At 39.0% G+C, this 1153433-nt stretch overlaps 2 protein-coding genes across 2 annotated transcripts; both read right to left on the minus strand.

Annotated features, from left to right (window-relative positions):
• Positions 1–14102: 14102 nt before the first annotated feature.
• On the minus strand, positions 14103–930257 carry LOC134531584 (uncharacterized). Its single transcript, XM_063367300.1, has 14 exons — positions 930112–930257; positions 752760–752902; positions 676474–676623; positions 652083–652131; positions 629448–629575; positions 582601–582715; positions 504130–504342; positions 461971–462208; positions 376036–376158; positions 308812–309075; positions 203777–203866; positions 172076–172237; positions 118570–118786; positions 14103–18164 (listed from the first exon to the last, which is right to left on the minus strand). Exons 2-14 carry the CDS (start codon positions 752860–752862, stop codon positions 16723–16725), a joined length of 3294 nt encoding a protein of 1097 aa, XP_063223370.1. The 5' UTR covers positions 752863–752902; positions 930112–930257; the 3' UTR covers positions 14103–16722.
• LOC134531583 (uncharacterized) lies at positions 227109–238116 on the minus strand. Its single transcript, XM_063367299.1, has 2 exons — positions 237722–238116; positions 227109–231822 (listed from the first exon to the last, which is right to left on the minus strand). Exon 2 carries the CDS (start codon positions 231776–231778, stop codon positions 229691–229693), a length of 2088 nt encoding a protein of 695 aa, XP_063223369.1. The 5' UTR covers positions 231779–231822; positions 237722–238116; the 3' UTR covers positions 227109–229690.
• Positions 930258–1153433: the final 223176 nt, after the last annotated feature.

Raw genomic sequence — 1153433 nt, forward strand, 5'->3', positions numbered from 1 at the left:
TATTAAGGCCACACTTGGAACACAAATTTATGTAGTAGTGTGGTGTTTTCTTTTTCAAATTCGTGTATGGCGTAGTTTTCACACTTACACGTATTAATTTTACGTACATGTGTCAAAAAATTTATTAGTGCTTTAGTAGTGTTAATCACCAAGGTGGTCGTAGGTTCCACTTTGTCATTTTATACTACTACTAGCTGCAATACCCGGCGTTGCCCGGGCTTATCACAGGGTGAAATCAGATGTAGTTAGTAATTTATTGTCTTCTTAATTTGAATGTCAAGTGTGCAAAATAATTTATATCACTTTCAGATCCCGACAGACGTTGTTCTGCCAGTGTATAGTTATTTACCTGTATATATCGAAAAATTGGTGGTCTGTATTTAGTCTAGAATCTATAAAGCACAATAGAAAAAAGCTGAAAAATAAGAGATTACTAATATTTAAAAGATTCCATTATCTAGCTAATGCTCGGCATGCATTGCAATGCCTCATTCAGTTTTCTTTTGTAACATGTTTGAAGTAGTTACACATATACAAATCATCTAACCATCTCTCTAAATACACATTTATCTCTATCTACATCTATATATATCTATGTATATCTCTATCTCTATTCATCTCTTTATATCTACATATATACATATATAACTCCCACTATCTGTATCTCTATTTAGCTCTTTACATTTATATATATCTTTATCTAACCCATTTCATTCTCTATACTTCGCTCTATCTCAACTTATCTCTCTGTGTCTCTCATTCTCATTCTGTATATATATCACTCTATCTCTGTCTCTCTTTTATATTTAAATAAATTGTTTCATGCGTGCGTACTTAGACAACAAAAACAGACGAAGTGCCGCTATGTAATATGAAATAAACACATTTTTTTTTAAACGATTCGTGCTCCAACTATTGAAAAATAGTTATACCGTCTCAGAAACCTTCACGGGCATCCGCATAACAAATCACCAAAATTTAATCGCAGTCTGATAAATGGTATAGGAACTCATACGGCACAAACAAATAAAAATTAAAGACATGACAAACGCATCAAACGATGGTGCGTTTAAAATTCAAGGCAACTAACTCTATCTATTGACGAAGTTAAGAACAAAACTGTTATGAGCGCCTTTATTTTGCTAGCCGCTGCGAGCTCCACTAAGCGGGCTGGTCTCACCAAGGAGAAAAATATGAATTTGCCAGACCTTACTATGTGTATGATCGTGTGGCAGACATAGAGAAATAACACTCATTCACTATTTTTATGTCTATGACCTATGATTTTTTCTGTTATAAAATGATATCACTTTTTCACTCTCTTAGGGATGGAATTTCATATTAATATGTGGTCTATGTGTTAATCCAGGTAATGAGCTCGCTGTAGGCGGGGAGGGTTGATCAGGTGTTAAATGATCAGCTATCGACCGGGGTTAAAAAATATAAAGTTCTATTAAAAATTAGGTGTTGGTGATAGAAGGGTGAAATTTTAAGGTTGTATGTATTTTTTAAAGTCACATTATAAAAAAAATAAAATTATAATTTGTCCAAAAAATTAAAAACAAAATGTTAGGGGTGGACAACCCTTATCACTTAGGGATATGAAAAATATATAGTAGCCGATTCTCAGACCTACTGAATAGGCATACAAAATTTGATAAAAATCGGTCAAGTCGTGTGCCATAGCACATTTGTAGTAATGCGCATGATCACTTTATCTATTTTATGTATAGTTATTGTTTTTATATTATTTTGTATAGCAAACTGGGAGCCATAATTTTTTTTAATTCTTGAATTTGTAAATCATCTTGTAACCAAAAATTTCAGCATAATTTATATTTATAAAATGACAAGTTTCTGTGTTAAAATTCTTATAAGTTATTAGTTTTACAACAAAAAAATTTTACTTTTGTCCATAATGAATGTTGATTTGGGAAACCGCACTATAATGTAACTCTATTTGTTTTACATGTGCAGTCTTTCATGTCTCAACTCTATGATCTTCTTCAGTTGCACAAAATAATACGTCTTTCTTTTTGAAGCATGTCGGCCATGATGTAACTGTTCCTAGCTTCGGCCGTTTCTTAATCTGTTGACATCAATGTCTTAATTAATTCACCGTACACCGCAAGTGTGTGTGTGCGGAAGGCGTGGGTGGCCATGGGCGCGATTACTTCGTGACACACAACTTCTTCGTCACCTGAGTCATGGTGCTCCTCAGTGCCTGATGCAGCTCGTCTAATCAGGAAAGATCTTCTTTGTTACTTTCTGCATGCAGAAGAGCAACCATGAGCCACCACATATCTAAAGAGAAAATTTTAACCTAGCATTTTCGGCATTGTTTTGGACTAATAAATAATTAATTTTTTTTGACTCAACCTATGTAATTTTTAACCTATGTAATTCTTAACATTTAAATCAATGTGTTTAACTTAAGTATCTAAAGGGGCCCCTTATCTTAACATTTACTTTTACTATCAGTATGACTGTATACTCATCAATTGATATTAACCTTGTTATTGTTATTATTTAAAGTAAAATAATTTAAAGAAAAGAAAATATAAGGAACAGAGAAACGATATTGTTGTATTCATTTAACTAAGACCACTGTTTGTATTAATTTTGACTAGTATATATTTAACTATTTTATCCTGTAATATGGCCTCCCCAGTCGGCTCAAGGTTCTCATGATTTTCTACACGCCTAACAAAGCACCATTGAGCCCGTTCCCCATGCTTTCACTGTTGACCTCTGTGCCTCCTTGGTATTTGGCCAGGTTGAGGTAGAGAGGGCGGCAGAGCTTGGTAGCAGAGCTGGTGGTTCTGGTGTTTTGTTGGTTGTGTTTTCACACGTGTAGATGTTTGTCTTGCATGTGTCCACCCTCAGATGTGCATGGCTTGGTTGTGGCAATAGTTATTTACTGTTGTTTTTATTGTGGTAGTTTTGTTATTTGTTATTTTCATTATGTCCTTTTCAATCATCCCTGAGTTCCTCATAAAGGATGAATTGATCTTTGAGTGTCAATTGCGTGGCATTTCATGTGAAAACGCCACAGTAGCACATTTGCGTAAAACTTTGTGTTCGGCTCTTTAAAACAGCACTCCAGTTAATCATGACCTTTTGATAACAGTGAACCCTAATGAGGAGTATAAAACCTGCACGAGTAAGATACTAGTTTTACAGGAGTTGGTTTCAAACTTAGATGATGAGAATTTTGCAGTAACACTCCCTCGTGTCAGAAATCGTTTGAATCACTTGAGCACACGCATTAAGTGTTTGCTTGAGGTTCACACACCTAAACTGTCTGAGTTACAAGTTGCCTCACTTGAAAATATGATGGAGGAGATTCAGAATTTAGTTGAGACTGTCGGTAACGCTGAATCCCAGTTCTTGTTAGTGCGTGATGTAACACCTATCACATCCTTGACAAATATTTGTGAACAGTTGAGTAGCGTGGCATTGCCCACTTCCACTGTCCCGAATCCACTTATTTCATCAGCTCCTGGTCCGTCCAAGGTAGACTTTGATCCTGTCGGCAAAGTTTGTAGCCCTATGTCCATTCCTAACCTAACCAACCCAGCCTATACCACATCCACTCAGTCTACGAGTCGGAACCCTCATTTTGTATTTAGTACATCAGCAAGCTCGACACATAATCCTACTCCCTCTAGAAATTTTGCGCTGACAAGTGTGTTTGGTAAACTTACTCATCCTCTCGAAACAATGTTGAAAGACTTCCCGGCCACTGATGGGTTGCACATACCTAAATTTTTAAATTTCCTTAAGATTATTGTTAAATTGCGACAAAGCAACACCATCCATGAGTCGCAGATCTTGGAAACTATTTACCCTTTCACTTTTGGGCCTTTAGCCGAAAGGACTCAGCTAGCAATTGCCCAGAACCTTTCTTTCTATGCCTACCATGAGAATATCCTTAGTTTCTTTATTTCCTTCAGGTTGCTTACACAATTGCAATTAAATAATTTCAATCGGAAACCTGATGAACCACTTTCTGTGTATGTAAATGAGGTTAAGGAGGCCGCTGCCATTTTGCGACTCAGTGTAACTGAACAAGAAATTGTTAACACCATCCTAGAGGGGCTTTCCCCTGATGAGAGATCTCGGTTAGTCTTTCTCAGCAAACCCTTCACATTTTCCGAGCTCGACAGAATGTGTATCCATTCGCAAAATGTTAGGTTTGCGGATCATCACCGTAACCTACAGTTTGCCCATCCCACATTTAAGACTCAAAACTATGGTTTTCACAGTTCATGTAACACCACACAGGTTAATCCTAACTTTAGGAAGAGTAGTGTTTACAACCAAACAAAAACTAAGTCAGGCAATCAAGGTCAATTTTGTAATTATTGCAAAAGAAATAACCATGTCATCAGAGACTGCAAGGTTCTGCAACAAAAAAACGCCAGAAGCAGGGATGTAAGGTGAGCGACTTACCCTGCAAGCAAGATCGGAAGCCTAATTCACAGTATAATGCTCACGTTCTTCAGCAGATTAACTCAGCTCTTTGTTTTCAAACATATTTAGGAGTACGAAAACACTTTCCAGATCAAGTTTGTAAGGTTAACTCCCCTAATATTGTGGGAATAAATTCCGTGCCAGTACCTCATATTGTGGTATCGTTTGGTTCCTTTGATACTCCCTCTTTAGTTGATTCGGTTTCTACACGTTCTATCATTTCCTATGAGTTGTTCACCAAATTAAAGGAAGCTAAGGGCATAAAATCAGTTGTAAAAGGCGATTTCAAGTGCTATTCTGCTTTTAATGATATTTTAACCATAGATTGTTGCATCACTATTAAATTAAAAATAGCAAATTTTACTTGTGTTTTCCCTTGCTTGGTATGTAAAAATATAGGTTTAAATTGTATTCTCGGAGCAGACTTTATGATGAAAACCAGACTTATACTTGATGTGCAAGAAAAGTGCATTTTCTTTAAGTTCCTACCTAAACTCAAAATTCGGTTTGCAGACAGTAACCAGCACCTTGATAACCTTGCTGAAATCAATGTACACAACTCTAGTAAAATTGAAAGTGATAATTTGAGCCATCTGTCTGATGAACAGCGTATTGCTATCAGAAAACTATTTGAATCATTTTCTAAAGTTCTAAGCTCCGAATTAGGCCTTACCAACCTCTTGGAATATGAGATTAAGCTAAAAGATAGCAGCTATGTTAAAAATCAACCTTACAGATTGGCACCCATTCAGATGAATCTTTTGCGAAACGAAGTACAGCAACTTTTGGATAAAGGCGTTATTGAGCAGTCTACCTCTCAGTATGCGAGTCCTGCATTTCTGGTTCCTAAATCTAATGGTAAGCAACGAATGGTGGTAGATTTCCGTCGTGTAAATCAAAAGATTGAGATTGAATCAGTTCCTTTGCCCGATCTACATTCAGCTTTTCATTGGTTTGCTAAAGCTAAGTACTTTACCACCATTGATTTAAATTCAGCATATCATCAAATCCCTCTCAAAAAAGAATCTAAGCACATCACTAGTTTTTGTGTACCCTGGAATTTATACCAGTTTACTCGAGTTCCTTTTGGGCTTGCTATTGGAGCTCAAGTCCTCACACGATAACTGGATCAAATTTTTCATGACATTAAATTTAAATTTGTATACAATTATTTGGATGATCTTGTTATATATTCTGAAAATTTTGAGGAACATCTTCAACACTTGAGAGAAGTTTTCTCTCATCTTGAGAAAGCAGGCTTAACCGTTAACCCACAAAAGATTAAAATTGCTGTCCCAGAGATTTCATTCCTGGGTCATAAAATTTCTTCTCAAGGTATTTCCATCGATCCAGAACGAACAAAATCCATTAGAGAGTTTCCTCCAGCCCGCGATGTTAAAGGTATAGCTAGATTTATCGGTATGGTCCAGTTTTTTGGAATATTTATTCCTAACTTGGCCGAGAAGGCCGTTCCTTTGAATCAACTCCGTAAAAAGAATGTGAAATTTGAATGGGGAGAAAAACAACGAAAAGCTTTTGAAATACTAAAGAATGATATAATGAGTCCACCAGTGCTCCGTATGGCAGATTTTTCGAAACCTTTCATTTTGCAAACCAACGCTTCAAGTTCAGCAATAGGGGTGGTTTTAGCACAAGAGTTTGATGGTGCCCGTCATCCGATAGCTTTTGCATCCCGGACTCTGACCAATCAAGAGAAGGTAGCATCTATTTATGAATTGGAATGTCTCGCTGTTGTTTTTGGTATAGATAAGTTCAGGCCTTACTTAGAACATACAGAATTCCTGTTGGAAACAGATAATCAAGCTCTATCATGGCTCTTGGCGCACCCACGACAATTAGGCAAAATCGGTCGTTGGGTCATGAAAATCTCATCTCTAAAATTCAAGGTTCAGCATATAAGAGGAACACAGAATGTAATTGCTGATACACTTTCACGTATGTTTGATTGTTCAGAGCCTAGTAAGGAGGAAGCCACTTGTAATGTTTTGGTCACTGATTTCCCTTTAGCCTTCAAGACTATTCAGGCTCATCAGGAGGAAGATGAGGAATTGTTTTAAATTGTCCAAAATTTGAGTTCAGGTATCCAACAAAAACCATATTTTCTGTCCAAAGGTATCTTGTTTTCCAAAACTCGAAACAATCAGAAACGTATTGTTCTTCCCAAAGTATTGAAACCCCTGGTATTCGAATATTTTCATTCCTGCCTATTGGTGCTCATCTCGGTATATACAAAACTATTGAGGCTATTAAAAGGCATTTTGTTTGGAAAGGGATGTATGCTGAGGTGGCTGATAGAGTCAAATAATGTCATCTTTGTGCACTTAGTAAACCTGCTCAGAATACCCATTTAGGATTTTTGTCTTCTGAAATATCCGACAAACCTATGCAAAAATTATTTGTTGATTTCGTAGGCCCTTTTCCAAGGAGTAAAGATGGAAATAGTATCTTATTAGTTTGTGTGGATGCATTTTCCAAATTTGTTTGGTTGATTCCTTTAAGAAAAGCTGATGCTCCATCCACGATTCGGGCTCTTCAATCCTACATATTCCAAAGTTTTGGGGTTCCTTCATCAATAGTTTCGGATAATGGATCACAATTTACTTCCAAATTATTCAAAATTATGTGCTTCACACATGGTATACGTCATATCACGTTGTCACCATACTATCCTCCACCTTCGCATGCGGAAAGGTTCAATTGTAACCTCCGTTCGGCCTTAATTGCCTTCCATGCGAAAGACCAAGTTAGTTGGGACAAAAATCTGCATTGGCTTCAGATGGCTTTTAATTATTCACGTCATGAGTCACATAAATCTTCGCCTTTCAATTTGATGTTCACCTATGCTCCGAACAATCCCTTGTCTAATCTTTGGTCCTTGGATGACCTGTTACTTAAGGATTCTAAAAACATTAAAGTAATTTGGGCAGCTGCCCTTAAAAAACCTTAAGCACTAACATGAAAGAAGTCGTATTAAATATGATAAGAATCGAGTCAAAACTCCTTTTCGACGAGGTGACCTCGTCTTATGCAAGTCACATCCTACCAGTAAAACAGTGGATAAGAGGATGGCGAAACTGTCTTTTCGCTCGTCAGGCCCTTATCACATCCAACGCTTTCTAACCCCAGTGACAGCTGCCCTAGCTGATCCTGACACGGGTTCTTATGTGACCAGAGCTCACATTTCACACTTAAAAAGGTATCACTCTCCACCTCCAGTTTGAATTGTCCAATGTTGGGATCTGCAGGTCCTTTCGTTTGGTCTTCACTGCAGGTGTTTACTTTTGTCCGATCCTTGACTTAGTTTGATCGTGGCTTGATCACCCACTGATCCTAGTCTTGAAGATTCAGAATTTAATTAACTTTTTTTCAGAATAGGCCTATTCTTTATACATATTACATAAAAGGTAGAAAAACAAAAAAAAAACATGGTAGTAATTTAAGTTTTTATAACATCTATTATTTTACCTTTGTTTATGGTATGTTTTTAAGGGTATGCTCTAGTTTAGATCACATGAGGTGTGGGTAATATCTGTATAATGTTGGGTATTATTAATAATTGGAAATCTTAAAATGTTGTTTTATTTTAGATTTCACTATCCAAAGGTGTTTTCCTGTGTTCTTGTTTTAGTGTCGCTGTGAATCTCCCGTCTCCTGTATTTCCTTGTGGTCGTGTGCCATGTTCGGGGTCTTGTGCCTCCTTGTTTGTGCCTACTCCTTCGCTCTTGGAAGAGTTACGGTAAATCATTTGAATTCTGGTATTCTCTTCGTAAAACAAGATTCGCTCATCTTTTCGGACAATGTTTATTCCATTGTGCTTGACTTCAATTTAGTTCAACTTGAAAATGAAAGTAAACAATTGGATGTTTTCCTGAACAAAGTTATTTCACTGAATAGTGGTCATCACAATGACGAAGCTTGGAATCAGAATTTTGCGTTTGTGGTCAAACAACTACAAGAAAACTTTATTGCATACAAAACTGAGACTATGGCTTTAACTTCACTTTTGCCCCATCGCCCTAGAAGGCAAAAACGTGGTTGGTTTAATTTTGGTGGTTCTATATTGAAGACAGTTTTCGGTACCCTAGATAGTGATGATTTGACTGTCTTGGAGAAAAGACTGAAAGTGGCTAACGAGAATCAAGATGACATTTCTAAGAGAATGTTACATCATATGATTGTGGTCAAGAATTTAGAAGACAGAGTCATAAACAACACTATTCTCATTTAAAATTTGGCGTTACATTATCTAAATAGCCATAATGAATTTTACAAAGCATTAAACAGCTCCATCCATGAAGTCTGGTACAAAATCACATTAATAAGTTGGAGAATTGATCTAAATACCCTTTTGTTTAGGGTTAGTGAGACATTATCTAGTGCTCGGCTGGAAATTTCCGATCGAAGACAAGCTATTGAAAACAGTGTTCATGGACAACTAAGTTCCACTCTTCTAGCACCCACTGTGTTTATTGATCTTTTGTTTAAAATTCAACAGTATATTGCCCTACCCTTGCATATGTTGGCTACAATTTCGCATGATATTCTCTACATGTTTTATGGTTTGAGTAAAGTCCAAGCCATTGTCTATAATGGTTCATTAAATGTCATTGTTAACGTACCTCTAGCAAACAAGGATAGCAGTTTTGAGGCTTATAACATTTTCGCCTTCCCTTTTTTCTCTTCTGAGTTCAAACATTATCTCTTACTCAACGTGCACGATACTTTGTTGGTTAGTCCAGACAGAAAAATATTTGCTCCTGTGTTTTCTTCTTCTCTCTCGGGTTGTAAAAAATACGGTGAAACCTTATGTTCCCCGATCTTTCCGTTTTTTGATGCTCATGTCAGTAATTGTGAGTTTAACCTTTTCCTTGGTAAACCCACTTATGAAATTTGTGATAAAAGCTTTGTTTCACTGGATTTACCTTTCCTCCTAAAAACCAATACACTCTGGTTATTCGCTAGTAATCATTCATTGGATGTTACCTTACTGTGTCGATCAACTGCGGAGTAATTTCCACCTTTAACTATTTCTTTAATGGGTAGTGGATATATAAGTAATGTTTCCCATTGTGACATTGTAAGCCCATTTTTCAAAACTTTCGGGTCAGTCATTTCTACTTTACATTTCAATTTAACTTTACCTTCTATTCACATCCCAAAATTTAATTTTAACCTCAGCAAGCCGTCCTTTGCATCACTCCCTAATTTAACCATCAATGCTTCTTTTATTATGGATATTAATGGTATGTTAAAGTCCCGTCCTAACGGTGCTCCTTTTCATGATGTAGTTAATCTCTTTCGTCCGAAGCAACAACACGTTGAGTCCTACTCTCACTTTAACCTTGCTGCCATATCCATATCCGCCCTGGTCTTAATTTGTATCCTCATTTTGAGCATTATCCTTCACTTGAAGTTGCGCTCCATCTCGAGCACCCCTCCAAATCCTTCACCTCCCATCCCTTCCGGGACAATGTTGTTTCCCTTAGCCTCGTCTTATAATGTGGAATAGTAATTTATATATATATATATAGCTATATATATATAAATATATATATATATATATTTATATATATATATAGCTAAGTGTTTATGTGGGTATTGTTGTAATTGGGATGTTATTTTAGTTTTGGGTCCTATTAACTGTTGCCACTCACCGGCTGTTGCCCTTTGAGGGGAGGAGTGTGTGCCATTGCACATTTGTAGTACGTAATGCGCATGCTCACTTTATCTATTTTATAGTTATTGTTTTTATTTTATTTTGTATAGCAAACTGGGAGCCATAATTTTTTTTTAATCTTGAATTTGTAAATCATCTTGTAACCAACAATTTCAGCATAATTTATATTTATGAAATGACAAGTTTCTGTGTTAAAATTCTTATATTAGTATTACAACAAAAAAATTTTACTTTTGTCCATAATAAATGTTGATTTGGGAAACCGCACTATAATGTAACTCTATTTGTTTTACATGTGCAGTCTTTCATGTCTCAACTCTATGATCTTCTTCAGTTGCACAAAATAATACGTCTTTCTTTTTGAAGCATGTCGGCCATGATGTAACTGTTCCTAGCTTCGACCGTTTCTTAATCTGTTGACATCAATGTCTTAATTAATTCTCCGTACACCGCAAGTGTGTTTGTGCGGAAGGCGTGGGTGGCCATGGGCGCGATTACTTCGTGACACACAACTACTTCGTCACCTGAGTCATGGTGCTCCTCAGTGCCTGATGCAGCTCGTCTAATCAGGAAAGATCTTCTTTGTTACTTTCTGCATGCAGAAGAGCATCCATGAGCCACCACATATCTAAAGAGAAAATTTTAACCTAGCATTTTCGGCATTGTTTTGGACTAATAATTAATTAATTTTTTTTTACTCAACCTATGTAATTTTTAACCTATGTAATCCTTAACATCAAAATCAATGTGTTTAACTTAAGTATCTAAAGGGGCCCCTTATCTTAACATTTACTTTTACTATCAGTATGACTGTATACTCATCAATTGATATTAACCTTGTTATTGTTATTATTTAAAGTAAAATAATTTAAAGAAAAGAAAATATAAGGAACAGAGAAACGATATTGTTGTATTCATTTAACTAAGACCACTGTTTGTATTAATTTTGACTAGTATATATTTAACTATTTTATCCTGTAATATGGCCTCCCCAGTCGGCTCAAGGTTCTCATGATTTTCTACACGCCTAACAAAGCACCATTGAGCCCGTTCCCCATGCTTTCACTGTTGGCCTCTGTGCCTCCTTGGTATTTGGCCAGGTTGAGGTAGAGAGGGCGGCAGAGCCGTTTCCGAGGAGTATGGTAACTAACACTGTGACACGAGAATTTTATATATAAGATATTGGGTTAGTGTGAGGTTGCTTTAAACATAATAAAACAGTGAGTTTACATATAAACAAATGATTTTAACTTGGGTTATCCTGTTATAAAATACATATTCATTTAACATATCCTGTACTAGTATGTCTCTGGATAAATATACAAGAGTTAGGACGGGCACAGAGCATAAACAAATGTCTTTAGAAATGAATTAAGTACAATTTCGCCAGTTGCATTATATTTATAACATACAATTATATTAACAGTGAAATTTACAAAATATCACAAAACGTTTTGAAGTTTGTTAGGGTTCTATACGTCCCACTAGCTAGTTTTGCCAGAGAACACAATCTCTGTTACTTAGGCGTTGGCGTCAATTCTGTTCACAAATATAAGCACATAAAATGGTCGCAGGTACAGACTTACTTCTTCAGAAGCACTTTCTTTATACAATTCTGTAAGAAATTGCCTCAACCAATTTAGTTAGCCATAGTATGTAAAAGTTTTAATCCGCCCTTGTGCGACGGATGCTACGAAATTGCTAAACTAAAACACTGATTAGTTTCTGGCACAAAACTCTTACATGTCCTTCATGTCCTTTTACGATGAAGTCACTTGCTCTCTAAGGGTTATTAATTTAAACTTATCTAAATTAACATTGTTTCAAAATGCTGTCATCTCATTGGCTGGCTGATACGCTGATATTCATGACCTGCCGTAGTAGAACAGAACTCTAACATAAAAATTAAACTGTAATTATTTCAAAAATTATCAAATATCAATTACTCTGTACTTAAGAGTGCCTTGTTGGGATAGTAACATATATAATTCCCTCCCAGAGGGGTCGATACAATTGAACTATTGCAGGACTACGCGTAAGCATAGAGTATGTAGTGTCATATACATGTTTACCATTTGGAACATAATAATATTACAAAAAGTATATAAATAAAGTTAGCTATCAGAATTGAAATAATTAAAAACAGTTTGTACGAAACAACTGTGTCGTTTTGCACAGCGTGTAACACAGCAATTTAGAATAATAAGTGCATACCGTACATATGTATTAATGTATTTATTCTGTAACACGTTTTAATGCAAAACGTCAGCGTAGTTTATATGCACCTGTACAGTCTTCCTCCATCTTTTTCTCTCTCACCTCTTTGGGCCTTTAACTACATTCGGCTACTACTTTTCAGCCATCATTTTTTGACTCTGGCTTCGAATGGACAGACCAACGCATCTTCTATGATCGATTTAACTCCGATTGTCTACATTATGTTATTAGGGAGGTAATTGAGTAATCCTATCACCTCTGCATCATCGTAATGTGTAAGATTTTTTTCTGGATGTCTCTTTCTTCTTCTTGATATTTTTTTCAATATGGCTTAGCATGCAAATGCCCTAAATCGGGCAGTAGGTAAGTGGAACTCAACTGTCTTATTGTTCACAACATAAGTGTTTATTTTTTTTGCTTGACTTCGTATATTTATTACTGCTACCTCTTCAGTTAGGGTCTAGACTCACCACCGATCCTCTTTCACCCTCCGGGATGACGGCCATCTAGTTCGTCAGAACTGCGTGTTTCTTCAGCCTACATGTTTCGCCTTTTCAAGACGACGCTGATGTGTCTGGACTACATTCATATAGGTAGGTATAGCAACTTACCTTCATTTCCTGTCGGCTTAGTGATGCTCGCGGTGACCTGCGAACTATCGGCGCTAGAAGTATGTGTTCCCTTCATTAACATGGTGTCAAATGAGATTTTCGTATAAAATATCATATAAATCCTAATTCCGTCTCAATTTTTGAAATTTTTTCCAGATTTCTACCTATATTTCATTCGTTTGGGTTATTGATAAATGCCTAATCTGTACCAATGCCTTAAATGTTTTCCGAATTTTTTAGTACGTTGTATGTTTCAGGCATATGTTTTACAGTATCGTCTAATCAGGGGTGTGGCCGGGCAATTTGCCGACTCGGCGTCAAAACCCTTTGGTACTTTTTTTTCATTTTAATTTTTATTACTTCGCACACTATTAAACTATTAATCACAGAATTTAAATATGTTTGAACAGTTACAATACATAATTTTTTGAGGTTTTGAATACAATCACAAACCATGCTCTTCAGTAAATATAATTCAAAACTTAATCATTTAAAGCAATTCCTGTTGTTTAAATTTATTAAATAATTTACAGTATACTTTATTATACTGAACTTATTTTAAATACATATATTTAACTGTTTAAATATTATTATTACTGATTTTATATTATAATTATTAGTGGTACAAAAACCTTTTACTATCCATATGCAGGAAATTAATGTGGAGTTTTTAATTACTAAATTTAAGCTGTTCTGATGCTTCGCTGGACAATTCTTTTCCTAGCATTACACTTCACCCGCATCCATTCTATAAAATTAAATTTTTTTTGTTTATGTTTCACTGCTGGAAGTATTTGGGACAATACATTTGTAAGGGATTGTATTGAACACCCGAGGTTTGGAATAATAAATAATTTATTGTGTCACAAAAAATCAACTAAGGAATATAATAAACCTTAATCCGAAATTAAGACTATTTATTATTCAATCGAAGCATTTCTTGTAAAAGCATTCACAGAATATTAAATATTAGAGCAGAGTGAAGAGTAACAAAAAGAAACATACTGTAGATTTGAGGAATACTAGTGTGTCAAAAAATTTACAAAATTTTCATTAATGTTTTAATATAAAAACAAAACAAAGAAGTAATGTTACATGGCACCACCAAAAATAGCTTTATTTAGAATTTAATATACTCTATACTTACATTCACAAAAATACAGCTTATGTATATTATTCTAAAATATATTATTTTCAGGTATCATTTCATATGTACTAACAGTAATATTACTCGCAGTAACATTAATTAACTTCAGCATCAATTTGTGTGCACCTTTTGGTTTGTTTGAGTTATAATGTTTTTACAAATATCTTAAATGTCTATTCTTTAAGGAAAAATACTCAAAAATGCCGAGTAACATTTTATGAAATTAGAAACATTTCTAAGGAACAGAAAAAATTCCACATAATACAAACAGTTTTACAATAACTTTAACTTACATATATGATAATGAGGTAGTGTATTGAATCAGAAAATATTAAAATGATATGGCAAGAATAAAATATGGAAATAGAAAATATTAATTAATTTTAAAGTTTAAATATATAAGCTACATCTCTGAATTACTTTAAATAATATCAATATTTTAGTATCCACAAGCACCTTATTTTTCTAAATCATTATTATTGTTGTTTTAAATATCGTTTTCAAATGTAGGGAGAGCAATTTTAAGAAAAACATTTTGATGTTAAAGTAAGCAATACATACTGGTGTCTATTTATTTTCAATAAAACTGATTTCTCATTCTCAGCTGTAATTTTTCGTACTCTATTTAAATTCCATCAGTAACCTTTAAAATAAAATTAAAATAATATGTTTCAGTGCCAATAATTACATTTTGTATTGTTTTGACGATCTTTTGTTTTTTAAGAAATACACCAATACTAATACCAACACTTACATAAAATGTCACAAAATGTTTATTTTTTAAATAAAAAAATTATACTAATTATTAAGTTATTTCTACAATAAATTTCTTCTTCTCTTTGAACATTAATAATATCTACAATTTTATAAAAATTTTCTCTGGATATATAAACTGAAACAAAGTTTGAATATTTTATTTGTCCTTACATTACATAAAAAATAACATTTTTGCAGCCTAATGCACGGAAATATACGAAATATTCTTTTAAAACGTAATTTTTGATAAAATTATAATAAAATGTGATTTTATTACTTGATATGTAATATATAACTTATTCCAGTAAAGTTATCGAAAAACAAATAAATCAATATGATCCAAACGATAAAAATAAGAAATAAAGTACCCAACTGTGCTTAATGGAAAAAAAATTACCCAAAGTAAAAAACTATGCTTTTATACTATTAATTTATATTTATGTTCTATGTTTACATTCTGATCATTAAAATGAAAAGTATATTCCAGAAATACTTGAGACTCATTAAATTTTTTATTATGATTAGAAACTATTTGTCATAATTTTTAAAAATAATCTGTCACTATGCAGCCAATTTATCACAAGTGATGAAGACAGCCAGATTCCACAAACGCCATCAAATTGATCTAACAGTACGATTAGTTCTGTGGGACAAAAGTAAAAGTGAGAATCTCCAAACATATTTACGTATGGTAGCTTACCTATTGACCTGCAAAGTTAAAAAGTTAATGAATAGACTCCAGAACAAAAAAAAAATATAATAACTGAACAAAACGTTTTTCCTTTTTCTTCGCAATTTGACACTTAAATTCTGTAAAATATGTTTTTATTTATAATTAAGTAGGTAGTAATTATTTCGTTAATAATATTACAGTCAAACTAGCCTAATCATTAGTGAAAAAGTCTAATTTTACTAAGAAACATTAACTTAATACATAATACTGAACTTAGTTTATAAAAAATAAAGTGTTGCAAAAATACCAGTATAGTACATTAATAATTTCTTTTAAATAGTTTGTAAAAGTTAAATGTGTGTTGTATTTATTTTATTCAACAGTGTTATTCACAATTCAGATAATACTTTGAACAATAAACATTTGTAATTTCTACGACTAATGGCAGGACAATGGAACATTTTTTGTGTGGAAGAATGTCCCCCTTGAACTCCAAACTAATTATATGGCATACTGTAAAAACTAAATTTGATTTAAGGAGTAAAATTATAAGACTAGTAACAAATTATGTACAAAATACAGTGGGACCGTATTTTAAAAATAAGTGAGACTGTGATATATTGTTCCAAATAAAGGCTGTCGTGTACACTACATATTGCTATGTAAATCCGCATTTGTTAATGGCTGTAATACAATAAACAAAATTTGAAATGTTAATTTTTCAGCACAGTTTAAATTTAAGTTATATGGCAGAACATTTTGAAATATGTTTTGTTATAACACAAATAGGGAAATATATTTTTAACTGCAGGGTTTACTTTGAGACAAAAAAAATTATTACATGACATAAAACCGTCCAAATTCATTGTCCACATAGATTATATTGAACACGCAACAAGTAGGAAAATAGCATAATTAGTTGAAAATTTTGTACATACAATATACACAAAAGGTTTTTTTGATACTATGATATATTTAAGGAATAATTTTTTACTTGGATTTATTTTAGTCACTTAATTCTTTTATTTGGCTTCAAAAAATGTTAATTTTAAGGAGGGCTATTAAAGTGGCACGATGGGAAAAGACAGCACGGTGTTTGTAGACAACGACAGTGTCACTATTGCAAGGTGTTGGTCGGAACTGATTACTCATGCTCTCGAGTCTTCTTCCGTCGGAGACTCGACGTGAAGGACGCCATCCAGTTGAGGTGGTGAGCTTGTCTCTGGGGCGATGTGCAGCCCGAGTCGTCACTCTCACTTCTGCCCATACGAGCAAGAAGCACAGACTGTTTGCTGCTGCAGCTGCCGCGTCCCTTGTTGATGGCGTACCCAAATGCTCTCTTTGCTTGCAGCATGCTGTCCAAACTACCACTTACCATCGTATCCTCTCTGGTGGCTGCCTCTGTTTTTATTTCACTGCCAGTTTCTTGTGATTGGCCTAGAGATTTATAAATCCTCGTATGCGGGATATTGTTTATTTCTTTGCTACGAAATATGTGTTTTTTCCCATTGGATAGAGATGAGTGGAACTCTTTTCCAAACAACAGTTCTGGTGATGACGAAGGGATGCCACTCTTACTTCCTGTCATAAACAGTCTCCAGCCACGGAGATTCCCATTTTGTCGCTGAGATTTTTTTACTTTGGGTAAGGTCATTGCTTTGCTACCATTGTGAGTTTGGGAGATGGCAGTAGGCGATGAGGTAGACGGAGATTCGTCTGTTATCGAGGATTGTACCTGTAAAGCTTTGCAACCACGTCTGGGAGTCGTAGGCAAGCTTTGTGAAGAAATAAATGTATTTTTCAAAAGCTGACTGTATTTTGACTTTCCATCACCATCACTGTGATTACTCGGACTAAAAGAAATCCGGTCAGTAAAGTTACAAATTCTAGAAAGTAAAGATGATTTTTCATATTGATTATTTCCTGCTTTTCTGATGTCTGATAACATATATCCTGACTTATTTAAACTATCTTCAGGACTTTTCAATTGAATTTTAGAATTAGTTATATTCTCACTACTCTGATCACAAAGTGACCCCGATCGATAGTCAGCACACCCTTTGCATGAGTCCAAACAGCATGAAACAGTCTTGTTAATCTGCTGTATTAGTTCTCTTTTATCTGTTGCTTTGATTTGTTTTGCTTGGTCATGTTTTTCAACAATGATCTGACCTACCGATTGGCAAACTCGGCAAAAGCATTTGTCCCCAAACTTAATGTTTTCTGTGCCACCATTAAATATGTCATTCTGCATGCAGGCTACGTCTTCACAGTGTGCTTCCAGGAGACCTTCATTCTCCCCTTGACTTGAAACAGGTGATGCCGGGGACACGCGGCTGCGTTCCTTGACAGAATCGCCTCTTCTGTGCTCCTTGTCTTTCATGGCCTTTGCCAGGTTATGGAAGTGACCATCCTGAACAAGGGTCTTGTCGCGGCTGCCTTTGCGACTGCCGGGATAACTCTTGCGACCACTGTTGATGCTTCCCTCTGTAGAGATCTTGAACTTGAGTGCCTTCTCGCTCACTTCCACTTCTGTTACCGTCTCTTCATCCTCAAGTTCCTCTGGCAGATCTCCCACACTGGTTGCTAAAACAAGTATAAAACACTGTCAAAATATATGTGTGAACTCAGTTATGCAAACAGTTAGCAAACCTGAGAGTGGACAAGGTGAGTGTGTGTAGAAAGTGCCAAATGATAGTGCTAAAAAACTAGGGTATCAGGAAAAAATCCAACGGCTCGTGCAAATTACAACGTGCTGAAATATTATCTCATTAGGGATTTTGATCAATATTGTGAATATTCATGTGCAATGCAAGAAATAAGTACTTTTTTTCTATAAACTAACAGGAGTATAACTTATCCGGATAGATGCCAGGGTTTCTGGCTGTGGATTGTGGATTGTCGACGCCAACATGGATAGTAATGTCACGACAGTCAAATTGGATGACCTTGATCTTGATCTTTGACCTTTACCTTCAAGGGTTTGCCAAAATGTTCCATAAACTACTCAAAATTTGCCAAAGTTGCCAAAAAATACCCAAAACTGCAAAATTTCCAGTTTTTTGAAGAAAAAAATTAACCGAAAAATACTCAAAAAATTTAAAAATAAATCGTTCCCTTTTTCGAGGAAAAAATTCTTATTTGAAAGAAAAAAATGTCCGTTTCTACTTCTCAAAAATTCAAAAATTTGAAATTCAAAAATCCTCAGAAAGAACCAAATGTACACAAAGTGGCTTAAATTCCCTGACCACAAGCCGCTGTAAGTTGCGAGGTCATGACTTTGACCAAAACCATAAACTTGAAATCTTTAATATTCGAATAACAAATTCCTAAAATATTTCCAAAAAATATAAAACAATTGTTTACTCTAAATGTTTAGTTGCTTAATAGATATTGGTCCTTGATATTATTCGTGGTATGAATGATTTAAGTATAAAATAGGTATTTTAAGTAAAAACATATAATTTTTTTAAATACAAATAATAATATTTTAAATAAAAACTTCTTACATCACACCCGCCAGCTTGAATAATGATGTAACTGTTGTAAATATTGTCACAGTTTGAAAATTTCTTTAATTTTTTTTAAAATTTATTTTACTTTTGTATCCCGTCTGGGTAACGTTCGTTGGTGTACGTGCACATTTCCGGGCTTGGCCTGTTGATTGCGACACACGGGTAGTGAAATATAGGTTGCTGTGATTGTAGTTTGCAGGCACCGCGGGCTTTTGCGAGGCTGCGTGGTTAGCTAATTCTCGCGGGTCGCTGGCCAGGGCCCGCTGAGATGTTGCGACACGCCGTTCCAGAAAATCCGCTGCGCCGCGCCAGTTTTTGTTTGTCGTTCTTGGTCGTTTTCGCTACGTGAGGTTTTCGTGTATTCGTTTTGAGGACACTGTCCTGTATGGTGTCGCAATCTGGCGTCCGAGTTTGGAAGCGTGGCTCGAACAAGGGAGCAGCGCGAGAGAGGAAGGGGAAGGTTCGCGCATGCGCAGATGAGTCGTCTACTTGGCGTGTTTTGTTTTTCTTTGCGGGAGGGGGACAGCCATTTTCCGTGGCTGAATTTTTCCCTGTGATCGTGTTTTCCGTGTGACCTTGTTTGGGAGGTAAAACTTCCTTGCAGCGAGGGGCCGGGGCTTTTTTCGCCTGGGGGACCTCTATGACGGGTGATCCACGTCGGTGCGGGGCTGTGACGCTGTGACGAATCGCGGGTAAGTGACTGGCGAGTGATGGCGAGTGATGGCTCGTGGGACAGAGCTTCAGGCTGGACGGTCTCCATCCAGCACTTAATAAGTTAATGTTAATGAATGTAGAATTTATCAGTATTTAGTTTAATCATGCCTTAGGGAAAGTAGTTCCGCATGCAAGTAGTGGTTTGCGCGTAGACTAATCCTTAGCGGAGCTGCGGCGAAGGGAGGGCGGCCATGTTGCCTATAAATAAATATTAACGTTGAAATAATGGTGGGACAGCCTGCATCACATTAATGTTATTGTTCTTTTATTAATAAATTTTCTCAGAGTTTATTTATTTTGTGAACTTTATGTATGTAGTAAATAATAAATCTGTGTCTGAATTGTTTAATTATGTTTTCTTTCAGTTCGTAAATCTTTCCCTACCCTACCTGTATATGTAGGAGACTAGGTCTCGGGTACCTCATGCTAGTGCTCTACCATTTCTCTTTTTTTTCTCTACCACCAAAGATATAATCATGTTTCAGGTAAGTGATTTGCCGGAGGCAATGGTGAGCCCCGTAACAATATCGTTACGGCCGCCTTCTTGAAAATACGTAATTTTAATAATAGAAATTATAAAAATAAAAAAATAAAATAAATTTAAAAAATATTAATAGGAAATTCCGCCATCTTGAACAAAAACATCACCTTTGCACACTTCGTTTCAATTACCATACCATATTATAGAAACGTTGCACTTTTCGTTACACCTGTCATCTTGGTTGTGTATTATGTCATGGTTGTACGTTATGTTAAGCCCGCCCATCTTGTATTCTAGAATGTTGAAATTTTCGTTACAGATGACATTATGATAATCTTTTTTTAAGTCAGAAAATCGAGAAAAAATAAAATATAAATGTTTTTAAAAAAATTCCGCAATCTTGGAATATGATGTCAAGGATGTCATATTGAATATCTGTAATTATTATAACAAAATATGGAAAAAATAATTTTAAAAATGTAAAAAAAAAAATTTAAAAAAATTTTTAATTAAAAAAGCTCTTACTCATTTAGTGTTTAATTCGTACCTGGCAAAACAAAAACAAAAATGACGACAGAACCTTAATCCACGGAAGCCACCGACAGACTGAACTCACACCACTAATGCCAAGGTCTATATATAGCCAGGTAGTATGACATCCCGTCCGCCATCTTGTTTTCGTAAGCTGGAGGCTTCCATCTTGTTCTAGTCAACTGGAGGCAGCCATGTTGTTTTCGTTGCTGGAGGTCGCTATTTTATTTCATATGCTATAGTGTGCTGCCGACATCTAGATTTGGTCTGCTAGTGCGTGCTAACAAAATATTAGTTTAATTTTCACCCGATATATTGCAGTAATTATTTATTGCCACAGCGCCCGCAATCTTGATTTTTGACGACCATCTTGGAAATCTCTAATTATTTACCTAGAAAATCAGGAATAATTCCAAAATTATCAAACAAATCCCTTATTTAAAAATGATTGATTCAACTGATATCCATCCTAAATTCGATTTTCGACCAGTGATATGAGTAACTAAAACTTAAAATTATATTAAATTAAATTCTGTTTCCTATTATGCTTCGTGGAGTTAATTAATTTTCCTCTCTACGAAAAAATACTATATACATGATACCTGTCCAAAGAATAAAATATGTTGTTGGGTTGCGTAACATGAAAGTCTTTTTTTTTAATACATGAAATACATTATAACCATTTCATGTACAATGCTATACATATAGGCCAAGTGTCTTCGTACCACAAGACCAGGTCATGTACAATGTCAGACGTATAGGCAAGACGTATCTGAATCACAAGCCCTTCTTCTTTGTCGATAGCTAATATTATATATTTCAAGCAGTCAAGAAAAAGACTTTAAACTGTAAGACCTAAAATATCGATAAAATAAATTACAAGCATTTAGACCAAAGGGGCATGTTTTACGTTTACTGAAGGACCAAGAATTCCTGAAAAATGTTTTATCAAGAATAAGAGGTTTTGAACTTGTAAATATTGAGTGCCACTAGAGATTTGACTACAAAAATTACACGAAATGGCACACATTCACAAAAAAACACACAATACGTACAATGGACACACAGTAAACACAGTACACACACTGAACACACAGTACACACATATTGAACAGACAGTACACACACTGGACACACAATGGAAACACAGAACACACAGAACATACAATAGTAATAGAGTACACACACATGACAGGCAATGGACACAATACACAAACTGAACATACATTGGACACTCAGTACTCACACAGGACATACATTGGACACACAGAACGCATATAGTACTGTGTAAACTGAGTGTGTACTGTGTGTGTATTGTGTGTTCCGTTTGTATACTGTGTGTCCAAAGTATGTCCTGCGTTTGCATTATGTATGTTCTGTGAGTACATTGTAAGTACTGTGTGTCCAATGTTTATATTGTTTATTCATTTCGGGTTCTGTATGTGTACTGTGTGGCCATTGCGTGCCCTGTGTGTATAATGTGTGTCCATTGCATGAACTGCGTGATTACTATGTGACCATTGTGTATCCAGTGTGTTCTGTGTATGTACATTAAGGGGGTGCCTCCCATTTTAGGTCAATATTTTATATTTACAGAATTTACAGATAAACTTGTAGACTTTTTCAATTGTTTATCTTGCACGAAATGAAAAATATATACAACGCATACTTTTTGCATAATTAGCGGCCAAATTTACATTTTTAACGTTTTTGGGTTGTACAAATAAGGAGTATTCAATTTTTTGCAGAACTGGAACTTTTTAGGTTTAACTGCAATGCCACTGACTTCTTCCAAAAATGGTTTGAATTTCTTTCAGAAAATATTAATTAATTTTACCTGGCATTTTAAAATTCTCGAATTTATTACGATTTTGACAGCCAAGAAAAATGAAATGAGTTTTTGTGATAGAAATGCAAACCATATCATGAAGTAGCCAGTGACATTGCAGTTAAACCTTAAATGTTTCAGTTCTGCAATAGGTACATTAAATTCTCTTTATTTGTACAACCCAAAAACGTTAAAAATGTAACTTTATCTGCTAATTATGCAAAAAGTATACGCTGTATATATTTTTCATTTCGTGAAAGGTAAACAATAAAAAAAGTCTAAAAGTTGATCAGTGATTAATATAAATATAAAATCATGATCTGAAATGGGAGCCACCTCCTTAAGTCAATTGTGTACTGTGTATTCAATGCATGTCCTGTATGTGAACTGTGTGTCTAATGTGTCCTGTGTGTACTGTGTTTACAATGTGGGTGTAGTATGTGTATTGTGTTTCCATTGCGTATCTTAAGTGTGTACTGTATGTCTATTGTGTGTACTGTGTGTTCAGTGTGTGCATTTGAGTGCACTCTGTGTCCATTGTGCGTATTGTGTGTTTTTTTGTGAATGTGTGTCGTTACGTGTAATTTTTGTAGTCAAATCTCTAGTAGCACTAGGGTTACCAACTATTTCACCCTGACAATAAGGGACACTGAACTCCACCTAATAGAGCGGGGGGTCCGGGGGCCCTCTCCCGGAAAAATTTGAATTTATAGATACAAATTGGTGCTATTTTAGCGGTTTTGTATCTGAAAATAAATTATGCACCTAGTTGAAATATGAAATTTTTTTGTATTGGCCTAATAATTTTTTTGAGTGATGAATTTAATACATAAAGATATTTTTAGTTAACAAAGTATAAAAATTCCAGACAACTCATATGTGATTGAACATTGGTAAACTAACTTCAACTCTCTCCAATGCAAAATGTGATCAGGAAAAAAGTGGGGGAAGGGGAGGTTGCTAAAGCCAATTAGCCCTTCCCCCGCCCCCCCCTAGACTAGAACCACCACTAGGGATACCATAACAAGCAACTTAAAAAAATATATTTTTATAAATGTATGCTAACATATATTTTCTCATTTTTCATTTTACCAAACAAACCCAACTTTAAATTAAATGTCATCACGGGTATAAAGTACACAATATACAACATGCAAGACACAAAAAAAAATGTTTCACAAAAAAACTTCGCAAAACATGCCGTATCAATTTTGTATTAAAATAAAAACTGTTATAACTTAAACCATGCTTCGTATTGTGATAACATAGAGCTAGTTCAGATGCTAAAACAGAATTTTGATCGCTAGTGGCTTGTTTTACGAAATAACTCTTTATCTTAGTTTTTTCACTCGCATTTGCCTGTTGAACCGTGCTTCTATGTAACAATGTTGAAGCATGCTGTTTTACATCGTTTTCGCCGCCGTGTGCTATTGAAAACGGTCTTTTGCAAAACAACATTTGGCTTTGTAACTATTATCACTACATGTTAGCCATTTATAGTTATGTTCCCATCGAACTAAATAAACGCACAGCCGTTTCTTTTTTCGCGGTGGCGAATCGCACATTTTTCCAACTCAACTTTAACCGATTTACTCAACATTAACCGTTTTCAACAACACAATATTAACATAAACATAACAGACTAAGCGCGGACGAGTGATGCCACCTGTCGGCGTCAACATAAACTATTTGGTGGCCAGTGAACTGCGGAGTAAACGGAGCCTCGCAAAATCGCAATACATATAAAAGGTGGTACGGCGCAGGCGGGAAAATACTTTTTTTCAATTTTATGCAGGTTTGTGAATTGAACTTTAAACAAGATACGGGAAATATCACGTCCAATCCTGCCTACATACGGGATAATTCTTGTAGTCACAGAATAAGGGAAATCCCGTACAATACGGGACGGTTGGCAACCCTGAGTAGCACTGAATATTTAAAAGGTCAAAACCTATTATTCTTGATAAAACATTATTCAGGAATTCTTGGTCCTTCAGTAAACGTAAAACATGCCCCTTTGGTCTAAATGCTTGAAATTTATTTTATCGGTTTTTTTAGGTCTGACAGTTCGAAGACTTTTTCTTGACTGCTTGAAATATATTATATTAGCCATCGACAAAGAAGAAGGGCTTGTGATTCAGATACGTCTTGCCTATACGTCTGACATTGTACATGACCTGGTATTGTGGTACGAAGACACTTGGCCTATATGTATAGCATTGTACATGAAATGGTTATAATGTATTTCATGTATTAAAAAAAAGACTTTCATGTTAGGCAACGCAACAACATATTTTATTCTTTGGACAGGTATCATGTATATAGTATTTTTTCGTAGAGAGAAAAATTAATTAACTCCACGAAGCATAATAGGAAACAGAATTTAATTTAATCTAATTTTAAGTTTTAGTTACTCTTATCACTGGTTGAAAATCGAATTTAGGATGGATATCAGTTGAATCAATCATTTTTAAATAAGGGATTTGTTTGATAATTTTGGAATTATTCCTGATTTTCCTGGTAAATAATTAGGGATTTCCAAGATGGTCGTCAAAAATCAAGATTGCGGGCGCTGTGGCAATAAATAATTACTGCAATATATCGGGTGAAAATTAAACTAATATTTTGTTAGCACGCACTAGCAGACCAAATCTAGATGTCGGCAGCACACTTTAGCATATGAAATAAAATAGCGACCTCCAGCAACGAAAACAACATGGCTGCCTCCAGTTGACTAGAACAAGATGGAAGCCTCCAGCTTACGAAAACAAGATGGCGGACGGGATGTCATACTACCTGGCTATATATAGACCTTGGCATTAGTGGTGTGAGTTCGGTCGGTGGTCGTCTCTCGGGGCGTGCGCATCTCTCTCGCGGGCTGTTGGCTGGGAGTTCCCTGCGCCCTATTGGGTAACCGAAGGCTGGCAGTGCGTGTGGGATTTGTGTGCGTGCTAGGGGCGGCCTAGCAGTGCCAACTGCTACCGACCGCGTCCCGCGGGTGGCGGATACGGGCGCCCAGCTCGAGAGTTGCAATCTCGCTGGGGTGGCTGTGAATAACCAATAGCAGTCCGCGGACCAATGGCCGGCCTGTGGAGTCGTTATTACGGCTATCGGGGTGAAAGGTAGCCTGAATGTAGCTCGGCGCGTGGCAGGTAGCAGCTTCGTCGGCGAAGGCACCGCAGGGGAGCTCGATGTGCTGAAAAAATGCGAAGTGTAGACGAACTGCGGGCTGGAACTTGCGGAGCTGTGAACTGCTGCGCGCGCAACGGAATTGAAATGTATCGGAACTTTGAGGGAAGACATCAGGAACCTTCAGCTGGGGCTGCTGTAGCTGTGGCAGCAGTAGCCTCGAGCGGCGCGACCTTAAACCGTTTCGGGGATTTTGGGTGGCGAGGTTGGTTCCCTCCCCCCACCCTGGCTTGAAAAGTACTGCTGTTGACCTGAAGAAGGAAGATGAAGATTGTGCAACGTCAGGCTGCCTTTCGCTCCGTGCGCCCGCAGTTCGAGCCGGTTTACTGGCTCGTCTGCCCACTTCTGTTTTAACTGTGGCTGCCTGGGCAGCTGTGGCTGGGCCGACGAGTGAAGTCGCCCGCCCCTGGGGGCGCATGCGCCCCTGGCTAATAATAACCCAGGAGTTCCCAACCTTTAAATGCGGGCCGCAAGGCCCAAGCACCCAACTCCAGCATGGTTGATTTTTCAGCCCCTCCAACTCTTCTTACCTGGACCCTTCTTCCCTCTTGTCCAGTAGTTACCTGCTTGCTTAATGCATGATAATTGATCCCCGCATGACCCGGCCCAGGGTTTTCCCTGTGTCTATGCAGGTTTTACCTGTGTCACATTAGCTAGCTTTTAAGCTAGGCGACCAATGGGGCGTCAGTCATGGCACCAATTGCAGCCATGGCTGGCCAGTAAACCCCAACACGCACACGATTGCACGCGCCCTTGTCATGCATGGTTCGAAACCCGCATGGTAGAGTGTATAGGCTTCGGCCTGAGACACACCTAGGTCCTCCCCTAACCTGGACCCTCCCCTACACACTTAGAATTAAATTAGGCTAGGAAAAAAAAAATTTGGTGTGAGTTCAGTCTGTCGGTGGCTTCCGGGGATTAAGGATCTGTCGTCATTTTTTGTTTGTTTCACCAGGTTCGAATTGAACACTAAATGAGTAAGAGGTTTTTAATTAAAATTAAACTTTTTTTATCTATTTTCTACATTTTTAAAATTATTTTTTCCATATTTTATTATAATAATTACAGATATTCAATATGGCATCTTTGACATCATATTCCAAGATTGCGGAATTTTTTTATTAAATGTCTATTTTATTTTTTCACGATTTTATAACTTAAAAAATATTATCCTAATGTCATCTGTAACGAAAATTTCAACTTTCTAGAATACAAGATGGCGGGCTTAACGTAAGGTACAATCATGCCATAATACACAACCAAGATAACAGGTGTAACGAAAACTGCATTGTTTCTAAAATATGGGATGGTACTTGAAACGAAATGTGCAACGGTGATGTCTTAGTTCAAGATGGCGGAATTTCTTATTAATATTTTTTTAATTAATTTTATTTAATTTTATTTTTTTTCCTAATTTCTATGATCAAAATTACGGATTTTCAAGAAGGCGGCTGTAATGATATTTACAACGGTTACGTCATTATTCAAATTGGTGGGTTTGACGTGTGCAATTTATATTAATTGTTTAAAGATTGTAATAAAGAATTATTTATGTTTTTTTTTAACTTAAATTACATATTTACTCTCTCCAGGAATCTAACCGACGACCGTAATCGATTATCTTAAAATTTGAAGTAAGAAATTATATTTTTATCATTTTGAATTTTTTTGTAATTATTTGTTTGAAATTTAAAGTTTTGATGCTTATGGTCAATGTCAAGGTCATGCTCTCGGCGGCTTAAGGCGGCTTGTAGTCAGGGAATTTAAGCCACTTTGTAAACTATTTTAAGTCAAAAGACTTTTAAAATAATTTTGAATTTTTTTAATATTGAGGAATACAACAGGAAAATGTTCGTTCAAAGCGAGATTTTTTCTCTCTAAATAGGGCTATTATTCTTTTTTCAAATTTTTTGAGAATTTTTGGTAGTTATTTTCCAAAAACTGCAACAATTGGGCGGATCTTGGCAATTTGTGTGGAAATGTTTGATAATTTGGGTAAATTTTGAATGTCATGTTTAAAGGTCAAATGTCTTTGTCATCCTAGATGCCCACGGTGATGTCACAATCCAAGATGTTTTCGAAAATCCACATTCCACAGCATGAAGGCTGGCGCCAGTCCGGCTACTATGTTCTAATGTTTTAAGTTCCAGTTTTAAATATTAGTAATTGAAGATAGTAGTATATAATAGCCGGAGCTGCGCCTGGCTTCTGGCTGTGGATTGATGATTGTTTACATTGTGACGTCACGGCGGCCATCTTGGATAACCTTGACCTTGACCTTTGACCTTGACCTTGAATTTGATCCTCAAAAATCGCCAAAATCCGCCAAAATTGGGCAAAATTTGCCCAAAATTCCTCAAAATTCGCCAAAATTTCCATTTCTGTGGAAAAAAATTCCGCCAAAAAATCTCAAAAAATTCCACAATTCAAAAATTAGGATTTCGAAAATCCTCTAAAGTCGTTTTGCCCTAGAAAGAACCCAAATTCCTAAAAACGGCTTAAGCATCCTTAACGAAAGCTTCAGTTAAGCCATTTCTAGGAATAAGGATACCATGTCCGTCATATTGGATTGTGACGTCACGGCGGCGGCCATCTCGGACGGTTGTGAACTCGACCTTTGACCTTGACCTTGACCCCGACGCCCATTTTGGATCCGCCATCTTGGATGACGACATTTCGTTTTCTCGATCATTCCGGCATTGTGTTATCCACCATTTTGAATTATGACGTCACCGTTCCAATTTTCGTTACGCCCGACATCTTGAAATTTAGACGCCATCTTGAAAATCTGCAATTTTTATGTTAGAAAATCGTGAAAAATTTTAAAAATCATTAAAAAATTTAAATAATCGAATTTAAAAAAAAACACTGTTGCAGTTATCGTTACGGTCGCCATCTTGGTTTATATAAATGTTGCATATTTCGTTACACCCGCCATCTTGGTTGAGTACCATGTCATTCTTACACTTTACGTTACGACCACCATATTGGATCCTATTAATGTTGCAATTATCGTTATGGTCGCCATCTTGAAATTTAGTCACCATCTTGAAATTTAGACGCCATCTTGGAAATCTGTAATTTTTATGTTAGAAAATCGGGAAAAATTCCAAAATTCATCAAGAAATTAACTTAATAGAATTCCGATTGATTATATCGATTACCGTCCTCGGTTCGAACACAGTGAGGGCAAAAAATAAAAAAAAATCAGATCCTTCCACCACAGAAGCCACCTACAGATTGACCTACCTCCACCAATACCAAGGTATTTACCATCAGCTGGTATGACATCATGTCCGCCATCTTGTCTTCGTCCGCTGGAGTCCACCATCTTGTTTTCGTCTGCTAGAGTGTGCTGACATCATGTTAATATATTGTTCTGTTCTCCATACCTTTAACCTTGTATATTAACATTAAACTTTGACCTTGACCTTGAACTTTGACCTTGACCTTGAACTTTGACCTTGAACTTGAACTTTGACCTTGACCTTTGACCTTGACCTTGAAATTTGACCTTGACCTTGAAATTTGACCTTGACCTTGAAATTTGACCTTGACCTTGAAATTTGACTTTGTCCTTGAAATTTGACTTTGTCCTTGTCGGCAATCATGGATCCGACATTTTATGTTCATTACATGATACCAGGAGCCACCACCTGCCGGAGTACGCCATCTTGTGTGTGTACTTGTATTATAGAGGACATTCCCATCTGGATAGTTTTATTCTAACCCGCTAAAGTGCAGTAATCATTTATTATGGAGGTGCTCCCCGCCATCTTGAAATTCGACCACCATCTTGAAATCATGTAATAATGTAGCTAGAAAAGCGGGAAAAAAATCCAAAATTAATTAAATAAATTTGTAATCCATATAATGATTGATTGGATCGACTAAGGTCCTTGGTTCGATCCCTGGCCGATACAAAACATCTTTAATTTAAAAAAAAATACTAAAAAAGTGTTGGTTTAAGAAAATAAAAACACCACAAGTTCTTTTTAAAAAAATTTTATTACATAAATTCAATAGGAAACGAAACGTATACACACATTACACACAGGAAACGGAACGTACACACAGTACACACAGGAAACGAAACGTACACACAGTACACACAGGAAACGAATCGTATACACACATTACACACAGGAAACGGAACGTACACACAGTACACACAGGAAACGGAACGTACACACAGTACACACAGGAAACGAAACGTATACACACAGTACACACAGGAAACGGAACGTACACACAGTACACACAGGAAACGGAACGTACACACAGTACACACAGGAAACGGAATGTACACACAGTACACACAGGAAACGGAACGTACACACAGGAAACGAAACGTATACACACAGTACACACAGGAAACGGAACGTACACACAGTACACACAGGAAACGGAACGTACACACAGTACACACAGGAAACGAAACGTACACACAGTACACACAGGAAACGAAATGTATACACACATTACACACAGGAAACGGAACGTACACACAGTACACACAGGAAACGAAACGTATACACACATTACACACAGGAAACGGAACGTACACACAGTACACACAGGAAACGAAACGTATACACGCAGTACACACAGGAAACGGAATGATCACACATACAGTAGCGGAAACACACACGCTTAGTTGGAAATCAGAATACAAGAAATAAAACATACTTTAAAACATATAATAATTTATTTATTTTTCAATAGTACACACATGAAAGTTAAACAATTTATTAGTCCATCATTTTTACAAAGTATTGTGGATCTACTGAATGTCGGCTTGGTTGTATTCTCACTTTTCACGGTGTTGTTACTTCCATTAGTTTCAGTCTTCACGAAGCCATCAGCATCCTTAAATTTATGTTCTTCAACATTGTAACCCTTCTTCCTCCTTAATTGGAAGAGGGGTTGCGTCCCCGACTCACTCTGGGCGCGAAGGGAAAAAATAAATATTAAAACCAGGCATAAAAAGCTAAACAAAATAAATTCCCCACACCACTGCCCAGGGGTCAGGCCAAAAAATTTAAAGGATATAATAGCAGAGTAACCATTAAACAAACAAGAGGCAAGACTTTGGACGTATGTTATTAAAAAATAGAAATTTGCAAAAATAATTTTTACTATACATAACCATACAAGCTTAGTTACAAAAGCTGACGTTAATAATGGCAGCATATTATCCCCATTTACGATACTAACAATAACCTTTAAAAAATCGTAAAAATATAAATACTGATAACAACAAGTATAAAAATATATAAGGGCGTGAGGCGTGGCCACTATAAAATATCAAAATTTACTGACTGCCCTAATACCAAAAATCAAACAAGACAATCAATACAAATATATAAAAAATCTACAAAAATAATACTGAAGTACAAACAAATTATTTAAATAAAGTTCTTAAACTCTCAATCAACGGTTTAGTCTTTCTTCAGATGTTCGTTGCTAAAGACTTGCCAAAAAAACAAAGTTAATATCCTAGGCGTGCGCTGGCTACCTGACCTTCCTCACCAACTCCAGAGTCTAATGCCACGCCGGGCCATAGGTACGAATTCACAAAGGCGTGAACGATGACCAAAAAAAAATTATCTTATTTTTTTTAAGGGAAATGTAGCAAAAACTCTTCACGTAACATAACTATGTTACCACCGAAGTTTTTATCATATACTTCAAACAAAGTCTTACTTCTTTATTAACTTGCCAATGATTTCATAAAAACGTAGAATGGCCGCACCAACCAACATCAGGCTGCGCATGTAGTCCAATACCGATCGCATACTTTTAATAATACTGCACAAGCTGATATATTAGCTAAATGCAACTTTAAGTATGCCAATTCCGAAGACAAAGTCTCAAAAACAAATTGCAAAATGTTCGTTTCTTCCAAACTTATACTTTTATTACAACTACAGGCAAACGGGCGACCTTATTAAAAAATCCCACACTGGAACAACGTGTGAAACAAATGGGCCTCTTCACCAAACAGGCTAATAAAAGTTCCGTCCAAATAAAATTTAGTATGGGAAAATACACAGTTCACTAGGTTTGCCAAAAACCAGTGCAGCACCACGAGGGTAAAAATCAAAATCGCGGCCTCTCTTTACCTTGATTTCTTCTGTACCACAGGGCAATCCATTTGCCCTGTCACCCATCGTGGAGCCTCCATCCCAATACTCTTCGTCGCCCGTTGCCGTCCGGCATACCAGTCCGCGCCGTCACATGGCTCTGTCCTCGACGGTCGCTCGGCACACTCTCACCGCGGCCCCAGCTGAATTTTTCTTCCCGGCAAGCCGAATGTCTGACGTCATCAGCCAACCGCCGGGCGCTCACCAAGTGGTATTTACGTGAAACACAATCGATGTTCTTAAACTCATAATCGATAGCTACCAAAAGGCGTATAACTAATTAACCGAAACAAATATAATTTAAAAAAAATTTACAGATAAATTAACATTAATTAAAAAAGGCGTAAAAATACGTGAAATAAAAAACCATATAAAACTAGAGACCAGCAACAAAAATAAATTACAAGTAAAAATGTGGCCCTGCCGGCCACAACATGATCGATCGATCTAATACCATCTCGCTCAGGTCAAGGAAAAATTATTGTTGTATTCTTTAGTCTAGTGGATCCATCGATGTGATCTATGACGTAAGTAGGCTTGGCTTTACATGTTCTACCATGTCTTTTTAATCCCTCAATTCGTGTTAACAACCTGATACACCGATTACAGCTTAACATTTTGCGTAGTGGGTTTTTAACACAATCATTCTTCTCATACCGTTCAGCATTCTTTATCAAGGTAAACACCTTGCTACAGTATCTGCAGTGATGTTGTTTTGATACAGCTACATACATCTAAGGCTCCAAAAGGCTCCAATTGCTCCAACAGCTTTTTGTTTCATCAGCGCCAATGATATTTGGCTAGAATGCTACGAGTCTAAGAGACTATGAGGTCTCAAGGTTACGAGTCTAAAATGATCTAGCTGGTTATGACTTATACATGGCTGCGGCGAGTCTGCATGGCTAAAATACCGCGTGGCTACGTAAAAACATGACTATGAAGCTACAAGGATACAAGTCTACTCGGCTCCAAATAAATGCAAGACGACATGGCTACAAGAAAACTTGGATACAAAGCTTCAATTCTACGAGTCTACAAGACTCCACCAACTACCTTCGAGTGTTTAAAGCTCCAACTGCTCCATCAGCATTATGTTATAAGATTACAAGGCTACTTGCTTACGTAGCTACAATTCTATGAGGTCCCAAGACATCATGACTACACGACTACGAGCCATGAGGTTACGAGACTACACGCCTACGAATCTTAAAGTTTACGAGACTGCAAGGCTACAGAGCTACGAAGCTTCTAGAACACAAGTTTATGTGACTGCGAGGATACAGGACTTCAAGTCTGCATGAGTTCTTGACTACGAAGCTACTCGTCTACAAGGCTCCAATTACCGTATCTTTCTTCGACGGAATTTTCTCTTTTGCTCCAACTGCACCATCAGCTTTATGTTATAAGATTACAAGGCTACTTGCTTACGTAGCTTTAAGTCTACGAGGCTCCAATGCATCTTGACTGCGAGACTACGAGACTATACGATTGCAAATCCTCAAGGTTACGTGATCTCGAGGCTATAGGTCTATGAAGCTTACAGAACGCATGGTTACGAGACTGCCTGACTAATTGGCCGCATGGCTACGAAACTTCATGTCTCTAACTGACTAAAATAGCACCATTCAGTGGTGAGAGTTAATTTATCTCATGCAAAGGTACTTGTTGCAAGTAGTTCCGCTTTTCAACAACAGATATCGCCACATGTTGCTTACAGATAAATAAAATTTCTTTCTTTTATGTAGGATGCAGGATGCTCACTAACGCCCGCAAAAGAAGTACGGCTTCGGAAGTCACCAAGGAGAAGGAAATTCGTCTTGTACGTTAGTGCTTCACAGATGTCTCATGGTATATTACTAGACTGAGTAATAATTTTTTTTATTTCCACCTCATTAAAAAAAATTGCAAGTGACGATTTAGTAGCCGAAAATCACTAATTAAATGTAACTTTGAATAAAATGACATGTCTCATTAAGAGTAAAACTCCTTCATGGAGAGATCGGTTTCTCAGAAATAACCAGAAGCACTTGGAGAAACCACAGGAATGATCGCAAGCACACGGAAAAAACCTTCATAATATTGACAAGAATAATCAGGAGCACACGGAAAAAACCTTCATAATATTGACAAGAATTATCGGTAGCACACGGAGAAAAACAATCATAATATTGACAAGAATTATCGGGAGCACACGGAGAAAAACCATCATTATTTTGATAAGAATAATCAGGAGCACACGGAGAAAAACCATCATTATTTTGATAAGAATAATCAGGAGCACATGGAGAAAAACCATCATAATATTGACAAGTATAATTAGGAGCACACGGAGAAAACCGACATAATATTGACAAGAATTATCGGGCGCACACGGAGAAAACCACCACACATTTTCTTTGATATCATTAAATTAAAAAAAAATTCAAAATAAAAATAAATTAATAAAAAATTTAAAACAAAAAAAAAATCTACAAAAAATACATAAAATTCTGGCTTGTACTAAAACTCTATCTTTGCTCAACAATGATAAGTTTACAAGCTAGCAGAATCTATTTATGTATTTTTTTGTAGATTTTTTTTTGTTTTAAATTTTTTATTAATTTATTTTTATTTTTAATTTTTTTTTAATTTTATGATATCAAAGAAAATGTGTGGTGGTTTTCTCCGTGTGCGCCCGATAATTCTTGTCATTATTATGTCGGTTTTCTCCGTGTGCTCCTAATTATACTTGTCAATATTATGATGGTTTTTCTCCATGTGCTCCTGATTATTCTTATCAAAATAATGATGGTTTTTCTCCGTGTGCTCCTGATTATTCTTATCAAAATAATGATGGTTTTTCTCCGTGTGCTCCCGATAATTCTTGTCAATATTATGATTGTTTTTCTCCGTGTGCTACCGATAATTCTTGTCAATATTATGAAGGTTTTTTCCGTGTGCTCCTGATTATTCTTGTCAATATTATGAAGGTTTTTTCCGTGTGCTTGCGATCATTCCTGTGGTTTCTCCAAGTGCTTCTGGTTATTTCTGAGAAACCGATCTCTCCATGAAGGAGTTTTACTCTTAATGAGACATGTCATTTTATTCAAAGTTACATTTAATTAGTGATTTTCGGCTACTAAATCGTCACTTGCAATTTTTTTTAATGAGGTGGAAATAAAAAAAATTATTACTCAGTCTAGTAATATACCATGAGACATCTGTGAAGCACTAACGTACAAGACGAATTTCCTTCTCCTTGGTGACTTCCGAAGCCGTACTTCTTTTGCGGGCGTTAGTGAGCATCCTGCATCCTACATAAAAGAAAGAAATTTTATTTATCTGTAAGCAACATGTGGCGATATCTGTTGTTGAAAAGCGGAACTACTTGCAACAAGTACCTTTGCATGAGATAAATTAACTCTCACCACTGAATGGTGCTATTTTAGTCAGTTAGAGACATGAAGTTTCGTAGCCATGCGGCCAATTAGTCAGGCAGTCTCGTAACCATGCGTTCTGTAAGCTTCATAGACCTATAGCCTCGAGATCACGTAACCTTGAGGATTTGCAATCGTATAGTCTCGTAGTCTCGCAGTCAAGATGCATTGGAGCCTCGTAGACTTAAAGCTACGTAAGCAAGTAGCCTTGTAATCTTATAACATAAAGCTGATGGTGCAGTTGGAGCAAAAGAGAAAATTCCGTCGAAGAAAGATACGGTAATTGGAGCCTTGTAGACGAGTAGCTTCGTAGTCAAGAACTCATGCAGACTTGAAGTCCTGTATCCTCGCAGTCACATAAACTTGTGTTCTAGAAGCTTCGTAGCTCTGTAGCCTTGCAGTCTCGTAAACTTTAAGATTCGTAGGCGTGTAGTCTCGTAACCTCATGGCTCGTAGTCGTGTAGTCATGATGTCTTGGGACCTCATAGAATTGTAGCTACGTAAGCAAGTAGCCTTGTAATCTTATAACATAATGCTGATGGAGCAGTTGGAGCTTTAAACACTCGAAGGTAGTTGGTGGAGTCTTGTAGACTCGTAGAATTGAAGCTTTGTATCCAAGTTTTCTTGTAGCCATGTCGTCTTGCATTTATTTGGAGCCGAGTAGACTTGTATCCTTGTAGCTTCATAGTCATGTTTTTACGTAGCCACGCGGTATTTTAGCCATGCAGACTCGCCGCAGCCATGTATAAGTCATAACCAGCTAGATCATTTTAGACTCGTAACCTTGAGACCTCATAGTCTCTTAGACTCGTAGCATTCTAGCCAAATATCATTGGCGCTGATGAAACAAAAAGCTGTTGGAGCAATTGGAGCCTTTTGGAGCCTTAGATGTATGTAGCTGTATCAAAACAACATCACTGCAGATACTGTAGCAAGGTGTTTACCTTGATAAAGAATGCTGAACGGTATGAGAAGAATGATTGTGTTAAAAACCCACTACGCAAAATGTTAAGCTGTAATCGGTGTATCAGGTTGTTAACACGAATTGAGGGATTAAAAAGACATGGTAGAACATGTAAAGCCAAGCCTACTTACGTCATAGATCACATCGATGGATCCACTAGACTAAAGAATACAACAATAATTTTCCCTTGACCTGAGCGAGATGGTATTAGATCGATCGATCATGTTGAAGAACATAAATTTAAGGATGCTGATGGCTTCGTGAAGACTGAAACTAATGGAAGTAACAACACCGTGAAAAGTGAGAATACAACCAAGCCGACATTCAGTAGATCCACAATACTTTGTAAAAATGATGGACTAATAAATTGTTTAACTTTCATGTGTGTACTATTGAAAAATAAATAAATTATTATATGTTTTAAAGTATGTTTTATTTCTTGTATTCTGATTTCCAACTAAGCGTGTGTGTTTCCGCTACTGTATGTGTGATCATTCCGTTTCCTGTGTGTACTGCGTGTATACGTTTCGTTTCCTGTGTGTACTGTGTGTACGTTCCGTTTCCTGTGTGTAATGTGTGTATACGTTTCGTTTCCTGTGTGTACTGTGTGTACGTTCCGTTTCCTGTGTGTAATGTGTGTATACATTTCGTTTCCTGTGTGTACTGTGTGTACGTTTCGTTTCCTGTGTGTACTGTGTGTACGTTCCGTTTCCTGTGTGTACTGTGTGTACGTTCCGTTTCCTGTGTGTACTGTGTGTATACGTTTCGTTTCCTGTGTGTACGTTCCGTTTCCTGTGTGTACTGTGTGTACATTCCGTTTCCTGTGTGTACTGTGTGTACGTTCCGTTTCCTGTGTGTACTGTGTGTACGTTCCGTTTCCTGTGTGTACTGTGTGTATACGTTTCGTTTCCTGTGTGTACTGTGTGTACGTTCCGTTTCCTGTGTGTACTGTGTGTACGTTCCGTTTCCTGTGTGTAATGTGTGTATACGATTCGTTTCCTGTGTGTACTGTGTGTACGTTTCGTTTCCTGTGTGTACTGTGTGTACGTTCCGTTTCCTGTGTGTAATGTATGTATACGTTTCGTTTCCTATTGAATTTATGTAATAAAATTTTTTTAAAAAGAACTTGTGGTGTTTTTATTTTCTTAAACCAACACTTTTTTAGTATTTTTTTTTAAATTAAAGATGTTTTGTATCGGCCAGGGATCGAACCAAGGACCTTAGTCGATCCAATCAATCATTATATGGATTACAAATTTATTTAATTAATTTTGGATTTTTTTCCCGCTTTTCTAGCTACATTATTACATGATTTCAAGATGGTGGTCGAATTTCAAGATGGCGGGGAGCACCTCCATAATAAATGATTACTGCACTTTAACGGGTTAGAATAAAACTATCCAGATGGGAATGTCCTCTATAATACAAGTACACACACAAGATGGCGTACTCCGGCAGGTGGTGGCTCCTGGTATCATGTAATGAACATAAAATGTCGGATCCATGATGGCCGACAAGGACAAAGTCAAATTTCAAGGACAAAGTAAAATTTCAAGGTCAAGGTCAAATTTCAAGGTCAAGGTCAAATTTAAAGGTCAAGGTCAAATTTCAAGGTCAAGGTCAAAGGTCAAGGTCAAAGTTCAAGGTCAAGGTCAATGTTCAAGGTCAAGGTCAAAGTTCAAGGTCAAGGTCAAAGTTTAATGTTAATATACAAGGTTGAAGGTATGGAGAACAGAACAATATATTAACATGATGTCAGCACACTCTAGCAGACGAAAACAAGATGGTGGACTCCAGCGGACGAAGACAAGATGGCGGACATGATGTCATACCAGCTGATGGTAAATACCTTGTTATTGGTGGAGGTAGGTCAATCTGTAGGTGGCTTCTGTGGTGGAAGGATCTGATTTTTTTTTTGATTTTTTGCCCTCACCGGGTTCGAACCGAGGACGGTAATCGATATAATCAATCGGAATTCTATTAAGTTAATTTCTTGATGAATTTTGGAATTTTTCCCGATTTTCTAACATAAAAATTACAGATTTCCAAGATGGCGTCTAAATTTCAAGATGGTGACTAAATTTCAAGATGGCGACCATAACGATAATTGCAACATTAATAGGATCCAATATGGTGGTCGTAACGTAAAGTGTAAGAATGACATGGTACTCAACCAAGATGGCGGGTGTAACGAAATATGCAACATTTATATAAACCAAGATGGCGACCGTAACGATAACTGCAACAGTGTTTTTTTTAAATTCGATTATTTAAATTTTTTAATGATTTTTAAAATTTTTCACGATTTTCTAACATAAAAATTGCAGATTTTCAAGATGGCGTCTAAATTTCAAGATGTCGGGCGTAACGAAAATTGGAACGGTGACGTCATAATTCAAAATGGTGGATAACACAATGCCGGAATGATCGAGAAAACGAAATGTCGTTTTCCAAGATGGCGGATCCAAAATGGGCGTCGGGGTCAAGGTCAAGGTCAAAGGTCGAGTTCACAACCGTCCGAGATGGCCGCCGCCGTGACGTCACAATCCAATATGACGGACATGGTATCCTTATTCCTAGAAATGGCTTAACTGAAGCTTTCGTTAAGGATGCTTAAGCCGTTTTTAGGAATTTGGGTTCTTTCTAGGGCAAAACGACTTTAGAGGATTTTCGAAATCCTAATTTTTGAATTGTGGAATTTTTTGAGATTTTTTGGCGGAATTTTTTTCCACAGAAATGGAAATTTTGGCGAATTTTGAGGAATTTTGGGCAAATTTTGCCCAATTTTGGCGGATTTTGGCGATTTTTGAGGATCAAATTCAAGGTCAAGGTCAAAGGTCAAGGTCAAGGTTATCCAAGATGGCCGCCGTGACGTCACAATGTAAACAATCATCAATCCACAGCCAGAAGCCAGGCGCAGCTCCGGCTATTATATACTACTGAAGATGATTATTAATTCGGTTTTTGTATTGAACTATATTAGATAACATTTGAAGTTAATTTGAATAAACTGAATTATTATCAACAAGTAAATTTTATACCAATATAATCCATGTAAGAAAGAAAGAAATTTTTTAAAACATTTAATCTATTACAATCTTTAGTAGCAGCATAGTATCCGTGCCTAAATTATTTACAATTAATTAATTATTGCCAATTGGTGGAAATATTTTCTTTTTATTCTTAAAGAGATATATGGTTTTTAAAATTTGTAAATAAATTAAGGCAGCTCACCAACTAAAAATTCAGCAAACCATCAATGCATAAGCTAAGACTCGATGAAAGTATGACAGAGTTAATATTTAGGGCGCCGACCACCCACTCATAAGGGCTCGTACTGGACCTGAACGATGCTCTTGTTAGAGACAGTTAAAAAAGAATTTTTTTATTTATCGATAAATAATAAGGTATTGTTATAAAATAAAACAAAACCACTGAACTATAAAACAGAGAATTTTATCACCATTAGCAATATACTGACTGTGTGACTACAACCTCATACAAACAAATGGTGGGAAAACATTGCAAACCTAAGTCTTTAAGTTTTATTATAAAACTTTTTCTTTAACTGATGTTACAGCACATATATTAAAAGTGTTGCTTTGGAAACATACGGCATTGTTGATTACACTATATGCCACAAGAAAACCTAAATAACAGACAAGAAATATAAATGTCAAATGGCAATGTAAAAAATTAAAAAAAACATAATACAGACAATTCTGTGGAAGGAATTAATTAAAAAATTTATTAGAGCATGGACCGACACAGCAGGCTTACATCGACGAACAGTAACAACAAAACTGTAAAGTAAGCATAAAAACTTCCTTGGTCAACACAATTACTAACAGAATAACCCAACAATAATATTAAACGGATATAATAGACAACACAACGATAACACAGAGACGCACTGAACCCAAAAAAAAAATTTAAAAAAATGTTGCAAATACAAAGAAGTAAATTACTAGCGTTTACTGATTTCTACTGTCTTCAAAGAAGCCGAAGCGAGCCATTTGCATGCCTTGACATTAGTATTCGAGTCTGTTGTTAAAAACAGTTGATTAACCAGGCATGTCTATTCGGTAGCCAGACACATAAAAGGCGGCCAGACAAATTCAGTTGGTGGTTAGGTACTTTCAGTCCGTGGTCAGGCATGTATTTTAACGGTCAGACACGCCAAGTAGGTGTCATTATGTGCCCATTCGATAGCCAGGAATGTCTATTAAACGTTCAGGTACGTACGTCCATTAAGAGACAAGTCATATCTAGTCGGTAGCCAGACGCATCCAGTAGGTGGTCAAACACAACCAATCAGTAGCCAAAATGTACTTTTTTTTCGTCGATACTCGATGAACATTTTAATCAGTTCACGCAGAAAACCAAACACATAGACCAAGCGTCTCCGAAACACGATCCCAGGTAATTTTGCAAATAGACGACCAGGCACATCCAGTCGGTGGTTAGTCACATTCAGTCTATGGCCAGGCACGTATTTGACGATCAGACACGTTCAGTAGGTGGCAAGACGCGACCAGTTGGTGGTCAGGCATGTATATTCAGTGATCAGACATAAACTATTCAGGTTGTTGGCTAGACACGACCAGTGAGTGGTTAGACACTACCAGATTGAGGCCAGGTTAACACGTTCAGTTAGTGGTCAGGCATATCCAGTCGGTGGCCAGGCACATCCAGTAGTTGTTGGCTAGACACCTCTAGGCTGTGCTAGTTGGTAGTTAAGCCTTTCTATTCAGTAGCCAGACAAATGATCGACGTCCAGGTGCATTCAGTTTGTGGCCCAGCATCTCCGAATAAAGAGGGGTCATTCACCGATATGCGAACAAAATTTAGAACAGGAAATTTTCAGTGTCAGACGTATAGGCTAGACATCTAAGAACCATGAGAACAAACATGTCCTGAGTTCATACCTATCATTCCACAATCAAAAAAGGAAGCAAATTAAATAAAGGAAGCACATATGTACGAAAATTCGATGCGGTATGATACGATCTCGTCACAGGAATACGATCCCGCCAATATACAGTAAGCTCCAATTGAGCAACAGCTCCAAGTGATTCAAAGCTACTAATGCTTTAATTTCTGCAAAAGCTCCAATGCACCAATTGCCCATTAACTACAAGTGCTACAAGTGCTCCAAGAGCTCCAAAGCTCCATTCACTACAACACACAATGTTCACGCAATTAATACGCAATGTACACGCAATACACGCAATGTTCACGCAATGTACAAGCAATTATCACGCAATATACACGCAATGTACACGCAATACCTGAAATGTACACGCAATACACGTAATGTTTATGAAATGTACACGCAATACACGTAATGTTTATGAAATGTACACGCAATACACGCAATCTTCACGCATGACTACGCAATGTTCAAGCAGGTCAAGAATTTAATGAAAAGGAAGCACATTTTTTGTTGGAAATTATACAAAATGGAAGTGCATTTAACGAAATGAAGGTGCATTTTCACGTACATTCAACTCAGTAGGATGCGATCGTCAATTTTAAGATAGGATACAATGCCTCCAATAGTCATGACTCCAGCAATGTTTTGGCTCCAACAATCAATGATGTCAAAAGCATTTGACTCCAAATAGTCTTAGGCCTAGAGCTATTTGACAACAAAACTAGGAGGCTATGAAGATACGAGACTACAGGACTACATGTCTACATGAGTACTTGACTACGAAGCAACAAGTCTACAAGGCTCAAATTGCTGCATCTGTCTTCGGCTGAATGTTCTCTTTGGCACCAACTGCTCCAGCAGCATTATGTTATAAAATAACAAGGCTACTTGGTTACGTAGCTATTGTATACAATGCTCCAAGGCATCATGACTACGCTTCTACGAGCCATGAGGTTACGAGACTACGCGACTACGACTCTACAAGGTTACGAGACTGCGAGGCTACAGGACTACGAAGCTTCCAGAACACAAGGTTACATGCTTGCTAGGCTACAGGACTACGAAGCTTCCAGAATACAAGGTTACTTTGCTACGAGACTACTTGGCTCGAACTGTGTTGGACTCCATTCAGCTGCGAGAGTTAATTAATCTTATGCAAAGGAACTTGTAAGAATTCCCGATTCTTGTAAACAGATGGCGCCACGTGTTGCTTGCAGTTAAATATTTTTTTTTTTTATTTGGGATGCGGGATGCTCACTAACATTCGCAATAGAAGGATGGCTTCGCTAGACACCAAGGAGAAGCAAGTTCGTCTTGCATGTTAGTGCTTCTCAGATGTCTCATGGTATATTATTTCACTGAGTAATAGTTAATTTTTGGATTTACAACTGATAAAAATATTGTAAGAAACATCACAGGGCTTCGTGGCTATGTGACTGCGAGTCTACATGACTACGAAGCTTCTATAACACAGGGCTACGTGGCTACGAGACTGCTCGATTTCGAGAATACATGGCTTCAACTAACTACAATAGCACCATTCAGTGGTGAGAGTTAATTTATCTCATGCAAAATAACTTGTTTAAAGTAGTGTCGACTCTTGTCAACAGATGACACCACATGTTGCTTACAGGTAAATATTAATTATTTATTTTATGTGGGATGCGGGATGCTCACTAACAATCGCAAAAGAAGGAAGGCTTCGCTAGACACCAAGGACAAGGAAGTTCGTCCTTCGTGATAGTGTTTGTTATCAGTATTATCACATATTATTGGACTGAGTAATGATTTTCTTTTTAATTCCAACTGATCAAAATATTATAAGTGCTGATTTAGTAGTAACAAAATTCACTAATTAAATGAAATTCTGAATAAAATGGTATGTCTCACTATGTAAAAAATCCTTCATACAGATATCGATTTCTCAGAAATAACCAGAAACAATTGGAGAACCACAGGAATAATCAGGAGCACACATAGAAATCCATAAAAATATTGACAAGAATATTAGGGAGCATAGGGTGAAAACCATCATACTATTGAAAAGAATAATCAGGAGCACACGGAGAAAACCAACACAAGTTTTCCTCAGTAACAGACAATTACGGATGAAATTTAAAATAAAAAAAAATATTAAGAAATGACAAACAATTCTGGCTTGTACAAGAATTATATCCTTGCTCAACAAAGGAGTAGTTCACAAGCTGTTAGAAGTTTTTTTTTGTAATTTCTTAATAATTTTTGTTTTTATTTAAATCGCATATTTATTTAATGAATTTTAATTTTTTTATCCGAATCTCTAGCTAAATAATTACGAATTTCCAAGATACTTCCCAATTTCAAGATGCTGACGCCTCAGTAATAATTAATGATTACTGTACTCTAGCAGATAAAACTTAAACTAATATGACAGTAGCGCACTCTAGTAGAGACGTAAAAAAATATGTTGGCCACCAGCAGAAGAAAACAAGATGTCGGACGTTACGTCATACCAGCTGACGATATATACCTTGATATTAGTGGTGGGAGGTCAGTGTGCCGGTGGATTCCGTGGAGGAAGGATCTGACGCTTTTATTCATTTTTATTTTTGATCTCACCGGGTTTGAACTGAGGACACCATGACGTATGTTTTTAAAATATTATTTTATTATATTTTGATTTATTAAAATTTTTTATATATTTGTATTTTTTATCCGAATTTATAGCATAAAAATTACAGATTTTCAAGATGGCAGCCGTTATGAAAATTGCAACATTCTAGAATCCAATATGACGGCCGCACCGTTAATTGTAACGATGACGTCATAGTCAGCCAAGATGTCGGGCATAAGGAATCATGCAACATTTCTAGCATTCAAGATGGACTCGTAACGATATGTCCAGCGGTGTTTTTTAAGTAATATTTTATACAAATTTTATTTGTTAAATTTTTTTATGAATCTAAAAAAATGTTCATTAAAATCTGATAATAAATAAAGGTTTTAAAGATGACGCCCGTAATGAAAAGTGCATCGGTTACATCATAATCCTAGATGACGTCAGAGGCTTATCGGAGGCTGTAGACATGGATTCTTAAGCCTCAATAAGGAATATGTGTTCTTTCTTATTCAAAAGTCTTATGAGGTTTCTCGAATTCATAATTTTTACAATTTTTTTGAGGAATAAAACGGGAATTTTTCCCGCGAAATTGGTAAATTTTTAGGAATATTGAGTCATTTTGAGTCATTTTTAAGGAATTTTGTGGAGTTCTGACACCAAAAAATGGCCGCCGTGACATCACAAATCCAATATGGCGGTCAGCACCAAGCACTACAGTCAGAAGCAAGTCGCCGGAGCCCCCAATACACACTACACACAAACTTAACATTTAGCATTTGAAATTAAGAATTCCCCGGACCACCCTTTGATATGGGGGGCAGATTATCCCCTCCCTCTCATCATGGGTTGAGCCCGGACTCCCAGAACTGTGTAAACGCCGATGCGGTACAGTTCGGGCCTACCCAAAAATTAATCTTGGAGCCACCACTGGATTACTAAATACGACATTTCGTTAATTTTCTTTTTCGTAAAACTCTGGTCTCCTTACTGTTAACACAAAAGTGTAAACTGGTTTCCGGATGCTTACATACAAGTCTGATAGCCTCGAACCGATAGCTTTAGTGGATCTATAGCAATTGTATACAAACACGTGTATCTATCTAAAATGGCGTTAATTTTGCTAAGGTAACACATTTGAAAGCACAAACATATTTCCCACAAAAAAAGGACATTAAGTGAGCCGTGGGATCATTTTTGTATAGAAGGTCAGAAAAAGTTGACTTTTCAGATCTGGAAAAACTGTGAACATTAAGGAAATTAGGAATTTCAAGCTTTTAGCAACCCTGTTAAAACTACCCATAATGTTCCAAATTAAAATAAATTTCAATAGATAATTTATTTAATACAATTACATTAAACACAAACAATCAATAATTTAATATCTATAGAAACTTCAATATAAAATTATAATTCATTAAATTATTAAAAATTTAATAAATTAGAATAAAACTTTACCTACCATTAGTTATTTTCATTATTGATAAAAAAATATATTGATTATTTTACTAATTTTAATAATTAGATTTATACGAATTTTTATAATAATATTGAATGCCGAATATGTATTTAATTTAAAATTTATTTATTTGAACTAATTGTTTGTATGTATAAACAATTAACATACCAATAAACTGTAATAAAGTTTGAAAAATAATTAAGTTAAAAATATTAAATAAATATCAGCATTCAATAGTTATAGAAACATGCGTATACAATTAATTATATAATTTACGGAAATAACTAAAATTAATTTTAATAAAAACTTAGAATAAATAAGCTAATAAAATAATGTAAAACTCTATAATATTTTTAATTTACGATTGACGAATATCATTATAGAATGAAATTTCTGTTTCAGTTATTAAGATCCCCAAAAATAAGGCCGAGAGCTGTAAAATTACTATAAGCGTGAAATGATGACGCATCTACAAAAGAAAAAGGTTCTTTCAATAAAACCAATGTCTGAACAAAGTGGGGCTTGGAAGCCATGGAAAGAAAATTAATGCTTGTGTGAGGAATCCAACTATATATGAACGAAATGTAATGGTTTTTTATTACCTTCAAACTCACAATTAACTTCTCGACCATCATCTCAGCCAGTTACTACCCGTACAGATTTTAATCATTTAAATGTCGCAGGGGTTTGCAGTAGTATTGCTGATAATTTTGGTAATAATTTAAACGATTCATCTTCGCCTTCTTGTAACAAACGACAATCAAAACTATAATACTGTACTAAAAGAGGTCAATATGGAAAATTCTCGTGGTCGGTTTAGTCGTCGTAAAGATCGGGAAAAAAATGAAATAGAGCAAAGTTGACGATCTTAAGCACGATAAATAATCAACAGCTGATGCCTCGAATATAAATGTTTTATCCAATCAAGATACTGAACCGGATCAAGAATGCATTTACTTTAGCCAAACATTTTCATGGATTAGAAATTACCTCAATCAAACGGACACGCTATTTATTTAGACTCTTCAGACCAGTTAATAACTAACAATGCCATTAGTGAGTCAGTTGAAACGGACTTGAATCCTTTTTTTTTGTACTACAATAATCGTAAATTTTAACAAGCACACCCGGAGTATAAAGCATATTCTTGGACAGTTCTTTTGGATATCCATGCTCAGTATGTGAAGTTTTGTGGTTCGTAAACGATTTGAAAAATCCACCTGATAATCATAACACTACTCAAACAAAAATAATACCTAATATACCAATGGAAAATTCTTAGCTTTGTAATACACGGGTACAAACTTTAAACAAGAACGATTTTCCTTTAATGTCAACATATAATGGCTTCAAATATTCAAATGTACTTTAACATCTGCCACCTTTAGGTCTAGTTTCTGAGATACTAATTTCGTCACCTATTCCTTTCATTCAAATCAGAAGACTGAGGCATGTGAGTAGTATATAATAGGGGCTCCGAGCGCAGGATGCAGGTTGTGGTGGCGGTGTTTTCCGCCATCTTGGATTGTGTCGTCACGGCGGCCATCTTGAACGAGCGTAACGTGACAATGTGTGTAACGTGACACTTTTTCGTGCGTGCAGCAGGCGTAACGGGACACAGCATAACGGGACACATCGTAACGGGACATAACGCAACGGGACAAGTATATCATGGCGGCCATTTTGGATCCGCCATTTTTATGACGTCATTGTGTTCTCGAAAATTCTGGCGATGTGTTTTCCGCCATTTTGAATCATGACGTCACCGTTGCAATTTTCGTTACGTCCGTCCTCTTGAAAATCTGCAATTTTTATGTTAGAAAATCGGGAAAATTTTTAAAAATCATTAAAAAATTTATTTAATCGAATAAACAATAAAAATCTTAAAAACCACTGTTGCAGTTATCGTTACGGTCGCCATCTTGGATTATATAAATGTTGCATATTTCGTTACACCCGCCATCTTGGTTGAGTACTATACCATCGTTACACTTTATGTTACGACCACCATATTGGATCCTATTAATGTTGCAATTATCGTTATGGTCGCCATCTTAAAATTTAGACGCCATTTTGAAAATCCATAACTTTAATGCTAGAGATTCGGGAAAAAATTTAAAAATCATTAAAAAAAATAATCAACCTAATTAAATAATAAAAAAATCCTTAAAACCACCGTTGCACTTTTCGTGACGACCGCCATCTTGAAATCACCCGCTGGAGATCATCATCTTGTTTTCGTCTGCTAGAGTGTGCTGATACCATGTTAGTATAAGTATCTAGTCACCACACCTTGAACTTTGACCTTGACCTTGACCTTTGAATTTGACCTTGAAATTTGACCTTGACCTTGAAATTTGACTTTGACCTTGAACTTTGACCTTAAACTTTGACCTTGACCTTGAACTTAGACCTTGAACTTAGACCTTGAACTTAGAACTTGAACTTTGACCTTGAACTTGAAATTTGACCTTGAACTTGAAATTTTACCTTGACCTTGAACTTTTCCCTTGACCTTGAACTTTGACCTTGACCTTGGAATTTGATCTTGAACTTTGTCCTTGACCTTGAAATTTGACCTTGAACTTTGACCTTGATCTTGAAATTTGACTTTGACCTTGAAATTTGACCTTGACCTTGAAATTTTACCTTGACCTTGAAATTTGCCCTTGACCTTGAAATTTGACTTTGTCCTTGTCGACCATCACGGACCCGACATTTTACGTTCAGTAGATGCTACCAGGAGCTACCACCTGCTGGAGTATGCCATCTTGTGTGTGTACTCGTATTATAGAGTACATTTCCATCTGGATAATTTTATTCTAACCCGCTACAGTGCAGTAATCATTTATTACTGTGACACACGCCATCTTGAAATTTGGACGCCATCTTGAAAATCCGTAATATTAATGCTAGAGATTCGGGAAAAAGTTCAAAATTCATTAAATAATTCACTCATTAAAGTAATGATTGATTAGATCGATTCCCGTCCTTGGTTAGACCCCTGACCGATACCAAACAACTTAAATTTTAAAAAATACCACAAAAGCGACAGGTTTGAGATAATAAAAACACAGCAAGTTCTTTTAAAAAATACTTTTATTACATACATACTATACTACTACAAGTACATAAAAAACACAGACAAAGTACTAAAGTCTTGTGGATTCCTCGATTCAAACAGTCTTCTTATTGTACGGACTAAGCCATTTACATGACTTTAAATGTCTATCCGATCCGTTCATCACCGCAGCCAGAGACGGACTGAAGTTCATATCACCAGGGTCCCACTTATATATTCTCATTTGCTGGTACAACACACGAGTCAAAACAATAACCATGTTCATTATACTTCTCGGAGCATCTTCTATAATGAAGATGTAAGCTATCAAGACGTGAAATTAATTTTTTGCACAGATTGCACTGAATTTGTATTCTTTTAACATTATTGGAACAACTGCTTCTTTCATGTCTGCGAGCATTTGAGGTAATAGTAAATGATGCGTCAGTCTTTGCACCGACGCAATGTACGCTTTTCATTAACGGAAGAATCCATTGCTGACGATGAAACTTCGGATGATGGTGGTATCACATCTGTTGAAATCTCCTCCAATGTTGACGTCGTCGTTGCCAACGGGATCTGCACCTTCTCCATCGTAGCTGTCGTCAAGGTCCCCGTAGACGATGGTACAACCTCCGAGTTCGTCGTTAAAGACGGTAAAGATGCCATCGAGGTCTCAAGAACAGCTAATTGACACGACTTATGCACCAGAAGAAACAAACTAGGTGATCCTTACACCGCCGACGTCAGTAACAAACTGAGCGTCCTGCTGTCTAGGACTCGCTTATATACATGCACCGTATGGAATAATACGCTAGTCAAATCAAGAACCATTTACAATAATACTAGAGTCAAATCTACAAATTAAAAAAGAGGTTCATTTAATCGAAAAAAAAAATTCGATCTCTCCAATATACGCCAGGCTCCAAGAGCTACAATTCACGTCATCAGATCCATCTACATTTTGCTCCTATGCTTCAATTGACCATTAGCTGCAAGTGCTCCAACAGCTCCATCAGCTCCAACACGTAATGTACGCAATGTACGCACAATACATACAATTTACATGCAATAAATGTAATGATCACACAGTACACACAGGAAACGGAACGTACACAGTACACACAGGAAACGGAACGTACACACAGTACACACAGGAAACGAAACGTACACACAGTACACACAGGAAACGAAACGTACACACAGTACACACAGGAAACGAAACGTACACACAGTACACACAGGAAACGAAACGTACACACAGTACACACAGGAAACGGAACGTATACGCACAATAAATACAATTTACATGCAATAAATGTAATGATCACACAGTACACACAGGAAACGAAACGTACACACAGTACACACAGGAAACGGAACGTACACACAGTACACACAGGAAACGAAACGTACACACAGTACACACAGGAAACGGAACGTACACACAGTACACACAGGAAACAGAACGTACACACAGGAAACGAAACGTACACACAGTACACACAGGAAAGGAAACTTATACACACAGTACACACAGGAATCGGAATGATCACACATACATTAGCGGAAACACACAGGCTTAGTTGCAAATCAGAATACAAGAAATAAAAACATTAAATTTTTACTTTCAATATTTAATTACTTCTCAACATTACACAAATACAAGTAAAAGAAGCCATTATTGTATGTAGCCAGCTTTCCTCAGTTCTTTGAGTATGAAGGATATTTCTTTGATGCACGAATAGTTTCCTGCACAAAGCGAGCCATGTAGAAGTCTTAGCCGGTCAACCAATATGTTTGGATCTTTCAATGATGTGTAATCAATCTCTTCTACCACCATCTTACTTGCTTGTTTATTATAAATACTGTTAATATCACAATCGTCCCAGTGATCATAATAAGCATTATCAGATTTATTTATTATAACACGACGTTTCCATCGTTTCGGTCTCAGGACATCGCCGCATTCTTCGATCTTGTCAGCTCTAGGTGCTTCATCACAGTCTATGCCTTTGTCAACAGCCTCAGAGTCACTGTAACAATCACTGTAGAAGACATCCTCTTCACCCAGATTACCGTATGAATTCGCTATCGATGATGTCGAAGTGTCTTCATCGTCTTCATGCTTCCTTTTTAGGAGTCCATCATTTTTACAAAGAATGGAGGATCTACTGAGTATAGGCTTGAATGTATTCTCACTTTTCACGGTGTTGTTACTGCCATTAGTTTCAGTCTCCCCGAAGCCATTAGCATCCTTCAATTTATGTTCTTCCTCACGATCGGGTGAGCTAATACCATCACGCTCAGGACAAGGAAAATTATTGTCGTAATGCAGATCACTCTTCTTTAGTTTAGTGGATCCATCGGTGTCCTCTATGCCGTAAGTAGTCTTGACTTTACATGTTCTACCATGTCTTTTTAAGCTGTCAATTCGTGTTAAAACCTGCTACAACGATTACAGCTTAACATGTTGCGTAGTGGGTTTCTAGCACAATCATTCTTCTCATGACGTCTAGCATTCCTCCTCATGGCAAAATCCTTGCCACAGTATCTACAGCGGCTTCCTTCCGATTCAGCTGCAGATAACAAACCACGATCCATGGTAGCTTCTGTGACTAATGTTAGATACAAACTGTCAGTTTTCTCAAATTGGAACCATTTCTTAAATAGAGTTTTTGAAATATTTCATCAGCGAGAGTTAAGTTATCTGATGCAAAGCAAATTGATGCAAGTAGTTCTGGCTGTCGTAAACAGATGTCGCCACGTGTTGCTTGCAGGTAAATAATATCTATTTCATTAATGTGGGATGCGGAACGCTCACTATCGATCGCAAAGGGCTTCGATAGTATCCAAGGAGAAAAAAGTTCGTCCTTCCTGCTATTGCTACTCAGATTTCTCACGGTCCGCCATCTTGGATTGCGACGTCACGGCGACCATCTTGGATGGGTGTGACCTTGACCTTTGACCGTAACCGCAGGAATGATCGCAAGCACACGGATTAACCATCAAAATATTGATAAGAATAATCAGGAGCACACGGAGAAAACCATCATAATATTGACAAGAATAATCAGGAGCCCACGGAGAAAACCGCCACAAGTTTTCTTTGATATCATAAAATTACAAAAAAAAAATTAATAAAAATTAAAAATAAAAACAAAAAAAATTCAAACATTCTGGCTTGTACTAGAACTCTATCCTTGCTCAACAATGAGAAGTTCACAATCTAGCAGAATGTTTGAATTTTTTTTGTTTTTATTTTTAATTTTTTATTAATTTTTTTTTGTATTTTTATGATATCAAAGAAAACTTGTGGCGGTTTTCTCCGTGTGCTCCTGAATATTCTTGTCAATATTATGATGGTTTTCTCCGTGTGCTCCTGATTATTCTTATCAATATTTTGATGGTTAATCCGTGTGCTTGCGATCATTCCTGCGGTTACAGTCAAAGGTCAAGGTCACACCCATCCAAGATGGTCGCCGTGACGTCGCAATCCAAGATGGCTGACCGTGAGAAATCTGAGTAGCACTAGCAGGAAGGACGAACTTTTTTCTCCTTGGATACTATCGAAGCCAACCTCCCTTTGCGATCGATAGTGAGCGTTCCGCATCCCACATTAATGAAATAGATATTATTTACCTGCAAGCAACACGTGGCGACATCTGTTTACGACAGCCAGAACTACTTGCATCAATTTGCTTTGCATTAGATAACTTAACTCTCGCTGATGAAATATTTCAAAAACTCTATTTAAGAAATGGTTCCAATTGGAGAAAACTGACAGTTTGTATCTAACATTAGTCACAGAAGCTACCATGGATCGTGGTTTGTTATCTGCAGCTGAATCGGAAGGAAGCCGCTGTAGATACTGTGGCAAGGATTTTGCCATAAGGAGGAATGCTAGACGTCATGAGAAGAATGATTGTGCTAGAAACCCACTACGCAACATGTTAAGCTGTAATCGTTGTAGCAGGTTGTTAACACGAATTGACAGCTTAAAAAGACATGGTAGAACATGTAAAGTCAAGACTACTTACGGCATAGAGGACACCGATGGATCCACTAGACTAAAGAAGAGTGATCTGCATTACGACAATAATTTTCCTTGTCCTGAGCGTGATGGTATTAGCTCACCCGATCGTGAGGAAGAACATAAATTGAAAGATGCTAATGGCTTCGGGGAGACTGAAACTACTGGCAGTAACAACACCGTGAAAAGTGAGAATACATTCAAGCCTATATTCAGTAGATCCTCCATTCTTTGTAAAAATGATGGACTCCGATAAAAGGAAGCATGAAGACAATGAAGACACTTCGACATCATCGATAGCAAATTCATACGGTAATCTGGGTGAAGAGGATGTCTTCTACAGTGATTGTTACAGTGACTCTGAGGCTGTTGACAAAGGCATAGACTGTGATGAAGCACCTAGAGCTGACAAGATCGAAGAATGTGGCGATGTCCTGAGACCGAAACGATGGAAACGTTGTGTTATAATAAATAAATCTGATAATGCTTATTATGATCACTGGGACGATTGTTATATTAACAGTATTTATAATAAACAAGCAAGTAAGATGGTGGTAGAAGAGATTGATTACACATTATGGAAAGATCCAAACATATTGGTTGACCGGCTAAGACTTCTACATGGCTCGCTTTGTGCAGGAAACTATTCGTGCATCAAAGAAATATCCTTCATACTCAAAGAACTGAGGAAAGCTGGCTACATACAATAAGGCTTCTTTTACTTGTATTTGTGTAATGTTTGAAGTAATTAAATATTGAAAGTAAAAATTTAATGTTTTTATTTCTTGTATTCTGATTTCCAACTAAGCCTGTGTGTTTCCGCTAATGTATGTGTGATCATTCCGATTCCTGTGTGTACTGTGTGTATAAGTTTCCTTTCCTGTGTGTCCTGTGTGTACGTTTCGTTTCCTGTGTGTACGTTCTGTTTCCTGTGTGTACTGTGTGTACGTTCCGTTTCCTGTATGTACTGTGTGTACGTTTCGTTTCCTGTGTGTACTGTGTGTACGTTCCGTTTCCTGTGTGTACTGTGTGTACTGTGTGATCATTACATTTATTGCATGTAAATTGTATTTATTGTGCGTATACGTTCCGTTTCCTGTGTGTACTGTGTGTACGTTTCGTTTCCTGTGTGTACTGTGTGTACGTTTCGTTTCCTGTGTGTACTGTGTGTACGTTCCGTTTCCTGTGTGTACTGTGTGTACGTTTCGTTTCCTGTGTGTACTGTGTGTACGTTCCGTTTCCTGTGTGTACTGTGTGTACTGTGTGATCATTACATTTATTGCATGTAAATTGTATTTATTGTGCGTATACGTTCCGTTTCCTGTGTGTACTGTGTGTACGTTTCGTTTCCTGTGTGTACTGTGTGTACGTTTCGTTTCCTGTGTGTACTGTGTGTACGTTTCGTTTCCTGTGTGTACTGTGTGTACGTTTCGTTTCCTGTGTGTACTGTGTGTACGTTCCGTTTCCTGTGTGTACTGTGTACGTTCCGTTTCCTGTGTGTACTGTGTGATCATTACATTTATTGCATGTAAATTGTATGTATTGTGCGTACATTGCGTACATTACGTGTTGGAGCTGATGGAGCTGTTGGAGCACTTGCAGCTAATGGTCAATTGAAGCATAGGAGCAAAATGTAGATGGATCTGATGACGTGAATTGTAGCTCTTGGAGCCTGGCGTATATTGGAGAGATCGAATTTTTTTTTCGATCAAATGAACCCCTTTTTTAATTTGTAGATTTGACTCTAGTATTATTGTAAATGGTTCTTGATTTGACTAGCGTATTATTCCATACGGTGCATGTATATAAGCGAGTCCTAGACAGCAGGACGCTCAGTTTGTTACTGACGTCGGCGGTGTAAGGATCACCTAGTTTGTTTCTTCTGGTGCATAAGTCGTGTCAATTAGCTGTTCTTGAGACCTCGATGGCATCTTTACCGTCTTTAACGACGAACTCGGAGGTTGTACCATCGTCTACGGGGACCTTGACGACAGCTACGATGGAGAAGGTGCAGATCCCGTTGGCAACGACGACGTCAACATTGGAGGAGATTTCAACAGATGTGATACCACCATCATCCGAAGTTTCATCGTCAGCAATGGATTCTTCCGCTAATGAAAAGCGTACATTGCGTCGGTGCAAAGACTGACGCATCATTTACTATTACCTCAAATGCTCGCAGACATGAAAGAAGCAGTTGTTCTAATAATGTTAAAAGAATACAAATTCAGTGCAATCTGTGCAAAAAATTAATTTCACGTCTTGATAGCTTACATCTGCATTATAGAAGATGCTCCGAGAAGTATAATGAACATGGTTATTGTTTTGACTCGTGTGTTGTACCAGCAAATGAGAATATATAAGTGGGACCCTGGTGATATGAACTTCAGTCCGTCTCTGGCTGCGGTGATGAACGGATCGGATAGACATTTAAAGTCATGTAAATGGCTTAGTCCGTACAATAAGAAGACTGTTTGAATCGAGGAATCCACAAGACTTTAGTACTTTGTCTGTGTTTTTTATGTACTTGTAGTAGTATAGTATGTATGTAATAAAAGTATTTTTTAAAAGAACTTGCTGTGTTTTTATTATCTCAAACCTGTCGCTTTTGTGGTATTTTTTAAAATTTAAGTTGTTTGGTATCGGTCAGGGGTCGAACCAAGGACGGGAATCGATCTAATCAATCATTACTTTAATGAGTGAATTATTTAATGAATTTTGAACTTTTTCCCGAATCTCTAGCATTAATATTACGGATTTTCAAGATGGCGTCCAAATTTCAAGATGGCGTGTGTCACAGTAATAAATGATTACTGCACTGTAGCGGGTTAGAATAAAATTATCCAGATGGAAATGTACTCTATAATACGAGTACACACACAAGATGGCATACTCCAGCAGGTGGTAGCTCCTGGTAGCATCTACTGAACGTAAAATGTCGGGTCCGTGATGGTCGACAAGGACAAAGTCAAATTTCAAGGTCAAGGGCAAATTTCAAGGTCAAGGTAAAATTTCAAGGTAAAGGTCAAATTTCAAGGTCAAGGTCAAATTTCAAGATCAAGGTCAAATTTCAAGGTCAAGGTCAAAGTTCAAGGTCAAATTTCAAGGTCAAGGACAAAGTTCAAGGTCAAATTCCAAGGTCAAGGTCAAAGTTCAAGGTCAAGGTAAAATTTCAAGGTCAAGGTCAAATTTCAAGGTCAAGGTCAAAGTTCAAGGTCAAGGTCAAAGTTCAAGCTCAAGGTCAAAGTTCAAGGTAAAAGTTCAAGGTCAAGGTCAAATTTCAAGGTCAAGGTCAAATTTCAAGGTCAAATTCAAAGGTCAAGGTCAAGGTCAAAGCTCAAGGTGTGGTGACTAGATACTTATACTAACATGGTATCAGCACACTCTAGCAGACGAAAACAAGATGATGATCTCCAGCGGGTGATTTCAAGATGGCGGTCGTCACGAAAAGTGCAACGGTGGTTTTAAGGATTTTTTTATTATTTAATTAGGTTGATTAATTTTTTTAATGATTTTTAAATTTTTTCCCGAATCTCTAGCATTAAAGTAATGGATTTTCAAAATGGCGTCTAAATTTTAAGATGGCGACCATAACGATAATTGCAACATTAATAGGATCCAATATGGTGGTCGTAACATAAAGTGTAACGATGGTATAGTACTCAACCAAGATGGCGGGTGTAACGAAATATGCAACATTTATATAATCCAAGATGGCGACCGTAACGATAACTGCAACAGTGGTTTTTAAGATTTTTATTATTTATTCGATTAAATAAATTTTTTAATGATTTTTAAAAATTTTCCCGATTTTCTAACATAAAAATTGCAGATTTTCAAGAGGACGGACGTAACGAAAATTGCAACGGTGACGTCATGATTCAAAATGGCGGAAAACACATCGCCGGAATTTTTGAGAACACTATGACGTCATAAAAATGGCGGATCCAAAATGGCCGCCGTGATATACTTGTCCCGTTACGTTATGTCCCGTTACGCCTGCTGCAAGCACGAAAAAGTGTCACGTTACGCTCGTTCAAGATGGCCGCCGTGACGACACAATCCAAGATGGCGGAAAACACCGCCACCACAACCTGCATCCTGCGCTCGGAGCCCCTATTATATACTACTCATGTGTATGGCCAATACGGTATTTATGGTAAAATAATTAATTATTCCATTGCAGTTAATAACATGGTTAAATCTCTTTCAAGTAATATTGATAAAGGCTACTGTATAAAGGTACATATTAAACGCAAAAGAATTCATTGAACTAGTTGTTTACATTGCATTGTTAAGAAACAAAGACTTAAAAGTTGGCTACAATTATGTATTTCATCTCCGTTGTATGCAAGTTATGATATTAAAGTTGATGATTCTTTCTTTAATAATAATCAATCTTACGATGAAATACAGCCAGATGGTCTCAGTTAAGATATTCCTATAGAAGAAAGCTTTACGACTCAAAAAGTCTTCCAAATAATTATGGAATGAAGGACAATATCTACGTATTGCACGAGGCGAAAATAATGGAAAGCTTCAACTTAACACTATCCAAATCCTACTAATATTATAAAAGCGAAAGTTTGTAAGTATGGATGTTTGTTACTCTTTCACTTAAAAACTACTGAATGAATTTTAATGATACTTTACAATAATATTGCTTATACATCAGAATAACACATAGGCTACATATTAATATGAAATTCCATTTTTAAGGAGTGAAAAAGTTAAAATTTCATTTTATAACAGAACGAATCATAGGTCATATACATACAAATAGTGAGTGAGTGTAATTTCTCTATGTCTACCGCACGATAGTACACATAGTAAGGTCTTGCAAATTAATATTTTTCTCCTTGGTGAGACCAGCCCGCTTAGTGGAGCTCGCAACGGCTAGCAAAATAAAGGTGCTAATAACAGTTTGGTTCTTAACTTCGTCAATAAATAGAGTTATTTGCCTTGAATTTTAAATCCACCTTCGTTCGATGCGTTTGTCATGTCTTTAATTTTCGTTTGTTTGTGCCGTATGCGTTCCTATACCATTTATCAGACTGCGATTAAATTTTGGTGATTTGTTTTGCGGATGCCCGTGAATGTTTCTGAGACGGTATAACTATTTTGCAATAGTTGGAGCAAGAATCGTTTCAAAAAAATGTGTTTATTTCAAATTATATAGAGGCACTTCGTCTGTTTTTGTTGTCTATGTGCGCACGCATGAGAAAATTTATTTAAATATAAAAGAGAGACAATGATAGTGTGATATAAATACAGAATGACAATGAGAGACACAGAGAGATAAGTTGAGATAGAGCGAAGTATAGAGAATGAAATGGGTTAGATAAAGAGATAGATAAATGTCTAGAGCTAAATAGAGATAGAGATAGTGGGGGTTATATATGTATATATGTAGATATAAAGAGATAAATAGAGATAGAGAGATACATAGATATATATAGATGTATTTAGAGAGATGGTTAGATGATTTGTATATGTATAACTACTTTAAACATATTACAAAACAAAACTGAGTGAGGCATTGAAATGCATGCTGAGCATTAGCTATATAATGGAATCATTTCAATATTAGTAATCTCTAATTTTTCAGCTTTTTTCTATAGTGCTTTATAAAGTCTAGATTACATACAGACCACCAATTTTTCGATATATACAGGTAAATAACTATACACTTGCAGAACAACGTCTGTCGGGATCTGAAAGTGATATAAAATATTTTGCACACTTGACATTCAAATTAAGAAGACAATTACTAACTACATCTGATTTCGAAAAAGGTCCCCTTCACCATGTTTTCAGCCCGGGCAAATCCGGGTACTGAAGCTTGTATAAAATAATTTACAAGCGAATATGAATCTCTGTACGCCAGTCAGCGCACATAATATTTTATAGTTTTTTTTTCAAGATGTTTTTTTCCAGTTGGCTAATAATCACGCGTGAATGAGTGTTTATTATTTGATGAACATGCAGAGGAATGTCTCCTACTAATTACAGGGTTAGTTCCGTAAGTTAGAGATGTTAAATAAACTCCTGTCATGATGGCAACTAGTGAACTAAGAACATCTACTCATCGTGCCGTTAAACCTTGTATGTGACGATGTAAATGATGAGGTTGCGAGTTTGGAAATATCTCACAGTTATTTTCATACACGTTGACAAGGATACCAATAATAATAGCAAACAAATAGAAGATGAACAGTACATTCACAATTGTATTGAAACCAATCACGCGTTTTAAAGAGGAATACCAAATTCAACATGGTATTGGATGGATCGAAAAAAAGTTTTTATTTTTCTATGATTAGACAGTTTGGAAAGCCTACTATATTTACAACTGTAGGTGCCAACAAAATTGGATGGAACGATTGACTCCAAACGGTCTACCAATTTAAAAATAATGGCGAAACTATTTCAGAATTTGCTGAACTTTTACACTAATTTGAAAGAAAAAACAACGCTAGTCAAAGAATACGCAGTTACTTATACTAAAAATTTTAATAAATTAGTCACTGTACCTATTGATAAATATTTTACAATCATCAACATTCAGTCATTCTGATAATATTACGTTGTTGTTTATTATTTTTAACGTATTGAGTTCCAGCATCGTGGTAGTTCATATACTCATATACTATTGTGGCTGGCCAATGCTCCATTGGATGCACTTGATAAGAATATGTTGAATGCTATCAAATTAATTTATTACGTAATACTTGTTTCATCTCAAGAAGTATCTGGTAATATTAAATTCGAAAGGCATAAACACTTTTTTACATGCTATAAAATAGTGGCGAATCAACCTCAGCATGGAAGATTTGATGCACAAATTTTATGCCTTTCTGATCTACTACAATATTGATAGCTACGCAGAAAGAGGATATTCATTTCAAGAGCTACGCTAAACTCTTCAAAGATGTTGGAATTAATCTCGAAAATAATCTTTAATCTGATATTGATTCTGTTTATGAAAACTATAATATTAATTCAGATGGCAATTATTATCATATATATAGGATTAAGAAGACACAAGTATTTGTTAAACCCCAACCAAATGAAAAATCGCATAATCCGTTTATATTTAATATTGTTAAATCCAATATGGACATCCAATTCATAACTGAATAATATTCATGTGCTATATCGCAGTGTATGTCAATAAAACTAACTGAGAACTTAGTCATCTTCAGCGATTGATGAATAAAATTTTCAATGAACATCCAGATTTATATGTCGTTAAAATAACGAGAAACATTGGTGCATATATGCTTAACAGTGTCGGGATAACAAGACAAGAGGCGGCTTGCCATCTCTTGCGAGAGCCGTGTCAGATTGTTCGACTGTTGTCGCCACTATTCCAACTGTGTGGCCATTCGATCGCCAAAGGATGAGAAAAACACAAAATGAATTATACTCTATAGGCATCGGGGAATATTCGACTATATTTGGAAAGTAAATTAGTTTGTCAAGTATTAATGCCAACATCAAGATCTGGAAAATATTACACTTGCCCAATAACACAGTTAACACGGATGGTAATTGTATGAAAAGAAAAGTGCCCAGTGTTATTCGACATCAAAATAATAGTATGTAAACGTATGACCTGGCCCTGGCCCTGGCCTCTGGCTGTGCAGCCATGGAACCGACCATGTCTTGGATTGGGCCGTCATGATGGCCATCATCTTGTATGACCTTGACCTTTGACGTTGACCATAACACCGGCGGCCATCGCTTTCATAAGTCCGCCATTTATCTATAACATTCCTCCATTTTGAATTACGCCATTTTGTTTTATAAATCATTATACCATTATGTATTAAAACAACACCATTGCAAATTTCGTTACGACCGCAATCTTGAAAATCCGTAATAATTATCAGAAAAATTTGGAAAACAAATACAATTTTATAACAAAACTAATTAATCAAATTTTAAAAAAATAATTTAAAAAAGTCATAGATTTCGGAGACCTGGTTCGAACCCGGTGAGGGCAAAATAAAAATAGGTGACCGATTGTTCCCCCATGGTGGCTGCTGGCAGACTGACCCTTACCACTAAAACCATTTCATATATGAACTCCCCTCCACCCCCTGAGTAGTATATTATAGTTCTTCCTGGAGCCGATCCGCCAAGTTGGATTATGATGTCAGGGCAGCAGTCTTGGATGACCTTGACCTTTGACCTGGACCTCGGCGGCCATTTTGAACCCGCCATCTTGAATCCGCCATCTCTAACTTTCAGCCATTTTGAATTCTACCATTTGGTCGTCTAGACATTTCAGCCATTTTGAATTATGAAGTCACCGTTGCAATTTACGTTACGACCACCATCTTGAAAACCTTTATTCATTGAAAAATTTTAAGGAAATGATTTAAATTTATAAAAAAATCATTAATAAAATTTTAATAAAACAATTTTTAAAAAACGCACAACATGAAGTCCTCTATTCGAACCCAGTGAGGTAAAAATAAAAAAAAATGGCACCGATCCTTCCTCCACGGAAGTCGCCGGTAGACTGACCTCCTACCACTAATGCCAAGGTATATATCGACAGCTAGTATGACATCATGTCCACTATCTTGTTTTAGTCTGCTGGAAGCCGCCATTTTATTTTCGTCTGTTAGAGCGCACTACCATTATGTAAGTTTGATTTTCTCCACTAGAGTGCAGTTTTCATTTATTATTACTGAGGCGCCCACCATCTTGAAATGTAGGCACCAACTTGTAAATGTGTAATTATTTAGCAAGAAAGTCAGGAAAAATTAAAAAAAAAATCATTTAAAAAAAAATCCTCAAATGATATACTAATTATTCGATCGGTACCTGTTCTTGGTAAGATCCTCGGGAAATACAAAAAAAATTAATATAATGTAAAAAATATATATCAATAAATATATACGAAAGTCTTAAAAGCAGCTTAAGTTCCTCATACAGGATACAAGCCCCCAAAAGCCTATAGGTCTGCTAACTTGGAAATTCGTAATAATTAACTTAGATATTCGGGAAAAAGTTCAAAATTCAATAAAGAAATCACACATTAATATATAGATTGAATTGTTAGATTCCTATCCTTATTTCGATTCTTGACCAATGAAAATATTTTAATTTTGTGTAAAAAATGTTCAAAATCCTAAAAATAGGCTTAAGTTACTCATATACCAACCTCCCATAAGCTGTTATGTCCGCCATCTCGGAAGTGTGTATTTATTATCCTAGAAAATTCGGTGGAATTCCATAATAAATTCATAAAAAATCACTTTTTACAATAATTATCAACGCGATAAATTTCCGTTCATGCTTATCATGCTTTCCTTAAACTGAAACGATGAAAACATTGTGATAAAATAGTCAAAAAATCCCAAAAAAATTCGAAAATTGAGATTTCGAAAAACCTCAGAAGTCATTTTACCTTAGAAAGAACACGTATTCCATACCGAGGCTTAAGCATCCATGTCTACAGCCTCCGATAAGCCTCTGACGTCATCATGAAAAACGATGTCACCGTTGCAATTTCCGTTACGGCCGCCATCTTGGATTATGAGGTCACCGTTGCAATTTCCGTTACAGCCAACATCTTAAAAATATTTTTTTTATTATCCGATTTTAATGGAAAAAATTTCTAAAATTTCTAACAAGTTAAATAAACAAAATTTAATAAAACAATTATTAAAATAAATTAAATGTACATTTACGCCATTGAGCTCGGAGTCCTCGGTTCGAACTCGGTAAAGTAAAAAAAATGACGTCAGGTTCTTCCTGCACGGAAGCCACCGGCAGACTGACTCCCACCAGTAGGGGGAGCACGCCAGTTCTGTTATATTATAAACAAAGGACAGGTGTTTGTCTGAGCACGTGGGGGGGCGTGGCACCACGTGGTCGGGTGGGTTTTCCTGGGAGCCACGTGGAGGGGTCTGCAGGGGGTTGTTGACGTCACGTGGAGGTGTGTGTGTATGTTTCTAATTGAGGAAGGTAGGTAGCGCTAGTGTCGCACGCCGGAATTATTTTTACAAGTATAAACATGTGAGGGCAGGCGGCAGTTGGATTCGAACCTTCGTTTCTGGATCGTTAGACCGTCACGCTAACCACAGGACCACGAGACCATGTTGGAGAAAATAATTTCAGATGAAGTATATATGCTTATAAAATATTTGTTTAAAGAGAAGGTATATTTTTTATAGTGATAAGTGGGAAATAAAAAAAAATATAGTGTCGGCTGCTATGCGGCCGCCATGTTTATTTTTTCATAGTGGTAAGCGGTAAATTTAAACGAGGCGCATCGGCTGCTGTGCGGCCGCAATGTTTATTATTTTTATAGTGCTAGTTGGCAAATTTAAACAGCGGAAAATTTAAAAAAATATATAGTGTCGGCTGCTAGTCGGCCGCCATGTTTATTTTTTTATAGTGGTAAGTGGTACATTTAAATGAGGCACATCGACTGCTATGCGGCCGCCATTTTAATTTTTTTTATAATGCTAGTCGGCAAATTTAAACGGCGGGAAATTTAAAAAAAATATAGTGTCGGCTGCTAGTCAGCCGCCATGTTTATTTGTTTATAGTGGTAAGCTGTAAATTTAAACAAGGCGCATCGGCTGCTATGCGGCCGCCATGTTTATTTTTTATAGTGCTAAGCGGTAAATTTAAACGAGGCACATCGGCTGCTAGTCGACCGCCATGTTTTATTTTTTATAGTGCTAAGAGGGAAATTTAAAAACGGGCCGTCGGCATTGGAAAAAAAATAATTTCGACTGCTAGGAAGTAACCAGAACAGCCAACTTTGAAAAAAAATTAAATAATATTATATGTATGACAATCGATTGCTGAAAGTCGCCATCTTGTAGTAAAGCATACCAGGCCGCCGTCTTGTAGCATAACACACCAGGCCGCCATCTTGTAGCACAGCATACCAGGCTGCCATCTTTTTTTTCTTCCCCATTTATAGTCATTGTTTTTTTCATTTCTCAAGTTTGAATATAATAAAAGTATTATTTCGTCAGCCACTACTCTATGACTATAGTAGTAGTTGTAGTAGTAGATGCCAAATTTTGAAAACACACACTGAAGTGTAGCCATGTTTTCTTATAGTACTAGACCAGTATAGTCATATTATGCTTAATTTGTTGTGTAGCATGTCTGTCTATAATAATAATTAAAATAGCTATAGGCATTACTTATGCTTATAGCATGTTAATAAAAAAATTATGCTTTACGTATTTCAGCGAATTCAAACACCGTGTTTTTTTATGTGTTAAAGACATAATGTTCTCTAGTAGTGTGTATTGTGGATTTGAAATATACAGTAGTTTTAATTACTTAAAAAAATAATATTATTTATAATATATCACCAATTTTATTTTTAAAAAAAGTATTCTTATTACGTCACTTGTCATTTAAAAGAAAATGTATTGTGCATTTATAGGCATTATATATATTTTAAAAAAATAAAAAAAAAATTCCCAAGGGGTTGGAGCCGCAGACGACGGCGCGTACTCCCTCGCAGTTACCACCCCTTTTCCTTCCTCCCCCATTGTCATTTTTTTTAAATAATGACCCAGATACTGGCGCCCGCATAGGGAAGCTGCTCGCAGAGGGATGGGGGCTGCAGCCGTGTCGCGGCTCCAAACCCTTCCTCCCCCATTGTCATTTTTTTAAATAATAACCCTGCCAGATGTCTGCCCGCATAGGTTGAACGCGCCGCCCCAACCCTTGCAAGGGTCTCCAGACAGTTGCGATTAGAGTCTGTTAATGCCGGTTCACTCCATCAGTCTTCCAAATCGCTTCTAGAAATCCATGTTTTTACTGATTCTGGGAATCCCTTCCAGCTGAATAGAAGACGTGTAGGAAGACGCTTGTGGGTTTTATTAATTAAATAAGTGTCTATATACTTCGTCACTTGAATTTCTTGAGAATAAAAACCGCCCTTGATTTCATTTCCATCTAGATCAGACAAGTAGTATGTTCTAGGGTAACTGTTCCATATTTTTATAACCTTAAAAATCTCGTGGGACCAATTTACGGAATAACCTTTTGCAAATAAATCCTTATTTCTAGAGATACGTACATGATCTCCGACACTAGCTTTAAGTCACCTGTGATCTATTTTTTTCACAACATTGTAAACCGTTTTAAGAAGAGAATTATCTTTCACCTCGTTGGGGCTCATACCGATAGTCCTATGAAATCTGCCGTTGTATATTTCCATTACTTTTGGTAAGAGCGGTAGCCATTTATAGTTTCCCTGAGTGCTCATTTCCATAAACAAAAGCGATTTTAAACTTCTAATAAGGCGTTCAACTACCGAGGCCTTCAGCTCGCTGTTGGTTGAATAATGGTTAATTCCGTGTTCTTTCATCAATGTCTGAAATCTTCTGTTATAAAATTCGATACTGCCGTCTGAGTGCACGTGAATGAAACCTCCAGAATCCTTTAGAATACTTTTCATAGCTAAAGCCACAAGCTCCGCAGTTTTTTTTTAGTACCGGAACCGCGTAAGCCCGCTTTGAGTAAACATCAATCACAACCAATATATATCTGAATCCTTTATTCGCACGGTGATAAGGTTACATTTCCACCAAATCGATCTGTAAAAGATCGCCGAGACCATTAGTGATTACACGTCTCCGAGGAAAGACTTCGCGTGCGCTTTTGTGATGTTCAAGCGCAATACCGCGTCTAACAGTCATTTTTTTTTTACTTAATTTTTTTAATGGAGCCAGATTCAATGAGTTCTTCTAGTATGGCCAATACTTTTTTTGAATGGCTCGTGTTACCGGATTGTTGCGATGCAAGTAATAATCTAAGCCGATCACATAATTCATTTACCAAGTTCCAGTAAACATATTCCATTCGACGATTTAAATCTAGTTTTTCAACTAAACCACTGCCTTCATGGGAAGCAATGACAGGACAAATATCCTTAATGAGCCCGAATTTTTCATGATCGGTGTTTTTATATTGTTTGGATGACGCATCATTTCTTTTATAACACGCGCTAGTAGACCACAGCAAGCGTGTGTATTGACGCAATGCAGCTTCTGAATACACCTTAGGTTCTTTCGAAAACAATAGCTCATATAATCCCGGCGAAGGTTGTATTAGTTCATCATCTATGCGAAGTATATTATTAGGTAGGAAAAAAAACTTCCTTATTTCCGAAGAACCAGCGATTGTTGCGTTTGTAAATTCCGTAGGTCGAATCATTTATTTTAGAATTGAATCCTGTTAGGTAGGACCGGGCTTCCTCACCTAACGGCTCACGTGATGCAGCCGAGCGTTTACTGGAATGAACTATCAGTGTTAAATCATCATCTTCTTCACCTTCGCTAGAGAAAGTCTTAATCTCAGGTTTAGCGATAGGTGTAGCGGATTCTTTTTTCACCTTAGCCGATAAATTATCTGCGGCAGCAGAAGAACTCTCGAGACGCGATGTGATCGGTTTGAATACCTGTTCATTAACTGCATAACGCGCCAGGCGCGCGTGTTTGGCTAGCAAATATTTTTCACAAACATTTTGTATGACGTGATGGAGCTTTCTTGCTTCTGAAGCCATGACTGACTCATAAGAGCGTAAATAGAGGCTTTTATACATTAAGGATGCCTTTTAAGCGCATTAGCTGTAGTGGGTATAATGGGAAGCTGAACCGGTACGGTAATACGCGGAAGCGGAGTTGAAGATGGTCTTACACCAGACAAATTCACCGACGGACCTCTTAAAACCGGAAGCGATACAGATGGTGACTGTGCTGGCTGGTTTTCAGGTCTGTCCGCTAGCTTCCTTCCCAATAGGTTAAACAATAGGTCTAGACGATTTCTCATTACATTCAAGCTTTGATTAACGATATGTGGAAACTGAGAACATGAAGTAGCTCCACTAATGAGACTATCAACTTTATCCTCAATACTCGATAGAGACTACTTAATAAATTTAGCATTATCTTCGTGTAGAGAACTCATCAAAGTATTAAATTGAAATTCCATACCGGACACTATTTCCTTACTTACAAGCTTCGGTTGCTCGCCCACGAGTGTTAAAAGCTCTGTAAATGTCGCGCGATCCGTGGAATGAACCTGCCTTATGTATGCAGTCATATTAGATTGTTTTTCGTTTGTAGAGACCAAAGCATTTTTCATTGCTTCAAAGTTTTGTTTGTTTATATATAAATCCTCGTTGTGTTTAGTCAGAAAAATATTCTTTAGCTCACTAAAGTTCCTATTGCAACCGCCACTTGACAGAGCCTTCAACAGCTCTAGAATCTTGGCAAATGACTCGCGCGTATTGCTATCTGCCTTACACAAGTAACTTCCCAACCCCCGTTGCAAGTCATGTGACGAGCTAACGAGATCCTTCACATCCGTAAAAATCACTTTCAGCTCATCACTACTGACAGATACAAGATTTTTCAAATCATGTAAAACTTCCTTCGCGGGTAAATTTCCCCGAATGTTATCGAAAACATCTGTACTCTTCTTTTCAAAGTGATGTAGAGACGTAAGCAAATTGTTATTAAGATCCTGTGCATAGGAGAGGCTGTTTTTTAGTATACCAAAGTCTTTTTCTAAATTATTCGCCATTGTACTAATTGCATGTGCGGTGGCACCGGAAGCTACATCTACGTAATTCTTTGTGGCAGCATCTGCCGCGTCACGTGGATTGGCTACACCGCGCATACGTTTCCCGCCAACCTGACAGTGCCCATCTTCCGTAAGAGTCAGACATGACTGTCGCTGACGTTTATTCCCGCCGATCCCAAATTTGGAGATGCCCAAGTTCATTCTTCACGAAGGTAACACTATGAAGTGATCGAAGCCACAGCGATAATGACCTTTTTGTAGAGGAAAATCCTTACCTATTACTAGGAAACCATAACCATCATTGCTATTCCAACAGCGAGCAAAAACATCTTTAAATTTATTGAATGACATGTCGGTTGTGACATGCTCGTGGTAAACACGTTGAAGATTTAGAAGATTCATTTTAAATAAAATTATCAAATTAGCATTATCCCGAACCAGCAGTTTTCGGGTTTGGCTATACGTTTGAATTAAATAAAAACAATCGCACAAGAAATGTCGCCCCATGCAAAAATACTGTTGAACTATTGCCTGTTTTTCACACGCGATGTCATGGAAAATTATAATCGAATTTGGTAGCACTTTGCTTGGCGGAACTACCTCTTCATTTTCACGAAATTGAAAAAAATTAATACCTTGAACATGAGACAACACCTGCGCCAAACGTTTATATTTTGGTTGTTCTATGCTCTTGCTAAACAAATAAATATTCTCGAAACGCACTCCGTTAGTAAAATACATGTTTTCCCGCTGTTTGAAGGTCCGGCAATTATACATCTTATGGTATTCGGCAACAGTGGTCCGTGGCTTTGTTCTCGTTTGCTTATCAAATCATAGTGAATAATTTCGATCGGAAGACTGTCATGTTGAGGGATTACTTCCATCGTTACAACTGAAGCGTAAAAAGTATAAAACCGTCTTATTTATACCCCCCCAAAGTCATTACGCTGATATGCGTCGTGCTGGAAGGAGGGTGAAGGGTAAAGGTCTTATTAACTCTGCCACAAATAAATTACCTTTCGAGCTACATTTGCCAACTTATCAGTACTGTGAGCCCGGTACAAAACTTGAAAAATGTTTAGCACGCGGAGACCCAGGCAAAAATCAATTGATAGAGCGTGCAAAGAACACGATATTTCATACGCAAAGAGTAATTATTTGGAGAACAGACATCATGCGGACCGTATTTCAGAACTTAAAGCTAAACAAATTGCACAGAACCCTCAAACTAAGCTAGGTGAAAAGGTCGCGGCTTGGAGCGTAAGTAAAATAATGAGTGTTAAGCGTAAACTAGGAGTCGGCATAAGAGTCGCAAAGAAAAAAAATAAGAAAAATAAACGATATAAAAAGGGTGGTGTTATACCATTTCTATTTCCAGCTCTGGCAGCGCTCGGTTCTTTGATCAGAGGCACAGCCGGAATCGCAAAGAGCGTGACAACCGCTAATAATCAGACAAAATTGTTGCAACAAAATGCACAACATCACAGACGTATTCAGGCCTTAACAAATCGAAGTAAAAATGGTGCGGGGCTTTTTTTACGACCATTCAAAGTCAAGGGAGGAGGCGTGGGAGGACGCAGCCGCCGCCGCCGGAAGAAGAAGGGGGGACAGGGAAGGGTGGGATGCTATTAACCCTGCCACAAGACCTCACGCGGGGAAGGGGCGCTCTCGCCGCGGCGACTAAGAAAGCAGTAAAAAAAATGAGGAAAGGGTGATTTTAGCCTTGCCTCACACACCGCTAACTAAAACGGATTTAGAAAATGCGGTATTCAAGTTGAAAATCAAAAATTTCCGAGGAGTTTTCATAAGAGATAACTTACCTTTAAAACCGAAACAGTACGAGTGCGGGATAATTAATCTAGACGTATCGACAGGAGAAGGAACTCACTGGGTTGCATATAAAAAGTCTGGCAGCACTGCGCTGTATTATGACAGCTATGGCGACCTCAGACCGCCTCCGGAAGTAAGAAAGTATCTGAAAGGCACGATGTTAAGTAACAATTACGATAGACAACAGACGATCAAATCGTGGAATTGCGGTCATTTATGTTTAAGATTTCTCGTTTCCGCGTATAAGAAGCAAAAGAAATAATTTCAAACAGCACAGATACACCAGCCGTTGACACGTCCAGTCTATACCAGAGTGAAACATATCTTGGTGATCCATACTGTAGTGCAAGCTAACCTGAAATGTCAATTTCACTAATATTAACGGGAAAAAATTCGGAATTGCGGTCCGTATATATTTTCCACCCCTTGACCTTACGAATGGAGAGTGGCATATTGGGCTAATCGACTTTCAAACATACCATTCCATTCCGAACGTTGACGAAAAAAACAACAAATTCTGTTTTTCGAAAAACAATGGTCCTGTGTCTCAAATTAATCTTCCCGTCGGAAGTTATGAAATTTCAGATTTGGAAAGTAACATCGGAGATCTGTTACCACACGATGCGACATTTATTTTGAGAGGTAACCCTAATACATTGCAATGTAATATGCATTTTAATTACGATATACATTTTACAGGAAGCGATACGATCGGAAAAATGCTCGGTTTTAAACCTAAAATTTACGTGGCAGGTCCAATGTATGAGTCATCACAACCGGTCAATATTTTCCCTGTATCGGTCATACATATAGATACAAATATCGTGGGCTCCAGCTTTTTAAACGGACAACCTAGCTTGAGCATACACGAGTTTTACCCCAGCGTCCCGCCTGGTTATAAGGTCATCGAAGTACCTAAATCTGTCATATATACGTTCCGGTGATCGTTAAACGAATACACGAGTTGTTTGTAAGGATAGTTGAGCAAAACGGGAAGCTCATTGATTTTAGAGGCGTAGAAATAATGTTACATCTGCATTTAAAAAAAATATGGGAGTGAATTCCTTTGGCATTCATAAAGGCTCCGGCGGTTTCGAAGGCAGACCCAGTAGTCAGCGAGACGCCAAGCGGTTAACACGTAAAAATATACGCTTTCTCAAGAAACTATGATTCAAAGTATTCCAAAATGAATTCCAGCATTCTCCAAGTCGACCAGCCAATTCAATTTGAAAATGATATCACGAAAACGGAAATACATAGCTACCGGCCATTCATTTCAGGTCCTTATGATTTAAATTCCGAGATATGTATCGCAATCCAGAATTCTGATATTTATTGTCTGCCGTGCAAAAGCCTGTTAAGAATCCGCGGAAAATTCGTCAAACCGGATGGCCAGGCAGCTACATACGCAAAAATGGTCAGAAATGGAATTTTACACATGTTTAACAGAATTGTGTATGAAGTAAATAATTTACAGATAGATTAATGTCGCGACGTTGGATTAGTGGCTACGATTAAAAACTATCTTTCGCTAATACCCAATGAAAAAGCCGTTTCCAAGATGGCCAGCTGGGGCTTGTCTAAAGACTATAGTGTACCCATTAATGCAAACGGCGAGATTGAAATATGCGTGCCTTTGAGTCATCTCATGGGATTTTTCGAAGATTATAAACACGTTTTAGTTAACGTTCGACAAGAATTAGTGTTACTGGTTTCAAACTCTCAGAACAACGCGGTGTTAGACACGGCAGTGTAACCGTTGCCTGTGAAACTAACACTCACGGGCATCGATTGGCTAATTCCTCATGTAACCGTTTCTACCGCACAGAGGATTCGTTTGCTTAAAATGGTTGAAAAAGGAAAAAACATAGACATTGCTTTCCGATCCTGGAGCCTCGAAACATATCCGGCCCTGCCGCAATCTCAATCGGTACATTGGTCCGTGAAAACATCATTTAATACGGAAAAGCCTAGATATATAATAGTCATATATCAAACGGGTAGGCAAAACAAAGTCGCCGGTGATAAATCAAAGTTTGATCATGTTGACATTAAGAATGTGAATGTGTTTTTTAATTGGGAATCCTATCCGTACACAAACCTGGATAGTAATTTTCGTTATGATAGCTATCTGCTGGTGTATAACATGTACACGGAATTTCAAGACTAATATTATGGCCGTCAATCATCACCACTTCTTGACCCGGAGAAATTTAAAGATATGGCTCCTCTCTTTGTGTTTGATGTGTCTAAACAGAACGATAAGATGATTGGAGGAGTCATGGATCGAGAATAGAAATTACCACAACGAGAAATATCCCCGTTGGCACTCAAGCATTCGCACTAATTCTGCATGATCGATTGGTTTCGTATAACCCGAGAGACAAATCTATTAAAATTCTAATGTAATGTAAGTGATAACGCAGTCTTCCCTGGGACGTCATGCTGTATGCCAACCTCCAGGGATGCTATTCTCAGCACGGTTTCGTCTTAAAAGAGATAAGCCTGGCTAATGACGAAGGGGAGATAATTACGAGAACATTTCAGCCGCCATACTCAGGGAAATACCTTCACAGAAATTACCAGAGAACAAATTCTTGGTTAACTAGACATTTCCACGGCATCCATTGGGATGACGGTCTGTTTCCGTATACTTCGTTGCAAAACATCCTGTCAGGACATATTAGCGGAACCGTAATGGTGGCAGGCGTAGAGCAAAAAAGGTGGCTTGCAAAGTTGTGTAAAAAACATGTTAATATTCAGGATACTCAGACCGAGCTCGGATGTCCGTCACTGAAAGAACTGAATCAAATGTTTATACAAGATAATAGCAGTGCACGGCCCATTACGTCCGACATAACGCCGCGCTGCTTAGGGCTTGGGCGTTGGAGCATTGCCAAGCGACGCCAGACCCTGGTTGCTCCCCCGATGCTATAAATTGAACGCGTCGCTCGTAGGGAGGGGGAGCCTGGTGGGGTTGCCACCCTCGGTGCTATAAATGGAACGTGTCGTTCATAGGGGAGCCTAGTCACCCTCCAAGCCACTCTTCGTGCCAAATGCAGTTCAATCCACAATTTCGTATATGGATGTGTCGCTCGGCTACGGTCGGGTGATATTCGAGACGGTGGACGGTCGGCAGTGGTTGCACGTGTGCACAACGTTGGGACACCTGGTTCGCGACGATGCAGACGAGGAACTGATAGAGCTGCAGCAAAACTGCAGCGTAAGACTCCTTTGGCCGGACACACACCTCCCATGCTCTCCGGAAGCTCTGCTCGTAGAGGTCGCAGATGAGGTGGTGCAGGTGTGGCCCGGCCAGGAGCAAGGTTTTGTTGAGTTCGAGCTGCATCGTCCCAACGGCACGGTGGTTGCCTGGAGTGAATCGTGTGATTCGTTCACACATTCAACATTCCTCGACGGGGGCAACCACTCGTGGAGTGTGCCATGCAACAAGGACGTCTGTGAAATCCCAACACCGGTTGGCTTCGACGACGAGGAGGAGGAGGCGGGCCGCTGTCGCGGCTAGACATCAGCCGCCAGCCGCCAGCCGCCAGCCGCCACCCACCTGCCAGCTGCCACCCGCCCAGTCTTCGCCAGTAACAGCTCCGGTGAGTGACGTCCGCCATGTTTCCACCCGTCTGGGGTCGAGACCCCATCAAGACCAAGAGGGAAAGGTCTAGACACATCCGCGGGCCGTATCCCGCAGGCTTAAGACTAGCTTCCTGTGAACATCTGGACGTTCCCATGCCGCTGTTCGAGGATGTTCGTTATTTAGATACGAACCCAGAACAATTGTCAGATGATGGTTTTAGTGATAATCAAAGTGACCGAAACTTCTATGACATTCCTTTTTCTTTGGCTTCGCGCCGATGGCGAGAAAAAGCGAAGAAACACAGAATAGCGGATCCTAGGTTAACTGACACCTTACCACAGATAATGTACGACTGTCAAGAAACAAGGTATATCTTTACGTGCATTCTAGCCTGCACTGTGTCGAATACCATGTTAGATATTACGACATTGAGAAGGATTGTAAACGTCTGCCTGTATACTTTGAATCGTCTCGCGATAATATCCATTATCGCATGTGTTGGGATAAATCATTACCATATACCACCATGAGACTGTTAACATCGTTTCACTGTGAAGATAAGAACTGTTACATGCACTTATGCTATCCGCTGGCTAAACATCCAACATCCTTTGATGAACTCAGGACCTCTAGAGTTAAAAATGATGAAACTTTCATAGAGTGCTGTACCGGAACCGATCATTGTCGGAAGAAAACGTACGATGTTTTGTTGGGAGACGATGACGACCTGAACACACCGTGTGTAGGACAGCTATGTCCTATTTACCGTGCAAAAGTAATAAAAGAGTCAAACTTTTCAGTGTCTAAATCATTACCTCTTGAGCCATATGTCGGATTCAAGCTATCGACGAAACGTAAACTTTTCTAAAAATAAAAAAAATAAACCATGAACTGTTGTGAGTCAGCGTGTTGTAACACCCTCTGTGAATACATTGCAAGTTTATTTATGTAAGCCATACGTATAATTGCTAAAAGACAATCATATTCTCAGCTCAGTGTGGAGTTAGCCTCGGTCGAGTAAACATGTCGTTTAATCCGGGTAACCATTATGAAAACCTGTCTCGTGGTTTATCTATGGTGGAGTACACAATCTGGAATAATGGCATCCTGAAGAACTATCTGGAGAGTTGTGACGGTCACTTTCACACTGTTCAGATTATAAACCCGGACACTAACGATCTACCCCTGGAAGTTAATCAGTGCAATTCGTACGGACGTTGTGCAGTTAATTACATGCGAAAAGACACGCCATTGCCTTGCAGTGTCGACGAAGTCTACAATCACGCCTTGCAAATGCCAGAACTGCATTCACCCGACTGTGTATCAGCAATCATCGAGCCTGCGAAACCAGCGCGCAAGAAATGTCAGCGGAGAGTGCCCGCAACGTATGCACTGCGCAAGACGCGAACCCGAGTCCTCAGTCATCTGGGACCTGTCAGTCAAGATGGTGATCACAACGTTCAGCAGAACCAACACGAAAGAGACCTAAGCAATGCCAAAATAGCCCTACATACTGTACTCATAGAAATGTATAACAAACTGTAAGTTTTATGACTTGTGTTTTTCAGTTAATACATCGTTTTGTGAAAAAAACCTCTTAATTTAATCATTTGTTGTAATTTAAAACACACATAAGTGTGGTCTAATATCTAATGTTTTATACGTAAGTTTGTTCTCTGATTAAAGAGTCATAATTTTTTTTAAATTTAATACGTGGTTTTTGTGAAAAAACCTTTTAATTTAATTATTTGTTGTAATTCAAAACACACATAAGTGTGGTTTAATATCTAATGTTGTATAAGTATGTTTGGACTCTGATTAAATAGTCATAATTTTTTATGTGTGTAATTTATTTATTGTATGAGGAGTGGTTTGAAGAGTGACTTTTGAATAAAAACTGTAAATGTTATTACTTGTTAGATTATTAGAATACTAGCCTGTTCATTGTGTTACTGGGGTGACTTTCATCTGGGGTGGCTTCCATCTGGATGGAGGGGGGGTAAGTCGTAAAAAAATAACCAGACGCAACGCTCTGCGGCGTGAGGGCTCCCGGAGTAAAAAATAAATAAAAAAATACGCTGGCAGCCATTTTGAAAGATTCATTTGATATATATATGGCACAGACTGTGAGGGAACACAGTCTCTGATCAGTCGCCGCACTGCTGCTGCCGCACTGCTACCTCGACGAGCAGAGCTGCGCCTCCAGTTTTTTCCAGCAAAGGTAAGATAGATAGATACATTTTACTGTAAATTTATTTACTAAGCTGTTTGTAATGTTAGGATGATATTATTATCATTTTGAATGGAAATATTCTTTATTTTCATTTAACATGAAAATAATATTAAACTTAAACTTTCTTCACCTTTTACTACCACACATTGTTTTAGAATTTACCATCTATAATTTATTATCGTTTCCAATTATTTAATACGTAAATGTTTTTAGAAAATATTTCCATCTAGAGATATTCTCAAAAAAAATTTTTTTTTTTTCATATCTTGCAAACGGATGGGAGATTTCGTGTACAATCTAACATTGTTTTCTGAAAGAAAAAAAATATTAATTTTAAAATATTATGTCAAATCCATACTCCATAAATACGTCTACTAAATTTTATTATTTTCTTTTTGTTTTAGCTTTGTGCTCACTGTTGAACGTAATTTCCCTCTCTTTCTTTATTTTCTATCTCTTCTCTCTTACTATGTCTTCCTGTTCTTCTTCCCCCGAGGCAAAGTGACTCCATCTTAATGAAGCTGGGCCTTCTATCCCTGCCTCTCGCGATATTGGGCGGGGGTCAGGGGTGGAGTTGGCACAGGGGCCCAACGTCTTGCCTCGCCTGGAGGGTGTTACCTTGAACACTGCATTTGCTAACAAGATAGTGGACTTTCGAATTGGAAATGATATTGAAAATGTCGATCCGGACTTGGACTGGTTTCTACAGAGATGTAGGGTTCCCTTTCTGGACTTAACTAACGAATTAATTCGCCCCTTTAATGTTTATGTTTCACTCTCGGCTTCATTTGTTAAGGAATCTGCGGAGGGAAACGAGAGTGAAACTTTTCATTTCACAACTCACTCAACGGCGATACTGCACTCTGATGAGGTTGGGGAAATCTACGATTCAACATTCATTCCGGAAATCAATAAACACGTTAGTGATTTCGGTGCGCGTGGCAGTGGATGGGCTCTAAAAATATTGATTAATATGGATGTACATGTTTCAAGCTATAGAGTTTTCACGGTTGGTGCAGTGCACACGAAATTGCCGGCGTTTTTGTCCAATAGGAAAGCTTGTGTTAACATTGAGTGTCCCGAGCAGCACTGTTTCCTGTATGCCGTCATGGCAGGTGTGTCGACGGTGGAAGGCAATATTGCTCGAGCCACTTCGTATCCAAATCCACTTGTGTATTTTAATACGAATGGCTTGACGTTTTCCTCCACTCTGCATCATATTAAAACATTTGAGAGGAACAATGATATTTCCATTAATGTTTACGCTTGCATAGATTCTAAGGGAAATATCGTTGACGAATGTTTTAGTGGCAAATCTGAATCCTCGATCCAGCCTCTTCGCGTATCCTCTGAGCGAAGAGAGAGACATGTAAATATATTGGTGATTCGTTCGAATGGCGCGACAGAGCAACTACATTTTGTTTACATAAAATTCAATGTCCAGATTATTGCATTCACAATTGTCCAAGACGCAACATAAGAAATGTATTTGCGAGCGCTGTCTTCAGTACTTTACACACAGTTTCAGTTAGCTACTCGTAAAATTGTGTTTCCCTATGATTTTGTTAAATCTAGTGAACAATTGCAGACTGCCTCGCTACCCCCTAAGGAAGCATTCCATAACGTAATGAGTGGCACGGATGTGAGTGATCTGGACTATACTCACGCTCAAAATGCTTGGGACGTCTTCCATTGTGCCACATTGAAAGAGTACGCACTTAGTTATCTTGAGGTGGATACTTGTTTGCTGGGCGACATATTCGAGTCGTTTCATTTTGTTTGCTTACAATATTATTCATTAGATCCTGCCCATTACATTACCGCTCCCTCACTCGCATGGGATGCACTTTTATTTAAAACCGGTGCGCGTCTTGAGCTGATAACCGACCCGGATATATACCTCTTCCTAGAGTCAGCCGTTCGTGGAGGTATAAAAAACGTAAGTCAACATCACGCGAAAGCCAATAATGTTCACATGTCCACACACGACCCGAGCCTTCCGTCTTCGTACATCTGCTATTTCGATGTAAACGCTTTGTATGCTCACACAATGTTAGATAAACTTCCTGTGGGCAAATTTGAGTGGGTTCCCAGGGATGAGTATGCGAGTTGGGATTTCAACGCCATTGACATAGATGGTGATACGTCATATTTCACGGAAGTGGATTTGACCTTTCCCGATGATTGTCACGACCGCCTATCAGATCTGCCTCTGGCCCCTGTGAATGGCGTACCGCCAAACGGGTGAATGAGTAAATTATTGTTAACTCTCGCGCCGCGTAAGAATTATGTTGTCCATGCTAAAACACTGCGGCACTACGTTCGGTATGGGGCGGTCATCGGCCAGGTTCACCGTGTGCTGCGGTTTGAACAGGCGGCCTGGAAGAAAGATTACATAACCTTTAATGCTGAGCGTCGTGCCCAGGCTGCGAATTCCTTCGAAAAATCGTTTTTAAAGTTACTATCAAATGCAGTATATGGTAAAAGTATAGAGGATTGTGGAAAACACAGAGACATTCGCATCGCTTCTTGTTACGAAACTATTTATAGGACAGCCGAGCTGATTGGTCGTCCGACATTCAAGGCTCGGCAAATCGTCGATGAAAATCTAGTTCTCATAGAGTTGCAGAAAGGTTCGATAACCTTCGATAAACCTTTGTACACAGGTGTCGCCATTTTAGATTTGTCAAAATTGATTTTATACGACTTTCATTATAACTACATGCAAAAAAAATTCCCTCCACAGTCTCTGCATCTTGTACTCCGACACTGATTCGTTGATTTACCACGTTCAGTGTGATAACGTTTATGATTCAATTCGACCCGACTTAGCTTCACGTTTCGACACATCAAATTATGCGCCAGGTAATGATCAACGCTTCCCCTTAGTCAACAAGGGTGTAACAGGGTTGATGAAAGATGAAACCGCTGGCAAGATCATTACGGAATACGTGGGTCTTCGCCCGAAACTCTACGCATACAAGATGGAGGATGGTTCTTGTATGCATAAAGCGAAAGGAGTTAAGGCCAACGTAATCCGATCACTTGTGTTCCCTCAATACCTGGATTGCTTGCTTAAAAATTCCCGGATTCTAGGCAGTCAATACCATTTCCGTTCGCGAGGCCACACCGTGTTTACGGAGCGAGTGAACAAGGCAGCACTGTCTTCAGGAGATGATAAGCGTTGGCTTTCTGAAGACGGTGTCAGCACATTACCTTGGGGGCATAAAGATCTGTGTCCTAAAACTCATGCCTCGCCCGATCCCTCCTAATAATTGTACATAATTCCATTTTTCCTCTGATTACGTTCACCAGTGAGACAAACACTGCTGATGTAACCTCCGAGCAGTGGTTGCAGGAACACAACAGCGCTCACCACTCCTCCCCTGCTCGGAAGGGCTTCAACTGTATATATATATGTGTGTGTGGGGGTTGAAGGCAAACAACAGCGCTTCTTCCGCCTCCCCCCACACACAAAAGAAAAAAAATAACTTATCCTGAGAGGGGTGTGTTCACCTCCTCCCACCGTGCCGTGCCATGATCCTTTCCATTATGCATGTGGAGAGAAAAACCGTCGGTATGTTAAAGAAAATGTGTAGAGATGTTTGAAAAAAAATATTCCCTGTTACCATGATAGCTTGCATATTATTCATTCTATCCTGATTTAACTTAAAAAAAATACTATTTTGTTTCAAGTTGCAGCGTCACGAATATTCAATCTATCCTGATTAAATGTAAAAAATACTAGTTTGTTTCAAGTTGCAGCGTCACGAATATTCAATCTATCCTGATTAAATGTAAAAAATACTAGTTTGTTTCAAGTTGCAGCGTCACGAATATTCAATCTATCCTGATTAAATGTAAAAAATACTAGTTTGTTTCAAGTTGCAGCATAACGAATATTCAATCTGTCCTGATTTAATGCAAAAAATAAAAGTTTGTTTCAAGTTGCCTCTAAAAGTATACTCAATCTATACTGATTAAATGTAAAAATAAAATATTCCCCTGTTTTTTTTTTTAAATTTATATAAATCGTACTCTTGATAGGATGCCTGAAATTTGTGTGACGTTCTACAGATCTCCCCAACCCCAGACAATGGAACTGATCCCATCAGCATTGGCGGCCTCTTTCTTCGTGGAAGAGATGGAGGAGGGGACGAGTATTACAGCCGACATTGCGGCGGCCTTCTTCGCAGAAGCCCTGCTGGAAGGGCCGTCGTCTCCATCTCCTCCTAGCGGCAAAGTCGTGGCCAAGCTGATGGCTATGGACGCCCAGCGGGGTAGGGGAGGGGATAATAAATAAAAATTTTTTTAACTAAGTAATATTGTGTTGACTACATTATTTCAATATCCATTATGTGTTACTTGTGGCTGGTAACTTAGTATGCAGAAAATTGGTAATACGTGTAAAGAACTATGCGGTCATGGTAGACTGGTGTTAAAGTTTAAAACTTGTTTTGTTTGGAAAAATAAACTTAATATTTAATATAATTTTGTAGCAATGCACTAGTTGTAAAAAAAATGCTGTGAGAAAAAAATATATACATACATTATATTTTAACAGAAACATTACGTAAACGAGACTATGGCAAAATATTATTATTACAAGTTACTTTTACCTGGTATTAATCAAATGGCAGGTACAGGTAACTAACACACCTGGTAGACGTAATATATATTTTTTTAAGTGTTGGGAAAATATATTTTTTAACTTTGGAAGAAATTACATTTGTATACAGTTCTCTGCGGCTGCAGCCCCCACCCCTCTGCAAGCGGCTTCCCTATGCGGGCGCCAGTGTCTGGGTCATTATTTAAAAAAATTACAATGGGGGAGGAAGGAAAAGGGGTGGTAACTGGGAGGGAGTACGCGCCGTCGTCTGCGGCTCCAACCCCTTGGGAAAAATATTTTTATTTTTTTAAAATATATATAATGCCTATAAAGGCACAATACATTTTCTTTTAAATGACAAGTGATGTAATAAGAATACTTTTTTTTAAAAATAAAAATTGGTGATATATTATAAATAATATTATTTTTTTAAGTAATTAATACTACTGTATATTTCATTTCCACAATACACACTACAAGAAAACATTATGTATTTAACACATAAAAAAACACGGTGTTTGAATTCGCTGAAATACTTAAAGTATAATTTTTTTTATTAACACGCTATAAGCATAAGTAATGGCTATAGCTAATTTTATTATTATTATAGACAGACATGCTACACAACAAATTAAGCATAATATGACTATACTGGTCCAGTACTATAAGAAAACATGGCTACACTTCAGTGTGTGTTTTCAAAATTTGGCATCTACTACTACTACTACTACTACTACTATAGTCATAGAGTAGTGGCTGACGAAAAAATACTTTTTTTTATATTCAAACCTGAGAAATGAAAAAACAATGACTATAAATGGGGAAGAAAAAATGATGGTGGCCTGGTATGCTGTGCTACAAGATGGCGGCCTGGTGTGTTATGCTACAAGATGGCGGCCTGGTATGCTGTACTACAAGATGGCGACTTTCAGCAATCGATTGTCATACATATAATATTATTTATTTTTTCAAAGTTGGCTGTTCTGGTTACTTCCTATCAGTCGAAATTATATTTTTTTCCAATGTTGAAATAAACATGGCGGCCAGCCCATTTTTAAATTTCCCGCTTAGCACTATAAAAAATAAAACATGGCGGCCGACTAGCAGCGGATGTGCCTCGTTTAAATTTACCGCTTAGCACTATAAAAAAATAAACATAGCGGCCGCATAGCAGCCGATGCGCCTCGTTTAAATTTACCGCTTACCACTATAAAAAAATAAACATGGTGGCAGACTAGCATCCAACACTATATATTTTTTTAAATTTGCCGACTAGCACTATAAAAAATAAACATAGCGGCCGACTAGCAGCCGACACTATATTTTTTTAAATTTCCCGCCATTTAAATTTGCTGACTAGCATTATAAAAAAAGTAAACTTGGCGGCCGCATAGCAGCCGATGCGCCTCGTTTAAATTTACCTCTTACCACTATAAAAAATAAACATGGCGGCCACATAGCAGCCGACACTATATATTTTTTTAAATTTCCCACTTATCACTATAAAAAATATACCTTCTCTTTAAAAAATTATTTTATAAGCATATATACTACATCTGAAATTATTATCTCTAACATGGTCTCATGGTCCTGTGGTTAGCGTGACGGACTAACAATCCAGAAACGAAGGTTCGAATCCAACCGCCGCCCGCCCTCACATTTTTATACATTTGCTAAAATAATTCCGCCGCACGACCTTCCTTCCTCATTTAGAAACATACACACACCCCCCTCAACGTGACGTCACAACCCCCTGCAGATCCCTCCACGTGGCTCCCGGCAACGCCCACCTGACCACGTGGTGCCACGCCCCCCCCCCCCCCACGTTATCAGACAAACACCTGTCCTTTGTTTATAGTGTAACAGAACCGGCATGCTCCCCCTACTCCCACCACTTAGGCCATGTATATATATCATCAACTAGTATGACGTCATGTCCGCCATCTTGAAAATCAGTGATTAATATCCTATTTTAATAATATTTTAAAAATTATAAAAAATATATAATTAAATTTTGATAAAATATTATTTAAAAACCAACATTAAACATATCATTATGCCCACCATATTAATTCCAAAAAAAAATCATGTTTCGTTATGCTCGCAATCTTGGATGACTATGACATCATCTTTACACTTTACAATACGTCCGCCATATTGGTTTCAATTAATGTTACATATTTTGTTACGACCACCATTTTAAAAAACTGCAATTTTAATTCTAGAAATTCCGAAAAAATATTTAAAAAATATTTTAAAAATTGACCACCTCAAATGTTTAGTTACTTAAACGATTTCGGGCCTCGGTTCGAATCCTGGTGAGAGTAAACGAGTAATTTAATAATCTATGAAAAAATTCTCAATAAAAAGCAATAAAAACACTAAACACCATACCCGACATTTTAAATTATGCCACCACCGTATCAATTATAGTTATGGCCGTCATATTGAAAATATGTATTTATTATTCTATATTAACGAAAAAAGTTTCAATTTCTTTAAAAATAACCATAGTAATATACTGATTGATTAAATCGATTCCCGTCCTTGGTTCAAACCTGGTAAGAGGAAAAAAAAATCCTTCCTCCATGGAAGCCACCTGCAGACAGACCTCCCACCACCAATACCAAGGTATATATCGTCAGCTGGTATGATGTCATGTCCACCATCTTGTCTTCGTCCACTGGAGGCCACAATCTTGTTTTCATCTGCTAGAGTGTGCTGATGCCATGTAAGTATAATTTTTTGTTTACCATACCTTTGGCCTCGACTGTTGGAATTGAATTTGACCTTGTCCTTGAACTTTGACCTTGAACTCGAACATTAACCTTGAACTTTGATCTTGACCATGAACTTTGACCTTGATCTTTGATCTTGACATTGATGACCATCTTAGATCTGCCATATTGTATTCCGTATTCGCTACCAGGAGCGATACTTAACACATATAATCTGCTAGTGAACATTACCACCAACTTGTTTTCGTCTGCTGGAGAATGCCATCTTGTGTGTGTACTTGTCTGTTAGAGTGCATTACCATCATATTAGTTTATGTTTTACCCGCTAGAGTGCAGTTATCATTTATTATTACCGAGGCGCCCGCCATCTTAAAATTCGGGTGCCATCTTGGAATTGTGTTAATACTTAGATTGAAATTCGGGAAAATGTTCAAAATTCATAAAAAAAAACTCATTTAAGTACTGATTGATTCAATCAGTTCCTTTCTTTGGTTCGATCCCTGGGTGATGAAAAAAAAAAAATTTAAAAATACCTCAAAAGTAACAGGTTCGAGAAATAAAACACCACAAGTTCTTTTACAAATATACTATTTATTACCAAATTTATATTCTGCTACAGGAATTCTAGCGAAAGACACAATCTTATAAATATTTAGGACTGCAGAAGTGTAAAATGACTAATTATTAGCTCCAACCGGTTTATACTAGACAGAGACCAGCCAGAACCTTTACTGACATATTTCTCTTCTTCATGACAGAGTTTCTGGATACCGTGTTTAACAGTTTGCTTCACATCGTCAGAACTGTAAATTACTGCAGCCGATGTCTTAAATGCACACTTCTTCACTTTGTCATTGTACGGTTATGGCTTTCCATATATACAGTCCAACCACAAGTTATTTTTTAATGGACCACTTGTTGCTACATCATCAGTAAGTTGATTGATAATGTTCTTCCTGATATCGTCAAGAAAAGTACAAAAGTCCTTCGGCTCACTAAACATATTTAGATTATAGTAGTCTTTCAATGTTCCACGAAATGCAGACTGTGCCATGTAGAAGCCATTATCATTCACTTGTAATCCACCGATCACAGTCTTAGGTTTAGTTTCATGTCCAGACGTCATACCAATCGGTTGCTGCTCATCTGTTTTTTGCCTGTACGATCACGAGTCCCGAATCTAAAGCGAGGAGTCGAAATTTCTGCTGGTAGTTCAACAGTAGGCACACGGACTTCACCTTTACAGTTTTTCGCATGTCGTCACAAATTATCAATTCGAGTAAACCATTCATAGCACTCATCACAGCGAAACTTAATACGAGAAGGATTCTTCGTACAATTACTCTTCTCATGTCTCCGGACATCATGTGCAAATGCAAACGCCTTATCGCAGTAGCCACAAGGATGCCTAGTTGATGAAGACTACCCCGAACCAGAGCAGTTCTATCAATTACCGGTGTACTCTTATTCACATCGATGCATAGTTTTTGTATAGAAACCTCTACTTTCTGCCACGCAACAGGACCTTTGAATGTCTCCGAGTGTTGCTGCAAATTAACATTTCATGTAAATTGCTTGCGACACCTTTTACAGCCAAATATTTTTCAAAAACGTTTCACAGCACATTCTCTCTTCTCGTGCCGTTGAACATTCCTGTTATTTGATATAATCTTGTTGCAGTAACAGCACTGATGTTCGTTAGTTGTTGACGAATCACCATCAATTGAAGTCTCCAGCGAGGGCGAAACATCGTTCGTCGAGGTTTCTGATGCAGCCAGTACTGAAGTCATTAAGCTCTCTTCTGTCGGTGGTACCATGACTGTTGAAGTCTCCTCCACTGTTGGTGTCATCGTTGCCAACGGGATCTGCTCCATCATCGTCGTCGCTGATGTCAGGGTTCCTGTAGATTATGGTTCAACCACTACATGTTCGACGTTAAAGGTGGTAAAGATGTCATCGAGTTCTCAAGAACAGGTAATTACGCGAATTATGCACCAGATGAAACAAACTAGGTGAACCTTACACCATTGACGACAGTTAACTTAACGTTAGGATACAATGCCTCCATCTGTAATTGGCTCCAACAACTAATGACGTCAGAATTATTCAACTTCAAATAGTCTTAGGCCTAAAGCTATTTGAATACAAGGCTACGTGGCTTCGAAGATACATGGCTCCAACTGCTCTAACAGGTTATAACAAATCAAGGCTACTTGGTTACGTAGCTACAAGTCTACGATGCTCCAAGGCATCATCACTACGCGACTACGAGCCATGAGGTTACCAGACTCTGCGACTACAAGTCTACAAGGTTACGTGGCTATAGGACTAAGAAGCTTCCAGAACCCAAGGTTATATGATCGCGAGGTTATAGGACTACGAAGCATCCAGAACGCAAGATTATGTGATCGCGAGGCTACAGGACTACGAAGCATCCAGAACACAAGGCCTCATGGCTACGTGGCTAATTGAATTTAACTGTCGTGAACTTAATTTATCAGCGAGAACTTGTTGCAATTATTGCCTATTCCTGCCAACAGATTGCGCCACATGTGTCGAGGTAATTTTTATTTTATTGCGGATGAGGGATGCACACTAACGATCGCAAAAGAAGGAAGGCTATGCTAGACAACAAGGAGAAGGAAGTTTGTCTTGCATGTTAGTGCTCCTCAGATGTTTCATGGCATACTATTTGAATGAGTAATGGTTGTTTTTTTTTTAAATTTCAAATGATAAAATTATTGTAAGATGTCACACAAGGCTACAAGGCTTCGAGGATACATGGCTCCAACCAGCTACAATAGATCCAGTCAGTGGTAAGAGTTCATTTATCTCATGTAAAATAACATTTTTAAAGTAATTTTGATTCTTGTCAACATATGTCGCCGCGTGTAGCTTACAGGTAAATATTATTTTGTTATTTTATGTGGGATTTGGGATGTTCATAAAAGTCGCAAAAGAAGGATGGCTTTGCTAGACACCACTGAGAAGTAAGTTCGTCCAACCTGTTAGTGTTTCTCCGATGTCTCAGAGTTTAGTATTATTTGACTGAGTAATGATATTTTTTTTTATTCCACCTGATTAAAATATTACAAGTGCTGATTTAGTAGCAGAAATTCCCTAATTAAATGTAACCTTGAATAAATGGACATGACACATCAAGTAAACAATCCTTCATGCAGAAATAGGTTTCTCAGAAATAACCAGAAGCATTTGGAAGAAACCACGAAAATAATCAGGAGCACACGGAGAAAACCATCAAAATATTGACAAGAATAATCGGGAGCGCACATAAAAAACCATCATAATATTGACAAGAATATCCGGGAGCACACGGAGAAAACCATCACACATTTTCTTTGATATTAAATTACAGAAAAAAACTAAAATAAATTAATAAAACATTTAAAATAAAACATTCCAAAAATACAAAAATAGATTCTGCTAGCTTTTGAACTTCTCATTGTTGAGCAAACATAGATTTCTAGTACAAGCCAGAATTTTTTGTATTTTATTGTAATATTTTTATCCATAAGAATCAGATTTAACCTGCTTTGAAGAAGAAAAAAAACAGAGTTGTTGTCAATCTCTCAAGCTAACATATAGATGAAGATTCTGTTTCTCTTTTAGCCAAAGGCATGACCTTCGCAGTCGCACCTAAGGAAATTCCCACAGAATATATCTTCTGTGGAGTAGAAGATGCCATTAGTCGCCTGCCTCCAGCCACAGCTGATGAGATTCGCTCGGAAACAACAAGAGTACTTCGCAATGCCAAGGGAATTGCGACTGTGGTCATGAATACTTCAGATTATGAAGCCAAGATCTATAAACGTCTTGCCGAACCTACAGATGCAGCATTCAAGAAAAATCCTCTAAAACAAATAGAATCAACCACAAAGAAACTGGTTTCCAAATCAAGCTAAGTAGAAAACTGTATAAACATATAATTGTCGAAGATGCCAGAACTCCGACATTCTATGGGCTTTCGAAGATATATAAGAAGGACATTCCTCTTCGCCTAATAGTGAGTGCAATTGGCTCTCCTACCCATGCACTAGCCAGATACTTAAATGGATTAATCCACCCTTTAGTATCCACTCCAGCTTCTTATGTCGGTAATTCCGCACATTTCATTTCTATTCTTAAACAACTTTCTCTTCAAACAAAAGATCTCCTGATCAGCTTTGATGTGGTTTCACTCTTCACTAAAGTGCCTGTCCCTGAAGACATTAAAATTATCCTCAACACCTGGGAGAAGACAATCTGACCAGAGACATAGTGAAGCTCACAGAATACTGTGTTTCTTCTACCTTCTTCTCATTCAAGGGGCAGATCTAAAAGCAACAGGATGGCACTGCCATGGGCTCCCCTCTCTCTCCCCTATTAGTTAACATTTTTATGTCCGAATTTGAGGAGAAAGCAATAAGTACCTGCCAGCTTAAACCCAAGTGATAGTACAGGTATGTTGATGAAACATTTGTTATTTGGAGCCATGTAAAAGATAAGCTACAAGACTTTCTACAACCCCTGAACATCATCCATCCGAACATACAATTCACCATGGAGGTGTAAGTATAAGGGAAATTATCTTTTCTGGATGTCTTGATCACAAGAGGAAAGAATAATCACATCGGCCACCGTGTTTACAGAAAGCCAACCCACACAGACACAGGAAAGTTCACACCACCCTTGTAAGGGTGTATTATGGTGGTGTGCCATTACTATACAGTATCTATTTAAATTTACTATTACATAATTATTATTTATTTATATGATATATACATATATTGAGTTTTATTGCGGGTCTGTCAAATATGTAAATAGTAAAGGTGATTGGTATATATTACTGTTTTGGAATGCCCAATACACAAATCATGTACATAAAATAAGGAACCAAACACATGTTTTAAATTATATTTTGTAGGTATACTAGCAGGAAGTTATGTGGGGTCCAGCTTTTATCAAAAGTCCAGATCTAATCGAATATTATTGTTTATGATAATTATTAAGAAACAATTTGAACTAGAAATATTCTCGTATATCAATGTTGCCTCGACTTCAGTTCGGTAGATTCAGATACTCGTAAAGTCTACAAGACTTCTGGTTTTAACACAAGTTATGGTAAGGAAAAAATATTGAATATTGATGATTCTTTCCATAGCGTCAATTTCTGTGGCCATCCAATATATTCAGTCAAACCGATATTCGGAAATAGTGAAGATAATCAGCTCACCTCAGTTCTAGTTTTATGCACCTCAATTTACTCATAATAAGCATTATATTCTTCACAAATATCATTGCAATCATTTAATTCCATCTTGATGTCTTAATTCAGTATTACATATTCTGAATGACATGATTCCAAACCCTTTTCAACAATTCAAATCATACTGGTCAAGCAAATTTTTCTATGGCCTCAGGTCATAGTTACCATCAAGCTTAAAATAAGGAGAAACACTTATAACTAAATATATACTAAATACAATGGTAATATTAAAACATTTAACATGTGCATTGAGAAAAGAATATGAAATTGCATAGACAACTATGTGAATTAAAGTTAAAATAATAGTCTATGCAGGCTGTTTGTATTACTGCTGCTATGAAATGGTCCCAAAGCTTTATAACTAGGTATCACAATGTCATTGAATTAACTTATTTCAGTCTTTAACACATGTTTACATAGTTTTATACATATAAAATTATTTGTATATTATTTTTGTTTATTCTGAGAGGTCATTACCCGCTCACCCTTAATCTCAGAAGAGAACAGTTATCTCAACTTTGGTAGACAGAGCTCGAGCCGTTTGTGAAGAAGACAATATTAGGGAAGAAATGAAACATCTTACAAGTGCTCTTCAAGCGAATGGTTATTCAAAGTCAGAAATCTGGAAAGCCATGAAACCACCTAAACAGAAAAACAAAGAACATCTTACTAATAAAGCCATCATTCCTATGTCCAAAGAATTTCTGACCAAGTTGCAAGAATTCTTAGGAAGCATGAAATTCATACAGTTCTCAAACTTATAAACAAGATTGAGAGGTCTCTGACATCGTAGAAAGACAAAACCCCTGCTGAAAACCTAGCCGGTGTGTACAAGATTCCATGTTCATGTGGCAAGGTATATATAGGACAAACTGGCAGACGAATAATCACAAGGGTTAAAGAACACATCAGTGACTACAAACATGAAAACGCACGATCACCTATAGCAGAACACTCCATGTAAACCAGGCCCAGCATCCGACAATACAAGAAAAGATACATTCGAGAATTAATATAAATATTAAAACACCCAGCAAACATTAATAGACATGATGGCTACAAATTAAGCAAAATATGGAACCCACACTCTTTAGAAATCCTCAAAACATAGCTCCACATCCAAAATCAGACAGATCGCCCCTGATTGGCAAAACAGCCCAGCCAATCAGAAGAAAGGAAGGTTCTGATTGGCCCACAGCAGCAGCCAATCAGAAAGCACCTTCCCCTCAGGCGAGAGTATATAAAGGTAGGACAACTGGTAAGAACCTCAGTAGGTAACTGCTCCCTGATGATGGCGACTGCAATGTCGACCGAAAAGTCGGTGAATTATTCGCCAAGGACATGGCTACAACCTAGAAGCCAAGCTACTTCAAACCAATGCGGACAGCAATGTCCAATTACCCAATCCCCGCATGGTAGATTCTTTTTTACTCTGTCCAACTCTTCTTCCAGATCCATCCTTATGTTTCTCGTAACCAACCTGCACGCATAATGCAAGATTTTTGCACCCCGCATGAATGAGCCCAGTGTTTTCCCTGTGTCTATGCAGGTTTTACCTGGGCCCAACATATGTAGTTTTAGTCTAGAATATTTAGAATATTCAGTGAAGGGAGTTAGTCATGGTGCCAATCGCAGCCATGGCTGGCTAATCCCCTCCTGCATGATTAACAACTTGCATGATTAGAGTGTATAGGCTTCGGCCTTAGACGCAGAGGTTTCCCTACCCAGAACCCTCCCGCACAATCATAGCTTTAAGTTAGGTTAGAAAAAAAATATTTTCAGTATCCGAAGGTTGAGTCTACACCGCAGGAGGTCGTCCGAGGAGCAGCTCTGCAAGATCCTGCGAGAACTTCGAGAATAGCTGTGGGTAGCACTTCTGAGTGCTACCCAGCGACCTATTTAAAGAAAGGTGCCTGTGTGCCTTGTGTGTACAGGTGATTACAGTTATATCAGCGACGGTAATTGTATTGTGTGACGGCAGACGAGCCTGGCAACACCCGAGGAGCTAGATCCCCTGTAGCCTAGCGTGAACCAGTCTAACTTAGCCCAGGGGGATGGTCAGTAGGTGCAGCCAGGTGAGAGACGACTCAAGTGAAAATGACGGTGAAGTAAGGGAATGCGAATCTCATGGTGGGCCTAGCAACGACGACCAAAGTGGATGGACTCTTGCCACTTCAAAGAGAGTGAAACGCTCGCACACGGAGGTGTCCGGTGCGAGCAGCGACAACAAGGCGGGCCCCACCCCTCCTCCTCAACAGCCACCTGAAAGCCTCACGCTTTAAACCCCTGTTTGTCTTCTTGGACTAGGGGCACCAGTACCCGATGGTGTACTCTGCCCTCAATGGTGCACTCACAGAGAAGTTCACTTGCCAAAACCGTGGCCCCGACGAGGTGCAGGTGAACACGGCCAGCATTCCGGAGTATCACCGGGAAATCACGGCCCTTCAGGCCATTGGAGCGCAGCACTATGTGTTGCTCCAGCGAGATGAAATCCCAAAGAAATTCGTCCTAAGAGATGTACACCACCACACTCCAGCAGGAGTATGTCACGGCAAATCTGCCCATGCAGAACTGTTGGTACCTCGAGAACCGGCAGAAGCGGAAAAAGTGCGATGCACTAGTGATTGAGGTGCCGCAGTCCTGCGACAGCACACTGCGTGAGTTCACTGGCATGTTGATATGTGTCGACGATTACAGGCGTACCTCCGGCCCAAACCAGTGCAGCAACAGCCAGAGTTTTGGCCACCTTGGCTAGGGATGCAAGGCACATCCAGTGTGCAGGTGGTTCAGTGGCCCACTTCGCAGCCCTGATTGCCCACACAGTGGACAATCCGACCACAAAAAGTGTGCCCACTGTAAGTGGCAGCTTTGTGCCAACTACAGAAAGTGCACTGGGTTTAAGAAGGAGAGCCCTGGGCACCTTCCCCCGCACCCCCATGTCCGCAAGGAGCGCGAGCAGCAGTCTCGCCACTACCTGTGCCAAAAAACAAGCTGCTGCTCAGGCCCCACATCAGCGATCAGCACCTCCTGGACACTTTGGCCCACCGAGACCCAACCCCTGGGAACCCTCGAGGTACCCCATGCCCCCGACCAATGGCCAGTACTTGGCCCAACCGGGAGACAGCAGGTTTGCACCCATGCAGCAGCACTATGAGCCCAGCTACAATGAGCTGGACTACCCTGTGCTGGCTAACAACCCATGGCAATGTAGACAGCAGACCCAGCCAGACAGCCCAAAAAGCACAGGACTGGGCACAAAAATAAAAAGGGTGGGCCTGTACAGCCCGCCCAGGAAAAGCTGTCGGAAACCAAGCTTGCCCCAGCTGTCCCGACCAAGCTTGTGCCCCAGCCCACCTCGAGACAGGCAGCGCCAATAGAAGTGGAGACCATGGCTGTTGACGCAGCCCCAGTGTCGCCTACTCTCCCACCCACAGCCACCACCAACACGCAGGTGCCACAGCAGGAGGATGTTCAATCCATTCTCCAAGGCAATAAGGCCATTAGGGCCAATGTACAACTGCAGATGATGGTTATTTGGCTTGATGCAACAAAAACCATGTCCGAAAAAATCCGTGCTACCATGGATTGCATCTGTGTGCTTACCGAAACCATCCATGGAAGCCACTAATTTGGCCCCGAGTTGAAACACAGCCCCGGCCAGTAGTTTTAAGTTACATTACCTCTTTAATCTGGAATGCATGCGGTATAAAAAATAAACTACCGATATCTATAAACCACCTCGATAAAAATAAAATAAAAATAGCTGCGATGAGTGAAATGCACTTAGCCCGACTGACAGATTAACAATTCTAAATTATGTATTTACAGGCGCGACCGCGACGCAGGAGGCGGCGGAGTATCCCTGGCAGTACACAAGAGCATTAGGCACTCCGATTGCCAGCTCCCTGACTTTCAAAATTTAGAAGCAATTGAAATTAATTTAACAATAAACTGCCAACAAATAAAACTAATATCAATGTATATGATCCCAGGAAGGTCCCTCAGTGTGCCAGATATGGATGCCCTTTATGGGGCAGCCCCATGCTTCCTCACTATAGGTGACATGAACGTGAAACAATTAGAGTGGAACTGCAGGTGCACCACAGCGAATGGTAGGCTACTCTATACCCACCATCTAAATAAAAACTATCATGTTCATGCTCCCTCCCAGCCTACACATGACTCAGGTGTGCCGTTTATAATAATTTTTGGGCACATGTTTTGAATTGTAAGTTTAATTTTTAAATTTTAAAGAAGGAAACCAAAAAATAAAGTTGCATTTTTAATTTCATTTAATTTTGTTTCTATACTGTACTCTCCGACGTGATCTTGTGCAACCCAGTGCACCTGCGCTTGTTCACAGGCCCAATTAGATACTTTGGTGACGATTGGTTATCGCAGCATCTCGGGCGCAGTTTGCATCACGTTTTCTCCCTGTAACAGTATGACTTTTCGTGCTAGCGAACGCTACCCCAAGCCCCGCGCTAGCATCTTTTATTTCTCGGAGGCAAGCATAGGTAAGCTGTTTGGCAGCACGTCGAGGAGCATATTACAGTCCTCGGCGACACATCGGGACGGTCCACATGATACTTTTCCCAGGCGACTTAGGAAGTTTTTACCCCCCTTCCCTCATCACCCACCTGTGGCTTCTCGGGAACTTCAACCCGGAGCATCGACCTCCAGTGAACCCGCGCAGAATACATGGTCTCTCCAAGTACATATGCCCTTGTCCGACAGAGCTTTCAGCGAGGCCTAGCGGTGGCTAAAATCCCTAATCTTGCTCTGTCTGCTGGTTGCGAGTGCGCCCAGTAAACTCTATCGGACGTTTCTGTGACCCTCCAGCCAGTTTCTCCTCTTGGCTGTCAGAGCGCACTACTCATTTCTCCCATAAGAGACAGCTTGTCATAATCGACTTTGGAAGCAGTCGCGGTGCGATTGCGACCTTAGTCCGCCCGCGACCCTGGTTAGTGCGCGGCGAGCGCTATTGCAGTCTGCTTCGCCCCTTCGGGCATCTTCGGATAACTTCGGGCCATCACCCCTCCTTGGATGGGTGCAGTAAACTTCTCTAATTAGGCACGCCGATACCATTTTTTAATATTCGGTGGGCAGCATCTGGACAGTAACGACCACGCGTCGCGATTCGCGAGAGTCCACCTCAGTATTATTTCCAAGACTTGACACTACGTCATGTAGTCTCGAACGTCAAGGCATAGATGCCTTATTTTTAAAATTGGCTGCCCGTAATAGTTTTTTTTAAACCTAAATTTTTTTCTTTCTTCTCTCGTCATGGCTAAAGCGGACTTCCGCGTCAGGAGTTGCCAACTCTACTCCTGGAGCCAGCTAATGTGACTTCACTCCACTGTTTTGGGCGGGGTGCAAGAATTAAGGTGCAAGAATTAGAATGGACCTTCACTCCCAAAATGTGCAGTCCATGATTGGGCTTATGCTGTCACAAGTTTTCTCCCCACACCGGTCGACATACCAGTTTCTACATAAATCGAATTCTTCTGGACTTTAATCTACAGAAAAATCAGGTGCCAGGACCGCCAGTTTTCAGGACATAGTATTTGGTTAAATTCATTTCAAAATAAAATTTAAAACAAAATGTGATTGTATTTCTTTATAGTCTACGAGCTCACGTAAAACCAGGGTCAAGTTTAAGAGATATGGTTGTTTTACTTTTATATGTATTTTGTTGCCCCGGGGCTCATTTCTGTTTGTAGTTGATGTATTTTAATACATGTGTACTTAAAGATAAAGATAAAAGAAAAGAAAGAGCTAAGTAAATAATTTTAGTAAAAAAGGGCAGTTATATAAATCAAACCAGCATTCTTGTTATTTCCTTATTACTCATCCTCGATCCACATATCCTCCTAGAGTTTCTAGTAGGTTATAAGTAAATTCTTTTGTACGACATCTGGGCACCTCTGTGATAATAATTGTGGTTTTTGGTTTGTAGGCTGACACTTCCAAGGCTTTATTTTTTACTTATTCATTTTTCTGAGTGTTTATCTGAAGCCCAGCGTACGTTACACAGGCAGACCCAATAACTTCACGATATACTAGATATCGCGCATAACAAGCTCGTCAACGCAGTATTCGAACTCGAGGTTGTACACGACATGTCGTCGAACCATTTCCCTGTTAACTTGATCTTCGACGACGCAACCTTGGAATCAAACCCACCGCGTAAAATTAGAGATTACAAGAACACGGACTGGCAATATTTTAAAAACTATTTAATGGTAAATCTCCCTTACGCGATGTAAATTAGCATTGAGAATAACGAAAACCTAGATTCAGCGATAACAGAACTAACTGAAAAAATCCAGAATGGTATCGGCCAGTCAATACGAGAAAAAGAGGTTAGGTTAGCGCATGACAAACTCCTTAAACATTTGCAGTTTAATTTCACAAAAACATTGACTGCAGCGCGAATATACACTGCGTTGTACACATCAGACGTAACACAGAATAAACAAACTACAAACAGTCATATCCGACGAAATTTCACTCTGGCGAAGGAGCCAGTGGGAAGCTAAAGTCGCAAGACTCAAACTCAGGATGACTGTGCTGAGACAATGACGAAGCGACTTTTGTACAAATCGGGTAAAATCCCGCCCCTCCAAACCAACAATGGCGTAGCTTTTCAGCCCCGCCAAAACGCGCAAGCTTTCGCTGATGTCTTGGAAACAGCCTTTCAAACAAACATGCAGCCTTGTGACAGGTAATTCACAGCGCAAATTTACCTCGAACTTCGTGTAACATTTTGACAAACCACAGCCTCTGAACCATTGCGAACCCAAGCACAGGAAGTCAAGCTTGCTATCAGAAAAATGAAGCCGCGCAAACCCACAGGGAATGACAGCATACAGGCTGTCGTTCACAAACAACTCCCGGACGAGGCCCTAGAATATATAGTTGAATGCATACATGCAATGCTCAGGCTAAATATTTTCCCCTCCCAGAGAAAGGAAACTGAAATTACAGTCTGCCACATGTCGGGTAAAGACAAAACATTACCCCAGAACTACAGACCAATCAGCCTATTAAGTACCTTGTCGAAAGTCGCCGAGAGTATTTTGCTACATCTTAGGCCCTGTCCTATTCAATATATACCTGTATGTCAGTGACATTCCACACCCGCACACCGCCTAGTAAAGCTGGGCTGCTGTGCATACGACATGGTGCTGTACAGCAGGTCTCACAACCTCCAGATAGTCACAAACAGGCTACAAGTCGCACTCACCGAGTTTCAACAGTGGTTCATGACCTGGCGAATCAAAGAAAAGACAACTGTCAGAAGCTATTGTGTTTACTTGCAAAAATCTCACACCCATCGACAACTGGCAACGAATTAGTCTGTTTTGACGAACACATTACCCTCAGAGAAATAGTTAAAAATACCTTGCCATCCATATGTACAGAAAATTGCTTTGGCACCACCATATAGACGCCAAACGAACACAAGCTCGGGTTAGAATGAGCTCCCTATACCCAGTAATGAGCAGGCGACGTGGCAGCACTGTCAAAATATTCTTGCTGCTCTACAAAGCTCTCATCCGCCCTATTATAACTTATGCAGCCCCTGTCCGGACAACAGTAGCCCCTACACACCTCATATAACTACAGCGAATTCAGAACAAGTATATTCGAATCGCTACAGACGCCCCAGTGTACTGCCCTAAAGAAGCATTGCAACATGAAACTGAGTCCGAAACTTTGCAAGACTTCTACATCCGAACTACACAAAACTTTTACTATAAGTGTGTAATTAGTTTAAACACAAATGTTTCCGCGCTCGGGAATTATGATCCCGACGTACAACAAAAATACAAACCCCAAAATCAATCCTCGCGCATCGCCCCCTAACTAGCGACACGCGATTGGCTGAGCTGCCAGCCAATCTCAGCTGCGCTGGGCAATTTTTGTTTCCTAGCCTAAGTTAAACAAGTATGTGTGTGTGCGATGGGGGGGGGGGGGGGTTCCAGGTTAGGGGAGTTCCTAAGTGTGTCTCAGGCCGTGGGTTATTACCCATGCAGAACAAGGGTGCGTGCATCATGTGCTAATTGGGGTTTATTGGCCTGTCACCACCATGGCACCATTTGGTTGCCTAGCCTAAAAGCTAACTGAAGTGACCCAGGTAAAACCTGCATAGACACAGGGAAAACCCTGGGCCAGATAATGGGATTCAATTAAGCCTGCATTAAAGCAAGCAAGAAAACTACTGAACAAGAGGGAAAAAATCCAGGTATAAAGATTTCGGCGGGGCAGAAAGATTCAACCATGTTAGGGTTCAGCATTTGGGCCTTGCGGCCAGCTTTATTTAGTTGGGCACACCAGGGTTGTTTTTACCAGGGGCGCTAGCGCCCCCATGGCTGGGTGATTTCACTCATCAGCCTAGCTCAGCTGCCCAGGCAGCCATCTGTAAAATATAAATGGGCTTCTGTGAATATTCCCTTCCCCTAGTGCCGGAGCCTTGGCTAGGCCTGTGGGACAGCCTCGGTTCTAGCAATATTCACAGCAGTGTACCTTTCAAACAAGGGTGGGGGAGGGTCTAAAACTGCGCTGTCCAAAATCCCCGAGTCAGCTGAAGGTCGCGCCGATTGAGGCTACTACTACCACCTACATTAGCACTATACGAAGGTCCCTGAAGTCTTCCTTCTGAGTTACGAATCTGTTCAGTTCCGTTGTGCGCGCAGCATTCCGCAGCTCCGCCAGTTCCAGCCCGCAGTTCGTCTAAACTTCGCATTTTTAAGCACATCGAGCTCTCTTGCGGTGCCTTAGCCGACGAAGCCGCATCTAGCTGCGCGCCGATCAACATCCAGGCTATGTTTCACCCCGATAGCCATAATAACGACTCCACCATGCCGGCCAGTGGTCCGAGGACTGCTATTGGTTATTAACAGTCACTCTAGCGAGATTGCAACTCTCGGGCTGGAATCCCATATCCGCCACCTGCGGGACGCGGTCGGTATGAGATGGCAGGGCCAAGTCGCCTCCAGGCGGCCACGCTGCCAGCCTTCGGTAACCCAATAGGATGCAGGGCACTCCCGGCCAACAGCCCGCAGGAGAGATGCATGTGCCCCGAGAGACGACCGTCGACCGCGCTGCGCACTGCCGAGGTCGGACCCCCACCATGCCGTTGTGACCATTAGCTTTCTATTGCTGGCAGTTCGTCGTCAATAGTTTTAAGTATTTAGTCTATATTACCGCAAAAATTTCGTGTTAAACATGCGAAAACTTCCACAAAACAACACCTCTCGCGATAAACAGATCTCAAAGCTGATTCAAAATAGTGCGAAGCACACTTGTTATCATCGGCACCCGGGGGTTCTCTGCCTGTTGTGTTAGGGCTGACTCTCATGTCTGATGGGCATGGCTCGCCTGGCAGGCTTCACCTCCAGTGTCATCTGTGTTTCTGAAATGCATGATATTTTGAATCACACGCCGCATACCACACATTTTCCGGGTGAAATCCTGCGCAGAATCGATTATTTAGAGAAAAAAACTTTCACTCTTCCTAATTTAAATTAGGTTGACTGGCAGCCCGGCGGGAAACCACAAAAGTCACTCCCGAAACAACCAGTGCCATCCAAAACCAATGCGGACATAAAGTCCAAGCACCCGAGCCCCGCATGGTAGACTCTTTTCTACTCAGTCCAACTCTTTTTCCAGAACCATCCTTCTGTTTCTCGTAACCAACCTGCTTGGTATTAATGTATTAAATTTTGCATCCTGCATGTAAGTGCCCAGGGTTTTTCCTGTGTCTATGCAGGTTTTACCTGGGCCAAACTTATCTAGTTTTAGTCAAATATAGTCAGTAAGAGGAGTTAGTCATGGCACCAATCGCTGCCATGGCTGGTCAATTCCCCTTATAGCATATTATTCTACTCCTCCTACATGACTAACACTCTGCATGATAAGAGCGCATAGGCTTCGGCCTGAGACGCATTTAGTCTTCCTTCCTTACCTGGACACCTCCCAATCACACTCAGTTTTAAATTAGGTTAGGAAAAATAAAAAATTTCCATTATTTAATATTAGTCTGTTTGTGCCTGATGACAAGAACATATGTTAGTTCCCGAAACGTCGTAACTGTTGTCATTGGAAATCTTCTGTGTTTGTCAGTCCTATCATCATTGTGTTGTACATAGTAGGCCTACTTGTTTATCTTCATCGTTCTGATTATATGTTTGCTTCATTGTCCCGGTTTGTTGTCTGCCTGTGTTTAATCTGTCTCATAGTTGTTAGTCCACTGCGTTCATATGTGTTGTTATATTATTTTTTATGACTACGTTTTTTCAATGGAATGCTTGTGCTGTCTGATAATTAGAGGTGGATTATTTTTTTCCGTGTTGTTGTTGTGGTTGTTGTTGTTGTGTTTTCCAAATACTATTTAGTTTTATCGTTGGTTCCGTTTGTAAGACATCAAATCATTCATTCTTGTTTTGTGTAAAAAAATTTATCTTAATTTTTTTATTTGCGGAATTTTTTCATGACAAACAGTGCAATATTGCAATGGCGAATGACCAAAAAAAAACTGGTATTTAAACAAAATTACCCATTGCATGTATCATTTACAGAACGTATCCTGCGGTGATGTCATTTCCCTGCGATGATATCGTATCCCTGTCCCTTATCCCTGCGACAAAATCGTATCCCTGTGACCAAATCGTATCCTTGCAACGAGATCATATCCCCATGACCAGATCGTATCCCTGTACCGTATCATTTCGATGATATAGTATCACTGCACTATATCCCTCCGATTAGATCGTATCTCTGCAACGATATCGTATCCCTGCGCCATATTTCTGCAACGAGATCGTATCCCTGCTCCATATCCCTGCGACGAGATCGTATTACTGCATTAAATCCCAGCTCCGTATCCCTGTGACGAGATCGTATTTCTGCATCGTATCCCTCCGATTAGATATCTGCGATGGTATTGTATACTTGTGCCGTATCCCTGCGACAAGATCGTATCCCTGTGATGTGAACGAATTACTATGGTGACATTTTATCCCTATGCCGTATCTCTGCGACAATATCGTATCGCTGTGAATTAATCCTATCCCTGTGGCGAGATATTATCCCGGTACCGTACCCCTGCAACGATTTTGTATACCTATAACCAGATTGTATCCCTGTGCCATATCCCAGTGCAATATCCCTTCGATGACATCGTATTCCTGCGATGATATCGTACCCTGTGCCGTATCCCAGCGACGAGATCGTATCCCCGTGACTTATCCCTACGATGAGATCGTATCCCAGTGATGAGATCAAATCCCTGCGATGAGACTGTATATTTGCGATGAGATCGTATCCCTGCAATTAGATCGTATCACTGCGATGAGATCGTATCACTGCGATGAGATCGTATCACTCTGATGAGATCGTATCCCTGTGATGAGATCGTATCATACCAAGTTGAATTTTGGAACAAATGTGTGTCCTTTATGTTAAATGTGCTTCCTTTTTTGAATGGTTTCTCTTTTTGAAGAATGTGCTACACGTTTGGTCTATACGCCTAACATTGTACAAGAGCTGGTTGGAATATTGGAGTATTGAAAATATAGACTTCCATGGTAGGCACAGCGACAACCTATTTATTTCCTCGGACAGGTATTGTGTCTAGAGTCGTTTTTCGTAGAGAGTCGTTAATAAACTCCACGAAAGGTAATGGTTAACCGAATTAAAAATTTATTTAAAACTTTAGTTACTATTAAAACTGGCTGAGAATAAAACCAAGGACGAATATCAATTGAGTCAATCTTACAATTTTAATTTTATTTTTATAATTCATTTTAGAATTTCTGGGTTAATATTACGAATTTTATAGTGGCGGCAAATATGTCATCATCGGCCAACTGGAGGCTCGTAGAATATGTACTGAATATGCTTTTTGTTTTTTTCACCACATTTTATTAATAAATATTTTTTTCAAATTACATTTTGCATCGACCAGGGATTCAACAAAGTACAGGAAACGATTTAAACAATAATTATTTTAATGAGTGATTGTTTTTTTGCTTTATGAAACTTTTTTTTAGAAATTCTAGGTAAATAATTACAGATTTACAATATAGTGCTGAAATGTCAAGATGGCATATACCATGTTAGTTGAGTGTCTCTGAATAAATAATACTACAATTTAGTGGCAAAGAATTAAACTAATATGGTGTGTCCCGCCTCGTCATTCTCACCTGATGACCGAGGGGAACGAGTGGATCTTTTAGTTCCAGAAGGTAAAACAATGATGCGTCTAGGCGTTGGTTTCTTTGTTTTTATTTTACTTTTGGTTATTTGTCTTAATATAGAGTTACAACATGTGATTTAATTAACAGAAAGCATAAACAACATGGAATTGATATTACATTAATACAAGAATGAGTGCAAGCATGGGCCAGCCCTTATTAGAGAATTAACATACTTAATATCGGATTACCTCCATCAAAACATTTATCAATTAGCATAAATTGGTCTGACTTCAAATAACTCGAATACTTAGACCCATTCTAGTGACTTTATAAAATAAAATAAAAATGAACCATTTAAGGTTATGTTTAGGGCGCCAGCAGTTTGTAAGAAACTACAATTAGTTAAATTTTCATATTAATTAAAACAAGTAAACGGGTGTGAATGATATGAATTTAAAAAATATGAATGCTATACGAGCGCGACGCGGATGATCCATGATTCTCAAAGAAAAATTATCTACGATGACTAATACATTACTACTTTAACTAGATTTACGTGGACTGACTAATGCCTAAACACTACTATGTTGGGAAACATCCCTTGTCTAATCTGATCTCATCTTAAGAGAACAACACGGTGAGGCGTCCCGATGATGTCTTGTTCTATGCAGTCAGTCCAGAATCGCGGCGCGCAGTGCAGTAAGTTAGGGACGTCCGAGACTCGAATTAAAAGCTATTTTAAGAGAAGAAAAGTGGGGGGGGGGGGGGCCTTTGGCTCTCGAACCGAAAGGTTCCAAACATTACCGAGGTGTTTGTCGAGGAAGGCATACTTTGATATCTCGAAGTTGGTGGTACTGCCCGATGTCAGCGTGACCTTCTGAGGTGTGGCTGAACTGAGCAGAGATCGGCTCACTAGGCACAGCTGGTAGTAGCATGTAAGCTTATGGGACGGACTAAGCCAGCTCTCTGGTGGCCTGGGAAGAAACTACAGTACTGGTTACTGCGGGAGACGCCAGAGGGCAGGCACTCCGCGGGCGTTCAAACTTTCAGGGGAAGAGTTTCGCACAACTACCGCTATGTGGCATAAGTATGTAGTTCATGTACTATTTTCGTGGCCTTGGCAAGAGGCCGAGCTTGGCCGGGGTTAGTGACCGGTTAAAGACCCATGGAGGTGTTTCCAGGAAAACCTGAAAAGGGGTGAGGGGTTAAAACTGCGCTGTAAGTGGGAAAGGTGGTCTACAAGTACCGCAGGCGTGACTATACTTTGGCGAAGATGATTCGCGATCATGCCAAGCAGTGCTCGCGTCAGGCGAGGTCTAGGAACTTGCCGGTCGTGATAGTGTGCAGATCATAGCAGTTCTCGTCACGGATCGGGGACGAATTACAGGAGATGTCCATGCACCAAGGCGGGACTAATGGGATGGCCCTGCTGGGTCATTGAATATTAGGCACAATCAGATCTAGAGCTGGGAAAACTTGGGGAGATGTGTCTGACAAAGTTTGGATGGGAGTGTACAGGAGGATGAACAAGTTTTAGTTCATACCGCAGAGGAAAGATTGGAGACATTATTTAAGTTGAAAAAAAAATTCAAATTTAAAATTGTGTAAAAAATACTAGTTGGCGGCACAGGTGGCAACAAACTCTGCAGTTGTAATGTGTACTATGTGACACTAGTGACCCTTCTATCGATTACTGAAAACACGTTGGCGACTGTGCTCTCTAATAGGTGATGTGTGTTAACTAGCGCTTCTGATATCATTTATTCAAAAAATAAAAATGACTGCTGTGTCTCAAACTGGTGATAATATTTACAAACACAAAAATAAAGATGATAGAATCCAAGATGGTGGTCTTTAGCAGAACAAATAAACAAAATGTCGGCCATTACATTATCCAAGATGGTGGACTTCAGCAGATGAAAACAAGATGGTGGACATGATGTCAATAGTCTTAAAGTGATTGTGACATCAGATTCACGATGGTGGATATAATATTAGAATTCAAGATTTAACCATAACGAAAATTGCTACATTCGAGGATTGAGATGCTCAATGACAATATGGTGGAATCCATGATGGTAACTTAGGTCAAGGTCAAGGAAAAAGTTCCAGGTTAAGGTCAAAATTCAATGTCAAAGGCAAATTTCAAGAGAAAGGTCAAAGGTCAATGTTAAGATAATAGTAAAATGTCAATGTCAAATGTCAAGGTCAATGTTCAAGGTCATACAAGATGACTTCCGTGACGCCAGGATTTAATAAGGCGGTTGGTAGAATCCAATCTTTACACCTCCTCGGCAAACTCCGGCTATTATATAATACTGAGGCTGTTACAAGATATAATAACAAAATTTTATGTGCTTCGCAAAAATAGACTGTCTAATTGCCACAGACGTATTTGTTGGTTTTACTTCTATGGAACAACAGCTTTCGTACTACAAAAATTACACAAAATGTTACTCGATACTATTTTAAATGAAATATTTTGTGTGCCGGATTTTTTATTATGATTACAACAAACAACGATGTGTCAAATAGGTTATAAAATGTCTCTGCTATAAAAATAGTTGATATTGAACATAATGGTGAAGGATAAATGAGCATTGTATGGCTTGGTTTTCCAGACTCTCTAAAGTTTGGCCAAGAAATAAAGCAAAAACGTTGCTGGATAAGTAGCTTCTAATCAACTTACAAAAACTTCTGTACCAACAGGAAGAAGATCAGTAATTATTTCACTTAATAACAACAAAATATAAATGTTAAGTGATCGCACTAACGTTAAGTTTGTGCTTGTGCAACTACTATTCATGAATTTCGGGGAAGCATATAACCTGAAATCGTTTATGAATATGATAATAAATATATCAGCTGTGTATGTTGCTATGACGCGGGTGACTATTGTCTCCAAGGTTTATATATTACAACAATAAACAATGACAAAACTTTTAATTGTTCAAGTCTTCGTGCTCTATCAATTGATCTCACTGTTTCAATCACAAAACAATCGAATAATTTAATATCGAATGAAAATTGGATACCTACTCAATGTACCCCTAATTTCAATTGTATGATTTAATATAAGCGATTAACTTGTGACATTACCGACACCACTACTTCAAATATCGATATGACTGTGTAACAGTCTGGATTTACAAATTCAGAGTTGTCATCAGTCGATGAGTTTTGTGTAGCTGAATGCAAAATGGAAGACAACAAAAGAACTGATTTGCTAGTGGTTTACATTTAACCAAATTAAAAAAATTCAATGATAATATTTCTTTTTTGAAACAGTTATTATGGCCATACACAACAGCTGGAGTAGAATTTCTTGGCATAGGAGAAGATAAGTAACCAATGGTTCTAAGTGGAGTTTTCAACGTCAAATTTTCCCGATAAGATGCTGGTCCACTTATTGACGTTCTCCAGAAACATATAAATTTAACTATCAATAATGATCCAAAAATTTCAACAACACGGCACGGCACCACCATTAATGATTTATTTAAGCGATATCTTGACGCCATCAGTACAAATGTCTTCATATATTTCAGTTATTATAAGCCACTCGTAACTGATGTTTCAGTTCAATCAACACTGGAAAAAACTATGAATGTGGAAATATTTAAAAATTATATTTATTTGTTTCTATGTTTAAATTATAATTAATATAACTATAAAATAAAATTTAGGAATTATATTTATAAGATATTTATTTATTTAAATATATTAATTATTAAATGATAATTAATGTAGGTTTAGATAATAAGATGAAATTAATGTAACATTCTGTATCAGAATTTAAATAAATGTATTTTTTGGTTTTTAAAATTTAGTTATTTTATTGAATTTAGACTTTACCAACGAAACTTATAATGACACTCCAGTCCTTTTATTGGAGTTATTCTTATCTAGGCGCATTACGAAAAAAAAAAAATGATCAGAGTGAATTTTTACGACACGCGCGCAACATGCAACGATTTTTTCGCAGTGTATTATATAAGTGAAGTTATGTTCCCGGGTGAATAATTTATTTGCATTATACATTGTTACATTAATATTAAAATATAACTGAAATTAATAAATTAGATTAAAATTCAGCATATATATTAATATATTATTAATTATAATTCATCCCGAATATTTATTAAATTTAATAATTAATTGAATAAAGTTATTTATACTAATATTCTATACTGAGTATTTATTTAATTTAATTTTTGTTACTGTATTTTTTCAAATAGTTCTGTGTTTTAAATAAAAATGTAGTGTAACTTCTAATGTGCATACTTAAGTACACGCACACACACATTTGTTTTATTATATGCAGCTTTTTTCTATCTTGGAAATTTTTGTTGCATGCTGTGAGTGCATTGTAAAAATTCATTTTTATTATTTTTTTATAACGCACCAAAAGAAGTGTAATCTTTCTTTACTTATAGAAATACACTTAAAACATTTTAGAAGCATAATATCTATCACTAAAATTCACAATAAATAAATGCATTTTTATGATATGGACCAGTATTCAATATCATTCACTAAAGTATAAAATTTAAAAGCATGTATATAATTTTTACTTGAATGTAGCCTTATTTTAATTCTGTGAAAATTTCGTTGCATTGTGCACGCGCGTCATGAAAATTCACTCCCATAAATTTTTCATAACGCGCATAAAATAGCATGACTTCAAAAAATTATAAATTACGTTTTTCTTGCACTGTCTGGAAGAGTATGGTGTCGTCAGAACCAAATATTGCATGCTGTTTTTTGTCGCTGTGACAGCCTAAAAAAAGGGGGGGGGGGCGGATCTTACTTGCACTAGTTAAACACCGTATATTCTTAAAAAGCAAAGAGATTATGCTGTATGTTACTGCTGGATTATGAAAGTTTTAAAGGTCATTTACTCTAGGAGGTGGGCTCTTATTTGCAGTATGTGTAACAGATGTCGTTAGTTAAATATACTAAATTGCTGCTGAATAGAAAGGTAAAGTAAATTAAGGTAACAGAGTAAGTAAAATCATAACTTTCTTGATTACTTAAATGCGCATGATAATTTTGCAGTGTTATGTGTTGGGTAGAGTCCCCCCCTTAAACTTCCGATTTGCAAGCATTTGGATTACCCTTCATATCTCCGTTGTTATTTATCACAGTCAAATTTTCTATATATCGTTTTATTCCTTATATTATTATCTACAAAAATTTTTTATATAGTTTTGTTCTAAGATTAGCAGTTAACTAGATATTAGCTTAAGAATGTCAATTTTTACAATTTTATGTTAAGTTTGTTAAGAATATTTAAGTTTAAAATTTAATTTGGGACAATTTCACGAAACACTTAAGATAAAAAGTGTAAAATGATTCTTTAGCTTTCCAACGGTATTAATTTTTCATATTTTGGATGACGATAGTAGTATAGGATAGTATTTTCTGGGACAGGCGGCAGGCGGTGGAGCTGTGTGTCCTATCCGCCATCTTGGATTGTGACGTCACGGCGGACATCTTGGAATCAAAATTCCTCAAAATTGACTCAAAATGACTCAAAATTTCCCGTTTTCGAGGGAAAAATTCCCGTTTCGAGGAAAAATTAGTATTTCGAAAAACCACAAATGTATTTTGCCTTAGAAAGAACACAAATTCCTGATATAGGCTTAAGCATCCTTAACTACAGCCTCAGATAAGCCTCTTTTAGGATTATGACGTCACCGTTGCAATTTTCGTTACGCCCACCATCTTGAAAATCCGCAATTTTTATGTTAGAAAATCGGGAAAAATTGTAAAAATCATTAAAAAAATTAAATAATCGAATTAAATAAAAATCTTAAAAACCACTGTTGCAGTTATCGTTACGGTCGCCATCTTGGATTATATAAATGTTGCATATTTCATTACACCCGCCATCTTGGTTGAGTACCATGTCATTCTTACACTTTATGTTACGACCACCATATTGGATCCTATTAATGTTGCAATTATCGTTATGGCCGCCATCTCGAAATTTAGACGCCATTTTGGAAATCCGTAATTTTTATGTTAGAAAATCGGGAAAGATACCAAAATTCATCAAAAAATTAACTTTATAGAATTCTGATTGATTATATCGATTCCCGTCCTTGGTTCAAAACCGGTGAGGGCAAAAAATAAAAAAAACATCAGATCCTTCCTCCACAGAAGCCACCTACAGATTGACATACCACCAATAACAAGGTATTTACCATCAGCTGGTATGACGTCATGTCCGCCATCTTGAAATCACCCGCTGGAGGTCACCATCTTGTTTTCGTCCGCTAGAGTGTGCTGATTCCATGTTGGTATAATTATCTGGTCACCATACCTTTGTCCTCAACTGTTGACATTGAAAATTGACTTTGGCCTTTGACCTTGACCTTAGCCTTTGACCTTGACCTTGAACTTTGACCTTGACCTTGAAATAAGACCTTGACCTTGAAATAAGACCTTGACCTTGAAATTTGACCTTGACCTTGAAATATGACCTTGACCTTGAAATTTGACTTTGTCCTTGAAATTTGACTTTGACCTTGTCGACCATCATGGATCCAACCTTTTATGTTCAGTACATGATACCAGGAGCTACCACCTGCTGGAGTACACCATCTTGTGTGTGTACTTGTATTAAAGAGTACATTTCCATCTGGATAATTTAATTCTAACCCGCTAGAGTGCAGTAATAATTGATTATTACTAAGGTGCCCGCCATCTTGAAATTTGGGCGCCATCTTGGAAATCCATAATTTTCATGCTAGAAATGCGAGAAAAATTTCAAAATTCATTTAAAATTTAACTCATTAATTTACATATTGATTCGCTGGATTCCCGTCCTTGGTTTGATCCCTAGACGATATAAAACATTTAATTTTATATAAAAAATAATAATTTTAATAAATAACTGCTCCTAAAAGAAGCATAGTTTCCAAATCAACCATCATCCTATAAGCCAGTACGACCGTCATCTTGAATATTTGTATTTATTGATCATAAATTTATAAAAAAATCAATCACTAATCTACCTATAGAATCGATACTATGTTCGATCCCTGGGTGATAAAAATCAACTTTAATCAAAAAATTACCACAAAAGCGACAGGTTTGAAAAAATAAAAAATACCACCAGTTCTTTTAAAATCCTTTTTATTACATAAACTCAACACAACTACAAGTAAAAAAAACACAGACAAATTACTAAAGTATTGTGGATTTCTCGATTCAAACAGTCTTCTTATTGTACGGACTAAGCGTTTTACATGACTTTAAATGTCTATCCGATCCGTTCATCACCGCAGCCAGAGACGGACTGAAGTTCATAGCACTTATATATTCTCATTAACCGATACATCACATGAGTCAAAACAATAAACATGTTCATTATACGTCTCGGAGCACTTTTTATAATGACGATGTAAGCTATCGAGACGTGAAATTAATTTATTGCACTTATTGCACTGAAATTGTATTCTCTGAACATTATTAGAACAACCGCTTCTTTCATGTCTGCGAGCATTTGAGGTGATAGTAAATGATGCACCACAGTATTTGCACTGATGCGAAGTACGCTCTTCAATAATTGAATTATTCAATGCTTATAAAACTTCAGCTGATGGTGGAACAGCACATATCGAAGTCTCCTCCAGTGTTGTCAGAGGCGTTGCCAACGGGATCTGCTCCAACATCGTCGGCGCCGACGTCTTGGTTCCCGTAGTCGATGGTACATCATCCATCGAGTACGACGTTAAAGTTGGTAAAGATGCCATCGAAGTCTCAAGAACAGCCAATTACACGTCTTATGCACCAGAAGAAACAAACTAGGTGATCCGTACACCGTCGACGGCAGTAACAAACTGAGCGTCCTGCTGTCTAGGACTCGTTTATATACATTAACCGGTTTGAATAATACGCTAGTCAAATCAAGAACAATTTACTAAAATACTAGAGTCAAAACAACATTAAAAAATAGAAGAACTATCAACAACAAAAAAAAGCACACTTGGAAGCACCTTTAAAAAAGGAAAAACAATAGGAAGCACCGACTACGAAAAGGCAGCACATTTGGAAGCAACGACAACGCAAAGGCAGCACATTTGGCAGCACCGACAACGAAAAGACAGCACATTTGGCAGCACCGACAACGAAAAGGCAGCACATTTGGAAGCACCGACTACGAAAAAGCAGCACATTTGGAAGCACCGACAACGAAATGGCAGCACATTTGGAAGCACCGACTACGAAAAGGCAGCATATTTGACAGCACCGACAACCCAAAGGCAGCACATTTGGAAGCACCGACTACGAAAAGGCAGCACATTTAGAAGCACCGACTACGAAAAGGCAGCACATTTGGAAGCACCGACAACGAAAAGGCAGCACATTTGGAAGCACCGTCAACGAAAAGACAGCACATTTGGCAGCACCGACAACGAAAAGGCAGCACATTTGGCAGCACCGTCAACGAAAAGACAGCACATTTGGAAGCACCGAAAACGAAAAGGCAGCACATTTGGAAGCACCGACAACGAAAAGGCAGCACATTTGGAAGCACCGACAACGAAAAGGCAGCACATTTGGAAGCACCATCATCGAAAAGGCAACACATTTGGAAGCTCCATAAACAAAAAAAAAAAAAGGCAAAAAGGAAGAACAAGTTACGAGATCTATGTCTTAGTTATAAATCAGAATACAAGAAATAAAAACATTAAATTCTTATAATTTAAATTATTTATTTTATTGCTTTACATTATACAAATGCAAGTAAAACAAGCCACTATTGTATGTAGCCAGCATTCCTCAGTTCCTTGAGTATGAAGGATATTTCTTTGATGCACGAATATTTTCCTGCACAAAGCGAACCATGTAGAAGTCTTAGCCGGTCAACTAATATGTTTGGATCTTTCCATGATGTGTGATCATTCTCTTCTACCACCATCTTCCCTGCACCTTTATAATAAATATTATGATCTCTGGTATCTTCCGTTTTACCACCAACCTCAGAGTAACTTTCATGTTTGAGACGGTGATCATCACAAGCTTGATCAGATTTATTTAATATATCACGTTGTCTCCTCCGTTTCGGTCTCAGGACACCGCCACATTCTTCGATCTTGGCAGCTTTAGGTGCTTCATCATAGTCTATGTCTTTGTCAACAGCCTCAGAGTCACTGTAACAATCACCGTAGAAGGAATCGTCTTCACCCAATTTACCGTAATAATTCGATGTTGATGATGTTGAAGTGTCTTCATCGTCTTCATGCTTCCTTTTTAGGAGTCCATCATTTTTACAAAGTAGGAAAGATCTACTTGAATTCGGCTGGAATATATTCTCACTTTTCACGTTAAGGATTCTTCCATTGTCTTCATTCTTCCGTAAATCATCAACCTCCTTCAATTTAAGTTCTTTGTCGAGATCGGAAGAGCCAAGAAAATTATTGTCGTAATGCAGATCACTCTTCCTTAGGCTAGTAGATTCATCGTTGTCCTCTAGCTTGTACGCAGGCTTGGTGCTACAAGTTCTGCCATGTCTTTTTAGGCTCTCTCTCCGCGTAAACGACTTGCTACATCGAACACAACTTATCATATTTCGCAGTGGATTTTTAACACAGTCATTCTTCTCGTGTTGTCTTTTATTCTTTCTCAAGATAAACTCTTTACTGCAAAACTTACACATATGTTCTTTCGATACAGCGTCAGATCCCAAATCGGAATTCATATTAATTACTGAGACTAATGCCAGATACCAATTGAGTGTTTTAAATTAGATCCATTACTTAAATAGAAATTTTTTCATATTTCATCAGCGAGAATTAATATATCTCATGCAAAAGTACTTTTTGCATGTAGTTCTGCTTTTCAACAACAGATGTTGCCACATGTTGCTTGCAGGTAAATAATATTTAGTTATTTTATGCGGGATGCGGGATGCTCACTAACGATCGCAAAAGAAGGATGGCTTCGCTAGACTCCAAGGAAAAGGAAGTTCATCTTGCATGTTGGTGCTCCACAGATATCTCATGGCGTAATATTAATTTGATGAGTAACGATATTTGTTAATTCCACCTGATAAAAAAATTGCAAGTTTTGATTTAGTAGCAGAAATTATCGAATTAAATGTAACTCCAAATAAAATGACATGTCTCATTAGACCAAAAAAAATCCATGCAGAGAGCGGTTTCTCAGAATAGTCAGAAACACTTGAAGAAACCACAGGAATGACTGAAAGAACACGGGAAAAACCATCAAAATATTGACAAGAATAATCAAGAGTACACGGAGAAAACCATCATAATATTGGCAAGAATAATCAGGAGCACACGGAGAAAACCATCATAATATTGACCAGATTAATCAGAAGTACTCGGAGAAAACCACCACACGTTTTCTTTGATATCATAAAATTACAGGAAAAAATATTTAAAAATAAAAATAATTTAATAAAAAAATATAAATAAAAATATAAAATTGCATAAACAGTTTCTGCTAGCTTGTAAACTTATCATTGTTGAGCAAAGATAGAGTTCTTGTACAAGCCAGAAATTTATGCATTTTTTATTTTTATTTTTATTTTTTTATTAATTTAATTTTTATTTTTAAATATTTTTTCCTGTAATTTTATGATATCAAAGAAAACGTGTGGTGGTTTTCTCCGAGTACTTCTGATTAATCTGGTCAATATTATGATGGTTTTCTCCGTGTGCTCCTGATTATTCTTGCCAATATTATGATGGTTTTCTCCGTGTGCTCCTGATTATTCTTGTCAATATTTTGATGGTTTTTCCCGTGTTCTTTCAGTCATTCCTGTGGTTTCTTCAAGTGTTTCTGACTATTCTGAGAAACCGCTCTCTGCATGGATTTTTTTTTGGTCCAATGAGACATGTCATTTTATTTGGAGTTACATTTAATTCGATAATTTCTGCTACTAAATCAAAACTTGCAATATTTTTATCAGGTGGAATTAACAAATATCGTTACTCATCAAATTAATATTACGCCATGAGATATCTGTGGAGCACCAACATACAAGACGAACTTCCTTTTCCTTGGAGTCTAGCGAAGCCATCCTTCTTTTGCGATCGTTAGTGAGCATCCCGCATCCCGCATAAAATAACTAAATATTATTTACCTGCAAGAAACATGTGGCGACATCTGTTGTTGAAAAGCAGAACTACATGCAAAAAGTACTTTTGCATGAGATATATTAATTCTCGCTGATGAAATATGAAAAAATTTCTATTTAAGTAATGGATCTAATTTAAAACACTCAATTGGTATCTGGCATTAGTCTCAGTAATTAATATGAATTCCGATTTGGGATCTGACGCTGTATCGAAAGAACATATGTGTAAGTTTTGCAGTAAAGAGTTTATCTTGAGAAAGAATAAAAGACAACACGAGAAGAATGACTGTGTTAAAAATCCACTGCGAAATATGATAAGTTGTGTTCGATGTAGCAAGTCGTTTACGCGGAGAGAGAGCCTAAACAGACATGGCAGAACTTGTAGCACCAAGCCTGCGTACAAGCTAGAGGACAACGATGAATCTACTAGCCTAAGGAAGAGTGATCTGCATTACGACAATAATTTTCTTGGCTCTTCCGATCTCGACAAAGAACTTAAATTGAAGGAGGTTGATGATTTACGGAAGAATGAAGACAATGGAAGAATCCTTAACGTGAAAAGTGAGAATATATTCCAGCCGAATTCAAGTAGATCTTTCCTACTTTGTAAAAATGATGGACTCCTAAAAAGGAAGCATGAAGACGATGAAGACACTTCAACATCATCAACATCGAATTATTACGGTAAATTGGGTGAAGACGATTCCTTCTACGGTGATTGTTACAGTGACTCTGAGGCTGTTGACAAAGACATAGACTATGATGAAGCACCTAAAGCTGCCAAGATCGAAGAATGTGGCGGTGTCCTGAGACCGAAACGGAGGAGACGTGATATATTAAATAAATCTGATCAAGCTTGTGATGATCACCGTCTCAAACATGAAAGTTACTCTGAGGTTGGTGGTAAAACGGAAGATACCAGAGATCATAATATTTATTATAAAGGTGCAGGGAAGATGGTGGTAGAAGAGAATGATCACACATCATGGAAAGATCCAAACATATTGGTTGACCGGCTAAGACTTCTACATGGTTCGCTTTGTGCAGGAAAATATTCGTGCATCAAAGAAATATCCTTCATACTCAAGGAACTGAGGAATGCTGGCTACATACAATAGTGGCTTGTTTTACTTGCATTTGTATAATGTAAAGCAATAAAATAAATAATTTAAATTATAAGAATTTAATGTTTTTATTTCTTGTATTCTGATTTATAACTAAGACTTAGATCTCGTAACTTGTTCTTCCTTTTTGCCTTTTTTGTTTGTTTATGGAGCTTCCAAATGTGTTGCCTTTTCGATGATGGTGCTTCCAAATGTGCTGCCTTTTCGTTGTCGGTGCTTCCAAATGTGCTGCCTTTTCGTTGTCGGTGCTTCCAAATGTGCTGCCTTTTCGTTTTCGGTGCTTCCAAATGTGCTGTCTTTTCGTTGACGGTGCTGCCAAATGTGCTGCCTTTTCGTTGTCGGTGCTGCCAAATGTGCTGTCTTTTCGTTGACGGTGCTTCCAAATGTGCTGCCTTTTCGTTGTCGGTGCTTCCAAATGTGCTGCCTTTTCGTTGTCGGTGCTTCCAAATGTGCTGCCTTTTCGTAGTCGGTGCTTCCAAATGTGCTGCCTTTGCGTTGTCGGTGCTGTCAAATATGCTGCCTTTTCGTAGTCGGTGCTTCCAAATGTGCTGCCATTTCGTTGTCGGTGCTTCCAAATGTGCTGCTTTTTCGTAGTCGGTGCTTCCAAATGTGCTGCCTTTTCGTTGTCGGTGCTGCCAAATGTGCTGTCTTTTCGTTGTCGGTGCTGCCAAATGTGCTGCCTTTGCGTTGTCGTTGCTTCCAAATGTGCTGCCTTTTCGTAGTCGGTGCTTCCTATTGTTTTTCCTTTTTTAAAGGTGCTTCCAAGTGTGCTTTTTTTTGTTGTTGATAGTTCTTCTATTTTTTAATGTTGTTTTGACTCTAGTATTTTAGTAAATTGTTCTTGATTTGACTAGCGTATTATTCAAACCGGTTAATGTATATAAACGAGTCCTAGACAGCAGGACGCTCAGTTTGTTACTGCCGTCGACGGTGTACGGATCACCTAGTTTGTTTCTTCTGGTGCATAAGACGTGTAATTGGCTGTTCTTGAGACTTCGATGGCATCTTTACCAACTTTAACGTCGTACACGATGGATGATGTACCATCGACTACGGGAACCAAGACGTCGACGCCGACGATGTTGGAGCAGATCCCGTTGGCAACGCCTCTGACAACACTGGAGGAGACTTCGAAATGTGCTGTTCCACCATCAGCTGAAGTTTCATCAGCATTGAATACTTCAATTAATGAAGAGCGTACTTCGCATCAGTGCAAATACTGTGGTGCATAATTTACTATCACCTCAAATGCTCGCAGACATGAAAGAAGCAGTTGTTCTAATAATGTTCAAAGAATACAATTTCAGTGCAATAAGTGCAATAAATTAATTTCATGTGTCGATAGCTTACATCGTCATTATAAAAAATGCTCCGAGACGTATAATGAACATGTTTATTGTTTTGACTCATGTGATGTATCGGTTAATGAGAATATATAAGTGCTATGAACTTCAGTCCGTCTCTGGCTGCGGTGATGAACGGATCGGATAGACATTTAAAGTCATGTAAAACGCTTAGTCCGTACAATAAGAAGACTGTTTGAATCGAGAAATCCACAATACTTTAGTAATTTGTCGGTGTTTTTTTTACTTGTAGTTGTGTTGAGTTTATGTAATAAAAAGGATTTTAAAAGAACTGGTGGTATTTTTTATTTTTTAAAACCTGTCGCTTTTGTGGTAATTTTTTGATTAAAGTTGATTTTTATCACCCAGGGATCCTACCTAGTATCGATTCTATAGGTAGATTAATGATTGATTTTTTTATAAATTTATGGATCAATAAATACAAATATTCAAGATGACGGTCGTACTGGCTTATAGGATGATGGTTGATTTGGAAACTATGCTTCTTTTAGGAGCATTTATTTATTAAAATTATTATTTTTTTATATAAAATTAAATGTTTTGTATCGTCTAGGGATCAAACCAAGGACGGGAATCCTGCGAATCAATATGTAAATTAATGAGTTAATTTTTAAATGAATTTTGAAATTTTTCTCGCATTTCTAGCATAAAAATTACGGATTTCCAAGATGGCGCCCAAATTTCAAGATGGCGGGCACCTTAGTAATAATCAATTATTACTGCACTCTAGCGGGTTAGAATAAAATTATCCAGATGGAAATGTACTCTATAATACAAGTACACACACAAGATGGTGTACTCCAGCAGGTGGTAGTTCCTGGTATCATGTACTGAACATAAAATGTTGGATCCATGATGGTCGACAAGGTCAAAGTCAAATTTCAAGGACAAAGTCAAATTTCAAGGTCAAGGTCAAATTTCAAGGTCATGGTCAAATTTCAAGGTCAAGGTCAAATTTCAAGGTCAAGGTCAAAGTTCAAGGTCAAGGTCAAAGTTCAAGGTCAAGGTCAAAGGCCAAGGTCAATTTTCAATGTCAACAGTTGAGGACAAAGGTATGGTGACCAGATAATTATACCAACATGGTATCAGCACACTCTAGCGGACGAAAACAAGATGGTGACCTCCAGCGGGTGATTTCAATATGGCGGACATGACGTCATACCAGCTGATGGTAAATACCTTGTTATTGGTGGTATGTCAGTCTGTAGGTGGCTTCTGTGGAGGAAGGATCTGATGTTTTTTTTTATTTTTTGCCCTCACCGGTTTTGAACCAAGGACGGGAATCGATATAATCAATCAGAATTCTATAAAGTTAATTTTTTGATGAATTTTGGTATCTTTCCCGATTTTCTAACATAAAAATTACGGATTTCCAAAATGGTGTCTAAATTTCAAGATGGCGACCATAACGATAATTGCAACATTAATAGGATCCAATATGGTGGTCGTAACATAAAGTGTAAGAATGACATGGTACTCAACCAAGATGGCGGGTGTAATGAAATATGCAACATTTATATAATCCAAGATGGCGACCATAACGATAACTGCAACAGTGGTTTTTAAGATTTTTATTTAATTCGATTATTTAATTTTTTTAATGATTTTTACATTTTTTCCCGATTTTCTAACATAAAAATTGCGGATTTTCAAGATGGTGGGCGTAACGAAAATTGCAACGGTGACGTCATAATCCTAAAAGAGGCTTATCTGAGGCTGTAGTTAAGGATGCTTAAGCCTATATCAGGAATTTGTGTTCTTTTTTTAAGGCAAAAGACATTTGTGGTTTTTCGAAATACTAATTTTTCCTCGAAACGGGAATTTTTCCCTCGAAAACGGGAAATTTTCCCTCGAAAACGGGAAATTTTGAGCCATTTTGAGTCAATTTTGAGGAATTTTGATTCCAAGATGTCCGCCGTGACGTCACAATCCAAGATGGCGGATAGGACACACATCTCCACCGCCTGCCGCCTGTCCCAGAAAATACTATCCTATACTACTGACGATAACATGTGTATAACACTAGGTTATGCGAGGAAGGCGCTGCATTTTGTTTTACCCTTGGTGCGTGCTGCAGTGGGTGGCCTCAGGAGGCTAAACAGGCTTACTATCAAGAGCGAGGGAGCTGGCGTGTTGAGTATGTCCCTAACCACCCCCGACCATCAATTTCTTAAGACATGTTTACTGCCTTGAGTAGCCCGTCTTCCAGAGACTAGTTCTTGGAGTGGTTTTGAAGCGTGCGGTAACGTTCTAGCGTGTATGTGCGTGAGTTTCTAAAACTTCCGCTTACTCTACGTCACATAATAACGTGAAGTACTAGAAAGTACGGTGTTAATTTTTGATAACTGAAGAAATTTTGCAACAGCTTCTCGCAAATCTAAGAAGGTAAGAATGTTTTCAATAACAAAAGCTAAGTATTATTGTAATAAAAAAAACCACATCTTCCCGTGGGCTGTTGCTATTTAGTGGTTATAGTGCTGTTCTCCTACCAAGACGATTTGGGGTTGGTTCCCAGATAGGACCACTCATTTTTTTTTTTTCATTTGTACCACTGCATGGTCGGCTGTCGATTTTTTTTTTCCTTCTTCGGAGCCTTGTGCTAACCTCCACCCTAGCACTCCGGTCCTGCTTCATTCGCATATTAGCATCGATTGTAGATGCTTCACGTCTTAAGATCCACCAGGACATCTTATAAAATATATTTATACAGAAGACTATATGTCGGCTTTATTGCAGTTTTCTTACTTTTTAAATTTGTATCATGTAAATGTGATTTATATTGCAACACAAATATCAAACACCGTTAGGCCTATTGATGTGTGTGTCAATACACTGTTTTTGAAGTTCAGGAAATTAATATATCATATAACTTAGATATTTTTACATATTTGTGTGAGAGTTGTAGTAAAATATTTTTAAAAATGTTATTATAAACTGATTCAATTCAATATCGTGACTATTTATAGTAATGTTTTTATGGTTCTTCAGAATACCAAACTTACATTTTAAGTAAATAAGTATACCTACTATTAAAATGCACATTTGTCAATCTATGGTAACTTTTTACTATTCGACAATTGCAAATCTACAACTTTCAAAGTGATGAGTAATTAGGTACGTCTTCGTATGTTTCAGGATTGAATCTACCTACCATGTTATAACAAGAATTCATACTAACCAATATTGAAATGGAACATTGAAGTTTACTTTGTATTCTATGCGGTAAAGATACGGAAGGAGATACTGTTGATGTTACAAAAGGGTTGAAACAATAACAGAAGCAAGCATTCTACGAAAGGATGGGCTCCACGAGAACTTGAAAGGAAAATAAAGTGTTCGAGTACACAAATCGTGTAGGCATAACTATACGAGACCATCAAGTATTAAAGCTGCAACTACATCATCACTAAGTCCTGCTGTATGTATTCCTTCAACATTATCGCCTGTTTTGCGAAGTGTAGGAAATAATTTTGACTACAAAAAAGATTGCATTTTTTGGGGAAGAGGCAATTGTCGATTCTAAGATTGCTTTGTATCGTAGGAAAAGTTCGTATGGTAGCAACATTAGAAATTAAAGATAGTTCGTTGCAGAGATGTGAATATCGGAGCGATGAATGGGGAGATCAAGTGAAAGCACGCATTTTAAATGTAAGTGACCTTGGAGCCCCAGAAGCACGATACCATAAAAACTGTCATGACACTTTTTCAAAGACAAACCCAAGTGAAGGATTTGTAGGCAGACCGATGACGGATAAAGAATATTTTTTAATGTTGTACAGTTACATTGAACAAAGCGATGAATGCCAATATTCAATTCAAGAGTTGCAAGATATAATGGCATGCATTTCAGGGAAGAAAGATACAAATTCCGACAAACACTTGAAAAATCTTCTTCTAGAACACTTTAAAGAACTCATTATGGTATCTAATGTTTCAGGTAGAATGAATATTGTGTGTTTGTCTGATACTGTTCATAAAATTATTGAGACCTGGTACAAAGAAAGAGATAGGAACCTAGAAACGGAAAAACTTAGGGTTGTATTGGCTGCAGCTGACATAATTAAAGTAGATATTCAAAAGAAGACATATGATCATGAAACATATCCAGGTACCAAAGACATTACATGTGGAGGAGAACATTTAATACCAAATATATTAGCAGCTTTCACACAAAGAGTTACGAAAAAGAAAAACGTTTCAAAGTTTGAAATGGTAGACAGAAAATGTGCAGTTATAAACCATGCTATTATATCAGCTGTAAGACCCAGATCATTTTTGTTACCACTTCACATTGGCTTAGCTCTGACACTACATCGTTTATATGGATCTAAGCATCTTATGAACATGTTATCTTCTATGGGTATTTGTGCATCATATTACGAAGCTTCCGTGTACATTACTGCTCTCATAAATTCAGGATTACTAAATGTCAATGAAGATGCTTTCATACAGCATGTTTTTGATAATGCTGATGTCAATGTTCGAACACTGGATGGCATGAACACGTTTCATGCAATGGGCGGGGTCCAAACTATTACACAGATTCTAGTGTTGAAACTCAAGTAAAGGTTGCAAGGAAATCTTCTGGAACATTTAATCCAGAATGCATTACGATACGATCTTACCCAAAGAAAAAAGCCCACAACGGACTTAGTAGCATTACTGTGAAAGACTACAACGAATTAAAAGCTGAGCTGAAAAATTCAGACTTCACAGTAGCAACCATGTTTCCTCTAATCTCTATTTGGCTTTCTGGAATGAATGTCCAACCAAAATTGTATATATAATTTATTTAGAAGAATTAGAAAGAATTACAAGTAACGTTTAAGGCCAGCGGAGCGAGCTTGAATAGGGTGCGGCAGATTGCTTTTACATCCGGGTTGCGAGAGGTGAGTTCTTGCTTTACTTACGGCCCTCTACTTCATGTTATCGCCATCCAAAATATGAAAAATTAATACCGTTGGAAAGCTAAAGAATCATTCTACACTTTTTATTTTAAGTGTTTCGTGAAATTGTCCCAAATTAAAATTTTAAACTTAAATATTCTTAACAGACTTAACATAAAATTGTAAAAATTGACATTCCTCAGCTAATATATAGTTAACTGCTAATCTTAGAACAAAACTATGTAAAACTTTTTTGTAGATAATAATATAAGGAATAAAACGATATATAGAAAATTTGACTGCGATAAATAACAACGGAGATATGAAGGGTAATCCAAATGCTTGCAAATCGGATGTTTAAGGTTTGGAAGGGGGGGAAGCACAGAGGGGAGGGGTGGGAACTTTTGGGAAAATAAACCTCTAGTTAGGTCCTAACAGTTGCGAAAAATCAGCTTGTCTCTAATTTTTCCGACATTTATACATTTTTTCCTTTCATTTCCTGGGCTAGTGTGAGGGACTATTGTAGTCAGCACCAAAGACTGCTTGTGGCCACAGAGTGATGTGAGCTGACGTACCTTGCTCGCACTCCGTGGAGTGGGACCGCAGAGCCAGGGCGGGGAGGCTGTAGCGCGATCGCACGCTGTGCGCGCTGGCCGACTGCGCTATGCTATCAGAACTTCCACTCGAGCAGACTTCAACGACGCTCTTGCGGTGACCCCGCTCGTCCCTTGCCATGTCGTTCAGCCGCCGGTAGAAGTCCAGGGCTTCCCTCACCGGCTGCACTATCAGCACCTGCGCGGCAATCACACTGTCGTCAACATAACTACATTCACAGTTTATCTCAGTGTGCTCTCATTATACCTGAGTCATCAATTCTTCACGGTTTTTTCTCATATAGAATTTGTGATATATTAAAGAGATATCAGTTTGGTTGTGAGTTCCTGTTACCAAAGAAGTACTTATAATATTTTTTTCATCTGAAATTAAAAAAAATCATTACTTAATCGATTACTGTGCTTTAAAACAGACGACAAACACTATCCTTTTAATGTCTAGCGAATCCCTTCTTTTCTTGCAAGCGTGAGAGAACATCCCGCAACCCATATGAAACAGCCACTGCTTTTACAACTTAAATAATAATGAATGTTTGATACTTGTATTATTATTCAAGGCAAATTATGAAAGATGAAATAAGATATTTCTAATTATAAGCACGAACACTCTCTGAGTCATTTCATGATGCGACATCTGTTGGTGAAAGCAGCACTAATTGGAATTTTTTTTCAACTTTTGATAATGGATTAATAAAATTCCCATTGAAGTATTTTATTTAAATATAAACTTTCAGTATGCATCTGACAAAAGTCTCAGAAGCTATTATGGATTCTGAATCGTTGCCTGTAGTGCTATCGAAAGGCCAACATTGTAGTTATTGCAGCAAGGACTTTACCTTGAGAAAAATTCTAAGCATCATAAGAGGACCAAATGTGTTTTGGGTCCTTACACAAAAATTATTTTGTTGCAGTGAGTACCTGTTCCTTTGGTCGATGATATATCTTGAACAAACATTGCAGGAGCTGTAAAAACCACGTGACTTATGATGGCGAGGACGAATTTACAACACCAAGGAAGTGGAATAAAGACTAAATATGAGACGACTACTATGATCTCGAATGATAAGAAAATACTTATGTTATCCAATAACTCGCTAATTTTCTAAAATTGGAAAATAAAACTTTACAAAAATTCTGGCTTGTGTTAGAAGTCATCCTTGATTAACAATGGAGAAGTTCATAAGCTGGCAGAAGCTGTTATCTTTTTCTTTTTTTATATTTATTTTATATATTATTATTATTTTTTTACTTTTTTATATCTAATTAGTAGTGTGTAATAGCCGGAGCTGGCACAGGCGGCAGGCGGTAGTGTCAGGTATCAGTCCACCATATTGGATTGTGACGTCACGGCGGCCATCTTCGATGACCGTAACCTTGACCTTTAAATTTGTCCTTGACCTCCGGCAGACATATTGGATCCGCTATATTGGATCCGACATCTCTAATCGATCGCCCCACTCATTATGATGAAATTTTCGTCACTGTCACCATATTGATTTTTTTCTGTTCCACTGGAAGCCACCATCTTGGATACCGTCGACTATGTTTCTGCTGTTTGTTCCTAGAGAGCGCCAGCTTTGCTCTTGATTTTTTTCTGTTCCACTGGAGGCCACCATCTTGGATACCATCGTCTTTGTTTCTGTTGTTTGTTCCTAGATAGCACAAGCGTCGCTCTTGATTTTTTTCTGATCTGCTGGAGGCCTCCATCTTGGATACCGTCGACTTTGTTTCTGTTGTTTGTTCCTAGAGAGCGCCAGCATCGCTCTGTCACATCACGTAAGATTGATGTTCCATTACCTTCCATAGCTATTATTGTACTTATCGACATATTAAATTTAATTTTTTATGCAAAATACATTAGAAGCGCTGTGATTGGAACCATCGCAGCTCTGATCTTTAGGTTGAAAAACATACGCCTTTAACCGCATGGCCATCGAGTCATTTACCAGACTGAGAATTAAATAAGGTATTATTACGATCGCGCTTGGCTGCAGTGCTTGGCATCGCCGCACTCGTTCGGCCTGTCTGCGCCTCCTTCCACCTGCATCCTCTCCCTGGTATCTCGTGTCATACTGTCTCGCAACATCCTGACCGTCGCAGCGCGCACCTGCCTCAGATCGAGTTACTTAAAAGAGGCCGCACTGTGGAATAAAAGGACTCAGACATGTTTATCGGCGTGTTTTGTGGGAACCCGATGCTAGTTGCGTTTATCGGCGTTCTTTGAGCAGCCGCCGCGTCCTTCGAGGACTCACGACGCGTTTCTGGGCATTTCGACGGCGAAGGTCGCGCGATATCTCGGAGACATGCCCGATTGTTCTGGACGGGAACCCAAGGGCTATATAAGGAGGTTGGGCCGACCTTCGAGAGGAGTTCAGTGGGGAGTTCTCCCGCGGCGGAGTTTCCGGGCGATAGTGCCGCGGGTGCGGCAGAGTGGCGAAGTCCTTGGACGAAGGGTCCAGGGCAGGGAGTGAGTTCAGTGGAGTCGGGAGCTTTCCCGCGGCGGAGTTTCCGGGCGATAGAGTCGCAGGCGCGGCGGAGTCCCGAGTGAAGTTCCGAGTGAGGCGTCGAGTGGAATCTCGGCGAAGGGTGTGACGGCGGCGTCGGAGTGTGGCGACGGAGTCCCGCGGCGGGGACCCACGAGGGGTGCTGCGGCGTGAGTTGCGCCAGAGGTGCGGCCCAGCGAGGTGTGCGGAACGAGTGACCAGGGAATTGACATTTATTTAAGTGTAATTAATTATTTTGAATATTATTTGTAAGTGACAAATAGTGGTAAAAAATAAAACTGTGTTGTGTAATAAAATCTTTAATTGGGCTATCCTTTACGAACCCGCGGTAAATTGTAACATTTTGGTGTCAGAAGTGGGATAGCCCTAATTAATAGATTTAGGATTCAGTTACATTATTAGAATAAAAGTTAAGGATATAGTTTAGTTTACGAGAATATAGTTAGTGTTTAGAACTTTAGTGAATTTGAAATTTTCTAGAGTAAGTTTGAGTATACTGTAGTCAGTGTTAGTTTTGAATGTAATAGAGTTATCGTTAGTTTAATTAGAAGGTTCGGCTAGACCATTTAAAATTAAGAACAGTATTAGAAAAAAATATTTAGGTTGATTAATTAGTAAATGCTTTAGAAAGAGATGGCTGCTGAAGAGTTAAATGTAGAAGATATCAGGAATATAAGGGTTATCCTGGAAGAAATGGTGAATGACATGAGGGCATGGATAACCAGTATGAAAAACTCTGCGAAAGAAGTGAAGAGTGAAATTAATGAGAGTAAGGACCATCATGAAGAAACGAAGAGTGGGTCAAATAATAGCCTAGAGGAAATGAAGAAGGATCAGGATGAAATGAAGAGTGGCCAGGAAGAAATTAAGAATGAAATGAAGACCGAAGTGAAGATAAGCCTAGAAGAGAAGAACAGCCAAGAGAATAATAGCCATGATAAAAACAGTGAAGAGAATACCAGCCAAGAGAAGACCAGCGAAGAGAAGACCAGCGAAGAGAAGACCAGCGAAGAGAAGACCAGCGAAGAGAAGACCAGTGAAGAGAAGACCAGTGAAGAGAAGACCAGTGAAGAGGAGACCAGCCTAGAGGGGAACAGCGAAGAGGAAATTAGCCAGGACATGAAGATGAAAGAAGAACTGAAGAAAAGAACAGAAGTAGTGAAGATGAGTTACAAAGTAAGGAACATTGAAAAAGAAGAAATGAAGATAAACGAAAGAGAGAGGGGAAAATGCCAAAAAAAGCTGAAGAAAAGCCGAGAAGATAGTCAAGAAGAGATAGAGAAGTGCAAAGAAGAAACGAAGAAAGACGAAAGAGAGAGGGGAAAATGCCAAGAAAAGCTGAAGAAAAGCCGAAAAGAGAGTCAAGAAGAGATAGAGAAGTGCAAAGAAGAAACGAAGAAAGACCAAGAAGAGACTCAGAAAGACCAAGAAGAGGTGAAGAAAGATCAAGAACAGGGGAAGAAAGACCGAGAAGAGAAAATGAGAACACAAGGAGTCATGAAGAGGGTACAAGGAGAAACTAAGTGCAGTCCAGGTGAGACACAGAAGAACCAAGAGGGCACGAGTAACCAAGAAGAGACGAAGAAGAGCCGGGAAGAAATGCTGTGCGAACAAGTAGCTGCGAGAGAAGAAATGGAGAGAAAAAGGGAAGAAACAATGAAACTGTTGGAAGGCAATAAGCAATGCACTCAAGAGTATCAGGTCCGTCCAAGGCATCGGTCAGCCCGTCTCGGGCTGCTGGCTGAACGACATGGGGCATCTGCGACGCAGAAGTGTCGCCGGGTGACAAGAGAAGCTACATCTAATGAGAGAGAGGGTTATCTGGTGAGACTGTACAGCCCGCGATGGAGGAAAGGCAGGAGGCCTAAACTTCGAGTAGCATGGGGACCTCCAGGAGGAGATGCATTACCTGTTCGGGACGAAAAGGTTTAAGGAGGGGGCAATGTTACGATCGCGCTTGGCTGCAGTGCTTGGCATCGCCACACTCGTTCGGCCTGTCTGCGCCCCCTTCCACCTGCATCCTCTCCCTGGTATCTCGTGTCATACTGTCTCGCCACATCCTGACCGTCGCAACGCGCACCTGCCTCAGATCGAGTTACTTAAAAGAGGCCACACTGTGGAATAAAAGGACTCAGACATGTTTATCGGCGCGTTTTGTGGGAACCCGATGCTAGTTGCGTTTATCGGCGTTCTTTGAGCAGCCGCCGCGTCCTTCGAGGACTCACGACGCGTTTCTGGGCATTTCGACGGCGAAGGTCGCGCGATATCTCGGAGACATGCCCGATTGTTCTGGACGGGAACCCAAGGGCTATATAAGGAGGTTGGGCCGACCTTCGAGAGGAGTTCAGTGGGGAGTTCTCCCGCGGCGGAGTTTCCGGGCGATAGTGCCGCGGGTGCGGCAGAGTGGCGAAGTCCTTGGACGAAGGTTCCAGGGCAGAGAGTCTGAGTGGGGAGTTCTTCCGCGGCGGAGCTTCCGGGCGATAGTGCCGCGGGTGCGGCAGAGTGGCGAAGTCCTTGGACGAAGGTTCCAGGGCAGGGAGTGAGTGAGTTCAGTGGAGTCGGGAGCCTTCCCGTGGCGGAGTTTCCAGGCGATAGAGTCGCAGGCGCGGCGGAGTCCCGAGTGAAGTTCCGAGTGAGGCGTCGAGTGGGATCTCGGCGAAGGGTGTGACGGCGGCGTCGGAGTGTGGCGACGGAGTCCCACGGCGGAGACCCACGAGGGGTGCTGCGGCGTGAGTTGCGCCAGAGGTGCGGCCCAGCGAGGTGTGCGGAACGAGTGACCAGGGAATTGACATTTATTTAAGTGTAATTAATTATTTTGAAGATTACTTGTAAGTGACAAATAGTGGTAATAAATAAAACTGTGTAGTGTAATAAAATCTTTAATTGGGCTATCCTTTACGAACCCGCGGTAAATCGTAACAGTATATATAAAAATATCATGCATATTCGGACTTGTATTTTTATTTAATTTTAAGTAATAATAGCATTACCTGTTTAAGACAGAACCACAATCTTGTATGAAGACGTAACTGTTGCAATTATCGTTACGGTCGCTATCTTGAAAATCCGTAATTTTTATGTTAGAAAATCGGGAAAATTTTAAAATCATTAAAAAAATATATCATTTAATTGATTAATAACAATTTAATAAAATATAATTAATAAACCACTGTTGCAATTATCGTTATGGTCGCCACCTTGAAATTTGGACGCCATTTTGAAAATCTTTATTTATTATCCGATTTTAATGAAAAAAAGTTCAAAATTCACCAAAAAAATTACTTATTCGAATACTGATTGATTAGATCGATTTACGTCCTTGGTTCGAAACCGCTAAGAGCAAAAAAACATCAGATCCTTCCTCCACAGAAACCACCTACAGACTGACCTACCACTAATACCAAGGTATATATCGTCAGCTGGTATGACGTCATGTCCACCATCTTGTCTTCGTCCGCTGGATACTGTATTCTTGTTTTCGTCTGCTAGAGTGTGCTGGCAGCATGTTAGTATAATTATCTGTTCACCATATCTTTAACCTCGTCTGTTGGCATTGAAATTGGTCATTGAAATTGAACTTTGTCTTTGACCTTGAACATTGACCTTGACCGTGAACTTTGACCTTGACATTGAAATTTGACCTTGACCTTGACCGTGAACTTTGACCTTGACCTTGAAATTTGACCTTGACCTTGATATTTGACTTTGACCTTGATGTCCATCATGGATCCGACATTTTATGTTCAGTACATGCTACCAGGAGCTACCACCTGCTAGTGGTCATTGCCACCATCTTGTTTTCGTCTGCTGGAAGACACCATTTTGTGTGTACTCGTCTTACCATCATGATAGTTGTAATTCAAATCTGCTACAGTGCAGTAATCATTTATTATTACTGAGGTGTTCGCCATATTGAAATTTGGACGCCATCTTGAAATCATGTAATTATTTAGCTATAAATGCGGGAAAAATTCCAAAAGTCTCCGAAAAAATCTATTATGAATTTACAAATTGAATCGATGGATTCCTGTCCACGGTTCGATTCTTGATCAGTATCATTTGTAACTAATTATTAAATAAATTTTAGATTCTGTTTTCCATTACCTTTCGCGGAGTTTATTAATCATTCACTCTACGAAAAACAACTCAAGGCAATATACCTGACCAACGAATTAAATACAGTGCTGATTAGCCTAACATGAAAGTCTAATTTTTCAATAATCTGAATAAGCTATATGCCGTTCATGTACAAAGCCACACATACAGACCAATTGTCTTCAGACCATGAGACCAAGTCATGCAAATATCAGACGTATAGGCTAGTCATTTCAGGACCGCATGACCTTTTTCGTCGTTCGATAATTTAATTCAATTAGTCCATCGTCAAATTTTTATACATGCTAAAGGACCAAGTGACCTTGAAAAATATTTTAGTGACACCAAGAGGTTTTGAACTAGTAAATATTCAGACACTAAATTGTGTACTACGCGCAATCAACAAGCACCGTTAACGAAAAGGCAGCACATTAGAAAGCACTGTCAACAAAAAGGAAGCACTTTTTGGAAGCACCTTCAACGAAAAGGCAACTCATTTGGAAGCACCGACATCGAAAAGGCAGCAACATCAACGAAAAGGCAGCACATTTGTCATTGGCTCCAATATTCATTGGCTTCAATTATCATTGGCTCCGATGTTCATTGGCACCAATATTCATTGGCTCCAATATTCATTGGCTCCAATATTCATGGGTTCCAATATTCATTGGCTCCAATAGTCATTGGCTCCATTAGTCTAGTGACTCCATCAGTCATTGGCTATTACAGTCATTGACTCCAAATGTCTTTTGTCTCATCAGCTCCAAATATATTTGGCTTGAATTCTACGAGTCTAACAGACTATGAGGACACAAGGCTACGATTCTAAAAGGATCTAGCTGGTTACAAGTTATACATGGCTACGAGACAGCATGGCTAAAAGACCGCATGACTACGAAACTACATGTCTTTGAAGCTACAAGAATACAAGTCTATTTGGCTCCAACTACTCCAGCATTATGTTATTAGATTACATGACTACTTGTTTACGTATATACAAGTCTACGAGGCTACTTGGTTACGTAGCTAAAATTCTACGAGGTCCCAAGACATCATGACAACGCGACTACGAGCCATGAGGTTACGAGTCTACGTGATTACGAGTCTTCAAGTTTACGAGACTGCGAGACTACAGAGTGACGAAGCTTCTAGAACACGAGTTTACGTGACTGCGTGGATACAGGACTACAAATATGCATTAGTACTTGACTACGAAGCTACTCGACTACAAGGATCCAATTGCCGCATCTGTCTTCGTCGGAATTTTCTCTTTTGCTCCAACTGCATCATAAGTATTATGTTATAAGATTACAAGGCTACTTGCTTTCGTAGCTTCAAGTCTACGAGGCTCCAATGCATCATGACTACGTGACTACGAGCCATGAGGTTATGAGACTATGCGATTGCGATTCTTCAAGGTTACGTGATCGCGAGGCTATAGGACTATGTAGCATCCAGAACGCATGGTTACGAGACTGTATGACTAATTGGCTGCATGTCTTCGAAACTTCATGACTTTAACTGACTACAAAGGCAACATTCAGTGGTGAGAGTTAATTTATCTCATGCAAAGGTACTTTTGCAAGTAGTTCCGCTTTTAATTAACAGATGAAGCCACGTGTTGCTTGCAGGTAAATAATATTTATTTCTTTGCTGCATGACTAATTGGCCGTGTGGCTACGAAACTTCATGTCTCTAACTGACTACAATATCACCATTACGTGAATACGTATTTTCAAGTTAACGAGACGGCGAGGATACAGAGCTACGAAGCCTATAGAACACAAGTTTACGTGACTGCGAGGATACAGGACTACAAGTCTGCATGAGTACTTGACTACGAAGCTACTCGTCTACAAGGCTCCAATTGCCGCATCTGTCTTCGTCGGAATTTTCTCTTTTGCTCCAACTACTCCAGCAGCATTATGTTATAAGATTACATGACTACTTGTTTATGTAGCTACAAGTCTACGAGACTACTTGGAAACGTAGCTAAAATTCTATGAGGTCCCAAGACATTATGTCTACGCGACTACGAGCCATGAGGTTACGAGACTACGTGACTACGAATCTTCAAGTTTACGAGACTGCGAGGCTACAGAGCTACGAAGCTTCTAGAACACAAGTTTACGTGACTGCGTGGATACAGGACTACAAGTTTGAATGAGTACTTGACTACGTAGCTACTCGTCTACAAGGCTCCAATTGCTGCATCTGTCTTCGGCGGAATTTCCTCTTTTGCTCCAACTGCACAATCAGCATTATGTTATAAGATTACAAGACTACTTGCTTACGTAGCTTCAAGTCTACTCGGCTCCAATGCATCATGACAACGAAACTACGAGCCATGAGGTTACGAGACTATGCGATTGCATGTCTTCATGGTTACGTGATCGCGAGGCTATAGGACTACGAACCTTCAGAACGCATGGTTACGAGACTGCATGACTAATTGGCCGCGTGGCTACGAAACTTCATCTCTCTAACTGACTACAATATCACTATTCAGTGGTGAGTGTTGATTTATCTTATGCAAAGGTACTTGTTGCAAGTAGTTCCGCTTTTCAACAACAGATGACGCCACGTGTTGCTTGCAGGTAAATAATATAGATTTATTTTATGCGGGATGCGGTATGCTCACTATCGATCGCATAAGAAGGATAGCTTCGATAGTCTCCAAGGAGAAGGAAGTTCGTCCTTCCTTTTATTGCTTCTCATATTTATCACGGTTAGCCATCTTGGATTTTGACGTCACGGCGGTCATATTGGATGATTGTGACCTTGACCTTTGACCGAAACCACAGGAATGATCGAAAGCACATGAAAAAACCCATCAAAATATTAGGAAGACTAATTACGAGCACATGGAGAAATCCATCAACAAATTGACATGGATAATCGGGAGCACACGGAGAAAACCGCCACACATTTTCTTTGATATCATAAAATATAAAAAAAATAAAAAAAATAAAAATTAAAAAAATTACAAAAAATACATACAATTTTGGCATGAGAACTTCTCATTAATGAGCAAAGATAGAGTTCTAGTTTAAGCCAGAATTTTATGTATTTTTTGTAACTCTTTTAATTTTAATTTTTAAATTTTTTTTAAATTTTATGTTACCAAAGTAAAAGTGTGGCGGTTTTCTCCGTGTGCTCCCGATTATCCATGTCAATTTTTTGATGGATTTCTCCATGTGCTCGTAATTAGTCTTCCTAATATTTTGATGGGTTTTTTCGTGTGCTTGCGATCATTTCTGTGGTTTCGGTCAAAGGTCAAGGTCACAAATGACCAATGACTGATGGAGCCAAAGACTATTGGAGTCAATGAATAATTGAGCCCATGAATATTGGAGCCAATGAATATTGGAGCCAATGACAAATGTGCTGCCTTTTCGTTGATGGTGCTGCCTATTCGTGGTCGGTGCTTCCAACTGTGCTGCCTTTTCGTTGGCAGTGCTTCCAAATGTGTTGCCTTTTCGTTGACGGTGTTTCCTTTTTGTTGATTGTGCGTAGTACAAATGTAGTGTCTTAATATTTACTAGTTCAAAATATCTTAATGTTACTAAAATATTTTTTAAGGTCACTTTGACCTTTAGTATGTATAAAATTTCACGATGGACTAATTGAATATAATTATCTAATGACGTAGAAGGTTATGCGATCCTGAAATGATTAGTTTATACGTCTGATATTGTTTATGAGCCGGTCTCATGGTCCGGAGACACTTGGTCTATATGTATAGATGGCTTTGTACATGAACGGCTTATAGGTTATTCAGATTATTGAAAAATTAGACATTCATGTTAGGCTAATCGGCACTGTATTTAATTCTTTGGTCAGGTATATTGTCTTGAGATGTTTTTCGTAGAGTGAATTATTAATAAACTCCGCGAAAGGTAATGGAAAACAGAATCTAAAATTTTTTAATAATTAGTTACAATTGTCACTGGTAAAGAATCGAACCGTGAACAGGAATCAATCGATTTAATTTGTAAATTCATAATTGATTTTTTCGGAGACTTTTGGAATTTTTCCCGCATGTCTAGCTAAATAATTACATGATTTCAAGATGGAGTCCAAATTTCAATATGGCGGGCACCTCAGTAATAATAAATGATTACTGTACTGTAGCAGGTTAGAATTACAACTATCATGATGGTAAGACAAGTACACACTAGATGGTGTACTCCAGCAGACGAAGACAAGATGGTGGCAAAGACCACTAGCAGGCGGTAGCTCCTGGTTGCATGTACTGAACATTAAATGTCGATCCATGATGGACTATAAGGTCAAAGTCAAAGATCAAGGTCATGGTCTAATTTCAAGGTCAAGGTCAAATTTCAGGGTCAAATTTCAAGGCCAATGTCAAATTTTGAAGGTCAAGGACAAAATTCAATGTCAAGGTCAAAATTCAAGGTCAAGGCCTCAGTTCAAGGTCAAGGCCAAAGTTCAGGGTCAAGGTCAAATTTCAAGGTCAAAGTCAAAGTTCAAGATCAAGGCCAAAGTTAAAGGTCAATGTCACAGTTCTAGATCAAGGTTAAAGTTCAAGGTCAATTACATAGTTCAATGCCAACAGACGAGGTTAAAGGTATGGTGAACAGAAAATTATACTAACATGCCGCCAGCACACTCTACAGACGAAAACAAGATGATGGTCTCCAGTTGACGAAGACAATATGGCGGACATTACGTCGTACCAGCTGACGATATATCCCTTGGTATTGGTAGTAGGTAAGTCTGTAGGTAGCTTCTGTGGAGGAAGGATTTGATGTTTTTTTTTTAGCTCTTAGCGGTTTCGAACCAAGGACGGAAATTGATTTAATCAATCAGTATTCTAATAACTAAATTTTTTGTTGAATTTTGAACATTTTTTATTACAATCGGATAATAAATAAAGATTTTCAAGATGGTGACCAAATTTCATGTTGGCGACCATAACGATAATTACAACAGTAGTTTTTAAGTTATATTTTATTAAATTTTTAATAATCAATTCGATTAAATAATTTTTTTAATGATTTATAAAAATTTTTCCCGATTTTCTACCATACAAATTACGGATTTTCAAGATGGCGACTGTAACGATAGTTGCAACAGTTACGTCTTCATACAAGATTGTGGTTTTTTTCTCGAACAGGTAGTGCTATTATTACTTAAAATTAAATAAAAATACAAGTCCGAATATGCATGTTATTTTTAAATATAACCTTTTTTAATACTCCGTTTGGTAAATGTCTCGATGGCCGTGCATTTAAAGGCGTATGTTTTCTAACCTAAAGATTAGAGCTGTGATGGTTCCAATCACAGCGCTTCCAATGTATTTTGCATAAAAAATTAAATTTAATATGTCGATAAGGACAATAATAGCTATGGAAGGTAATGGAACATCGACCTTACGTGATGTGACAGCGATGCTGGCGCTCTCTAGGAACAAACAACAGAAACAAAGACGACAGTATCCAAGATGGCGGCCTCCAGCAGAACAGAAAAAAATCAAGAGCGACGCTGGTGCTATCTAGGAACAAACAACAGAAAAAAAGACGACGGTATCCAAGATGGCGGCCTCCAGTGGAACAGAAAAAAATCAAGAGCAAAACTGGCGCTCTCTAGGAACAAACAGCAGAAACAAAGTCGACGGTATCCAAGATGGTGGCCTCTAGTGGAACAGAAAAAAATCAATATGGTGACAGTGACGAAAATTTCATCATTATGAGTGGGGCGCGGGATTAGAGATGTCGGATCCAATATGGCGGATCCAATATGTCTGCCGGGGTCAAGGACAAGTTCAAAGGTAAAGGTCAAAGTCACAGTAATCCAAGATGGCCGCCGTGATCTCCTTGTCCCGTTTAGCTGTGTCCTGTTACGTGGTGTCCTGTTACGCTGTATGCTGTTACGCTCATTCAAGATGGCCGCCGTGACGTTACAATCCAAGATGGTGGACCGATACCTGACACCACCGCCTGCTGCCTGTGCAATTTCCGGCTATTGCACACTACTCTAATTTCTATTTTGTGGTTCACTGATCTTGATTTAGAAAGACTGTGTGTTGGTTTTCTACATGTGCTCCTGAATATTCGTGTCTATCATTTGTTGGTTTTCTCCGTGTGCTCTTGATTTTTCTTGACAATACTTCGCTGATATTCTCTGGTTGTGTCTGGTTTTTCCTGAAGATAGTTCTGTTGGTTTTCTCCGTGTGCTCCTGTTTTTTCTTGGTAACACTTCTGGTGTTCTCTCCGTGAACTTCAGGTTATTTCTAATAAAACACACGCTGCATGTATTTTTCGTAATGAGATAAGCAATTTAATTCAGCGTTTTGCTTACTTAGTTAATTGCTGTTTCCAAATTTGCACTTTATATATATATATATAATCCAAACAAAATTTCAATTTTAGTCGATTACTGTGACTTTAAACAACTGAGAAACACTATCATGCAAGACGAGATTCCTTCTTCTTGATATCTAGCGAAGCCCTCCTTCTCTTGCGATCATGAGATAGCATGACGAATCCCACATAAAAATATTTTATTAACCTGAACAGAAAAAATGGTGATGTCTGTTGGCAAGAATCGGGACTACTTGCAACAAGTTATTTTGCATGATATTAATAAACTCTCGCTGCTGTCAGTTGGAGCCTTGTAGACTCGTAGCCTCATCTCGTAGCCTTGTAACTTCGTAGCCATTGAGCTGGGGATCTTTAAGGTTTCACAATGATATTAGAAATGAACAGAAACAATGTGTGATTCCGACTGAATATAATTACGTCAAATTTATTAAAGGAAAATTTATAACAAGGACTATTAAAAAAAATATTAACATACAATATCAATTACGTACTTAAACAGATCTGAGGTATATTCAGAAAGAAAATTATGGGTCGACCCGAAATTAAATTATAAAAAGGTTTCATTTAAAAAAATACATAAAACAATAAAAAAATACAAATATATTTAAACCATCCCAGTATATATACTTAAGGTCCAGAAATGATGTTTATCTGATGAACTTCGTCTGACGGCATAATTTAAGAAAGTTCAGAAAAGGTTAATAGATACAGAAGCACCGGAAGTCGGGGCTTCGTTACCCGGAGATCCATCGGGAACAAGATGCCAGGGCGCTTGTGTCCTGTTGAGGGAGGGAGATGAAAATGCCAATCCGGCGTCCGGCTCTCGGACCCTGTCTGCAAACAGTCCGAATCAAAACTGATCAGAACTAGAACAAAGACACTATAAACTTGGCAGAGAATGCCCGCAAACGTTAAGGGGAGGTTGGGGAAAGTCGCGGATCGTCACTCACCAGACAGGGAAGTTTTCCGATGCGTCGCCAGCCAGGAACTGTATCCCGCGAATACGTGGCTGAGCGCGGACGTTTCCACCATTTCAAAACAAATAATTTAAAAGAAAACTAACTATTACACTTTGTACTATGCAGACGGACTAAACTACTTAAATCAGATTACAGGGATAGCATCCTTTATTTAATGGACTACATCGTCGGTTGCGGCCGGATGGAAGTCTTTCAGTGTCTCGTCGACTCGCCGATAATCGCAAATGGTCCGTCTGCAGTCGCGACGCGAAGTGTCTCGCAAAGAACCGCGTCTCGTAATTAAAGGTAAATGTTCAACCAAAAGTGGTGGGGGGTGGGGAGGACCGGGACGTCCGGACCGAAAGGTTCCGAAGTTCCCCGAGTGGGCATCATAAAAAACTCTGACTTTGATGTCTCGAAGTTGGTAGCACTGGCCCACTTTAGCGCTACCTGTTGAGGGGTGTCTGAAATAAAAAAGAATCGACTCACCCAAGACGTCTGCTATAACAAGGGGATAAAGGCGCAGTCTGGTGCAGCACTCTGGCGGCCACCAGGGGACAAAAGGGTGGAGTTAGCAAGCTCGCCCACAGGTGTCGCGGGCGTCAGCTCCACGAGCTGGCGTCAAGAGAAGGCGTTACAGTTTCGGCCGCTAGAAGTCGTGAGCGGTCCTGTAGGACAAGGGAGAATGTCCTTGGAGCAGGCCACCGCCTTGGCGGGGATCACATCAGGTCAATGCTCCAGAGCTTAATTCTTATAATCCAGGTGGGGTGTAGGTGAAGTAAGGGGGGGGGGGGGGTGGCAGAAAACGCAACCGGGCTGGGAACGGGCCTCCTAGTCGTGACTTTCGGGGAGTGAACCTAAGACGTGTGCGTAACGGTAAAGGCTACGGTCAGCTCGTCTCTGAGAAATGGTAACAACTCGTCCAGAGCTGTTGTATGCAGTTTTAGTCATGAAGTGAAGTAATGTTACAAACCCGGGACGTGCCTGCAATCGAGGGAAATGTTAAACGGGCTGCCAACGAAGTCTTAGATTTGCAATAGATCAGATATGTCTCTGGGAAAGGTGCTTCAGTCTACTGGCACAAAGTTTAACTAAGGGGAGTACACCAGCCTAACAAATAGTAATTCACCAAAAGTAACCAAATTATAAATAAAAATAAAATTTCCAAAAATTATTTCAAATTATATAAACAATAAAAAAAACGTTCGAAATACCAAATTTCCGGCACACCATGTAACCTCGTAGTCAGTTAGAGCCTTGTAGACTCATAGCCATGTAGCCTGGTAGCCTTGTAGTCATGTAGCTTCGTAGCCAAGTCGCCTTGTAGCCAAATGTCGCTGGTGCAGTTATGTGTAAGACAGTTGGAGCCAAAGACATGAAAAGTTAAAAACAAATAGAGACAAAGAAAGCTGAAGTCAAAGACAGTTGGAGGCATTGTAGCCTAACATAAATTGGCGATCGCATCAGACTGAGTTAAATGTTCGTGAAAATGTACGTGCTTTTTCCTTAAATTTACATAGTCAAGCCTGTATTATCGTATCCTACTTGAGATCGTATCCCTTGGGCGAGAATGTATCCCTGTAACGAAAACGTTTCCCCGCTGATTTGAATGTTCTTGAACGTGTATGTTCTTTTCGTTAAATGTGCTTTCTTTTTGACGTGACAACATCTAATAAATCGATGAACGCCGGCTGCACGCACGGAAAAATGTCCCGTTACACACAATATTCCGTTACGCATTGTACCGTTACACTTATTGCTCCGTTACGCTGTTTCCCATTACGCTTATTGTTCCGTTATGCTATGTTCCGTTACGCTGTCGGCGAGTGCAGTAATAACAGGTTATGTTACAATTGACTAAAAAATTATGGTGAATCATATAATCGATGATATATATTTGATTAAAGTTTATTTATATAAAAACTTGTTCATAAATATATTTAAACTTTATAGCTAAACACCAGTTTTTAAAATTAATTACAAGTCAAAGACAGCTGCTGGTTAGCTACGCACATATACGGTAACCTGTGATGTGGGAGCGCAGCACTGGCGGTTTTCTCACTTTCCTGTGTCCTAGGAACCCACTCAGCAGCTACTATATTGCTGCGAACCTGGAAACTGTGCCGTCTATCACATGAGACCGCACACAATCCTTCCAGCCAGCATCGAGGAGATAGTCTCCTCGTCTGCACGTGCTACACCAAACACGTTACAATTGGCGATGCATCTACTCAGATGTCCAGACGACGTGCGTTTCTTCGTAGTTCAGGCAGTGAACGTGTTCCAACTAGCACCGTGGCAAAGCCAATTCGTAGCCATAGCCACAGACGTCGTCATCCATGTCTCACCGAAGCATCGTTGTCGAAGAAGAAGACCAACCGGAAACCTGTGTTCCTGAGCCTGTGTCCGGCGAACCAGTTGGAACCATAACCGACTAACCAGTTGGAACTGGAGTCGGCGAACCATTACTCGGAGTCGACGAGACAGTTCGTGCAACGTTAAAGACTTTGCTTACGAAAATACTTAATGTCTTAACCTATTATATATTTGTGTAATTGTTCTAAATAAATGTTTAGAACTTTAACTTGTGTTGTTTTATTTATATAATTTTAAGGTTTCTGAATTAAATAAATTTTTAAATTTAAATTTTTAAATAAAGTCAATATTTTGATTTATGGAGTAAACCAGTAAGCCGCGGGTATATAAGTGAGGTCCAGACTCACGACCCTCAGTTCATCTCTGAACATGGTTTAACGCGAATCGCCTTATTTGACTAGTCTGGTGTACAAGTCCGCTTTTCTTGAGAACTCGATGGCTTCTTTAACGTCGATAGGGATGGATGATCTACCATTGACACCGACGACAGCAGAGAGCTCAATGGTAGCGGTGCAGGCAGCTGAGCATATCCCGACGTCGTCGGTACCATCAACTACAGACATTTCGATGCAATCTGTGATACCAACATATACTTGTGCTGTTCCATCGGTTGAAGTTTCACCAGCAACATTGCAGACTTCAGTGGTCGGTGAACTTCATCGCACCACTGCAAATACTGTGGTACGTCATTCACTACCACTTCAAGTACACGCAGACATGAAATTAGCGGATGTCCAAATAATGTACGGCAAAGAGCACTGTTTCAATGCAACAAGTGTAATAAACAATTTGGATGGCATGATAGCTTACATCGATATTATGGTATCTGTACTAGGTCTGATATGTGCATGCAAGAACCTGTTTGCAAATATAGTGGCAGAACCTTTAAGCGAGCACAGAGTGCTAGACGTCATGAAAATTGGGACTGTTCACTAAAAACGTTACGTTCGTCACTGTGCGAACAGTGTGGTGTCATATACCGATGCCCTGATTATTTGGTTGTCCATTCCAAAAATTGTGAAGGTAGAAACTAAAATTTTATTGGTTCCTCAATGCCACATGACTACACTAGGAAGAATTTATTTATCTAGAAATGCTCAATACTTTAGTAATTTGCTTGTTTTAGTACTTGTAGTGTAGAATTTATGTATTAAATTTTATGAACTTGTGATGTTTTATTTCTCGAAACAGTATCTGTTGTGGTATTTTAAATGAAATTACTTTGTTTGCGTTGACCACGGATCAAACCAAGGACAGGAAGCCATCGATTCAATCAGTAAATTAATCAGTGATTTTTTGATGATTTTTGGAATTTTTTCCAAATTTATGGGTTAATTATTACAAATTTTCAAGATTGTGCCGTTAATTAGTAAATTCGACACGATATATTTTAAATTTTTATTATGATTTTAAATTTTTGTGTGGAAATTATATTTGCTCTACTAAAGTGTAATTTTAATTTGTTAGTCTGGTGTACTCCTCTGAGTTAAACTTTGTCTCAGTGCTCTGAAGCCCCTTTCCCATCGGCGTATCGGATATTTTGCTGGCCTAATCTCTGACTGGCAGACAGCTTACCGTTTCCCCCGCCTTCAGTCACGCCTCAAGCCTGTAATATCATTTCTCTTCGTGACCCTAACTGCATAGACAAGCCTGTAGGTTTCAGGCGACCAGTTCTCAGAGACGAGCTGAGATTGGCCTTTTTCTTCACGTATTAGTGTTATGTTCGCCCCTCTGCAGCCACGACGAGGCGTAGATTCTCAGCGCCGTTGCACTTTTACCCTCCCCCCCCCCCTTTCACCGTTCCAAGTAAGACCAATGACCGGTCGTAACCCCCTGGGCACCAGTGACCGTTCCCAAGGTCTCTTCAAAAAAACGTGCGCGCTAAAACTGAGCACAAGTGCTGCCTAGCGACCAAGTCGCGAACTTCTCCGCTAGCCTACCCTCTAAGGCACCAGAGAGCAGCACCTGCTCTCCCTTGAGCTATATGGACGCCAGCGGCGAGTCGATTGTTTTCAACTCAGGCCCCCCCCGACAGAGGTCTCTACTGTCGCCTAGTGATGCCAACTTCAAAACTCCTGCCAGAGTTTTTTTTTCGCCCGCATTCGGGCAAGTTCGGAATCTTTCGGCGGCCCAGACCCCCCCCCCCCCCCACCTGTAAGAGCCGGCGGGCACTTTTAATTACGAGACGCGTTTCTCCGCGGGACACTTCGCGCCGCGACTGCAGACGGACCGTTTGATTATCGGCGAGTCGACAAGACTTTGCAAAACTTCCATCTGGCCGCAAACCGACTATGTAGTCGCCTAATTGAGGGATGCTATCCCTATAATCTTTTTCAAGTAGTTTAGTCCGTCTGCGTAGTATGAAATGTAATAGTTATATTTTTTTTTTAGCTTTTAATTTTTTTTTTGAAATGAAGAAATCATCCGCGTCCTGCCGCGCAATTCGCGAGCTCCAGACCCTGGCTGACTCCACGACTACAGCGTGCTGGGCAACTCCCCTGTTTTGGTGAGTGATAATTCGCGACCCCCCCCCCTTTTTTTTTCCTTAATTTTTTTTTTGGGCATTTTCTGCCCCATAGACTGCCTGTATACAAGTTCTAATCAGTTTTGATTTGGACTGTTGCAGACAGGGTCGATGACGGGGAGAGATTGATTGCTCCCATATCGTGGCCCCACACCCCCCCCCCCCCTTCTGTTCCGTGGGTCACATTAGAAGAATCGTTTCGACTACCCGACGTGATCGTTTGAAGACCCCGGGTGGTAATGTAAATTCAAAATTTCCCCTTCACCTAGCTACGAACTATCTTAAGCGGATGACCAACCCACCAGCGACCAGTGTTTTTCTCCAGGACATGTAGAACGAATAGAACTAATTTTCAATGTAATCATCGGATCCATCCAATTTTGTGTGTGAAACTTATAATGCAAATGTTTATATTTCAAACTAAGAATGTAAATTGTTTTAAATAATCGCGGGCTAGCCCAGTTTCGTTTCTCTTTTTGTTAATCTTTGAAACTTGTTAAAACCTCTTGTGTGTAAAATAATGGAAACAAAATACTTCATCAGGGCAAATAAAACAGGGAAACTATAGATCAAGTGAATCGTGCAGTTTTTATTTATTGATTTTAACGATCCCCCCACTTCCTCCTTGCTTGTTACAGGAAGTTCCTAAATTGTGTTTGTTCCCCACCTCGTGTCGCCTCTGGTAATTCAATTTATTTAACTTTTTTTATCCAGCAAGTTTCCAAGGCTCCTTTTAAAATAATTCAATTTTGAGGCACGAGGGGTGTTACAAGATGGCGGTCAATATGTCACCAACGGCTTAAAGAAGGGTGGTATATGATGAATTTAAGCCTCTTTTAGGACGTTACACCATATTTAATTGAAATTATTATTTTATACAAAAAAATTAAATATTTGCATCAGTTGAGTATTGAACCAAGGACTGAAACGATTAAGTAAATAAACATTTCAAGTGATGCATTTTTAACTATTTTGTTTAATTTTTTGGAACTTTTTTTTAAAATTTAAAGATTTCAAGTTTACGGTCAAGGTCATGGTCGTGGCCTCGGTGGCTTAGGGGAGGCTGTCGTTAGGGATTTCAGCCATCTGGGGGGAATTTTAGTTTGTTGTAAGGCAAAAGTCTTTTAAGGTTTTTCGAAGTCCCAATTTCTTAATTTTTGAGGACTAAAACGAGAAATTTTCCTTAATAACGAGAACTATTCCTCGAAATAGGGAAATTGTTATTTTTTAATTTTTTTTAGAACTTAAGCGGAATTGATTTCTTAAAAATGGAAATTTTGTTGGATTTTTGGCAAATTTTGAAGGACAGGGTCAGAGGTCAAGGCCATCCAAGATGGTCGTCATGACGTTACAATCCAAGATTTTTGTTGGCTCTTATCGGCTCCCGAACCTAGAGCCGGTGCAAGCGTACATACCAAATACTTATACACATACTTATGATTATTAATTAAACATAATTTAAGATATTAGAAAAGATAAACAAACATACCTTCATAAAACTTCTTTAAGTCAACGTTCTCCAAAATATATCCTTTTAAGTTTGAAATGTGGTTAATAGTATTAAAAGAGATATATTATATAATCCATTAAATCAGTATTTGCCAAATAAATTTACACTTAATATAGATATAAGTTCATTGTAATTATTTTAGATTGCATATCTCCGGTGAAAATAAAAATAAAAACTACATTATTTTGGTATTACATCAAATGTAGTAAACATGTTCCTCGTACCTTCTGTCAGAGCAGTGGTTATACTGCGTGGTCAATATGCTGAAAGGCCGTGGTTCAAACTCGGCGGTAGGTTTAATTTAAACTTTTTTTGAAGTTATACTTCTTTAGGCGCGTTATGAAAAAAATTGGTTGTCTGTAAAGTCGGTTTACGGGCGATAGTTTAACGTGACAACGTCATAACAAAACATTGATGAAATTATTGCATACTTTTATGAATAATTTTTTTTATTGAATTATCACTATTTTGTATGGATACAAAGAAGGAGTGAAATTAAATCTACAATTTAATTGATAAATTTACTTTTATTTGCACTCATTAATTCAAATATGTTTATTACATTAACGAAGAGATTATTTTAACTATAACTTTTATACATGTTTGCTGTTTAACTTCAATATCGTCGGGAATGTTTTATGCTTTTTCGCAAATACACATTTAACGATGAAGTTTGTTCGTCGTGAAATTAAACGTAGAATTTAATAAAAATGCCCTTGCAGTTAATAAAATAAGTATTAGTAAGTTTTAGAAAGAATTTCGGCTTTAATCTCCAACCCAGACGCTCGTGGTGCACTGGGGCCGAGATTAAAATTCGTCGAGAATATTTTACGTTTTTATGTTTTCCAGTGCTCAAAATGATACGCAATTGTGGCCCCGGGCACGAAATTTTATTTTTAACTCATTAATAATAAAGCCCCTTGCGATAAACAAAGGAAAATATGTATTAACGAGTGCCTGGATGCCGCGGAAGCGGAAAGATAGCGCGATTCGTTCGGTTCGCGGCCGTCACCGTAGATGACAGCACCGTAGGGGAATAATATTATTTCGTTTTTATAATACGATTTTATAACAAATACGCATCCCAAATACACCAAACGTATTTATAATGTGTTACAATAATTTTTAAAACATTATGCAAAAGATACCAGGTGTAATTTGAATTATTATGTGTAACTGTAAAACACCATTGTTCGTACAAAAAAGTATTTGAAAATTCAACATTACTTTTAAAAAACCGTACCGATTGTGCTTAATATCGGTGAGTAGTATGTAAATGACGGAGCTGGGACATGGCGCTGGCGCGTGGAGCCGGAGCCGGTATCCGCCATCCGCCATCTCTGACGTCACGTCCATCTCTGACGTCACGGAGGCCATCTTGGATGAGTGTAACGGGACACCGCGTAACGGGACACAGCGTAACGGGACATAACGTAACGGGACAAGTAGATCACGGCGGCCATTTTGGATCCGCCATCTTGGATCCACCATTTTGGATGACGTCATTGTGTTCTCGAACATTCCGGCGATGTGTTGCCCGCCATATTGGATGATGACGTCACCGTTGCATTTTCCGTTACGACCGCCAATTTTAACTTTTTTATTTATTATCCGATTTTAATTACTTTTTTTTTAAATTATAAAAAAAAATTAAATAATAAAATTATAATAAAAGATTTTAAAAAATCATACTTTTACGACACGGAGTTCTGAGTCCTCGGTTCGAACCCGACGAGTGCAAAAAAAAAAATGGCGACCGATCCTTGCCCCGTGGTGGATGCTGGGTGACTGACTCCCACCACTTTTTTTCAAAGCATATATATCGTCACCTAGTATGACGTCATGTCCGCCATCTTGTCTTCGATGCTGGAAGCCATCATCACTGTATCGTCGGCTAGAGTGCGCTGACGCCATGTTAGTTTAATTCTTACCCGCTAGAGTGCAGTAATCTTTTATTACTGTGACACCCACAATCTTGAAATTTGGACGCCATCTTGGAAATCCGTAATTATTTAGCTAGGAATTCGGGAAAGATTCCAAAATTCATTAAATAAATCACTCATTAACTTACATATTGATTCGATGGATTCCCGTCTTTGGTTCGATACCCGATCGATGCAATAATGTTTAATTTTATGTAAAAAAAATAATTGCCATAAACCATGTTCAAAATTCATTAAATAAATTTGTAATCTATATACTGATTGAATAGATCGAATAAGGTCCTTGGTTCGATCTCTGACCGATACCAAACAACTTTAATACTTTAAAAAAGTATCACTAAAGTGACAGGTTTGAGAAAATAAAAACACCGCAAGTTCTTTTAAAAAAACTTTTATTACATACATACTACACTACTACAAGTACAATAAAATACACAGACAAATTACTAAAGTCTTGGTTATGATTTATTTCCGCATTTAATCTTGTGCTGTTCAAGACACTGTATGGCTGTGAGTCCTGATTTTCGAGGTCGATTAGCAAAATACTTAAAGCACATCTTACACATATAAATCTTATGTTGATGTTTTGTAACCTGGGGTCTCACAAGTCGGGAGAAGTTTTTGATGTAGCAGTAGTGTGCAGAACCGCTTTCATTTGTCACAAGCAACAAATCGAAATGATTTTTTCTTTCTTGTTTGGTTACCCGAATCGGACACACCTTATTATCCTCATTTAGCGCATACACATTAACAGAGACTTCAGGGTTATTTTTCTCAAAAACTTTTATCTGATGTAATGGTGGCGGATAGCACAGTCCATCGAAGTTGTACTTATTCTCCAAAGCATAATACCTCTTATCAACACGGTTTTGATGACTCCCCTCGACAAATCTTGCCAAAATACTCCATTTAAAACAAAACTGATCCTTCAAGTTTTGGCAATTGACTACTGCTCTTTTGTTGACTATCACCTCAGGTAAGACAATAAATGATGATGTCGGATGGTATGGAAGCATACTATCACTTGATTCGTTTCCTATGCACATAATCTTGTGACTGTCCAGACTGTTACATTGCGAAGAAACCTTATCGCATTTGTCGCACGTATATGTCTCTCGAGAGATTGTCAGAGACCTACTGCAGGTTATTGATGCACCACAATATTTGCATTGATGCGATGTACGCTCTTCATTAATTGATGTCTGGAATGCAGATGATGAAACGTCAGCTGATGGTGGAACTGCACGTATCTTTGTCTCCTCTGCAGCAGGTATCGGGATCTCCACCGCTGTCGCGGTCTCCTCTGCAAATGGTATCGGGATCTCCGTCTCCATCATCGTTGCTACCATCGAGGTCCCCGCTGCTGTCGGTAAACATTCTATTCCGGTCGACATAACTAAATCTCACGACAATTAATGGAGAGAGCACGTCCGTACAGCACCGCGGCCAGAGGTGAAATGCGGGTCCAGTCGTCTGAACCTCGTTTATATACCTGTGGTCTACTGGTATATTACATGAGTCAAAATATTGTCTGTATTAAATTTTTTTTTATTAGATACCTAAAAATTGTAGAAATAAAAAACACATGCGTTCAAGTTTTACACATTTATTTATAAAAAGTACACAAATACATATTAGGTTAAGGAATCAAGCATTTTCACAAGCAAAGTTTTTAATGCCGCACGAACTGACTCGTCGACTCCGGTTCCAACTGGTTCGTTGACTCCGGTTCCAACTGGTTCGCCGGTCATGGTATCAGGAACACAGGTTTCCAGCTGGTCATCTTCTGCAACGTCGACAACTCCGACAAGACATGGACGGTGACGTCTGTGACCACGTCTACGCCTGGGCTTTGGCTCAGTGCTAATTGGGACAGATTCACTGCCTGAACTGCGACGACGAGACACACACCGTTTGGACGTCTGCGTAGAAGCATCACAGGTCGCAACAGGTTGCAACACGTTCATGTTTGGTGTTGCACGTGAAGACGAGGCGACTACCTCAGCGATCCTAGCAGGAAGGATTGTGTGTGGTCTCATGTGATAGACGACACAGTTTCCAGGTTCGCAACAATCTACCAGCTGCTGGGTCGGTTCGTAGGACACAGGAAAGTGCGCAAACCACCAATGCTGAGCGCCTCCATCACAGGTTTCTGTATATGTACGTAGATACCCGGAATCCCAGTAGCTGTACTCGACACTGCTGAAGCTAGGTCTTGCGCTCACGTACACGTTAGCAGGATGAAACGTAAACATCTTCTTGCAGGTCGAACGTCAACTGAAGGCACGTACGTAGGTACGCCATTTATATATGCAGGCTCCTACTAACACTGTGTGTGCCATTTCTGCATTAACTGCGAGTTTGTACAGGCACAGACACGTTCAAACTTGTCACGTGGCTGCATGTCATATATTGCACTAAGCTTGCGCAGGGAAGGACAGCCGTAGTCGGTCTGTATATCTACGATTTCAGCTGCTCCGTCGTCACACAACTTGCTCAGACATTTCTTCTGTTCAGGTCCGGCAACGTAGATTATTTCGTTTTGCAGTAGTAAATCTTGAAGTGTGTTTTTCACTTGGTGGTACGGAATTTTTCCTTCGTCCCACTCCAGACCATGGTAGTATTTACATAGCCATTCGTTCGACCGTTTACTTTTTTCGTCTAGTAGTTTCCACGGATACGGAGGTCGGAAGCTGCGGGTTCGAGTCTTGTCTCCGGAGGTGACGCTAATTTCCTTGAGCACGAATCCAGTTTGACTCTGGAAACCTTGCAGGTTGCAGTACATCGTGTCGCTAGCAATGCTCGGTCGTAACTAAATTACCATCGGAAACGAAACAGTATTTATGTCAGAATTTTCACAAGTTTGTCTCGACAATTGTACGAAGCAAGCCGATCGTGAAGTATCAGACAAAAAGCATAGGTGTTTGGGGGAATATTTCCGCTAGTCGTTATCTCGATCCTACAGTCGATGATGTTTGAATTTATTCGATCATCCTGTTTGGAAACGTCAAACACCATTAACGGAGCCTTGTTCTTGAAACTGTCTGGACTCAGTATCGGTGACGGTCTCCGCCCATAGTGGGCTTGCTGAAACTTGGCGTACATTTGATATGCTAGAACAAATCTTCCACTTTCAAAATCCATGTTCATGTCAACGTACGGATAACCTTCGCTGTTTAAAAATATTTTTACATTGCGTATTTGACAGTTATCGAATACGGAGCGACTTACTCCTGCATTGAGCTGCCTTCCGGTCTGAAGCCCGACGATGATGTATCTTGGTTTTTCCGTAGCGAAGCTGGACTTTACTATCCAATTGATACGCTGACTATGAGGCAAGCCGGGATAAGTTTCCAGGCTCCAGGATCGGAATGGCACATCGAAGTTCTTGCCATTTTCTATGTTCTTCAACATCTTGACTCGTTCAACGGTGCTCACTTGGATGTGGGGCAGCATCCACTCGATAGACTGTAGTGTTAGCGAGACATCTTGAGGGTTTTCTGCAGCGGCGACAATTGCATTAATGTGCGTGTTGGCTAGAAGCAGTACGAGCTCTTGTTTCGAATTAATGATTATATGCTTGTAGTCCTCAGCGAATCCGAGAAGCATGGACAAAGGAACACAAACTTCGAACTTCCCTTCGGCATAAACCGGAAGCTTATATTCATCCTCGAGAGCCCAACCGGCCATCTTTGCAGCAGACAGTTCATTTGGCGTGAGCGATAGGTAATTTTTCATAGCAGATGTTATGCCTACATCTCTCGTCTGGTCTACCTCGACGCCATTGAGTACATATGTAATGCGCTCGATTAGGTGAAGAATACCATTGCAGGATATTGACGTCGTTGTCGGGTGCGTACCATCCGCTTTTGTCAGCGTGCCTCTTATACGTAGAAATGACTGCGAAGGTAAAGTACAAATATCTTGGTGCTGTACAGTAATGTGTACCTCCGATGGTAGTGCGTACGGTCCGAGCAGGAAAGGCTGGTACTCGTGCAATTCCATTTTCGTAATGCTGTCATCAAAAATGACCGGATCTTCCACGTTGAGGATTTCGTCTTCCATATTTATTCGGCACTTGTCCAATACTGAGAAGATACTTTATGTTGTCGGGTGTTAACGCACCGATGTCTGGTAGAGAACTGTTCTTATTCACGGCAATACGATTTCTTTTATAACTGTTCGGTGTTACGAACTTTATGCCCATCGCTTCAAGTGCAGACGTCATGTAATTTCTTCGTCTTGAAAATTCACCAATCATCCTCGCTGGTCAACGATTCGGACGACGACTTCGTGTGCGCACTTCACGACGACTGGAACGTAAATGATACTTTGCGGTACTTCTACCAGTTTATATCCTGGCGGGACCATCGGCAAAAACTCGTGCAGCATGTTGCTTAGTCTTCCGTTGAGGTACGTTCCACTTGCCAAATTACAGTTTATTCTTATGACATTTACAGGCAAAATGTTTACTGCGCGCGTAGATTCGTACGTTCTTCCCGTATCATAAACCTTTGATTGGAATCCGAGCATCGTACCTATGGTGCCAGGTTTCGTAAAGTCGACATTTTCACTGCATGTTAGAATGCTTTTTTGAGTGTTTGGATTTCCACGCAGTTGAAAGTCTACATCCTGTGGTAACATATCCCTGATGTAATTTGCAATGTCATCAATTTCGTAAGAGCCAACAGGTAACCATATTTCATGAGCGGTCCCATCGCTTTTCAGGAAGCAGATCTTGCAATTTTCTTCGTCGATATTAGGTATGGCATTATACGTTTGAAAATCTACGAGACCGATACACTATTCTCCGTCTAAATCCAGAGGCGGGAAATGAACCGCCCGCAGCTCAGATGCGTGACCTGTCAAGGTAAGTGTTATCGACATGACTAATAAATTATCATCACTGCACAACCTTTAAGTAGCAATTTATGTTTGTCAGCTAATTTTGGTTTGTTAAAAAGCGAAGACACAAGTGTCCGCAGTTTGTTTGATTAGTCTTCTGTTCCGTTTCGTAATTGTAAAACAATGTAGTGGACCGGCCCAGGTACTGTCGCAGTTCAGGCGGAGGCCGTAAATTACCGAAACTGTCGTAGTAAGTAGCTTTTTTTCCGGACTTTATGTACGCCACCCAGTGCGTGCCTCGACCCGACGACGTGTCTAAATTAATTATGGCGCGCTCACGTGTCTTTGGCTTGCTGGGCAAAGTATCTCGCATAAACACACCACGGAAATTTGGTATTTTCAGTTTGCGTGCGTACTTTATTAAATCTACGTTGGTGAGCGGTCGTTTCGGTAGGGAACTTAGGATTTTTTCATTCGTTTCTTCCTCATGCCTCGTCCTGTCTTGTGAGGTTGCAAGTAGAGACCTGCGCCGTTTTTTTTACCGATTACAATGGCTTCCATGTTGGCGTTGTGTCGCTGTGCTTCTTTTAACTGCTTGCGCTCATTCTTCGAAGTGTTGACTGCCCGCACTATACCGCTCGTTGCACCGATGAGGCCGCCGAGAGCACCCAATGCTGGCAAAAGCAAAGGCAGAAATCCTCCTATAATCTTCTTGTCGAGAGTCTGTAATTTTTGCTTGGTTTTTTGCACGCCTGCACCGATCTTGCGTTTGGTCTTGCGTGAGTTAGTCTTTGACTTGATGGAGCTGGCTCGACGAGCACCCAGTCCTAATTTCGTCTTTGCCTTCATGATTTTAGATACGCCCCACGCTGCGATTTTCTCTCCTAGTCCCGCGTTCGACGATTTGCTTATATCTTCGGCTTCCTGTGCCAATATCTCGTCGGCCCGGTGTCTGGATTCCAGGTCCTTGCTTAATGAATATGCGATATCGTGCTGCTTGCACTTTTCGTCGAGTGAATTAATGCCCACGTCACCGCGAGCTAACCTTTTCGCTAGTTTAGTGCCGGGGCCGCAGAATCTGTAGCCGGGAATGTGTAGCTCGAATGGTAGGTTGTTTATCAGCGAGTTTACGAGTCCCGCGCCGATGTGATTTTTGTTCTCACCTCTTCGAGTCATTACGCACAACTGACCAGAAAGTATAAATACGCTTCTTTTATACAAATACTTTAGTACAATGCAGGTCGTCAAGCAAGACGTGTGTTTGCCCGTGCGCATTACGCAAGACGATGTATTTAGTTCACGTGAATCACGACATGGCTTACTGTTGCCTTCTGCCGTACGATGCATAATGGCGGGTCCGTCCAACTGCGGTAAAACGTGTGTTTTACTGAGTTTACTGGAGGAACCAAATGGTCTTCGGTTCGAGAACGTCTACTTGTATTCCAAGTCGTTGCAACAGCCAAAGTACCAGCGCCTAGCAACTGTTTTACGATCTGTGGATGGTCTGGAGTATTTTCCGTTTAGCGATAATACCGATGTTGTACCTCCAAGCGAAGCAAAAGCCAATTCCGTGTTTGTTTTCGACGATGTAATGTGCGAGAAACAAGGCATAATACAAGAGTACTTTTCCATGGGCAGACACGCCAAGGTAGACTGCGTTTACCTGTGTCAGACGTACAGTCGTATTCCAAAACATCTCCTATGAGACAACCCAAATGTCATAGTTTTGTTTCGCATGGACGAACTTAATTTACACCACGCTTATGATGATCATGTAAACACCGACATGACATTCCAGGAATTCAAAGACATGTGCTCCTTGTGTTGGAAAGAAGAACATGGATTCCTAGTCATAGTCAAAGACTGGCCTCTATATAAGGGCAGGTACAGACGAGGTTTCGATCAGTTTATCGCCAAACATGAGTCATAGCATTTCGAAATTCGGTCGTAGCAGTCGAGACTTACGTACTGCTCTCAAGTCTCATGACGACGTTATCCGCAAATACATTTCGCTACTGGCTCAAAAAATAGACAGGGTGAAAAAGGAATTACTTGAGTACCTCGTAGCCATAGACCAGCGCGTGGAAGCTTCGGATTCTCACATTCGCGACATGATCGAAGTATCGAATGCACAAAGACGGGACGATCTGAGGACTTTTCAAAGTAGTCTGAAAGCATCACTATCTCAATCGTCAACAAATTCAGATTTGGCCAAACACAAGAAAGAAGTTTCTGCGAACGAATAAAAAAGTATAAAAGGAGGTCTTGCAATAAGTTTTCAGCCAGTACAATGTCGGACCTGGCCAGTGACCTTCATCGAAATATACAGTCTGTTCGCGGAAAATATTTACTTGCTAGACGAACCAGACTTGCACGTGAGATGGAAAATGAGGAGATATTTAAACCAATCACTAGTCACCTCGACGAACTTAAAAACAAGGAAGAACCAGCCTTCATTGTGAAGACAGAAGTTGAAGATGAAATGCCGACTGTAAAGAAGAGAAAGTATGAACCAGATCGAGAAGAAGAGGACTTAACAAGTACAGAGTCCATGCACAAGAAAAAAATACCGAAAAAGGGACATCAAGTTAATGCAATGGTCCGACCATACCTGATATCGTTTACGAGCCGGAATAATGACACGACCTACGGAGTGTACAGAAAACATAATAAATGGTTCCTCGGTGCTAAATAAATAGACTTTCTACCAGGAAATATCGTGCGCGTAGCAGAGTTCAAAACGCGCGGGACTCCGGGTCTGTACGAATTGCTGTTTCGCAGGGAGCCTAAAGGATATTCTCACAACGACTTACAAGAGTACAAAAAACTGCTAGAGCTAACCAATGCACATTTTCGCGATAACGATCCAGATAGTGGTGTATATAAAGACGTAGATCATGAAAAAATCGACATTCTCGCTAATCTCTTCAGTGAACTAACAATACATGGCGAAGGTTTAAAAAAGCTAGAAAGTGGTCAGACATTTGACTATGTATATTGGGACGACCCTAATGAATTAGTTGATCGCCTTAGAATTCTACATGCATCGCTTAGTGTAGGAAACTATTCGCACATCAACGAAATAGTCTCCATACTTGAAGAACTGAAGGAAGCCGGATACATACAATGAGTCGAACCGGAATCGCTCGCGAACTTCATGCTCCTGCTAGACGGAAATACCTTCGTCGCAAAGTCATAGTTCGTGGAATTGATGATTTATTCCAGGCGGACCTTGTTGAGATGATACCGTATTCCCGATTGAATAAAGGTTTCAAGTACATGTTGACAGTCATCGATGTTTATAGCAAGTTCGCTTGGGCTAGACCTGTCAAATCAAAGACTGCAACTGACGTAGCCAAGACCATGAACAATATTTTGCGTGATGGACGTGTACCGTCGCACCTGCAAACGGACCTCGGGAAAGAATTCTACAATGCAACCTTCAAGGCTTTGATGAAGAAGTATGGCATCAAACACTACTCTACATTTAGTAACGTCAAAGCCTCCGTTGTCGAAAGGTTTAACAGAACTTTGCGTTCCAAGATGTGGCGGCAGTTCACGGCTAACGGAAATTACAAGTGGCTTGACATCTTGCCGAAACTAATAAGCGAGTATAATTCCACGGTGCATTCTACCACGAAAATGAAGCCAAAGGACGTAACGAACAATCGCTTGCTTCAAACAGTTTTTCCCAACACGAAGAAGAAATATCCACGAAAGCGTAAAGCTAACGTCGGTGACATTGTGCGAATCTCCAAGCAGAAAGGTATCTTCGAGAAAGGTTTCACTGCGAACTGGAGTCCCGAACTTTTCCGTGTGACACATGTTCGTGAATCAGAGCCTAGGACCTACTACCTCGAAGATTTGGACCACAAACCTATCCATGGCGGCTTCTATGCCGAAGAGATTCAGTCTACGTTGTATCCCGATACGTACTTGGTGGAGAAGATTATAAAACGAAGAAATGGACTGTCCTACGTCAAGTGGTGGGGCTTTCCACCTCGCTTTAATTCGTGGGTGGCAGATGCAGACGTCGAGAAATCCAAAAAACTTTAGTAATTTGTCTGTGTATTTTTTTTGTACTTGTAGTAGTGTAGTATGTATGTAATAAAAGTATTTTTTAAAAGAACTTGCGGTGTTTTTATTTTCTCAAACCTGTCACTTTAGTGGTGCTTTTTTAAGTATTAAAGTTGTTTGGTATCGGTCAGAGATCGAACCAAGGACCTTATTCGATCTATTCAATCAGTATATAGATTACAAATTTATTTAATGAATTTTGAACATGGTTTATGGCAATTATTTTTTTACATAAAATTAAACATTATTGCATCGATCGGGTATCGAACCAAAGACGGGAATCCATCGAATCAATATGTAAGTTAATGAGTGATTTATTTAATGAATTTTGGAATCTTTCCCGAATTCCTAGCTAAATAATTACGGATTTCCAAGATGGCGTCCAAATTTCAAGATGGTGGGTGTCACAGTAATAAATGATTACTGCACTCTAGCGGGTAAGAATTAAACTAACATGGCGTCAGCGCACTCTAGCCGACGATACAGTGATGATGGCTTCCAGCATCGAAGACAAGATGGCGGACATGACGTCATAATAGGTGACGATATATATGCTTTGAAAAAAAGTGGTGGGAGTCATTCTGCCAGCATCCACCACGGGGCAAGGATCGGTCGCCATTTTTTTTTTTGCACTCGTCGGGTTCGAACCGAGGACTCCGAACTCCGTGTCGTAAAAGTATGATTTTTTAAAATCTTTTATTAAAATTTTATTATTTAATTTTTTTTTATAATTTAAAAAAAATGTAATTAAAATTGGATAATAAATAAAAAAGTTAAAATTGGCGGTCGTAACGGAAAATGCAACGGTGACGTCATCATCCAATATGGCGGGCAACACATCGCCGGAATGTTCGAGAACACAATGACGTCATCCAAAATGGTGGATCCAAGATGGCGGATCCAAAATGGCCGCCGTGATCTACTTGTCCCGTTACGTTATGTCCCGTTACGCGGTGTCCCGTTACACTCATCCAAGATGGCCTCCGTGACGTCAGAGATGGACGTGACGTCAGAGATGGCGGATACCGGCTCCGGCTCCACGCGCCAGCGCCATGTCCCAGCTCCGTCATTTACATACTACTTCGGTGGACGATCGTTAAATTACATAATTTTAATAATGCAAACGACGAAAACATTATTGAAAAATCAAATCGATGGTTGTTCCAATCGAGTGGAAGAGAGATGCGGCGCAAGCGTACAATGAGTGTAACGGGACAAATCGTAGTGGCACCTTGTGCGTTACGGGACACTTTTTCGTGCGTGCAGCCAGCGTTCATCTATTTATTAGACGCTGTCACGTCAAAAAATGGAATGAGTTTTTTTTTGTTTGGTTAAAGAATATTGCAATATTTTCTTAGTTCTGAATTTTTACATGGGCATCCTTGTGGGAAAAGAAAGGGGTAAAAATTGTTGTGATTTTATTTAAGTAATATTAAGCAAAACCAGAATCAACGAACAAGTTGGATAGTAAATTTGATATTTGTGTTCATTATTTCAAATAAAGACGTGATTTTATCATATATACTTAAATAATGGGATGTATTTTTAATAGGTTTAGAGATACTAAATAAAAGTATTTGTGTGAACAAAGACATAAACGTAATTGAAATATGTGCATGTTAACCAATTTTTAAATTGTATACATAATTTAATAAGAAGTTTTAAAATCAGATGCTCTATCTATTCTAAAATTAAAAAAAGGCCTTTGCATATCCACTTTAAAAATATCATTATTAAACGTAATTTTTAATGAAATAAATCTAGCTAGCAGCTGACAAATTTATTGTGTCTATTTATTTAGCTGAAATGAATGGAATTAATTACATACATTTCTTTCAATGGTAAGTTTTAGGAATATTCTGAAATTGCACTATCGAAGCCGTGGGTTTTAAGATATTTTTCAATAAAAATATGTTCAACTCCAACTTCAAAGACATATACCACCCATGAGGAGCACTATAGACAGTAAGTCTCACTGAAGTTTTCAACTAATTTTGTCGTTATGAACCTTTAGCCGAAGTTTGTCGGTATAATTCAGACTCATTCTATATTTACCTACTACTCAAGGTGCACGAAAAATAAGAACATTTCAGTAAAAAAAAAAGAGAAAAAGAAATATAAGTGCACTAAGCCAAGAGAGAAACCTACACCCAGTGCAAATCTAAAGTATGTTAATTATTAATCCATTATATTAAAATTACAGATATATGCAAATACAATTTATACATATTAACAAATCTCGGGACTATGCATAAAATAAAATACAATAAATTGTTCCGGAGAAAAATATTATAGTTTTGTGTTTCCTTAAGATACTTTCTATTTGTATTTGTTGTTCGCGTTAGTAGTGTTTTGAGTTATCTAGCTTTGTTGTCAAATTTAAAAATTATTTGATATATATAGCTTGCAGATCGCACATTTTTTTGTAGTTTGTTTGTTCGGCCGCGCGCTGGCGCAGCCACTGGCCGCAGTTACTGGTGCGCGCTGTCGTAACAGGTTACTGGTGCGCGCTGTCGTAACAGGCCGCGCGGTGTGGCCTGCACGTCTAGGTAGAGGGGGGCAGCCCTCTCAGCTGTTCTGGTTAGTTGTTTTGTAAATTTGGCTTCAATAATCAGCGTTTGTTATGGTAGGCGCGGGAATTCAAGCCCAAGGGTTTGTAATCTCGGGGCTCACTCAGGGGGAGGCTATGCCTCTCAGCTGTGTTAACGAGTCGTTTAGTTCGTGGTGCAGTCAGTTTTAGGCTCACTCAGGCGGAGACTATGCCAGTCGTCTGAGGTAACGAGTCGTTTAATTCGTAATGTAGTTTGTGTATAAGCTCACTCTGGCGGAGGCTATGCCTCTCGTCAGTGGTAACGAGTTTTTAGAGTCATAGTTTGAAAATGTAATATTCGTTCGGGTGTTCACAGGCAGGAGAGGCCCCTATGTTAGTTTTAAAGTAAAGGATCAAGAAATATTATGCTTATTTGAAAATGTGGGTATTGAATTATCTTTTCTTAAGTTTAATAATAAATTATGTTTTTTTTGAGGCTATTAAGTTAACACATTAGGAGGAATTAGGGAAGAGTTTGGTAAAGCTCTCTCTCTTTCTCTTTTATGGTCATTCAGTAGTTAAGTACTGAAGAGATTGTTGTATTTTAATCAAGATCTGTAAATGTTATTTTAGACTGATTTTGCTTCTTTAAGTTCAAAATAAAATGTAGTCATTTTAATTTAGTATTAAGTTATTTTTAAACATCTCCTTTAGTTCATCTCTCACCAGACATCCTGTACGGGATGACGAACCTATTCGCTTCGATCCTAGGTACTTAAAGTATTCTATTAAGTTAAGAGGAATTGTGACTAATGCCTTACGCAAAGTAAATGCCAAGCGAGTATGTTCTCTGAGTTACTGTTTTCCCCCCAATGAAGATAAAGAAAATGCGTTATATTTTTCGATGGATTTAATTTAACATTTGAGTTAATAAATTAAAATTTGTGTGAATATTAACTTAACTATGTTTTTTTTTCCTTCGGAGTTTTAACCCCCGTGATAATATATATATATATATATATATATATATGGCTTTAGCTATTTTCTGAAGATAGGTTGTATGTATGTCCCCCGGATATACTTGCTGGATATTTCTGGCAGGGCATGAGCACATGTGTCTGAGACGAATAGCTGGGCGGGTCGCATGGAGCAGTCACCGTCATGACTTCCGTCAACATGAGCAATTCTGCTTGGAGGGAAGAAGTGTGCTTTGGTATGTCGGAGCCCTGGATTCGGAGTGTGGATGCTGATGTGGTCAATTACCGACCATCATTTGACATCACGGTGGCCATCGTAGTGTCACGAGTCTTCTAATTTTATCAAAACTGACAAAATTCCTCAAAATTCCCCCAAAAAAGCTTAAATTCATCTTGGACAAGCTTCTGGTAAGTCTTTAGAGGGGATTTTTGACCTTGACCTTGGCGGCCATCTTGGATTCCAACATTTTGAATTCTGCCATCTAAAATTCTAGAACATTCCGCCATATTGTATTTTGATGTCATGGATGCTATTTTGAATTCTATAATTTTCTTACAATTTGAATTCTGATATATTGGAAGTATTATGTCATGTCCACCTCTTGAAAAAATAGAAAATTTTAAGCTAGAATACCGGTAAATATTTTAATATTTAAAAAATATATGTTTAATTTTAATAAAATAATAAAAAGCACTTACTCTATTGAAATTGAAGACCTAATTCAAAACAGGCGAAGCCAAACGATTAAACAAAGTCATGGGGTCTTTCCTCCACAAAGGCTACGAGCATACTGACACCCAAACAATAATATCAAGCAATATATTACGTATACCAGTATGAATATCATGGCGGTCATCTAGAATCCGCCATATTGTTTTCATTTTATAGAGATAACTACCGACATCTTTTTTTAATTTTTACCCAATAGAGTGAATTTGTATGTATTTAAACAGAGTTATAATCAGTCGCACATAGTAACTACCATCTTGTAGGCAATCTTGTCCGCCATATTGGTCGCCATCTTGAAAATCTGTAATTATTAAGCTAGAAGTTAGAATTCTAAATGCTTCGCTTTGTGCACGAAACTATTCGCACATCAAATAAGTAGCCTTCATACACAAAGAACTGAGCAAAACTGGGTACATACAATGATGACTTGTGTGCCATTGTAATTTGTGGTGGCACGTCCTCAATTTATTTACTTATTATTATTTTCTTTTCTTTTAATGGCGAACTGGTTTCCACACATTTTCATTCTTCAATATTGGTATTTGTTAATTTTAATGTCATTTAAATATTTAAAGTTTTTTTCTGAATAAAGTTCTAATTGATTATAATAATTATAATTATGTGTAATTTAAATGTTTGAACACATCAAGTTTTTTATTGTGTCAATTTATTTTTAAATCTATTATGAATTATGTGTTCACAATTTAATTATTTTAGTAAATATGTGAAGGTATATTTCAGGAATTATAAGTCAATCTTTTTTTGTAATAGAATTTATGCTCCAGTAATAATCGATTCTTATGTGGTTTCAAAAAGTACTCTCTACGAGTACCATGTTCAATGTTCTTCTTCGTCTTGCCGTTACCGAGCACAAACGGCCCTTTCCAGTACCTTGACGCCATGTTTTCTTAAGGCAAAATTCATTCTTGTGGGAGTTTGTGATTTTCAACATGCATTAAGCATCTTTGAACCGCACTATGTGGTAAGTTTTAAAGTATTATTTATTAAGAACGTCTGGTAATGCTTGTAGCGCCGGACCTGTTAATATTCTTTACTTCTTGTGTGTTTGAAGTGCGGTTCATGCTTCAGGCCATGCGGTTTGCTTGATCGACCTTGTGCTGTGGGGTTGAGGCCTGTCCTCATCGGCCCTGAAGCAATGAAGTGACCGCACACACGTATCAAGAAAGCAGGCAGGTTTATTTTTTTTTATTTTTTGGCATGATTTACTAACCTATTTTTACAACATTACCCTAAGTGGAAAATTTTTTGTGGACTTAATCTCATCGGACTTTTCGTCAACCATGGTTTTCTTTTTTTTTTTAATTAAATTTTTTTTGGACCAACGAAACAACGTTTTATCTAATTTATATTTTTTGAAACAACGAAACAGCATAACAACTTGGACTAAATATATGATGATATATTTAAAAACAAAGAAAAAAGTAATAATTAATTTATAAAATGAATCACGTAGTATAAATTAATATATTTTTTAAAAGGTGTGTTTTAATAAGTATGTGTAAAATTTTGCTAACGGGGCCCCAAGTTAAAAGTAAAAAGAATATAAAAAATAAGTGTGTCTAAACAACTACTATGTTAAGATGTTAACAACAACAACAACAACAAAAATGAATGATGAATGATATTCAACTTTTGAGATTATTGAAATAGTCAAGGTGTAACAAAATTTTTTTAAAATAATTATTTAAATAAATTATTTATTTGAAATACCTGTTTTTTAATCATAAATTAATACCCACTTGTATATTGTAAGTGTGCATGACCAGTCAGCCTTATTTACACTCAAACTAACCTCTTACATCAAAACACTTCACGAACCTTGGTCCACGAGCTTTCAGCATCCTCCTACCTCTATTCATAACCTAACTTAAAGTTGTGAAGGGAGGTAGAGAGTGGTGCAGTAATGGTAGCAGAGCATGGATCTGAAGTTGTTTTGATGTGCATTTGTGCATGTGTAGATTTTTTTTTTTGGTCTTGCATGTGCCCCTAACAGCGGTGCTATTCTGGAGGTGACAATAATTTTGGGTTAATTTGTTTTATCTTGTTGTTTGTTTATATTTTGTGTTTTTATCATGCCTTCAACGGTAGTCCCAGAATTCCTTTTAAAGGATAAGTTGAAATTTGAGTGTCAGTTGCGTGGTGTTCAGCACCAAGAAACCACTGCAGCTGTTCTGCGTAAGATACTTTGCACAGCGATTAATAATGATGTACCTATTACTCAAGACAATTTGAAAAGTATTGACCCCAATCATGAATTCAATGTGTGCTCGAGTAAAATTTTAGTTTTACAGGAGATAGTCACTAATTTGACTGATGATGAAAACTTTGCACTTACCTTGCCCAGAGTCAGAAATCGTTTGTCTCATTTAAACAGACATGTTCAATTGCTTTTAGAGGTTCATGCATCTGTGTTGTCCGAGGTCCAAGTTGCCTCCTTGCAAAATGTTGTAATTGAGGTTAAGAGATTATTAGAAATTGCAAACAAGTCAGAAACGGAATTTTCACTCTTGCGAGATCTTACCCCTTCAGCCACTATGGCACAAGTTTGTGACCAATTCGCGGGTTTAGCATTGCCCACTTCCAATAATGAAAACCTTCCTTACAAACCCATCCCAGGGCCTTCCATGTTGAATTTGGATCCTGTTCCAAGTACCACCAATCAGGTTGTGGATTCCACGAACCTAACCAACACTACATCATTACCACCCACGAGTTCTAATTCTCATGTAGTATTTTGTACCGCATCTGGAACATCACAGCCAGTAACAGCACCAAGTACCTTTTCTCTTCCTAGTGTTTTGGCAAGATTACACACCCTCTTGAAAAGATGTTGAAGGAGCTCCCAGTCACAGACGGTCTTAATGTTCCACCCCTGTTAAATTGCGACAGAGTCATCATGTGCACGAAACACAACTTTTGGAGGTAATTTAACTTTTTAGTTTGGGTCCCTTGGCCGAACGAACTCGATCGGCTATTTCTCAAAATCTTTTTTTTGATAGTTACCATGATGACATTCTTACATTTTTTATTCCATCACGATTGCTCACACAACTTCAACAAACACATTTCAGTGGTCTACAGAAGCCTGGTGAAACCCTTTCTGTTTATGTTAATGATGTTAAGGAAGCCGCAGCTATTTATAGTCTAAAAGTAACTGAACAAGAAATAGTAAACAATATCCTTGATGGACTTTCCCCTGAAGAAAGATCACGTTTAGTCTTTTTAAATAAGCCATGTACTTTCGCTGAACTTGACAGGATGTGTATTCACAGAACATAAGATTTGCTGACAGAAACAGAGATATGCAATCTCCCCATTTTTCAGATAACAAACCATCTAGACATTTCACAAGTACCTGCAACACGACACAACCTAACCGATACTACCCTAACAGTAATGTGAATTTACATGACAGAGCTCAGTTGCCAGTAAACTCAAGAGGTTCACCTCAGAACTTGTTTTGCACAAATTGTAAAAGAACAAATCATGTTAGTAACTGTAGATTTTTGCAACAAAAAAACGCATGGAACAGTGATAAAGGTGAGCGGTTCACCCTGCAGATTTGGCCAAGCCAAAAATTCTCAGTATAATGCTTACATTTTTCAGCAGATGAAAGTAACATGTTGTTTTCAAAAGTATTTTGGTACACCAATTAAAAAGAGAAATGTTCCAGATCAGGTTAATCATTATAGTTCACCTAATTTAGTAGGATCTAACGTTGTTCCAGTTCCTCATGTCGGTGTTTCTTTTGGTACGTTTGTAGAACATGCTCTTGTGGATTCAGGTTCCACATGGTATATTATCTCTTATCAATTGTTGAATAAACTTAAAGAAGCTAATCTTGTTAAATCTATTGACAATGGTCAATTTAGGTGTTACACTGCATCTAATGAAATTTTGCCTATCGTTTGTTGTGCTGTCATAAAGTTGAAAATAGCACATTTCACATGGATGTTCCCTTGTTTAGTTTCGAAAAATGTTGGTTTAGACTTCATCCTCGGTGCTGATTTCATGACAAAATCCGGTCTTATTCTTGATATGCAGGAGAAACATATTTTTTCCAAATTTCAACCTAACCTCAAAGTTCCTTTTACAGGTGTATCCCAGTTGGATAATAGCCTTGCCGAAATTAGTGTTGAACAAAGTTCTTATGAAAATTCTGATTCTTTGATTCATCTACCTGAACATCAGCGTAATGCTATCAAAAATTTGTGTGAAAAATTTCCTAAAGTTCTCACCTCTGATTTAGGACTTACAAATCTTCTCGAGTATGAAATTAAACTCCATGACAATGGACACGTTAAAAGTCACCCTTATCGTTTAGCGCCACCCCAGATGAATCTTCTAAGAAAAGAGGTACAACAATTATTAGATAAAGGAGTAATTGAACAATCCACATCTCAGTATGCAAGTCCTGCATTTTTATTACCAAAACCCAATGGTAAACAACGCATGGTAGTTGATTTCCGCCGTGTGAATCAAAAGGTTGAAATCGAATCAGTTCCATTACCAGATTTGCATTCAGCGTTTCACTGGTTTTCCAAGGCCAAATTCTTCACTACTATAGACTTAAACTCAGCTTATCACCAAATACCTCTAAAACATTAATCTAAACCTATTACAAGTTTCTGTGTAGCATGGAACCTATATCAGTTCACTCGTGTGCCCTTTGGTCTTGCAACAGGCGCACAAGTTCTCACGCGTTTACTAGACCAAATTTTTCATGACGTCAAATTCAAGTTCGTATAAAATTATCTAGATGATCTCGTCATATACTCTGAGAATTTTGATGACCATCTCCAACACATAAAGGAAATTCTGTCTCGACTTGAAAAAGCTGGTCTGACTGTTAACCACAGAAAGTTAAGTTTGTGGTACAGGAAAACTCATTTTTAGGACATAAAATTTCTTCATGTGGAATATCCATTCATCCTGAACGAACGAAAGCTATTAGAGAGTTTCCTCCTCCGCGAGATGTAAAAGGTGTTGCACGATTTATTGGTATGATACAATTTTTTGGCAAATTCATTCCTAACCTAGCGGAAAAGGCAATTACACTTAATAAACTACGTAAGAAAAACACTATGTTTGAATGGGGTGATGACCAACAAAAGGCTTTTGAATCATTAAAACAAGACATTATAAGTCCCCCAGTTCTTAGTATGGCGGATTTTTCTAAAACTTTCATTTTACAAACAGATGCATCTGGTTCAGCCATAGGAGCCGTTTTGGTGCAGGAATTTGATGGTGTTAGACAACCCATAGCCTTCGCATCTATAACCCTCACTCAGCAGGAACAGAAATCATCGATTTATGAATTAGAATGTTTGGCAGTAGTTTTCGGTATTGACAAGTTTAGGCCCTATTTAGAACATGCTGAATTTCTATTAGAAACAGATAATCAGGCTTTATCATGGCTTCTAGCACATCCCCGCCAGTTAGGAAAAATTGGTCGTTGGGTAATGAGGATTTCTTCACTAAAATTTAAGGTTCAACATATCCGAGGATCCCAAAATGTTGTTGCCGATGCTCTTTCACGTATGTTTGATAAGACACATCATAATCCCTCATTAGAGGAAAACAAATGTAAAGTTCTTCTAACAGATTTTCTTTTAACATTCAAAAACATCCAATTTCAACAAGAAGAAGATCAAGAATTACAAAAGATTGTTCAGAATTTAAAATCTGGTACACCCCAAAAACCTTATCTTTTAGCTAATGGTATCTTATATTCCAGAATTCGAAATCATCAAAAACATATTGTGTTACCCCAAGTCTTGAAACCTGTTGTTTTCCAGTATTTTCATTCATCACCCATTGGTGCACATTTGGGTACCTATAAAACAATTGAGGCTATCGGAAGAAATTTTGTTTGGAAAGGCATGTATGGTGAAATTGCTGAGACAGTTAAGCAATGCCAACTTTGTGCTCTCAGTAAGCCAGCTCAAAATACACATTTAAGTTTGTTGTCTTCAGAAGTTTCGGATAAACCAATAAAGAAATTATTCATTGATTTTGTGGGACCATTACCAAGAAGTAAAAAGGGAAATAATATGTTGCTAGTTTGTGTAGATGCATTTTCAAAATTTGTTTGGTTGATCCCATTGAAGAAAGCTGATGCACTCTCAACAATATAAGCTCTTCAGACCAATATCTTTCAAAATTTTGGTATACCTGTTTCAATTGTTTCAGACAACGGATCTCAATTCACTTCTAAAGTATTTAAGAATATGTGTTTCACCCATGGTATACGTCACATTTGTCTGTCTCCGTACTATCCTCCACCTTCGCATGCGGAAAGGTTTAATCGGAACCTCCGATCAGCGTTAATCGCTTTTCATGCCGAAGATCAGAATAGTTGGGACAAGCATTTAGTTTGGCTTCAGATGGCTTTCAATTATTCACGCCATGAATCACATAAGTCTACACCGTATAATTTGATGTTAACTTTCACCCCTAATAATCCATTAGCAAATCTTTGGTCTTTAAATGAATTGTTACCAGATGACCCGAAAAACATAAAGGAAGTTCGGGCAGCTGCCCTTAGAAATCTTAAGCGCACTCATGAGAGATATAGAGTCAAATATAACAGAAACAGATTTGATAATCCTTTTCGACGAGGTGATCTCGTCTTGTGCAGAGCACACCCTATCAGTAAGAAAGTAGATAAAAGGATGGCAAAGTTATCGTTTCGCTGGTCAGGTCCTTACCAGATACAGCGTTTTCTAACTCCAGTTACGGCAAGTTTGTGTGATCCAGACACTGGATCCTATGTTACCCGAGCCCACATTTCTCATTTAAAGAAATATCATTCTTCGTCTTCAGTAAGTTAGGGGATTTTGCACCCCAGTTTCATTTGGGCCTTTGGCTCAGTCGATCGTGGCCTGATCACCCACCGATCCTAATCTTTGAGTCCCAAGAAACTTTTAAATAAATGAATATATATCTATATAAGAAAATGAATAAAGTTGAGTAAAGAAAAGTAAAAGTAATGTAATAACATGTATGTGCACATAAAATATAAAAATATAAAAAACCATGGTACCTAGTTTTAAGATGTCGCGACATGTGTTATTGTTGGTGTGTTAGTTTTGGGAAGTAAGTTTCGTTGTAGGGTTTCCTAGTTTGAAGTGTTATGTTCAAGTATTCATGTGTTTGTACGTTTCTATTTTGGATAATTGGTAGAGGAGGATGTTAGAAATTTTTTTTTCTTTGCTAATGAAATTCTATCCGCCCTTGTTCTTTATCTTTTATGTTTTAGTGCATCGGTCTGCTCTCTTGGTCCACTCCGTTGATTGATGTCTGTACGCCATGTTTGGACCACTTGGTATTCTTCTCTGTGTCTTCACCTTAGCTTCAGCTAACATTACGGTAAGGACAACTCATACTGGTGTTCTCTTTGAAAAAGAAGATGATCTTCTGTTTTCAGACAATTTTTATTCTATCGTCTTGAATTTCAATTTGCTTCAGTTGGAGCATGCAAATAAGGAGTTAGAATCAGACTTAAATAATGTAATTCAGGTCAACAATGTCAATCTCAGTGAAAACAGCTCTTGGAATCAAAATTTCGTCTTCGTATTCTTCTTCTTCATCTTCGTCTCCATTCATGAACTCAACGAAAATTTTGTGGCCTACAAATCAGAAACAATTATTCACTCATTCGTCTTCGTATTCTGCTTCTTCGTCTTCGTCGTCGGTTTTATTTCCACTTTAGCTTCGAGATTGGTTTCTCGTAAGTATGTGGTCATCTTACGCTCGTCTAATTGATGTCAATGTGGAAACAGTTTCAACTGGATAAATCTCTGACTGTTGTTTCAACGCTTTTTTTTCTTGACACCAGCAGGAAATTGATCATGTAGCTCTTCAAAAATTCTTAGGAATAAGAAGAGTACTTTTACTCATACATTTCACACAGCAAAACCAAGGTCTACCATCCGCTGGTTGACAAAACATACTCATGGTTATGCGTTTACGCCACTAACTCCGTCATTAGCACTTGTTCGCCATACATGGTGATTTCGTTGGTCTTTTCTGTAAGAAGTTTGGTTCATTAAGTTCAATCTTGTTACCACCTAACACATTCCTTACCTTGTTGGACAATATTCAACATTTAATTTCATTACTGTTATACATGTTAGCACCAGTCACTTTTGAAAACCTTCATATGTTTTATGGTCTTAGCACAGTCCAGGCAGTCATTTATAATTGTTCACTAAAAGTCATTGTCAATGTGCCGTTATCTAATAAGGACAGTACTTTCGAATCATACAAAGTTTTTGCTATTCCTTTCTTCTTCCCTAAATTTCAACATTATATATTACTTAAGATTCACGATGTGTTATTGATTAGTCCTGACAGGAAACTTTTTGCATCTATTAATTCTAACCTATTATCTGGTTGTGTAAAGCACAGTATCACTTTGTGTCCATCCAGTTTTCCTTTCTTTGATTCTCATATAAATAGTTGTGAGTTCAATATTTTTCTTGGAAAACCTTATTTTGAGTTTTGCGATAAATCAGTTGTACCTTTAAATCTACCCTTTTTTCAGAAGACCAACACACTCTGGTTGTTTGCAACGAATTTTTCCATTGATGTTACCTTTTTATGTAAATCTACTAAGGAGACATTTGTATCTTTCACTATTTCAATAACTGGTAGTGGTTACATAAGTAATGCATCTCATTGTGACATTGTTAGTCATTTCTTTAAAACCTTTGGTTCAGTCAGTTCTTCTCTAACTTTTAATATGTCTCTACCCATTGTACATGGACCTAAATTTAATGTCAATTTAAGTCAGCTGACATTTTCCGAGTTACCAAATGTATCTTTTAATTCCTCAATTGTGGAAGATATTTACAAACTTTTGATTCCTCAGCCTAGTGGTGCTCCATTCCACGACATTGTTAAGCTTTAACGTCCTCACCAGTATGTTGAAACTAATTCTCATTTTAATGTCATTGCTTTGATTTTGTCAGTCTTTGTTTTCCTTTGCATTTTTATCCTATTTATTACTCTATGGTTCAAGTTTAAGTCCATCTCGACAACCCCTTCTAATCACTAACCCCCTATTCCTTCTGTAACCATCTTAATACCCGTAGCTTCATCCTCCAATGTGGAGTAGTTGGTAATAATATTTTTTTAATTAATGTGTTATGTATGTAATGTTTTTGTGGTCAGGGATTTAGTTTTATTTTTGTGGGATAAGTGGTGTAGTCTTGTTGTTGCTTCCCGGTAGCGTCTGCTTTGAGGGGGGGAGTATGTGCCATTGTAATGTGTGGTGGCACGTCCTCAAATTATTTACTTATTATTATTTTCTTTTCTTTTAATGGCGAACTGGTTTCCACACATTTTCATTCTTCAATATTGGTATTTGTTAATTTTAATGTCATTTAAATATTTAAAGTTTATTTCTGAATAAAGTTCTAATTGATTATAATAATTATAATTATGTGTAATTTAAATGTTTGAACACATCAAGTTTTTTATTGTGTCAATGTATTTTTAAATCTATTATGAATTATGTGTTCACAATTTAATTATTTTAGTAAATATGTGAAGGTATATTTCAGGAATTATAAGTCAATCTTTTTTTGTAATAGAATTTATGCTCCAGTAATAATCGATTCTTATGTGGTTTCAAAAAGTACTCTCTACGAGTACCATGTTCAATGTTCTTCTTCGTCTTGCCGTTACCGAGCACAAACGGCCCTTTCCAGTACCTTGACGCCATGTTTTCTTAAGGCAAAATTCATTCTTGTGGGAGTTTGTGATTTTCAACATGCATTAAGCATCTTTGAACCGCACTATGTGGTAAGTTTTAAAGTATTATTTATTAAGAACGTCTGGTAATGTTTGTAGCGCTGGGCGTGTTAATATTCTTTACTTCTTGTGTGTTTGAAGTGCGGTCCACGCTTCCGGCCATGCGGTTTGCTTGATCCACCTTGTGCTGTGGGGTTGAGGCCTGTCCTCATCGGCCCTGAAGCAATGAAGTGACCGCACACACGTATCAAGAAAGCCGGCAGGTTTTTTTTTTTTTGGCATGATTTACTAACCTATTTTTACAACGTTACCCTAAGTGGAAAATTTTTTGTGGACTTAATCTCATCGGACTTTTCGTCAACCATGTTTTTCTTTTTTTTTAATTAAATTTTTTTTGGACCAACGAAACAAGGTTTTATCTAATTTATAATTTTTGAAACAACGAAACAGTGTAACAACATGGACTAAAAATATTATGATATATTTATAAACAAAGAAAAATGTAATAATTAATTTATAAAATTAATCATGTAGTAGAAATTAATATTCTTTTTGTTTTTTAAAAGGTGTGTTTTAAGAAGTATGTGTAAAATTTTGCTAACTAGGCCCCAAGTTAAAAGAAAAAAGAATATAAGAAATAAGTATGATCTAAACAACTACTATGTTAAGATGTTAACAACAACAAAAAATGAATGATGAATAATATTCAACTTTTGAGATTATTGAAATAGTCAAGGTGTAACAAAAAAAATTTTAAATAATTATTCAAATAAATTATTTATCTGAAATTCCTTTTTTTAAATCAAAAATTAATACCCAATTGTATATTGTAAGTGTGCATGACCAGTCAGCCTTATTTACACTCAAACTAACCTCTTACATCAAAACACTTCACGAACCTTGGTCCACGAGCTTTCAGCATCCTCCTACCCCTATTCATAACCTAACTTAAAGTTGTGAAGGGAGGTAGAGAGTGGTGCACTTGTTTTACCTGCACTTGTTTAAATTAAAATAAATTATATTTTTAATTTTAAAAGTAACTTTATTTTCACGAAATATGATTTCTAATTAAGCCTTAGTTCTCGCAACTACATCTTCAATGTATACATTACATGTCCATTGCATGACCTGTGTATGCATTGCGTGTTTATTGTGTGTCCTTTGTCCATACTGTGTGTTCCTTGCATATCCAGTGTGTGTGCTGTGTGTTAATTTTTGTGTACTGTGAGTTCATTGTGTGTCCATTGCATGTACTGTGTGTACTGTGTGTTTATTATGTTCCATTGCATTTACTGTGTGTACTGTGTTTCCTGTGTTTACTGTGTGTCTACTCTGTGTCCAGTGTGTACTGTAAGTCTATTGATTTTAATGAGTGTGTACTGTGTGTCCAGTGTGTGTATTGTGTGTCCATAGCATGTACTGTGTGTTCATTGAGAGTGTACTATGTGTTAATTGAGTGTGTTATGTGTGTTCATTATGTGTCCAGTGTGTGTACTGTGTCCATTGTGTGTACTGTGTGTGTACTCTGAGTCCATTGCATGTACTGTGTATGTACTTCGTGTCCAGTGTGTGAACTGTGTGTCCATTGCGTGTACTATGTGTGTACTGTGTGTCCATTGAGTGTGGTTTGTGTGTTAATTACATGTCCAGTGTGTACCATGTGTTCATTGAGTGAGGTTTGTGTGTTCATTACATGTCCAGTGTATGTACTGTGTGTCCATTGTGTGTGCAGTGTGGCCATTGTGTCTACTGAATTTCCAATGCATGTACTGTGTGTAATTTGTGTTCATTGAGTGTAAACTGTGTGTGCATTACATATCCAGCGTTTGTACTGTAGGTTCATTTTGTGTCCAGTATGTTCTTTTCTTTGTTTGATGTGTGTCGTTTCTTTAAATGTGGTTCCTCTTTTTTAAAGTGCTCTCTTTTTTAAATGTTGTTTTTACTTGTGTATGTATAGTAAATGGTTCTTATTTTGACTAGCATATTTTTTGATAAGTCGCGGGAGTAGTATGTAAATGTATATCCTGGCACAAGGTCCAAGGTCGAGGAACCGGGAGCCGAGCCGCCATATTGGATTATGACATCACGGTGGCCATATTGGATGAACTTATCCTTCAAAATTTGCCCAAAATTCGTCAAAATCAACCAAAATTTTCAGTTTTCTTTAAAAAATTTCGCCAAAAAATCTTAAAAAAAATTTAATAATTCAAAAATTATAATTGGAAAAATCTTAAAAGACTTTTTGCCTTAGAAAGAACACAAATTCCTAAAGTGGCTTAAAACACCTAAGAGATAGCTGTTCTAAGCCGCCGAGGTCATGACCTTGAAAATAAGGATGTCACGGCAGCCTTTTTTATTTATGACATCACCGTTGCAATTTCCGTTACAGTTGCTATCTTGAAAATCTTTATTTATTATCCGATTATAATGAAAAAATTTTAAAACTCACAAAAAAAATTATTATTCAAATTTTTTTTAAAACATTATTTAAAAACGCACTTACATCATGGAGCTTGGAGTCCTCGGTTGGAACCCAGTGAGGGTAAAAATAAAATAAAAACATGGACAAATCCTTTCTCCATGGACATCCCACCACTAATGCCAAGGTGTAGCCTATATATATATATAGTACCAGCTAGTATGACGTCATGTCCGCCATCTTGTTGTTGCATGCTGGAGGCCGACATCTTGTTTCGTTTGGTGGAGTATGCTACTATCATATTAGTTAAAGTTTAACCCGCTAGAGTGCAATAATAATTTATTATGGTAGCATCTTCCATCTTTTAAATTAGGGCGCTATCTTGGAATTGTGTAATTATTTGGCTAGAAATTCGGGAAAAATTCCAAAATTCATTAAATAAATTTTCAATCAAGATACTGATATATTCGATCGCTAGCTGTCCTTGGTTCGATCCCTGGACGATGCAAAAACATTTTTAATGTAATAACATTAAATTCAATAAATCATGTTAAAATCATAAAATAAGCTTAAAAATCCTCTTATACCAGCATACTAAAAGCTTTTATGACCACAATCTTGGAAATGTTTATTCATCTACCGATAAACTTCGAAAAATTCTTACATTCATTATGAAAATCACTCATTAATTTACATATTGAATCGATATTTGGTTATATCCTTGATCAATGCAAAAATGTCCTTTTAATTAAAAATACTACAAAAGTGACAGGTTCGAGAAATAAAACACCGAAACTTCTTTTACAAACATAAAATGTATTGAATAATTTCTATTCAACTAAAGGAACACTTGCGTAAGTTAAAACTGTTGTAAATACTTAGTCCTACATCCACATGAAATGACTAATTCTAAGATACAATCGGTTTTTACTAGACAGAGACAAACCAGAACCTTTACTGACATAGTCCTCCTCTTTTTGACAGAGTTTCTGGATACCGTTTACAATTCTTCATTTTTCATCGAACTGATATGGCTTTCTATATATATCTATATTCCAGCCTCAATTTACATTTTAATGGACAGCATGTTGCTGATTCATCAATAAGCTGATTTATAATATTCTACCTGATATCGCCAAGGAAAGTACTAATGTATTTGACTCCATGGCTCGGATTGCTCCAAATGCTTCATCAGATTCAAATTCTCCAACAGCTCCATTTCTCAAATTGCTCTTACAGCTCCATTTCTCCAATTGCTCCAACAGCTCCTAAGCCCCAACAGCTCCAAAGCTCCAAAGCTCCAACAGTTCCATATCTCCATTTACTCCAAAAGCTTCAAAGCTTCAACAGCTCCAAAGCTCCAACAGCTCCAATTTCTCCAATGCTCCATCAGCTCCAAATGCTCCAAATGCTCTACCGGCTCTAAATGCTCCAAAGTTCCAACAGCTCCAAAGCTCTAATTGCTCCAAGAGCTCTAAAGCTCCAATTGCTCTACGAGCTCCAATGTTCCAATTGCTCCAAGTGCTCCAATTTCTTGAAGTGCTTCAACTGCTTTATCTACATTTGGCTCCAACTGATTTCAATTACTTTTTTTGATCGAATTTGTCATGATTACTTGTGTGACTTTATTAGTCTACATTTTGTCTGTAAATGGTGATGATTTTTTCACCTTAATGTTATAAGTTTTATTTATAAATCAGATTGCGAGATGATAGAATACATTTTGAAAAATAAATATTATTTTTTCTTCAATTTAACACACATGCATTTAATTTAAGTCATTATTGTGTGTAGCCAGCTTCCCTCAGTTATTTAAGTATGAATTATATATTTCTTTGATTCTCGAATATTTTCGTGCACAAAGCGAAGCAGGTATAAGTCTTAAGCTTTCAACTAATATTGTAGGATCTTCCCATGAGGTATAATCAATCTCTTCTGCTACATTCATCTTCCTTGCCTGTTTTTAATAAATGTTATGATCTCTTCCGTTTTAACACCAACCACAAGGTCACTTTCGTCATCGAGCCAGTGATCATCACAAGCTTGATCAGGACAATTAATTTTATTACGACGTTTCCATCTTTTTGGTCTCAGGAAACCATTACAGTCTTCGATCATGCCTGCTTTATGTACTTCAGCACAGTCCTCAATCATGTCAGCCTCCAATGTGTCATCACAGTCTTCAATCATGTCAGCTTCAGATGTTTCATCACAGTCTTCAACCTTGTCAACTTCAGGTGGTTCTCTGTTGTTCACATTTGCATGAATGCGACCAGATATTGGTGTAAATATATTTTCATTTCTAATGAGGTTGCTACTTTCTTCGTTAGTTTTAAATTTTAAATTATTATCATGTCTAGAGCAGTATTTTTAGCATTCGCATTTTTACAATCTTCGTAATCATTATAGTCGTCTAATATTTCACCTTCGGTCCTCATCCTCGTTGTTGTATCCCAGTCTTCGTTATCGTAATTTACCTTAGTTGTACAGGTCTTGCAATGTATATTCAAGAAATATCTTCTACCAAATGATTTCTGACACTGACTGCAATTAAATGGTTTTTGGCAAGGACCAAAAATACACTCTCTTGTCTCGTGTCGTCTAGTATTTATTCACAAGGTAAGCACCTTACTGCAATAGCTACAGACAACGAATAAGGATACATGTTATTTTCTGCGACTAATGCCAGATGCGAACTGAGTGTTTTAATTGGGATCAACTACTTAATTAGAATTTTTTTTTAATATTTCATAGCGAGATTTAAATTATTTTATGCAAAGAACTTTTTGGAAGTAGTCCTGATTCCTGCCATCAGATGACGTCTCACGTTGTGTTGAGACAACTATTTATTCCTTTTATGTGGTATGCGGGTAGCTCACTGACGAACGCAAAAGAAGGAAGGCTTCGCTAGACACCAAGCACAAGGAAGTTCGTCCGTCGTGAAAGTGTTTCTCAACCATCTTATCACATATTATTGGCCTGAGTAATGTTACTTTTGTTTGAATTCCACATGTTAAAATTATTGTATGTGCTGATTCAGTAACAGAAATTCACTAATAAAATTCAAATCTGAATATAATGTCATGACTCATTAAGTAAAAAAGGTATTTCTACAGAGATCATTTTCTCACAAATAATCAGGAGCACTCAGAGAAAACCAAGCCAAGTTTTCCTTAATATCAGAAAAATCATATAAAAAGTAAAAATATAAAGGAAAATAAAAAACCAATAAATAAATAAAAAATATTATAAAACAGCTTCTAATAGCTTGTGAACTTCTCATATGTTAAGTAAAGTTAGTACAAGCCAGAATGTTTTGTAATTTTTTTATAGTGGGATTAAGGCTCATTTCAGATGGTGACTTGCTGATAGCTCTCTTGAGTAAATGTAATGACACACATGTTCAACAACTCACCCAGGCGGTTTTTAAATCACTCTATTCTTATTTTTGTGATAGTTACAAGTTTTGTAATCATGTGTCCTGTTCATGTCTTGGAAATTTGTAAATGAGGGTTAATTTTTAGATTTCAGCAGCCCAAAAAGCCCATACTGCTGTATGTTAATTCAGTGGTGTCTTTGGCCGAGAGATTGGAGCTTGGATTAACAAAGAGTGAATTCCTTCAAACTAACTTGGACCATGTTCCACCTTTAGTGATTCAACATATTGTCATGCTCCCTCCTCTTGCGGACTTGGCTGCATTACCTAAATGTAGCGATGATATTGAAAATAAGTTGCTCGCCATTCAGAAATATCATGAGAATTTACTCTCTGTGAACTTCGTCAGTCGCCCCCTCAAAGTACACACGCATGTTCTGGTGTTAATTTGTGAACCCCCAAGCAGGAATCTACCGCATGAGTTTGAATTTGTGATTGCGCACAATTTTAGCGAGCTTTGTGCCGAGGCGTATGAGAATGTTAGTGGCACGGAGCTATCAAATGTGCCCGCCATACGCGTTCAGTTCTGCAAGTGAGCTATCTGCTGCACCTTCGGGCATGCGGTTGTGGAATGTCAAAGCTCCCACATTGATGTTTCACATAGGCAATGCTTTAAGCATTATAATACTAGCCATTACCAGGTAAACAGTCCGAAAAAACAGACAAAGATTGGACGTAGGAGTGGTCACCACAATCGCAAATTCCATAAAGCCTCTTCACATTAATTTTTTGAATTTTGTGCATGTAAGGATTTCTGGCTGTATGTTTTCTGCACTGAATGACAGAGGCACCACTAGGTCACTCATCTGCAAAACCTTGTTTCAGGAATTATTGAATAAATATCCTGTTTGGTCCCGTGCTGTGCTTACTGGTCCTGGCAACAATATTTGTGATGCTAATAATTATGAAGGGCTCAGTCATGCACCACTGTGATATTTCACATGAAAATTCGGGGATTTCCTGAAATTGGATTTTTTTTTAGTGCTGTGGCTTACGCGTAACGTCATTTTGGGCCTTTATTTTTTGAGAAAAACTTGATAAGTGGTGTACATCAGGGCGCAAGAGTTATACATTAGTTTTGCTTCCAGCACCATATTCCGATATCATTACTAAATACTTGGCAAATGTGATTTGTTACCTTACCACTTCTATTATATGTTCTAAGTATCATAATGTGTCGCTGCCCAAACATTAAATTATGTGGTCAGTCATTGATAAGTTGTTACAGGCTGGTGTGGTAATGAAGTCTTATTAGAATACAGTATGCCCACTTTTCTCATTCCGAAAAAGAATGGGTACAAGTTTAGGCTTGTACACAATTTTAATATTCCTAATGATACGATTATAGACGATGTTTCCCTTTGCCCACTGTTGAGAGAGCACTCCAATATTTGGGCAAATCTCAAATTTTTTATGTGATGAATCTCAATTCAGTGCATCATCCATACTGACTCTCAGAATTATGACACATTTTTTCTCACTGGCAGCTTATTCCAGTTTAATCGGAACCTCATGACAGCCACCTTTGCCAGTCAGGCTTTAAGTGGAGTTCTTGACTATGTTCTGAGTGAATGAGTATAAATATTTTATGCACGCATGTACTTTCACCTTAATACGTGTATTTTTTTTGTACAGCTCAGGTAAGGAGGCTGTTTTGACCTGGTACCCAGCCAGACTAATTTCAGATTTATTGTTCTCTGAATTAGTACTTGAACTGTTATCTGAGTTTTATTATTTTAAATAGTGCTCACGATTAGGTTTGCTTTGCTATTTCACTGTCTGCATTTCCGAAAGATTACGGCATACACTCCCATATTGTTTTCTGAGCTACAAGGTGTTTGATGCAGCTTCTCTGGTTCCATGGTAGATCATTTTCGTTAGAAATTAGATTAGTGGCGGTAATTGTAAGTATTTGTTATAGCTTGTCTTAAATGGTTAAGAGGACGCTTGAATAAAAAAAGATTATGGCCTCAGCAATATTTTATTATGTGCTAATTTTCCTCTCTACTATAAAAATAATTAAAGAGTAAGATAGGTTGTAAATGAGAAAAATTCTCTCACAATATGATTATTAGTACGGTTACTGTTTAGGGCTTATGGTATAAACTATACATTCCCATCTAAAATGATTGTGAGGTGACTAAAGAATCAGAATGCTATATTTTAGGACACCTTATGATAAGATATGTAGAGTGAGAATCTAGTGGAAAATATGAAGGGATATCCATTATTATGGAAACCAACAATTTGGACAATATCAGCGCTTATATTTTTGTAGGAAAATCTGCACTTTGTTCCTTTTTCATTAACCCACACCTCTTGGACTACTCTGGAGGGCACAAGAAAAGAAAAGCCTCAGTGGCTGATAGCGAGATGCGCTAGTAGCAAACATGACGGACTGACTGCAATGCCTACCTGGAGCTCGGTGAGCAGCTCTCCCAGCGCCTCGAACAATGGCAGAAGCACGAATCCAATAAAGCTGCATTGCGATGATGGCTTCGTTATTTTTTCCCGGTCCATGAATGGTGTTATTGGCAAACCCTCAAGCTTCTCTGCATCGCTCTGCTTGAAGAACTCCTGCATCAGATTAAGCAACTCAAAAAGTTAAAAAATTTTATAAACTACTATATTGAATACACTAAAAGTAGTTAGGCAATCGGTATTTAGGAATCACCATTGGGCAAAAAGTACAAAACAGCCATTTCATCCAACCTCTCCACTCTTGACAACCCTGTTCCATTAAGAGCTGATAGGTGAACTGTAGGTGCATTCTACGTCTTCGAGAGCATAGCTGCTAAACTTAGGAGGACGTGTTTGTAGGGGTTCTTTAATTGGCTGGAAGCTGAGGAGTGTTGTAATTAATGAGTCGTGTAACAATATGAAAGAAAAAACCTAAGAGCTAAAATTAGGATTCGTGTGTTTGTAGTGCATGTGTCAAAATTTATGTAGCCTTTTTTTGGGATGGGGGAAACAATATATAATCATAAAACAATTTTTATCTTAATTCAAATAAGCAGAATACTTAAAAATAGCCATTGCTGTTATTATATGCAGATAACCTAAATAACCACAGGGAGGGTTTATGGCTAGGTCTAAAATTAAGCAGTAACATAAGACAACAACTAGAGAGCACCAGTGTACCACAAACTCGATTGGAAATAATCGATTAGACCATCATTTGAGCTCAACAAATTATTTATTCAAAGGTGAAACACAGTAACATCATAGAGGATACAGCATTAAATTTAACACTATTAATGGTTGAGAACATAGTAACTTTGATTTTAAAGTTTTTGGGAAAAGAAAATTTATTAGCTAAAACTGACCTGCCCAGAAAATTATATGTCACCAGCAACCTTCTATAAATGTGTAAAATTTGCAATTTAAATAATAATTTTTTTTAATGCGAAAATTGTTTTTAAAAAGCTTAGTTACAAAAATATACAACTATGTCGAAGCAACGTGCTGTAAAATGTCTGGCTCAACTGTCATAGTGAAATATATTTCTGGGTTGAAAAGTTTTCTCTGCAATTTAAAAATGAAATCAAATAAACATGTTTATATAATGGTACTTATATACCTATATATTGCACATATAAAACAAAAACTAATATTTTTCATTTACAGCATATCTTGCATGATTGAAAGGCAATGACAAAACAATAAAAATAGGCTATTTGTAATTACTCTTAAATTTCGTCTATTGGGGGTGGTGGATCTTAAAATACACCATGGATAACTTCCTTAACTGTAAGGTGTCATTGAATTATTCAGGGGCTCGGTAATTTTAACATTGGTAGTGGTTCTCTCTAGAAGCTCGGAGAAAAATAGCATCTACTCCCATTATATAGGGGTACTAACTGTGCCTTTGCACTTTGTAATGTTGCATGTACTTAACCTGTTTTCATAAGTTTTATTTAGAAAACTGGACATAATGTAGACTTAATTTTGTGAAAATAGAAATTAATTAATTTATGTAATTTTTTTTTATCTAATCATATCTTAATGCAAGTTTGTGAAGTTAATTTATAATCTAAAGTGAAGTGCTTCAATATATATAAAAAACATTAATTAAATATGTGTGGACAGTAAAAATTTTTAAACTAATATTTAAATATCTTAAACTTTATCAATTACTTTAGCTGAATTATTGATCATTTTGTCACTAAAACGTTTTTTTTTTTAATTTTGTGTTTACCAAGTTTGACATCTTGTGTCACTATCTATGGTAAAGCTTCTTTAGAGAATACCTTCTTTGTCCTTTCTTCTTCTTTGTCAGTCAGCCATTATGTGAACATCGCAATACTTTGTAACTGATTAAATCCACTGGATTATGCGGTGAATTGATCACCGCTTACCGCTTTTTGGGTGAGTTTTCTTTCTTGATTCCCCCGGAATCATGTTATGTATTTATTTTTGGCAGATGTCTTAAATTAGTTATATTTTTGTAATTTCTTTCAGCGGTCCTTGTGTGGCGTGAGACATCCAGCCCATGCTTGGTTTAGTCCATTAAGTACGGGACGGGAGTGAGCCTTTCTCCTTCTCTATTGGCACCAGGATGCAGCCTATTAATTCAGGAAAGTCACTTCAATAATTATCTTTCGGCTTCAAGAATATTTTGGCATGAATGTTAATTTTATTTTCGACTTCTAAAAATCTATCATTGCGGCGAAAAATTAATCCATAATGACATAATGAGAAAGGACCTTTTCTTATTTTAAATAATCAACTTAAATGACAAAATAAAAATTTACACATAAACTTTTAAATTTTTAATGTTGCTCTTGTTATTTTAATTGCCATTATGATGCAACCAGCCAGGAGTTAGATAATATATATGTTTGAATGTTTATTTTTTCTTGCGGGGCCCCCAAGCTTAGTTATATTTACGAACGATTATTGTCAAATAAGATGCTCATTCATGATATCTGTAAGTTAAGAATGTGCATGATATTATTTAAAATAAAAATGGCCTTAACCGAAGGATATATGCAATTTTTTTTAATAAAATCAGTTCCTTTCAGTAGTATGATAATGTATGTCCAGGCACAGGGTCCAGGGTGAGGAGCCAGACGTGCCGACCACCATATTGGATTGTGACGTCACGGCGGCCATCTTGGATGGTTGTGACCTTGAACTTTGTCCTCGACCTTGAATTTTACCTTCAAAACTTGTCAAAATTTGCCAAAATTGTCCAAAATTTGCCCAAAAATACTCAAAATACGTCAACATTTCCATTTTTTTTTGGAAAAACCCCTGCAAAAAATCTTAAAAATTTTTAAAAATTTCTCTTTCTGAGGGAAAAATTCCCGTTTCGAGGGAAAATTTCCCGTTTTTAGTCCTTAAAAATCCCAGCGGCTAGAAATGTCCATATAGAGGCTAAGCATCCATGTCTACAGCCTCCGATAAGACTCTGACGTCATAATGGAATATGTCATCTTGGATTATGACGTCACCATTGCAATTTCCGTTACGCCCGCCATCATTAAAAATCTTTATTTATTATCCAACCTTTCGTGAGGTTACCGAGGGACTCCCTGGAAGAGGATGGTTGCTCGCATAATTAAAGATGGTCCCAGGGCCCGGCAGGGAGTGGGGCTTAATAGTTTTAACTTTGTTCGACAGGGAGGGCGTTGCGCTGGAGAACAGTGCAACGCGGTCTACAGTAGGTACCACAAGGAGAGGGGGTTAAAGTAAAGTTTAGGAGGTGCCGAGAGGTGGTGCTCCCTGGTGGCAGAAACCAGGAATACAAAAGTCCTAAATCTAGTTTGTGAGGTGTCACACAGGGCAGCGTGACTTATGCTGGCTTTGGGTTAGGAACAGGGGGTTGCTGGCAGCAAAATAGCAGGTGACACTTTGGCGTGGGGAAAGGAGAGGGAAATCATGCTGATGTTATGGCGAGAAAAGATTAGGCGAGCGGGGAGGAGGAGCAAATGCTAGCGTGGCTACAGGTACAGGCTGGTTGCATGGCGCCATGCGTGTCTGGCGTGCCGGGAACAGGAACCCTGATGTAACAAAAGATGGAGCACTTGCACCGGGTGCTTGAGGTCGTACGTGATAAAAGGCAAGGAAAACTGACATGCTTCCAAGAGGCATGAGACGGAGTGATGCGTCTGGTCACAGCGTTAGTCTCGACTGGTTAAAGCTTAAGAAAGAGTAAGAAAATTAAAGATTAGCCTCTTGATGCTCATCAAAAAGATAAATAACTAAAAAAAAAAAATCTGTGCCAAGAAAATCCCAAATTACAGTCCAGATAACTCACAACATTGTCTACTCACATGTCGCTTGAGGTGGTCTTGTGATTGGATTAATTGGGATGACCAATTGCTGACTACATTATCAAACATGATGAGCCATTTGGTAAGTTCACAGTCCTTGGATTGGTGGGGCTATTGTTTGCAGTTAAACCTCTAGAAATGTGATGTGATACCTTATAATCTGTCACCACATGTTCATAGGTAATTACACTTTCATGGTTTTTCAACCCTCCTGACAATGAAACTGCCACTGGATATGTTTTGTGTGATTGAGATTATGGTGGAATCTTGTAAAGATGTTTCCTGGGGTTGCTGGCCTCTTAGGTTCGGGAATAAAGAGATGGATTCATTTGTTGGCTATCCTGTTCATCGGACAGCATAGTTGGCACTTAATATATGGGAAGTATTCGGGTTGACATCTTCTTTGTGATCCATGTGAGAACTCGGAAACTTTGGTTCAAAGTCGGTTTTTTGCTTCAAAGTCTATTCCTACTGCTACAAGAGCCAATATTGGCCCAGTATGATATCTTCTTGGATATCCTCTGCAACTTGACAGAGAATCTGCATTTCTTGTTTGACAATGCGGCCATTTGTGATTTTTGTTTTTGGAATTATATTCTTGCTCGCAAAACATTTTGTGGCTGCTGAGCCAAAAAGGGCGCGAACCTGTCGTGTGTTTAATTGCAGTTAGACTCATGACAGTTTCTGGAAAGAGTTTTTCTGTGTGCTGATACATCCTGGGTAGGAGTATACTCCAGAGAAGCCTGGGGAGTGGGGTTGTTTACAGTGGACTCAGTAGTAGCATTTGTGGGCACATTTTTCACTTTCCATGACTGTTCCTGAACTGGCTATTTCTTTCAGCCAGCTTTCGTAGCAGCATCGGACATTATTGGTAGAGGTTCTGAACAGTACTAAAACTTCAATCAGCTTATGTTTGAAACAGTCACACTTCAATCATAGTTGAAGTTGGACCTATATTAATATTGTTGGGGAGACATAGGTTTTGAGGCAATTTATTTGCAAGGAGGTGGATCGATTGTGGAGTCTGACAGATTCCTTGAATGCAAGTGTCTTTAACATGATTTTAAGATAGGTCATACTATCTCCAGTATGGTACAGAGAACCAGGTCGCCATTTCTTCTTTTGAACTGCTTTCTTTTCTGGAGCAGAAACTTTTAACATCTACTCCTTCTTCATGTTTGGTACCAAATAACTGTGTGAAGAGTTCTGCCATCCTTGATTAGTTACTAAGGCAGTTCAGGAAATCCACTGTAAACTACTTTCAGGTTTCGTAAAGATCTTCATCATGCTCTACCATGTAAGCTGCTTCTCGAAGTAGCCGTTGTCCATACCTGTTCATCTACTCAGTGTGGTTACTCAGGGTATGTTCCCATTGCCGAACTTAATCCTTATAATCATATCCTTAAAGGGCAATAATGCACTTTTAGGTCTGGTACTCTAGGATGTGGAGAGATGTTCTCTACACGATATGCATTATAAATAACATATTGGCAGCTAAGACAGGAGAAGTGGTAGCCCCGATTGTAAGTTTGACAAGGGATGCGGACTACGGCCATCGATGACATTTTGATGGGAAGTAGCAACATATAATATTGGTTTTAGGGCTCTTCACACAATCATCTCTTGGAAAGAGTTGTAGATGTGAATAAATGCCTTAGTTCGGTGACTTGATCTACTTAGCCTAGACAATGCAGGTAAAATTCACTTACACACTACACATATGTAATACTCGGGCCATCCCTAGTGATGGAGCAATGTGCTCCACAGGTCTGGGAAGCCATTCAGTGTTATTTTTGGGTTTCGAAAGGTGTTTTCAGCACTCCTTAAATCGCGAAATGCTCCTGTAGATCTTATTGGAACAGTGATTCGTTTAAAATTTTAATTGGACATAATGTTGGAAGTCAAATTGACGTGTCCCAGGCTGTCGGCCAATCATGAGGTTGACTAATTGAAGGGTGTAAAAAGAGGAATAAAGTAGAGAAACAAGTGTGAGGCCCCAAGGGTCACTACAAAGAGAGAAGGGTTATAAGCCAGTGTCTGTAAGGTCACTATCATGAACTGAAGATGAGTCTGTAGCTGTCCCAAATGATGCTACCAAGAAGTGGGAAAAAGTTGGCTGCAGTCCCAAAAGTCGCTACAAGGGAAAAGATATTGACCATGGTACTGAAGTTCCCTACCAGAGAATGATAATTTGCCGTGATCACATATGGTCACTACCAGGGCAGGAATATAAGCTATAAAGTAGAAACAACACCATTCTTTATTTATATTTATTTCCCAAAATTTCTTCGGGAAGGATAACCTCTGATAAACCTATAATTAGAGTAAAATTTAACAACCAATCTCTCCTATGGTTTGGGATATTCATTACACTATAAATGTGTGTGCAGACAGGGTGTATCAAAATTCATGTTACAACGCTTGAGGGTAGAAAGCTTTTATTATTTGCAACAATTTTTGCCAATAAACATGTTGCCGGAAACACGTAGTTAAGTCCCTGTAGCCCCAGAAAGAGTCAGCGTAGGCAACCCGCTGTAGAGTGCTATGTTGTGGATGTGCGGGCGTTCGAGTAGAGAAATAATCTTTTTAATTGTGGCACAGATTTTAATTTCACTCTGAAATCAATCACGCTTCGGCTTAGTTTCACAACATTGAAATTGTTGCATACATTTTAACAACGTGACAGCCTAAAGCAATGGCTCAAAAACACGCCCACCTTGAGCGACACAGAGGTGGCAACGGCGAATCATGTTTTCATGGATTCGCTGGAGCATGTGTGGAGTCGACCTTATGATTTCGAACGCTTCAGTAATTCGCTGTGTAAGTTCTTCTACCGTTTCTACTGGCGTAGCGTAGATAAGCCCTTTTACGTAACCCCACAGAAAGAAATCTAACGGGGTTAGGTCCGGTGACCTTGGCGGCCATGCGACAGAGCCCGCTCGTCCAATCCATCTGTTTGGAAAGTTTGGTTTAAATACTCTCGCACTTGCAGGGAAAAATGAGGTGGTGCCCCGTCATGTTGGTACCACATCACACATCGGACATGCAATGGAACCTCTTCAAGAAGACCTGGTAGTTCGTTCTGAAGGAAGTGGAGGTATCCAGCGCTGGTAAGTCGTGGCGGAAGAATAAAAGGCCCGATGAGTACGCCGTCAACATCACCGGCCCACACATTAACTGAAAAACGTTCCTGGCGAGCTGTAACACACGTTGCATGCGGATTGACATCATTCAAAACATGAATGTTGTGCGAATTGAGAATAGCATCTTGAGTGTACTTGGCTTCATCGCTGAATAAAACTGCTAACTCGGGGTTCCTCAATACTCTTCGAATGTACCAACGAGAAAAGGTCATGCGAAGAGGATAGTCCGCCGGACCCATGCGTTGCACTTTTTGAAGGTGGTACGGGTACAAGAGTTGCTCATGAAGAACTCGCCAAACAGCCATTTTGTCACTGTCCATATCGGAACCTTCTGCCCTTGTACTTGTATCCGGACTCTCCTCAAATCTCTGAAGTACATCTTCAAAAGTGGGAGTACGAACCTTGCGTGGAGCACCAGCATTTGGTCTTGTGACGGCACATGTACCAGTATCACGCATTCGCTGAGTAAGTCTTGCAAACATGGTGTGAGCTGGAATCCTACGACCCGGATATCGTTCTTCGTACAGACGACGGGCGGCTCGTCCATTTTGTCTGGCTTCCCCGTAAACAAGTAGCACGTCCGTGTACTCACTAAACGTGTACTCCATTGAGCTCCACTAAAACGTCGCCCTTTTCAGAACCACAGCGAAAGAAATGACACCACGAGTTTGATTGTACGACAGAACAGTCAACGACAGACCACCAGTGATATCAAAACACACTGCGACACTGCGATGTCACGCTGCGCAGTGCTATGGCTTGGCACGAATGGAAGAAAAGAGGTGAGGGCGCCACCAACAGAAGTAAAAAGGGGTGGGGGTCCGCATTCGACATCGTACAGTCCTCTCGAGCTCTGCCCGGCGTCGTAAACACGTAATTCACCACAGCATCGTCTGTCTCGCACAAAGCCCAACGGGTTGCCTACGCTGACTCTTTCTGGGGCTACAGGGGCTTAACTACGCGTTTCCGGCAACATGTTTACTGGCAAAAATGGTTGCAAATAATAAGAGCTTACTACGCTCAAGCGTTGTAACATGAATTTTTATACTCATCCTGTATAGTAAATACTGTCACATTTTAGAATTATTCAAGGAAACCTACTTTAAAATTTTAATGTTTCATTGTTCCGACACTGGGTGGTTGCCAAGGTTTCGCAGTGGCACGACGAGATAATTGCGGACACAAGGCTAAAACTAGCGCCTACTTTGCTGGTTCAACAATTCCATATGGTGTTTGGACAGCCGAACGCCTGGCGTGACCATGAGCTGCAGGTTTTTGGGTGGCATCTGTGATATAAGCAGTGCGTGCTGCCTTGAATGTAACTGGCGAGATGGGTCTCACTCAGATAGCCCGAGCACTAGTAACAAAATTTGTGTAAGGTGGGACTGAAAAATTCTGAAAAGTGTGGTAGAAGGTTTTTAAATAGGTGTTAGCCATTGCGCGAGGGTTACTTGGGTTGCAGTGATCCAAGACAACTAGTTCTTGGTTGAGAGGTCCTTTCGAAACACAAATTTAAGTTTGTTAAAGGCCAGAAGAGACTCAAGTTAAAATCTTCAATAGAAGTCAAGGAACACAGTCTCTATATTCATGAATATTGTGAGAAATATACATTTGCAAATGAGGAGTAAAAATAAAATGTCTTGAAGATAATTTTAAGTGTTCTGTCTTAATGAATAGAATTATTGTTGGATATGCTATCTTTTCTTCGAGTATTCTTAAAGTCATATGTAATTGCTAAAGGTTCACTAGAAATCATTCTTACTTTTAATTATTTTAATTTTGTAAATAATTATATTAATCTTAAGAATTTATAAACGGAATTTTTTCTTCTGAAATAGTATTTATTTATTAATTTTAAATTATTGTTAGTATGATGGTTCATAAATCATCCTGTACATGATGGAAACTTACAGATCCTATAATATGCTAATTAAGATTTTTGATAGGATTATTAAAATTCTGTCAGTAGAGTTGTTCTCAAAGGAGAGTTGATTGATATTGGTGTTAGTTCCCCAAGTCGAGTAAAGGGTTGAAGAATATAAATCTGAGTTCTTACCCTATATAAAATGATTGATATGGATTTTTGAAAGTTAACTGTTAATCACCCCACCATTTGTAAAACATGCATGGGTTTACTTTCTCGTTGAATGATAATTAGTATATTATTTTTGTTTACATTAGTTTGTTAACTTTGTGTTTACATGTTTAGATAATCATATGGATTTTATGTCAACTAGTCAATTTGGTATCGTACTGGCTGCGACAGAAAACAAGTATGTTAAATGTCCGCACAAACACATTTGCAGTCTATAAGCGATTTCATTATGTTATAATTGATGTGGTAGATAAGAAAAGCTTTCGAGAAAGACAAGAAAATATTAGGGGTTTGTCAAGGAAAAGAAAAAATATTAAAATATATTTTTATGCTTTCATGAAAAAAAATACCTTATCAAAGTTATTCAATGAATAAAAGCCCAAGAAAAAAATTACACTAACAATTTGATAGAACAAAAACGGAATGATATAAAAATCAATACTGAGAAAATAACAAAAAAATTCAATATTATTTCATTACAGATGAGCTGACGTCAGTCAAAACATGTACTAAAGGTTCTATTATATATGCGAAATGCAAAAATACACAGCGAAACACACGTGGTTACAAGGAAATTCAAACAGGTATAAAATAATTAAATCCAGTATGATGCATACTATCATTAATAAACCACCCAGGATATCGACAAAACTAAAAAAGTCAATATTTTAAAGTGAAACTGTAACAAGTTGTTTCACAACATATTTTAAATCTAGCTTTGGAAAGAATATGGTGAGACGAAAACACGAAAGCTGTGGTAAGACAAACCATATAGGGTTCGAAGTTGCTAAGCAACAAAGCAATTACTTCAGTACTGAATTGAGGATAGCATGGCAAGACCTAGTAGCACACATTTATGCAACTTTAAATACAAAAACCAAGAAAGAGTAAAGCCAGACCAAATTTAAATGAGGGAGACCGAGAATGAAATCATACAAACTTACAAAAATCATTGACGAACTCTACATCTATCGTCTACCACGATCTTCAAAACAAGTCACATATCACGATTGAGTTGCCTTGTCTTACCTCAGAGTATCGCAGCGATGAACGACGACTAAACACGATAAAAACTGAACCAGAAAAGGAATGAGGCCTAGGTCTCAGCCCTGTTTATGCTAGCCATGTGTTAAAGTAACACCTGCGCATATTCTACCCCTACATCTGATAAGGACGGAAGCAAACAAAATAGAGGGCTCATGCAAACAAACGAAATAAAATGAAACGAAATAAAATGAAATGAAATGAAACCAACGAATTAAAAAAAAATGAAATGAAATTAAACAAACAAAATGAAATTAAACGAAATTAAATTAAACTAAATAAAACAACATACACAAAGGACGCCGATACACCACAAAAGAATGAAGCTGTACATTTTCAAATCTTCAAGACACCTAGCACCCGGTGCAACCTCCCCAATCCTTAAGATGTCTCTTGGTAGGATACAATGATGCAGAAGAATGTTCCAAGCAGCCAGTCTAGTGTAAACAAAAATAATATACACGAAGGAGAAGCAAGCAGCAAAGACACTGTTTTCTTCAGTGCTGAATACATAGAATAATAAAAACGTTTTCATTCACACAGTAAAATCTTCATGGACTGGTACAGCTACAGCTCGTGCGGACAGCATAGAAGCATGCCGCAATCAGCAACCAGCACCAATGTAAGTATCAGTTCATCTGACCATCGGTAGTACAGGCGCAGCTTTTAAGCACAATCGCTATGGCACGCACTAAGTCCACATCAAATGCGCCTCTTCTCACGCGGCATAGTATGCGCAGGGAAGGCGCGGTAACACGCCTCGCATGAAGGTGTTGCGGCTGGTCGGCTCGCTGACTCGCCGCTTGGCTCGTGCGTGGTGTTGGTCTGAAAGCTTGCCAGCGGGAGCACAGTAGCACAGGAGCACCCACTAAGGCATAGCAGGAGCCTGCAGTGGTGAAGGCCACTAAGAAGGGCCTCGATGCTGGGGAGCACAGTAAGGTGATAGGCGGCTTGTCCAAAGGTCAGCAGCGGCTCGGCCAGATGTCAATGGCGGTTCCAACACGATCTGCTCGACGAAAACAGCATCAGTAGAAGACTCGGAAGGCACACAAGACTTGTACCCAGTGACTGTGGGTGGGCCCAGCCCGCGTCACCAACAGAAGCAGTTCACAAGGCCGGAGACTGAGCCGACATGGAACAGCACCAGCAGGGATGTCGACGAGGCATCGCAGCAGGCATGATGAACAGACGGACAGCTAAGGGTGGGTGCACCAGTTGTAGCAGGAACTCCCTATGCAGCAGGTCATCTTCAGTGACAGGGAGCATCGGGTCGGAACAGGTGGGAGCACAAAATAAAATTCGACAACTTCAAAACGCGAACAGCAAACAGATACATAAAACATAATAATATACATAATCATGTTAGTATTGTATAAATATATGTCTGAAACAAGGCTTCAGGCTGAGATACAATGTGCCTATGTCCGCCATCTTGGATTGTGAGATCACAGAAGCCATCTTGTATGACCTTGACCTTGGACTTTGTCCTTGGAGGCCATCTTGATTGATGTCATGACCTCCATAGGGGAGACCGGGGCTGGTTGTCACACGGGTTGGTTGTCACAAAGTTCATTTCTCCGCCGCTAGAGCTCACAGGCAGTATGACGCGCTACTGTCGTTCGCCCTCATCCATAGTAGTATGTTGTCGTTATTGGAGCGAAGGTAATACGAGTTTTCTGGCAGTTAAAAGTGATATTTTACAAAGTCGGTCGGTGAGTAAAATTTATCAACCAAGGTTTTTTTTTCCTGTGATTTTGTCTAGTATTTACCTGAAAGGAGATGTATTGTAGTAAACTGGGTGCTGTTTGTTACCGTTTGCGATAAATATGTACAAATTAAGGCCTTTAGTTCAAATCATACACCACTATGAACATAAAATGGCGGAACGGGGCAGGTTGTCTCAAGTAAGAAGGGGCTGGTTGTCACATGTGACAACCAACCCCAATGAAGTTTCGTTTTTTTTTTTACAGATTCCGACACACAAAAAATGGTTCGGAACTTCAAAAAAAAAAACTAAATGTGGGGAAGTTACAGCAAATGTTATGTTGGCGGCAGCGAGATCTGTTTTTTTGAGAACACAAGTCCATCAGACAAGCCGCAAGAGAATTTGACATCAAATACCGTACGCTTGCTAGATATTGCAAAAAAATTACCCCAAGAGAATTAAATGATGACCAGCAAATTTTCCCATTGATTCTTGTCGGATACCAAAGAAATCGTCAGGTATTCAATGAATTTCAGGAAAAGGAGCTTGTATGTTATATACTACAAGCATCTGACATTTACTTTGGCCTATCTCCCAAGGAAGTAAGGAAACTTGCATACCAGGTAGCTTTAGCAAATGGCATAAAAATGCCACAATCTTGGGCTGAAATTAAAATGGCGGGCACTGATTGGTTTTCCAGTTTTTTTACAGCGCCATCCAACAATGTCACTTAGAACACCTGAAGCAACTAGTCTTGCTAGAGCCTCTGGTTTCAATAAAACAAATGTGGAATCATTTTTCTCTAATTTGGGTGGAGTCATGGAACGCCATGATTTCCAAGCTCATGAAATATGGAATATGGACGAGACCGGAGTTACAACAGTGCAAGTCCCCGACAAAGTTGTAGCTCGACTAGGATTTAAACAGATTGGTAGTATTGTTTCTGCTGAAATGGGTAGTATTGTGACAGTCGCATGCGCGGTGTCAGCAATCGGTAACCATATTCCGCCTTTCTTTATCTTTCCTCGGGTTAACTTGTACTCGCACCTACAACTGAAACGGGAAATCAACACAAACAAGGGGTCGTTGCCGTACGACCACGGCAGTGGTGCGCTCGTGCTGCAATAAATAAAGTCAAAAAGTACGAAAAAACAAGCAATCTAATTTATTAATCACAATGCATACAATACATATAATATGCATATAACAATTCGATTCCCGCGGGAATACAGGTTAAAACAATGGTGCAATAAATGGGGCAAGCTGACGACGCGTTTAACGTAGCATTATAATATGGGACGCTAGGCAACAACAAGAAAGAAAGGAAGAGTTTAAAATTACATACAATTACGATTACTGTTACGATGCGACTTGACATTAAGTGTCCAAAGCCATCATGGCATGGCCATATACGGCCGCAGAAAAACACTGTTACATAAGCTACCGGTAGTACTCGGCGTGAACAAAAGAAGCTTAGGCAAAGAATCCAACTAAGCACTGACCTGAAGGGTCCAAGAGAATTTACAAACATTACTAAACATGGCAAAAATGAATAAGTGAACGTGCGGCCACGACGCGCAAGCAAGAACAAGAAATCATACTAATTACTGAAAATTACAGACATTAAGTTTCACAGCCGAGTACATACCAACGCGACGCCAACCCCAAGTGACAGTCCTCGTGTCAAACGACCGGAAGACTGCGGCAAATAGCCCGGGTGCCAGGATTATATAGGCCGGTAACAATACACGGCAGAGTGCGCTGGTGGCGCGGCGGGGAAGGGATGAAGAGGGGGGTAGGAAGGGGAAGTTGGAGAGGAAGGGGAAAGGAGGAGAGAGGAGGGGAAAGGAGGGGAAGGAACGCTAAGCAGTGCTCTAAAGTGTCTCTGCCCAGAGAGCATGTGGATCCACACGATGAAAGTTCATGACGTTGACATCGGAGACTGGAGACTGGAGACTGGAGACAGCATTAAACGGCAAACTTCAGGATCGCCGCGGCGATCAACGAGATGGCTTCGGACGTAGGCACACACTACGCAGGTCATCGGAACAGCGGTAGACAGCAGCCAGCAGCTGATACGGAGTACGGAGTAAGAAGTTCAGATACGAAGTTGATGTTCAGCCCAGAACAAGGGCTCGGAGCAGGGCGCTCCTGCGAGTCGCAACCACCCAGGTGTGGGAGGGGACTCCAGCAGGCAACACCAGGTCACAGTGCCTTAGCAGGCTGCCGAAGGGGTCAGCTACGATGTCCAGAGCCCGTCCAGCAAGGGCCAGGGGCAGCCATCGACTCACGGCGGTGCGGGAAGCACTCAGCCGGAATCAACACGGTCGCTCTCCAAGACCCAGAAGCGGCGAGACAGCATCGTGCATCACACGACGAGGAAGCCGCCAGGAAAGTTCATGGTAGGACGATGGGAAGAAGCACGATGGGCTCTCACAGGCAGGTAACACCAGTAGGGAGAAGGCGACGAACGGAAGATCCCACGGAGACGTCTCTCGGTGAGGTAAAGCTGAAGATCGCTGGCGGAAGTCGGGCACAGCAAGCAAGGGTAACAGGGAAAAATGATGGCACTAAACTAAAAAACTAAAAAAGAAGAAGAAAGGGAGCTGCAACACCACGCACAAATCCAACAAATACAAAACAAATGCTGATACAATTTTCAATTTTCAAACACAAGTTCCTAGGAACACGAACACGTAACAGGCCAATAGGCTAATCTCATAATAGATAATTCTCATAACAATTATAAATATTTGGAACAACAAGGATATAAATATATATATATTACTGTAACTGGATATAATACTGCCAACAACTTACAACAAACCCATATAAAAAAAAATTACTTAATGAAAGGTTTCACCTGGGTTATGTGAGCCTTGCGAAATTTAAATTTGCGCTTACAGCACCTTAACAAAAGGGTATTGGCACCCAAAAACCTGTTGATACAATAAGGTCCCTCATAAGAAGGAAGTAACTTTACATTCAATTGATCAGCCAACTTAGGCAATTTAAATTCTCTACAAAGAACTAAATCCCCTATCTTATAACCATGAGGAGCTCTAGCCTTGTTGTACTTGTCAGAAACGGCCTTACAGGCCTTATGAATGTTACAGGAAACCATGTCAAGTACACGTTCCAATGCCTGGGCGTCCAGGCTGGTGTCCAGGGACGGCAAGCCCCACTGGTTCAGTAAGGGGATGGTAAGCTCATGGCCTAGGAACGGAATTGAAGGTGGAAAACCAGTAGCAGAATGAAGAGCCGAATTAAGTCCGACATTAATGTACTCCAAATCTGAATCCCAAAGAGTCTGATCAGGCCGGTAGAAGGAAATCAGGATGCTTTTAAGAACCTTATTCTGTCGTTCTACCATGTTGCCCTGCGGAAAATAAGCTGAACTATAAATAGGTTTAACAGCCCATTCAAAAAGAAAATTCTTATAGATAGTAGACTGAAAATACAGGGCATTGTCAGAAACAACCATACATGGAGGACCAAACAACTTGAAAACCTGTTCCTTAAGTACCTTAACAATGGTAGCAGCTTTCATGTTTCGAAGAGGTAATAAAATAACAAATTTTGTGAAAATATCCAGAACAACGAGCAAACATACATTACCCTTCTTAGAATGTGTCAGAGGACCAAAAATATCTATATGTAAGACATGCCAGGGCGCAACAGGAGGATCAGCAGCATACAAACCCATCTTAGAATTATGTGGCGGTTTAGAAATCTGGCAGTCGAGACATGATCGAACAAAGATCAGAACATCAGCATGAAGCTCGGGCCAAAACAGGTGCGATGAAATTCTGCGAAAAGTTTTATCTATTCCTAGATGACCACCTAGGAGAGATGCATGAAAATAGGTTAGCACCATAGGCCTCAAGACAGCTGGAACAACAGCCTTTCGGGCTCTGCCAGATTTTCCTGTAAAATACAACATGCCACTCTCCTCAACATAGGGAACAGCCTTCTTGTCATGAATATCTCTAAGTACCTGCTAGCAGAGGGGGTCCTGAGTCTGACATTCCTTAATATTAAAATAGGATTCAGGAAACAATTTAAAGGCAGTAATAAATTTAGTAACGTCAGAAGAGCGGGGTTCCAAAGGCTCGAATTCATCGGTGCAAAACATGCGAGAGAGAGAGTCGGCTATAACATTATCTTTACCTGGAATATGATGGATGACAAACTGAAACCGTGATAACCTCAAAATTCAGTGACCCAGCTTATACCCAGCTGATGAGGATGATTAAACAGCCAACTAAAGGCTCGGTTGTCGGTATATAAATCAAACTCCCGAGCATCCAGATAACTTTCAAATTTTTCTAGGCCGAACAGGCAAGCCAGGGCCTCCTTCTTATAGACACCTAATCGCTGCTCAGACTCTGATAACGAGCGACTAGCATAGGCAATGGGCCTAATCTGGCCCTCCTCCAGGTGTCCTAGGACGGCTCCAAGAGCATTGTGCGAAGCATCAACCTGAACGGCAAACCATTTACTAAAATCGGGTAGAATGAGCACTGGGGGTGAAGCCATACAAGACTTCAGCGCCTGAAAAGATTTCTCTTGTTCAGGGTCCCACTCAAAAACTGTATCCTTCTTACGAAAAACATTTAAAGGAGCAGATAAAGAAGCAAAATTATAAATAAATCTGGAAAAATATCCTAACATACCTAAGAAATGCTGAACTCCCTTTAAATTGACAGGCCTAGGAAACTGGACGATAGGGGCGATCACGTCAGGATCCATCAGGAGGGTACCTTGTGAAATAACATAACCTTAAAATTGAACAGATGTTTTTCCTAATGTAACCTTCTTCGGGTTAACAGTGAGATTGGCCCCTCGTAAACGAGAAAGGACTTCAGTCAGGTGAGTAATGTGATCCTCAAAGGAGTTACTGTAAACAATGATGTCATCGACATAATTAAACACATAATCATACTTAAGATCAGATAGAACATGATCAAGGATCCGGCTCATAGCCTGACTGCCAAAACTAACACTCATAGGCACACGATTAAATTCTAAATGGCCAAAAGGAGTTGAAAATGCTGTATACTTGCAGCAACTAGGATCTAGCAGGCACTGGTGAAAACTTTGATTCAAATCAATAACCGAAAAATATCTAGCCTTACCTAAATGCTGAAGTGCAGACTCAACAGTAGAAAGTGGATAAACATCGTCGTAAGCAATTTTATGGTTCAGAGGAATGTAATTGTGCACCATGCGCCAGCTCGCGCCGTCTTTTTTACGCAACAAAAAAGTAGGAGTGCAATAATCAGATTTAGAAGGAGAAATGACACCAGCGGCCAAGAGCCTATCCACGATGTCGCGCATGGCCTGAAGTTTAGGGGGAGAAACTTTAAGATGTTTAGCGTGAACAGGGACTTCATCCTTTAAATAGAAATTATAGGGCAAAATGTCACAACGTCCTAATTTAGAGGTGATAACATCGGAAAAGGCGTGAACTAGGTCAGCAATAGCCTGTCCTTGCGCAATGCTATCAGCATCGCGGCACTCAAAGATAACGGACTTACTAGGCTGCGAACGTAAGGGAACTTTCACAGAAGGGGCGAAATCAAAACGGAGCTCATGCTGGCCCACATCCAGAACACTGCAAGTCTTGCTCAAAAAATCTAAGCCCAAAATAAAATTAGGTGAAAGACCAGGAACAACAAGAAACTTCCAATTCCAGGAAAAATGTTTAATCTTAAAGTGAATAACCACAAACGTATTTGCGCGAAGGTACTCGCCATTCGCCACGCAAATATTAATCTGGTTTTCAGAAAATACACGAAAAGAAAATTTAGGAAATGTTTAGATTAAGGTCTGGAGAAACGTCTCACTAATAGCCGAGCATGTAGCACCGGTATCAACGAGAGCCGAAAAGAAACGCTCGTGAATACACACGGGCAAGAAATTCAGAGAAACAGAGCTAGAGGCTTTCCTATAGAAGCAACAGAAACGACCTCTCTTCCGTCCTGTCAATGACCGTTTCCCGGAAAATTATTCTGGTAATGACCCAGTCCCCTACAGGAAAAACATTTACGTGCATTAACATCAATGCGTGCCTGATCACAGTCCTGAGTTACATGTCCAAACACGCAGCAATTTGCGCAGCGAGTGCGACTGAATGTTGGAACAACCTTTGTCGGCTGCGTAAAAGTGACAACCCCGCCGTCAGTCAAATGCCGGCCTAGCTGGGAACTGTCAAGAGGCGGGCAGACGGTCGGCCAGGGGGAGGGATTACACAATCCGCGCCGCCGGCGGGGAAGCGAGCATGCGACCCGCTGTCAAATCTACGTGAAGGCGAGCGCCGCGCACGTGAACTGTCATGAAGGCGAGGCACAAAGGAGGAATATTGATGACTATTATTTTCATGCGTGCGTAAAACACGAATGTCAGCATCGTGTGCGTCACTGCCACGAAAATCTGATGTAACCTGTAGGCTATGAAATCCCCTGTCACGAACACGTGACACGGACGCAGACCTAGCAGAAGGCGAGAACTCAGCTTCATATTTAGACACCGCTAATAAAGGCGCCTCTACCTCACTACCCCAGGCACGCAAAGCATCGTAGGTGGTAGGGGGAGCTAACATGCCACAGTGAGTGAGCACATGTGGCGCAAAGTTACCTAAAATAAGCTGTACTAACTCAGGCTCAGAGATGTCAATTTCCAAAACATTGGCATAGGAAACAACCTCATCAATGTAATGAGTCACTGACTCATTAGGACGCTGAAACCTGAAAATCAAATCGCGCTTGCACGCGTCCATGACGCGCGGCGGACACACAGCACGAAGTACCGTCTTAAAAGTATAAAATCGACCTTCTGTACGATAGCCTCTGTTAGCCTAGACACATAAACCCCAGTACACTTACTAAGCAGAGCTTTCATAAAGGCACCAGCTGACACTAAATTCAATTTAGCGAGGCGCTCAGCCTGTAGAAAAAATCTAGAATAGGCCTAGGCTCACTACCATTCAACACAGGAAGGGATTTGAGAACAGAGAAAAATAGTTTTTGAGAAAAGGAATTATCGGGAGCCGGACTTACTTCCAGTGTGGGCTGCGCCGTCGGAACACCAGACGAGACGTCACTGACCTCGCGTATGAATTGAACGAGCCGGGCGCGCATGTCAGCCACGGTGTCGCTCGCTGAGGCAGGCAGCTGGTTCTCCTCGAGATACCGTATCAGCTCGTCGCTGTGAAGCCGGTAGATCCAGCTGACTCCCGAGCCGCTCATGGTCATGAAAGAAAACAAGCAAAAACACAGCAAAACCACTGCCGAAGCAGAGTAGCGCAGAAGTTGTACTCACACCTACAACTGAAACGGGAAATCAACACAAACAAGGGGTCGTTGCCGTACTACCACGGCAGTGGTGCGCTCGTGCTGCAATAAATAAAGTCCAAAAATACTTAATAACAAGCAAACCAATTTATTAATCACAATGCATACAATGCATATAACAATTCGATTCCCGCGGGAATACAGGTTAAAACAATGGTTCAATAAATGGGGCAAGCTGACGACGAGTTTAACGTAGCACAATCATATGGGCCACTAGGCAACAACAAGAAAGAAAGAAAGAGTTTAAAATTACATACAATTATGATTACCGTTACGACGCGGCTTGACAAGAAGTGTCCAAAGCCATCATGGCATGCCCATATACTGCCGCAGAAAAACACTGTTACATAAGCTACCGGTAGTACTCGGCGTGAACAAAAGAAGCTAAGGCAAAGAATCCAATTAAGCACTGACCTGAAGGGTCCAAGAGAATTTACAAACATTACTAAACATGGCAAAAATGAATAAGTGAACGTGCGGCCACGATGCGCAAGCAAGAACAAGAAATCATACTAATTACTGAAAATTACACACATTAAGTTTCACAGCCGAGTACATACCAACGCGACGCCAACCCCAAGTGACAGTCCTCGTGTCAAACGACCGGAAGACTGAAGCAAATAGCCCGGGTGCCGAGATTATATAGGCCGGTAACAATACACGGCAGAGTGCGCTGGTGGCGCGGAGGAGAAGGGATGAAGAGGGGGGTAGGAAGGGGAAGTTGGAGAGGAAGGGGAAAGGAGGAGAGGGGAGGGGAAAGGAGGGGAAGGAATGCTAAGCAGTGCCCGCACTCTTCAAACTACAGAGAACCCTTTGTTACTAATGGTTCCACCGGCTCACGGGGTGCTGCCAATCCTTCAGGTTGGATGCAAGAAGCGCACTTTTTGCAATTTTTGAAGCACTTTCATAACCATACCAAAAGCACTCCTGAGAAGCCAGTTTTTCTTCTCTTAGATAATCTTAACTCTCATCTTAGCATTGAAAGTTTATATTTTGCATTTCAAATGGTATTGTAATGCTTTCTTTCCCGCCGCATTACAGTCACAAATTGCAACCTTTGGACAGGTCAGTTTATGGGCCATTAAAGAAATTCACAAATTCAGCTTGTGATAGTTGAATCATAAATTATGCAGGAAAGACCATGACGATTTATGATATTCGTGGCGTGATAAGCCAGTCCTTTTCACTCGCGGTGACTCCCAGTAACATTTGTGCAGTGTTCAGAATGAGAATTTTCCCCTTCAACCGAGACATATTTACAGAATCTGATTTTGTACCCAGTTTCATCACCGATCGGCCACATCCTAGCAACCAAGTCGCTGATGAAGTCACGCCAACTCCAACAAAAACAAATCGTCAAACCAGCACCAGTGTAGATGTTGAAGAAATACAAGCCAACAAACGAGGAGTACCGCACCAAGATCAGCCTGATCAAATCCCTTCTTGCAGCGGTATGAGCAAGGCGTTAACAATCAGTCCCGAAGTCATTCGGCCATTTCCTAAGACTGGAGCGAGAAAAACAGTCCGCAACAATGCTAGAAAAAGGGAAACGTCGATTTTAACAGACACTCCAGTAAAGAGATTATTAGAAGAAGGTGACATGTGACAAAAGGCCACTATTCAAAGAAAACCAACCTCAAAACGTGACTAAAAAAATACAACTAGCAAGCGGCGTAGGGATACAAGCGAGTGCAGCGAGAGTGTTTTTGCCTAGTCTGCATGGAGCCATTTTCCAAAAGTAAGCTGCATGAAACGTGGGTCCAGTGTGTAGAATGCCAGGGATGGTCTCATGAAAAATGTACCTCGGGAAATCTTGTTTACATATGTCATAACTGTTTTTCTGATGTGTCAAGTGGTGATGATTAGGAGCAGCCTGAAATTTATAAATATACCAAATTTAAATCTTTAAAAATGTTGGAAAATATTTAAAAATACTTTAATTGCAATAAAGTACCCAGTATTGTGTATGATATTCATATTTTGCAGACATTTTATTCAATTTTGTAGTTATTTTTGCTACTGCATAAATAAATATGTTCACAATATATCTGGAATGTGGGAATATTATGTATTTTAGTCAAATAATCAATAATTTATGCTTAATGTTTTAAGATCATTTAATAAACCCTTACCTTTTAATTAAAAAAATTTAAGAACATCATTTGTATGTGTGTTTCTGATTTTTCTTGTATTAAAAAAAGTTGGAACAACCAACCCCGACACTTGAGACAACCATCCCCAGGGCGGGGTTGGAAGTCACACGCCACAATTTTTTATTTAATTAAAAATTCTTAGCCTTAAAAGTTTCAAAGAAAGATGCTGATTTTTCATAAGTTCATATTTTTGTTTTCCTATAAGATCACGTCATTATTACTTACCAAAATGAAATAAAAATTTGAATTGTAAAAAGTGTGACAACCAGCCCCGGTCTCCCCTATTTGATTCCGACATTTTGAATAATGACATCGATCACCCATTATGTTTTCTATGAATTTCTGCCATTTTGAATTAAACATCACAAATTCCAACTTGTTTTCTATAAATTTCCACTACATTGGAATATGATGTCAAATCCACCGTTCTTTTTTTTTTTTTTGGAACTTTTCGCCAGAATTGTAGACGTAACATTCGCCATTTATTTTCTGTAACTTTCAGCCATATTAGATTCCGTAGTCTTTACATGCTATGAGAGTTATTTACTCACACGTTAGTTTACATTCATTTTCAATTAAAACAATGGTCAAATACAGTAACTTGTGCTGTCTCAATTTATTCATCTGCAATTTAGATAATATTTAAAGTTTATTGTGACTTATATTGCGAGAGTTTCTGAGATAAAATCTCAGTTCAGATATGGTTCTGATCGTTTTTAGATACAATTTCCAGCATGAGCATAAAAATAAAAATAAATTCCGATTTTATAAATCTAATCAATCATGAAACGAATAACCACTTTAATTTGTACTAAATCCTTTAGTGAAATAATATGAAAAGTATCTCCTGAAATGTACAGAAACACATACTACACAAAATTATAGGCTGTACTTAACATTGATCCTCTGACCAGAAAATATTTTCTTGTAATTTTACAAAGAGCTAACAAATATAGTTTTAAGTATGTACATTGATAAATCCGTTGAAATGGCATCATAAAAATAATAGAAGTAGTTTCCACGTTAAAAAATTTCAAACATTAATACATAGAAATCAGTTTAATAAAACAACTAAGATTAAATTAATATGTGGGCATACGTTTTAAAACAGGGAAATTATAGTCTTTCAAGAATTTGGAATTCTACGATACAAATAAAATTACTTTTAGTAAAATAATAAATTCATATAAATAAGGAGGTTTTAATTTAATTAACATATAAACATAAACTGTATGTTTAATATCAGAATTCTTTAAAAATTCGTATTTAAAATACGATCATATAACAGTGTGGAAAACAGAAGCACAAATGCATAAACATTGAGTGACATTAGGAAACCACGACCGACGTAATAATCCCTTTTGATGTTTTTCTTTCGTGTTTCTTGAACTTCCTTTATAAAGTTAGGCTCTCCCGTCTTTAGTCCTCGTGAAATTAATGGATCTTCTACCTTTGCATGTAAGCATTCTTCAAAAAATTGCTGTATTTTTGGAAGTATGCATTTCTACCAAATTTCTTTGTCGAACAAAATTCTTTCAGTTTGGAACTAATTTTTAGTATAAACTACAAAGTCACAATATTTTCTATTGCAGACAGCGTTTTCTTCAGAAAAAACTGCACATGTTTTTTCTTCTAGACACATATTTTTCTTTTTTGAAACCTAGTCTTGAATTTATTCTCCCCCGCCAAAAAGCAAGCATTTAAATTCTAGCAAACCATCGTTACCACTAGTCCATCAAGAGATGGTCCGAAAAATAGAATTCATGGATGTAAAAAAAACACAATCTTCGACTTCTGGTTTTTTTTATTTTAGAACAAAAATTCTTTGCCATATTTTTGTTCACTCGTCCAAATTTAACGGCCTTGGAATTTAGCTCTGTGATACAAAATTGTTTTTATGGACAGTGGCAGTATTTGTGTGGTCTTCTTTCAACCACAGAATTGAAATTAGATGCTATAAGTCTGTTAATGCAAGCATCCCTCCATTTAGTTTTCTCGTGTTGACATGTTGTAGTACTTTCCAACTCATAAATATGCAGTAATGTTGCGTCCCCGTTCAGGTTTTCAAGGATTAACTTCATCTTTTAACCAAGTTCTTCTGGTCATAAAATTTCCTCGTCATTTGGACGATACTCCAAAACAGTGCCAGATGTGTTGTTCGGTCGTCTCTTTCTTTGGAGAGCCGACTTTGTACTGAAGACAGCAAACTGAATGTCGTTTCTCTCTTACTTTAATCACAGTTTGGAAGTTATTTCCTGGACTTCGACAAAATTTGTTTTTCCATGGGCTAAAGTGACAACTGGGACAACTGATATGGGCCATTCCAGCTCCCATTCAACATGTGTGATAAGAACCACTTTTGGCAAATTTTATCAGTTTTTCATCTGAAACTTAGCTACCCTTCTCATATATCGCACAGCTAGATTTGTAGTTTTGATCAGAATGAGTTCATCAGCTTTTATTTTGATCACCATGGGATCGAAAGTCTTTTCAATGACTTCCATAATCCTCGACTCTTTCATCAACTGCATACTATTATGATCGTTCATATATTTTTTTATTTTACAGTATTCTTCACGGCAGTTTTTATGACAACCGAATACATGGTTCGGACAATGTTTAATGTCCTGTTTTAGTTGAATAAGAGATGTGACAATGGCAGATATTCAAGCATTTTCGGTGGCTATTCTTGCCCCGGTTTTTAATCTTACTATTTTTGAGTCAAGCCAACATCGCAGAGGAGGATGTTACTGCCCTTGTGTGGTTAAAGAAAACTTGAAATAAAATTTGTTATCAAAGTTAAGGAAAATGCTTTAAGTGGGTTAAACAGTAACAGCGCATACTCAGTGGTACACAACGGAGAAACATTTAAAAAAGAATTAGTTCTCGCAATAGGAACTAGAAAGGTGGATGGTCTATGTCCTTATGAATAAAAAAAATAGGTTTGCTTAAAGCTTCCCCTTTTTATTGTTAGTTAAGATGTTCAATATTTTCTTTTGGTATTCTTAGAAATTAATGTGCCGCCAACTAGTATTTTTGGCACAATTTTAAATTTGAGTTTTTTTAATTAAATAATGTCACCAGTCATTCCTTTACTGCAAGAACTTAAATGTGTTCCTCTTCCTGTACACTCCCATTCAGTCTTTGTCAGACCTGTCTCCCCAATTTTTCCCAGCCCTAGATCCGATTTTTGTCGAGTCCTTTGTTATTTCCGTCTTGGCGCACGGATGTTGCCTGTAATTCGCCTCCGATCCATGACGAGAACTACTATGACTTGCAAGCTCTTAGCGCAGGCCACTTACAAGACCTTGCTTGACGCGAGCACTTCTTGACACGATCGCGAATCATCTTCGCCAAAGTATAGTCATGCCTCCGGGTCCTGTAGAGCATCTTTCCCACTGTCATCAGCAGCCCTACACACCCCACCTCTCCAAGTTTTCCTGAGAACACTGGACCAGAGCGATGACCGGCCACTAACCCCGGCCAGGGTCGGCCTCTGCCCAAGGCCACCACACTAGTCCCAAATGTACATGCTTATGCCACCTAGCGGTAGTTTTGCGAATCACTTCCCCTGGGAGTTTGAGCACCCGTGGAACGCCTGCCCTCTGGAATCTCCCACAGTAACCGGTACCCCGTAGTTCTTCCCCCAGCCACCAGAGCGCTGGCTGAGTCCTCTCCATAAGCTACATGCTACTAGCAGCCGCCTCGTGCGAGACGACCTCTACTTGGTTTAGCCACACCTCAGTAGGTCGCGCTGACATCGGGCAGTACCCGCCTCGGACTCCTTCGAAAATTTTTGGCCTAGAACCGAACCTTCCCCCTCCTTTTCCCTAGGGCCTTAGCGCCCGTTTTAATTAGGAGCGTGTTCCGTCGTCAAGGGACTTTGACATTGGCTACTAACCGCGCTGCAGGTCGGGCAGACCTTCTCGCCATCTATTGTCGTGGCTACGATGGAATCGCCTTCAATTAAAGATGTAGTCTTAGGGGATGTGATCCCAGTTGAACAGTAGCCAGTCAGTCTTGTCATTAGGCAGCAAGTTAGGTATTAGTTAAACTATAACTTCTTCGAATTTTCCTAATTTATGGTTTCTTCCGTGGCCTCCACGTGGTTTTCGGTCCGCGCCTCCTGGTCTTCTGCGCGATGATATCGTGAGTCCTGGAGCCACACCCTGTTTGGTGAGTACTCCAGTCCCCTTCTCCCCAAATTCCCGTTGGTTGGCCTCTTGCGCCAGCTACGTTTGACTTTCTGGAAGCAGGTCTAATTCGTCTGAATTGACTTGTGTTTCAGACGGGGTCCAAGTGTTGGGGGACGAATTAGCTCCCAGCATGTTATTCGGGACCTCGAGCTCCGAGTCCCCTTAAGAAGAGAATTTTTCCCGGCCCAACGTCATACTTTGAAGACCCGGGTGATATTATATCTATATCTCTCCCTTACAATGAACTAAATTTATTAAATGCAAACCAGCGAACAGTGACTTAAAAACTTAATCCACGAGAGTATGTAAAATAATCAGAAACGATAATCAATGTAATCAGTGAAAGAATCTAATATGGTGGAATATTTCAATTTTTGTTCTGTAATGATGTGTAATTAATATAATATAAATTGTCTTAACAATATCGGGCCGGCCCACCGTTAAGTAATCTTGAAATCTTGTCTACACCGTTATTTGTGAGACTTAATTAATCCAAACTATTGACAAACACGTTGAACTTAATTAGGCTGAATAAACTGGGAAACCTATAGACCAACCTACCTATGTGGTGATTTATTTGTTTCATATTCACCTATTTTCTTTTAAAAGATCCACTAGCTCCCAAGTTGCCTGTGTACAGGGTGTTACAAATTGTCTTGTTCACCACCTCGTGCCACCTCTGGTAAATAACTTTATTTTTTCTTATTATTTTTGCCCAGCAGTTTCCAGGTTTTTTTAAATTAATTTAAAATAATTTAATGTTGTGGCACGAGGGGCGTAACATTACGAATCTCGGTCGCCCCAAACTTACGGCACGCAGCGATTCGGGACTGACTGCATCGTACCTACATCATGGGGACGCCTCTCCATTTTTCTTTTGAGATGTGATCAAATTAGACAAGGGATGTTACCACAATGGTAGTGTTTAGGCGTTAGTCAGTCCGTATAGATCTTGCTCGTAAAAGTAGTCATGTATTAGACCTCGTAAATAATTAATTTTTTATTATCATGAAACACCTGTGGCAGGTTTGTGTGCTCAACAACCGGGCAGATCCTGGAAGACATTACCCTGTTTGGTGAGTTTTTACTACCATCACTCCCCGACCATCATCGTGACTAGAAGGCATTTTCTGCCTATTTCACCAACTGTCTGTGAATCAGTCCTGAACATATGTGTTTCGGATCTGTTGACAGACAGGGACCAAGTGCCAGGCACCAAGTACCAGGGTTCAAGTACCGGGTACTTTTCCAAGGACCAGATCAGTCTCCACAGGCCGGATGACTAATGCCCCCTACGTCCTGTCAGCTGTTCCACTTCGCCTAGTAACTTCAAACCGCCAGCCCCATTCTTTCAATATTGTGATCTTAAACCATGTTGTATATGTTTTCTGTTAATCAACTTATATTATATTCTTACATTATATAAAAGAAATTAACCAAAAGTAAAATAAAAACAGAGGAACTAATGCCTGGACAAAATCGTTATTTTGCCTGCTGAAACCAAAAGATCCACGAGTTACCCCCAGTCATCAGGAAAGACTGACAAGGTGTAACATTACAAAATTAAAATGGTAAGAATTAATGTTGGGGGCCAGGGCCGTTAGATGTTACGAATTACAAATGGATTATACATTTTTCAAATTTACCAACAATGTTTTCACAAAAAAAAAAGTTATTAAATTTAAATAAAAAGTTGAAATATTTATTGTTCCAACCAGTGCCGAACTATGTATAGTTTTATTTAACAATATTTAATCGTTGTCTGTTCACAGGCAGTGACTAGAAGTGGGAAGTACTCGCAGCATTCACTCCAGAGGGACAGGCATAAATTTAGTAGACTTCAGGGATGGGCTTGAGCCGGAGAACAACCTGCGCTCTAGCACCATCTCTTCGATTTTTTCTTGCATTAAATGCTAGACCAAATCATGCATCAAATCTTGGACTCAACAGTCTAGGGGTGGAATGAAGAGAATCACTCCCTCGGAAGAGGCTGCACGAATGCTCACGGTAGCCCGGCGCGAGAAATAGTACGAAATTAGCTAACTAGTAAATAAAAAAAAATAAAAATTTTAGGGAACACTCCCAAACTTTAGGGATCACTTCCCTTAATTAAGTCGTAGGCTAAAAGCTTCGGCGAGATGCGACCGCCATGACGACAGGAGGACGAATCTCATGATCTAGAGGGCTGAATGTAGTTAAAAGTGGAGCCAGAGGTCCGGAGGCTTAGGGAGTGGGGAAAACGCCTCTGATTAGCTGGAAATAGCAAGCGGAGGACTCACTCCGACAACCAAAAGAAAAAAAAATGAAGTTGGCTGGTATCCTAAATTTAAGGGGCATCGGAGATTAATCGCGTGGGAACGAGCTGAACTGACTAGGTGCATAGTATGCAGGAGTCCCGCGAAGGGGAACTAGTGTAAGCCTGGTCTTATGGGATCAACTGGTTTGCGCTCTGTAAGGCTACAAATTACTTGGGAGAGGAGAGATGATGGCTACTAGAGTTCGGGGAGCTAAAATTAAGTACTTATTTGTCTTTTTCACCGCGAGATGGTGGAGGCAGGCCTTTCACTAGCGATCGGGGTATCCTCGAGGAGGCGAGGTTAATGACCCAGGTTGTTGCTCTGAGCAGTATTCCTGGAAAAGATGCAGGGGGAAGAGTATGCTAGCTCGTGAGAAATCGTTTATGCCGGGCGCCGATACTTGCCCGAAAGCCCTAGAATGGGGCATGACTGGAGCTGCCAACCTAAGCTGAGCTCTAGGAAGTGGGCTGTCCTGGGAGGATGCTGAGAAAAGCAGTCCCTGTTGCAAAATTCGGATATGGTTACTAGTCGCATTCGTAGCCCGAGGCAGGGAGAAAAATGAGGCTAATTCTAGTATAGGCGGAATCACATCAGGGTAAACATTGAAGCATTGGGAAAAATTGGTGGGACTTTTGTAGGAAAGATTGGAAAAGGATGCACAATGGTCTAACAAAGTTAATGGTAGAGGATTTAGGTAAAAAATAATTTGTGCCAAGTATATCAAATTTATGGCACAAGGTGGAAATAACTTATTTCTGGCCAAGTCACCAGAGAAGCTGTATCGAACACTTCATTCACACAAAATTATATTTTAGCATGAGAATGCCAGAATAATTCAGCATTGTGGATCGTGTCCTTGCCAAAAAAAAAAAAAGAAATTCTTGTGAGACATCGATGAATATAAAAAAATAATTCTGCATGGGAAATGAGAATCCATATGTATGAAAAAAAAAAAAAAACAGAAAATTTAAAATGTCGAAACCAACCCTGTTTGCATAATATTTTACAACAACTTTCACAAATTTACCTCTTACAAAATCATGACTCAACCCTGTAACAAAGTAGACCTTCTATTTATTTAATTACAAATTAATAAAACATTAAATATGGAACCAGCCCAAACCTGTTGCCTAAACGACCATATTGAATTTACAGGGGCAATAAATTACACTGAAATCGATAACAAATAGCTAGTTAAATCTAATCTTACATAACAAGTAGTATTTACTAAAATTAACTTCACCTTACAAACTCTTCGAATACAAAGTTTTAACGACATCAAAAATAGAATAGGTCCATGTTGGTCACAAATTACATAACATCTTAAATGCAATGCTCAACCATAATAAATAAATAAACAACTGAATAACTATCTACAATGCTGCAAATTTGAAATATTTGACACTAATTTATTTTTCACTTAAATTCTCTATTTTAAATTTGGTTGTTTATCCTGATCCAATCTTTCCTACTAGAGTCCAGCGATGTTTTCCAAGCATTGCAACTGATAGCCTAATGTGATTTCCCAGGCTAGTATTAGCCATCATTTGTTTTCCCGCCTCGGGCCGCGAATGCGACCAGTAACAGTGTCCGGCTTCATGACCAAGAGCACTTTCCTAAGCGTCCTCCCAGGGCAGCCCACTTCCCAGAGCTCAGCTTAGGTTAGCAGCTCCAGTCATGCCCCATTCTAATATTTCAGGGCTGTCGGGCACGTATAGGTACTCGCCATAAGAATTATCTCACGAGCCAGCAGAAACCCCTTCCCTCTTTTCTAATAACTCCTGTAAGGGCACCGACTGCGTCATTAACCTCAGCTCCCGGCGAGCCTAAATCAAGGTCTTCTGGCTGGCCGGCGGAAGGCCTGCCTTCAGCATCTCGCTGCGAAAATGACAACCACTTAACTTTAGTTCTGCGACCTCTACCGGCCGCTTTCACTCCTCTCTCTAGTTTACTTTATGCCCGACAGAGCGCGAACCAGCTGGGCCCATAAGTGCCAGGCTTACGCTAGTCCTTCTTGCAGGACTTTAGTGAACAAACCTGAGTCTGTTTCTTCCATGCCCCGATGGAACACGCTGCCTTTTGGAGCGCGAGTGACCTCCGATGGCTCTTAAGTTAGGCCACAAGTCACATTGGTTTATTTTTTCTTTTGGTCGAGGCCACCTCCAGCCAATCAGAGGCCAGTTTCTCTACTTCCTAGGCCTCCGGGCCCTTAACCCAAGTTTTAACTACATGCAGCCCTATGGATTGCTTTATTCATCCTTCTATCATCACCGTGGTCGTATCTCTCCGGTGCTTTGCCCGCGACTGTATTCAGAAGCAGTTTCAACATGACTAACTCGCTGGATGTGATCCCTTGTAGTCTGGGAGTGATCCCCAGTTATTTTTTTATTTTCTAGATTGCTAGTCGTTTTAGTTCAGATTACTAGGTAATCACGTATGTTGACTCGTGCGAGGCTATGAAGTGCAGCTTTGAAGAGAGTGAATTTATTCATTACACCCTCATAATGGTAATTAGAAAATTCTACGCCCTTCTGCCTATAGTTTGCTCCCTACTTATTTTTTGACCTGACTTTTTGATTCATGTCGCTCGTCAAATTAATTTATATTCTTGACCACTTAATACTTTTTATTATTGGGTCCAGTTAGGTCCAAGAGATGGTGCAAGAGTGTAGGTTTTTCTCCTGCTCGAGCCCATCACAAAATTCAACTAAATTTTCATGCGGGCTTCTTACATGGACATTAATTATACACATCTATCTCGCTTCTAGTCGCTACCAGTGAACAGTCAACGATCAGATATTGTTAAATCAGAATATACGAAGTCCTACACTGGTTGGCAACAAATTAGTTAAATTATTTATGTTAGTTTTTGTGAAAGCTTGATTATGTCAAAGAAAAATGTTAATTTTATTTTCCAGCTAAAATTACAAATCTGTTGTATTTGATAAATTTTGATAGCCGGGGCCCCCAGTAGTTCTGATTTGTGTAATTTTGTAATTTCTGAAACTATCAAAGAAAATAATGAAAAACATAATCAACAATGAAAGGGGTAAGCTTTAAACAAATTTCTTTTTTTTATTTAGTCATAAACGATCCTTTTTATACTTCATATTTTGAGAAGAAAGTTCCTTTTTTTTAATGTTTCTCCCTTGTGTACCTCTGAGTATACTGTTGTGTCTTTCGCCCACTTAAAGCAGCTTCCAGTGCTTTTATAACAAAATTAATTTAAGGGTTTCTTTAACTACACAACGGCAGTAACACTGCATGATTGTTTTACCTTTAGAGGGTCCTCCAGCTCTTCAGTTAATCTACACAACAGCTATATCCTACACGAAACAACAACAACAATGTAATTCTGAAAAATAAAAATTAAAACATTATTAAAAGAGATTAAAATGATAAAATCATTTAGTATTTGAATTAAGAGTGTTATAAACAATTTTTTCACCACAGTGTGTTATGATAGTGGCGGACTGCTAAATTATATCTGTAAAATAATAACAAAGTTATGTTTTTTCTTCTTATTCGGATTATGTGAGAGTGCTCTAGTATAATGATTTTTTAAATTTCACTTTTTGATTAAAAAGCAATACACTGTCCCGGTTTTATTCCTATAATAAAAAATTGTAAGCCATACAGACGTTTGTGGAAGCATTTTAATATTTTTTTTTCTATACTGCTAAAAAAAAATATTTTTCAAAAACTTCTCCAGGAAGCGTAATTTAATAATTTATGAAAGAATGGTTTTAAATATAATAATAAACATTTAATTGGTTGGGTTCAGAGTAAAATCTTTGATTTCATGTTCTATTTGAAGGTTTCCTCGGAGATAAAGGCGGTAGACACATACCTGTAAGAGGCGGTCCAGCCATGGCTCAGCCACATTCAAAGGCCGAGCCTCGTTCGAGATGTCTGCGACCTTGATCAGCACCATCAACAGCTGCACACCACCACAAATGTACAGTTTAATTTGCAGGCAAGATGTTCTAAAAATTTTGAAAATTATAATTCATAGATATAAATATTGCATAACATACCCTAGCCTGCAAAATTATGGGTAGAAGGGCACATCAAAACAGCAGAATTATTACTATTGTCCAAGATTATCTAAACTTAATATTATCACACCAGAAACATTAATTGAACTAAATGTATTTAACCTAATATGAAATTTAAGGGATATTTTTCTGTGCCTAGGCTACCTAGTTAGTTCTGCTTTTCTATCTCTATTTTCAGTGTTAATTTTTCCACTTAATTAGGCACATTTAATTGCTTTGAATAGGTGCCTCATTTTTATGAATTTTTCCCAAATATTGCAAAAAAAAATTGTATTAAAACATATTAAAATTTTCCCGATCTCCTTATCAAATTTTCAGCATTCATCAGTATATCGCCCTTCAAAAGATACAATATAATTTCTAGAATATTATTATTCAAAATTAAAAATTCAAGACTATTATACAAAAAAATATTTAATTAAATAAATTCCATAATTAAAAAATAAAATGCAAACAAAATTAATTTAATGAAAGTTATATTATAACCAAACAAATTTATCTTGATTCTTTTGTATGGTATGCATGCCAAACAATAATAATTATGATGCACATGGTCCAAATTATGGATACAAATGGGGTTGGGTAAAATCCTTTATGGTATGCTGTATGTGAGGGGATAGTTTGGTACAAAAAGAGAAGTGAGTTAAAAAAAAAATGGTATGAGGAAGGGACTTCACAGAATAATAATGGTACTTAAGTGATGAAAATAAAATGGTGTAAATAATAGTAGGTTATTGTATCGCCCACCCTTAAGACATTAAATAATTGTCTGCTTTCCCACATCTCCTCCACCACTCACTGGTAGTCAAGTGTCTGCGAAAGTAAACAAGAACGGTCAAGTGATAAATGTTACCATGTGTTTCCTACTTGCTTCTCGATGTCTGATAGTTTCTTTGTGGTGGAAGGTGGCTAGGTAACAAATAATTAATCCATTTATCCCCTTTCCATGAACCATTATTTTTCAACTTACCTCTATGTCAAGTAATCTTGTCATGGTGAAAGAAGACATCTTAAAGCAATAAATAAATACTATGTAACTCAGTCCTGCTGGACTCTTGATATATTGTAGTTTGGTCAAAGTGGAAGAGAACACTAAATTATAAATATACTGTAAATTAAATCTTTATTTATTTGTGTAACCCTAAGTGCAGATTTTGGAGTTACGGCAATGTATAATTATGCATGGTCCTATGTTTCGTTTCATATATAGTTATTTAAAAAAAATTACTTAAAATGAAGGGATATTTTATTTAAATATATAACATCAAATTATCCTTTAATCAATATGGTTATTTTTTAACAAAGCACTTTATACATGAAAATTATTTTTCTTGAAATTGTTAATATTTACAAAGTACTCGTACAAGTATACAGTTGTAATCAATGTCCAAACACCAAAATGTATTTTTATGCATTTGATGTGAGCAACTAACTTTAATTTATTTGTACCTGAAGTACAGGAATGTTCGTATAATGGAAAGTTTACTGTAGTGGCGATAATTACGTTGCTCGACCAAAATGGGAGGGTGCAAGAGTCCAAAAAGGCGAGTTAGTGCTTTGTCATAATGCATACCGATGGTGAGTGCTCGCATTTTTTAGAAGTAGATTTTTCTTTCCCACTGAACAACATCATCGCCTTTCAGATGTTCTTCTTGGACCAGAGAATGATATACCACCCAATGGCACAATGAAAAAGTTCTTGCAAACGCTCATGTTGTGCAAGAGGTATGTATGTTACTACATGCAAAAACAATGTACTCTTGGAGTTAAGGAGCCCTCCGTGACAATATTACTCGCATTGTGCACTTTGATTATATATAATAAATAGCGAAAAAGGTCACATTTTAATTTGAAATATCAAGCTCAGGTGGTGAACTTATTAAAAATAAAGTTGTCAAAAATTTATGAACAGTTCAGACATTGGGAAGTCGTTACAATACCTATGCTCGAAATGTAACATTCATGTGGATACAATGTACATCCTCATCTATGACATGCAGAACTGATAGGTCATCATAAATTCAGGGCTCGGAAAATCATCGATGAAAACCTAGACCTCATCGAACTGTAAATGTTTTTATAACTTTTGACAAGCCTCTTTATATTGGCACAGCAGTTTGAAATTTATTCATTTATTACTTCCACTATTGCAACATGCAGGGTCAAAATTTCCTCTTCTGTCTCAGCACCCCGTCTTTTCTGATGCCAACTCTCTTCTTTAACATATCGAATGTCAAGATTTGCATGATTAAATGTTCCAAGATTTAGTTTATCTGTTTTAGTTTTATGTATTGTGCCGTGTATTAGGGATTTAGGCACGTTTTATTTAAAATTTTGTAATCTTAAATATTTTTTGGAAATATTATTATTTTTTTCTCTCATCTTATTTTCTTTACGGCCAGGCCCTCAGCCTCTGTTCTCAGAGGCGAGCTGATTTTCTTTCCCAGCCTCATGCTGGGCTAGCATTCTGGCTAATATTTCTCCCGCCTCCAGGCACGTCGAGGGCCGGTAACTTTATTTCTTCACGGGACCACTTTTGCCTAGAGCAGCTTGTGAAGCAGTGCTGAGCCCTGCTAACTCTGTCACGAATCGGTATAAGGTTCACTAGCAGCAAGACACGACAGGAGGATCCCGTGGGCCTTGTGTCCCACAGACCATGCGTTTTTTGAAGCCATCCCCCTCCTGCTCACCCACCCTTTCTTCTCAGAAGTGAGGCTAGGAGCGACGACCGCACCGGGACGTTAACCGGAGTCAAGGCCATCTCAGGCTTGACAGCCGCAGTTACGATTCTGGACTTTAACGACACCTAGCGACGGCTGTGGTAACAAACGCCACTTGTGGGCGTCGGCAGCGCCAACACTACAGCGCTCGCGCGGAGGTAACGACAACCTTTTCCCTCCTTATGACTCAGGCCGCTAGGTGGCACCGCTGGTTACTCCATTACCCCCTAGCTTGACACTCTCGTCGGTCACTAGTCAATTTATTAGTACTTCTTCTCGCCACCAAAAGATAGCGCCTCAGTCGCGCAGTCACTCCAGTAAGATCTAATTTTTTTTATGCCGGACACCTTCGGGTGGGCTCGGTAATTTTCGGTTCAGAGCCTACCCCCCCTCCCATTCTCTAGAGATCCCGCGATTATGATATTCTAGTGATATCCCGCTCTGAACTTACTTCGGTGCGCGCCTCCTGACTGACTGGTACCGTTTGTATCTGCGATCTTCGGCGAATCATCGACATCGTATATTATGTAGTCTTCTCAGACTAGAGGGATGGAGTCCCTAGCTAAAATTGTTAACCAGTCAGTAGTTTGGTTGAAAGTAGAGAAACTTAGTATTTTTATATAAATTATTTTTTAATTAATTATGATGACTTCCGTGGCTACCGCGAATCGTGGTTCGAGTTTTCGGGGACGAGATGCCCTCTCCTGAGCGCCAGGACCAACACCCTGTTTTGGTAAGTCTTGACATCATTCCCCCCCTTTAATATCCCTATATTGGCCTTTTGCGCCATTTAAGTATACTGTCTGGAAACAGGTCTAATTCTTTGGAATTTGGACCTCTGTTTCAGACAGGGTTCCAAGTTTGGGGCAGCCAAATTCCTCTGCCAGAACCTCTGGAGTCTGTTCCTGCGCAGAATCCAACATCGTTAGGCCTACTACCTCGATCACCGTATACCTACAGCCCCGGGTGATACCCGCATAATTCTATCTTTTTATTCACGAACTCAGAAATAGTGTAACCCAGTTAAGACAGCGGACAGTAAAAAGCAGTTCGAGGAGAAGAAGTTTATATTATGGTTTTGCAAGGACTTTATGTACAACCTTTAAAGTTACCAATGTTGATTTCATTCATGTTTTTAAGTATTGTTATTTTTGTTAAACATTCAGGGCCGGCCCGATAGTCAATAAGTTCAAAAAATATATAATATAATAAGTGTAATGGTGAGGAATTTCAGTAAGATAACTTATCAATAAACAACCGATGTTACTAAGGAAAATTTAATCTATACAAAAGAAAGAACAATGATTAATAAATTAAGGAAGTCTATAGACGTAACAGTTGTTTTTATTTATTTAAGATATAATAACGATCCTTTTTCTCCCAAGTGTTCGTAGGGAGTCTCTAAATTTTTCTTTGTTTACTCCTAGTGTCGCCTCTGTTGTTGACTTTTATAGTTATTAATTGAGGGCCCCAGTAATCAAAGTTTCCCAATCTTTTTACCTTATTATTTAATTATTCTTAAGACACTTGGGGTATTACAAAATGGTAGCAGAGCATGGTTACGTCTATAGGCATACCTAAGTTGAAAGGTCATACCTAAAATTAAAATTTAAAAAAAAAATTGAATAAAAAATTGTTTTTAAATTTTTTTTTGTCATTTAGAATCTTTTTGTAGTAAGTAATTTGTGAACTGTCCGCTGATACACAAAGTAGCTAAATTGACCTTTGAATTTTAAAATTATCATAAGTTTTGCTGCACTTCAGTCTCTGTGTTTACATTTGAGCGCGCGCTGTGAGCCGCTGGCTGGCTGCCCGCCCACGCAACTCAGCCCGCGCACGTGGCTTATCAACAGAGACGTGTGCGCTGGACAAGATACTCCCTCCCCCCCACACCCCTAGTTAAAGGCGCTGCGCGCCAAGGTCAGTCCTGCCGGCTGACGTGACTTTCATTGTAGGTACCGTGTTGTGCAAGCTAACCTGACAGCTTGTTACACCCGAGTACACTGTTCATTTCCCGACGCGGGTAGTAATAATAATAATAAATTATGAAGGCACAGCATCGAACTATAAACAAGAAAATCTGTAAAAGTTCAATCCTGTGAATCAGGGTAAATCGGGGATAATGAAATATGAAGCTACAGGAATACTCATCACCAAGTATTTTGGACTTTTCCCTAAGCTTTATGAATACAAAATGTTGGTTGGGTACTGTGTATGTAAGGCTAAGCAAGTGCAGGGTAGCGAACTCTGGTCACTCCTATTTGAGCAGTACCTAGGATGTTTACATAGAGGAACTCGGTACTTTTTCCGTTCTAGGGGTTCTTACAGCCCTTGTGTAGTTAAAGAAAACTTTATATATTAATTTAGTTATAAAAGCCCATGGAAGCTGCTTTAAGTAGGCGAAACACAAAACAATATAATAAGAGGTACACAAGGGTGAAACATTCTCACAATGAGAAGTAGAAAGTAGATCTTATTTGAAGTAATAAATAAAATAGAAGTTTGCTTAAGGCTTTCCAATTTTATTGTTTTTTGTTTTTGGTTTTCATTGTTTTCTTTTGATATTTTCAGAAGTTACAAAATTACAAATATCATTATAATTATGATTTTTAATGAGGGCCCCAGCCGTTACAAATTATCAATTACGAAAAGGTTATAACCGATACAAATTTAGCAATCATGTTTCCACAAAAAATATAACATCAATAAATTATAAAATTAACTGTTAGCCCAACCAATGCAGAATTATAAACTATATGACTAAACAATATGTGGTTGTTGACTGTTCACTGGCGGTGACTAGAAGCAGGGAGACGTGTAGAATTCATTCCAGAGGTAAAGGCATCAATGAAGAAGACTTCAAGGATAGGCTTGAGCTGGAGAAATACCTGTGCTTTTGCACCGTATCTTAAACTAATTCTACGACTGTTTCTTGCACCCCACTGGATTAAAAAAAAAGGTATCCAGTAGTCAAGAATAGAAATAAATTGAGAAGTTATGGCAAAAAGTTAAATTTGGAGGCAACTATAGCCAAAAGTACGTTGCTATTTCCACTTATCAGTCTAGGGGTGGCACAAAAAGAATCAATCCCACGGAAGAAGATGCACGATTGTTCGCGGTAGCTCAGTGCAAGACATGGTACGAAATTAACTAGTAGTCTGTACTAATGGCTACTAGCCAATCTGCCGCCCTCTCTACCTCAACCTGGCCAAATACCAAGGAGGTACAGAGGCCAACAGTGAAAGCATGGGGAACGGGCTAAATGGTGCCTTGTTAGGCGTGTAGAAAATCATGAGAACCTTGAGCCGACTGGGGAGGCCATATTACAGGATAAAATAGTTAAATATATATATACTAGTCAAAATTAATACAAACAGTGGTTTTAGTTAAATGAATACAGCAATATCGTTTCTCTGTTCCTTATATTTTCTTTTATTTAAATTCTTTTACTTTAAATAATAACAATAACAAGTTTAATATCAATTTATGAGTATACAGTCATACTTATAGTAAAAGTAAATGTTAAGATAAGGGGCCCCTTTAGATACTTAAGTTAAACACATTGATTTTGAGGTTGAAAATTACATAGGTTGAGTCAAAAAAAATTAATTATTAGTCCAAAACAATGCCGAAAATGCTAAGTTAAAATTTTATCTTTTGATATGTGGTGGCTCATGGTTGCTCTTCTGCATGCAGAAAGTAACAAAGAAGATCTTTCCTGATTAGACGAGCTGCATCAGGCACTGAGGAGCACCATGACTCAGGTGACGAAGTAATCGCGCCCATAGCCACCCACGCCTTCCGCACACACACACTTGCGGTGTACGGAGAATTAATTAAGACATTGATGTCAAGAGATTAAGAAACGGCCGAAGCTAGGAACAGTTACATCATGGCCGACATGCTTCAAAAAGAAAGACGTATTATTTTGTGCAACTGAAGAAGACCATAGAGTTGAGACATGAAAGACTGCAAATGTAAAACAAATAGAGTTACACTATAGTGCGATTTCCCAAATCAACATTAATTATGGGCAAAAGTAAAATTATTTTGTTGTGAAACTAATATAAAATTTTAACACAGAAACTTGTGCTTTATAAATATAAATTATGCTGAAATTGTTGGTTACAAGATGATTTACAAATTCAAGAATAAAAAAAAATTATGGCTCCAAGTTTGCTATACAAAATAAAATAAAAACAATAACTATAAAATAGATAAAGTGAGCATGCGCATTACTACAAATGTGCAATGGCACACACTCCTCCCCTCAAAGGGCAACAGCCGGTGAGTGGAAAAAGTTAATAAGTCCCAAAACTAAAATAACATCCTAATTACAACAATACCCACATAAACACTTAGCTATATATATATATATAAAAAATTACTATTCCACATTAGAAGACGAGGCTAAGGGAAACAACATTGTCCCGGAAGGGATAGGAGGTGAAGGATTTGGGGGGGTGGTCGAGATGGAGCGCAACTTCAAGAAAAGGATAATGCTCAAAATGAGGATACAAATTAAGACCAGGGAGGATATGGATATGGCAGCAAGGTTAAAGTGAGAGTAGGACTCAACGTGTTGTTGCTTCGGACGAAAGAGATTAACTACATCGTGAAAAGGAGCACCGTTAGGACGGGATTTAACATACCATTAATATCCTTAATAAGAGAAGCATTGATGGTTAAATTAGGGAGTGATGCAAAGGACGGCTTGCTGAGGTTAAAATTAAATTTTGGGATGTGAATAGAAGGTAAAGTTAGATTGAAATGTAAAGTAGAAATTACTGACCCGAAAGTTTTGAAAAATGGGCTTACAATGTCACAATGAGAAACATTATTTATATATCCACTACCAATTAAAGAAATAGTTAAAGGTGGAAATGACTCCGCAGTTGATCGACACAGTAAGGTAACATCCAATGAATGATTACTAGCGAATAACCAAAGTGTATTGGTTTTTTGAAGGAAATGTAAATCCAGTGAAACAAAGCTTTTATCACAAATTTCATAAGTGGGTTTACCAAGAAAAAGGTTAAACTCACAATTACTGACATGAGCATCAAAAAACGGAAAGATCGGGGAACATAAGGTTACACCGTATTTTTTACAACCCGAGAGAGAAGAAGAAAACACAGGAGCAAATATTTTTCTGTCTGGACTAACCAACAAAGTATCGTGCACGTTGAGTAAGAGATAATGTTTGAACTCAGAAGAGAAAAAAGGGAAGGCGAAAATGTTATAAGCCTCAAAACTGCTATCCTTGTTTGCTAGAGGTACGTTAACAATGACATTTAATGAATCATTATAGACAATGGCTTGGACTTTACTCAAACCATAAAAAATGTAGAGAATATCATGCGAAATTGTAGCCAACATATGCAAGGGTAGGGCAATATACTGTTGAATTTTAAACAAAAGATCAATAAACACAGTGGGTGCTAGAAGAGTGGAACTTAGTTGTCCATGAACACTGTTTTCAATAGCTTGTCTTCGATCGGAAATTTCCAGCCGAGCACTAGATAATGTCTCACTAACCCTAAACAAAAGGGTATTTAGATCAATTCTCCAACTTATTAATGTGATTTTGTCCCAGACTTCATGGATGGAGCTGTTTAATGCTTTGTAAAATTCATTATGGCTATTTAGATAATGTAACACCAAATTTTTAATGAGAATAGTGTTGTTTATGACTGTATCTTCTAAATTCTTGACCACAATCATATGATGTAACATACTGTTAGAAATGTCATCTTGATTCTCGTTAACCACTTTCAGTCTTTTCTCCAAGACAGTCAAATCATCACTATCTAGGGTACCGAAAACTGTCTTCAATATAGAACCACCGAAATTAAACCAACCACGTTTTTGCCTTCTAGGGCGATGGGGCAGAAGTGAAGTTAAAGCCATAGTCTCAGGTTTGTATGAAATAAAGTTTTCTTGTAGTTGTTTGACCACAAACGCAAAATTCTGATTCCAAGCTTCGTCATCGTGATGACCACTATTCAGTGAAATAACTTTGTACAGAAAAACATCCAATTGTTTACTTTCATTTTCAAGTTGAACTAAATTGAAGTCAAGCACAATAGAATAAACATTGTCCGAAAAGATGAGCGAATCTTGTTTTTCGAAGAGAATACCAGAATTCAAATGATTTACCGTAACTCTTCCAAGAGCGAAGGAGTAGGCACAAACAAGGAGGCACAAGACCCCGAACATGGCACACGACCACAAGGAAATACAGGAGACTGGAGATTCACAGCGACACTAAAACAAGAACACAGGAAAACACCTTTGGATAGTGAAATATAAAATAAAACAACATTTTAAGTTTTCTTATTATTGATAATACCCAACATTATTCAGATATTACCCACACATCATGTGATCTAAACTAGAGCATACCCATAAAAACATACCCTAAACAAAGATAAAATAATAGATGTTATAAAAACTTAAATTACTACCATGGTTTTTTTGTTTCTCTACCTTTTATGTAATATGTATAAAGAATAGGCCTATTCTGAAAAAAAGTTAAATAAATTCTTAATCCTCATGACTAGAATCAGTGGGTGATCAAGCCACGATCAAACTAAGTCAAGGATCGGACCAAAGTAAACACCTGCAGTGAAGACAAAACGAAAGGACCTGCAGATCCCAACATTGGACAATTCAAACTGAAGGTGGAGAGTGATACCTTTTTAAGTGTGAAATGTGAGCTCTGGTCACATAAGAACCCGTGTCAGGATCAGCTAGGGCAGCTGTCACTGGGGTTAAAAAGCGTTGGATGTGATAAGGGCCTGACCAGCGAAAAGAAAGTTTCGCCATCCTCTTATCTACTGCTTTACTGGTAGGATGTGACTTGCATAAGACGAGGTCACCTCGTCGAAGTGATTTTTGCTTCGATTCTTATCATATTTAATACGACTTCTTTCATGTGAGTGCTTAAGGTTTTTAAGGGCAGCTGCCCAAATTACTTTAATGTTTTTAGAATCCTTAGGTAACAGGTCATCCAAGGACCAAAGATTAGACAAGGGATTGTTCGGAGCATAGGTGAACATCAAATTGAAAGGCGAAGATTTATGTGACTCATGACGTGAATAATAAAAAGCCATCTGAAGCCAACGCAGATTTTTGTCCCAACTAACTTTATCTTTCGCATGGATGGCAATTAAGGCCGAACGGAGGTTACGATTGAACCTTTCCGCATGCGAAGGTGGAGGATAGTATGGTGACAATGTGATATGATGTATACCATGTGTGAAGCACATAATTTTGAATAATTTGGAAGTAAATTGTGATCCATTATCCGAAACTATTGATGAAGGAACCCCAAAACTTTGGAATATGTAGGATTGAAGAGCCCGAATCGTGGATGGAGCATCAGCTTTTCTTAAAGGAATCACCCAAACAAATTTGGAAAATGCATCCACACAAACTAATAAGATACTATTTCCATCTTTACTCCTTGGAAAAGGGCCTACGAAATCAACAAATAATTTTTGCATAGGTTTGTCGGATATTTCAGAAGACAAAAAACCTAAATGGGTATTCTGAGCAGGTTTACTAAGTGCACAAAGATGACATTGTTTGACTCTATCAGCCACCTCAGCATACATACCTTTCCAAACAAAATGCCTTTTAATACCCTCAATAGTTTTATATATACCGAGATGAGCACCAATAGGCGAGGAATGAAAATATTCGAATACCAGGGGTTTCAATACTTTGGGAAGAACAATACGTTTCTGATTATTTCGAGTTTTGGAAAACAAGATTCCTTGGACAGAAAATATGGTTTTTGTTGGATACCTGAACTCAAATTTTGGACAATTTTCTGCAATTCCTCATCTTCCTCCTGATGAGCCTGAATAGTCTTGAAGGCTAAAGGGAAATCAGTGACCAAAACATTACAAGTGGCTTCCTCCTTACTAGGCTGTGAACAATCAAACATACGTGAAAGCGTATCAGCAATTACATTCTGTGTTCCTCTTATATGCTGAACCTTGAATTTTAGAGATGAGATTTTCATGACCCAACGACCGATTTTGCCTAATTGTCGTGGGTGCGCCAAGAGCTATGATAGAGCTTGATTATCCGTTTCCAAAAGGAATTCTGTATGTTCTAAGTAAGGCCTGAACTTATCTTTACCAAAAACAACAGCGAGACATTCCAATTCATAAATAGATGCTACCTTCTCTTGATTGGTCAGAGTCCGGGATGCAAAAGCTATGGGATGGTGGGCACCATCAAACTCTTGTGCTAAAACCGCCCCTATTGCTGAACCTGAAGCATCGGTTTGCAAAATGAAAGGTTTCGAAAAATCTGCCATACGGAGTACTGGTGAACTCATTATATCATTCTTTAGTGTTTCAAAAGCTTTTTGTTGTTTTTCTCCCCATTCAAATTTCACATTCTTTTTACGGAGTTGATTCAAAGGAACGGCCTTCTCGGCCAAGTAAGGAATAAATTTTCCAAAAAACTGGACCATACCGATAAATCTAGCTATACCTTTAACATCGCGGGGTGGAGGAAACTCTCTAATTGATTTTGTACGTTCTGGATCGATGGAAATACCTTGAGAAGAAATTTTATGACCAAGGAATGAAATCTCTGGGACAGCAATTTTAATCTTTTGTGGGTTAATGGTTAAGCCTGCTTTCTCAAGACGAGAGAAAACATCTCTCAAGTGTTGAAGATGTTCCTCAAAATTCTCAGAATATATAACAAGATCATCCAAATAATTATATACAAATTTAAATTTAATGTCATGAAAAATTTGATCCAATAATCGTGTGAGGACTTGAGCTCCAGTAGCAAGCCCAAAAGGAACTCGCGTAAACTGGTATAAATTCCAGGGTACACAAAAACTAGTGATTTGTTTAGATTCTTTTTTGAGAGGGATTTGATGGTATGCTGAATTTAAATCAATGGTGGTAAAGTACTTAGCTTTAGCAAACCAATGAAAAGCAGAATGTAGATCGGGCAAAGGAACTGATTCAGTCTCAATCTTTTGATTTACACGACGGAAATCGACCACCATTCGTTGCTTACCATTAGATTTAGGAAATAGAAATGCAGGACTCGCATACTGAGAGGTAGACTGCTCAATAACGCCTTTATCCAAAAGTTGCTGTACTTCGTTTCGCAAAAGATTCATCTGAATGGGTGCCAATCTGTAAGGTTGATTTTTAACATAGCTGCTATCTTTTAGCTTAATCTCATATTCCAAGAGGTTGGTAAGGCCTAATTCGGAGCTTAGAACTTTAGAAAATGATTCACATAGTTTTCTGATAGCAATACGCTGTTCATCAGACAGATGGCTCAAAGTATCACTTTCAATTTTACTAGAGTTGTGTACATTGATTTCAGCAAGGTTATCAAGGTGCTGGTTACTGTCTGCAAACCGAATTTTGAGTTTAGGTAGGAACTTAAAGAAAATACAATTTTCTTGCACATCAAGTATAAGTCCGGTTTTCATCATAAAGAATACAATCCAAACCTATATTATTACATACCAAGCAAGGGAAAACCCAAGTAAAATTTGCTATTTTTAATTTAATAGTGGCGCAACAATCTATGGTTAATATATCATTAGAAGCAGAATAGCACTTGAAATCGCCTTTTACAATTGATTTTATGCCCTTAGCTCCCTTTAATTTGGTGAACAACTCATAGGAAATGATAGAACGTGTAGAACCCGAATCAACTAAAGCGGAAGTATCAAAGGAACCAAACGATACCACAATACGAGGTACTGGGACGAAATTTATTCCCACAATATTAGGGGAGTTAACCTTACAAACTTGATCTGGAAAGTGTTTTCGTACTCCAAAATATGTTTGAAAACAAAGAGCTGAGTTAATCTGCTGAAGAACGTGAGCATTATACTGTGAATTAGGCTTCCGATCTTGCTTGCAGGGTAAGTCGTTCACCTTACATCCCTGCTTCTGGCGTTTTTTTGTTGCAGAACCTTGCAGTCTCTGATGACATGGTTATTTCTTTTGCAATAATTACAAATTTGACCTTGTGCTTGATTGTCTGGCTTAGTTTTTGTTTAGTTGTAAACACTACTCTTCCTAAAGTTAGGATTAACCTGCATGGTGTTACATGAACTGTGAAAACCATAGTTTTGAGTCTTAAAAGTGGGATGGGCAAACTGTAGTTTACGGTGATGATCCGCAAACCTAACATTTTCCGAATGGATACACATTCTGTCGAGCTCGGAAAATGTGGAGGGTTTGCTGAGAAAGACTAACCGAGATCTCTCATCAGGGGAAAGCCCCTCTAGGATGGTGTTAACAATCTCTTGTTCAGTTACACTGAGTCGCAAAATGGCAGCGGACTCCTTTACCTCATTTACATACACAGAAAGTGGTTCATCAGGTTTCTGTAACCGATTGAAATTATTTAATTGCAATTGTGTAAGCAACCTGAAGGGAATAAAAAAACTAAGGATATTCTCATGGTAGGCATCGAAGGAAAGGTTCTAAGCAATTGCCAGCTGAGTCCTTTCGGCTAAAGGCCCAAAAGTGAAAGGGTAAATAGTTTCCAAGATCTGCGACTAATGGATGGTGTTGCTTTGTCGCAATTTAACAATAATCTTAAGGAAATTTAAAAACTTAGGTATGTGCAGACCATCAGTGGCCGGGAAGTCTTTCAACATTGTTTCGAGAGGATGAGTAAGTTTACCAAACACACTTGGCAGCGCAAAATTTCTAGAGGGAGTAGGATCATGTGTCGAGCTTGCTGATGTACTAAATACAACATGAGGGTTCCGACTCGTAGACTGAGTGGATGTGGTATAAGCTGGGTTAGTTAGGTTAGGAATGGACATAGGGCTACAAACGTTGCCGACAGGATCAAAGTCTACCTTGGACGGACCAGGAGCTGATGAAATAAGTGGATTCAGGACAGTGGAAGTGGGCAATGCCACCCTACTCAACTGTTCACAAATATTTGTCATGGATGTGATTGGTGTTACATCACGCAATAATGAGAACTGAGATTCAGCGTTACCGACAGTCTCAACTAAATTCTGAATCTCCTCCATCATATTTTCAAGTGAGGCAACTTGTAACTCAGACAGTTTAGGTGTGTAAACCTCAATCAAACACTTAATGCGTGTACTCAAGTGATTCAAACGATTTCTGACACGAGGGAGTGTTATGGCAAAATTCTCATCATCTAAGTTTGTAACCAACTCCTGTAAAACTAGTATCTTACTCGTGCAGGTTTTATACTCCTCATTAGGGTTCACTGTTATCAAAAGGTCATGATTAACTGGAGTGCTGTTCTGAAGAGCCAAACGCAATGTTTTACGCAAATGTGCCACTGTGGCATTTTCACATGAAATGCCACGAAATTGACACTCAAATATAAATTCATCCTTTATGAGGAACTCAGGGATGATTGAAGAGGACATAATGAAAATAACAATAAACAAAACTACCACAATAAAAACAACAGTAAATAACTATTGCCACAACCAAGCCATGCACATCTGAGGGTGGACACATGCAAGACAAACATCTACACACGTGAACACGACCAACAAAACACCAGAACCACCAGCTCTGCTACCAAGCTCTGCCGCCCTCTCTACCTCAACCTGGCCAAATACCAAGGAGGTACAGAGGCCAACAGTGAAAGCATGGGGAACGGGCTCAATGGTGCCCTGTTAGGCGTGTAGAAAATCATGAGAACCTTGAGCCGACTGGGGAGGCCATACTACAGGATAAAATAGTTAAATATATATACTAGTCAAAATTAATACAAACAGTGGTTTTAGTTAAATGAATACAGCAATATCGTTTCTCTGTTCCTTATATTTTCTTTTCTTTAAATTCTTTTACATTAAATAATAACAATAACAAGGTTAATATCAATTGATGAGTATACAGTCATACTTATAGTAAAAGTAAATGTTAAGATAAGAGGCCCCTTTAGATACTTAAGTTAAACACATTGATTTTGAGGTTGAAAATTACATGGGTTGAGTCAAAAAAAATTAATTATTAGTCCAAAACAATGCCGAAAATGCTAAGTTAAAATTTTATCTTTTGATATGTGGTGGCTCATGGTTGCTCTTCTGCATGCAGAAAGTAACAAAGAAGATCTTTCCTGATTAGACGAGCTGCATCAGGCACTGAGGAGCACCATGAATCAGGTGACGAAGTAATCGCGCCCATGGCCACCCACGCCTTCCGCACACACACACTTGCGGTGTACGGAGAATTAATTAAGACATTGATGTCAAGAGATTAAGAAACGGCCGAAGCTAGGAACAGTTACATCATGGCCGACATGCTTCAAAAAGAAAGACGTATTATTTTGTGCAACTGAAGAAGACCATAGAGTTGAGACATGAAAGACTGCAAATGTAAAACAAATAGAGTTACACTATAGTGCGATTTCCCAAATCAACATTAATTATGGACAAAAGTAAAATTATTTTGTTGTAAAACTAATATAAAATTTTAACACAGAAACTTGTGCTTTATAAATATAAATTATGCTGAAATTGTTTGTTACAAGATGATTTAAAAATTCAAGAATAAAAAAAAATTATGGCTCCCAGTTTGCTATACAAAATAAAATAAAAACAATAACTATAAAATAGATAAAGTGAGCATGCGCATTACTACAAATGTGCAATGGCACACCAAGTAGAATATATATATATATAACTTATGAAACACTCCCGAACTTTAAGGATCATATCCCTTAATGTAGTCGTGGCGAGATAGCCTGCAATAAAGTCGCGGGCGATAAGCTCCTCCGGAGAGATGTGACCGTGGTGACATCAGGAGAACGAATCTCCTAATCTATAGGGCTGCGTGTAGTTAAAGCTTGGGCAAGAGGCCCGGAGGCTTTGGGAGTGAGGAAACTGGCTTCTGATTGGCTGGAAATAGCGCGCGGATCGCTCGCTCTGCAGACCAAAAAAAAAAAAAATACGAAGGTGGCTGGAAACGTAAATTAAGGGGCATCAGTGATCATGCCTGCTGGAGGCAGTGCGCTCCGTTGGTGCGCAGGTGAATCATACTCGTGGTTAGTTCACCAAAGTCCTGCAAGGGAGGCTAGTGTAAGCCTGGTCCTAAGGGGCCAACTGGTGCATGCTCTATCGGGCAAAAAGGGAACTAGGAAGAAGAGAGTTAGCGGCCGCTAGAGTTCGCATAACCAAAATTAAGTGGTGGTAGTTTTCGCCGCGATATGGCGATGTCAGACCTTTTGCTGGCCAGTGAGAAGACCTTGATTTAGTCGCGCCGGGAGCTGAGGTTAATGGCCCTGGTCGATGCCCTGGCTGGAGTTCGTGTACAAGAGGGAAGGGGGATCTGCTGGCTCGTGATAAATGTCTTTGGGTGATCACCGATATTTCACGACAGCACTGGAACATTAGACTGGGGCATGACTGGGGCTGCTAACCTAAGCTGAGCTCTAGGAAGTGAGTTGTCCTAGGAGGATGCTGAGTAAAGCGCTCCCGGTCACGAAGTCGGACACCGTTACTTGTTGCTTTCGTGGCCCGAGGCGGGAAGAAAAATGAGGGATAATACTAGCCTAGGCGAAATCACATTGGGGTATCGGTTGAGGCATTGGGAAAATGTCATGGGACTCTGGTAGGAAATTTTGATCAGGATTAACAATGAGCTAAAAGTTTATCTTAGAGAATTTAGGTGAAAAAAAAAATTGTTGCAAAAATTTCAAATTTTCGGCACAGGGTCATGTTTTCATTATGGACTAGTTATTAAAGGATTTGTTATCAGGAGAAAATAACCAGCGTAATTTAACAGACAACATCGTTACATTCCCCGTGTAATGTCCCCATGCCCAGACTCTCCTGATTAACTTTGCTTTAAATTTAACAATTTTATTTACCCTTCTAAATTTTCAGCTCGATTAATATTGAAGGTCTATATAAACACCCCTTTTATGGCATTTAACTGTGCATTGTGCCTGTGGAAAATTTATATGTACTGGCATGTATAACTTTCTCCTCAGTTAAACCTCCCCCACCACAGACATTACTTAATTGCATTTTTAAACTTCCTTCATCAATAACAACACATTCCCACTTTCATTCATAACTGTTGTAAAAGATTGCTTCAATACCGTGTGTATTACTTTACATTCGCCTACTGAAATTGCCAGTGCCATCTTTGAAATGTCATGTTTTCCCCCTTACCTTACAGTCATAAAATAAATTCGTTGGCCACTCCAGCGATAATATGCTTCTCCAACAATAAACTGCTTTAGGAAAATGCCAGAACTTTTTCACGTCCTCCTCCCTTGGTCAAGCAACTAAATTATTACAGTATACTTTCTGCTCTACAAACATTGCTGTACCTTATGTTCCACTTTATTACATTTTTTGCTGATATTTATTGAATAAAAACACATTGTAATGTTTGATAACTGATTACAACTGCACTCCTGTATAGGCCTATTTCTAAATATAAATATGTGGAAGAAAATCATCTTTATGTAGGGTAGGGTGGGGATATTTGAATCATTCCAACTTTTGACTCAAATTGCAAGACTTCTATTTAATTATTTTTAGCTAGGCTTTGAAATTACAGTGCTTCTATGTGTTCTTAACAAGAAAATACAATATAAGATTTGAAATATGCCCTATAACTTTAAACACACCACAAAACAGATTGCCACGTAAATAATGCACTTTTCTGAAAAGGAGGGGTAAATCGGATCAGGAAGTGGGGCTAATTGGATCAGAACGTTCCCCCTGAAAACTTATATAATATTAAAATATAAATGGTTACAGAAATTTAAAATGAAATTTAAATATTTACACAACTTTCAAAATGGATTTAAACACTCATGATCATACAATTATGAATTTTTTATGTGTACTTTAATCACATTTTCCACACACATTGTTTTTGTCCACTAGCTCCTATGCAGTGTTCATGATACCAAATGTTGCACTCTTGACATTGTACCCATTCTCCCTTGTTCTGAGATTTGGTGTCATAATACCGGACTCCACAGAAACCACATGGTGTGTTTTCTTCGTCTTCTGAAAATGGGACATCACTTGAGTAACTGGAATCATTCCAGATTTTCCTCACATATTTTTTAACTTTTTCTTGGCATGTCGCTGGTGCTTCTGATGTTCGTGATTTTCTTTCATTTATTTTTTCTTCCAACAACAGTTTTCTCTTTGCTCCTTCCTTCCTTTCCTTCATATTTTAGGGTGATGTTAGATGAAGTGAAGTAGGTATTCTTTTTGTTGTTAATTTTTCTCTTCTTTGGCGCCATTTTAACTGGAGATGGCAAAACTTCTGAAAATTTGATTTCAGAGCAAGTCAATTGGTGAGATTGTATGTTTGTACGGGAAGGAATGGGTGTTTCATTTGAAGGGCCTGCTGTTGTGTGGAACGGTCCTGGATTGGAGGATGAAGGAGTTTCATTTTGTTCAATGCCAAAAGTTTCTGAAGGTAGGAACTTGTGGTCGGGTATTCGGTTAGGATTGTAAGGATACAGTCCAGTGTACTCAAATCCTTTAACTGCATAGCCTACAGTGGCAATCTTCCTCCAGGCATTATTAAAAATACCACCAAAAACAAATTTGGTAATCTATGCTGTGGGATTGGTGTGAATGAAGCTTCTTGGTGATAAAATGTCTTCAAAGGCTTGAAGAAAGTTCTGTCGAGTGGTATATGAGTATATGAGTGGTGTGAGGTGGTAGGCAAAGAAGCTGAATTTGATGTTCTGTGCAAAAATTTAGACACCCGATCGAATGGTGGGAGATGTGGCCATCTAGAATAAGCAAACATTTTCCTTTGACACGATTGTTTTCAAAATGTTCAAGCCAGGTGATGAACAGATCCTCATTGATGTACCCTGATTCAGACATAGTAACCTGAGTACCTGGTGGAAAGCCTTTTTTGTATTCTTCACGCATCCTTTGTCCTTTAAAGATTACAAACGGAGGAATGAATGCCCCGCTGGCACTACAGCATGCAACCACAGTAACATTCTCGCCTCTTTCCAAACTTGTCAGTGAAGTTACTTCTCTTTTGCCCTTTTCACTGATTATTTTAGCTGGTTTGTTGTTCATAGGGAAACCACTTTCATCAATATTATAAATTGATTGAGGCTGGGCCTGTAACCCATTACTGGTTTCATTTTCTTTTAACAATTCATAAAAATTGACAACTGCCTGCTTATCCATTCCCATTGCTCGTGCTTTTGATAGACCTTCAGGTTTTCTTAGGACAATGCTATCTTTGTGGCGACTCATGAATCCCATAAACCAGTCTTTACCGGCCATTTTCACTTCGTCACTCCAAGGAACAGTAATGTTATTAATTTTTGAAAATTGGAAAACTGCTTTGCGCACATAGATTGGGGTGAGGCCAAAACCAAGACTACTCAAAGATTTCAATCTCTCTACAAGATCCCTTTCTTGTGTATCTGAAAGAATTGTTGGGTCTGATGTGGATAATTTCTTCGCCCCTGGCAGCTATGTCCTTACCTTGTGCAACTCGTCGCTGAAGTGTGGTGAATGGAACATTGAAATGATCAGATTCTGCACGTAAACTCAGATGTCCTTGCAGTGTGCTTGCTACGGCCTGATTCATATCTTCTTCTTTCCACTTAAAATACACATCATTCGATTTATATTTTCTCACCATCTGAAAAAAATTGGAAAACAAACAATTTTTTCCAGCTTTTGGTAATATTATGTTACAGGTCAGCATACCGTCTTAGAAAAGCAGGTCTGAACACTATTGGCAGTTAGGGTTATTACCATATTACCTTAATAAGGAGGCAAATACGACAGCGTTTGTAGGTAGGGTCAATGCGAGTATCCATACCAGTTCTAGTAAAGCCATGCTTGCAAGTTAAAACTGGAAGAAAAAATTTGCTTCTTTTAAAAGAGTTTTTAATTAATCACTTTAATCTTTGATAAAAGGTCTGAATATTGTTTTTCAAATGCTATTAACAAGTCCAAAAGTATCGCACATTAAATTATAGCATGGTAAAAGCAAACAAAACTAATTAAATGACTTGCACGAACGTATAAACTAAAACCCATTTAAAAATTAAAAACCTTTTCCCCCCAACTTCATTTTTTACAAATAGCTCTGAATTTTGTTGGAATTAATTTAACCTAAATGTGTGTATTGGGATATTACAAACATACAAAAATTTATTCACGTAATCCTAGGGTCAAAACAGCATCATTAAAAACACACAAAACACTGATAGGCACACTTCACTCAGCGCAGTTCGCGATGTAGGTAATGTTTTCGAAGAAATGTATAAAATTTGTAGAGGCACAGTGGCTATCTGTAAACTGCTTAAACTCATTCTTCCAAGAAAGATAACAAAATGCAGCGCAAACTCGATAAAGATGTGCCACGTCCGAACAACGCTGATCCAAATAGCCCCTCTAAAAATGATTTAAATAGCCCCTTGTGATTACTCTTCGAAAAGGGCTAGTAGTTCCTCCAAAAATCAACAGATCGCGCAAGTTGTATCAAGCATGCGTAGAAAGAATGGCGCTGTAACCACTGAAGAGAGAAACTTTGAGGAAATACTTATTTTTATGTCAGGCATTATATTCTGCATACAGAAAATTACATGAGTATAAAACAAGGGAAAGTTCCACTTACCTGTACAGATTCAAATGCAGTTTAGAAGGCTTCTAAATAGAGCAATCAAAATAATTCCTCAGAACATATTTCAACATATTCCTTCTAAAACGCAAGCTCGAATGTGACGTTGCTGGTGCATAAGGATCCAGGCCCAGCAGGCCATAAGCTTATTTTGATCCGAATAGCCCCTTGATTCAAATAATCCCACGCTACCCTATATAATATATTATATATTATATCATTAATGTGCTTTGGAGAAAAACAATCTTTTCATCAAAAGGGACAAAAAAAGTTATTTATTTAATAGAAATACCTTAATTTTCAGGGTTTATAATTATTAATATTGGTTATGAAACCAAACGTAGGGTCATATATCATTAAATGGTGTTGGAACACTAAGATCTACATAGAGGGCTACACACACCTATATATTTATTTTCAACCATATTTATAATTTCAAGTTGTCTTCTACCATGATGAAACTACCAGACATCAAAAGGCAAACATGAAGCATAACAGTAGTATAGGTTGGGCGCTCCTGGCCCTCATTCCTGGTTCAGGTGATAAGGTGCCGACCTTGAAATTGACTGTGATCTTTGACTTTTACCATGAAATTTGACATTGACCTTGGCCATTGACCTGGACCTTGACATTTGACCATGACCTTTATATTTACCTCGACCTTGAACTTGACATGTTACTTCAATCGTCATCTTCAATTCAACCATCCTGACATCAAGCACCCTAAAATCCGAATTTTGCACTTTTCGTTATGGCCGCCATCATTAATTCTATTTTCATGGCTGCCATATTGAATCACAACAAATTTTTCGATTCTGACATCATGTCCGCCATCTGGTTTTATTCTGCTGGAAGCCACCATGATCATGAACTTGTTTTTTTCTGTTCTACAGGAGGCCACCATATTTTCTCGCCACGACGTTGGCATGATTTTCCTCTCCTCTCCTCGAATTCTAGGTTCTCCGCCATGTTGTCGCCAGCACACCCCCTCCCCTTGACCACCTTTCATCCACTAGGGGAACATTAATTATGCTCGGAACTTGACCAAACTTACAGTAGTTGTGTTGGGACTTCCGATCGAGACTCTTTTAAATTCTGGGTGCCTTTACATAAAACAGAGTATCGATACCATAAATACGAAATATATTAACGAAAATTTTGGAATTTTATTCCCGAAATATCCTTTTACGTATCGTGTGGTAGTCTAGAGTTTTATTTTTTCATGTGTCTTCGCCTGTGCTTAATATTTGGTTTTTAGATATTACTTCCATAATTTCTGCGAGGATGTAGCTTTTAGATATCCCTCCCCACCATCAAGTGTGGGTCTCAGTTTGGGGGCGCAGATGACTACTTCTGGTGTTGTCTTTCTGATCCAATCTTTCCGGAGAATTTCCTACTCCCCGGAGCTCGCATGCTTCAATAACGGCCGGTGAAACACGTTGTTTCGTCATCACCAAACGACTTCATCTTCACGGTGGGCGCAACACAAAGAAGCCAAAAATGGATGTAAACCTTCTCAATTTTGCCTACTTAACAAGTTAACTATAGCAATTGAAAAACTAATTTAGGGATCTACAAACCCTTAAACATGTGTCAACTAAAATTTACAGTACGATGTATCAATGGCTTAAATATTCAATGTTCATAGTAGTTTTATAACTTAAACTTTAAATGTAATAATTGCATAATTCTTTTTTTGTAAGATATTTTTATTTTCCTTGTTAAATATATTAATCTTTAAATGTTTTATATGTATCTCTTATCCGAAGCAAAATAAAAATAAATGTTATCAGTAGATAATAAAGACGAAACGAAACACGTTTTTTTTCTTTTAGTTTATTATCTGGTAGTGATAACGACCCATTTTATATTGGAATTACTTTTGTGTCTGTATATAATTTACATTTAAGTGTGTCTCGGTGGTTGACCTCTGGTGATTTCTGACTTACGGATTAATTTAAACCGAGCATGCCTTCCTCAATTTCTATAAATTTTAAGATTTTTATAATTATTGATCATAAACCACTGACAGCACATTATGGCAGCAGTGAATGGTGGGAAACTTTAGGATTAACACAAGCTTGCTTTTGTGAACCTACATTTTCCTATTTAATTTTGTGAATTGTAATTAATTTGTAAAAAATTAAGGCAATTTATAATTTGTCCATTTTTAATTAAATGAGTGTTTTCCCCGTAGAATAAACAATATTTGGCATCGTCTAGGGATCAAACCAAGGATATGTATCGATTATATTTATCAGTAAATTAATGAGTGATTTTAATGGATGATTTTTGGAATTATTTCCGAATTCATATCTAAAAAAAAGATTTTTATGTTGGCGGCTAAGACCCGAAGAGATGGTGAATGCTATGGTATACTACTGCACAGTAGCGGTTAAATATAAACTTATATGTTGTCAACACCTTTTCGTAGATGGCATGTGTACTACATGACACTAGATAGCCTTTTATTAATTACTGAAAGCAAGATAGCAGCGGCGCTTTCTAACAGGCAATGTGAAATAACTAGCGCTCCTAGTAGCATATTGTCACGTCTCACTTTCAGAGGGGGGGTTCAATTCTTCAAAAATGTAGCTCTGAACATAAGAAACTCAAAACATTAACTAGCCATAGAGCATCTCACTGAGGATTGAATCTTAGTAGGTGTATTCTTATACAAGAATAGAAAATCAGGATACTGAGAAAAAAATAAGAGTAACCTAAAAACAATAGAACAATCACATTTATTTATAACAATTAAATAAAGCTGACAAATAATGAGGCACCTTCCATGTCCGCTACCAGCCTTATAGATATTCCGACAGAAAAACAATAAACCATATATAAGATTTTCTTAGTAGTACTAACACATTAACATAATCGTAATAATTTCCTCCAGGCCACCCAGTGATACCAAGCTTCATTAGCTCTTCCACAACTTCATTTTTAAAATTTATTAAGAACATCCACTACCTTGAAACGGATTTTAGAAATTATTTAGTTTAAGTTTATAACGTCATCATTTACATGAAAAGACAAGGATCGTGATGCAAACAAATTACCGAGTTATACTTGAAAATAAAAAGGGAACGGTAGTGCTCAACGTATTATACGTTAAAACCACTAAGTTTCTAAGAACAAATTATTTATAAGAGCAAATAATACACCAAACGAGAATTTTTAAAGTTAACTACGAAGAAACACTGAAGGCTAAGAGTCCGGCATCACTCAGGCGCCATTTCCGATAGCACTCACCTAACCATTACCAAGTCGCCGCGCGGCCGGGCAGCATGACAGCCTTCCACAGGATTACCGCCCCGCGAAAACATTTTACATCTCTTTTAAGCTATTTTCTTGGCCGCAAAACCCCTACGGGGAAAACATCCTGACGGGAAGTTTTCCTGTGTTTTACAAACACGTAAAGTTATTACAACAAGCCGGCCGCGCGGTCGGCCGCGCCAGGTTGCCCACGTAGTCAGAAAACCGGCCGCTAGATTGCGACACTCGCCTGCGCACGGCGACTGCGCACAATCTGCGCTCTCAGCTGGCCTCAAAAAAAACGACAAACAAGTCTGCGCCGCGTTTCTCTGGAACTGCAGCAAACAACGTGTCAGCTGGCCTGGCTGAAACGCGGTCACGCCTGCGTTCCCAGACAAAGACGTGCAAGACTCGCACTCTTCCAGCCCCCCCCCGCAAACCCAAATCCAACAAAGGTGTTACCCCATCTTAGCGTGAGGGAAACCAAGTCCCGAACTAGCGAAAAGAATTTAAAATTGTATTTTCAACAAATAAACTAATTAAATAAATTAATGATAATTTTGAGCTACGCGACATCACCCCGGGCGGCAGGAGCTTGTGCCCCACAAGCTTACAACAATGCTTGGGGAATATTTAAGTTTGCTTCAAAAAAAAAACCAATTGTCCCTATCATTTCTATGTGATCCAGTTACAAATTTAAATTAGTGATTACAGTGGTTGTTGTTTAGGTATAAATACCAACTCTAAGTTCTACTAGCACTTATTGACAATTTCCTCTCGGAGGACAAATGTGTTTTACAAAATTTCACATGTTAGCACTGCTTGGGACAGCAAGCAGCCAGGAGGGATACGGCGAAGAGATGCACCAACTCAGGGCAGAGACAGGAACAGCCAGCGGAACTGTGAGCTGCAGAATCACACCCCACTCCAACTTCTGCCTCTCCCAGCCGGTTCATCCCGACGTCGTTCATCCCAACTGCTCGTCATCCACGGTACACGACACCATTCCTACACAAAATACATGAGCAGCATCAGGAGTCATACAATTACAAACAACTAAAAAAAAACTCTCAAACATCAAAATAATAGTGAACAAATCAAACAATTAAATTATCTTACTTAAGTTAATGACGTATTTTCATGTGTTTATCAAGAAGTATTCATGAGATCAACATAGATCAACACAACTAACCAAGGAGGGTCATACCAGGTATCAACACAAAAATAACTTTTAAAGATTCTTAAAACAAGTAACTATTCAAAAACTAAACTCGTAACTTATCTGCAATATTCAACATCTTGAAGAAAAGCCTACCCCCCACATTTCGTAGAGGAAGGATAAGGTAAGGTACCTAATAGGAAAATTTACAACAAAAACTTGACTGTGTCCACGTGTAGGTTGAAAGTTTATAACTACACTGGCCTTGTCTTGCTATACACTTTGTTTTGAACGTCAGGTCAGTAGTTTCAAACGATGGATAATTCTAGTCTTCTCGATAAATTTGTTGTTTGGGGGGCCACACCCTATCGCGATGCGTAATCACTGTCCTTGGACATGGCCACTCCCAAACCGCTGATACTCCTGGTAATCGTGCATCACCACACGATTCGACGATACGGGCACCAGCCCGCAGCAATGGGTAGAAGCAGGTCCTCTTCTCCCAACTGGCCCACGTGGTATCTGGCTGACCCTTAACGACGCGCCTTCTCCCAACTCGAGAAGGGACAAGAGTTCTGGATGGAGCTGCACCACAGCACTCCTTTCGAAATTGCCCTTAACAAGTCCGCCTCAAAAGTCATTCTCTTCGATTGACGAAAACTATCAATGTCACTTCTTGAATAATAAAAACACAAGGGGGGGGGGGGGGGTTATGGTGGAAAATGGGAATACGGAAAGGATCCCACCCACTTTCTCAATGATTAGTCCTGACGTCATAATTCCCCTTATTGAACCTGGTATTCTCCCTCCATCGTTATTTGGTTCTATAAAAATTATTTATGGGCGCATGCCCCTTCACATAAACATTAATCAAATTCTAATTTTTCTAATCGTAGGTAAAGCTTTACATTGAACAAAATTCATTCACTACTGATCATCACAAATGGAAATGGTTACTTTCAATTCCTCCCCAGTTTCACTGGATAACTTAGCTACACAACCATTATCTCTGGCTAGTATGTCTTTTAATTCTACCTTTCCACTGGTAGAAGGAACAGCATTTTCTACTGTAGTCGAGATTTCTACAGACATACTGAGGGGTTTCCGATTTCTCAGATATTTTAATAACAGAACTAAAAACATTCCAACTATTACCAATATAGTAATTACAGTTACACTTATTTCTATGCCAAGGGTAGTAACATTGTCCAAGGCGGATACTCTTGGTAGCGTTCCAATACCTACTAGATATGGATTTTTAATAATAATAAATAATAATACACTACTTACAATGGAAAGCGCAATACTCTGTAAGTTTTTCATTACAAATCTTGGTACGTTTTCTGGTTCTCTTAAATGAATCGGGTCTAAAGGGGTTTCAAACTTTGTCAAAGAAAAATTTAAATGTGGTATTAGAGTTGGCCAATTTTCATCTAAACAATCCATTAAGGATGGAAAAACTGTATGTGTTGACGTAGGATGAGGGAAAATTTTCAATTTACGTAACTTCGTCCAAGCAGCTGGTATTACATGTACCAATTGAAATTTAGATTTTGTTAACGCATCACATGGATACAACTCGTTAATTTTAAGTTCTTGGTTTAAATACAAACGACAATCACACGGTACTTCTATATCTACAGCTCCGAGGATGTCTCCACTTCCTAAAAATAAAGATTCATTGTTATGTTTCATGCATTGCAAGTCTAATTTTCCTGACGGGTTTGTTAGGAAGTACCGCTCTGGTCCAGCCTGGGTGATCATCAGTTGGTTTCCGGAATGGCATCGAAACGCACATGTGGTACTAAGATTTTCAACGGTAATCCCCTGAAAAAGAGCCTTTGGACACAAAGCACTACCTAGGGTATCTCCGGAGAACCTGGGAACAAAACACAATTTATCTTCAAATGGTCTACAATCTAATAAATTTCTACCCTGAATAGTGATTAGATGGTCTCCATCCACTGCCAGAAAATTCGGAGCATGATCCAAATGACAAGTTGAGTTCTTCCACTGAAATGGGACTGCGACGAACTGAAACAATCTCCAATTGGAATTTAGTTTAACAATTGGTACTTTAATTTGAAGGTATAAATTTTCCTTGTGGACTTGACATTTACAAATGGGTAAATTAAAATATTTCTGAACTTCTGATACACTTATGGACAACGCATAACCATCCCTATTAAGAATTTCATTTAGCATATTTAATTTCTCTTTCAATTGAGCTGGTGTAACTACAATGGCAGGTATTTTATTTGACCGGCACTGGTCCAGAATCTCTAGTCTTGTAAATGTATGCGCTTGTTTGGCTAATTGAGAGGCCAACAGTACCTGAAACTGGAATGAATGTCCTATGTCTTGAACCATTCCTGAAAACTTAGTCACCATAGTCTCTCGGAGGTCTTTTAAGTAATCAGACAAATTTGTGAATTTTGATTGTACTCTTTTTAGAATTCCGGTCATTCCCTCGTTTATAACAAAAATAGTGTTGCTCATATTTGCCAGTGCCTCATGAGTGTTTAAAATTTGTGATTCCATCTTGTTTATGTGTTCTGACATTTGTTGTTCATTTAGGAAAAGATTATTCAATTGACTATTGACGGCAATGTCACAACACCAATGAAAAAACTCTCCAATGAAATTTAACCCTCGTCTTTCCCGAACTTGAGACTGAAAATCCAATACGTCATCCCCTGCTGCTTCGTTTACCTTATTAATTAGCATGTCAGTATAAATTAAGCTATGTTTTAATTCTTTGAAAATAACACACCATTCACTTGAACTATTGGAGGGACAAGAAGTGATTTCTTTGATACTATCCTGAATGTCATCTAATTGCATTGGCCAAGCAACCTTAAAATTTACTGGTACCGATGAAGTGTACAATGTTACCTGAGGTATCGGCTCGAAATGCGCTCCCGCAACCACCCCCACTGCTCCTTCAGGTAGCGGTCGATGTTGTCTGCTGCTTCCCAGCTGCAGGAGCACCAGGACGATGTGTAGCATCCTCATCGTCAGTACGGAAGATGATCACGCCTTAAGACTCTGTAAAAATTCTATACAAAACTAAATATTAGACACGCTCAATTTTTGTTTACAAGTGTTACAAAACTTTCGAATTATTTTTTTTTTCTCTCTCTCTTTGTTTTATTTAGTTATCCACAACCACAATAAAAAAATCTCTATTACATAACTTATCATAACTTATACACTGTAAAAATTTTTCATTCTCTCTACGTTTGTAACTTCGTAAACATCTCTGCCTCGACTCGTCTTCTTTAACCTGTACAGGTTATTAGACAATTTGTCCACCACAACATAAGGACCGAACCATTTATGCAATAGTTTCTCTGACAAACCCTTTTTTCGAACAGGTGTGTACACCATAACCTCCTGTCCTATCTTATAGGTCACCGCTCGTCGTCTGCGGTCATACCTTTTTTTATCGATACCCTGTTGTCTCTTTAAATTCTCTCTGGACTGTCGCAGGATCTCCTTCCAACGAGTACGCAGTCGAAGGCTGTCCTCATCTTCTACAGGCTGACTTAATTGAACATCTGAGGGTAATACAGGTTCTCTACCATACATGAGCACAAATGGGCTAAATTTTAATGTTTCCTGCCTCGCCGTGTTGTATGCCAAAGTGACCAAGGGTACATATTCATCCCAATTACGTTGTGAGGATGCCACATACTGAGATAGCATCATTGCTATTGTTCCATTTAATCTTTCACATAATCCATTTGTGTTTGGCCTGTATCCTGAGGTTTTCAAACTTTGTACATCCATTAACCTAAGTAATTCATTAACGACTTTGGAAGTAAAAACTTTTCCTCTATCTGTCAATATGGAACATGGTACAGAATGGCGACAAATTATGTTTTCTAGTAAAAACTTAGCTACGTCATTGGCGTTACTAGTGGGGGTGGCTTTAGTCTCCGCCCATCGAGTACCGTAATCAATAGCAACAAGAATGTATTTGTTTCCTGACACGGTTTTTGGAAAAGGGCCTAAAATATCGACACCAATACGTTCGAAAGGTTCACAGATAGGTAATGGTTCTAATAACCCTGCTTTCTTTTGAGGAACTCCCTTTTTCCCCTGACATCCCCTACAACTCCTTACATAGGCCTGAATCTCTTTTAGCATATTGGTCCAATAATAACGACGTATAATTTTGTCTGCGGTGCGAACTACTCCTAAGTGACCGCCAAAAGTGGGATTGTCGTGACTTTCCCTCAGAATTTCAGCCTTTAAGCTTTCTGGGACTACTAATAGCTTGTCTCTACCACTTGGGTTAGAGTTATTTTTGTACAAAACACCATTCAGCAAAGAAAAATTTTTCGCTTGTCGGCTTAACTTATTATCGATTCCTGACGGTTGAGTCAACTCAGAAATTAAAGGTCTTAGACTCACATCAGAATATTGCAGCTTAGCTAAATCCACATCATGCATCACAAAAACAGGTAACTCAAGGGATTTTTCTTCGTCAAGGGCTGTCCCTGTGTTGACAGCATTTCTACTCAAACTGTCTACATGTACATGAGTTTTTCCACTACTATAACATACAGTGTACTCATACTCCATCAATTTCAATGCCCACCTGGTTAACCTTCCTGCGCTATGAGCATTAAATTTCAAACGATTCAAATAACATAGGCTATGATGATCGGTTACAATTTTGAATGGCTTCAGGTAAATGTAAGGCCGAAACTGGTCTAAAGCATAAATCAAGGCTAAACATTCAAGGTGAGTTATAGGATATCTAGTCTCAGCTGACGTGAGAGTTCGACTGGCATAGGCAATAGGTTGTAATTTTCCATCAATTCTTTGTAACAATGTGGCTCCTATCCCTAAGGTACTAGCATCTGTATGTATTTCAATGGGCTGGTTTTCCTGGAAGTGAGCTAACACGGGGGAAGAAATCAGCTTTTCTTTCAAAATTTGGAATGCTTGTTCTTGCTTGTCGGTCCAGATAAACTTTTCATTTTTCTTTAGCAATGTCGACAAGGGTTTCGCAATCTGAGAGAAATTTGCTATAAACTTACGATAGAAAGAAGCTAGGCCTAAAAAGCTTCTCACCCCTCGTTGGTCCTTAGGTGTAGGAAATTGTTTCACTGCTACTACTTTATCGGGGTGGGGTCTAATCCCTTCATGGTTAACCAAATGTCCCAACACATCGGTTTCAAAATAACCGAAGGTACATTTTGACGGTTTCAAGGTTAAATTAGCATTTTGCATCCTTTTAAAAACTTGTTCTAATCGGTCAAGATGTTGATTAAACGTACTGCCCACTACTAGAATGTCATCCAAATAGACTAAGCATGAACCCCACTTTAACCCTGCCAAAGTCTTATCCATGTATCTCTGAAAAATTGACGGAGCGGTTTTCAAACCAAAAGGAAGGGTTTCAAAACAAAAAGTACCATCGGTGGTAACAAATGCAGTTTTTTCCTGATCCTGTTCAGCTACTCTCAATTGGTGGTATCCTGAATTCATATCCAAGTGAGTAAAATACTTAGCACCAGTCAAGTGACTTAAGAAATCATCTATTCGAGGAAGGGGGTATTTATTATCCTTAAGAATAGTGTTAAAACGACGGTAGTCCACACACATCCTATAATCGTTGTCTTTTTTTCTAACAAGAACAACTGGTGAACACCAACTCGTGTCACAGGGTCTCACAATCCCATTTTTAATGTGTTCTTGTACTATGTTATGAATAATTTCCCGTTCCCCAGGAGAAACTCGATAAGGTACAGATGATATGGGTGTGCTGTCCCCTGTATCCAGAAAAACTACTTCCTCTTTTGTTCTCCCTATCTGGCTGGGGTCCCAACTGAAAACATTTTGATATTTATACAACAACTCTACCAGTCTGTTTTTTTGTTCCTCTGGTAACTCTGGATTAATGTTTAATTTAGACACATCAAAATCGACATTATTTTTATCTCTAGCTTGTAATACCTTAGTTACTTCTTTGTTCTCGATACTGGGTGTTTCCTCAAACTCATTTAAATATCCTAATTTCATTCCCTTATGAAGAGTAACTGACTGGTTAGTAGTATTAGTAACCCAAATGTGAGTATGCTGTTTTCTGTTTACAATACTCCTAGGTACAAGTACAGAATATCTGTTGTAAATATCCTCCTTAGGCTCTATCAGCACCTCATCAGGTAAATTATTTCCTTCAAAATTAATTTCGATAAGATGATGCATCCTTGGCTCTACTCTAACATGATTGTGAACTGTCACACAACCTAACCTGAAAATATTTTCTGGCTCGATTTGGCTTAACTCCTGTGTTCCATCCTGACCTACATTATGATTAACCCGATTTTGGTTTTGATCTACTTGAATTTTGTCTCTTTTTACTTTGGTTTGGCTTTTAACCTCCCTTATTTCGGTATTTGTGGTATTTACGAAGCAATCAGGACGTGTTATGGTCAATGACATTTTCTGGCCTCCCTTACAAGAAATTTCTGCTCCATATTTGGTTAAAAAATCACATCCTAAAATGATCCCTTTTATTGGGGCTTCCACCAGACCTACCGCATGTGAATAAACATACTGTCCTAATTTAAATCTTAATTTGGCCATCTTATTAAGTTTCTGAACTCTTCCTGAGACTCCTGTAAAACCTCTTGGTTCTGCGGATTTCCAACAACTTTTCGGTACTAATCTATCCTCAATTAGTGATACCGCAGCTCCTGTATCGATAAAAACGGGGATTTCTTTTCCGAACATTTTTGTCTTCTGACTTAAAATACCGTCATTTTGTAAAAGAGACATTTGGTTAACAAGGGACGAGTTGTCACCCCGACCGACTCTCGCCCTATTTAGTTTCCCTGTTGTGACGTTTTGCAATCTCGTATCAAGTGACCTGGTCGTTTGCATTTTAAACAAATCGGCCTACCATCTGAGGTCCACTGTGGTCTGTCAGTTATTTTTGGAAATGAATTACTTGGGGTCTGCCTGAAAAAATTGTTGTTCTGATTTCGATGGTATTGTGTTAGTGTACTGTTATTTTTGTAATTTCCTCCCTGAGTTCTAAACTGTGACTTTGGTTGTGCCTGTAATCTCATGGTATCCAGTTCCCCGCGTAATTGTTTTAATTGTTTATTAAACTCTATCAAACTGTCCTCAATTCTCGTGTTGATAGATGACAATTCTCTTTCTGGTGTTTGAATTTCTTTAAGATTTCTGATAGGTACTTGTTCCTGTTTCGAATTTACCCACTGTGTCCTCTCATGATTTTTAGCGTAATACAGACCTGCCTCAATATTCCTCAAATTACCTAGTAACTGTTCCACAGTATTGTTTGGGAAAAGCATAACTTTCTCTACAATGTCTGGCCTTAACCCACGCAATACATATCTAACCTTACTAGCTTCATTCATCTTAGCATCAAGTCGGTTACAAAGATTCAATATGTCGTACACAAATGACTCGAAGGGTTCATCTACTGCTTGTACTCGCGCCTGCAATCTTAACTCTAAGTCCTCTATGTGACCCACTCTCACAAACGCATCCCTTAATTTATTTGCTAATTCCTCAAATGTAGTTAAATTCTCCAATGTGCTCTCACAGCTGTCATACCATTTTAAAGCAGGCCCTCTCAAAAATGTAGGCAAGTATGACAAACATTTTTGCTCATTCCACCCATTTACCTTGGCTGCTCTGCGAAACTGTTTTAAAAATTCCTCAACCTCCTCACATCTCTTTCCAAAAAAATATCCCGGGTCCACAAAACACCTGCCTGTCTCCATGTTTAAATTCTGATCTTTCAATTCTGGTTTTATGTCGCTTAATTTATCTTTTAATACTTTCAATGATTCATCATCTGACGAAGAACTACTATCACTGTTCTCAGGGTTTTTTACTTTGTCATCCAATATTTCAATTGTGTATTTACTAGCCATCCCTAATAGACTCCACCTTAAATTATTTTCATTAGTCCTTAACTTAAGCATACATTTCACATTTCACCTTAAATTAATTATTGTTAGACAAATACAGCCATCCCTGGTCTCCCACTGGTTTCCTGAAATAACCTAAAATAAATTTTATTATCATTACACAATTAATCCTATAAACACATCAATCTTAATACACCAGCTGCACTGCATGCTCTTCTTCTTCACTAAAATAAATCAAAATGTTAGACCACACCTAACACTCTTATCTTAATTTATTTTTCAGTATCCCAACATTCTTTATACCTACTAACCGGCGATCTCCACCATTTGTCACGTCTCACTTTCAGAGGGGGGGTTCAATTCTTCAAAAATGTAGCTCTGAACATAAGAAACTCAAAACATTAACTAGCCATAGAGCATCTCACTGAGGATTGAATCTTAGTAGGTGTATTCTTATACAAGAATAGAAAATCAGGATACTGAGAAAAAAATAAGAGTAACCTAAAAACAATAGAACAATCACATTTATTTATAACAATTAAATAAAGCTGACAAATAATGAGGCACCTTCCATGTCCGCTACCAGCCTTATAGATATTCCGACAGAAAAACAATAAACCATATATAAGATTTTCTTAGTAGTACTAACACATTAACATAATCGTAATAATTTCCTCCAGGCCACCCAGTGATACCAAGCTTCATTAGCTCTTCCACAACTTCATTTTTAAAATTTATTAAGAACATCCACTACCTTGAAACGGATTTTAGAAATTATTTAGTTTAAGTTTATAACGTCATCATTTACATGAAAAGACAAGGATCGTGATGCAAACAAATTACCGAGTTATACTTGAAAATAAAAAGGGAACGGTAGTGCTCAACGTATTATACGTTAAAACCACTAAGTTTCTAAGAACAAATTATTTATAAGAGCAAATAATACACCAAACGAGAATTTTTAAAGTTAACTACGAAGAAACACTGAAGGCTAAGAGTCCGGCATCACTCAGGCGCCATTTCCGATAGCACTCACCTAACCATTACCAAGTCGCCGCGCGGCCGGGCAGCATGACAGCCTTCCACAGGATTACCGCCCCGCGAAAACATTTTACATCTCTTTTAAGCTATTTTCTTGGCCGCAAAACCCCTACGGGGAAAACATCCTGACGGGAAGTTTTCCTGTGTTTTACAAACACGTAAAGTTATTACAACAAGCCGGCCGCGCGGTCGGCCGCGCCAGGTTGCCCACGTAGTCAGAAAACCGGCCGCTAGATTGCGACACTCGCCTGCGCACGGCGACTGCGCACAATCTGCGCTCTCAGCTGGCCTCAAAAAAAACGACAAACAAGTCTGCGCCGCGTTTCTCTGGAACTGCAGCAAACAACGTGTCAGCTGGCCTGGCTGAAACGCGGTCACGCCTGCGTTCCCAGACAAAGACGTGCAAGACTCGCACTCTTCCAGCCCCCCCCCCGCAAACCCAAATCCAACAAAGGTGTTACCCCATCTTAGCGTGAGGGAAACCAAGTCCCGAACTAGCGAAAAGAATTTAAAATTGTATTTTCAACAAATAAACTAATTAAATAAATTAATGATAATTTTGAGCTACGCGACAATATATTAAAAAAATATGGTGGCAAAGCTCTAATTCTATTATTCCTTAATATTAAAATAATACATGTCTGAATATGTGTGATATTATTTATATATCATAATTAATTCTCGGTCTGGTAAATGTATCGATCGCCGTGCAGTCAAAGGCGTATGTTTGCCAAAACCATGTCCGAGCTGTCATGTTTTGAATCACGTCGATTTCAATGTATTCTGTATAAAAATAATTACATTTATATGTCGATAAGGACCAAAATAACATTGGTAGATAATGGAACATCGACATTACATGCCTGAGACGGAGCGATGCTGACGTTCTTTAGAAACAAACATCAGAAAGATATGTCGGTATCCAATATGGCGGCCTCCAACAGACGAAAACCAGATAGCGGATATGATGTCAGAATCGAGAAAAATGATGATGATATTTGGTCCAATATGGCGGCCATGACATTAAGATTCAAGATGGTGGCCGTTACGAAAATTGCAATGTTCGATGTTTGAGGCACTCGATGTCAGGATGGTCAAAGTCAAGGTCAACGCTACATGTCAATGTCGAGGTCAAATGCAGAGGGCAAAGTGAAAGCTCAAGGTCAAGATCAAATTTAAATCTCAAAGCTCACGGTAATGGCCAAGGTGACCTCTGCATATGAACCAGGAACCAAGGCCAGGAGCCCCCAAACTATACGACTCATATCACATTAATCTTTTCCCCATTTGTACTAAATTTCACACTAAATTTTATCTTTAAGTAAACTTCCACTAAGATGGCACTAGCTGACATAGAGAGGCAAGCAGACAACACATGGAACATTAATCATTTCCCTTTTTTTAGTTACATTATTTAGTATTTACCACTTCCAGATATCATCCACCACAGGGAGACTACCAGGCGTTGTGAGATAGGCAGGAAACACATATTACATTAATAATTTTTCATATTTTTTTTTTGTATTTCACATTTTAATTATTTTATGGTATCTGCCACCATGACGAGTCTTTCAGACATCGAGAGGCAAACCATGCAACACATTATGCATTAATCACTTGTCCCACTTAGTTGACATTCGCAGACACTAAATATCCCAGAGATCAACAGGGGAGGGGTGGGGGAGAACTAATGTTTTTCATGTCTTTAAGGTGTGTGCAACATTAACATACCATAATTTATACTTTTTTATTGTGAACATATATGTTCCGTAATTAATCCGTTCATCCACCTTCAATGTACCATAATTTTTCATCTCGCCTCTTTCTGTGTAACATAATATTCAATTTAATATGTACAGTATACAGTAAATTTTTCCTCGGTCATTTTTGTGCACCATAATTTCACTACACGAGTACCATAATTACAGTACAGTGTATCATTGTAAACATGTACACATTAAATGCAATTTTAAACCCTTAACGTCTCCTTCTCTGGATGCTCGACATCCTTTTACATTTTATTACATTTTAACTAGAATTATAATAAACATTTTAATACATAGAGCTATTGACTCGTTTATTAAAACACTGTTTGTGTTACTGCTACATACATTAGAAGTGTAAATTTGTAAGATAACGGTATTCTAATGTATAAGAATGTGTTTCAGTATGCATGTGAAAATGTATGCTAGTACGCAGGTATGATAGGAAGCAAATATGTGAGTGAACAAGTGTGAGAGTGAGCAAGTATGTAAGTTCACAAGTTATACAATATCCCAAATTTCAATTACTGTATGCAAATAGGTATGCTAAAATGGAAAGACTATTTGCACTATTTTCATTATGCTTTGATTATGTCACCATTTTTACTTATCCAACCAGCTGTAAAGAAAATTCACTTATTAACATGACATAAGTCCAATACGGGCCTCAATACTAGAATATTTGGTCATTTTAAAGAGTTTGTTCTCATTCATTAAAAAAAAATAAAAATCGTAAATGGTATTTCTGTGTACTACTTGTTACAAACATTTTTTTTTTAATTTAGCTTACTCATAGCAGAAAACTATTCACCTAAATTCACAGCAATTTAAATACATATTACCTAAAAAATAAACACCAGTTTACAATACATTTTCAAATATTTGTAGAAGCTTATTTAACATAATCAACTGATCAACACAATTTTACTGGGCCCATAAACTTTCACAATTTAATGGGAATGGGAGAGTCATTTAAAAATAAATATCAAACTTGTTAATGTACCATTTTCTTAAGTTATACTTCTTTAGGAACACTGAGGATAAAATTTTTGCATGCTATAGAAATAGAAATCTGCGTGCTCATCAAAGGAGCGAAGTTTAACATGATGACGTTTATAATACACATGCGTTCACGAGCCGAAGTTGTCCAGATACCGACTGTGTGTGGTGACAAATAAACATTTGTAATAGTGTTACCATCCTGTGATACGATTTTAAAAAAATAATAATCACCAATTACAAATAATTTGTAATCCTGGGATTACATTATTGATAAACCAAATTTCTTAGGCATGTTCTTTTTATATAGTGGACATGCTATTTCTTGTATTTTATGGTCAAGGTCACGGTCAAGTGCCTTGTATTAACAGCTTATGGCGGCTTGCTTTTAGGAGTCTTAAGCCATTTTTAGCAATTTGTGTTCTTTTGTCTTTGTGTCTTTTGAGATTTTTAGTATTCATAACTTTTAAATTTTCGAGTTATAAAACGGGAAAGTTTCCCTTAAACGGAAATTTTCCCCTCGAAATAGAGAAGTATTATATTTTTAAAAAATATTTGAGATTTTTGGCGGAATTTTTTTCTAAAAAACTGGAAAATTGGTGGCTTTGGGCGAATCTGAAGTAAATATTTGCAAATTTTGAAGGTCAAGGTAAAATTACAAAGGTCAAGGTCAAATTGCAAGGTAAAGGTCATCTATGATGGCCACCGTAATGTCAAAATCCAAGATGACAGTCGGCTCCTCTCGGCTCCTTTTGCGAAAAGCCTGGCGCAGAATATACTAGTATACAGTACTTACATCATTTGCAGCTCTTTAGCCATTTTACAAATTTTTATGAAATGACCAAGAACCAAACACGTGAAGGTGGCTGCAATGCGTTTTTAACCTAAGCCATACCTACCCATCCAACAATTAGATTGATTTAGACATGGATAATATCTTTAATTCAGAATTAAAAATATATGTGAGCATTGTGAATTTTGATAGCAAAGTTGTTATTATGTAGCCGTCTTGTTTAATTGTCCCTAAAACATTTTCTATAGGCTCTGGGATAAGTTCCATTCATATTTTAACAGTTTGCGAAAAGCATGAAATTTAAAAGAAAATCAAAAACAGACACAGTTTTAACAAAAAGGGCTGAGAAAATAGCCAAGTGAATTGTTAAGTACCTGGAAAATACGGATCATGACAATAATTAACTTCAAATGATTGGTTGTGATAGAACATTAACAAAAACAGGGTGGGGAAAGATGCTATCCACAGTATATAGGACAAGCATAGTTCTATGGGAAAATCGGCCAACAAATGCCAGATTGCAAGAAATATGAATTTGAAGCAATTATGAATTTTTGGAGCAATTTAATTAGATGAAATCAATGTAAATGTACTGATTGTAGTAAAAACTAAAATCAATATCTCGGTATTGTCGGAGCAGTCCACACAGGACAATGTGCTCCATATCTAGCTGTAAGAGACCCAGGACCGATCAGTCATGTACAAACCAGATCTTAATGTTTTTATTTCCCAAGACTGCTTTACAAACGAACTCAAGATGCTTGTGAACTACATAGTTAAGACAAATGATCCGAGTAAGGTGTACACAGGACTACTGTGACAACTACGATGGGGGGGGGGGGGGGTGCGGGGGGAGAGAGGGGAATGGTAAACCGGGGCCCCCCTGAGGAGGCGAGTCAGTGTTGATGACAGGCCATGTGGGTATTCAAAATATACGCCAGGATGAGACCGCCATTAAGATGTCGTCTGCTGAAGGCCGCCATCTTGTTGACGTCGACCAGAGGCAGGAATAGTGTACAAAAAGCCAGGCGGCGGCTGGGATTTGATCAGGGGGATGCGAGTATGTCGAGGTTGGAAAGCAGAGACTTTAACCACTAGACATGAAGTCAGTTGAGGAGTAAAGAAAGAAATAAGGAATATAAGTTACAGCACTAGCTATGCTAAAGCCACCTGAGTATAGTACAGCTATGTTAAAATTTAAAATACACCACTTTTGTATAGGGAGTGCCACAAAATGCGGTCAGAGAACTAACTATGTTTGAATAAATACCACCATCTTTAATACCACCACTTGTTTATAGGGAGTGCCACAAAATGCCGCCAGAGTACTAGCTATGTTTAAATTTCAAATTCAACTCCCAGGGAGTGCCGTCACCTTTATTTCCATCTCCTGTGTACAGAAAGAGCCACAGTCGCCTCCGAGGGAGCACCACATACCCTCGCCACCATTCTGCTTCCAGAGAGCACCACATACCCTCGCCACCATTCTGCTTCCAGAGAGCACCACATACCCTCGCCACCATTCTGCTTCCAGAGAGCACCACATACCCTCGCCACCATTCTGCTTCCAGAGAGCACCACATACCCTCGCCACCATACTGCTTCCAGGGAGCACCACATACCCTCGCCAACATTCTGCTTCCAGAGAGCACCACATACCCTCGCCACCATTCTGCTTCCAGAGAGCACCACATACCCTCGCCACCATACTGCTTCCAGGGAGCACCACATACCCTCGCCACCATTCTGCTTCCAGAGAGCACCACATACCCTCGCCACCATTCTGCTTCCAGAGAGCACCACATACCCTCGCCACCATTCTGCTTCCAGAGAGCACCACATACCCTCGCCACCATTCTGCTTCCAGGGAGCACCACATACCCTCGCCACCATTGTGCTTCCAGGGAGCACCACATACCCTCGCCACCATACTGCTTCCAGGGAGCACCACATACCCTCGCCACCATACTGCTTCCAGGGAGCACCACATACCCTCGCCACCATTCTGCTTCCAGAGAGCACCACATACCCTCGCCACCATACTGCTTCCAGAGAGCACCACATACCCTCGCCACCATACTGCTTCCAGGGAGCACCACATACCCTCGCCACCATACTGCTTCCAGGGAGCACCACATACCCTCGCCACCATTCTGCTTCCAGAGAGCACCACATACCCTCACCACCATTCTGCTTCCAGAGAGCACCACATACCCTCGCCACCATACTGCTTCCAGGGAGCACCACATACCCTCGCCACCATTCTGCTTCCAGAGAGCACCACATACCCTCGCCACCATTCTGCTTCCAGAGAGCACCACATACCCTCGCCACCATTCTGCTTCCAGAGAGCACCACATACCCTCGCCACCATTCTGCTTCCAGAGAGCACCACATACCCTCGCCACCATTCTGCTTCCAGGGAGCACCACATACCCTCGCCACCATTCTGCTTCCAGGGAGCACCACATACCCTCGCCACCATACTGCTTCCAGGGAGCAATACATACCCTCGCCACCATACTGCTTCCAGGGAGCACCACATACCCTCGCCACCATACTGCTTCCAGGGAGCACCACATACCCTCGCCACCATACTGCTTCCAGGGAGCACCACATACCCTCGCCACCATTCTGCTTCCAGAGAGCACCACATACCCTCGACACCATTCTGCTTCCAGGGAGCACCACATACCCTCGCCACCATACTGCTTCCAGGGAGCACCACATACCCTCGCCATCATACTGCTTCCAGGGAGCACCACATACCCTCGCCACCATACTGCTTCCAGGGAGCACCACATACCCTCGCCACCATTCTGCTTCCAGAGAGCACCACATACCCTCGCCACCATTCTGCTTCCAGGGAGCACCACATACCCTCGCCACCATACTGCTTCCAGGGAGCACCACATACCCTCGCCACCATTATGCTTCCAGGGAGCACCACATACCCTCGCCACCATTCTGCTTCCAGAGAGCACCACATACCCTCGCCACCATTCTGCTTCCAGAGAGCACCACATACCCTCGCCACCATACTGCTTCCAGGGAGCACCACATACCCTCGCCACCATTCTGCTTCCAGAGAGCACCACATACCCTCGCCACCATTCTGCTTCCAGAGAGCACCACATACCCTCGCCACCATTCTGCTTCCAGAGAGCACCACATACCCTCGCCACCATTCTGCTTCCAGAGAGCACCACATACTCTCGCCACCATTCTGCTTCCAGGGAGCACCACATACCCTCGCCACCATACTGCTTCCAGGGAGCACCACATACCCTCGCCATCATACTGCTTCCAGGGAGCACCACATACCCTCGCCACCATACTGCTTCCAGGGAGCACCACATACCCTCGCCACCATTCTGCTTCCAGAGAGCACCACATACCCTCGCCACCATTCTGCTTCCAGGGAGCACCACATACCCTCGCCACCATACTGCTTCCAGGGAGCACCACATACCCTCGCCACCATTCTGCTTCCAGAGAGCACCACATACCCTCGCCACCATTCTGCTTCCAGAGAGCACCACATACCCTCGCCACCATTCTGCTTCCAGGGAGCACCACATACCCTCGCCACCATTCTGCTTCCAGGGAGCACCACATACCCTCGCCACCATTCTGCTTCCAGGGAGCACCACATACCCTCGCCACCATACTGCTTTCAGGGAGCACCACATACCCTCGCCACCATACTGCTTCCAGGGAGCACCACATACCCTCGCCACCATACTGCTTCCAGGGAGCACCACATACCCTCGCCACCATACTGCTTCCAGGGAGCACCACATACCCTCGCCACCATTCTGCTTCCAGAGAGCACCACATACCCTCGCCACCATTCTGCTTCCAGAGAGCACCACATACCCTCGCCACCATACTGCTTCCAGGGAGCACCACATACCCTCGCCACCATTCTGCTTCCAGAGAGCACCACATACCCTCGCCACCATTCTGCTTCCAGAGAGCACCACATACCCTCGCCACCATTCTGCTTCCAGAGAGCACCACATACCCTCGCCACCATTCTGCTTCCAGGGAGCACCACATACCCTCGCCACCATTCTGCTTCCAGAGAGCACCACATACCCTCGCCACCATTCTGCTTCCAGAGAGCACAACATACCCTCGCCACCATACTGCTTCCAGGGAGCACCACATACCCTCGCCACCATTCTGCTTCCAGAGAGCACCACATACCCTCGCCACCATTCTGCTTCCAGAGAGCACCACATACCCTCGCCACCATTCTGCTTCCAGAGAGCACCACATACCCTCGCCACCATTCTGCTTCCAGAGAGCACCACATACCCTCGCCACCATTCTGCTCCCAGGGAGCACCATAACCCACCACGTGCACACAGAGGGTGCCACAGTCTTGCCATCCAGGTGTACCTTCTGCTGGGACTCCATGCAAAGTGTGCATCAGTAATTTTATATTACTAGTTCAGAGAGAAATAAAACGACGAAATATTAAACAGCATTTCTGCCGTCAACCTGTATTGTAGCATATGGTATAAGATGTGTTTAGCTCACTTTAGCGTTCAGTAATAAGAAATAGCATATGTAAAATAAAATGTAGAATATGGTAAAAATATGACTGTAATAAGTAGACCAAATCCAAATACCATCATCTTATAGAACTAGTTCTGAAATAAAAAACGATATCTCTTAAAAAGCATAGTTATGCCATAGTGGCAGATAGTCATTAAAGTTAAGTTATAAAATAAAACATATAATAAAGACATATAGTGTTGTACACAAAAAGCTTATGTATGTTACTATAAAATTTAGTAATAAAAAAGACCATGTATGCATATAAGCATAGTTAAAAATGAAGACAAAATAATGAAATAAGTATAGTTAAAAGTTAATATTCAACTGTAACCCAACAGTATCAGCCATCCAAATAGCGTGAGCACAGTAAAGGCACCCAGCGGCATGTAGTAAGTAAGCAAACATAAAATAAAACATTGGACAACTACAGTAACACCTCGGTAGGCACTCGGTAGACTGTAGGCATGTCGCGCGTCGGCGAAGGTAAAACAGATAGCATGTTTACAACACTCATCGGCGAAAGAGAAACTGTGTTTTTGTCACCAGGCCACCACACTGTTGTGTCAGAGCTAACCCAAGCCACTGTGCCTATTAAATTACCAGCCACAAGTAACGTACAAGCAGAGTGGATAATGAAATAACTTAGACGACACAGTGGGGGGTATAAAGGAATGGAATGTTTATACAATTGTTGTTTTCTCTAAGAACAACATGGAAGGGGAAGCAGGCGGTAGCCCCATAGCTCATCGAGGGTGAATGGCCATCCGCAGGGACACGTCCCGGAGGGCCCCATCACCACCACCACCCTCTCCGGTAGGGCCGCAACAGCCGTGAAAGAAGGCGCATGCGGTGACCATTCAGAGACATCCTCATTGAAGAAACATTACTGTGAAGTTTCAAGTCTGTAAAATATATATACTTGAAAAAAATGCAATAAAAACAAATTAAATACAGAGAGAAGAAAAAAAAAACAATAGTTTAGGTTTGCGATTTAAAGTGATAAAAAGTATTTAAATACTAATTGAACTCTTATGAGGGTACTGATTGCTTCGTTGTTAATATCACACGGGTGTTTTTTACTTGTATGGGAAAATTAAGAATGATAAGGCATCTAGTGCGTGGCAACAATGTTAATAGGCAATAGCGCCTGCGGCATTGTCAACACACACTTCGTACGTGTACTACATGTTGTATCTAACCCTCCCAACGCATTTGATTCTAAATTGGACTTTTAGTAAGGATCCCTAATGTTATTGATAATATAATAGAGCCTATAGCCTTCCTCGATAAATGTACTATCCAACAATGAAATAATTTTCAAATCGGACCAGTGGTTCCTGAGATTAGCGCGTTCAATCAAACAAACAAACTCTTCAGCTTTATAATATTTATATTTATATATATTTATAATATAAGATTTATAATATTAGTATAAACATGGCTAGTACTCTGGCAGCATTTTGTGGCACTCCCTATACACAAGAAGTGGCGTAGCCAGGATTTGTGTATGGGGGTGTTAAGAAGCATGCCCCCTACGTATTAAAGCGGGTTGGGGGGGGGGGGGGGGTCCTCCCCCGGGAAATTTTGGATTTTAAGGTGTAAAATAGTGCTATTTTAGCAGTTTTCGGTACTTAAATTTAAATATTGTAATGGTAAAAATTTTATTAATTTTTAATATGAAATTTGTTTGCGTGATTAATAAGATATTAATTAATGATTTGATGCTAAGGGGGGGGGGGGGTGTTGAACCCCTAAAACCCCCCTGGCTATACGATGCCCAATGAAGGTTACTGCTGTCCCGGGCTTCTAGTGCTGAAACACTGCTGAGTGGGTGTGCCTCGCCAAACGGTTCACCCCTAGCTAGGCACGCGGCTGTTCTCCTCGGTGGGACACAGAACTGGCAACACCGGATGAACACGTGATCCCGCCGGTGCACCCCTTCCACCCTTCAGCCACTCGCTGCCACGGTCATATCTCTGTCTGCGATCTCTCGCTCTCATCTCCACCCCAGCACTACCTGGTGACCATGATTCACAACCGCGACATTGAAGCTTGCCCTTAAAACGAAATGTTTAGCACTATATGAGAGTGTGGTGGACATAGAGAAATAACACACAATTGCTGTTTGTATGTCTATGAGCCTTTGTCCTATAAAAAAACTTTTCATTTGTAAAAACAAATATTTTGTTCATTAATTGAGATAAAAAATATTCTACCCCTCAAGTTGGACTAAGTTACGTATATGTGCAAAATTTCATTAAAATCGGTTAAGTAGTTTCGGAGATTAGCGTGGACGAACATCGTGACACGGGATTTTTATGTATAAAGCTATATCAATAAAAATATACAGCATTTCAGCTACCTATATATTTATATTCAAAATCACAACGACTAAAATTATGTTATTTAAAAAATTCTGCTGTCTGAATATGCTTACTCATATCAGCCTCAAGGGCAATATAATATTTTATAGTTATTAAAAATCAAAATAACTATATAATTATGTAACTAAAGACCAGAATTTTCAAACAGCTTTCAATCGATCTTGAAAGTTCTATTTTAAATGTAGTGCAATCAGTGGCGTAGACAGGATTTGTGTATGGGGGGTGTTAAGAAGCGCCCCCCCCCCCCTGTATTAAAGCGGGGGGTCGGGGGTCCTCACCCGGGAAAATTTGGATTTTAAGGTGTAAAATGGTGCTATTTTAGCAGTTTTAGGTACTTAAATTTAAATATTGTAATGGTAAAATTTTTATTAATTTTAATATGAAATTTGTTTGAGTGATGAATAAGAAATTAATTAAAGATTTGGTGCTAAGGGGGGGGGGGGTTGAACCCCTAACCCTCCCCCCCCCCGGCTACGCCCCTGGCGTCTCCAGTTTGTATATTTTAAAATAAAGTATTAAAAATAAAGAAAGGAATCGAATGTATTTTTCATGCACAGCTGAAGAATATGTTTGATTTTGAAAATATGAACGAAACTTTTGAGAAACATTCTTTTTCTGGGAACAACTGTTCTGTGTAACAAATCCTAATATAAAGTAGGCAGTTGATTGCGTTTGTGATTTAAAACTGTAAAAATCACCGAAATAGTTTTAATTTTTATTTTTAAGATATGTACTTTAAAGCTTTCATATAAACGGTATACGCCAAAATAAACATTTCACAAAAATCATTCTTTAGTTCCCAACCTCCTGGATGGTAAGTTTTTGCTTGTCTAGGTAATAACTAAAATAAAATGATGCTTAAGTTAGGTTAGTTACATAAAATAATCATTAAGTATTAAAATATTCACAGAAAAATGCTGTTTATATATTTGTTTTCCTCAAGATGGGGGTTTCCGCGCGTATAGGTGATCGTTACCAAAATTAAAATTTGGTTAGGTTAGGTCAGCTACATTCAAAATACTCTAAATTTATGAAATCTCAAAAATTTGTGTTTTTGTTTCTTTTTTCTTTATTCCGACCACGAAGTTGTACGAGTCAGCGGCGAACTAGGGATAAGTTTCGGGGATTGATCGGGGTTAAGTGAAAAGTATACTTCCCGCGCGAGTCGGTCTAGAAGGGAAGAAAGCTAGCTAGAATCCACAAAACTCAGTGCAAGGCTTAAATGCTTTCGACGACTCCGGGTCAAACATACATCCATGAGCATTTTAAATATAAAAAAAATAACTGTAAGCGAGTCTATTATTACTCGCCACCACACAAGTGGTGGTATTAAAGATGTGCGGTGTTTATTTAAACATAGTAAGTTCTCTGACCGAATTTTGTGGCGCTACCTATACACAAGTGGTGGATCTAAAGATGGTGGTGTTTATTTATTTATTTTTTTAAATTTAAACATATACTCAGGTGGCTTTAACATAGCTGGTACTGTAACTTATATTCCTATTTATTTATTTACCCCTCAACTGACTTCGTAGTCTAGTGGTTAAAGTCTCTGTTTTCCAACCTCGACATACTCGCATCCCCCTGATCAAATCCCAGCCGCCGCCTGGCTTTTTGTAAACTATTCCTGCATCTGACCAACGTCAACAATATGGCGGCCTTCAGCAGACAACATCTTAATGGTTTGTCTCCTCCTGGCGTCTATTTTGACTACCCATATGCCATGTCAACCACACTGACCCCTACCCCCCTCGCCACCTTAGGTGGGCTCTGTTTACCATTACCTTTACTCCCCCCGCACCCCCCGCACCATAGTTGTCACAGTAGTCCTGTGTACACCCTAATTATACGGTTTGATTCAACATAAAGAGATAACAGTTTGTGAAATTTTGTCTTAAACATATCATTATGGTTGTGCACTCAACGTGAGATTTTCCAGATTACACTAAACGTTCATTGATCTTTGACTGATGTAAACGCGGTCTACCGTCATTCAGAAAACATGTTGCTGGCTATGAAAGTGGATGAAAAATAACTCATACGAGATTTCATTTACAGGACGGCGTTGAAGGCAAGAACTCTGTTTGAACTGTTACGATTCTCTCAACAAATGGGGATACCTCGCTACATAGTATGCTGACAGATTAAACAAACAAATGTTGAATGTTGAAAGGCTTGAAAAAATAGACTATTTCGTCAGTTATGAAAAATGCAAATGTGCCGAAGTTTGATTAAAACATATTCTATGCCATATACAAAATGTTGTTAAATGTGTTAAACTTGTAACTTGTAATGGGAAAAAAATTGTACTAACAATAAAACATTGACTTCTATATTAGAGCAACTTTTCTCTCAAAAATTTACAATGCCAAAATATATTTGAAATTTCTGAATTTAAGATATTATCCTTGACTAAATTAACATATATATCACACCCCAATTGGTTGGATGGTTATGTATGGCGGGGATGGAACACGAATTGTAACTACCTTTACATGTTTAATAATTGGTACATTCATAAAAAATTGTGAAATGGGTAAAGATATGCAAATTTTTTACTTTTATAAAGATTTAATATGTTAAAATTCATTTGCAAATCGTAATTTTTTTTTCGTTCGTAATAAAGCCACAGTGTTTCGGTTTGTAAAAAGTTAAAACCCCCATATTTTTGCAAAATAATTTGTTTGATCTAAATGAAGTCCTTATACACTATTAAGAACCAATAAACGTTTTTAAATTTTTTGAGCGTTAATTTTAATTTTAGTGTGTTTCGTGATTTTTTTAAACTTTGTAAGATTTTTTTTTGTTATTTGTTTATTAATTAGCATGCAGATGCGAAATTTTAGAACATAAGACTTAAACTCGCATTTTTCTTACAAGAAGTTACACTACATCTCGCATGCGAGACCCGCTCCGTGTATATACCATGCTCGAATATACATGCTGTTCCGAGCGCGGAGCGGTTCTCGCAGGCAAGTTATGGTGTTACATATTGTAAGCAAGATGGGAGTTTCAGTTTCGTGTTTCAAGTGGCCATTACTTTGCATATAACTTTTGCCAAAAAAGTAATCAGCCATTGAAATACACAGTCGGTTTAATGGTTTTGAAATTTCAGAAAATCCAGTGGTCACTATAATTATGTTTTCTTCAAAAACGTTATGTCTGGAACTTGTCAAGCAATACCATGCTGCACCCAATGACTGTGAACGTTCATCACTGTAGTTTTTAACCGAATCTAATTTAGTATTGGACAATGTATCTCCAACTTGAATGTAGTATTAACTCTCAATCTCCCAGCACAAAGAAAACAATTTTAACTTCATACTGAATTTGCATTATATGGCCCAGAAGTATCTTCAAAATACGATGTTTGGAGTACAAATACAAGTATGAAATAAAAAAAAGATGTTCACCTAGCAAAAAAAAAAATTAAATTTTTTTTTCATCATTGGAGTAATGTGTAAATCGCGAGTCTGGCGCAAACGTGGAGCATGGAGCAAATAAATGACTGGCCCCATTCTTCAATTTTTTTAGCGAAAATTTCCTAAAAATTCCTTAAAAACGACTTGGATATCCTAAAAATTACTTAATAATTTCCTCTTTAAACAAAAATTACTTTAAAGGAAAATTTATCGTTTATTTCCACAATAACTTCGAAAAAGCCTTAAGAGTGGCTTAAGACTCCTTAAACATTTTTCATTTAAGAAGCTAAACTTGGATCGGTAACTTTTGATCCACATGACGACTAAAATATGACACATCCTGTGTAATATGACACCTAGATTTAATTTTAAAGTCAAAATTCAAAACAGTGATACAACAATTATTTTAAAAGTTAATTTAAAAAAAAACCTTCTTTCGTACATCATCCGGTTAGAGTTCCTTAAGTCCGATCCCGGCAGGAACAATACTAATAAAATATTAATAGAAATTACCAAAAACATTATAAAAGATTCGGAACAATTTACTGAAATTCTAAAATGAAAACTGAATTTACATACGTCATACTTGTCACAGTCCTCGGATCGATTCCAGGTCATTAACATTATTGAAACACGATTCGATGTACATTCTCCATCATCAACACACAATCCAACGCACTATTTGCTACACAATGACACATAGATCTACACACAAACATTCACACTCAAAACATTCAGCAAACACATGCAGTATATATAAAAATAGATTTCATTTAGGAGTGATTAAAGAAACACATTTTATATCAATTTAAAATTATATAATAACATCAAAAATTATTAATAATCTTTAGACAACACTTCAATGTCGTTTAATGCCAACATCTTATTCAAATGTTTTATATAAATATTCTGAAATAGTTGTAAGCTTGAGCATTATCATATCGTTATCATAATAATCATCGATGCTTTCAACATATTTATCTCCAACATACAAACTGACATCTTCATGTAGATTATCGCAGCATTTCGACTTCTTTGGTGTTGGAGCGCCGTCATTGTCATCAAGCATCCTTGCTTAGTACAAACAATATTATTAAAGTTCACAGAAGTCTACTAAAAATCGGCTTAGGTTTATTCTCACTGCTTTTTTCTAGAGATGCTACTATCATATTCTTTGACTTCCTTAAATCTTCAACACCCTTTAAGTTAGATCCTTCGTTGAGATCAGGAGAGATATAGACATAATCACATTTGCGACTAAGAATATCATTTTCATTGTATGGACCACTCTAATTTAATGACTTCATCTCTATCCTCTTTCTCAAGAGTGAGGTTAGCTTTACAAGTCTTGCCGTGTCTTTTTAACTCTCTCTTCAGGTAAGCGACCTGCGACACATGTACCAACTTAGAATTTCGCATAATGGGCTTTTAACATAACCACTATTTTAATGTCTAAGAGATTTGTACCTTTTATCAAAATACTTGTCGCAGTAGGTAAAATGTTGGCCAGTTCCAAATGGATATTTCATTATGGTACCTTCACTTTATTATGCACATTACAAAATGATTGAATAAAGACTTAAGTATTTTTAACTTAATTTTAATTTGTATGCGAGCATGGAAATTTATTCAGCGAGAGATAAAGTTGCATTGAAAAAAACACATTATCCAAGTAGTTCCACTTCTCACCATCACATTTTGTCACATTTTATGTTCTAAAAGCAGTCGATTTTTTTTTATGTGGGATGTGGGATGCTTTCTCACGCTCGCAAGAGAATGAGGGCTTCACTATACGTCAAGCAAAGGGACATTGACTTCATTCAAAAATTAGGGAATAATTTCATGGACTTATGGAATAAGAGCGTGGTTTGTTTATCACCTAATTAACAGGAAATGCAAGTGTTGTTTATTAATTATATAATGAAATGATCATTTTACGTAAATTTTTTATATCATCTTCAAAAAGAAATCTTGAATCAAGAATCTGAAAACAACAGTAAGTTCAATCCAAGTCACACGTAGAAAATATCAAACTATGAAGAACTGTTGGCTCACAAAATACTAGGAGCACATTAAGGAAACCAACCTCAATTTAAACAGAAATTAAAAACTAATTCAGTGAATGATACATATAAAATATTGAAATATATATGTTAGCAGCTAGTATGCTAAATGATGCACGAATATGCATATAATTTATTCATACTATTTATAATTATGTTGTATATCGATAGGTATGCATAATTAGTTATACATCCAAATGCTCATTTACAGAACAAGTGTTTGAACTTCTGTTTAAATAAACATTTGTTTTCTCAGAGTGCTCCTAATTTTTAATGAGTATACAATCTATCATAGTTGAATAGTTGCTAAATTTGACTTTGATGAAACTGACTGTTGTTTTTAGTTTCTTGTTCCAAGTTCTTTGTGACGATATTAAAACAATATTTACATTATTTTGTCATTTTAATTTATAATTAACAAAGAACACTGGTCTTCAATGTTAATTAGTTGTCAAATAAACCAAATTACATTACCTTGGTACTCAGAACACTCGTCCACAATACGTGGAGAGTGTGTCTGTCCTTGTGCAACACGTCTTAAGGACGGGAGGTACCGGGTTCGTTGAGGTGGAGAGTGTTTTCTGCAGAAACATTAAAATATGTGTGGTGGAATACCAAACTGAAGCGACCAAAGATATTTGTACATACATGAACCAAATAAAAACCCACTTGGTAAACCATATCACGCATGAAGTGCAAGAAAATGGCGCAGATTAATTTTATATATGGCTCAAATATAATTACTCCCAGTCAGCCCCGTTAGATAAAGGTGTGTATAGTCGAGAATTCATGATTTCTAATAGACCCATCTATGAAATGAGCGACATCGAAGTAGCTGTAACTGAAAGTATATAAAAAAACATAAAGAAAAGGAAGACTATGTCAGCCACCGATCTAAATGGTTCTTGCCTGCTGTCAGAGGAATTCAAATCAGAATAAACAAGCTGGACTTTTTTGAGTCTCCTCATACATTGATCTGCACGTAACAACTGCTAAGTGACATTTTGCTGCCGCGAACAGAGATGATGATTTAAAGCCGCATTTTAGGTGGAACTTTAACAAATTTTTAGTGGTAATTTTTATACATTGGACAATATTTACTTATCTTTAAACAGGCCACCCACAACGATGTATAAGAACAATATGAAATATGTGTTGGAAAAAAATCTGTTATCAATTCTGTTTAGTAAATGTTTTAATAAGTTTTGATTTGTATTTCATTACTTTGATAATAAATTTTTATCGTTGTAATTTAGTCATATATAGCTTGTTAATATGTATTTATATGAGTTAAGTAACCTTGCATGGAATATTTAATGATAAATGTAATGGTATTGAAAAAAATTATATTTATTAATTTTCTTTTAAAATATTTATATTTCTAAATCATGGTAAAATGCATAAGTTGTATACAAGGTGCAGGCAATCGCATGTCATGGCGTATATAGGCATTGTACAGAGTACGATCATAATAAAAGCACTAACAAGAAAAAAATTATTTTATTTCGCTATCATCTGCTACTTGGTCCTCCTTAAAATTTGTCAGAATTTGTTTTTCTCTGCTCACAGGCTTGCAAATAAATATCAACTATCATGGTAGTATATAAAATTTACTTCGAGGACTGGCTTCTGGCTGTATATTGTAGATTGTACACGCCATCTTGGATTTTGACGTCACAACGGCCATCTTGGACTCAAAATTCCTAAAAAATGATACAAAATGATTCAAAATTCCTAGAAATTTCACTATTACGAGGAAAAAATTCCCGTTGTGAGGAAAAATTTCCAATTTATCCTCAAAATGAAAAAAAAAAAAAAAAAAATAGAATCCGAAAAATCTCAAAAGACTTTGGCCTTAGAATGAACCAAAATTCCTTAAAATGGCTTAGGAGTCCTAAGAGGAAGCCGCCCCTAAGCAGCAAGGTCATGACCTTGAGCTTGAACTAGACCATAAAATTAAAAATATTTAATTTATGAACACAAAAAAAAATCCGAAAAAATAACAAAATTAAAAATAAATCAAAATTTTTTGCTTCTAATATTTATTACTTAACCAATTGCTATACTTGGTTCGACTTCCGGAAAGAGTAAAACACATAATTTATAAATAATATAAATAAAAATTATTAATGAAAATTAAAAAAAAATAATAAAATTTCAACGTCACATCCGCCATTTTTAATTTTGACGTAACTGCTGCAATTATCATTACGAGCACCATATTGATAATTATAAATAATTAACATATAAATTCGCGAAAAATTCCAAAAAAATCATGAAAATAATTAAGGATAACGTTTTAATAAAACTTCCGCCTACTTGAATTAAGACATCACCGTTGCAGTTTTCGTTACGGTCTCTATTTTGGATTCTAGAAATGTCACATGTTTCGTTATGCCCATCATCTTAGATATGTCAGACGTCATCGTTGCACATTTATTTAAAACCGTCATATTGGATTCTAAAACACTGCAATTTTCGTTAGGCCACCATCTGTAAAATCAGTAATTATTATCAGAAAAATTGGAAAAAATGTTAAAATTTATAAAAAAATTAATTTATCAAATTTTAATAACACATTATTTAATAAACGCACTTACGTCATGGATTCCTTGGTTAAAACCTCACGAGGGCAAAATAAATAAACCCGACAGATGTTTCCTCCACGGAAGCCACCAACTGACTGACCTTCCACCAACAATGCCAAGGTATATATATAAATCCAGCTAATATGACATAACGTCCGCCATCTTGTTTTCGTCTGCTGGAGGTCACCATCTTTTCTTCGTCTTCTAAAGTGTGCGACCACTATGTTAGTTTAATTTTTACCAACTACAGTGAAGTAATCATTTATTATTACTGTGGCACCCGCCATCTTACAAATTTGCAATAATTAACAGAAATTCGGGAAAGATTCCAAAAATAATCAAAAATATCACTCACAAAAATAATGATTGTCGGGATTGATTTCATCCTTTGTTTGATTCCGACCAGTGATAAGGGTAACTAAAAATAAAATAAAATTTAAATTTGGTTTCCTATTTCCTTTCGTGGAGTTTATTAATCATTCTCTCCACGAAAAACAACTCTGGACAAGATAACTATCCGACGAAACAAATATGTTGACGCACTGCCTAACATAGCAATATATTTTTTGTGCGATGCATGAAATACATTCCTACAAATTCATGTACAATTTTATACATATAGACCAAAGTGTCTTTAAACCACGAGACCAGGCAGGTCATGTACAATGTCAGACGTAAAGGCTAGACATATCCAAACCTTAAGTCATTTTTTGTCGATTGCTAATAAAACATATCTCAAGCAGTCAAGATAAAATTTTCGAACTGTCACACATAAAAAAGTATCAATAAAATCAATTAAAAGTAATTATACGAAAGGAAATTTTTTTTTCTCTTCCTGAAAATCCAAAAATCCCTGAAAAATCTTTTTTTTTTTTTTTAAAGAAAAAGAGGATTTGAACCAGTAAATATTCAGAGACACTACTGATTTGACTACGCACATTTGACGAAACGACACACATTATACAAAAGAAAATAACAAACAATACATACACTGGACACAGTATGCAATCAGTAAACACACTGAACACACGGTACACACAGTACAACCAATGAACACACAAATTACACATATTGGAAACACAGTACACACACATGACATGTATTGAACAAACACTAAACACACTGGTCACACAGTACACACAAAACACACACTGGACACACAGTACACACAGTACACACACTGGACATACATTATATACTCACTACACACAGTACACAAATTTGACAAACAGTACACACTTAGTACACATCAGTAATCGTAATACACACACGATACAAAAAATTAATACACAGAACACACACAGTAAACACAATGGTTTCACAGTACACATACACAGTACACTCACAGTACACACACTGAACACGCAATGAACATACTGTACATACAATCAGAACACAAAAAACACACATTACACACACAAAATAGGTAATGGACACACAGGACACGCAATGAACAAACAATACACACAGAACACACATTGGACACACATTACACACAGTACACACACCATATACACAATGGAAACACAGGAAATGCAATTTACACACAGAACACATACAGTACACGTAATGGACGCACAGTGCACACAATAGACATGCAATGCGCACGCAATTGACACACAGTACAAACAATGAACACAAACAAAACACGTATTGCACGAAAAGAACACACATTTGGAGAAAAATTGGACAAAAAGGAAGCACTATTAATGAAAAGGACGCACATTTGAACTAAAAAATTCGGCAAAAAGGAAGCAAATTTATTTAAAAGGGACACACCATTGGATAAAAATTCGACAAAACAGGAAGCACATTTAACAAAAAGGACGTACATTTTCATGAACATTAAACTCAGTAGTGTACCGAAAATTTAAATGTTTGGCAGAAATTTATTTCTCAACTAAATTCTCTAACATAAACTTTGTTAGACCATTGTGCATCCTGATCAAATCTTTTCTACTAGAGTCCCGCAACTCTTTCCCAATGCCTTAATCTTTACTATTTTATAATTTCGCCAAGCGAGTTTCAGCCATAATTTTTCTCCCCGCATCGAGCCACGAACACGACCAGAAACTGAGTACGACTTCGTGACAGGAAGTTCTTCTCTCAGCTGCCTCCCAAAGCAGCCCAGTTTCAAGAGTCCAGCTAAGGTTGGCAGCTCCAGTCACGCCCCATTCTAATGTTCCAGTGCCATCGGGCACGTATTGGCGTCTATCGTAAGATATTTCTCACGAGCTAGCATACCCCACCCAGGAACACCGTCCAGAGCAACGACCTGGGCCACGAACCTCGCCTCCTCGAGGACACCTCGCTCGCCGGCGAAAGGACTGCTTCCGCCACCTCGCGGTGAAAAAGACAACTACTTAACTTTAGTTCCCCGAACTCTAGCGACAGTCACCTCCCCTCATACTAGTTCATTTTTAGCCCGACAGAACGCGCAACAGTTGGTCGCATATGGCCCACGCTTACGCGAGTTCCCCCTCGCGGTGTCCTGCGTACAAACGCCGAATCAGTTATGCCTCTTTCCTGACCAATCAGAGGCTAATTCCTCCACTCCCTAAGCCTCTGGGCCTCTGACCCAACTTTTATCTACATTCAGCCCTCTAGATCGAGAGATTCGCACTCCTGTCATCACCGCGGTCGCATCTCTCCAGAGCTGATTACCCGCGACATTAGTCACAAACTATCTCACCCCGACTAAATTAAAGGATGTTATAACTAAAGTTAGGGAGTGTTCCCTATCTTTTTTATTATTTTATAGTTGGCTAGTCGCCATTAGCTCTGACTAGTAGTTAATTTCGTACCATGACTCGCGCCGGGCTACCGCGATCACTCGTGCAGCCGCTCGCGTGGGGTCCATGATTTGATGCAAGATTTGGTCGAACATTTAATCTAATATTTGATGTAAGATTTAATACAAGATTTGATGCAAGATTTGGTCGAACATTTAATCTAATATTTGATGTAAGATTTAATACAAGATTTGATGCAAGATTTAATTCAAGATTTTATGCCAGATTTAATGCAACAATTAATCGAAGATATGGTGCTAGAGCACAGGTTATTCTCCGGCTCAAGCCCATCCCTGAAGTCTACTTAATTTACATTTGTCCCTCTGGAGTGAAAGCTGCGAATATCTACCACTTCTAGTCACTGCTAGTGAACAGTCAACTATTAAATTTTGTGAAATCAAATTTTTATAGTCCCGCACTGGTTGGACTAATTAATATTTCAACTTATTAATTAAATTTGTTATTGTTAATTTTTTTGTGGAAACATTTTATTAAAATTTTAAAATGTATTAACAATTAGTAATAAGTGATAATTTCCAGTGGCCCCTCCCCCTATCATTAATTCTGATCATTGTTGCTTTGTAATTTCTAATAATATCAAAAGAAAATAATGAAAATATTACCCTACGATTGTAACGCCCCTCGTGCCAAAAATTATATTATTTTAAATTAATTAAAAACACCTTGGAAACAGTTGGGCAAAATATTAAGAAAATTTAAAGTTAATTACCAGAGGGGGCACGAGGCGGTGCACAAGACAAAATTTACACTCCCTGCACACTAGTAACTTGGGGAGTTCGTGGATCGATAAAATGAATAAAGTATTTGATAAATAAATACACTACATCGGTAGCTTGGTCTATAGGTTTTCCTGGTTTATTATTAAGAGATTTTGTTTTCGCATTATTTCAACATGACAATAAAGATCTTAGTAAGTAACAAAGTTAAGGGGGCGCCCCGGGATTATTTAAAACAATACACATTACACCTTAACAAACAAATGATTACATTAACAACATTTCAAGTATAGCACCAAAATTTGATTCTCCCAACGATTACATATATATGAGTTTTCTTGATTTTAAATGTCCCTGAAGATTACTTTCTTAAAACCCTGCTCGCTGGTATCTTGTTAATGAATTAAGTTGATTCGATGCAAGTGGAATATATATATATATAGCTTATATCACTCGGGTCTTCCCAGGGTGACGTCGGACCGAGAGGAAAACTCTTCTAAAGGGGGAAATCAGCAGCAGGTCCCGAAGATCATGCGGGGAGCAATTTCCCTCCCCGGAAACTTTGACCCTGTCTGAAACACAGCCCAAATTCAAAACGAATTAGACCTGCGTCCAGACAGTCATATACAGTCTGCGCGAAAGGCCAACAAACGGGAATTTGGGGAAGAAAAAAAAGGCTGGATTACTCACCAAACACGGTGTGAAATCAGGGCTCGCGAGGTGTCTCGCGCCGACATCAGGAAGGCATGTACCAAGAATTCGCGGATGCGCGGAAGAAACTAAAATTTTTAGGAAGGTAAAAAAAATAATAAAATTTAACTATACATGACTTCTTCTAAATACTGCATCTGACTGGCTACTGTACAAATGGGATTCAATCCCTTAAGCAGCTGACTAAATCTTTTATGCAACCGAAAATCGCCATTGCCACGAAAAGCCTCTTAGCACAGAGGATGCCGAGAAGACGTGGTCAGTAGCGATGGCGGTCAAAGCTTCTGATTTAATTCGGGCGCTCAGCCCTAAGAAAAAAGGGGGGAAGGTTCGGCTCAGGGCCGAAAACATGCGGAGGTGCCCGAGGCGGGCGTGACAACAACACCACATGCGCGCTCTCTACCGGCGGTAACAGGAAGCTACAAAGAATCGACTTCAACAGGCCGCGAGAAGGAAGCATAGGGCTTAAGGGTGCCGTGGCGCTGCTCTATAGTGGCATAAAGGGGAACTAACTGAGGCGGTGAGCTGACTTGCCACCGGTGTCATGAGGGTGAGCTCTGCACGCTGGCGACCAGGCTCACGGTTACTTTTTCCTCCGCTAGATGTCGGGGACGTCTCTGTCGGACCAGGAAGAAGGTCCTTGAATTAGGCCATCGTCCCGTCAGGTCACTGCTCCTAGCTTGATTTCTTATAACTAATGTGAGGTGGAGAGAGAGGAAGGGGGGGGGGGGACAGAAAACGCCACTCCGCTGGGAACACAGCTCCACTGGAGCCCCATTCGTGACGAGACTTGCTATTCTCAGCAGGCCTCTACAAAGTAGCAGCTTGCAGCCCAGGAGCTGCTCTATGCAATTTTGGTCTTGAAGAGAAATAATATTACAAACTCGGGACGTGACTGCAGGCGAGAGAAATTTCAACCGGGCTGACCATGTCCACATTAGACAGCAAAATATCAGATTGGCCCCCTGGGAAGGGGCTTCGGTCCACTGGCAGAAAGTTTAAATATGTGGCGTACACTGGCCTAACAAAAGTAAATTACCCCCTTAACAACCAGAAATTAAAAAAATAAGAAATCCCAAAAAATTTAAAATTATGGAAAAATTAAAAAAAGGTGACGAAATGCCCAATTTCTGGCACACGATAAAAAGGGTAATCAACAAGCGATCTAATTTTTTTTATTTATCACTTCAAATACGATCCACCTTTCTGGTTCCTATTGTGAGAACTAAGTATTTTTTAAATGTTTCTCTTTTGTGTACCTCTGAATGTACTGGTGTAACATTTTTGCCCACTTAAAGCAGCGTCCAGAACTTTGATTACAAAATTAATATAAAGTTTTCTTTAACTAGACTAGGGCAGTAACAGTATTATGCTATCGCCAATTTAAGATATTATGCCACTAAAAGTAATTGTCTTTAACAGTCATTGGCTCCAACAATAACTGGTTCGAAAAGACTTTTGCTCCAACATTCTTTTATACCAAAAGGTCTTTTACTGCAACAGTCTTTCGCTCCAAAAGCCAATGGCTGCAAAAGTATTTGGCTCCAAAATGTATTTTGACTCAAACAGTAATGTTCTCTAATAGTATTTCACTCCAGCATCTTAGACATAGCTGCTATTTGGCTACAAGGCTACTTGGTTACCAGTGTACGAAGCTACCAATCTACGAGACGACAGGACTACAAGACTACAAGACTTTAACTGGCTACGATGCTACTAGGGTACAAGTTTGCGGTATTCTGCACCACTACACTTCTTTGACATTGGAAAATGGAAATATATCAAATTAATACCCACTATCACAATATATAACTTTACTGTGTAACCGTGGTTTCAAACTAAATTGCACATAATGAATACATTAAACCAAATAAAATAACAGCAAAGCAATCGCACATATCACAAAATTGCGCGACACAGATGGATCACTAGCCAATCACTACACAAGACTAAGCACTAACGCATAGTTCCTTGAACGAGCAAAAACCCAACAGAAAGTCTAGTGTGCATGCGCCGATATGCCACCAGACCGCAGCACGGCGACGTGGCTCTACGGGCCTACGAGTATTCGAAGCTACGAGACTACATGGCTACAAGTCTACGAGGCTTCGAGACTAAATGGCTAAAAAAATACAAGGCTAAAATATTACTTTATTCTAACTGTTATTGTCACCATTCAGCTGCGAGAGTTATTTTATCTCATGGAAAATAACTTGTAATAAGAAGTCCCGATTCTTGCCAACAAATGTCACCATTGTGCCATAAATTTTCATATTCTCCTGGCTCATCTTAAGACTTAGCATAATTTAAATTAATATTTTAAGTATTTTTTCTGTATCAAAATTTTATCCCAGTATAGTACTCTCCTACTTAAATATGTCTCCGGCTGTTTCATCCACGGGCTCCCACATCACTCAGGTACTGATTAAGCTGGCGCCTGATGTATCCTCTCTCCTCTGCACGTACACGAGTGAAATTTCGCGCCCCTTCAGTTCCCCGTGCACGTCTTGCCACACGCTACCTTAGCTTCCGTCAGCTCTCTTAGGCACACCCATAGCTCAAGCTACAGTTGGCCGAAGACACTTTGGTCAGGTTCGCCGGCACAGGTTACAGTCAGTCCTGACACGCCTCGGAAGTCCTGTAGGCAGCCTTTCCCACTACGCAGAATTACCCCCCCCCCTAATTCCTTTTCCCCTTATCCATTTAAGATCCTTCCATCTGGATAAACTACCTCCCGGTCTCTAAAACAGACTCCAGGCCGGCGAACGGACAGCTTGCACCATCTCCGGGCGGAACGGCGAACTAAATTACCTTCTTTTAGGCGTCGGAGCGAGCGCTCTGGCAGCCGCAAACCAACTTAATCTAAGTTCCTTTCCTCCCCAACAGAGCTTGCAACAGTGGGCTTCATAGGGTACAAACTTTCGCTAGTTCCCCCCCCCCCCCTCGGGACTCTTGCGTACCAACACAGAGTCAGTTCCTGTTGTCCCAACAGAGTGCTCTGCTTTGCACCTCTGGGACCCCTTTAAGTTAAGCAATAACCCCTCTTCATTTCTATTTTTTGGAGGGTGGAGCAAGTACACCGCCGGGCTTATTCTAGCCAATCAGAGGCCATTTCTCCCACCCCCTAATATTCCGGGCCTCTCGCTCGAACTTAACCATATGTCAGCTGGAAGACAGAGATATTCTTCTGTCGGCGGTCACCACGATAGCATCTCGCGCTGGAGCTTCATCGGCCGCGCCTTTAAATATTCAGCCGGCACAACCTAGTTAATAGAGGTGATCTCTTAAGTTCGGGAGTGTTCCCTAACGTTTATTTTTTATTCTTCTGGTTGGCTATTTGCCATTAGTTTACTCAAGTAGCAATTTCGCATAATGTTTCGCGACGGTTCACCAGGAACACCCACGCCACCTCCCCTCGGGGATTGACTTGACTTGACTTCACTTCACTTCACTTCACTTCACTTCACTCCAACCCCAGATCGGTAAGTGGAAAAGTCAATGTCCTGTTTTAATAGTGTTGCCTCCCCGTAATCCTTTTGCCCTAACTTAATTATTTTACTATTCTTGACCACTGGATTCCCTTTTGGTTCCCGTGAGGTTCAAGACTTGGTTCAGGAAGTGTTTCAAGACTCGGGTGAAGTTTCCTTTCAAGACTTAGTCTGCCAAATTTACGCCGATCCTTCGGAGATTGATGCCCAGAACCTGCTAATTATGCTCCGCCCGTGAACAATCCGCTGTGGAACATGTTGAATATGTACTCCAGCACCAATCACAACAATTAATGTAAAATTTATTATGGTTATTTTCATAGTCTCATTTATAAAAACTATCATATAACTGTAATTAATGTCTTTAAATGGCCCGGCCCCCCTCTTTTTTAATATAATTATTATTAATTACAATAATTGTAATTTTGTAATTTGATAGAAAATCAAAAATAAGATAATGCAAATTTTAATTAAAAATAAAAAGGGTAAACTTTATGCAAATATATTTGTTTTTCACTTTAAATACAATCCTCCTTCGTAGTTCCCATTGTGAGAACTAACTAATAATTTTTGTTGCTTCCTTCTGTCCTCTGAGTAAACAGTAGTTAATGTTTCACCCGTTTGATGTAGCTTCCAGAATTTTCGTAACCATGGATAAAGTTTCTTTAACTACACATGGGGCATAGATTGGTAGCAGAGCGTGGTTTTCAATGCATTTAGAATGGTTTGCTTATAATTCTACCCTAGTGTTGAAGTACTTCAAAAAATTAATAATAATTTTAAATCCAGATATTTTTATTCTTTAGTTTTTGTTTGTAAACTGTGATTGGCGGATAGTATTTCCCTTTGTGATACTATATTTAACTTCCATACATAAAAATAAAACATAAAAAGATAAGTTTCTACTTATTAAACAAAATCGTCACTTGGCTTTAATTTTGGCAGATTTTCTTCCTATTTAGTAAGTATTATAAATATTTACACTATCAATTCCCAACAATGAGAGAGTTGACATTTTAAATTCAGAAGACGAACAATATTTTTACTACCCGCTGGCCGCCCCTCTGACTTCAGCGCAGTACAGCCACCCAGCTGTTTGACCACCCCTCTCTTTAACTAGCGTATACAGTCAGACCGCCAGTGTCTACCTTATCATGTAGTAGCCTACCCACCATCCCCCACACCGATTGTCGCTCAGGGACCTCGCAAGGCCGACGCCCTTGTGACATCAAATGACTTTGTCATGGCAGAACCAACCCCCATTTCCCCTCTCACCAAGCGGAGTACGTCCGCCTGCCATGATAACACACGTCGCAGACTCGCTATCTCGGGCACGCGACTCGAGGCCTGCTAAGGGTCTCACTACAATAGATACATCGGCGCAGATAATTACGATCGCGCATCATTACAGGTACCCAATGGTTCCCGACTTTAGCAGAAAATTTTGTTAAGAAAATTTCCCCTTTTCCTATATAAGCTACTATTAAAATGAAAACCTTTTTAACCTTGGTATACCACCCAAACATATCCGCTAATCCCCTTACTTCTGGCAGAGTTCAGTGTAATCAACAAGAGCTTTCTGTTATAAATTAGTGTAAGACTTAAAATAAGTAATTTATTGTATAAGAGTGTCTTTAGGTTTAAGTTTAGGTTAAATATTTGTTATGAGTGGTGTTTCTACACCATAATTTTTTTATATCAAGTTGTACCGAAAATAATGTAAGATGATTACACCAGAGTATCTCTTGAAGGACGAGGCAGCGTATGAGCTAGCCCTCCGGGGGCTATCTTCATTAGGTGATGCCCAATGCTAAGAAAACGACTCAGGGCCGCTTGTAATGATCAAATACAGCCATCAGTGACGAATTTGACACTCGATGCCCTAGACGAATTTAATAAATCGGTTAGCAAGTTCCAAGACATTGCTAGTATACCAATACCTTGGATGCGGAAACAAAAAAAAATAACATACAGCGTGTTCTTACACGACTTTTACATGTCTCCACCAGACTCTCAAATTTAGTGATTTTGTCCCCGGGTAAACTGAATGATGTTTACCGCATGGAAGTAGAGAAGTGTCGGGACCAAATTCCAAGGCTCACCTTTAGGTTAAAAACCAAGCTTCTCTTATTAGAACAGAAATTTCCCGAGCCTGTAAATCCAATATCCAGTCCCCACCTGCAAATGCCTAGACGTAATACAATCAAAGAACCCAATCCGAGGACAAACCCTTCCACGACCCAAGAACAGGCCCACAGGTGCTGCAGCCTATCCCCTCTCTGGCTTCACCCTTACCAGCATCACCACCCGTGCACTCTCCACCCCCACTACCAGTTTCCTTTCCCTCCCTTTTATTCATAAGCCATCCCACTTTCACCACTATCACCTACCCTCCCGGTCGTACGCTGTTCCCTTCCGTAACTGTTATGATGCCTGCATCCCACCCAGTTACCAAGGTAACCTAAAGTTACCCCATTCCAGGCTTTGCCTTTCATCGCTCCCAACAGATGCACCTTCCCCTCTCCACCCCCCCCCCTCGCCCCTTACAATTCCTACCATCAGTTTTCTTCTGCCTTCTATTCGATCCAAACTACCCCTGAACATCGTCCTTCCCCCTTGGCTCTCGGCCCCCAAGTTTCACCCCTACCCCAGCCTTTTCCATGCACCTTGGAAGCCACTATCTCACAATCAGTAATTGTTGCACCCATTCCTAGAGCAGACCAGCAGCTGCCACAGATCAGTCCTTCCACAACCTACCTTTCCTTACCCCCAGTAGCCTCCTTCCCCCGAAACAACCCCCATCCCTAACAGACAGAGAAAATCAATCCCACCCCTGTACAAACACAGGTCAAAACACCCGCAACCTAAGAACACGAATATCAGGTCTATGGTAAAATTGCCCACCCAGTGGTAAGGTTGTTAACAGGCTTTCCAGAAACCAGTGGGTTAGAGCCGACAAAACTAATCGAATTTCTATGTAACCTGCTCAAATTGCACCAAAAGGGAGAATACCAGATAAACAACTGTTTGAGGTAATATTCCCATTGACTCAACCACCACTGAGTGAGCGAACTTCCATGGCTATAGAGAATAATTGTAACTTTGACGAGTATCATGCGGATGTACTGAGTTTTTTTATACCAGCTCGTATGATCACGAACTTGAGATTAGAGTGGTACAATATATTGCAACACAAAAACGAAGCATTACCCCAATACATATCACACATTAGGCTGGCTGCACAAGTCCTTCGTTTAGGAGTTTCAGAATGCGAGATTGTCACTAACATTATTGATGGACTTAATCCAGCGGAGCGTTCACGATCGGTCTTCCAGACTCGACCACAGAATTTTGCCGAGCTAGACCGATGGTGTATTCAGTCAATAAATGTCGAGTATGCCGCCTACCAAAGAAATCGGCAAGTAATTCACACGGAGCCGCAAGGGCCCAGGAACGAAAACATGAATACTAATTTCAAATCCAAACATTCCTCTCACAACAACCAACAGGCTAGATACAACTACCCCCAAATGCAAACCCTATTCTGCAAATTCTGCAAACGACAGGGGGCATGTAGTTGAGGAATGTCGCACAAAAAACAGAACCCAAAACTACCAGAATTCAAAAAAATCAAAAAACCTATAACTTGGTGGCCAGAGAACAATTACTCTGCACTACCTAAGCTATATGGCCAGGAGAATCGCCATTCCAACATGACCTACACTTCAGTGACAGAGAAGCCCCTAAAGGTTAACAAAGATTTTAACTAGCATAAAGGTAATTATTCAGGAACATTCAACCAGAAAAGAGGTAGAACAGGAAAAATTTTCCAAAAAGGAAACAGGGTTTTAAATCAACAAAATTATCAAAATTATCAAAACATTGCTCAACCAAAAAGCACAAAGAGCACTTTCCCTAACCTTACTCAGTGCAAAACTTGTATTTGTCCGAAGGTTCCAGGAAAACATACTTGTCATAACATTTTTGGTAAAATGCCTACTGTGTCTCCTTATGCCAGCACCTTGATTGACACACATAAAATACCTGGATTAATTGACACAGATTCTGTTCGCAGCCTTATTTCAGGAACTTTTTTTCGAAAATTGGAGGAAAACCATTTAATTAAGAAAGTTGAATCAACAAATGTGAGATGTTTTACAGCCTCTGAGCAACGCTTACACGTTAACATCGCTGCGGTAATCAAAGTCAAAATTGTGTTGTTTTCATGGACATTCCCATTCTTAGTGTGTAATGATTTAGCAACAGAACTTAATTTCGGCTTTGATTTTATTGCTAAAACCGGATTTATGATTGACCTATATGCATGAAATAATAAATTTAAATTAATAAAAATTTTGTCATCCCTTTGGTTAGACCAGAATCTGTACTCCAAGGCCACCCCAACAATATAACAAGCGTTGAGCATGCAGGTAATTTAGTTCTGGAACATCTCAGCAATGAAAAGCAATCAGCGATTAAAAATATGTGCGACAAATTTTCAGATGTTCTAACAAAAAATTTAGTATGCACCCACTTAATGGAATACAATATAAACCTTTTAGACCAAACTCCTGTAAGATGCCACCCATATCAGTTGCTTGGTCCCAAAATACAAATAAAGCGTGACCACATTCAGGACCTCTTGGATAAGGGGGTGATCGAGCCCTCGACCTCCAGTTTCTCTTTGCCCACATTTCTGGTACCTAAAGGTCAAGATCACCGTTTGGTGGTCGACTACCGTAAGCTGAATCAGCAAATAAATTTAGAGGCCGTTCCTCTCCCAGACCTCAACACAGTCTACCATTGGTTCAGCAAGGCAAAATATTTCAGAATTTTCGACCTTAATTCAGTCTATCACCAAATTCCACTGACCCAAAATTCCAGACCTATCACTGGTTTTTGTGTCCCCTGAAATCTCTACCAATACACAGTAGTTCCCTTTGGCCTGGCCACCGGAGCACAAGTGCTAACACGGCTGCTTGACCATGTACTAGGGGATTTAAAATTTAAGTTCGTATTCAACTATTTGGATGATGTAGTAGTATATCCTGAATCGTTTGAGGAGCATCTTAACCACCTGACAGAAGTACTGCACATGTTAGGTGGAGCAGGTTTGACAGTAAATACCAAAAAAGTAAGATTTGCAGTTCAGGAAATTTCCTTCTTAGGACATTTAATCTTAAACAAAGGAGTTAAAATAGATCCCAACCGTTCACAGTCCATCATGGATTGTCAACCCCCAAAAGACCACAAGGGAATTCCTCGTTTCATTGGCATGGCCAATTTCTACTCCAAGTATATCCCAAATTTTGCCGAGCATGCAGCCTCATTAAATGTGCTGCGCAAAAATAACATACAATTTCACTGGGGACCGGAACAGGAAAAATCTTTCCAGTTATTGAAACAGGCGATAGCTAGTTCTCCCGTATTGCGAATGGCTGATTTCAGCAAGCCATTCATTCTACAAACAGACGCATCCAGCCTAACCATTGGAGCAGATTTATCGCATGAAATTGATGGTTGCCGACAGCCTATAGCATTCGCATCTCGAACGCTTACAAACCAGGAAAGAATATCATCCTCGGTTTATGAATTGGAGTGTCTTGCAGTTGTCTTTGGCATTGATAAACTTAGACAATTTTTAGAACACCACGAATTTCTTTTGGAAAAAGACAACCAAGCTCTTGCATAGCTATTGGCACATCCGAAACAATTGGGGAAACTCGGATGCTGGATTGCCAAGATTTCATCTATTAAATTCCAAATCCAACACATTCTCAGAACATTGTGGCGGATACACTTTGTCGCATGTTCGAGAAAACCTCTGACGAAATTACCCCAGAGGCCCCTTCAAATAGGTGTCAGGCTCTTCTTACAGACTTTCCCTTGGCTTTTCAAGACATACAGTCTCATCAGCAATAGGACCAATATATTGCCAATATCATTGATCAAGTTAAGGCCGGTACATCCTCAAAATTTTACAAGTTCTCAAAAGGACTTTTGTATCGACGAACACAACAGTCGAAATCTTTCAAAATTGTTCTACCCCAAAATTTAAGGAATATGATTTTCCAGTATTACTATTCTTCACCTCTAGGTGCGCATTTGGGTACATATAAAACAATTCAGAGCATACGCCGACATTTCATTTGGGATGGCATGCATCGTGACATTGCCGAGGGTGTAAAGCTGTGCAAGCTGTGCACACTCAGGAAACCTACCCAAAACACCCAATTTGGATTCCTGTCATCCGAAGTAGCAGACCGACCTATGCAGAAAATGCTCATTGACTTTGTAGGGCCATTCCTACGCTCTAAAAGTGGTCACACCATGCTTCTGGTGTGCATCCATGCATTTTCCAAATTCGTCTGGCTCATTCCTGTAACATGGCTACAACCACCATTACCGCTCTGCGAACCCAGATATTTAAACATGCTGGACTCCCAAGCATAATTGTCTCTGACAATGCCTCTTAATTTACTTCCAAGCTTTTTAAGAATATGTGTTTTTCTCATGGCATCCAACATGTTACCACATCCCCATATTATCCTAAACCATTGCATGCGGAGAGATTCAACAGGAATTTCTGTTCTGATCTTATAGTGTATCATGTGAATGCACAGGACAATTGGGACAGTAACCTAATGTGGTTACAGATGGCATTCAATTATGCCCATCATGAGGGTCATAAAACAAACCCATTCCAACTCATGTTCACTTACCAGCCAAACACTTCCCTTTCCAATCTGTGGTCCTTAATGGAACTTTTGCCCGATGATGCAGCCGACATCCGAGAGATTTGGTATTGAGTTTACAAGAATCTTAATCTAGCACACGAGTTAAACCAATACAAGTACAATAAGAAACATTCCCCTAATCCATACTTAGTAGGAGATGTAGTGATGTGCTGGGCACATCCTCAGAGCAAAGCCATTGACAAGAAGTCGGCCAAGCTCATGTATCGCTTGACTGGTCCTCTACAGATCCAGCGCTTTCTGACACCTGTAACAGTGCCACTAGTAGACCCAAGTTCGGGGCACTATGTGACTAGGGCTCACATCTCCCACTTGGAAAGGGCACACCCTAAAATGAAATAGGTATGTTATTGTGTTTTCCCTGCTCCTACCATAAGAGTTTCCACTAAATATAGCAAGCCATTCTACATATCTACAGGATGTACAAAAAATCCCTAGTTCCTAGTTTGTAAGTACACCAAAAACCATGGTACTAGTTTTAAGTTGACGTCAAGATGTATTAGTTTTAAGCGGCCCACCTTTAGTTATAATTTGTGTATCATGAGTTGAAACTCACCTAAGTTAGGTCAAAGGTTACTTATCTATTAACAGCGTAACAAAGAATCCTATGTGTTTGTATGTATGATGATTAACCTGGGCTTCGCCTTTGAGCGGGGGAGTATGAGCCTAAATTTTCATATACTCCTGGGTCATGTTTAGACTTAGCATAATTAAAATAAATATTTTAAGTATTTTTCTGTAGCCTTTTACAGCCTATCAAAAATTTTTCCCAGTATTGTACTCTCCTACTTAATTTTGTCTCCGGCTATTTCATCCACGGGCTCCCACATCACTCAGGTCCTGATTAAGCAGGCGCCTGATGTATCCTCTCTCCTCTGCACGTACACGAGTGAAATTTCGCGCCCCTTCAGTTCCCCGTGCACGTCTTGCCACACGCTACCTTAGCTTCTGTCAGCTTTCTTAGGCACACCCGTAGCTCAAGCTACAGTTGGCCGAAGACACTTTGGTCAGGTTCGCTGGCACAGGTTACGGTCGGTCCTGACACGCCTTGGGAGTCCTGTAGGCAGCCTTTCCCACAACGCAGCATTACCCCACCTCTTACTTTTCCCCTCTATGCATTCAAGATCCTTCCATCTGGATAAACTACCTCCCGGTCTCTATAACAGACTCCAGGCCGGCGAACGGACAGCTTGCGCCATCTCTGGGCGGAACGGCGAACTAAATTACCTTCTTTTAGGCGTCGGAGGACGCGATCCTACTTAATCTAAGTTCCTTACCTCCCTGACAGAGCTCGCACCAAGAGGGCTCCATAGGGTACACGCTTCCCCTAGTTACCCCCCGCGGGACTCTCGCGTCAGTTCCTGTTGTCCCCAACAGAGTGCTCTGCTTTGCACATCTGAGGCCCCTTTAAGTTAGGAAATTACCCCTCTTAATATATATTTTTTGGAGGGCGGAGCAAATACTCCGCCGGGCTTATTCTAGCCAATCAGACGCCATTTCTCCCACTCCCTAAGACTCCGGGCCTCTCGCTCGAACTTAACCACATGTCAGCTGGAAGACAGAGATATTCTTCTGTCGGCGTTCACCGCGATAGCATCTCGAGCCTGAGCTTCATCGGCCGCGCCTTTAAATATTCAGCCGCCGCAACCTAGTTAAGAGATGTGATCTCTTAAGTTCGGGAGTGTTCCCTAGCGTTTATATTTTTTATTGTTCTGGTTGGCTATTTGCCATTAGTTTACTCAAGTAGCAATTTCGCATAATGTTTCGCGACGGTTCACCAGGAACACCCACGCCACCTCCCCTCGGGGATTGACTTGACTTGACTTCACTTCACTTCACTTCACTTCACTCCAACCCCAGATCGGTAAGTGGAAAAGTCAATGTCCTGTTTTAATAGTGTTGCCTCCCCGTAATCCTTTTGCCCTAACTTAATTATTTTACTATTCTTGACCACTGGATTCCCTTTTGGTTCCCGTGAGGTTCAAGACTTGGTTCAGGAAGTGTTTCAAGACTCGGGTGAAGTTTCCTTTCAAGACTTAGTCTGCCAAATTTACGCCGATCCTTCGGAGATTGATGCCCAGAACCTGCTAATTATGCTCCGCCCGTGAACAATCCGCTGTGGAACATGTTGAATATGTACTCCAGCACCAATCACAACAATTAATGTAAAATTTATTATGGTTATTTTCATAGTCTCATTTATAAAAAGTATCATATAACTGTAATTAATGTCTTTAAATGGCCCGGCCCCCCTCTTTTTTAATATAATTATTATTAATTACAATAATTGTAATTTTGTAATTTGATAGAAAATCAAAAATAAGATAATGCAAATTTTAATTAAAAATAAAAAGGGTAAACTTTATGCAAATATATTTGTTTTTCACTTTAAATACGATCCTCCTTCCTAGTTCCCATTGTGAGAACTAACTTTAAAATTTTTTGTTGATCCCTTTTGTCGTCTGAGTATACAATAGTTACTGTTTCACCCACTTGATGCAGCTTCCAGAATTTTCGTAACCATGGATAAAGTTTCTTTAACTACACAAGGGGCACACCATGTTATGTGTTGAGGTAAAAATTATTAATTTGGTTTATGTGGGATACGGGATGCTCTCTATATATCGCACGAGAAGGAAGGCTTCGCTAGAAATCAATGAGAAGGATGTTCGTCTTGCATGAAAACGCTTCTCAGCTATCTCAAGTCATATTTTTTTGACCGATTAATGGATGTTCTTTGTTTGAATTCCATCTGATAAAATATTTTTTTTTGTAATAATTTGGTAGCAGAAATTCACAATTTAAATTTTATTCCGAGTAAAATTGCGTGACTCATTATGTAAAAAAAAAACATTGTGCAGAGATCGATTTCTCAGAAATAATCCCTACTCGGAAAATATCAGCAGATGTTTCGACAGTTATAATCAGCACACGAAGAATAATATCAAAATATTGACAGGAATAATCAGGAGCACACAGGGAAAACTTACGTGCGTATTCCCTAATTTATATCATCAATTCACATAAAAAATTAGAATAAATTACTAAATAACAAAAATAATAACAATACTAATAAAAAAATTTAAAAATCCAGAAATTTATAAAAAAATTCAAAAACAGCTTTTGCAACCTTGAGAAATACTTGTTTGTTACACAAGTACAGAGTTATAGAATAAACCCGATATTTTTTGGAATATTTTACAAATTTTTGATTATTATTTAATTACTTTCAATATTAAATTTACAATTCGGTAATTTTTTATTTAATAAATGTTTGTTTATGTGATTTTTCGATAATAAGGAAAACTAGCGTTAGTTTTCTCCGTTATTTTGGACTAGCTGCAATACCCGGTGTTGCCCAGGCTGAACACAGGGTGAAGGGGACCTTTTTCGAAATCAGATGTAGTTAGTAATTGTCTTCTTAATTTGAATGTCAAGTGTGAAAATTAATTTATATCACTTTCAGATCCAGACAGACGTTGTTCTGCCAGTTTATAGTTATTTACCTAGTCTGTATGTAATTTAGACTTTATAAAGCAATATAGAAAAAAGCTGAAAAATAAAAGATTACTAATATTGAAAAGATTCCATTATCTAGCTAATGCTCGGCCTGCATTGCAATGCCTCATTCAGTTTTGTTTTGTAACATGTTTGAAGTAGTTCCACATATAAAAATCATCGATCCATCTCTTTATATATATTTATCTCTATCTACATATATATAAATCTATTTTTCTCTCTATCTATTTATCTCTTTATATATACATATATACTTCCCACTATCTCTATATCATATATATATAAGTCACTATATAGCTCTATACATCTTTATCTAACCCATTTCATTCTCAATACCTCGCTCTATCTCAAATTATATCTCCGCCTCTCTCTCTCTCTCTATATATATATATATATATATATATATAAAACCTTATCTCTGTCTCTCTTTTATATTTAAATAAATTGTGTCATCAAAGTGCCGCTATATAAAATGAAATAAACACATTTTTTGACACGATTCGTGCTCCAACTATTGAAAAATAGTTATACCGTCTCAGTAACCTTCAGGGGAATGCGTATAACAAATCACCAAAATTTCATCGCAATCGGATGAATGGTATAGGAACGCATACGGAACAAACAAACGAAAATTTAAGACATGACAAACGCATCAAACGATGGTGCGTTTAAAATTCAAGGCAACTCTATCTATTGACGAAGTTAATAACAAAACTGTTATTAGCGCCTTTATTTTGCTAGCCGCTGCGAGCTCCACTAAGCGGACTAGTCTCACCAAGGAGAAAAATATTAATTTGCCAGACTTTACTATTGTATGATCGTGTGTCAGACATAGAGAAATGACACTCACTCACTATTTGTATGTCTATGACCTATGATTTTTTCTGTTATAAAATGAAATTATCACTTTTTCACTCCCTTAGGGATGGAATTTCATATTAATATGGGGTCTATGTGTTAATCCAGGTTATAAGTTAGCTGTAGGCCAAATTTCATTCAAATCCATTAAGTAGTTTTTACGTGAAAGAGTAACAAACATCCATCCATCCATACTTACAAACTTTCGCGTTTATAAAATTAGTAGAATGAGATAAATTATCTCTCGCAACTGAATCAAGTAGTCTCGTAGCCTCGTATACTTTTAGCCATGTAGTACATAGCCTAATAGAATTGTTGCCATGTACCTTGTCCCGTAGCCTTGTAGACTTGAATCCTTGTAGACTTGTAACCTCGTAGAATTGTAGCCTAGTAGTCTTGCAGCCTTGTAGTCTTGTAGCAGTGGCGTAGCGACAGCGGAGCGAGTTTAAGCAGTCGCTTCAGGGCGGAATTTTATTTAGGGGGGGGGGGGGGGGCGGAACTTCTTAGAGAAAATAATATATTATTACAAATATAGGATATATATAACTAAAGTTGGTTCTTCTTCAATCAGGTTTCTCTTTTATAAACTAAATATTATAAATTAAATAATTGTTGTAAAGTATAATATTTGTAGCTGTATCCCCACCAAAACATTTGTCAAGGTTTGTATGTAGACTGCGCACTAGACTTTCTGTTGGATTTTCACTGGTTCAACGAACTATACGTTAGTGCTCAGTCTTGTATATTGAATGTCTAGTGAGTCACCAGTGTCGCGCAATGTTTTGAATTTTGCGATTGCTTTGCTTTTATTTTATTTGGTTTAATGTATACAGTACGTACAATTTAGTTTTAAACCACGGTTACACGGTAAAGTTATATATTGTGATAGTGGGTAATAATTCGATATATTTCCATTTTCCAATGTCAAAGAAGTGTAATGGTGCAGAATACCGCAAACGAAGGAAAGAGAAAAAAAAGTGCAGATCTAATTGGACTGACAAAAACAAGAAATTTATCGTGTTATTTTTCGAAAACAAGTTAGGCGTTAAATAAACAACATTTTTCTGGAGATAATTAAGTAACACAGAATGAAACATCTGCTATTTCACCCGTTCCCAATGTTCCCAGCACCAGCTCAGAGTGCGAGTCTGTGGTTGTTCAAGGGCCCGGTGCACAGTTGAGATGGCAAATGAAAAGGTAGAGTGTGAACAGATTGGTGAAAAACGGGAGGGCAAAGAGATTATTTTATGTGATAGAGGAAACTTTGAAGAACCCCTCACATCTGAAAAAATAGGTTAATAATATATTTAGGTCCATGCCAGTCGAAAGGTCCATTCTCGTAAGACCAAGACGGTAGAAATAAAAATAGGGGGTTTGATGAGAATGGTATGTTCAGAAAAAAAACAACCAATTAAAAGTAAAACGCAGATGGCTATGCTATTCAAAAGTCCTAAATGTTTGCTACTGTCAACCTTGCTGGCTTTTCATGTCTTGTAGTGAAGTAGGGTTAACCAATGGTACGTCTGATTGGGCACATTTAAAACGAAATATAAAAAACCATTAACAATCACACGGTCACGCAATTTGAAGTGAAATATACTTTCGCTGGCAAATGGGTCTGACGGTGGACTGTGAAAATCTAGAAGATATTAAAAAAGGTACTGATTATTGGAGGAAAGAGCTAAAACACGTTGTAGACGCAACTATAACTTTAGCTACAAATAACTTGCCACTGAGGGAGCATAGAGTGTCAGTTAACGATACTGTATAAAACGGAAATTTCCTTGGAATAATTCACATGTTGGCAAGATATGACCAAGTCCTAGCAGACTTAATAAAAACAACTCAAACGTAGTGTCAACTACATCAGTCCTCAAATTCAAAATGAATTGATCAGTATCATTGCCAATGAAATAAGATAACAAAATAAGGACGAAATTCAGGAAAGCCCCTTTGAAGCTTTAATTTTTACACAACTCAAGACATTGCAAAAATTTACCAGTTAAGGATAGTGTTTCGCTATGTGACAATCAAAACTGACGATGAAGAAAAGCCAATAAATTTGGTAATAGAATTAGCTTATTGTGAATTTACTGAGGTAGAAAGCCAAAAATCCGAATATTTGAAAAAAAAACATGTACTAAGCATAATTGAAGAATTCTCGGATGTTTCTAAAGTTCGAGGTCAAGGATACAACGGAGCCGAAAATTTGAGCGGGGTTTATTCAGGCCTCAAGCGAGAACCAAAGAAAAAAATCCGTCAGCAAAATACGTGCATTGATGTGCTCATGCACTTAACCTGGTAATTAATAATTGCGTTACAACTATTCCTGAGATCATAAATTGTTTCAACGATGTTCAAAATCTCTATGTATTTTTCAAAGTCATATCAAGATGGACATTGTTGATAAAATCAGTGATGTTCGAAAATAAACGAAAAATATGTGCCCAACTACATGGTCTTCGAGAAATCAAGCCATCGACGCTCTTCGTAGTGGTTATTTTGATATTATGAAAATACTAATTTTATTGAGCTTGGATGGTAAAGAACAAGAAGAGGTGACCAAGCGAGGTCACTTTAAAAATATTTTGAACAATTTCCTACAGTAATTTTGATTTTGATATAAACTGTTGTACTAGAATCAATTGACATTATCTCCAAACAACTACAAAGTGTTGAGAAGATATAGAATAAGCAAGAAAGATACTATCAAATCTGAAAACAAATATCAGTAATCTCAGAAAAGGTGGCAAACCGTAAAAAAATGATGCAACTGAGCTTTGCTTAAAATGGAATGTTCCGCCCCACGTTCCCGTCTCAAGAATAAGAAGGAAGAAAATAATGTTTTCAAGATTAAGTATTATTAACCGAAGCTTGGACATTATAATTACCCAGGTTACAGAGCGTTTTATCGCGGTCAGTGAAATCTGTTCAACTCGAGGCCCTAGTTTTGAAAGAACTCAAATGATGAACAAATATTAGAATCTTGTAAAGTTTTAGTACAAAACTACCCAGATGATCTGTCTTACATCCTAGGCCCACAGGCTGTTAGATTTAAAACTTGTTTTTTAAGTCACATTTAAGAAATAAAGTGTTAGGGACCTAGCGGATACTATAATAGTGCGTGGACAAGTTAGTTCTGGCTTTCCTGATTTGGTCAATGCGTGCTTAATTTTTTTTACAATACCTGTTACAACTGCAAGTGCCTAGAAGTCATTTTCAAAATTAAAAATCATCAAGAACTATCTAAGAAGCACAATGTCGCAAGAGCGGTTAAGCTCCTTATCAACGATCTCTATTGAACATGCTAAAGCCAGAATCATTTACTTATATTATGCCATAACAAAATTTGCAAGTGTCAAGTCACGAAAGAAACTTCACTAAAAACCCTTTAAATGGCGACTACTTAACCAAGACTCATATAAAGAATTTTTTATTGTTTCTAGTGTAAAAATATTATTATTGACTTTCGGATTCTCTCTTTAACAATGTAAAATCCTTTGATATTTTGTATTCATTATGTGGGAAATTTTAATTATCTTACTTTGATTTCGTAATTAAATGCAACGTGAAATACTGTGTATACTTAATAAACTACGATTTAAAAAGAAGAATAGCTTAATATATAATATTATACCTTCATATAAAAGCAGATTCCCTTTTGTAGCACAGTATTCTTTATGTAATTTGACGACAGTTAAACAAAAACGAATTCAAATATAGTAGCCGGCACGAATTTTTAAGCTTGGTCCTGAGCAACTAATAGGGTATTAATCATTTTACAAACATTTCCCTAAACGGATGTCAAATCTGTCGATAATCATTCAATTTCAATAATTTTACTATTTCCTTTAAAAGAAGTAAATAAAGATAAATAAGCAATAAATTCAGTTAAAAAAGTGCCAAGCTTCAGAATTCGTGTCGGATACTATACCTATAATACCTTGTATACTATTTACTAATGATCAACGATAAAAACACAATATAGTGACTACAATACTGTAAACAAATGTATGGGGCTATAGGAGTCAATGTGCTTTGCCCTAGAGTGATGTTCGACGGTTTTGGTTGTGTTGGAGGGGGGGGGGGGGGGGCGCCCCCTTGAGCCATTTCTACTCCAGGGCGCTCCAAACAAGAGGTGAGTTGTTACAGCATTTTTCGGTATCAGTTCCAACCAGTTACTGATACAGTAATGTACTGGTTACAAGTAGCTGATACTTCTGTATCAGCTAGAGCAGTAGAGGTCCCAGGAAGCAACAAGGTATCAGCATTCTCGTTACAGGTTACACATCCTCCATCCCGTCATCACCAACGTAAAAAGATATCAGTTGTCTCTTTCCACGTTCTTCGTAAAAACGTATCAGTTTTCTCATTCTACATTCTTCGTAGTCGTAAAAAGGTATCAGTTTTCTCATTCTAAATTCTTCGTAGTCGAAAAAAGGTATCGGTGTTCTCTTTCCACGCCTTTCGAAATCGGAGTCTTCAATCTTTGCAAGGAGCACGCACTGCGCACTGAGCGTACTTTGATGAGAAGCCTAAGATGTACATCAAGCTCTGTCCCTGCCCGAACACGCCCGAATATTCACCTTCGGCCAACCTCGGGATTTGTTTTATTTTTGCGCAGGAAAAATGAATTCAAATATTAAAATTGGTCGGTTAGGTTAGCTACATTAAAACACTTTAGAACACTATGGATGGTTAGTTAGGTTAGTATAGCTAGTAGTAGTAGTAGTAGTAGTAGTAGTAGTTTTATTGTCCAAGTCGACTACAAAAATATACAATTATATTGTACATGTAATATAGGATTCGTCAAGAATATTAAACATTATGAATACACATTTAAGTAAAATCATATACACATAAACAAAAATAATAGTAGAAAAATAATGTACATCATATAATAATAATAATACATTATTAGCATAGTTTTCCTTCCATAAAATCATTAATAGAATAAAAACTGAATTACAACAGAAAAATTTTCCAGCTACATTAAAATAAACAGAGAAATATATATATATAAATAAACCCGAGCCGAAGGTGAATATTCGGGCGTGTTCGGGCAGGGACAGAACTTGATGTGCAACTTAGACTGCCTCCTCCCCTACATTCTTTCCCTTCATCCCTTATTCGTCGTGCCGCTCCCTCCCCTTTCACAAGCTCCGCCCAAGTGACCGTCATCTGCGATCGGGTTCTGCGCACATTGGCGGTGGTGATGTTCTAGGTGAATTATAAAATGATACTTAAGTACTTGATACTAGAATAGTGTACTCGTTGGCAGTACTTGATACAGACATGCATGGGCGTAGATCCCGGGGGGGCCAGGGGGGCCCGGGCCCCCCCTGGAATTAATGGGCCCCTCCTTGGGGGGGCCCACTTCGTGATTTTAAAGTTAATGTTGTACACAACATATATATATATATATATATCAGATTATTATTTACAACGACGACAGACACTTTGACATGCTTTACATTCCTACCTTCGAGTTCCGTAGTTATTTTCCCTTACCCCTTCTGCGAAAGCCATGGTATGGATGAGTTTTCCAGTGAGAACTTTGAAACCCTTAATTCCTAGAAACCGTTCATTCCAAAGGACGAAGCTAGGGAAGGGTTCCGTTAATTTCCTCCCCATTGTTACCCACACTACCTTGTCCTCTGAAATGACAGTATTATAAGTTTCAGGTAGTCTGTTTTTAAAGTGGTTTTGCTCTCGTGTGCGCCAGTCTTCTGCTTTCTTGGCAAACATCAACATGGATAAGTTCGTGACGCGGAAGAAACGGAAAACAGAATCTGATTCTCACCTGGTAAGCTTGATTGTTTTATAAGTAGTGACTATTATTTAGGTAATATATTTTTATTTAAGTGATTATGTAACGTTATTTTTTCCAGTAAATAAACAACTTAATACTTTAACAGTAATTATAGCAGAATTTAGTTTATTTACGAACTGAACTTATATACCATTTTCTGGAATTTTTTAGCTCATCTCCATTATGTAAGGCTAGCTGCTCTGTACGTTACATGTGAATATATAGGGAATATTTTTTTTTCCTCGTCAATATGGAATTTAAAATCACTCCCATTTTATTATCAAACGATAATTTCACAATTCATGGCCCATAATCACTTTATAACATTTGTTATTTGATCAACACTGCACGAGTAAACAGAAGTAAGAGTGAGAAAGAAGTATTTAAACGTTACACATCCGTATTTAAGTTATTATGGAAGCAAACGCGTCTCTTTAAAAACTAATCAAGCGGCATATTTTAACTAAACAATTCACTGCCAAAATACTGATTATACTAAATATAAGCCGAGAAATGTATGTGGTTCAATTAGCTGTAGGATAAATTTCATAGTTCTATCTCCGAGATTTTTCATTTGTGTCATTAAGTCTTTTTTCTTTTTTACCTGGTTGATGCATTTACTAAATAAAATAGTATTTAAGGGTTTTAATATGATTCGATCGTTCATTTGATGTTGATCCGTTTATTAGCTTTGGCATTTTGGGTTTTTGGGGCGCATAAAAAACTGTGAACAAAGAATTTTACGAACAGCATTTGAATCGCAGTAATTATGTGATTTGGCATAAAAAAAACCCGACAAAGTGCAGGTCGAACTCGCGCACGAAGGGTTCCGTACCATTATCTATAAAAACGGCAAAAAAAAATCATGTCTGTTGTATGGGAGCCCCACTTAAATATTTATTTAATTCTGTTTTAGTATTTCTTGTTCAACAGAAACAACGGCAACATAAATACATCATTTGTGAAATTTTCTTCTGTTTTCACGTTTGTTGTATGAGCCCCCCTTAAATATTTGTTTTATTTTAATTTAATCATTTATTTTTAAATTGAAATTAGAATAAACACTTTTGGAAAATGGTAATGTATGGGTGGGGTGTTATCTATTTGCATTACATTCACGTATATTATTTTTATAGATTTTTTCATGGATATTTTATGTATTTAGGTTATCAAATTATTCAAACATGTTTGAGAGATCACTTTTTATAATCATTAATTAATAATTACTAAAACATATGTTGCTCTGCTTTATTGTTAATATCACTTACGTAAAAATAAAGTGTATAACATACGAGCTTATCATCCAGAGAAGACTTGTTTCGGTTGACCTCTAGCGCAAAATTCTTAAACCACAGAATTCACGGGCCCCCCCTGGAAATCCTACAGATTTGCGCCCATGCAGACATGTATCAGTTACAAAGTAGCAGATTGATACTCTGAAACCCACCTCTATTCCAAACCTTGCTACGCCACTGTCTTGTAGACTTGTAGTCTCGTAGTTTCGTAGACTCGTAGACTCGTAGCCTCGTATAATTGTAGCCTCGTACACTTGTAACCGAATAGCCTTATAGCCAAATAGCAGCTAGGTCTAAGACAGCTGTAGCCAATACTATTAGAGCAAATGACTGAGTCAAAATACATTTTGGAGCCAAATGCTTTTGGAGCAATTGACTTTTGGAGAGAAAGATTGTTGGAGTCAAAAATGCTTTGGTCTAAAAGACTTTTGGAGTCGAAGGTTTTTGGAGCCAATGACTGTTGGATAAAAAATAATTTTGGAGCCAAATACTTTTGGAGCCATACAAATTTTGGAGCAAAAGATTGCTGGAGCCAATGTATGTTGGAGCCAGATGAATTTTTGGAGCCAATAACTTTTGGATTCAAAGACTTTTTGGAGCGTACGAATGTTGGAGCCAAAGGCTGTTGGAGCCAACTTAAATTGGCAATCGCATTCTACTGAGTTGAATGCTCTTAAAAGTGTACGTTCTTTTCGTTAAATGTGCTTCCTGTTTGTCTAATTATCATCCAGATGTGCATAGTTTTTCGTTTAATGAGCTTCTTTGATCGAATTTTTTCGTTTAAATGTACTCCCTTTTCGTTACAAGTGCTTCCTTGTTGTCGAATTTTCGTCTAAATATGAGTTCTTTTCGTCATATGCGTGTCCTGTGTGTGTATTTGTGTGTTGTGTGTGTATTGTGTGTACTTTGTGTCCATTGCTTGTCCAGTGTGTGTTGTGCGTCTATGGCGTGCCCTGTGTGCGTACCGTGTGTCTATTACGTGTGCTGTTTGTACTGTGTGTCTATTGTGTGCCTGGTTTGTGTACTATGTGTAACGTGTGTTCAGTGTGTGTACTGTGTATCCATTGTATTCCCGGTGTGTGAACTGTGTGTGTTCAATGTAGGTACTGTGTGTCCAATATCTGTCAAGTGTGTATTGTTTGTTCATTGAGTGTCCAGTGTGGTCATTGTGCGTTCAGTGTGTGTACTGTGAGTGTACTGTGTGAGTTTACTGTGAATCCATTGTGTGTTCAGTGCGTATACTGTGTGTTCACTGTGAATCCATTGTGTGTGCTGTGTGTACAGTTTGTATACAGTATGTTCAGTGTGTGTACTATGAGTTCAGTGTGTGTACTGAATGTCCAGATTGTATATAGTATGTTCAGTGTGTGTAGTGAGTATGTACAGTGTGTCCAGTGTGTGTATTGTGTGTTCTTTTATTTTGTTAAATGCGTGTTGTTTCGTTAAATGTGTGTAGTCAAATTTGTAGTAGCTTTGAATATTTACTGGTTAAAATCCTCTTGGTTTTGATTGAACATTATTCAGGGATCTTGGTTCTTCAGTAAGAGCAAAACATGTTCCTTTGGTAAAATTGCATTAAATTGATTTAATCGATTTTTTAGGTGTTTCAGTTTGAAGACTTTATCTTTACTGTTTTAAATATGTTATATTAGCTATCATCGAAGAAGGTCTTGTGGTTCAGAGAGGTCTGGCAAATAGGGGAACTTACCCTAGTGCCAGACACCTAACGCTAAAATGTGATGTCTTGAAAACCTGTTGACGAATAATACACATTTATATCGTAGGAAATAATAGGGTACATGAGTTATAATATTACACCAAAATAACCTGATTTAAATTATTATTTATTGTTCAATTTTAAGATGACAAATACCTTGCTAATAAAGATATTTAAAAAACATATACCCAGTACCGGACACCTTATTCTTAACATAATAACACTAACAAAAACAACATACATCATACATCATACATCGACATCTAATACATAACTTTAAGTAATTGTATTTCTTCAGAGAGATTATTTTTGTAACTGTTGGCAATGTTCACACAAAGTATTTGGTCTCTGTCAGCACATGCAACATGAGCCCAATCTTCGCAGGTGCAACATTGAACCCAGTCCTCTTCAAAATACTCTCCACAAAGAACACACATATTCTTTTGTACCCATCTTCACTTGCTTTCTTTTCCTAGTCTTCACTGTATAACTTAAGTCTCTTTTTGGGTAAGTATTTTCTGAGCTAGACTCCTCTTTAGACTTTATGTTGGCCTCTTTTTTTGTTCAATATTTGTCCTGCCCCATTTTTCACTTTCTTCTGATTTTGTTCTTCTTTCATTTTTTTTGTCGCTTAATTTCTTCTTTGTCTTACAACAATTTTTATTGGATATAGAAGTCAAATTATTACTTTTTTTCTCCTCTTATTTTCCTGGAAATGATATTTCTCTTCGTATCACTAGTAACCAGGGAGATCTTCTCAACGACACTGCGGAAGACCTTGGAAATGGAGGGAACAGACATGTCAACAAAAGGTGTGTACCATTGTGGTATGGTCACTTGCATGTTGAAATTTGCAGGCGTTGCAGCACTTGTGTATGCTATAGGCTGACCAGATTCATAACACTGGCTTAATCTTGTTTATGGTTCTGTACTCGTCCTACACTGATGTTCGTAGCTGGAAGAAAATCCATCTCAGTGAAAATATTTTTATATAGTGGGTAGATCCCTGTACATTTGAAACCTGAATTTTCTAGATCCATTCTGCATATTTTTTAAAAAGCATTTCCTACCAATCCACAAATATCTTGTTCAGTTATTTTTAACCCTTGACTCCCATACTTCGGCATCCACTTCTCACATGCTACATTAAATGCATTTTTTAAAGGTTTCATGACTACTCTATCCAATGGCTGGAGCTTGTGTGTGGTATATGAGGGGGTAAACTCAACATGTGCATACTATGTTCCTTGGTATACATAATGACTTGCAGATTTTTATGAGCACTATAACCGGCCAATACTAACAGAACTGGACTATGTTATGATGGATAGACGTTTTCAACAAAATACTTCAACCATTTCAGAAATCTTGATACTGAGATCCAACCGCTTTCTTGAGCTTCAAAGGTGCTTCCGTCTTGTGCATATTTTGTCAAAAATGCGTTCATTCGAATCTTGGGAACCACAAAAGAGGGCGATAAACAGATCCCCTGCAGCATTAATGCAAAGCATCACAGTTATGTTCCTCCCATGTTCACCCGATTGCTAACTTGTTTTTTTTTTCTCTTAAGAGACCAAAATTTCAATGCGTTATAATGTATAATACTGACACCAGTTTTGTCGCTGTTAACAATTCTGATTGAAGGAAAATAATACATTCTTGTCAGCTCCTCTAACTCGGAAAGAATATTGTTCACCTGATACTTGTTAAAACAATGAGCTCTCTGTAGGCTTGCGGATTGAGCACTGCGTAGAGAAAATTCTTGATGGCTTTTTATGAATCCACAATAAAATTGGTTTCCTGCAATCTTTTTTCTTTTTGTTGACCTGATGTGGCGATTTCAGGTGCTCAGCTAGATCGTATGCCAAGGTAAACAGTTATTTTTTTATTTTCTGTAAAGAAACAATATTGTCTAAGTGTTTTAGGTGTTCAACGAGATACCTAACTTTCTTAACTGTCATTAAATGTCTTTGGAAATCTACCCATTGAAGGCGAGAAGTTAACTAACTTGTTTAATTACACACAAGCTCACAGAAAGTGCTTTTAGGTTCCAAAAAAAATGTCCAGCTCCTTCTCTAACACTCACATTTTCCGCCAAAACACCATCTAAAGCTGTTTTCATTTTATCTTCATCCTATTTTTTTTTTGCTACAGCCATCGATTCAAAATATCCCTGAAAACAAATAACGCTTATTAAATGTATATATCTTAGATATAACACATAAAATGTTTTTCACGATATTTTATTTCTGTCCGGTACTGGGGCCACGCGATGGTTTACAAAACATTGCAAACGACTACAACCTAAACAAAATTATTTCAATGTAAATACAGCACTTTAATCTCTGAGCATGTGGAATCTTAAGTAAAATATAATAAACCCACTTAACTCACCTTAAGGAGGTAAAAGATTAGTTCAAAAATTAACAGTGTAGCTCGAAAAACATGGACTGCGCACTTTCCAACGAATAATTCAACTACGGCAAGGACTACAACCAAGTGGCGCGATCGACATTATTCCTTTGTGTAACTCTACCTGCCTGTGACTGTCAAGTGCTGCTATCTAGCGGTGAAACTTCTAACCCTCTACTGTCCGGTACTAGGAATTGTCCGGTACTGGGGCAAGTTCCCCTAGGTCTATATGTATAGAAGTGTATATAACTATTTGGGATGTATTTCATGTAGGTATCGAACAAAAATAGATTTCCGTTTTAGGCAGCGCGTCAACATATTTATATTGTCGAACAGGTATCTTGTGCAGATTTTTTTTTTTCGTGAGTGAACGATTAATAACTCCTCGAAAGGTAATGGGAAACAAAATTTAAAATTTATTTTAAGCTTTAGTTGCTCTTATTACTCGCCGAGAGTAAAATTACAGACGGAAATAAATGGTGACAATCATTATTTGATCAGTGATATTTTTGATGATTATTTAAATTTTTTCCAAATTTCTAGGTAAATTATTACAAATATTCAAGATGGCGGTCGTAACGATAATTGCAGCGATTACGTCAAAATTCAAGTTGATGGGTGTGACGTAAGAATTTTTAATATTTTATTTATAAATTACATGTTTTATTCTCGCCGGGAATCGAACCAAGGATTTAAATCTATTAAATAACTAAATATTCGAATTAAGCAATTTATATATATATATTTCTTTTTCATTTTTTTTTTGGAATTTTTTGGGATTAAATACAAGAATTTGAATTTTATTGTCAAGGTCAAGGTTAAGGTCAGGAATTTGGCGGCTTAGGGGTGGCATCCTCGTAGGACTCTTAAGCAGTTTTTTTTAGGAATTTTGATTCTTTCTAAGGCAAAAAACTTTTGAGGTTTTTCGGATGCCAATTTTTTTTTTTTAATTTTTGAGGAATCAAATGGCAAATTTCCCCAAAAACGTGAATTTTTTCTCACGAAATGGGGAATTTATAGGAACTTTGTGTCATTTTGTGTCATTTTTGAGGAATTTTGAGTGCAAGATTTCCTCCGTGACGTCAAAATCCCAGATGGCGTCGACAATCCACAGCCAGAAGCCATTATTCGGAGTATAATACTTACTTAAATCGCTAGATATAGCTACTAGTAAAACACAGCTATTATCAAGATAAATGCTATATACTACATATCATGATAATAACTGTGTTTTTTTTTAGTACCTGTTTATAGCAATTTAAGTTTGCTATGTTTTGATTGCCGCATGTAAATGTGGCTGCTCCTAGCAAGTAGTTGGTACTGTCACTGCCTTCTGTCATCACGGGGGACAGTGACAGCTTCAAGTAGGCCATATTGGTATAATATGTGGAGGTTGTGCCGGAAATTAGTTTTTTCGGCACGGTTTTTTATCTTTTATTATAGCTTTTAATTTATTTTTGGAAATTTTGTTTTTCAAATTGATTGGTTACATAAGGGTGTAGTTTTTTTTAAGTCGACTGTACCGCGACTCGCCCCTGGTCGACCTCAGTGCGTGCAAACTCCGACAGAGGGAAGTCTATTACGATAGTTCACTTCGGGCCGGACGACGAGAGTTGCCGAAGGTTTCCGACGCCCCTCCACCCTCTAGGACGAAGTCCTTGTTTAAATTAGCGACGCGGCGAAGATGTGAGGGGACTCTTGCTCTGCACTCTGGAACGACCGCGCCGGTAGTCCGCTGATCGCGTTTCGGGCTCCGTCCAGTTAAATCAAAGCTGACGCCGAGCAACAGTACTAAGATGTAGTCTGATCAGAAAGGGGATGTTTCCCTATTTACCTTTTGGTTTTTTTTATTTTAGTCATCTCAGCATAGCCTCTACGTAGTAATCCAAGTTTCTCCGCGAACCTATTCCTTGTCTGGTGCCGCATATTTTTTTTTTTAACCGCGACGACGGCCGCGCATCGCCCTCCATCTTCCTACCAGGCAACATGGCTGTGCCTAACAACTACTACCCTGTTTGGTAAGTTCACTCTTCGGTACTTCGAACTTTGTCTCTCTTGCGGTCGTTTTCTGACCCGACCTTGTTCTGTCTGTGGTGCAGATCTAATTTTTTTTTGGTTTGGTCTGTCCACAGACAGGGCCCTAGTCCCCCCCCCCCCCCCAAAGAGAAAGAAACCTTCATGGGGAACTAAGCAAGCCCGGCGACCTCCAATTTTGAATTGGTGGTTTCGCCAGTGGAAGCCCTCACTCCCGGCCTTTTCGCCATCAGCTACGAACCGCCAGAAAATCTTCAGTTCGTGAGAGCGAGTGCCAGTGAAAGTTTCTTTTGTTAATTTCCAAATGTAATTTCAGATATCAGATTCGAACCAGTTTAACAGTTTTGGTCACTTCAGCCATCTCGAAATTGTATATGTGAAATTTTTATAATTAACCAATGATAAGCTAATATGGTGATTACAGATTATTGTAAAATGTTAAAACTTTACGGTTTCTTTAAGAATGATGGGTTGGAAAAATAATTTTCTATTCGCGGCCCGGGTCGGCAAATGATTAGGTAAACTGAGCTCTCTTTAATAATGGTTAAATGATAGAAGTGTTTTCTCTTTATAGCTTGTAACAGAAAATCTTGAAAACAAACCTTGATCTTAAATAAAAGGATGCCTATAAACGTAACTGTTTGTTTTTATTACTTAAGGCAATAACGATCCACACTATGCTCCCAGGTCTTGATAGGGAGTTTACAAATTTTCGTTGGACCCAACCCGTGTCCCCCTCTGATGTTTACATTTTGTTCTTAATTTTTCTTTTCTGCCCGCCACTTCCAAGGCCTGTTTTGTCGACATCTTGTCAATATTAATAACAAGGACACGAGGGGCGTTTCAAGGTGTGAGCTTACAACGGGTCTATTGCGATAAGACTTTCGTATATAAAATCAACCGAAATTTCTGCTCTAGAAACATATATGTAAGGCGGCTGTGGTTATAAATAGTTACTTAAAATTGTTCTTAATATATTTTTATGTATGCTTAGTAATGGTTTATCGCTCCTGGGGTACTTAAAAAAAATTAATTGTAATATTGTCACAGTTCAAAATTTTCCAGAGTTTTTGAAATCAAATTTGGGGACTTTACTGATGGGACTCTGGGCTGGCTGCACTGTTCACTCGTCGGCCCAAGTGGCGTGACCATGTAATTGGGGAACGGGGCTGGCGTGGCGCTCTGCTGTCTTGCAGATTGTAGTTTGTCCGGCTGCGCGCTGGCGCATCCACTGGCCGCGGTCACTGGGTGGGTGTAGCAACACGCCGCGCGGTGCGGCCGCACGTCTGGGTGGAAGGGGTATCCTGCTCAGCTGTTCTACTTAGTTTTTGTAATTTTTTCAATAACCATGGATTGTTCGGGTAGGCGCAGTGGTGCGCGGAGATCTAAGCGAGAGTTAGAGAGAGATCGGGGCTCACTCTGGCGGAGGCTACGACTCTCATCAGTGGTAACGAGTACCTTAGTTTGTGATGTAGTCAGGATAGGCTCACTGGTCGGGATACTGCCCGACTTGGTAGCGAGTCAGTAGAGTCCTAATTAACAAAATATATAAAGATTGTTCGGGTTTTCAAGGGCAGGAGAGGCCCCTTTGTTAGTTTTAAAGTGATGGATCAAGAAATTTTCAGCTTATTTGAAAATATGAGTTCAGAACTATATATTTTTTATTGCTGTAATAATAAATTATGGTTTTATATGTTCTTAAGTTAATGCATTAGAAAGGGTTATGGAAGTGTTTGGTGAAGCTTTCTCTCTTGTATGGTCGTTTAGTAATTATTGCGTGAGTCATAAATGAGAGATAGTTGTTATAAATTTAAATTGTAATCTATAACATTATCCGTAACGACTTCCTGTTTCTAAAACTGTTTTTGCTCATTGTAAGTTTAAAAACAAAATACAAGTCATTTTCAAATTGCTGTTAAGTTGTTTTTAATAATCCCCTTAAATTCATATCTCACCAGACATTCCGTATGGGATGACGGACGTTTTGATCCTATAATTAAAAATATTTTATCAAGTTAAGTGGTATTGTAAGAATATACCTCTTGTTAGCCTAAGCGAGTATGTCCTTTGAGTTTCATTTTCCCCCCCAATGAAGTTCAAGAAAACTCATTGTAACTTTCGATTATTGATTTCTTTTATTTCATTTATTGGATTTTATTTGAAATTTAAATCACCGAATGACTACATTTGATTGTTTATTTTCTGCTGTAGTAAAGTAAAAATATGCAATAAAGATAAATTAATGAAGTTTTTTTTTATTATCTTCCGTAGAGTATGAGTGATATACTGAGTGTGTAACATTACCTGAAATTGGACCTAGGACCATTACTTGCATGATGCAATTTTAATCTAAATTCCTTAAAATTGGCCAAATATTTTCCATATTTTGTCAAAATCAGCCAACAAGGTAATTTTTTTTCCTAAAATTCTTAGTAAAATTTGAAAAATAAAAAATTTCTCTGCTTTGAGGGAAAAATTCCAGTTTTGAGTGAAATATCCCGTTTTAATCCTCAGAATGAAAACTGCTTAAAAATTAATAAAAGCTACTTGAGAGTCCTAAAAAAGAGCCGCCAAAGCCACCAAAGCCGCTAAGGTTATGACGTTGACAACTAGGATGCCATGGACGCCATCTTTAATTATGACGTAATCATTGTATTTATCATTACGCTCACCATCTTTAAAATCCGTATTTTTAACGCTTTAATATCGGGAAAATATAAAAATTAATAAAAAATTAAAACAAAAATAATTTTCAAAATCCGCCATCTTGTATTATAATAACAAGGTGGGTATCTTGTAAATCTGTAATTATTATCAGAAAAGTATGGAAAATATTTTAGAATTTGTAAAAAAAATAATAAAGTGTTAATAAAATATTATTTAAAAAGCACTAACGTAATGGAATCCTCTGTTCGAAACCGGTGAGAGCAAGCCACTGAATCCACCGACAGACTGACCTCCCACCACTAATGCCAAGGTAGATATATCGCCAGCTAGTATGATTTCACGTCCACCATCTTGTTTTCGTCTGCTGGATACCGCCATCTTGTTGTCGTCTGCTGGAGGTCGCAGTCTTGTTTTTGTATGCTGGATTTCACCATCTTGTTTCCGTCGGCTAGAATATGCTACCACCATGTTAGATTAATGTTTACCTGCTAGAGTGCAGTAATAATTTATTATTGTGACGCCTGCCATCTTGGAAATTCATAATTATTTAGATAGAAATTCGGGAAAAATTCTAAAACTCTTTATAAAAAAAACTCATTAATATACTGATCGTTTCAGACAGTTACTGTCCTTCTTCGAGACTTGACCGATACAAAAAAATAATTTTATGGAAAAAAAATATTAATTAAAATAAATATGGTGTAAAGTCCTAAAAAAGGCTTAAATTCCTCTACTGCCAGCCTCTAGTAAGCCGATGATGACATATTGACCACCATATTAAAAATTCGTAATAATAAACCTAGAAATTCGTGAAAAATTCCAAATTCATTAACAAAATAAATTTATTATTTTATTATTGAATTGATTGATAAGTGTGCTTGCTTTAATCCTTGGTCAATGAAATAGTTGATTTTATTAAAATTACATAAAAAAAATCATTTTCAAGAAATAAAACAACAAAATTGCAAACAAATATTTATTACATAATTTCTACTCTACACAGGAAAACTGGCTAAAGTTAGATATCTAAGAATAATTTAGTTTTGCATCATCTAAAACTCTTAGCTCCAATCGATTTACCGAAGACAGAGCCCAGCCAGAACCTTTTCCTACATAGCCATTTTCGTCCTGACAGAGTTTCTCGATAATGTGTTCCACAGACTGCTTCACATCGTCGGAATGGTAAATGTGAGTATTCACTGCCTATTTTAGGACTTTTTACCATAATTATTTAAATTAATATTTTTGAAGCTATACTTCTTTAGGCGCGTAATGAAAAAATGATGAGAGTGAAATTTTAAGATGCGCGCGCATCACTGTAACACAAAATTAACAGGTTGAAGCTGCCAGCTAAACTGCGAAAAAATCTACCAACAAAATATAAATAGAACCTCTATTAGTCGCGCATGTTGGCACGCTCGTCACCTCTGATCACTGTTTTCATATTTATAATATTTATATACATGTTTCTAATTTCTACATTCACAACACGTGTTTTAGTTTCATACAAGTGTGAATTATATATGTGCTAATAAAATATTCAGTAGTGATTTAAATTGAATATTTTGATTAATATTATTTACTATTCGTAAATATTAGTAAAAAAAATTGTGCTTATATAATTTTTAAAGTGCTCCAATATAATTGAGGTTAACTATCCGTATGTATTTTTTATTTATATAAATTAAAATATTATTATTTAATATAATGAATACTAAATATTATTAAATTATTAATGTTTAAATTTATTGTTTTTTTTAATTTTACGAAATAAAGAAAGAAATAAAAAAAACATTAAAAAAATTTTTGATAAAAATTAAATTCGAAAAAAATTAAATATTAATTTTTAAAATTTATTATTAAATTGAATAAATAATAAATATTTATAAAAACCAATAAAAAAATTAATGAAAATTTTTTGATAAAAATAAAAAGTGAATATTAAATTAAGAAAATAATAAATATTTAAAAATAAATAAACTTAATTTAAATTTATGAATTTATTATTAAATTTATTTCTTTTCTTTTAAAATATTAAATAATCAGTAATAAATATTTAAAATTAAGAATCTTATTATATTTAGTACAAATTATGTCATATGTATTTATTATTCTCTAAATTTTATTTATTTAACTATTCAAATTTAAACCAAACTTTATTGACTGTGTTGACTATCTATTTCCAGTCCTTTTATTATTTTATTGTAATTAATTATTTGCATGCAATTAAAAACTATTTTTAATGATGCCAAAGAAGTATAACTTCTCACCCGCGTACATAAATACACGCACCCATGTTTTCCCCCTAAAACTATATTTTTGTATCGTTCAAGTCTCGAAGAAGGACAGTAACTGATCGAATCAATCAGTGTATTAATAAGTGTTTTTTTGGGGGGGCTGAAATGTATCTAATCGGAATGGTTACCATTGAGGATTTACTGGCAAATATCGTATAATTGCAAATCCTGAAAAGTATCCACTGTATGAATGGTTACCATTCCGGCTTTTACTGCAAATGTGCTGCTAGAAAAAATCCGGAAAAGTGTCCGCAGTGTGAATGGTTACCATTCCGGATTGGATAGTTTTCCGTGTCCGTCTGCAAAATACGGAAAAGTATCCGCTGTCCAGTTTTGTGTGCGCAGATATAAAAGTAGCTCCTAAAATCCTGAATGGTTACCATTCCGGTTTTCCTTGCCAATGCACTTAATTTAAAAATACTGAAAAGTTCCCGCAGTGTGAATGGTTACCATTCCGGGTTTATTTGACAATGCACTTACTTTAAAAATCCTGAAAAATGCCCGCAGCCTGAATGGTTACCATTCCCGTTTTCGCCGCTGTTGCACATCTCATAATAATCCTGAAAACTATCCATTCGGAAAAGTATCCGCTAAGGGCGTGCAGTTGACTCATTTACCCGTTGCTAGATGGCAGCACTGTTATCTGTACACGAGAGATGGCGTGCATAAAACATTTGTATATGAATTTATGATGAATTATAATATATTTTCTTTTAGAAAGATTTACTACCCATATCTGTGTTGCGAATAACTGGATAATGTCAACTGAAAATAAATTTTAGTGTGAACAATATGTTTTGTAAAATATCTCTGAAAATGTATTTTGATTAACGGGACTGGACTTGTCTTTATCCTAAAAACACGCAATTAAAAACATTGTATGTATTTTAAATTTAATTTTTTATATTTCAGAAATATTATGCCTTCTGCCAAATTATACTTGAGTGTTCATGAATACAAAAATATCTACACTAATTGAGTTCTTAAAATCAATTTTGTTTGGGCAAAGGCAGAATGTTATTGATAATATTTCGGTCATCAATCATGGTCTATATAACCGGGTCATTTCATCCCGCTATTTTGTGGTTATTGGTCAATTGCGTATGACGTACTTGCCAGACCACATTACCGCGGGAATTCAAAATTTACACGTGACTAAAAGGTCCGTGCTCAAATTTTCGTACTTCTTGTGTAATGTTGGCAGACATGTATGTGCGTCCTGCTTTTATTGGAATACTTTCAAAAGCACTGCGTAATTTAATGCTAATCTGTTAATTTTTTTAATTGCCTTCGAAATAAATAATTACCATTGCTGAAAAATCATATTCTGTGTTATATTTTAGCCACAAGATGCTACAGTGTCAATAAGCAATAGCCTTTTGTAGTAGTAAACAAAGCTGCTCTGTGTATCAATGAGATTTTTTTAGCATACCAGTTTGTATGATTGCAATTATTCTTGAAGATTAGTTGAGCAATAATTGGCTCTGTAAATCTTAAATATCATGGTTCTGTGCGGAAAAATTATCACACTTTTGGCTGGACTTCAGTATAAGCATTAGCTTTTGTTCAGATATGCACATTTCCTATAGCCGAGTAGCTTGTTTATTACGTTTTTCAAGTGAAAATGTAATTTGACATATCTAATAACCTAGTAATTATGTATGAATTAAATGATTAAATATATGCTGTAATTCTGCAGAGTTACGACTTCTAAAAAATTGGTTGTCTGTAAAGCCGGTTTACGGACGAAAGTTTAACGTGACGTCATAACAAAACATTGATTAAATGATTGCATACTTTTATGAATAAAATTGAATCATTTTAATTTTGATAATTTAAGAATAAATACTTGAAATTATACTAGTAATTAGATATTTAAAATGCAAGAATAATTAAACTTTATTGCCGAAATTGTTGTTGTAATAAGCAATGAAAACCACATTAACTTCTCACTTTACTTTATAAACAGTCGACGAAACAGTTCACGTGTACATGACTTGTAATTAATTTTAAAAACTGGCGTTTAGCTATAAAGTTTAAATATAATTATGAACAAGTTTTCATATAAATAAACTGTAGTAAAATATCTATCATCAATTATATGAATCACCATAATTCTTTAGTCAATTGTAACATAACCTATTATTACTGCACTCGCCGACAGATGCTACTTTTTTTAATAATAAAAGAATAAATACTTGAAATTATACTAGTAATCAGATTTTTAAAATGCAAGAATAATTAACCTTTATTGCCGAAATTGTTGGTGAAATAATCAATAAAAACCATATTAACTTTTCGTTTAAATATAATTATGAACAAGTTTTCATATAAATAAACTGTAATCAAATATCTAACATAACCTATTATTACTGCACTCACCGACAGATGCTACTTGAAAAGAAAGGAGTTCCAGCTGCGTTTCGGTGTAGGACAGACGTGTCCCGGAGCTGCTCTACCAGATCTTCAGTTGTGGCATTGTTGTTGTAATAAGCAATGAAATCCAGAGATTAAAATCCGTCGAGAATATTTATGTTTTTATTACTTCCAGTGCTCAAAATGATATGCAATTGTGGCCCCGGCCACGAAATTTTATTTATAATTCATTAATAATAACGCCCATCGCGATAAAAAAGGAAAATATGTATTAAGGAGTGCCTGGTTCCCGCGATAGCGGATAGATATCGCGATTCATTCGGTTCGCGTCCGTCACCGTAGATGACAGCACGGTGGGGGAATAATATTATTTCGTTTTTATAACTCGATTTTATAACAAATACGCATCCCAAATACACCAAACTTATTTATAATGTGTTACAATATTTTTAAAACATTGTGCAAAAGATCCCGGGTGTGTTTTGAATTATTATGTGTAACGGTAAAACACCATTGTTCGTTAAAAACGTATTTAAATATTCAACATTTTTTAAAATAACCGTACCGATTGTGCTGAAAATCGGTGGACGATCGTTAAATTACATAATATTAATAATTCAAATGACGAAAACTTGATTGAAAAGTCAAATCGTTGGTTGCTCCAATCGAGTGGAAGAGAGATGCCACGCATGCGTACAATGAGCATAACAGGACACATCCGTAGTGGGACATCCGTAGTGGGACAATGTGCGTTACGGGACACTTTTTCGTGCGTGCAGCCGGCGTCCATCGATTTATTAGACGTTGTCATGTCAAAAAGAGTGATTAAATGACGCCACATGTGTTTCAAGATAATTCCCGCTGGGAATATAATAGTTTGGCGGACTATTATTAAGTGATTTTACTACGAATTATACGTTTTTCCGAAGGGAAAAACGTGAGTTACCACAACTATTGAAGGCAAGTTGCGGGACGCATTTTACCGTGAGTTACAACGATAATATAACTGGCAACTTTCTACTATCAACCAGGTATGACTGTCGTGGTTAATCACTAGGGACGCCAACGTATTTTTGCAGTAATCGTAACGCCGAGACAGTAAACTTGACTATCCGACGGTAAATAAGTGATGTGCATTGAATAAACATTAACTTTAATAATTCTTTTTTCTACAACACAAACAGTCTTATTCACACAGGTCCAGAGGTCCAGAGTGCTAGGATCTCATGCTTGAGCTAACCGGAATATTTATAATTAACAATTAGAATCTGAAATATTTAAATAAATTAAATAACTAATTTAAATTTTTTTGGGTTTTCTGAAATATCTGGACTTTCTACAAACTGTTCTATAGATTGTGATCAACATTAGTTAGTTAAAATTTGAGCTTAATTTATTCCTATTTATTAACTGGAGAATGATTGTACTTTTGATTCGTTTAATCAATAAAGTAAATCTTTCATATTTATTAGTGAATTAACATTTGTTGTATGTCATTTCTATGGTTTTCCCAGCTCAGTATTATAGTTGAACAAGCGCCCAGGGTATTTAATTACTTATTTATGTTCAGTCCTTTTAATTTTCTTTTTTTAAGTACGTTTGTGTACAGAAATGTGTACGAAATACACGTTTTCTTTACGAGACCATTCTACCTATTGTCAACAACTTGTGTACTTCAGACAAGAAAGAGTATGTAGACCTACTTTCAAGACATCACGCGTATTATAATTAAAGTTTCGGAGTCCTCAACCAGTCAAAAACTGTGTTTTCAGACAGCCCTATTTCAAAATATAACAATATTGTCATGCATTGAACTTTTATACATATTAAGAGAAGGCTATGCCTTAACCACAGAATAAACAGTAACAGAAGCGACAAAGTGGGTTTACCCGCGTACTCGCTCATCGTTTGTTTACTTTTCGGTCGCCATCTTTTCGGGGCGCGTTTAGCCAATGCTGGGATAGCAGTTTAGTCGGATTTGAATTAAGTACTGTATTAGTTAGTGATTGCGAGTGAATTCTGGCATTGTAAATTATTTAATTATGTAGGCTTCACATTTGCGTAGATTGATAACATTATGCAAGGTTTATTTTTGTTTTGTATTGACGTCTAATATTTTTGTACAAACGTGTACACACAGAATATCTGACAAGATGGACAAAATAAACTAAACAAAATGACAATGATATGTTGTCCTCCCATTAAGAGCTAAAATTTACAGACAAGAAAGTTTCTTCAGTTAGTGTCAATAAGAAAATGGTTAAGTAAACTTAAATGTTAAATTAATTTGTGTTATGAGATTCTACTTATTTAACAAGCCAAAAAAAAGTAGGTAGCTATTTAGGCCTTCATTAGAAATACCTAGATATGATGTGCATTTACAAAGTTTATTATAAGTATGTAAATACATATTTTATACGTCTTATCTACATAACGTAGGGGCCAATTAAAAGCAATGACTTAAGGAAATTCACTCTCAACAATATTACATTAGGCCTACAGGAAAATAAATCACACGTATATTAAGTGTGGCATTTGTAATATAAATGGCATATTAAATTATAGACAAAAATCACTCTACATTTTGATTACTGTAGTCTTAGGTGCATTGTGGCAATAAATAAATAAATAAATAAAGGCATCGAGACACGTTGCATGGCAGTAAGCACAGAGTTACACAAATATCACGCATTCTTTCCAGCAAACGAGATGGACAAGACGCCTACTAGCTTTCAATCATTATTTAATAACATGTCGACGTGTTACACCAAAAATTATGCATTCTTTCTTAAATAAATTTGTTCGGCACTTACTGCACAATTCCCTGAATCACGGAACACAAGGCTAGAATGCGCACGAACTAGATTATTTATTCCAATACAAAAGAATAATGTTGATTGGAATCACGCATGAATACTCTAAATACTATTAATTCAAACATATTGGTGAAATTGCGACGAATTATTGTATTTACTACCACACAAACTGTTCATTAAATCATACGCCCCTTACTTTCAATGGGAAAACATTGTTTATTTACATTCGTGTACGCCCCGAGAGCAACTGGCCAATCAGATTGCTGGTATGCACTAACCAAGGATAAAACCACATTTTGTCGCTTCTGTTACCAATTGTTTATTCTGTGCCTTAACATCGCCATTCCAAAGACAAATAAATAAATATTTTATTATTTGGTTGCTACTGAAAGTCACATATTAGGCAAGAACAACACATCGAAAAAACACTAAGTTCAGAGCCTTGCGTGTTGAGGCGAAGGTACACTTGGTGCGTATAACCGTGTTGCCTTATCGCTCCCTCGTCCCAATACCTCACACGCAAAAAATAACCACATTAACCTCAATTGTGCCGTTTTTTCTCAAAGTAAATAATTTACATTCAGCATTTCTTACACATTACTATCATTAACAGTGGGTCTATAATAATGATACTATAATTAGGCGCTTAGAATTACTTAACTTTGAAGCACAAACGGTCATACCGTTCACTTTATTGCAAAAAAAACTGGAGTGCGATTAACTTTTGGGTCACTCCCGACTTTTCTTTTTAGCAAAAGTAGTATAGGCTGCAGTTAACTAGTGAATAGATTCGGTTCTTCCATTCCGCCATCCCTTCATTACTACATCAGGTGTCACGATACTGCTGTGGCCGTAAATGCCTCGTAGATAAGCATACATGTTAAAATTCGAAACACTTGGCGTAGCCCGACTCGTTCTTAGGCGTGTTCATCAATGACACAGACACGTAAAAGCTCCGACACGGAACACGTAAGCGGAGCAAACTAGACGGCTGGGACAAAAATTTGTTTTACAACACAAAAGTAATGAATGGCAACCTTTGAAAAACCAAAGATAATTGTTTTGAAAACAACGAAAATCCTACGTTTTATAAAATATTCAACGTGCTTCTGATATTTGTTTATTGTTTTATAATTATAAATAATATTTAATTAATATGTTAATGCTTTTACGATTACAAAATACATCAAAAACCATGCATATTACTTTATGTTTTTAATGTGTATATCAAATACTATAACTCTTTGTTTACCTTATTAATATTTAAAAAAAAGATAAAATGCCGAAAACTTATTTTGTTCAGTTGTTTATCTCCACCGTTTTCTTCTAAACCAAAATGTTGTCAAAATACTTGCTTCCTATTGGCTATATACGGATTCACGGGCACGCAATAGTTGGGAGTTGACGAGCTTTCTTCCGCGAATCCGTATGTTTCCGTGACCGGATACGTCCAACTGTGGAATGAACACAGACTACTTTACGTTTCGGCTTACGTGATCCGTGTTCCGCATCCGTGGAATTGTAGAACGGGCCTTGCAGAGACCGAGATAGATAACGGCAGCCATAACAAAGAAGTCACCCTAACAGATGATTAAAAATGTACAATATACCATTATATTATTAACTAAGCCATTTTTAAGCTATAGGCTAATCACTTTAAATCGATATAATACTATTACATACCCAGTTACTTCACGTGTTAAGTAATTCACATTGTGATTGATTGAAGTTTTATGTTATTGTGATTTTGGTATACGAGGATGTGTTAATGATAAATAAGAACATTGTAGATTGAGTCTTAGCTGGTCTGCAAACACTAAACAGTCATTTTGTGCTAGCCAGCAAGTTCACCCCACCTTGTTTTCACTCCCCCCTCCCAATCCCCTTATTCGCCAACACTTAAAACACGAGGCTGGCAGCGAATTAGTGCAACAATTACGTGACTCATCCCCATCCAGGTATCTCCGAAATGCAAACAATGTTCGTGTGAAATCACAGGTCTGTGTGAGATGCTGACTTCTTGTTTATTTAAGACCCATAGAAGAGGGGGGTGGAGGTAGGAAGAGAAAAAGTCATGCAACGGTTTTGATACTTCAATGGATTATGGATTTATAAAAGCAAATAAATTACATTTGATTATAAATTCATATGCAACTGACTTGTGCAAGCGATCTCTCATGTACAGTTAACACTGCTGCCATCTAGCGACGGGTAAATAAGTCAACTGCACGCCATCACAGGATAGTTTTCAGGATTATTAAGAGATGTGCACCAGTGGCGAAAACGGGAATTTGTTCACCCCACATAATTTTAAAAAAAAAATGGGCTTGTTGTATTGTCAAAGAACTTGTATGGATAAAAGAACAACAAGCCCCTAACAAGGCGCGACAGCTTAATCTGAACATTAAATGTAATCTTTAATTCCATTGATCGGAATAAGTGAGAAACCGATGATATTTCGGCATTTTGCAAGTGGAAATGCCATTGAATAAGAAGAGTTGATTGGTGGTTGAGGTTGTTGGTGAGGGGCGCGACTGGCCTTCGGTTGGCTGCTACAAATAACTGAGGCGTGGTTTAAATTCGTATGGTCGAACGTCGCTGGCAACTCCTTCCAAGAGCCGGAAATGACAATTCGCAAGGTGGGGTCTAGGCAACTAGTCGCACTGTAGAAACTGGTAATATAGTAAGGCTGGTAGAGGTAACAGCGACGTTGCCATAATCCCTGGGTGGACATATTGGCGAAAGGAAACATGTCTAATCCAACCAAAAGTTACAGATTTATTTCAGGTCATTTTAAATTTCCAAATGTTTTTAAGGGAACGACACCAACAAACTGTCTATATTAATTTACCATACGCCTAAAATATTATGAACTATCCAGTTTTCAAAACGCGTTCATATTTTTATCGTTTACGTGGCATTATTATATTCAACTTTCGTGAAAGAATTTTAACTGTTCCGTTGTGTGCCACAAACTTTGAACTCTTTTCTGTAACTTACCGGTAAACAAAAAAAAATCAAGCAAGTGGATTGATTGTGAAAACACGCTGAAATATAGTAATAACGAAATTAGAAGACATCCGCCAAAGGTTTGAGAATATTTTATTAAACGTTAAGAAATTAGTGTTATAAGATAAAACAAAGATTAAAAAACCCACTGATATATTGTTTATTTTCACATTACTTCTTGAAAATGAAATTTATACAAAGATCTAATTACAATATTAAACTGTTCATTATGTTTATTATGACAAGTAACCATCCCCTGTATCCCCACATTCACCTATTAAAGCAAACATAAGTTAAGTGAAACGTCAGTTAAGTTACCAATTTCGTTGTGATCATTTGTAGAAGTATTCAAAAATTTTTTAATTTTAATGAAATAAGTAATTGATCATACTAATAAGATGGTACATTTTAAAAGTTTGCAAAGGAATACATACACAAGAAGGATAAAAAAAGTAATATTATATTGTTGTAGTTTTCCGAAAACATATTTACGAAAATAAACACCAGATGAGGTGAAAGTTGGGCGCGGGTGTATCGAAAATTAAAAGAATAATAATTTTTTAACTAATCCTGAAGACTTATTTGACCTACCAATATCAGGCAATAAGTATTAGTAATTAAGGCTACTTTCCAAGACTTTATACACATAAATCTGATGACAATTAATTTGGAAGCAGTGCTAACGTCAAAAGCAGATTAAAATATGTAGTGCTATTGAATTTTTTTCATTACGCAACGTGAAAATATAAACTAAAAAAAAATAACTACGTCCAGTGACATATTTGTTAGATTTGCTGTTAAAGTTCTTTTTGTTTTTTAAACTATAATTTATTTCTTGATGACAGGTATCCTATGTCATTTTCTGCACCTCTGACAACGGTAAGAAAAATTGATGTTTATCGGTTGAGTAGTTAAGGCGTAAAAGCATAACAAACAAACAAACTCACATTTGCATTTATAGTATTAGTGGGCTAGTAGGATTCTCAGTGTTAATGGCAAGCTTTAAACCCAGATTCCACAGCACAGACAACCTTGGTGACAAGACTGCAGATTAACTCATTCCAGATCCAGGTTCAGACCGGTTCCAAGTGTTACAATGTAGGAAGTAATGGTTTTAACGAAAAATATTGTTTGTCTGTAAAGTCGATTTACGGACGATAGTTTGACGTAACGTCATAAAAAAACATTTATGAAATGATTGCATACTTTTATGAATAAAATTGAATCATGTTTATTGAATTATCACTATTTTGTATGGATACAAAGGAGTGAGATGAAATCTACAATTTAATTGATAAATTTACTTTTATGTGCACTCATTAATTCAAATATGTTTATCACTTTAACGAACAAATTATTTTAACTATAACTTTTATACATATTTGCTATTTAACTTCTTCCAATCTGTGTTATTCTGTTAAGGATAGGACGATGATAGGAATAGTAGGAAACAAATGGGAGTGTTTCAAGTTTAATGTGCCTCGAAAAAGTCAAATCAATGGTTGTTCCAATCGAGTGGAAGAGAGATAGATGCTGCGCAAGCGTACAATGAGCGTAACGGGACAATGTGCGTAACGGGACAATGAGCATAACGGGAGAATGAGTCATACTTTTTCGTGCGTGCAGCCGGCGTTCTTCGATTTATAAGACGTCACGTCAAAAATATATTTGTGTTGATGAGCAAGTTGTTATTGAATTCTTTCTGTTACCTAGCCTTCAAATGAAATTTTTAAAAATTCGTTGTGAAGTAAACAATAGTTTACATGCTCAGATTTGTGTGTGCTATCACTGTTATTACATGGATGACCGAAATATTGGCTGTATCCGAATACCTACGGATGCGTCCATTAAGTTCTCGTCCCTACATCCCTAAACAAATGCACCCACAATTTAAAGGTATATTCTAAAGTATGTACGATATCCGAATAGTTATACAGCTAGCACTGCCAGTTGGTTTGCCATTGTACTAATGTGGATTGGCCTTTTATATTCATGACATATAAAGGTGGGTAGGTAAAACGTAAATGAACATTTAAAATTTCTAAACAATTTCAGATGATTTAAATTATTGTTGGGAATTAAAATATATAGATGAAAATTTGAATCGGGCACTTGCTGTTCCTACAAATAAAATTTATTTACTTATTATGTGAATTATGTAACATATAATTATAGTATAAGTATTTGTAAGTACCATAGTTACATTTTACGTGATTAACTTCAAGTTAAAAATCCATTTTTTAACTATCTCGTATGACACTTTCGTTTTCAAAGGGTTATGGTCACAATAACAAAGCTAAGGGATGTATGGACATATCAGTGGAAGTGAGAGTCGCGTCCCTTTAAAATCTCGAACTAGTGGACGCATGATAGGATGCATCGACATCCCTAGTGAGAATTCGGATACAACTCAAAGATGGCCGCGTCCATTACGATGCAATATCTATGGATCCCTTAGCTAAGGGATCCATTAGGCCACTATTCGGATACAGCTATTATCACGTATGTACTTTCTGCCTTTGCCCAAACAAAATTGATTTTAAGAACTCCATTAGTGTAGATATTTTTGTATTCATGAACACTCAAGTATAATTTGGCAGCAGGCATAATATTTCTGAAATATTAAAAATTAAATTTAAAATACGTACAATGTTTTTAATTGCGTGTTTTTAGGATAAAGACAAGTCCAGTCCCGTAAATCAAAAGACATTTCCAGAGATATTTTACAATACATATTGTTTACACTAAAATTTATTTTCAGTTGACATTATCCAGTTATTCGCAACACAGATATGGGTAGTAAATCTTTCTAAAAGAAAATATATTATAATTCATCATAAATTTCTATACAAATGTTTTATGCACGCCATCTCTCGTGTACAGATAACACTGCTGCCATCTAGCAACGGGTAAATGAGTCAACTGCACGCCCTTAGCAGATACTTTTCCGAATGGATAGTTTTCAGGATTATTATGAGATGTGCAACAGCGGCGAAAACGGGAATGGTAACCATTCAGGCTGCGGGCATTTTTCAGGATTTTTAAAGTAAGTCATTGTCAAATAAACCCGGAATGGTAACCATTCACACTGCGGGAATTTTTCAGTATTTTTAAATTAAGTGCATTGGCAAGCAAAACCGGAATGGTAACCATTCAGAATTTTAGGAGTTACTTTTATATCTGCGCACACAAAACTGGACAGCGGATACTTTTCCGTATTTTGCAGACGAACACGGAAAACTATCCAATCCGGAATGGTAACCATTCACACTGCGGACACTTTTCCAGATTTTTTCTAGCAGCACATTTGCAGTAAAAGCCGGAATGGTAACCATTCATACAGTGGATACTTTTCAGGATTTGCAATTATACAATATTTGCCAGTAAATCATGAATGGTAACCATTCCGCATTGCTCTGGGCACATGAGGATGTATAATTTACGGAATGGTAACCATTCCGATTGGATACTTTTCAGTCACCCCCTGTTATATATCTGCGGACACAAAACTGGAATGGTTACCATTCTGACAGCGGATACTTTTCCGTATTTTGCAGACGAACACGGAAAACTATCCAATCCGGAATGGTAACCATTCACACTGAAGACACTTTTTCTGATTTTTTCTAGCAGCACATTTGCACTAAAAGCCGGAATGGTAACCATTCATACAGTGGATACTTTTCAGGATTTGCAATTATACGATATTTGCCAGAAAATCCTGAATAGTAACCATTCCGGATTGCTCTGGGCACATGAGGATGTATAATTTACGGAATGGTAACCATTCCGATTGGATAATTTTCAGTCGCCTCGTTTTTTTTTAAGAATTTTAGATTTTTTCCCGAATTTCTAGCTAAATAATTATGAATTTCCAAGATGGCAGGCGTCACAGTAAACAAATGATTACTGCACTCTATCAGGTAAAAATTAAACAAACATGGCGGTAGTATACTCTATCCGACGAAAACAAGTCGGCGACCATAAGCAGACGACAACAAGATGGCGGACGTGACATCATAAGTGGTGAGAGATCAATCTGACGGTGGCTTCCGTGGAGGAAGCGTCTGTTGTCTTTTTTTTTTTGTTTTCAATCACCAGGTTAGAAACAAGGATTCCATTATGTATGTTTTTATAAAATAATATTTTATTAAAGTTTGATTAATTAATTTTTATAAATTCGAAAATATTTTCCAATTATTTTCTGATAATAATCACGGATTTACAAAATGGCGGAATGTATTGTTACGATTTACTGCGGGTTCGTAAAGGATAGCCCAATTAAAGATTTTTATCACACAGTTTTATTTATTGCCACTATTGACATTACTAGTTAATAATCTAAAAATGCCAATTAATCAATTGTACTTAAAAAAAATGTTGCTTCCTCCAGTCACTCGTTTCTTACAATCCACACACCTCGCTGGGCCTTACCTCTGGCGTAACTCTCACCGCAGCACCCCTCGTGGTCCTCCGTCGCAGAACTCCGTCGCCACACTCCGTCGCCGCCGTCGCACTTCCCCTTCGCCGAGATCCCACTCGACGCCTCGCTCGCAACTTCGCTCGGATCTCCGCCGCGCCCTCGACACTATCGCCCGGAACTGAACTCTTCGCCCTGGAACCTTCGTCCAGGGACTTCGCCGCTCTATCGCCCGGAAACTCCGCCGCGGGAAAACTCCCGACTTCACTCTGAACTTCAACTCACTTCCTCGAGGTCGACGTCCTCGTTCTATCTACTAGCGGTAATTTCCAGAACTTGCGAAAGTGGCCGGGGCCAGTCGCGTTATTCCGTGCCGTCCCGACGGCAGAAATCTCTCGAAACACGTGTCGGCGGCTCGCGTAACTCCACAGCTGTCAGGTTACAGTTACGTGTCAAAGGCAGGGCGCCGCGCGGGGATTGTGGGTGGGTGCGGGGGGGGGGGGAAAGAGACAATCCTTGTTATCTTCCAGGCACGCGCAGTGCATATCATGTTGTGGCAGCCGCCAGCCAACTCTGCACCTGCACGTGTCCCGGCCTTGCTCTCGTTCGTAACAGTATTTTATTTTTATTTTATTTTTTATTTTTTCCCTATTTCTTAGCATAAAAAAAACGTATTTTCAAGATGGCGGCCGTAATGATAATTGCAACGGTTACATCATATTTCAAGATCCATGGCATTCTAATTGTCAAGGTGATAATCTTAGCAGCTTTTGGCAGCTCTCTTTTTAGACTCTTATGCCTCTTTTAGGAATTTTCAAACCGTTGGCATTTTTGAGGACTAAAACGGGAAATTTTCTCTCAAAATGGGAATTTTTTCTTAAATAAAGAAAGTTTTTGATGTTTACAATTTGTTGAGAATTTTATTCTTTAAAACGGGAATTTTTGGCGAATTTGACAAATTTTGGGAAATTTGAGCGAATTTTAAAGAATGTTTAGCAAATTTTGGACAATTTGAATGTCGAGGGCAAATTCATCTAAGATGGCCTCCGTGACGTCACAATCCAAGATGGCGGTCGGGCAATCACAATTCACAGCCTGAAGCCTGGCGCCGGAGGTCTAAATTGTACTTCTGGGGTGTTATTTTCAAAGGATTTTTCATTTATAGCCCAGTACCGAACCTGCCACCTGAGCTAGGTAATGTGACGAATATGGCCACGTCTTGCTTATCATGAATATTCTAGAAACTCTACGGAAAACTGATTAAAATATATTCGAAATATATTGGCTGCATGGTGTATGCAATGTTCTAAGGGACTATTTGAACAATTTTTAAATCTACAAAAGTCTTAAATTTATACTCATAAACGTAATTGGTGGCAATAAATTACAAAATAACTATAGATTTTTAAAGGAAAATATGTCCGGAAGAGCAAACTACAAAGCTACAGCAGGCGCCTTTGGTAAATGCTAAAATACTGTTTAATTCCAGCATTGTTATTAAAGTATATGTATAAAATTTAATGTAATATGTCTTGCCGAACGTAAAACAATTGCGTGTGAAGGACTTTAAATATAAATATAAAATCTAACATAAGTTATGCTGCGTATAATATTAACATTTACTTTAGAGAAAAAAAAAACTTTTTCATAGTGAGGCACTGGAAAAATTGGAACATATCTGAAGGTTTCTCAAGTTAATAAAATAAGAAACTCTTAAAACTACAAGTGTTTTTTAAACCTTATTAAACATTTTCCTTGAAGGTAAAAGCCATAAATAAGAACACAGATTAAACAAAAAAAATGTTAGTGCACAAACACGTTTTTTTGACACGAATAATTGGTTTGCACTTATTTGAAACCAGTTTCATGAATAACAGCAAGTAATATGATTATTATAGTTGAACTTTTAAGCTTTTGAAATACTATTTTATGAAGCAGCTTGTAAAATTTGCACAAATATTTCAAGTATAGAGACACATTAACATAACCCACATAACATGCAAGCTTGTCTTTAACTTGTAAATTATGCTTATCGTGCAGAGCCCGACACATCAAACTTGATTGAAACTTATGTTGACCATTAAAACTGAGACTTGCTTTTTGCATGTTGGATCACAGATTGAATTTGGCTTGCTCTCTGCCCCTAGAAAATGTGGCTAGCTTGCTGTTAGCTTGTTGGACGCTTGACATTACAAGCTCGATTATGTCTTGAATCAAGATTTTTTTTTGCTTTCTACATAGTTTAACAATTTCGATACACAACGCTGCAATTTTTCAAATGATTCGTATTTAATTATAAATATTATTCAATTAAAAGTAGCCTTACAATTCTTCACCACAATTCATATATATATATATATTTTTTTTTTTTTTTGAAAGACGCCTACTATTAATTCGTAAGGCGAAACTGCTTTGCGCAGTTTTATGTATGCCACTCAAATTGGCCGTATTCAGTGCTACACTCTGAAGGAACTAAAACCGCGAACATGTGAGCAACACATCAATTAATCAAAATTAGTAGTTACGTCTGTATCAATGGTTACTAAACTTTGGTTATGAAAATACTAATGTAAATTAATAACGTTTAGTTGTAAAGGAATGACATTAGAAAAACTAATCACGGCAATGGTTTTAGCTCGAAAAAGACCCTCACCCATGCTTCATTCGCCAAACAAGAAGATGGCAGGGGGAAGAGACACATCTTACCCCCGCACGCTAAAGTCATTGATCTAGAGTAGAGAATCTACCAGCCCTACAGTTGTGTTATGGTAGTGGTAGTGGTTGTGTACCAGGTTGATGTGGGCCTTGTTGCAGTAGTCAAACTCGGGCGTGACGTCTTGGAACTGAGCCAGGATCTCATTGTGGCGAGCCATGTCTGTGGCCAGGATGCACCTGATGATGCCCTCCCGCACATGGCGGTACGCGTCGCCGTGCAGCGACTCCAAGATGTTCATCTGCGGCTGCTCCAGGATGCGGAATGCGACTGAGCAGTGGTGGTTCTCCAGCGGCGAGATGTCGTTGTACCGCAGAGCGAGCTCTGTCCTCGCGTTTATCTGCAACATCGCCCATGAATTTACAGTTTTTCCTCGCATTTATCTGCATCGTTACCAATCTGTCATCCTTTTAAACTGAAAAATCACACATGAACATCACAGACTATCGTCGTAAATTACTCCAGCACATCACAAAATGACTATTTGATTTCGATTTGCAAACTCCACAAATGAACAAGTAAAGCACATTATGTAAAAATAAACTATGTCACAATAATTTGCAAATGGATATTGAGGCTACAAATTATTTGCTTCTCGCAAAGGGAGGCAATAATTGTCAAGTCATAGCTTCACATTTTAAATGAAAAATGATAATAATAAGAGGAAATAACTTAATCTTAATTTTCTAATGCATATTTCATATGGTATATAGATTGTTTCGTTTTAAAAAATTAAGAAGAAAATTTTTTAATTACTAAGAATGAGAGAGGAAATCAAAAACAAATTTTAGTTAAATTACTTGATATTTTTTTAATATTACATATATTTTAAGAAGCAGAAAAAAATAGTTTGATAAAAAAGATTTAGAAGAAAGTGAACTGTAAAAAAAAAGAAAAAAAAATTTCAAAGATTACCAAGGGTTAATTTGCATCAGAAAATCGCTTTCTTTTGTGGTGCTGTCCGAAATTATTCCGGAATTTCGGTCATCATCTGGAAAATATTTTCTTATTACTAATTATATAATAATCAAATAACTAAAATAATTAAACAAGCCAGTTTTTCAAAAAGCCTATGGTGGTTATGGACATATAATATGTGGTGATTTGGTGTCATTCATCCCATGCCCAGTGACTTTATGGGCGAGGTTCATTAGGCCCTGGTCAGATTTAACGACAGGGGCCTGAATTTGTAAATGTGAGCGTAAATTTTCACTAGGCTAGTAAAGAAATTTCCAGATTAATCGACCACGAATAAAGCTACTCGCCAGGCCAGCTATAAATTGGGGCCGGCGTCAGGGGTGAATCCAGAAATTATTTGGGTGGGGAACCAGTAGACTAGACCTAGTATAGTACCTGGGCTGGTATTAGGTCAGTATTGGGTCAGAAGTTGTATTATCCCGTGCATATTTTACCATTCAGGGGGAGGAGAATATAACCTCCTGCCCCCCTCCCCGGCACGTTGCTCTTCACTCGGCGACCAACAACAAGTCCGGGTGTGGCCTTTTGCGGTCCGCGAGCCACCTAGATCAGAAGCACCGAAACGATACCCCGTCAGACATCTGCCTGACGTCACTACCGGAAGTTGCGTTATGCCTTCCTGTAGTCGCGAGGATGGACAGTGAGTGAAAGAGATGCAAGAGAGAGAGAGAGAGAGTAATGGAGGACTCGTGCAAGTTACTCGCTTGCCAGGCGCGACCGACCTCGGGAGGTGAATAGACAGAAGTGGGACGTCTGGCGCGTCGTTTTCGCCCCGAACAACCGGCATCGGCGGAACCCGACAACTATGCTCGCTCGGCATTCCGCCTTCGACGACAGGTCTACAGCTGCTTGTCACTGGAAGAGGAGTCGGTAGAGTATCTACATAGAGGGAAGGCGAGGAAATACTAGGAATTTTCGAGAGTCCGCTACACTAGTGAAGCTGCCAGAGGTCCAGATGGGAGACGAGGGAATAAGAAGCAACTTCAGAATACCACTGTTCGAATGGAGCTGCCAGAGGCGCAGTTGGGAGACGAGGGAGTACAAGCCACTTGGAGAGTCCGCTGCATAATGGAGTGGTCGGAGTCGCGAATGGGAGGCGAGTTCCGAGCCGACTGGAGGCCGAGAGCGAGTCGGGACTTGGTTTCAAGCAGGCACGAGCGGACGGAACTGGTTTGCCAGAAAAGATAATATGAAAACGCACATGAAGACATGCAAAGGCCCTGCGGCACGTCAGAAAATAAAGCATTCGGCGCAAAAACGTTGCATCGATTTGCATAAGAGTATTGCTTGAAATGGTACAACTGCAGTAACATAAGCATCTGGTTCGGGTTCGTCTTCATCAACTAGGTATCATTGCGGATACTGCGATATGACGTTTGCATTTGCTCATGATGTACGAAGACATGAGAGGTGTAAATGTACGAAGAATCCTTCTCGCATGAAGTTACCTGCAGAAATTTCGACTCCTCGCTTTATATTTAAGACTCGTGAGAGTACAGGCAAAAACAGATCTGCAGCAACCGGTTGCTATGGCGTCTGGACATGAAAATAAACTTAAGACTCTATTCGGTGCATTACAGGTGAACGATAATATCTTCTACTTGCCGCAGTCTGCATTTTCTGGAACATTGAAAGACTACTATTATCTAGATACGCTTAGTGAGTCAAAGGACATTTGTACTTTTGTTGACGATATCAGGCAGAACAAAATCATTCAACTTAATGATGACGTAGCAACAAACGGTCCATTTAAATATAACCTGTGGTTGGACTGTATATATGGAAAGCCATATCCATTCGATGACAAAGTGAAGAAGTGTGCATTCAAGACATCGTCTGCAGTAATTTACAGTTCTGACTATGTGATGCAAACTGTTAAACACGGTGTCCAGTAACTCTGTCAAGAAAAGGACGACTATGTCAGTAAAGGTTCTGGCTGGTCTCTGTCTAGTATAAACCGATTGGATATAAGAATTAGTCATTTTATGCCTAAGCAGGCCAAAATGTTTATAAGATTGCTGGCCTTTGCAAGTGTACCTGTAGTAGAAAATAAATTATGTAATGAATATTACATTTATAGAAGACCTCGTGGTGTTTTATTCATAAAACCTGTCACTTTTGTGGTATTTTTAATAAAAGTTTTTTTTGCATAGTCCATTGATCGCAAAAAGGACAGTAACTGATCGAATCAATCAGTAAATTGATTGCAAATTTTTTTGGTGAATTTTGGAAATTTTCCCCAAATTTCTAGCTGGATTATTACACAATTCCAAGATAGCACCCCAATGTTAAGGTGGCGGTTGCCTCAGTAATAATAATAAATGATTACTGCACTCTATCGTGTTAAACTTTAACTAGCATGGTGGTAGTGCGTTCTAGTAGCTGAAAACAAGATGGTGGCCTCCAGTAGACGAAAACCAGATGGCGGTCAATATGTTATACTAGCTGATGATATGTACCTTGGCATTAATGGTGGGACATTAGACGGCTACCGTGGAAGAATGATCTGTCTAAGATTTTTTATTTTTGCTCTTACTGGGTTTTAAGCGAGGACTTCAAGGCAAAATTGCATTTTTAAAATATTATTTTATTTATATTTGATTAAAAAATGTTATTACAAATTTTGAAATTTTTCCTAAATTTATATAAAATTTATGATTTTTCAAGATGGCGGCTGTAACGAAAAGTGCAACGATCTAGAATCCAATATGGCAACCGTTACGAAAAGTGTAACGATGACAACATACTCAATCATGATGGTGGGCATAATGAATTAAAACACATTTCTAGAATCCAATATGGCGGCCTTAACGATATATGGAACGGGTTTTTAAAGATTTGTATTAATATTTAATTAAATAATTTTTTATCAATTTTTAAATTTTACCTGATTTAATAGCAATAAAATTACGGATTTTCGAGATGGCGGACATGATGTCATACTAGCTGACGATATATGTATATATACTTTGATATAAGTGGTGTGAGGTCTGTCTGCCTGCGGCTTCCGTGGAAGAAGGATCAGTTGCCATTTTTTATATTTTTCTTTTCATTGTGTTTGAACGAGGACTCCGAACTCCATGACGTGTGTTTTTTAAATCATGTTTTTATTAAATTTGTAATGAATTAATTTTTTTATTATTTTTTCATTAAAATCGCATAATAAAGATTTTCAAAATGTTGGCCGTAACAGAAATTGTAACGGTGACGTCATAATTCAAAATGGTTGCCATGGCATCCAAATTTTCAAAGTCATGACCTTGGCGGCTTAGAGCGGTTTGCTCTTAGGACGTTTAAGCCGTTTTTAGGGTTTGTGTTCTTTTTAAGGCAAAAACACCCTTGAGGTTTTTTATTCCTAATTTTTGAATTATGAATTTTTTTAATATTTTTTTTGGCGGAATTTTTTTCCAAAAACTGGAAATTTTGGCAAATTTATAGGTCAAGGTCAAGGTCAAAGTTCAAGGTTACGGTTATATATGATGTAGTGACGTCACAATCCAAGATGGCGGACCGGCTCCCGGCTCCACAGCCTGAAGCCTGTCGCCGGAGCCCACAAAACATACTACTATTCTTTTTATTTGTACCGAAATTAAAACTAAATGCTATAAATATGCTAGAAAAGTATTAAAAATAAATTTAATAATAATCTTATTTCAAAATTTGAAAAAAAATATATTCTCTGCCCCTTTCATTTGTGCAATATATTATAAAATATACTCTAAAACTGCTTAATTTTTTTTTCAAATAAAATAATTATATAATAATCGCATAGGTTGGCTTAAAATAAGTCCCTTTACCAATACATACATCATAAACTATGCTAAATTAAATATTAAAAATTTAATTTACTGTTGTGGTTATTGTAATTTAAAAAAGGTATATTTTTGAACTTAAGCTCTTCTACACACGACACTTATCCTCATATGCTAAAAACACATTAAATATATTCAAATTAATTATATTATCGCGATTTATAATGTGGGGAGAACTAGGTTCGTAAGCCCAATTATATTTCTTTACAGTTTGGTTAGTTACTCATAATTATTTTTTCTTAAAAATTTCCGATAACCAATCACTGGCACTTATAAATGTTTATTCGCAAGTCATCCAATGTCTGTAAAGTTCTACAGTTCGCACTCCTCGCTGGAGCTAGGCTAACAGTGGTTCTCCCCTTACCTCGCGCCTGTCCACACACACAGTCTCGCGCCACTCAGTCGCACTCTCTCGCCCTCTTCGTCGATGTCGCACTTCCCTTCACTCGCGGAGCTCGTCGCGGAACTCGTCGCGGGAATCGGGGCGCACGCGCGGCACACGTTGCGGGACTCTGTCGTGGGACTGCTGTGGAGGCTGGCGTGGCTGCTTGAGTACCTCAGGGAAACCCTTCTCTTAAAACAGACGACAGTGGCCGTGAAGAGTCGCGTCATCCCGGGGGCCGACCCGACGTCCAAAATCTCGAGAAAGGCCGTGTTCATTAATGCCACTCCGCGCGGCGGCCCGGGCCCAAGACCGCTCAGCGATATATAACAGCGCCGAGGAAGATCGCCGCAGGGATGGGGGAGGGGGTATCGACGACCCTTGTAATCCGGCCAAGCGCGCGTGGCATGCCTTACTCAGTACACCGCACGTGACATAGTGTTTGGCGTTAGTGGTCGTGCGGGGCCGCCTGCCAGCTCCGAACCTGGCATCGTGATCTCGTCTCTCGCATTCGCAACAATATTTATAAACTTAACATAGTTACGTCTTTTAACATAGGACTTTTTTTTATCTCTATAGTATAGCGTAGGCATAATGTTCGCAAGAATAACATTTAAATTATTTCAAATACTCTGACATAAAAGTCTTACAGACCGACGATTCGTTAAGAAGATAGTATTATCTCACAAATAATCATTACAATCTTAATATACATGTTTAGAAGGCACCATCTTGGACGCGTCACGAATAGTTCAATACTTTACTACACGAGAGTGTTATTATCGTGTGCGACAGTGTATGAAACATCCACTAAGAAAACTAGTGGCAGTTGTTTGATGTGTAACATATTTGGTCTCGGTATGCGGTATTTGGTAGAAGTAATGGAAGTGGAATAAAACGGAAATGTGTAACCACAGTGCTGCCATATGTGGTGAAAGGCGCGTCCAAAGTCAACGAACACAAAGGAAAACTTAATGGTATTATCTGTTTAATGAATACATACAGGATGGGCAGGCGGTATTGAGATAAAATTCTTGTCAAAAATCAGGTCCTTAGACAGGTATTTTTTTATTTTTTTTAAGACAATTTTTGCTTTTATTATAGCTTTTTCATTATAAAGCTTATAATTTTGGTCTACAAATGGAATGATTCGATAGTCGACTTAGCTATTCCGGTAACGATTGCTAGCGGCGGGTGCGGAAACTACATCTGTTTTGCATATATAAATTTATTTAAAAATACAATTTGCGTAAATATCGGTTAGTTTATTTTAAGAAATTATACGTTTAATATCGTGTACCAGTTTCGTGTTTCTAACCCCTACTATAAGTAGAAAAGCAAAAAAAAATATTTAAAATAGCAAAAATCTGAAATATTATAAAAGGTAAGAAATGTAATATTCTATTTGTAACAAATTATAGTGTGTGGACATATATTTAACTCAATATATATTCTTGAACAATTATCTGTTAAAGTTCAATACTATGGAAGTAAGTGGTCCGAGTCTTAACGATAGGGATTTTCTGGTATATTTATCTCTTGTGATCATTATACAATATATGGGAATTATCTACATTATTTATAGGTATTAATTAAATTATTTATATATTTCAACGTAGAGATGTTTCTGTATGATGCTATGCAAATTATGATGTTTAGGATCACTGTAGTTAGTAGTTATTTGTAATTATATTTTTCCTATAGGTAGATTGTTACGATTTACCGCGGGTTCGTAAAGGATAGCCCAATTAAAGATTTTTATCACACACAGTTTTATTTAATGCCACTAATTATGTCTCTTACAAAAATTCTTCTAAAATGGCAAATAATAAATAACACTTAAAGAAATATCTATTCCCCAGTCACTCGTTCCACACACCTCGCTGGGCCGCACCTCTGACTCAACTCTCGCCTCAGCACCCCTCGTGGGTCTCCGCCGCGGGACACCGTCGCCACACTCCACCGCCGCCGACGCACTTCCCCTTCGCCGAGATCCCACTCGACGCCTCGCTCGCAACTTCGCTCGGGACTCCGCCGCGCCCGCGACTCTATCGCCCGGAAACTCCGACGCGGGAAGACTCCCTACTCCACTGAACTCACTCACTCCCTGCCCTGGAGCCTTCGTCCAAAGGACTTCGCCACTCTGACGCACCCGTGGCACCATCGCCCGGAAACTCCGCCGCGGGAGAACTTCCAAATGAACACTCCGAACTGACTGACTCTGCCCTGACGTCCTCGGGCCTATATATAGGCCCCAGCGCAATTCCAGAACTCACAAGAGCGGCCGGGGCCTGACGCGTCACTCCGAGCCGTCCCGACGGCAGAAATCTCTCGAAAACACGTGTCGGTGGCTCGCGCAACTCCCAGCTGTCCGGTGTGTCAGTTACGTGTCAAAGGCATGGCGCCGCGCGGGGAGTGCGGAGGGCTGGAGGGAGATAAAGCGGCGACCCAGGTGCGCACGGCACATCTCATGTTACGGCGTGCACCTGCACGTGATGCGGCCTTGATAACGTTCGTAACAATATTGTTACGAACGTTAGCATGGCCACGTAGCGCGCAGGTGCAGAGCTAGCTGGGCTGCATCACATGCCGCCTTAACATAATATGTGCTGTGCGCACCTGGGTCGCCGCTTTATCTTCCTCCAGCGCTCCGCTCCCGCCGCGTGGCACTGTTAGTTTGACATCCGAAACCTTCCAGCTGCGGAGTTACGCGAGCCGTCGACACGTGTTTTCGAGAGATTTCTGCCGTCGGGACGGCTCGCGATGACGCGACTGGCCCCGGCCGCTCTCGTGAGTTCTGGAATTGCGCCGGGGCCTATATATATGCCCGAGGACGTCAGGGCAGGGGAGTCAGTTCGGAGTGTTTAGTCGGGAATTCTCCCGCGGCGGAGTTTCCGGGCGATAGTGCCGCGGGTGCGGCAGAGTGGCGAAGTCCTTGAACGAAGGTTCAAGGGCAGGGAGTGAGTGAGTTCAGTGTAGTCGGGAGTCTTCCCGCGGTGGAGTTTCCGGGCGATAGAGTCGCGGGCGCGGCGGAGTCCCGAGCGAAGTTGCGAGCGAGGCGTCGAGTGGGATCTCGGCGAAGGGGAAGTGCGTCGGCGGCGGTGGAGTGTGGCGACGGTGTCCCGCGGCGGAGACCCACGAGGGGTGCTGTGGCGAGAGTTGCGCCAGAGATGCAGCCCAGCGAGGTGTGCGGTGTGTGAAAACGAGTGACTGGGGAAGCAAAATTTTTTAAGTGCAATTGATTATTTGCCATTTTATATGATTTGTAAGTGATATAAGTAGTGGCAATAAATAAATCTGTGTGTCTGATAAAAATCTTTAATTGGGCTATCCTTTACGAACCTGTGGTAAATCGTAACAATATGTTTTAAAGACTGTGGAAAATTGAATTAAAACTTATATAGTGATGATTTTTGTGAGTCCATATGCTGCTTCATCTAGTAGGAAATTGGAAAAAATATTTTTAGTTTAAAACGATTGGCTTTGATTCTTGGAGTGGTAAAATTTAAGTGTAGAAGCTAAATAATTTTGGGAGAATATATTTATTGCAGCAGGCATTATTTGGTAAAAGTAAACTGTAAATGGTGTAACATGAGTTTATTGTGCCGTAGTGGAGAACGTATGCCTGTAACCACTTGTCTGAAAACCTAGAAGTTTTTATTATTCCCACAATTTGATGAATTTTCACCAAAGTTTGAAAATAAATGTTAGTGTGTTTTAAACCAAGCACATGGAATAATTATTTATAAAATATTACACTGTCTCTCTGTACCGTGTTGACATTGCTGATGCCTAAGACTTACTTAATTTTTCTAGTCTTCTTTCTTATACTACTGTCTTGTACTGGTAGAGCTGGAGCTTTGTTTACCCAAGCTAGTAGGATGTGGTTACAGTCTGTGCCACTCTGCTGCTAGAATAAGTTTTGTTATTTTAAAGGAATTAGTAGTATACGATTCTTGTGGTCCTTCCTTGATATACATTTCTACCACCTGGATTCAAAAGATAACTAAGGCCAAATTAAAATTTAATTTGGTAGCAGCAGGTATAGCAGAAGATGAAGCGGTATGATAGAGACAAACTCTAAAAGCGTTTTTAGTCCTTTAATAAAGGTGATAGGGAGCACTACTCAGAGTAAAAGTGAGGAAAATTATAATGTAGTTGGGAATGAGTTCAAATTACTATTAGTGCTATCATGTTTCCAGAATGTGCTACAGCTGATAGGTAATGTAGTAGTGGATAAGCTCAAACGAAGCCTACTACTCATCTCTTATGTTGAGTTAATCAAGGGCTTCTTACCAAAAGCTGAGATATGGCCTTAGAAGTCCTGTTGGAAGGGCTAGCAAGGGGTTAAAGTTGGGAAAAAAATAAAATAAAGGATATGTGAGGTTTCAAGTCCGGTGAGGAAAAGATAAGACCTATGAGGGAACCATATATGGCTTTTATAACAAAAAAGTGAATGGATGTTTGAGTTTATTTACGATATCAGGGAAAATGCTACAGCTCTAGGGAAAATGCCTTCTGAGGAAGATTTTGTAAACCTGGTAATCCTCGAAATCCATTAAAGTGTTCATTTCTATAGAGCCATAGGGTCTTGGAGAAGTTGTGTGTTTGAGTTATTCAGGTGGATAATGTGGTGTATACTTGTCATTTGTATGAATCATAGGAGCGGCCAGGAAGTAGGGAGGCTGAACAGCAGCAATGCGAGGTGGGTTTACAATCTAAACTGAACAGTTCAGGGAAAAGGGTCATTATGTTGTTTATATGTCACAAAGCAGGGCATGTAGTTACGAAATGCGCTGCTCAATATAAATACTTCACCTTTGGGAAAGTAGTACACATTGCCAAAAGATGTAAAGCTGTAACATCAAGGGCTGCGATTTAAAGAGTGAGTAAAACCATAGAAGACCAAATTGCGGTTATTTAATACAAAGAAATTGTGTCCCTTGTGAAGTTAAAGAAACTTTATCTATATTTTTGAAAATACTGGAAGCTGCATCAAGAGGGCGAAACAGTAACAACTGTATACTCAGAGGACACAAGGGAGCAACCAAAAATATTAGTTAGTTCTCACAAAGGGAACTAGGAAGGAGGATCGTATTTGAAGTGAAAAACAAATATGTTTGCTTAAAATTTACCCTTTTTATTGTTAATTAAAATCTGCATTATATTATTTTGATGTTCTTTAAAATTACAAATTTACCATTATTGGAATCAATAATTAATTATTTTAAAGGGGGCCCAGGCCATTTGAAATCATTGGTTACAATTTTATGATACATTTCATAAATGAGACTATTAAAATAACAATAAAAGTTTTAACATTAATAAATGTAATAGTTATAAAAAAACATTAATTGCTCTGATTGGTGCTGGAGTACATATTCAAAATGTTGCGTAGCGGACTGTTCACTGGCGGAGCATAATTAGGAGGTTCTGGGCTTCAATCTCCGAAGGATCAGCGTAAATTTGGCAGACTAAGTCTTGAAAGGAAACTTCACTCGAGATTTGAAACATTTCTTGACTCAAGTCTTGAACCCCACTGGAACCAAAAGGGAATCCAGTGGTCAAGAATAGTAAAAAAATTAAGTTAGGGCAAAAAGGATAACGGGGAGGCAACAATTGTCAAACAGGACGTTGACTTTTCCTCTTACCGATCTGGGGTTGAAGTGAAGTGAAGTGAAGTGAAGTGAAGTCACTCCCCGAAGGGAGGCGGCGCGAGTAGTCGCGATGAACCGTCGCAAAACATAATGTGAAATTACTACTTGGCTACTAATGGCAAAAGCAAACCAGAAGTACAAAAAAAAATTTTAGGGAACACTTCCGAACTTAAGAGATCACATCTCTTAGCTAGGTTGCGGCGGCTGAATACGTAAACGGCGCGGGCGATGCGAGTCCGGCGTGAGATGCTATCGTGCTGACCGCCGAAGGAAGAATCTCTCACTCTTCCAGGTGACATGAAGTTAAGTTCGAGCGAGATGCCCGGAGACTTAGGGAGTGGGAGAAGTGGCCTTTGATTGGCTAGAATAACCCCGGCGGAGTACTTGCTCCGCTCTCCAAAAAAAGATATGAAGAGGGCTCATTGACTAACTTAAAGGGGCCTCAGAAGTGCAAAGCAGAGCGCTCTGTTGGGGACAACAGAAACTGACTCTGTGTTGGTACGCAAGGTATCCCCCGGGGGGGGGGGGGAATAGCGAAAGGTAGTACCATATGGAGCCCTCTTGGTGCGAGCTCTGTCGGGGAGGAAAGGAACTTAGATTAAGTATGGTCGCGGCCGCCAGAGCGCTCGCTCCGACGCCTAAGAGAAGGTAATTTAGTTCGCCGTGCCATCGGGAGATGGCGCAAGCTGTCCATGCGCCGGCCTGGGGTCTGTTATAGAGACCAGGAGGGAGGGAGGGAGTTTGTCCAGATGGAAGGATCTGGAATGGTTAGAGGGGTAAAGAGAAGGGGGGGTAGTGCTGCGTAGTGGGAAAGGCCGCCTACAGGACTCCCGAGGCGTGTCGGGACCGACTGTAACCTGTGCCGGCGAACCTGACCAAAGTTGCTTCGGTCAACTGTAGCTTGAGCTACGGGTGTGCCTAGGTGGGCTGACGGAAGCAAAGATAGCGTGTGGCAGGACGAGCGCAGAGCACTGAAGGGGTGCGAAATTTCACTCGCGTACGTGCCGAGGAGCGGGGAGACATGAGACGATGCTTAATCAGGACTTGAGTGGTGTGGGAGCCCGTGGATGAAACGGCCGGAGACAAAATTAAGTAGGAGAGTACAATGCTGGGATAAAATTTTGATAGGCTGTAACAGGCTACAGAAGAAAAACTTAAAATATCTATTTAAATTATACTAAGCCTTAAGTTGAGCCAGGAGAATATGACAATTTATGGCTCATACTCCCCCGCTCAAAGGCGGAGCATATAGGGAAAATAAAAAAAATTTACACTCCTTAGCAATACTAGTACCAGGTTCGCCTGTATCCTACTTCTTACAAACAAAAATATATTTATCAATTCGAAGGTGTATTATAATTAATTAAATTACCCTTAATGGTGAATGATGTAATGAGAAATGTTGATCTCAGATGTTGGTAATGGTGTCACATGACAAAACCTTTAACCTGGGCGGTGTGATACGGGCCGAAAACACTGTGCCGGAACCTCAACTTGGTCCGTAGGGTGCCAATAAAGAAAGGTGGGGATTTGTGTCCCACTGAAAATAATGAAATTGGGAATGTAAACCCCTGTACAATAGTCTTTCCATAAGAAGCCGAAGGCATTGGGACTCAGCCCTGCACAGTCAGGCGATGTAGAAGACGGTCGAATTTGGTGCTTGCCCGAAGGCGAAATAGAACCTCAGTCCCAGTGTGACATAGGACCTAAGGGTGGAATTCCCTTGGCGGAATTTTAAATGATTGGGATAAAAAACCCAAAAGATCAACCATCCGTATGAAATGATGAATTTAAAAATATTAAATATTCGATAAATTAAGAAATTTCAGCGCATACCACTCTGATGTTCAATATAATTAACTAATATTTATTATAAAGGATTTCTGCAAACAAAACGATAAATTAACGACTCTCAGCACTCAAATTTAAATTAATTAAATAAAAAAAATTTTAAATGCAAAAACCGACAATTATAATTAAAAAGGGGATAAATTATAATGGAGCGGTTAGATCTTCCATGACTGCTGATAGGCTTCGCACTGCTTGAGAGGGGGTTTGAACATAGGCCGTCCAAAGATGAGTGGTGGGAATGTAACTCAAAGAACACTCGAAAGCGATCATGAGATATTTCACTCAGAGGACCTGATCATGGCTCGTTGGCTCAGAGGACCCTTACTTTTGCGCTGCTCGTTGGCTAGCTTGACCTAGCTCCTATTTTAGAAAAACACATAAAAGAAACCAGTTTGCCATCTGGAAGTCACGTAGCTCTTACTTAAATAAAGCATCTCATCGATAACGATGTAAAAGAAATACAACTTTGGGGTAGAAAGCAAAAGAAAAAGAAAAATGGCTAGATGTGACAGCTTCAGTGCTCAAACTCTATGTACGTCACTGTACATCACATTTACGTATAAGGAAAGTAAAGAAATAAACACGTAAAAGTATTAACGAAAAATCCGTAAAAAAAATGCTACCAACATTATTCTTGCTTAATTTACGAATTATGGTTATAAAAAAAAGGAACATAATCAGAAATTAAACATATAAAATCGTGGAACAAACTTCATTAAGATTCAAAAAGAACAAAACCCATCAGAGAGGTATTACTAAGTTAAAAAAAATTAAAAATCTTTGCGTCAAGTAGCTTGTTAAGGACTGAACTTACGTATGTAAAAAATTAAACATTAAATTATCTTAAATTACCTAGATTGTGCTAGCCTAGAAGCGGGATGCTTAACATACCCAAATTAATTCAGTGAACCTCTCGTTGGGGGTTGAAAGTATTTTACCACTCTCGGTGATTACCTTAAATATTAAAATGAGGCTAGTTACCTTGTAGGAGCTTAATTTCGGGGAAATACGTATTGTGATATGCTTGATTTTATTTTTATTAATGAGCGATAAGAAAAGATAAAAAAGATGCCTGTTGCCCTACTACTTGTAATAGAAGCAGAATTAATTCCATGATCTATGACTGTAACACTTTATAAGTCAACCACAAGGTTTATAATTAAATAGGGTCCATTTAAACTTGGTTGGAATTATTTAAAATAAATCCTTAAAATCATATAATAAATAAAAGATTAAATTTAAAGCTTAAATTTAAAGTACCTGTATGCTTACAACTATTTATGTCTTTGCTATATTAATGAAATAAAATTCATCCCGTTGATCTCAGATATTGGATATCGTGTAGGAACACATAATGGGCGCTGTGAGGGAGGCCGAAAAGCACTTTTGCCGAAACAAGGGAAATGCATCCTTGAGCCCTCAGTGACTAATGGGGATTGTAACCCCTGTAAATGGGTATGGTAACCCGTAACTTACAAACTAAATTGGGAATATAACCCCTGTACATGGTTGTTTCGCTGTCCATAAGAAGTCGATGGCATTGAGTCATAGCTCTGCACAATCTGACGATGGATCAGACGAAATGGATGAATTTAATACTTGCTTAAAAAGCGAAGTACACCTAGGTCCCGGATACCTACATTTATTAACTCACATAGGATCTGTGTTCAGACTCTGAAGGTTGATCAGACCAACAGACTGAAGCAAAGATACCTACGAGGGAATTTAACCCCTGAGTTAGTTCGGGTTCGAAACCCGAAAGATCAACGGATTTGGATGAAAAATGGATAATGTAAAAAAAATTTTAGATTATAAGAAATTGACTGATATAATATTGTAGTTATTATATAATTTTAATTAATCATAATTCTTGCACTCAAATTTAATAGAATCAGCTATAAGTAAAATCGTAAAATTATATATTATATCCTAAAAAAGGCTAATTTTAAATTAATTATAATTTCGCTGTCGGATCTTCCATAGCTGGCACAGAAGTTCACACTGCATGAAAAGAGGGGGGGGAGGGGTAGGCTGCAACACCTCTGTGGCCCTGTTCTTGGGTCGTGGAGGGGTGTTGTCCTTGGATTGGGTTCTGTGATTGTATTACTTCCAGGCGTTAACAGCTGGGGACTGGAAATTGGATTTTCAGACTCAGGAAATTTCTGTTCTAATAAGATAAGCTTGGTTTTTAACCTATAGGTGAGCTTTGGAATTTGTTGCCGACACTTCTCTACTTCCCTGCGGTAAACTTCATTCAATTTACCCGGGGACAAAATCACTAAATTTGTGAGTCTGGTGGAGACATGTGAAAGTCGTGTAAGAACACGCTGTATGTTATTTTTGTTTGTTTCCGCATCCAAGGTATTGGTATAACTAGCAATGTCTTGGAACTTGCTAACCGATGCATTAAATTCGTCTAGGGCATCCAGTGTCAAATTCGTCACTGATGGCTGTATTTGATCATGACAAGCGGCCCTAAGTCGTTTTATTAACATTTGGGCATCACCTAATGAAGGTAGCCCCCGGAGGGCTAGCTCATACGCTGCCTCGTCCTTCAAAAGATACTCTGGTGTAATCATCTTACATTAGTTTCGGTACAACTTAATATAATATAAAAAAATTAAAGTGTAGAAACACCACTCATAACATATACTTAACCTAGACTTGAACCTAAGGACACTCTTAGACTAATAAAATACTTATTTTAAGTCTTACACTAATTTATAACAGAAAGCTCTTGTTGATTACCCTGAACTCTGCCAGGAGTAAGGGGATTAGCGGATATGTTTGGGTGGTATACCAAGGTTAAAAAGGTTTTGATTTTATTCGTAGCTTATATAGCAAAAGGGGAAATTTTCTTAACAAAATTTGCTGCTAAAGGTGGGAACCATTGGGTACCTATAACGATGGGCAATCGTAATTATCTGCGCCGATGTATCTATTGTAGTGAGACCCTTAGCAGGCCTCGAGTTTCGTGCCCGAGATAGCGGGTCTGCGACGTGTGTTATCACGGCAAGCAAACGTACTTCGCTAGAACAGGGGAGAAGGGGCGGGGGCTTGTTCTGCCGGGACAAGGTTGGTTGACGTCACAAGGGCGTCGGCCTGGCGAGGTCGCTGAGCGACAAGCGGTGAGGGGGATGGATAGTGGGCTACAGCGTGATAAGGCAGTCACGGGCGGTTCGACTGGACGCGCTAGTGATAGAGGGGGGAGGGGGGTCAAGCAGCTGGGTGGCCAGCAGGAAATGAAAATATAGTTCGTCTACTGAATTAAAAATGTCAACTCTCTCTCATTAGTTGGGAGTTGATAGCATAAATATTTACAAGGTCTACTAAATACGAAGAAAATCCGCAAAAATTTGAAGCCAAGTGACGATTTTTTTTATAACTAGAAACTTGTCTTTTTATATTTTATTTTTATCTATGGAAGTTAAATATACTATCACCAAGGGAAATACTATCCGCCAGTCACAGTTTACAATTAAAAAATCAAAAGATTAAAAAAAAAATTGGATTTGAAATTATTATTAAATTTTTGTAGTACTTCAACACTTAGGGTGGACTTATAAGCAAACCATTCTAAATGCATTTAACTAAGCTCTGCTACCATCTGTGCCCCTTGTGTAGTTAAAGAAACTTTATCTATGGTTTTGAAAATACTGGAAGCTGCCTCAAGTGGGCGAAACAGTAACAACTGTATACTCAGAGGACACAAGGGAGCAACCAAAAATATTAGTAGTTCTCACAAAGGGAACTAGGAAGGAGGATCGTATTTGAAGTGAAAAACAAATATGTTTGCTTAAAATTTACCCTTTTATTGTTAATTAAAATCTGCATTATATTATTTTGAAGTTCTTTGAAATTACAAATTTACCATGATTGGAATCAATAATTAATTATTTTAAATGGGGGCCGGGTGATTTGATATCATTGGTTATACTTTTATGATACATTTCATAAATGAGACTATGAAAATAACAATAAAAGTTTTAACATTAATAAATGTAATAGTTATAAAAAAACATTAATTGCTCTGATTGGTGCTGGAGTACATATTCAAAATGTTGCGTAGCGGACTGTTCACTGTCGGAACATAAGTAGGAGGTTCTGGGCTTTAATCTCCGAAGGATCAGCATAAATTTTGCAGACAAAGTCTTGAAAGGAAACTTCACTCGAGTCTTGAAACATTTCTTGACTCAAGTCTTAAACCCCACTGGAACCAAAAGGGAATCCAGTGGTCAAGAATAGTAAACTAATTAAGTTAGGGCAAAAGGATAATGGGGAGGCAACAATTGTCGAACAGGACGTTGACTTTTCCACTTACCGATCTGGGGTTGAAGTGAAGTGAAGTGAAGTTAAGTGAAGTCACTCCCCGAAGGGAGGCGGCGCGAGTAGTCGCGATGAACCGTCGCGTAACATAATGCGAAATTACTACATGGCTACTAATGGCAAAAGCCAACCAAAAGAATAAAAAAAATGTTAGGGAACACTTCCGAACTTGAGAGATCACATCTCTTAGCTAGGTTGCGGCGGCTGAATACGTAAACGGCGCGGGCGATGCGAGTCCGGCGCGAGATGCTTTCGTGCTGACCGCCGAAGGAAGAATCTCTCACTCTTCCAGGTGACATGAAGTTAAGTTCGAGCGAGATGCCCGGAGTCTTAGGGAGTGGGAGAAGTGGCATCTGATTGGCTAGAATAACCCCGGCGGAGTACTTGCTCCGCCCTCCAAAAAAAAAGTTATGAAGAGGGCTCATTGACTAACTTAAAGGGGCCTCAGAAGTGCAAAGCATAGGGCTCTGTTGGGGACAACAGGAACTGACTCTGTGTTGGTACGCAAAGTTATCCCGGGGGGGGGGGGGGACTAGCGAAAGATAGTACCATATGGAGCCCTCTTGGTGCGAGCTCTGTCGGGGAGGAAAGGAACTTAGATTAAGTATGGTCGCGGCCGCCAGAGCGCTCGCTCTGACGCCTAAGAGAAGGTAATTTAGTTCGCCGTGCCGTCGGGAGATGGCGCAAGCTGTCCATGCGCCGGCCTGGGGTCTGTTATAGAGACCAGGAGGGAGGGAGGGAGTTTGTCCAGATGGAAGGATCTGGAATGGTTAGAGGGGAAAAGAGAAGGGGGGGTAGTGCTGCGTAGTGGGAAAGGCCGCCTACAGGACTCCCGAGGCGTGTCGGGACCGACTGTAACCTGTGCCGGCGAACCTGACCAAAGTTGCTTCGGTCAACTGTAGCTTGAGCTACGGGTGTGCCTAGGTGGGCTGACGGAAGCAAAGATAGCGTGTGGCAGGACGAGAGCAGAGCACTGAAGGGGTGCGAAATTTCACTCGCGTACGTGCCGAGGAGCGGGGAGACATGAGACGATGCTTAATCAGGACTTGAGTGGTGTGGGAGCCCGTGGATGAAACGGCCGGAGACAAAATTAAGTAGGAGAGTACAATACTGGGATAAAATTTTGATAGGCTGTAACAGGCTACAGAAAAAAAACTTAAAATATTTATTTAAATTATACTAAGCCTTAAGTTGAGCCATGAGAATATGACAATTTATGGCTCAAAATGAGAAAAAATTAACGCAGTCTTTGGGTGGACTTTCAAGCAGGCAGAGACATTGAACAGGTTATGGTGCACACAGGGGCGAGCTGTGCTTCGTGAGCCAACTAATTGTAAGACACATTGTGAGTGTTTGTCCCAAACTTAAGAGTAGACTGAGAGTAGGTGAGGGAGTTTGCTTATAAGTAGCAAATGGTGGACATTATTGGACGAAGGATTACTTTATGACGCTTTTAAAAATGGCCAAATTTTCTTAAACAATCCCATATTCCATCACCTTTTTTTTAGACGAATCTCGCATTGCCTTGAATTGCTCCAAGCGAAAGCTTGTATTTGGTTTCCAAAATGACTTTGTACTTATTTTAGTGGAAAAAAGGAATCAAGGGACTGCATGTTCAGGAATACAAATAAAGGAGATGCACTTAAATGACCAGCAATTAAAACATTTGCGGGAGATAATAAGTGAATTTCAGGATGTGCTGATGGCCAAACTAGTCAAGAGTGTTATGTCACCATATAAGATCAGGGTGAGCAGTGAGAAACCTGTGAAATTTAGACCTTACCATTGATCGCTCCAAAAATTAAAGTAATTAAGGAACATTATAAAGAATCTAGAACAAAAGGGAATAATTAAGTGTACATTATCACCTAATGCATTACCAGTTTTCCTGGTAAAAATGAAGGAGCCAGGTAAATAGTATTTGGTGCTGTATTGCAGTAGTATAGGAAAGTATTTCCGGGGACACGGGTTCTGGGTGTGGATTGTGATTGTCGGTCCGCCATCTTGGATTGTGACGTCACGGCGGCAAAAATTCCTCAAAATTCCTCAAAAATGACTCAAAATGACTCAAAAATTCCCGTTTTAAGAAAAAATTTCCCGTTTTCGAGGGAAAAATTCCCATTTCGAGGGAAAATTTCCCGTTTTATTCCTCAAAAATCCCAACAGCTAGAAATGTCCTGATAGAGGCTTAAGCATCCTTAACTCAAGCCTCAGTTAAGCCTCTATCAGGATGTGACCTTGACCTTTGACCTTGACCTTGACCCCGGCGGCCATCTTGGATCCGCCATTTTGGATGACGTCATTGTGTTCTCGAAAATTCCGGAGACGTGTTTTCCGCCATATTGGATGATGACGTCACCGTTGCAATTTTGGTTACGGCCGCCATCTTTAACTTTTTTATTTATTATCCGATTTTAATGAATTTTTTTTAAATATAAAAAAATTCAAATAATAAAATTTTAATAAAATACTTATAAAAATATACTTTTACGACACGGAGGTCAGAGTCCTCGGTTCGAACCCGACGAGGTCAAAAAAAATTAAAAATGGCGACCGATCCTTCCCCCGCGGTGGCTGCAGGCATACTGACTCCCACCACTTTTTTTCAAAGCATATATATCGTCAGGTAGTATGACGTCATGTCCGCCATCTTGTCCTCGTATGCTGGAAGCCATCATCAGTGTATCGTCGGCGAGAGTGCGCTGACGCCATGTTAGTTTAATTCTTATCCGCTAGAGTGCAGTAATCATTTATTATTGCTGTGACACTCGACATCTTGTCATTTGGCCGCCATCTTGAAAATCCGTAATTATTTAGCTACAAATTCGGGAAAAGTTCCAAAATTCATTAAAAAAATCACTCATTAATTTACATATTGATTCGATCGATTCCCGTCCTCGGTTCGATACCCGATCGATGCAATAATGTTTAATTTTATGTAAAAAATAATAATTTCAATAAACCATGTTCAACATTCGTAAAGAGACTCTAAATCCTCTACTACCATCATCCTATCAGACGTCAAGACCACCATATTGGAAATTCGTAATTTTAATGCTAGAGAGGCGGGAAAAAGTTCCAAATTCATTAAATAAATTTGTAATATATATACTGATTGATTGGATCGACTAAGGTCCTTGGTTCGATCCCTGACCGATACAAAACAACTTTAATTTAAAAAAATACTAAAAAAAGTGTTAGGTTTGAGAAAATAAAAACAACACAAGTCCTTTTAAAAAAAATTTTATTACATACATACCACACTACTACAAGTACAAAAAAACACTGACAAATTACTAAAGCCTTTTGGATTCCTCGATTCAAACAGTCTTCTTATTGTACGGACTAAGACTTTTACATGACTTTAAATGTCTATCCGATCCGTTCATCACCACAGCCAGAGACGGACTGAAGTTCATATCACTCATATAGTCTCATTAGCCGGTACAACACATGAGTCAAATCAATAACCATGTTCATTATACGTCTCGGAGCATTTTTTATAATGACGATGTAAGCTATCGAGACGTGAAATTAGTTTATTGCACTTATTGCACTGAAATTGTATTCTTTGAACATTATTAGAACAACCGCTTCTTTCATGTCTGCGAGCATTTGAGGTGATAGTAAATGACGCACCACAGTATTTGCACTGATGCGAAGTACGCTCTTCATTAATTGAAGTATTCAATGATGATGAAACTTCAGTTGATGGTGGAACAGCACATATCGAAGTCTCCTCCAGTGTTGTCAGAGGCGTTGCCAACGAGATCTGCTCCAACATCGTCGACGCCGACGTCAAGGTTCCCGCAGTCGATGGTACAACCTCCATCGAGTTCGTCGTTAAAGTCGGTAAAGATGCCATCGAGTTCGCAAGAACAGGCAATTACGCGACTTATGCACCAGAAAAAAAAACTAGGTGATCCGTACACCGTCGACGGCAGTAACAAACTAAGCGTCCTGCTGTCTAGGACTCGTTTATATACATTAACCGGTTTGAATAATACGCTAGTCAAATCAAGAACAATTTACTAAAATACTAGAGTCAAAACAACATTTAAAAAAATAGAAGCACCGACAACGAAAAGGCAGCACATTTGGAAGCACCGACAACGAAAAGGCAGCACATTTGGAAGCACCATCATCGAAAAGGTGGCACATTTGTCATTGGCTCCAATATTCATTGGTTCCATCAGACTATTGATTCTATCAGTCTAGTGACTCCAACAGTCATTGACACCAACAGCCTTTTTCTTCATCAGCTCCAATGATATTTGGCTAGAATGCTACGAGTCTAAGAGACTATGAGGCTACAATTCCACGAGTGTACAAGACTCCTCCAACTACCTTCAAGTGTATAAAGCTCCAAATGCTCCATCAGCTCCAACACGTAATGTACGCAATGTACGCGCAATACATGCAATTTACACACAATAAATGTAAATGATTACACAGTACACACAGGAAACGGAACGTACACACAGTACACACAGGAAACGGAACGTACACACAGTACACACAGGAAACTAAACGTACACACAGTACACACAGGAAACTGAACGTACACACAGTACACACAGGAAACTGAACGTACACACAGTACACACAGGAAACGGAACGTACACACAGGAAACGGAACGTACACACAGTACACACAGAAAACGGAACGTACACACTGTACACACAAGAAACGGAACGTACACACAGTACACACAGAAAACGGAACGTACACACAGTACACACAGGAAACGGAACGTACACACAGTACACACAGGAAACGGAACGTACACACAGTACACACAGGAAACGTAATGATCACACATACAGTAGCGGAAACACACACAGGCTTAGTTGGAAATCAGAATACAAGAAATAAAAACATTAAATTTTTACTTTCAATATTTTATTACTTCTCAACATTACACAAATACAAGTAAAACAAGCCATTATTGTATGTAGCCAGCATTCCTCAGTTCCTTGAGTATGAAGGATATTTCTTTGATGCACGAATAGTTTCCTGCACAAAGCGAACCATGTAGAAGTCTTAGCCGGTCAACCAATATGTTTGGATCTTTCCATGATGTGTAATCATTCTCTTCTACCACCATCTTCCTTGCACCTTTATAATAAATATTATGATCTCTGGTGTCTTCCGTTTTACCACCAACCTCAGGGTAACTTTCATGTTTGAGACGGTGATCATCACAAGCTTGATCAGATTTATTTAATATATCACGTCGTTTCCACCGTTTCGGTCTCAGGACATCGCCACATTCTTCGATCTTGACAGCTCTAGGTGCTTCATCACAGTCTATGCCTTTGTCAACAGCCTCAGAGTCACTGTAACAATCACTGTAGAAGACATCCTCTTCACCCAGATTACCGTATGAATTCGCTATCGATGATGTCGAAGTGTCTTCATCGTCTTCATGCTTCCTTTTTAGGAGTCCATCATTTTTACAAAGTAGGAAAGATCTACTTGAATTCGGCTGGAATATATTCTCACTTTTCACGTTAAGGATTCTTCCATTGTCTTCATTCTTCCGTAAATCATCAACCTCCTTCAATTTAAGTTCTTTGTCGAGATCGGAAGAGCCAAGAAGATTATTGTGATAATGCAGATCACTCTTCCTTAGGCTAGTAGATTCATCGTTGTCCTCTTGCTTGTACGCAGGCTTGGCGCTACAAGTTCTGTCATGTCTTTTTAGGCTCTCTCTCCGCGTAAACGACTTGCTACATCGAACACAACTTATCATATTGCGCATAGGATTTTTAACACAGTCATTCTTCTCGTGTTGTCTTTTATTCTTTCTCAAGATAAACTCTTTACTGCAAAACTTACACCTATGTTCTTTCGATACAGCGTCAGATCCCAAATCGGAATTCATATTAGTTACTGAGACTAATGCCAGATACCAATTGAGTGTTTTAAATTAAATCCAATACTTAAATAGAATTTTTTTCATATTTCATCAGCGAGAATTAATATATCTCATGCAAAAGTACTTTATGCATGTAGTTCTGCTTTTCAACAACAGATGTCGCCACATGTTGCTTGCAGGTAAATAATATTTAGTTCTTTTATGCGGGATGCGGGATGCTCACTAACGATCGCAAAAGAAGGATGGCTTCGCTAGACTCAAAGGAAAAGGAAGTTCGTCTTGCATGTTGGTGCTCCACAGATGTCTCATGGTGTAATATTAATTTGACTGAGTAATGATATTTTTTTTAATTCCACCTGATAAAAATATTGCAAGTTTTGATTTAGTAGCAGAAATTATCGAATTAAATGTAACTCCAAATAAAATGACATGTCTCATTAGACAAAAAAAATCCATGCAGAGATAGATCTCTCACAAATAATCAGGAGCACACGGAGAAAACTACCATAATATTGTCAAGAATAATCAGGAGCACACGGATAAATCCACCATAATACTGTCAAGAATAATCAGGAGCACACGGAGAAAACCACCATAATATTGACAAGAATAATCAGGAGCACACGGAGAAAACTGCCACAAGTTTTCTTTGATATCATTAAAAAAAATTAAAAAAAAATAAAAAAACGAAAAAAAAAATTCAAACAATCTGGCTTGTACTAGAACTCTATCTTTGCTCAACAATGAGAAGTTCACAAGCTAGCAGAATCTATTTATGTATTTTTTTATTTCATTTTTTTAAATTTTTTATTTATTTATTTTTATTATTTATTTTTTTCTTAAATTTTATGATATCAAAGAAAACTTGTGGCGGTTTTCTCCGTGTGCTCCTGATTATTCTTGTCAATATTATGGTGGTTTTCTCCGTGTGCTCCCGTTTATTCTTGACAGTATTATGGTGGATTTATCCGTGTGCTCCTGATTATTCTTGACAATATTATGGTAGTTTTCTCCGTGTGCTCCTGATTATTTGTGAGAGATCTATCTCTGCATGGATTTTTTTTGTCTAATGAGACATGTCATTTTATTTGGAGTTACATTTAATTCTATAATTTCTGCTACTAAATCAAAACTTGCAATATTTTTATCAGGTGGAATTAAAAAAAATATCATTACTCAGTCAAATTAATATTACACCATGAGACATCTGTGGAGCACCAACATGCAAGACGAACTTCCTTTTCCTTTGAGTCTAGCGAAGCCATCCTTCTTTTGCGATCGTTAGTGAGCATCCCGCATCCCGCATAAAAGAACTAAATATTATTTACCTGCAAGCAACATGTGGCGACATCTGTTGTTGAAAAGCAGAACTACATGCATAAAGTACTTTTGCATGAGATATATTAATTCTCGCTGATGAAATATGAAAAAATTTCTATTTAAGTATTGGATTTAATTTAAAACACTCAATTGGTATCTGGCATTAGTCTCAGTAACTAATATGAATTCCGATTTGGGATCTGACGCTGTATCGAAAGAACATAGGTGTAAGTTTTGCAGTAAAGAGTTTATCTTGAGAAAGAATAAAAGACAACACGAGAAGAATGACTGTGTTAAAAATCCTATGCGCAATATGATAAGTTGTGTTCGATGTAGCAAGTCGTTTACGCGGAGAGAGAGCCTAAAAAGACATGACAGAACTTGTAGCGCCAAGCCTGCGTACAAGCAAGAGGACAACGATGAATCTACTAGCCTAAGGAAGAGTGATCTGCATTATCACAATAATCTTCTTGGCTCTTCCGATCTCGACAAAGAACTTAAATTGAAGGAGGTTGATGATTTACGGAAGAATGAAGACAATGGAAGAATCCTTAACGTGAAAAGTGAGAATATATTCCAGCCGAATTCAAGTAGATCTTTCCTACTTTGTAAAAATGATGGACTCCTAAAAAGGAAGCATGAAGACGATGAAGACACTTCGACATCATCGATAGCGAATTCATACGGTAATCTGGGTGAAGAGGATGTCTTCTACAGTGATTGTTACAGTGACTCTGAGGCTGTTGACAAAGGCATAGACTGTGATGAAGCACCTAGAGCTGTCAAGATCGAAGAATGTGGCGATGTCCTGAGACCGAAACGGTGGAAACGACGTGATATATTAAATAAATCTGATCAAGCTTGTGATGATCACCGTCTCAAACATGAAAGTTACCCTGAGGTTGGTGGTAAAACGGAAGACACCAGAGATCATAATATTTATTATAAAGGTGCAAGGAAGATGGTGGTAGAAGAGAATGATTACACATCATGGAAAGATCCAAACATATTGGTTGACCGGCTAAGACTTCTACATGGTTCGCTTTGTGCAGGAAACTATTCGTGCATCAAAGAAATATCCTTCATACTCAAGGAACTGAGGAATGCTGGCTACATACAATAATGGCTTGTTTTACTTGTATTTGTGTAATGTTGAGAAGTAATAAAATATTGAAAGTAAAAATTTAATGTTTTTATTTCTTGTATTCTGATTTCCAACTAAGCCTGTGTGTGTTTCCGCTACTGTATGTGTGATCATTACGTTTCCTGTGTGTACTGTGTGTACGTTCCGTTTCCTGTGTGTACTGTGTGTACGTTCCGTTTCCTGTGTGTACTGTGTGTACGTTCCGTTTCCTGTGTGTACTGTGTGTACGTTCCGTTTTCTGTGTGTACTGTGTGTACGTTCCGTTTCCTGTGTGTACGTTCCGTTTCCTGTGTGTACTGTGTGTACGTTCCGTTTCCTGTGTGTACTGTGTGTACGTTCCGTTTTCTGTGTGTACTGTGTGTACGTTCCGTTTCCTGTGTGTACTGTGTGTACGTTCCGTTTCCTGTGTGTACTGTGTGTACGTTCCGTTTCCTGTGTGTGTACTGTGTGTACGTTCAGTTTCCTGTGTGTACTGTGTGTACGTTCAGTTTCCTGTGTGTACTGTGTGTACGTTTAGTTTCCTGTGTGTACTGTGTGTACGTTCCGTTTCCTGTGTGTACTGTGTGTACGTTCCGTTTCCTGTGTGTACTGTGTAATCATTTACATTTATTGTGTGTAAATTGCATGTATTGCGCGTACATTGCGTACATTACGTGTTGGAGCTGATGGAGCATTTGGAGCTTTATACACTTGAAGGTAGTTGGAGGAGTCTTGTACACTCGTGGAATTGTAGCCTCATAGTCTCTTAGACTCGTAGCATTCTAGCCAAATATCATTGGAGCTGATGAAGAAAAAGGCTGTTGGTGTCAATGACTGTTGGAGTCACTAGACTGATAGAATCAATAGACTGATGGAACCAATGAATATTGGAGTCAATGAATATTGGAGCCAATGACAAATGTGCCACCTTTTCGATGATGGTGCTTCCAAATGTGCTGCCTTTTCGTTGTCGGTGCTTCCAAATGTGCTGCTTTTTCGTTGTCGGTGCTTCTATTTTTTTAAATGTTGTTTTGACTCTAGTATTTTAGTAAATTGTTCTTGATTTGACTAGCGTATTATTCAAACCGGTTAATGTATATAAACGAGTCCTAGACAGCAGGACGCTTAGTTTGTTACTGCCGTCGACGGTGTACGGATCACCTAGTTTTTTCTTCTGGTGCATAAGTCGCGTAATTGCCTGTTCTTGCGAACTCGATGGCATCTTTACCGACTTTAACGACGAACTCGATGGAGGTTGTACCATCGACTGCGGGAACCTTGACGTCGGCGTCGACGATGTTGGAGCAGATCCCGTTGGCAACGCCTCTGACAACACTGGAGGAGACTTCGATATGTGCTGTTCCACCATCAACTGAAGTTTCATCATCATTGAATACTTCAATTAATGAAGAGCGTACTTCGCATCAGTGCAAATACTGTGGTGCGTCATTTACTATCACCTCAAATGCTCGCAGACATGAAAGAAGCGGTTGTTCTAATAATGTTCAAAGAATACAATTTCAGTGCAATAAGTGCAATAAACTAATTTCACGTCTCGATAGCTTACATCGTCATTATAAAAAATGCTCCGAGACGTATAATGAACATGGTTATTGATTTGACTCATGTGTTGTACCGGCTAATGAGACTATATGAGTGATATGAACTTCAGTCCGTCTCTGGCTGTGGTGATGAACGGATCGGATTGACATTTAAAGTCATGTAAAAGTCTTAGTCCGTACAATAAGAAGACTGTTTGAATCGAGGAATCCAAAAGGCTTTAGTAATTTGTCAGTGTTTTTTTGTACCTGTAGTAGTGTGGTATGTATGTAAAAAAATTTTTTTAAAAGGACTTGTGTTGTTTTTATTTTCTCAAACCTAACACTTTTTTTAGTATTTTTTTAAATTAAAGTTGTTTTGTATCGGTCAGGGATCGAACCAAGGACCTTAGTCGATCCAATCAATCAGTATATATATTACAAATTTATTTAATGAATTTGGAACTTTTTCCCGCCTCTCTAGCATTAAAATTACGAATTTCCAATATGGTGGTCTTGACGTCTGATAGGATGATGGTAGTAGAGGATTTAGAGTCTCTTTACGAATGTTGAACATGGTTTATTGAAATTATTATTTTTTACATAAAATTAAACATTATTGCATCGATCGGGTATCGAACCGAGGACGGGAATCGATCGAATCAATATGTAAATTAATGAGTGATTTTTTTAATGAATTTTGGAACTTTTCCCGAATTTGTAGCTAAATAATTACGGATTTTCAAGATGGCGGCCAAATGACAAGATGTCGAGTGTCACAGCAATAATAAATGATTACTGCACTCTAGCGGATAAGAATTAAACTAACATGGCGTCAGCGCACTCTCGCCGACGATACACTGATGATGGCTTCCAGCATACGAGGACAAGATGGCGGACATGACGTCATACTACCTGACGATATATATGCTTTGAAAAAAAGTGGTGGGAGTCAGTATGCCTGCAGCCACCGCGGGGGAAGGATCGGTCGCCATTTTTAATTTTTTTTTGACCTCGTCGGGTTCGAACCGAGGACTCTGACCTCCGTGTCGTAAAAGTATATTTTTATAAGTATTTTATTAAAATTTTATTATTTGAATTTTTTTATATTTAAAAAAAATTCATTAAAATCGGATAATAAATAAAAAAGTTAAAGATGGCGGCCGTAACCAAAATTGCAACGGTGACGTCATCATCCAATATGGCGGAAAACACGTCTCCGGAATTTTCGAGAACACAATGACGTCATCCAAAATGGCGGATCCAAGATGGCCGCCGGGGTCAAGGTCAAGGTCAAAGGTCAAGGTCACATCCTGATAGAGGCTTAACTGAGGCTTGAGTTAAGGATGCTTAAGCCTCTATCAGGACATTTCTAGCTGTTGGGATTTTTGAGGAATAAAACGGGAAATTTTCCCTCGAATTGGGAATTTTTCCCTCGAAAACGGGAAATTTTTTCTTAAAACGGGAATTTTTGAGTCATTTTGAGTCATTTTTGAGGAATTTTGAGGAATTTTTGCCGCCGTGACGTCACAATCCAAGATGGCGGACCGACAATCACAATCCACACCCAGAACCCGTGTCCCCGGAAATACTTTCCTATACTACTTATTGCCATTTCTAAAATAAGAAGAGTAGATGTATTTGGTTCGTTCTGGGGCAGGGGAGGAGGGAGGGGGATTCGGGAATTTAGTTGATAGGAAATACCGATTCAAGGACAGGCGCAGGATCCAGGAGCCGACCTTGAATTTTGTCTCTGACCTTGACCTTTGGCCTTTAAGTTTGACCTTTGACCTTTAAGTTTGACCTTGACCTTTAACTTTGACCTTGACATTTGACCTTGACCTTTAAATTTGACCTTGACCTTGTTATTTTACCCTGACATTGAAATTCGACCCTTACCTTTAGCCTTGCGACCCTCGAAGTTGCCAACCTCTTGGATGACGTCATCTAATCCATGCAAATCTATGCTAATCCGTATGCCTATCTATGCCAATCCGTATGCCAATCTATGCTAATCCATATGCCAATCTATGCCAATCCGTATGCCAATCTATGGTATTCCGTATGCCAATCTATGCTAATTCGTATGCCAATCTATGCTAATTCGTATGCCAATCTATGCTAATTCGTATGCCAATCTATGCTAATCCATATGCCAATCTATGCTAATCCATATGTTAATCCATGCTAATCCATGATAATCCATCCGCCATTTTGTATTTCTAGAAATTTCCACCAACTTCGAATCGTGATGTCACAGTTGCACTTTTCGTCACGCCCGCCATATTGGATTCGAATTTTTTTTTTCGAACTTCAACTCTTTGAAATTCGATGTAATCATCAGCCGCCATCTTGTTTCGTCTGCTGGTGGCCGCCATCTTGTTTCGTCTGCTGGTGGCCTCCATCTTGTTTTCGTCTGCTGGTGGCCGCCTTCTTGTTTTCGTCTGCTGGAGGCAGCCATCTTGTGACGTCATATAGTTCTGTTGGTCGCCACCAGGTAGCAGCAGGGATTATTTTTTTTCTTTAACTAAAATATTTTCAGTGCCGAGGATGGGATTAGATCCATGGGACATAAAAACGTCGAGGAAGTCGAGGTTAGAAAGCAGGCACCTTACCAACCAGACCACGAGACCAGTTGGGATATAGTGGAAAATAATCTATATATGCTACGTACTGACGGCAAGTTTAGGATAATGGGGGGAGGGGGGTTTTGCCTTCCTTAATGCATACCTAAGGCGCCACATTTGAAATTAAAAGTATTATACAGCCGCCATCTTTAATTCCAGCACAGACTACCAGATGGCGCTAAATTCAAAAATTAGTTGCCATAGGCGCCGCCATCTTGGTTCTCAGGTTGGCTGGTAGATGTCGCTAGTATCGCGCACCAAATTCAAAAATTAGTTGCCAGAGGCTCCGCCATCTTGGTTCTCAAGTTGGCTGGTAGATGGCGCCACCGTCGCCATATTTTAGTTCATATATTCGATACCAGATGACGCCACTGTCACCATCTTTAGTTCCTATTGCTGCTACCAGAGTGTGCCACCATCGCCATCTTTAATTCTTAAAGTTACCGCCGGAGCATGCCAACATCGCCATCTTTAATTCTAAAAGTTACTGCCGGATGGTGCCAAGTGTTATGTAGTCAGTCGAGACAGGTCGGGAACGAGTCGAGACAAGTCTAGACAGAGTAAGTCTAGACAGTCGAGACAAGTCGGGAGACAAGACGAGACAAGTCGGTAGCCTGTATTCACCAAGTTCTCCGTTGCCGTCACTACCATCCGGGTATCTGACGAGTCCTAATTAATATACTCGTACACATCCTACCTCTATGACTTCTACAAACAGACTCATTGTCTGCATATAATTACATTTTACCATTCTCTAAAACATTTATACGTATCAGTACCTTGGGGAGATATAGGTTATAACAATTAAAAAATAATAAGTAATATGTAGGTATAATCTTATTTATTAAATTAAGAACATAAACTGAAACAGAAAAAAATAAAACAAAAACAAAAACTAGGTATACAACAAAAAATGAAACTATACAAAAAATGAAAACTATAAAAAAGGAAACTATACAACGAATGGAAACAACAACCAAACTGCCAAACTATTTACAAAAAAATATTATTCATCGCCTCCGATATAGCCGTGGGGGACAGTGCGGATACCGTCTTCACAGATTAAATGTTTGTCGTCCTCCCACGTTATGGCTAGCTTATTGTTTTATTCGCTGTACAGCACATGCTCTCTCGACCGTATGGCTCTAACACCTTCCCTCCTTGTGTGGTGGTCTTGCAGGGCATCCAGGTAATCACCGAATGTGATGTGGTTTTTGACCACACAACGCTGGATTCCCTTAGCCTTATTCTCGACCTTGCCACCGCACCTGTATGCATAGAGTTTGGCCCGCAGACTGAAAAACTCGCTCATTACTTCTCCCCCACATTCATCTTTGAATTTGCAAACAACTTTCTTGTTGATGGGGGAGAAGCATGGGTGGTCAGGAGGGTAGCAGCTGGTGTCGAATTCAGACATGAATTTAGGGTCGGCTCTAAGATCATGGTGGAAGTCCTGTGTCTGAATCTCATACACAAAGCTGTCTGTATCCATATATGCCAGATAAATATTTTCCTGATATTTCGGTTTCATATTATTATAGTGGAAGTCGTACATGAGTGTTTTTGATAGATCAAGTACTGCGAGTCAGGCATAGATCGGCTTGTCGAAAACGATGGTCTCATGGTTCAGGTGGACAAGACTCAAGTTTGGCTCATTCATTGTGCGGTCCTTGATGGACGGACGGCACACCAACTTCTTAAATCTCTTCTCAGAGCACACCAACGCCATTTTGAGCCTCCGCCTCTTGTTTTCCATCAGTTTACCAAATGTAGAGTTCACAGCGAGCTTAAAGAACTCCTTCTCGAACTCGTTGGCTGCTGCTTTGCGCTTGTTTGTGTTCAGCCGAATATAGGGCTCCAACCATGTCGACTGCTCAAACTGAAGAACTTTATGTATTCTTATGATTTTTAGACCATGCGATAATGCTTGCTGTAGGTTTTTGTAGTGAACGATGTAGTGCTCTTTATTTTCCAGCGTTGTCATCAGCTTTGATTGCTTTGAGCCGGGCGGACACTGATTTACGGGAAGAAATGGCAGGTCTTTGTGACTTTCGTGGAGTTCGAGAGGGTACTCCACATCACACTCGATAATGTAGCCTGTGGGTGAATTTTCCGGAATAGACATGACATCAATTGATGTGTCTGTCCATTGGAAATGACGAATGGGGAGCGGCAGAGACATCGCCCACCCGTACAAGTTGTTTGCATGAATGTACTCCAGGAATGTGGATGGCTTGGAAGCATCATGTGTTTCTGGTACGTAGGCATTATTGGCTACGCAATGACGTTTAATGCTTTGCGCTACACCACCACAAATATCAGTCTCCACAAACATATACATGTCGTAATCTGTGAGTAGCTCTAGCTGTATACCTGTGGTTCGAAGCATCGCGTCGAAAGCGAACCCAGGACAAGAAATGTAGTGAGACGGATCTAAACTATATGTTTCCAAGCAAAGACTGCGGAAATTCTCGAATACGTCCGCCAAAATCAGAACATCCTTCTTTAGGTACAAGTCAGCGTACTCCCCTAAGGTAGCACACTGAAACTTGTCCCAGACATTTTGTGCGTGAGCGTAATCTGCCTCGGAAATACCAGAATCAGTCAGACTATTAAAGAACTCATCGATGGATGGAAGACTAGTATCGTCTAGTCGAGCAAAAGTATCAACGAAGTCGTAGGGGAAGACTCCCTTGCGGGTAACCAACTCCAACTCATCAGGAGCGAAAAACTCAGCAGTACTTATAAACTTGTCTGCAGGCAAGAACTCGGCGAGCGAAGCGAGACCCCGACTCATAAAATGGAACGTATCGACAAACTGAATGATGAACTTATCATGTAACTTCTTGGAAAAAGTTATCAGCTTCTCCTCTGAATTAGGAATGATGAAGATGTCTTTACTATCATACCCCAACTTCCTGATAATGAAGTTCTGATCGTTTGCCAGGTTGTGGAAGAACACAATCATATTTTTTGATCTGCGCCTGAGAAGGTTGCAGTCATTACATGCAGGGCCAATAAATTCGCCAGTGAAGTGATTGTGGTCACGAACTTTCTTTTTAGCCCCTCCAAACTTTCCCCCACAGTAGCAACAACACCTTGCTTGCAGAATAGCAGTGTTTTGTGCATGTGTGAGCGGAGTCATAGTAACAGATGTAGAAAATATCTTCTGTACATCATGTCCAGTCTACACAATGCGGGATATGAATTTATCTTCTGCGTCACACCGCCTGTATATTTCAGGCTGTGAAGGAAGTGAAGAAGTGAGTTGTGCAGGAATGACGGAGTTATCTGCTTTCACATAAATGCAGTAGCTGTATGCCTTATGCTTTTGGTATTGCAGTGTGTATGCTTCATCAGGATTCGGGTGACACGTAAAGATTTTCTCCAGAATAGCTTCAAAGTCACAATATACCACGATGGGCATCTTGTCACTGTGATGGAAGTTTTTGAACTTCAGAACAGGATGCTGGCCATTTTCATCAAGCGATGTAATTTCCATTCGAACAGCAGCATGCTGTTTGCAGAGCTCACTATGTTTTTCCAAACACTGAAGACCATTGAGCCCGCTAACCCTATCCCGATCATCATAATGCTAGAAGCATCTTTTGCAAACATGAATAGCATCATGATGTGTAGTGATTTGGGACCGAACCAGAGCAGAAAAATTAGTGATGTAGGTGAAATGGGACGAATTGTCATTGACCAAGAGCAGAAGATCGAAATGATGTTCTTTCTCTTCAGGAGCGACTCGTGCAGGAACAACATTCATATTCTCGTCGATACTGTAAATGTTGATGGAGACTCCAAGGTTCTGTTTTTCAAACAGCGGTATTTGCTTGATTCGAGTAGGGAAGTCAATGTTGTTGAAGTTGAACTTCCCCTCCAAGTCATGGTAGCGCTGGTTGACACGTTCAGGATTCCATCCTTCCACATATATGACAAGAATTTACCACTTAAAGCACATGTGGTCTTCGAGGTTCTGTGGATTGATCACCGCATGTTTTGTTTCGATGCATGCAGGTAGCTCGATGTAGGAGCTGGCACAGAGCGGATCGAGTTTGTTTATTCGGTGTTGAAGTCGCTTAATGGCCGACAAAGTCCATCCTGACCCCTTTCCCATGTAGTCTTCCTCCTCCTTGCAGATCTTACAGATGGACTCGGTAACTACCTCCTCCACCTCATGAACTCCGTAGAGGGGGGCATTAATGGTTTTGAAGGCCCTCTTGTCTTCACTGGTATCTACTGGAATTAAACTTCAGCGGTCCGTTCTCTTCAATCTCCTCCAAGTTGGTTTATTATTTTGTCCTTGATGGAGTTCAGGTACGTACAAATGTCCTTGGCAGAACTTGACATATTTACAGAAACATAAGTCTTCAAGTTGCCCTTGAATCCCACTTCGTTGGTGATGAAGCCGTGGGTATTGGCCAAGCCCATGCCGGTCACCACCTTTGTTCGGCTGGTCGACGGTTTAGGCAGTACTGCTGGCGTAACTGCTGCCATCCTCTGCTTCTTTGTTGTAGGCGGAGCAGACCCCTTGGACACCTTGATGTGGGCTTTCAATTTGTCAGCTCTGGCGAACTCTTTGGCACAGTTGTTGCAGGAATGTGCTATGCGGTTAGGGTTGAGGCCACAAGCAGACTTCTCATGACGGATAGCAAAATCAGCACGGGCGAAGAACTTATAGCAGAAACTGCACCGCATGCCTGATGTCGATGCGACAGCTCCAGCACATTTTACAGGTGCTGCTGCATCTTGTCGCTGCGTGCAAACATCTTGCCACACAGATGGCACTGCTGGAAGTCACGCTGCTGGTTCTCGGCACACTGGCACTCATGTCGGTAGCGGTTGTGGGCCAGCGAAAACACAGCAGGACAGAAACGGCATTTCTGCACGGTAGATGCCATCACAGCAATCTGCAGACTGGTCTCGACGTACGGAACAGGCGAAGGAAGCTCTACGTACGGAGAACTATAACAAACGAATAAAGAAAATAATGTAGCTAGATGTTACACGAAAAAGCTGCAAACATAACCTCAAAACTCTAGCCCTCAATCTTATTTACCCAAACTGTTAGCAGTGTTACTAAATAAAAAAGTTTCAAACATAACTTCAAAACTCTAGCCCTCAAGCTTACTAACCTAAACTGTTAGCAATGTAACTAAATAAAAAAGTTGCAAACATAACCTCAAAGCTGCTCCTTCATGTACAATCCTAAAAATGGTATAATATTTAAAGTACTGATAAAAGTTAGAGCTGAAAAATTATTCAATGTTAACTAAAAATGATTGATTACATAACCTCAAAACTACTCTAATGCACAACCCAAAAATGCTAGAATATTTAAAGTACTGTTAAACGTTTAAGCTAAACAATTCCTGGTTACCCACACACAAGTGTACAGAGAAAAAAACTAGCTTCTGATAACCTACAAAAAAGCTGAGAAACATAAAAATATTAACGAAACATGTAGCATATCTCAAAAAACGATGAAGTGGAGCTGCAGAAGATGATGTAGCGTTGGCGGTAGGAATCGTGGTAGCAGCGAAACTCACGAACTAACTCACTCAAACTCTAAGAACACACTGAAGCTCCGACAGCTAATCCCGGAATTTTATAAGTAGTTCTGCTTTTCAACATCAGATGACACCACATGTTGCTTGCAGGTGAATATTATTTATTTTTTTTCATGCGGGATGCAGGATGCTCACTAACGATCACAATAGAGGGATGGCTTCGCTAGACTCCAAGGAGAAGAAAATTTGTTCTTCCAGTTAGTGTTTCTCAGATTTCTCAGGGTATATTATTATTTGACTGAATAATGATATTTTTTTTAAATTCCACCTAATAAAAATAAAATAGAAGCACTCAGAGAAAACCATCATGGAGAAGATGTCGTTTATAAACATCATAAATTACCAATTTTTTAAAAAAAAGTCCAAATTTAATCTTGCTTAAGCAACATGAGAGTTCTAGCACAAGTCTGCTTGTGAACACTTTGCTTAAGCAACATGAGTGTTCTAGCACAAGCCCGCTTGTGAACTCTATGCTTAAGCAACATGAGAGTTCTAGCACAAGCCCGCTTGTGAACTCTTTGCTTAAGCGGACTTGTGCTAGAACTCTCATGTTGCTTAAGCAGGATTAAATTTGGACCTTTTTTTAAAAAATTGGTAATTTGTGATTTTTATAAACGAGATCTTCTCCCTGATGGTTTTCTCTGAGTGCTTCTATTTTATTTTTATTAGGTGGAATTTAAAAAAAATATCATTATTCAGTCAAATAATAATATACCCTGAGAAATCTGAGAAACAGTAACTGGAAGAATAAACTTTCTTCTCATTGGAGTCTAGCGAAGCCATCCCTCTATTGCGATCGTTTGTGAGCATCCTGCATCCCGCATGAAAAAAAATAAATAATATTCACCTGCAAGCAATATGTGGTGTCATCTGTTGTTGAAAAGCAGAACTACTTAAAAAATTCCGGGATTAGCTGTCGGAGCTTCAGTGTGTTCTTAGAGTTTGAGTGAGTTAGTTCGTGAGTTTCGCTGCTACCACGATTCCTACCGCCAACGCTACATCATCTTCTGCAGCTCCACTTCATCGTTTTTTGAGGTATGCTACATGTTTCGTTAATATTTTTATGTTTCTCAGCTTTTTTGTAGGTTATCAGAAGCTAGTTTTTTTCTCTGTACACTTGTGTGTGGGTAACCAGGAATTGTTTAGCTTAAACGTTTAACAGTACTTTAAATATTCTAGCATTTTTGGGTAGTGCATTAGAGTAGTTTTGAGGTTATGTAATCTATCATTTTTAGTTAACATTGAATAATTTTTCAGCTCTAACTTTTATCAGTACTTTAAATATTATACCATTTTTAGGATTGTACATGAAGGAGCAGCTTTGAGGTTATGTTTGCAACTTTTTTATTTAGTTACATTGCTAACAGTTTAGGTTAGTAAGCTTGAGGGCTAGAGTTTTGAGGTTATGTTTGAAACTTTTTTATTTAGTAACACTGCTAACAGTTTGGGTAAATAAGATTGAGGGATAGAGTTTTGAGGTTATGTTTGCAGCTTTTTCGTGTAACATATAGCTACATTATTTTCTTTATTCGTTTGTTATAGTTCTCCGTACGTAGAGCTTCCTTCGCCTGTTCCGTACGTCGAGACCAGTCTGCACATTGCTGTGATGGCATCTACCCTGTAGAAATGCCGTTTCTGTCCTGCTGTGTTTTCGCTGGCCCACAACCGCTACCGACATGAGTGCCAGTGTGCCGAGAACCAGCAGCGTGACTTCCAGCAGTGCCATCTGTGTGGCAAGATGTTCGCAAGCAGCGACAAGATGCAGCAGCAGCTGTAAAATGTGCTGGAGCTGTCGCCACGACATCAGGCATGCGGTGCAGTTTCTGCTATAAGTTATTCGACCGTGCTGATTTTGCTATACGTCATGAGAAGTCTGCATGTGGCCTCAACCCTAACCGCATAGCACATTCCTGCAACAACTGTGCCAAGGAGTTCGCCAGGGCTGACAAATTGAAAGCCCACATCAAGGTGTGCAAGGGGTCTGCTCCGCCTCCAACAAAGAAGCAGAGGATGGCAGCAGTTAAGCCAGCAGTACTGCCTAAACCGTCGACCAGCCGAACAAAGGTGGTGACCAGCATGGGCTTGGCCAATACCCACGGCTTCATCACCACCGAAGTGGGATTCAAAGGCAACTTGAAGACTTACGTTTCTGTAAATACGTCAAGTTCTGCCAAGGACTTTTGTACGTACCTGAACTCCATCAAGGACAAAATATTAAACCAACTTGGAGGAGATTGAAGAGAACGGACCGCTGAAGTTTAATATCGTGCTCGAGTGCGACTACGAAAAACCATTAGATACCAGTGAAGACAAGAGGGCCTTCAAAACCATTAATGCCCCCCTTTACGGAGTTCATGAGGTGGAGGAGGTAGTTACCGAGTCCATCTGTAAGATCTGCAAGGAGGAGGAAGACTACATGGGAAAGGGGTCCGGATGGACTTTGTCGGCCGTTAAGCGACTTCAACTCCGAATAAACAAGCTCGATCCGCTCTGTGCCAGCTCCTACATCGAGCTACCTGCATGCATCGAAACAAAACATGCGGTGATCAATCCACAGAACCTCGAAGACCACATGTGCTTTAAGTGGTCAATTCTTGTCAAGTATGGGGAAGGATGGAATCCTGAACGTGTCAACTAGCGCTACCATGACTTGGAGGGGAAGTTCAACTTCAACAACATTGACTTCCCTACTCGAATCAAGCAAATACCGCTGTTTGAAAAACAGAACCTTGGAGTCTCCATCATCATTTAAAGTATCGACGAGAACCTGAATGTTGTTCCTGCACGAGTTGCTCCTGAAGAGAAAGAACATCATTTCGATCTTCTGCTCTTGGTCAGTGACAATTCGTCCCATTTCACCTACATCACTAATTTTTCTGCTCTGGTTCGGTCCCAAATCACTACACATCATGATGCTATTCATGTTTGCAAAAGATGCTTCAAGCATTATGATGATCGGGATAGGATTAGCGGGCTCACTTGTCTTCAGTGTTTGGAAAAACATAGTGAGCTCTGCAAACAGCATGCTGCTGTTCGAATGGAAATGCCATCGCTTGATGAAAATGGCCAGCCTCCTGTTCTGAAGTTCAAAAACTTCCATCACAGTGACAAGATGCCCATCGTGGTATATTGTGACTTTGAAGCTATTCTGGAGAAAATCCATACATGTCACCCGAATCCTGATGAAGCATACACACTGCAGTACCAAATGCATAAGGCATACAGCTACTGCATTTACGTGAAAGCAGATAACTTCGTCATTCCTGCACAACTCACTTCTTCACTTCGTTCACAGCCTGAAATATACAGGGGGTGTGACGCAGAAGATAAATTCATATCCCGCATTGTGGAGATTGGACATGATGTACAGAAAATATTTTCTACATCTGTTACTATGACTCCGCTCACACATGCACAAAACACTGCTTTTCTGCAAGCAAGGTGTTGTTGCTACTGTGGGGGAAAGTTTGGAGGGGCTAAAAAGAAAGTTCGTGACCACAATCACTTCACCGGCGAATTTATTGGCCCTGCATGTAATGACTGCAACCTTCTCAGGCGCAGATCAAAAAATATGATTGTGTTCTTCCACAACCTGGCATACGATCAGAACTTCATTATCAGGAAGTTGGGGTATGATAGTAAAGACATCTTCACCATTCCAAATTCAGAGGAGAAGCTGATAACTTTTTCCAAGAAGTTACATGATAAGTTCAGCATTCAGTTTGTCGATACGTTCCATTTTATGAGTCGGGGTCTCGCTTCGATCGCCGAGTTCTTGCCTGCAGACAAGTTTATAAGTACTGCTGAGTTTTTCGCTCCTGATGAGTTGGAGTTGGTTACCCGCAAGGGAGTCTTCCCCTACGTCTTCGTTAATTCTTTTGCTCGACTAGACGATACTAGTCTTCCATCCATCGATGAGTTCTTTAATATTCTGACTGATTCTGGTATTTCCGAGGCAGATTACGCTCACGCTCAAAATGTCTGGGACAAGTTTCAGTGTGCTACCTTAGGGGAGTACGCTGACTTGTACCTAAAGACGGATGTTCTGATTTTGGCGGACGTATTCGAGAATTTCCGCAGTCTTTGCTTGGAAACATATAGTTTAGATCCGTCTCACTACATTTCTTGTCCTGGGTTCGCTTTCGACGCGATGCTTCGAACCTCAGGTGTACAGCTAGAGCTACTCACAGATTACGACATGTATATGTTTGTGGAGGCCAGTGGCGTCTCGTCAGGGCAAGCAAGGCAAGCAGTGCTTGCCCAGGCAGTTTGCAGACAATGTATTTTTTAAATAAATATTTTATTCTGAATAGTATTTTACTTTGGCTCGTGCAGTTAGGTGTATGTATTTTTTACATTATCTTCTTGGGACCCAATACTGTGCGCTGTGCGCTATAAGAAAAGAACTCGTCGACACACAAAACATGCTTTTTTAAAAAGCGTTGCTAGGTTTAGAAGCGCTGGTAGGACCGCTTTCAGCAGGAAGGCTGCCGCAGTAGTTTCCTTTCGGAAGGGGGGTGGCATGGTACAATGGTTCGAGGAGGGGATTGGCTGTAAAAATACGTGGTAGAAGCTACGAAGGTAGCGCTTATTTGCCGAACTCAAGCGAACATGGCCGAAGCAGATGGTGGAATTTTTCCGCCGACTGCTTCGGCTATGTCCGCTACAGTTCGGCAGGGCAGGTGGCGAGGTGGCGTTTCAGTCGGCGGTCGTCTCTCGGGGCGCACGCATCTCTCTCGCGGGCTGTTTGCTGGGAGTTCCCTGCGCCCTATTGGGTAACCAAAGGCTGGCAGTGCGTGGGGGATTTGTGGGCGTACGGGAGGCGGCCTAGCAGTGCCAACTGCTACCGACCGCGTCCCGCGGGTGGCCGATACGGGATCCCAGCTCGAGAGTTGCAATCTCGCTGGAGTGACTGTGAATAACCACGTACCAGTTAACAGAGTTTCTGATCACGTATGAAGATAGTTTCTTTTGTGTTGGTACAAAAATACCAACATTTACTTTTTACTATTCTAGTACATTTTTATGAGCTTCTTATCTTTATTTTAAATACCCTACTTACTTTGCCATGTGTTGTCTGTTTATTTATTTTTTTACCAGATATTTATGATACTACACTCCCACTTAGTATATAAATAATGTAGAGTAGGTATTTTATTATCAGAATAATGTATGCCAAACATTATTATTTTTCAAAAATAGTTTATAATTTAGAAAAATTGTCAATTTTTCTACCTGTGGAATAGTCAATGTCCAGTTAAGAAAAATACTTAAATAGCACCCTTTTTTACCTTGATATCCATATTTTCCCGGGGGAGGGCCCCCAGACACCCCCCCCCCCCCCAATGGTGTTTTGGGGTGAACGAAGTTGCTTTCCCTCATGTAAACCTCACGCCTCACCACTGGTGGACGCTGGTATTCGCGGTGGTGTAGCGCAAAGCATTAAACATCATTGCATAGCCAATAATGCCTACGTACCAGAAACACATGATGCTTCCAAGCCATCCACATTCCTGGAGTACATTGATGCAAACAACTTGTACGGGTGGGCGATGTCTCTGCCGCTCCCCATTCGTCATTTCCAATGGACACTCACATCAATTTATGTCATGTCTATTCCGGAAAATTCACCCACTGGCTACATTATCGAGTGTGATGTGGAGTACCCTCTCGAACTCCACGAAAGTCACAAAGACCTGCCATTTCTTCCCGTAAATCAGTGTCCGCCCGGCTCAAAGCAATCAAAGCTGATGACAACGCTGGAAAATAAAGAGCACTACATCGTTCACTACAAAAACCTACAGCAAGCAGTATCGCATGGTCTAAAAATCATAAGAATACATAAAGTTCTTCAGTTTGAGCAGTAGACATGGTTGGAGCCCTATATTCGGCTGAACACCAACAAGCGCAAAGCAGCAGCCAACGAGTTCGAGAAGGAGTACTTCAAGCTCGCTGTGAACTCTACATTTGGTAAACTGATGTAAAACATGATGCGGAGGCTGAAAATGGAGTTGGTGTGCTCTGAGAAGAGATTTAAGAAGTTGGTGTGCCGTCCGTCCTTCAAGGACCGCACGATGTATGAGCCAAACTTGAGTCTTGTCCACCTGAACCATGAGAACATCGTTTTCGACAAGCCGATCTATGCCGGACTCGCAGTACTTTATCTATCAAAAACACTCATGTACGACTTCCACTTTAATAATATGAAACCGAAATATCAGGAAAATATTCATCTTGCATATATGGATACAGACAGCTTTGTGTATGAGATTCAGACACAGGACTTTTACCATGATCTAAGAGCCGACCCTAAGTTCATGTCTGAATTCGACACCAGCTGCTACCCTCCTGACCATCCATTATTCTCCCCCATCAACAAGAAAGTTGTTGGCAAATTCAAAGATGAATGTGGGGGAGAAGTAATGAGCGTGTTTGTCAGTCTGCGGGCCAAACTCTATGCATACAGGTGCGGTGGCAAGGTCGAGAAGAAGGCTAAGGGCATCCAGCGTTGTGTGGTCAAAAACCACATCACATTCGGTGATTACCTGGATGCCCTGCAAGACCACCACACAAGGAGGGTAGGTGTTAGAGCCATACGGTCGAGAGAGCATGTGCTGTACAGCGAATAAAACAATAAGCTAGCCATAACGTGGGAGGACGACAAACGTTTAATCTGTGAAGACGGTATCCGCACGGTCCCCCACGGCTATATCGGAGGCGATGAATAATATTTTTTTGTAAATAGTTTGGCAGTTTGGTTGTTGTTTCCATTCGTTGTATAGTTTCCTTTTTTATAGTTTTCATTTTGTTGTATAGTTTCATTTTTTGTTGTATACCTAGTTTTTGTTTTTGTTGTATATTTTCTGTTTCAGTTTATGTTCTTAATTTAATAAATAAGATTATACCTAAATATTACTTATTATTTTTTAATTGTTATAACCTATATCTCCCCAAGGTACTGATACGTATAAATGTTTTAGAGAATGGTAAAATGTAACTATATGCAGACAATCAGTCTGTTTGTAGAAGTCATAGAGGTAGGATGTGTACGAGTATATTAATTAGGACTCGTCAGATACCCGGATGGTAGTGACGGCAACGGAGAACTTGGTGAATACAGGCTACCGACTTGTCTCGTCTTGTCTCCCGACTTGTCTCGACTGTCTAGACTTACTCTGTCTAGCCTTGTCTCGACTCGTTCCCGACCTGTCTCGACTGACTACATAACACTTGGCGCCATCCGGCAGTAACTATAAGAATTTAAGATGGCGATGGTGGCGCGCTCCGACGGTAACTTTAAGAATTAAAGATGGCGATGGTGGCACACTCTGGTAGCAGCAATAGGAACTAAAGATGGTGACGGTGGCGTACTCTGGTATCGAATATATGAACTAAAATATGGCGACGGTGGCGCCATCTACCAGCCAACTTGAGAACCAAGATGGGGGCGCCTCTGACAACTAATTTTTGAAATTGGCGCGCGATTCTAGCGACATTTACCAGCCAACTTGAGAACCAAGATGGCGGCACCTCTGGCAACTAATTTTTGAATTTGGTGCACGATACTAGCGACATCTACCAGCCAACTTGAGAACCAAGATGGCGGCGCCTATGGCAACTAATTTTTGAATTTAGCGCCATCTGGTAGTCTGTGCTGGAATTAAAGATGGCGGCTGTATAATAATTTTAATTTCAAATGTGGCGCCTTAGGTATGCATTAAGGAAGGCAAAAACCCCCTCCCCCCCATTTATCATAAACTTGCCGTCAGTACGTAGCATATATAGATTATTTTCCACTATATCCCAACTGGTCTCGTGGTCTGGTTGGTAAGGTGCCTGCTTTCTAACCTCGACGTCCTCGACGTTTTCATGTCCCATGGATCGAATCCCATCCTCGGTACTGAAAATATTTTAGTTAAAGATAAAAAAAAATCTCTGCTGCTACCTGGTGGCGACCAACAGAACTATATGACGTCACAAGATGGCTGCCTCCAGCAGACGAAAACAAGATGGCGGCCACCAGCAGACAAAACAAGATGGCGGCCACCAGCAGACGAAACAAGATGGCGGCTGATGATTACATCGAATTTCGAAAAGTTGAAGTTCGAAAAAAAAATTCGAATCCAAGATGGCGGCCGTGACGAAACGTGCAACGGTGACGTCACGATTCTAAGTTGGTGGAAATTTCTAGAAATACAAAATGGCGGATGGATTAGCATGGATTAGCATGGATTAACATATGGATTAGCATAGATTGGCATATGGATTAGCATAGGTTGGCATACAGATTAGCATAGATTGGCATACGAATTAGCATAGATTGGCATACGAATTAGCATAGATTGGCATACGGATTAGCATAGATTGGCATACGGATTGGCATAGATTGGCATACGGATTAGCATAGATTGGCATGGATTAGATGATGTCATCCAAGAGGTTGGCAACATCGAGGGTCGCAAGGCTAAAGGTCAGGGTCGAATTTCAATGTCAGGGTAAAATTTTTAGGTCAAGGACAAATTTCAAGGTCAAGGACGAATTTCAAGGTCAAGGACAAATTTCAAGGTCAAGGTCAAATGTCAAGGTCAAAGTCAAACTTTAAGGTCAAAGGTCAAACTTAAAGGCTAAAGGTCAAGGTCAAAGTCAAAGTTCAAGGTCGGCTCCTGGATCCTGCGCCTGTCCTTGAATCGGTATTTCCTATCTACTAAATCCCTAATCCCCCTCCCGCCTCCCTGCCCCAGAACGAACCAAATACATCTACTAAGAAGTTTAAGATTCATTCATTCCATGTTATTTGGTGCAAATTATTTCTGTACGTGATATATAGAGATTTTATAATTTTTTTAAGACAGTTAATTGTATGTGATATAAGTGACTTATAAATGTACTTACAGTAAAATTATAAGTGATTTATTTTTTTACTAGAGAGATCATATAATACAATCCCATATATATATATATATGTAATTTTAATATAGTATTTCCAGCAAATAGTCAGTCTTTATAAGTGAAACTTGTAATTTTTATAGTTTCCTATCAAATACAGTGGTAATAATTGTGATATTGTAATGGTAACTAATTATAGTATGTGGATATATAAGTGTCTCAATTGTTATTCATGGCCAATGATCTGCTAGAGGTCAATACCTTGGAAGTTAGTGGACCGAGTGCTAACGCTAAGGATTTAATTCTATATTTATATCCTGTGATCATTATTCAATTTATAGGAACTATCTACATTATTTATAGGTATTAATTAAATTAGTCATATATTTAAATCTAGAGGAGTTTCTGTATGCTGTTATCAAAATAATGATGTTTCGTATTACTATAGTAAGTGGTTATTTGTAATTAGATTTTTGCTATATATGTCTTAAAGATTGTGCAACATTGAATAAAAAATTATAATGACAATATTTTGTGAGTTTATGTGCTGCTTTATATAATAGGAATATTGAAAATCTTTTTAATTTGAAAATATTGGGTTGGAATTTTTGTAGTGATATATATATATATATATATATATATATATATATATATTAAGTTTGTTGAGCTGAATGTTTGTGGGGGGGATATATTTATTGTACCAGGTATTTTTCGGTAAAAGTAAACTTGGCATGGTGTAACTTGAGTTAATTGTACTTAGTGCCTTGTAATACTTGTCTGTAAACCCAGATATGTATATTCCCTTTAAACTTTGATGATTTTTCACTAAAGAGAGAAAATAAATGTTGATGTGTTTTAAACCCCGTACATGGAATAATTATTTTCATAATATTAAATTGTCTTTTTTGAGTATCTTGTTTATTCTGGTGATACTTAAGACCGACTACTTTTTATAGTCCTATTTTTATTAACTAACTTCTTATCCTGGTGGAGCTGGAGGTCTGGTTACCCAAGCTAGGATGAGGGGGTTACATTTATTCCAGGAATGAACGTTTCTGATCTTGATATACTGTCTGCTCCTCATATTTTCACTTCCAGGGATCATACATTTTTAGTATTGTAAACATTGGTAATGCGACGCTAGCTACTTTGTTACTGTAATTTCTGTAAAAACCGACTACACCGAGGGATGCTCTAAGATGTTTGAAATTCTTTGCTACAGGGAATTCCTGTATAGTCATCCATTTGTCAGGGGCTGTTTTAATGCCTGTGGGCATTAATATGTGCCCGAGGAAAGGCAGTTCCTCTCAGAAGAACTTTGAATTTTCTTGCCGGGACATTTTCTGTCCTTGATAGTGGTCCGATTGATTTCGCTTACATCTAAGCACAGCAGGCATGACCCATCTTTTTTACGTACACATACAACTGGGTTAGTCTAAGGGTTTATTTCTCTCTTTATTAACTATTAGTCCATCATGAGCTGTAAATACTTAGTTGCCTCACTAATGTAGTTAATTGGTATTGGGTATGTTTTCCTGTGAAAAGAAGCTAAAACGACACAAGACCGGTCCATTATACCAGCATTGGCAGAGTAGCAAAACCGAAAACACTAAGGTCAATGTGAAAACTGTAAATTGGAAATTTATATAAAGTCTGGGAAGCGAGACAAGCACAAAGATAACAAAAGCCGGAAGAGTATGGTGGGAAAAGCGTCGATGGGCCGTTAGAAAGGACGAAGACAGCCACAAAGGAAACTACAGCATACAATGGAACGACTAAGACCAACGGCCTGATAGGTTGTTCGGCGATCAGAACCAATCTCCAAGTCAAGACTATCTCGACCACCAGCCACCCCAACAACAGCAAAAACTACTGCAGCACGTTATAAGCAGCAGCATTTCGTACTATGCTGTGTGTCTCTCCAGGTTCAATAATCCGCCACCTACCATATACCACAGCTAAGGGTATGTCGAGTGGCAGACACCACTTCCTCCAAACATTGGAAACTTACAGCAACCATCGACTTATACAGGTCCTAGCTGGAAGACTGGTAATCTCTTGGCTAGGATGAGCAAGGACAGTCCGGTAAACTAAAGGGAACTGATAATGGTACACCAAGAGCATCAGTTCGCGAACCAGATAATAGGTTAGGCTTTTCCATGCCAAGCTATGGCTGCCTTAATTACATATTGATTCTAGCAATTGCAGTACTAAGGGAAAATGAAAGAGACTTTTTTTATGAAAAGGAATATGAGATATAACCTCCATTTAGTTCAGTATGCCCAGAAGTGCAACTGGAGGTAAATAACTAGTCGATTAGTATCATACTAGACAGTTGAGCCGACATCTCATGCATCAATAAAGATTTCACCAATCACCTGGATATAATGGGTAAGAAATTGCATGCCATCATAGGTGTAACTTGAATTGCAAGTCTCATAGTCAACAACTAAGTAATGTTGCACATTAATAGCTTGGGCAATGTGAATTATACCACTGCTCTAGTGGTTAAAGGGTTCGCAAAGATGTTAATATTAGGCACTGACTTCCTAACACAATACGGCATGGTGTTGGATTTTGACAAATAAACTATCTCATCTAATGACTGCAAACCACCTATAACTATTACCGTAGTTAAATGGCAACAACTGGGAAATTTTGTTGGAATGTTTCGCCTGGAACACATATGTCACAAATATTTGTAAACTACAACCCACTAATAGCGTCACCGCTATGTTCGAGGACTTTATATACACAATGTGAATTGTGAAGAACTACAGTTACTTTATAACCTGTTATGCTCATACCGAAATGTTTTCAGTGACAAACCTGGACTTAAAAGGTTTTACCAGGCAAAAATTATGGTGAAAAGTGGTGAACCATTCCACCATAAAACGTATCCCATACCAGACAAGTATATTAATAATGCTATAGATTAATTACAGTTGATTTTTTACTGGTAAAAATTAAGAGGGTAGCTAGCCTGTACGCTACACCCATGGTGTGTGTATAAAAGGATGGCACTGTAAATCTATGCTTGGATGCCAGGGAGTTGAAAAAGATTTATGTAAAGGATAGGGAAGGTCATATTCAAACGAGCGAATTCTTGCACCTTTACTAAGGTGCGAGATACCTAACTACTATGGATATATCAGCTGGATATTGGCAGATTCCACTGCATCCCAATTCTTGTCAATATACAGCATTTCTGTTTAGGAACCAGCAGCATAATTTTCAGGTACTTCCATTTGGACAATGCAGTGCTTTAGCAGATTTTACCAGATGTTTAGCAACAACATTAGCACCCGAATGTCAAGATTTTGACAGGGCTTATGCAGAAGACATATTGGTAATGTCAGCAACATACAAAGAACATCTACATTATATGTATATTGTACTGTCCAAGTTCATAAAAGCTGGAATGACTGTAAAGATCAGGAAATTACTGTTTGTTGAGAGGAACTGCCATTTTTTAGGAAACATACTAATACCTATAGAAATTAAAACATCGACTGAGAAGTTACGAGCAATCCAAGAGTTCCCAATTCCCCGGAACATTAGGCAACTTCACGAATTTCTAGGAGTCTTTGGTTTCTTCAGGAACTAGTCTGATCAATTAGCAAGAGCAGCAAGAAAAATTGCTCAAGAAAAATTGCAATGGGGATGGAAGTACGAAAAACATGCTGCATTCGTTGAACTAAAGCAAATATTTCTGGAAGAGCATGTAATACATCATCACGTTAAAGGTCTTGAGTTACGATTGTATACGGATGACCAGGGAACAAAGAAATCTGAAACTATGGCCAGCAGTATATTGAACCCTGCTGAGTACAACTATACATTTACAGAGAGAGATAGAGAGAGAGAGAGAGAGAGAGAGTTTGCGAGAGAGGCACTAGCCCTCGTATGGTGAAACCAAAATTTTCATTTGCTTCTCGGGGAAAATATAAAATTACTGACTGATTATCAGGCTCTGACATGCCTGAGAACAGAAGAAATGTTTGGGAATAGACTAATTAGATGGTACTGGACCTGCAGGAATTTGACATCGAAATACATCTCATTAAAGACACCGAGAATACTGCAGCAGACCACCTTAGTAGACTGTCTGAAGATGCTGATGACATGTATCCTGACAGAAAAACCAAGGAGTTTCTTGTTTTTCTGGAAAGATCCAAAACTATAAAGTTTATTTAAAAAATCTAAATGCCCTTCAAAATTATGATACATTATGTCAGAAAATGATACAGAAATTACATAACAGTGGGCCTACACAACCAGTTCACAGGAATGTTTGCAGATCTACATATGGTATTTTAGTTAGTCAAAAAGATGGTCAAGCACTGTTTAAGGAGCACTGGAAACCAGTAATTCCACAATCAATACAAGACAGTTACATATCAATTTAGAACATGAGGGTTCTAAGAAGTTAGTAGGGTCCATCAGCCATCAGTTGAACTGGACTAATATGTAGCGAGCAATAACAAAGGTCAAAGCTTTTTGCATCTTGTTCCAAACAATAAAACACCCACAAGAGCAACTACATTGAAGTATGCAATCCATAATATCACATACACCTTTAGAACAGTTATCAGTTGATTTATCTGGACCTCTTCCAAAGTCCAAAGCTGGAGAAAAATATATGTATGTATTACTTGATATTTTTAGCAAATATACTTAATTATAGTGGTAACAAATGCCAAAACATTTCCTGCCTGATTCAAGATGATCATTGAGGTTGTAGGTCAACTGTCATATTTCTTTATCAGATAGAGGAACCCAGTTTTCAGTGAAGTCTGGCAATTAGGTGTCAAAAAGCTAGGCGCGATACCTACAGCCTCATCTGTATGGCACCCACAAAGAAATCCCGTTAAATGCAAGATGCGGTCAACAGGTACGATGCTCCAAACATATTGTCATAATATGTACTCGAAACCAGTGTGTGCTACGACCTGTAGACACGTCTAAATTAATAATGGCGCACTCACGAGTCTTGGCTTGCTAGGTGAAGTGTCTAACTTAAACATGCCTCGGAAATTTGGTATTTTCAGTTTTTGAGCATACCTGATTAAATTTATATAAGTGACCTGATGTTTCGACAAAGAACTTAGGATTTTTTCACTCTTTTTTTTTCTCATGCCTTGACCTGCTTTGCGAGTCCGAAGGTAGAGACCTGCGCCGTTTTTTTTTTGACTAAGGCAATGGATTCCATGTTGGCATTGTGTCGTTGCGCATCCTTTAACAATTTTTGCTGGTTCTTGTAAGTGTTTACGGCCCTGGCTATGTTTGCAGCAGCAGCAGCAGCAGCAGCGATTCCGCCGAGTGTTCCAAGGGCGGGTAACAGCAGAAGTAGAAAACTGCCCTTCTTCTTGTTCCTTCGAAGACTATTCTTGAGCTTGCGGAACCTGGTCCGACGACAAGCACCCATTCCTAATTTAGTATTTGCCTTCATGATTGTGGATAAGCCCCAGTCGCGATTTTCTCTCCTGGTCCCGCGTTCGACGATTTGCTTATAATTTCGGCTTCCTGTGCCAATATCTCGTCAGCTCGGTGCCTAGATTCCCGATCCTTGCTGAGTTAATAGGTAATATCGTACTGCTTGCACGTTTCGTCGAGAAAATTAATGTCCACGTCACCATGAGCTAGGCGTTTCGATAGTTTAGTGCCTGGGCCGTAGAACCTGTAGCCGGGAATGTATAGCTTGAAAGGCAGATTATTTATCAGCGAGTTTACGAGTCCTTCTTTTGACTTGCTTGCAAAACTCATCACAGTATACTGAGCTAAAAACTATAAATATGCTGTTTATACAACTTTTTGTCAGTACAATATAAGTTCGCAAGCAAGAAATGTGTTTGCCCTTGCCATTACACAAGATGATGTATTTAGTGCAAGTGAATCACCACATGGCTTACTGTTTCCTTCTACCATACGATGAATAATGTCGGGCCCATCCAACTGCGTTCTACTGAGATTATTAGAGGAACCAAACGGTCTTAGGTTCGAAAACGTGTACCTTTATTCCAAATCGTTGCAAAAGCCAAAGTACCAGCGACTAGTTACGGTTCTACAGTCGGTGGATGGTCTGGAATATTTTCCATTTAATGATGATGCAGATGTGGTGACTCCTAGCGAAGCGAGCGTCAATTCCGTGTTTGTTTTCAACGATGTAGTGTGCGAGAAGCAAGGCATAATACAAGAGTACTTTTCCATGGACAGACACGCCAAGGTAGACTGTATTTACCTGTGTTATACGTACAGTCATATTCCAAAATATCTTATACGATACAACGCAAATGTCATAGTACTTTTTCGCACGGTTGAACTTAATTTACGTCACTATTATGACGATGACATAAACACCGACATTACTTTCCAGGAATTCAAAGACATGTGTTCCTTGTGTTGAAAAAATTAACACAGATTCCTAAATATAGTCAAGGACTGACCTATATATAAGGGCAGGTACAGACAAGGTTTCGATCAGTTTATGGACAAACATTAGTCATAGCAATTTGAACTTCGGTCGTATCAGTCGGGACTAACATACGTTCTCATGTCTCAGAGCGTGGGACGAAGGTGAAATACCATACTACCAAGTAAAAAACACTATTGAAGATTTACTATTTCAAAACGAAATAATTTATGTTTCTGGACCTGAGCAATTGTGTGAAGCACTAGTTGAAATTGGAGACCTGCAGACCGACTACGGCTGTCCTTCCCTGCGCAAGCTTAGTGCAATGTATGGAAAGCAGCCACGCGACAGATTTTAACGAGTATGTGCCTGTAAAAACTCGCAGGTAATGCATAAATAGCACTCGCAATGTTAGTAGGAGCCTGCATTTATAAAAAGTGTGTAACCATTCGTGCATTCAGTTGTCATCCGACCTGCAAGAATATGTTTACGTTTCATCCTGCCAGCGTAAGACCTAGCTTCAGCAGTGTCGAGTACAGCTACTGGGATGGTTAGTATCTACGCATATATACAGAAAACTGTGAAGAAGGCACTTGGCACTGTGCGGTTTTCGTACTTTCCTGTAACCTACAGACCAAATCAGCAGCTAATATATTGCTGCGAACCTGGAAACTATGCCGTCTATCAAATGAGAACGCGCCCAATCCTTCCTGCTAGCATCGCCGAAATAGTCGCCTCGTCTGTACTTGCAACACCAAACATGGATGTGATGCAACAGCTTGCGACCTGGATGCATCTAAGCAGAGGTCCAAACGACGTGCGTCTCATCGTAGTTCAGGCAGTGGACCTGTCTCGATAAGCACCTATTAAAAGCCCAGGTGCAGCTGTTGCCACAGACATCATCGTCCATGTCTAACCGAAGTGTTCGTCGGCACAGAAAATGACTAGCTGGAAACCTGCATTCCTGAGCCCAAGACTAGCGAACCAGTTGGAACGGGAATAGAAGAACCAGTTGGAACTGCAGTCGACGAAAAAGTACTCGGAGTCGACGAGACAGTTCTTGCAACATTAATGACTTTGCTTACTAAAATGCTTAATTTGTTAACATAATATGCATTTGTGTAATTTTTCTAAATACATGTGTAAAACTTGAACTTGTGTTTTTATTTCTAGAATCTTAAGTTACCTGAAATTTAATATGATAAATAATTAATTTTTAAAATAAGACAATATTTTGAATCATATAGTACCTATACCAGTATGCCGCAAGTATATAAGTGAGGTCCAGTCATCACTATTCTCAGTCCACCTCTGGTCTCGGTGCAGTGCAGATCGTCTTGTTTTACTGGTCTGGTGTATACGTCCACCGTTCTTGAGAACTCGGTGACTTCTTTAACGTCGACCTGGATGAATTATCTACCATTTACATAAAGGATTCACATGACCCATGCGACAACAGCAGCGACGTTGACGACATCGGAGACATGTCATCGGTGGCATTAACTGCAGACATTTCGATGCAATCTGTGATACCGGTATTGACTTGTACTGTACCTTCGGTTGAAGTTTCGACATCAACATTGCAGACTTCAACGAATGACGAACATTCATCACGACATTGCAAATACTGTGGTGCATCATTCACTACCACTTCAAGTTCACGCAAACATGATAGATGCGGGTGTCGAAATAATGTTTAAATGTTACAGTTTCAGTGATTCAAATCCAATAAACTAACTTTATGACTCGATAGCTTACATCGAAATTATAATAAAAGTTTTTGGGAAAGTTAAGTGCAAGTATAATAAACACTGTTGTTGTTTTGACTCATGTGTTGTACCAGCCAATGAGAATATATAAGTCAGGTTCAGACGACTGGACCCTCAGTTCACCTTTTGCCGCGGTGCCGTGTGGATCGGATAGTTAGACTTGCATAACATAATAGACTTGTATATAGCTATTCATGAGAACACGATGGCATCATTACCACTATTAACACTGACCTGGATCGAAGGTCTACCATCAACAGTGAGAGCCCGATGACAACGTCGTCTACAGCTACACCTACTCTCTCAACACAGCAGGAGATTTCGACGTTTGCAACATCGTCAACAGAGCAGACCTCGAATGCTTCAGAAGTTAACATTTCAGCAGTGTTACAATGGCTGTCAACAGTGCCAGTGACATTGATAAAGGAAGAAGCATCCAACGGTATTCCATAACCCAACTGTACGTACTATGACAAAATAAAAAAACTTGAAATTACGGGATTATGTAATACACAATTGTAATAATAACTCTAAATGCATTAAATATAAGTGCAAGAGGTGTTTCAGCCAATTTATACACTATTGGAGATTTAAAAGACACCTCAAGAATTGTGATAGACTGGCCGTGCATTCATCAGAATCAAGCTGTATATTTTGTGGTAAAACATTAGCAAGTATTCAAAGTACGAAACAACATGAAATATATCACTGTATTTTCAATCAAATCCACAAAATTTTCTAAGTGAAAAATGTGGAGTACTAGTGAATCGGCCTGACAAACTGAAAAGACATTTAAGGTCATGTAAAGGACTTACTTCGTACTTTAAGAAGACTCTTTAAATCTAGAAATGCTCAAGACATTAGTAATTTGCCTGTGTTTCTTTTTTACTTGTAGTGGTATAGAATTTATTAAATAAATTTGATGTTTGTAAAAGAACTTGCGGTGTTTTATCTCTCGAACCTGTCACTTTTGTGGAATTTTTATTAAAGTTATTTTTGTAATGACCAAGTATCGATTCAATATATAAATTAATGAGTGATTTTTTTGATGAATTTAAGAATATTTATTAATTTATGGGTCAATAAAAACAAATTACTAATATGGTGGTCAAAACGGCTTACTGGAGGGTATTTTTAAAGGATTTAAACCCTCTTTAAGAATTTTGAATGTGATTTATTGAAATTATTATTTTTTAAGAAAAAATAATTTTTTGCATCGCCCAGGGATTGAACAAAGGACAGTAATCAATCAGTATATTGATTGCAATTTTTTTTGGTGAATTTTGGATTTTTTCCCGCATTTCTAGCTAAATAATTATATATTTTCAGTCTGTTGCCCAAATGTCAAGATGGTGGTTGCCTCAGTAATAATAAATGATTAGTGCAATCTAGCAAGTATAAATTAAACAATCATGGTGGTATCATGATATAGTAAAAGTAAACAAGATGGTGGGCCTCTAGCAGAAGAAAACAATATGGCGGAAGTGTTGTCATACTAGCTGATGAAATATACCTTGGTATTGGTGGTGGGAGGCCAGTCTGCAGGTGGCTTCCATAGAAGGAAGATATATCGACATTTTTTTTAATTTTGGTTCTTACAAGTTTCGAGCCAAGGACTTCAAGGCCTAAGTGCATTTTTAAATATTATTTTATTAAGATTTTATTAATTCAATTATATTATAATATTTTTAATTTTTACCCAATTTATAGCATAAAAATTGTGGTTTTCCAAGATAGCGGCCGTAACAAAAAGTGCGATGGTGTTTTTTAAAGATTTTTCTTTTTTAATGAATAAATTTATTTTATTAATTTTATATATTTTCCTGAATTTATAGCACTGAATTTATGGATTTTCAATATGGCGAACATGATATAATTTAAGCTTACGATAAGTGGTGTGTGTGCCGCCAACTGTACTGCAACTTGTTATTTGTTTTGACAGATAAATTATTATTATTTTACGATGTATTTATTTTGTTTTCTCTATGTCTAATATGTTATTTATTTTCAGAAACGGTAATTTATTTTTATGTGTATCTATAAGAAAGTGACTCTTGGATTTTTCTGGACTATTTGAAATATGTATTGTTGGGACCCCTCTAAGGACTAGATTAAATTTAAGACGGTAAACGGTAAAGTTAACGCCGTTATTTTGTAATGTAAATTATTATTTTAATAATTTTTAATTTTAATTGTACGTGAAATTTTGTAATCCGCGCTATTGTTGCGTGCGGATTTCACGTTTTATTAAGGAAATAATGTAACTGATTTTCGGCCAATCTCGGGCCGCCATTTGAAAGTTAAGGCAACTGGCTTAATTTAAGAAGCTAGTAGGAAAGAGAGTTCTATAATGGCCAGCTAAGAAAGCTGTAGTTTGTGACGTCGACGGCAATAAATCCTACAATTTAGCTAATGAGCGGTAGGCATCCCGAACCGAGGATGATTAATTATGTATTCTAGGGAGTCTAGAACATAATTTAGGATTTATCTAAAAAGATAAACGACCTAGGAGTGTAAAATGTGAGTAATTAAAAGTGCCAAAAATTTGTTTCCTCCACTTATGCACATCGTCACGTAACTCCCGTTTTCCGTCACATCGTCGTCAGAAACAACTGTAAACATTAATGTTTTGAAGTAATTTGACATTATCTACGATTTAAATAATATTTTGATAAGAATTTAACTGTTTTGCACACTATTACATCGACTCAGAGGTCCTATAGATTGAGAGGCTCTGAGCTCTACCGACGACATTTCAAACCTTACTAGCCGAGGAAAATTTTATTAAGATCCATAAAAACATATAGTAAAACTGTGTAATTTCGACGAACCCGAATAAAGACTTTTGTTAAAAACTTAAACGTGCGCACCATAACTCCTGATGATTGGAATTCATGTGTGATCTATGATGCCAAGTACCAGTTAGGTTTCGAATATAATTAGTAATTAAATAAATACAATTAATTAGAGTAAACTTTGAATCCATTTTCATTTGCAATAAATAATTATATATTTTATTTGTGAGTGTTGTGTTATGTTATTGATAATTTCATTTACCCTAGTGTATGTCTATGTATATTTGTACCTCTATTTAATTAACACCTAACTGTGGCCTATATAATATCAGCACATACCATCGGAGAACCACATAAGTAATATCGATTTTTTTTACACAGTTTAACACAGCCCAACGTGTTACATGTATGTTTATCTCCATAGAAGTGGGGCCTATATATATATATATATATATATATATATATATATATACACACTGACATATAAAGTGTGTGGGTGAGAAGCAGCCGCACATAACCATTTGACAACCCAAGTGGTGCCTATTTAGTTCCCCCACACAACTATAGAGCATCCTACTCTTAGATTGCAGTGTGGAAGTAAATGGGCACATTCTCTCTCTCTCTCTCTCTCTCTCTATCACACGCCGATTGCCGTTAGCGCTGTCCTTGTTTCTTCGTGTGTTGTTGCCAAATATCAAACGAAATTAAAATTTTAATTTTTGGACCAAGCTTTTTTTCATATTGTATAGCATCTAAATATGCATCAGGCAATGCTTATTTTGAATACTTAACAATATTTTAAGTGTCCGAAAAAATTAAAAAAAAAAACATAACTTATTCACTGCGAACTGTTTTGAAGTATTCCGAGATGTTTGACATAAAAAAAACCTACATGTGTATTTCATTCAGATTTTTTTACTAAAAAATTAATGCCTTAGAACGCCACCGAACAAATGTTAAGACAAAAACTGTACAGGTTTCACTTAAATAATTTTTTTTTATATATTGAAATCCATTTTCTCACAAACTGACACATCAAAAATTGACCAGCAGAAAAGAAATTTTCTATTAAAGATAGATGGGGGACGAAAGCGTGAAAAATGTTCACAATGAATTGAATTAGTTTTTAAAAGCAGCTCCATCTCAAGTTTCCGTGGAAATAGCTGTTAAAGATGTGTCTTATCAGTACAAGAGCGCGCTGCAATAGAGGTTTCTCTCACAGGCTGCCGTCGTAAGAGGAAACAGGGTCGTGTGTTTAGATAAGTGGGGTTCTGTCCTGCGAGTAATTTCAAATACATGGCTTCCTTAGTCAACCATGTATTTCCTTAGACACGCATTTCTGAAAACCAGCCTGCCAGTTAGTATCGCGTCTCGCGACGAAGCAACGCGTTGTGTCCGGTGACTCGTTGTTACAGTTATAATTTTGACAAATTATATATTAACATACGTGATTTTTTTCTACGTTTATTTTTATTACGTACATATAAAATATGGAAGATAGAACACCGAAAAGAAATTATATCGATAGGCTACGCGGGAGGGAGAGCAAGATTGTGTTGAATGTATTTGAGTATTTTTCAAAAAAATATGAGTGTGTGCAAAGCAAATAAGGAAGCTTCCAAAGAAAACGGCTGTTCCGATCGAACCATTTACAACATAAGGACGGAACTGCAGCGACATGGTACCCTAAGTACGGCTGGTAAGGTAAAATCAAAAAGGAAAGACAAACAGAAAAATTACCGAAAACAAACTTAGGATGGCATTGTGCAGAGTGGGCTACGGCGGATTGTTCACACTTTTTTGTTTGCTAACATTCCTCCCACTTTAAATGCCATTTTAGCAAAAGTGAATAGTGACGAATCACTGCCAGATTTCTCTCATACCACCCTGCATAGGTTCCTTCACGACATTGGGTTTGAGTATTTAAGAAGAGGAAACAAGGCAACATTCATAGAACGTGACGACATAATTCGGTGGCGGCATACCTACTTGAGAGAAGTAAAAAGATTTAGGGATTTAGGAAAACCAGTTATCTATACAAATGAATATTGGGTAAATGTGGGGCTCATTGTGGAAAAGGCATGGAAAGATACAACAGTGAAGAGCGCTCGGCAGGCAGCCATTGAAGGCCTTAGATCAGGCCTTAAACCTCCTACAGGACGAGGTGGACGTTTTGCATTAGTGCATGCAGGTAATGAGAACGGTTTTGTTCAAAATGCTGCCCTTAATTTCTTGTGCAAAAGGAACACAGCTGACGGTCATTATGAAATGACTGCAGATGGGTATGGAAAGTGGTTTGCCGAACAACTTTTGCCAAACACTCCAGAGGGATCTGTTATTGTTTTGGTTAATGCGTCATACCATAGCAGGATGTGTGAACCGATTCCCGTGCAACGTTTGCGTGTGGGGGATATAAGACAGCGGCTCACGGAGAAAAGCATTCCTTATGATAAGAGGCTCTGGAAAATCGTAAAAACGATATAGGCGCGAATAAAAGCGACAAAATGGTTTACCGACGAATAAACGCTACAATCCCGTTTTTTGAATTAATTATTAAAATTTCAAGTAATATTATAATTTCCAGTATATTTTAGGTTTACCTAATATTTTTAAATAAACCATTTCTTATTATTAACGGCTTAACCTCATACAATAAAGAACCTTCTTTATTTTATGCCACTTCTTACCGTGTTTGAAGATTACCTAATAACCGGTGACGATGGCGAGCCATGTAAACAATCAACACAGTATATGAATCTTGTAAATAACACGAAACACAATTTAAAAACGCATAGGCTCGCGCGGAAACTTGGTTAACGGCAAACGTAACGTACGACCCAAACAAATGTAAGCGATTAAAGAGAGACGTTTATTTACGTGCATGAATATTTTCACGGCAAAGAAAGTGAAAACATTGAAGCGGCCATGTTTGCAAACGTGTGCGTGCTTGTGTGATATTAACACAAGAAATCAAATTATTTACTGTTAAATGACAACAACTAAAATATAAAAATGCATTAAGTTTACAACACACGCAGCTACAAAAAAAATTACGAAAATCTACTTCAGTCAAATTCGTTAGCACTTTAATGGGAAAAAAAGATGGCAGCAATGTAGCTCTATGCTTTTGTCGCTCATTTGTTGAATTTACCTAGTGTTTTCCTAATTTCCTAACCCGAAAAACAAACGGTAATCTGTGAAACTAAAATATTGCGCTGCTATTCACAATCAAATTACTGTTATTAAAGTCGGTTTTCTGTATCGCGTTCGCGTACAAAGGAGTTAGAACTATAAAATATATATATATATTTTTTTTACCATTATGGGAAGGACAAAATCTGTTACCGTGCATTCACGTGCAGAGCAATACATGTCGCACCATTTCTATGTTGACACTAACATACTTATGTGCAAAGCTTACAACATCCACATAAACTGGGAGAATAATTAAAATTAAAGCTATATAAATGCTATATGGCAAAATATAAATGCTACGAACAGCCATTATAAACGGTATTTTCCAGTGCCTCTGCTTATGATGTCAGTATGATTAAGCGGGAATTGCTACACATAGTAGGACGAGAATGGCACAAGTAAAAGAAATACAAACTTGAAGAAATAGCCAAATGCGTAGGTCGAACTGTACTTCGCTTGCCCCCGTATCATTGCGAGCTAAACCCTATTGAAATGGAATGGGCCCAAGTGAAATCATTCGTAAGACAGCATAACACAACTTTCAAGGCACATGATTTGGAGTCCTTAATAACAAAGGGTTATGACCACGTATCAAAAGAAAAATGGAAAAATTATGTACAAACTATGAAAAACATGGAAGAAGAGCTGTGGAGAGCTGACGAACTTCAAGATGATGAGGTAAGGTTTTTGATAAGTTTAGCCTCGTCCAATTCATCCCAGTCATATCCGTCACCCCAACCCCATTCTTCTGGTCAGCTCTGTGCTACTCTTATGGAAGGGGTATCAACATTGGTCAGCGGTAGCGATAGTGATTAAAAGGTATGTGATGTTATTAATTTCTTAATCAAGTTAACGTTACATTTATCGTATAAATTCCTATGAATGAAATGTGTGTGAACATATTCTTGTTGTAGGTTAAAGTTAAAAAAAATTTCTTATCAGAACAGCCTAAAGGCGCAGGAAGATTTTGATGATTATATTTCTTTAGATTAGAACAAAAAGGGATTTTTATATCCTTAACCCCATATTTTCTTTTTCCCCATGCAGTATAGGTTGCTACAAAAATATTTTAATCGAATCTTGAACATAATATGTAAAATGTATGAAATAATTACGAAGGAATTTAATAGCGGTCATGGTACAAAATTTTGAATTATTTTTCTATCCTTCTCAACACCAAGCATCTTATCAAACATTTTTTTAGACAAAGTTTTGGAAAATGATTATGATATTTACAAACAATTTAAACAGATTGGTTCGGAATTTTCCCATAACTTACTCGAACGAGAATTTCCATTACCATATTTTATTTATAATTTTGGACATGACTTGTCCAAAAATGCGGCATTTATCGGGCGCATGAAAATGTTATATATATATGGGATTTTCAGAACATAAAAGAAAACTATAAGAAATGTTCGTCTACAATAGGTAGATTTTATCTGAAATTTACATAAAAGTGGCATTAATACAAATTTATATGTGTAATAGTATAAAATATTATAAATTACGATATGATTTCTTAAAATGCTTCTTGTTCGATCCGAATTACAAAGACACACATCTCCTGAAATTCGTAATGTGTTAGAGATTTGGCAACAGCGCACGCCATAAGCCGTGTACTGCAATCTAAGAGTGGGATGGGCTATAGTAGTTTTGGTGCAATTTTAAATTTGAATTTTTTTTTCAATTTAAATAATGTCTCCAATCATTCCTCTGTTGCAAGAACTTAAACTTGTTCACCCTCCTGTACACTCCCATCCAACCTTTGTCAGACTCATCTCCCCAAATTTTCCCAGCTTTACCATTTCAATGACCCAGCAGGGCGATCCTTTTATTCACGCCTTGGACAACGGACGTCTCCTGTAATTCGTCCCCGATTCGTGACGAGGACTGCTAGAGCCTGCAAGTTCTTTGTATCGGCAAGTTCCATGACCTCGCCTGACGCGAGCACTCCTAGGCATGATCACGAATCATCTTCGCCAAAGTCACGCCTCCGGGTCTTGTAGACCACCGTTCCCACTGGCACCACAGTTTTAACCCCTTCCGCCCTCTCCAGGTTTTCCTGGAAAAACCGCCCCGGGTCATTGACTGGACGCTAAACCCGGCCAGGCTCGGCCTCGCCCCAAGGCCACGATAGTAGTACATGAAGTACATACTTATGCCATCTAGCGGCAGTTTTTAGAATCTCTTCCCCTGGGAGTTTGAGTGCTCGCGGAACGCCTCCCCTCTGGTGTCTCCCGCAGTAATCAGTTAAAGTAGTTACTTCCCAAGCCACCAGAGAGCTGGCTCAGTCCTTCCCGTAAGCCCAATGCTGCTACCAGCGACCCGCACTAGTCAATCTTTACTCAATTCAGCCACACCTCAGTAGGTTGCGCTGACATCGGGCAGTACCAACAACTTCGAGATATCGAAGTCTGCCTTCCTCGACAAGCACCTCGGTAATGTTCGGAACCTTTCGGTTCGAGAGCCGAAAGCCTACCCCCCTCCCCCCATCTTTCTTCCGTTAACATCGCTTTTAATTACGAGTATCGGCCATCCCTAACTTACTGCACTGCGCGCCGCGATTCAGGACTGACTGTATAGAACCAGACGTCATCGGACGCCTCTACGTGTTGTTCTCTTAAGATGTGATCAGATTAGACAAGGGATGTTTCCCACCATATTAGTGTATAGGCATTAGTCAGTCCACGTAAATTTAGCTAAAGTAGTAATGTATTAGTCATCGTAGATAATTTTTCTTTGAGAATCATGGATCATCCGCGTCGCGCTCGTCTGCTCAACCAGCGGGCAGGCCCTGGAAGACATCACCCTGTTTGGTGAGTTTTTAGCACCACCCCTCCCCCACCTGTCATCGTAACTAGAAGGCATTTTCTGCCTATTCCACCTACTGTCTGTGATTCAGCCCTAAACATGGGTGTTTGGATCTGTTTACAGACAGGGACCAAGTAACAGAGTACAAGTGCTGGACCAAGGCACCGAGTACCGAACCCGGGTACTTTTCCAAGGACCGGATCAGCCTTCATCGGGGCAGATGACCCAGGCCCTCTGACATCTCGTCAGCTGTCCCACTACATCCTACAATCTCCAAAACACCAGCCTTTCAATTTTTTATGCCTTTTTCGGACTAGCATCTAACCACGACATATCTTCGATCTGAAATCAAGAGCCTCACTAAGATAATTTAATTTGTTTACTTATTAGTAACTTGAACTAAAAATTTGTTAAATCTACTTATGTTAATTCTCAAATAAAGGCCGGTCCATTCTTGTATTCATTCTTGTATTAATGTAATATCATTTCCATGTTGTATATGCTTTCTGTTAATTAACTCACATGATGTAGCTCTATATTATGACAAGTAATCAAAAGTAAAATAAAAAACAGAGAAACCAACGCCTGGACGAAATCATTGTTTTACCTTCTGGAACCAAAAGATCCACTCGTTCCCCTCGGTCATCAGGTGAGAGTGACGAGGCGGGACGGAAGCCACCATTTTTTTGGACTATCAGGTTAGAACGAAGGACTCCGAGCTTGAATTTTTTTACAAATTTTAAATTTTTATTCATTAAAATTGGATAATAAATAAATATTTTCAAGATGGTGATGGTAACGGAAATTGCAACGGTGACGTCAAAATTCAAAATGGAGGATTAAAATGGCGGATGTTCGAGAAAACAAAATTATGTCATCCAAGATTGCAGATCCAAGATGTCGGATCCAATATGGCCGCCAAGGTCAAGTCAAAGGTCAAGGTCATCCAATATGGCCGCTGTGATGTCACAATCCAATATGGCGGAAAACACCACAACACCACAGCCTGAAGCCTGGCGCCGGACCGGAGCAGTGGCAGCATTTGGAGCATTTGGAGATGTTGGCCAATTGAAGCAATGGGAGCACTAGAGCTCTTGGAGCAAATGTAGCTTTGGAGCTCTTGGAGCAATTGGGTAAGTTGGAGCTATTGGAGCACTTGTAGCACTTGGAGCTGTTGGAGCAAATGGATCATTGGAGCTCTTGGAGCATTGGAGCTCTTAGAGTATCGAATCACTTGGAGCAATTATAGCTGTGGGATATGTTGGAGCTGTTGGAGCATTGGAGCAGTTGGCGAGATCGTATCCCTGTGACGAGGTCGTATCACACCACATCGAATTTTCATCCAAAAGTGCTTTATTTAGGCAAAAACATATCCTGTGTGTGTATTGCATGTTCATTGCATATGCTGTATGCGTACTGTGTGTCCATTGTGTGAATAGTGCGTTTTTACTCTGTGTACAGTGTGTTTACTGTGTGTCAAATGCGTGTCCAGTATGTGTGTACTGTGTGTGTTCAATATGTGTGTACTATTTGTGTTCAATGTGTGTGTACTGTGTGTTCATTGCATGTCCAGTGTGTGTACTCTGTGAACTGTGTGTTTCCTGTGTGTCCAGTACGTGTCCAGTGTGTGTGTGTACTGTGTGTGGCCAGTGCGTGTATTTTTTGTATTGTGTGTTGTTTACTTGTGTTGAATGCGTGTTGTTTCGTTAGCTGTGCGTGGTCAAATTTGTGGCTGATCCTGAATATTTACTGGTTCAAAACCTCTTAATATTGATAAAACATTCATCAGGTATTCTTGGTCCTTTAGTAAGCATAAAACATGTTTCGTCGTGGTCTTATTTCTTGTAATTGAATTCATCGATACTTTAGGTCTGAAAGTCTAGAGTCATTTTCTTGGCTGCTTGAAATATGTTTATTAGCTATCGACGAAGAAGGTCTTCTACTTCGGAAATTTCTCGCTTATAAGTCTGACATTGTACACGACCTTTTCTCAAGGTCCGAAGACATTCGGTCTATACATATCAAATTATACATGAACTGTTTGGAATGTATTTCATGCATCGAAAAAAAATCTATGCTAGGTAGCGCGACAACATATTTAATTCTCTGGACAGGTATATTGTCTAGTATTGTTTTTCGTAGATTGAATTATTAATAAAGTCCGCGAAAGGTAATAGGAAACTGAATTTAATATTTATTTTAAGCTTTAGTTACTCTTATCTTTGGCTGAGAATCAAACCAAGGATGGAAATCGCGTCAATCATTATTATTTGTTGATATTTAGAATGTTTTCAGAATTTATAGGCCAATAAATACAAATTTCCGATATGGTGGTCATATCGGCTTACTGTAGACTGGTAGGTCTATGAGGATATAAAGCCTTTTTTAGAATTTTGAATGTGATTTACTTAAAAGGTATTTTTTGACTACACTAATTTTATTGAACTGTTGAAGTATCAGAAAAAGGAGAGGAAGTCGAAAATGGAAAACCTCTCTAAAGATCGCTCTCCCTAGTGGTAAAATCAGTAACTACCTCGGGCCCTACTTTAGTTCCTACCGTGTCTTACAGATGGCACACCGAGGCTGCGCTATGGTTGCGGGCATGGACACCTTAGAAGGAACTCGATGGGGAGGAGGTTAGAGCAGCAGCAGAAGAAGGGGGTAGAAGAGTGCGCCCTAGAAGGGCCCGCGGTTCTCACCACGCCTGTGTTTCGGCCGAGCTGGAGGGACGGAGCAGCACCGAGACGGGAGACGTGCCCGTGATGCTGTAGGAGTGAAGGAACTACTCCTTTGTACGTGTAGAGGTGAAGCACTGCCAAGGCAACATTTAAGGAAAAGGGTGTTACGGAAAATGCTGCAACTGACCAGCCTGGATAGCGGCCCAGCCCCCAACGGGGTAAGAAGATTTGATGGCACAAACTTCATCAAATGGTGGGGCTTCCCATGTTGCTTTAATTCGCAGATGCGGAAATCGAGGAACACTAAAGGCTTGAATTAATTTGTTTGTTTGTTTTTGTAGTAGTGCAGAATTTACGAAAATAAATATTATTCGTAAAAAAAAGTGATGTTTTACTTTTTGAAACCCTATATTTTTATGGTAAAACATTACATTTGATTGGTATTTAATGAAACAAATTTTGGCATTGAGCAAGGTTTGAACGATAAATGGGAATGGACATTAACAGTAGAATACTAAATGAAAATCGAAATATAGTTTCCCGCCTGGAACAGGGTCGATCTCAGGAGCCGGCTGCTGTACCCGAGGGACAGACCTGTCATTCCGGCGAGCCTGGAGAATGCGTGAGGTGAGGTGTGATGAGGTGGGGTATGGAGCATCAACGGAATGAATTGCTCAGGGAAACGGATCTGCCTCGAGAAACCCCACCTGCCATGGCATCGCCGGCCACGTTTCCCACTTGCAAAAATCTGGGTTCGAGCCCACCGTTAATCGAAACTTGGTCGCCTTGGTATGAGGCGAGTGTTCTGATTACTTGACAACCGCGTCTCCTAAATTTTCGAAAGATGTTTCGAATTTTTCCAAATTTTTTTGGAAAATAATAATACATTTTTAACACGGCGGCCATGATGGCTGACAAGATGGGGGCCTCTACTACTTGGTTACTGACACTACTGTTTTCTAATGGATGATTAAAAAAAATATGTTGGTAGCACACTCTAGCAGTCGACAAGAAGAACGAATGTCGCGGATCCAAATTGACTGCCAAAATGTCACACTGATGGAGGTTGTATTAATATCAGTAGTGCGGGTTAGTTTTAGTGAGGAAAATAATGAGGAAGAATCCCTGGTAACTTTTTAAAATTGCCCTTGGTGGGAATCGAACCCAGTACTTCTGAAATCAATGGCTAACAATTTTTTTATCAAAATTGTATTAACTTTTAAATTTAATTCCGAATTTTAATTTTTTTTGGAAACGATTGGTTAAAATTTAATGATTTAAAAGATAAGGACAGGGGTCAAGGTGGAGGTCATGACTTCAGAGAGGGCCTTGTGAGTATAAGGCCCCTTTTTGAGGAATATGGCCCCTCTCTAAGGAAAATAACTCTTCTCTGATATTATCTCTATCTGAGGAAATTTAGCCCCTTTGGAGATTTTAAGGAAATAAATATGAATATTTATCTCAAAATAGGTAAATTTGTAGTCATTTTGAGAAATTTTATTTGTTTTTGGAGACTTTTAAGAAACATTTTGCCACCATGACGTCACAATCCAAATGGCGTTCGGTTCCTGGGCTCCTCGGCCTGAATCCGGACACAAGAGCTGCTATTTTAACTATACTACTTGTGAGCTTAGAATTATTTTAAGAATTTAAGAATAATATTTAAGTATGTTTATGTGGTATTTATAACTTACCCTATTTTCAACCAAAAAATTTAAAAATAAAAATATCTCAATTTCTATGTTGTTAAGTACATAATAATGGCTTCGTTTCTTATCTACCTACTAGTAAATTATAAAGCATGCCTTTTTTACATAAAATCAAACCTACACTCTTAACCACATTTAGGAATAGAAATAAATAAAAGGGGAAAGGAGATGAGGTTAATCTTTTGTTTACAATCCCTACCTAATATGATAGTTTCTGCATGAATAGCTTTAAATATATGTTTTTATTACTAGCCAATATTTAGTGCTTTAGTTCCTTTTAGGGATGAATTTTTGTTATGTCATACAGTATAGTGTTTAAGCAAGCCAAATAACTTACAAAAAGTTTAATCAAAATTGGTTTAGTTTTTTTTAGGTTACGGCGGAATTAATAGAAGTATTATTTATATATTTACATTAGTTTATTTAAGAACTTTAACAACATTCTTATAACTAATTTTATGTTATTAAAAAACTAAAATTCTTAATTTACAATCAATTTTGTTATTCGTATATTACTATAAGTGGGTAAAACAGGCCCAAAAAGTAAATTGCAATTAATTAACATGAGTTTTATTATCTACAAACAATTTTGTTATTCGTATATTACTATAAGTGGGTAAAACAGGCCCAAAAAGTAAATTGCAATTAATTAACATGAGTTTTATCATCTACAAACAATTTTGTTATTCGTATATTACTATAAGTGGGTAAAACAGGCCCAAAAAGTAAATTTCAATTAATTTGCATGAGTTTTATTTATTAACTAATATGTAGGCCTACACTTTTATTTTAGTTACAATTTAACCAATTAATTACTCTTTCATTACGTCCACAGAATACCACTCTCCCCACTGGAGCTCCGCTTGACAGTGGCTCGTCTCTTACCAAGCAACTGTTCCAACACACTGCCTCGCACTACTCACTCATCCGTCAGACAAACAACACAGTCGTGGCTGCTTCGGTCTCCGATGCACACGAAGCCCATCACTCTATTTGCACTATCGCTCACCAAGGAGTCACTCCGAGGATACGACGGCATCGCTCACACACTCGCCTCCGTCACTCACACTACTCGCCGCAGGACGGCTTTCGTCTTAAATACCTGCAAAGTCTCGACCTGGATACATCTCGTTGCCATTCCAAGTGTCACATCATCAGAATACCTGACTTAATACGTGAAGTTGCGATATGAATGACGTGTTAGTTACGGCACTTGATGCAGACGGGGCTCCGGGAACGTGCCGAACACTCGATAAACAGGGAGAGAGGCGCCGCTTCTAATGAACTACTGCAGAGGGACTGGCGCTAACTGACCGGGACGTGGGTCTCCCTTGGACCCCCGCTTGGCAGTGTTTCACCGGGCCGACTCGCCTGCCTCGTTGTCTCGCCTCTAGTATTCTCGTAACAATACATTTAATACCTAAACTTGTGATTATGTAAGCTCCAGTTAAATTGTAACAGGCACATTAGTTTTTCACCGATACCATGGTTCCTAAAATCATCTAAAGGATTTGAAAGTTGAATGAATGCTGTGATTTTTAGAATATGGGCAAATCGATCGGAAATTTTTTATCAATGTCCTAGAAAATAAATTTTTCCTTACCATTTGAAAAAATCGTTTGGTCGACCTCCCAAAATAAATAAATGTTTATATTTTTTGATAATAGTCTTATTTTGATTTTAAAATTGTGCTAGCAGTATTGCATTACTTTATTGAATTACATCTTATGTGAAAATTTTTGAGGTAAATGTTTAACTTTTCCATTATCAGATACAACATGAAAATGTAACATCACAAAATTTCCAGTATTAAAGATGTCTTCGAGAGCACTTATTCGATGAATAAATTGCCGTGAATCATGACAGAAAATACATTTAGCCATCACCCTTATCACACGAGCGTGATTAGCTATCATAGAACATGGCGTGGAACACACCAGCTATTTAGAGAGGACATTGACTAGACTCACCTGATAAATGTTGTTGAAGCCAGGGTGGTCCAGGTCGTGGCAGATGCACGAAGTAAGCAATATCAGGCACTCCAAGTCACCTATCTTGCTTGGCAAGTCCACACACCACATAATGGCGTACATCTGCAAAATGCCAGCCCACACATTTAATTCTATTGCTGCTGTGCTACCATATATACGCACACTGGTTTTATTTATTCAAAAATTACCCAAAACAACTATTTTAAGTCACATGAATCTTCCTTTAAAAGTCGTTTCAGTTGATGTTTTATATGTAAATTAGACCCGTATATCAAATTAAAATAAAAATGCCACGAACTGTGTGTTTTATAAATATATATTCAATGTTGGGGTAATTCATATAAATAAAATGTAAGCGAGTCTTATAGTACTCGCCAGATATGTGTACAATGTAACCTCAGTAACGAGCAAAATTCATATGTTCTAATGTTGCAAATAAACTTATAAAACGAAAATCTGACACAACTTTTAACGTAAAAATTCTTCAAATAATGCCGAGCTTGAAAAGTAAACGCAAATTGTGTTCTCGGCTACATTTATTGACGCGAACCCCATATATTTTCCACACTCGCCACTAAAATTCACTGCCGGAACAACTAAGCCGACTATTGAATTATTTGACTAGCAGGCCGAAATGTTAAACTAAATAATGAAACGGCTGCGATAAAAGCAATTAAGGATTTAAAAAATACTGAACCCCGGCTAACATCTAATTTTTGATAAGGAAATTTATTAAAATACTGCCCATCTTGTTCAAATTTATTTAACAGTTAATAGTATAAAATTAATTTTTGTCTGTATGAACTATGGTGGGTGGACGCGAATAACATGTAGTTTCCACACCTGCCACTAGAATTCGTTGCCAGAGCAGCTACGTTGACTATCAAATCATTTGCTGTGTAGAGCGATAGACTATATAATGAAACGGCTCCAATAAAATTTAAAAAAAAAATGAAAAAAAAAACTAAACCCCCTGGCTTAGGAACTGATTTTTCACAAGGAATTTTATCAAAATGTTATTCATCTTGCGAAATTAATTAAACATTTAATACTGTAAAGTTTCCGTTAGCTTTGTGAACTTTGATTGGCGCCGTTCACCACAGATGGCAGCAGCGTGGCTACACATATTCGTTCCATACACAAAATTACTCTTACCAAATGCCATACACCGAGAGATGAAATATTACACTACGTGGGATTTGCGTTCAGGTAATACTTTCTACATCCACTACTATTTCTCTGTCACACCGCGACGATATATTTACATTCAGAAGTTGAAAAAGCTACGGCACACGTTAACAAAGCAATCGCAAACGTTGTTTAGGTCAGTTTTACTTTATTCTTAATGCAATGATATAACTGCAACATAACCTAGGTGTGTAAACACGTGATTTACCATTGTAGCATTTAGCCTAAGATTAAGCATTTAAAAGTTTGTGTTTCCAAAAGAATTACGTAAGTTTTAATATAGGTAGGGATAAGAATATCTTACAAAACAACTGGGGAAAAATTATACCAGTGAAGTTTTAACAGTGCCGGCCCAACAGGTGAGGAAGAGGTCCCATCCATGGTAAGGGAACTTAATCTCACTATAAACATATCATTATTCATGCTCCTCTTCCTTCCCCCACATACAGAAAACCTGAACAGTTGGCATGCCCCTGAGTCATACAATAGTTACTCATTCTAATACTTTGTACATGGCTAAACTTAAAATTAGGAATGAACGTTAGTGTTATAATTTAAACTATTTTGTTTTATAATTGAACTATTTTGTATACAAAAAAGACATTGTGCACTAGGGAACACACATTAGAAATTACTTATATGGCATTATTAAAATTTAACCTGGAACATTTTAGAACATATATTATAACACTATATATATGTTTATATATTTGTGCTTGCTTAAACGACTCAAATCACCCGTAAATATTTTATATATCCAAACCTTTAGGTACCCAATTGAGCTGTTGGAACATTAAGAGTGAGCGTTAGTTAAATTTTTTGCTACAGATTGGAACGCAATTTTGACAAAAGTTTTATTTAGCTACTGTTGTTGTATGTACGTAGTTTCGAAATTTTTCATAACATTTTAAATGAGATATTAAACATTAAGTTTTAATAATTTTAAGCAGTTTTATTCAGAATTTTAAAAAGTCTCGTGTCTCACGAATTAACTATACATGCATGTAACCTTCTTGTTTACCAAAATAAAATTTCGTTTTAATAGGTGCAATATTTCTATCATAAAATAATCAAATTATAAATCTCTGTATAATTTAGAAGTGCAGTATTTCATTAAATCGCCTCTTACATGTTACTAACATAATGTAGAGAGATGGGGTGAATCCCGTATAGAGACAAAGCACCATGGATATTTGTTAAACTAAAATATGTCAGAGCTATATCAGGGAAAGCCAAACGATGATAAGCTAATATTACCAATTTTTCACAAGTAGCGAGTGCAGACGTCTGTGAAACGTTTTCCACCTAAGTTCGTATTCGACGAATCAAAATGGAAGTTAAACTATATACAGTAGAAAGAATACCTCATCGTTTGATACCTAACATATGTCTGTGCACTGCCTGGAAACTCTAATCGAAGGTTTGTTGAAAGTCCAATATCGCGTTGTTTTTGGAATTTTACACGCAGCCGTTTAAAAATAATACGCACTGAAGAGCGCTGAACAGGCTGCTAAGGATTGAGCAGTGGGAACTTCCCTGAACCAGGTACTACCTGCACGGGAGGCGCGGAAAAGTACCATAATGGAAAACTACCATAGTGGAATTTTCCCCTTGGCCTTTTCGAAACCGGGGGGAAAAGTACCATATTGGAAAACTACCATAAGTTAAAAGGACGAGGGGGAAAACTGCCATATTTTCGTATACACTCCATGAAATAAGTACCACGGCCTTGCTCTCAGAGTAGTGTATAGAATACGTCGCTAGGTAGCGCTGGCAACACCAGCAGTTTATTTGGTTCACTTAAAAGTCTACAGATAGCACTTCTGACGGCGAATTTAAGGAATATGGTAGTTTTCCATTATGGCATTTTTCCCCCCTGTTCCTTGGAGGCCGAGGGGAATTCTGCCATTATGATAGTTTTCCATCATGGCATTTTTCCCCCCTGTTCCGCGGAGGCCATGGGGAATTCTGCCATTATGGTAGTTTTGCATTATGGCATTTTTCCCCCTGTTCCGTGGAGGCCGAGGGGAATTCTGCCATTATGGTAGTTTTCCATTATGGCATTTTTCCCCTTGCAACAAAGGGGACCAGGTGGAATTCTTCCATTATGGTAGTTTTCCATTAAGGTACTTTTCCCCCGCTCTAGTAGATGGCAAGGGGAAAACTACCATAAGGGAAAAGTACCATAAAGGAAAACTAAAATATTTCTTATTAACTACAGTATTCATCTGTTAATTCAATATATATACTTTTTAATACAGTTATATGTACTTTCTATACATAAGTATTTATAATTATGTATATTTAAAATTATATAGTCAAATTTCTAATTTTCTAGCTAACTCGGTTTTTTATTATAGTGAAACCAGAAATTTTATTTTATTTGTAAGTATTTAGTGTGAAAATTATACAGTCAGCTAAATGCTTAAACCAGAAGTGTACCTATGTATTTTGGTTACATTTTTTTTTCTTTTTTTAATCTTTTTGTTGGTAATAAATTATAAAATTAAACATATCGCTGTTGGCAATCAAAGTTTCGTTTTAATGGGCTTAAAACCCACCAAATTGTAACTATGACCGTAGGTAGGCTGTCTTTTAAGAAAAAATATTTGCAGGCAGAGTAAGATATAAAATTTAAGATTTTTATAGAAATTTTTCTGAGGGGAAGTGTGGTCGCACACGGAAAATTTTTTCTCACAAATATTGGGCCGAAACCATATTTCTTACGTCTATTCGTGGACAGTTATTATTATGTTATTTTACGTGTTCTTAGGTTAATTTGACATGTATGAAAATTAACCCATTCTCTAACACGGCTTATAATGGTCTTAATATGTGTTTAAAAAAGTAGCTACTCTATAATTATGCATATTATGTGGCCGTTTTTATTTATCTAATTAATAAGTTTAATATTTATTAAAAATAAACAATGAAATAATTTATTTCTGTTAACAAATTTAAAATAGATAGGAAACTGTAGATGTAAGACAATTCTGGGGGTATGGGGAATGATCCTTCTCCCTTCGACTAAACCCTACATTTCCTGTATGTGCACTTAATAATAAAAACTGCCTTAATATATTAGTGCTCTTTATTCATATGGCGAGGTTCATTATTTCTGTACGAGCCCCCGGCATGACTAAAATATGAGCACAGAGTCGGTACTAAATAGTTTGGGACCACTATCATTATGTCTTAAAAATTGGCGCACAAATGTGTGGTCTAAAATTGTATCTTTACTTTCGCTTCCGAAAACCATGGGAAGGTTAAAATTCAAGAGAATAGTTTACGATAATGTTGCCCATTATCTTTCGGATGGCTTTAAAAATCAAACTCAATACTTTAATAAAATTGTAATGCTACCGACTTGGTTTCACTTATGTGGCAAATGCAACGAATTTTAAATGGAGATGTCATGACACAAAGTTGAAGCACAATTTTGACTATAGAATTTGGCCTTTGTGTTTTCAGTGAAAAGTGTTGGAAGTAATGTATTTCTGACCACTAAAAGTATTATTTTTGTTATTACATATTAAATTAAATTAAAAATACCTATTGCAATACTTTCATTATACTCCAATTTCCAAAATAATCCAGTTTATTTACCTCTCGAATAAATGTCGTCGTAAAAGTTTTCCATAAATTTTTGTTACGAATTGTAACCTCCTACTAAACGAGGTATGGGTGAAATGTTACATTATATCGTCCTCAGACACTGCAACGAATGTCTGTCTTTCAGCTAGTGTTTTTGAAGTTAGTTTAACCTGGCCAGTAACCGTGGCTGCTAGGATACCTACAAGCCTTTAATTTGTGTATAAGTAGTGTATATTGGGGGCTCCGGGCCCAGGCGCCAAGCGCTGGTTTTGGTATTGGGGTCCGCCATCTTGGATTGTGACGTCACGACGGCAATCTTGGATGAGCGTAACGGGACACAGTGTAACGGGACACAGTGTAACGGGACACAGTGTAACGGGACACAGTGTAACGGGACACAGCGTAACGGCACAAGTAGATCATTGCTGCCATCTTTAAATAGAGCGCCCTACTCATTATGATGAAATTTTCTTCCCTGTCGCCATATTGATTTTTTCTGTTCCGCTGGAGGCCGCCATCTTGGATACTGTCGACTTTGTTTCTGTTGTTTGTTCCTAGACAGCGCCAGCGTCGCTCTTGATTTTTTTCTGTTCCACTGGAGGCCGCCATCTTGGATACTGTCGACTTTGTTTCTGTTGTTTGTTCCTAGATAGCGACAGCGTCGCTCTTGATTTTTTTCTGTTCCACTGGAGGCCGCCATTTTGGATACCGTCGACTTGGTTTCTGCTGTTTGTTCCTAGAGAGCGCCAACGACGCTCTGTCTCAACACATAAGGTCGATGTTCTATTACCTACCAGAGCTATTACGGTCCTTATCGACATATTAATTTTAATTTTTTTTGCAAAATATATTTGAAGCGCTGTGATTCGAACCAGCTCAGCTCTGATCTCTAGGTTGGAAAACACACGCCTTTAACCGCTCGGCCATCGAGACATTTACCAGACTGAGAATTAAATAAGGTATATAAAAAAATAACATGCATATCGGGACTTGAATTTTTTTTAAATTTTAAGTAATAATAGCACTACCTGTTCGAGACAGAACCAACATCTTGTATTAACTCATAACTGTTGCAGTTATCGTTACGGTCACCATCTTTAAAATCCGCTTTTTTTATTTTAGAAAATCGGGACAAATTTTTAAAATCATTAAAAAAATTATATAATCGAATGAAATAAAACTCTTAAAAACCACTGTTGCACTTATCGTTACTGTCGCCATCTTGTATTAAATAAATGTTGCATGTTTCGTTATGCCCGCCATCTTCGTTGAGTACTATGTCATCGTTACACTTTATGTTACGACTGTCATATTTTATCCTATTAATGTTGCAATTATCGTTATGGTCGCGATCTTGAAATTTAGATGCCATCCTGGAAATCAGTAATTTTTGTTAGAAAATCGGGAAAAATTCCAAAATTCATCAAAAAATTTACTTATTAGAATTCTGATTGATTAGATCATTCCCGTCTTTGGTTCAAAACCGCTAAGAGCAAAAAAAAAAACATCAGATCCTTCCTCCACAGAAGCCACATACAGACTGCCCTACCACCACCAATACCAAGGTATATATCATCAGCTGGTATGACGTCATGTCAGCCATCTTGTCATCGTCCACTGGAGGCCGCAATCTTGTTTTCGGCTGCTAGAGTGTGCTGACGACATGTTAGTATAATTTTCTGTTCACCATACCTTTAACCTCGACTGTTGGCATTGAACTTTTTTGACCTTAACCCTAAACTTTGAACTTGACCTTGACCTTGAACTTTGACCTTGATCTTTAACTTTGACCTTGACATTGAAATTTGACCTTGACCTTGATCTTTTACTTTAACCTTGATGTCCATCATGGATCCGTCATTTTATGTTCAGTACATGCTACCAGGAGCTATCACCTGCTAGTGGTCATTTCCACCATCATGTTTTCGTCTGCTGGAGGACACCATATTGTGTGTACTCGTCTTACTTACCATCATGCTAGTTTTATTCTAACCTGCTACAGTGCAGTAATTATTATTACTGAGGTGCCCACCATCTTGAAATTTGGGTGCCATCTTGAAATCATGTAATTATTTAGCTAGAAATGCGGGAAACATACCAAAAGTCTCCGAAAAAATCAATTATTAATATACAAATTGAATCGACGAATTCCTGCCACGGTTCGATTCTTGACCAGTGACAGTTGTAACTAATTATTAAATAAATTTTAGGTTCTGTTTTCCATTATCTTTCGCGGAGTTTATTAATCATTCACTCTACGAAAAAAAACTCAAGACAAATACATCTGACCAACGAATTAAACACAGTGCCGATTTGCCTAACATGAAAGTCTAATTTTTCAATAATCTGAATAACATATAAGCCGTTCATGTACAAAACCACACATGCAGGCCAATTGTCTTCAGACCATGAGATCGAGTCATGTCAATATCAGATGTATATGCTAGTCATTTCAGGACCGCATGACCTTCTTCGATGTTAGCTAATTAAATTCAATTAGTCCATCGTGACATTTTTTAGACATACTAAAAGACCAAGTGACCTTGAAAAATATTTTAGTAACACCAAGAGGTTTTGAACTAGTAAATATTCAGTCACTACATTTTTTACTACGCACAATCAACAAAAAGGAAGCACCGACAACGAAAAGGCAGCACATTTGGAAGCACCGCCAACAAAAAGGCAGCTCATTTGGAAGCACCGACAACGAAAAGGCAGCACATTTTGAGGCACCGACAACGAAAAGGCAGCACCGCCTACATGTCTTTGAAGCTACAAGAATACAAGTCTACTCGGCTCCAACTACTCCAGCATTATGTTATTAGATTACATGACTACTTGTTTACGTAGCTACAAGAATACGAGGCTACTTGGATACGTAGCTACAATTCTACGAGGTCCCAAGACATCATGACTACGCGACTACGAGCCATGACGTTACGAGACTACGTGACCACGAATCTTCAAGTTTACGAGACTGCGAGGCTACAGAGCTACGAAGCATCTAGAACACGAGTTAACGCGACTGCGAGGATACAGAACTACAAGTCTGCATGAGTAGTTGACTACGAAGCTACTCTACTACAAGGCTCCAATTGCCGCATTTGTCTTCGTCAGAATTTTCTCTTTTGCTCCAACTGCACCATCAGCATTATGTTATAAGATTACAAGGCTACTTGCTTACATAGCTTCAAGTCTACGAGGCTCCAATGCATCATGACTACGTGACTACGAGCCACGAGGTTACGAGTCTATGCGATTGCAAGTCTTCAAGGTTACGTGATCGCGAGGCTATAGGACTACGAAGCTTCCAGAACGCATGGTTACGAGACTGCATGACTAATTGGCCGCGTGGCTACGAAACTTCATGTCTCTAACTGACTACAATAGCACTATTCAGTGGTGAGAGTTAATTTATCTCGTGCAAAGGTACATGTTGCAAGTAGTTCCGCTTTTCAACATCAGATGTCGCCAAGTGTTGCTTGCAGGTAAATCATATTTATTTCTTTTATGCGTGATGCGGGATGATCACTATCGATCGCATAAGAAGGATGGCTTCGATAGTCCCAAGGAGAAGGAAGTTAGTCCTTTCTGTTAGTGCTTCACAGATATCTCACGGTCTGCCATCTTGGATTGTGACGTCACGGCTGCCATCTTGGATGGGTGTGACCTTGACCTTTGACCAAAACCGCAGGAATGATCGCAAGCACACGGAAAATACCATCAAACTATTGATAAGAATAATCACTAGCACACGGAGAAAACCAGCATAATATTGGCAAGAATAATCAGGAGCACACGGAGAAAACCATTATAATATTTACACGGATAGTTGGGAGCACACGGAGAAAACCACTACACATTTTCTTTCATAACATAAAATTAAATAAAAATTAAAAAAATTAAAAATAAAAAAAATTACAAAAAATGCATAAAATTCTGGCTTGAACTAGAACTCTATCTCAGCATTACGCTGTATCCCGTTACGCTGTGTCCCGTTACGCTGTGTCCCGTTACGCTCATCCAAGATGGCCGTCGTGACGTCACAATCCAAGATGGCGGACCCCGATACCAAAACCAGCGCCTGGCGCCTGGGCCCGGAGTCCCCAATATACACTACTTGGATAGTTACATGTTTCTTCAGGCTTTTTTTATAGAAATATATGGTAGTTTTTTACGACGTATATTACGACAGTCAGTAAGAAAAAATGAACTGACATCACAATTCTCAGAAATTCGCAAGATATTGGATGAGTTATTTTATCTCTAGTGTAGGTACTTAAGTATTAAAATTTTTATTATTACTTTTAAAAATAGAGAAATTAATATCATCTTTTTTATTGTGATAGTCGTATTTCGTTCAAAAGATTATAGATGGTGTGTGATTATTAAAGTCACTTACCTGTTACTGGTGTGAAATACGGTTGGTCCACACACATGAGACTGATATTAATACGCATCACATTTGTAGTAGTAGTTTAAAATATTGAGCAATTACTTATCTGTCTAAAACGGTGATATATTTAAAATGTAATGGAAGGCATTCTTTGGTTTGATAATTATAATAATCGTTTTTTATTTGTTACATATAATGAAAATATCTCAAAATGTTATGTTACTTAAATAATTATTTTCAAGGGCTAGTATAAATTTTAATTACAAAAAGTCTAGGTTTACATAAAGGAATGTGACCATATAGTCCTAAGTATTCAACGACATGAGTACACTATAACTATTTAGTCTAAGAGTAAAATATTTAATATTAGTTTTTATCATTTTAGTTCTAGATTTTTTACTCAATCTCCTAGTAAGACATGATTTGTCGTCACTGTGCGAAAGATTTTTATAAATGAAAGCGTAACTGTACTTGCAAAACCTTTCATCGCTCAGTTATTTTGAAAGTTAAAATGTTGGAGATATTTTTTGTGATTAGATCAATTTAATTAATTTTATGCTGAAACCAAAAGCTAATTCATAGATTTTTGGTGACTGCATTTTTTTTCTAATGAAAGTAAATCTCTTAATTTTGTAGAACAATAATTTTAAAAAATAAAAATATACGTTTTAAACAGAATTTAAGACTGTTTGCCTGTGAACTTCACCTTTCTTTAGACAGGATAGAGTTCCAGCACAAGCCAGATTTTGTTTTTGTAATTTTTGATTTTGTGTTTTTAATTTTTTTCAGATTTTTTTGGTGTTGTTTGAACAACACGAACATTGGTTTTCTCAGTGTGCTCCTGACTATTCTTTTTAATTTTTTATTGATTTTTTCCAAGTGCTTCAGGTTACTTCTGAGTATACAATCCACACATGATTATATTTATAGATGAGAATTTGAATTTTATATAGAGTGATGTTTAACTTATGAACTCCTGTTCACATGTGGAATATAGAATAAAGAAATCCGTACATATATGATTAATTTATCTTAAAAACAACTGAGAACACTTACATACGAGATGAACTTCCGTCCTTTTCCTTGATTTCTATCGAAGCCTACCTTCTCTTGCAAACGTGAGTGAACATCCCGCATCCCACATAAAAAAATACTGCTCAACAAGTTAGAACATCTGTTGATAAGAATGAGAACTGCTTGCAACATTTTATCTTGCATGAGATAATTTAATTTCCCGCTGACAAAATATTGAAAATTCTATTTAAATAAAAGTTACAATCATAAATAGCTTGCGTCTGGTACTCGTTTGAGAAGCTTACATGGATCCTGTTTCTATATCTGGCGTTGAATCGGAAGGACATCGATGCAGATACTGCAGCAAGGAATTTGTCCTGATAAAGAATGCTAGATGACATCAGAAGAATGACTGTGTTAAAATCCCACTACGTAAGTTATGCTCGGTGTAGCAAGTCGTTTACACGTAAAGAAGGCTTAAAAAGGCACATAAGAACTTGTAAAGCCAAACTTCCTTACGAGGTAGAGGACAGTGCTGGAGCAACTACACTAAAGAATAGTGTGCAGCATAGTGTGAATAATTATCCTAGTCTTGAACGTGATTATGTTCATAGCTCTCCGGACCTTGTCAAAGAACTTAAATTGAAGGATGCTGATTGTTTAAGGAAGACTGAAGACTATGGAAGTAGCATGAGAACTGAGAATTCACTCAGGCCGAATTCAGGTAGATTGTCCGTCCGTACTTTGTTCACATGATGGACACTTTAAAAGAAAGCTTGAAGACGATGAAAAAACTTCGAATTCTTACAGTAATACTGCTGAAGATGATTACTTCTACGATAATGATCTCAGTGGCTCTAAAGCTAGTGTCATGACCAAAAACTGCTATGGTTTACCTGATAGGGTTGCTGTAATAACTTAGAAACACACAACTTAGAAACACATAACTTAGAAACACACAAGATAGAATTTTCTATCTTGTGTGTTTCTAAGTTATGTTTTTCTAAGTTGTGTGTTTCTAAGTTGTGTGTTTTTAAGTTATGACAGTTCTAACTTATAACAGTTCTAAGTTACGTGGATTTTTTCGAGGTTTCTAAATTATGACTGTTCTAAGTTGTGTGTTTCTAAGTTATGTGTGGTTCCCTACCTGAAGCATGCAAGATTGAAGACGGTGATGAAGTCTTGAGACCGAAACTTAGAATCAGTACGATAAAAGAAATCATTCTGATCCAGCTTACGAAGATCGATGGGATGATGGTGACTTTGAGACTGATGTTTGAAACTGGAGATTGCGGAGCTCTTAAAACTATGTCTAATAATCAAATGAGGAAGTTGACAGCAGTCGAAGAGATTGATTATACATCATGGGGAGATCCTAACATATTGGTCGACCGATTGAGACTGTTATTGCCTAAAGTTAGTGAAGGAAACTACTTGCACATCAACAAAGTAGCTACTATACTCAAAGAACTAAGAAATGCAGGCTACAAATTATAATGTTGTTTTAGCGGCTTGTGTACTTATAACTTTGAAATAAAAAAAAATTCTGCTTAAAAAAAATGTTGCTTTTCGTAACAAAAAATTATGGAAAACATTTACAAACACATTTATTCGAGGGGTAAATAAACTGGATTATTTTGGAAATTGTAGTATAATGAACGTATTGCAATAGGTATTTTTTTTATGTTATTTAATTTGTACTAAAAAAATAATACTTTTAGTGCTCAGAAATACATTCGTTCCAACACTTATCACTGAAAACACAAAAGGCCGAATTCTATAGTCAAAATTGTGCTTCAACTTTGTGTCATGATATCTCCATTTAAAATTCGTTGCATTTGCCACATAAGTGAAACCAAGTCGGTAGCATTACAATTTTATTAATGTATTGAGTTTGATTTTTAAAACTTACCGAAAGATAATGGGCAACATTAACGTAAACTATTCTCTTGAATTTTAACCTTCACATGGTTTTCGGAAGCGAAAGTAAAGATAAAATTTTAGACCATACCATTGTGCGCCGATTTTTAAGACATAATGATAGTAGGTCCCAAACTATTTGGTACCGACTCTGTGCTCATATATTTTAGTCATGCCGGGGGCTCATACAGAAATCATGAACCTCGCCATATGAATGAAGAGCACTAATATATTAAGGCAGTTTTTATTATTAAGTGCACATACAGAAAATGTAGGGTTTGGTCGAAGGGAGAAGGGTCATTTCCCATACCCCCAGAATTGTCTTACATCTACAGTTTCCTATCTATTTTAAATTTGTTAACAGAAATAAATTATTTCATTGTTTATTTTTTGATAAATATTAAACTTATTAATTAGATAAATAAAAACGGCCACATAATATGCATAATTATAGAGTAGCTACTTTTTTAAACACATATTAAGACCATTATAAGCCATGTTAGAGAATGGGTTAATTTTCATACATGTCAAATTAACCTAAGAACACGTAAAATAACATAATAATAACTGTCAGTAGTATAGGAATGTATTTCCTGAAACAGGGTTCAGGGTGTGGAGCCGGAGCCGGTGTCCGCCATATTGGATTGTGACGTCACGGCGGCCATCTTGGATGAGTGTAACGGGACACCGCGTAACGGGACAAGTTTGACCTTGACCTTTGACCTTGACCCCGGCGGCCATTTTGGATCCGCCATCTTGGATCCTCCATTTTGGATGACGTCATTGTGTTCTCGAAAATTCCGGTGATGTGTTTTCCGCCATTTTGAATGATGACGTCACCGTTGCAATTTTTGTTACGGCCGCCATCTTTAACTTTTTTATTTATTATCCGATTTTAATGAAATTTTTTTTAAAAATTATAAAAAAATTCAAATAATAAAATTTTAATAAAATACTTATAAAAAATTTATTTTTACGACACGGAGTTTGGAGTCCTCGGTTCGAACCCGACGGGTGCAAAAAAAAATTAAAAATGGCGACCGATCCTTCCCCTGTGGTAGGTGCTGGCAGACTGACTCCCACCACTTTTTTTCAAAGCATATATATCGTCACCTAGTATGACGTCATGTTCTCCATGTTGTCTTCGATGCTGGAAGCCATCATCATTGTATCGTCGGCTAGAGTGCGCTGACGCCATGTTAGTTTAACTCTTACCCGCTAGAGTGCAGTAATCATTTACTACTAAGGTGCCCGCCATCTTGAAATTTGGACGCCATCTTGAAAATCCGTAATTATTTAGCTAGAAATTCGGGAAAAGTTCCAAAATTCATTAAATAAATCACTCGTTAATTTACATATTGATTCGATGGATTCCTGTCCTCGGTTCGATACCCGATCGATGCAATAATGTTTAATTTTATGTAAAAAATAATAATTTCAATAAACCATGTTCAACATTAGTAAAGAGACTCTAAATCCTCTACGACCATCATCCTATCAGACATCAAGACCGCCATATTGGAAATTCGTAATTTTAATGCTAGCGATTCGGGAAAAAGTCCAAAATTCATTAAATAAATTTGTAATCTATATATCGACTGATTAGATCGACTAAGCTCCTTGGTTCGATCCCTGGATGATACAAAACAACTTTAATTTTTAAAAAGTACCACTAAAGTGGCATGTTTGAGAAAATAAAAAAAAACACCACAAGTTCTTTTAAAAAAAACTTTTATTACATACATACTACACTACTACAAGTACAAAAAAAATACACTGACAAATTACTAAAGTCTTGGTTAAGATTTATTTCCGCATTTAATCTTGTGCTGTTTAAGACACTGTATAGCTGTGAATCCTGATTTCCGAGGTCGATTAGCGAAATACTTAAAGCACATCTTACACATATAAATCTTCTGTTGATGTTTTGTAACCTGGGGTCTCACAAGTCGGGAGAAGTTTTTGATGTAGCAGTAGTGTGCAGCACCGCTTTCATTTGTCACAAGCAACAAATCGAAATGATTTTTTCTTTCTTGTTTGGTTACACGAATCGGACACACTTTATTATCGTCATTTAGCGCATACACATTAACTGAGACTTCAGGGTTATTTTTCTCAAAAACTTTTATCTGATTTAATGGTGGCGGATAGCATAGTCCATCGAAGTTGTACTTATTCTCCAAAGCATAGTACCTCTTATCAACACGGTTTTGATGACTTCCCTCGACAAATCTTGCCAAAATACTCCATTTAAAACAAAACTGGTCCTTGAAGTTTTGGCAATAAATTACTGCTCTTTTGTTGACTATCGTCTCAGGTAAGGCAATAAATGATGATGTCTGATGGTATGGAAGCATACTATCAATTGATTCGTTTCCTATGCACATAATCTTGTGACTGTCAAGACTGTTACAATGCGAAGAAACCTTATCGCATTTGCCGCACTTATATGTCTCTCGAGAGATTGTCAGAGACCTACTGCAGGTTATTGATGCACCACAATATTTGCATTGATGCGATGTACGCTCTTCATTAGTTGAAGAATCCATTGCTGATAATGAAACTTCAGTTGATGGTGGAACAGCACGTATCGTTGTCTCCTCTGCAGTCGGTATCGGGATCTCCACAGCTGTCGACACCTCAGCCATTGAGCTCTCCGCTGCCGTGGTCTCCTCTGCAAATGGTATCGGGATCTCCGTCTCCATCATCGTTGCTGCCATCGAGGTCCCCGCTGCTGTCGGTAAACATTCTATTCCGGTCGACATAACTAAATCTCACAAAACTTAATGGAGAGAGCACGTCCGTACTGCACCGCGGCCAGAGGTGAACTGTGGGCCCAGTCGTCTGAACCTCGCTTATATACCCGTGGTCTACTGGTATACTACATGAGTCAAAATATTGTCTGTTTTGAAAATTATTTATTAGGTATCTAAAAATTGTAGAAATAAAAAACACACGAGTTCAAGTTTTACACATTTATTTACAAAAAATTCACAAATACATATTAGGTTAAGGAATCAAGCATTTTCACAAGCAAAGTCTTTAATGTCGCACGAACTGACTCGTCGACTCCGGTTCCAACTGGTTTGTCGACTCCGGTTCCAACTGGTTCGTCGACTCCGGTTCCAACTGGTTCGCAGGCCACAGGATCAGGAACACAGGTTTCCAGCTGGTCATCTTCTGCGACGTTGACAACTCCGACAAGACATGGTCGGTGACGTCTGTGACCACGTCTACGCCTGGGCTTTGGCTCAGTGCTAGTTGGGACAGATTCACTGCCTGAACTGCGACGACGAGACACACTCCGTTTGGACGTCTGCGTAGAAGCATCACAGGTCGCAACAGGTTGCAACACGCTCATGTTTGGTGTTGCACATGCAGACGAGGCGACTACCTCAGCGATGCTAGCAGGAAGGATTGTGTGTGGTCTCATGTGATAGACGGCACAGTTTCCAGGTTCGCAACAATCTACCAGCTGCTGAGTCGGTTCGTAGGACACAGGAAAGTGTGCAAACCGCCAATGCTGAGCGCCTCCATCGCAGGTTTCTGTATATGTACGTAGATACCCGGAATCCCAGTAGCTGTACTCGACACTGCTGAAGCTAGGTCTTGCGCTCACGTACACGTTAGCAGGATGAAACGTAAACATCTTCTTGCAGGTCGAACGTCAACTGAAGACACGTACGTAGGTACGACATTTATATATGCAGGCTCCTACTAACACTGTGTGTGCCATTTCTGCATTAACTGCGAGTTTGTACAGGTAGAGACACGTTCAAACTTGTCACATGGCTGCATGTCGTATATTGCACTAAGCTTGCGCAGGGAAGGACAGCCGTAGTCGGTCTGTATATCTACGATTTCAGCTGCTCCGTCGTCACACAACTTGCTCAGCCATTTCTTCTGTTCAGGTCCGGCAACATAGATTATTTCGTTTTGAACTAGTAAATCTCCAATAGTGTTTTTCACTTGGTGGTACGGAATTTTTCCTTCGTCCCACTCCAGGCCATGGTAGTATTTACATAGCCATTCGTTCGATCGTTTACTTTTTTCGTCTAGTAGTTTCCAAGGATACGGGGGGCGGAAGCTGCGGGTTCGAGTCCGACCGTCGTGAGTGACGCCAATTTCCTTGAGCACGAATCCATTTTGACTCTGGAAACCTTGCAGGTTGCAGTACATCTTGTCGCTAGCAATGCTCGGTCGTAACTAAATTATTATCGAAAACGAAACAGTATTTATGTCAAAATTTTCACAAGTTTGTCTCGACAATTGTACGAAGCAAGCCGATCATGAAGTATCAGACAAAAAGCATAGGTGTTTGGTGGAATATTTCCGCTAGTCGTTATCTCGATCCTACAGTCGATGATGTTTGAATTTATACTATCATCCTGTTTGGAAACGTCAAACACCATTAACGGAGCCTTGTTCTTGAAACTGTCGGGACTCAGTATCGGTGACTGTCTCCGCCCGTAGTAAGCTTGCTGAAACTTGGCATACATTTGATATGCTAGAAGAAATCTTCCACTTTCAAAATCCATGTTCATGTCAACGTACGGATAACTTTCGCTGTTTAAAAGTATTTTTACATTACGTATTTGACAGTTATCGAATACGGAGCGACTTACTCCTGCATTGAGCTGTCTTCCGGTCTGAAGACCGACGATGATGTATCTTGGTTTTTCCGTAGCGAAGCTGGACTTTACTATCCAATTGATACGCTGACTATGAGGCAAGCCAGGATAAGTTTCCAGGCTCCAGGATCGGAATGGCACATCGAAATTCTTGCCATTTTCTATGTTCTTCAACATCTTGACTCGTTCAACGGTGCTCACTTGGATGTGGGGCAGCATCCACTCGATAGACTGTAGTGTTAACGAGACATCTTGAGGATTTTCTGCAGCGGCGACTATTGCATTAATGTGCGTGTTGGCTAGAAGCAGTACGAGCTCTTGTTTCGAATTAATGATTATATGCTTGTAGTCCTCAGCGAATCCAAGAAGCATGGACAGAGGAACACAAACTTCGAACTTCCCTTCGGCATAAACCGGAAGCTTATATTCATCCTCGAGAGCCCAACCGGCCATCTTTGCAGCAGACAGTTCATTTGGCGTGAGCGAAAGGTAATTTTTCATAGCAGATGTTATGCCTACATCTCTCGTCTGGTCTACCTCGACGCCATTGAGTACATATGTAATGCGCTCGATTAGGTGTAGAATACCATTGCAGGATATTGATGTCGTTGTCGGATGCGTACCATCCGCTTTTGTAAGCGTGCCTCTTATACGTAGAAATGACTGCGAAGGTAAAGTACAAATATCTTGGTGCTGTACTGCAATGCGTACTTCCGATGGTAGTGCGTACGGTCCGAGCAGGAAAGGCTGGTACTCGTGCAATTCCCTTTTCGTAATGCTGTCATCAAAAATGACCGGATCTTCCACGTGAGGATTTCGTCTTCCATATTTATTCGGCACTTGTCCAATACTGAGAAGATACTTTATGTTGTCAGGTGTTAATGCACCGATGTCTGGTAGAGAACTGTTCTTGTTCACACCAATACGATTTCTTTTATTACTGTTCGGTGTTACGAACTTTATGCCCATCGCTTTAAGTGCAGACGTAATGTAATTTCTTCGTCTTGAAAATTCACCAATCGTCCTCGCTGGTCAACGATTCGGACGACGACTTCGTGTGCGCACTTCACGACGACTGGAATGTAAATGATACTTTGCGGTACTTCGACCAGTTTATATCCTGGCGGGACCATCGGCGAAAACTCGTGCAGCATGTTGCTTAGTCTTCCGTTGAGATACGTTCCACTTGCCAAATTACAGTTTATTCTTATGACATTCACAGGTAAAATGTTTACTGCGCGCGTAGATTCGTACGTTCTTCCCGTATCATAAACCTTTGATTCGAATCCGAGCATCGTACCTATGGTGCCAGGTTTCGTAAAGTCGACATTTTCACTGCATGTTAGAATGCTTTTTTGAGTGTTTGGATTTCCACGCAGTTGAAAGTCTACATCCTGTGGTAACATATCCCTGATGTAATTTGCAATATCATCAATTTCGTAAGAGCCAACAGGTAACCGTATTTCATGAGCGGTCCCATCACTTTTCAGGAAGCAGATCTTGCAATTTTCTTCGTCGATATTAGGTATGGCATTATACGTTTGAAAATCTACGAGTCCGATACACCATTCTCCGTCTAAATCCAGAGGCGGGAAATGAACCGCCCGCAGCTCAGATGCGTGACCTGTCAAGGTAAGTGTTATCGACATGACTAATAAATTATCGTCACTGCACAACCTTTAAGTAGCAATTTTTTTATTTGTCAGCTAATTTTTATTTGTTAAAAAGCGAAGACACAAGTGTCCGCAGTTTGTTTGATTAGGCCTCTGTTCCGTTTCGTAATTGTAAAACAATGTAGTGGACCGGCCCAGGTACTGTCGCAGTTCGGGCGGAGGCCGTAAATTTCCAAAACTATCGTAGTACTCGGCCATGTTTCCAGTCTTTACATAGGCTACCCAGTGCGTGCCGCGGCCCGCCGACGTGTCTAAATTAATTATGACGCACTCACATGTCTTTGGCATGCTGGGCAAAGTGTCTCGCATAAACACGCCGCGGAAATTTGGTATTTTCAGTTTGCGTGCGTACTTTATTAAGTCTACGTTGGTGAGCGGTCGTTTCGGTAGGGAACTTAGGATTTTTTCATTCGTTTCTTCCTCATGCCTCGTCCTGTCTTGTGAGGATGCAAGTACAGTCCTGCGCCGTTTTTTTTACCGATGGCAATGGCTTCCATGCTGGCATTGTGTCGCTGTGCTTCTTTTAACTGCTTGCGCTCATTCTTCGAAGTGTTGACTGCCCGCACTATACCGCTCGTTGCACCGATAAGGCCTCCGAGAGCACCCAATGCAGGCAAAAGCAAAGGAAGAAATCCTCCTATAATCTTCTTGTCGAGAGTCTGTTGTTTTTGCTTGGCTTTTTGCACGCCTGCACCGATCTTGCGCTTCTTGGTCTTGCGTGAGTTAGTCTTTGACTTGATGGAGCTGGCTAGACGAGCACCCAGTCCTAATTTTGTCTTTGCCTTCATGATCTTAGATACGCCCCACGCTGCGATTTTCTCTCCTAGTCCCGCGTTCGACGATTTACTTATATCTTCGGCTTCCTGTGCCAATATCTCGTCGGCCCGGTGCCTGGATTCCAGATCCTTGCTTAATGAATATGCGATATCGTGCTGCTTGCACTTTTCGTCGAGAGAATTAATGCCCACGTCACCACGAGCTAACCTTTTCGCTAGTTTCGTGCCGGGGCCGCAAAATCTGTAGCCGGGAATGTGTAGCTCGAATGGTAGATTGTTTATCAGAGAGTTCACGAGTCCTGCGCCGATGTGTTTTTTGTTCTTACCTCTTCGAGTCATTACGCACAACTGACCAGAAAGTATAAATGTGTTTGATTTTATACAATTACTTTAGTACAATGCAGGTTGTCAAGCAAGACGTGTGTTTGCCCGTGCGCATTACGCAAGACGATGTATTTAGTGCGCGTGAATCACGACATGGCTTACTGTTGCCTTCTGCCGTACGTTGCATAATGGCGGGTCCGTCCAACTGCGGTAAAACATGTGTTTTACTGAGTTTACTGGAGGAACCAAATGGTCTTCGGTTCGAGAACGTTTACTTGTATTCCAAGTCGTTGCAACAGCCAAAGTACCAGCGCCTAGCAACTGTTCTACGATCTGTGGATGGTCTGGAGTATTTTCCGTTTAGCGATAATACCGATGTTGTACCTCCAAGCGAAGCAAAAGCCAATTCCGTGTTTGTTTTCGACGATGTAATGTGCGAGAAACAAGGCATAATACAAGAGTACTTTTCCATGGGCAGACACGCCAAGGTAGACTGCGTTTACCTGTGTCAGACGTACAGTCGTATTCCAAAACATCTCCTACGAGACAACGCAAATGTCATAGTTTTGTTTCGTATGGACGAACTTAATTTGCGCCACGCTTACGATGATCATGTAAACACCGACATGACATTCCAGGAATTCAAAGACATGTGTTCCTTGTGTTGGAAAGAAGAACACGGATTCCTAGTTATAGTCAAAGACTGGCCTCTATATAAGGGCAGGTACAGACGAGGTTTCGATCAGTTTATCGCCAAACATGAGTCATAGCATTTCGAAATTCGGTCGTAGCAGTCGAGACTTACGTACTGCTCTCAAGTCTCATGACGACGTTATCCGCAAATACATTTCGCTACTGGCTCAAAAAATAGACGGGGTGAAAAAGGAATTACTTGAGTACCTCGTAGCCATAGACCAGCGCGTGGAAGCTTCGGATTCTCGCATTCGCGACATGATCGAAGTATCGAATGCACAAAGACGGGACGATCTGAGGACTTTTCAAAGTAGTCTGAAAGCATCACTGTCTCACTTGTCAACAAATTCAGATTTGGCCAAACACAAGAAAGAAGTTTCTGCGAACGAATAAAAAAGTATATAAGGAGGTCTTGCAATAAGTTTTCAGCCAGTACAATGTCGGACCTGGCCAGTGACCTTCATCGAGCTATACAGTCTGTTCGCGAAAAATATTTACTTGCTAGACGAACCAGACTTGCACGTGAGATGGAAAATGAGGAGATATTTAAACCAATCACTAGTCGCCTCGACGAACTTAAAAACAAGGAAGAACCAGCCTTCATTGTGAAGACAGAAGTTGAAGATGAAATGCCGACTGTAAAGAAGAGAAAGTATGAACCAGATCGAGAAGAAGAGGACTTAACAAGTACAGAGTCCATGCACAAGAAAAAAATACCGAAAAAGGGACATCAAGTTAATGCAATGGTCCGACCATACCTGATATCGTTTACGAGCCGGAATAATGACACGACCTACGGAGTGTACAGAAAACATAATAAATGGTTCCTCGGTGCTAAAGAAATAGACTTTCTACCAGGAAATATCGTGCACGTAGCAGAGTTCAAAACGCGCGGGACTCCGGGTCTGTACGAATTGCTGTTTCGCAGGGAGCCTAAAGGATATTCTCACAACGACTTACAAGAGTACAAAAAACTGCTAGAGCTAACCAATGCACATTTTCGCGATAACGATCCAGATAGTGGTGTATATAAAGATGTAGATCATGAAAAAATCGACATTCTCGCTAATCTCTTCAGTGAACTAACAATACATGGCGAAGGTTTAAAAAAGCTAGAAAGTGGTCAGATATTTGACTATGTATATTGGGACGACCCTAATGAATTAGTTGATCGTCTTAGAATTCTACATGCTTCGCTTAGCGTAGGAAACTATTCTCACATCAACGAAATAGTCTCCATACTTGAAGAACTGAGGGAAGCCGGCTACATACAATGAGTCGAACCGGAATCGCTCGCGAACTTCATGCTCCTGCTAGACGGAAATACCTTCGTCGCAAAGTCATAGTTCGTGGAATTGACGATTTATTCCAGGCGGACCTTGTTGAGATGATACCGTATTCCCGATTGAATAAAGGTTTCAAGTACATGTTGACAGTCATCGATGTTTATAGCAAGTTCGCTTGGGCTAGACCTGTCAAATCAAAGACTGCAACTGACGTAGCCAAGGCCATGAACAATATTTTGCGTGATGGACGTGTACCGTCGCACCTGCAAACGGACCTCGGGAAAGAATTCTACAATGCAACCTTCAAGGCTTTGATGAAGAAGTATGGCATCAAACACTACTCTACATTTAGTAACGTCAAAGCCTCCGTTGTCGAAAGGTTTAACAGAACTTTGCGTTCCAAGATGTGGCGACAGTTCACGGCTAACGGAAATTACAAGTGGCTTGACATCTTGCCGAAACTAATAAGCGAGTATAATTCCACTGTGCATTCTACCACGAAAATGAAGCCAAAGGACGTAAAGGACAATCGCCTGCTTCAAACAGTGTTTTCCAACACGAAGAAGAAAGATCCACGAAAGCGCAAAGCTAACGTCGGCGACATTGTGCGAATCTCCAAGCAGAAAGGTATCTTCGAGAAAGGTTTCACTGCGAACTGGAGTCCCGAACTTTTCCGTGTGACACATGTTCGTGAATCAGAGCCTAGGACCTACTACCTCGAAGATTTGGACCACAAACCTATCCATGGAGGCTTCTATGCCGAAGAGATTCAGCCTACGTTGTATCCCGATACGTACTTGGTGGAGAAGATTATAAAACGAAGAAATGGACGGTCCTACGTCAAGTGGTGGGGCTTTCCACCTCGCTTTAATTCGTGGGTGGCTGATGCGGAAATCGAGAAATCCACAAAACTTTAGTAATTTGTCTGTGTATTTTTTGTACTTGTAGTAGTGTAGTATGTATGTAATAAAAGTTTTTTTTAAAAGAACTTGTGGTGTTTTTTTATTTTCTCAAACATGCCACTTTAGTGGTACTTTTTAAAAATTAAAGTTGTTTTGTATCATCCAGGGATCGAACCAAGGAGCTTAGTCGATCTAATCAGTCAGTATATAGATTACAAATTTATTTAATGAATTTTGGACTTTTTCCCGAATCGCTAGCATTAAAATTACGAATTTCCAATATGGCGGTCTTGATGTCTGATAGGATGATGGTCGTAGAGGATTTAGAGTCTCTTTACTAATGTTGAACATGGTTTATTGAAATTATTATTTTTTACATAAAATTAAACATTATTGCATCGATCGGGTATCGAACCGAGGACAGGAATCCATCGAATCAATATGTAAATTAACGAGTGATTTATTTAATGAATTTTGGAACTTTTCCCGAATTTCTAGCTAAATAATTACGGATTTTCAAGATGGCGTCCAAATTTCAAGATGGCGGGCACCTTAGTAATAAATGATTACTGCACTCTAGCGGGTAAGAGTTAAACTAACATGGCGTCAGCGCACTCTAGCCGACGATACAATGATGATGGCTTCCAGCATCGAAGACAACATGGAGAACATGACGTCATACTAGGTGACGATATATATGCTTTGAAAAAAAGTGGTGGGAGTCAGTCTGCCAGCACCTACCACGGGGGAAGGATCGGTCGCCATTTTTAATTTTTTTTTTGCACCCGTCGGGTTCGAACCGAGGACTCCAAACTCCGTGTCGTAAAAATATATTTTTTATAAGTATTTTATTAAAATTTTATTATTTGAATATTTTTATAATTTTTAAAAAAAATTTCATTAAACTCGGATAATAAATAAAAAAGTTAAAGATGGCGGCCGTAACGAAAATTGCAACGGTGACGTCATCATTCAAAATGGCGGAAAACACATCACCGGAATTTTCGAGAACACAATGACGTCATCCAAAATGGAGGATCCAAGATGGCGGATCCAAAATGGCCGCCGGGGTCAAGGTCAAAGGTCAAGGTCAAACTTGTCCCGTTACGCGGTGTCCCGTTACACTCATCCAAGATGGCCGCCGTGACGTCACAATCCAATATGGCGGACACCGGCTCCGGCTCCACACCCTGAACCCTGTTTCAGGAAATACATTCCTATACTACTACTGTCCACGAATAGACGTAAGAAAAATGGTTTCGGCCCAATATTTGTGAGAAAAAAATTTCCGTGTGCGACCACACTTCCCCTCAGAAAAATTTCCATAAAAATCTTAAATTTTATATCTTACTCTGCCTGCAAATATTTTTTCTTAAAAGACAGCCTACCTACGGTCATAGTTACAATTTGGTGGGTTGTATGCCCATTAACAACGAAACTTTGATTGCCAACAGCGATATGTTTAATTTTATTATAATTAATTACCAACAAATAGATTAAAAAAAGGAAAAAAAATGGAACCCAATTACATAGGTACACTTCTGGTTTAAGCATTTAGCTTACTGTATAACTTTCACACTAAACACTTCCAAATAAAATAAAATTTCTGGTTTTACTATAATAAAAAATCGAGTTAGCTAGAAAATTAGAAATTTCACTATATAATTTTAAATATACATAATTATAAATACTTATGTATAGAATTGTACATATAACTGTATTAAAAATTATATATATTGAATTAACAGATGAATTTTAATTTTCCTTTATGGTACTTTCCCTTATGGTAGTTTTCCCCTTGCCATCCACAAGAGCGGGGGAAAAGTACCATAATGGAAAACTACCATAATGGAGGAATTCCACCTGGTCCCCTGGAAACAGGGGGAAAAATGTCATAATGGAAAACTACCATAATGGCAGAATTCCCCTCGGCTCCACGGAACAGGGGGAAAAATGCCATAATGCAAAACTACCATAATGGCAGTTTTCCCCCTGGCAACCTTTGATGCAAGGGGAAAAATGCCATAATGGAAAACTACCATAATGGCAGAATTCCCCTCGGCCTCCACGGAACAGGGGGGAAAATGCCATAATGCAAAACTACCATAATGACAGTTTTCCCCCTGGCAACCTTTGAAACAAGGGGGAAAATGCCATAATGCAAAACTACCATAATGGCAGAATTCCCCATGGCCTCCGCGGAACAGGGGGGAAAATGCCATGATGGAAAACTACCATTATGGCAGAATTCCCCTCAGCCTCCAAGGAACAGGGGGGAAAAATGCCATAATGGAAAACTACCATATTCCTTAAATTCGCCGTCAGAAGTGCTATCTGTAGACTTTTAAGTGAACCAAATAAACTGCTGGTGTTGCCAGCGCTACCTAGCGACGTATTCTATACACTACTCTGAGAGCAAGGCCGTGGTACTCATTCCATGGAGTGTATACGAAAATATGGCAGTTTTCCCCCTCGTCCTTTTAACTTATGGTAGTTTTCCAATATGGTACTTTTCCCCCCGGTTTCGAAAAGGCCAAGGGGAAAACTGCCATTATGGTAGTTTTCCATTATGGTACTTTTACCTCGCCCCCCTGCTCGTAGTGGGGACTGGCGAGACCGCGCTAAGCCGCTTATCTCTCTTCAAGATCAGGAAAGGGGGCAGTGCATTGTTACCTGCCTTTTTCTGACCACTGAACCGTGGAAGTGCAGAGTATATCAGTGCTGTCGTTAAAGTTCCTTGTGCCAGCCGAAAAAAACTTGCAACAACAGCTTCTATGTTCAAAGAGGTAATTAGGAATTAAATTGAATCTTTAACAGTGCTGTCGTTCAAGTTACTTTTACCAGTCGAAAGAAACTTGCATCAACAACTTCTATGTTCAAAGAGGTAATTAGGAATTATATTAAATATTTATCATTAATTTTTATTAACGTTGCCGTATTTTTTCCTGTTCACTTACAATTTGGTTTATCTCACACATCTGCCTCCCTATTCTCAGTACGCCTTCATGGCCAGTGACAGTACACCTTGTTATCATTAAGGCCCGTTATGTAATGACACGGAAACGTAATCAAACGGAAACGCATCTCGTAAACGCAAGACGATCATTTACAGTACTCCGTCAGCTCGTTCTACAGTGTACGGATTTCACGGAAACATAACAATACTTGTGCCAATAAGCGTAAAAAATACTGACGTCAAGCAACATAATTGTAAACAAGCTCAAATGTGAAATTTTAAACATGCATCGGTTTTTAAGTTTAGTTTACGTTTAATTGTGCATGATGACTTATGTTTGATGCTTTTAACTAGTCAAGCGGCTTATAATTAGAGACGCCTGAATTTCGCGAATAGATTTCGTGACTGGTTATATTGCATATCACTGCATCTCGTATTCACGTAACTGATTGGGTGCTTGTTACTCTCGAGCGTCTGGGCACTTAAATAAATATATGTCAAATATCGCACCACAGGTACGCTAATGTATGAATAATCACTTACTGTAATTTGTACATCTCGGAATGCATTTATACACAACACATTCGGCTTCGTTTTGATAAAATTTTAACAATTAGCTAGTCTGTATTTCACGGTAAATTTATCAATGTACTGAAATGTCACTTTTGGTTTTAAAGAAATAAGTTTTATACATCACACTGTATCAAAACATAAAATTGTGTGAATTAGCACATAACAAATAACGTAAACAACCTAAATTTTATAAAATCATTGCAACATACATCGGTTTTAAAGTCACGATGTATGTAGATTAACAGACATGGCGAAGGCATTACTTGTTGGAATTTCGCGCTTAATCTAGCTCTAAAACTAAATATTTACAATCTTTAAAAGTGTGCCGCAAATATACTTACTTTGGTTTGTTTATTGACATTGGTTTTTTTTTCATTTGAGCCATTGACATTACCCAGCCATTTTTGGCCTTTCTTAACTGGTATTCCCGAAAGAGAGGTGTACACCAAACTAGACTTTTTTGATATTCCAGACAGAAGAAATGACATTTCAAATAATAAAGCGGAAAAAACTAGCAAATACATAAATATCGTATGAGGAAGGTACCTGAGGGTAGGGTATCGTACCCTGAGTGCAGACTTGTTATTGGGCGCCTGTAGGCATCTGCGTGCCCTAAGGGATGATAAGCAATGAAGCCATGCAATGGCGAAGCGCTTGAATGATCGGGGCGGTGGAAACGGGAGATCCTCGAGAAAACCCGCCAACCACGAAATCGGAACGATTCCTACATGCGAAATTCCGGGATTCTGCCCCGCTGGGATCGAACCCAGATCGCTTTGGTGGGAGGCGAGGGGTCTGACCCCTCGACCGCCGCGGACCCTAACATGACTATTCAAAAACAAGAATAAAATGGACATGTACATGGTATACATAGTGATAAAATAGTGCATTGCTATTTGCTGCATGGAAGAACGCATGCACAAGAGTTCGGCATTGCCCATTTCTCCATCTCTCTTACGCTTGCGGATGCGAATATGCGTACATTTACGTGTGAATGTAGAACGAACTTAGAGTGTCTTATGTTTCCCTTTTCTTGATACTTATACGTTTGTGTGTCACGTTCAAACGGGCCTAATCATTACTTGCATATACGTTTCATAAATAAGTACCTACTTAAAATTAAATGTACAACTCCTGTGTCGAGAAAACTGCTCGTAACTAAATAGGCACTTCGTTAGCGATGCTAAGACTTTGCTGCAACTATTTTAGTATATAACGTGTATTTTAGTTAAATTTATTACCATTTCTGAATGCGTACTGCTGTATTTTCGTAAAATTAATACCACACACGTGATGTCACGGAAGTTGTTATTATGGCATAGTTGTAATGCACGTGTTACTGAAGTCTCTATTGTTTTATATAATCATCCTAACTACACTATTAATTTCCACGACAGTTTGTCATTTATTTGGAAAAAAAAATATTTTGCTTTTCAACTGAAATAAGTGCATATGGCCTGAACACTGGCGAAGAACACTCCTTTCAAATAACACTACAACAATTTAAATGACAAAAAATTACAATTAAAACTTTTTTTATATATCTGTTTATTTACTAAAAATACATTAATGGAATTTTAAAGAAAATAGACCCTAGTTAACTTAAAAGAAACCGCGTCTCTATGAAGATTCTAACCACAAAACACTTTCTCTATATTAATCTACACACTGCTAACTAAACACCCCAGAACAAATGAACAGTAAGCACCAAAACTAAAATATTTAACAGAATTAGCCTAAAATGTACAAAATAAAAAAGCTTTTTTACAATAGCATAACAATTACAATATACAATAAACGCGGATGTGAGTATATTATAGTACCTGGTTGTAATACTACTATAACAGCCATGATTTAGTGAATTACTTTGTACATACGCCAATTCTGTTTTGAACTGTTAGTCATGTAAAAACCTCCGAAAACCAAATAAATAAATAAAATATTAAAAACAGAAAAATAATTTCCCAATAAAAACAAGACCGATTCAGATGTATTCGAACACAGTCTGAACCAGCAAGGAAAATAAAAATAAATTTGGACAATACACCGAAAACATCACAGACCAAATATTTAACCTAAAAAAAAAAAAAACTAGACAGCACAAGAATTCCCTGAAAGGAACTTAGTCAAGGAAAATAATGCATTAAACACAGACGAACACAGTGGCCATACAGTGAGACAGATTGGATGCAGGCAGACAGAAAAACTGGACAACGCAGCAGACACATAAACAAAACGATGAAAATAAAATATTCTATGAACAACACAACGAAGACAGCACTAACGAACACAGAAGTTTTTCAATGACATCAGGCACAATCTGTGCCTGATGGCGGGAACAGATGTCAGTTCCCGAAACGTCGCAACTACTGTCATTCAAAAACTTATGTGTTTGTTAGTGCTGTCGTCGTTGAGTTGTCCATAGTATTTGTTTATTTCATCGTTGTGTTTGTGTTTGCTGTGTTGTCAGTTTTTCTGTCTGCCTGCATCCAATCTGTCTCACTGTATGTCCACTATGTTCGTCTGTGTTTAATACATTATTTTTCTTGACTAAGTTCCTTTCACGGAATTCTTGTGCTGTCTAGTTTTTTTGAGGTTAAATATTTTGTCTGTGATGTTTTCGTTGTATTGTCCATATTTATTTTAATTTCCTTGCTGGTTCAGACTGTGTTCGAAAACATCTGACTCGGTCTTGTTTTTCTTTGGTGATTATATTTCTGTTTTTAATATTTTATTTATTTACTAGCTAAACCCGGCCACGCCTTGCTGTGGCACAGTTTAATATTAATTCATTGTTTAATTTAATATTTTACTGTGCATGGCTGTGGAATGTAATAGAAGAAATAAAAATGTGTTTAGCTTAAATATTTTTATTGTAAAGCTAATGGAAGGACTACATTCCTTGTTTTCCCATTTTTTGCATAAACATATAGATCAGATGGTTTACCGACTCTGGAGCACCCGACATATAACTGTCCATGAGAGAAGCATTCATTTTCTAAATTCAAACCGCACACTTGCAAAGATTGTCCTTGTGCTTTATTGATGGTCATAGCGAACGCAAGGCGTATTGGAAATTGAAGTCGTTTGAACTCGAACGCCATATCTGTCGGAATAAGTGGCATTCGTGGAAGTAATACGTCTTCACCTTTATGAAGTCCAATCAAAATTGTTGCTTCAATAAGATTATCCATTAATTTTTTAACTACTAATCGTGTACCATTACATAATTTAGGCTGACAGATATTTCGAAGCAATATAATTGGCACACCAATTTTCAAATTCGAAATATGTGGTGGTAATCCTGGAACATCGAGTGAATTGAGAAATTCCGTTGGAAAGTTCACTGCTTCATTTTGGTGCACTACTGAATCAATAGATTTGTATGTCATTGTTTCACCTTCGATTCTGTTTATAATACTATTGTTCATATCGTGTACGTCAACATTTTTAGCCGCTAGAATGGATCTTTCGCTCAACCATGCATGATTTTTGAATTTTGTTTCGATGTTTTGGAATACCTTGTCTACTAATTCCTCTTTTGAATCTACGATGTTGCATAAATCAGATGATAAGCTGATTTTTCCTGTTTCTGGATTTGTAGGTACAGTGCCGTTACCAACTTCAATTAATTGTCTTGAAAATATGACTGCTGTTGGATCGTTCTGAAGTTTAACTCGCATATTCGTGGTTAAATGCATTTTTTTTACTGTGCTCCAAAAATTTGAATATTTTAAGCAGGCATGCAATTCATCAGCAGGTGTTGAGCGAGGTATCACTGGGAGCGTTTGCCTGAAATCACCGGATAGTAACACCAACACTCCCCCAAATGGATCTGGATTATTTCGCAAATATTTCAGAGTATGGTCTAATGCTTCCAATGACTTTTTGTGAGCCATTGTACACTCATCCCATACAATGATTTTGCACGTCTGAAGAACTTTTCCCATTCCTGATGTTTTTGAAATGTTACATGTTGGACTTTCTGTGCATTGCATGTTTAGTGATAGTTTAAGAGCTGAATGCGCTGTTCTACCTCCTTCCATTAATGTTGCAGCAATACCCGAGGAAGCAAGAGCTAATGCAATATGGCCATTTGAACGGATCGTAGCAAGGATTAAGGAAATTAAGAATGTTTTTCCAGTTCCACCTGGAGCATCCAAAAAGTACAATCCACCGGATTGGTTGGCCACAGCTTGTATGATAGTATTATATACTATATTTTGTTCTTGAAGGAGTCTCGGTGTATTTTCCTGGACGAACAGCTGTAAGTCATTTCTGTTGTATGATTGTTCTCTAAGTAGTTCTCTGTCAAATGTCGCATTGATGGACCGGTTCGGTGCCGTCACTCCCAATTGAGTCAACGACTTACCACATATTGTCAGACAAAGATCCTCAATGAATATCAGCGCTTCATTGTATACTTCTTCTGTGAAATCCAAGTCATGATTATTTGTTTCTTGGCGAATTTATTTCCAGTGAAAAAATAAAGTTAAATTATTTCCAAGATAAAAAAACTATATGAATACAAAATTCTGAAAATAGTGTTTCATTAAATCACAATTTTTTTATAAAACATAAGTTTACTCACTTTACAGATGAAATCCAACCAATTCCATTCTTTAATTAAACATTTATAAATGATACCATACACATAAACTGGTCACAGTGACACATTTTGTGCTTAATCAATATTTGGCTTATTAGAAAACAAAACAAAAGTGTTAAAAGATTATTGTTGGAAAAATCAACAAACACATTTTGCTATGACAATAGGGTTGATATGACAACCGGTTTGATATATCAACAATTATCATAACAACGTACGTGATTATAACAAATTAAAATAGCAATATATAAAATATAAGCTATAAGATAAGAATTATTTAATTTTCAAATGTATTGTACTAAATGTATAATTTAATTTAAACGTATTTTTATCAATAGAGTCGAAAGAATATACTTTCAAATTAAATAAAGTTTTTTATTCTTTTTTGTTTTTTATTCTTTCTTGAAATATATATATATACATATTTGTGTAAATTATAGTCTTCAAGGCACAATGGTCGAGTAGCCTGATGTGCTTAAACTTCGACAATATGGTACAGCATCGTCGAGCGTGGTCACAACTAAGTTGGGTGACCATGATATTTAGTTATAGAAACTTTTTTTTCCGACTTTTCTGGTGGATTTTCCCAAACTTTTATTTCATATAAACACTCTTCTGTTAAGATGCAATGTTCTGTAAAAATTTCAATCCAAACCATCGTATACTTTCCGAGTTTTGCGGCCAAATACATACGGAAGCTAAATTGTTATATATATAGATTTGATTTTCGGAGTTTTTTACACGACTAACAGTTCAAAACTCTATTGCCGTATATACAAATTACTTCACTAAATCAAAATTTTCCATTGCATCAAACATTCAAAGAAATTATAACAACCATGTGTATACAATTGAGGCTATGACTGTGTTCGTACAAATTTTCGCTCTAAAAATATTTTTCCAATCGGACCCAAGTTTTAGACAGTGTATATGGGTAAATATCGTACTGATGTTTAATAAACGTTGCTATCACGCTTGTGTCCGTAATTTTTGTAAAGTAGTTTTTACTTCCACGTAATGAAGCCAGCTTTTGATGGCATAATTACACCTGGGAACAACAGATTTGTTTAAAGCATTATAAATCTTAGTCTGAAAGCTCGGTTCGCCCACGCTTTGTTATAATAAGTCCTATAGCATCGATCATACAATTCCGTATTCCTGTAGCTTTCTCGCCAGATGCGCAAAACTGACATGAGTTTTCAATAAATGATATAAACACAGAACATTTTTGAAAAGCAGCATAATTATAAATCGGTTCCTTTGCATTACAGTTATTATATTGATGAAAATACATTTTGTGGGAACAGATTTTTTTTTTGCGGCAACCAATAAATAGTTCGTGACTAAACGAATGCATCTCAAATAAACAGTTCAGTAACAGAGTAAATATTATCAATGTTACATATGATCAACAGCGTACCAAGCTGCTAAGTTGCTCGATATTATACTATTATCCCCGCCTCGAAGCTTAGTATGTCCCGATTAACCATTTCGTGTTATTATGATTGTCTTTGATGCACTGTTTACCATTTACTTGCCTTTAACTTATACTTGCATCATTGCACTTATTCACTGTCACAATAAAATAATTCACCTCCCTTCAATAAGTTGACAAAATTAGATTAAAATACATATGCAGAACTCACAGTCTACTTGACAAATCACATGCAGCACTGACTGCAAAGGGTGATTTCATAGTTCTGTCTGGCAGTTCATTAATATGATAACGGTAGTGTGCAAATTAAAACAGACCGAGATGTCTGACTTAATTTAAGTCTGCAAAGTACTGTATTGTAAATTAATACTTTTCTGAAACAAGCATTTAAAAGCATCATGGAGAATTACGTTATGGAAGTTAAAGACAAAAGTTCTTAAAATGCTGGCTTACCAATGTTATTTCAGTTAAAAAAAGCTAGCATTCCACTAGTTCTTATATTTTCTAATCTTCGTGACATGATAAAGTTATATTATTACAATGCTGTTTACGTAATGTATTGAAGTGACTCAAAGATTAAAGCAGTGTTAATGTTGTTAATCTTGCTACTCTTTCGCCAGAAATTGTAATCTCCATCATCAGGGTAACAGCCATGGTACAAAGAGTGGGTAGGTATACTGTGTAGGTCAGTGGTTAGGGAATTTAGTTGAATACATAACAATCTAGAGCCACTGCGCTGCCAGGAACATGGCAGATTAGATTTCGTCCATTATCACTCCTCGTTAATATGCCGTACTGCACGCGCTAGCAACTAACGTTCAAAAATAGCGGACGCGCATACACTCCTTGCGCCTTACACATCCCAGCTACATCACAGGACGAGATCGCTCCCCCCATACCCCCTTCCTAATTGGCTCTTCATAAGGGCCCAACCCAACCCCAACCGCTCTAGCCAGACACAGTGGCGGCAGCTAATCCTGCTTGATTGACAGCAGCTACCCAGCTACTGCAATGCGCTCTATTAGGATATGCTTGAACTTTTTAAGATGGCTTCTCCGCGACCTTCATGGCTCCTCCTAGATTTTGTCATTTCCTCCTTCCGTCTCCGGCCTGTCTCTCTCTCTTAAGAGGATTCATCACATATGCTGAACCTGTGTTTTGCAGAGTCTCGGAACTCTCTCAATAATTTCATTAATAATCCATATGAAAAAATGTTAAAACAACAAATTATAGAAAACTAAATACGCATGGTCGTTTGTGTCCGAAATTTTGTAATTTTTTTGTTTAAATCACTTTAATTCGTTACCGAAGATATCGTTTTTAAGCTGTATTCCGCCTAGTTTTCATAAGTTCTAATGAAATATTTCTCGAATAATTTTTTATAAAAGCATAGTTTAGTCCTTTATGAAACCATCATTCAGGCTTCCCTCATTGTCATCACTGAGGTTTTCGAGAAAAGTGCATTTTTCTAAAGCAATGCACACATTTAGGGTGAATAATTAAATGCTAATGCACGGGAAATACTGTGGGAGCCAGGGAAGAGAAGAAGAGAAGTAGAGGGCGAGAGCCCCCCTGCTGGGCTGCTAAGCTCCCCCCTGCTGGGCACTGGACTCTGCCCGAGCCTGATAACACAAGGAGGAGTGAAGGGTTGGGGGCTGGCACTACCTGCGGAGCTGCCCAAAAACTGAGGTTCGCCACACTCTAGCTTACAATGGCGCTGAAGTCTAGTAAATGCAGATTATATTTATCAGCACGCAGGAAAAAGAGGCGCAGGCCAGTGGCACTACGTAACTACATGTAAGTAAAATAATTTCTATGCTTATGAAATTAAAGTTTATGTTACGTGTTGGTTGCTTGTCGTCATAAATACTGTTGCAGGAAAGGCGCACGTAACTTGGAGGAAGTAACCCCAGGAACATAATCCAGTACAAGCTCTTCCGAGAACTTACCGCCACCGGTAAATATCCACCAGGAAGCATATCAGATACCATCAGAAGAATTATTGCCGTATGTGCAATATTTATTTTCATAGATATTTAAAAAAAATACAAACTTTTTTAAAAATAAATTATTTGAACGCTTTTGTTTGTTTTTAAATATACTATTTATTAAAAATTGGTTCCGACACAAGGACCTCATGCGATAACTGAATTTCGTTGTTTTACAGGAGTTTAAGTAAAAAGAAAAATTTTGATGAACCAGCAAAAACGTATCAGGATAAACTGGAGATTTCTGAAGTCAATGAAAAGGAGTAAAATTTATTTAGAAAATTATAATATCAACGTGCAATTTTGTTTTATTTTCTTACGACAGAGAACTAAATTGCGTAAGTCCAATTTTTTTTTGCCACATGTTTCCTGCCAGGTATAGTCTTGCATACTGGAATCGTTTCTTGAATTGGTTAAGATTCTTGCAACGAAATTCGAAAATTATTTTAGATGGCAATCGTGGAAATAATTTAAAAAATTCAAGAATTCATATACTGGTAAGCGAAGGCATTGTGTTTTAACAAATAACTTAACTGCAATAGCCCAGCTCGCTGTAATATTATTAAGACAACCATGATTCGAAGCAGCTGTAAAAAAATATTATATTATTACATTACATGGTAAATTGAAATGCATGATTATTTTATTTTTACGGAGATGTGTAGCTTATGTATTTAAGTAGTGGCATGTGTTTGGTTATACAGGCATGCATAGAATGTATGCAGCAATATATGTTGTAATGAATGTTATATAATATATGAGCTACATGTTTATTTTAAGTCACAAGGCCGGTATTCCAAGACATTCGGGTAAGGTAGTGAATAAGCACTGCCTTTTTGGGATACAACCGTAACACTAACTCACGGGCCATATCGCAGAACGTTTCCAAACTGAATTCCAGTAGGGAACAGATCGGTTGTCGTTTTTATAAACAGTATCCCGCGCGAGGCTAAAAACCGTTGCACATCGCGAACAAGCACGCTACTTGACGTGACTCTATACAACATTTGTTTATTTGCGTTTACGTGAGAGTAATGGAAGATAAAATAACCAGGGTGTCTGGTTTACACCGAATATTTTTTTATTCTTATCGGCATTTCGTAACAGAGTTTTTGTAACTGAAAAATATTTCACGGCTTAGAGGAGAATCATTAATTATATATATGCATACATACGTTCATACTTTATTGGTATTGTGTTTATGATTTTAATTTTTGTATTAAGTTAAAACAAAGGGCCATAGGCCAAAAAAACCAAGCCAATTGAATGGCCAAGACTTTGCTATAACACTTACACAAACAATTTAATATTAATTTATTTTACACGAAATATAGTGTTTTTAATAGTATGTTTTATAGATAACGTAAAAAAAATTCTCCATGTCAAATTAACAACTTTTGTACCAGCCAAACCTTTACCTTGTATTTCACCTCTCTGCTATGGAGATAACTACATACAACATAGACGTGTATTCAAATATGTGTATTCAAGGCCATTATTCTAATATTCTCAACTACTTTTCAAGCTGTGATAATTTTTTTTATTAGAATGAAAGTAAACAAAATATTTTTCCAGGAATAAATAGATACGAATTAGTGGCGCCAGATATCGTTCCGTAATTTGGACGAAATCACCAAAAAAATTAGCTCTATGAATGCGCAGACGTTTGGGCAACAGATAGATCACGGATAGGACACTAAAATGTGTTCCATAAAAATAAGGGACTGGTTGTGTCTTATCTAAGGGTTCAGGATCGGAAATGCTCACTAGGAATATGTCTCGGGTACAGGAATAACATATTCAACACCTAAACTCTTATTTTTGTGTCTTTGAATACCGTCCTATTAATATTAATATATATATTTGCCACGTTATTCTTACGAAATATGTTACTGAAATAAACATTGATAGAATTATGTTGTGGAAGTTTTATGTTTAATAGTTAGTCGTTATATTGTTAACAAAGTATTTGTTTGTTCAGAATAATAATTTCTTATTCAAAAAAGCACATTATTAGATACCTGAAAAATTCGCGATTTCAATGACATAGGATAGACTCCATAATATTCTATGCACTCAGGCAAATTACGCCTTCTCATTGGCTACTGACGTATAAGTCCTTTTAACTGGAATGTTCCGTGATTCGATACTTCTATCGATTAAGGTTTTTCATTGGCTCAGAGTCCTTCAGGTAAACCGTGGCCCAATCACTGAAACAGCAAGTGGTGCAAACGTATTTGGATTCTAGCCTATCCGCGAATTTTGCAGGTGTCTACACATTGGTCTTGGGTTCTTGCAGGCCTTTTGCCACAGTACATGCCGGATTATAAAACTTAGGCGTTATAATATTTTTTTTTTACTTTTAATATACGAAAAAGTTCATTTTCACATTTCATTGTAAAGTTTCACTACAAAGGGAATGTTCTTACATCCTTTTATTGGTCTCTCTTCTAGAAAAGAAACGGCTTCAACTTCGCATCCTGGAAACACAGAAGAAGAATCTAGCTATGATTTGCCGCCCACATCACTTGACAATATGGAACCAAGTAAAGAGTATGCAGTGTCTGGCCGTAGACTAGTTGATATTGAGTACTTTTTCTAAGAACTTAAGAACATTAGCTCACATGAGCCTTTTGGCTGCACATTAAATAACATGTATATTGTGAGTGAGAAGCGACATGGGCAGATATCCATTTTCACCCTTCGTTGCAACATGTGCAATGTTAGGAAATTAATTTGAACAGACAACCCACTGAAACCGTCTATGGACATAAACACTGCAACAGTAGCAGGAATAATGTGCATAGGGGCAGGTCATCGGCAGCTTGAAGAGTTAACCGCAGCCATGGATGTTCCTGCTATGTCAATAAATACTTATTCAAAATATCATGACATAGTGTCTGATGGTTGGGAGTCTACTGCTTTGGAAGAAATGCAAGCATCAGTAAAAAAAGAAGTCAAGCTTTCAGTACAAAAAGGTGAAGTAGATAGTAACGGAATTCCAATCTTAACCGTTGTTGTTGATGGAACATATGCTAAAATGTCTTACAAGAACAGCAGCTACAGATCATTATCTGGAGTGGCAGCAATTGTATGATTTTATACATGAGAAGTTCTCTTTATAAGTGTAAGAAATATACCTATATTGTTCCATTTGTGCTTATTCTGAAAGAAATGGAAGAGAGATCAGTGACCACGTGTGCCACAAAAACTGGAATGGAAGTGCGGGAAGTATGGAAGCCGATATAATCGCTGAAGGATTTCGATACAGTGTTGAACTTCATGGAGTTATATTTGGTACATTGATCGCGGATGGTGATTGCAGCGTATACAAAACACTAATAAAAATGCGACCATATTCTGACCGCACAGAGCAAAAAATAGATTGCCGGAATCATGTGCTTCGTAATTATAGTAACAAGTTGAAGGAAATCGCAACCAATGGCAAACTCGGTCACATCGTGTTCCGGAAAAAGTTAGCTGCTAATATTTTAAGGATGCGAACATCGATTGTCTTTCAGTGAGGCACTGGAAAAGCCAAAAAAAATATAAGTGAACACGAGCAGTTACAAAACTTCAGAGCAGATGCTTTGAATGCTCCACACCATATTTTTGGGGATCATTTTCAGTGCCAAAAATATTTTTGTACATGAAAAGAGGAAGAAAATTTGGTCCCAGATTTATGAAATAGTTGAATTTTGTCCATGGTCGACGAAGTTCAAAAGCATTGCATTTTTAACAATGCAAGAATTCTATTAAAGGATGTCGATAGCAATTCAGCCGAGCAATTTAATAACATTGTTGCTAAATTTGAGGGTGGTAAGAGGGTTAATTTTTTCCTACGAATAAGCTATAGGAGCAGGAGCCATGTCGCTGTAGTGGCATACAACACAAAAACACCACTTTACAAATTACACAGAAAAATGTACAAATGCAGCCCAGACAAGTACACCAAAAAACTTGAAAGCAGAAAAATATTCTTGAAAAGCAAGATCAGGCGCAAAAAGAATGTGCACTAAAGTGCCGTTTGTTGCAAGTACTCCAAGCTTCCTGCAGAGAGTGACTATGGTCCCCAATCTCAAAAACCAGATATGACTCGCGACTATTTTGAGATGGCGAAGGAAATCTTTCTAAAATCTTTACCAACAACACCAAAAGAGCACGAAGACTTGCAATGTGGAACAGTCCTACAAAAAGACAGTAACCTATGGAAACAAACACGCAGGAAAATGTTGACAGCTTCAAATTTTGGCACTGTGTGTAGGCGTAAACCACACACATCGTGCCAGAAATTTGTTTCTAGTCTACTTTATAGTGACTTTGACACAGATGCAATGATATGGGATAGAGATCACGAAAAGGAAGCTATAAAAAAGCTGGAAGAGTTGCATAACGTTAAAATTAAGACTCTTTATTGATAAAGAGATATCGTTTCTTGGAGCCAGCCCAGATAGACTCATCGGGACAGATGGCACCGTGGAAGTAAAATGTCCAGCGTCAGGAGTAAAGCCAGTAGTATACGAATGTATGTCCGGAAACAGGCGCCAGGCGGTGGTGGTGGTGTCGGTGTCCGCCATATTGGATTGTGACGTCACGGCGGCCATCTTGGATGGTTGTGACCTTGACCTTTGACCTTGACCTAGAATTTGATCCTCAAAAATCGCCAAAATCCGCCAAAATTGGGCAAAATTTGCCCAAAATTCCTCAAAAATCGCCAAAATTTCCATTTCTGTGGAAAAAAGTTCAGCCAAAAAATTCTCAAAAAATTCCACTAATTAAAAATTTCTCATTTCGAGGGAAAAATTTCCCGTTTCGAGGGAAAAATTCCCGTTTTTAGTCCTTAAAAATCCCAGCGGCTGAAAATTACTAAAACTGGCTTAAGCATCCTTAACTCAAGCCTCAGTTAAGCCATTTCTAGGAATAAGGATACCATGACCGCCATCTTGGATTATGTCGTCACCGTTGCAATTTTTTCGTTACGGTCGCCATCTTTAACTTTTTTAATATCCGATTTTAATAAAAAAAAATTAAAATTTATTAAAAAAATTCAAATAATAAAAATTTAATAAAAATATTTAAAAAGCATACTTTTTCGACACGCAGCTCGGAGTCCTCGGTTCGAACCCGACGAATGCAAAAAAATAAAAATGACGACCGATCCTTCCCTCGTGGTGGGTGCTGGCAGACTGACGCCCACCACTTTTTATCATCATCTAGTATGACGTCATGGCCGCCATCTTGTCTTCGATGCTGGAAGCCATCATCATTGTATCGTCGGCTAGAGTGCGCCGATGACATGTTAGTTTAATTCGTATCCGCTAGAGTGCAGTAATAATTTATTACTGTGACACCCACCATCTTGTCATTTGGCCGCCATCTTGAAAATCCGTAATTATTTTGCTAGAAATTCGGGAAAAGTTCCAAAATTCATTAAATAAATCACTCATTAATTTACATATTGATTCGATCGATTACCGTCCTTGGTTCGATACCTGACCGATGCAATAATGTTTAATTTTATGTAAAATAATAATAATTTCAATATACCATGTTCAACATTCTTAAAGAGACTTTAAAACCTCTACTACCATCATACTATAAGCCATCAAGACCAACATATTGGTAATTCGTAATTGTAATGCTAGAGATTCGGGAAAAAGTTCAAAATTCATTAAATAAATTGACAATAAATATACTGATTGAATAGATCGACTAAGGTCCTTGGTTCGATCCCTGACCGATACCAAACAACTTAAATACTTTAAAAAAGTACCACTAAAGTGACAGGTTTGAGAAAATAAAAACACCGCAAGTTCCTTTAAAAAAAACTTTTATTACATACTACACTACTACAAGTACAAAAAAAAAACACTGACAAATGACTACAGTTTTGTGGATTTCTCGATTCAAACAGTCTTCTTACTATACGGACAAAGTCCTTTACATGACTTAAAATGTCTATTCAGTCTATCAGGTCGACATATTGGTACACCACAATTTTCACACAAAGACGAATTATCGACTTCATTAAAAGGACAGTGATATATTTCATGTTGTTTTGCACTTCGAATAGTTGCTAATGTTTTGTTACAAAATATACAGGTTGATTCTGATGAATGTACAGCCAGTCTATCACAATTCCTGAGGTGCCGTTTTAATCTTCCATATTGTACAAACTTGCTTAAACACCTGTTGCACTGATATTTAATGCGTTCAGAGTTATTACTACAATTGTGTATTACATAATCCCGTAATTTCAAGTTTTTGATCTTCTCACAGTACGTGCAGTCGGGTGATGGAACACCGCTGGATGCTCCTTCCTTCATCAATGACACTGGAACTGTTGACAACCATTGTAACACTGCTGACATGTTAACTTCTGAAGCCGTTGAGGTCTGTTCTGCAGAAGATGTTGCACGCGTCGAAATCTCCTGCTGTGCTGAGAGAGCAGGTGTAGCTGTAGACATCGATGACATCGTGCTCTGCACTGATGATGGTAGACCTTCAATCCAGGTTGGTGTAGATAGTGGTAATGATGCCATCGAAGTCTCAAGAACAGGCAATAACACGACTTATGCACCAGAAGAAGCAAACTAGGTGATCCTTACACCGCCGACGGCAGTAACAAACTGAGCGTCCTGCTGTCAAGGACTCGTTTATATAGTCTCATCGGCTGGTACAACACATGTGTCAAAACAATAACCATGTTCATTATACTCACACTTAACTTTCTCGATAGCATTTTTTATAATGATGATGTAAGCTATCGAGACGTGAAATTAGTTTATTACATTTTATACACTGAAATTGTATTCTTTGAGCATTATTCTGACAGCTGCTTCTTTCATGTCTGCGCGCATTCGTAGGTTTAGTAAAAGATGCGCCACAATATTTGCATTGATGCGCTGTACGCTCTTCATGAAATGAAGTCTGGAATGCAGATGGTGAAACTTCAGCTGATGATAGAACAGCACGTATCGTTGCCCCCTCTGCAGTCGGTATCGGGATCTCCGACGCCATCATCGTTGCTGCCATTGAGGTCCTCGCTGCTGTCGGTAAACTTTCTATTCCGGTCGACATAACTAAATCTCACGAAACTTACTGGAGAGAGCACGTCCGTACTGCACCGCGGCCAGAGGTGAACTGTGGGTCCAGTCGTCCGAACCTCGCTTATATACCCGTGGTCTACTTGTATACTACATGAGTCAAAATATTGTCTGTATTTAAAAAAATTTTATTAGGTACCTAAAAATTGTAGAAATAAAAAACACACGAGTTCAAGTTTTACACATTTATTTATAAAACATTCACAAATACACATTAGGTTAAGGAATCAAGCATTTTCACAAGCAAAGTCTTTAATGCCACACGAACTGACTCGTCGACTCCGGTTCCAACTGGTTCGTTGACTCCGGTTCCAACTGGTTCGCCGGTCACGCGGTCAGGAACACAGGTTTCCAGCTGGTCATCTTCTGCAACGTCGACAACTCCGACAAGACATGGTCGGTGACGTCTGTGACCACGTCTACGCCTGGGCTTTGGCTCAGTGCTAATTGGGACAGATTCACTGCCTGAACTGCGACGACGAGACACACACCGTTTGGACGTCTGCGTAGAAGCATCACAGGTCGCAACAGGTTGCAACACGACCATGTTGGGTGTTGCACGTGAAGACGAGGCGACTACTTCAGCGATGCTAGCAGGAAGGATTGTGTGTGGTCTCATGTGATAGACGGCACAGTTTCCAGGTTCGCAACAATCTACTAGCTGCTGAGTCGGTTCGTAGGACATGGGAAAGTGCGCAAACCGCCAATGCTGAGCGCCTCCATCACAGGTTTCTGTATACGTACGTAGATACCCGGAATCCCAGTAGCTGTACTCGATACTGCTGAAGCTAGGTCTCGCGCTCACGTACACGTTAGCAGGATGAAACGTAAACATCTTCTTGCGGGTAGAACGTCAACTTAAGGCACGTACGTATGTACGCCATTTAAATATGCAGGCTCCTACTAACATTGTGTGTGCCATTTCTGCATTAACTGCGAGTTTGTACAGGCACAGACACGTTCAAACTTGTCACGTAGCTGCACGGCGTATATTGCACTAAGCTTGCGCAGGGAAGGACAACCGTAGTCGGTCTGTATATCCACAATTTCAGCTGCTCCGACGTCACACAGTTCTCGTAGCCATTTCTTCTGTTCAGGTCCGGCGACGTATATTATGTCGTTTTGCAGTAGTAAGTCTTGAAGTGTGTTTTTCACTTGGTGGTACGGAATTTTTCCTTCGTCCCACTCTAGTCTATGATAATATTTACATAGCCATTCATTCGACCGTTTACTTTTTTCGTCTAGTAGTTTCCACGGATACGGAGGTCGGAAGCTGCGGGTTCGAGTCCGGCCGTCGTGTGTGACGTCAATTTCCTTGAGCACGAATCCGTTTTGGCTCTGGAAACCTTGCAGGTTGCAGTACATCTTGTCGCTAGCAATGCTCGGTCGTAACTAAATTATCATAGAAAACGAAACGGTATTTATGTCAGAATTTTCACAAGTTTGTCTCGACAATTGTACGATGCAAGCCGATCGTGAAGTATCAGACAAAAAGCATAGGTGTTTGGTGGAATATTTCCGCTAGTCGTTATCTCGATCCTACAGTCGATGATGTTTGAATTTATACTATCATCCTGTTTGGAAACGTCAAACACCATTAACGGTGCCTTGTTCTTGAAACTGTCGGGACTCAGTATCGGTGACTGTATCCGCCCGTAGTAAGCTTGCTGAAACTTGGCATACATTTGATATGCTAGAAGAAATCTTCCACTTTAAAAATCCATGTTCATGTCAACGTACGGATAACTTTCGCTGTTTAAAAATATTTTTACATTACTTATTTGACAGTTATCGAATATGGAGCGACTTACTCCTGCATTGAGCTGTCTTCCGGTCTGAAGCCCGACGATGATGTATCTTGGTTTTTCCGTAGCGAAGCTGGACTTTACTATCCAATTGATACGCTGACTATGAGGCAGGCCAGGATAAGTTTCCAGGCTCCAGGATCGGAATGGCACATCGCAGTTCTTGCCATTTTCTATGTTCTACAACATCTTGACTCGCTCAACGGTGCTCACTTGGATGTGGGGCAGCATCCACTCGATAGACTGTAGTGTTAGCGAGACATCTTGAGGGTTTTCTGCAGCGGCGACAATTGCATTAATGTGCGTGTTAGCTAGAAGCAGTACGAGCTCTTGTTTCGAATTAATGATTTTATGCTTGTAGTCCTCAGCGAATCCGAGAAGAATGGACAGAGGAACACAAACTTCGAACTTCCCTTCGGCATAAACCTGAAGCTTATATTCATCCTCGAGAGCCCAACCGGCCATCTTTGCAGCAGACAGTTCATTTGGCGTGAGCGAAAGGTAATTTTTCATAGCAGATGTTATGCCTACATCTCTCGTCTGGTCTACCTCGACACCATTGAGTACATAAGTAATGCGCTCGATTAGGTGAAGAATACCATTGCAGGATATTGATGTCGTTGTCGGGTGCGTACCATCCGCTTTTGTAAGCATGCCTCTTATACATAGAAATGACTGCGAAGGTAAAGTACAAATATCTTGGTGCTGTACAGCAATGCGTACTTCCGATGGTAGTGCGTACGGTCCGAGCAGGAAAGGCTGGTACTCGTGCAATTCCATTTTCGTAATGCTGTCATCAAAAATGACCGGATCTTCCACGTTGAGGATTTCGTCTTCCATATTTATTCGGCACTTGTCCAATACTGAGAAGATACTTCATGTTGTCAGGTGTTAATGCACCGATGTCTGGTAGAGAACTGTTCTTATTCACGACAATACGATTTCTTTTATAACTGTTAGGTGTTACGAACTTTATGCCCATCGCATCAAGTGAAGACATAATGTAATTTCTTCGTCTTGAAAATTCACCAATCGTCCTCGCTGGTGAACGATTATTACGACGACTTTGTGTGCGCACTTCACGACGACTGGAACGTAAATTATACTTTGCGGTACTTCGACCAGTTTATATCCTGGCGGGACCATCGGCGAAAACTCGTGCAGCATGTTGCTTAGTCTTATGTCGATATACGTTCCGCTTGCCAAATTACAGTTTATTCTTATGACATTCACAGGCAAAAAGTTTACTACGCGTGTAGATTCGTACGTTCTTCCTGTATCATACACCTTTGATTCGAATCCGAACATCGTACCTATGGTCTCAGGTTTCGTAAAGTCGAAATTTTCACTGCATGTTAGAATGCTTTTTTGAGTGTTTGGATTTCCACGCAGTTGAAAGTCTACATCCTGTGGTAACATATCCCTGATGTAATTTGCAATGTCATCAATTTCGTAAGAGCCAACAGGTAATCGTATTTCATGAGCGGTCCCATCGCTTTTCAGGAAGCAGATCTTGCAATTTTCTTCGTCAATGTTCGGTATGGCATTATACGTTTGAAAATCTACGAGTCCGATACACCATTCTCTGTCTAAATCCAGAGGCGGGAAATGAACCGCCCGCAGCTCAGATGCGTGACCTGTCAGGGTAAGTGTTATCGACATGACTAATAAATTATCGTCACTGCACAACCTTTAAGTAGCAATTTTTATTGGTCAGCTACTTTTTGTTTGTTAAAAAGCGAAGACACAAGTGTCCGCAATTTGTTTGATTAGGCCTCTGTTCCGTTTCGTAATTGTAAAACATCGTAGTGGACCGGCCCAGGTACTGTCGCAGTTCGGGCGGAGGACGTAAATTACCGAAACTATCGTAGTACTCGGCCATGTTTCCAGTCTTTACATAGGCCACCCTGTGCGTGCCGCGACCCGCCGACGTGTCTAAATTAATTATGGCGCACTCACGTGTCTTTGGCTTGCTGGGCAAAGTATCTCGCATAAACACACCGCGGAAATTTGGTATTTTCAGTTTGCGTGCGTACTTGATTAAATCTTTATTGCTGAGCGGTCGTTTCGGCAGGGAACTTAGGATTTTCTCTTTAATCGTTTCTTTTTCATGCCTCGGCCTGCCTTGTGCGGCCGTAAGTAGAGTCCTGCGCCGTTTTTTTTACCGATGGCAATGGCTTCCATGCTGGAATTGTGTCGCTGTGCTTCTTTTAACTGCTTGCGCTCATTCTTCGAAGTGTTGACTGCCCGCACTATACCGCTCGTTGCACCGATGAGGCCGCCGAGAGCACCCAATGCAGGCAAAAGCAAAGGAAGAATTCCTCCTATAATCTTCTTGTCGAGAGTCTGTAATTTTTGCTTGGCTTTTTGCACGCCTGCACCGATCTTGTGTTTGGTCTTGCGCGAGTTAGTCTTTGACTTGATGTAGCTGGTTCGACGAGCACCCAGTCCTAATTTGGTCTTTGCCTTCATGATTTTGGAAACGCCCCACGCTGCGATTTTCTCTCCTAGTCCCGCGTTCGACGATTTACTTATTTCCTCGGCTTACTGTGCCAATATCTCGTCGGCCCGGTGCCTGGATTCCAGATCCTTGCTTAATGAATATGCGATATCGTGCTGCTTGCACTTTTCGTCCAGAGAATTAATGCCCACGTCACCGCGAGCTAACCTTTTCGCTAGTTTCGTGCCGGGGCCGCAGAATCTGTAGCTCGAATGGTAGGTTGATTATCAGCGAGTTTACGAGTCCCGCGCCGATGTGTTTTTTGTTCTTACCTCTTCGAGACATTACATGCAACTGACCTAAAATCAATAAATACGATTGCTCTTATAAGATTTTCGTCAGTACAATGCAGGTCGTCAAGCAAGACATTTGTTTGCCAGTGTGCATTACGCAAGACGATGTATTTAGTGCGCGTGAATCACGACATGGCGTATTATTACCGTCCACCGTACGTTGCATCATAGCAGGACCGTCCAACTGTGGCAAGACGTGCGTTTTACTGAGTTTACTGGAGGAGCCAAACGGTCTTCGGTTCGAGAACGTTTACAAGTCGTTGCAACAGCCAAAGTACCAGCGCTTGGCCGCTGTTCTACGATCTGTGGCTGGTCTGGAGTATTTTTCGTTTAGCGATTATACCGATGTTGTACCTCCAAACGAAGCAAAGCCTAATTCCGTGTTTGTGTTCGACGATGTAATGTGCGAGAAACAAGGCATAATACAAGAGTACTTTTCCATGGGCAGACACGCCAAGGTAGACTGCGTATACCTGTGTCAGACGTACAGTCGTATTCCAAAACATCTCCTACGAGACAACGCGAATGTCATAGTTTTGTTTCGCATGGACGAACTTAATTTACACCACGCTTATGATGATCATGTAAACACCGACATGACATTCCAGGAATTCAAAGACATGTGCTCCTTGTGTTGGAAAGAAGAACATGGATTCCTAGTCATAGTCAAAGACTGGCCTCTATATAAGGGCAGGTACAGACGAGGTTTCGATCAGTTTATTGCCAAACATGAGTCATAGCATTTCTAAATTCGGTCGTAGCAGTCGAGACTTACGTACTGCTCTCAAGTCTCATGACGGCGATATCCGCAAATACATTTCGCTACTGGCTCAAAAAGTAGACAGTGTGAAAAAGAAACTTGAGTACCTCGTAGCCATAGACCAGCGCGTGGAAGCTTCGGATTCTCGCATTCGCGACATGATCGAAGTATCGAATGCACAAAGACGGGACGATCTGAGGACTTTTCAAAGTAGTCTGAAAGCATCACTATCTCACTTGTCGACAAATTCAGATTCAGCCAAACACAAGAAAGAAGTTTCTGCGAACGAATAAAAAAGTATATAAGGAGGTCTTGCAATAAGTTTTCAGCCAGTACAATGTCGGACGTGGCCAGTGACCTTCATCGAGCTATACAGTCTGTTCGCGAAAAATATTTACTTGCTAGACGAACCAGACTTGCACGTGAGATGGAAAATGAGGAGATATTTAAACCAATCACTAGTCGCCTCGACGAACTTAAAAACAAGGAAGAACCAGCCTTCATTGTGAAGACAGAAGTTGAAGATGAAATGCCGACTGTAAAGAAGAGAAAGTATGAACCAGATCGAGAAGAGGACTTAACAAGTACAGAGTCCACGCACAAGAAAAAAATACCGAAAAAGGGACATCAAGTTAATGCAATGGTCCGACCATACCTGATATCGTTTACGAGCCGGAATAATGACACGACCTACGGAGTGTACAGAAAACATAGTAAGTGGTTCCTCGGTGCTAAAGAAATAGACTTTCTACCAGGAAATATCGTGCGCGTAGCAGAGTTCAAAACGCGCGGGACTCCGGGTCTGTACGAATTGCTGTTTCGCAGGGAACCTAAAGGATATTCTCACAACGACTTACAAGAGTACAAAAAACTGCTAGAGCTAACCAATGCACATTTTCGCGATAACGATCCAGATAGTGGTGTATATAAAGACGAAGATCATGAAAAAATGGACATTCTCGCTAATCTCTTCAGTGAACTAACAATACATGGAGAAGGTTTAAAAAAGCTAGAAAGTGGTCAGACATATGACTATGTATATTGGGACGACCCTAATGAATTAGTTGATCGCCTTAGAATTCTACAAGCTTCGCTTAGTGTAGGAAACTATTCGCACATCAACGAAATAGTCTCCATACTTGAAGAACTGAAGGAAGCCGGCTACATACAATGAGTCGAACCGGAATCGCTCGCGAACTTCATGCTCCTGCTAGACGGAAATACCTTCGTCGCAAAGTCATAGTTCGTGGAATTGACGATTTATTCCAGGCGGACCTTGTTGAGATGATACCGTATTCCCGATTGAATAAAGGTTTCAAGTACATGTTGACAGTCATCGATGTTTATAGCAAGTTCGCTTGGGCTAGACCTGTAAAATCAAAGACTGCAACTGACGTAACCAAGGCCATGAACAATACTTTGCGTGATGGACGTGTACCGTCGCACCTGCAAACGGACCTCGGGAAAGAATTCTACAATGCAACCTTCAAGGCTTTGATGAAGAAGTATGGCATCAAACACTACTCTACATTTAGTAACGTCAAAGCCTCCGTTATTGAAAGGTTTAACAGAACTTTGCGTTCCAAGATGTGGCGGCAGTTCACGGCTAACGGAAATTACAAGTGGCTTGACATCTTGTCGAAACTAATAAGCGAGTATAATTCCACGGTGCATTCTACCACGAAAATGAAGCCAAGGACGTAACGGACAATCGCCTGCTTTAAACAGTGTTTTCCAACACGAAGAAGAAAGATCCACGAAAGCGTAAAGCTAACGTCGGTGACATTGTGCGAATCTCCAAGCAGAAAGGTATCTTCGAGAAAGGTTTCACTGCGAACTGGAGTCCCGAACTTCTCCGTGTGACACATGTTCGTGAATCAGAGCCTAGGACCTACTACCTCGAAGATTTGGACCACAAACCTATCCATGGCCGATTCTATGCCGAAGAGATTCAGCCTACGTTGTATCCCGATACGTACTTGGTTGAGAAGATTATAAAACGAAGAAATGGACTGTCCTACGTCAAGTGGTGGGGCTTTCCACCTCGCTTTAATTCGTGGGTGGCTGATGCGGAAATCGAGAAATCCACACAACTTTAGTAATGTGTCAGTGTTTTTTTTGTACTTGTAGTAGTGTAGTATGTAATAAAAGTTTTTTTAAAGGAACTTGCGGTGTTTTTATTTTCTCAAACCTGTCACTTTAGTGGTACTTTTTTAAAGTATTTAAGTTGTTTGGTATCGGTCAGGGATCGAACCAAGGACCTTAGTCGATCTATTCAATCAGTATATTTATTGTCAATTTATTTAATGAAATTTGAACTTTTTCCCGAATCTCTAGCATTACAATTACGAATTACCAATATGTTGGTCTTGGTGGCTTATAGGATGATGGTAGTAGAGGTTTTAAAGTCTCTTTAAGAATGTTGAACATGGTATATTGAAATTATTATTATTTTACATAAAATTAAACATTATTGCATCGGTCAGGTATCGAACCAAGGACGGGAATCGATCGAATCAATATGTAAATTAATGAGTGATTTATTTAATGAATTTTGGAACTTTTCCCGAATTTCTAGCTAAATAATTACGGATTTTCAAGATGGCGGCCAAATGACAAGATGGCGGGTGTCACAGTAATAAATTATTACTGCACTCTAGCGGATACGAATTAAACTAACATGTCATCGGCGCACTCTAGCCGACGATACAATTATGATGGCTTCCAGCATCGAAGACAAGATGGCGGCCATGACGTCATACTAGATGATGATAAAAAGTGGTGGGAGTCAGTCTGCCAGCACCCACCACGAGGGAAGGATCGGTCGTCATTTTTATTTTTTGCATTCTTCGGGTTCGAACCGAGGACTCCGAGCTCCGTGTCGAAAAAGTATGCTTTTTAAATATTTTTATTAAATTTTTATTATTTGAATTTTTTTAATAAATTTTAATTTTTTTTATTAAAATCGGATAATAAAAAAGTTAAAGATGGCGACCGTAACGAAAATTGCAACGGTGACGACATAATCCAAGATGGCGGTCATGGTATCCTTATTCCTAGAAATGGCTTAACTGAGGCTTGAGTTAAGGATGCTTAAGCCAGTTTTAGTAATTTTCAGCCGCTGGGATTTTTAAGGACTAAAAACGGGAATTTTTCCCTCGAAACGGGAAATTTTTCCCTCGAAATGAGAAATTTTTAATTTGTGGAATTTTTTGAGATTTTTTGGCTGAACTTTTTTCCACAGAAATGGAAATTTTGGCGATTTTTGAGGAATTTTGGGCAAATTTTGCCCAATTTTGGCGGATTTTGGCGATTTTTGAGGATCAAATTCTAGGTCAAGGTCAAAGGTCAAGGTCACAACCATCCAAGATGGCCGCCGTGACGTCACAATCCAATATGGCGGACACCGACACCACCACCACCGCCTGGCGCCTGTTTCCGGACATACATTCGTATACTACTAAAGCCAGTACAAATAAGTCCTGATGAGTTAATTCGCAAGAGGAAATGCACATATTGGAATGTTTCTCGTGACAAAACAACTGTCACTGAACTTAATAAAAATCATCATTATTTTTATCAGATTCAAGGGCAACTCCACGTAACCGGACGCGAGTATTGCCTATTTGGACTTTGGAATCCATGCGACATGAAAATAACACGGATAGAGAGAGACGATAATTTCTGGAAGAATCAAATGGAGGAACAGTTGACGAAATTTTATTTAAAACGTATGTTACCTGAACATATCGACACACGACGAACTCGTTCGATGCCCATACGAGATCCCGACTACATAGTTAAAGCTATGGCTGAATTTTCTCTAAGGAACTGTAAAAAACTTGATAAAGAAGAATATGACCGTTCTAACAAAAATGACGAACAAACATTTTTCGGCAAGGATGAACCCACATCAAAAAAGCCAAGACGGAAATTGTGTATGAATTTTAATCTGTGAAAAATCCTCAATGAGACTTTTTTATGTTACGGTGTGAGCTAACTGACGCGTAGAGAATTCAGATTTCAATATTCAAATCCATGTATAAATATTTATGACCTTATGAGTAATCTTTCAATATTTATTTGGTCTATTTTATTAATATATTTATTCTCTGTAACGTAGTGATATTCAGAGAATTCAGTGGATGACTTTGCAATAGAATGTTTGGATTTGTGTAGCCTATATGTCAGGGCGTAATTTTGAACATGTTTCTTTGAATAATTTTAAGAAACGTTATGATTTTTCGAATATATGTTGTCTTATAAGAATGTTTATGTTTTAAGTGTTCTGTGATTTTATTTGTATCGTGGTAATGGGTACGACCGGAATAGAACTGAACGTTATTTATATTGATAAATTTGTCTTATTAAAATCATAAAATAAGACTTGTCCCTTCTGAAAGGCTAAGTAAGGCCACGGTTTAAGTTTTGCTGAAATTATCTTCTACATACGGCGTTAATCCTAGCCGTTGGAACATTTTTTTAACATATTATCTAGATTCTTTAAGATATTTTATCTACAGTTAAATATTTGAGATTGACATTTGAAACAGATTTTTACCTGAGTGAAATGTTTGTTAGTATTAACTTCAGGCTATGCTGTGAGTACACAGGCCTACAAATAATATTAACGACAACAAGATAACATTTCTGTGGTTTTCAATACACTCCTAATTTCATTTAAGTTTGAGTATTACTTCATATTAATTAAATGAACATACATATGTTTATTTATATTTTTTAATGTTTCACCGTGAAATAAGAAAATAATGTCAAAATGTGCATACTGTTATTATATTTCATGAGTTACGGATTTATGTTATAAGTATCTCAACAAATAGGATGAAGGGTAATGTATTTTTTTTTCAAGACAAGAATAATTGATCTATGTTTTTGACATGGTTTTATAAAAAAAATTGCCAATTATTTTCTTTTGAAACTTTGTTAATGGTTTTATTTCTTTTATAAACATTATTTTATTCAGATAGTGTAAAAAACCATGGATTGTGTATTTTTTATATTGAGTGTATAGTTTTAATATTGTACATAACGTTTTTCACCGATTGAGGACTGTCTATATAAATAGTTTATTCAATAACATTGTATTCTTATCATATTATATATATTTTTGAGTTTAACGGTTGTGCAATTATAAAGTTTATCTGCAAGAGAAGTGTTCCACATGTTTATATTACAAAGGTTTCGCAAATACATTAAATCTACATAATTTGTATGAAAAAATGTTTTCACATTTTTGTTTTGAATTAAATAATTGTTACGTTTTTAGTGATTATTTGCATTATTTCATCTTCATATTTTACAGAAATTCGAACAGACATTTGTAAAGCTTTCAACACGTCACGGAATTTATTTTATTGCAGAGGTAACTACAAAGATGGGGAGTAAAATTGATAAAGGAAGACGAGAACATTTTATGGTATAGAGTTCAAAGATATTGATAAATTTTTGTCCGCAGTGTGAGTGTTCAAAATCGAGGAGTCACTTGATTGATAACCACAGTTTTTCAGCAGCTGCAGTACATTGAAGTTGTACTCATTGCAAGACGGGCTGAAAGATTTTTACGGAAACGAGAAACATAAAAAATGTGAGAAACTATATCAGTGTTAGAGTCAACTATGACTAATAGTACCCCAAAGCTTTACTGCCGTACACCGTGTGCGACACAGCGTCATACAGCCATCCATTAAAATGTATCTCAAAAACGCAGTTTATAACATACTGTCGCTAAAATTATAGAAAATCTAGAAAAGTGAAAAAATCATGTTCAGCTAATTCAGATGAAATAAATATAAATAAAAATATTAATTGTGTTTTTAATTAATTATGGAAATAAAATTATTAAATACGTACAAATTAAGTGCCCAATGTGAAGATCATTGAACAGATTACTTAGTCATCAAGGTTTAAGGTGGAGTGAGTGTGTGCGCATATATATATATAAATATATATAGGCAATTATCTAGAGCGCTAGAGTTGCCTAAGCGTCGGAGTGCTTTGGTCACAGCAAGCCTGCGCGATGTACGTTATACATGTGACAGTGAATTTACGGTAGGTATGTTGTTTAGAGAATGCTGCAATTTATTCTATTTGTTATATTTAAAGTTGGATTAGTGTAAGTAAGATGATATTTTAATCACTTTTTACTTGTGAAGAATTTTTGTACTGGCTTCATAACTCTAATTTAAAAAATATTTATTTAAATATAAAATTAGTTAGGTCTTCCTTCTCACAAACTACGATTTATCAATTTATTTTTAATTTTACTGGCAACTATTTGGAAAATAAAAATTGGATTCTCTAATGAGGTTTAAAGTCACATGCTCTAGGAATCGGACATATGACGTCACATTTATAATGAGGCATGATGTATGACATCATGTTTTCAGTGTGTAAATTATCAAGAAAAAATAACTTTATTGAAGAATAAAAACAACGGTTTTAAAAATACTAACTACTTAGATAAATTGCATTATGATAATTATCAACATATGGGACAGGTATAATATAAAAGCCAATGACTTTTCTATCACTTAAGTAACGTAATTGATTGTAATTTACCAAGGCTACGCAGTTGATTAGAAAACAAAACGCTTAAAGTGCTGATAGGACAAATGAATTTATGTATTTCTCATAAAAAGTAAATATTGTAATAGGATTTTTGTAATATATATTTGTAATGTGATTTTTCACGTTGAAACCTTTATTTCCTGTGCTAATTTAGTACAAGGAATGGAAAAAGAAAGGAATATATTCCCTTCTCCCACTTCCGGGGCCATACCATCCTCGACCACTTTACCTGAGTCATGTAATAATGTCGAAACCTTCCTAATGCTCCTCCTTTCCAGACCATTTTCTGGTTTTAAAAATCATCCTCGCCTGTCTTGCTGCCCACTGGGTTTCTTAACCTTCCCTCCTTCCCATCAGGTACGAAGACTACCGGAAAAGCAGAGCAGAAAAAAATTTTCTGTGATGAATCCTCTTAAAATTTAACAGTAAAAATTTCATTACGATTTATTTGTATAGCATCGAATATATGTAGGCTAACAATTTGTTGTGTTGCGCTATCTCTATATTTCAATGTAACTAAGGGTTGTCAGAAATGTAATGCCAGGATTTTAACATATTTTAAGTTGTCATTATTTGTTTTATGACTAAAATTTATAACATAAATTACTAAAGGATAGTTTTACAATTATACAATTTTATTGTTAATACCTATAGCCTACACGATGTAAATTCTGCGATGTTCATGAAAGAAATATGAGATTATGCACGAAAGTCTATAATATTTTCAAGATTTCTGAAACTTGATCATGAAATAAAACAAGACGAGGAAAAATACGAAACCCCGGCTTGTAAAATGTTTATCGGCAAGGAATTTTTAAAAATACTGCACATCTGGTTAAAATTCACTCTAATTTAAAGTTACGCTTGGCTTTGTGAAATTTGGTTCGCGTCATCCGCCACAGATAGCAGCACCGGATTTAAAAATTTCCGTTTCATTCATGAAAATACACCTACCAAATGCCGAATACCAAGGGCTAAAAAGTTTAACATAAAAAAGTCGGTCCTAGCCCAGGATTCAGGCTGAGAATATAACATTGTCAACGCCATACTGGATTATGACGTCACGGCGGCCATCTTGGATGACCTTGACCCTGAATTTTGATCTAAACGTTTAACCCGATGACCATCTTGGATCCACCAACTTGGATTCCACCATTTTGAATTTCACATCCACAATTTCGTTTTCTATAATTTTCCGCCAGTTTTAATTCCAAATTTTTTTTCTAGAACCATCCACAATTTTGAATTATGATGTCACCGTTGACATTTTCGTTACGGGCGCAATATTGGAAATACAAAATTATTGTCAAAAATTTAAAATAATATAAACAAGTATAAACAATTAATAAATCAAATTTTTATAAAATATTATTTTAAAAGGCACTTACGTCATGGAGACCTCGGTTGTAACCCGGTGAAAGCAAAAATAAAAATGGCAATCGATATTTCCCCATGGTGTGGCTGCTGGCAGACTGACCCCCCACCACTAATAGCATTGCATCTATGAACTACCCCCTCCCCCTCCCACCACTCATCTATTCCCTTCATACCAGTCTCCCTTCCTATCACCCTCCTCCCTTTCTTAAAAATAATATTTTCTTGGAATACTTCCCCCTTTCCCTTTTACTCCCACCACTACCAATATTTTTCTGGGAATTTTCCCCATTCACTCCTACCCCCTCTCTCCATTCTTTAAAATTTATTTTTTTCTCTCAATGACTCCCCACCCCTTTACCACCAAGACATTGTCATCCCTTCCTTTACCCCTCACTAAACCGTCATTCGCAACCAATTTACTAATCCCCCTTCCCCACTTACACTCCTTTGAGGCTATAAATACAACCCGATGGCCCGGGAGCCTACGGTTACCTGCGTTCATTGCTCCGAGTAAGATTCTTACCTATACCTGCATCAGCTCAGTAGGTATATTATAGTCAGACTTTGACTTTGTGCGCACAGTCGGACTTAGCTCAATTCACACAACCGACAACCGGACTTAATTCGATTCACACAACCGACAACCGGACTTAATTCGATTCACACAACCGACAACCGGACTTAATTCGATTCACACAACCAACAACCGGACTTAGCCTGATCCTCGCAACCAACAGTTATGACTTCCTGCATTCAGTCGGACTTGTTCGGTTCTCACAACATGACATCAGGTCATGTTAACGACAAAGACTTGGCTACGAAGCAGCTATTACGTTTCATAATATTAGGCTTTACCAGTGGCTGGCCTAGATCAGCACCACGACCAGCGTCGAACCCCGTGCAGCACCCACATCAGCCGACAGTTCATCACCATCAGCAACTCCATGTATTAATCAACATTTGCCTACAACCGACGGGCTACGTCAGGTCTCTTACCAGACACCGACCCACTCCGCCTTCATCGACGTCTCGCTCTCACGGTGGAGCAGTTCAGACAGTAGCTTGGAAAGTGACGAAGACACCATCACAGGTCAGGAAAACCGAGGCCCCTTTTAAACTGAGAACATTAGTATTAAAAGCGAATAATTGGCTGCTATAGACGAGTAGCCTACTTGAAATCCAACGATGTTATACAAACTCAATTTTGTAATGGAAAGGTTCACACGAAATTATTCACCGATCCCTTTGATGAGTGTGACTTTGTGCACGATGGACATTGTATGTCAGAAGTTTGCAATGTATGTAACCTCCACCAAAATAGTGTACTCCTATGTACCCCCGAGGACACGTGCACTCAAAGCCAAGAAGTATCGCGTTGGTGAAAATACAAGGGTGCGACACGTTTTATTACGACCTGCGTCGTCCAGATTCGAACAGAGTACTCCGCTGGTCGGAGCGATGAAATGGTTCGAGTCACCGGGCATGCATACGCGGAAGCCAGGTGCAAATCACAAACAACACGATGTCTCCATGGATGTTCTTCAAAGAGTCTAGGCCTACGCCAATTAACTACACCACAATGGACAAGCATAACGGACATAATTCCTCCATAATGTTTGGTCCATCGCAAGTTTGCCAATGTACCATTTCTATGCTACATGCTGTGACGTACATTTACGAGCGACCAGGAGAGGAAGAGACCGTGAATCACGTCGAGAGGTGTACTAACAACATACATTTCCAAATCCAAAATAACCTTTTTGACGAAGGAGCTTTAGTTACGGTTAAAGGATTGTGTAAGCAACGTCTGTGCAGTCATTATGTGTCTACCAGGAATGAAGTTTCCGTTTTCGTTGGATGAAATGAAAAACATAACTTCATACCAGTCCATCATAACAAAATTCAAAAGGGATACCTACCCTTGTTAAAGTACATGAAGTTATTAGTCTACAAGATTCGACGCGATGTCTAGAATATTGCGACGGGGAAACACATGGAAATTACTCGAACGAGCCAGCATACAGCTTATAATCTCTTTTATTTTCTTTATTTTTTTAAAATACATATATTACTGTAAATAACAAAAATTGGTTACTGTGATTAGTAAGAGGTAAACCATGCACTGCTACTAAATGACCCTCCCCCTTAAGTTCTCTTAGGTAACCTATAATTGTACTATAGCAAAAGAAAAAACCTGGAAATGGGAGAAGCAAGAAATGACTAAGGGCCGGTTTCACCAAGCAAGTTTAATTTTGTTACAAAACTAGATGAAGTATAATCGTAAGTTTAATTCCTACGTGTGTTTCACCATCGTTACACAAGTTTAAATTAATCGAGATTTCTAAATCTCGATTTATAAATGCCTTCCACATAAAAACACCTATTAACAAGCGAATATACCCGAATATCTGTCGGAGATACCCGAATATGTATTTTTTTTTCTCTTGAAGATGCAGCCTTTTTTCCGAGCGTAATTTATGGTGGCCGCATCAACCTAAAAAAAATTTTTTTTTTTTTGAAAAATTAGTAATACCGTGGAAATTGTCATATCGCATATAAACATGATTGGCAATGGTGCAGTTTCAGCTGTAATTAAAGAAAAGCGACAAAGAAGTCGAAATATTTCGCCATATGAGAAGACAGTTTTGTTAGATCAGTCTATGTACAGACTGTTTCGACAGACGGAAATGGGTTCTGAAGTCCACTTCATCATAGCTTTCAAAATAATTACTCCTTTCGCGAATTGTACGAGGTCGACGCAAGGGAATAAAATCATCTTCATCAGAATCTTCTTCAAATATAACATTGTAAGCTGCTCGAGCCATTTGTTTACATACGTTAAGCGAGATTAGCTGCGCAAACTGGAGGAACTTGGCCAGTGAATATAAAATCTCGCTTTACTCTGGAAAATCGAGATTACGCATGTGGTGAAACGCAGAATCGACTAAACGAGTTTACATTGAAACTAATCGAGATTAAATTGCTTAAACTAAGTTGGTGAAACCGGCCCTAAGTGAAACTACTAATCCAGAGGTGAATATGGGGGTGAGCAGATAACATTTTTTTATTAGCACACACACAGCAGGGAAGGTGTGTTAATGTGGATCATAAGTATAACCAAAAAACATAAAAAACATAGTTCGCTTGTAACTGAGTTGCTTTTATATTCTATATATTATTCTTGTTTTGGTAGTCACATGCAGAAAATCACAGGCACAAAATCATGAGTCACATAATAACTTTTACATATTAAAGTTTAAAATAATAATAAAATATTTGTTATGATTTAATAATAATTAATGATGCACAAGTAAATTTGAGGTTAATTTGAAAGTAAATAAGATAACATTTAAATGCCTCGCCAGGATTATTTGAGGTAAATATAATTACTTTTACAAGTTTTACTATTCCATAGAACAAGTGACAAGATAGTAATTAGGTTTGAGAGTATTTACAACATTGGTGATTATAGCATAGAGCTAATCTTTAGCTAACTGTTCGATGTGGAAAAATTCCATAAATGCTGACTAAATATCTTATCCACTGCCGAAAAAATTAACATTTTTATAATAGTCTTATGTGGCTGCTGGTGCTCTGGGAACGTTGTTTGGGGCCGAAATTATGGCACCCATGAATATAAGAGTAATTTGGATGGCTAAGAAGAAGTAGCCAGTAGCTGGGTGCTGAATCTCAACTTTATTAAAGAAAGGAAAGACTTGACTGCAGTAAAGTCGGATCCCACACTGCGAACACAAAGGTTACACACTGAAGGGAGATTTAGTGAGGTCGATGGAAGAAGTTCAATAAGCAATGGCAAATCGGGAAATAGTAAAGAAGAAGAAAATGATGGGACCAGAGTTTCACTTACCATAGTGGGGAAGACCCGACGATCAGCATATGAAGTTGGTGCAACAGTGGTCGCGGAAGAAACACATGTCTAGCAACCCGAACTCATGTTTCTACCACACTACATGATTTCCGATAGCTATCATTGTACAGAGGAAAACTATCCTGAATCTGGGGCGACCACATTCTAGTATCAGCCAGATTGTTCGATAAATCGGTCCTGGACCGACAGAGACAATTTGCGAGAGCCCAGAAGTTCGAACGACGGTGGAGCGTAGACTCTCTCTCTCTCCCCCTAGATGAGGGGTAGTTCACATAATTAAAGAAGCCAGAAGGACCATCGAAGATGAAAAAAAAATTAGGGCGGGACTCTAATGGAGGTTGGGGGGAGAAAAACTCATTCGATTGACCAGTAGACAAGTGGACATAAATAAAATTTTAGAAAAAAGTTTATAGCACCCATTATTAGAAGATGATGGTGTCTGCCAACAGATATCGTGCCGAGGCGTGCTGGTGAGTCATACTGCCTAGACTTAAAGGATCGAGAGATGCTGCACTCTGCCGGGTGGTACAGAAGTTACCTGCACTTAGTGCATCAAGCGACTTAGATATGGCGTCCAAGTGGTCGCCTGAGAGCGGGTATAAGGCGTGGATTGAGCCCACGCGAGGGGAAATAGAGTCAGGGTTAGAAAATCTGGTTAGTGCAACATGCACCTGGTTCTAGAAAGTACATCGAAAAATACTTATGGTTAAGAGGAAACGGGGGAAAGCTTGTGTAGTGGGAACTTGGCGAAACTGGTCCCTCTGGTGTGTCCTGGCGATGAAGGACAAGATCTTCACGCCTGACTGAAAGTTGCTGACTACAGCCGACATCTTTGAAAGTTAGTGCCTCTGACGAGGCTGACAAGAGAGTAACTCCGAAAACGAATCTCGGCTGGGGCATGATGGACGAGAAATATTACATCGGAAGTTGTGTCAATGAGCGAGGGAAAAATGATAAGTTTTGCTGATCTAACAAGCGACCGCTTTATCATGCACCCGAGATGCTGGGAACACACAAAAAAAAAATTGTCTGGCAAAGTTTAAGTTGTACAGAACATTAAGGAATGAAATTTAAATTAGTTAGCTAAAAAATACAAAAAAAAGACAAAATTAAGTTAAAACCTTGAATTGTGCCAAGACGTTACTGATTCGCGGCTCAAGATGTTGATAAAACCCACCTGGTCACCAATTTTGTTCACTTAGAACTAGGGGTAGCTGCAGGTTTGAGGGCAGCTATCCTCAGCTTATTGGTCGGAGGCAGAGCAGGTCTCTTGCACACGTATGTATGTGCTCTGAAGTCTTATCCTCTGGAGAACTAAATGCCACTGTTCCCATATGAATACATTCTACGGTCACGGTTGTTGTCACAAGCTGACTTCTCATGCGATCTGTTATCACTTTTTTGGATGAATTTTTTGTATCAAATCTACATGAGGACAGCTCAGATACATGATGAAATATGTTGCTGTATTTTGTCACCACAAGCAACCACCTCAATACATTAGTGACTTTATTGCTACAAGTTGTCAGTACACTGTTTATGTTCTGAATCTTAAAAAAATTATAAAATCACGTCTATTTTTTGATCTTTTTGTGTTCATAATTTAATCTATACCATTATAAGTATTGCCATGCAGAAGTTTACTTGTGTGAGTAGGTAAGGTCTGTGGGTTGAGTGGCTCTTGGGTCCAAATGTTGTGAATTGTTCCAATCTTTTTTAACCAGCTGATGTTATTTGACATTCTTCAGTGATGAGTAATGATCCTGGCAGTACCTCGCGACCATATCTCTAATTGCCAAAGTCAAGATTGGTTGTAGTCCTTGTTGTAGAGATTAATAATAATTGTTTAGAGGCTGCTAACATATTTTTACCCCATACCTCTAAATCGATAACAGACTTGCCACCACTTGCGAGTTGTTTTGAACATTTTCACATGAGCCTTGTCATTTGATAAAATTTTAGCGATCTTATGTAAGGACAGTTTCAAGCAAGGGCTGCTTTATGTTAACTTGAGGGGTAGTATGATAAGTTGTAGTTTATGGGTTTAATTGATGGATTTCGTTTAAATGAATAGATTTGAGGCTATGTACTCATTTTTTTCATGGGTGGCTATCTATATGATATTTTAAATAATTTTCTTAGTTATCAGAACTTTGAACATTTTTTCCGCAATATGCTTCTCTGTACTAACTTATTTGTGTGCAGAAAGGGTTATGTGAACTTTGAATATTTTTCAGTTTAATAATTGGAGTTGATTGAGTGCATAAGCATTTTAGTGAGATTTAGGTTAGTTTCATTCAGGTGGTGCTGGATTAAGGATTAATTTGATGATATTTTAGTTTGTAGGTTTAAGATTATATATGTAGGAAAGATGTTTTTTTTCATTTTAACAGCTATATATATTTTAATTAAAATTCTTTTGTTATAGTTTTCAGTATGTTACACTTCCTTCGCATGTTCCGTGTATTGAGATTAGACTACCGATTGTTGTGATCACATACACTGTACAGAAATGTTGTTTCTGTTTAATCATCATTTCGATGAGCCACAGTTGCTACCATCATGAGTGTCAGTGCACTGAAAACTTGCAGCACTACTTTCAACAGTGTCACTTATGTAGTGGAGTGGTTACTTGCAGGGACAAGATACAGCAACATCTTGTATCATGTATCTGAGCTATCCTCAATTAGCTTTTGTTACAAAAAAAAGTCATTGAAACTAATGCTGTCAGAGAAGTCGGCCTGTGATCTCAAACATAACCTTAAATGTATTGATGTGAAACTGTGTCAAGTAGTTCTCCGGAGCTGACAATTTAAGAGAACATAACAAAGTATGCAAGGTACCTGTTTCAACTAAAATCCAGAAGTAGAAAATAGATGTGTTCAAACCTGTAGCTACCCTTATGCCCAGCACTTCAAATACCTGAACGAAGGTGTTACCAAGGGTGGGTTTGGTCAACACCCACATCATCATTGCCGAAGTGGGATTCAGAGGCAATTTGATAATGTATATTGCAAAAAACAACTCTATATCTGCAAAAGATATATGTCATACCTTAGTTCGATAAAGGTTTATCTAATAAGCAAACTTGTGGAGGAAATTGAGCAAAATGGTCCACTCAAGTACAAAATATTGCTTGAGTGTGACTACGAAAAGCTTATGTATTCAAGTGAGAAAAAGAGAGTCATAAAAACCATGAATGTTCTCCTCTACGCAGTTAAAGAGGTGGAGGATGCTGTTACTGAATCTATCTCTAAGATATGTAAGTAAGAGGAGGACAACATTGAAAGGAGCCTGAATGGAATTCCTCTGCCACTAAGCGACTACAACTACGCATAACAAGCTTGATCCACTTCGTATTAGCTCCTACATCAAATTATCTGCCTGCATCGGGTAGAAACATGCGGCGTACAACCTGCAAAAACTTAAATGAGCACACGTGTTTTAAGTGTGCTATTCTGGCGAAGTTTGAGGAAGGTTAGCATCTAAGTATGTTAATGAACTCTGAACTCTACCATGATATGGAGGGGATGTTCAATATGACTAACATCGAGTTTCCTATTCCACATAGTCAGATCTCGTATCTGTTCGTAAAATATAATTCTGGTTACTCCGCTAACCTCTACAACAACGAGTGTCTCTAAAAGAGAAATAACGCCAGTTAAAAAAACTTCTCTAACCCTTGAAATGTGTGGATTATCGTCTGAAATGTGTGTATCAGGGTTTGATAAATGTCTATAAGTGGATTATGTAGATTATGTGAATTAATATTCGAAATATCTGGATAAGTGTTCAAAATATGTGTATTAGTGTTTGAAATGTGTGGATAATGTAGATTATGTTAGTGTTTGAAAAATATGGATTTCAGTTAGAAATATTTGTATTTGTGTTGAAAATGTGTCTGACCATTAATAAAACGAACATCGATATTTGTATGGGGATATGTAACTCAGTTAAAAAAGAGCGTTTTAATGTACTGCGCTTTTAGTTATTCTTTTGTAATTAAATTCTTTTTGGGTTTCTCATATCAGACTTCTGATATAGAAAGCGATATCTATTTGTATTGTGAATTCCTGACACCAAATAAATATTTTTCAACATATTAATCAGGTTGCACTCAAATAAAAATAGCCATTAGTTCTACTATAGCTATGTTTAATAGAGCTGTAAAACACTTACTTGTTAGATTATTCTCATCCCCCTTGAGAACTAGCAAGCCCTCCATCTGTAAAACTGTGCATGAATAATGATAGGAAGGGCATGTCTATAACAGCAAGTAAGTGAAATGATAGCAAAATATTATATTACTATAATTATCACAAAAAAAATGTGTAAACGCTGATTTTAAAAAAGTACAAAGGTAACTAAAAAAAATATCACTCTATTAAAAAAAATATTACACTAAGTGAGAGTCGCCTCCATGTAATGAGAACACCGTAGAAAAGCATAAAGTTGACAAGTTCAAAGACTGTGATTTAGCACCTGAAGCTGACAAGAACAAAGAATGGTAGAAAGAACTTAAAGCTCATAAGATCGAAGACTGTGATAAAGTACTGAGACGAAAATGATGGAAAGAACTCATTAAAATAAATTATTCTGATCAAGATTATAATGGTCACTGGGACAATGGCAATTTTAATAACTTTGAGACTGGTATTAAAACAGGAGACTTTAAATCTTAAAAGTATTTATAATAATCATGTAAGGTATATGGCAACAGCTAAAGAGATTGATTACACAACAAGAAAAGATTCTAACATATTGGTTTACCAGTTAAGACTTATACTTGCTTCGCAAAAATAATGAAAATTTATCCATCACCAAACATTTATGGACTATACTTCGTGAAATAAGAATTGCGTGCTAAATACAATAATGAATTGTTTGGTCTGCATGTGTATAAAAATGGAAAAAGAGTTTATATTATGAATAAAAATGATTGTTTAATTTTCTGTAATATAATTTCCAGCTAATTGTAAGTTCTCAAAACAAAACTTTAACTTAAAAATGTAACAATCGTCCAGCAATTGGGAAGAGTTCCAGCAACATTCTGACTAAAATAATTTGGAGACGAATGTAGATGGATGCATTGTTTCCAAATGAAAACAAATGCAGATAGAGCCATTGTAGCCAGATTGAGCTGGATCATATTTTATCCTTTCATATTTTAGTGAATATATCCTAGTGATCATATCCTTCCGGTTTAAATGTTTGTCAAAATGTGAGTCCTTTTCATTCAATGTTTGTAATCAATTCTGTTGTCAGGACTGAATATTTAATGTTAAAACACCCATTGGCCTTGTAATATTGCAGGGATGTTGTGGCTCCATAGTAAGCACTGCATTTGCTGAGCTGGTCTTATTATACAAGGAATGTTTTTATGTAGTTAATATATATCCTGGTAGCTATTTAACTTTGTAAGATATTTGGAATAAACAATTATTCTGTGATCACTGAGAAAATAGCATTAATGAACTTTAAAATATGATATGTAGGGGGAGTTCACAGTGAAAGAAAGTTCTAGGTGGATTGATAAAATACAGAACTACTAATTGACTATGATAACATTAAACACTGAATGTAAAAAGATAACCCACTCACAAAAACTGTTCATTCAAATGTTAATAGACTAGGTATGAATTAGAAAACTTAGAGCTAAAGTTGAGAATTATTAAGTTTTTCTGAATACTAATGAATTTCTTAAAACTGTTAACACCTAACTGGTTCAAGAAAATATTTTGTGTTGCAAAAATACGATTAATAAAGTGGGGAGAACTGGGTTTGTAAGGGAAAGCCTAATTAAGTTTTATTACTTTTCTATTGATTATTAATATTTACATTAGTAATAAATAAATTTAATTAAAACCTTCTGACTGGCACTTAAAAAATATATATTCTCATGTCACTCAATGTCTGTCAAGTTCCGCAGTTAGTATTTCTCACTGGAGCTATTCTTAACATTGGTTTGCCCCTTACCTCGCGCCTATCCACACACACAGTTTTGCGCACTCAGTCGCCACACTCCCACGAATCATCCGAACTCCACGTCGCGCTTTTTTCAGGCGGGGTCTCTCACTCTATTCGCTGATGTCGCACTTCCCTTCCCTCGCGGCACTCCGCGGCACTCCGTGGCACTCCGCGGCACTCCGCGGAACGGTGGCGGAAGCCGTCACGGAACTGCCGCGGAGATTGGCGAAGCTGCTCAAGTATTTGAGGCACCCCTATCGAACCGACGAGAGCGGCCGTGACGAGTTGCGTCATCCTGGGCCGACCCGACGCTCGAACAGTTCAGAAGAGTGGCGTCCCTTCACGCCACTTCGCACAGCGGCCCGCGGAATGTCCAAGGCCGCTCAGCGATATATACTGTGCCCCGCAGATAACTTGGCGCAGGGCGGGGGGACACTTCATAGGGCATGGCAATAGCATTTTTATAGTTGCTTTACAGTTTTATCCAACATCTGAGCACGAAAATTATAATCAAAATACCACGTTGATTAAATAATTATTACATTTGTTTTAACATTTTGTCAAATTTATGACATAAATTCGTACTGTTGAAATGAAAATAATATATTTACTTAAAAGAAAATAAACAAGTTTTCGTTGGCATGATGAACGACTTGTTTATCCAACAACACCATAATTAATGGCGTCGGCGTTGAATTAAGCAATATTAGATTTAATAAAAAATTTCTAAGGAAATTTTGTTTAAATCCTGTTGAAATAGTAATCTCGTTAAATATTATCAATTATTTCACGATCTACTTTATAATCACTGTTATGAAACATGCCTGATTCGGCTACGTGTTGTGTTAACTACTGCTACAAGAGAAGAGAAGAGATGATAATAATAATTTACTTTACTTTAAGTTTCCGCTTGACGAAACTAGATATGTGTAAATTATTAAAACGAAACAAAATAAAAGTTTTCTATAGTTAAAATAGTGATGGGAAATGAAATAACATAACTAAAAATAACGTTGGGGACTATTCTAGAATAGAATAGAATTCATCCTCAGCTTTATTCAATTTTACGATACCACCGGTATTGCATAATATAATTTACCTATATTTGCCCTGAAAGCAGCTTCACATTCCTGACAATTTCACTATTGGTAATTTTGAAACTGAAGGTCCATCCAGTGTTGAAGTACAATCGCTTACCTATGTAACTGGCTACATTGGTAAGGAAATACTGAAAACAATGGATTGTGTTGTCTGCAGCAAGTACCTAACAACAGATGTTGAAAACACAGATAGTGAAGTGTATCGGTTTGTCACGGAAAAGGATTGGAACAAACGACTTCTAATATACCCTTCTCAAGAACTTCTGCAATCCGTGGTAAATGCAAGTGTACGTTTTAAAACCACAATAAAAATGGACCTGCACTGTATCGACATCAAGAATATTACCAAAACTTCATTGATAATGGGTGATACCACATGGTTCAAGTGTGAAGATCACGTGGAAGTGGTATTTTCTTTACTACGTATTTGACATTTTAACTCGTTTTCTCATTTCCACAGAGTGCAAACGGAGAAATGAAGCTGCGAAATTAAGTGATGTGAGTGTTGCAAATGCCAACAAATTGCAAAATTTTGCGGTAGATAGATGAGTATTCCAAATCATTTATGGATTGAATTTGAAGGTAAAGGAATGTTTTTTGCTCTTGATTTGAAAGTACCATGAAGCTCTCAACATTGTTTTTTGTGGAATTTTGTATCAAGTTTTTAAAATTAAACTTTGTATGCAAATCTTCATAAAAACTAGTCCTTTATTATTTCCGTTAAATCATTATAAATATATGTACTTAACAATGTAATTTATCTCTTGTCTAAAATATTTTTTTAAGTTCTTGCACACATTTGATTTTTAGTGTCATGATTACTGCTTGAATAATCTGAGTAATTGTGTTTGTTAAAACTTAAGTAAATATTTTACCACCATAAGTTAAATTCTTAAATTGCTATATTGCCCAAAAACCAAATGTGGCTAATTAAGGATTACACAATACTGCTAGTCCTTGTCAACCAAATAAGGTAACATTTGCTTACGTGTTACTTTGGAGTACAATGATATTCATTGAATCTTTGCCCGAAGAGATTTTGTTTTCATGCCCTTCAGAATTTCCTCTTTTTAGGTAGTGTGTAGTCGCACATTGAGGACAAGCACACAAGACATTAATACTTAGGTACTGTTCTAAATGTCAATGAGTCTCAAATTCTGCTCAAACTTGCTGCTTATGTACTTTATTTAGTCTAAATGTTTTGTATGTACCTATTTTATTTTTAGGTCGAGAGGGAGGTGTGGGTAAAAATTTTGTATTGCGTATCCAAGCCTATCCCTTGATACTGTTAGATTATTACCATAATACGCAGGAATCAGAATATATTGTATCAGTCCACATACTTGTTAGGTTCTTTATTAAAACACATTTCACATAACCGTCGTCACATTCATTTTATCAGAAGAAGAACCCCCCAAAAAACAAAAAATACCACAATGTAAGCACCAACAGTACAACACAAATTCATTGTTCCCAACACCTGTTTAATAAACTTCTTACAAAATAAAATCAACATGGCAACACATTCTAACACTTCCCCTTGTCGCCTGTTTGTTTTATTTATTATGAACACCCAGCAAATTTGAAAATGTGCTGGTCTTCGGACCTGCTAAACCTATGGTTAATAATTCTGATATATTTTCATCAGATGGAACATACTTAAGAATAACAATATCATAATTTATGTATTCTCTTATTTTGTGATACATTACTTTAAAGTGCTTTGTTCTTTCTGCTACCCTTTTAGTTTCAGCTATTTGTTTAGCAGACTGATTGTCCACATACAAAACATATGACCCATCAGTATACAGTCCCATACCTAATTCAGACAGAAATTCTTTCATCCACACCAACTCTTTTGATGCCTCGAACATGGATATATACTCAGCATGTGTGAGAGAAGTTGCTATTTCCCCTTGTTTCTTACTTTTCCATGCAACAAGACATTTCCCTATAAATATAACATATCCACTTACAGACTTTGCATCACTGTCGTTTGCCTAATCTGCATCACAATAGCTACTTACAAAACCCTTGTCATGTCTTATGCATTAATTTATAATCTTGGGTTGAAACACGGTATCTCATAACATGTTTAACACTCCGCCAATCTGTAACACTTGGGTTGTGGCACTTTCTGCTCAATTTTCCTATACTAAAGGCAATATCCGGTCTAGTGCATGTAGCTAAGTACAACAAGCAGCCTATAGCTTCCCTATAAATAGATTGATCAAAAGTTTCATTGTCAGAGTTGGCTGACCAGTTTTCCAAGTATGGCGAATAACATCCTTTTGCTTGACTCATAGAAAATCTTTCCAATACACTGGCTATGTAGTTTGACTAACTCACAGTTAGACAATTCTTTCCATCTCTACAAATTTCCCATTTAAATAAGGTTAACATACTTCCCAATTCTTTTATTGAAACCAGGTTACCAAATTTTATCTTAAACTCATTAATTGCATCCATTTCACCCAACAATATCAGATCATCTACATACACACCAACAATCAGATTTTTTTAAGAAAGAAAAAAAAACACATGGATCTGAAACACACTGTTTCATCCCTAGACTGAGCATTATATTAGAGACATGATCATTCCAATCTTTGCCAGCCTGATGTAATCCATATATAATCCTTTTTAATTCACAGACATATTCACCATCTGACATATCATCTTTACACATTTCAGGCAATTTCATGAACACAGGAAATCTCAAAACACTATTTATAAATGCTGCATTGACATCGACATGTTGCAGATCCCAGCCCATCTGTTCACTCAGAGCAAACATTATTCTGATACTGTTTCTTCTAATAGCAGGACAATATGTTTCCCAGTAATCTATACCTAACTTTTGAGTATGACCTTGAGCCACAAGTCTAGCTTTGTATTTTTGTACCTTATCCTCCTCGTTATATTTCCTTTTGAACACCCATCGGCACCCAATCACATTTACTCCAACATATTTCTTTACAACTATCGAAGTTTGATTACGTTGTAAATTCTCTATTTCCTCTAACATGGCACTTCTCCAAAAGCCTTTCTCCTTGTAATTAAGAGCTTCGCTTACGGTTTGAGGTTCTTTGTTATTGCTGTACTCTGACAAATTACAACATCCCACACAGTTGGAAGAATCTCTTGGTACTTTAATTCTATCCGACTTCCTGACTTCAACTCTTGGGTCAACATTCAGTTTTTCCATTTCAGTGGGATTTGTATCATTGTCGTGAACATCTACACTTTCAGCAGCTACACTAGTCTCAGTGTCAATGTTTTCAATGCCAGCAACATATTCATCATTCGTGTTTACAACAGTGCAGATATCTACATTTTCTACAATGCTATCATGACAATTTCTTTTATCACCTTCGACTTCACTTGAACTTACATCATCCAAATTTCCAATGTCATCCTCAACCTCTAGAGTTTTACACAGCTGGATGGGTGTATTTGGTTCTTCACTGTGAAATTTGAAAGGAAACACATTTTCATTGAACACAACATCCCTAGACAAAACAACTTTGTTTCTCCTCAAACTCCACAGCCTGTTACCCTTCTCAACATATTCAAAACCTAAAAACACACACCTTTACGCCCTCTTTTCCAGCTTCCCATGATGTATGGTTGCTGCCCACACTTCACAGCCAAATTTTTTTATGTCATCAACATCTTCCTTACTAAGTGCTTTACCATTCCATACTTCATATGGAATTTTGAGGTTAAGTGGCTTTGATGGACATCTATTCCTGATAAAAGAGGCCATACAATGGCTTCTCCCCAAAAAGCAGCAGGTAGACTTGATTCAAACAACAAACATCTAGATATAGATAAAAGTGTCTGATTTAACCTTTCTGCCCGTCCATTTTGCTGTGGACTGTATCCTACTGTTTTTCTATGTACTATACCCTTTTCGTTACAAAACTTCTCAACTTCCTTATTTAAGTATTCACCACCACCCCCCCCCCCCCCCCTTGCCTGACTGTACACACTTAACTTTCTTGCTGAACTGATTCTCTACACTGTTCACATAGCATACTAATGCACCTTTAACCTCAACTTTTTTTTCAATGTGGTAACCTGTGAAAACTTGGATTCGTCATCTAGAAAGGTCACAAAGTAATTTGAACCTCATTTCGTTTTTTTGTTGTAGTTTACCCACTACATCTGTATGTATTAAGTCCAGAATCTCCTTAGATTCGCTGTCACTATTTTTAAATGATTTTCGTTTTATTTTTGCTTCTACGCATGTATCACAAAAATCTACATGATCCTCAACCTCCACAACACAAACCTTTGGCAACATGCTCATGTGACCCAATCTTTTGTGCCACAATACAGCTTTGTGAGCTTTCATTTCACATCCCCCTACACTATTTTCAATCTGTGCAGCACACCCTACAATATTTTCACTAACATTGTAACTTTCACACTCTACTACATACAGCTCATTTCCAACATTATGACCAGTAAACAAACAGTCATATTTATCATAAACTTTCACACATCTATTTTTAACAATGACTTCAAGCCCTTTCAGATCAAGCTGATTCACAGACAATAAATTTCCACTTAATTTAGGTACATAAATAACATTGCTTAGACTTATTGTACAGCCACCACTTTTGTCTGACATTTTCATTATCACTGTACCCTTACCAGCTACTGCAATAAATTCTCCATCTGCTATTTCAAATTGTACTTCTGCTGGAACAAACTCAATATAGACTGACCTGTTTGATGTCATATGATGAGATGCACCGCTATCAATCAGCCACATACCACTTTCTTGGCCATTTGCTTTCCCCCATTTAAAACTCAATGCTTTATACTTCACCATGGAATGATGACCTTCAACCTGCTTACTGTCATAGTTCCTCCCCCTGCAGTTATCTTGATCTTGCATCTCAGCCATACGCGATTTGGCCTTCAAGCTCTCAGGGTAATATGTAGTATGTCGCTGTTGATCCCTCATTTCATGCCAAGTTGATATTGCTGTCGACCTTGGTCACCATAGAGTTCTCTCTTCATATTTGGACAGTACCTGGCGATGTGGTTTGGTTTACTACAGGCAAAACACAGCATAGGCCCACTATTTTCTTGATAATTTCTTTTTGTCGATCTGTCACTGTCTCTTCTGGCTTCAAATGTCTTCCTTTCATCTGACCTTCTGTCATCATCCCTGCTACCATGCCAATTTTTCTTGCTCTCTTGTCTGTAATAACTTCTCTCTGCCCTCGTGGTGAATGCTTTGGCTTCATCTTAATCACGCTCCAGCCTCTCCTGTCGTTCTTCTAACAACAATTTATTTTTCACGTTTTGTAGGTTAAGACCGTCTGCCAAATGAATGCTTCTTATTAGTGACCCATATTTGGATCTAGGCAACCCCAAGAGTAAGAATGCAGCTCGCGCAGCATCGGTAAACACTAGTTCATTCTCTTCCAACCTTCTGCAGTACACCAACACTTTATTAACACACTCTCTCATGGACATGTCACTAGTTTTTTTTTAACATTACCATCTCTTCTAGTGCTGTTACAACATGTAGAGGATCCAAATCAATACATACCGTTCGCAGAGTAAGCCATGCGTCTCTGGCTCGTTCGCATGTTTCCACATCAATTAATAGCGAGTCACTAATTCCTTGAATAATGTAGTTGAGTGTATCTTTATCTTTCGCCACTTGCTTAGGTGTTAAATTTTCATCATTATTGTAAGTATATCCCGGTTAAATAGCATCCCACCATCGTTTTTGCTCTAGTGCCGCTTGCATTCGTCGCGACCATACAAACCAACTGTCTTCTCTCAACTTTTCAATATCATCCATTATCTTTGCCATCATGATACCACAGCAATAATTACATTCACGCTTAACCACCTATTATTTCTTCACTCAAATTATTAGAGCACTGCCTGGGCCCATAACCTGTTAGATTATTACCATAATATGCAGGAATCAGAATATATTGTATCAGTCCACATACTTGTTAAGTTCTTTATTAAAAAACAAATTCACATAACCGTCGTCACATACATTTAATCAGAAGAACGCCCCCCCCCCCCTAAAAAACAAAACCACACACAATGTAAGTACCAACAGTACAACACAAATTCATTGTTCCCAACACCTGTTTAATAAACTTCTTACAAAATAAAATCAACATGGCAACACATTCTAACAGATACTAATGGCATGATCCTGAATATATTGATCATGTGGTAGTTATGCTTGCTGTTTTATTTAGTATATCGAAAGATCCTGAATATAACAAAAATTCGGATGTAACAAGGAATTATGATCATATTATTTGATAAAAAAATCCTGAAAAAACTTTCTTTTACTTCGTAACATGGTTTGTATTGTAATATCATTGATATGTCCAGATATTTCGAAGTACTGAATTAAAACAGCAAGCATCACGTGCCACCGGATAAATCATACATGATCATGCCAACAGGATCAAGGGATAAACTTGGATATATGATACGGAACAATTACCGAGATGAGGGTTGCGATAAAATGAAGTGTCTTAAATTTTGATGTTGAAATTAAGGTTTTTTTTCCCTTAACAGTTGCTACACACCTATCTTCAAGAAGTGAAGATAGGAGAAAGATTTGTACTTTCACCTAATCCATAAAGAATTAGATGCCATTGGTAACAGCTTCATTTCAGTTTTTGTGGAAAAATTGTACATCTTAAGCTGTTATATTTGTCAGAAATACACATTGCCTGTGTTAATGATTAAATAGGCCTACTTCTGCAAGTTTTTTTTATGCATTAGTTTTGTTTGCGATATGTAAAGCAATTTGGTAGGTACCTACGAAAATCCTAACCTTAACCTCAATGAACTTAAGCATATTAACTGCAAATTGTACTTTCTAGGAATTAAAATTTACTTATAATTTGAAACGTAAGGTACTTTATCTCGGTTTTAAGCCATTGCAACTTCGTTTTAATGTTTTTCAAGTTTGCGTTTTTGTATAGCAACTAGGGCATTTCTGAATAAAAAAACGTTGAACTGCAATAGCATTGAGTGTCCTCTCTGTACTAGTACTTTATTTACTCTATGACTTGGCGTCTGAGCTTCCTAGTCATGTATGTTGTAAAGGGGAGGACGAAGAGAAAGCGATACCATATTGTCAAGGTCAGCGGCCAGGTTTGTACTAGCAGAACAGAAAACATTCGGCGCGTGACTTCCTACACTACGTAAGTCTGTATCCACGCCCGTGGGGCCCCCAGGGCGGTAAGGCCTTTTGGCTAAGAGCGCTGGGTTACCAAACCAACAGTGAGAAATCCTATGAATTGTACTCGTACTACATAAGTGTAACATTGTGTAAATTGCAGTGGTTGTGCTCGAATATTTGTACTCATCTGTCAGGAAAAGTTACAAACTATTATCTAAACCTGCAACATTTTACTTTGTCACATCAAATATACTTACGGTGTCTGCTAATTATTATGCTAACCAAAATTAATTTAAATGGTGTTAACTCAGTAACTAGCGAAAACCAGACACGATTTATTTTGGAAAACTAGGTCACTTATTATGTAAAATATATTTAAAACTATGCTTCTCAATTAATTGTGTCTCAAAGTTATTTTAAAAAAAAGTCTCACAAGAAAAGCAAACGACCAAAACATTACGTAGTTGTAGCTCTCCGCGCGAAAGCTATCTCACAGTTGATGACGCAGGAGCCAGTCTAGCCCTTATCGTTCTCTGGTTTCCGTACCTAAAACGTGCCATTTAGCGCTGGCTTAGTATGCCGATGTGAAGCTGGTGGAGGTTACAATGGATGTTTTAATGATATTTATCACCGGAGGTAATAATATGTGTCGTGTGCCATATGTAATTATTGAGGAGGGAGAAGGTCTATGTGAGCTGGGAGAATGTTAAAGGTGTGAAGATCTTGCGATGATAAAAGATACGTTCGTGAGTGGTGAAGAAGATCTTGAGAAAGAAGGCGTGGAATAATTGTGGAAATTTCATCTGTTGATTGAGGAAGATATTGCATACGTCATGGGGGATATATAAAACAATTATCCCGATCTATCGACTGTGAACCTGTGCTCGCAGATACTTGTGTGGACTGAGCTTATGATTGATAATATTGTAAGTGCTACGGAGCAGGAAATTGTGAGGGCATATGGTAATTCACTGTGGATGGTATTATATTAGAGATGGGAGATTATGTTTTGTGTGTTTTTTAATAAATTAATTGTTTTAAAATTATATTTTCTGTATTTAATTTAATTCTTTGTATTACTTTGCAAGACTTTTAATGTTACACTACTTTCACGTATGTGAAGTGTATATTGCAGAGATGGTAATGGCTAAAGCGAATTTTGTAACTGTGCCATAACTACTGTATCTAGTGATCAGATAAAATGTAAAACATAAAATTTTATGTATTGATATGGTCTTTTTCGTGGAGGGAAACGCATATAATACTCTACAAATATGAATAGTCGCATTGGTATGTATTGTAATATTATCATTAATGATTAGGAATATCTGTGTTTTTTCTTTCAATAAATACCTTACGAAAAATAAAATTTATGCATACACTTCAATATCTGCATCCATGCAGCTTTTAAATACGAATACCTAAACATGATCATGCTTAGAATATATATGAAAATATTTCTGGTCCTGAATGGTGCAAGGTGGCAGTATGAATGAAATAAAATTAAGTTATGGAAGAAGATATTTTAATATAAGTATTTTTAAAGCTCTTATTACTTTACTTTAACCATCAAGGCCGCAACGATGAGGCAGTTAATTTTTTTATGATAACATTTATCTCAGACTATACAAATAAATGTTTTATATGATTATGTATTTAAGAAAAAATGGTGGTCACAACCACCATCATTAACAAAATGGTTGAAGATTTTGTGGATTTTGTGGATATTTTAATAAATTGTAAGTATTTTTCGTCTATAAAGTCATAACAGCACTGGTAGGAAATAGAGAAACAACCTTATGTACATACATGAGGAAATGGAGACAAATGTACTTTAGGAACCAACACCAGAAAAAAAGATGGCGAAATCCAATATCTAAAATCAAAATGGCAATAAATACTAAAATTAAATCAAGATCTTCCAGTAGATGCAGGCGGTGCCAGCATAACGAAAAGTGCGACAAAAGGATTGGGGTTTTCAATTTGGTTGTCATCGTAGCGAAAAGTGCTACCCGCAGGAGTGGGGTGCTCGATGATGTCATTGTAACGAAAAGTTAAACTTACAGGATTGGGGACACTCGATGATGTCATCATAACGAAAGGTGCAACGCACAGGAGTAGGACTCTCGATGATGATGTCACTATGTTTTTTTTAAATTAAAACTTGATTATGTTTATTTTTGAATTTTAGAATTATGTCTATTTATTTACGTTAATGATTGTGAATTTTTAAGACGTGGGCGTGATGTCAAAATTTACAATGGTGGAATATTCTAGAAAACCAAAGGATGGAATTTTCTTGAAAGCCAAATTGTTTAATCCAATATGGCCACTGGGTACCAAATTCAAGGCAATCTAAGATGGCCGCCTGAAATGACGTAATTCAAGATGGCCGTCGGAAGTGAAATAATCCAAGATGGTAGCCAGAAGTTACGAAATCCAAGATGGCTGCCGCGTATCCCTGGATCCCGACTCATGATCTGGTACATCAGGACATAGAAAACCTGCCCACTTGCATGGAAATTACTGAAAAGGTATAGGTACATTACTAACTCCATATTATTCACTAACTTCAGTTGAGAAATGCGCAGGTTTATTGACCAGCTCATTAAAAAAAAAGTTACATAAAAACTTCATGACAAATGGCTGTTACAATAATATAATAATGCTGTTAATATAATAATATGAATTCATAAATATAATTTTATAAAGCCTAATATTTAAAATATAGCAAATGAATAGAGATGTATTACAATATTTCCTTTTACAATCCAATAAAGTTATAGTTAAAAAAAACTAAAAAAAATGCTTTTAGCGTTGAATGAACTAAAAAAGTAGTTAAATTAAAGTTTGTTGTCCAACAGCTAAATAACGGACCACAATTATTATGTATAGCTAAAAACGTGGGGTGCTTTTCCACGAGTGATAAAAATATGATTTGTAATATATTTTCCATCACTAATTTTAGGATAGGCCTATAGTCAATACGAAAACTTTAGAAAATTTTATGACATAGTCATTACGAAAATGAATACATGAACTTTATAACAATAATAAACTTAAAATTAGCAATGGGGTGCTTCAGGAGCGGAAATCTGTAGGATTCACAAGTCGTCCCGCGAAAATTTACGGGGGGAGGCACGCGGCCAAAGAATTTCGCACGCGGGGTTAACCACCACGACATATCTGGATGCGGTGCCTGTTTTTTATACACTGCCAATATTTTGGCTTACAATCATGCAAAATGAAGAAAACTTTAAAATATACAGGAAGTTTTTCATAAGACGTAGTTTTGACATGAAACACTTTTCACAGTCACGCTTTTGCAAGTGCAGCCCCGGGATCTACGCCCAGGGGGTACTTCAAATAATTTGTCTGAAATATTCTATCACTAATTTTAGCATGAAGTCATTACGAAAATTAAAGAAAGAGGACTCTACGCTTTTAGTTATACGGAGTTGTGGAGCATTATTTGGTTGTTGGACAAAAAACTTAAATTGTATTTATTTATTTTTTATTCATTCAACGATTAAAGTGTTTTTTTTTACTATAAGTTAATTTTAGTCTCAAAATGATATAAAAATATTAAATGTGAGTAATTGAAACAAATCAAAAATACAAAAATTGAGTGATTAAAGTATTTATTTGTTACAAAGAACTTAAAATTTGTCATTAATGTTCATCTAATCCAGTCATTTCAGCTAATGCGTCACCATTACACTGAACTTTTCTTGTTATCTTAGAGAAATCCAGTTCTTCTTCATGGAGACCATCCAGTGACTTGACGGACTAAGACTACATAAACCTGCCCGGCAGCAAAGAGACGTTATCCCAAACAAATAACCGCATAATCTACAGTGCAGCCTTGCATATTATGCACGGTAGATACCCAACTCAGCAGGTCTAAACTAAAGATTTTTCTTGGTAAAGCTCCCACATTTGCGCCGCAATTTTAACTACACTCAGTGACGTAATATTCCGTTTATTTCGTTAACAGCTTCATGAATTTTTATGCTGTTCGTTTTTCGAAGCCCCACGTGTGTTAGCCCAGGAAATGAAGGGAAAAAATGTATAAATGTCGGGAAAAATTAGAGACAAGCTGAACTTTTGGCAGGTGTTAGGACCCAAAAAGAGGTGTACTTTCCCAAAAGTCCCCACCCCTCCCCTCTGTGCTTCCCCCCCTACCCACCCTTAAACATCCGATTTGCAAGCATTTGGATTACCCTTCATATCTCCGTTGTTATTTATTGCAGTCAAACTTTCTATATATCGTTTTATTTCTTATATTATTATCTACAGTAAAGTTAAATATAGTTTTGTTCTAAGATTAGCAGTTAACTAGATATTAGCTTAGGAATGTCAAGTTTTACAATTTTATGTTAAGTTTGTTAAGAATATTAAAGTTTAAAATTTTAATTTGGGACAATTTCACGAAACACTTAAGATAAAAAGTGTAGAATGATTCTTTAGCTTTCCAACGGTATTAATTTTTAATATTTTGGATGAAGATAACATGAAGTAGAGGGCCGTAAGTAAACCAAGAACTCACCTCTCGCAACCCGGACTTAAAAGGAATCTACCGCACCCTATTCAAGCTCGCTCAGCTAGCCTTAAACGTTACTTGTAATTCTTCCTATTTATTCTAAATAAATTATATATACAATTTAAGTTCAGAATACAAAAACAAAGTTGGTTTAATTTTTATATTATTTTTGCCAGTTTTGGTTCGGGGGGGCTTCAACCCTAACCCACATAGGATCGTTCAATTATCCACCACCTATGGTCCCGCCGTGTTCCGGACTGGCAACAACCGGCAGCTGTGAACTAAAATACATGACTGCTTATTCACAGTGTGTAATAAAGAGCAATCAGTATAATCCACAGCATCACGGACCACCCACCCACCCACTTCAAGCTGTTGTGACATTTACTGAATTATTCACTTCTTTATGTGCATTTTTCACTTCCAAACTTTGATATTATTTACACATCATGCTATTTAATTTGTATAGAAAATCTCTACTTACAACAAAAGTACTTGAATGTATTTTACAAACAGATCTATTCATAACGTTTTAGACTCAACGCCTACATACATAATTATACGTCATCAATTGCATCTTCATCTTCATCTATGGCTGTTGCATTGTTACACGAAAGACCATTGCAGTGTTCACACATAGCTCAGCAATGTAAACCTGTCTTTCGACATCCACAATAGTTCCCACATGCAGATTTACATGAACATGACACTATGTGCAACAGATCGTTTGGTGCAAAAGGTTTAGATGTGGTTATTGGCTTACGTACGTTTCTCTCGCCTCCAGCTTCTCTTACACACTTATCCAAATTAATAAATGGAAGAGCCATGACATATGTTGAGTCACTTTTTCCCCTTCTGCTGTTAATGAGGTTCATGAAACCATTCCATCCTGGTTGGAAATTCATTCCAGAAAGCCAAATAGAGTTTAGAGTAAACATGGTTGCTACTGTGAAGTCTGAATTTTTCAGCTCAGCTTTTAATTCGTTGTAGTCTTTCACAGTAATGCTACTAAGTCCGTTGTGGGCTTTTTTCTTTGGATAAGATCGTATCCTAATGCATTCTGGATTAAATGTTCCAGAAGATTTCCTTGCAACCTTTACTTGAGTTTCAACACTAGAATCTGGGGTAATAAATAGTTTGGACCCCACCCATTGCATGAAACGTGTTCACGCCATCCAGTGTTCGAACATTGACATCAGCATTATCGAAATCATGCTGTATGAAAGCATCTTCATTGACATTTAGTGATCCTGAATTTATGAGAGTATTAATTTACACGGAAGCTTCGTAATTGGAATCACAAATAACCATAGAATATAGCATGTTGATAAGATGCTTAGATCCATATAAACGATGTAGTTTCAGAGCTAAGCCAATGTGAAGTGGTAACAAAAATGATCTGGGTCTTACAGCTGATATAATAGCATGGTTTATGACTACACATTTTTTGTCTACCATTTCAAACTCTGAAACGTTATTTTTTTCTTTTTCGTAACTCTTTGTGTGAAAGCTGCTAATGTATTTGGTATGAAATGTTCTCCTCCACATGTAATGTCATTGGTACCTGGATATGTTTCATGATCATATGCCTTCTTTTGAATATCTTCTTTAATGATGTCAGCTGCAGCCCATACAATCCTAAGTTTCACCGTTTCTAGGTTCCTATCTCTTTCTTTGTACCAGGTCTCAATAATTTAATGGACAGTATCAGACAAACAAACAATGTTCTTTCCACCTGAAACATTAGATACCATAATCCGTTCTTTAAAGTGTTCTAGAAGAAGATTTTTCAGGTGTTTGTCTGAATATGTATCATTTTTCCCTGAAATGCATGCCATTATATCTTGCAACTCTTGAATTGAATATTGGCATTCATCGTTTTGTTCAATGTAACTGCATACCATTAAAAAAGATTCTTTATCCGTCATCGGTCTGCCTACAAATCCTTCACTTAGGTTTGTCTTTGAAAAAGTGTCATGACAGTTTTTATGGTATCGTGCTTCTGGGGCTCCAAGGTCACTTACATTTAAAATGCGTGCTTTCACTTGATCTCCCCATTCATCGCTCCGATATTCACATCTCTGCAACGAACTATCTTTAATTTCTAATGTTTCTACCATACGAAATTTTTTCCTACGATACAAAGCAATCTTAGAATCGACAATTGCCTCTTCCCCACAAAAAAATGAAATCTTTTTTGTAGTCAAAATTATTTCCTACACTTCGCAAAACAGGCGATAATGTTGAAGGAATACATACAGCAGGACTTAGTGATGATGTAGTTGCAGCTTTAATACTTGATGGTCTCGTATAGTTATGCCTACACGATTTGTGTACTCGAACACTTTATTTTCCTTTCAAGTTCTCGTGGAGCCCATCCTTTCGTAGAATGCTTGCTTCTGTTATTGTCTTCAACCCTTTTGTAACAACAACAGTATCTCCTTCCGTATCTTTACCGCATAGAATACAAAGTAAACTTAAATGTTCCATTTCAATTTTGGTTAGTATGAATTATTGTTATAACATGGTAGGTAGATTCAATCCTGAAACATACGAAGACGTAATTACTCATCACTTAGAAAGTTGTTGATTTGCAATTGTCGAATAGTAAAAAGTTACCATAGACTGACAAATGCGCATTTTAATAGTATACTTATTTACTTAAAATGTAAGTTTCTGAAGAACCATAAAAACATTACGATAAATAGTCACGATGTTGAATTGAATCAGTTTATAATTACATTTTTTAAAATATTTTACTACAAATCTCACACAAATATGCAAAAAATATTTAAGTTATATGATCTATTAATTTCCTGAACTTCAAAAAACAGTGTATTGACACACACATCAATAGGCCTAACGGAGTTTGATATTTGTGTTGCAATAGAAATCACATTTACGTGACACAAATTTAAAAAGTAAGAAAACTGCAACAAAGCCGACATATAGTCTTCTGTGTAAAAATATTTCATAAGATGTCCTGGTGGATCTTAAGACGTGAAGCATCTACAATCGATGCTAATATGCGAATGAAGCAGGACCGGAGTGCTAGGGTGGAGGTTAGCACAAGGCTCCGAAGAAGGGGAAAAAAATCGACAGCCGAACATGCAGTGGTACAAATTTAAAAAAAAGGAGTGGTCCTATCCGGGAACCAACCCCAAATCGTCTTGGTAGGAGAACAGCACTATAACCACTGAATAGCAACAGCCCACGGGAAGAAGTGGTTTTTTATTATTAAAATATTACTTAGCTTTTGTTATTGAAAACATTCTTACCTTCTTAGATTTGCGAGAAGCTGTTGCAAAATTTCTTCAGTTATCAAAAATTAACATCGTACTTTCTAGTACTTCACGTTATTATGTGATGTAGAGTAAGCGGAAGTTTTAGAAAATAACGCACATACACGCTAGAACGTTACCGCACGCTTCAAAACCACTCCAAGAACTAGTCTCTGGAAGACGGGCTACTCAAGGCAGTAAACATGTCTTAAGAAATTGATGGTCGGGGGTGGTTAGGGACATACTCAACACGCCAGCTCCCTCGCTCTTGATAGTAAGCCTGTTGTTTAGCCTCCTGAGGCCACCCACTGCAGCACGCACCAAGGGTAGAACAAAATGCAGCGCCTTCCTCGCATAATCTAGTGTTATACACATGTTATCGTCATCCAAAATATGAAATATTAATACCGTTGGAAAGCTAAAGAATCATTCTACACTTTTTATCTTAAGTGTTTCGTGAAATTGTCCCAAATTAAAATTTTAAACTTAAATATTCTTAACAAACTTAACATAAAATTGTAAAAATTGACATTCCTCAGCTAATATCTAGTTAACTGATAATCTTAGAACAAAACTATACATAACTTTATTGTAGATAATAATATAAGGAATAAAACTATATAAAGAAAATTTGACTGCGATAAATAACAACGGAGATATGAATGGTAATCCAAATGATTGCAAATCGGATGTTTAAGGGTGGGTAGGAGGGGTAGCACAGAGGGGAGGGGTGGGAACTTTTGGGAAAATATACCTCTAGTTAGGTCCTAAAACTTGCGAAAATATCAGCTTGTCTCTAATTTTTACCGACATAAAACCTTCTTTTCCTGGGCTATGTCTCTGCCGTCCTCCAAGGTCCGGGCTAAATTTGGTACGAATAATTTAATTTGTAGATTCAAATATCGTAAACATTTTCGTCACAGAATAAATGGCAGAAATGATACAGCCACACTCCATGATGGCGCGCGCGCGAACTCGAGCCTGAGGCGCCTGAAGCGCGGCTCGCACATCACTCCCTCGCCCGACCTCGCACATCACTCCCTCGCCCGACCTCGCACATCACTCCCTCGCCCGACCTCGCACATCACTCCCTCGCCCGACCTCGCACATCACTCCCTCGCCCGACCTCGCACATCACTCCCTCGCCCAACCACGCACATCACTCCCTCGCCCGACCTCGCACATCACTCCCTCGCCCGACCTCACACATCACTCCCTCGCCCGACCTCGCACATCACTCCATCGCCCGACCTCGCACATCACTCCATCGCCCGACCTCGCACATCACTCCCTCGCCCGACCTCGCCGCCAGTGCGCCGAGCCATACACACGCGAGCGCATCAGCCAGGTCCGCCCCTCTTCACAATTTCCGAGTACAGTAAATGCCGCACTATAGAAAAGTTTTGAAACTCCCACTCCATAATTACATTATTTCTGCTCACTGTCAATTTTTATGTTACCGTCTCTGACGGACCACGTATAAAACACAAAATAAAATTAATACGTATATATTTAAATATCTGCCGCATACATTTATTAAATTACTATTTCCGGCCTATTAGAGCTGCCCGTGAAAGATATTATGAATTACAATTAAAATAAATAATAAAATGCCAATAATTAAAAGACCTAAAATATACTCCTATATTCATTGTGGCCTAGGCATAGGTTAAACTAAAATGTATTCCGGATCTTTCCCTGAAGATGTATCGAAAGGACACTGCTGTAGTTACTGATGCAAGGAGTTTACCATGCGAAAAATGCTGAACGTTATGAGAGGACTGAGTGTATTTTTGGCTCTTGCCAAAAATCATTTAGTTGCAGTCAGTGCCAGAATTCCTTTGGTAGAATAAATTTCTTGAATAAAGTAGCATTTTATGGGAAATTATATATATATATATATATATATATATATTGACATGAAATTCAAGTCGCCTTTGCGAAATTGTGAACTATAAAGAATGACCTGAAGCTGACATGATAGAACACCGTGATGAAGCATCTGAGACAGGCAACATCGAAGACTGTGATGAAGCATTGAAACTAAAACTTTGTAAATGTAGTGCTAAGAAGATGACAGCAGCAGAAAAGATTGATTACACATCGTGGGAAGATAAAAAACATATTAGTGGATCGTCTGAAACTGCTGCTGGCTTTGCTTAGGGCAGGAAAATATTAACACCTCAACTTAGTAACTAACATACTCAAAGAACTGAGGGAAGCAGACGACATACCATAATGACTTGTATTACCTGCATGAGTATAAAATTGAAAAAAAATATATATATTTTAAAAATTATTGTTTGAAATCTGGTCACCTAATTTCTTAGATTGAGTTCTCGCAATTAGGCTTCTATCTTAAGGATGTAAAATCTTCACTAATGGGTAACATAATGGTGAGTAATAATAAAGTCATTCCAGCAATCAGGGCCAGTTCGAACACAATGTTATTTAAATCAATTGGGACGAAATGCAATGTGAGCGATTTTGAGCAGTTTAAGCTAACTTCAGTTTGCGTAATAGTAGCCAGTTGGAGACATTGGATCAGTTGGAGCAAACAGAGCAGTTGGAGCTAATGTTAATAGTTGGAGCAATTGGAGCAGTGGGATAAATTGGGGCAATTGAAGCAGTTGTAGCATTTGGAACAGTTAGAGCAGTTGAAGATATTGTAGCCAGTTGGAGCAACTGCATTAGTTGGAGCAATTGAAGCAGTTGGAGCTATTGTAACTAGTTGGAAAAACTACATTAGTTGGAGCAATTGAAGCAGTTGGAGCTATTGTAAGTAGTTGGAGCAGTTGGAGCAACTGGAGCAGTAAGATCAATTGGAGCAGTTAGAGGAGTTGGAGCTATAGTAGCCATTTGGAGCTATTGAAATCAGTTGAAATAATTCGAGCAGTTGGAGAAATAAGAGCAGCTGGAGAATTTGGAGAAGTTGGAGCAGTAAGAGCAACTGGAGCTGTTTGAACTATTGTGCCAGTTAGAGCAATTGGGACAGTTGTAACCTTGTAGCCAGTTTGAGAAATTGAAGCAGTTGAAGCCAAGTGCTGTCGGAGCAACTGGAGCAGTTGGAGGTTTTGTAGCAGTGAGAGCAGTAATAGTAGTTGTAGCAATTCACGCAGTAGGAGCAATTGTAGCAGTTGAAGCTATTAAAGCCAGTTGGAGCAACGGTAGCAGTTGGAACAATTAGACCAGTATTAGTGAAACACAGAGCTGTTGGAGACAAAGACACTTGGAGTAGTTGGAGCTAATGGCGGTTTGAGGCACTGTATTCTACTGTATCGTGAGACTGATCTAATCATACTGAAAGGATCGTATACTACCGATGAGATCGTATCCTACCGAGTTGAAATATCGTCAAATGTGCTCCCTCTTTTAATGAGTTTTCCTAATGTGCTTCCTTCTTCAGCATGCTTCCTAATGTTGTAATTTTTTTATTTTCTTCCAAATGTCCTTACGTTTTGCCAAATGTGTGTTCATAGTGTGTATTTTTCGTTGATTGTGCATAGTCAAGTATTTAGTAATTACTGAATATTTTGTGTATCAAAAACTCTTGGTCCTGTTGTAAGCATCAGTAATATTTTAGGGATTCTTGGTGCTATAGAAGGCATAAATGAAGCTCAGTTAGTATATTTTACTGTAATAGATTAACTCCATAATGTAGATCTAACAGTTTGAAGACTCTTGTTTTTACGGCTAGAACTAGGACATAATTATTAAGTTAAATATGTAACAATTTTTATACGAAAGCCTCATGGTTCGGAGATTCTGGTTCTTCACATCTGGCATTGTACATCACGTGTTTAAAAACATCACCTTGTATCGAAAATAAAGCCGCTTGGTTACTGAATGTATGTGCCTCACCACCGAATGGACATGCTTGGCCCAACTACAAGTTGTGCCTAGACTCCGAAAATATTTTCTATCTAGCAACCGAATTGATCCTGTCATTAACTGGAAGTGCCTCGCCAACTAAATGTGCCTGGCCACCAATTGGATATGATTGGCTACCAACTGGACTTACCTGACCACTAATTGGAAAAATCTAACCACCAACTTGATGTCCTGGTCACAAACTGTAAGTGCCTGGCCGACAAATTTACTTGACCTGGCCACCGATTAATTGATAAATATTTTACCTGAAATAACATTTTTGAATCGTCCAGGGATCTATTCAAACACTGAAATCCATTGAATCAACATTACAATTAATTACTGGATTTTTTTATGATTTTTTGTTAGGTCCCGAACTTCTATATCAATAATTACAGAATTTTAAGATGGTGGCTCAAGACAGTCTAAAAGATGGCGGATGCTACTGTAATAAATTTTACAACTGCACTCCAACAGGGAAAAACAAACTAATAGGGCAGCAGCGCACTCTAGCAGATGTGTTCACAAACACTCCTAGTAGAAAGTATGAAATAAAAATAGTGGCTTACCCTCAAACAGTCATTGCTAAAATTTCTTCAAATAAGAAAAAATACAAGTTTAATACGTGCTTTATTTTGTATGGCTTATTTAATTCTCAGCCTGGTAAATGTCTAGATGGCCGTGCGGTCAAAAGCGAATGATTTTCAATCTAGAGGTCCAAGCTGTCATTGTTAAAATCAGTTAAAAATATTTTGGTATAAAAAATTAATTTAAATATGTCGTTAAGACAAATAACAACATTGGTATGTAATGAATCTTTGACCTTACATGCATGATATAGAGCGATGGTGGCGCAATCTATGTACAAACAGCAGATGCAATTATGGTTGTATCCAAGATGGCACCCTCCAACAGAACAGAAAAAAAATATTTTGCATGACTTTATCCAAAATGGCTACTTCCAGTGAACGAAAAAATGATGGGGGCTATGTTGTCAGAATCGAAAAAAAGGTGCTGTGAAGCAATCCAAGATTGTGTAAATGATATCAAATTTTATTAAGATGGAAAGTTCTACGGTAGCAAAAAGAGCAATGGTTGGGGAGTGGGATGCTAGATGCCAAGATGGCTTAATTAACTATGGTAGCTGAGGCCAAGGTCCCGGTATAAGGTCAAGATTAAGGTCTTTGGTCAAGGTCATTGGTCAAGGTTAAGGTCATTGTCTAGATAAAGGTCAATATGGCGACCATAACCAAGAGTGCAATGGTGACATCATCCATGACGGCTTGTCATGATGTCACAATCCAAGATGTTGAAAAACACCTCTACCCAATCCAACTTCACGAGAAACCCTGACCCCAAACATACAAACATATACTACTTTAATTATATGTAGGAACCTATATTAAAACTTTCCTCAAAATTGTATTTTAAAACTACTGTTCGAGTTTGCCCACCAAGAAACAATTTAAAAAACTGCCTTATTAAAAAAATTTTTGAAAGCTAGGTCGTGTTCAAGCAGGAGAACAAAATATACTTTTTAAATATTATTAAATCACAATTAATAAGAATTAAGTGTTAAAAAAGTGTCATTAATAGTATGAATGGCATTTTGAACTGGCCCACTAATTTTGATACACTCAAAATAGAGTAACCTATATTTAGGCAAACAACATAGCGAATACACTCACCATCTGCGCAACACAGAAGCAATGGCGAAAGTTGTGAAATGGAATCTCATTGTAGTTGTTATAGACCTCGAATAGGAAGTTCCTGAGCACAACAATGCTGATGTTGAATGTAACGAGGAAGCCGAGATCCAAGAACATCTGCTGCAGCAGTAACAGCACCTCCTCATCTTCCCACTGGTAGCAGTCAAACGATGGTTGGCGCAGAAGTTGTCGTACCTCCTGGGACACCGTCATGTCACTGCAACAGAGCGGAAAGTAACAGTATAAAACAATGATTTATTCTCAGATTTCTATGACCCACAAAACACTTCTTTTCCTACTACTTTCAGCAATGATAAACTGCTGGCGCCGAGTCAATGTACCTCCTGAGATAATTTCTCATAACTACAGCAGACCCATACTACCCCAACCCATTGCTCTCTCCTCACAGCTCACCAAGATCCACATAAGCACCACCTTGTACTCCCGCTGGCAGCAGTGGAAATACGAATGGCATATAAGTTAATGTATTTCAATAGCTATTGGAGGAGTGGCTGAATCTCCGTAGATATAATTAAATCACTGTTACAGAGCTAGGATGCACCACACGTTAAAATCCTTTCTTTCGCCATACATCACCATGAGATATTTTAGATTTTATTTGTTTTTTCTCAGGAAAAAATCAAAGAAAGGCTGGTGCATGATTTGCTGTAAATTCTGTCATACTGTCCTATTATTTAAAGAGATCCATATATCACCTCACACTGAATTACACAGCTTACTAATCATAGCTCACCGTGATATACAACACCATCTCGTGCTACCACTGACAGCAGTTACAAGTCGGTTGGCACAGAAATTATTGTACTTCTTGAGACATCGTCATGTAACAGCATTGAATACCACACTTCAAAAATTTTAGAATTTGCTTTGTTGTAAAATCATTTACAAGCACTCCGACCATTTATATTTTAAATAAAATAATTAATTTTACTGATCAAATTTTCTAATGATAAAAAACAAAACATTTTAGTCGTTATTGAATTTAAACACCTGTAACTAGTACACAAACAAATCTTCATTTCAGCCCATTCAACGATTGTAGCTACTACCATAAAAGACATGAGAAAATGATCGTGTAAAAAGCCCAATATGCAAAATGCTAAGTTATGATAGATGTGTTATATCGTTTATGCGAAGAGAGAGAGAGAGAGAGAGAGAGCGACTTGCAAAGCCATGCTGGCTTACCTGATAGATGACAGTGTGAGTGTGCTGAATTATGGAAATTATCTTCAAAGTTTTAAATGGGGAAACTATTTAAAAACCTTTTAAACATACAAATGCTAATTTAGAGATGAACAAAATTTTAAGTAAACACATTTAAATGAAATTATCGCAAAAATAGAATAATATTCTAAAAAAAAAAAGTCCAGGTTTTTTTTAATTACGTAATATGACACGAGCATGGGTAAGAACGGGGTGGTAGATATACGTAATTATAAAAAACATATAAAACTAGTAGAAATTCAGAAAAAAGTTCGCTCCATATTTATTTAGTTTTAAGTGATTCTAAATGTTTAACTATAATTTTCATTTATTGTGTCCTTTTCTTAACCTAATTCACAAAATTAACACACTAGGAAAACCTCGTCATCTTCGCTATCTATTCCCGCACAGGAACTGCGTGACCATTTTAGCACATGGAACAAGCGACCCAACCTTCAACTGACTGAGTAAAATTCACCACGATATAAACGTCGTCAGAACAATCCTCTCGTTAGTTTCGGGTACTCTCATCAGCTCCTACTTTTTCTGTTTATTTTTAGAAACTTTCTTTAATTATATATTTACATTATTTATAATATTATCCTTATTAAATATACTTTTCTTATTCTTTCTTGCTTAAAAAAATATTTTCCTATTTTTCTTTAATAACAGGTTCTAAACCTTTTACTATAGGGAATCTGAAAGACAGCGGTTTAGCCCGTCTTCCTTTTTGTCATTTTTGTGCTTTATTTAAATTTTGGATTAGGCATTAGAAATGTAGGTGCTGAAATGAAGAGGCTCTGGTGCCAGTTGCCATCCAAGAGAATCCACGAGTGGCACAAGTCGCCTCATTCAATCGGACATTCTTTGCCGGCATGTCATCATTCGAACTGGCTAAAACCTCGCCAGTTTTATCATCCAACCTGAAAGGTTAAACTGGTGTGCTAGACGAAGGCAATTCCACATTTTCAGCTCCAGATATGATCCCCTTTTCAGTTGAAGGCCCTACAAAGTCCAATGTCAGTTTGTGCCACTTTGAGGTATTTCATTGCCCTTTTTTTAAATATTTTTGACATTTAAATTATTATTTGAGATTTATTTAAGGTAATTTTTAGTTTGAATACATTTATATAGTTTTCTCAAGCCTTTCGGCTCGGCATATTCAGCATCCTGTCGCCAACCGGCAGTGTTCTTGAATTATTTTTAGTGCTGTTCACAGCATTTCCTTTATCTCGTGAGAAAGCGAATCACGCCACTTTAACACCCTCTCCCCACCTTCCTTCCAGCGCGGTGTTTTGCTCGCGCAAAAATCTTTCCCCGTGCCGTGGCCCTAAATCCTTTTCGCAACTCGGCAGCGTCCTGGCCTGCACACTTTTAGCCTTCCGTGGACTACTTCTTGTAAAGTTTGATTTATCCCCCTCTCTTACCAGCCGTGACTTGTCGCACTACTTGCCGCTCCCTGCGCACTAATACACAGGATGCTCCTGTGTGACATCCTCTCTTTGGCATGTCATGACGACACGCATTCTCTAACCACTTTTGGTAAGTTCGCCCTACGTTTCTTTTATTGTAACAACCTTGTGTCAGTTTGTTTCATTTTATTTTATGCTAATTCGCTGCATTATTTGTTTTACAGTGGGTTAGACGTTTCCACGTTTCTACTGCTTCTACTATTTCAACCAATGGCTTCTCCAGTTACCTTAATTTTGAAGGTTACCCACAAAATTCGCCTTTAGTCCTGTGGATTCCTCCTCATTACGCTACTTCCTGCAATTTTGCTGAGCTCCAATGTTAAAGGCAAACAACTACTTTTATTTCTTTTAATTTATTAACAAAGCACTGAAAACTTTGGGATTTATTACAGTTTAAAAATTATAATTGGTAAATATATGTTCTTATAAGTACATTATGCACAAAGGGACCTTTCTTTTTAATCAACCCACATGATAATGTTTATTAATTACATTTATCTCATATGAAAACCAAGATAAGAGAACAGCAAAATAAATAGTACATTGTATAAAAAATTGATTTTTTAATACTTTATTTAGTAGAAAATTCTGGTGATTATAAAGAATCTGATCCACTTATTAGTAAGTTAGGTTTTTTAACGGATCTCTCAACCTCTGTATTATATATGCTTATATCAACTCAGCACGCATCCATTATTAAATAATTTTTTATAACCGAGGGACCGTTATAATAAGTTATGTCTACTGAGAGAAAATTGGCATCGGTGAAAATGAATGGGTCAGTTGGGCATATTCCTGTAGCTTTTTAACAAGTAATTGAAGTTTTTATTATTTCGCTTCTTACTGAAGCTTAGAATGATCGTATAAACAAAGAACGTAACTCCGTCAGAGCAAACTTCAGCCTACTGAGGAGTTAAACAATGACATATTGAACTGAGTATTACACATAAGGCAGGTACGTCGTTTCGCTCATTATGATAGGAGCACCAGATAAACAGTAAATATTTTTACCTAGAAAAAAGGATGAATTTATGAAGCACAACAATATAAATTTATTTATATAATTTTTTTAACAACTTGATAATCAATCATTCACAAAGATGATTACAATAATTTATATTACCAATATAAATTGAACAAGGCTTGGTTTAACAATTTAGCGTGCAGGCTAGCTGTTAATGTACGCACCATCAGTAAAATACCGTAACAAGTACAGTCAAATACAAACATGACATATAATTAATCTGAACGTGAGGCTATCATAAAGTATAAACAAGATCTTATTGGGTGTGCCGCAGAGAAACCAAACCGAAAGACGATCATTGACGGATTCTTGAAATACATAAATGCAAAAAATACTTCAATGAAGCCGAATTTTGAACGTGGCGAAAGAAAGAGAATTTATAAAAAAAGGTGAACACGAACAAAATTTAATCTACATGCCACTTAAAGACAACTAACACGTTTACTCCCCCAGTACTCACTTGTTTATGATCGTCTCCACAGCACTCCGGATAGCTTACTGTCGGCCTCAAAAACTAAACGCACAGGAACGAGCTGAGTTAAAAACAGAATATATAAGGTGTAAAGAAGAAATACATCCGCAGAAGGATAATAGTTCCTGAAGGTGATGGGGAGGGGAGCACGCGCACTACCAGACAGTATCAAGGGGAGTTAGGAGGCACAAAAAAGGTGGGAAGGGAGAAAGGAGGGGAAGGGAAGTGATACTCGCTAGCAAAGAATCATCCCTACGAGAACGGAAATAAAAACGTAGCTTATGCGGTATACTGCATTACAAAAGATGATCCAAAAAGCTTTCAAATTTGAAAGAGACTGATGACTTTCCCTGGGTTGTTTCCTAGCCATTTAAAAAGCTCATCGCTTAAATCCAAACTTAAAGGCTTCATACAATAAATATCAAGTGGCTGAAGTCTCTCCTTCGCGTAGTCTATAACTTCAAAGTTGAGTGTGTCTTGAGAGTCCATTTAATGTAGGATTAAACCTGGAAGTCTTTTGATGCGGTATAAAATTCCACAAATGTTCGAAACTATACAAGAAATCTATCAGCAGTTATCCATCAAGTACTGTGCACATCAGCCCAACTTCCTGGTGGCAATCCCTACTCAAATTATTCCTGCTTATTCATTTGCGGAAAAATGAGCATTGGTGGTATGTAAGCTCCGCTTGCCGACGTACAAATACAGCAGGTTACAGTTTCGCCACTTTTTATGGAAGTTAACGATCCGACTAAACTTTTCCCCTTGCAAGCTACGATTTTTGATTGATTTTTTTTAGGGTTCAATGAAAAGCCTTTTTCATTGCAATTAGATATTTTAAAATTTTGAAATTATCGAGTAAATTCGTAGGCAGTGAAATAAAACTATCTACACCTACTTCATTTTAGCCCTTGGCTCTTGAACCAGTTGTTGCTTCGGGTTTGCGAACCCATAAAGCAGGATGTCTCTTAAGGAATCCATTTAAATCTATAACCAATGTCATTTATTACAGCCGCCTGTTAAGCTAAACTTCGCAAGACTTTCATTGTTAGAACGAATAAGCTAGCATCCATAGATTTAAGTTTTTAACGAGATAAAGTATCTGCTTTTCCATTACTACGTTTTTAAATTTTCCAGCCATTTATTTTTCTTTTTTTAAGTATCTTTATAATAAAAAAGGTAGAACATCAAAAATCTAGATTGAGCAGAAGTAACCTCCTCGACAGCGTTGTTTATTGCCTCAGTAGAAAATTGTTCCCTGTTTGTTTATAGTCTTGAAACATCTGATATCAAAAGAAAAAAAGTCTAACTAAATATATCTCTTATTTAAAAAACAACTCGGGACAGAATGGGATTCTTCTCCATTCCACCTTACCATTCCGGCTCAAGGACACGATTCAGGTTAGAGAGGTAAAGTCACTCGAGAAAGATACGTAAACAAACTTTTAACTACACGAAACAAAAGACTATAAAAAGTACTTCAAAATTGTACTAAGTATAGTTGTAATGCAAACAAGTATGTTTACCTTAAATACGTTACAAAATCATCAGAAGTTACAGTATAGGAGCAAAACATCACACTACGATAACTTCATGTAACAACATTCAAGAAAGGGTGCTGAAGGTCTAAGAAAAACCGAAGATTGTGAAATTCACATCTCCATAAAAATAATATATTTAAGTCAATTTCTAGCAGTTGCGGATCCAGAGGGGGGCTAAGGGGCTCAAGCCCCCCCCCCCCCCCCCAAAAGCATCTGGGTCCATTATTGTTTTAGTGTTTGCCTTGATAAAGCATAGCCTCAGCTGGGTCAAGCCCCTCCCAAACCAAAATCCTGGATGCCCCACTGATTTCTAGTATAATACCTTAAACTATAGAAAAATAACGGACACTAAACAAGGGTGCTCGAAAACGTAATAAAGCTTCTATGTCAAATATGTCAAAATCTTCTAATAATCTAGAATTCTGGATTAAGATTGAAGTGTGCAGATTGGTGATTATGCTGACAGTTGCGATGATGACGATAATGATTACGAGGCTGGTGATAAAGCGGTACATTTCTGTGGTTTCCAGAAAATTGCACTAAACTTGGAAGAAAATGATAGCAGAAAAAGATTGTTTACGTACCAGGGACGATTTAATAGTATTAATTAATAAGCTAAGTCTTTTGATAATTTTTATATGTGCATGAAACCGTTCCCACAAAAGATGTCCTAGAGAATTAAAGTACGTACTTGGAGAACAAGGAATAAAAGAATACATAATTATGTTCAAAATATTTTTAATAGTGCAACTATTACTTGTGCTTTAAATAATTGCATTAATCGTTTAATTAATTTTAGTTTCCAAACGTAAAAATATTTAATTTTCCCTAAGTAGTAGGCTAGTATTGAAATGGGGGTCCGGGGACAGTCTTCAAGGCTTTGAGCCGGAGAAGCTGGACGCCATCTTTGATTGTGATGTCATGGCGGCTATCTTGGACTCAAAAAGACTCAGAAATGACTCAAATTGCCTCAAAAATTTTAAAAAGTCCCTATTTCGGGGGAAAAATTCCCGTTTTGAGAGGAAATTCCACGCTTTATTCCTCGAAAATTTAAAAAATTCTGTATTCAAAAAACTTCAAAAGATTTATGCCTTAGAAAGAAAACAAATTCTTAAAAATGGCTTAAGACTCCTACAAGCAAGCCGCCATACTTATTGGATGAAATGACCTTGACCTTGATCATCAAATTCAAGTTCTTTACTTATTGACCTATAAATTTGAAAGAAATTCCAAAAAATTATTTAAAAAAATTATTACAGTAAAAGTTTACTCACTTAATAGAATTTAGTCATCGATACGATTCCCGGCAAGCGAAAACATGTAATTTATTAATATACTAGCAGACCCGACAGACGTTGTCCTGTACACACGTCGTTAATTCGAAAATTTCAAACATTCTTCAATAAGCTGTAACAATCTGGACTGTTTTGATGAAAATTATTATTCAAGAGTTATTTTAATATCTAACTTCATTACATGTACACTTATACAAATTCGACCCATCGGTAGCATGTGAGTATATACTGTGTGTGTAAGTATGCATATACTGTATGAGTGAAGTGAAATGTAGAAGCTGTGTTAACTAAAAAGATGCATCTATTACCACACTCCACGGATGAAATTTGTAGACTGGATAATAGCAGCCACTGTCTATGATTATTGACACGGATATTTCTAGGCGTCACCGAAAATTTTAAGTGAATGAAATGACTGATTACAGGTTGGGATATTTTCCGTGGAGTGTGGCAATAACAGCATCGTAAATACAAACTTTAACTTGTTTTAAGTAAAGGTAAACAATCTTATAATGAAACTATTTTATAACATTTATTCATTAATTTACAAAAAATTAATTTATCTTAATGCTATTGGATGTACAATATTTTTAGTTAATCCTTGAGGTGTATAAACAAACAAATTTGATGGTTTTCCAACTCTGGAACACGCAACATATAATTGACCGTGAGAAAAACACGGATTTTCTAAATCTAAGCCACAAATTGTCATGGTTTGGCCTTGTGACTTATTTATAGTCATAGCATATGCCAAGCGGATTGGAAATTGTAAACGTTTGAATGGTATAAGCGAATCTGAAGGAATCATTGGGATCCGTGGTAGAAGTACAACCTCACCTTGAAATTTTCCACTCAAAATAGTAGCTTCAAGAATGTTGCCCATGATTTTTTTTATAACTAATCGCGTCCCATTACATAATTTCGGAGCATTCAAATTTCGAAGCAAAATTATAGGTGAACCAACCTTCAGTCGCAAATTATGTGGTGGCATTCATGGTAAATCTAATGAATTTAAAAATTCTACAGGATAGTTAACAACTTCATCAGGATCAACAACAATGTCGATCGATTTAAACGTAGTTTCATTACCAGGCAGTAATTGCTGTATTTTGAAATTGATGGCATCAACATCTAAATTTTTCGCAGCTAAAATTGCTCGCTCTCGTAGCCATCCATGATTAGTACAATTATTTCTCAAATCTGGAAAGATATTGTTTATTAACTCATCTTTGGTAACCACCATGTTGCAAAAATTCTCTGGAAGTCGAATATATTGTGTATCTTCATACAATTCAATTTTACCATTGCCAATATCCAAAAATTGTTCAGAGAATCTTGACGCTAATGGATAATTTTGAAGTTGAACGCGCATATTAATAGTAATGCATAATTTGCTGACACTTCGCCATAGATAAGATTCTTTTAAACATGCGTTTATTTCGTCTGCATATGTCGCGCGTGGAATGACTGGTAATGTTTGTCTGAAATCACCAGACAGCAACAATAGAGCAACACCGAAAAGCCTAGTATTATCCTTGATATCTTTCAGGGACCTGTCGAGAGCTTCAAGAGAATGCTTGTGTCCCATGGTACATTCATCACAGATAAAAATTTTGCATTTTCTCAAAACTTGAGCCATGCCTGAATGCTTCTTTATGTTACACATTGCTTCGGGATTTGTGTGAACATTCAAAGGTAATTTAAGCGCTGAATGCGCCGTCCGTCCACCATCAAGTAACGTTGCTGCGATTCCTGATGAAGCAATTGCCAATGCAATATTATTTTGTGATCGGATGCGCGCAAGTATCAATGAAATGAGGAATGTTTTACCAGTACCACCTGGTGCATCCAAAAAAAAGAATCCACCTTGTTGCGCTGCAATTGATACATTAATTTGATCATATACATTTCGTTGCTCAGCAGTGAGCAATTGTTCATTATTGGCAACAAAAGTAGCCAAAGAAGTTCTATCGAAGTGGTGTTCCCGTTGAACATCGCTGTTGATGGTATCTACAGCTGGGCGGTTCGGCGCTGGCATGCCGAAATGGATGAGCGGCTTATTCGAAATAAGAATACAAATATGCTCAATAATTATTAATGACTCATTATATATTTCTGCGGAGAATTCGATATTTTGATTTTGATTAGTAATTCTAATCCGATGTAAAATATCCTCACTCATTGAGTCTTTATATTTGTCCCACAAAGCAGATGCTTCAGACGGAAAACACATTGTCAATATTATTGAAAATAATTGACGAATTTGTTGTGGAGATGAGCTCAGTGCTGCATCTGCAAGTGTGAGATCCCAATGGTTATCATCCTCCAATAAATGTAACTCACGACATGCATCAAAGAAAGTGTCGTATAAAGTACCATTGACTTTTCGCAAATATCGGAAAGATGTTGGTCCAGGAACGTTAACCAACAACAAACGCAAAAAAAAAAACATTCGCGTTGCTTAGGATGAACTGTATATATTCGACCTAAAGTATTTGTCATAAATATGTCGGTGAATCCTGGGACTGGAATGCCTCGTTTCCGTGGTTCCCAATTTTTTGATTGTTTATTCCACGTAAAAATTTTTGGAACATCAGTATACATTAAATGTCCTTGCGAATTGACCAACAACATCTTGTCGGCAACAAAGGTTGAAAAATTCAGTAAGAGTTGTTTTTGGAGCCGTTAAAGCTTGTTGTAGTGCAGTCTGTTCTGTAAAGTAAACACGCTGTCCGTTTTCAAGATGCACAGCCAAATGTATAACAGCAGGATCCCTTTCATGTATAGGAAACGTAAAAATGCGCCAAATAGCTTCGTTACTGCTTATGTATCTACCCATTTGATAACGTGTAATTTCGTCATTGTCATTTACATTTTGAACAGCGAATACAGCTTTATCACTGCCCTTGTGAACATAATTACAAATGTATTTTATAGATTTCACTGAACTGCATAGTTCAACGTTTATGTGCGCTTTATAGGTTTTTCACAGCAATGGTGAATATGGAACTACCCAGCGATTATCAATATCTACTCTCACACCGTTTGACAGACGCAATTCATATGATTGACCGCCATTGTTTACGTCTCTACGCCGGTAAGATGGATAACCGTCAATATTGGTGATAGTATCAGATTGGCATGGTTTTGGAAAACGTTTCGTACATTTTCCATAGTCCATACATGGTGACATCATGTTTAGAGTACCACATGGACCATGGATCATATTAGTAGTTACAATGTCAAACAATTCTTGATCAACATTCGGATCTGGAATTTCGGCTGAAATAATTTTGTCGATTTCTTCTGGGCGTACTTTATCCACCAACCAAATCAAAATATGCGCATGAGGTAAACCTCGTTTTTGCCATTCAACAGAGTAAAGCCAACAACGTGTTTCACCAAATACCGAGTGATGTGTAATCAAATTCATCAAAGATTTTAATTTTTGTTTAAAAACACGTGCAGTGATATCATGGCGATGCATCGATGTTTGACCTGGCAACAACAAACTTTGAATTTCATCCCAGTTTGGATTACACGTAAATGTGATAAAAAGATCTGGTCGGCCATATGCACGTACGTAAGTCATGGCGTCTTGAATATACTCTTGCATATGACGCGGACTACCAATGTATGATGATGGGAGAATATATGCGCTACCGATGTTGTTGATGTCATTAGATGCATCTACGTTACCAATAACGGCGTCACGCAAATGAATGTACTCCTCAGCACGAAGTTTTGTTTGATTAAATTTTATATATCGTAATCCCTCACTTTCGATTTTTACGTACATATCGACAATATACTGATGAAATAGCTGTCTGCATCGGAGAATAGTATTGTCTTCATTAGCACGAATCATCAATCGATATGCGTAGAAGTTCATAGCACTAACTTTCTTGATCAGTTCTTCACCTGCAAATAAATATATATATGAGAGATACAGAAATTATTTGAAAAAAAAAAAAAATGTAAGATAGTCGATAAGTTGTACCTGTAGTTGGATTCCTTTGTTTATTACTTAAATGGTATCCATCTTCTCCTTCCCAAAATATCAACGGATACTACAATGCATCGTAAGAACGATGATTGTCTTGAATTATTTGCATCGTATTATCTCTGCGTTGAATGCAAATGTCCCGACGTTCACATGGGTCACCAGCCATAACAACTGCAACTTCATTAATAGTTGGAACATTATAGGTATGTGCCTGCGTGCTCTCCGTAGGGCACTTTGTCTGCTTTAATAATAATGGCGTAGTTGTCGTTTTGCAGTCTGCTAGAAAAAGTCTTGAACAATTGCAACAACTGGTTATGGTTTTGCAAAAACGTTTCCAAAATGTCCACAATTTCTCGTTCCTCCATCTGCTCTATATAGTTGTAAGCGCAGCGTGTGTGTGATTGTTGCTCCTCATTGCCCATAAAAATAATTTGTAAAAATTTTGGATCGGCAACAGGCATTGGGAGCAATGAACCAATTTGGTGGTACACTTGACCTTGAATTTTGAATGTAGATTCGAAATTACGACCATCTTCATTATGAACAATTTTTGTTGCTCCAAATGATGTCGTTTGGAAGCATGAATTGAATTTACGAATTTTTCGCAAAAACAATTTCGATTGAGATGTGGTGCCAGCTAAAAGTGTTTTTAAAGGTTCCGGCGGTGGATTTAGCGATGGCAGTGAAATTTTTCCAGATGCGCAACATAAACCAGCTGATTCACCTTTGTACTTGAAAGCATGACAATGTTGACACTTTTTGTCCATACTACCAATCGAGATTAATGCATGTGACGAATAGTTGATTTCAGGATCATATTCAAACGCAAGGCGATTGAGTGATGCTCTTGTCAATGCTGGATCATTTTGCATCCGGCGTTGGTTACGTTCTCTATGTGCATCCGTCGCTTGTTGACGTGCCTCTCGTTGTCTTACTGCATTAGCACGAAGACGTCGAGTGCATTGTACTGAATTTTCATTCGCACGTGTAGATGCAACTTGATCTCTCAGATTTGCATTATCCGCCGAGTGTTCTTCATCTGTTCTATTTATCCGACGATCATGGACTAATTGCGCGTTCGAAGTACGTCGACCAATATTTCTGGCTCTTCCTCGAGGAAATGGCATTTATCTGAAAAAAAAAAAAATACTGTAATATAATACGCAACGAATGTGAGTTTTTTTATTGAGAATGAAATTTTAATTAATTAACAAAAAAGATTTATTGTAACAAATTTTAGATAAAAAACGTGTAATTTTATTTTTTTGCTTGATAACTTTTAAAATGAATAATTTTTTCCAAAGTAAATAATTTTAATATAATTTTTTTCAAATTTTTTTATAGTTTTATTTTTAATAAGTAGTATGTAAATGGGCATACTGGATCAGGCTTCAGGCTGTGGTGCCGGTGCCGGTGTCCGCCATCTTGGATTGTGACGTAACGGCGGCCATCTTTGATTGTGATGTCACGGCGGCCATATTGGATAAGCGTAACGGGACACAGTGTAACGGGACACATCGTAACGGGACAAGTAGATCATGGCGGCCATTTTGGATCCGCCATCTTCGATCCGCCATTTTGGATGACGTCATTGTGTTCTAGAAAATTCCGGTGATGTGTTTTCCGCCATATTGGATGATGACGTCACCGTTGCAATTTTAGTTACGGCCGCCATCTTGAAATTTGGACACCATCTTAAAAATCTTTAATTATTATCCGATTTTAATGAAAAAAATTCCAAAATTCATCAAAAAATTAACTTATTCGAATTCTAATTGATTATATCGATCACCGTCCTCGGTTCAAACCCGGTGAGTCCAAAAAAAAAACTAAAAATGGCGACAGACTCCTTCCTCAATGGTGGATGCAGGCAGACTGACTCCTACCACTTTTTTCAAAACATATATATCGTCAGTTGGTATGACGACATGTTCACCATCTGGCCTCATCCACTGGATACCACCATCTTGTTTTCGTCTGCTAGAGTGTACCGATAATATGTAGTATAATTATCTGGTCACCATACTTTTGTCCTCAACTGTCGACATTAAACTTTAACCTTGACCTTTGTCCTTGACCTTGAACTTTGACCTTGACCTTGAACCTTGACCTTGACCTTGAACTTTGACCTTGACCTTGAAATTTGACCTTGACCTTGAAATTTGACCTTGACCTTGAAATTTGACCTTGACTTTGACCTTGAATTTTGACCTTGACCTTGAAATTTCACCTTGACCTTGAACTTTGACCTTGACCTTGAACTTTGACCTTGACCTTGAACTTTGACCTTGACCTTGAACTTTGACCTTGACCTTGACCTTGAAATTTGACCTTGACCTTGAACTTTGACCTGACCTTGAACTTTGACCTTGACCTTTAAATTTGACCTTGAAATTTGACCTTAACCTTGAAATTTGACCTTGACCTTGAAATTTGACCTTGACCTTGAAATTTGACCTTGACCTTGACCTTAAAATTTGACCTTGACCTTGAAATTTGACCTCGACCTTGAAATTTGACCTTGACCTTGAACTTTGACCTTGACCTTGAACTTTGACCTTGACCATGAAATTTGACCTTGACCTTGAAATTTGACTTTGTCCTTGTCGACCATCATGGATACGACATTTTATGTTCAGTACATGCTACCAGGAGCGACCACATGCTGGAGTACACCATCTTGTGAGTGTACTTGTATTATAGAGTACATTTCCATCTGGTTAATTTTATTCTAACCCGCTACAGTACAGTTATCATTTATTATGGAGGTGCCCCCCCGCCATCTTGAAATTCGGCCGCCATCTTGAAATCATGTAATAATGTAGCTAGAAAAGCGGGAAAAATCCAAAATTCATCAAAAAAATCACTCATTAACTTACATATTGATTCGATCCGCTCCAGTCTTTGGTTCGATACTCGAACGATGCAATATTGTTTAATTTTATGGAAAAAAATAATAATTTCAATAAACCATGTTCAACATTCTTAAAGAGACTTTAAATCCTCTACTACCATCATCCTATCCGACATAAAGACCATCATCTTGGAATTTTCGTAATAATTAAACAAAAAATTCAGGAAAAAGTTAAAAATTCATTAAATAAATTTGCAAACAATATACTGATTAATTAGGTCGTCTAAGGTCCTTGGCACGATCCTGGACGAAGCTAAAATAAATTTAATTTAAATACCAGGAAAGTGTAAGGTTCGAGAAATAAAACACCACAAAGTCGTTTACAAACATAATATTTATTACACAATTTCTATCCTACTACAGGATCACTTGCGAAAGCCAGCAATCGTATAAACATTTAGCCCTGCATAGACGTGCAACTACAAATCGCTCCAAATGCTCCAAATGGCTCCAACAGCTCCAAATGCTCCAACTACCTTTTCTTTCAACAGCTCCAATGATATTGGGCCACAATGCTACGAGTCTAAGAGACTACGAGGCTACAAGGCTACAAGTCTAAAAGGATCTAGCTGGTTCCGAGTTATACATGGCTGAGAGACTGCATGACTAAAAGACCGCATGGCTACGAAACTACATGTCTATGAAGCTACATGGATACAAGTCTACTCGGCTCCAACACGCAACGTACACACAGTACACACAGGAAAACGTAATGTACACACAGGAAAACGGAATTTACACACAGGAAACGGAACGTACACACAGGAAAACGAAATGTACAAACAGGAAAACGAAATGTACACACAGGAAAACGAAATGTACAAACAGGAAAACGAAATGTACAAACAGGAAAACGAAATGTACAAACAGGAAAACGAAATGTACAAACAGGAAAACGAAATGTACAAACAGGAAAACGAAATGTACAAACAGGAAAACTAAATGTACAAACAGGAAAACGAAATGTACAAACAGGAAAACGAAATGTACAAACAGGAAAACGAAATGTACACACAGGAAAACGGAACGTACACACAGGAAATCGGAACGTACACACAGTACACACAGGAAACGGAATGATCACACATACAGTAGCGGAAACACAGGCTTATTTGGAAATCAGGATACAAGAAATAAATCATACTTTTTTAAAATATAAATAATTCATTTTATTTTTCATTAGTACACACATGTCAGTTAATCAAATGATTATTGTATGTAGCCAGCGTTCCGAAGTTCTTTAAGTATGGTCGATACTTCCACGATATGCGAGTAGTTCCCTCTACGAACATATGCCACCATCAGTCTTAGCCGGTCAACCAATATGTTTGGATCTTTCCATGATGTGCAATCAATCTCTTCTACCACCATCTTCATTGCTTGTTTATTATAAATACTATGATCTCTGGTGTCTTCCGTTTTAACACCAACCTCAGGGTTACTTTCATCATCTAGCCAGCGATCATCACAAGCTTGATCAGATTTATTTATTATATCACGACGTTTCCATCGCTTCGGTCTCAGGACACCACCACATTCTTCGGTCTGGTCAGCTTTAGGTTCTGCATCACAGTCTTCGATCACGTCGCCAGCTTCAGAGTCACTGTAGCAATCACCGTAGAAGGCATCGTCTTCACCCAGATTACCGTATAAGAACTCGTAATCGTCGATGTCGAAGTGTCTGCATCACCTTCATGCTACCTTTTTAGGAGTCCATTATTTTTACAAAGTATGGAGGATCTGATAAATATAGGCTTAAGTGTATTTTCACTTTTCAAGGTGTTGATACTCCCATTAGTTTCAGTCTTCCCGAAACCATCAGCATCCTTCAATATTTGTTTCTCGTCACGATCGGCGTGCTACGGCTTCCATCTTTTCTATATTAATAATATTATTTGTCTTAAAATCTCCACGTCGGTGTCACTATCACAGACGTAAAGTCATCAACACCGTAGCTACCAGTTATAATACCAGGAGCTGCATCAATATCACTCATTTTATGATATCGTCTCCACATTTCAGTTGTCAGTGATTTACCACAATCTATGATCTTGTGAGCTTTACAACAGTCTCTATTGTTTTCTAGACATGGTTAGCTCCATTCTCATTTTCTGTAAAAGCCTATGAGTCCAGTTTTATTATTTAATCCTTCAACCCATCATCACAAACTCAATTAAATAATTGTAGTATATAGAAAAAAAAATCATCAAAGTTCCTTTCATTTAATCTTAGGAACCGCATCATCCTTTCCACCTATAGTTTAGTTTCTTGAGCCCAAGAGTCTTTCATTATATACCATGCATGTGTTCTTCAAGAGATGTGGTATACTGCCAGTTCTACATACAAATCCATCATATCATTAATTTGTTTACACATTTGAAAAAACCACGTTATTTTTACGTGTTTTATTAAATTACCACTTCGACTAAAATAATTACCACACCTTGTAATTTCTACAAAGGACTCTTTACCCAAGACATTTTAACCATAATCGGTCTGAAAACAACCATGTCCCATCTATATCACAAAGTAAACGAGTGTTAGTGGAGATAGGTCAAACAAGTGCTAATCACCCATAGGACAATAGCCATGTGTTCGATACCTATCTCAGTCAATGTAGCAGCTATGTATTTTTTCCTACCTCATGTAGAAAAATATCTTCCAATGCATACGAGTTTAAACTTATTCACGTGCGACTAGTCAAAAGTACATAAATTCAAGCACGCCAATCGCAAAAAAAAAATTCTCAAGGATGGAGGCAGAGACTTCTCGATCGAGACACGCCTACCATCACCTGCAAATGAACATTGACCCCTCGCGCGGGAATTGCAAGCTTGCAGAATGCTGCGACACTCATATGTTTTGTTCAAGACATGCATACACCACATCACTAGCCTTCCATCACATTACACGTAAAACTCCTGTGAAATCGTAATCAAGCTCATGTAAAGTACTTGCTGGAACCACTTCAAAGTATACATCAATGAACCAGAGCAGAAAATCAGCCTACGAATGTATATCTTGCTACCTACAAAAATAAATGTGTAGCACATATACGAGAGGAGTCGATTCCTACATACCATACTCAATACTCTGATAATCATAAGCAGCAAAATATTTTAAATCAAGACCTTAGCCAGTATACATTCATTTTCCCATGTTGTAAAAATTCATGTTAGTAATCAGCAACGAAGGAGTGAGTAACTTGGACGAAGAACCGCTTACCAAGTATCCGGAATCTTACTGATACAGCACATCCAGTGCACCAGCATACCTCGAAGTGTGGTTAAATTAAACATTCTTTAATTTTTTAATATCACCTCCGTAGTGTACACCAATATATGACAGGTTACGATTTAAGACCACAAATTTCCCACAAGTCTGTTAGTTTTATTTCGGGAAGTAATAAATTATTTCTCAGAAATAATAAATCAAGTTCCTAGTCATATTTGCTCTAATGTTACGGTATTACCTGTACCAGCACTTTACCAAAACATCTCCCATAAAAAATCTTAAGAATGCAGATGACATACACAGTCAAAAATAATTTTAGCAAAAAAAAACTGTCTTCATCATTATTGGTAAAACAAAATAATACACACAAACAAGACAAAACGGACATTACAAACCCGACCTAAATTACGTGTCACATGTAGTTTATTACATTAAGATAAACGATGTAGGTTAGGGAAAAATAAATAAAAAATTCTTTAATTCTATAATTTATTTAAAATTGTACATTTATACACAATAAAATCTGACACTGTATATATTTTTTACAGTTCTCAGTCCATACGACATTCAATATTATTAAAATAAATTATTATAGTTCGTATTAAGAGTGACAAAATACAAATAATTCATACAGACCACGATACATCAGTTCAGGAGTGTAACACCTTAGAGGGCCAGAAATTATGCTGGAGACCTTCCTTTACAAAATTTATAATGTCTTTTCAAGTAAAATTTTCGTGTAACCTGTATACCGCACTTCTCACACAGAAATTTTACACGGTCAAGATTTCTTCTGCAGCCATGCTTTTCATGGATGCGTGTACTTCGTAGTCGTTCAAATCGTTTACCACAGTAGCAGCACTGATACAGATACTCATCGCAAATACCATCGCTTCCCCTATGTACAACCTGCAAATGAACTTTGCTTTTACAATGCCTAATAAAATAATTTTATTAGGCATTGTAAAAGCAAAGTTCATTACTTTTGTTTGTGAAATGTACACCACACGGGTCACACGGAAATGTCACACGATTAGCGTTTCTTCTACAGACATGATTTTCATGTCTTCTTGCATGTTGACGATATTTAAAACTTTTGTCACAGTACGTACACAGATGTCTCGTCGTTAGACCTTGAGTCACCGACGGCTCGGAAAGTATTTTACTTTCAATGTGCACTGCTGTTGTAGGTGACGAAGTCCCGTATGTTGCATGAGCTGGAGATTTCCCAGTCGACAATGACAGATCGTCTGTACTGGATGCCAAAGAATCTGATGTATACACGACTGATGCAGAAGCTGGGAATTGCTCACAAAATGTTTTATTTACCAAATGCGATGTAGTTGCAGGTATTGTAGTCTCCTCTGCGTTCGATAATGCACACATTGAAGTCTCTTGGAGTGAAGAGACAGTAGATACAGCCATCATCGGGATCTCTGGAGATGGTAGCCTCGTTACCATCGGAATCTCTGGAGCTGCCCTCATCGTTGTCATAGGGAACTGCTTCGTCATCATCACCTCCGTCGTCAGGGACCCCGGTGAAGACGCGAGACCCTCCGTCAAGATCTATGCAGTCGTTGACCCCGTCACCATTGGGATTTGTACCGATGTCGACGTTGCTACCATTGAGTTCGGATACACATCAATATTCATGTATCGGACTTATATGCAGACGAGCAAATTCATCAGATCTGCACTGTACCACTACAAGAGGTGGACTGAGGAACCTGCTGTCTAAGACTCGGTTAAATAACAGTGTCCGCTTGTATAATACGCAAGTCAATACATCATCCATTGTTATTACTTAAAAAAATTAGGAATTTCAAGGAATGAGAATTTAAATTATATATACAATCAACTAATCACACATCCTACATACACGGTTAATTTAGACTTAATAGAGGAGAAAGAGTCTGTAATCAATGGAACTTTCACAACCCAAACAAAATTTAAAGTAGGTACCCAAATTTAAATATTATTATGTAGAGCTACACATAACATCCAACTGACTCCAAATGACTACAACACATGATTAAAATAATTTATACGATACCAGGCTAGGTCCAAAGTCAATTTTTTTTGTACCTCTCATCTACAGTTCAGAGGGCCTTCAGTGTTGATATAGCTACAGCCAAGACATGTCCAGTACCATACATCTTCAAAGCCTTCAAAGTCGATCCTTGTTAAGCCTTATGACAAAAGTCTCCGAAACAAGAGACCTACTCTACAAGATGACTAGACATTTTAAGCTTGTCATAGCACACATCGATAAAAATCTTCGTAAATAACCCTAAATATTATCAGACCAATAACATTCGATTTATGCACATACAGTAGGTCACCAACATATTCGTCAACACATGACCATTCTACATTAAGCTCCTCACTTACTTATATCAGCCTACTCGACTACACCCAGCACACATAAACTAAAAGAATTCAAATAACATCCTATTATTTATTTACATTCGAATATTTAACAGCATGCCGACTGCTAATTAAATAAGCCTGACAGTGAACATGATAGCAAAGTTTACTTTTATATAGGACCAGGAATCCATTGAACCTTCAGAACCTAGCTACACATACACAGTGCTGGATGCAAGGAATTCTACACTCATTTGTCATCACTGACACTCACATTCCATAATCTAATCTCAATTCGGCACTCATTTTCCATCATTAACATTCACACAAATGCAAATTAACCACCATCGACACTCAATTCAACACTCACTTTCCATAATCTAAACTCAATTCGGCACTCGTTTTCCATCATCGACACCCATTCAACACTCACTTTCCATAATCTGAACTCAATTCGGCACTCATTTTCCATAGTCGACACTCAATTCAACACTCATTTTCCATCATCGACACTCAATTCCTCACTCATTTTCCATAATCGACACTCAATTCGACACTCAATTTCCATCATCGACACTCAATTCGGCACTCATTTTCCATCGATGACACTCAATTCAACACTCATTTTCCATCATCGATACTTAATTCTACATACTCTTTCCTTCTTCGACACTCATTTTCCATAATCTACATACAGTAAAATGGAAACTTTCCATCATCCACACACACACACAGATACATATATAAATATATTCATACACAACTCAATTCTTTAAAGTAGCAAACACATGAACTTTATTAGGGCATGAATAACGACACATTTTAATAACAATTTTAAAATTATATTTATATCAAAAATACAAAAGTATAAAATTTCATCAGTCAATACACATTACTAACTTATTATATATACCCTGAAATTCTAAGTTCATCAAATATAGCCCACGTTTCTTTGATAAGTAATAAAATTTCGTCATCTTGCGAAACAAGTAAAAGTCGCAAGCTGTTCACCAACACGTTCAGGTCTTTCCACGATATATAATCAATTTCACTTGATGACACCATCTTCTTCGATTGTTTGCTGAACATATTCTGAAAATCGTTGTAATAATGATTATGATAATTTTTATCATCATCATCGCTGCTGTCCACATCTTTATCAAACACACTGACATCTTCATCTTGCATATCCCATTTTTTTTTAATTTTTTGACATTGGAGTACCGTCATTGGCATCAAGCTTACTTGCTAATTTTCCAAAAAAATATTCCAAAGTCCGTAGAAGTCTACTATAAGACGTCTTGTCACTTTTTCTGGAGATGTTACTTTCATTATCTTCTACCTTACTTATATCTCCAACACCATTTAAGCTATATCCTTTCTCAAGACCTGGAGAGATTTTAACACAATCGCTTTTAAGACTAGGTCGATCAATTTCATTGTAAGACATACTGTCCCCGAGCATATCGTCTCCATCTATGTACTTTATCTCCTGAACGAGCTTGGCTTTACAAGTTTTATAGTATCTTTTTAAATTCTCTCTTCGTGTCATCCGCCTACCACACTTGCCACAACTTAATATTTGACGGAATGGACTTTTAACACAATCGTTCTTTTCATGTCTACGAGCATTATAGCTTTTATCAAAGTATTTGCTACAGTATGTACAATGTTCTTCAGATCGAGATCGATATTTGAGTATCGTAACTTCACTAGACTGTACGTACTCCATAATGGTTGAATAGCCACTAAAAGTATTATTTAGGTACTTCGTATTTTTATGTATGAACATTCATCAATTATTTACGAAAAAAGATTTTTTTCTCATTTTGACTAAAAAACTCATGTTCCACGTAGTTTTACTACCCACCTTCATATTTCCTCATATGTTATGTTGTAAAAGCAAACAAAGTTGGTTGTAGGTTACGGAATGCTCACTCACGATCTGTTGAAAAAGGTGTGCTTCCCTAGATCTCAAGAGGAAGAACATTGACCTTATTTAAAAATTTGCGAATAATATCATGGCCTAGCAAGAATCACAAGATAATCTATTCTCATATAAGCAACCATCATGTATCAGTTGTCTGTATATGCAGTCTCTGTTGTCTGTATAAGTAGACAATGTTTTGTGTGGGATGCGGGATGCTCCCTAACGATCGCAACAGAAGGAGGGCTTCGCTAGAACTCAAGGGGAAGGGAAATCTTCGTGTGTGATAGCGTTTCTCAGTTGTTTCATGACGTAGTAATCGTCTGATTAATGAACTTTTGTTTTTGCCTGATTTCCACCTGTTAAAATTCTTTTTTAAGTGTTGATTTGATAATATGACTTCGGAAATTTATACGAAACTCTGAATAAAATTACCTGTCTTAGACACCAAGGACAGTACAGTTTGTCTTTCATGTTAATGCTTTTTAGCTGTCTCAAAGCATATTATTTTTCTGAGTAAGGTTATTATTTTTTAAATCCACCTGATAACAATATTGTACTAGAACTATATCTTTGCTCAACAATGAGAAGTTCACAAGCTTGCAGAATCTGTTTATGTATTTTTTGTATTTTTTTAATTTTTATTAATTTTTTTTAATTTTTAAATATTCTTTTTCTGTATTTTTATGATATCAAAGAAAACTTGTGGTGGTTTTCTCTGTGTGCTTCCGATTATTCTTGTCAATATTACGGTGGTTTTCTCCGTGTGCTTCCGATTATTATTGTTAATATTATGGTGGTTTTCTCCGTGTGCTCCTGATTATTCTTGTCAATATTATGGTGATTTTCTCAGTGTGTTCCTGTTTATTCTTGACAATATTATGAAGGTTTTCTCCGGGTGCTTCTGATTATTCTTGTTATTATATTGATGGCTTTCTCCAAGTGTTTCTGATTATTTCTGGCTAGACATCTGATGGTTTTCTCCGAGTGCTCCTGATTATTTGTGAGAGATCTATCTCTGCATGAAGGATATTTACTTACTGAGTCGTGTTATTTCTATTCAGAGTTACTTTTAATTAGTGAAATTCTGTCAATAAATCAGCACTTACAATATTGTTATCAGGTGGATTTAAAAAATAATAACCTTACTCAGACAAATAATATGCTTTGAGACAGCTAAAAAGCATTAACATGAAAGACAAACTGTACTGTCCTTGGTGTCTAAGACAGGTAATTTTATTCAGAGTTTCGTATAAATTTCCGAAGTCATATTATCAAATCAACACTTAAAAAAGAATTTTAACAGGTGGAAATCAGGCAAAAACAAAAGTTCATTAATCAGACGATTACTACGTCATGAAACAACTGAGAAACGCTATCACACACGAAGATTTCCCTTCCCCTTGAGTTCTAGCGAAGCCCTCCTTCTGTTGCGATCGTTAGGGAGCATCCCGCATCCCACACAAAATATTTTTTACTTATACAGACAACAGACACTGCATATACAGACAACTGATACATGATGGTTGCTTATATGAGAATAGATTATCTTGTGATTCTTGCTAGGCCATGATATTATTCGCAAATTTTTAAATAAGGTCAATGTTCTTCCTCTTGAGATCTAGGGAAGCACACCTTTTTCAACAGATCGTGAGTGAGCATTCCGTAACCTACAACCAACTTTGTTTGCTTTTACAACATAACATATGAGGAAATATGAAGGTGGGTAGTAAAACTACGTGGAACATGAGTTTTTTAGTCAAAATGAGAAAAAAATCTTTTTTCGTAAATAATTGATGAATGTTCATACATAAAAATACGAAGTACCTAAATAATACTTTTAGTGGCTATCCAACCATTATGGAGTACGTACAGTCTAGTGAAGTTACGATACTCAAATATCGATCTCGATCTGAAGGACATTGTACATACTGTAGCAAATACTTTGATAAAAGCTATAATGCTCGTAGACATGAAAAAAACGATTGTGTTAAAAGTCCATTCCGTCAAATACTAAGTTGTGGCAAGTGTGGTAGGCGGATGACACGAAGAGAGAATTTAAAAAGATACTATAAAACTTGTAAAGCCAAGCTCGTTCAGGAGATAAAGTACATAGATGGAGACGATATGCTCGGGGACAGTATGTCTTACAATGAAATTGATCGACCTAGTCTTAAAAGCGATTGTGTTAAAATCTCTCCAGGTCTTGAGAAAGGATATAGCTTAAATGGTGTTGGAGATATAAGTAAGGTAGAAGATAATGAAAGTAACATCTCCAGAAAAAGTGACAAGACGTCTTATAGTAGACTTCTACGGACTTTGGAATATTTTTTTGGAAAATTAGCAAGTAAGCTTGATGCCAATGACGGTAATCCAATGTCAAAAAATTCAAAATACTGGGATATGCAAGATGAAGATGTCAGTGTGTTTGATAAAGATGTGGACAGCAGCGATGATGATGATAAAAATTATCATAATCATTATTACAACGATTTTCAGAATATGTTCAGCAAACAATCGAAGAAGATGGTGTCATCAAGTGAAATTGATTATATATCGTGGAAAGACCTGAACGTGTTGGTGAACAGCTTGCGACTTTTACTTGTTTCGCAAGATGACGAAATTTTATCACTTATCAAAGAAACGTGGGCTATATTTGATGAACTTAGAATTTCAGGGTATATATAATAAGTTAGTAATGTGTATTGACTGATGAAATTTTATACTTTTGTATTTTTGATATAAATATAATTTTAAAATTGTTATTAAAATGTGTCGTTATTCATGCCCTAATAAAGTTCATGTGTTTGCTACTTTAAAGAATTGAGTTGTGTATGAATATATTTATATATGTATCTGTGTGTGTGTGTGGATGATGGAAAGTTTCCATTTTACTGTATGTAGATTATGGAAAATGAGTGTCGAAGAAGGAAAGAGTATGTAGAATTAAGTATCGATGATGGAAAATGAGTGTTGAATTGAGTGTCATCGATGGAAAATGAGTGCCGAATTGAGTGTCGATGATGGAAATTGAGTGTCGAATTGAGTGTCGATGATGGAAAATGAGTGAGGAATTGAGTGTCGATGATGGAAAATGAGTGTTGAATTGAGTGTCGACTATGGAAAATGAGTGCCGAATTGAGTTTAGATTATGGAAAGTGAGTGTTGAATGGGTGTCGATGATGGAAAACGAGTGCCGAATTGAGTTTAGATTATGGAAAGTGAGTGTTGAATTGAGTGTCGATGGTGGTTAATTTGCATTTGTGTGAATGTTAATGATGGAAAATGAGTGCCGAATTGAGATTAGATTATGGAATGTGAGTGTCAGTGATGACAAATGAGTGTAGAATTCCTTGCATCCAGCACTGTGTATGTGTAGCTAGGTTCTGAAGGTTCAATGGATTCCTGGTCCTATATAAAAGTAAACTTTGCTAACATGTTCACTGTCAGGCTTATTTAATTAGCAGTCGGCATGCTGTTAAATATTCGAATGTAAATAAATAAGAGGATATTATTTGACTTCTTTTAGTTTATGTGTGCTGGGTGTAGTCGAGTAGGCTGATATAAGTAAGTGAGGAGCTTAATGTAGAATGGTCATGTGTTGACGAATATGTTGGTGACCTACTGTATGTGCATAAATCGAATGTTATTGGTCTGATAATATTTAGGGTTATTTACGAAGATTTTTATCGATGTGTGCTATGACAAGCTTAAAATGTCTAGTCATCTTGTAGAGTAGGTCTCTTGTTTCGGAGACTTTTGTCATAAGGCTTAACAAGGATCGACTTTGAAGGCTTTGAAGATGTATGGTACTGGACATGTCTTGGCTGTAGCTATATCAACACTGAAGGTCCTCTGAACTGTAGATGAGAGGTACAAAAAAAATTGGTTTTGGACCTAGCCTGGTATCGTATAAATTATTTTAGTCATGTGTTGTAGTCATTTGGAGTCAGTTGGATGTTATGTGTAGCTCTACATAATAATATTTAAATTTGGGTACCTACTTTAAATTTTGTTTGGGTTGTGAAAGTTCCATTGATTACAGACTCTTGCTCCTCTATTAAGTCTAAATTAACCGTGTATGTAGGATGTGTGATTAGTTGATTGTATATATAATTTAAATTCTCATTCCTTGAAATTACTAATTTTTTTAAGTAATAACAATGGATGATGTATTGACTTGCGTATTATACAAGCGGACACTGTTATTTAAGCGAGTCTTAGACAGCAGGTCCCTCGGTCCACCTCTTGTAGTGGTACAGTGCAGATCTGATGAATTTGCTCGTCTGCATATAAGTCCGATACATGAATATTGATGTGTATCCGAACTCAATGGTAGCAACGTCGACATCGGTACAAATCCCAATGGTGACGGGGTCAACGACTGCATAGATCTTGACGGAGGGTCTCGCGTCTTCACCGGGGTCCCTGACGACGGAGGTGATGATGACGAAGCAGTTCCCTATGACAACGATGAGGGCAGCTCCAGAGATTCCGATGGTAACGAGGCTACCATCTCCAGAGATCCCGATGATGGCTGTATCTACTGTCTCTTCACTCCAAGAGACTTCAATGTGTGCATTATCGAACGCAGAGGAGACTACAATACCTGCAACTACATCGCATTTGGTAAATAAAACATTTTGTGAGCAATTCCCAGCTTCTGCATCAGTCGTGTATACATCAGATTCTTTGGCATCCAGTACAGATGATCTGTCATTGTCGACTGGGAAATCTCCAGCTCATGCAACATACGGGACTTCGTCACCTACAACAGCAGTGCACATTGAAAGTAAAATACTTTCCGAGCCGTCGGTGACTCAAGGTCTAACGACGAGACATCTGTGTACGTACTGTGACAAAAGTTTTAAATATCGTCAACATGCAAGAAGACATGAAAATCATGTCTGTAGAAGAAACGCTAATCGTGTGACATTTCCGTGTGACCCGTGTGGTGTACATTTCACAAACAAAAGTAATTTTATTAGCCATTGTAAAAGCAAAGTTCATTTGCAGGTTGTACATAGGGGAAGCGATGGTATTTGCGATGAGTATCTGTATCAGTGCTGCTACTGTGGTAAACGTTTTGAACGACTACGAAGTACACGCATCCATGAAAAGCATGGCTGCAGAAGAAATCTTGACCGTGTAAAATTTCTGTGTGAGAAGTGCGGTATACAGGTTACACGAAAATTTTACTTGAAAAGACATTATAAATTTTGTAAAGGAAGGTCTCCAGCATAATTTCTGGCCCTCTAAGGTGTTACACTCCTGAACTGATGTATCGTGATCTGTATGAATTATTTGTATTTTGTCACTCTTAATACGAACTATAATAATTTATTTTAATAATATTGAATGTCGTATGGACTGAGATATGTAAAAAATATATACAGTGTCAGATTTTATTGTGTATAAATGTACAATTTTAAATAAATTATAGAATTAAAGAATTTTTTATTTATTTTTCCCTAACCTACATCGTTTATCTTAATGTAATAAACTACATGTGACACGTAATTTAGGTCGGGTTTGTAATGTCCGTTTTGTCTTGTTTGTGTGTATTATTTTGTTTTACCAATAATGATGAAGACAGTTTTTTTTTGCTAAAATTATTTTTGACTGTGTATGTCATCTGCATTCTTAAGATTTTTTATGGGAGATGTTTTGGTAAAGTGCTGGTACAGGTAATACCGTAACATTAGAGCAAATATGACTAGGAACTTGATTTATTATTTCTGAGAAATAATTTATTACTTCCCGAAATAAAACTAACAGACTTGTGGGAAATTTGTGGTCTTAAATCGTAACCTGTCATATATTGGTGTACACTACGGAGGTGATATTAAAAAATTAAAGAATGTTTAATTTAACCACACTTCGAGGTATGCTGGTGCACTGGATGTGCTGTATCAGTAAGATTCCGGATACTTGGTAAGCGGTTCTTCGTCCAAGTTACTCACTCCTTCGTTGCTGATTACTAACATGAATTTTTACAACATGGGAAAATGAATGTATACTGGCTAAGGTCTTGATTTAAAATATTTTGCTGCTTATGATTATCAGAGTATTGAGTATGGTATGTAGGAATCGACTCCTCTCGTATATGTGCTACACATTTATTTTTGTAGGTAGCAAGATATACATTCGTAGGCTGATTTTCTGCTCTGGTTCAGTGATGTATACTTTAAAGTGGTTCCAGCAAGTACTTTACATGAGCTTGATTACGATTTCACAGGAGTTTTACGTGTAATGTGATGGAAGGCTAGTGATGTGGTGTATGCATGTCTTGAACAAAACATATGAGTGTCGCAGCATTCTGCAAGCTTGCAATTCCCGCGCGAGGGGTCAATGTTCATTTGCAGGTGATGGTAGGCGTGTCTCGATCGAGAAGTCTCTGCCTCTATCCTTGAGAATTTTTTTTTTGCGATTGGCGTGCTTGAATTTATGTACTTTTGACTAGTCGCACGTGAATAAGTTTAAACTCGTATGCATTGGAAGATATTTTTCTACATGAGGTAGGAAAAAATACATAGCTGCTACATTGACTGAGATAGGTATCGAACACATGGCTATTGTCCTATGGGTGATTAGCACTTGTTTGACCTATCTCCACTAACACTCGTTTACTTTGTGATATAGATGGGACATGGTTGTTTTCAGACCGATTATGGTTAAAATGTCTTGGGTAAAGAGTCCTTTGTAGAAATTACAAGGTGTGGTAATTATTTTAGTCGAAGTGGTAATTTAATAAAACACGTAAAAATAACGTGCTTTTTTCTAATGTGTAAACAAATTAATGATATGATGGATTTGTATGTAGAACTGGCAGTATACCACATCTCTTGAAGTACACTGCATGGTATATAATGAAAGACTCTTGGGCTCAAGAAACTAAACTATAGGTGGAAAGGATGATGCGGTTCCTAAGATTAAATGAAAGGAACTTTGATGATTTTTTTTTCTATATACTACAATTATTTAATTGAGTTTGTGATGATGGGTTGAAGGATTAAATAATAAAACTGGACTCATAGGCTTTTACAGAAAATGAGAATGGAGCTAACCATGTCTAGAAAACAATAGAGACTGTTGTAAAGCTCACAAGATCATAGATTGTGGTAAATCACTGACAACTGAAATGTGGAGACGATATCATAAAATGAGTGATATTGATGCAGCTCCTGGTATTATAACTGGTAGCTACGGTGTTGATGACTTTACGTCTGTGATAGTGACACCGACGTGGAGATTTTAAGACAAATAATATTATTAATATAGAAAAGATGGAAGCCGTAGCACGCCGATCGTGACGAGAAACAAATATTGAAGGATGCTGATGGTTTCGGGAAGACTGAAACTAATGGGAGTATCAACACCTTGAAAAGTGAAAATACACTTAAGCCTATATTTATCAGATCCTCCATACTTTGTAAAAATAATGGACTCCTAAAAAGGTAGCATGAAGGTGATGCAGACACTTCGACATCGACGATTACGAGTTCTTATACGGTAATCTGGGTGAAGACGATGCCTTCTACGGTGATTGCTACAGTGACTCTGAAGCTGGCGACGTGATCGAAGACTGTGATGCAGAACCTAAAGCTGACCAGACCGAAGAATGTGGTGGTGTCCTGAGACCGAAGCGATGGAAACGTCGTGATATAATAAATAAATCTGATCAAGCTTGTGATGATCGCTGGCTAGATGATGAAAGTAACCCTGAGGTTGGTGTTAAAACGGAAGACACCAGAGATCATAGTATTTATAATAAACAAGCAATGAAGATGGTGGTAGAAGAGATTGATTGCACATCATGGAAAGATCCAAACATATTGGTTGACCGGCTAAGACTGATGGTGGCATATGTTCGTAGAGGGAACTACTCGCATATCGTGGAAGTATCGACCATACTTAAAGAACTTCGGAACGCTGGCTACATACAATAATCATTTGATTAACTGACATGTGTGTACTAATGAAAAATAAAATGAATTATTTATATTTTAAAAAAGTATGATTTATTTCTTGTATCCTGATTTCCAAATAAGCCTGTGTTTCCGCTACTGTATGTGTGATCATTCCGTTTCCTGTGTGTACTGTGTGTACGTTCCGATTTCCTGTGTGTACGTTCCGTTTTCCTGTGTGTACATTTCGTTTTCCTGTTTGTACATTTCGTTTTCCTGTTTGTACATTTCGTTTTCCTGTTTGTACATTTAGTTTTCCTGTTTGTACATTTCGTTTTCCTGTTTGTACATTTCGTTTTCCTGTTTGTACATTTCGTTTTCCTGTTTGTACATTTCGTTTTCCTGTTTGTACATTTCGTTTTCCTGTTTGTACATTTCGTTTTCCTGTGTGTACATTTCGTTTTCCTGTTTGTACATTTCGTTTTCCTGTGTGTACGTTCCGTTTCCTGTGTGTAAATTCCGTTTTCCTGTGTGTACATTACGTTTTCCTGTGTGTACTGTGTGTACGTTGCGTGTTGGAGCCGAGTAGACTTGTATCCATGTAGCTTCATAGACATGTAGTTTCGTAGCCATGCGGTCTTTTAGTCATGCAGTCTCTCAGCCATGTATAACTCGGAACCAGCTAGATCCTTTTAGACTTGTAGCCTTGTAGCCTTGTTTCGTAGTCTCTTAGACTCGTAGCATTGTGGCCCAATATCATTGGAGCTGTTGAAAGAAAAGGTAGTTGGAGCATTTGGAGCTGTTGGAGCCATTTGGAGCATTTGGAGCCATTTGTAGTTGCACGTCTATGCAGGGCTAAATGTTTATACGATTGCTGGCTTTCGCAAGTGATCCTGTAGTAGGATAGAAATTGTGTAATAAATATTATGTTTGTAAACGACTTTGTGGTGTTTTATTTCTCGAACCTTACACTTTCCTGGTATTTAAATTAAATTTATTTTAGCTTCGTCCAGGATCGTGCCAAGGACCTTAGACGACCTAATTAATCAGTATATTGTTTGCAAATTTATTTAATGAATTTTTAACTTTTTCCTGAATTTTTTGTTTAATTATTACGAAAATTCCAAGATGATGGTCTTTATGTCGGATAGGATGATGGTAGTAGAGGATTTAAAGTCTCTTTAAGAATGTTGAACATGGTTTATTTTAATTATTATTTTTTTCCATAAAATTAAACAATATTGCATCGTTCGAGTATCGAACCAAAGACTGGAGCGGATCGAATCAATATGTAAGTTAATGAGTGATTTTTTTGATGAATTTTGGATTTTTCCCGCTTTTCTAGCTACATTATTACATGATTTCAAGATGGCGGCCGAATTTCAAGATGGCGGGGGGGCACCTCCATAATAAATGATAACTGTACTGTAGCGGGTTAGAATAAAATTAACCAGATGGAAATGTACTCTATAATAAAAGTACACTCACAAGATGGTGTACTCCAGCATGTGGTCGCTCCTGGTAGCATGTACTGAACATAAAATGTCGTATCCATGATGGTCGACAAGGACAAAGTCAAATTTCAAGGTCAAGGTCAAATTTCATGGTCAAGGTCAAATTCAAGGTCAAGGTCAAATTTCAAGGTCAAGGTCAAATTTTAAGGTCAAGGTCAAATTTCAAGGTCAAGGTCAAAGTTCAAGGTCAAGGTCAAATTTCAAGGTCAAGGTCAAAGTTCAAGGTCAAGGTCAAATTTCAAGGTCAAGGTCAAAATTCAAGGTCAAGGTCAAAGTTCAAGGTCAAGGTTAAAGGTCAAGGTCAAATTTCAAGGTCAAGGTCAAATTTCAAGGTCAAGGTCAAATTTCAAGGTCAAGGTCAAATTTCAAGGTCAAGGTCAAATTTCAAGGTCAAGTTCAAATTTCAAGGTCAAGGTCAAAGTTCAAGGTCAAGGTCAAAGTTCAAGGTCAAGGACAAAGGTCAAGGTCAATGTTCAATGTCGACAGTTGAGGACATAAGTATGGTGACCAGATAATTATACTACATGTTATCGGCACACTCTAGCAGACGAAAACAAGATGGTGGTCTCCAGCAGATGAAGACAAGATGGCGGACATGTCGTCATACCAACTGACGATATATATGTTTTGAAAAAAGTGGTAGGAGTCAGTCTGCCTGCATCCACCATTGAGGAAGGAGTCTGTCGCCATTTTTGTTTTTTTTGGACTCACCGGGTTTGAACCGAGGACGGTGATCGATATAATCAATCAGAATTCGAATAAGTTAATTTTTTGATGAATTTTGGAATTTTTTTCATTAAAATCGGATAATAATTAAAGATTTTCAAGATGGCGTCCAAATATCAAGATGGCGTCCAAATTTAAAGATGGCGGCCGTAACGAAAATTGCAACGGTGACGTCATCATCCAATATGGCGGAAAACACATCACCGGCATTTTCTAGAACACAATGACGTCATCCAAAATGGCGGATCCAAGATGGCGGATCCAAAATGGCCGCCATGATCTACTTGTCCCGTTATGATGTGTCCAGTTACACTGTGTCCCGTTACGCTTATCCAATATGGCCGCCGTGACGTCACAATCCAAGATGGCGGACACCGGCACCGGCACCACAGCCTGAAGCCTGATCCAGTATGCCCATTTACATACTGCTTAAATAGTTTTTTTATTTAAAAAATGAATAATTTTTATTAAAAATGATTTTAAAAATTCGTTATGGAATCAATAAACTACACAAATAATTTTTATATTAGGGTAGTTGCTAACAAATTTATACGAAATAAACTCAAGTAATCCACAACGAATATGAGTTATTTATTAAAAATAAATTTATTTATTATCACCGAAAATGGTTTAAAGTATGTAATTTTTAATAGAATTTTTTCTAATTTTTTAATAATTATTTTTATTCAAAACACGAATAAAAAAACAATTTAAAAAATTTATTATGAAATTAATGAGCTACACAAATAAATTTTTAGGTTAGGTTGGTTGTTATAAAACTCACGTTATAAAATTCTAATTTTTATTAAAAACAATTGAAAAAATATGTTATGAAGTCAATAAACTACACAAATAATTTTTAGGTTAGGTTGGTTGTTAACAAATCTATACGAAATAAACTCAAGTAATCCACAACGAATATGAGTTATTTATTGAAAATAAAATTTTTAATTATCACCGAAAACGATTTAAAGAATGTAATTTTTAATAGAATTTTTTTCTAATTTTTTAATAATTATTTTTATTTAAAACATGAATAAAAAACAATTTAAAAAATTTATTATAAAATTAATGAGCTACACAAATAAATTTTTAGGTTAGGTTTGTTGTTATAAAACTCACGTTATAAAATTCTAATTTTTATTAAAAACAATTGAAAAATATGTTATGAAGTCAATAAGCTACCAAATAATTATTAGGTTATGTTAGTTGTTATAAAACTCACATTATAAAATTCTAATTTTTATTAAAAACAATTGAAAAATATGTTATGAAGTCAATAAGCTACCAAATAATTTTTAGGTTAGGATGGTTGTTATAAAACTCAAGTGTAAATTTGATAAAACATTTATACAAAATATATACTTACTTCGATTCCACCCTAAATTCGCAAAAAGTATAGTTTTTTAGGAACACTTCAAAACTCTTCAAACATCAATTTACATTCATAGTTAATATTTTAATTAGCACACGACTTAAACGAACACAATAATAACACAAAATTTCAAATATTTTTCTCAATTTGATCGCAGCACCAACTGTCGAGACAAACTGAAATTAAAATAGAATAATATTTAATATTTGATGCTGCGATGGTAGCGCAGTCTACCGGATCGAATGTAAAACAATCCAAAATTAACAACTACTTATAAATGAAAAATTAGTTAAATAAACATTTTCTATTTTTTATTGAAAACAATTGAAAAATATGTTATGAAATCAATAATTTTGAAAAAGAAATATTTTTTCAAAGTATGTAATTTTTAATAGAATTTTTTTCTAATGTTTTAATAATTATTTTTATTTAAAACATAAATAATAAAAACAATTTAAAAAATTTATTATGAAATTAATGAGCTACACAAATAAATTTTTAGGTTAGGTTGGTTGTTATAAAACTCACATGTATTTATATTTATACAAAATTTATACAAAATATATACTTACTTCGATTCCACCCTAAATTCGCAAAAAGTATCGTTTTTTAGGAACACTTCAAAACTCTTCAAACATCAATTTCTATTCATAGTTAATATTTTAATTAGCACACGACTTAAACGAACACAATAATAACACAAAATTTCAAATATTTTTCTCAATTTGATCGCAGCACCAACTGTCGGGACAAACTGAAATTAAAATAGAATAATATTTAATATTTGATGCTGCGATGGTAGCGCAGTCTACCGGATCGAATGTAAAACATTCAAAAATTAACAACTACTTATAAATGAAAAATTAGTTAAATAAGCATTTTCTAATTTTTATTGAAAACAATTGAAAAATGGTTGGTTGTTATAATACTCACGTTATAAAATTCTAATTTTTATTAAAAACAATTGAAAAATATGTTATGAAGTCAATAAGCTACCAAATAATTTTTAAGGTTAGGTTGGTTGTTATTAAACTCACGTGTAAATTTAATAAAAAATTTTTTTTTGCTTGATAACTTTTAAAATGAATAACTTTTTCCAAAGTAAATAATTTTTAATAGAATTTTTTTCAAATTTTTTTATAGTTTTATTTTAAATAGTTTTTTTTATTTAAAAAATGAATAATTTTTACTAAAAATGATTGAAAAAATTCGTTATGGAATCAATAAACTACACAAATAATTTTATAGAGAAATGACACACACTCACTATTTGTGTGGCTATGAAAAATGATTTTTATCTGCAATTTAAATTGTAATATACAAAAAGGGCATTGAAAATTGAAACAAATATGGCGACACTATAAACTGTCAGGATCTTTATTTTTTTCTTACTCTCTACTTAGTTCCTTACAATAGCAAAACTTAATGGCTTCTAATAATGCGTTGCAATTTTTGCTTTTAAAGCGTGTTTTTTTTTTTTTTTAGTTTTTCTTAACTCAGAATTGAGATCAAATATCCAATTGTGAATCTAAACCATCCTCGAATCCCCGTGAACTCACACACAAAATTTCATCAAAATCGGTCCAGCCATCTAGGAGGAGTTCAATGACATACACACGCACACAAGAAATATATATATAAAGATTTTAACATTTCATAATATTACATTAAAAAATTAATAGAAAATTATAACATTACACCCACTGTGATAATACTAATTATCTCAGAACACTGAAACATTAGTTTAAGTATTTTTCAGTGTTTGTTTATATGTCTTTCAATTGTAATAATCTCTAGAGTTTATTGCTCAGAGCAGTAGCTATTTCTCTATGTTTTAATGTTGGGCAAAGATATGTGACTAAGAGAAGGTGATTTGTCTATGGATCGGCGGACCTTTTAAATGGAAAATTAAGGCATTGTTAAAAAAATTGATAATTTTGGAGAGAACAATGAAGAAGGAAGTTTTTGTTTGGTGCCATTTTTGTGGCTGGTGTGTGTGGCCGCGTTGGACATTTCCGACGCGGAATTCAGCTATATTTTCAGCTGATATTTCACTGAATAAGTGAACTGTTGCGCCCCTGAGCCAGGGCGAATGTTACGGTAATATTTAATTACCGGGGCTACCTTTATCTACGGAAATATAAGGTACTAAAGTTTAATGTATTTAGGCCTGAAGTTATGTGTTCAGTGAGCCCCTCCTATTAACTGTTTCGGCCTAGTAACTTATTGTTCCTGTTAATGCCTCTGGTTTTCATTATGGCACAACATAATTAGCTTAACTTTCGCCTAGTAGTCTCGATTTAAAGATTCTTGTGTGATCCGAGGTAACTGAGTTAGTTGATTTTTAATTCACTTTAAGTATTATTATTTATCATAAATGAACTTTTGATTTCGTTTGTGCCCAACCTAACTATATAGATACTTATATTTTATGTGATTTCATATGAGTTTTGGGTAAGCAACCTAGTTTCTCAGTGTATTAAGATTGGAAATGGGTAACTTGGGGCATAAGCCGCAATTGAAAACCACTTATAGCAGTGGAAATATTTATGATTAATATAGTAATGTTAAAGTGTGGCGCCCATATAAACATAATAATAATAGTTGTCCTATTACCTATAGTAACTATAACTCATTCATGAGGTAATAGTTCAGAGTGTCGACCGTACGTGGGGCCCGATATTTTGTCAAGTAATTTTTGTTGAGTATAATCATGAATACCAGAGGGAGGTGTCATAACCGAGGCAATACCGGATCTAGGGACAGCAGCATGTCCGAGGACAGAGAGACAATTCCTATTCTGGTAACACAAGAGATAGAGGGAAACGAATCTGATCAGCCCACGGAACACTTGGAAACTATCTCAGTTTTAGTTCCTACTCCTAGTGGCAATATTGACTTAAATAACTTGCTCCAGGGACTCATGGACAGGTTAGATGCCAACGCTGCTGAAATGACTGCCAAATTAGATGTCAATGCTGCTGAAATGAATGCCAAATTAGACTCTAATACTGCCAGGTTAGATGTCAACGCTGCTGAAATGAATGCCAAATTAGACTCTAATACTGCCAGGTTAGATGTCAATGCTGCTGAAACCAGTGCCAGGCTAGATTCCTATACTGCACAACTGACTGGCATACAGCAAAGTATCCTCAGCTTTGAGAGTAATCTCAAGTTAGAGCTACAGGAAGTTAGGGAGTCAGTATCAGTTGTAACCAACCGGATAACAACACTAGAGTTTAACACTGATCAGAAATTAGCCCAGCTTCAGAATCAATGCCAAGACACCACACAGAAGATACAGGAGAAGTTAGGCAGTGTGTCAGAACGCTTAGAACAAGTGGCCCAACAGGCTGCACAAAACCACTGCAGCTTGGACCACACTAGTCAACAGGTGCACGAACAAATGGCACAAATTTCACACAAAACGGACGAGCTAGGACACCAACTAGAACAGCGAGTAGGTAATCTGGAAAATCGCATGCTTACCCTCAGGTTGGACAACCTGATGGATAGACCCATCACTACCGCAGTTACGCCCATAGCTATCCCTAGTAACGTGCCAGAGACTGCTTCACCAGTTACTACACCACATGCAGCACATTCTAGCCTTTCTCCTGCACTTGACCAAGTGGCCATTATGCACCACCCGGCCAGACAGTGGTCAGAGGCAATGCCTCGTTTCGCAGGTGGGGAAAATGAAAACCCCATGCGGTTTTTAAAAAAATTTGAGGAGTATTCAGCCATGTTTAAGCTGAATGACGAGGAGAAATTAAAATGCCTGAATACTGCCCTCCGCGAACATGCGTATTACTGGTGGGAAGTAATACAAACTTCGACCCACACATACGCAGACTTCCATACCCAATTTAAGCAGCAATTCTGGAGTGTGCGAATACAGGGCCACTTAAGAGCCAGGCTGCATGGGGAAAAATTCGACTATAAAAAACATAAGTCTCTGGAAGCCTATCTCTCGAGCATGTTTGAACGTACCCGGTACTTAGACCTACCAATGAATGACGAGGAATTTATTTCCATGTTTCTTGGACAACTATCCCACAAGTACCAGTTACAGTTAACTGGTAGGAATTTTTTGAATATTACTGAGTTTAGAGAACAGTTACTGGCATTCGCCAGGCTAGAGCAGCAGGGGCGGATTAATACCACTGAACCAGAAAAGGCACAGGCTCAGAAATCACCTCCGCTTTATCAACAGTGGCAGCGTGGCGGGGAACAGCCCAAAATACGAGTCAACACCGCCAAATGGAAGTTTCACCGCACCGGGAAATAGAACAACCGGCAGAATCGAATACATAACTCGAACTTCTGGGGCGGGAGTCGTCCCGGTAGTGACGAGTACGAGCCGAGCCACCATGAACAACACCGTAACAAGAGATCGCAACACGAAGAACAACGGCTTCCCAGGTGCGAGCACCGTGATGAGAGACCAAGGTCACAGCGTCACGAGTGTCAGGACCGACCGCCACACCATTACAATCCCCGCGCGGAAGAAACCGTCCCGTCACTGCAATCGACGAGTTTCACCGCCTACAACACACCACCTCCTGCACTCCCACCGCTGGGATACTTCGAGCGACAAACACCGATCCCACCACGTCAACGAACCAGCGGAACACCAGGCGCCATGCTGACTAACAACGTCAGTCAGCGGGCGTTAAACTAGAACCGATTGGCGACAATCTTCGAACTAGGCAGAGGGGTAAAATTAATCATACCGACGTACACCCCTCATGAAGCCATCTGCCTGGTTCGGTCGGAGGCGATACCAAACCAATATTTACCCATCTGCGACGAGAATCTGGATCAGGATAAACTTCCTAGCAGGGAAGAAATTGAGGATTTAATTAGAGCAAAGCTACACCTAGAAGCCAGGAATAGGCAGAAGCGGAAAACCAGGCGCAAGCTAAACCGTTTTAAGGTCGGTGACCTTGTGCTGTTAAGGACTGCGCCAACAAGCAACAAGTGGGCGAATGTAACGAAGAAGTTATTCCTACTCTACAGTGGACCCTACGAGATTCTCCAGGTACATCGGGAGAACTGTTACACCTTAAAGGAAGTGTCAACAGGTATCAATGTGGGAAACTACAACATTAATCATTTAAGGGCCTACCACGCACCAGTGGTGCAAAATATGTAAGATCAGAGTATACAAAATAGTTAGCTATATGTATACTGTACTGTTATTGTGCCTATAATTATTAATAGGATTTGTGTGTAACTGTGAATTTATACCGGAAGGTTATGGTGTTAGTCAGATGAGTTATTTTTTTTTGTGTGAACTCAGTTGATTTCGGCTAGGTGAAGCATAGTCTTCCTAGCATTTATGTGGTTCAGTACGAGAGTAAATGCTCTTGTCCTTAGGCAGAGACCTAGAGGATGTACTGTGAACCTGGTGTACTGTATGTACCTACATGTTTATTGGCAGCACCTAATAGTTCGGTTCACACACACGAATTGAGTAATTTTAATGTACACTGTCAGTACAGGCTGTATATTGGTGCTAATGTATACCTAGGCAATGTTCTGTTGTAGACACGGACACCCTGACACACTGTGTGTAAACAAACAAGAAGGCACTGTAGAAATTGAAAATAATGGCTTACCTTGTTATGATCCAGGCTACAGCCTTTTTACCTACCTATTTCCTAGGCATTCCTCATTTCTAACACTTTTCAATCAGTAGTAAATAATGCTGACTAGGATTGTAATCCCACAGGATTACCCTATCTAAGTGGATATTTACTTCATCCACAACTTCCTAGATATCACACCTGAAGAAAGAATTAGCTATATAGCTGGCTAGAGAGACCACCTTCACTTCTCTTTAGATTAATTTTGAAAAGAAAGAAAAATGCACATTAATCGTTGAATTTCACTTGTTTACATCCCACAGATAGCACTCAGGTTGAAACACTGTAATTCACTGTCTATTTCTTGATGTGAAAAGATTCTTCAGTGATGAGTCTAGAATGTTATTATTTGTTAATTGACAAAATATTATTAAATATCTGTGCTGTAATTAATAGCAATGATAAAAAGCTAGTGATGTGAAAATGTGATTTAATGTTAACTGTAAAATATTAGAATATGTGCATATCAATGTTATGTCAGTGCAAATATCTATAAAATGTTTGTATTTGTTTGTAATGACCAGGAATGTGCTATTCCTATATACCAGCAAGGCATTTATGAAGTTCTAATAATCACTGTAAATATTTAATTAATATGTGCATATCAATATTATTGTGTTTGAAGTTTTTTCTAAGAACAAGTTGCTTGTAAACATAATATATATATCATAATGAAACAAATGTTTATTGTTATAGGTAGAATCCCAGGAAATGTTATTATTTCTGCCATAAAACTAATGTACTAAAATAATAATGTTTATAATGAAGTTTAATAAACAACTATTTAAATTGATGGTATGATACCAATTGTAATAAAACAAAGTTTTTCTTTGGCTAGGTTTCAGCCAAAATAACTAAATGGCATTTGTGTAAATATAATCTATTGTTGTAGACAAGTAAAAATTATCACATTTATGTACACAGCATTTTATCATGAACATGGGAAAAAATACCCAGTCTCAACAATAGTCCACATCTGATTTCCACTATATTATGTAGTTGTGTTATTATGTTAATGAATTATGCTTATTTTATTTAAAATTTTTGGTTAGTATGATTTGTGTCAAATTATGAGTGTTTAATTTAAGATTTTAAATTTTTATTAAGTAGGCCTATGTTATTTTATTTTAGAGTTATATTGTTTATTTTAAACCAAGGTTGCTTACCCATTATTTAAGGTTAGTTAGGGTAGCAAGTAAAGAAGAATTTTTACGTTCCGGTGTCTGCAGTGAATGGAGAATAAACTGTACGAGGTAGTTCACTTGGACGCTTAAAGTTAAAAAGCGCGGGTGCATTCAGAGGCTAATATATAACAGTTTAATGAGTGTTTATAGTGTACACGAGTGCGCGGACGAACTACGGACCGAGATGAATTCTTCTTGATCCTCGTCTACTGCATGGGGTAGTAGCATCAGCAGTGACAGCGTCCACCATGTCTGTCATGCTTTGGGCATGACGTCCCACCGCAGGCCTGGGGTGGAGCGGCCGAGAGGTATATCCAGGCATGGGTTGTCTGGAATGGCTGCCACAGTCCTCGCTAGCCTGGATCACGATGTCAATGTGGTGACATCAGTGATTGTCATTGGCTTGGACGGCGTCCCGGCCGACAGCGTCCAGCGACGGCGTGTATCTGCACATTGAGCGGTATTGTATAGTACCCGCCACACAACACTTGTTGATAGCAGCCTCGTAATTCCCTGCAGAATCAACTCCTACCTTGTAACCAGCGACAGAAAGAGTTTTCTTCTTTGTTCCCGAGACCTTCAGCGAGGTAATAGACACCTCGATCCACGACGCCGGGTGTTTGTTTACCAGACACTTGTTGATAGCAGCTGCCTGCTCCCAGGATGAAGAAATATGGTGTGAGCCGTTACGATTCTCAACTGTCACGAAACGCAGTGTTACCAACTTTTGGCAAATGTCAAGTTTCAGTGTTTGAATTTGAAATTATGGTACGACCTAAATTAAACCAACTTTAAGGTAATTTTGGTGTGAAATAAGGCCGAGAGCGGCATCTGTGATAATACTAATTATCTCAGAACACTGAAACATTAGTTTAAGTATTTTTCAGTGTTTGTTTATATGTCTTTCAATTGTAATAATCTCTAGAGTTTATTGCTCAGAGCAGTAGCTATTTCTCTATGTTTTAATGTTGGGCAAAGATATGTGACTAAGAGAAGGTGATTTGTCTATGGATCGGCGGACCTTTTAAATGGAAAATTAAGGCATTGTTAAAAAAATTGATAATTTTGGAGAGAACAATGAAGAAGGAAGTTTTTGTTTGGTGCCATTTTTGTGGCTGGTGTGTGTGGCCGCGTTGGACATTTCCGACGCGGAATTCAGCTATATTTTCAGCTGATATTTCACTGAATAAGTGAACTGTTGCGCCCCTGAGCCAGGGCGAATGTTACGGTAATATTTAATTACCGGGGCTACCTTTATCTACGGAAATATAAGGTACTAAAGTTTAATGTATTTAGGCCTGAAGTTATGTGTTCAGTGAGCCCCTCCTATTAACTGTTTCGGCCTAGTAACTTATTGTTCCTGTTAATGCCTCTGGTTTTTATTATGGCACAACATAATTAGCTTAACTTTCGCCTAGTAGTCTCGATTTAAAGATTCTTGTGTGATCCGAGGTAACTGAGTTAGTTGATTTTTAATTCACTTTTAAGTATTATTATTTATCATAAATGAACTTTTGATTTCGTTTGTGCCCAACCTAACTATATAGATACTTATATTTTATGTGATTTCATATGAGTTTTGGGTAAGCAACCTAGTTTCTCAGTGTATTAAGATTGGAAATGGGTAACTTGGGGCATAAGCCGCAATTGAAAACCACTTATAGCAGTGGAAATATTTATGATTAATATAGTAATGTTAAAGTGTGGCGCCCATATAAACATAATAATAATAAATACGAGAACTTATTATATCATTACCAGGCTAAATAAAAAATAAATCTAACACACTATTTTAAATATTATAATTTTAATGGAGCGCTACTGCAGCTAAGTTCATAAGGCCATTTCTGTTCCTCATAAATTTCAAGTTCAACTATAAGCACGCTTGCCCAACTATCTTTTTCACGCACCTTCATAGACTTAAATTACGCGTAATTCGTAATAGTTACATTAAAATCGTAGACTTTCAATTTACGGTTTGTGCACACAGTATTTTCATAAACGCCAAACCAACACTCAACTGTTAATTTAACAGTTTCCAATTTGTCACAGTTTGTGAAGGCCGAGAACCTAATTTACTATAATCGATCAGATATTTTCCTGTTTGCAAGACAGCTTATTCAATCCCTTTTTTTAGCAAAATAAACGTCCGTAGCAAAATTCTGGAACAAATCTACAAATGTTAATTCTCGTTGCTGTCCCATTCAAAGCAACAGCATGCTTCGTCACACTAAAATCCTCCCTTCCAAATTTGCGTATTTTCTGTTCCCAACGACTTAAATCTATTTGTGAGTGTCAACCTTACTTCACTCCACGACGCAGGCGTCCAGAGGCGGCCCTCGTGACTCGTGGTGCGAGTTCCTCGGCCTCGTCCGTCGCGGGCAGTCCTCGCCTCTGCCTTCGCAGCCGGCCAAATAACAAGTGCCCGGGCCGCCGATAGTTCGCACCGCAGCACACTCTGCCGCTGCTCGTTTCTTCTTGTCCGTCTTCGGGCGCACTCGGCTCGTTCCGAAAACAACTGAAGCGAGAATATTTACCAAGCGCCCCGGGAAATTACAAATTACAAGAAAAATGACATAAACTTATTTAAAAAATTGCAAAAAATAATAATGTAATTATAAAATTAACAAAAATAAAACTTACAAAAAGTATTAAATAGTAATTAAAAACAACTACTAAAACAAATTATGATTGCAAACTTAGGGGAAAAGTTACTTGGCAACTGGTAACAAGTTGAATATACAAATTTCAATTGGAATTCCATATTTCAGGATATATTTTGTGGATCAGGTACGAAATTAGCTAAGAGACTTAAGCGGAGGGATAAAGGTATTAATAAACTTGATGGTTTTGGCAAAAACTACGATCTCGTTTAAAGTAAAAGTGTCGATATAAAAGACAGACACGAGGCAGGAAAAATCATATCGTAGGTAGCAGAGAATTTCTACAAAGTGGGAGATAGTAAACTAGGTAAAAAAAAAAAAAAAAAAGATTCATTTGCCGTTTCAAAAATCGTGAATTCAAAAGTGAAACTAGGTATGGGACTAAGGGAAAACAAAGAGTCAAGAAAACTGTTAAGAATCGAGTCAAGAAGGGTGGATTCCTTACAATTCTTCCTACTATGACTGCACTAGCAGGATTGGTCAGTGCAGGAAGTGGTGTGGCTCGAGAAATTAATTCAGCAAAGACCAATAAGAAAACTTGGAAGAAGCCAGACGTCAAAACGAGAATTGTCTTTAGGTTCAAAAAACGGAAAAAAAGTATGTTTCTACGTCCATATCAGGCAAATGGGTCCTGGAAATGTCAAGAAACAAAAGATACCTACATCGAAAAAAAAAAAGAAATAATAAATTCAATACCGACCCGACCGTAATCAAACTCAGAAATAATAAAATATGTTCATAAACAAAAAAAATCAAGCAGTTTAGAGGTGTGATTACGAGAGAAGGACTTCCAGCAATACCTAGGGTTAACAAATCATCAATTGTTATTTTAGACAGTAAAAGAAACAAAGGTAGTTATTCGACAGCATATTATGTGAAATGAGGTAAAAATGCAATTCGCTTTGATAATTTAGAGGATTTAAAACCTCCTAGAGAACTCGTAAGTTATTTAAAAGGTGTTAAAATTCCATACAATTACAACATAGAACAAAATTTTAAGTCTCAAAATTGTGAAAACTGAGTTTAATATTTCTATCTAAATATTCTTGACATACTTCTGCTGGCTTATTTTCGCAAGCAGTCAGTCCTCTGATTGTAATGTAAGTAGAAGTTCTGGCTACATAAAATTTGCAGAAGTACTGCAGACAGTTTTAATATTATTGACCTGCAAAGCGAGGATTGCTGCCAGCTACTTGCATATCTTGTTGTGAAGTATGCAGATAAATTGCACAAATTTCACCGATTTTAAAGGAGGTTGCAGTGTGCAGAGTGCAACTCGACAGCTTTGGATGAGTGGTCGGCCGATAAGTCGAGCTGGGCTGTTTCCAGTGATGAGGATGACTCCAGTTCCAACAGTTCCATGGATGTGTCAGACTAACTTGATTGTGCAACGACAAAAAATGTTCTACGAAAAAAAAAATATCTTCAATTTTAGCATTTGGGAAGTGTGGTATGCTTACTGAACTCGACAAAACAGAAGAAGTACCCTTCTTACCTAAAATTTTTGAGTTTTCAACTATTTACCTACCAGCTTAAAAAAAAAGATCCTGATTTAGTGTATTATCTGCAGTGCATCGAGTGTTTCGCCAATGTCGAGGCTGAGCAAAACATGCATTCAACACCACACAGTGGAGCTTGGTGGAAGAAAATTCGTGAACTGTTTTAAATAATGTGTAATATCGATTAGTGTCTTAGTTTTAAAATGTTCCGCTACAGTAATGATAAAGACTATTTATTTTATTAAAGGGATATATGTACAACCATTACTTAGTGTTTGGATGAATATGTTGTGTTCTCTGAACAGTGTAATATTGGCTACATGTTGGCTATTTGCATGGCGGTAAATCAGTAGTAAACATATTTGAAACTTAAAATTTGTGATTATTCAATATGTGCTATTTTCAATATTTATTCTTTAAATACTAACTCTAAGTCTCAAGAGACCAAAACAGAAACAAGTTCTACCGATATTAATTGTGATATTCTTTGTCATCCCCATAATGGTTTCTGTAAATGTATTCGCCGACTGCTTGCCTTTATTTTCAAGCGACGAGTCATAAAGACAGGTTTTAACCAGTCATGTTTATGTAAAAGCTTATCAGTATTCAGCATGAATTTAGAATCCTCAGCATGCAGACGTTCCATCCTGCAAATCCGTACATCAGTGTGAAACAGGTGAGCTACTCTTATTGTAAAAATATTGTTAGTTGTAAAATTTACGGACAGTGTCCTGTTTTTTAAATGTGGGAAGAAACATAACTTCCGAATTCAATCGATCAAGTAGTTGAGTTCGCTAAGAATCAAGAAAAACTACATCTTCATTCACCTGAGTGTGTTACTATTCAGTTCTACAATCTTCTGACAAAATGTATGTATGACTACGAGTGAAGTGGATATACAAACCACGCAAGAACAAACTTCCAACAAACGAAAATTGTATCAGAAAGAATAAGTCCTTGCAAAACCTCTTAAAACATTTTAAATTTACGAGTACTTCCTACGCTTCGAAACAACGAGTATATATAATTATACTGTAGATGTTCACCTGATTGTATGCCATAAAATGCATTAGATATAAAAACGAATATCGGAGATAATAAATGTAGAATAAATATACGTTTTTGTGTCTGTAAAATTAAATTATTCAATAAAAGTACATATGTCATATATATGTATGTGTTCTGACTTTTAAATAAATATTTGAAACTAATCCGATTTATTTTTATTTATTTCCTTATCTTTATATTTCTTGTGTGCGTGTGTATGTCACTGAACTCCTCCTAGACGGCTGGACCGATTTTGATGAAATTTTGTGTGTGAGTTCACGGGGATTCGAGGATGGTTTAGATTCACAATTGGATATTTTATCTCGATTCTGAGTTGAGAAAAAACTATAAAATGTAATGTGTGTCATAGATATACAAACTGTTAGTGTCATTCCTCTATGTCTGCCGAGCAATAGCTTTCAAGCCATTACGTTACGTTTTGCTATTGTAAGGAACTAAGTAGAGAGTAAGAAAAAAAAAGCTCTTGACAGTTTGTAGTGTCGCCATATTTGTTTCAATTTTCAATACCGTTTTTGTATATTACAATTTAAATTGCAGAAAAAAATCATGTTTCATAGACACATAAATAGTGAGTGTGTCATTTCTCTATGTCCACAAGGTCTCGCCACGTCAATTTTCTCCTTGGGGCGAACCCGTACGCTTAATTAAATAAACTAACAGCTTTTATCGTTGAATGATTTCATGATTTATTTCATGAAAATCTGTTCTCATAAAAAACTTAGTTTTATAGACATTCAATAGGTGCCTCACTCTCTCTCTCTCTCTCTGTCTCTGAAAATCAATCTATGAATCGTTACAAATTTATTTCCTTTATTTTTTTGTTTGATTTGATACAATATGATTTCACTAAAAATCAATATCTACCCCTTCCTATTTTCATTTCCACATTACGAAGTTTCACTTCTTCCGCGCAGAGGGACTCCACGCAATATTTTTGCATGCAATTAAAAACTATTTTTTAATGATGCCAAAGAAGTATAACTTCTCATGCGCGTACCTAAGTACACGCACCCATTTTTTTAAATTTAATTTCTTCTATATATATTTTTCCTCCCTACCTAGGGCACTCATAATTCTTTTAAATTTCACGTGTATGTTTTCAATGTCATTCGAGTTGTACAATTTTTTTTTTGTCAAATTGGTCATTATTTATACTTTGTTTCATTTTGGAAACATACGTATTTTAGGTATTATGACAAATAAAAAAAAATTAGTTTCACTAACATTCTTAGGTTTTTATTGTGTGGATAGTTTCAAGTTTAATATTATGTAGGTACATAAATTATTCATAGGTTGGTAGGGCCTACTAATATTTTCTATTTGTCAATATTGTTATTTTTTTACAGTACCTACTTATTTGCAAAGAGTTTGGTTTAGTGTTTATAATTTATCTGCTGAGCGTCAAGAGTCTTAGGGCTGCCGAGACCGAAGACCAGAAATATTTATCAATTATGTAATATATTGTTGAAAAATTTGAAATTTACTATTTCAGGAAAGTTGATTTTCTTTATTAATTAGAATAGTTACGTGTAATTGCCATCTTCCTTTATTTCATATTAAACATTATGTTTGGTTGATTGTGAGATAATTTTATTTATGTATGTTTTAATTTCATTTAATTCCTTATATATATTATTACCTACCTATTTCTATTAAATTTCAGGCGGATGTTAACATTGTCATTCCAGTTGTATAAATTTTTTTGTCAAATTAGTTGTTATTTATACTTTTTGTTTCATTTTGGACTACGTTTTTTTTATACTTAATTCAAAGATTTGTGGTGTGTACAGAGAGTGATGTCTCTATTAATTTCTATACTCCTTTGGATAAGCGGAATATTGCCACCACAGTTTTACATATAAAGAAATCCTACAAATGTTTTAAACATTATGACAAATAAATATAGTTTCACAAACATCCTTAGTTTTTTTTGGTGTGTATAGTTTGAAGTTTAATATTATGTATGTACGCAAATTCTTAAACATAGAGTTATTTATTAATTTATTTAGATAATTATTAATAGGTAGGTAATAAGCTTTCTATTTGTCAATATTGTTATTATGGTAGATAGGAGTACAGTAAATGCCTACATTCTTATATTCCTTTATATCTCTTTCGATTTGGAGTGTTTCCGAGCCATTCGGGGTCCTCAACGTCAACCCCCCCCCTCCCCTCCCCCCAGGTGGTTAAAGCCCCAAAATTTCGAAAGTTTAAAAAATTTGAAAAATCTATCTCTTTCGATTTTAAGTGTTTTCGAGCCATTCAGTGTCCTCGAACCCCCCGCCCCCCTCTGGGAACAAAGCCCCAAAATTTCGACAATTTCAGGAATTTCAAACATCTATTCTTTCGAGATGGAGTGTTCCAAACCATTCGAGGTCCTGAACATCCACTTTCCGCAAAAGTGAAAGCCCCAAAATTTCGAAATATAAGAATATATATAAATTGGATGTTGGAATGTATGTCGTCGATAAACTCTTACACCGTTTGACTGATCGCCATGAAAGTTGGCACATCGAAGTGTTTTTATCATGGAGAAGGTTTTTATGCTAACATTTTTTTTGTAACTCGCCACTAGATGGCGCTGTAGCGCATCAATTTCTAAACCTTTCAACCGATCGCCATGGGTAAACAGAAAACCATAGGTCACAGATACACAAACAGTAATTATGTGTCATTTCTTAATGTCCACCACACTGGACATATCGCTATCCATTTTTCTGTAACTCGCGGACAATATATCACCCGTTGTTCAGCCAGGGCAAAGCCGGGTACTGCAGCTAGTATATATATATATATATATATATATATATATATATATATATATATATATATATATATATATATATTCAAGTATTGTCATGTAGTTTAGCTGTCTGTTCCCCGAGAGCCTGGTGGCGAAACTATGTCGAGAATTAGCGAGCCTGCTACAAAAGTTTTACGAAACAGTTATGGCTGCAGCCCGATTGTCTCTTGATGTGACTTTAATGATCCTCCTGTGACCAACTCATGCTCTCATAAATTCTTGGGCGCGAGCATGGCAGTACCTCGCTACCTTATCTCTTATCACCTAGGTCATTAGCAGCTTTACTTGGACCTCGCGAGTGGCTAGTCATGTTAGGCTGTCAAGTCACTGTTTCATTTCCACTCCCACCCCTCACAGACTTGCCATGACCGGCATATGAGTCATGCTGGGTTTTACCGAAGATTATGATACTGCTCTACCGAAAAATTCCTGTCACCTCCACAAACTTCATTCCCATCGGTGGATTCATCAAACATACTCTGTTCTTATTGGCTGTTCTAAAAATGCAGTTCCAAAACTATAAAATGGTATGGTTAGCTGCCCGAGCTTCATTGTGTTCGTAGAGTTGTGTGAGCTAGTTCGTTTGTGATTTTGGCTGCGCAAGCTACCGAGATTTCTACCTCTAATGCTACATCATCTTCTACAGTTCCACTTAAAAATTTTCTCAGGTATGACACATGTTTTTTTAACATTGAATGTCTATCAGTTAGTTTCCTTCTAATTGTGTATGGTTTTATGTATATTGTGTGTATTATGTGTGGATTGAGTGTGGATTGTGTGTGGAATGAGTGTAGATTATGTGAATGTGTGGAATGAGTGTAAATTATGTGTTTGTTTTGTGTGGATTATGTGTGGACTGTGTGTGGATTATGTGTGGACTGTGTGTGGATTATGTGTGGATGGTATGTAGAATATGTGTGGAGTGTATGGATTGGGTGTGGATTATATGTGGATTATGTGTGGATTGCATGGTTTAGTTTAATAGCTTTGTATTTTGTAGGTTTGAGGTGTGTGTGCAAATCCTTTCATGTAACAGCCAGCTACATCGTTTTCTTAATTATTTTTTTATAGTTCTCTATATGTCGAGCTTCCTTCAGTTTTCTGTGTGTCGAGACAAGAATATGGATTGCTGTGTTGGCATCTACTATGCAGAAATCCCGTTTCTGTCCGGCTACCATTATGGCATGCAACAACCACTACCGGCACGAGCGTCAGTGTGCCGACCACATGCAATGCACCATCCATCAGTGCCACTTGTGTTTCAAGATGGTTGCATGCAGCGATAAGCTGCAGAATCTTACAATATGTTCTGGTGATATCCCCATGAAATCAACCAACCGGTGTTGCTTCTGTTACAAGATCTTTGCCTATGCTAGTGATGCCCTACGTCATGAGAAGAGAGCTTGCGGTCTCAACCCTAACTGCAAAGTGCATTCTTGTGAAAACTGCGGTAAATATTTCGTCAGGGCTGACAATATTTAAGCACATACCAAAGTCTGCAAGAAACCTGCTCCACATCCATCCAAGAAGCAGAGGGTGGCAGCTCTTAAGCCTGCAGCTACACCTAAAACTAGCACGAGCCGAACAAATGTGGTGGTCAGGGCGGGTTTGGCCTACACCCACAGCTTCATCCTTGCAGAAGTTGGATTCCGAGGTAGTCTGAAGGCTTATGTGGCAGAAAATAATACCAGTTCTGCCATTGTTCATATATCCACTCTATCAGGGCTAAACTACTAAACTAATAAGTCAACTTGTGGAGAAGATTAAGAAGAATAGTTCGTCCAAGTACTACATTATGCTTGCATGCGATTATGAAAAGCCAGTGGATGCCAGTGAAGACAAGAGAGCTTTCAAAACCACGAATGTTCCCCTCTACGCTGTTCATGAGGTGGAGGATGCCATTACTGAATACATCCCTAAAATCTGCAAGGAGGTTGAAGACCACAAGGAAAAAGGGTCTCGATCGACTTTCGCTCCTGTTAAGCGATTTTAACTGAGAATAAATAAGCTTGATCCACTTCGAAATGCCTACCTGCATCAAAGAAAAATATGATCAATCCACAAATCATAGATGACCAAGTGTATTTGAAGTTGTCTATTCTAGTCGAGTATGTAGAGGGCAAGAATCCTGAACATGTCAATCAGCTCTTCAATGACTTGGACGAGAAGTTGAACTTCACGAAAATCGAGTTTCCTACTACAATCCTGCAAATACCTCTGGTAGAAAAAAACTCCTGGTGTGTCTGTCAATATCTACAGCATAGACGAGAACAAGAACATTGTACCAATGCAAGTCACTCAAAAAGAAAAAGAACATGATTTTGACCTTCTACTCTTGGTAAATGACAATTCGTCCCATTTTACCTCCATCAATAATTTTTAACCTTGGTGTTTTTCCAACCTACTACACATCATGTATGCAAAAGATGCTTCAAGAATTACGATGATCAGGAAAGGATTGGTGGGCCACGAGCTCTGCAAACAACATGCTTCCATTCGAATGGAAATACCGCAACTTGATGAAAATGGTCAGCCTCCTGTTCTTCAGTCAAAAATTTTCCCCATGCCGATAAGATGCCTTATTGTTGTGTATTGCTATTTTGAGGCTATTCTCGAGAAAATACATACATTCCAGCCGAATCCTGAAGAGCCTTACATGTTGCAATATCAGAAGCAAAGGGCCTATTGCTACTGCATTTATGTGAAAGCTGATAACACCATAATTCCTGCAAATCTTACTTTTTCACTTTCATCCCAACCTGAAGTGCATAGAGGATGTGATGCAGAGGACAGATACATTTCTCACATTGTTCAAATCGGACAAGATGTACAGAGAATATTTTCTATGTCTGTTCCATGACTCTGCTCTCACATGGACAGAAGAGCGCTTTTCTACAAGCATCAGAGTGTTGTTATTGCAGTGGAAAATTAGGAGGAATGGCAAAGAAAGTTCGGGATCACAATCACTTCATGGGGGAATATCTGGGGGGGGGGGGAAGGGTGCATGTAATAACTGCAACCATCTCAGGCACAGACCGAAGAATTTGATTTTATTCTTCCACAACCTGGCACACGACTAGAACTTTATAATTAGTAAGTTGGGTTATGACAGTAAAATATTTTCAATAATCCAAACTCCGAGGAAAAGCTGGAAAATTTTTCCAAGAAGTTTTGTAATATGTAAAGTATCCAATTTGTCGATATGTTCTGCTTCATAAGTCGTGGTCTCGCTTCTATTGCCGAGTTTAGGCCTGCAGACAATTTTATAAGTACTGCTGAGTTTTTCGCACCTAATGAGCTAGAGATTGTTACCCAAAAGGGGGTCTTCCCGAACGAATTCGATTATTCTTTTGCTTGATTAGATGAAACGAGTCTTCTATCAATAAATGAGTTCTACAACATTCTGACTGATTCTGGGATTTCCGAAGCAGATTATGCTCATGCACTAAAGGTCTAGGACAAGTTTCAGTGTACTACTTTGGGGGATTACACTGACCTGTATCTAAAGACAGATGTCCTGATCCTGGCAGATGTGTTTGAGAATTTTCGCAGTCTGTGCCAGGAGACATATAGTCTAGACCACTCTCACTACATTTCTTGTCCTGGGTTCGCTTTCGATGCTATGCTTCGTACCACAGATGTAAAACTTTTAACAGATTACGATATGTATATGTTTGTGGAAGCAGGTATTCGTGGTGGTGTAGCTCAAAGCATCAAGTGCCGTTGTGTGGCTAACAATATGTACATATAATGCATCCAGGTCATCTTTGTTTCTGGGATATGTGGATGCGAATAATTTGTATGGGTGGGCCATGTAGCTGCAACTTCCTATTCGCCATATCAAAAGGGCAGACACATCCAGTGACATCATGTCTGTTCCAAACAATTCTCCTACAGGCTACATTATCGAGTGTGATGTGGAGTACCCTCTCGAGCTCCACAAAAGTCACAATGACCTGCCATTTCTCACTATTTATCAGTGCCTCGCTGCACAAAACAATCTAAGCAGATCACAATACTGGAAAATAAAGAGAACTACATTGTTCATTTTAAAAAACCTCCAATAAGTAGTATCATATGGGTTGAGAGTAACTTAAATACATAGAGTCATCCATCCTGAGCAGTTGGCATGGTTGGAGCTATATATTAGGCTCAATACCACTAAGCGCCAGTCCGCAGCCAATGAATTCAAGAATTTCTTTAAGCTCGCTGTGAACTCCACGTTCGGAAAAGTGTGAAGAACCAGATACGTAGGCTTAAAATGAAGTTGGTGTGCTCCAAGAATAGGTTTAAGAAGCTGGTGTGTCGCCCATCCTTCAAGGACCGCACAATGTATGAGCCAAATTTGAGACTTAATGACTTGATTAATGAAACCATAATTTTTGACAAGCCAATATATGCAGGGCTCACAGTATTCGACCTTTCAAAAACCTTAATGTATGAGTTACACTACAGCACAATTAAACGAAGACACCAAGATAATATTAATATATCCTACATGGACAAAGACATTTTTATTGATGAGATCCAGACAGCAGACTTCTATTCGACCTCAAAGCCGATACTTCATTCATGGCTGAATTCGACACCAGCTGCTACCCTCCTAAACACACCTGCTTCTCCCCCGTCAACAAGAAAATCTTTGAGAAGTTTAAGGATGAGTGCAGGGGACAGGTTATGTGTACAGGTGTAGTGGTTGACCGAAAAAAAAAGCCAAAAGTATTCAGTGCTGTGTGATCAATAACCACATTGCGTTCAGCGACTGCCTGGATGCCTTGCAAGACCACTACGTGTTGAGGGTAGTAGTTAGAGCCATACATTCAAGGTTGCTTGTTCTAGAACTCTATCCTTTCTCAACAACGGAAAAGCTCACAAGATGGCAAAAACAGTTTTTTTTTGGAATTTTTTATTCTTTTTTGTTTTTATTTTTATTATTATTATTATTTTTTATCATTTATTTTCTGATATTACGGAAAAAGTGCTTTGGTTTTCTCTGTGTGCTCCTGGTTATTTCTGATAATAGTGTGATTGTTTTCTCAATGTGCTCCTGATAATTCCTGTAAGTAGTATGTAATAGCCGGTCCGGGCACAGGCACTTGCAGGAGGAGCCAGAGGAGCCGACCAGCATATTGGATTGTGACGTCACGGCGGCCATCTTGGATGACCGTGACTTTGACCTTTGACCATTAGCTTGAATTTGACCTCCAAAATTTGCCAAAATTCCTCAAAATTCACCAAAATTTCCATTTTTGTGGAAAAATAACCCGCCAAAAAATCTAAAAAAATTTGATAAAATAACAATTTCTCTTTTCGAGGGAAAAATTCCCATTTCAAGGCAAAATTTCCCGTTTTTAGTACTTAAAATTCCCAGTGGCTAGAAATGTCCATAAAGAGGCTTAAGCATCCATGTCTACTGCTTCCGATAAGCCTCTGACATCATCATGGAATATGTCATCTTGGATTATGACGTCACCGTTGCAATTACCGCTACGGTCACCATCATTAAAATATTTATTTGTTATACGATTTTAATGAAAAGTTTTTTAAATTTCTAAAAAAAATTCAATTAATAAAATTATATAAAAAAATTTAAAAAAAATACATTTACGGCATGGAGCTCTGAGTCCTCGGTTCGAACCCGGTGAGACCAAAAAAATAAAATAATAATGGTGAAGTACCTCCTCCCAAGGAAGCCACCGGCAGACTGACATCCCACCACTTTTTTAATAACATATATATCATCAGGTAGTATGACGTAATGTCCACCATCTTGAAAATCCGTACTTTTAATGCTAGAGATTCGGGAAGAATATCAAAATTCATTAAATAAATTGGCAATAAATATACTGATTTATTCGGTCGATTCACGTACTTGGTTCGATCCCTAGACATTGCAAAACATTTAATTTAAAAAAAATATATAATAATGTACAAAGTCATAAAAGAAGCATAGTTTCCAAATTAACCATCATCCTATAAGCCATTACGACCACCATCTAGAGGTCGTTTAATTATTTAGCTAGAAATTCGGGAAAATTTCGAAAAATCACCGAAAAAATTAAAACATAACTTTACATATTGAATCGATACTTAGTTCTATCTCTGAACGAGGCTAAAAATAATTTTAATTTAAATATCAGAAAAGTGTCAGGTTCAAGGAATAAAACACCGCAAGTTCTTTTACAAATATAATATTTTAACGTCCCTCGGCTTTAGGTCCCTGATTCCCCGTTTGTGTAATTGCCCTGTCTTGCCCGTGCAGCTCTCGTCGGTGAGGTGTGGGTCCAGGCCAACGTGGCCGGGACCGGGAAATACGGGACCTGGAGGGAGTTTTAGGTGAGGAGGAAGAATGGTAGGCAGTTCCAAGGATAACTCCGTGTTGACTGTTCCACGAGCCCCTTTTATTGTCGCTTAGAGAGCCTGCCACAGCCTGGCGGACCCATCGCGGAATGAGCGCCCTCCCCGCTACGACCCGGACTCCTGGAAGAAAGTCTCGTCCGTCAACACGTCCCGACACAAACTGGGAAGTTATTCCCGTAACAATGGCTCCGATTAAGATTGCTCCGTAACGATGCACAGCACGTGCGATGTCCGTCACGTAAGAGACTCGTACTGACTGCGAGGTTCGGCGGTCCGTAACTGCGCGTACACGGCCTATGACTTTCGTCTGGTGACGTCCCGGAATACTCGTAAAACTCAATACGGTGAGCGATAAAACGGATGCAACTCGGCTGCAGCGACAACCCGTGGTGATTCACTGTCGTCGGACTACGAGCTGAAAAGACGCGCCTCACGAGCAGCACAGAGCGGCATGCACGTCTGCTCTCAATCGCGCCCAGAATACCACTGCACTTCCCCGCCCGCCAGCGGACCGAGGCCCGCGGGCCGCGGAGGAGGGGAGGGGAAATCGGCCGGCGTGGGAGAGGCCCGCCCCGCGACGCGCCAGGCTGTGATTACATTACTAGCACGGCAAAAGCACTTGAGAAAAATCACAGAATTATTTACACATGAATTAATAAGTTACGATTACAAAACATACACAATTGTTGAGGCTCGTGACTATTTAAAACTACATTAAAAGCATACATATTTACACACAAAAAGAAGCCCACTGGCATAATAGGGCGCATGCGGGTGCGTCTCTGACCGTCGCACTTCACAGTCGGTGCACTAGTATTGCAAGAGAGGACGTTGACAAGGCATAACAGCCTGAAGGAGCCGAGGAGACACTTGGGTCGACGTCAAATGTCCCCCCTCCGACGAGGCTGTTATGTCCGACAAGGCCTCTCATTTACTAGCATGGACGTGATACACTGGGCCGTTGCACTGGAGCACTAACCTGGGGAGTCCGTCGTCCTCGTGGTGTCAGTGCAGACCGTACCTGTCGCAATGGGGCCGGCCGAGGTGGGCGGCGGCGACAGCGTCACGGTGCCTTCAGCGTCAAGCAGCGGTGCCGCTCCCAAGGTGGCCCGCATGACAGGCGGAAGAGGCGTGGCACCTTCAGTGGCGCGTGCGGCAGCAGGCGGCGTCGCTTCCAAAGTGGCCCGCGTGACAGGCGGAAGGGGCGTGGCACCTTAAGCGGCGCGCACGGCAGCAGGCGGCGTCGCGTACATGGTGGCCGCGTGACAGGCGGAAGGGGCATGGCACCTTCAGCGGCGTTCGTGTCAGCAGGCGGCGTCGCGTACAAGGTGGCCCGCGTGACAGGCGGAAGGGGCGTGGCACATTCATCGGCGCGCGCGGCAGCAGGTGGCGTCGCGTCCAAGGTGGCCCGCATGACAGGCGGAAGAGGCGTGGCACCTTCAGCGGCGCGCGCGGCAGCAACCGGCGTCGCATCCGAAGTGGCCCGCGTGACAGGCCGAAGGGGCGTGGCACCTTCAGCGGCGCGTGCGGCAGCAACCGGCGTCGCTTCCAAGGTATCCCCCATAACAGGCGGAAGGGGCGTGGCACATTCAGCGGCGAGCGCGGCAGCAACCGGCATCGCTTCCTGGGTGGCCCGCGTGACAGGCGGAAGGGGCGTGGTCACCTTCAGCGGCACGCACGGCAGCAGGCAGCGGCGTCGCTTCCAAGGTTGCCCGCATGACAGGCAGAAGGGGCGTGGCACCTTCAGCGGCGCCGGCGGCAGCGGGCGGCGTCGCTTCCTAGGTGGCCCGCGTGACAGGTGGAAGGGGCGTGGCATGCCCTTGGTATCGTGCGTTTGTGATACGCTCTCGTTGACGTGCGTGCAGAGCAGTTGTGGCAGCACGGCCGGTTCGCACCACATAGGCCCCTCGTGAGCCCCTACGGCAGTTGGGGGCGGCGGCGTCAGGGGCGGCACGTCTGAGTCGGCCTGCCGTATCCACCCAGACGTCGTGTGCCAGTCGTACCACAGGGGCTGGACGGGTGCAGCTTCCTCCGTCTGCAGCGATGTCCTTCCACTCGGCGTTTCCACCCTATAGGGCGGGGGCTGTGTTGGAGGCGGTGTCGGAGGCAGCGTCGGAGGCGGCGTCGGTTGCAGTGGCATCGGGAGTATCGCTGACTCCTGCAGCGTGTCGAAGTCCGCCCAGTGTGACCACTCGATCCTCGTGGTCGAGACACTTGCGGCAACACCCACACACTGCTTCACTCGGCACTGGTCACTCGTTAAGCCGGACATCCATTCCTCTTCTTGCGCGACCAGTTGTGAACACTCCCTTGCCATAGATTCCCACACGTCTCGCAGATCCACCCATCAGATGTCCCGCCGGGGCATGAATCCGCACCGCACATCGTCCTACCATACGCCCGGTATTCAAAGCAAAGTCCGCACTCATAATCAGCGAAGTGCTCGCAGCTCTCGCCGGGCTCTGGAAAGTCCGCTTCCGCCCATGTCTCGTACGCTTCCTGGAAATCGTCCATGCTTATCGGGAGTGTCTCGCTGATCGGTAATACAGTCTGTGTCTTCCCGCGGCGTTAACTTGCACCGAAGATCCTTGCTGCGTCGCGGTCTCAGGTTGGTGGCGCTCCCACGTCATGATATCTGTCACGCCAACGATCCTTGTCGCGTCGCCCGCCGTCTCCGGTTCACACCGATCTCACGTCACGTTATCTTGCGCCGAACTTATCCAGTTCGCGACGTTCCCGCGCCTTGATAACTCTCGCCGACGTCTCGGGTTCGTGTCGCTCTCGCGCCGCGTGGCCGCACCTGCCTCAGTCCTGTCTGCGTGCGCTTACGTGCATCCGTGTACACTTACGTGCGTTCGTGTGTGTTTACGGCCACACTAGTTGGGCACCAAATGACGTCCCTCGGCTTTAGGTCCCTGATTCCCTGTTTGTGTAATTGCCCTGTCTTGCCCGTGCAGCTCTCGTCGGTGAGGTGTGGGTCCAGGCCAACGTGGCCGGGACCGGGAAATACGGTACCTGGAGGGAGTTTTAGGTGAGGAGGAAGAATGGTAGGCAGTTCCAAGGATAACTCGGTGTTGACTGTTCCACGAGCCCCTTTTACTGTCGCTTAGAGAGCCTGCCGCAGCCTGGCGGACCCGTCGCGGAATGAGCGCCCTCCCTGCTACGACCCGGACTCCCGGAAGAAAGTCTCGTCCGTTAACACGTCCCGACACAAACTGGGAAGTTATTCCCGTAACAATGGCTCCGATTAAGATTGCTCCGTAACGATGCGCAGCGCGTGCGATGTCCGTCACGTAAGAGTCTCGTACTGACTGCGAGGTTCGGCGGCCTGTAACTGCGCGTATACGGCCTATGACGTTCGTCTGGTGACGTCCCGGAAAACTCGTAAAACTCAATACGGTGAGCGATACAACGGATGCAGCTCGGCTGCAGCGAAAACCCGTGATGTTTCACTGTCGTCGGACTACGAGCTGAAAAGACGCGCCTCACAAGCAGCGCGGAGCGGCGTGCACGTCTGCTCTCGATCGCGCCCAGAACACCATTGCACTTCCCCGCCCGCCAGCGGACCGTGGCCCGCAGGCCACGGAGGAGGGGAGGGGAAATCGGCCGGCGTGGGAGAGGCCCGCTCCACGACGCACCAGGCTGCGATTACATTACTAGCATGGCAAAAGCACTTGAGAAAAATCACAGTATTATTTACACATGAATTAATAAGTTAAGATTACAAAACATAACTAACTGTTGAGGCTTGTGACCATTTAAAACTACATAAAAAGCATACATATTAACACGCAAAAAGAAGCCCACTGGCATACTTTGGCGCACGCGGGTACGTCCCTGACCATCGCACTTCACTTCACAGTCGGTGCACTAGTATTGCAAGAGAGGACGTTGATGAGGCATAACCGCCTGAAGGAGCCGAGGAGACACTTGGGGCGATGTCAATTTATTACATAATATATATTTTACTACACGAACACTTGCGAAAGCCAGCAATCTTATAATCATTTAGTTCTGCATCGGTGTAAAATTACTAATTCTTAGATCCAATCGGTTTAAACTAGACAGAGACCCACCAGAACCTTTACTGATATAAACCTCCACTTCTTGAAAGATTTCTGGATACAGTGTTTAACAGTTTGCTTCACTTCGTCAGAATTGTAAATTACTGCAGCCGATTTCTTGAATGCACACTTTTTCACTTTTTCATCAAACAGATATCGCTTTCCATATTAACAATCCAACCAACAGTTTTATTTCAAAGGTCCGTTTGTTGCTACATCGTCAGTAAGCTGATTGATTATGATCTGCCTGATATCATCAAGAAAATTAAAAATGTCTTTCGACTCACCTAACGTAATTAGATAATAATAGTCTTTTAATGTTCCATGAAATGCAGACTGCGCCAAGTAGAAGACATTATCATTCACCTGTAAAGCAGCGATCAGAGTCTTAGGTTTAGTTCTATGTCCAGATGCCATAGCAATCGGTTGCTGCGCATCTGTTTTCTTGCTTGTATGCTTACGAGTCTCCAATATAAATCGAGGAGTCGAAATGTCTGCAGGTAGTTCAGCAGTAGGCGCACGGACTTCACCTTTACAGTTTTTCACATGTCCGTGCAAATTATTAATTCGAGTAAACCTTTTAAGGCACTCATCACAGCTAAACTTCATGCGAGAAGGATTTTTCTTGCATTTGCTCAGCTCAAGTCTTCGTCCATCATGGGTAAATGCGAACGACGTATCACAGTAGCTGCAAGGATACTGAGGTGATGAAGACGAGCCTTTCAGACCTGATACAGATACTGGCGTTGCAACAGTAGTACAATTTCCCGGCATACTCTTATGCACATCAAACCATTCGCTGTTGCACCGAAACCTTTACTTTCTGCCGCTCTGCATGACCTTTGCATGTCTCCAAGTAATGCTTCAAATTAGAATTTCTTGTAAATTGCTTGCGACACTTAATATAAACAAACATTTTACGATATAGGTTCTTTGTAACATTCTCTCTTCTCGTGACGTCGTGCATTGCTGTTGTTTGAGAAAATCTTGTCGCAGTAACAGCACCGATGATCATTAGTTGTTGACGATTCTCCATCATTTGAAGTCTCCATCGAGGTCGAATCGTCGTTCATCGTGGTTTCCTGCACAACCAGCTATGTAGTCATTAGTCTCTCTTCTGCTGGTGGTACCACGACTGATGAAGTCTCCTCCAATGTTGACTACGTCGTTGCCAACGGGATCTGCACCTTCTTCGTCGTCGCTGACGTCAAGGTTCCCGTAGACGATGGTACAACCTCCATCAAGTTTGTCGTTAAAGACGGTAAAGATGCCATCGAGTTCGCAAGAACATGTATTTACGTGACTTATGCACCAGAAGAAACAAACTAGCTGATCCGTACACCGTCGACGACAGTAACAAACTGAGCGACCTTCTGTCTAGGACTCGCGTAAAACATGCACCGGATGGAATAATACGATAGTCAAATCAAGAACAATTTACTATAATACTTGAGTCAAAACAACATTAAAAATAGAAGCACCATCAACAAAAAGGAAACACATTTTGGAAGCACCATCAACAAAAAGACACCACATTTGGAAGCATCGTCAACGAAAAGGCAGTACATTTGGAAGCACCAACAACAAAAAGCCACCACATTTGGAAGCACCATCAAAAAAGGAGCAAATTTTGGAAGCACCATCAACAAAAAGGAAGCACATTTTGGAAGCACTATCAACAAAAAGGATGCGCATTTTGGAAGCACAATCAAAAAGGCAGCACATTTGGAAGCACTATCAAGAGGCAGCTCATTTGGAAGCACAAGTTACGATAACTAAGTCTTAGTTAGAAATCAGAATACAAGAAATAAAAAGATTAAATTTTTACATTCAATATTTAATTTATTTCTCAACTTTATACAAATACAAGTTAAATAAGCCATTATTGTATGTACCCAGCTTTCCTTAGTTCTTCGAGTACCTATGAATTATATTTTTTTAACGCACGAATAGTTTCCTGCACAAAGTGAGCCATGTAGAAGTCTTAGCCGGTCAACCAATATGTTTGGCTCTTTCCATAATGTATAATCAATCTCTTCTACCACCATCTTACTTGCTTGTTTATTATAAATACTTTTAATATCACAATCGTCCCAGTGATCATAATAAGCGTTATCAGATTTATTTATTAAAACACATCGTTTCCATCGTTTCGGTCTCAGGACACCACCACATTCTTCGATCTTGTCAGCTTTAGGTGCTTCATCACAGTTTATGCCTTTGTCAGCAGCCTCAGAGTCACTGTAACAATCGCTGTAGAAGACATCCTCTTCACCCAGATTACCGTATTAATTCGATATCTATGATGTCGAAGTGTCATTATCGTCTTCATGCTTCGTTTTTAGGAGTCTATCATTTATACAAATTAGGAAAGTTCTACTTGAATTCGGCTGGAATGTATTCTCACTTTCACGTTAATGATTCTTCCATTGTCTTCATTCTTCCATAAATTATAATCGTCCTTCAATTAAAGTTCTTCGTCGAGATCGGAGGAGCCACGAACATAATCTCTCCCAAGACAAGGAATATTATTGTCGTAATGTAGATCCATCGTTGTCATCTAGCTTGTCATGTCATTTTAAGCTCTCTCTCCGCGTAAACGACTTGCTACATCGAACACAATTTATCATATTGCGTAGTGGATTTATAACACATTCTTCTCGTGTTGTCTTCCATTCTTTCTCAAAGTAAATTCTTTGCTGCAAAACTTACACCGGTGTCCTTTCGATACAGCTACAGACACCGATTCGGGATTCATATTACGAGGGTTATTTTTTTTTCAACCTCCGATCGGCTGTAATAAAAAAACGGGAATGAATTAGGAAATTATTTTTATGTCTAAAGAAACGTACATCTTTACTCTATTTTTCCACATAATCACCGTGCAGATTGAGGCATTTGTCGTATTGATGCACCAGCTTTCCAATACCCTCTGCATAAAATGATGCTTCCTGCCTATTCAGCCACGTTTTAACAGTGCCCTGCAGTGTGATTACAGTTTTATTTCTCCATGGCATGCCCATTAATCGATACCCTAATCGCTCGTACACGAATCGACACGTCTCGTAGTGTTTACCCCCTTTCACCAACCATGTGGAGCGGCCAACTCACACCTCAGTTGAAGCTTGGTTATGGGAATGTCAACATGGCTGCAACGATAAACTGTACGGCGAAATGCGAGCTGCGTGGAGTCATCCATTTCTTACAGGCAGAAGGGCACACTGCAGCAGAAATCCATCGCCGAATGAGTGTTGTGTATGGTGAAAACTTTATGAGTGATGGCGTTATGCGAGAGTGGTGTCGGAAATTCCGCGAATTATACTATATGCCATTGTTACAGACAATCTCGGATACAGGAAAATCTGTGCCCGATGGGTACCCAAGATGTTGACAGACATCAACAAGGAGCGGCGAATGGCATCAGCCTTGTCGTTTTTGCTGCGTTACGCAGACGATGGTAAACACTTTTTGACTCAAATTGTGACAGGTGATGAAACATGGATTCATTTCGATAATGAAGAAACAAAACTTCAATCACAACAGTGGATGCACACCTATTCTCCAAACAAGCCGAATAAGTTCAAACGGACATTCAGCACCAAGGAACAGATGGCTACAGTGTTCTGGGATCACCAAGGTGTGCTACTGGTTGATTTAATGGAGTCAGGGACAACAATCAATGCTGCTGCATACTGCGCGACACTACGATGGCTAAGACAGTCGATACGCAACACGCGGAGAGGAATGCTGACATCTGGTGTTGTCTTGCTTCATGACAACGCCCGACCGCATAGTGCCGCCGTAACACAACAACTCCTTGCAAGATTTCGATGGGAAGTGTTTGATCAACCTCCTTACAGTCCAGATTTGGCACCGAGTGACTATCACCTTTTCCCCAAGTTGAAAAAGTGGCTTGGAGGACGACGTTTCAACACCAATGATGAACTTCAGAGCACTGTTAAAACGTGGCTGAATAGGCAGGAGGCATCATTTTATGCAGAGGGTATTGGAAAGCTGGTGCATCGGTATGACAAATGCCTCAATATGCAAGGTGATTATGTGGAAAAATAGAGCAAAGATGTACGTTTCTTTTGACATTAAAATAATTTCCCAATTCATTCCCGTTTTTTTATTACAGCCGATTGGAGGTTGAAAAAAAAATAACCCTCGTAGATACTGTGAATAATGTTAGATACAATATGACATTTTTCAAATTGTAACCATTACTTAAATATAATTTTTTAATATTTCGTCAGCGAGAGATAACTTATCTCATGCAAACGTGTATGTGTACTCGTCTTACCATCAAGATAGTTTTATTCTAACCCACTACAGTGCAGTAATCATTAATTACTTCTGTGACACCCGTTGTCTGGAAATTTGGGTGCCATCAGAAAATCTCCAATTTTAATGCTAGAAATGTGGGAAAAATTCCAAAATTCATCAAAAAATTCACGCATTAAGGAAATGATTGATTGAAAACTTGGTTCGATCATGGATGATGAAAAAAATATTAAATATAACATCAGTTTAACATAAGAGTGACAAGTTCGAAAACAAATCACCACAAGTACTTTCACAAACATAATATTTATTACATAATATATATTAGACTACAGGCTCACTTGCGAAAACCAGCAATCTTATATACATTTAGCCCTGCATTGGCGTTAAATGACTAATTCTTAGCTCCAATCGGTACATACTAGACACAGACCAACCAGAAAATTTACAGATATAGTCCTCCTTTTCTTGACAGAGTTTCTGGATAACATATTTAACAGTTTGCTTCACATCGTCAGAACTGTAAATTACTGCAGCCGATGTCTTGAATGCACACTTCTTCACTTTGTCATCGAACGGATATGGTATTCCATATAAACAGTCCAAACACTAGTTATACTTCAAAGGTCCGTTTGTTGCTACGTCATCAGTAAGCTGATTATGTTCTGTCAGATATCGTTAAGAAAATTACAAATGTCTTTCGACTTACTAAACGTATTTAGATAATAGTAGTCTTTCTATCTTCCACGAAATGCAGACTGCGCCAAGTAGAAGAAATTATCGTTTACTTGTAATGCTCCAGTAGTATGTAAATGACGGTCCGAGCGAAGGCGCCAGGCGGTGGATTGAAGATTGTCGGTCCGCCATCTTGGATTCTGACGTAACGGCGGCCATCTTGGATTGTGACATCACGGCGGCCATGTTGGATAAGCGCAACGGGACACAGCGTAACGGGACACAGCGTAACAGGACATAACTTAACGGGACAATTAGATCACGGTGGCCATTTTGGATCCGCCATCTTGGATCCACCATTTTGGATGACGTAATTGTGTTCTAGAAAATTCCGGTGATGTGTTTTCCGCCATATTGGATGATGTCGTCACCGTTGCAATTTTCGTTACGGCCGCCATCTTTAACTTTTTTATTTATTATCCGATTTTAACGAATTTTTTTTAAAAATTTATAAAAAAATTCACTTAATAAATTTTTAAAAAATTATTAAAAAACAATTACTTTTTCGACACGGAGCTCGGAGTCCTCGGTTTGAACCTGACAGAGGCAAAAAAATTAAAAAATGGCGACCGATCCTTCCCCCGCGGTGGACGCAGGCAGACTGACCCCCACCACTTTTACCAACGCATATACCATCAGGTAGTATGACGTCAGGTCCGCCATCTTGAAATTTGGATGCCATCTTGAAAATCTTTATTTATTATCCGATTTTAATGAAAAAAATTCCAAAATTCAACAAAAAATTTACGTATTTGAATTCTGTTTGATTATATCCATTCCCGTCCTTGGTTCGATTCCCGGCGAAAGTAAACATCAGATCCTTCCTCCATGAAAGCTACCTAGACTGATCTACCACCACCAGTACCAAGGTATATATCAACTGGTATGACATCATGTCCGCCATCTTGTCTTCATCCGCTGGAGACCACCATCTTGTTTTCGTCTGCTAGAGTGTGCCGATACCATGTAGTATAATTATCTGGTCACCATACTTTTGTCCTCAACTGTTGACATTGAACATTGACCTTGGCCTTTGACCTTGACCTTGGCTTTGACCTTGACCTTGAAATTTTACATTGACCTTGAAGTTTGACATTGACCTTGAAATTTGACCTTGACCTTGTAATTTGACCTTGACCTTGAAATTTGACCTTGACCTTGAAATTTGACCTTGACCTTGAATTTTGACCTTGACCTTGAAATTTGACTTTGACCTTGTCGACCATCATGGATCCGACATTTTATGTTCAGTACATGCTACCAGGAGCGACCACCTTGTGGAGTACACCATCTTGTGCATGTACTCGTATTATAGAGTACATTTCCATCTGGTTAATTTTATTCTAACCCGCTACAGTGCAGTAATCATTATTACCGAGGTGCCCCCGCCATTTTGAAATTCGGACGCCATCTTGAAATCATGTAATAATGTAGCTAGAAAAGCGGGAAAAAATCCTAAATTCATCAAAAAAATCACTCATTAATTAACATATCGATTCGATCCGCTCCAGTCCTTGGTTCGATCCTCGATCGTTGCAATAATGTTTAATTTTATGAAGAAAAAAATAACTTCAATAAGCCACGTTCAACATTCTTAAAGAGACTTTAAAACCTCTACTACCATCATCCTATAAGCCATCAAGACCACCATATTGAAAATTCGTAATTGTAATGCTAGAGATTCGGGAAAAAGTTCAAAATTCATTAAATAAATTTGTAATCTATATACTGATTGATTAGATCGACTAATGTCCTTTGTTCGATCCCTGGCCGATACAAAACAACTTAAATTTTAAAAAAGTACCAGGAAAGTGTAAGGTTCGAGAAATAAAACACCACAAAGTCTTTTACAAACATAATATTTATTACACAATTTCTATCCTACTACAGGATCACTTGCGAAAGCCAGCAATCTTATAAACATTTAGCTTTGCATAGACGTGCAACGACTACTTCTTAGCTCCAACAGCTCCAAATGCTCCAACAGCCTCCAAATGGCTCCAACAGCTCCAAATGCTCCAACTACCTTTTCTTTCAACAGCTCCAATGATATTGGGCTACAATGCTACGAGTCTAAGAGACTACGAGGCTAAAAGGCTACGAGTCTTAAAGGATCTAGCTGGTTCCGAGTTATACATGGCTGAGAGACTTCATAACTAAAAGACCGCATGGCTACGAAACAACATGTCTATGAAGCTACATGGATACAAGTCTACTCGGCTCCAACACGCAATGTACACACAGTACACACAGGAAAACGCTATGTACACACAGGAAAACGGAATTTACACACAGGAAAACGAAAAGTACACACAGGAAAACGAAATGTACACACAGGAAATCGGAACGTACACACAGTACACACAGGAAACGGAACGTACACACAGGAAAACGGAACGTATACACAGTACACACAGGAAACAGGACGTACACACAGGAAAACGAAATGTACACACAGGAAAACGAAATGTACAAACAGGAAAATGAAATGTACAAACAGGAAAACGAAATGTACAAACAGGAAAATGAAATGTACAAACAGGAAAACGAAATGTACACACAGGAAAACAAAATGTACACACAGGAAAACGAAATGTACAAACAGGAAAACGAAATGTACAAACAGGAAAACGAAATGTACACACAGGAAAATGGAATGTACACACAGGAAATCGGAACGTACACACATTACACACAGGAAACGGAATGATCACACATACAGTAGCGGAAACACAGACTTATTTGGAAACCAGGATACAAGAAATAAATCATACTTTTTTAAAATATAAATAATTCATTTTATTTTTCATTAGTACACACATGACAGTTAATCAAATGATTATTGTATGTAGCCAGCGTTCCGAAGTTCTTTAAGTATGGTCGATACTTCCACGATATGCGAGTAGTTTCCTCTACGAACAGATGCCACCATCAGTCTTAGCCGGTCAACCAATATGTTTGGATCTTTCCATGATGTGTAATCAATCTCTTCTGCCACCATCTTCATTGCTTGTTTATTATAAATATTATGATCTCTGGTGTCTTCCGTTTTAACACCAACCTCAGGGTTACTTTCATCATCTAGCCAGCGATCATCACAAGCTTGATTAGATTTATTATAACACGACGTTTCCATCGCTTCGGTCTCAGGACACCACCACATTCTTCGATCTTGTCAGCTTTAGGTTCTGCATCAGAGTCACTGTAGCAATCACCGTAGAAGAAAACGTCTTCACCCAGATTACTGCAAGAACTCAATATCGTTGATGTCGAAGTGTCTTCACCGCCTGTATGCTTCCTTTTCAGGAGTCCATTATTTTTACAAAGTATGGAGGATCTGCTAACTATAGGCTTGAGTGTATTTTCACTTTTCAAGGTGTTGATACTTCCATTAGTTTCAGTCTTCCCGAAACCATCAGCATCCTTCAATATTTGTTTCTCGTCACGATCGGCCTGCTACGGCTTCCATCATTTCTATATTAATAATATTACTTGTCTTAAAATCTCCACGTCGGTGTCACTATCACAGACATAAAGACATCATCTTCGTAGCAGTCATCAATATTGCCATGAGCTGCATCAATATCACTCATTTTATGATATCGTTTCCTCATTTCAGTTGTCAGAGATGTACCACAATCTATGATCTTGTGAGATCCATACTCATTTTCTGTAAAAGCCTTTGAGTCCAGTTTTATTATTTTATCCTTCAACCCATCATCACAAAACTCAATTAAATCATCTTAGTATATAGAAAAAAATCATCAAAGTTCCTTTCATTTAATCATAGGAACCGCTTCATTCTTTCCACCTATAGTATAGTTTCTTGAGCCCAAGAGTCTTTCATTATATACCATGCAGTGTACTTCAAGAGATGTGGTATACTGCCAGTTCTACATACAAATCCATTCTATCATTAATTTGTTTACACACAAAAAAAACTTCATGTTAATTTTTACATGTTTTATTTAATTACCACTTCGACTAAAATAATTACCACACCTTGTAATTTCTACACAGGACACTATGCCCCAGACAATTTAACCATCATCTCTCTGAAAACAACCATGTCCCATCTATATCACAAAGTAAACGAGGGTTAGAGGAGATTGGACAAACAAGTGCTAGTCACACATAGGGTAAGAACCATGTGTGTTCGATACCTATCTCAGTCAATGTAGCATATATGTATTTTTATTACCTCATGTAGATAAATATCTTCCAATGCATACGAATTTAAACTTATTCACATACGACTAGTCAAAAGTACATAAATTCAAGCATGTCAACCGAAAAAAATTCTCAAGGATAGAGGCAGAGACTTCTCGATCGAGACACGCCTACCATCACCTGCAAATGAACATTGACCCCTCGCGCGGGAGTTGCAAGCTTGCAGAATGCTGCGACACTCATATGTTTTGCTCGAGACATGCATACATCACGTCGCTAGCCTTCCAACTCATTACATGTAAATCTTTAGTGAAATCGTAATCAAGATCATGTAAAGTACTTGATGGAACCACTTCAAAGTATGCATCACTGAAACAGAGCAGAAAATCAGCCTACGAATGTATATCTTGCTACCTACAAAAATAAATGTGTAGCACATATACGAGAGGAGTCGATTCCTACATACCATACTCAATACTCTGATAATTATAAGCGTCAAAATATTTTAAATCAAGAACTTAGCCAGTATACATTTTTTTCTCATGTAGTAAAATTTCATGTTAGTAATCAGCAACGAAGGAGTGAGTAACTTGGACGAAGAACCGCTTTCAAGTATCCGGAATCTTACTGATACAGCCCATCCAGTGCACCAGCATACCTCGAAGTGTGGTTAAATTAAACATTCTTTAATTTTTTAATATCACCTCCGTAGTGTACGCCAATATATGACAGGAGGTTACGATTTAAGACCAGAAATTTCCCACAGGTCTGTTAGTTTTATTTCGGGAAGTAATAAATTATTTCTCAAAAATAATAAATCAAGTTCCTAGTCAGATTTGCTCTAATGTTGCGGTATTACCTGTACCAGCACTTTACCAAAACATCTCCCATAAAAAAATCTTAAGAATGCAGATGACATACACAGTCAAAAATAATTTTAGCAAAAAAAAAACTGTCTTCATCATTATTGGTAAAACAAAATAATACACACAAACAAGACAAAACGGACATTACAAACCCGACCTAAATTACGTGTCACATGTAGTTCATTACATTAAGATAAACGATGTAGGTTAGGGAAAAATAAATAAAGAATTATTTAATTCTATAATTTATTTAAAATTGTACATTTATACACAATAAAATCTGACACTGTATATATTGTTTACATTTCTCAGTCTATGCGACATTCAATATTATTAAAGTAAAATAATTATAGTTCGTATTAAGAGAGACAAAATACAAATAATTCATACAGATCACGATACATCAGTTCAGGAGTGTAACACCTTAGAGGGCCAGAAATTATGCTAGATAACTTCCTTTACAAATTTTATAATGTTTTTTCAAGTAAAATTTTCGTGTATCCTGTATACCGCACTTCTCACACAGAAATTTTACACGGTCAAGATTTCTTCTGCAGCCATGCTTTTCATTGATGCGTGTACTTCGTAGTCGTTCAAATCGTTTACCACAGTAGCAGCACTAATACAGATACTCATCGCAAATACCATCGCTTCCCCGATGTACAACCTGCAAATGAACTTTGCTTTTACAATGCCTAATCAAATTACTTTTGTTTGTGAAATGTACACCACACGGGTCACACGGAAATGTCACACGATTAGCGTTTCTTCCACAGACATGATTTTCATGTCTTCTTGCATGTTGACGGTATTTAAAACTTTTGTCACAGTACGTACACAGATGTCTCGTCGTTAGACCTTGAGTCACCGACGGCTCGGAAAGTATCTTACTTTCAATGTGCACTGCTGTTGTAGGCGACGAAGTCCCGTATGTTGCATGAGCTGGAGATTTCCCAGTCGACGTTGACAGATCATCTGTACTGGATGCCAAAGAATCTGATGTATACACGACTGATGCAGAAGCTGGGAATTGCTCACAAAATGTTGTATTTACCAAATGCGGTGTAGTTGCAGGTATTGGAGTCTCCTCTGCGTTCGATAATGCACACAGTGAAGTCTCTTGGAGTGAAGGGACAGTAGATACAGCCATCATCGGGATCTCTGGAGATGGTAGCCTCGTTACCATCGGAATCTCTGGAGCTGCTCTCATCGTTGTCATCGAGATCTGCTTCGTCATCATCACCTCCGTCGTCAGGGACCCCGGTGAAGACGCGAGACCCTCCGTCAAGATCTATGCAGTCGTTGACCCCGCCACCATTGGGATTTGTACCGATGTCGACGTTGCTACCATTGAGTTCGGATACACAATATTCATGTATCGGACTAATATGCAGACAAGCCAAATCATCAGATCTGCACTGCACCACTACAAGAGGTGGACTGAGGGACCTGCTGTCTAAGTCTCGCTTAAATATCAGCGTCCGCTTGTATAATACGCAAGTCAATACATCATCCATTGTCATTACTTAAAAAAATTAGGAATTTCAAGGAATGAGAATTTAAATTATATATTCAAAGAACTAATCGCACATCCTACATACACTTGTGAACTTCTCATTGTTGAGCAAAGATATAGTTCTAGTACAAGCCAGAATTTTATGTATTTTTTGTATTTTATTTTGTCATTTAAAATTTTTTATAATTTTTTTTTGCTATTTATTAAATATTTTTTAATTTTTATGATATCAATGAAAACTTGTGGTGGTTTTCTCCGTGTGCTTCAGATTATTCTTGTCAATATTATGGTGTTTTTCTCCGTGTGCTTCCGATTATTCTTGACAATATTATTGTGGTTTTCTCCGTGTGCTCCTGATTATACCTGACTAGACATCTTATGGTTGTCTCCGAGTGCTTCTGATTATTCTTGTTAATATATTGATGGCTTTCTCCAAGTATTTCTGATTATTCCGGGCTAGACATCTGATGGTTTTCTCCGAGTGCTCCTGATTATTCTTGTTAATATATTGATGGCTTTCTCCAAGTGTTTCTGATTATTCCTGGCTAGACATCTGATGGTTTTCTCCGAGTGCTCCTGATTATTTGTGAAAAATCTATCTCTGCATAAAGAATTTTTTACTTAATGAGTCATGTCATTTCTATTCAGAGTTACATTTAATTAGTGAAATTCTGTCAATAAATCACCACTTACAATCTTTTTTTTATCAGGTGGATTTAAAAAATAATAACCTTACTCAGACAAATAATATGCTTTGAGACAACTGATAAGCATTAACATGAAGGACAAACTGTATTGTTCTTGGTGTCTAAGACAGGTAATTTTATTCAGAGTTTCGTATAAATTTCCGAAATCATATTATCAAATCAACACTTAAAAAAGAATTTTAACAGGTGGAAATCAGGTAAAAACAAAAGTTCATTAATCAGACGAAATCTACGTCATGAAACAACTGAGAAACGCTATCACACACGAAGATTTCTCTTCCCCTTGAGTTCTAGTGAAGCCCTCCTTCTGTTGCGATCGTAAGGGAGCATCCTGCATCCCACACAAAACATTGACTGCTTATACAGACAACTGATACATGATGGTTGCTAATATGAGAATAGATTATCTTGTGATTCTTGCTAGACCATGATATTATTCACTAATTTTTAAATAAGGTCAATGTTCTTCCTCTTGAGATCTAGGGAGGTACACCTTTTTCAAGAGATCGTGAGTGAGCATTCCATAACCTACAACCAACTTTGTTTGCTTTTACAACATAACATACGAGGAAATATGAAGGTGGGTAGTAAAACTACGTGCAACATGATTTTTTTTTCAAAATGAGAAAAAAAAAATCTTTTTTCGTAAATAATTGATGAATGTTCATACATAAAGTTTGAAGTACCTAAGAAATACTTTTAGTTGCTATTCAACCATTATGGAGTACGTACAGACTAGTGAAGGTACGATACACAAATATCGATCTCGATCTGGAGGACATTGTACATACTGTAGCAAATACTTTGATAACATCTATAATGCTCGTAGACATGAAAAGAACGAATGTGTTAAAAGCCCATACCATCAAATACTAATTTGTGGAAAGTGTGGAAGACGGTTGACACGAAGAGAGAATTTAAAAAGACACTATAAAACTTGTAAAGCCAAGCTCGCGCAGGAGATAAAGTACGTAGATGGAGACGCTATGCTCGGGGACAGTATATCTTACAATGAAATTGATCTACCTAGTCTTAAAAGCGATTGTGTTAAAATATCTCCAGGTCTTGAGGAAGGAAATAGCTTAACTGGTGTTGAAGATATAAGTAAGGTAGAAGATAATGAAAGTAACATCTCCATAAAAAGTGACAAGTCGTCTTATAGTAGACTTCTACGGACTTTGGAATATTTTTTTGGAAAATTAGCAAGTAAGCTTGATACCAATCATGGTACTCCAATGTCAAAAAATTCGAAATACTGGGATATGCAAGATGAAGATGTCAGTGTGTTTGATAAAGATGTGAACAGCACCGATGATGATGATACAAATTATCATAATAATTATTACAACGAATTTCAGAATATATTCAGCAAACATTCGAAGAAGATGGTGGCATCAAGTGAAATTGATTATATATATATATCGTGGAAAGACCCGAACGTGTTAACGAACAGGTTGCGACTTTTACTTGTTTCGCAAGATGACGAAATTGTATCAGTTATCAAAGAAACGTGGACTATTCTTGATGGACTTAGAATTTCAGGGTATATATAATAAGTTGGCAATGTGTATTGACTGATGAAATTTTATACTTTTGTATTTTTGATATAAATATAATTTTAAAAATTGTTATTAAAATGTGTCGTTATTCATGCCCTAATAAAGTTTATGTGTTTGCTACTTTAAAGAATTGAGTTGTGTATAAATAAATTTATATATGTATCTGTGTGTGTGTGTGGATGATGGAAAGTTTCCATTTTACTGTATGTAGATGATGGAAAATGAGTGTCTAAGAAGGAAAGAGTATGTAGACTTTAGTATCGATGACGGAAAATGAGTGTTGAATTGAGTGTCGTTGATGGAAAATGAGTGTCGAATTGGGTGTCGATGATGGAAATTGAGTGTCGAATTGGGTGTCGATGATGGAAATTGAGTGTTGAATTGAGTGTCGATGTTGGAAAGTGAGTGTTGAATTGAGTGTCGATGATGGAAATTGAGTGCCGAATTGAGATTAGATTATGGAAAGTGAGTGTTGAATTGAGTGTCGATGATGGAAAATGAGTGCCGAATTGAGATTAGATTATGTAATGTGAGTTTTGAATTGAGTGTCGATGATGGTTAATTTGCATTTGAGTGCATGTTAATGATGGAAAATGAGTGTTGACTCAAGTGCTTATGATGTAATATGAGTGTCAGTGATGGCTAATGAGTGTATAAATTCCTTGCATCCAGCACTGTGTATGTGTAGCTAGGTTCTGAAGGTTCAATGTATTCCTGGTCCTATATAAAAGTAAACTTTGCTAACATGTTCACTGTCAGGCTTATTTAATTAGCAGTCGGCATGCTGTTAAATATTCGAATGTAAATAAATAATAGGATGTTATTTGACTTCTTTTAGTTTATGTGTGCTGAGTGTAGTCGAGTAGGCTGATATAAGTAAGTAAGGAGCTTAATGTAGAATGGACATGTGTTGATGAATATGTTGGTGACCTACTGTATGCGCATAAATCGAATGCTAGTGGTCTGATAATATTTTGGGTTATTTACGAAGATATTTATCGATGTGTGCTATGACAAGCTTAAAATGTCTAGTAAACTTATTGAGTAGGTCTCTTGTTTCGGAGACTTTTGTCGTAAGGCTTAACAAGGATCGACTTTGAAGGCTTTGATGATGTATGGTACTGGGCATGTCTTGGCTGTAGCTATATCAACACTGAAGGTCCTCTGAACTGAAGATGAGAGGTACAAAAAATAATTGACTTTGGACCTAGCCTGGTATCGGATGATATATGTTAGTCATGTGTTGTATACATTTGGAGTCAGTTGGAGGTTTTGTGTAGCTGTACATAATAAAATTTAAATTATGTTTGAGTTCTGAAAGTTCCATTGATTACAGACTCTTGCTCCTCTATTAAGTCTAAATTAACCGTGTATGTAGGATGTGCGATTAGTTCTTTGAATATATAATTTAAATTCTCATTCCTTGAAATTCCTAATTTTTTTAAGTAATGACAATGGATGATGTATTGACTTGCGTATTATACAAGCGGACGCTGATATTTAAGCGAGACTTAGACAGCAGGTCCCTCAGTCCACCTCTTGTAGTGGTGCAGTGCAGATCTGATGATTTGGCTTGTCTGCATATAAGTCCGATACATGAATATTGTGTATCCGAACTCAATGGTAGCAACGTCGACATCGGTACAAATCCCAATGGCGGCGGGGTCAACGACTGCATAGATCTTGACGGAGGGTCTCGCGTCTTCACCGGGGTCCCTGACGACGGAGGTGATGATGACGAAGCAGATCTCGATGACAACGATGAGAGCAGCTCCAGAGATTCCGATGGTAACGAGGCTACCATCTCCAGAGATCCCGATGATGGCTGTATCTACTGTCCCTTCACTCCAAGAGACTTCACTGTGTGCATTATCGAACGCAGAGGAGACTCCAATACCTGCAACTACACCGCATTTGGTAAATACAACATTTTGTGAGCAATTCCCAGCTTCTGCATCAGTCGTGTATACATCAGATTCTTTGGCATCCAGTACAGATGATCTGTCAACGTCGACTGGGAAATCTCCAGCTCATGCAACATACGGGACTTCGTCGCCTACAACAGCAGTGCACATTGAAAGTAAGATACTTTCCGAGCCGTCGGTGACTCAAGGTCTAACGACGAGACATCTGTGTACATACTGTGACAAAAGTTTTAAATACCGTCAACATGCAAGAAGACATGAAAATCATGTCTGTGGAAGAAACGCTAATCGTGTGACATTTCCGTGTGACCCGTGTGGTGTACATTTCACAAACAAAAGTAATTTGATTAGGCATTGTAAAAGCAAAGTTCATTTGCAGGTTGTAAATCGGGGAAGCGATGGTAATTGCGATGAGTATCTGTATCAGTGCTGCTACTGTGGTAAACGATTTGAAGGACTACGAAGTACACGCATCCATGAAAAGCATGGCTGCAGAAGAAATCTTGACCGTGTAAAATTTCTGTGTGAGAAGTGCGGTATACAGATTACACAAAAATTTTACTTGAAAAAACATTATAAATTTTGTAAAGGAAGGTCTCTAGCATAATTTCTGGCCCTCTAAGGTGTTACACTCCTGAACTGATGTATCGTGATCTGTATGAATTATTTGTATTTTGTCACTCTTAATACGAACTATAATTATTTTACTTTAATAATATTGAATGTCGCATAGACTGAGAAATGTAAAAAATATATACAGTGTCAGATTTTATTGTGTATAAATGTACAATTTTAAATAAATTATAGAATTAAATAATATTTTATTTATTTTTCCCTAACCTACATCGTTTATCTTAATGTAATGAACTACATGTGACACGTAATTTAGGTCGGGTTTGTAATGTCCGTTTTGTCTTGTTTGTGTGTATTATTTTGTTTTACCAATAATGATGAAGACAGTTTTTTTTTTGCTAAAATTATTTTTGACTGTGTATGTCATCTGCATTCTTAAGATTTTTTTATGGGAGATGTTTTGAGTAGTATAGGAATGGGCATCCTGGGACAGGCTTCAGGCTGAGGTGCGAGGTGCCGAGCCACATCTCTGACGTCACGTCCATCTCTGACGTCACGGCGGCCATCTTGGATGGTTGCGACCTTGACCTTTGACCTTGACCTTGACCCCGACGGCCATTTTGTATCCGCTATCTTGTATCCGCCATTTTTGATGACGTAATTGTGTGTTTTAGAAAATTCCTGTGATGTGTTTTACGCCATTTTGGATGATGACGTCACCGTTGGAATTTACGTTACGGCCGCCATCTTTAACTTTTTTTATTTATTATCCGATTTTAACGAAATTTTTCTAAAATTTATAAAAAAATTCAAATAATAAAAATTTAATAAAAAATATTTAAAAATTGTACTTTTACGACACGGAGTTCGGAGTCCTCGGTTCGAACCCGACGAGTGCAAAAAATAATAAAAATGACGACCGATCCTTTCCTCACAGTGACTGCTGGCATACTGACTCCCACCACTTTTTTCATAGCATACATATTATCCGGCAGTATGACGTCATGTCCGCCATCTTGAAATTTGGACGCCATCTTAAAAATCTTTATTTATTATCCGATTTTAATGAAAAAAAATCCAAAATTCATCAAAAAATTAATGTATTTGAATTCTGTTTGATTATATCGATGTACGTCCTTGGTTCGATTCCCGGCGAGAGTAAACAGTCGATCCTTCCTCCATAAAAGCTACCTAGACTGATCCACCACCAACAATACCAAGGTATACATCGTCAACTGGTATGACATCATGTCCGCCATCTTGTCTTAATCCGCTGGAGACCACCATCTTGTTTTCGTCTGCTAGAGTGTGCCGATACCATGTAGTATAATTATCTGGTCACCATACTTTTGTCCTCAACTGGTGACATTGAACATTGATCTTGAATCTTGACCTTGAACTTTGACCTTGACCTTGAAAATTGACCTTGACCTTGGAATTTGACCTAGACCTTAACATTTGCCCTTGACCTTGAAATTTGACCTTGACCTTGAAATTTGACTTTGACCTTGAAATTTGAATTTGGCCTTGTCGACCATCATGGATTCGACATTTTATGTTCAGTACATGCTACCAGGAGCTACCACCTGTCGGAGTACGCCATCTTGTGTGTCTACTTGTGTTATAGAGTACATTTCCATCTGGATAATTTTATTCTAACCCGCTACAGTGCAGTAATCATTTATTACCGAGGTGCCCCCCGCCATATTGAAATTCGGCCACCATCTTGAAATCATGTAATAATGTAGCTAGAAAAGCGGGAAAAAATCCAAAATTCATCAAAAAAATCACTCATTAACTTACATATTGATTCGATCCGCTCCAGTCCTTGGTTAGATCCTGGAATGATGCAAAACATTAAATTTTATATAAAATAATAATAATTTCAATAAACCATGTTCAAAATTCTTAAAGAGACTTTAAATCCTCTACTACCATCATCCTATCAGACATCAAGAACACTATATTGGAAATTCGTAATTGTAATGCTAGAGATTCGAGAGAAAAAGTTCAAAATTCATTAAATAAATTTGTAATCTATATACTGATTGATTAGATCGACTTAGGTCCATGGTTCGATCCCTGGCCGATACAAAACAACTTTAATTTTAAAAAAGTACCAGAAAAGTGTAAGGTTCGAGGAATAAAACACCTAAAAGTCTTTTACAAACATAATATTTAGTACACAATTTCTATCCTACTACAGAATCACTTGCGAAAGCCAGCAATCTTATAAAAATTTAGCCCTGCATAGACGTGCAACGACTACTTCTTAGCTCCAAATGGCTCCAAATGCTCCAAACGGTCTCCAAATTGCTCCAACAGCTCCAACAGCCTCCAAATGCTTAACACAGCTCCAAATGCTTGACAGCTCCAAATGCTTCAAAAGGCTCCAAATGTTCCAAATGACTCCAAAAGGCTCCAAATGCTTCAAAAGGCTCCTTATGCTCCAACAGCTCCAAAAAAGGCTCCAAATGCTCCAACAGCCTCCAAATGCTTTACACAGCTCCAAATGGCTCCAAATGCTCCAAACAGCCTCCAAATGCTTGACAGCTCCAAATGTCTCCAACAGCTCCAAATGCTCCAACAGCTCCAAAAAAGGCTCCAAATGCTCCAACAGCCTCCAAATGCTTAACACAGCTCCAAATGTCTCCAAATGCTCCAAACGGTCTCCAAATATCTCCAACAGCTCCAAATGCTCCAAAAAAAGGCTCCAAATGCTCCAACAGTCTCCAAATGCTTAACACAGCTCCAAATGGCTCCAAATGCTTGACAGCTCCAAATGCTTCAAAAGGCTCCAAATGCTTCAAAAGGCTCCAATTGCTCCAAGAGCTCCATCTTCAATTTGTTCCAATTGATTCCAATTACTTTTCTTATCGAACTTGGCATGAATACTAACATGTCTTTATTAGTATACATTTTGACTGGCAAATAATCTCTGAGAAATCTAAGAAGCACTAACAGGATGGACGAACTTCTTTCTCCTTGGAGTCTAGCGAAGCCATCCTTCTTTTGCGATCGTTAGTGAGGATCCCGCATCCCGCATAAAAGAACTAAATATTATTTACCTGCAAGTAACATGTGGCGACATCTGTTGTTGAAAAGCAGAACTACTTGCAACAAGTACCTTTGAATGAGATAAATTAATTCTCGCTGATGAAATAATTAAAAAATTCTATTTAAGTAATATATCTAATTTAAAACTCTTAGTTTGCATCTGGCATTAGTCTCAATAACTAATATGAATCCTGAAACGGGATTTGTTGCTGTATCAAAACGTCATCACTGTAGATACTGTAGCAAGGTGTTTACCTTGAGAAAGAATGCTTAACGTCATGAGAGAAGCGAGTGTAATTTGGGTCCTTGTCAAAAACCATTTCATTGCAGTCAGTGTCAGAAATCCTTTGGTAGAAGATATTACTTGGATAGACATTACAAGACCTGTACAATTAAGATGAATAAAGATAACGAAGACTGGGCTACAACATCGCGGAAGAGGAACGAAGGCGAAAAAGCTAATGCTAAAATTACTGATCTGGATCAAGATAATAATTTAAAATTTAAAACAAACGAAGGAAGTTGTAACCACATTAGAAATGAAAATATATTTACTCCAATATCTAGTCGTCTCCATGAAAATGTGAAAGATGGAGAACCACCTGAAGCTTACAAGGTCGAAGACTTTGATGAATCATCTGAGGCTGGCATGATTGAAGATTGTGGTGACACATCTGAGGCTGACATGATTGAGTACTGTACTGAAGCACCTAAAGCAGGCAAGATCGAAGACTGTGATGGCGGTCTGAGACCAAAACGATCGAAACGACGTAATAAAATAAATGATCCTGATCAAGTTTGTGGTGCTGACATGATTGAAGACTGTGGTGACACATCAGAAGCTGACATGAACGAAGACTGTGCTGACACATCTAAGGGTGACATGATTGAGTACTGTGCTGAAGCACCGAAAGCAAGCAAGAGCGACGACTGTGATGGTGACTTGAGACCAAAACGATGGAAACGTCGTAATAAAATAAATTATCCTGATCAAGCTTGTGATAATCACTGGCACGATGACGAAAGTGACCTTGTGGTTGGTGTTAAAACGATAGACACCAGAGATAATAATATTTATTATAAACGTGCAAGGAAAATGAACGCAGCAGAAGAGATTGATTATACCACATGGGAAGATCCTAACATATTGGTTGACAGGCTACGACTACTACATGGATCGCTTTGTGCAGGAAACTATTCGAACATTAAAGAAATATCCTTCATACTCAAAGAACTGAGGGAAGCTGGCTACATACAATAATGGATTAAATTAAATGTATGTGTATAAACTTGAAGATAAATTAATATATTTTCTTTCCAAATGGTATCTACCATTTATTGAAATCTTATTTCTAAATAAAACTTATAACTTAAAGGTGCAAAATACGTTACCACTGCCAGTCAAAATTTATACTAATAAAGACATGTTAGTATTCATGCCAAGTTCGATAAGAAAAGTAATTGGAATCAATTGGAACCAATTGAAGATGGAGCTCTTGAAGCAATTGGAGCCTTTTGAAGCATTTGGAGCCTTTTGAAGCATTTGGAGCTGTCAAGCATTTGGAGCCATTTGGAGCTGTGTTAAGCATTTGGAGGCTGTTGGAGCCATTCGGAGGCCGTTTGGAGCATTTGGAGCCATTTGGAGCTGTGTTAAGCATTTGGAGGCTGTTGGAGCATTTGGAGCCTTTTTTTGGAGCATTTGGAGCTGTTGGAGACATTTGGAGGCCGTTTGGAGCATTTGGAGCCATTTAGAGCTGTGTTAAGCATTTGGAGGCTGTTGGAGCATTTGGAGCCTTTTTTGGAGCTGTTGGAGCATTTGGAGCTGTTGGAGACATTTGGAGCTGTCAAGCATTTGGAGGCTGTTTGGAGCATTTGGAGCCATTTGGAGCTGTGTTAAGCATTTGGAGGCTGTTGGAGCATTTGGAGCCTTTTTTGGAGCTGTTGGAGCATTTGGAGCCTTTTGAAGCATTTAGAGCCTTTTGGATTGATTTGGAGCATTTGGAGCCTTTTGAAGCATTTGGAGCTGTCAAGAATTTGGAGCTGTGTTAAGCATTTGGAGGCTGTTGGAGCAGTTGGAGCCATTTGGAGACCGTTTGGAGCATTTGGAGCCATTTGGAGCTAAGAAGTAGTCGTTGCACGTCTATGCAGGGCTAAATTTTTATAAGATTGCTGGCTTTCGCAAGTGATTCTGTAATAGAATAGAAATTGTGTAATAAATATTATGTTTGTAAAAGACTTTTAGGTGTTTTATTCCTCGAACCTTACACTTTTCTGGTACTTTTTTAAAATTAAAGTTGTTTTGTATCGGCCAGGGATCGAACCATGGACCTAAGTCGATCTAATCAATCAGTATATAGATTACAAATTTATTTAATGAATTTTGAACTTTTTCCCGAATCTCTAGCATTACAATTACGAATTTCCAATATGGTGTTCTTGATGTCTGATAGGAAGATGGTAGTAGAGGATTTAAAGTCTCTTTAAGAATTTTGAACATGGTTTATTGAAATTATTATTATTTTATATAAAATTAAATGTTTTGCATCATTCAGGGATCAAACCAAGGACTGGAGCGGATCGAATCAATATTTAATTTAATGAGTGATTTTTTTGATGAATTTTGGATTTTTTCCCGCTTTTCTAGCTACATTATTACATGATTTCAAGATGGTGGCCGAATTTCAATATGGCGGGGGGCACCTCGGTAATAAATGATTACTGCACTGTAGCGGGTTAGAATAAAATCATCCCGATGGAAATGTACTCTATAATACATGTACACACACAAGATGGCGTACTCCGACAGGTGGTAGCTCCTGGTAGCATGTAATGAACATAAAATGTCGAATCCATGATGGTCGACAAGGACAAATTCAAATTTCAAGGTCAAAGTCAAATTTCAAGGTCAAGGTCAAATTTCAAGGTCAAGGGCAAATGTTAAGGTCTAGGTCAAATTCCAAGGTCAAGGTCAATTTTCAAGGTCAAGGTCAAAGTTCAAGTTCAAGGTTCAAGGTCAATGTTTTATGTCAACAGTTGAGGACAAAAGTATAGTGACCAGATAATTATACTACATGGTATCGGCACACTCTAGCAGACGAAAACAAGATGGTGGTCTCCAGCGGATTAAGACAAGATGGCGGACATGATGTCATACCAGTTGACGATATATACCTTGGTATTGTTGGTGGTGGATCAGTCAAGGTAGCTTTCATGGAGGAAGGATCGACCATTTACTCTCGCCGGGAATCTAACCAAGGACGTACATCGATATAATCAAACAGAATTCCAATACGTTAATTTTTTGATGAATTTTGGATTTTTTTTCATTAAAATCGGATAATAAATAAAGATTTTCAAGATGGCGTCCAAATTTCAAGATGGCGGACATGACGTCATACTGCCGGATAATATGTATGCTATGAAAAAAGTGGTGGGAGTCAGTATGCCAGCAGTCACTGTGAGGAAAGGATCGGTCGTCATTTTTATTATTTTTTGCACTCGTCGGGTTCGAACCGAGGACTCCGAACTCCGTGTCGTAAAAGTACAATTTTTAAATATTTTTTATTAAATTTTTATTATTTGAATTTTTTTATAAATTTTAGAAAAATTTCGTTAAAATCGGATAATAAATTAAAAAAGTTAAAGATGGCGGCCGTAATGTAAATTGCAACGGTGACGTCATCATCCAAAATGGCGTAAAACACATCACAGGAATTTTCTAAAACACACAATTACGTCATCAAAAATGGCGGATACAAGATGGCGGATCCAAGATGGCCGTCGGGGTCAAGGTCAAGGTCAAAGGTCAAGGTCGCAACCATCCAAGATGGCCGCCGTGACGTCAGAGATGGACGTGACGTCAGAGATGTGGCTCGGCACCTCGCACCTCAGCCTGAAGCCTGTCCCAGGATGCCCATTCCTATACTACTGTTTTGGTAAAGTGCTGGTACAGGTAATACTGTAACATTTGAGCAAATCTCACTAGGAACTTGATTTATTATTTTTGAGAAATAATTTATTACTTCCCGAAATAAAACTAACAGACTTGTGGGAAATTTCTGGTCTTAAATCGTAACCTGTCATATATTGGCGTACACTACGGAGGTGATATTAAAAAATTAAAGAATGTTTATCAATTGACCACACTTCGGGGTATGCTGGTGCACTGGATGGGCTGTATCAGTAAGATTCCGGATACTTGGAAAGCGGTTCTTCGTCCAAGTTACTCACTCCTTCGTTGCTGATTACTAACATGAATTTTTACAACATGAGAAAAAAATGTATACTGGCTAAGTTCTTGATTTAAAATATTTTGACGCTTATAATTATCAGAGTATTGAGTATGGTATGTAGGAATCGACTCCTCTCGTATATGTGCTACACATTTATTTTTGTAGGTAGCAAGATATACATTCGTAGGCTGATTTTCTGCTCTGTTTCAGTGATGCATACTTTGAAGTGGTTCCGTCAAGTAATTTACATGAGCTTGATTACGATTTCACTGGAGATTTATATGTATTGAGTTGGAAGGCTAGCGACGCGATGTATGCATGTCTCGAGCAAAACATATGAGTGTCGCAGCATTCTGCAAGCTTGCAACTCCCGCGCGAGGGGTCAATGTTCATTTGCAGGTGATGGTAGGCGTGTCTCGATCGAGAAGTCTCTGCCTCTATCCTTGAGAATTTTTTTCGGTTGACATGCTTGAATTTATGTACTTTTGACTAGTCGTACGTGAATAAGTTTAAACACGTATGCATTGGAAGATATTTATCTACATGAGGTAATAAAAATACATATATGCTACATTGACTGAGATAGGTATCGAACACACATGGTTCTTACCCTATGAGTGACTAGCACTTGTTTGTCCAATCTCCTCTAACCCTCGTTTACTTTGTGATATAGCTGGGACATGGTTGTTTTCAGAGAGATGATGGTTAAATTGTCTGGGGCATAGTGTCCTGTGTAGAAATTACAAGGTGTGGTAATTATTTTAGTCGAAGTGGTAATTAAATAAAACATGTAAAAATTAACATGAAGTTTTTTTTGTGTGTAAACAAATTAATGATAGAATGGATTTGTATGTAGAACTGGCAGTATACCACATCTCTTGAAGTACACTGCATGGTATATAATGAAAGACTCTTGGGCTCAAGAAACTATACTATAGGTGGAAAGAATGAAGCGGTTCCTATGATTAAATGAAAGGAACTTTGATGATTTTTTTCTATATACTAAGATGATTTAATTGAGTTTTGTGATGATGGGTTGAAGGATAAAATAATAAAACTGGACTCAAAGGCTTTTACAGAAAATGAGTATGGATCTCACAAGATCATAGATTGTGGTACATCTCTGACAACTGAAATGAGGAAACGATATCATAAAATGAGTGATATTGATGCAGCTCATGGCAATATTGATGACTGCTACGAAGATGATGTCTTTACGTCTGTGATAGTGACACGGACGCGGAGATTTTAAGACAAGTAATATTATTAATATAGAAATGATGGAAGCCGTAGCAGGCCGATCGTGACGAGAAACAAATATTGAAGGATGCTGATGGTTTCGGGAAGACTGAAACTAATGGAAGTATCAACACCTTGAAAAGTGAAAATACACTCAAGCCTATAGTTAGCAGATCCTCCATACTTTGTAAAAATAATGGACTCCTGAAAAGGAAGCATACAGGCGGTGAAGACACTTCGACATCAACGATATTGAGTTCTTGCAGTAATCTGGGTGAAGACGTTTTCTTCTACGGTGATTGCTACAGTGACTCTGATGCAGAACCTAAAGCTGACAAGATCGAAGAATGTGGTGGTGTCCTGAGACCGAAGCGATGGAAACGTCGTGTTATAATAAATCTAATCAAGCTTGTGATGATCGCTGGCTAGATGATGAAAGTAACCCTGAGGTTGGTGTTAAAACGGAAGACACCAGAGATCATAATATTTATAATAAACAAGCAATGAAGATGGTGGCAGAAGAGATTGATTACACATCATGGAAAGATCCAAACATATTGGTTGACCGGCTAAGACTGATGGTGGCATCTGTTCGTAGAGGAAACTACTCGCATATCGTGGAAGTATCGACCATACTTAAAGAACTTCGGAACGCTGGCTACATACAATAATCATTTGATTAACTGTCATGTGTGTACTAATGAAAAATAAAATGAATTATTTATATTTTAAAAAAGTATGATTTATTTCTTGTATCCTGGTTTCCAAATAAGTCTGTGTTTCCGCTACTGTATGTGTGATCATTCCGTTTCCTGTGTGTACTGTGTGTACGTTCCGATTTCCTGTGTGTACATTCCATTTTCCTGTGTGTACATTTCGTTTTCCTGTTTGTACATTTCGTTTTCCTGTTTGTACATTTCGTTTTCCTGTGTGTACATTTTGTTTTCCTGTGTGTACATTTCGTTTTCCTGTTTGTACATTTCATTTTCCTGTTTGTACATTTCGTTTTCCTGTTTGTACATTTTTTTTTTCCTGTTTGTACATTTCGTTTTCCTGTGTGTACGTTTCGTTTTCCTGTGTGTACGTCCTGTTTCCTGTGTGTACTGTGTATACGTTCCGTTTTCCTGTGTGTACGTTCCGTTTCCTGTGTGTACTGTGTGTACGTTCCGATTTCCTGTGTGTACATTTCGTTTTCCTGTGTGTACTTTTCGTTTTCCTGTGTGTAAATTCCGTTTTCCTGTGTGTACATTACGTTTTACTGTGTGTACTGTGTGTACATTGCGTGTTGGAGCCGAGTAGACTTGTATCCATGTAGCTTCATAGACATGTTGTTTCGTAGCCATGCGGTCTTTTAGTTATGAAGTCTCTCAGCCATGTATAACTCGGAACCAGCTAGATCCTTTAAGACTCGTAGCCTTGTAGCCTCGTAGTCTCTTAGACTCGTAGCATTGTAGCCCAATATCATTGGAGCTGTTGAAAGAAAAGGTAGTTGGAGCATTTGGAGCTGTTGGAGCCATTTGGAGGCTGTTGGTGCATTTGGAGCTGTTGGAGCTAAGAAGTAGTCGTTGCACGTCTATGCAAAGCTAAATGTTTATAAGATTGCTGGCTTTCGCAAGTGATCCTGTAGTAGGATAGAAATTGTGTAATAAATATTATGTTTGTTAAAGACTTTGTGGTGTTTTATTTCTCGAACCTTACACTTTCCTGGTACTTTTTTAAAATTAAAGTTGTTTTGTATCGGCCAGGGATCGAACAAAGGACATTAGTCGATCTAATCAATCAGTATGTAGATTACAAATTTATTTAATGAATTTTGAACTTTTTCCCGAATCTCTAGCATTACAATTACGAATTTTCAATATGGTGGTCTTGATGGCTTATAGGATGATGGTAGTAGAGGTTTTAAAGTCTCTTTAAGAATGTTGAACGTGGCTTATTGAAGTTATTTTTTTCTTCATAAAATTAAACATTATTGCAACGATCGAGGATCGAACCAAGGACTGGAGCGGATCGAATCGATATGTTAATTAATGAGTGATTTTTTTGATGAATTTAGGATTTTTTCCCGCTTTTCTAGCTACATTATTACATGATTTCAAGATGGCGTCCGAATTTCAAAATGGCGGGGGCACCTCGGTAATAATGATTACTGCACTGTAGCGGGTTAGAATAAAATTAACCAGATGGAAATGTACTCTATAATACGAGTACACGCACAAGATGGTGTACTCCAGCTGGTGGTCGCTCCTGGTAGCATGTACTGAACATAAAATGTCGGATCCATGATGGTCGACAAGGACAAAGTCAAATTTCAAGGTCAAGGTCAAATTTCCAGGTCAAGGTCAAATTTCAAGGTCAAGGTCAAAGTTCAAGGTCAATGTCAAATTTCAAGGTCAATGTCAAATTTCAAGGTCAAGGTCAAAGGCGAAGGTCAAGGTCAAAGATCAAGGTCAATGTTCAATGTCAACAGTTGAGGACAAAAGTATGGTGATGAGATAATTATACTACATGGTATCGGCACACTCTAGCAGACGAAAGAAGATGGTGGTCTCCAGCGGATGAAGACAAGATGGCGGACATGATGTCATACCAGTTGATATATACCTTGGTACTGGTGGTGGTAGATCAGTCTAGGTAGCTTTCATGGAGGAAGGATCTGATGTTTACTTTCGCCGGGAATCGAACCAAGGACGGGAATGGATATAATCAAACAGAATTCAAATACGTAAATTTTTTGATGAATTTTGGAATTTTTTTCATTAAAATCGGATAATAAATAAGGATTTTCAAGATGGCGTCCAAATTTCAATATAACAGACATGACGTCATACTACCTGATGGTATATGCGTTGGTAAAAGTGGTGGGGGTCAGTCTGCCTGCGTCCACCGCGGGGGAAGGATCGGTCGCCATTTTTTAATTTTTTTGCCTCTGTCGGGTTCAAACCGAGGACTCCGAGCTCCGTGTCGAAAAAGTAATTGTTTTTTTAATAATTTATTAAAATTTTATTAAGTGAATTTTTTTATAAATTTTAAAAAAAATCGTTAAATTCGGATATTAAATAAAAAAGTTAAAGATGGCGGCCGTAACGAAAATTGCAACGGTGACGTCATCATCCAATATGGCGGAAAACACATCACCGGAATTTTCTAGAACACAATTACGTCATCCAGAATGGCGGATCCAAGATGGCGGATCCAAAATGGCCGCCGTGATCTACTTGTCCTGTTACGTTATGTCTCGTTACGCTGTGTCTCGTTACGCTGTGTCCCGTTATGCTTATCCAAGATGGCCACCGTGACTTCACAATCCAAGATGGCCGCCGTGACGTCAGAATCCAAGATGGCGGACCGATAATCTTCAATCCACCACCTGGCGCCTGCGCCCGGACCGTCATTTACATACTACTTGCTCCGAACACAGCCTTAGGTTTATTTTTATGTTCAGACGTCATAGCAATCGGTTGCTAAACACCAGTTTTTTTGGTTGTACGCTTCCGTGTCTCCAATATAAAGCGTAGAGTCGAAATGTCTGCAGGTACTTCAGCAGTAGGCGCATGGACTTCACCTTTACAGTTTTTCACATGTCGGTGCAAATTATCAATTCGAGTAAACCTTATAAGGCACTCATCACATCGAAACTTCATGCGAGAAGGATTCTTCTTGCATTTGCTCCGCTCAAGACTTCGTCCATCATGAGTAAATGCGAACGACGTATCACAGTAGCTGCAAGGATACCGTGGTGATGAAGACGAGCCTTGAGACCTGATCGAGATACTGGCGTTGCAACAGTAGTACAATTTCCAGGCACACTCTTATGCACATCAAACCAATCGCTGTTACACCGAAACCTTTACTTTCTGCCGCTCTGCAGGACCTTTGCATGTCTCCAAGTGATGCTTCAAATTAGAATTTCTTGTAAATTGCTTGCGACACTTAATATAAACAAACATTTTACGATATAGGTTCTTTGTAACATTCTCTCTTCTCGTGACGTCGTGCATTGCTGCTGTATGAGAAAATCTTGTCGCAGTAACAACACCGATGATCATTAGTTGTTGACGATTCTCCATTAATTGAAGTCTCCATCGAGGTCGAATCGTCGTTCATCGTGGTTTCCTGCACAACCAGCTATGTAGTCATTAGTCTCTCGTCTGCTGGTGGTACCACGACTGATGAAGTCTCCTCCAATGTTGACTACGTCGTTGCCAACGGGATCTGCTCCACCATCGTCGTCACTGACGTCAAGGTTCCCGTAGACGATGGTACAACGTCTATCGAGTTCGTCGTTAAAGTCGGTAAAGATGACATCGAGTTCGCAAGTACAGGTAATTACGCGACTTATGCACCAGATGAAACAAACTACGTGATCCTAACACCGTCGTCGTCAGTAACAAACTGAGCGGTCTGCTGTCAAAGACTTGATTATATCCATGCACCGGATGGAATAATACACTATTCAAATCAAGAACAATGTACTATAATACTAGAGTCAAAACAACATTAAAAATAGAAGCACCATCATCAAAAAGGCAGCTTATTTTGGACGCACCGTCAATAAAAAGGAAGCACATTCTTCAAAACGAAAGCTCATTTAACGAAAAGGAGGTACATTCTCACTTACATTCAACTCTGTAGGATGCGATCGTCAGTGTTAAGTTCGGATATAATGTCTCCAAGAGTCTATGAATCCATTACTTTGTGAACTTCTCATTGATGAGCAAAGAGAGAGTTCTAGTTCAAGCCAGAATGTTTAGAATTTTTTGTAATTTTTTATTTTATATTTTAATTTTTTTTTAATTTTTCGTTATCAAAGAAAATGAGTAGCGTTTTTCTCCGTGTGTTCCCGATTATCCATGTCAATATTATGATTGTTTTCTCCGTGTGCTCCTGATTATTCTTGCCAATATTAAGAAGGTTTTCTCCGTGTGCTCCTGATTATTTTTGTCAATATTTTGATGGTTTTTTTCCGTATGCTTGCGATCATTCCTGTGGTTTCTTCAAGTGCTTCTGTCTATTCTGAAAAAACAGCTCTCTGCATGAAGGATTTTTTTGCCTAAGGATTCATGACATTTTATTTGGAGTTACATTTAATTCTATAATTTCTGCTACTAAATCAACACATGCAAAAATTTTTATCAGGTAGAATTTAAAAATACCATTACTCAGTCAAATAATATGCTCTGAGAAATCTGTGAAACACTGACTGGAAGAACAAACTTTCTTCTCCTTGGAGTCTAGCGAAGCCATCCTTCGTTAGTGAGCATCCTGCATCCTGCATAAAAGAAATACATATTATTTACCTGCAAGAAACATGTGGCGTCATCTGTTGTTGAAAAACGGAACAACTTGCAACAAGAACCTTTGCATGAGATAAATTAACTCTCACCATTGAATGGTTCTATTGTAGTCAGTTAGAGACATGAAGTTTCGTAGCCACGTGGCCAATTAGTCATGCAGTCTCGTAACCATGCATTCTGGAAGCTTCGTAGTCCTATAGCCTCGCGAATACGTAACCTTGAAGACTTGCAATCGCATAGTCTGGTATTCTAATGGCTCTTAGTCTCGTAGTCATGATGCATTGGAGCCTCGTAGACTTGAAGCTATGTCAGCAAGCAGCCTTGCAATCATATAACATAATGATGATGGAGCAGTTGGAGCAAAAGAGAAAATTCCGTCGAAGACAGATGCGTCAATTGGAGCCTTGTAGACGTGAAGCTTCGAAGTCAAGTACTCATGACGACTTGTAGACCTGTATCCTCGCTGTCACGTAAACATGTGTTCTAGAAGCTTCGTAGCTCTGTAGCCTCGCAGTCTCGTAACCTTAATGATTCGTAGTCACGTAGTCTCGTAACCTTATGACTCGTAGTCGCGTAGCCATGATATCTTGGGACATCGTAGAATTGTAGCTACGTAGCCAAGTAGCCTCGTAGACTTGTAGCTCACGTAAACAAGTAGCCATGTAATCTTATATTGCTGAAGTAGTTGGATCTTTGTTCACTCGAAGGTAGTTGGTGGAGTCTTGTAGACTCGTAGAATTGAAGCTTTGTATCTAAGTGGTCTTGTAGCCATGTCGCCTAGCAATCATTTGGAGCCGAGTAGACTTGTATCCTTGTAGCTTCATAGACATCTAGTTTCGTAGCCACGCAGTCATTTAGTCATGCTGTCTTGCAGCCATGTATAACTCGTAACCATCTAGATACTTTTGTACTCATAGCCTTGTGGCCTCATAGTCTTTTAGACTCGTAGCATTCTAGCCAAATATAATTGGAGCTGTTGAAAAAAATGCAGTTGGAGCCAATGACTATAGGAGCCAATGACTATTGGAGCCATGGAATATTTGATCCAATGAATATTGGAGTCAACGACTTATGGAACTACAAACTGATGGATTCATAGACTGATGGAGACATTATATCCGAACTTAACACTGACGATCGCATCCTACCGAGTTGAATGTAAGTGAGAATGTACCTCCTTTTCGTTAAATGAGCTTTCGTTTTGAAGAATGTGCTTCCTTTTTATTGACGGTGCGTCCAAAATGAGCTGTCTGATGATTATTGGTGCTTCTATTTTTAATGTTGTTTTGACTCTAGTATTATAGTACATTTTTCTTGATTTTACTAGCGTATTATTCCATCCGGTGCATGTATATAAGCAAGTCCTTGACAGCAGACCGCTCAGTTTGTTACTGACGACGACGGTGTAAGGATCACCTAATTTGTTTCATCTGGTGCATAAGTCACGTAATAACTTGTTCTTGCGAACTCGATGGCAATTTACCGACTTTAACGACTAACTTGATGGGCGTTGTACCATCATCTACGGGAACCTTGACGTCAGTGACGACGAAGAAGGTGCAGATCCCATTGGCAATGATGACGTAAACTTCATCAGTCGTGGTACCACCAGCAGAAGAGAGACTAATGACTACATAGCTGGCTGTGCAGGAAACCACGATGAACGACGATTCGACCTCGATGGAGACTTCAAATGATGGAGAATCGTCAACAACTAATGATCATCGGTGCTGTTACTGCGACAAGATTTTCTCAAACAGCAGCAATGCACGACGTCACGAGAAGAGAGAATGTTACAAAGAACCTATATCGTAAAATGTTTGTTTATATTAAGTGTCGCAAGCAATTTACAAGAAATTCTAATTTGAAGCATCACTTGGAGACATGCAAAGGTCCTGCATAGCGGCAGAAAATAAAGGTTTCGGTGCAACAGCGAATGGTTTGATGTGCATAAGTGTATGCCTGGAAATTGTACTACTGTTGCAACGCCATATCTGAATCAGGTCTGAAAGTTTCGTCTTCATCACCACGGTATCCTTGCAGCTACTGTGATACGTCGTTCGCATTTACCCATGATGGACGAAGACTTGAGCGGAGCAAATGCAAGAAGAAGCCTTCTCGCATGATTTTTCGCTGTGATGAGTGCCTTAAATGGTTTACTCGAAATGATAATTTGCACCGACATGTGAAAAACTGTAAAGGTGAAGTCCGTGCGCCTACTGCTGAACTACCTGCAGACATTTTGACTCCTCGCTTTAGATTGGAGACACGGAAGCGTACAACAACAAAAACCGGTAAGCAGCAACCGATTGCTATGACGTCTGAACATGAAAATAAACCTAAGGCTGTGTTCGGAGCATTTCAAGTAAACGATAATTTCTTCTACTTGGCGCAGTCTGCATTTCGTGGAACATAGAAAGACTAAAATTATCTAAATATGTTTAGTAAGTCGAAAGACATTTGTAATTTTCTTAACGATATCAGACAGAACATAATCAATCAGCTTACTGATGACGTAGCAACAAACGGACCTTTGAAGTATAACTAGTGTTTGGACTGTTTATATGGAATACCATATCCGTTCGATGACAAAGTGAAGAAGTGTGCATTCAAGACATCGGCTGCAGTAATTTACAGTTCTGACGATGTGAAGCAAACTGTTAAAAATGTTATCCAGAAACTCTGTCAAGAAAAGGAGGACTATGTCTGTAAATTTTCTGGTTGGTCTCTGTCTAGTATGAACCGATTGGAGCTAAGAATTAGTCATTTAACGCCAATGCAGGGCTAAATGTATATAAGATTGCTGGTTTTCGCAAGTGATCCTGTAGTCTAATATATATTATGTAATAAATATTATGTTTGTGAAAGTACTTGTGGTGATTTGTTTTCGAACTTGTCACTCTTATGTTAAACTGATGTTATATTTAATATTTTTTCATCATTCATGATCGAAACAAGTTTTGAATCAATCATTTCCTTAATGCGTGAATTGTTTGATGAATTTTGGAATTTTTCCCACATTTCTAGCATTGAAATTGGAGATTTTCTGATGGCACCCAAATTTCCAGATGGCGGGCGTCACAGTTGTAATAAATGATTACTGCACTGTAGGGGGATAGAATAAAACTAGCATGATGGTAAGACGAGTACACACACAAGATGGTGGCTTCCAGCAGACGAAAACAACATGGTTGCAATGACCACTAGCAGGCTGTAGCTCCTGGTAGCATGTACTGAAAATAAAATGTCGGATTCATGATGGACATCAAGGTCAAATATTCAAATATCAAGGTCAAGGTAAAATTTCAAGGTCAAGGTCAAATTTCAATGTCAAGGTGAAAGTTAAAGGTCAATGTCAAAGTTAAAGGTTAAGGTCAAAGTTCATGTTCAAGGTCAAAGTTCAAGTGCAAGGTTAAAGTTCAAGGTCAATGTCAAAGTTCAATGTCAACAGACGAGGTTAAAGTTATGTTGAACAGAAAATTACACTAACATGTCGCCAGCACACTCTAGCAGACGAAAACAAGATGATGGTATCCAGCGGACGAGGACAAGATGGCGGACATGACGTCATACCAGCTGACGATATATACCTTTTTATTGGTGGTGGTAGGACAGTCCGTAGGTGGCTTCTGTGGAGGAAGAATTTGATGATTTTTTTTTTTGCTCTTAGCGGTTTAGAATCAAGGACGAATATCGATCTAACCAATCAGAATTCTAATAAGTTAATGTTTTGACGAATTTTGGAATTTTTTCATTTAAAATCGGATAATAAATAAAAAATTTTTAGATGGCGACTAAATTTCAAGATGGCGGACATGACGTCATACTAGGTGATGATATATGGGCTATGGAACAAGTGGCGGTGATTAGTCTGTCAGCACCCACAGTGAGGGAAGGATTGGTCGCCATTTATATTTCTTGCCTTCACTAGGTTCGAACTCCGAGCTCCGTGCCGTAAATGTATATTTTTTTAAATATTTTTATTAATATTTTATTAATTGAATTTTTTTATTAATTGAAAAAAGTTTACTTTAAAATTGAATAACAAATAAAATAGTTTAAGATGGCAGGCGTAACAAGAATTGCAACGGTGACGTCATAATCCAAGATGACATTACATGATGACGTCAGAGGCTTTTCGGAGGCTGTAGACATGGATGCTTAAGCCTCTATATGGACTTTTTCAGCCTCTCTAATTTTTATGGACTAAAACGGGAAATTTTCCCTCGCACCGGGAAATTTTCCTTCGAAAACGGGAATTTTTTTATCAAAACGGAATTTTTTGAGTCATTTTGTGGAGTTTTTTGAGTCCATGATGGCCACCGTGACGTCACAATCCAAGATGGCGGACCAACAATCACAATCCACATCCTGAATCCTGTTTCAGGAAGAACATTTACACACTACTTTGGAACCATTCCTTAAAAATATATATATATATTTTTTTTATATTTCATCAGCGAGAGCTAAGTTATCTCATGCAAAGCAACTTATTGTAAGTAGTTCTGCTTGTCAACAGATGACGCCACATTTTTCTTGCAAGTAAATATTATTTATTTTATGTGGGATGCGGAATGCTCACTAACGATCGCTAAAGAAGGAATGTTTCGCTTGACATCAAGGAGAAGGAAGTTCGTCTTGCATGTTAGTGATTCTCAGATGTATCAGAGCATATTTTTTGACTAAGTAATGGCTGTTTCATTTGTAATTCCAAATGATAAAATTATTGTAAAACACAAAACCAGGCTACGAGGCTTCGAATATAAATGGCCCCAACTGGGTACAATAGCTCCATTCAGCAGCAATAGTTAATCTATCTCATGCAAAATAACGTGTTGCAAGTAGTCCCGATTATTGTCATGAGATATCCTAATGTGTTGTGTTAAGTCACAATTTAGTTAGTTATTTTATGTGGGATCCGGGATGCTCACTAACAATCGCAAAAAAAAAGGAAGGCTTCGTTAGACAACAAGGAGAAGGAAGTTCATCCTGCGTGATATTGTTTCTCATTCGTCTTATCACTTATCATTTGACTGAGTAATGTTTTTTATTTAAACCACCTGATAAAAATATTGTCAGTGCGGATTCAGTAACAGAAATTCACAATTTAATTACAACTCAGAATAAAATGACATGACTCATTAAGTAAAAAATCCTTCATGCAGAGATCGTTTTCTCACAAAAAATCAGGAGCACACTGACAAAATGATCGTAAGTTGACCTTAATATCAGAAAAATCAAAGAAAAAAAAAGTAACAAAAACGAAAAAATGGATAAAAAAAATACAAAAACCGTTTCGGTCAGCTTGTGAACTTCTCATTTGTTGAGCAAGGATAGAGTTATAGTACAAGCCAGATGGCGCCCAAATGACAAGATAGTGAGTGTCACAGTAATTATAATTGATTACTGCACTCTAGCGGGTAATAATTAAACTAACATGGTGTCAGCACACTCAAGCAGAAGAAGACAAGATGGTGGCCTCTAGCAGACAAAGGCAAGATGGCGGACATGACGTCATACCAGCTGACGATATATACCTTGGTATTGGTGGTGGGAGGCCAGACTGCCGGTGGCTTCCATAGAAGGAAGGACCTGACATTATTTTTTTTATTTTTGACCTCGCCGGGTTCGAACTGAGGACTTCGAGCTCCATGGTGTAAGTGTACATTTAATTTTTTTAATATTTTTTTTACATTTTTAATCAAATTTTTATTATTTAATTTTTAAATGAATTTTAGATTTTTTTTTCATTAAAATCGAATAATAAATAAATATTTTCAAGATGTCAGTCGTAAAGGAAATTGCAACTGTGATGTTATTATTCAAATGGCGGTCATGGTATCCTAATGCCTAGAAATGGCTTATACGAGGCTTTAGACATGGATACATAAGCTGATTTTAGGAATTTGTGTTCTTTCTACGGCAAAATGACTTTTGAAGGTTTTTATAAATCCTAATTTTCGAATTGTCGAATGTTTTGAGAATTTTTGCGGGATTTATTTTTGAAAAACTTGAAATTTTGTTTAATTTGGTCGAATTTTGGGTACATTTAGGCTAATTTTGACTAATTTGGGCTACTTTTGAAGGTCAAAGGTAAAGGTTAAATGTCAAGGTCATCCAAGATGGCCGCCGTGATGTACGAGATGGATGTGTCGTCAGAGCTCTGTTAGTTCCTCGCTGCTCGCGCCAGCGCCAGTCCCCGGATGCCCTGTTGTATACTACTATCATCACTTTATCTTAAAACTATGTGCAAGTTAAATTTCTATACGACCACGTTATTAGTATAATTGCCTTAGTTGGCATATAATATTAAATTAGTTCTAAGCTATTCGATGCTGCGTTCTAACTATACAATGCTGGATACACTGAGTAAAAAATATTCTTAATAGTTGCGCTGCATGGAAAATAGCAGATATTTAGTAATATTGGAGAACATAAATATAATATGTACATTAAGTTTCTGAAATGATCTAGAAGTTTATAGAAGTTTCTAAAATATTTCTAGAGTAAATAAGTACGTACTTCAAAATCTATCTACGTCCGTAGGCTGTGCCGAAAGAGAAGTTTTATAATGTAGTCTCTTAACTAAAGCTATGTAGGGGAGATTGAGGCAATGGCATACACTTAAGGAAATAATAATACCACCTACTCACTTTTCGTTTGTTTTTCTTGATACGGTTACTAATTATTTGCATATCATTCTTTCATTGATTAATATTGTTTTTTTCAATTATTTTCTTAATAGTTATAGGTTTTAGTAAAAGTTAAGTGGAACCATGTAAAGTACGGAATTGCCTCGATGTTCATAATTGCATCGGGGCAATTCCGTACACATTTCGGGGCAATGACGTACATATTTTACACAGTAAAACAAACTATATTTGACATTGACAACATTGAACTAAAACTAAAATATTTCAATGCCTTTGACAAAAGTCACAAACAAAATTCTCAGCTGTATCTAAAGCACTGCAAGCTGCATGGAATCAACCAGAACAAGAAACACATCTGAACCATAGCTCTCTGTCGTGTCCAAACTCGCCACAGATGAGGCAGATGACATTAGCTGATCCAACAGTCTTCTCTCTTGATACTGCTGTAGAAGTAGCAAACCTGAAGGGTTCGACATCATCCATTTCGTTGTCATGACAAAAGTTCAAATTATCATTTCCATTATCTTCATCAGATGAACTTAAATAAATATTTTTACGGCATCCTTTTTTATTAATCTTCCCAAGATCAACTTTTGGTAGAGAAAGGCATTTGGAATTTGTTTTTTCTAAATCTGCTTTGTCCTTTTGTTTCATGTCAACACATTTTCCTATCTTCTTAAAATAACATTTATTATAAGCCTTTGGGTTGGATTGCACCTTGTACGGTATTGTCCGGAGTCGACTTAAATTCAATATCACATCATAGCATAACCAAACATAAGAAAACAAGCGTTACCAATACTTACTTTAATGTTAAAAATACAAGGATTACGATGAAAGTGTTAAAAGTATTGTATATGTTATAGAATCGCACTTACCTCTTAAGTAGTCAACAGCAAAAATTAGAAGGAAACCATTAAAAACGAAAAAATATTGACGAAAACAACAGACGCTAACAATCGCTCAGCTTTCACTGCAGAAGAGTTTAGCACGGCTTACACTAGGTAGCAGCACGAACCGGAGTGCTCTAGTGTCTTTATAGACAACTAAAATCGCCTGTAAGAGATTACCTCAATGTACGGCAATAACCCACTCTCCCCTACAACTCTTGATAATTATGAATTATGTCTTACATAAAGTAATTTTTGCTTAAATAAATAGAATCTCAAATACAGAAACAAAAGCAAAATACCTGTGTAAAGATCTATTTAAAAAATCTTAAATTTCTTGAACACATTAATATAAGTATCAAAAACTATAATATTCTCGATTCTGTACTTTTTTCCGTAATGGTGTCGGAATACTAATTTTTTGGTTAAAGTTAATATAAGAAATGTCTTTTAATTCCAATTTGAATTATCTGCTAATGTTACGCACTGATCTTATGAAATTTACTCAAATTTACTCGTCATAATCATCGACATAATAACTGCAGGTAGTAGCAACATATCTATAATAGACATTTATTTTATGTGTAGGAAGTATAACTAATAAGAATGTCCCATGGGATACCAAATTTGAATAAATCATTTCTTGACCATAAGATGTACTTGCAGCACCAATCAATATTTCTTTAGTCTGATGACAAACAGATAATTGTCGTAAAATCTTCGTAATCTGATGAAGATGAGTATTAAATATTTTTATAAATGCTGTGTCTCTGCTTTAATTTCACAAGGTCTTCCAAATCATCTGTAACTATGGTCTCTTCAGAGACGAGAGATTCTATAGCAGGAATAAAAACAGCCATAAATTCCACTGAGCTTATACTTCAAAGACTAGACAGTGTGGGCAGTTTGTAATCCTTGTGAAAATGTTCGTACTTGTATTAAAACTTCTGGCCATCTTTGCCAAAAAATTTTTGTGAGGTTCATAATACCAGGTATGGCATCCAGTTTTTGATATTTTTTTTTATTTAGCCACGTGTTCTTCAGGGATCACTTTTGCATTGATAGTAGTCCCGGTGAACAAATTAACCAAGTCTGAGGCTGTTTTGATGTCCTTGCCCATTAATATTTGTCTGTCGACTGTTATTTTTAGATATCCCCCTACACCATCCATAATTCCTTTATCATGTCCAGGCTCACTAAAAGTCCAAATAGATTTAATTACTTGTTCATAATCAATCATCAATATATTCATACAAAGGGTTATATTGGTACGGTTGCTTCATTGCAATGTAGGAACGTCAGAGTATATATACCTATACAATTATCAACACTTTTATTTTCTAAAGTTGTAGTTAATATCGGTTTCATATGAGCCAATACTGCATGAGCTTGGTAATGTAAATTTTTCCTAACAAGTGTGAAAGATCTTGATACTAAAGCATTTTTTACTTTTTTTGAATGATATACTCCTGTATGGATAGATAACTCATTTTAAGCAAAATATGTGGACTGTGTTTCATTTATTTACTTGGTATTATAGTTTTCTGAAACGTCTTTTTGATTCATTGTCCTATTTTCAGTTAGGTTTTCTTTCACATTTTTTTTCAGTTTTTTTTTGTAACTGTAAATGCTGTTAATTAATTATTTCGTGACTGAAATGTTTTCAGATAAAGCAGCTTTTAATTATTTGACCGTACTCGAAATAGGAACCTTTTTTATTATCCAAACAGCAATTTCTTTTTACTTTTTACAATTTAATCTTTGTGAACGGACGTCCACTCACAATATGTCAGAGAATCTATATTATATCCTGAGTCATTCTTTTAATATAACTTCATAAAGATACTTTTTAAGATCGTACGTTAAGTAACGTTATCGTTATGACTTTCGGTGTAACTATATTAAAATCGTTAAAAATTTATTTCAATTTAAAGTATTTTGTATGGTGTACAGATAAAGTGAATTAATTTTACTTTTTCAAGTGTTCATTTGCTCAGTAAAATTACATTTCAGTAATTAAAAACTTGAAGAAGAATATTTTTTTTTTTTTTTTTCCATTTTGGTGATTTTGAGCCACCTATGTTTGGTATTAAATGTGTTCCGTTTTAACTAACTCTGATCAACTAGGTTGAGTGACTGCCACACTACTAATGTCCATCTCTTCCCCGTACGTGGGTACGCCATTACCCAACTTCATATGTCCACTACTGCTGCACTACAACCGTCCATCGTCGTTAGTATGCCCATCCTTATGGGTGCGCCACTGCCCATCACCATTTAGTAAGCCAATACCGAAACATGTAGGCATACCACTGTACATCAACATGGTTATTCGATTGCCACCGATTTTATATTCACTACTGACAACTTTTTATGTCCACGACAGTCGCACTGCATTAGTTTGCCTCTGCCCTTTATAGCAGGATCGTCACTATCCATCCTCATAGATCTGCCACTGCCCCTTCCATATATCCGCAACTGCTCCTCTTAGTGACTACTCCACTGCCCCTCCTTGTAGATCCGTCACTGCCCTCCCCCCCGCCTCATGGGTATGCCACTCACCCCGCTCGTGGGTATATTACTACCCCTCCACGAGGGTATGTCTCTTTCGCTCCTCTTGGTTCAATCAATATCTCTCCTCGTGGGTACACCACTGGCCATCCTCGTAGGTCTACCACTACTCCTCCTCGTGGGTAGAACTCTGCCCCTCTTCATGCGTACAAAAATGTCCCTACTCATGGGACCTACAATACCCTCCTCGTGGGTCAAACAATACTTCTGGTGAATATGCTACTGCCTCTCTTCGTGAGTACACCTCTGACCCTCTCTGTGAGTACACATATAATCTTTCTCGTGGGTATGACTCTACCCCTTACCATAGGTACTAAACTGCCCCTTCTCGTGAGTATACTACTACATATCCTTGTGGGTACACCACTGGTCTTCCTCGTAGGTCTATCACTACCCCTCCTTGTTAGTGCACCACTGCCCCTCTTCGTGGATACATCACTGCCACTCCTCGTAAGAATGCTCTGGCCCTTCTCATGCGTACTCCTCTGCCCTACTTCGTAAGTACCCCACTGCCTTTCCTCTTGGTGTAACTAATGACCCTCCTCGGGGGTTACCACTACCCCTCCGCATAGGTTTGCCACTACCCCTCCTAGTAGGTGTTCCACAGCCCCGACTTGTGGGTATAACATTTCCCCTCCCCATGGTTATGCCACTGGCCCTACACATGGGTATGCCTCTTCTCCTTCCTCATGGGTACACAAATGCTGTTCCTCGTGACTACGCCTACGCCATTACTCGTTAGTTTATCAATGCCCCTCTTCGTGGGGTACATATTTCCTACTCCATTTTGGTACAATCTACCCCTACTCGTATCTATGGTTCGGCCCGTCCCCGTGGGTACGCCTTTGACTTTCCTCGGTCTGCTACTGCAACTCCTTGTGGTTATGCCAAATCCTTCTCGTAAGTGTGCTTGGACCCCCCCCCCCACCTTGTGGGTATGCCACTACCATTACTCCAGTCTTCATCTGTTTCTTATCGTGTAAGAATACACTGCCCCTCCTCATAAGAATGCTCTGGCCCTCCTCGTAGGCAAGCCTCTGCCTCTCAAAATGTGTAACCTAATGCTCATCCTCGTGGGTCTACCTCTAACCATTATAGTCGGTATGTGGATCTACCACTTCCCCTCCTCATGGTTAAACCACTACCTCTCCTTGCGGGACTACCCATTCCCCTCCTCGTATAAACATCAATGCCCCTAATCGTGGGACTATGACTTACCCTCCTCGTGGATATTCTGCTGCTACTCCCCTTGGGTGTAGCACTAAAACTCCTAGTGGGTATTCCACTGCCCTTCCTCGTGGGTCTAATTTTTTCTTATCTTGTGGTTATTCCACAGCCTACACAAGTCGTACTACCATTTTCCCTTCTTGTTGGTACGCCACTGCTCTTCCTCATGACTTTACCTCTTCCCCTTTTTGTATGTCACTGCCCCCATCCTGGGTTACCCACCTCCTATCCTCATGGCTGCCACGCCCCACCTCGTGAGACCACCACTTTCTCTTTTTATGGGTTAGCCAATGCCCCTTTAAATGGGTCTACTACTTCCCCTACTCGTGGGTATGCTACTGCCTCTCCTACTGGATCTACCATTACCCCTCCTCGTGGATACTTCTTTGTCCCTAGTTATAAGTACGCCACTGACCCTTCTGTTTGGTATGCCTCTGCCCCTCCGAGTGAGTCTTACACTTCACCTATTCAAGGGTACATCACTGCCTCTCATCTTTGGTCTAACATTTCCCCTACTCGTGGGTATGCCACAGCCCCTCCCTGTGTTTACGTTACTGCTCCTCCTTATGAGTCTACCACTTTCCCTTTATGATGGTACTCCTCTGACCGCTTGTCCCTTATTTGGGTACTCTCTACTCTGTTCATGGGTTCCCGTATTCCACTTCCTCTTCTTCTTGGTATGTCACTGCCTTTGGTTGTGGGTCTACCATTTCTCCTCCTTGTGGTTTAGATACTGCCCCTCTTCAAATGTATGCCAGTGACCCTCTTCGTGGATCTACCACTTCCCCTCCTCGTGGGTAGGTCACTGCCCTTTTCTGTGGGTTTATCTCTAACCCCCACCCCACCCCCCTTCAATGATACGCCACTGCCCCTCCCCATGAAAGAAATGCTACCCCTCCTTTTGAGTACGCGTATTCCTCTCCTTGTGGGTCTACCACTAACCATTCTCGTTGGTTCATCACTGGCTCTCCTCATCGGTACGCCTGTGACCCTCAACATGGGTACTAAAATTTCCCTACTCCTGGGGAATGACCCTCTTTGTGAGTCTGCCACTACCCCTCCTCGTAGTTATGCCACGGCTACTCTTCGTTTGTCTTACAAAACTGCGCCTTGTGAGTAAGCCACTGGCCCTACACATGGGTACTCTTTTGCTCCTCCTTGTGGGTAAACAAATGCCCCTCATTGTTGTGAGGTGGGACCACCTTAACTTTCCCTTGATTTTTAATTTAAACTTTTTTTAAGCTGCTTTCATAATTTTGGCTTGAGTATATTATTTTTGATTTATATCTTTATAGGTATTTTTGCTGCAGTTTCACACCCTTCAGATTAATTGTACCTGGACTATCAGTGCATAATGTAATTAGGGTAGAATGTTGTGTTCTGTTAGCCGACCCTGCCGTCGGAACTGGAGTTGTGCTGCGCCAGCCGCCATTGCGCGCCGCGGGCATTGTGCTGCTGGAATTTCGACTAGCTGGAAGACATCGACTTGGGCGAGACCATTAGCCCGAGGGTATCGCACAGGCATGTTACCACAATTGCCCTGTATTGTGGCTACGAGACGTCACGAGAGGAATGCAGCAACGAATTTGCAAATAAGGAGTCCTCTCACTAATGTTGGGCCATGTTGGGGGCACGAATTTATAAACTAACTCAATATTTTTTTTATTGTAACAGTGCTAAGTCAGTCACGGGAGTGATTACCAGATGTTTGAGGCGTACTATAATTGTGCTGACAGCAACCACCTTTTGATATCCAGCCATTAACAATTTTTGTGTTTTTGCGACGCATAAATATGTATGAAAAGCATGGGTCAAAGTAAAGATTTCTTAGAATGTTGGGTACTTGCTCATGATTGTCTTACTAAGTTTCCCTAATATGTGAACTTAGTGAGGTGTTATAGTAGTTTCTGCACCCAGTAGTGACTTGTGGGATGGTTATAATGTTGATTTAAGATGAGTATTATTAAATTGGTCGTAACGAAGCCCTATTTATTTATTTGTTTATTATTTCGTTTTGAAGGTTGTATTATTTTAGTTTCATGGTTGTTCATGAATTATAACTTATTTTATTGTAACAATAAAAGATCTATGTTAATGTTTTCATGTGACATGTTCTTAACAATAATTCAGATTTCTGGTACATATTTGCTCTTCTGTTCATAATATGTATATATATACATATATAATTCTGAGTTACAAAAAGGATCGCCTATAATTTAAAGAGAGATATGACAAATGGTGTGAGTTATCGGATAAGTAGGTATGAAGAGTTTTGGGTTACTGTAAAAAATGTGGTAGAGTATAATTATGTTACTGTATTATTGTGTTGTCTAACTATTTAATATCAGTGGATGAGAGAAGCTAAAGAGCAGGCAGTGAAGCAGTGTATGATAATTGTGTTAATGGTTAGGTTTAATATTTTTCTTTTTCAGATTACCTGTTCAAATGAAAAACAAAAAACAAATATTTAAGATAACCAGTGGTAAACCAGTTAAGGCTGTGTGTTTTTTATTAGTTTTAATTAAGTTTAAGAAAATATGAAATGCATGTATAGTTAAAGGGAATGACAAATAATAATAGGTAAGTGAAATATTTTGTGAACATGAATTTTGTTTTAGCGAGCGATATCTCATACATACGCGATTGAAATCTTATATGATAAAGTTAGAAATCCTGATGTCACTGAATGTAGTTCATCTTCTAATGAAGAAACTTGAAAGTTTTAAAAGACAAATTGAACGAGATGAAACCAAATCTTGAAGATAATAATTTAAAAAACATAAAATTTGGCAGGTGTTTTGCGGAACTTGCATATAAATTGGGGAAAATGTAAGGATGTATATGAATTTTTAAAACAATTTAAAAGAGCTGCAAAAGTAAATGGGTGGAATGATCAAAAATGCCTGTCAGAATTATAAACATTTTTGAGACTGTCTGCTTAACATGGTACCAACGACAGCTCTGAGAGCATATTAAATAACCTGGTCCCATTTGAGGAATTAGTTAGCATATTAAGGGCTGCAGTTTTGCTAATGGGTCATGTAGTGGACTTGGAATTAACACTACAGTCACGAGTTTAGGCAATAGATGAACCATTTGAATAATTTGTGTATGATTTATTGAATCTGTGTACCCGACTTGATGGTAGGATGAGTGGAACTAGAAAAGTTATATATGTATTGCGTGGTTTAAGAGAAAGTTACGCTTTTCCCTAATAATATCATGAAACAATTAATAGGAAATTTGTATAATGTTGAGACTGAACTATATTATGCTAAGAACCATGAGAGGACACACTGGGTAAATAAGAAACAGGAACAGATTTATACGAAATGTCCAAGCATTTCAATTCTAAGAAAAATAATTTTCTTCTATCAATACTAGGATTGAGAAACGTTTGTTTGGCAAACAATTAAACCAGTTATATAGGGATCTTAACACGATAAGGTTAAAGGCAGAGACAAAATAAAATTTTAGGACTCAAGGGGGAAATAAAATAAATAACAGTAAACCAACACAAAACCACAGGACTCAGAACTACAACAATACATTCAGGCAGACATGTAGTAACCAAATACGAAAACAACAGATAAGCCACAGTGAACCTCGGACAGTAGGCCTATTTGTTTGAAATGCAAACGAGCGGGTCACTTCATGAGGGATTGTAAAATGTCACAGAAGGTAAGCTGAGCAGGACGAGTCAGTCGGGGTGACAGCTCGTATTTCGTTAACAAAATGTCTTTATCTTAAAGTGATGGTTTCTTAAGTCAGACTACCCGAACTTTGGAAATAAAATCCCTGTATTTATCGATACAGTAGCGGTAACACTAATTGAGGAATGCTTGGTACCGACCAATTTTTGGAAACCAGACGAGCCGATGGGTTTTACAGGAGTATCTGGACAAGTTACAAAACTAACCCACATTCCCAAGTTAAGATTTAAATTAAGGCAGTATGTTTATTCTCATGCAGTAGTTATTGTTGGAGCCCCGATTAAGGCCGTCCATGGTTGGGCAACTTGATAGGGTATTGTGGGTTAAAAAGTGTTTTCTACATCATCTACCATTTTTAAAATACAAATACTTGGCTTGTTTGCTGCAGTTTTACAACAGAAATCATCTTACAGGTTAATATTGTAGAAAAAATATCGATAAGTATTTTATTTTCTGTTTTTAAAATTTAGGAAAACCTAAAAAGTGGTCTAAAAACAGGGTGTAAGATATATAAATATTTAGAGCCTCCACTATTTTTCCTTTTAAAGTAAAGATAAAAAACGTAAGCGGTGGCATACTGCTAACTTTATTAGAACAATAAATATTCCGTATTTTGCATTTTCAGCAATTTTTTCTGGCCGCGAGTAGGTTCACTTGCGCCTGTCTTGCGCGCGGTAGCCTGCAGCCGGCTGCCGTGATGCCATTACTTCGGACCCATCCTCGGCTAACGGAATCTGACCCCACCTCATCCGTGCCAGTAAATAATCTGAATGGTGTGGAGTGCTGTATTAACGACGATAAGAAAGCTAAGAACAGTACTATCAATTCAGAGACGCATTGCTGTCCTGCGAAAAGCGAAAGGTTTGAAGAAAAGGTGAACCCAATTTTTTTTATAGTTTTAATTATTTGTTTTTCCATTTACTGTAAAGTGTGTTTGGGCCAAAAATATTTTGTGACATAAAGTGCTTTTGAAAAACTTCCAATTGTTTTATTTGAAATGTGATCAAGTGACGCTTTTCAAACTAAACTATCCTGATTCAATAAATGTGTTTATTTATATGTAAGTATAATTTAGGTAAAAAAAACCTCAGCTTAAAGTAAGAGTAAACAAACTGTTCTACGTGGAAAATTAGATTTGGTAAGCACGAAAACAAGTTAATTTTAAACCGACTTAAAAAAAAGGAGGTTCTCAATTCGGTTGTATTGTTTTCATTCACGTGAGTATTAAGCTGTCCAAGCCAAATTGTTAGTTACAATTTGCTAACTTTTAAACGAATTGCGGCTTATAATAAATATTGTGCCCTACAATTTAATATAAATATTTTCAGTGCCTATGTGTAAGACTTAAAAAATTATAATGTTTACGTTGGGGAATTCAACCCATATTCAGCAGCAAACTTAATTTATTAGCACCATTCATTATTCCGGCAATAATTTTTACTTAATTCGTCTACTGTGAGAACTTCAGTGCACTAGCTGTGTGATAGTATTTCTCTGCCCCCCCCCCCTTTTTTTTGGAGTTCAAGTCAATGTGAACCAAAAGTGGAAACTTGAAACTTGTACCTTAGATAGGTTAAATATATTTTACATATTTTTGAACAGCTTAGATCCCCTGTGCGAAAAGTTTCGGGATAATCGATTTCATACTCGCATGCTAAGGTTTACATTTAAAAAAACGCTCAGTAGATTAAGCATCCGGTAAGTACATTAACCATTGTACCATTACAAAACATTTTAAATTATTCTGTTCTTTTGAAGAGAAAGAATAATTGTAATTTTTAGACGGCTTTCTGATGTAACTTAAAGATAAATCCCTTTATCAGGCATTATTTTGTTTTTACTTAGGAAGCTACATCGTATTAATCCACATAGCAATGAGACAACAGTTTGAAATCTTATTATTTGACTAAAACTGAGTATTTTATTTAAAAATATGTATATCAATATTAGTCACAAAAAAAATTAAAATGAATTGGGGTGTGCGTATATTCGTAAACACGAATAGCTGCGCAGTTATTTATGGAATATTCACATTCGGAAGTCGAATATCAAAGATAAAAATTGCGAATTGCTGCTTATGCGATCAACCCAATTGATACCGTTCGTCTAGCAGCTAGCATCTATGGGAACAATATCAGCATTCAAATAATGTAGGGTTTATTTAACGCAATATTACCTCACAGACTGTGTGTATGGCAGTCCTCACCGCCGCTATGTGCCCAGTCGTATTGTGACGCTCCGCAAAAAGGTTGCTTTTTTTCGTTAGGATAACACTACGTGGAAGTAGAAATGGCTGTTAACAGTTATAGACTTTGGTTTCTACCTACTGAATACTTTTTGGTAACCAATGAACGTTTTAAGATAAACACGTTATAAATAGCGAAACTAAACAGATTTACATACAAACACATTTATAAATGTCCTCGTCACAAGTTGACAACACCATCGCTTATCACTCGCCGCCCAAGTCAGCCTTCAAGTGACACTCCTGGGAAGAGATCAACAGAACTATCAGGAGATTGCCGCTACTTTCGGGCAGCTGGAGGAATGTCTGCCTCAAGTGGTGTGGGTATGTACGTGTGAGGGCGCCCAGTGACAACACGAAACGAAGCGCTGAATCTCAAATTCCAACTACTATTCGGTGGGCCGTCGACTTTGGGTAGATAACACACGCTGGCTATAGCGTAGTTCTCTCGAAGAGGATCTCAACACGCGTCACCCATTAGTGCAACAAGATATTTTAGCCTACTTATTCCAATTTTACAGATTCTCAACTCTCTCTCTCTCTGTCTCTCTCTCTCTCTCTCTTTCTCTCTCTCTCTCTCTCTTTCTCTCTCTCTCTCTCTCTCTCTCCCTCTCCCCGGCAATACTTGGAATAATCCGTTTTTCCTTGCGGCCATGGAATTTTTATTTTAATTTTTATTTTAAAAAGTACAGCACTGCACTTTTTAATGTTTCAATATGAGAAATGTGTATATTAAGGATGTTCGCATAGCTTCAATAATTAATAAACGTCCACATTAGACTAGAAAAATATCAGATAGGCCCCTGAGAAGGTGCTTCAGTCCACTGGCACAAAGTTTAAACACGAGGCGTACACCGGCCTAACAAAGAGTAAATCACCCCCTTAACAACCAAATAAATTGAAAAAAATTAAATTTCCAAAATTAATTTAAAATATAGTAAAAATTTAAAAAAGGTGTCGAAATGCCTAATTTCCGGCACACTACTTTAACTTAATATCACCCAATATAGGACAAAGAAAACATATATTATTAATAAAACACTTATAACAGAAACGGCTTGCATAAAGAGAAAATATATCATTACTGAAACACTTATAACAGAAACAGTTTTTCTTCAAAGAAAAAAATATTTAAATATTTCTGTAAGAGTGGTAACCTTACCAATGTTTGATTGTTTATTATTTACTGCCAATATTTGGCCTCAAGTTTTATTATATTCGTAAACATAAATTTTTCTTTTAAACCTAAATTTAATACCTTTCCCCCTATTAATGAAACTAAAAAAATAAATCACTCTACAGTGCTTTCATTGTGTATATATATTAATTCAGATTCTTAAGAGCATCTCTAGTAGAATGAAAAAAAAATTGTATATGAAACCCAAATGACCGCTTTAACAATTCTAAGAAATATTTTTAATACTTTTAAAAATTAATATGCGATTTTTGAAAGTACATTTTTATACGGTACCTAATTTCCTAGCTTTGACCAAGTTAACATTGGGTATATGTTTATTTTTAGTAAAACTATATTTTCTTCATTAAAACTCTTAGGAGATGTTTTTAAGATGTAAATTCTTTGCAGCATCTTTATTTTCATACCCAGTGTCTTATCTGCTGTTAAGGTTAAATTTATAAATAAAAGTAAGAAAAACAGAATTTGGTAGTGTTTTGTTTTTAGTTAACATCTCCAATGTTAAATCTCCAACTTCATTTGCTTCTAAGTTATGATTTAAAATTTTTAAACTATATATAATGCGTTTTTGCATCTTTCAAAGGTAAATTTTTTAATAATATAAACCCTAGTTTTTATTCTAGGCAACACATTACTTATAATTGAGTGTTTCATCTAATTCCGTTTAGACTAAGGAACAGGTAAACAAATCATTGTTTTAATTTTTTTTATTCTAAATAATATGGATGAAAATTTTCTACCATTTTTTTTTGTATCGAAATTTTTACACCGAACAGTTTTAGTGTACGTGGTTTGATTCTTACATCCGTCTCCCGTCATCATAGCGAGATAAAATATACACCAGTTATAATTCCGGTCATAAGCTTTTCAAACTCAAAATGTTTTATTAAAAATCGGACAAGTTTTATTTGTATTAACCACGAAAGTAGTATGTGAATGGGGCTCCGGAAACTGGCTTCTGGCTGTGGTGCCTGGTGCCGAGCCACCATCTTGGATTGTGACGTCACAGCAGCCATATTTTATGGGTTTGACCTTGACCTTGACACCGGCAACCATTTTGGATCCACCATCTTGGATCCGCCATTTTAGATGGCGTCATTTTGTTCTCCGCCATTTTGAATTATGACATCATGGTTGCAATTTCCGTTAGGGTCGCCATCTTTATCTTTTTTATTTACTATCCGATTTTAATGAAAAAATAATTAAAATAAATAAAAAAAATAATTAATTAAATTTTAATAAAAAATATTTAAAAAACATACATTTACGGCACAGAGCTTGGAGTCCTCGGTTCGAACCTGACGAGTGAAAAAAAATATTGACGAACGATCTTTCCTCAATGGTGGCTGCAGGCAGACTGACCACCACCACTTTTTACCATGCATATATATCAGGTAATATGATGTCATGTCCGCCATCTTGAAAATCCGTAATTTTTAGGTTAGAAAATCGGGAAAAAATTTAAAAATCATTAAAAAATTAATCAACCGAATTAAATAATACAAATCTTTAAAAACACCGTTGCACTTTTCGTTATGGCTGCCATATTGAAAATCCGTAATTTTAATTCTAAACTTCATCAAAAAATTCACACATTAAGGAAATGATTGATTTGAAAATTGGTTCGATCCTGGATGATACAAAAAACAACTGTAATTTAAAAAATACCACAAAAGTGACAGGTTTGAGAAAATAAAAAACACTGCAAGTACTTTAAAAAAACAAAATAATTTATTACATAAATTCTACACTACTACAAGTACCTACAAAAAAAAACACAAAGTCTTGTCCAACCTAAACAGACTCTGTGCAAGATTTATTTCCGAATTTAATCTGGTGCTGTTCAAGACATTGTATAGCTGTGAGTCCTGATTTTCGAGGTTGATTAGCGAAATACTTAAATCACATCTTACACACACAAATCTTATGTTGATATTTCATAGCCTGGGGTCTCACAAGTCGGGATAAGTTTTTGATGTAGCAGTAGTGTGCAGCACCGCTTTCATTTGTCACAAGCAACAAATCGAAATGATTTTTTCTTTCTTGTTTGGTTACCCGAATCGGACACACCTTATTATCCGCATTTAGAGAATACGCATTAACTGAAACTTCAGGGTTATTTTTTAAAATTTTAATCTGATTTAATGGTGGCAGATAGTACAGTCCATCAAAGTTGTACTTATTCTCCAAAAAATAATACCTCTTATCAACACGGTTTTGATGACTTCCCTCGACAAATCTTGCCAAAATACTGCATTTAAAACAAAACTGATCCTTCAAGTTTTGGCAATTGACTACTACCCTGTTGTTGACTATTGCCTCAGGCAAAGCAATAAATGAGGATGTCTGATGGTATGGAAGCATACTAGCACTTAATTATTTTCCTGTGCACATAATGTTGTGACTATACAGACTGTTACAATGCGAAAAAACCTTATCGCATTTGTCGCACTTATATGTCTCTCGAGAGATTGTCAGAGACCTACTTCAGGTTATTAGATGTCTTTTCAAGTTATCATGTCGTACAAAGTGTTTGCCACACTTGTTACATTGAAACTCTGTTATTTTCAGTAAATTATTTTGACACCTGCTCTTTTCATGTCTGCGCGCACTTAAAGTGGTAGTAAATGATGCACCACAGTATTTGCACTGACGCGATGTACGCTCTTCATTAATTGATGTCTGGAATGCAGATGATGATGGAACAGCACGTATCGTTGTCTCCTCTGCAGCCGGTATCGGTATCTCCACAGGTGTCGACACCGCAGCCATTGAGCTCTCCGCTGTCGTGGTCTCCTCTGCAGCCGGTATCGGGATCTCCGATTCCATTAACGTTGCTGCCATCGAGGTCCCCGCTGCTGACGGTAAATAGTCTATCCCGGTCGACATTGGAACAGTAACTAAATCTCACGAAACTTACTGACGAGAGTCGGTCCGTACTGCACCGCGGCCAGAGGTGGACTGAGGGTCCAGTCGTCTGAACCACGCTATATACCCACGGTCTACTGGTATACTACATGAGTCAAAAAATTGTCTGTATTTAAAAATTATTTTTATTATGTACCCTAAAATTATAGCAATAAAATCATACAAGTTCAAGTTTTACACATTTATTTATAAAAATTACACAAATACATATTAGGTTAAGGAATTAAGCATTTTCACAAACAAAGTCTTTAATGCCGCACGAACTGCCTCGTCGACTCCGGTTCCAACTGGTTCGCAGGTCACGGGATCAGGAACACAGGTTTCCAGCTGGTCATATTCTGCGACGTCGACAACTCCGGAAAGACATGGTCGATGGCGTCTGTGACCACGTCTTTGCCTTGGCTTTGTCTCAGTGTTAGTTGGGACAGATTCACTGCCTGAACTTCGACGACGAGACGCACGTCGTTTGGATTTCTGCGTATAAGCATCAAAGGTCACAACAGGTTGCAACACGCCCATGTTTGGTGTTGCACGTGCAGACGAGGAGACTACCTCAGCGATGCTAGCAGGAAGGGTTGTGTGTGGTCTCATGTGATAGACGGCACAGTTTCCAGGTTCGCAACAATCTAATAGCTGCTGAGTCGGTTCGTAGGACACAGAAAAGTTCGCAAACCGCCAATGCTGAGCGCCTTCATCACAGGTTTCTGTATATGTACGTAAATACCCGCCATCCCAGTAGCTGTACTCGACACTGCTGAAGCTAGGTCTTACGCTCACATACACATTAGCAGGATGAAACGTAATCATCATCTTGCAGGTCGAAAGTCAACTGAAGGCACGTACGGATGTAAGCCATTTATATATGCAGGCTCCTACTAAAACTGTGTGTGCCATTTCTGCATTAACTGCGAGTTTGTACAGGCACAGACATGTTCAAACTTGTTGCGTGTCTGTAAATCGTATATTGTATAAAGTTTGTGCAGGGACGGACAGACAAATTCGGTCTGTAGGTCTACAATTTCAACAGGTGATTCACACAACTTGCTCAATCATTTCTTCTGTTCAGGTCCGGCAACGTAAATTATTTAGTTTTTAACTAGTAAACCTTGAAGTGTGTTTTTCACTTGGAGGTATGGAATTTAACCTTCGTTCCACTCTAGTCCGCGATAATATTTAGTTAGCTATTCATTCGACCGTTTACTTTTTTCGTCTATTAATTTCCAACGATACGGGGGTCGGAAGCTGCGGGTATTGAGTCCTGCCGTCGTGAGTGACGGCAATTTCTTTGAGCACGAATCGATTTTCACTCTGGAACCCTTGCAGGTTGCAGTACATCTTGTCACTAGCAATGCTCGGTCGTAACTAAATTATTATCGAAAACGAAACAGTATTTATTTCAGAATTTTCACAAGTTTGTCTCGACAATTGTACGATGCAAGCCGTTCGTGAAGTATCAGACAAAAAGCATAGGTGTTTGGTGGAATATTTCCGCTAGCCAATATCTCGATCCTACAGTCGATGATGTTTGAATTTATTCGATCATCCTGTTTGGAAACATTAAATACCATTAACGGTGCCTTGTCCTTGAAACTGTCGGGACTCAGTATCGGTGAATGTCTCTGCCCATAGTAAGCTTGCTGAAACTTGGCGTATACTGGATATGCGAGAAGAAATCTTCCACTTTCAAAGTCCATGTTCATATCAACATATGGATAGCTTTCACTGTTTAAAAAAAAATTTAAATACGTATTTGACAGTTATAGAATAAGGAGCGACTTACTCCTGCATTGAGCTGTCTTCCGGTCTAAAGCCCGACGATTATGTATCTTGGTTTTTCTGTAGCGAAGCTGGACTATACTATCCAATTGATACGCTGACTATGAGGCAAGCCAGGATAAGTTTCCAGGCTCCAGGATCGGAATGGCACATCGAAGTTCTTGCCATTTTCTATGATCTCCAACATCTTGACTCGTTCAATGGTGCTCACTTGGATGTGGGGCAGCATGCACTCGATAGACTGTAGTGTTAGCGAGACATCTTGAGGGTTTTCTGCAGTGGCGACAATTGCATTAATGTGCGTGTTGGCTAGAAGCAGTACGAGCTCATGTTTCGAATTAGTGATTATATGCTTGTAGTCCTCAGCGAATCCAAGAAGCATGGACAGAGGAACACAAATATCGATTTTCCCTTCGGCATAAACCGGAAGCTTATATTCATCCTCGAGAGCCCAACCGGCCATCTTTGCAGCAGACAGTTCATTTGGCGTGAGCGAAAGGTAATTTTTCATAGCAGATGTTATGCCTACGTCTCTCGTCTGGCCTACCTCGACGACATTGAGTACATATGTAATGAGCTCGAATAGGTAAAGAATACCATTGCAGAATATTGACGTCGTTGACGGATGCGTAACATCCACTTTTGTCAGCATGATTATTATACGTAGAAATGACTGCGAAGGTAAAGTACAAATATCTTGGTGCTATACAGCAATGCGTACTTCTGATGGTAGTGCGTACGGTCCGAGCAGGAAAGGCTGGTACTTGTGTAATTGCATTTTCGTAATGCTGTCATCAAAAATGACCGGATCTTCCATGTTGAGGATTTCGTCTTCCATATTTATTCGGAACTTGTCCAATACTAAGAAGATACTTTATGCTGTCAGGTGTTAATGCATCGATGTCTGGTAGAGAACTGTTCTTTTTCACGCCAATACGATTTATTTTATAACTGTTAGGTGTTAAGAACGTTATGCCCATCGCATCAAGTGAAGACATAATGTAATTTCTTCGTCTTGAAAATTCACCAATCGTCCTCGCTGGTGAACGATTATGACGACGACTTTGTGTGCGCACTTCACGACGACTGAAACGTAAATTATACTTTGCGGTACTTCGACCAGTTTATATCCTGGCGTGACCATCGGCGAAAACTCGTGCAGCATGTTGCTTAGTCTTCTGTCGATATACGTTCCGCTTGTCAAATTACAGTTTATTCTTATGACATTCACAGGCAAAATGTTTACTACGCGTGTAGATTCGTACGTTCTTCCTGTATCATACACCTTTGATTCGAATCCGAACATCGTACCTATGGTCTCAGGTTTCGTAAAGTCGAAATTTTCACTGCACGTTAGAATGCTTTTTTGAGTGTTTGGATTTCCACTCAGTTGAAAGGATACATCATGTGGTAACATATCCCTGATGTAATTTGCAATGTCGTCAATTTCGTAAGAGCCAACAGGTAACTGTATTTCATGAGCGGTCCCATCGCTTTTCAGGAAGCAGATCTTGCAATTATCTTCGTCGATATTCGGTATGGCATTGTACGTTCGAAAATATACGAGTCCGTTACACCATTCTCCGTCTAAATCCGAGGCGGGAAATGAACCGCCCGCAGCTCAGATTCGTGACCTGTCAAGGTAAGTGTTATCGACATGACTGATAAATTTTCATATGTGTACAGTTATTTTACAGACAAAAATTTTTTTTTACAGCTAATTTTTATTTTATTTAAAATGCGAAGATACAAGTGTCCGCAGTTTGTTTGATTAGCTTCTGTTCGGTTTCGTAATTGAAGAACAATGTAGTGGTACGGCCCAGGCACCGCCTAAGTTCTGACGGAGGCCGTAAATTTCCAAAACTATCGTAGTTATCGGCCATTTTTCCAGACTTTATTTACGCCATCCAGTGTGTGCCACGACCCGACGATCTATCTAAATTAATTATGTCACACTCACGTGTCTTTGGCTTGCTGGGTAAAGTGTCTCGCATAAACACGCCTCGGATTTGGTATTTTCAGTTTGTGTGCGTACTTGATTAAATCTATGTAGGTGAGCGGACGTTTCGGCAAAGAAATTAGGATTTTTTCATTCGTCTCTTTCTCATGCCTCGACCTGATTTGTGAGGTTGCGAGTAGAGTCCTGGCGGTTTTTTTTACCCACGGCAATGGCTTCCATGCTGGCATTGTGTCGTTGTGTTTCTTTTAACTGTTTGCGCTCATTCTTCGAAGTGTTTACTGTCCGCACTATACCGCTCATTGCACCGATGAGGCCGCCGAGAGCACCCAATGCAGGTAAAAGCAAAGGAAGAAATCCTCCTATAATCTTCTTGTCGAGAGTCTGTAATTTTTGCTTGGCTTTTTGCACGCGTGCACCTGTCTTGCGTTTGGTCTTGCGTAAGATAGTCTTTGACTTGATGGAGCTGGCTCGACGAGCACCCAGTCCTAATTTGGTCTTTGCCTTCATGATTTTGGAAACGCCCCAAGCTGCGATTTTCTCTCCTAGTCCCGCGTTCGACGATTTACTTATATCTTCGGCTTCCTGTGCCAATATCTCGTCGGCCCGGTGCCTGGATTACAGATCCTTGCTTAATGAATATGCAATATCGTGCTGCTTGCACTTTTCGTTGAGAGAATTAATGCCCATGTCACCGCGAGCTAGTCTCTTGGCAAGTTTAGTGCCGGGCCTGCAGAATCTGTAGCCGGGAATGTGTAGCTCGAATGGCAGATTGTTTATCAGCGAGTTTACGAGTCCTGCACAGATGTGTTTTTTGTTCTTACCTCTTCAAATCATTGCGCACAACTGACCAGAAAGTATAAATACGCTTATTTTATACAATATCTTCAGTACAATGCAAATCGTCATGCAATAATTGTGTTTGCCCGTGTGCATTACACAAGACGATGTATTTAGTGAGCGTGTATTACGACATGGCTTACTGTTGCCTTCTGTCGTACGATGCATTCTGGCGGGTCCATCCAACTGCAGCAAAACGTGCGTTCTACTGAGTTTGTTAGAAGAACCAAACGGCCTTAGGTTCGAAAACGCGTACCTCTATTCCAAATCGTTGCAAAAGCCAAAGTACCAGCGCTAGGCCGCTGTTCTACGCTCGGTGGAAGGACTGGAGTATGTTAAATTTAATGATAATGCGGATGTGGTACCTTCAAGTGAAACAAAAGCCAATTCAGTGTTTGTTTTCGACGATGTAATGTGCGAGAAGCAAGGCATAATACAAGAGTACTTTTCTATGGGTAAAGGCGCCAAGGTAAAGTGCATATACCTGTGTCAGACGTACAGTCGTATGCCAAAACATCTCCTACGAGACAACGCGAATGTTATAGTTTTGTTTCGCATGGACGAACTTAATTTACGTCAAGCTTATGACGATCACGTAAACACCGACATGACATTCCAGTAATTCAAAGACATGTGCTCCTTGTGTTGGAAAGATGAACACAGATTCATAGTTATAGTCAAAGATTGGCCTATATATAAGGGCAGGTGCAGATGAGGTTTCGATCAGTTTATCGTCAATCATGAGTCATAGCATTTAAAAATTTGGTCGTAGCAGTCGAGCTCCAAGTACCGAGCTATGCGCCGTGAAACACGATGCCGAAATACGAAAATACATTTCGCTAATGGCTCAAAAAGTAGAAAGTGTGAAAAACGAATTACTAGAGTATCTCGTTGCGATCGACCAGCGCACGGAGGCCTCTGATTTTCATATTCGCGACATGATCGAAGTATCAAATGCACATATATGTGACGATTTGAGGACTTTACAAAGTAGTCTGAAAGCATCACTATCTCACTTGTCAACAAATTCAGATTTTGCCACACACAAGAAAGAAGTTTCTCCGAACGAATAAAAAAAGTATAAAAGGAGGTCTTGCAATATGTTTTCAGCCAGTTCAATGTCTGATCTGGCCAGTGAACTTCATCAAGCTATACAGTCTGTTCGTAAAAAATATCTACTTGCTAGACGAACCAGACTTGCACGTGAGATGGAAAATGAAGAGATATTTAAGCCAATCACTAGTCGCCTCGACGAACTTAAAAATAAGGAAGAACCAGCCATCATTGTGAAGATAGAAGTTGAAGATGAAATGCCAACTGTAAAGAAGAGAAAGTGTGAACCAGATCAAGAAGAAGAGGACTTAAGAGTACAGAGTCCATGCACAAGAAAAAAATACCGAAAAAGGGACAGCAGGTTAATTCAATGGTCCGGCCATACCTGATATCGTTTACGAGTCGGAATAATGACACAACCTACGGAGTGTACAGAAAACATAATAAGTGGTTCCTCGGTGCTAAGAAAATATACTTTCTACCAGGAAATATCGTGCCCGTAGAAGAGTTCAAAACGCGTGGGACTCCTGGTCTGTACGAATTGCTGTTTCGCAGGGAGCTTAAAGGATATCCTCACAAAGACTTACAAGAGTACAAAAAACTGCTAGAGCAAACCAATGCACATTTTCGCGATAACGATCAAGATAGTGGTGTATATAAAGACGAAGATCATGAAAAATCTACAATCTCGCTAATCTCTTCAGTGAACTAACAATACATGGTGAAGGATTAAAAAAGCTAGAAAGTGGTCAGATATTTGACTATGTATACTGGGACGACCCCAATGAATTAGTTGATCGCCTTAGAATTCTACAAGCTTCGCTAAGTGTAGGAAACTATTCGCACATTAACGAAGTAGTCTCCATACTTGAAGAACTGAGGGAAGCCAGCTACATACAATGATTCGAACCGGAATCGCTCACGAACTTCATGCTCCTGCTAGACTAAAATACCTTCGTCGCAAGGTTATAGTTCGCGGAATTAATGATTTATTCCAGGCGGACCTTGTTGAGATGATACCATATTCCCGATTGAATAAATGTTTCATGTACATGTTGACAGTCATCGATGTTTATAGCAAGTTCGCTTGGGCTAGACCTATCAAATCAAATACTGCAACTGAAGTAGTCAAGGCAATGGACAGTATTTTGCGTGATGGACGTGTACCGTCGCATCTGCAAACGGACCTCGGGAAAGAATTCTACAATGCAACCTTCAAGGCTTTAATGAAGAAGTAAGGCATCAAACACTATTCTACATTTAGTAACGTCAAAGCCTCCGTTGTCGAAAGGTTTGACAGATCTTTGCGTTCCAAGATGTGGCGACAGTTCACGGCTAATGGAAATTACAGGTGGCTTGACATCTTGCCGAAACTAATAAGCGAGTATAATTCCATGGTGCATTCTACCACGAAAATGAAGCCAAAGGACGTAAAGGATAATCGCCTGCTTCAAACAGTGTTTTCCATCACGAAGAAGAAAGATCCATGAAAACTTAAAGCTAACGTTGGTGACATTGTGCGAATCTCTAAGCAGAAAGGTATCTTCGAAAAAGAATTCATTGCGAACTGGAGTCCCGAACTTTTCCATGTGACACATGTTCGTGAATCAGGGCCTACGACCTACTTCCTCGAAGATTTGTCCACAAACCTATCCATTGCGGCTTCTATGTCAAAGAGATTCAGGCTACGTTGTATCCCGAAACGTACTTGGTGGAGAAGATTATAAAACGAAGAAATGGACTGTTCTACGTCAAGTGGTGGGGCTTTCCAGCTCGCTTTTATTCGTGGGTGGCAGATGCAGACATCGAGAAATCCACAAGACTTTAGTATTTTGTGTGTGTTTTTTTGTACTTGTAGTAGTGCAGAATTTATGTAATTTTTTTCTTTTTTTAAAAGTACTTGCGGTGTTTTTTATTTTCCCAAACCTGTCACTTTTGTGGTATCTTTTAAATTACAGTAGTTTTTTTTATCATCCATGATCGAACCAATTTCCGAATTAATCATTTCCTTAATGAGTGAATTTTTTAATGAATTTTGGAATTTTTCTCGAATCTCTAGCATTAAAAGTACGGATTTTCAAGATGGCGGCCATAACGAAAAATGCAACGGTGTTTTTAAAGATTTTTATTATTCAATTCGATTGATTAATTTTTTAATGATTTTTAAATATTTCCCGATTTTCTATCATAAAAATTACGGATTTTCAAGATGGCGGACATGACGTCATACTACCTAATGATATATATCCATGGTAAAAAGTGGTGGGATCAGTCTGCTTGCAGCCACCATTGAGAAAGAATCGGTCGTCATTTTTTTTGCATTCGTTGGGTTCGAACCGAGAACTCCGAGCTCCGTGCCGTAAATGTATGTTTTAAATATTTTTTATTAAAATTTAATTAATTAATTTTTTTATTAATTTTTAATTTTTTTTCATTAAAATCGGATAATAAATATAAAAGTTAAAGATGGCGACCATAACGGAAATTGCAACGATGACGTCATCATTCAAAATGGCGGAAAACAAAATGCCGGAATGTTTGAGAAAACAAAATGATGTCATACAAAATGGCGGACCGAATATGGCGGATACAAAATGGCCACCGGGGTCATGGTCAAGGTCAAAGGTCAAGGTCACACCCATCCAAGATGGCCGCCGTGACGTCACAATCCAAGATGGTGGCTCAGCACCAGGCACCACAGCCAGAAGCCAGTTTCCGGAGCCCCATTCACATACTACTCACGAAAAAACAAACAGGCTAACTACAAATGTTAATAAAAGTAGATAAGATATATTAAATTTTGTATTTCAGTGAAAATTATTAGGGTTTTTTTTTCAAATAAGACAATAGTGATTTTAGCAATTAATTTAATTTTGAAACAATTTCAGTTGATTCATATCTTATGTCATACTACAGAAAATACTTCTGGAATAATATTTCTCTAAAAAGATTATTTAAATTTATATTTTGGTAGAATACTTTACATAAAGCAATCATAACTATCAATAAAAAAACTTTAAAGCAGGAAATAAGCTACATTTCTTAGCAAAACCCGAGTTAAATAGAAATTTTGAAATCAATAAAAATGTTGTATAATGATTTAAATACCTTCACAATACTATTTAAACTAGATAACGTTGTTACTTATACGTTTTAAAACATATAGGATGATTTTCAGAAAACCACAGAATATTAATGCACGCAACTACATTTGGGAATTAATTTGCTGTTGGATACCCAGGGAAACCCGGGGACACCAGAAATCCATTATCCTCACCATCTTAGCCTGGCCCAAACTTCATGTCATTATTCCCGTAAATAATACAGAAAATGTGTGTGTGGAGTCCACGTGTGACAGAAGTGAAACTTCTTGCTTATTAGTTAAAGATAGAGATAAAATATTCGTGTTTGATGAAACAAGAGGTAATAATAATTGAGAATAGTAAGGAAGCGGGTATGAACACAAATGAAAAATAAAATACTCATTTTCCAAATGAATAGATAAATTGTAGATTGTTTGAATAGAAATAATTGTACAAATAGTTTTTCTTGTATATTTAAAACAAACTTTGATTTTAAATTATTCTTAAACTGGAAGCTTGCAGATAATTATGTAGTATATGAGCTTAACTAATTGTCTAAATGAACGCGTGTAGTCTTAGGTAAGTATCTGGCATGTGAAAGTGACAAAATGGCACACGATTAGGACCTAGCTCAATGCTACTTTGCTGAGCCACAGTCACTACAGCTATATTCCGATCGAGAAATATTCTCACCTCTTAGTTGAACTTAACATATTTACATTCGTGGGCTCGTAACTATAATACAATGTGTGATTTAGTTAATCACATAATAATTCGTGACAAATTACCCATGTCAAACTAAAGCGTGAAAATCATTGTACCAGCATAAATATTTAGTTACACAGTTAAAATAATACTCACATAACACTATTTAACAATACTGAATAACATAAGTAATTAAATTAATAATACATAGATACATGAAAGCAAAAACATTTTCTTTAGAATATGAGCAGTGGCACGGTGCACAACAATTAAGCTCAAACCATGTTGTGTTTCCCTCAGCCAAAATACTCTCTAAATTTCGGGGAGGCGTCATGTGTAGGCGGGTTTCTACCAGCGTGACCAGCGTATCCCTGCAGCATGGCAGGGATCAACCTGAGTTGCACGCCACCACGTGGAGCTCGCCCAGGCTGCTCCAGCGATCACCGACCGCGCAAACAGCCACGGACTGGGGATAGCATTATGCCTACCCCAATAAACAACCACGCACATGAAAGTGCGCAAATGCGTGAGAGTGCAAGAGTGCAAGATTGCAAGAGCGCAAGATAAGAAGAGCGCTAGAGCACAATAATTTAAGAGCACAAGAAAGCAAGACTGCAAGTGATCAAATGAGCGAGAGCACAAGAGCATTAGAGCACAAGAGCGCAAGAGCACAAGAGAGCAAGACTGCAAGTATGCAGTGTCATTAATACCTACCTTTCCCTGCCATCCCTTCTTATCAGTTCCCCCTCCATGTAACCAACTATTCCCCTCCTCTCCCGGTTCCCCCACCAGATAGGTACCTCATGCGATTGGAATTTTCGTTATGCTCGAAAATTGTTGCCCCCTCAGCAACTTTACTAATAGTCCGCCACCGACCGAAGCATTGCCTCAATTAGATATCTGACATCTTTCTCGCCGAGTACCCTCCCAAGCCGCACCAGTTCACAAGAGGTTGATGATGATGGTTACACCGAGAAAGTCAAATAGATTCGTGGAACACTTGAGTTAAGAATGCTTGTGTTGAATTTTTGTTTGCTTGGTTATGTACATGGTCTTAAACCGATGATATCACTGAAATTACACTAAGATTCGAATTATTTGGTTACCATATCGATGTTCATTAATTATGTAATGCTGTAGACTGGGATTGTTATTCATCTCGCCATAGGTCAAAGGAAACACTACTTTGATCTAGGCTGAACAGGTCCCTTAAGCAAGGCAGCTAGATAAACCTTATGTGATTTTGTTTGTCCGTAATATATACGGAATTATCTTACATAAAACATTGTCGAAATCATAGCCGCATTAAAAACCTGCACTCACCAGATGTTGAAGAATCTCTCGCGCACTTTCTGCTTGTGCGCGTCGTTCTTGTGGCTGCACTGCAGGTCACGATTTGTCTCTGCAAACAGCGGGACGACGGAGTTCTTGTCGAACCCTGCAAATAGGCAGGATATCTGTACAGACCTATGCAAGATCTCGTTGCTAGTTATTCACTAAGTGAAAAAAAAAGGCTTTGGAAACTGAATTTTATTGATGACCTGAATTTACCAGAAATATGCCAAATCACAGCTACATGTTACTGTCTAATTGCACCACAGCATACATGGCCTACCTCAATGCATGGCTCAGACAATCTTTAGTACACACGCAAGCTAGTATGTGATAATGTAACGGTTTGATGTCAAAATTACCGAAAAACATTCAGATGTAATTCTAGTAAGTTTGCAGACAAAATTTAAATGTGATTGTCTATGGCAGTTTATTAGTGAGTGATAATAGTTCCTTTGGGGAATTGAGTAGACTTTGCTCACACCAATGCTGTTCTGGACTGGACTTCGCAATTTACAAGTAATTGTGACTTTTCCCTCCTGTATTCCGAGTTTGAAGCCACTGGAACCAACCAAGTGTTTTCACGAGAAAATCATGGACGTGACCGTTTTCAATTTGCCGAAGATCGTTTAACCTTTAAGTTTTAAGACGTCCTTACAAATTTAAAAATACGATGAGTCGTGACGGAATGTTTAAATGGATAATGGCTGTTTGACATTATCTTACAAACTTTTTAAGATAATTTTTTGATACAAGTTTTATTTGTTTAAAGTTTATATCTTTGCGTTCAATCCACAGACTTATTTAATCATTTTGTAACATTTATGATATACCTTTAAGTCATAACATATTTTGCACCTTTTTATGTGATGTATTTTTTTTTTAGTTAGTAGAATATTTTAGTGTAGCCTACTTATTTTTTAAAGATAAATAAATAATACTTATAAACGTATTATGGCTATAATCATTGTGTACGATTAAATTTTAGTAGGTATATTTTGAAAATATACTGTTTAAGCAAAATTGATTTTGCAACTTATTGCAAATGCCTTGCTATATTACATTTATTTATATATGGTTATTGTTATTAAATGTTTATCAACTTTATTAGTGGCCTTATATTATTTTCACTACCATCACGCATCGTAAACATTTTGCCGTTTTTGACTTATTTACCAGTCATTTGCTTTCTAGTTTCTTCTTGGGTCCATACCCTTTTGCGGCCGTACCCGCGGTAAATGATCAGGCGGTGTTCGGTAAATTTTAAAGTTATATTTTATGAAGCCGCTGAGCCCCTTCACGCGAATGGAGACGGAAGTTAGTAGCTGGAAGTTACAGCACTGACTTCCACATTTGTATTAAAATTAATGAGTCTAACACGATAATTATTGCAATTAAGTACATATTATTAATATTTATCTGATTTTTATATAGAATAAACAAGGTTGGTTTACTATTATTTAAGATAAAATAAGTTAAGTTATTCAGCAGCCTAAGATTTAATTTCATTTTTTATAGTTTGCATCTGTTATATCCAAGTCGGGATCAAAACCAATACAACCAAAATAGTAGGACATAAGAACATTTGTCATTGGTGTGTTCAAATTACAAGCATAAAATAAATCGCAAATTGTAAACCAACAAGTCTCAAACCAAAAAATATATTTCAGATACCCCAAAGAGAAACAGTTTGTTCTATGGTCAGTTTCCTCCAGGGTCATTCATAATACCAGCAAACTCAATTTCTAAAACAAAAAGAAAACTATGAAAATAAGTATGGATTATTACATTACCCAACTGATCATACGTCAACACCAGCTATAAAAGGCGATTAAAATGCCATCTTTTGTCAGGTAGTCCGGGGGCGCGTCGTTTTGCCTAAAATCGTTTTGCCTAATCGTGTTTCCCCACCTTCGTTTTGCCTAAAATTCGTTTTGCCTAAAGTCATTTTGCCTAAAGTCATTTTGCCTAAAGTCATTTTGCCTAAAGTCGTTTTGCCTAAAGTCGTTTTGTCTAAAACCATTTTGCCTAAAATCGGCTTGCCTAAAAGTCATTTTGCCAAAAGTCGTTTTGCCTAAAATCGTTGTCTAAAGTCGTTTTGCCTAAAATTATAATCGCATGCTTAAGTTCCCCTAAAGTCGTTTTGCCTAAAATCGTACTGCCTAAAATTCGTTTTGCCTAAAGTCGTTTTGCCTAATGTCATTTCGCCTAAAGTTGTTTTGCCTAAAGTTTCAGCACTTCGCTTTCTTTAACAGACAGTTAACTTGCAGAGCAGTCGTTTTGCCTAAAATCGTCTTGCCTAAAGTCATTTTGCCTAAAAGTATTTTAGTATATTCTTGCTCCATAAAGTGTGTGTAAATACATTCCAGCCACTTGTAACTCTAGTCGTGGTTTCTGGAACTACTACCGAAACATTGTGAGAGGTTCGACATTCTGCCACAAGAGTGGAGGGTGTTCAGTATCGCCTGCATCTTTCAAGGAGGAAGGGTAATTCGTTTTTGAGACAACAGGTAGTGTGTCGCTCATCAAGTATCGCCTGCATCTTTCAAGGAAGATGGGTAGTTCGTTTCCGAGACAAATAGATAGTGTGTCGCTCACCATTACTATTTATCGTCTTTTGAGGTTGCTTCCTTCTTCAATATTTGAGCGCAGTTGTCCCATCTACGCAATGCATTCAATGCTGCGGAACGCACCACGCCTATACTAATTACTCGCAAACAAGATTTGTAACAGTGGGGTATTATCACGCGATAAAAGACAAATAATAAATCTACTAATTTTATGTTGTACATTTTAACTGCGAATTAAGTAAACTGAGTACCAGGCTCTAAATATGCGCTTTTTCGCCATTTTCACAATTTTTTTTTCTATGTAAATATATTATACGGAAAATGTAAAACATGACAATTTTCACCTTTCGTGGGAAAAAAAATCGTATTACCAAAACATTTATTTACGGAGACACGCATAAACGCTTAACTAGGGAAGGCCCTTACGTATAAAGTATTACTGTTTTTGAAGGAATATTATACACTCCTGCGCTATTATTTATAACTTAGGGTAGATACTACGACAGTTTTATTATACTAAAACTGGTAATATTTTTGGAGTCCTAGAAGTATATTTCGTGGTTTAATGTTTCCAGAGCAAAAATTTAAATAGAATTTCCTGTATGACTTATTTATATATCATTTCTATAGCTGAGTAATATGTAATAAATACTTTGAAATCAAAGGAAAGAAAGCGATATGGTTATTGAACGAAACGGAAACTTGTTAAATAAAACATGTTCTTCGGCAACTTAACATTTCATGGAATTATTATTATTTTATATCCACAAGGTGTAGAGGAGTTGTTTGTGGTAATGTTGTTGCCTTTGTATCGTTGTGACGCCTTTACGTTGAACTTCCCCTTCTAAAGTTACTGCAAGCCTATAACATTTTGGTTTAATAATTTTTATGAAAATAATCTGAAGACGAGTTTATAAATAACACAAACGTATACAATAAAGTTTACTTCTGCTATGTATGTTTGCTATAATCAATAAAATTTTATTGCGTTAGCAACTTGACTTCACCTAAGCCACTGACAAAACCTGATATATGTTTCAGAAACGGAGTAGCCCTTATTAGCCTACTTTACTCTAAGAAAAGTAGTATAAACTAATATATCGTCTTTAGTCACGCCGGATATCTGTATGTATATTTATATTAAAAATATTTGTAAAATAATGATAATCGCTAGAAAATACGCCTACGTTTAACCAAATGCTATGCAGATCAATACCAGGCACTATGTTTTATAGGTTAGGAAAGTGAGTGGAACCACCGCTACTAGCACTACCTCTTGATTGCTGGATGCAATATAATTCGAAATAATGCTTTGTTATAGCACTTTAGAGATTTTTAATTGCGTTTTTCAGGTACTTTTGATAATTTAAAGTCCAAACAAGGCTAGAATAATGGTAATTAATAATCTTTCTTTTGTGTTATACGTAAATTCACAGTAATTTTAGTACACATTTTCTGAATTCAACTCTCGACTTTTCAATGTAAACGAATACGGCGAAACACCTAACTTCATCCACATCCTGCTAGGATCGCTGTTCAAATTAGTTTCCGCTACTCTTGCCGAATTTCCGGTATTGCTCTGTATTGTATTTGGTTTACTTCATTCGGCAATGAAACGTATGATTTTATGATATGTAGTTTTTAATGATTTAAGACGTAATTTAACATAATATTTTATTTTTAATTTAGTCGGAAATTTTTTTTACGTCTGTAATTCGGTTACTCTATGTGAGTTAAGTATGTCTGGGTTCCAGGTACTATAAGCAATTTAAAGTAACAATGATGATGTACTTTTACAGTATTTTTTTATTAAATAATTTGTTCCATGCAATCCCTGTTTTCACACCTTTACAATGATAGCGTAGTACGCCACTTTGGTTGTAATATGGAGCGAAATAAGTAGGCAGCGTAGCGCGACGCCTGAAGTATTTTATTGTGAAATTTAAGTAAATTGAGTACCTACTAGGAATGCGTATCGTCCCAGAACAGTTTTCAGAAATGTGAGCTACATTGTGTAGTAAAAGAAAGTAGTTTTGAAATGATAATATATAAATTTATATTAAGAGAATAGATGTGGTTAACCATTTTAATTATTGTGGTTAGCTTTGCTTAAGCCAGCCTGCCTGAAGAGAATCTACGGTGATTTTTTTAAGAGATTTTAATTTCGGTTTATATTGGATTCATAATTGAGAATATTTTCAAATTAATGAGAGGAGGTTGTATTTGTTTTGCTATGATATTGACGATCCTACCATGTCACAAAAGCTCTTATAGTAATGAGAAGAATGAATTGCTTTAACCTAGCAATATTATAGTCGACTTTATTTTGATTTAAAAACCTTAGATATTTAAATTATTTCTATAATTACGTCACAGATATTTTTAATTCTGTTAATTGCTATAATACCTGTAAACCTGTGCTATTCGTTTTCTCTCCGATACATTAAAAAACATTGTAATAAATAAATTGCCATTATATTACATTTATTATTACTGTAAATGGGAGATTTGGTCTTTTCCCTTTAGTATAGCCGTGCAAAGTCGGGTCGGTCATCTAGTAATATAATAATATAAAGGTGGAGGTGTTTCGAGTACTGTGGCACTAGTTCCCATTTTGAGAAGTCAATGTGTTTAGTGAGTAGGTAAAACTAAGCGAAAGACAAAAATATTACCATCTGTTAATACAAGTACATATATAGTTATTTATATATGATAAAGAACCACTGAACTTCTTTCAACAGAGCTATACGCCAGCGACCGTATGTTACTGCGACGCCATTCAGATTTCACTATAAATTTCTTTTGAAATTTTGAGGCTAAGTTACAATGTAAACTACGTGGTTTTAGTTTATTTAATCTCCGTCACATTTGTGACTCTGAGTTCTAATATATTTACTTCTATTGTATAAAACACTACATATCATAACTTTAACAGTGAAAAAATATGTTGTGATTATTATTTTCCTGTTTATATATTATCGCTGTTACATATCTTTATATTTTGGTTTCATTTAGCAAGAAAATATATTAGAACTCTAGTCACAAAAGTGTCAAACAAGTTATGATATTTTCAATCCATCACCTCTTATAAGGACCTCGCCAAAATACATAACGTTATCTTTTTACTATATATGGACCTTTGAAAAATGTGGAACTGTCATAAAGGAGATGCACACTTTTAGATATTACCAAGCACTTATTTTTAATTCTGCATGGCAACGCTTAAAATTAACATTAAATTACGAAGCAATTATTCTTAAGTTATTTACAAGTAGACTTACCAAATACTTAAGTACTTCATGTTGCACATATGTATTTTCACCAAGCACCCTTCTTACAAAAATTGAAGACACTAATATTAACGTAAGAATATTATTTTGGTATTTTCAATATTATCTACAACATGTCCAAAGTAATACCATCATCGTTGTCCGCATCACTATTTTATTACATGCTCTACTTAGTTTAAATACTAACAAGTGAAAATTTAATATTTCTAGGAACGAACCGTGTTCTGGTGTAAACACGCATATTGAAATACAGCTTACATTTTAATTCATATTATAATTTATTTGTTTAAAGAAAGCATATGCCGCTTTCAAATTATAACATGTTACAAATTATTGTTAAATAAATTAGATAAGAAAAAAAATTGATCTAAAAATTCAGACACCTGTTTATTTGCTAGGCTGAAAGCTATTTTATCTTGTAGAAAATATTGAAGTTGTAACATCTTCAGAATTACTTGTTCACAATGAAATGCATAGGCCTACTTTGGTTTCAGAACAGAGTTTAAAAGCTTGGGAGGTAAGTAGCTCGATTAAAATTTGACGTTGTGGCCCACTCAATATTCGGCGTTGTAGTTATTATAGACTTCAGCGTTGTGGTCAGTTAAGGATTGACCGTTGAGGGCAATAAATTCATGATTCGGCATTGAGGTCACTTCATTATTCGATTTTGAGGTCACTTTATGATTCGGTGTTGAGGTCATTTCGTGATTCGACGTTGATATCACTTCGTGATTTGACGTTGTGGCAAATGAGGCATTCGGCGTTGTTGTTGATTACGGTAAAACTACGTTTTATGATAACATTTTTCGAAACCTTATAAAACATTTTATGTTTTTTAATCATTAACTACCATAAAATAGTTTTACAACCAAACAGTAATTATTATTAATTATTCCATGGTCCCCTTGTACTGGCACTAGGAGTTAAACAGTAAACCCTGCTAGCAAACCATGGGCACCACAGAGCTATACTAAAACGAAAATAATAATACTTAAATATACAATGGCTGAGTACCCATCAGTTTGGTAGAAATATGCTTGAAGGTTTGTTATTTTGAAAATAAAAGTGTCTTTCTTAAATCAAAACGTAAATTTCGAATACCATGTAACTAATTGCATGACTGATTTTACGCGAATCGATTACGTAATGTTAAAAACTAGAAACCCGCCCCGGCTTCGCACGGGTAGCAGAGCACATATGCATACATAAACGGAAGTTACGATCCTGATCCGGAAAGGAATATGCATGCCAAATTTCAAGTCAATCGGACGTATAGTTTTGGAGATCTTGTGATGGGTCATTGGTATTTCGCTTATATTTATAGATAGAGATACGGAAATTTCGTGCATTCGTTTAGTCGCAAGTTATCATTTAAACCTTCAAACTCTCACACTTTGTTCACGATTGGACCGCAGTTATTTGGACACGCCCCTCTACGACCGTGAGCCAACTATGCCCAGCCAGGAGTGAAGTAAGCGAATCAGGCAGGGCCAATTGACAAGGACAAAATTGTCCTCGCTAAGAAATCAACCAATTGGAAAGCAAACGCGGGTTGCGCACACCTATGACTTTGAATAATACCCTGAGTCCAGATGAATCTACGAAATTTCCGGGTCTCTATTTATAGATTATGGCATAGTCTTAATTTTTGAGACGAATGATTAAAAAATAAGACGAAAATAATACATTGGTGTCACAATTAAAGGTGGTTTAACGTAGATAAATAAACGAAACATTATAGTTGGCCGAAAAGTTTAATATAATTGCCTCATATTATGAAATCTTATAGTGTTGTATTTTGTTGCATTACTTGACTACCAAATTTGTCACAAGTAGGCTGTGGAGTTCTCATGTTATGAAGTAAAAGTTTTATATTATATGTTTAAGTATCTTAGAAGCTAGTGAATTAATAAATTAACGTAAATAACAATTTTGTTATAGCACAGTGGACTGGTTGTTAAAATGTGTCAAACATTTCAGGAGATTTGATATTAGCCACATCATTTAAAATAGTAACATTTAAAAAAAAAAAAGAGAGTGCATTATCTTCTTGTTTCTCATAAAGTTATCTTTTCTGTATTATATTTATATGAAAACTAAATTTGCTGCGAGTATGGCGTATAGCTCCCAAGAAATTAAGTAGATTAAAATTTGTGTAATGGTTCCTGCGATATTATATATGCAGCAACCGAAACACTGAATAAACAAATACGTATTACTGAAAATGTTTCTAATAACCATATTTTGGAGCCAAACACTTACTTTGGACAGGTATCCGGATTTTTCCCATTGGACAACACAGGTTAGTCATTCGAGATAGCTACCTATCCGGATTTCAGTAATGGGGAAACTAATGCCTTTAAAAATTCTGAAATATGCCTAACCAGAATAAGTTCCCTTTACGGATATTTACATCAGTACAAAAAATGCAGACGCCAGGAAAGGACAGCTATCCGATTTGTAAAGGTCACTAATTTAGAGTTTCGTGACTTGGTGCCAAATTAAAATAGCCAAATAGGACACTTATCTGGATGTTAACTAACACGCCACAGTTTTCGAGAAATTGTTCGCTTTGATCACATATTGTTTTAGGTTATTGCAGATTGTGCGATGTATAAAAAAAGGCGAGCTTTTCGTTAACCGTAAGCGGTAGATTACTAATCCCCTCGGTTTTATAAAAGTTGATTTATAACGCCCCCGAAGTTTTCGTGTTTTGCATTTCCTCGTTCCATGGTGCATTATCCGGAAACTTTGAGATATATCTTCCAATGTCGACGTTACTAGCAATAAACGTTTGCTTCAATTCCATTTTCAAGATTTTTTTAAACATTTGGCATTTACGTGGGCTAATAGTTGTGAATTTTATGTTTACCTACTTTTTAAAGAGGAATCGTCACCTGAATTTCGTCCTCGTGATTTGTCCTAGTGGTTCGTGTTTTAAAAACAAAATATATTTATTTAAACTGACTCGTGGTTTTCAAAATGACTCGATGTCACAGTGCGGGTTAATGTATCTGGGTACCGTAAAGGCCCTGCTACAATTGACTTGTCCATGCCATGTCCGTTGGACACAACTCACCTATTGGTCCACGAAACCCTGTGACGTCATATTTCTTGTCCCTTCGTCCCTTGTCCCTTCGTGATCAAGCAATTGGCGATCTTTTATAATTTTGTCCCTTATTGAGTTTTCCCACGCAAGAAAAATAAGTTTGAAAACATGCAAAAAATGTAAACAAACATAAATTATTTAAAATAAAAAAAAACGTAAAATGTCTATAGAGGATCACAAACCGCGCGGGAAAAATAGTAGTATACAAACAATAAAAACAAAGTGAATTTTGTGATTTGACCATTGTGTACCGAAATTGGAAATATATCACGTAATTACTTTGCCATTGAAATGTCAGTTTACCGCGCTACCTTTCAAACAGAATAAGCTTGGCAATATTCAAATCATCAATATTTTTAAAGCGATTTTGTGGCCTCTAAATATCAACTAGTATTATAATTTTTTTAAAGGGATTTGTGGCCTCCAACTTTTGCAAATGGCCACAACACATCAGACAAATGAAGAAAGAAATATTAAAATGTCGCTCTAAACTACTGCACTCTTGTGTTGGTATTTGAAATGATTACAATTGGACAACTCGGGACTTAACTGTTGTGGAAGCATATTTTCGTGAGAGGATGAGACAAAGAGACCAAGAGACATGGCAATTGTAGCAGGGCCTCATTAAAAATAGGTGAAAATTCCAATACTGCATTTATCTGACTGAAATTTCAGAGCATCGGCTATTTTCCGCGATATTCTTTTGGTTTAAAATAATATATTTTTTCGCTCAGACCATTTGCGCAAAATTAATTTCTATCGTTTAATTTTTATAGGATTCAAGGGTTCAAGTTGTTTCCTTTGTCTCATAAGAATAATGCCCCCTCTACACTTAGCCCGAACGTTCGCGAACGTTCGCGAGTGCCAAGTGTGGAGGGGTGGTCGGCATGTTATGGCTTGTGTTCGTGTTAGTTCGTGGGCGCTCGCCTCGGTGTCATTTTTTTTTTTTGAACAAGTAAAAGGAAGTTGGGCCAACGCCCGTAATGTGTGCATCTACACTTGGCCTGCAAGCAGTAACCCAATAACATGCATCGAAGTTATCTTGGTGTTTATATTTTCTTGGTAAACAACACAGAGTAAATTATAGCTGCCTGCAGTGTACCATAACTACATAAATACTCTTTATAGCAGACACTTTCAGTTCGTTCGTGTCTGATTCATCTAGTTCGCTTCGGCATTGGGAGTCGCGTTTGCAGGCTAAGTGTGGATGCATGGTTCATTGGCATCTGAAAAAATTCGTCTTTGTTCGCATTCGTGTTGGAATTCGAGTTAGCCTGCCAAGTGTAGAGGTAGCATAACATTTGCCCGTGTACTTCTGGCCCCTCCTTTTTTTCCACCGTTTTTTCGACACTCCTTTTAGGCCAGCGGCTGTCCTAAGCGCCTGGGTGGATAAAAAAATCAGGAAAATCATAAAAAGTGTAAATAAATTAAATGAGCTTAAATCTAGCACCAAATTTTGTTCTTGATAACGTGTGTGGAATTTTGCTCGTCTGCCTCCACTATAACCACAGTTACTCTTCGGCAATCTCAATTACCAAGAACCGTAATTCCATTTCCTACCTCGTCCATTCCTCTCTGTACTATGGTGATGACATTCATTCTATTCACTTTAGCAATATATAGACATAGAAAATTTGTGCTTACAGATACACCAGTTATGTAATGGGTAGAGACTGGAAAATTTTGCAAGTTTAATTACAGGTCAGCTAGACTTTACCTGACTATGTTCAATGAATGTTCTGCAAGTTTTAAGATGTTGTTGCTCAACTGCATTTCCGTTTTAACACAATCACTCAAAATGTGATTTTATCTAATTGTCTGTTGCGGTATTTGGCATTTGTTCATATGTCTACACAGCGTGCGAAAGAACTGAGATACGCCACTACATTTGCAAACTCAACATGGTTGTACATGCGTTGAGAGTAAAGATTGCCCTAAAATTAATCCTACCAATATTATAAACGCGAAAGTTTGTAATTATGGATGAATGGATTTTTGTTACTCTTTCACGTAAAAACTACTGATTGAATGAAATTTGGCCCACAGCTAGCTTCTAGCCTGGATTAACACAAAGACCCCATATTAATATGAAATTCCATCCCTAAGGGAGTGAAAAAGAGATCATTTCATTTTATAACAGAAATATAACAGAAAAAATCATAGGTCATAGACATGCAAATAGTGAGTGAGTGTCATTTCTCTACGTCTGACACACGATCATACACATAGTAAGGTCTGGGAAATTAATATTTTTCTCCTTCGTGAGACCAGTCCGCTTAGTGGAGCTCGCAGCTGCTAGCAAAATAAAGGCGCTAATAACAGTTTTGTTCTTAACTTCGTAAATAGATAGAGTTGCCTTGGATTTTAAACGCACCATCGTTTGATGCGTTTGTCATGTCTTTAATTTTCGTTTGTTTGTGCCGTATGCGTTCCTATACCATTCGACCGATTGCGATGAAATTTGGTGACCTGTTATGCGCATGCCCATGAAGGTTACTAAGACGCATACCTGCCAACTTTGGCCAGTCCAAAGTGGGAGGTTTTTTATTGGCGGGGGGGGGGGGGCGGGGGGGGGGGGGGGCAGTTTATTTTGTAAATTTTGAATTTTTTTTAAAAGAGTAAACCAGCATGATTAGCACAAGCAATGGGCAAATTGTGTTCTAAAATAAAATACTTTAACAAACACACTGCTTTTGTCACACTATCTTCTTTCCGACTTGTGTCACGAAAAACGTCTAGTTTCTGATTTGATGCCATAGCATTGACGGCATGTTTCTTCGTATTTATATGCTTCACAATGTCGCCCTTTTCGGCATGCGAGACGAAAAAATCACGACACAAAGAACAAAATGCAGCATGTTCACCTTTCCTCGATTGCAAAATACACGGAAATTCGTCACTAAATGTCTTCTTGTACATAGCAAGATACTTCACTGTAGGCTTACTTAGCGCCATTTCTATTAAATCCATATTGCGGAGTAGGCCTACAACTAAACAACGCATACAAAATACTCATCACGCAACTACTTCCGCAAAATAATATTTTTATGAATACACCGTTGAATAAATTCGAAGACTGTACTATAATGCTACCTCTACACTTCGTCTGTGAGCACAGATGCGAACAAAGGCGAATTTGATCGGGGACGAACAAACAATTCACACATAGCCGGCTGACAAACCGAAGCGAATTTGCGCACGAATGTAAACAGTGGTATCATAAACTCATTATTATTCCACTCCGTCTTTATTTCAAACCAACACCACCGAAAATACAGTTTACAATTTTGACAACACACGCCATCTTCGAAAACAAATGAAACCTTTTTCTGGTTGGCTAATAAACACCAATGACGAACGTGTACCAAAAAAGCTCCCATAATTATCGTAAATAACTACGTTTCTTTCTTAGATGTACGCTTAACCAAGCGTTTAAGCCGACAATTGTGGGCATTTAGGTTATTAAATTACTACACGTTATGGTACGAACCGTAGTTACTATACGATTGTACGGAATAATGGTACAAACATATTAATTCTATAAATTTATTGCATTAGAAACTTCAAGATAAACAGAACCAAAAATCGGGATATTTGAATGACAAATCGGGAGGGCGGGAGAAAGGGTATAAAATCGGGAGTCTCCCGCCTAAAGCAGGAGGGTTGGCAGGTCTGGAGACGGTATAACTATTTTTCAATAGTTGGAGCACGAATCGTGTCAAAAAATGTGTTTATTTCATTTTATATAGCGGCACTTCATCTGTTTTTGTTGTATAAGTGCGCACGCATGACACATTTATTTAAATATAAAATAGAGACAGAGATAGAGTGATATATATTTATAGAGTGACATAGAGACGGAGAGATAAATTGAGATAGAGCGAGGTATAGAGAATGAAATGGGTTAGATAAAGAGATATACCTATAGATGTATAGAGCTATATAGAGACTTATATATAGAATATATAAAGATAGTGGGAAGTATATATGTAGATATAAAGAGATAAATAGAGATAGAGAGATACATAGATGTATATATATGTAGATAGAGATAAATATAAATAAAGAAATGACTAGATTATTTGTTAATGTGGAACTACTTCAAACATATTACAAAACAAAACTGAATGAGGCATTGCAATGCAGGTCGAGCATTAGCTAGATAATGGAATCTTTTCAATATTAGTAATCTCTTATTTTTCAGCTTTTTTCTATATTGCTTTATAAAGTCTAAATTACATACAGACCAGGTAAATAACTATAAACTGGCAGAACAACGTCTGTCGGGATCTGAAAGTGATATAAATTAATTTTCACACTTGACATTCAAATTAAGAAGACAATTACTAACTACATCTGATTTCGAAAAAGGTCCCCTTCACCATGTTTTCAGCCCGGGCAACGCCGGGTACTGCAGCTAGTATATGATATTTCGCGTACCTAGTTATAGGCTGTTATTATTAGTTAATTACTCATATTCACAGAAATGAGCTATATTACTGACCTCAGGTATATCAATTGTAAAATATGTAATAAACATTCAATATACAAGCAATTTTAATCATCGGTAGTATTTTATATAAGTCAAGATAGAACCATGAAGAATCCTATCGTTTAATGAACTTTAAAATATTTATTTTTCAATGCGTATTCAGCCTACCAGATTTTTACGAAAAAGTTTCTAGTAGGCTACCTACGAATAGAAAATAATGAAATTTCAACTAGGCATGTATAATTATGAATATAAAAATTTACCAAAAAACAAAACACATACCATAGAAAATCCAGTGTACAATATCATTTTAAAAATTATTATTTTCAGAATATGTATTCCTAAGCACTATAGTTAAATGAAATTAACAAAGGCTGCTTTATCTCGCGAAAAAATACATTTCTTATTCATGATTGATGGGATTACGATTTTTACCGTGTAAAAAGTCTAAAAGCGAATCACGAAAGTTCGGTGCAAAAGTTACCGATTTCTGATTGTGCTAGAGAAAAAATTAAATTTTCGTGAGCGACAGCAACCATTGGCTAGAGAGACACTGCTGATATGTGCGTATAGAATTGAAATATAAAGTAAGCTCAAACTGTTACAGAAAAATATCACGAGATACATAAATAAGTTGACTACACCACAAACATACTAGCTATATACCTTAACAGAGCACACATATAATTCACTTATCTCAGTCTCGTAACATATTTAAATTATGGCATGCAGTATGATCGTAGTAACAAGCCTATTATGTTTCATTTCACATTAGATTTATTTATCCTAACAGAATAAATGTAATTAGTAAAACGATCAGCTTTTAGATTGTAAGATACTTCGCGGTTATTTTACATTACGATAAATCCCATGTGGTATCGCAAAGTAAAATAATGAGGCCAGCCGGCCTGCTATATATGTGTGTATATATATAATATATATAATATTCTTTTTTTATTCTTCAAGTGCAAAATTTATTTAACTAAGTTAGGAAAACACATTAACCACAAATTTCTTGCCATTCGGGTTTATAACGGTGAAATTTTCTAAAACAAGAACAATGTAGTCCGAGGTTTCAGTGCGTGTATACAGATTTTCACATAAACGTTTTAGTGCAAGAAGTACTCAATTATGAAAATTAATGTTTTTATGTTTATAACAGGGTTTAAAATTAACTTCCGTTAATTTCTTCTCACTTAATTATTCATGTCCAGGGAAAGATTATACTATAAAATTTTATTATTAATAAAAATGGTGTTTGTTTGGTTATAGTTTCGTGCTATTTTGTACGATGCTGTCTGCAATTTCCATGGATTGCCGAATCTCTGTTGCGATAACAGTTTTTACTAGCACATTCTATTAAATAAATATGCATCATGTGCTACAGCAAAATCATGGATATATATATGAAAATTAAAATAAAATGTATACCTTCAAACAAAGCTTACATGTCATAAATAAAAATTAGTTCTGCGAATATAATATATTACACTGAACTAGTATTATAAACAATTATTACTTATAAATATTATAATATAATCAATTTACATTTTACGCATATTAATAAAATTACTTTCCTTTGTACTTATACGCAGCCTTGTGACCGGAAATTAAACCAGCGTACTCATTGTTTTAAATATGACTTGTAGTGATACCTGTTATGGTTAAACTGAAGTAAATGATCCTTTACTTGTGCTAAATATGTTGTTACGAGATATACTACTAGTCACGCCATTTATGCGCCAAATGTGAACGAAGTATTATTCTGAATATTTTAGATATTAAATTTATGTATCCGAATGTCGTTTTGCCTAAAGTCGTTTTGTCTAAACTCGCATAGCACCTCTCCACATTCTCGGGCAGTGATCAAACCTTACAGACATTTTGCCTAAATTCTTTCTGCCTAAAGTCGTTTTGCCTAAAATTCTAGGCATCTGTTTAGCTTGCCCTACAGTCATTTTGCCTAAAGTCATTTCGCCTAAAAGTCGTTTTGCCTAAAGTCGTTTTGCCTAAAGTCGTTGTGCCTAAAGTCGTTTTGCCTAAAATTCTAGGCATTTGTTTAGCTTGCCCTACAGTCATTTTGCCTAAAGTCATTTTGCCTAAAAGTCGTTTTGCCTAAAGTCGTTTTGCCTAAAGTCGTTTGGCCTAAAGTTAGTTTGCCTAAAGTCGTTTTGCCTAAAGTCGTTCTGCCTATAAGTCATTTTGCCTATAGTCATTTCGCCTAAAGTCGTTTTGCCAAAGTCATTTTGCCTAAGGAACATTTTAGGCTAAATGACTTTAGGCTAAACGATGTGTACTCGGTAGTCCTACTAGCGGTTTAAAGTGCAATTAAAACACACAGTGGCTTGATGACTTCTAAAGGTATTGTTGCGACTTATGTGGGGAGAACTGGGTTCATAAGTGATAGCCCAATAAAGTTTTATTACAATTTTTTATTACTAATATTAAAATTAATAATAAATAATTGTACTTAAAATTGTCCAATCACAAATCATTGACACTTAAAATTGTTTATTCTCAAGTAATTCAATGTTTGTCCAGTTCCGTAGTTCGCACTCCTCACTGGAGCTAGGCTGAAAAGTGGTTTGCGCCCTACCACGCGCCTGTCCACACACACAGTCTTGCGCCACTCAGTCTCCACACTCTCACGATCCAGTTGAACTCCCCGTCGCGCCACTCTCAGGGGTGTCTCTCACCCTCTTTGACGATGTCACACTTCCCTTCGCTCACGGAAGTCTCGGACTCACTCGAAACTCGCTCGGTACACTCTCGGATCTTCCACGGAGGCCAGCGTCGCTGCTTAAGTACTAGTGGGTCGTCTTTTCAGAACTAATGAGAGCATCGGTGACGAGTCGGGTCATCCTTGGCTGACCTGACGTCCGAACAGTCCTGAAGGGCTGCGTTCATTCGCGTCATTCCGCGTGGCAGCCCGCGGAATTCCCAAGACCGCTCAGAAGTATATAACCGCGCCGAAGCTGGAAGTGGCGCAGGTTTCGGAGGGGGGAGAGCATAGCTAGGCATATGTGGCATGCCTTATGTCAGTGGACGGCATGTGACATGGGGCATGAAGCCAGTGTCCTGGCAGGGCCGCCAGCTAGCTCCAAACCCGGCATGTGTCGCATTCCTGTCTGTTGTCGTAACTATATAATTTATATTCAATGCTGCTTTTTAGTAGTTAAATAATCAAAATTGAACATAAATAATAGGGTTTTTAAAAGTTATGTAGGAAAATTCATCACTCCTTCATCCGGTTTGCATTTCACTCTCCCCACTGAAGATCGACTTGATTGTGGCTCTCTCTAGCACTCGTCCATTAACTTGCAGCTATGTCGAACACACATGGATTTCTCCGAGTGCTTCAGATTATTCTGGTTATTATATTGATGGCTTTCTCCAAGTGTTTCTGATTATACCTAACTAGACATCTGATGGTTTTCAGCGAGTGCTTCAGATTATTTGTGAGAGATCTATCTCTGCATGAAGAATTTTTTACCTACTGAGTCTATTCAGAGTTACATTTAATCAGTGAAATTCTGTCAATAATTCAGCACTTACAATATTTTTATCATGGTGGATTTAAAAAATAATAACTTTACTCAGACAAATAATATGCTTTGAGACAGCTGAGAAGAATTAACATGAAAGACAAACTGTATTGTCCTTGGTGTCTAAGACAGGTAATTTTATTCAGAGTTTCGTATAAATTTCCGAAGTCATATTATCAAATCAACACTTAAAAAAGAATTTTAACAGGTGGAAATCACACAAAAACCAAACTTCATTAATCAGACGATTACTATGTCTTGAAACAAATGGGAAAAGTTATCACACACGAAGATTTCCCTTCCCCTTGAGTTCTAGCGAAGCCCTCCTTCTGTTGCGATCGTTAGGCCGCATCCCGCATCCCACACAAAACATTGTCTACTTATACAGACAACAGAGACTGCATATACAGACAACTGATACATGATGGTTGCTAATATGTGAATAGATTATCCTGTGATTCTTGCTAGGCCATGATATAATTCACTAATTTTTAAATAAGGTCAATGTTCTTCCTCTTGAGATCTAGGGAAGCACACCTTTTTCAACAGATCGTGAGTGAGCATTCCGTAACCTACAACCAACTTTGGTTGCTTTTACAACATAACATATGAGGAAATATGAAGGTGGGTAGTAAAACTACGTGGAACATGAGTTTTTTAGTCAAAATGAGAAAAAAAATTATTTTTTCGTAAATAATTGATGAATGTTCATACATAAAAATACGAAGTACCTAAATAATACTTTTAGTGGCTATTAAACCATTATGGAGTACGTACAGTCTAATGAAGGTACGATACTCAAATATCGATCTCGATCTGAAGGACATTGTACATACTGTAGCAAATACTTTGATAAAAGCTATAATGCTCGTAGACATGAAAAGAACGATTGTGTTAAAAGTCCATTCCGTCTAATACTAAGTAGTGGCAAGTGTGGTAGGCGGATGACACGAAGAAGAGAATTTAAAAAGACACTATAAAACTTGTAAAGCCAAGCTCGTTCAGGAGATAAAGTACGTAGATGGAGACGATATGCTCGGGGACAGTATGTCTTACAATGAAATTGATCGACCTAGTCTTAAAAGCGATTGTGTTAAAATCTCTCCAGGTCTTGAGAAAGGATATAGCTTAAATGGTGTTGGAGATATAAGTAAGTTAGAAGATAATGAAAGTAACATCTCCAGAAAAAGTGACAAGACGTCTTATAGTAGACTTCTACGGACTTTGGAATATTTTTTTGGAAAATTAGCAAGTAAGCTTGATGCCAATGACGGTACTCCAATGTCAAAAAATTCGAAATACTGGGATATGCAAGATGAAGATGTCAGTGTGTTTGATAAAGATCTGGACAGCAGCGATGATGATGATACAAATTATCATAATCATTATTAGAACGATTTTCAGAATATGTTCAGCAAACAATCGAAGAAGATGGTGTCATCAAGTGAAATTGATTATATATCGTAAAAAGACCCGAACGTGTTTGTGAACAGGTTGCGACTTTTACTTGTTCGCAAGATGACGAAATTTTATCAGTTATCAAAGAAAAGTGGGCTATTCTTGATGAACTTAGAATTTCAGGGTATATATAATAAGTTAGTAATGTTTATTGACTGACGGATTTTAATACTTTTAATTTTTTGATATAAATATATTTTTAAAAATTGTTATTAAAATGTGTCGTTGTTCATGCCCTAATAAAGTTCATGCGTTTGCTACTTTAAAGAATTGAGTTGAGTATGAATATATAAATATATATCTCTGTGTGTGTGTGGAAAGTTTCCATTTTACTGTATGTATATCATGGAAAATGAGTATCGAAGATGGAAGGAGTATGTAGAATTAAGTATCGATGACGGAAAATGAGTGTTGAATTGAGTGTCGATGATGGAAAATGAGTGCCGAATTGAGTTTAGATTATGGAAAGTGAGTGTTGAATTGTGTGTCGATGGTGGTTAATTTGCATTTGTGAATGTTAATGATAGAAAATGAGTGTTGACTCAAGTGCCTATGATGTAATATGAGTGTCAGTGATGACAAATGAGTGTAGAATTCCTTGCATCCAGCACTGTGTATGTGTAGCTAGTTTCTGAAGGTTCAATGGATTCCTGGTCCTATATAAAAGTAAACTTTGCTAACATGTTCACTGTCAGGCTTATTTAATTAGCAGTCGGCATGCTGTTAAATATTCGAATGTAAATAAATAATAGGATGTTATTTGACTTCTTTTAGTTTATGTGTGCTGAGTGTAGTCGAATAGGCTGATATAAGTAAGTGAGGAGCTTATTGTAGAATGGTCATGTGTTGACGAATATGTTGGTGACCTACTGTATGTGCATAAATCGAATGCTAGTGGTCTGATAATATTTTGGGTTATTTACGAAGATTTTTATCGATGTGTGCTAGTACAAGCTTAAAATGTCTAGTAAACTTGTAGAGTAGGCCTCTTGTTTCGGAGACTTTTATCGTAAGGCTTAACAAGGATTGACTTTGAAGGCTTTGAAGATGTATGGTACTGGACATGTCTTGGCTGTAGCTATATCATCACTGAAGGTCCTCTGAACTGTAGATGAGAGGTACAAAAAAATGACTTTGGACCTAGGCTGATATCGTATAAATTATTTTAGTCATGTGTTGTAGTCATTTGGAGTCAGTTGGATGTTATGTGTAGCTCTACATAATATTTAAATTTGGGTACCTACTGTAAATTTTGTTTGGGTTGTGAAAGTTCCATTGATTACAGACTCTTGCTCCTCTATTAAGTCTAAATTAACAGTGTATGTAGGATGTGTGATTAGTTGATTGTATATATAATTTAAATTCTCATTCCTTGAAATTCCTAATTTTTTAAGTAATAACAATGGATGATGTATTGACTTGCGTATTATACAAGCGAACATGGTTATTTAAGCGAGACTTAGACAGCAGGTCCCTCAGTTCACCTCTTGTAGGGGTGCAGTGCAGATCTGATGGATTGTCTCGTCTGCATATAAGTCTTGTAGGTATATGAATATTGATGTGTATCTGAACTCAATGGTAGCAACGTCGACATCGGTACAAATCCCAATGGTGGCGGGGTCAACGACTGCATAGATCTTGACAGAGGGTCTCGCGTCTTCACCGGGGTCCCTGACGACGGAGGTGATGATGACGAAGCAGATCTCGATGACAACGATGAGGGCAGCTCCAGAGATTCCGATGGTAACGAGGCTACCATCTCCAGAGATCCCGATGATGGTTGTATCTACTGCCTCTTCACTCCAAGAGACTTCAATGTGTGCATTATCGAACGCAGAGTAGACTCCGATACCTGCAACTACATCGCATTTGGTAAATACAACATTTTGTGAGCAATTCCCAGCTTCTGCATCAGTCGTGTATACATCAGATTCTTTGGTATCCAGTACAGATGATCTGTCAATGTCGACTGGGAAATCTCCAGCTCATGCAACACACGGGACTTCGTCGCCTACAACAGCAGTGCACATTGAAAGTAAGATACTTTCCGAGCCGCCGGTGACTCAAGGTCTAACGACGAGACATCTGTGTACGTACTGTGACAAAAGTTTTAAATACCGTCAACATGCAAGAAGACATGAAAATCATGTCTGTAGAAGAAACGCTAATCGTGTGACATTTCCGTGTGACCCGTGTGGTGTACATTTCACAAACAAAAGTAATTTGATAAGGCATTGTAAAAGCAAAGTTCGTTTGCAGGTTGTACAGCGGGGAAGCGATGGTAATTGCGATGAATATCTGTATCAGTGCTGCTACTGTGGTAAACGATTTGAACGACTACGAAGTACACGCATCCATGAAAAGCATGGCTGCAGAAGAAATCTTGACCGTGTAAAATTTCTGTGTGAGAAGTGCGGTATACAGGTAACACGAAAATTTTACTTGAAAAAACATTATAAATTTTGTAAAGGAAGGTCTCTAGCATAATTTCTGGCCCTCTAAGGTGTTACACTCCTGAACTGATGTATCGTGATCTGTATGAATTATTTGTATTTTGTCACTCTTAATACGAACTATAATAATTTATTTTAATAATATTGAATGTAGCGTGGACTGAGAAATGTAAAAAATATATACAGTGTCAGATTTTATTGTGTATAAATGTACAAATTTAAATAAATTGTAGAATTAAAGAGTTTTTTATTTATTTTTCCCTAACCTACATCGTTTATCTTAATGTAATAAACTTCATGTGACACGTAATTTAGGTCGGATTTGTAATGTTCGTTTTGTCTTGTTTGTGTGTATTATTTTGTTTTACCAATAATGTTGAAGACTGTTTTTTTTTTTTGCTAAAATTATTTTTGTCTGAGTATGCCATCTGCATTCTTAAGATTTTTATGGGAGATGTTTTGGTAATGTGCAGGTATAGGTAATGCCGTAACGTTAGAGCAAATCTAATAGGAACTTGATTATTTATTATTTTTGAGAAATAATTTATTATTTCCCGAAATAAAACTAACAGACTTGTGGGAAATTTCTGGTCTTAAATCGTAACCTGTCATATATTGGTGTACACTACGGAGGTGATATTAAAAAAATTAAAGAATGTTTATCAATTGACCACACTTCAGGGTATGCTGGTGCACTGGATGGGCTGTATCTGTAAGATTCTGGATACTTGGTAAGGGGTTCTTCGTCCAAGTTACGCACTCCTTCGTTGCTGATTACTAACATGAATTTTTACAACATGAAAAAAAATGTATACTGGCTAAGGTCTTGATTTAAAATATTTTGACGCTTATAATTATCAGAGTATTGAGTATGGTATGTAGGAATCGACTCCTCTCGTATATGTGCTATACATTTATTTTTGTAGGTAGCAAGATATACATTCGTAGGCTGATTTTCTGCTCTGGTTCAGTGATGTATACTTTGAAGTGGTTCCAGTAAGTACTTTACATGAGCTTGATTACGATTTCACTGGAGTTTTACATGTAATGAGTTGGAAGGCTAGCGACGTGATGTATGCATGACTCGAGCAAAACATATGAGTGTCGCAGCATTCTGCAAGCTTGCAACTCCCGCGCGAGGGGTCAATGTTCATTTGCAGGTGATGGTAGGCGTGTCTCGATCGAGAAGTCTCTGCCTCTATCCTTGAGAATTTTTTTTTTTTTGCGGTTAACGTGCTTGAATTTATGTACTTTTGACTAGAGGCACGTGAATAAGTTTAAATTCGTATGTATAGGAAGATATTTTTCTACATGAGGTAAGAAAAATACATAGATGCTTCAATGTCTGAGATAGGTATCGAACACCTGATCCTTACCCTATGAGTGACTAGCACTTGTTTGACCTATCTCCACTAACCCTTGTTTACTTTGTGATATAGATGGGACATGAATGTTTTCAGACAGATGATGGTTAAAATATATTGTGTAAAGAGTCCTTTGTAGAAATTACTATGTGTGGTAATTATTTTAGTCGTAGAGATAATTTAATAAAACATGTAGAAATAACGTGAAGGTTTTTTTATGTGTAAACAAATCATTGATATGATGGATTTGTATGTAGAAATGGTGGTATACCACATCTCTTGAAGAACACTGTATGGTATATAATGAAAGACTCTTGGGCTCAAGAAGCTAAACTATAGGTGAAAAGGATGAAGTGGTTCCTATGATTAAATGAAAGGAGCTTTGATGATTTTTTTCTATATACTAAGATGATTTAATTTGGTTTGGGATGATGGGTTGAAGGATTAAATAATATAACTGTACACACTAGCTTTTACAGAAAATGAGAATGGAGCTCACAAGATCATAGATTGCGGGTAAATCACTGACAACTGAAATGTGGAAACGATATCATAAAATGAGTTATATTAATGCCGCTCATGACAATATTGATGACAGCTACGAAGATGATGTCTTTACGTCTGTGATAGTGACACGGAAGCGGAGATTTTTTAACAAATAATATTATTAATATAGAAAAGATGGAAGCCGTAGCACGCCGATCGTGACGAGAAACAAATATTGAAGGATGCTGATGGTTTCGGGAAGACTGAAACTAATGGAAGTATCAACACCTTGAAAAGTGAAAATACACTCAAACCTATATTTAGCAGATTCTCCATACTTTGTAAAAATAATGGACTCCTAAAAAGGAAGCATGAAGGCGATGCAGACACTTCGACATCGACGATAACGAGTTCTTATACGGTAATCTGGGTGAAGACGATGCCTTCTACGGTGATTGCTACAGTGACTCTGAAGCTGGCGACGTGATCAAAGACTGTGATGCAGAATCTAAAGCTGACAAGACCGAAGAATGTGGTGGTGTCCTGAGACCGAAGCGATGGAAACGTCGTGATAAATAAATCTGATCAAGCTTGTGATGATCACTGGCTCGATGATGAAAGTAACCCTGAGGTTGGTGTTAAAACGGAGGACAGCAGAGATCATAATATTTATAATAAACGTGCAAGGAAGATGGTGGCAGAAGAGATTGATTCCACATCATGGAAAGATCGAAACATATTGGTTGACCGGCTAAGACTGATGGTGGCATCTGTTCGTAGAGGAAACTACTCGCATATCGAGGATGTATCGTCCATACTGTAAGAACTTCGGAAAGCTGGCTACATACAATAATCATTTGTTTAACTGTCATGCGTGTAATATTGAAAAATAAATGAACTATTTATATTTTAAAAAAGGTATGATTTATTTCTTGTATCCTGATTTCCAAATAAGCCTGTGTTTCCGCTACTGTATGTGTGATCATTCCGTTTCCTGTGTGTACTGTGTGTACATTCCGATTTCCTGTGTGTACATTCCGTTTTCCTATGTGAACATTCCGTTTTCCTGAGTGTACATTTCGTTCTCCTGTGTGTACATTCCGTTTTCCTGTGTGTACATTCCGTTTTCCTGTGTGTACATTTCATTTTCCTGTGTGTACGTCCCGTTTTCCTGTGTGTACATTCCGTTTTCCTGTGTGTACGTTACGTTTCCTGTGTGTATACTGTGTGTACGTTCCGTTTCCTGTTTGTACATTCCGTTTTCCTGTGTGTACATTTCGTTTTCCTGTTTGTACATTCCGTTTTCCTGTTTGTACATTTCGTTTTCCTAATTGTACATTTCGTTTTCCTGTTTGTACATTTCGTTTTTCTGTTTGTACATTTCGTTTTACTGTTTGTACATTTCGTTTTCCTGTTTGTACATTTCGTTTTCCTGGTTGTACATTTCGTTTTTCTGTTTGTACATTTCGTTTTACTGTGTGTACATTTCGTTTTCCTGTTTGTATGTCCCGTTTCCTGTGTGTAAATTCCGTTTTCCTGTGTGTAAATTCCATTTTCGTGTGTGTACTGAGTTCATGGTCTATATGACTGACATTGTTCATGACTCGGTCTTGCGGTCCGAAGACGCTTGGTGTATATGTATGGATGGTTTTGTACATGAACATTTTAAAGGTTAATCTAAATATTAAAAAAACTAGAATTTCATGTGAAGCATAGCGGCACTGTATTTATTTAGATGGTCAGGTATATTGACTTGTGTTTTATTTTTGAAGAGTGAATTATTAATAAATTACAGGAACGACAATGGAAAACAGAATCTAAAATTTATTTAATATTTAGTTACAACTGTCACTCTTCAAGTATCGAATCGAGTGCAGGAATCCAGCGATTCAATATGTAAATTAATTAGTGAATTTTTTGATTAATTTTGGATTTTTTCCTGAATTTATAGCTAAATAATTGCACGATTTCAAGATGGCGGGGGCACCTCGGTAATAAATGTTTACTGCACTGTAGCGGGTTAGAATGAAATTATCCAGATGGAAATGTACTCTATAATATGAGTACACACACAAGATGATGTACTCCAGCAGGTGGTAGCTCCTGGTAGCATCTACTGCACATTAAATGTCGGGTCCATGATGGTCGACAAGGACAAAGTCAAACTTCAAAGTCAAGGTCAAATTTCAAGGTGAAGGTCAAATTTCAAGGTGAAGGTCAATTTTCATGGTCAATGTCAAATTTCAAGGTTAAGGTCAAATTTCAAGGTCAAGGTCAAATTTCAAGGTCAAGGTCAAATTTCAAGGTCAAGGTCAAATTTCAAGGTCAAGGGCAAATTTCAAGGTCAAGGGCAAATTTCAAGGTCAAGGTCAAATTTCAAGGTCAAGGTCAAATTTCAAGGTCAAGGTCATGGTCAATTTTCAAGATCAAGGTCAAATTTCAAGGTCGAGGTCAAATTTCAAGGTCAAGGTCAAATTTCAAGGTCAGGGTCAAATTTCAAGGTCAAGGTCAAAGGTCAAGGTCAATGGTGTGGTGACCAGATAATTATACTAACATGGTATCGGCACACTCTAGCCGACGAAAACAAGATGTTGGTCTCCAGCGTATGAAGACAAGATGGCGGACATGACGTTATATCAGCTGACGATATATGAACCTTGGTATTGGTGATGGTAGATCGGTCTGTAGGTGGCTTCTGTGGAGGAAGGATCTGAGGTTTTTTTTTATTTTTTACCCTCACCGGTTTCGAACCAAGGACGGGAATCGATATAATCAATCATTATATTTATTGTCAATTTATTTAATGGATTTTGAACTTTTTCCCGCATCTCTAGCATAAAAATTACGGATTTTCAAGATGGCGGCCAAATGACAAGATGGTAGGTCTGTCTCGAACAGGTGGTGCTATTATAACTTTTAATTAAAAAAAATTACAAGTCCAAATATGCATGTTATTTTTATATATACCTTATTTATTTTTTAGTCTGGTAAATGTCTCGATGGCCGAGCGGTTAAAGGCGTATGTTTTCCAACCTAGAGATCAGAGCTGCGATGGTTCGAATCACAGCGTTTCCAATATATTTTTTCATAAAAAATTAAATTTAAAATGTCGATAAGGTTCATAATAGTTATGGTAGGTAATGGAACATCGACTTTATGTGATGAGACAGAGCGACGCTGGTGCTCTCTAGGAACAAACGACAGAAACAAAGTCGACGGTATCCAAGATGGCGGCCTGCGGCGGAACAAAAAAAAATCAAGAGCGATGCTGGCGCTATCTAGGAACAAACAACAGAAACAAAATCGACGGTATCCAAGATGGCGGCCTCCAGTGGAACAGAAAAAAATCAAGAGCGACGCTGGCGCTATCTAGGAAAAAACAACAGAAACAAAGTCGACGGTATCCAAGATGGCGGCCTGCAGCGGAACAGAAAAAAATCAATATGGTGACAGAGACGAACATTTCATCATGAGTGGGGCGCTCGATTTACAGATGGCGGATCCAAGATGGCTGCCATGATCTACTTGTCCCGTTACGTTATGTCCCGTTACGCTTATCCAAGATGGCCGTCGTGACGTCAGAATCCAAGATGGCCGCCGTGACGTCACAATCCAAGATGGCGGACCGACAATCACAATCCACGCGCCGGCGCCAGATCTCGGACATACTATTATATACTACTACTGCCATTCATCAACATCTTTCCTCCAGCCATATTCTGCAGGACATGGGACCTATGTCAACACATATTTTAGGTTTTAGAATAAGTTTCAAAACATCACACAGAAAAAATAAATGAAAGTTTAAGTAAAGGGAAATACATTTTATTCTCACCTCGGGCCACTGATTTGCTGTGTTACTTCAAACGCAAACTCCTTGGTAGGCAGCACACTAGACATGTAGGTAAAGGACGTCCAATATATGAGGAATCGCTTTAATTTGCCTGCCTTTCTTGGTAAAAAAAAATCTATCTACATTCATTGACACTATCCAACTGACTAGTTCTGTCGTACATTACTACGACGAATTTCTGAATTAGAGGCATTTTCTTACTAACTTTATTTATTGCCATGGTCAAAAATCCCGATGTAGCCTCATAAAATGCTTTCCAGGCTTTCCATGCCATTTTCGATCCCTTGCCGCTGAACTGTGACACTGTGTCACAGCCAGTAAATGCATGGAATATGGGTAATGCAGCTGACTTCTCGGGTCCCAAGGCTGATGAGATTTCATGAGCTCCTACAATCCGTTGATGTTTTCCGATTCCAATGGAAACCCTCAGTTCTTCCAAGTTCTGAATCTGACTCATAAAACACGCAGCAAGTACAACTATGTCAGTGTCCACAGTTCGTATCATAAATTTGAAACAACATCGCGCTGCAGCATCTGCAGCATGAACTATGAGTCTGACATCGGCCTCCTTATGTGTACAGGGGCATAGACTGTCCATATATTCAAGTTGTACAAAAGTAATCACATTTGAGTGTAGTGTAGAATACACTTCTTTGTCAGTAGTTTAACATGCTTGGATGGTGTGTTTTACAATATATTTTAAAAGCTCTGATTTATTCTCACTATCTCTAAGAAAACTTTACAAACTATGAGGAATTTTGGTATAACTCATGACACGTATTCTTCTTCCACTGCCTCGTTTTGTATGTACAAAATTTTTGAGGCTAGATATATGGAAGATATACATCATCCACATAGTCTTGAAATGTTTGTGCACCTCTAGGTTGAAGCATGTGAACAATTGCAGCTGCATCCAAAAGTATTGCATTCACTGAAGGTAATGTTGAAAGTGTAGCCTCTTCCGAACTAAAATTATGCACTGTATTAAATCTGATTTCAATTTACATACACTTATTTCACCACTAACCGAAAGTGAAGGTGGAAAGCACTTATTCCCATGATTAAAGAATTCATCAAGATCACTGTATCGTGTTTGACAGACTATGTATAGTCTACCAAAAAGGGAGCTGTTATTTTTCAGGCCAGCGAATTGGCCATCACCAACTTTCTTGGTGGAGTTTTTAGTTTTACTGAATGTAGGAATCTTATTTAGTTTTATGGGTTAAATTATACCCAGAGTTGCTTCTTCCAGTCTCTCCTTCACAAGCCACTCATATAACTGTTTTCCCTCTTTTCCAATAATCTGGATAACATTGGCAACTGTACTATCTGCAAACTCACTTGTAAATAAATTATAAAGTTCTGGGCTGTCACCAAGAAATGTGTTGCCAAGTTTATTTATTACTGCTTCCAAACATTTTACATCTTTCTTAAAATGCCTCTGAGCCGAATTGGTGTCATGGTGATGCTTGACTACTACATTAGCAGGATCAACCTAACATGTTCCAAATGGCTGAACTATAGCATACAGCTCAGGACTAGCCAAAACCCACTTGTTAAAAGATTTTGAATTTTTTGTGAAGCCAGCTATGCCACCATCGCCTGTCAATACAGCATTAACCTACATGGACATGATCTAAGGCAATGTTTGAGAATTTTCTTTTGGATTTTGTTGCCACAAATGCACTAGACCTAATTTTTTTTTTTTTTTTTTTTTTTTTGCAATTTCAGGATAATCATGTTCTAAGTTAACCATAACTCTTATATGAACTGAAAGCAATCGAGAATAGGGTGTGTGGTCTAAAACAAAAAACCAGGTCAACCGTCTAATCATAGCTCCAATGTACTTGTCAAAGTCAGCTTGATGTATGGCACGAACAAACTGTAATATTATGCTCCCCAGATTTATTATTAAGCTCCAGAATTTATGTTAAGAATAGAGCTTGCACCTTTCTTCATCCCAATCTTTAAAAACTAGCTGACATTCTTCATCGCATGTTTCCCTGTAAACATTACATGCCTTCCTTTTCGAGGAATACAGAGCACAAATAGTAACTTGATGGGCATATCTTGTACATGTGATATGTGTTGCTTTTATCATGGAATCTGATTTACCTTGAGTCGTGATTTCACTTTTACAAGAACATTTACCCAACCAATGTTCTCAAGCCAATGGCCGATTGCCCTGAGCTCAGCAAGTTCTATGTGAAGTCATCCAAGCATAATAAGAAAAAATGTTTCGCCATGTGTTTCTGGTTTCAGAAATAGTATTTGCTTGGCAATAGCATAAAGTGTTTGATCTACAGATTTAACTGGCACCTGCAATGGATTAAAATGATTCACAGCACTTTTAACAACATTAAATGAATGTAAGATCATTGACATGGAGTGGGATGGCTCTAGGAAGATCAGTATCAATGCTATTTAGTGATTGGATGTTCATTTGGTGCATTCTTTGCTGCATGGTATGCACCCCAGGGCTTACACTCATCGTTTATATTCATAGTACTTTCAAGCCCGCTCTCCTTTTCGGCAATGGGATAGTAATCTGTAATTTCAATGGTACCCTTAGATATGGGCTACAGTAAAATGTATTGACTATAAGGAAAACCGGTGGTACAGCAGTGTATTCACTCGGGAGTGTCCTAACATTGCGTTTTCCCAGGATTTCATTGACACCTGGTAACTGTGCTCTACACGTACCTTCATCAGTTGTGGTAGGGTGCTGCATAAACGAAATTGCTGTTCCATGAAATGCAATTTTGGAAGTTGTTGATGATGAATTGTAGTCTAAATTAACTGAAGATGCGGTTATGAAAACATCATACTTGAGAGATGGAGAACACAACATTTGCTTCGTGGTAATTTTCACTAACTTGGTTGTCAAGTTCAGTTAATATGTATTTCAGTCTATCATATGATATACTAAAACTAAATTTGAATGCAGTGTCCTTCTTTCTGGTTTCTCCATAAAGCTGGATAGCCATGTAAACTGGTACAGGTGTTTTTTTGTCTCGTATGTTGACTATTACCTGGTGCACTGTGCTTTTTAACAGCATGGAAACTAACGAGTTGAGCGATTGACAACACGACTTGGTCACTCGATTCGAATTCCGCATCAGTAGACAGAGTTCCTGGTCCAAATAATAACATATGAATTAAGATTTCAAAGAAGGTAGGACAGAATGTTTTTGATTTTTACAGAAAAGCTTTTTATTGCAGAAGGTAGGTGTGAAAATATTTCCTCGCGCACTATTTATGCAGCTTTTCTGAGCTTAAACACTCATCATCAAAGTCTCTTGTAACTGCATCCCTAACTAGTCGCTTATATCATCTTTCAAAGCAAGAATAGTATCTTTGCCACTTGCTTTTACTGCCTCAAGTTGAGGGCATGTACTTAACAGTCGTTCTTCCAATCGAGTCGAATGGATCCTTCCTGAAGTCCCGCCAAGTACTTCCAGCTCTGATGTGTACCGTTTTGCAAGATCAGTCATTTTAAAAACTGGTGATATCCCAACATTACTTGCTATGGAACTTTCAATGTAAGCTGATGTATTGTATTTTGAATTGAAGTATTTTTACTCCTCCCTGCATTTAGTGCTCTTTCCCTGTTGTAAAATTTGGCTAGGCACTGCGGATGATATTCTGCTTTTATTGCCGGTAGATCTTTAACAACCAGCTTTGACAGTATGGCTCGGTTTCCAAGTTTAGCTGCAAGTTCGTTACCTCAGTTGCTTTTTTTAAGTGTTTAAAATCTTGAAAACGCTTTACCTTTATCCTCTGGCAAGTCACAAAAAAACAATGTCCTTTCTTATAAGAGGCTCTGTTGTATTTTCGAGTCTTAATTGGTGATGCAACATTACTACTTTCACTATCATTACTTCTGCTTATGCTCACTGATTTATTCAGTTTTGAAGATGCAAACTTTAAATGGCAACTTTTGAACTAATAGTTTAGTTAAACTATCACTAACATGCAAAATATCTCGTGGTATTAACAGCTCTACTGGTAAGCATTCTAGTTCATAGAATTTTAAAACAACATCCGAAAATCCTGTATACACTTAATTTTCGTCACCTCTATGAGATTTGGGCAGACATCTTAAACCCTCAGCAGTTATGTTTTGGCAAATAATACATTCTGATCTATATTTTATGTGACATTTGCACAAGAGAAAATTTCTTTCATATTGGTAATAGTGCTAGACTTCTGCAGCATCGTTTAAAAAATATTATCTTTATTTTTTTTCGCGGTAAAATTACCATGAATACTTTAATTACAAAATATGATTTAACTGCAAAAATTAGATGTTAATAAATTGTTTAGTTTCACATTATCAGGAATATCAAATGAAAAATGCAAATGTCAATGTTACAAAGTGAACTACGCAATCAAACGATATTTACAACTGTGAAATAAATTAGAACTTAACGATTATAACGGATTCTTACTTGGCTTAAAAATCCCCTTTGTGCTGTACGTGTTTGTTTTCAATGATGTACAGGATGTGACTTTTTACACAGCCGATCCATGTTTATTAACGAAGTCACACACAACACGAAATTTCGAGTACCGACTCTTACCCGCACAGGTCACGACTGACGACCACCTCGCACACTGCCACAATGTGTATCAACTTTTACACACTGGCTGTTTCACCCTTCCCCTGGCGATAAACAGGTAGTCTGAAGCTTCCCCCTTCCCCTTTGCGAGTTCCGTCACACATTCCGAAGCAGTTTAAAGGCGAAAGGAAAGAAATGCTGGAATTCGTAGAAGACGAGGCACAAAGTGGGCAATGTTACAATAGTTTCCTTTCCTCGTTAGATTTTACTTGTACAAGTAAGTTCAGTGTTTTCTTCCTAATTAAGATACATATTTGTAGCTTTCTGGATGGAAACAAATTTGCATGTGAAACAGCAGGGTGAAACTGGCAATAGTAAATAATTCACAGAATAGATAATTTTTAACATGAAACAAGTTTTTTGTGTAGTATTCGCCTTACTTTTGGTTTTATTGATAATTTAGCTTCAAAATTAACTTTGGACTAGAATTCAACATGTTTACACAAAATTATTATACAAAAGTCTTCGTATCTCTTAAACAGTAAGCCATACTCAAAAAATAAAAGGGAACATGTTTGTAGGAAATTTAAATATCTTTCAGTTTATATATACTTGTTTTTGTTGTTGGCGACATCATTTTTGAGATAAATGGAAAAAAACTGAATTTTCGCACATATTAAGGGGGATGCTGGTCCCCTCAGGAGGGGTACCGAAGGGCACCGCTTATAAAAACGTTCGGGGGAGGGTGTATTTATGAAGTGTACGAAGAGGCTGTCTTTTATTTAAAAAGTGCAGGGTTCAGCCGATTTTTTGCTCTTAATCCCCGCACTAATAGTGTACTATACCGGGAAGTCGGGTAAACAATGTAAGGCCTTAGTTCCGGCCTCGCTTCGCCGAATGGTTTAAAATTATTATCAAGATTCCTTGATGGGTGGGCACCTGGGCATTTACAAAACCTTCCGTCGCATTAGTGCGCACCTAGCGTGGCCAGAGCTGCGTACTGACGTGCAGAGGCACGTAAAATCATGTCACGACTGTCAAGTCTCAAAGGCCCCGCTATGCTTGTATTGTGCTGACGTGCCTGTTGCGCCGTGGCACGTGTTGCACATTGACATCTTCGGCTCCCCAACACGATCTGAGAAGGGTAATAACTGTATTTTAGTCATTCTAGACATTTTTACTAAATTTGTTTTTCTTATTCCCTTAAGGAATATGAAGGTCACTGGCATTGTGAAAGCCTTACAGGAGCAAGTTTGGAAAATCTTCGGTGCTCCAGCTATGATGACCTGTGACAAAGGCCGCTACTTTAGATCTTTACTGTACAAGGACATGTGCTTTCAATGGGCCATTGAGTCCATATACAGCAGCGCATACTTTCCTCAGGGAAATCAGTTGGAACGCGTAAATAAGGTGTTTAAGAGCATGCTCACCGCATTCTATAGGGATGATCAGTTACTTTAAGTTAGTGGCTGACTTCATCAATGTGGCCCTGAATTCCGAGGTGCATTCCGCCACCGGTTATCCACCCTCAATACCGTCCTCCGGTAGAGAGCTGACCCACCCGCTCTTAAACATGTGGAGACTGCCGCCCCTGGAGCCCGCTTCTGACGACTCCCTGGAGGCCATGCTTGAGGATGTGAGGTGTAATTTAACTAAAGCACTTGAGGCTGTAGCTGATTTGTATAACGCCTCGCGGAGACCCCATGAGTACTAAGTAGGTGACATGGTTATTGTTAAAAATTATTATCTCCATAGTCTTATTGATTAGAACAATTAGAAATTGATCGCCCCATATGTGGGCCCCTTAGTCATTGATAGGTTTCTGGGCCAGAACACTGTGTTTTTGCGTAAGATTATTTGTAAGGGGAAATTTAAAAAGGCACATGTAGCACAATTAAAGGGTTATCACAAGTAAAAGTTTTTTATATAGTTGTTGTTTGAGTGTTCGCATTGTATTGTGTTTGCAGCTTGGTTTGTGTGCCGCAATCTCCCCCCCCCCCCCATTTTCGATGACATCACGCCCAGAAGAGGACTACACGGAGTTGTGGACCTGATGCTCCTCCACCTGCCCGCCCTCCGACTTGTCGCGTGCCTATCTGCTGTGTCCACTGAGACGTAACGCGGCCGATCGTTGAGGCCACCTTGTAACCGACCACCTGCCTGTTGCCTGAGATGCCGCCTGCCTGTTGGTGCTGGCGCCTGTCCGCTGGTGCATCCTGTATGAATGCCTGACCATGTGCCTGTCGCGCCGCTCTGTTTCTGCCGTCAACGGCGGCGCGGCAATGCCACCATTTTCGCCGTCTGTGCAGTCCCGTACCAACCCAAGCCGGCTTTTAAGGCAGGGGCCCGCCCTGGGAGCCGTCTGGACTGGCTACTCCGGCCTTGCTGTCGCTGCTGACTGGTCGATACTGGTGCGGCACTGCGGAGATTGAGCGCTGCTGCCTTTGACTGAGGCAGCTTATGAGTGCCTATGGGCTGATTGTCGCAGATGCCTTGAATAGGGGCGCTTGCTGCGCGCGTTGGTGCGCTCATGATGCCCTCGCCCCTGTCAGCATGCCCCCCGATTCGTTGAGGTGCGAGGTGAAGATTCCAGCCCACCAGGCGCAGGGCGCCCGTGGTGTCGGGGACACCTGATCCCGCCGCATCCTGTGAAGTCATCCTCCTGATGTGGACTGTCACGCTGATTGCTGCCACGAAGTTCTTCGCTGCTGTACTGTGGTGCAGAGTGCCTGTTGCTGCGTTGGCGCGAGTTGTGGAAGCGTGTTTTGACTTTCCACTACCAATGATGTTTGTGTTTAAAAAATTCCTTGGATGTATGTTTACTGTTTTTTGTTAATATAAAAATCAAACCATTGGAATTTCGAATTCACTAATGAAATGTTTGTGTAATATATATATATATATATATATATATATATATATATATATATATATATAATTATCATTTTACCTTGTGATAGCGAACTGTTTAGGCAGTAGGATACAGCAATGGTTATAGTTTCTGGACTATATGTATGTATTTTTTTTTCTCTCTCAAAACTTTTGTATGTGAACGATTTTGTATTCTTGTGCAGGCTAAGAGTTTGAAAGACTTTTCTACTTATGTATAAACAGTAAATGTTTAAATTATAAATGGATTTTTGTGTGAGATGTGGCGGATTTAGATTCTGAAGTGAACTTTTGCTGTCGGCGGGCACAAACTTAAGGGCAGGGGCGTTGCAGCAATCAGGTTCCGCAAGATTGGAACCACGCGCCTGGGCGGAAACACGTCATCGTCCTCCCTCTCCCCCCCCCCCCCTTGCTGTTGTGCCGTTTCCTCAGTTCTCGCCCTCCCCTCCCGAGGTTGGCGCACGCGCGGTAACCTGCGCAGAGTCTTTTTAAGACTCCATTTACCCGGTCTGAGGGCTGATCGTAATTGTAGTTTGAGGTAAGAGGTACTTCTACGATAGGCCCAGTGACGGACCTCGGGGGGCAAATGTAAGTGTTTTGTTGCCTTGTGCAGGTCAGGCGGTGGCCCTGATCATAATGTTGTTTATATTCCCCCCTCCATATTTATCGGTATATATTTTTTTTCTAAATTCCTTATTGGCTGCCACCCTGTAATGTATGTTCGGGTTTAGCTTAGTTCGTGCGTGTCATTTGTTTTTGGTTTTTAATTATGTTTAACATTGTAGTTCTGCCCAGCGATGTTGGCGCGGCCGCGATCACTCGTTTTTTTTTTTTTGTTGACAATTTTGTTTAATGCTAATTTCAGTTTCCCTGTAGGCTTAGATGAAAATTTCACTGTTAATCATTATTTTCCTTTTAATTAAAATGTTTTGGTATGAATCTTAATGTAAGTCCTTTGTCGTCTTTGTAGCTTTGGGCCGAGCCCCAGTCGACGAATCTGAAAAGCGTTTCATGGTGCGTATTTTTCCACTGCTAGTTATTCCTTGGTCTTCTCACCTTAGCAAGTCATATGTTTTGAAAATTGCTTTAATTATAGATTCCATTAAGACACGACCATTTAATCGTCAGTAAATTATATATATCTTTAAATGCATAATCTAAATGCTGTTGCATTTGCAGCCCTTTTTTATGATTTTATCTTTCAATTATACTATATATTTTATGCATATTTCTGTGTAAGGCATTATGGTAATTTTTGTAACTATATAATGGCACGAACTTTTATAATCTTAGATTTATGTTAAGCTATCTGCAGTTAATTATTTATGGATTTTTTGGCAGTTTGTTATAAAATTGTGGCTGTGACTTTATTAAAGCCATCCACGCACTTATAAAACATGATTTTCAGTTTTATAGTTTTTATCATACCCTTTCACTATCCACTGTATACTAGAATACAGCTTGGTAATTTGTCCTGGCCGTTGAGAGCCATGTCCACCACCCGACTTGTGTAGGCGTTGTTAGCTTTCACACCAAGAGAAGCTCAGTACTGCTGTGAAGAAGGCAAATGGCACAATAAATCACCAACAGAAGCTCAGCACTGCAGTGTAGAGGGGGCAAAGGAAAAAGACACGTCAAGCCAATTTCAGCATTGCCGTGTAGTGAACAATACAGCCCAGAGATTACCATGCTAACTAGAGCACACTTTATAAGAGTTGTACAGCAGAGAGACTCACTATGACATTTTAGTAATGCTGTTTATGAAGCAGTACATCATAGAGACTTACAGTTCCATGGTCAGCAATGCTGGGTAGGAGCGAAGGAAACAGTGTGAATATATGAAACCAAGCACAGCATTGTGGTGTTATATTGCGGGAATGCATTAGGTCTCATCAGGCCAAGATCAAACTGATTTGTAAGAGGCAGTACAATAGAGTGAAACACCAAGTCAAGCATAGAACTGTAGCATGGTAAGCAGTTCACCTCAAAAACTCACCAAGCTATGCATACCACTGCTGTGTAAGAGACCGTACAGCACTGAGACTTACCCATATGTGATCAGTAATGTTGTTTAGTAGTGGAGAAAACAATGTGAATCCATCAAGCCAAACACAGCACATTGGTGTATAAATGCAGGAGTTATGGGGAATCGTTATGCCAAGCTTAACACTACTGTATAGGAGGTAGTAAGGAAAAGAAATAAACCAAGACATGCTCAGCCCTGCTATGTAGGAGGCAGTACAAAACAAAGATTCAGAAGCAAAGTTCAAAATTGCTGTAAAGGACGCAGTACAGCACAGAAACTCACCAAAATAATCTCAGCACTGCTGTGTAACACATAAGAAAATCACAAAGACTAACCAAGCGAAGTTCAGCATTGCTGTGTAGGAGACAGTACTAGAAATAAAATTAGCTAGCCAATCTCAGCACTGACATGTAGAAGCTAAGAGACACAAGGCAAACCGAGCACTGATCTATAAGAGGCAGTACAGCACCGAGTCTTTCTAAGCAGAGGTCAGCACTGATGTGTAGGAGACATACACTACAGAGACTCAAAATGTTATGTTTGACACTGTGATAAAGGTGCAGATGTGTATGAGCATAGGAAACAATGTGAATCCATCAAGTCAAGTACAGCACTATGGTATTTGAATATAGGAATATAATGGGACTAACTAAGCCAAGATCAAAGCTGATGTGTAGAAGGGAGTACAACACTAAGAATCACACAGCCAAGTACAGCACTGCTGTGTAGTAAGTAGTACAGTACAGAAACTCACCCAGACAAAATTATCACTGCTGTGTAGGAGACAGTACAGTGCATATACTCACCTATCCATGTTCAGAACTGCTGTGTGGTAGTGAAGAAAACAAAGAGAATCCATTAAGTCAAGTAAAACACTGAGGTGTATGAATGCAGAAATGACGAGTTCTTGCCCTGGCAATCTCAGCACTATTATGTAGGAGGCAGTACAACATAGAGACTTACCACGCCTAACTTGCAAATTTTTTTCACGTGTTCTTTCTTCTCGCTTTCAGTGTTGAGGGCCTAATTTGTACTGCCTTGCTGGAATTGTTCTTTGGTCGGGCTATATTCACCTTTTCGCGATTGCACTTCTTGTGCATTATGGCATTTCACTGGGTCAGTGTAAAGGTGGAATCACGATCCGGTACAATTCAGGTGAGTACAGTGAAGGGTGGTCACACTTAGTGAATGTGCGTCGGTGTCATAACTAAGATGCTCAATGTTTGTTATTTGCAGTTTTTCTCTTTGTCGCTTGGGACACCTCCCGCATGATGCACGTTTCTTTCGTGCTTTGCTTAGCATGTCTCACTGCTTGTGTGGACCTACCACTCGTGTTTGATTATGGCCGTGATTCTTTTAGTTTGCTGTTTTCTCCCTTGGGGCCGAACTTTCCCCGGTTTTCATCGCCGGATTTGTGGTGCCCGCGACGGGTGTTTACTGGCTCTTACGGGCCTTTGAGGTGTGTCATTCTTGTTATCTTACTATCTTGAGAGTGTTGTTTAATTGTACTGTCAATTTTGCATGGGCGATCTGTTTCCCGTTTCGCGAGTCTCTTTCGTAGGAACGTGATGTTTGTATTGCGCACGTAATCTAGATCACTTCCTATCTTTTCACAACATAGTGTTTATGTTCACGAGTTTCTCGTATAGTTTATTGTGTATGTTTGTAACACATTTATTCATTTAAGTTTTAAATTCTTGTTCCTCACGTTGCCCGGTGGTTGTATTATTTTGTGGACACGTGTGTCTTGAGTTTCGATTTGCGCTCCACCGAGCGTTCATTGTAACCGAGGCTGTTCGGATTGTTTAAACACGTAACTTGTAAGAAGACACTTAAACCCGCGACTTATTAGGGTACACTCACTTGTGGAGGCTTGATTTTTCCTAGTGACATTAATTAAATGCATTAGGATTGACCCACCTTTAATATTCTCATGAATAGGTTATGTTATAACTATTTTTCTATACTTATATGAGTGTCAATTGCCACTCATTCTCTTTGCCTTAGTGATATTAGCTTAAGAGTGAGCGATAGTAAAATTTTTTGCTACAGATTGGAATGAAGTTTTGTCAAAAGTTTTATTTAGCTACTGTTGTTGTCTGTACGTAGTTTCGACATTTTTCATAACATTTTAATTGAGATATTAAACCTTAAGTTTTAATAATTCAAAGCAGTTTTATACAGAATTTTATAAAGTCTCGTGCCTGATACGTTAACTATATATGCACGTAACCTTCTTGTATACTAAAATAAAATTTCGTTTTAATAGGTGCAATAATTCTATCATAAAATAATTAAATTATAAAGCTCTGTATAATGTATAAGTGCAGTCTTTTATGAAATCACCTCTAACAAGTTACTAACATATTGTAGAGAGATGGGATGAATCCTTTATAGAGACAAAGCACCATGGATATTTGTTATGGCTAAAATATGTCAGAGCTATATCAGGGAAAGCCAAACGATGATCAGTTAATATTACCAATTTTTCACACGTAACGAGTGCAGACGTCTGTGAAACTATTTCTACCTAAGTTCGTATTCGACGAATCAAAATGGAAGTTAAACTATTATACAGTAGAAAGAATACTGCATCGTTTGATATCTAAAATATGTCTGTGCACTGCCTGGAAACTCCAGTCGAAGGTTAGTTGAAAGTCCAATTTCGCGTTGTTTCTGGAATTTTACACACAGCCGTTTAAAAATAATACACGCTTAAGAGCGCTGAACAATGCTGCTAAGGATTGAGCAGCGGGAACTTCCCTGAACCAGGTACTACCTGCTCGTAGTGGGGACTGGCGAGAACGCGCTAAGCCGCTTATCTCTCTTCAAGATCAGGAAAGGGGGCAGTGCATTGTTACCTGCCTTTTTCTGACCACTGAACCATAGAAGTGCAGAGTATATCAGTGCTGTCATTCAAGTTCCTTGTGCCAGCCGAAAGAAACTTGCATCAACAGCTTCTATGTTCAAAGAGCTAATTAGTAATCATATTGAATTCTTTAACATTAATTTTTATTAACGTTACCGTATTTTTCCCTGTTCACTTACAATTTGGTTTATCTCACACATCTGCCTCCCTACTCTCAGTACGCCTTCATGGCCAGTACGGAAACGTAATCAAACGGAAACGCATCTCGTAAAGGCAAGACGACCATTTACGGTACTCCGTCAGCTCGTTCTACAGTGTACGGATTTCACGGAAACATAACAATACTTGCGCCAATAAGCGTAAAAAATACTGACGTCACGCAACATCATTGTAAACAAGCTGAAACGTGAAATTTTAAACATGCATCGGTTTTTAAGTTTAGTTTACGCTGAATTGTGAATGATGAATTCTGTTTGATGCATTTAACTAGTCAAACAGCTTATAATTAGAGACGCATGAATTTCGCGAATATATTTCGTGACTGGTTGTATTGCATATCACAGCATCTCGTATTCACGTAACTGATTTGGTGCTTGTTTCTCTCGTGCGTCTGGGCACTTAAAAAATATATGTCAAATATCGTACCACATGTACGTTAATGAATAATCACTTACTGTAATTTGTACATCTCGGAATGCATTTATATACAACACATTCGTCTTTGTTTTGATAAAACTTAAAAAATTGGCTTGTCTTTATTTCACGGTAAATTTATCAATGTACTGAAATGTCACTAATGGTTTTAAAGTAGTGCATTGCTATTAGCTGCATGGAAGAACGCATGCACAAGAGTTCCGCATTGCCCATTTATACATCTCTCTTACGCTTGCGGATGCGAATATGTGTACATTTATGTGTGAATGTAGAACGAACTTAGAGTGTCTTACGTTTCCCTTTTCGTGATACGTATACGTTTGTGTGTCACGGTCAAACGGGCCTAATCATTACTTGCATATCCGTTTCATAAATAAGTACTTAAAATTAAATGTACAACTCCTGTGCCCAGAAAACTGATCGTAACTAAATAGGCACTTTGTTAGCGATGCTAAGACTTTGCTGCAACTATTTTAGTATACAACGTGTAGTTTAGTTAAATTTTTTAACATTTCTGAATGCGTACTGCTGTATTTTCGTAAAATTAATACCACATACGTGATGTCACGGAAGTTGTTATTATGGCATAGTTGTAATGCACGTGTTACTGAAGTCTCTATTGTTTTATATATTCATCCTAACTACACTATTAATTTCAACGACAGTTTGTCATTTATTTGGAAAAAAAATTATCTTGGTTTTCATCTGAAATAAGTGCATATGGCCTGAACACTGGCGAAGTACACTGCTTTAAAATAACACTACAACAATTTAAATCACAAAAAATTACAATTAAAACTTTTTTTATATATCTGGTTATTTACTAAAAATACGTCAATGAAATTTTTAAGAAAATAGACCCTAGTTAACTTTAAAGAAACCGCGTCTCTATGAAGATTCGAACCACAAAACACTTTCTCTATATTAATCTAAACACTGCTAACTAAACATACCCCAGAACAAATGTACAGTAAGCACCAAAACTAAAATATTTAACAGAATTAGCATTAAATGTACAAAATAAAAATATGTTTTTTTACAATAGCATATAAAATACAATATACAATAAGCGCGGATGTGTCTTTTAGTGCCTGGTTGTAATACTACTATAACAACCATGATTCAGTGAATTATTATGGACATACGCCATTTCTGTTTTGAACTGTTAGTCATTTAAAAACCTCCAAAAACCAAATAAATAAATAAAATATTAGAAACAGAAAAAATTATTTCCAAAGAAAAACAAGACCGAGTCGGATGTATTCGAACACAGTCTGATAACCAGCAAGGAAAATAAAAATAAATATGGACAATACAACGAAAACATCACAGACAATATATTTAACCTCAAAAAAACTAGACAGCACAAGAATTCCGTGAAAGGAACTTAGTCAAGAAAAATAATGTATTAAACACAGACGAACATAGTGGACATACAGTAGGACAGATTGGATGCAGGCAGACAGAAAAAACTGGACAACGCAGCAAACACATAAACACAACGATGAAAATAAAGAATTCTAACAACACAACGACGACAGCACTAACGAACACAGAAGTTTTTCAATGGCGGGAACAGATGTCAGTTCCCGAAACGTCGCAACTACTGTCAAGAAAAAAATAAAGATCCTGACAGTTTGTAGTGTCGCCATATTTGTTTCAATTTTCAATACCCTTTTTGTATATTACAAATTAAATTGCAGAAAACAATCATGTTTCATAGACACATCAATAGTGAGTGTGTGTCATTTCTCTATGTCCACGAGGTCTCGCCGCGTCAATTTTCTCCTTGGGGCAAACCCGTCCGCTTGGTTAAATAAACAGCTTTTATCGTTGAATGATTTCATAATTTATTTCATGAAAATCTGCTCTCATAAAAAAGTTAGTTTTATAGACATTCAATAGGTCTCTCTCTCTTTCTCTCTCTCTCTCTCTCTCTCTCTCTCTCTCTCTCTCTCTCTCTCCCTGAAAATCAATCTATAAATTGTTACAAATTTATTTCCTTTATTTTTTTAGTTTGATTTGATACAATATGATTTCACTAAAAATCAATTTATACCCCTTCCTATTTTCATTTCCACATTACGAAGTTTCACTTCTTCCGCACGGAGGGTCTCCACGCACCATTTTTGCATGCAATTAAAAACTATTTTTTAATGATGATAAAGAAGTATAACATCTCTCGCGCGTACCTAAGTACACGCACCCATTTTTTTATCTATCTTTATCATGTGCTTATTATAACACAAAAATTGAATAACAGTTTATGAAATTTTATGCCCAGAAAATTTGTTTAACGTATTTCGTTTACAACAAGACTGCAGACAATGTCAAACTATGTCTACATATTACAATTGATAACTGGACGATGGTGTACTCTGAAAAATTACGATTTTAAATTAAAACAATGGCTAAACCTAACATGGTAATTTTCCAATTAAAACAATACGACTAGAACACTAAAATATTGTCAGCATACTTGTTATGTTACTTAACAAATACATCATATTTAATTTATGTAATTTTGTGTTAAATCCACGCAAAACTAATGATATCAATACATTTGGTTCTACAATATGTGATCCAACGAGTGACATCTTTGCTTAACATGTTTCTTCACCAATTTCAGGCCAACCACACATAAGGAAAATTCAGTTTGGTGTTTACAAACAGATTCAGTTAAAATGTTTTCCTTGCGTATTTACTTTTACAATACAAACTTACAACTATGTACTGAAAATACTTTCCTCCCCTTCTTTTTCCAAATGCACATTTGCCAATGTTTTAAGATTTCATGTAAAACGAAACAAACGTAAAATTTTAATAATTTATTTTGAGTAATATTATTATTTAAAATATGATTTAATCAATGCTCCCCCAAAACTGTTTACACATAATTTGCAGAGCTAGACGAATGAACGATTTTACCTTTAGAATGAATTTTTATATTTTATGTAGTACGCATTACTTTTAATCCTAATTATATACGCAACGTTTCATGAAATTTCTTTCACGGCATATTTATTACTACTGACACAATTTACACTGATTGTTATTAGGTAAATTTCAAGTAAATACTACCTATTGTAGCCGAACCCACGGTGCGAATTATGGGAAATTTTTATATAGTTTTTCGTTTCATGGTCCATAGACCTCAAATACAATTTGTGGACACTATAACTGCAAAATTTTTTTACCAATCACTTCTAAACTGATAAATAAATTCTGAAAGTGGAAAATCTCGATCAAGTTCGTTAATAGGCAATATCTGACCAAAGTGGTAGAATTGGGGAAGGTTTTTCGAAAACCTGAAAAATCGCTATAACTCCCATAGTAGGTATGAGAAATATCATATTCGTTTGAACGTATTACAATTTGTAATAGTAATGCAATGAAGTTTGGTCTTAGCTATTTTTATACGACCAACCATAACTGCAGGGGGTTGATAAAACAAGGGTTTGAGGACAATAAAAAAAATCATAGCTCCCAATGTAGGCACAACTTCGGATCTATGCGATGTTTGTAGTATTGTTATGATTTTTATCTAAAACTTTTGTCTAAAACATTTTTGGGTTAGATAAACGTTTTCTGAAAGGGGTCAAAAAATAGGGGCGAATAATTATAAATAATTTATAACGCCCTTAGTAGAAACACTACCAAATCCGTTCAAATTTTTTGTTAATTTTTTCATTTTTATCTAAAAATCCAATATTGCAAGGGGTTAAAAAAACAAAGTTGGAGAACGAAAAAAAAAATCATAGCAAGGGCACAACTTCGGATCCGTACGATTTTTGTATTAATTTAATAATTCTAATCTTAAATTTGTGTAGAAAAATTTTTCATTACACAAAAAATTGCTGCAAGGGACTGAAAAAAGAGTGATATAATAACACACACAGTTCCCTTCTTAGGCATACCATAAAATCCGTTCAAACTGTGTTTAAATCTTATAATATTCATCCAATACATTTTGTCTAAGAACATTCTTGATAATACAAACCATTGCTGCAAGGGATTTTGAAAACTTTGGTATGGAATATGAGAATAATTAAAAGCTGATTATCATGTTCTCTTTGTAATTAATTTTTGTTTTTGTTTAAATTTTTTGGGTTGCAAATATTTTCCAAAGTAAATTTTATGTTACAAACCATTACTGCGTGGGGTGGCAATAAAAACGATAGAAATCTAAAATTGTTATTACTTTTTTAACAAATATTTTTATAAAACTTAAGAAACTTTTCCTAAAACGTTAAGCTGAAATAATTGTTCATAAAAAGAACAATAAAAACCGAAGTTGGAATTATAAAAAACAATAACCTTAATAAGTACCTATCAATTTAATAGAATTTTATTTTTATTACCTTATTTTAATATTAACATAAAACTTTGTCCAAAGGATATTTTTGTACGACCACGTATTAGTGGCAAGGATGAAAAGTAGTGAATGAAGGCTGAAAACAATTACATAACTACTTAGTAGGTACAATATTAAATTCGTTTAGACATTAAATGCTGAATGCATTGAGTTGAGAAAAAACGTTAAAAATTGTTTCGCTGTCTGGAATGCAAGAAAATGTTTAATCGGACATTTTTTAATATTGGGTAAAATATCTATAAAAGGATGTTAAGTAGATTAAGTTTTTAAAATGTTCCAGGAGTTTGTAAAAATCTTCAAATCACTTCCACTTTGAAATCTACGTGCGCCTGTAGGCTTTGCTGAAATTGATTTTTTATATCTATTTACAGATGCACACGAGATAGTTACATAAATGAATCATCCAGTGTCAACAAGTTACCAATTCGAAGTTAATGTGTTTCAAAAGGTAATATCATTACAAACTTTTAATATATATTATCTTCGAAACATATATTTTGACTTTTTGTTTTTAATTATATGTTTCCTAATGCATAATGATAAACACAATAAAAACAAATTTAATTGGAAAATTAGTATATTAACTTTGAAAAAGTTAATGCAAAAAGTGGCTTGCTTACATTTTGCACTTAACGATTAAAATGTTTTTAGGTGTTTTACATTACCTGGAAGACATATGTTAATATTATACAAATTGAAACCAAATTACAAAATTTGCATCTTCGTTTTGCAGATGACGTGCCATATAACATATATATTTTCTTTGAAATTCTATCCAAATCGGCTGCAACAAAAGACCTAACTATAAAAAAGTGTTCAACATTTTTGTTTTAAATTACAGCATTTTGGAACAGAAATTGGAACTTATAAAATTTTTATTTATATTAATTTTGCAATATTAATCATGCAGAAAAATTCTCTTTTCTTTATTTAAAATACTTCGCAATGAAAAATCATATACATCAAGTCACGGTTAAGTTTTTTAAGGCCTCCTAGGTTTATTATATATATTTAAATTAAATTATTTACATTAAGAAGATTAACGGATATTATTGTTGGCAAAACAGTTCACAATTATACTGACAAATTTGAACGTCTTTTGACTAAATGGTTTTTGATTTATGGCGAGTTGAATTTGAAAGATTTTTTGATGCGCGTGAGCATGTACTGCACGCGCTAGCAACTGACGATAAAAATTAGCGGACGCGCATACACTCCTTGCGCCTTACACATCCCAGCTACATCACAGGACAAGATCGCGCGCCCCTCCACCCCCTTCTGTTTTGCTCTTTATAACGGCCCAACCCAACCCCAACCGCTCTAGCCAGACACAGTGGCTGCAGCAAAACCTGCTTGATTGACAGCAGCTACCCAGCTACGACAACGTTCTCTATAAAGATATTCTGGAAATTTTTGGGAGGCTTTTTCGTGACCTCGGTGGCTCCTTCTCGATTTTGTCATTTCCTCCTTCCGTCTCCGGCCTGTCGCTCACTCTTAAACGATCTATTGATGCACGATATTTTAGCATCATTGATTATTTGTATGACTGTACTGTGGAAACATGTACTACTTTAAATTGTGATTTTTATGCGAGCCTTGTTAGGCCTTGTGTTTACCCGCTTACCATTTTTGAATAAACCTGGAATTGGAATTTTGTTTATAATTACTCGCTTTGTACTCTGTCCTTAACACCACGTTCTTTACTTTGCTGCACTTTTACTAATGTCAAACCAAACTCATAAACCCTCTGTGACCTCGTTCTAGCACGAGGCTGCATCTTTGGTGTGCGCGCCGATGTAACTTTCTAGAACCGCGGTTCTAAGGAGCTTACAGAGGATTACACTAAACCAAGCTTAGCAATATGCTGTAGGATTCAAATTACCACAAGAACCCTCCAGCTAAGACAGGCACTGCCCTGAATTAGTCAGGAGAGCATAGGGACGTACCCAATTATATTCGACTGTGCTGTGTATGAGACCAGGAAACATGGGGATTTACCCAGTCAAGCTCGACACTGTGGTGAATAAACCAGGATAGCATGAAAACTCACATTTTTATTAGCTTAGAATGCACTGTAAAATGCAGCATAGCACCAGGATTCACCCAAAATACCAAAGTTCAATACCGGACTGTTGAAGGCAGAAAAGCCTGAGAACTCACCCAGCCAAATTTCATGTTGTAGTTTAAAAGCATTATAGCATAAAGACTCAACAATCAAAGCTTGTCACTGCTGCATAGATGTCAGCATAACATGAGGACTCCCTGAGCTAACTAGAAACTGTGGTGTAGAAGGCAGGACAACATGGAGACTCACCTAGGTAAGATAGCACAATGGTGTAGGAGGCAGGATAGCATCAGAACTCAACAAGTCAAGCATGGCAGCACTGTAGGATGACAGACAGCGCGAAGAGATAGGCAGCTAAGCTCATTACTGCAGTATAGGAGTGAAAAACAACACTGAATCTCCTTGCCACTACAGAGTTAGAGGCAGCACAGGGACTCATTCAGTCAACCTCAAAACTCCATTGAACGAGACATAACAGCACAGGTACTCACAGATCCAACCACGGCTCTACGGTGAAGGAGGCAGCACAGCATATGTACTCGTACCTAAGCTCAGCACTGTGATCGGGAAGCAGGAAAGTATTATCCACTGCACAAAAGACGAGAGATAGCACAAGCACATATCCAGTCAATCTAGGCACTTGTGCTTAAAGAAAATGTCAGTACAGAAACTTGCTTTGTCAAGCTCCGCAATGAGTTGTAGGAGACTGGGACAGTGTGGGTCTTACCTAACCAAACTCGGCACTGTGGTGCTAAAGGTAGGACAGCCAGGAACTCACCCAGCCAGCTGAGGTGCTCCGTCGTCTCCAGCTTGATGCGAAAGTCGTCAATGCGCGACTTGAGTTCCTCTACAGCGGGCGGTATGGGTCCACACTCGGCCTGCAGCTGGTGTTCTAGCATGACCACCCTGTAACAACATCCAGTGTTAACTCTGTCGAACACCTCTTATACATAAAAATTTACATCACAATTTATATATACTTGCTATGGGATTACTATGGCGGGATCACTGGCTGTTTTAGGATTCAAGACTGATAACTAAATGATAACCACAACCTTGACATGTCGATGCGCCCTTAACCACAATGAACACGACTTAATCTTTGACATTATAGGCCTACATACAAAATTAATTTTTTAAAAAGTTTTAGTTAGTATAATAATTATAAATAATATAATTTTTATTTTAACAAACCAATGTAATTTTAATTAAAATAATTTTTATTTATTCCTTTATTTATTCATGCACAATAAAATGAATTCACACCGTCCTTCACTACTATAGGTTCCGTAAAAGCATAACCTTGTATTCCTAACCAAAAAAAATATATTTTAAGAAACTTAATAATTCGGGTAAAATATAAAAGTACATAGAGTAAGTAGGTAGAGCAAGATAATTCCCCCCAGATTTCCCAGTCACACGGTTATCATATAACATGTACTCCTTAGTCACAAATTATTATACACTGAGTTAAAATTATGAAATACTAAATAGAGTATAATAGAGAAATGATGTTATGCCTTGAAGTATGGTACCTACTTCTTGGCTTTCCACACCCCCGTTCCAAAAAAACCCAACCCTCGGGTGTCATCATGTTGTACACCATGCTGCACGACAGAACTTTAATTAGAATAATAACTATGCTTATTTCGTTGTCATAAAACGATTGAGGGTTTCTTCTGCATGTCGCTATTTTTTCCAAACATACACAAACAAATGTGTTTGAAAAAAAAACATGTGTGTTGTAGGATCGCTGAGAAAGTTTCCTGGTGGTGAGATTTAGCGAGTGCTACAACAAGAGAAATGATAAAGAGTAGTATATAAAAGGGACAGGGTGTGGTGTCTGAGTCAGTGCCCACCATGTTAAATTCTGATGTCACGGAAGCCATTTTGTTTATCAAATTTCCTCATAAATGACACAAAATTCCTCAAAATTCCTATAAATGACCCTAATTTGATGAAAAAGTTACCGTTTTGAGGGAAAATACCATATTATTCCTAAAAAATAATAATAGCTTGAGAATTCCAAAAAAAACTTAATACTCCTAAATGCAAGCTGGTAAAGCCACTTACATAAGGACCTTGGCTTCGGGTGCCATTGTTGCACTTTTCAATATGCCACCATCTTCAAAATATATATTTTTTATGAGAAACAATCGAAAAATATTATTTCATGTATTAAAAATTAATAAAAATAATTTTAATAGAAATTCTGCCTTTTTTAAATTTACGCCATATTAAAAATCCGTAATTTTTATCCGAATATAATAAAAAAAATTAAAAATTCATTAAAATGTATATTTAATTTTAATAATTCAATATACAAAAAGGCACTGGGTTCAAATCAAGAAAGGGCAATCGATTGTATATGATGACGGATCCTTCCCCCCACGAAAAAACATCGGCACTCTAACCTCCAACCACTATTGCTACGGCAGATATTACATCAGTCAGTATGACATCATGGAGGTCTGTTTTCGTTGGCTGGAGTGCAGCATCTTGGATCTGACATATTTTTTTCGTCTGCTAGATGGCACTGCCGCCAAATTATTTTCATTTCCATGTTCTAGAATGCAGTATTCATTTATAACTGTGGCGTTTGCCATTTTGACATTCCTCCGACATTTTTAAAATCTTTTATTTTACTTAGAAATAAAAAACCAAACAAATATCATCAAAAAATAACATATTAACGTAAAGAAAGATTCTATAGATTTTCGTCCACAGTAAGATCCTTGACGGATGCAAAACAAATTCACATAAATTAAAATGATCTTTAAAGTGACAGTTCAATAAGTAAAACCACCAAATTACAAATAAAATTTTAATATGTAATTTCTACAAGTACAAAAATACAAACGTTTCTCCATTTCTACAATTACTTAGAAGCCGAAGGGTGACATTTACATGCATGTAATTGTGATATCAAGGCATTTCAATATGACAATCGATGAACTAGTTACATTCAGATGTTGGCTAGACACCTCCAGTCAGTAGCCAGGCATGAAATCGATGGCCAAGAAAAAACATTTAGTGGCCAAGCATATCCAATCAGCGACCATACACGTCCGGTAGTAGGCTAGACACGAAAAAGTGGTGGCTAGGCACTTCCAGTTTAGAGCCAGGCACATCCAGTAGGTGGTCAGCCATATCTGGTTGTTAGGCGCATCTAGTCGGTGGTCAAACACATCCAGTCAGTAGCCAAGAGCTATGTTTCGTCGATACACGGCGATCATTTTAAACATTTCATGTACATAACAATGCAAATAGCAGGGGTGCCCACAAGAGGGGGTAACGACGCAGACTGCGTCATTAAAATTTCAGGGGGGGGGGGGGGGGGTGTTAAAAGACGAGAAAAATGTATATATTATTTACATACTTATAGCTTCTAATGTTAAAATACGTTTCTGGTGCTTTGATAGTTGAAAGGGATCTTGTAAATCAAATTGGCAACCCCGCACTTTCCTCAACAAAAGCAGTTTGACATCTGTCGGTTCAGGATGGAAATATTACCTGATATGACCAAAATTACTGTCAGAAAACCAGTTTTAATTAATGCAAAATGTGACAAAATATAATACTAAAAAAAGTATAATATTATAAAATCATTGAGAAAATGGCATAAAAAAATTCGGTTGGGAGGAGGGGTGGCTCATCTTTAGATTAGGGGGGGGGGGGGGGTGAGTCATAGTGTTTGGGGGGGGGGGGGTGGGCACCTCTGCAAATATACCAAGCGTCTACGAACTAAAGGTTATTATTCGCTGAAATACTACCAACATTTTAAAAAGGTCATGTTCAATGTCAGGCATATAGGGTCAGGCCCTGTAATACGGCCACTACTTATTTTAATGAAGTGTATTATTTCAACTAATAAACATAAATACGTGAAAACATAGTGAAATTGCAAGATATGTCTTCTCAATACGTTGACATAGGCAAAGTTTAAGCAAAGTTATATTTTGACATTAAAAATTTTAAAAATATGAAAATAGTTAAAAGCGGCCATTTTACAAAACTGTCTTATAATATGGACAGCGAGGATAACAATTGTTATAAAGCATTTGTACACTCCGTGCACTCAAATCTGGCAATGTTTGCTGCTTCTGTACATTGTTCATGGCACAATCTCTTGCATCTCACACAACACACCCACAATTCACCCATTGTATCATTACTGAATAGTCCGTCACAGTACAAGCATACTGATTCTGAAAATTCGTTTGTGTCTTTTTCCTTATTTCCTTTAGGTTTTCTTAGACATCTGTCTTGAGCAGTGTTTTTGGGCTTTTTTTTTCTCTTTTGCATTCTTAGCGTCTTTCTTCTCTTTTACTTTCTTGATATGCTCTAGGGACGTAAGAATGGTAGCCTTTTGACATCTAGTTGATGACTTCTTCCGGATCAGATGTGGAAGAGGACAGAGTTGGTGCAAAACTGATATATTGTCTTCCTTACTCGGAACACCATCATTAAACTATTTTTCAAAGGACGAATCAGAAGATGACAAGCATGATCTCCGCTTGTTTTGTCTGGACACACTGCATTTATGTAACCCCGAAGTCCCAGCTACAGGCTGTGCAATTGCGGGCTGAGATTCATAATGAGATCTTCCTTTTGGTGTTTCAGATTCCACCGTTTGCGATTCACTCCATGATCTTTCTACTGGTGATTCATTTTCTGCTTGCTGAAAACATTCGGATGGAGCAAAGGCTGACTTGGGAATTGCTCCAGGATTTACAGGGACAGCAGCATTCCAAACTGAAGTTTTGTAATGTTTCTAGCTGGGTTCTGATTAATACAACAGTTACATGCTCCATAATAATGCATTTTTAGAGATCTGAAGAATGACCTGTCTAGTGGTTGTATGTAGTGCGATGTATGAGGTGGAATGCTGATCATGATGATGTTACTATCCACAGCAAATTGTAGAACATCTGGGTCACTGACATGTGTAGAGTGACCGTCCAGTATCAAAAGATTAGCCTTCACTCCTTGTGTTTTATGTGTGACAAAATTTTCGAGAAACTTCTGAAAAAAATCAACAGTTATGTAGCCAGAGTCGCTCATGTAGACTACAGAGCCTGGAGGCAAATTGTCTTTAAATTCCTGCTTCATGTTCTTCCCCTTAAAAATTACAAATGGTGGCATAAAAGCACCAGTTGCACTAACACATGCAAGCACAGTCACAGTTTCCCCTCTTTCTTTAGCAGTAACACTCATTACATTTAGTTTTCCTTTCATACTCACAATTTTGTCTGGCCGGTTGTTCAGCTGAAGACCTGTTTCGTCCGCATTGTGGATTCTAGCCAACGACAAAGCTTCAGGTTTCCTAACTGATAAATTGGGATGACATTTTTTGAACGCATAAAACCAAGTTTTGCCAGCCTCTTCTTTCTCCTGTGAAAATCTTACGTTTAGCCCTTTCTTGATAGAAAGTTTGTAAGCAATAGTTTCCACTTCACTGATTGTCAGACCAAATCATCTAGATTCCATTAAAAGAATGTGGTTAACGAGAGAATCATTTATTTCCGGTAGAATGTCCTGTTTCCTGCCCATTCCTTTCTTAACGCGTTCGTGCTGCATCTGACGCCTTAAAGCTGTCCTAGGAATGTTGTACTGCTTTGCTGCTGCAGAAGGTGTGAGCTGACCCGAACGTACTCCATCCACAGCTGCTTGCATACTTTGCAAGTCCCAACTTTGGCGTTGTGTCTACCGCTCGCGCATTTGGAAATTCCTGGTGTTAAGAGAAACATCCTTCATTAATTATAGTTCATCTAGTTATTTTTAATGAATTCCCATTTCCCACTTTCAAAATTTAAAAAAAAATACATGGAATATAAAATATATAATTTTCTGTAAATAACATCTGATTCAGAATCTACATTCGGAACAGAGTTTGGTGATAATATAAAGATACAATTTATCTGGTTATTCCAGCACCCTTAAATCATCACTTAAGTCAAGTTATTTTTGTATAAAATATACAATTAGAAGGATTATTTTTCCAAAAAGGCTAAACGTTTCTCTCACTATGTAATTGTTAGGTTTTATAGATCAAAGTATTTTTTTTTAATTGCAACTAAACACAAACCTACCAAAATATTAATTAATTTGTATAAAAATTTTAACTATTACAGTATGTCACTAATACTAACATTACTTATAATTACATCAAAATACATTAAATACGATAGAAATTGATGTAATTATTTATTTATTATGTGTATAATATGATAATGTTATGCCTGGACCATGATTTGGATGTGTCTTGTAAAATGGCCAGCCAGTCTTCTAAAACGGCCAGGTGCAGGATTCTGCCGGTCATTTCACAAGAGAATGAATTTGATAAAAACTTCCAAATAATTCGGTAGATAGCAGCACTAACCACACCAATCGCACGCAAGGCAGACACCATGAAGGACGGATACTTTTATAGAAAAATATTCAGTGGTCATATATGTTCATATTTTATTTGAAACTCGCGAATTTCGTTATGCGCATAAACATTTTAGCAGCCATTTTTTCACCTCTGTATGTGCAGACGTTTAGATATTGCCTCTTTTCTGGAACAACAATTTACGACAACTTGGCGCGCACTGTCTGGGCGAACGAAGTAGCTCAACAGATACTCTGCGCACGATCTGTTGGCCATTATGCGAATTCCGAAAGCCGTGACGGCAGAAAGACGGTTTGGTGGCCATATTACAAGACTGGCCGTATTACAGGGTTTGACCCTATACCAATCGTCTCCGGATCATTAGGCCAATCATGTCTTAAGTACAGAATAATCAATGCTCATTCGTTGTCAAAAAGGGAACACGTCCTTAAAAGAAAGAAACTTTGACATAAAAGAAGAAGATTCCAAAAAGGAATCACATAAAAAAGAATGCACATTTAACGAAACGGATACATATTTGTACGAAAATTTAACTTGGATGGTCTATCTCATCAATAGGATCCAATCAGTTGCAAGATGTGGTAATAAACAATGTATTAAACAGTCTTTGGCTCCAAAAAAACATTGGCAACAAAATTCATTTACTCCAAAATTCATTTGATCCAATGTCATTGGCACCAAATGTCATTAGCTACAAATGACATTGGTTTCAAAAGTAATTAGCTGTAAATACCACTGTCTCCAAAAAAACCTTTTTTCTCCAAATATTATTGGCACCATTTGTCATTGGCTACAAAAGTCATTGGGTCAAAGTGTTCTTGGCTCCAAAAGTCATTGGGTCAATTGTCCTTGGCTCCAAATGTCATTGGCTCCAAAAGTCATTGTCTCCAAATTTCTATAGATTCAAATAGCTTCAAGTTCTACAGCACTCAAACAGCACCAAATACGCTAAAGTTTCAACTGCTCCAAAGGTCCAAATAAATTCAATTCCATTTTGATTGACCTTGTCACAATTACTGAAAACGCTTTATTATTACTCTCCATTTTTTTAGTAGTTTTTGATTATTTTTAATAACTTTAGACAGAAGTTATATTTTAATAACTCTTTATTAGTTATATATCATATTTACTGAAATAAAACAAAAATTTAAAGTTCCTTAATAAAATGAATTTTCAATTTTATTCACAGGCAAGTAAAATAAGTCAAAATTATATGAAGCCAAATCCCCCAAGTTCTAAGAGTAAGGTTGCTACAATTTGAGGGGCTAATAGCTTCCACCCTTAATCGAAGCCATTAGTTTTTTCAGATGATCGACTAATATGTTACGAACTTCCCAATAGTGCGGGGCTTAAGAGCAAAAAATCGGCTGAACCCTGCACTTTTTGATAAAAGCAAGCCTCTTCGTTCATTTCATAAATACACAACCCCCCCCCCCTCCCCCCCCAACACCGTGATTTATTAATTATTGCCAGTTTCACCCTGCCCCTTTTACATGCCAATTTGTTTCCATCCAGAAAACTACAAATATGTATCTTAATTAGGAAGTAAGCACTGAACTTACTTGTGCACGTAAAATCTCACGAGGAAAGGAAACTATTGTAATATTGCCCACTTTGTGCCTCGTCTTCTACGAATTCCAGCATTTCTTTCCTTTCGCCCTTAAGAGGCTACTCCAGTGTTTCAGGGGCACTACGCAACCCACGTTAACCTCATAAGATTCAATTCTATTTTCATTTTGCTTATAACTAATTAACTAATATAGATTTCGAAATGATGCTTGCTTGATATGTAAGAAAAAGATGCTCTTATCAAAGCCCCTTTCTTCAAAAACGTGCGTAAATTATGGTTTTATACTAATCTTTACTAATATGCATAAGTGTATTGTCTAGGTTTGAACCATAATTTATGCACGTTTTTGAAGAAAGGGGCTTTGATAAGAGCATCGTTGTCTTACATATCAAGCAAGCATCATTTCGAAGTCTATATTAGTTAATTAGTTATAAGCAAAATGAAAATAGCATTGAATCTTATGAGGTTAACGCGGGTTTCGTAGTGCCCCTGAAACACTGGAGTGGCCTCTTAAACTCCTTCGGAATGCGTGACGGAACTTGAAAAGGGGAAGGGGGAAGCGCCAGACTACCTGTTTCGCGCCAGGGGGTGGAAGCACCAGACTGTCTGATTATCACCAGAAAGGGCGAAACGGCCAGTGTGTAAAAGTTGATACACATTGTGGCAGTGTGCGAGGTGGTCGTCAGTCGTGACCTGTGCGGGTAAGAGTCGGTACTTGAAATTTCGTGTTGTGTGTGACTTCGTTAATAAACGTGTGATCGGTGGCGTAAAAAGTCATTTTGAACATCGTTGGAAAAAAAACAAGTACAGCACACGAGAGGACTTTAAAGCCAAGTAAGAATCTGTTATAATCGTAAAGTTCTAATTTATTTCACAGTAGTAAATATCGTTCGATTGCGTAGATCACTTGGTAACATTGACATTTGCATTTTTCATTTGATATTCCTGATAATGTGAAACTAAACATTTTAATAGCATATCATTGTTGCAGTTATCGCGTATTTTGTAATGAAACTATTCACGGAAATTTTACTGCGAAAAAAATTAAGATATTATTTTTTTAACGATGCTGCAGAAATCAAGCACTATTACCAATACGGAAGAAATTTTCTCTTGTGCAAATGTCACATAAAATATGGGATGTGGGGAGGGATTAGGGTGGGATAAATGTATTATTTGCCAAAACGTAACTGCTGAGGGTTTAATATATCCGTCCAAATCTCACAGAGGTGACGAAAAAGAAGTGTATATGAGATTTTTAGATGTCATTTCACAATTCTATGAACTAGAATGCATGCCAGTAGAGCTGTTAATACCGGGCAATATTTTGCATGACAGTGATAGTTTAACTAAACTATTAGATCAACTATGAGCAGAAGCAGAATATATGATAGAGAAAGTAGTAATGTTGCATCACCAATTAAGACTCGAAAATACAACAGAGCCTCTTATAAGCAAGGACATTGATTTTTTTTTGTGACCTGTCTGAGGATAAAGATAAAGCTTTTTAAAGATTTGAAACACTTAAAAAAGCAACCGAGTTAAAGAACTTGCAGCTAAACTTGGAGACCGAGCAATACTGTCAAAGTTGGCTGTAAAAGATCTACAACAATAGAAGCATAATATCATCCACAGTGCCTAGCCAAATTTTACAAAAAGGAAAGAACACTAAGTGCAGGGAGGAGTAAGAATACTTCAACTCAACAATTGGACGGTGTTGCTCTTGCCAGTATTTCAGCTTACATTGAAAGTTCCATATGAAGAAATTATTAGATATGACCAGTTTTTAAAATGACTGATCTTGCAAAACGGTACACATCAGAGCTGGAAGTACTTGGCGGGACTTCAGGAAGGATCCATTCGACTCGATTGGAAGAACGACTGTTAAGTACATGCCCTCAACTTGAGGCAGTCAAAGCAACTGGCAAAGACACTATTCCTGCTTTGAAAGATGAAATCAAGCGACTAGTTAGGGATTCAGTTAAGCCCCCTAGACGAACATAATGACTTAATAAAAAAAGTTATATTTTTATCCTCCAGAATTTTATTATAGTTACGTTGATGGAACTGTTAGTACGCGATTACACTGGTACAACAAGTTAACAATATTTTGCCCTTTTAAAAAGCCACTGGGATACGATCCGTCCCAAATGTTTATTACATAGTTTTCTCCCACCTTATTGTCCGACGCGTCCGTTTAGTTTTCCTGCGAAGCGTTGCGGAACGTTGCGGCCGTTGCAGCTGATGGAGACGTCATCCTCTTGGTCACCACCATGGATGGACGGCGTCAGCGTAGCCCAATCGGCAGCAACTCGTTCTGCTACAATATGCATAGCCGGGTCGCTGAAGAGCCGATCACCCCTTTGCAGGCTCCCTGGTCGACCGGTTACATTTCTGCTACCCGAGGGACCCTCGATTGCTGTCCCCTCCAAGTCTCTTAGCCCTTCACTGCGTGCTCGCCGAGAGTTCCAGCACGTCACATAACGTCTACCGCCTGTACACTCCGTCTCTCCTCTGGCACCTTTACAGTCCTCGCCGCTCACCACCGCTAGTGGCGCTGCCATCACCTTGCGCATGCGCGACTACCAACCACCGTGTCACTTGAGTCCACCTGATGTCACAGCGGCGCGGCCGTTTAAAACGGAATAAGCTGTTTTATCCTCCCTCCACTTATGAAAAAACTGCGTTTTTTTGCGATACCCCACAAATTTCACTCCCTACCTACCAGGGGCTTTTAAACTTTTGTAGATATTATTGCTATCAATGTTTGTAATTACAATTTTAGCTATGAAACAACTACAACTAACTTACACACATTCCTGACTTTCAGCGCTAATTTCGCCGTAAAATTCTGTGCTTTGTTACTCAGATAATGTGTCTCCACCAAGACCAAATCTCCTGTTTTTACTGTTACTTCTATACGACCTTGGTTATATCTTTCCCTAAGTCTTTCCCTATGCTTCCTCAACTTATCTAGGGCTATTTCCCAGTCTTGTGGACCGAATACGCGATTATCATCCTCACTTGTAACATAACTGTAACACCACGCGTTTATCAACGGATGGTACAAGCACCTGCCAAAAAACATTTCAACCGGTGTTACTCCTGTCACCCCACTTTTAACATTATTAAAACATAATCCTATTTCATACAGACCATGATCCCAACGAGTATGTTCACTAGCGTGTGTTTTGTATGCCTTCAAGGCGTATTTCAGATCACGATTGGCCCTCTCCGCCACATTACACTCGGGCCGGTACGCACTTATCTGAATAAACTTTACCCCCCAGTTTATCGCTAAACATTTCATTTGTTGTGACACAAAATACGTGGCGTTGTCGGTTACCATGTTTAACGGTGACCCGAATATGGGAAAAACTCTTTTTTGTCAAAATACCTATTATATCCTGTGATCACGTTTGACGCATCGGAAATAGTAATACAATCTTGGTACAGCTGTCAATAAGCAATAGAATATACTTAAATCCGGTTTTACTCCGCGGTAAAGGTCGGAAAACATCCATATATACTCTCTCCCAGGGTTTTCTCGCCACTGATGCCTGATGTTTTCCTTGCAGTTTTTTATTCCTTGGTTTCGTTTTCTGACAAATATCGCATTCCTTCACCCAGGCTTGTACCTCTTTATTCACCTCGGGCCAAAAAAATTCACTCTTAATCCGCTGCAAGGTTCTTTCTCGCCCTTGGTGAGCCCCGAAACACGTGTCGTGATAATACTGAAATGCGAGCCTCCGCAATTCCCGCGGTAAAAACACTCCAAACTGGTCCCTTTAATCAATTTTCCCTATCAATCTGCTTCTAACTACATACTCTTTACTCCCTTCCTCGATTTTTTTTTTTTATTTTCTCACATTATGGTCGTTCGTTTGCTTCGTCTTTAGATCTACAAAGATAGCAGGTACTTGATTTAAGATAGGTAATGTACCTCTATCATAGTTATTATCGTCACTACTACTTGTGGCGTCGTCCTCCGCGTCGGGGCGCTCCTCAGAAAACATACGCGACAAACAATCCGCGACCTTATTATCGGTACCTTTGATATGACTTATTGTAAAATTAAAACGCATTAACCTCATCACCCTCCGGCTAAGTCGTCCTAATGTCTTCTGTGATTTTAATAACCAAGTAAGCGCCTGATTATCAGTTTCTACTTGAAATTGTACTGGTTCTAAGTACTAACTCAATTTTTCCATACCAAACACGCATGCCAAGCACTCTTTTTCATACGTCGAATATTTTCGTTCATTGGCATTTAGTAAACGGCTAGCGTAAGCTACCGGTTTTAAAGCCCCTTCGACCCGCTGATTTAATACTGCACCTACCGCAATACCACTGGCATCAGTCTGTAAAACTAATTCTTTTTCAAAATCCGGTAGCGTAAGTACCGGCGGCGTGGTCAGAGCGCGTTTCAAAAATTTAAACGATTTTTCTTGTTTTTCTGCCCAGACGAAATCAATTACTTTTCTTTTCAGCAAATTTAAAGCATCAGTCTTATTCGCGTAGTCCAGAATGAACTTAGCATAGTACCCACACATCCCCAAAAATCTGCGAACGGCTTTTAAATTTGTTGGCCGGGGAAAATTTACGACCGCGGCTACCTTGTCGGGATCTAATCTAAACTGACCTTCTGATAAGATAAATCCTATAATTTCATGTGTTCCTGAGCCCACGTTACTTTCTTTGGGTTTACTGTTAAACCCGCTGCGCTCAATGCTTTCAATACCTTTTCAATGTGCTCTTTATGCTCTTCCCAATCTTTGCTGAACATACAGACATCATCTATATAATTTAAAACAAACTCATACTGATATTTTCCTAACACCTGCTCTAGTACTCGTGACAGCGCCTGTACACCATTATTACATCCGAACGGCACGCGGCACCAGCTATAGTGCCCTCACGGCGTAAGAAAGGATGAGGGCTCTCTCGAGTCCGGATTTAACTCGATTTGGAGGAACGCTTGGTTTAAATCTAATATAGTAAAATACTTCGCTTTTCCGAGCTGTAATAACGCCATATCCACGCTCGGGGCCGGAAAGGGGTCTGTGCATAACTTGAAGTTTACCTTCCTCATATCCGTAACTAAACGGTACGCCGATGGTTTCCCTTTGCCTTTCGGCACCAAGAATGCTGGACTAGCATATTTACTGTTTGACTTTACAATTACTCCTTCATCCAACATTTTTGCGATTATCGTACGAAACCGCTTGACCTTGGCAGCAGCCACCTTATACGGTAAACATACAACTGGCTCGGCGTCCTTAAGATGAAAACGATACGGTAAAACCGTACAATGCCCCAGTTTGTCAGTCAAAACATCTGCATATTTTTCTTGAAAATATTCAATCATGTCCTTTCTTTCTTTATTCTCCGCAACCCGGTACAATTGTTTCTCCCCTTTACTTATTTCTAGGTCCACCTCCTGCTCTTTTTTGTTACTAAATCCGAAACGCAGTTTACCTCGACGAAAATCAACTATCGCCTGTGTATGAGACAAAAAATCTAATTTCGACATGACGCATTATGTCGGCGACATAATCTGGCAAATTTTCCCCCACTTTCTGTGAACGCTCTAAATACCGTAGCCGTACTTTCGTTAATGACCAACTGGAACAAACTTTACTCAAACATACCTTAAATAATTTATCGGCAGTCCAGACTTCTAACATGGTTTCCGCAAAAATTTCCCTGAATTTTTCCGGAACCTTCGCGATCATTCCACCATACCACAATCGCGAGTGCCTATACCTATTTTTAACATTTTAATCAGCTTAATTAAGAAACGAATAACATTATCTATTTACAAACATTTTAAATCAGGTATTTTATCAATTAAAGTCGTGACCCTACTTTGTACCTTTAAACCAATTAGAATGAACTCGCCCATGCTGCCTGCCGTCCCCGGATCTTTAACGCCATCCCGGCGAATGAGCTCCCGCACCTTGACCCTTAATGCCTCAATGCCTTCATCGGGGTTATGCTCCACGCCCGCCTCGCTCAGCATCGCGATCAACGACGCTTTACTGAGCTTCTGAGCCCAAGAAGTGGCGGAGAACATATTTATTACGATTATTACTACACACGCTAGTGCCACACTCGTAACCAAGGTCCCATAAAAAGGTCGGTTACTTCTTACTCTGTTGAGACACGTGGCACCTAACCGGTTTAACCGCCCCATTCAGCTCCACCTCCGCTCTGAAGGAGCAGAGTGGCGCACCTACGTTAAGCCCCCTAGGTGAACATAACGACTTAATAAAAAAATTATTTTATCCTCCAGAATTTTATTATAGTTATGTTGATGGAACTATTAGTACGCGATTACACTGGTACAACAAGTTAACAATATTTTGTCCTTTTGAAAAGCCTCTGGGATACGATCCGTCCCAAATGTTTATTACATAGTTTTCTCCCACCTTATTGTCCGACGCGTCCGTTTAGTTTTCCTGCGAAGCGTTGCGGAATGTTGCGGCCGTTGCAGCTGATGGAGACGTAATCCTCTTGGTCACCACCATGGATGGACGGCGTCAGCGTAGCCCAATCGGCAGCAACTCGTTCTGCTACAATATGCATAGCCGGGTCGCTGAAGAGCCGATCACCCCTTTGCAGGCTCCCTGGTCGACCGGTTACATTTCTGCTACCCGAGGGACCCTCGATTGCTGTCCCCTCCAAGTCTCTTAGCCCTTCACTGCGTGCTCGCCGAGACTTCCAACACATCACATAACGTCTACCGCCTGTCCACTCCGTCTCTCCTCTGGCACCTTTACAGTCCTCGCCGCTCACCACCGCTAGTGGCGCTGCCATCACCTTGCGCATGCGCGACTTCCAACCACCGTGTCACTTGAGCCCACCTGATGTCACAGCGGCGCGGCCGTTTAAAACGGAATAACCCGTTTTACAGTTTCAAGAGACTTTGATGTTGAAGGTTTGAAGCTCAGAAAAGCTGCAGAAGTTGTGCGCGAGGATATATTTTTACACCTACCTTCTGCAATGATAGAATTTTCTTTTAAAAATCAAAAACATTCTGTCCCACATTCTTTGAAAATATTAATAATAAGGTATTATTTGGACCAGAAACTCTCTCTACTGATCCGGATTTCGAATCGAGTGACTAAGTCGTGTTGTCAAACGCTCATTTCATAAGTTCCCATGCTGTTAAAAAGCACAGTGCACCAAGGACTAGTCTTAATATGAGACAAAAACAAACACCTGTACCAGTTTACTTGGCTATGAAGCTATATGGAGAAACCAGAAAGAAGGATCTTGTAGACACTGCATTCAAACTTGGTTTTGATATATCATATGATAGGCTGAAATCAATAATAACTGAACTTGCCAACTAAGTTAATGAAAATTACCACGAAGCAAATAATGTGTGTCCTCCATCTCTCAAGTATGGTGTTTTCACAACCGCATCTGTACATAATTTAGACTACAACCCATAATGAATAACTTCCAAAAGTGCATTTCATGGAACAGCAATTTCGCTCATTCAGCACCCTACCACAGCTGATGAAGGTACGTGTAGAGCACAGTTACCAGGTGTCAATGAAATCAAGGGAAAACATAACGTAAGGAAACTCCCGAGTGAATACACTGTTATACCAATGGTTTTCCTTAGGTATAGTCAATACATTTCACTGTGGCCCAACATCTAAGGGTTCCATTTATATTCCAGATTCCTCTCCAAATGGCCGAAGATGAGGACTGGCTTGAAAGTACTATGAAAATAGACTATGAGTGTAAGCCCTGGGGTGCATACCATGCAGCAAAAAGTGCTCCAAATAAACGACCAATCACTAAAATAACATTAATGCCGATCTTCCTAGAGCCATCCCACTCCATGTCAATGATCTTACATTCATTTAATATTGTTAAAAGTGCTGTGAATTATTTGAATCCAATGCAAGTGCCAGTTATATCTGTAGATCAACCACTTTATGCTATTACCAAGAAAATACTATTTCTGAAATCAGAAACACATGGCGAAACACATTTTCTTATTATGCTTGGAGGACTTCACATAGAACTTGCTTAGCTCAGGGCAGTCGGCCATTGGCTTGAGGACGTTGGTTGAGTACAAGCTGAAATCGCGACTCAAGGTAAACAGATGCCATGATAAAAGCAACACATATCAAATGTACAACATATGCCCATAAAGTGACTCTTTGTGCTCTGTATTCCTCGAAAGGAAGGCATATAATGTTAACAGGGAAACATGCGATGAAGAATGTCAGCTAGTTTTTAAAGATTGGGATGAAGAAAGGTGGAAGTTCTATCCTCAACACTAATTCTGGAGCTTAGTTATGCATCTGGAGAGCATAAAATTACAGTTTGTTCGTGCCATACATCAAGCTGACTTTGACAAGTACATTGAAGCTATGATTAGACGGTTGCCCTGGTTTTTTGCTTTAGACCAATCACATTATGCTTGATGGCTTTCAGTTCATGTTAGAGATATGGTTAACTTGGAACATGATCATCCTGAAATTGCAAAAAAAAAATTATATTTGATGTATTTGTGGTAACAAAATCCAAAAGGAAATTCTCAAACATTGTCTTATATCATACCCATGAACAGGTTAATGCTGTATTGAAGGCGATGGTGGCATAGCTGTCCTAATAGAAAATTCTAAATCTTTTAACAAGTGGGTTTTGGCTAGTCCTGAGCTGTATGATATAGTTCAGATATTTGGAACATGTTCGGCTGATCCTGATAATGTTGTAGTCAAGCATCACCAAGACACCAATTCGGCTCAGAGTCGTTTTAAGAAAGAAGTCAAATGTTTGGAAGCGGTGACAGATTACCTTGGCAACCCATTTCTGGAAGACAACACTGAACTTTATAATTTATTTACAAGGGAGGTTGCAGATAGTACAGTTGCCAATGTTATCCAGATTATTGGAAAAGAGGGAAAACAGTTATATGTGTGGTTTGTGAAGGAAATAATGGAAGAAGCAACTCTGGATATAATGGAACCCATAAAACTAAACAAGTTTTCTACATTCAGTAAAACTAAAAACTCCACCAAGAAAGTTGAGAATGGCGAATTCGCTGGCCTGAAAAATAACTTTTCCCTTTTTGGTACACAATACATAGCCTGTCAAACACGATACGGTGATCTTGATGAATTCTTTAAGCATGAGAATCAGTGCTTTCCAACATCACTGTCGGTTAGTGGTGAAATACGTGTATGTCAATCTAAATCAGATTTAATACAGTGCATAATTTTAGTTCGGAAGAGGCTACACTTTCAACATTACCTTCAGTGAATGCAATACTTTTGGATGCAGCTGCAAGTGTTCACATGCTTCAACCTAGAGTTGCACAAACATTTAAATACTATGTGGTCGATGTATACCTTCTATGTATATTTTCATTGCCAGCCAAAATGGTTGATATAATTTGGGATTTGTATACCAAATATAGCCTCTAGAATTTTGTACATACAAAACGAGGCAGTGGAAGAAGAATACGAATCATGAATTCTACCAAAATTCCTCATAGTTGGCAAAGTTTTCTTAGAGATAGTGATGATAAAACAGAGCTTTATAAATATCTTGTAAAACACACCATCCAACCATGTGAAACTACTGACAAAGAAGTGTATTCTACACTTCACTCAAATGTGATTTCTTTTGTACAACGTGAAGATATGGACAGTCTATGCCCCTGAACACATGAGGCCGATGTCAGACTCACAGTTCATGCTGGAGATGCTGCAGCACGAGGTTGTTCCAAAATTGTGATACGAACCGTGGACACTGATGAACTTTTACTTGCTGTGTGCTTTGTGAGTCAGATTCAGAACTTGGCAGAACTGTGGGTTTCCATTGGTACCAGAAAACATCAAGGGATTGTAGCAGCTCATGAAATCTCATCAGCCTTGGGCCCCGAGAGGTCAGCTGCATTACCCATATTTCACGCATTTACTGGCTGTGACACAGTGTCGCAGTTCAGCGGCAAGGAAAAGAAACGGCATGGGAAGCCTGGAAAGCATTTCCTGAGGCTACATCGAAATTTTTGTCCATGGCAAGAAATGAAGTAAGTGAGGCAATGCCTCTAATTCAGAAATTCGTCATGGTAATGTATGACAGAACCAGTCAGTTGGATAGTGTCCATGAATGTAGAAAGTTGTTTTTTTTACCAAGAAAGGCAGGCAAATGGAAGCGATTCCTTCTATATTGGACTCCCTTTACCTACATGTCAAGCGTGCTGCCTACCGAGGAGTTTGCGTTTGGAGTAACGCAGCTAATCCACGGCCTGAGGTGAGAATAAAAAGTATTTCCCTTTATTTAAACTTTCATTAATTTTTCTGTGTGATGTTTTGAAACTAATTCTAAAACCTAAAATATGTGTTTACATAGATCCGAAGTCCTGCAGAATATGGCTGGAGGAATGATGTTGATAAATGGCAGCCAGTCTGGATGACTCTTCCACAAGCTTCAGAGTATGCTTGCACTAGTGCGTTGCGGATGCAAGTTAGGGTGTTCATCAAACTGCAAGTGTCGGAAAGTACAACTCAAGTGCGCTGCTTTGTGCAATTGTGGTGGTGATTGCAGTTTCGACTACAAATGATTTTCATGTGCATAATTACTTACTTATTTGTAGTAATAATGCATGTTTTCAGTGGCAGGAATTTGTGTTTTATTGTTACAATGTCTTAAATAAATGTTGAAATTTAAACAATACTTTGATTAATTAGGTAATGAAAAGAGTACTAATTACAGGAATAGGCCTACATAACTGAGAACAAACTTTGCATTATATTTTCCATGTTTTAAAAGACATTTTAGTTCGAAAGAATATAAACATAGTTTTATTGATGTGAAGTGATTGTTTTTATATATAAATATCGATTTGAAATTAGTTTTTAAATTTAAATACTGTTATTACCTTTTTAAAAATACTGTTATGTGAAACATCAAGCAATTACATATTGTAACTATATGTATTCATGTTGTTCTTCTTATCATTTAGTTTACAAAAAAAAATAAATCAATTATATTCTTGAAATTTTTGTAGCATTAAAATATACAATTCATATTCAAATTTATGTTTATCAAGGTATTCATAATTATAACATCTATTTAACACGTAAAACATCGAATTATCCGAGGCATTTCAAATTTTTCTGGATTATTCATTCCAGGAGTTGGCGCAATGCGCGTCTTTTGTAATTTCTGTAGTATAACTTTATTAATAAGTCTCGATTACTAATTATTGTAATTAATATATTTTCTATGAAATATACAAGTTTTTGTAAAAACTATTGGCCAATAATGTAGTTGAGTAAGGTTTTCTTACTTCATCAATATATTCTAAATATTAATAATTATTTATCTACCAAACGGTAAGTTATACCTAAAAAATATGAAGGAACATTATTGTAGAAAATGTATATATCTTTTAATTTGTTTATGGCTATATTTGTCGTCGTAACCGCCGTTTTTCAAATAAACGAGAAAAACTTAATTTTGTCACATTATAAGTGGGGTACCGGCTCCCCCATGAGGGGTACCGAGGGGCACCGCTTCTAAAAATGTGGAGGAGTGTTCACTTATAAAGTATACGAAGTGGTTTGCTTTTATCAAAAAAGTGCAAGTTTCATACCATTAACCCCCGCACTATAATATGTGCATTAGAACTCTTCTGCTGCTGTCATCTTTCTTGCATATTTATTATAAATATTTTAAATATCACTATCGTCAAAGTGATAATCGTAATGTTTATCAGAATAATGTATTTATCACGATGTTTCCTTCGTTTTAGATTCAGAATCATAATTTACTGACCTATCAACCATTTCGTGCTGACGTTCGGTAATGGGGAAACTTGTATAGGAAATGTTTAATATATCATAGGAGTAGTGTGTAAATGGGGCTCCGGGCCCAGGATTCAGGATGTGGTTGTGGTATCGGTGTCCGCCATCTTGGATTGTGACGTCACTGCGGCCATTTTTGACTCAAAATTCCTCAAAAGTGACTCAACATGACTCAAAAATTCCCGTTTTAAGAAAAAATTTCCCGTTTTCGAGGGAAAAATTCCAGTTTTCTTCCACAGAAAAGCGAAAATTAGGATTTCGAAAAACCACAAAAGTCGTTTTGCCTTAAAAACCACGAAATTCCTGATATAGGCTAAAGCATCCATGTCTACAGCCTCCGATATGCCTCTTTTAGGATTATATCGACACCGTTGCAATTTCCGTTACGCCCGCCATCTTGAAAAAATGTAATTTTTATGTTAGAAAATCGGGAAAATTTAAAAAAAATCATTAAAAAATTATTTAATCAGATTAAATAATAAAAATCTTAAAAACCACTGTTGCACTTATCGTTACGGTCGCCATCTTGGATTATATAAATGTTGCAAGTTTCGTTACGCCCGCCATCTTGGTTGAGTACTATGTCATCGTTACACTTTATGTTACGACCGTCATATTGGATCCTATTAATGTTGCATGTTTCGTTACGGCCGCCATCTTGAAAATATTTATTTATTATCCGATTTTAATGAAAAAAGTTCAAAATTCTTCAAAAAATTAACTTATTAAAATTCTGATTGATTATATCGATTCCTGTCCTTGGTTCAAAACCGGTGAGGGCAAATGTGCTGCCTTTCCGTTGGCGATGCTGTATTTTCGTTGTCGGTGCTTCCTTTTTGTTGATTGCGCGTAGTACAAAATGTACTGATTGAATATTTATTAGTTTAAAATCTCTTGGTGTTACTAAAATATTTTTCAAGGTCACTTGGTCCTTAAGTATGTATAAAAAATGTCACGATGGATTAATTGATTATAATTAGCTAACCACGAAGGTCATGCGGTCCTGAAATGACTAACCTATACGTCTGATAATGACATGACTTGGTCTCATGGACTGAAGACAATTGTTCTATATGTGTGGCTTTGTACATGAACGGCTTATAGGTTATTCAGATTATTGAAAAATTAAACTTTCATGTTAGGCTAATCGCCACTGTATTTAATTCGATGGCCAGGTATATTGTCTTGAGTTGTTTTTCGTAGAGTGAATGATTATTAAACTCCGCGAAAGGTAATGGAAAACAGAATCTAAAATTTATTTAATAATTAGTTACAACTATCACTGGTCAAGAATCGAACCGTGGACAGGAATCCATCGATTCAATTTGTATATTAATAATTGATTTTATCGGAGACTTTTGGAATTTTTCCAGCATTTCTAGCTAAATTATTATATGATTTCAAGATGGCTCCCAAATTTCAAGATGGCGGCCACCTCAGTAATAATAAATTATTACTGCACTGTAGCAGGTTAGAATAAAACTAGCATGATGGTAAGGCGAGTTCACACAAGATGGTGTCCTCCAGCAGACGTAAACAAGATGGTGGCAATGACTACTAGCAGTTGGTAGCTCCTGGTAGCATGTACTGAACATAAAATGTCGGATCCATGGTGGACGTCAAGGTAAAGGTCAAATTTCAAGGTCAAGGTCAAAGTTCAAGGTCAAGGTCAAAGTTTTAGGTCAATGTCAAAGTTCAATGCCAACAGTCGAGGTTAAAGGAATGGTGAACAGAAAATTATACTAACATGTCGCCGGCACACTCTAGCGGACGAAAACAAGATGGTGGTCTCCAGCAGACGAAGACAAGATGGCGGACATGACGTCATACCAGCTGATGATATATACCTTGGTATTGGTGGTAGGTCAGTCTGTAGGTGGCTTCTGTGGAGGAAGGATCTGATGTTTTTTTGATTTGAGCAGCTTCGAACCAAGGACGGAAATCGATCATAACAATCAGAATTCTAATAAGTTAATTGTTGATAAATTTTGGAATTTTTTTCATTAAAATCGGATAATAAATAAAGATTTCCAAGATGGTGTCCAAATTTCAAGATGGCGGACATAACGTCATGCTACCTGATGATATATATGCATGGTAAAAAGTGGTGGGGGTCAGTCTGCCTGCAGCCACAGAGGGAAGATGTTTTTTTTTTTTTTTGCCCTCACCGGTTTCGATATAAGGATGGGAATCGATATAATCAATCAGAATTGTAATAAGTTAAATTTTTTTAGGAATTTTGAACTTTTTTCATTAAAATCGGATAGTAAATAAAGATTTTCAAGATGGCGGCCGTAACGAAACATGCAACATTATTAGGATCCAATATGATGGTCGTAACATAAAGTGTAACGATAACATAGTACTCAACCAAGATGGCGGGTGTAAATAAACATGCAACATTTATGTAATCCAAGATGGTGACCGTAACGATAAGTGCAACAGTGATTTTTTAGATTTGTATTATTTAATTCGATTAAATAATTTTTTTAATGATTTTTTTTAATTTTTCCCGATTTTCTAACATAAAAATTACAAATTTTCAAGATGGCGGGCGTAACGGAAATTGCAACGATGACGTCATAATCCTAAAAGAGGCTTATCGGAGGCTGTAGACATGGATGCTTAAGCCTATATCAGGAATTTCGTGGTTTTTAAGGCAAAACGACTTTTGTGGTTTTTCGAAAACCTAATTTTCGAATTTTCGTGGAAGAAAACGGGAATTTTTCCCTCGAAAACGGGAAATTTTTTCTTAAAACGGGAATTTTTGAGTCATTTTGAGTCATTTTTGAGGAATTTTGAGGAATTTTGAGTCAAAAATGGCCGCCGTGACGTCACAATCCAAGTTGGCGGACACCGATACCACAACCACATCGTGAATCCTGGGCCCGGAGCCCCATTTACACACTACTCATAAGTATTATAATATATCATTATTAAGGGATAAATATATAAATATGACATTACGATATTTAGAATGAAATATCAGGAGATTTCTAGGAAAATTGCAGGGACAAAAGTCAAGGTACAAAGTCAAACATGATGGTGGGCGTATCCTGGTTTCCAAGCCTGTTCCTGAATTCTCCTTTTGTGTCTATTAACATCTCTAAAAATTTCGCCGTAGACAAGTCGTAAAACCCAATGACAGAAACTTAAAACAATATCATCACTATTTTATTCCCTTGCATTCGATGTCGCTTTTTTGCATCCTCACTCATATATGACTCGAACTAACAACATGCAGCTAGGTGGGTTTCAAGGAAAACAGTTTGCTCCACATATTGCTATAATTTTTAGTACATTTAACGGGCTCAAGCAATTGTTTAATTTCGTACAAACTACAAGAACTTTTGTTAACAAGAATAATCCTGTTGTAGTTCTGTGCAATTTGTAACACGTGATTTGAATCCATATCACAACAAATAAAGATTAGTTTTCACTAATGCTAAAATTTTTGCATAACGAAGTTTTTTTATGCTTATTCAATACAAAAACAAAACATATTGTCGATAAAAATGTTTATATAAGTCAATAATACAGAAAAAATCTAAATAAAATTAAACTGTATCGACACATCGAGTTTCCATTGCATTCTAATGAAATGCTTACCTTTCTTCTAAGGAAAGCAGATCAACTTCTGTCCTGCTGAGCAGCATACCTGCAAGAGAAATAGGTATGATTATAAAGCATTTTTCTTAAATAAATATTGAACAAAAAAAATTGGTTGTCTGTAAAGTCGGTTTACGGACGATAGTTTAACGTGACGACGTCATAACAAAACATTGATGAAATAATTTATCCAGAAGAAAAGGAAATATCATATTCGGCCTGAGACTGAGCCGTAATAGGTTTTTGCAACCAAACCATTTAGGCATTAAAAATATTATATTCTTAGAGAAAGAATATTTTTTTTTTAAATTTTCTATCTTTTGCATGATAAAATCTACCTCTGCATACTTTTATGAATAAAATTGAATCATTTTTATTGAATTTTCACTATTATGTACGGATACAAAGGAGTGAAATGAAATGTAAAATTTAATTCATAAATTTACTTTTATTTGCATTCATTATTCAAATATATTTATTACTTTTGAAATGTTACGTGCGCCGTATTTATTTTTACAAGTACAAAAAAAACTTCGCACCTGCCGGGATTCGAACCGACACCCTATCAATTAAGATGACGCCGCTGATCGCTCACCCACGAAGCCATATTCGATAATAAATAGTTTCAGATGTTATATATACATTTATAACAATTTTGTTTACGGTAGGGGAATAATATTATTTCGTTTTAATAACTCGATTTTATAACAAATACGCATCCCAAATACACCAAACTTATTTATAATGTGTTACAATATTTTTTAAAACATTGTGCAAAAGATCCCGGTTGTAATTTGAATTATCATGTGTAACTGTAAAACACCATTGTTGGTTCAAAACGTATTTGAATATCCAACATTACTTTTAAATAACTGTACCGATTGTGCTGAAAATCGGTGGACAATCGTTAAATTACATAATATTAATAATTCAAACGACGAAAAAATGATTGAAAAGTCAAATCAATGGTCGTTCCAATCGAGTGGAAGAGAGATGCCGCGCATGCGTACAATGAGCATGAAGAGAGATGCCACGCATGCGTACAATGAGCAAATAGGACACATCCGTAGTGGGACATCCGTAGTGGGACACTTTTTCGTGCGTGCAGCCGGGGTTCATCGATTTATTAGACGTCACGTCAAAAGTCAATTAACCTATGATTACAAAATTCTTTGATTTGATTGCAGCTATGATATAATTAGAAAATTAAATCTACAACTTAGATATTTGATTATATTTACATCCATTGATAAGTCAATTGGGGAGTAGTATATGTATAATAGTTCTTCCTGCACCTAGCTTCTGGCTGTGGTGCCTGATTCCAGTCTGTCATCTTGGATGACCTTGGCCTTTGACCTGACTTTGAACTTAAAATTTGCAAAATTCCTCAAAATTTGCGAAAATTTCCAGTTTTTTTGTTAAAGTATTCTGCCATAAAATCTCTCAAAAAATTTGTAAAATAAAAAATGTCTCTATTTCGAGGGGAAAATTCCCGGTTTAAGGGGAAAAATTCCCGTTTAAGTCTTCAAAAATGTCAACGACTTGAAAATACAGGAAAGATGCTTAAAGTCCGCATATACAAGCCTCCATAAGCCTCCGAGTTCATAATATTGACAATTAGGATGCCATTGCCGTCATTTTGAATTATTATTCACCGTTGCACTTTTCGTTACGACCGCCGCCTTGAAATTAATTTTTTTTTTTGCTAGAAAAAAAGAAATTTTTAAATTAATATAATATATGAATAAAATTTGAAATAATGAAATAAAATAGTTCCGCTATTTTGGTTTATGTCATGGCCGTCATCTTGAAAATCCTTAATTATCATCGAAAAATTGGTAAAAAAGTACTTTTTATTTATAAAAATGATTTAAATACATTTAAAATAACATTTCAATTAAAAAACGCACTTAAATGATGAAATCTTCGGTTCGAATCATGCGAGAGAAAAAAAATTGTCGAAGTTTCCTTCCTCCACAGAAGCCACTGGCAGACTGACCTCTCACCACTAATGCCAAGGTATAAGTATATATTTTTTTGCCCGATAGTATGATGTCACGTCCACCATCTTGTTCTCGTCATTTAAATGGTGCTATGGTCATGTTATTTTAATTTTTAGTTCACTATAATGCAGTAATAATTTATTGCCAGGATGCCTACCATCTTGAAAATCTGTAGTAATTAAGCTAAAAATTCATGTGAATTAAAAAAAAAAAAATCAATATATTAAATAATTCGAACCGTTCCTGTCCTTGGTTTAATATTGATCAATAAAAAAAATTAAAAAATACTCAAAAAAGCAGCTTAAGTTCGTAGTCTACCAGACTCCAGTGAGCCGATGATGACATAACTATTTGGTCACCATCTTATAAATTTGTATTTATTAAGATAGAAATTCAGGAAACTTTCCAAAAATCATTAAACATATTCACTCATTTATGAACTCATTTATTCGATCGATATCCTTCCTCAATTCGAAACCTGGTCAATGATAAAAAAAAAGTTAATTTTAAGTTGGAAATTTTAGAAAATTTTTAAAAATTATCAAATTAATCACTTAATAAAATAATTTATGCCTACTGTTTGATCCCAGACAGTACATAGTTAATTAATTTTATTTATTTAAATGAAACAATCTAAGGTCGGAGATACAATGAATTATAAATATCAATATCACATGAAACAGCAGGAAATATAAATAGTTAGGACACACCAAGTGTTGGTCATGTGGTAAGTACAATATGGTCGATAACCACCCACCAAATTTGTAATTTTTCCTTGTCTCATGCAGAAAAATAAATTCAATACATGTGAAGTTAAAAGTACTCACGTACGAATGGTTAAAATACCCAACCTCAAAGCTCGTTAACCACAAAGTGTTTCAAAAAATTCTCAAGTGTATATACAGAGGATGCCCGAACAAGTTCTGACTGTATCTGCGTGCCGAGCGCTGGGAGAGATTGGGAAGCTAGCAGAAATGTCGGGTGGTCGCCGCCTGGCCTCTCAGGGCGTTGCCTCCCGGCCCTCTCGCTACAGTAAATATCCTTACAATCATAACCCAGTACATGAACAAGTTGTTCGAATGGCTTCAAAGTATGAAAAATGAAACGAGAGTATAAAACTAGCTTAACAAAGTAACTTAAGCACCCCGAAAAATATTGAGGTAGCCTATATATAGTGGCAATGTTATTTTTTTTAGCATATTGCCTGTCTCAATGTACAAGTTAATAAATTAAATAGTTCAAATAAAATTAATATATCAATCAGACAGTTGGATATAATAAATATTTTATTTCAGCTTAATTGGGGGGAAACTGTAACACTCAGAACACTACCATAGGCTAGAGGGAGATGTTTTATTATTATTTTCATTCTAGGAGCTAGGTTCGATATACCCTGATGTCTGGGGAGATATGAATAAATGGGTATACTCAAAACTAACTTAACAATAATTCAAAAACTATTTACATTTATTTTAAAAATTTCAATGAGTAAAATCAGTCTAAATTACAGGTAGTCTTAACAAAATAAAAATATACCTTCAGTAATGAATTGGAATAATTATCTATATGTAATGACTTAGCTAATTATAATCATGGTACAACTAAGTAATTAGGAAAATAGAGTGCTTTACCAAATTCTACCCTAATCTCTTCCGAAACATTAAAGTAAGAACATCAACACCCATAATCTATCATTACAACAAAGAAAATATATTTTTGTACTCACATTTCTAAAGAAAAACATTTTCCGATCCAACAGTATAAAATTGATATGAAGGTCTCTCCTGCACTCGTTAACTATACAAGCTCTACATTTTCAATCTGAGCTGTGCCGACTCGCTACCAAGTCGGGCAGCTACCACTCTCGCACTACAGCTGCTCGCTACCTCCGACGAGAGCCATGGCCTCCGCGGAGCGAGCCCCGGCCTCTCTAACTGGCGCTGCAATCAGCGCGCACCGCCTACAAGAAACATCCATAGATGTTGCACCCAAATGTGCCAAACAACTAATCAGGCCAGCTGAACACCCAGATGTGCGGCCACTCTGCGAGGCCTGATGCGCCAGCGCGCCCCAGTGACCGCGGCCAGAGAGAGCGACAAGCCTTGCGCCACGCCAGCCTCGCGCCACAAGTACCCGATCACGCCACCCGCGTGGCGAGTGGACAAAGCAGCCAGCCCAGAGTCTCATCAGTGAAGTCCTAAAATTTGATTTAAAAAATCATGAAAATTTTTTACCTGTGGCAATATACCCGAATCGAACCCTGGCCATATGCCACAAAACATAGAAAATTTCAATCCGTCACATTTTTGTCCCCTTACGAAGCTAGAGCCCCACTTAGTTACCTCCAAACTAAAGACTAAAGTTTCTCAATCAGATCATAAACTCAACTCCCTCAATTACCAAAAATTTAACAATGTAAACTGTCCTAGTTGCAAGAAATGTAGATTCTGCTTGTGGTATTTGAAAAAATAGATATGTATCAACAATAAAAAATTGTATTACATGAGTAGGTGTTGTCTCTTACAGAATAAAATACAATAGTTTTATCTGGATAGTAATAATATGTAAATGAAAATTATGGGGCTCGAGGTCCTAAAATAAAATTTCTGATGTTATTGAGGCTCTCTTTACATTTCAAATTTAATTATTTTTTTCGGAATTGGCTCATTAACAATTCAGTTCCATTATTTATATGGCTTCTACCAAAAAACGTGTTCTTTTTGCATATTAAATATCTATAGAAATGAGTGTCCACCACAATAATTGGGCACTTAAAATAAGAAAGGTCGTAAGTGCCACTTTGCTCAATATCGTGATTTTTAGCTAGAATGGTTCTATGGGCCATACTGGATTATCCATAAACAGCGCTATGCGCCAGCACCACCCGAAAGAGTATGAAAAATTGCCACAAGATGGCAGGAGTGTTAACTATATAAGTCCCACTTTCATTTTCCATGAAAGGACATATGTGCCTCTACAAAACTGCTGTTCTCTCGTTTTTTGAGAACAGCAAAGTGTTTTGTCTTAAAATACGATAGTAAACGCTTAAATATGTTTACAGAGTGTGTTATTTAAATACATTTCTGTAAGTATAACAAGGAAATTATATGGACATGTTATAACCTATGTTATATGCAACATATTTACATAATGTAATATTTTCTGTTACGTTTGTAGATAATGGCCGACGTCAGTGGCAATGCAGAGAAACCACGACAAAAAACGAAGGCGGCATTCAAGGAAAAACAAAAGATGATGAAAATTAGAGGACAAGCATACAAAACCTACAAAAATATTGACATGTGTGCCAAGTTTCCTTTACAACAGGTAAGAGATTTACTACACTTACCCACATTATATTTACGTACAGTATTTATATTAAACAAAGACAAGTCGTACTATTAATATCTAGCAACAACAGGGTAACATGATATCTGCATGGTAAATACAGTCATTTTAATGGTGTATGCCACAGAATATTATTAGTAAAAAAATATGTCACACATTAGTGCAATACACAAACTGGTACATATACAGAGTTGTAATGAAATAATTCATTCGCACTGCTTACTACCGAGTCGGGTGATGCAACAGTAACACGTTGCAGTCGGATTTTGCAGGATGTGGGTTCAAATATACCACTCAAGCCATCCTAATTTTGATTTTCCATTATTGCCTAAAATAATTTGCAGGTAAATGCTAGAAATATTAATTAATTACTTAACATAGGAACCCGTAAAGCCCCCCCCCCCCCCCAACTCTCCCTAGTTTATCACTTGTATGGAGGAGAAATTTAGTCAACTCTTAACAATATCTGTTCTTGTATGCCGTTGAGGGTTATCATGAGGCAAATGTGGAGAAGCTTCACCACAGGAAAGCGAGAAAGCACATACACTTTTAAAGAGCGATATATCTTCATCATAGCTGCCTGACAGCAATACATGCTGCATTTCAATAGATTTATAGCAGGTTATGTTTGTGCCCACACTATCCCATGCCGAAATATTTTATCGCCGCCAGTTGTCTTGCTACAACTTCGGCATATCTGTAGGTGACACCAACGATTCATTCATGTGTATGTGGGCTGAAACAATTGCAGCGAGGGGAGGCAACGAGATTCCTTCATGTCTTCTAAAAGTATTAAATAACAGCAATGTCACAAACAAAAAAAAAATACATAGTTTGGAGTGACAACTGCGTGGGACAAAATAAGAACCGTAAGATAGTATTTCTGTTCCTTTTTCTGGAGTCTGTTGGACTATTTGAGCATATCGAGCAGCGGTTTCTTGTAAGTGGGCACAGCTTTCTCCCATATGATTCCGATTTTGCTATCATTGAAAGGAGAAAGCGAGTCACTAAAGTCATTATTCCAAGTGACCTACACCAAATTGTGCGAGATGCTAGAGTGAAAAAAACATTTCCTGTAGTTCCCATGAATCATTATGACTTTCTTGACTTTCAGATAACAGCTAACAGTGTAATATATACAAAGAATCTTAACATTTCTAAAGCTGCCTCTATCACCTATGATTATGCTGACTTAAGTACTGTTGGTATAAAAGACTCTCATTCCGAATTGGAAACATGCAGGCAGATCAAGATATTGAGGAAAGGGAAAACTGTGATGGACATACGGAATGCAACTTTAGAAGCTACTTTTAAAAAACTTAGCATTACAGAAGAAAAAAAATGATTTAAGAGCCATGATCCCATTTTTAGAAAAAGAAGACCACAGAGCTTTATACAAGAATCTGTGTGATGACTAGTAATAAAAAGTATTATGTTTGTGTTAACCGAACCACATTAAATGTTTACTTAAATACTATTTTAATATAATACAACATAGACATTATTATAAGATAGTGAAGCATTTTTTACTTAATAGCATTTGTACTTAAGACTTAAAAAAAAAATATGTAAGTGGCACATAGCACACTTTTTAGTTGAACGTCGTTTTTCTTGTTGACTGAATACTTTCTTTGCATTTTGCCCGGGACTTTTCCCGCTTAGTAATTTCCACAGACTCAAAATGTAACTTGGTCCGTCTGAATGACTGGGTGCTGCTCCGTAACAACAGCGCTTGTACGAACGACTTCTTGAAAATTCAATGCGTTTACCACCAACAAACTTACATACTAATGGCATTAGATTTTCTGAAGCGTTTGTAGTAGTGTTTTTCTACAATCTTCCAGACTTTCGAATCACTACATCGAGACACTGATAAATTTGATCTAGCAGCTTTGAATTCACTAACAATGGTAAAACACAGGTACTTTCAGTGTCTTTTCTTTTGCAGTATGATTCCATGCATTTACAATGGCCTCCAATCAGGTGCAGTGGCCCATTATCAAGATCACATCTAAGTTGTTGTAGATTTCCACAATTTTCTCTTACAGCACCACGAGCAGCTGCAGACAGTCGAGGAATATGCTGCTTCAACAGTTTTCTTGTTCTTGCTTGTACATCTTAATTCACATTAGCAGCAAGCTGATGTAGTTTCGATGTGTAGCACCTCACAACATGATTAGTATATTCTAGCTTAGTGACTTTCCATCCGACTGGAGCCCTCTATCGGACACGAGCGTAAACGCTTAAATCGCCATCACCAACCTGAATCTTCGCCCATACTCAATGAGATTTAAATAAATGTTTTAGTCTTTCAATAATTACACACTGTTCCATTGATGTAGCTGGAACGGAGTAATTAATATTGCATTCACGTTTCTCCATCTGTTCTGTCCCATTGCCCACTACACATTTGTAGCAGAAATGTTTTTGGATGCCCTAGTACAAGATATATATATATATATTTGCCAATTATGCATGCCTGTAAACAAAGGAACATAATATTTTGGTTTTGAGCTTTGTTCTTTTAAATAAATAATAAGTTTAAATGCTCTCTACAAACAACTAATCACCAAGTACTGTTATATGTCATCTGTCACTATGACGTCTGGGTGAACAAATGTACTTCGTAATTATCCTTTGTGAAATTAAATTCCTGCGATTTGTATGGCGTTCTAGGAACATCTTATATTTTTTTTTAAAAAAATAATGAATTACGGTAATATTCGTTAGGAGAAAAATCTTACATTGTTAAAGAATTGATTTTACTATAAAGAAAGGAAGTCTAAAATATGTAATCTGCAGCTATAGGGAAAATCACTAGATTTAATTTGTACAAATACTTAGCTTTTCAAACTCCTCTGCCTGACTGTATCCTATTCCAGTGGCTATAGCATCCAATGCAAATTCTGTGTTCACGGTATTTTCACTTTCTTCAGAGACAGTGTTAATTATTTTGGTTTGGTCGCTCATTTCGCACTTAAAGCATAACTTGGTTACGAAGCCAATCCGATGTTCATCTGCCAAAATGTACTTTCCGCCTATACACACAATTTTTTGGCTTGCAGTTCTGCCATACTCTTTCATGAAATACATAAAATCTACTAAACAACGGCCTTAAAATTTGAATGTTTCACGTTTATTTTCTTTTTCAATAATCACTGTAAAGAAAAATAAATAAACAACAACCAATGCGTAAATTATCTAAAAAATTATTTTTTTGAACAAATTTTATATTTTGTTTTTAAAACATTAATAATTAAATATTAGCGCGCACGCAAAGGTTACCTTGATTCCAGGGAATCATCTAACAGAACTTGTGCTTGACGCTGTGTACAAGTAAAAGGCTCGCTTTTAGAGTATGTTCTCTGTACACATGTAAAACTAGTCACGGTGTCCATGTCATCCTCTACTGGAAGCTGTAGGGTACTGAATAATTCTCTAGCTTCATGTTCAGTTTCTTCATTTTGTTCATTTATGCCTAGAATACTGGAAGATCGTTATTTATTATTTACTTTGATTGATCAAGTTTCTTTAAACTAAATGCCCACATTTTATCATTAGCTCGCCTCTATACACACACACAGGACACGGAATGAACACACAGTACACACAGAAAATGGAATGAGCACACAGTACCCAAAGTACACACATGAAACGGAGAAAAACACAAAATAAAAACAAAAAAATTAAAATTTACAAAAAATGTTTCTGCCACTTGTGAACATCTCCTTTGTTGAGCAAGGATAGAGTTCTAGTACAAGCCAGAGTTTTTTGTAATTTATCATTTTTTTATTGTAATTATATTTATAATTATTTTGTTATTGTTTAGTTTTATTTATTTCATTTTTATTTGTTAATTTTTTATCTGTGATTTTTCTGATATTAAGGAAAACTTGCGTTATTTTTCTCCGTGTGCTGGAAATATATTTTTGGTATTCCCCGTGTACTTCTGATTATTTATCGCTAGGCTTCTGTTGGTGATCTCCGAGTGCTTCTCGTTATTTGTGAGAAATCGATCTCTGCATGAAATATTTTTTTACTTAATGAGTCATACAATTTTATACAGAGTTACATTTAATTAGTTATTTTCTGCTAGGTACTTAATCAGTACTTACAATATTTTTTATCAGGTGGAATTCAAACAAAAAATATCATTACTCAGTCCAATAATGTGTGATAAGACGGCTGAGAAACACTATAATGCAGGACGAACTTCCTTCTCCTCGATGTCTAGCGAAGCCCTCCTTTTGCTATCGCTTGAGAGCATCCCGCATCCCACATAAAAAAGAATAATATTGACCACTACGCAACACGTGGCGTCATCTGTTGTTGAAAAACAGAACTACTTGCGACAAGTTTCTTGTATGAGATTAATAACTCTTACTGATGAAAATTAAAGAATTTCTATGTCAGTAATTGTTCCAATTGAAAACTATCAATTTGCATCTAAAATAAGTCACAGAAGCTACCATGGATCCTTGGTTTTTGTCTCCGCCTGAATCGGAAGGACACCGTCGTAGATACTGCAGCAAGGATTTTGACCTGAAAAGGAATGCTAGACGTCACGAGAAGAATGGTTGTGTTAAAAACCCACTACGCAAAATGTTGAGCTGTAATCGGTGTAGCAGGTTGTTAACACGAATTGGTAGCTAAAAAGTCACGTTAGAACATGTAAAGCCAAGCCCACTTACGGGATAGGGAACATTGATAAAGATTCTACACTAAGGTAGAGTGATGTTATTAGCTCTCCCGATCGCGACGTGGAACTTAAATTGAAGGATGCTGATGGTTTAAGAAAGACTGAAACTAATGGAAGTATCATCACCGTGAAAAGTGAGAAATCAATGCAGACCATATTCAGTAGATCCCACATACTTTGGAATAATGATGGACACTTAAAAATTAAGATTTTAGACGATAAAAAAGCTTCTACGTCAACCATTTTCTGTTCTTACAGTAATTCAGGTGAAGACTCTGACTTCTATGGAAATGTCGACAGTGACTCTGAAGCTGATGACGCGATCGAAGACTGTGCTGAAGCACCTAAAGCATGCAAGATCGAATGTGATGAAGCCGTGAAACCAAAACGATGGAAACTTTGTAATAAATTAAATAATTCTGATAAAGCTTACGCTGTTCGCTGGGACGAAAGTGATATTAAAAGTATCTATAATAAACATGCATGGAGGATGCAACTATGAAGACCTTTATGTCAACTTTACCATCTACAGCGACGACGCAGATAACGATGGAATATGTATCATCGTCACCAATAACACTAGAGGAGGATTCAACAGGCGTGGTTCCACCAGCAGGAGAGACTATAAGGTCTGCAGTGCTGGCTGCAGAGGAAACCTCGATGAATGACGTTTCGCCGTCGATGGAGACTTCAATGGTTGGTGATTCGTCAAAAACTATCGAGCAAAAATGTCGTTACTGTGACAAAATTTTCTTGAACAACAGTTATGCTAGACGACACGTGAAGACAGAATGTGCTAAGAATCTACCTCATAAAAATATTAGCTGAGAAAATTTTCGCAAGCTATTTACAAGAAATAAAAATTTTAAAAAAGTTTCGTGAAGACATGCAAAGGACCTGCTGTGCAGCAGAAAGTAAAGGTTTCGCTACAACAGCTTATGATTGATTCGCTTAAGATTACACCGGGAATTGGTTCTACAGCAGTTATATTAGCATCTGGTTCGAGCCTGAAAGATTGTCTTGATGAACTACGCATTCTTGCAGCTATTACGATAAGTCGTCCGAATTTTATCATGAAGAACGAAGACACGATAGGAATAAATGCACAAAGAATCCTTGTAAGATGTTTCACTGCGATAAGTGTCATGTTTCGTTTACTTGTATGAATAATTTTCGACGACATGCGAAAAAATGTAAAGGTGAGTCCGTGTGCCTACTGTTTAACTACCTGCTGAGATTTCGACTCCGCGCTTTAGATTGGAGACTCGTATGCGTACAAGCTCACAAACAGATGTTTAAAAACTATGTGTGATAATGCCAGATATGAATCTAAACCTAAAACTCTACTTGGTGTATTGCAGGTAAATTATAACGGATTTATACTAGGCTAAATCTGCATTTCGTGGATTATTGAATGATTACTATTATATAAAATATTAAGTGAGTCAAAATACATTTGTTCTTTTCTTTGATTATATCAAGGAGCCCACAATAACCTTAAATATGATGTAGCAATGCACGGATCTTTAAAATATACTTTCAGTTGGACTGTTTGTATGGAAAATAATATACTTTAGATGACAAAGTGAAGAAGTGTGTATTCATGACAGTGAATAAATACTCCCATTTATAATTCCAACTTAGTGAAGCAGTCAGTTAAACACATCATCGAGAAACCCTGTCGGGAGAAAACTACTAGGTAGTTATGGATCTGGCTGGTAACTCTCATCAGTAAACCGATTGGAGCTAAGAATTAGTCAGTTTAAGCCAATACAGAACTAAATGTTTATTAAATTGCTTACTTTCGCAAGTGTTCCTGTAGTAGTGTTAAATTTATGTTTATAATATAACTGGTTAAAAAGTGTTGTTTTTACATGAAACTGTTGCTTTTATGGTAATGTGATATAATATAGTTATATAAAATACTTCTTTTGCATTGACTAAGGATAGAACCATGGACAGGAATGGACCTATATAATTAGTAGGCCTATATTCATGAGTCAATTTTTAAATTAAATTTGAATTTTTTTTCGAATTCCTACATTAATAATTTTTTTTATATACGATGGTCGTTATATAATCATTCGCTTACTGGAGGCTGTCAGTAAATGAATTTAGAAATTTTTAAAACCTTCCACTTTGTTTTGTTAAATAAGAGTTTTTATATCTCAAATTTTAATATTTGCATCGATTAAGTATCGAAATAAGAACAGGAATCAATCAATAAATTAATAAGACATTTTTTAAATGATTTGTGGAATTTTTCCCGAATTTTTAGCTAAATAATTACAGTTTTGTTTATGATGGCGGCCAAGATAGTCGACAAGATGGCGGATGCCACAATTGAATTTACTACTGCGGCAAAAATTATTAATATGGTGGCAGGACTCTGTAGCAGACGAGATATGCATACTACTGACACTAGCGCTCCTGGAATATATTATTGAAAACAATATTGCAGCAGCACTCTCTAGCAGAACAAGTGTACTATGTCACACTAGCGCTCCTAGTAGCAAGTACTAAAAATAAAGATGGCTGCCTCTAGTAGACGAAAACAATAATGCAAATATGATGTCATAATTCAAGATGGTGGCCTCTAGAAGACGAAAACAAAATGGTGAATCCAAGATGTCTAACATGGTGTCTTTTTGGCCGGCGTTTTATAAGCATTGCAGTAAGTGGTGGGACCGTCATTATTAAGAAAATCATAAATAACAAATAACCAAAATTAGGAACACACAAATTTGATTTGTTTTAACATAAAAACACAACCCCTTGTAGCCGCCTTAAGCTACGACTAAGAGCGAAAGCAGGGATAGGGGGATTTACAGTAAACCCCACGACATTGGACAACTGGTGCTATGAAAAAAAAATATAAAAGATATTACAAACATATTATTTATTCATAGCAAATTGCCTCTCGAACGAAAACATATTAACAATGGATATATTAATCATTTATAATAATCATGCGCTGCTCGTGCGCTCCCGCGGGAATCCACAACGAATAAATACAATCAATCAATCATACACTTTAAAACAATGTGAAAATAAAGAGGGCGTGGTGGCGAAGCTTAAGAAGTAGGAAACAAGTAATATGGGCCGCTAGGATGAAAGCAAAACAGAAGGCAAAATTAAGAAAAGAATTATAATGCGGCTTGAAAATAAGTGTCCAATGCCATCGTGGCATGCCCATATATAACCGCAGATATATTACACAAGATACAGGAGTAGGTATATATAGTAGGTCCTACGACAGGGGCTGGGGGCTGGGGAGGCGGGGAGCCACGGCCACCATCTTGGATTACGTCACTTCCGGCGGCCATCTTGGATTACGTCACTTCCGGCGGCCATATTGGAATATGTCACTTCCTGCGTCCATCTTGGATTTGACCTTGACCTTTTACCCCAGCGGCCATTTTGTTTTTATCCGCCATTTTGTTTTCTAGATTATTCCGCCATCTTAAATTTCGTCCGCCATCTTGAAAATCTTTATATATAATACTATTTAAATGAAATTTTTTTAAAATTTTTAAAAAGATTAAATAATCAAAATTTTAAAATAAAATTTAAAAATATATTATTTAACAACATTTTTATTAAAATCTTGCGCGGGTTAACATCCCACTCCTCTACATTACAAATACACCATCTAGCCCCACCACTCCTCTGTTACAATGAAATAGTCATCGAACACCCCACTCACCCCTGTTAAAATTTTTCGTTAAACCACATTCTTTAAAATAAATTTATTATCAAAATTAAAAACATATACCACCGTTGTCTGCTGAAGGCAGCCATCTTATTTAGTGAATACCGCCATATTTATTTCATCTGATGGATGCCATCATCGGATGTAGGTTTCTAAAGTATGTGAGTGTATGAAAGGTCGAGTTTCAATTCTCTACCAACCTTATTATAAACCTTATAGACAAAAATCCACAAAATCCACAGTCATTTTGTTGTTCTAACCATCATTTTTTTCGTAAAGTCTTATCATTTAAAGGTTTTGACTAAAATATATGTTATCAATACTATCGTTGTGGATGCGTTAGTTAAAGTAATGATAATTTCAAAAAAAAAAAAAAAAAAAACATTTATCACTCCATCTTAGCGGACCAGAAATTTTTCTGAGTCCTAACTCACAAGTAATATTTTGTTCTCATGTTTGCATACATGTGTTTAAAAGCTGCATGCATCGAAAACCCCACTCATACCTGGTACAATTTTTCGTTACACCTCATACTTTAAAATAATTTCTTATTAAAATAAAAAAAATATATACCATTGTTGTCTGCCGGAGGCAGCCATCTTATTTAGTGGAGACCACCATCTTGATTTAATCTGATGGATGTCATCATCAGGTGTAGGTTTTTAAAGTACGCCAGTGTATGTAAGGTCGAGTTCCTATCCCGTACCAGCATTATTATGACCCTTATAGACAAAAATCCACAAAAATCCACAAAATCCGCAAAAATCCACAAAATCCACAGTCATTTTGTTGTTGTAACCACCATTTTTTCTTAAAGTCTTATCATTTATAGGTTTTGACTAAAATATGTTATCAATACTATCATTGTGGATGCGATAGTTAAAGTAATGATAATTTAAAAAAAAAGAACATTTTTTATTCCATCTTATCGGACGAGATATTAGAGTCCTTACTCACAAGTAATATTTTCTTCTCATGTTGCGTACTCGTGTTTTAAAATCTGCATGGAAGCAGATATTTTAATGTCTGCGTACATGTTTTCATAACGGACATATACATCAAAAAATGGAAACTATAAACAACAATGTCTCAGCATTGCGGATGCGATGGGTATAGTAATAATACTTAATAACTTTTTCTTCCATCAAATCCAATTAATTACTACTAAATAGTTGTCACAGGAACCAGAAATTTTTCAGAATCCTAACCCACAAGTAGATAAGTATCTCTTCTAAGTAGAAATATGTTTGCGTACAGGTGTTTACAAGAGCTGCACGGAAGCAGATATTTTAAATGTTTGGGTATATATCCACCCCCCCAACCACCCCTTAAAATTTTTAATGAAAAAAAAAAACACACGTAGCTTTAACCGTTCACGGGAATATTATGCTACAAACAAAAATACCGATTCACATTTGTACAGTATTAGATGATCCCCTATCTTCACGAGAGAGACCACATCCGACACATAACCTTTTACATTTCAACTTAATGTCTTATCGCTATAGTGTATATGATGCAGTTAACACTCACCTCAGCCGTTACATACTGTCGCTACGAGCAAAGCCATTACCAGTCATGTCATCTGGTGTAGCTTCTGCTTCAAAACCTTCGAAAACTCCAGCCATGTCACACATCATGCGAAGACAGCTTGTGGTCTCAACCCGAGCCATAAAATGTATTCGTGTGGCAACTATGCTAAAGTGTTCGCCAGGGCTGGTAAGTTTAAAGCACATACCAAAGAATGCTAGGGTCCTGATCCACTAACTAAGAAGCAGAGAATGGCCGTGCTTAAGCCTGTAGTCATACCTAAGCCAAGCACCAGCCGAACATAGATGGTTACAGAGGCGGGTTTTGGCCAACATCCACGACTTCATCATTGCAGAAGTGGGAATCTGGGGTAACTTGAAGACTTGTGTGGTAGAAAATAATACCAGTTCTGTCAAGGACACATGCACATACTTGGACTCTATCAAGGTTAAACTAATAAGCCAACTTCTAGAGGAAATTGAAGAGGATGGTTCACTCAAGTATTACATCGTGCTTGAGTTCAATTGTGAAAATCCAATGGGTACGTGTGAAGACAAGAGGGCCTTCAAAACCACGAATGTTCCACTCTTTGCAGTTCGTGAAGTGGAGGATCTCATTACTGAATGCATCTTTAAGATATGTAAAGAGGAAGAATACTAATTATGAAAGGGGTCCGGATGGTCTTTGTCTGGTGTTAAGCGACTACAACTACACATTAACAAGCTTGATCCACTTCGAGCTAGCTCCTACATCGAATTACCTACCTGCATCAAAGAAAAGTATGCTGTGGTCAATCTGTAAATACTTAGATGAGCACATACGTTTAAAGTGTGTAATTCTGGTCAAGTTAGATGCGGGTGAGCATTTGAGCATGGTAGTCAGTGCTACAATGACTTGGAGGGAAGGTTCAACTTCACTAACAACGAGTTTCCCAATACACTTTGTCAGATCCCTCTGTTCGAGAATCAGAATTCTCGTGCCTGCATAAACATCTATAGCATCGACGAAAACCAGATGATTGTAACATCATGTGTCGCTCTAGAAGAGAAAATATCACTTCAAACTTATGTTCTTGGTCTTGAAATATACGGTTTTTGTGAATATTGTTTTGAAATATGCTGATTTGTGTTTGAAATACGAGTATTAGTGTTTTAAAGGTGTGTTCTGAGTTAATAAATTAATTTAATGTAATGTGCTTCCAGTTTTTCTTGAGTCATATATCTTTTATTGAGTTTTATTTTTTGTATTGGTCTTGGAATATATTGAGATATATACGTTTCCATTATGAATACCTGACACCAAATAAGAAATTTCTGCATTTTAATCAGGTGACACTTGAATAAAAAAAATATCCATTACTCATTCGTTAAATAGGTTCAGTACAGCCGAGAAACACTCGTTTGTAAGATGATTCTCTTCCCCCTTGAGGTCTGGCCAAGCCCTCTATCTGTAAAACAAGGCTGGTTAATGTTAATAATGGTGTGTCTATAAAAGCAAGGAAGTGAAATGGCAGCAAAATACTAGATGACTATAATGATCACGAGAAATGAGAAGATGATGATTTCAATAGTACTATACCAGGTCTTGTTAATTATTTGGAACTAAAAGTTATCGAATAAAGTAGCATTTTCATGTGGAATTAAAAAATTTTTACACCAAGTTCTAGTCGCCTCCATGAAATTGAGAGCACTTTAGAACAGCCTAAAGCTGAAAATGTCGAAGACTGCGATGATTCACCTGAAGCTTACAAGAACTAAGTCTACGATTAAGAACTTGAAGCTCACAAGATCGAATACTGTGATAAAGTGTTGAGAACAAAATTATGAAAACGACTTATTAAACTAAATTATTCAGATTAGGCTTATGATGGTCAGTGGGGCTATTACAATTTTAATGACTTTGAGGCTGGTATTAAAAAAGCAGCTTCAGAGGTCTTCAAAGTATTAGTAATGAAAATTTACGTAAAATGTTAGAAGCTGAAGAGATTTATTACACCACATGGAAATATTCTAACATATTGTTAGATAGGTTAAGACTTCTACTTGCCTCGCAAAAATGAAGAAAATTTACCCAATATCAAACAAATATGGTCTATACTTTGTGAAATAAGAAATGCATGCTACATACCATAACAACTTGTTTTGCCTGCATGTGTATAAAAGTGAAAAAAATTATACTTTGGATAAAAACGTTTGTTTTATTTATTGTAATCTAATTTCTAGCTAAGGTTGGGTTCTCGTAGTACAACTTCTAACGTAAAGATGTAAAATTCGTGATAAATGACTAACAAAATGGAGAGTCATAATAACGTCTTTCCGGCAATTTTGGCGGGTACGTGCTACATTGTAACTAAAATCATTTGGAGCCAAATGTGGTTGGAGGCATTGTAGTCGGCTCGAGCTGGATCTTATAGTTTCCTTTAGTATTTTAACTAATGTATCCTAGATATCGTATCCTACTGATTTGAATGTTTTATCCAAATGTGAGCCTGTTTCATTGAATGTATGTTTTCAAGTCTGTAGCCAGGGCTGAATATGTAATGGTTCAAAACCCACTTGGTCTTGTAGTAAGCATAAAATACATATTTCATATATGTTTCTGCTCTACAGTAAGCTTTAAATTTGCTGAGTTGGTATTTTTATACCAAGATTTTTTTCTATGTTTTTTTTATGTATCCTTGTAGCCTCGTGGTCTTGTAGCCTGGTAGTATTGTAGACTCGTAGCCGATTGGAACCTTGTAGCTTGTAGCTTTGTAGCCAAGAAGTCTTGTAGCCTTGTTCGGAACAAATAATTAAACTATGTTCACAGAGATAAAAGGATGGGTGGATGAGTGATTTATTCCTGCTCTAAAGGAAGTCGTGTGAAGGGAGTTCGCAGCAAAAGGGACTTATATGTGGATTTATATGTTACAGATAATACAGAAAAACTGTCATGGTGCCTGTTAATGTAAAATATAACTCACTCCTGGAAACTGTTTATTTTGATGCAAATAAACTAGACGTAATAAAACTTAGAGCTAAAATTGAATATTTTGTGTGTATTTATAAATGGTCGACATAAATATTCCGTGTTGTTAAAATACGTAATTACCGTCCGAGATGTTACTACTTGGAAGATTTACGAAGTTCGGCGATATGTAACGGATTCTATGGGGAAGAAATTCAGCCTACCAAGTACCCAAGCGATTATTAAGTACAAAAATTAATATATTAGAAAGATGATCCCTTGTTTGTGAAGTGGCTAGGATTCGATAAATGTGAAAATCAGTTGGATTGGATAAAATCGACTGATGCCATACAAATTTTAGGTTTTGAAATTTTGTAAATTTTTAGATTAATAAATGCAAGTCTAAAATAAATAAAAATGTATTTATTCATGTGCTGTTTGAAACTTTTTACTAGTTACCAGGGGTCGGGATGTTCGTCGAAGGTGCTTAAATAGTATTAGGAGTCCGGGGACATGTGGCGACAGGTCTAAATGACGCAGCTATTTGGGGTGTGGATGGTTCAGGGGGAGGGGGGAGGGGGTAGGTCTGCTGACGTCAAAGGCCGTGCGTCAGTGACATGTGTGCTTGGCACGCACGAACAGGACTGTAATAGAAAGGGTAGAGGGGTGGGGATAGTTGAACAATTGCACTCTTAGGATGTATCATTCGTAGTTATCAACAGAGCTAGTAAGATGTGTCGTGCCAGCTATGAGAAGATTGCTGAGGATAAGTTCTATGCGTGCTGGCAGGAGCCTAGTGGCCAGGAAGAAGCTCTTGTAATGGATGAAGACGAAGAGTCCAGGGAAGACATCGCAGATGTACCTGTGAACACCTCCACTATGACTGTGGAGGATATTGTTGGAGTGGGGGGGGGGGATATTAGGCACTTATTCCTCAATTATCGACTTTGGATCTGTGTGATGCTTGTATAGTTGTGTGAACAGAGTAATTGATGGCTAGTATGGAAAGTACTGCGGAGCGGGGTATTGTGAAAGGGGTCGGTAACACCTTCTGAATGGTATTGTGTAAACAAGGGGGAGAAGATGGCGTGAAGAAGTGTGAGTTTTTTTATTAAATAGTGTTAAATATTTTTTTGATATTTTATTTACTTCGACTTCTTGCCACGACTTAAAAAAATACTATTTTCATTTGATATGAAGTGCATCTCGTAGTGGCAATAGGTAATGGCTTTGCTCGTAGCGACAGTGTGTAATGGCTGAGGTGAGTGTTGTAACTGCATCATATACACTATAGCGATCAGACATTAAGTTGAAATGTAAAATGTTATGTGTCAGATGTGGTCTCTCTCGTGAAGATAGGGGATCATCTAATACTGTACAAATGTGAATCGGTATTTTTGTTTGTAGCATAATATACCCGTGAACGATTAAAGTTACGTGTGTTTTTTCTTTCATTAAAAATTTTAATTGGTGGTTGGGGGGGTGGATATATACCCAAACATTTAAAATATCTGTTTCCGTGCAGCTCTTGTAAACACGTGTACGCAAACATGTTTCTACTTAGAAGAGATACTTATCTACTTGTGGGTTAGGATTCTGAAAAATTTCTGGTTCCTGTGACGACTATTAAGTAGTAATTAATTGGATTTGATGGAAGGAAAAGTTATTAAGTATTATTACTATAACCATCGCATCCGCAATGCTGAGACAATGTTGTATATAATTTCCTATTTTTGATGTGTATGTCCGTTGTGAAAACATGTATACAGACATTAAAATATCTCCTTCCATGCAGCTTTTAAAACACGAGTACGCAAATACGAGAAGAAAATATTACTTGTGAGTTAGGACTCTAATATCTGGTCCGCTAAGATGGAATAACATTTTTTTTTTTTTAAATTATCATTACTTTAACCAACGCATCCACAACGATAGTATTGATAACATATTTTAGTCAAAACCTATAAATGATAAGACTTTAAGAAAAAATGGTGGTTACAACAACAAAATGACTGTGGATTTTGTGGATTTTTGCGGATTTTGTGGATTTTTGTGGATTTTTGTCTATAAGGATCATAATAATGCTGGTACGGGATAGGAACTCGACCTTACATACACTGGCGTACTTTATTAACCTACACCTGATGACGACATCCATCAGATGAAATCAAGATGGTGGTCTCCACTAAATAAGATGGCTGCCTCCGGCAGACAACAATGATATATATATATTTTTTATTTTTATAAGAAATTATTTTAAAGTATGAGGTGTAACGAAAAATTGTACCAGGTATGAGTGTGGTGTTCGATACATGCAGATTTTAAACACATGTACGCAATCATGAGAAGAGAATATTACTTGTGAGTTAGGACTCAGAAAAATTTCTGGTCCGCTAAGATGGAGTGATAAATGTTTTTTTTTTTTGAAACTCATATTACTTCAACTAACGCATCCACAACGATAGTATTGATAACATATATTTTAGTCAAAACCTATAAATGATAAGACTTTAAGAAAAAATTATGGTTACAACAACTAAATGACTGTGGATTTTGTGTATTTTTGTCTATAAGGTTCATTATAAGGTTGGTTGAGAATTGAAACTCGACCCTACATACACTAACATACTTTAGAAACCTACTTCCGATGACGGCATCCATCAGATGAAATCTAGATGGTGGTCTTCACTAAATAAGATGGCTGCCTCCAGCAGACAACGATGGTATATTTTATTTAATTTTTATTATAAATTTATTTTAATGAATGTGGTTTAACAAAAAATTGTAACAGGGGTGAGTGGGGTGTTCGATGATGATGTCATTGTAACAGAGTAGTGGGGGGCTAGATGGTGTATTTGTAATGTAGAGGAGTGGGATGTTTACCGGCGCCAGATTTTAATAAAAATTTTGTTAAATAATATATTTTTAAATTTTATTTTAAAATTTTGATTATTTAATTTTTTTAAATATTGAAAAAAAATTTAATTTAAATCGTATTATATATAAAGATTTTCAAGATGGCGGATGAAACTCAAAATGGCGGTTAAAAACTAAATGGCCGCCGAGGTCAAGGTCAAATCCAAGATGGCCGCATGAAGTGACGTAATCAAAGATGGCCGCCGTAAGTGACGTAATCCAAGATGGCCACCGGAAGTGACATAATCCAAGATGGTGGCCATGGCTCCCCGGCTCCCCAGCCCCTGTCCCAGCTCCTACTATTATACCTACTTACAGGTTGTACTCAGCGTGAGCAAAAGAAACTATATTCAAACAATGACCTGAAGGGTCCAACATTGATAGCAATTACGAAACATTACATGTCATGGCAAAAATACAAAGGTGAAGGTGCGGCCACGACGCGCAGTCAAGAATAATACATCATACTAAATACAGACGCTAAGTTTCACAGCCGAGTACATACCAGAACGCAGCGCCACACCCACAGTGACAGCCTTCGAGTCAGACGACCGAGAGTCTGCGACGAATAAGCTAGGAGCCGAGTATATTGTCACGTCTGACTTTCAGGGGGGGGGGGGGGGGGGTTTATATTCTTCAAAATGTATCTCAGATAAATTATAAACTCAAAACATTAACTAGCCATAGAGCTTTTCACTGAGGATTGATCTTAGTAGGTGTATTCTTATACAAGAATAGAAAATCAGGATACTGAGAAAAATAAGATAAACCTAAAAACAATAGAACACATAACATTTATTAAGAAAATAAATAATTAGCGTTGAGAAATGATGGGGCATCTTCCACGTCCTCTACAATCATTAAAATAAATACGCAGAAAGAAATAACTTACTAACTACTTAACACTCAGATTATGATTCCATTAAGTATTAGAACTAACACATTAACATTATTTATTCTTATAATTTCTCCCAGGCCACCCAGTGATACCAAACGTCATTAGTTCTTCCACAACTTCATTATAAAAATTATCAAGAACATTTACTACCTCGAAAAGGACTTAAAAAAATTATTTAGTTTAAGTTTATAACATCATCATAAACATTAAAAGACAAGAATCGCGATACAAACAAATTACTGAGTTTATACTTGAAAATAAAAAGGAATCTATAGTGCTCAACTCCTTACACGTTAATAACACAAAGTTTTTATTAAAACAAATTATTTAAGAGAGCAACTAATACACCAAACGAGAATTTTAAAGTTAACTACGAAGAAACATGAAGTTGCGGAAGGCTAAGAGTCCGGCATCACTCAGACGCCATTTCGATTGCACTCACCTAACCATTACCACGTCGCTGCACGGCCGGGCAGCATAACAGCCTTCCACAGGATTACAGCCCCGCGAAAACATTTTACATATCTTTTAAGCCATTTGCTTGGCCGCAAAACCCATACGGGGAAAACATCCTGACGGGAAGTTTTCCTGTGTTTTCCAAACACGTAAAGTTATTACAACAAGCCGGCCGCGCTCTCGGCCACGCCGAGATGTCCACGTAGTCAGAAAACCAGCCACCAGGTTGCGACACTCGCCCTGCGCACCGCGCGTGCGCACAACCTCGTTCCCAGCTGGCCTCAAAAGAAACGGTAAACAAGTCTGCGCCGCGTTTCTATGGAACTGCAGCAAACAACATGTCAGCTGGCCTGGCTGAAACGCGGTCACGCCTGCATTCCCAGACAAAAACGTGCAAGACTCGCACTCTTCCAGCCCCGCGGAGACCCAAATCAAACAAAGGTGTTTTTTTTTTCCTAACCTAAGTTAAAACTATGTGTGCAAGGGAGGGGTCTAGGTAGGGAAGACTCTAAGTGTGTCTCAGGGCAAGCCCTATATGCTCTAAACATGCGGGTTTTTAACCATGCAGAGAAGGTCACATGCATCATGTGCTAGGAGGGGATTGGCCAGCCATGGCAGACGTTTTCGCCATGACTAACTCCCCTCACTCGTAATTCTAGACTAAAACTAGATAAGTTGGGCCCAGGTAAAACATCCATAGACAGAGGGAAAACCCTGGGCACATACATGCGGGATGCAAAGGTCATGCATTATTACAAGCAGGTGGATTACAGGAATAGAAGGATGGTCCTGGAAGAAGAGTGGGGCGTGGTAGAAGTTCTACTATGCAAGGGGTGGGGCACTTGGACTTTTAGTCCGCATTGGTTTGGTCAGGTCTGGTCTTTTGGGGGCGGCTTATGCCGTTTCCCGTCGTGCTGCCAGTTAGCACTCATTGTGGCTGTGTAATATGATCGTGTAAGTGGGGCGGTCGCGAACTGTGGCGTCGGGCTAGACTCCAGAGTGGTGACAGAGCTTCAGGTCGACCTGTCGCCAGTAAAAGGCTGTCGGTCAGTTAGAGAAATTGCCACCATCTGTCATTGAAAACAAAGGTGTTACACCATCTTAGCGTGAGGGAAACCAAGTCCCGAACTAGAGAAAAGAATTTAAAATTGTATTTCCAACAAATAAAATAATTAAATAAATTAATGATAATTTTGAGCCACGTGACAATATATAGGCCCGGGAAACTACTCTTCAGAGAGCGCTGGTGAGGCGGCGGGGAAGGGAGGAAGAGAGGGGGTAGGAAGGGGAAGTAGTAGAGGAAGGGGAAAAGAGGATTGGGGAGGGGAAAGGAGGGGAAGGAATGCTGAACCGTGCCGGCAGTACGGAGCAACTGCTTCACCCTAACTACGTAACTTAGTACTATTATAAGATATAATCATGTAACTTAGAACAGGTATAATATAAAAGAAAATCTTTTATGTGTTTCTAAATTAAATTTAAGTCATCACTGCACCCGCATTTGGCGACTGCATAAGCTTTCCAGTAGCCTTAACACAGCACCCGATTCAATTTTTTCCAACTCCCTATAAGCCACTATAATCGTGGGTATTCTTGCTACCGAACTTTTCACCAGTTTGCGGTAGTGTGTGTTATAATGTTAAAAAATAATTTTTAAAATGTTTTACTTAGCATTTATTAAAACCAACAAATAATATTTTACTTAAACATTTTAAAAGCATTAAAAGTCAATATATCCAGAAAAAATTGAAGTTTGTCTAAAGACATAGATATAGACCTTTAAAGGAGAAAAGACACCAACATTTATTATGTTCTATAAACAATTTTTTTTATTGTTAGGACAAGTTAAAATACCACCTGGTTCACAGAGAAGCTTTACCTACCTTCAGTTGGGGCAGCAGCTACAGCCAATCTATAAGGTTGATGCTCGCTGTTGCTCGCTAGGGAGAGGCTGATGTCGACCATTTGGCCAGACCAGCAGACCAGCTTCAGCACGTCTCGGGGACCAGCCTCTGCCGCAGCTCGGAACAGCTCTGCAAACACACAACAAGCAATAAGACACCATGTCTTACATATATCACATGTCCGCGTAAGATATGCGGTTATTAACTATAAGGCCACACCAGCTAACCAGCTGTATTCTCTCTCAATACATGATTTTTTAGTCTTTACCACTGAATGTCAATCAACCATCTATATATAGAAATATAAGGTTTTAACGCAGCGAAAGGAGCCAGGATCTGACACCCATCTTTGATTACCTTGACATTTAACCCGATCACCATCAAAATGACCTTGCAATTTTACCTCGCCACCATCTCAGTTCTCAAATCATCCCCTAGAGTACTCTAGTTTCACAGTTGGCTTGATGTCTGCAAGAGGCAGACATCTTGGTTCACACATCGGATGTTAGAATTTACTGTATAGCTATTTAATATAAGGCCTGAGTTAATTATGGATTGTACAATATTTATTTTATGTAGTGAGGAAAGAATTGGAAAATAGTCAGTAGATTTTTAAAGGGGCTCCTGGGACAGATTCCAGGTTGAGGATTTAGGATGCGGTCAATGACCGACCACCTTGACACCACAGTGACCATCTTGAGCTTTGACCTTGACATTTGATCTTGATCTTGGCCTTTTAATTTAATCAACATCTTTAATTACGACTTCTTGTTATCGAGTGCCCAATCTCCGAATGTTTCAATTTTTGTTATGATCGCCATCCTGAATTCTAATAACATATCTGCCATCTTGGATCTGATGTCACTACCACTTTTTTAGATTATGAGGTCACTGCGGCCATCTTTTTTCGTCTGCTGGAGGCCACCATCTTGGGTTCCATCATCTTTGCTTTTGGTTTTTGTTCCTAGTGAACACCAACATCGCACTATCTCATGCGCATTAAGTCGATGTTCCATTAACTACCAAAGCTGTTATGATCATTATAGACACAATAAATTGTTTTCTATACCAAATGCATTTGAAGTGCTGTATTTCGAATTATCACATCTCTAACCACTGGGTAGGAAATCATACGCCTTTGACGGCACGGTCATCGAGACCTTCAACAGACCGAGAATTAAATAAGTTATTATAAAAATAACCCAAATTTTAGCCTTATTTTTTAAATTTGAAAAAATAATAGCATTACCAGCTAGAGAGTGTTGCCACCATCTTTTATTTTTAAATACTTGCTACCAGGAGCGCTAGTTAACACACATCACCTGCTAGGGAGTGCTCCCACCATCTTGTTTTCAGTAATCGATACCAGGAGCACTATTGCAAGATACTACAAACGCCATCTGCGACAGGGCGCTGTCGCCATATTAATTTAATTTTTTCCTGTTAGATTGCAGGAATCATTTATTACCAGGGCGTGTTACACATCAGTGATAACAACGTTAACCTAAGCTCTGTTATCATTTTGTCACACTTCACTCTCTCTCTCTCTCTCTCTCTTGATGACTTGTGTAACTGGTGGATCTTTTAGTTTCAAAAGGCAAAATAATTATTTTGTCTACATATAAGTACCTCTATGTTTATTTAAATTTTGATTACTTCCACATTAAAAAAAATATTTCATAAATTGATTGACAAATGCATTAAGATTATGCAATCATATTTACATGGATTTAAAATTACATTATCTAAAGAATGGGCCGGCCCTAATTAGAAAACACACACAAAAACACAATCCCAGCACCTTTATAGCAATTAAAGTCCCGAAAGAAAAAAATTCTGTTGTTCCGATCTTTTCAAAGTAGTGATTCAATGTTATTCCAACGATATAAGAAAACTGAAGGACTGGAGGTTTGATGTTTGCTGGCCGAAGATGCTGCTAAAGAGGCGTCAGGGGGCCTTAGTCGTCTTGATTGCTGGAGGAAGGATTCGAAGGTGGAGTGGTCAAGTCCGCATCCGGGCCCTGGAACCTCAACCGGCCCTTGGAACCTCATCCTGCCCTTGGACCCTGTCATACAGGGAGATGGCTTCCAGCGTCAGCCAGAGTGCAGAGCTCACGAACCCGCGGTTGTCGCGGACGTTTCCATGATTAAAAAAATATAAATAATATAAAATATAATCAAAGAAGCATGACTACTTATACGAGGTATGCAGTCTCAATAATTACTCATTATTAAAGTTGTAGGGATCACATCTCTTGCCTAACTGATTACATCTTTAAACGACGACCGTCGTGAAGTCTTGAGGTGAGGCTCGTAGTGTGGTCAGTCTGCTGTGGCTACGCGAAGTCTGTTTGGGGTGGCAGCGACTCGTAATTAAAAGACGAAGTCCATCAAAAGAAAGGGGGAAGGCTTGGACTTCTAAACCGAAATGTTCCGAAGATTTCCGAGGTGCTTCTCGAGAAATACTAACTTCGATATCTCGAAGTTGGTGGTACTGGCCGATGTCAACGCGACCTATTTAGGGTGTCCGAAACAAGAAGGGATCGACTCACATGAGACGACTTCTAAAGCATTGGGCTTATGGAGGGGAATAGTGCATCGCTCTGGTGTCTTGGAAATGAACTGCGGGGCACTGTTTGTTACGTGAGGCGCCAGGGGGCCAGCGTTTAGCGGGCGTTCAAACATCCAGGGGAAATAACTCGCAACTCTGCCACTAGAGGTCAGAGGCAGCACATTCGAACGCTGGAGTCGTGGCCTTGAGACAGGCAGGGGTTGTTGACTGGTCACTGCTCTGGGCAGTGTTCCCAGGAAAGCCTGGAGAAGGGGAGTGGATGGAAACTGTGGTGACAGTGGGAACGAGGCTCTACTGAGACTGACTGGATGTTGGTGAAAATCGAGATCATGCAGTGGAGTGCTCATATCAGGCGAGGTCTTAGAAACAGCCTGTTCTGATAGCTTGCATGTCATAGTAGTTCTTGTGACAGCTTAAGGGAGAATTACAGTCGACGAACGTGCGTCAAAGTGGGGATAAGACGATAGCACTTGCTGGGTTATTATATGGTAGGCAAAATTATATTTATGCTGGGAATGATAGGGGAGACAGGTCTGACAAAGATTAAATGGGAGTGTACAGGAGGCGGAAAAAGTTGAAGTTCTTGCAGCAAAATAATGACTGGCAACATTATTTTTCAAAAATTCAAATTTAGAATTGTGCCAAAAATACTGATTGGCGGCACAGGCGGCCGCTATCATGTCAATCCATCTTAGCAGATATTGTGAAAATATGCAATTATTAAGCTATAAATTCGGAAAATGTTTCAAAATTCATCAAAAATTACCTTGTTTTAAAATAGTTGAGTAGATCACATACACTGCTAGGTTCGATCCTTACAAATGCAAATATTTAATTTGACATAAAAATTACTTCTTTAACAAATAATGTTCAGAAACCTAAAAGCAGCCTATGTTCCTCATCTACCAGCCTCTATAAAGCCGATATAGCCACCATTTAATAATCCGTAATTATTAAAATATTTATTCGGAAATAATTCAAAATCTATCAAAAAACTTATTAAAATAATGATTTATTCGATTTATATCCATCATTGTTTCGATTCTCGACCAGTGAAAAGAATAACTAAAAATTTAAGTAAAATTAATTTCGTTTCTTATTACATTTCATGGAGTTTGTCAATTAGTCTCTCTACGAAAATTAACTCTATAGAAGATAACTCTCCGAATAAATAAATTTATTTCGTTGTGCATAGCATTCAGGTGTAAATTTTATACTTGGAATATCTTCCAAACAGGTCTTGTACAATGCTATATGTATAGGCAAAGTGTCTTCGGACTACAAGGCCAGGTCATGTACAATGCCAGGCGTATATACCAGTGGTCTCTGAACCTCGAGTTCAATCCTAACCTTACTTCAGTCTTGACTATGCCCATTTAACGAAACGACACACATTCACAAAAAAAGAAGACACAATACACACAGGGACATGCAATGAACATATATCACACACACTGGAATTGCAACGAAAACCGAGTACACACGCAATGACACACAGTATACATACAGTACAACAATGTTCTCACAAAATATACACATAACACATGCAGTGGACACACAATACACAAATTAAACACACAATGGACACACAATATACACTGGACATGCAATACACACACACTGGTCATGCATTGGGCACACAGTACATGCAATGTACACACAGTGCACACACTGGACATTCAATGAACATACAGTACATAGTGGACATGCAATACACACACAACACTGGACACTTAATGGACACAAAGTAAACATGCATTGGACACACAATACACACACTGAACATACGATGTACATGTAATATTAAAACTGGACACACAATACACACACTGGCAACACAATTAACATGCAATAACACACTGGACACGCGGTGGATACACAGTAAACACACTGAACACACAATGGACATGCAATACACACACTGGACATGCAAATAACATGCAATACAAAAACACAAGGCATGCAACAAACACGCAACACATACACACAGGATATGCATTTGACAAACAGGAAGCACATTTGGAAGAAAATTTAAATTGGTGTGATATGATCTCGCCAAGAGATATCATCTCGTCACATGGATACAGGCCCATCAGTAAGATACCATTATATTAGTTGGTTACAGACTTGACTAGATGCATTAAACGAAAAATACATACCATTAAATGAACATTGAAATTAGTAGGATGCGATTCTCTCAATAGGATACGATACGTAATATATGGTAGCCTCCAACTACTCCATCTGTCTTTGACTCCACCAGCTCCAGTTACATTTTACTTCGTGACAACAAGGCTACCTGACTACAAAGCTACAAATCTGCGAGGTTTAGAGGCCACATGGCAACAGGACTATGAGACTATGAGTCTACGAGTCTTAAACTAGTTACGAGACTACGAGGATACAAGGCTCCAAGGTTACGAAAATCTAAACTCAGGACTAGAAGCTTACAAGAATACGAGGTTATGAGACAATGAGGCTACGAGACTATGAAGCAACAGGACTACGAAACTACATGGATACGAGGTTACAAGGCTGCAACTGGCTACAATAGCTCCATTCAGCAGCGAGAGTTAATTAATCTCATGCAAATAATTTGCAATTAGTTCCGATTCTTCCTACTGTTGGCGCCACATGCTGTGTTCTACAGGCAGTCACTCTTTCATGTGAAATGTGAAAAGCTCCCTCACGATTGCAGATGGAAATTCGTCTCGCATGTCAAGGTTTCTCAACTGAATCAAGTCATAGAAATAGTTTTTTTTTTTAAATCTCTTTGTTTGACATGTTGTACAGATACTTGCTCTTTCATGTGGATAAGGAATGGTCACTCACGATAAGTAAACCCTTAGACAGTTGTTTCTTAAGACGCAGTTTTTTAGTTATTTAATGGTTGTTTGTTGGTGCCTCATTTTTGCAAAACACTTTCCTTGGCGCTCATGTGCGCTGCCATTGTACCCAAGCTTACCAACCTAGCTGTCTGGTAATCCAAAGACCCCCATCCTCCCTGGCACAGCGTATTCGAGTTGACAACTTTGCGGCCATGACGTATTTCCCCTTTTACACGACGTTTTTTCGCAGCCAGCAGCGGCCCTTCGACATGGCCGTGAGCTATCTTTCAAGACATCCAGACCCCCACTCTTCCTGCAGTCCCCACCCACTGTTTCACGACGTGTTGGCCTCAGCTGGGTCATGTTCTGTCACACGTTCTCGGTAGACGCGATGAAACTCCACGTGCCTGAGCACCCCCGCACAGCTTCTGTGAGTTTGTTCACGCCTGTACTTGTAACTTCATGCTCATCCAATATGTCCACATCTAACGCCTGGGAGAACATTTATTATTAATTTTTCTTTGCATTCTCGCTTCCTTAAATGTTTTTTTTTTTCCTTTTATTGACAGTGAACTTAGGGTTTATATTGTTTTCCTTTCTTTGTTCAGGCACTGTCGCCGGGTGTTGATGTTTGGTTCTCCTTTCCTCCCGGCAGTCAGCTGGTGATCCAGCTGGGAGTGCGTCGTTTGCCCTACAGGCGTTTGCCCTAAACGCATTTTCGAAGCATATTCTCGCATTCCTCATTCCAAACAGGCGTTTGCCCTAAAAGCGTTTGCCCTAAAGGCGTTTGTCCTAAAGTCGTTTGCCCTACAGGCGTTTGCCCTACAGGCGTTTGCCCTACAGGCGTTTGCCCTAAAGGCGTTTGCCCTAAAGGCGTTTGCCAAAATGTTTGATAATCACATTCGGACCAAGCTCCGGCATTTTCCCTAAAGACGTTTGCCCTAAAATAAGTTTTTCTACAGTCGTTTGCCCTACAGGCGTTTGCCCTACAGGCGTTTGCCCTAAAAGTTTGCGAATTTTCAATAATCCGAAAATGAATGCTTGCCGGCGTTTGCCCTACAGTCGTTAGCCCTAAAGGCATTTGCCCTAAAGTCGTTTGCCCTATAGGCGTTTGCCCTACGAACCTTTTCGAAGATAGATGTCCTTACGTGTGTCGCCCCTGTTGAAAAATGTTGAAACCATTCTCCAAATGACTACAAAGTACAAAATTCACAAATTAGATGGCAGCACATACGTTTGGCTTTCCCAACGTTGAAGTCTAAGAATGCAGCTGATAATTGAACCTTACAAGAGATGGTGCGCCAATCTCAGTGACTGGATTGTATTTTTCAAATAATTTTTTAACAGAGAGGTTGATGTAATATTTTTTAAGGTGGGGGGGGGATTAACTAGCGAACGATTTAACTTAATTTAATATTGCTGCTATATATAAAAACCAACGTTAACAAAAGGAGCTTACAAAATTTTATTATCCTTGCCTGCTGGAATTTTCACTTAATGTCGTCCTAAAAACTATGACCCTAAAATAATTTAAGGCAGAGGATTAAACATATGCATTTATAAAAACATTTTCAGGGTTTAAAAGTTACTGTTAAAATAGCCTCCGAGAACTTCATGCCTATTTTCAATTTTTATATAACATGTTCCCAACTGAATCTGTCGTTTTATTAATATGTTTGTAGAATGCGGTGAAAATACTTCCATCGAGAGTGTGCATATTTTGCTAATTCGCCCAGACCATCTATAGCTTAACCCCTAATAAGTTTTATGGGAAAAAATGAAGTATAATAAAAGACTGATTTTATGTGTGACAGCCAATGAAATGAACAACTTTTCAAAATGCATTTAATCATATAATCCATATTGCCACAATATTTTAATGAATGTCATAGGTATGAGTGTAAACTAGGAACGATTTTGATATGTCGTGGAATGTACAATAATGAATTACGTAAAAGTATAATACACAAAGAAAGATCATTAAATATAACTCTGTTTCAGATGCTAATGAATCAGCAAAAAAAAAGTGCAATTTTAGTTAATATATTTTCAAAACAATTTTGTTTCAAAATTGCTATGATCTTGTTTTTAAACACTGAATCAACTTCTCTATATTTTTTGCAAGTGAAGCTTTAAAAATAAATATTTAAAAAAATAATTCACCTAATTACATAATTTTCAAAATAAACCGTTGCAATTTTATTTAGTTAATTACATATTTGTCACATACCCACAAACAGTCTTATGACTTTAACAGTGGGCACGATATATATATATATATATATATATATATATATATATATATATATATATATATTCAGTAATTATTTGGTTAAATGTACGCAATAGGTTTATCCAACCCGACTTGCTTGCCTTGGTCGGCAAATATGTTGGCTGTTTTCTCTGTTAGAACTCTGGGTATCGTGTGTATGGAGTAATGAATTCTTTCTTCACTTCTGCTAATGAAATTTATATACCCACTTTTATACCCATGGGTATATTAGAATATAACGCAGAAATTGGGTGTCGTGTGGGGCGGGTTTACAGGACAGCAAACCATAACAAAAACTGTTAGCATATCAATCATGTATCAAAAATAGTATTAGTTGTGCACGCGCAGTTCATCTCCACAAATTAAGTTTGTCCGTGAATATAATTTTTTTTCTCCTGAAATCGTTTTTTAGGTAGATTTCGCAGAGCGACTTACAGAAAATTTCACGATATTTTCTCCGATCCAGGTCCTATGGATTTCAGAATTTCTAATTGAGGTAAATATGAATGTCTAATGTATTGTTGGATTGGATTTATATCCCATACATATTGTTAAGCCAACAATAAATATGCAATTTATTGTTACATGGGATATTCTAGAAATATTCATAAGATTTTACATAGTTATTGAAACTTCTGGAATTTTTCAGAAAGTTTTTTTTTATATTGGTAGGCCGCACAGCGAAATCTATCTTTCCGACTAGCTGCCATCGGGGATTTTTCATTTATAGTTATGGGATATATGATTTCACACTATTATGCACACAGACGCTTCATATCTAAAACAATCTTGTTCAACCAAAAGGTTTTTAATTTTTTAATAAGACATTTTTTTTGACAGATATCTCAAAGAAAACAAAACCAGTAATTCAGCAGAATTCTATACGAGCCTCGTTGCCAAATTTAATGGACGCAAAATAATAAATTACCTACACACAGACACAGCGAGGCTCTTTTCAGCGTAAATGTTACATGGCAGGACAAGATTCAAGAACGGTTTAGCTTGGGAGAAGAGTCCTTTCAAAAAAATGTCAGGTAGGAGCCCTGGTTCAATACACAAGAAAGTCATTCGTAAAAAGATTCGACACGGCACAACTCGGCGTAAACTGGCTTACCAAGAAGATAGTAGGTTGAAACTAAAACGGTGTGAACTCCAATCGACTAAACCAAATGTTGACTATGGATCCTCATCAGGGCAAGTTACTGATGTACAAGGGTGTGATCTTCCTGAAAAATTAACTATTAAGTAAGTGTGAACATTACATCGCGTCACTGCAAGTCACTTTGGAAGAAGGAATGAATATTGTGGAACAAACAAATATGCATACAATCCCACAAGGAAAGTCGTTCTGTGTGCCGTGGGCTAAAGTCACATTATTATTATTGAGAAATACCATTACGTATCTTCATTATTTTATTTTGGGAATATAAGTGGAATCCACTATGGAAATATGGGAAATACTATGGATATATTTAAATATATTATATTACGGATATAGCCTATTTTAAGAATCATGCCAACCAATGACTATTATCGGCCAACTCTTATAACTGAACGTCAAAATGATCCAACACAAACATTACAAACTAAATGCAAATTATGGAAAACCCAGAACAAAACGAACTGGAATACTTCTTCATTGTGTACTTCAGCTGTATGTTGTGTATACATTCCAGAATAAAATAGTATGAACAATATGTAGGAGTTTAACCACATTAGTACTATTATGCTAATTAAGAAAATGTTTAACAGCTAGTATTCGCATTATTTACCTATATGCTCGTAATATTTTAAGTAATCATAGCGTAATGCGCGTCTGACAGCTGAAATTGAAATAAGCAAAGCCCCGGAAAAAAAGTTGAACCTTTTTCCAGCGATATTTTTGTTAAATCGCCAATACTGTTTTTTTATTATACGATTTTTTTTTGGTCGAAGACCTTACATCACCTAATGTTCCGAAATATTTTACAGAAAAAATATTCGATAACATTGAACTTAGCGCAGGGAACCATCTGTTGGTGAATCTAGGAAGTTCATACCACATGAATTCCCACCAAACATCGATATAGGCTTACATAAGTGCAATCTAGCGACGGTTTTGTAAACTTTGCATTTAAAGGGAAAACATTTATTTAGGTACTGCCACCTGCGGAGGAAATATAAACTACAAGAACACTGTTTGAATCGATACATAATTGAAAAAACCTACATTACCCAAAATAACCTAAACTTCGTTTACCCTAAAGTCATTTGCCCTACAGGCGTTTGCCCTAAAGGCATTTGCCCTACAGGCGTTTGCCCTACAGGCATTTTCTCTAAAGGCGTTTGCACAAAATGTTTGATAATCCCATTCGGACCAAGCTCCGGCATTTGCCCTAAAGGCGTTTGCCCTAAAATAAGTTTTTCGACAGTCGTTTGCCCTACAGGCATTTGCCCTACAGGCGTCTGCCCTAAAAGTTTGTGTGGTTTCGTTAATCCAAAACATAAGTGCTTGCCGGCGTTTGCCCTACAGTCGTTTGCACTAAACGGCATTTGCCCTAAAGTCGTTTGCCCTACAGGCATTTGCCCTACGTTTAGGGAAAACGCCTGTAGGGCAAACGATGTGTAGGTACCCATCCAGCTGGTCTGGCTGGATGGCTTTTTCTTAGCACCTATGCGCGCCACCATTTTACACACAGGGAAGGACTGCCAACCTGATGGCTCCCCCGTCGTCCTTTTTGCTCCCAGTGATCTGTCCACATGCCTCTACATTGTAAACAAAGCTTCCATGCATTTTCATCTCCTTCTGGCCTTTGATTGGCACAATACACGGTGCATATTATTGCAACATTAAATTGTAGAGCAAATATATTGATTAATATGTGGAAATTTAAATAAAACATTTCAAATATATATTTTCAAAGTCTCATTAAGGTACTGCAACCTATTCCCTACTCTCAGTTTATGATATTTCAATATACTGACCAATAATTTATATACCTAATAAAAAGGTACTTAATATTTTCTACACTAATATTATAAAGAGGAAAGATATGTTTGTTTGTTTGTATTAAATAGGCTCCGAAACTACTGGACCGATTTGAAAAATTATTTTTCCATTAGAAGCCGACATTATCCCTGATGAACATAGGCTACTTTTTACCGCGGTATTTATTAACCACAATATTTAAGCAACATATTTTAATTTTTCTATCTTTGTAATTCAATAACTAGCAACTGTCCGTCGTGGTGGTGTCTCTCTTGACGCTCGCGTTCCCACCACCGCCTGCCTCTGCTCCTGCGACCCGCCCGCACCCCGCTCGGCTAGCAGGCAGCAGCATTTCACCTAAGCGTCACTTTGGTGCGGGAGGGGAGTAAGGCCCGGTGCACACGTGCGGACATTGTCCGCGCGGTGCCGCTGCGGCGCCGGAGATGCCTTCTCGGAAGGCTTGACTGATAAGAAGTAATGCACACACAGCAGCGGCGCCGCAGCGGCACCGCACGTCCATTGCACGTTCACTGTGCTTACATTTTTGTCCGTAGATCCCACAGGCACGCTGCGGCGCCGCACGTCCAACTGCGTTCCTTAGTACATTGGTGTCAATCGAGCAGTGCACACGTGCGGTATGTTGCCGCAAAGTGAGATGGCAGCATCACGTGAATTTGAAGACATATTAGATGTTGAACTCTGCATCGCAGAAGTTAAAAGTTATCCAGAGATATGGAACGTAGCCGTTGAAGAATCGATGACAGTAATAAAAAAAATGTGCGTGGATCAACATGTGCCGTAAATTTTGCGAATCGTTTGACGAAAAGGATGACAAGGAAAAAAACTTGTTGCAAATCTGCCTCTCAGGAGCATTGAGTCGGTGAACGGATGCACCCAATGTTTCCTAGTTGTATCCAATAAACATTTGTATACTAGGTACACAAAGAATACCCGTTTACGTTTGTACACATCCATCTCGTAAGTCGGCATCATTCAGACTGTGCGGTATTTGTCCGTACTGTGTGAATGTGTTTCTGCGGCAACGTTGCGGCGCCGCAGCGGCGCCGTGCGGACAATGTCCGCACGTGTGCACCGGGCCTAAATGTCACAAAAAGTGCCGCGCGGCTCACTCACGCGGTTGGCTCTCTACGCAGCGGTTGTGTGCGATTTCGTATATTTTTCCTTGAAAATATTTTGAATTTTTTATAATTTTTCAATCACCACTTCATATACAGGCTAATTCCTGTTCAACATGTAAGCAAATTATTTAGTATTGGTTGATGTAGTATTTAGTTTTTTTTTATCATTTTAAAATGCCCAAAAGATCAAGATCTCAACTTTCTAGAAATAGTTTACAGGCTAGGGCAATTACAATACGTCGTGATAGAGAACCTCCATCAGAAACTCAAAATCGTCTTGCAAGTCAGAGAGAATACGCGTCGCAATCGCGTGCAAGAGAGACAAGTATTGAGCGATTACAACGGCTTGCTGAACAAAATTTGTGAACGTCTCAAGTCCGTGCGCGAGAGTCGAGTATCGAGCGTTCGCAGCGGCTTGAATAACAAATATTAGAAATGTACAAGCTCACGCTAGGGAATCGAGCTCTGAGCTTTCCGAACGCCTTCGGAATCAGAGAGAAAGACAACAGACGTCAACGTCTAGAGTTCGAAATCGAGTTTTAGGTCACAGTAACAGATCGGCTTTCAGATACGATCCACCGATTGATTATGTTCAACAGTCTTCCGTCCAAATCGAAGCCATGAATAAGATCTGCTCTAAATGTTCTGCCACAAAATGGATCGATGAACCTAATGGTTTGTGCTGTGCTTCTGGAAAAGTCAGTCTCCCCTATATTCAGGAGGCAGCCAATAAAAAGTCATTTGACAAATAATCATTCACTATATAGACATTTTTTAACCAACATACGTAGGTACAATAGCCTATTTCAAATGACTTCGTTTGGCGCGAAAAAAATTAGAAAACAAAATTTTATGCCCACTTTTAAAATAGAGGGCCAAGTTTATTATCTTATAAGTAGTCTTTTACCACCATCAGGCGAAAATCCGCAATTCTTGCAAATTTATTTCATTTCAGACGCAAAACTGTCGATATGATGTCAAAAATTATTTTGAGACTATAGTCGATAGCGTGAATAATAACAAAGGAAAAATTTACTTTTTGGATGCCCCAGGTGGCACTGGAAAGACGTTCCTTGCTAATTTGATACTTGCGAAGATAAGACAATCAGGTAAGATAGCAATAGCAGTTGCTTCGTCAGGAATTGCTGCAACGCTCCTAAAGGATGGAAAAACTGCTCATTCTGCTTTTAAACTTCCGCTATCTGTAAATCTTGAGCAACAATCTACGCGTTCTATCCGCAAAAATGGAGGAAAAAAAACACTTAGAGAATAAAAATAGGTGTATAGAATAGTAGCTGGATAGTAGTATAGGAATGTATGTTCTGAAACAGGCTGCAGGCTGTGGATTGTGCGGATTGTGATTGTCTGTCCGCCATCTTGGATTGTGATGTCACGGCGGCCATATTTGACTCAAAATTCCTCAAAATTGACAAAAAATGACTCAAAATTTCCCGTTTTCGAGGGAAAATTTCCCGTTTTTGACTGAAAAATTACCGTTTCGAGGAAAAATTAGGATTTCGAAAAACCACAAATGTCTTTTGCCTTAGAAAGAACACAAATTCCTGATATAGGCTTAAGCATCCTTAACTACAGCCTCCGATAAGCCTCTTTTAGGATTATGACGTCACCGTTGCAATTTTCGTTACGCCCGCCATCTTGACAATACGCAATTTTTATGTTAGAAAATCGGTAAAATTTTTAAAAATCATTAAAAAAAATTATTTGATCGAATTAAATAAAAATCTTAAAAACCACTGTTGCAGTTATCGTTACGGTCGCCATCTTGGATTATATAAATTTTACATATTTTGTTACACCCGCCATCTTGGTTGAGTACCATGTCATTCTTAAACTTTATGTTACGACCACCATATTGGATCCTATTAATGTTGCAATTATCGTTATGGTCGCCATCTTTAAATTTAGGCGCCATCTTGAAAATCCGTAATTTTAATGCTAGAGATTCGGGAAAAAATTTAAAAATCATTAAAAAAATTAACTAATCGAATTAAAAAATAAAAAATCCTTAAAACCACCGTTGCACATTTTCGTGACGGCCGCCATCTTGAAATCACCAGCTGGAGGCCGCCATCTTGTTTTCGTCTGCTACAGTGTGCCGATACCATGTTAGTATAATTATCTGGTCACCATACTTTTGTCCTCATCTGTTGACATTGAAAATTGACCTTGGCCTTTGACCTTGACCTTGAACTTGAAATTTGCACTTGACCTTGAAATTTGACCTTGAACTTGAAATTTGACCTTGACCTTGGAATTTGACCTTGACCTTGAAATTTGACTTTGTCCTTGAAATTTGAATTTCTCCTTGTCAACCCTCATGGATCCGACATTTTATGTTCAGTACATGCCACCAGGAGCTACCACCTGCTGGAGTACGCCATATTGTGTGTGTACTTGTATTATAGAGTACATTTCCATCTGGATAATTTTATTCTAACCCGCTACAGTGCAGTAATCATTTATTATGGAGGTGCCCCCCACCATCTTGAAATTCGGCAGCCATCTTGAAATTATGTAATAATGTAGCTAGAAAAGTGGGAAAAATCCAAAGTTCATTAAATAAATTTGTAATCCATATAATGATTGATTGGATCGACTAAGGTCCTTGGTTCGATCCCCGGCCGATACAAAACAACTTGAATTTAAAAAAAATACTAAAAAAGTGTTAGGTTTGAGATAATAAAAACACCACAAGTTCTTTTAAAAAAAATTTTATTACATAAATTCAATACACTACTACAAGTACAAAAAAAACACTAACAAATTACCAAAGCCTTTTGGATTCCACGATTCAAACAGTCTTCTTATTGTACGGACTAAGCCTTTTACATGACTTTAAATGTCTATCCGATCCGTTCATCACCACAGCCAGAGACGGACTGAAGTTCATAGCACTTATATAGTCTCATTAGCCGGTACAACACATGAGTCAAATCAATAACAATATTCATTATACGTCTCGGAGCATTTTTTTATAATGACGATGTAAGCTATCGAGACGTGAAATTAGTTTATTGCACTTATTGCACTGAAATTGTATTCTCTGAACATTATTAGAACAACCGCTTCTTTCATGTCTGCGAACATTTGAGGTGATAGTAAATGATGCACCACAGTATTTGCACTGATGCGAAGTACGCTCTTCATTAATTGAAGTATTCAATGCTGATGAAACTTCAGCTGATGGTGGAACAGCACATATCGAAGTCTCCTCCAGTGTTGTCAGAGGCGTTGCCAACGGGATCTGCTCCAACATCGTCGGCGCCGATGTCATGGTTCCCGTAGTCGATGGTACATCCTCCATCGAGTACGACGTTAAAGTCGGTAAATATGCCATCGAAGTCTCAAGAACAGCCAATTACACGTCTTATGCACCAGAAGAAACAAACTAGGTGATCCGTACACCGTCGACGGCAGTAACAAACTAAGCGTCCTGCTGTCTAGGACTCATTTATATACATTAACCGGTTTGAATAATACGCTAGTCAAATCAAGAACAATTTACTAAAATACTAGAGTCAAAACAACATTTAAAAAATAGAAGCACCATCAAAAAAAAGGAAGCACATTTGGAAGCACCGACAACGAAAAGGCAGCACATTTAGAAACACCGACAACGAAAAGGCAGCACATTTGGAAGCACCGACAACGAAAAGACAGCACATTTGACAGCACCGACAACGCAAAGGCAGCACATTTGGAAGCACCGACTACGAAAAGGCAGCACATTTGGAAGCACCGACTACGAAAAGGCCGCACATTTGGAAGCACCGACTACGAAAAGGCTGCACATTTGGAAACACCGACAACGCAAAGGCAGCACATTTGGAAGCACCGACAACGAAAAGGCAGCACATTTGGAAGCACCGAAAACGTAAAGTCACCATTTTTGGCAGCACCGACAACGAAAAGGCAGCACATTTGGAAACACCGACTACGAAAAGGCAGCACATTTGGCAGCACCGACAACGAAAAGACAACACATTTGGAAGCACCGACTACGAAAAGGCAGCACATTTGGAAGCACCGACAACGAAAAGGCAGCACATTTGGAAGCACCGACAACGAAAAGGCAGCACATTTGGAAGCACCGACAACGAAAAGGCAGCACATTTGGAAGCACCCACAACGAAAAGGCAGCACATGTGGAAGCACCATCACCGAAAAGGCAGCACATTTGGAAGCTCCATCAAAAAAAAAAAAAAAAAAGGAAGCACAAGTTACGAGATCTAATTCTTAGTTAGAAATCTGAATACAAGAAATAAAAACATTAAATTCTTATAATTTAAATTATTTATTTTATTGCTTTACATTATACAAATGCAAGTAAAACAAGCCACTATTGTATGTAGCCAGCATTCCTAAGTTCCTTGAGTATGAAGGATATTTCTCTGATGCACGAATATTTTCCTGCACAAAGCGAACCATGTAGAAGTCTTAGCCGGTCAACCAATATGTTTGGATCTTTCCATGATGTGTAATCATTCTTTTCTACCACCATCTTCCCTGCACCTTTATAATAAATATTATGATCTCTGGTGTCTTTCGTTTTACCACCAACCTCAGGGTAACTTTCATGTTTGAGACGGTGATCATCACAAGCTTCATCAGATTTATTTAATATATCACGTCGTCTCCACCGTTTCGGTCTCAGGACACCGCCACATTCTTCGATCTTCGCAGCTTTAGGTACTTCATCATAGTCTATGTCTTTGTCAACAACCTCAGAGTCACTTCAACATCATCAACATCGAATTATTACGGTAAATTGGGTGAAGACGATTCCTTCTACGGTGATTGTTACAGTGACTCTGAGGTTGTTGACAAAGACATAGACTATGATGAAGCACCTAAAGCTGCCAAGATCGAAGAATGTGGCGGTGTCCTGAGACCGAAACGGTGGAGACGACGTGATATATTAAATAAATCTGATCAAGCTTGTGATGATCACCGTCTCAAACATTGTCACTTTGCATAGTTATGAAATTGATGTAGATAAATATAGAGAGTTATTATTACCTTGCAGTATTAATCGTTCACTAATGTTCTAGTTATAATATATTGTATGATTAGGGAAGCTTTGTATATTCCTTTGCAACTATTTTCGTAGCGTTCATAGTAGGAGCTTGCTTCACAGTAAATATGACACTTGCATTGCGTTATAATGTGTTAATAATATCATAGCTGCGCTCTGGCTGATACGAGCAATTTCATGTATATGTTATGTAACTTCTTTGTACTCCATAACAAATAAACTGATGTTCGATATATTTGAAAATTATATATAAATTTATAAGAGGTGTAAATCAGCCTTCATTCATTTTTTTGGTGTAGAGGCTTACAATGTAAAGTAATATGCAAAATTTTAAATTACCATAACTGTTTATCATTAGCAGAAACATTTATTGCATGCACAGTTTGCTTCTTAACAAATTAAGTATAACGCACTTCCTGGACTCGTATTCTCTCGGTTGTATCACCGAGCATTTTTGTTTGGTTGATAAACAATAAATGCCCCCTTGTCTGGTGGTATGCTTAGGCTGCCTGGATGTTGGTTTATCCAAGGATGTTTTTTACTCTAGTAATTTATGTAATTGTACCTTTTCAATAAAAGAACTGTATTTCTATAAACAGATTATTTCCAGATTTTTTTTCTGGAACAATGTTTAACTTTATCTTGTATTTATTTTAATTCCTCTTTTTAACATTATAAAACTAATGAAAGATTTTTTTAGTTATATTCATTTATTAGTCAATTTTTAATATTATTTTTATGTTTAAATTATCAATTACTGCACGTTGACTAATGTGACTAGATGCAATCACAAACAAGCTTGATTTGTGAGAGCTAAGTTTCCTGTTGAATTTAGTAAATTGTAGTTAAAGTGAAAAAAAAAAGGAAATTAATTTTATTATTATTTTATCATTTTTAACCCTACAATGCATGGCGATTCAAAAATGAATCAGACTCTTTTTCATGCTTCTCTACTAAATCTTTTTTCCTGTGTGGCCTGCGACCGCAGTGATGCATTTATGAACCATACTGCTACCATTATCTGAGCTGTTGGAGTAGCTGTGGTAAAAAACCAGTTCATTGTTTGAGACTGTTGGAGTCGGATGCAGTGAGTGTGGATCTGTCTGGGTTGCTGAGTTTTCAAGTGGATTTTTTTTTTTATGTACTCAAGGTAAGATCATAAAAAATACTTACTTGTAAGTCATAATGTGCTAGTATTAGTAGAGGTTAGCTGATATTTATCAAAGTAGTGCAACATTATACGTAAACAATAATGTGTGTGATTCATATATGAATCATTATGTTTTACAAAGCAAAGATGAATTTCATTACCTTGTTCAGACTGAAAGAAAGATATGTTTCACAATCATCCAAGAATGCTGCATTAAATATTTAAATGATGTGAAATGTCTTACCATCTATTTTTTGGATTAAAATAAATACTTTCCTTAAACTAAAATTACTGATATTTAAAATATATTATAATTGTAAAAATGACTTTTTCCCAAAATAGTCATTTATTATAATATACTTTGAATAATTTACTACGATATACATATAAAAATTTAATTCTTTAAATAATTGCATATTCCAATAATTAAATTTAAATATTATCTATAGTTAAAATCTTACACATAACGTCTAAAACTAAGTACTTGATAATCTTGTTTGTTTTAGATGTCAGTATACTATGTCGATGAAAAAGGAATTAGAAAAAAAGTGCATTCTGAAGATATACAGGTATTATTATCGAGTATACCTAGTGGAAGTGAGGATGAATTAGATTCTGATTGTGAAGATGAAGATGCAGGAGAGATTGCCATGGACAAAAGCAACAGTCAAAATGAACTCTCATCTTCTTTGATAGCTGCAGTTACGGAAGTTTTTCCTCCATCAGATGCCAATCTTGAAGAAATTCTTGGTGACAATGACATTGTTGAAATGATGCTAGACACCTGGCCTGAAAATACTAGGATTGCTGAGCAATCAAGAGATGATTTACAAAATTCACAGACAGAAAATGCACATGTTTCATATGGACAACAATGTACCTCTTTGAACAATGGTATCAACAATAAATGCACAATACCTTCTGAACCACATTCTTCAACAAGCCAGCCACAAAACAAGAAAGGGAAGATGAAGAGAAACGAAAACCTAACCTGGAAAAAAAAATGTTTGAACATTCCAGAAGAACAAAAAAAATTCCATGGTAACACTGAATGTTCTGCAGTCTTACAAAACTTGGAAACTCCTTTTCAAATTTTCAAGTACTTTTTTAGCAAGGAACTGGTGGAGAAAATACTCTATGAAACATGTCACTACAGTACTTCTAAAAATCCTAACAAACCATTTGATTTGACAGAAGATGATTTCTACAGGTTTATTGGAATTTGTGTGTTCTCATCAGTGTGTAGTTATTCAAATGTCAGACTTTACTGGGACCAGACAGTTGGTGCAGCGATAGTGAAGCAAGCCTTGTCAGTGAACTTATTTGAAAAAATAAGAGCTAATTTGCATTTTAATGACAATGCTAAACAAGTCTTTGATAAAAATGATGACAGTTATGACAAGCTGTACAAATTACGACCAGTTCTTGATGAATTGGGAAAGAAGTTTCTCACTGTCCCCATGGAAGAGTGCTTATCAGTTGATGAGCAGATGTGTGCTACGAAGTCAAGGCATCACTTGAAGCAGTATATGCCTCAAAAACCACACAAATGGGGATACAAGCTATTTGTGCTCTCTGGTGTGTCTGGTTTTGCGTACAAAATATAAATCTACACTGGGACTGAAAATGATCCAAAGAACATATCAGTAAACGAAAAAGATTTGGGTGCAAGCGCAAATGTAGTGGTGAGATTATGCCGAGAAGTTCCAAGTGGCATAAACCACAAGTTTTATTTTGATAATTATTATACAAGCCTGCCTCTCCTTTCATACTTGGCTAGTCGAGGTATACTGAGTTTAGGTACCGTGAGAAGAAATAGAATACCACAGTGCAAACTTCCTAGCGAGGAGGTGTTGAAGAAAGAAGAACGAGGGTTTTCTGTAGAGTATTGTACGACATATGAGAACAGTGAAATCAGCAATGTTCTATGGAAAGATAATAAATGTGTTACATTGCTTTCAACTTTTGTTGGCACCTATCCAGAAGGAACAATCAAAAGATACGACAGAAAGGAAAAGGTGAAGAAAACTGTCAACTGTCCGGCTATAATACATGAATACAACCGCCATATGGGTGGAGTTGACTTGCTGGATAGCTTATTGGGACGTCACCACATAACCATGCGCACCAAAAAATGGTACATGAGACTTTTTTATCACCTGGTTGACATTACCATAGTAAACTCATGGTTGTTGCAACGCAGACTTGGTAAAGACTACATGACATTATCACAGTTCAGGATTGAACTTGCAACCACACTTTGTGCAGCTGGAATGTCTTCCGCTGTAAAACGAGGCAGGCCATCATCTGAAGTGCAGAAACTGTATGCAGCTAAGAAGTCTAGGGGTCCAACAGCACCGTTACCACCTCCAGATGTCAGACAGGACAAACTGGCCCATTTTCCAATTTGGAACAAAACGAGGATACGCTGCAAGTTCCCAACATGTTCGAAACAAACATTTGTAGTATGCAGCAAGTGTGGCACTGGCTTATGTTTCAACAAAGACAGTAACTGTTTCATGCAGTTTCACTCATCATAAACATTCTCAAAATTAAGGAAACGGTACATGATTTCATAGTTTCCTTCCATATGAACTGATTTGTAACTGTTTTGTGGCCAGAATAATAATGTATTTTATGTACAATAGTGCTTTATATATATATATATATATATATATATATATATATAAAGCACTATTGTGTATATATATATATATATATATATATATATATATATAAATATTTAAATATGTATTGTATATATATATATATAAATATTTATCTGAATCTATATAATTATATATTTCATTAAAATATTTTGTAATGATTTGTGCAAGTTATTGGCCACATGTAAGTAAATAATGATGCCGCAAGAAATTGAAAAATTATAGTGAAAATGATTCATTTATGAATCATTTAATGTTATTCATGATGACGCAAATATGAATCATTTAGTAAATGACTTAATAAAATTTTTAATTTTCCAGTTTAAATTTTTTAATTAATTTATTTCATTTCCAGAAGCACGGGTTATTACACAGAAATTATTTCACTGAGATATGAAAAATCATGCATTGTAGGGTTAAGTAATGCCAAGTATAAGCGATGTTTAAGAAAGTTTTTAGCGAAAAGTAAGCAAGGTGTGGGAGAGGTGTGAGCGAGGTTTGAGCCAAGTGTGTGAGAGGTGTGAGAAAGTTGTGGGAGAGGTGTAAGTGAGATGTGACCTAGGAGTGGGCGAAGTGTGGGCGATAAGTGATCAATTTGTGAGAGAGATGTAAGAGAAGTGTGAGCGAATACATAGTAAGTTAGTTGTCAGTGAAGTGGTGCGAAGTGTGGGCGAAGTGTGAACGTGGTGTGAGAGAGGATTGAGCAAGGTTTGAACGAGTAATTATTGAGGTTTGCGAATGGTGTAAGCGATTATTGTGCTAGGTGTAAGAGATGATTAGGCGAACGGGTAAGCTAGGTGTGAGAGCAGTGTGAGCATGGTGAGAGGAAAATGTGAGTGAGGTGTGAACGAAGTGGAGCGAAGTGTGGGAGAGGTGTTAGCAAAATACGAACGAGATGCGAGCGAGGTGCACTCTGGGTGTTCGCTAGTTGTGAGGTAAAGGCGATTAGTGATCGATTATTGAGCAAGGTGTAAGCGAGTTGTGAGAAAGGTGTAAGCGAGTTGTGAGAAAGGTGTAAGCGAGGTATAAGCTATATCTTAATGAGTTATGAAAGAAGTGCGAGAGGTGTTGAATAACGTTGAGTAAGGTGTGCACAAGACCTCCGTTTTAAATTTACAATTATTTTTAAAAATTTTATAAGTTCTTAGTTGACAAAAATAATTTGCAACACATTTGCTGAACATTTAATTAAAGTACATTCTTGTTCATCTGAACTTTTATTAAGACTGAACTTAATCTTTAAAAATTCTTATGAAATTATTTTTCCGAAGAATTTACAATTTTTGGATTTAAAATTTATTTATCACAACCATCCAGAAATATATTCCAGTAGTATATGAATGACGGTCCTGCGCCAGGCGCCAGGCGGTGGAGTGATTGTCGGTCCGCCATCTTGGATTGTGATGTCACGTCAGCATCTTGGATGACCGTGACTTTGACCTTTGACCTTGACCTTGACCCCGGCGGTCATATTGGAACCGCCATCTTTAAATTGAGTGCCCCACACACTCATGATGAAATTTTCGTCTGGCCGCCATATTGTTTTTTTTCTGTTCTGCTGGAGGCCACCATCTTGGATGCCGTCGAATTAGTTTCTGTTGTTTGTTCCTAGAGAGCGACAGCATCGCTCTTGATTATTTTTCTGTACCACTGGAGGCCGCCATCTTGGATACCGTCGACTTAGTTTCTGCTGTTTGTTCCTAGAGAGCGCCAACGTCGCTATGTCTCATCACATAAGGACATGTTCCATTACCTACCATAGCTATTATGGTCCTTATCGACATATTAAATTTAATTTTTTATGAAAAATGCATTGGAAGCGCTGTGATTCGAACCATCACAGCTCTGATCTCTAAGTTAAAAACAAACACCTTTAACCGCATGGCCATCGAGACATTTACCAGACTGAGAATTAAATAAGGTATATATAAAAATAACACGCATATTCGAGACAGAACCACCATGTTGTATTAATACATAACTGTTGCAATTCGCGTTACAGTCGCCATCTTGAAAATCAATAATTGTTACGCTACAAATTCCGAAAAAATTCCAAAAAATATTTTTAAAATTGCCTACTTCTAATGTTTAGTTATTTAAACGATTTCGGTCCTCAGTTCGATTTCCGGCGTGAGTAAACCAGTATTTATTATTATATTTAAAAAATTCTCAAAAAAAGTAATAACAACATTTTACACCACACCCGACATTTTGAATTGTCACAACTGTAGCAATAATCGTTATGGATGCCATCTTGAAAATCTTTATTTATTATCCGATTTTAATGAAAAAAGTTCACAATTCATCAAAAATATAACTTATTAAAATTCTAATTGATTATATCGATTCCCGTCCTTAGTTCGAAACTGCTAAGAGAAAAAAAAAACAGATCCTTTTTCCACAGAAGCCACCTACAGACTGACCTACCACCACCAATAACAAGTATATATCGTCAACTAGTATGACGTCATGTCCGCCATCTTGTCTTCATCTGCTTGAGGCCACCATATTGTTTTCGTCTGCTAGAGTGTGCTGACGACATGTTAGTATAATTTTATGTTCACCATACCTTTAACCTCGACTGTTGACATTGAACTTTGACCTTGACCTATAAATTTTACCTTGACCTTGAAATTCGACCTTCGCCTTGAAATTTGACCTTGACCCCGGCGGCCATCATGGATCCGACATTTTGTGCTCAGTACATGCTACCAGGAGCTACCACCTGTTAGAGGACATTGCCATTATCTTGTTTTGTCTGCTGGAGGACACCATCTTGTGTGTGTACTCGTCTTACCATCATTACTATCATTACCATCATGCTGGTTTTATCCTAACCTGCTAGAATGCAGTAATCATTTATTATTACTGAGGTGTCCGCTATCTTGAAATTTGGGCGCCATATTGGAATCGTGTTATTATTTAGCTAGAATGGGGGGGGGGGGGAAATTCCAGAATTCACTAAAAAAATTACAACTTTTTTACAAATTGATTCGATACTTGAACAGTGACAAGTGTAACTAAATAATAAATTAATTTTAGATTCTGTTTTCCATTACCTTTCGTGGAGTTTATTAATCATTCTCATTTCAAAAATAAAACTCAAGACAATGTACGACAATGTTCGACTAATTAAATACGTTGCTGATAAGTCCAAAATGAAAGTCTAGTTTTTCGATAATCTGAATAACCTCTAAACCGTTCATGTACAAAGCCATACATACAGGACAATTATCTCCGGACCACAAGATCGGGACATAAAAAATGTCAGACTTATAGACCAGTCATTTACGAACCTCCCGACCTTAATCATCGACAGAAAATTATATTATATTTAACCAACGTAACATGTTTTTACACTTACAAGAGGACCAAAAATCCCATCAAAAAGGCAGCACAATTTGGAAGCACCATCAACAAAAAGGAAGTACCATCAACCAAAAGGAAGCACGTTTTGGAAGCACCATCAACATAAAGGCAGCACATTTTGGAAGCACAATCAAAAAAGGAAGCAGATTTTGGAAGCACCATCACCAAAAAAAGCAGCACATTTTGGAAGCACCATCAACAAAAAGGCAGCACATTTGGAAGCACGATAAAAAAAAAAGCACATTTGGGAGCACCATCAACAAAAAGGAAGCGCATTTGGAAGCACAATCATAAAGGCAGCACATTTTGGAAGCACAAACAAAAAGGCAGCACATTTTGGAAGCACAATCAAAGAAGGAAGCACATTTGGAAGCACCATCAACCAAAAGGCAGAACATTTCGAAGCACAAGTTACGAGATCTAAGTCTTAGTTAGAAATCAGAATACAAGAAATAAACACATTAAATATTTACTTTCAATTTTTAATTAATTCTCAACATTATACAAATGCAAGTAAAACAAGACATTATTGTATGTAGCCAGCTTTCCTCAGTTCATTGAGTATGAAGGATATATCTTTGATTCACGAATAGTTTCCTGCACAAAGCGAGCCATGTAGAAGTCTTAGCCGGTCAACCAATATGTTTGAAACCTTCTATTATGTGTAATCAATCTCTTCTACCACCATCTTCCTAGCATGCTTATTATAAATACTTTTAATATCACAATCGTCCTAGTGATCAGAATAAGCTTTATCTGATTTATTTATTATAACACATCGTTTCCATCGTTTCGGTCTTAGGACACCACCACATTCTTTGATATTGTCAGTTTTAGGTGCTTCATCACAGTCTATGCCTTTGTCAACAGCCTCAGAGTCACTGTAGCAATCACCGTAGAAGGCATCGTCATCACCCAGATTACCATAAGAATTCGATATTGATAATGTCGAAGTGTCTTCATCGTCTTCATTCATCTTTTTAAGGAGTCCATCTTTTTTTACGAAGTAGGAAAGATCTATTTGAATTCGGCTGGAATGAGTAGTATAGGATAGTATTTTCTGGAACTGGCTTCTGGCTGTGGAGCAGGGAGCCGAGTCACATCTCTGACGTCACGTCCATCTCTGACGTCACGGCGGCCATCTTGGATGACCTTGAACTTTGACCTTGACCTTGACCCCGGCGGCCATTTTGGATCCGCCATCTTGGATCCGCCATTTTGGATGACGTCATTTTGTTTTCTCGAACTTTCCACCATTTTGTTTTCCGCCATTTTGAATTATGACGTCACCGTTGCAATTTCCGTTACGCCCGCCATCTTTAACTTTTTTATTTATTATCAGATTTTAATGATAAAAATTTTAAAAATTATAAAAAAATTAAATTAATAAAATTTTAATATATTTTTTTTAAAAAACGTACTTTTTAGACACGGAGCTCGGAGTCCTCGGTTCGAACCCGACGAGGTCAAGAAATTTAAAATGGCGACCGATCCTTCCCCCTGTGGTGGATGCTGGCAGACTGGCCCCCACCACTTTTTACCATGTACATATAACATCATCTAGTATGACATCATGACCGCCATCTTGTCTTCGATGTTGGAAGCCATCATCATTGTATCGGCGGCTAGAGTGCGCTGACGCCATGTTAGTTTGATTCTTAACCGCTAGAGTGCAGTAATCATTTATTATTACTGTGACACCCGCCATTTTGAAATTCGGCCGCCATCTTGAAATCATGTAATAATGTAGCTAGAAAAGTGGGAAAAGTTCCAAAATTCATTAAATAAATCACTCATTAATTTACATATTGATTCGACCGATTCCTGTCCTCGGTTCGATACTTGATCGATGCAATAATGTTTAATTTTATGTAAAAAATAATAATTTCAATAAACCATGTTCAACATTCTTAAAGAGACTCTAAATCCTCTACTACCATCATCCTATCAGACATAAAGACCACCATATTGGAAATTCGTAATTATAATGCTAGAGATTCGGGAAAAAGTTAAAAATTCATTAAATAAATTTGTAATCTATATACTGATTGATTGGATCGACTAAGGTCCTTGGTTCGATCACTGACCGATAAAAAAACACAACTCTAATATTTTTAAAAAAACCACTAAAGTGACAGGTTTGAGAAAATAAAAAACACCACAAGTTCTATTAAAAAAAATTTATTACATAAATTCAATACACTACTACAAGTACATAAAAAAACACTGACAAATTACTAAAGCTTTTTGGATTCCTCGATTCAAACAGTCTTCTTATTGTACGGACTAAGCCTTTTACATGTCTTTAAATGTCTATCCGATCAGGTCATCACCGCAGCCAGAGACGGACTGAAGTTCATATCACTTATATTATCTCATTAGACGGTACAACACATGGGTCAAATCAATAACCATGTTCATTATATGTCTCGGAGCATTTTTTATAATGACGATGTAAGCTATCGAGACGTGAAATTAGTTTATTGCACTTATTGCACTGAAATTGTATTCTTTGATCATTATTAGAACAACCGCTTCTTTCATGTCTGCGAGCATTTGAGGTGATAGTAAATGATGCTCCACAGTATTTGCACTGATGCGAAGTACGCTCTTCATTAATTGAAGAATCCATTGCTGATGATGAAACTTCAGCTGATGGTGGAACAGCACATATCGGTTCACAAGAACAGGTAATTACGCGACTTATGCACCAGAAGAAACAAACTAGGCGATCCTTACACCACCGACGTCAGTAACAAACCGAGCGTCCTGCTGCCTAGGACTCGCTTATATACATGCACCGTATGGAATAATACGATAGTCAAATCAACATCAATTTACTAAAATACTAGAGTCAAAATAACATTACAAAATAGAAGCACCATCAACAAAAAAGGAAGCAAATTTGGACGCACCTACAAAAAAGGAAAAACAAAAGGAAGCACCGACAACGAAAAGGAAGCACCGCCAACGAAAAGGAAGCACATTTGGAAGCACCGACAACGAAAAGGCAGCACCGGCATCGAAATGGAAGCACATTTGGAAGCACCGACAACAAAAAGGCAGCACCGGCATCGAAAAGGAAGCACATTTGGAAGCACCGACAACGAAAAGACAGCACCGGCATCGAAAAGGCAGCACATTTGGAAGCACCGACAACGAAAAGGCAGCACCGACAACGAAAAGGCAGCACCGGCATCGAAAAGGAAGCACATTTGGAAGCACCGACAAAGAAAAGGCAGCACCGACAACGAAAAAGAAGCACATTTGGAAGAACTGACAACGAAAAGACAGCACCGCCATCGAAAAGGAAGCACATTTGGAAGCACTGACAACGAAAAGGCAGCACCGACAACGAAAAGGAAGCACATTTGGAAGCACTGACAACGAAAAGGCAGCACCGACAACGAAAAGGAAGCACATTTGGAAGCACTGACAACGAAAAGACAGCACCGACAACGAAAAGGAAGCACATTTGGAAGCACTGACAACGAAAAGGCAGCACCGACATCGAAAAGGAAGCACATTTGGAAGCACTGACAACGAAAAGGCAGCACCGACAACGAAAAGGAAGCACATTTGGAAGCACTGACAACGAAAAGGCAGCACCGACAACGAAAAGGAAGCACATTTGGAAGCACTGACAACGAAAAGGCAGCACCGACAACGAAAAGGAAGCACATTTGGAAGCACTGACAACGAAAAGACAGCACCGACAACGAAAAGGAAGCACATTTGGAAGCACTGACAACGAAAAGGCAGCACAGGCATCGAAAAGGAAGCACATTTGGAAGCACCGACAACGAAAAGGCAGCACCGCCAACGAAAATGCAGCTCATTTGGAAGCACCGACATCGAAAAGGAAGCACCATCAACGAAAAGGCCGCACCATCAACGAAAAGGAAGCACATTTGGAAGCACAAGTTACGAGAACTTAGTCTTAGTTAGAAATCTGAATACAAGAAAAAAAAAACATTAAATTTTTATAATTGCAATTATTTATTTCTTTACATTATACAAATACAAGTAAAACAAGCCATTATTATATGTAGCCAGCTTTTCTCAGTTCTTTGAGTATGAATGATATTTCTTTGATGCACGAATAGTTTCCTGCACAAAGCGAGTCATGTAGAAGTCTTAGCCGGTCAACCAATATGTTTGGATCGTTCCATGAAGTGTAATCAGTCTCTTCTACCACCATATTCATTGCTTGATTATTATAAATATTATTTTCTCAGGTGTCTTCCGTTTTAACACCATCCTCAGGGTTACTTTCATCATCTAGCCAGCGATCATCACAAGCTTGATCCGATTTATTTAATATATCACGTTGTTTCCATCGTTTCGGTCTCAGGACACCACCACAGTCTTCGATCTTGCCTGCTTTAGTTGCTTCATCACAGTCTATACCTTTGTCAACAGCCGCAGAGTCGCTGTAGCAATCACCGTAGAAGGCATCATCTTCACCCAGATTACCGTAAGAATTCGATGTCGATGATGTCGAAGCGTCTTTATCGTCTTCATGCTTCCTTTTTAGGAGTCCATCATTTTTACAAAGTAGGAAAGATCTACTTGAATTCGGCTGGAATGTATTCTCACTTTTTACGTTAAAGATTCTTCCATTGTCTTCATTCTTCCATAAATCATAATCGTCCTTCAATTTAAGTTCTTTGTCGAGATCGGTAGAACCGCGATCATAATCTCTTCCAAGACAAAGAAAATTATTGTCGTAATGCAGATCACTCTTCCTTAGTCTAGTAGAGCCATCGTTGTCCTCTAGCTTGTACACAGGCTTGACGTTACAAGTTCTGTCATGTCTTTTTAAGCTCTCTCTCCGCGTAAACGACTTGCTACATCGAACACAACTTATCATATTACGTAGTGGATTTTTATAACAGTCATTCTTCTCGTGTTGTCTTCCATTCTTTCTCAAGATAAATTCTTGCTGCAAAACTTACACCTGTGTCCTTTCGTTACAGCAACAGTCACCGAATCAGGATTCATATTAGTTACTGAGACTATGGTCAGATGCAAACTGAATTAATTAAATTAGATACATTACTTAAATATAATTTTTAATATTTCATCTGCAAGAATTAAGTTACATCATACAAAAGAAATTGTTACATGTGGTCTCGATTATTAGTATGTGATGTCGCCACGTGTTGTGTTGAGTCATAATTTATTTAGTTGTTTTATGTGGTATGCGGGAAGCTCACTAACGATCGCAAAACAAGGATGGCTTCGCTAGACATCAAGGAGAAGGAAGTTCGTCTTACATGTTAGTGCTCCACGGATGTCTCATGACATATTATTTGACTGAGTAATGGTTGCTTAATTTTTATTTCCACCTGGTAAAAAAATTACAAGTGCTGATTTAGTAACAGATATTCTCGAATTAAATGTAACTCTAAATAACACGTCATGACTCATTAGGTAAAAAATCCGTCATGCAGAGAGCGGTTTCTCATAATATACAGAAACACTTGAAGAAACCACAGGAATAATCAGGAGTTCATGGAGAAATCCATCATAATATTGAAAAAATAATAGGGAGCACACGGAGAAAACCATCTCACGTTTCTTTGTTATCATATAAATACAGAAAAAATATTTAATAATAAAATAAAATAATAAAAAAATTTAAATTGAAAACAAATTAAATTGAAAGCAGGAAATAATAAGGAGCACACGGAGAAAACCATCATAATATTGACATGGATAATCAGATGCACTCGGAGAAAACCACCACACGTTTTCTTTGAAATCATAAAATTACAGGGAAAATTTTTTTTAAAAATAAATAAAAAAAATTCAAAAAAGGAAAAAATTACCAAAATACATAAAATTCTGGCTTGTACTAGAACTCTATCTTTGTTACACAATGAGAAGTTCACAAGCTAGCAGAATCTATTTATGTATTTTGGTAATTTTTTTCCTTTTTTGAATTTTTTTTATTTATTTTTTAAAAAATTTTTCCCCTTAATTTTATGATTTCAAAGAAAACGTGTGGTGGTTTTCTCCGAGTGCATCTGATTATCCATGTCAATATTATGATGGTTTTCTCCGTGTGCTCCTGATTATTTCCTGCTTTCAATTTAATTTGTTTTCAATTTAAATTTTTTTATTAATTTATTTTATTATTAAATATTTTTTCTGTATTTATATGATAACAAAGAAACGTGAGATGGTTTTCTCCGTGTGCTCCCTATTATTTTTTCAATATTATGATGGATTTCTCCATGAACTCCTGATAATTCCTGTGGTTTCTTCAAGTGTTTCTGTCTATTATGAGAAACCGCTCTCTGCATGACGGATTTTTTACCTGATGAGTCATGACGTGTTATTTAGAGTTACATTTAATTCGAGAATATCTGTTACTAAATCAGCACTTGTAATTTTTTTACCAGGTGGAAATAAAAATTAAGCAACCATTACTCAGTCAAATAATATGTCATGAGACATCCGTGGAGCACTAACATGTAAGACGAACTTCCTTCTCCTTGATGTCTAGCGAAGCCATCCTTGTTTTGCGATCGTTAGTGAGCTTCCCGCATACCACATAAAACAACTAAATAAATTATGACTCAACACAACACGTGGCGACATCACATGCTAATAATCGAGACCACATGTAACAATTTCTTTTGTATGATGTAACTTAATTCTTGCAGATGAAATATTAAAAATTATATTTAAGTAATGTATCTAATTTAATTAATTCAGTTTGCATCTGACCATAGTCTCAGTAACTAATATGAATCCTGATTCGGTGACTGTTGCTGTAACGAAAGGACACAGGTGTAAGTTTTGCAGCAAAGAATTTATCTTGAGAAAGAATGGAAGACAACACGAGAAGAATGACTGTGATAAAAATCCACTACGTAATATGATAAGTTGTGTTCGATGTAGCAAGTCGTTTACGCGGAGAGAGAGCTTAAAAAGACATGACAGAACTTGTAACGTCAAGCCTGTGTACAAGCTAGAGGACAACGATGGCTCTACTAGACTAAGGAAGAGTGATCTGCATTACGACAATAATTTTCTTTGTCTTGGAAGAGATTATGATCGCGGTTCTACCGATCTCGACAAAGAACTTAAATTGAAGGACGATTATGATTTATGGAAGAATGAAGACAATGGAAGAATCTTTAACGTAAAAAGTGAGAATACATTCCAGCCGAATTCAAGTAGATCTTTCCTACTTTGTAAAAATGATGGACTCCTAAAAAGGAAGCATGAAGACGATAAAGACGCTTCGACATCATCGACATCGAATTCTTACGGTAATCTGGGTGAAGATGATGCCTTCTACGGTGATTGCTACAGCGACTCTGCGGCTGTTGACAAAGGTATAGACTGTGATGAAGCAACTAAAGCAGGCAAGATCGAAGACTGTGGTGGTGTCCTGAGACCGAAACGATGGAAACAACGTGATATATTAAATAAATCGGATCAGGCTTGTGATGATCGCTGGCTAGATGATGAAAGTAACCCTGAGGATGGTGTTAAAACGGAAGACACCTGAGAAAATAATATTTATAATAATCAAGCAATGAATATGGTGGTAGAAGAGACTGATTACACTTCATGGAACGATCCAAACATATTGGTTGACCGGCTAAGACTTCTACATGACTCGCTTTGTGCAGGAAACTATTCGTGCATCAAAGAAATATCATTCATACTCAAAGAACTGAGAAAAGCTGGCTACATATAATAATGGCTTGTTTTACTTGTATTTGTATAATGTAAAGAAATAAATAATTGCAATTATAAAAATTTAATGTTTTTTTTTTCTTGTATTCAGATTTCTAACTAAGACTAAGTTCACGTAACTTGTGCTTCCAAATGTGCTTCCTTTTCGTTGATGGTGCGGCCTTTTCGGTGATGGTGCTTCCTTTTCGATGTCGGTGCTTCCAAATGAGCTGCATTTTCGTTGGCGGTGCTGCCTTTTCGTTGTCGGTGCTTCCAAATGTGCTTCCTTTTCGATGCCTGTGCTGCCTTTTCGTTGTCAGTGCTTCCAAATGTGCTTCCTTTTCGTTGTCGGTGCTGTCTTTTCGTTGTCAGTGCTTCCAAATGTGCTTCCTTTTCGTTGTCGGTGCTGCCTTTTCGTTGTCAGTGCTTCCAAATGTGCTTCCTTTTCGTTGTCGGTGCTGCCTTTTCGTTGTCAGTGCTTCCAAATGTGCTTCCTTTTCGTTGTCGGTGCTGCCTTTTCGTTGTCAGTGCTTCCAAATGTGCTTCCTTTTCGTTGTCGGTGCTGCCTTTTCGTTGTCAGTGCTTCCAAATGTGCTTCCTTTTCGTTGTCGGTGCTGTCTTTTCGTTGTCAGTGCTTCCAAATGTGCTTCCTTTTCGTTGTCGGTGCTGCCTTTTCGTTGTCAGTGCTTCCAAATGTGCTTCCTTTTCGTTGTCGGTGCTGCCTTTTCGTTGTCAAAGCTTCCAAATGTGCTTCCTTTTCGTTGTCGGTGCTACCTTTTCGTTGTCAGTGCTTCCAAATGTGCTTCCTTTTCGATGGCGGTGCTGTCTTTTCGTTGTCAGTGCTTCCAAATGTGCTTCTTTTTCGTTGTCGGTGCTGCCTTTTCTTTGTCAGTGCTTCCAAATGTGCTTCCTTTTCGATGCCGGTGCTGCCTTTTCGTTGTCGGTGCTGCCTTTTCGTTGTCGGTGCTGCCTTTTCGTTGTCGGTGCTTCCAAATGTGCTGCCTTTTCGATGCCGGTGCTGTCTTTTCGTTGTCGGTGCTTCCAAATGTGCTTCCTTTTCGATGCCGGTGCTGCCTTTTCGTTGTCGGTGCTTCCAAATGTGCTTCCATTTCGATGCCGGTGCTGCCTTTACGTTGTCGGTGCTTCCAAATGTGCTTCCTTTTCGTTGGCGGTGCTTCCTTTTCGTTGTCGGTGCTTCCTTTTGTTTTTCCTTTTTTGTAGGTGCGTCCAAATTTGCTTCCTTTTTTGTTGATGGTGCTTCTATTTTTTAATGTTGTTTTGACTCTAGTATTTTAGTAAATTGATGTTGATTTGACTATCGTATTATTCCATACGGTGCATGTATATAAGCGAGTCCTAGACAGCAGGACGCTCGGTTTGTTACTGACGTCGGTGGTGTAAGGATCGCCTAGTTTTTTTCTTCTGGTGCATAAGTCGCGTAATTACCTGTTCTTGTGAACCGATATGTGCTGTTCCACCATCAGCTGAAGTTTCATCATCAGCAATGGATTCTTCAATTAATGAAGAGCGTACTTCGCATCAGTGCAAATACTGTGGAGCATCATTTACTATCACCTCAAATGCTCGCAGACATGAAAGAAGCGGTTGTTCTAATAATGATCAAAGAATACAATTTCAGTGCAATAAGTGCAATAAACTAATTTCACGTCTCGATAGCTTACATCGTCATTATAAAAAATGCTCCGAGACATATAATGAACATGGTTATTGAGTTGACCCATGTGTTGTACCGTCTAATGAGATAATATAAGTGATATGAACTTCAGTCGGTCTCTGGCTGCGGTGATGACCTGATCGGATAGACATTTAAAGACATGTAAAAGGCTTAGTCCGTACAATAAGAAGACTGTTTGAATCGAGGAATCCAAAAAGGCTTTAGTAATTTGTCAGTGTTTTTTTTATGTACTTGTAGTAGTGTATTGAATTTATGTAATAATTTTTTTTTAATAGAACTTGTGGTGTTTTTTATTTTCTCAAACCTGTCACTTAAGTGTTTTTTTTTAAAATATTAGAGTTGTGTTTTTTTATCGGTCAGTGATCGAACCAAGGACCTTAGTCGATCCAATCAATCAGTATATAGATTACAAATTTATTTAATGAATTTTTAACTTTTTCCCGAATCTCTAGCATTATAATTACGAATTTCCAATATGGTGGTCTTTATGTCTGATAGGATGATGGTAGTAGAGGATTTAGAGTCTCTTTAAGAATGTTGAACATGGTTTATTGAAATTATTATTTTTTACATAAAATTAAACATTATTGCATCGATCAAGTATCGAACCGAGGACAGGAATCGGTCGAATCAATATGTAAATTAATGAGTGATTTATTTAATGAATTTTGGAACTTTTCCCACTTTTCTAGCTACATTATTACATGATTTCAAGATGGCGGCCGAATTTCCAAATGGCGGGTGTCACAGTAATAATAAATGATTACTGCACTCTAGCGGGTAAGAATCAAACTAACATGGCATCAGCGCACTCTAGCCGCCGATACAATGATGATGGCTTCCAACATCGAAGACAAGATGGCGGTCATGATGTCATACTAGATGATGTTATATGTACATGGTAAAAAGTGGTGGGGGCCAGTCTGCCAGCATCCACCACAGGGGGAAGGATCGGTCGCCATTTTTAATTTCTTGACCTCGTCGGGTTCGAACCGAGGACTCCGAGCTCCGTGTCTAAAAAGTACGTTTTTTAAAAAAAATATATTAAAATTTTATTAATTTAATTTTTTTATAATTTTTAAAATTTTTATCATTAAAATCTGATAATAAATAAAAAAGTTAAAGATGGCGGGCGTAATGGAAATTGCAACGGTGACGTCATAATTCAAAATGGCGGAAAACAAAATGGTGGAAAGTTCGAGAAAACAAAATGACGTCATCCAAGATGGCGGATCCAAGATGGCGGATCCAAAATGGCCACCGGGGTCAAGGTCAAGGTCAAAGGTCAAGGTCATCCAAGATGGCCGCCGTGACATCAGAGATTTACGTGACGTCAGAGATGTGACTCGGCTCCCCGCTCCACAGCCAGAAGCCAGTCCCAGAAAATACTATCCTATACTACTGGAATGTATTCTTACTTTTCACATTTAGGATTCTTCCATTGTATTCATTCTTCCATAAATCATCAACGTCCTTCAATTTAATTTCTTTGTCGAGATCGGAAGAGCCACGAACATAATCTCTCCCAAGACAAGGAAAACTACTGTCGTAATGCAGATCACTCTTCCTTAGTCTAGTAGATCCATCGTTGTCCTCTAGCTTGTACGCAGGCTTGGTGTTACAAGTTCTGTCATGTCTTTTTAAGCTCTCTCTCCGCGTAAATGACTTGCTACATCGAACACATCTTATCGTATTGCGTAGTGGATTTTTAACACAGTCATTCTTCTCGTGTTGTCTTCCATTCTTTCTCAAGATAAATTCTTTGCTGCAAAACTTACACCTGTGTCCTATCGATACAATGTCAGACACCGAATCAGGATTTATATTAGTTACTGATACTAATGTCAGATGCAAAACTGAGTGTTTTAAATTAGATCTATTACTTAAATAGAATTCTTTTCATATTTCATCAGCGAGAATGAAGTCACCTCATACAAAAGAATTTGTTACAAGTAGTTCCGATTTTTAGCACGAGATGTTGCCACGTGTTCTTCTATGTGGAATGCGGGATGCTCACTAATGATCGCAAATGAAGGGTGGCTTCGCTAGACACCAAGGAGAAAGAAGTTAGTCTTGTACGTTAGTGCTTCACAGATGTCTCATGGTATATTATTTGACTGAGTAATAGTTTTTTTTATTCCACCTGGTAAAAAAATTACAAGTGCGGATATAGTAGCAGAAATTAACGAATTAAAAATAACAAGGTAAAATTAGGAATAATTAGGTAAAAAATACTTCATGCAGAGAGCTGTTTCTCAGAATAGACAGAAGTACTTGAAGAAACCACAGGAATAATCAGGAGCACACGGCGAAAACCATAAAGATATTGAAAAGAATATTCAGGATTTTTTGTAAATTTTTTGTAATTTTTTTTATTTTAAATTTTTTATTAAATTATTTTTATTTGTTAAATATTTTTTCCTGTATTTTTATGATGGAAATAAAAGAGTAATGGTTTTCTCCGTGTGCTCCCGATTATTCTTGTCAATACATTTGCTCCTGATTATTCTAGCCAATATGTTGATGGTTTTCTCCGTGTGCTCCCGATTATTCTTGTCAATACGTTTGCTCCTCAATATTCTTTTCGATGTCTTTATGGTTTTCTCCGTGTGCTCCTGATTATTCCTGTGGTTTCATCAACAAGATAGTGGCAATGTCCTCTAGCAGGTGGTAGCTCCTGGTAGCATGTACTGAACACAAAATGTCGGATCCGTGATGGCTGCCGGGGTCAAGGTCAAATTTCAAGGCGAAGGTCAAATTTCAAGGTCAAGGTTAAATTTCAAGGTCAAGTTCAAAGTTCAAGGTCAAGGTCAAAGTTCAATGCCAACAGTCGAGGTCAAAGGTATGGTGAACATAAAATTATACTAACATGTCGCCAGTACACTCTAGCAGACGAAAACAAGATGGCGGCCTCCAGCGGATGAAGACAAGATTGCGGACATTACGTCATACTAGTTGACGATATATACTTGTTATTGGTGGTGGTAGGTAGTCTGTAGGTAGCTTCTGTGGAGGAAGGATATGATGTTTTTTATTTTTTTTGCTCTTACCGGTTTCGAACCAAGGACGGGAATCGATAGAATGAATAATAATTCTAATAAGTTAATTTTTTGATGAATTATGAAATTTTTTCATTAAAATCGGATAATAAATAAAGATTTTCATGATGGCGTCCGTAATGATAATTGATACAGTGGTGACAGTTCAAAATGTCTGGTGTGGTGTAAGATGTTTTTATTACTTTTTATTGAGAAATTTTTTTATATATATTAATAAATTACTGGTTTACTTGTCGTAGTCCCGGATATCACCCCCGTGATGCGGGTTGCGTGGTATTCTCAGGGAGGGTTCAGGCCTCGTGGCGGGGGAAATTAACACTATCCGAGCTACAATGATGTGTCGACAGTTTGGCCACAAGTATTTATTGAGCCCTTCTCGCAATCTTATGTACATGGGCGATCCGCGGCACAACACCCGTCCCCCCGCGGAGTGAGGCTCGGCTGCACGTGTTTGGGGTGGGTAGGCGCCAAGTGTGGACTGCACCCCCTGGTTTCGTGTGCGCTTGATGAACTGTCTCTGCCCCTTCCCTATGATAGCGAGAAGCCAATTAAGTTGGAACGCCGTCGCCCGCGACGTAAAGTCCGTCCCGTTGCGGCACGCACGTGTCCGCCGATGCGCGCAATGTCCCGCCTCAAAGAAACAAGAAAATACTTATTTACAATTAAATTAGTTACAATGGCGACCGATGGCGTAACGCCCGTGAACGTGAAAGTCCCGATCGCCCGGATCCAATCTCACCAGTCGTGGCTCACGTCTCACTGCCGCACTCGTCTCGCCGTGCGACCGCCTCGCTCAGCCGCCAGATGACTACTGCCCCCTCCTGCCGCGTCACTGCCTCTCCGCCCGTCATCCCCCCCACCTCGCGACAGGTGCAGCGCTCGGAGTGATTCCGGGTGTTGGCCTCGGCTTCGTCGCCCGGTTACAGCAATTAACATTATACTTTAGAAAAACATATTATTATAATGACATAAGTTTACGAAAAAATATAATATATACAAATAATAAAAATGACACGTTATTAAATATACAGTATGTTCCACATAACACACATTCACTGCACGGGGCAGGGGAGGATCAGGGGTTGGCGCAGCATAACGGACTTTATGAGCAGGGGAGACACTTGGGTCGACGTCATACTCTCGCCGAAAATCGAACCGAGGACCGAAATCGTTTAAATAACTAAACATTAGAAGTAGGCCATTTTTTAAATATTTTGACACGACAACGTCTAGTAAATCGATGAACGCCGGCTGCACGCACGGAAAAGTGTCCCGTAACGCACATTGTCTAACTACGATGTATCCCGTTACACTCATTGTACGCTTGCACCGCATCTATCTCTCTTCCAATCGATTTGACTTTTCAATAATTGTTTGTCGTTTGAATTATTTATATTATGTTATTTAACGAATTTTCAGCACAATCGGTACGGTTATTTAAAAGTAATGTTGAATTTTCAAATACATTTTTGTACAAATTATGGTGTTTTCCAGTTACAAATAATAATTTAAATTACACAATATATTGCACAATGTTTTAAAAAAATTTGGAACACAGTATAAATAAGTTAGGTGTATTTGGAATGTGTATTTGTTATAAAATCGTATTATAAAACGAAATAATATTATTCCCCTACAGTGCTGTTATCTACGGTCACGGACGCGAACCGAACGAATCGCGCTATCTATCAGCTTCCACGGCAACCAGGCACTCCTTAATACATGTTTTCCAGGCACTAGTTAATACATATTTTCCTTTGTTTATCGCGAGGGGCGTTATTATTAATGAATTATAAATAAAATTTCGTGCCCGGGGGCACAATTGCATATCATTTTGAGCACTGGAAGACATAAAAACGTAAAATATTTTCGACGAATTTTAATCTCGGCCTCAGCGCACCACGAGCGTCTGGATTGGAGATTAAAGCCTAAATTCTTTCTTAAACTTACTAATACTTATTTTATTAACTGCAAGGGCATTTGTATTAAATTCAACGTTTAGTTTCACGACGAACAAACTCCGTCGTTAAATGTGTAATTGCGAAAAAGCGTAAAACATTCTCGACGATCTTGAAGTTAAATAGCAAACATGTATAAAAGTTATAGGTAGTTAAAATAATCTGTTAGTTAACGTAATAAACATATTTGAATTAATGAGTACAAATAAAAGTAAATGTATCAATTAAATTGTAGATTTCATTTTACTCCTGCTTTGAATCCATACCAAATAGTTATAATTCAATGAAAATGATTCAATTTTATTCATAAAAGTATGCAATTATTTCATCAATTTTTGTTATGACGTCACGTTAAACTATCGTCCGTAAACCGACTTTACAGACCCAATTTTTTTTTTGGAATTTATTTCGGAATTTCTAGCATAAAAATTATGGATTTTCCAGATGGCGACCGTAACGCGAATTGCAACAGTTATGTCTTAATAAAAGATGGAGGTTCTGTCTCGAACAGGTGATGATGTTATAACTTCAAAAAAATAAAATTACAAGTCCGAATATGCGTGTTATTTTTATATATACCTTATTTAATTCTCAGTATGGTAAATGTCTCGATGGCCATGCGGTTAAAGGTGTATGTTTTCCAACTTAGAGATCAGAGCTGTGATGGTTCGAATCACAGCGCTTCCAATGCATTTTGCATAAAAAATTAAATTTAATATGTCGATAAGGACCATAATAGCTATGGTAGGTAATGGAACATGTCCTTATGTGATGAGACATAGCGACGTTGGCGCTCTCTAGGAACAAACAGCAGAAACTAAGTCGACGGTATCCAAGATGGCGGCCTCCAGTGGTACAGAAAAATAATCAAGAGCGATGCTGGCGCTCTCTAATAACAAACAACAGAAACTAATTCGACGTCATCCAAGATGGCGGCCTCAAGCGGAACAGGAAAAAAACATATGGCGGCCAGACGAAAATTTCATCATGAGTGAGTGGGGCGATCGATTTAAAAATGGCGGATAAATATATCCACCGGGGTCAAGGTCAAAGGTCAAGGTCACGGTCAATCCAAGATGGCCGCCGTGACGTCACAATCCAAGATGGCGGACCGAGAATCACACTCCACCGCCTGGTGCCTGGCGCAGGACCGTCATTCACATACTACTTATTCCGTTCAAGTGCTTGTCGATCTTATGTACACAACTGCCTTAAAGTTCAAACTTGAAGTTCACATAGACCGGACTTTACTCGTTGCAAACGGAGTCCTGTAGCAATCCCATAGTTCGCTTACAAATTCCGTTTCAGTTCCTTTGACTTCTTAGTTTCCAAGATTCTCAAAGTCTCAGTCATACCGCTCTGTAGACTCGTACACGACACCCGTACGACTCGTTAATCCTTACCTCTACACTCCTGCGTACTCGCTCCCGCTGCTGCTCTCGTCCTCGGCGGAAATGGGCTAATTCCTTGTAGTTAGACAAAAATTGGTGTTTCGCCAGATGACGACGGCTAAGTCCGATAAAGTTGGACAGCATGACGTTGCAGGTTCACGATCGGGCGATGGCCGGTACGTAGTGAAGGCAGCTTCTTGCAGTCTAGTGCTGCGTGGCTCGTCGAGTTCTGCCTGCCGACTCCATTCTGTGTGTTGCCAGAATCCTCTATTTATCCCCGCTGGCTTCGTAACTGTCGTTTCTGTCAAGAATATTATATTCTGTAATCGTCACTTGTACACGTTGTAATGGGGCGGTGCAGGCAGCCAGCTTCATAAAGTAGCAACGGGCCCGCGTGTCGAGTATTGAGTGAACTGGTGGCCCGCCACCAGGGGCAATATCAGGTGGGAAGCCTGCCACCAGGCAGGAAGCAGCGCAGCCTGCCTCTAGGCGGCAATACTCGGCACATACCTAGTTGCTTGCACAAAACTTTGTACAATACGTTACATAGATAACACAGTGAGCAAGGTGTGAGTGAGAAGATCGTGAGGTGAGTGCGAGTACTGAGTAAGGAGTGTGCCGTGTGTTGGCGATGTTTTAGTGAAGTATGCGCGATATGTGAGAGATTTTTGAGCCAGGTATGGGCGAGATGTGATTGATGTGTGATCGAGATGTAAGAGAAGAGTGAGGTGTGATAGAGATGTGGGAAAGGTGTAAAAAATGTGTAAGCGAGGTGAGTGCGAGTTGTGCATGAGGTGTGTGCGTGCATTAGGTTAGGGGTGAGCCAAGTGTGCGCGAGGTTTAAGCTAGGTGTGCGCGAGTGCTAGTGAGATGTGGATGAGGTGTGGGCAAGTGTGAAAGTGGTATAAGCGAGGTGTGCCGAGGTAACAGTTAGGTGTGATGCGAGGTGTGAGAGATATTGAGCGATGTGTATGCGAAATATAGGAGTAGTATAGGAAAATGGCTCCGGGCCCAGGCTTCAGGCTGTGGATTGGCATTGTCAGTCAGCCATATTGGATTGTGTCGTCATGGCGGCCATCTTGGATGGTTGTGACCTTGACCTTTGACCTTGACCTTGACCCCGGCGGCCATTTTGGACCCGCCATCTTGGATCCGCCATTTTGGATGACGTCATTGTGTTCTCGAACATTCCGGCGATGTGTTTTCCGCAATCTTGGACGATGACGTCTACGTTGCAATTTCCGTTACGGCCGCCATCTTTAACTTTTTTATTTATTATCCGATTTTAATGAATTTTTTTTTAAATTTATGAAAAAAATCAATTAATAAAATGTTAATAAATTTTTATAAAAATTACATTAACGACACGGAGTTCGGAGTCCTCGGTTCGACTCCGACGAGTGCAAAAAAATAAAAATGGCGGCCGATCCTTCCCTCACAGTGGACGCAGGCAGACTGACTCCCACCACTTTTTTTCAAAGCATATATCGTCACCTAGTATGACGTCATGTCCGCCATCTTGTCTTCGATGCTGGAAGCCATCATCATTGTATTTTCGGCGAGAGTGCGCTGACGCCATGTTAGTTTAATTATTATCCGCTAGAGTGCAGTAATCATTTATTATTATTACTTAGGTGCCCGCCATCTTGAAATTCAGGCGCCATCTTGGAAATCCGTAATTATTTAGCTAGAAATTCAGAAAAAATTTCAAAATTCATTAAATAAATTGGCAATAAATATACTGATTGATTCGATCGATTCCTGTCCTTGGTTCGATCCCAGGATGATACAATACAACTCTAATTTTAAAAAAATACTAAAAAAGTGTAAGGTTCGAGAAAATAAAAACACCACAAGTTCTATTAAAAAAACTTTAATTACATACATACTACACTACTACAAGTACAAAAAAAATACACAGACAAATAACTAAACTTTGTGGATTTCTGGACGTCTGCATTTGCCACCCACGAATTAAAGCGAGGTGGAAAGCCCCACCACTTGACGTAGGACAGTCCATTTCTTCGTTTTATAATCTTCTTCACCAAGTACATATCGGGATACAACGTAGGCTGAATCTCTTCGGTATAGAAGCCGCCACGGATGGGTTTGTGGTCCAAATCTTCGAGGTAGTAGGTCCTAGGCTCTGATTCATGAACATGTGTCACACGGAAAAGTTCGGGACTCCAGTTTGCAGTGAAACCTTTCTCGAAGATACCTTTCTGCTTGGAGATTCGCACAATGTCACCGACGTTAGCTTTACGCTTTCGTGGATCTTTCTTCTTCGTGTTGGAAAACACTGTTTGAAGCAGGCGATTGTCCGTTACGTCCTTTGGCTTCATTTTCGTGGTAGAATGCACCGTGGAATTATACTCGCTTATTATTTTCGGCAAGATGTCAAGCCACTTGAAATTTCCGTTAGCCGTGAACTGCCGCCACATCTTGGAACGCAAAATTCTGTTAAACCTTTCGACAACAGAGACTTTGACATTACTGAATGTAGAGTAGTGTTTGATGCCATACTTCTTCATCAAAGCCTTGAAGGTTGAATTGTAGAATTCTTTCCCGAGGTCCATTTGCAGGTGCGACGGTACACGTACATCATGCAAAATATTGTTCATGGCCTTGGCTACGTCAGTTGCAGTCTTTGATTTTACAGGTCTCGCCCAAGCGAACTTGCTATAAACATCGTTGACTGTCAACATGTACTTGAAACCTTTATTCAATCGGGAATACGGTATCATCTCAACAAGGCCCGCCTGGAATAAATCGTCAATTCCACGAACTACGACTTTACGACGAAGGTATTTTCGTCTAGCAGGAGCATGAAGTTCGCGAGCGATTCCGGTTAGACTCTTTGTATGTAGCCGGCTTCCCTCAGTTCTTCATGTATGGAGACTATTTCGTTGATGTGCGAATAGTTTCCTACACTAAGCGAAGCATGTAGAATTCTAAGGCGATGAACTAATTCATTGGGGTCGTCCCAATATACATAGTCAAATATCTGACCACTTTCTAGCTTTTTTAAACCTTCGCCATGTATTGATAGTTCACTGAAGAGATTAGCGAGAATGTCGATTTTTTCATGATCTACGTCTTTATATACACCACTATCTGGATCGTTATCGCGAAAATGTGCATTGGTTAGCTCTAGCAGTTTTTTGTACTCTTGTAAGTCTTTGAGAAAATATCCTTTAGGCTCCCTGCGAAACAGCAATTCGTACAGACCCGGAGTCCCGCGTGTTTTGATCGCTTCTACGCGCACGATATTTCCTGGTAGAAAGTCTATTTCTTTAGCACCGAGGAACCACTTATTATGTTTTCTGTACACTCCGTAGGTCGTGTCATTATTCCGGCTCGTAAACGATATCAGGTATGGTCGGACCATTGCATTAACTTGATGTCCCTTTTTCGGTATTTTCTTCTTGTGCATGGACTCTGTACTTGTTAAGTCCTCTTCTTCTCGATCCAGTTCATACTTTCTCTTCTTTACAGTCGGCATTTCATCTTCAACTTCTGTCTTCACAATGATGGCTGGTTCTTCCTTGCTTTAAGTTCGTCGAGGCGACTAGTGATTGGTTTAAATATCTTCTCATTTGCCATCTCACGTGCAAGTCTGGTTCGTCTTGCAAGTAAATATTTTTCACGAACAGACTGAATAGTTCGATGAAGGTCACTAGCCAGGTCCGACATTGTACTGGCTGAAAACTTATTGCAAGACCTCCTTTTATACGTTTTTATTCGTTCACAGAAACTTTTTTCTTGTGTTTGGCTAAATCTGATTTTGTTGACAAGTGAGATAGTGATGCTTTCAGACTACTTTGAAAAGTCCTCAGATCGTCACGTCTTTGTGCATTCGATACTTCGAACATGTCGCGAATGCGAGAATCCGAGGCTTCCACATGCTGGTCGATGGCAACGAGATACTCTAGTAATTCCTTTTTCACACTGTCTACTTTTTGAGCCAGTAGCGAAATGTACTTGTTGATAACGTCGTCATGAGACTTGAGAGCAGTACGTAAGTCTCGACTGCTACGACCGAATTTCGAAATGCTATGACTCATGTTTGGCGATAAACTGATCGAAACCTCATCTGTACCTGCCCTTATATAGAGGCCAGTCCTTTACGATGACTATAAATCCGAGTTCTTCTTTCCAACACAAGGAACACATGTCTTTGAATTCCTGAAACGACATGTCGGTGTTAACTTGATCGTCGTAAGCGTGGCGTAAATTAAGTTCGTCCATGCGAAACAAAACTATGACATTCGTGTTGTCTCGTAGGAGATGTTTTGGTATTCTACTGTACGTCTGACACAGGTATACGCAGTCTACTTTGGCGTGTCTACCCATGGAAAAGTACTCTTGTATTATGCCTTGTTTCTCGCACATTACATCGTCGAAAACAAACACGGAATTAGGCTTTGCTTCGTCGGTAGACAACACATCGACGCTATCGCTAAACGGAAAATACTCCAGACCATCCACCGAGCGTAGAACAGTAGCTAGGAACTGGTACATTGGCTGTTGCAACGACTTGGAATACAAGTAAACGTTTTTGAACCGAAGACCGTTTGGCTTCTCCAGTAAACTCAGTAAAACACACGTCTTGCCACAGTTGGACGGTCCCGCTATGATGCAACGTACAGCAGAAGGCAACAGTAAGCCATGTCGTGATTCACGCGCACTAAATACATCGTCTTGCGTAATGTGTACGGGAAAACACACGTCTTGCTTTACGACCTGCATTGTCCTAAAGAAATTGTATAAAATCAAACACATTTATACTTTCTGGTCAGTTGTGCGTAATGACTCGAAGAGGTAAGAACAAAAAACACATCGGTGCAGGACTCGTGAACTCGCTGATAAACAATCTACCATTCGAGCTACACATTCCCGGCTACAGATTCTGCGGCCCCGGCACTAAACTAGCGAAAAGGTTAGCACGCGGTGACGTGGGCATTAATTCTCTCGAAGAAAAGTGCAAGCAGCACGATATCGCATATTCATTAAGCAAGGATCTGGAATCCAGACACCGGGCCGACGAGATATTGGCACAGGAAGCCGAAGATATAAGTAAATCGTCGAACGCGGGACTAGGAGAGAAAATCGCAGCGTGGGGCGTTTCCAAAGTCATGAAGGCAAAGACGAAATTAGGACTGGGTGCTCGTCGAGCCAGCTCCATCAAGTCAAAGAATAACTCACGCAGGACCAAACGCAAGACTGGTGCAGGCGTGCAAAAAGCCAAGCAAAAATTACAGACACTCGACAAGAAGATTATAGGAGGATTTCTTCCTTTGCTGTTGCCTGCATTGGGTGCTCTCGGTGGCCTCATCGGTGCAACGAGCGGTATAGTGCGGGCAGTCAACACTTCGAATAATGAGCGCAAGCAGTTAAAAGAAGCACAGCGACACAATGCCAGCATGGAAGCCATTGCCATGGGTAAGAGAAACGGCGCAGGACTCTACTTGCAACCTCACAAATCAGGTCGAGGCATGAGAAAGAAACGAATGAAAAAATCCTAAGTTCCCTGCCGATACATCCGCTCACCAACGTAGATTTAAAAAAGTACGCACGCAAACTTAAAATACCAAATTTCCGAGGTGTGTTTATGCGAGACACTTTGCCCAGCAAGCCAAAAACGCACGAACGTGCCATCATTAATTTAGACACGTCGGCGGGTCGCGGCACGCAATGGGTGGCCTATGTAAAGTCTGGAAAAATGGCCGAGTACTACGATAGTTTTGGAAATTTATGGCCTCCGCCAGAACTGCGACAGTACCTGGGCCGGTCCACTATGTTGTTTTACAATTACGAAACGGAACAGAGGCCTAATCAAACAAACTGCGGACACTTGTGTCTACGCTTTTTAACAAACAAAAATTAGCTGACAAATAAAAATTGCTACTTAAAGGTTGTGCAGTGATGATAATTTATTAGTCATGTCGATAACACTTACCTTGACAGGTCACGCATCTGAGCTGCGGGCAGTTCATTTCCCGCCTCTGGATTTAGACGGAGAATGGTGTATCGGACTCGTAGATTTTCAAACGTATAATGCCATACCTAATATCGACGAAGAAAACTGCAAGATCAGCTTCCTGAAAAGCGATGGGACCGCTCATGAAATACAGTTACCTGTTGGTTCTTACGAAATTGATGACATTGCAAATTACATCAGGGATATGTTACCACAGGATGTAGACTTTCAACTGCGTGGAAATCCAAACACTCAAAAAAGCATTCTAACATGCAGTGAAAATTTCGACTTTACGAAACCTGGCACCATAGGTACGATGCTCGGATTCGAATCAAAGGTGTATGATACAGGAAGAACGTACGAATCTACGCGCGCAGTAAACATTTTGCCTGTGAATGTCATAAGAATAAACTGTAATTTGGCAAGTGGAACGTATCTCAACGGAAGACTAAGCAACATGCTGCACGAGTTTTCGTCTATGGTCCCGCCAGGATATAAACTGGTCAAAGTACTGCAAAGTATCATTTACGTTCCAGTCGTCGTCAGAATCGTTGACCAGCGAGGAAGATTGGTGAATTTTCAAGACGAAGAAATTACATGACGTCTGCACTTGAAGCGATGAGCATAAAGTTCGTAACACCGAACAGTTATAAAAGAAATTGTATTGCAGTGAATAAGAACAGTTCTCTACCAGACATCGGTACATTAACACCTGACAGCATAAAAAATCTTCTCAGTATTGGACAAGTACCGTGTAAATATGGAAGACGAAATCCTCAACGTCGAAGATCCGGTCATTTTTGATGACAGCATTACGAAAATGGAATTGCACGAGTACCAGCCTTTCCTGCTCGGACCGTACGCACTACCATCGGAAGTACGCATTGCTGTACAGCACCAAGATATTTGTACTTTACCTTCGCAGTCATTTCTACGTATAAGAGGCACGCTGACAAAAGCGGATGGTACGCACCCGACAACGACATCAATATCCTGCAATGGTATTCTTCACCTAATCGAGCGCATTACTTATGTACTCAATGGCGTCGAGGTAGACCAGACGAGAGATGTAGGCATAACATCTGCTATAAAAAATTACCTTTCGCTCACTCCAAATGAACTGTCTGCTGCAAAGATGGCCGGTTGGGCTCTCGAGGATGAATATAAGCTTCCGGTTTATGTCGAAGGGAAGTTCGAAGTTTGTGTTCCTCTGTCCATGCTTCTTGGATTCGCTGAGGACTACAAGCATATAATCATTAATTCGAAACAAGAGCTCGTACTGCTTCTAGCCAACACGCACATTAATGCAATTGTCACTGCTGCGGAAAACCCTCAAGATGTCTCGCTAACACTACAGTCTATCGAGTGGATGCTGCCCCACATCCAAGTGAGCACAGTTGAACGAGTCAAGATGTTGAAGAACATAGAAAATAGCAAGAACTTCGATGTGCAATTCCGATCCTGGAGCCTGGAAACTTATCCTGGCTTTCCTCATAGTCAGCGTATCAATTGGATAGTTAAGTCCAGCTTCGCTACGGAAAAACCAAGATACATCATCGTCGGGCTTCAGACCGGAAGACAGCTCAATGCAGGAGTAAGTCGATAACTGTCAAATACGTAATGTAAAAATATTTTTAAACAGCGAAAGTTATCCGTACGTTGACATGAACATGGACTTTGAAAGTGGAAGATTTCTTCTCGCATATCAAATGTACGCCAAGTTTCAGCAAGCTTACTATGGTCGGAGACAGTCACCGATACTGAGTCCCGACAGTTTCAAGAACAAGGCACCGTTAATGGTGTTTGACGTTTCCAAACAGGATGATCGTATAAATTCAAAATCATCGACTGTAGGATCGAGATATTGGCTAGCGGAAATATTCCACCAAACACCTATGCTTTTTGTCTGATACTTCACGATCGGTTTGCATCGTATAATTGTCGAGACAAACTTGTGAAAATTCTGACATAAATACCGTTTCGTTTTCTATGATAATTTAGTTACGACCGAGCATTGCTAGCGACAAGATGTACTGCAACCTGCAAGGTTTCCAGAGTCAAAATGGATTCGTGCTCAAGGAAATTAGCGTCACCTCCGGAGACAAGACTCGAACACGCACTTTCCGACCTCCGTATCCGTGGAAACTACTAGACGAAAAAAGTAAACGGTCGAACGAATGGCTATGTAAATATTATCACGGACTAGAGTGGGACGAAGGAAAGATTCCGCACCACCAAGTGAAAAACATTATTGAAGATTTACTAGTTCAAAACGAAATAATCTTTGTTGCCGGACCTGAACAGAAGAAATGGCTAAGCTAGTTGTGTGATGCGTCAGTTGTAATTGTAGACCTACAGACCGACTACGGCTGTCCTTCCCTGCGCAAGCTTAGTGCAATATACGACGTGCAGCCACGTGACAAGTTTGATCGTGTCTGTGCCTGTACAAACTCGCAGTCTACCAACCTTTCCCAGCCTGGTTAGGTTTGACCATTCTGAGAAAGGCTCGCAGTGGAAGTTGCCCTGAACCTTAGGCTCAATGGTGTCTTACCTCAAGGTTGAAAAATAGTTAGGCACAAAGGTAGGCCGATTGAACAACCAGCTCACAAAATTATAAGAAATATTTTCTTTTAGGTTAACTTGGGGGTAATATTTAAAAATAGAAACTAACTCATGTTCAGACCATCATTTATATTTGATAATTAAAACAAACTTTATGAGTATTACAGTATTACTTAGTTATTTATAAAACTTCATAAACAATAAATAGAATATCATGAGTTACATTTGTTACTTGTTACATTTGTTACTTAAATTTAAAAAAAATATGGGGCCCCAAAACATTAAATAAATTATTAACGTTACTTTAATTCATAAATTTATGTTAGCAAAACAAAATAAAAACAAACGATGAAAAATTTATTAAATGAATTTAGGTAGGTTGTCCACATTTATTGCCGAACACATGCTTCATGCGAAGTATGAAAACGAAGAATCACTTTCCTGAATTCATGAGTGAGTGAATCCCGTAGCCGTCAGAAAAGAGAGGAGAACATCCTCTACTCCAAACAAAGGGTTACAAGTAGTTCATAGCATGGCCGGCATAGGGAAGCACTCCAGATCCATGACTCGTGGGCCGCTATAAAAACATTTCAAAAACTAATTACATGGTGAAATATTTAAAAATAAATGTCCAGCATGATTTCCAGAGAAATCTGCGAAAACTCACCCAATTGGCGACTACCCAAACTTGAAACTACCGCATGGATGCGGTGGATAATTTAAGAGCAGAAAATTAATACAGTTTTTCACATGATGGTCACCAAGAAGAAGGAAGTGACCATAGATGGCATAACACAGTTAGCCAAACATAGTTACAAATGCACAATTCAAAGAATAGTTCCGAAAACTGAATAGCACACTGCCTTGACGAAAATATAATAATTAATTAAACTTTAAAATAATTAAATTTGTTCAGAGTTCTTTTCTTTGATTCTTGATGCACTTAAATTGGATAATAATTATGTGATAATAAAATACAATACAAATGGTTAGAACAAAACATACCTTCACTTAAAGACAAAATTACAAATAAATTACCCCCATAACAGAAATTCTTAAAAAAAAATAAACCAGCGTTCAGTTTGCCGAAACAAAAAAAAACAACATACAAAGAGTTAAGCAAAAACGAGTGTACGCCCAGCTGAATGCTGCAATGGCACAGCAGTTAATGCAGAAATGGCACACACAATATTAGTAGGAGCCTGCATATATAAATGGCGTACATACGTACGTGCCTTCAGTTGTTTGGCCTGCAAGAAGATATTTACGTTTCATCCTGGTAACGTGTACGTGAGCGCAAGACCTAGCTTCAGCAGTGTCGAGTACAGCTACTGGGATTCCGGGTATCTACGTACATATACAGAAACCTGTGATGGAGGCGCCCAGCATTGGCACACTTTCCTGTGTCCTACGAACCGACTCAGCAGCTGGTAGATTGTTGCGAACCTGGAAACTGTGCCGTCTATCACATGAGACCACACACAATCCTTCCTGCTAGCATCGCTGAGGTAGTCGCCTCGTCTGCACGTACAACACCAAACATGGACGTGTTGCAACCTGTTGCTACCTGTGATGCTTCTATGCAGACGTCCAAACGGTGTGCGTCTCGTCGTCGCAGTTCAGGCAGTAAATCTTTCCCAACTAGCACTGAGCCAAAGCCCAGGCGTAGACGTGGTCACAGACGTCACCGACCATGTCTTGTCGGAGTTGTCGACGTCGCAGAAGATGACCAGCTGGAAACCTGTGTTCCTGATCGCAGTGACCGGCGAACCAGTTGGAACCGGAGTCAACGAACCAGTTGGTACCGGAGTCGACGAGTCAGTTCGCGCGGCATTAAAGACTTTGCTTTTAAAAATGCTTGATTCCTTAACCTAATATGTATTTGTGTACTCTTTATAAATAAATGTGTAAAACTTGAACTCGTGAGTAGTATGTAAATGGGGCTCCGGAAACAGGCCTCAGGCGGTGGATTGAGATTGTCGGTCCGCCATCTTGGATTTGTGATGTCACGGCGGCAAAAATTCCTCAAAATTCCTCAAAAATGACTCAAAATGACTCAAAAATTCCCGTTTTAAGAAAAAATTTCCCTTTTTCGAGGGAAAAATTCCCGTTTCGAGGGAAAATTTCCCGATTTAGTCCTTAAAAATCCCAACGGCTAGAAATGTCCTGATAGAGGCTTAAGCATCCTTAACTCAAGCCTCAGTTAAGCCTCTATCAGGATGTGACCTTGACCTTTGACCTTGACCCCGACGGCAATCTTGGATCCACCATCTTGGATGTCGTCATTTCGTTTTCTCGAACATTCCGGCATTGTGTTATCGGCCATTTTGAATTATGACGTCACCGTTGCAATTTCCATTACGGCCGCCATCTTTAAATTTATTATCCGATTTTAATGAAAAAAATTTAAAAATTATAAAAAAAATTAAATAATAAAAAATTTAATAAAATATTTAAAAAACAAACATTTACGACACGGAGCTCGGAGTCCTCGGTTCAAACCCGACGAGTGCAAAAAAAATAAAAATGGCGACCGATCCTTCCCCCGCGGTGGCTGCAGGCATACTGACTCTCTCCACTTTTTTTTCAAAGCATATATATATATATCGTCAGGTAGTATGACGTCATGGCCGCCATCTTGTCCTCGTCTGCTGGAAGCCATCATCAGTGTATCGTCGGCGAGAGTGCGCTGACGCCATGTTAGTTTAATTCTTATCCGCTAGAGTGTAGTAATCATTTATTATTGCTGTGACACCCGACATCTTGTCATTTGGCCGCCATCTTGAAAATCCATAATTATTTAGCTAGAAATTCGGGAAAAATTCCAAAATTCATTAAATAAATTTGTAATCTATATACTGCTCGATTAGGTCGACTAAAGTCCTTGGTACGATCTAGGACGATGCAAAAAAAATTAAATATAACATCAATTTAACACAATAGTAACAGGTTCGAGGAATTAAACACCACAAGTTCTTTTACAAACATAATATTTATTACACAATTTCTATTCTACTACAGGATCATTTGCGAAAGCCAGCAATCTTATAATCATTTAGTTCCGCAGCGGTGTGAAATGACTAATTCTTAGCTCCAATCGGTTTATACTAGACAGAGTCCAGCCAGAACCTTTACAGACATAGTCCACCTCTTCTTGACAGAGTTTCTGGATACCGTTTTTAACAGTTTGCTTCACATCGTTAGAACTGTAAATTACTGCAGCCGATGTCTTGAATGCACACTTCTTCACTTTGTCATCGAACGGATATGGCTTTCCATATATACAGTCCAACCACAAGTTATATTTCAAAGGTCCGTTTGTTGCTACATCATCAGTAAGCTGATTGATTATCTTCTGTCTCATATCGTCAAGAAAATTACAAATGTCCTTCGACTCACCGAACGTATTTAGATAATAGTAGTCTTTCAACGTTCCACGAAATGCAGACTGCGTCAAGTAGAAGCCATTATCGTTCACTTGTAATGCGCCGAACACAGTCTTAGGTTTATTTTCCTGTTCAGACGTCATACCAATCGGTTGCTGCACATCGGTTTTCTTGCTTGTACGCTCACGAGCCTTCAACCTAAACCGAGGAGTCGAAATTTCTGCAGGTAGTTCAGCAGTAGGCACACGGACTTCACCTTTACAGTTTTTCGCATGTCGTCGCAAATTATCAATTCTAGTAAACCATTCATGACACTCATCACATCGAAACTTCATGCGAGATGGATTCTTCATACATTTGCTCCGCTCATGTCTTCGTGCATCATGAGCAAATGCGAACGACGTATCACAGTAGCTGCAAGGATACCGTGGTGATGAAGACGAACCTTTCAAACCCGATCCAGATACTAACGTTGTCGCAGTTGCACCATCTCCAGGTATACTCTTATGAACATCAATGCATCGTTGTTGCGCCGAAACCTTTACTTTCTGCCGAACAGCAGGACCTTAAATGCCTTCATGTGCGTTTTCATATTATCTTTTCTGGCAAACTGCTTATGACATTTCTCACAAACAAACATTTTACGATATAGGTTCTTGACACATTCGCTTCTCTCGTGTCGCCGAGCATTGTTATTGTTTGAGAAAATCTTGTCGCAGTAACAGCACCGATGTTCGCTAGTTGTTGTCGATTCGGCATCCATTGAAGTCTCCATTGATGGCGAACCAGCGTTCGCCGAGTTTCCCTGTGCAGCCAGCACTAGAGGCATTAAAGTCTCTTCTGCTGGCGGTACCACGTCTGTTGAAGTCTCCTCCAGTGTTGACATCGACGTTGCCAACGGGATCTGCTCCACCATCGTCGACGCTGACGTCAAGGTTCCCGCAGTCGATGGTACAACCTGCATCGAGTTCGTCGTTAAAGTCAGTAAAGATGCCATCGAGTTCGCAAGAACAGGTAATTACGTGATTAATGCACCAGAAGAAACATACTAGGTGATTCTTACACCAACGACGTCAGAAACAAACTGAGCGACCTGCTGTCTAGGACTCACTTATATACATGCACCGTATGGAATAATACGCTAGTCAAATCAAGAACCATTTACAATAATACTAGAGTCAAAACAACATTAAAAATAGAAGGACCATCAACGAAAAGGCCGCATATTTGGAAGCACCGACAACGAAAAGGCAGCACATTTGGAAGCACCGACAACGAAAAGGCAGCACATTTGGAAGCACCGACAACGTAAAGGCAGCACATTTGGAAGCACCGACAACGAAAAGGCAGCACATTTGGAAGCACCGACAACGTAAAGGCAACACATTTGGAAGCACCGACAACGAAAAGGCAGCACATTTGGAAGCACCGACAACGAAAAGGCAGCACATTTGGAAGCACCGTCAACGAAAGAGCAGCACATTTGGAAGCACCGACAACGAAAAGGCAGCACATTTGGAAGCACCGACAACGTAAAGGCAGCACATTTGGAAGCACCGACAACGTAAAGGCAGCACATTTGGAAGCACCGACAACGAAAAGGCAGCACATTTGGAAGCACCGACAACGAAAAGGCAGCACATTTGGAAGCACCGACAACGAAAAGGCAGCACATTTGGAAGCACCGACAACGTAAAGGCAACACATTTGGAAGCACCGACAACGAAAAGGCAGCACATTTGGAAGCACCGACAACGAAAAGGCAGCACATTTGGAAGCACCGACAACGAAAAGGCAGCACATTTGGAAGCACCACCAACGAAAAGGCAGCACATTTTGGATGCATCATCGAATAAGGAAGCACATTTGGAAGCTCCGTCAACTAAAAAAAAAGGCAAAAAGGAAGCACAAGTTACGAGATCTAAGTCTTAGTAAGAAATCATAATACAAGAAATAAAAACATTACATTCTTATAATTTAAATTATTTATTTTATTGCTTTACATTATACAAATGCAAGTAAAACAAGTCATTATTGTATGTAGCCAGCATTCCTCAGTTCCTTGAGTATGAAGGATATTTCTTTGATGCACGAATAGTTTCCTGCACAAAGCGAACCATGTAGAAGTCTTAGCCGGTCAACCAATATGTATGGATCTTTCCATGATGTGTAATCATTCTCTTCTACCACCATCTTCCTTGCACCTTTATAATAAATATTATGATCTCTGGTGTCTTCCGTTTTACCACCAATCTCAGGGTAACTTTCATGTTTGAGACAGTGATCATCACAAGCTTGATCAGATTTATTTAATATATCACGTCGTTTCCATCGTTTCAATCTCAGGACACCGCAACATTCTTCGATCTTGGCAGCTTTAGGTGCTTCATCATAGTCTATGTCTTTGTCAACAGCCTCAGAGTCACTGTAACAATCACCGTAGAAGGAATCGTCTTCACCCAATTTACCGTAATAATTCGATGTTGATGATGTTGAAGTGTCTTCATCGTCTTCATGCTTCCTTTTTAGGAGTCCATCATTTTTACAAAGTAGGAAAGATCTACTTGAATTCAGCTGGAATATATTCTCACTTTTCACACTAAAGAATTCTTCCATTGTCTTCATTCTTCCGTAAATCATCAACCTTCTTCAATTTAAGTTCTTTGTCGAGATCGGAAGAGCCAAGAAAATTATTGTCGTAATGAAGATCACTCTTCCTTAGGCTAGTAGATTCATCGTTGTCCTCTAGCTTGTACACAGGCTTGGCGCTACAAGTTCTGCCATGTCTTTTTAGGCTCTCTCTCCGCGTAAACGACTTGCTACATCGAACACAACTTATCATATTGCGCAGTGGATTTTTAACACAGTCATTCTTCTTATTGTGTTGTCTTTTATTCTTTCTCAAGATAAACTCTTTACTGCAAAACTTACACCTATGTTCTTTCGATACAGCGTCAGATCCCAAATCGGAAAGCATATTAGTTACTGAGACTAATGCCAGATACCAATTGAGTGTTTTAAATTAGATTCAATACTTAAATAGAAATTTTTTCATATTTCATCAGCGAGAATTAATATATCTCATGCAAAATTAATTTACGCATGTAGTTCTGCTTTTCAACAACATATGTCGCCACATGTTGCTTGCAGGTAAATAATATTTAGTTCTTTTATGCGGGATGCGGGATGCTCACTAACGATCGCAAAAGAAGGATGGCTTCGCTAGACTCCAAGGAAAAGGAAGTTCGTCTTGCATGTTGGTGCTCCACAGATGTCTCATGGCGTAATATTAATTTGACTGAGTAATGATATTTGTTAATTCCACCTGATAAAAATATTGCAAGTTTTGATTTAGTAGCAGAAATTATCGAATTAAATGTAACTCCAAATAAAATGACATGTCTCATTAGACCAAAAAAATCCATGCAGAGAGCGGTTTCTCAGAATAGTCAGAAACACTTGAAGAAACCACAGGAATGATTGCAAGAACACGGGAAAAACCATCAAAATATTGTCAAGAATAATCAGGAGCACACAGAGAAAACCACTATAATATTAACAATAATAATCGGAAGCACACGGAGAAAACCATCATAATATTGACCAGATTAATCGGAAGCACACAGAGAAAACCACCACATGTTTTCTTTGATATCATAAAATTACAAGAAAAAATATATAAAAATATAAATAAATTAATAAAAAATTAAAAAAATAAAAAAATGCATAAATTTCTGGCTTGTACAAGAACTCTATCTTTGCTCAACAATGATAAGTTTACAAGCTAGCAGAAACTGTTTATGCATTTTTTTATTTTTTTTATTTTTTTATTAATTTATTTTTATTTTTAAATATATTTTCTTGTAATTTTATGATATCAAAGAAAACATGTGGTGGTTTTCTCTGTGTGCTTCCGATTAATCTGGTCAATATTATGATGGTTTTCTCCGTGTGCTTCCGATTATTATTGTTAATATTATGGTGGTTTTCTCTGTGTGCTCCTGATTATTCTTGACAATATTTTGATGGTTTTTCCCGTGTTCTTGCAATCATTCCTGTGGTTTCTTCAAGTGTTTCTGACTATTCTGAGAAACCGCTCTCTGCATGGATTTTTTTGGTCTAATGAGACATGTCATTTTATTTGGAGTTACATTTAATTCGATAATTTCTGCTACTAAATCAAAACTTGCAATATTTTTATCAGGTGGAATTAACAAATATCATTACTCAGTCAAATTAATATTACGCCATGAGACATCTGTGGAGCACCAACATGCAAGACGAACTTCCTTTTCCTTGGAGTTTAGCGAAGCCATCCTTCTTTTGCGATCGTTAGTGAGCATCCCGCATCCCGCATAAAAGAACTAAATATTATTTACCTGCAAGCAACATGTGGCGACATCTGTTGTTGAAAAGCAGAACTACATGCGTAAAGTACTTTTACATGAGATATATTAATTCTCGCTGATGAAATATTAAAAAATTTCTATTTAAGTATTGAATCTAATTTAAAACACTCAATTGGTATCTGGCATTAGTCTCAGTAACTAATATGCTTTCCGATTTGGGATCTGACGCTGTATCGAAAGAACATAGGTGTAAGTTTTGCAGTAAAGAGTTTATCTTGAGAAAGAATAAAAGACAACACGAGAAGAATGACTGTGTTAAAAATCCACTGCGCAATATGATAAGTTGTGTTCGATGTAGCAAGTCGTTTACGCGGAGAGAGAGCCTAAAAAGACATGGCAGAACTTGTAGCGCCAAGCCTGTGTACAAGCTAGAGGACAACGATGAATCTACTAGCCTAAGGAAGAGTGATCTACATTACGACAATAATTTTCTTGGCTCTTCCGATCTCGACAAAGAACTTAAATTGAAGAAGGTTGATTATTTACGGAAGAATGGAGACAATGGAAGAATCCTTAACGTGAAAAGTGAGAATATATTCCAGCCGAATTCAAGTAGATCTTTCCTACTTTGTAAAAATGATGGACTCCTAAAAAGGAAGCATGAAGACGATGAAGACACTTCAACATCATCAACATCGAATTATTACGGTAAATTGGGTGAAGACGATTCCTTCTACGGTGATTGTTACAGTGACTCTGAGGCTGTTGACAAAGACATAGACTATGATGAAGCACCTAAAGCTGCCAAGATCGAAGAATGTGGCGGTGTCCTGAGACCGAAACGATGGAAAAGACGTGATATTTTAAATAAATCTGATCAAGCTTGTGATGATCACTGTCTCAAACATGAAAGTTACCCTGAGGTTGGTGGTAAAACGGAAGACACCAGAGATCATAATATTTATTATAAAGGTGCAAGGAAGATGGTGGTAGAAGAGAATGATTACACATCATGGAAAGATCCAAACATATTGGTTGACCGGCTAAGACTTCTACATGGTTCGCTTTGTGCAGGAAACTATTCGTGCATCAAAGAAATATCCTTCATACTCAAGGAACTGAGGAATGCTAGGTACATACAATAATGACTTGTTTTACTTGCATTTGTATAATGTAAAGCAATAAAATAAATAATTTAAATTATAAGAATGTAATGTTTTTATTTCTTGTATTATGATTTCTTACTAAGACTTAGATCTCGTAACTTGTGCTACCATTTTGCCTTTTTTTTTAGTTGATGGAGCTTCCAAATGTGCTTCCTTATTCGATGATGCATCCAAAATGTGCTGTCTTTTCGTTGGTGGTGCTTCCAAATGTGCTGCCTTTTCGTTGTCGGTGCTTCCAAATGTGCTGCCTTTTCGTTGTCGGTGCTTCCAAATGTGCTGCCTTTTCGTTGTCGGTGCTTCCAAATGTGTTGCCTTTACGTTGTCGGTGCTTCCAAATGTGCTGTCTTTTCGTTGTCGGTGCTTCCAAATGTGCTGCCTTTTCGTTGTCGTTGCTTCCAAATGTGCTGCCTTTTCGTTGTCGGTGCTTCCAAATGTGCTGACTTTACAATGTCGGTGCTTCCAAATGTGCTGCCTTTTCGTTGTCGGTGCTTCCAAATGTGCTGCCTTTTCGTTGTCGGTGCTTCCAAATGTGCTGCCTTTTCGTTGTCGGTGCTTCCAAATGTGCTGCCTTTTCGTTGATGGTCCTTCTATTTTTAATGTTGTTTTGACTCTAGTATTATTGTAAATGGTTCTTGATTTGACTAGCGTATTATTCCATACGGTGCATGTATATAAGTGAGTCCTAGACAGCAGGTCGCTCAGTTTGTTACTGACGTCGTTGGTGTAAGGATCACCTAGTTTGTTTCTTCTGGTGCATTAGTTGTATGTAAATGTATTTCCGAGATCAGGCTTCAGGCCTTGGATTGAAGATTGTCGACCGCCATCTTGGATTTGTGACGTCACGGCGGCAAAAATTCCTCAAAATTCCTCAAAATTGACTCAAAATGACTCAAAATTTCCCGTTTTAAGAAAAAATTTCCCGTTTTCGAGGGAAAAATTCCCGTTTCGAGGGAAAATTTCCCGTTTTAGTCCTTAAAAATCCCAGCGGCTAGAAATGTCCTGATAGAGGCTTAAGCATTCTTAACTCAAGCCTCAGTTAAGCCTCTATCAGGATGTGACCTTGACCTTTGACCTTGACCCCGACGGCCATCTTGGATCCACCATCTTGGATGACGTCATTTCGTTTTCTCGAACATTCCGGCATTGTGTTATCCGCCATTTTGAATTATTACGTCACCGTTGCAATTTCCTTTACGGCCGCCATCTTTAAATTTATTATCCGATTTTAATGAAAAAAATTTAAAAATTATAAAAAAAATTAAATAATAAAATTTTTAATAAAATATTTAAAAAACAAACATTTACGACACGGAGCTCGGAGTCCTCGGTTCAAACCCGACGTGTGCAAAAAAAATAAAAATGGCGACCGATCCTTCCCCCGCGGTGGCTGCGGGCATACTAACTCCCTCCACTTTTTTTTTCAAAGCATATATATCGTCAGGTAGTATGACGTCATGTCCGCCATCTTGTCCTCGTCTGCTGGAAGCCATCATCAGTGTATCGTCGGCGAGAGTGCGCTGACGCCATGTTAGTTTAATTCTTATCCGCTAGAGTGCAGTAATCATTTATTATTGCTGTGACACCCGACATCTTGTCATTTGGCCGCCATCTTGAAAATCCATAATTATTTAGCTAGAAATTCGGGAAAAATTCCAAAATTCATTAAATAAATTTGTAATCTATATACTGATCGATTAGGTCGACTAAGGTCCTTGGTACGATCTAGGACGATGCAAAAAAATTAAATATAACATCAATTTAACATAATAATAACAGGTTCGAGGAATTAAACACCACAAGTTCTTTTACAAACATAATATTTATTACATAATTTCTATTCTACTACAGAATCATTTGCGAAAGACAGCAATCTTATAATCATTTAGTTCCGCAGCGGTGTGAAATGACTAATTCTTAGCTCCAATCGGTTTATACTAGACAGAGTCCAGCCAGAACCTTTACAGACATAGTCCACCTCTTCTTGACAGAGTTTCTGAATACCGTTTTTAACAGTTTGCTTCACATCGTTAGAACTGTAAATTACTGCAGCCGATGTCTTGAATGCACACTTCTTCACTTTGTCATCGAACGGATATGGCTTTCCATATATACAGTCCAACCACAAGTTATATTTCAAAGGTCCGTTTGTTGCTACATCATCAGTAAGCTGATTGATTATGTACTCTCTGATATCATCAAGAAAATTACAAATGTCTTTCGACTCACCTAACGTATTTAAATAATAGTAGTCCTTAAATGTTCCACGAAAATGCAGACTGCGCCAAGTAGAAGCCATTATCGTTTATTTGTAATGCGCCGAACACAGTCTTAGGTTTATTTTCCTGTTCAGACGTCATACCAATCGGTTGCTGCACATCGGTTTTCTTTCTTGTACGCTCACGAGCCTTCAACCTAAACCGAGGAGTCGAAATTTCTGCAGGTAGTTCAGCAGTAGGCACACGGACTTAACCTTTTTAGTTTTTCGTATGTCGTCGCAAATTATCAATTCGAGTAAACCATGCATGACACTCATCACATCGAAACTTCATGCGAGATGGATTCTTTGTGCATTTGCTCCGCTCATGTCTTCGTGCATCATGAGCAAATGCGAACGACGTATCACAGTAGCTGCAAGGATACCGTGGTAATGAAGACGAACCTTTCAGACCCGATCCAGATACTCACGTTGCCGCAGTTGCACCATCTCCAGGCATACTCTTATGAACATGAATGCATCGTTGTTGCGCCGAAACCTTAACTTTCTGCCGAACAGCAGGACCTTTGCATGCCTTCATGTGCGTTTTCATATTATCTTTTCTGGCAAACTGCTTATGACATTTCTCACAAACAAACATTTTACGATAAAGGTTCTTGGCACATTCTCTATTCTCATGTCGTCGAGCATTGCTGTTGTTTGAGAAAATCTTGTCGCAGTAACAGCACCGATGTTCGTTAGTTGTTGTCGATTCGGCATCCATTGAAGTCTCCATTGATGGCGAACCAGCGTTCGCTGAGTTTCCCTGTGCAGCCTGCACTAGCGGCATTAAAGTCTCTTCTGCTGGCGGTACCACGTCTGTTGAAGTCTCCTCCAGTGTTGACATCGACGTTGCCAACGGGATCTGCTCCACCATCGTCGACGCTGACGTCATGGTTCCCGCAGTCGATGGTACAACCTCCATCGAGTTCGTCGTTAAAGTCGGTAAAGATGCCATCGAGTTCGCAAGAACAGGTAATTACGTGATTAATGCAACAGAAGAAACAAACTAGGTGATCCTTACACCGACGACGTCAGTAACAAACTAAGCATCCGGTTGTCTAGAGCTCGCTTATATATACATGCACCGTATGGAACAATACGCTAGTCAAATCAAGAACCATTTACAATAATACTAGAGTCAAAACAACATTAAAAATAGAAGGACCATCAACGAAAAGGCAGCACATTTGGAAGCACCGACAACGAAAAGGCAGCACATTTGGAAGCAACGACAACGAAAAGGCAGCACATTTGGAAGCACCGACAACGAAAAGGTAGCACATTTGGAAGCACCGACAACGAAATGGCAGCAAATTTGGAAGCACCGACTACGAAAAGGCAGGACATTTGGAAGCACCGTCATCGAAAAGGCAGCACATTTGGAAGCACCGACAACGTAAAGGCAGCACATTTGGAAGCACCGACAACGTAAAGGCAGCACATTTGGAAGCACCGACTACGAAAAGGCAGCACATTTGGAAGCACCGTCATCGAAAAGACAGCACATTTGGAAGCACCGACAACGTAAAGGCAGCACATTTGGAAGCACCGGCAACGTAAAGGCAGCACATTTGGATACACCGACAACGAAAAGGCAGCACATTTGGAAGCACCGACAACGAAAAGGCAGCACATTTGGAAGCACTGACAACGAAAAGGCAGCACATTTGGAAGCACCGACAACGAAAAGGCAGCACATTTGGAAGCACCGACAACGAAAAGGCAGCACATTTGGAAGCACCGACTACGAAAAGGCAGCACATTTGGAAGCACCGACTACGAAAAGGCAGCACATTTGGAAGCACCGACAACGAAAAGGCAGCACATTTGGAAGCACCACCAACGAAAAGGCAGCACATTTTGGATGCATCATCGAATAAGGAAGCACATTTGGAAGCTCCATCAACTAAAAAAGGCAAAAAGGAAGCACAAGTTACGAGATCTAAGTCTTAGTAAGAAATCATAATACAAGAAATAAAAACATTGCATTCTTATAATTTAAATTATTTATTTTATTGCTCTACATTATACAAATGCAAGTAAAACAAGTCAATATTGTATGTAGCCAGCATTCCTTAGTTCCTTGAGTATGAAGGATATTTCTTTGATGCACGAATAGTTTCCTGCACAAAGCGAACCATGTAGAAGTCTTAGCCGGTGTACCAATATGTTTGGATCTTTCCATGATGTGTAATCATTCTCTTTTACCACCATCTTCCTTGCACCTTTATAATAAATATTATGATCTCTGGTGTCTTCCGTTTTACCACCAACCTCAGGGTAACTTTCATGTTTGAGACGGTGATCATCACAAGCTTGATCAGATTTATTTAATATATCACGTCGTTTCCATCGTTTCGGTCTCAGGACACCGCCACATTCTTCGATATTGGCAGCTTTAGGTGCTTCATCATAGTCTATGTCTTTGTCAACAGCCTCAGAGTCACTGTAACAATCACCGTAGAAGGAATCGTCTTCACCCAATTTACCGTAATAATTCGATGTTGATGATGTTGAAGTGTCTTAATCGTCTTCATGCTTCCTTTTTAGTAGTCCATCATTTTTACAAAGTAGGAAAGATCTACTTGAATTCGGCTGGAATATATTCTCACTTTTCACGTTAAGGATTCTTCCATTGTCTTCATTCTTCCGTAAATCATCAACCTTCTTCAATTTAAGTTCTTTGTCGAGATCGGAAGAGCCAAGAAAATTATTGTCGTAATGCAGATCACTCTTCCTTAGGCTAGTAGATTCATCGTTGTCCTCTAGCTTGTACGCAGGCTTGGCGCTACAAGTTCTGCCATGTCTTTTTAGGCTCTCTCTCCGCGTAAACGACTTGCTACATCGAACACAACTTATCATATTGCGCAGTGGATTTTTAACACAGTCATTTTTCTCGTGTTGTCTTTTATTCTTTCTCAAGATAAACTCTTTACTGCAAAACTTACACCTATGTTCTTTCGATACAGCGTCAGATCCCAAATCGGAATTCATATTAGTTACTGAGACTAATGCCAGATACCAATTGAGTGTTTTAAATTAGATTCAATACTTAAATAGAAATTTTTTCATATTTCATCAGCGAGAATTAATATATCTCATGCAAAAGTACTTTATGCATGTAGTTCTGCTTTTTAACAACAGATGTCGCCACATGTTGCTTGCAGGTAAATAATATTTAGTTATTTTATGCGGGATGCGGGATGCTCACTAACGATCGCAAAAGAAGGATGGCTTCGTTAGACTCCAAGGAAAAGGAAGTTCGTCTTGCATGTTGGTGCTTCACATATGTCTCATGGCGTAATATTAATTTGACTGAGTAATGATATTTGTTAATTCCACCTGATAAAAATATTGCAAGTTTTGATTTAGTAGCAGAAATTATCGAATTAAATGTAACTCCAAATAAAATGACATGTCTCATTAGAACAAAAAAAAATCCATGCAGAGAGCGGTTTCTCAGAATAGTCAGAAACACTTGAAGAAACCACAGGAATGATTGCAAGAACACGGGAAAAACCATCAAAATATTGTCAAGAATAATCAGGAGCACACTGACAAAACCACTATAATATTAACAATAATAATCGGAAGCACACGGAGAAAACCATCATAATATTGACCAGATTAATCAGAAGCACACAGAGAAAACCACCACATGTTTTCTTTTATATCATAAAATTACAAGAACAAATATTTAAAAATAAAAATAAATTAATAAAAAATTTAAAAAAAAAAATAAAAAAATGCATAAACAGTTTCTGCTAGCTTCTAAACTTATCATTGTTGAGCAAAGATAGAGTTCTTGTACAAGCCAGAAATTTATGCATTTTTTTTATTTTTTTAAATTTTTTATTAATTTATTTTTATTTTTAAATATTTTTTCTTGTAATTTTATGATATCAAAGAAAACATGTGGTGGTTTTCTCTGTGTGCTTCCGATTAATCTGGTCAATATTATGATAGTTTTCTCCGTGTGCTTCCGATTATTATTGTTAATATTATAGTGGTTTTCTCAGTGTGCTCCTGATTATTCTTGACAATATTTTGATGGTTTTTCCCGTGTTCTTGCAATCATTCCTGTGGTTTCTTCAAGTGTTTCTGACTATTCTGAGAAACCGCTCTCTGCATGGATTTTTTTTTGTTCTAATGAGACATGTCATTTTATTTGGAGTTACATTTAATTCGATAATTTCTGCTACTAAATCAAAACTTGCAATATTTTTATCAGGTGGAATTAACAAATATCATTACTCAGTCAAATTAATATTACGCCATGAGACATCTGTGGAGCACCAACATGCAAGACTAACTTCCTCTTCCTTGGAGTCTAACGAAGCCATCCTTCTTTTGCGATCGTTAGTGAGCATCCCGCATCCCGCATAAAATAACTAAATATTATTTACCTGCAAGCAACATGTGGCGACATCTGGTGTTGAAAAGCAGAACTACATGCATAAAGTACTTTTGCATGAGATATATTAATTCTCGCTGATGAAATATGAAAAAATTTCTATTTAAGTATTGAATCTAATTTAAAACACTCAATTGGTATCTGGCATTAGTCTCAGTAACTAATATGAATTCCGATTTGGGATCTGACGCTGTATCGAAAGAACAAAGGTGTAAGTTTTGCAGTAAAGAGTTTATCTTGAGAAAGAATAAAAGACAACACGAGAAGAAAGACTGTGTTAAAAATCCACTGCGCAATATGATAAGTTGTGTTCGATGTAGCAAGTCGTTTACGCGGAGAGAGAGCCTAAAAAGACATGGCAGAACTTGTAGCGCCAAGCCTGCGTACAAGAAAGAGGACAACGATGGATCTACTAGCCTAAGGAAGAGTGATCTGCATTACGACAATAATTTTCTTGGCTGTTCCGATCTCGACAAAGAACTTAAATTGAAGAAGGTTGATGATTTACGGAAGAATGAAGACAATGGAAGAATCCTTAACGTGAAAAGTGAGAATATATTCCAGCCGAATTCAAGTAGATCTTTCCTACTTTGTAAAAATGATGGACTCCTAAAAAGGAAGCATGAAGACGATGAAGACACTTCAACATCATCAACATCGAATTATTACGGTAAATTGGGTGATGACGATTCCTTCTACGGTGATTGTTACAGTGACTCTGAGGCTGTTGACAAAGACATAGACTATGATGAAGCACCTAAAGCTGCCAAGATCGAAGAATGTGGCGGTGTCCTGAGACCGAAACGATGGAAACGACGTGATATATTAAATAAATCTGATCAAGCTTGTGATGATCACCGTCTCAAACATGAAATTTACCCTGAGGTTGGTGGTAAAACGTAAGACACCAGAGATCATAATATTTATTATAAAGGTGCAAGGAAGATGGTGGTAGAAGAGAATGATTACACATCATGGAAAGATCCAAACATATTGGTAGACCGGCTAAGACTTCTACATGGTTCGCTTTGTGCAGGAAACTATTCGTGCATCAAAGAAATATCCTTCATACCCAAGGAACTAAGGAATGCTGGCTACATACAATATTGACTTGTTTTACTTGCATTTGTATAATGTAGAGCAATAAAATAAATAATTTAAATTATAAGAGTGTAATGTTTTTATTTCTTGTATTATGATTTCTTACTAAGACTTAGATCTCGTAACTTGTGCTTCCTTTTTGCCTTTTTTAGTTGATGGAGCTTCCAAATGTGCTTCCTTATTCGATGATTCATCCAAAATGTGCTGCCTTTTCGTTGGTGGTGCTTCCAAATGTGCTGCCTTTTCGTTGTCGGTGCTTCCAAATGTGCTGCCTTTTCGTTGTCGGTGCTTCCAAATGTGCTGCCTTTTCGTTGTCGGTGCTTCCAAATGTGCTGCCTTTTCGTTGTCGGTGCTTCCAAATGTGCTGCCTTTTCGTAGTCGGTGCTTCCAAATGTGCTGCCTTTTCGTAGTCGGTGCTTCCAAATGTGCTGCCTTTTCGTTGTCGGTGCTTCCAAATGTGCTGCCTTTTCGTTGTCGGTGCTTCCAAATGTGCTGCCTTTTCGTTGTCGGTGCTTCCAAATGTGCTGCCTTTTCGTTGTCGGTGCTTCCAAATGTGCTGCCTTTTCGTTGACGGTGCTTCTAAATGTGCTGCCTTTTTGTTGTCGGTGCTTCCAAATGTGCTGCCTTTTCGTTGTCGGTGCTTACAAATGTGCTGCCTTTACGTTGTCGGTACTTCCAAATGTGCTGCCTTTACGTTGTCGGTGCTTCCAAATGTGCTGTCTTTTCGATGACGGTGCTTCCAAATGTGCTGCCTTTTCGTAGTCGGTGCTTCCAAATGTGCTGCCTTTACGTTGTCGGTGCTTCCAAATGTGCTGCCTTTACACTGTCGGTGCTTCCAAATGTGCTGCCTTTCGATGACGGTGTTTCCAAATGTGCTGCCTTTTCGTAGTCGGTGCTTCCAAATGTGCTGCCATTTCGTTGTCGGTTTTTCCAAATGTGCTGCCTTTTAGTTGTCGGTGCTTCCAAATGTGCTGCCTTTTCGTTGTCGTTGCTTCCAAATGTGCTGCCTTTTCGTTGTCGGTGCTTCCAAATGTGCTGCCTTTTCGTTGATGGTCCTTCTATTTTTAATGTTGTTTTGACTCTAGTATTTTTGTAAATGGTTCTTGATTTGACTAGCGTATTGTTCTATACTGTGCATGTATATATAAGCGAGCTCTAGACAACAGGATGCTTAGTTTGTTAATGACGTCGTCGGTGTAAGGATCACCTAGTTTGTTTCTTCTGGTGCATTAATTACGTAATTACCTGTTCTTGCGAACTCGATGGCATCTTTACCGACTTTAACGACGAACTCGATGGAGGTTGTACCATCGACTGCGGGAACCATGACGTCAGCGTCGACGATGGTGGAGCAGATCCCGTTGGCAACGTCGATGTCAACACTGGAGGAGACTCTTAACAGACGTGGTACCGCCAGCAGAAGAGACTTTAATGCCGCTAGTGCTGGCTGCACAGGAAAACTCGGCGAACGCTGGTTCGCCTTCAATGGAGACTTCAATGGATACCGAATCGACAACAACTAACGAACATCGGTGCTGTTACTGCTACAAGATTTTCTCAAACAACAGCAATGCTCGACGACATGAGAATAGAGAATGTGCCAAGAACCTATATCGTAAAATGTTTGTTTGTGAGAAATGTCATAAGCAGTTTGCCAGAAAAGATAATATGAAAACGCACATGAAGGCATGCAAAGGTCCTGCTGTTCGGCAGAAAGTTAAGGTTTCGGCGCAACAACGATGCATTCATGTTCATAAGAGTATGCCTGGAGATGGTGCAACTGCGGCAACGTCAGTATCTGGATCGGGTCTGAAAGTTTCGTCTTCATTACCACGGTATCCTTGCAGCTACTGTGATACGTCGTTCGCATTTGCTCATGATGCACGAAGACATGAGCGGAGCAAATGCACGAAGAATCCATCTCGCATGAAGTTTCGATGTGATGAGTGTCATGAATGGTTTACTCGAATTGATAATTTGCGACGACATGCGAAAAACTGAAAAGGTGAAGTCCGTGTGCCTACTGCTGAACTACCTGCAGAAATTTCGACTCCTCGGTTTAGGTTGAAGGCTCGTGAGCGTACAAGCAAGAAAACCGATGTGCAGCAACCGATTGGTATGACGTCTGAACAGGAAAATAAACCTAAGACTGTGTTCGGCGCATTACAAGTGAACGATAATGGCTTCTACTTGGCGCAGTCTGCATTTCGTGGAACATTTAAGGACTACTATTATTTAAATACGTTAGGTGAGTCGAAAGACATTTGTAATTTTCTTGATGATATCAGAGAGTACATAATCAATCAGCTTACTGATGATGTAGCAACAAACGGACCTTTGAAATATAACTTGTGGTTGGACTGTATATATGGAAAGCCATATCCGTTCGATGACAAAGTGAAGAAGTGTGCATTCAAGACATCGGCTGCAGTAATTTACAATTCTAACGATGTGAAGCAAACTGTTAAAAACGGTATTCAGAAACTCTGTCAAGAAGAGGTGGACTATGTCTGTAAAGGTTCTGGCTGGACTATGTCTGTAAAGGTTCTGGCTGGACTCTGTCTAGTATAAACCGATTGGAGCTAAGAATTAGTCATTTCACACCGCTGCGGAACTAAATGATTATAAGATTGCTGGCTTTCGCAAATGATCCTGTAGTAGAATAGAAATTATGTAATAAATATTATGTTTGTAAAAGAACTTGTGGTGTTTAATTCCTCGAACCTGTTATTATTATCTTAAATTGATGTTATATTTAATTTTTTTTGCATCGTCCTAGATCGTACCAAGGACCTTAGTCGACCTAATCGATCAGTATATAGATTACAAATTTATTTAATGAATTTTGGAATTTTTCCCGAATTTCTAGCTAAATAAGTATGGATTTTCAAGATGGCGGCCAAATGACAAGATGTCGGGTGTCACAGCAATAATAAATGATTACTGCACTCTAGCGGATAAGAATTAAACTAACATGGCGTCAGCGCACTCTCGCCGACGATACACTGATGATGGCTTCCAGCAGACGAGGACAAGATGGCGGACATGACGTCATACTATCTGACGATATATATGCTTTGAAAAAAAAAGTGGAGGGAGTCAGTATGCCCGCAGCCACCGCGGGGGAAGGATCGGTCGCCATTTTTATTTTTTTTGCACACGTCGGGTTTGAACCGAGGACTCCGAGCTCCGTGTCGTAAATGTTTGTTTTTTAAATATTTTATTAAAAATTTTATTATTTAATTTTTTTTATAATTTTTAATTTTTTTTCATTAAAATCGGATAATAAATTTAAAGATGGCGGCCGTAACGGAAATTGCAATGGTGACGTAATAATTCAAAATGGCGGATAACACAATGCCGGAATGTTCGAGAAAACGAAATGACGTCATCCAAGATGGTGGATCCAAGATGGCCGTCGGGGTCAAGGTCAAAGGTCAAGGTCACATCCTGATAGAGGCTTAACTGAGGCTTGAGTTAAGGATGCTTAAGCCTCTATCAGGACATTTCTAGCCGCTGGGATTTTTAAGGACTAAAACGGGAAATTTTCCCTCGAAACGGGAATTTTTCCCTCTAAAACGGGAAATTTTTTCTTAAAACGGGAAATTTTGAGTCATTTTGAGTCAATTTTGAGGAATTTTGAGGAATTTTTGCTGCCGTGACGTCACAAATCCAAGATGGCGGTCGACAATCTTCAATCCACAGCCTGAAGCCTGATCTTGGAAATACATTTACATACTACTTGCATTAATCACGTAATTACCTGTTCTTGCGAACTCGATGGCATCTTTACCGACTTTAACGACGAACTCGATGGAGGTTGTACCATCGACTGCGGGAACCTTGACGTCAGCGTCGACGATGGTGGAGCAGATCCCGTTGGCAACGTCGATGTCAACACTGGAGGAGACTTCAACAGACGTGGTACCGCCAGCAGAAGAGACTTTAATGCCTCTAGTGCTGGCTGCACAGGGAAACTCGGCGAACGATGGTTCGCCATCAATGGAGACTTCAATGGATGCCGAATCGACAACAACTAGCGAACATCGGTGCTGTTACTGCGACAAGATTTTCTCAAACAATAGCAATGCTCGGCGACACGAGAGGAGCGAATGTGTCAAGAACCTATATCGTAAAATGTTTGTTTGTGAGAAATGTCATAAGCAGTTTGCCAGAAAAGATAATATGAAAACGCACATGAAGGCATGCAAAGGTCCTGCTGTTCGGCAGAAAGTAAAGGTTTCAGCGCAACAACGATGTATTGATGTTCATAAGAGTATACCTGGAGATGGTGCAACTGCGACAACGTTAGTATCTGGATCGGGTCTGAAAGGTTTGTCTTCATCACCACGGTATCCTTGCAGCTACTGGAATACGTCGTTCGCATTTGCTCATGATGCACGAAGACATGAGCGGAGCAAATGCATGAAGAATCCATCTCGCATGAAGTTTCGATGTGATGAGTGTCATGAATGGTTTACTAGAATTGATAATTTGCGACGACATGCGAAAAACTGTAAAGTTGAAGTCCGTGTGCCTACTGCTGAACTACCTGCAGAAATTTCGACTCCTCGGTTTAGGTTGAAGGCTCGTGAGCGTACAAGCAAGAAAACCGATGTGCAGCAACCGATTGGTATGACGTCTGAACAGGAAAATAAACCTAAGACTGTGTTCGGCGCATTACAAGTGAACGATAATGGCTTCTACTTGACGCAGTCTGCATTTCGTGGAACGTTGAAAGACTACTATTATCTAAATACGTTCGGTGAGTCGAAGGACATTTGTAATTTTCTTGACGATATCAGACAGAAGATAATCAATCAGCTTACTGATGATGTAGCAACAAACGGACCTTTGAAATATAACTTGTGGTTGGACTGTAAATATGGAAAGCCATATCCGTTCGATGACAAAGTGAAGAAGTGTGCATTCAAGACATCGGCTGCAGTAATTTACAGTTCTAACGATGTGAAGCAAACTGTTAAAAACGGTATCCAGAAACTCTGTCAAGAAGAGGTTGACTATGTCTGTAAAGGTTCTGGCTGGACTCTGTCTAGTATAAACCGATTGGAGCTAAGAATTAGTCATTTCACACCACTGCGGAACTAAATGATTATAAGATTGCTGGCTTTCGCAAATGATCCTGTAGTAGAATAGAAATTATGTAATAAATATTATGTTTGTAAAAGAACTTGTGGTGTTTAATTCCTCGAACCTGTTACTATTGTGTTAAATATATGTTATATTTAATTTTTTTTGCATCGTCCTAGAATGTACCAAGGACCTTAGTCGACCTAATCAAGCAGAATTAGATTACAAATTTATTTAATGAATTTTGGAATTTTTCCCGAATTTCTAGCTAAATAAGTATGGATTTTCAAGATGGCGGCCAAATGACAAGATGTCGGGTGTCACAGCAATAATAAATGATTACTGCACTCTAGCGGATAAGAATTAAACTAACATGGCGTCAGCGCACTATCGCCGACGATACACTGATGATGGCTTCCAGCAAACGAGGACAAGATGGCGGCCATGACGTCATACTACCTGACGATATATATATATGCTTTGAAAAAAAAGTGGAGGGAGTCAGTATGCCTGCAGCCACCGCGGGGGAAGGATCGGTCGCCATTTTTATTTTTTTTGCACTTTTCGGGTTTGAACCGAGGACTCCGAGCTCCGTGTCGTAAATGTTGTTTTTTAAATATTTTATTATATTTTTTATTATTAAATTTTTTTATAATTTTTAATTTTTTTCATTAAAATCGGATAATAAATTTAAAGATGGCGGCCGTAACGGAAATTGCAACGGTGACGTCATAATTCAAAATGGCGGATAACACAATGCCGGAATGTTCGAGAAAACGAAATGACGTCATCCAAGATGGTGGATCCAAGATGGCCGTCGGGGTCAAGGTCAAAGGTCAAGGTCACATCCTGATAGAGGCTTAACTGAGGCTTGAGTTAAGGATGCTTAAGCCTCTATCAGGACATTTCTAGCCGTTGGGATTTTTAAGGACTAAATCGGGAAATTTTCCCTCGAAACAGGTATTTTTCCCTCGAAAAAGGGAAATTTTTTCTTAAAACGGGAATTTTTGAGTCATTTTGAGTCATTTTTGAGGAATTTTGAGGAATTTTTGCCGCCGTGTCGTCACAAATCCAAGATGGCGGACCGACAATCTCAATCCACCGCCTGAGGCCTGTTTCCGGAGCCCCATTTACATACTACTCTCGTGTGTATTTTATTTCTACAATTTTTAGGTACGTAATATAAAAATTTTAAATACAGACAATATTTTGACTCATGTAGTATACCAGTAGACCACGGGTATATAAGCGAGGTTCAGACGAGTGGACCCTCATTTCACCTCTGGCCGCGGTGCTGTACGGACGTGCTCTCTCCATTAAGTTTCGTGAGATTTAGTTATGTCGACCGGAATAGAATGTTTACCGACAGCAGCGGGAACCTCGATGGCAGCAACGATGATGGAGTCGGAGATCCCGATACCATTTTCAGAGGAGACCACAGCAGCGGAGAGCTCAATGGCTGCGGTGTCGACAGCTGTGGAGATCCCGATACCTGCTGCAGAGGAGACAACGATACGTGCTGTTCCACCATCAGCTGACGTTTCATATTCTGCATTCCAGACATCAATTAATGAAGAGCGTACATCGCATCAATGCAAATATTGTGGTGCATCAATGACCTGCAGTACGTCTCTGACAATCTCTCGAGAGACATATAAGTGCGACAAATGCGATAAGGTTTTTTCGCATTGTAACAGTCTGGATAGTCACAAGATTATGTGCATAGGAAAAGAATCAAGTCATAGTATGCTTCCTTACCATCAGACATCATCATTTATTGCCTTACCTGAGGCGATAGTCAACAAAAGAGCAGTAGTCAATTGCCAAAACTTGAAGGATCAGTTTTGTTTTAAATGGAGTATTTTGGCAAGATTTGTCGAGGGAAGTCATCAAAACCGTGTTGATAAGAGGTATTATGCTTTGGAGAATAAGTACAACTTCGATGGACTGTGCTATCCGCCACCATTAAATCAGATAAAAGATTTTGAGAAAAATAATCCTGAAGTCTCAGTTAATGTGTATGCGCTAAATGAGGATAATAACGTGTGTCCAATTCGGGTCACCAAACAAGAAAGAAAAAATCATTTCGATTTGTTGCTTGTGACAAATGAAAGCGGTTCTGCACACTACTGCTACATCAAAAACTTCTCCCGACTTGTGAGACCACAGGTTACAAAACATCAACATAAGATTTATATGTGTAAGATGTGCTTTAAGTATTTCGCTAATCGACCTCGGAAATCAGGATTCACAGCTATACAGTGTCTTAAACAGCACAAGATTAAATGCGGAAATAAATCTTAACCAAGTTTTTAGTAATTTGTCTGTGTATTTTTTTTTGTACTTGTAGTAGTGTAGTATGTATGTAATAAAAGTTTTTTTAATAGAACTTGTGGTGTTTTTATTTCTCGAACCTTACACTTTTTTAGTATTTTTTTAAAATAAGAGTTGTATTGTATCATCCTGGGATCGAACCAAGGACAGGAATCGATCGAATCATCAGTATATTTATTGCCAATTTATTTAATGAATTTTGAAATTTTTCCCGAATTTCTAGCTAAATAATTACGGATTTCCAAGATGGCGCCCAAATTTCAAGATGGTGGGCACCTTAGTAATAATAATAAATGATTACTGCACTCTAGCGGATAAGAATTAAACTAACATGGCGTCAGCGCACTCTCGCCGAAAATACAATGATGATGGCTTCCAGCATCGAAGACAAGATGGCGGACATGACGTCATACTAGGTGACGATATATATGCTTTGAAAAAAAGTGGTGGGAGTCAGTCTGCCTGCGTCCACTGTGAGGGAAGGATCGGCCGCCATTTTTATTGTTTTGCGCTCGTCGGGTTCGAACCGAGGACTCCGAACTCGGTGTCGTTAATGTATATTTTTTATAAAAAATTGATTAAGATTTTATTAATTGAATTTTTTTATAAATTTAAACAAAAATTCATTAAAATCGGATAATAATTAAAAAAGTTAAAGATGGCGGCCATATCGGAAATTGCAACGTAGACGTCATCGTCCAAGATGGCGGAAAACACATCGCCGGAATGTTCGAAAACGCAATGATGTCATCCAAAATGGCAGATCCAAGATGGCGGGTCCAAAATGGCCGCCGGGGTCAATTTCAAGGTCAAAGGTCAAGGTCACAACCATCCAAGATGGCCGCCGTGACGACACAATCCAATATGGCTGACCGACAATCCCAATCCACAGCCTGAAGCCTGGGCCCGGAGCCCCTTTCCTATACTACTTATAGGTAAGCTAGGTGTGTGCAAGGTGCAAGCGAGGTGTTGGTGAAGTTTTGGCGAAGTGTGAATGAGGTGTGAACGGAGTATGAGCGAGTAGTGTTAAAGGTGTGAGAAAGTTTTGAAACAGGTGAGCGCATTGTGAGTGTGAGGTGTGGAAGAGGTGTGAGCAAAGTGTGGCCGAGGGGTAAGCGAGGTGTGGGCGAGTTTAGAGAGAGAGAGAGAGAGGTGTTGTTGAGGTATGGGTTAGGTGTGGGCGAGTTGTGAGCCAGGTGAATGTAAGGTGTGGCGAGGCATTGGTGAGGTGTGGATGAGTTGTAAGTGGGGTTTAAGTGTGGCGTGAGCGAGATGCGAGCGAGGTGTGAGCGATGTGTAAGCGATGTTTGAGTGATGTGTGATAGAGTTATAAAAGATTTGTGATTGACGTGTAAGAGATGTATGAGTGAGGTGCGAGTTATGTTAGAACGAGGTTTGAGCGAGTTTTTTGCAAGGTGTGGGCGAGTTGTAGAATAAATGTGATTGGGGAAAAACGATGTGTGAGTGAGTTGGAAGTGATGCGTGAGCATAGTGTGAGCGATTTGAGAGCATGGTTTTAATGACATTCGAGTGAGTTGGGTGCGAGGTGTGAGAAAGGTTTGAATTCGCTGTAAGCGAGGTGTGAGAGATTTGTAAGAGAGGTATGAGTGATTTGTGAGTGAAGTGTGAGTGAGATGTGATCGAGGTTAGAGAGAGTTGTGGGCAATTGGTGGGCGAGTTTTGAGTAAGATGTAAGTGAATTGTGAGAGGGGTGTCAGCGATGTGTGAGAGAGGCGTGATCGAGATTTAGCGAGGTTTAAGAGTTTTGTGAGCGAGGTGTGAGCTATTAGTTAGCGAGGTGTAGAGTTGTGGGTGAATTATGGGCGAGTTGTGAGCGATGTGTAAGCGAGGTGTGAGAGTGGTGTGACCGATGAGTGAGCGCGGTGTGAGTGAGTTGTGAGCAAAGAGTGAGCGAGGTGTGACTGATTAGTGAGTTAAGATAACAGAGATACATGCCTCTACTTAAGGGAGTCCAGAGGGCAACACAGCAGTTTCAGGGTGTGCCGGTGCCGGGGTCGCCAAGGGAAGACATCGACGCCGCGCCGAAAATCTTTTAGAGATCCGCTTCGACTGAGATGTTTCCCCTCCTTGTTCCCCCTTCCCCTGGTGTAGTGTCTTGGTTGCGTGGCAACGTTTCCCCTCCGCGCCTGCGCTGTTAGTTCGCCGAGCTGTGAACGTGATGCTTGCGAGGTATGGGGGCTTCTTGAGCGAGCGGGGAACGGACCAACATGTGGAGGTAGCAGCAGGGGATACCTTTTGGACTGTGGGCACGAGGACGGCGTGCCATGTAAGTTGACTTAATAGATTGCGGTCTTATTCCAAATTTTCGTTTGGCACCGTCCTTCTAAATTCCATTTCGAATTAATGTCTGTCTGGGCCATGTTTCTACAGTCTTCGGTTAGTCATGCCAAAACCTCCACCTGCTGAGTTGTCCGGTGCCGGACAGGCTAGCTTTCATTTTGAATTATTGCTGCGAGGTCTTAGAGACCTGTCTCTTTGAATTGTTCAGTGGGACTCGACATGCGCGGTCTAAAGGTGACCTGTAAATTAACTGTGTGGGTCATTGAAGCAAGGCTCGGGCCTAGCATGAATCATTAATATCTGCAATATTTTCATTCTATATTTATGATTTGTATTTCCTGTATTTAATGAGGCCTCATGGTTTAGTAATAATTACTGTAATTTCTTAAACTCTTAATTTTTGATTATTAATCATTTGGGATTGTAATGTCTGCAGCTCTTAATATTGTTATTAGTCACGTTCGTAATATCCAGGGCTGAGATTTGAATTGTACGTACGGTTTGCTTTGTGTAATGTAACCATGTAACAGGAATATCATATGATTCCCAAATATAATAAATGAGCCATTAGTGTAAGAGATGCAATACACTGAAGTGGAAGGATAAATCTTGTGGAACGTTTTGAGTTAAGGAAAAGGTGCAAATCAAAATTTGCATACTTCTTCTGAACAGTTAGTTAAATCTGCACCCTTACTATGTGCATTTTGTGGATAATAACCATGAATATATCAGCTGCTTTCATATACAGTAATTTTATGCAAAGAAATAACAAAAGGGAATTGTATAATTATCTTTAAAGTTAAAGACATTTCATTTGCTACAGTGAAAGTTAATTACTAAAAATCGGGCAGACAGATAAGTTGTTGATAATTAATCACCAAATTTAATATGGTTTAGTTACATATATAAGACTCAGTAAAACAACTACCAAAATTATTCCAAGACAACATATCTTATGTAAAGACTGTCATTCTAAAGATATTTTTCCTCCAGTAAAATATGAAAGGTTGACATTTATTTTAAAAAAAACTACACGATGACAACAAATGCAATTTTAACACCCCTTTAGTGATCGTGAATCAGCATATTTAACAATGGGATATTATATTTCAAATTGACTCTATATTTTTACATTCATACAATTAAATTCATTGATCTTTAAATGTCTCACATTAACCATTATAGTTTTGTAATAGAAAGTATTGTTTCTGTACTGAAATATCACAGAATGTTCCCTGAAATAAGTTACCTATTTAAAAGTAAGTTAAAGCAGATAAATATTCAGTTGCAACTTAGTGATTAAGGGAGGGTAGTAAAACTACTTGGTGTATTTTTTTGCTCTTATTTGATGAATATGCTGAAGATAATACAAAAAACGTTTTTTATAAGTATCAACAAAGCAAGGTTGTGTGCCTAGATTCATTAAAAATTTAATTTTAAAACCAAATTTTACACTTTGTTATTAATTCTGGTGATTTAAAATAAGCATGTGTTTTTAGTTACCTTTGAGGTGGAGTGATGAGGACGAGGGCGAAAAGCAGGCGACTTGCAAGTCGGGGTCATTCTCCAGTGTGAAGAACACCACACGCTCCGAGCCACACTCCATAGGACACCTGCCACCTCATTGTCATGGGTAGCCGCCACCCCTACAACATCACACACACATCAACCGCCACCTCATTCCTGCTATACTACATTATCATATATAATGAGTTACGAGCCATAGAACACCTTTCTACCTCACTGTCCTAGGCAATCATCTGCCTTGTAAAATCACACATATCATGCGCCACTTCATATTATTTCTAATATCTGAAGTATATTACAAGCTCAAAGAAATTATCCATAGGTTACCTCACCATCTCATAGTTTTGCGAAGCCACTCACCCTGCCAAATATATCTCTTACTTTCTCACACATACATTGTGTACTACATTATAGCCATTATACTCCGTAGTTGTAATCACAATCTTCGATCCACATTCCACATCATAAATGATCACATCGCATGAGTCAGCAAGCCATACTGTAACTCTTTACTAACATTTTCCCTGATACACTATATACTTACTGGTTTCGTTTTAGTACGATTTGATGGAGTTCAAATCTTTAATCTAGTAAAAATTCGCAAAATTTGTTTTAAGACAGCAGTATTCTATAATGTTGTACTCCAGGAAGTATCGGCGTGAGAAGCAAGGCTGCCATCCGCCGCCTTGGTGCAGAACACAGAGAACCGACAGCGAGGTACTGTCTCTCTGCCCGCCGCCGCCTTCGTTGCCTCTGCCTGTGACATCACTAGGCCCCACTGTTGTTTAACGAACTTTTGTTCCGGTAAGCCTCCGTGCAAAAAGACCTAAACTTTGTTGTGTAAGACTGTGTGTCTGACGAGATTTAGTGTTTTATTATTTCTGTGTTCTTAGGTGTTCGGTTTTGTATGGTGCAGCCTACAGAGGAAGCTGGTGTATGCACGAGTTGGACTTGCTGTGGAACTTGTCATATTCTAGACAGTATTTAAGTGTGGTCATAGACTTGGCGATTCTTTATTGACGAGGTTGGCTATTGAGCTGGGTGTTGTGTCACATATAAAATTATAATCGTTTGAGAGAGAGAGAGAGAGAGAGAGAGAGAGAGAGAGAGAGATGGGCTTAGGAGGACCACGAACATGACTGACGTTACCAAGAGATTCTGGAATCGCTGTTATATTTGCTACTAATGCTACTTTTGTGAAGTGTGGGTGGTTTGCACAGAGCGAGCTGACTGCTGGAAGCCGCCGAGAGTATGCGTGGCGCGAGTGAGCTGAAGGCGGCCACGGCAGCTCGTGTTGAGCCTCGCCCTCGACTGACGACTCATCTGGACACTCGCCGCTCCAGCTGGGGTGGCTACGTGGCGAGTACCACCATCTTTACCGGTGGTTCATTTCGAACTTTAAAGTCTTTACTTCCTAATAGTCATATGTTTTAAGTTTTCACATATCTTCATTTTGTGTTGTGAGCTGTAATGGTTTAGATTATTTCAAGTGCTCTTGTTAGTTTGCGAACCATCTTATCGACGTGTGAGTAATGTTTCAACTAAAATGTTTCAAGTTGTTGAGCGGGCTAAATATTTTAAATACATTTCCCTGTTTTGTTCAGGTCAACTTTTCCGCAGTATTATCATAATTTTTATTAATTTCTAATATTCTTATTTTAAAGAGTTATGCCAAGGATTATTGGTATTGCGATTTAATGTGCGCATTTATTAAAATTATTTTCTTTATTTTTTCCCAGAGTCCCGGAACATTGCGCTCTCTGAACAATAAAGACTTCAAATAAATTTTGTCACCTCATAATATAAATTCTTAAGTACTTTGTCACCTGTTCCTTCCAATGTGTGCATCAGTTATATTATAAAATTTAAATTAAATCATGTTTTAATTATGATTCTGTACTGCGAAATCTTATATTAACAACTGTAATTTAGTAAAGTATGATAAAACGAATGTTTTTGTTGCAAATATTATTTTTAATATAAAATATTGTTTTTAGTTAAGGTAATGTGGACTGTGTTATATTTCTCATCTTGAAAATTTGATAAAAATATATTTGTTTGCAGAGATTAATTAGGGTACTGTATCAGTTGTGTTGCAGTGCTCCCCGCAATTTTGAGGTAAAAAAAATTACTGTTTCATTGCATGAAAGTCTTAAAATCATTCTTATAAGACAGGTTCAACATGTAATTTTGCAGGAATGTTTTCAACAGTTTTAAAAAATTGTACGATTCTGGAAAAGATATAGTATAAGCAATAAGAAAAACAAAGTTTCAATTTGCTCGGAGGCTTAAGTGGCCACTATCATGAATTTTACAAAATGGCTAATGTAAAGAAAGTTTTTTTAATATCTCAGCTTATTAATAATATTAAAAAAAATGTCATGGGTTAACATACATTTTCAGGGCTAGTGAATGCAATTGTAATAAAATAAATAATCTATATTAAACAACGAATAATTTTGATTTATTTGAAAAAAAAAGGTTTTTATACAAATTTCGTAACAAGAAGAAGAGGGGTAATTGTTTTTTTTAATTTTCAAGCAAATAAAGAATATTTAAATATCATCACTATCATTTTCATAATCAGTTTCAAACTGAGTCTGTGAGTCCTGACAATGATCGGTGGATAGTAAGTTATTTGGTCAGTAAGAACACCTTGCAGAATAACTTTTTTTTTTGCATTGACAACTTACAATCTCAATTATTGTATTTGGAGCTGGAAGAACTTCCGTAATAATGGTTGGTTTCAGATGGCTATCCAACTCTTTATAATAGTAATTCTGAATGGGATCCAATTGATGATCCTGCAAAGCATTTTAGGTTGTCCCCACACTCTGTCTTAGATGTGGACTTTGAGGACATGTTTTAGAGCTCCAACTGTTGCTTTGCCTATTTTATTGGCTATATCTCGATAAACCCAGAGACCTTTGTAATCGACGTATTCTTCAGCATTATGCCATAGTTAGCCACAACTAACACCAGGACATCGGTATCTTTGGAAAAGAAAATTATCTGTGCATCTGGTGGATTTCGTTGTGATGCAAGGGCAATCTGGTAGTTCACCAGTGTGTCTGCATCTTCATGATTGTTGTTGTTGAATTTAAGTCATTGTTGTTCCTAGTACACCCTAAAGAACAAGTAAAGAACAGGTTTTTGTGATCAACTGTTGTACTATACAATCTTTGCAGCAAGATAGTTTGTCAGGCCAGCCTTAGTCTTGTCATGTGAAAGAAACCTGTTCATTGGGATGTGTTTAATGTTTTGTGTCATTTCTGATATGATATGGAATTGGTTAATTCCCTTTCCTTCTTTTAACCTTGCTTGCACACTTGAGAGAATATTTCCTGTATGAATCAAACATAAGAATGATTTCATCATAATCTCCTGTGAGATACATAAGCCTGTCATTGTAACAGACACAGAGATATTTAACTGTCACTATCATTTATTGGTTTATTGGCCACATTTTCCAGAAGAAATATCCGTCATAACAGGGTTATCTTTGTATTGGAGCATCTGATCTGGTGTCCATCGCATCGTCTGGCTGCAGATCTTCCTTTAGAATTTCTAATGTTGCCAACCTTTTAAGGAGACAGATCAGTTTGGCAAGATTGTACCATCTCTACCAAAAAGGCACTTGTCAAGATATGTGAAGATCGTACCATTTGTATTAAAAATGGTTCTTTGTATCACTTGGTGTCACGGTGAATTCGTAGTTCCCAATGGCTTCTTTGTGAATTATGTTTTTGGTGGAACTTGCCAAAACTATCATTCTGCCATACTAGCCCATCCCATTATCTCCTGTAGATCTACAGTATTGTATGGGAGTAGTATTGTGTTTTTCTTGTTTGCCAACATAAACATCTTGTTTTTCTCCTTTATTGGTGTCCACAGACTAACAACTCTATTGATTCGCACCAAAACAAAGACTTCATGCAGCTTTTGATCTGTCTTTTCTACATTTAGGATAATTTTTACATATTTATCAGGGATTTAGGTTTTAGTGATCACATTGTGCAACTGGCCACCTACAACAGCAAAAGTGTTTCTCTATTTCAAAACTGCTTTCTTTATCCAGTCTATAACATGATGATGCTTCTTTACTACACATGGCCCAAGGTCATGGTGCTCTTGGGTTTTATCGATTTCTGAATACAACTGACTCATGAACTCATTGACAACGCATTGAAGTTCAGATGTGACCAATAAGAATCTGTGTCGAGCATTGTCATTTAGAGATGCTATCAATTACAGAATAAATTTGTCAGATGCTTGCATGCTTGGTCCGCCCCGATGTATACAAAGAGGATGGCATTTTTAGTTACTGAAATGTTACCTGCTTTTATTTATTTCCATGTTGAAGGGTGCTTGTTTCTAAGGTAAATCGTGTCTATCATTCATCTTACCAGAATCATTTTTTTTTATCCTGTTAAATGCAAAGAATAACTGGATGAGCTGCCCCTCGGCTTCAAGATAAAGCTCAAAGTGACAAACTTACAGATTGATTCCACTGGTCTTAGGTTAATTATCGTTGACTTTAATATTGCAATTTATGGATCTCTGTTTCCCTAATGTTTGGAACACTGTGCTTACATCGGCAGTGGTCAAGACACCAAGTAGGGTGGCGTTTGCTTGTTTCACAGGCTCACATTGAAGTGTAATCGCCGATTCGTGACAACATGCATGCACTACTTTCGCTTTTCGTTCTTACCCCTCCTCCCAGGGTATGTTTTCTCTCATTTTGGTGCACTGTGCAGGTGCGATAGCACCTCCGTAGGGCACATAAGCATATGAGAGCATTATTTCACTCTCTTTGTCTCTGTTCATTTGACTAGTTCGTCAATAATTTTTTGCTTGTGACTGAGGTCACCAGTAGGTGTATTTTGAATGTATGGGGACACCAGCTATAGGGTGTAAAATTCCAGGATTCATGGCGGCCATCTTGGATTACATCACTTCAGGCAGCCATTTTGGATGATCTTGACCTTTGACCCCGGCGGCCATCTTGGATTATGTCACTGTGGCTCTGCCTGCTCTAAGGTATCCACGGCTGATTGGAGGGTGATTGTCGTTCGAGGTGTCGGAACTGTTGCCGGTTCTAGTATCCGAGACATGAACCATCAAGTCCGCGGAAAGGGTGTGTGATGCGATTATATAGCCTCTCCACACCAAGTGGCAACCCTCTGCCTTCACGTGGCACCGCTGTTGAGGTTGTGGTGGCTATGTTGGGACTGCTCACCCCGACCTCTGGCCATAGCACCTCTTTACTGAAGAGGGCGCTGCCGGGTCTAACTCTGCCGCATAGTATGTATGAGACCGGAAATGGTGAAAGGGCTGAATCTGCGGGCAACAGCAGATGCGATAGAAACCTTTCCGGGGGGTCAACTGGCCAAGCCTCGGTGCATCGGTCCCAAAGGGCCCCATAGTGAATGGATTAGGCCCCATGGAAATGGAGTTCGACTGGGTATGGTGGTTGCGGTGTCGGGCGACCGGGCCTAAAAACGGGCTGTAAACTGCACGGCGAGGTATCCCCTTTAGCCTTGTAGTCGGTGGATGTACTGAGGTAACCCCCAGGTGCTTCTTGCCTGTGCACTGTGACTGCCATTTTCCAGCTGGGGTTGATGGCGGTCGTCGCCAGAGGGGTGCAGTTGCATCCGGGCCTTAATCGGCTGTAAACCCGCCAGGCCGAGGTACGGCGGGTCGGAGGGTTTTCCGAGGCGACGAGGACACCTTGTGGCTGCACTCTGAAGCGCGGTGGTCTGGTCAAACTACCGGCGAACAGTCTGCCGATGAGACCTAAAGTTGGCTGTAGTACTGGAAAGACCTGGATGACTAATGGGTAGCAGTCTGCTAAGCATGTCCGGCGACTGTGGGGCTCGCTGGACTGTGGAAGCACCTGTCTTGAACCCTTACCTGCATGTAGCTCCATGTGGGGATTTTGGTCTACAGGTCCCTAAGAAGCCACTATGTATGTAGTGGTGGAGGGGACATGTTTTCCTGGATCTGGAAGTTTCAGTGGAAAAGAGCTCTGTATTCTTCAGATCAGTAAGCAGACTCCCAATCTACCCTTAAAGGGCGCACATTTGGGAGGGGTGGTAGGCGGGTGCGTTGGCCTTCGGGCCCTCGAAAACATGTGGCGATCTTGGATTCCACCATTTTGTTTTATAGAAATTTCCGCCATGTTTGTTTTTTCTAGAACATTCCGCCCTTTTTTATTATGACAATACATCCAGCATCATGAATATCCGTTATAATGAACCTATAAAGTTGGGGAAAATTTAAAAATTAAAAAGAATTCTTTAATAAAATTTAAATAAAATATTATGACATGATCATTGAATGCCCACTCATGTGCGTAACACTTTTCGTTACGATGACATCATCATAGAACACCTCAATCCTGTACATTGCACTTTTCGTTATGATGATATCATAAATTGCCACTCCTATGCGTTGCATTTTTCGTTATATCCACTATCTTATAATATATTTATTATAAAAAAAAATAATAAAAATTTACAAAATTATACAGGCCTCATCTGCTGGAGGTAACCATTTTGCTTAGCATAATCCATCAATTTGATTTAATCTGTTGGATATCTCAATCGCGTGTCGATATTTCAAGTACATCAATGTATGTAAGGTCAAGTTTCTATTTACTACCAGTGTTGTTATGAACCATATAGACAAAAAGATCCAGAAAATACAATGTCGTTTTGTTTATGATGCTGGTTGTGACAACCATTTCTTTAAAGACAAATATATAATGTTTATATGCATAGTCTGAAATAGCCTATATGTTACCATATATCAAATTAATTGTATCAACCATGTGGCTGCGATGATTATAGTAATAATATTTGATAAACTTTCCTCCTACAAATATTATATCAATCATCTCATATTCATCAGATTGGCAGAAATTTTTCAAATTCCTCACTCATAAGTATGAATCTCGTCTAAGCATGTACATGTTTGCATACTAGATTCTAAAAGTTGTATGAATCAGATATTTTAAAGTTTCTGTATATGTATATATATATATATATACATGACACACTTATAAGCAGGAGGAATACGTTTGCACAATTTGTTTAAAAAGCTGCATTTTAGCATATATTTTAAAAGTTTGTTTATATATCCATTATAGAGAGTAATAAAAACGTCTTTCCAGCAATCGTGACGAGTTTGTGCAAAATTGTAACTGAAATCGTTTGGAGGAAATGTGTATGGAGACATTGTAGCCAGGTTAAGCTGGATACTATCGTTACCTTTCGTTTTTAGTGATCGTATTCTAACGAGTTGAATGTTTGTCCAAAAGTGTGTCGTATTCATTGAATGTTCGTAGTCAAGTCAGTAAAAAGGGCTGAATCCCTTGGCCTTGAAGTAAGCATAAAATAGATATATCAGGGATGTTTCGGCTCTACAGTAAGCAATACATTTGCTGAGTTGGTATTTTCTTACAAAGTTTTTTCTATATGTGGTTAAAGTGTCTTCAAAGCCATTTAGCCTTTTAACCATGTTCGGAATAATTCTATGTTCACCGAAATAAAAGGAAATTTGGTTGAAAAATTCTAAAGGAAGCCGTGTGAAGGGAGTTAACAGAAAAAGGGAGTTAGAAGTGGATTGATATGTTACAGAAAACACCGAAATATTGTCAGGGTGTCTGTTAATATAATTCATATGGCACACGTAAAAACTGTTTATTTTTTAAAGCAAATCATCTTGGCCTAATAAAACTTAGAACCATAATTGAAGAATTTGTACGTATTTCTAAATGGTGAACCGAAATATTCTGTGTTATTAAAATACGTAATTACCGCCCAAGATGTTATTATTTGGAAGATGTATGAGGTTCTGTGATACGTGGCACATTCTATTTGGGGAGAAATTCAACCTTCCAAGTACCCAACCGATTATTTAGTAGAAAAAGTTAAATATCGGAAATATGATTATTTGTTTCTGAAGTGGCTAGGATTCGATAATTCTGAAAAACATTTGGATATAATCTATTGATGTGATATAAATTAAAATGTATTGCTATGTTGTATTTTTAAGTAAATAAATGTAAGTTCTAAATACATAAAAAAATCTATTTATTTCTATAACGTTTGTAACTTTTCACTAGTTACATAACCGGTAAACTCGTTGAAAGTGCTTTAAATTGTATTAGGTGGCTGGGGAATTGTGGCGACCGGTTTAAATGAAGCAGCTATTTTGACTGCGAAGATACAGTGTGAGGGGGAGAGGGTAGGTCTGCTGACATATAAGGTCGTGCGTCAGAGGTGCGTGCGCTTGGCACGCATAAACAGTACTGGAATAGAAATGGTACAGGTGTAGGGGCAGCTGAAACATGGCACTATTAGGACGTATCATTTGTAGTTATCACCGTAGGTAGTAAGATGTGTCGTGCCAGCTATGAGGAGATGGTTGAGGAGGATAGTAGTGACCAGGAAGAAGACGAAGGGTCCAGGGAAGACATTGTAGATGTACCAGTAAACACCTTCACTCTGACTAAGGAGGATATTGCCGCTGTGGAGGGAGGGATATTAGGTAGTATCCCAAACTATCGACTTTGCAGCTGTGCGCGCGAATATTTGTGTGGACAGAGTATTTGATGGCTAGTATGGAAAGTAATGCGGAGTGGGCTATTGTGATGGGGGTGTGTAACGCTGTCTGAACGGCATTGTGTTAGCGGAAGAAGAAGATGGTGTGAAGGTGTGAGCTTTTTTTATTAAATAGTTGTATAGTTTAAGATTATTTCGGTTATTTCACATTAATATGTTTAAGTAGATAACATTTCAGTCCTTTCCATTGCTTTTTTTCGTTACAATTCATGCATTTAATCATTATAATTAGTTTCTATTAAAGTACACTTATTTCGTTATAAATATGTTCTTTTAAAGCTTTTTGATCTTTTTCTACTTCATTTTACTTTAAAGTACATTTGGGTAGAAATCATTTCATTTATATTGTATTGAGAGGTTTTGTTTGATGTAGCTACTAGTTTTCCGACTCATTTCGTTATATGTGGATTTATTTCATTTCCATCGGTATCGATTAAGAATATTTCGGTTATTTCACATTAATATGTTCAATTAGATAACATTTACCCACATTTTAGTCCTTTCCATTGGTTTATTTCGTTACAATTCATGAATTTAATAATTGAAATTAGTTTTTTTTAAAGTACACTGTTGTCACCTGAACTATCTCCTGTATGGTTTGTTAGGTCCAACTATCTCTGAACGGGTTCCTGGCCATGTGGCGGGAGACAGTGGCGACGAAATGAAGAGTTTATGAGTTAACTTTGTTGTGATTTAATTACACCTTCCCCTTAGTACATGGCGCTGTCTCAATCCTAGCCCTTTCCGTCTGCGAGTGCATGGGCACGGCTCTAACACATTAGTGGTCGTTTTCTGGTTGATTCCGAACGCACAGATGTTTGAAATCTGGCCTACACAACACGAGTCACACTGTACATTTCCTGACCAATCGGTGATCCAGTACATGACGATAGTATTTCTGGTGCGGAACGCCCGGTTTACATGAGCACGAACTAAAAGGTGTTTACAGACTAGCCTACACAACACGAATCACACAGTACAATCACTGACCACACGGATTACGCATAGAGATACACTAAGACACTGAATATTTACAGTTTCGCTCCCTCGCACCGATCACGCGGACGCGGTGAACTCTTTCACTACTCCGTTACACGGCAGACTTGGTATCACCGATATTCGGGGCGGACTTCAACGACAATGCGAACCAGTTCGAATGGACCGGTAGTTAATGACGGATCCTCAATGGTTGAGGGATGATGGCCTCGTGTTGCGCGGCGCGTCCAACCCCGAGAGCCTCGTCGCCAGAACTGCCTCTCCCCGCCGGAACTTCGCGCGCGAACCGGTCTGGGCTCGAACTGCGGCCTTGTCGCGCGGTCAACAACAATTAAACAAAATGACTTATCAAACATTACAGGAAGGATGGTTTATAAAATGTATTTTAAATATAATATAATTAATAGTTTCACGTAACTAATTGGTCCCAGGAGGGGAAAATACACTGATTCCATAACTCTCACAGAATAGCCGCGCGGGCGGCTATTGCACTTCCGGCTCGCGGCCGATCGTCGCGTTGCACCTTGCACTGACACTGCACTTTGTTCGCACTACACTACACGACTCTGCCACGGGCAGGAGGAGGCGTTGGCACAACATAACGGACTGCGGAAATTAGGGCGACACTTGGGTCGACGTCAACACTTATTTAGTTATAAATGGGTTCTTTTGATGCTTTTGATGTTTTTCTACTTCATTAATAATTTTACGGAAATGGATATATAAACAAACTTTTAAAATATATGCTAAAATGCAGCTTTTTAAACAAATTGTTGAAACGTATTCCTCCTGCTTATAAGTGTGTCATGTATATATATACATATACAGAAACTTTAAAATATCTGATTCTTGCAACTTTTAGAATCTAGTATGCAAACATGTACATGCTTAGACAAGATTCATACTTATGAGTGAGGAATTTGAAAAATTTCTGCCAATCTGATGAATATGAGATGATTGATATAATATTTGTAGGAGGAAAGTTTATCAAGTATTATTACTATAATCATTGCATCCGCATGGTTGAGACAATTAATTTGATATATGGTAACATATAGGCTATTTCAGACTATGCATATAAACATTATATATTTGTCTTTAAAGAAATGGTAGTCACAACCAGCATCATCGGTGCGAGGGAGCGAAACTGTAAATATTCAGTGTCTTAGTGTATCTCTATGCGTAATCCGTGTGGTCAGTGATTGTACTGTGTGATTCGTGTTGTGTAGGCTAGTCTGTAAACACCTTTTAGTTCGTGCTCATGTAAACCGGGCGTTCCGCACCAGGAATACTATCGTCGTGTACCGGATCACCGATTGGTCAGGAAATGTACAGTGTGACTCGTGTTGTGTAGGCCAGATTGCAAACATCTGTGTGTTCAAAATCAACCAGAAAACGACCACTAATGTGTTAGAGCCGTGCCCATGCACTCGCAGACGGAAAGGGCTAGGATTGAGACAGCGCCATGTACTAAGGGGAAGGTGTAATTAAATCACAACAAAGTTAACTCATAAACTCTTCATTTCGTAGCCACTGTCTCCCGCCACATGGCCAGGAACCCGTTCAGAGCTAGTTGGACCTAACAAACCATACAGGAGATAGTTCAGGTGACAACAGTGTACTTTAATAAAAACTAATTTCAATTATTAAATTCATAAATTGTAACGAAATAAACCAATGGAAAGGACTAAAATGTGAGTAAATGTTATCTAATTGAACATATTAATGTGAAATAACCGAAATATTCTTAATCGATACCGATGGAAATGAAATAAATCCACATATAACGAAATGAGTCGGAAAACTAGTAGCTACATCAAACAAAACCTCTCGATACAATATAAATGAAATGATTTGTACCCAAATGTACTTTAAAGTAAAATGAAGTAGAAAAAGATCAAAAAGCTTTAAAAGAACATATTTATAACGAAATAAGTGTACTTTAATAGAAACTAATTATAATGAATAAATGCATGAATTGTAACGAAAAAAAGCAATGGAAAGGACTGAAATGTTATCTACTTAAACATATTAATGTGAAATAACCGAAATAATCTTAAACTATACAACTATTTAATAAAAAAAGCTCACACCTTCACACCATCTTCTTCTTCCGCTAACACAATGCCGTTCAGACAGCGTTACACACCCCCATCACAATAGCCCACTCCGCATTACTTTCCATACTAGCCATCAAATACTCTGTCCACACAAATATTCGCGCGCACAGCTGCAAAGTCGATAGTTTGGGATACTACCTAATATCCCTCCCTCCACAGCGGCAATATCCTCCTTAGTCAGAGTGAAGGTGTTTACTGGTACATCTACAATGTCTTCCCTGGACCCTTCGTCTTCTTCCTGGTCACTACTATCCTCCTCAACCATCTCCTCATAGCTGGCACGACACATCTTACTACCTACGGTGATAACTACAAATGATACGTCCTAATAGTGCCATGTTTCAGCTGCCCCTACACCTGTACCATTTCTATTCCAGTACTGTTTATGCGTGCCAAGCGCACGCACCACTGACGCACGACCTTATATGTCAGCAGACCTACCCTCTCCCCCTCACACTGTATCTTCGCAGTCAAAATAGCTGCTTCATTTAAACCGGTCGCCACAATTCCCCAGCCACCTAATACAATTTAAAGCACTTTCAACGAGTTTACCGGTTATGTAACTAGTGAAAAGTTACAAACGTTATAGAAATAAATAGATTTTTTTATGTATTTAGAACTTACATTTATTTACTTAAAAATACAACATAGCAATACATTTTAATTTATATCACATCAATAGATTATATCCAAATGTTTTTCAGAATTATCGAATCCTAGCCACTTCAGAAACAAATAATCATATTTCCGATATTTAACTTTTTCTACTAAATAATCGCTTGGGTACTTGGAAGGCTGAATTTCTCCCCAAATAGAATGTGCCACGTATCTCAGAACCTCATAAATCTTCCAAATAATAACATCTTGGGCGGTTATTACGTATTTTAATAACACAGAATATTTCGGTTCACCATTTAGAAATACGTACAAATTCTTCAATTATGGTTCTATGTTTTATTAGGCCAAGATGATTTGCTTTAAAAAATAAACAGTTTTTACGTGTGCCATATGAATTATATTAACAGACACCCTGACAATATTTCGGTGTTTTCTGTAACATATCAATCCACTTCTAACTCCCTTTTTCTGTTAACTCCCTTCACACGGCTTCCTTTAGAATTTTTCAACCAAATTTCCTTTTATTTCGGTGAACATAGAATTATTCCGAACATGGTTAAAAGGCTAAATGGCTTTGAAGACACTTTAACCACAGATAGAAAAAACTTTGTAAGAAAATACTAACTCAGCAAATGTATTGCTTACTGTAGAGCCGAAACATCCCTGATATATCTATTTTATGCTTACTTCAAGGCCAAGGGATTCAGCCCTGGTTACTGACTTGACTACGAACATTCAATGAAAACGACACACTTTTGGACAAACATTCAAATCGTTAGAATACGATCACTAAAAACGAAAGGTAACGATAGTATCCAGCTTAACCTGGCTACAATGTCTCCATACACATTTCCTCCAAACGATTTCAGTTACAATTTTGCACAAACTCGTCACGATTGCTGGAAAGACGTTTTTATTACTCTCTACTTTGTTAGTCATTTATTACGATTTTTACATCTTTAAGTAAGAAGTTGTTTTAACAGAACCTCGCCTTAGCTAGAAATTAGTTTACACGAAATAAAACAAACTTAATTATCCAATTAATATATATTTTTTTTTACTTTTATACACATGCAGAAAAAATAGGTTGGTTGTCTGTAAAGTCGGTTTACGGACGATAGTTTAACGTGACAACGTCATAACAAAACATTGATGAAATAATTGATCCAGAAGAAAAGGAAATATTATATTCGGCCTGAGACTGAGCCGTAATAGTTTTTTGCAACCAAACCAGTTAGGCATTAAAAATATTATATTCTTTGAGGAAGAAAGTTTTTTTTTTTTAAATTTTCTATATTTTGTATGATAATATCTACCTCTGCCTACTTTTATGAATAAAATTGAATCATTTTTATTGAATTATCACTATTTTATATGGATACAAAGGAGTGAAATGAAATGTACAATTTAATTAATAAATTTACTTTTATTTGCATTCATTATTCAAATATATTTATTACTTTTAAATTTTGCGTGCGCCGTATTTATTTTTACAAGTACAAAAAAAAATTTGCAGCTGCCGGGATTCGAACCATCAATCTTTGGATTGAAAGTTAGCGATGCTCACCGCACGGCCACGATGCCATACTTGAACTGTAGTAGTTTCAGTCGTTATGTACATATTTATAAAAATTTGGCTCACGGTAGGGGAATAATATTATTTCGTTTTTATAACACGATTTTATATCAAATACGCATCCCAAATACACCAAACTTATTTATAATGTGTTACAATATTTTTTAAAACATTGTGCAAAGATCCCGGGTGTATTTTGAATAATTATGTGTTTCTGTAAAACACCATTGTTGGTTCAAAACGTATTTGAATATTCAACATTACTATTAAATAACCGTACCGATTGTGCTGAAAATCGGTGGACAATCGTTAAATTACATAATATTAATAATTCAAACGACGAAAATATGATTGAAAAGTCAAATCGATGGTTGTTCCAATTGAGTGAAAGAGAGATGCCACGCATGCGTACAATGAGCAAACAGGACACATCCGTAGTGGGACATCCGTAGTGGGACATCCGTAGTGGGACACTTTTTCGTGAGAGCAGCCGGCGTTCATCGTTGTCACGTCAAAAACAATTTATTATTGTATATAGCACGCAAGTCTTATTGCACGAAGTATAGACCATGTTTGGTATTGAATAAATTTTCATCATTTTTGAGAGTTTAGTACAAGTCTTAATCTATCTACCAATATGTTATAATATTTCCTTGTGGTGTTTTAAATCTCTTCGGCTGCTAACAATTTACTTAATTTTATTAATAAATTTTTTATGATATCTGAAGTCTTCTGTTTTAATACCAGCCTCAAAGTCATTAAAATTGTCATTGCCCCACTGGCCATCATAAGCATAATCAGAATAATTTATTAAAATCTGTTGTTTCCATCATTATGGTCTCAGCACTTTATCAAAGTCTTCGATCCTGTGATCTTCAAGTTTTTCATCATAGTTTCGTTCTAGTCAGCTTTAGGTTCTTCATTGCAGTCTTTGACCTTTTCAGTTTAAGGCTGTTCCACAGTGTTCTCAATTTCATAAAGGTAACTAGAAATTTTGTAGATTTTTTTTCCCCTTCAAGATGTTTTTTTTTTTCGTCAACTTCCAGTTACAAATAAATAACAAGACCTGAGAAAGTACTGTTAGAATCAACATCTTCACATTTCTCCTGATCATTATAGTCATCTAATATTTTGATATCATTCACTTCCTTACTTTTATAGACACACCCTTCATATCATTAACCAGCCTTGTTTTACAGACAAAGGGCTTTTCTAGACCTCAAGAGGGCTGAGAGTCATTTTATAAATGTTTCTCAGCTGTACTTAACATAGTTATTGAATGAGGAATGGATATTTTTATTCAAGTTCCACCCGATTAAAATGTGTTAATTTCTTATATGTTGTTACGTACTTGTAATACTAATAGAGCTCTCTCAATACTTTTCAATTCCAATATAAATACTCATTGAAAGACATATGACTGAAGAAAAACTGAAAGCACATTACATTAAATTATTTTTGACGTGACAACGTCTAATAAATCGATGAACGTCGGCTGCACGCACGAAAAAGTGTCCCGTTACGCACATTGTCCCGTTTCGCTGTGTTCCGTTACGGTCATTTTATATTGCTCTTTGCTAACCTGAACCTCCTAGCATTGCTGCAGAGTCCGTGGCGCAAATATATTATTTTTGACTGCATCTTGGTGTTGGGTAAGCCATTTTCCTTCACATCATCCTTGAAACACTCCCATTCGTTTCCTACTTTTCCTATCATCGTCCTATCCTTAACAGAATATCACAGATCGGAAGAAGTTAAATAGCAAACATGTATAAAAGTTATAGTTAAAATAATCTCTCAGTTAAAGTAATAAACATATTTGAATTAATGAGTGCAAATAAAAGTAAATTTATCAATAAAATTGTACATTTCATTTCACTCCTTCTTTGTATCCATACAAAAAGGTGATAATTAAAAAAATGATTCAATTTTATTCATAAAAGTATGCAATCATTTCATCAATGTTTTGTTATGGCGTTGTCACGTTAAACTATCGTCCGTAAACCAACTTTACAGACAACCAATTTTTTTAAACTCAGAATCTTAGCCATATACAAATATTGATGTTGATTTTACTAAAGCTTACACCCAATCCAATCCAATCCAATCCAATCACAGATCAATACATTTCATACATAAATGGTAAATTTTATAGTTATGAAAGGAAATAGAAAAATTGAAAACATTTAATAATTTTTAGATTTAGAACATAAACATGCATGTGTGAAACTCTGTATGGGACTTGAGCGAAAACATTACATTGTTCCTCATGAAACAGTTTGACATAATAAAATCATTCCTACAAAAATTAAATCCATAAATAATTGTGATAAATCAAGAAACAAACTTAAAAACCATTAAAATTAATCTATTAGTTAGCATATTGCAGCTGCCCTATTCAATTAAATGTAACATAAATACCACTCAAATACCACGAATGTAAAAATACAAGGCTAAAAATATGCATTTGTTCAAGTATGGAGGTTATCTTATCCACTATCCTACACAAAAAAAAAAAAACAATTCAATGTATAACCCTGGCCACCAAATTATTTATACCATCCCAAAATACATATTATATCTCTTATGCTGCCATTATGGTGAAAATCACAATAATATTTTGTTTTAACTCCAGCCGCACAGTCATTATCTTCATAATCTTCTCAGCTATCATCAGCACAGCTATCATCATGATGAACAAACATACTCATTCAGATTACTGTAATATTTTCGTAATCATTGGCATCGAAGCTTCTTCTTTGTCTTGAAGCATCCTTTTTAGGTGTCCAACAGTTTTCAAAGATCGAAAGCTCTACTATAAATGGACTGAAACATATTCTTACTTTTCACAATAAATGATACTTCCATTGTTTTCAGACTTCCTTTAACCTTCAAGATCTTTAATTTTAAGTTATTTGTCAAGATCGTGAGCTATGATCATTCATGCCAATGAATAATTTTCATCATTTAGTATAATCTTATTTTTTGAATTGAACCTCCATCATTGTGAGCATAGCTTTACAAGTCCTGCGTGGTCTTTGAAAGGTCTCTCTTGGACAAAATACCTGTAACGCCGATCACAACTTAACATTTTATGGAGTTTGTTTTTGACATGATTTTTCTTTCTTAAAATAATTCCTCTGCCACAATAACTGCATTAGCGACCTTTTGAAAACGTTAACAGCATCGATCTAGAATCATATTAATTACTAGGACAAAGTTTATATGGTAATACTAAACTCAAATAGAAAATAAAAATAAAATATCAGCAAGTGTTAGTTCAGAATTAAAAATAATAGTAAATGGTCAAGTAAATCCGCTCTCACCAACTGATTTCGCCACATGCTGATTCAAAGAATTTATTTATTTATAAAAAGGTAAACTTTATTTCAAGTACAAGTAGTGTGTAATAGCCGGTCCTGCGCTAGGATTCAGGATGTGGAACCGGGAGCCGGTCCGCCAACTTAGATTGTGACGTCACGGCGGCTATCTTGGACTCAAAATTTCTTCAAAATTCCTCAAAAATGACTCAAAATGACTCAAAAATTCCCGTTTTGAGGAAAAATTTCTCGTTTTCTTCCACAAAAATTCGAAAATTAGGATTTCGAAAATCCAAAAAGTCGCTTTGCCTGAGAAACCACGAAAATTCCTAGAAGAAGCTTAAGCATCCTGGTCTACAGCCTCCGATAAGCCTCTGACAACATCTAGGATTATAAAGTCACCGTCGCAATTTCCGTTACGGTCGTCATCTTTAACTTTTTTATTTATCATCCGATTTTAATGAAAAAAATATTTAAATTTACAAAAAAATTCAATTAATATAATTTTAACAAAAATTAAAAAAAAAAATAACATTTACGGCACGGACCTCGGAGACCTCGGTTCGAACCCGGTGAGGGAAAAAAAAATGACGAACGATCCTTCTCTCACGTGGCTGCAGGCAAACTGACCCCCACCACTTGTTTCATAGCATATATATCATCAAGTAGTATAACGTCATGTCCGCCATCTTGTCTTCGTCCGCTGGAGACCGTCATCTTGTTTTCGTCTGCTAGAGTGTGCAAGCTTCATGTTAGTATAATTTTCTATTCACCATACCTTTAACCTAGACTGTTGGCATTGAACTTTGACAATGACCTTGAACTTTGATCTTGACCTTGAACTATAACCTTGACATTGTCCTTGAACTTTGACCTTGACCTTGAAAATTGACCTTGATCTTGATCTTTGATGTTAACCTTGACGACGATCATAGATCCGACATCTTCTGTTCAGTACATGCTACCAGGAGCTACCACCTGCTAGTGGTCATTCCAACCATCTTGTTTTCGTCTGCTGGAAGCCAACATTTGCGTGTGTACACATCTTACTATCATTACTATCATGCTAGTTTTATTCTAACTCGCTACAGTGCAGTAATCATTTATTATTACTGAGACACTAGCCATCTTGAATTTTGATGCCATCTTGAATATCCATAATTTTAATGCTAGATCCGGGAAAAGTTCCAAAATTAATCAAAAAATTCACTCATTAAGGAAATAATTGATTCGAAACTTGGTTAGATCCCTGGTCGATACAAAAAATAATAATTTTATGTAAAAATTCCACAATAATGACAGGTTCGAAAATAAAACACCTCAAGTTCTTTCACAAACATAATATTTATTACATATATTCTATTTTACTACTGAATCACTTGCGAAAGCAAGCAATCTTATAAATATTTAGCCCTGCATAGGCGTTAAATGACTAATTCTTAGCTCCAATCGGTTTATACTAGACAGAGACCAACCAGTACCTTAACAGACATAGTCCTCCTCTTCTTGACAGAGTTTCTGGATACAATTTTTCACGGTTTGCTTCACATCGTCAGTTCTGTAAATTACTGCAGCCGATGTCTTGAATACACACTTCTTATCTTCGTCATCGAATGGATATACGGTTTTCCATATATACAGTCCAACCACAAGTTATACTTCAAAGGTCCGTTTGTTGCTACGTCATCAGTAAGCTGATTGATTATGTTCCGTCTGATATCGTCAAGAAAATTACAAATGTCGTTCGACTCACTAAACGTATTTAGATAATAGTAGTCTTTCAACGTTCCACGAAATGCAGACTGCGCCAAGTAGAAGCCATTATCGTTCACTTGTAATGCTCCGAACACAGTCTTAGGTTTAGTTCCATGTTCAGACGTCATAGCAATCGGTTACTGCGCATCTGTTTTTTTTTTGTTGTACGCTTCCGTGTCTCCAATCTAAAGCGAGGAGTCGAAATGTCGGCAGGTAGTTCAGCAGCAGGCGCACGGACTTCACCTTTACATTTTTTCACATGTCGGTGCAAATTATCAATTTGAGTAAACCATTTATGGCTCTCAACACAGCGAAATTTCATGCGAAAAGGATTCTTCTTGCATTTGCTCCGCTCATGTCTTCGTGCATTATGGGTAAGTGTGAACGACGTATCACAGAAGCTGCATGGATACCGTGGAGATGAAGACGAGCCTTTCAGACCTGATCCATATACTTGCATTGCAACAGTAGTACCATTTCCAGACATACTCTTATGCACATCGATGCATCGTTGTTGCACCGAAACCTTTACTTTCTGCCGCACAGCAGGAACTTTGGATGTCTTCATATGCGTTTACATATTATCTTTTCTGGCAAACTGCTTATGACATTTCTCACAAAAAAACATTTTACGATATAGATTCCTAGCACATTCGCTCATCTCGTGACGTCGAGCATTGCTGTTGTTTGAGAAAATCTTGTCGCAGTAACAGCACCGATGTTCGTTAGTTAATGTCATTTCAGCATCCATTGAAGTCTCCATCGAGGTCGAATCGACGTTCATCGAGGTTTCCTGCACAGCCAGCTCTGTAGTCATTAGTCTCCCTTCTGCTGGTGGTACCACGACTGATGAAGTCTCCTCCAATGTAGATGTCGTTGTTGCCAACGGGATCTGCTCCACCATCGTCGTCGCTGACGTCAAGGTTCCCGTAGACGATGGTACAACGTGATTCGAGTTTGTCGTTATAGTCGGTAAAGATGCCATCGAGTTCGCAAGTACAGGTAATTGACACGACTTATTAACCAGATCAAACAAACAAGGTGATCCTTACACCGTCGACGACAGTAACAAACTGATCGACCTGATGTCTAGGACTCGCTTATATACATGCACCGGATGGAATAATACTCTAGTCAAATCAAGAACAATTTACTATAATACTATAGTCAAAACATCATTAAAAATAGAAACACCTTAAAAAAGGCAGCACATTTTGGACGCACCGTCAATAAAAAGGAAGCACATTCTACAAAACGAAAGCTCATTTAACGAAAAGGAGGTACATTCTCACTTACATTCAACTCGGTAGGATACGATCGCCAGTGTTAAGTTAGGATATAATGTCTCCATCAGTCTATGAATCTATCAGTTTGTAGTTCCATAAGTGATTGGCTCCAATTTTCTTGACGATATCAGACGGAACATAATCAATCAGCTTACTGATGACGTAGCAACAAACGGACCTTTGAAGTATAACTTGTGGTTGGACTGTATATATGGAAAACCGTATATCCATTCGATGACGAAGATAAGAAGTGTGTATTCAAGACATCGGCTGCAGTAATTTACAGAACTGACAATGTGAAGCAAACTGTGAAAAATTGTATCCTGAAACTCTGTCAAGAAGAGGAGGACTATGTCTGTTAAGGTTCTGGTTGGTCTCTGTCTAGTATAAACCGATTGGAGCTAAGAATTAGTCATTTCACGCCTATGCAGGGCTAAATATTTATAAGATTGCTTGCTTTCGCAAGTGATTCAGTAGTAAAATAGAAGATATGTAATAAATACTGTGTTTGTGAAAGAACTTGAGGTGTTTTATTTTCAAACCTGTCATTATTGTGGTATTTTTACATAATTTTTTTTGTATTGACCAGGGATCGAACTAAGTTTCGAATCAATTATTTCCTTAATGAGTGAATTTTTTGATTAATTTTGGAATTTTTCCCGGATTTCTATCATTAAAATTACGGATTTTCAAGATGGCATCAAATTTCAAGATGGCTGGTGTCGCATTACTAATAAATGATTACTGCACTGTAGCGGGTTAGAATAAAACTAACATGATGGTAATGATAGTAAGATAAGTACACACACAAGATGGTGGCTTCCAGCAGACGAAAACAAGATGGTTGGAATGACCACTAGCAGGTGGTAGCTCCTGGTAGCATGTACAGAACATAAGATGTCGGATTTATGATGGTCATCAAGGTTAACGTCAAAGATCAAGATGAAGGTAAAATTTCAAGGTCAAGGTCAAAGTTCAAGGTCAAGGTCAAAGTTCAAGGTCAATTTCAAAGTTCAATGCCAACTGTCGAGGTTTAAGGTATGGTGAATAGAAAATTATACTAACATGAAGCCTGCACACTCTAGCAGACGAAAACAAGATGATGGTCTCCAGCGGACGATGACAAGATGGCGGACATGACGTTATACTACCTGATGATATATATGCTATGAAACAAGTGGCGGGGGTTTGTCTGCCTGCAGCCACCATGTGGGAAGGATCCTTCATTTTTTTCTTGCACTCGCCGGGTTCGAACTGGGGTCTCCGAGCTCCGTGCCGTAAATTTTGTTTTTTTAATTATTTTATTTAAATTTTATTAATTGAATTTTTTTATAAATTTAAATAATTTTTTTCATTAAAATGGGATAATAAATAACAAAGTTAATGATGGCGACCGTAACGGAAATTGCAACGGTGACGTCATAAACCTAGATGACGTCAGAGGCTTATCGGAGGCTGTTGACATGGATGCTTAAGCCTATTTTAGGAATTTTCGTGGTTTATAAGGCAAAACGAATTTTTGGATTTTTGAAATCCTAATTTACGAATTTTTGTGGAAGAAAACGAGAAATGTTTCCTCAAAACTGAAATTTTGAGTCATTTTGAGTCATTTTTGAGGAATTTTGAGGAATTTCTGAGTCCAATATGGCCGCCGTGAAGTCACAATCCAAGATGACGGACCAGCTCTCGGCTCCACATCCTGAATCCTAGCGCAGGACCGGCTATTACACACTACTAGTACATAATATTAGTCAATGATAATAGAATATTACCCCCCGTATGGCTACAAATGTAGTCAATTCGGCAACAAATGTAACTAATTTTCTACATTTGGCTAGTAATGTAGCCCTTTAGCCTATGTATTCCGATACTCAACTCACTAATTTTAGAGTATGTTGGTTGTAATTATGATCTTTATAAAGCTATGTTATTATGTAGCATGCAGGATTTATACTCGTGTTCGCCAGAGAAGGAAGGATTCGATTGGTCTCAAGTGGAAAGAAACTCAAAATTGTACTATCCTCATAACATTATACCAATTCTTATATGTATTATGATAGTGGTATTTTAATCAATTTTCATCGTTATTATCATTTGTTTAAATTAACCGAAATTCTCAGCAACATAATCAGTCACACGTAGAAATAGTCTGACTATAATGAATTATTACTTTAGAATTCACTGAAAAATGCTATTTGCAAATTAATATTATCATAATGGACAGTAAAAGTATTATTATTTATAATCTTTGATAACTAAAAAAGAGAATACGAAATACACAAAGGATTATAATAAAATAATAACAATAATTTCTGATAGCTTCTGTAAATCTTCTTGCTAAAGCATACGGTTCAAGCACAAGTAATTTGAAATTATTGTCATTATTTTTTTAAAATAAAAAATAAAAAATATTTTGATGAAAGTTATAACTTGTGAGCTAAACTTTTTTGTGGGCAGGCAATAATTTTTAACAAATTGTTTATTCTAATTTTTATATTTTAAATAATACATACTTACGCTCAATTTAGGCTAAACTGATAAGCCAAATTGTAGAGGAAATTGAGGAGAATGATGTTCTGCTCAAGTAACACATCGTACTTGATTACGATGATAAAAGCTGGTGATACAAGGGAAAAAAAAGATAGAATTCAAAACCACGAATGTTCCATTCTAAGCAGTTAATAAGGTGTAATATGCCATTACTGAATCTCTAGGATCTGCAAGGAGGAAGAAGACTATTTGGAAAAGGGGTCCGGATTGACTTTGATTGCTGTTTAAGAGACTTAAACTGAGAATAAATAAGCTTGATCCACGTCGAGATAGCTCCTGCATAGAACTACCTATTTGAATCAAAGTAACATATGCAGTGGTCAATCAGTAAAATCTTGGATGAGCACCTACGTTTTAAGTGTGCTATCCTGGTCAAGTTTAAGGAGGGTGAGCATCTGAGTATGTTAATCAACACTGAAATTCTTTGGAGGGGAAGTTAAACTTCACTAACATATAGATTCATACTGCAATCCGACAGATCCTATTGTTTGAGAAACAGAATCCTGATTTCTACATAAACATTAACAGCATCGATGAGAACCTGGATATTACACCAGCACAAGTTGCTACAGGAAAAAAAGGAATATCATTTCGATCTTCTGATCTTGTTCATGAAACAAGCGGATTTTGTGGTGTTTTAAAAATGTGAATTTATTGTTGAAATATATTGATTTGTGTTTGAAATATATTGTAGATGTACCAGTAAACACCTTCACTTTGACTAAGGAGGATATTGCTGCTGTGGTGGGAAGGATATTAGGTAGTATCCCAAACTATCGACTTTGTAGCTGTGCGCGCGAATATTTGTGTGGACAGAGTATTTGATGACTAGTATAGAAAGTACTGTGGAGTGGGCTATTGTGATGGGGGTGTGTAACGCTGTCTGAACGGCATTGTGTTAGCGGAAGAAGAAGATGGTGTGAAGGTGTGTGCTTTTTTATTAAATAGTTTAAAATATTTTTATCCATATTTTATTTACTTCAAATTCTTGTCTGGACTTTTAAAAATATAAATGTGATATGAAGTGCATCTCGCAGGAGCGGTAATGGCTAGTGTGACTGTTGAAAGTGTATCATACACACTCTAGCGATCAGACATCAAGTTGAAACGTGAAATGTTACGTGTTGAGTATGGCCTCTCTCATGAATAGGACGCACATCTAATACTCTACAATTGTGAATATGTGTTTTTAGCATAATTCTATCTTGCATTATTAAAGCTGCATGCGTTTTTTTATTTTTTTTTTATTTTAGTGAAACGGATATATACACAAACGTTATAATATAAGCTTCCATGCAGCTTCTGAAACACGAATATGGCAACATGTTCCTGCTTAGAAGTGTTAAATGTAGATACAGATACGCAAACATTAAAATATCTGCTTTCATGCAGCCTTTAAATATGAATATTCATACATGGTCATTCATTCTCAGAAGAATATCTTGATTGTGAGTGAGGCATCAGAAAAATGTCTGCATGTGTGATGATAATGATAGAGTAAATAAGTTAATATTTTTGAAAGAAAAGTTATTAAGTATTGTTACTGTACCAATCGCATCCGCAATGATGAGAAGATTAATTTGATATTTGATACCATTTATCTCAGGCTTTGTAAATAAAAATTATATATTATGCTTTTAAGACCACCATCATAAACCAAATGACTGTGGATTTGGTGAATTTCTGGTCTGTAAGTTTTTTAACAACATTGCTAGGAAACTGAAACTCGACTTCATACAATGACGTACTTTAGGTATCGACACTTAATGGAGATATCCATCAGATGAAATCAAGATGGCGGATTCTACTAAACATAATGGCTGCCTCCGGCAGCTGAAGCCTATATAACTTTATTAATTTTTTATTATTTATTTTGAGAATAAAATTATTTTTCAGATGGCAGACATAGAGAAAAGTACAACGCACAGGAGTGGGGTGTTCGATGATGTAATCATTTATTAATTAACATCTTGTTAAATATTTTTTTTATATTTTTTAATTTTCCCCGATTTTATATGTTAATTATTACGGATTTTCAAGATCGTGAATGTAATGACATTATTAAAAATAGCGGAATGTTCTAGGAAAACAAAAATGGTGGAAAGTTCTAGAAAAAAAAATGGTGGAATCCAAGATGGTCGCAGGAAGAGATGTAATCAAAGATGGCCGCCTAAAGGTCATCCGAGAAAGCCACTGGAAGTTACGTAATCCAATATGGCCGCCACGAATCCCTGAATCCCCAGCCTAAGCCGGTGTTCTAAAACATTTAAAATACCCCTAGTGTCACCAGGGTAAAAGTTTGAATTTCGCATGTAGTCGCTTGTTAAGGCCAAGATCCATAGTTTTGCAGGAACGAGGAAAATTATTTATCCCATGAATAGCACTGTTGGTAAAAAAAATGTAGATTACAGCATTATAAAATCAAGCTTTTATTTTTGCAATTGTGGTAGGAAAAATTTTATCAAAAATTTATTTGTTACTTAATTGTAACTAAGAAATTTTTAAAACTAAGTATTTCATATTTATAAGAACTGTACACGGTCTTTATTTTACATACAAATCAAATTGAGTATCCTTTACAATTCCTGTAGGCCAAAACTGAAACATTACGTACAGAATTTAAATAATTTAAGTTTAAAACTTGTTATTTAACGGACGCGTGTAGCTCTTCAAATGGACGAATGATGTGTTAGTTCAGCATTACGCCGCTAGGTGTCAGGCCCGATGAGTTTAGAGTTTGCCCGCTAGATGTCTCAACTATCGCAGAGGAGTTGTGGCGGGAATAAAATTTATTTTAAACGTTCGACTTCAAAACTGGTTTCGGTGACAGTAATTTATTGTGTTTTGAAGATAGAAAGAAGCCAATTGACGAAAACTCTTCCATTTCCTTCGAACTATATTGAGCAATGAAACATTTTTTTCCTAATATTTCACATGTGATTTAACGATACTCAGTAGAACTTTAATTGTAAACATTTTATTATCTATCATGGCAAAATGTATTGTTTTTATAATAATAGTCATATTGCGTGAATCAAACGTGACCTATTATATAATATACATTCAAAATATATTATACATAATAAAACTAGGTATCTTTTCTGAAAGACGTACTAGCAAAACTGTGTCATACCAACGTAGCAGTTGTGCGCTTACAAGCGTGCAGTGTTTGCTAACACATTTTAATTATTTGGTTTCAAAACTGCATAAATGTCTTTTCTTTATTTTACTTTTGACAGCAACACGCGTCCTCTTTCGCCCCATGGTCCGCTCTGTATCAGGTCACGCAATATTTTGCATGTTATTGTAATTTTGGCAATTTAAAATTTGTGATTTTTGTGAAGTAAAGTATTATTTAATTTTTATAATTATTTTTTTATAGTTGTTTGGTTTTCTAATGGTATATACCTTCCTTTATTTCCTATAATAAACTCATCTTTTACTACTGGAATCTTTCCATAAAATCTTCAAATTGCAATAACTATTTATCTGCATAAGAAAGGTAATAAATCAAATATACAAAATTATCGTCTGATAGCAGTTACGTCCAGTTTCGCAATAATATTTGAACAATGTGTTTAAATTATATGTATGAAAATGATAAAATACTATCAAATTTACAACAGCCAGAAGCACTGAAACAGATTTTGCTGATTTTTTTATAAAAGATACCGATACAAGCAGGGACGCAACAACAGGGGGGGGGGGGGCAAGGGTATTCCCCCCTTCCTTTCTGAAACCTTAGAGGGGGGGGGGGGCAAACGGGGGCAAAGAAAGTGCGGTGTAATCAATTTTTGGATAATAAAACAGCTTAAATAGCACCATTTTCCACCTTGAAATACAAATTTTCCTGGGGGAGGACCCCCGGACCCCCCCCCCCTTCAATAGGGGGTATCGATGATTCTTTATAAAAAGGTATATTGCCCCCGTCCCCTTTGGAAATTTAGTTGTTGCGCCCCTGGATACAAGTCAATTGATGATGAATCAATAGGGATTTTTTGTAAAGCATCTAACACTATTTTACACGATTAATCAAAATTTAATGTTGATAAAAACATTATTTTAACTGGGAATAGTTTAAAAACACGCCAATTATTTCAGTCTTATCTTAATGACATGAAGCATATAGTACCCATTCTGCTCAGCCTGAATGATGTAGGTCCACATTGTCAATTCTGATATCTAAACAGCAAATATCGGGGTTGCCCAATGAAGCATTGTCCTGTCCTATTATTGAATAGGGTACGTGAATGTTGCGGAAGATTCAGTAAAAATGTGTATCTCATTAGCTTTGCGGATGACGCCAACATAATTCCTTAAAAAAAAAATAAAAAATTCTCAAATGTACGAAAGTTTGTTTCAGAGAAACGTTTTAGATTTTAGATTTAAGATTTTCGATCAATTGTATCATATTTGGTAGTGAATTTAGTAAGGTAGTTAAGAAATGTTATATTCTTTAGCCACTGTTTTTTTACAATCTCTTACAGTATTGGTTGGTTGTATAAAGTATTATTTCAGACGAAAGTTGTAGATACTATTTATTAAGTTTGCAGAAAATAAGAATGTATTTTATATTTTATGTGGCAAGAATGTTATAATTTTTGTTTGTATTTCAATTCTAATGGTTTGAACTCCTTGCAACAATGTTTAGACTTATCAAAAATCGCTTTATAAACCTTTTTTAGAACACATCTAAAGTTTACAAACAATTTGAACTGATTTGATGGCGTGCCTGCTAAGGAAGTTAAGAAATTGTTTTGTCCTCTAAACCATTTTTATTTAACCTTGCAGTTATTTTGACAAAAGGTTTTTGGTATAAATTTATAGAGATATATAATAACTCTTCATACGGATGCGGGGGTTATAGCAATAGACCTATTTAAAAAAAACCTTCCCCATTTCTGCCCCATTGGTCAGATATTTGCCATTAACGAACTCGACCAAGATTTCTCTCTATTTTTTTTTATTAATTTGGAAATGCTTTGTGCAAAATTGCGTAGTTATCGTATTCATAAAAATTTGTGTGTATATATATATATATATATATATATATATATATAATGTTTTGAGATGATGATTTCGGGGACACTGAACTATGTAAGGGAAAACTTTGTAGAATTTTTCCGGAAGTCACACAGTGGTAACTGCTACAATAGGAAGTCTTTCTCCGAAATCTACCTAACTATAAAAAATATTACTTTTATGTCAATGATTTAAAGGCTATCAAATTCATGCCAATACAATTGCATACGAACAGCATTTTTATAATCACTCTATTAATTGCGGCATTAATTTTTAGATTTATAAACAAATTCAAATAAAAAAATTAACAGTAAGTATTTCAATGAATAAACCACCTCAGTCACTACCGAAGAGTAGTTAAGATTCATCCTGTTCCTTGTATTTTTATCTTTGTATCCATTTTATATATAAAAACAACATGAAAAAAATACTTCATTATCGATCCAGAAACAACCAAAAAATACACATGCTTAAAACCGCAAAAAAAATACTGCCTTAGCAAGTGTTTCTGCAGTGGTTTTAAACTTATAATAGCCTTTCGTGTTTCATAAAACCAATTTTAAACTCTATTAAATTTAAATTAATTATTCTAGATTAATTGAAGTTTGTAAGGCCGTGTCCGTATTCGCCTGAAGTATATAATACTATATGTACTTGTCCCTGGAAGTTACATCACAAGGGCTGCATAATTGGAAATGAAGTATATTCAAGTACGCAAGTAAACAAATCTGTGTACTTCTCACGTATGCCTACTTCCAGTTGAAAACACGTCACCATTTTGAAAAACAATTTGTAGCTTATATTTGATTTTAAAAATTTAAGAACTCTTAAAAACATAAACAATTTTTATTATAAATGTAATTAAAACATTATTTATACACTCTTACAAAGAAGTTTAAACAAATACATGCACATACACAGCCTACCGTTGGTAACTACAAAACATAGGTAAAATAATAAATTTAATTGCCGTAAATTCGCGGGACAGCAATTAAGTGTTATTAATGACTATTTTCGAGTAAAAATTTTTTTCTCAATAAAAATTGTGTGAAAAAATAACATGTAAACATCCCTTTTGGCTATATAGTACCGTGTGAAGAGGCCAAACATTGAACCTGTCCAGATTCGTGAAGGGCAAGTGAAGTACGTAAGGTTGCAAGCTCATAACTAAATACTTGAATTCGGATCGGCCTAAATAAACATGTGAGTAGTAGTATTATAGTTTGGTTGCTCCGAGCCCAGGCTTCAGGCTGAGGATTGAGGATGGGGTCAATGACCTATTGTTCGGGCATTACGGCGGCAATATTTGGTGTCAAAATTCCTAAAACAAATTCATATTTCGAGGGAAAAATTCCCGTTTTGAGAGAAAATTTCTCGTTTTAGTTATCAAAACTGTCAACGGCTTTAAAATTCCTAAAAGCGGCTTAAATTCCTTAGCATCAAGCCGTTCTAAGCCGTCGAGGTCATGACCTTGACAATTAGGATGACATCACCGCAATTTTGAATTATCTCGTAACTGTTGCAAGTATCGTGTGTATAAAAATTAAATTAAATGGCGGTAGCGCACTCTAGCAAACGTAAACACGGTGACGACTGTGATGTCATAATCCAAGATGGTGGGCGTGACGTCATACTAGCTGGCTATATATATATATATATATATATATATATATATATATATATATATATATATATATACACCTACTCACACACACACACACACACCTTAGCATCAGTGGTGGGAAGTCATTATGACGGCGGCTTACATGGAGGAAGGATCGGTCGCCATTTTTTTATTTCTTGCACTCACCGGGTTCGAACCGAGGACTCCGAGCTTCATTTTGTAAGTGCGTTTTTAAATTATACTTTATTAAATTTTGATTAATTTTTTATAAATTTTAAATCTTTTCTTATTAAAATCTGGAAATAAATACGGATTTTCAAGATGATGGTAGTGATCTCATAATCCAAGATGGCTAAGTGATATTATTTAAATTTTTATTTTTTATAAATTTTAAAAACAATGAATTTTTGGACAATAATTACGGTTTTTCAAGATGGCGGTCGTAACAAAAATCGCAAAGATCTATAATTCAAGATGGCGGGCGTAACGAAAAGTGCAACGATGGCATTATACACATCCAATATGGCGGGCATAACGAAACATGCAATATTTCTAGAATCCAATATGGTGGCCGTAACGATATTAGCAACGGTGTGTTTAAATTTTTTTATTTAAATTTTGCTAATTAAATAATTTTATAAAATTTAAAGTTTTTCCCGATCTTCTAGCATACAAATTACGTATTTTCAAAATGGTAGGCGTAGTGATAATTGCAACAATTACGACATAATTCACAATGGCGGTGATGTCATCCTAATTGTCAAGGTCATGCATGACCTCGGCGGTTTAGAGTGGCTTGACGCTGATGAATTTAAGCCGCTTTTAGGAATTTACAAGCCGTTGACATTTTTGAGGACTAAAACGGGAAATTTTCCCTCAAACGGGAATTTTTCCCTCGAATTAGGAATTTTTTTAACAGGAATTTTGAGTCATTTTTGAGGAATTTTGACACTTAAAATGGCCGCCGTGACGTCAGAGCAATCGGTCTCATACGTTTATGCTCGTATGTATTCTTGATTAAAAAGTGAGAATGTATAATTTACAGGGCCCATAGCATAATTATGTGTACCAGTTGCCGAAAATGTAATGTAATAATACTTGTATATCTAAGAAAAATAATAATATTTCTCATTAATTTGCAATGAATGTGTAATTATTTTTCTACAAAATTTGTCTAATAAAGTGCTATTTAATAAATAATTTGGCCTCCAATTGTTTTATTTTCATTTGTCCAAAGACTTTTTAATTATATACTAAGCTTACTGATTTTTACTGTTTCTCAATTTTTCTTTATTATGCAATTTTAAAATGTAAATTTGGCATGCGCCAATTACAATTTCTAAAACGTGAATATAAGTTACTATAAAACTACGTCCATTACTTATATTTATTGAACTAGAATTCCTCGCTCCAGTTCACTTAGTCTCTGGTTGATTTTCGTGTATTACATCAGTGATCGTAATTTATGCACGCCTTTTTCCTAGATCTGAAGCAGTGTTTTGCATGTGTTAACGTGTCGATTGTATTTTTAGCGGTTTGGGAATGGGGGAATTACTACTCTTCGCGTAACACTTTATCTAGCAACCTCTGAAATATTATTTTGTTACCTATGACGATTATCCTACTCCCTTCATATGTTCATTCAGACACTTCTGACTGGGTAGCGAAGGCGGTTTGTGGTAAAGGTCTGTGACCCTTTCAGAGTTAAATTTTAATTATAGAAAAATTAATATTAATTACATCATATGTTATTTCATGCCTGTCCGACCTGCAGTACATAAATACCTACAAGGAGAACTACCGGTGATGGTTGACGTCACCCGTAGGGATAGCATGAAGGCGCTCTCCATTTCGTTAGACGCGACAGCCAATATTTATGTTACAATAATAAATTACTACACGAGACCATATTTTGTAAATTTTAATTACGTATTTTAAAAGAAAAAAATTTTGACGAATGCCAGCGTCATTGAGCAACTAATGACATAGATTTCAAACATCATACATGATAAATAAAAATGAAGGGGTCATCGAAAGCCAAAAGCTGCAGGTCGGCTAAAAGCAAACCAAAAAATGCTTCAGCGCTATCCTCGTCTATACATACTGTTACGATTTACCGCGGGTTCGTAAAGGATAGCCCAATTAAAGATTTTTATCACACACACAGTTTTATTTATTACCACTACTTGTCACTTACAATTAATCTTCTAAGATGGCAAATAATTAACTACACTTAAAGAAATGTCTATTCCCCAGTCACACGTTCCACACACCTCGCTGGGCCGCACTTCCGGCGCAACTCTGACCGCAGCACCCCTCGTGGGTCTCCGCCGCGGGACTCCGTCGCCACACTCCGCCGCCGCCGACGCACTTCCTCTTCACCGAGATGCCACTCTGCCTCACCCGCGGCACTATCGCCCGGATCTCCGCTACGGGAGAACTCACTCAGTCTCCGACTGACTGTCTCGAAGCCGCCGTCCTCGTTTTATCTATCAGCCGCAATTTCTGGGCACTTCCTCTTCACCGAGATACCACTCGACTCCTCGCTCGCAACTTCACTCGGGACTCCGCCGCGCCCGCGACTCTATCGTCCGGAAACTCCCGCCGCGGGAGAACTCCCGACTGAACACTCCGAACTGACTCTCTCGAGGCCGCCGTCCTCGTTTTATCTATCAGCCACAATTTCTGGAACTCACGAGAGCGGCCGGGGCCTGTCGCGTCATCGCGAGCCGTCCCGACGGCAGAAATCTCTCGAAAACACGTGTCGGCGGCTCGCGTAACTCCCAGCTGTCCGGTGTCAGTTACGTGTCAAAGGCGGGGCGCCGCGCGGGGATAGGTGGGAAGGAGGGGGGAAAGCGACAATCCTTGTTATCTTCCAGGCGCGCGCGGCACATATCATATTGCGGCAGTCGCCAGCCAGCTCTGCACCTGCACGTGTCCCGGCTTTGCTAACGTTTGTAACAATACTCACATGCATAATACATTCAAACAACTAAAATTAGTGCAATAAGCTGCAATATTTTGTGGACATATATTCACCTACAAATATAAATTGATTGTATAAAAAGGTCATTTTTATATCGTCGTACAGAAAACTATAAATTTTAATCATATATCAAAAAATACCACTTTACAACAGAAAGTCACGTAATAAGATGTTCAATCATATATCTGTGGCAAAATGTGTAAAGCAAGAAAACCTGTAAAAGCGCAAACCCTTTTTCGTACAGTATATAACAAGACATTTTTTTTACGGGAAGGAAAACTGCATTACTGGCCAACCTCACTGATTGTAGTGGTCAGCTGTGTACGAGAGTTCTTGTGTCATCTCAAGGATTAGCCTATTTAGTATAAGCATGTCAAACTAGTCGAATATGTTATAATAAATAACTAAAAACTTGATCTTGCGTAACTTGCAGAAGAGACCAAATCTAACAGTTTCACCACCAACCCACCGCGGTAAAATGTACAATATGTTTATCGTATAAATGAAGTGTTCTTTATATTTGTTTGCATATGTATGCACAAAATTAAGATTTATTATAATTCTGCTGAGTTGCATACGGTTACTTACGGGTTTGGAACTGAAATGTACTGAAAATAGTAATATTTATCCTCTTTCGCGCTGAGGGTCGAGCGGTCGAAGAAGTCTGGGGAGAATTGACAGAGAAAACCGAGCGGAAATCTTACCTCTCTCCGAGGCAGGCAGTTGCTGGCTTCCCCCACCCCCCTTTCCAGATTTTTTTTTTCCTAACCTAACTAAAAACTAAGTGTATTTTGTTTGGGAGGGTCTGGGTTAGGGGTGCATGTCGCCAGCCCCCCCACCCCCGCCGATCAGGATTAAATTTTGTCAGTGGTTTGTGCTCAGTTTGTGCTAGTTTGTGCCGCAAATTTTAGAGTTTGTGCTAGTCTGGTTAATGAGCTATTAATTAATTAAAGTGGGGGGGGCTGGCGACATGCTAGCCCCCCCACCTCCGCCGTTCAGGATTAAATTTTGTCAGTGGTTTGTGCTCAGTTTGTGCTAGTTTGTGCCGCAAATTTTAGAGTTTGTGCTAGTCTGGTTAATGAGATATTAATTAATTAAAGTGGGGGCCTAGCATGTCGCCAGCCCCCCCAACTCCGCCGATCAGGATTAAATTTTGTCAGTGGTTTGTGCTCAGTTTGTGCTAGTTTGTGCCGCAAATTTTAGAGTTTGTGCTAGTCTGGTTAATGAGATATTAATTAAATAAAGTGGGGGCCTAGCATGTCGCCAGCCCCCCCACCTCCGCCGATCAGGATTAAATTTTGTCAGTGGTTTGTGCTCAGTTTGTACTAGTTTGTGCCGCAAATATTAGAGTTTGTGCTAGTCTGGTTAATGAGATATTAATTAATTAAAGTAGGGGCCTAGCATGTCGCCAGCCCCCCACCCCCGCCGATCAGGATTAAATTTTGTGAGTGGTTTGTGCTCAGTTTGTGCCAGTTTGTGCCGCAAATTTTAGAAATTGTGCTAGTCTGGTTAATGAGATATTAATTAATTAAAGTGGGGGCCTAGCATGTCGCCAGCCCCCCCACCTCCGCCGATCAGGATTCAATTTTGTCAGTGGTTTGTGCTCAGTTTGTGCTAGTTTGTGCCGCAAATTTTAGAGTTTGTGCTAGTCTGGTTAATGAGATATTAATTAATGTGGGGGCCTAGCATGTCGTCAGCCCCCCCCCCCCCCACCCCCACCCCCGCCGATCAGGATTAAATTTTGTCAGTGGTTTGTGCTCAGTTTGTGCTAGTTTGTGCCGCAAATTTTAGAGTTTGTGCTAGTCTGGTTAATGAGCTATTAATTAATTAAAGTGGGGGCCTAGCATGTCGCCAGCCCCCCCACCTCCGCCGATCAGGATTAAATTTTGTCAGTGGTTTGTGCTCAGTTTGTGCTAGTTTGTGCCGCAAATTTTAGAGTTTGTGCTAGTCTGGTTAATGAGATATTAATTAATTAAAGTGGGGGCCTAGCATGTCGCCAGCACCCCCCCCCCCCACCTCCGCCGATCAGGATTAAATTTTGTCAGTGATTTGTGCTCAGTTTGTGCTAGTTTGTGCCGCAAAGTGTAGAGTCTGAGCTAGTTTGGTTATTGGTTAATGAGATATTAATTAATTAAAGTGGGGGCCTAGCATGTCGCCAGCCCCTCCACCTCCGCCGATCACAATTAAATTTTCTCAGTGATTTGTGCTCAGTTTGTGCTAGTTTTTGTCGCCAATTGTAGTTATTTTGCTAGTCTGGTTGATGAGCTATCAATGTAGAATTTTTTCAACGATATTTGCTTAGTTTGTGCTTCATATTTCGCAGTTAGTCCCTGTCTGGAAGACTTGTAATCATGCGTTGATTGTGGATATTCTAGTGTATGACAATGAGTTTAAGGGATTATAAGAATAAATCATTTGTTTATGATAGCTAAAAAAATATGATATTAACTCTATTGGAAAGGTCTATACATACTGTCACAATTTTAATGGTAACACGGACCCAGCTTTAGAGTTGTGATATTATGTAAAAGAAGACAAAACTATGCATTCATATGAGAAATTATGTAATCGTTTACAAAAGTATTTTAAAATATATGTCATCAAGGCGCGTTGATGATAACCCTTTATTGGCTATTGGTAAACTTAAATATTCAGCCGAGTATCACAGCAGTTTAGTGGAAATAGGTCTATACCCATTTCATGTTTATTACTGGAAACCAGCACACCTTTTTGTATACCAAGAGTACTGAAAAATTAAGTCGAACCCATCAATTATGATAGATTAAACAGGAAGGTTAGTTAGTAAACTTCAGCGCCCGTTTGGAAATGTTTCAGGTGTAGTGTACCTGTATTCTGTTACATTTCATGACTCTACAGCCACACAGTTGCAAACATGCTTTCAGAAAGTCATCACAAGAGAGTTCAACATTTCCTACAAACGTGGCTACGAAGTGGTGCTCCGACTCCAAAAGAAACTATCAGTGAAGACTCACTAGCCCTTCTGTCTGGACTAGTAAAAAGCTTCACTCAATTTGGTTCTCTTGCAAAATACGTGGAAAACTGTTTTAACAGCATTTTTTTGTTCTGGCTATTATGAAACTCCTGACTGTTTCGTATGTTGTGGTGTAGCGCACAAATGAAAATTAATAGCAAATTTACCTCCCCTTCACGGCAAGCCAAGAAGGGTTAGACATTTATACATACGATGTTTAGCCCTGATGGTTCAACGCACGAACATTAATGATGTTAAAATTTTACTGGAGAACATTTTTACAGTAGCACTTAGCGAAACAGACGAAACGACTGCAATCACAGGCGAAAAGATGCACAGTGAAAAAGCAAACGATGTTTTAAAAAATATGTTTCTAACAGGACCAAACCCAGCATTACAAGCAACAATTGAAATTATTTTATTTGACGAAAGTGTTTCAAATACACAAGGAATTACCACTTAATTCACCAAATGGCCACTTAAAATTGCGGCAGAAGTTCACGGAAAGGTTAATGATGAAGGTGACCATGACAATTGATATTATTTCTTACCAGAAATTGTAACAGTCATTAAAATGTTAACCTTAATGGTGCCAATTTTTGGGTATGGTTCTTTGACAGCTTCAAGTGCTACAGTAGAAAGCATATTCAATGACATTAAGCACCGTACTTTTCAGAACGTACGTCCGCCAACGACTGGGGACTCATTTCTGGAAAAACATCTGAAATCTGTTGGTGAAATGTAGTTAGTCGCAACGAATATACCAAGCAAAAACATGTTCAAGCACAGAGAGGAAAAAACATCTCATGACTATGTTGAACAACTCCTTTTTTCATCCGATGTAAAGGAAAACAAAACAAAGAAAGTTGGAAATAAAAAAATTAAGAACTGAAAACACAGTGGCGATTGATACACAACATACGCTCATCAATGAATCCAATAAAAGCTTTGCATGTGCCAGAGGTGATTTGCCAACAGGTGCTCACACTTGTTGTGTCTACGGCATTCCGTTCCATGTTGCATTTACTAAATATTAACTCCCATATTGAAAGTTCTGAAGAAGGGTATGGCGAGAAACGTATATGCGTGAATTGTGTAAAGAATGGTACTGTCCATACATTATACAGTAAAGAAAATAGCTCCACTTCTAATATAGATATTCACGAACAGGCGCGTAGGAAGCAAATATTTAATTGGGAGGGGGGGGGGCAAATGAGAATATCATTATAAGTGGTGGATTTAACAAGGGGGGTGTCCGGGGGCTCTCTCCCGGTAGAAAAAAAAATTGTATTCTAAGGAGCAAAATGGTGCTATTTAAGCACCTTTCGTACATAAAAATAGAATGTACTACTAGCAGAAATTTTAATTTTTTTTATAACAAATTTACTTAAGGCCCGGCATCACAAAACAGTGTTCACTTTTCAGTTTTCGCCTCGAAGAATTCATTTTAAATGCAATTTGTTGATTTTTCCCACTGCACAGAGTACATAAATTACAAGCACCTTCAAATTTAGTCCCCAGATATCATCAAGTTATCTAGAGCTGTAGAAAAGGCAAATATGTATTTATAACTAAAAATATGTTTCACTAATTGCATCATAATCACATGACGGTGGTTGAAGATTAATATTTGTAGTGTGAGATAACATATTTTGCCAACTATCTATAGCTATAGTTACATTTTCTTAATATGTGCTAACAAACAACTGCAATAACCAATACAAGCTATAATCAAATATTTAAGTGAGGCTGAGCCTTGAGTAAACAATTTAACAAAGACGTCATTATCCCACTCATTGCCCACGCTTAAGTAAATTCATTTGAATATCAGGACAGGAGAACTCTTAATGTTACACACCTTTAATTAAATATTCTTAGATGATGCCAATATTCAGAATGTATTGACACAAGCTTATGGTGTACCTAGTGTCCACTGAATATTAATTTAAAACGTGTCAGAAAAACTGCTTGACTATTAATAAATCTGAAAATCTAAATATCTTATGATAAGTTATATGACAAAATAACACAGTCAAATCACAATATAACAAAACTCGGAATAGTGAGCCGTTCAACATATTACTATCATAGCATTTCCGTATTTTTTCATTGACAACTACACAGCTACTAGAAATGGCATCACAAGTTTTTATGTAAAGGAAAGAATTATTACAGCACCCAGACTTCATGTTTTGATGAGTAGCAACAGGAAAATTAAACTTTACCAAAAACGCTCTTTCTCTCGACCTTGCGGCAGACAAATTTTTTCATAACCGACTTGATGTCTATTGATGCAGTTTTATCACTATGGATATGAAGCAAAGTCATAAGAGTGGGACGTCTTTGGGACATTGAAGATCGCAAGTATGTCTTCAAACGACGAAGTGCACTAAATGAACGCTCTGCAGATGCGGCTGGAGCAGGCACAGTCATGATGAGTATCATGAGTCGAGATTCTTGATCGAGCAAAGCACGAGCCGTATCACTCTCTTTACCCAACTTTTCAGCGAATGCTGCACAAGTGTCGGGTACATTTCCAGGAAGATTCTTCAATAACTGCAACTGTGTAAGGAGACTGTCTAAATTGAAATCTTCGGCAAAGACACCGAGTATTGTGCTTAATTCAACTTGTGTAGGTACCCTTCCTTGAAGTTAATTCATCATGAGCCTTTCGAGTTCACATAGTTGTTCCAGCCCACTCTGCTCAAATCGGTCCGACAGCTTGTTTTTAAGGAGATCTATGATTTGATAGTATTCTAGTCGAAGACCGTCTGTCGCCTGTATTTTGGCTGATGGCTCTGTCATGGACGAATGGTCATAGCTTTGTGGCAACTTTTTCTGTCTGGGCTCCACTGAAACATTCAACTCAAGCTTCTTGGCAGTTTCATATGTCTGCTGGTAGATTCTGTTGAAATCTGTTTCTGTTCTTAACTCTTCCAATTTTCTAATCACCAACAGAGCAAAATTCTTTGCACCTGAAGCAGTGATACGTGGATTTTGTAGAGCCCGAGCCAGTTCTTCGCAAGGACTAAACACCTCGATACTTACATTAAGATAGAAAAGTGTTTCAAATTTTCTCAACCTGGCAATCCATCCACGCACAGCAGACTTTCTTTCATCAGAAATGGTTCCTTTTTTGTCATTGATAGCATCCGAAGTTCTCTGAACTCGCTTGTATTCTTTCTTGAATCTTTTAAGTGAATCAACCCTGACACTCCTACATGTAGGGCACAGAGCAAGAAGTTGAGTTGGTTTTACAGTGACCACATCTTCGTCTTCAGCTCCAATTTTGCAAGGAGGCAAAACAATATCTTCGTAGATTTTTCTCCTTTTTGCCGAATCCAAAATTATATTGGATACATCTTTAACTGTGCAGAGTAAATCGCACATTACATTTCTCTGACGAGCTACTTCTTGCAAGGCTAAGTCAAGTGCATTGTTTGAGCAGTGTACATAAAGAGATTTTGGCTGAATACTCTCTAAAATCGTTTGAACTCCTTTCTCTCTTCCAGACACATTAGCAGATCCATCAAAGCAATGTCCTCTGAGATCAGAAATTGGAAGATTTATTCGTAGAAGCAGATCCTAAATGGCCGCAGCAAATGTCGCCCCCTTGATATCATGAGGGTTGTAAAATCCTACAAATAACTCTTTGCAACTAAAGTCTGATACATACAGAGAACTGCTCCTGACCAGCACAACCAGTAGTGTCATCTGCAATAACCGAGAACCATGGAGCAATTTCATTTTCAGATACAATTTCACACAAACCCATGTGAGTCATAATCTCAATTATTTCATTCTGTATTTCAGGACTCAGGTTGTTGTCACAGCCACAGCTCCAGTTCCTCAATTTCTGATTTCCTCTCTTCTAAGAGCATGACAAGATTACCAGTGCCACTTTCGTGACCTCGTACAGCATTTCCAGAGCGCACTAAATAACGAATAGAGCTAATCATAGCAAGTAAGCAGATTTGAGCTTTCATTTGCTCCCTCACATGAGCATCTGACAATTGAGAAACGACCGGAACAAATTTTTCCCTGCTTATTATCAGCTGCTAACATTTATTGTGGAATGTACTCCTTTGATGACCTGCAAATGTTGCTGTCGCATCCTTCCAGGAGCGGAAGCGCACATAAATAATTCTAATTCTGCATCACTATACCATGGCCTGTCTTCCTTGCTCACCATGTTGCATGCCCTAATACACACGAAGCACAAAACACTATCGTTTACACTATCATAGTGAAGCCATCCGTAATCGCTAAACCACTGATGCCGTGCTCTCCTTCCACGACTAGCTCCGTCGGTTCTGGTAGGAAAGATAAATGTACTTTGAAGATGACATTTCTCGCTGGTAAAAGAAATATCAGGAACTTTACTGTCCCTGGCTTGCCGGGTATTTCTATTTCTCGGGTCAACCACACATTTTTCCTCTGGTCCATTTTCAGCAAGAGTAGAAGAACCTAAAATAAATCAAATTATTTATTGACATATTGTATTGTACATTACATAAATAGCTTAAATAAATGTACCTATAGTCGTGGTTTACTTCTTACTTGGACAACCATTGCTTATAATTAGCAATGTAAACATAAGTGCGAAATGATTTGTAGAAACAAAGGCAAACTCACTGCATGGCGAGTTATTTTTTAAACTGAATGTTAAAAAATCTTATTTTCCCGAAAAAGAACGTTCTGAGAATGTGGTAACAGAATAAACAAGGCAACGGCATGTACAGAAAAAAGTTACGTAGCCATCTGATTGGCTGTACGCCAATGTCAAATGTTATTATGAATCTAACTTAAGGGGAGTCTGACTGTCCTATCTTGCCCAGGTTAAAAATGCTATGTTTGTGTCCCATTAGTAGTATAGGTTGACCGGTCCGGGCACTGGGTCCTGGGTGTGGTGCCTGTGATGCCGACCGCCATCTAGGATTCTGACATCACGGCGGCCATCTTGGATGAGTGTGACCTTGACCGTTGACCTTGACTTTGAATTTGACCTTCAAAATTTTCCAAATTTACCCAAAATTCTTCAAAATTCGCTAAAATTTCAATTTTTATGAAAAAAAATTCACCAAAAAATCTCAAAAAATTTGTAAATTCTTAAAATAAGATTTCGAAAAACCTCAAAAGACATTTTGCCTTAGAAAGAACACCTCGTCCATATTGAGCCGTAAGCATCCATATCGACAGCCTCCGATAAGCCTCTGACATCATCATGGATTAAGTCATCTTGGATTATGATGTCACAGTTGCAATTTCTGTTACGGCCACCATCTTGAAAATCTTCATTTATTATCCGATTTTAATGAAAAAAATTTTAAATATTATAAAAAAAATCAATTAATAAAATTATGATAAAAAATATTTATAAAACATACATTTACAGCATGGAGATAGGATTCCTCGGTTCTAACCCGGTGAGGGTAACAAAAATGGCGACTGATCCTTCCCTCATGGTGGATGCAGACAGACTGACCCCACCTCTTTTTTTCATAGCATATATATCATCAGGTAGTATGATGTCATGTCCGCCATCTTGAAAATCCGTAATTTTAATGCTAGTGATTCGGAAAAAAAATCCCAAATTCATCAAATAAATTGACAATAATTGTACTGATTGATTCCATCGATTCCCATCCTTGGTTCGATCCCTGGGCGATGCAAAAAATGTTAATTTCATGTAAAAAATATCAATTTCAATAAATAATGATCAAAGTCCTAAAAGAAGCATAGTTTCCAAATCAACCATCATCCTATAAGCCATTACGACCACCATCTTGGATGTTTGTATTTATTGACCTAGAAATTCGGGAAAGATTCCAAAATTCATCAAAAAAATCACACATTACTTTACATATTAAATCGATACTTTGTTCGATCTCTGAACGAAGCTAAAAATAAATTTAATTTAAATACCAGAAAAGTGACAGGTTCGAGAAATAAAACACCGCAAGTACTTTTACAAACATAATATTTATTACATAATTTATATTATACTACAGGATCACTTGCGAAAGCCAGCAATATTATAATCATTTAGCCCTGCATGGGCGCGAAATGACTAATTCTTAGCTCCAATCGGTTTATACTAGACAGAGACCAACCAGAACCTTTACTAACATAGTCCTCCTCTTCTTGACAGAGTTTCTGGATACCGTGTTTAACAGTTTGCTTCACATCGTTAGAACTGTAAATTACTGCAGCCGATGTCTTGAATGCACACTTCTTCACTTTGTCATCGAACGGATAAGGCTTTCCATATATATAGTCCAAACACAAGAAATATTTCAAAGGTCCGTTTGTTGCTACGTCATCAGTAAGCTGATTAATTATGTTCTGTCTGATATCATCAAGAAAATTACAAATGTCTTTCGACTCACTAAGCGTATTTAGATAATAGAAGTCTTTCAATGTTCCACGAAATGCAGACTGCGCCAAGTAGAAGCCATTATCATTCACCTGTAGAGCACCGATCACAGTCTTAGGTTTAGTTCCATGTCCAGATGCCATAGCAATCGGTTGCTGCACATCTGTTTTTTTTTGCTTGTACGCTTTCGAGTCTCCAATCTAAAGCAAGGAGTCGTAATTTCTGCAGGTAGTTCAGCAGTAGGCACACGGACTTCACCTTTACATTTTTTGCATGTCGACGCAAATTATCAATTCGAGTAAACCATTCATGACAGTCATCACATCAAAACTTCATGCGAGAAGGATTATTCGTACATTTACTCCTCTCATGTCTCCGTACGTCATGAGCAAATGCAAACGTCATATCGCAGTAGCTGCAAGGATACCGCGGTGATGAAGACGAGCCTTTCAGACTCGATCCAGATACTGACGTTGCTGCAGTTGTACCATTTCCAGGCATACTCTTATGCACATCAATCATTCGCTGTTGTATACAACCTTTACGTTCTGCCGCGCAACAGGTCCTTTGCATGTCTCCAAGTGTTGTTGCAAATTGGCATTTCTTTTAAATTGCTTGCGACATTTCTCACAGCCAAACATTTTTCGATAAAGGTTCGTAGCACATTCTCTCTTCTCGTGTCGTCGAGCATTGCTGTTGTTTGAGAAAATCTTGTCGCAGTAACGGCACCGATGTTCGTTAGTTGATGTCGAATAACAGCCATTGAAGTCTCCATCGAGGGCGAAACGTCGTTCATCGAGGTTTCCTGTGCAGCCAGCTCTATAGTCATTAAAGTCTCTTCTTCTGGTGGTACCGCGACTGTTGAAGTCTCCTCCAATGTTGACATCGTCGTTGCCAACAGGATCTGCTCCTTCTTCGTCGACGCTGACGTCAAGGTTCCCGTAGTAGTTTGTACAACCTCCATCGAGTTCGACGTTAAAGACGGTAAAGATGCCATTGAGTTCACAAGAACAGGTAATTACGCGACTTATGCACCAGAAGAAACAAACTAGGTGATCCTTACACCGTCGACGACAGTAACAAACTGAGCGGTTTGCTGTCAATGACTTGCTTTATACATGCACCCGATAGAATAATACGCTAGTCAAATCAAGAACCATTACTATAATACTAGTGTCAAAACATCATTTAAAAAAGAATCACATATGTTCGAAAAAATTAGATGCAGAGTGATACGTTCTCGTCTCATTAATTCGATCTCACCAATATACGCTAGGCTCCAAGAGCTTCAATTCGTGCCATCATATTCATCTGGCTTCAACAGCTACAATTCACACCATCAGATCAATCTACATTTGGCTCCTATGCTCCAATTGACCATCAGCTTCAAGTGTTCCAACAGCTCCAAAGCTACAAAGCTCCAACACGCAATGTTCGCAATGTACACGCAATACACGCAATTTACGCACAATGAATGTAATGAATACACAGTACACATAAGAAACGAAATGAACTAATAGTACACAAAGTAAACGGAACGAAATCGTAATGTTCTCGCAAATGACGCACAATACACGCCATGTACGCGATATATGCAATGTACACACAATGACTACGCATCGTTCGCGCAGGACAAGCATTTAATGAAAACGAAGCACGTTTGGACGGAAATTCTACAAAACGAAAGTTCATTTAACGAAAAGGAGGTCCATTCTCTCGTTTATTCAACTCGCTAGGATTCAATCGTCAATGATAAGTTAGGATATAATGTCTGCAACAGTCTATGAAACCATCAGTTTTTAGTTCCATAAATCATTGGCTCCAATAGTCATTGGCTCCATCAGTCATCGACTCCAACAGACTTTTGGCTCCAAAAGACATTGGTTCCAACAGTCATTGGCTTCAACATCCTTTGCTTCAACAGCTCCAATGATATTTGGCTAGAATGCTACGAGTCTAAGAGACTATGAGGCTACAAGGCTACGAGTCTACAAGGATCGTGATCGGCGGTGGCGGTAAATTGGGGGGGGGGGGGCTAGCGACTTGCTAGCCCCCCACTTTTTTTAATTAATAGCTCATTAACAAGACTAGCACAGATTCTAAAATTTGCGGCACAAACTAGCACAACTGAGCACAAACCACTGACAAAAATATATCGAGATCGGAGAGGTGGGGGTGCTATCATGTCGCCAACTTTAATCAATTAATTAATAGCTCATTAACCAGACTAGCACAAACTCTAATACTTGCGGCACAAACTAGCACAAACAGAACACAAACCACGGTCATAATTTAATTGAGATTGGTGAAAGGGGGGGGGGCTGGCGACATGCTAGGACCCCACTTTAATTAATTAATATCTCATTAACCAGACTAGCACAAACTCTAAAATTTGCGGCAAAAACTAGCACAAACTGAGCACAAATCACTGACAAAATTTAATCCTGGTCGGCGGAGGTGGGGGGGTGGGGGGGCTGGCGACATGCTAGGCCCCCACATTAATTAATTAATATCTCATTAACCAGACTAGCACAAACTCTAAAATTTGCGGCCCAAACTAGCACAAACTGAGCACAAACCACTGACAAAATTTAATCCTGATCGGCGGGGGTGGGGGGGCTGGCGACATGCTAGGCCCCACTTAAATTAATTAATATCTCATTAACCAGACTAGCACAAACTCTAAAATTTACGGCACAAACTAGCACAAACTGAGCACAAACCACTGACAAAATTTAATCCTGATCGGCGGAGGTGGGGGGGCTGGCGACATGCTAGGCCCCCACTTTAATTAATTAATATCTCATTAACCAGACTAGCACAAACTCTAATATTTGCGGCACAAACTAGCACAAACTGAGCACAAACCACTGACAAAATTTAATCCTGATCGGCGGAGGTGGGGGGGCTGGCGACATGCTAGGCCCCCACTTTAATTAATTAATATCTCATTAACCAGACTAGCAAAAACTCTAAAATTTGCGGCACAAACTAGCACAAACTGAGCACAAACCACTGACAAAATTTAATCCTGATCGGCGGGGGTGGGGGGGCTGGCGACATGCTAGGCCCCACTTAAATTAATTAATATCTCATTAACCAGACTAGCACAAACTCTAAAATTTACGGCACAAACTAGCACAAACTGAGCACAAACCACTGACAAAATTTAATCCTGATCGGCGGAGGTGGGGGGCTAGCATGTCGCCAACTTTAATCAATTAATTAATAGCTCATTAACCAGACTAGCACAAACTCTAATATTTGCGGCACAAACTAGCACAAACAGAACACAAACCACGGTCATAATTTAATTGAGATTGTTGGAAGGGGGGGGGGGGGCTGGCGACATGCTAGGAACCCACTTTAATTAATTAATATCTCATTAACCAGACTAGCACAAACTCTAAAATTTGCGGCACAAACTAGCACAACTGAGCACAAACCACTGACAAAAATATATCGTGATCGGGGAGGTGGGGGTGCTATCATGTCGCCAACTTTAATCAATTAATTAATAGCTCATTAACCAGACTAGCACAAACTCTAATATTTGCGGCACAAACTAGCACAAACAGAACACAAACCACGGTCATAATTTAATTGAGATTTGCGAAAAGGGGGGGGGGGCTGGCGACATGCTTGGACCCCACTTTAATTAATTAATTTATATCTCATTAACCAGACTAGCACAAACTCTAAAATTTGCGGCAAAAACTAGCACAAACTGAGCACAAATCACTGACAAAATTTAATCCTGATCGGCGGAGGAAGGGGGGGGGGGGGGCCGGTGACATGCTAGGCCCCCACTTTAATTAATTAATATCTCATTAACCAGACCAGCACAAACTCTAAATTTTGCGGCACAAACTAGCACAAACTGAGCACAAACCACTGACAAAATTTAATCCTGATCGGCGGAGGTGGGGGGGCTGGCGACATGCTAGGCCCCCACATTAATTAATTAATATCTCATTAACCAGACTAGCACAAACTCTAAAATTTGCGGCACAAACTAGCACAAACTGAGCACAAACCACTGACAAAATTTAATCCTGATAGGCGGAGGTGGGGGGGGCTGGCGACATGCTAGGCCCCCACTTTAATTAATTGATATCTCATTAACCAGACTAGCACAAACTCTAATATTTGCGGCACAAACTAGCACAAACTGAGCACAAACCACTGACAAAATTTAATCCTGATCGGCGGAGGTGGGGGGGCTGGCGACAGGCTAGGCCCCCACTTTAATTAATTGATATCTCATTAACCAGACTAGCACAAACTCTAAAATTTCCGGCACAAACTAGCACAAACTGAGCACAAACCACTGACAAAATTTAATCCTGATCGGCGGAGGTGGGGGGGCTGGCGACATGCTAGGCCCCCACTTTAATTAATTGATATCTCATTAACCAGACTAGCACAAACTCGTAAATTTGCGGCACAAACTAGCACAAACTGAGCACAAACCACTGACAAAATTTAATCCTGATCGGCGGGGGTGGGGGGGCTGGCGACATGCTAGGCCCCACTTAAATTAATTAATATCTCATTAACCAGACTAGCACAAACTCTAAAATTTACGGCACAAACTAGCACAAACTGAGCACAAACCACTGACAAAATTTAATACTGATCGGCGGAGGTGGGGGGGCTGGCGACATGCTAGACCCCCACTTTAATTAATTAATATTTCATTAACCAGACTAGCACAAACTCTAATATTTGCGGCACAAACTAGCACAAACTGAGCACAAACCACTGACAAAATTTAATCCTGATCGGCGGAGGTGGGGGGGCTGGCGACAGGCTAGGCCCCCACTTTAATTAATTGATATCTCATTAACCAGACTAGCACAAACTCTAAAATTTGCGGCACAAACTAGCACAAACTGAGCACAAACCACTGACAAAATTTAATCCTGATCGGCGGAGGTTGGGTGGCTAGCGACATGCTAGGCCCCCACTTTAATTAATTAATATCTCATTAACCAGACTAGCACAAACTCTAAAATTTGCGGCTCAAACTAGCACAAACTGAGCACAAACCACTGACAAAATTTAATCCTGATCGGCGGGGGTGGGGGGGCTGGCGACATGCTAGGCCCCACTTAAATTAATTAATATCTCATTAACCAGACTAGCACAAACTCTAAAATTTACGGCACAAACTAGCACAAACTGAGCACAAACCACTGACAAAATTTAATCCTGATCGGCGGAGGTGGGGGGGCTGGCGACATGCTAGGCCCCCACTTTAATTAATTAATATCTCATTAACCAGACTAGCACAAACTCTAAAATTTGAGGCACAAACTAGCACAAACTGAGCACAAACCACTGACAAAATTTAATCCTGATCGGCGGAGGTGGGGGGGCTAGCATGTCGCCAGCCCCCCCACTTTAATTAATTAATAGCTCATTAACCAGACTAGCACTAACTCTAATATTTGCGGCACAAACTAGCACAAACTGAGCACAAACCACTGACAAAATTTAATCCTGATCGGCGGAGGTGGGGGGGCTGGCGACATGCACCTCTGGGTTAGGGAAGACTCTAGGTGCGTCCCAGGCCGAAGCCTTTACGCCTATTCATGCTGGGTTTAAGCCATGCAGACAAGGGAGCATGCATCGTGTGCTTGTTCGGGGATTGGCCAGCCATGGCTGCAATTGGCGCAATGACTAACTCCCCTTCTTAATACTAGACTATAACTAGATAAGTTGGTCCCAGGTAAAACCTCCATAGACAGAGGGAAAACCCTGGGCACTTTCATGCGGGATGCAAAATTTCATGCATTAATTACGAGCAGGTTGGTTACAGGAACAGAAGGATGGTTCAGGAAGAAGAGTTGGTCAGAGTAGAAAGAGTCTACCATGCGGGGGTTGGGCGCTTGGACTGTTGTGTCCGCTTGTGTGGTTTAGTGGCACTGGTTTTTTGGCTCGTTGAAGAACATGACACCCCGCTGGGCGATAAGGAATTCTAAGGAAATCGCGTTCTTTCCTCCTACTCCTCCACCACCACCCCCCTCATCACTCCATAGCTCATCCATACAGCTAGTGCTCTCTATCGAGAATTTTGGAACTACGTGTGTTGTGTTCTTTCTTTTCGCGCTCGGGAGAAACTCAGGATCTTAGCCTTAATAGTTAGATAGTTCCACGGCGCACACATTGGAGGTGCAGGCGTAATACGAAATAAGTACAGTGAATGAATTGGGCTGGTGCGAGTGGCCGCACCCTTAACTTCTTACTTTGTTTAGATAGTGTACTAGATTTTGAATATTTGTTTTAGGAAAAGTGTATTTAAAAAAAATGCAGAATATTGTTTATACACATGTTGACTATTTTTCCACATAATCGCCATGCCGTTCAATTATGTGGTAAGCCGTGGCACAAGGTTTCTTTATGCCCTCCTTGAAAAACTCTACCGCACTTTAGAATCTCTTTCTGCACCTTATCATCGTTTTAAAATATAATTCCACCCATGTATGCCTTCAGGTTGGTGAAAAGATGGTAGTCTGAAGGCTCGAAGTCAGTGGAATACGAGGGGTGGTTCAAAACACATAATAATGAGTCCAAGAGCGCCTTGGTGGCTAAGGCTGTGTGAGGATAGGCATTGTCGTGCAACAAGTACACTCCTCTCGTCAGCATTCCCCTCCTTTCGTTTTCTATGCTATTATGAGTTTTTAGGGTCTCACAATATCGTTGTGCACTGACTTTCAACCACTGTTGATCGGCGGTTTTCACGAACAGTTTCTTTGATTTTTTGCACAAACTCGTCAAATAAAATGAAAGGTTTTCCACTTCGTGTTCATCATGAACATTTGTTCTGTCTTCACTAAACTCCCTACACCACTTAAACACACTCGTTCTGTTCATAACACCTTCACCGTAAACCGTTCGAATTCGCGTAAACATTTCAGTATATGTTATTCCTTCCGCGAGTAGAAAGCGGATCACAACACGTGGCTCGCAATTGCGGGATTTCTCATCGACATTTTTCATGCAACTGGACGTTAAAATGTGAGTTCACGTACTACCATGTTCCTCCTATTGTCGCTCTGTTCAGGAGATCCCCCTCTACCACTAAGTGTGGCTAACTCTAAAAAAAAAAGTCCACTATTGTCAAAGTAAACTTACTTTCTGAACATGCCTCGCAGTTTAATGAATGAAATTAATTGTTTTGGCTTGCCTCTTCAAAATTATTTTTCATATTAAACCTTGTGCGGTCATTTTCATGTTAGTTTCACTGTAAACAAAATCCGTCATTGCACACTTAGGCGTGTTATGCTGGTGCGAACTGTTATTTTTTGGTTATGCTTTAATTTTAACAATGTGTTTGCTTCTCTGAATTTTGCTAGATTCTTGTGTCTTTAATTTTGAGTTGAGGCTTTTAATTTTATTTCTCTTGCATAGGGCAGTTTGATACCCCAGTTAAAGTTATTGACCTCTGATGCAGTCATAGCAAGACTTACATGTGTACGCTGGCATTGCACCGTAATGTTTAAAATTGCTCGAACTCTGGAAAGATGAATTTTTTATGTTTGTAATAATCACGTGTTTATATTGTTTTCTTTTAATTTTGTATGATTTATGCTTGCTTTGATTCCACTGGACACAGCATCTTGTTCTTATGTAATATACGTGTCTACATAATTAAATTTATTTTCAAGTACATTGCAATTTTTATTAGTGTGTCACTTTAATTATTTGCTATGTGTTTATGTTGACATTTTAATTTATACTTGTCATGATTTCGCAGATTTTAAGATGTAAGAGTTAATAATCATTATAAAATATCAAAGAATTCCGTAACCTCGGTAAATATTTTGGTTCTAAACATATATTTTGTTAAGATTATAAATAATAAATTTTCTAGTTTGAAAGAAAATAAAAAGCATAAAGAGCTTCATTTTTGCAAAGTCAACTTTGTAATTATAACTTTTTGACTAAATGCTTCAGTTTCAGAAACTTTACAGCTCTGATACCTAAAAGAGTATCTAGCCACACACTTTTCGTCGTCAATGCGCGTGTTTGACTTCTACCAGCAGCCAGTTTAGGCCCTAATAGACTTCAAATTCTGCCCAACTCTGCTGTGCAGAGCTGTGTTTGAGATATTCTGGACTTTGTTTCAAGTAACATGGCATCTCCCGAGCTCTCCGGGATCTACAGTTTGCAGCATGCCAGATTAGTGGAATATCTCGTGAAGAATGCGGTGACACTGATCCGTGTGGCATGGTCATGTTCATGAAGTGTGGTAAACTTCTCCTGTGTCTCAGTCGAGCAAGTCCTCGGATAGTGTCAGTGCCCCCGCCGCCAGTGCGGCCGAAGACCCAATGTGCGGCCAAAAATAGAAAAATTAGTTTTTAGTTTGGGTTGTTTTCATCATTGTGTTGGCTAAAGGGATCCCTTAAGAAACAAAAACCGTTCCCAGCAACGACCCTTTCCCAAAATCCCCTCCAAAATGTCAGTCGGAATGTGGTCTTCGTCCGAGCACTACGTTGTTGTGGATACAGAGGGAACAGTGGACGCTTTCGTTATGTGTGTGAAAGTTTTTGAGATAAAGAAAATCAAGTGGAACAAAACGGAGTCAACATCTAAAGGTTAGTCATATATGAGAAAAAATTTCTAGTATTCAAATGTTAAATAAAAAATTATTTGAAATAGAAATATAAGTGCAGGTTTATTTTCTTTATTTATTAAGAAAATTTGAATTATTAGATAAAAAAAAAAGTAATAGATTGCCGTAAAATGCTGTTTTAATTTATTTTGGAGGTTATACATAAAACTATCATCTACTGAATAAAACAAAATTCAGCTGCCTTTACCTGCCTATTGAATTCGTATGCATTTTTTTTCATAAATGAAGAAGGATTTTCGGTTCAAGTGTTATAATAATAAATGAAAGAAATAAAGCATAAAAAAAAACATTTAGAGAAAAAAGAAAGACAGAAATATACATGTAAAAACTAGCTTATATCCCACGGCTTCGCTATGGATTTTTTTTTTTTTTACTTTATCGGCGTATTTTCAATAAAATTTTTATACTTATCAATTTACACTTTTCATAAACAACGAAAAAACGACGAAAAAAACTAACCATTCTTTAAGGTAAAACAACAAATCAAACAAAAAATTGAGAGTTGTTGATTTTTATACTCTTATTAATTTTATTTTATTTACTAATTATTATTATTTTACATATATATCGATATTATGATGGCAAATTAAAATTAAAATTAGCTTGTAATTCAAGTATAGTTGTATTTTTAATTAGTTATAACCTTACAAAGGTAAACATGTCTACAGCTTTATATATTAGTATACATAATATAATATATAAAGCAAAAAGAATTGGTAGAGAGAGAGAGAAAGAAAGAGGGGGAGGGGATAGGGATATATGCAGTGAACAGGGGATTACTGACACAGCACAAATTTTTTTTCAGAGTCATATTTGTTTACATAGAAAATATTTTGTAAACGTAGAATTTCAGTGTATCTTATGAAGTTTATTTATGCATATTATATTACAGTTGAAAACTCTTAATGTGTATATTACGATAACAATAAAAAAAATTTCCTATAATTTAATTTGTTTCAAAGCTTCTTTTTTTAAATAGAAAATATTTGTTAACGTAGTATTTCAGTGTATCTTATATAATCTATTTATGCATATTATATTACAGTTGAAAACTCTTAATGTTTATATTCCGATGACAGTGAAAACTTTTTCTTGTAATTTTTTTTTTTTCAAAACAAATTTTTTTACATAGAATATATTTTGTAAACGTAGAATAGCAGTGTATCTTATGTAGTCTATTTATGCATATTATATTACGGTTGAAAACTCTTAATATGTATATTACAATGTTTAATTTTAATATTTTTTTTTGTATCGCCATATTATATTCTGCCATTTAATTTTTTTTAAATTCTGATAAAGGATTCGTAATCAGTGACACGAAAACCCCCCTGATACAAAATTTCAGATCGTTCCTTTAACTTTTCGACTTTTGGCCGCATAATGTGGCCTTCGGCCGCACTGTGGCCGTGTCAAATAGTTCCTTTTATCAAAAGTAATTTTTTTAGTTTATTAAAAAAACCTCCCGCAGTTAAACGACTCTGAACCTGCTGTCCTTCTCGCCTTCCTCATACAGGCTGAGCGTATAGCCACCTGCAGATATTTCAGAGTTTTATTTTCTGTAAGCCCTCCTAAACAGGTATGGTAGTACATTTGAGCAGTTGTTAATAATGGTTGTCAATAATTTATTGAAACAAGTATTAAGACATTTGTGTCCGCCTAGAGTACTGAAAACATGTAAGATTTGAAGAGGCCCAGAGAACCTCTTCGTTTATTAGGCCTAAACGTCACGACTCGCTCTTCCCCCCCCCCCCCCCCCCATTTCGAATCTTTCCCCCCCCCCCCCAACTCCTTTCCACTCCTGGGTCTGTGATGCAGCATTTCTTTTCCCCTTCTCCCCGCGCTGCGATGGTGGCTCCTCCAGTGGCAAGTCGATGTGCGACCGAGGCTCAACGCCTCTGGGCCTTCTTCACCTCTAGCTTTCGTTGGGGTCGGTTGTGCATTCGGTGGTGGTCGTCCACTCTCTCGTCTGGTCGGTAATGTATTTGAATGCTTTGATTGTCGGTGAGGTGACCGTGGAACTAGCGTAAAGTAAATCGTGTGTTGCCATAATCTAACTGTAACGTTCTTTTGGCTGTCACCTTCTGAAATTGTCTCTTTCGCTCCTTTCATGGAAACACACGTCGCTTGCCGACCTGGGTGCTGCAAGATGGTTTTGCATTGCCATTCTTTCTGCCTTTTTTTCGTGCCCTTTGTAAAGTGTGGTTTTCATAAGCCTCCTGGCTGGCCACCCCTTCCCCTATTTGAATACCCGGTATGGGGTTTCGATCGCAGGCTCTGCTGGTTCTGTCGCACGTGTACGAGACGTCTGTATGCACATCTTAAAGCCCGGGTTTTCTTGTTTTCGTGCAACGTGCTTAATTTCTGGGTATGTTTCCTTCCCCGATGGTCTCAAATTACGTTGGGCCATGCCATGCCGATTCCAACATTCTGGAGGAGGAATTGGTCCAAGCGTAGGTGCTCACTTTAACTTAGTTCATTTATGCTTGCATTTAACTCGCTCATTTCTACCGCTTGTGGTGCACGATGTACCTTCATAATCAGTAACTTGTTTTTTTTTTTTTTTTTTTCTTGTGCACTTTAACCTGTACTTATTATTCCAAAGAATATATATACACTTGTGTGTGTAAGGATACTTAATACACTAGTCTCATGTTTCTTATGATACCGTTTATTTGTATAATCTTTTATGTACATCTATAAACTAGCTGCAACAGGTTCTACTAGAAGAACCCCCCCCATCCCCCCATTCTTTATTGATTAGCAGGTTGAAGCATCCTTAAACTCTGCGCAACTCTGCTGTTTGCAGCATTGTCTCGTGTGTCAACTGTTTACAGGATCATGTCGACTGAAATGGGATGGATATACCGGCTTCGCAATTCGGAGCTGCTGGCCCACTTCGAGGAGAACGAGCTTCCATTTTCTTCCGATGACACTGTCGTACAGCTGCGTGCGTGTCTGTCGCAGTTCGTGCGGAGTGAGTGTGCTGTTCCCGCGGAGCAACAGCCGCGGCAGACCCCGGTCACAGTGAGTCAGCCGGAACGCCCACAGTTCCTTCAAAAGTTATTCTTCTCATCCTTCAGGTCAGTCCCACTCCTTACGGGAAATGAACCTAGGGCCATTTTGGCATTCGTCATGGCTGCCGAGCGATTGTTTCAGCAGCGCCTCGTCGGTCCAGAGGCCTTTATGCAGGCACTCCTTAGTAAGTGCGAAGGAGCACATGTTCGTACATTGACGGATGCCATCGAGCAGGGAACCGGGTTTGAGTCGTTCAAGAAGCTCCTCGTGCGCTCAGTTTGTCCGCCCCGCGTCTTGGAAGGCCTAAAACGGGATTTGGTATTTCGTTTCCAGAAGCCCAGCGAGCCGGTGGTGGATTTCGTCAACTCTGTGGCTGCCTTCGCAGAGGTTCTAGGGGTGGGACTGCCCGAGTCGGACTTTGTGCAGTTGATCTTGGGAAATGTGAGTCCAGATGTTCTACAAAATTGCGCTATGATAACCCCTCCGACATATTTGCCGGGGCTCCGTGAGTGGAGTTGCGAGGTACAGGGCCGCCTGATGGCTCTAGAGAAATACCGGACTGAATTCCCGGCCCCAACCTTGACTCATAGGCGTGGGACCCCTGTAGGCGGACAACCAGGCGCGCCCGCGGATGCACAGTGTTTTGTAAACACAGAAGTCTGTTCCGCACCCTGTGCTGAACTTTACCTTGGGACTCAAGCGTCCTTGGCCGTTACGACTCCCCCTCCCCCGCCAACGGTTTGGGCCGCGACTGCGGCGGGCCTTGGGGGGGGGGGCGTTGCAACCTGACACGTGCGTGGACCGCGGCGCAGGCGCCCGCCGAGTCGAGTTCCGACTCGTGTGACATTGATGCTTTCGGTCCCCCCGCCAGAGGGCATTGTTTCGCAAGGTCAAGGCCCCTCCCCTAGTGCCAGTGGAATGGGGCGCTGCGCGAATTGCGCCAGATTCGGACATGTCACGTCCAAGTGCTTGAGCGCGCGCGTGGATGTGACACAGCGCCGATGATTCAGGTGTGGTCGGTCTGGGCATTATCGGACACAATGTCCGGGAAACGGACTGTGACCGGTCGAAAAAGGGGTCGATTAGGTCGCCTTCTTAGAAAATCCTCTCATCCCTCGTCTTTGCACTTTTTGCCTGTCGCGATACGTGGCAGGTTTTACCCCACCTTGGTGGACATGGTTGCCACGCGCTCAGCCATCAGCGAGTCTTGCCTGAAGTCCCTGCATCATCAACTCCCTGGACTTCACATGATCGTGATTCCTGAACAGGACCTGAGATTGTCCGTGGCAAATGGCAATGTTTTACATGCCACGCAGACAGTAGTGATCCATATTAAAATTCATGGTAACTCATGGGACTGCAAGTTTATGGTCGTGCCCGGATTGTCGCCTAACCTTATTTTAGGACTTGATTTCCTAAACAGGACACGATGTGTCCTTGATGTTCATCGTCATGAGCTGTGTTTCGACTTTGCGCCCTCTGTCAAGATATTATTATGTCATGAGAGTGGGACGCCCATTGCGCTCCACAACATCGATGCGAGGGATTGTGACCTTGAGCGAGCCGTGGAACAGCTCATTAACGATTTTTCGGACGTGATTACTCGTCGCATAGGCAAGTGCGATATCCTGCCATATAAATTTTATATGAAGGACGAAGTGCCGGTCCGCAGCAGGTACCATAAGGTTTCCCCACCCAAGTTGCAGGCCCTGCGTACTATCATACAGCAGCTGTTGGACGCTGACGTCATCTCGCCATCTAAATCAGACTTCAGCACTCCCACATTTTTGGTCCCCAAAAAAGGGCACCAAGAGTGGTGACTTGTGCATGATTATACCTTGTTAAATCATAAGATTGTGGACGATTTGTGGCCACTTCCCACGGTTGAGAGTGCATTGCAGCATTTGGGCAAGGCCAGCGTATTTTCCGTCATAGATCTGAACCACAGCTTCCATCAGTGCTTACTGGACGAGAGCTGTCATAAGTTCACCGCCTTTTCCACGCCTTTTGGACAGTACCAATACAATCGTATTCCGATGGGTGTGAGCTTTGGAAGCCAAGCGCTTAATCGTGTGCTGGATCACGTTCTCGCCGAGTTTAAGTTCGACTTTGTGTTTAATTACATTGATGACATACTTGTTGATAGTAACTCGTTAGAGGAACACGTCGCACATCTTAGACGGGTGTTCACACGGTTTAGAGACGTGGGTTTGACCATTAACCAAGGTAAGCTCTTCCTGACGAAGGACCATGTCAAGTTCCTTGGCTACGTCATCTCTAAGGGAAAATTAATCATGGACCTGGAAAAGATCGCGCCTATTGTGGGCTTTCCCCAGCCCCGAAATTTAAAGGGCGTGCAGCGCTTCTTAAGGATACTGGGGTATTTCGTGCGCTTTATCCCTGATTATGCCACCCTGTGCGCACCTCTTAATGCCTTACGTAAAATAAACGTCCCTTTTGCATGGGGCGACGTGCAAGAGAATGCTTTCAGGCGACTGAAGGAACGCATTGCTTCCCCCCGGTGCTAATTCTGCCTGACTTAGATAAACAGTTCGCCGTTTGGGTGGATGCGTCCTCCATTGTGGTGGGCGCGGTATTGGGGCGCATGGAGGAGGGGAAGCTGCGACCCATAGCTTATGCCAGCAGGACGCTCCTCAAGTCAGAACGGCGCTTGGGGACGTATGAAAAAGAGGCCCTCGCGTGATTATTTGGTGTTGAAAAATTTTCATCTTTTCTGGATTGCATATGCTTTGATCTATACACAGACAATAGTGCACTGTCCTGGCTGTGCAACTATCCTCACCAATTGGGCATAATAGATCGCTGAATTCTCCGCCTGTCGCGATTCAAGTTTGTCATCCATCATGTGAAGGGCGTGGACAACGTGGTGGCTGACACGTTGTCACTCATGTTTGCTCCAGAGGAGTTCGTGGTAGACACCAACGATCCCCCTGAATTCACAGACTTTATATCCGTATGTAGACTGTTCCTGGAGTCGTACTTCAATCTTAAGGATTGCCAGAGGGACGATGACCTTTGCCGGGGGGTCCATGAGGACTTACAGAAAGGCCTAGCGCTTCCCTTTGTGGAGGATCGAGACATCCTGTATTTTACTGGAAGCTCGGGCAGAGCTTGCAAGGCCGTTGTTCCCCTCCAGCTGAGGCCCATGGTTTTATCCTACTTTCATGCATCATTGATTGGGGGGCACCTGGGTATCGATAAAACCTACCGCAGAATCGCGGCTCACCTCTTTTGGACGGAACTGCGCAGCGACGTACGTAAATACATACGCAGCTGCCATGATTGTCAGATTTCAAAGCCCCCTCATTCCATGAAGATCGGCTTGTATGACGCTGATCCGCCGATCGCGCCTTGGCACTCAGTCCATCTGGACATCTGCGGCCCGCTTACGTGATAACGTAAAGGGAATATATGTCTGCTGGTGATTTTGGATATCTTTACGAAATTTGTGATGCTCGTGCCACTCAAAAACATGAAAGTGTCCTCGATTGTTAAAGCCTTGCGAGAACAGATCTGGAAGTTTTTCAGAGCGCCCGCCATTTTGGTCTCCGACAACGCCCGGTACTTCCAGAGGAATCTATACATGGACATGTGTTTTGAGTGGGCAATGAAGCTGGTTTACAGTTTCGCCTATTTTCCACAAGGAAACCAGTCGAAACGAGTAAACAAAGTTCTTAAGTGCATCTTAACCTCATTCTATCGAGCGGATCAGACGCTCTGGGACGCCGACCTGGAGTTCATTAACTTAGAGCTGAACACTGCGGTACACTCCGCTTCCGGTTTCCCCCCTTCTGTTCCGTTTCTCGGGCGAGAGATAACACATCCCCTCCTGAACCTGTGGGGCCTGCCGCTGCTGGACTCCGCGCTTTCACAATCTGATTTAGATCGCATGTGTGGCGACATAGCGTGTAATTTGGAAAAAGCTCGTAAGGCCGTTGATTCTGCTTACGACCGTCATAGAAAGGCTCACCCCTTTTCAGTCGGAGACCTGGTTGTGTGCCGTTCCCACGTGCTGCCGTCGCTGGCTGCGCAGATCAACGTGAAGCTGCTGCCGCTGTATGCGGGACCCTTTTTTATTACCCGCATGCTAGGAAATAACACTGCTCTTTAACAGGACCTCAACTCCAAGCGGAAGTTCCGCAAGGCGCACGTGTCGCAGCTCAAGGCTTACGTCAAGTAATGGACGCCTCTAGACTCTGGTCTCGTCTAGAACACTTCTTGTCACTTGCTCGATTACGTGCCTCGCTACGTGTCTCGTTGCGGGGTTCCGTTACGTGACCTGTGGCATGCTTGTGTTGATGTTATAATGTTTAAGTCACATTTGTGTTTTGTTACTATCACAGGGCTCTGTGAACTTATAATTGGCTTGTGGCCCTAATTTATTCATGCTATAAATTATTACTTGTATATGCTGATATGTATAATTTAAGTGTCTTGTTTCAACTGTTATTCTGTCCTTAAACCGCTGTGGTGGAATGTTGATTATCTAGTAATTTAACATCATTGAGGATACTGTTACTGTAATGAGGTGTTAGTGAGTCATGACCGCCCCTTTTTATTGAGCTCAGCAGCCTGTGAGGCACGCTGCTTTTTGATAAGTAATATAGTGTGTGGAGACTGTGCGCTGACCATCTGTTCCCTTGCTATATATTATGTTTTCCTCGGCACCCCTCTCCTGTATGGCGCGGGCGTGGACGTCAGCGCTAGTTAGACTTCTTCTGCTTCTGCTTCTGCGACGGGACAAGGCCGCGGAAGTGACGTCACTGTGATGCCGGCTTGCACCCCGCCCCGCTGCTCCACTTGTGTTTTGGAGCTTCACTGATCCTGGCCCTTGTCGGCCACTGGACTCCCTGTGAGGTCGGCTTGACGCCGACGCCTCCCAGGATCAGCTGGCCTGATGGAGAAGTGAAGCTGCTGTCCCCGAGCCGCCTGCGGCCCACCTGGCCGCCCTTCGTCGGCTCTGAGAGCGCCAGGCTGAGTGCGCTGTGGGCTCCCGTGAAGACGCTTGCCGCCTCTGGAGGCTCACCCCTCTGTCATCCGTGGCGGTCCCCTCTGCGTGAGGCGCGAGCCCTGTGCTGAGCTGTGAGGCGTGCCTCGCCCGGCCGAGAGATGCCTGGTGCGCCGGGCGTCCTATGGCGGTGCCGCAGTCTAGGGCGGGCCTTGATCAGCCTTCTTGCCCCTGTGAAGCTCGACTCCCACCTCACAGCGGAGCGGCGATGGTGGCCGCCTCCGCGGGGAAGCCGCCTGGTTGCGCGATCGTCTCCAGCTGCCGGCCTCCTGTTCTGAAACCTTCTGCGAAGCTACGGGGGCCGCCGCCCCCAGAAGATTTTCCTGGCCGTCGCACAATGAAGCTCGTGTTATTTGGACAGTAAACAAATTGAAGAGTTTTGGTTTCGAGAAGGGGGTGGGGTTGAAGAGGCCCAGAGAACCTCTTCGTTTATTAGGCCTAAACGTCACGCCTCGCTCCTTCCCCCCTGCACCTTTTCTCCTCCCTCCTTTCCACTCCTGGGTCTGTGATGCAGCATTTCTTTTCCCCTTCTCCCCGTGCTGCGATGGTGGCTCCTCCAGTGGCAAGTCGATGTGCGACCGAGGCTCATCGCCTCTGGGCCTTCTTCACCTCTAGCTCTCGTTGGGGTCCGTTGTGCGTTCGGTGGTGGTTGTCCACTCTCTCGTCTGGTCGGTAATGTATTTGGATGCTTTTATTGTCTGCGAGGTGACCGTGGAACTAGCGTAAAGTAAATTGTGTGTTGCCATAATCTAACTGTAACGTTCTTTTGGCTGTCACCTTCTGAAATTGTCTCTTTCGCTCCTTTCATGGAAACACACGTCGCTTGCCGACCTGGGTGCTGCAAGATGGTTTTGCATTGCCATTCTTTCTGCCTTTTTTTCGTGCCCTTTGTAAAGTGTGGTTTTCATAAGCCTCCTGGCTGGCCACCCCTTCCCCTATTTGAATACCCGGTATGGGGTTTCGATCGCAGGCTCTGCTGGTTCTGTCGCACGTGTACGAGACGTCTGTGTGCACATCTTAAAGCCCAGGTTTTCTTGTTTTCGTGCAGCGTGCTTAATTTCTGGGTACTTTTCCTTCCCCGAATGTCTCAAATTACAGTGGGCCATGCCATGCCGATTCCAACATTCTAGAGGAGGAATTGGTCCGAGCGTAGGTGCTCACTTTAACTTAGTTCATTTATGTTCGCGTTTAACTCGCTCAGTACTACCGCTTGTGGCGCACGATGTACCTTCATAATCAGTTACTTGTTTTTTTTTTTTGTACTTGTGCACTTTAACCTGTACTTATTATTCCAAAGAATATATATACATTTGTGTGTATAAGGATACTTAATACACTAGTCTCATGTTCCTTATGATCCCGTCTATTTGTGTAATCTTTTATGTACACCTATAAACTAGCTGCAACAGGTTCTACTAGAATAACCCCCCCCCCCTTATTCTATATTGATTAGCAGGTTGAAGCATCTTTCAGATTTATCTGGTTTACAGGTTTCAGCAACCGAACGAGCCCACTCATTAGTTTATTAATTCTGTTGCCTTTTATTCTGGGGCCTTGGAGTTGCTCATCTCTGAACTCAATTAGGTCAAATTTTTTTTTAAGTAATGTTTCACCTCTTGTGTTGCAAAATTGTGTCATGCTTCCACCACCCACGAGACTTGACGCACTGCATTAGTGGAGTGGTGAAGTGGAAAACAGATTGCTGGTAATACAGAAATCCCATTTCGAATTTCCAACAGTCAATGCAAGTAGTTTCAACCACCCACCATCTGATTTTCTGCGTCCTCCACCGACCAAAAAGCTTGTAGTTGATAACTGTGAGCAGGGGCTCGATTCTGAATTGCATTAGCTTTGTCTTGTCGTGACTCTTGTTCACGATAACATGTCTTCCCCCAGTATTGGTAGTTTAAAATGTAAAAAAAATGGGTATGTGACATCAAGACTCCTGCCTACTCCTTGTTCCAAATGTGCTATCCACGCACTTTCGGGACCCCCAATCACGACTACTTGCCTTCTGACAATATTCGTATTCTCAAATTACAAAAAAATAGGTAGGTGACATCAAGAATCCCGGCTATTTGTCGTAAGTAGGGGATATGTGGCAGTACGGTTACGTATTTGTTTAATTGCCAGTTAAACACCCATTAATAAAAACAAACTAAACATAATTAGTTAGGGGGCTGCGGCAGAAAGCCATTAAAGTGTCACATGTCGCAAACCATTAAATGGCATGTGTCGGTTGCGAATGTTCCTCAAGTCAACCCCCTAACCCCTGCCCAAGTGTTCCAATTAATTTCAAACACTGGCATCCTCATTCCCGATGACTCATCATGTAGTCTCTCACCGCTGTCTGGAAGAACCACCCTGCTCTCCCCGAGTGGGGTATTGATGTTTTAATTGATTTTTCCCTCCCCTTGCTGCTGCCGTACGATTGCCAAGAAGACATCCTTCCTGCCAGGTATTGATTTTTCACTCGCCATCTCAGGGGCGAGTATTAATTGGAGACGCGTAATTCAGAAGCTTACTGCTGGTGAGCACCAGCATCGCAGCACTGTGACATCACATATAGTTTCAGTAGTGGCTGTCGGAGGGCGCTGCAATCGTAGAGCTGTATTAATTTTTATATTTTTACTAAATGGTTTATGGTGGGTTGAATTTGAACCACGATATCGGAATGGTCTCGTGACTAGAGAGCAAAAACGCTAAACTATGATCACCAGAAAAGTTAAGGAGGAGATGTTAAATTAATGCTATACATGATGCGAGCGCCCCGACGTCGTCAAAGTACTGGAGGCTCATCTTGGCTAGCATCTTAAATATTGAACCGTCTAGGCCAGAGTAATATGTATTGCAGGTGGTCATCTTGACTGACGTCTTAAGTATTGCAGGTAGCCATCTTGGCCATTGTATTGAAGAATTAAGCATATTAAAGACGTCTGAAGATTTGCAGGCGGGCATCTTGCCCATTGATTAAATTAAATAACATTACTGCCACTGAATAATGAAAAGAAATGCTTTGTAAAGTGCCAACCATATTGTCCATTATCTTGAGACGATACCCATACAGCACAAAATGTTACAGATATGTTTCAGAAATATAACTTTTGAAACATTGTAACATGTTTTAAACATTTCGCAACCTACCTGAAACATCTCGGATATATTTCAGAAACGTCAAAATGTCCGCCCTGTGAAATATTTCAATGAAACCTCCCTGCAACATCAAATGGTAATGTTTCTGAAATGTTTCCTCTAATGTCCCATCAATATTTCTGAAACATTTAACCGAAATATTTCCATAAATGTTCTGAAATACATATAAAATGTATCATGTGACCCAAAATACCTCTGGAAATTAGGATGACTGAGGGTACATTTATAATTTAAAAGAGTATTGCACTTTAACAGATACCATAATGTTACAGCTGCATTGGTCAGCTAGTTGCAGTGAAGTGCAGTGACTGTGTTCCAATTCATCACAGCATTCCCTCGTACACTTCCTCTTGATCACTTTTTGCATAATGCCCCTTGACCACACCCTTAGAAAGTGTTAATCGGTGGATTGATTTGATCTTGTTCGTATCTTCTTGTTTTCGTCAAGTTTTGCTTGTCCATAGTAATGTGTCATTTTTTGATTATATAAAAAAATAGATATTGTAATATTATTTTGTTTGAAATTATTTTAAAGATGTGCTCTGGTAGGGCATAGAATGTAAATTTTTGTCGTTTTTAATGTAATGATAATTGATTATATTACTTAATAATTTGGCTTGTACAATAATAAAAAATTTACTTATAATTTCTAATGTAAAATTAAAAAGGCCTGCCGACAAAATCCAACAATTCAGGTAAATTAATGAAACCATATTCTCCACCCTACTGAGCTTAATTTATAATTTATATATATGAACCAAGTTAAAGAAATAATTTAATTAATAAAGACATCAGATGTTTTCCCAGGTCAGCGTACCAGACTTGCCTAACATTAATTTTAAAAACTATTTTATTATTCTAAAAACAAATTATGGTTATAAAAGTAAAATTTAAATAAGTCTTCAGTATGCTTGCAAAGTGAATGAAACTTACATGAATGTAATAGGTAGCCCAGCATTGGTGTCCATGGTTCCTGTCCATTGCATTTTATTTTAATGGGGAATTTGAATGTGATATAGTGGCAGGCAGGCATGCATCTACATCAGTACATGGGGAAAAAGGGACAAGCTAATGCACAAAGGTTCCATTATTAAATACAATGACAATGTCATCTTGTAATGAATAAATTAAATTGAGGCTCCCCAAGCTATCTGGATGTGATCTCCTTATGCTCAGCACAGAAAGTATGCTAATATTTACTTAATCCATAACAACCAAACCCCACTTGCATAGGAGACATGATTACTGAGCATTTTAAAATATAATTTTCACAACACAATGTGTTATGGCCACTTCAAGTTTGTTTTTGAGTATCATAAATGAGCACTTGTCCATCGATGTCTTTATCTGTATTTGAACAATGTCTTGAGAATTTGGGTATCGTTTTCTATTGCATTCCAGATGTTGACATTCTCAAAAATCACGACACTGTTATTGTGTACGTATCAGTGGTCTAGATAATCATGTGGTATTACATTAACTTAAAATACTTGATACACACAAGAAAAAAAATCGCATTTAACCTCAAACAAATGTTATAGAAATAAAAAAATAATATACCTATATACAATACACTAACATATTATAATAGAAAATTCCTACTTGTATGTTGCACAGGAAACCGGTAGTTAATGAACAGCCATGAGACTTGACCTGTGCTAGTATTGTGATGTACTTTTCTCCTTATTTAATGCTATAGTAAGTACATATATATGGCTGGTGCTTGTTTTTTGGACATTTGCAAGAAAAAAATGTGCGCTTGAAAACCCTCAAAAGACATGTAACAATTTTATGTTATAATTAATGTCTTTTTCTTCTTAAACACACATATACTAATTTACAGAGGGTATAAATATGAAAAAATGCAGTCTTAATACAATTTCATCATATAGCTTTATAATCGACATATTGTTTTCCATTTCACACAAGCTCAACATAAATGAGACTGGACTAGAATCGGCTGTCCTCACTAAACATAAAACTTGTCTGACCAGCCTAAATGAAGTGAGATGGTGGTGTAGTAGTGGAATATAAATGGGAATGAAACAAATGTGCAATTAGAAATACTCTTTAACATTGCAATGTCACTTTCCCTAATTGAAAGACTTATTGTATCAGACAAGAGCTCAAATTGATCCAGCTTCCCTAACATTGAGTGGCCAGTGACTTGCTGAAGATACAATAGTGGCAGTCCATAAAAAATCTGGTTTCCTTAATTTTTTCTATAGATAGTTCGTGGATTAAGCTAGGTTTTATATTTGTATTTTAATACTACCAAATTGACTAAATAGCCTAAGGATAAAACAACAAATACAATATGGCAATAGTATATAGGGTCTCTAAAATCCAAATTTTCAAAGTAAATACACAAAATAATATTAACACAACAGTACTTCCACACAAACTATATTCAAATGAGATCACAAATTTATTGTAAACAAATAATATAAATAATTTTGTAATATGCAGTACAAAATTTTAAAATAATATGAATGGCGAGTTATACTTTGCACAAAATAGAAGGTAGCGAGTTTGGCCTAACTCGTCAACAATGAAGTCATTAGAGGTAGAGAAACTTATTCAAACAGACAATAGGGTTTTGGATTGTAACTTCTATGATCTATGTTATGAAACCAGCCAAGAATGCACCTGAAGTAAGTTAAGAACCATGTATAACCATAATCAGAAAGCCACACCAGGTCAAACCAGGTTCTTTCCATTTGAATACTTAACAATAGAGGCAAAGATGCAAAGGGGTATTTTCAATAACAAATAACAACATAGTCTGAGAAGTAGACTTTAATAAAAAAACTATATATATATATATATAAATAATATATACAATACATGAAACTTTTAACTGACTCTCTATGCAGATGTTTTTGGAGATTTTTGCTGGAAAAAAAAGAAGAAAAAACAATTATTTTTAACTTGTTTCAGGTCAATTATGACATGTATGTGAGATTTTTAAACATGTAGACACTAAGTTGTTACATTATTTATTTTTAAATTACCATGCAAACAGAAAAAAAAAGTTTCTGATGCCAATGATAAATTTCAAAACTAAAAGCATCTTAAAATGGACAAATTGGTATTGCAACCTATGCATTTTTTTTTTTCAAACTTATTAAGCAGGAATACTTCTTCACTGGGAATTTCTTAACATGCTATTTACATTCCTAATAATCAATTTAATGGTGTCTGGTTAATGCAAAGAGGCCCATGACATTGTATAATAACACATTTTAAGCAAAGTTTTAAAAGAAAACTTAAATTTAAATCCTAATGATTTCCTAATAAGTGTCTGTGTGAACAGTGCCTGTGATGTTACATCATTACAATTCAGCCCATGTTTTTGTGCAATAATACTCTAAAATTTCTAGTAATTTTTTGAGCAGATTCTCAATATTATCCTCTGTAGTGCACATTTAATGTTTATTTTCATTATTTAAATTGCTACCACTACATAACTATACACATGTAATCTAATAAATCATCATTTAATGTGTTTCCTTTATTGTCATATAATGGATGGAATTAGGTTTTGTCAAACTCTCCAAATCAAACATACTTGGTTACTACCATAATTTAGCATAAGAAAAACTAATTTAAATAGAAAAACCAATGATGCTTATGCTTAGTACAACACAACTCGAAGACTTGTACCTTCTCTGCGGTAAAGGACAAGATTTATTTCAATTATTTTGCGCTGCAATTACAGCCCACCAATAAAATGAAGGCCAGATTGCAGAAATAACTTTGTTAAGCGAAATGGCAATTAATGAAACCGCTGCCTAATTATATGTGTAGGCCTAGTGCATTCACTTACAATAAATTACATTTATGACAAGCCAGATATAATAGCAGGCTTTATTAAATTTCCGTTAATAGTAATACGTAGGCCTACAACATACGATGTAAGTACTACAGAGTGCAGAACATAACATAATAAAAATAATTACTTAACCAGTAGAATTGTAAATTATTTCAAATAAAACACTTCAATATTTATATTAAAATAAACACAACATAATTAATTTATGTGTTGTGCACAGTAAATAAACATTAATTACCCTTAACTACATATTATAGGTTATGAAATATATTTACTTAAGTATATTATAAAAGCCCGAAGGTGATAACTGAATAAAATAAATTGGTTTAATCAAATGCTATTAAAACCAAAATATTTAGGAACCTATAAGCCTATATTTGTGTGATTTTTAACTAAAGATAATAAATAACCCATACATTAGCATTCGTGTTCTACAGTCAACGACCATATATAGCTACAGTAAGTAGAAAACTCATTAGATGCTTTCGCAATTTTATTAAATCGCGAATATCCTGTTAATGCATCACATAAATTAAAAAATCAGACTGAAAACAGCGCACATATAAATATGGCACGGGAATGTTAAGCATACCGACAAAAAAAGACATTCCTTAACCTACAGCTTTACACATTTCGAAGACGCATAAAAGAATGTTTCTATACCGGTACTTGCTTAAGTGCGAAAGTAAAAACAAAAAAAAAGTAAACTAACATGAAATAAATAATGTTAAAACTTACAATTTATTCACCACATATAAAAATCCAAGTACCAAAATACTGCGCCAAAACAAGAAATAATACACAAAGCCAAAGATTTCTAAACTTCAGTGCCAACAAGCATGATGGGAAGTTTCAATATAATGTCTCAGATACATTTCAGAATCAACCACAATGTAAAATTGCCAAACGAATCTTGCTGAAATGTATCTGAAACTTCATTTATAGACATGAGTACTATGTGTCCAATGAAATGTTTATGAAATATTCCAGAAACATGACAGATGAAATGTAATCTATTCGAAACATAGTAATGTTACTGCAATATCACAGACATGTTACTGAAACATTGTGTGCTGTATGGGGTGTCTAAATGATTCCTTAAAAATTTTAATTTCGAGTAGTGTATGTAATGGGATAAAATGAAATGGCATGACTGCCAGTCAGTTATGAAACGGTTTGATTCCAAGCGGCCATCTTGGCCAATGTCTTAGGAATGGCTAGCTGCCATCTTGGCCGGTGTCTTGTCCAAAGTGTTGGTCAACGTCTTGTGAGACGAGAAGAATTGACAAGTTGCACATGAAATAAATAATGGAGTGGTCTCAGCATCTTAGCAGATGCCTGTAAAGACATTAAAAATGTATTTTAAAGGAAAATATATATAGTGGTCAACATGGACCTATGATGATTGACCTCCATCTGGTCTTTATAATTGTTTTATGCAATAAGGAATACTCAGTGCCTAAGACTTATAAGGGAATCTTTTACATAAGAAAAATGTTTTTATTAATTTGTTATTTGACTTGGAATTTCTGGCCCTATGATACGTGTTATTACTATTTAAATTATGGATTTATATTTTTATGTCAAATGTTTATTATACAAACAGATTTTAAAATTATGTTTTCTTGAAATTGTTATATTCTACTGGTGAAACAAGAGTAGGGAGTTCGCAAAAGAAAGTTTCTTTATTTTAGAAATTTTATTAGAATGTTTTAAGTTATTGGGCAGAAAAAAGTTATTAAGTTTTCGTCGTACTGAAGAAAATAAACCTCATTTTATCAGACTCGTAATTTAAGAGGAAGAACTTGACTGTCTTAATATTTATTCACCAATAATTTTAATTTATTTACCTGAGGAGTCCACGACTTTATTTTAAGTTAATCAAGTAGTTTGGGTGTTGTTGAATTATAGCCAAAGTATTATGTGGAATGTCGTGCTATCACGGTGTTATTCATGAGTGAAGAAGCATGAACGGCTACATCAAGAATCACCTATTACGATTGGAGTGCAAGAACTATACTGGATTTTAGCACATTTATAAAGGAAGAGACTGTGTCGCTGACGAGTGAGAACTGAGCTTTGGCAGGCACTATGTCATGCCAAGAGGCGCCAAAATGTTAAACGAAGATTCGACGTCATAGGTCCTGTGTCGTATCGCAAGCAGAGGACTGCAGACCCATGGAGAACTACGGCAACGCCAGCTTCCAGACATAGAATCTTCTGTTGCAGTGATTCGTCGAACCCTGTTTCCCACGAGGTCATCACTACTAGTTAATGGTATAGACAGGTTTTATTCATATCCAGAGAAGACTTTCAAATGTATTGTGGTTTTGTAAATGAGGTATGATATATATGTTATTTTTGTTCCTAGCATCCAGAATAGTTACATGTACATCTAAACGTACATTCACACAAACATAGAATCTTATTTATTTTGCTTGCTACATTAAAATAGTAATGTACCAGCATTTAGTTTTGTTTTCGTTTTGCGCTAATTCCATTCTGTCCCGAGGTCTAATTAAGGTTAAGATAATCATTCTTACGTTGCTTGAAGACTGAGTTTAGTGCGAGTGCGCTGTTAAATATTTATTTGACACATCGGTTTTCATATTAGTGTTTCTATATTTTGAGATCCACTGATATTAACGTAACTTCATAAACATTAGATTTTCACCAATAATTTCAACCGTGTTGTGCAGTTTCAGTGCCACTTTCAGGCACAAATGTACGAATTTAAATTTAATTTTTAATTTTTAAAGAAGGAAACTAAATAATAAATTTGTAATTTTTATTTTATTAAATTTTGTTTCCATGACTGTACACTCCGACGTAATCTTGTGCTACCCAGTGCACCTGCGCTTGTTCGCAGGCTTCTATTAGATACTGGTTGCTGACGATTTGTGATCGCAGCATCTCGGCCGCGGTTCGCGACACGTTTGCTCCATGTAACAAAATGACGTTCGTGTTAGCGAACGCTACCCCAACCCCACTGCTAGCAACTTTCATTTCTCGGAGGCAAGCATAGGTAAGGGTTTTGCAAGCATGCCTCTGGACCAAGTTACAGCCAGCGGCGAAGCCTCGGGACGGTCCACATGACGCCTTTCCCAGGCGACTTAGCAAATTTAAACCCCCCTCCCCTCAACACCCACCTGTGGCTTCACGAGAACTCAAACCCGGAGCAACGACCCCAAGTGAACCCCGGGCGGAGACCTGGTCTCCCCAAGGACATTCCCACTTGTCTAACAGAGCCCTCAGCGAAGTCTAGCGGCGGGAAAAATCCCTAACCTTGCTCTGAGCACTGGTCGCGAGTGCGCCCACTGCACTCTAGCGGACGTTTCTGTGACCCTCCAGACAGGTTCTCGTCTTGGCCACCAGAGCGCAATACTCATCCCTCCCATAAGAGACAGCTTGTCACAATCGACCTTGGCAGCAGTCGCAGTGCGATTGCGATTTTAGTTCGCCTACGACTCGCGTGAGAGCGCAGCGAACAGGTTGCAGTCTGCTTCGCCCCTTCGGGCATCTCCGGACACCTTCGGGCAATCACCACCTCCCCCTTCTTTGGCTGGGGGCAGTTGCTTACTTTAATTAGGCGCCCCGACGCCATTTTTTGGAGATTCGGCGGGCAGCATCTGGTCTGTGCGGACCACGCGTCGCGATCCGCGAGAATCAATCTCTGTTGTTCGACCAAGACTCAACACTACGTCATGTAGTCGCCAACGTCAAGGCATAGAGGCCTCAATTTTCTTAGTTTTAAATTGTGCTGCCCGCAATAGTTATTTGCTAATCTAAATTATTTATCTCTCTCTCAACATGTCTACCGCGACCATCCGTGCCGCGAGCTGCCTTCTCTGCTCCTGCAGCCAGCCTACATGACTTCAACCCGCTGTTTTGGGTAAGTGGTCGTCATCCTTCCCCACCTTTTTTTTGCCTTTCCCTGGGCATATATTTGCCCAGTCTTAGCCGCCTGTTAACCAGTCTAAGTAATTTGGGACTTGGGTTGCAGGCGGGGTCCAAGTTGAGGTCCACATTTCAGGTCCAAATTCAGCCTCCAAAATCAGCCTCCAAGTTTAGCTCCAAATTCAGCCTCCAAGTTGAGCTCCAAGTTCCAAAATTAGCTGCAAGCTCCACTCCAAGTTTAACTACGAGTTTCTACTAAAAATGATTTCTTCTGGACGTTAATCTGCCGAAACCTCCGGTGCCAGGACACAGGACATAATTAAATGTCAATGTGATTGTTTTTTTTTCTTGAGCCTGCGAGCTAACTTAAAACCAGTATTAAATACAAGAGGTATTATGGTGTTACTTATATATGTATTTTGTTGCCCCGGGGCTCCCTCCATTTTGTAATCAAGATGTTTTAATACCAATGTAATTAAAAGATAAAATCAAAAGTAAATTAGTTAAGTAAAAGGGCACTTATATAAATCAAACCACCAGTCTTGTTATTTCATTAGTATTCATCCCCGATCCACATAGCCTACTAGAGTTGCTAGGAGGTTATAAACAAAATTCTTTTATACGACGTCTGGGCACCTCTGTGATTATTTTTGTTATTGTTTTGTTTTATGGGCTGACGCTTCCCAGGCCTTAATTTAATTATTCACTTTTGAGTGTTTACCTGCAGCCCAGCGTTCGTAAAAAAAATGGTATCAGAGCATGGTTTCTTACAAAAATGGTAGCAGTTAGCATGATTTGATCTTTGCTACAAGTTGGTAGCATAGAGCAATTTTCTGCTTCATGTTGGAAGTTGGTAGTATTTAACGTGGTTTGGTTTATATGCATACCCAAATAATATTTTTAATTTTTAATTTGAAATTTTTAATTTTAAATTTGAAACATAATGTAATATATAACTAAATGGTTTTTCGAGTTTATTTAGAATCAGATTGTATGACATATTGTTGTAAGTCCTAAAACTGGCACCCAACCTGATTCACCCAAAGTGAGTTAAATTAAAATTTTGTCGTATTTTACGTCCCGCTGTGACTGTTTGCGCGCGGTGAGACACCGCGCGGCCCCGTCGCGTCGGCGCGACGTCCCTCAGGCAGCGTGCCTTATCAGGCGCGCGTGTCATTCTCCCTGTCACCACTTCACCCCTCACCTTCACGCCTCACCGGCTGGTGGAGGCAAGGTCATGCCGTTGACCCCGTGTCCGGCAGCGTAAACAATGCGTTGCACTCTAGTTTGTTCCTCACGGCCGACAGTGCCCAGAGTTTGTCTAAATTCCTACTTTTATCTGTGTTTTTTTATAACACATCCGCCTGCAAACCAGGCAATCTTTGTGAAAAACAGATAATAGAATTCCTTTCGGACATCGTGGTATTTTGTTTTGTCTCTCGGCGCCTTTCGCGCGCCGACATGTTATCTCTCCACATGACAGGGCTGCCAACCACGCGGAACTCTTCTCTACTCCACCCACGTACCACGTATTTTGTAAACAAACTACCCACGCTTCGTATGTCCTAATAATATAATTTTTATGTCACAAAACAAGCATTATAAATAATCTATACTACCTTAAATCTAACAGCAAAGTATTTTCTTAATCTAGGGAAACGTAAATTATAACATAATATATTTATATAACTTAAAATAATATTAAAAATACAAATAATATGATAATATAAACCTTTTGTTTTAGCTAATGTTAAGAAACTTCCATTGTTTACTATTTCTAAGTATCTTAAAATTAACGATTAAGTATTTTAATAATACATAAAATAAATCTAAAAAAGGGTACATTCATTAAGTAACATAAAATAAGAATATGCTCATAAGTAATTTTAACAAGTACTCTAATCCTATTGCGTCGTTCACAAGCTACGTGAATATACTTCGACTCATTGTGTCACCATACACACCCATGTGCCTAGCTTTAGTTTAGATTTATTTCGTGATCACCCAAAGAGAGGTGCAATCACTCATGCCTTTAAGGAAAGGGTACTGAATTAAATTGTTTATATACACGGGTTGAATCCCCAATACTTTTTACGCTAGCCAGGAGGTAAGGAATTTATTTTAAGATATAGTACTATACTTTTTTTAACGTCGAGTTTTCTATAAGCAATTTACCAATCAATCTAAGAAGGCTAAATAAAGGATAAATAATATTTTTGTGATTATGATTTTTGAGTAAACAATTTATTAACTTTTATATATTTTTTTTGGATCGGTATCAATTTCTTTTATAACGTGGTGTACATCTACGTATTTAAAACTGAGCACAGTAGCTCGTGCAACACGGTACACTTAATTTGATTGTTTTCTTGCTCTCTACCTAAAATTAGTAGTTTGATGTTCATTATTATTTTAAAGTGTTTTGCAACTGTGACTTCCAAGGTGGCATTAAGGTTTAATTTTTGTGTATTTCTAAAGTCGAGCTAGGTCAAGCTAGTCACAGTGCAGCACTAAATTCAGGCGTTAAATCGCGAGAGGTCCTCTGAGCCAATGAGCCAAGACCTGGCCCTCTAGGTGAAAAATCCTATGACCATAGAGTGTTCCCTGGGTTACATCCCCAGCATTCACCCTTTGGACGACCTATGTTCAAACTCCCTCTTAGGCAGTGTGAACTTTTGTGCCTGCCATGGAAGATCCGACAGCGAGATTATAACTTATTTAAAATTAGCTTTTTTTTTAGGATATAATATAGCATTTTACAATGTTACTTATAGTTGTTTTTATTAAATTTGAGTGCAAGAATTATGATTTATTAAAATTATATAATAATAACTACAATATTATATCAGTCAATCTCTTATAATCTAAATTTTCTTTACATGATCAATTTTTCATCCAAATTCGTTGATATTTCGGGTTTCAAACCCGAACTAACTCAGGGGTGAAATTCCCTCGTAGGTCTCTCTGCTTCAGCCTGATGGTCTGATCAACCGTCGGAGCTTGAACATATTGAGCCTGTATGAGTTAAGAAATGTAGGTATCCGGGACAGAGGTGTACTTCGCTTTTTAAGCAAGTCATAAATTCATATATTTCGTCTGATCCATCGTCAGATTGTGCAGAGCTATGACTCAATGCCTTCGACTTCTTATGGACAGCGAAACAATTATGTACAGGGGTTATATTCCCAAATTAAGTTTGTAAGTTAGGGGTTATCATACCCATTTACAGGGGTTACAGTCCCCATTAGTCACTGAGTGCTCAAGGACGCATTTCCCTTGTTTCGGCCTCAGTGCTTTTCGGCCTCCCTCATAGCGCCCATTTTGTGTTCCTACACGATATCCAAAATCTGAGATCAACGGGATGAATTTCATTTCATTAATATAACAATGGCATAAATAGTTGTAAGCTTACAGGTACTTTAAGGTTAAGCTTTAAATTTAATTTTTTATTTATTAAATGATTTTAAGGATTTATTTTAAATAATTCAAACAAGTTTAAATGGACTCTATTTAATTATTAGTCTTGTCTTGGACTTATAAAGTGTTACAGTCAAAGGTCATGGAATTAATTCTGCTTTATTACAAGTAGTAGGGCAACAGACATATTTTTTTATCTTTTCTTTTAGCTCAATAATAATAATAAAATCAATCATAAAAAAAAAGTATTCCCCAGAAATTAAGCAGCTACGAGGTTACTAGTCTCATTTTAATATTTAAGGTAATCACCGAGAAGGGTGAAATACTTTCAACCCCCAACGAGAGGTCCACTTAATTAATTTGGGTATGTTTGAGCATCCCGTTTCTAGGCTAGCACAAGCTAGGTAATTTAAGATATTTTAATTTTTAATTTTTACATACATAAGTTCAGTCTTTAACAAGCTACTTGACGTAAATAGTTTTAATTTTTTTTTACTCAGAAATACCTCTCTGATATTTTTTGAATCTTCATGAATCTTGTTCCACGATTTCATATTTAATTTATGATCACGTTCTTTTTTTTAATAACCATAATTCGTAAAGTAAGCAAGAATAATGTTTGTAGTGTTTTTAGTACTGATTTTGCATTAATACTTGTACATGTTTATTTCTTTATTTTCCCTTGCACGTAAATGTGATGTACAGTGACGTACATAGAGTCTGAGCACTGAAGCTGTCACATATAGCCATTTTTCTTTTTTCTTTTGCATTCTACCCCAAAGTTGTATTTCTTTTACATCGTTATCGATGAGATTGTTTATTTAAGTAAGAGCTACGTGACTTCCAGACGGCAAACTGGTTTCTTTTATGTGTTTTTCTAAAATAGGAGCTAGGTCAAGCTAGCCAACGAGCGGCGCAAAAGTTAGGGTCCTCTGAGCCAACGAGCCATGACCAGGTCCTCTGAGTGAAAAATCTCATGACCATTTTCGAGTGTTCTTTGGGTTACATTCCCACCATTCATCTTTGGACGGCCTATGTTCAAACCCCCTCTCAGGCAGTGCGAAGCCTATCAGCAGTCATGGAAGATCTAACCGCTCCATTATAATTTATCCCTTTTTGATCTATAATTGTTGGTTTATTGCATTTTACATTTCTTTAAATAATTTAAATTTGAGTGTGAAGAGTCGTTAATTTATCGTTTTGTTTGCAGAATACTTTTAAATAATAAATATTAGTTAATAATAATAAACATCAGAGTGGTATGCGCTGAAATTTCTTAATTTATCGAATATTTAATATTTTAAAATTCATTCTTTCCTACGTATTGTTGATCTGTTGGGGTTTTCATCCCCAGTGATTTAAAATTCCGCCAAGGGAATACCACCCTTAGGCCCTGTGTCACTCTGGGACTGAGGCTCTGTTTCGCCTTCGGGCAAGCAGCAAAGTTGACTGTCTTCTCCATCGCCTGACTGTGCAGGGCTGAGTCCCAATGCCTTCGGCTTCTTATGGAAAGACTATTTTCAGGGGTACACAAATCCCCACCTTTCATAACTGGCACCCGACGGACCAAGTTCCGGTTCCGGCCCAGTGTGTTCGGCCCGCCTCACAGCGCCCATGTTTAGAGTTTTTGTCACGTGACACCATTCCCAACATCTGAGATCAACTGTCCTCATGACAACATTCACCATTAAGAGTAATTTAATTAATTATAATACACCTTCGATTTGATCAACATATTTTTTTTATAAGTAGTAGGATACAGGCGGACCTGGTACTAGTTCTACTGAGCAGTGTAAGTTTTTTTTTATTTTCCCTATATGCTCCGCATTCAAGCGGGGGAGTATGTGCCGTTTCAGGGCCACTTTCAGGCACAAATGTACGAATTTAAATTTGATTTTTAATTTTTAAAGAAGGAAACCAAATAATAAATTAGTAATTTTTATTTTATTAAATTTTGTTTCCATGACTGTACACTCCGACGTAATCTTGTGCTACCCAGTGCACCTGCGCTTGTTCGCAGGCTTCTATTAGATACTATTTGCTGACGATTTGTGATCGCAGCATCAAGTTTAGCTCCAAATTCAGCCTCCAAGTTGAGCTCCAAGTTCCAAAATTAGCTGCAAGCTCCACTCCAAGTTTAACTACGAGTTTCTACTAAAAATGATTTCTTCTGGACGTTAATCTGCCGAAACCTCCGGTGCCAGGACACAGGACATAATTAAATGTCAATGTAATTGTTTTTTTTTTCTTGAGCCTGCGAGCTAACTTAAAACCAGTATTAAATTCAAGAGGTATTATGGTGTTACTTATATATGTATTTTGTTGCCCCGGGGCTCCCTCCATTTTGTAATCAAGATGTTTTAATACCAATGTAATTAAAAGATAAAATCAAAAGTAAATTGGTTAAGTAAAAGGGCACTTATATAAATCAAACCACCAGTCTTGTTATTTCATTAGTATTCATCCCCGATCCACATAGCCTACTAGAGTTGCTAGGAGGTTATAAACAAAATTCTTTTATACGACGTCTGGGCACCTCTGTGATTATTGTTGTTATTGTTTTGTTTTATGGGCTGACGCTTCCCAGGCCTTAATTTAATTATTCACTTTTGAGTGTTTACCTGCAGCCCAGCGTTCGTAATAGTGTTTTGGATGCTGAGAATTATTTTAAATGTCTAGTTTAAGAATTTAATATATATGTTTGTCACACACTATCCAGTTGTTACTTGTAATGATAGTGTCACTCTGTTTGGAAGTACTGTGCAAAAACGTTAACATCAATACAATACTATTTTAATTTCATGGTTGTTCATATTCATGTTCAACTCAGATTCTACAACTCAAGACATAGCATATTAACTTTTATTTAATTCACTGAGAGAGACGCAAATTTATAATCATATTTTTTTTCAAACATGTATATATTTTTTACTATACACGACTATTTATATATTTTGGTATGTATAAAATATTGAGGGACTATCTGATAGTTTAGATGAATTGGTAATTCTACTAAAGAAATAGTAGTCACATTAGAACACGAGGCCGTCAAGGAGTTAGTGCAGCTAGACAAGTTGAAAACTAATGTGAGGTTGAACAGAATAATCAGGTTCGGAAGTTTTATTGGTGTATGGAAAGCTATGGTATAAAGCTGGAATCACAATGCCCCGACGGGTCCGACACGACAACCCGACGACAGAATTTAAGCAGCGACCAATGAGAAACAAGGCTGTAGTGACCTCAGCCCGACGAAAACGCAGTTCCGACAGCCCGACAAAAGTAGAATCTATTTCTATTCTGCGTCGTGTCGGGGTGTGTACGACGCAAGCCACTAAAGAAATGTGTACTGAATAAAATGAAATTTCGCATCTACTACTGTGGTACATTGTAGTCAAACAGAGAAAAACGAAATTTAACTTGTTTGTAAACTTTGCATCAGGTGGTTCAGGTCTGGTGTATTGTATTATTGTAAAGAAAGAAATTGAAAGTTCTAGCGCAGAAGAGTTAATTTTTAAGTACAGAGAAATCCAGAGCTCTATGACATTCGTGGAAAGGACTTTAAATTCAACCAAAAAAAAGATAAGGCGTGGACAGTAATTGCCAACCAATTTGTTGATGAAGATGTGAATGGTATGTTTAAAGCAAATGTAAAACCAGCTAACTAAATTATTTCGCTCCATTTTACGAAGTGAAGTTAATAATTTATATTTCTGTATTAATAATGAGGTATTGGAAGTAGTAAAATAAAGAGTTCGTTTTTAAAAATAAACCTGTGAAAAAAAAGTAATCCAAATAAATGCCTCGTTTGTCATTGTTTCAAGATAATGATAGTATTTTATGGATAACTGTTACTACTAATTATGTTTCCCTTTAACAGCATCATTTTGCAAAACTAAATGGCGGCATCGTAGAGATTCCTACCTTAGAGAAAAGAGAGCAGCGAAAACGAAAAGTGGACAACCTTATTTCGTATCGCAGACGACTAAATGTTTTTTTGCACTTCAACTGTCAAAAATAAATAAAAGAGCCTACTTTGGTTTTAGCGCATTCTATAATGCATTTTAATTGAAGTAATTAGCTTGGCACGATTTTCCGAAGGCCTAATTGAAAATCGTCGGGTTATTTTTGTCGTGGTATTGTGACCCTACGCTTTTAAATCTGTCGTGCTGAGATGCTGCACGACAGTTTGTCGGGCCTGTCGTGTCGGACCCATCGGGGCATTGTGATTCCAGCTTAAGAGGAAAGATTACAGATGACTAGCACGAAAAAAATTAAGCCTAACATGGGAACCAAGGAGAACGAATGAACAAAGACTTTAAGTGGCTGCCCAGAGAGGAAGTAGGAAAAGAAGTAGGTTCCGAAACCCTAGCCCAGACACAAAATTTGACTGCGATGACGATTAGCCAACCGATAAGCACAGAGCAGTAAACGCAATTATTGTAAAAGCAGGAGGCAAAACGCGAACAGAGAGAGCTCAAGCAGGAGGAAAGACGCAAAAAGGAAAAAGAGCAAGAGGGGCTAGAACGCGAAAGGAAAGACCTCGAATCATGACAGTCTTTTACAACAGTATTAAATTCATCGTAAAATAAACAAAGGATTGAAACTGTCACACTCCTCAGTACCTCCTGATAACAGGGGGTAACTAGTCGATCTTTGGGTTTGCAACGGAATCGCAACGAAGCTTCACCATTTCGCCGCCAGCAACGCTCCTTTCCCCGCTTCCCCTCTTCCACCCCTCATTTTTTTTTGTTCAGTTCCCCTCCACTCCACCCTCATACCCCTCCTCTCGTCCCTCCCCTCTTTTCCGCCGCGACTTCAGCGCCTCTATCGGCGCACCTTTCTCGGGCTATATTATAAACCCCGGGTTTACGAGGGCTTATCACTGTCTGAGCTCACTAGGAGTGATGACGGTCCACCGGGCAGCATTAGCATAATTCTGGAGACACTCGGTGAAGCTATGCCCGATTTCATAGCGATAGTTTGGGGTTTTAGTCCTTATTACGATTTAATGCAGTTAGGTGTCTTTAATGTCAGCTTGTTTCCATTAACCTCATCAGGTGTCTCGCTCTTGTCATTTTAATGATTAATGTTAACTTACTTGCTTTGAGGTTTCCATGCGCATGGCACTTTCGACCTTAGGAGACGTTTGTTATGCTTATGTAGCTTTTCTCTATTTCATGCTTTTAGCTTATTCAGAGCCATCTGCTCACTATGCTCGCGGACTTTACCGTTTTGGTTTTTCTTGCTTGCTGCCCGGTGTTTTGTAACTTAATTTATAGTCTACACGTCGTGGCGCGCCGTATATAACTACCGGTTTAAGACTTATGTATGTTGTACTTGAGTACGTTCAGGCGCACTTACCTTGTTAGCTATACAGGGAGTTCGACTTAGTAAATGTTTGTGTTAACTAATGCGACTAACAATTTATGTGTCTGAATTACAGTACTGACTCACTTACATCTGTTTGTCCTTCTATTAATTCTATTTATCTATCTAAGTCTATGAACACAAACTTTGACGGAAATGTTACGTTAAAAGTGCTAACACGTAAAGAACTTTATTTATGAATAGTGGTAAAATAACCTTTTGTGTAAAATGTAGATGTAAACTTGATTGAACTATTATATTGTATTTGAGCGCGTTTAGAAACGTGTATCCCTTTATACCATACGTGCATTTAAAATTGTGAAATGTTTTAATGTTTAAACATCTACTTACCTACAGTTATGTGTAATAAAGAGTCTATTTTTCTAAAGTTCTTTATATCATTTACGACACACCTCTCTTTCATAACTTGTAATCGTGGTTACGGTTTTTCTCAGAATACCTTTCTTAATTTTTTATAATTTTTATTGTTTACATATTATTCTGAGTGTTCTTATTGGAGTGAGGTTGGGAGTATAGTAGGCTTTGCTCCAACCTCGCTTCAAGAGCTGCGCAACTCTGCTGTTGCGACAGCTGAGGTGTGTGTTTTCTCTTATTTTTCATGGCGGCGAGTGGCTCTGGAGCGGGGATCGGTATGGTTTACCGTCTCCATAAAGAAGAGCTGACGCAGTATCTCCAAGAAAATGATCTGCCCGTAGAGGACGGAGACACGGTGGCGGTTCTCCGCTCCCGTCTCGTCAACTTTTTCGGGACATGGGCGAGCCATCCAAAAGTGTCTCGTCCAGAGCCAATGAGGGGTCAGCAAATCCAGACGTGAGTCCTAATCCAGACCCATTTTCCCAGAAGTTGTAATTTCAGGTACTCAACTCATTGCCAACATTAGAGAGCAGTGAGCCCAAATGCGTCCTTGAATTTTTCATACAGGCTGAGAGACTGTGCAAATTAAAGTTGGTGTCTATGCAGTCTCTAATGAAGGGTCTCCTGACCAAAAACAGTGGGGTTTATGTCAACAGGATGATGGAGGCCATTTCTTCCGGCGACGATTTTTATAGCTTTAAATCTGCAGTGATTTATACTGTATGCCCGCCGCGTATTCTTGACGCATGCAAGCGTGATTTAATATTTCGGTTTCAACGACCTGACGAGTCCGTCACGCATTTCATAAATGAGGTGTTGGCCTATGATAATATATTTGACTTGGATATAGGGGAGGCAGATTTAGTACAATTGGTGTTAGGTAATGTCGCACCTAATTTTCTTAGCATGTCTAGTATGCTATCTCCTCCAACATCTTACGATAGTTTACGCACCTGGGGTAGCGAGTAAGAAGCGCGCCTGGTTGTGGCGAGTAAATACGAATCGGAATTCATGATGAAACACACGTCAAACTCTAGTTTTGAGAAATCCACACCCAGAATCACCTCACAGCCGCATTGTGCCAATAATAAGGGCGTACAGAACTCTTATAAATCAGGTGTTGCGTTCTCATACTCTTCACCATTTAAACAAAAGGGGAGTGAAGAATACTCCGCTAATAAGGTCGTGTTTTGTGAGGATAATCAGCTGCGCTCACGCGCAGGCCCCCAGACTTCGCCTAGGGTAAGTTCCCCTGTGGGTCGCGCGGCCGCTCAGGCGGTGTCGCGGCCTGATCGGCAGACACAGGATGCCTCAAACTACACGCACGCTAGGTGTGCTAACTGCTGTCTGTTCGGCCATCTAGCTGATAACTGTGACAAGCCTCGTGTAGGATTAAAGGAACGACGTTGTTTTACCTGTAAAGGGGTAGGGCACTATAGGGATAACTGTCAGGGAAACGACCACTGACAGGGCGGAAAAGAGGTCGCCACTGTCGGTTGCGCAAAAAATCCTCTTTACCTATGCACTTACACTACTTACCTGTTAAGATACAGAATCGTTATTTTACAGCCTAACTGGACACGGGTGCCACGCGCTCGGTCGTGAGTGAGCAGTTCTTGCATAATATAATAGATTTATTCCCACATTTAATTTCCCCGCATATGATCACCTCTAACACAGTTGACATTTGTGTCGCTAATGGCGAAATCCTACATGCAAATAAATCAGTGATTATTCACTTCAAGGTGAAACACTTTTCTTGGAGCTGGGAGTTCGATGTCGTTCCAGGAATTTCTCCCGAGTTTATCCAAGGATTAGATTTTTTGAGTAAGAGCCGGAGTGTGTTAGACATAGGACGACACGAGCTTCATTTCGATTTTGCTCCAAGTGTGAAAATCCCCTTACGATTTGTCTCAGCTTGTAAGGTAGTGTTTGAATGTCACCATGTGGATAGTGTGACCGTGTTTGGTCACAAGACGTTAAATTAAATTTCCACCACCAAACATTTAAGGACATGAAGAAGCTTACCTTCTATGTTGACGTGTAGGAATAAACTGACCTCTCGTGACGTCACGACTCATAGATAAGCTACGGCTGTGTGCGGCAGAAGACAGTGCACTTTCAAACAAAATACCATAGACAAAGTGGAGACTTCATTCCTACACAACATCGAATTCAGTGTTACCAACTTCGGATTTAGCAAGAAGAAGAATAAATCACGGAAATTGGTTGTTTATCAATTATGTGAACTGGTATTAAGATCTTTCTAGAACATTCGAAAATCATCTCTATTAATCCCGAGATTGGGATGCAATAGGAGGGAAGGGGGGTGAGAAATGGGTATATAAGCCCGGGATTTTGATTAGTTAGGCATGGAGCAGCAGTACCATCACCAACATCATCATGAGGAATTAGAGAGAGAGGGAGATTGACAGAAGGCAAGGTGTTTTGGAGAGCTAAGTATGAGTGTTGTAATTATTTATGATATGGCTAGTAGAGTTTAAAGTTTTGATAATGATGAAAATAACTTTGAGTAGTAACCATTGGACTTGTGTTTTGTGTGAATATGATGCATCTGTTTAAGCTTAGTGTTGCTTTAGGTGTTCATAATGTGGATTGGCACTTGGTCAATTTTCTTGCACCTCCTGTGCATTTTGCTTGTTGTTGGCGGCCATATTTCTTTTAATAATTAATTGATTTTAGAATCCAAAGACCTTTTCCTTGCGAGTTGATTAATAGTATGTTTATTTTTGGTTTAAAGTCATTAAGCATTTAAATGTACCTTGTAATAAATGTTGGCTCTTCTAGCCTAGAGTTTTGAAACCAAAGAAAGTATTAAAGTCAGGAATATTTATTGTGTGTAAATTATAAAATATTTGTTATTTATGAGATCTAACTATTTTTGTATTATTTATGAGATATCTCTAGTCAATTATAAAACATTTGTGATATATTTATGTGATCTAACTATTTTTGTACTATTTGCGAGATATAAAGATTAACAATAAACTTTGAAAATATATTTGATGTATTCGGTCAATGTTTTTGCCACCTTACATTTTTCAGCATAGGTTTTGATGTTCACGTTGATTTTTGAATTTTTAATATGCAGGTTAGGCCCCATCTGGGCAAGTATTTACCTTGTGGAAAGTAACAGGGATTTTGTGCTTGCAGTGGGAGTTGGGACTCTGATGGGGCCCGGCCTCATTTCCTGCGCAACTCTGCTTACCTTTGCTCTTTCTTTTTGTAAGTGTGGCATAACATTGGGAAAGTGGTGATAATTGTTTACTTGTGTGTGGAAAAGTTGCTGGGTGTTTGCCACAATGTCTACAGGACCTCGTACTGCATGGATCCAGTCCCTTAGCAAGGCTTCCCTGATCGCATTACTCACAGATGCAGGGATATCCTGCCAAGAGAGTGACTCCGTAGACAGTCTCCGAAGCGCGGCCCGCTCGTTAGTCATAAAGGACGATGACGCAGTTAGTGAACCGGGTGAGTGATTCTGAAAAAGTTAAAATCTCTCCCCAGTAGTGTGGTAGAAAGGGTTCCTCTGCTTAAAAGTCTTGGGTTGTCTTTGGTAGTAACATTTCTGGTAGAGATTCTGAAAGTAAGCAAACTAGGAATATGTAGTGATAAAGTAGTGTTTGCTGCGGCATTGTTAAAAGTTCCTGAGTTACTTCAGCCTATTTTCAGTGAAGCTATTCACAAGAACTGGGATTTTGCAAAATTAAGTCAGGAAGTTTTGAGGAATGTGGGATCTAGTGTGGCTATTCAGAAAATCCGAATGCAGATTCTGGATAGGATTCAGTCCCCATGAATCTATGCGTACGCAAAAAGACAGTGTAAGTTGGCGCATGGCGCATAATTATATTCCATTGAACAAAAAAATTGCCTATGAGGACGTATATCCGATGCCTACTATTGAAAGCGCCTTGCAACATTTAGGAAAAGCAAATTTTTACTCAGTCATTGATTTGACCCAGAGCTTTCATCAGTGTTTACTTGATCCATAATGCAGAAAATATACAGCCTTCTCTACTCCATTCGGCCACTATGACTTTAATCGCGTGCCCATGGGAGTTAGCTTCGGCAGCCAAGCTATGAGTAGAATACTTGATCACATTCTGGCCGACTTAAAATACGAATATGTATTTAACTACATTGATGACATAATTATTTATAGCAATAGTTTTCAGTACCACATCGAGCATGTAACCGAAGTTCTATCCCGATTGCGATCCGCGAATCTTACCGTAAATCCTAAAAAGGTGGAACTAGGGCGGACTTCAGTCAAATTATTAGGTTTTATGATCTCGCAAGGCAAATTAATCATGGATACTTATAAGATTACTCCTATTGCTCAATTTCCGCGCCCTATTAATCTAAAAGGAGTTCAATCATTTTTAGGTATGTTAGGTTATTTTTCCAGGTTTATAGAAAATTTTGCAGCAATTAGTGCACCCCTAAACCAATTACGCAAAAAGAATGTTTCATTTCACTGGGGCCAAGATCAGGAAGATGCTTTTCAAAAATTAAAAAGGTGCATGATGTCTCCTCTGGTACTTATATTACCAGATTTTGATAAGAGGTTTGCCATTCAAGTAGACGCATCTTCCATAGCCTTAGGGGCAGTCCTTGGGCACCTAGATAACGGTAAAATACAGCCCATAGCCTTTGCCTAGCCGATCCTTATCCAAGTCAGAACTCCGGCTTAGCGTTTACGAAAAGGAGGCTCTAGCATGTCTGTTTGGTCTAGAGAAGTTCGAAAGCTACCTGGATGCACGCGAATTCGACTTATATACAGATAATAGAGCATTAAGCTGGCTTTTCAATCATCCCCATCAGTTAGGGAAGCTAGGTCGATGGATTTTGAGACTGTCACGATTTCGTTTCTTATTACATCATATACTGGGTAAAGATAACATAATAGCTGACTCATTATCACGCATGTTCAACCCTGACGATTTTGAGCCCATTAATACTAAACCAGAAAAAACATCATCCGAATTCCTAGGGGCTTTCAAACTTCAACCAGAGTCATATTTCAACATCAAAAGGTGTCAGGAGTATGATTCGGCATGTCAGAAAATTCTGAAAAATTTAAAAACAAATAAACAGATACCATACAATAAACGTAATTACCAGGGCTAGAGACAGTATTGAAATAACCTTAGACAATGGAACGATAATAGAAAACAGGGATTTTATGAGGAAAAACGATCAAGGAATCACGAACATACAATGTAAATTACCACGATATAAATAAAAAAAACACACATAGAGTTCAATATTCCGGACAACGAACTTATAACGTTGACACAAAAACTTTAAAAGTTTACCAAATGCAACAAAAAAAAGTTTAAATAACGCTAGTGCACCAGTATCTTTAAACACTCATCTCTGCCTTTTCTCTAACCAATCCACAACGCATTAACACCATAATTGCTAATTTAATAAAATAATTCGTAACAAATACATTTGTGTATAGTGTTAATTTTAAAAATATTCACACACAATTCTCGCCCCACGGCATAATAATCCCGGCCAAGATGGCTTTACCCATCACGTGAACGGAAAACCACTCTGCATCACTCTGAATCACTGTTCAAAGTAAACATAACAGCTACAGTTAGTTGGTAAAACTTCCGCGCACGAGTCCGCAGGGGTCACCATGGTACTCATATCATTTCTACCGTATCAATAAGTTACAGAGAGAGAGAGAGAAAGAGCAACAGTGTACGTGACATAGCATTAGGACAAGGATACACTCACATCGCCGAAACGCACTTCAAAAACAGTTTAGTTTAAAAACCGCAACGTTGAAGTAAATAACACAAATAGCATTACTGAATGCCAGTGCCATTCTCCGCTCAACCGCACGCTGCACGAGTACAAACCACACGAGATCATTACCACGACCCGCACCCACGCGCGCGGGTAACCTTCATAGGAATCATCTTCTACACCTCCACTGTTCTTCCATCAAAGACGAGTGAGACGTCGCCACTCGCAACCATCACGTAAAACATTATCTAGAAGCTTCATCACAACAAAGCATGCATACATAACAACCGGATAAATGGTGTCTCGAAGTACACAGCATTCACCACCACCACCCAATCCATTCCCTCAACCCTCCTGCAGATGTCCCACCCCTTTTGTCAAGCACCCCACATGAGGTGTTGGAAGCCTCTATTGTGCAGGGCAGTACCGACACAGAGCGAGAGAGAGAACAATGCATGCTGTCCTTCGTCCGGCCAATAAGACACTCGAGCGAGGTCTCAGGTGTAGCGAAACACAGGTCATCCAATCAGCCCGCGCGCGACCCCCCTCTCCCCTCCCCCATCACCCCTGCACAACCCACCGCACACCTTATTTATCAACACACCGATAAACAACTTGTTATTAAAATAAAATAATAACTTATCCCTAGACATCTTGTAACGTACACAAAACAAATATATATATATTTAATAATACCACTCAGTAAAAATTACATGTATTATGCGTTAACTTGCTGCAATGCGTAGCAGCTACCGACACAACTATAGAAAATAGCAGTGTATCCTCTTCTTAAAATGTATGCCCGACCTTCTTAGAAAAACATACACATACAAACCCGGCATTACGCGGCATAAACACACAGCAGTTTCAAAACAAAACAAGTACATTATAAATAAAGTAATCAATCGGAGAAGATGGAATAATATGTCTTTCGAATTTTCGCTGTAATAAAAATAACGTGAAGATGAATTAGACCCACTCCATGCAAACAGAAAAAAAAAAACTAATTGTTTATATTATTCCCTATAAAAATTCAACCCAAATTTAAGAGTGAAGATATACATGCATGATTTGCCAGAGGTAGCAATACTCTGAGTGAGAACATTTAAAATTATGACTTGAGACTAGATAAACAAAAATGTAGGACGTCAATTACCGTCCAAATGTATAATATACATGCAAATACGAGTGAAAACATTCCCAGAAAAATATGTTTTGAACACAGACCAAAATATAGCTAACCACGTGAGTAAACGTATGCATTATGTAACACACTATTACTTGTACACTCGTTAAAAGAACAGGAATAAGTATCAGTCATCCACATATACCCGTAAAACAGATGCGATCCAATGACCTCCAGTAGTTTTAACTCCAAGAATTTAGCAAACACTTTCGTGACTCGCAAGGCACTTCTTAAGATGCCATATGAGTAGAATGTTTTTGGGGCTCCGGGGACAGGCTTCAGGCTGTGGTGACTGGTGCCGACCGCCATCTTGGATTTGTGACGTGACGGCGGCCATTTTAGACTCGAAAAATCTTCAAAAATTCCTCAAAATTCTTCAAAAATGACTCAAAATGACTCAAAATTTCCCGTTTCAATGGGAAAATTCCCGTTTCTAGGGAATATTTACAGTTTTTAGTCCTTAAAAATACCAGCGGCTAGAAATGTCTATGTAGAGGCTTAAGCATCCAAGTCTACAGCCTCTCTCGTCATCCTGGAATATATCATCATGGAATATGATGTAACCGTTGCGAATTCTGCTATGACCGCCATCTTGAATATCTTTATTTATTATCTGATTTTAATGAAAAAATTATAACTTATAAAAAAATTCAATTAATAAAATTTTAATATCAAATATTTAATAAACATACACCTAAGACATGGAGCTCGGAGTCCTCGGTTCGAACCCGGTGAGGGCAAAAAAAATGGCGGCTGATCCTTCCTCCATGGAAGCCACTGGAAGACTGACCTCCCACCACTTATGTCAAAGTAGGTATATAAATATCGTCACCTAGTATGACATAATGTCCGTTATCTTGAAAATCTGTAATTATAATGCTAGAAATTCGGGGAAAATTTTAAAAATTATAAAATAATTTATTACTAAATTTTAAATAAAAAAATTTTAAAAAATTCTGTTGCACTTTTTCGTTACGGCTGCTATCTTTGGAAAACCGTTATTCTTATGGTAGAAATTTGGAAAAAAAATACAAAAATTATAAAGAAATTTTAATAATTACATTTTAATAAAATACTACTATTTAAAAACGCACTTACGCCTTGAGTCTTTGGTTAGAACCTGGTAAGAGCAAAAATAAAAAAATGTCAATAGATCCTTCTTCCATGGAAGACACATGTCGACTGGCCTCCCACCACCAATACTAAGGTATATATCACCAGCTGGTATGATGTCATATCCACCATCTTGTCTTCGTCTGCTGGAGGTCACCATCTTGTTTTCGTCTGCTAGAGTGCGCTGATGCCATGTTAATATAATTTTTTGTTCACTATACCTTTGACCTTGACTGTTGGTATTGAACTTTGACCTTTAACTTTGACCTTGACCTTTACCCTTGACCTTGAACTTTGACCTTAAACATGAACTTTGACTTTGACCTTGAAATTTGACTGTGACCTTTGACAACTATTGTAGATCCGCCATTTTGTGTTCAGTACTCGCTAACAGGAATGTTAGTTAACATATATTACCTGCTAGAGGACATTGCCACCATCTTGTTTTCATCTGTTGGAAGACTCCATCTTGTGTGTGTACTTGTCTGATAGGATGCATTGCCATCATACTTGTTTATGTTTTACCCGATAGAGTGCAGTAATCATTTATTATTACTGTGACACCCGTCATCTTATCATTTGGGTGCCATCTTGGTAATTTGTAATTATTTAGCTAGAAATTTTGGAAAAATTCCCAAATTCATTAAATAAATAAGCAATTAATAAACTTATTAATTTGATCAAATCCTGTTCTTGGTTCGATCCCTGGTTTATACAAAATATTTAATTTTATGTAAAAAATAATAATTTCAATAAATCATGTTAAAAATCCTAAATGAGGCTTAAAATCCTCTACTACCAGCCTTCAGTAAGCCACTATGACCGCCATCTTGAAATATGTATTTATTGACCTAGATATTCGGGAAACATTCCAAAATCCACGAAAAAATTTACTCATTAATTTACATATTGAATCGATGGATTTCGGTCCTCGGTTTGATTCTTGACCAGTGACAAGTGTAACTAAATATTAAATAAATTTTATATTCTGGTTTCCATTACCTTTCGCGGAGTTTATAAATCATTCACTCTACGAAAAATAGCTCAAGACAATATACGACAATGTCCAACGAATTATATACGTTGTCATTAAGCCTATCATGAAAGTCTAGTTTTTCGATACTTAGAATAACCCCTAAAACGTTCATGTACAAAGATATACATACATTTAGACCAAACGCCTTCGGACCACGAGTCCGGGTCATAAACAATGTCAAATGTATAGACCAGTCATTTCCGAACCTCAAGACCTTCTTCATCGACAGCTAATTATATTCAATTAAACAAACGTAACATGTTTTACGCTTACAAGAGGACCAAGAATCCCATCAAAAGAAGCACATTTTTGGAAGCACAATCAAAAAGGCAGCTCATTTGAAAGCATCAAAAAGGCAGCACATTTGAAAGCATCAAAAAGGCAGCACATTTTGGAAGCACCATCAACAAAAATGAAGCACCATCAACAAAAAGATAGCAGATTTGGTAGCACAATCAAAAAGGCACACCATTTTGGAAGCACCATCAGCAAATAAAAAAAATTCTGGCTTGCACTAGAACTCTATCTTTGCTCAACAATGAGAAGTTTACAAGCCAGCAGAATCTGTTTATGTATTTTTTTAATTAAATTTTTTTATTAATTAAATTTAATTTTTAATTTTTTCTCTGTAATTTTATGATATCAAAGAAAACGTAAATCGGTTTTCTCCGTATGCTTCCGATTATTCCCGTCAATATTATGGTGGTTTACTCCGTGTACTCCTGATTATTCTTGTAAATAGTTTGATGGTTTTCTCCAAGTGCTTCTGATTATTCCTGACTAGACATCTGAAAGTGTTCTCCGAGTGCTCCTGATTATTTGTGAGAAATCTATCTCTGCATGAAGGATTTTTACTTAATGAGTCATGTCATTTTTTCCTGTGTTGCAATTAAATTGTAAATTTCTGCTACTAAATCATAACTGACAATATTTTTATCAGGTGGATTTAAAAAAAACCTTACTCAGTCCAAAAATATGTGATAAGACGTATGAGAAACACTTTCACGAAGGACGAACTTCCTTGTCCTTGGTGTTTAGCGAAGCCTTCCTTAATTTACGATCATTAGTGAGCATCCCGCATCCCACATAAAGAACAAAATAAATTTTGACTCAACACAACACGTGAGGACATCTTGTGTCAATAATCGGGACTACTAGCAACAAGTTCTTTTTGCATGAGATAAATTAACTCTCGCTGCTGAATGGAGCTATTGTATCCAGTTGGAGCCATGAATCTTCGAAGCCTCGTAGCTTGGTTTTGTGTCTTACAATAATTTTATCATTTGGAATTAAAAGTGAAAAAACCATTACTCAGTCAAATAATATGTCATGACAAGTCTGAGAAGCACTAACATGCAAGGCGAACTTCCTTCTCCTTGTTGTCTAGCGAAGCCTTCCTTCTTTTGCGATCGTTAGTGAGCATCCCGCATCCCACATAAAATAAATAATATTTATCTGCAACCAAACTGTGTCATCATCTGTTGTTGACAGATAGAACTACTTACAACATGTTGATTTACATAAAATAACATAACTATCGCTGATGAAATATTTAAAAAATTCTATTTAAGTAAATGTTCCAATTTGATAACTGTCAGTTTGGATCTAACAATAGTCACTGAAGCTATCATGGATCATGGTTTATTATCTGCAGCTGAATCGGAAGGAAGCCGCTGTAGATACTGTAGCAAAGATTTTGTCATGAGAAGAATGATTGGGTTAAAAACCCACTACGCAAAACGTTAAGCTGTAATCGGTGTAGCAGGTTGTTAACACGAATTGACAGCTTGAAAAGACATGGTAGAACATGTAAAGCCAAGACTACTTACGGCATAGAGGACATCGATGGATCCACTAGACTAAAGAAGAGTGATCTGCAATACGACAATAATTTTCCTTGTCCTAAGCGTGATGGTATTAGCTCACCCGATCGTGACGAAGAACATAAATTGAAGGAAGATGATGACTTCGGGAAGACTGAAACTAATAGAAGTATCAACACCGTGAAAAGTGAGAATACATTCAAGCCTATATTCAGTAGATCCTCCATACTTTTGTGCCGTGTATTAAGTATTTAGGCACGTTTTATTTAAAAATTTTTGTAATCTTAAATATTTTTGGAAATATTTTTTTTCTCTCATCTTATTTTCTTTACGGCCAGGCCCTCAGCCTCTGTTCTCAGAGGCGAGCTGATTTTCATTCCCAGCCTCATGCTAGGCTAGCATTCTGGCTAACATTTCTCCCGCCTCCAGGCACGTCGGAGCCGGTAACGTTATTTCTTCGCGGGTCACCTTTTGCTAAGAGCAGCTTGTGAAGCAGTGCTGAGCCCTGCTAACTCTGTCACGAATCGGTATAAGGTTCACTAGCAGCAAGACACGACAGGAGGATCCCGTGGGCCTTGTGTCCCACAGACCATGCGTTTTTTGAAGCCACCCCCCGCCTGCTCTCCCACCCTCTCTTCTCAGAAGTGGCTAGGAGCGACGACCGCTCGAGTGCGTTAACCGAATTCAAGGCCATCTCAGGCTTCACAGCCGCAGTTACGATTCTGCACCTTAACGACACCTAGCGACGGCTGTGGTAACTAATGCCACGGGTGAGGCGTCGGCAGCGCCGACACTACCGCGCTCGCGCGGAGGTAACGACAACCTCTCTCCCCTCCTTATGTCTCAGGCCGCTAGGTGGCACCACTGGTTACTCCATTACGCCCTAGCTTGACACTCTCGTCGGTCACAAGTTGATTTATTAGTACTTCCTCTCGCCACCAAAAGATAGCGCCTCAGTCGCGCAGTCACTCCAGTAAGATCTAATTTTTTTTATGCCGGACACCTTCGGGTGGACTCGGTAATTTTCGGCTCAGAGCCTACCCCCCTCCCATTCTCTAGAGACCCCGCGCTTATGATATCCTGGTGAGATCCCGCTCTGAAAGGACTTCGGTGCGCGCCTCCTGACTGACTGGTACCGTTTGTATCTGCGATCTTCTGCGAATCATCGACATCGTATATTATGTAGTCTTCTCAGACTAAAGGGATGGAGTCCCTAGCTAAAATTATTAACCAGTCAGTAGTTTAGGTGAAAGTAGAGAAACTAAGTATTTTTATATAAATTATTTTTTTTTAATTAATCATGATGACTTCCGTGGCTACCGCGAATCGTGGTTCGAGTTTGCGGAGACGAGACGCCCTCTCCTGAGCGCCAGGACCAACACCCTGTTTTGGTAAGTCTTGACGTCATCCCCCCCCCCTTTTATTTCCCTCTATTGGCCTTTTGCGCCATTTAAGTATACTGTCTGGAAACAGGTCTAATTCTTTGGAATTTGGACTTTTGTTTCAGACAGGGTTCCAAGTTTGGGGCAACCAAAATCCTCTGCCAGAACCTCTGGAGTCGGTTCCTGCGCAGAATCCAACATCATTAGGCCTACTACCTTGATCACCGTCTACCTACAGCCCCGGGTGATACCCGCATAATTCTATCTTTTTATTCACGAACCCAAGATTAGTGTAACCCAGTTAAGACAGCGGACAGTAAAAGGCAGTTCGAGGAGAAGAAATTTATATTATGTTTTGGAAGGACTATATGTACAATCTTTAAAGTTACTAATGTTAATTTCATTCTTGTTTTTAAATATTTTAATTTTTGTTCTACATTAAGGGCCGGTCCTATCGTAAATAACGTTAAGGAATATCATATAATAAATGTAATTGTGAGTTATGTAAATAAGATCACTTATCAATAAAAAACAGACTTTACTAAGGAAAATTTAATCTATCAAAAAAAAAAGAACAATGATTAATAAAATAAGGAAGTCTATAGACGTAACAGTTGTTTTTACTTATTTAATATATAATGACGATCCTTTTACTCCCAAGTATTTGTAGGGAGTCCCTAAATTTTCTTTGTTTACTTCTAGTGTCGTCTCTGTTGTTGACTTTTATAGTTATTAATTGAGGGCCTCAGTAATCAAAGCTTCCAAATCTTTTAACCTTATTATTTAATTATTCTTTAAGACACTTGGGGTATTACAAAATGGTAGCAGAGCGTGGTTACGTCTATAGGCATACCTAATTTGAAAGGTCATACCTAAAATTAAAATTTAAAAAAAAAATAAAAAAATTTAAAAAAAAAAATTTATATTTTTTTTTGTCACTTAGAATCTTTTTGTAGTAAGTAATTTGTGAACTGTCCGCTGATACACGTAGTAGCTAAATTGACCCTTGAATCTTAAAATTATCATAAGTTTTGTGTGTTTACATTTGAGCGCGCACTGTGAGCAGCTGGCTGGCTGCCCACCCACGCGACTCAGGCCGCGCGCGTGGCTTATCAACAGAGACGTGTCCGCTGGACAAGATACTCCCTCCCCCCCACTCCCCTTGTTAAAGGTGCTACGCGCCAAGGTCAGTCCTGCCGGCTGACGTGACGTTCATTGTAGGTACCCTGTTGTGCAAGCTAACCTGACAGCTTGTTACACCCGAGTACACTGTTCATTTCCCGACGCGCGTAGTAATAATAATAATAAATTATGAAGGCACATACTTGCCACGCAATAAAGCAATTGTTTTAATCATAAGCTAGATTTAAGTGTATACCGAAGTTTAAAGTTTAAAAGATAATTTTAAGAGGGTAGTGTTTTGTTTTGTGTAATACTATCAATCCGGACAGGATGATTACTCCGGAGCTATTACTAGTAGATGAACTAAGTTATGAGTTGCAGTTGCGTAATTTACCAACTACTGGAAATGCGCAAGAGCTGCGAAAAAGGCTTCGAGCCGCAGTACGTGATAAGTTACCTACCTCAGTACATAATCTAAATTTAGAAATACTCGAGGAATTCAACATAGCTTGCTCCAAATTTTACGACATAGCTGCTTTCGTAAGTTATTCAGATGTGGAAGAGAATTTGCCCAATGTAAAGCGACACATTATGCGATTAGAGCATGTCACCAGACGACTGGAAAATCTTGTGGTACTTTCCGCAGATGTGCTCAATGGTGTTTATCGAACAGAGCTAAATCGTTGTCTGCAACAGACAAACGCCTTCCAAATTAAATTGAAAGCTAGGGCAGCCCAATTAGAAACTCAACAAGACCTCCGGGCCAACATTGCCCAGGCAGAAAACCTAGGAATGGAAACACTAGGAAATGTAGAGAGTGGAAATCCGGAATTTCCTCAGGAAATAAGGCAACCCGACACACAAGTTTCTTTGTGCCAAACAAGGCAGGTTCCGCCCATTTCATCAACATCAACATCTCAATCACTTATCACAGTTTCAACCCCTCCCATCCCAGCAGCCACCATTCAAATTCCCTCAGGCATACATGCTTCTACAGCTCCCATCACCAGTGTCACATTTTCCGGTAACTTGCCTGCAAACCCACATCCTTTAACACAACAAAATTTGTTTTTCCCATTCGCCACAAACCAGCCATATTTTAATCCATATTCCCAGTTTCATTCTTTATTGACATCCGGGCAAGGAACTCCAATCCCTACCATCCCCACCGCGCAAATTGCACATCCTTCATCCCCACCTCCGCCATCAACGCAGAATCAACCAGAAACAACATTACCAGTTACGCCAAGGGCGGCTGAGTATAGCTGTTATGGGAAAATTGCCCATCCAGTCGAGAGATTACTTGTTGGTTTTCCCGAAACAAGTGGTCTTGACCCAGATAAATTAATCGAATTCATAAGGCACTTACTTAAAATCAGACAGAAAGGGGGCATTCCTGACAAACAGTTGTTGGAGATAGTTTTTCCCTACACCCAACCACCACTGAGTGAAAGAACGAGTCAAGCTATAGAAAATAGTTACTCTTTTGACAAATACCACGAAGAAATTTTGAATTTTTTTATACCTGCCAGACTTTTGACAAATTACCGTTTGGAATGGTACAACAGGCTACAGCGAAGTAATGAAGCATTGCCGCACTATGTAGCATCAATCAGAGAAGCCGCGGCGGTTCTCAGATTGGGCGTATCAGAGAGCGAAATAGTTAGTTGCATAGTAGACGGACTAAATCAGGCAGAGCGCTCACGCGCTGTTTTCCAGGCTAGGCCACGGAGTTTTGTAGAACTAGATCAACTCTGTATACAGGCCATGAGTTACGAATATGCAGACACTCAGAGAAACAGGTCAGCGAAGTCCGTGGATAAGCATGATTCTCAGGCAGAAACTGCAAATAGTTTTCCATACACGAAACAACAAAATAGCCACCCACAACAGAAAACAAACTACTACAGAAATAATAAGTATGGTTCAAACAAGAACATACAACAACAAACACCTTTCTGTAATTATTGCAAGCAAACAGGACATTACATTGAGCAATGTAAACACAAAAATTTCAAACCAAATTTCAACAAGGCAAAAAACGCGTAAGGCGGTGGCCAGGCAAATTTCTACCTGGTCCACCTAAAACTTCATCCGAGAGGAATTTTTCAGTGCATAATGGGGATACTAACGAATCACAACAACAAAACAAAAATCAAAAAAGGCATAACGCAGGAAAACAAAAACACAAGAAAAATAAACGAAAGAAATACACAGAAAAAGACAGAAAACACAAACAGAAGATTATAACACAGCAAATTAATCATAAAGAAAATTCTGAGAAATTCACAAGAATTTGCAAAACATGTGTTAGCTTGACTAACCAAGGAAAACGTAAGTGTCACAACATTTTCGGTCACGTCCGAACTGTATTACCATACACTAAAGCAATGTTTGGCAAAAATCAAATTATTGGTCTGATAGATACAGGAGCTACTCGTAGTTTTATTTCAGGCGATTTGTTTAGGGAATTACAGAAGAACAAGCAGGTTCTGAAAACAGAAGTCACGGATGTGCGCTGTTTTACTGCAGCGGACGAACCAATTAGTTTATCCAAAGTGGCTATAGTGAAAATCAGGATAGAATTATTCACTTGGAATTTCCCTTTTCTTGTGGCAGAAAACTTAGCCACGCAGCTTATTCTAGGCTCCGACTTCATCGCTAAAACAGGTATTTTGATTGATCTACAAGCAGGAAGTTTTGTATTTAAATTTAATAAAAATATTGTCATATCATTCGTGGAACCTGAAAATAAAAGGTCAGGACAAGTTACTAATGTTTCTACCAACACTGACGAGAGAAATTCTTTGTCCCTGGATCATCTCGAGCCCAGTAAACAAGTTGCTATTCGAGATTTGTGTAATGAATTTTCAGATGTGCTAACTAAGAAATTAGGTCGAACTAACCTAATTGAATATCAAATTGAATTGACTGATACCACGCCAGTCAAAAGTCATCCTTATCAACTTTTAGGTCCCAAAATGGAAATTATGAGAAAACACGTACAGAAAATGTTAGATAATAAGGTAATAGAACCTTCTAATTCTCCTTTCAGTTCACCTGCATTTCTAGTACCCAAGGGCACGGAACAACGTTTCGTCACTGATTATCGAAAACTGAACAAACAGATTAAAATACCGCAAACACCCCTCCCAGATTTGAACTCAGCCTTTCATTGGTTTAGTAAGGCCAGGTATTTCAGTGTGTTCGATCTCAATTCGGCGTACCATCAGATCCCACTCACGCAAGACTCAAAACCTATTACCGCATTTTGCGTACCTTGGAATCTTTACCAGTATAATGTGGTACCTTTTGGCTTGGCCACAGGTGCTCAAGTACTCACACGACTTCTTGAACAAGTAGTAGGAGATTTTAAATTTAAATTTGTTTACAATTATTTAGATGATCTTGTAATTCATTCAGAAAGTTTTGAGGAACACATCCAGCATCTGACTCTTGTCCTTGAAAGACTGCGCAAGTCAGGCCTCACTGTAAATACAAAAAAGGTAAAATTTGCTGCTTCCGAAATATCTTTTCTTGGACATTTGGTATCACACAAAGGTGTTACAATTGATCCAGAACGAACACAGGCGATCAGGGAATTCAAACCACCTAAAGACACAAAGGGCATAGCTCGTTTTATTGGCATGGCTAATTTTTATGCCAAATACATACCAAATTTCGCCGAGCATGCGGCACCTTTGAATGCATTACGTAAGAAAAATACACAATATATTTGGGGTCCTGAACAAGACAAGGCATTTAATTTCTTGAAAGAAGCTATAGCGAATCCACCTGTTCTGCGCATGGCAGATTTTAGTAAACCCTTTATTTTACAAACAGACGCCTCAAGTGTTGCTATAGGGGCGGTATTGTCTCAGGAAATAGATGGCGCTAGGCAACCCATTGCCTTTGCCTCACGTACATTAACTTTTCAGGAAAGGAAAGCATCTTCAGTGTATGAATTGGAATGTTTAGCAGTAGTTTTTGGTATTGATAAATTCCGACAGTTTCTGGAACATAGGGAATTTCTATTGGAAACTGATAATCAGGCACTCGCTTGGCTGTTAGCTCACCCTAAACAATTAGGAAAACTTGGAAGATGGATCACCAAAATTTCTTCTCTCAAATTTAATATTCAACATATTCGCGGTACTCAAAACATTGTGGCTGACACACTTTCTCGAATGTTCGAGAACCCCTCCGAAACAATATCTCAGGAGGAACCCCAGATTTCGTGTCAGGCACTCCTAACCGATTTCCCCTTAGCTTTTCAGGACATACAAACACATCAACAAGCCGACCCATATTTGGCAAAAATAATTGAACAAGTTAAAGCGGGTACAGCTCCGAAATTTTATAAGTTAGCTAAAGGTCTCCTACAAAAACGTACACAACAGTCAAGGCACTTTAAAATTGTTCTTCCACAAAATCTGCGTGATATGATTTTCACATATTACCATAGTTCACCTCTCGGTGCCCATTTAGGTATTTATAAAACCATTCAAGGTATCCGACGCCATTTTATTTGGGAAGGAATGCACCGGGACATTACACAGCGAGTTAAGTTATGTAAGCTATGTGCACTAAGTAAACCTGCACAAAATACACAGTACGGTTTTCTTGCCTCAGAAGTAGCCGAAAGACCTATGCAAAAACTTTTTATTGATTTTGTAGGGCCATTTCCTCGATCCAAATCCGGACACTCTATGCTTCTTGTGGCCATAGATGCCTTTTCGAAATTTGTTTGGCTTATTCCACTCCGTAAGGCTACAGCTGACACCACTGTGCGTGCATTACAAAATCACATTTTTAAAACTTCAGGATTACCGAACATAATTGTATCCGACAACGGAACACAGTTTACATCCAGAACTTTCAAGAACATGTGTTTCTCGCATAGTATACAGCATGTGACGACATCGCCATACTACCCTAAACCCTCGCACGCGGAGAGATTTAATAGAAATCTTCGTTCGGCGCTCATAGCATTCCACGCGAATGCGCAGGAAAAATGGGACAGTAATTTGGCGTGGTTACAGATGGCATTTAATTATGCCCGACATGAAGGACACAAATCCACCCCATTTGAGATTATGTTTACTTATAAGCCCAACACACCCCTTTCCAATCTTTGGTCTCTCGAAGACCTACTGCCGGATGATCCCAAGGACATCGCGGAGATTTGGAGAAAGGCGCGTAGGAATTTAAATTTGGCTCACCAAACAAGTCAGAGAAGGTACAATAAGTACCGCTCCCCTAACCCCTACAGGGTAGGTGACACGGTAATGTGCAAAGCACACCCGCAGAGTAAGGCCATCGATAAGCGATCGGCCAAGTTATCGTATCGCTGGACTGGACCATTACAGATCCAACGGTTTCTAACCCCAGTGACTGTGAGTCTAGCCGACCCCAGTTCCGGAGAGTATGTGACACGAGCGCACATCTCCCACCTTAAGAAAGCGCATCCGAATTTAAAATAGGAGCGATTACTTTCTCTAAGCCTTGGCATGCCAGATATATATATTTAAGACTCAATAAGGAGTTTAACTGAAGAATAAAAAACCTAGGTAGTAACATTAAGTAACAATAAAAATCCATGGTACTAGTTTGTAAGAAAACTTAATATAAGGTGTTAGTTTAAGTGGCCACTTAAGTTAATAATTTTATTTAAGATAATGAATTTAATCATGTTAGTCATTAAGAATGTGCACATTAGTTCATAAGAGTGTTTAATATTTTTTTGTGTTTTAGCATGTAAGTAGTAGGATACAGGCGAACCTGGTCACTCGTCCTACTGAAGTTTTTGGGTTCTTGTTTTTGCTTTCCCCTAAGCTCCGCTTTAACGCGGGGGAGTATGTGCCGTGTATTAAGTATTTAGGCACGTTTTATTTAAAAATTTTTGTAATCTTAAATATTTTTGGAAATATTTTTTTTCTCTCATCTTATTTTCTTTACGGCCAGGCCCTCAGCCTCTGTTCTCAGAGGCGAGCTGATTTTCTTTCCCAGCCTCATGCTAGGCTAGCATTCTGGCTAACATTTCTCCCGCCTCCAGGCACGTCGGAGCCGGTAACGTTATTTCTTCGCGGGTCACCTTTTGCTAAGAGCAGCTTGTGAAGCAGTGCTGAGCCCTGCTAACTCTGTCACGAATCGGTATAAGGTTCACTAGCAGCAAGACACGACAGGAGGATCCCGTGGGCCTTGTGTCCCACAGACCATGCGTTTTTTGAAGCCACCCCCGCCTGCTCTCCCACCCTCTCTTCTCAGAAGTGGCTAGGAGCGACGACCGCTCGAGTGCGTTAACCGAATTCAAGGCCATCTCAGGCTTCACAGCCGCAGTTACGATTCTGCACCTTAACGACACCTAGCGACGGCTGTGGTAACTAATGCCACGGGTGAGGCGTCGGCAGCGCCGACACTACCGCGCTCGCGCGGAGGTAACGACAACCTCTCTCCCCTCCTTATGTCTCAGGCCGCTAGGTGGCACCACTGGTTACTCCATTACGCCCTAGCTTGACACTCTCGTCGGTCACAAGTTGATTTATTAGTACTTCCTCTCGCCACCAAAAGATAGCGCCTCAGTCGCGCAGTCACTCCAGTAAGATCTAATTTTTTTTATGCCGGACACCTTCGGGTGGACTCGGTAATTTTCGGCTCAGAGCCTACCCCCCTCCCATTCTCTAGAGACCCCGCGCTTATGATATCCTGGTGAGATCCCGCTCTGAAAGGACTTCGGTGCGCGCCTCCTGACTGACTGGTACCGTTTGTATCTGCGATCTTCTGCGAATCATCGACATCGTATATTATGTAGTCTTCTCAGACTAAAGGGATGGAGTCCCTAGCTAAAATTATTAACCAGTCAGTAGTTTAGGTGAAAGTAGAGAAACTTAGTATTTTTATATAAATTATTTTTTTTTAATTAATCATGATGACTTCCGTGGCTACCGCGAATCGTGGTTCGAGTTTGCGGAGACGAGACGCCCTCTCCTGAGCGCCAGGACCAACACCCTGTTTTGGTAAGTCTTGACGTCATCCCCCCCCCCCTTTTATTTCCCTCTATTGGCCTTTTGCGCCATTTAAGTATACTGTCTGGAAACAGGTCTAATTCTTTGGAATTTGGACTTTTGTTTCAGACAGGGTTTCAAGTTTGGGGCAACCAAAATCCTCTGCCAGAACCTCTGGAGTCGGTTCCTGCGCAGAATCCAACATCATTAGGCCTACTACCTTGATCACCGTCTACCTACAGCCCCGGGTGATACCCGCATAATTCTATCTTTTTATTCACGAACCCAAGATTAGTGTAACCCAGTTAAGACAGCGGACAGTAAAAGGCAGTTCGAGGAGAAGAAATTTATATTATGTTTTGGAAGGACTATATGTACAATCTTTAAAGTTACTAATGTTAATTTCTTTCTTGTTTTTAAATATTTTAATTTTTGTTCTACATTAAGGGCCGGTCCTATCGTAAATAACGTTAAGGAATATCATATAATAAATGTAATTGTGAGTTATGTAAATAAGATCACTTATCAATGAAAAACAGACTTTACTTAGGAAAATTTAATCTATCAAAAAAAAAGAACAATGATTAATAAAATAAGGAAGTCTATAGATGTAACAGTTGTTTTTACTTATTTAATATATAATGACGATCCTTTTACTCCCAAGTATTTGTAGGGAGTCCCTAAATTTTCTTTGTTTACTTCTAGTGTCGTCTCTGTTGTTGACTTTTATAGTTATTAATTGAGGGCCTCAGTAATCAAAGCTTCCAAATCTTTTAACCTTATTATTTAATTATTCTTTAAGACACTTGGGGTATTACACTTTGTAAAAAGGATGGACTCCTAAAAAGGAAGCATGAAGACGATGAAGACACTTCGACATTAACGATATCGAGTTCTTATGGAAATCTGGATGAAGACGATGCCTTCTAGGGTGATTGCTACAGTGACTCTGAAACTGGTGACGTGATCGAAGACTGCGCTGAGGCATCTAAAGCAGGCAAGATCGAAGACTGTGATGGTGTACTGAGACCGAAACGATGGAAACGTCGTGTTATAATAAATAAATCTGATCAAGCTTGTGGTGATAGCTGGCTCGATGGTGAAAGTTACCCTGAGGTTGGTGTTAAAACGGAAGACACCAGAGATCATAATAATTATTATAAACATGCAAGGAAGATGGTGGTAGAAGAGATTGGGTACACATCATGGAGAGATCCAAACATATTGGTTGACCGGTCAAGACTGTTGGTGGCAACTGTTCGTAGAGGAAACTACTCACATATCGAGGAAGTATCGTCCATACTTAAAGAACTGCGGAAAGCTGGCTACATACAATAATAATTTGTTTAACTGTCATGTGTGTACTATTGAAAAATAAATGTATTATTTATATTTTAAAAAGTATGTTTTATTTCTTGTATTCTGATTTTACAACTAAGCCTGTGTGTTTCCGCTACTGTATGTGTGGTCATTCCGTTTCCTGTGTGTTCGTTCCGTTCCCTGTGTGTACTGTGTGTGCGTTCCGTTTCCAGTGTGTACGTTCCGTTTCCTGTATGTACGTTCCGATTTCTGTGTGTACGTTCCGATTTCTGTATGTACTTACTGTGTGTACATTCCGTTTCCTAAGTGTACCGTGTGTACGTTCCGTTTCCTGTGTGTGTGTACTGTATGTGTACGTTCCGTTTCCAGTGTGTACTGTGTGTACGTTCCGTTTCCTGTGTGTACTGTGTGTTCATTCCGTTTTTTCCTGTGTGTATTATTTCTTCATTTCGTTTCCTGTGTGTACTGTGTGGTCATTATGTTTATTTTACGTAAATTGCATGTATTGCACATGCATTGCGTGTTGGAGCTGATGGAGCTTTTGGAGCCGAGTAGACTTGTATTCGTGTAGCTTCAAAGACATGTAGTTTCGTAGCCACACGGTGTTTTAGCTATGCAGTCTCGTAGCCATGAATAACTCGTAACGAGCTAGATTTTTTAAGACTCATAGACTTGTGGCCTCATAGTCTCTTAGACTCGTAGAATTCTGGCCGAATATATTTGGAGTTGATGAGACAAAAGACAGTTGGAGTCTATGACTGTAGGAGCCAGTGACTGATGGAGTCACTAGACTGATGGAATCAATAGACTGATGGAACCAATGAATATTGGAGCCAATGATAAATGTGCTGCCTTTTCGATGATGGTGCTGCCTTATCGTTGTCGGTGCTTCCAAATGTGCTGTCTTTTCGTTGTCGGTGCTTCCAAATGTGCTCCCTTTTCGTTGACGGTGCTTCCAAATGTGCTGCCTTTTTTGTTGGATTCTTGGTCCTCTTATAAGCGTAAAAAACATGATCTGTTGTTTCAATTGAATATAATTAGCTGACGATGAGGAAGGTCGTGAGGTTTGGAAATAACTGATGTATACGTCTGACATTGATTATGACCCGGTCTCTCGGTCCGAAGACGCTTGGTCTATATGTATGTATGGCTTTGTACATAAACTGTTTAGAGGTTATTCAGATTATCGAAAAACTAGACTTTCATGTTAGGCTTATCGGCAACGTATTTAATTCGTCGGACATTCACGTACATTGACTTGTTTTATTTTTTAAGAGAGAATGATTTATAAACTCCGCGAAAGGTAATGGAAAAACAGAAAAATTGAATTTATTTAATATTTAGATACACTTGTCACTGTTCAAGTATCGAATCGAGGGCAGGAATCCAGCGATTCAATATGTAAATTAATGAGTGATTTTCTTGATGAATTTTAGATTTCTTTCCCGAATTTCTAGCTTAATAATTACAGGATTTCAAGATGGCATCCAAATTTCAAGATGGCGGGGGCACCTCGGTAATAAATGTTTACTGCACTCTAGCGGGTTGGAATTAAATTATTCAAATGGAAATGTACTCTATAAGACGAGTACACACACAAGATGGTGTACTCCAGCAGGTGGTAGCTCCTGATAGCATGTACTGAACTTAAAATGTTGGATCCATGATGGTCGTCAAGGTCAAAGTCTTAGATCAAGATCAAGGTCAAATTTCATGGTCAAGGTCAAATTTCAAGGTCAAGGTCAAAATTCAAGGTCAAGGTCAAAGTTCAAGGACTAGGTCAAATTTCAAGGACATGGTCAAATTTCAAGGTCAAGTTCAAAGTTTAAGGTCAAATTTCAAGGTCAAGTTCAAAGTTTAAGGTCAAAAATTCAAGGTCAAGGTCAAAGTTCAAGGTCAAGGTCAAGGTTCAATGTCAACAGTTGAGGACAAATGTATGGTGACCAGATAATTATACTAACATGGTATCGGTACACTCTAGCAGACGAAAACAAGATGGTGGTCTCCAGTGGATGAGGCCAGATGGTGGACATGTCGTGTTACCAGCTGATGATATATGTACCTTGGCATTGTTGGTGGTAGATCAGTCTAGGTAGATTTCATGGAGGAAGGATCGTCCGTTTACTCTCGCCGGGAATCGAACCAAGGACGTAAATCGATCTAATCAAACAGAATTCAAATAAGTTAATTTTTTGATGAATTTTTTTAATTTTTTTCATTAAAATCGGATAATAAATAAATATTTTCAAGATGGCGTCCAAATTTCAAGATGGCGAACATGACATAATACTTCCTGATGATATATATGAATGGCAAAAAGTGGTGGGGGTCAGTCTTTCAGCACCCACCACGGGGGAAGTATTGGTCGCCATTTTTAATTTTTTTGCACTCGTGGGGTTCGAACCGAGGACTCCAAGCTCCATGTCGTAAATGTTTGTTTTCTTAAAAATTTTATTAAAAATTTTATTGATTGAATTTTTTTTTAAATTAAAAATTTGTTTTCATTAAAATCGGATAGTAAATAAAGATTTTAAAGATGGCGGCCGTAACCATAATTGCAACGGTGACGTCATAATTCAAAATGGCGGATAACACAACGCCGGAATGTTCGATAAAACAAAATGACGTCATCCAAAATGGGGGATCCAAGATGGCAGATCCAAAATGGCCTCCGTGATCTACTTTTCCCGTTACGCTGTGTCACGTTACGTTCATCCAAGATGGCCGCTGTGACGTCAGAATCAGAGATGTCGGACCGGCACCGGCACCACTACCTGCATCCTGATCTCGGAGCCCCCAATATACACTATTAACAATTTTATTTAAACTTTATTAATATTTTTTTTTATAATTTTTGAAGTTTTTCCCGAATTTATAGCATTAAAATTACAGATTTTCTAGATAACAGACATTACGTCATATTAGGTGACGATTATATACTTTGACATAAGTGGTGGGAGGTCAGTCTGTCAGTGGCTTCCATGGAGGAAGGATCGGTCGCAATTTTTTTTGCCCTCACCGGGTCTGAACCGAGGACTCTGAGCTCCATGTTTTAGGTGTATGTTTTTTAAATATTTGATATTAAAATTTTATTAATTGAAATTTTTATAAGTTACATTTTTTTCATTAAAATCAGATAATAAATAAAGATATTCAAGATGGTGGACATAACAGAATTCGCAAGGGTGTCGTCATATTCCATGATGACATATTCAATGATGGCATCAGAGGCTGTAGACTTGGATGCTTAAGCCTCTATATGGACATTTCTAGCCGCTGGTATTTTTAAGGACTAAAAATGGTAAATTTTTCCACGAAACGGGAATTTTTCCCTCGAAAAGACAATTTTTTTTTTGTTTTCAAAAATCTTTGAGATTTTTTGGAGGAATTTTGTTTCCAAAAAACTGGACATGTTGACGAATTTTGGTGAATTTAGGGTAAATTTTGGCAAATTTTGAACAATTTTGGATAATTTTGGAGGCAAAAGGTCAATGTCACACAACATGGCCACCGTGACGTCAGAATACAAGATGACGGATCGGCTCCCGGCTCCAGCGCATGGCGCCTGTCCCCGGAGCCCCTTTTACATACTACTGATATTATATGGAAATTAAGTTTCTTACTCTGTTATCATGTGCGATTGATAGAAAAATAATATCTTGAATTATTTTGATGCACGATATAATCAACTATGAGTTGATGGAAGAGGTCAAGAAGGTTGTTAAAAAAACAAGAACCAATGAATATATGAACCCGGCAGGAAAAAGTTCAGAAATATGGTTGATAACCAACTATTTCAAGGAAACCATTCCAAAATAGTCCCGAACGGATCATATCAGAGAATAAAAGAAAAATAATAAGTGAAAAAAGAAGTTTGGGGAACATAAAAATATACTTTTTGGAAAGCCTCTAATTCCCTGTGGTACAAAGTTAAAACGATGAAAAAAAATAAAAAATTGAATATATATTTAACAAATAATACTGTAAAACCGATTGGCTGAGCACTTAAAAGCTCGGCTTGTGGAAACGTTTCCCAGTATGAAATATAAAAATAGAAGAAAATTATATAATTATTTATTCTTGACACAAACATTTTTTTAAATTACATCACGCAGTTTGCGAGTGCCTAGTGCCCATTCCCAACACGTCGCGCCTACACAGCATGCAGAGAGGTACACTTGAGGCCAGCGAAGCGCACTGCAACGCCCCTGGAGGCCAACGGGTGAACTACAGTGTGGCCGCCGCCCAGCGCCGATCAATGTGTCGACCGGCTGGTAATATTTTTGGCCCTGAGACGGCACCTGTTGATCCGCCGCCTCGCACGGGTCGATACCGCAACCCGCGACACACGAGTAGCACGCGGAAAGCTGCATGCCAGATAGTAGGCGCACATTTGAACCCGCACTTTTTCAATAGTACAAGGGTGCATGCTTGATCAAAAACACCTGTTTCTGCATTATACCATTTAAAAAAAACATACGTATCAAGACCTAAGACATTCATTAACATATAATTAAAATATTTAGTTGTTTAAGAGATTCAAGTAGTGTTTGCATCTTAGAAAACATATTAAGGGACTCCTAATACTACTAAATTAGCTTAAATATATTTTAATAAAGCACAAAATAACAAGGTGAATATATATATATTTTTAAATCGTTGGTTGAAAAAATCTTCAACTAAATATTAAATTTTTTTTAATTAGCTTGAATATGAACTGTTTAATGTGGCAGGAATTTCAATAACATATTAATTCAACTGATGAAAAATAAATGCATTTTGTATGATAAAAAACTTTGGTTTAATTTAAAGGCCAATTTTTTTTTATTGTTGTATGGTTATTCATACATTATTTGTAAATATATATTAGATAAATTAAGTAACGAAAGATTAGGGTGACACTTCAAATTGTTCTAGAAGGTTTACAATCTATTTCATTTTACACATTCTTTTAACTTAATTTCTGAGGTAGGTAAATAATGGTAATTATTTATTTGTGTGTCTGGTATTCTATTCATTTGTCTTTTGAATGTTTTTGTATTGAAAACTTATAAACACCTTAATTTTTTTCCTTTTATACTTTTGTTAATTAATGTTTAGAATAAAGTGTATCAGATAATTTTCATACATTGTTTTTATATTTCCGCAAGCGAAGCCACGAATAATAAGATTGTAAGCCAATAAATATAGCCCAATTGATTTAGATGTAGCAGAAAATTTACATTATTGTGTTCTTTTCTACTTTAATATAGTTATTATTATTAACCTCGTTGGTTTTCTACGCATTAACTCGGGCTTGTTCTTCCCAGAAATATCAATTTCCAAATTTTCAAAAACCAACAAACTCTAATAATCTATGATCATTTACGCCTACACATCAATTAAAATTTCTGGACTCTTTTACATTACGCACTATTTCTATATTTCTAAGTAGAAAGATTTAAGTTTATTAATTTCTATAACCTTAAAGTATACTTGTTTTTGAGTAATATTTATGTATACATGTTACATCGATTCTTGATTTCTGTTACATTTTAGGGAAAAGATAGATGGTTTGTGTACATTTATATTTTGTCTATTCAACTGTGTCGTTAGAGGTCAGAACTATGGATACAAATAGCTTGATAAAATTCAAGACTAATATTAGCAATCACTACAACTAAAGTACTAACTTATTCAAAGTGTACGTCTGTACAATTACTAGCTGTTTTTAAAGAATATGTTATACGGTTTCCAGTAAACAATTATGTGATAAAAAGATATATATAAATAACAGAGTTAATTGTTATAAAAAAGGGTTCAAGTAATAATCAAATTTGTCTACATAGATAGGACTTAATTTTTTTGATTAAATTGTATTTCAATCGACCACAAGATAAGAATAATATGTTCCTACTGAAAGTATCATTTAAATGCACCATACTTTGTATTACTTCACTGCTTAACTTGCCTAACTAATTTTTATGCTGTTGCGAAAAAAAAACAGAGTTGTTGTCAATCTCTCAAGCATCTGAATGAAGTTTAGTTTCTCTTTCAGCCAAAGGCATGAGCTTAGCAGTCGCACCTAAGACCATTCCCACAGAAGACATGGTTTGTCGAGTAGAAGATACCATTAATCGCCTGTTTCCAACCACCTACACGAAAGAGGAGAGGCGGAGGAAATAAATATTGATTTCCTGATATAAATGATAATAATATAGAAAACTAAAATAATTTTGAGGATGTTCGTGATCAAAATGATGAAAATTATATTGAGAATGAATTGTGGGCACTGTCATGGAATTGGTGAGTTAAATGCATGCCCTTCTAGATAAAAATATTTGAAGGTATTATTTACGTTCCAGAGAGAAATGTCACAACAGACAAACAGGTTAATTGGAGAAATAATAATGATAATTTCTGGTTATTTGACTTGGCAGATAATCAAATAGTCAGCTTTTAGGCACACGACTAACATATGGTTATAATGGTTTACATTACAGATCACATACATGTGCTAGGGTAATATTGGTTCTAAAGAACGACACCTTAATAACAGGAGATAAATGGAAGATTGTGTTGGAACTCCCTATAAAGGATTTCGAGACAGCTACAGTACAATTAAGAAAATAACTAGTTTCTATCAAAGCAGCTGATGCAGTAACAGGATTTTCGCCTTTACATGCTAAGATGATGAACTTTACCACTATAGAAAAAGCTAACCGCACATTTAATAAGAATTAATCTCTTCCAAGAGATTAACTGTTAGCGAAAGCATACAATGTTTAATGAACTGGAGGTATCTACGATTTAAAATCAATATTACATAGTTCTCAGAAAAGAGAAAAACTAGGTTTAATCAATGTAGGTGGTACAATTTTGAAGTTTTATTTGCTACACTTGATTTTATTACAATACATATCTTCATGAAATAACAAATGAATTCAAAGGAAAACCATCAAATATAGTCCATATTATTGACAAAACACTCAAAGTTATAAAATTATTCAATGAGAAATTTGAGAAAAATTATAAAGCCACACAGATCTTGACGAACAAACCAACTCAAACTTTAAAATCAATGAAGGAAGAAGGTGATGTAGTACAAGATACTATTTCGATTATAGAAAAAGTTGTTAAATTAACAAATCTAGAGAATATGAAACAAGAAAAAAGAAAATAATAAATAATAAAAAAACAGATTTAGATAGCTATTATTAAAACATGTAAATCACCTGTTATCTCTGATCGATCCAATATGATTAAACGCGATGCTCAAAGGGATAGCTCTGTAATTACTGTCTGGTGTCACATTTATTCCAAGTACACAATATAATGAGATGTATAAATATGAGATTTCTAAGGTGCATGCTCTTGCGACAATAACAAGTACTCAGGTTGTTATTGAATTTCCTTTGAAATCCATTAATATTTATTTCATAATTTATAAAGCTTTCCCATTTTCCTTTTTAAGAATAAATATTAAATAATTTTGTTCGATTCATATCTAGACACTTTAGTAGTATACAAGTGTTTTTTTTTTTTTGCCCAGACTTCAAGGCTTTGACCCGAAGAGCCGACCACCATCGTGGATTCTGACATCCAGGTGGCCACCTTGAACACAAAAATGACTCAAAAATGACTCAAAATTTATTCCTAAAAATGTCTTTATTTCGAGGGAAAAAACTATTTTTGAAGCAAAATTTCCCGTTTTATTCCTTGAAAATTAAAAAATTGGGAATTCAAAAATACTCAAAAGACTTTTGCCTTAGAAAGAACATAAATTCCTCAAAGAGGCTTGAATTCCCCAACTACAAGCAACCCTAAGCCTCTGACAGCCATCTTGGGTGACCTTAATATTTCCAATTATTAAATTTCTGTAATTTTATAACTAGAAATTTCGGATAAAAATACAAAAAATATTAACAAAATTGCTTACTTCAAATGTTTGATTACTAAATCGATCGGTTCGATTCCCGGAAATAGTAAACATGTAATTTATTAATATATTTAACAAATCCTTAATAAAAAATAAATAAGATATAAAAATATCTTACATCACACACGCCATCTTGAATTATGACATAATCGCTACAATTTTCGCTATGGACCCTATCTTAAAAACCGTAATTTTTATGCTAGGAAATCGTGAAAAAATTTTTAATTAATAAAAAAATTAATTTATCACAAATTTCAATAAAACATTGTTTAAAAAACACTGTTGCACATATTTTACGGTCGCCAAATTTGATTCTAGAAACGTTGCACTTCTCATTACGCCCACCATATTAGATGTGTATGTCGTCATCGTTGCATTTTAGTTACGACCGCCATCTTGGATTCTGAATCGTTGCAATTTTCGTGACGGCTCCCATATTTGAAAATTCGTAATGTTTATGATGGAGAAATAAAGAAAAAATTTAAATTTATAAAAAAATAATAAATCAAATTTAAAAAATATTATTTAAAAAACGCATTATGTCCTCTGTTTGAACCCGGTGAAGACAAAAATACAAAATTGAGAAAGATACTTAATCTACGAAAGCCATCGACAGACTGAACTCCCACCACTAATTCAAAGGTAGATATATCGTCAACTAGTATGACGTCATGTCTGCCATCTTGTTTTAGTCTGCTGGAGGCATCCATATTATTTTGGTCTGCTAGAGTTCGCTACCACCATATTAGTTTAAATTTGCCCGTTAGGGTGCAGTAATCATATTATTACTGTGGCTTACGACATCATGAAGTTTGGATGCCATCTTGGAAATTCGTAATTATTAGAGGAAAAGGTGTAAAAACGGGCACAGGTGTAAATATGGGCACCCCTCAAGAAGAGGATATGGGAGGTGCTGCAGACTGGCGGCCAGTAATGTAAACAGCGGCCATTGTTGCTATATGATAGCAGCAATCAGTTGGAATCTTTCTTTCAATAAGTGTGGAAACAGTTTCAGTTAATGTGTGAATTGGTGTTTGTTCTGGCCTGCAAACATTTGGTAGGTATGTGAAATCGTTTTATTTCCATGTACTTTGTGTAAGTTTAAAATAATTTCACAGTGGTATTCGGTAATCAGAGATCCTAAGCTACCTTTAGAAGCACCCCTCTAGTCGAGCATGCTTTTAGGTTATGCGAGGTAGAGGCCATCTTTCTCTGGTGATGATGGTGTAAATATGGGCACCCTTCACTGGTGTAAATACGGGCCTCCATTTAAAGGGGGCCCATATTTACACCATGTTTTCTCTTAAATTTTCTCTTAAACAATTATAAGGACATTTAAAGTTCTCCTACCTCCAAGCATATGTAAGTTTTATTTTATAATATATTGGGTAATGTGCAGCATATAACATTACATACATTATCTTATTCACTTAGTAAGAGCTAAAAAAAATCAATGTGAGGGCATTGTAGCAGTTTTTCCCTGTTGAAATATGCTAGTAATTATTTTCTGGTTGTTGCAGAATGCCAAGGACTAAGAAGCGTTATGAATGCAAGAACAAGAGGAATCAGTGGGCTAAATCTCAGATGGTACATGCTATCACAGCTGTAAAAGCAAAGGAGGTTTCTGTGAAAGGTGCCACAAGAAGATTCGGAGTACCACATAGTATTCTGCAGAGATTTCTGTAACTTGATAAAAGTCCCGAGCAAGTGGTTCAAGAATCAAGGCTTGGAAGGAAACCATTTTTTAATGCAGAGCTCGAAAAACCGTTAGTTTCTTACCTCCTTGTGATGGAGAAAAAATATTTTGGGTGCACTTTGACAGAACTGAGAAGAATGGCATATTTACTTGCCCAGAGAAATGGCTTGACGACCCCTTTCAAAAATGGAGCGGCAGGACGAGCTTGGGCTGACCTTTTTCTTGAGAGACACAAGGATCAGCTATCAATTCGCAAACCCTGTAAAACATCCTATGCTCGAGCTTTGGGTTTCAATAAAGAGAATGTAGCTGCTTTCTTTGATCTCTTGGCAGATACTTTTAATAAACAGCAGATCGAGTGTATAACATGGATGAGACGGGACTGTCCATTGTCCAGAGCAGAATTCCTAAAGTGGTAGGGATGAAAGGGAAGAAACAAATTGCAGCTCTAACATCCGCAGAAAGAGGAGCTACAATTACAATTATCGAAAGCATGAGCGCTTCGGGTCATTATGTCCCACCAATGATAATTTTCCCTAGAACAAATATGACCCATGCTCTGATGAGAGTCTGTCCCGATGGTGCAGTTGGTAGAGCCCATCCTTATGGATGGGTTCAAAACAATTTGTTCACAGAATGGTTCACTCACTTCATTGAGAAAACATGCCTTACTGAACAAAGGCCTGTTCTACTCATCTTGGATGGTCATTGTAGCCATGTTCGTAATCCAGATGTAATTGACTTGGCAAGGCAGAACCATGTGACTATCATCTCGCTTCCTCCTCATTCCACACAAATTACATCCCCTAGATAAAACTTTTATGGAGCCTCTGAAGTTGAACTACAGCGAGACAGTGAGAGTATGGTTGCAACACCCTATGATGTTATGAAGGTATTTGGCAAAGCCTATGTTCGTGCCCAAATGGCCGAGATAGCAATAAATGGGTTCAGAGTAACTGGAATATACCCTATTAATCGCTATATCTTCAATGATGCTGACTTTATAGCTGCTGAGTTGGTAGTAGGAAAAACTTGCTCCATAGTGGCAAATAATGTTTCTGAATCACGTACTCCTCTACTTGCTTTCTCTGGACCATCAACATCATCTGCCTCTCCTTCAAGTTATCCTGATATACAAGCACATCAGGCTCCTTCTATGCCAGTTGATAAGGCTCTTGAAACACCAAAATGTTCCACAGGAACTTCAAATGGAGTTTCACCATTTGACATATCTCTGTCCCCAACATTAAGAGGAGAACCACCACTCGGGGGCGCAAAGCCGCAGGGGACACCCTCATCACTGGATCACCATACAAGATGCAGTTGACCAAATCGCTTGACGAAAGTGCTCACAAGAAGAGGTCGTTGAGTTTTCCCGGGGCAAGAGGCCAGCCAGGAGGTAGGGGCAGAAAGGCCTTCAGAAAAAGAAAATTCAACCCACGAAAAGCTACATTTCATCATCGGACTCATCAGACTCTAGCGACCGTCCCCTTGTCGACAGGGATGATGAATTGAATATAAATAATGGGGATACACCAGACACGATCGATGCAACTTGCATCTTTTGCGATATGAAGTTCTCTGAAGACACTCGTGGAGAAGTGTGGCTTAAATGTGTTACGTGCTAGATGTGGGCACACTTGGATTGTGCCGGGGCTGAAAGAGACATTTATGTTTGCGATTTCTGTAAATAAATTTTGGTGTGATGTTCTGTGTAACATTTTGAATTATTTATCCATTTATAAAAAGGTTTAAATTATTTTTTTTGGAGAGGGCCCATATTTACACCCCATTTTTCCAGAGGCCTTTTTTAAAGCTTTCTGTATATCTTTGTTTTGGAATTTAAATAATAGATAATAATAATAGTTTTGCCACCTATAATGTAGTAAATATGTAATAGTAGTTAATGAAAGTCAATAAACTAGAATATTTTTTCAAATAAATAAATAATATTAAGACAATAAATAAAAATGGTGCCCATATTTACACCTTTTCCTCTAACCTAGAAATTCAAGAAAAATTCAAAAATTTATTAAATAAAAGTGCAATGAATATACTGATTGATTCGATCAGTTCCTGTCCTTGGTTTATCCCTGGGCGATGCAAAAAATTTAATTTTAAGTAAAAAAATCATAATTTCAATAAACCATGTTCAAAATTTTAAAAGTAGCCTAAGTTCCACAAAAAACCAGCCTCTAGTAAGCCGACATGGCTGCCATCTTGGAAAATTTTTTTTATTTACCTATAAATTTGAAAAAAAAATCTACAATTTATCAAAAAATTTATTTATAAAAAATTATTGGCGCAATAGATTTTTGCCCTTTGTTTGATTCTCGCCCAGTGATAAGGATAACTAAAGCTATATATATATATATATATATATATATATATATATATAAATTCGGTTTCCCATTACCTAACGTGGAGTTTATTAATCATACACTCTAAGAAAAACCACTGTATACAAACTTTGTTGCTATGCCTAACATGGAACTCTAATTGTTCGATACTATTTCAATATATTTCGACCAGTTCATGTAAAATTCTATATGTATAGTCCCAAGTGTCTTCGTACCACGAAACCAGGTTATGACCAATGTCAGTCGTATAAACCAGACATTTCCGAATCTCATGACCTTATACGTCGATAATTAATATGACATATTTCAACCAGTCAAAACAAAGTCTTCGAACTGTCAGACCTAAAGTATCATAAAATCAATTACATTCAATTAGACCAACAGAACATGTTTTATGCCTACTAAACGACAAAGAATCCCTGAAAAAGGTTTTTTCAAGACCAAGAGGTTTTGAAACAATAAATATTCAGAGTCACTACAGATTTCACTAAGTACATTTAACGAAACGAGACACACATTTAACAAAATATCTCACTGCACAGTATATACAGTACACACTGATCATACAGTACACAACGAAAACGTAATGTGTACGCAGGACAAGATTTTAACGAAAAAGAACGCACATTTGGCCGAAAATTCGACAAAAAGAAAGCACATTTAACGAAAAGGATGCACATTTGGACTAAATTTTGACAAAAAAGGAAGCACATCTAACGAAAAGGACCAAAATGTGGACGAAAGTTCTACAAATAGGAAACACAGTTAACGAAAAAAGGTACTGCTTAATGGATGTGTTTTGAGTGAGTCTCGTTATACACGGGCGATATCTTGCCCGGCATGGCATAGGCCAAGTCACGGTGGGACTCTGCAGGCAGGACGACCAGCGCGCGACGTGGACCAATCACCAGGCGGATGTAGTAGTTACTCGGCTCTGAACTGGCGAGGTTGAACAGGGCATGGCCCGAAATGTAAAGAAACTAGGCTGGCAAGCAAGCTGGCTTGCAAGTAACAGTGCAGTAAGTTATGGACCAGCCATGGGGCCGTGCCGGGCACTGCAATATTGCCGGCATTCCTGCCAAGGTAATAAATCATCTGTTGCAGTGCATCACTACAAATGACGAGCCATAGCCTAGATACGGACTCCGCAGCACTGCAACAGTTAACAGTTTATGATTGCTTAGCAAACAAAAGTTTCTTGCACTACTCCCGACACCAAAACTACTGTAGTGCATATAAAAATTAATTGTTTCGTGCGCCACTGTCCATAAAAATAATGATCACAAAATAATTGCGGTAGTTGCAGTGCAGGGTGAGGGCTGGATCGACACTAAACGCAGAAGTCTGGCATCTGGCGCCTTGTGGCCTGCACGCGCGCGCCTGGTGTCGCCGCTGACCCGCAGCGCCGCATGCGGCCGTCGCCTGAACTCATGCACCTAGAGAGCATAGCGACCGAAGACTCTCCACTTGTCTACATCATGTTTGGCAAAATATTCGCAAAAGTTCGTTTCTAAACCAGCTCATTCTTAATAAAAGAAAAAGAAAATTACACTTATTAATTAGATGATCATTACAGGTACAGAAATAAAATAATTCTAAATTATTGTAAACAATAATGCGAACCTAATAAGAAAAATGGGGCGCAGCATCGCCTCATTAGGTTGATAGTTTGCTGAGCTTGCTTAGCCTCGTGGATTTTTAGTGCTGCTTTATTGCCTCGAGTCTTTTAATGTTCTTTTTTCCTGTATGTTTTGCCAACTTTTCGAGGCCACTCGTTCTGTTGCTGTGCACTGCATGTGTTCTGTATGGGATCAATTGTGCATTTTTCAGACATGCATCTTAACTCTGAAGCCTCTTAAGTAAATTCGCAGGTGCATGTTTCATTGCAATTTGTTTAGTCAACATGTAAGTGTGTGTGGTTTCATGACTTGTAAAATTTTTGTCATGATTTTCGTCCTTTGGTAATGTATAACGTTATGCTATTTCATGTTAGAGAAGTTCCCCTGTGGTTGCTTTAGAGTTTGCATAGAGTTTTGTATAGGGCTGAATTGGATTTAATGCTCCCTATTAATAGTTTCACGTTTAAGATCTGATTTTTTTTTTCTCTATAGCTTCGAGTCGCTCACCAGCTAGTTATCCCAGGATCCTCGATTGTATTCAGTCATACCTTGTTATATGTTATCACAGCTTTGCTTAGTAGAAAAGTTTATAACTAATTTTTAAGAAATATTTTGTAGATTATAATAACTTTCCAGGCAGATAATTTTTTTATTAATTTCTCTTTGCAACATAACCTTGTAACAACTAGTAACGCCGATTATAGTCATTAAACAATCATATTTTTACATCTTGTTTTATTGATGTTAATAAAATAATTTTTGGTATAAAATTTTGATTGTATTTTATATACGTAATTTGCTATAGACTCATTTCTGAGATTCTTTCTAAATAATTTTTAGCACACAAGGTTAAAATTTAACGCATTCTTCAATAGCAAATATCTTTTTTCTTTGTATAGTGATTATTCACTGTAGGTCATGTCAATACACTCGGTAAGTATACGATCGTTACGATACAATATGATACAGTATAATACGATCGGTATGACACGATAGGATAAGATTGACACTATACGAAAGGATACGGTAGAATATGACGGTAAAATACAATTGTCAGGATACAATAGGACAAGATAGGATATGATTGGTAGGATACAATTGGCAGGATACGCTTGGCAGGATATGATTATTAGGGCACCATAGGATACGATCAACAGGATACCACTGCCAGGAAAAAAATTGGCAAGTTACGACAGAAAAAGACCGGCAAGATACAATACGATACAATAGGATACGATTGGCAGGATACAATAATATACGATGATTACGGTACAATTTTCAGGATACTATAGGATAAAATTGGTATATGACTGGCAGGATACGATTAGCCGGCTATGAAAGGATACTATAGGCAGGGCATGATTAGCAGTATATGATGGGATTCTATAGGCAGGATACTATTAGCAGGATAGGATATGATTGGTAGGATAATACTGGCAAGATACGATAGAAAAGAAATGACATTATCGATAGTATCTCACTCCATCTTCTTTTTTAGAACACAGACATTGAAACATCGATTTTAAAATAATAATATTTATGTAAACTCGAATAACCATGTATGCTAATGTTTTATAATCATGGATGCTTTAGGCACCTAAAACTTTAATGTTTTTATGTAATAACACTGTTAAATAAAGTCATAATTATTTCATATAAACTATTAATTTCTTAATAAAAAATACATCAGCTCACAAGAAATTGAAATTTTTATTCAATGAATCCTGCTTCTCACAGCAATTTAAGTATGGAGAATATCTCGTCTGTACAAGAATAGTCTCCTGCAATAGAAAAGCGATCAAATGTGGTTGCCTATCAAATAATCCTTTTGGATCGTCCCTCGATGTTGTTGCTTTCATTTTCTTAACACCTTCAGTGACAAAACTCAGTAAATATCTACAATATTGTTTATCGACATCTTCAAAAACATTATCGTCATCACCGTAGCTATTAGTGTCATTCTCATAGTCATTACTATGAGTACTGTCTTTTCCATTTATTTTATTATATCTGTTCCACATTTTTGGTCTCTATCTTGCCAGCTACAAAATTTTATATGTTGTTCTCTTTATCTGTAAAGCCTTTGTTGTTACAGTTTATAATAATAATTTTTATATCCTTCTACTTGCCAGTGCTGTACTAGAGGAGATTCAACACTAAACTGTAGTTTTTTTTAATAACGAGTGAGATAATTGGTTTGCGAATTAACAATTTTACTTTCAAAAATTTTTTGAACAAATATAAGCATTCAACATTTTGTCTGGCTTGAACACTAGAAAACAGTCAGTTCATTTGTAATTCGTACTATGCTACCCACAGCTCGTGCTGGTCGATCTTATGTACACAACTGCCTTAAAGTTCAAACTTGAAGTTCACATAGACCGGACTTTACTCGTTGCAAACGGAGTCCTGTAGCAATCCCATAGTTCGCTTACAAATTCCGTTTCAGTTCCTTTGACTTCTTAGTTTCCAAGATTCTCAAAGTCTCAGTCATGCCGCTCTGTAGACTCGTACACGACACCCGTACGACTCGTTAATCCTTACCTCTACACTCCTGCGTACTCGCTCCCGCTGCTGCTCTCGTCCTCGGCGGAAATGGGCTAATTCCTTGTAGTTAGACAAAAATTGGTGTTTCGCCAGATGACGACGGCTAAGTCCGATAAAGTTGGACAGCATGACGTTGCAGGTTCACGATCGGGCGATGGCCGGTACGTAGTGAAGGCAGCTTCTTGCAGTCTAGTGCTGCGTGGCTCGTCGAGTTCTGCCTGCCGACTCCATGCTGTGTGTTGCCAGAATCCTCTATTTATACCCGCTGGCTTCGTAACTGTCGTTTCTGTCCAGAATATTATATTCTGTAATCGTCACTTGTACACGTTGTAATGGGGCGGTGCAGGCAGCCAGCTTCATAAAGTAGCAACGGGCCCGCGTGTCGAGTATTGAGTGAACTGGTGGCCCGCCACCAGGGGCAATATCAGGTGGGAAGCCTGCCACCGGGCAGGAAGCAGCGCAGCCTGCCTCTAGGCGGCAATACTCGGCACATACCTAGTTGCTTGCACAAAACTTTGTATAATACGTTACCTAAATAACATATATAATTCTGTAAGACTGTTAATTTCTTCTTGTCTCATCTAATGAAACTCATAACCTGAAACTGGAACCTCATTGAATTTCAATGTAGGCGATGCAGTTATACAACTGTGGTGAACCACACTGACTGTGCTTGATATATCATCTTATTCCATAATTCAAACATAAATTATCCAGCCAAGTTCAACACTCATACTTGAAAATATTTTGAGAATATTATAGCTCTTATATCTGCAAATTTACATATTTTTTCAGCGAGAGTTAATTTATATCACGCAAGAAACATATTCCAAGTTGTTCAGATTCTTGCTAACAGATTTTGCCACATGTTGGTGAAAGTAAATATACACAGACCTATTTTTGTTTATTTTATGTGGGAAATGGGATGCTCTCTTACGGTCACAAGAGAAGGAGGGCTTCGCTAAACCTTAATTGGAGCGATAGTGATTCCAAGCTGTTTTACGGCATAGAAATCAACAAAGATATTAACCTTTTTTTTTATTTGACATGATAATAATTATAAGTGCTGGTTTGGTAACATGAAATTATAAACAAAAAATCTACTTCTCAATCTATCTCATGCCCGATGTAATAAAATTTCACAAATAATTAATTTCTCAAGTATAACTGGAAACACTTCAGAGAAAACAAACATATGTCTTACAAAATCGTGATCTGTGAATACAAATTTATATTTTTTTTTCTTGAATATATAATTGTTGCCTAAAATATGCATAGGCATGAAAAGTGTAATATTAAAGAATGAGGCACTTCATTACAAGATGGCAGTCGTAGTACCATAATCCAATATGGTTGCCCGATATCACAATTTAAGATTGCAAACACCAATTCCAGACACAGGGTAGGTCAATATACACTATGTTTATGCCTTTCTACGATACTAAATTTTTCGGTAAAATTTATTGCCATATTAATTTTAGAAAATGCTTCGCTCTCAAAATACCACTGTTCCTTGCTATTTGGTTTTGTACCCAACCAATTCTCTCTCAAAACTAAAGCTTGCTTTTCTCTGATAGGGTTTTAAGAAAAACTGTTTGCATTGTAGTCATAATTATGATATACAGACTGAGTCTGAATTCGTCTGCAGGTTTATCACGTAATGAATTTGAAAACATATGTAAGACTTCTGGTCAGAAGTTCATCCCAATACTGATATGCTCCTTGGAAGTTGCAAGTGAACTGGTCCTTTTTGGAACGTAATAAATACACTTTTTATGTTAAACCCTCAAGCATCAAGGCAATGTCTAATTGAACAAGTTCTGCAAACACTGCTAATCTTGTCAATAAAGTAAAATTATTTTATTAAAAAATTTTTGGTGAACAACCTTATTTCCCATAATTTTTTGTGATGCGAAGGAATAATATATATATATATTTTTTTAAAGGGAGATGATTCATCTAAATGTCAAAAGTAAAGAAAAGGGTCACTTTGTTTTACTTCCCTTTATCCCACTGTTTTTGGGATAACCTAGTATAAATTTATAATGAAGAACTTCGACGACTGGCAGGTGTGCAACACTCATAGCACTTAATTTCAAAATATGCCTAAAATCAGGGGCACTGAATGTTAAGTGAAGTAAACGCAAGTAAAGATATTTCAAACATAGCATTTATTTAATAGTTAGGCTACCTAAAACAACAACATGTGTGACTTAAGGAACATAATCTTGAATGCTAACAAACCATACGTATTCATCAAACACAAGAGAAAAAAATTTGTCCCAAATTTGTTTGTGAGAAATATTTTCTCATAAAACAGTATTATAAAATACTGGCACAGAGATGCAGGGTGCGGCGCTTGGTGCTGACCGCCATCTTGGATTGTGACGTCACGGCGGCCAAAGTGAACTCAAAATGACTAAAAAAATACTCAAAATTAATCAAAACTTGTAAAAACAGTTTCCAGTTTCGAGGAATAAATTCCCATTTTGGGGGTAAAATTCCCATTTTGAGGGAAAATTTCCCGTTTTATTCCTCGAAAATTAAAAAATTCGGAATTCGAAAAACCACAAAATACTTTTGTTGAAGAATCCATATCTACAGCCTCCTTAAGCCTCTGACGGCCGTCTTGGATGACCTTGGCCTTGACCATAATATTCAAGTTCTTAAATTTTTGACCAAAATATTCCGAAAAAATTCCTAAAAAATATATAAAATGTCCTACTACAAATGTTTAGTAACTTAATAGATTTCGATCCTTGGCTCGATACCAAGCGAGAATAAACGTGTAATTTATTAATATATTTTTAAAAAATTGTTTTTTCAAATAAATAAGTTATACAAAATTCCTTGCATAACAACCGTCATCTTCAATTTTGACCTAATCGTTGCGCGTTTTGTTACGGACACCATCTTGGATTCTAGATCGTTGTAATTTTTGTAACGGTAGCCATCTTGGATATCCGAAATTATTATCCCATTTTAATGGACAATTTTTAAAAATTTTATAAAAGTATTTTATTAATCAAATTTTAATAAAAAATGTTTTAAAAACACAGTTGCACATTCCGTTACGCTCACCATCTTGGATTCTAGAAATGTTGCACTTTTTATTATGTTCGTCATCTTGGTCGTGTATAACGTCATCGTTGCACTTTTAGTTACAGACGCCATATTGGATTCATGTACATTGCATTTTTCGTTACAGCTGCCATATTGAAAATATATTTTTTATATTTTCAAAAATCAGGGAAAAAATTAATTAAAATATAAATAATAAACACTCCGTCAGCTTTTATTATGGCGTCACGACCGCCAAATTAAAAATTCGTAATTATTATCAGATTTTAATGGGAAAATTTTAAAATTTATGAGAAAATTTAACTAAGCTAATTGTAATAAAATTTTAATAAAACATGCACTTTCGTGCTTGGTTAAAACCCGGTGAGGGAAAAATAAAAAATAAAAATAATGACAGATCCTTTATCCACGAAAGCCACCAACAAACTAACCTCCCACCCCTAATGTTATTGTATATATCACCAGATAGTATGATGTCATGTCCGCCATATTTTTTCTTCTTCTGGAGTGCGATATCATAATGTTAGTTAAATTTTGTGCCAATAGAGTGCAGTAATCATTTATTACTATGGTGCCCCGCCATCTTGAAATTTGGATGACATATTGGAAATTCTTAATTATTTGGCTAGAAAATAGGGAAAAAATTCCAAAATTCCTCAACAAATTAATTGTTAATTTACTGATTTATTCGATCGTCTTGGTCTAATACTATAATTTATATATACTATGATTTAAATAAAAAATTACAGGTTTGTAAAATAAAACACCTCGAAGGTACAAAAGTACAAATAAAAAATTTAATATGTAGTTTCTACTCTACTACAGGAACACTTGCGAAAAATAACAAACTAATAAACATTTAGTCTTGAATTGGCTTAAAATGACTAATACTCAGCTCCAGTCGGTTTATACTAGACAGAGACCAGCCAGATCCTTTACTGACATAGTCGTCCTTTTCTTGACACAGTTTCTGGACACCGTGTTTAACAGCTTACTTCACATCGTCAGAACTGTAAATAACAGCAGCCGATGTCTTGAAAGTACACTTCTTTTTGTTCACGAACAGATACGGCTTACCATATATACAGCCAGCCACAAGTTATATATTAAAGGACCGTTTGTTTCTGCGTCATCAGTAAGCTGATTAATTATGAACTGCCTGATATCGTCAAGATTATTACATATGTCTTTTGACTCACTAAACGTATTTAGATAATAGTAGCCTTTCAATTTTCCACGAGATGCAGACTGCGCGAAGTAGAACACATTATAAATCACCTGTAATGCATTGAATACATTGTTTGGTTTAGTTTCATGTCCAGACGTTATAGCAATCGTTTGCAAAATTTTTTTTTGCTTGTACGCTCAAGAGTCTACAACCTAAACCGAGGAGTCAAAAAGTCTGGCAGTAGTTTAAAAGTAGGCACACGGACTTCACCTTTACAGTTTTTTTCGCATGTCAATTCAAACCAAGAAAGTAAGCAAGTAAGCCAATCCAAATGCATGATCAAAAGGGAACTAGCGTGTTCGCTACTAACAACATCCATCATATTACAAAAAAATAATTAAGGCGTGACTGTAACCATGAAAACGTTAAGGCACGTAACCCGAACAAACCGGCTAGGCAGATCTTAGCGATCCCAGTAATATTATGTTTTAAAGCAAAACTGGCGCAGATTAAGCATAGCGACTCCAAATGGCTACCAAAGAAAACGGAAATTACCTGAAACAGGAACTCACAAGCCAATACACTAGAAGCCCAAAAATAACCGAATTTAAATTGACATGAAAATTCTCTGACGAAGGACAAGGAGCTCGGTGCGTCGTTATGCCCTGGGTTCCGCGCACTGCGCATGCGTCGAACATCAGAGGGGAAGTGAAGTTTACAGCAGGAAAAAGGCACGAATCACTGCGGGGAAGTAAGAGAGGGAGAAGTACAACTTTGGGATTGAATGCTTGCTTACTTTAGGTTTACTTATCATTAATATTTTGAAATGTTTATTAATGTCAATATTTGCCCTGGATTTCACGTAAGCGCTGGCCATATATTTTGTTTGATATGTGTAGGATTATTTTTGTAAATCATGTATTTTTTAAGTATTCTGTAGCTCTTGTGAAATCGATTTTGCACCTTGAGTCGTGCTATGTATTTCATATCTAGGCTTGATGTCTAAGGACCTATGCGTTTTATTTACACGAATATAATCTGAATCATCACTAAGAAATTTATTCTGTATGATTTTTGGGGACACGTATAGTTCCCTTTGCTTGGACCCACCTTGCTGCGTGTTTAATGCTAGTCATTACAACTTTCATATGAATATTAATGATTAATTTCTTGTGGAAAGCCAACTTCTTGCAGGTGACGTAAGCTTGGGCATGATGTTGATGTTGAAATCTTTCGGATGATTGCTGGAGAATTACTTCAGTGTATTGGCAATCCTTATATATCTGTTTGTTTGGAAAGCCTTGTTTGCTCTTAACTAAATACTCATTGCATGTGTCGTACCACTACCTACTTAAGTTTTAATTTGTTACGCTAGCCCAAGGCGTTAACGTAACGTAAATTAAAACGTTTTCTTGATTGTATGAATTTATTTTCTTCACTAACAAAAGTTTATAATTTATAACTGATGGGTGTCTTTAACTGCCTTGCCATAATAGTTATGTAATTTTACGTCAGATGTTAGTCGTCAATTTATGTAATTTTTTCTCATTGACTTTGGTAAATAAATGCTCCAACGTTTGCCTTTGAATACTGTCTCTCTACTTATTAATTTATTTTCTTTTAATACTTATTTGATTAATAATTTCTAGTAAACCTAAACACGTGATAGAAATGAAACTTCTTTGACAATTCAAACCTCGACTCGAAGTATATCGTAAGAGGTAAAATGGCAGAGAGAGGGAATGAGAGAAAGAAAACAATTTTTTAAAAATAACAAAGCGCGGTTTTTTTATCATTTCTTTTAAATTATTTAAGAATCCTAACATTTTTGTATTCATTAGAAATTTTATAAAAATAAATTAATACACATGAATTGAAAATATATCAGGATGTCAATAACTATTGATCAATTAATAATGATTTATTAAATAAAATATTACTCACTATTCAAATCTCACACCATATAAAAATTGTGCGTGTTACGGTTTCTTCAAACTATTCTGACACTGTCACTGTATTAGAACAGCGGTGTTTGTATTGGTTATAGTTGATTCCTAGTGACCCGCAATTTGAAAGCTCCTTGCAATCATTTTATAAACAGGGACATTTCATTAGCATGCACAAAAATGCAACGAAATAAGCGCCCGATACACAACGGCAATTTAGCAAGTTTGAAGTCCAACACGCACGCATGCAGAACCTGCTATAGCTATGAGCCGAAGTCGTCAAGATGGCGGACCCACGTGCGGCAATATGCAGGTGTATATATTAGCTTTCGCGAACATTAGAGATGTACTAAGCGCTCTGGTATGCCAAAGTATAGTTTATTGTAGTCAAAATATCGTATAATAATTTTGTAAACTTAAATAGTCATGTCAATATATAATCGCCACTTTGAAATTACATACAATTATTTGCCAGAGAAATTGTGTTTGGACAACCATAACATAAAATATATTTAACTTCTTGATGGTTCTCTAAAGCATTACAAACTCGGCGCTATCTTTACAGAATTTTTAAAAATAAAAGGTGCAAGCCACTAAATACATTAAAACAAAACTAACCTGAAACATTTTAATATATGTTAAAACACGGGTTTGCTTAGGAGACAGAAATCCGTTTGTAAATATTTCTGCAAAGATACCTTATTCTTTTTGAGCTGATTCAACGTTTAAGATACAACAAAATTTAATCACGAAAATTTTTATTCATCACTGCGTCGAATGTATGTAGAATAAAATGTGTGTTTATAAAGTATGATGAACGCTGTGCTATCTTTCAATTTCAATATTACCCAAGGATTATCAAAATTGTAATACATATTTTTTAAATCATGATAACTTTATATGAATATTAATTTTAACATTAAATATTATATGATAGTTGTACTTCAATACCGCTAATTTAAGCACAAAAATTCCCTTTGGACACCTCACGATTCTCATGAAATTAGTATATACAGATACATCACGCGGGTCCGCAATCTTTTCGAGATTTTGGGACACATTCCCCTTCCAATCGACTTCCGTTCCAGTCTCAAATTACTCCTACCAAATGCCGTATACCGATAGATATGATGTTACACATCAATAAAGATAAAAAAAGGATATAATACTTAATGGGTAGCACACTTAAATGAGTGAGAATTGTTTTTTATTTTATAAACATATGTTTTTTAACAAGAGGCTAAGACGATATTAAGACACAAAAGTAGTACAACACCAGTGGTACAATAAAACTATAAATTATTTTATTATTATTTTAAAAACTATAATTAATATTCAGATTAAAGATATTATAGATAAAGTCTTAGGCCCTTAAATATTAAATTCTTTTATTAAAATAAATAAAAACATTATGAGATGAAACAAATTTTAATGTGAACCAGGGTTCTTTCGCAGCAAGCTAGGTGAGGTTTCGCGGTCATTATTACTAAAGGTTCGTGTTCAGCTCGTTTCGAGTGTGCAGAGGGCCAGACTACAGCATTCGGAGAACAGCGTCAGGCATTGAAAAGCCTGCAGATTTACTGTAAATAATCTGTGAGTGAATATTCACTACAAAAAGTAAATACACTCAAAAAGACCTCGACACCAACCGGACGGTAGACAATGACTACACAACTGCACACACCCTAAAAGAGTGGTGACGCTCTTTGCCCGGGTCAAGCCACGTGTAAATGACCTCGCCAGGACAATAATGCTGCTCTATTATTAAAGACAAGGATGGAACTCGAGCGCGCCGGGAGAGGCGTTGCTATAGTAACGGAGACGTCATGAGAGGTGACAAAGCCCCGCAACGGACTGCGAGGCAAGCGCAGCGCTAAAACCACATACACAAAGTGTGACTAGGACAACTTGTACCTCGCTGAACTCATGTACACGCTATGCGAGTCTATCGCACCTTCCCCTCGTTTAACCCACGTACACAATGTGTGACTAGCACGGCTTGAACAACGCATTACACATGTACACGCTATGCGAGTCTATCGCACCTTCCCCTCATTTAACCCATGTACACAATGTGTGACTAGCACGGCTTGAACCTCGCACTACACATGTCCATGTTTGAGTGTCTAACGCAGCTAAATTTTAGTAGAGTCACCGTGTGTCTAACCAAACCTGCCTTGCAGAACACAATGTGTGTCTTTCGCTGGACACATTATTATGTCATTCAAGTCTAGCACCAGCTGTCTATCGCTAAACTCATGTACACAATGTATGTCGATGACGACTTTCATCTCGCACAACCAATTTACATGTCTAGTGCAACCTGCTTCCCGCTGAACCCAAGTACAAAATGTGGCTCTCCATGGCTGTAACCTCGCTGAACACATGTACAACTCATGAATGACTAGCACAACCTGTGCCTCCCTAACCTGTAATACACGCATGTGTCTAGCGCAGCCTGACCCTCACTGAACCAACCTACACAATGTTTGTCAGCCATGGCTTGCACCCAGCTAAACATATTTACATTGCATGTGTGTCTGGCCAAACCTGAGTCTCACTGTCCTGACTGTAACAAGCCAATGTCTAGCGCAGCATGCTCTTCGCTGAACCAAAGTATATAATGTGTGTCTAGAAAGGCCCTGGACCCCGCTTAAAACATGTACATGCTATGCGTGTCTAGCGCAGCCTGTCGCTCGCCAAACTATAGTACACAAACCGCGTATCTAGCGCAATCCTGCAACTTGCTGAAACCACATACACAATATGAAACTAGCTGGGGCGTTTACCTGGCTGAACATAATAATATTTCATGTGTGTCTAATGCAGCCTGACCATCGCTGAACCTTCATACGCAATGTATGTCTAGGTTGGCTTTAACTTTGCTGAACCCATATATATCTCGTTGTAACCATGTAAAAATGTATTATTTACATAGCTTGCACATATCTGAATACAATTTATTTCTTTGTATGACTAGGGTAACATGCTTTTTGCTGAATCCACATACCCAATGTGTATATAGCATTGGTTGTATTTGGTGAACACATGTACACATCATGTGTGTGTTCCACAGCCTATGCTTCTTTAATCTATTTCTCTTGAACCTATGTACACAATGATAGTCTTTCACAGCTTGCACCTCGCTGAACCTATGTACAAGCATGTGTTTCTAGCAGAATCTGGCATTTTCTGAACCCACGTACACAATATTCGTCTAGGACGGCTTGTTTCTTCCTGAACACATGTACACATCATTTGAGTCTAGCGAAAACTATCCCTTTTTGGTCCCTCATACACAAAAATTTGTCTAGCACAACTTTCCCCTCATTGAACCCACTTACAAAATGGACTTAGCATTGCTGGGTTCTCGCTGAAACACATACACACTATGTGTGTATAGCGCAATCTGCCCGTCGCTGAACCCTTGTACACAATGTGTTACTTGCATGGCTTGCACCTCAATGAACACATGTACACACCATATATATCTGGCCAATTTGCCCAACGATGAACATACATGACAAAATGTGTCTAGTACAACTTTCACCACACTGAACACTTGTAAATGCCATGTGTGTCTAGCGCAATTTGCCTCTAGCTGAACCCACATACACAATGAATGACTAGAACAGCTTGTACTTTGTTAAACACATGAGCCAGCAGGTGTATTTAATTTCTTAATTATTGTACTTATTTTATGATTATTTTAGTAATAACAGTTTTGTTTATTTACATTTATAATTAAGTTTATATGGTTTATTTGTTCGAAAATTAATTATATTTAATTTTAGTAAATTTGTTTTTCAATGTATCAGGTTGGCAATAACTTTAAAAAGGCTGAACAAGCTGGAAGCTTGGAGAAACAGACGCTTTAGTCTTGTTTAAGTCTTTAGGTAAATTATAATTTTTTATGGTAATGTTGTTTATATATAATTTTTTGGGGAGCATAGTCACTTATAAAAAATTTATTATATATATATTAGTTTTTACGTGTGCAAAATAAACTCTAGAAAGTGCGAGTGACGTTTTGGCGCGAGCGCGCGCAATTAGAGGCGCGAGGCGTGGCCAGTGTGTGTGGGTGTCGACGCGAGGCGGTCTGGCAGTTGTGGCACGTCGCAGGAGCCACGCGACACGGATTTCAAAGGGGTATTCGGTGCGATATCGTGAATTGAACTTTTAATAAAGGTGATAGTGCATACGAGGATGTTTGTCACACCTGTAACGAACTGGAGTGTAGAATGTTTACTCATATGACGTTCCTGGGCTTTACGAGTTTTCGAAGGTTTTGAAGCAGAAGCTACACCAGGTGTCTGAAGTCATGAAGACAGCACCAGTACATGTAAGATATTACCGCAATTTATCACTGCGAGCAACCATCTTTCCACACAGATGACACTGCTTGAGGTCATGCTGCAGGTTGTCAGCACACTGGCGTTCATAACGGAAACAGTTATTAGCTGCCGTATAGGTAGCAGGGCAGAAACGTCATTTCTGCATGGTTGATGTCATAACAACAATCGGTAGTCTGTGCTCAATGCACGGAACACGCGAAGGAAGCCCGACGTACGGAGAACTATAACAGAAGACTTAAGAAAACAATGTAGCTAGCCAATACATGAAAATGTTTGCATACATAACTTCAAACCTACAAACTACAGCGTTCAACAAACCAATCCTTAAGATAGCACTACCTTGCACGATAATAACTTAAAATATCACTTAAATTTAAAGTACTATAACTGACAAGTTACACAGAAGTAGTCAAAAAATATTCAAAGTCCTGGTAACTGGTAACTTTTACAAATTTTTAAGTACAGAGAATCCTTTAGCTAAAAAATATTCAAAGTCCACACAACTCCCTCTCCACACAAATGTTTAAGTACAGAGAAGCATTAAGCTGAAAATATTCAAAGCCCACATAGCTACATTTTCACACAAAAGTTTAAGTATACAGAAGAAGCTAGCAGAAAAAAATTTTCAAAGTTCTGAAAGCTAACAAAATTATTTAAAATATCATATAGATATGATGAGTATGGAGTATAAACATGTTAGCAATCATGCAACAACCTCTATAGCAAGCACAAGTACAACCACTATTGGCTTTGCCAATAAATTATAGATGTGGTCGCGAGTTACTTTTTGAATCATGACTCATCTCTCCATAATGTCTGAGAGCCTGAGCTATCCACAACAGTCTCAAGCAATTCACGGCATCGTGGACCCGTGAGTCCCTCAGCACACAGTCATTACCTACACACACAGTTAAACTTCTACATGACAATACCTGACATGGTAAATGTTATAGATATGAAAGGAAATAGTTAGAAAAATTGAAATCTAATACTTTTTTGGATTCATAACATACACAGAAATGTGTGAAACTAAGCATGGGACTTGAGCGAAAACATTAGTTGCTCACGAAACATTTAGTGTAAATAACTTTATACCTATAAACCCACATTAAATCCATAATTCATAGTGATAAATTATCAAACCAACCCACAACACCATCAAATTAATCCCCACATTAGCATATTGCAGCCACCCCCATCACCCATTGTATTCAATCTAACATAAAAATCACTCAAATACCACCAATGTAAATATTACAAGTAGAAAAGTTATGCATGAGTTCAAGTATGGAGGTTATCTCATCCATACCAGTATAGGCTCCTACACAAAAAAGATACAATTAAATGTATCAACCTGAACACCAAATCATTAAGACCATCCCAAGACACATATAATATCATTTATGCTGCCATTATTCTGAAAATCACAAGATTCTTTGTTCTTAACACCAGCTGCAGTCATTATCCTCATCATCTTCTCAGCTATCATCGACACAGCCATCATTATGATCAACATACTCATCCAGATTACTGTCATACTTCGTAATCTTATTCATCGAAGCTTCTTCTTTGTCTTGAAGCATACTTTATAAACGTTCATCCTTTTTCAAAGTTCGAAGGCTCTGGAGAAATGGGCTGAAACATATTCTCACTTTTCACAATAATGATACTTCCACCGTCTTCAGTCTTCCTTAAACCTTCGACATCCTTAATTTCAAGTTCTTTGTCGAGATCAGAAGAGCTACGAACATTCATGGCAAGGAATAACATTCATCAGTGAGCATAACTTTACAAGTCTTGCAATGTATTTTTAAGCTCTCTCTTAGAGCAAAATACCTGCCACACCCGATCACAACTTAACATTTTATGTAGTTGGTTTTTGACATGATCATTCTTTCTCAAAGTAAAACCCCTGCCACAATAACTACACCAGTGACCTTTTCATGACGTTTATAGCATCGGTCCAGAACCCATATTAGTTTATACGACAAATATCAGAAGAATACTGAAGTTTATATGGAAATACTAAACCTAAATAAAAAATTAAAATAAAATATCAGCCAGAATTAATTCCGAATACAAAATAATACGCTATCAAGTATTTCCGCTTCTCGCTAGCTTATTTCCCAACATGCTGACTTAAAGTATTTTAATTATTTATTTCTAATGAAGTAAACTTTATTTGAAGTACATAATATTAGTCAATCAAAATCGAATGTTACCCCCCATATGGTTACAAATGTAGTCGATTCGGCAACAAATGTAGCCAATTTTCTTCATCCGACTACAAATGTAATCCCTATAGCCTATGTATTTCGATACTCAACTCACTTAGTTTTAGAGTATGATGGATTATGCATGTAGTTTATAAAGCTATGATATTATGTAGCATGCAGGATGTATACTTGTGCAAGAGAAAGAAGGATCCGATAGGTCTCAAGGGGAAAGAAAACCAAATTTGTGTTATCCAAGTAAGATGCTAGCATTTCTTATATGTAACAAAATAGTGGATTTTAATCAAGTGTCTTCGTTATTATCATTTGTTTAAACTATCCGAAATTCTCAGCACATAACCAGTCAAATGTAGAAATAATCTGACTATGGTGGATTATTACCTCAGAAATCAATTTTTTTAAATAAGGTCACATAGTCACCAGTTGTAACAGTGGAAGAAAATACAACTTACACAAATAATTATAATAAAAAATTAATAACAATAATTTCTGAAAGCTTGTAAACTTCTCTTTGCTGAAGCAAGGATAGAGTTCTAGCACAAGTAGTTAGAAATTATTGTTATTAATTTTTTATTAAAATAAAAAGTTATAAAAAAATTGTTAAAATTAATAACTTGTGAACTCAAATTTGTTGAAGCAATGATAGAGTTCAAACACAAGTAATAATTTGATCTAATATTTATTATAATTGATACATTAGAAAGATGATCCCTTGTTTGTGAAGTGGCTAGGATTCGATAAATGTGAAAATCAGTTGGATAAAATCTACTGATGCCATACAAAATTGTAATGTTTTGAAATGTTTTAAATTTTTATATTAATAAATAAAAAATGTATTTATTCATGTACTGTTTGAAACTTTTCACTAGTTACCAGAGGCCGGGATGTTCGTCGAAGGTGCTTAAAATGGTATTAGGAGTCTGGGGACGTGTGGCGACAGGTCTAAATGATGCAGCTATTTGGGATGTGGATGGTTCAGTGTGAGGGGGGTGGGGGTAGGTCTGCTGACGTCAAAGGCCGTGCGTCAGTGACGTGTGCGCTTGGCACGCACGAACAGGACTGCAATAGAAAGGGTAGAGGGGTGGGGACAGTTGAACAATTGCACCCTTAGGATGTATCATTCGTAGTTATCAACAGAGCTAGTAAGATGTGTCGTGCCAGCTATGAGAAGATTGTTGAGGATGAGTTCTATGCGTGCTGTCAGGAGGTTGGCAGCCAGGAAGAAGCTCTTGCGATGGACGAAGACGAAGAGTCCAGGGAAGACATCGCAGATGTACCTGTGAACACCTCCACTCTGTCTGTGGAGGATATTGCAGCTATGGTGGGGGGGGGGATATTAGGCACTTATTCCTCAATTATCGACTTTGGAGCTGTTAGATGCTTGTATAGTTGTGTGGACAGAGTAATTGATGGCTAGTATGGAAAGTACTTCGGAGCGGGGTGTTGTGAAGGGTGTCAGTAACGCCCTTGAATAGTAGGGTAACGGTGGGTAAGAGTACGCGGGTGGCTAAGAGTACGCATTGAAATTTCGTGCTGTTGGCAACACTGAAATCCTTTCTCGTTATGACGCTTTAGTGCGTCTATAACTGCAGAAGAATACACCGTATTTTCATCAATGTGCTCTTCTTTGTTACCGAACTACAAGGTCAATTACAGTTTTTCTATTATTGTATGTAATTTTTAGAATGTCTAACATAAGGTTTTTAAGTAAGTTAAGTTGCACAAATATTGTTAAGACCTATGTCAAAGTAAAGTACATTTCGTTTGCAACAACACACAGTGGTCAAAGCTTCTGTTTGTTTAACGTGCTGGTATCTGTTGACGGTTTTGTGAAACATTGCTCGGGATGCCAAGAGTACGCAACATATGATCACTGCATACTCTTACCCTCCCTGTGCGTACTCTTATCCTAGATAGTTCTAGCTTCTCTTTGAATAACAGGAAAAACATTAATGTAGCGAGTTATGTTTAAACTTTTGCATGTTGTATATTGCAAATAGCTTTGATTTATGCCTCACTAATGCTGTAGGTCAATCTTATATTTGATTTAATAGTAGCATAAACTAATAAGAACACAGTCTTATTATAGAACTTTTCTTTTCGTATAAGATTAGTGAACTGCAATATTTTGTTCTTTCTGACGTGACAACGTCTAATAAATCGATCAACGCCGGCTACACGCACGAAAAAGTGTCCCGTAACGCACATTGTCTCGTTACACTGTGTCCCGTTATGCTCATTGTACGCTTGCGCCGCATCTATCTCTCTTCCACTCGATTGGAACAACCATCGATTTGACTTTTTCAAGTCACATTAAACTTGAAACACTCATTCGTTTCCTACTTTTCCTATCATCGTCCTATCCTTAACAGAACACAGATTGGAAGAAGTTAAATAGCAAACATGTATAAAAGTTATAGTTAAAATAATCTCTTCGTTAAAGTAATAAACATATTTGAATTAATGAGTACAAATAAAAGTAAATTTATCAATTAAATTGTAGATTTCATTTCACTCCTTCTTTGTATCCATACAAAATAGTGATAATTTAATAAAAATGATTCAATTTTATTCATAAAAGAATGCAATCATTTCATCAATGTTTTGTTATGACGTCACGTTAAACTATCGTCCGTAAACCGACTTTAGAGACAACCAATTTTTTGTTTCCAGTTACTCATTTGTACGGGATGGCACCATATGGAAATGGAACTTTGAGTCTCGTGACTGAGACAGGTTGTATGAACTCAGACCTATTTCTCGACTGGCTGAATTATTTTGTGCATCATGTGAAACCATCAGCAGAAGATCCAAACTTGCTCATAGCAGATAATCGCTCAACACATTGTTCACTTTCTGCAGTTTTGTTCTGCCGAAATAACCACATTACATTTTTGACTCTTCCTCCTCACTCAAGCCATGTCATTCAGCCTTTAGATAAAGTATTTTTTGCGCCTCTCAAAGATGCGTATGCAACTGAAGCCGAGAAATGGCTTGTTCAACATCCAGGAGAAGTAATAAGACTTACCGATGTAGCAGGAATTTTTAAAGAAGCCTACACTGCTACTGCAAGAGTTAAGCTTGCACAAAAAGCTTTTGAAGTTACGGTAATCGAACCATTTAATCCCGATGTAATAACTGATGAACTAATTGCACCTTCATTAGTGACCGATCGACCACTGGATGAAGTTTCAACGGAATCTTCTAATCCAAGAGCTGAAACACCACTAATTGCAGAACAACCAACTGATTCTGCTAATGGACGTGCTGAAGAACCACTAAATGAAGGACTACCAACTGAGTCTGCTAATCGACATGATGAACAACCACTAAATGAAGGACTACCAACTGAATATGATAACCCATGTGCTAAACAACCCCCCAATGCAGAAGGTCTACCAGCTATACCTGCTCTAACCCAGGTGTTCTGGATGGCAACTCATCAGGCCTTCCAAATGAAGATATTATGCCTTCAGAAAGTTACAATGAAAACAAAATAACTATAAGCATTCATTCAATTGTTCCGCTTCCACGAATAAGAGAAAAATTCACTGCAAATCATAAAAGGAAAAGACCACCACAGAAGTCCGAAATAATAACCAATTCACTTTTCAAAAATGCCTTGGAAGAAAAAGATAGACAGAAAAAGGAATTAGAGATGGCAAAGGCAGAAAGAGCACTCAAAAAGGCAGAAAAGGCAAGTGAGAAGAATATGAATCCCACAAAGAAGAAATCGAATGTAAGTAGGCCTAAAGAAATGCAATTTTAAAATGATTACCGATGCGCATCGAGATCGGCGCATGCGATCCTTTCCAAAGAAGATAATGAAGATTCCGTTCATTGCCCAGGATGTGGAAAATCTTATTCTGAGATCTGGATTCAATGTGGTATCTGCAAGGACTGGTGGCACGAGGACTGCTCCGCTTACGAAGGCTGTGGGCCATTTGTTTGCGATTAATGCTAGTGCGTACTCTTAACCACTTACTCGCGTACTCTTACCCTCCCAGTAGGCTAAGAGTACGCGATTGACATGTTTTTAATTTTTATTTTTAATTCGTGTATAATGATTAACAAATAATTAATACTTTCTACAATTATTTGCAAAGAAATAAAGAATATTGTGTTATTTTTTTGAAACCTGTATCTTCTCTCCTTCCGCCGATGTAACTGAAAATCCACTAGGTGTGTACTCTTACCCACCATTACCCTATTGTGTTAACAAAAGGGAGAAGATGGTGTGAAGGAGTGTGTGTTTTTTATTAAATAGCGTTAAATATTTTTTTGATATTTTATTTACTTTGACTTCTTGCCACGACTTAAAAAAAATACTATTTTCATTTGATATGAAGTGCATCTTGTAGTGGCAGTAGGTAATGGCTTTGCTCGTAGCGACAGTAGGTAATGGCTGAGGTGAGTGTTAACTGCATCATATACACTATAGCGATCAGACATTAAGTTGAAACGTAAAAGGTTATGTGTTGGATGTGGTCTCTCTCGTGAAGATAGGGGAACATCTAATACTGTACAAATGTGAATCGGTATTTTCGTTTGTACCATAATATTCTCGTGAACGATTAAACCTGCGTGTGTATTTTCTTTTATTAAAAATTTTATGGCGTGGATATATACACAAACCTTTAAAATATCTGCTTCCATACAGCTCTTTAAACACGTGTACCTACGCAAACATGCTCCTGCTTATAACAGAGAAATGTAAATATATACGCAAACATTAAAATGTCTGCTTCCGTGCAGTTCTTTAAACACGTGTACGAAAACATGTTCCTACTTAGAAGAGATACTTGTGGGTTAGGACTCTGAAAAATTTCTGGTTCCTGTGACGACTATGAAGTAGTAATTAATTAAATTTGATGGAAGAAAAAGTTATTAAGTATTATTACTATAACCATCGCATCCGCAACGCTCAGACTTTGTTGTATATAGGCTAGTTTCCGTTTGTTGATGTATAGTTTCCGTTTTTTGTATATTTTTTCGTTTTGTATATAGTTTTCCGATTTTGTTGTATAGTATCCGTTTTTGTTGTACCATAGTTTCCGTTTTTGCTGTATAGTTTCCATTTTTGCTGTATAGTTTCCATTTTTGCTATATGGTTTCAGTTTTAGTTGTATAGTTTTGTTTGATGTGAATTTATTTTTCTTTTCTTGAGTATTTTGTTTTGGTAGCGTCCGAGCTTATTTCAATAAATATGATTATACCTACATATTGCTTATTATTATTTTTAATATACAACCTTTATTCCTCAAGTTAATCATATTGAAAAGAGTGAAATGATACGCAAACATTAAAATATCTGCTTCCATGCAGCTTTAAAACACGAGTACGCAAACACGGACTTGTGAGGACTCTGAAAAATTTCTGGTCCGCTAAGATGGAGTAATAACATTATAATTATTAACACCATTACATCCACAACGATAGTATTTATGACATATATTTTTGTTAAAACCTATAAAAATTATTATGTCTTTAAGAAACAATGGTGGTCACAGAAATTAAATGACTGCGGATTTTTTTAAAAAAATTGTTTGTCCATAAGGCTCATAACAACTCTGTTGGTAAATATAAACATACATTATATGTCTTAAAAAATAAATGGTAGTCACAACAACAAAATGACTGTGGATTTTTTTGGATTTTGTGATTTATTTAAACAAAATTTGTGAATTTTTGGTCTATTAGGGTTATAACAAATATAAACTCGACCTTACATACACTAACATACTTTAGAAACCTACACCCGATGACGACATCCATCAGATGAAATCAAGATGGCGGGTCTCCACTAAACAATATGGCTGCTTCCAGCTGACTATAATGCATGGGTAGGAGTGGGGAGCTCGATGAAGATGGCATCGTAACGAAAAGTGCAAAGCACAGGAGTGAGGAGCTCGATGACGAAGTCATCAATTTTTAAATTAAAATTTTATTAATATTTTTTATAAATTTTTCCCGATTTTCTAAGTTAATATTTTAGGATTTTCAAGATGGTGGACGTGATGTCATAATTCGGTGGAATGTTCTAGAAAACAAAATGGCTGAATTTTCTAGAAAACAAAATAGCAGAATCAAAGATGGCCACCAGGGTCAAAGGTCAAATTCAAATCCAAGATGGCCGCCGGAAGTGACGTTATCCAATATGGCCGCCTCGAATCCCCTGAATCCCGTGTCCCCAGCCCCTGTCCAATAACATAGCAAACCTACCTACTCACTGTAACCACAAATGACAGCGACAGTCTGATAAATATGTCATACAGATGGCATGTGAGAAGGAAATTATTAGGCTTACTAAAAAATTGTGATTTACCGATAACTGTATGTCATAGTCAGCTCAGCGCAAGTATGATAGCTTCGCTTGAAGATTTGCGACTGATTATAAAGGAAATAATAAACACTGTAAACACCAAGCATTCTGCTTGACTGTCCCACTTACTCATTTGACACCAGTGTGTATTTTCAGACAAACCACGTCTGAATAACTAATAACAGGCGAAAATATAAATTTTAGAGGAAGAGCCATATCATCGAATAACTTATGCAATCCCTGTGCAGTATCTCCAGGAAGCTACCAAATACCTGAAGCTGATGTTAAATTGGAATGTGATAAGGAGAGAAGCAAGCCCGTATGCCAAACAGATAGTATGTGGTTTCCCGGGCTATACTTAGTGTGTATCCATTTGTGTGGGGGCCAGGGATAAAACTTGTGCACATCTATAAAAAGTGTGGCCAAGAATATGCCTGGTTCCCTCCTATCATTTTGGTAGCTAGGGCTATACCTTTTGCACGCCCATCAGTGAGGTGGCAAGGATAAAACTGGTACCCATCTGTAAGAGTGATGTTCAGATAAATACCTGGTGCACGCGCATCAGTTGGGTGTTTGTGAATAAAAGTAGTCCCCATCTACATGTGGTCGCCGGGGCTCTTCCTAGAGCACCTATCAGTGGGTCAGCCGTGATATAGCTTTTATCCTTATATCAGTGTAATGACAGGGGCTCTAATTTGCCCACGTCCATCAGTGGGAATGAGAGGCACACATCTAATTCACCCTTTTAAGTGTATTGGACAGGGATGTACATTTTGCGCGCCCACGAGCTAAGTGGCCAGTATGATTTGAGCTTCTTTTAGTAAAATGTGTCCAATGATAAATCAAATACCCAACAATCAGTGTGGTGGTGGCAGAATACCTAGTGACCACCCATCAGCAAGGTGGCCAGGCATAAACCAGAGCTCATAATTATGGGGGAGAAGCGGGGACTATACTTGGTGTCCACTTACAAGTTTGGTGGCCAGGTCTATATCTTGTGGCCGCCCATGGATGGAAAGGCTGGGGCTATACCTGGTGCCTACCTATCAGTGTGGTGGCTGGGAAAATATCAGGTGCCCGTCAGTATGGTGTCCAGAGCAATATCCGGTCGGCATCCATCTGTAGTGTAGTTGGGAATATTTCTTCTGCCCACATATAAGTGTAGTGGCCAGGGATAGTAATGGTCCCCATCTATTAGTGGGGCAGATGGAGATATACCTGGTGCCCAACTAATAGTGTGATGACATGGGCTCTACCTAGTGCACGTGCTCATTAGGGGGGTAACTTGGGATATACCTGGCGTCCAACTTTTATTGGGGTGTATGTGGCTCTATTTCGTGCGTGCCCATCAGTGGGATGGCCGGGTATAAAACTAGTGGTCATCTATGAGTGTGTTTGCCGGGGCTAAACTTAGTGCGCGCCTAACAGTGGGGTAGCCAGTGCGATATATGGTGTAAACATATAAGTGTCATGTACAAGGCTATACATTGTGCGCACCCATCATTGGGGTAGCTTGGGATAAATGTAGTGTCCACCTGTAAGTGTAGTGGCCAGGGCAATACCTAGGCGCGCCCATTAGCAGTATGTTTGGGGATAAATCTGGTTCCATTCTATAAATGTGATATTCAGGGCTCAACCTAGAGCACCCATAGATAGGGTGGATTGGAATTAACTTGGTGCCTACTTATCAGAGTGGTGGCCTAGGTTTTACAATTCGCACCTATTAACATGGTGTCCAGGGATTAACCTGATCATTATCTATCAGTGAGGTGGCCGGGATATACCTGATGCCCACCTATCCTTGGTGGCCGGGGATATATTAGTGCGCGACTGACATTGTGGTGGCCAGGGCTCTACCTGGTGGCCCACTATCAGTGTGATGGCTGAGACTCTACCTATTATGCGCCCATCGGTGGGGTGGCCTAAAGTAAACCTGGTGCCCACCTAACAGTTGGGTGATCGGGTATATGCCTGATTACCACATAACATTGTAGTGGCCCTTGATCTTGCTTTACCTAGCGGAATGCCCACAGATAAAAATGGTTCCCACCTTTCAGTGTATTTTCCAGGGCTATAACTTCAACGCTCCCATCAGCAGGGTTGCCAATGATAAACCTGGTGCCTGTCATTTAAATTGGTGGCCAGGGCAAAAATTTATGGTGGTCTGAGGTCTGAGGGGGTCTGAGGATAAATCTGGTGCCCATCTATCAGTGTGGTGGACAAAGATCTACCTATAGTCCCCAACAGGGTATTAGCCAAGCATATAACTGGTGGCCAAATATCGGTGTTGTGGCCAGGGCTCTACATAATGCGCCCTTATTAATCGGGTTGCAGGGGATAAACCTGGTGTCCATCTTTCAGTGTTGTGGCTGGTGCTCTAAATGGTGTGCGCCCATCACAGGGGTGGGTGGGGATAAATCTGATGCCTATCTATCGGTGTAGTGGCCATGGTTCTACATACTGCGCGCCCATCAGTGGGATGGCTGGGGATATACATGGTGCTACCTATCAGAAGGGTTTTTGGGGATAAACTGACTGCCCATATATTAGTAGGGTGGCCTGAGTTAAACTTTGTGCCCACCTATCTTTTGGTGGCCAGAGCTCTACCGTGAGCACACTAATCAGAGTAGAATTGGATTCCACATTTCAGTGTGGTGATCGTGGCTCTAACCAGGATTCGCCCATAAGTGGGTTAGCCGAGAATACACCTGGTAACCAACTATAGTATGTTGGCCAGGGCTCTACCTGGTAAATGCTTATCAGCGGGGTAACTGGGGATACGCCTGGTGCCTACCTATCAGTGTAGTGGCGGGGGATATACCTGTGCCAACCCATCAGTGTATTGGCTGGAGATATAACTATTTCTCACCCATCAGAGGTGGCCTGGGGTAAACAGGTGTGGTGGCCGGGGTTTTATTTAGTGCACCCCTTCAGGCAGTTGGTCTTAGACAAACCTGGTGCCATACATCAGTGTGGTGGGGGGGCTGGGGTGAGGTTGGATATTTATGAGTTTGAACCTATCAGTGTAGTGGCCTGTGCTTTACTTTGTGTGTGACCATCAGCGGGGTGTCCAGGGATATACCTGGTGCCCACATACTAATTTAGTGGCTGGGGCTATACCTTGTGCCTGTCCATCAGTGGGTGGCCTGGAATAAACCTTGTGCTCATGTGTCGGTGTGGTGTCTAATGCTGTACCTAGTGCTCAACCATCAGTGGGGTGACCGGAGATAAACCTGGTGCCCAAGTATCAATAGGTGTGGCTGGGGATATACCTTCTGCGCGTCCATCATAGGGTGGTCGGGGAGAAACCCTAAGAGGAGTGGCCAGGGATATACATTGTACCCACCAACCAGTTTACTGGTATTGGCCATAACTTGAGCCTGCCCATTAGTGTGATGGCTGGGGATATACCTGGTGCCCACCTATCAGTGTTGTAGCCGGGGATGTACCTGGTGTCCTCCTGTCAGTGTGTTGGCCAGGGCAATATCTGGTGCGCGCCCATCAGTGGGGTAGTTAGAGATATTATTGGCTCCTAACTATAGGGCATAGGATATATTTTATGCCCATCTATCAGTGTGGTGGCTGGGGATATATGTGATTCCAACCTATCAAAGAGGGGGCTTGGGATAAACATGGTACCCATCTATAATTTGGATAGCAGGAGGTAAACCTGGTGCTCATCTATCAATAAGGAAGCCGCAGCTCCAAATAATTCGTGCTCTTTAGCATGGTGGCCTTGGTATATTTTTGGTGCCCACCTATGATTTGGGTAACCTGGGCTCTACCTAGTGCTCGCTCATTAGTGGGGTGGCCGGGGATAAAACCTGGAGCCCATGTATCTGTGATTTGTCCAGAGATATAGCTGGTACCAACCTACAAGTGTAGTAACCAGAACTATAACTCGTTCACGCCCATCAGTTGTAAGGCTATAAATATACTTTCGGCCCACCTATCAGTGGTGTTAGTGGCGATATACCTGCTGCCCACTTATCAGTGTGGTAGCCGGGGCTTTACCTAGTGCGCGCCCATCAGCCATGTGGCCGGAGATAAACCTGCTACCCATCTATCAGTAGGGTGGTCGCAGATATACCCAGTGCCCACCTACATTGTGGAATCCAGGGCTATATACTTCGCGTGCCTATATGTGGTGTGGCCAGGGATCAACCCAGAGTCTGAATATCAGTAGGTTCGCGTGGCTATATCTGGAGCATGCACATCAGTGTAGAGGTGGCATTATACCTCAATCGCATCTTTCTTCATGTTGACAAGGCTGCTCATGGACACGTCTATCAGCATACTGGTGGAGGTTGTACATCGCGACTACCTGCGTGTTGGTATGGTTATACTTTGAGTGCACCCATTATCGTGGTGGCAGGAATTATACCTGGACCATGCATATCAGCTTGGTTGCAATATCTATACATGGAGCTTGCCCATAAGCATGTTTGCAGGGGCTGTACTCGCAGCGCTCCCATCAGTGTGTTCCCAGTGGCTATACTTAGATAGCGCGCACATTATCGTGATGGGTAGGCTAAAACTAGTGTTCGCCCATCAGCATTCTTGCAGGGCTATAACTGAAGTGCGCCCATCAGCATAGTGACAAGGGCTATACCTTGAGTGCGCCTATTAGCATGGTGGCAGGGGACAAACCTGTAGTGCTACTATCAGTGTGGTAGCAGGGGCTAAACTTGGAATGCGTTAATCAGTGTGGTTACAGGGGCTATACCTGAAGCGTGATTATCAGTGTGGTTGTAGGGGCAATACCTGGAGCTCGATTATCAGTATCGTTGAGGGGCTATACGTGAATTTCATCCATCAGCATTGTGGCGTGTGTATAGTAACATTTTATTGAGCTGTTAATAACTGTTTTTGAAGTGAAAGAGATAGCAACTACGTATTGTATACTTATTGCTGCGGAATATATTATTTTATGAATTTTAAAGTGAATGTGTAGTAAATGACCAACGTATCGTAATAAGGAAACATTTTATCTGACGATATGAATTTTCAGGTGAAAGTTTACCATAAACTGCATTTAAAAGTGAACCACAGTTATATGAAATATATTTGCAGAAACATAGGATTATAATGATTCAGTGCAATATTGAAACTATCGTGGTCAATACGGACGTTGTGCTATGCTACAACGAGATGCTAAGACCCGACATGCAGCCAGACCCACCTTCTCCGAGTTTACTATATACATACAAGAAGAATAAAGAAATGAATTTAACCAGCGACCAGTTGGAGAGCGGTGCTACGAAGGAGAATCGTTGGCAGTCGCAGTACAGAGTTTCCTATCCTGTGTGGTCTCCAGCTGCTGCAGAAAGATACCTGCGCTATAAGAGTAGTCAGACCCTGTCTCAAGATTCGTTAGATTCCAATACTCGTGTATTTGTAATGAGGAGTAGGATCAGTCTACCAACTGTTAAAACGACGAGGAATATCAATTCCAAATGTATGAGTTAGGATGAATCCCAAATGCAATCGTGGATTGAAATTAAGGTAATTTATGTTATATGATTATTTATGAAGCATTAGGTACTTAGTGTTTTGTGTGAGCTTGTGTAGTGATAGAATTCTACTAGGCCTAGTTTTCAAATGATGTCACACTTTAACTTTTCCTTTTTTTCCTCATATTAAAATTTCTCTTGTTTTGTAACCAAATAAGGGCTGTAATACACTAAAAAAAATACCATAGATAATATTGCTTTTAACGTTATTAAAAATTATCGACTCTAGCAATGTTTCTAAGCCGAGTAAATTGGAAATATGATACACAAGTGTCAAAAGTAAATAATTTTGCAGACTTGAACTGAGAATTAACGAAAAGATTTCAACATACTTCGATTGACAATAATCTCGTTAATAGCACGACCACAATGTTACGAATGTTTGTTATAGTTAATTAGTCCTTAAATTTATAGATAAAACAAGTAATTTAAAACATAATTTTCTTTTGCATTCACTGATATTAAATTTGGTGATGATTGATTTTGAAAATCATAAAGATGTTTATCTTCAACGAGTTATGTTAACTCCATTTACTTTTATGACTAAATTAATGTTTTTTTTTAATTGAACATTCTCAATATCCTGTTATGGCTTTAAATTTCCGGTAATGTAATTACTATTTTCAGACACTGACGAGATCAGTATTTCTGTGTGTTTAGCTGGTATCACTACATCCAAGTTAAAGTTATTTTCAAAATTAGTGAAACGTTTAGTTTACACAATATTGGACATATTCACTTGAGAAGTAAGTTTAAAACATTTATTTGTCACTTGTAGAGTTTAAACACACAATTTCGTGTAAAATACACTACACAGTTAAGCTTACATCAGCTGGGAGGCTGGGATTATACCTGGTCGTCGGTCTTCAGCTGGGAGGCAGAGGCGATACCATGTGCACGCCCATCATATGGGTGGCCGGAGCTCTACCTGATGCCCGCACTTCTGCATTGTACTTGGGGCTAAACGTGGTAGGACCCATCAGCAAGTTGGGAGGGCCTACCTGGGCGCGCACATAAGCATAGTTGCCTGAGCTATACCTGATGCCCGCACTTCTGCATTGTACTTGGGGCTAAACGTGGTAGGACCCATCAGCTTATTGGGAGGGCCTACCTGGACGCGCACATCAGCATAGTTGCCTGAGCTATACCTGATACCCGCACTTCTGCATTGTACTTGGGGCTAAACATGGTAGGACCCATCAGCTTGTTGGGAGAGCCTACCTGGACGCGCACATCAACATAGTTGCCTGAGCTATACCTGATACCCGCACTTCTGCATTGTACTTGGGGCTAAACATGGTAGGACCCATCAGCTTGTTGGGAGAGCCTACCTGGACGCGCACATCAACATAGTTGCCTGAGCTATACCTGATGCCCGCACTTCTGCATTGTACTTGGGGCTAAACGTGGTAGGACCCATCAGCTTATTGGGAGGGCCTACCTGGACGCGCACATCAGCATAGTTGCCTGAGCTATACCTGATGCCCGCACTTCTGCATTGTACTTGGGGCTAAACGTGGTAGGACCCATCAGCTTGTTGGGAGGGCCTACCTGGGCGCGCACATCAGCATAATGGCCAAAGCTATACCTGAAGCAGGTCATCAGCGTCGTGGCCGAGGCTATACATTTTGCGCGTCAATCAGCATGGTGAAAGGGGCTAAACCTTGTGTGTGAGCTCATCAGCATGGCAGGAATGGGTATAATTTAAGTGTGCCCATTATTGTGGTGGCAGAGGTGATACCTGAAGTGCGACTATCAGCATGGTGGCAGAGCTACACCAGGACCGCAACCATCATGGTGGCTGGGACTGTATTTGGAGCGCGACTATCGGCATTTTGGTGGAGCTATAAATGGAGTGCACCCACAGGGGCTATACCTGGGGCGCGCCCATGAGTGTGGTCGGAAGGACTATACCCTTAGCATGCCACTTAGTGTTGTGGTGGGGGTTATAACTGAAGTGCACCCATCAGAATAGTGGAGGGGATTAGCCTATACCTGGAGTGCGACTATCAGAATGGTAGCACTATTACACCTGGAGCCTGTCCAAAAGCTTTGTGCAGGGTCTTTATCTGGTGCATGCCCATTATTGTATTAGTAAGGTCTATACCTGGAGTGCAACCAACAGCATGGTGGCAGGAGTTACTTCTAGAGCCTACTATTAGCGAAGTGGCAGGGCTAGACCTGTAGTGCATTCATCATTGTGGTAGAAGAGGCTATACCATGAGCATACTCATTAGTGTGATGGCGTAGATAATACCTGGAGTGCGACTATTAGCATGGTAACAGAGCTAAACCTGGAGGGCGACCATAAGTGTAGTGGCAGGACCTATACTTAGAGCAGGCCATTTTTGTGTTTGCATGACCTATACCTGGGCCATGCCCATAAGCATGGTGGGAAGTGCTATAACTTGAGTGTGCCCATTAGTGTGGTAGTGTGGGTTAAACCTCGAGCGCGACTATCAGCATGGTAGTGGGACAATAACCGATGAACGACCATCAGCTTGGTCAAGGGGATTATAACTTGAGAGCGAATATCCGCATAGTGACATGGCTATAAATGGATTGCACTCATCATTGTGGTGGCAGGGGATATAGCTAGGGCGAACCCATCAGCTGGCGGGAAATGCTATAACTTGATCTTGCCAATTTATATTGTGAAGGAGTTATCCTGAAGCATACCCAACAGCCTGGTGGCAGGGTTTATATCTAGAGTACAACTATCAGTGTGGTAACATGGGCTATACCATGAGCATGCCCATTAGTGTGTGGTTGTGGAGGTTAATTCTGGAGTTCGTCAATCAGCATGATGGCAGGGCTATACCTTTGTTGTGCCTATCAGTGTGGTAACAAGCTGTTCCTGGAGATTGCCTATTAGTGTGGTGTTGGGTTTATACCTGCAATGCGACTTTCAGGTTAGTGGCTGGAGATTTACCTGGAAAGTGCCCATTTGTGTGATGGCTGTTTTTTATGTTTAATACTTGGATTTGTGACAGGAGCTATAACTGCATAATGCTCTATAGTGTGTTGTCAGGGATTATACTTCGAGTACGACGATCAGAGTGGTGGCAGGGTCAATACCTGAAACATGCTCTTTAGTGTGGTGGAAGTGGTTATACCTTAGGTGTGACGATTAATGTGGTGGCTAGACTATACCTGGAGTGCGCCATTCAATGTGATGGCAGGGGTTATTACTGGAACATGCCCTTTAGTGTGTTAGCGGTTTATATAACTAGAGTAAGGCTATCAGTGTGGTGGCAGGGGAAATTCTATTATCATGCCTATTAGTGTGGTAGAAGTAGTTATACCTAGTGGGCTACAATCCCAGTTGTGGCGAGTCTATACCTGGAGTGCTGATTAAATTTGGTGACAGTGGCTATAAATGGAGAATGCACTTTAGTGTGGTGGCGGGGATAATACATGGAGTACAACTATCAGCAGAGTAGCATGGGCTATACCTTGAGCATGTCCGTTAAGGTAGTGGTTGGGTTATACCTGGAGTGCAACAATCAGCTTGGTGGTGGGACTATACCTGGACCGCACCCATCAGTGTAGTGTCAGGGGCCATAACTGGAGCATGCACTTTATTGTATTGGCAGGAATATATCTGTAGTGCGACTATCAACGTGTAGGCAGGGTTTATACTTGTAGTGTGCCCATTAGCGGGTTTAGGGGGGTTATAACTAGAGAATATAATTTATTGTGGTGGCGGTAATTATACCTGGAGTGCGAATATCAGCATGGTTTCAGGGGGTATACCTAAAACATGCTCTTTACATCTGGAGTGTAAATATCAGCTTGGTGGCAGGTACTAAAACTGGAGCACACCCATCAACAAGGTGGGAAGAGTTATACCCGGAGCGCGGCCATCAGCATGTTTGTGGGGTTATAACTAGAGCGGAACAATCAGCATTTATGTTGGGGTGTAACTGGATCACACCCATCATCATGGGATTGGGGGTATACCTGGAACATGTCTGTCTGGTTTTTGTTGGGGGATAACTAGAGCGCAACCATCACTGGGGCAGGAGCTGTACCTGGAGCGCGCCCATCAACTTGGTGAGTGGGAAATACTTTGAGCATACTTATTAGTTTAGTAGTGGGAGTTATACCTGAAGTGTAACTATCATTGTGGTGGCAGGTGCTGTACCTGGAGAATTTCCTTTAGTTAAATGGCGGGGATTATACCTGGAGTGCGACTATCAGATTGTCGCAGGAGCTATAACTGAAGCGCATTTATCATAGTGGATGTCAAGGGCTATATCAAGTGCCCACTGTGCCGTTTATTGGTGTGTTTGGCACAGATTTTAAATTTTAAGTTTAAATTTATATTTTTAATTTTTTTTCGCATTTTTATTATTATTTAATTTTTGTCAGAATCAGACTTCTGTAGACTCTTATCAAACCTTTTGCATCCTAGTTCTCTTTCCCTGGTTTTCAGCGCACTCTAGTAGCCGTGTCCTTAAGTCTCTCCCTCTCTCTCTTCTTTAGCCGCCAGAGCGCACTCTTGTCTTCCCCCCCCCCTTTAGCGACATGCTGGTTGCAAGTAACCTAGCGCGAGATTTGCGAGTTGAAGTTAAACTTAGTTCGACTGCGCCTCCATAGAGCGCGCGGCGCTCGACGGCTATATAGGTTTTAACCAAGCAACAGACCTCTGTTTTATCTTGCCTCGGACGTCTTCGGCTCCGTTCGGCACTGTGCCATGTCCCCCAACCCCCTTCGGCCTTCCGGGTCCCAGCATCCCTTTTTAGACGATCTAGCCGCCATGATGGAATTAATTCGCAGGCTGTTGGGCTGACTACATCGGCGACTCTGTCGAGCTGCACCTCTACTAATAAATCGCGTGTAGATCTGGCTTCTACTGCGCTATAGGATGTAATCGTCTCGGCTAAGGGAACTTTTCCCTAAACTTTTCTTTATCTTCTGTTAGTTAGTCAGCCAACCCGAATAGCTACGTTTTAGTATTTGTTTTTAAGTTCTTCTCTTTGTGCTTTCGCGACATCTCCGCGTCGCGCGTCCTAACTGGCGATCGCGCCACATGAGTGGAATCATCTGTCATCACCCTGCTTCGGCAGGGTGCAAGAGATACCCACCGATTGAAAAAACACCCCCGTCATCCCAGAGTCACACCTGCACAAATGGTCTGGATTGAAAGTCAATTGAGTGAACCCCAACCAAATTTATTCGATTCTTCCCGCAAAATTTTACCTGGTCGTGAGTTCTGAAACAACCAAATTTCATAAATCTTGGTGTGCCAGTGGACAGGGGAGAAGTTTTTCTTAACGATGTAAAGTTATTTCTTCAGTAATTATGACTCAAGAAGAATCAACCCTTATCGGACATGGTGATACTGTAATTTTTTGCATATGATTAAAAACCAAGGCAATATATTCTAACTATTTTTTGTAAACATTTCACTATGGCTAGAACCTTGTTACCTTTTCGCTAGATTCGCAGTCCGGACTCGCTAGCACTATAAATTGTGTTCATGTTTTCTTCATTAATGATTGCTAAGATGTTAAAATGCTAATTTGTTGATCGATGGTTAATCTGTCTTGATCTTTTCTGGTAAAATCTATTAAAAGAAATGTTATGCACTACATAAAATAATATTAATATAAATAAACTAGGAAGCCTATAGATCACATGACTTATTTTGTTGTTTTTATTTAATTGAGTACCTATATATATATATATATATATATATATATATATATATATATATATATATATATATATATATATATATATATATATATATATATATATATATACCGATCCACTAACTACCAAATTGATTGTGTGTAGGGAGTTTCTAAATTGTTTTGTTCCCCACTTCGTGCCACCTCTGGTGATGTTCGAATTTTATTTCAATTTTGTAGCTTGTTGCTCAGCTGTTTCCTAAGACTTTTAAGAGGTGTTACAACACTAAAAATCGAGGGCACGAGGGGCGTGACAAATTGGTAGCAGAGTGTGTTTTAGTCTATAGGCATGCCTAAGACGATTAGGCTTACGCCAAAGTAAAAATAAAAAAAAATATATAGGTATATATATCGGTCACTTAGGCCACTGTTGTACGAAGGAATTTGTGAACTGTACGCTGGTACACCCTGTTGTATTGTAGCACTTAAATTTTTCAAATTATATTGAGTTTTAACGTCCCGCTGGCGCTGTGACTGTTTGAGCGCAGCACTAGAGACCCCCCCCCCCCACTTTCTTGTTGGCGCGACGTCCCTGCGGCAGCGTGCGTTATCGTGCGCGTGTGACATTCGCCCTGTGAACCACTTCCCCCCTTCCCCTCATGCCTCACAAGGCCCTTGAGGTAAGGTAATTACACTGCCCCACCATCTCCGGCAGCGTAGTCAATACATTGCAATCTAGTTTGATCCTCAGGGCCGACAGTGCCCGAGTTTGTCTAAATTCCCCCTTTTATCTGTGTTTTTTGTAACACATCCGCCTGCAAACCAGGTCATCTTTGTGAAAAACAGCACATAGAATTGTCCAACCTATTGTTATTATTTTGTTAAAGGATTTACTAAATCTCCCCAAAAGCAATATCCTTTCGGATTTTTTGGTGTTTTTGTCTCTCGGCGCCTGCGCGCGCCGCCCTGTTACTCTCATGTTCAGGACCACCAACCTGACGGCCCCTGTTTCCTCCCTGTTGTTAACATGCCTTGTATTGGTAATAAGACAAACACGTTTTCGTAGCCACCAGTGACTTCAGTTAGCACATTACAAATTGCATTTATGCTTACCATTTTAAATTCCAGGAGATCATAATTTCCTTTTTTGAAATATTAAATATGGTATATAAAAATTAAAATTAAATTTAAGTATAACTTTATTTTGTATTGAGCACATAATATTTAAATACTGTGTTATTTATATATATACATAATTATATTTAACATTTTAAGTATAATCTCAAGTTAATTTTTATAACAACTAAATGGGGTATAGAAATTACTTTTATAAACATTCTTAATTCAATAATCATAATATAACTTTACACCAATCATTTAATATTACAACTAATGTATGCATAATTATGCTATTTACTATTGTCCCTAGTACTTAATATTTACTAGATGTAATCCATATATTAACATTTAAATTTTACAAGAAGTTTATTTTGCAAATTTATCTGAGGTCAGAGATAATAATAATAATAATGACAATAATAAGAAATATGAATTTATCGTATTCAATACTAAAAAAATTTCAGTTGATTTAATTCTAAATTAATGTATGCCTTGACGCTATTTTTTATTGTTTTTTTTTTTTTTTTTTACTTTTCCAAAATTTGTATCCATCAAGTAACTAGCAATTTTGTCCTGATGATATTTTTGATCACCTAGTGAGAGGTGTATCCATTTTAGCCTTCGACGAAAGGTTCCTAAATTAAGTTATTATGGTGTATGTAAATTAACCACATTTTTATAAGCTAGTACAGAGATGATGATTGCCTAGGACGTCAAGTACATTTTGTTTACATTGGCTATTTTAACCAGTAACTGAACTGAATATTCATAGTTTCTCAGACTGTATTGAGTGTTAACTAATTTTGTATTATTGTTTCAATAAGATTTCTAATTTGTTTTATTTTCATTAAGAATTAAAAAAAAATTCTGTACAGCTACGTAAACAGAATTTGAGCACAGTAGCTGATACTTTTGTGCATCTAGATATTTAAAGTTTTTTTTTAATTCTCTTTATTGTCTTACAAACTCTCCCTAAAATTAGTAGCTATTTTACATAATTATAATAATATTATTATACTTTGTTTGGCAATTGTGACTTCCAAGGTGGCATCAAGGTTTAATATTTGTGTTTTTCTCCTAAAAGTCGAGCAAGTCAAGCCAGCCACCGAGCAGCGCTAAAGTAAGGGCCCTCTGCGCCAACGAGCCACGACCCGGTCTTCTAGGTGAAACATCCTATGACCACCGAGTGTCACTGGGTTAGATCCCCAGCACTCACCTTTGGACGACCTATGTTCAAACCCCCTCTCAGGCAGTGTGAACTTTCATGCCCGCCATGGAAGATCCGACGGCGAAATTAATTAATTTAAATTTAGTTATGTTTATTAGGATTATAATATTAGATGTTATGATTTTATATATATATATATATTTGTATTAATTAAATTTGAGTGCGAGGATTAATATTAACTAATATTTAATTATAATTACAATTAATAACTAGATAATTTAACTTTTAAAATATAGTTTATCAAATAAAATATTGTTCAGAATCTAAATATTATGGTTTTTACACAGTGTGTGATTGTTTTAATCTTTTTTCTAAATTCATCTAAATACGTTGATCTTTCGGGCTTCGAACCCGATCTAACTCGGGGTGAAATTCCCTCGTAGGTATCTTTGATCCAGCCTGTAGGTCTGATCAACCGTCAGAGCTTGAACATATTGATCCTATGTAAGTCAATAAATGTAGTTTTCGGGACTGAGGAGCACTAGCTTTTTGAGCAAGTATAAAATTAAATAATTTAGTTTGATCCATCGTCAGACATGGACAAACAATTATGTACAGGGGTTTTCATTCCCATTTAGTTTGTAAGTTTTAGGGGTATCCAATACCCATATATCACTGAGTGCTCAAGAACGTATTTCCCTTGTTTTGGCCTCAGTAATTTCGGCTTTTCCTCACAGTACCCACTTTGTGAAGCTACACGATGTCCAACATCTGAGATCAACGTGATTCAATATTTTACTTTATTAACTAATTCATTACATATAATTTTAGATTTATCATATGCTAAATATTAAAATTTTATTTTTAGTCTCTTGACCTAACAATTTTTGAAACTTACTTTATTAATATTGCACCCAAAATAATTATTTATAATTATAAATTTTCTTTAAGAATAAGTATTTTTCTAATAAATTAGTTTAAAGTGACTTAGTAATGAGATTATCTGTAAGGTATTACCACCTACATTAACCAATACGTTTATTCATTTGCCTCTATCTCGACCTGACTTCCTCTCTTACTTAACGCGACTGCAGGTGCCGACGCACCGCAGCCGTACGTCAAATGTTAGTAGTAGTATACAGGAGAACCTAGTAACTCGCCGTAATGAAAAGTAACTTTGTTGGATTTGTTTTCCCCTGTGCTCCACACATAAGCGGCGGAGTAAGTGCCGTTTATAGGTGTGTTTAGCACAGATTTTAAATTTTAAGTTAAAATTTACATTTTTTTTTTGCATTTTTATTGTTATTTAATTTTTGTCAGAGTCAGACTTCTGTAGACTCTTATCAAACCATTTGCATCCTAGTTCTCTTTCCCTGGTTTTCGGCGCACTCTAGTGGCCTTGTCCTTAAGTCTCTCCCTCTCTCTTTTCTTTGGCCGCCAGAGAGCACACTTGTCCCCCACCCCTTTAGCCCCATGCTGGTTGCAAGTCACCTAGCGCGAGATTTGCGAGTCGAAGTTAAACTTAGTTCGACTGCGCCTCCATAGAGCGCGCGGCGCTCGACGGCTATATAGGTTTTTACCAAGCAACAGACCTCTGTTTTATCTTGCCTCGGACATCTTCGGCTCCGTTCGGCACTGCGCCATATCCCCCCCCCCCCCCCGTTTCAGCCTTCCGGGTCCCAGCATCCCTTTTTAGACGATCTAGCCGCCATGATGGAATTAATTCGTGGGCTGTTGGGCTGACTACATCGGCGTCTCTGTCGAGCTGCACCTCTACTAATAAATCGCGTGTAGATCTGGCTTCTACTGCGCTATAGGATGTAATCGTCTCGGCTAAGGGAACTTTTCCCTAAACTTTTCTTTATCTTCTGTAAGTTAGTCAGCCAACCCTTATAGCTACGTTTTAGTATTTGTTTTTAAGTTCTTTTCTTTGTGCTTTCGCGACATCTCCGCGTCGCGCGTCCTAACTGGCGATCGTGCCACATGAGTGGAATCATCTTTCATCACCCTGCTTCGGCAGGGTGCAAGAGATACCCACCGATTGAAAAAACACCCCCGTCATCCCAGAGTCACACCTGCACAAATGGTCGGGATTGAAAGTCAATTGAGTGAACCCCAACCAAATTTATTCGATTCTTCCCGCCAAATTTTACCTGGTCGTGAGTTCTGAAACGACCAAATTTCATAAATCTTGGTGTGCCAGTGGACAGGGGAGAAGTTTTTCTTAACGATGTAAAGTTATTTCTTCAGTAATTATGACTCAAGAAGAATCAACCCTTATCGGACATGGTGATACTGTAATTTTTTGCATATGATTAAAAACCAAGGCAATATATTCTAACTAATTTTTGTAAACATTTCACTATGGCTAGAACCTTGTTACCTTTTCGCTAGATTCGCAGTCCGGACTCGCTAGCACTATAAATTGTGTTCATGTTTTCTTCATTAATGATTGCTAAGATGTTAAAATGCTAATTTGTTGATCGATGGTTAATCTGCCTTGATCTTTTCTGGTAAAATATATTAAAAGAAAGGTAATCACTACATAAAAGAATATTAATATGAATAAACCAGGAAGCCTATAGATCACATGACTTATTTTGTTGTTTTTATTTAATTGAGTACCTATATATATCTATCGATCCACTAACTCCCAAATGGATTGTGTGTAGGAAGTTTCTAAATTGTTTTGTTCCCCGCCTCGTGCCACCTCTGGTGATGTTCGAATTTTATGTCAATTTGTAGCTTGTTGCTCAGCTGTTTCCTAAGACTTTTAAGAGGTGTTATAACACTAAATTTGAGGGCACGTGGGGCGTGACACCACACATCAGCTTAGTGAGAAGAGCTATCTATTGAGCACGCCGAACAGCATTGTGGCAGGGGCTATAAATAGAACATGAACTTTAAAGTGGTGTATTATACCTGGAGTGCAACTATCAGCATGGTTGCAAGAACTATACCTAAAGCAAGACTTGAAGTATGGTCTATACCTACAGTGCGATTATAAGTGTTATGGCTGGGGCTATAACTGAAATGTGACTAACAGAGTGGTGGCCGTGGATATACCTTGAGCATGGCCATTATGTGGTGGCAAGTGTAATACCTGGATTGCGACAATCAACATGGTGGGAGGACTATAACGGGAGTGCGCCCCTTAGCATGGTTACAGGTGCTATTCATGGAGCTTGCCTATTAGTGTGGTAGCAATGGTTATATCGTGAGTGAAACCTTTAGCTTGGTGGCTGGAGCTTTACATGAAGTATTCCCCTTTGTTTGATGGGGGTCACCATTAGCATATTGCAGGAGCTATTATTGGAGCATGACCTTTTCGTGGTAGGAGTAATTATACCAGGTGTGCGACTATCAGCATTTGGCAGGCACTGTACCTGGAGTGCGATTATCAGTGTGGTAGCAGAGGCTATAAATGGAGCATGCTCTTTAGTGTGGTGGTGAATATTATACCTGAAGTGCGATTAGCAGCATGTTGCCTGGGTCTATTTCTTGAACGTGCCCTTTAGTTTAGTGGAGGGGGTTATACCCTGAGTACGATAATCACTGTGGTGGTAGGTCTGTACCTAGAGCATGCCATTCAGTGTGGTGGCAGGGGCTATACCTTGAGCATTCCCATTAATGTGGTGACGTGGCAATACCTGGAGTGCAACAATCAGCATGGTTGTGGGGCTATACCTGGGGCACAATCATAAGCTTAGTGAGTGGGGCTATACATTAATGTTGCTCATTAGTGTAGTGGCAGGGGTTTTACCTGAGGTGAAACTATCAGTATGGTGGCCCATCAATGTTGTTACAAAGGCTATAGTTGAAGACAGCCTATTAGTGCGGTGGCAAAGGTTTAAACTGAAGTGCGGCTATCCGATTGGTAACTGGAGCTAAACGAGAAGTGATTCCATTTATGTGATTGCATGGGTAATACCTGGAGCGTGCACATCAGCATATTGACATGGGTTATATATCTGAAGCATTTTCTTTAGTGTGGTGGTGAGGATTATACATGGAGTGCAACTATCAGCATTGTGGCATGGGCTATAGCTGGATCATGCCAATCATCATGTTAGCAGGGCATATAACTAGAACATGCCATATAGTGTGGTGGTTTGTGATTATATCTTGATTGTAACTATCAGTGGTGTCAGAGGTTTTACCTAGAGCTTGCACTTTGGTGTGCGACTATCATCGTGGCGGCAGGAGTAGGAATTGAAGCTCACCAATCATATAGGTGGCAGGAGAAATAACTAGGGCGCGCACATCAGCTTGGTGAAAGAGGTTATACCTTAGCACACCATACAACATGGTGGCAGGGGCTATAACGAGAGCATGCAATTTAGTGTGGTGGCGAGGACTATACCAGGAATGTATATCTTAGCATGGTGGCAGGTGATACACCTTGAGCTTGCACATTTGTGAGGTTTCAAAATTTATACCTAGGGTGCACCCATCAGCATATAAGCGAGGTTAAACCTAGAAGCTGCCCATCAGCATGGTGGAGGGGACTATATTTCGTGCATGCCCATCAGCATTGTGGATCAATTATACCTGGAGTGTTACTTTCAGCATGGTGAGTGGGCTATACCTGGTATGTGTCCATCAACAATGTGAGAAGGGCTATTCCTGAAGAGTGCCCATCGGCATGGTGGAGGGGTTAAACCTGGAGCGCAACCTTCAGAATTGTGGTGGGGCTTTACGTGTTGGGTGCCAATCAGCATGGTGGCGGGTTTATTCCTGGAGCAGGACCATCAGCTTTTTTCGCAGGGCTATAACTGGATCTACTTATAAACATCGTGGCCTTGGTAATAACTAAGGTGTGCCCATCAGCGAAGTGGAAAGGGCTATAAGCTTAGTGTGCCTATAATTGTATTGGAGGAGATTATATCTGGAGGGCAAAAATCAGCATAGTGGTGAAGCAGTCGGGTCCGCTGCTTTTGAACTTCGTGCGCCGCGGCGGGCGGGCGTTGGCGCTTTCTTCCTCCCTTTTCCCTCCTCTCTAATTAGTACATTGTCGGTCTTGGCCTCCCCTCCTGGGGTTTGGCGCATGCGCGCTACTTCATGCTGATAATTTATAAGGCTTGATTAGCCATTTTTCGACCTTATTCTCATAGGTAGTCTGGGTAGAGAGCTAGAACCAAATAGGTATCATGTAGCATAGGCGCCGACTTCTAGTTTTCAGAGGGGGGGCAAGGGGCAAGTCTCATATTGTGGGGCACTTTTAGTGATATGCTATTGCTGTATCTATCTTTCACTGTCGTGTGTGATTGTTGCATGCATAAATTAAATAGGCTTACTTTCCAACCATTTTCGTCATAAGTTGTAATTTTAAGTTACAAATTCGATATAATGACACGTTTTTGAAGTATAAAAACCATATCCATAATAAAATTTGAACATTCTCATTTAGACTTGATAATAATTTACCATAATTTTGAGTCAGTGGGTGTAGAATGGAAAATGCATTAAGAACAAGCTACAATTTATTTACAACATAGCAGGTAACACACAATTACCAACATTCATTCATTAAAGTTCGGATCTCAACAAGTGTTGGCTTGTTAATTTGAAATTATTCCATTACACCAAAAACACATGTAAATAACATAAAAAGTTTGATTTGTAAATACAGTAAGAACAGTCATCACTTACACGAAAATGTGTTTTGCCGAATCGGATTCTTCAAAATGAAAGATGTCGCGATTTCATTCAAATCCAAACAATTGGCAGTACTTGAATGGGCATTCAGAAGGGCTATATGGTTCAATCTCGCCTCTGTCATAGTAGATCTTAAGTAGTTTTTTAATCTACGTAGCATCGAAAATGATCGTTCACTTTCACATGTAGTAATTGGAATAACCATGATGATTCGTACAAGCTTGTGAAGTTCATCAAAATAGTCTTTCATATGCTGCATACCATCAGATTTTAAGATGTCAACCACATCTTTGAAGTTTGCAGGGGATTTTAAATTTTGCCCCTTCAGGACATCATGGAACATATCGCGATGCATTTCTAGCCGTTTGCTGTTGAAGTCGTTTCCATAAAATGCTACAACTTCGTCAGCTGGAAAAGAAGGGGTCAAAAGAAAATGTTCCACAGAGGTCAGCAATTTCCTTGCTTCAACATCAAATCTGGTTTTGAGACCTGATAGTATATTATCCATGACTTCAATGTATATCTGCCTATAATTTTCTTTAGGAGTGAATTCATGAGGTGGAGTAGGACCATCATATCTTGCTGGCAATTTTCTTTTTCTATTTTCTCGTGGAGGCTCTAAATTCAAAGCCTTTGAGTTGTGATCAACTTTTGACCAAAATGCATCAAACTGCTCTCGCAGCTGTTTTACTGTGTCCTCCAAAACACACAGAATGTGGCACGAATCTTTCATATGCAGCATTTTGCCTTGTAATGATTTGTTTGCGGCAGAAAGATGCTGGAAAATTAAACACAACAGTTCAAGCATTACCAGTGTATCTGATTTTTCCAGATATCTGAGAAATCCGGAAGCTTTGGTGGCAGCCTCGCTGGAATCTTGACTAGAAAATTCGTCTAGAAAGGCTATAACATTACTGTAGTTAGACAAAAGAGTCTGAAGAGAACAGTAACGCATAACCCATCTTGTAGGACATAGTGGCCTTAAATTCTTGCTGTGTTCTTCTTGAAACCTTTTAAACCACTCAAGGCGTTTTGGGGAATGCTTAATAAACCCAATAATCTCACGCAGTAAGTTCATTGCATCTCTAGCAGTTGGAACATTCTTGATGCTATCTTGAGTAACTAGATTAAGAGAGTGAGCTTGACAATGGACAAATAAGGCTCGATTTTCTAATTCTCTAATTTTCTTCTGCAGACCTGAATGAACACCTGCTACATTACTGGCTCCATCAAAACACTGACCTCTGAGGTCCGACACTGGTAACTGAAGACGAACTAGAACATCGTTTGTTATGTTGAATAAGGTTTGAGCTGTAGTGTCGGGGGTTTCGTAGAATCCTAAAAAAAGTTCTTGAATTTCAAGATTTGTATCTACTGTTCGTACACAAAATGACACTTGTTCCTTAGTTGTACAGTCAGTTGTTTCATCGACTATCAATGAAAAATGTTGGTTCTCTTTAATCTCGAAAACAAGCTTATTCACCACTGCATGTGACAAAATAGACAATATTTCGTTAACGATGTCGTGAGAAATCCATTTATAACCATCTCTTTGTAACCAAGCATCTAGTTCCATGCTGTCCTCAGCTCTTAATTTCAGTAGTTTCAGGATATTTGATGACTCGTCATTGTGACCCCGAATTGCCAATCCTTGAGTTGCTAGAAACCGCACACTGCCTATAATTTTACCCAAAGCAATTCGGGCCTCATCCATTTCTTTAGCTTTTTTTGTGGACAATTGTTTGAGCACATTAGTACCAGCTTGAGAATGAAAATCTGCCTCCGTGCATTCCCTGTGAAACCGAGACTTCTCATGTTCATTGAATTTCTCAATCGCTTTTTTCCAATTGCAGAATCCTAGTTCCACAAAAGCTGCACTAAAAGTTTTATTCACACACTTATTCTGAGAGTAAATAGTTTTACATATTTTACAAAATACCTTATCCTTATTATTGTCATATTCAAGCCAAGCAAATTTATTTTCCCAGTCTCTAATAAAATGTCGATTACCTTCTTTTTTTGTTCCGAAAGTCTTTTTTCGTTCTTCACCACCTTCACCAGTAACAGGAACTTGTGCTTCTTCCTTCTCCTTTGTTGATGAGGCAGAAGTTGTCTGCTGATTGCTGTCGGTAACAGTCAGATCTGTGTGTTGTACAGTTTTATCACTGGGCAGTTTTTTTATGTACTTCCACATAATGCACCACAGTTAAAGTGAATAAGTCAATTATATTACACACCTTAAAACTTTATAAATTCTAACGTGCACATTGGCATGTTTTCACTCACAATAAAAACATTGAAATACTCGGCATCGGTAAATACAAACCGCAGGGAAGGCAACATTTAAAAACAAAATAAATTGATGTTCCAACTGATAGCAGTCGTGAACGTAAAGGGTTGTAACATTTGAAAGCAAAAGATACCGAAAGCGAAAGTGACACCTGATAGCATGTGAAAGGCGGTAAAACGTCCGAGCACAAATTATGCCGATAAGTGACACCCGATAGCAGCACATCCTGCCAACGCAGTGATCCTGTGGTCGTAATCGGAGCCCATGTGATATGCACCATGTCTATAGCGTGACCACCATGAGTCGTAAAACGTAAACATTGATTGACAATCACCTTACCTTAAAATTATTCTGAAAGTTCTAGTTATGTTACACTTCAAGAATGTAACTAATAATTTTTGTGACCAACGAGGAGGGGCGACGCCCCTCTTATCTGTTCAGTGGGGGGGCAACCGCCCCTCCTGCCCCCCCATAGTCGGCGCCTATGTCATGTAGTTAACTTTCTGTAATTTAGTAGTGAGAGCTTCTTCGGGGAGACGGAAATGTAATTAAGGCGGTGACCCTTACCGTAATGTAGATTGCGACGTAATGCTTAAATGCTCCTGTTTTCTAAATTCTGTTTCGGAAGTCACCTATTGAAAATTCCTTTGAGTTAAACTATGTTTTGTCCTTTTTTGTTTGTGGGCTTGCTCAACCTCGTATATTGGTTAATTCTGGGTCTCCTGGAGATGTTAAAAAAATGCAGTAACTTTGTAATTTTCATAGTTATGTATAACACGTATATTCTAATTCACGTGTTTTATTTAACGCATAAGTTAATGATGTCTTAGTCTTTCATTGTGTCTTGTGTAACGTGTCCCTACTTTGGTCGCGAGGGGTCCATATAACTCATAATACTTCTAGTTCTTATAATTGTATTGTAATGCTTGCTAGAATTTGTTGTCTCGTGTTCTTGTTTATCGTGAATAATTTCCCCTTGCAGATTAACTATTTGAATGTGTTCATAAATTACTGAATCGCTGCGGCGATAGTTTGTTATAAATGCTCTGTTATTTATATTGTATAAGCTTGGTGCGTTTGTAACTTAATAACGTGAAACATTACTACATTGTTAACCATGTTATCAGCATTATATATAGTACTGATATTATTTGTAAAGTTGAGGTAAACATAAAGTATTATTTTTTTGATAATTAATAAAAAACAAAAGGAATTGACTACCCGTTAAACTGGTTTCTCTCTGGCTTTTTTGTGGAACACATACAGCATCCAGTTATTCCAAATACTAGAATTTGGCCCTCCCTCTCGGTTAGGATGTGCCTTCAAAGTTAAGGCCTTCAATGGGAAGGGCAATAACTGGAGCGCATCCAATATAATTTTGGCGGGGTTATAACTGAAGCACAACTATCAGCTTAAGGCAGGGCTTTCACTGTAACAAACACTTCAGCATGATAGCAGGGACTATAGATAAAGCGACACCATCAGCATGGTGGTAGGATTATACCTGGTGCGCGAATATTAACATTTTTGCGGGTCTATATCTGGAGCATACCCATTATCGTGGTCGCGTGGGCTATAACTGGGGTGCACCCATCAGCATGGTGGCAGCGGCTATACCTGGAGACCGCTAATCAGCATGGTGGTGGTGTTATACCTGAAGCACGACTATCAGTATTTTTGGCAGTGTTATTACTGGAGTGTTCCATAATCTTGTTTGCAGGGGCTATATCGGTGGTGCGAACATCATTGTGATGGCAGGGGCTATAACTGAAGCGTGCCTATTATTGTGGTGGTGGGGATTATAACTATAATGGGACTATCAACATGGTGGTAGAAGCTATAACTGGAGTGTGGTGGCATGGATTATACCTGGAGTGAAACTATAAGCATGTTGGCAAAGGCTATACTTCTTAGCATGCCCATTATATGGTGGTGGGAATTATAACTATAATGCGACTATCAGCATGGTGACAGGGGCTATACCTGGTGTGCAAATATCGGTGTGGGGACAGGGTCTATAATGGGATCATACCCTTAAGTGTAGTAGCGGGGATTATACCTGAGTGCTTCTATTAATGTGGTGACAGTAGCTATACCTAGTGCATGTCTCTTAGTGTGGTGTCGGGGATTATTCCTGGAGTGCAACTATTAGTGTGGTGGTATGGGGCTATACTTGGAACATGCCTATCATAGGGGTGGCAGGGGCTCTACCTGGGGCATGCTCATCAGAGTGGTGGTAGGTGCTCTACCTAGGTCATGCCCACCAGCAAGGTGGAGGAATTATACACAGTACTTGACTATCAGCATTTTGACAGTGCTATAACTAGAATAAACCCATTTTCGTGTTGGCAGAGGCTATACCTGGTGCATGCCAATCAGCGTGATTAAACAGTCTTTATCAGAAGCATTCCAGTAGTATGTGAATGTATGTCCGGCGCCAGGCTTCAGGCTGTGGTGCCTGGTGCCGAGCCACCATCTTGGATTGTGACGCCACGGCGGCAATCTGGAATGAGCGTAACGGGACACAGCGTAACGAGACAAGTAGTACCGTGACCTTGACCGTGACCCCGGTGGCCATTTTGGATCCGCCATCTTGGATCCGCCATTTTGGATGATGTCATTTAGTTTTCTCGTACATTCCGGCATTTTGTTTTCCATCATTTTGAGTTATGACGTCACCACTGCAAATTCCGTTACGCCCGCCATCTTTAACTTTTTTATTATCCGATTTAAAAAAAATTAAAATTTATAAATAATTCTATTAATAAAACTTTAATAACAAACTTTAAAATCATACATTTACAGTACGGAGCTCGGAGTCCTCAGTTCGAACCCGGTGAGGGCAAAAAAAATAAAAATGGCGACCAATCCTTCCCTCACTGTGGCTGCAGGAAGACTGACCCCCACCATTTTTACCATGTATATATCATCAGGTAGTATGACGTCATGTCCACCATCTTGAAATTTGTACGCCATCTTGAAAATATTTATTTATTATCCGATTTTAATGAAAAAATTCCAAAATTCATGAAAAAATTAACTTAATACTATTCTGTTTGATTAGATCGATTAATGTCCTTGGTTCGAATCCACTAAAAGCAAAACCAAATCAACAGATCCTTCCTCCACAGAAGCCACCTACAGACTGACATACCACCAATACCAAGGTATATATAACGGCAACTGGTATGATGTCATGTCCACCATCTTGTCTTCGTCTGCTGGAGGCCACCATTTTGTTTTCACCTGATAGAGTGTGCTGGTGACATGTTAGTATAATTTTCTGTTCACCATACCTGTAACCTCAACTGTTGACATTGAACTTTGACTTTTACCTTGAACTTTGACCTTGAACTTTGACCTTGACCTTGAAATTTTACCTTGACCTGAATCTTTGACTTTGACCTTGACAACCATCATGTATCTGACATTTTATGTTCAGTACATGCTACCAGGAGCTACCGCCTGCTAGTGGTCATTGCCACCATCTTGTTTTCGTCTGCCGGAGGACACCATCTTGTGTTTACTCGTCTTAACATCATGCTAGTTTTATTTTAACCTGCTTCAGTGCAGTAATCATTTATTATTACTGAGGTGCCCACCATCTTGAAATTTTACAGCCATCTTGAAATCATGTAATTATTTAGCAAGAAATGCGGAAAAATTCCAAAAGTCTCCGAAAAAGACTATTATTAATATACAAAATGAATCGATGGATTCCTGTCCTCGGTTCGATTCTTGACCAGTGACAGTTGTAACTAATTATTAAATAAATTTTAGGTTCTGTTTTCCATTACCTTTCGCGGAGTTTATTAATCATTTACTCTACGAAAAACATCTCAAGACAAATACACCTGACCAACGAATTAAACACAGTGCCGATTAGTCTACCATGAAAGTCTAATTTTTCAATAATCTGAATAACCTATAAGCCGTTCATGTACAAAGCCACAGAAACAGGCCAATTGTCTTCAGACCATGAGACCGAGTCATGACAACATCAGACGTATAGGCTAGTCATTTCAGGACGACATGACCTTCTTCGTCGTGACATTTTTTATACATACTAAATGACCAAGTGACCTTGTAAAATATTTTAGTAACACCAAGAGGTTTTTAACCAGTAAATATTCAGTCACTACATTTTGTACTACGCGCAATCAACAAAAAGAAATCACTGTCAACGAAAAGGCTGCACATTTGGAAGCACCATCAACAAAATTGAAGCACATTTTGTAAGCACCGTCAACGAAAAGGCAGCATATTTGGAAGCACCGCCAATGAAAAGGCAGCACATTTGGAAGCACCGAAAACGAAAAGGCAGCACCATCGATTCCTGCCCTAGCATTTGGAGCGAGCGGACCTGTCCCTCTGCTACCATGCCTCGAAGAACAAGTTTTCAAGATCGCTACGAGAGCGGAATCTCCTCCGACTTCAAGGGCCCGATTTTCGCCGCGGAATTACACGCACCAAGTGGATTCCCGGCAGACCTAGGCGCGCAGCTCTCGCAGCATCCATCACTGTGCAAGGCCCACTTCTCGCCCTACCTGGAGGACAGCAATAGGGCGAGAATCTACATGTGGAACTCACAGCAAATGTACAGTCTGCAATTCTTGTGACGCTCTCGCAACCTCCGCTGCAAATCGACATCGAGGAGCAGGCGGTGCGCGTGTGCTCAGGTCCCACCAAATATGTCTCCTGGCTCACATACCAGAGCATGCTGGCGGTCGAGCTGGACACGGCGCCGCGCGGCAAATACAGCCCCCTAGTAGCAACACCGAAACCGAAGATTGAAGTCTGGACGCAGTCTGCGCCCCCGCAGCCTGCCCCAGAGCTGCGCCACAGTAGCTGCCAGACGGACCCAGCTGTGCGGAGTCGGCACCAGTGGAGCCAGACGCCCGCCCCAGCCAAGTGCCGGGAATCTGGCACCCAAGCAGCTGTTGTCACAGCTCAGAAGAGCACCACTGCAGCTCTTCACGTGGCACAAGTATTCTCTCCACTGCTGCCACCGCCGGTAGCCTCTACAGCCACACAGACCGCCCCCAAGGCGGCCTCGGCTGCGGGTAAATCGGCGCGGCAGCCAGCACAGGAGCAGCCCAGTCAGCGCCCACAAGATCACCGCGCGCCCTGGCACTTTGTCGTCCTCAGGGGCGGCAGGGGGGCCGGGGCACCTGCCGAAGAAGTCGACGCAGCCCTGCGCTCGGCCGGCCACAAGCCGACCAGGTGCTGGCGCGTCTGCAGTAGGGCAACAGGGCGCCTCACTGGCCTCTACAGAGTGGCCTTCGCCACTGTTCAGGAGGCCACTCGCCTGCTGGGGGCCGGCCTCATCATCAGAGGCGCCCACTGCGCAGCTGAACCAGCCCACACCAGACAGCAGCTCCCCAGGGCCTGGGGCCGCACCGAGCTGCAGTCTGCTCCGCGCGGCGCAGTGCTGCAGTTGGCAGAAATGTTAACTGCGGTTCTGAGCCGCGCTAGGTACACACCGAGCCAGCCGTGGGCAGAGGGGACTCGTCCCCTCCACCGGCCTAGCCCCTCTTCCCGTTAAAGGGAGGGGGTCAGCAGCCCACGGTCTAGGAACCTCGACACACACACAACACACTAGCTAACACAGTAAATCAGTCCAGCCTTTGCCCACACGCAAATAAATAAATCAACACGTTTTTAATAACAACATATAAATCAAAACAAACTGAGCAGCCAAGGCCAACTGCTCAGCTTAAATTAATATTCACCCCCCTTCCCCCCCCTTTGAATTTAAATTTTAAACTTAAAGGGAGGGCTGGACAACACACGAGTTTAAAGTAGAGTCACCACACGAAATTAAAGTAGATTATTACAGGCCATTTACAAAGTAACACAGCTTCGCAGCTTATTTAGAAAGTCATTCACAAAAAGTCAAAACCGAATTCACAGTAGGCAAAACAGGAGGTTATGGGTCGGCAGGAAGCCACCTGGTACTCCTAAAGGGTCGCGGGGTTCGATGCCAAGTTGCGGCATTCGGGCCCCGCGGCCCTCATTGGCGATGATATTATCCTTTTATCAATCAGACGAGAGTCTGCTGAGGGGGTGCTTCATTAAGCACTGATACTGAGCCAAGGCAGCACCATCAATGAAAAGGCAGCACCATCAATGAAAAGGCAGCACATTTGTCATTGGCACCAATATTCATTGGCTCCAATATTCATTGGCTCCAATATTCATTGGCTCCAATATTCATTGGCTCCAATATTCATTGACTCCAATACTCATTTGCTCCAATATTCATGGGCTCCGATATTAATGGGCTCCAATAATCATTGGCTCCAATTGCTCCAAATGCTCCAAAAGGCTCCAAATGCCCCAAATGCTCTAAATGCTCCAAAAGGCTCCAAATGCTCCAAATGCTCCAACAGCTCTAAAAGGCTCCAAAAGCCTCCAATTGCTTCAACTGCTCCAAAAGGCTCCAATGCTCCAAATGCTCAAAATGCTCCAACAGGCTCCAAAAGGCCCCAACAGTCTTTTGGCTCCAATATTCGTTGTCTCCAATAGTCATTGGCTACAATATTCATTGGCTCCATCAGTCTATTGATTCCATCAGTCTAGTGACTCCATCAGTCATTGGCTCCTACAGTCATTGGCTCCAACTGTCTTTTGTCTCATCGGCTCCAAATATATTTGGCTAGAATTCTAGGAGTCTAAGAGACTATGAGGTCACAAGGCTACGAGTCTAAAAGGATCTAGCTGGTTACGAGTTATACATGGCTACGAGACTGCATAGCTAAAAGACCGCGTGGCTACAAAACTACATGTCTTTGAAGCTACAAGGATGCAAGTCTACTCGGCTCCAAATGACTGCAAGGCGACATGGCTACAAGATCACTTGGATACAAAGCTTCAATTCTACATGTCTACAAGACTTCACCAACTACTTTCGAGTGTATAAAGCTCCAACTACTCCAGCAGAATTATGTTATAAGATTACACGACTATTTGTTTACGTAGCTACAAGTCTACGAGGCTACTTGGCAACATAGCTACAATTCTACGAGGTCCCAAGACATCATGACTACGCGACTACGAGCCATGAGATTACGATACTATGTGACTACGAATCTTCAATTTTACGAGACTGCGAGGCTACAGAGCTACGAAGCTTCTAGAACACAAGTTTACATGACTGCGAGAATACAGGTCCACAAGTCTGCATGAGTACTTGGCTACGAAGCTACTCGTCTACAAGGCTCCAATTGCCGCATCTGTCTTCGACGGAATTTTCTCTTTTGCTCCAACTACTCCAGAAGCATTATGTTATAAGATTACATGACTTCTTGTTTACATAGCTAAACGTCTACGAGGCAGCTTGGATACGTAGCTACAATTCTACGAGGTCCCAAGACATCATGACTACGAGACTACGAGCCATGAGGTTACGAGACAACGTGACTACGAATCTTCAAGTTTACGAGACTGCGAGTCTACAGAGCTACTAAGCTTCTAGAACACAAGTTTACGTGACTGCGAGGATACAGAACTACAAGTCTGCATGAGTACTTGACTACGAAGCTACTCGTCTACAAGGCTACAATTGCCGCTAGTTTGGTGGGCGGGGCTCTACATGGTGAGTGTCAATTAGCATGGTGTACGATACTGAACCTGGTGCTCGTTCATCAGAGTTGTGTCCTGAGTTATACATAGTGAAGGCCTTCAAACTGGGTGGCCAAGGCACTACCTGGTGCGCGCCCATCAACTGGGTGGGCGGGACTCTACATTTTACACAGCAATTATCAGGTAAATGGGGCTCTAAATGGTGTGCGACCCCCCATTCGTAATTACAGTGGCTCTACCTGGTGTGTGCCCATCAACATGGTGGAAGGAGCCATACCTGATGCACGGCATTCAAAGTGGTCGCCGGGGCTATATCTGGTGCGCGGCCATCAGTTTGGAGGCCGTGGCTCTTGATGGTGCGCACCCATTAGCTGGTAGGCCGAGGCTATACATAATGGTTACTATTAGGCGTGGTGGCCGGGGCTAAACTTGGTGTGCCATAATAAGCATGGTGGCTTGGTATCTTCCGGGTGCGCGCCAATCATCGTGGTGGCTGAAGCTATACCCGTTATGCACTTATTAACGTGGTGACTGGCGCTATACCTGGTGCACGCCCATCAGTATGTTGGTGGAGGTTATACCTGTTGTGTGCCAAACAGCGTGGTCACAGGGTTTCAACCTGGTGTGCGTTTTTTAGCGTGATCTTAGGAGTTTTTATTGGTGTGTAACAGGTGGTTTTTTGTGCCTTGTAACACTCTTCCTTCCTTCCCGGACTTAAAAGTGTATGCTACATCTTTGCAGACTTTTTGCCGAACACGGCATCTTTTGTCCTTGTTCTTTTTCAATCTCCTAAGAATTGAGGCTACACTGCAATTCTTCACGTCAGCTCTCTTGGCCGGAGAGCGCCAACCACATGACTACCGAGCTTTTCCGAGACAGACTTTACAGATTGTTTTCTCCTGTTCTGAAAGCCAGAGTTCGTTAGGTTCGACCTAATAAATATACTCCTCTGAAAGCTAGGGTGGTTCAGTCTACTACCACCCCTCCAAGGGTCAACTACCAAAGAAGACCACCCGCTATGACTACCCCGCCCCTCTTCCCCCGCCTAGAGGACGTCTTACTGCTAGAGTGTAGCTCCAGCCGATGCAAGGACTTAGCTTTTACAATTGCAAGCAAAATTAACATGCCGAGTTCAGACACACTTAGAACCTGACGAGTAGAAGCAGTAAGAGATAGTCGTCAAGACAAATGTGACTCGCAGGGGAGAATGAAACCTCATGCGAAGTCATAAACTCGCGAGTAAAATATGAAAACTCGATCAGTAGAATCTGAATGATTAAGTACTAGAAAAGCTGAAGCTTTGTCAAACCACTCGCCGGTGAAGGTCACACAAACGGGTAGAGGGTGAACGAGTTCATGGCACGGCGAGCAACAGAGACCCAATTACCAGAATTCAAGAATTATTAACCTCGGACATTCACGACTACTGCTGTCTTAACTGAGTAAGAAACAAGGAGTTGGACATTCACGACACGACAGGTTGCGTCGAAGTCATGCCAGGTCACTGTATTGCAAAGTCAGCGAAACTTTAACTGAAGTTTCTAACATAAACTTTGCCAGTGTTCGAAGGAAAGGTGACGGTTAAACTGAATGCAAAGCTCGAGTGGAGGTCATCATGTCGCCTTCCGAGAGGGAAACCAAAAGGAAGGGTTGATTAGAGCGAACACTAAAACCATGTTGTGAGAAACACATTAAATGATATTTGAAATTATTACAAAATCCAACAAACGAACACTCATATACTAACTAAAAACTAAGAAGTGACCAAATTACTAAAACGCAACTTTATCATTAACATGAACGAAACACCAAGTCTATTCTCATTATAAACGTTAAAAAAAACTATTATGCAACACTAAATAGAAAATATGAAATTACAAAACTGGTTACAAAATACCAATGACTGGTAATGGTCTTAGTTGAGCCCAACTGCAATTTGTTAAAAAATGTTCTGAAACAGCCACGAATTATTACTATAGGTAAGAATATTTACAAAAAATTACAATCAAAATAATTCTTAAACGATAAGCTTTGAGAAACATTAAAAATACTGGTATTCATTCCGGTTCGTGTCCATTCTTAATCGAAGCAAATGTTTATCACACTGTCACACAGTGACTCTGAACTCAAGCCTCTCCGGTATTCAGGTTATGACTCTTACGACACTCGCCTTAGAGATCGTTGAAAGTGAGGATCCACTCCTGGACCTCACTGCAGCGAGTCGTCTTGTCGTTGTGCTTGTGGTGTAGCGCCCTCCTACCCAACGATGCTCGTCATGGACTTCACTGGCATGGACCGGGTGTAGAACAGCAACATTCGAAGACGACTTTAACAACCGGGTGAAAGAGCAGCCACGCCTCGCTCTTCCGACTCGATGGCACTCGCGACCTGCCCTACTCAAAATGAAGAATCACTATCCAGATCATTTCTCCACATTGTTATCGTTGTGTAGCTCTGCAGTGACTCAGCCTCGTCACACTACACTTCTTCGAACACCAAAGACCAGTGTTGGTAAATTAAAGTCGGTTGATTATTGATCTGCCTTAATATGTAGCCACTGGCCCAGTCATACACACACTAAGTCCTCTGTATAGCCTCCGACGACATATGCCTTTCTAGCAGTAATACTCTCTTCCATTCGCCCAGTCGCACTCGCTTGACGAATAAACAAATCAAAGTTGTCGGCGAGTATTTTTATACCTTGGTGGCGACTCTCCCTTACCCAAAGGTCGTAAATCAACAGAGTGGTTCTTCACAATTTACTTGCTCAGCGAGTACCCACTCGCTCCATGAGTGTGTCGTCGAGTAACTGAACGATTTACCTGTTCTGCGGCTATCTTCTGCTGGCACCTCGGCACTGAACGGGTTGTTCGAATTTGCTTGAAAAGGTTAAAGTTCATCGTAATCACTTTTGAGGCAAAGTCCAATGCGCAGGTCGTGTTGTCGAGCAGAGTGACGTTACTTGATGTGGTGACGGGCAGCGTGACGGCAATGTGACGCAGTAGGTGGTGAGAGCTTCCTTCTCAGCTCCCCGAAGACTCTGAAGACACCTTTATTTACTCCCTCGGCTGGTATCGACTTCATGGGAGAACCCTCCATAATTATTAAATTACCTTCCTGGTTCCAGGGGAGGGTGGAGTTGTAGTGAGGTCAGGTAACTAGTCACATGGTTCCACGCCTCGTGTGCGCCTTGTAGTCGCTGAGTATGAAGTATGCCTGAGGAGTAAGCAAACAGAAGTGCCTCGCTGTCCTGCCGGTGGTGTCACATTCAAGGGCTAACTCTTAAAACGTAGTTACAATCAGTATTATGTTGCCGGCGTAAAACCAACTTCAACAATCACCTGGGCTTCGTGGTGTGTCCCGAGACGTCTCTTCCAAAGTTCTCGTTATAGAAGACCAGACGTCCATCGAGAAGTGAAGGAGAGCGGACGCTAGCAGCCGAGTTTTTCAGTGCCGTTGTCTTGGTGCACTTAAACGTGGGAAAAGTCCGGGAATGATTTCAGGCGAGTGTGGGACCAGTAAACTCCCAATTACAGTGAGGGCTATCGGCAGAAATTCTTTTCCGTCGTCATTTTAGAAACACAGTTTCCCAAATGTACAGTTTGTTGATCAACAATTTTAAATTTATAAATAATTATGTATGAACCTGTTGATTTAAAGTGTGGCTGAAACATTCCAGTATCTTTGAAATCACCATTTTATATAGATGTTATCAAATTTAAAGATTTTGAATATTTTTGTATTTTATTGAAGCAATTAGACACCTAAATATTTTCCTTAGTTTCGATTTTAATATTGAGACATTCTGTATCAGAGATGCATATGGCATATTTTAATTATTATTTTAAGGGGGCAAATTGATTGGTGTTTATAAGTGCATCATATAATAACAGGCAATAATTTCGTGAGATCAGTAATAGTAATTGTAATTGAACTATAAGTGCTGATAAGATAAAAAATGTATTTTATATTACACTTTGTTATTTTTTTTTACTTTTGCCTGTGTATGCGTGTGTGCTACTCGCCAGGTCTGCGTGGAAACGATTGAGAAGAGAACATGTGTAATGTCCGGGTTAATGTTGGTTGTTTATGTGACTTGAACTTTGATAGTCAATTTGTTTGCTTGAACAATATGTTCGCGAATTAAAACTTACCTTTTGGTATTTTTTTCTTCCTTGGTGCAGCGTGTAAGAGCACCTTTAGTGTGGTTGTCCCCCTCCACCCTAAGTGTGTGCCATTCGGCTTGTTGTCAGGGCTATTAATGGTGCGTGCCTATCAACTGGGTGGGTGGGGCTTTGCTTGGTTCGTGTCCATCAGATGGGTAGCCGAAGTTTCACCAGGTGTGTGCCCATCAGCGTGATGGCATGGGCTATACCTGGTGCGCACAATTTAGCAAAGATGGCTGGGGTTCTTCCTTGTGTGCGCCAATTAATTGGAATACCGTTGCTCTTCCTGGTGCGCACTAATCAGCGTGGTAGAAGGGGCTATCTCTTGTACGCGCTCATTAGAATGGTGTAAGAGATTTTTATTTGTGCGCGCAAATTAGATGTGTGACAGGGGCTCTGCTCTACGTAGTACGCACCAGTCATTGGGGTGGCCGGGGTTATACTTTGTGCGCGCCTATCAGGTGGGTGGTCTGATCTTTACCTAGTGTGCTGAGCGAGTATAACCTATAAACTCGATCTTTTAATTCTTAAGGGTTTAGTACTATATAATGGCTGACGGTATGTCAAACCGCTTGTCGGTGAAAGTCGCGTATTTTACTCGCTGGCAAGTAATTGACAAGCGAGTGGAGGGCGAGCGAGTTCACGGAGCAGCGAGCTACATTTACTCACGTACCAGTGAGTCTTGAATTATTAACCTTGAACATCCAAGAAAAGTGCTGTCTTTAACCGAGTTATACATTTACGACCATGACAGGTCGCCTCGAAGTCATTGCCAGGTCGCAGTAGTGCGAAGGAGGCAAAACCGGAACTGAAGGTGTGTTTTTAACATAAACTTTGCCAGTGTTTGAAGGAAAGGTAAGTAGGTCTCGAGTGGATGTCTGCCCAGGCCTTGGGGTGTGTGAAGGAGGACGGACCCCGGCCGCCGAGTTATTCCGTGGCGTTGTCTGGTGTACTTCTATGTGGGAGAAGTCCGTGCATGATTTCATTTGAGTATGGGACCAGTTAGCACCCAATTACATAGGCAGCAATACTTCAACGTCGTCATTCTATAAATGTTGCTAGCAAAAAGTACAGTTTTTTGAACACGAATTTTAAACTTATAAATAATTAAGCCTTAACCAAATGATTAAAAGTGTAACTGAAACATTTAAGTAAATTTGAAATCACTATTTGGAAAATATGTAATCAATAGTTGAGATGTGAAATATTTTTTTTTAAATTGAAACACATTGCCGTTAAACATTTTTCCTCGGTTTTAATTTGAATATTAAAATATCTTGTTGCAATGATGTATATTTTAATTATATGCTAATTTATTAAGAGATAAATGTAATTTGTGTTTGTTAGTAAATCACATAACAGTCAATAACTCATTGACATCAGTTATAGCAGTTTTAATTGAAATAGTGCTGCTAAGCATTAACATTAATTTTATATACACTACTATTTAAGAAATTTGCCTGTCCAAGCCAGTGATCTACTTGCCACTGCTGAGTGGAAGCGTGTGTAATGTCCCGGACTTTGACTTTGTACATAATTTTTTTCTTGTACACAATCGTTAGTTATTTAAAAATATCCTTATTGTTTACAACAGATGCGCGCCAGACCGCGTAGTTTCTGGGGCTTTACCTGGCGCCCGTCCATCAGCGTGGCGGTTTGGACTATGCCTGGTGCACGCGCATCAAGGTATACGAAACTATCCTGGAATGAATTTTCTATATTTGAATAGTCATATAAAATTATAATTGCTGTTACGGGCTTAAGGTCTTAAATTTTATGTTTTACACCAAAAATTTCTTGTTTGGGAGCCTGTAATTGACTTTGGTTTTATGCCCTGGAGGTATTCCACGCATTGTTTTTTTGTGGTGACACAGCAGTAAGCTCACTTTATCCCTGAAAGTTTATGCAATCCGCCTAGCCGCCAAATGGCCGGAAGGCGACCATGGAAGCGAGCCTAGTAGAAAAAATGCGTGTGTGTGAGTATAAATATATGTACATATATTTACATATATCTACATATATACATATGTATAGCCCTCCGCTGAGTGCACTACTGCAGTCTACAATAGCCTCCAAGGCATCGTCATAAATAATTCATTCAAACTGCAATGCCCAACCCTGCCCTGCTGCTAGTAACATAACGCTGCCCGTCGGTGCGCTATCCACGTAACCTAGGACTTAAGACTACAACCATTTTGATATTTAAGCCAGCCAGGATTGCAGCCTTCATCAAGCGCCGAAAGTGATAATATTCCAATAAGAGGTGACTTGACTGGCGAGTGCGGAATCTCATTCGCTTACTCACTCATTGGTTGATGAAGATAACTGCTCATACGAGTCAGGGAAATAACTCGGTGTAGCGAGTTGAATCGCTCGTATTGCGAGTGGCGATATGCGGATGCAGACCAAGTAGAATGTAGTTGTGGAGGACAGTAAAGTGAAAGATGTGTTGGCTATGACGAGTTTGGGCCGGCTGGTGTAGGGCAGACAACAATTAATTTGCAGATATGTTTCTTCAATACTTCTCAAGAAAAAATTGAACCTCACTTCTTGCTTACTGAACATTGGGAATGCTCTCTGCTTTGTCAGTTGTTTCAGTGTAGGTGCTGGACGAGTCAAAATGGACTCGCTCCAGAAGGAGAGGGCGGTGGCTGGGGCTGGCCGTTGAGGAAGACGCCGGCCTGGGACAACAGGGACTCCTCAGCAAGTCAACTGAAACGAGTGATCGCGGGGAGATGAAGACGACTCGTAGTGGCAGCGACTAGAACTGTTAAGGCCAGTGTTCATCTGGCGTCGACCCCGATTCCCGACATAAGTGGACAAGTAATCTGGAGAAGTTTCTTGAGTGGTAAATGTACGTAAAAATAGCATAACTCGTTAGCAAGAAGGTGGGTATTTGATATTTAGTATTTATTTTAATAGTTACAATGTTATGCAAATACGTTAGCGCTATTTATAGTGGGAAAGTTTATACTTTTATATTGTAGTGTTCTTGTTGTCATAGCCATGGAGCTTTGTAGCTATTCCAGTAGTTAATAAATCATGATAGCCATTAAAGTGAATTAAATTGTAATTTTTTTAATGCTAAATGTCACGTTTAGTCAAAACGTAACATTACTGTGGCATAATATTGTAAAATGTTGTAGATTAATTTTTTTACAAGGCTTTTTAAATTTATAATAGTATATCATTTTTGAGTTTTAATATTTGGCCTCAGATTAGTAACTTCCAAGGTGCGATTATTGTCTCGCTGCTAATAATTTGGTATTTTTGCGTTTTACACGAGCTTGGAGTCAAGAAAGTGCACCTGTGTAAATGAAGAGAGAATTATGTTACCAAGGGAGCATGTGTATATGCTTATATGACCAATGCAATGTAAAAATATAATAAATTCTCATTTCTCACTTTCTTGTTCTGTGAACAAAAACTACTTCCCTTGTAGGTCCCCTCGGGATACAAGTGCAACTTTAAAAAACCCTATAGTTTATTAGCTAGAAAAATTAAGTTGGAACAAATATAGCGTCAAAATTATTTACAATTTGGTTTGTTCTCTAAAGCATTACGAACGCGGCACTATCTTTTAAGAATTTTTCTAATAAAAGTTACTCTTCAAAAGTACATTAAAACAATATTAATAATTTTTAAAAAAACATTTTACACTAAATTTAAGTGTTTATATTTGTTTTTGCTGAATAGAAATACATCAATCTCTATGTAATTCCTTTAAGAAAAATTAAATTTATTGAGCTGATTCAACATTTTATATTTAACAGTAAAAATGTAACCATGAAATTAAATTATCCCACGTGGAGTCGAATATATTGATGCTTACAAGTAATTAGTCACTCTACAGTATTACGGATGTCGCGCTATCTCTTCATTTCAATGTTAACTGCGGAATGCCTAAATTATACTTATTATATATTTTTTTAAGTTGACATTTATTTTTATGACTGTAAATTATAACACAATGTTTTGAAGGATGTTTTACTATAATAAATTTTCATTTGGCACACCAATTCATTTGGTATGTTCTCTAATCTTTACGAAAGTATCAGTATATGGGTTTATGTTGCGACACGTGAGTCTGTAATCTTTGTATCACATTCCCGGTTATCGACTTCACTTCCATTTTCATGACATTTCTCCTACCATTGGCCGTATACCGAGAGCTAAGATGTTTATACATCAAAAACTATTTAAATTAATATAATTTCAGCTATACTGAAATTTTTGGCGTTTGTTTTCAGACAGGAGACATATTGTTAGACTTTAATGACCTGCTAAATATCTGTGTTTTTATTTAGTGATCGTGTTGTTCTATGTTAAGCGGCATAGAGGATTCCATCTCTGGGCGTGTTCACAAGTGTTTGGGAGATTGTCAGCGAATGTTTAAAAAGGTTTAATTTCGTTATTCTACGATTTTAAATATTTTTAAAATTTCAAAGAATGGTATCTTTTGGTGTTGTGTATTTTTTGGTTTATTTATGCGTTTATAGCCAAAATTTAGTTTTATTTTTAATTACAACATATTTTATGAAATTGTTTCGTTTTGTAGGTTGTTTCATTGCATTTTGTTGTTTAGCACTTTTTAATTGTTTCCATATATGTTTGTTTAATGAGTTTAGAGCCATTTTCTTTATGTAGGGGAGACCGGGGCAAGTTGACGATGTTAAGCTTTGAAATGGCCTTTAACAGATAAATAAGCATATATTATATCTAATTTGGTACCAATACGAAGTACATACTAATTTCTACCAAAATATGTAAAAAGGTTGTATTACTTTGCGTAGTTCCGAAGTTATTGACAAGAAACCAATTAGTTAGCACATTCGTCATCTTGCCCCAGGAGTGGGGTAAGTTGACGAACCTATTGGGGTAAGATGACGAAACCAAAATATATATATTTTTGGACAAAGTAAAAAATAGTTTTATAGATATCCTACACCAAACAACGTGCAGGATGTAAAGAAGATATATTGTAACATATTTGAACGACTTTGATATAATTCCTTGACTTCATAATTGGAAAAGTTTTCGTGCCACCACTCAGAACATGTGGAACACTGAATCCAGTCTTCATTTGGAGGTTCCACGTAAACTTCTTCACATGCAGGGCAAGAAACGCTATTTAGGCTTTATGGTTTTGCTACAGAATGATCAGAGCTTTGTTTTTCAGTTTTCTTAGTTTTTCTTTCATTTTTCTTCTCTTCATTCTGCTTCTTCTATCTATCTCTTCGTCACTCCAACGCCTCATTTCCGTTTTCCGCTTATAATATGCCTATGCATCTACAAAAAAATCAAACAAAATTGTTACGACTATTAACAAAGGAACTATTTATAATATTTTATAATTTCATTATTATTTTTATTTTACTTAAATGTTCATCATATCTGTACATCATTGGTTTAAATAACACATATAATACAAAATAATGCTCACGCTGTCATTACCTATGGCAAGTTGACGATTGCAGGGGCAATATGACGAATTCGTCATCTTGCCCCCGTCAACTTGCCCCAGCAGCCGTATTTTTGCTTTACCAAAATCACGAACAACAAAAACAAATTTTATTCAACAATCTATACACTAAAATACTCCCAAAAGTCAGCATTTCATTTTACATATATAAACATTTAAAACAAATGGACTCTTTTCTCGTAATAGCTTAACATACGTACCTTCAATATTACAACAATGGCTCACGAAACAGACTGCCTCTCAAAACTGCCACATTCAAACTGACTGGAAAATTCCGCTGCACCTGCCTAGTAGGTGCAGATGGTGACACACAAGGTCACAGGTGCGCCAACCGTCTATCTGTGTTTCTGGATTAGTTACATACGATTCGTCATCTTACCCCGTTCGCCAACTTACCCCGGTCTCCCCTATAATAGTTGAGAAAAGTATATTATGCATTATATTATTGATTTAATGGTGGTATAAATAATTTTGAACGTTATTATTACTGCGAATAGGTTGAGTTATTAAAATAGTTTTGTGTCTAAATTTGTTTTGGTTTGGGTTGTGTTAAATTTTCTTGAAATGCCTAGATGTTTTCTATGTTAGATTAATCATTAATTTCTCAGCATGGTACTTATACAATAATATGTGAAATTCTGGTATTTCAAGAAATTCACATTTAAATAACCTTTATATTTACCTGTTCATGCGCGTGTCACTACTGTGCTTGTAAACAGCTTGCTTTGGTAATGATAGGAAAACTTATAGCTTTGTGACAGGTATGAAATGACGTAATAAAGAGACTGATGCAAATATAGCAAACAATTACAGTTTTGTTCCAGCTGGATTCTAGTAACATTGGTAGTGTAGAATGACTATGAAGTCAGCGAAAATTGTGTGGTTTAGCAAGTTGAAAACGAGTAGTGATTATTAATGGAATATGATATTTCCTGTAAATTACTCGTTATAGCATATTTAATAATATTTTTCTCGTTTTCAAAGGCTTTTACCGCACAATTTCGCTGGACTTCATGGCCTCCCCAGTAGCGTGTTCCGTATGCTCCAGTAGGAATTTATAAACGCTGTAATATTTCACAAGACAGAAAAAAAATTAAATAGCTAAAATATTTTTCTTCGGATAAAGGATTCATACATTTCAAAAAGTCTAATATTTTACATTAAAAACTAAGATATTTATTCATATAATACATATATACATAAACACACAATGGCAAGATTTGACACATCACTAAATATCAAAAGCTGTTTAAATTAGGGAATTTATTATATTATTTTTGTAAACATCTAACTTCGTAAACGAGCAAATAAATGTGTTCGCATGTTGCCAATATACTTACAAAACTAAACTCGGGCGTAGTGAATACCTGAAAATATTTTCGGGTAAAACAGTAATTTATTTTCCCTTTTTAAAACCTAACTATAATCAGTTTGGAAAATTTTACCATTGATATCTCAGGGCTGGCCGAACAACGGGAGTGCCGAAACCGTCGCAAGTAAATGCCTCAACGCTGAACCTGTGACATTTTCCCCTAGACTGAAATTATAATCGCCTGCGATTCTGAGGATATATTTATTTAGACGCGTTGAGGGTGAAATTTTAGTATACGCCAGAAATGTAATGGAATCTTTTCAAATGCATATAATTTATTAGCCAGGAAAATTGTATTCGAACAAACATGGTAACAAAGATATATAACATTTTGTTGGATCTCTAAAGCTTTACGAAAGTGGCGCTAACTCTTAAAAATGTTTTAAAACTTAAAGTTGCAGTTTAATAGATACATTAAAAATTCTTATCTGAAACCTTTTAAAACCCGTATTATTATACTAAGGATAAGTATTTATATTTGTTATTGCTCAAACGATCGAAATCAGCCTGTAAGTACTTCCTATTAACAAACCGTAATCTTATTGAGTTGATACAACATTTAAAAAAAAAAAGAGTAAAAATTTTATTACGAAATTTTTTTATTCAACATGGCGTCGAATAAATATATGTAGGTTAACAATTTATTGTCTCTCCTTAGTATGAGAAAGGCTGCGGTATTTGTACATTTCAATGTTATCGAAGGGTTTAAAAATTCTAATGGCCACATTTTAAGTTTTTTTTTGTCATTATTTTTTTTACTGTAAATTATAACATAAACTATTAAAGATTAGTTGTACCAGTCGTTATTATAAAGTTTTATTTTTTAATACCTATACATGGTGAATATTCTGCAATATTCACAAAAACAACATGTATTAATGTATCATGCAGTTCGCCATCGTTTCGAGATTTTTGAGTCTTTCAAAGATGGCGGCCCCGTGTAAACACAGTTCCGTTTCAATCGACTTCCGTTCAATTTATAAAATTACTCCTTTAAAATTCCGTATACGGAGATGTAAATGTTTTCAAATCAAAAATTAAATTAAAAAATTAAAGTACTAATTAAAGTACCAAATTGCACCTTATTTCAAACACATGTAAAGCCTTTGTAACAGTTACTTACTCATTGTTGAGGGACTGTCGTACTGATACATATTCCTAACTTTATATTCTAACACACTATCTTTCGCAAAATAGGACACTGTCAAATATATTAAATAATGTTTGATGTTTCTTAAATGTTGTCACGAGGTTATTGACAAGGATGAGACGAAAGACCCAGGCCTCGCACATCATAACCACCGCTGCGCTCATCAGCTGGTTGAGTATTGCTGAAAACGGGAATCGAACCATCGTATGCAAAATGAGGATAAACCTTACAGGTCACAAGCATAATGAAAGTAACGTAGGTAAAAGAGTATTTAATCTTGTTGCAGTTTTGTAGAGGCTAGTAGGTTTAATTGTACTAAAGAGTCGTAATGTTAATGTAATCAAAGTGAGTGGCCGAAAATGTTGACAAATTTTGCATAACGTAGAAAAAAACCATAAGTGAGATTTCAATGAAAGGCAATAAATGTAAAAATCATGATGTGGCAAAGGGAATGTCCAATAGAATGTTTGATTCAAGTGCACAAGTAAGCTACACGAGTAAGCAAAGTAGTAAACTACATTAGTAAAGATCTTGTAAGCACTGTGTACTAATATGGACCCAAGAAGGCTGCTTATGAGAACATGCACTGACCTCATCTGTGCAAGCGCGCGCTCACGGCCCACCATGACGGTCGCCAGCTGCCCTTCGTAGCATAGGCCTACGTGCGCGGCGCTACCAACCTTCGATCACTCACTGCCGTGTTGACCTCTGCCCGCGCCGAGAGCAGAGAGCAGACTGGCTTCCCCCTCTGCTGACAAGCCATACCCTCCCTCAATGGCTTCTCGCCCTCCACTTCCCCGCCGCCCCTCTATTTACTACCTGAGTCGAAAACATTCGCCTCACCTCATCCAGGGCCTTTCGAGCCACAGAGCACTCGCAGAACTCGCAGAACTCGCAGAACTCGCAGAACTCGCAGACTCGCATGGCGTGCAGACCATTCCTGCCATGGCAGCTTCATCGCCATACCACTTAATTCAATACGAGTCATGAACTACTGTTTATCGAACTGAGCTAGTGGGCCTAGCCCTTAAGGGCTCCGCCTACCCGGACACACACACGGTGCGCAGAGCTTCAGGAAAAACAACGCGATTCCAAAACTACTCAAGATATTCGGGTGGAGTCTGCTTACGAAAAGCATTTAAGAGTTCGCCGAGGACCGAAAAGTACTTTTGATTTTGGATTACAGTCCCTAACAAAAGTTTAAGACCACATACTTATTTCATATAAAATTACCCTAGTTTTCAATTTTTTAAAGTTATAATCTCATGAATATTTTGTAAACAGTGCAGACCTTGAGACATCTATCCAATCAAAAATCATTGGGGTACGACATTTAGTTTTCAAGATACAATTTTTTTGCTTACGATAATAGTTGTAAAAACCTACATTTTTAATTATACATTATTTTGTAAATATTAAACCATTTGGTTAATTTCTGATTCAATTTTTTACTACCATTTAGATAAGTGTGAGATTATTTTAAGGCAAAAAAAAAACATAATAAAAATATTTTATACAAGAATTGTTTTTTTTTTACTTTTTGAAAAATATAGGGATAAAATAATGAAGTGTATTAGCATGTTAATATATTTTAAAACAATATTATCGAGTGAGCTAGCGAGACCATATGAACGCCATTCAGTATTTTATATTTTCCTTGAAAGATAGCAGCACAGACACCTTTTTGTTCAGAACACCTGTTTCACCAGAATAGTTTTCGTTCGTATGGGTTTGGGTGAAGGTTGTGAGTGTGTTAATTATTGTTAAAATGGGGGAAAAATCTGTATCAGAGTCTTTGAAATGGCAAATAATTGGTATGAGTAAATGCGCCAAGTTTCACAGAACTATCGCCTTAGAGTTAGGTGTGAGTAAGACCTGTGTAACGAAGACAATAAAAAAATTTACAGAGGAGGGTGTGGTGACGGATAAACCACGCAGTGGCCGGCCTAGAGCAACAACTGTGCGTGAAGACAGTCATCTGTAAAGCGGCTAAAATGAACCGTAAGTCGTCGCTACCTACAATTAAAAGGGAATTTGAAGATAGTACAAACATTAAAGTATCAACAATGACAATTTCTCGTCGACTGAGGGAAAAAGGACTGAATTCATATGTTCCGTTAAAAAAACCACTGTTAAATAATACTCACAAGATGAACCGTAGAAACTGGTGCAAAGGGAAGAGGAACTGGTACATGGAACATTGGGAAAAAGTTCTATTCAGCGATGAATCGAGATTTGAGCTCTACAGTTCCCGAAAGATAAAAGTTCGGAGAACCGCCACAGAAAAGTTAAATCCTAACTGTCTTGTACCAGCTGTCCAGGGAGGAGGTGGTTCAGTCATGATCTGGGGTTGCATGTCATCAGAAGGTACTGGAATATTAAGATTCATTGATGGGACAATGGATTCGCAAAAATACATAGAAACTATGCCGGAGAATATGATTCCATCTGCTCAAAAGCTTCATGGTGGGTATTTCGTTTTCCAACAAGATAATGCTCCATGTCACAAATCTGCAGCAACAATGGAATGGTTTGAAGAAAAAGGTTTCACTGTTGGACTGGCCTGCTAGAAGTCCGGATTTAAACCCAATAGAAAATTTATGGAATGTCATAGGTCTTCGGGTTGCTGCTCGCAAGCCAAGGAGTATCCATGAACTTCGAGAGAAGATATCAGAGGTTTGGAACGAAATTACGCCTCAGGAGTGCAAGAAATTGGTCCAGAGCATACGTAAACGTGTCCGAATGTGCTTCAAAAACAAGGGAGGTGTTGTTGATTATTAAATAGACGATACAGTTATACATTAGTGACAATTAAAATTTAATTTTGCTTAAGTTATAGCAAATGACATGAGAATTTTAATTCCCTTAGCCAATTGTATGTTAACTCCATATATTTTATTAATGTTACCTCAAAATCTGTATAAATAGTATAAAAATTTTTTTTAAATGTATTAAATTATATTATTCGTATGGATTATAGGTAATATTTCAAGTGTGCGATTTAATTTTTAATTTTTTTTTTTACCAAATGATTTTACAATTTCAACTCTTATTGCATGTTACGGGTAAAAGCCAAAATATTAGCTGTTGATTGTTTCGAAAATAATAAATGTATATTAAATAGTTAAATTACATTTATATATACAATTTAAGCAATTATTGTATAAACACTAAAATTATTTTGTTCTCAGTAACAAAAAAAAAAAACAATGTTAAAGGTGGTCTTAAACTTTTGTTAGGCACTGTAAAGTTTTAAACTGTATTTTTAGAAGAGTTAAAATGGCTAAAACGCATGTTTTCAGAGTAATTTTTAGGCGTAAAACAACCAGTACAGATTCTTTAAAGCACTTAAGGGACTTGCATTACACCTTTATCTTCATTTCTCGGCCATATAATGTTACGGTCACCGCTCAAGTTTCACAGTTATCCTGTGATGACGAGAAGACTGCGCGCCAGTTCAGAGCGTTGCGCTTAGAGGCGACACAGCGCTAGAAGCACCGGCGAGCGTCGCGCTTATCATCCAGACGCACTAACACACATACACCCCTGACGAGGCGGGCCCCTTAAAAGTACAAGGAATTAAGGTTTCGCTACAAGGACTGCTTCTGAAACCCTTCGTGTAACTAATTACGAGTGATGTGCTGATATATGCAGCGTGTCATATGGTATCACCTAGGAGTACAGCGAAGAAAAGAGTTCAAGTAATCAGCTTTAATATTTAAAAAAAACTTTATTGAAGTTTCTAGTTAGTAGTATATAACAGTTCCCTCTTGCCCAGGCTTCTGGCTGTGGTAAGTGGTACCGACCACCATATTGTATTCTGATGTCCCGGCGGCAATCTTGGATGACCTTGACCTTTGACCTTGGCCTTGACCCTGGTAGCCATCTTGGATCCACCATCTTGGATCCGTCATCTTTAAATCGAGTGCCCCGCTCACTAGCCCTGCACTTTACGTTATGCCCGCCACCTTGGATTTGTATCACGTCATCGTTGCATTTTCGTTATGATCACCATCTTGGATTAAAGAACATTGCAATTTTCGTAGCGGTCACCATATTGAATTCTAATAACATGTCCGCCATTTGGATCTGATTTCACATCCACTTTTGTCGATACTGACAACATGTCTGCCATCTTGTTTTCGTCTGCTGGAAGCAGTAATTTTGTATGACGACACATTCACCATTTTGTTTTTTCTGGTCTGCTAGAGGCCGCCATCTTGGATACCCGCATCTTTGTTTCGACTCTTTAATTATATAGAGCGCCAGCATCGCTCCGTTTCATCACATAAGTTCGATGTTCCATTACCTACCAGAGATTTTATGGTCCTTATCAACATATTAAATTTAATTTTTTTATCCAATATTTATTGGAAGCGCTGCGATCGAACCAACGCAGCTCTGGCGTTTAGGTTGGAAAACATATGCCTTTGACCGCATGGCCATCGAGACATTTACCAGACTGGGAATTAAATAAGGTATATAAAAAATAACACACATATTCGGAATTGTAATTTTTTTAATTTGAAGGAATAAATGCATCGCCTGTTAGAGACAGAACCGCCATATTTATTTTCAATACTTGCTACCAGAAGGGGTAGTTAACGCACATCACATGCTACAGAGCACTATCGTCATCGTGTTTTCAGTAATGGATACAAGGATCGTTAGTGTCATGTAGTACACATGCCATTTGATAGAGTGCGTTACCATCATGTTAGTTTTATTTTTCCCTGCTAGAGTGCAGTAATCATTTTTTATTACTGTGGCATCCACCATCTTGACATTTGGGTGCCAACTTGGAAATTCGTAAATATTTAGCTAGAAATTCGGGAAAAATTCCAAAATTCATTAAATAAATTCGCAATTAATATACCGATTGATTATTTTAGTTTCTGTCCTTGGTTCGATCCCTGGCCGATGCAAAAAATGTAATTTTATGTAAACATGAATAATTTAAATAAAACATGTTGGGAAGGTTTAAAGCAGCTTAAGAGGATTCATCAGAGATGCTGAACCTGTGTATTGCAGAGTCTCGGATCTCTCTCAATATTTTCATTAATTATCCATATTAAAAAAAATGTAAAAACAACCATTTATAGAAAACTAAATACGCATGGTCGTTTGTGTCCGAAATTTTGTAATTTTTTTGTTTAAATCACTTTAATTCGTTACTGAAAGTACCGTTTTTAAGCTGTATTCAGCCTAGTTTTCATAAATTCTAATTAAATATTTCTCGAATAATTTTTTATAAAAGCATATTCTTTAGTCCTTTATAAAACCATAATTAAGGCTTCCCTCATTATCATCACTGAGGTTTTCGAGAAAAGTGCATTTTTCTAAAGCAATGCACACATTGCTGGGTGAATAAATGAAATGCTGAATGCACGGGAAATACTGTGGGAGCCAGGGAAGAGAAGAAGAGAAGTAGACGGCGAGAGCCCCTCTGCTGAGCTGCTAAGCTCCCCCCTGCTGGGCGCTGGACTCTGCCCGAGCCTGATAACACAAGGAGGGGGAAGGGGTGGGGGCTGGCACTACCTGCGGAGCTGCCCAAAAACTGAGGTTCGCCACACTCTAGCTATCAATGGCGCGGAATTCTAGTAAATGCAGATTATATTTATCAGCACGCAGGAAAAAGAGGCGCAGGCCAGTGGCACTACGTAACTACGTGTAAGTAAAATAATTTCTATAAAATATTACTCTTATGAAATTAAAGTTTATGTTACGTGTTGGTTTATTGTCGTCATAAATACTGTTGCAGGAAAGGCGCACGTAACTTGGAGGATGTAACCCCAGGAACATCATCCAGTACAAGCTCTTCCGAGAAATTAGCGTCACCAGTAAATATCCACCAGGAAGCATATCAGATACCATCCGAAGAATTATTTCCGTATGTGCAATATTTATTTCCATAGATATTTTAAAAAATGCAAATCCTTTTTAAAAATAAATTATATGAACGCTTTTGTTTGTTTTTAAATATACTATTTATTAGATATTGGTTCTGACATAAGGACCTCATGGGATAACTGAATTTCGTTGTTTTACAGGAGTTGAAGTAAAACGAAAAATTTCGATGAACCAGCAAAAACCTATCAGGATAAACTGGAGATTTCTGAAGTCCATGAAAATGAGTAAGTATTAATATAAATTTATTTAAATAATTATAATATCAATGTGCAATTTTGTTTTATTTTCTTACGACAGAGAACTAGATTGCGTAAGTCCAGACATGTATAGAATGTATGCAGGAATATATGTTGTAATGAATGTTATATAATATATGAACTACATGTTTATTTTAAGTCACAAGGCCGGTATTCCAAGATATTTGGGTAAGGTAGTGAATAAGCACTGCCTTGTTAGGATACAACCGTAACACTAACTCATGGGCCATATCGCAGAACGTTTCCAAACTGAATTCCAGTAGGGAACAGATCGGTTGTCGTTTTAATAAACAGTACCCCGCGCGAGGCTAAAAACCGTTGCACATCGCGAACAAGCACGCTACTTGACGTGATTCTATACAACATTTGTTTATTTGCGTTTACATGAGAGTAATATAAGATAACAAAAATCAGGGTGTCGGGTTTACACCGAATGTCTTTTTTTTATTCTTATCGGCATTTGGTAATACATTTGACGGGCCAAGACTTTGCTATAGCAATTACACAAACAAATAAGTCAAAGGTCAAGGTCAAGGTCAAAGGTCAAGGTCACGGTCATCCAAGATGGCCGCCGTGACATCACAATCCAAGATGGCGGTCGGTACCACAGGCACCACAGACTGAAGCCTGTCCCCATGGTTTTATTGGCGAATTTTGGGTAAATTTTGAAAAAATTTGGCAAATTTTGAAGGTCAAAGGTCAAGGTCAAGATGACGGTCATCCAAGATGCCAGCCGTGACGTCACAATCCAAGATGGCGGTAGGCACCACAGCCTGAAGCTTGTCCCCGGAGCCCCTTTTACATACTACTAAGTGTGCATACTGTGGGCCCATTGCGTGTTAGTACATTTTGTTCATTGTGTGTCCTGCGTGTGTGTGAGAGTGTGCGTGTATGTCGTTTCGTTAAATTTGCGTAGTAAAATTTGTAGTGACTCTGAATATTAACTGGTTCAAAACCTCTTAGTCTTGATAAAACTTTTTTCGGGATTATTGGTCCTTTAGTAAGCGTAAAACATTCATCCAACTACAGCAAAATATATGTCATACTGAGTTTGTTGGAAGAATGAAACAGCCTTCTGTTCAAGAAGGTGTACCTGTATTCCAAGACGATGCAACAACCAAACTATTACCACATGGTTACTACTGTATGGTAGTTGGAAGACCTGGAATATTTTCTGTATAATTATAATGCAAATGTGTAGCTTTCTAGGAAAGCAAGAGCTGATTTCATGTTTGGTTTTGATGACCACATGTGCGAGAAGCACAGTCTGATTCAAGAGTACATTTCTATGGATGGACATGCAAATGTAACTGTGTTTACATGTGTTAGCCAATCACCAGAATACCTAAGCTTTTGCTGCATGACAAGGCCAGTGTAAACGTGTTGTTTCACATGGACGAACATAATTCATGCCACACTTACGACGATCATGTAAACATTGACATGATGTTTCAGGAATTCAAGGGCATGTGGAAAAGGCGCGACGACCTATGGTCGCTTCTTGACTAATTAATTCATGTCTGGTTATTGATCTAAACAACTGCAGGAGATGAAGTAATACATTCGTGCAAAGTACTTGCTTGCCAAGCAGCATAGATTAGCAGGCGAACTTCGGAAGGAAAAATAATTAAAAGCTTTAAGCATTCGTCTGGATGTTTTCATATTCAGGTGGGGCGACGATGAAGAGTAATAAACCTGTTAAAATCAAAATAAAGGAGGAGACCAACCTACATAATAGCCTTAGTTATATCAAAGTTTGCTACATAAAACTTTATACCTCCTGTAATTTAGTTAAACAACACGTACAACAATATGTATTACTATATTCTAGTTTTAATAAAGTGTTTGCATTCTGAAATAAAAATATGTTCAACTTAAGTATAAACTTCATATGCTTCATGGGTTGAATTTGGTCTCATTAATTATGAAAGAATTTAATATCTGTTCTTTTAACATTACTCATTTGTGATAGGCAAGGGGCAAAATTTCAAGAAAACATCCACAGATAGAACAAAAAACAAGTCTACTGGTAAGTGGTATGATGTAAATTATTATCATATTTATTGAGCCATAGAAAAAGTCTGAAAAGCAAAAACTACCCAGGTTTGGTCGACAGAACATCCAAATAGATAAAAAATATTCATGCACATAACATTGTACAGATAAAGATGGGTCAAAAATGTGAAGCCAAAAACACTAATAGTATTCTGGGAATTTGGCATCTCTTTTTGATAATAACATGCTAAAACATATTGTAAATTGCACAAATTTAGAAATAGTAGATCAAAAGAAAAACTATAACCCTCCTTCCAGTTGGACTAATGATCCAAAAGTTAAAGAGTTAGAAGCATTTTTAATTTTTGTTGTATATAAGCAGAGCAAGGAAAGATAATAATATGCCTTCAAAAATTTTATGGAGTAGCCTGTAGATTCCTATGTAAGTTTAAGTTATGCCTCTTGAAATATTCATACGCATTACCAAATGCATAAGGTTTGATGACAAAGGATCCCGGGAACAAAGAAAAAAAGAAGATTCTTTCACAAATATCAGGTTTATTTTGGACAGTTTCTTCTCACATGGTACAGAATACTACATACCATCAGCTGAATGCACCACAAATGAACAGCATTTAGGGTGCCGTGGTGTATACAAAAAACAAACCAGGAAAGTATGGTATAAAATTGATATCTATGAGTGATGTGAATTACAAATATCTAGTTAGTGTAATTACTTGTGTTGGAAAAGAGACGACGACTGGAGGCGAACCTTTGGCTAGCTTTTTAGTTAGAGAATTGTCCAGATAAATACACAGAACCAACTCGAATATAACAGTAGATAACTGGTTTACCTCTTTTCCTTATTCGTAGCAATGCAAGAATATGTCTTTACAATTGTTGGAATTGTTCGAAGGAACAAGCCAAAAATACCCCAAGAGCATATGCAAGTACCGTGACTCATTCCATTGCAATGTTCCAAAAAGCGAAGTAATTTGTTTGAATCCGGCCGTCGCAGTTCGTAATGAAATATGTCGCTCCCTCACATTTCCACCAATGATTCTTTTAGGCTTTAAGTACACAAGTTTACGAGGAAACATGGGAGTGAACAATTTAGGCGGAGATGATATACGTGACAATCATTTGGCTAACATGGACTAACACATACATAGTCACAAATATAAAAACTAAAGAAGGAAATTATCATGTAAACTTTTTCATTAAAAACTAGGTTTGAACTAGGATTGAATTAAAGAACGCATCTCGCCTCTGGCCGAAAAAAAAAATAAAGGTAAATATTAACGTCCACGGTTTAAGGCGTTTAATATTTCCTTACCTGTGTCACTGCCTTCGTAACTTTCCAAGACGTTATCTTAAATGCTCCACCATGGAAGCGAGACGGAGTTAGTCATTGCCTGATCAGAGGTTTCCTGTAACTCAGCGGTTGCTGGAAAACTTTGGTTCCCCACAGCACGCTAAGCTGCTGATGATCATGGTACATAACCAACTGTTGATACTAGTGGGAGAGGTACTTCGTCATATGTGGATGCTGCATGAGGCTTGACTCTGAATTCTGGCGAGCATGCTGGACTACATGTGAGGCAGGTGGCTGACATGGGTGCTGCATGAGGCTTGACTCTGAATACTGGCATTTGTGCAGGACTAGGCGTGAGCCCAATGGCTGTCATAAGTGCTGCATGAGGCTTAACTCTGAAACTGACATTGGTGCTGAACTAGGCGTGAGGCTGGTGGCTGACATGAGTGCTGCATGAGGCTTAACTCTGAATACTGACAATGGTCTGGACTAGGTGTGAGGCCGGTAGGTGACATGGGTGCTGCATGAGGCTTGACCCTGAATACTAGCATTTGTGCGGAACTAGGCGTGAGCCCAATGGCTGTCATAAGTGCTGCATGAGGCTTAACTCTGAATACTGACATTGGTGCTGAACTAGGCATGCGGCCGGTGGCTGATATGGTTGCTGCATAAGGCTGGCATTGGTGCTGGACAGACATGAGGCGGGTGGCTGACATGGGTGTTGCATGATGTTTGACTCTGGATGTATGCTTAGGTGCTGGACTAAACGTGAGGCCAGTGGGTGATATTGATGATGCATGATGCTTGTCTCTGGAAGCTGGCGTAGGTGCTGGACTAGGCTAAGAATGGATAAGTCCTAATAGTATGAAATTTAATAGCTGGCTCTTAGCTAAGCCTTCGTTGGTACTTTGAAGGGATGAATTGTTGCTTCTGGTTGTGAGAATCTAACTAACACGGCTAAATTCAGAAAGTTAAACCGAAATGCTGTTTGTGAGAATCGAACGAAGTCCAACTGCATGAATACATTCAATTTATGTCCAACTCTATGCACCTACTAAGCTAATGTAAGTAGTATAAAGAGGTGTTTTTTTTCGCTCAGTGCAGTAAATGGAGATAACTAATGGCTCCCAGGTTGGCGGATGGTATTTAAAGCTTAAAATAGGGATGAGGGGGTAGATGGGTGAATATAATAAGGGGATGGGAAAAGGAGAGTGGGAGGAGGAGTTCCAGAATTTCATTGAAACAAATAAAATTTGGGAGGGTGGGGTGATTTGCACGGAAAAACCAAAAAAGAATATTTGGTTAGGGAGTGGTTGTTTTGGAGGTAGGGAGGGAAAGTTGCAAGAAGAAAATAATTTTTTGGGGTCATCGTGGTGGGGAAAAATTGGTGTGGGAGGGGTAATGTAAGTTCATATATTCATTTGTAAAAGTGGTGTGTATCAATCTGCCAGCTGCGGAAAAAAAACTTCCTTTCTTTTTCCCTTACTGTGTTCTAATTAAGGACTCCAAACTCCGTGGTGTAAATTAATTTTTATAAAAATGTTATTTAAAATAATTTAAAAAGTTTCATAAATTATAAATATTTCCAAATTTTTCTGATAATATTTACGAATTTCCAATATGGCGGATCTGACATCGTGATCCAAAATGGCTGAAAAATCTTGAAAACAAAATGGGGGAAAGTTCTAGAAAACAAAATGGAGGGCATGACAACACATTTCAAAATAGAAATATCCATGATTTTAAAATCCATTATGGCAACTGTGACATCATCCAATATGGCAACAGGGTCAAGGTCAAGATCAATGGACAAAATAATCCAAAATGGCTTCGATGGTCTCACAATCCAAGATGGCGACTGGTCCTTGACTTCCATGCTCAACAGCCTGAAGCCGGTGCTAGACTCAGCATTATACACTACTAATATGTCAACTAATTCAATGTAGGCATGATTAAAGTGTCCTATTAGATTCCAAACTTTACTTTCATCATCATTTTGATAGAGTAATGGCAAGTGCAAACAAAACGGTAGGATTTATAAACATTAAAATTATTTGTAGATCTTCCCTGACTATAGGCTACTTAAACTCTATTTCACTTTAGTATGTCAAAATTAGAATACACTCGGTCATTTGGTACTCCATGACCATTACTGATACCAATATACCTAAAACGATTTACAAAAAGCTGTTTCGGTATATTTTTACTAAACCCCTGTTTAATAGCTTTTCTGATCAATAATTATACTATAAAAAATCTTGATAACCGAACACGCAAACACTGCAGTTTATAAAGAAATGTTGTAAGTGCTGTTTTGTGACAAATTGTTTGTTTTTTTATGTTTACCACAGCTACAATTTTTTTTTAATCGGACTGAGACGCCTATTTAAAAAAAAAAAAGGCACAGATGTCATGAACTAACAAAACATTGTATATAAATTTTAAGACTTGTAGTAAAGGTCTGGACTGTTTATAAAACGAAAACATTTAATAGAATATATTATTTATTTTTGTGAATATATGACATAAATAAAACTGTTTTTAACGTTTAATATAATTTAATTTACAATTTAATTATATTTATAATGGTTTTTACCCTCTTATCGTGTTTTTCGTAATAATGTTTATGTTTATGATATTCTGTTTCATTTTAATGTGTTTATCCTGTTTGTATTAATTGTATTAATAGCTAAATGGCTGCCTCTTAAAGGAATTGCCTGTTGCCAGGCATTCAATATCCAAAAATTTTAAATACGTATATAAATTATTATTTTTTTTTACCAATCTTGCTTTACTTCAACAAGTTTATCCTAGCGGATGACAAAAAAAACTATATCAAACTTCATTTTAATAATATTACTCTCATTAATTGCATTACCAAGATTCTGAACTAAGCCCTCTTAGGGACTTCAGGTTCGGTCATCTGAAACGTTAAACTATTGTAAGAAATTAATATCTCACATAAGTATTTTTTTTTGTATCTGTACATTGCTTTGCCTGTTTGCTTTTTTAATGCCTGCAATATTTATCGAGAGACAAAAAAAAATTACACTTTTAATTTCCCTAGAAGACAGTCTTACTGCACATTTGGTCGCTCTACATTATTGCCAATATGTGAGCTCAGTTTAAACAATTTGTGAACGAATTATAAAAAATTTATACTATAGATATTAACGCCTAAAACCGGGTATTCGTACTACGACAAAACAAAAACCTAACTTTGCATTTTTTTAATTTATGTAAAAAATAATAATAATAATGGTTACTTTGTTTGTCTAGCAACTTTTGAGCATACAAAACCAATCATTTGACTTTTTTTTTAAAAGATGTATCATTAAACTGACTGAATCATATGATTTAAGTTTAACATGTTAATCCCTATACTTTTTTAGTCTGGTTTGGATGTGAACAGAGCCCTGAATTAGGCCTTCTTGCGGAAAAACATTTCACCACATTAGTTCGGTGCTTGAACAGTGTATAAAAAATTAATATATAATTATTTAAAAAAAATAAAATGAACGATCTACTAATGACTGACATTTCAGAACAGTGAGAAAAGACTTTATGGAACGAAGCATCACGGAGGAAAAGTAGTAAAAAACCACAATTTGGCTGGGGATTATTGTGAAAATTGGCGTGTCAGTCCCGTTCCACTCGTAGTTCCGAGCAAGTTGTAATCTAATAAGCGCATAAAGTTTCCAGAAATGAGGAACTTGGAAGCGTAATTAGCAGTGGCGGGAACAATAGCTAGCTCCCCTGGCGGCGCGATATTAAATTACAGGCAGCCGCGCAGTGTCTGGTCTCGTCCTGAACCTGTGTAGGGGGGGTGTTGTGGGCGGGAGTGGGCCAGACCCAGCGGGGGGTGGGAGTGGGCATGACCCTGCGGGGGGCGGGAGTGGGCCTGACCAAGCGGGGGGCGGGAGTGGGCCTGACCCAGCGGGGGGCGGGAGTGGGCCTGACCCAACGGGGGGCGGGAGTGGGCCTAACCCAGCGGGGGGCGGGAGTGGGCCTTACACAGCGGGGGGCGGGAGTGGGCCTGACCCAGCGGGGGGCGGTAGTGGGCCTGACCCAGCGGGGGCGGGAGTGGGTCTGACCCAGCGGGGGGCGGGAGTGGGCCTGACCCAGCGGGGGGCGGGAGTGGGCCTGACCCAGCGGGGGGCGGTAATGGGCCTAACCCAGCGGGGGCGGGAGTGGGTCTGACCCAGCGGGGGGCGGTAGTGGGCCTAACCCAGCGGGGGCGGGAGTGGGTCTGACCCAGCGGGGGGCGGGAGTGGGCCTGACCCAGCGGGGGGCGGGAGTGGGCCTGACCCAGCGGGGGGCGGGAGTGGGCCTAACCCAGCGGGGGGCGGGAGTGGGCTTGACCCAGCGGGGGGCGGGAGTGGGCCTGACACAGCAGGGGGCGGGAGTGGGCCTGACCCAGCGGGGGGCGGGAGTGGGCTTGACCCAGCGGGGGGCGGGAGTGGGCCTGACACAGCGGGGGGCGGGAGTGGGCCTGACCCAGCGGGGGGCGGGAGTGGGCCTGACCAAGCGGGGGGCGGGAGTGGGCCTGACCCAGCGGGGGGCGGGAGTGGGCCTGACCCAGCGGGGGGCGGGAGTGGGCCTGACACAGCGGGGGGCGGTAGTGGGCCTGACACAGCGGGGGGCGGGAGTGGGCCTGACACAGCGGGGGGCGGGAGTAGGCCTGACACAGCGGGGGGCGGGAGTGAGCCTGACCCAGCGGGGGGCGGGAGTGGGCCTGACCCAGCGGGGGGCGAGAGTGGGCCTGACACAGCGGCGGGCGGGAGTGGGCCTGACCCAGCGGGGGGCGGGAGTGGGCCTGACCCAGCGGGGGGCGGTAGTGGGCCTGACCCTGCGGGGGGCGGGAGTGTGCCTGACCCAGCGGGGGGCGGGAGTGGGCCTGACCCAGCGGCGGGCGGGAGTGGGCCTGACCCAGCAGGGGGCGGGAGTGGGCCTGACACAGCGGGGGGCGGGAGTGGGCCTGACCCAGCGAGGGGCGGGAGTGGGCCTGACCCAGCGGCGGGCGGGAGTGGGCCTGACCCAGCGGCGGGCGGGAGTGGGCATGACCCAGCGGAGAAGGCGATTGTCACTTGAGGTATCGGAGCTGTTGCCGGCTCTAGTATCCGAGACATGATCCAACAGGCTCGCGGAAAGGTGCAAGGAAGCGAATATATAGCCTATCCGCACCAAATGGCAATCCTCTGCTTCCACGTGGGCACCGCTGCTGGGGGTGAATAGTGGTGACTATGCTGGGATGAGTAGCCTCAGCCTCTGGTCATAGCCTCGTCTTAACTAAAAGGACAATGCCGGGCGTAATCCTGACGCAATGCGTCCTCTTTTGCAAGTTTGGGACCAGTGTTTGCGAATGGGCTGAATCTGCGGGCAACAGCATTTGCGATTAAAAACTTTCTGGGGTTTCGATTACCGTGCCCCGGTGTCTGGTCAAAAGGGCCTCTCTTAGTGAAAAAGGATCATGCCTGTAGTAACAGTAAGGACCGAGAATAGCGGGGGCGTGTGTAGGGGCACCCGGGCATAATAAAGAGCTTTAAAATGCTCAGTAGTGTATAATAGTTCCTTCGGGCACAGGGTGGCAGGGTGCGAAGCCGGGAACCGACCCACATCTATGATTGAAACGTAACGGCGGCCATTTTGGACTATGAAATGACTCAAAGATGACTCTAAATACCTAAAAAAAAAAAAATTCAAATTTTTAAGGGAAAAATTCCTGTATTATTCCTTTAAAATGACAACGGCAGGTAATGTCCATATTGAGGCTTAAGAATCCATATCTACAGCCTCCGATAAGCTTTCGACGATATCATGGATTACGATGTAACTGTTGAAATCATTCGTTATGGCATTTTAAATTGTTAGGGTATTAGTTTTTAATGGGAAACATTAATTTAATAAAATTGTTTACACCATCTTGGATTCTAGATTGTTGCAATTTTCGTTACAGCAGTCATCTTGAAATCCGTAATTTTTATACTAGAAAATCGGGAAAAATTTTAAAATTTATAAAAAATTTAACTTATCAAATTTTAATGAAAGATATAAGCAACGCACTTGCGTCATGGAGTTCGGAGTCCTCGGTTCGAACCTCACGAGAGCAAAAATAAAAAGTTACGTCAGATCCTTCCTCCACGGAAGCCGCCAGCAGGCTAACTCCCACCACTAATGCCAAAGTACATATCGGCAGCTAGTATTACATCATGCCCGCCATCTTGAAAATCGGTAATTATTGTACTAAACGATGGAAAAAATGTTAAAATCCATTAAAAATATTGTTAATAAAATTTTAATAAAAATCTTTTCATAATAATATTTTAAAACACTGTTGCACATTTCGTTTGGTTGAGATATGTTATTCTAGATAAATTGAATATTTCGTTACGCCCACCATCTTGGTCGTGAACGCAATAATAGTTGCATGTTTCGTTAGGGACACCATCTCGAATTCAAGATAGTTGCACTTTTAGTTACGCACGCCATCTCGATAATCGGTAATTTTTTATGCTTTAAAATCAGGAAAATTTTTATAGTTTAAAAAAAATAATTAAAAATTTATATAAAAACAATCTGTCATTTCGGATTATGGTATCACAATCGACATCTTTAATATCGGCAATCATTAACAGATATTAACAGGAAAAAAATTTTAGTTTATAAAAAATTTTATTTATCACATTTTAATAAAATGTTATTTAAAACTCGCACTTGTGTTTTAGGTTCGAAACCGGCGGGGTCAAAAATTAAAAACAAATGACAATTCCTTCCTCCACGAAACTGGAGGCAGAAGGACCTCCCACCACATATGCCAAGGTATATATATCGCCAGCCAGTATGACATCATGTCAGCCATCTTGTTTTAGTCTGCTGGAGGCCACCAGCTGGTTTTCTTCTGCTAGAGTGCACTGCCGACACGTTAATTTAATTTTTACCTGCTATAGTGTAGTAATAATTTATTATTATTGTGGCACCCGCCATCTAGAAATTTGGACGCCATCTTGGAAATTCGTAATTATTTAGCTAGAAATTCAGGAAAATTCCAAAATTCAACAGAAAAACACTTATTAAAATAATGATTGATTCGATTGGTTCCTTTCCTTGGTTCGATCCTTGGTCACTGCAAAAAAAAGAGCTTTCATGAAAAAAAAATTACGACAAGAGTGACCGGTTCGAGAAATAAAACAGAACTACTTTTACAAAAATTAAAATTATTTCATAAATTCTACAAATACAAACAAGTAAATTACCAGCATTTCTCCATTTTTACAGTGTTAGAGTGCAAAGCGATTCCTTTGCATGCCTTGACATGTGTTTTTGAGTCAGTTATACACACAGTTGATTAACCAGGCATGTCTATTCAGTAAACAGGAATGAAATAGGTGGCCAGACACATCCAGTCGGTGGCCAGGAATATATATATATATATATATATATATATATATATATATATATATATATATATATTGACCAGAAAAGCACATCTAGTTGGTGACAAGACATATCCAGTTATTAACTAGAAATGTCCATGTACATTCAGCAACAAGGCACGACCAGTTTGTTGTCAGGCATCCATTTGGAGGTCAGGCACGTCCAGTTGGTGACAATACGCACCCAGACGCTAGCCAGGAATGACTTTTCAGCGTTCAGGAACGTACGACTATTAGGTGGCAAGTCATATCTAGTTGGTAGACAGTAGATGGTCAAACACATCCAATAAGAAGTCAAGAGGTGTTCTTTTGCCGATACTCGACGTACATTTTTAACAGTTTATGTACAAAACAATACGCATTGGCCAAGCGTCCTGGAACCTAGAGGTTTCATTCACCGATATGCGCCCAACATTTTAAACAGGTCATATCAATGTCACGGAAACATACCAGTCGTCTCCAAACCATGAAGCAAATAAAGTCCTGAGTACATACGTATCTCTGCTCATTATTCGACAAAAAGGGAGCAGTTTCTATAAAGAAAGCACAAAAGTAAATAAAGCAAGTACATTAGAAATGTAAGCACATATGGACGAAAATTCAGAGCTTTGTCCACCACTGCGGCACTTAGAATTCGGCTACTCACCGCGTCATCTCGGCGTCTCCTCTGTCGAGAGGCTTTTTCGCGGCAACGACGAACTCTTCCTTCGATTTAGGAATGTAGTTATCGGTGTTAAGGGATGTAATCCCAGTTTCTAAATTAAGTAGTAGCCAATCAGTCGTTGTAATTAGGCAACAAATAATGTTTTAGTTCACATTTTATTTATTTTTATTATCTTCCTAAATCATGGTTTCTTCTGTGTCATCCGCGCTATTCTTGGTCCGCGCTTTCTAATGTTGGCGCGAGACATTTCCTGATTCCAGGAGCTACACCCTGTTTGGTGAGTACTTCGGTCTATTTTTCCTCCCCGAATTCCCGTTTATTAGTCTTTCGCGCCGACTGTGTTTGACTGTCTGAAAGCAGGTCCAATTCGTCTGAATTTGGCTTGTGTTTCAGACAGGGTCCAACATTTGGGCGCCGAAATTGCACCCATCATGTTGTCCAGGATCTCGAACTTCGAGTCTCTTTAAGAAGAGCTTTATCCCTGCTGACGTCCAACTTTTGAAGCCCCAGGTGATATTTTAAAATATAACTTCTCCCTACAACCAATGAAAGAAATTATTTAAATGAATACCAGCGAGCAGTGCCATAGAGAACTTAACAAATAAGAATATGTGAAATTGTTACAGTAATGAGTGGACGAACCTAACATGCTATAATATGTCAGGAAGGACATTTTTAAATTGTTTTTCTGTGCTTGATTTGTTGTTGAAAAGATAGTATGATGTGTGTTATTCATATCGTGCCGGCCCTCCTTTTAATAACTTGTTAATACCTTTCTTGGTGAAACTAAAACAAATGATAAACAGATTTAATTTAATGCTTTTTAAATAAACCAGGAAACCTATGGACCAATCTACTTATGAAGTGATTTATTAATTTCTAATTAACCTATATCTATTCAAACGATCCATTAGCTCCCAAGTTGCTTGTGTGCAGGGAGTATCAAATTGTCTTGTTCACCACCTCATGCCACCTCTGGTAATACTAGTCTTTTTCTTTATATTTTTGCTCAGCTGTTTCCTAGGATTTTTTATTAAATTAAAATATAATAATTTTGGGGCATGATGGGCATTACAAATGGTAGCAGAGCGAGGTTTAGTCTATGGGCATACCTAAGTCGAGTAAGCAAACCTAAAAAAATTAATTATTTTATTTTAGGATATCAATATTGTATTATTTACATTATGAACTGATCGCCGGTACACCATGTAGTAATTTGTGCTTTAAATATTTAGATTATTTTTTGATTTTAAAAGTTTCCCTGTTCCTTCACTTTGTGCGCTGTGTTAGACACCGCACGACCTTGTCGGTGCTACATCTGTGCAGGCCAGTGTGCGCTATCGCACGTATGTGACTTTCTTCTGGTCACCACTACACCCACCCCGGCCACTGCGACCGCTTGCCCAAGGTCAGTCATTCACCACCGAGGTCTCTTCGGCGTACATACTGTAGTCCGTCTCAAAGAAATTGATTTTCTCTTTTGCTCGTCCCAAAATCCTTTCGGCCCCGCTATCGCCCCCAAGCCCCCCACTGGTGTTATCTACGCTTCGGAAGGCCAGTGCCGTCCTCTTGTTCCCTCGAGCATATCCTGGTAATTTTTTCTTCTCTTTTCTTTTCGTTCATTAATAATAATATAATCAAGCATTTCGAAATACATATTTCCCCGAAATTAACCATCTACGAGGTGACTAGCCTCATTTTAATATTTGTAGCAATCACCGAGAGTGGTGAAATGCTTTCGACCTCCAACGAGAGGTGCACTAAATTAATTTGGGTATGTTTAAGCATCCCGTTTCTAGGCTAGCACACTCTAGGTAATTTAAGATACTTTAATTTTTAATTTTTACATACGTAAGTTCAGCCTTTAACAAGCTAATTGATGCAAATAGTTTTAATTTTTTTTTACTTAGTAATACCTCTCTGATGTTTTTTTTTAATCTTCATGAATTTTGTTCGAAGATTTTATCTATTTAATTTATGATTACGATCAGTTTGTTTTAATAATCATAATTCGTAAAGTAAGTAAGAATAATGTTTGTAGCATTTTTTTAATGATTTTTCGTTAATACTTTTACATGTTTATTTCTTTATTTTCCTTGTACATAAATGTGATGTACAGCGACGTACATAGATTCTGAGCACTGAAGCTGTCACATCTAGCCATTTTTCTTTTCTTTTGCATTCTACCCCAAAGTTGTATCTCTTTTACATCGTTATCGATGAGATTGTTTATTTAAGTAAGAGCTATGTGACTTCTAGATGGAAAAATTGGTTTCTTTTATGTGTATTTCTAAAGTCGAGCTAGGTAAAGCTAGCCACAGAGCAGCACTAAATTTAGGTGTTAAATCGCGAGAGGTCCTCTGAGCCAATGAGCCAATACCTGGTCCTCTAGGTGAAACATCCTATGACCATCGAGTGTTCCCTGGGTTAGATCCCCAGCACTCCTCTTTGGACGACCTATGTTCAAACCCCCTCTCAGGCAGTGCGAAACCTATCAGCAGTCATGGAAGATCTATCCGCTCCATTTTAATTTATCCCCTTTTTGATTTATAATTGTTGGTTTATTGCATTTTACATTTCTTTAAATAATTTAAATTTGAGTGCGAAGAGTCGTTAATTTATCGTTTTGTTTGCAGAAATCTTTTAAATAATAAATATTAGTTAATTATATTAAACATCAGAGTTGTATGCGCTGAAATTTTTAAATTTATCAAATATTAAATATTTTTTAAATTCATTCTTTCCTGCAGATTGTTGATTTTTGGGTGTTTCAACCCAATCATTTAAAATTCCGCCAAGGGAATTCCACTCTTAGGCCCTGTGTCACTCTGGGACTGAGATTCTGTTTCGCCTTCGGGCAAGCAGCAAATTTGACAGTGTTCTCCATCGCCTGACTGTGCAGGGCTGAGTCCCAATGTCTCTGGCTTCGTATGGAAATACTATTGTACAGAGGTTTACATTCCCACTTTCATTATTTTCACGGTTACACAAATCCTCACCCTTCTTTACTGGCACCCGACGGACCAAGTTCCGGTTCCGGTCCAGTGTTTTCGGCCCGCCTCACAGCGCCCATGATTAGAGTTTTGTCACATGAGACCATTCCCAACAACTGAGATCAACTTTCCTCATTACAACATTCACCATTAAGGGTAATTTAATTAATTATAATACACTTTCAAATTGATAGAAATATTTTTTTGTAAGTATTAGGATATAGGCGAACCTGGTTACGCGCCTAACTAAAGAGTGCAAGTATTTTTTTTTCTCTATGCTCCGCATTCAAGCGAGGGAGTATGTGTCGGAAATTAGGTATTTCGGCACGATTTTTTAATTCTTATTACAATTGAAAATTATTTTTGGAAATATTGTTTTTTCATATTTATTGGTTACACAAGGGTGATTAACACTTTTTATGCTGGTGTACTCTACTTAGTTAAACTTTGCGGCAGTGGACCGAGGCACCTTTTCTCAGGGGCCAATCTGAGCTTTTGCAAGCCTAAAGACGTCGTTAGCAGCCCGGATGACATTTCTTCCGCTTGCAGTCACGCCCGTGGGGCTGTAACTTTAATTCCCTGCAAGACTAAATTTGCACACAACAACTCTGGACGAGTTGTAACCACTTCTCAGAGACCAGCTTACAACAGCTCTTCCCGTCAGGCATACATCTAAGGTTCACTCATAGAAAGTCACGTTAGGACGCTCTTTCCCAGCCTCGTTGCGATTTTTGTCCACCCTCACCCCCCCACCCAATAGTACCCACCTTGGTTCTCAGAATTTGGCCCAGGATCATTGCCCTCATGTGAACTCGCCAGGCAGTGGCCTACTTCAAGGAATATTTGCCAAAGAAAAAATATGTGCAGATATGGAACACCCACGATATCTAGTGGCAGAAACAGTTACTTATGCACTTGTCGCCAGCGAGTGGAGCTAACCCCCGCGACTCCTAGTGGCGACTTTGCTAACCTCCTTCTTTCCTTCCCCTTTAGGCCGCCAGAGCAGCACCGGCTGTGCCATATGGCCCTATGCTTTCTACTCGCGTCCTGTAAAAGTCGATCCTATGTAGCTTTCTGTGTCCGCTGGTAGAGAGCGCAGTGGTCTTCCCTCGGCGCAACAACTGAAGGTGTATTTGTGCCCACCTCGATCACTCCGGAAGTTTTCGATCCAGAGCCGAACCTTCCCTTTCTTTTCCCTAGGGCCGAGCGCCCGTTTTAATTAGGAGCTTTGTCCGCCATTGCGGCACTTAGAATTCGGCTACTTACCACGTCATCTCAGCGTCCCCTCTGTTGAGAGCCATTTTCGCAGCAACGACGAACTCTTCCTTCGATTTAGGAATGTAGTTATCGGTGTTAAGGGATGTGATCCCAGTTTCTAAGTTAAGTAGTAGCCAATCAGTCGTTGTAATTAGGCAACAAATAATGTTTTAGTTCACATTTTATTTATTTTTATTATCTTACTAAATCATGATTTCTTCTGCGTCATCCACGCTATTCTTGGTCCGCGCCTTTCGAATGTCGGCGCGAGACATTTCCTGAGTCCAGGAGCTACTCCCTGTTTGGTGAGTACTTCGGTCTATTTTTCCTCCCCGAATTCCCGTTTGTTGCCCTTTCACGCCGACTGTGTTCGACTGTCTGAAAGCAGGTCCAATTCGTCTGAATTTGGCTTGTGTTTCAGACAGGGTCCAACATTTGGGCGCCGAAATTGCACCCATCATGTTGTCCAGGATCTCGAACTTCGAGTCTCTTTAAGAAGAGCTTTATCCCTGCTGACGTCCAACTTTTGAAGCCCCAGGTGATATTTTAAAATATAACTTCTCCCTACAACCAATGAAAGAAATTATTTAAATGAATACCAGCGAGCAGTGCCATAGAGAACTTAACAAATAAGAATATGTGAAATTGTTACAGCGATGAGTGGACGAATCTGACATGCTATAATATGTCAGGAAGGACATTTTTAAATTGTTTTTCTGTGCTTGATTTGTTGTTGAAAAGATAGTATGACGTGTGTTATTCATATCCGGCCGACATCCTTTTAATAACTTGTTAATACTTTTCTTGGTGAAACTAAAACAAAAGGTAAATAGATTTCATTTAATGCTTTTTAAATAAACCAGGAAACCTATGGACCAATCTACTTATGTAGTGATTTATTAATTTCTAATTAACCTATATCTATTTAAACGATCCATTAGCTCCCAAGTTGCTTGTGTGCAGGGAGTATCAAATTGTCTTGTTCGCCACCTCATGCCACCTCTGGTAATACTAGTCTTTTTCTTTATATTTTTGCTCAGCTGTTTCCTAGGATTTTTTTATTAAATTAAATATAATAATTTTGGGGCACGAGGGGCGTTACAGTACCGATTCTTGCCAACAGATGTAGTCTCGTGTTGTGTTAAGGTAAAAATTGTTATTTCTTTAATGTGGGATGCAGGGTGCTCACTAACGATCGTAAGGAAAGTAGGGTTTTTCTAAACACCAAGGAGAAGGAAGTGCGTCCTTAATGATTGTGCTCCTCAGCTGTTTCAAAGCATATTATTAGAATGATAAATGATTGTTTTTTGTTTGAATTCCATTTGATAAGAATAGTTTTAGTGATAAATTGGCAGCAGAAATACACATTTTAAATATAATTCAAAGTAAAATTACGTGAATTTTAAGTTGAAGATTTTTCATGCATTAATCAATTTCTTAGAAATAATTAGAAACACTAGGAGAACATCAGCAGAAGTCTCGACATGAATATCCAGAAGCACTCGTAGAATACCATTAAAATATTGACAGGAATAATCATGAGCACACGGAGAAAACTAACACACGTTGTCCTTGGAACCATAAAATAAAAGATAAATAAAAATAAAATAATAACAATAAAATATAGAATTTAAAAAAAAATTACAATATTAGCTTCGGACAGCTTGTGAAGTACTCCTTTGTTGAGCAAGGATTAGTTCTAGCACAAACCAGAATTGTTTTATTTTTTTATTATAAATATTTTAAAATTATTTTCTGTTTTTTTTTTTCTAAAATTAAGGAAAATATGTGTTAGGTCTCTCCATGTGCTCCTGATTATTCCTGTCAATATTTTGATAATATTCTGCAAATGCTTCTGGTTAATCCTGTCGAGACTTCTGCTGGTGTTGTCCGTGTTATTCTGGTTATTTCTAAGAAATAGGTCTCCATGAAAAATCTTAAACTTAAAAGAAACGTAATTTTATTTTAAGTTACATTTAAAATGTAAATTTCTGCTACCAAATTATCACTAAAAATTGTTTTATCAGCTAAAATTCAAACAAAAAACAATCATTTGTCATTCAAGTAATATGCTTTCAGACAGCTCACTGCCAAATACTGATGATACTCTAAGGAAAATACGAATTAAAGCCAAGTTTCGAAATAAAGAATTGATGCTTAAAAGTAGAACACACATTTTCGTCCGGAAACATATTCCAGGTTGTGGATGGTCTGAGAACCGCTATCATGAAGGACGCACTTCCTTCACCCTGGTGTCTAGTGAAGTCATTCTTCTCTTGAGATCGTTAGTGAGCATCCCGCATCCCACATAAAAATATTAAATATTTTTACCTTAACACAACACAACACATCTCTTGTCAAGAATCGGTACTAATTTCAATAAGTTCTTTTGCATGAGATAAATTAACTCTCGTCGCTGAATGGAGCCAGAGACCTAAGACTTTTGGAGCAAAATACTTTTGGCGCCATTGACTGTTGAAGCAAAAGACTGTTTGAGCCAATTACTGTTTGAATTAATGACTGTTGAAGCCAATAACTATTGTAGCCAATGAATTTTTAGTAACAAAAACTGTTGGAGACAATGTCTGTTCGAGCCAATGACAGTTGAAGTCAATGACTGTTGGAGATAATGAATTTTTAAAAGCATTATATCCTAACGTAAAATTGGCGATCGTATCCTACCGAGTTGATTGTTTGTGAAAATGTACATCCTTTTTTTTAAAGGCACTGAGGCCACTTGAGCGGCCTCAGTCTCCCGGGATTTAATTATTTTTATATTGTATATAATTTATTCCAAGTTTATTTATTTTTTTATTACACTGTTTCAGTATTATGTGTATATTATTTTAAATACGTTTTTATAATCACTTCTAGCTTTTCTTTAATAAACTTGGCCGCAATCATATAGAGTGTGGTAGTGTGCAAACTCTAAACCTAAAAATATTTTTCATTGGTATCAGAATTTTTACGAGTGTACTTATATTATTTAGTGTTGTATTGTAATATTTATTCATTGTAATATTTTATTATACTTTGTTTATTTTACGTTAATTATTCTTACTGTTTAGCGGTTCTTACGAGAATTAACGAGAACTATCTAGTGTAGTGAAGGGGGTAGAGAGGAGGGGCGTGACGCCAGGTGACGTGGCAAGTGTGACTCCGCTCCCAGCTGATTGCCGGGACTGTGTGTTTGACCGCCGGCCGCGACGGCACTGCTCATGAAGTATGCAGTGTTAGCCTGTGCGAACTCGGATCCCAGCCAAGGGGGACTTGCCGTTTGGTTCTTTATGTGAACGAGGGTTAACAGCAATAGTCTGTAATCATCTAAAATTACTTTGGTTTGCTGCAGTCAATGTTATTTAAATGGATTGTATGAAAAGTGGAATTTCGCACGGCTCAGCGATTTGGATGGTAATTTTTGTTTATCACTACTTCACTTCCAGTGACGGTAATGCCATGGCTAGTTTCGCAAAGCAAAAAACGCGGTGTTACGCGAGAGCGCGACGGTGTGGGGCAGGTGACAAGCCACAGAAGCATCGCGCTGCTAGTAGCGCAATAGTGAGTGGGGTTTATGCCCGGCCCCGATAGTCTACTGCATTAAAGGTAGCTATGCTCCAGCACCAAGTAAGTGACACGACTGGATTTTAGTACTTTATTTTCCCCACTGGAATGAAGCCTGGTTTAAAAAAGATGTATTTTGAAAACATAGTGCGGCGACTGGATTTAGCGTTGTGGAATATAAGGCCTGAAGAACGTCATAATTTGTATCCCCCCCTCCTCCTTAAGAGACTTTTAGGACTTAGGTTTAAAATTTATTTTTCTGTAATTTTTGTCTGTAAGCAAATGTCGTTTGTCTGTTAATTCAATTATAGCTTTTAAAATGCCACCTAGAGTTTACCTTATGTGCAGTTACTATTTTCATAATGCACAGAAAGTAATAATTTATTTAATGATACTATTATTTATAAAGTCTTATTATTTTTATTGTTATTATTATTATGAAATTTTATTATTTAATTTGTATATTGTTCGCCCGCAAAAGTTATTTAAATATATTTTTATTAATTATGTATATTTACGAGAGTTATGCTCTATGACCTGAAATGGACTTATATGGACAGTCAATTGCGTATACCCCTCTAAGGACTAATGAACTTAACGAATAAACGATGATTTTATTCGGGGTATTACTTAAAGAAATTTTCATTGTTGGAAATTTTCGTTTTAAATTTACCGCATTTCTGTGTTTTCAATTGTATTAATAAGTGTTATTTACGGTATTTATATTGTAAATTACGTTAACCGATTTTGGTTTCGGCCAATGAGAGGCCGTGTTTTAGATGTGAGGCGTCTAGAACGTCTTAATTAATAAGAAGTTTGGTTGTATGAAGGCGTCTGATGCCGACGCAAAGGCGCGAGGCCTATTTTAAATTTGAAAGATAGCTAGCTAGATTATGCCATCCGACACTCAGGATGAGCTTAAACGACGTATAAATAAATAATGTGTAAGATTATAAGGGCATATTCTGACGGATATGTTATTAGGAGTGAAAATCTGTAAGTAAAGATCTTGCATTTTGTATCGCCCATAGACATACCCAGCTGTATGTAATTTCGTCGTAAATAACTCCGACTTGACTACAAACTGATTAGTTTTCACGTAAAAGGTGTCAATTATCCTGAACTACGTAATGAATTGATATTTCCAAGATTTAAATTATTATTTTATTTTGTGATACCCAGAGGTAAAATGGGAGTACTAGTTTCGTGTCTCTACCATATAAACTGAGTTAAGCCAAGGCAAATACGAACCCAAATATAAACATAAATAGTAATCATACTAATTAATTGTGCTATGATTTCAAACATTTTTCTGTTATGTAAGAATGCGTCCGTAAAAACATCATTTGATTTATTTTCTGAACTTACACTAACGAACTTTTGTGAACGATTCATGTGTGCTACGTATTTTCCTGATGTTTTAATTTACAGAAGCGCATATCCACGAGTCATGTTCAGTATCGTTAGGATTGTTTTTCTGTGATTTTTATCTAATTATATTAATATTGATTTTTATCTCTACACCTATGTTAGTTGTCCCTGATGAATATCCATTTTATTCTTAATAATAAAAACCTGAATTATATCCCTATGTGTTGATATATGTTACCTAGCTACCTGTGTCCAAGAGTGTGTGTTTTATGATAAATAACATTTTATGCATGTTTCTAAGGGTCAGAGTACAAGAGCATAACAGTACCATTGACACATATATATATATATTTTTTTTTTTTTTGAAAAATAGTGACAGCCAGTGTATCGTCCCGACAACACACACACTACAAAAGGGTCTATTTATAAATCAACGAGTACTATTAATGGTACTGGTGCCAGCAGCAAGAACACACCAACAAGTTTAGCAACAGTACAGTATAGAAAGTGGCGCACATAAACGTGGGACCCGAGTGTGTTGACATTGAGTTGTCACACCTTATTTCAAGTTGTCATTTGATCCTGCATAGTATATCTAATCCATTATAATAACATGGCACACAACCACCCCACATACTCACTCAGGAGTAGGCGTGACAGTATGTGTGAAGACTGCGATAACACAGGGAATTCAGGAAGTGACACGGCGACATCATCAGCAGGGGGTTCACCAGGGAACACTTGTGTGGAGGGACCTAGTGATCACTCTACCACCGTGGCTGAGAGGTTAGGGCGGCCCACGTCACCAGCAACAGGGGAGCAGGAGGAAAAGGAGGCCACTGTCCCTAACATCACACCATTGCCAGATAATACTGCTACATCACCTGTGACACTGGAAGCACTCATGCAGTTATTACGGCAGAATAATACTCAAATGGAGCATCATAATGCATCCCTAAATGCGAAATTAGAACAGAACAATGCGAAACTTGAACAGAATAATACTCAAATGGAGCAGCATAATGCATCCCTAAATGCGAAACTTGAACAGAGTAATACTCAAATGGAGCAGCATAATGCATCCCTAAATGCGAAACTTGAACAGAACTGAAGTGGTCGGTGCGCTGTGATTGAACTTCGCGCCGCGCGGCGGGCTTTGGCACTCCTTCCCTTCCTCCTTTTCCCCCCCTCCCTGCGTCTTGTGCTGTGCTTGACTTCCCCTCTTGAGGTGTCCGCGCATGCGCGTGGCGCCCTCTGTTTTACTTAAAACTGCGTGTATTGCCTTGAAGGCTCTTCTTGTTCGTTAGCACTCAGGTAGATTGGTCGTGATAACCAGTCGGTGCTGGTTATGCGCTGATTTAAGCATGTAGGTCAGATAGTTGATTAGGAGAGAGTGTGACAGCGGGGAGACTGCACGTAAGTGTTTGTAAGGTGGTGACCCTTACAGTCATGTAATTGGTAACTGGCCATAGCTAAACTCTAAATTCTTTATTCGGCCGTCACCTTCTAAATTCTATTTGGCATTTATTTTACCCTATTCTTTTTGGATTAATTGCTCTCTTTGCTACGTGTAGTTTGTTTGACGTTTCTCCCCGTCATGTCTTCACTCTTCATTAGGACTTGTCTTTCGCTTTTACGTAATGTATTTAATGTGTTAATTTGTGGGTTTTCTTTTGATGTCATGCTTTAAAGTAAGTTTCATACTGCCTAGTGTAGGTTAGGCCGCGGTCGCCTGCTTGTTCATTTACGGGTTTTGTATTGTCTAATGAGGCATTTGTCAGTGCTAACGACATTCATGGTCCCTGTGTGTTAACGTTTAATATTATTATAAAGTATTCTATCTATCAAGTTTTCTATCAAGTATTCAATTCTATTTGTCTAAAGTAAATATAGAATTACGTTCACGTATAATGCTGTGACATTTGTACTAGTGTTTTTCTTGCTATCAGTATTAATTAGTTAATCAGTATTAATTTATATGTGAAAGAATTATGTAATTGTATGAGGATTTACATGAGGCTTTTGCCCAGGATTAAACGAAATGAGTTAATTTTAATACTTGCTACTTTAACCTTTGCATCTATCCTTGGCTATAATTAATTAGAATACCCTTTTGAACACTGTTTACTCAGCTCAAATTATTTTAATTAATTTTTAAGGATTGTGTTACACACAGTTGAAGGTTCACGTGAAAGTACTTCTCCTGTTGACACTTTCCTATGAAGCTCATGGAAGCCTTCAGAACAATACTCAAATGGGGAGGCTTACGACTGAGTTGGGAGCGCTGAGGGATCAGACCAACTCAGGATTAAAGAGCCTAGAACACAGCATAGAGGTTAGGCTGGCCCAGCAACACGAACAGGTCCAACAGATATCTGAGCAGGTAACACAGAACAGTAGTCGTGTGGACAGTCTGGAGACTCATGTAACATCCATACGAAACATGATCTCGAATGAACACCAGGGACAAGCTAGCGCCAGGGAGGAGGTGCGAGAACATCTCCAGCATCTCGAACATAGACTGGAGGACATGGAGGTAGCTACTGCCACACTACGAGATAGAATCGAGCACCTTAGTGTACACCCCAGTCCCAGGAGTGAGTCAGCTGACCGCCAAGCTCATGTACCGTCACACACAGCCCCTGTGTCAACTGTACCGACTGCCCTAGTAGACAGGCAACCGTACCCCAGTGAGATGTACACAATTCCACTGCTACCCATCCACAATCATCCTACCATTCAAATAGATCTGCCCAGAGAACCCCCTGTATTGAGCCCATCCAACATTGATGCGGCCACGCTCATGCACCATCCAGCTAACCATTGGGCAGAAGCTATGCCCACATTTGCTGGCAGAGCTACAGAGAACCCCATCCGTTTTCTGAAAAGATTTGAGGAATACACCTCAACCTTTCATTTGAGGGATACAGAGATACTGAAGTGTCTCAACAGCGCCCTGAAAGGACCGGCATTTTACTGGTGGGAGATGCTGAGTGCATCAACGCATAGTTACGCCCAGTTCCAGTCCCTGTTCCACAACCAGTATTGGAACATCCGAATACAGAGTCACCTCCGTGCACAGCTTCACACGGAGAAGTATGACCCAAGGAAGTGCGTATCCTTGGAAGCGCATCTATCAGCAATGTTTGAGAAGACACGTTACTTGGATCAGCCCATGATGGATGATGAATTCATCGCGGCCATCCTCACGCAGCTTCCACTCAAGTATCAGAAGCAGTTGTCAGACCTGCCGTACCATGATGTGACAGAGTTCCGAGAGCGCCTTCTCAATTATGATAAACTTGAGAAAATGGACTGAGCACCCAATACCAAGGAGGAGAGTGAGAGGATACAACAGCCCCACCGACAACAGCCCGTCCACAACTACTGGCAGAATCGCGAGGGAAAACCCAAGGAGCTCAGACAGGCAGCGGTGAACACAATGAACTGGCAGCCAAGAGGAGGAGGACCTAGCCGGAATGATCAATACCAGACAGGCTACAGGAAGACCCCCTATTACAAGAGGAAGACTTGGTGGTCCAACTCCAGGAATTACCATAGCGATGATGAAGCAAACCACCACCGGAGGCAGGGGGACTACCGATACAACAAGCGAAGATCATTCTCGCCAGAGTCACAGCCACCCAGGGAGTCAGCAGACCGCCGCCGGAGAGCATCGTCAGAAGACGAGCTGGAGTACTGCAAGAAGTACCGCCGTACCGACGAGCCCCGCTACAACGGCAAACTTGAGGACTACCGCCCGCCATACCACTATGCCCCCAGGACTCACGAGACGAGTGGCGGCCATGCCCAGAACAGCCACCTCTCGTACAACCGAAACACACAGATGACAACATTCCCACCACCATTTGCTGCACCGTCTACATCTCAGCAGACGACGTACTACAACCAGGGACCAGCAAATCAGTTGGCAGCAGAATTCAAAGCTGCTGTGTCTGAAGCAGCAGGGAACCGACAGTGGAATCGTCAAGAAGGAGCCAGATCACCAGCTCCAGGAGGACGTGCCAACACAGGCACGTTAAACTAGAAAGGGTTTCCGTGCGATCGCCCCGAACGGAAAACCCCTATCCAGGCTCAGGGGTGGAAAACACAACTCCAGTGTACATTTGTGTCAGCTACTACAAGTTTCTATTCACAGTAATGTTAATAGATAGCGAGAGAGAATTTTTGTATCATGAAAATGAGGAAGAATCCATACCTCAAGTGTACGCCATTTGTCCCCAAGTGACACTAAAGATTTATGACCATGAAGTAACTGCTTTGATAGATAGTGGCGCTGAGGTCACTTGCATCAGTGAAGATTTGGTAAAGTACCTCGAGCAGCAAGGAGTGAACTTACCCAAGCTGCCAGTGCCAGCACTGAAAATCATTGGGGTGACATCCAGAGCAAGCCTTGTTGTCAACAGGCAGGTGTTGATATCAGTAAGAGGCCTAGGCCAGCCTAAGGAGATGTTTTCCTTAGTAGTGAAAGGCCTAGCGAAACCCCTTATAATAGGAACCGATTTCCTATCTCAATTTGGTGTTATGATTGACTTTAAGTTATGTGTCATTCACTCAAGTGATAGTGACAAACCTATATCCATTAACAGCAAGTGGCACGTAAGGAACAATTTTGTGGGAATTCTATGTGATGAACCCATGCACATGAGAATCTACAGCAATCAGACCAGCGAGCAGCTACAAGCCTCATTGGAGGACATTCGACAGTCACTGCAAGGTGCAGCAAGTGTGACACCCAACCAGCTGCAACAGCTGTTCCAAGTATTGAAGAGTTTTCAACAGGTGTTCACTGACAAGCCAGGTCGTAACAAGTTTTACCAAGCCATAATTCGTGTGGACGAAGATGCACCATATCGTCTAAAATCCTACCCCATCCCAGTGAAGTACATACAGGAAGCAACAGCCTACCTGCAACTGATGATCAACTGGAAGGTAGTGAGGAGGGAAGCGAGTCCCTATGCCAACCCGATTGTATGTGTAGGCAAGCGTGATAGCACCGTTAGACTATGTCTGTATGCCAGAGAACTAAACAAAATAACTGTGAAGGACAGAGAGAGCCCGGTGCAAACATCTGAGATTTTAAGGCTGTACCAAGGGGTGAGATACCTCACTACGATGGACCTGTCGTCCGGGTATTGGCAAATACCACTGGAACCAAATTCCTGCCAATACACCTCATTCCTATTTCGAAACCAACAGTACGTGTTCACAGTCATGCCGTTCGGACTGTGCAATGCAGTGGCAGATTTTACAAGATGCCTAGATGCAACATTGGGACCCGAATGCCAAGGATTCGCTAGGGCCTATGTTGACGACATCCTAGTCACATCATCTAGCTTCGAAGAACACATCCAACATGTTGCCACAGTGCTACAAAAACTGCATGAGGCAGGCATGACAGTAAAAATCCGAAAATCAGTATTCTGCAGGGAGGAACTGCCTTTCCTAGGCCACATACTAACACCAGAAGGCATAAAGACATCACCAGAAAAATTACAATGTATTCAAGATTTTCCAACTCCCAGGAATGTAAAACAGCTGAGAGCTTTCCTTGGTATCATTGGATTCTACAGAAATTATTCGAATAGAGTAGCCCAGTGTGCAGTTACTTTGTTTACCTTACTCAAGAAAGGTCAAGTGTGGATTTGGAGCGCTGAACAGGAACAAGCTTTCACCAATTTGAAGAACCTGTTCCTAACTGAACATGGTGTCTATCATCCCACGCAAGGAAATGAATTCCTCATGTACACAGATGCATCAGACACAGCTTTGGGATGCAAGCTAGCCCAGGAAGATGGAGGAGTGGAGAAGACTGTGGCCCTGGCTAGTCGTACACTAAACCAAGCTGAAAGGAACTATACTGTGACAGAGAGAGAAGCTCTTGCAATAGTGTGGGCTCTGCAAAAATATACAGATTTGCTACTGGGAGAAACTATTGTGTTGCTCACTGACCACCAAGCATTAACTTGCTTAAAGGCCGGAAAGTTATTTGGCAGCCGGTTAACCAGATAGTTTCTCTTACTACAAGAGTATGACATCAGGATACAGCACATCAAAGGATCGAATAATACAGCAGCAGACTACCTCAGTCGAATCCATGAGCTACAGGAGAATGCAACTTCAACTTCAGTTCATCCGAAGGAATTTTTAATTGCTCCTGTATCTGCTAAGATTTTCCAACCCGGCACCAAGCTAAGATAAATTTTGAGCAATCTTAATGAAAAACAGAAGGCAGACGAATACTGCAAGAAGATCACTGACCAGCTCAAGAAGCAGCCAGATGACCATAGGATACATCAACACTACTGTTTGTCCAACGACAACACCCTGTTCGCCAAGTCTGGGAAAACAGGATTGTATGAAGATCACTGGAAACCAGTGATACCAGCTGATCTGCGACAACCAATCACCTGGGAGACCCACACAGATCTCGGACATGTGGGAAGCAAGAAGGTGACAGAAGCACTAAAGAGGCAGTTGTACTGGCCTAACATGTCCAGATGTGTAATCAAGGTCACAAGTGGTTGTGATCTGTGTCAAAAGGTGAAGCCGCCAGGAGAGCACCTGCATGGTGTGTTACAGCCCATCCTGCCGACAACGCCACTGGAATTAGTGTCGGTCGACTTGTTTGGACCCTTACCACAATCGAAGGGAGGAGTCAGACATGTATTTGTAATGCAGGATGTATTTACTAAATTTTCCAAATTGTATGCCATTGTCAACCCAACTGCAAAAGCAGTGTTAAATAAATTGAAATCATTTGTGGACGAAATCGGTACGCCAAAAGTTGTGTTGTCTGACCAGGTACGCAGTTCACTAGCGACCTGTGGCAGAAAGGTGTACGAAAACTATGTATAACACCGACTACTATAAGCGTGAGACATCCACAGAGTAATCCGGTGGAAAGACTCATGAAATCTATAGGCGGATTGCTACTAACATTGTGTCACCACTCGCAACAGTCATGGCGAGATAAATTGCCTTATGTAGAGTGCATTATTAATCATACTGTGCATAGCTCAATCGGAATAACCCCTAGCGAAGTTTTGAGCCTGGATAGATCGGCGGCGATCAACCCTGAATTTATACCCCATTGTGACAAGGAGCCCGAAAGGACAAGACTACCCACAGGAGAAGAAGTGGAAGCATTCGTAAAAATTAAGCTCACAGCAGAAGCTGATGTACGAAGAAGAAGGAAACCAGCATCCAAATTGTCTAAATTTACTATCGGCGACCTTGTGCTCAAGAAGACATCTCCTGTCAGCAAGGCATGGGAGAATGTCACCAGGAAATTATTTTTGCTTTTCGACGGACCATATGTCATAACTGACATAGTTCAAGAGAATTGTTATGCTCTGGAAGACCCATCTACAGGCCGACCAGTAGGCCGGTATAATATTTCGCAGTTGAGAGCCTACAAGAAACCTGTGTCCCAGTGAACAAGTTCGACACAAGCTAGTGAGACACCTGTATAGTACGAGTATAGGTACTATAACAGCTGAGCGCAATCGGAATGTCTAGGTCAGAGCCAGGACCAGACCAGTATGAATGTGAAAGGTATTAAATGGTTACTGTGTAATTTGATACGCCATGTGAGGCGTATTGCAACCACTGACAGGTACCTAATGTGTAGCGGAAGTGTGATACCCGCTTAGTACATTATCGTCGCGTCGATGTGGAAGTGCAATTCCCGCTTATTATTGCCTGTGGTGAGGTGAAGTGAAATGCCACTCACACAGATGTAATGAATCTTCGAATTTAATAGTGTATTATGTGTATAATATTGTTTGTCAGTTGGTCTGCATTATTCTTCGTGTGAGTATAAGTTCACTAACAGTAATACCTGAATCTATGTAATGAGATGCGCCTATCTGTAAGTACTATCATACTAACTAGCAAAAAGAAATGTCAAGCTTGTGTGTTGTCGACTAACTTGTGTGAGAGAAGTATGGCCTAGCTGTGTAAACATGGGTGAGCACTGTTCTATAAAGCATCTAAGAATCACATGAACACTTTGCAACTACTAGCATAATAATAATAATAATAATAATAATAATAATAATAATAATAATAATAATAATAATAATAAGGTTACCTTGAATTACTGATGTGGTTAATCCAATTTTCCGAAGCACAACACCTCACTTAATTTATTAATAATCGCCTAGATTTATCATTTTTTGTTATTAAACACTGCTTTAGAAGAAGATGAAAAAAAATTTTTTTTTTGCAAATTTAATACTTTTGTTTTACACGAATTCTATGTTTGAAGTAGGGCTTTGCAAATGATCTCATAGGGTTGCATTCTGCCCTGAATGCAGAGTAGAAAAGTATGCATTCCTTTCGCATACAAATCCACTCAGTATTAGAAAGCTATTTCTTTAAATTAACTTGATTTGGTTACTTTAAATAATGATATTTATGAAATGATAACGAGATATATACGAACGACTGTGTTATTTATTGTGGAAAAAAAAACTATACAAAAGACGTGTAATTTCATTCAACGTGGCACTTGAGATTTTGTTTATGTTTGTAATCGTCGAGTAGGCGAATATGATGTCAAACGAAGACCTGAAAAACTCAATGTCTAACAACTATGTCGCGAACTTAATACACTGTTGCAGTAAATGTCAGCAGGCTGTATTATAAACAAGTACTAAGTTACTGCAAAATTGAGCCAGCCAGAAAAGAAAAAAAAAATTTTTTTGCAAGCTATCATGAAAGCATTTTTTTGGTTTCACTTAGCTTTGTCAGGATAGAATTATCCTTTGCATCTAGATCATGAATCTCAAGTGATTTTAACAAGAAACAATTCCACAAGTTACACATGATGCGTGTACTTAAACGAAATCAAAACTGTTGTTGATTTGTTTGCTAACATAAACAAATGCTTTTAATTATGTAATATATGAAATGTTCCTTGAAGTGATATTGTAAATATGATGTTATGTATATGATATGAGATGTTAGTGAGAATTATTAATTTTATCAATTGTTGATATTATGAAGTAATGAAAGATTGTGAGATGATGCTTATGGAAATGTACGAGATGCATAATGAAATTGTACATAGAATAAAACAGGTACAACCTGAAGGCATAAGGATGCCTAACAATGATGTAAACAAACCCTTTCATTATCATGAAAATCAGTTTAGTTAAAGTTATGCTTGAATGTTATCTAGCTAATAATACCTATTGTTAAGATGTAACAATTTCACTTTGAAAGTTATTGAATGGTTAGCCTAAGTTACTATACTTATTATTTAATATCTGATGTTTTTTGATCCCATTAGTTACTATTTGTTTTAATAGAGTTAGTTTATACTGAACTGGCTTGTGGATAGGCTACGTTAAGCACAGAAGATGTCTTAGCCTGCCGACATTCGTGCGTTACAAGTGCACGATTCACACATGAGTGAAGAGTTTTAAGACTGTTTAATGACCGGGACACTTGTAAGTTAAAATGTACACAATACGGTTCGCAACGGCTGTGTACCTATCAGTGACAGGATCCGACGAGTGCGTCCTTGTGAGAAGTGGCGATGACACGAGCAGCACCGCAGACGTCCCGACGCCGCCTCTCACGTGTTCGTGAGTTAGGGCGGCAGCTGCAGCCGCAGTCCGCCGCTGCAGATGTTCGCCGCGGAGCCCGGAGCCGTGGTGTCCGGTACTGCGAGCCGCCACACGCCAATCCCGCCGACGTGAGGTGTGGAGCAGGTGTTGGTGTTGGCCGCTTTGAGGTCGGGCGCTGTCCCGATGCCTCCTCAGCCGCCGCCGTCGATGTCGTTTGCACCGCGGGTGGACGTTGATCCACTGCCGTGAAGTGTCCTGGAGAACGTCATATTGTTGACTCACATGTACATACACCCGTTACAGCCATATGAGATTGCTACTTACAGTAAGTATGTCCCCCCACGTCCCTCTCAACAGGAGCGGCTCAAGGGAGTAGACGCCGTCGGAGAGCTGTAGCAGGTCCAGCAGAGAAGATTTTTGCGCGGGAAAACCCGTGGACCATTCCAGCGCAGGTCTGCTAGCGGCGACGACCCGATGCAAAGTGATCAAAATTGCGCGAATTGTCTGGTGTAACGGTCGAAAGGACGATAGAAAAAAAAATAAAAAAAGGAGGAGAAGAAGAAACTCGGTCGCTCCAAGTTTTTTTTTATGTGTGGTGCGCGCGCCGCTAGGCGACAAGGCTATTCGTTGTACATAGTGCGAGAGAGACGGTAAACTGCCAATCACATTGTACTGTTTTTAACAGGTCAACGATTGCAGTTCAATATGATTGACAAGGGCGGCAATTCTGAGCTGTTACTATTTTCATAATGCACAGAAATTAATGATTTATTTTAATGATACAATTATTTATAAAGTCTTATTATTTTGATTGTTATTATTATTATGAAATTTTATTATTTAATTTGTATATTGTTCGCCCGCAAAAGTTATTTAAATATATTTTTATTAATTATGTATATCTACGAGAGCTATGCTCTATGACCTGAAATGGACTTATATGGACAGTCAATTGCGTATACCCCTCTAAGGACTAATGAACTTAACGAATAAACGATGATTTTATTCGGGGTATTACTTAAAGAAATTTTCATTGTTGGAAATTTTCGTTTTAAATTTACCTTATTTCTGTGTTTTCAATTGTATTAATAAGTGCTATTTACGGTATTTATATTGTAAATTACGTTAACCGATTTTGGTTTCGGCCAATGAGAGGCCGTGTTTTAGATGTGAGGCGTCTAGAACGTCTTAATTAATAAGAAGTTTGGTTGTATGAAGGCGTCTGATGCCGACGCAAAGGCGCGAGGCCTATTTTAAATTTGAAAGAAAGCTAGCTAAATTATGCCATCTGACACTCAGGATGAGCTTAAACGACGTATAAATAAATAATGTGTAAGATTATAAGGGCATATTCTGACGGATATGTTATTAGGAGTGAAAATCTGTAAGTAAAGATCTTGCATTTTGTATCGCCCATATACATACCCAGCTGTATGTAATTTCGTCGTAAATAACTCCGACTTGACTACAAACTGATTAGTTTTCACGTAAAAGGTGTCAATTATCCTTAAATACGTAATGAATTGATATTTCCAAGATTTAAATTATTATTTTATTTTGTGATACCCAGAGGTAAAATGGGAGTACTAGTTTCGTGTCTACCATATAAACAGAGTTAAGCCAAGGCAAATACGAACCCAAATATAAACATAAATAGTAATCATACTAATTAATTGTTCTATGATTTCAAACATTTTTCTGTTATGTAAGAATGCGTCCGTAAAAACATCATTTGATTTATTTTCTGAACTTACACTAACGAACTTTTGTGAACGATTCATGTGTGCTACGTATTTTCCTGATGTTTTAATTTACGGAAGCGCATATCCACGAGTCATGTTCAGTATCGTTAGGATTGTTTTTCTGTGATTTTTATCTAATTATATTAATATTGATTTTTATCTCTACACCTATGTTAGTTGTCCCTGATGAATATCCATTTTATTCTTAATAATAAAAACCTCAATTCTATCCCTATGTGTTGATATATGTTACCTAGCTACCTGTGTCCAAGAGTGTGTGTTTTATGATAAATAACATTTTATGCATGTTTCTAAGGGTCAGAGTGCAAGAGCATAACAGTACCATTGACACATATATATGTCTATATATATATATTTTTTTTTTGAAAATAGTGACAGCCAGTGTATCGTCCCGACAACACACACACTAAAAAAGGGTCTATTTATAAATCAACGAGTACTATTAATGGTACTGGTGCCAGCAGCAAGAACACACCAACAAGTTTAGCTACAGTACAGTATACTTATAAGGCCCATTCCCTTTTTTGGTATGACTGAACATTGTTTGGAAAGAATTTAATTTTTTAGGATCATTGTTTTTTTAACTCATTATTGTGTCTATCACTGTAGAGTTTCGGGATTGTCGTTAAATTTAGTTGAGTATGCTAGTACAGCTTTTTGCGCACTTGCCATTAGTTAAGTCAGTCTATGCGCGTCTTTTAAGCTTAAATCCATTAGAAAGTCAGGATGTTATTATTGACGTGTACACGGGAATGGCATGGTGGGTGCGGACGTGTACAACTACCCCGGCATAAGGGGAGTTGGCCACAGGTGCGCCATTCTGCTACGGCTGTCTTGTTGTTGGTTTTTGCAGTGATAGCGAGAATTACGTTTTCAAACATAATAACTACCTCAAATGAACCAGTGATTAGTGATTCAAGTTTGGAACGCGAAGATTTGGTTTGGATTTACGGGAAGCGGGAATAAATGTAGCACCTGATGATGATGTACCTTTTTTAGAATTGCAATGGGCGGAGTACAATTTTAAAAAGGAGCGAGATAAGTTGGTATCGGGCTGTGTGGTAGGGCCCCCAGCGGGGGATTTGGCCGGTCGGATTGTGTGTGATTCTTTTTGTAAAGACTTAGATAAGTTCAAGGTGTTGAAAGAACATACAATTGATGAATTGATTGAGTTTTGTTGGGAAGTGTATCGGGTGCAAGACAGCTGTATTTTTGATAGTGATTCGCAGTTGTTGAGGACCGTAATTGGTAAAAGCTATGGGTTAGCACGTCATATTATTACTCGTGGCATAAAAGATAAGTTATGTTGGGAAAAGGTTAAAAAGTTATTATGGCAGAAAATTATATCAATTTGGGATTAATACACAAACGGGTTGGACATTTTCAGAAACCCGACGAGAAGGTGGCTGTGTTTGTGTTGGATGTGTTACAACATATAAAATTGTTTGGGGTAGAATTTTCTGAAGTGGAAATAATTGATATGATTATTGAAAACATGCGCCTGGGTATAAGGAGAGCAGGTTCGTTCATTAAGAGGCCACGGAATTTAGAAGAGTTACATGAATGGGCTGTAGAAGTCGATAATATAAAATTTGTGCAGCAGGAGTATGCGATAGTGAAAGGTGATGATCCTAACTACAAGTCGGTTCCTGATCCTATGGTTTGTATGGGGGGGATTAAAAATGAGTTTGACGTGATTAAAGGGAATAATTATTACAGAAATGGGGTGAGCAGTAAAAAAGAATGTATCTTTTGTATGAAAAAAGGGAATTTGGTACAGTTTTGTTGGTGGCGTTTAAAGAGATTTATGGGGGACGGTAATATGATGAATGGCAGTAACAATAAGAATAAATAGGTTATTTGTTTTTATTGTGGAGAATTTGGACATTTTTGTAAAGAATGTAGTAAACAACGGTGGAAATGTGAACTATGTGGGTATTGTGGGAAAAGTGGTCGTAGGCCACGAAAGTGTAGGCTAAAAAGGCAGGATAATCTTATTAGATTTAAAGATAAGCATAGAGTAATGGTCATGCGGGAATCTAACAATTCCTATGCTTCTCTTAAAGTGGGCCCAGAGTCGGTAAAAGCATTAGTCGATACGGGAGCGAGTAAGAGTTTAATAAGTTGGGAGTTTAATCACCATTGTAAAGAAAACAAATTAGTTAAAAAGGGAAGTGACCTTATTTAAGAGGGGATAACCATACAGTTAGCTGATGGGAAAGTCCGAGAAAGTATGAGGAGGCTTAAATTACATATTAAAATTAAGAAATTTTCGTTGGATCGTGAATTTTATGTAATTCCCGACCTTATTTGTAAGATTATTTTAGGTTTGGATTTTTTGAGCGACACCCGAACTGTAATCGATTGTAAGAAACGAAATCTGTGTTTTTGTTTTGAGTCTCTGTTTAAAGTAGGTTTGGTGAGACCTTTGGGGAAAAGAAAGGTTATTTGTGGTGAAATTGATTGGGCGAGAGAAAGGCTTAGTGAAAAAATATCGATAAAATTCAGGGAATTATTAATGAGTTTCAGGATGTTATTACCAAGAAAGTAGGAAAGTGTCTTATGGAGCCTTATGAAATTAAAGTCACCGATGAAGTCCCAGTAAAGTGTGCCCCTTACCAATGCGCCCCATCTAAAATGCAAGCCTTTAGGACTATAATTAAGGACTTGCTTAAACAAGATATCATAACCGAATCTAAATCCGCCTATGCTTCTCCCGCCTTTTTGGTGAAAAAGAAAACACCTGGCGAATATCGTTTAGTTCTAGACTATAGAATTTTGAACCAAAAGATCTGGCTAGATCCCTTCCCCATGCCTAAAATTGAGGTTATTTTTCAATATTTAAGCCAAGCCAAATATTTTACCATTCTAGATTTAAATGCCGCCTTTCATCAATGTGTTCTGCAACCCGCTAGTCAAAAGTACACAGGTTTCGTCACCCCATGGGGGCACTTTGAGTGGAAGAGGGTCCCTTTTGGGGTGAATTTCGGTGCTCAATGCTTATCTAGAATATTGGGGAAACTACTTCAGGATGTACAATACAAGTTTGCCATGAGCTTTTTAGACGATATATGCATATATTCAAATTCCCTTGATGAACACCTGGAACATTTGCGCGTCGTACTTTGTAAACTGAGGGAAGCAGGTTTCACCTTAAACCCCGAAAAAAAAATTGTTGGGCGCAAAGGAAAATACACTTTCTAGGTTTTATCGCAGGAGATGGAAAGATGGAGATGGACCCCCAAAAAATTGCCCCAATTGTGAAATTTCACCCACCTAAAAATATAAAGGGGGTGATGAGGTTTCTTGGAATGATTGGGTTTTTTAGTCGTTTCATCCCCCATTTTGCTGAATTAAGCAGTCCTCTAAATCACCTAAAAAAGAAAGGAGTTGCATTTGAATGGGGTAAGGAGCAGGATCACGCCTTCAGAGAGCTAAAAAGAGCTATCTCTAATCCTCCCGTTTTGACGTTTCCCGATTTCAGCAAAAGATTTGTATTACGGGTAGATGCTTCGAGCCTTGCTTTAGGGTGAGTGCTTTTGCAAGAAGGGAGGAGAGGATTACAACCTGTGATGTATATAAGCCGCACGCTCAATAAACACGAACAGAAATATAGTGTATACGAAAAAGAGGCATTGGCATGCATTTACGCCCTGAAGCGTTTTGAAAATTGTATTGAACATGACGAATTTGATCTGTGTACGGACAATCAAGCTATCAAATAGTTGTTTACCCATCCGCGCCAACTGGGAAAAATAGGTCGATGGGTAATGTGGTTAACAAGATTCAGGTTTAAGAGTAAGCACATTAAAGGAAGCGAAAATCCTGTCACCGATGCCTTATCTCGTATGTATGAGGCCGAAGGACTGCGAGCGGAGGAATCGAGTGAGCCTATTCAGAAAGGGGATGAGGATGTGAAAGAAGGGGTAGTAGATGTTGAATTTTGTAATGTATTGGGCCAATTTCCGGAAAGCTTTGTAGACTTACGCAAGTGGCAAGAGGAGGATGGGGAAGTGGAAAAAATTAGGAAAGGAATGTTAGAATCACGGTATAAGAATTTTGTTTTTTTCAAGGGATTGTTGTATTACGTGAAAGAAGGCAAGAGGAGGGCCTTCGTGCCCCGATCAGTAGTAAATTTAGTTCTACGGTATTATCATGATTCGGTGGTAGGAGGACATGGGGGAATACAGAAAACCTTAGTGAAGATTTCTGAGTCCTTATATTGGCCCGACATGAAAGAAGATATGGAGAAGTATGTCAAAGGTTGCCGGATTTGTCAGGCCGCAAAACAGCCACGTACCACTAAAATTGAGGAATATGCGGTGGAAAGGGTTGAGCGTCCATGGGAACGCGTCTTTCTTGATATTTTTGGGCCTCTACCCAGGTCGTTAAAAGGGAATGTGTACTTGATGAATTTGGTGGATGGGTTTAGTAAGTTTTGATTTTTTTTTTTGCCTTTAGGTGGTACTACTAGCGGCCGGGTAGTCAGTGCTTTAATTGAGAGAGTATGGGGTTTGTTTGGTGCGCCTGAAAGTTTAGTCACTAATAATGCTACCTATTTTACGAGCCAGGTTTTTGAGCAAATGTGCTTTAGTTGGGGTATCAAACACTTAACTACGAGCCCTTACTACCCCAATCCGAAAAAGGTGGAAAGAGTAAACAAAAATATTAACATTGCTTTAACTATTTTTATTCAAAAGGAGCATCGGAGATAGGATGAAAATCGGCAATTTTTGAACATGGCCTTTAATTTGAATAAGCATGACTCCACCCAGCATACTCCTGCGGAGGTGTTTTTAGGGAGATAATTGAGCCATCCGCTGTTGAATGTATGGGGAATTCACCCGGAAACTTTTGAGTATTCATAGTCATAGACGTTTGGAAAAGGTATGGACAGCGATGAATTTAGAAAAGGCTAGAAAAAAATATTTGCTCACAGTATAATCAAAGTCGGACTCCAAATCCTTTCGCGGTGGGGGAGGAGGTGTAGTGTCGTGAATACCATTAGAGTGATAAAAGTAAATTCCGTACTGCCAAGTTGGAATTTTCCTTCGGTGGGCCTTATAAGATAATCAAATTTTTAGGGCCAGTGACGGCCTTATTACAGAAAGTAGGTGAGCCCTTAAGAGTAAAGAAGGCACACATCAGCCATTTAAAGGTAGTTAAGTGAGAGTGGGTGTGCCTTCAATCTTTAAATGATCTAAAATGTAATGTTTGGTCTAATAAGTTAAGGAACTATGTTTGATAAACTTATTTTTAGTTTTCTTGTATTTTAGAATAATTTTAGATTTTTAGTATGTAATTTTTATTATGTGTTTTGCTTTTTTGCATTTATAAGTATTGGTATTAGCCATTTTATATATGTATATTTTTGATAAGATTTTTTTTTGGATTGCTACAGCATTTGTTTAAAAGGTTTTAGGGGAACGTTTTTCAGGTCTGATTTTCGTAGTTAGTATCCTTTAGGATCGTTGCTTCGAAGCATTTAATGTAATTCCAGTTTTTTGGATTGTAAGCTCTTATTCTGTAATAGTCAATTTATTTAGTATTTTTCTAGTTTAGATTTCAATTTAGTTATTTGGGCGGTGTAAAACCTTTTTGAGACTTTGGCTATAGGTCGTGCCTTTTGATTTTTTTTTTTTTTTTTTTTTGTACTTTCAAGTCTGCTTTCTGGTGTTTACGAGTCTGTTTCAAGTTTTCTCTCTTAGTATTTTCGCGTTTCTTTCTTCTCTTGTACGTGTTTCTTTGGGTGGCTTTACGTGTCACAGACCTGATAGTTAAAGGGCTCAAAGAAGTTTTTTTTTGTCGGGGTGGTTGGGGCCACTTGAGCGGCCTCAGTCTCCCTGGATTTAATTATATATATATTGTATATAATTTATTCCAAGTTGATTTATTTTTTTTATTACACTGTTTCAGTAATATGTGTATATTATTTTAAATACGTTTTTATAATCACTTCTAGCTTTTCTTTAACAAACTTGGCCGCCATCATATAGAGTGTGGTAGTGTGCAAACTCTAAACCTAAAAATATTTTTCATTGGTATCAGAATTTTTACGAGTGTACTTATATTATTTAGTGGTGTATTGTAATATTTATTCATTGTAATATTTTATTATACTTTGTTTATTTTACGTTAATTATTCTTACTGTTTAGCGGTTCTTACGAGAATTAACGAGAACTATCTAGTGTAGTGAAGGGGGTAGAGAGGAGGGGCGTGACGCCAGGTGACGTGGCAAGTGTGACTCCGCTCCCAGCTGATTGCCGGGACTGTGTGTTTGACCGCCGGCCGCGACGGCACTGCTCATGAAGTATGCAGTGTTAGCCTGTGCGAACTCGGATCCCAGCCAAGGGGGACTTGCCGTTTGGTTCTTTATGTGAACGAGGGTTAACAGCAATAGTCTGTAATCATCTAAAATTACTTTGGTTTGCTGCAGTCAATGTTATTTAAATGGATTGTATGAAAAGTGGAATTTCGCACGGCTCAGCGATTTGGATGGTAATTTTTGTTTATCACTACTTCACTTCCAGTGACGGTAATGCCATGGCTAGTTTCGCAAAGCAAAAAACGCGGTGTTACGCGAGAGCGCGACGGCGTGGGGCAGGTGACAAGCCACAGAAGCATCGCGCTGCTAGTAGCGCAATAGTGAGTGGGGTTTATGCCCGGCCCCGATAGTCTACTGCATTAAAGGTAGCTATGCTCCAGCACCAAGTAAGTGACACCACTGGATTTTAGTACTTTATTTTCCCCGCTGGAATAAAGCCTGGTTTAAAAAAGATGTGTTTTGAAAACATAGTGCGGCGACTGGATTTAGCGTTGTGGAATATAAGGCCTGAAGAACGTCATAATTTGTATCCCCCCCTCCTCCATAAGAGACTTTTGGGACTTAGGTTTAGAATTTATTTTTCTGTAATTTTTGTCTGTAAGCAAATGTCGTTTGTCTGTTAATTCAGTTATAGCAATTTAAAATGCCACCTAGAGTTTTCCCTTATAAGGCCCATTCCCTTTTTTGGTATGACTATACATTGTTTGGATAGAATTTAATTTTCAGGATAATTGGTTTTTTAACTCATTATTTTGCCTATCACTGTAGAGTTTCGGGATTGTCGTTAAATTTAGTTGAGTATGCTAGAACAGCTTTTTGCGCACTTGGCATTAGTTAAGTCAGTCTATGCGCGTCTTTTAAGCTTAAATCCATTATAAACTCAGGATGTTATTAGTGACGCGTACACGGGACTGGCGTGGTAGGTGCGGACGTGTACAACTACCCCGGCATAAGGGGAGTTGGCCACAGCGCTTCCTTTTTTTATGAATTAACATTCAAAATGTGCGACCTTTTTGTTGAATGTGCTTCCTTTGTTGAATGTGCTTCCGAATGTGGTTAATTTTCTTAAATGTGGTTCCTTTTTTCGAATATGCTTCTGGCTAAGTTAGATAAAAAAATGCAAATGAAATCAGTTTGAGCTGAATGTAGATGGAGCAATAGGAGCTGTTGGAGCTGTTGGAGCTCTTGTGGTATTTAGCACTTAGAGCAATTGGAGTAGTTGGAGCTGTTGGAGTAGTTGGAGCTTTGGAGCAATGGAGCTCTTGTAGCCAATTAGAACAATTCGAGCATTGGAGCTGTTGGCCAATTCAAGCAGTTGGAGCATGGGGGCTATTTGTAGCAATTGGTGCTTTGGATATGTTGGAGCATTTGGAGCACTTGGAGCTGTTGGAGCAATTGTAACACTTGGATCATTGGTGCAGTAGAAGCCTGATGTATATTTGAGAGATATTATTCCTATGACGAGCCCGTATCACACCACAACGTATTTTCGTCCATATGTGGTTACATTTTTAATGTGTTTACTTCCTTTCTTTACTAATGTGCTTTCTGTTTAGAAACTGCTTCCTTTTTGTCGAAGAATCAGCAGAGATATGTCTGTACTCACGAGGTATTTTCTTCATGGTTTGGAGACGACTGGTATATTTCCGTGACATTGAACATGAACTGTTTAAAATGTTGGTCGCATATCGGTGAATGAAACCTCTACGTTCGAGAACGCTTGGCTAATGCGTATTATTTTGTACATAAACTGTTAAAAATGTTCGTCGAGTATCGGCAAAAGAATACCTTTTGACTGCTGATTGGATGTGTTTGACCATCTACTGGCTACCAACTAGATATTACTTGCCACCTAATAGTCGTACGTCCCTGAATGCTGAATGGACATTTCTGACTACCAAAGGGTGCGTATTGCTACCAACTAGACGTGCCTGACCTCCAAATACATGCCTGACCAAAAACTGGTCGTGCCTTGTTGCTGAATGGACGTGTACATGTCTAGCTAATAACTGGATATGTCGGCCACAAACTGAATGCACATGGACGCCGATTACGTGCCTCGCTACTAAATAGAAAGCTTTAACTTCCAACTGGATATGTCTTGTCACCAACTAGATGTGCTTTTCTGGTCACTATATATATATATTCCTGGCCACCGACTGGATGTGTCTGGCCACCAATTTCATGCCTGTTTATTGAATAGACATGCCTGGTTAATCAACTGTATGTATAACTGACTCAAAAACACATGTCAAGGCCTGCAAAGGAATCGCTTTATTGGTTAATGATTACCGATATTAAAGATGTCGATTGTGATACCATAATCCAAGATGACAAATTGTTTTTATATAAATTTTTTAATTATTTTTTTTTAATTATAAAAATATTCCTGTTTTTATAGCATAAAAAATTACCGATTATCGAGATGGCGTGCGTAACAAAAAGCGCAACGATCTAGAATTCGAGATGGTGTCCCTAACGAAACATGCAACTATTATTGCGTTCACGACCAAGATGGTGGGCGTAACGAAATATGCAATTTATCTCGAATAACATATCTCAACCGAAACGAAATGTGCAACAGTGTTTTAAAATATTATTATTAAAATATTTTCTTTAAAATTTTATTAATACATTTTTAATGGATTTTAACATTTTCTCCATTTTTCTAGCATAATAATTACAGATTTTCAAGATGGTGGACATGATGTTATACTAGCTGCCGATATGTACCTTGGCATTAGTGGTGGGAGTTAGCCTGCTGGCGGCTTCCGTGGAGGAAGGATCTGACATTATTTTTTATTTTTGCTCTCGTGAAGTTCGAACCGAAGACTCCGAACTCCATGACGCAAGTGCGTTGCTTATATCTTTCATTAAAATTTGATAAGTTAAATTTTTTATAAATTTTAAAATTTTCCCGATTATCTAGTATAAAAATTACGGATTTAAAGATGACGGCTGTAACGAAAATTGCAACAATCTAGAATTCAAGATGGTGTAAAAAAAATTATTTAATGAATTTTTACAATTAAAAACTGATACCCTAACAATTTAAAATGCCATAACGAATGATTTCAACAGTTACATCGTAATCCATGATATCGTCGGAAGCTTATCGGAGGCTGTAGATATGGATTCCTAAGCCTCAATATGGACATTTCATGCCGTGGTCATTTTTAAGGACAAAAACAGGAATTCTTTCCTTGAAAATAAGAACTTTTTTAATGTATTTTGAGTTATTTTGAGTCAATTTTGAGTCATTTCTTAGTCCAAAATGGTCGCAGTTTCGTTTCAATCAAACATGTTGTTCGGCTGTCGGCTCGGCACCCTACAACCCTGTGCTCGTATGAACTATTATACTCTACTCGGCTGGACTAGGTTTGTCACATTTTTCTAAATTCTGCAGTCAGGGGGGTGGAGGCGGCACCGAGGTAACCCCGAGGACCTCCAGCTCCTTGACATGGCCTACGCTTCAAGTCTAGCCACGGCTTTAGTGTTCGTCACCGGAGGAATCTGGGCATGTCCAGGCCTTAATTGGCTGTAAGCCTGCCGGGCCGAGCACGGTGGGTCGGTGGATCATCCGAGGAGACAAGGTAAATACAGTGGAGTGATTCTGAAAAGTGGCGGTCGGCGAACGGTCGTATGCCTTATGGACACCGATGTGATCCATGAAAGTGAAAGATACCCTGTTGAGGTTATCTCTAGACCCTGTATTCTGATCGGGTTAACCTCGTACTTGGTAGTGGTGCTCCGATCACTTGGAGCAGCCCTATGCGGAGTCGACGCAGTGAGTGGCGATAAATCTCCGGTTACTAGCCTGGACAGCTATGAGAGGTTGGATAGTCCTCCACTGGAGCACGGGTTTACTGGGTTATTAAGGGGTTTCAGTGTGATAGTGGTAGAATGGGGTAGGCCCCAGCAATTCTAATAGTGTCACAGAGCTCAGGACGCATCCAATTGTCTGGTTAGCTGAGTGAGGAAGGGGGTGAAGGAGGGCCTAAGCTGGGATGGATAGCCTCAGCCTCTGGACATAGCTGGATCTCTAACACCTCTCCTGTTTCACGTATACATTGTATCCGTATCCACGCCCGTTGGGGACCGGGGACGGAAAGGGCTTATGCCTAAGAGAGCCGGGTAAAAAAAGTAAAACCAGGAGAAACCCTGTGGAATTTGTACTATTTGACCCTGTTGGGAAGGTGATTGTCACCTGAGGTGTCGGAGCTGTTGTCTCCTCTAGTTATCCGAGACATGATCCAACAGGTCCACAGAATGGGTGCATGGAAGTAAATATATACCCTCTCTGCATCAATGGCAATCCTATACCTCCTCGTGGCATCGCTGTTGGGTGGTGTGGTGGTGTCTATGCTGAGATGGGTTCCTCGGCCTCTGGTCATAGCTGCGTCTCTAACTAAAGAGGACTCTGCCGGGAGTAACCCCGCCTCACGACATCTTCAATTGCCTAGCTGGGGCCAGAAATGATGAATGGGCTGAATCTGCAGACAATGGCAGATGCGATTGAAATTTTTCTGGTGGGTTCGACTGCCGAGTCCTGGTGTCTGGGTTCCAAAGGTTCCTCATAGTGAATGAGGGAAGGCCCATGGTAATGGTAAGGACTAAGAACGCCACTGGCTAGAATGGGAGCACCCAGGCCTAAAGGGCTGTAAACCATCTGAGCTCTACCCAGTAGTCGGGGAGGTATCGAGGCCACTACAAGGCCTTCCTGCTCCTTTATACAGCCTAGGTGGTTAGTTCTAGCCACAGCTTTCGTGGTCCATATCCGAGGAGTCCGGTAACGCCCGGGCCTTAATCAGCTGTAAACCCGACGGGCCGAGGTACGGAAGGTCGTTATATCATCCAAGGAGACGAGGTGGATCCAGTGGAGTGGCTCCGATTCACGGATAGTCGGGTAGCTGTTGGCGAACAGTCTAAAACCTGGTTGTCCATTCACAGTTCGAATTCAATCATTTCGAGTTAGTCTGTGAAATCCTTGCAACCCCATACAAAGCCAAAGCCTCATTTTCAAAGGCTTAGTACCCCATCTCAGTCGAGGTTAGAATAAGACTAGCATAGGTTCATGGCAATGTACATCCTTAAATGCGTTGGCTGAGTACTGCCCCAAGAGCCTAGTTACAAGTGTTTACATGGAGGATAAAACCATCGAAATTAGGTAACTGCAAAATTAGTGTATTGGTCAAAGCCTCTTTCACACTGTCAAAGGCCTCTTGCTGTTGAGGCTCCCAGACAAAATATTCTCCTTTCCTCTTTAACTGATTAAGAGGAGCCACGATATCAGACAGCCTCGTTATTAGTCTGCCATAATACCCAACAATATCCAGAAATTTTCAAACACCTCGCAAGTTTTTCGGCTTAGGAAAATTCCCTAATGGTCGGATTCTCTCCGGGTCCAATAACGTTTTCCCAATTTCTACAATGAATCGTAACACTCGAGCATGGTCCTGTGCCCATGATTTTTCTCTGGGTTCATTGTCAGACCATCTTCACGTGATGCTTGTAAGACTACCCATAAATGTTTAACATGTTTCTCCTATGACTGACTGTATGATGATGACATAATCGAGGTAATTAAAAACAAACTACCCTTAGAAAGGCCTTAAAACATTTTCCAATAATCGGCATAACGCTTGTGCTCCAAAAATACTCCGAAAGTAATTAGGTTCCACTTTCACACTCCACAAGCTTAGGATCCGAATGTACTGTACATTGGTGGTACATCTGGTTTAAATCAAATATGGTAAAAAATTTCCTTTCCCAGCTTCCTAAAAAACGTCATCAGTACGACTTATGAGGAACAGGCTTACTAGCATATGTTTATGGAGCTCTAGGTAGTCAACTACCAAACCTAAATTTTCAGGGGTTTATTTAGTTTTCCTACAAGAAACATGGACTGGCGTACATGCTTTCAGATGTTTAATTATCCCCTCTTCTGTGTGTTCCTTAAATAATTTTTTTTTGCTTCAGCACTTTGTAGGGCTTACTCCTCATGGGTAATTGATTTTTAAGGGGTAATTTGTAACCTTCTTTCATACTTAACCCAATTCTTGGGATTATAACATCATCAAATTCTCCACATAACTTCTCAAGAGTAAGCTGATCTATTTTAGATACTACTTTACGTGCTTCACCACTTTCCAAAGCGACTGCTTGGTTACTGAATTTGAATTTTAAAGTGTTTGAGATTACAAGGAATTGGGCTCCGGTGTGTCTCAAACAAACCTTGTCTATAATTACATTAAAGGCCAGTTACAGTATGATCAGAAAAAAAGAGCGCGTGTAACTCAGTACATATGATAAAAGTGAAACTTCTTTGGCAATTCCAACCTCGACTCGTAAGTATACCGTAAGGGGTAAAACGGCAGCGAGGGAAAAAGAGAGAAAGAAGATAAGTTTTCTAAATAAACGTGAATTAACAAAATTATTAGGTACTCATTTCAAAATAACTGCTCAGGGTATTAATAATTATTAATCAATCAATAATGATTAATTAAAAACAAATATTACTCACTGTTGAAATATTCACGCCATAAAATGTTATATTAAGATATTCAGGACCCCAACTATAGAACGAAAACAATTCTAACTACAATTTATACACATTTTAAAATTAACTCAAATTAGATAAATTTTATTCTCTACCACATTTATAATATTACTTAGTATTACTCAGCAAAACCATTTATACAATTTAATAACAAGATAACACAGCGTGGGAATTTTGGCTTTCCTTTCTTTTCCAAGTATTTAAGAATCCTAACATTTTTGTCATTATTATTAATTTGTTTCAAATAGAAATAAATAAATAAACGTGAATTAGTAGGAGTAGTAAGCCGTTACTGGCTCAATGTAAACATAGAAATGTAAACACAGCGCCAGTAACAGCATGGGCGCCGCCATCTTGTTTCATGGGCGCCGCCATTGTTGTTGACATTGACTACCAGGGCGCGCCACCGTCGCCGCCACTGGACGCCGCCATTGTTGTTGACATTGGTTACCAGGGCGCGCCGGTAGGCCGCCATCTTAGTTCAGCCTTTAGTTACCGGAGCGCGCCACCGTCGCTCCGAATGTGGGAATTGTATACAAAAAACCTGGGCACTGGGTCGATTCGATCCCGGGGACGCACCAACATCGTGGTTACGAGGCGTGCGCCTTGACCACTAGACCACGAGACCATATGAAGTATGGAGAATTAAATAACGAACATATGCTTTAAAGAAGCTATGCTTAAAAGAAGCTATGTCTTAATAAAATATACATCTATAACCCCAAGTATGCCTAACCGCCATTATGCCTAACCGCCATTTTTTTAAAAAGTATGCCTATAGACCCCACCACTCCACAATCGCCGCCATGTTTAAATATTAAAAATATGCCTATAGACCCCCACCACTCCACAACCGCCATATTAAAATATGCTTAACCCGCCATGTTGTATTCGAAAATAAATAAAATACCGCTATGTTTAAATTACGAAAAATAAATATGTCTATAAACCCACACACACCCACACCCCAAGTATGCCTAAAACACACAACCCCACACTAGTTATGTCTAAACCGCTATGCTTAAACCGCCATGCTTAAAAGCCCCGCCACTCCACAACCGCCGCCATGTTGTATGCTTAAAACAAATGACGCCATGATGTATGCTTAAAGCAAACCCCCCACCATTATGCTTAACCGCCATGTCTTAAAAAAACATGTCTATAAACCCCACCACTCCACAAACGCCATATCTAAATATGCTTAAAAGAAGCAACTGCCATGTTGTTAAATTTCGAAAAGAAAGAAAAAAAAATATGCTTAAATAATACAGTCATTATAGCTATGTCTATAAACCCCGCCACAAAAAGTATGCTTAATCGCCATATTTAAAGTTCGAAAAGAAATAAAATATCGCTATGTTTAAAATTGGAAAAGTATGCATAAGCCGCCAAAGTTAATTTCCAACAACCATGTTTCAGTATGCTTAAAAAACCCCGCAATACCAGCTATGACTAAAACAAACATAACCTCAAAATCCCGCGCAGAGAGAGCGAGATGTTGCCTGCTGGAGCGTCACTCGTTAACTGCGCAACTATAATCCCCACATCATATTATAAGCATAATAATGTCTCTAAAAACAACAGTGTGTGTGTGCAACACGCCAAGTAATAAGCACAGTTACTATTACGTCGAGTAAAATAAGCATAGTTAAAATATTGCGTAAACAATTTATAAACATATATAAATTTAATAACATATTTACAAACACTTTGTAGTAAATGGCTCTCGGCCAATGTGTTAAGCATTAAAAGCACCGTGCTGGAAGCGTGCGCTGGCGACCAGGAACGTGTTTACCACAGAGAAACAAGGTCAGGCCATCGCTGCGTACAGGAAAGGAGCAAGCACAAGGAACATACAGAGGTGGAAAAAGAAATAACGTAGACAACACACGGGTAAAAAAGAATGTTGGTTTTATTTCACTTTTGGTCTAAAACATATGTGGCGGACAACTCCAACCCCGAAGGCCCCGCCAACTCTTCAACGCCTTCGGCGCCCGGTCAAGCAATCGCTGCCGCCTTCACGTTCCCGCGGTGGCTGTGGCCCACCCTCCTCCGTAAAGAACAGCTCAGCTAGCTCTCTCACTATAAGGGCTGACATATCAGCACATGTCGATACAGCCATCTCGTGTTGGGGAGATCTGCAGAACAATACATACGCAGTACCTACAGCATACCCCAAGTGTGTAAAGAGAGAAAATAAATATGGGGTGAAATGAATTACGTTAAGAATTGGAAATAGAAAATATGTTAAAAAATTTTTAAATAAATTACTTGTGTAAAAGAAATAAATGTAAAATGCATGAAAATAATTACTTGTGTAAAAGAGATTACGTTAAGATATGTAAACAGAAAATACGTTAACGTTTGTATAAAATATGTTAACATTTCTTTTTTAAATAAATTACGTCAAGAATTGTATAAATTACTTGTGTAAATTAAATTATATAAACATATAGATAATAAATTACTTGTGTAAAAGAGATTACGTTAAGATATTTTAAAGAGAAAAGAAAGATGTGTAAAACAATTACGTTAAGATTTATAAAGAGGAAAATTAAATTATATAAACATGTGTACAATACGTTAAAGATATTCTACTTAAAAAAATACGTTAACATTGGTATAAATTACTTGCGTAAAAGAGAGATTACGTTAAGACTTGTAAAGAAAAAATTAACCTTTGAAAAATTAAATTACATGTTTAAAACAAAATACGTTAAGACCATTCTAACATTAAAAAGTATTATATAAATTACGTTAAAATCATGTGTGTATAAATTACGTTAAAATCATTCTAGCCTTAAAAAATTACTTGTGTAAAAGAGATAACTTTTTTTAAAGAGGAAATTAAATTACTTGTGTACTGTGACATACCAATAGGTTATTCTCCACGTGCAATGGTGGGAGGATCGGAGCGCTAGGCCACCCCATCACTCGGAGACGACAGCATAGCTGAACGTAACAAGGGAAAGGGCTAATCATGGTCCGGGGAAAGGCGTAGGTCCTTATGTCCCCAAGGCAGAGTGCTGACACCGTCTTCAGAAAGCCAACGCTTATCATCTCCTGAAGACAATGCTACCTTGGTCACACGCTCCGTAAACACAGTGTGGCCTCGCGATTGGAAATGGTGTTGGGTCGCGAGAACCCGTGAATTTTGAAGCAAGCATTCCAGGTATTGAGGAAACAGGAGTGAACGCAGTGCGCTGGCCTTGACTCCCTTCGCCTTACGCGTAGAAGAACCGTCCTCCATCTTAAACGCGTAAAGCTTCGGGCGAAGACCAACAAACTCCGTGATGACATTGCCAGCGGCCTCATCCTTCATCACCCCCGTTACACCCTTATTAACCAAGGGGAAGCGTTGCTCATTACCTGGAGCATAATTAGATGTATCGAAACGGGAAGCTAAATCGGGGCGAATCGAATCGTAAATGTCGTCACACACAACGTGGTAAATTAAAGAATCCGTATCCGTGTACAGGAGATGCAGAGACTGTGGAGGGAATTTCATTTGCATGTAATTATAGTGAAAATCGTAGAGAACTAATTTTGATAAATCCAATATGGCGACACCTGTGTACAAGGGTTTATCAAAGGTAATCGTCCCTTTAAGCATCTCTATGAGGACTAAACTCTCATCGATGATTCGCCGAGCCTTGAATGTCGGACGACCAATCAGCTCAGCCGCCCCAAAAATGGAATCGTATCGTGAAACAATGCGTATATCCTTATGCTTTCGCGTATTTTCCAAACTTTTTCCGTACACAGAGTTCGACAGTAATTTAAAAAACGATTTCTCAAAGGGGTTCGCAGCCTGGGCACGACGCTCAGCATTAAAGGCTATATAGTCCCTCATCCAGGCCGCCTGCGCAAACCGCAGCACGCGGTGAACCTGGCCGATGACCGCCCCATACTGAACGTAGTGCCGCAGTGTTTTGGCATGAACAATATATTTAGTACGCGGCGCGAGAGTTAACAGTAATTTACTCATACGCCCGTTTGGCGGTACGCCATTCACAGGGGCCAGAGGCAGTTCTGATAGGCGATCGTGACATTCATCGGGAAAGGTCAAATCTACTTCCGCGAAAAATGATGTATCACCATCGATGTCAATGGTGTTGAAATCCCAACTCGTATACTCATCCCTGGGAACCCATTGGAAATTACCCACAGGAAGCTTATCCAACATTGTGTGAGCATACAGTGCGTTAACATCGAAATAACAAATGTATGAAGACGGAAGGCTCGGGTCGTGACTGGACATGTACACATTGTTAGCTTTCGCGTGACGTCGACTTACGTTTGTAATACCTCCACGAACGGCAGACTCTAGGAAGAGGTATATGTCCGGGTCGGTCACAAGTTCAAGACGAACACCGGTTTTAATTAATAGTGCATCCCATGCGAGCGAGGGAGCGGTAATGTAATGTGCGGGATCAAGCGAATAATGCTGTAGGCAAACGAAACGGAAAGACTCGAATATATCGGCCAGCAAACAAGTATCCACCTTAAGATAACTAAGTGCGTACTCTTTCAGTGTGGTACAATAGAATACGTCCCAAGCCGTTTGAGCGTGAGTATAGTCCAGATCACTCACGTCCGTGCCACTCATTACGTTATGGAACGCATCCTTTGGTGGTAGCGAGGCAGTCTGCAAATGCTCACTAGACTTAACAAAGTCATAGGGAAACACACCTTTACGCGTAGCTAACTGAAACTGTGCGTCATCTGGAAACATTGAACGGGTGAGTTTCAACTGATCAGGCGTGAGATTGCCAGCGAGAGTTTCCAGAGATGAATTTAAAAAGTTAAGTGAATCAATAAATCTAAGACGCACAGCGCGCACGCCTCCTTGCGCATTACCTGAGACATGTATGTATTTAGTAATACATTTGTAACTCTCTAGAGTTACGCCTAATACTTTGACCTCGCCGGGATTCTCCACAACAAAGGAGCCGTCCGGCTGTGCAATCCGCCGCGAAACTAAATGCTTCATTAAAAAGTGGGCATCATAATTTTGCAAATTATGGAATACCGCGACAAGCTGTTTCTTTTGCATCCTGAAAGCCAGGTTGCATTTCGAATGGGCATAACCACGTATTTCACCAGTCAAATGGCAGTGATCGAGCACCTTCTGCCCAACCAATACCTTCTTACAGATATGGCAATGTGTTTGACTCGCAAGCCTTGCAGAGACGGCTGGAGTCGGCGTCTTAATAGGAATGGTCTTTGAATAAATATCACATACCCACTTTGTCATTGAAAATAATTCGGCGACCATTTCAGCAATACAATTAACACCCTCGAATTGCACATACCTGGTCAAAGAGCTATCGTATCCACACACTAACAAAATGCTGCATGCGTATGGTACATGTTCGTTTACCCGTGTGGTATTAGATGTCTCATCACCGGGTAAACAGGTGGATATCGGCTTAAGGTATGACTCGGTGTCACAGTACGCAATAAAGCCGAGGCGATCCTGTTTTGCAATATTTGTAAACTGTAAATATTTGTTCTCCTCTGTAGGGAAACAGGAACGCACTGCTTGATGCTGGCTGCAGAGAATAGTGTGTGAAGTTAACCTGTCTTCACTTGTAAAGTATTGAAGACAGCGCTCGCAAATCCATTTCTTATGAGTAGACCTTGACAGTTGGGAATTTAATAATCTGGACAGACTCTTAATTGTTACAAAGTGTAGGTGCTCTACCGCGCCACTAGAACAAATCGCTAAAACATTTACATGTCTCGCTCTTCGCTCAGAGGATACGCGAAGAGGCTGGATAGAGGATACAGATTTGCCACTAAAACATTCATCAACAATACTCCCCTTATTGTCTACGCAAGCATAAATGTTAACGGAAATATTATTGTTCCTCTCGAATGTGTTAATCTGATGGAGAGTGGATGGGAAACTCAAACCAGACGTATTGAAAGCCACAAGTGGATCCGGATACGAACTGGCTCGGTTAACATTAGCCTCCGCCGGCATCACACCTGCCATAACTGCATACAGAAAGCAATGCTGCTCGGGACATTCAATATTGACACAAGCTTTCCTATTGGATAAAAACGTCGGTAATTTCGTGTGCGGCGCGCCAACGGTGAAAGCCCTATAGCTTGAAACATGTACATCCATGTTAATCAATCGCTGTAGAGCCCACCCACTGCCACGAGCAGCGAATTCGCTAACGTTCCTATTGACTTCCGGAATGAATACTGAATCGTAGATTTCCCCTACCTCATCAGAGAGCAGTACCGCGGCTGAGTGGGTTGTAAAATGAAATGTCTCACTTTCGCCTCCCTCCACAGATTCCTTAACAAACGAAGCTGAGAGTGAAATGTAGACTTTAAAAGGGCGTACCAAGACGGAAGTTAAGGCCAGAAAGGGAACCCTACATCTCTGTAGAAACCGGTCCAAATCGGGATCAATAGGCTCAACATCATTACCGATCCGAAAGTCCACTATCCGGTTAGCAAAAGCAGAATCCAAGATAACACTCTCCAGGGGAGGCAAGTCGCCCGCTTCACGCGGCTCCACCCCGGACGCCCGCGCGCTGTCGCGAGTGTCTGACGTGGAAGCCTCACTGGGACGGGGTCGCTTCGCCTCGGGGGGAGTAGACATGGCGAGGAGGGGATAGACGGGAAGTTACGTTCAGCAGTACAAATAATGTTCTGGAAACATAAAAGAAACATGTATTAATATTAAAGGAAAGGGTCTTGAGTGAAACCCTTAAGCTTGACTGAGCGCAAACTATGTGTCGCTGTAAACATGACTGAGCGACTGTGAACTTGTTACTCTGCGCGCGCCGTAAACGCGACTGAGCGCACTCCCCTCCGCTCCGTGTTGTCATGACAACGAGCCTTTCCCCGCCCCGCAGTCGGGGAGGGAGTCCGCCCAGCCGGCAGTCGGGGAGGGGAGTCCGCCCAGCCCAGCCAGCGGGAGTGACCGTGTAGAGACGTAGAATTAACACTAGCGGAGGAGACTTACCTCACGTAGCATGCGCCGACATCAAATGCAAGCAATCGCCTCCCGACGGCGGTATTTATACATGCCCAGCTATGTCAGTCCGGGTCGGACACACTTTCACCACACGTACGTCACACGGACGTTTTTCCGTCTTAAGACAAAATTTAGTGTGAACACATTAGTTGTTTGCAAGGTCATTGCAATGTCACGAGTAAACACCTTAGTGTGGTTTGCAAGGTCACGAGTGAACACATTTTTAAATAATATTTATGTGGTTTGCAAGGTCACGAGTAAACACATTAGTTAATTATGTGGTTTGCATGGTTACGAGTGAACACATTAGTGAGATTGTCAGGGTCAAGTAGAAAGAAAAATACATCGAGACATTTTTTTAATGTTTTTAATAGCCCACACCCGTTGGAATAGAGTTATAAACTTATTACATTACATTGACATTTAAAAGTTACACTGAATATATGTTTTTTTTTACGTATAAAAGTTACATTGAAAACAATTTACGTATAAAGATATTACACCGAAGACAATATTACGTATAAACAATTTTTATATATACAAGTTACACTGAAGACAATGTTGACGTATAAAATAAAACAAAACAATGATACGTATAAAATAATACAAAACGTGAAAACAATTTACGTATAAAGATATTACATTGAAGACGTGTTTACGTTTAAATGATATTACACGGAAATTAAAAAAAATTCACTGAAATCAATTTACGTATAAATTAAAAGTTACATTGAAAACAATTGAACGCATAAATGGCATTATGCATAATTGATATTACATTGAAATAAATTATATTTTCTTTAAAAGGTCTGTAAGTACTTGGCGCAGTGCGGTTCTGGCAATGTCTAACACTCTTTCGTCACTGCTCACTGCTGGACCCAGGTCGCCCTCATCGAGGCCCCGCGCTCTGCGGGCGGAAGGGCGGCGTCGGCGTCTCGGCGCTACCGGCGGCGGCGGTGAAGTCTGGCTGCAGGCGGGCAATGGCGGCTGCGTCTCGAAGGCGTGTGCGTAGACCTCTTCCCTTGTTGCGGGTAGAGTTGTATCGGTGCGTAGCATACTAACGCAGCACTCGCCGGAGCCGGGGCAGGGAATCACTTCTAGAGACAGGTCTTCCGGTCTTGGGTTGTGTATATGTTTCGAGTGCACGGTAGAGTCACATTCTTCTGTAACATGTCTCAACGCGCCCTGACTCCACTCGCTATACTCTACACTGCCTACGCTTGGAGTTACATCTGGATACGTGTTCCGGGGATTAAAGCTAGCCATCTTTACACCGTCACTGTTTCTGCACGACTGTTCACGCACGGACCTGCGTGTCTATTTAAAACAATATTTACCAGATGAATAATTAAATGTATTATGCAATCACGGCATTCGGAACAGTTCATTGCATGATCTGTTACTTGGGTATTTAGATACGAAGACATTGGGATGTTGTTTACTCTGGACCACCGAGCTATATTTATACCGACATCTCACCGCTTGCGGTGACCTTGAGGTCTACCCCTCCTCCTCTGACATTTCCGCCTTATCATTGCTCTCGGCAATGTTTTCAATCATCCATGCTCTGAGCAGCGCTGCGTTGTGGCGCGACGATACCGGTCTTGTGCCTCTGCGGTTGTTGCTGTACGTTTTATCTAATAATTTTAATGATGGGCAGCCATATTCACTTTGAACGTTCACTATGCGCACATGTTTGCGACAATATTTAGCTAGCCAACGTTTCTGTTCGGCTCCGGCGACCATTATAGTTCCACTCAGGTGTGCCGTCAATATGTTTGGCAGGCTTGTGTAGGGAAATATTCCGTCTTCCCATTTCAGATTGTGGAAGGTGTTGGTGAGCCACGTGTTTGTTTGTTGATGTTTGCTAATTAAATGTTCCCACGCAAATGGTGGTTGAAACGAGTGCGTAATCACGTTCCCTTCCGCGTCTGCGATGCTAACTTCCTTAACGATAAACCCGTGCTGTGAGAAGAAGCCTTGGAGGTTAACACACTTCGCCATGGCGGCTGAGACACGACTGAACATACATCGCGTTTAGCTCATTATTTTAATACTTTGATCCCTCGGGTTGTACGATACTAATCTATCGTGTAGAATAATTGCGTATGCCTATGTTAGCGGCGGTATATTGTTTGCTGCGGTAATGTCTATTTTACAATCTATGACGGTTGAGGTCAGTTTTTCGTTTTGACGTGACACGTCGAATACAAAGAGAGGGGCCTTATCTTTAAATCCCTCCGGGTCAAGTAGAGGCGTATTTAGTCTACCGTAGTAGCTCGCTTGAAAGTCCGAGTACATGTTATATGCAAGTAGGTAGTATCCATTCGTAAAGTTTATTGCTAGGTCCGAATATGGATACGCCTCGGAATTAAGATAGACCTTGATATTTTGTAAATTACAATGGTCGAATTTAGATTTGTTTGCGGCTAGAACATTATGCCTGCCGGTTTGAAATGCCACTATTATATAACGAGGGCGTTCGCTGGAGAAACTAGATTTTACAGCCCAACTAACGCTCTGTGATGGTGGTAAACTCGGGTAAACTTCTACTCCCCACGATCTGAAAGCCATATCTATGTCGCGGCCTTTTTCAATCATTTTCAACAGCCGTGTGCGCTGGGCGGGGCTTACCGTTACATGCGGAACAATCCAGTCGATAGATTGCAAACTTAATGTCACTTGCTGTGGCTGATCGCTTGTGTCCATTATAGCGTTAATATAACTGTTTGCGGTGATTATAACGAGCGTTTGTTTACAATTTATTAATATTTGTTTATAGTCTTCTGCAAATCCTAGCAACTGGTTCAACGGAACGCATATTTCAAACTCGCCTTGCGCTGTAAGAGGTAAACTGTAGTCGCCGTCCGGACACCATCCCGCCATCTTACTTACAGCTTTTTCATCACGCGTGCGCGATAAATAGTTTTTCACATTTGTCACAATTCCAACTTCACGTACCTCGTCGATTGTCACGCCGTTAAGTTCGAATGATATTCGATTTATCATATGCAGTATACCATTGTTTACGATTTTTGCATTGTCTGGTTTCTGCCCGTTTGGTTTCGTGAATGCACCGCGAATTCGCAGAAACGATTTAGCAATGTGCGTATACACGTCAGAGTTTTGTATTGCTATAACTATCTCGGAGCTTGGCTCGTACGGTCCCGCAATGTATGGTTTGTACGTATGCATTTCACATTTTGAGACTGCATCGTCAAACTGCGGTGATTGTTGCACATCGAGTATACTATATTCCATTTGGAAATACTTTGAAACCTAATTTTTCTAGGAACCTCACGTTGGCAGGTGTTAACCGCTTGATGTTTGCTTTCGTACTGGCTCTATGCTTGCTCACCCCCGCCCCTTTATGCAAACCAAAGTATCTTACGCCCATACTTTTTTCAAATGTAAGCGTAGTGTAATCACCTCGTTTCTAAAGTTGATTAATTTACCGTTCTGGTCTACCACTCTAATAACCAACTCTCGTATTTGTTGCACGGTAACCGGACTGTAAATGAGTGTTTGAGGCGTATCACTGAGCTTATATCCTGGAGGAACGTTCGGGGAAAATTCGTGTATCGTACTGTTTGGTTTTCCATTAAGGAAGCTGTGGCCAATAATATTCGCCGTGATTCTAATCACGTTTACCGGCATCACGTTTACGGGCTGGGTCGACTCGTGAATTTTATTCGCCTCGTAGACTTCCGGTTCGAATCCAAGCATTGGGGCTAGGGAACAGTCGCCGGTGCAGTCGATTTGTGCATTGCTGTGCAATACGCATTGTAGAGTGTTTGGATTACCTTTCAACGAAAACATTACGTCTGTGGGTAGGTGTTGTTTAATATATGTTTCAATGTCTAAGACTTCGTAGGAACCTATAGGTAATTTAATTTCTCGCGTCATCTCTTCGTTCTTCAGCTTGTACCTAAACATCCGGTTGTTTTCGTCCACGTTCGGGATGGAATTGTATACGGTAAAATCCACGAGAGCGAGCTGCCATAACCCGTCACTTACGTCGATCGGTGGGAAGTGTGTTGAACACAGTTCCGACGTGTTTCCACTTAGTATTAGCGTGATGGACATGTTCTTTCGAAGCCGGTTCTCTTATATACCGAGATGAGAAACTTAATGCACAAGTGTCCGCAGTTGAATGAGTTTAACTTTTGCTGTCTATCGTAATTATATGTTATTTTGCAGCCTCTCAGGTATCGCTGCATTTCTAAAGGGGGCGGCAGGTCTCCAAAACTATCGTAATACCGAGCCGTGCGACCGGTCTTGGCATACGCTACCCAATGCGTTCCGGGCCCCTTACTCGTATCTAAATTAATAATACCGCTCTCGTTGTGATATGGTTTTGTGGGTAATTTATCCTTCATAAACACGTTTCTAAAATGTGGAATTTTTAATTTCCTAATTGCTGTCTTTATGTCTGTGGTGGTAAGGGCTCGCTTTGGCAGGTTACTCAGTATCCTCATTTCCTTTTCCCGCCCCTCTTCCTTCTTCTCCGCTTGACCCCTCCCCCTGACTTTGGGTAGGGATGCAGGTATAGGCCCGAACCGTTTTTTGCAAGCGCCCGCATTTTACTATTGTGCTGTGCGTTGTTCACGGTCTTGGCTATACCCGCCGCTCCGCCAATCAGACTGCCTAGCGCTGCCAGCGCTGGGAAAATGAAAGGTAGTAGCCCGCCTTTTTTCGCGCGGTTTTTCTTTGTTGAGACGCCGCCGCCAATCTTACGTTTTACTCTCATTATCTTATTGACTCCCCACGCTGCGATCTTTTCACCGAATTTCGTTGCGGGATTCTTTGCTATTTGTGCGGCTTGGTTCGCTAATATACCGTCGGCTATATGTCTGTCACTTTGGTTATTACTTTTAGAATAGCTAATATCGTGGAGACGACACGCCTCGTCAAGGGAGTTGACTCCTGTATCGCCGCGTGCTAGCCTCTTGGCGAGTTTCGTTCCCGGACCGCAGTAATTATATCCTGGCAGATGTACTTCTACTGGCAGCTTGTTAATAACAGAGTTTATTATTCCTCCACCTCTTTGTACCTTCTTTCGTGTACAACGCATAACACTATACTGATTCGAGTTGGTATAAGTACGCTGTTTTTATAGTTTTCTGTTTAGTTGCGTAATGGAAGTAGTGCCACAGCGCGAGTCTATGCCTGTGCGGCTTACACAGGCTGATGAAGCCAGTGCTCGCGAGTCGCGGCATGGTTCTTTATTACCGTCGACAATAAGATGTTTAGTTGTCGGTCCGTCCGAATGCGGAAAAACGTGTGTCCTACTCAGTTTACTCGAGGAACCGAACGGTCTTCGGTTCGAGAATGTGTATCTATATTCAAAATCGCTGCACCAACCAAAGTATAAACGGCTGGCTACGGTTCTTAGAGCGGTGGAAGGTTTGGGATTTTTCCCGTATACGGAAAATGCTTATGTGGTACCTCCTAGCGAGGTCAGGGCCAATTCAGTGTTTGTGTTTGACGATATAATGTGTGAGAAACAAGGAATCATACAACAGTATTTTTCTATGGGTCGACACGCACATGTTGATTGTTTTTACCTAGGTCAAACTTATGGCAGAATACCTAAACATTTGCTTCGTGATAATGCGAATGTTATCGTGCTTTTCCGCATGGATATGCTTAATTTGCGACATGCCTACGATGATCATGTAAACAGTGATATGGAGTTTCGCGCGTTTAAGGATATGTGCTTCTTGTGTTGGAAAAATGAACATGGTTTTCTTGTTATCGTAAAGGATTATCCTTTACTTAATGGCAGGTATCTTTGTGGTTTTGATCATTTTATTGTTGCGAGTCATTGAAGGATGTCCTACAGCGTATCAAAGTTTGGAGGTGGTCCTCTGAAACGTCAGCTTGACTCGTGTATATCTCGCGATCTTGATGGGAATTGCGATTTGGGCGGAAAACGTTTAAAGCGTGTGGGTATGCCAAAGGATGCTGGGGATGGCGCGAGTAAACAATATATCGACTCTGTCGCGAGTGTAATCACTCGCACGGTGACGGAGGAGCTGTTGCGGCGGTTTACGGAGCTCAATTCATCGTTAGTCAATGTACGGGATGTGCAGGTTGGTATTATCGAGTTTTTACGTAATATGGAGTTGAAGGAGCAGCGGTCTGTGGACCAAATCAATTCTCGTCTGTCGGTACTGCCAACAAAGTTGGGTGATATGTATGTTACTTTGTTGGAGAATAAACTCGATCTATTTGAGAATACGATTATAGAAAAGGTAAACGGTATCTTGGCGGAACTGATATTGAAACTTACCGCTAGTGGCGCTGACATTTCGCAACGTGTTTCTCAATTGGCTCGTACTATTGGTGTTGTTAAGAATGGTGTTGATGGATTGGTTTCTGCATCGACTGTGAGGCCTGTTGCTAAGCGGCCCACACCTCAGAGACCGCCTCCTAAAACTTAGACATTTTGTATATAAAAAGGCTTTATGCTGTATGGTTATCTTCAGTCATGTCTGCCGAGGCAAACGCTTTAGATCATGTCATACGGAACATACGTGCCAAATATATTTTGGCTAAGCGAGCGCGAATGGAGAGGGATGCGATTAATCAGGAAATGTTCAAGTCTGTTAATTCGCGTTTGGATAGTCTTGGACAGTCGTTTGTGATCCCGCAACGTGATATTGTTCCGAAACAAGAGTCTTCAGAGGTGAAGCCGGAACCGGTAATGAGTGATGGTTATGATTCTGACACTAGTATACGTCGCAATGTTATGAATGATTCATTGGGTGAATTACAGTCTTACGTACGGAGCTACAACCTTCGCTCGGGTGATGGGACCTACGGTCTCTATAAACGCAACAACAATTGGTTCTTAGGGGATACGGAAGTATTTTTTCACGATAATAATTTAATTCGCGTCAACGAAGAATTGATACAGCCTGCTCCCGGCTTATTCGAATTATTGTTCCGCCGAGTGCCGCACACCTACTCCGATTCTGCCTTAAAACAATACGGACATTTACTAGATATTACAAATGCTTACTTTAAAAAAAATAATCCTACGACAAAACGTTATAAAAGCGAAACGCATGCAAAGTTTGATATCATTAAAGGATTGTTTCCGAATATTGACTCATCTCAGCGAGGAAGTGGCTTGTTACAAAAAACATTGGATTTGCAACGCACAAAGCAATTTATCTATTGGGACAACCCGAACCAACTTATTGCTCGCCTCAGATTACTAATGGCCTCGCAAGCTGCTGGCCATACCGGACATAGCAATGAGGTGATATCTATTCTTGAAGAGTTGAAGGAAGCTGGATATATCGTAAAATGAGTGTCGCACAACGTGGGATTTCTAATGAACTGCATCGCGGAGTTCGCAGAATTTTTCCTCGTAGACGTTTGTTGACATATGGGCTTCGCGATTTATTACAGATTGTTTGGTGGAGATGATTCCGTACAGCAGGATAAATAGCGGTTTCAAGTACATCCTTACTGCTATAGATGTCTATAGCAAACGTGCTTATGCGGTTCCAGTTAAACGAAAGACGGGAATATTAGTCACCGCGGCCATGAAGAGTATTTTAAATGAGGCGGGAAGTTTTAAGAATATTCAAAGCGACGCTGGAGCGGAATTTTACAATAAACATTTTCAAGCCTTAATGCAAAAGTATGCAATTAATCACTACTCTAGTTATAGCGAAGTTAAGGCGTCTGTTGTAGAACGTTTTAATAGGACTTTAAAGGATATGCTTTACCGTGAGTTCTCGGCGCAAGGAAATTATAAGTGGCTTACACTTTTACCGAAATTACTTTCTGTCTACAATAATAGGTTCCACTGCACTATAGGCATGGCTCCGAATGCTGTGAGGGATAACTCTTTGCTACAAACAGTTTACAGATATGTTAAGAAAATAGATTCTAGACGGTTAAAGCCTCGCGTGGGTTCGTACGTACGTATATCAAAACACAAGACAGTGTTTGAGAAGGGATTCAAACCCAGGTGGTCGCACGAAGTTTTCAGAGTGGTCAGAGTTATGAATATTTTTCCACGTGTGTTTCATTTGAGTGATTTGGACGGTAATGAAATTAAAGGCGGGTTTTATGGTCCTGAGATTCAGGTAACTGCGTACCCCGATACTTATTTAGTGAATAAAATTCATAAAAAGTGTGGCAACTGTTTCCTAGTGTCGTGGAAAGGTTTTCCCGTTTCCGTAAAGACTTGGGTTAATTACCGTGATGTTATCCGGTAGGTTTCCCTCCGGCTTTTGTTTTGCCCCCTGGAGCGTTCGCGGGCGAGATCGGGAGTGGAGATTTCACTTTCCCCTCCGGTCCGCGCCTCATCGGTCAACACTTTTTTGTCAACAAGTCATCTGCAGTCACCTTCCCCCCTCCGGCCTCGCACCGCATCGGTAAACACCTTCTTGTCAACAGGTTCCGGCAGACGCATCGCGGCCCCCGGTGTGAGAACATGCTTCCCTACACGACATTTATTTTGTTACATGTCGCCGGGGTAGGCGGGGTGTGTTCCGGTGTTGTTTTTTCTGGGTCTTCGCCCCTTATTTTAAATATGTTTATTACTTAACGCTAAGGCGCTAACTCATTGACCTGTAAAATTTAAATATGTTTATAAATTGTTTACGCAATATTTTAACTATGCTTATTTTACTCGACGTAATAGTAACTGTGCTTATTACTTGGCGTGTTGCACACACACACTGTTGTTTTTAGAGACATTATTATGCTTATAATATGATGTGGGGATTATAGTTGCGCAGTTAACGAGTGACGCTCCAGCAGGCAACATCTCGCTCTCTCTGCGCGGGATTTTGAGGTTATGTTTGTTTTAGTCATAGCTGGTATTGCGGGGTTTTTTAAGCATACTGAAACATGGTTGTTGGAAATTAACTTTGGCGGCTTATGCATACTTTTCCAATTTTAAACATAGCGATATTTTATTTCTTTTCGAACTTTAAATATGGCGATTAAGCATACTTTTTGTGGCGGGGTTTATAGACATAGCTATAATGACTGTATTATTTAAGCATATTTTTTTTTCTTTCTTTTCGAAATTTAACAACATGGCAGTTGCTTCTTTTAAGCATATTTAGATATGGCGTTTGTGGAGTGGTGGGGTTTATAGACATGTTTTTTTAAGACATGGCGGTTAAGCATAATGGTGGGGGGTTTGCTTTAAGCATACATCATGGCGTCATTTGTTTTAAGCATACAACATGGCGGCGGTTGTGGAGTGGCGGGGCTTTTAAGCATGGCGGTTTAAGCATAGCGGTTTAGACATAACTAGTGTGGGGTTGTGTGTTTTAGGCATACTTGGGGTGTGGGTGTGTGTGGGTTTATAGACATATTTATTTTTCGTAATTTAAACATAGCGGTATTTTATTTATTTTCGAATACAACATGGCGGGTTAAGCATATTTTAATATGGCGGTTGTGGAGTGGTGGGGGTCTATAGGCATATTTTTAATATTTAAACATGGCGGCGATTGTGGAGTGGTGGGGTCTATAGGCATACTTTTTAAAAAAATGGCGGTTAGGCATAATGGCGGTTAGGCATACTTGGGGTTATAGACGTATATTTTATTAAGACATAGCTTCTTTTAAGCATAGCTTCTTTAAAGCATATGTTCGTTATTTAATTCTCCATACTTCATATGGTCTCGTGGTCTAGTGGTCAAGGCGCACGCCTCGTAACCACGATGTTGGTGCGTCCCCGGGATCGAATCCACCCAGTGCCCAGGTTTTTTGTATACAATTCCCACATTCGGAGCGACGGTGGTGCGCTCCGGTAACTAAAGGCTGAACTAAGATGGCGGCCTACCGGCGCGCCCTGGTAACCAATGTCAACAACAATGGCGGCGTCCAGTGGCGGCGACGGTGGCACGCCCTGGTAGTCAATGTCAACAACAATGGCGGCGCCCATGAAACAAGATGGCGGCGCCCATGCTGTTACTGGCGCTGTGTTTACATTTCTATGTTTACATTGAGCCAGTAACGGCTTACTACTCCTACTTGAATTAACAAAATTATAACTCACTTCAATATAGCAGGTCTGAATATCAATAATTATTGATGAATAATATTGATTATAACAATAAATATTACTATTGAAATACTGAAATTATAAAAGAATTTTTTAGCAAATATAAAAGCTATTAATGATTATAATAAATTAGTTTTTTTTAATTTAATTTAATATTATGTATAAATTAGATGTGATCGAGCATTTTTCTAGACTGTTCTGCGAATATCACCTTATCATTGAGTTATAGTGCAACATATTTTGCCAACAGGCTGCATAGACGTACCGCAATGTATTCATAGGCATTGATAATTTTCTGCCGTCGAATGAATGAACAATAAGTAACATGTCCGCTGCTCCACGACGCGAAAACTAAACGGCACGGACCTTCCGAACAGTAACTCTTTGCATTATAACCATATTACTACAAAATGAAAATTTATTTTTATTTATTTATTTATTTATCAATTTGTTACATGCCTACCGACGGCATAAGGCCATGGGTGGTAGGCACGATTACCAAATTAATAACATATACTTAATATTCTACGCACGGGATTGGTAAACTTTTTTTAAAACTAGCTTATTCTTAGTGTGACTCAACCTCGTGGGCTCATAATTATAATACTATGTGTGAATTATTTAAACAAATAATAATAATATGTGATAAATAATTGCCCTGTCAAACTAAAGCGTAAAAAGCATTATAGCAGAAAATAAAATATTTAGTGACACAGCTAAAACAATTCTACCATAATACTGTTTAACAATACTGATTTACATAAGAAATTAAAATAATACGTACTTAAAAAAGAACGCAATTTTCTTGCGAAGATGGCCAGTGGTGTGGTGCACAATAACCTTAAGAGTGAGCGATAGTAAAAATTTTTGCTGCAGATTGGAATAATATTTTGTCAAAAGTTTTATTTAGATACTGTTGTTGTTTGTATGTAGTTTCGAAATTTTTCATAACATTTTAATTGATATATTAAACCTTAAGTTTTAATAATTTAAAGCCGTTTTATACAGAATTTTAAAAAGTCTCGTGTCTGACGCGTTAACTATATAAACATGAAACCTTATTGTTTACTAAAATAAAATTTCGTTTTAATAGGTGAAATAATTCTATCATAAAATAATTAAGTTATAAATCTCTGCATAATGTAGAAGTGCAGTCTTTTATGAAATCGCCTCTTACAAGTTACTAACATATTGCAGAGAGATGGGATGAAGCCCTTATAGAGACAAAGCACCATGGATATTTGTTAAGGCTAAAATATGTCAGAGCTATATCTGGGAAAGCCAAACGATGATCAGCTAATATTACCAATTTTTCACACTTAGCGAGTGCAGACGTCTGTGAAACTATTTCCACCTATGTTCGTATTCGACAAAACAAAATGGAAGTTAAACTATTATACAGTAGAAAGAATACTGCATCGTTTGATACCTAACATATATCTGTGCACTGCCTGGAAACTCTAATCGAATGTTTGTTGAAAGTCCAATTTCGCGTTGTTTTTGGAATTTTACACGCAGCCGTTTAGAAATAATACGCGCTGAAGAGCGCTGAACAGTGCTGCTAAGGATTGAGCAGCGGTAACTTCCCTGAACCAGGTACTACCTGCTCGTAGTGGGGACTGGCGAGACTGCGCTAAGCCGCTTATCTCTCTTCAAGATCAGGAAAGGGGGCAGTGTATTGTTACCTGCCTCTTTCTGACCACTGAACCATGGAAGTGCAGAGTGTATCAGTGCTGTCGTTCAAGTTCCTTGTGCCAGCTGAAAGAAACTTGCATCAACAGCTTCTATGTTCAAAGAGATAATTAGTAATCATATTGAATTCTTTAACATTAATTTTTATTAACGTTACCGCATTTTTCCCTCTTCACTTACAATTTGGTTTATCTCACACATCTGCCTTCCTACTCTCAGTACGCCTTCAGGGCCAGAGACAGTAAACCTTGTTATCATTAAAGCCCGTTATGTAATGACACGGAAACGTAATCAAACGGAAACGCATCTCGTAAACGCAAGACGACCTTTTACGGTACTCCGTCAGCTCGTTCTACAGTGTACGGATTTCACGGAAACATAACAAAACTAGTGCCAATAAGCGTAAATATACTGACGTCACGCAACATCATTGTAAACAAGCTCAAACGTAAAATTTTAAACATCCATCGGTTTTTATGTTTAGTTTAAGTTCAATTGTGCATGATGACTTCTGTTTGATGCATTTAACTAGTCAAACAGCTTATAATTAGAGACGCCTGAATTTCGCGAAAAGATTTCGTGACTGGTTGTATTGGATATAACTGCATCTCATATTCACAAAACTGATTGGGTGCTTGTTACTCTCGTGCGTCTGGGCACTTAAAAAAATATATGTCAAATATCGTACCACACGTACGCTAATGTATGATTAATCACTTCCCGTAATTTTTACATCTCGGAATGCAATTATACACAACACATTCGGCTTCGTTTTGATAAAACTTAAACAATTAGCTTGTATGTGTTTCATGGTAAATTCATTAATGTACTGAAATGTCAGTTTTGGTTTTAAAGAAATAAGTTTTATATATCACACTGTATAAAAACATAAAATTGTGTGAATTAGCACACAACAAACAAGGTAAACAACCTACATTTCATAAAATCATTGCTACATCCACCGGTTTTAAAGTCACGATGTCTGTAGATTAACCGACATGCCGAAGGCATTACTTGTTGAAATTACGCGCTTAATCTAGCTCTAAAACTAAATATTTCCATTCTTTAAAAGTGTGCCGTAAATATACTTCTGTTTGTTTATTGACATTGTTTTTTTTTTTCCACTTGAGCCATCGTCGTTACCCCGCCTTTTTTGGCCGTTCAAACCTGGTATTCCCGAAAGAGAGGTGTACACCTGACGTCGTACCGACCATGGCCTTTAAGCCCGTGCTCCGCACCGCCAGTACCGTATCCCGTTTTTGGAGCGCGCCCCTTGCCCAGCCAGATTGAGTCAGGCGAGCGCCTCGGGCGTGACCCCAATAGACAACAAACCTCATTAACAGTCACCGCGGCCACTGGCCTTAATTAAAATGCCCGTGACTATGATCAAGTCAGAATAGGAGAAATCCCTCTAAAACAATTCACAGTGGGACAATATGTTAGTAAATTTACAGTCGCCAACTTGATGTCACAATTTAAATAATTAAATACATTAAAACCATTGTTAAGCCTTAAGCACCCAATTACCTGGTGCTACATTTTAATTGGGCACCTGGAACATGTTTTAACTGGTCATAGAGTAAATTCAATTAATATAAGTTTTTTGATGCCGACTCACAAAGAAGAGAAAGTTTCTCTTCCTTGCGAGGGGGCCATGTCCGGCAGTCTCCAACCACTCCGCGCCGGGAACAGACGTGTGTCCGTGGGCAGCATCCAAGTTTTCTTTCTTTGATTATTTTTTTCTGTACTAAATCTTTAAATTTAAAACCTCTTATTAATTCATCGCTGCCCACGTCGACTCGGCGCGTATTTTACGGAACCGGGCCTATCCCGACCGTCTTCATCGTGATACCGCGCTGCGGATCGTATCACTCATGTAAGTGTTTCACCGAACTTAGGAGCCCGCTCATCGACCCCCCCCCCCCCCCCAGCACCCGTTAACTTTCGGCGCTGGCTGTCTCCAGCGAGCATCGACCCACGTCCCGCGAGACTGCCGCGGTAACCATTGTCACGTAGTGTTGTGTTTAGTGTTGGTGAGAATTTTTGTAGCGGGACTGAACCGCGGAGCGGACTTGTAGAGTGTACCGTGTACCCACATGGACCCCTGGTGAAACTCCCAAATTAAATGTATTCTCGCCAACTCGTATATCATTTTCCGTAATTCCCCGTCCTCCACACGGCCGAGCGGCCTTCACCGCCAAGCGTAGAACCATTCAGGTTACATTCAAGCCTAGTACCTGGCGGGGCACGCGGGGGCAGAGTACCCACGACCCCACACCAACGGCCTAGCAGCCCGCTAGCCTGGCGCCCCTCCGGACAACAAGAGCATCGCGATGCCTGTAGCGCCCGTCAGGTACCCCCCGGACCTTTCACAGAGGTCGGGTGACGGCACACCAAACTAGAATTTTTTATATTCCAGACAGAAGAAATGACGTCTGAAATAATAAAGGGGAAACAACTAGCAAATACATAAATATCGTATGGGAAAGGTACCTGAGGTAAGGGTATCGAACCCCGAGTGCAGACTTGTTATTGGGCACTTGTAAACATCTGCGTGCCCTAAGGGATGAAAGCAATGAAGCCCTGCTATGACGAAGCGCTTGAATGAGCTGCGGCGGTGGAAACGAGAGATCCCCGAGAAACCCGCCAACCACGAAATCGGAACGATTCCTACATGCGAAATTCCGGGCTTCTGGACCGCTGGGATCGAACCCAGATCGCTTTGGTGGGAGGCGAGGGATCTGACCCCTCGACCGCCACGGACCCTAACATGACTATTAAAAAAATAAGAATAAAATGGACATGTACATGGCATACGTAGTGATAAAATAGTGCATTGCTATTAGCTGCATGGAAGAACGCATGCACAAGAGTTCGGCATTGCTCATTTCTCCATCTCTCTTACGCTTGCGGATGCGAATATGAGTACACTTACGTGTGAATGTAGAACGAACTTAAAGTGTTTTACGTTTCCCTTTTCGTGATACGTATACGTTTGTGTGTCATGGTCAGACGGGCCTAATTATTACTTGCATAGCCGTTTCATAAATAAGTACTTAGGTACATACTTAAAATTAAATGTACAACTCCTGTGCCCAGAAAACGGCTCGTAACTAAATAGGCACTTCATAACGATGCTAAGACTTTGCTGCAACTATTTTAGTATACAACGTGTATTTTAGTTAAATTTATAAACATTTCTGAATGCGTACTGCTGTATTTTCGTAAAATTAATACCACACACGTGATGTCACGGAAGTTGTTATTATGGCATAGTTGTAATGCACGTGTTAATGAAGTCTCTATTGTTTTATATAATCATCCTAGTAGTATAGGATAGCCGGTGCGGGGACACGGGTTCTGGGTGTGGTGCCGGTGCCGGTGTCCGCCATATTGGATTGTGACGTCACGGCGGCCATCTTGGAGGAGTGTAACGGGACATAGCATAACGGGACAAGTTTGACCTTGACCTTTGACCCTCAAAATTCGCCAAAATTGGGCAAAAATTGCCCAAAATTCCTCAAAATTCGTCAAAATTTCCATTTCTGTGAAAAAAATTCCGCCAAAAAATCTCAAAAAATTCCACAATCCAAAAATTAGAATTTCGAAAAATCCTCAAAAGTCGTTTTGCCCTAGAAAGAACCCTAATTCCTAAAACTGGCTTAAAACTCCTAAGAGATAGCTGCCTATAAGCCATTTCTAGGAATAAGGATACCATGACCGCCATCTTGGATTATGTCGTCACCGATGAATTTTTCGTTACGGCCGCCATCTTTAAATTTTTTATTTATTATCCGATTTTAATAAAATATTTTCTTAAAAATTATAAAAAAATTTAATAATAAAATTTTAATAAAACATTTATAAAAAACAAACATTAACGACACGGAGTTCGGAGTCCTCGGTTCGAACCCGGTGAGGGCAAAAAAAATTAAAAATGGCGACAGGCTCCTTCCTTAATGGTGGCTGCAGGCAGACTGACTCCCACCACTTTTCTTAAAGCAGATATATCGTCACCTAGTATGACGTCATGTCCGCCATCTTGTCTTCGTTGCTGGAGACCACCATCTTGTTTTCGTCGGCGAGAGTGCGCTGACGCCATGTTAGTTTAGTTCTTATCCGCTAGAGTGCAGTAATCATTTATTACTAAGGTGCCCGCCATCTTGAAATTTGGACGCCATATTGAAAATCCGTAATTATTTAGCTAGAAAAGCGGGAAAAAATCCAAAATTCATTAAATAAATCACTCATTAACTTACATATTGATTCGATCGATTCCTGTCCTCGGTTCGATACCCGATCGATGCAATAATGTTTAATATTATGTAAAAAATAATAATTTCAATAAACCATGTTCAACATACGTAAAGAGACTCTAAATCCTCTACAACCATCATCCTATCAGACATCAAGACCAACATATTGGTAATTCATAATTTTAATGCTAGAAATTCGGGAAAAAATCCAAAATTCATTAAATAAATTTGTAATCCATATAATGATTGATTGGATCGACTAAGGTCCTTGGTTCGATCCCTAGCCGATACAAAACAACTTTAATTAAAAAAATACTAAAAAAGTGTTAGGTTTGAGAAAATAAAAACACCACAAGTTCTTTTAAAAACATTTTATTACATAAATTCAATACACTACTACAAGTACAAAAAAACACTGACAAATTAGCAAAGCCTTTTGGATTCCTCGATTCAAACAGTCTTCTTATTGTACGGACTAAGCCTTTTACATGACTTTAAATGTCTATCCGATCCGGTCATCACCACAGCCACAGACGGACTGAAGTCCATATCACCAGGGTCTCACTTATATAGACTCATCAGCCGGTACAACACAAGAGTCAAAACAATAACCATGTTCATTATACGCGCACTTAACTTTCTCGGAGCATTTTTTATAATGAAGATGTAAGCTATCAAGACGTGAAATTAGTTTTTTGCACTTATTGCACTGAAATTGTATTCTTTTAACATTACTAGAACAACTGCTTCTTTCATGTCTGCGAGCATTTGAGGTGATAGTAAATGATGCGTCACAGTATTTGCACTGACGCAATGTACGCTCTTCATTAGTTGAAGAATCCATTGCTGATGATGAAACTTCGGATGATGGTGGAACAGCACATATCGAAGTCTCCTCCAGTGTTGTCAGAGGCGTTGCCAACGGGATCTGCTCCAACATCGTCGGCGCTGGCGTCATGGTTCCCGTAGTCGATGGTACATCCTCCATCGAGTTCGACGTTAAAGTCGGTAAAGATACCATCGAAGTCTCAAGAACAGGCAATTACACGACTTATGCACCAGAAGAAACAAACTAGGTGATCCGTACACCGTCGACGGCAGTAACAAACTGAGCGTCCTGCTGTCTAGGACTCGCTTATATACATGCACCGGATGGAATAATACGCTAGTCAAATCAAGAACAATTTATTATAATACTAGAGTCAAAACAACATTAAAAAAATAGAAGCACCATCAACAAAAAAAAGGCAGCACATTTGGAAGCACCGACAACGAAAAAGGCAGCACCATCATCGAAAAGGCCGCACATTTGTCATTGGCTCCAATATTCATTGGCTCCAATATTCATCGGTTCCATCAGTCTATTGATTCTATCAGTCTAGTGACTCCAACAGTCATTGACACCAACAGCCTTTTTCTTCATCAGCTCCAATGATATTTGGCTAGAATGCTACGAGTCTAAGAGACTATGAGGCTACAATTCTACGAGTGTACAAGACTCCTCCAACTACCTTCAAGTGTATAAAGCCCCAAATGCTCCAACAGCTCCAACACGCAATGTACGCAATGTACGCGCAATACACACAGTACACACACAGGAAACGGAACGTACACACAGTACACACAGGAAACGGAACGTTCACACAGTACACACAGGAAACGTAACGTACACACAGTACACACAGGAAACGGAACGTACACACGGTACACACAGGAAACGGAACGTACACACAGTACACACAGGAAACGGAACGTACACACAGTACACACAGGAAACGGAACGTACACACAGTACACACAGGAAACGGAACGTACACACAGTACACACAGGAAACGGAACGTACACACAGTACACACAGGAAACGAAACGTACACACAGTACACACAGGAAACAGAACGTACACACAGTACACACAGGAAACGGAACGTACACACAATGACTACACTTCGTTCGCGCAGTATAAGCATTTAATGAGAACGAAGCATGTTTGGACGGAAATTCTATAAAACGAAAGCTCATTTAACGAAAAGGAGGTGCATTCTCTCGTTCATTCAACTTGGTAGGATGCAATCGTCAATTATAAGTTAGGATATAATCTCTCCAACAGTCTATGAATCCAACAGTTTATATTTCCATTAGCCATCGACTCCAACAGTCATTGACTCCAACAGTCATTGGCTCCAACAGTAATTGCCTCCAACAGCTCCAAATGGCTCCAACAGCTCCAAATGGATCCAAATGCTCCAAACGACCTCCAAATGCTTGACAGCTCCAAATGGCTCCAAATGCTCCAAACGGCCTCCAAATGGCTCCAACAGCCTCCAAATGCTTAACACATCTCCAAATGGCTCCAAATGCTTGACAGCTCCAAATGTCTCCAGCAGCTCCAAATGCTCCAAATGGCTCCAACAGCTCCAACAGCTCCAAATGGCTCCAACAGCTCAAAATGCTCCAAACGGTCTCCAAATGGCTCCAACAGCTCCAACAGCCTCCAAATGCTTAACTTAGCTCCAAATGGCTCCAAATGTTCCAAACGGCCTTCAAATGCTTGACAGCTCCAAATGCTCCAAATGGCTCCAACAGCTCCAAAAGGCTCCAAATGCTTCAAAAGACTCCAAATGCTCCAACAGCTCCAAATGGCTCCATCAGCTCCAACAGCTCCAAAAAAAAGGCTCCAAATGCTCCAACAGCCTCCAAATGCTTAACACAGCGCCAGATGCTTCAAAAGGCTCCAATTATCGCATCTGTCTTCGTCGGTATTTTCTCTTTTGCTCCCACTGCTCCAACAGCATTATGTTATATGATTCCATGGATACTTTGTTACGTAGCTACAGGTCTACGAGGTTCCAATGCATCATGTTTACGAAGCTTCCAGGACACGAGGCTACATGGCTACGAGACTACATGACTCTAACTGATTACAATAGCACCACTCAGTGGTGAGAGTTAGGTTATCTAATGCAAAGAAAATTGATGTAAGTAGTTCTGACTGTCATCAACAGATGTAGCCACGTGTTGCTTGCAGGTAAATATTAATTAGTTATTTTATGTGGGATGCGGGATGCTCACTAACGATCGCAAAAGAAGGAGGGCTTCGCTAGACACCAAGGAGAAGGAAGTTCGTCTTACATGTTAATGCTTCGCTGATGTCTCATGGCATATTATTTGACTGAGTAATGGTTGTTTATTTCTTTAATTCCACCTGGTAAAATTATTGCAAGTGTCAATTTATTAGCAGAAATTCACTAATTAAATGTGGCTCTGAATAAAATGACATGACTCATTAGGTAAATATCCTTCATGCAGAGATCGATTTCACACAAATAATCAGCAGCACTCAGAGAAAATCATTAGATGTCTAGCCAGGAATAACCAGAAGCACTTGGAGAAAACCATCAAATTATTAACAAGAATAATCAGGAGCACACGGAGAAAACGTAATGACAAGAATAATCAGGAGCACACGGAGAAAACGTAATGACAAGAATAATCAGGAGCACACGGAGAAAACATAATAACAAGAATAATCGGGAGCACACGGAGAAAACCACCACACGTTTTCTTGATATCATAAAATTTGAGGGGGAAAAAATAAAAAATAAATTAATAAAAAATTCAAAATAAAAACAAAAAATACATAAGATTCTGCTAGCTTGTGAACTTCTCATTGATGAGCAAAGATAGAGTTCTGTGTGTGTACTTGTGTGTATTGCGCGTACATTGCGTACATTGCGTGTTGGAGCTGTTGGAGCATTTGGGGCTTTATACACTTGAAGGTAGTTGGAGGAGTCTTGTACACTCGTAGAATTGTAGCCTCATAGTCTCTTAGACTCGTAGCATTCTAGCCAAATATCATTGGAGCTGATGAAGAAAAAGGCTGTTGGTGTCAATGACTGTTGGAGTCACTAGACTGATAGAATCAATAGACTGATGGAACCGATGAATATTGGAGCCAATGAATATTGGAGCCAATGACAAATGTGCGGCCTTTTCGATGATGGTGCTGCCTTTTTCGTTGTCGGTGCTTCCAAATGTGCTGCCTTTTTTTTGTTGATGGTGCTTCTATTTTTTTAATGTTGTTTTGACTCTAGTATTATAATAAATTGTTCTTGATTTGACTAGCGTATTATTCCATCCGGTGCATGTATATAAGCGAGTCCTAGACAGCAGGACGCTCAGTTTGTTACTGCCGTCGACGGTGTACGGATCACCTAGTTTGTTTCTTCTGGTGCATAAGTCGTGTAATTGCCTGTTCTTGAGACTTCGATGGTATCTTTACCGACTTTAACGTCGAACTCGATGGAGGATGTACCATCGACTACGGGAACCATGACGCCAGCGCCGACGATGTTGGAGCAGATCCCGTTGGCAACGCCTCTGACAACACTGGAGGAGACTTCGATATGTGCTGTTCCACCATCATCCGAAGTTTCATCATCAGCAATGGATTCTTCAACTAATGAAGAGCGTACATTGCGTCAGTGCAAATACTGTGACGCATCATTTACTATCACCTCAAATGCTCGCAGACATGAAAGAAGCAGTTGTTCTAGTAATGTTAAAAGAATACAATTTCAGTGCAATAAGTGCAAAAAACTAATTTCACGTCTTGATAGCTTACATCTTCATTATAAAAAATGCTCCGAGAAAGTTAAGTGCGCGTATAATGAACATGGTTATTGTTTTGACTCTTGTGTTGTACCGGCTGATGAGTCTATATAAGTGAGACCCTGGTGATATGGACTTCAGTCCGTCTGTGGCTGTGGTGATGACCGGATCGGATAGACATTTAAAGTCATGTAAAAGGCTTAGTCCGTACAATAAGAAGACTGTTTGAATCGAGGAATCCAAAAGGCTTTGCTAATTTGTCAGTGTTTTTTTGTACTTGTAGTAGTGTATTGAATTTATGTAATAAAATGTTTTTAAAAGAACTTGTGGTGTTTTTATTTTCTCAAACCTAACACTTTTTTAGTATTTTTTTAATTAAAGTTGTTTTGTATCGGCTAGGGATCGAACCAAGGACCTTAGTCGATCCAATCAATCATTATATGGATTACAAATTTATTTAATGAATTTTGGATTTTTTCCCGAATTTCTAGCATTAAAATTATGAATTACCAATATGTTGGTCTTGATGTCTGATAGGATGATGGTTGTAGAGGATTTAGAGTCTCTTTACGTATGTTGAACATGGTTTATTGAAATTATTATTTTTTACATAATATTAAACATTATTGCATCGATCGGGTATCGAACCGAGGACAGGAATCGATCGAATCAATATGTAAGTTAATGAGTGATTTATTTAATGAATTTTGGATTTTTTCCCGCTTTTCTAGCTAAATAATTACGGATTTTCAATATGGCGTCCAAATTTCAAGATGGCGGGCACCTTAGTAATAAATGATTACTGCACTCTAGCGGATAAGAACTAAACTAACATGGCGTCAGCGCACTCTCGCCGACGAAAACAAGATGGTGGTCTCCAGCAACGAAGACAAGATGGCGGACATGACGTCATACTAGGTGACGATATATCTGCTTTAAGAAAAGTGGTGGGAGTCAGTCTGCCTGCAGCCACCATTAAGGAAGGAGCCTGTCGCCATTTTTAATTTTTTTTGCCCTCACCGGGTTCGAACCGAGGACTCCGAACTCCGTGTCGTTAATGTTTGTTTTTTATAAATGTTTTATTAAAATTTTATTATTAAATTTTTTTATAATTTTTAAGAAAATATTTTATTAAAATCGGATAATAAATAAAAAATTTAAAGATGGCGGCCGTAACGAAAAATTCATCGGTGACGACATAATCCAAGATGGCGGTCATGGTATCCTTATTCCTAGAAATGGCTTATAGGCAGCTATCTCTTAGGAGTTTTAAGCCAGTTTTAGGAATTAGGGTTCTTTCTAGGGCAAAACGACTTTTGAGGATTTTTCGAAATTCTAATTTTTGGATTGTGGAATTTTTTGAGATTTTTTGGCGGAATTTTTTTCACAGAAATGGAAATTTTGACGAATTTTGAGGAATTTTGGGCAATTTTTGCCCAATTTTGGCGAATTTTGAGGGTCAAAGGTCAAGGTCAAACTTGTCCCGTTATGCTATGTCCCGTTACACTCCTCCAAGATGGCCGCCGTGACGTCACAATCCAATATGGCGGACACCGGCACCGGCACCACACCCAGAACCCGTGTCCCCGCACCGGCTATCCTATACTACTCATCCTAACTACACTATTAATTTCAACGACAGTTTGTCATTTATTTGCAAAAAAATTTATCTTGGTTTTCATCTGAAATAAGTTCATATGGCCTGAACACTGGTGAAGTACACTGCTTTCAAATAACACTACAACAATTTAAATTACAAAAAATTACAATTAAAACTGTTTTATATATCTGGTCATTTACTAAAAATACGTTAATGCAATTTTAAAGAAAATAGGGTCTATTTAACTTTAAAGAAACCGCGTCTCTATGAAGATTCGAACCACAAAACACTTTCTCTATATTAATCTACTGCTAACTAAACATACACCAGAACAAATGAACAGTAAGCACCAAAACGAAAATATTTAACAGAATTAGCATAAAATGTACAAAATAATTTTTTTTTAAATGGCATAAAAATTACAATATACAATAAGCGCGAATGTGAGTGAGTAGTATAGGATAGCCGGTCCGAGGACTGGCGCTGGCGCGTGGAGCCAGAGCCGGTGTCCGCCATCTTGGATTGTGACGTCACGGCGGCCATCTTGGAGGAGTGTAACGGGACATAGCGTAACGGGACAAGTTTGACCATGACCTTTGACCCTCAAAATTCGCCAAAATTGGGCAAAAATTGCCCAAAATTCCTCAAAATTTCCATTTCTGTGGAAAAACATTCCGCCAAAAAATCTCAAAAAATTCCACAATTCAAAAATTCCCGTTTTCGAGAGAAAAATTCCCATTTCGAGGGAAAATTTCCCGTTTTTAGTCCTTAAAAATCCCAGCGGCTAGAAATGTCCATATGTAGGCTTAAGCATCCATGTCTACAGCCTACGATAAGCCTCTGACGTCATCATGGATTATGACGTCACCGTTGCAATTTCCGTTACGGCCGCCATCTTTAACTTTTTTATTTATTATCCGATTTTAATGAAATTTTTTTTAAAAATTAATAAAAAATTCATTTAATAAAATTTTAATAAAATACTTATAAAAAACGTACTTTTACGACACGGAGCTCGGAGTCCGCGGTTCGAATCCGACGAGTGCAAAAAAAATTAAAAATGGCGACCGATCCTTCCCCCGTGGTGGGTGCTAGCAGACTGACTCCCACCACTTTTTTTCAAAGCATATATATCGTCACCTAGTATGACGTCATGTCCGCCATCTTGTCTTCGATGCTGGAAGCCATCATCAATGTATCGTCGGCTAGAGTGCGCCGATAACATGTTAGTTTAATTCGTATCCGCTAGAGTGCAGTAATCATTTATTACTGTGACACCCGCCATCTTGTCATTTGGCCGCCATCTTGAAAATCCGTAATTATTTAGCTAGAAATTCGGGAAAAGTTCCAAAATTCATTAAATAAATCACTCATTAATTTACATATTGATTCGATCGATTCCTGTCCTCGGTTCGATACCCGATCGATGCAAATAATCTTAATTTTTATGTAAAAATACCTAAAAAATGACAGGTTCGAAAATAAAAACACTGCAAGTTCTTTTACAAACATAATATTTATTACATAATTTCTATTTTACTACAGGATCACCTGCGAAGGTTAGCAATCTTACAAACATTTAGGTCCGCATAGGCGTGAAATGACTAATTCTTAGCTCCAATCGGTTTATACAAGACAGAGTCCAGCCAGATCCTTTACAGACATAGTCCTCCTCTTCTTGACAGAGTTTCTGGATACCTTGTTTAACAGTTTGCTCGATATCGTTAGAACTGTAAATTACTGCAGCCGATGTCTTGAATGCACACTTCTTCACTTTGTCATCGAACGGATAAGGCTTTCCATATATACAGTCCAACCACAAGTTATATTTCAAAGGTCCGTTTGTTGCTACGTCATCAGTAAGCTGATTGATTATGTCCTGTCTGATATCATCAAGAAAATTACAAATGTCCTTTGACTCACTTAACGTACTTGGATAATAGTAGTCTTTCAATGTTCCACGAAATGCAGACTGCGCCAAGTAGAAGCCATTATCGTTCACTTGTAATGCTCCGATCACAGTCTTATGTTTATTTTCATATTCAGATGCCACAGCAATCGGTTGCTGCACATCAGTTTTTTTACTTGTACGCTCACGAGTCACCAATCTAAACTCAGGAGTCGTAATTGCTGCAGGTAGTTCAGCAGTAGGCGCACTGACTTCACCTTTACAGTTTATCGAATGTTGGCGCAAATTATCAATTCGAGTAAACCATTTATGACACTCGTCACAGCGAAACTTCATGCGAGAAGGATTCTTCGTACTTTTACTCCTCTCATGTCTCCGTACATCATGTGCAAATGCAAACGTCATGTCGCAGTAGCCACAAGGATGCCTAGTTGAAGACAAACCCGAACCAGATGTCGCTGTTACTGCAACTGAATCATTTCCAGGCATACTCTTATGCACATCAATGCATCGCTGTTGTATAGAAACCTTTACTTTCTGCCGCACTGCAGGTCCTTTACATGTCTCCAAGTGATGCTTCAAATTAGCATTTCTTGTAAATTGCTTGCGACACTTAATACAACCAAACATTTTACGATAAGGGTTCTTGGCACATTCTCTCTTCTCGTGTCGACGAGCATTGCTGATGTTTGAGAAAATCTTGTCACAGTAACGACATCGATGTTCGTTAGTTGACGATTCGCCATCCATTGAAGTCTCCATCGAGGGCGAAACAGCGTTCGTCGAGGTTTCCTGTACAGTCAGCACTACCGGCATTAAAGTCTCTTCTGCTGGTGGTATCACATCTGTTGAAATCCCCTCCAATGTTGACGTCATCGTTACCAACGGGATCTGCTCCTTCTCCGTCGTAGCTGTCGATAAGGTTCCCGTAGTCGATGGTACAACCTCCGAGTTCAACGTTAAAGACGGTAAAGATGCCATCGAGTTCGCAAGATCAGGTAATTACGCGATTTATGCACCAGATTAAACAATCTAGGTGATCCTTACACCGCCGTCGTCAGAAACAAACTGAGCGTCCTGCTGTCTAGGACTCGCTTATATACATGCACCGGATGGAATAATACGCTAGTCAAATCAAGAACAATTTATTATAATACTAGAGTCAAAACAACATTAAAAAAATAGAAGCACCATCAAAAAAAAGGAAGCACACTTGGAAGCACCGACAACGAAAAGGCAGCACATTTGGAAGCACCGACAACGAAAAAGGCAGCACCATCATCGAAAAGGCCGCACATTTGTCATTGGCTCCAATATTCATTGGCTCCAATATTCATTGGCTCCAATATTCATTGGCTCCAATATTCATTGGCTCCAATATTCATTGGTTCCATCAGTCTATTGATTCTATCAGTCTAGTGACTCCAACAGTCATTGACACCAACGGTCTTTTTCTTCATCAGCTCCAATGATATTTGGCTAGAATGCTACGAGTCTAAGAGACCATGAGACTACAATTCTACGAGTGTACAAGACTCCTCCAACTACCTTCAAGTGTATAAAGCTCCAAATGCTCCAACAGCTCCAACACGCAATGTACGCGCAATACATGCAATTTACACGCAATAAATGTAATGATTACACAGTACACACACACAGGAAACGGAACGTACACACAGTACACACACACAGGAAACGGAACGTACACACAGTACACACAGGAAATGGAACGTACACACAGTACACACACAGGGAACGGAACGTACACACAGTACACACAGGAAACGGAACGTACACACAGTACACACAGGGAACGGAACGTACACACAGTACACACAGGAAACGGAACGTACACACAGTACACACAGGAAACGGAACGTACACACAGTACACACAGGAAACGGAACGAACACGTAATATTCACGCAATTGACACACAGTACACGCAGAGTACACGCAATTTACGCAAAGTACACCCAATGTACGCAATGTACGCAATATATATGTAATGTACACACAATGACTACGCTTCGTTCGCGCAGGACAAGCATTTAATGAAAACGAAGCACGTTTGGACGGAAATTCTATAAAACGAAAGCTCATTTAACGAAAAGGAGGCGCATTCTCTCGTTCATTTAACTTGGTAGGATACGATCTTCAATGATAAGTTAGGATATAATCTCTCCAACAGTCTATGAATCCAACAGTTTATATTTCCATTAGCCATCGACTCCAACAGTCATTGACTCCAACAGTCATTGGCTCCAACAGTCATTGCCTCCAACAGACATTGTCTCCAACGGCCTTTTGGTTCATCAGCTCCAATGATATTTGGTTAGAATGCTACGACTCTAAGAGACCATGAGACTACAATTCTACGAGTGTACAAGACTCCTCCAACTACCTTCAAACGTACAAAGCTCCAACTACTTCAGCAGCATTATGTTATAATAGTACAAGGCTACTTGACTACGAAACTACAAGTCTACATGGCTCCAATTGCGGCATCTGTCTTCGTCTGAATTTTCTCTTTGACTCCAACTCCGCCCGCCAGCATCTCTTCGATCTGCACCTCGATTATGTTATAATAGTACAAGGCTACTTGACTACGAAGCTACAAGTCTACATGGCTCCAATTACGGCATCTGTCTTCGGCTGAATTTTCTCTTTGGCTCCAACTGCTACAGCAGCATTGTGTTATCATAGTACAAGGCTACTTGACTACGAAGCTACACATCTACAAGGCTCCAATTATCACATCTGTCTTCGTCAGCAATTTCTCTTTTGCTCCCACTGCTCCAACAGCATTATGTTATATGATTCCATGGATACTTTGTTACATAGCTACAGGTCTACGAGGTTCCAATGCATCATGTTTACGAAGCTTCCAGAACACAGGGTTACGAGACTGCGAGGCTACAGGACTACGAAGCTTCCAGGACACGAGGCTACATGGCTACGAGACTACATGACTCTAACTGATTACAATAGCACCACTCAGTGGTGAGAGTTAGGTTATCTCATGCAAAAGTACTTTATGCATGTAGTTCTGCTTTTCAACAACAGATGTCGCCACATGTTGCTTGCAGGTAAATAATATTTAGTTATTTTATGCGAGATGCGGGATGCTCACTAACGATCGCAAAAGAAGGATGGCTTCGCTAGACTCCAAGGAAAAGGAAGTTCGTCTTACATGTTGGTGCTCCACAGATGTCTCATGGCGTAATATTAATTTGACTGAGTAATGATATTTGTCAATTCCACCTGATAAAAATATTGCAAGTTTTGATTTAGTAGCAGAAATTATCGAATTAAATGTAACTCCAATTAAAATGACATGTCTCAATAGACAAAAAAAAATCCATGCAGAGAGTGGTTCCTCAGAATAGTCAGAAACACTTGAAGAAACCACAGGAATGATTGCAAGAACACGGGAAAAACCATCAAATTATTGACATTAATAATCAGGAGCACACGGAGAAAACCATCATAATATTGGTAAGAATAATCAGGAGCACACGGAGAAAACCATCATAATATTGACCAGATTAATCAGAAGTACTCGGAGAAAACCACCACATGTTTTCCTTGATATCATAAAATTACAGGAAAAAAATATTTAAAAAAAATAAAAATAAATTAATAAAAAAATAAAAAAAATAAAAAAATGCATAAATTTCTGGCTTGTACAAGAACTCTATCTTTGCTCAACAATGATAAGTTTACAAGCTAGCAGAAACTGTTTATGCATTTTTTTATTTTTTTATTTTTTTATTAATTTATTTTTATTTTTTTTAAATATTTTTTTCCTGTAATTTTATGATATCAAGGAAAACATGTGGTGGTTTTCTCCGAGTACTTCTGATTAATCTGGTCAATATTATGATGGTTTTCTCCGTGTGCTCCTGATTATTCTTGCCAATATTATGATGGTTTTCTCCGTGTGCTCCTGATTATTAATGTCAATAATTTGATGGTTTTTCCCGTGTTCTTGCAATCATTCCTGTGGTTTCTTCAAGTGTTTCTGACTATTCTGAGGAACCACTCTCTGCATGGATTTTTTTTTGTCTATTGAGACATGTCATTTTAATTGGAGTTACATTTAATTCCATAATTTCTGCTACTAAATCAAAACTTGCAAAATTTTATCAGGTGGAATTGACAAATATAATTACTCAGTCAAATTAATATTACGCCATGAGACATCTGTGGAGCACCAACATGTAAGACGAACTTCCTTTTCCTTGGAGTCTAGCGAAGCCATCCTTCTTTTGCGATCGTTAGTGAGCATCCCGCATCTCGCATAAAAGAACTAAATATTATTTACCTGCAAGCAACATGTGGCGACATCTGTTGTTGAAAAGCAGAACTACATGCATAAAGTACTTTTGCATGAGATAACCTAACTCTCACCACTGAGTGGTGCTATTGTAATCAGTTAGAGTCATGTAGTCTCGTAGCCATGTAGCCTCGTGTCCTGGAAGCTTCGTAGTCCTGTAGCCTCGCAGTCTCGTAACCCTGTGTTCTGGAAGCTTCGTAAACATGATGCATTGGAACCTCGTAGACCTGTAGCTATGTAACAAAGTATCCATGGAATCATATAACATAATGCTGTTGGAGCAGTGGGAGCAAAAGAGAAAATGCTGACGAAGACAGATGTGATAATTGGAGCCTTGTAGATGTGTAGCTTCGTAGTCAAGTAGCCTTGTACTATGATAACACAATGCTGCTGTAGCAGTTGGAGCCAAAGAGAAAATTCAGCCGAAGACAGATGCCGTAATTGGAGCCATGTAGACTTGTAGCTTCGTAGTCAAGTAGCCTTGTACTATTATAACATAATCGAGGTGCAGATCGAAGAGATGCTGGCGGGCGGAGTTGGAGTCAAAGAGAAAATTCAGACGAAGACAGATGCCGCAATTGGAGCCATGTAGACTTGTAGTTTCGTAGTCAAGTAGCCTTGTACTATTATAACATAATGCTGCTGAAGTAGTTGGAGCTTTGTACGTTTGAAGGTAGTTGGAGGAGTCTTGTACACTCGTAGAATTGTAGTCTCATGGTCTCTTAGAGTCGTAGCATTCTAACCAAATATCATTGGAGCTGATGAACCAAAAGGCCGTTGGAGACAATGTCTGTTGGAGGCAATGACTGTTGGAGCCAATGACTGTTGGAGTCAATGACTGTTGGAGTCGATGGCTAATGGAAATATAAACTGTTGGATTCATAGACTGTTGGAGAGATTATATCCTAACTTATCATTGAAGATCGTATCCTACCAAGTTGAATGAACGAGAGAATGCGCCTCCTTTTCGTTAAATGAGCTTTCGTTTTATAGAATTTCCGTCCAAACGTGCTTCGTTTTCATTAAATGCTTGTCCTGCGCGAACGAAGCGTAGTCATTGTGTGTACATTACATATATATTGCGTACATTGCGTACATTGGGTGTACTTTGCGTAAATTGCGTGTACTCTGCGTGTACTGTGTGTCAATTGCGTGAATATTACGTGTTCGTTCCGTTTCCTGTGTGTTCTGTGTGTACGTTCCGTTTCCTGTGTGTACTGTGTGTACGTTCCGTTTCCTGTGTGTACTGTGTGTACGTTCCGTTCCCTGTGTGTACTGTGTGTACGTTCCGTTTCCTGTGTGTACTGTGTGTACGTTCCGTTCCCTGTGTGTGTACTGTGTGTACGTTCCATTTCCTGTGTGTACTGTGTGTACGTTCCGTTTCCTGTGTGTGTGTACTGTGTGTACATTCCGTTTCCTGTGTGTGTGTACTGTGTAATCATTACATTTATTGCGTGTAAATTGCATGTATTGCGCGTACATTGCGTGTTGGAGCTGTTGGAGCATTTTTAGCTTTATACACTTGAAGGTAGTTGGAGGAGTCTTGTACACTCGTAGAATTGTAGTCTCATGGTCTCTTAGACTCGTAGCATTCTAGCCAAATATCATTGGAGCTGATGAAGAAAAAGACCGTTGGTGTCAATGACTGTTGGAGTCACTAGACTGATAGAATCAATAGACTGATGGAACCAATGAATATTGGAGCCAATGAATATTGGAGCCAATGAATATTGGAGCCAATGAATATTGGAGCCAATGAATATTGGAGCCAATGACAAATGTGCGGCCTTTTCGATGATGGTGCTGCCTTTTTCGTTGTCGGTGCTTCCAAATGTGCTGCCTTTTCGTTGTCGGTGCTTCCAAGTGTGCTTCCTTTTTTTTGATGGTGCTTCTATTTTTTTAATGTTGTTTTGACTCTAGTATTATAATAAATTGTTCTTGATTTGACTAGCGTATTATTCCATCCGGTGCATGTATATAAGCGAGTCCTAGACAGCAGGACGCTCAGTTTGTTTCTGACGACGGCGGTGTAAGGATCACCTAGATTGTTTAATCTGGTGCATAAATCGCGTAATTACCTGATCTTGCGAACTCGATGGCATCTTTACCGTCTTTAACGTTGAACTCGGAGGTTGTACCATCGACTACGGGAACCTTATAGACAGCTACGACGGAGAAGGAGCAGATCCCGTTGGTAACGATGACGTCAACATTGGAGGGGATTTCAACAGATGTGATACCACCAGCAGAAGAGACTTTAATGCCGGTAGTGCTGACTGTACAGGAAACCTCGACGAACGCTGTTTCGCCCTCGATGGAGACTTCAATGGATGGCGAATCGTCAACTAACGAACATCGATGTCGTTACTGTGACAAGATTTTCTCAAACATCAGCAATGCTCGTCGACACGAGAAGAGAGAATGTGCCAAGAACCGTTATCGTAAAATGTTTGGTTGTATTAAGTGTCGCAAGCAATTTACAAGAAATGCTAATTTGAAGCATCACTTGGAGACATGTAAAGGACCTGCAGTGCGGCAGAAAGTAAAGGTTTCTATACAACAGCGATGCATTGATGTGCATAAGAGTATGCCTGGAAATGATTCAGTTGCAGTAACAGCGACATCTGGTTCGGGTTTGTCTTCAACTAGGCATCCTTGTGGCTACTGCGACATGACGTTTGCATTTGCACATGATGTACGGAGACATGAGAGGAGTAAATGTACGAAGAATCCTTCTCGCATGAAGTTTCGCTGTGACGAGTGTCATAAATGGTTTACTCGAATTGATAATTTGCGCCAACATTCGATAAACTGTAAAGGTGAAGTCAGTGCGCCTACTGCTGAACTACCTGCAGCAATTACGACTCCTGAGTTTAGATTGGTGACTCGTGAGCGTACAAGTAAAAAAACTGATGTGCAGCAACCGATTGCTGTGGCATCTGAATATGAAAATAAACATAAGACTGTGATCGGAGCATTACAAGTGAACGATAATGGCTTCTACTTGGCGCAGTCTGCATTTCGTGGAACATTGAAAGACTACTATTATCCAAGTACGTTAAGTGAGTCAAAGGACATTTGTAATTTTCTTGATGATATCAGACAGGACATAATCAATCAGCTTACTGATGACGTAGCAACAAACGGACCTTTGAAATATAACTTGTGGTTGGACTGTATATATGGAAAGCCTTATCCGTTCGATGACAAAGTGAAGAAGTGTGCATTCAAGACATCGGCTGCAGTAATTTACAGTTCTAACGATATCGAGCAAACTGTTAAACAAGGTATCCAGAAACTCTGTCAAGAAGAGGAGGACTATGTCTGTAAAGGATCTGGCTGGACTCTGTCTTGTATAAACCGATTGGAGCTAAGAATTAGTCATTTCACGCCTATGCGGACCTAAATGTTTGTAAGATTGCTAACCTTCGCAGGTGATCCTGTAGTAAAATAGAAATTATGTAATAAATATTATGTTTGTAAAAGAACTTGCAGTGTTTTTATTTTCGAACCTGTCATTTTTTAGGTATTTTTACATAAAAATTAAGATTATTTGCATCGATCGGGTATCGAACCGAGGACAGGAATCGATCGAATCAATATGTAAATTAATGAGTGATTTATTTAATGAATTTTGGAACTTTTCCCGAATTTCTAGCTAAATAATTACGGATTTTCAAGATGGCGGCCAAATGACAAGATGGCGGGTGTCACAGTAATAAATGATTACTGCACTCTAGCGGATACGAATTAAACTAACATGTTATCGGCGCACTCTAGCCGACGATACATTGATGATGGCTTCCAGCATCGAAGACAAGATGGCGGACATGACGTCATACTAGGTGACGATATATATGCTTTGAAAAAAAGTGGTGGGAGTCAGTCTGCTAGCACCCACCACGGGGGAAGGATCGGTCGCCATTTTTAATTTTTTTTGCACTCGTCGGATTCGAACCGCGGACTCCGAGCTCCGTGTCGTAAAAGTACGTTTTTTATAAGTATTTTATTAAAATTTTATTAAATGAATTTTTTATTAATTTTTAAAAAAAATTTCATTAAAATCGGATAATAAATAAAAAAGTTAAAGATGGCGGCCGTAACGGAAATTGCAACGGTGACGTCATAATCCATGATGACGTCAGAGGCTTATCGTAGGCTGTAGACATGGATGCTTAAGCCTACATATGGACATTTCTAGCCGCTGGGATTTTTAAGGACTAAAAACGGGAAATTTTCCCTCGAAATGGGAATTTTTCTCTCGAAAACGGGAATTTTTGAATTGTGGAATTTTTTGAGATTTTTTGGCGGAATGTTTTTCCACAGAAATGGAAATTTTGAGGAATTTTGGGCAATTTTTTCCCAATTTTGGCGAATTTTGAGGGTCAAAGGTCAAGGTCAAACTTGTCCCGTTACGCTATGTCCCGTTACACTCCTCCAAGATGGCCGCCGTGACGTCACAATCCAAGATGGCGGAAACCGGCTCTGGCTCCACGCGCCAGCGCCAGTCCTCGGACCGGCTATCCTATACTACTTGAGTGTCTTATAGTGCCTGGTTGTAATACTATCTACTATAACAACCATGATTTAGTGAATTATTTTGGACATACGCCATTTATGTTTTGAACTGTTAGTCATGTAAAAACCTCCGAAAACCAAATAAATAAATAAAATATTTAAAACAGAAAAAATAATTAACAAAGAAAAACAAGACCGAGTCAGATGTATTCGAACACAGTCTGAACCAGCAAGGAAAATAAAAATAAATATGGACAATACAACGAAAACATCAAAGACAAAATATTTAACCTCAAAAAAACTAGACAGCACAAGAATTCCGTGAAAGGAACTTAGTCAAAAAAAATGTATTAAACACAGACGAACACTGGACATACAGTGAGACAGATTGGATGCAAGCAGACAGAAAAACTGGACAACACAGCAAACACATAAACACAACGATGAAAATAAAATATTCTGTGAACAACACAATGACGACAGCACTAACGAACACAGAAGTTTTTCAATGACATCAGGCACAAACAGTCTGTTTGTGCCTGATGGCGGGAACATATGTCAGTTCCCGAAACGTCGCAACTACTGTCATTGAAAAACTTCTGTGTTTGTTAGTGCTGTCGTCGTTGTGTTGTCCATAGTATTTTTTTCATCGTTGTGTTTATGTGTTTGCTGTGTTGTCAGTTTTTCTGTCTGCCTGCATCCAATCTGTCTCAGTGTATGGCCACTGTGTTCGTCTGTGTTTAATACATTATTTTTCTTGACTAAGTTCCTTTCACGGAATTCTTGTGATGTCTAGATTTTTTGAGGTTAAATATTTTGTCTGTGATGTTTTCGTTGTATTGTCCATATTTATTTTTATTTTCCTTGCTGGTTATCAGACTGTGTTCGAATACATCTGACTCGGTCTTGTTGTTCTTTGGAAATTATATTTCTGTTTTTAATATTTTATTTATTTATTTGGTTTTCGGAGTTTTTTACATGACTAACAGTACAAAACTGCAATGACTTATGTACAAATTACTTCACTAAATAAAAATTCCCCATTGCATTAAACATTCAAAGAACGTATAACAACCATGTGTATACAATCGAGGCTATGACTTGTGTTCGTGCAAATTTTCGCTCTGAAAAATATTGTTACAATCGGAACCAAGTTTTAGACAGTGTATATGGGTGAATATCGTACTGATATTTAATAAACGCTGCTATCACGCTCGCGTCCGTAATTTTTGTAAATTAGATTTTACTTCCACGAAATGAAGCCAGCCTTTGGTGGTATAATTACACCCGGGAACAACCGATTTGTTTAAAGCATTATAAATCTTAGTCTGAATGCTCGGTTCGCCCACGCTTTGTTATAATAAGTCCTATAGCATCGATCATACAATTCTGTATTCCTGTAACTGTCTCGCCAGATGCGCAAAACTGGCATGAGTTTTCAATAAATGATATAACCACAGAACATTTTTGAAAAGCAGCATAGTTATAAATCAGCCCCTTTGCATTACAGTTATTTTATTGAGGAAAATACATTTTGTAGGAACAGATTTTTTTTTGCGGCAACCAATAAATAGTTTGTGACTAAACGAATGTAGCACTAATTAACAGTTCAGTGACTGAGTAAATTTTATCAATGCTACATATGATCAACAGCGTACCAAGCTGCTAAGTTGGTCGATATTGTACTATTAGCCGCGCCTCGAAGCTTAGTATGTCCCGATTAACCATTTCGTGTTATTATGATTGTGTTTTGATGCAGTGTTTACCATAACGCACCATTTGCTGAAGACGAAGCTGAAAAAGAAGAGTTCTCTTTGTCAGGGATTGGTTTTCTTGATTCATCGACATCACATATTGCAGGAGTCAGCAAGACATATGGTGTTAAAAAACATGTATTGGCAACCTTACAAGAAGAATTGCCATATCTCATTGTAGAAGTGTTCAACAATATTTTTGTTTTAATTTGAAGCATTTTGGAACAGATGTTGAAACTTGTACAAATTTTATTTCTATAAATTTAGCAATATTATCTATGCATGCAGAAAAAATTCTCTTTTATATATTTAAAATACTTTGCAATGAAAAATCAAATACATCAAGTCATGGTTAGTTTTTTTAAGGTTCCTAGGTTTATTATATATATATTTTAATGAAATTATTTACATTAAGAAGATTAATGGATATTATTGTTGGAAAAACAGTTCACAGTTATACTGACAAATTTGGACGTCGTTTGACTAAATGGTTTTGGATTTATGGCGAGTTGAGTTGACAGATTTATTTATGCGCGTGAGCATGTACTTCATGCGCTACAACTACTGCATGCGCTAGCAACTGACGATCAAAAATAGCGGACGCGCATACACACTCTTTGCGCCTTACATATCCCAGCTACATCACAGGACGAGATCGCTCCCCCCCTCCCCCCTCCCTGTTTGGCTCTTCATAACGGCCCAACCCAACCCCAACCGCTCTAGCCAGACACAGTGGCGGCAGCTAATCCTGCTTGATTGACACTAGCTACCCAGCTACGACAACGCTCTCTGTAAGGATATTCTGGAACTTTTTGGGAGGCTTTTTCGTGACCTCGGTGGCTCCTCCTCGATTTTGTCATTTCCTCCTTCCGTCTCCCGCCTGTCGCTCACTCTTAAGGGGCCTCCCTAGTAAAAATGTTTAGCGCGTGGGGCCACTGGCCACGTGCTACTGCCAGTGGTTGGGCGTGGCGATATACCTGAGACTGTCGCCTGCGCCGCGGAGGAGGGGGGAGAGGGCGTTTCAGCGAAGGGGGCGGAATAATGGGAGGGTTGTCATTGTGTGGAGTCCATTTACTACTTATACCTGCGTTATCTGCGAACAAGATCGTGGCAAGAAAAGTGACTGTTTTTCCCTTTCGCTACATTCAACCAAAAGATAATGTTCTCATATTGTATTGCTTGCTTCCTGACAGTGTTTATTAACTTGAAACATTAAATTAGTGTTGCGATCCAGTCCATATCCATTAAATGCAAACAATCGTCAATTCTGTTTAAAACATTTATTTTTTAATTATGTTCTACATAATTAATAGATTTATATGCATTACAAAAAATTGTCACCAAAAATTGATGTGTTAGCTTGTGTTTTCAGAAAAAAAATTGTAAAAATTATTATAATTAAAAAAAAATTTACAACATTATACTTTAGAACTGACATTTGTGTGATGAATGGTTTTGCACGAACAGTTATGCTTTCATTCATAAAAGTCTTCCGCACCGCGACGAGAAATCACGTCCTACTAATAGATTGAGTAATAAAACTGGGAATAAAATGATGAAAATAATATTAAATATTTTTACTCTTAGACACAAATCAACTTTTGAAATCGCAATAACGACAAACAAATTTTTAAATTACTTCCTGAAGAAAAAGTGCAAGTCAAACTCACTTTAAAATTCTGTAGAGAAAAAAAATATCAGGAACAAACAAGTGTTCCCACCAACGACACATCGTCAACTTTGTATTCTAGGGTTAACGTCGTATTTAGTTACACTAAATATTACAGCATATTATTATTTTCTGGCACTTATTACATGTTTAGCATTTTATTTTTTTTAATATTTTTTAATGACTTTAACGTTGCATAATATGATGAATAAATATACACGAATGAACTGGAATCCCGTTCCGAGTTACATACAGACTGTTTACGAGCAGTGTAAATTTCTTAGCTGTTGCAACAGCGGTCTACAGGTGGATTCAGACTGCAGGCTTAGTCAGTCATGCTGAATCCACCTGAGTTCAGATTTTATCGAAGACAAGTGCGGGTGGTATGTAAGAACTCAGTGTGCACTGACTATTGTGCTCAAGGTGTCAGTGAAATATATAGCTGGAATCACGGGCGAAAATCTGTAGGATTCCCATGAGGCCCGCGCGATAACGTGAAGATTTTGCACTATTTTTGTACTTGAACTCTAACTTTGCACATCGAAAGAGAAGTTCACAAGCCAGAATCATTTTTTGAATTTTTTTCGTTTTCGAATTTTTTTCGTTTTTATTTTTAATTTTTTATTAATTTTTTTGTATTTTATGATATCAAAGAAAACTTGTGGCGGTTTTCTCCGTGTGCTTCCGATTATTCTTGTCAATATTATGGTGGTTTTCTCCGTGTGCTCCCGTTTATTCTTGACAATATTATGGTGGATTTTCTCCGTGTGCTCCTGATTATTCTTGTCAAAATTATGGTAGTTTTCTCTGGGTGCTTCTGATTATTCCTGACAAGACATCTGATGGTTTTCTCCGAGTGCTTCCGATTATTCTTGACAATATTATGGTGGATTTCTCCGTGTGCTCCTGATTATTCTTGACAATATTTTGATGGTTTTCTCTGGGTGCTTCTGATTATTCCCGACTAGACATCTGATGGTTTTCTCCGAATGCTTCTGGTTACTGAAGAGAAATTGATCTCTGCATGAAGGATTTTTTTACTTAATGAGGCATGTAATTTTTTTTCAAGGTTGCATTTAATTAGTGAACTTCTGCTACTTAATCAACACTTGTAATATTTTTATCAGGTCGAAATTTAAAAAAAAAAATCATTACTCAGTCGAATAATAATAATCTCTGAGAAATCTAAGAAGCACTAACAGGAAGAACGAACATCCTTCTCCTTGGAGTCTAGCGAAGCCAATCTTCCTTTGCGATCGATAGTGAGCATTCCGCATCCCGCATTAATGAAATATATATTATTTACCTGCAAGCAACACGTGGCGACATCTGTTGATGACAGCCAGAACTACTTGCATCAATTTGCTTTGCATTAGATAACTTAACTCTCGCTGATGAAATATTTAAAAAATTATATTTAAGAAATGATTCCAATTGGAGAAAACTGACAGTTTGTATCTAACATTAGTTACAGTATCTACCATGGATCATGGTTTGTTATCTGCAGCTGAATCGGAAGGAAGCCGCTGTAGATACTGTGGCAAGTATTTTGTCATGAGAAGGAATGCTAGACGTCATGAGAAGAATTATTGTGCTAGAAACCCACTACGCAACATGTTAAGCTGTAATCGTTGTAGCAGGTTGTTAACACGAATTGACAGCTTAAAAAGACATGGTAGAACATGTAAAGTCAAGACTACTTACGGCATAGAGGACACCGATGGATCCACTAGACTAAAGAAGAGTGATCTGCATTACGACAATAATTTTCCTTGTCCTGAGCGTGATGGTATTAGCTCACCCGATCGTGAGGAAGAACATAAATTGAAGGATGCTAATGGCTTCGGGAAGACTGAAACTAATGGAAGTATCAACACCGTGAAAAGTGAGAATACATTCAAGCCTATATTCAGTAGATCCTCCATTCTTTGTAAAAATGATGGACTCCTAAAAAGGAATCATGAAGACGATGAAGACACTTCGACATCATCGATAGCGAATTCATACGGTAATCTGGGTGAAGAGGATGTCTTCTACAGTGATTGTTACAGTGACTCTGAGGCTGTTGACAAAGGCATAGACTGTGATGAAGCACCTAAAGCTGACAAGATCGAAGAATGTGGCGATGTCCTGAGACCGAAACGATGGAAACGTCGTGTTATAATAAATAAATCTGATAATGCTTATTATGATCACTGGGACGATTGTGATATTAAAAGTATTTATAATAAACAAGCAAGTAAGATGGTGGTAGAAGAGATTGATTATACATCATGGAAAGATCCAAACATATTGGTTGACCGGCTAAGACTTCTACATGGCTCGCTTTGTGCAGGAAACTATCCGTGCATCAAAGAAATATCCTTCATACTCAAAGAACTGAGGAAAGCTGGCTACATACAATAATGGCTTCTTTTACTTGTATTTGTGTAATGTTGAGAAGTAATAAAGTATTGAAAGTATAAATTTAATGTTTTTATTTCTTGTATTCTGATTTCCAACTAAGCCTGTGTGTGTTTCCGCTACTGTATGTGTGTACGTTCCGTTTGCTGTGTGTACTGTGTATACGTTCCGTTTCCTGTGTGTACTGTGTGTACATTCCGTTTCCTGTGTGTACTGTGTGTACGTTCCGTTTGCTGTGTGTACTGTGTGTACGTTCCGTTTCCTGTGTGTACGTTCCGTTTCCTGTGTGTACTGTGTGTACGTTCCGTTTCCTGTGTGTACTGTGTGTACGTTCCGTTTCCTGTGTGTACTGTGTGTACGTTCCGTTTCCTGTGTGTACTGTGTGTACTTTCCGTTTCCTCTGTGTGTACTGTGTGTACGTTCCGTTTCCTGTGTGTACTGTGTGTACGTTCCGTTTCCTGTGTTTACTGTGTGTACGTTCCGTTTCCTTTGTGTACTGTGTGTATACGTTCCGTTTCCTGTGTGTACTGTGTATACGTTCCGTTTCCTGTGTGTACTGTGTGTACATTCCGTTTCCTGTGTGTACTGTGTGTACGTTCCGTTTGCTGTGTGTACTGTGTAATCATTACATTTATTGCGTGTAAATTGCATTTATTGCGCGTACATTGCGTACATTGCGTGTTGGAGCTGAGTAGACTTGTATCCTTGTAGCTTCATAGACATGTAGTTTCGTAGCCATGCGGTCTTTTAGTCATGCAGTCTCACAGCCATGTATAACTCGGAACCAGCTAGATCCTTTTAGACTCGTAGCCTTGTAGCCTTGTAGTCTCTTAGACTCGTAGCATTGTAGCCCAATATCATTGGAGCTGTTGAAAGAAAAGGCTGTTGGAGCCATTTTGAGGCCGTTTGAAGCATTTGGAGCCATTTGGAGCTGTTGGAGCCATTTGGAGCATTTGGAGCTGTTGGAGCTAAGAAGTAGTCGTTGCACGTCTATGCAGGGCTAATTGTTTATAAGATTGCTGGCTTTTGCAAGTGATTCTGTAGTAGGATAGAAATTGTGTAATAAATATTATGTTTGTAAAAGACTTTGTGGTGTTTTATTTCTTGAACCTTACACTTTTCTGGTACTTTTTTAAATTTAAATTTGTTTTGTATCGGCCAGGGATAGAACCAAGGACCTTAGTCGATCTAATCAATCATTATATTTATTGTCAATTTATTTAATGAATTTTGAACTTTTTCCCGCATCTCTAGCATAAAAATTACGGATTTTCAAGATGGCGACCATAACGATAATTGCAACAGTTACATCTTAATACAAGATGGTGGTTCTGTCTCGAACAGGTGGTGCTATTATTACTTTAAATTAAAAAAAATTACAAGTCCAAATATGCATGTTATTTTTATATATACCTTATTTAATTTTCAGTCTGGTAAATGTCTCGATGGCCAAGCGGTTAAAGGCGTATGTTTTCCAACCTAGAGATCAGAGCTGCGATGGTTCGAAACACAGCGTTTCCAATATATTTTTCATAAAAAATTAAATTTAAAATGTCGATAAGGTTCATAATAGCTATGGTAGGTAATGGAACATCGACCTTATGTGATGAGACAGAGCGACGCTGGCGCTCTCTAGGAACAAACGATAGAAACAAAGTCGACGGTATCCAAGATGGTGGCCTGCGGCGGAACAGAAAAAAATCAAGAGCGACGCTGGCGATATCTAGTAACAAACAACAGAAACAAAGTCGACGGTATCCAAGATGGCGGCCTCCAGTGGAACATAAAAAAATCAATATGGCGACAGAGACGAAAATTTCATCATGAGTGGGGCGCTCGATTTAAATATGGCGGATCCAAGATGGCTGCCGTGATCTACTTGTCCCGTTACTTTGTGTCCCGTTATGTTGTGTCCCGTTACGCTGTGTCCCGTTACGCTGATCCAAGATGTCGGGTCCAAAATGGCCGCCGGGGTCAAGGTCAAGGTCAAGGTCATAACCATCCAAGATGGCCGCCGTGACGTCACAATCCAAGATGGTGGTCGCGCCCACAGGCTCCACCCCCTGGACCCTGTTTCAGTAGGCCCGTTTGTATACTACTAATAAGTATTTGCTTATAGGAATTAATGCTGCAGAATATACGAATAGATTCAAATGCATAGAATTTAATATGTTGTCGAATTTATTTGGCAATATGCATGTAGAAAAGATTGAATTTGAAATGAATTATCTGTTTTTAACTACAAATATAATTTTATCATATCTCACTTTCATTCAAACTTAAGAGTGTCATTTTCAACAACAAAATAGCCACAACTTCACTTAAAAATATTTTAACTTGATACTTATATTGTATAACTTTTGATGAAATTAAATGTTAAGAGTTTCATTTAAGTTCGAAAGGAAACATAAATATAACGTTCAAAATAAATACCTAACAAACGTTTTGTCTAGTTAGGAGTTCCGCGTCATGCAAATAAAGGAAAGTTAAACTTTTCAGTATACGGCTGCAATAATTATAGAGGAAAATGCTATTTATTCATTACTTTTAATTCCCGTTTGAAGAAGAATAAATCGAAAAGTGCTATACCGAAAGTATAAAGTTGAAGTTCAATATTGCTTGTCAAGTAAGTTCAAGATCAAAATAAAAAAGAAGAAAATTGCTTTTCTTGAATATACTTTTTTCAGAAAAGTATAAACTTACATACAATATTTTTTAAAACTAAAATAAACATTTTTAGTCCTTGAGTATAAATTTACTGAAAAATTTTTTTAGTTAATTAATTTTTTCATGCGAAGAAATATTTAATTGTTAAAATCACGAGAACATAATTTATTACTTTTATGTATTCTAAAAGCTTATGTTAAAGATCGACTATATGCTATTCAATTTGCCCAAGAATTTTACTGCAATAGGAGAGCAACACAATTTAACTAATAGGTATTATCACAATAAGTTATGTTCATAAACTATATTAAAGGGAAACAAATATTTATCATTTAATGATATGCAACTTTTTCCTTTGAGGTAAAAATTGAGGTATATTTAATGTAATAAGTAAATCCTCTCATAAAATTTACTGAAACTAATATTCTTCATTGTCCGTCATATTATGATTCCAATCAGTTTAAATCAACTGAAACATGAAATAAAATAGTAAGGTTAACCATGAGGTGTGGAAGAAATTAGAGATTGCTTTCTAAAAAGTGTTAAAAATTTCTCATGAAATATTGTGATTATTATGTTCGTACATAATGTAATAAAAAATTCAATACATGAAATTCAACACATAGGTACTTTGTATTGCAAGTGATTAAACATACCTATATTTTAAAAACACATGTGCGTATCTAAGTCGAATTGTTATGTAATACATGATGAACAATAACATTACCAACACAACTTCCCTTCCAAATAACTTTCACCCAAAGACAAATTATACACACTGGTCGCACGAGGAGCTGAAATAAGTCTTATAAGAAAGCCGGCCGGAGTAATTCTTTTCAAGCCAATACTGAAAGTAATGGATGTTGTTTGTCTAAAGCAGGCAGTGAAATTACATACAAGTTTACAGAATAGCCATATAAGATCTTTGACGCTTCTTATCCCGTCAGTGGACGGTACGCGAAGAACCAACTGCATCATGGCCCGCCGCCAGTTATATACTTACGTATGAATACACTTGTAAACGATGGTTTGTATACTTATGTATGTTGCCGACATCGATAGGTATTCTTTGGCAGCTCGATGTGGATTCATTCGAACACGTTTGCGCTAAATACGACATATTTTTACATAACAGTGACATCGCGCACTGAAAAAAGTTGCAGGTCTGTAACGCAACAGTGATACAAATATTACATAGTTCGAACATTTTCTGGAGCACGACATTCACTTTAGGTAATGCTAAGCTACTTGATAGGTACACTTTACCCGCTTTAAAAGTGATAACTTAAAAAAAAGTGTACATGGAAGCAGACTCAGCTATATGTTTATTGCTGTTGTATTTGTCATAAACCTACTAAGTTCAATACGGCCTGTAAGTAGAACCCATGTTTTTTTACGACTTGTGTACAAGCTGTGGTTGTAAAGCGAATTTATATTCTTAGTTAACTAACGTCTATCATAACAAATTTGGAATAAGGCTACCTTAATTTTTTTTCTAGAACGAAAATATCTGGAAATAAAAATCAAGGAAAAAAGCATGAAAGATTACGGATGTTTTTTTTTTCAACAACAAATAATTTATGGTTTAACTGCTTTGTGTACTATATAAAAACATAGCAAGCTTTCAAAATTTTACATTTTTTTTATTATCCGTTATAGTTATGTTTTGTTTTAACTCATAAATATTTAAGTTGATTGCCAACGTCACGAGTGTACAATAATTTATGTCACACCGCTCCGGGTTGCAGGTAAAGTAACAGGCGTGAAATTTGATTAGAAACGCGTTCTATTTATTCAGGCTCTTTAATTGGGCGTGACGGACCATGTGCCAAATATGTAACAATTATAAGTAGGTGAAGTATTAAACAAAAAGAACTTTAATGCAAAATAATGCATCTAAAAAAATAATTTGCAAGGTTCTTTCGTGGATGTTGTAATGTATGGGCAATATTTACTTAATTTTGGTTTTTGGATAAATTAATTGTGGTTAGTAAAATTATAATAATTTTGTATAATTGCTGTAAAAAATTTATTTCCTGCCCTTATTAATTAATCGAGCTGTAGAAATAAGTTTATCTGAAAATTTACGTAATCTTCATTAAACATTGCCACTATTTATACTTTTTAACTTCAAAATGGTTTTTGAATTTTGTAATTAATAACGTACCATCCATAATTACATATGTGAGCGATCGGTCACTGACCTCATCTTCAATACTCCTCGTGACTCCTGTGCCAGGAAGAACATATATATACTTCTGACTAGCTTATTTAATATAGATCTTCCCTTGATTTATTTTTTATTTATCATTCCATGAACATTTTTAAAACAGAGAAGACCATCAGATATCTATCTAACCAAAATGCATAGAAAAATGACATTTAGTTTTCAAAATATGATTTTTCTTTTAGTTTAAGATACATTTTATATAAACCTACATTTTTAAGTATGAAAACTTTTGTAAATAGTTAACCATTTGGATAATACCAGTATAATTTTTTCTTCAGCGTTGTAAGATGTGTAAAATCATTTTGGAAAACTAAAATAATTTAAAAAAATATTGGGTAGTATAATAATTGTTTTTTGAATATTTATTAAAAATAGAATGAAAACACTGAAGTGTATGTTCGTGTTAAAAGTTGAATAAAAATTTTGTCGAATTAGCTAGCGAGACTGTAAAGTCACCAATAAATAGTTTGTACGAAAACTTTCAACGTGTTGATTGATCAGTTTCAATACTTTATTTCGTAATACATGATCTAGTATTGTAAGCTTTAGGATATATGAAGTTAAAAAAAAAGCTATGTTTTAGAGATACACGAATATACACACAGAGTAAGTCGAGCACATGGTACTGTGGCGAGGCACACTAAAAGCAATTCTGAGAATTTCTATCGGTCACGGGATTATCTTACCTTTGCGGTTATGGGTTGTCTCCCTCTCACGCACGCACACACAGGTAGCCTGACTCCCCTCCGGGCACTGGTTCCCTCATCCCGCTACCTGAGCTGTGGGCTGCGAGCTGGCTTCGCCGAGTGGCAGCACGAGACGGTGGAAAACTTTCAGGATTTGCAGAAATTGCAGAAAAGAAATCTCGGAATTTAAAGCGATGACTATATGTTTTAAATACATGAATTTCTTCAGAAAAAAATTATCCTTTTGGCTAAACTTGTACTTTTTTTCTGTCATTATCCTAAGCAGTATAAAATGGCCCCAAAGTTGGACAAGTTGGTGATTTTTTATTTCATATTTTGATAGAAAAAAACAAAAATGTTAACGTATACAGACAATTCGTGTAGTATCTTCTCGTGGGTGAAAAATTTTTAATTCGTAGTGTCAATCAATAAAGTCACATCATTATTTAAAAAACATAGTGTTCCGCTAACTTCCGAAGCTACTAGGGAGGCCCCTTAAACCTCGTTGTGTTGCCCTCTGCCCAAGTCGGGTGGCGTCAGGCGCAGGCGGGTTCCAACCACCATGACCCTCCTGTCTCTTGCGCATGGGGGGGTTAACCCTGAGCCGCAGGCTGCCACGTGGAGCCCACTGCCCGCAGGTTTTCTGCACCGTCCGCAAACGTTTAGCGTCAGAAATCGTTTCACAATGTTACACTCATAGGTTTAAGTTAGGTTAGGAAAAAAATGTTTCACGGAAATATTACATTTAAATTTGGCCTTGAAATTTTACTCCCATCGCGCACAAAGAAGTTTCACTTCAAATATAATTCCCAGAAGAAATTATAAATTCTGAAATCAGTTTCTACTTGAGCTCTGAACATAACGATTCCACCATTACCAAAGCTACAAGGAATACATGCTACCCCTAACACGTTCATAATCCTTTTGGACTACGGCATAGCAAGTCATTGCAAAACTATCATTGCATTAATGTTGCCGTGTACCCCATGTGAATCAGAGCCTTAACCAGATTCCTTCGCATGTTTATGTTTGTGTTACGTTTACAAGATTTAACGTTCATCACGGACTGGTTTGGACGTCTGCCTCAGCCGGACGATGCCACCCGCAATACGGCGCGCGAGCAAGCAGCGAGGTTGCCTTCGGCTGTCGACGGAATGGCGCGCTTTGAACTGGAAATGCTTTTGGTAGTTTCTTCTTGCGGAAAAAGTCTCGTTGTTTCTAGTTCCTAGTCGATGGAGGAATTTTTGATATAAATTCCCCCATTCGGTGAGGCAGACAAGGAGAGCCTCACAACGAGACCAGCGGAACCCATCCAACACACACCGCACGAGACACCAACTGCAGTCAGCCTACACTGTCAAGAAGCTCGCTCGCCGTCATCGCCTTGAGTGCTGCCTCTAGGATTTAAACTGTGTTAAGCCTTATCCGTCATTGGTAGCCGCCATAAACTGTGGAACTTGTCCTTCGTGCTGATGCGAGGACATATAATGATTGGCGATTCAAAGAAGCGAGTGGTAATTGATACTCAATTTGGACTGAGTAGTTTGTGGCCGTAACGAGTAAGGGCTGATAGAAGTTGGAATGTGGTGACAGAGAGGTTGGGAGCAGACGAGTGTGTTAGGCAAATTACAGACTTCTCTTACACGAAGTGTTGGATTTTAGTACGGGCTGAGAATTTGTGTCATAATTAAAAGAACTTAGCCCTTCGTAGTACTGGTGTAAAGGACGCAATGGGGAGCGTTCAAAATTTGCTGTAAGCAAAAATTTGGCGAGGTGACATACCGGCGACATGTATTGATGTGACAGCAGGTGGTTATGACATTGTTTTGAGACTTTGACAAGATTGCCGCAGTGGTCGGCGGTCAGAGTCTGTGTGGTATCCAGTTGACTTCTGCAACTCGGAGATGGGGTTCCCGGTCTGGCAAGTGCGTGCACCGCCAGTCTCCTGTTCCCGAGGGGCCCCTGTGACCAGTGGACATCACGCCTTGTAGAAGAGGCGACGAATATCAATCCATCTCAGACAACGCTGCTTCGTGGTAGTCAATTCCAGTTTGTCCCAGAATAAGAGACTTGTATGTACACTTCAAATATGTACCAAAAAATGCCTATTTAACCTTCATATTGTACATTTGCTGTTAATAACAATGGACAATCATTTAAGTGACGGCCTCAGTTGTAAATTACTATTTTAAAAAGACCTAAGTTAAAATATTGGTTTCAGGCATGTTTTAGAGTTCATATAAGTTACAGAATATTTTTATTTGTATCATAATACACTTGTTAGCCCCTGTATTTTATGTGCATTGAAATATATGTGTGTATTGATTAATTTTTGTGTAGTTTATCGAAGGCTGTAAAGCCTTTTCATTATAATTGTGAAAGTTTCCTTAACGAGTTTCAGATAGTCACTACATTATTTGCAATTTTTCCAGTGTAAACAGGCTAACTGCACAACAACGTTGAGTCATGTAGTTGGGTGCTAAACCGACACTTTGCTGTGCGAATTGCACAGTCAAGACATTAAGGGTATTCGACACATGTATTAAGACTGGTAAATTATTGTTATATAGTTTTGTTTGCAAAATAACTGAATAGGGTTATGATATTGGAAGAACGTCTTATGATAAAAAAAAACATTAAGAGCAATGTTGTACATATTCCGAGAATTTTCCGTTTGTAAAAGGTTTGTGTGGAATTTGTAATAATGTGTTCATTATCACTTAACACTCTGTATGCAATCTCTGCCAAATTGTAATCCCTTGTGCCTCATTCCTGTCATATCTGACAAGTTGAGGGGTTAAATTTAAATAATATTAACATTCCGCTCGTTTTTTTATGTTCCCCAAAAAATTATGTTTTTGTTTATTCGGATGAGTGCGAAGGTATATAAGTCTGCCACATTCATAATCAATACCACCAGCATGTTTGAGCGCCGAAACTGACTGATTAGCGTGATTTGACACTAGCTTTAGGAGCCTCATCGCTCGGGCAGTAGCATTACTTAGCTAAATGATTGCTTGGCCGCCATATGATGCACATTGGCCACACTCCGGGAAATGTTTTATTTTTCCCGCCTCATTACCAATTTTTCTTTCCTGGATTTTTATCGTTTCCGAAAACATCTGCATTTCAACCCTTAATGAGCCTTTCCAATGACTTACGTAATTCACTTAGGTTCTGCCGATTACATACTAACCAGTAAGCCTTTACTGGGTGTTGCAAATTATCGACTACCATTTCGACTAATTGCGCCACAAACACTATTACACACAGAATGAAAAAAAATAAATTACAAAATTACTATTGTGCTCTTTAGTGCTTGACATAGGCTGCTTTGTCTTTTCAACACAGCTGGAAACAATCCTACTTTCAATATGTACAACATTAAATATATAATTCCTATATAGTCCAGTCAAATTAGGCGTAAAGGTAGACATTTAAAATAACAAACCAGGACCACTGGGAAAATGTCGAGGACACCTTCCTTTGCGTCCATACAAAAATCCCAAAAAATCCGGTTGCGGGTTTTCCGCCATTTTGAAAAATACTGTCACCATTTTGAATTTTCACATATATTTACTAAAAAATTCGTAGCAACTAAACGGTTTCACTTTTCGGGATGTTTTTTTTCCTACATACTTCCTATAAATTTATCTTTCCATAAATGTTACTATACACATAATTTCTTTACCTGATGTTTGCGTTTCGTTGTTTAAAGTATTGCCGTTAATTGTAGTTTTTACTTTAGGCTGAAAAACTTAAGAATTTACACCAAAATGGTAGATCGCATTCAAAAACGTTTCAAACAAAAGTTGTAGAGCATAAAAAAACCTATCGAAAACACTTTTAACATATAACATACGGAAATAATTAGTCTTGTAGAAAGTGTTTCTCTGCGCGGTGGCGTTAGCTTAAAAGGGAAGTAAATACACAACATATTGTAGCAGAAATTTTATCCTAAATTTGAAACATTAAAGCGTTTTTCTTTATAAAATGTTATCGTAATCCCCATTAACTATAATTATGAAACTTGTTTGTGGCACTCTGCATGTAATTTTTTAACCCGAACCATTTATTTTGCCTTATACCTGGACAAAAAAAATTTAATCTCAAATAATTTTTTGTTTCAATCTATAAAATGTTTTTTATAATATATAATGTTTATTTTAAAATCTCTTCTGCTCTTTTTGTTTCAGTGAATAAATGAGCAAAACAAATGGAGTGTTGCTGTCTGCGCCCCTGTCTTCGCCCAGATGGCGAAACTGTTCAGCTTACAAAAAAAGGCCTGAACACTATTATAGAAATAAGCAAGTTATGGAAAGATGGTCTAGATCGTGAACTTGTAGGCTCTGAGGGATTAATTGTACATGTAGAGTGTAGAAAAAACTACACTAGGAAAAGAACTGCTGCACAAACGTCCACTACACCTAAGATAACTCGCACAAATATACCATCATTCAACTTTAAAAGTCAATGTCTGCTTTGCGGTCGTAGTTGTGTTGATACCTCAAAACTACGTAATCCTGGAAAAGAAGAGTGGAGTGTAGTATCTACACTGCACATTGTAGACTCTATTCGGCATATGGCAGAGAAGAGATGAGATTGTGACTGGGCTAAAGATGTGCTCATTAGACTAGCAGGGGTTATAGATATTGTTGCTGAAGAAGGTCGGTATCATCGGCATTGCTATCAGCGCTTCAATGTGTGTGGATCTTCAAAGCCCGGAACAGTACAGAATGGTGGGAGACAACCTGATAAACTACGTGAGGAAGCATTCCGAGGTTTATGTCAATTTATCGAAGAAAATGAGGATTGTCAATTCACAATCAGCAAGCTTGTAGAAAATTTGGCTGAAATAAGTTCGGATACGCAACCATACAGCGAGAAGCATTTGAAACAGAAACTTTCCGAACATTATGGTGAAAATATAAATATAACACACTTGCCAGGCAAACAAGGTGTTGTTTGTTTTTCGGATGTTATAAGTACAACAATTACAGATAAATGGTACACCGAAAGAAGAACTGACGAAAAAGAAGAAGAAAAAAGGATAGTTGTAGCTGCAGCCCACTTGATAAGACAAGAAATTCTTTCCCGTCCTTACGAACATGACTTTTTTCCGACTGTAGAAGAAATGAAGACAGGTAATACAGAGCTGGTAGGCGGATTACTGAAGCTATTTACAAGTACAGTTTTGGCTCCAAAAAAAAAAAAAAAGAACAAAAGGATTCAGTCAAAATGGAAAGGAAAAAAATATGTCTTCAGCATCAGATTATTGCTATATTTCGACCTAGGTCATTTACTTCACCTCTGCAAGTAGGTCTGGGTGTTTACCTGCACAGGATATTTGGATCTAAAAATCTTGTTGATCTGTTGTCAAACCTCGGTATTTGCTCATCTTACAGTGAAGTGGTTAGGTATGAGTCCTCCGTCGCTACTAATGCACAAGCCACTGTAGATGACCATGCATATATACAGTTTGTGTATGATAATGCCGATCACAATGTGCAGACTCTTGATGGTCATCGAACTTTCCACGCAATGGGTGGCATTAAGTGTGTAACGCCTGCAACAGCTGTTAAAACAGAAAAAAAAAAAGTACCTAGAAAAGGTGTTATTTCAGCAGCTAGCACAAGTTCTTTAGGATTAAGTAAAATATTATTCTACAAACAGCCTAGCAGATCTGGTTATAGTAATATAATAGTGCAAGATGTTATGGAACTTCAATTGAAACCAAAAAGTGCTGAGATTGCCCAGCAACTTGATTATTTATGGATGTCAGGAACATGGCTAGATATTTTGCCTCGTTGTAACTGGTCGGGCTTTATGGAGCGAGTTTGTCAAAATGAAGAATTTGAAATATCAGCTGTTTTACCATTGCCATTTTTTAATATGGATCCAGGGAATCTTTCTACAATATATTCATCACTACTACAAGCAGCAGAAGAAGGAATCAAACGTGGTCAATCGAATGTGATGGTGACATATGACCAGCCACTTTTTGCTAAAGCTATTGAAATGGTTTTAGCATCATCTCCAGAAAGTCCACTGAATTGTGTTGTCGTACGTCTCGGTGGATTTCACCTTCTGCTCTCGTACATGGGATCTATGGGTCATATAATGAGTGGAAGTGGATTAGAAAATCTATGGCAGATAGTATATGCCAAGAATAGTGTAGTGCACATGCTAAGTGGACGAGCATACTCAAGAGCGTTTCGTGCTCATTTATTGACCCTACAAGCTTTAACTACTCTCATCCTTGAGAAGACTGTCGAAGATACCGCCTTTCTTGAATGTTTGCGACAGTGTTACACTTTAATGTTCAACAAACCTTCAAATCTCCAAAATATTTTTGAAGGCTAGTCTCTACAGAAGCTAACTGAACTTCTATTGGAGGAAATGAAGAATGTCGAAACAAATGGTGGGCGCACTGCCAAATTATGGACTCAGTACATGAATATGGTCAACATTATGTGTTTGTTTATCCGAGCTGAGCGTTGTGGTGACTGGCAGCTGCATCTTTATGCTATTCAACAGATGCTACCATACTTTCATTCTGCTGGCCACTTCAACTATGCCAAATCTGCTCATGTATACCTTCAAGAAATGATTCAGCTTGAAGATAAAATGAATCCAGACGAATTTCAGAAGTTCACCAAACAAGGATTTTTCACTATTCGCCAATCAAGCAAATTCTGGTCGGGTATATGGTCTGATATGACCATTGAACAGGTACTAATGCGATCAATGAAGAGTACTGGAGGTCTCCCGCATGGCCGCGGAATTTCATCATCCACTCTTGCAAAATGTATTCATGCAGCACCTAATACATCGAGAGTTGTGGATGCTGTAGAAGAAATTGGTGGAGTTTGGATCGAATCCTCAGAACAGCACACTGATCTCAGGTTATCAAGACAAGATAGAGATATATCTGAGTAGTATAGGATAGCCGGAACTGGCACTGGCGTTGGCGCGTGGTGCCGGTGCCGGTGTCCGCCATATTGGATTGTGACGTCACGGCGGCCATCTTGGATGGTTGTGACCTTGACCTTTGACCTTGACCTTGAATTTGATCCTCAAAACGGGTCAAAATTTGCCAAAATTGGGCAAAATTTGCCCAAAATTCCTCAAAATTTCCATTTATGTGGAAAAAATTTCCGCCAAAAAATCTCAAAAAATTCCTCAAATTAAAAATTTCTCTTTTCGAGGGAAAAATTCCCGTTTCGAGGGAAAATTTCCCGTTTTTAGTCCTTAAAAATCCCGGCGGCTAGAAATGTCCATATGTAGGCTTAAGCATCCATGTCTACAGCCTCAGATAAGCCTCTGACGTCATCATGGAATATGCCATATTGGATGATGACGTCACCGTTGCAATTTCCGTTACGGCCGCCATCTTTAACTTTTTTATTTATTATCCGATTTTAATGAAATTTTTTTTAAAATTTATAAAAAAATTCAATTGATAAAAATTTAATAAATTATTTATAAAAAAACATACTTTTACGACACGGAGTTCGGAGTCCTCGGTTCGAACCCGGTGAGGGCAAAAAAAAATTAAAAATGGCGACCGATCCTTCCCCCGTGGTGACTTTTGGCAGACTGACTCCCACCACTTTTCTTAAAGCATATATATCGTCATCTAGTATGACGTCATGTCCGCCATCTTGTCTTTGATGCTGGAAGCCATCATCTTGTTATCGTCTGCTAGAGTGCGCTGACGCCATGTTAGTTGAATTCTCACCCGCTAGAGTGCAGTAATCATTTATTATTGATGTGTCACCCGCCATCTTGTCATTTGGCCGCCATCTTGGCATCATGTAATTAGTTAGCTAGGAATTCGGGAAAAATTCCAAAATTCATTAAATAAATCACTCATCATTTTACAGATTGATTCGACCAGTTTCAGTCCTTGGTTCGATACCCGATCAATGCAATAATGTTTAATTTTATGTAAAAAAATAATAATTTCAATATACCATTATCAACATTTTTAAAGAGAATTTAAAACCTCTACTACCATCATCCTATAATCCATCAACACCACCATCTTGGAAAATTCGTAATTATATTGCTAGATATTCGGGAAAAAGTTCAGAAATCATTAAATAAAATTCCATCAATATACTGATTAATTAGATCAACTCTAAGATCCTTGGTTCGATCCCTGGCCGATACAAAACAACTTTAATTTAAAAAAATACTAAAAAAGTGTTAGGTTTGAGAAAATAAAAACACCACAAGTTCTTTTAAAAAAATTTATTACATAAATTCAATACACTACTACAAGTACAAAAAAAACACTGACAAATTAGCAAAGCCTTTTGGATTCCTCGTTTCAAACAGTCTTCTTATTGTACGGACTAAGCCTTTTACATGACTTTAAATGTATATCCGATCCGTTCATTACCGCAGCCAGAGACGGACTGAAGTCCATATCACCAGGGTCTCACTTATATAGACTCATCAGTCGGTACAACACATGAGTCAAAACAAGAACCATGTTCATTATACTCACACTTAACTTTCTCGGAGCATTTTTTATAATGAAGATGTAAGCTATCAAGACGTGAAATTAGTTTTTTGCATTTATTGCACTGAAATTGTATTCTTTTAACATTATTAGAACAACTGCTTCTTTCATGTCTGCGAGCATTTGAGGTGATAGTAAATGATGCGTCACAGTATTTGCACTGACGCAATGTACACTCTTCATTAGTTGAAGAGTCCATTGCTGACGATGAAACTTCGGATGATGGTGGTATCACGTCTGTTGAAATCTCCTCCAATGTTGACATCGTCGTTGCACACGGGATCTGCTCCTTCTCCGTCGTAGCTGTCGTCAAGGTTCCCGTAATCGATGGTACAACCTCCGAGTTCAACGTTAAAGACGGTAAAGATGCCATCGAGGTCTCAAGAACAGCTAATTGACACGACTTATGCACCAGAAGAAACAAACTAGGTGATCCTTACACCACCGTCGACAGAAACAAACTGAGCGTCCTGCTGTCTAGGACTCGCTTATATACATGCACCATATGGAATAATACGCTAGTCAAATCAAGAACCATGTACAATAATACTAGAGTCAAATCTACAAATTAAAAAAGAGGATCATTTGATCGAAAAAAAATTCGATCTCTCCAACATACGCCAGGCTCCAAGAGCTACAATTCACGTCATCAGATCCATCTAAATTTTGCTCCTATGCTTCAATTGACCATTAGCTACAAGTGCTCCAACAGCTCCATCAGCTCCAACACGTAATGTACGCAATGTACGCGCAATACATGCAATTTACACACAATAAATGTAATGATTACACAGTACACACAGGAAACTAAACGTACACACAGTACACACAGGAAACTAAACGTACACACAGTACACACAGGAAACGGAACGTACACACAGTACACACAGGAAACTAAACGTACACACCGTACACACAGGAAACGGAACGTACACACAGTACACACAGGAAACTAAACGTACACACAGTACACACAGGAAACGGAACTTACACACAGTACACACAGAAAACGGAACGTACACACAGTACACACAGGAAACGGAACTTACACACAGTACACACAGGAAACGGAACGTACACACAGTACACACAGGAAACGGAACGTACACACAGTACACACAGGAAACGGAACATACACACAGTACACACAGGAAACGGAACGTACACACAGTACACACAGAAAACGGAACGTACACACAGTACACACAGAAAACGGAACGTACACACAGTACACACAGGAAACTGAACGTACACACAGTACACACAGGAAACTGAACGTACACACAGTACACACAGAAAACGGGACGTACACACAGTACACACAGTAAACGGAACGTACACACAGAAAACGGAACGTACACACAGTACACAGGAAACGGAACGTACACACAGTACACACAGGAAACGTAATGATCACACATACAGTAGCGGAAACACACACAGGCTTAGTTGGAAATCAGAATACAAGAAATAAAAACATTAAATTTTTACTTTTAATATTTTATTACTTCTCAACATTACACAAATACAAGTAAAAGAAGCCATTATTGTATGTAGCCAGCTTTCCTCAGTTCTTTGAGTATGAAGGATATTTCTTTGATGCACGGATAGTTTCCTGCACAAAGCGAGCCATGTAGAAGTCTTAGCCGGTCAACCAATATGTTTGGATCTTTCCATGATGTATAATCAATCTCTTCTACCACCATCTTACTTGCTTGTTTATTATAAATACTTTTAATATCACAATCGTCCCAGTGATCATAATAAGCATTATCAGATTTATTTATTATAACACGACGTTTCCATCGTTTCGGTCTCAGGACATCGCCACATTCTTCGATCTTGTCAGCTCTAGGTGCTTCATCACAGTCTATACCTTTGTCAACAGCCTCAGAGTCAGTGTAACAATCACTGTAGAAGACATCCTCTTCACCCAGATTACCGTATGAATTCGCTATCGATGATGTCGAAGTGTCTTCATCGTCTTCATGCTTCCTTTTTTAGGAGTCCATCATTTTTACAAAGAATGGAGGATCTACTGAATATAGGCTTGAATGTATTCTCACTTTTCACGGTGTTGATACTTCCATTAGTTTCAGTCTTCCCGAAGCCATTAGCATCCTTCAATTTATGTTCTTCCTCACGATCGGGTGAGCTAATACCATCACGCTCAGGACAAGGAAAATTATTGTCATAATGCAGATCACTCTTCTTTAGTCTAGTGGATCCATCGGTGTCCTCTATGCCGTAAGTAGTCTTGACTTTACATGTTCTACCATGTCTTTTTAAGCTGTCAATTCGTGTTAACAACCTGCTACAACGATTACAGCTTAACATGTTGCGTAGTGGGTTTCTAGCACAATCATTCTTCTCATGACGTCTAGCATTCCTTCTCATGACAAAATCCTTGCCACAGTATCTACAGCGGCTTCCTTCCGATTCAGCTATAGATAACAAACCATGATCCATGGTAGCTTCTGTGACTAATGTTAGATACAAACTGTCAGTTTTCACCAATTGGAACCATTTCTTAAATAGAGTTTTTGAAATATTTCATCAGCGAGAGTTAAGTTATCTAATGCAAAGCAAATTGATACAAGTAGTTCCGGCTGTCGTCAACAGATGGCGCCACGTGTTGCTTGCAGGTAAATAATATATATTTCATTAATGTGGAATGCGGAACGCTCACTATCGATCGCAAAGGGAGGTTGGCTTCGATAGTATCCAAGGAGAAAAAAGTTCGTCCTTCCTGCTAGTGCTTCTCAGATTTCTCACGGTCCGCCATCTTGGATTACGACATCACGGTGACCATCTTGGATGGGTGTGACCATGACCTTTGACCGAAACCGCAGGAATGATCGCAAGCACACGGATTAACCATCAAAATATTGATAAGAATAATCAGGAGCACACGGAGAAAACCATCATAATATTGGCGAGAATAATCAGGAGCACACGGAGAAAACCGCCACAAGTTTTCTTTGATATCTATAAAATACAAAAAAAATTAATAAAAAATTAAAAATAAAAACGAAAAAAAATTCAAACATTCTGGCTTGTACTAGAACTCTATCTTTGCTCAACAATGAGAAGTTCACAAGCTAGCAGAATGTTTGAATTTTATTTCGTTTTTATTTTTAATTTTTTATTAATTTTTTTTGTATTTTAATGATATCAAAGAAAACTTGTGGCGGTTTTCTCCGTGTGCTCCTGATTATTCTCGCCAATATTATGATGGTTTTCTCCGTGTGCTCCTGATTATTCTTATCAATATTTTGATGGTTAATCCGTGTGCTTGCGATCATTCCTGTGGTTTCGGTCAAAGGTCATGGTCACACCCATCCAAGATGGTCACCGTGATGTCGTAATCCAAGATGGCGGACCGTGGGAAATCTGAGAAGCACTAGCAGGAAGGACGAACTTTTTTCTCCTTGGATACTATCGAAGCCAACCTCCCTTTGCGATCGATAGTGAGCGTTCCGCATTCCACATTAATGAAATATATATTATTTACCTGCAAGCAACACGTGGCGCCATCTGTTGACGACAGCCGGAACTACTTGTATCAATTTGCTTTGCATTAGATAACTTAACTCTCGCTGATGAAATATTTCAAAAACTCTATTTAAGAAATGGTTCCAATTGGTGAAAACTGACAGTTTGTATCTAACATTAGTCACAGAAGCTACCATGGATCATGGTTTGTTATCTATAGCTGAATCGGAAGGAAGCCGCTGTAGATACTGTGGCAAGGATTTTGTCATGAGAAGGAATGCTAGACGTCATGAGAAGAATGATTGTGCTAGAAACCCACTACGCAACATGTTAAGCTGTAATCGTTGTAGCAGGTTGTTAACACGAATTGACAGCTTAAAAAGACATGGTAGAACATGTAAAGTCAAGACTACTTACGGCATAGAGGACACCGATGGATCCACTAGACTAAAGAAGAGTGATCTGCATTATGACAATAATTTTCCTTGTCCTGAGAGTGATGGTATTAGCTCACCCGATCGTGAGGAAGAACATAAATTGAAGGATGCTAATGGCTTCGGGAAGACTGAAACTAATGGAAGTATCAACACCGTGAAAAGTGAGAATACATTCAAGCCTATATTCAGTAGATCCTCCATTCTTTGTAAAAATGATGGACTCCTAAAAAAGGAAGCATGAAGACGATGAAGACACTTCGACATCATCGATAGCGAATTCATACGGTAATCTGGGTGAAGAGGATGTCTTCTACAGTGATTGTTACACTGACTATGAGGCTGTTGACAAAGGTATAGACTGTGATGAAGCACCTAGAGCTGACAAGATCGAAGAATGTGGCGATGTCCTGAGACCGAAACGATGGAAACGTCGTGTTATAATAAATAAATCTGATAATGCTTATTATGATCACTGGGACGATTGTGATATTAAAAGTATTTATAATAAACAAGCAAGTAAGATGGTGGTAGAAGAGATTGATTATACATCATGGAAAGATCCAAACATATTGGTTGACCGGCTAAGACTTCTACATGGCTCGCTTTGTGCAGGAAACTATCCGTGCATCAAAGAAATATCCTTCATACTCAAAGAACTGAGGAAAGCTGGCTACATACAATAATGGCTTCTTTTACTTGTATTTGTGTAATGTTGAGAAGTAATAAAATATTAAAAGTAAAAATTTAAAGTTTTTATTTCTTGTATTCTGATTTCCAACTAAGCCTGTGTGTGTTTCCGCTACTGTATGTGTGATCATTACGTTTCCTGTGTGTACTGTGTGTACGTTCCGTTTCCTGTGTACTGTGTGTACGTTCCGTTTTCTGTGTGTACGTTCCGTTTACTGTGTGTACTGTGTGTACGTCCCGTTTTCTGTGTGTACTGTGTGTACGTTCAGTTTCCTGTGTGTACTGTGTGTACGTTCAGTTTCCTGTGTGTACTGTGTGTACGTTCCGTTTTCTGTGTGTACTGTGTGTACGTTCCGTTTTCTGTGTGTACTGCGTGTACGTTCCGTTTTCTGTGTGTACTGTGTGTACGTTCCGTTTCCTGTGTGTACTGTGTGTACGTTCCGTTTCCTGTGTGTACTGTGTGTACTTTCCGTTTCCTGTGTGTACTGTGTGTAAGTTCCGTTTCCTGTGTGTACTGTGTGTACGTTCCGTTTTCTGTGTGTACTGTGTGTAAGTTCCGTTTCCTGTGTGTACTGTGTGTACGTTTAGTTTCCTGTGTGTACTGTGTGTACGTTCCGTTTCCTGTGTGTACGGTGTGTACGTTTAGTTTCCTGTGTGTACTGTGTGTACGTTCCGTTTCCTGTGTGTACTGTGTGTACGTTTAGTTTCCTGTGTGTACTGTGTAATCATTACATTTATTGTGTGTAAATTGCATGTATTGCGCGTACATTGCGTACATTACGTGTTGGAGCTGATGGAGCTGTTGGAGCACTTGTAGCTAATGGTCAATTGAAGCATAGGAGCAAAATTTAGATGGATCTGATGACGTGAATTGTAGCTCTTGGAGCCTGGCGTATATTGGAGAGATCGAATTTTTTTTCGATCAAATGATCCTCTTTTTTAATTTGTAGATTTGACTCTAGTATTATTGTACATGGTTCTTGATTTGACTAGCGTATTATTCCATATGGTGCATGTATATAAGCGAGTCCTAGACAGCAGGACGCTCAGTTTGTTTCTGTCGACGGTGGTGTAAGGATCACCTAGTTTGTTTCTTCTGGTGCATAAGTCGTGTCAATTAGCTGTTCTTGAGACCTCGATGGCATCTTTACCGTCTTTAACGTTGAACTCGGAGGTTGTACCATCGATTACGGGAACCTTGACGACAGCTACGACGGAGAAGGAGCAGATCCCGTGTGCAACGACGATGTCAACATTGGAGGAGATTTCAACAGACATGATACCACCATCATCCGAAGTTTCATCGTCAGCAATGGACTCTTCAACTAATGAAGAGTGTACATTGCGTCAGTGCAAATACTGTGACGCATCATTTACTATCACCTCAAATGCTCGCAGACATGAAAGAAGCAGTTGTTCTAATAATGTTAAAAGAATACAATTTCAGTGCAATAAATGCAAAAAACTAATTTCACGTCTTGATAGCTTACATCTTCATTATAAAAAATGCTCCGAGAAAGTTAAGTGTGAGTATAATGAACATGGTTCTTGTTTTGACTCATGTGTTGTACCGACTGATGAGTCTATATAAGTGAGACCCTGGTGATATGGACTTCAGTCCGTCTCTGGCTGCGGTAATGAACGGATCGGATAGACATTTAAAGTCATGTAAAAGGCTTAGTCCGTACAATAAGAAGACTGTTTGAAACGAGGAATCCAAAAGGCTTTGCTAATTTGTCAGTGTTTTTTTTGTACTTGTAGTAGTGTATTGAATTTATGTAATAAATTTTTTTAAAAGAACTTGTGGTGTTTTTATTTTCTCAAACCTAACACTTTTTTAGTATTTTTTTAAATTAAAGTTGTTTTGTATCGGCCAGGGATCGAACCAAGGATCTTAGAGTTGATCTAATTAATCAGTATATTGATGGAATTTTATTTAATGATTTCTGAACTTTTTCCCGAATATCTAGCAATATAATTACGAATTTTCCAAGATGGTGGTGTTGATGGATTATAGGATGATGGTAGTAGAGGTTTTAAATTCTCTTTAAAAATGTTGATAATGGTATATTGAAATTATTATTTTTTTACATAAAATTAAACATTATTGCATCGATCGGGTATCGAACCAAGGACTGAAACTGGTCGAATCAATCTGTAAAATGATGAGTGATTTATTTAATGAATTTTGGAATTTTTCCCGAATTCCTAGCTAACTAATTACATGATGCCAAGATGGCGGCCAAATGACAAGATGGCGGGTGACACATCAATAATAAATGATTACTGCACTCTAGCGGGTGAGAATTCAACTAACATGGCGTCAGCGCACTCTAGCAGACGATAACAAGATGATGGCTTCCAGCATCAAAGACAAGATGGCGGACATGACGTCATACTAGATGACGATATATATGCTTTAAGAAAAGTGGTGGGAGTCAGTCTGCCAAAAGTCACCACGGGGGAAGGATCGGTCGCCATTTTTAATTTTTTTTTGCCCTCATCGGGTTCGAACCGAGGACTCCGAACTCCGTGTCATAAAAGTATGTTTTTTTATAAATAATTTATTAAATTTTTATCAATTGAATTTTTTTATAAATTTTAAAAAAAATTTCATTAAAATCGGATAATAAATAAAAAAGTTAAAGATGGCGGCCGTAACGGAAATTGCAACGGTGACGTCATCATCCAATATGGCATATTCCATGATGACGTCAGAGGCTTATCTGAGGCTGTAGACATGGATGCTTAAGCCTACATATGGACATTTCTAGCCGCCGGGATTTTTAAGGACTAAAAACGGGAAATTTTCCCTCGAAACGGGAATTTTTCCCTCGAAAAGAGAAATTTTTAATTTGAGGAATTTTTTGAGATTTTTTGGCGGAAATTTTTTCCACATAAATGGAAATTTTGAGGAATTTTGGGCAAATTTTGCCCAATTTTGGCAAATTTTGACCCGTTTTGAGGATCAAATTCAAGGTCAAGGTCAAAGGTCAAGGTCACAACCATCCAAGATGGCCGCCGTGACGTCACAATCCAATATGGCGGACACCGGCACCGGCACCACGCGCCAGCGCCAGTGCCAGTTCCGGCTATCCTATACTACTTATCTGACATTCAGTCTTTCATAAATTGGCTTCATGAACACAATCCCTTTCAAAGACTCTCAGATGACCTAACTTCTCTTTCCAGTGGGGTGATTGGAGACAAATCTTTAAACTGTGACAAAGCTTGGGAAGTTGGCCAATCAAATCTTAAGAACACTGTAGGCAAATGTTTTTCTGAAGTTCACTACCGACGCACAGACAAGGTGAAGTGTTTAGACAATGCAAGTAAAGCTGTAAGAGTACACAATGAAGAAATTGTGATCAACCCAAACCAACTTTTCCACAGAATGCTGTGCCTTGTAAGAAGTGATGAAGAGCTGGCATCCTTCTTAGCATACGAACTGGCTGCTCATCCACCATCGCTGTTTGATGATGTTTCTATTCGTAAGGGCACGAAGTCGTCTCTTGTACATGTCCTTGATGAATTGTCGTCAAATCAGTTGTCTCTTCCAGATAATGCAGTATATACAATTGATGGTGGCCATTTACTGCACAAAGTTGTTTGGCTTCGTCCAGCAACATTCAAGCAGATATGTCAGCAGTATGTTAAATATGTTGAGGACCATTATGTTCACTGTTACATCGTATTCGACGGATATCAAGCAGGGCCCAGCACAAAAGATGTTGAGCATTTACGCAGACAAAAAAATATAAATTCAGTAAAAGTAAGTGTCGAAGACAATATTCATGTGCAGTGTTCACAACAAGACTTTCTGTCAAACAAGACTAACAAATATGGATTCATCAAACTTATGAAAAACCATCTCCAAAAAGCTGGGTGTAATGTTTATGAAGCAGATGGAGATGCAGATACGGCTATTGTTACCAAAGCCACAGAGTTAGCATTGTCAGGTCCATCTGTGCTTGTTGGAGAAGATACTGATCTGCTAGTCTTGTTGATCACGCATGCAACAGCTGACACACATATGTTGATACCTGGTACGAAAACAAAACCAGATCGCATATATAGCAGTCAGAAGCTGCAAGCCAGTTTAGGGAACATGAAGAAATACATGTTGTTCCTTCATGCATTTACAGGGTGCGATACCACTTCTGCTCCTTTCAACAAAGGGAAAAGAATGCATACAAACTGCTTTTTGATAACGATTTGCTTCAAAGTCAAATTGAAGTCTTTAATAGTTCATCATCATCCAAAGATTCAGTTGCAGATGCCGGAGAGAAATTTTTTCTAGCAATGTATGGCGCTAAGGGACAATCTCATCTCGACACAGCAAGACATCACCTTTACCTTAAGACTGTGGGCAAGCAGCAAGTCAGTGATAGCTTTAACTTAGCAAAACTCCCGCCCACAACGGCAGCAGCACGCCAGCATTCCCTACGCGTTTATTTACAAGTGCAGCAGTGGAAACATGTGGATCTTTCGCCCACAGAATGGGGCTGGATGCTTAACAACAATAGGCTCCTTCCAGTTCCAACACTACAAAAACCTGCTCCAGACAACCTCATGAAACTTGTAATGTGCAACTGCAAAATTTCATGTGGAAAAAACTGTGAGTGCAAACGAAGTGGACTTGAATGTTCTGGTATGTGTGGTCAATGTTCTGGATATGGCTGTAGCAATAGTCCTTTTATAAGCACCAACTGTGAATTTGGTGAAGAAGAAGAAGTTGCTGACATTGATGTGCAAAGTGCATTAAATTAATAATTTCCTTTCTGTTGATTCAAATTTGATAGGACAAAATTGAGTGTCTGAATTTTCTTTGTTTTGATATGTTTAGTTTCAAGTTCTTCGATTCTGATAATAAGGAATCATGTTTACCATTCAGTATATAATTGTTTGTTAATTCCTTAATATTTATATGAAATTTAATTCCGAGCAAACACCTGCAAAAAACATTTATATAAACCACAAAATATGTCAGTCTTGAAGGATGCAATGACTTTTAAACAATTGTGACAATTTCAATATGTTGTACAAAGTGACTTTCATAAAATTGTTTGGTGACCATTTGCATTTACACATAATTAACATGTCAACAGCATTCATTAACATTTTGTTTTAATGCTTAATAGTATTTACTATTTATTAATAAGACTTGCAGTGTATTTATGTAAATAACAGAAAACATGCTGACCAGTAAAATATGTGGTTTACAGATGGAACTGGACAAATTATATTGACATTAAAACTGTACTTTCTGTGGTACAGTGGAAATAAATAAAAATTATAGATTTTGAAATAAATTAAAAATAAATCAGTTCACGAGTTTATATCTCATAACATAAAAATGTATTTCCGAGAATATTATTGGTTATTAAAAAAAGAGGGCAGAGTTCAACAATAATAACTTTATACTACTTTATTGACGAGACATAGGATAACATTGCATGAAGAAATACACTATGATGTTTCAAATTTAGGGTAAAATTTCTGCTGCAATATGCTGTGTATTTAATTTCCTTGTAAGCTAACGCCACCGCGCAAAGAAACACTTTCTAAAAGGCTAATTATTTGCGTATGTTATATATTAAAATTGTTTTCGATAGGTTTTTCTATGCTCTACAACTTTTGTTTGAAACGTTTTTGAATGCGATCTACCGTTTTGATGTAAATTCTTAAGTTTTTCAGCCTAAAGTAAAAACAACGATTAACGGCAATACTTTAAACAACGAAACGCAAACATCAGGTAAAGAAATTATGTGTATAGTAACATTTATGGAAAGATAAATTTATAGGAAGTATGTAGGAAAAAAAACATCCCGAAAAGTGAAACCGTTTAGTTGCTACGAATTTTTTAGTAAATATATGTGAAAATTCAAAATGGTGACAGTATTTTTCAAAATGGCGGAAAACCCGCAACCAGATTTTTTGGGATTTTTGTATGGACGCAAAGGAAGGTGTCCTAGACATTTTTCCAGTAGTCCCGGTTTGTTATTTTTAATGTCCGGGTTTGCCTTCATTTTTGCCTAATTTGATTGGACTAATAGTGAATTGGGCAAGTTTTAAGTTTGACTTTAACAGTGAACAGCACCATATAAAAAATATTGGAACCAGCAAAACTTGACTAGAATTAAGGCTGACTCAAATAGAAAACAAAATTATTAATAATCAGATGCAACGATTGTATAAAACTTCAGTCGAAATATACTTATAGTTCAAAAAACCAAACCAAAATCCGCTTTTATCGTTGAACTAAACATTTAAAAATAACATTTAAATTTAATTTTTTTTGTCAAACAACCAAATAATGCATCACAACTCTGTATAACTAAAAGCGTGATCGGAAACACTCCAAATTGAAAAATCATTGATTTTTTTTTTAAATGTTTTTAATTTTGGGGTTTTAATGCCCTTCTCCCATTAGGGTCACAGTCGACCCAGGGGCACATTCCCTTCTTTCATTTTCGTAATGATTATATCCCAAAACTTTCGTATTGAATACATCCTAAAATTAGTAATATAAAATCTATTACAAATCGTATTATTATTACTGATAGAAAATTTAAGACAAATGATAAAATTTAGAATAAATGATATCAAGCACCCCATTATTATTTTTAAGTTCATATTGTTTTTAATTTCATATATTCGTTTTCGTAATGACTACATCCTAAAAATAGTGATAGAACATTAAAAACAAATTATATCACGCACACCGTTATTAATTTTAAGTTAATTATTGTTATTGAGTTCATTTAGTCATTTTCGTAATAACTATATCCTAAAAGCGTATTGACTCCATACTAAAACTAGTGATAGAAAATCTATTACCTATCATATAGTTATAACTGACCAAAAATTTATGACAAATGATATCAAGCCCCCCACACTTTTAGTTATACAGAGTTGTGGTGCATTATTTAGTTGTTGGACAAAAAAAACATAAATTTAATTTTATTTTAGTTTTTAGTTCATTCAACGATACAACTGTGTTTTTTAGTTTTTTATACTATATGTTCATTTTATTCTTTTAAGTCTCAAAATAAAATAAAAACATTGAGTATGAGTGATTGAAACAGATTAAAAATACTAAATAAGAATTATTTAAGTTTTTATTAGTTACAATGAACTTAAAATTAGTCATTAATGTTTACTGCCACAGAACTGCTGACATTAATTATTATTAAAAATTATAGCAAAAATTGTTTTAGCTTGCCAGTTAAAAATTACTATGAAAAAAAAGTTAATTGTTTTCAAAAATCTAATTTTAAAAATACTGATCTAAATTTGTGAGATATAGGTAAAATGAAAGCTCTTGACCGTCTTTCAAGTATATGTCTACATACTTGAAACATGTGTTCTTTATATTACATAGGCCTACATATGAAATGAGCATAGGGTTTTCGCATAATCAGCCTCCAAGGTGGGTTACGGAGCGTTAATGATTTTGGGAATTAAATTCTTCCCCCGCACATTTTCCACCATAACACGAGCTATTGGATCGGAAATACTCCAAATCAAAAAAGAATACTTTTAAAAAAATTCTAATTTTAGGGTCATTAACCCTTCCCCCTTTTGATGCGGAGTAATTCTAACCCCATGCACATTTTTCTCCATAACCCGATTTCGGAAACACTCTAAATCAAAAAAAAAAATTTAAATTTTATAAATTTAAGGGCTTTACCCCCCCCCCCCCCCCCCCCCCCCCCCACCCTCAACAACCTTTTTCACTGAGCACATTATCCTTCATAACCGGACCTTTTTGATCGGAAACATTTCAAATAGAAAAATCCTTGATTTTTTTTTTGTTTTAATTTTTTATTTTTGGGGTTTAACGCCTTTCCCCCATTAGGGGCACAGTCGACCCAAGGGGCAAATTCCAACCATGCCCCGACCTCGTGAATACACAGAAAGCATGCTTATTACCCTAGCTCGAAATTAGTGGTTTTTTGACAATCTGACCCTCCCCCCCTCCCCTATTTCTCCCTTAACACTAAGGTGTTTAGTTATTAAAATATTGTATTGTCAGAGGTTCTATATGTTTACAAAATTTCAATCATTCGGACGTTAAAAAGTGGGTAAAATTGAATGGAAAGACTTTATTGCATAGTCCATTCATACATACATACAGGTCAATTTAATAAAAGCGTGGTAAAAACAGAACTGGCATAAAATTTAATGCCATTAATTACACTCAGTTCTTTGCAGTTTACAACAATATAGCGAATACTAAACATTTTGGTACTATACATTATTTATAGTATCTACAAAGTTACGAATTCATTCAAGCTGAAGGCTGACTATTTAAAGTAACTAGTTTGGTAGAGTCCCTACTGGTGTTGGTACTTGTTTCGTTTATTGCTGGTTAGCTAAGCATGTGTCACTCGCTATTAAAGCACCGATTTGGGTCGAGGCTCTAACTCGCTCTGCAAGTGTCATCTATCAGGTACTCGCTCTGCGACCGGTATTCCGGCTGGAGCGAGACACCCCTCGACCAGCCAACAATGTGAGCCAGCGAGTCTCATACTCGCTCCGGATCCCAACTCGCTGAGGAACCATTATGAGGCAGCTCGCTCAGTTAGGAACAAATCTCCAATGCTCGGGGCACTCGCTTGGACTCCTAATCATTAAGTGGCGAGTCCAGTGATCACTCCCCAGTTCAGTGGTTTCTAGCTGGCAAGATGTAATCTGTAACAGCACTTATTCACGCGTAGTTGCTACTCGCTCGTTCCTCGTCGCTGGTGTTTGTGAGCTGGTGCTTGTGACAACTCATGAGTCTCCCCTGACTTGACCAGCAATACGGGTTTACATACCTGCTGGCTTGATATGAAAGCTGTTGTTCGCCGGGGCTTATGTCGTCCCAGCTTATCAGTTATCCAAAGTCAATTTACACAGAACTTTCACTTACACTGGATGACCACTTAGCTATGTTTTATTTAAACCAAGCCAGTTTTAAGGTAAAATATAGCACAAAGAATGTAACAACTTTACAGGCTATATTATCACCGTGTAACACCGCCTCACCAATGGGAGTTACCCTGCATATCAGCTACATGCAGTCCTAGAACAAACAATAGATTGTATTGTGCCGCAACGCAAAGCCTCTCTCAACTGCAGATTCTTTTCAGAACAGTTACATGTATTACTAGAACAACTAGTATGATATATTGTCCTAGAGACAAGTCTCCAAGATAGCTGTCAATTACGGACTACATGCAATCTGAAAACAAACAATAGTCAGTATTGACAATCGACAACACCGCCTCTTTCGAAGAGTATTCCCCTTCTTTGTAACCACATTCAGTCCGAGAAAAACTAATCTGCAATATTGTTAGTAGTATGCTCTGGTTCCTACTGGCACAGGGTTCAGGGTGAGGTGCGAGGTGCCGAGCCACATCTCTGACGTCACGTCCATCTCTGACGTCACGGCGGCCATCTTGGATGAGCATAACAGGACAAAGCATAACGGGACAAGTAGTTAGGTGACATTGACAATGACCCCGGCGGCCATCTTGGATCAGCCATCTTGGATCCGCCATCTTGAAATCGAACGCCCACTCATTATGATGAAATTTTCGTCTCTGTCGCCATATTGATTTTTTCTGTTCTGCTGGAGGCCGCCATCTTGGATACCATCGACTTTTTTCCTAGAGAGTTCCAGCGTCGCTCTTGATTTTTTTTCTGTTCTACTGGAGGCCGCCATCTTGGATACTGTCGATTTTGTTTCTGCTGTTTGTTCCTAGACAGTGCCAGCATCGCTCTTGATTTTTTTTCTGTTCTACTAGAGGCCGCCATCTTGGATACCGTCGAGTTTGTTTCTGCTGTTTGTTCATAGAGAGCGCCAGCGTCGCTCTGTCTCATCACATAAGGACGATGTTCCATTACCTACCATAGCTATTATGGACCTTATCGACATATTAAATTTAATTTTTTTATGAAAAATATATCGGAAGCGCTGTGATTCGAACCATCACAGCTCTGATCTCTAGGTTGGAAAACATACGCCTTTAACCGCTCGGACATCGAGACATTTGCCATACCGAAAATTAAATAAGGTATACATAAAAATAACATGCATTATCGGACATAATATTTTTTTTTAATTTGAAGTAAATATATCATCACCTTGGGCGGTACCCACTAATGTTTCAGACGGAAATTATGGATTATTGATTGTATATTTCCTAACATCTGTGGTGTCCGGCCCAGAATGAATGAATTGAATAATGTAAATTAACCTTACTCGAATTCAAACTGAAAATACTTCTTAGTGTAACTATTTTATCCGTGGTAAATAATAGTATGTGGTATCGGTGACAAATGGCAGTGTATTATTTAAGTGTCTCTGTATCGTTGACATAACATTCATATCACATATTTGATCCACAGAATTAATAAAATCACACTATGGTATAATTAAATTTATTTGCTAATCTCAGATGATTGGAATTCTTACAGGGGTTTTGTTCCTCATCAATCTAAGTGCAAAGTCGTAATCAAGTTGCAAAAATTAATATTTATGCAAAGATGTAAATCAATTACTTCAGGTTCAAATAAATTAATATTGTCTCTACTTTAAAGTTCAACTCCTGTTGAAAGTTACAACGAACCAAAATAAATTATGTATGTATTATGAGTGTGTGCCGTTTAGTGATCAGTCGGTGAGCGAACCTCTGGGTTTCAGTGAAAACCATACTACACCAGAGTAAGCGTCTTAATCAATAGTTTCTGACTCCAAAATGAATTCCAATCATGTACTACATCTAAAACTATGTAATGCTGGGATCCCGGTAAAATATCTGATAATTTAATTAACCAAGTTAACATGTATGAAGAATAGTTGTTACAATTTTTGTTTAAACTTTCAATGCTTTAAGTATCTTTGAAGAAATAATGTTTTTTTTTTTTTTTTTTTTTTTTTTTTAATGTGAATAGAACTCTTGAACGTAAACGACGAAAGTTTCTACAGCGACGGGATGGGACTGGTACGAACCAACCTCGGTTTCAGCAAACCACATCAAGGAAAAGAGGCCATCCTCGGTGATCACCGCACAGCGCGATCAGCGGACAAGGACATCCATCACTCTAGGACCTGGTAGAAGTAGTCCTCTGGGCACTCCTCTCGAACAGTCTCCTGGGGCTGGTAGTCGGATTGGCTCACGGATCGTCCTTCTCTGGAATCTTCATCGTCGATTGGAAATGTTCCTCCACCTTCCTTCAGTCAGTTATGGTTCAGCAGGACAGTAGTACAGAAGTAGACTCGAGCTTCAACTCTTCATTGAATTTTTAGATTAGTCTTTAGCAGGTCAGTTTGCGATTATCCTTCAACATTACTTATTCATGGTACGGTCTTTTATACACGTCGATAATGGATCAGCTCTCGTTGAAAGTATATGGTAATTCTTTGTAAATTATTTTATCTAAATCCAATTAATTCCTTACAAGTATTTATAAATCTTCTTCAATTTTCAGTAATTCAGCTTGACTTATTTTAAATGGTCATATTTCTCGTAGTAGCTATTCGTAGAATCCAACTTAAAACGTGATTACGGCCGAACATTCTAAAGAACCTTTTTTCTTTTGTTTTGTTAATAACCACCGCGATTCTCTCAATTTTGACAAAATGCAGAGAAAATAAAAAAAAATAATTTTAAATTTATGACCAAAGATAAAATCATAATCATAGACAAAGCAAAATACTATTCAAATCACACACAATTGCATAGAATAAACGAACCATAATTAAACTGATGAAAATGTTAAGCGTGAATAAAATAAATAAACTGATTTCTATAAAGTATAGAAATTACCTTTATAACCGGTTCGAGACAGAACCACCATCTTGTATTAAGATGTAACTGTTGCAATTATCGTTAGGGCCGCCATCTTGAAAATCCGTAATTTTTATGTTATAAATCGGGAAAAATTCCATAATTCATCAAAAAATTACCTTTTAGAATACTGATTGATTAGATCGACTAAGTTCCTTGGTTCGAAACCAGTAAGAGTACAAAATAAAATAAACAACATATCCTCCACAGAAGCCACCTACAGACTGATCTACCAAGGTACATATATCGTCAGCTGGTATCACATGTCCACCATCTTGTCTTCATCCGCTGGAGACCACCATCTTGCTTTCGTCCACTAGAGTGTGCCGATACCATGTTAGTATAATTATCTGGTCACCATATCCTTGTCCTCAACTGCTGGCATTGAACCTTGACATTGTCCTTGAACTTTGACCTTGACCTTGAACTTTGACCTTGACTTAAACTTTGACCTTGACTTAAACTTTGACCTTGACTTAAACTTTGACCTTGACTTAAACTTTGACCTTGACCATGAACTTTAACCTTGACCATGAACTTTGACCTTGACCTTGAAATTTGACCTTGGCCTTGAAATTTGACCTTGACCTTGAAATTTGACGTTGTACTTGTGAACTTCTCATTGTTGAGCAAAGATAGTTCTAGTCCCAGCCAGAATCAGTGTTTGAATTTTTTGTGATTTTTTTATTAATTTTTTTCTGTAATTTTATGATAACAAAGAAAACTTGTGGCGGTTTTCTCCGTGTGCTTCCTATTATTCTTGTCAATATTATGGTGGTTTTCTCCGTGTGCTCCTGAATATTCTTGTCAATATTTTGATGGTTTTCTCCGTGTGCTCCTGATTATACTTGACAATATTTTGATGGTTTTCTGCAGTGCTTCTGGTTACAGATGAGCAATTGATCTCTGCATTAAGGATTTTTTTTACTTAATGAGTCATGTTAATTTATTTAAGGTTACATTTAATTAGTGAATTTCTGCTACTTAATCAACACTTGTAATATTTTTATCAGGTGGAAATTAAAAAAAATATCATTTCTCAGTCAAATAATAATAATCTCTGAGAAATCTAAGAAGCACTAACAGGAAGGATGGACTTCCTTCTCCTTGGAGTCTAGCGAAGCCATCCTTCTTTTGTGGTCATTAGTGAGCATCCCGCATCCCGCATAAAAGAACTAAATATTATTTACCTGCAAGCAACATGTGGCGACATCTGTTGTTGAAAATCAGAACTACATGCATCAAGTACCTTTGCATGAGATATATTAATTCTCGCTGATGAAATATGAAAAAAATTCTATTTAAGTAATGGATCTAATTTAAAGCACTCATTTGGTATCTGGCATTAGTCTCAGTAACTAATATGAATTCCGATTTGGGATCTGACGCTGTATCGAAAGAACATAGGTGTAAGTTTAGCAGCAAAGAGTTTATCTTGAGAAAGAATAAAAGACAACACGAGAAGAATGACTGTGTTAAAAATCCACTACGCAATATGATAAGTTGTGTTCGATGTAGCAAGTCGTTTACGCGGAGAGAGAGCTTAAAAAGACATGGCAGAACTTGTAACGCCAAGCCTGCGTACAAGCTAGAGGACAACGATGAATCTACTAGACTAAGGAAGAGTGATCAGCATTACAACAATAATTTTCCTGGCTCTTCCGATCTCGACAAAGAACTTTAATTGAAGGAGGTTGATAATTTACGGAAGAATGAAGACAATGGAAGAATCCTTAACGTGAAAAGTGAGAATATATTCCAGCCGAATTCAAGTAGATCTTTCCTACTTTGTAAAAATGATGGACTCCTGAAAATGAAGCATGAAGACGATGAAGACACTTCGACATCATCAACATCGAATTCTTACGGTAATCTGGGTGAAGACGATGCCTTCTACGGTGATTGTTACAGTGACTCTGAGGCTGTTGACAAAGACATAGACTGTGATGAAGCACCTAACGCTGACAAGATTGAAGAATGTGGCGGTGTCCTGAGACCGAAACGATGGAAACGACGTGATATATTAAATAAATTTGATCAAGCTTGTGATGATCACTGTCTCAAAAATGAAAGTTACCCTGAGGTTGGTGGTAAAACGGAAGACACCAGAGATCATAATATTTATTATAAACGTGCAAGGAAGATGGTGGTAGAAGAGAATGATTACACATCATGGAAAGATACAAACATATTGGTTAACCGGCTAAGACTTCTACATGGTTCGCTTTGTGCAAGAAACTATTCGTGCATCAAAGAAATATCCTTCATACTCAAAGAACTGAGGAAAGCTGGCTACATACAATAATGGCTTGTTTTACTGGCATTTGTATAATATAAAGAAATAAAATAACTAATTTAAATTATAAAAATTTAATTTTTATTTCTTGTATTCTGATTTCTAACTAAGACTTAGTTCTCGTAACTTGTGCTTCCTTTTTGCCTTTTTGTTGATGGAGCTTCCAAATGTGCTTCCTTTTTTGATGGTGCTTCCAAAATGTGCTTCCTTTATGATGGTGCATCCAAAATGTGCTGCCTTTTTGATTATTGTGCTTCCAAATGTGCTACCTTTTTTGTCGATGGTGCTTGCAAATGTGCTTTCTTTTTTGATGGTGCTTCCAAATGTGCTGCCTTTTTTTTATGGTGCTTCCAAAATGTGCTTCCTTTTTATTGTTGGTGCTTCCAAATGAGCTGCATTTTCGATGATGGTGCTGCTTTTTCGTTGTCTGTGCTTCAAAATGTGCTGTCTTTTCGTTGTCGGTGCTTCCAAATGTGTTGCCTTTTCGTTGTCGGTACTTCCAAATGTGCTGCCTTTACGTTGTCGGTGCTTCCAAATGTGCTGTCTTTTCGTTGGCGGTGCCTCCAAATGTGCTGCCTTTTCGTTGACGGTGCTTCCAAATGTGCTGCCATTTCGTTGTCGGTGCTTCCAAATGTGCTTCCCTTTTTTGATGCTGTTTCCAAATGTGCTTCCTTTTTGTTGATGTTGCTTCCAAAATGTGCTTCCTTTTTGTTAATGGTGCTGCTTTATTGATTGGATTCTTGGTCCTCTTGGAAGCGAAAAAAACATGGTCCATTGGTTCAATTGAATATAATTAGCTGACGATGAGGAAGGTCGTGAGGTTCGGAAATAACTGGTCTATATGTCTGACATTGATTATGAACCGGTCTCTCGGTCCGAAGATGCTTGGTCTATATGTATGTATGGCTTTGTACATGAACGGTATAGAGGTTATTCAGATTATTGAAAAACTAGACTTTCATGTTAGGCTTATCGGCAACGTATTTAATTCGTCGAACATTGTCGTACATTGATTTGTGTTTTATTTTTGAAGAGAGAATGATTTATAAACTCCGCGAAAGGTAATGGAAAAACAGAATATTACATTTATTTAATATTTAGTTACACTTGTCACTGTTCAAGTATCGCATCGAGGGTAGGAATCCAGCGATTCAATATGTAAATTAATAAGTGATTTTTTTGATGAATTTTGGATTTCCATTCGTAGTGCCTACATGCTACCCTAGAAAAACCAATAAGCCATTTAATCATAGCATAAAACCGGGTCTCCTTAAGGCAGTTGACCTTTGTAGGGCCTACATGGAGCCCTAGAAAAACCAACAGGCTATTTTGATCCTGCACTACACTGTATGTCGCCACAGCATGTGTCTTCATAGTGGCTACATGCAGGCATACAAAAACCAATAGCATATTTTGTCACTGCCACACAGCCTCAATCAAGGGCAGTTGTCTTTCATAGCACCTATAAGCAGCCCTAGAAAAACCAGTAGGCTATTATGTCATTCCACAACAATGTCTCACTTCACGGCAGATAACATTCTGTGTGGCTAGATGCAACATAAAAATATTTTTTTTATCACTGTTATACCTACTTTCTCCAGGCAGTTTCTCTTCGTAGCACTTACATGATGCCCTAAAAAAACCAATAGCATGTTGTCACTGCAACACACCACTTCCCTCCACGGCAGGTGAAATCTTTGCGCCTACATGCAGCTCTAGATTAACCAATTAGCTATTTTATCACTGCATCACTAAGACTTTATCCACAGCAGTTATCTTTTATAGTACATACATGCAGTTTACAATCACCATTGGGCTATTTTGTTTCTGTACCACGACACCTCTCTCCACAGCAGTTGTCCTACATAGCACCTATATGAACACCTAGAAAATACAATAGACTATTTAAACACTGGGATAAATCGCCTCTCTCTATGGCATTTGCCGTTAGTAGCAACCTACATCCAGCCGTAGAACAAACAATGGGCAATTTTTTCACTGCGCCACACCTCTTCATTCTAAGGCAGTGGCCCTTCGTAGCGCCTACATGTAGCCCTAGAACAACTAATGGGCAATTTTGTTACTACACCACACCACCTCTCTCCAAGGCAGTTGCCCATCGATCGTAGCGCCTACATGTAGCCCTAGAACAACTAATGGGCAATTTTGTTACTACACCACACCACCTCTCTCTAAGGCAGTTGCCCATCGATCGTAGTGCCTACATGTAGCCCTAGAACAACTAATGGGCAATTTTGTACCTGCACTACACCACTTCTATCCAAGGTCTATCCTTGGATAGAGCGCCTACGTGTAGCCCTAGAACATGTAATAGGCTATTTTGTCAATATACCATACCACCGTCTCTAAGGCAGTTGCTCTTTATAGCACTTATATGCAGCTCTAGAACAATAAATTCACTATTTTGTTACTCCAACACAGTGCCTCTCTTCACAGCACTTGCTCTTTGTAGCACTTACATGCAGCCCTAGAACAATCAATATGATATTTTGTCCCTGAGCTTCTATCAACAACAGTTTTCCTTCGTAGTGGCTACAAACAGTCCAGGAAACACAATCAGTTATTTTGTCATTGTGCCATAAAGTCTCTCCCCACAAAAGTTGTCCTGTATAGAGGTTACAAACAGCCCTATATAAACCAATGGGCTATTTAATCACTGTGCCACACCACCTTTCTCCACGGCAGTTGTCATTTGTAGCACCTTCATGCAGAACCAATGGGTTATTTTTTCCTAACTCCACAACACCTCTCTTCAAAGCAGTTTCCCTTTATAGCACCTACATACAGTGATAGAACAACAAATATGATATGTTATAAATGCGACAAATCGCTTCTATCCAAGGCAGTTGGCCTTCAACATGCTGGCCTAGAAAAACAAATGGGTTATGTTTTCACTGCGCCAAAACATCACTCTCCACAAAATATGTCCTTCGTAGTGGCTACATGCAGCCCTAGAACCACCTTTAGCATTTTTTTGTCCCCGAACATTACTGGCTCTTTGCACAGTTGATACCCTTTGTATTGGCTACATGCAGACCTGGAACAACCAAAAGTCTATATTTGCACTGTGCTGCTAGGCATCTCTCCTTATAATTTGTCTTTTGTAATGGCTACACGCAACTCTAGAACAACCAATACCTAAGCTAATTTATCACTGCCCCAAATAATTCTCTCCAAAACAGTTGTCCTTTATAGCACATGGATGCAGCCTTAGAAAAACCAGTAGGCTATTTTTTTACTGCACCACAAAGCCACTAAATAGGCTATTTGTTTTACTACACCACAAAGTTACTATACAAAGCATTTGTCCTTTGTATTCTGACCCTGCACCACATCGCATCTCTTCACAGAAGATGTCCTTCATAACACCAATTTACAACGATAGAACAAAGAAAATGCTATTTATCACTGTGCCACGCCGATTTCACTAAGGTAGTTGTCCTTCAAAGCATCTACATGTAGCCCTAGAACAACAAATGGACTTTTTGACATTGCAGCAAAACACCTTTTCTCACATTAGTTGTCTTTTGTAGTGGCTACATAGCCCTAAATACACAAAAAAAAACTCATTTTTAGTGCACCACAAAGCCTTTATTCATATATGTTGCCCTTCGTGGCACCTACCAACAGACATAGATAAAACAAACGGATATTTTGCCCCTGGACCACATCACTTCAAATCACTGAAGTTATCCTTTGTAACACCTACATGCAATCCTAGCACAAGCTATTTTGTTCTTGCGCCACATTGCTCTTTCAAAAGAAGTTGTCCTTCGTATTGCCTACATGAAGCCAAAGAACAACCAACAGGCTACATTTTTGTCCTTGAGACACATTTACCCTATCTACTGCAGTTGTCCTTGTTAGTGACTACGTGCAGCACTATAACAACAAAAAGGGCTTTCTTTGTACTTGCGTCACAATGCCTCTCTGCACAGAAATTGTTCTATTTAGTGCATACATTCATCCATACAAAAACCATAGGATATTTTGTACCTGTGCCACATAGAGTCTCCCCACAGCAGTTGTCCTATGTAGCCATAGAACAACCAACAGACTATTTTGTTCTTGCGCCAAACTGATTTTCTCAACAGCAGTTGACCTTAGAAGCACTTAAATGCTGCCATATAGCAACCAATAGGATATTATTTCGTTGCATAACATCGCCTTTCTGCACAGCATTTGTCCTTGTAGCACCTACATGGAGTCCTAGAACAACCAATAGGCTATTTTTTCCATGCGCCAAATAGCTTCATCGACTGCAGTTTTCCTTCATAAACCCACATGCAGCCCTAGGACAACCAAATGACTACTTTAATATTGTACCACATCACTTCTCTCCACAGAAGTTATATTTCTTAGCGCTTATACGTATATGCAGCTCAAAAACAACCAATGTGCAATTTTGTTACTGTGCCACAATGCCTAAATTCGTAGCTTTTGCCCTTCATAGTGCCTATATACAGCCCTCGAAAAAAAAATTTTTATTTTCCTTGCACCACATTGCTTCTCTCCACAGCTGATGTACATTAAGCTTATACATGTAGCCCTAGGATAAAATTGGCTATTTGTCCTTACACCACTTCGTCTCACTTCACAAGAGTAGTCCATCGTAATGCCTACATGAAGCTCTAAAACAATCATTAGGTTATTTTGTCCTTATGCTGAAATGACACTTTACACAGCAGATGTCATTGTTGTCTCTTCATGCAGCACTAGAGCAAACAATAGGCTTCTTTGTCCTTGCACCACAACGCCTCTCTTCATGACAAATTTCTTTTGTATGCCTTCATGCAGTCCTATAACAACCTCTTTTTTCTAGTATCATATCTCATCTTCCATAGTGAATACATGAAGCACTATAACCACCACTAGGTTATATACACATCGCACCATATCACCTCTTTCCACAGTAGTTGCTTTTGTAACACATAAATGCAGCCCTTAAACAAACTAAAGTCTATTTTCCTAATTCCATCACAATGCATGTCTTCACAGCAATTTTATTTCATAAATCCTATATGCTGCCGTAAAAAAACCAATAGGTAATTATTTCCTTAAGACGTATCACCATTCCCACAACAGTTTTTCTTTCGTAGTGCCTACATACAGCCCTTAAACAAACGTTAGTCTATTTGATCCCTACGCTATATCACATATCTCCACATCAGTTGTCTTTGAAATAGTCTACATTCAGCCCTCGAATGACCAATAAATCTTATAGCTATTGCGCCATATCATATCTCTCTAAAGAAGTTATCCTTCGTTGCGCCTAATTGTAGCCATAGCAAAACTATTAAGCTCTTTTATCCTAGTGTCACATTACCTCTCTCCACAGCAGTTGTCCTTCGTAGTGTCTACATGTAGACCTAAAACAATCAATAGGCTATTTAGACCTCGCGCCATATTGCCTCCCTCGACTGCAATTGTTCATTATAATGCCTTTATGCAGTACTAGAACATACTATTGGCTATTTATCTAACTGCATCACAATGCCTCTCTCCACAGCAGTTGTCTATAGCTGTGCCTACATGCACCTCTAGAACAAACTGTAAAATAAAATCAGTTTTGATTTTTTTTTAAGTTATATGCAACACCCGAAAACTATCCAGTTTTGCAACACAGAATTTGTTATATTTCAGTTGTCTTCAAAAGTCTTCTCTTCACCGGAAGAAGACCGTACCGATGCCGCCCCGACACTCCGATTTGCCATACTACGTCATGCTTTCCGTCACCGCCGGAACTTTGGTATGACCACCACAAACTAAGTTAAGTTTGGTGATTGTATAATTTCGCTGAGTTCTGCAGGTAATAAAAAAATTTCAGAAGGGATCGCTACAGGAAGAGTTGGAAATTATTTTATGTCCGGTTCGGACTTTAATATTGTGGCCAGAGAGCACGATTTGGGAATTCACATATATACGCTATGTACTTCTGATAGTGGTTGATGTCGTAGAGTTTGTCGTTGATTGGAAGTATTGAACGGCTATCACCCAAAGTAGTACAAACGTATTTCCGACGCAAGGCTTCTGCAGGAGGTGCCAGAGGTGCAGGGATTCAGGATGTGGAGCATGGAGCTGACCACCTTCTTAGATTGTGACTATACAGCGGCCATATTAGATGACCTTGGAATTTGACTTTGACCCCAGCATCCATTCTGAATTTGCCATTTTTGATCCAACCATCTTGGATTCAGCCATTTTTATTTCTATAACTTTCCACCATTTTGAATTCCACCATTTTATTTTCTAAAACTATCCGACATTTTGAATTATGACATCAGCTATGACATTTTTATTATAGCCGCAATCTTAAAAATCTGTAATTTTTATGCTATAAAATAAGGAAATATTAAAAAATATCTCGAAAAATTAAATTTATCAAATTTTGATCAATATTATTTAAAAACAGCAATACAATATTTTATAATGCCGCCATCAATAAAAATCATCATTATTATAAGAATAAATAGTAAACATTTAAAATTAAAAAATAATTAATCAAATTTTTATTATATTTAAACTTGCATTAGTTTTTTTCCGTGTGCTCCTGATTATTTCTGGCAATATATTGTTGGTTTTTGGCTAGACATCTGTTGATGTTCTCTGAGATCATCTTGAGAAATCGATCTCTGCATGAAATATATTTTTTTATATTAATTAGTCATGCAATTTCATTCAGAGTTGCATTTAATTAGTGAATTTATGCTACTAAATCACCTAATAAAATATCTTTATCAGGAGAAAATCAAACGAAAATATCAGTACTCAGTCTAGTAATATGTGATGAGACAGCTAAGAGACACTATAATGCGGGATTAACTTCCTTGTCCTTGATGTCTAGCAAAGCCCTCCTCTTGAGATCGAGAGAGAGCATCCTGCACCCACTTAGATAAGTATAATATTTGCCACAACACAACGTGTGGAGTCATCTAATGTTGAAAAGCAGAACTACTTTCGACAAGTTCCTTGTATGATATAAATAACTCTAACTAATGAAAAATTAGAAAAATTCTATTTAAGTAATCGTCCCAATTGAAAACTCTCAATTTGCATCTAACATTAGTCAAAGAAGCTAACATTGATCATGGTTTGTTGTCTGCAGCTGAATCGGAAGGACGTCGTTGTAGATACTGCAGCAAGGATTTTGGCCTGAAAAGGAATGCTAGACGTCAAAAGAAGAATGATTGTGTTAAAAACCCACTACGCAAAATGTTAAGCTGTAATCGGTGTAGCAGGTTGTTAACACGAATTGACAGCTTAAAAAGAAACGGTAGAACATGTAAAGCCAAATCTAATTGCGGGATAGGGACATCGATAAAGACACTACACAAAGGAAGAGTGTGCTGCATGATATGAGTAATTTTCTTTGCCTTGAGCGCGATTTTCATAGATCTCCCGATAGCGCCAAATAATTTAAATTGAAGGATGATGATGGTTTAAGGAAGACAATAGAAGTATCATCACTGTTAAAAGTGAGAATACATTCAAGCCCATATCAAGTAGATCTTTCATACTTTGTAATAATAATGGACACTTAAAAAGGATGATTATAGACGATAAAGAAGCTTCTACGTCAACGATTTCGAGTTCTTACAGTAATCCAGGTTAAACCTTGATTTCTATGGTGATGGGGACAGTAACTCTGAAGCTGGTGATTCAATCGAATACTGTGCTGAAGTACCTAGGGCAGGTTAGATCGAAGACTGTGATGAAACCATGATTAATTGGACGGTCTCCGGGTAAAATGTAACAAGTCAAGAATTCACTTTTTGCAGGAGAAACAAAAAACACTTAGATAAAAATTGAATTAAAATACTTAATTTTTTCTTGCATTATTCTTTTATTTACCAACATATCTACCAACATAGTTGCCAATGATTAAAAATTTCACCACTCACTACCTATTGAGCAAAGGATGTGCAAGATGCCTACCAAGGAAGGGCAGGGAAGGAGGGAACCCTGTTGACCCATGCTCAGCAGCATTGAATCCCAGATTAATCAAGTCCAGATCCTCATCCCAAAGGGTGTGGTCCTTATTATAAAAACTTGTTAGACAAGATTTAAGGTTACGATTAAATCGTTCTACCATGTTATCCTTGGGAAAATATGGAGTACTGAAAATTGGTTGAATTGCCCATTCGAAACACATATTCTTATATGCCACTGACTGAAAACACTTGGCATTATCTGAAGTCAGAAAACATGGAGCCCCAAAGAGCTTCAAAACCTGTGATGTCAAAGCTTTTACCACCATAGAGGCTTTCAAATTTCTCATAGGAAGTAAAAACACAAATTTTGAAAAAATATCGAATGAAATCAAAATGCACACATTACCCTTTTTAGACCTCACTAGAGGACCGAACACATCCAAGTGCGCAGTATGCCAAGGAGCTTCAGGCAAACTAGCAGCGTGCAAGCCCAAGCTAGCTTGACGAGGAGGCTTACAAAGCTGACAATCTGAACATTTCTGCTCATAATTCTTAACATCCTCAAAGATGGCCATGCAAAATGTAAAGCAATCTTCTTCAATGTTTTTGCCCTCCCCAAATGTCCTCCAAACACCGAAGAATGGAAATACTTCAACACAACCGATCGTAACGATAAGGGAACTAGCACCTTTTTTGCTCGTCCTGTCTTCCCCATATAACAGATTAGACCATTATGCATACAATAAGGAATAGTATCACCATTAGCAATTTTTTGGGACAATTCTACACAAAAGGGGTCCTGCGCTTGAGCCTCTTTTAAGTTGACGAAAGTTTCCGGAATAACCCGCAAGGCCGACACCTCCGCTACCTTGACATCATTGGCAGAGTCAACCTGGTAATCTTCCGGCTGAAACATGCGCGAAAGTGCATCTGCGACCACATTATCAGCTCCATGAATATGATGAATTTTGTACCGAAAACGAGAGAGACGCAACACCCATCTACCAATTCTGCCCAATTTATCAGGGTGGTTCAAGAGCCATGTCAGAGCCTGGTTGTCAGAATATAAATCAAATTCAGAACAATCCAAATAGGTTTGAAACTTCTCCATACCATAAATCCATGCAAGACCTTCCTTTTCATAAGCACTAAGCTTGCGTTCAGAAACTGTGAGCGCCCGACTGGCATACGCAATGGGCCTTAACCTACCCTCTTCCATTTGTCCCAAAACTGCTCCCAGAGCCAAGGAAGATGCATCCACTTGCAAAGCAAAACGCTTAGAAAATTCAGGCAATATGAGAACTGGAGGAGAGAACAAGCTTATTCTTGATAATTTTAAACGCCGATTCTTGATCTTCACCCCACTCAAATTTTTGACCTTTTCGCTTCAGTAGATTCAAAGGAGCCACATGAACAGAAAAATCTTTAACAAAATGGGCATAGTAACCCAAAACACCAAGGAATCGCTGTACACCCTTCACATTCTTTGGATGCGGAAAATTAAGTATAGGAGCAACCTTATCAGGATCCATCAACAGTTCTCCAGAAGAAATCAAATAACCCAAAACTTTAACATGTCTTTTACCCAGGGTAATCTTATTCGGGTTGACTGTAAGACCCGCCAACCGAAGTCTGTCAAAAACCTGTCGAACATGATCCATGTGCTCTTCCCAAGAATTACTATATATAATAATTTCATCTATATAGTTGAACACAAACTGAAATTTGATGTCATTCAATATATGTTACAGCACTCTAGATAATGCCTGTGACCCAAATGAGGAACCCATAGGTACCCTATTATATTCAAAATGACCCCATGGGGTGGAAAAGGCCACATATTTCCTACAATCAGGATGTATTAGCACCTGATGGAAACTAGAGTTCAGGTCCACAATAGTGAAATACTTGGCACAACCCAGATGCTGCAATGCACTCTCAACCCTCAGTATGGGAAATGGGTCAAATACTATGAGGTCATTAACCTGCTTAAAGGAATGAACTAGCCTGAATTCACCTGGTTCTTCCTTGGCAATCAAAAAAGTCGGGGTACAATATTCAGATACCAAAGGTGATATGACACCCGCCTTTAGCAATTTATCAATGAGAGTTCGCATAATCTGCATTTTAGGAGGAGATAAGCGGTATGGACGCTCTCTAACGGGCAAGTCTTCCTTGACACGAAAACGATAGGGAAACACATCACATCTTCCCAATTTCTTTGTGACCACATCAGAATATTCCTCCAATATACTACTCAACTGCTTAATCTGCTCCACTCCTTCCTTCACAACCACTTCCATCACAGAACACTTGCCCTCATTAGCCCAAGGAATCTCAACATCCGATGCAAAAGCAAAACGCAAGCACCGCTTGCCTGCATCTACAACACACTGAGCATGCCCTAAAAAGTCCAAGCCTATAATAATGTCTGCAGTGATCTGTGGAATTATCCAGAAAAGAAAGCTCCAGGAAAAACAACCAATTTTAAAATGTAATCGTACACAGGACCTAGAAGACACCATTTCTCCATTAGCTACACAAGCTCGCAACTGCTGGTCTTCTGAACACACCCTGTATAAATGAGGACATTCCCTCAACAAACTTTCGAAAAATTTAGCACTAACCACGCAATGCGTGGCCCCTGTATCCACAAGTGCCAAAACGTGTTTACCATATAAAAGTATTGGGACTTGACACGCTCGAGGCGAATTACCTTTTATTCTTTGAACCCCACTCACACACCTCACGTGAGCGGAGCGGCCTCGTTTCCCGGACATTTCTCCCTAACATGACCTGGTTGTTTGCAACGAAAACACAGTCATTCAGAATAAGCAATCTGTGGACTAGTGCAACGCGAGGACGCATGTCCATACTGACAGCAATTAGCACATCTAACATTCACAGCACCAGACAGAGTCGCACCAAATGCCTCCACCTTCGGCGAATTACTATTCGTAACGTGTTGCTTGGAGCGACCACTCACAACTGCCCTACTAGAAAGCTGGACACCTTGTCCAGAACATTGGCTACGAGTCTCACTAACAGAAAATTTCCTAGCATATTCCTTCGTAGCCAGCAGTCTGTTCTCAACTTCACTAGCCAGAGACCTCAACTGCGCAAAGGAGCGTGGCACAGATGCAAAACTACAGTGCTGCAGGGTAAGAGGAGATAGATTTCCCACAATAATCTCTACTAGAGTTGCCTCGGGAAGACCTGTGCACAACACGTTCGAAAAGTCTATAACTGAATTGACAAAATGTATCATCGGCTCATTCGGTTCCTGAAAACGATAAACTAGATCAGCCTTGCACTTTTCTCTCACCCGCGGAGGACAAGCATAGTCCAACACGGACTTCGCAAAGTCATCAAATTTACCGTGCACCCTAATGACATCACACAATAACTGTAGAAAATGATCAGCACACTTTGTAAGAAGTGAGTGGACAAAATCTGATTCGCTCCCTAACATGAGCTCACACAATTTTCTGGCAGCAATCAGAAAATCCAAGACCGCACGAGGATCCCCGGATGACAACTTTGGCAACCCCTGCAGGGATTTTAGAAATAACCTTTGACTGAAGGAAGGAGGAATGCTTGGACTCACAGATGTTGCTTCCTGCGAAGGCGGTGCGGACAGTTCCGCGCGGAGAAACTGAACTGCCTTTCGCCTTAGATCTTGCACCATCTCACGCTCCTTGCTAGCCACGCCCACGTCAGATAGAAAGGCCAGCAACTCAACCTTGATGACAGTGTAGACCCAAGAAACGGACATGGTCACTGTTGGCTCGCGTTCACATGAAACAAAGACAAACAAAGAATTAGACACACAAGCCAGCAGAGTTGCGCAGAATTTGTACCAACCTCGGGGTATAGTACAAGTATTTATCAATTAATTTAAATAAAACAGCAATAGAACATTAAATAAGCAAGGTGCCTAATGAAGGACATGTGAACTCTTACCAAAATAATACATTCCAAGGGATTTACACAAATTCGTTCAACAGATTTATTCGTTCAAAACAAGTAACATGCAACTAAGAAAATGACAAGCGAAGATAACGTGTGAGTACAGTACCAATAGCAATGACACATCTTGAAATCATGCGGATGCAATATACTAAACAATTCATGCGATACAATAACGTTTCCCGCATCTCATGATCAAACACAGTTTAACAGCACTAAATAAGACTCGTGATTAGAGAAGCAATTAACCTTTAAAATCATGCAGATTAAAAATACTGAACAATTCGGGCAATACACTAATGTTTCCTGCATATCATGATCAAACAATTAAAGTTCAACAGCACAAAATAAGACTCGTGATTACAGTACATAGCAATAGCAATGACTAACCTTTAAAATCATGCAGACGCAAAATACTGAACAATTCATGCAATACAATAATTCGCTTGATTCATGCAAGAGCGATATCATTAATATACTGGTCAAAATTTATATCGAAAGAGAGAAGCCTGTTACAATTACCGCATCTGACAAAGGTTACAACAAAAATTTCACATGACGACCTAACCTAACCGAACCCTGTCATAGATTCACGAAACATCGTTAGTGCAAACTGCAATACAATAAAACAAATATGCCGTCGTCCGGGGTCTCGGGCTCGAGTCCCGGTGTGGCTCCTAGTGGGAAAAGGCGGTTCTTGATCTGTGTTGTCCGGGTGGGCGCCAGACTAGCTCGTTTCTAGTCGTGAATTTGGGGTCGTGGATGTATGTGCCCCTGCGTGGCCCACTAGGGCCGGCGGCGGTGTTGCGTGAGATGATTTTAAATAAGAGACGTGGAGTTGAGGTGGCGGTGTCGTACCTTTTATTCAGAGGAGCGAGTCGTACACAATACAACACTCTACAGAGGTCCCCGGGGGGTTTTACTTGTTATTCCGTGGCGCCGTATTGTTTGTGTTCCGCGTTACGTGGCCTCGGATGCTGTTATGTCTCAGACGTCTCACTGGGTACGCAGGTAACGTAATTTCGTAACACAAAGGAGGGACACAAAATACACTGAATTAAGGGGGCGCGTACAGGTTACGTGGCACTCGTTACTCGGGTAACGTAAGTTAGCAATACAAAATACGGGATACAAAATTACACTGAATTAAGGGGGTGCGCACAAGTTACGTGGCACTCGTTACTCGGGTAACGTAAGTTAGCAACACAAAACACGGGATACAAAAATACACTGGATTAAGGGGGCGCGCACAAGTTACGTGGCACTCGTTACTCGGGTAACGTAAGTTAGCAGTACAAAATACGGGATACAAAAATACACTGAATTAAGGGGCGGGCGATTGGAGACGGCCAATCCCGTATGCAAATGTCTCGGCGCGGGTATTGTGCCCACTGTGGTGAAACACGCACCGCAATTAAGTTTGTCCAAGTTCCCTTGCGGGTTTGTGGTCAGCGCCGTGCGCGTGACCTTAAACAAAGTTCTGTACGTTGCGGGAGACGGCCCATGCCGTATGCTGAAGAGCAGCCCCGCTGACCAAGTGTGGTGCGGGGTGTCCTTAAGTTGATGCAGCCGGATTAGGTCCGGGACCGAAAAAAGGGACCGGGTACTCACGGAGAGGTTAAGTAATAAAAGGGGTTTGGTTAATTAGTGACTATATTTACCGGAGGTTACTTTCAATGTAGACAAAGGATGTTGCCTCTCCATGGGACGTAGGTCCGCCCCGGTCCATGAGCTGCGCTGAACTGCCGAACTGGCATGGCGTCCGAGGGAGGCTCGGCCTCTCTCGCGCCAGGCGTGACCTCATTACACTAGACTCCAAACGGGTGTCTCTGGAAGAGATTTTATTGTCGCTAAAATCCTCATTTAATGTTTCAGGAGGAATGGGTACGGTTCTTCTCTTGTCTACTCAGGTTTCCGCGGCTTTGTCTTTAATTGCTGTTCGGGTCGCCTGACTCGGGTGGGCCATGGCCAGGGGTGTGTTCCGTTAGCGGGAGCGTATACTGGCGGGTGCAGGTCGGGCTCTGGGGTGGTCGTCGGCCAGACGACGTCAAACGCCCCCCCCCCCCCTGTGAAGCCCGACCTTGCGCCGCTTATGGTCCCACTAACATGGGGCCACCCCTAGCTCCGGCCGCTCCATCCCGGCGTGGTTCGCGGCTCAGCAGCTGGTTGGCTCCGCGTACTGGACCTGGTGATCAAGGCCGACTGGGCCAACGTGCGCACCGCCCCGGTTGCCGTCGTGGCAGGCGTGCCGGGGGCGGCGTCGTGGCGCCTGTGCGGGGTCAGCGGCTGATAGGGTCAGCGCACTGGACCTGGTGATCGTGGCCGACTGGGCCAACGTGCGCGACGCCCCGGTTGCCGTCGTGGCAGGCGTGCCGGGGGCGGCGTCGTGGCGCCTGTGCGGGGTCAGCGGCTGATAGGGTCAGCGCACTGGACCTGGTGATCGTGGCCGACTGGGCCAACGTGCGCACCGCCCCGGTTGCCGTCGTGGCAGGCGTGCCGGGGGCGGCGTCGCAGCGCCTGTGCGGGGTCTGCGGCTGATAGGGTCAGCGCACTGGACCTGGTGATCGTGGCCGACTGGGCCAACGTGCGCGCCGCCCCGGTTGCCGTCGTGGCAGACGTGCCGGGGGCGGCGTCGTGGCGCCTGGGTGGGGTCAGCGGCTGATAGGGTCAGCGCACTGGACCTGGTGATCGTGGCCGACTGGGCCAGCGTGCGCGCCGCCCCGGTTGCCGTCGTGGCAGACGTGCTGGGGGCGGCGTCGTGGTGCCTGGGCGGGTCAGCGGCTGATAGGGTCAGCGCACTGGACCTGGTGATCGTGGCCGACTGGGCCAACGTGCGCGCCGCCCCGGTTGCCGTCGTGGCAGGCGTGCCGGGGGCGGCATCGTGGTGCCGGTGTGTGGTCAGCGGCTGATAGGGTCAGCGCACTGGACCTGGTGATCGTGGCCGACTGGGCCAGCGTGCGCGCCGCCCCGGTTGCCGTCGTGGCAGGGGTGCCGGGGGCGGCGTCGTGGCGCCGGTGTGTGGTCAGCGGCTGGTAGGGCCAGCGCACTGGACCTGGTGATCGTGGCCGACTGGGCCAACGTGCGCGCCGCCCCGGTTGCCGTCGTGGCAGGCATGCCGGGGGCGGCGTCTTGGTGCCGGTGTGTGGTCAGCGGCTGGTAGGGCCAGCGCACTGGACCTGGTGATCGTGGCCGACTGGGCCAACGTGCGCGCCGCCCCGGTTTCCGTCGTGGCAGGCGTGCCGGGGGCGGCGTCGTGGCGCCTCCTAGCTCCGGCAACAGCTCCACCCGGGTGGTGCTCGCGGTGGCCGCAGTTGGTAGGGCCCGAGCACCTGTCCCGGGTCGTCCCACGCCGATTATCCGGGGGTCGACTCGTCGAGGTGGCCTTGCGGCTGACAGGCTCTTCGCCCTGTTCCCAGGTCGTAGTCGGCCAGGCGAACTGGAGGTCTGTGGGCCCGTCGGGGTCGTTCCGCGGGCTCGCTGGCGGGTTCGCTTGTCCCCAGTCGATGTCCCGGTCCGCGGAGGTCCTCCTTCGGCGGCGGTTGACAGTTCGTGGACTGGTACGGGGTACGTTCCCGTTCGGGTATGGCGGCTGATGCTGAGGCGGCGATCTCCGAGTCGGTCTCTACGGGTTGCGTGACGATCGGCGTTGGCCCGTCGTCGTTGCATGCATCGGATTGACCTATGCTGTGCGACAGCTCGGCGATCTCCACGGCCTCTTCGTCCTTGCCCCGTGGGTAGTATTGCTGTGGGGGGCTCTCGTACACCACGCTCCCCTCCCAAGGTACCACTGCCGTCTCCGGTGCGTCCTCGTGGACCTCTTCCGGCTCGTCTGGCACGTTGTGGGCGGGGTCGCCCCCGGTGTCCCCCGTGGCCGTGCTAAGTGCGTAATCGTCGAGGTACGTGGGCGGGCGCCGCCACCGCCGTGGTTGTGGCCTCGCCTCGTCGTCTGACGCGGCCTCTGCGGGTGATGTCACGGGCGTGTTCGCGGGTTCGTCGCGGGGCCTGTTGGACGTGGTGTTCGTGAACACCAGGGTGCGGTATGGGTGCGGTTCGGGTCGGCTCCTAGCGGGGGTCGCTTCTGGCGAGTCGTCCTCTTCCTGGACTACGTCGCTCTCCGGCGTACGGCGTCGGTTTTCGTCCGGAGTGGGGGGTCCTGCGTCTCCGTCTGGGTTCCTCTCCCCAGGTAGGGCGGTGAGCCGGATGTCGTCCCTGTGCACCTTCTTCAGGCGCCGTCCCTCCGTGCGGACTAAGAACGTCGTCCTGCCTAGTCATCGCCGTACCGTGTATGGCCCGCCCCAGCGCGGGGCCAGTCCCGCGCAATAGTTGCGGGGTGCGGCTGAAAGTGGGTGTAGTCGCGCGAACACCTGATCGCCGACCTGCACGGCCGGTGGAGGATGATCTGTGGTTGGGGTGATCCGGTTGGCGTACCTCTCCTGTCTACGTCTTGCCTCGTCGTGCAGAGTCACCCGTCGTTGGTCACGTTCCTCCGTCGTCTCGTCGGGGTGTGGAGTGCCGTGTGTGGCCCATTCTCCCGGTAAGGGCAGGTTGTGGCCCTGTATCATTTCGGCCGGTGTGCGGCCGGTTGCGGCGTTGGTGCGGCGTCGTACACAGAAGAGGGCGTCAGCCACGTGCAGGTCCCACTGCGTGTGGTCCGCCCCCAGCCGGATCCGGAGTTGTGCCTTCAGTTCCTGGTTCCGGCGCTCTGTCGGGTTCGCTCTCGGGTGGTAGGCGGGCGTCGTGTGGTGCTCGATCTGGTGTTCGTCGCACCAGCCCTTCCAATGTCGCCCCAGGAACTGACTGGCGTTGTCCGTCAACACCGACTGGGGGTATCCCCAACGTGACAGGAATTCCCTGGTCAGCAGGCTGATGATGGTAGGTGTGCGCACGTTCCCGCATGGATACGCCTCCGTCCACCGCGTGAAGAGGTCTGTCACGACGAGGAGGAAGCGTTTGCCGCGCGGCGTGCGGGGGTAGGGGCCCATTACGTCTAAGGCTATCGTTTGGAAGGCGGTGGTGGGTTCCCTGGGTCGTTGTTGCTCCTCGCCGTCACGCCGCCTCGCTTTCCTCACCTGACAGACCTCGCATTCGCGCACGTACGTACGTACGTCGTACGTGACGCGGGGCCAGTGGTAGTGCCGGGTGACTTCTCGTCGTGTCTGATCGGTCCCCGGGTGTCCAGCGAGGTCGTGGTCGTGGAAGAACCGAAGGACCGCTTCTCGGGCTTCCGTCGGGACGTAGGTCCTCCAGTCTTCCTGGTGTCCGGGTGTGTGAGTCTGAATCAGGCTGTCTTGCACGCGCCACGCCTCATGTCCGGCGGTCGCTTGCTGGCGGCGTCTTGCCGCGTCTATTGACGTTTCCTGTGCTCGACGTACCCGGTCTTGGACGTCGGCCACGGTGTTGGGTGGGTCTTCGTCCCCGTCCGCGTCGGCCGTGATGCGCGCGCATGCCGAGTCGTGCGATGCGTGTCCGTGTGGTGTGTCCGGGGGTAGAATCTCCTCCCAGTCGTCCTCGTCCGTCAGCTATGTTCGGTCGTCGGGTTCCCGCGACAGTAAGTCGGGGAGCTGGTTCTCCGTGCCGGGAACGTGCTCGACGTCAAAGTCGAACGACTGGAGGAATAGCGCCCATCGTATGAGTTTGCCTTTCCGCCCCTGCATCGTACGCAGCCAGGTGAGGCAGCTGTTGTCCGTCCTCAGTGTGAAGCACTTCCCCTCCAGATGGGGCCGGTACTTCTTCATGGCCCAGACTACGGCTAGGCACTCTTGCTCGTTGCTGTGGTACCGGCGTTCGGCCGGTCCGAGCTTTACGCTAGCGTAGTCGATGACTTCGCGGACCCCGTTCGGGTCCGTGTGGAAGAGCACCGCGCCCACACCGAGTGCGCTGGCGTCGGTCTGGAGGTAGAGGCGGCGTCCGGGGTCTACTCGTGTGAGGGTGTGACAGCGAGTGAAGGCGGCTTTTATTCCTTCAAAGGCGCGTTGCGCGGGTTCGCCCCAATGGTACCGTGCCCGTGGTGACAGGAGGTCGGTCAGCGGTGCGATGGTACGGGAGAAGTCGGGAATGTACCCCCTGAGCCAGTTCACTAGGCCGATAAACCGTTGGAGTTGCTTCCTCGTCCGCGGTGGTGCCGCCTCAGCGATCTTGCGCAAGTGAACGGGTTGGGGTCGGTTGCCAGCCGCGCTTACTAGGTGGCCCAGGAATTCGACCTCCTGGGTCCCTATATGACACTTGTGGTGTGCGGCCGTGAGATGGTGTGTGGCTAAGCGTTCTAGGACCAGCGCCAGGTGTCTGGCGTGGTCCTCCCACGTCTCGGAGAAGACGATCACGTCGTCGAGGTACGCGATCGCAAACCGGCCCAGGTACCCCTCCAACACTCGGGTCATCATTCCCTGGAACGTGGCCGGTGCGCACTTTAGCCCAAAAGGCATGGCGCGAAATTGAAACTTCCGCCCGTCTGGTATCGTGAACGCGGTTTTCCCCCTGTCTTCTGCCCGTATGGGCACTTGCCAATACCCAGCCTTCAGGTCGAGCGTACTGAAGACTTTCGCGCGGCCGAGTCTGGCTACGGCGGCGTCGACGCTGATTTGAGGTGGGGGTGAGCTAATCGTGATCGCGTTTAGCGGCCGAAAGTCGACGCAGAAGCGTAGCGAACCGTCTTTCTTTGGGGCTAATACGACACAAGCATTGTAATGACTGTTGGACGGTTCGACTACCCCGTCGCGAAGCATGTCCGCCACTTGCTCCCAGATGGCCCTCTGCTCCCGGAACCCGTAGCCTCTCGGGGCCTCGTGTACTGGGATGTCGTGGGTGGTCGGGATGTGGTGTTCGGTGATGGTGGTGCGCTTCAGTGGGTCGGCTACCGCGAAGACGTCCTGCCTTTCTGCCAACACGCGTTCCACTGCTGCTCGGTACTCGTGGGGGACGTTGTGGCGGAACTGGTCTAAGGTTACTTTCTCCCCCTGACTCTCGGGGGTAGTGCCTATGGCGTACACCGTGAGCCGCTCGCGGGTGCCAATGTAAACTCGTCTGGGTTTCATTTCGATCACCGCATCTTGTCTCGCTAACCATGGTTGGCCTAGTACTATCCCTTCGTGTAAGTCCTCTACCACTAGGGCGGTTACCGTGGTGACGTCGTCCCGAATGCGTACCTCGAGTTCGGCTTGCCCCACTGTCCTTCCCGGTTGCGTGCTGGTTGCTAACCGTAACTCGGCTTGGTGGGGCTGCAGCGCGCCGGGGGGTACCAGGTGGGGGGCCACAAACACGTGGCTCGCGCCCGTGTCTACCAGGGCCGCCGTGGGTTGTCCGTTGACTTCCACGGGGATGCGGAGTAGGCCGTCGCGGGGACGGACTAGCTGGTTTAGTTGCGGTGTGGCTATTTCCGCGGCGGGTGTGGGTTGGCTCGGTAACACCGCATGAACGGTTGCAGTTCATTGTGTAGGAGGGTGGTAATGGTTGCGAGCGCGGTGGCTGGCGCGGCGCCAGGTGCTACTCGATTGAACAGTTGCATTTTCTTGGCCAGAAACTGCTCGACGGGTTCGCCGTCGCGTTGGCGTTCGCCATAGAACTGTGTCGTGCATTGGACCAGTGCGTGTTCCGTGTCAAATCGGCGGTTGAACGACATGGCAAACTCCTCCCAGGGCATGCCGAAGCGTCCCCAGGTGTTCCACCATTGGCGGGCGGTCCCCTTCAGCTGTTCGCTCGCTCGCCCCGACCACTCATCGGTCGGTATTCCGGACCGTGCCAGTCTGACCTCGCAGTGTGTTAGGAAGTCTCTGGGTACTTCGTGCCCTATTCCGCTGAACTCGGGTAGTGCTAACTTCCCTGTGTAGCACGGGTTGCGTGTATGCATCCCCGTGTTTGGTCCGGTGATTGCGCTTGGTGGTGGGATGTATTTGGGTGCCCAATTGGTCCGCGCACTCGTGAGGCCCATAGTCGGTAGTATGCCTCCCAGTGTGACGTTAGCTTGTGCCTCCGTCTTAAGCGGTGCCCATGACCACGGTAATTGGGTGTGCGGCTCGCCGAGTAACGTCTCGCTCCAGGGCTTGCCCCAGGTCTGCTCAGTGATGTTGTCCCGGGTGTTCGCGCATTGGCATGTCCTGTACCACGGCAGTGATCCCGTCAATAGGTCTATTTCCCTTGGTAATAGGCAACGCGTGCACACGAGGTCTGTAGGTGGTGCCTGCATGTTGAGTTGTATGTTGTACGTTCAAGTTCGCCGTCTGTGACGGGCTGTTTGTAGTCTGGGCGCGTGTTGTAGCGCGCGGGTTTGAGATCGGCGGCGGGCAGGTGCCCGGACAGCCGCACAAAGAGGAGGCGAAAACGGTCCGTGCGGAGTAGGGGTCGTGAAGTCGCTCCGTTGCTCGCCTCGCCGTGATGACGTGCGGGGGTGGGGGTGGTTGGAGTGTCCTTTGTCCGCTCGCCTCGTCGCGCCGGTCTGTCTGGCCTTCGACCCTTCCTGTGTCCAAAATGGCCGTTTCGTGTCTCCGCTGTCGCCTGTTGGTGAATTTATTTCGAAAATGTCCAGAAGTGAGAAAAAAAAATAATTTTCAAGTTATTTTCTGCCCCACGCAGCGGGCGCCAAATGCTGTCGTCCGGGGTCTCGGGCTCGAGTCCCGGTGTGGCTCCTAGTGGGAAAAGGCGGTTCTTGATTTGTGTTGTCCGGGTGGGCGCCAGACTAGCTCGTTTCTAGTCGTGAATTTGGGGTCGTGGATGTATGTGCCCCTGCGTGGCCCACTAGGGCCGGCGGCGGTGTTGCGTGAGATGATTTTAAATAAGAGACGTGGAGTTGAGGTGGCGGTGTCGTACCTTTTATTCAGAGGAGCGAGTCGTACACAATACAACACTCTACAGAGGTCCCCGGGGGGTTTTACTTGTTATTCCGTGGCGCCGTATTGTTTGTGTTCCGCGTTACGTGGCCTCGGATGCTGTTATGTCTCAGACGTCTCACTGGGTACGCAGGTAACGTAATTTCGTAACACAAAGGAGGGACACAAAATACACTGAATTAAGGGGGCGCGTACAGGTTACGTGGCACTCGTTACTCGGGTAACGTAAGTTAGCAATACAAAATACGGGATACAAAATTACACTGAATTAAGGGGGTGCGCACAAGTTACGTGGCACTCGTTACTCGGGTAACGTAAGTTAGCAACACAAAACACGGGATACAAAAATACACTGGATTAAGGGGGCGCGCACAAGTTACGTGGCACTCGTTACTCGGGTAACGTAAGTTAGCAGTACAAAATACGGGATACAAAAATACACTGAATTAAGGGGCGGGCGATTGGAGACGGCCAATCCCGTATGCAAATGTCTCGGCGCGGGTATTGTGCCCACTGTGGTGAAACACGCACCGCAATTAAGTTTGTCCAAGTTCCCTTGCGGGTTTGTGGTCAGCGCCGTGCGCGTGACCTTAAACAAAGTTCTGTACGTTGCGGGAGACGGCCCGTGCCGTATGCTGAAGAGCAGCCCCGCTGACCAAGTGTGGTGCGGGGTGTCCTTAAGTTGATGCGGCCGGATTAGGTCCGGGACCGAAAAAAGGGACCGGGTACTCACGGAGAGGTTAAGTAATAAAAGGGGTTTGGTTAATTAGTGACTATATTTACCGGACGTTACTTTCAATGTTGACAAAGGATGTTGCCTCTCCGTGGGACGTAGGTCCGCCCCGGTCCATGAGCTGCGCTGAACTGCCGAACTGGCATGGCGTCCGAGGGAGGCTCGGCCTCTCTCGCGCCAGGCGTGACCTCATTACACTAGACTCCAAACGGGTGTCTCTGGAAGAGATTTTATTGTCGCTAAAATCCTCATTTAATGTTTCAGGAGGAATGGGTACGGTTCTTCTCTTGTCTACTCAGGTTTCCGTGGCTTTGTCTTTAATTGCTGTTCGGGTCGCCTGACTCGGGTGGGCCATGGCCAGGGGTGTGTTCCGTTAGCGGGAGCGTATACTGGCGGGTGCAGGTCGGGCTCTGGGGTGGTCGTCGGCCAGACGACGTCAAATATATTGCTAACATTACATATTTACGACACCGCGGCCTCGGTACATGCACCACATAAACAGTTACATTAAAGAATTTAACTCGAAAGGTTTTATTTAACTCCTTTTACATAGAATGTGACAGGCACCGACCACTCGTGAACATTTAAAGTTTACCTATAAAATTGATAATACTGGGCAAAGGCAACACAGCCAATCAAAACGACTAAACGACATTATGAAATGTAAGTAATGACAATCAAAACAAAATTTACAAAGGCAATCCGAAAACCAATTTAGAAAAACCCTAATCCAAAGTTAATCAATCACATACCCCCTTCGTGCTGCCCACACACGTCGGAGGATACGTACTATCTGCTACCCTATTATTTACATGTTACCTCTTTCAAACCTGAAATAAGAAGGACGTCAAACAGTCGTTGCAACTACCAGGGAGACCAAACGCTTGAGCGCATGCGCAGAGAGAAGACTTGAGTAGGGGAAAAGGAGGGGAGGCAGCACAGACCACAAGGGAGGGGACAATAAGAAGGAGAGGAGGAAGGAGGGAAGATTCTTGTTTGTCGATGACGTCACTCAAATGACTTCTTGCTGCCGGCACAACTCAAGATAGGTTATGAGTGAGAGGTTTTAGGATGCTGAAAGCCCGTGGACCAAAGGTTCATGAAGTGTTTTGATGTTTGAGGTTAGTTGAGAGAAAATAGGCTGACTGGTCATGCACACTTACACAATTGGGGTATTTAATTAATTGGAAAAATAATTTCAGATAATTAATTTATTTAAATAATAAATTTTTTTAGATTTTGTCTGATACACCTTGACAATTTACATAATATCAATTCAAATATCAAATTCTTACGTAAACATTTTAACATTGTTATTAAGATATACTTCAATTTTATATTTTGTTTCTTTTTTTTCGCTAGGGGCATGCTATCACAACATTTAATTAATGAATATTAAGAGACAGACTTTTATCAAAAAAAACATATCTTAACTTCCGTTAAATGATTACTTTTATAATTATTATTTGTTACATAATTTCTCCTTGATATAATTATTATAATATTTTAGTCCAAGTTGTAATGTTGTTTCAAAAAAAAATTATAAATAAAAGCGTTGTAGACGAAATGTCCGACGTGATTCAGTTCCAAAAAAAAAATCTTTTTCACATATTGTTACCTATATTTTAGAAGGTTAGTAGATCATGCCAAAAAATGAATAACCTACCGGCTTTCCTGATAAGATGCGGTCACTTCATTGCTTCAGGGCCGATGAGGACAGCCTCAACACCACAGCACAAGGTGGATTCAAATAAACCGCATGGCCGGTATCTTGGACCGCTATGAACATAAATAATAAACGAATTTTAACACGCCCGGCGCTACAAACATTACCAGACATTCTTAATAAATAGTTCTGAAAAACTCACCACTTAGTGCGGTTTAACGATGCTTAAAGCATGTTAAACATTCACAAACTCCCACAGGTACTAATTTTTCATTATGTAAATATGGCATCAAGGTGTTAAAAAGGGACATTCTTTCTTGCTAACGGCACAGAATAAACAGTAACAGAAGCGACAAAGTGGGTTTACCCGCGTACTCGCTCATCGTTTGTTTACTTTTCGGTCGCCATCTTTTCGGGGCACGTTTAGCCAATGCTGGGATAGCAGTTTAGTCGGATTTGAATTAAGTACTGTATTAGTTAGTGATTGCGAGTGAATTTTGGCATTGTAAATTATTTAATTATGTAGGCTTCACATTTGTGTACATTGATTAACATTATGCAAGGTTTCTTTTTTGTTTTGTATTGACGTCTAATAGCTTTGTACAAACTTGTACACACAGAAGATCTGACAAGATGGACAAAATAAACTAAACAAAATGACAATGATATGTTGTCCTCCCATTAAGAGCTAAAATTTACAGACAAGAAAGTTTATTCAGTTAGTGTCAATTAGAAAATGGTTATGTAAACTTAAATGTTAAATTAATTTGTGTTATGTGATTCTACTTATTTAACAAGCCAAAAAAAGTAGGTAGCTATTTAGGCCTACATTATAAATACCTAGATATGATGTGCATTTACAAAGTTTATTATAAGTATGTAAATACTGATGTCGTACCGACCGAAGGCCATTAGCCCGGCCTCAGCCCGCAGTACTGGCTCCTGCTGGCGGAACGCACCCCTCGTCAAGTCTCTACCCAGATTAGATGAGCGGCGTAACCTTGGCGCATGGAGGGAGTGTCCCCCCTCCGCACGCCAACGCCTAAGGCAGTTCTGATCAGCTCGTGGCCCGCAGCGGACGTGCGCGTACCGTGGGGAGCCTTCATGTTTAGTCTCTGATTCCTCACAACTGGTAACTATAGTTATCACCAAATACCTTTTTCAAAGCAACTCCCCACGCGACTCCGGGTCGGTTTTTTTTCTACAGTGCAGGGATTAACCCAGCCGTCGCTACTTTCCAAGTCAAGCCACCGAGTCTAGGGAACACGCTGGGGCCGATCGACCCACTCACAGCTAGACGACAGAGCTAGCCTGGCGCCCTCCTGGAAAACACCCCAATTTTCACGTACAGCTCCTTAGACTCGCCGCGGGAATCGCACCCGAAACCCCGGCTGATGGCAAATGGCACCCCTGCGTGTGGCAAATAGTGCAAAATAAATTAGCAAGAGAAACACCCGTCAAGCAAAACCGAACAGAAAACAAACCAGGAGAAATCTCAAAACAGAATTCTTCAAGCCATTCCCAACTCAGACGACAAAGCGGGCACGAAACGGCCATTTTGCGGGCGAGAACGGATCAGGTTCAGACAGATGGCGCGTCGAGGCGAGAGGACATAGGAGCTTCTTCCCACCCCCCGCAACCAACAGCTTCGCGTCCTTCGCGACACGGGAGCGCGACGCCACAGCCCGACATTCACTCCCTTCAACGACCGCTTTTCACCTCCTCTTTGTGCTGCTGTCCGGGCACTCTCGGCCCTCGCTTCGCACGCCCATCCGCATCCCCTCCTCCGCCGCGACCATTCTTGACCTTCGCTTTGTGCGGCTGTCCGGGCGCTCTCGGCCGCCGCTGCGCATTGCGATCCGCACTCCCCCTCCTCCACCTCGCCTGTTCGGTCCTCCGCTTTGCGCGGCAGTCCAGGCGCTCTCGGCCCCTACCTTCACACGGGTGTCCGCACCACCCCTTCTCCCGGCCACTGGAGCGGCATGCGCAACCAACCCGCCCTCCCAATCGCGATTTCCGCTTTGTGCGGCTGTCCGGGCATTTAGCCCATGGACCCGCTAAGGTGCGCGCGGCACGTCAACGATAACAGCTGTCCAAAGCACCAAGAGTCGCAACACAACTATGTTTCAACAAACATCCAATGGGACATGCGCACACTGCAAGCAACCGAGAACCGCCGACTTGCTGACAGGCTCACTGCCTTGGCAAAGCACGTGCCAATGCGCAGCGCAAACCAATACCACGTCACCAACCAACCAAGCGAACCACGAACAGTGGAACATAGACTGGAAGAAGATTTGGAAGGAAAAATTAGAGACAGGGTATACAATAACACCACAACCCACACTGACAGTGCCAGTCACCGGGAACAAGCCAAACACGTGTTACCGCATGCCCCATACCAAACCACAGCACAACCGATTGGGCACGACATAGCAACGCGACCCACCAACACGCGCATGGAGTCGGTGCGAACCACCCCATACTCATCGAAGTTACCCGAATTCAGTGGTGCGCCTCACTAGGACCCTCGTGCATACCTCCACCAGTGCGAAATCCAACTCACGCGAAGCAGAACCCCAATCGACGAGTGGCCCAAGTGGACCAGCTAACAGCTGCGGGGAAGCGTCCTGACATGGTGGCGCCTATGGGGCCGCTTCGATATGGAGTGGGAGGAGTTCACAGAGGCCTTCAGCCAACGGTTCGATGCAGGCGCGATGATGGTGCAATGCACCGCACAATTCTACGGGAACACACAGCGATACGGCGAACCCGTTGAGAACTTTGTGGCACACAAGCTACAGCTCTTCAAGCGCATAGCACCACTCGCAGAGCCCAGCAGAGCACTCCCCACCATCACCCTACTGTTGAGAGACGAGCTCCAGCCGTTCATGCGTGTCACCCACGTAAACACCGTCATGGAATACGTGCAACTCATGGTGGCGACGGAGCAAAATGTTCAGAGGATGTGGGGAAGGAGTGAATGTGGCCCTGAGCGAGAACGCAGCCCACCCAACCACCGACACCTGCTACCAATCCAGGCACCACCACCCCAACCACAACAGAGGGGCCCCAACCTCAGGGAGCCAAGAACGCTACGCACCGACGGCCTGACGCGGCCAGAAGCCAGCGCGAGTTATCAACCACCACAGTGCAGGTTAGGATGCTCCCAGGGCATGTACCACTGGCACAGCAACTGTCCTAGGGGGGCAAACGCCCGGCGCACGACACAACCCGCCTACCGGCCACCCACCACCTCATACGACCAAGAGCCGACGGGAAACGAGTAAGGGGGGGACACAGATGGAGCCCCCCACCCGCAATTCCGACACGCGAACCAGGTGATGCCACGACCACGGCAAACCCACCCGCGACAAGGGCATCACGACATGAACCACCCACCACGTCACTCACGACAGGACGCGATGACCCCAGTGCCGCACCACGCTCAACCGCCGAGTGCATCCGTGCCGACATACGCCACATGAGCGCCGGTGACAACCATGACGAGCCACGACAAGCGCCGCCTACCACAACACCTCGCTACCGAAGACCACCAGGTATACCAACCATGTAAGAACCCACCTCGACACTCACGACAGGACCCGGCGACCCCAGCACCAAACCACGCTCAACTGCCGAGCGCACTCACCGCGCCGACATACACCACGCCCAACAGCCCGGCCACAGCGGACCAGTCCAGTTCAAACAACCCCGCAGGATGGGACAACTCGCACAACCCAGCGACCACCTGCTCCGAATACCCGTCGAGGTGAATGGACGCCCGACCCTCACCCTCATCGACACGGGGGCTAGCCAGGTGTTCATCCACTCCTCGCTGGTACCTCCCAGCACCTTCCGCCCACACCAGGGCGAGCTCCGGCTGGCAACCACCACCCACGCCGGCCGGATGATGGGACACGCAAATGTGAAGATAAGCCTTCGGGAGCTAACTACACCAGTGACCGCTGTTGTTGTGGGGGACTTGGGGGAAGAGCTTGTGTTAGGGCAACCCTGGCTGGCAGAACACGATGCCGTGTTGGAGATGGGGCCAGCTAAAATCAATGTGGGGCGAACTGAGAGATTCGTTGTGTATGTGGTGGGTCGAACACTTAGTCCATCAGGCCCAACCATAACCCTAGACGACCTCCACCACGATGTACCACCGGAGTTCCATAGCACCATCAACAAATTCCTGCACGAACGACGAGGCGTGTCCGCGACCGCCGAGCCCCTACGGCGCACCACTGTAGCCGAGCACTCCATCCGGACCCCCACCGACCAACTCATCTATGAATTAAACCGGGGTTATGGTTACAAGGAGCAGAGGATCATACGGGAGCAGGTCACTGGAATGCTGCACAGTGGGGTGATCGAACCCTCCAACAGCCCCTACAACGCGTGTATCATTCTGGCCCCCAAAAGGGACGGTACCCTGCATTTTTGTACTGATTTTTGCCCCCTCAATGACGTAATCATCAGCGCACCACCCCTGCAGATCAGCGTCGAGACGGCGGTATCCAGCCTTAGGAGGGCCCGCATGTTCAGCACACTAGATCTGAAGTCGGGTTACTGGCAAGTACCAATCAAACACCAAGACTGGGAGAAAACCGCCTTCACCGTCCCTGATGGCAAGCGATTCCAGTACAGTGCCATGCCTATCGGGCTCAAGTGTGCACCAGCGACATTCCAAGCAATGATGACGCGGGTGCTAGAAGGGTACCTCGGCCAGTTCGCCCTCGCGTATCTAGACGATGTTATCGTCTTCTCGGAGACATGGGAGGACCACTGCCGCCACCTAGCACTCGTGCTCGAGAGACTCGCTACACACCACCTGATCACGAACCCCGCTAAATGCCACCTGGGTACTCAGGAGGTGGAATTCCTGGGGCACCGCGTCAACGCGGAGGGGAGCCAGCCTCAGACTGGCCATCTCCAGAAAATCGCGACCGCGGAGGCTCCATGTACAAGGAAGCAGCTCCAAAGGTTTATCGGTCTGATCAATTGGCTGAGGGTATACATACCCGATTTCTCCCGCGTAATCGCACCCCTCACCGACCTGCTGTCACCGCAAAGGCACTACCACTGGGGCAGCGATGCGCAACGCGCGTTTGAGGAGGTGAAGAGTGCGTTCACTCGCTGCCACACCCTTGCACGTATTGACCCCGAATGCCCACTCATCCTGCAGACAGATGCCATTGCCTTAGGGGTAGGCACCATCCTGTTTCTAGTTGACCACCTAGGAGACAAGCACGTAGTGGAGTACGCCAGCGCGAAGTTCGGGCCTGCTGAGCGTAGATACCACAGCAACGAGCAGGAGTGTTTGGCGGTGATCTGGGCAGTAAAAAAGTACCGGCTGCACCTCGAGGGCCAGACCTTTACTCTCCGGACCGACTACCGCTGCCTCACCTGGCTCCAGACAATGCAGGGCAGAAAAGGGAAACTCATACGGTGGGCATTACTCCTCCAGTCCTTCGACTTCGTGGTGGAGCACGTGCCAGGGCGATAACACAGGCTGCCAGATGCCCTGTCGCGGCAACCAAGCGACCAACACGAGGTCATCGATGTGGATGAGTGGGAGGACATGCTGCCGCCCGGTCCCAACACCGAAAAACTCTCGCCACTAAACACCTGTTTACAGATCACGACCGACGCCAACCAAACCGACCTACCACCTGACACCGCAACTGACGTCGACCAACGGGTCATGACCGCTAAACGTCAATCAACCGAAATGACCCGACGACAAAAAGCCAGAGATGAACTACACCCGACGTGGAGAGACCAGGATGGCCGGATCATGCACCGAGTGCTTGGAGAGGCTGGGTCGTGGAAGACCTATGTGCCTCCCAAGGCGCGCGAGGCCGTCTTGAGGTTCTACCACGACCACGACCTGGCAGGACACCCCGGTACGGACCAGACACGACACGCGGTCTCCCAACACTACCATTGGTCTGGCGTGGTGCGGGATGTGAGGGAGTACGTCCGGGAGTGCGAGGTCTGCCAGGTCTGCAAGGCAAGCCGACACGACGGGGAGCAGCAACAGCACCCACGACAACCGACCCACGCCTTCCAGACCATCGCACTCGACCTGATGGGGCCCTACCCCAGGTCGCCCAGAGGGAAGAGGTTCATACTCGTCATGAAGGATATGTTCACAAGGTGGACAGAGGCATATCCCTGCAGCAATGCCAGGGCGTCCACTATCATCCACCTCATGACGCAGGAGTTCCTGCCTCGGTGGGGCTACCCACAGTCGGCCTTGACCGATAATGGCAGCCAGTTCATCGGCAAGCAATGGCAGGATTGGTGCACGCGGCTGCATATCCAGCACCACACCACCCCATCTTACCATCCCAGAGCCAACCCCACCGAGTGCAGGAACCAGGAATTGAAGATCCAACTCCGACTCCGACTGACTGACGACCACTCGAAGTGGGACCAACACCTCGCCGATGCCCTGTTCTGCATCCGCCGTCGTGTGAACGCAGCCACCGACCACACGCCCGCTGAGATGGTGCAAGGGAGTAACCTGCACCTCCCAGGCGAATGGGCCACCCACGGGATGCTGCACGATGGAGAAGGGACAGAGGAACGCGACCAGCGCAGGACAGACATGTATGAAGACGCACGATGAGGACAAACGACCTACTTGCAGAATATCACCCCCAAGACCACGCGGGAGCCACCCCTAGTCCAAGTGGGAGACCAAGTCTACGCCCGGGTCCACCCGCTGTCTGCAGTCCCCTGCAACTACTGTGCCGGATTGGCACCGCGCTGGAACGGGCCTTACAAAATCCAGAGACTCGTGGGCAGGACCACATATCTGGTCAGACTCGGGGGCGGCGCATCCGGAAGATCCACCGCGACGATCTACGACTGGCCACGACACCGGGTGAGCTGATGCCGTAAGAACCCGACCACGATGAGAAACACGACGACATGCATGACGATGAACAACCAGTAGCAGACGAGCCCGAACCGGCTACCGGAGAGCATGACCACGACATCCGAACCAGGACACCAGAAGAGGCCCTCGATGACCTGGAAACACCAAGTGACGTACAAGATCCCACGCACGAGATGACAACGTCATGCCAACCAGGACAGAAGGCCCGCCATGGACAGGTGACCATCACCGACATCTCACTGAGCGATCCGGATGGCCTATTGGGAGACACCGCCACCATCATCAACGAACCCGACGACGTGGTACTCGGTGCCGCCAGACAACTACAACTCTGTGCAGCTGGGCCAGTGATCGCCCACGCATCAGAGGAGGAGGTGGAAACCCTACCTGAGGGCACAACACCCGTCGTGGAGGAACCCGACGACGAGGCAGGAGAAACCCCGGGTACACCCGAACGAAGGAGGCAGCCTTACTCTAGTGGGCCATCCAACAACTACGATGCGAGCAACCACCGTACAACACCGACAGAAGACCACAACAACACCACCACAACCACCACTAAGACGCCTCACGACCCACCAGAAGCGCCCGACGAATCGCCCACACGCCAAGTGTTGAGACCCGCCAGGGACAGGCGGCCCCCGGGGTACCTGGCCGAGTACGATCTCGGGAGGGCCCAGAGGGGCCAACGCGGCCCCCGCAATCCTGAGGGCACGACAGAGGAAACTCGACCACCGGTGGACACGCACTACCAACTGCGACCGCCCAGAGCCCCAACCGCCTGGACATGCTGTGAAAACTAGACCACCACACCACACCACCACACGACCACAACACTGCACACCACCACCTACCTCATCACGCCTCCACGTGGCCCCACCAGCCGCAGCCACCAGGTCCAGAGCGCCGGCTACACAAGCCACAGCCACCCCAGGCGCCAGGATGGGGAGTCAACGACATGCTAGGGGTGCAAACCGCCGCAGAGCCTGATCGCGTGCAAGGCCGGGCTTCTTCAGGGGGGGGGGGAATTTGACGTCGTACCGACTTAAGGCCATTAGCCCTGCCTCAGCCCGCAGTACTGGCTCCTGCTGGCGGAACGCACCCCTTGCCAAGTCTCCACCCAGATGAGATGAGCGGCGTAACCTTGGCGCATGGAGGGAGTGTCCCCCCCCCCCTCCGCACGCCAACGCCTGAGGCAGTTCTGATCAGCTCGCGGCCCGCAGCGGACGTGCGCGTACCATGGGGAGCCTTCAAGTTTTGTCTCTGATTCCTCACCACTGGTAACTATAGTCATCACCAAATACCTTTTTCAACGCAACTTCCCACGCGACTCCGGGTCGGTTTTTTTTTCTACGGTGCAGGGATTAACCCGGCCGTCGCTACTTTCCAAGTCAAGCCACCGAGTCTAGGGGACATGCTGGGGCCGATCGACCCACTCACAGCTAGACGACAGAGCTAGCCTGGCGCCCTCCCGGAAAACACCCCAATTTTCACGTACAGCTCCTTAGACTCGCCGCGGGAATCGCACCCGAAACCCCGGCTGATGGCAATACATATTTTATACGTGTGAACTACATAACGTAGGGGCCAATTAAAAGCAACGACTTAAAGAAATTCACTCTCAACAATATTACATTAGGCCTACAGGAAAATAAATCACGCGTAAGTTAAGTGTGGCATTTGTAATATAAATGGCATATTAAATTATAGACAAAAATCACTCTACATTTTGATTACTGTAGTCTTAGGTGCATTGTGGCAAAAAATAAATAAATAAAGGCATCGAGACACGTTGCATGGCAGTAAGCACTGTTACACAAATATCACGCATTCTTTCCAGCAAACGAGATGGACAAGATGCCTACTGGCTTTCAATCATTATTTAATATGTCGACGAGTTACACTAAAAATTATGCATTCTTTCTGAAATAAATTTTTTCGGCATTTACTGCACAATTCCCTGAATCACGGAACACAAGGCTAGAATGCGCACTAACGAGCTTATTTATTCCAATACAAAAGAATTATGTTGATTGGAATCACGCATGAATACTCTAAATACTATGAATTCAAACATATTTGTGAAATTAGGACGAATTATTGCATTTAATACCACACAAACTGTTCATTAAATCATACGCCTATTACTTTCAATGGGAAAACATTGTTTATTTACATTCGTGTACGTCCCGAGAGCATCAGATTGCTGGTACGCACTAACCAAGGATAAAACCACATTTTGTCGCTTCTGTTACCAATTGTTTATTCTGTGCTAACGGCAAGACGAAGAAGATCATTGAACATAGTACTAGTAGAGAGGACTTTTTGGAATTACAACATGTATCGATTATTACTGGACAATATATTATCACAAAAAAAAGATTAACTTATAATTGCTGAAATATACCTTCACATATTTACTAAAATAATTAAATTGTAATAAAACATGATTCATAATAAATTAAGAAATACATTGACACAATAATAAACTTGATGTGTTCCAACTTTTAAGTTACACATTATTATAATTATTACAAACAATCACAACTTTGTTCAGAAGTAAACTTTAAGTATTTAAATATGACATTAAATTAACAAATACCAAATTGAATAAAAAACGTGTGGAAACCAGTTCGCCATTAAAATAAAAAGAAATAATAATAAAGAATCACCAAAATGTGACTTCTTACCTTTTACCCGGAGACCGTCCAATTATTCTAATAAATATTATGATGATTACTGGGACGATACTGATTTTAAAAATATTTATAATAAATATGCAAGGAAGATGAGAGCAGAAGAGAATAATTACGCATCATGGGAAGATCCAAACATATTGGTTGATAGGTTAAGTTCTACATACGTACATCGCTTTGTACATCTATTCGTACATCAAAGAACATTCTTCATACTCAAATAATTCAGGGAAGTTGGCTACATTCCATAATGACTTGTTTTACCTGCATTTGTATTTAAAAAAATAATAAATTAGATTTTAGATTTTTAATTGATTGTTAATATTTCACGAAATATGATTTCTAAACCTGAGTTCTCACTACTGCATGTTCAATGTCTGCATGACATGTCCATTGCATGTTCTGTGTGAATTGTCTGTGTTCATTGCTTGTCCTGTGTGTATTGTGTGTGTTCATTGCATGTCTGTGAGTGTATGATGTGTTCATTGAGTGTCCAGTGTGTGTACTGTGTGTCCATGTGTGTACTGTGTGTACTGTGTGTACTGTGTGTCCTGTGTGTCCAATGTGTGTGTACTGTGTCCAGTGTGTCCAATGTGTGTGTACTGTGTCCAGTGTGCACTGTGTGAACTGCGCGTCCAGTGTGTTTACTGTGTGTACTGTGCGTCAGGTGTGTGTAATGTGCATCCAGTGTGTGTACTGTGTGTTCAGTGAGTGTAGTGTGTGTATAGTGTGTACAATGTGTGTATTGTGTGTACTGTGTGTCCAGTGGGTATACTGTGTGTTCAGTGTGTTTACTGTGCGTCCAGTGTGTGTACTGTGTGTTCTTTCTTTTGTTAAATGAGTGTTTTCGTAAAATTTTCGTACAAAAATCTGTAGTGCCTCTAAATATTTACTAATTCAAAACCTTTTGGTCTTGATAAAATAGTTTTAAAGGTTTCTTGATCCTTTAGTAAGCGTAAAACATGTTTCGTTGGTCTAAATGCTTGTAACTGATTTTATTGATACTTAGATCTGACAGTTCGAAGACTTTGTCTTGACTGCTTGAAATATGTTATATTAGTGAACGGCGAAGGTCTTTAGGTTCGTAAATGTCGGGTCTTTACGACTGACATTGTTAATGACCTGGTCTCGTGGTGTGTAGACACTTAGTCTATATGTATAGCATTTAACAAGAACTGGTCGGAATGTATTATAAGTATTGAATAATTAGGCTTCCATTTTAGGCACAATGACAACAAAATAAAACTCGTCAGACAGGTTTTTTGTCTCTAGTGGTTTTTCTTAGAGTGAATGATTAATAAATTTCACGAAAGGGTATGGGAAACAATATAAATTTTATTTTAAGCTTTAGTTAACATTATCACTGGCAAATTAAGGATGGGAAACTATTGCGCCAAACATTATTTTAGTATGTGAATCTCTTTATGAATTTTGGAATTTTTCTGAATTTCTAGGTTATAAATACAAATTTCCAAAATGGTGTCCATATCGGCTTAGTGGAGGCTGGTTTATGTGGAACTTAGGCTACGTTAAGAATTTTGAACATGATTTTTTAAATATGTATTTATGCCTAAAATGTATTTTTGCATTAATCAAGTATCTAACCAAGGACGGGAATTCATAGAATCAATCATTAAATTAATGGGTGATTTTTTTGATAAATTTTGGATTTTTTCCCCGAATTTCTGGGTTAATTATTAGGAATTTTCAAGATGTTGTCCAAACGTCAAGGTAGTGGGTGCCACAGTAATAATAAATGATGATTGTACTTTAATGGGTAAAAATTAAACTAACATGTTGGTATTGCACTCTGGCAGACGAAAATAAGATGGAGGCCTCCAGCAAGCGAAAAGAAGATGGTGGACATGGCATCTTACTAGCTGTCAATATATGCCTTGGCATTAGTGGTGGGAGGTCAGTCTGCCGGCAGCATCCATGGAGGAAGGATCTATCATTTTTTATTTATTTCATCGCCTGGTTCAAACCAAGGACTCCATGATTTAATTCCTTTTTAAAAAAATATTTTACTAAATTATTATTAATTAATTATTTTTATAAATTTTAAATCTTTTTCCCTTTGAAATCTGATAGTTATAGTGTTTCAAGATAGCGAACATGGAATCATAATCCTAGATGGCAGAGTGTTTTATAATTGCATTTTATTTTTCATAAATTAAAAAATAATTCCTATTATCTAGCATATAAAATTTGGATTTTCAAGATGGCGACCAAATGCCAAGATGGCGGGCACCACAGTAATAATAAATTATTACTACACTCTAGCAGGTAACAATTAAACTAACATGCTGGTTATGCACTCTAGCAGATAACATGTGTACTACATGACACTAGCATTCCTTTTATCGATTATTGAAAACCATGTGACAACAGTGCTCTCTAGCATGTGATGTTCGTTAACTAGCGCACCTGGTAGCACATATTGAAAATAAATATGGCAGCTCGGTCTTGAACAGGCGATGCTATAATTCTTTCAAATTAAAATAAATAAAAGTTCGAATATGTGTGTTTCATTTTATATACCTTATTTCATTCTCAATCTGGTATGTCTTGATGGCCGTGCGGTCAAAGGCGTATGTTGTCCAACCTCTAGGTCAGAGCTGAGTTGGTTCGAATCACAATGCTTCCAATGTATTTTGCATAAAAAAAAATTAAATTGAATATGTCGATAAGGACCATAACAGATCTGGGAGGTAATGGAGCATCGACCTTATAGTTGCGAGAGCGATGCTGTTGCTCTCTAGGAACAAATATAAGAATCAAAGATGTCGGTATCCAAGATGGCAGCCTCCAGCAGACCAGAAAAAAACATGATGTTCATGTCATCCAAGATGACTGCCTTGAGCAGAGATAAACAAGATGGACATGATGTCAGAATAAAAAAGGATGTGAAATCTGATCCAAGATGGCGGATATGTTATCTGTAATTTATTATGGTGACCACAACGAAAATTGCAATGTTCTATAATCCAAATGGCAGCCATAACGAAACATTCAACGATTAAGTCATACGCACCCAAGGTGGCGTAACGAAAAGTGCAGCATTAGTGAGCAGGGCGCTCGATTTAAAAATGGTGGTACAAAGATGTTGAATTCAATATAGACGATGGGGTCAAGGTCAAAGGTCAAGATCAACCCAAGATGGCCGCCGTGATGTCAATATCAGAGATGGTCTGTTTCATGGCTGCACAATCTGAAGCCTGTCCCAGAACATACTTTTCTATACAACTGTTATTATTTCATGAAATCTGATTTCTAACTAAACTTGAGTTCTCGCGACTGTATTTTAAATGTTTGTATTACATATCCATTGTATTTCCTGTGTGTGTACTTAGTGTAGCCTGTACTGTGTGTCCAGTGTGTGTATTGAATGTGTAATGTGTGTCCAGTGTGTGTACTGTGTGTTCAGTATGTACCATAGGCGGGATTTGGGGGTGGCAAGGGGGTGGGGCACTTGCCACCCCAAAATTTTTAGATAAAAAAAACTTTTTTTGCAGGTGTTGATAGTTACCTCTCTTTAGCGCTGGTGCACGGCGCACCTATATTCTGGTAGGTACTGCCATCTATCATAGTATTGTGGATTAGGTTTTCACACCACTCAATAGATAGCAGCACTGCAAAGCAGAAGTATTTTCAGGTTTTCACTGTCCAAGTTGTGTCAGAATCAGTCTATTATTTTGTCTAGTCTATGGAATTAGAAATCAGTGTAGGTGTAATAAGTTAGTTAAGTGAGAAGTGGGTGATTCGATGTTTTGAAGTTCTCTTACATTACTTGTGTATGTTTGAGCTGGGATGGTAAAGAACAGAGATTTATATTTTATGTGAGATTTAAGATTACTCACATTATGTGAGTAATCTTAAATCTATATTGTATTTTAATTTTTATGCAGCATCACTGTGAGTGAATTACACTCATTCCAAGTTCGCTGTTAGTTCCAATGTCACCGATAGATAGCAACATAGCAGTAAAAATAATAAATTTCGTTTACATAAAACCAAACTTCTTAGATTTGTATTACGTCTCATGTAAAATTAATACTCAACGTATAAACCAACTGCTGTAAATGATTTTATGAGCTATAATTTTAGTTTAACTTCTAAAACGATTTTATAAAAAATGAACAATAATTCACTTAATCATCGGTGGTACGATGTTACCCACACAGAGAACCTTTCTGTGTATGTACGTACACATAATGGTTCTCTGTTTGTGGGTAATAATGGGATACGGGAACAGAATAAGTAAAGCTAACAGAAGTGACATTAGACAGATTTTTCATTGTTGTTTTTGTGCCAGCTCTCGGGGCGTGCAGAAATTAAATGTAAACACGGCCGCCCACAAGTTCTGTAATATATCTATCCCGAAATAATTCATTTGAAAATTGTATGCGTCATAATACTTACATGGTAAATGTTTCCTCAAAAAACTTGAAATAAGTAATTTTTTTAGTATAACTTAACATCCACATTCAGTGTAAACCATCTTTGGTGCCATGGCAACAAAGAAATAAACGAGTTCGTTAAAAACCACACCACGTCGCTTTTGTTACTTGTTTATTCTGGGACACGGGTCAAAACAGTGAAAGTGACTTGCCCAAAAAAAAAATACATTTGTGGTATGTATCAATTGTACGTCATAACATTTCAATGTAATACACATCAAAATTATTTCGGCTGGCGGGGGGGGGGGGGGGGGGGAGGGAACAAAGTGCACTATTTATCACTTTCCCTCGTTTGTCCCATGTCTCATTACTACCCCTCCTGACCCTATACTTATTTTTTTTTGCACTTTCATACTGCCATAATAACCAAAAGTTATTGACAGAATCACAATATATAATATTTTTATGTAATTTTTTATGTCATGTTAAGTCGGTGTGTTTATATTTCAAGGCTCAACTAAAAGAACAGAGTTCACTACTGTCTTTTTTTGGACCACCCAGTAAGAAGAAGCGAAATGAGAGCTGTCAGCAAGAAGAGGATGAGGCATCTGATTCGTCTTCTCATCAACTACCCGCTCCTTGCTCTCACTTGAGTGACCTTGCTTCTTCGTCTAGGGCTGAATCTGTTTTCAAACGAGATGTTTCCGCTTTTCGTACTAAAGACGACTCTTGTGTACTAGCACAAATCAGCTTGTGAACTCTTTGCTTAAACAACATGAGAGTCCTGGCACAAGTGAGCCTGTGAATTCTTTGCTTAAGCAACATGAGAGTTATGACACAAGTCAGCTTGTGAACTCTTTGTTTAAGCATCATGAGAGTTCTTGCACAAGTCAGCTTGTGAACTCTTTGCTTAAGCAACATGAGAGTTCTGGCACAAGTCAGCTTGTGAACTCTTTGTTTAAGCAACATGAGAGTTCTTGCACAAGTCAGCTTGTGAACTCTTTGCTTAAGCAACATGAGAGTTCTGGCACATGTCAGCTTGTGAACTCTTTGTTTAAGCAACATGAGAGTTCTTGCACAAGTCAGCTTGTGAACTTTTTGCTTAAGCAACATGAGAGTTATGGCACAAGTCAGCTTGTGAACTCTTTGTTTAAGCATCATGAGAGTTCTGGCACAAGTCAGCTTGTGAACTCTTTGTTTAAGCAACATGAGAGTTCTTGCACAAGTCAGCTTGTGAACTCTTTGCTTAAGCAACATGAGAGTTCTGGCACAAGTCAGCTTGTGAACTCTTTGTTTAAGCAACATGAGAGTTCTTGAACAAGTCAGCTTGTGAACTTTTTGCTTAAGCAACATGAGAGTTCTGGCACAAGTAAGCTTGTGAACTCTTTGTTTAAGCAACATTAGAGTTCTAGCACAAGTGAGCTTGTGAACTCTTTGCTTAAGCATGATTTAATTTGAACATTTTTAAAAAAATTGATAATATATTATGTTTATAAACGACCTCTTCTCCCTAATGGTTTTATCTGAGTGCTCCTATTTTTTCACGTGAAATATCGATGGATTTCTACGTTTGCTTCAACATTACTGAGTCAGAATTTTTTTTGTGTGTTTCTGCTGTTATTACTTGACAAGAATTTGATGATTTTCTCTTGAGACCTATCGAATCCTTACTTCTCTTGAGAACACCAAGTATACATCCTCCATAATGTTCACTCTTAGAACTGGCGAATGTGACCTTATTTAGAAATAAAATTGATTCTCACATAGCATTTTTCGATAAATTCGGGGGTAATAATCCACCATAGTCAGATTATTTTTACATGTGACTGGTTATGTGCTGAGAATTTCGCTTAGTTTGACGTCCCTCAGCTTCTGGTTTTTATTTCCCCGTTTACTTGTAATTCCTGTTGTGCCCGTACTGCTCTCGTCGGAGAGGTGTGGGTCCAGGCCAACGTGGCCGGGACCGGGAAATACGGGACCTTGAGGGAGAGTGAGGTGAGGAGGAAGAATGACAGGTAGTTTTTAAAGGACCACTCGTTGTTAACAGTTCCACGAGCCCCTTTTATTGTAATTCTGAGAGCCTGCCGCGGCCTGGCGGATCCGTCGCGGAATGAGCGCCCCACCCACGAAGACCCGGACTCCCGAAGACTGTCTCGTGCAACCAACTCGTCTCTACACAATCTAGGAATCCTCCCACGTAACAAAGTTCCTGATCGAAAGTTGCTCCACTAAGGCGCGTGACACGTGCGCGGCCCTTTACGTAATGGACTCGTAATGACGACGAAGGTTCGGCGGTTCGTAACTACGCTTACGCGTCCTAGGATGTTCGACTCGTGACGTAACTCGCAATTCGTAAGCTCAATCGTGTGAGCGACACAGCGAAGGCAGCTCAGCTGCCGCGATAACCCATACAGTGGCTCTGTCGCCGGACCGCGAGCTCGGAAGACGCGCCTCGCGATCAGCGCGGAGCGGCATGCATGTCTGCCGCTGAACGAGTCCTGAGAAACACTGCCCTTCCCCGCCCGCCAACGGGCCGAGACCCACGGGCCGCGGGGGAGGGGAGGAGAAATCGGTCGGCGTGCGAGAGCGCCCCTCCTCACGACGTGGACGAGCGCCAGGTCGCGATTACATATTAACACTGTGAGACATTTGAGAAAATTACAAGATTATTTACACAATAATTAATACATTACGGTTACATTATTTACACATATATGAGGTTCACGACCATTTGAAAATATATACAACACAGAATTATTTACACACTAACAGAGGCCCACTGGCATGCTAGGGCGCACGCGGGTGCGTCCCTGGCCGTCGCACTACACAGATGGTGCACTCGTAACACAAGGGAGGACGTTGACGAGGAATAACGGCCTGAAGGAGCCGAAGAGACACTTGGGTCGACGTCAAATGCCCCCCCTCCGACGAGGCCGTTATGTCCGTCAACGCCTCACATTTACTCACATGGACGTGATACATCGGACAGTGGCACTGGACGACTGACCTGCTGAGTCCGGCGCCCTCATGGTGTCGGTGCAGCCCGTACCTGTCGCCATGGGGCTGGCCGAGGTGGGCGGCTGCAACAGCGTCGCGGCGCCTTCAGCGGCGCGCGCAGCAGGTGGCGGCGTCGCATCCAAGGTGGCCCGCGTGACCGGCGGAATGGGCGTGGCACCTTCAGTGGCATGCGTGGCAGCAGGCGGCGGCTTCGCTTCGAAGGTGGCCCTCGTGACAGACAGAATGGGCGTGGCACCTGAAGCGGCGAGCGCGGCAGCAACCGGCGTCGCTTCCAAGTGGCCCGCGTGACAGGTGGAAGGGGTGTGGCACCTTCAGCGGCGAGCACGGCAGCAACCGGCGTCGCTTCCAAGGTGGTCCACGTGACAGACGGAAGGGGCATGGCACCTTCAGCGGCGCGCACGGCAGCGGGCGGCGGTTCCGCGTCCAAGGTGGCCCTCATGACAGACGGAAGGGGCGTGGCACGTTCAGCGCCGAGCGCGGCAGCAACCGGCGTCGCTTCCAAGGTGGCCCGCTTGACAGACGGAAGGGGCGTGGCACCTTCAGCGACGAGCGCGGCAGCAACCGGCGTCGCTTCCAAGGTGGCACGCGTGGTGGCGGTCGTAGCACGCACTTGGTATCGTGTAGTTGTTGCACGCCCTTGGCGTGCGTGGCGAGCGGTTGTGTCACGCCCTCCTTGTGCATGCAGGGCGATTGTGGCACGCCCTCGTTGACTTGCGTGCAGAGCGACTGTGGCAGCACAGCCGGTTCGCACCGCGTAGGCCCTTCGTGAGCCCCTACGGCAGTTGGGGGCGGCGGCGTCAGGGGCGGCGTGTCTGAGTCGGCCTGCCGTATCCACCCAGACGTCGCGTGCCAGTCGTACCACAGGGGCTGGACGGGTGCGGCTTCCTCCGTCTGCAGCGATGTCCTGCTCGGCGTCTCCACCCCATAGGGCGGGGGCTGTGTTAGAGGCGGTGTCGGAGGCAGCGTCGGCGGCGGCTTCGGTTGCAGTGGCATCGGGAGTATCGCCGACTCCTGCAGCGTGTCGACGTCCGCAAGTGTGACCACTCGATCCTCGTGGTCGAGACACTTGCGGCAACACCCACACACAGTTTCGCTAGGCACTGGTCACACGTAAAGCCGGACATCCATTCCTCTTCTCGCGCGACCAGTTGTGAACACTCCGTGTGCCACAGATTCCCGCACGTCCCGCAGATCCGCCCCTCAGATGTCCCGCCGGGGCATGAATCCGCACCACACATTTTCCTACCATACGCCCGGTATTCAAAGCAAAATCCACACTCAAAATCTGCGAAGTGCTCGCAGAACTCGCCGGGCTCTGGAAAGTCCGCTTCCGCCCATGTCTCGTACGCTTCCTGGAAATCGTCCATGCTTATCGGGAGTGTGTCGCTGATCGGTAATACAGTCTGTTTCTTCTCGCGGCGTTATCTTGCACCGAAGATCCTTGCTGAATCGTGATCTCAGGTTCGTGGCGCTCCCACGACGCGTTATCTGTCGCGCCAACGATCCTTGTCGCGTCGCCCGCCGTCTCCGGTTCACACCGCTCCCACGTTACGTTATTTTGCGCCTAACGTCTCCAGTTCACGACGTTCCCGCGCCTTAATAACTCTCGCCGACGTCTTGGGTTTCCGTCGCTCCCACGTCGCGTAATATCGCTACCGACATCTCGAGTTCGCGTCGCTCTCACGCCGCGTTATCTCTCGCCAGCACGCCGGCGCGACGTCTAGGGTTCGCGTCGCTCTCACGCCGTGCAGCTGCACCTGCCTCCGTCCTGTCTGTGTGCGCTTACGTGCGCTTGCGTGCATTTGTGTGTGCTTACGGCCACACTAGGTGGGCGCCAAATGACGTCCCTCAGTTTCTGGTCCTTATTTCCCCGTTTGCTTGTAATTCCTGTTGTGCCCGTACTGCTCTCGTCGGAGAGGTGTGGGTCCAGGCCAACGTGGCTGGGACCGGGGAATACATGACCTGGAGGGAGAGTGAGGTGAGGAGGAAGAATGACAGGTAGTTTTTAAAGGACCACTCATTGTTAACAGTTCCACGAGCCCCTTTTATTGTAATTCTGAGAGCCTGCCGCAGCCTGGCGGATCCATCGCGGAATGAGCGCCCCACCCACGAAGACCCGGACTCCCGAAGACCGTCTCGTGCAACCAACTTGTCTCGACACAAACTAGGAATCCTCCCATGTAACAAAGTTCCTGATCGAAAGTTGCTCCACTAAGGCGCATGACACGTGCGCGGCCCTTTACGTAACGGACTCGTAATGACGACGAAGGTTCGGCGGTTCGTAACTACGCTTACACATCCTAGGATGTTCGACTCGTGATGTAACTCGCAACTCGTAAGCTCAATCGTGTGAGCGACACAGCGAAGGCAGCTCAGCTGCCGCGATAACCCATACAGTGGTGCTGTCGCCGGACCACGAGCTCGGAAGACGCGCCTCGCAATCAGCGCGGAGCGGCGTGCACGTCTGCCGCTGAACGAGTCCTGAGCAACACTGCCCTTCCCCGTCCGCCAGCGGGCCGAGACCCACGGGCCGCGGGGGAGGGGAGGAGAAATCGGTCGGCGTGGGAGAGCGCCCCTCCTCGCGACGCGGACGAGCGCCAGGCCGCGATTACATATTAACACTGTGAGACATTTGAGAAAATTACAAGATTATTTACGCAATAATTAATCCATTACGGTTACATTATTTACACACTTAATGAGGTTCACGACCATTTGAAAATATATACAACACAGAATTATTTACACACTAACAGAGGCCCACTGGCATGCTAGAGCGCACGCAGGTGCGTCCCTGGCCGTCGCACTACACAGATGGTGCACTCGTAACGCAAGGGAGGACGTTGACGAGGCATAACGGCCTGAAGGAGCCGAGGAGTCACTTGGGTCGACGTCAGTTTAAACAAATGAAAATAACGATGACACTTGATTTAATATCACTATTTTGTTACATATAAAAAATGGTAGCTTGTTACGAGGACACCACAAATTTTATTTCTGTACCTTTAGACCTATCGAATTCTTACTTCTCTGCGAACATCCTGCATGCTACATAATAACATAGCTTTATAAACAGTATGAATACACCCATCATACTCTGAAACGAAGTAGGTTGAAGATCGAAATACATAAGCTACAGGGTTACATTTGTAGGCAGATGGAGAAAATTTGTTACATTGGCTGCCGAATTGACTACATTTGTAGTCATATGTGGGTAAAAATTATATTTGCCTAACTAATATTATTTACTTTGTATAAGGTTTACTTCATTAGAAATAAATAATTAAGTACTTTAAATCAGCATGTTGCAAAATATGTTGGTGAGAAGTGGAACTACTTAACCAATTAAAATTCGGAATTATCTCTCGCTGATAGTTTATTTTAATGTTTTATTTAAAATTAGTATTTGCGTTTGAACTTTCAGGTTGCTTCTGACATTTGTCGTAGAAACTAATCTGGATTCTGGATCGATGCAATTAACGTCATGAAAAGGTCACTGGTGTAGTTATTGTGACAGGGGTTTTACTTTGAGAAAGAATGATAATGTCAAAAACCAACTATATAAAATGTTAAGTTTAAGTTTTGATCGGTGTGACAGGTATTTTGCTCTAAGAGAGAGCTTAAAAAGACATATCAAGACTTGTAAAGTTATGCTTACTGATGAATGGTATTCCTTAGGATGAATGTTCGTAGCTCTTCTGATCTCGACAAAGAAATTGAAATTAAGGATGTTGAAGGTTTAAGGAAGACCGAAGACGGTGGAAGTATCATTATTGTGAAAAGTGAGAATATGTTTCAGCCCATTTCTCCAGAGCCTTCGAACTTTGAGAATGGATGGACACTTATAGAGGATGCTTCAAGACAAAGAAGAAGCTTCTATGCCTAAGATTATGAAATAAGACAGTAATCTGGATGAGTATGTTGATCATGGTGATGGCTGTGTCGATGATATCTGAGAAGATGATGAGGATAATGACTATATAGCTGGTGTTAAAAACAAAGAATCTTTTGATTTTCAGAATACTGGCAGCATAAGAGTAGGGGGTGTAAGCCGTTACTGTGACCGATGTAAACATAGAAATGTAAATATTGCCCCAGTAACAGCCTGGGGGTCGCCATCTTGTTTCATGGGGGCCGCCATCTTGTCACGTGGGGACCGCCATTGTTGTTGACATTGGCTACCAGGGCGCGCCACCGTCTGCTGGAGGCCGCCATCTTAGTTCAGCCTTTAGTTACCGGAGCGCGCCACCGTCGCTCCGAAGGCGGGAATTGTATACAAAAAAACCTGGGCGCTGGGTGGATTCGATCCCGGGGACGCACCAACGTCGTGGTTACAAAGCGGACGCCTTGACCACTAGACCACGGGACCAGATGAAGTATGGGGAATTAAATAATGTACATATGCTTAAAAGAAGCTATGCCTAAAAGAAGCTATGTCTTTAAAATTTCGAAAAGCAATACTAGCTATGCTTAAACTTTGAAAAGCCCCCGTCATAATAGCTATGCCTATAGACCCCACCACTCCACAATCGCCGCCATGTCTTAAAAATAAAATATCGCTATGCCTATAAACCCCCACCACTCCACAACAGCCCTAACTTTCAAAAAATATGCTTAAAAGAAGCAACCGCCATGTTGTTTAATTTCGAAAATAAATAAAATATCGCTATGCCTAAATTTCGAAAGAAAAAAAATATGCTTAAATAATACAGTCATTCCTGCTATGTCTATAAAACCTTGCAGCAGTTGCCGCCTCCCGGGCTAGCAGAGCGCTCCCTTCCCCTCCATCCTTTCCCCCTCTCCACCTTGCCCCAGCCTTCCCCTCCGCACTTCCCCTCCTTTCCCGAGGCTTCCCGTCTTCCCTTCTCCTCGTTTCTCGAACCTTCCCCTCCGCCGCTTTTCTCTATTGTTCTCGAAAGACAGTTCGCCTGTATATAAGGCCACGAGTTTGCTTAGGCCGGCACTGTCTTCAGTCACTCTCGCTCGTAGGCAGTCCGCTGGGAGGAGGCCGCGCTTCTTATGCTCATGGTTGATTAGTTATGTTAGAAGCTTCGCTTTAAATCCACTATGGATCTCTGCCTTGTAATTTCCGCGTGCATTAATGGTCTGTTTGCTCAAGTTTAACTTCTTTCTTACGAGCCTTCTGCTCTTGATTGAGTGGTCTAGATGGGTCTTGTACCTAATTTTGTTGGATGTTCCATTTATCACCGACCTTAATTTACATGAGTGTTTGCTTGATTATTTGTTTTGCGCATTGGGCTTCCTCCCTGTCGTAATATTTTTTGTTTTAATGTCTTTTAGCTGGGGTTCGCGATTCCCATTTAAATTTGCCATGAAAGCTTATGTTGCAAGTAAACTTAATGCATAATTTAAAGCCTTAATATTTATACTTAATTGTTTGATAACGTTTGATAGCGTGAGACTTTTATATGACTTTTGTCTGCCTGCTAAGGTCTTTTAAATGTACATTAATTAAGAGAACTTTCCTTATGCGCAGTACTTATATACGTGTTACGTCAGGCGCATTTTCATTGCGCAAACTGTTCATGATGCTTTCTTTTCAAGCATCTGTTTTATACTCATGTTTGTAAAAACCATAACGATTAATGGGTGTGGCCTGCACATTTGTTATATCTATTTGTACCTTAATATATTATCATTTTTGTTTAATGAATAAAATATATTTTTTCCTACTTTCATTTATTTTCTAATATAACAACATTTTCACAACTGCTGTTGTATCATACTGGAATGGTACACCATTGGTTCCCATTTAACTAGTTGAAGTTACTTCGATCCCACTTCCACCTAGCTTCAACGTCTGCGCTACTCTGCTTCGGCAGTTGTTACTTTGTTGTTTGTTCTCTGTTACCATGAGCCGCCCTGGAGTCACATGGATCTATCAGCTGCACCGGGATGAACTTGTCCGGTACTGTGAAGAAAATCAACTGCCTGCCGAGTCGGGCGACACTGTCACGACCTTGCGTGCCCGACTCGTTCGGTTTATGCGTGACAGCAGTGAAGTCACACCTGTGAGGGGTGAGGTGGAGGCCTCACTGGAAGTAAGTCCTACTCCCACTCATTCCTTTTCTCAAAAGTTGTTCTTTTCCTCTTTGAAGTGTATGCCCGCTCTTGACAGCAGTGAGCCTAAGCGTGTTATTGAATTTTTTCATGAGGCTGAGCGCCTCATTAAGCTGAACCTGGTTCCTTCTGAGGCATTTATGAAGGCGCTCTTAACTAAGTGTTCTGGTATATTTGTGAATAGGCTAACTGAGGCTATTGTGCAAAAGTCGGATTTTCACACAATTAAGTTATCCATGCTGAGGGGAGTTTGCCCCCCCCCCCCCCCGGGTGTTGGACGCCTGCAAGAGAGACTTAGTCTTTCGCTTTCAGCGCCCTGATGAGTCGGTGACTCAGTACATTGATTCGGTACTTTCGTACGCGGATGTGTTGGAACTTGATACCCCCGAGGCGGAATTAGTTCAGCTTGTCTTAGGTAACTTTGCCCCTCGTGTTCTCAGTCTTGCTAGTATGTTAACTCCTCATTCCACCTTTGATTCTTTACGAGCCTGGGGCAGTGAAATAGAGGCCCGTTTGTTAGCCGTCTCTAAATACGAGACGGAATTTCCATCGCGTCGTGACACTGATAGTAAGTGGCAGCCTCGCGACTGTAAGTGCGAGGTTCGCTCGTTACCCACATTTCGCTCAGAGGCAAATGATAAGGCATGTCATTCTTATCACCCCTCAAATCCTAGTCGGGGTGCATTCCGGCAACGCATTCAGTCACACAACACTGAACGCATTAGCGCGCCGGCAGCGGGCGCATTCTCTTCGCCTCGTGTAAGTGCTCCCGCCCACCTTGCTGCCGCCTCCGCTCTTAAAGCCACAGGTAATGTACAGTGCGATCAAAGAAATGTACGCACTCGCTGTGCAAACTGTTGCATTTTTGGACATATTTCTAAAGACTGCGGTCAGCCATTCATACCGCACAATGACCGGAAATGTTTTTCCTGTAAGGGAACAGGGCATTACCGGGCTAAGTGTCCAGGAAACTCCGTCTGACGGGACGTAAGAGAGGTCGTTTCTGTCGGTTTGTTAAAAAATCCTCTGTGCCAGTCTATTTGCATTTTCTTCCAATTCATATTCAGGAGCATTCTTTTCCGGCTCTAGTTGACACTGGCGCCACCCATTCGGTTATTAGCGAAGGTTTTTTGCAGAATTTAATTAAAATGTTTCCTACTATTGCTTCACATGTGTATTGCAATGATCCAGTTAATATTTGTGTTGCAAATGGTGAATGCATTCGATCTAACAAGTCAGTCACTTTACATTTAAAGATTAAACATTTTTCCTGGAACTGGAAATTCGCTGTTATTTCTGATTTACACCCTGAATTTATTTTGGGTTTAGATTTTTTGGGCAAGACTAAAGCAGTTTTAAATTTTGGTCTTCATGAGCTTTCTTTTGGATTCGCACCTACTGTCAAAATCCCTTTAACTTTCGACTCTTCTAAGCCTGTCATTTTTGAATGTCGTGATAGTAACGACTCTCTACAGAAGCAAGCCGTTGCCAACCTTGTGCATAGATTTTCCGATGTCATTTCTCCTAAAATCGGACGCTGCGACATTTTGCCCTACAAGTTTTACTTGAAGGATGAATCTCCGGTTCGCAGTAAATATCACAAGGTTTCCCCTCCTAAACTTCAGGCCATGCATGATATCGTAGATAAGCTCTTGTCTGCTGGCGTTATTTCTCCTTACACTTCTGATTTTAGCACTCCCACCTTCCTAGTGCATAAGAAGGATGGGGTTAATTGGCGAATGGTTCACAACTACATTCCCTTGAATCGTAAAATAGCCATGGAGGATGTTTATCCCCTCCCTACTGTAGAAAGTGCCTTGCAGCACTTAGGCAAGGCCAAGGTGTTTTCAATTATTGATTTAAATCAAAGCTTCCATCATTGCCTCCTGGATCCTTCTTGTCGTAAATATACCGCCTTTTCCACCCCGTTTGGCCATTTTGAATTTAATCGCATACCCATGGGGGTTAATTTTGGCAGTCAGGCCATGAGTCGTGTTTTGGACCATGTACTAAAGGACCTTAAGTATAAATTTGTGTTTAATTATGTCGATGATATTATTGTGTATAGCGATACTCTTGACGATCACATTGCCCACTTAACAGAAGTTCTTACTCGTTTACGAGCTGCTCATTTGACTGTTAACCCTAATAAGGTCATTTTGGCAAAGACGTCAGTAAAATTCCTTGGCTATGTCATTTCTCAGGGAACCCTCCTCATGGATCCAGATAAAATTGCACCCATTGTACAGTTCCCTAAGCCTATTAACATTAAGGGAGTTCAGCGTTTTTTAGGCATGCTGGGTTACTTTTCCAGATTTATTCATAATTTTGCTTCTCTAAGTGCTCCTTTAAATCACCTTCGAAAAAAGAATGTAGCTTTTGAGTGGGGTCCTGAACAAGAAAAATCTTTTCAGGCCTTGAAGACTTGTATGGCCTCTCCTCCAGTTCTTATTTTACCCGATTTCAGTAGACGCTTCGCAGTTCAGGTTGACGCCTCTTCTATCGCCCTTGGAGCAGTTTTAGGTCATTTGGAAGAGGATAAGATCAGACCCATCGCCTTTGCAAGCCGTTCTCTTTCGGAATCCGAGCAGCGCCTGGGTGTGTACGAAAAGGAGGCCCTTGGGTGCCTCTTTGCTCTTGAAAAATTCGAAAATTATTTGGATGCTAACAAGTTTGACCTATTTACCGACAACCAAGCCCTTAGTTGGCTATATAACCACCCACACCAGCTGGGTAAGTTGGGTCGCTGGATCCTTCGGTTGTCGCGGTTCCGATTTTCCATTCATCACATCCCAGGTAGAGAAAACATTATTGCTGATTCTCTTTCCCGTATGTTTTGTACTGATGAGTTTGAGCCTATTGATGAGGACTATTCTGAGAGAACTGAATTCCTCTCTGTTTGTAAAATTTTTCCAGAGTCATACTTAAATATTAGAGAATGTCAGAGCAATGACCCTTTTTGCCAGGAGATTCGTAGAGATCTTCATCACAAAAGGCCTGTGCCTTATATTGAAGAACAGGGTTTACTTTACTTTACTGGAACTTCAGGTAGAGCTCGCAAGGCAGTCGTTCCAGCCGCCTTAAAGGCCATGGTATTGGCTTATTTTCATTCTTCACTTCTCGGTGGCCATCTGGGTATTGAGAAAACCCAGCGCAGGATTTCCGCGCATTTATTCTGGCCCGAGCTACTGAGCGATGTTCGTAGCTATGTTCGCTCTTGTGTAGACTGTCAAGTATCAAAGCCCCCTCACAACTCCAAGGTAGGGCTCTATGCCGCCGATCCTCCTGTTGCTCCTTGGCACGCTTTACATATCGACATATTTGGGCCTCTTACCCGGTCCAAAAAGGGAAATATCTGTTTACTAGTGGTTCTGGACATTTTTTCGAAATTTGTCATTCTCCTTCCTCTCAAAAACATGAAGGCTGCTACGATCGTTAGGGTTCTTAGAGAACAGGTGTTTAAATTATTTGGTCCCTCTTGTATCATGGTTTCTGACAATGCTCCTTATTTCAGATCTTCTGTTTACAGTGATTTTCTTTTTGAATGGGCTGTGAAACCCATCTATAGCTCTGCTTACTTTCCTCAGGGTAACATGGTCGAACGAGTAAATAAGGTTTTGAAGAGTATCCTTATATCCTTCTATCGTTCTGACCAAACTCTTTGAGATTCCGATTTGGATTATATTAACGTGGATTTAAACTCTGCTACTCATTCCTCCTCTGGGTTTCCTCCCTCTCTTCCCTTCCTTGGGCGTGAGCTCACTCATCCCTTACTTAACCAGTGGGGCCTCCCCCCTCTCGACTCCGCCCTCGATGCCTCGGGCCTTGACAGTGTGCTCGACTCGGTAGCTTGCAATTTACGTAAGGCCCGTCAGGCTGTCGCTGAATCTTATAACAAATCCAGATCCCCTCATGGTTACAAAGTCGGAGACCTTGTTCTCTGTCGCAGCTTCACCCTCCCTTCTTTGGCCAGTAAATTAAATGTGAAACTTTTGCCTCCCTATGAAGGACCTTATAGTGTGCATAGGATTTTGGCCGCTAATACCTTGTTACTTAAGTCATGTAAGTTTAAACATAAGTTTAAGAAGGCTCATGTGAGTCAAGTCAAGGCCTTTGTGAGTTAAAGTATTTTGCTATTATTACTTGAGAGTGTTTATTAAGCTTGCGTTTAGATAACTGTTTTATTATTAAGTTTCAGTGTTGTTTGTTTGTTGTGTTTGCTGTTGCGGCTCTCCCTTTTTTTTCCCTTTTTAGTTTGGCGCGCCATCCTCTTCTCCCCTGCCCTCGCTCTGCTGGCCCCGCATCTCTACGATCTTCACCAGCCTGCTTCTTCGCCTCGAGGAGAGACGTCTTTTCGGGGCGTCGTCGTCGTCTTCGCCTCCCCCCGCCGGGACGTGTCCCCCTGAGAGCAATCTTCTCTTCGACTTCTTGCCTGATGGCATGGCTCCTTCGCGGCGCCCGGATGCAGGCCCCCTGTTGAGGTGCCCTGTTGAGCGCCGGCAGTCTCCAGTTTGAACGCCTTCGTGCTCCTGTGAGCGCTCGGATGCTCCAGAGCCCATCAGAGGTGATCCCTCATCTACGATGATTGCCGCTTTGGATTGCCTGCCTCGGCACTTCGGTCTACGGCGGGTTCCGCTGGAGTCCCACCTAGGCCTGGGTGGTTGAGACTCGCGGATTCCCTGCACCAAGCGACACTGATGGCGTCTTCTGCCCCGCTTCTGGACTCGTCAACGTTTCGGCTCGAGCTGCGAGCCGCTAAAGATTTCTTCATGCTGGCGTTCCAGCATCCATGTTTTTGCAGCTTGCGTGGCTCGCATTGTTCTTCGACTTCGTGATCTTATGCTCTCAGGGTAGGGCCACTTAAGGGGGGGGGGGGGGTTGCAGCAGTTGCCGCCTCCCGGGCTAGCAGAGCACTCCCTTCCCCTCCATCCTTTCCCCCTCTCCACCTTGCCCCAGCCTTCCCCTCCGCACTTCCCCTCCTTTCCCGAGGCTTCCCGTCTTCCCTTCTCCTCGTTTCTCGAACCTTCCCCTCCGCCGCTTTTCTCTATTGTTCTCGAAAGACAGTTCGCCTGTATATAAGGCCACGAGTTTGCTTAGGCCGGCACTGTCTTCAGTCACTCTCGCTCGTAGGCAGTCCGCTGGGAGGAGGCCGCGCTTCTTATGCTCATGGTTGATTAGTTATGTTAGAATCTTCGCTTTAAATCCACTATGGATCTCTGCCTTGTAATTTCTGCGTGCATTAATGGTCTGTTTGCTCAAGTTTAACTTCTTTCTTACGAGCCTTCTGCTCTTGATTGAGTGGTCTAGATGGGTCTTGTACCTAATTTTGTTGGATGTTCCATTTATCACCGACCTTAATTTACATGAGTGTTTGCTTGATTATTTGTTTTGCGCATTGGGCTTCCTCCCTGTCGTAATATTTTTTGTTTTAATGTCTTTTAGCTGGGGTTCGCGATTCCCATTTAAATTTGCCATGAAAGCTTATGTTGCAAGTAAACTTAATGCATAATTTAAAGCCTTAATATTTATACTTAATTGTTTGATAACGTTTGATAGCGTGAGACTTTTATATGACTTTTGTCTGCCTGCTAAGGTCTTTTAAATGTACATTAATTAAGAGAACTTTCCTTATGCGCAGTACTTATATACGTGTTACGTCAGGCGCATTTTCATTGCGCAAACTGTTCATGATGCTTTCTTTTCAAGCATCTGTTTTATACTCATGTTTGTAAAAACCATAACGATTAATGGGTGTGGCCTGCACATTTGTTATATCTATTTGTACCTTAATATATTATCATTTTTGTTTAATGAATAAAATATATTTTTCCTACTTTCATTTATTTTCTAATATAACAACGTTTTCACAACTGCTGTTGTATCATACTGGAATGGTACACCATTGGTTCCCATTTAACTAGTTGAAGTTACTTCGATCCCACTTCCACCTAGCTTCAACCTCACCCCATATTAGCTAAGACTAAACACCTCCAATCCCCACTACAAGTATGCTTAATCGCAATGTTTAATTCCCAACCACCAAATTTCGAAAAAAATATGCTAAAATCAACCACCGCCATATTAGCTATGACTAAACCCCTCCACTTAAAGTATGCTTAATCGCCATATTTAAATTACGAAAAGAAATAAAATAACGCTATGCTTAAATTAAAAAAAAAATACCGCCATACGAGCTATGCCTAAACAGTTAACTTTCGAAAAGCAAACCGCAATGTTTAATTTCCAACAGCCATATTTAAATTTCGAAAATAACCCGCCATGTTTTAGTATGCTTAAAAAACACCGCCATATTAGCTATGACTAAATAAACATAACCTCAAAAATCCCGCGCAGAGAGAACGAGATGTTGCCCGCTGGAGCGTCACTCGTAAACTGCGTAATTATAATCCCCACATCATATTATAAGCATAATAATGTCTTTAAAAACAACACTGTGTGTGTGCAACACGCCAAGTAATAAGCATAGAAATGTGTTAAGCATAGTTACTATTACTTTACATCGAGTAAAATAAATATTATAAATATAGAAAATAAGCATAGTTAAATTTTTATAATAATGTATAAACAATGTGTTTAGCATATTTAAATTTAATAATATTTTTACAAACACTTTGTAGTAATTGGCTTTCGGCCAATGTGTTAAGCATTACTTTACGTCGAGTTACAAACGCCGTGCTGGAAACCTCGCTCGTGCGACCAGGAATGTATTAAGGAACCCCTGCAGTTAATACGAAGCGTTAAATAATTAGATGCAGCACGATTGACATAAGTTACCGAGGTAATAAAAAAATAGCAAATAAGCATACATAAAATAAAAACTCACCGGAACGCACCCCCACCCACCCCGGGCGACATATAACAAAATAAATATAAATTTAATGTTGTGTAGGGAGCTGCAAGCATGTTCTCACACCGGTGGCCGCGATGCGTCTGCATGTAGTGAAAGTGTTTACCGATGCGGCGCGTGACCGGAGGGGGGAAGGTGAAAGCTCCACTCCCGGTCTCGTCCGCGAACGCTCGAGGGGGGAAGTTGTTATGCCGGACACAGGCGGCGAGGCCGAAAAACAAAAGCCGGAGGGGGAAAGACGGGCGACCCACATCCTAAAGTCGAACGTCACGGTGAGTAATCCAAGTCTTTACAGAAACGGGAAAACCTTTCCACGACACTAGGAAACGTTCGCCACACTTTTTATGAATTTTATTCACTAAATAAGTATCGGGGTACGCAGTTACTTGAATCTCAGGACCATAAAATCCGCCTTTAATTTCATTACCGTCCAAATCACTCAAATGAATCACACGTGGAAAAGTATTCATAACTCTGACCACTCTGAAAACTTCGTGCGACCACCTCGGTTTGAATCCCTTCTCAAACACTGTCTTGTGCTTTGATATACGTACGAACCCACGCGAGCCTTTAACCGTCTAGAATCTATTTTCTTAACATATCTGTAAACTGTTTGTAGCAAAGAGTTATCCCTCACAGCATTCGGAGCCATGCCTATAGTGCGGTGGAACCTATTATTGTAGACTGAAAGTAATTTCGGTAAAAGTGTAAGCCACTTATAATTTCCTTGTGCCGAGAACTCACGGTAAAGCATATCCTTTTAAGTCCTATTAAAACGTTCTACAACAGACGCCTTGACTTCGCTATAACTAGAGTAATGATTAATTGCGTACTTTTGCATTAAGGCTTGAAAATGTTTATTGTAAAATTCCGCTCCAGCGTCGCTTTGAATATTCTTAAAACTTCCCGCCTCATTTAAAATACTCTTTATGGCCGCGGTGACTAATATTCCTGTCTTTCGTTTAACTGGAACCGCATAAGCACGTTTGCTATAAACATCTATAGCAGTAAGGATGTACTTGAAACCGCTATTTATCCTGCTGTACGGAGTCATCTCCATAAAATCAATCTGTAATAAATCGCGAAGCCCATATGTCAACACAGGTCTACGAGGAAAAATTCTGCGAACTCCGCGATGCAGTTCATTAGAAATCCCACGTTGTGCGACACTCATTTCGCGATATATCCAGCTTCCTTCAACTCTTCAAGAATAGATATCACCTCGTTGCTATGTCCGGTATGGCCAGCAGCTTGCGAGGCCATTAGTAATCTGAGGCGAGCAATAAGCTGGTTCGGGTTGTCCCAATAGATAAATTGCTTTGTGCATTGCAAATCCAATGTTTTTTGTAACAAGCCACTTCCTCGATGAGATGAGTCAATATTCGGAAACAATCCTTTAATGATATCAAACTTTGCATGCATTTTGCTTTTATATCGTTTTGTCGTAGGATCATTTCTTTTATAATAAGCATTTGTAATATCTAGTAAATGTCCATATTGTTTTAAGGCAGACTCGGAGTAGGTGTGCGGCACTCGGCGGAACAATAATTCGAATAAGCCGGGAGCAGGCTGTATCAATTCTTCGTTGACGCGAATTAAATTATTATCGTGAAAAAATACTTCCGTATCCCCTAAGAACCAATGGTTGTTGCGTTTATAGAGACCATAGGTCCCATCACCCGAGCGAAGGTTGTAGCTCCGTAAGTAAGACTGTAATTCACCCAATGAATCATTCATAACATTGCGACGTATACTAGTGTCAGAATCATAACCATCACTCATTACCGGTTCCGGCTTCACCTCTGAAGACTCTTGTTTCGGAACAATATCACATTGCGGGATAGACTGCACAAACGACTGTCCAAGACTATCCAAACGCGAATTAACAGACTTGAACATTTCCTGATTAATCGCATCCCTTTCCATTCGCGCTCGCTTAGCCAAAATATATTTGGCACGTATATTCCGTATGACATGATCTAAAGCGTTTGCCTCGGCAGACATGACTGAAGATAACCATACAGCATAAAGCCTTTTTATATACAAAATGTCTAAGTTTTAGGAGGCGGCCTCTGAGGTGTGGGCCGCTTAGCAACAGTCCTCGCAGTCGATGCAGAAACCAATCCATCAACACCATTCTTAACAACACCAATAGTACGAGCCAATTGAGAAACACGTTGCGAAATGTCAGCGCCACTAGCGGTAAGTTTCAATATCAGTTCCGCCAAGATACCGTTTACCTTTTCTATAATCGTATTCTCAAATAGATCAAGTTTATTCTTCAACAAAGTAACATACATATCACCCAACTTTGTTGGCAGTACCGACAGACAAGAATTGATTTGGTCCACAGACTGCTGCTCCTTCACCTCCATATTACGTAAAAACTCGATAATACCAACCTGCACATCCCGTACATTGACTAACGACGAATTGAGCTCCGTAAACCGACGCAACAGCTCCTCCGTCACCGTGCGAGTGATTACACTCGCGACCGAGTCGATATAATGTTTACTCGCGCCATCCCCAGCATCCTTTGGCATACCCACACGCTTTAAAAGTTTTCCGCCCAAATCGCAATTCCCATCAAGATCGCGAGATATACACGAGTCAAGCTGACGTTTCAGAGGACCACCTCCAAACTTTGATACGCTGTAGGACATCCTTCAATGACTCGCAACAATAAAATGATCAAAACCACAACGATACCTGCCATTAAGTAAAGGATAATCCTTTACGATAAAAAGAAAACCATGACTTGATGTAAGTTTTTGGACATACGCCATTGCTAAGAACTAGCAATGGCGTATGTCCAAAAACTTACATCAAGTCATGCGCTCCCATGCACAAATCTTTTAAAAATAACAAGAAAACCATGTTCATTTTTCCAACACAAGAAGCACATATCCTTAAACGCGCGAAACTCCATATCAATGTTTACATGATCATCGTAGGCATGTCGCAAATTAAGCATATTCATGCGGAAAAGCACGATAACATTCGCATTATCACGAAGCAAATTTTTAGGTATTCTGCCATAAGTTTGACCTAGGTAAAAACAATCAACATGTGCGTGTCGACCCACAGAAAAATACTGTTGTATGATTCCTTGTTTCTCACACATTATATCGTCAAACACAAACACTGAATTGGCTCTGGCCTCGCTAGGAGGTACCACATCAGCATTTTCCGTACACGGGAAAAATCCTAAACCTTCCGCCGCTCTAAGAACCATAGCCAGCCATTTATACTTTACTTAGTGCAGCGATTTTGAATATAGATACACATTCTCGAACCGAAGACCGTTCGGTTTCTCGAGTAAACTAAGTAGGACACACGTTTTTCCGCATTCGGACGGACCAACAATCAAACATCTTATTGTCGAAGGTAATAAAGAACCATGCCGCGACTCGCGAGCACTGGCTTCATCAGCCTGTGTAATCCGCACAGGCAGCGACTCGCGCTGTGGCACTACTTCCATTATGCAACTAAACAGAAAACTATAAAAACAGCGTAATTATACCAACTCGAATCAGTATAGTGTTATGCGTTGTACACTAAAGAAGGTACAAAGAGGTGGAGGAATAATAAACTCTGTTATTAATAAGCTGCCAGTAGAAGTACATCTGCCAGGATATAATTTCTGCGGTCCGGGAACGAAACTCGCCAAGAGGCTAGCACGCTGCGATACAGGAGTCAACTCCCTTGACGAGGCGTGTCGTCTCCACGATATTAGCTATTCTAAAAGTAATAACCTAAGTGACAGACATATAGCCGACGGTATATTAGCGAACCAAGCCGCACAAATAGCAAAGAATCCCGCAACAAAATTCGGTGAAAAGATTGCAGCGTGGGGAGTCAATAAGATAATGAGAGTAAAACGTAAGATTGGCGGTGGTGTCTCAACAAAGAAAAACCGCGCGAAAAAAGGCGGGCTACTACCTTTAATTTTCCCAGCGCTGGCAGCGCTAGGCAGCCTGATTGGCGGAGCGGCGGGTATAGCCAAGACCGTAAACAACGCAAAGCACAATAGTAAAATGCGGGCGCTTGCAAAAAACGGTTCGGGCCTATACCTGCATCCCTACCCAAAGTCAGGGGGAGGGGTCAAGCGGAGAAGAAGGAAGAGGGGCGCAAAAAGGAAATGAGGATACTGAGTAACCTGCCAAAGCGAGCTCTTACCACCACAGACATAAAGACAGCAATTAGGAAATTAAAAATACCACATTTTAGAAATATGTTTATGAAGGATAAATTACCCACAAAACCATATCACAACGAGAGCGGTATTATTAATTTAGATACGAGTAAGGGGCCCTGAACGCATTGGGTAGCGTATGCCAAGGCCGGTCGTACGGCTCGGTATTACGATAGTTTTGGAGACCTGCCGCCCCCTTTAGAAATGCAGCGATACCTGAGAGGCTGCGAAAAAACATATAATTACGATAGACAGCAAAAGTTAAACTCATTCAACTGCGGACACTTGTGCATAAAGTTTCTCATCTCGGTATATAATCGAACCGGCTTCGAAAGAACATGTCCATCACGCTAATACTAAGTGGAAACACATCGGAACTGTGTTCAATACACTTCCCACCGATCGACGTAAGTGACGGGTTATGGCAGCTCGCTCTCGTGGATTTTACCGTATACAATTCCATCCCGAACGTGGACGAAAACAACCGGATGTTTAGGTACAAGCTGAAGAACGAAGAGACGACGCGAGAAATTAAATTACCAATAGGTTCCTACGAAGTCTTAGACATTGAAACATATATTAAACAACACCTACCCACAGACGTAATGTTTTCGTTGAAAGGTAATCCAAACACTCTACAATGCGTATTGCACATCAATGCACAAATCGACTGCACCGGCGACTGTTCCCTAGCCCCGATGCTTGGATTCGAACCGGAAGTCAACGAGGCGAATAAAATTTACGAGTCGACCCAGCCCGTAAACGTGATGCCGGTAAATGTGATTAGAATCACGGCGAATATTATTGGCCACAGCTTACTTAATGGAAAACCAAACAGTACGATACACGAATTTTCCCCGAACGTTCCTCCAGCATATAAACTCAGTGATATGCCTCAAACACTCATTTACAGTCCGGTTACTGTGCAACAAATATGAGAGTTGGTTATTAGAGTGGTAGACCAGAACGGTAAATTAATCAACTTTAGAAACGAGGTGACTACACTACGCTTACATTTGAAAAAAGTATGGGGGTAAGATACTTTGGTTTGCATAAAGGGGCGGGGGTGAGCAAGCATAGAGCCAGTACAAAAGCAAACATCAAGCGGTTAACACCTGCCAACGTGAGGTTCCTAGAAAAATTAGGTTTCAAAGTATTTCCAAATGCAATATAGTATACTCGATGTGCAACAATCACCGCAGTTTGACGATGCAATCTCAAAATGTGAAATGCACACATACAAACCATACATTGCGGGACCGTACGAGCCAAGCTCCGAGATAGTTATAGCAAAACAAAACTCCGACGTGTATAAGCACATTGCTAAATCGTTTCTGCGAATTCGCGTTGCATTCACGAAACCAAACGGGCAGAAACCAGACAATGCAAAAATCGTAAACAATGGTTTACTACATATGATAAATCGAATATCATTCGAACTTAACGGCGTGACAATCGACGAGGTACGTGAAGTTGGAATTGTGACAACTGTGAAAAACTATTTATCGCGCACGCGTGATGAAAAATCCGTAAATAAGATGGCGGGATGGTGTCCAGACGGCGACTACAGTTTACCACTTACAGCGCAAGGCGAGTTTGAAATATGCGTTCCGTTGAACCAATTGCTAGGCTTTGCAGAAGACTATAAACAAATATTAATAAATTGTAAACAAACGCTCGTTATAATCACCACAAACAGTTATATTAACGCTATAATGGACACAAGCGATCAGCCACAGCAAGTGACATTAAGTTTGCAATCTATCGACTGGCTTGTTCTGCATGTAACGGTAAGCCCCGCCCAGCGCACACGGCTGTTGAAAATGGTTGAAAAAGGCCGCGACATAGATATGGCTTTCAGAACGTGGGGAGTAGAAGTTTACCCGAGTTTACCACCATCACAGAGCGTCAGTTGGGCTGTAAAATCTAGCTTCTCCAGCGAACGCCCTCGTTATATAATAGTGGCATTTCAAACCGGCAGACATAATGTTCTAGCCGCAAACAAATCTAAATTCGACCATTGTAATTTACAAAATATCAAGGTCTATCTTAATTCCGAGGCGTATCCATATTCGGACCTAGCAATAAACTTTACGAATGGATACTACCTACTTGCATATATGTACTCGGACTTTCAAGCGAGCTACTACGGTAGACTAAATACGCCTCTACTTGACCCGGAGGGATTTAAAGATAAGGCCCCTCTCTTTGTATTCGACGTGTCACGTCAAAACGAAAAACTGACCTCAACCGTCATAGATTGTAAAATAGACATTACCGCAGCAAACAATATACCGCCGCTAACACAGGCATACGCAATTATTCTACACGATAGATTAGTATCGTACAACCCAAACGCGATGTATGTTCAGTCGTGTCTCAGCCGCCATTGCGAAGTGTGTTAACCTCCAAGGCTTATTCTCACAGCACGGGTTTATCGTTAAGGAAGTTAGCATCGCAGATTCTGACGGGAACGTGATTACGCGCTCGTTTCAACCACCATTTGCGTGGGAACATTTAATTAGAAAACATCAACAAACAAACACGTGGCTCACCAACAACTTCCACAATCTGAAATGGGAAAACAGAATATTTCCCTACACAAGCCTGCCAAACATATTGGCGGCACACCTGAGTGGAACTATAATGGTCGCCGGGGCTGAACAGAAACGTTGGCTAGCTAAACATTGTCGCAAACATGTGCGCATAGTGGACGTTCAAAGTGAATATGGCTGCCCATCATTAAAGTTATTAGATAAAACGTACAGCAACAACCGCAGAGGCACAAGATCGGTATCGTCGCGCCACAACGCAGCGCTGCTCAGAGCATGGATGGTTGAAAACATTGCCGAGAGCAATGAGAAGGCAGAAATGTCAGAGGAGGAGGGGTAAACCTCAAGGTCACCGCAAGCGGTGAGATGTATGTATAAATATAGCTCGGTGGTCCAGAGTAAAAAACGTCTCAATGTCTTTGTATCTAAATACCCAAGTAACAGATTGTGCAATGAACTGTTCAGAGTGCTGTGATTGCATAATACATTTAATTATTCATCTGGTAAATATTGTTTTAAATAGACACGCAGGACCGTGCGTGAACAGTCGTGAGGAAACAGTGACGGTGTAAATATGGCTAGCTTTAATCCCCGGAACACGTATCCAGATGTAACTCCAGGCGTAGGCAGTGTAGAGTATAGCGAGTGGAGTCAGGGTGCGTTGAGACATGTTACGGAAGAATGTGACTCTACCGTGCACTCGAAACATATACACAACCCAAGACCGGAAGACCTGCCTCTAGAAGTGATTCCCTGCCCTGGCTTCGGCGAGTGCTGCGTTAGTATGCTACGCACCGATACAACTCTACCCGCAACAAGTGAAGAGGTCTACGCACACGCCTTCGAGACGCAGCCGCCATTGCCCGCCTGCAGCCAGTCTTCACCGCCGCCGGGAGAGCCGAGACGCCGACGCCGCCCTTCCTCCCGCAGAGCGCGGGGCCTCGATGAGGGCGACCTGGGTCCAGCGGTGAGCAGTGACCAAGCATTGGACGAAAGATTGTTAGACATTGCCAGAACCGCACTGCGCAAATTACTTACAGACCTTTTAAAGAAAATATAATTTATTTTATACGTAATTTTTTGTATTTACATGTAATATCATTTATGCGTAAAAACACAAATTCAGTGTAATATCATTTATACGTAAATTGTTTATACTTAATATTCATTTCAATGTAATATCATTTAAACATAATTTCAATGTAACAACATTTATACGTAAATTGTTTATATGTAATATTCATTTCAATGTAATATCTTTATACATAATATATTGTAACTTTTATTTTATACGTCAACATTGTCTTCAGTGTAACTTTTATTAATTTCAATGTAATGTAACTTTTAATCTCAATGTAATGTAACTTTTATACGTAAAGTAATGTAACAAGTTTGTAACTCTATTCCAACGGGTGTGGGCTATTAAAAAAAACATTAAAAAAAATGAATCGATGTATTTTTCTTTTTACTTGACCCTGACAACAACACTAATGTGTTCACTCTTAACCTTGCAAACCATATAAATATTTTTTTAAAAATTTGTTCACTCGTGACCTTGCAGACCACATAAATATTTTTTTTAAATGTATTCAGACGGAAAACATCTGTGTGATGTACATGTTTACGGACGTGTGGTGAAAGTGTGTCCGACCCAAACTGACCTAGCTGGGCATGCATAAATACCGCCGGCGGGAGGTGATTGCTTGCATTTGATGTCGGCGCATGCTACGTGAGGTAAGTCTCATCCGCTAGTGTTAATTGTATTACACATTTTCTGTTAATCACGTCTCTACGCATGGCGTAACCCCCTCCCCGACTGCTGGCTGGGAACTTTAATGGCAGGCTCCCCTCCCCGACCACGGGGGCGGGCTCCCCTCCCCAACTGCGGGGCGGGGAAAGGCTCGTTGTCATGACAACACGGAGCGGAGGGGAGTGCGCTCAGTCGCGTTTACGGCGTTACAAGTTCACAGTCGCTCAGTCATGTTTACGGCGACACATAGTTTGCGCTCAGTCACGCTTAAGTAGCTTGGGCTTCACTCAGTATACACAAGACCCTTTCCTTTAATAATAACAAATGTTTATTTTATGTTTCCAGAACATTATTTGTACCGCTGAACGTAACTTCCCGTCTATCCCCTCCTCGCCATGTCTACTCCCCCCGAGGCGAAGCGACCCCGTCCCAGTGAGGCTTCCACGTCGGACACTCGCGACAGCGCGCGGGCATCCGGGGTGGAGCCGCGTGAAGCTGGCGACTTGCCTCCCCTGGAGAGTGTTATCTTGGACTCCGCTTTTGCTAACCGGATAGTGGACTTTCGGATCGGAAATGATGTTGAGTCTATTGATCCTGATTTGGACCGGTTTCTACAGAGATGTAGGGTTCCCTTTCTGGCCTTAACTTCCGTCTTGGTACGCCCCTTTAAAGTCTACATTTCACTCTCGGCTTCATTTGTTAAGGAATCTGTGGAGGGAGGCGAGAGTGAGACATTTAATTTTACAACCCACTCAGCCGTGGTAATGCTCTCTGATAAGGTAGGGGAAATCTATGATTCAGTATTCATTCCGGAAGTCAATAGGAACGTTAGCGAATTCGCTGCTCGTGGCAGTGGGTGGGCTCTACAGCGATTGATTAACATGGATGTACATGTTTCAAGCTATAGGGCTTTCACCGTTGGCGCGCCGCACACGAAATTACCAACGTTTTTATCCAATAGGAAAGCTTGTGTCAATATTGAATGTCCCGAGCAGCATTGCTTTCTGTATGCCGTTATGGCAGGTGTGATGCCGGCGGAAGGCAATGTTAAACGAGCCAGTTCGTATCCGGATCCACTTGTGGCTTTCAATACGTCTGGTTTGAGTTTCCCGTCCACTCTCCATCAGATTAACACATTCGAGAGGAACAATAATATTTCCGTTAACGTTTATGCTTGCATAGACAGTAAGTGGAGTATTGTTGATAAATGTTTTACTGACAAGTCTGTATCCTCTATCCAGCCTCTTAGCGTATCCTCTGAGCGAAGAGAGAGACATGTAAATATTTTAGCGATTCGTTCTAGTGGCGCGGCAGAGCACCTACACTTTGTAACAATTAAGAGTCTGTCCAGATTAATAAATTCCCAACTGTCAAGGTCTACTCATAAGAAATGGATTTGCGAGCGCTGTCTTCAATAATTTACAAGTGAAGACAGGTTAACTTCACACACTATTCTCTGCAGCCAGCATCAAGCAGTGCGTTCCTGTTTCCCTACAGAGGAGAACAAATATTTACAGTTTACAAATATTGCAAAACAGGATCGCCTCGGCTTTATTGCGTACTGTGACACCGAGTCATACCTTAAGCCGATATCCACCTGTTTACCCGGTGATGAGACATCTAATACCACACGGGTAAACGAACATGTACCATACGCATGCAGCATTTTGTTAGTGTGTGGATACGATAGCTCTTTGACCAGGTATGTGCAATTCGAGGGTGATAATTGTATTGCTGAATTGGTCGCCGAATTAGTTTCAATGACAAAGTGGGTATGTGATATTTATTCAAAGACCATTCCTATTAAGACGCCGACTCCAGACATCTCTGCAAGGCTTGCGAGTCAAACACATTGCCATATCTGTAAGAAGGTATTGGCTGGGCAGAAGGTGCTCGATCACTGCCATTTGACTGGTGAAATACGTGGTTATGCTCATTCGAAATGCAACCTGGCTTTCAGGATGCAAAAGAAACAGCTTGTCGCGGTATTCCATAATTTGCAAAATTATGATGCCCACTTTTTAATGAAGCATTTAGTTTCGCGGCGGATTGCACAGCCGGACGGCTCCTTTGTTGTGGAGAATCCCGGCGAGGTCAAAGTATTTGGCGTAACTCTAGAGAGTTACAAATGTATTACTAAATACATACCTGTCTCAGGTAATGCGCAAGGAGGCATGCGCACTGTGCATCTTAGATTTATTGATTCACTTAACTTTTTAAATTCATCTCTGGAAACTCTCGCTGGCAATCTCACGCCGGATCGGTTGAAACTCACCCGTTCAATGTTTCCGGATGACGCACAGTTTCAGTTAGCTACGCGTAAAGGTGTGTTTCCCTATGACTTTGTTAAGTCAAGTGAACATTTGCAGACTGCCTCGCTACCACCAAAGGATGCGTTCCATAACGTAATGAGTGGCACGGACGTGAGTGATCTGGACTATACTCACGCTCAAAGGGCTTGGGACGTATTCCATTGTGCCACATTGAAAGAGTACGCACTTAGTTACCTTAAGGTGGATACTTGTTTGCTGGCCGATATAATCGAGTCGTTTCGTTTCGTTTGCCTACAACATTATTCGCTTGATCCTGCACATTACATTACCGCTCCCTCGCTCGCATGGGATGCACTTTTAATTAAAACCGGTGTGCGTCTTGAACTTGTGACCGACCCGGACATATACCTCTTCCTAGAGTCTGCCGTTCGTGGAGGTATTACAAACGTAAGTCGACGTCACGCGAAAGCTAACAATGTGTACATGTCCAGTCACGACCCGAGCCTTCCGTCTTCGTACATTTGTTATTTCGATGTTAACGCACTGTATGCTCACACAATGTTGGATAAGCTTCCTGTGGGTAATTTCCAATGGGTTCCCAGGGATGAGTATACGAGTTGGGATTTCAACACCATTGACATCGATGGTGATACATCATTTTTCGCGGAAGTAGATTTGACCTTTCCCGATGATTGTCACGATCGCCTATCAGATCTGCCTCTGGCCCCTGTGAATGGCGTACCGCCAAACGGGCATATGAGTAAATTACTGTTAACTCTCGCGCCGCGTACTAAATATGTTGTCCATGCTAAAACACTGCGGCACTACGTTCAGTATGAAGCGGTCATCGGCCAGGTTCACCGCGTGCTGCGGTTTGCGCAGGCGGCCTGTATGAGGGACTATATAGCCTTTAATGCTGAGCGTCGTGCCCAGGCTGCGAACCCCTTTGAGAATTCGTTTTTTAAATTACTGTCGAACTCGGTTTACGGAAAAAGTTTGGAAAATACGCGAAAGTATAAGGATATACGCATTGCTTCCCGATACGATTCCATTTATGGGGCGGCTGAGCTGATTGGTCGTCCGACATTCAAGGCTCGGCGAATCATCGATGAGAGTTTAGTCCTCATAGAGATGCAAAAAGGGACGATTACCTTTGATGGACCGTTGTACACAGGTGTCGCCATTTTAGATTTATCAAAATTAGTTCTCTACGATTTTCACTATAATTACATGCAAATGAAATACCCTCCACAGTCTCTGCATCTCCTGTACATGGATACGGATTCGTTAATTTACCACGTTGTGTGTGACAACATTTACGATTCGATTCGCCCCGATTTAGCTTCCCGTTTCGATACTTCAAATTATGCGCCAGGTAATGAGCAACGCTTCCCCTTGGTTAATAAAGGTGTAACGGGGGTGATGAAGGATGAGGCCGCTGGCAATATCATCACGGAGTTTGTTGGTCTTCGCCCGAAGCTTTACGCGTTTAAGATGGAGGACGGTTCTTCTACGCGTAAGGCGAAGGGAATCAAGGCCAGCGCACTGGGTTCACTCCTGTTTCCTCAATACCTGGAATGCTTGCTTCAAAATTCACGGGTTCTCGCGACCCAACACCATTTCCGATTGCGAGGCCACACTGTGTTTACGGAGCGTGTGACCAAGGTAGCATTGTCTTCAGGAGATGATAAGCGTTGGCTTTCTGAAGACGGTGTCAGCACTCTACCTTGGGGACATAAGGACCTACGCCTTTCCCCGGACCATGATTAGCCCTGTCCTATTGTTACGTTCAGCTATGCTGTCGTCCCCGAGGGATGGGGTGGCCTAGCGCTCCGATCCTCCCACCATTGCACGTGGAGAATAACCTATTGGTATGTCACAGTACACAAGTAATTTATTTTACAAAAAAAGAAACGTTAACGACTTTTTTAAAGCTAGAATGATTTAAACGTATTTTATAAACACGTAATTTTTTAAATTTAAAGTTAGAATGATTTTAACATAATTTACACATGTTTATATAATTTATTTTCCTCTTTTACAATGGCTATATTTTTCTTTACGAGTCTTAACGTAATCTCTCTTTTACACAAGTAATTTATACAAATGTTAACGTATTTTTTTTTAAGTAGAATATCTTTAACGTATTGTACACATGTTTATATAATTTAATTTTCCTCTTTTACAATGGCTAATGTTTTTTTTTTTCTTTACAAGTCTTAATGTCATTTATTTTAAACATGAAATTTATTATCTACACATGTTTATATAATTTAATTTACACAAGTAATTATCTTCTTCTTTACAAGTGTTGACGTAATTTATTTTGAACATGTAATTTATTTTCATGCATTTTACATTTATTTCTTTTACACAAGTAATTTATTTAAAAAAAAGAAATGTTAACATATTTTCTATTTCCAAATCTTAACGTAATTCATTTCACCCCATATTTATTTTCTCTCTTTACATGCTTGGGTTATGCTGTAGCTACTGCGTATGTATTGTTCTGCAGATCTCCCCAACACGAGATGACTGTATCGACATGTGCTGATATGTCGGCCCTTATACCGAAAGAGATAGCCGAGCTGTTCTTTATGGAGGAGGTGGTGGAGGGTGAGCCACAGCCACCGCGGGAACGTGAGCCTGAAATTGGCCGCAGCGATGGCTCGACCGCGCGTTCGCTGCGGCCGAGGGAGTTGAAGAGTTGGCGGGGACTTCGGGGTTGGAGTTGTCCGCCACACATGTTTTAGACCAAAAGTAAAATAAAACCAACATTCTTTTTACCCGTGTGTTGTCTACATTATTTCTTTTTCCACCTCTGTATATTCCTTGTGCTTGTTCCTTTCCTGTACGCAGCGATGGCCTGACCTTGTTTCTCTGTGGTAAACACTTTCACTGTCACCCAGCAGGTAAACACATTCCTGGTCGCACGAGCGAGGTTTCCAGCACGGCGTTTGTAATGCTTAACACATTGGCCGAGAGTCAATTACTACAAAGTGTTTGTAAAAATATTATTAAATTAAATATGCTTAACACATTGTTTATACATTATTATAAAAATTTAACTATGCTTATTTTCTAAATTTATAATGTTTATTTTACTCGATGTAAAGTAATAGTAACTATGCTTAACACATTGTTTGCACAATATTATATGTTTTAACTATGCTTATTACTTGGCATGTTGCACACACACACAGTGTTGTTTTTAAAGACATTATTATGCTTATAATATGATGTGAGGATTATAATTGCGCAGTTTACGAGTGACGCTCCAGCGGGCAACATCTCGTTCTCTCTGCGCGGGATTTTTGAGGTTATGTTTATTTAGTCATAGCTAATATGGCGGTGTTTTTTAAGCATACTGAAACATGGCAAGTTATTTTCGAAATTTAAATATGGCTGTTGGAAATTAAACATTGCGGTTTGCTTTTCGAAAGTTAACTGTTTAGGCATAGCTCGTATGGCGGTATTTTTTTTTTAAATTTAAGCATAGCATTATTTTATTTCTTTTCGTAATTTAAATATTGCGATTAAGCATACTTTTAGTGGAGGGGTTTAGTCATAGCTAATATGGCGGTGGTTGATTTTAGCATATTTTTTTTCGATATTTGGTGGTTGGGAATTAAACATTGCGATTAAGCATACTTGTAGTGGGGGTTGGAGGGGTTTAGTCATAGCTAATATGGGGTGAGGTTTTATAGACATAGCTAGAATGACTGTATTATTTAAGCATATTTTTTTCTTTTGAAATTTAGGCATAGCGATATTTAATTTATTTTCGAAATTTAACAACATGGCGGTTGCTTCTTTTAAGCATATCCTTTGAAAGTTAGGGCGGTTGTGGAGTGGTGGGGGTTTATAGGCATAGCGATATTTTATTTTTAAGACATGGTGGCGATTGTGGAGTGGTGGGGTCTATAGGCATAGCTATTATGACGGGGGCTTTTCAAAGTTTAAGCATAGCTAGTATTGCTTTTCGAAATTTTAAAGACATAGCTTCTTTTAGGCATAGCTTCTTTTAAGCATATGTACATTATTTAATTCCCCATACTTCATCTGGTCCCGTGGTCTAGTGGTCAAGGCGTCCGCTTTGTAACCACGACGTTGGTGCGTCCCCGGGATCGAATCCACCCAGCGTCCAGGTTTTTTTGTATACAATTCCCGCCTTCGGAGCGACGGTGGCGCGCTCCGGTAACTAAAGGCTGAACTAAGATGGCGGCCTCCAGCAGATGGTGGCGCGCCCTGGTAGCCAATGTCAACAACAATGGCTGTCCCCACGTGACAAGATGGCGGCCCCCATGAAACAAGATGGCGGCCCCCAGGCTGTTACTGGGGCAATGTTTACATTTATATGTTTACATCGGTCACAGTAACGGCTTACACCCCCTACTCATAAGAGATATTATATGTGTCTTGGGATGGTCTTAATGATTTGGTGTTCAGGTTGATACATTTAATTGTTTCTTTTTGTGTAAGAGCCTATACTTATATGGATGAGATCACCTCCATACTTGAACTCATGCATAATTATTCGACTTGTAATTTTTACATTGGTGGTATTTGAGTGATTTTTATGTTAGATTGAATTCAAAGGGTGGTGGGGGTAGCTGCAATATGCTAATGTGCGGATTAATTTGATGGCGTTGTGAGTTGGTTTGATAATTTATCACTATGAATTATGGATTTTATGTAGGTTTGTAGGTATGAAGTTATTTACACAAAATGTTTCATGAGCAACTAATGTTTTCGCTTAAGCCCCATGCTTAGTTTCACACATGTATGTGTATGTTCTGAATCCGAAAAAGTATTAGATTTTAATTTTTCTAACTATTTCCTTTCATAACTATAACATTTACCATGTCAAGTATTGTCATGTAGAAGTTTAACTGTGTGTGTGTGTAGATAATGGCTTTGTTCTAAGGGACTCTTGGGTCCACGATGTCGTGAATTGCTTGAGACTGTTGTGGATAGCTCAGGCTCTCAGACATTATTGAGAGATGAGTCATGATTGTGAAAGTACCTCGCGACCCCATCTCTAATTGTCAAAGCCAATAGTGGTTGTACTTGGTCCAAGCTATAGAGGTTAATCATACTTGTATGGTTGATACATGTTTTTACCCCATACCCCTTCACACATCACAGACCTACCGAAACTTAGGAGTTGTTATGAAAACCTGCACATGAGCTACGTTTTGTACTAAAATTGTGACAATTTTTAGGTTTGGTTGGTTTCAAGCAAGTGACTTCTTTGTTATATTGAGGGGTTGTATGATTAGTTGTAGTTTGTGGGTGAATTTTTTTTTTGGATTTAGTGTAAATGAGTGGATTTGAGGCTGTGTATTCATTTTTTTATTTTGTAGATAGCTATCTATATGATCTTTTAAATAATTTTGTCAGCTATCAGAACTTTGAAAATATTTTTTCTGCTAGCTTCTTCTGTGTGAAAATGTAGCTGTGCGGGCTTTTGAATATTTTTCAGTTAAATGCTTCTCTGTACTTAAACATTTGTGTGGAGAGGGGGTTGTGTGGACTTAGAATATTTTTCATCTAAATGCTTCTCTGTACTTAAAAATTTGTAAAAGTTACCAGTTTTCCAGGACTATGAATATTTTTTGACTACTTCTGTGTAACTTGTCAGTTACAGTACTTTAACATTTTAGTGATTTTTTAGATTATTTTCGAGCAAGGTAGTGCTAACTTAAGGATTGGTTTGTTGAAGCTGTAGTTTGTAGGTTTGAAGTTATGTATGCAAACATTTTCATGTAATGGGTAGCTACATTGTTTTCTTAAGACTTCTGTTATAGTTCTCTGTACATCGGGCTTCCTTCGTGTGGTCCGTGCATTGAGCACAGACTACCGATTGTTGTGATGACATCAACCATGAAGAAATGTCGTTTCTGTCCTGCTACCTATACGGCAGCTAATAACTGCTACCGTTATGAATGTCAGTGTGCTGACAACCAGCAGCATGACCTCAAGCAGTGTCATCTGTGTGGAAAGATGGTTGCTCGCAGTGATAAATTGTGGTAATATCTTACATGTACTGGTGCTGCCCTCACGACTCCAGTCACCTGGTGTAGCTTCTGCTTCAAAACCTTCCAAAACTCCAGCCATGCACACATCATGAGAAGACGGCTTGTGGTCTCAACCCTAGCCATAAAATGTATTCGTGTGGGAACTATGCTAAAGTGTTTGCCAGGGCTGGTATGTTTAAAGCACATACCAAAGTGTGCAAGAGTCCTGATCCACTATCAACTAAGAAGCACAGAAGGGCCGCGCTTAAGCCTGTAGTCATACCTAAGCCAAGCACCAGCCGAACATAGCTGGTGACAGAGGCGGGTTTTGGCCAACATCCACGACTTCATCATTGCAAAAGTGGGAATCTGGGGTAACTTGAAGACTTGTGTGGTAGAATATAATACCAGTTCTGTCAAGGATACATGTACATACTTGGACTCTATCAAGGTTAAACTAATAAGCCAACTTCTAGAGGAAATTGAAAAGGATGGTCCACTCAAGTATTACATCATGCTTGAGTGCAATTGTGAAAAGCCAATGGGTACATGTGAAGACAAGAGGGCCTTCAAAACCACGAATGTTCCACTCTTTGCAGTTCGTAAAGTGGAGGATGTCATTACTGAATGCATCTTTAAGATATGTAAAGAGGAAGAATACTAATTATGAAAGGGGTCCGGATAATCTTTGTCTGGTGTAAAGCGACTACAACTACACTTTAACAAGCTTGATCCACTTCGAGCTAGCTACTACATCGAAATACCTACATGCATCAAAGAAAAATATGCGGTGGTCAATCTGTAAATACTTAGATGAGCACATATGTTTTAAGTGTGCAATTCTGGTCAAGTTAGATGCGGGTGAGCATCTGAACATGATAATCAGTGCTACAATGACTTGGAGGGGAAGTTCAACTTCACTAACAACGAGTTTCCCAATCCACTTCGCCAGATCCCTCTGTTCGAGAAACAGAATCCTCGTGCCTGCATAAACATCTATAGCATCGACGAAAACCAGATGATTGTAACATCACGAGTCGCTCTAGAAGAGAAAAGAACATCACTTCAAACTTATGTTCTTGGTCTTGAAATATGCGGTTTTTGTGAATTGTGTGGATAATTGTTTGAAATATGCTGAGATGTGTTTGAAATATGATGAATTGTGTTGAAATATGAGTATTAGTGTTTTAAATGTTTGCTCACATTAGTAAAAAACATGTCTGTATTCTTTTAGAGGAATGGTTCTGAGTTAATAATCTAATTTAATGGAATGTGCTTCCAGATTTTCTTGAGTCATTTATCTTTTATTGAGTTTTGTTTTTGTATTGGTCTTGGAATATATTGAGAGATATCAGTATGTATTGTGAATTCCTGACACCAAATAAGAAATTTCCGCATTTTAATCAGGTGGTACTTGAATAAAAATATCCATTACTCATTCGTTAAATAGGCTAAGTACAGCCGAGAAACACTCGTTTGTAATATGATTCTCTCCCCCCTTGAGGTCTGGTTAAACAAGGCTGGTTAATGTTAAGAATTGTGTGTCTATAAAAGCAAGGAAAAATGGTAGCAAAATATTAGACGACTACAATGATCACCAGAAATGTGAAGATGATGATTCTAATAGTACTATCCCAAGTCTTGTTAATTATTTGGAACTAAAAGTTAACGAAGAAAGTAGCAATTTAATGGGGAATTAAAAAAAATTAACACCAAGTTCTAGTCACCTCCATGAAATTGAGAGCACTTTAGAACAGCCTAAAGCTGAAAAGGTCGAAGACTGCTATGATTCACCTGAAGCTTACAAGAACTAAGACTATGATTAAGAACTTGAAGCTCACAAGATCGAATACTGTGATAAAGTGTTGAGACCAAAATGATGGAAACGACTTATTAAACTAAATTATTGAGATTAGGCTTATGATGGTCAGTGGGGCGATTACAATTTTAATGGCTTTGAGGCTGGTATTAAAAACGGAACTTTAGAGGTCTTAAAAGTATTAGTAATGAAAATTTACTTAACATATTTATTATGCCACATGGAAATATTTTAACCTATTGTTAGATAGGTTAAGACTTCTACTTGCCTCGCAAAAATGAAGAAAATTTACCCAATACCAAACAAATATGGTGTATACTTTGTGAAATAAGAAATGTATGCTACTTGTTTTGTGTGCATGTGTATAAAAGTGAAAAACCAAATTATACTTAGGACAAAAAAGTTTGTTTTATTTATTGTAATCTAATTTATAGCTAAGGTTGGGTTCTCGTAGTACAACTTCAAACTTAAAGATGAAAAATTCGTAATAAATGACTTACAAAATGAAGAGTCATAATAACGTCTTTCCGGCAATTGTGGCGGGTACGTGCTACATTGTAACTAAAATCATTTGGAGCCAAATGTTGATGGTGGCATTGTAGCCAGCTTGAGCTGGATTCTATCGTTTCCTTTAGTATTTTAACTAATGTATCCTAGATATCGTATCCTACTGAGTTGAATGTTTTATCCAAATGTGTGCCCGTTTCATTGAATGTATGTTGTCAAGTCTGTAGCCAGGGCAGAATATTTAATGGTTCAAAAACCCTTGGTCTTGTAGGAGGCATAAAATACATATTTCAGGGATGTTTCGGCTCTACAGTAAGCTTTAAATTTGCTGAGTTGGTATTTTTATACCCAGATTTTTTTCTATGTGTTTGATGTATCCTTATAGCCTCGTGGTCTTGTAGCCTGGCAGTATTGTAGACACATAGCCGATTGTAACCTTGTAGCTTGTAGCTTTGAAGCCAAGAAGTCTTGTAGCCTTGTTCGAAATAAATAATTAAACTATGTTCACCGAGATAAAGGATGGGTGGATGAATGATTTATTCCTGCTCCAAAGGAAGTCATGAGAAAGGAGTTGGCAGCAAAAGGGAGTTATATGTGAATTTAAGTATATGTTACAGAAAATATAGAAAAACTGGCATGGTGCCTGTTAATGTAAAAGATAACTCACTCCTGGAAACTGTTTATTTTGATGCAAATAAACTAGGCGTAATAAAACTAAGAGCTACAATTGAATATTTTGTCTGTATTTATAAATGGTTGACATAAATATTCCATATTGTTAAAATACGTAATTACCATCCGAGATGTTACTACTTGGAAGATTTACGAGGTTCGGTGATACGTGGCGGATTCTATGGGGAAGAAATTCAGCCTACAAAGTACCCAAGCGATTATTAAGTAGAAAAATTGATAGATTAGAAAGATGATGCCTTGTTTGTGAAGTGGCTAGGATTCGATAAATGTGAAAATCAGTTGGATAAAATCTACTGATGCCATATAAAGTTTAATGTTTTGAAATGTAAATTTTTATATTAATAAATGCAAGTCTAAAATAAATAAAAAAATTATTTATTGATGTGCTGTTTGAAACTTTTGACTAGTTACCAGAGGTCGGGATGTTCGTCGAAGGTGCTTAAAATGGTATTAAGAGGCTGGGGACGCGTGGCGACAGGTCTAAATGACGCCGCTATTTGGGGTGTGGATGGTTCAGGGTTAGGGGGAGGGGGTACGTCTGCTGACGTCAAAGACCGTGCGTTAGTGACGTGTGTGCTTGGCACGCACGAACAGGACTGCAATAGAATGGGTAGAGGGGTGGGGACAGTTGAACAATTGCAGCCTTAGGATGTATCATTCGTAGTTATCAACAGAGCTAGTAAGATGTGTCGGACCACCTATGAGAAGATTGTTAAGAATGAGTTCAATGCGTGCTGTCAGGAGGCTAGCGACCAGGAAGAAGCTCTTGCGATGGATGAAGACGAAGAGTCCTCGTAAGATATCGCAGATGTACCTGTGAACACCACCACTCTGACTGTGGAGGATATTGCTGCTCTGAAGGGGGGGGGGGGGATATCGACTTCGGAGCTGTGTGATGCTTGTATAGTTGTGTGGGCAGAGTAATTGATGGCTAGTATGGAAAGTACTGCGGAGCGGGGTGTTGTGAAGGGGGTCGGTAACGCCTTCTGAATGGTATTGTGTTAACAAGGGGGAAAATATGGTGTGAAGGAGTGTGTTTTTTTTATTAAAGTGTTAAATATTTTTTTAAATATTTTATTTACTTCGACTTCTTGCCACGACTTTAAAAAAAAACTATTTTCATTTGATATGAAGTGCATCTCGTAGTGGCAGTAGGTAATGGCTTTGCTCGTAGCGACAGTAGGTAATGGCTGAGGTGAGTGTTGTAACTGCATCATATACACTATAGCGATAAGACATTAAGTTGAAATGTAAAATGTTTATGCGTCGGATGTGGTCTCTCTCGTGAAGATAGGGTAACATCTAATACTGTACAAATGTGAATCGGTATTTTTGTTTGTAGAATAATATTCTCATGAACGATTAAAGCTGCTTGTGTTTTTCCTTTCATTACAAATTTTAGGGGAGGGGGATGGATATATACCCAAACATTTAAAATATCTGCTTCCATGCAGCTCTTTAAACACGTGTACACAAACATGTTCCTCATTAGAAGATATACTTATCTACTTGTGGGTTAGGACTCAAAAAAATTTCTGGCCCCGCTAAGATGGGGTAGTACATGTTTTTTTAAATTATCATTACCTTAGCTATCGCATCCACAACGATAGTATTGATAACATATATTTTAGTTAAAACCTATAAATGATAAGATTTTAAGAAAAATTGGTTTGTCTATAAGGGTCATAATAATGTTGGTACGGGATAGGAACTCGTCCTTACATACACTAATGTACTTTAGAAACCTACACCTGATGATAACATCCATAATATGAAATCAAGATGGCGGTCTCCACTAAACAAGATGTCTGCCTCCAGCAGACAACGATGGTATATATATTTTTATTTTGATAATAAATTATTTTAAATAATGTGGTGTAACGAAAAGTTGTAACAGGAATGAGTGGGGTGTTCGATGACGATGTCATTGTAACAGAGGAGTGGGGGCTAGATGGTGTATTCGTAATGTAGGGGAGTGGGATGTTCGATGCGCAAGTTTTTAATTAAAATTTTATTAAATAATATATTTTAAAATTTTATTTTAAAATTTTGATTATTTAATTTTTATAAATTTTAATTTTTTTTCCATTAAAATCGGATAATAAATAAAGATTTTCAAGATGGCGGATGAAACTCGAAATGTCGGGATGTTATAGAAAACAAAATGGCGGATAAAAACAAAATGGCCGCCGGGGTCAAAGGTCAAGGTTAAATCCAAGATGGCCGCCGGAAGTTATGTAATCCAAGATGGCCGCCGGAAGTTATGTAATCCAAGATGGCCGCCGGAAGTGACATAATCCAAGATGGCTGCCGTGGCTCCCTGGATCCCTCTTCTGCCTCCGGTGTCCCCATATGAACCAAATACACCTACTAACTCCACTAAAGATAGTGGGAAACAGAGTTTAACATTTATTTTAAGTTTTGGTTACTGTTACTCTTTACATTGGTGTAACGTAAATGTCTCTCTGGAAACATTTCGGGAGACTGTGAATCTTTAGTTTCAAAAGAATAAATAACAACAAATGCAGGTTCGTCTATAACTGTGCCTATTTAGTTTTCTATCTTAGTTAATTGAACAAAAGTAAACAAAACATCATCTTGATAATGTTAAGTTGGTTTGGTAAAGGAGTTAACTACTTAAATAATATATAATTGTACTAATACATTAGAATTTACAATTTATAATATAAGTTAATACCTTAATATGTTAACAATTTTTAATAGGGTTCATACGTAAAGAAGTTAACCTTTACAATGGGGCTAATACACCAATAGGGGCTAATACAAAAATAAGTTAAAATTTATTCTAGGGCCGGCCAAATTATTAAGAGGTGCCTAACACCATAGTTAAAAATAAAACTAAACAATCCCAGAATTATAATTATTAGCACGTATCATAATTAAAGTCCTGCAATTATCCCACTTTAGTTATCACATATATAGTACAATTAGCTGGCACATAAATTGCATAGCACTGGCACGCTGTGGAAGTCGAGGAGAATTTAGGGGTCGTATTGTTGGAACTTGCTGGTCGGGAGTGATACATTCTACTGTAGCCAGGCTGCCAGGTGGCACCTTAGTAGCTTTCGGTTACCGAAGACGAGAAAGAGCATTTTGCTGCATGTCGGCGCCGGCTCTGGGACCCTGTCTGTGAAGAAGCCAAATCCAAAAGAATTAGAGCTGATTCACAGCCAGTCATTAAACGGGCAAATATGAACACAAAAACGGTAATCGTCAGGAAAGAGTGTTACCTAGTCGTTGGAAATTAGAATGGCAACAAGAGCTTAAGGAAACACAGAGCAATGTATAACACATATTTAGTACGGCATGTACAGAAATTTATTCACACATTATACAAACACCTATAATCCTCATACATTAATATAAATTTTTTTATTATGTTGGCTGTTACACATTACTGCTACAATTCATGTTCCAGCGATTACCAACAAAACACCTGAAATAAATTTATACAAAATTACGTACCATTCACTACTTTTTAAACATTGTATCATAACCACACGAATTATTCCTCAATAAATAATTCTAACTGGACCCTTTTCTTTTAGTTATAATTACAAATTCTTTTTAATACAAAATACTTAAACCTTCACTTACAGATCAAAATTAGACATTGTTTTAACAGTACCAGAGACTTAGGAACGAGATATTTCTAACACCATTTAAATTTCAACACTTCTCCCCAAATAAAATTGGCTAAAATCTTCAGTGTCGTTTTAGTGATAGCGGCGAGTGTTTTTTATTTCCGTTGATCCTTGGCCTGATCACCCCAGTCGGACCGGAAACATCGACGGAGCGAATGTCTTTATTCTACCTCTGCCGCCGTGCTGATTCCCTGATACTTGCACATTTTCGCCGGCTCTTAATTCACACTATTTGGTAATAAAATAAACACTATACTAGTGCAGAAAATTGGAGACAAATCACCTAACATGCTGTTGCTTGAAATTATTTTAAAACAGTTTTTCATTAAAAATTTACCTCCTTGTTTATGTTCATTGGTAGTCTTAAACGCCACGACTGGTAGTCCCGCTAATGCCACTGCACTACGCCCTTAATGTTTTAATCAAGTAGTAACACCTTTTATTTTCACCGTATTAATAGAACGAGAAAATATATTTTTCTTTTTAAAGTATTGCTGAGCAGAACTCTGTTATGCTCCTAGTCGCAAATCACTTCATGACCCTCGGCGGAATTTTCAATGTTCCCCTTGGTCATTTTACTGCAAAGTCCGACACCTACTTTTTACTTCCGAAGTCCCGTGCCAACTTGCAAATTGTTTCGGGGCTACCACTGAATTATTACCAAGTCCGTAACTGACTTGTATAATTTGCGGCCTCTCTTACCGCCTTTTTCGGCATCCATGCGCAGCTTGAAGACCTCAGCGGGCAGCCTTTCGGCGTCGATGATCGAAGGTGCGGGTCGTGGTCACCGCATTATTCACGCAGCCGGTTGAGAGAAGACTCTGTGGAACTCGTGCTAGCAGCCTGCTTATATACTCGCTGCGCTCCATACTAAAACAGCGAGGAATATTCTGGACATCCTGAATCGGAAACGCGGCTCGGAAACTTCCGACCACGTCCACGTGCTCCGATCAAAGGCGATTCGGCACGAGTGGACCCGAGGATCTGCTATCCAACGCGCATCAATTGAAATTCGCGCGCCGAGTCCGTGCAGTGTATGGCGGGTGGTATCCCACTAGCCCGCAGGGGCGAGTTTCCTCGTTACGCAGTACCAACCTGCGTAACAAGAGAACGGTCGACGCTGAGGCACTCATAACTCAGGTTTATTAAAATTTATTAAAAAATAAAAATTTCTACATTGAAACAAAAGCTGACTAATTACTATCTAAAAACTTACGGAAAACATCCCTTGACGAGACGACTACATCCTAGTGGGTATGTCAAAGTTGAATCTTGCTGAGTTCTGGCCGAGAAACGTAGTCAGTCTCACGTCGCGCCAATAAGTCCCTGGTAGGTCGGTGTGACGCTTAATTAAAAAAGGGTGATTGATTTAGAAAGAAAGGGGGCAAATTTCTTTTTTTTTTCTTTTTTTTCCTAGCCTAAGTTAATTCTAAGTGTGTAGGGGAGGGTCCAGGTTAGGGGAGGACCTAGGTGTGTCTCAGGCCGAAGCCTATACACTCTACCATGCGGGTTTCGAACCATGCAGGACAAGGGCGCGTGCAATCGTGTGCGTGTTGGGGTTTACTGGCCAGCCATGGCTGCAATTGGCGCCATGACTGACGCCCCATTGGTCGCCTAGCTTAAAAGCTAGCTAAATGTGACCCAGGTAAAACCTGCATAGACACAGGGAAAACCCTGGGCCGGGTCATGCGGGGATCAATTATCATGCATTAAGCAGGCAGGTAGCTACTGGACAAGAGGGAAGAAGGGTCCAGGTAAGAAGAGTTGGAGGGGCTGAAAAATCAACCATGCTGGAGTTGGGAGCTTGGGCCTTGCGGCCCGCATTTAAGTTGGGAGCTCCTGGGTTATTATTAGCCAGGGGCGCATGCGCCCCCAGGGGCGGGCGACTTTACGTCAGCCCAGCCACAGCTGCCCAGGCAGCCACAGTTAAAACAGAAGTGGGCAGACGAGCCAGTAAACCGGCTCGAACTGCTGGCTCTCGGAGCGAAAGGCAGCCTGACATTGCGCCATCTTCATCTTCCTTCTTCAGGTTAACAGCAGTACTTTTCAAGCCAGGGTGGGGGGAGGGAACCAACCTCGCCACCCAAAATCCCCGAGACGGTTGAAGGTCGCGCCGCTCGAGGCTACTACTGCCAGACCTACAGTAGCCCCAGCTGAAGGTTCCTGATGTCTTCCTTCAGAGTTCCGATGCATTTCAATTCCGTTGCGCGCGCAGCAGTTCACAGCTCCGCAAGTTCCAGCCCGCAGTTCGTCTACACTTCGCTACTAAGGCACATCGAGCTCCCCTGCGGTGCCTTCGCCGACGAAGCTGCTTCCTGCCACGCGCCGAGCTACATTCAGGCTACCTTTCACCCCGACAGCCGTGATAACCACTCCACAGGCCGGCCATTGGTCCGCGGAGTGCTATTGGTTATTCACAGCCACCCCAGCGAGATTGCAACTCTCGGGCTGGGCTCCCGTATCCGCCACCCGCGGGACGCGGTCGGTAGCAGTTGGCGCAAGAAAGGGGGCATACTTCAGCTTCAGGGCCGAAAGGTTCCGAATACTTCCGAGTGAGTGGTCGAGAAATACTGCTTCGATATCTCGACGTTTCTTCTGGCACCCGATGGCAGCACTATCTACTGGGAGGTGGCCGAAAAAGAACATAAATCGACTTGCGCATGTCGCACGAGGCTGCTTATAAAGCAAGGGGGCTTAAGGAGGATACTGGTGGAGCTCTCTGGTGGTTCGGGAAAGAACTAAAGGAGGATGTTTGGGATGTTTGTTGCGTGAGTCGCCAGGGGGCAGGCTGAGCTTGACAACTGCTCGGAGTAGTTGATTATTTCGCCATTAGAGGTCAGAGGCAGTGCATTTGAAAACCCTTGGCCAGCCTTGAAGGAGATCAGGGTTATAGCCCAGTCAAATTAGACTAAAAATGTTGCTTTTGCTGCATTAAATCACGTAGTTCCAAAAGTTTCAGCAATGTGTAGAGGGAGTTCACGTGAACAACACCTAATAAAGTCCCACCGATTTCCGGTGCCACCAGGGGAGGAGGGGGGTGGTTAAAGTTCCTTTTTTCCCCCAGTTTTTTTTGCGGATATCTCGAAAACGGTGAGTCGCACAGAAAATAATATAGTTACCCAACATAAAGCTTATTAAATTACCTACATATTGGTATATCATGTTTGTCTCTATGTGTTACCATCTCGGAGCAATGAGCAGGCGAAAATGAAAAATATTCTTAAAATTTTGTAGCGCCTCACGTTTTTCGTCAAAGTTTCCCACATAGTTATTTTCCATTCAATGTTACAGGAAATTCGTCTAAAAATAAGTTGTAGAACATTAAATTCCCTTCAATAATATGAAGCATTTACTAAATTATCTACAAGCAGTATAGAGCGTTTTGAAGTTTAGGGGTAGATTTCGAGATTCCGCTACTTAACTGTTCATTTTTTAATTTCCGTTTTCAAGGGCTTTAACTCTCTGGAGCACGTTATTTATTGTTCATGTGAACAAAAATTGTATTTTATTCCCAAACCAAGTAAAATAGAAATATCAAAATAGAAATATATGCGAATGTATGTTTAAATAATATGTATGAAGTGTGAACTTTTGCGTTTTTACATATGTTATTGTTTCCTTAAAAGTAAATGGTATTACATTATAAAAATATGAAATGTGTTCATAGTTCATATAGAAATGTTTTCTGCTCTGGAGATAGCCGGTTGTGCAGGAAGGCAGGTATAGTCAGGTAGTAGGTTGTCAGAGGGGGATGAACCCCCCTCTCTCGAAAGTTGTAGTTTCCTGTCATAAACACACAGTCCGTTCCGGCAGTGTGTCGAGTCATGATCACATTGTGCAAACATTGTCTGCAGCTCATTCAAAATGAGTGAAAAGTGTTTATTATCTAATGAATTAGCTGAAAGTGGTGCAAGCCGTGTGAGCGCAAAAGGGATGAAAACATTGTTAAGTGCAAGTCTTACAAGAAGAGATGGAAGACATGGTTTGTTCAAAAGAAATGAAGGTGGTGTCGTTCACACTGAGTGCATAAAACAGTACACAAGACCTAGCGATCTTAGCAGAGCAGCAAAGTTGTCACAGCCTTCGACATCAGGCAATGTAGGATGTAGACGGTCATTTAATATAGCCTGCAAATACGGTTTGGGCTGAATGCAGTGTCATTCCATAAATATTTCGTAAATATTCATTAGTAAAGAACTATTCCATTATTTGTTCTCCTTAAAATCATTTGATTTACAGAGAAGTCCCTTAAAAATTTGTATGCTTAATATATATATGTATATATATGTATATATATGTGTGTGTATATATATGTGTGTATATATATATAATATATATATATATATAAATATAAGGAAAGAAATATCTACAACAAAATTTAAGTATTTATTTTCCTAGAGAATTTTAATTCTACATATTTGAGGTTCAAAAATTATACGGAAGCCTCGTCACTATGGCCATCATAGCAGTGTGTAGCTAATTAAAAATCTTCAATTTAACAAACAATGCGGTCAAATATTATAGACTGATATTTAAAAATTAAAGATACAAAATTAATGAAACCATTTGTAGACATTCTACAGAAACAAGTGGGTGAAATATTTGTGCCGTTACAAGAAACACAGGTATTTTATTTATATAACTGTGTTTGAGAATTTAATGAGTCAGTTATTTGCCACAACAGACTCTACGCCGTCTAGCATCAATAGCAATTACTTGTAAACCCCCCCCCCCCCCCCTTCCTTCATAGCTTATTAGGGATTTTGCTAATATGATCAAATTATGTATTTGAAGCATAACTATTGTATGAAACTGTTGGACTATTTTATTTAAAAAAAATATGTGTTTTGTTATTTTTTGCTTATTATTCATTGTTGCAGCCAAGTATGGCTCTCAGTATGGACTAACATTTGAACCTGAGCCAATCAGAATAAATATTTAATTTAAGTATGTCTAAACAAATTATTATTAAAAGCCTTCTTTGTTTCGTCATTAAAACTCATAATGTTGTACAGAAGCCTGATGTATAAATCAGTAAAACATGGTGTAACTAGCGAGGATATATCAATTTAATGATAGTCAGGCTCACATTTATATATCTAACTACCAATTTAAACTGGGACTATCCTGACGGGTGAGTCTTATTAGCAGTGCTTAACGTGAAATATACACAGGTAATTTCAAAAACAATTTTTAAAATAAACCAAAGATTTTCACAGGTGATTTAATCTAATATAAAATTTTGTTTATAATGTGCCCATTATGCCATCCTGCCTGTTACGAAGTTTAAGTATCTGCAGGTTAGAGAAATCAAAGTTATTTCTATTCAATGCAAAAACTATTCAACCATAATAATTCTCTTGGTAAATATTACATATATTTATAATAAATTTGTTATATAATGTCAACATTTAACTGTGCCACATGAAGTATCAGACGAAAATTAATCTTACACAAAACTTCATATCCTATTTATATAGAAAACTTTTCTAATGGAGAAAATATAAAAAGATAATTATAACAAGTTCGCATCAAATCTAAAAATATTATAGGTTTCTGCAATCAGGAAAGTTGTACCTTAGGTTAGTGACAATCTTAAAAATTCTTAAGGGAGGTCTCTGCATACAACCCTTTGTTTTAATTGTTAGAAAATTGTGTTTTTGTAATGCACGGTTGTAAGTGATTTTCCGTTGCTTTTTTGTAAATAATTAAAAAAAAATGACTTTCGAATAAACAGTCTTGTTATTTTCATATAGGCCTACAGCAATGCATTTATTTCATGATTTGTTTTAGATGCTTCTACTTCCTTGCGGAGTTTGTCAGAACCTGGATTTGAATTCAAAAGTAAATGTTTTCTGTGTACTGAAAATATTGATGACATATTTTTCGCGAAACAAAAAAAAATCCACAAACGCCGCAAATTGTACAATGGATTTTGACCAAACCATTAAAAAGCAGGCCATTGCTCGAAATGATGACTGGGGGAACACTATTTTGATCCGCATTAGTGGCGTGGGAGATTTACATGCTGCTGATGCTATGTATCATGAAGACTGCTACAAAAACTTATTCTTGCTTAAACCGACTGGACAACAGAGAGGCAGGCCTATGAAAGAATTTGTTTCAGTAGCCATGGAGGAGATTTTCCAGTATTTGGATGGTTACGATAAAGTCCAGTACTCCATGGATGAACTTATGGAAAAGATAAGTGGGCAAAAACCTGATGTGAGGACCGTGATGAATAGACTGGCTGATAAGTATGGAGACAGAATCGTGTTTAGAAAGCTCTCTATGCGAAAAACTGTTGCCTGTTTTCGAGATGTTGGTGAACAAATTTTGAATGATGCTTGGTATGCGGCTAGAAATGACAGTGATATGGATGACAATTTAAGAGCAGTCCAAACGGCTGCTTCGATAGTAAGGAGAGATATTCAGTCCAAAGTCTATGAATTAACGAGTTACCCTCCAAGCGATGAATTTTTGAATGGTGCTGAAGAGATGGTTCCTGACACCCTTGCAGCTTTCATTAATATTCTTATCCCACAAAGGAAAAGTTGTAAACAGAAAGAGGCACAGAAAACAGTGAGCATTATCCATGCTATAATTTCAGCCATTCGTCCACGCTCATATATTTCCCCAATCCTCACAGGCATTGCTTATTTCATACAATGGAAATTCGGGTCACGGAACTTGGTAAAGTTACTGACTGGCTTGGGGTTTAATGCGTCATACTTTGATGCTCAGCAACTGGAACTATCATCCCTCTACCATCCCCATTAACATACATCTGAAAAATCATTTCGGCAATATGTTTTTAATAATGCCAACTTCAATGTTGCCACTCTAGATGGTGTTAACACATTTCACAGCTTAGGAGGCATAAAATGTCTAAGTCCTGCTCCAGCTCTTTCTAAGTCAGATGAGATCCAACGACTGACAACAGCTCCACCTGCTGTGGAAGTGGGAAAGCTGGGTGTTTTGGAACTGGTGCCTTACGAAATTTTGCGGAGAAAAAGTTTGAGAAATGTGTTACTCCAGGATGTAAATAATGTTTTGCATCCTATCTCTAGCGATGCACTTTCACCAAGCCTTGAAGATACTTTATGGATGGTTGGTAAATGGATTTCACTCGAGAACACATCTCAGATACCAGAGATTCCAGAGAGGAAGGGTTTCATGCATAAGGTGTCTGAGCCAATTAATGCTGAGCAAAGTGCAGATATACCCCTTGCATTCATTAATTCACCGCCCAGTGATTATGACACTTTGTACACTGCTCTCAGGTTTGCTGCAGAAGATGCCCATCAGGAAGGCTTTCAACATGTTTCGTCACAATGGATCAGCCTTTGTATGTAAAGGCTCGGAAAATCGTTGCTTCAAGCTATGATGATCCATTGCTCGGCAAGGTGGAAATTATACTTGGTGGTTTCATATGCTTATGTCCTTTTTAGGGTGCATTTGTCAAACAATGGCGGGGAGTGGGCTGAAGGAACTGTTGTACTGTGTTTTTGCTCCTAACTCTGCCGACAAATTTTGAGAGGAAAGACTTACAGCAGAGCTGTGAGAGGACATTTACAGGCGCAGACAGCTTTGTCTCACATCATTTTAGAAGGTTCATGTATTACATCACATGACAAGCAAGAACTATTGACCGTATTTAAAATCTCGGAAGAAATAACTTCAGAAAAAATCAAAATAAATGCCTCCCTTGCCAGCGTTCAACAGAAATTGAGCAATGAGCTGTTATTATCTTTAAAAGATTTGTGCAATGGGAGCGCATGACTAGATGTAAGTTTTTGGACATACGCCATTGCTAAGAACTTTTTCTGTTGAAGAAAAACTAATAAATAAAATAAATAAAAATACACAAGAAAGACAAAAAACACACAAAATTAAGCAAACAATTGCTGTTGTCAACAAGAATATAAACACCACAAAATATTCCGAAACAGAAATATGGTCAACCAACAAAGAAAAAACAAAGAAAAAAGTACTAAGTGAAGAAAAAAACACACAAATGATGACAACACAAAAATATTGAAACCAAAATAATTCAGCACAACAGTTGAAACGACACAAAAACACGACAAAACGAAAAGACAAAAAAATACAATAGTTTTACCAAAACAGAAACAAGCGACGTTTCGGGAACTGCTATCTGCTCCCGTCCTCAGGCAGAGACGCACATGGTACGTTCTTTTCGTTTTGTCGTGTTTTTGTGTCGTTTCAACTGTTGTGCTGAATTATTTTGGTTTCAATATTTTTGTTGTCATCATTTGTGTGTTTTTTTGTTCACTTAGTACTTTTTTCTTTGTTTTTTCTTTGTTTGTTGACCATATTTCTGTTTCGGAATATTTTGTGGTGTTTATATTCTTGTTGACAACAGCAATTGTTTGCTTAATTTTGTGTGTTTTTTGTCTTTCTTGTGTATTTTTATTTATTTTATTTATTAGTTTTTCTTCAACAGAAAAAGTTCTTAGCAATGGCGTATGTCCAAAAACTTACATCTAGTCAATTAGCTGTTACATTTGAAAGGTGCTGGGCCAACATAAGCTTTACGGGTGCAGTACTTTGAAATGGTGGTGGTTTTGAAAACATTCATTGCAGCATAGCGGACTGGTAATTGGGAGGCCACTTGACATGCGCCCAAAAGATGATTCCATTCTTCCATGCCAGTGGGCATTTTTATTATGCGAAATGTACACATCTCTATGTTCAGGACATGATTGGATTAACAACTCGCTACCCTGAAGTTAAAGAGTATTTCATAGATCGTGGATATTTCACTGTAAACAGAACTGGTACACCAATGGCTGGAGTGTGGTCTGATATGGCAATTGAAGTGACACTGATGCGTGACATGAAAAGTGAAGGGACTACTAACACGAGGGAGAGGCATTAGTGATTCTGTGTTGGCGAAATGGGTTGTAGGAGCATGCACAGCTACATCCATATGTTCTTCACTAGAGCAGTTTGCCTGCATCCTTTCTATGAATGGTGAACAGCATGCTGACTTTCGAGCATCACGAATAAGCAGAGATGACCAAGACAGAAGGAAGCTTGCACAGTGGTTGGCTGATCACCCTCCTTTTGCTGAACGTGATTATTTGATGTCCCTTTCAACTGGAGTAATAGGAACCATCAACATCAACTGTTCTCAAGCATTGGAAATCGGAACCCGTACAATGAAAACTTTTTTTGGAATGAACTCTGCAGAAATTAAGCAATGTAAGAATCTAGTAGTCCCTTTGGCTGCTATGAGCAACACTGTCAAACTGGACAACGAAGTAGTGGTGGTAGAACCTTTAATGATTTTCCAAAGAACCATAGTTTCAAAGAAAACTGAAGGGGATGTAGAAGAGTTGTTGAAGTGTGAGTTAGCCCCATACCCCATGACTCTTTTTGATGAAGGTATCATGAGAAAAACGAAAAAGTGAGCTCTCTACGATACCTTTCCTTCATGCAATCAAAGAGTAAACCTGAAAAACACTTTCACAGTAATCGATGGTGGCTTCCTTCTTCATAGAGTAAAAAAAAAAAACACCAAGTTCTCTTCCATCTGCGACCAATATGTGTCTTACATAATCAATCATTACAGCTGCAACTCTGCTGTGGTTTTCGATGGTTACAAAGACACTAATTCCACGAAAAGAGCTGAACAGTATAGGAGAGCATCAAGTAAAACATCGGTGGACATAGTCTTTGATGAGAGCATGGTGGCTACTGTTCAGCAGAAAAACTTTCCAACGAAAGGAATAAAACAAAGCTGATTAGTATGTTAGCACAGACTTTGGGTGCAAAAGGCATACAGTTCACCATAGCCAAAGGAGATGCTGACTGCAACATTGTCAGGTGTGGATTAGAAAATAACTCTCATTCAACTGTGGTAGTAGTTGGTGAGGACGTAGACCTGCTCGTCTTACTCGTGGCACTCACACCACGAGACATGAATGCGTTTTTCATGAAGCCTGGACGAGGTAACACAGAAGACAGGCTGTACTCCTCCCAACAACTTCAGGCCTTGCCATTCAGCTAGTACATTCTCTTCATCCATGGTTTCACTGGATGTGATACCACTTCTGCAATTTATGGGAAAAGTAAAGCAGCCATAGTCAAATGTTTTCAGCGGTATCCCAACGAAACAAAAAACATCGCTGATGTGTTTTACTACTCCACATCCACTCCAGGAGACATTGCTGAAGCTGGGGAACAAATGTTCCTACTTTTGTATCAGGCCCCACCCCATGAGCATGACCTCAATCATCAAAGGTACATTTAATTTTTGTGTTGCATGTAATAACTTAGTTGAAGCATGCTGTTTGGTGAATAAATGTTGTTATATTTTGTTATATTCACAGTTACGTGTGCTTCGTCAAATCGTCAGCCAAGATGAAAGCAAACTTGTCTTCATTGCTGCCTACAAAAGATGTTGCTCTACATCACTCGTGCAGAGTGTTCCTACAGGTCCAACAGTGGTTTGGAAATGAATCCCTCGACCCTGAATGTTGGGGTTGGACAAGAGAATATAGGGGATATCTTACTTCTATTAAGACCAAGGCCCCTATTGCACCTGACAGCGTGCTCAACTCTATATTTTGTCGTTTTCACAGGTTGCGGTATGAGATGTGGGTGTCGGAAAGCCGGTATACACTGCTCACCTGTATGTGGTAATTGCTACGGTGCTTGCACTAACTGTCCTCCCATTCAAGAGGAGTCGGAAGAGTTGGACGATGAGGAGTATCAACAGCTGGAAACATTTGATAGGATGGAACGGTGACCGCGAATTAGGTTGTGTAAACATATATTTTTACTTTTGCATGTTTAACTACTTAAAGTATTTAGGGTATTACTTAATAAAGATCGCAGACTTTCGCGGTCGTTATCTGCATATGCTTGGCTTCTGGGTGTAGGCCATGTCAGGAGATTGTCTTGCGACGTTTCGGCAGTCATTGCAGCTGCCATCATAAGGTAGGCAGTCCAGTCAGACTTAGTCTACCTGATGATGGCGGCTGCAATGACTGCCGAAACATCGCAAGACAATCTCCTGACACGGCCTACACCAAGAAGCCAAGAAAATACAGGTTATTACATATTTTTATCTTCACCAGTGGTTAATTTTTATACTAAAATTAGGGTGCCTTAGTATATAGGTTACGACATGCTTTTAGAGTGTATAGCGATAATTAGGGACATTTGAGTTGGAACCCATGATAAATGTGTGCAATATGTACATGCAAATATGGACAAAATGTACTATGTATAGTGTTTCATACTTAACTTATTACCATTTTGCAACTATGGTGGAAAAAATTACATTTTATATCAATAAAATATGTTTACATTCATTTATGAAAATATCATAAAAATATGTAATACTATATCATATATTCATATTATATAATTTATACATTCATTCATATATATATTTTTACATGTTTTAAAAATCAAAAAACAATTTTTGTTCACATGAAAAATAAATAACTTGCTCCAGAGAGTTAAAGCCCTTGAAAACGGAAAAGAAATTAAAAAAAAAATAAAATTAACAGTTAAGTAGTGGAATCTCGAAATCTACCCCTAAACTTCAAAACGCTCTAACTTTTCACTGCTTGTAGATAATTAAGTAAATGATACAGCTACATATTATTGAAGGGAATTTAATGTTCTACAACTTATTTTCAGACGCATTTCCTGTAACATTGAATGGAAAATAACTGTGTGGGAAAATTTGACGAAAAACGCGAGGCGCTACAAAATTTTAAGAATATTTTTCATTTTCGCCTGCTCATTGCTGCGAGACGGCAACACATAGAGATAAACATGTTATACCAATTTGTATGTAATTTAATACGCTTTAAGTTGGATAACTATATTTTATGTGCGACTCACCGTTTTCGAGATATCCGCAAAAAACTGAAAAAAGGACCTTTAACCCCCTCCTCCTCCCCTGGTGGCACCGGAAATCGGTGGGACTTTATTAGGTGTTGTTCACGTGAACTCCCTCTACACATTGCTGAAACTTTTGGAACTACATGATTTAATGCAGGAAAGAAAACTAATTTGACTGGGCTATTAGTGGCCGGTCATTGCACTGGAGTCTAAAGCGGAGGGGGGAAGGTTGGAAACAACAGTGACAGTGGGAAAGAAGCTCTACTGAGCCAGGAGACGTGACTGTGTGTTTGGTAAAACAACTCGTGAGCATGACTTGGAGTGTTCACATCAGGCCTGCTCTGAGATACTCGCGGCACTGGAAAAATGCAGGGATAAGGTGCTTTGATCACAGCGACAGGCCGTGTTTCCGTGACCAGATGTGCGCCGAAGCGAGGATAAGATGAGCCTGAATGGTGGCATCGCTGAGCGTTAGCAAAATTCAGATATGGCACTGGGAACGAATTGGGAAACTAGCCTGACAAAGATTAAGTGGGAGTATACAGTCAGTGCAAAAAATTTAAGTTTTAGCTACAAAATTACTGCTGAAATAATAATTAAATAATTCAAATTTACAATTGCGCAGAAAAATGCTAATTGGAGGCACATACTCCCCCACTGAAATGCGGAGCCAGGGTAAGCATCCAAAGATGAGAGCGAAAAGTCGGAGGACTGACAGATGTACCTTGTACCAGAATAGACTAAGGTAAACTACTGGTAAATGAATGACGTACTTACTAAGTCACGTGATTATTAATGCTTTACAAACAACCTTAAGAACTAAGTGGCGCCACTTAAAACTAAACATCTTAACCTAAAATATTCTTAGTGTAAAACATTCGTAGTGCTAGTACTATTACAAACTATTACCATGGATTTTTATTATTCTACTAGCTGCCCGACCCGGCTTCGCACGGCTATACTAAAAGAAAAAATTAAGCCACATCTCCCATTTACAGTAATGGTAAATAAAAAAATTCAGTGAAAATTTATTACAATGCTGTATAATTTACCGGAGAGAAAATGAATAGCACCGATGGTTTCCCGACTCGTGCACGCAACGTACAACTGATGTACCCGTACTTCGCTACGGCAGTCTACAGGCAGATCACTCTTGCGCCGCTCATTATACATGCCCCTCCTTGTGAGTACGCCACTGCCGCGCGATGCCCGTTGCCATGGAGACGCAGAAGGCATGAACAATGCAAAATCCTGTTCTCATGCAGACAAAGTACCCACTGTTGCCTGGTTTTAACCACCCATGGGATTTAATTTTCGGAAAATGTCATCCTGCGTAACATAAGGAACATTACTGTGAAGTTTCGAGTCTGTAAAATATATATACTTGAAAAAAAGGGCAATAAAAAAACAAATTAAACACAGAGGGGAAAAAAACAATAGTTTAGGTTTGCGATTTAAAGTGATAAAAAGTATTTAAATACTAATTGAACTCTTATGAGGGTACTGATTGCTTCGTTGTTAATATCACACGGGTGTTTTTTACTTGTATGGGAAAATTAAGAATGATAAGGCATCTAGTGCGTGGCAACAATGTTAATAGGTAATAGGAAATAAACTTCTAGCGCCTGCGGCATTGTAAACACACACTTCGTACGTGTACTGCATGTTGTATCTTACCGCCTCCAACGCATTTGATTCTAAATTGGACATTTAGTAAGGATCCCTAATGTTATTGATAATATAATATAGCCCATAGCCTTCCTCGATAAATTTACTGTCCAACACTGAAAGTATTTTCGAAATCGGACCAGTGGTTCCTGAGATTAGTGCGTTCAAACGTTCAAACCAACAAACAAACAATCAAACTCTTTAGCTTTATAATATTAGTATAGATTGTATTACTTTATATTATTACTTTATGTATTTTTTTTACTTATTACCCTTAACACTTGATAGGTTAATAAGTGATTTTTTGATGAGATTTGGTTTTTTTCTGCATTTCTATATCAATAAATACAAATTTTAAATTTGGCGGCCATATCAGCTAACTGTATGATGGTATATGAGGATCCTAAGCCACTTTTAGGACTTAGAACATGATTTATTAAATACCTAAGTATTTTTGTCTAAAATATTTTTTTGTGTTGTTCAAATATCGAACCAAGGACAGAATCTCATCGATACAATCAGTTGTTTAGTAAATTATTTCTTTATGAATTTTGTTATTTTTTCCGAATTTCAAGTTCAATTACTACGAATTTTTAAAATGGCTGTCAATATACCATCATCGGCTTACTAGAGGCTAGTAGTAGAGAAAATTAAGCTTCTTATGGGACTTTCCAACATATTTATTGTAGTTATTATATTTAACAAGAAAAATATTTTTTGCATCGATCAAGTATCAAACAAAGGACAGGATTCGATCGAATCAATCAGTAAATTAATGTCTTTATTTATTATTTTTGTAGACATTTTGGAATTTATAGCAGAAAAATTATGAATTTCCAAAATAGCATCCAAATTTCAAGATAGTGATGCCACAGTATTAATAAATTACTGCACTCTAGTGGGTAAAAATTAAACTAACATGGCAGCAGGCAATCTGGCAGACGAAAACCAGATGGGGGACATGACAATTCTAGCTGTTCGGTTTGCCGGTGGCTTTTGTGGGGAAAGGTTAAGTCACCATTTTTTTCCCCTCACCGGGTTCTAACCGAGGACTCCATGATGTGTGTTTTAAAAATAATATTTTATTAAAATTTGATTAATATAATTTTTATTTATTTTTTATTTTTTCCAAATTTTTCTGATAGTAATTATGGATTTTCAAGACAGCAGCCATAACAAAAATTTAATGGTGGATTTTAAATATATATTACTAAATTTGATATATTATTTTTTATCAATTTTTCAATTTTGCCCTGTTTTCTACCATAAAAATTAAGGATTTTGAAGATGGCGGCCATAACTAATATTGCAACGATGTCATAATTCAAAATTTCGGAAAGTTGTAGAAGATAAAATGGCGGAATAAAAATGGCAGGAAGTTCTACAAAATGGCGGAATTAAAGCTGGTGGATCCAAGATGGCGGTCGGTGCCAAGCTCCACAGCCTGAACCCCGGCACCTCCTGTGGAAGCCTGGCAATGGAAATACTTTCCTATACTACTACCCTGGATTGGATTTTGATATTTTAAGGAGAAACTGTATTTATATGTAAGGATATGTATGTTATTTAACGGGTGTTACGTTTACATATGATAAAAGTCGCTATGTTGTTATCGACTCCACTTACAAGGGCATTAATGGAAATAAGGTGTTTTATGTGAATTTCCAAGTTGCAACTACTCGGTTTACAATTGGTTACCGTATTATGAGGCACACGTCCCTGAAAGAATACGAGTGCATAGAAGATAGGCTATTATGGGTTTATTTTATGATTCGCTGTTCATGACCATGGGTGTGTGTGTGTGTGTGTGTGTGTGTGTGTGTGTGTGCGTGTGTGCGTGTGTGCGTGTGCGTGTGCGTGTGTGTGTGTGTGTGAGAGAGAGAGATAAAGGAGTTACGAAAGTAACTGGTGTTTGAAATGCATGTGCTTACATTTACCTTTGTGTAGAAGCTCGCCTTTATGGAACGTAACAACAAAAAGCCAGCGGACATCATGCACAGAGAAGACTGCGGTGTGGAGTCTTCGGATCTACTCGTTTCTGTACTCGCCCGCCGACAGCTCAGGCTCAGCACGAGTTACAGCATACCACTACCACTGCGAGACACAGCAAGTAGGGACTCGCAACTTGAGGAACTTAAGAGCAGGCAAGTGCCGAATTGTATTATATGGTTACACCGAGACTCTTAGATACATCAGATAAGTAAATACTTTAAGAGTAACACTTTTTTTCATAAACATTTGGTGATTTTGCATTATCTTCTAAATCAAGTTAGTCATTATGGTGACTGTGTACTCAGTGACTCAAACAATATTTTAATGTTGTATATAATAATTTGTAAATAGTTTATTTCTTGTTTGATCAATCGAAGTAAATTTAATTTTTATTAATTAAATACAAGCTGTTATCCATTGAAACAAAGGTATTTATTTTTGTTAATGTTTTAAACAGAAGCTGTTGATCTTTGAAAAGTATACCAGTTATTTGGAATTCGATGTTGAAAATTATTTTGAGTATCTAAACTTTGAATTATGTATATGCCGTATTAATTGTGGGTATAACATTTTTTTTATTGCTTAGGTAATAATGAAAACATTCTGTGTGTTAGAGTACCCATCATATAGTGCAATCGTAACGAGTCTTGGCCAGCATTTAATTATTGTCAAGCAAGACCATTAGTTTGATTTATGTTTGTTATTGAGGGAACCTATCGTGCTGGTTATATTATTGAATAAAAATTGTGTTGGTAGCTCAATTCAACTGCTCTTTGTTTATGAATTCTCACAAAAATCCACCCAGTTGCCGGGACTGGCAACACAAGGTCATGGTCAATTTAAAGGTCACATTTCAAGGTCAAAATTAAAGTTTAATGACAAAGTTCAAAGTTAATAGCCAAGGTCAAGTTACAAGTCAAGGTCAACAGTCTAGAGGTCAACGATCAAGGTCAAGGTCATGTTCAGTTTTCAAGTTTCAAAATCAATAGTCGTATTATATAATTTTTTTAATTAATTTTTTAATTTTTCCCAGTTTTCGAGCATAAAATTATGGTTTTTCAAGATAATGTGTGGATTTCAAAATGGCGGAGGTAACTTTTTTTAAAAATAATTAATTATATTTTTCAATTTTAAAATTTTCCCCAATTTTCTAGCTTAATATTTATGAATTTTCAAGATGGCGACCATAATGAAAAATGAAACAATAAAGAATCCAAGATGGTGGAAATACTAGAATTCAAGACCATACGAGATAGCCTCTATGATGTCATAATTCAATATGGCAACCATAATGAAAAGTGCAATGATGAAGTCATCATCAAAGATGGACACCATGACATCACAATCCAAGATGGCGTCGACAATCATCGATATGGACCATGGACCCTGTAGCAGGAGTTCCCAATATATATTATGTACTATAGAGTTTGTAATGGCGTTTGTGTATGTTTGTTATATTTTTATAGTTATGAGAATAATTAAACCTCAGAGGTGACACTAAAGGCCCAACAATGAAGAAAGTCATTGTCTCTCTGAAAACACTTTGGGGACAGTGGATCATTAGCTTCAAATTAATTTTTAAAAAATGCAGGTTCGTCTATAGCTGTGCTTCTATTTATTTTGCTTTCACAGTTAATTGTAACAAGAGAAAACAAACATCATTTTGATAATAATAAGTTGGTTTGATAAAGAAGTTAATTACTTAAAATTTATAATAGGGCTAATACGTTAATAAGTTACAATTTATAATACCTTAATAAGTGAAAATTTTATAATAGGGGCCAGACTGTAAACATTTAAAACAATAATATAAAATAAAAATCCATTCTAAATATTAAAGAAATAGCCAATTTACATATTCACTCTTTCCGTGTTGCTTACAGTTAGTACCTCTAGTTATTGACAATATCAGAATTTTAATCATTAACACATAGTATAATTTAATTTCCAGCAATTATACAACTTTAGCTATCCCATCACATATTTTGTCGACTGCTGGCATCCCGAAATCGTGCCGAACTGGCCAGCTGTCGGTGTCACAGAGAATTTGGAGGTAGTATTGTCGGAGCTTGATAGTCGGGAGTGATAATTTATAATGGAGCCGGGCTACCACG

The sequence above is a fragment of the Bacillus rossius genome, chromosome 5 (genome assembly GCF_032445375.1).
Source record: "Bacillus rossius redtenbacheri isolate Brsri chromosome 5, Brsri_v3, whole genome shotgun sequence".
Taxonomy (NCBI): Eukaryota; Metazoa; Arthropoda; class Insecta; order Phasmatodea; family Bacillidae; genus Bacillus; species Bacillus rossius.

Coding starts and splice junctions, on each gene's coding strand:
- LOC134531583 (XM_063367299.1), bottom strand. CDS start 231,778: ATGAGGATGCTACACATCGTCCTGGTGCTCCTGCAGCTGGGAAGCAGC.
- LOC134531584 (XM_063367300.1), bottom strand. CDS start 752,862: ATGGAGTGTGGCTCGGAGCGTGTGGTGTTCTTCACACTGGAGAATGAC. Junction 652,132..676,473: donor AGCTGCTGCCCCAACTGAAG/GTAGGTAAAGCT, acceptor TTTCTCTTGCAG/GTATGCTGCTCAGCAGGACA. Junction 504,343..582,600: donor GAGAGATTCTTCAACATCTG/GTGAGTGCAGGT, acceptor TTCTCGCTTCAG/TTGTTTTCGGAACGAGCCGA.